The following is a 1,036,283-nucleotide window of genomic DNA, read 5'->3' on the forward strand; positions in this document are numbered from 1 at the left end:
AAGAATCTTCCATTTTGTCTGTGTATGTGTGTGTGTGTGTGTTTAGTTATGGGCAATAGGAAGAAATCCATTGTGAGATGATCATATTGCTTGAGAATCAATGAATTGATCAATTTAGTAAACTAGTAAACATCTATGAAGTGCCTACCATGTTTCAAGGTACTGGAGGTACCAAAAAAAAAAAAATGAAATTTCTTCCTCTGCTTACAAAGCTTACATTCTGTTGGAGGCATTTTAGAGTAAATAATAACCATAGATTATAAGTTCTCTACTCTCAGATTTCCCAAGATCTATGTTCTAGAGAAAATATCAATATCTTAGAATTTTTCTGATTCCCAATGGATATATATTAATTGAGATCCTACTACATGCATGAAACTGTGCCAATAATCATGGTAGATGCACACATTCTTAAGACATTGTCCTCAAAGAATTTATGGGCTAACACAAAATAGATTCTTAGTTTCATGTATAGTCCTTTGTTTTGGCTTTTTTCATTAGGTTTGGAAAAAATAATTTTTAAAATGAAATTTATAGGCTACATAAGGAAGCATGGGACCATATGAAAAGTGATTTGTACTATATTTGGGCCTGTGGTCATGTATTGATTTTCATTTAAATTCACTGGAATTCACAATGTTAAATTGAAAAAGGATGCTTAATGTTAGAGGCCAGGGTTCCCAAAGAGATGTTCTCCCAGAGTGAAGGGGAAGTCCTCAGGAAGACATTTCAGTTAAACAAGTTAGCTGAGCCTACAAGCACTCATCTGTTTATTCCTTCTCATATCTACTTCATCTGAATCCCTGTGTTACTTGCCTCCATGAAAATGGGTAGATGAAACCTAGTGCTTTTATGAACATACCATAGGAAAACACTCCAACACATTTGCTGAAGGTTTTCTCAAACCTGGAGATGCTTAAGAAGGTCCAGAGGGTGAAAAAGAAATGAACTTAGGATGCCAAGGTCTTCTATGACAGTAATGGTTCACTTCCATGGAAGACTCCTTTAACTCTTTCAACCGCTTTGTACTAAATATGTTGCTGTTAGCTTATTTATCTAGCTTATTTTATTATGAACTTAAGAAATTCAACAAGTATTTCTGTAACAAAGTAAAATAGAAAAACAGAGAATTGCACTTAAATTACAGATCCATTATATACAATTTGCTATTCCTTTAAAAAAAACCCAAAGTTATCATGTAACTTTCTTTTTTTCTCCCTCCCCCCCCCACCCTCTTCCTCTTCAGACTTCAAGGTGGTTACTATTAGACACAAATGTGTGAGTGTGTTGTATTTGGGTGCACATGTGCACCTTACTTCTTTTTTTCTGAATCATCTTTGTAGTAAATTTGGGTATTTATAATAGAATGATTTGATTACTCAAAGTTATTCCTAAAACAATACTGCTGTTATTGTACCATGTTTCCTTGTCTTTGTTCATTTTGTTATTAATTATTTCATGGACGTCTAATCACGTTTTTCTAAAACCACTGAGCTCTTCATCCATTCACAATAGAGTATTGTAATAGTCAATCATAAACATAGACTACAATTTGTTTAACCTTTCCCCAATTGGCAAGCATACACACAATTTCCAGTTCTTTGCCACTACAAAGAAAGCTACTATAAACACTTTAGAATATATAGAATCTTTTCCTTTTTCCATAATAATCTTGGGAAACAGACCTAATAGTGGTTTTGTTGGGTCAAGGGATATAGGCGATTTAATAACTCTTTAGACCTACTTCCAAACCTCTCTACAAAATGGTTGGATCAGCTCACAGATCTAACCATAAATTATGGTCCCAATTTTTCTCCATAACCTTCAACAGTTGTCACTTTCCCTTTCATATTTTAGCCAATCTGATAGGTATAAAATGATACATCGAGGTTGTTTTAATTTAATTTCTCTAATCATTGATTTAGATCATTTTTATATGACAATAAAGTGCTTTTATTTCTTTATTATAAAACTTCCAGTTCATATCCTTTGACTTTTTATCAATTGAGAAATGACTCACATTCTTATGGATTTGACAGAGCTGTTTATATATTTGAGATATAAGATCTTTTTTGAGGAACTGCCTGTAAAATTTCTCCCCAGTTTTCTATTTTCCTTCTGATCTTGGCTACATTTGTTTTATTTGTATAAAATCTTTTTTTAAATCAACATAATCAAAATTGTTAATTTTAATCTCACAATGCTATCTAGCTTTTGTTTGTTCATTAATTGTTCATTACTATTTCCCTTTATATCTAGTCATGTATTCATTTTGACCTTATCTTGCTAAATGCTATAAGATGTTGATCTATGCCCAATCTCTGCTAGACTGTTTTCTAGTTTTCCCAAATTTTTGTTATAAATAATGAATTCTTATTCCAAAGACTTAAGTCTTTTCATTTGTCAAACATTAGGTTACTATTTGTTTTTGCTGCTGCAAATTACATGTCTACCCTATTCTATCAGTCTACCTTTCAATTCCTTAGTCAGTTCCAGATAGTTTGAATAATTACAGCATTATGATATAGTTTAAGATATGGAATTATTAAAATCTCTTTCCCTTACATTTTTCCCCATTCTCCATTACATTCTTAATTAAATATTCCAGTTTATGGCTGTCAAGTATGGGATTGCCTAACGTTGCTTCCCTTCCCAGATAAGTATCAACATTTTTCTTTGTTCTTCTACCTCCAGGGCACTGGATTTATTAATTCTCTTATCTCTTGGCAAAAACCACAGCCATTTCAGGGGTTCTAGGAGAATGTAAATTCCTTTAAGGCAGAAATTATATAATTTTTGTCCTTGTATCCACAGCATTTGATCCAGAAGCTTGCACATAGTAGATTCATGACAAATGTAGAGTGAATTAAAGCATGGGTGATATGTTGTTGACTGTACATGCATACATATACATATATAGATACATATATAGATATGGATACAGATACAGATACAGATAGATGATAGATATAGATGATAGATATAGATATAGATATAGATATAGATATATCATATATATATGCATATTATAAAAAGAAGAAAGGATTGAGGTGGAGGGCAGTGCCTTACTATTTGCCAAAGTCAATCCTGTGTGTGTGTGTGTGTGTGTGTGTGTGTGTGTGAATGTGTAGTGTATGCTTTTCTCCCCACTTCCATTTACATTGGTTTGAGGGGAATGCTTTTTGTTTCAAAATTAAGTAATTTATTTTTTCTTTTAATTAATTAATTTTCATTCATATACACACATACATATTTCCAAATTATAAAATTTCCCTCCACCTACTCTTCCCACCTCACTCCCCTCAGTAGGGAACAGTCAGGCTAGCATTTTACATACATATTTTGATAAACATGCTTACAAATTACTAATTTTTGGCATGAAGAATTAGGATTAAGGGAAAGAGATATATAAGAGAATTTTTATAAAGTGTCCATTAGATTCAGAAGGTTTTTGTTTTTGTTTTTTTGTGTGTGTTTTGTTTTGTTTTTCTTCCTCTGAATGGGGATAATATAGTCTATAGTCAGTTAAATACAGTTGTCCTCACTCTCTGGACTGATGCTGCTTCCATTAAGGTTGTTCATCCCATAATGTTGTTGTTGATGTGTATTTGTTCTCTTGGTTCTACTGCCTTCGCTTGGCATCAGATCCTGTAAATCATTCCATGCTTCTCTAGAGTCTGACCATTTATGGTTTTTTATAGAACAGCAATATTCCACAGCATTGCTCTTTGGGCATAGTTCCACATTGCTCTCCAGAAAGACTGGATCCATTCACAACCCCATCAGTCATGCATCTATGTCCCAATCCTCCCACAACCTTTCCAATATTGATCATCTTCCCTTTTTTCTCATCTTGGCTAATCTAATAGGTGTGTGAGATGATACCTTATTGTTGTTTTAATTTGCATTTCTCTAATCAATAGTGGCACTGAATAAGCAATTTAATTAGGGTAGAATTGTCATTTTTATGATATTAGCTCAACCTAACCATGAGCATTTGACATTTTTTCCAATTATTTAGATCTGACTTTATTTGGGTGAGGAGAGATTTATAATTGTGGTCATATAATTTCTGGGTTTGTCTTGGGAGGTAGATTTCCAAGTATTTAATAGTTCTCTACAGTTATTTTAAATGGAGTTTCTCTTTCTATCTCTTGCTCTTGGGCTTTGTTTTTAATATATAGAAATGCTGATGATTTATGTGGGTTTATTTTATGTCCTGCTACTTTGCTGAATTTGTTAATTGTTTCAAGAAGATTTTTTAGATGATTTTCTCAGTTTCTCTAGGTATACTATATATCATCTGCAAAGAGTGAAAGTTTTGCCTCCTCATTGCCAATTTTGATTCTTTCAACTTCTTTTTCTTCTCTTATTGCTACTGCTAGTATTTCCAATACTATATTGAATAATAATGGTGATAATGAGCATCCTTGTTTCACCCCTGAATTTATTGGAGATACTCTGAGCTTATTCCCATTAAATATAATATTTGTTGATAGTTTTAGATAGATGTTATTTATTATTTTAAGGAAAACTCCATTTATCCCTAAATGGGATTTTTTGTGTTTTTGATAGGAATGGATGTTGTATTTTATCAAAGGCTTTTTCAGCATCTATTGAGATAATCATGTGATTTCTGTTGGTTTTATACTATTGATATGTTTAATTATGTTGAATGTTTTCTTAATGTTGAATCATCCCTGCCTGCATGGTATGAATCCAAATCTGATCACAGTATACTATCCTGGTAATCACTTGCTGTAATCTCATTGCTAAAATTTTATTTAAGATTTTTGCTTCAATATTCATTAGGGAGATTGGTCTATAATTTTCTTTGTCTATTTTGGCTCTTCTTGGTTTAGGTAACAGCATCATGTTGGTATCATAAAAGGAGTTTGGCAGAACTCCTTCCTCTCCTATTATTTTAAACAGTTTATGTAGAATAGGAATTGATTGTTCCTTAAATGTTGGTAGAATTCACTTGTAAATCCATCTGAACCTGGAGACTTTTTCTTAGGGAGTTTATTGATGGTTTCTTCAATTCTTCAATTCTTCAACCCCTGAAATGGGGTTATTTAAGTAATTTATTTCCTCTTCAGTTAATCTGGGAAGTTTTTATTTTTGTAAATATCAATTTCACTCAGGTTGTCCAATTTATTGGCATATAGTTTGGCAAAGTAACTCCAAATTATCTCTTTAATTTTCTCCTCATTGATGGTTAGTTCACCCTTTACATTTTTGATACTGGTAATTTGGTAATCTTCTTTCTTTTTTAAATCAGATTAACCAGAGGTTTGTCTATTTTATTGGCTTTTTTATAAAACCAACTCTTAGTTTTATTTTTGAGATCAAGGGTTTCTTTGATTTCACTTTTATTAACCTCTCCATTGATTTTCAGAATTTCTAATTTGGTATTTAATTGGGGTTGTTTAACTAATTCTTTTTTTAGCTTTTTAAATTACATACCCAATTCATTGATTTCCTCTTTCTCTATTTTATTCATATAGGCATTTAGAGATATGAAGTTTCCCTTCAAAACTGCCTTTGCTGTATCCCATAAATTTTGATATGATGTATCTTTATTATCATTTTCTTGGATATAATTACTGATTATTTCTATTATTTGCTGTTTGATCCATTCATTATTTAAGATAAAGTTATTTAATTTCCAATTAGTCTTGGTTTTCCTTTCCCTGACCCTTTATTACATGTAATTTTTATTGCATCATGGTCTGAGAAGTATGTATTTATTATTTCTGCCTTTCTGCATTTGATTTTTTTTGCCAAGGCAATGGGGTTAAGTGGCTTGCCCAAGGCCACACAGCTGGGTAATTATTAAATGTCTGAGGATGGATCTGAACTCAGGTACTCCTGACTCCAGGGCTGATGCTCTATCTACTGTGCCACCTAGCCACCCTCTGCATTAAATTTTAAGGTTTTTGTGCCCTTAGTATGTGGTCAATTTTGGTGAGGGTGCCATGTACTGCCAAGAAAAAAGGTATATTCTTTTCTATCTCCATAAAGTTTTCTCCAGAGGTCTATCATATCTAAGTTTTTTAAGATTTCATTCACCTTCTTAACTTTCTTCTTGTTTATTTTGTTGTTAGATTTATCTAGTTCTGATAGAGGGAGATGGAGGTCTCCCATTATTAAAGTTTAGCTTTCTATTTCTCATTGTAATTCACTCAGCGTTTCCTCTAGAGATTTGGTTGCTATCCCACTAGGTGCATATATGTTTAGTGATGATATATCTTCATTTCCAATTGTGCCTTTTAAGAAGATGTAGTTTTGGGGCAGCTAGGTGGCGTAGTGGATAAAGCACCGGCCTTGGAGTCAGGAGTACCTGGGTTCAAATCTGGTCTCATACATTTAATAATTACCCAGCTGTGTGGCCTTGGGCAAGCCACTTAACCCCATTTGCCTTGCAAAAAAAAAAAAAAGATGTAGTTTCCTTCCTTATCCCCTTTAATGAGATTGATTTTTGCTTTGTCTGAGATTAGAATCACTACCCCATATTTTTTTACTTTAGCTGAGGCATAATATATTTTGCTCCAACCTTTTACCTTTACCCTGTGTGTATCTCTCTGCTTTAAATGTGTTTCTTGTAAACAACGTATTGTAGGATTTTGGTTTTTAATCCATTCTGCTATCTGCTTCCATTTTATGGAACAGTTCATCCCATTCACAATTGCAGTTAAGATTACTAATTCCATATTTCCTCCATGCTACTTTTATCCATTAATATTTATATCTTTCCTCTGATTCTTCCTCACCAAAATTTTGCTACCTTTTCCCTTTGACTTTTCTTTTGAAATTTAACTTTCAGTTCATTTTCACTTTTACCTTTACTTCCCTTTTACCAGTCCCTTCAATTCTTTATCTTTTCCTTTACCCATCCCCTCCTTCCTTGTAGATTAGGATAAATTTTAAAACCTAAGTGGGAATATATCTTATTCTCTCTCTGGACCAAGTCTATTGAATAGAATTTACTCAGAGTTCGTACTCTCTCTTCTTTCCCTCTAAAATTATAAATCTTTGTGCTTTACTTGGTGTTATTTTTCATTCTAGTACTATTAATCAGGTATTATCAAGCATAGTTTGATTATTTAGTGGCTTAAAAAGCTCCTATTATTATCAAGATTCCATCACAGATTGTTTACTTGATTACTTGATAAGCAGCATTGACTCAAATTGCATCAAGTTATAATTATAATCATTTTTTACTTTACCCCCTTTTCAAGTATCTTTCAAGTATACACAATCCTCATCAGGAAGCAAAGTATCATCCAAAGCCATATCATTTCTTGAACTATTTGTGCCCCTCCCCTAGGCCTATTTTCTTAAACACTTATTTCACACTTCCCCACCCCCCAGGGTATTTAACACCTTGTTAAGTGAAGCAAGACTGAATTATTCTCTCTCCCATTTTACCCCCCCCATTAACCCCTTGTTAAGTAAAACACTAGTTAAGTCAAAACCTGATCTAATTAACCTAAGAATCTTAAAGATCTCTAAGTATTGGGAGGTTCTTGAAGTCTCACCTGAGAGTTTTACAAATGATTGTAAGTTACAGAGACACTAACTCAGGTCCTTGCAGTTTATGATGCCCTCATTAGACAAGGTGCTAAGCATCTTGTGATTGAAGTGAGTAAAAGTATAATGAAACACTTAAATTAAAGTTAACACCCCTGCTTTTGTTCAGGGCTTTTTATCTCAAAGGTAGTGATGTCATCTTGGACCTCTTGAAGATAAGAGAGCTAAGACCTAATTATACCCATATCCTTTAATTTCATTCTCTTCAATTATATTCTCCCCTTTAATTATCCTAAAAGAAGCAAAGTTCTGAAAAATTAGAAGTGTTATATCTTCCCTTCTAGGGTTGTATCTAATTTAATAGTCTTGACAAACATTTGTTTTGTTTTGTTTGTACCCCTTTATGCAACTCTTGAGTTATGTATTTGGCAATTGAATTCTCTGTTCTGTTCTTGTGTTTGTGTCAGAAAATTCTCGAAGTCCTCTATTTTCTTGAACATCTATCTTTTCCCCTGACAATAAAAGCTGAATTTTGCAGGGTAGTACCTTCTGGGTTGTAATACCAGGTCCTTTATTTTCTAAAATATGCTATTCCAGGTCTTCCAATCCTTCAATGCTGAGACTGTGTGAGTTTGATTATGTTTCCTTTATATTTGAATTGTTTTCTTTTTTTTTGCTGCTTTTAATATTCTCTCCTTTATTTGAGAGTTCTGGAATTTGGTTATTACAGCCCTTGGAGTTTTAATCCTGGGGGGGGTCTTTCTGGAGGGGTTCTGTGGAGTCTTTCAATAATCATATTATTGTCTTGTTCTAGTAGATTTGGGCAGTTTTCCCTTATAATTTCCTGCATGATGTTTTCCAGGTTCTTTTGTTGGTCCAGGCTTTTGGGTAGTTCAATGATTTGTAGATTGTCTCTCTTGGATCTGTTTTCCAAGTCATTCATTTTCCCTAAAAGGTACTTTACATTTTCTTCAATTTTGTCAGCTTTTTAGTTTTGTTTGATGGAATATTGTAGCTTGTAGATTCATTGGTTTCTAATTGTTCCATTCTAATTTTTAGGATTTTATTTTCTTCAATTAACTTTTTGTTTTTCCTTTACCATTTGGTTATTTTTACATTTAACAGAGTTGATTTCTTTGATCTATTTTTCATAATTTTCCTGCATGGCTTTCATTTCTTTTTTCCATTTTTCTTCTTCCCCTCTACTTTGGTTTTTAAAGTCTTTTTTTTAAAGCTCTTCAATGAACTTTTGTATTTGAGTTCAATTTATAGACTGTTTTGATATTTCCCCTGTGAGTCATTTTTCTTTGCTTTCTTCTTTAGACATGGCATTGCTGTCATTTTTGTCTGTAAAGTAGCTTTCTATAGTGAGCACTCTTTTAACATTTTTGTTCATCTTTGCTGTTTTAGCTGTGCTCCTGGGGTATAGGGAGTATAGATAGGAACTATGTTGTTTTTTTTTTTTTGCTGGGGCTGGGATCTGATCCCTGGCTTTGACAATGGCCAAGATGTTATCTATGCAGTCCAGGTCTTGCCATTGCAGTGGGTTCCCTTCCCCCCTTTATGTCCAGGTTCTGAGTTAACCCAGTCCTGTCTTTTACCCCAGTGTTCTCAGGGTTCAGACTTTGTGGCTGAAGTCCTCCTTGCTGACTTGCTAACTAACTGCCAGGACCTCTGCTTTTATTATGCTATTGGAATCTGGATTGCACTGTGGCTAGAATCCTCCTGTTGGCCTTCCTGCTTTCCTGCCTCCTGGATTTTACTTTCACTTTTCCCTCAAAGAGACAGACCACTGAAGATCCTCCACGATGTCTACAGTTGAAAACTTCTTTGAATCTTCTCTTTTTCTTGATGGGAATTGTAGTTTGAGTGTCAGAATAGAGGTTTCATTTGTCTTTGGTAGGGAAAAACTCCAGGAGCATGCTAACTTCAAACTGCCATCTTGGTTGGCCCTGGAAGTAATGATTGAGGGGAATGTTGAGAAAATCTTATAGCCCTTGATGGTTTACTGAAAGGCAGCCCACCTAAAGCTGATTTTGAAGCTTGTACATATTGTCAATAAAGACTTAACAGAAGTTAAAGGGAACTTTCTAACCCCAAGTAAAATAACTTGCATTCAAGACATTGCTTAAGATGAAAAAATGGAAGCAAGTTCAAAAACAGATGAAATGTCTACAAGTTCTATTCAGTTGATGAAATGTTTTTTGTTTTAAAAGAATTTTTCCCCAGATGTTGATTCCCCTTTTGGAAAAAAAGTCAGGGGCAGCTAGATGGCTCAGTTGATAGAGCACTGGCTCTGGATTCAGGAGGACCTGAGTTCAAATCTGACCTCCTGACACTTAACGATTGCCTAGTTGTATGACCCTGGGAAAGTCATAAATGAATGAATAAATAAAAATTTAAATAAATAAAAATTAAACAAGTAAAAAAGAAAAAAGCCACAGATAACGAAGAGTCCAAGATCTAACAGAATGATCTCCTTGTAGACACAAAGCAGATGTTGTTTTATTTTTTCTATACTGATAACTTGTTTCATAGAGGATCTGCCTCCATCATTAAAAGAATTCAAGCTTAAGATTCTGAGTTCTTTTCTTTTTTTTAGGTTTTTGCAAGGCAAACGGGGTTAAGTGGCTTGTCCAAGGCCACACAGCTAGGTAATTATTAAGTGTCTGAGACTGGATTTGAACCCAGGTACTCCTGACTCCAGGGCCGGTGCTTTATCCACTACACCACCTAGCTGCCCCAAGATTCTGAGTTCTAAGATAAAATAGAGAAAATAGATTTCATTCCTTCTGTTATGGAGAAGAATTTCATATGAGGACTTCAGCTAAAGCAAGAAGTTGATAGCATAGAGAATCTCCACAACTTGATATTCAGAGGACGAGCACCAGGTGATTATCATAGTAACAGTAGATCATCATCCAGTAGTGATTACATGATACCTGAGGGAACCACCTACTTGGCAGACTATATACCATGTCCAACAGTCACATTATGATGACATCACTAGAAAACATTAGTGAACCTACAGTGTTGGGGTCTCAGCATAAATCACTGCCACTTCTATTACCTACATATGTGTCCCTTCATAAATATTCCCTCTGTATTGCATTCACTTTTCCTACTGATGCTATGGATATTTATGAAAAAGCATGCCTCACTTATTGGGGGAAACATTCTTCTGCTCCTTGTCTTACTATACTATTTCAATAAATTTCTTTGATTTAATTACTTGTGTTTTCCATCTGGAAGGTTTGGGATGTGAATCAAGTATTTTGAATTATGCTTTTCTCTAAAATGATACAGTAGGTATTGGATAGATTAACTGCCATGTTTTGGTAAGACTTGCATTTAAAATTCGACACAGGCCAAGTTTTATTCTTATGCCCACATAATTAGAGATTTCACTGAAGTAAGCAACAGCTGGGCAGGTTTGTAAGAGCCAAATATGGAATCCTAAAGGATTTCAAATGTAAGGACTTGCTCAAAGAGTGATACCAGGAAAGGAGTAGAAGAGAAAGAACCATTGTCAGTGGAAATAGCAATAATTCTTTGTTGTAACAAAAGCTTCAAAAAATTATTGTCACACCAATCATTGCTGAAATGTGCACAAATTCATTTTCTCTGGTTAGTGGCTATGCCAGACACATTCATGAAAGCAAATGCCCAGAAGCAATTAGTATGGACAGTTCTAATATTCATCTGACTATGTTTGCAACTCTGGTGGAGTAGCATTGTGAGTATAGTGGAAGACTGTAGGGTCAAGTACTGTGTGAATGAGCTTTTTTCTCATGTGGGACAGCAGGTGATTGATGGAAGAGATTACTGTAAAGTAGGGAGGCAAAATAATAAAAATTGACAAAGAAAGGAAAAGTGGTATGGTGACTAGAGTGAAGGGCACAGGACCAGGAAGACCTAGGTGATAATCAACTTATGATACTAGCTATGTGACCAGGAGTAAATTGCAACCTCTCTGAATCTCACTTTCCTAATCTATAAAATAATCAAATAAATACTTGTAGTACCTCCCTTCACAGAACAATTGCATGCCTCAAATAAGATGTTGAATACATTCTTTGCAAACTCAAACTGCTGCCTAAATATTAAATATTATTTTTAATATAATCATTGGGAGTGGAAGTTAGATGACCACCTTTATTTTGTAGAAGTGATACATGAAAGTATGTATATGTTTGGGGTAATTTTCAATTACCTCTAATTTTCTTTTTCACTCAAAGATATTGAGGAAATGGACTAACCTGTATAGTTGTATTCTCTCAATGAATTCTCTCAATTAGGTGCTGATCTGATTTCTTCATACTCTTATACAGTTTTTTTTCTTTTCTGCAAAGCAATTGAGGCTTAGTGACTTAAGATAGTAAGTGTTGTGTTTTAAGACTGGATTTGAATTCAGGTCCTCCTGACTCCAGGGGCTGATGTTCTATCCAGTTGCCCCTATCTGTAAGAACTCTTGAAGGGATCTGGCTTAGTTGTGTTTCATCTCAAGTTTCCAAGCTTTCTAAATCTTTCTCTCTCTGGAACTATTATTTTTATTTAAAATATTTTAATGGTACATTTTTATGTTACCTACATTTTCACTCACCCATAACATCTTACCATTTTTACCTATCTCAGAGTCCTATGACAAAAAGTGAGGAAGCAGCAAATGTGGAAATCCTGAAAATTGTAGTCACAACCCTGCATACAAGTGGCCAACACCATAAGGTTGTCTTCTCACAGGAAGCAGCAATAGGATTTAGCAGATTCCTGTGTGTCTGAGCAGCCTTTTAAGGATCATACTGCTCACCTCCAGGTATGAGTAAGAGGGATGAAAGGGTGCCCTAAAAATTGCTTACCCTGGCCTGAATATTGTAGCAAGCAGGAATCCCACTTTCAGTTGAAAACACACACACACACACACACACACAGACTCACAAATACCCACAAATGTACAAAAACTTCTTCAAAGATGATTCCACTCACCATCAGTACATGGAATATGTGCGTGCTTATAGACCAAATAAGATCCCATAGACCTGAAAGATGAACAGTTCTTTTTCCAAGAGAATTCAGCAGGCATCATATCCAATGAGCAGCCCTGAGACAAACAAGGCTGGCAAATAAAGGTCAGCTTCCTGAAACTGGAATTGAATATATGTGTTTTTTTTTCTCTATAGTGGCCGAAGTGAAGGGCAGCACTGTGAAGCTGGGGTAAATTTTGCAAGCAAAACTAATCTAATCAACAAGCTTGTATGCCTACTAAAAGAATTGAACAACAGGTTCATGACAATGAGATTGCTACTTTCAAGAAAATGTCATGCCACCATCATTGGGGGTATGTTCCCACCACGATGAACCCTGATGAGGTCAAAGAAAATTTTTGTGAAGATCTGGAGCCCCTTATCATCCAAAGAGGACAAACTTATAATTCTGAATGACTTTAAATCAAAAGTAGGCTCAGACTACCACACATGGCAGGGAATTCTTGAGGGGGAATGGAATGAGTTGGAAATAGCAACATAAAGCATGATAGTTCATCCACTTCTAAGAAGGAAGTTTTTAATTGCATCATAGTTAAGGTTCAGGTGAAGTTTAGAGAGATACAGGACTCTTGATTCTTTAAGAAGGCAAATAAAATTCAGTTTTATGCTAACAGTACAAAGAGCTTTTATGACGATCTGAAGGATATTTATGAACCAAAAGACCTATGGTACATCTCAACTACTTAGAGCAGCTGAAGTCACATTGATTAGTAATAGGGACATGATCCTAGAGAGATGGGCAGAACACTTTCGTTGTGTTTTCAACAGACTGTCATCAATCAATGCTAAAACCACTGTCCATTTATCTCAGGTTGAAGTCACCACTGAAGAAGAGGTTTTAAAGAGGTATTAGGCTCTTTTCATGTGGCAAATCACCTGGAGCTAATTCTATTACAAGGTAGATAGATGGCCCATTGTTCATACATAAGGTAAGTGAAATTTTCAGGGATATAAGGCATGAAGAGGTTATCCCCCAAGGTGTTCAAGAATGGCTCTATTGTCCATCTCTATGAGTAAAGGGGATAGATTGTTCTGTGAAATCACAAGGGTGTTTCTCTTTCTTAGTCAATGTTGCCAAGAGTCTTGCCAGAATCATCCTTAGTAGAGTGATCCTTCACCTGGTGGATGATCAGCTACCTGATCATCAGCCATTTACCAATACAGCTTCAGAAAGGGCTGAGGAAGGATCAATATGGTGTTTGTTGTCTGATAACTCCAAGTGAAATGTCAGGAACAGAACAGATGACAGTAGATAATGTTCGTAGATCTGAACAAGGCTTATAATACTATCAGTTGTGAGGAAAATTATGTCAAAATTTGGTTGTCCAGAGAAGTTCATCAGCATTGTATATCAATGTCACGGTTGCCCAGGTTTTGGACAGTGGACCAATGCTCTTATGTTTTCCTAATCACCAATGGAGTAAAAACAGACTCTACTTGCCACCATACTTTTTTAGTATGATGTTTTCAGCCATGTTGTCAAATGCCTTTAATAAGGAGAAAAATATGGCATCAAGGTCAGCTACTGACTGATGGTAAAGTTATCAACTTGAAAATACAATACAAGCCAAGATCAAAATGGAAGGAGTGTTGATGAGTGATTTCCTGTTTGCGGATGATTGTGCACTCAATGTAGCCTCTGAAGCTGAGATGCAATTTTGCTTGTGCTAATTTTGGCCTAACAATTAACACTGGTAAAACACATCAGCCAGTACCACATCATCCATATGTGGAACCATCAGTTACAGCAAATGAAGAAGTCTTTGAATACTGTAGATGAGCTATCTTAGTAGTATACTTTCCAGGGCTGTACACATCAAAAATGAGATTGACACATGCACTGCCAAAGCTAGTTCAGTGTTTGGGAGGCTGATGACCAAACTGAAGGTATGCAAAGTTATTGTGCTGATCTCATTGTTGTATGCCTACAAAATCTAGACGGTTTACCAGCACCATGCCAAGAAACTGAATCAATTCCATTTAAATTGTCTTAAGAGACTCTGAAGATCACCTGAAAGAATATGTTTCTAATCACTGAGGTCCTTTCTTAAACTAAATTGTCAGGCATTCAATTCTATCTACAGAGCACGACTCTAATAGATTGACCACATTGTTTAGATGCCAAATGAATGCTTGCTAAAAAAGACTTATTTTTATGGAGAACTCACATAGGGCAAATGCTTATGGTGGGGGGGTTCAGAAAAAAATGATACGAGGACATTCTCAAGGTCTCTCTTAAGAACTTTGGAAGTAATTGTGTGACATGGGAGATACTGGCACAGGTTCACTCAGCATAGGGGTGCTGAGCTCTATAAGCAAGTCATAATTGAAGTTGCTCAAAGGGAACATGAGATGTGTACAAATCCACCTCAAATGTTCATATGGATTATTTGTGCCTGATCTACGGTAGAGTATTCCAAGTTCATGTTGGTCTGATCAGCCACACTCAGAACACTGTGATGACATTTTGGTCTTATTTGAGAATGAAGGACAACAACTGAGCAACCTTATCGTTATATTCACTAACTCCTAGAGGGCATTCCTTCTAAGGAAGACTTAAAACACAAGGGAGAAAAAAATTCAACAAAACCAACCAATATAATCAAAAAGTCTGTGTTCCACACCTATGTTCCCATACCTCTTCAAAGACAGACCAGACTTCAGGTTCATTTTCTCTTCCTTCATTTAAAGTATTTTAAGATATCTAAAATGATTCCAGTGTTAATAACTGGTTGCTTCCTATTTAAGATGTGATCAGCTTCATTTAAGATAACTTTGTACAGTGCTTTCCATGTTTAGTATCTTCTTTAAGATAATATGTGTGATTTATAAATAATAAGTTTCTAAGTATCCTTAACAGACAGACCATAAACATAGGCACAAATATTTATGATTTAGAATTATAAAACAAAGATGGGTATTTCCTCTCTTGTACCAACCTTTGCATTTAAATCACTAATAGAATTTGCTTACTTTATCTTCTGCAATATATATTGATGCATAAATTGCAATAATTTTCATGATCATTTATTTTCTTATGTTGATCAGGAGCACTGCAAAAAAGAGAACACTGAGTTCTGCCCACATTTTACTTCTTTAAGGAGAATGTCACAGAAGTTCTCTTAATATGCTGTCTTTTCTTTAAGATACATCTTCTTTGTCTTATGGCTTCATTTATGCAAAATTATATTAAACGTATTTGGTTCAGTTCCTTTAGTAGCATATTCATTAATTGATTCATACATTTGGAGAACCAATAGTTAAATTAATATTTTTGGATAGTCAAAATGAGATTTTTAAGATCCATCATTATCTCTCCTACCATTTCATCACTGTTACCTCAGAAGGACTGTTTCTGTCTATTTTGTATTTTTTTTTTTTAGGTTTTTGCAAGGTAATGGGGTTAAGTGGCTTACCCAAGGCCACACAGCTAGGTATTAAGTGTCTGAGGCTGGATTTGAACTCAGGTATTCCTGACTCCAGGGCTGGTGCTCTATCCACTGAGCCACCTAGCTGCCCCTCATTTTGTATTTTTAAAGGATTACTGAGACTAAAGAATTCATCCTCTAACAGTCAGTGTTCTGATAGTGTATCCCTCTTTATGCATACCTAAACTCATTCTCAGACAATAGTTACAGACAGAGATAGTCAGGTACTGGGGCTATTCTTGAAACTAGTTGTCCAACTTGGTAGAACCTGTCACAGCCTGTGATCTATTTGCATAGCCTTTGAGCAAATGGATTGACCCTAGCTCCATAGCGAGACTTTAGAGTACGATTTTTATGGAGGAATAGAAACATACCTTGAAACAAAACTAATAAACAAAAATACATGACCCTAAGACTTTATACAAGGGAAGGGCTTCTTTCACAATGTGGATAGGATAGCTAATGAAAGCATTAATGCCTTTGTAGATGAGAATTGATCTGTCCATGGTCACAAAGACAGTAAATATCAAACAAGAATTTGACCCTATCTCTTGATTCTTTAAAGAGAAAATGTACTTTTGATAAAGGATGATAAGTCAAATCCCAGAAGATTTGGAGATATTTGGGGAAAATTTTATATTGGTTCCTGTTTGGGCTGAAGTTTGTTTATTCTATTAATCTAAATTTAAAGGCTCAGAAATTTTAATAGTTTTGTTTAACAGGGATGAATATTTTCTACCTTCTCCTTACTTTTTTAGTTCAAATAAGGATTCTGTATCTGTTGACTTAATCCACTGAGAAGGCTTTTGCTTCAGTGTGGGTCAGTCTAGATAAACTCTGAGATCCCTTATGTCTAAAGTTCCATTCTTTCAAACAGTATTAATTATAGGAATTCAGGGCTTCAGTCTTCATTCTGGTCAAACTGCCATTGATTGTCACTAAAATTCCTAAATTTAACACAAAAAGCTTTCTCTAGTATTGTTTTGATCATATCTTTACCATAAGGTTATATTTGTGGAGATAGGGAAAGTGGAGAAAGTTAGTATTGAGTAATCCTAAATCCAGTAACATGGCCTTCCTTCTCACAACTATGAATATATCTGGCCCATAAATGTTCTGGAAAAATAAAGTCTTGAACTTACCTTACCTTAATCTAGCAAAGAAAAAAGTAATATATTTTCTGTTTAACTCAATAAATAGCTATTACTTTATATTTAGAATAATATTACTAAACTTGCCATAATAATTGCAATTTGGAGGGTATATGTAGGTTTGATTATTTTCTATAGAAGTTAAAGCATTTAAAAATTTTCAGACTCAAGAAAATACTCAGAAATTTATCACTCATAATTTAAGATAATCAATTTAATATCTCTACAAATATGAAAATTCTTGACATATTTTTCCTTTTTCAAAAATTATCATTTACTTTTTTAGTATTAATTTTTTAAAAAATTGAGTTCTAAATTCTTTCTCCTTCTAGTCCTTTCTCCATCCATTGAGTAGGCATTATTAATATTAATTAAACCTGTGAAATCATGCAAAACATATTTCCAAATTAACCATGTTGCAAACAAGGAAGCAAGAAAAATAAGGTAAGAATATGTACTTCAGTATGCACTCAGAGTTCATAAATTCTCTCTTTGAAGGTGGATAGCATTTTTCAACATGGGTCCTTTGGAATTATCTTAGATCATTGTATTCAACAGTTGACTAGTAGTATAACTGCTTTTACATTGTAAAATATTCTCCTGATTCTCCTCCCTTCAATTTGCATCGGTTCATATAAGTCTTCTCAGATTTTTCTGAACACATTCGACTTATCTTGATCTATTTTTCTTAATCTTTGTCCTCATCTTCTTTCTCTAATCCATGATATACTTTACTGAAGTCCAAAATCCTTATTCTAACAACTTTTCTCCTACTGCTTTCCAGTTAATTTGTTGTTCAGGGAAGAAGTTATGAACATCCTTACTTCTGTGTGGTTTTTGTTTCCCTTGCCTAGAATGTCATCTCAGTTCTCTTTTGGTTACCTATGTTTTATATGTACTAATTATTGAAGAGCAGAGGATTTTTAACTGGAAGAGATCTTAAGAGTCATTTATTTTTACCCTTCCATTTTATAGATAAGAATCTGAGAGAAAGAGAAGTTAAATAGCTTGCCCAAGATTATACAGGTAGCAAGTTTAAGAATTGTAATGAAACTTATTTGCTCTCTAAAATGAGGAACAAATAAAAATGAGTGATAAGTGAATAAAGAAATAAATATTCAAGCAGAAACTTATTAGTGATGTTGCAAAGAAGAAAGCAACTGGGTCATTTTTGTCTTTATATCTCCAATGCCAAGATGAGTGTTTCTCACACATCAGGCTTGTCTTGGACTTAGTGGACATTGAGGTCCCTTCTTATTCTAAAGTACTATGATTTCTCCCACTTAACTAGGGAAAGTAAAGCTCTTGGGCAGCTAGATGATGCAGTGTATAGAGCACTGACCCTGGAGCCAGAAGGACCTGAGCTCAAATGTAGCCTTAGACACTACTTTACCCCATTGCCTTGCAAAAAAGCCAAAAAAATAAAGCTCCTCTTTTTTTTTTATTTCAGTAAATACAACTCTAGCAATAGCACATGAAGCAATAGTGTTGAAGAAAGATCAGTTTCAGGGGCCTGAAGGTTTTCCCACTATATTCTTATTAATATTCATATTAGTGCATTCCATAAGAGTTAACCATTCTGCATTTGCTTCTCAATCAGTAACACAACCACTTCTACATTGTGGACTTTGCAGACTGATTCAGAGATTAAAAAGGTAAGGTTCATAAACTGCTTAGAGACCCTGAGGTGAAAACTACTCTCAGCAAATAGAAAGCAGAATTGTTATTTTACATGCTTTAATCTTATCCTCTTTATCTCAGTTCACCCCCCCCCCCCAATCCTGCCTCAGAAGAGATTTAGATCATTTAGATATGGTAAGGAAATACAGATATGGAATCCTTCTTGAGAAATGGATAGGAGTAAATGCAAAAATGAAAGTGGAGACACAAGTGCCAAAAAAAAAAAAGAAAGCAAGACAAAAGTGAAAGAACTAGACACTAAAGGACCAATCATTCATGACAGGCACCTGGAAAATAATTATTTTAATAGACATATCTATAATTAAGTTGCTATCAGATTAAGCCAAAATGCTCAGGCAGTTTTCATTTTGGTCTCAGAAATGTCAGGTCCTGAAGGCAAAGCTCAAGTGTCCCACTGGGACTTTAGTACTTGTGGAAACAGTCTTGGGTTCCTTTCAAAGTAAAACTTAAAGTATTTGAGATGGACATCTTAGAATGGAAACCTAATGTGAAAAAAGAGGGAAATAAGTTGCTTCCAAGAAATATATGTTTAATTTGAACTGTTTGGAGCTGAAATAGATGTCATGGAATAAAACAGACCGTAAGAAAAAAAGGAGATACTTTGAAATATCTGTTATCTACATTCTCATAGGATGATTGTTGTTGGAAGGAGAAAAGGACAAATTTGTTTAGTCTAGTTAAGCTACCTTTCACACTTGCTAGTTCCCTATTCCCTCTCCTTGATTATGCTTTTCCTCACAATGCCCAGTCTTTTTTCTTATTCCTCCTGCTTTTATCCTACTCTTCAAAAAATGAGACTAAAAGTATTTCTCATTTATATACTCATTCCTGTGCCTTTAGTTTTCTTTAACTAACCTGCAGGAGCAACATTCTCATCTTCCTAGTCCTTAGCCCCCACAGTTACTCTCTTTGTATATATTTGGTAAACTACCCATCCCTTCACTATGTTAAAGATAAATAAATGAGGTTATTTTAAAATAGAAAGATAAAGAAATGTGTACATTATTCATTATTGTCCATGAAAGGAGGAATGAAATAAGAAATGTCTCATTATCTTAAGACTACAGGAATAAATGCCATTTTCTATTTGGGATCTGGATAAAATCTGTATATTCTTGATTCCTCAAAATTCTGTCTAAAACATCAATTTGCTCAAGTGTATGTAAACACCTTAAAAAGTTTAAACATCATCTATTATTACCATGATACTTATGAACAGTGTGATCAGTTCACAACCAGTTTTTTTCTCATAAAGATATGCTTTGTTTTCAATCCAAGGATATTTTTGATGCAAGTACATAAATATCTTCCCCAGCTTTTCAAGATGAGGCATTTTACAATAGAGAGTTTCATGAATTAAAAAAGATCGAGAATTTGGTTTTATCCGCTGTCTTTCTTTCCTCCTGATGTCCAGAGTGAGCACGACGTAGGAAACCGGTCCCCCACGGTAGGGGATTGTAGAAAGTCAGAGATAAGCAACGTGTTCAATAGGCAAATATGGCCCGGCTTCTTGCCGCTGTCCGGAGGAAAGTGGTGCTGGAGTTTCTAGGAAGGGAACGTCTATCTCCGCAGATTTTAGGACAGGGAGCGGAAAATAAGCGAGTAGGGACAAGTGGGTGATGAGAGAGGACAGGAGGGGCTGGGGGAAATTAAACATCTCAAGGGCTCCCTCTGCCGAGAGGAAAAAGTGACTAATCCAGTGACTATCCCTACCTCTCCCTGGTCTGTCGCTGCCCCCATTGCTGCCCTCTTGTTTTCCTTCTCTCTTGGTCTCTCACTCCCGGGGAAAGACTAGCAGCTCCGGGGGTGAGGAGGGAACCTGCGGAAATCTGCAAGTCACCTGTGCCTTCTTCCCAAACCCGCTGCTCAAACTGAGAAGTGGGGGTAGGGGTAAACGGGAGGGGGCTTTGGGGAGGGAGAGCCAGAGTAAAATAGATCCCAATGACTTTGGTCTCACTTCAACTGGGTGGACTCTACTGCCCCAGGGGAACCGGAGAGAGGGTCTATGTGCTGGCGCTCTGAGTGGGGTGAAAGCACTTTGGAGTCGCTGCGTGAGGAGGAGGAGGAGGAGGAGGAGGAGGCGGTCACAGCGGCAGCAGCAGCAGCAGCAGAGTGAGGGTGCGCGCACTCTGGGCTGGGGAGTGAGGGACGGTGGAGCTCGCCCAGGGTTTGCCCGCCCGCCCGCCCGCGGAAACAGCAGCAGCTGGGCGCCAGCTCCCTGCCCCTCCGCGGCAGCACCGCCTCTCCCCTGCAGCGTCAGCCCGGGGACTCCCTCTTTCTCCTCCTCCTCCTCCTCCTCCTCCTCCTCCTCCTCCTCCTCCTCCTCCTCCTCCTCCTCCTCCTCCTCTCCTCCTCTCCTCCTCCTCCTCCTCTCTCCGGCCGGCCAGACCCGGGGCAGCGCAGAATGCGCCCGGCTGCTGCCTTCTGATCGCCCTCCCGCAGCCGCCGCCGCCGCCGCGATGATCTCCCCGGAGCAGCAGCAACAGCAGCAGCAGCTGCAGCAGCAGCAGCCCAACCATGTCGTGGCCACCATCGAGAACCTGCCGGCCGAGAGCAGCGGCAGCAGCGGCGGGAGCCTCTCCGCCTCGTCCGCCTCCAGCGTGCGCCAGAGGATCAGGAAGATGCTGAACAGGTGAGCGGAGCCGGGGGAGCCGGGGCTAGCCCGCTCTGCCCGGGAGGGGCGTGGGCTGCGGGGCCCCCAGCTGCTGGCACAGGCCACGGGGGGCTGCGCTTGGCCCCCTCGGGACTGGGCTTTGGCCCCGGGGACTAGGGAGAGGGGGGAGTGGTTCTGCCTCCTGCACTACTAAGGGAAGCGCACCCCACTGGAGGCTGTGTTGTCCCACAGAGAGGAACTAGGGGCTCCGCGCTGGGTGGCTGCTAGTTTGGGAATGACATTATGCCCCGGAGATGGGCTCTCTTTTCGTTTGTGTATGTGTTTGCATGCGTGTGTGTGCGGTGTGTGTGTGTACGCGCACATACGCACATCTTGGTGGAGAGGAGGAGGAGGAGGAGGAGGAGGGGAATGCCCTCTTCTATTCTAATAAGTCCTAGGGCAGCTCCTTACCAAGCCCTGTGCAGTAAGCAGCCCTTGGGGGCGGCGGGGAGCGTGGGTCCTTTCTTCTTGGGGTGGTCCCCTAGAAATGGGAGGCTTGGGTCCAGCCGTCCCACTTCAGGCGATCTGAGCCCCTCATTGTGCAAGCTACAGGAAGGCGGGGGATGGTATCGCTGCTGCTGTCCAGGAGAAGAAAAGGAGGCAGGGGCAGGGCTTCTCTCGGTTTGTTTCTCGTGCCGACACACTGAACCCTTTGGGGGGGTACAAAGACGAGGGAAAGAAGCTAGGGGCCTGCAGCAAACCCAGGCAAAGTACGAAAATGGAACGTTGAGGACTTGAGAGAAGGCTTGGGGGAGGTGAATGTTGCTCCCTGGTCCTGTCCAACCGACCTGCAGGTTCAAGAAAGAAAGGAGGGGAAACACGGACCATGCACGGGGATCCTTATTAGCATGGGGGCTCCATTCGTGCTTTTTTTTTTTTTAGCTCTGTCTGTGACTAAGAAAGGATTCATATTTAACTGGCTTGAGGTGAATGAATTGTTGCTCCTAAGCATTTACATGGACAAAGAACCCTATCTACGTGCTTGTGTGTGCCTCTATGTTGGTGTGCGTTTCTCTGACTTTGTAAGGGAAACTCTGAAGAGAAATCTTCGTCCCCTTGCTCTGTTCGTACAGGTTTCTCTGTGCTTTAAATCTTAGTGGAAATGAATTTCGAAGGAGTTCATATCACTTTGACTGGATCTAGGAGTGGGAGTACACAATGTACACCGAAATAGAGCTGTAAAATCAGCTCAGCTGGGGCTCCATCTATTCATTATCTCATTATTTTGCTGTGTGATTTAGGTATATAAACCCAAACAAACAAAAGAACCCAGTCTTATGACTGGAAAGGAATGGTAGACCTTTTTGTGGGAACTTAAGCAAGTTTCTAATATCAGACATAAAGACATGTACTGAAACTGATGTGGGATTTGGTGGTGGAACCTCAAGCTCTTCTTTTGCAGGGCTTGTGGCAGAGGACAGCACTTACCAAAATGTTAGACTGTAAAAATAGAAGAACTGAATACGTCAAGGGGATGCTCCCTGTTTTGCATTCTATGCAAATTTCTGGTTTCCTAAATGATAAATCTGCAATGATTTTAAAAAAGTGTTAACTGCTTCATTCATCAAATTTACAGTATTTCCATTAATTAGAGATTAAAAGTTTAAAAGAAAACATTGTAATGAGAAACTTCTACTTTAATGAATTTATTTTGTTAGCCCTGGAGAGAAGCCGATGTAAGCCTGAACAGGCTTTTTCCCCCCCCCCTCCTAAAAGGTGATAAATATAAGGTTCATTTTCCTTTGTTTAACCTCAGGGTTTTAGAAATTCCATTTTAAGGCATCCCATATGTGATGTCTTAATGGAGGTAGTTCTGTTTAGTGGAAAGACTAGTGGAGTCAGGAGTCAAGAGATTTGGGTTCTAGTTGATTTTGTGACTAAATCCCTTTGTAGTTATGGGTGAGGCTTTTCATCTCCCAGTTGTTTTACCTGTAAAATGGACTTGTCTAAGCCACTCATGAAATGGTTATGAATAATCAAAGCACCAAGTATAGCACATTCTTATTCAAATATAAAGTAGAATTTTTGTTTGATTTTGATAGAACAAATATTTGTAATCTTTCTGGCTTTATTTAGATGAATGGTGGTGCTATTTCTATTTTACAGAAGAAGAAATCAAAGTCAAAAGGTTAAGTGGAGGAACTTTTAATCACAAGTGCATCTAGCAATGGGATTACCAAGTCATGCTTTTAACACTTAAATTAAGATAACTCTAATACTGACCCAGAAAACTTCAACTGAGAAATTCATTGGAACTATATTATTTTTGTTGGCAGAATGTTACTATTGTCTTTAACTAATGAAGATTCCTTTTTCCTGAAGGACAAGTGTAAAATACATTTCTTCTGGGAAAGAACTTTGACTAGAGATTAGAACTATCAGAACAAACATGTTTATCCCTGATGGAATAATTTATTTAGCATGATGTTCTTTGACTTTGATTGGAAATGAAAAAAATAATATGGATAGAGCATCAGTTAGTGACTGCTAAATGACTCAGGTTCAAAACTGAATGCTGAATGTAGGTGAAATAGAACTTCTGTCCACATGTTTTAGGGAAGGAAACAAACATTTATTAATCACCTGCTGTGTATATAGTACTAATTCCTTACAAACATTATCTTATTTGATCCTCATAATAACTCTGGGAGATAAGTGCTATTATTATTCTCACTTCACAGATGAGGAAACTGAGGCATACAGTTACTTATCCAGGTCCACATAATTAGAATTTTCTGAGGCTGGATTTAAACTCAAATTTTTCTGACTTCCAGAGCTCAATCTATTGTGCCACCTAATTAGCTACCCTCTTTGGCCTTTTCCTTCTTTTGTGCATTAACCCCACATAATTGTTCTTCATTGTTAAATTCTTAGGGCAAATCTCAGAAATTAGAGGCAAATGCAAATGTATTTCTCCAGTTCTACACCATACAAAAATAGATATCATAGCTTTGCCAAGATTAAGTCTAAAGAATATTTACTGGTGATTATACTCTAACCTTGGTCAGCTGTCTTTTCTGTTGTTCTGCTGGGGCAAGGAAAGGATGACTAAGAGAGTTCAGATGATGAATTATGAGCAATTACATTGTAATAATATTAGTACTTCAAGTTCAACTCCCCCACCTGGCCATGTATCTCAAGCTAAATAATGGAAAAGTTACCTTTTTACTCAAAAAGGGGAAACATGCAATATCACGGTAAAACAAATTAATAGAATGCTTTAAGATTTCCAAAGGTCTTTGTAACAATGCTGTGCAAAAAAGTAGGGTGAATATTGTTGTTCCCCATTTAACAAATGAAAAATTTGGACATTAGAAAGATCAAGTAATGGATCTGAGGTTTAATCCATTACTTATTGAATCTGAAATTTGAACCCAGTTTCCAAATTTTATGTCTAGCATTTTTTCATTAAACTGAACTATCTAGGGTCTATATACAGAACAGAATTTCCAAAAAGAAGTGTTTTTTAAATTGTTGCTTATTTTTTATATAATTTTATTTTATTCCCCACCTCCCCTGGTCATTGAGTTTAGCAGAGTGATGGATACTGTAACAATGTCTGACATTTGTAATCCCTACTCCCTTTCTACAAGAAAGAAAGTTTGTTTCCAGATCAGTTATTCAGAGCCAAGGTTGTTCATTAAAATCCTTTAGGGTTTTATTGCTTTAGTATTATTTTCTTTTACTTTTTTATAGTCACTATGCATATTATTCTCTTGATTCTATTTATTTCCTTCTGAATCAGTTTGCAAGTCTTCCCACATTTTTCTGGATCCCCAGTATTGTTTGTTACAGTACAATCATTTTCCATTATTTACATATGCCATGATTTGTTCAGCCACTCTGCAAATGATGGACACCAAATTTTGAGAATAATTATAATAACTAGCATTTATATATTGCTTTGAGATTTGCAAAGTACTTTGCAAATATTATCTTAGTTATTATTAAAAACCCTGGGAAGGAAGGTTATTATTATCTTACAGATGAAGGAACTTTGACAGCTAAAATGACTTGTCTAGAAAGACACAACTAGGCTCAGTTTGACTTAAATTTTCTTGACTCCAGGCCCAGCATTCTATCTGCTTCAACACTGAGCAGTTTGGCATTATTTCATGAGTTCAGGATTAATCCGGTTGCCTTTTGTTTTATTGAAATAACACATAACCATATATTTGCTATTTATTTTTGAGTAAAATATAGTTTGGTTATGTTTTATAGACTATATGGAGGAATTCTCACTGACTATCTTTAAGGAACTAATGTGGACACAATAGCACACAAGACTTCAGTGCTGAAAGGTCACCAGATAACCTTCTTTTATGGAGGCTAAAGAGACCTTTCTCATTCTTTTATTTGTACTATTCAAAACAAAGATATCAGTTTCTGCCCTAGGATCATCCCTTCTCCTAATGATTAGCAATGACATATTGATACAAGTGAGGAATAATAAAGTATGATCAGCTCTTCTTTTTACTATAGACAACATGTTTAGTGCATATAACCTTTCTCCTATATTTGAGGTAATGAGGAAGCTTCATAATATGACTATCTTGTAGATGAATATGATATAATTCAATTGAGATAAGACTACCAACCAATATTAGTTGTGGTATCTTAAAATTTGTGAACTGTTTTATAGGCATTATCTCATCTGAGTCTCACAGACTTTTTTTCTGAGGTAGGTACTATAGGTTAATTGTTACTATTTTCAAGGGATGTAAAACTGAGAAAACTGATGAGATGACAAAACCGAGCCTCAGGGAGGTTATGACTAGCCAATACTCACGAACTATTAAGCATGAGACAGATTTGAGTCCAGATGTTAATAACCACAAAGCCAGAATTTTTCCCACTATATTACATTGCTTACCAACTGGAAGACAAACAAGTTCATGGCCTATCTGTTAACTCTGAAAAAACTGTACAATATTTTTCAGAGTTAAAGATGAGGGGACTTCAGGGGCTCATTTCCCCTCTTATGACCATTGAATCTTTAAGCTAGGGTTAGGAAGGGATCTTTAGACCAATTGCTACCTGAAATATGAGTATCCTATGTAACATTTACAATAAGTGATGATATAGACTCCTAGTTACTGAGTTTTCACCACTACTTTAAGCATCTCATTCATCAGGATCCTGTGATTTCTGACAGTCAGGATCTTGATATATAGATGAGAAGGTTAAAAATAGGTCATAAGATGCAGATTTAATTTTGACAATTCTTTCAGTGGTTGCTGTACCCCAGGCTCAAGCAGTTCACAGCATAGTTTGGCATAACAGACATCCTCAGAGTCACAAAAAATTCCAGGGAAAGACTAGAATGGACATCCACTCTTCTTTTAATTGGACTACTTTGCCATGATGGGTTTTACTTGATTCTCTGGTACCTACTCTCTTTAAGACAATTAGTTCTGTAAGCAATATGGATTGTTGTTGTTGTTTCAGGACTGATTCTTCATGACTCTTATTTTTTGACAAAGATACAGGAGTGGCTTGCAATTTCCTTCTCCAGTTCATTTTACAAATGAGGAAACTGAGACAACCAAGGTTAAGTGACTTGCCCTTGGTCACACAGCTAGTGTCTGAGGCCAGATTTAAAAATTCATAAAGATGAGTCTTCCTGATTCCAAGTTCAGTGTTCTATCCACAACATCACCCAATTGCCCCATCTAGTAGACTATCCTTTATAAATGCTACATTTGGATTTCTTTTATGGCTACAAGTGACCCCCCCCCACCCCAGCATGGAAGAAAGACACTTAAGTTACTGTTAATAACTGCTTTCTACTCCTCGCCCTCCAATCAAATGCCATATATTCCCTATGTGATACATTATTTATTGTTATTAATTTATAAGACCACAGATCTAGAGATGTAAGGGATCACAGAGGTAATCTAATTCAATTGCCATTGCTTTATAGATGAGGAAACTGAGGTGTCTTGCCCAAGGTGAAATAGGTGGTGGTATATGGTGGTAGTCGTAGTAATAGTAAGTAGTAGCAGTAGCAGCAATAGCAGTGGCAGTAGCAGTAGCAGTAGTAGTAGTAATAGTAGTAGCAGCAGCAGCTGCATCAGCAGCAGTAGCAGCAGAAGTAGTTTGTACTAATAGCTAACATTTATATAGTGCTAAGTGTGTTACAATTATGATCTCATTTGATTCTCATAAAAGCAAATACTTATAGAATTAAATATTTTTTGCATTAAAATATTTTCCTCTGAATATCCAATAAATAACCCAGATAATTCTGGCTTAAAATTGTCAAAATAAGAGTTGGTTGTTTGTCTTCAATTATAAAGAAACTTTAATATATTTGCTCTACTGTCTAGTGAAGATAGGTAAAGATGCTGATAGTAATTATTTGTCTCTTACTTGCAAGGATCTCCCAATAATTACATTCAGAGACCTACTTTTGCTTTATTTTCTAGTGTCAGCCTAAGGTTAAAAATAATTTCTAAAATTATGAAATATTTGAGTGCTAACATAAGGGCATTTAAGTGGTTATATAGAGGAGCCAGGATCATAGCATCAGAACCCCAATCTATCTTTGAGGTCATCTAGTAATTATTAAAACTAATATTAATACAGATCTTTAAGATTTGTAAATAATTTGCTTGACCTTTCATCTTAAAACAATATACAAATGTGATGATGATGGTACTAATACTAATAAAGAAACTACAACTCCAAGAGGGTAAGAGGCTTGCTCAAGGTCACACAGGGATAAATGCCAGTTCTGGTACTAGAAACCACATCCTCCAGCTTCAAATCCAGTACCTTTGTTAAGGAAGTTTGTATCAAGAGGGAAGGATACCATTTAAGATTTCTGTAATCTAACCAAAGCATTTTCTGAGACAATTAAAGGAGGTGGGAAGGAACATAAAGCTCATTCAAACAAAGATGCCATAAAAATAGAGCAATGTCTAAAATTAGCTATTACACCTAGCTAATGAACAACATCAATACTATTCTGGGCAGTCTTCCCTCATCAGGTGTGAAAGCTTTCCCTGAGAAATTGATAGTAAGGATGCCATTTGGAGCTTTACCTCATGCTACTCAAACTAACAGATGACACAATAAGAAGGGGGAATATAAAATAAAAATTGACTATTAATGAGGATAATCGAGACAAAATCATTACAAACAGTCGCAGGTGGTGTGTTGCAAACAGTCATTTTCAAGACCTCTAGTAAATGATGCATGTCTGAGGAATATTTTTTTAGCAAAGGGCATAGCAGTAAAAATGGAATAAAATACTATAGGATAAATTTCTTTTTATTCACAATGGGATGTTAGGTTAATTAGATATTTTAGTTAAGTAAAAATCACCATATATACCTCTCAAAGATGATCAATTTTTCATTACAATATTCTTGGTAAACCTTTATTAGAATACAATTCATTTTTTTGATAATTCATAAAAGACTTCATGATTCTTTACTATCTTAGTGGATCTTCTGGATGACTGGTAGATCTAGGAGAATAGGAGTTTAGATAGAGTCTAATGTTAAGTCCTTAATATTAATTCAAAAAGTCTACTATATGCACATGTCCATATGATTTTTATATATAAATAATGTGCACGCATATACATACATATCTATATGCAACTATTTATATATCTATCTGAGAGACAGATAAAAGATGAGAAAGTTGTGACTTGACAAATGTTAATGTGAAAAAAGATATGAAGATTTTTGCAAACTAACAACTTAAAATGAGTCAGTAACAGAGAAACCAAATATTTCAGATTGTATGAGAAAACATAATACCTTAGAAGGTGAAGGCAGGTTTGGTGTAGTGATAACTCTTGTTATACTCATTTCTGATTGGAAACACAAAGACTATTTTGTTCAGTTCCTACATCATATTTTAGGAAAGATAGAGACTTGTTTGAGAGTTTCCTTTGGTTAGTAATCAGGATAGAAATGGTACTTAAGTCTATGCTATATAAAAATCAGATTAGAGAAAGTTTGGCTTGGAGGACAAGAGAATTTAACAAGAACATGATAGTGGACTTGGTGTTTAAAGAGCTAGTAAAGAAAGTGGAACTAGAATTTCTCTGTTTGTCCTGAGAAGAAAAAACCTGGAAGAATGGGTGAAAGGTGTGAAAAGAAAGATTACAGCTCAATGTAAATGTAGTGAATGTGCTCTGAGCTCACAAAAAAAGTGAGACCTGTTACAATCCTCTGTCTAGGTTCCCAGTTAGTTTCTAATGAATACCCCCTAGTTCCATTTAATCACTTGAAAATTTGTTTTTACAAAGATATATTTTCTTTAAAGATGTAACAAGAAAAAAGTAGAAACATTTCTCTCCATCACCTCTGGGGCATATTCTCCCCCTAAAGTACTTCAGTCTCTGAGGAGATCAGGCTCCCTTACAACCTAGCATTGATTCCCAATAATTTTATGTTCATATGTAGCACTGCTATCAAATGAGTCCCTTGTCTCAGCTACAAATGGATAGGGAACTGAAGATCTTTCCAGAAAATCACTTCTTGTTCCTGGGGCCATGAGTAAGGGGGACTACTTGTCTCTTTTTACTGATAGTGAAAGAACAGATACTGAGGAAGGAAAATAAACCAGACTTGAAATCATAGGGTTACGTCATTTTGGAGGGAAGGAAGTCTGTGGTCTTTCCCTTTATAGCATTGTTTCTTATGGAACTCCTTGAGCAAAAGAGTTAAAAGAAATTGCCTAAGATTGAGCAACCAAACAGAATATGACTAAGGTTCAAGTTACTAGATTTTTTTGAATGCTTCCATGAGTGATCAACGATTCTTTTATTTACCACAGAGTAAGCCAATCACAGCCAGTTTCTTTATAGTTCTTTTTATATTTATTCATTAACAATAATAATGAATACATAATATCTAACATTTGTATGGCATTTTAAAGTTTGCAAAGTGCTTTACAAATATTATCTCATTTTTATCTTCACAACAACCCTGTGATCATAAATTATTAGTCTCATTTTACAGTTGAGAAATCTCACGTAGAAGTCTTACCAAGGGTCACACAGCTAATAAGTGCCTGAGGCTGAATTAAAAATTAAAAAACTAAGTGACTCTAAGTTCAGTCATCTAACTACTGTATCACCTAGCTACCTCTGATCAGAATCAGACTCCCTAGCCTCCCCATGTGGGGAGATACTTTTAGCAAATATACCTATACTTAAAACATGAATGAAATACTTCAGAAAAAAAGTGAAATTTCCATCTTAGAAGTGTGAATATCTTCCAAGGGAACTCTTGATCAAGAACTGAATGAACTAGATGCTTTTCAGATTCCTTCCAAATTCAAAGTTCCATGACTTTGTATATTAACGTACTTTTTAAAGTTGTCTTTCATTAAAGTGGCATGAAGAATATGAAAAAATAAAATACAATGCCTATAGCATCCTGGTTATTTTGATTCTAGACAAGTAGTCATTTCCTATGCCTTTGATAATAATTAATAATAATAATAATAATAATGTTATTCTAACTTTTACAATGTCTGAAAGTATCTGAAACTTGAATGAAGCCAAGATTTGCACAGGGAGGAGGCAAAGGGTCACAACTGAAACAGGATGAACAAAGGCCACCTGCCTGAGCTAAAAAAGTTTATGGACAAGAAGCTGTTCTTGAAATTAAATGATGGGAGGCTTGTCCAAGGAATATTGCAAGGGTTTGATCCATTGATCCATTTATCAATCTTGTGATTGATAAATGTGTAGAGATGGCATCAGGTGGGCAACAGAATAATATTGGAATTGTGGGAATCTGAGGGAACAGTATCATTATGCTTAGAAGCCTTGTAGCAAGTGTAAGGAATGAAGCACTATGGATGTCCTGAGTTTCCACTTGTCCTTTACATTTCCAAGAACCTCTTTTTTTTCTTTTGATACATAAAATTAGTCATTGTATAGTCTGTTTAACTTTTTGAAAATAAACTTTTTGTGAGATGTTTTAGAAAAAAGAAAATGTATGAAACTTTGAGATTTTTTGGGGGGGTTTGTAATTCTTCTTAGAAACTCTAAACACAATTAGCCATATATAAAATTAGCCAGAATCATACTTTATCATGTATGGCAAACTTTGTAACTGTGTCCATTTAATGTTTCTAAGGAATGTTTAGATTAAAAAGTAAACATTTTGGTCACTTGTATTATTTTTTCTATGTAAACATATGTGTAAATACGTGTGTATCACTGAATATCTGAAAATTTCCAAATATTTGGTGTCATCTAGGTAAGTAAAAGGTTTAAAAATTTTCATCCATATATTTTGGTTTTAGCTCTGGAATTGAATTGGAGTCAGGAAACCTGGAATTGAATGCTGCCCTCTAACAGTTATGTGTCCCTAGAAGAGTTATTTAACTTCTTTGTACTTTAGTCTCCTCCTATACAAATGAGGATAATAATATTTTCACTACTTCACAGGATTGTTTTGAAGGTCATATGAATATAAGCTAAAGTACTTTGTAAATTTTAAGACATCATTGCAAATATTAGTAAGGTGAGGTAGCCATAACTAGGAATTCTGGTATTTGGGGCAAATTCAGTTGGGATGAGGCACACCAAGCCTCACCAATGGGATCTATAAGAGAGAAGCTAGTTTTCAGCCTCACCTTTCAACCCATGCTGCTCTGTGACTCAGCTCCTGCTTTTGCTGGGATCTGTCTTCTCCATCATCTCCCATAGGGATATGGATTGATACTCAACATCTAGGTATTACACTCTGTTACCACTGCTGAAATAAAGCACATGCCTTATACATCAAATAATCCAACGTGATGCTTGAGACTGAGCAAAGACCTTGGCTATCTCAGCCTATCTAAGACTCAGGTAAAATACCTTTCACTGTTTTATTTTTGTATGGAGTGATCTGCATACTTAAAGTTATGTAAATAGCATGCAAGACCTGTTAGGGCTTGCTTAGTTCGGAAAACTTCAAAAGTAGACCAAGTGATAAATTATTCCCTGAGTATTGAATTTGAAAATCAGGAGAGACTCATAAATTAGTTGGCTACATTCAGATGATGAATATTTTGACCATAGCAACTATCTGAGAGGGCCTCCTTTATCTGAATCATTGAGTTCTGTATCCATGGAGAGCATGTCCACATTGATGAAATCACAAATCCTTGAAATATTGATGTAATTATTGGTAGCATGTAGACACCTGCCTGAATAAATCATAGACAGGGAAGGAAGATGAAAGTCAACAATAGGACAAACTAATAGGACCTTTTAAATAATAACTTGTCTTAGAAAGAAATTTCTTATAGATAAAACTTTATCACTGATTTATCAGTAGCAACCTGACTCAACTCTGTTAAAACATTACAGTATTTATAATTGTATTCGGAGTTTATCTCCAAGAATAACACTAAAGATACCTGAAAATATTTGACTACAAAACAAGAAATATAGAACATCTATACATTCATGGTTCATTGCTACTTAATAAAAGTTCGTTCTTTACCAAATACAATTTTGTAATAGCAATGACTTAACTTTACAAAGGAAGGTTATGGGCCACTGATTCCAACTCTGTTTACCAAAATTAATTAGTATGTTCCACTGTAATTGTTTTATACCTATTATTAAGGGCAAAGCACAGGGCAAATATATAGCAGAATTTTTTTTAGGGTTTTTTTTTTTTTTTTGCAAGGCAAATGGGGTTAAGTGGCTTGCCCAAGGCCACACAGCTAGGTAATTATTAAGTGTCTGAGACCAGATTTGAACCCAGGTACTACTGACTCCAAGGCTGGTACTTTATCCACTGTACCACCTAGCCGCCCCTATATAGCAGAATTTAAAAGAACTCATTCTAATCACTCCCAGAGTTAAGGAAACAGGAAACAGGAAAAGAGCTAAAGGTTGCTGCTAATCATTTATTGATTACAATGAAGCCCAACATGTTCCAGCTCTTACCTTATTATACTATGTTGGAAGTCTCACCTTCTGTGGACTTGGAGTATGCCCTTGGAGGAGGGATAAGATTTTCCTGAGGCTTCTGCCCTTACTGTCAAAGCAGACAAAAAAAAAAGGAATAATGGAAAAATAAGGTAAAAGTAGAACTTTTCTTTCTCCACAAGTGATAAACTCCTTCAGCCCATGAACAAAACAGTTCACATCATTCATGGTATTTTTCATCTTAATGAAAAGGCACTAACTCAAAAGTTCCTATTGGAATCCTTGAAATACACACACACACACACACACACACACACACACACACACACACAGTGTTCAACAATTCTATCTTCTGGCTCAAAACAGGAGAAAGAACTTTTATTTTTTCACAAAAAGACAGAAATGACCCCAGATCCAAACAAGTCTCATTTTACCACGTTGCAATAAACCCATTAGCAGCAGTCTTCTTGAACATGTAGTTAACTGAATATCTTAGCATATTGACAGCTTTTACATAGTGGTGATTAGTAAGTAAGGGACATTAAAATTTGTGAGGCCCATGAGGATGAAGAAATGGAAAAATTTATTTTCCCCCTTAATGCCTGATGCATAATGATACAAATATCTTAATAAAATTTAGAATTTGGCCAATAATTGAAAGTCTATGCTCTTGTCTAATACCAAAGACCTGGAGGATGTTGGGCTGAGTAGATCTTGTGTGGGACTTGGAATCAAGAAGATCTGGGCTTGAAATCCACCTCTGATACTAACTCTGTGACCATTAGCAAGTAACAACCTCTGAATCACTACTTTCTCATCACCATGAAAGCTTGTGAGACTCAAATAAGATTATATCAGTAAAGTGCTTTTGTAAAAATACTTATATATGCATACACACATGTATGTGTATATGTTCACACCCACATATATCTGTGTATAGAGTGCTAATTCTGGAGTCAGAAAGAGTTGAGTTCATATCTGGCCTCAAACACTCACCAGCTGAATGTACCTGGGCACATCATTTAACTTCTTTTTGCCTTAATCTCCTGGAAAATATTTACATATGCACATATATAGTTATCAGAGTTGACCAGGACAGCCTTTAGGGCCCCTTCCAACTCTAAATCTATGATTATCATCATTATATTAAAAGTAGAAATGTTTATTTTGTATTATATGTAACATATAGTAATTTTGATGTTTTTTTTTTTTATGTTTAAAGGTGAGAGAAGTGTGTTGTATGGATAGAGAACAAGTTCCACAGTCAGAAAGATCTGGGTTCAAGTTCTACCACATTTTGCATTTGGGACTTGAAATCCTTTATCCTGTCAGTGCCTCAGGGAAACTCCTTAAGATTTTAGAGCTAATGCCTTGTATATCACTTGACTGCAAATTAGGACAAAGAAAAAGTGTAAATATATCAATTAATCAATAAGTGTCTACTATATACACCAATCATTGTACTGCATCTTTTAGTGTTTGTCAAGGAAAAAAAAATTCCATTCATAAACTAGGTTTCTGTTCTTAATTTGAGAAGAGTAATCATTAATTTGAGTAAGACCTTATGCTTTGTTTATAAGGTGTCAGTACATTAATGTTGTCCTTGCTGTGAAATATAAGATGAATAAAATTCAAACATTTCTGAAAGTTCAACACTTTTTTTTTTCACTAATTGCCATCCATGGATTTCCATCAAGATATAGCATCTGCTTTAACAAACAAATCGTTAACCTTGACAAAAAAAAAGTGTAAACAGGAATCTCTTTCCTGAGTCAGTTAATAGGGTCATTCTTTCAAAATTTAAGAATCTATTTCAAATTGGTGGAAAGATTTCTCTTTTCCTGCTATCCATTACCCCCCCCCCCCAAAATAAAAGACACTGCCTGCTTTCCCTGGACCTCGGAGGAAATTCCGTCCATTATGAGATTCAAACAGGATGCTGGAAAAAAAAAGATGGGAGTGAATTAGAGTATGGTTCGATGCCTCCCACTTCAAATGGAGCAAAGTTTTCTTGACATTTCTGTTGTCATCATGTCTTTCCTAGATGCTCAAAAGCTACCCCAACTTCTGAAGTCTGGCACTAACACTCCTTCATCCTTGTCATTTTCCTTATGGAGCAACTGCCTCATCAGTCTGGCTTAGAGATTGAAGTGCAAAGGATTTCACAGGACAGTCTGTTTACTAAGAATGCATTCCTTTATGAAAACATAAAATAAAAGAAAAAATTAAAGCATGGAAGGTGGGGGGGGGAGAAAGAACTAGATTTAATTGTAAAAAAAAGGCATTTCTGGGGAATAATAATCTGGCACAGCACATATGTTTTCTACTGTCTGTGCAGATCTGAGTGATGGTGCTTAGAGGGTACCTGTTGTATGGAAAAGAGAGTTTGACAGACCTTGTCACAGCGGCTTTGGGAAAAGGTTAGTGCCTCTTGAACTGGGAAGGTTTCAAAAGAGCAGCAGCCTAAATGGCTCTATAGAGGAATGGGGGAGGGATGGACAGAGTGGCTCTGATGGAATGGACAGAGCAGCTTTAATGTGCTAATGAGGGAGAGCCCAGATGCCAGCAGTGATCAGAGGAGGTCTTTGTGACTCTGGGTCTTTTGAGATGGCTGCACTCTCTGTCCTTATCATGGATCCTGCTGCAGGCAGGGAGAAACACTAGGGCTCAAAGAGGTGCTCTCCTTTTTTATTTCGACAGATAGCCTTACCAATCAACTAGTGAATGCTGATGAGCATTGAATGGGTTGAGGGAAAATCATAGGATGGGCAGCTTAGAGAAGAAGGGAAGAAAGAGAAGGATGTTGGTACTGGGTAATGTGTTTTCTCAATTTAAACAAATGGTGATGTTCTCCAGGTCTGCTAAGCTTTGGTGAAGTGAGTTACAGTCAGTCTAATAATAGTTGATGGTCATATCCTGCAAATTGTGGAGGTCAGTTTTCTAGTGGAGGTCAACTAAATCCAAAATGAATTTAGAAGCTACTATAGTAATTGCTTTTCTTGAAAATAATTATGAATGCCTTTTATATTTATGTTGTTCATCATTTCAGTCACATTCAACTTTTCATGACCCATTTGGAGTTTTCTTGGCAAAGATAGTGGAGTGGTTTGCCATTTCCTTCACCAGCTCATTTGACAGATGAGGAAACTATGGCAGACAGGGCTAAGTGACTTGGCCAGGGTCACACAACTTTTAAATGTTTGAGAGCAGATTTGAATTCAGGAAGATGAGTCTTTCTGACTCTAGGTCCAGCATGTTATCCATTGCACCACCCTCTATGTTTATATCAGTCATTTCTACATATACTTCCATTTATCTCTAATTACACACCCTCCCTGGTAACAAAGGAAAATGGTTAACTAAAAACAAACAACAAAATTACTATGCCTGACAATGTATTCAACATTCTGCCTCAGTAGTTTCTTATTTCCCTAGTGAGAGGTGTATCATTTGAATCTCTATTCTTTGGGACCAAAATTTTTTATTAAAATTATAACAACCAGAATTCAACTTTGTTTTAGTCTTCTTTTAATTTACATTTTTGTAGCCATTGTGCTTTTCTTTCTACTGATCCTACTTCCTTTAGAAATCAGAAAAATCGACATAATCTGATACAAATTGCTCAGATTCATTGTTTCTTACTGTATAATACTTATTGTTTCTTACTGTATAGCTTTATACACATTTCCCCCCAATTGATGGGCTAGATGTGCTAGGATTATTTTGCCCTTTATATAAGTTTTCTTTCTTTCTTCTTCCTCTCTCCCTCTGTCCCTGCTTTCATTTTCTCCCTCCTTCCTTCCTTTCTTCCTTCATCATCAAGGAATATGTCCAATGGTGAGATTATTGGGTCAAGATATGAAGCAATGAGTTCTTTGAGAAGGACTGCCATGATTAACTACCTATTTCATCTCCTATCTTCAATTTCTTAGTTTTCCTAGAAACTTCTTATGTGAACTCTAAATCAATTTTCAATTCTACCTTCTCTTTAACACCTATTTTTCCTAAATTAATCTTTATGAAAATATAAAATGTGACATGGAAGAATTCTTTAGCATTCTGTCTCTCCCTCAAAAATCCACATATCCTTAGACCAGTAAATTTTTTTTTCTTATGGAACATTGGGCTATATAGGCTTTATGGTTTGATAATGAAATGCTGTTACCACTTTCTGGTTACCATGCATATCCTGGCACTCCTCATTTCTTATTTACCATATCTGACTCCAAGACTCTCTACTTCCTGACTAGACCATTGACTAGCTCTAAATAATATTGAGTCTCTTCTTTCTTCCCTATCTAATAATAGAATTGGATCTATTCCAAAGCCATTGGATACCAAATATTTTAATTTGGTTTCAACTACTGTTTCAACTTATTTTCTAATCACTAGGCAATAAATCATGAACTTTGTAAAGACCTCTCATCTCCTTAAGAATGAATGCCTAAACTAAGTGTTTCTTAATAAAAATGAAAAAGAACAAAAAATGTGTGAATATTCAGTTAGTGACTTCTCTTTTATAGTCATGCTGAGGTCACTCACTATGAGTTTTAGGTCTCCTATTCACATTTTCTTCCTTGAAAGGGACTACAGGGAACTTAAAAATGTATTATTTGATATAGGCTATAATTGCAGTTTCTCATTCTAGTCTCCTAATACTGATATCACTATGAAAGGAGACATTAGGACCATAAATCAAACAGAATCCCTCATTACATACATATACAGACACAACTAGTTCCCTAAATTACAAAATGGCAGACTACAGTCTTTTAAAAATTTTTTTAATTTTTTGTTTTTTGCAAGGCAATGGGGTTAAGTGACTTGCCTAATTTCACACAGCTAGGTAATTATTAAGTGTCTAAGGCTGGAATTGAACTCATTTCCTCCTGACTCCAGGACCAGCTGCTCTATTTACTGCACCGCTTATCTGCCCCCAGACTACAGTCTTAATCAATACTATTGCAGTAACTTGCTGTGATAGTCCTAGGGACTTGATCCTTGAGGGCAGCCTCTTGTTCATTTAGGAGCATAAAAGTCCCAAACCCTTCTCGTCAAGGCCGCCCTGACTTGACAAGATGTCCAAAGACCACACCAGTCACTATCCTATTGTTTCCTGTTTTGCTGACTTGACATATTTTCGTAAGAAAAGGCAGTGGTTGGGGAAGAAGCATATGAAATTCATCTATAGAAGCTTGGTGCCACTGTATCCTTGTTGCATATCTTTGCTGGCTTAGCAAAAAGTAAACCTCCTTTTGTCAAACACTCAATGAATTACTATCTCAATTTTGAACACGAACAGGTACTGGCATCAGACCCACTTCTAATACTTTCAAATAGGTTTCATAGTCTTTAGTATCTCCCCTATTGAATCTATCCTGTACAGATGCTATTTGTAAATCACAACTCTGACCATGCCACTTTCCTGCTCAAAGGATAAAAAAGTAAATTTAAAAAAATTGCTTTTAAATTTCAAATTTCACAATCTGACTGCAGTCTGTTTTTTTAGGTTTACTGTACTTTATTTTCCTTGAATAAAGAGGATAAAAGGGAAGGAAGGAAACAAACATTTATTGAGGTTTTACTATATGCCTGACTATTTTCATGGACTTCATGTCAGGAGGCCATAACAAGCTCTCCTTGTTGCTTCTCATGGAGGATATTCCATCTTCAATCTCTGTGCTTTTTTGCCTTGGAACATTCTCTCCTTAGCTTTGCTTTATAGACTGTTTAACTATTTTTGAAACTCAGCTCAAGCACCACATACAATGTGAGGCCTTTCCTAAGCTTCTCAGTTATTAGTGCCCTCCTCTCTCAGAAATTTTGTTATATATACTTTGCATTTCATTTTCTATGTACATGTTATTTGCCCATGAGAAAATGAAAGCCGCTCTTTATCAACATCCACTTATAAACCAATAGGGTTCGAAGTTTCTTGAAACTACTTGTCATACATCATATATTGTCCTTTCCTCTCATTTACTTTCCTATTTTTTTTAGGTTTTTGCAAGGCAAATGGGGTTAAGTGGCTCACCCAAGGCCACACAGCTAGGTAATTATTAAGTGTCTGAGACCAGATTTGAACCCAGGTATTCCTGACCCCAAGGCTGGTGCTTTATCCACTCTGCCACCTAGCCACCCCATATTTTTTTTTTGCAATTTATACAGTCTCTTTGATCAGAAAAGCTCTTTGTCTTGGTAGACTCTATCCCCTTCCCTTCAGCACACACAGGGGTTAGATTCTATTACCAGGCTATCACAACACCATTATCAATAGTATATCCGTGTGCTTCTTAATAAGGCACAAATGGCAGCTTTAGGCAGATATATTCCCTCACCACCTCCAATGCACAGCTGTTCTTTCTTTTAGACTCAATGTATAGCTTTTCTATTATTTTTTCTTTCATTTCTTTCTGGATGTAAAATGAATCCTATCATGAAGGCTTCTGAGAAAGAAATGCCACCACATCCCGTACTGAGAATTTTATAATATCACATTAGAGTGCATTTTTTTAGTTTTATTTGCAAGGCAATAGGGTTGACTGGCTTGCCCAAGGCCACACAGCTAGGTAATTATTAAGTGTCTGATGTCGGATTTGAACTCAGGTACTTCTGACTCCAGGACTGGTGCTCTACCCACTGCGCCACCTAGCCGCCCCTAGATTGCATTCTTGCTAGAAGTTTTCTCATATTCAGAACACCCATGAAATTCAAATTCTTTTTGTGTTGAGTTACCTACAATATGGCTTTACTGGGAAGTGTTCTTATAATCAATCAACAAGCATTTCTTAAGAACATGCTATTTTCTAGGTACTGTGTTAGTTGGTTTTTTAACTGAACTCAAGGGAACTAACTATGTATTCTATGAAGTGGGTGTAATGCATGGGAGACAGTTTATACAAAGGTCCTCTTATTATTATGGTATTTATTATTATCCCCAGAAATAGTTCCCTTTCCCTTATCTACAAATGGTTCAATTATAACATTTATTTAATATTTAATACTTCAAATAGCTTGTTTCAAAGTTTTTTCTACCTGCAGATTGTTCAATTATGTTTGTTTAATATTTAATTCTTCAAATAGTTTGCTTCAAATAGTTTCACTATCTACAAATGGTTCAAATATAACATTTATTAAATATTTAATAATTCAAATAGTTTGTTTCAAATAGTTTCCCTACCTATAAATGGCTCAATTTTAACATTTATTAAATATTTAATACTTAAATAGTTTGCAGTTTCATTGATGAGAATATTCCATTTTTATATGAAGTGCTATGGTCCCTGAAAAAAAAAAGACATTACTTGCATCTCAGAATTTATCTAAGTTTGCCCTCTGACAACTATAGGGCAGTCTCCTGAGGATCACACTCAAATACTTTACAAATTAGACCAATTAAGATCATTTATGTAAGTTCTTAGAAAATATTAGAATGTAAGCATCTTAAAGGTAGGGACTGGTTTTACTTTTGTATTTGTAACATGTAAACCCTTTGTGACTGGCATATAACACACCCTTAATCACTTGACTAAAACACTTTGTGACATCAAACTGTCATTATTACAGCTGGTGAGTGTATGCTTTACAAGTATAGCTTTTAAGATTCGAGGTCCATCCATCTCGTTGTTATGAAGCAATGGAGAAAAATGTTGATGGAGGTAAATCATTCTCCTTTTAAAGATAGTGTTGTTTGCTTTAAAACTTTTCCCTTGTTTATCTCCTGAAATTCTGAGCTTAAATATTTTTCCCTCCAAACATCCCTTTTCTCTATGCTTTCTAAATTTAATTGAACACATTGATTTCAGGAAAAAAGTCTATAACCTTCCTGATCAAAAGTCAGCAAAAAGTGATAAGTTGAAAATATTTTAGGCATTGAAGGACTTGTTTATACAATGTCTAGAAAACAGATAATTTTCAGTTCCAATGTTGACAAATGGATTCATTTATATCCAATACAGCAATACCATAATTAATGCTTTTTGTGCTCTAAAGTTAATTGTAACCTGAAAAGTAGCAATAGATGAAGTTATAAGGAAAGTGATGGTTAAAACATTTGTACCAAGGGTCATTCAATTGCTTAGCTTAGAAGTGTGTTTGTAAAGTGAAATGGTGATTTTTAGTTGTATGGGAAAGAAGAAGGGTGAATAGATTATCTGGAGTGCAAGTTTATTTTGCCATGGGTTAGTTGGGGTGAGATAATTTTTTGCAAAATTACTCTACTCTTCCCCCCTCTTAATTTGATATATCTGGCATTTAGCTCAAAGTGATTCCAGAATTGGAAGGTTTTTCTTCCTTTCCATACTCAAAGGCAGGTAAATCAGTCCTTGAACAACTGCTGCATCACTTTTGGAAAAGGATATTTGCATAGGTGAGTATATCTTACAAACTCTATTTTCAGAGGATGTTTTATGTGATTTTTTCCCTCCACTTTGTGAAAAAAATCCCAAATGGAGTCATGAAGAACTAGCTGGACAGGACTGAGAAACAACTGAATAAGCAATATTTGTATATATCAAGGGAGGGAAAAATCACATAAAACTACATTATTTTCAAATCTCTGCCCAGGAAAATATAATGGGACAATCTGAAGCCACAAGAAAGCAGTTGCAATTCTTTTTCCCCCCATTTAGATTGTTAGAGATTATAGTTCTCCCTTCTTCTCCTAGTCAGTCTTTTATTCTTGACTAAGGAAAGGTTTTTCTTTTTAATCATGTTGACATGTGATTGGTAAAATGGTATTGGGTAAAATTATCAAAATCTAGGCTTACTGAGGACACTCCATAAAATAATCAGATCTTTAGTCTTTCATATTGCTAGGATTCTTACTTGGCTGTCTGTAGTTACTACAGTGAGGTCAGCAGTAAGCCCCTAAATGTGATATGCTGATGTGACACAAATGTGTGCTCAGGAGAAGATGATTAACTGGAAGACATGCTAGTCTCAGCAATAAGAAATACAACCCCACACCCCAGCAGGAATTGTCATAGTGTTTACAGGTGACACATTTTACACTGAGAGAGACTTTTGTTTCAAAAACTGAACAAAGAAAGGGAAAAAAAAGGAATAGCTATTTGATGAAATAAGTGTTCTTTCTTCTGTTCCTTCCTTGTCCTCTCTCCTTTTCTGCACCCCTGCAAATAGGTCTTTCACAATCTGCTGCTAGTCCCTTCCCATCTTCCTTTCTCCATCAAAATGGTTAATCTAGTTGCTTTATTCAAAGGAAAGGGAAAGTTGAATGCTTTTTTTTAAACCTTAGGGGTCTGTGAACTTTAAAAAAATCAATATTATAACTGTATTTTAATATAACTGGCTTCCTTTGTAATCTTATATATTATATGCATGTAAAAAATAATTCTAAGAAGGTCACAGGTTTCATCAGATTGCCAAAAGGACTGACTACACCAAAGAAATTTGAGTTTTTAAGTATTTCAAGGCAGTCTTTATTGCTAAGGGGAAAGAGGAAAGGGGTATATGTCATTTATACTGCTGCTGTGGTGCAAAAACAGTTCTTTTCTTCTTTCTCTTTCTTTTTTTTTTTCCCTCACAGAGTAAAACTCATATCTTTCATATTGGTTGAATTCCAGCCTGGGTGCCTGTATTTGCTCAAATAAAAGGTGAATTTTGATTGCTGAAATCTCTTAAGATATTTTGAGGTTTAAAAGCTAGATTTCTTTCTTGAGGACTATGCCTTGAACCCAAATTACTTTGACTCTCTTTGGTTGGTCAACAATAGGTCCCAGGTCAAGTTTCACTTGATCTTTGTTTGGGCTCTGATTGACTCAGAGTGAATGCAAATAGAAATTTCTATTTTGGCCAGAAAAGGTCTTCCCTTCCCATGTAGATTTTTTTTTAACTAGGTAAAAGAGGTCATTCTCTGCCTCATTTTTCTTGTCTCATTCACCAAATGGGTTTTGCTTCAATCAATCTAAGACCTGTTGAAGACCTTAGCTTAAAAAAGACCAAGGTTTCCCACTGCATCCAGGGCTATCTCCAGTCAATATGCTCTATATCTGGCTACTGAACCAAAATGACTCCAGAGGAGAAAATGAGGCTGGTGACTTTGCCTCACTTAAATCAAGTTCATTTTCGTGTCATAGTATCTCCTCCCTAATATCAAGGTCCTCTTTGAGATAAAGGATAAACAACCTATACATGCAACTGTTAAACTATCTTAATGCTCCCTTATGTATCTAGGACAGAGAACATAATTTTGGGAGGGTTGGGATACAGAGAATTGAAAACTGGAAGGATATTAGATACCATCTAGTACAATCCTATCATTCTATAAATGAATAGACTTAGGGAATTATTATGACTTATTTAGGGTCACATAGGTAGTAATCATCAAAAAGTTGTCCGAAAGGTTCCAATTTGCCTCCCCCCCACCCCCGTGTATTATGGTTAAGGTAGAATGCAGCATTTCATCACTGAAAACTCTAAATTAATTCATTCAGAAAAAGGTCTTTTCTAACTCTTAAAAATCTTGTGATTCTATGATTGTCTTCCTTAAAGCAGATTGTGCAGATAGATCTGGGATTTGGTTGGATGACTTAGCCACGGGGAATCTTCAAGTTCTGACAGCAATGTTAGGTTTTAGGAGTATTGCTTCTGAAATTGCCTTAGATTTTGTGTTGTCTTTGTTAAAGAAAACATTGATGGCTGTTGAATTCTTCACCAACATGAAGCTCACAAAAGAGGTATGAAAGAATAATAATATTCATGACTTAGGGGCGGCCAGGTGGCAGTGGATAAAGCACCGGCCCTGGAGTCAGGAGTACCTGGGTTCAAATCTGGTCTCAAACACTTACTAATTACCTAGCTGTGTGGCCTTGGGCAAGCCACTTAACCCCATTTGCTTTGCAAAAACCTAAAAAAAAAATAATAATATTTATGACTTCAGCTTTTTCAAATCAGTAGGTTTTATAGCTATCTAGAAGTCTTTTGCAAAGATTTCCTCTTCCTTTCATTTCCTTCCAAATAGGTCAAGGTTTTTCCTGAAGAAAGGGTCTTCACTTGGATGGATTCATAGAGGATAGTAACAATGGTTAACATCCAGATGATGCTTTACAGTTTGCAAGGAAGATGCTTTTTAGAAAGGATATTTTTTTTTCCCTTTTTGCTCTTTATATAGCACTTTAAAGTTGGTGAAGTACTTTATAAATACCAAGAACCCAGTGAGGTAAGTGTTATGAATATTATTATTCATTTCCTACCAAAAAGCAAATTTATGCCTCAGAGAAATTAACTGACTCACCTTGACTTATTAAGTTAGTAAGTACTTAAGGTAGAATTTGAATTCATCTGCCTAACTCTATCTAGTTCTCTTTTATATGAAATATTAATTTCTAAATTAATTTCTGTACCCTGATCATTAACTTATAATTCAGGGTGTCAATATTTTTTGCTAAGGATGATTCAATCAGTTTCTTATGAGATTTGATTTAAAAAAATCTTTCTCACTTCATGTACTGAAAAAATATATAAATTCATGAACTACCTAATGATGTTATATTCTTTGATGAATTTCTAATCATCAATAAAAATTTATGCTTGAAATGTAGAGTGATATCACTTATTATAATGTAAACTACATTGACAACAAAATCTAGTGGAATGATCTCTGGGCTTGTCATCAAGAGACTTGGGTTCAGATCCTTTTTGGTTTCCTCATTTGTAAAATGGGGATAACTTATATAAATATATATATATATTATATACATATAATATATATGTATATATCCCCAGTTCCCTACAGCTACTTGGGAACTTCAAAGCAGAATTAGAAAAACTATTGATTGATTTGATCCATTAGATGTGGCATGTCTTTGGTGTATTTTTAATTCACCATTCACGGGCATATGCTGTGTTCACTTGAGAAAAACCCAAGGATGGAAATATGGAGATGAAGATAAGGCAGTAAGAATACTTGGTCAACAACACCCTTTCCTTTCTGCAGGCCAACGAGAACAACACTCAATTACAAACCAGGGTATCAAATGATAACTCAAAAATTAGGCCAATCTTTCACCCATTTTCTACCTCACTGCCACCCCTTGCCAATTTCTATACTTTTTCACAGGGAATATATCACAGAAAATTGCCCAGCATTATATCCATATATATTAGTACTGTTTTTACTTCTTATTTTGATGACATCTAAAAACTCTCTCTTCTCAGTTATAGGTGAAGCTCCTGGAATTCAATTCAATGCATGTTCCCAGGTGATTGTTTGTTTTTTTGTTTTTTTTTTTTACTTTTCTGTCTTTTCCTCTATTACCAACAAATCCAATAAATATCGAGTTCAGAAAATAGTTGTCACATGATCTTTGGTATAGTTATTTCTCTTAACGAGTTGCTAGAGATTAGGTGGAAATCAGTCAATTATTAGATGTGTTTTAAAGTTGTAGAAGTCTGTATTTGGCTTTTGCATCCTGTAGTCATTCACCATGTTTTGATGAATAGTACTGTAGACATGAATACTGGGGCCACTACTTAGAAGAGTTCTCAACTAGATAGTTCTATGTGACTTTAGATTTGGATGGCAGTGCAAAACCAGTGTTTACTTCATGAATATATTCCTTGAAGAAAGCTTGGAAGTTGTTAATCTATGCCTCATTTTCTGAAAGTCCCATGGGATATTTTTACTCTTTGAACTTCCTTGAATTTCTTTATTTGTTCAGATTAGGGCAACCCTGACTCATGCTACCAAAAAAAAATCATTTTGTAGGAATTCAGGTTTTTATCACATTTGCCAGTTTCAAATGAAAGCTATGAGTTGTGCATGGAATTGATTCTCGAATTTTCTTTGATCAAGAATATTAGACTTAGAAGGGAAGATCCAGATTTTAATAGCAAATTTAACATTTTTAAACTGCCTACTCAGTTCTAGATACTTGACCCTGCAATTTATACTACTAGTGTGATCTTGGACTAGTCACTTTGGTCATTTGAACCTTAGGTTCCTTATTTGTAAAATGAAAACATTAGAAAAGATAATCTCTAAAGTTCCTTCAAGCTTGTTGATCTATGTTAATATGTGATGTGACAAGTAATCAGAATCAAAGCCCGGTTTTGGTGTCTACCTTGGTAGATCATTTTAATGGTTTGGAAGCTCAGAATCTTCAAAGGCTTTGCTTCTTAATCTTTCCCCTGAGAAAGAGAAGGGAGTCTCCTGGATGATGGATCCTAATTTTAATGAGCACCACTCATTTAAAAAAAAGAACTCCCTGGGGTTATTGTAGAGAAAAGCAACACATTTATGTGACTGTTATTAAGAAGTCTGACAAATGTTTCTTCTTCAAAGGTGAAGTGCAAGAAAGTTGAAAGATTCAAATTAAAGTTTGTAAGAATTTGTTTTTATCTCCTCCTATGATCATTGTGCTGCTCCTAAGAGTATCTCAATGTTTCTATCATTACTTCCTTTGCAAGAGGGGAGAGAAATGATTTTTTTAGGAAAAATGAATAGAAATTAGTTTCTACTTTTTCTTCTAAGGAAAATATATATAATCAACTAGGTTCATAGGTATAGAAACTCTGAATCAAAAAGATATTAACTGGTTCCTCTCAATCCCAAAGACAACATCCTTCAAATCACCTAGCCTATTTTCACTGTGTGATCCATTTGTCTCAAAGGTAATAGTTATAACTAATATCTTGAGTTCTATCATATATACACCCTAATGGTTCAGTTGCTTGCTAATTGACACATATTTGATAAGATTTATATACCAGCTGCCTTATTATATGTACTCCAGATTATTTCATGACATCCCAAATGGCATTTTTTGTGAGATGGCCCACCTTACAGATTTAGAATGTTATTTTTTTATCATCAATTTATTGAACATAGAAGTTTTTCCCCTTCTGTCTCCCTCTCTTCCCAAGTCTCTCTCTCTCTTTCTTTTCTCTTCTCTCCTCTCCAAGTCTCTTCCTTTCTCTCTTCTCATTTTTCTCTCCTTTCCTCTCCCTTTCTCTTCTTTCTCTTTATCCTTTATCCCTCCATCTCTCTCTGTCTCTGTCTCTCTCTGTCTCTCTCTGTCTCTGTCTCTGTCTCTCTTCTTTCTCTCTCTCTTTCCTCATACAGTGGGAAATGAGAAAAGGATTCATGGAGAAGGTGATTCTAGAACTGGACCCTGCAGGAGGAGTAGGATTTTAAAAGGTAGTTGATGAAGGAATAGGCAAAAGAAATACAGACATAAGGAACAGTATGGGCAGAGGGATGGAAGTAATAAAACTTGATGTATGTTGGAATATGCCAGTTAGTCATATTTGGCTATTGCACAGAGTACCTGAAGAAAAGAGTAGGGTGAGAGAATGCTGTAAAGCTTGGAGACAGATGGTTGGGATCCTTAAATGCCAAACTAAGGAGTTTGGGCTTTCTTTGATAGTAATTGGGAGCTATTAATTTTTTTAACAGAATTACATAATTAGAGCTGCATTAATAAGTTGAATTTGGAAACATTGGAAAGGAAGAGACTGAAGGTATCAAGCTTGGAAACTATTGTAGAAATCTAGTTTTTGAACCATGTTTTGAACATAGATAAATGGAAAGGAAGGATAGATGTGAGAAATATTATAGAAAGAACAAGACTTAGTAACTGAGGAGAAAAAGGACCCTTCAATTTTTTTCCTTATAAGTTCAGGGTAATATTAATTGCTCATCCCTACCTCAGGAAGCAGATTAGGAACTAATACTTACATATTTACATGAGAGCTAATGATCTATACCGTGTAAATCACAGCTTCTTTTTATTGTTTTTTTAATAACTCCCCTGGGAGATAATATCTCCAATGACAATTAGAGATCTAGTTATTCATGGAGTTATTCTATGTGGATTCCAAAATATCTTACCTTATTGGAAACAAGTTTTTGCTTTACTTGGTTAGTCCTTAGGGTTTTTTGGCAGTTTGTCACTTGGATTTGTTTTTTTTCATTGCTTTTATTCATGTTGCCTTTTTTCTTTAAAAGAAGTATTTTAGAACTTCAAAAATATCACCCCACTGATATCAATAGCAATGATGCCATGCCAGTAGGTAAGTAGGATAGAAATAATGTTAGATATTAACATTGTGGTAATATTTCCTGATTGAGAGGCATTGATGGTGAAATGTACATCCATCATACAACCTTTTGGCAATAGTTGATGAAGATTTTCCACTGTAATTATGAAGAGATTTGATAAAAGTGAGCTTCGACAACATAATTGATTTATTTTCTGGGAACTGAAATTGTATCCCATTACCAATTAAATATCCATATTAATACTAATAACTAACACTTAAATAGTAATTATTACATATCAGGAACTGTTATGCACTTTATACAAGTATTTGCCCAGAATAACAAAACTGTTAGAATAACAAAGTGTCATATCAGATTTGAATTCAGGTCTTCCTGACTCTAGGCCCAGATACTCTATTTACTGTTCTACCTAGCCACCTTTAAATATTTTAAATAAGTAGGTTCTCTTTCTCCTTTCCTCTCCTACATTCAATGACTTCTTTTGGATATAATTAGGATGACAAGTGTATTATATTCTTAAATCCTTCCCTAAAAACATAGACCAGATTGACTAGGGCTTTGGCTCAGGGATCAAAATCTAGAAAATGTTGATAGCATTTTCAATCCTTCAATTTGTAGAAACAACTGAATTTAGCACCCATTTTAAAGTCTGGGTATTCAAAATAGGAAAGACATATAGAAAGTAAGATATACTTAATTTTACTTCCTTCAGGAGCAAAAATTGCTAGTTATGCCTCTGACAGAGACATGTACAGAAACATCCTAAATGGTAAAAATCTACCATCATATCAACAGGACTAAGTAACTAGTTAACTTTGTAGAGCAGGTTTCTTGCTGATTCACAGTGAGGTTGACTTTGTACTATAAAAGAAATTGAAAATGAAAAAAACTAGCAAAAATGTAACAACAACTCTGAACATTTTTTTAGGTTTTTTCTATTTCACATATACATGTATATCATATATATATATATAGATAGATATAGATATAGATATATAGATATATATCTTACCATTCAGTTTTATCCATTCTAAGATGCTTTTCTGTCCATTTTTAAATGATACCCCACTTTATTCTCAACTAAGGAAAATATATTCAAATGAGATCCCATAAAGTCAATTATTACAAAGTCTTCACTTTTTATTTTATAATGCAATTCTTTAAGTAAATCACATTCCATTTTAGGAATATATTTTCCTAAAAGAAGGTATATACCATAGTTGTATTTCAGAACAAGTGTATTTGTCAAGTGATGTGATGGTTACCATGGTAATTAATCACCTCCTAAAAGGAACAGAACAGAATACAAATCCATGTAAATTGCCCAGACTCTAGTTAGAATTGCCCCCTGGGTACCTTGGTTTTTGAAAAATTTCCAAAAATGATAGGATATTCCCTCCCACCCTTTACTTCCTCCCTTGCTTAGAAAAGAGAATAAGTTGCTTTTGGATTCAGTTTGCCTAGTTTTATATATTCCTGGAGATTCAGTAGAATTTGGATATGTGCTATTTCCCTTTCATAGATAGTAAATAAAGAAGATCCAGTGATACTTAGTGATTTCTATCAATTAATAATTTTTTTCTGAGCATGCACCTTAAAACATCTAGTATAATCTCTGGAACACTACCTTGGACTCAGAACCAAATATTCTAGTGGGTTGGCTGCTATTTTTTCTTTTGCTTTTCAAATATATTATACATATATATTTAAAAAATAATAGGTAGTATTTATATAACTTTTCCAAGTTTGCAAAACATTTAGTTCAAATAATGAATTTCCAGAAGTGACCACACACACATTTGAATTTGCACCATTCAAAGTTATTATTCTGTAAAATATAGTAATTGGTTCATACTTTGTGAACATACACATATATAATATGAATTCAAATAATTTGACCACTTAACAATTATTTTCCCCTAATTATGATTGGATATTAAATATCATTATATATACATACATATATATATATATATATAATATCAATCTTGGAAAGTAGAAGCTCTTAGTATTTCTATTTTATAAATGAAGAAACTGAGGCAGAAAGATATTTTATGATTTGCCCACGATTATCCAGCTAGTAAGTATCTTTGGCAATATTTGAACCCAGGTCTCCCTGATGTAGGTCTAAATACTCTATCCTCTGGGTTACCTAGGTACCATAAGTGGCAGAAAAAATTCTTCAAATTAAATTAAATGAAGGAATTATATATATATATATATATATATATATATATAATTTGATGCCTGTCATTATTTAGAGAGTTGGCCTTGTAATCCAGAAAACCTAGAGTCAAGTGTTGCCTCTGAGACTTAATGTCTGTTATTGAGTTAATTACTTACTCTCAGGTCTCCTAAGTAACTAACTCTTTGAGACTTTAAGTTATAGAAGTAGAAGGATTTTCTTCCTACTTCTCTAATTGAATCAAGAAAATCATAATTCCAGACCAACTCCTCTTTTTTCTGCTTCTCCATCCCCAAGAAACACCAAAACCAGAAAAGTTTGGAAGCTTCAGTTGTACCTATGTCTCTGGAGACAGAAGAAAGGTAGGGGAAGCTGTGTAAAAGGTGCTAAGTAGAGGGAATGGGAAGGAATTAGCAGTATAACCATGATCTCCAAAACCCAAGGAGAGATGAGCAGTTGTCATTCTGTTCTGAGAATGAGATTCATCTTCTTAACGGCTTCTTGTAGGTCAAGACCAGAAGCTACCAATCCATTTAAAGGCAATTCCATGTTCTTCAATATATTGTCATGATGGAAAGCAAATCTTTTCTGGAGTCTTATACGTTTCTGTTTGGTTGACAGAAAATAAACTCTTCATTCTCTCAGCACAAAGTGAGGGCAAAACCTTTTCTTCCTTCTATACATTCTGGGAATAACAACAACAGTAAAAAGTTGAAGCTTTTGAAAATTAGTATTGCTTTTCATGCTCTTGCTACTTTCTCCCCAAATGTCCCTTTTAATGCTTCTTAAAATCCAATTATTCTTTCTTTCAGATTTCCCCATTGGATCTGGATTTTTTTTATTCTTTAAAGAAGTTCAGGAAAATTAGAGGCTAAAATACTCTTCTTGAATTAAATTTCATTCTTCAGAGATTTTATTGGAAAAGATTCCACATGGTAAAGCCAGGGGGAATAGAGCTTAGTATGATGTGGAAGAAGATGCTTTTTAGTTAAGACAAATTCAGAGGCTGTAAAGTCTACCTCCCCCTACCAGTACAACAAAAAAGTGATATAGTAATCACAATTTACATTTATCAAGTACTTCAAATTATGCAAAGTACTTTGCTTAAAGCAACTCCAGTGAGGTGGTATATTAGTCAGATCATATAGTAAGGCAACTGAAATCCAAAGAAGAAAGCCAACTTTTTCCAAGGTCAGAATTAATTTGATCAGTCATAATTTGAACATAGATTTTTTTCCCTCAGGTCAAGGTGCAGAGACGCTGTATGTTGCCCATTCCAGAGACTCTTTCCATTAGGACATTGGTGTCTGGAAGAGTTTTGAATGAGTGAGTTATAATTAATTCTTGAGACTACACTTTCAACATGAATTTTATTTAACAATATTCATTTGTGTGACTTTGCAGTGGATAAAACACCAGCCTTGGAGTCAGGAGTACCTGAGTTCAAATATGGCTTCTGACACTTAATAATTACCTAGCTGTGTAGCCTTGGGCAATCCACTTAACCCCATTGTCTTGCAAAAAACCTAAAAAAAAAAAGAAATGGGTAAAAGGACTCCAATTTATGAAATGCAATTATACAAGCATTCATTAAGTACCTTCTATAGGACAGACAGTACTGGATTCTGGGATTTAGATGGGAAAAACATTTATTCATCTTTTGCTATGTACTAGGTAGTGTGCTAAAAGCTGGGGATTCATGTACTAATAGACAATCCCTATTCTCAAGGAGTTTACATAATAAAGGGGGAACGATCCTACAGTAAAGACTGAGAAAGAATCTGAGGAAGGAGACAAGGTAACTGATGAGGAAGAAGGGAAGGCTAGAAAATTGAGGTCAAAAGGAAATGAAGCATGGCTCAGGTCTCTTCAGAAATCATGGTGCAGGCAGGAAGGGATATAAAGACAAAATAGGAAAACAATCTTTATCTTCAAGGAGTTTTCATGTTTATTGGGGAGAGACAACATGTCCACACAAAGTAAATACAAAGTCATAAATTAGGAGAGAAATAGGGGGTTCAGGAAAGACTTCCTATAGAAGTTGATATTTGAATTGAGTCTTGAGTGTTGAAGGGAAGGAGGGAGAGTATTCCTGAAGAACTATATTCATTAAAAGTTACTTATAAAGCAAATCTTGCATTAAAACAAATTCTTGTTGATTGTATTCAATTGTCCCATTGACTTTTATTAACCAAATAAGAGATATATTCCCTTATAAAAACACTTGGCCTTAAGAAGTAATAAAAACAAACTTGAGTATCATTAAAAATAACAATTATATGAAAACACTTTTCTGATAATATTCATGCCACACTAAATAGATCTCAAAATATAATGAAGTTGCTAAATGCCTCAGAGAAGGGGGGGCTTGAAGATCAGGTTCATTTGAGGGTGAAAAATTCCACATTCTGACTCAAGGTAAAAAAAGAATAGATTTTAATTCACAGGTTACACAAAAGGTTCACAGGTTACTACAAAGTGTTCACAAGCTATTAAAAGTTTACAAAAGCTAATAGCAAAGGCATTTAAGAAAGGGAGAAGAGGAAAGGGAAAGGAAATAACCACTAGATATATCTGAGCTTAGACCCACGTGGATCCAGTCACATGGAGTTGGTAGTTACAAGCAGAGAAAGAAGTAGCCAAGTTAAAAGAGAGAAAGGGAGGAGAAAAGAAGAAAAGCTTAGATCAACATAGATCTAACCCCATTCTAATTTCTAAAGCAGGATAACATGCTATAATATTTTCAATGCTTTTCAACAGCTCATCTATCAGGCCCTCCTTATTACACTATCATAATACTCCTTGCAATATAAAAGAAAAGAAGATTCTTGGAATTAATCAGACTAGAATAAAAAGTGGGATTTCTTTCTACCCCAATCACCTTGTGAAAGTTTTAGCTTTAAAATTCTATCAAATGATGTGTTGTGTTTGTTAAGTGTGGATAAATGAGATGGGGAGTTTATGATCACTAATAACTACACTGACATGAAAAGCCAAGGAAAGCCTAGTTAAAGCCCCTCTCTTCTGAGTAAATTCTGATCTCATGTAAGAAGAAGTACAGAGAAATGACCACTCTCCCAGAATAATACTGTCCCACAGAAGCTCTCTATATGTGGCATTACACAGTTGACTGGGTCCATTTTGGCTCCTTTCCTATCCCTCACTACTCACAAAATTCCTCTATCAGGATCACTAGTAAATGTTGAATACTAAGACTTGGTAAGCCAGCAGTCTGATCTATCATAGAAAAATCACGTTTCTTAATGAATTTTAGGAAAGAATTATAAAATGGGCAAATGTGTAATAAAATAATAGTGTTCTTCAACACTAACTCAGATAAGACTAGTGGTTTCCTGGTCTGCCTCCAGAATCCAATCTAAATATAAACATCACTGGGGAAATGAGGCTTAACAGCAGACATTCATTTCATTTTTAATGCCTTTTCCCCATCTGGTGTGTGGCCTTGCCTTTTGTTTTCTTTTTTTCCAATCTTGTACCATTCTAGTCCTTTATTATGTGTCTATCTGTGTCTAATTGAGTTAGTACACTACTCCAGGAAAGAATCATACCTATTTCAGTGCTACTTATGATAATCAGTATCCAGAATTAATAGTTATTTAATAATAATGATCATTGACAGTCATTTTAGAGAGGAAAGATATAGACTAAGCTGAATCATGGGAGTCAAGAATTGTGAGTTTCATTTCTAAGTCCTGGTGTTCACTTGCTGTTGACCTTGGGCAAGTTCTTTGGATGCTTTCTACACTTAGACAGTTACAATTCTTCTTTTACCCTTTCATTATCTTTTTGCTTCCTTCATGGGTGGGCTAATCTGATATGACAACAGGAAGTGAATCTTGGGAGAAGTGGGGGCAAGCATGTATACTACTGTCTAATGACTTTTATAGACAGAGAGTGTAGTAATGTAAGCAGCCTTAATTCCTTCAAATATGTGTAAAATACTATTCTTCATTTAACTACCAGGATATATTGATCAATTTATCTGAACTTATTTAAAAAAGATATAGGTCTCACTTATTTTGATTAACCTGTTTGAGCAGTGCTGACTCTTAAAGAAATGTGGATTTGTGGATATTCCTAATTAAAACTTAGCTTTGAACCCTTAGATGATGGACAAACCCCTTTTTCTTGAATTGGTTATATTTCAGTCTTAGTCACATGATCTTTAATGTGGTTGGTTCTCCTGAGAAACAGAAGAATCTATTTAGATGGTTGTTTTTACTTTTAGTGGAGAATCAATAAGCAAATGAATAGCGAATAATGAATAATAAATATCTGTAAACCACTTCAAGTCTGCCACTCTCTTAGATTATAAAGTACTCCAAGACTTAGAATCAATGCAAACCCAGGAGTTTTAGGAAGTATAAAATTTGAGTTCTCCCTTAAGTGGGAAAATGAGTGTGAATAATGTAGTTTGTATAAAAGGGGTCAACTGTCTTAACCAATGTCAACTATAAAGAAAAAAAAACGTAGAATCTCTATGGCTGGGCATAGAACCTGAAACGTGGCACAGACTCAAATTATAAAGGTTTGTATATTGTCTATTCTCAACTGTCTTATCTCTTGTTAGGACTTCTGTCTCTGACCTTAGCTAGCCCATCACTAAGCAGAGTGAATGAATTCAGCAGTTAACTTGGGAAGTCTGACATCATCAGTGCTGTCCTGACTTGACTTTCCTATTTAAAATGCTCCCACACATGCATATCATCAATTCTTTTGATTACCTCTTTTGTTCATAAGACCCTTAGTGGTAGAGAGAATGGGTAAAGGATAGGTATGACTGCATTGCAGTCAAGACTGACAATTGGCTGTGGAAGGACAGATTGAACTCCACTCCTCTTCCTCTTGATTGATAACACACTCCTTGTATTCCAGATTCAGCCTTCTTAGTGTCATGCTACAATCCTTAATTTGGATACAATTATCCTAAAAAGAGATTCCTAACATATAATGTGGGTGTAGGCTACTATTTGTAACCCACTTGCCTCCCATTCAGAATCATGTTGAAAAGGTCTGGCGATCTCCAGAGTTGCCTATTAGATTAATTTGACATGGATATATGGATATATATATCTGCTTTTAAAAACCTACAGAGCTTACTGAGTATAACATTGTGTGACAAAGTTTTTGCCTTTCTCAGCCTCTTCCTTTCACTCCTTGCTAACATCTTACTTGTGATTTGATCTTATAAATTGAACAGCGTCTCCATCCTCAGATCTCCTTTTGCCAAGAATAGATTTTGGATAGATAAGATTAATACTTCATATTTATATTGTACTTTAGGATTTACAAATTAATTTAAATATATTACCTCATTTGTTCTTCAAAACAATCCCTTAAGATAGAAGCTATTATTATACTGATTTTATAGATGAAGAAATTGAGACTCAGACAAGTTAAATAACCTGCTCTTGCATCTAATATATCAAAGACAAGATTATAAATGTTTCCCTGATTTCAAGTTCAACATTTTTTTCCATTATGCCATATTGCCTCTAAATGAGCATGCCGCCTTTATTTTTGGTCCTGTTTACACTGTGGATTGAAACCCATCAGATGTTTGATCTCCTCTTGTCTTTGTCTCTGACTTTTCATAGTCTCTATATCAGTTTTCCCATTCTAGACCCCATTGCTATCAACAAGTCTTAATTTCTGAACGTCTCTGATATCTGTTTTTTGGTTTTGTACTCATAGTACCCTGTTTTGCCTAACCCCATTAAATGATATAGAAGATTCATGGACACCATGACAAGAGGTGTCACACATTATTGTCCTTATATTTCTTATATATCTCTCCAGTATTTCATCATTAATGGGAGGCTTATGATGAGGAGGCTCTTCTACCAACTCAGTTTTACATCTTTGTTTAAGTCAAAAAAGGTTATGATTTGCCCAGTCACATCATCAATATATGACAAAGGCTAGGTCTTGGACATAGATTTTCCTGACTCTGAGGCCAGCTCTTTATCTACTAAGCCATTCTTCCTTTCTGAGGATGTGTATGTATGCATGTACATATGAATGATATATGTATGTGACTATAGGTGTGAACATACCTGCATATACCCTGTATGTATGTATATTATATATAAAATGCACATTTTATATATATGAAAAATAAATGATCATGAAAGTTACAATAACATAAATAGAATTAAATATATTTTTTGTAAAACCTAAGTGAGCTGTATTAGTGGGGTGATGAGTCAGTTTTATGTTTAGAAAGAAGAGTTGAGGGAAATTATCAATTCATTTCTAATTTGACTGGAAAGTTTTCATGTAGAGGGAGAATGTCAGTAACAATAAAATGCATTGTTGAATTTCTTTTTGTTTTATGACAGCTCTTCTGTTTTGAAGTGTATTGTGGGAAGAAATGAAATGATGTAGTAGGTAGATTATTGGACTCAGTAAGGAAGACCTGAGTTCAAATTCTATTGTTGAAGCATAGTAGCTATCCAACTGAAAGTGAGTTAACTTCTCTGTGCATCAAATTTTGTGGTCTGGGAAATGGGGATGTTAGTTCTTGCCTCACAGGATCATGATGAGTCTTAAGTAAGAAAATAACTTAAAGTATTTTTTTTGCAGACTTTAAAGTACCACAAAATGTCAGTTGCTGCTGCTGCTACTACGACTATTTTTATATTGAAATATATACCTTGAAACAAATTTGGTGTCTTCTTTTCCAGTTCTTTACTGCAACATTTTGGGCTTAAGGTCTCCTCAATCAGATCTATATCTTGTATTAATTAAAAATAGGGTGAGCTAGGTGATCAACAGATGATCAAGAGAAAATAGATAGGACCTGATGAAAGGTTTATAATGATAATGATAAAAGAAGATTAATAGAAGCCTGTAAAGAGATTTGAAGAGATAGAAGGAATACCATATTCCTTGATCTCTCTCACCTTTATAAATGGTTAGGTTGAATTTGGCTGTTGGATGTGACAGTTTCCATTGATTTTTAATTCCATTAATCTTGCTTATGAATCATTAATTTCCTACAATATGAACTTAATTTTTTCAGAATCATCAACATTTTCCAGGTGACTAAGAAAGACTCTCAGGGTAATAGAATAGAACTAAGATGTAACTATCTAGTCCAATCTCCTTCTGTATCGAATGGAAAAACTGAGACCTAAAAAAAGTGAAATGACTTGTTGAAGATCACACAGATAGTATGACAGATCCAGGATTTTTTTTTTAGGTTTTTGCAAGGCAAATGGGGTTAAGTGGCTTGCCCAAGGCCACACAGCTAGGTAATTATTAAGTGTCTGAGATCGGCTTTGAACCCAGGTACTCCTGACTCCAGAGCTGGTGCTTTATCCACTGTGCCACCTAGCCGCCCCAAGATCCAGGATTTAAATTCAAGTCATCTGATTCTAAATCCAGGCTACTTTTCATTATCATAGATAATTTTTATAAGAAATTATTTCCAAAGATTATTAGTTAAATATATACAAGACTGTATATAAATACTACAAAGTAAATTGTAAGACTAATATTTGGGAAGTATCTTATGATAAAAGCTAAAATTCATATCACAGAATTATATTACTGAGCTTCCTGTTATTACTTATTCTAAAATGGATAGCTCTTCAAAAGTTCATTTTCAAAAAATGAATTAGTGATAAATTTAAAGCTATTACCAACCACTAAACAAAAAAAATTCCTTTCATAGCTAGTGCATAATAATCAAACATTTATTTAGGGAAAAAGTAATTAACCTCTCTCTAGGATTTTGCACTCTGAATAAACAGGTAATAAATCATAGAAAACTTGTGCACAGCAGGCCTCTGGGAGAGCCAAGAATGGCTAATAAAAGTCTCCCAGCATCAGTACTCAAATAGATGTAAGTTCGATTAGGGTCCAAATGAAGAAATATTGCTATTGAACTGAAGAAATTGGTGAATCTATTAGGCAATATCATAGTTATTTCAATTTCAGGTTCAAAATTAATACAAACATTTGGAAAATTTGATAACTCAAGTCCCCATGCCACTCCTCCTTTCAAACTTTCTGATTAATCTTATGAAAAGAAGAGTTAGTAAATCAAGCCTAAATACTTGAGATGCCATTTTCTTTTTGGGCATCCATTTTCTCTTTGTGACTGTAGATCATTGACTTTCTTCAGTAAATAGTTCATTAAACCTTTTCTGAAAAATGATTTCCATGAATCCATAGAAAGCTTTCCAACACTAAGAGAGGTGAGACAGATAAAAATTAGGCAAGAAGTCCCAGAAGAAAATTAAATATTGTCTCTCATCCCTTTCTTTGTATCATTTTTTAACAGTTCCTTGGGAACCATTGTTTATATGGGGAAATTCAGAGAAAGGAAATTGTCTTGGTTAAACATTAACCATTCTTAATCTAGAGACCTAGGAAAGCCATAGAAGAAATCTTCAGAGGTAAGGGTTTGACTTTTGATAAATATACTAGAAAGGATGCTCACTTCCCTTCTCTTCAGTTTACACCTTATCTAAATCCAACATATACAAAATGAAGGGGATTGAATTAGGTAATTGCTAAAGCCACTTCCAGTTTTAATGGTTTTGTAAAATCCACCTAGCTGACACCAGTGACATAAGACAGAATTTTTGAAAGTCAAAATAATTTTTAGAGAAAGACCTAAAATTGCAGTGAATTTTATTTTTATTTATCCTCTTTATATTTATCCTATTTACTTATCCTAAGTTACTTGTCATTTATTTTCATGACATAGATGGGGGAGGGAGTTTATTTGAGAATCTAGGCCTTGATCTTCCAAATTCTTCATGGTGATTATTTTAGAAAAGGTACTTAAGCAGAGTTACACAACAGTCAACACAAGGTTAGATGCAATCTCCATGAATAATTAATTCCAAGGGAACTGAGGGCTGGAGGGGATAAATGGGGCATTAAAAAGCTTAACAAGAGTAGGTCTGACAGTTGGGGGCCAGTCAGGGGCAGCAGAGAGCCACAAGTGTCCTGTGCACTGGTACTTCCAAATAGGTAGGTAGCTGATTACCAGATGCTGTGATACGAATAGCAAAAGCCAGGTGAAGTCTATGAGCCGAACCATTCCTGAGAACCTAGGGTGAATCAAACCATGAGAAGAGAGATGGGGATGGGAACCAGGTCACACTTTCACAACAGAGAGGTAGACAAGTTCAGGGAAAAAAAATCTGAATTAGGTCAAGATCAGAAATAATGCCAACCTAGAATGAAATGTCCAAATTGTAGAGTGATCAGACCATTGAGATTAGAGATTAACTACTGCTTTAGTCACATTTTGTATACCTTCTCTCCACCTCCCCCCCCCCACCATGAGGTTTCACTTAAAATCCATATGGGGATTGTATAGAAAGACTTTCTCAATCCCTCTTAATTATAGGGTATTTCCTCTATTGAATTTGTCTTGCACATAGTTTGTACTTTCTTTTATGCTTGTGATTATTTTTCCTTTTACTGATTTATATTGGAAGCTTAAGTACCTTTGGGAGAAGTCCATTTAGAGAAGAAAAGTAAAAGTAGTAATAGAAGGAAAAGTGGACTTGACCCTAGAAAAACCACCCAAATTGTGTGACCATGAGCACATTATCTTGCTGAGCCTCAATTTCCTTACCTATAAAATGAGAATAATAATAATTTTAACCACCTATCATAGTTCTGTGTTGTGAATCATATAGGGTTCTGCAATGTGAAATGTTTTGTAGACTTTAAAGTACTATGTCAGAAAGAGCCATAGCTCCTTAGCCATTGTTTTCCTTATAGAGTTGTAAGTGGATGGGAACCTTAGGTTCCCTTGTTTCTGGCAACCTTGCAGCTCTAGTCTAGGAAAAAGAAAGGGGAGAGACAAAGAAGGAGGTCTAAATGATTAACTGGGATCTCCCAGGACCATAGCCTAAGTGTAGCCAGCCTCTATCATTCCCTTCATTCAGATGGCTACCTTAGTGTTCCAATAATTGATATTTCTAAAGTCCTTGGAGAGTAACTGTTGCTCTCTCTCTCTCTCTCTCTCTCTCTCTCTCTCTCTCTCTCTCTCTCTCTCTTTGTAAAGAGTTTTAGTTTTATTATTTTATTTATATTTTAATTTTCTTCTTAAAATGAGTAGGTGCCATAATTTAAAAAAAGGTAGAAAAAAGTAGTCAGCAAAGTTTCCTCTATATTCATTGGTTTTGATCCCATATTAATCAGGGAGTGCAGATTAACCTTGAGGGTTAGAGTGAGAATATCTTAATAAGGGGGGGGTTTCTTAATTCCAGAAGGACCCCATGGTCAATTGTTCCAAAAATTTGCTTGTTCTTTCAATTTAGACCTTTTCATCAGTCTGATAAAACTTATGAATCCAATTTCAAAATAATGTTTTGTAGCCTATATTCATTATTGAAATGAATGAAATTTCAGCTAGAGATTCGGGAAGCTACAGGTGTGATTTCTTTTCCTTCATGTCTTTGAAGAAAGTCCTAGGACTAATAAAGTATAGTTTCAATCCACAGAAAGCTTCAGAAATTTTATCCTTGTCTCTAAATCTGCTTTTTAGCCGCTAAAGCTAGCTTTACTCTTTATCTTTAGATACTGTCCATTTTATGCCTTAATATTCATGCATGTACTTTTAAAAAAAGATAATTTAAATTTGCAAAAGCTTTACATGTTTTATATAGTACATTACTCATAAGGAAAGAAGACATTTGGTACAGTAGAAAAAGTACAACCTCTGGAGTCATTCTTGGTTACCTTTATGTGATCTCAGAAAGTCATTTAATCCCAGCTTCAGTCTCCTTATCTATAAATTAAGAGTTGGACTAGGTATCCTCTTATGTTCTATCTAGTTCTAGATCTGTAATTCTCTTGTCCCAAGTTGGTAACATGAAACTCACATTTCTTTTTGCACATGAGGGACACTAAGACTCAAGAGAGTTAGATCCAACTTCACGGCTGGTGCTCTATCCACTGCACCACCTAGCTGCCCACAGCCCATTTCTTGGGAAAAAACCTCATATGCCAATTGTTTGGTTTTTTGATTTGTTTTATTTTGTTTGGTGGGAATGACTATGTGGAAGGGTGGATTGGAGAGAGTCTGCCTCTCCTAGAAGAATGATTCATTGATATTGGATGTTTGGGGTAAAGTTAGATGAGGGCACTGGTTTGAATTGTACAATGGAGTCTGATCTCCACTACATGTAGGGACAGAAGTTCACTACCATGATGTCCCTCTTAGGCAAAGCTCATGATAATTACTGCATATGGCATTTGTTGACTTGCTTTGAGTAACTCCAAAACTTCATCATTGTAGACAAGTTGACTTATTTTGATGTTTTAAAATTAAAGTTTTGACTTGTTTTGCTATGATGTTTAAATTAATTAAAAAACATGGCAGAAAAATCCTTCTAATCTGTAAATTCTAAATTGAAAAACAAAATTCTTCCTGAAATAAAATGTAAGTTGTAGTATCTTAAGAGAAAAATCCTTACTTAGAATCAATTATTATTAGTTTTTGAAGCCTCATATAAATAAATATATAAATGTGTGTATATTTAATATATGTATATACATACAAACATGTTGGAAAAATTGCTATTTTAAAATGTAATAAATTATCTGCAGACATTATCTTCCATCAAGGTAAATCCTATAGTATTTTCATTGTTTTCTGCTTCTGTGATTAAGAAACTTCATAGAGTAGGCATTAGCACATCTACAAATTGAAATCCAAAGTCCAAACCAAAGTTTTAAATCTCAAATCTTATTTAACTTAAAATTAGGGACTAAAATTATTCTTATCCCTTAGCTTAAGTATGTAATTTGAATCCCTTTCTTAACTAAAGTATCCTATTTGCTTTGGTGGGTAATGAATCCTTAGGTGCTTGACAGAACAAATGCCTGATTATGATATGTTAGTCATGATAAATAGAAGCTTAACAAGGAGTAAAAATATTCATGTGTTCATGAAGAATTTTTGAGAAATAGTTGGAAAACCAAATATTTCATTAAAAACATGTTTACTTAGCACCAATTATTTATAAATACATACATATACACACAAACATGCATACACATATACATATGTATATGTATACACATGAGTGTATAAATGTAATTTAGGTGTTTGTTCATTTTGTTTGCTGGAGTCTTTTTGGAAGTAAATATAGATATGTTGTATGATTTTTTTCCCTTTGATATTTGGAAACATCTGTCATTCTTGGAAAAGGGTGACAAAATGGTAAAAATACCATAAATGATATCAAACTAGGGAGAAACTAATTTTTGTCACAAACATGAAACAGGGTTATTTGGATTTTTGAAAGGGTGATATAAGGTTATCTTTCCTATTCAGTCATTCAAATACATGTTCTATTATGCATACCTCGTCTCTCTTCCCTCTGCCTCCCTCAGTTCCATTCAGCTTTATTAAACCAAAAAAAAAGATTTATTGAACCCTTGCAGAGTATCAGAGTATTCTCTGTTTAATCTTATTTTACCATTACTTTGCTTTACCATTATGGATCAGTGTAACTCAACAAACATTTTTTAATAGATTTCCAGTGTGCTTTTATACTTAGTTTGTGCTAGGACTATTAAGATGAAAAACAATCCTGTCTCTGCTCTAAAGGAGGCAACACTAAAAAAAAATAATAAAGACTGAACTTGTTTAAATAGCATCTTTCCTTCCAACTTTCACATGGTTCCCTGGACAGGCCTTCCTCACATTCAGACCACTTTGTGTATCTACATCTTTTCCAAATCTCAACTCATATATCTCCAACCAATGTATTTAGTTTTAGTAGGTAGTTAGTCAGAAGACATAATTGACTCAAAGCTAAAACATTTAATCTAAAAGCAAAAAGGGAAAAGTAGTTGAAAAGCAGTAATAGAATAGTTTCTCCACAAATACTGGGCACATTCTCTCACAAACACAGATACCAGAAGTATCAAAAGGGAACACGTCTGGAATTGACAAATGTGCAAGGAACAAGTATGATCACACACATGTGTAGGGTTATTCTGTTGAGGAACACATATGATATTAATGATGGACACATCACACACATGAAGTGACACACAGAGAGCAAATGTGTGGTCAGACCATTCATAAAAAAGGTTACAAATTTAGGGAATGTGAACTCCTATTTGTATTTGAATGTACATATGTACTTGAATAAGTATATATATATATGTATTATATATATATGCATACACAGAATACATTCAATGCACATCTAAGCATACACACACACACACACACATGAATATACTGTATCATGGAGGTTACTCTATGTGTGTTGCTCCATATATGTACACATACAGTGTGTTTTCTTCTCATTTAGGGAAAATTAAGTTGTTGTATCTTTAATTATTTTGTAGCCTTTTTTTGCCCAGGTGGATCTGCAGTGCTTTGTATTTTTCCTAAGTGCAATACTTTAGAACCAATTAATAAAGTTGTATTTTTAAAATCAGCTATTAATAAGACTGACCTATAAGATATAATGTAAGCATTCTTAAAAACAAAAACAAAAAAGAGAGGTCTAATGCTTCTCAAAGTTTTTTTTTTGATTTGCCAGAAATTAACATTGCTCTTCTTATATTCACAGTAATTTCATACATCTATAAATATGATCCTACAAATATTCTGCCTTTTATGGTTTAATGGCAAACATTAAAAAACCCTGCATTGTTTTGTCATGTAAAACATTCTATTAAAATAGTTTCTCTAAAAAATACTGAAATCAAAAAATAAATCAGATCACTATGTGCAAATGTTATACCATTTATTTTGTCTGTCTGTAATTATACTTCTAAAAAGCCGTGGTTGTCCATTTGATTTTTTATAAATGGGTAAAAATTAAATTTTATGTTTTCAGATGCTGTAGAATAAACTACTTAGATTTCTTTAACACACACAAAAGAATCCCTTTCATGTTCTGTTAACCAGAGCTTTTTGAGTGTGTTTATTATACTATATCCTATAGAGAATATTGCTTTCTTTCAACAATAATTGCTTTATTGTTTATATAGCTTAATAATAATGATGATTGATGTGATGCTATCAATATGCAGAGGAAAATATGTTTTACTTTCAGATGTTCTTAGTTTATTGCAGATATTTTTACTTTTCCTCTTATTCTTTACTCAAGAATCTTAATGCTGTTTTAAGTTTTCATACTAATAATTCTGAACTTTAATGTAGAAACTAAGGATGGAAAGTATGATGGTTTATGCTTCAGCAGTATATATCTATTTTTTCCATTGGATGAGTAAAAGAAAAACATTTAAAAACTAAGGAAAAAAGGAGCAAGTGGCTGGAGTTTGGAACAAGGTCCTCTGACTCAGAACGTTTTCTTTTATGCCACATTGTTACTCGAAATAGGATATGATAGTAAAGGAGGCCAGATATATTAGTCTAAAGCATAGGTGTGTCACATACTGTATGGACAAAGCTTCCAGTGTAGCCAGAACCAGATTAAAATGTAATTAGTAAATAATTAAAAAATACATAAAAATACTTTAAAACATAGAGAGTGTTAAAATGTGGGGGTTTTAAAGTCAATATATGACCAGCAGGAATTCTTATGTATGGTTTAAACCCTTCTTTTCTATTTGAGCTTGACACTACTATTCCAAGACATTTGAAGGAGGAAAGATCACTTTCAATTTGAGGATGAGGAATCATTTTCTCGCAAAGTAACACCTGACCAGAGCCTTGACATATGGGAATAATTTCCTGTCCTTTTTTATTCTTTAAATCATTGGCTATTGAACTGAACAGAAAACAAGAGGGAGATTCAGGTAATTCATGCTAAGATTAAGTTTGAACTGAGGATGCCTGGGTCATGTGAACAACAAGATGGTAGACTAGGTGTTTTCTCTGTCCCCCCATGACATCTCAAAGCTCTCAAAAATAGAAATCATACTCCAAAGATAAAGATACTTCAGCTCTTTCCATCTAAATGGTTTAAAAATACTCAAAATCCAGAAAATTGACCCTCACTGGCCTGACCCTAAGGTCACTCAGCAACTCTCATGGTATAGGTGAATAAAACTTCACTAGCAGATCCAAAGACATGATAGTCAGTAGTCTACAGATACACCCTAAATGAGATCTAGGGTAGGGATTGGTGCCTGAGAATTCTATTTATCCATGAAGGGAGGGAAGGAGTTAGAAGTCAGGAGAGGAGGAAATAGGGAGAATTGGAGGGTGAGAGAGCATGGATCTACAGAGATTTCTAGGAAAATGTAGAAGAAGAAAAAAGTTCAACAAGAGAGAGTAGAGGTGGAGATGGGAGGAGAGGTGTCATATCATAAGACAGTGTCCTCTCTGACAGCTACAATAATTTTTGTTGTCCTGAGAGAGATGTACATTGGAAAAAGGAAATCCAAGACAGTAGCAGAAAGTGCTCAGAGGGAAAAGCCTGGAACTGATATCTTGGAAGTTTTGATTGTATAAAGAATAGAGAAAAGAGTGGGGGCAGACCAGATGATTATAGTGGTCATAAATGTCAACTTTGGCACATTGTAAATAAGTACTTAATTACTTATGACTAACTGATAGATTATAAGCATACACATACAAATACACATGCCATCATGAAATTGACATATAAAACTTCTCCAGACAATCAAATTTTGACATAATTTTCCATAATCCCTCATGACTGATGATGTCAAAGGCCTTGGTCAGATCTACAAATGTTGTATACAGAACTCTGTTCTGAACCTGGAATTTTTCCTGGAGTTGTTGGGCAGCAAGCACCATATTGACTGACCCTTTCTAAGCCACACTGGCTCTTAGGGAGGTGACCATCTTCCAGGTGAAGGATCAGCCATGAGGATGGGTCTTTGTTCCCATGCTTTTTAGCAAATGTTTTCAGCCATGTTATCAAATACCAACACTGAGGATGAACATGACCTCAAAGTCAGCTCCCACACTGTTGGTAAATTCTTTAACTTGAAAAGACTTCAAGCCAAGGTCAAAATGGAGGGAGTGAAACTGAGGTGCACAAAGTATGGATTGATTCTCTGTTGCTTATGCTAATTTTGACCTAACAATTAACACCAAGAAAACACAAGTGCTCCATCAACCAACACCACACCATTCATATGTGGAACAACCAGTTATAGCAAGTGGACAAGTTTTGAGTACTGTGGAAAAGTTCACTTACCTTTCTAGGGAAGTACATATTTCCAAAGAAGTTGACATACACATTGCCAGAGATAACACTATTTGGGAGGCTTTGAAAGAAAGTGTCAGAGAGAGGAGGTTTTTAGACTACCAAATTCAAGGTCTATAGAGTTGTGTTGACCTCATTGCTCTATGACTGTGAATCCTGGACAGTCTGAATTACTTCCATTTAAATTGTCTTAGGAAGATTCTGAATATCACCTGGCAGGAGAACATACCAGACACTGAGGTCCTTTCTGAGGTAAACTACCAAGTATTCCAACATTACTACAGAGAGTGCAACTATGATGGAGTAGTCATGTTCTTTGAATGCCAGATATACTCTTGCCAAAAGACTATTTTATGGAGAACTTATGCAGGGCAGGCACTCACAAGGGGGTCAGAAGTGATACCAGGACAACCTGAAGGTCTCTCTTAAGAACTTTGGAAATTTAGAGTAAGCACCCCAGGTATCCACATGGACCAATCTCAGGTAGAGCATTCTGAGTTCATATTGGTCTGATCAGCCACAGTCCCACACTGTAATCTCAAATATAAAGATATCGTTTTGGTCTTCTTCAATAACAAAGGACAAGAATCAACCAACCAACCGACCACCATGTATCAGCTATATATAACTATCTCACTAATACAGTATATATATATATATGTGTATATATATATATATATACACACACACACACGTGTGTGTATGTATCATATAGGTACACACATGTATATACACAAATATATGCATGTCATTTTACAGTGTATATTTACTCAGTAAATAATTATTGATTATATATAACATGAGCTACTTTATTTCAATTTTTCAATACTTTATATTTGGGAAATATATTGATTCTGTAATATGAGGGCTAATTGTAGATTATGACAGAGTAAAGGATTCAGGTAAACCAACTAGACTATATAGCTTCTCAGTTTTAACAAATAATTAATTTTGAACTTTTGAGTTGTGATTCTCATTCAGACATATCCCCGCTCACCTTTTGCTTGTGATTATGCCTTCTAAATCTTCCCAAGTGGTTGTAGTAATCTTCAAGGTTTTAATTCTTGCATAAAAAGTAATTGTGTCTGCACTTGGAAGATTTACTGGGTAAAGGGCAGGATTGAAAAATTCTCATGTCATCAGGTCATTTTGCAGAATTTCCAGGGGGCAGGAGACTATTGCTGTACAATATTTTCCCACTTCTCTAGAACTTTCCATCTGGTAAATGCCAGATTTCTCCCTGGAGTGGTCCAGGCCAATACTAAGGTATAACACAGCCATTTCCTGAAGGCAGGAATTTGATGAGAATTGACTACTCAGATTCTAGATCAAGGAGAAAGTCTGTTTCTCTCTATTCTGTACCATTTTAAATAAGGAGGTATAGGTAAAAGTGACTATGTCCAAATAAGACCTTTTATACAGTAACTATATTTTGTTATCCTGTTTAAACAAATAGAAATTTCTTTGTTGTATTAAACAGTAAATATTCAAAATCATCACTTTCTATAAATAAAAATCCCAATTTTTCTTCCCAACCTTGTGCCTTCAAATTTGAAAGCAAGTGAAGACATGTTTTTTGTATTGCAATCATTGAGAAGAGTCTCTGCTGCCCTTTGCGGTAGATACCATGTTTATTAAAGCTGTGATGTGTCTTTCACATCAGGGTTATAATAGGAAAAGCTTCCCTTCTGGAAAGTAATGCATTAATATGAGATTTTTTTATATGAAAAGACATTTTGCATTTTTTGGTAAAAAATCATTAAAATTGTTGATTTGCTTTTGTGATACTTTGAAAGTAAACCTTTAAAAAGGATGAGGGTATTGGGCATTTGGGTGGCATCCAGGGAGAGGTCAAGGGTCTTGGGGAAGGAGGAAGGGAACCACTTCTGGGGGGGAGAAGACCAACCTAAACATTTTTGAAGAACCATAGAATATATTTAGCTCCATCCACAGCCTCAATTATCACCTAGATACTGGGACATGATCTGTTATTAACTCTGACTCCTCTTTTCCAGGGACCAGATTTTCCATACCCCTGTTTTAAAACAGAAAAGTAGGATGGATGAGTATCCCCTATTCTACACTAACCACTTTCTCTTCATCCTGATCACACTTTCTTCTCTGCTCCTAGTTCATTTATTTGAAAGGAAAGAGGGATAAGAAGGAAATATGAAGTAGAAAGGATACTCCAGAGAAGTCTGCACCTGCTTACAAGTGTGTGAGCTGAATAATACCTCAAGAATAGAATATTTTCTTCTTCTCTCTTTCCCTAACCCCAAGGACCAACTGTTATAGTACTTCCTTATATTAGATCTTTTAGGTTCTTCTGACAGTGAATATTTTGTTTTGCACCACTTTCTTCCTCTGTTTTCAAAGACAACTTACCTAAAACCTGTCATCCCAAAGAATATGGGATGCATTTTAATAAGTATACATTTCATCACTGCTTAGTAATTGAAGAAGAATTTTCCATTGGTAATTAGATAATTCAAATCAAAGATTTAAGGAGAAACTGAAAGTTCCCTATTCATTGGACAATAGGTCCTTCCTTCTTAACTGGCATCTGACATTTACTAGATGTGTGAGCTTGGGAAAATAACTTATCTGGACTTTAGTTCCCTCATCTGAAAAAATAAGGAAGTTGACTTAGGTGTTCTATAATATCCCTTGGAAGTCTTACACCTATATTGTTAATATTTGTCTCAGAACATACAGTATGAAATAGAACATCAAATAACAAGACCTGGTTCCTGGTCATAGGTCTCTAAAATCATTGTTTTCAGAGATGTGCAAGACTGAAAATAAGAGTTAGAATCATTTAATTTAGAGCAAAGACCTGAGAGCTCCTATTTGGCAAGAAGCCAAATTCTTAGAAAGAAATCAACTCCACCACACAACTAAAACTGATGTCTCCAAGGTTACTAACCATGTTTTAATTGCTAAATACTTTGGCCCTTTCTCAGTCCTCACTCTGTTGACTTCTCTTCAGTTTTTGGACACTGTCAGCCTCCTGGATACTCTCTTCTCCTTGGCTTCTCTTCACCTTTCTTTCTTGTTTCTCTTCTATTCTTCTGATTTCACCTTCTCCATTTCCTTTGAAGAAGTATCATTTATCTCTTCATTAAGATCATAGTGATCTAGTATATGATAAATCCAAAGATTTAACTAAGCTTTTGTAACAAAAACTCATTAATTTATTAAAAACTTCTGGGAAAACTGGAAAACAGTATGACAGAAACTATAGCAAGATAAGGTCAAAATGGGTATATGATTCATACATAAAGGGTAATACCATAAGCAAATTAGGAGGGCATGGAATAGTTTATCTGTTAGAATTATGGATAATGGAAGAACTTAGCATTAAAGAAGATTTAGAGAGTATTAAAAATATAAAATACATAATTTTGATTATATTAAATTGATATTTTTTTCACAAACAAAATCAATGCAACCAAAATTATAAGGAAAGCAGAAAACTGGAAAAAAACTTTTTGCCTCAAATATTTCTGTAAAAGATCCCATTTCCAAAATGTATAAAGAACTGGGTCAAATTTATAAAACTACAAGTCTTTCCCCAACTGATAATGTTCAAAGGATAAATGATCAAAGGAATAGACAGTTTTCAAAGATATAAAAACTATTTATAATCATATGAAAAGATGCTCTAAATCACTATTGATCAGAGAAATGCAAATTAAAACAATTCTGAAGTGCCTCCTATCAGAGTAGCTAATATGTCAAAAAAAAAAAGGAAAATATTGGATTTTGGAGGGAATGTAGGAAAACTGGGATACTATTGGTGGAGCTGTGAATTGATCCACCCTTTCTGGAAAACAATTTGTAACTATGCTCAATGTTGTTTATAAAACTTTTTCCTTCAGGGTTCAGTTCAGGTACCATCTACAAATTTTGGTGTTCCTTCCCTTCTCAAATCACCTTACATTCATTTATTTGTGTTTATGTTGAATCTCCTCTTCCATTCTCCTCACCAGAACTTTTTTTCTGTCTTGCATTGGTTGACATCGTAACTCTTACCAGAAGATGCTTAACAATTATATGTTTCTTATTGCCTTTTAAAAATTAAACTGAGTCTTCAACTACCTCTCCTAATTAAGGAAAGTAAAAAAAAAGTCAAACCTAAAAAAGAAAGCCCTAATACTTTAAAAACAGCAGGTAACTGATCAAATTTTGTTGAGCTGGAGAAATGGTCTTCAATTATACTTAGCAAACACCACTAGTCTCTGTTGAGAGAAATCTAAGAGAAAAATAAGCTCAACTTATGACTAAGACTATTAACTTTATTATTTTAAAAAGATCTGTCTTTTTTATCTGTGTGGTTACACTGCAGATAATGAAAACTTGACTCTAGGAGATGTTGAATTCTGTGGTCAAATCTGCAATGCATTTGGAGCACTCTCGTAGTGGATACTGCTTCAGAGAATGATTAGAAATGTGCATCAGTGTTGGGTGAGAACACTCTAATTAGCCCCATAAGGAGTTAATTTCTTGATTAGGTTCAGCAATTAAACAATGAGAGCTTACCAAAGAATATCTTGAATTCTCTATCCTTGGAGATTGTTCATTGTGTAGTGGTTTCATTTCGAGACAAGGAAGAATTTGAGCATTGCTTTCTAATCAGAATGATTTATGCAATGTAAGGAACTCCCAACATCGAGGAAAACTTGTCTAGTCCTAGGAGGTCATTGGTGAAGAATTCTGCTCCTGGAAGTCCTTAGACCTACCTTCAATTGCTGACCTAGATATAGCATATATTCCAATATCCTCAGGAAGTAGTTACCATATATTTATTAAATGTTTGCTGTATGTTAGATGCTATTCTAGGCATTAGGGATACAAAGACAAATAATGAAATAATTATTGCTTTTAAGGAACCTTTCTTTTGTTAGGGGAGACCTGATATATGTAAGTAAGTTTATATAGACTAAATATATGCAAAACAGAAAAGGTTGAACTAAATGATGTATAAAATCATAAAATTTTAGAACTTCCTGAGACCTTAGACATTAATCAGTCTGACCTTCTTTTTATAGTTAATAATGAAATTCAGAGAAGAGCCCAGGTCACATAGCTAACAAATGTCTCAAATTCTGCAGACACCCTAGGTTCACTTGTCTAGACCCCTTTAACAAGCAATTCTTTATGTCACTATATATCTCTATATGGTTATCTGATCTTTGTTTAGAAACAGACTGCTAGTGTTCTTGTTATTAATCATTTAATATGCTTTCTATGAAAAACTTGTCTCCAGGGAGAAGGGACAACATAACATAATACTTCTATTTGGTTGGGGGCGGGGCAGTAGTGATGAAAAAAATAGTGACTCCTTTCAAATTGCTAGTTAAGTTACCTCATTTTGTTCTGTAAAAGAGACATTCTGGTCCAAGAGAATACTTTTGCCTATTTGTGTCATTACCAAGAAAGTAAGGATATGAGTGCATAGAAAGAATTGTCTTAGATTCTTAGTCATTGATCCCTTTGATTGGAACGCTGGCTGTTATAGGGATTGCAGTTATGTCAAAACACAGTATATGCTTTAGCACCTTTGATTTTCCTCTTCACAGAAGCAAAATGAGTGGTTGGCTTTTGGAACAGAACTAAATATCAGCAGTGACTCAGTGGCGGGTGAGAATGTTTCTTGTTTGTTTTTCTTTTATCTGTTCTTATTGAGGGAGTTATATTATATAATGGCTAGAACTTTGGATTTTGAATAAGGAAAATCAGAATTCTGATCCTGCCTCAGACATTTATAAGCTATGTGAGCCTAGGCAAGTCACTTGACCTCTCTCAGTTTATAAAGTAAGAATAATAATAGAACCAACCTCCCATGGTTGTTGTAAGAATCCAATGAGATCATCTATATAAATTGCTTTATAAACCTTGAAGTATTTAGTTGCTTTGTGTGATCCCATGGAAAGATTGGTACCATTGGTGCCACAGAAAGACTAATAACTTTGTGGCTATAAAGATACATCATGGAAAGAATGACAGTGACTGTCATGTTATATATAATATGGAAAGAATAACTAGTAATAATAATCATGGAACATATATATATATATATATAATATGAGTGTATGTATAAGTATATAAGTATATGAAATGACAATTATCATAGTGAATATATGTATATATTAATGGAAAGGAGAATACTATCATGGTTACATGGATTATAAACAATAGCAATAGCAATAATCACCATAGTCTATGTCTATAAGTTTATGAGAGAATGACAATAATTGTGATGGCACATATATGTATATACATGTATCTAGCTGTATATACAGGTATCTATTCATATATAATGGAAATTGAGAATAATTTTCAGGGTATATAAACCACGGAAAGAACAAGAATAATAATTGTATTTGCTTGTGTATGCCTATATAGTTCAAACAATAATAATAATTGTCTTGGTACCAAGAAAAGAATAACAAGAATAATGATAATAATCTATGTATACACATACACAAAAAATGTACACACATGTGAAATAATTGGCCATGATACACACAAACACTATGGAAAGAGAACCAGTAATTGTCAAGGTACATATACTATAGAAAGAATGACACTTTTCTAAAAACTTGATTTTTTTTCTTACTCTTGTAATTTACCATTTTATGTACTGGAGAAAAGTAACTTGGTCTTGCAAAAGCATTTGAAGCCTTTGGAAGAACACTTTCTGCTCTGTTGACCTAATAATTCCCTGCTGCTTCCATGGCAGAGCTAACAGAAATGTCAATGTGGTCTCACACCAATGGGAATGTTATAGGATTGAAACAATACAGTTAAAGCCATGTTTTAAGTACCTCTAAATGAAATGACTTATGAAGAGAAGTCTGTCTATTCTCACCCAACACTGACTCCAAAATCAAATTTTTAATGAGTTATCTGAAGCACCAACCATCACTTAGAGTTCTCCAACTGGGTTTTAGATTTGCCCATAGAATTCAACATCTCCTGCAGACAAGTCTCCATTATCTGTTGGTGGAATTTTGTTATTGTTGAATCATGTCAATTGTGTCCAACTTTTCATGATCCCATTTGGAGTTTTCTTGGCAAAGCTACTGGAATGGTTTGCATTTTCTTCTCCAACTCATTTTTGAGATGAGAAACTGAGTCAAATGGGGGTTAAGTGACTTACTCAGGGTCACATAGCTAATCAGTATTTGAAGCTTGATTTGAACTCATATTTTTCTGATTCTAATCCCAGTGTTGTCACCCCTGAGTAGAACTCCTTTATTATCTTTTTGGTGTTTTAATGACATTGTGTCATCTCCTCAACTTAATTTAGTATTTTATTGATTCAAGCAGAATCTTCTTTTAATCTTTGTTGAGGGGCGGCTAGGTGGTGTAGTGGATAAAACACCGGCCCTGGAGTCAGGAGTACCTGGGTTCAAATCCAGTCTCAGACACTTAATAATCACCTAGCTGTGTGGCCTTGGGCAAGCCACTTAACCCTGTTTGCCTTGCAAAAACAACCTAAAAAAAAAAAGAAAAAAATCTTTGTTGAAAGAATGTTGGTGCTTGTCCTTTGATCTCAAAGAAGACTGTTATATCAGGAAAGTGATGCCAGGACATGAAAGTGAATTGGATTTGAGTGAGGGGGTGTTATGTAAAATCACCAGCCTCACTTTCTCCCCCAGAGCCATCTGATATGGATCATGATGATTGGAGATGGCCCTGGATGCAGTGGAACTCCTTGGCCTTTTAAAAGTTAGGTCTGTCCTGGGACATAATTTGGTTGAGGCAACACCCATTAATAGCTGACATGTATTTATAGCTTTCAAGTCTGGAAAACTCTTTATAAACATTTCATTTGAGGCTCACACAAGGTACCAATTTTATGGATGAGGAAATTAAGGCTCACCCAGCCTGTGCCTTGCCTAAGTTTTTGAAGTCAGACTTGAACCCAGGTCTTTCAGGTCTTGTTGATCCCAAGATTAAAACCATCCACTACTATAGCATATTACTTTGTCCCTTTGGGGCTTTCACTTTAAAGAGAAAATAGTTAACAACCATTTCCTGTTTCTTCCTACCATCTTCAATTCATCATGCCCTAGGATGTGTTAACCAGCCAACTGGCTGCAGGAAGTGCCATGAACTATCAGGTTTGCAGAGAATGCAATTTCCATTTTTTTGTTGGCCTTTGACATTATTCTGAGAAATTAGTTTTTCCATTCCTAGCAATGGGAAAGGTGGGATGAAGTGACTTTATAACCTTTCCAGTACATTTCTTTATTTCTTTTTGGCAATGATCTTCCCATCATCAACTAGAGTTTGAGGTTATGGAAAAAAGATAAAATCACTAAAGAAGAGAGAGCAGAAAGAAAAAGCAATACTGAGACTTTTCTAATGGATCAACTAACTATTTTACAAATTTCATGATTTTTCTATCTTACAGATTATTTTTAGGTTTTAAAGTTCATCCAAGGGAGATGGTATATATATATATATAAAATTAAATTAAGGCAAATTATGACTATATTCAGGATTTTCATTGCTTTCCCTTATAGCATGTTTCCTATAGGGGTTTCCAGATCTTGCTATCCAGAATTGAGGTAATTGAAGGAATTTGGGAGTTGGAGGTAAATTAGGTTGGGTTAGGAAAAGTCATCTCCCCCCGACCCCCTGCTTTCTTCAGGTACAATAGAAATAGGACTTTGGTGGGGGGGCAGCTGGGTGCTGCAATAGATAGAGCTCAGGCCCTGGGATCAGGAAGACCTGAGTTCAAATCTGGCCTCAGACACTTAAAAATTACCTAGCTGTATGACTTTGATTAAGTCACTTAACCCCATTGTCTTGCAAAAAGAAAAAAAAAAGAAATAGGACTTTGGATTCTTATTGTTGATGAAATCTCTTCTCCACATCACTAAATTATTTCCCAGTTAGTAATTGTGCATCCCATCCTTCTTTCCCTCACTCCTTAAGATCTTAAACCTTCATGGAAATGAAAGGTAACTTTTTAGTAGAATAGATACTGCCGAATTTGGAGTCATGGGACTTGAGTTCAAATCTTGACTTCTACCGCTTGCTAAATGACCATGGATGAGTTAAGAATTTAAGTCTGTATAATCTATAAAACAAGAGATTTGGAATGAATGACCTCTACCCTTCCTTCCTTCCATGACTGGATCTTTGATACTATGATCTGATTCTTTTAATGAAATAGTTGAAGACATGCAACCAGTTCAGCCATTAAAGTTAAAGAATCTAGAGGTCAAAAGATCAAATAACTGGTCCAATTTCTTAATCACTTAGTGTACAATTTGAATCTATGTCAATTTAAATCTAACATAAACCAAAAAAAAAGAAATTCTTGACTCACTAATATATTTCAGTATCTATGAATTGTGGGAAGACCTAATATCAAATTTTTGTTCAGCAGATAAAATTCAATTTATTTTTTAATTATTTAAATGATATTTTGGGAGTTTACATGGTTTTTAAAAGTTTTTGGATACTGGTACTATTGATATTTATGTTTAATTCCTAGGCAAGCACAATTTGTATTACTTAGGACCCAAGTACACATGGTATTTAGCCAATTGGTTTCCATTATTTAATTTTGAAGTTAATATGACTTCATGAAAAATCCAGAATAATTTCCTCCTTAAAATTAAGATATTCTAGAAGATATTTTTGGTATGAGCATTGTTTGATATTTAATAGAGCCTGAAATTATTCCATTATTCATTATTCAGTTTTTTTCAGTTGTGTCTGACTCTTCATGACTCCATTTGGGGTTTTCTTGGCAAAGATAGTGGAATGGCTTTTCATTTTCTTCTCCAACTCATTTTTTAGACGAATAAACTGAGGCAAACAGCATTAAGTGACTTTCCCCAAGGTTGTCACACAGCTAGTAAGAGTCTGGTGTCAGATTTGAACTCAAGAAGATGTCTTCCTGACTTCAGGTCCAGCACTTTTTCTATTAGATGACATAAAGGAAACTAATTACAAAGAAGCAAAGTTATCAAAATATATATTTTAAAAAATCATAAGCCCCATAGTAAGAACTCTTGAACTAGATATTTTATACCCAGACAAGAACTTCTCTTACTACTTATATGACTTTGGGGGAGTCATCTAGCATCCTTGGTCTTAGTTTCTTCAAATATGAAAAGAAAGAATTGTATTGGATGACCTTAGAGATTTCTTTCAGCTCTAACTCACATAATCCTATGATTCTACCATTTATTTAAATAGCACTAATATAATCTGAGAAGAAGGTACTTTAAATGATTTGGAAGCAGGGAGAATAGAAGGAATTTAGTTCAAGAGAACTAAAACAATCAAAAGGTTTGGAAACATAGCTGAGTACCATATTTCCCCATATATAAGATGCTTCTTAATTTGGGGGCCTGAAATTTGGAAAAAATATATTACATAAAGTTATTGAACTGAAGTTTTTATTTATCATGAAATTCAAGGACTTTCAGCTCATAGCTTTCAGGCATCTTTTGGACAAGTCTTGTGCCTGGATGCATCCTTAGTCCATTCTGTTTCATGAACCTGAAGCACCAATTGTGTCCTCCTTTGAAATCAGTAACTTCTTTTTCATCAGCAGTTCTTCTTGCCTCCTGCTGAACCATCTTTGTTGGCATAGGAATTCCACTTGCCCTTTGCTCTTCAATCCATCTCTTCAGTTCTCTCTCTAACTGAGGCCATTTGGCCAACTTGCCTCTCATGGCCTTCTTAAAGCCCTGGCGTTCTCAGTAGGGCTTCTTCTTCCTGTAGCCAATCTCAGATTGTTTTCTCAGTTGGAGGAGGACCAGACTGAGGATTCCACAGCATGATTTCCATTCACTTTTGCAAACTGGATCACTTTGACCTTGAATTCAGCACTGCACAGAAATATTTTCTGAGCCATTTCTGGGCAGAATATGGCAAAAGGTAATCTAATATACCAATAACAAATGCGAAACAATGAGCACAAAGACAAATGGGGAAAAAGCCAGAAATGTAAGTAAAAAACCTACACTTACTGTATAAGACACTCCCAGTTTTTGGACCCGAAATTTTTTGAAAAAGGGTGTGTCTTATACAGTATTTGGAGTGTCACACTCTGTTATAGCCTCAATTTCTCAGTAGATTTGCTCCTGTGTGAATGTATACTTAAGTACTTAAGCAAGGTTGACTAAATTAGGTCAGGGACTGTTCTTTCTTTTTCTTTCTTTGTTTCTTTTTCTCTTGGTTTGAAACAAAAAAAAATGAAGCTTCAGTTGTAGTAAGAGGGGTAGTATTTTTTTAAGTGGGAAAAAGTTGTTAGTGTTTTTTGCATGAAATTGTTACATATGAATGTCTCTAAAGTCCCTTCCAATTCTAAACCTATGGTCTTATTATCGTTCATGAGATAAAATGCTCTGGGAGTTTAGAGATGACATTTTTTTAGACTCATTTTCTTTACCACCAAATTTGAAGAGCATTGATTGATCTTGAGGTCAGTGGGAGGTTCACAGAATCTGAATCACAATATGTGAGAATTAGAAGAGACCTCTGTGGCCATCTAGGTCAATGAATAATCAAACGAAATCGCTGCTATAATATACCCAACATATGACCATCCAATCTTTGGCCATGCAGAAGCAGTCTTACGGGAGAAATATTTAAGAAAGAACCTCCTATAGTGAATCATGCCTATAATTTCTGCCTATAACTATTGGATTGCTTGAGATCAAGTCTTTTGAACTTCAGTAATGACCTGGTATTAGCCCTAAGTTAGGACCAATATGGTGAGCCCCTGGGAGGCAAGGGCTATCAAATGGCTTAAGAGTAGTAATCTACTTACTCAAAACCTAAATGCTGAACCTTCAATCACTAGGTATTTTTATTATATTTTATGTTCTATATTATTATACATTTATTATTACACAATACCATATAATGTGTTTAAATACATTACTACTCAAACCATGCTGAGACTTGACTTATTACTATTATCCTATTTCAGCCCAAATTTTTAAAAAATGGCGAATGTTTCTGTTTCTGTTCTGGTGATTATATTGAGATCAGACCAGTGAGTAGTCAATATAGACTGGGTGAGACCTGAGATACAGTCTCAAAGCAAGACAAAATTTAAGAAAGAGGAAAGTAACAAGAACATCATTATATAATATGTTATTTATTATTATAATTTAATATTGCATGTTATAATGCCATATAATGTGCTTAAATACATTACTACTCAAACCATGCTGAGACTTATTTGACTCATTACTACTGTCCTATTTTAGTTGTAAAAAATAGAAAATGTTTAAGCTTCTATTCTGATCATTATATTAGGTTCAGACCAGTGAGTAGTCAATATACTATGTGAGACTGGGAGGTCCAGTCTCAAAAACTAGACAAAATTTAAGAAAGAAAGAAAAAAAAGTAACAAGAAATGTGTTTGAAGGCAGAATCCAAATTTGTTTATTTTTTTAAGCCCTTGAAGTTTCTAAGAAATTTCTGTTTTTATCCAAACGAGATAATATGTCTAAAACACTTTAAACCTTAAGGCGCAATATGAACAACTATTGCTATTATTAATATGTTGTATTATATAATGATGATGATGATGATGATGATGATGATGATGATGATGATGATGATGATGATATTCTGGTTAAGGGTTCATTTGCCAGAAGTTGTGTTTTTATTGAGGGGTATGGATCAGGACTATTTCCTTCCAACCAAAACAACCGACCAGGGGCCCCATCCCCATGCTGCTTTGTCTAGAAGCATGACCCTGACCTAGGGCTGACAGTGCTGCAGTGGGGGAGGGTGGGACTCAAGGGCAAGAGAGGTGAGGAAGGCTTCTGTCCCAGTTACCCAGTGGGCTGTCCCTAACGTGTCCCATCAAGCTTGAGGTGTCCCCTGCTAAGTGTCTCTCACTGGAATGCAGAGTGTCTGAAAGGAACAGTAAAAGTACAGCTGCGACTGAATGTGGCTTGTGCGGTGGTTGCCAGCTGGTGGCCCTGCTTCTGGCTGCTCCCTGTCTGCCGAGCAGCCATCTGCTGCAGCTTTAATGAATGAATCTCTCTCTTTTTTATTTTTGGGCAGAACAATAGCTTTTGCAGTGTGATCTGCATTCCAATGGATAGAGTCACTCTTTTCCTCAAACTTCAATGTGGTCTGCTGGGTTGGGGGATGGAGATATGGTGTATGTGTTTGTGTGTGTGTGTGTGTGTGTGTTAGTGTGTGTATGTGTATGTATATTCTCTTATAGGTAGGAAAAGAAGGCCAGTATTGAGACTGTTCATATTCTTTGAAAAAAAGTCCTTATTTTTATTGATAGCTTTTGTTTTTACATTTATCTCTGAATATATTACTTCCCCCTCCTCTACCCAGTTAGATATCACTTGTAACAAAGGTTGAAAAATAAAGGAGAAAACCAATTCAGCAAAAAAAAATCACTGATATGTGCAATAGTTCCTGCCTATACTGTGAGGGAAGAGATATATTTTCTCAATTTTTCCTTGGACAAATTTTGGTCATTATTCAGCATTTCAGTTTTGCTTTTGTTTTCCATTTATATTTCAAACCTCACTGGAACAGATTTGCACACATATGGATGTATATAGACATATACATAGGGCATTATGTTCTCTCTCTCTCTCTCTCTCTGCCCTCTTATACAGATTATACATACACACACACACACACACACACACACACACACACACATGCATTGTTGTTTAGTTGTTTCAGTTGTGTCCAACTCTTTATGACCCAAAGAGTTTCTGGGCAAAGATATTGAAGTGATTTGCCATTTTTCTGCCCATTTCATTTTAATAAATGAGGAAAGTGAAAGGGTTAAGTGACTTGTCCAAGGTCACACAGTTAAGTCTGCCTGAAATCTAATTTAAACTCATGAAGATGAGTTTTCCTGACTCCAGACCTATCACTCTATCCCCTGTGCCACCTAGTAGCCTCATACATATTCATACACACTACATGCAGATATATACATATATATATATATATATGTATATATATATATATATGTATATAGTGATCACTTTACCTCTTCCCCTTAATGAACTGAAGATTTTGCTCTGTTCCTTTTTTCTTTGTATTGTATTGTTCTCCACACACCTGTTTTCTTTATTTAACCTTTTAGAAAGGAAATATAGTGGAAGTGAGAAGTGAAGTGGGAGCCTGGGCTTCTTTCCTTTAAATCAGCCAGACATTTCTCTGGGATGACACATTCCCTTCTCTTCCTCTAGTCCCTGGCTGGTGCCTTCAGGAAACATTTGGCTGCTTTCTTTTACTGCAGCACAGTTGGGGAAACTTCAGCAATAGCTTTCAATCTTTCTCTTCCCTGTGGTGTTCTTTAAACTGAGAAGCAGTTTGTTCTTAATTACAATGAATAAAAACAAACAAACAAACAAACAACACTCCACAGGACAAATTGAAAACTTTCCCAGGAAAGGATTGATTTAATCCATAGGTTAATCATTCCTGAGAATAGTGATTCTGTTATTTAGTTTGCTCATCAATAAAGATCTCATCACTACAACTTTAGTTGGACAGGTCTTTACTAAGGTAAAGCCAAGGGTTTAATATAGAGAATACTGTGCTCATTCCTGCTTTGGAAGAAAACAGTAAACCATCCATTTTATTCTTCTTTTTAGTTAGAATTTTTCTACTGAAGTATAGAAGTCAGTTATCTGTTGTTATTTGAACTATCACCAGAAAGGCTACAAAACAACATTTCTAGCTCACCCTCTCATCAGTCTGCTTTAGTTTAGGGTAATCTGTCAGTTATCTGCATGCTTTGTTTGACAGTATGCCAAACATCTGGACATATGAAAAAATATGGGAACATCTGTAGACTTGGCATTTTGGAGGCAAAACAGACAGATGATTGGATTTTTTCACCAACTTTTCACTCATTGAAATGGTGGCAATTTCAAAAAGTTTTTTTCTGGGCTTCAAGTTTCCCTATCTGTAAAAATGATTAGCTAAAACATGACACAGATCCAAGGAATACCAGAATCAATGAAAAAATAGATGAAAATAGTAGCTAAATAATTTGAGGCCAAAATCAAATGAATAACTTGTATTTTACTTGGTGGCTTTGCAAAATAAAATCTAGGTATTGGAAGTGACCCTGAGAAGTTACAAACTTTAGAGAGAAACAAGAATAGGCAATAAAGGATTATCTAGAACTGAAACAGTGAGAAAGCTCAAATAATCAGATTTCATTTTCAGATCCTGTGCCAGAATAATTGAAGTTCCCAATTGGGATCCTGAGGCAAATAAGGCTCAATATGGTTTGAATAGTAGTGTATTTAATAATTCTGATTACAGTTCTGGAGTTCTTGGAGAGGTTACAAAATGCCAAATATATATATATATATATATATATATATATATATATATATACACATACATACATACATACATATGTATGTGTATATATATTATCTCATGTTTACACAAGAGCAAGTTGAGACTGAGGAGAAATAACTTACCTATGACCATACAGTTAATGAGGAGGTTAAATAACTTGCCAATGATCATACAATTTAAAGGCTATCTTTAAATTCAGGTCTTCCTGACTCTAAGTCTAGTCCTTTTTTTACTATTCCACCCATTTGCCTATTTTGTATTTTTTTTAATACTCCAGAGATCTGTGATATTAATAGTTTGACTAGTCCTTCCATGGACTTACATCACAATCCAAGTCTTAGTAGGTAATCTTCATGAGTTAGTTTGACTAACATCTACTATCTATTCATCAACCTTTGGGGCATTTGCCTTTCCAAACTTAGCTAAATTTGGTATCATTTTTATTTACAAAAAAGAATTTTAATCTTTTAAATGAGAGAGCATTTGAGAAACTGAAAAATCATTATCTTATCTTCTCTAAATCTTTTTTCCTGCAGGATAAATATTTTTAGTTTCTTCAACCCATGCTCTAAGGCTGTGTCAGTTATATGGCTCAGGTGGATAGAGCACTGGGCTCCTGGGTCTTGCATGAGTTCAAATCCAGACTTCATGTATTAGCTTCAGATATTAGAAATTAGCTAGATATTAGCTATATTAGTGTGCTTCAGTTTCTTCAGTGGTAAAAATGGAGCTAATAAGAGCACAAGGTCAAATGAGATATCATTTGTTAAGAACTTAGCATAGAGCAATAAGTCCTTCATGAGTGTTTATTCCCTTCCCCATGGAATTGAGGTTCTTCACAATGCTTATTGCTCCATTCTGGACACTCCCCAATTTATCAATGTCTTTCCTTAAGTGTGGTGCCCAGAACTAAATGCAATCCACCAAAGTATTATACAGGTATTAACTTCTTTTTCCTGGAATGCCTGTTGTAATGCAGCCCAAGATTTCTTTACGTTTCTTGGTTGTTATATCACATTTGTTGAACATTCCCATCCTTTAATCAATATGGATAAATGTTAACACTTTAGAAAAGGTGATGGATTTGAAGTCAGATTCCTTGGATCAGAATCACCATTTTTCTACTCAACTACCTGTCTGACCTTAGACAAATAACTTCACCTCTCTGGGCCTCAGTTTCCTCATCTATAAAATAAGGATTTTGGACTCATTGACCTCCAAGATCTTTTCTGGTCCCAAATCTTTCATCCTATGAGCTGCTACTACCAGAAAACTCTTGCTTACCTTCCTATCCCCTTTTTTTTTTTGGACAGGCTAAAATTTGCACTAGATAGTTTTGATATTAACCTAATTAAGGGAACCTATATCATTTTAAAGATTAGTTTCTTTTACCTATTTGTTCTTAAAAGAACAGTTAATGATAAAGAGCTATTTTCATATCAGAGGAATTATCTTTCAAGGATGTAGTAAGGTTGAGTATTTGGCCTATGTCCTCATAAAATCATAAATTTAGAACTGGGAAGAACTTCAGAGACCATTTTTGTCTAACCCCTTCATTTTGCAGATGAGAAAAATGAAGCCCAGAGAATTTAAGTGCTTGCTCAAGGTCACTCAGATAGCTAGCTGTCAGGTTCAAACCCAGGTCCTCCAACTCCAAATCCCCCTTTCTTTTCTCCACATCTTGGTACCTCATCTCTATATTCCTTGCCTGGGCACCTAGGACAGCTCCTCTTATATAAAAAGCATTTGTAAAGATAAAGGAATGAGTTTACATTTCAGAGTTTAGCTTATCAATATATCTTTAAATAGGCAAGATGATGATAAAATTTAATGCTTTAATGAAGGCCACGTAATGGCCCCAGAAACCAAGGAATTGGCTGTTTCATGCAAATGTTGACTATAAGAATCACATTTCTTAAAAACTCAGGCCAGACCCCCTGCTGCTGGGATCCTTTCTCTCAGGGAAGAATCAAAGACTCAGATAGTCATGAGACCAGAGCATTTGAAGGAATCAACCTCTTCCCTTCCGCTGCTTTTCCACTCCCTTAAGTCCTAGCCCTCCTATCTTGAATTTATTTTCCTGGTGGGAGAGACAAATGTAAAGGTTTTACAGACAGAAAGAGATACAGCCACTGACTGAGGGAAAAGAGCCAACTTGATAGCCAGTCTAAGCATTAACCACCCTAGAGCTTGGCTGCAGAGGGAAACTGGGAGTGGACCCCCATTAAAAAGCTGCACTTGTCAGTTAATTTCCATTGATATTACACCCTCTCTCCCTTCTAGGAATAATTTTGGCTTGATCTCTCTCATTTCACTCTATTGGCTTGACTTTGACCTGGCCACTCTTAGCTGTTTCCTATCCCCATCCTGTCTCCATTCCCTGCCTATGACTTCATTTAGCCCACCTGCTCCCTGGGAGGAAATCTTCATTTATTTATATGATTTTGCTCCCTAGTTCTGTGGAAAGCACTGCAAAGTGAAATGCTGAGGAAGAAACAAAGATTTTTTTTTTGCAAGCAAAGTGGGATTAAGTGGCTTGCCCAAGGCCACACAGCTAGGTAATTATTAAGTGTCTGAGGCTGGATTTGAACCCAAGTAGTCCTGACTCCAGGGCCAGTGCTTTATCCACTGCGCCACCTAGCTGCCCCTAGAAACAAAGATTTTTTTTAAAAAGGGTTCTTGTCCTTATCAATTTTATAGTCTAGTATGGTAGATGAGAAATATCTACAACTAGGTATACTATAAAACAAAGTATGGTAAATACATAAGAAAGACCCAATGAATTCGATACTGAAGAAAGATAAATCAGTAATAATGTGGAGGATCAGGGAAGGTTTCCAGGAAGAGACAGCATTTGAACTGGATTTTGAAAGATGGGTAGAGGCATTATAGGAATGAACAACAGAATGAGCAAAGGTGAAGAATTGTATGAGAAAAAAAATCTGAAAATGTAGATTAGGACCAAATGGTAAAAGACTTCAACTGTCAAACCAAGTAGTTTGAATTGTATGCAGTAGACAGTAAAGGCACAGAAGATTTCTGAACAAGATCAGAATAATATTTTCAGAAGATTGTTCTGTTAGCTATGTGAAGGATAGTTTGGTAGGAGTACAAACTGGAAAGGAGAAAGATACCCAGAAGATTTTAGCAATTATCTAAATAAGGATAAAAACCTGTATTAGGATGGTGGCAAAAGGAATGGAAATAGGTCTTCTATGTGGACCTGAGTGACTGGCTAGAGAGTTTTCCATCATATTTTTCTTGGCTTAAGTCTAGCAATTTACTTGTCAACCCAAGTATCCCCCCTCCCTTAAATCTGCTCCCTTCTCTTCTTTTTTCCTTTCTTCACCTCATTTATTTATCAGAGATTTAAATTGGGAGTGATCTGGAGGAGTCCAGGATCATAGAGGAGGCTACAACATTAGAGAATGGTCACTGACTCAGGATATTTGCTTAGTGGAACATTTCCATGATTCAGATGTCAACCCCTGTGACCCCTACCAGGCTGAGCCTTATGCATTAATTATTTGCAGATAGCTTCTTTTTTATTCTAGCCTTCATCTGGGAACTGCTATCAGAGTGTCAAAAGGTGTGAGGAAAGCATTAAAAACAAGAATTTCACCTTACAAAGCTGAATTCAGGAGTCATCTACTCATAATCTCGATTTTCTCTCTCCTGATATTGGTGTAATTCCTTATACTCAAGCCTGGCAGATTCTGGTTTTGCATTGACTTTGTTAAGCCCTATTCAGGATTCTTGATTTCCGCATCTACTAAAGGTAGCATGCTCTATTGCATGTTATCCATGATATCTTGAACTTGAGAAATGAACTAAAAGATATAAATAGCATTTATTATGAGGAGAGGAGACCAATTGTACTGGAAGACAGAAAGTTTCAAGAAAACCAGGAAAAGATCTTCAGCATTGTAAAAAAATTCTGAATTTGAATACCACCCCCACCTCCTGCCCCAAGAGCATTTCCATATATACATTAGATCACAAAAAAGAAGATTCTGTATGAAATCATGAGTCTCTATTTCTTACTAATTTTTTTTCTTTGCATAAGGAAATGAGCAAGAATTTCACCAAATGAGAAGGTGTGAACAGACTGTTCTATCTGTATTTTGGGAAAAAATACCTACTTTAGTATTTGGGGAAAAAACAACTATGGTGGCTGAGTTTTTTTTATTGTTGTTCAGTCATTTCAGTTGAACAGGTCTTTTGCTTTAGAGACAGGGGCATCTTCCCCCACCATGTAGGCAAAATAATATATTGCTCCTGGGGAGGTTTACAAGAAAATCAGAAGCCTGCAGTCAAAGTTGTAATTTAGTCTCTGGCTTGTGACACCATTGTTCTATGTCCTTTTCTTTGTAGCCATATAGGATGTAGGAATATATTTCATTCTTAGCCACTTTCTGGGTTCACAGGCAGGTATTAGCTTCTGAGCAGCAGGGGTTCCACCAGTAGCAGAATAGGGCACCCCCAGCCCTTTCTTTCTGGTCAGTGACTAGAATGAGGGCTGCCGAACCTGCCAGGGGTGGCTGTGAGCTGCAGTGCTGGGGCCCAGGGGGTTTCCCATGTGGGAGAGAAGTACTGTTCTTTTTGGCTTTTGCCAGACAGAAGGGACATATATAAGTTTGCGTGGATCTATTGCTTCATTTTCTTTGATGTGCTATTCGGTGGTATTCTGCAGGGCCAGATTCTGGCTCTCTCCATTGTAGCCTACAAACTGCGATTAAATCCTCAATGAGTGCTTCTTTACTAGGCAACCAGGGAACAGTGCCTGGAATCCGGGCAGTTCATTGATAAAACTAGAGGTTGAAAGCATGACTATTCCTTTTGTCTAAGTGCATCCAGGCCTCGTTAATGGGCTCCTGCCCAACTCTGCCATCTGATTCAGCCACTGTCTCATTGGAGCCATGGCAGAGGCCATTTTAAAGAATCTGTAGGGAAAGCTTTTAATCTCTTATTGGGAAATTTCGGGATCACCAAATGTTATTGAGACTCCATGAGTCTGATTTGTTTAAAGTGTGAGGCTCCTGTTTTTGTAGACAAAACAGGGCAGACTGTGAAAGTTTCAGAATTCGACAGATCTTGGCAAGAATCGAGTAGATCTAGGGTTCCTGAAGAGCAGAAATATTTCCAGAGTCTTCTTTTAAAAATGATGTAAAATCAAAGTTAGACATTTATCATAACCCCCCATTGCCAAGATAATAAAATGAGGGGAGGAAAGAATATATTTTTTGTTATATTTTGTCCAAAGTTCAAGTTACTATTATTGTTGTTTTTGATAAAACTGGATAGCACTGATTCCTTTTCAATAAACATTTAAGAACTTTTGGAGGTAGAAAAATAGATAGTGAACTTTTCGTTTTATGATTGAAGCATGAAGGACAATTTTTTCCTTTTTGTCATCAGCTGAGCCACTGATTATTCCCCTCCCCTCAACCCTCACACCCCCTCACTCATTTCTATATGAAAAGAGAATTTGCAAAACAATGTAAAGATCCCAATGTTCATTTGAATTTTAAAAAATCCTTTGAATTCTCCTTTTTTGACCTGTTTTCATATAAAGTAGAAGAGAAGGGAATTAAAAAAGTGCTTATTATGTATCCAGTATTCTGTTACCATAATATCTCACTATTAGAGGTATCTAGGTGATACTGGGCCTCCATTCATTTGACCTAAGACAATGACTAGCTATGTGACCCTGACAGATCTGTCTCTCACTAATCACTGTCTGCTTGGACAGATCTGCCACTAGTCACTATCTTTCTCAGCATTTACCTTCTAGGATTATTGTAAAGATCAAATGAGAAATTGTTTGTAAAGTGTCTGATACATAACAAGCACTAAATAAATATTAGCTATTATTATTATTATTATTATTGTATGGCATAGAGATCTTTTTCTAAATTGTCTGGAGAATCTACAGAATTGAAATTTCCAAAAAGTCTGAGTTTTTTCTATCATTGTAGTTATTTGCTGCACATGATTTTAGACAATTTTAAAAAATCAAGCATATAGATTTTTAGGCCTCATTTTAGTCATTTAAAAATTTTTAATAGTGGAAATAACACTGACATTGAAGTTAGTGACTCTGGGTTCAAATTCTACCTCCAGTGTTTGCCATCTTTGTTGCTCTCCCTGCTCCTCAATTTCTTCTTATCTAAAGAAGAAAAGGAAGGATGAGGAAGAGGAAGAGAGTTGGGCCTATTTGACCTCCTACCTCTGCTTCTATGATCCTTGGAATTCATATGAAAATTTTTAAAAGCATTTATTAAGTACAAGAGGGTTTATACTCTGTGGGTAATCCAAAAAAAGTAAAAAAAATATAGCCACTCCTCCAAGGACATAATAGATTAGGATGAGAATTATGGTAACCCCATAGTAAACAGTAGAGAAATGTAAGGAAATTATCAATAATTGAAATTGTATGTCAGCTATAGAGTGTGGAGCAAGAAAATGATGAATAAGAAAATGTAGGATTATTCAGAGGGAAGTTTTTAAAAATAAATTTAATTGGTGCCTCTTTTCTACCACAATGGCTTGTCCATAATCTCTCTGCTTCCCATTGTAACCGCCTATTCCAATATCCTTGGACCATCCAACCCCTATTCCAATATCCCTTGTACTAACACAATAGATCATGAAACATGTAAGCAAAGATGTAAGAGGTCTTTTGAACCTTCTTGTAGCTGAGGGGAACTAGGTGGCCCATTGGATGGTGACAGCCCTTGAGTCAGGAGGACCCTAGTTCAAACCTGGCCTTACACACTTAACTAGCTGTGGAATCCTGGGCAAGTGAATTAATCCTATTTATCAGCTTCCTCACTGGTAAAATGAGCTAGAGAAGAAAATGGCAAGCCACTCCAGTATCTTTGTCAAGAAAACAACAAAATGTAGTCACAAAGAGTTGGACACAACTAAAATGATTCAACAACAGCCATAATAGCTGACATTCTCACTCTAGTCCCTGTCGTCAACCACATGAGAGAGCTACAATAAGCATTATAATTTATTATAATCCCTACTTTGCAGCTGAGAGAACTGAGATTCAGAAGAGTTGTTACTTGTTCATAGTTCCACAGCAAAGTTCAGAGGTGGGATCTGAACCCAACACTTCCTCATTGGAGGGACTGTAATCCTTGTTCCACTATAGAATACTGTCAATGTAAATAGGATAAGTTAGATAATTTTGATTTCACTAATATTTTAAGTTTTTTTGCCCTATATGAAGAAAAAGGTTGAACCAAGGACATGTATGTAAAGTATAAAGTTTAAAGTAGGGCATATGGAAATAGAATTGGAGTCAGAACACCTGAGATCAAGTCCTCTACAGGTGAGGAAAATTAAGCTGGGGAGAGCTTGCTTTTTAGTGTCAGATGGAGGATCTGAAATAACCCAAGACCCTGAAACCCCATCCAGTGTTCTCTCAGTGGCAAATGGAGGGAGTCATACTGCTTTTATAGCTCTGAGTGTTATCCTGGTGGCAGCTGTAACATTTGAGAACATAGACTTCATAGGCCACCAGAGCCTCATTCTAAGGCCTCCTTTGGATCTAGGTCAAATAATCACTTACTAAATTGTAAGTACAAGTGACAAAACCTTGGAGCAAGATTCTCATAGAATGTTGGTGGTTAAGCCCTTGTGTGTGAGGGTCATGGAAAAAGATGCTTCTTGATACTAAATTCTTTCCAATAGCAAATAATATTATAGCGAGTTTTTGACATAAATCATAGCAGAATAGGAAAAAACTTCCTAACATCAGTGAAATGGAGGCAAAATATAGAATAGAATAACATAGTATGAATAAAAAAATTTCCCTACAGTCATATTTGAATATAGGAAATGTGATTTTAGAAACAAATTCTGTGATAAAATAACTTGTGAAAGAGCTTTTGGAATTTATTTCTCATACTTTCATCTAAAAAAGTGTCAGCCAACATTGGAAAGACTGTAGAGGGGAAACATTAATTTAATAAGACTGTTGTGAACTTAAAATATAACTAACATCTGAATGGCAAAAGTATGGAAATGAGGTATAAATTGACATACATAAGTTTGTGTATATATAACTCACATAAATGCATATATGTATGCTATTATGCAAATATAACTATTTTCTATATAATGTATGTGCAATTTATATCAATATATGCACATAGAGGCAAGTTAGTGCTGTGTGAATAAACTACACCCTCATATAATACAGACACCATGCATAATTCTAATGGGCCACTCTGGGCTTCTTACAAAGAACTTTTTTTTAAAGTGACTATTCTTGCTTGTTTCACCAGTACCTGAAAATTAACATGAGAAATAAACTGATTCATTCTCCCTCAGAACCTGTCCTTTCTTCTGCCTTTAATATTGAGATATAGCACTGTTGGCCTCCAAGAATTCTTGCCATTTTTGTGGGGGTTTTTTGTTCATTTCTCATATCCACTGATGTACCAAGTCCTATTGATCTTATGTCTGCAGTTTCTCTTACACCAGCCACTTCTCTGTTTCCAGTAGCACTACTTCGGTTGAGGGACCCAATATCCCTTGCCTAGATTTCCCATCAGATGTCCTGCCTCCCCCTTCAATTCATCCTTCATTCTATTGTTAGACTTACCTTTCTTAAATAGAGGTCTGGTCAACAATTGTCTCTCAGAACCCTTCAATGATTTTCTATTACCTATTTATCTATTTAAATGTTCTCAGTGTGGGGTTCAAAACCCTATGGTATCTGGCACTACCTTATCTTTCCAGATTTATCTCTAGATTTATCTACTCCATTTATTGGTTTTACCAGGCATCTATTTGTGTCCCATTATACTTTCCTTCTGTCCATCTTTTAAACACTACTTCAAATGTCACTTCTTCCTTGAAGCTTTTCCATGTTTATCATTTAGGAGAATTTATCACCTTTAAATTTCACCTAGTACTTTATTCCTCTCTCAAATAAATATTACTTTGTGCAGTATTATATATTGTTTATTTTTCATTCTTTCTCATTAGACTATGAGTTCCTTTTCTAAACATTCTTCTTAATCCTACTAACTAGCCTGTGAAAATGAGCCACCTAATAAATGGTGATTGAATTGAATTCAATCCCCAGAGGCATTCTATTTGATCCCCAGAAATTGCATTCTTTCTCCTATATTTGCCAGTACTACCTATAAAGCATAATTATATAATATTAGTGAATAAGAGTTATAATCATAGTCATCTAGCATTTATGAAATGCCCACTATATGCTAGACGATATGTTAGGGAAACAAAGGGGAAAAAAGCAAGCATGCTGTAATTAATAGTCACGAAAGATCTGAGTTCAAATCCAGCTACATAAACTTACAGGCTGTGTGACACTGGAGAAGGCGCACTTGTAATTCTTATTTTCAGTCTTGTCTGACTTTCCATGACCCCATATGGGGTGTTCTTGGCAAAGGTACTAGAGTGGTTTACCATTCCTTCTCTAGATGCGGAAACTAAGGCAATAAAGCTTAGGATCACATAGATAATAAGTTTCTGAGGCCAGATTTGAATTCAAGGACATGAGTTTTCATGACTCTAGGTCCCAAAGTTTTATCCGCTGCTCTGTCTAGCTGCTTATTTACTCAATACTCCATGAAACTAAGATTATTAAGTTCCAGAGAAGTTGGTGATCTTCATCAAGGGAGAGCTATTTTATTTTGTCATAGGAATCCTTCCATTAAAAAAGATAATTTTTTTTATGAAACTATAAACACAACTATTGCTGACCACTTTTCATTTTAAATACAAATTTCATTCTCATTCATTCATCAAGTATTTGTTGTACATTAATCAATCAATAAACATTTAAAAATACCTACCATTCAAAAAGGGACAAAATATGCAAAAAGAGACAAAATAATCCCCATTCACAAGAAGTTTATATTCTAATAGAGACAACATACAAACAAATACACACAAAACAAGCTATATATGGCATAAATAGGAAGTAATAAAAGGAAAGCACTAGAATTAAGAAGGATTGGGACAAGCTTCCTGTAGAATACACATTGAGGAGAACATAAGGATTCTTGCCCTCAAGAACTTTATAATTTAAAAAAGGAAAATAAAACAAGCATACAACCCAGATATACAATAAGATGAAGTATAAGGAATGCTATAAAAGTAATCCAAAGTGATTAGACTTTGAACTTTGCAGAGGAAGTAAGGATTGGAGTTCACATCCTTATGAAGAAGGTAAGATTTGAATTAGAATTACATTAAGGCAAGTTGCACTTTGTTCCATGTCAAAACAAGATCCCTAAAAATATCCCAATCCTGTTGCTGTGCAAGTTCTAGCTAAAGTATTCTAAAATAGATGTGTTTATCTTGCCAAATCAGACAAATAAAGGGGAAAAAAGAAACAGGGATGGATTTATCCTCCAGAGCCCAATGACTCCAAAAGCAAGTTATTAAGCTCTGTGGTCATTAGTTGGTAATTTGCTAATGAAATATTTGACATGAGAAAAAAAAAAAGTATTAGGTTGTTTTGAGTCAGCCACTATTCAATTGGGACCAGGATAGACTAATTCATTAATCAAAACCGATGAGGGAGGCTAGCCACAAAGAATGTAGAGCTAAAATGGCCCATGGAGGACATCTAGGCCAACTCTCTTATTTTACAAATGAAACTGAGACTTAGAGAGACTGATTAATTTGTCTAAGATCATGAGGTTATTAAGTACGTGGCAGAATTAGTATTTGAACCTGTGTCTTTCTATTCTATGTGAAGAGAAGTGGGAAGAAGACTCATTATGCAATGGTCCTATATCAAAAGCACTTTGAAAATGATAAAATATTGAAATGCAAGTTAAAAAGTAAGTCAGTTTGCACCTGTGTGTGACTTGCCTCTTTTTCTTTCTTTTATCAGTGCAGTGAAAAAAAAAGAACTATGGCTACATAGCACCTCCTTTCTTAGACACCCACCCCTCTTACAGCTCCCAGTATCACTTGGCTAAGAGAATATACAATCTGTCCTGAAGTCAACACATTGGATTTCCATGTAAACACAGATTCCCATAAAAACCAAACAACTGAAAAGAAAGAGAAAGTGGCAGTGTATGAAAATAATATTAAATTTCATGTGGGCCTACTGCCTATTTTTTCTTTTGGCACACATACGTGTTTATTTCCACACCTTCTGGAGGGAGTCATTTATGGTCATTGGCTTCCTTTGCTTTCCCATCAAGGATGATCATATATAAGAACATGGAAAGTCTTCATAAATGATGATATTGGTTGATATTGACAATAATGATTTGATAGTGAGATGGACTGAGAAACACTGCTAACATGCTGCAAGTTCAAAACCCCAGATGGTCTGTTGGTATGATATTAATCTTAGATTCCTAGCAGCTCTAATTGATCTTGTCTCTCGATCTCCTCTCTTGTTATTTCATCCTTAAATCAAGAATAAAAAAATAACTTTTCTTAGAGACTGGCTAAAGAAAAAGAAAATGCTTTTCAACTTTTCTTTTGGGAAATTTGGGAATGATAACCTCCACTGAAGTTCTACTCCGGTGTCTTATTTTAGCATGAAGAACTTGTGTTTTGTTGGGGGTTTTTAAGGTTTATTTGCAAGGCAAATGGGGTTAAGTGGCTTGCCCAAGGCCACACAGCTAGATAATTATTAAGTGTATGAGACCGGATTTGAACCCAGGTACTCCTGACTCCAGGGCCGGTGCTTTATCCACTGTGCCACCTAGCCAACCCAGAACTTGTGTTCTTAAAGGTAATTTCAGCAAATTTAAGAACTCACAGGTTTTACCTTGTTTAAAAGCTTTGGACTATTGGTTCATTAATAAATTGCATGTCTGTCATCCCAAGGCTATTGTATCTAAGTTTTGCAAAGTTGTGTCATGGCAATCTGGGAGTAAGGATCACTTTTCAGAATAATATTTTTAAATGCATAACAAAATAAGAAATACAGAAAAATAAAATACATTTAAAAATCTATTGTGTGTATATATATATATGAACTTGCATGCTTTTGCAACACATAAAATACATGCACTATATTTTTACTTAATTTTTAAAAATCTAGTCATAGTAAATATTTGGATATTTAATTAATATCAATATTAAATAAATAAATAATTAATATTAATGGATTTTTTCATGGACCTCATATATGTGTATGTGTGTGTATGTGTATGCATACATGCACACAACTATATGCATGTGGTAGAGAGGTTTTGGTCATGTATATATGCACATGTGTAGTCATATGCAAGTTCATAGATCTCAGGATAAGCCCTTGTAGTATAGAGGCCTGTCATCAGTTTTGCTGAGGGATAATGACTTTTTGGTCACAGAAATTACCAAAGATTTTCTCTTAAGTTATGGAGGAGGCGGGATCTGTACTGGTAGTAGGAGTAACAATGGTGACAAACTCAAAGATTTGTAAAATAGAAAAGATGTCTAATATAAATCTCTATGTAAAACTTGGAAGTGTGACAGCTTAATTCCTGAAGGATAAAATAAAAAAATTAAAGCCTCTAGGAATATTTAGTTATTTTACTTAATAAATATTTTATGCTTTTTTCCCTAGAATATATCTGAAACAATTCAGAAAGTCTCAGAATTATTTAGAAGTACTGAACAGAAAGTAGTACACCAAGGCCTTTGGCCTTGTGCCTAAAGATAAACCATACTGAAACAAAGATGAAAGACTTGCATCCCTTTCTTTTCTACAAGATTTTTCATGCCTTTGGGAAATGGTCTGATTAACAAGGCCCAAGCCAAAAGCTCTACAACTTTAGTATGGTTGGGTATAGAGGAGGAAGAAGGATTCCCAAGGATTTCTCAATACCCAAGGGGATTCATGAGTAATGCTCAATATTTTTTATTCTTTCTTATACCCCATTGGGGTTTATGTTCAATTGTAAGGAATGGGATTCAATGTAGTTCTTCTGAAGAATGACTATAGTTTCTCCTAATGACACTTCTATTTTCTGATCTGAACCATAAGCTCTCTTAAAGGTTCAAGATGGGCATTTCATCCAGCCCATTCCACCACAGTGTAGTGGAGAGAGACCTGCTTAAAAGGTAAGAGGAATTGAGTAAACCTCCTTGCCTCTCCAAGGCTTTTCACCCCTTTTAGATCTTTGCCTCCTCATCTCTAAAACAAGGGAACTGAACTAAAATGTGGTCACTAGCTGGTCTTTTTAAAAGTCTTTTCTAAGGTTTTTTTTTTACAATTCCACAAATTCAGAACCTACCATGTGCAAAACACTGTTATAGAAATTCACAAATAATCTATAGAATTATAAATTTATATACCTAATTGCTAAAAATCTTCAATTTTGTATTTAACCTAAGAATGGCTAGATCATTAATTAATTTGCATATGGACCCCAAATTTACCTTTATTTTGTTTCTCCTTATTGGAGCTGTGATTTCTCTGTATAGAGAGCTCTCTTCCAAGGCAGACAGTACCTGCTCTGCAACAATAAACCTAGAGTGTTGTTTAGAGGCATAGAGATTTTATTTGACTTTACCAGGGTCACACAGCCTATGTGTGTCAGACACAGATAATCCTAATTTTGAGACCTGTTCTCCATCCACTAGTTCAGGCTGCTTATATTATAAACTATTAATTTTAAATGATGCTGGTAAATGCATGCATATATGTTGTGGGGTGTGAGTGGAAAGAGGTTGGTAGAAAAACAAATTATCTATATTCCTTTCTTAGTATACAAGCTCCTTGAGGGCAGCAATTAATTCATTTTTTGTTTTAATATTCTTAGTGCTTCTATAACTAGTACCCTTTCTAATGGAAAGAGAGGAATAGAAAGGAGCAGAAGGTGGCGGGGGAGGGAACCTGACAGGTATAAGAGGAGGGGAAAGAAGGGAGAGAGGAATCATGTCTTGGTGGGGAGGGAACCTAACAAGTGTAAGGGGAGGTGGAGGAGAGAGAGAGAGTGAGAGAGCGAGAGCGAGAGCGAGAGCGAGAGCGAGAGCGAGAGAGAGAGAGAGAGAGGGATCATATATCAATCAGTATATTGGTCAGTATATACAAAATAAAACCAGAGTCTCTCAGTTTTCATATATACTGTTTTATAGATGATGTTTTTTCTCCTCCCTCTCCATTTGAATTTGAATAAGGTGCCCCAATATGGAGGAAATGTGTTTCAAAAATAGGGCACATTTTAAATAGTTGTAGAGAAGACAGAGAGGAAGTGGAAATATCATTAGTAAACATTTATCATAATAATATATACAAGGCACTATACTAACCTCTAGGAGGATATGAAAAGAGATAAAAACAGTTTCTGACTTCAAGGAACTTATACTTTAGTGGGAGAGACAACAAGCAAATAAATATATTTTAAGTAAACTATATGCAGAATTAATGGGGAATAATTAACAGAAGGAAGACACTAGAATTAAGAAGGATTGGTTCAATTTGGTTACCTACAGCATAAATAGTATTTCTAACTAACAATAACCCGCTCATTTATGTGATTTTCTTTTTTTTTACTAAGGAGATAATGATATCATGATGGAGTAAATGACTAACCCCAGAGGCAGGAAATCTTGGTTTCAAATTCTGCCTCTGACACAAGTCTGCATCAGTTGTCTGACCATGATGAAATCATTCCTCCTCTTGGAACCCAAAGCAACTTCCTAAGACTATAAATTATAGTTTTCCTATATTAATGAGTCTCTCACATATGAAATCAAATGAGCCAATGGTCATTTTTGACACTATGTAGGAGGGTAGTAGCCAGTATTGTTCCTTTTTTCCAAAATGAGAAAGTCCTTATTTTCTGCATAATTCAAAACATTTGAATACCTGGAGATATGTAGATTTTGAACTGAATTTCTTAGTTTTCACCCAGATGGTTGATGTTCTCAAGCTATAGACTTGCTCAAGAGTTCTGTGCTAAGCCAAGATAAGATGAATGCCAAAGGCAAGAAATATACTGAGACAAAAGTTTCTCCCTCTATATTTTTAGCTATCTGGTCCCCCTTCTTGCTGTGATTCTCTTCTTTACATGAATAGGAAAGCAGCATTCCTCATGAAAAATTCTTCTACTGTTCTCATAAAGAAAAGTAAAACCCCAGGTATAATATTTTATGAGGCAATGAGAATTATTTATTTTTCCATTCTTTCATTTATTAAAACCTCCTATTGTTTCTTTTTTTAACTTTAGGCAGTTTTGAAATTGAAGTCTCCCTTCTCCCACCCACCCTTGGCCCTGAAAAATTTAAAATCCTTGAACAGCATCAAAAAACCATTTTTTAATGCTTTAAATTTCATTCTTGTTTGAAACAAAACTACAGGGGCCTTGTATAATCATCTGCTCACCCAGAGAGCAGGTGTTGCTCTATTTCCAAGTAAACAAAGGTTGTATAAAAAGGGCAAAATGGCAAGAAGATGTTAACTCTAATCACCACCCTACCACCAACATGGAGGAATCTCACACTTCCTTAGAACTTGGCTTCAGAGAGCTCTGGGAATGTGGACTCGTACCAAACAGTTAAAAAAAAATTAACTGATTATAATGTTATAGAGAAGAGACTTGAGAATGTAGAGCATAAGAGATCCTTGAACTCTACCAAGACGACGCATAAGACTTTGGTGTTTGGGGTTTTTTGATTTGTTTGTTTCATTTTTATTTTTGTTTTTGGCACTTTGGTTTTAGTGAAGTCCTTTTCTTTTTTCTTTTTATTTTGCAAGGCAATAGGGTTAAGTGTCTTGCCCAAGGCCACACAGCTAGGTGATTATTAAGGGTCTGGGGCCAGATTTGAACTCAGTTACTCCTGACTCCAGGGCCAGTGCTCTATCTACTGTGCCACCTAGCCACTCCATGAAGTCCTTTTCACAACAGAAATATTATATTTTAATGAGGTATTGTTCTGTGACCCTTATGCTTTGATTTCATAACAGAATCTCTGAAGAGGACTTCATTCTGAAAAACAAACTCAGCAAGCTCTTATCAAGTGCCTACTGAGTTCTAGGTCCTAATATTGGGTGTTGGTGACACAAAGCCTTAAATGAAAGCACCCCTGCCCTCAAATCAATTACGTACCAAAAAAAGGGAGACAATATTTATTACTTTTATCTTTAGAAACTAAATACAGGTATTTTAACACTATTTTAGGGATTGCGAGAGGAGTTCAATAAAGAAAACATTAGGCTATAACTGAATATCAAAGGAGTAAGGTAGGGGATGGCATAGATTATCTTAGACAGATGAGAGTTCTCCAAGGCAATTTGACCTTAAAAAAAGAATCTAGTGAGTATGGTGGCCATACCCATTATTGGGAGACTAAAGATATCTTCTAATGATTTCAGTGACTGGGGCAGACTCCCAAAGTGAATTGGTTGACTTGATTTCTAGAAAATAGACTTCTTTTGATAGCCAGTAAAAGAGAGTCAGTAGACTATTTTCAGCTTTTTTCAACCTTTTCTCTTTGCTTCATCCTGAGAACATAGAAGATGAGGGAAGAAGGAAGGGTCGTTTCATTTCTGGGATTGATAGTAGCTATCTTTCAGAAGTACAAATTGAGCTTACCTTTGTGGACAAAAAGGATAGCTGTTGGACATTGTCATATTGAACACTAGTCTTCAGGAAATGGAAATTTCATGATTTGGGGATTGCAACATAAGAGATCCTTAGTTTGAAAGTTCAGAATTCTGACTTACCCAGAAGAGAATTTCCCAAATAGTATGCCTTTTAGGAAAAAAAAAAAAAAAGATTACCTACATTGTTTTCAAAGCTAGGGGAACAGGAAAAGATTAAAAGTATGTCATGGGTGATCTTAAAAGACATAAACTTTTCTATCTGTTTTTGTTGTGAGTTATTGGTTGTTCAGTGGCTTTTTTAGTAATACCAAAGAATGCTTCCCTTTATGAGTAGGCATTGAAGATCCAAGGTGGCATAAAAAAAATCTAAAAGATAAGTATAGTATTCTGTGTGCAGGTAAGACCCACAGGAAGGGACAATGGTGCTGATTGTTTATGTACTAATATAAGCCTCTATAAGTTCCTTGCATTTGCTTATGGATTCCTATGAATCCTTTCCATAGGTAAATAAAAGTTATCTTTTTTCCTAATATACATTTGTTATTATGCATACTTATATGAGAATTGAGAGCCTTTTCACACACACACACACAGACACACACACAGACACACACACAGACACACACACACACACACACACACACACACACACACAGACATACAAACATTTGTAGGTTTCTCTAGAGACCTTGAGATGAAATATACCCAAGCTATATTTGTGGATCCCCTATTGTTAAAGTATGAATGGAGAAATAGAGTGAATTTTGGGGTCAACCTGATATATTGGAACTGATATGAGTAAATTCAGAACTGGAGGATAGGCTGTGGGAGGGAACTGAACCATAGCTTACTAATAAAAAGAATAATTTTTGTATTTTGGTTGATCAGTGACAAATACTAGTCAAATCTAAAACATTCCTTAGGTAGAGACTGCAGCTAAAATCTGTTATTAGTAGAAAGTTTGATTAAAATTGAACAGAAATTTCTTGTAACTGTTTAGGGGATATCATTTTAATCTTGCTTTGATCTAAGAGGTTTAAACTCTCCCCTATTTCTATATTTCTTTTTTATTTGTAAGGCAAACGGGGTTAAGTGGCTTGCCCAAGGCCACACAGCTAGGTAATTATTGAGTGTCTGAGATCGGATTTGAACCCAGGTACTCCTGACTCCAGGGCCGGTGCTTTATCCACTGCGCTACCTAGCTGCCCCTTATTTCTATATTTCTTACAATTCATTTTCTTAGGTTGGAATGATAGTTTTTTAAACTTCTGGCTTAGAAGTTCCAAAGACTAAAAATACTAAAAAAAAATTTGGGGAGGAATCTAGTAGAATTAGCAGGACTAGACATTTTTCACGTCTTTGTTTCTAGTAAATTTCTAAGACTATATGGTAGAAAGATTAGGCTAGCTAATCCTAAACCCAAAGTTCTTAAACCCTCTTGAGCCTTCTTCACTCTTAATAGTATATGACAGAAAAGCAATATTTTATCAAACTTCGAAAATATGAATTGGGAAAATAGGAACTATAGACAAGTCTTTTTTTTTTTCCTACTTGGTTAACCATTTCACCTGAACCTGTTGCTAGAGAAGGATATTTCTAGTTCCAGTAGAATGTATGGCCCATAGTTTTGCATTTTTAAAAAAGTATATCTTACTGTGCTATCTGATATTATTAGAAACTATGCTTATGAATGGCTTACTATCTTTAGGTTCTATTAATGTTAATAACTATGGACGTGTATTTAAAGAGCACTGAAAGTATTTTTAGCTTTTCAATAGCTAAGCTTAGTAGCTTCTTCCCCATCTTAACCTCCCTATAGTTCTCTGTGTAAGGTCTCTGTCCAAAACAGAGGCAATTGGACATGAAACACCTATGCTATTATCCAATGTCAGTACTGCAGTACACCCGACTCTACCCTAGGGCCACTCTCTTTTCTTTCTTGTGCTGATGGAGAGTAAGGCTCAGCTTTAGGTGAAAGGTGCCAAAGGTCTAGGGCCTTCCCAAAGATGACAGGAGCAAGTGCTGACCTGGGCTGAATAAATCTCCTTTCCTGGGTCTATTACCATTGGCTTCCACATGGCTTAGGTCAGTTATCAAAAACTCCATTCTGCTTTCCATCTCTTCTCCAATTCTATGAAACTTGTACTTCTCCAGGTTCAAATATTTCTCCTTAGGACTTTCTTTGTGCTAGCTTTCATTTGGGTCTCTCTGTAATGGGAAGCCTATTCAGTTTAGAGAATACCAGAACTCTTTGCCTTTTAATCTCTCCAAATAAAAATAATTGTCCTGAGAACATATTATGCCTTCTCATGTAAAATGGAAGTCGTTTTGAAAAGAAAGTTAGAGACGGTAGATTACCAAGTCAAATGATGATTTGGAGAATATAACTCTAATGGGTTTCCAAACCATTGGAGGAACAATTCACTCATGTAGCTAATAAGAAATGTTTTTGTTTTAAGAAAAATAAACCTAGTTCAGATTTGAATTGATAATACTTCATCTGGAGAAGGAAGATAGGGAGCTCAGGTCTCCATGACCCCTTATATGCTTTCCCTAGACTTTCTTTGATTGTTTTTGGGTCTTCTCAAAGAGGTTGGCTATCTACTTTCCTTTTATTGAAGTGTTTAGTTGTTGATTCTTTGGGATGGACAGCCTGAGGAGCACAGCAGATATCTTTTTATGAACAAGAAGTTGTCTTCACAGTAGAGAATTTTTCCCATCTGTCTATCAGTATCTTCTAAAAGATTTTATCCCTTTCACAGAAGGAAACAAAATATTTCATTTTTCCATAGTCTCTAGTTAATATCATTAATCAATTTGATTGGGTAACTTGCTTAGATGATGTCACCATGTCACTCTACATTTGGTATTTCAACTTCCTATCTTTTATCTTGCTTCTCAATCCTCCTGCAGTCTGGACTGACCTCATCATTTAATTGAAACCACTCTTAAAAGTTTACAGTGATAAAGCACTGGCCTTGGAGTCAGGAGTACCTGGGTTCAAATCTGGTTTCAGACACTTAATAATTACCTAGCTGTGTGGCCTTGGGCAAGCCACTTAACCCCCCATTTGCCTTGCAAAAAAAAAAACCCTTAAAAAATGTTATTAAAAAAAAGTTGACAATGATCTTTTAATTGCCAATTTTAAAAGTCTTTTGCTCAGCCTTCATTTTTCATTTCCTTTCTGCCTCCTTTGACACTGTTGGTCACTTTTTTTCTCCTGGGTACTCATTCCTCTTTAGCTCTATATTTCTCAACCTACCTTTTAATAAAACCATTTTTTTCTCAGTCTAATTTGTGAGGTCTTCATCTAAGAAGTAATGCATACTAACTGTGAGTGCCTTCCTTTTCCTTTTACTGTTTTGATCAGTGAATCTCATAAGCTCCTAGGGATTCAACTATCATTTTTGTTAATGATATTCATATACTATCATAAGTAAGAATATATGTATATATAGTTAATATATATCTCCCATAGATATTTCAAATTCAATTGTATTATATTTCTACTCAATGTTCACTAAACCCTCCCTCACCTCTTTAAAAATTTTAGAAGATATTTGCAACTGCAAAGTGTTGTGGTCAGTGAGTCTCAGGGATAGATAGCTGAAAAAAAAAGCAGTAAAATGAAATATGGATGGAGCTTTTATAGAATAGTGGGCCAGGAGAGAGAGTCACCAATCATTATTATGTGAACTCTAGGGTGGAAGTCTACAAAGTAAAGGGTTGAGGAACTAGGAATCACAGTTTATATGACTTGTTCATGGTGACATGGCTAGTGTCAAAGTAGATTCCCCCCCCCAGAGATAGATCCCAATGCATTTGTGCAGATAGTCTATTAGATAACTCTTATTTGTTATCATCAGTATTGAATGATGTCTTTTTATTTTTGTTGTTGTTTTTCTAGACCTGTGATCTGATCAGTACAGGAAAATCTTGGTATGGAAACTCCTTACATACCAGTTTTCAACTTTTCTGCAACTTACTACCCTTGAGAACTACCTGGGCTCATTGAAATATTAAGTGACTTGTCAAAGGGATGGGTCTATACTGGTGTTAGGAATGGATATATTCATAATCTCTGCAGAATGAGAGATAATTAAAATATTCAGCTGACCAACTGGTTTTGGTTTATTTCCAAATTCCACAGCTGACAGATCACCCTAAAGAGCTGGTTGTTGCTACTTCTGTCTCCATAAACTGCAGCAAATAAATTTTTCAGACATGTAGAATTGGTCATGTGAAGATCAGACCCAAGGTAGATATTCCTCATGTGTCACTGCTGGAGAATAACTTAAATTGGGGGAGGGAAGTGAATTGCCATCAACTTTTTCAGTCCATAGGGCACAAATCTCAATACCAGAATAATGATTTATAATATTGTGTTATGTTTGCTCAGTTAGCATTTTTCCTTTTTTAAAAAAAATCAGGATACTACTACAGAGAAGAGAAACAATTTTTTTAACATTTTTTTAACATTTCTTGGATCACAACAAAAATGGATACCAAAGTAGGAAGTTATTCCTGGATTCTAGAAATGTAGAATGATCTGTTTGTGTGACCAAAATTCAAGTTGTCAAAGAATCTTTACAAAATATATGAATTTATTAGTCCATCAATCTAAGTAAAATGGGCCTATGAGTTGTTAGAAGAGTCCTACAGAAGTTAAACAACTTGCCTGGAATTCACAAGAATTTTGGTCAGAGGATTGAGTTTGGGCCCATCCTCTAAGAATATGTAGGTTGGGTGCTATGCTAGAACTCCACCCACAAGGCTGATAATTTATGTATTGAATTTATATATATATATATATATATATATGTATACATATATACATATATATATTATTTATGAATTGAAAATTTTAATTTTATTGTTTATGTAGACTTAAAATGGTAGAAAGGATGTTAGTAACACAGCTAGTTTAGCACACCCCTGTGTGAGGTTAAGAAATAACTTTGGTCCATGCCTGTGTTAACCACATTTATTTAAAATTTACATGCTCTTTACATTTTACTATTGAGATTTTTCAGTATTGATTAGCATTGATGAGCTGAAGGGATTGAAATCTTTACCATCTTCCTTTGATGGCTAGAGTTAAGTTGATTAAAGTTTCAATGTTGTATTTAAAATTCTCCAATGATAGTGAATATAACCTCAAAGGAAAGAAGAACACAAAATAGTTTTGGAAATCTCATCCTGAATTTATTTGACAAGATCAGAAACTTTTGATTAGAATTAGCTAAATTATAACTGCCAAGAGACAAGGTGCTTCTTTCCCCCAATTTACAGTTCTATAATTGGAGACCTCAATTAAGATTTATGCATGATTGGTTGGCAGTGTCCTAGGATAATTACTGTAAAGTTGTTGAAGCAAAGAAGCAAGCTCTGGTGTCTTCAGAAGTTCTCACTTATTTTTTCTTATTTTTTTTTTTTGCAGTCTCACCCCTTTGCAATGCTACAGTTAATTCTTGATGTTGTGTGTCTCTGTTGTCTTTGGGATGCAGTTAATTACTGCAGGAAGGTGTGGGAAATGACCTGAAGAGTGGGGTGATGAAAAATTGGAACTTTTTTCCTTGCTAGCATGCCAGGGTTGTGTTCCAATGTAAATTAGAGGAAAATGAATATGTACACACCTGCTTCATGCTGTACTGTGCTGAAGAGGCCCCAGGCACATATTCAGAAAACTCTTAAGACTATGGACTCCTTTCCCAAGCTAATGGGTTATTTTCATTATTTCTGTTCCACATTTAAATATAACTTCTGGAAATTCTGAATTAAAAAAAAACTAATTAGCTTTTGCTTTTTCTGAAGTATTCTGCTTCCTCTTTTCTGATAATCCTGAATCCAGCTATATGCAACTCTAAACCTATATTGTTGGGAGGACATTGAGCCTGTCTCCAAGATGGACTAAAAATAAGTTAATTCTCAGCCTTTGGGGTGCAAAACTCTATTATGTCTTTCTAATGTGGTATAATGTAAAGAATACCATATTTAGAGCTTGAGAACCTCAAACTTGGCTACTTCCTGTCCATGTGGACAAGTCATCTGTAAAATGAAGCAGTTTAGCTAGATGGTCTCTTTGAAGTCCTTTCCAGTTTTGAATCTATGATCCCATGTAAATGAAATGTTGAATAATATTAGAGACCTACATAATTAGGAACTGGATCATTTGAGTTGAGGCAGTGTATTTAGTTTTTGCCTAACAAGTCCAGTACTGTTGTTGTAGACTTCATGGTTCAAAGTTGTAGACTAACATTTTTTGACATTTCATATTCATCCATAAAATGAAAATATTATAGGGATCAATGTTTAAAGTTCCTTCTAGCTCTTACATTGAACTTGCCAACTCCTCTTAATTATAGTGTTTTCCTCTATTAATCATTTCCCATTTATCTTAGATATAGCTTGCCGTTAATACATTTTTTTGTAAATGTTTCTATTCCCCTTCCCTCCTTAGATTAAAAAACTCTCTGAGGACAGAGACTGTCTTATGCCTCTTTTTGCATCTCCGACACTTATCATTGTGTCTATCACAAAAAGGTGCTTAATAAATGTTTATTGATTATTGATTTCTTGATGTATTGAAGGTACTATATGCTCACAAAGAAGCATTAATTTATATCCATATAAACATAAAGATGATTCAGTTTACACTTCTTTTATTCTCTCTTAAGGTCAAATCGGAAAAAAAATCTTGTCTATAAAAATATAAGTGGAAATGCTACATTTCTACATATGAATTAATTCAGTGAAAAAAGCAGAAGCAAAACACGATCTATTTGCTGAATTGATATAAACTCAGTTTGAGAGTGGGAGGAAGCAGTAGATGTTTGATAGCCCATGACTTGATTTTCTGAACATCAGTCCTATAAGCCAAGCTTACGGAGAGGTCAGTGACATGCTAGAGGTAAAGTACTTGAACAAGAAAGAAGATTTAAGGGTTGTAATTTGAGACAGGCAGTCTCCCAATCAATTAGGAATTACAGTTTTTGTATACACAACCCTCAATGCCATTCTACTGTCCTGTCTTTTAGAAAAACTCTCCTGTGGGTAGAAGTAGGATTACCTCAGCATAGGTTTTTTTTACTAAATAATGGGCTCAGACATTTGAATTTCATTCTTGTTTGCTGCTTAGAAGTAAAAGTGAGAGGAAAGTAAATAAGTATTTATAAAATGCTTCTTATGTGCCAATTGCTTTATATGTATTATCTCATTGATCCTCATAATAATTTTGCAAAGCAAGTGTTGATTTTTTTCCCATTTTCTAGTTAGAGAAAATGAGGACAACAAGAGGTTAAGTGATTTGCCTAGATAAACACTACATTTGTTAGTAAATATCAGAGGCTGGATCTGAACTCCAGGCTCATTGATCAGTCCACTCTTATACATCTAAGAATGGTTGAAATAATCAAAGAAGAATTGCAGAATAGGTTGAGGTAAGCAGCTTGATAGAGTAGATAAGGCTGACTTTTCAGTTACAAGACCTGGGTTCAATTCCTACCTGTGGCACATTAACCTTCTTAAGCCTCAATTTCCTCTTCTGCAAAGTAAGAGTTAGTCTAGATACCTTTCCAACAATACCAGAATTAGGAAGATTTATTGATTGTGGTGAAATTCCTTTTTTACTTTTTTTCAGCTATCCAAATGATACAAACTTTTTGTTTTCTCTAGAAACCCCTAATGACAGAGTTTTGTACTATGTTCAATTATTTTGTTAGTAAGTTGTTTGTGGCATCCAAAACATTCTCACTGTAGTTTACAAAGAGAACTTTCTTATCCCAGAGGATACATAACTTTTAATTTCGGTTTCCCTTTGGAAAAGGTTTTCAAGGGAAATTTACATCTAAAATCAGACTGTTGGAGAGAAGAAATGAGCTACAGCTTCTTTTTAATGGGTGACTTGGGGGGTGAAAAGAATCTGAAAAATCATTTCAACTTAGGAGAATTCCATAAAGTGTTACCATAAAGCCTTTAAACCCAAACTTCAACCAGGAGTAATGAAGTAAAAATCTCCTAAGAAATTTCTTTGTACCATACTTTCCTGTACCGTGATGGTGATCATCTTTCTTTCATCTATTTAATAGCTTTTTTCCCCCCAATAGATTAAAAGCTTCCTGGGGGTGGGAGTAAGAATTTTTTTCTTTCACTATACATAATGAGTGAAGTTTTACAAATGGCAGGTCCTTTTAAATGTTCATCAAATTGAATTAGAAATTCATGATACTTTTTTTTGTTACCTTGTGTGATGAATGAAAAAAAAAATCCTGCAAGACAAAGTTTCTGGGAAATCAACAATTAATTTATTAATTAAGTTAGCCAGCTATCAATAAATGGATTGGCAATAGTCTCTCTCCATATAACCAAAGATGATAAGGAAGGCTATGAAACATTTTAAATCATGTGTTATCCCTTTTGACAGGGAACTCCTCTGTCTAATAAAAATTAACATCAATTGATGGACATCTAATGAGGAGGTGATCTAGAAGTCTTCAACTCCTCTTACTGAGAATGTGACTTGATCTTGAAATTCAGTCCCCTCCAGCAATCTGGTCAGGGGAATCCATCTCCATACAGACCACTCTGTTTGGTTTTCTCCTTCATAAGCTGGGTCACCCTAAACTCTAATGGAGGGGAGGGTACAAGGACAGTGGTTCTTTCCCCCAGGGTAAAAACTGGCCCAGAAGGTCTGTTAACATATTAAACATATTAGGTCACCTAGTTGGTGTGAGCCCACCCAATATTGATGAACATGTTACTCGAAAGCAAGAGGTAATATCAATCGGTCATGTCCTTCAGAGGTTGACTTTAACAAGAGTTGGACTTCAATAAGGAAACTGAGTAGAAAAACCTGGATACCAATTTAATAATTAGTTATTAATATGATAGTACAATAGTGATTTAATCCCTCTAAGGAGAGGTTTCCATTTCTTTCTAGAGCAATACTATCTCCTTTCCAAAATTAGGAGAGTTATCCTACCTCTCTTTTTCCTCACCCCCAACCCCGTTTTCCAGTAGTTGCCAAGATCTTTCTACCTTCACAATGTCTCTGACTTCCATTTCTCCTCTATCTACTCATACAGCCAGAAATTTAGTTTAGGAGATAATTGTGTGAATGCAAAGAAAGGTGCTTATATGAGAGAGATTTTTAAAAATTTATTTAAGGCCATGGGGTTAAGTTCAAGATTACACACTAGGCAATTATGAAATATCTGAAGTCAGATTTGAACTCAGGTCCTCCTGATTCTAGGGCTGATTCTCTATCCACTGCACCTCCTAGCTGCCCCTATGAGAGATATTGTGAAGGTAGAAATAACACATTTGGAGTAAGAATGAGGAATCCAACATGATTGGCTAGATGACTAGAAAGATGTTAGTGGCCTCAATTCATAAAGGGAAATTGGAAAGAAAGAAGGGTGAGGAGTAGGAGAGGGGAAAGGAGTTGTGTTTTGGACATGTTGAGATGCTTATGGGTCATCCAGTTTGAAATGTTCACTAGGTATTTGGTAATGAGTCTGGAACTCAGGAGAGAGAGGCTTATGAGATTGCCAGTTATCGGTAAGATAGTATTTATTCATTTAATCATTTACTCATGCATTTCATTCTTTCTGAAAGCTTTCATTTGTTCTTGAATACCTTCCCCACTATTTCCTAATCTTTGGCTTCTTTCATTAACCAATTTCTTATTTTACATCTTCCCTATGAAAGTTTTTCTCTGTCCTAAGTTAAATTCAGATAGGTTATTTTCTTTAGGATTATTCTTATCTAAACATAACTCTTTACCACTTAGCATTATTATTCTTTTTTAAAAAATTGACAATATGTAAAGTTAAGTTCCCAAAGGGCAATTCATTTATTTTGTATGACACATAAGCCAGGGCCTCAGTCAATAAAGTGCTTGGTAAATACTTTTTAATGATAACATTCAGAGACAGAACCGGGACTCATAGGTCATTTTTACTTCCATTAGACTCTTCCTTTCTTCAAGCATATTCCTATTTGACAGTTGTTTATAGAGAGTTCTTAAAAAATCTTAAAATAATGACAGCAATAATAACAGCTAATATTTAAATAGCTTTTTAAAATTTTAAAGTGTCTTTACTAATGTTATCTCATTTGGTCCTCAAAACAACTGTTAGATGTTATTTTAATCCCCATTTTATAGAAGAGGAAAATGAGACTGAAATAGTATAAGAAACTTGCTAATTAAATAATTAAATTAGAGGTTAGGTACTTACAGTTAGTAAAACAAGATTTGAATACTGTTCTGTGTCCATGTAGCCCTTCTTTGGTCAGGTCCCCCCCCCCTCAATTGCTCTCATCCAAAGGCACCACAGTATTTTAATATTATAGTACCTGTTCTTTAGGGGTCTTCAGAATATGAACAGTGCAAGAAAAAAGGAAAACCTGACCAAGCATGGATAACATTTTAATCAAAGTAATAATTCAGAAGACAGCTAGTTGGTGAAGTGGATAGAGTAAAAAAGACTCATCTTTCTTGAATTGAAATTTGCCTTCAGATAATTACTAGCTGTGTGACCCTGGACAAGTCACTTAACCCTGATTATCTCTGTTTCCTCATCTATAAAAATGAACTGGAGAAGGAAATGACAAACCACTACAGTTTCTTTGTCAAGAAAAGCTCAAATGGATCATGAAGAATCTGACATTGAACCACAATAATTTAGAATTGTGAGTAGAGGATTCTTATTTCAGTGGTGATGAATCTGAAGAATTCCTTTTTGACTTCAACAAAGAAGCTTTTAAAAGCTTTTATGGATGCTATTCAGATCTAAATATGGAATTCTCCCATCCCTTACTCAGTAAACCTCAAAGAAGATAACATGGAAGAAATGGGGTTCTAGAACCTAGTTGACTGAAGCAATGTTTGAGATCCTTCCCACAAGCTAAGTTTTCCTTTTGCAAGTAGAAGTCAATTATAATTCCCTCCATTCATTTTTCCTTGTGAATGATGACCCTTTTCTCTTTCTAAGATAGAATTTCTTTAGTAGTCTATCTACATCCTGAAAAGTTCCAGTTCCATCATGGCCATGCTTGGTCTGAAGTATTTTTAAAGAGAGAGAGAGGAAAAAAGAGAAAAATTACAATTAAACAGTTTTTCTTGCAGTATAAAACATTTAAAAATGTTTTCTTCCTTTTCCTCACATCTGTTTAATCTCTTAGCCCAAGGTCATTTCAAAAGATCTGTGTTATTAAAAAAATAAAGAAAATGCAATTCAACTACCATTAGAACATGCTTGCTTACTTATTATTGTCATCTGTCCTTGAGGAAGTTTGTAAAAGATATAGGTGCTTTCTTCCTCAGTCTTGTTGCCTGTCTCTGCTCAGTAGGATAGGACAATACAGTTTTTCTTTATTTATCTTTTAAAATTCCTGTGGTGAAGCAGGAATATTTGTTCAGTGACTTTCTTAACTCTGCAGGCAATCTAATTGCTTTTCAGTTTTATTCCCATGCTGGGATGTCCTGTAGGAGCCTGCACAGTTAGAGGGCTTCTTTGGCTTCCTTGCTCTGAGATCAAGACCTCGAGTTATTTCATCAGAGAACCTCATGGATTCCCATTGGTGACTGTGCATGGTGATGATTTGTCTCATCCAGTTACTGAAGGTTTTTTTCCCATTCCATTTTGCCCATCACTCTCACTGTTTGAAACAGTCTTTCTGGATCAATTCCAGAAACCTAAGTTTCTGCCAGTTGTAATCAGTTTAAAAGAATTCATTTGGCAGCAAGGAACATTTTCCTATTTCTTTTCATAAGAAACTTGTTAAAAGAAGTGATTTACATATATGTACTTATGATTAGTTGTTTTATTTCTCCCGATTGCTCAATTATTCTGTTAGAGTCCTGAAGGAGACCCTAAGATATTTTCTGAAAGAACCAAGGAAGAGAAAGCTCACCATTAAGTATATCTAGTAACTGAGTGTCAGTAATGGGAACAGGTACTGGAATTGAAGTGAAGAAGACCTGAATTCAAATCCTGTTTCAGACACTTACTAGTTGTGTGACCATTAAACAAGTTATTTAATTGGTCCCGTCCTCCATTTCATCATCTATAAATTGGGGGTAGCAGAACATGTGTCTTCGAAAGTTGTTGAAAGGTTCAAATGAGAAAAATCTATGTAAAGCCTTTATAATTGCTAGCTATTAGTGATCATTACCTGGATTCTCCCAATCTCATATAAACCATTGAGAGAGTTTGTGCAGCTGCCTCAGTCACTTAAGTCAATGTTTGGAGACTGCAGCTGGATGTCCTATTCTTGGCTGGGCTTAATCCAGGAATACTACCAAGACTGTTTATTATTGCTTCCTGGGAGAGGAGATTATAGAGTTGCATAAAACTGCTTAAAGAATTTGAGAAAAGCCCAAACTTGAAGTGGTTTCCTAAATGGCTTATCAGTCAACAGTTATGCAAAGGAAAATATGCTGCAAGAATCATATTTTGGATAATATCGCAGTACTAGGCTTCATATTTGCTAAAGTTTATTAGAGGGCTTGGCTCTTTGTGTTGAACTCTATAGCAGATAGCTATACTATTATCTTCACAGCTTTGGTCTTAGCCCTGTTTTTTATGCTGTTGTGTCCCACAGAGGGAAAAGTTCTAGGTGACCCCACAACTGTTTACATTCTCCATGAGGCCTTTACTATTGATTGATATGAACAACGTATCATCACTGCATCAATGTTCCTAAGGGGTCTCTTCATCTCTAGCTTTTTTATTCTATCTTGATCTCTCTTCCTTCCTCTCCCCTCCTTCCCTCTCTTTCTTCATCTCCTCCCCTATCCTTTTCTTTCTCTTTCCTATTTCTTCTCTTCCTTCTCCATCTTCCTCATCCCCTCTCCCGCCATCTCTTCCTTTTTATTTCCCTTTTACTCTCTTCTTCCTCCTCTCACCTTCCCTCTCCTATTATTGTCTTTTTTTTCTATTTCTATTTCTCCCCCCCTTTTCTCTCTTTCTTTCCTTCCCTCTTTTCATTCCTCCTTTCCTCTCTTCTTCACTATCTCCTAATACACTATGCTACTATGGCATAATAATAATAACAAAGTCAAAATTTTGATTCAAATTGACACCCTTGGATCTGTGACCACCATATTGACATAAGAATGACCCTTTCCAATCACTTTGGAAATCTGTTTACTCTCTCTCAGGCACTCTTATTGATGAGATATCTTTAAAATATGTCATTAAAATAAAAGTTATTTTGGTTCTAATCTTACTGCAAAGCATCCTAGAATGGCTAGAGAAGTGGTCTACAAGTTAGTTGGATTAAATTCAAACCTCTGATATATACTGACTGTGTGACCCTTGACCAGTCATTTAACTCTCAGTGGCCTATTTGTTATTCAGCAGATATCCTATGTCTTGTCTCTTTGCCCAAGGTGATATAACCTATCCATGCTCAGGTAGCATGGCAGAGGCGGGATTTGTAGCCAGATTCTCTGCTTCCAAATCCAACGTTACCACAGTGTCAACTCCACTTCTTGGAAACTCTAGTTCCCTTCAAAGATCAGCTCAGAGGTCACTTTCTCCTTGAGGCATTTTCTAATGTATTAATGGCTTCCTCTGCCCACTCCTCCCCCTAAAACCCTTTTTATTGTCTTTGTATATACTTTCTATTGATTTGAATGTTTTATTAGTATTTGTTTTATTCATATTTCATTATAACTTGCATATTTTATCCCCCTCAGTAGAGCACAGGCTCTGTGAGAGCAAAGGATATTTAATTTTTGTCTCTGCATCCCCAGTTTTTAGCAAAGCACCCTACACACAATAAGAACTTACTGAATGCTTGTTAAATTACTCCTCACATCTTACATCTCACATTGATGAGATATCTTTAAAATATGTTATTAAAATTAAATTATATTAAATTAAAAAATATTTTCGTTCCAATCTTGCTGTGAGGGAGACAGCATGATATAGTGGCTAGAGAGCTAGTCTATAAGTCAGGTGGATTTAAGTCCAACTTCCATCATATACCGGCTGTGTGATCCTTGACAAGTCACTTAACCTCTCAGTGTTTTAAATTGCAGAGGAAGTACTAAGCTGCTTTTGTCCAGAAAGATCCTCAGTGAGAGCTCCATAAATTGAGATCTGTTCCAAAAGAATGCCAGACCAAGAAATTAAAAAAACACTATCAGAGTATACTTTTGACAATAATTTTTGTTCATTTTCTCTTCTTTTGCGTTAACATATATGTTCTTTAAAGATACTCAAATAGGTTGCAAGATGCAAAATGCACGAAAGGAAACTAAGAAGTCAATATTTAATGTAGATTTGCATTAGATTAGGTATGTTATCTGTGAGATAAAATATTCCTTAAAATGTCACCAGATGAGATATTCTCCTTCTTATGCCATCATTCTCTCTTCCCCTTAATAGTTTTTTTAATTATTAAAGTAAGAAAAGCAGAAATTATTTCAATTTTTCCTGAGAATTGTACCCAGGACATTAGCTGTTATGATTAATGTAGAAAGATAAGTTGACATTTAATTTGAGCAGAATTCATAGCATACTCACGACAATGGGAACCTGCGGAAATAATGACTTTCCAGGCAAGAATTCATGCATTACAAATTAGTTACTGCTTAGATTTTAGACAATTGGCAGCCATACAATTTGATAGAGCAGCTGACTGTGGAGTTTTAAGAATGTAACTAGAATTTTTTCCAGAGAATTGGCCAAGGTAATACCAATACTTATCTGTCTATCTATCTATCTATCGATTGATCAATCGATTGATCAATCTATCTATCTCTGTTCATTTGCATGTGTCTTATATAGAGACATGAATCTAGCAGTTTTACTCAAAGGTTATTTATATAGACCTAAAACTAGAATCAGCTTTCTTGTTTTTTCTTCCCCCTTTTCTTCACATAATTCCTTCATTTCTTCATATGTTCTCTGATTGTTATAAAGAAGTAAATCTATAATCTTTTGGAGACTTATAATTCTGACCTAAATTTTAAAGTAATTCCTATATGACCCCTAACAAATTCTTTAATCCTTTTGGCACACCATGTCCTGAACTATGTAGTTAGAGTAATCATCTAGAAAAAATTGACCTAAATATTCTGGTGGAGGGTGGCACTTAAGCCTAGTGCCCTATTCTCTTTTCCTACCTTTTTTGTATAGGCCTTAGAAGCCTCTGTTACCTTTTATTACAATTTTATATAGAGAAAAATTCTGTTCTGTGTGCTACAAATCATATCCTCAAAGCCTATCAGCCAACTCACTGGTGTATTTTGCAGGTCCCAAGACAGACTAGGTCAAAAAAATATGTTTAGACCATTGCCAATCTATGCCCTGTACTAGGTAAAAAACAAAACAAAAACCTCAAGACACATGCTCTCCTAATGGTAGGCTGGTCACAAATACCAGCTGCCCCTGTAAGGCAAAGTCCATTATTATTATTTATAAAACTTTGGTTGTATTTACCCAACATTATAAATCCTTTTTGTAAAAAAAGTTTCCTTCCTGAGGTTCCAGTAAGTCATTTAATTCACCTGCCTCCACTAGTTAGTTCTCTGATAAAACAGAAATCAATTATGATAGACTTTCAGATAAGTTGAAGTAAATTTTTCACCACAAAATTTTCACCAATTTGCCTCCATCTTACAAGGATCATGCTGCTATTGGATATAAATGTAGTGAACACAAATATCTTAAAAGATTGTAATAATACTGTGTAATGTTCTTTAGACTAACCCAAATTCCTGTGATATCATTTTTATTGATGGATTTAAATATTTTTGAATTCCCAGATGTGTAGGTAGGTGTAGATCAATCAGGATGTTTGGGTTGCCATGCCCAGTTGGTAGGATAGAAGTCAGATGTTTGAAGGAAAGACATTGTCTCTCCTGAAAAGAGATCCCTCAAAGTCTGGGATATTATTTTCTAATGTTTCACAAGACCTCTTAATCAAAATATTCTCCTTAATTTTTTGAGAGGTAGAATGGCAAAGAAAATAGTGAATTTCAGCATCAATGGGTTTAAATCCCACCTCTAACACAGATACTGGTTTTGTCTCCCTGGTCAAATCATTTAACCTCTTTTTAGCTCCCCTCCCCAAACCCCAGGCAAACTTCTTAAGATTCTAGATTGTAAAGCAGGTGAAGATTTGCTTTGGTGGAAGAAATTTTCCTCATGAGGAATAACATTTATTAATGAAACCACATTCTCCCCTTTGCTACCCTGACCCTCCCCAGATTTTTAATCTCAATACTTTCTATGGGAAATTTTTAGCAGATTTTCTTTTTTTCCTTTAATTTTATTTATTTTAATTTATGAAATAAAGCAAGTATTTCCATCTCATCATAGAAAAAAGATGATTACACACAAAGCTGCAATCTTTTATGTGCAACTTTACTCATTCCTTTATAGATTTATTAATATATCCTTATATATTTATTCCTATATATATATTTAAAAGGAATGAGTAAAGTTATATATAATAGATTGCAGCTTTGTGTGTAATCATCTTTTTTCTACAATGTGATGGAAATACTTGTTTTATTTCATAAAATATGTATACAGACATATGTATATGGATATACATAAATATAGTTAGATAAAAATCATTTCATAACTATATCTGTTTATCAGTTCTTTATCAGGGTGCAGATAATATCTTCCATCATATTTGGGCAAATTTTCTTATAGCTTTCAGTCTGACAATATGAAGAAATAAACAATATGCAAACATCTAAATATGAATCTAGGGGCAGCTTGATAGTGCAGTAGATAGAGCACTGGACCTGGAGTCAAGAAAACCTGAGTCCAAATCCTACCTCAGACACTATACATACTTAACTGTGTGACCTTGGTCAAGTCACTTAACTTCATTGCCTTGCAAAAAATTCGAAGACAAAACATCAAACAAACAAATATGAATCTAGCTTGCAACTATATGAAGTATAGAATCATAGCAGGATAAGAACTTGAGTGAAAAAAAATTGCTTTGAATTGGGTCCATATAGCCTTAGACCTTTAAATCAGCAATAACAATGATCACTTATTTATTTTAATAGTATAACTGAACTAAAACAAATATTAGATAATTTATATGTAATGAATACAAGGATCAAGGATTTAACTGACAAATACCACAATGCAACTGTGAAGTTGTTTATTACATGATATATTTAACAACAGTTTAAAAAGACAGGATATTATTTATCCATATATCTATTTTTATGTGTATATCTATATACCCCTACTGAGACACATACAAATATATATCAAAGCACAGTTTTTTGGATATTCATTATGGCATCAAAGATCATTTAAAGTCATCAAACACCTATAACTGAGCTGCAAAATTATCTTCTTGGTATTATTCAGTCATTCAGTTGTGTTTGACTTTTTGTGAGTCCATGGACCAAACCATCCATGGGGTTTCCTCTGGCAAAAATTTGAAGGTGTTTTGCCATTTCCTTCTCCAGCAAAATTATCTACACAAACATAATTTTAAGGCATACATCCCATAAGGCAATACTGCTGAAGTGATTTTGGCATGAGGTTGGTAGTAGTAGGTTTGGGAAGGAGTCTTTTGGGGTAATTTAAGTGATAGCCTTTTATGGTCCATCAAGGCCTAAAATCTTAGGCTCCTCCTGATAGGGAAATCTTTTCTTCCAGGAACCATATGATGATGATGGTCATTAGGAGGGGGAAGACATTTTTAGTGAAAAAAGTCATGCTCAGTCTGAGAGTTAATTGATGGCAAATTGTTCTGAGAGATAGGGGAGTCCCCAGAATGGACTCAAATGGCTAGAATCGAAATCTACCTTAACTAGAGAGGAAAGGTTGAAGAAATACCCAACTGAAAGGAACCTACATTCAGAAATATAGTGCTAAGCCTTCTATTTAATTTCCACCTGTAATAAATTAATTTTTTGACAGTGAAACATTTTGTTGGATCACATACTCTTCATTAATAAAGGTATTACTATATAATTATGTGATTTCCATAATTCCTTCACAATTCTACAGCTTGGGTAGAAATATACATGCAGTATCCATCAGACAGATGTTTTCCTTTTGATCAAAATAATAATGAATAACTATACAACATGGTAATGAGAAAATTGAAAACAATTATTTTCTACATTATAATTAGAAATTTTAAAAAGAATGCAAATTTCTCATAAAAAATTCTTAAAGGGAATCTTATTAAGCAGACTTCATTAATCCCTTTTGTCTTACCCAAATTGCTACATTTTTTCTTCTTCATGCAACAGAAAAATATAACTAATAACTTGGTCGCCAATACCCCTTTTTTGAGGGTTCAGAAGGATGCTGAATCCCGGGGGGTAGGGAAACCTTTTTTTTGATCTTTTGGTGTTCAGGATTTGGGTTTCTTTTCTATGGTTGTACAAGGCACATCTTGAATGAAGTCCTACTACAACGCGTCGTTATCATGTAGAAAGAAACCTGGAAGCCTGAAATACTAGTAGTGTACAATCTCTGGCAAATCTTACTAAGCTGAGAAGGCTTTTAGTATTGTCTCAGAAATTAGAATATATAAGCTTGTTGTGATTAAGGATTGTTTCATTTGTTGTATTTGTGTCCCCAGCACCCAACACAGTATGTGATACAGAGTAATTGATTGCTTGACCAATAATTTAGTTGAATCTAAGAAGGCTTATTACCACATTAACATTTAACCATAGATGCTACAAAGAGAGGTCATCTGCTCATACTAATAGATTGTCAAAGTGTTGAAGTAAAGTTATAATATGAATTTGGTTATCAGGGATAATTCTTTATTAAAAAAGTGAGGATGTATCACTTAGATATCATTGACCTTGACTTTCCAGGTCAAAACATCATTTGACTTCTGAAATATATTGTAATAAGCTGCCAGAGAATCAGTGTGCAATAAATGATATATAAATAAATAAATGATAAAGATTTATTTCGAAAGTATTGACCCTATTGAATGTAGGAATTGAAGAAGGTAGGGTATGTTGGTAAAAATACTTTGGATGAGCTAGTAGACTCTTCTATTTCTTGTAAATTAGAATTAAAATATGTATATCTTGAATTTTTTCTTGTCAATAGAATTTGTCTATGGAAGAGAGATTAAGACTGTAGAAAAACCTAGGGCATTTCCTTTTCTCTTTAGGTTTTTCTGCAGTCTGACCCTCTACAAATTCTAGTAAGATAATACCTTGACACTTTGTATTTGAGGAACATAGTAATAAGACATTTTCTGGTGTATTTCTTTAAGAAATGAAGTATTGTGCATGTAGAAGATGGTCGGTGTGCCGACTACTAGTTCAATAATAATTAGTAACTTTATATTGCCTACAAATTGCATTTATTTTGATCATATAGTTTCTCATGAAATAATTAGGTGTCAATCAATATTTTTTCCTTAGAGATTTTTGTCTTGCTCAAATCTGATATGCATAGTTTCGATGAAACAATAACTCTACTAAATTGAATTGGGTTGAGGGATTTGAGGGGGTGGGGAAGAAGCGAAGTGAAAAGAAAAATATTATAACCAAAGATGTTGCCTATCCAAAATAGAAAAGACCACAGGAAAAAGGTCAAGAAGTTTCTAGCTTTTAATGAAGTTTATTTTAGAGGGATGACCCTCTCTGATGAAAAATAAAGTAAAACTAGGCAATTTTGGAATTATTCCTAATTGTAGTCACTTATTCAAATTGGGGAATGAAGACAAAACAATATTCAGCTTGCAGAAGTTAGGACTTAAATAAAAATATCAAAGTAATCCATTTTATTACTCAGAGTAATTAATTTGTTCTAGGTCACTCAGGCAGCAGAAGCAGAATTCCATCAAGTCATCTGACTTGAGGTTCAGAATTTTTTCTATTATGTGACCATTTGAATAGATTTCTGATATGATACAAGGATATCCAATACTTTTGATCTACATTGTAATACCTACAGAATGTGATAAATGCCAAAGAAGAAGAATCCAGGCAAATTCTTCAAGAAGTTTGTGGAGAGAGGGATCTAGCATCCAGATTGGACCTGAGGTTGGGAGCTTCCTATTCTAGGAACAGTTAGAGAGCATGAATGAAGACATGAATATGTGAGAGGGCAGGATGAGAAAGGGGTTGAGTAGTTTAATTTTTCTGGAACGTACAGAATGTGAAGGGAAATTAGGTGAACTAAGTCTAGAAATGTAGATCGGAGTCACATTGTTTAGGGGTTTGTGTGCCTGGCTGAAGAATTTGGGGGTAAGGGAATAGGGAGCTTCTGCAGTTTTTTGAGCAGATTAGCTATATCATAGATAATTCCCTCAGGTAGATTAGGAGGGCAGAAAAACAAAGAATGGATCAAGGAAAGGAATAATTAAAGAAAGGGAGACCAGTTAAGAGGCTATGATGGTGGTCTAGGAAGAGTTGAGGAGGTCTATGTGACCTATTAGATCTCATTCATCTCAAAATCTACAATCCTGTGCCATTTATGGTCCCTACCATAAGGTGGATGGAAAGATGGAAATACTATCTTTTTTTGGAAGATTTTGTCAAGGTCATGGGGCCATAGATCTACAAGTAGAATGGAGTATTTTGGTGTAAGGGCAACTGACAGGCCTCAAACCCCATCAGTGAGTTAGGGGGATGTCTGCCTCAAGCACAAGACTTTCCCTGGAGAACAATTTGGGGAATTTAGAGCTTGGATAGATGTTGAAGACACAAAGGTAATCTACTGAATCCCAGACCATCAACAGTCATCCTGAATTATGTCTTGCCAGTAGACTTTAATGACTATAGAAGAGAGAATGAGGCTGATGACAGTGCAACAATGCTCCACTTAAATCCAATTCATGATGGAGTCAAAACATTGCCTGGTGATGTCATTGGTCCTGTCTAAAAATGCAGTATAAACAATAATAATAAAAAGGAACTTAGATATCAAGTTTAACCTCCCCTCTCATTTTATAGGTTAAAAAAAAAACTGAAGCCAAGAGGCATAAGTGCATTTGGCCCTGGAATCAGACCTGAGTTCAGATCCTTAAACCTTTAACACCCCACTAGCTGTGTGGTTCTGGGCAAGTCACTTGTCTGATAGAGAGAGAGAGAGAGAGAGAGAGAGAGAGAGAGAGAGAGAGAGAGAGAGAGAGAGGAGATTAGATTATTTTAAAGTCACAAAGATAGGTAAATGGCAGAGCTAGAATTTCAGCTTGGGTCTGGTGGTCCTAAGTTTCTTCTTCCCAGTGCTCTACCCACTACAAAATGCTATCTTGACCCTTGGTAGCTTCTGTTCATGCTCCTTTGCTTCTGGAGGGATCATTCCACTCAATTGCCTCCAGATCTGCACTGATTTCAAGCAAAGATCAGAGTGAGAAGGAAAAAAAAGCGAATTCTTAAGTTCTTGTCCCTACAGCAGTGACATGAACAGAATCTTTCTGTCATTCTCAGTAGAGTCCTGTTTTCTTCCATCCTTCCTGTTCTAAAATGCAAGGTCTACTCCGAGCTGTCAGACAGCTGCCCTGTTCTGAGAGAAGCCTGTCAGCCCAGAGAAATGCTCCCCAGTTGTAGCCTGTCAGACTATTTGGGTTTCTTCAGGATTAAAGGCAGCACATCTAAGAAGAAATGCCTCCCACACAGAAGTTATAATCAGATAGTCAGAAATGATTGTTAATTTGTTGAGTTTTTATCATAGGAATTTAGGTTGGGTGTCCCCTGAAGTCCATTTGGTATACTGATTAGGGAAAACAAAAATCAAATGATTTCTAATCTTATAAGCAAAAGTTATTTTTTTTTTGGTGGGAGAAGAGGTAGTATTAGTTAAAATTATCTACTTAAAAGTTGAATGTCTTGAAATTACTGGCCAGTAATCCTCTTGGGACTAATTTCAATGCATTTTCCCCTTGTAGATGAATATAAATGTGTATGATGGCTTACAGGTAGAACTTGATTAAGCATCAAATCAATACTTCCAAGGATAGTGCTTTAGCAGTTATTGTTGTTTTAAAGAAAAAAAAAACTTGGTTCAAATTTCCAGGTTTTGAACAAAATTTGAAAGCCATTTCATTGAATTTATTTTCATACTTGCTTTTCTAAAAAAAAGCCAAGTTCATTGGGGCTGACAATATGACAATTGTTCTCCCACTTTGCAAGCTGTTTTGTCCTGCCTGTGTTTTTCAGCAGAGCTTAGCCCAATTTAGCATGTGAGTGTGACAGTGAAGCACTTAAATTCAGAATCTTCTTCCTGCCAAAATGTAACTCAGAGTGGCAGCTGACATTTTTTATTTCCTCTCGTTAAAGTCAGTGAGTGGGCCACTTCCTCCAAAAATGCACCTGCATTATTTTAACAAGTCTATCACATGATAGACCTTCATTGAAAGATGTGTCCTCTCATCTCAATGATTGGCTATAATTCTGGAACTCGAAGTTTTGTAAGGTAGTTTCCTGTCTTGAACAAATCAATATTCTTAGACATACTCTTTTCCAGATGGTGGTGACTTCATGTGTTTGGTTTCATCTAGATCCAGGGTCAGAGTGTGTAGAATACTTTCCCGCTTCTGAAGTTCACATGGGCAAGTCATTGAACCTTTCTGAACCTCTGTAAAAATGAGGATAATAATACCTATAGTTCTCCCTTACCAATTGTCATATGGTTCCAATGAAATAATGCATGAAAAACATTTTGCAAACTTTGGAGAACTATATAACTATCAGAATTTATTATTTGCTTTTGCACTTGTTTTCCACCCTGAGATACTTTCTCTTGTATGCATGATTTATATATTTTTATTTAATTGTTATTATTCAAATAATTTAATTTTGAGAATTACAGACATTGAATATTTAGAAGACATATGTCCAGTTTCCTGATAATGTTGATGATGACGACAATGATGACAGTGATGTTCAGTTGTATTCAACAATTTATGATTCTACTGTATCATCCTATTCATAGGATTTTCTTGGTAAAGATTTTTGCCATTTCCTTCTCTAGCAGAGTAAGACAAATAGAAGTTAAGTGACTTACTTTGGGTCATACAGCTAGTAAGTGTCTAAATCCTGGATTTGAACTCAAGTCTGCTTGACTCCAGGTCCAGCACTCTATCCACTGAGCCACCTAATTATAGCATGATGATGATGATGATGATGATGATGATGATGATGATGATATGATTATGAGGCTAATAAATTCACATTTATATTGTGTTCTAAAGTTTACAAAATACTTTATAAACATTTTGTCATCTTCCTCTCATACTGGCCTTGAGAGGTAGGTGATATTGTTTTCTCTATTTTACAGATGAAGAAACTGAGGCAGATTGGTTCAATAATAGCTAATAAGTGTGATATTGGGTTGAAAGTTTTTCTGTCTCCAAGTCTAGAGCTTTGTATGCTGTACCACTTTTATGTTACTTTTTAATGGATAAAAGTTGTACATTATTTAATTTGATTCTGGGGGGGGAAGAGAGAGAGAGAGAGAGAGAGAGAGAGAGAGAGAGAGAGAGAGAGAGAGAGAAAGAATATGAGAGAGAATATGAGAGAGAATTACTATCCCCATTATATAGATTAGGCAACCAATGTTCATGGAGTTAAAGTGGCTTTTATAATGCCAAGATATAGTAGATGAACCTATCTTTTGCCTCCAAGTTCAGTGCCATTTTAGCTACAATATAGTGTTAGGCATTGCAAGGATAAGAAAAAAGAACAAGGCAGAAGAGTTTAATAATTTATTCTCATCTCTATACACATGTATCTTATTTAGATTTTATTCCATTATGATTTTTGAAAATCAATAACCTGAAGGTAATTTTCAGAGGAAAGAAAAGTAAAAAAAAAAAGCAGGAAAAGTATGAAATAGTGAGAAAAGCCTAGCCTAGGAATCAATAGAAATGACCTTAGAAATTTTCCTGTCCTTAAATAGAAATCCTTTATGCAATAAACATCACACCATCATCTTGTTTTGACTCCTTTGATCTCTGAACCTGCCTTATTTACCCACTAATAATATGTCATTGAAAGTCTTATTTTTTTAAAAAGTGAAATTATAATACTTATTCCACCTTTCACATGGGAGTGACTATGAAAAAGTTTCATGATTAATAAAACAATGCAAATATAGAATACTATTAATATGACATCTATGCAGTGAATTCTGGATTGTGTCTTCACTTGACTGCAGTAAAGAAGATTGGTTACTGTCAGAATTAATGCTTCTGAGCATCTTCTTCAAGGGCTAAAAACAATGCTGATCTTTCTTGGGGAATTGGAAAGGTCCAATAGGACACACACTGTGTGTGTGTGTGTGTGTGTGTGTGTGTGTGTGTGTGTGTGTGTGTTTGTGTGTGTGTGTGTATGTGGGTCTGTGTGTCTCTGGGTCTATATGTGTGAGTGTGTTCAAATGGTTTTAGAAAGTGTTGGATTTGAAATCAGAGAAGCTGAATTTGAGTCTGGTTCTACTACTTATTCTCTGAGCAATCTTAGTGAAGTCACCAACTCTCTGAATTTTGCTTCTGTGATCTATAAAAATGAGAGAGCTAGACTAGTTCTCTGAGGTCCCTTTTAGTTCTTAAATCTATGAATCTTTTATCCTGGAAATGATGGTTTTTAGAGTATGGAACTGGCAAGTGTTCTGATCCCCCAAGCTGCTAGTGCCAACCCCACATTATCTTGTATTTCACTTGTATATATTTTGTATGAGAAGTATGATAGAGAGCCAGTAAGGAACTGGGAAGACCTGAGTTCAAGTTCCATGATACATGCTGACTCTGTGTCCTTGTTCAAGTCACTTGTGCCCTTAGTGTCCCAGGCAAGTGTCTAGGACTATTAGTTGCTGAAAGGACATCAGTTTCACTGGGACCTCCTTTCCCTGATGGACTCACACCAGTCTCACCCAATATTTCCATATTTTGTATATACTTGTATATGCAATATTATTATTCTCTTTTATTAGTGTAAGCTTCTGTGACTTTTTTTAACTTTTGTCTTTGTATCTTGTTCAGCTCATGTATAGCAGGTGTTAAATAAATTCTTATTGTCTATTTTTTTCCTGATACATAAGAAATTTTTTTAAAAAATAGTCTTCAATTTGGAAACTTGGGGTGGACTAAGGGAAAGGAGTTATGTGGCAAAAAGGAGGAAGCATTGCCCCTATTACTCCTTCTAAAATGTTTTATTGGTATCTTTTGTTTTTCCATTACATTTATTTCCAAATAGGACCCTTCTCTGACCCAGTGAAGCTTTCCTTGTAGCAGCGATCAAAAACAAAAGAAAGTTGTTCAACAAAACAATGGATAAATAGACCTGGTCTGCTTCTAGTAGCCATAATTTTCCTGTCTCAGTTCTGAACAGGTCCAGACATCTGTTCCAAAACATCTGGCTCAATAGCCAATATGTCACAGATAAGTGGTGATTTCATTGGTGTGGGAACAAATTTCTGCCAAATACAGATTATGGCTAGTTTTTGAGAATGACCTAAAACTCAGCTAGATTAAAGGTCTTGGTCATGATCACCCAGATAAGTATGTGTTAGAGGAAGGATTTGAATTCACATCATCCCAATGAATGAAATACTCGATCTCATATTCCATGCTTATCTCTTATGGATCAGAAATAGAAAAGGAAAAATTAGGAAACTTCATTCTTTTAGACCTGGTGTGACTTTTTAAATTGAGAAGTAGTTTTAAAAAGTTATGGTATGTCAGAATTATTTCCTATTCAACTCTTTTTTTTCTCAGAGAAGTTTTTCAGGAAATGGTTTAAGGTTTTTTTTAGATGCTGTAGTGAGACTGCCAAACCTGAAGGCTTTAAAAGAGATGGTAATGTGAAGAAGAATTTAGTTTCTTATTTTTAGATTAATTGATCCTCTCCCCATGAGTCACTCTGCATCTCTAGGAATAGTCTACTTTGGTTGGTTTCTCTCCTTCATAATCTGCCTGAGGTTCCAAATGAGAAAGACAGGATTACTGCAGATGGCATAAGGCCATGCTTCATTTCTGGTCAAATAACACAATAATGATGCGACTTGTTCATCCATAAAAACTTGTGGAAGTACTCTGAACATCTGCACATAATGGAGCTATTCATGCAAAGAAAGCTTAGAGTCTTGTTTATCCCGGAGGAGCTGTGAGCATCTCTTCTAGCCCTCAGCCTGGTTCAAAAGTTTCTGCTGCCACTAGAGAGAAATGCTAACATCCCATTAGGGTGATGAGCCAGGCCATAGAAATTGGTTTTCTCCACATCGGTGAATGGGCAGCTTGGTCGTTAGAATGTCAGAAAGACATATTATTTTCCTGAGTCCAAATGGGCAACTCACTCAACCCTGTTTGCCTCAGTTTCTTCATCTGTAAAATGAGGTGGAGAGGGAAATGCCAAACCATACCTGTATTTTGGCCAAGAAAACCTCAATGGGATCACAAAGAGTTGGATGTGATTGAAAAACTACTGAGCAACAACACATTGGTGAATGCCTAGTCTTATTTGGGGCGTAGACAAAATGTTCTTAGATATTCTTGAATTTGGGGTAACAGTGTGTCTGTAAATCGCCTAAAGTCAGTAACAAAGAGGACTGGGCTTGTTACATGTCTGCATCTTCTTCAGATAGCCTTGGATTTGAGGCAATCAGGGTCAAGTGACTTGCCTAAGGTCACTACTAAGTTTCTGAGGTCAGGTCCCCCTGACTTAAGGGTCAGTGCTCTACCCACCACTCCATTCAGCTGCCCTATGCAAGGCAATCTCTAGTTGTTCTGATTCATATCTGACCACTGGTCCCAGAAGACTCTGAAGGAGAAAATGAGGCTGGTGACTTAGAATAGCATCCCCTTACTCAAATCCAATTCACTTGCATGTTATGACATCATCTCCCTGATGCCCTTGTCTTCCTTGAAAACAAAGGACAAAAATAATCACTTCACCTACTTGAGAGTCCTTAACCAAAGTGAACTGAGTTTCCCAAAGATGTAGAAGTTTACTCAAGTAAATGCTACAATTGCAATTCTTTTATTACAAAGATTTCAAAAGTCCATTGAATGATCTGCTCACAACATTTGGTAGGACAAAGCTGAAGTATATTGTGAAAGAGACATCCCATTCTTCTACATCAATAATTCCTGGGAGCCTGGAATTCTTAATTGTATCAATTGAACACAAATATGAATTAGGTATGAATTGAACCTTCAATAAATCAGAGTGTAAAAGATTCTGAAAAAACCTTTGATTGATTTAGAAATCCTTATAAATCATTGGTTGAAATTAAATGACATTATGTAGGATGTATGTTTGAATTTATTAAAGTCATGTCTTGTAGTATAAAATTATAAAATCATTTGGACCCCAGGCATGATTGAAATATCTGGAAGCTTCTAAAAAACTTGTGAAGAGAAATTGTTTGAAGACAGGTTGCAGGGGGAAGGTTTGACCCTAGCCTCAGCCTAAGTACCAATCCTCCTTTTACCCCTTACCATCCTTATTTTATATTGACTAGAGGAAACTTTATGAGATTCAAAGGGACTATAATATTTTAGACTTCCTGTATCTCTAGAAGAGTTTACAGCAGTGTCTGCATTGGGAGGTGAGTGTAGATATGTGATTATAATGAGAAAAGTCAGGTTTAAGAGGTTCTACTGGACTCTGCAAGGCCTCTTATGGCAGCTGAATCTGTCTTTAAAAAATTGGATTGCCTCAGATTAAAACTATCAATTTAGGAAAATCCTTTATAGAATCATTGTTAATGGATTATCCTTTCTTACTTATTTAGTAGTTTATAAGATGTGGCTGAAAAGCAATAAGACCTAAATATACATACTAAGATTTATGCATACAAACAAATGTTGACCCCCTTAAAATAGTGATCTTGAGCAATTACATGCACATTCCAATTGTGATCAAAACACACCTGCTGCCTATTTTTTGGACCTGCTGCCTATTTTTTGGAAGATACTCAATCATGATGAGTCCTCATTCTTTGAAATTGAGTTTTGAAACATGTAAAGGCAGGTCAGCCTGGCAAATTTGTTATTTAGATTAAAAATAAAAATGAAATAAGATCCATCAAATAAATGTCACTGACTCCCTTGTATGCCTCTTAAATTACTTCTTAAGGAATTCCCCAAAAGTAGTTCTCCCAAAATGGTTTGAGCAACAGTAGTATCATTATTGAATAGGTCTAGTATCTCCTTAGGTGATACTTCCCCTGGAACAGTACTTATTTGGATTTCTAACTTAGGGGATTTTTTTAAAGCTTATTATCTTTTTTTGTCACACTATGCCTATATAAAAGAAATCCTCTAGGTTGTGGAATTCAAAATTTGAAATTACCATTATTGCTTATATTGTCTCTGGTGTCTCCCAAACTCATTGTAGATTCAATTATTTCCTCTTTTCTAATATAGCACAAGTAACCGTAGCCCTAAGAACCAATGACTGCTGCTACTGTCTTCAGATGATATGAGACTGGGGACACACACTCCTTGTTAAAAAGAAGATTAGCTGCCTTCCCTGGTTAGGAAAATTGTAAAGTCACAAGGTAATAAGAGAGATGTTTTCCTCCTTCATTAATAATATATATAGAAGAACATTAAAATGGAGAATTTAAAAAGAAATATCTTCCCTTATGTGAAGCTTACTGTATTATCAATGCCTCTTTGAGTAAGGGAGAGTCACAAATCTTTAGAGAGAGAGATATACACATTGCTTTTTATTTTATTTTAGCCTTAATACATCAATGGATCAACGATTTCATCAATATGAGGGGTCTTTCCAGTGGCACACACCACAATCCAACTATACTTTCTTATCCAGTGTTATACTTGTCCATATCCCATGAAAATCTTCCATAGGGGCTATATTTAAGAATCATTCTCTTGATCTCTTTTTTTTAAATATTTATTTTTCATTGTAAAATTAGGGGTTCAAACTCTCTCTTTCCATCAAAATCTTTTCCTACCCCTCCTTTACTTCCCTGAGAAGTCAAGAAAAATATCAATTAATTATTAATTATTGATGAGAAATTATGAAAAACATTTTCATAATAGCCATATCATAAAATGAAAAGCAAAAAAGGAGAAAATTATACTTCAGTTTATATTCAGAGTTTATTAGTTCTCTCTTTTTCATCATGAGTTATTTTAGATTGTCTTGGGTTATTTTAGATTGTCTTGGATCATTGTATTGATCAGAGAGTGCCAGGTCTTTCACAATTGATCATCATGACAACATTGTTCTTAATATGCACAATGATCTCCCAATTCTTCCCATTTCACTTTGCATAATAAATTCATATGGATCTTGCCAGACTTTTTTTCTGAAATTATCTTCCTTGTAATTTGTAATACAATAAGTATTCCATCATAACCATATGCCACAACTTCTTCAAACTTTTCCCAATTGATGTCTCCTCTCCAATTTCCAGTTCTTTTCAACCATAAAAAGAACTGTTTTAAATAGTTTTGTGAACACAGGTCCTTTTCCTTTATTTTTATCCTTTTGTAATACAATCCTAATAGTGGTATTGCTGGCTTATAAATAATTTTATAGGCCTTTGGGCATAGTCCCAAATAATTCTACAGAATTGATTGGACCAGTTCACTACTCCATCAGCATTTTATTTTATTTTTCCTCATTCCCTCCAGCATTTGTTGTTTCTGATAGGCATGAAATAGTATCTCAGAGTTATTTTAATTTGCCTTTCTCTAATCAATAGTTATTTAAGGCATTTTTATATGACTAAAAATAGCTTTGATTTCTTCTGAAAACTATCTGTACATACCCTTTGATGACTTGTAAATTTATAAATTATTTTTATGTGATTCAATTCCCTATATATTTGAGAAATGAATGAGAAATCAGAGATATATGCTGCAAAAATTTTTGCTATTACTTCATTGTCTTTGGTATCTTTTAGGAAAATTTTTTGGTTATCTCTTTTAATTAGGCCTGTTTTTATTTTTGCTTTGACTGAGCTCATGATTACTACACCTGCCTTTTTTTAACTTGTTGAAGCATAATAGATTCTTCCCTAGCCCTTAATTTCACTCTGTATATGTTTATGTTTCAAGTGTATCTCATTGTTGGATTTTTGTTTCTGATCCATTTTTCTATCCACTTCTGTTTTTATGTGTAAGGTCATTCCATTCTCATTCACAGTTATAGAAATATACTGTTTATTTCTCAATATGCAATATATAGAAATATACTGACTCTATTTCCTCTGTTCTATTTCTTCAGATCATCTTCTCTCTTAATCCTTTTCCTTTTCAAAAGTCTTTTACTTCTGACCACTATCTCCCATATTCTGTCTTCCCTTTTATCATCATTTCCTTCCCTATAACTTTCCCTCTCTCCTCTCTTATTCCCCTGTTGAATAAGATAGATTTTTAAACCCAACTAGGTATTTAATATTCTTCCTCTTTGAACCAATTCTAATGAAATTGAGGCTCAAGCATTGCCCACCGTCCCTGCCCCTCCTTTTCTCCTCCACTGTAAAAGTTCTTTTTGAAAATCTACTCTCTTCACCTTTCTCTTACAGCATCCCTCTTTTTTTATCCTTCATTGAGATCATCCCAACATAATCAATTCATGTAGTTTTTTTAAACTGCCCTAATAATGATAAGAGCTACATGTATCATCTTCCCAATTTGGAATGAAAACAGTTTAAATTCATTGAGTCCTTTTTTGGTTATTATGCTTCTCTTGAGTCTTGTATTTGCATTTATCTCTGATCTTTTCATCAATAAATATCTATCTTTTCTCCTGCAAGATTATACTCAGTTTTTCTGGTTATATTATTTTGGTTGTAATCCTAGCTTCTGTGCCTTCTGAAATCTCATATTCTAAACCATCTGATCTTTAAACATGGAAGTTACTAAATGTTTCATGATCCTGACTGTGGTTCTTTGATATTTGAAATATTTATGGATGCTCACAATGTTTTCTTCTTGACCGAGAAACTCAGATTTGGCTATAATATTCCTGGGAATTTTTATTTTGGGATAAATTTTCCTTGATAATTTCTTGAAAGATTATGTCTAGGCTTTTTTATTTTTAATGATTGCTTTCAGGGAGCTAATCTGTTTTCCAGGTGCTTTATTGTTTCTTGATGTCTCATGGTGTCATGAACTTCCAGTTGTCCAATTCTAATTTTTAAGGACATTTTTTTTCAGTGAGCATTTATGCTTTTTTTCCTTTTTGGTTAATTCTGCTCTTTTTAAAGGACTTCTTTTCATCAATGAATTTCTGTACCTCTTTTCCATTTGACTTTTTCTGCTTTTCACAGAGTTCTTTTCTACAGTGAATGTCTATATCTACTCTCCACTTGACTTATTCTGCCTTTTAAGGAGATCTTTTCTTCAGTGAATTTTGTGTTATTTTACCATTATGTCAATTCTGTTTTTTAAGTGGTTTTTAATGCTTTTTTTACCAAGCTATTAATTCTCTTTTCATAATTTTCTTGCATCACTTCCCATTTCTCTATCACCTTTATTGCTTTAATTCTTCCAGGAACTCATGTTGGAGTTGGGGCTATTAGTTTGTTTTTGTTTTTTAAGGTTATCTTTGGAGCTTTTTTTACATTTTAGTTATCTTCTGAATTTATGTCATGGCTTTTTCTGTCATCATGGTAATGCTGTTTGTTAATTTTTCCAGTCCATTTTTTGACTTGGAACTTTATATTAAAAGTTCAACTCTGTTCACCTAGATAAGGGAAGGGATCATCCCAATCTTTCAGCTTTTTCATATTGCTCTTTTCAGGATTAGTTTGGGAAGTGTGCAAGCTTTTGATGCTTCCAGTTAATGTGATCTGGGGAGATGTGGTCACTTCTCTCCTGGTTAGCACTCTCATCTTTGCCCAAAAAGGACACCTTTTCCCTGTAGTCACAAATGCTAGGACTCCATTCCTCCTTGGAATGTGACCAGAGCTCATGCTCCCTTGTGACTACCAGATATACTACACCCTAGATCTGCTACACAGTACAGGCAATACAATATAAAAAAATAGAGTTGTCAATCAGTACTAGCTGTATCTACTGCCACCCTATAATCTCTTTCTGACCAGTTGTCTAATGCTTTTATTGTTTTTTGGAATGAGAGTTCCAGAAGCTGCTGCTGCTGCTGCTATTACTATTATCAGGGTTAAGATCCATTTCTGGTATCATAGACTTCTCCTACTGATCTAAATTGCCTTAGGCTGAAAAAAATGTTTCACTCTGACCTTTGTTTGTCTCTGCAGCTCCAAAATTTGATTTGAGGAGTTATTTTAAAGTTATTTGGAGGAGAATCTTGAGAGAGTACAACTGAGTTGCTACCTGTAAATCTGATATCTATCATCCTTTTGATATCTTGTCATTATCTTGGTACTAATGAAGGATGCAGGCTGTCTCTTGTTTTTAGACTATTTTATATTCATATTCACTAATTCATATAGTGCATTAATCACATAATTTCTTTTTTGGAATCTCTAATAACCTGGAATGGAGGTTAAAAAACTCCTGTCTAGATGATTGATTTTTGCTATAGGGTCACTGAATAAATAGCATCCCCCATTTTCCTACTTTTAAAAAAATGACTTGGTTCATATAGCAAAAAGATAAGATTTTAACCTCACCATTTAGTCCATGCCATTTTGAGGAAAATAGAATCTCTATAAAGGGAGGCAATGTGATAGTGGATAGAGAGCTGACCTTAGAGTCAAGAGACATGGGTTAAGTTTTACCACTGACAAATACAGGATGTTTGTCTTGAGCATATCACCTAACTGCTCAGCTACCTCAAAATCTTAGTTTGCAGAGAAGATGCAGATCTACATGGGAAAATGGCACCCCTTAAAAGGTTGAAATCCTTTCCCCTTCAGAAAAAATTAGAATATTCTTCCTAATATTAGACTGTAAAAATGCTTTCCTATACCTTCAATAACTGAAGTTCGCTCTAAATTTTAGAATCTCTAATTTCCTTTTCTCCATTAGTGAATAGTTTCATGGGCAAAACTGTTTTTATAATTATAACACTTCATGTCACATGCGGTGGTTCACTCCTGCTGCTCTTCCTGTTTTCTGTCCCCTTCTCTGCACCTGAGCCCTACAGAAACACTTACACACACACACACACACACACACACACACACACACCTTGCAACCATTTTCTAGAGCTGAAGATTTATACCCTGTGTAATCTTAAGAGAAACTTTGACTCTATAATTTTTAAATTAGGAAGTTGAGACATAGAATGGTCTTACAAGGCAACACAGGTAAGATCTGATTACAGAATCTGACTCCAGATGGAGTATTCTTCCCATAAGCTGTATTCTCTCTTCTAAGCTTTCTTTTGACCATCCTTTATTAGACTCCAATGTTGATCACTTAGGTGCCACAGTAGATGAGAGACCTGGACTTGGATCTGGAAGATGTAAGTGCAAATTAATACTCAAATATTTAGCAGATTATTGTGATGAGCAAATGAGATGACTTGCAAAGTTCTTTGTAAACCTTAAAAGTGCTATATAAATGCTAGTCATTATTAATTATATTTAAATATTATCCAAAGATTCTTTCTTTTGGTTTTAGATCCTTCAAGGACTTTGCAATCACATACTTTATCTTTCCTAAGAGTCTCAGTGGTTAAGAAAATTCCTTTTCTACCTATACTTTAACTCACTCTCCTCCTATTTTTCTTCTTCATCCTTTTCTTCTTCCTCCTCCTGTCACCACTACTACCCAAGTATCATCAATCTCCTTTCTTAATCTTATGAAACTAGCCATTCTCTATGTTCATCCAAATAGATTGTGTTTCAATAATAGCAGTCTTACTTTGCTTTTTTGTCAATGTTTCATATAGTGCATTAATCACATAATAAATGCTACTTCTATTTTATTCCAGTATTTAATAATAGCTAAATTTTATATATATTTTAGGTTTGGGAAGTGTGTATATTAAATCTCATTTTATCAATAAGGCAAACTTCTGAGAGCTATTATTATCACCATTTTACAGGTAAGAAAACTGAGACTGAGAGCTCAAATGACTTACTTAGTGTTGCAAAGCTAGTAGGTGACCATCTAAAGTGGATGAACTTAGCTTTTCCTGATTCCAGCTCTATTATTCTATCCATTATACAAAAAATGACTTTCATGGATAAGAATTTCAAGAATTCTCTTCTAGACTCTTTAGACCCATAGCATACTGGTCAGATTTAAAATAGCACAAAGTACTTTATTTTCTGACAAGTATATGGTTGAGGAAAGGGTAGTAAATAGATTATTTATTCATTTGGACAGATTCAGAAAAAAAGATATTGCTGAATAAATATTGAATAATGTAAGATGTGAGAGAAATGTTTTAATCCCGTGGCTATTTTGAAAATGCTAGAAATTTGTGCTTTCTACCTTGAGTATACACTACAGAGAATGATCAGGGAAATTAATTTTCTTTCTTTTTTTTGAGAACATGTTTAATTGGTTCTTCTCAACATGATTCTTCTTTTCAGAATCATTACAGATCAGATGATTAATGAAGTTGAAACTATGAAGATCTCCAGTATTTGTTTATCTTTGTGTTTGCTTATTTCTTTTAAAGAATGAGATAAAATGGATCCTTGAAAAAATTCTGCTGTATTTTGGGCACAAATTACTTCAAGGAAAAAAAGATCCTTCTCTGTATTCTTCAGTCTTAGGAACAGTGGTCTGAACAACCAAGTCAGTATGAATAATCCACATACTCTCTGATTAGATCAATTTTGGCTACATCATGGCCTCATTATAATACTACCTAACTTTTGTCTCATGACTAGATGCAGGTGGCAGCACAATCATCATATAATAACTTGATTCCATGTGGAGAAGGTCCCTAAACTCTGAATTCCTATAAAACTAAAGCAGGAGTGCTCTATTGGCATCCCTTTTTAGTGATACATAAATTTTATTATTTCTAGTTACAACAGAAAAAATACTTATCCTTAGTTTGTTGTTTTTATTTCATCATACCAAATCCTGCCACAATATAAAATATTTTTGAGCATCTCTGTTGGACCAGTTCCGGAATTATACTATTTAAGACCCCACATTCTAGAAGACAAATTCACCTCTTTCCTTCTCTTCTCAATTCATTATCAGTGCAAGACTGACAATCTTGAGTAAAAAAGTGTGGTTATTTTTGCAAAAACTCTCAGATATAAAATATGCTTCATGGGTTTTATATGAAAAGAGAAGTCTAGACCAATGAGAGTGAATTTATGCAAGGACAAGAAAGATAGGTGTCAAAGATACACAAACTTTAGATGAGTTATAATCATTAGAGGGAATACCCAAATCAATGAGATTACTGACCCTAGGTTCTAAGGTTTAGCAGAAAGAGATATGAGGGGACATCTCATTCAACTACATCATTTTCTTTTAGTTCCAGGAAACTAAGGCCTAGAGATGTTAAGTGGTCTAAATATTGGATCATTTTTATTTAAGAAGAAAATGGAGTATTAATAGGATTAAAAATTATTATAACATTATTATTAGTCATAGAATTGGATTCAAAAAGCATTGACTGTAGAGTCAGAAGACCTTTGGCAAATCATACAACTTCTCTGATCTCAGCTATCTCATTTGCAAAATGAGGGAATTCAATTTGTATTTGTCAAAGATTCCTTGCATAGCAAAATATATTATCTTGAAGGCTTAAAAGGAGATTTCAGCTTGTTGGTTGTTCTATAACAATGATCCCAAGCATAAGTTTTTATTTGAGATTTTACTATTACAAATACAATTCTCCATACAAAATAATAGGTTTAATTTTAAACAAGAGACTGATAGTACCTCTCTTACAGGGCCAGAATGTTGAATTGAGGATTATTTTTGAGGCCCCATTGATTTGTTATTGGCCATCATGTCTTGAGTGACCCTTATCTATGGAGTCTTGTACTTCATAACACAGAACATGGCCTTAATACATTCAGGTCATCATTGACCCATTGCTTCTCAGCTAAGCTTGAAGTCTTTTGGGGAGATGATATTTTTGCCTAGAAAATATGATGTTTTAAATTTTTTAAATTTTTAAAAAAATTTTTAGGTTTTTGCAAGGCAATGGGGTTAAGTGACTTGCCCAAGGCCACACAGCTGGGTAATTATTAAGTGTCTGAGGCTGGATTTGAACTCAGGTACTCCTGACTCCAGGGCCAGTGCTTTATCTACTGTGCCACCTAGCCACTCCCAGAAAAATATTATTTTGAAATTTTTATTTGTATTTATTTAAATTTTTCAATGTCAATAATTTCTCTGATTGCTCTTAGAGGCCACATCAGCACAAGGTTCACGGTGTTCCCATTTAGCTCATGTAGCTCCTAGTGCAATTGCAGAGAATTAAAGTAATGATAAGAAAATTTAAAATATACTTATCCTGTCTGAGATTTACATTTTTATGAAATAAACTAATTTAAAGGCCCTTCCAGATGGATAATCTTCTCTTTTTAGTGACCAAATCACTTGCTGGTGGTCTTAGTATTCTTCCACAGAATTTAGTAGCCCCTATACTTGCCTTCATCTCTAAGTTAGAAAGTAGTAAAGACTGAAGGATTTCCAATTAACTTTGCTCAAATAATTATTGCATACCGCTGATCATCTCTGATATATTCATCCAATAACTCATGGTTTCCTGGAGGTGACCTTTGGTTCACAAGTACAAGCTCTGGCAAATTCTACTGTATTAGAAAGGCATCAGATATAAAGTTGGTGATGACCTTGTTTTTGTCCAAGATCAAACCTAGCTAAAATCACAGAGGTCTTTTCTCCCGAAGAATAACCCTTTGGAAATATTAATGGAGAGAAAGAAGAGCTTAGAACATATGAATGCTAAGTTGAGAGAGATGGATGGAAATGTGAAAGGGTACTAGTGACCTCCTTCTGTAACTTTTGTTTATTTTGTCTTGAAAAATGTTATATACATATATATTTCATATTATATTTATATGTTTATGTCTGTGTATGTCTCCCCTAATAGAATGTAAGCTTCTTGAGAATAAGAACAGTTTGGTTTTTGTCTTTGTATTTTTAATGCATAGCAAGCAATTAACATATAGTACAAACTTAATAAATACTTGATGATTGATTGATTAACAGAAGGGGGTTATCATTTGCCTAAATTGAGGAATCATTATGTTCATAAAAGCAGTATATTCTTGAGGTAATGAGTAACTTTGTATTGAGTGTCCTAAAAGACAAAAAAATGAAGAATGCCTGTCCTGAAAGAATGGGTAATTTGGGTGAGGAGAGCCAGGAGTTATAAGGAGAAGAAAATAAAAGACCTCAAAACACTGACAATATCATACAAATATTTAATGGGCAACAAATACAGCAAACCAAGAGATATTATTTTATAAGATAAAAGATCTTGTCATTCAAGGTCACCATAGCATTACAGCTAAATAATACCTAGTAATTCAGTCCCTTTAGTTCATGAAATTAGACTTGATCCCCAGCTTATAAACAGATGAACTAAAAAGCAGAGAAGCTTAAGGTCTTCTGCCTGAGGTCAGAATGTGAATAGATGAGAGGTCTGAAGAAACCTTCCTACTTTGTTTAAGCATTCTTTCATGGCCTCTCTCAAGTGTCCTTCTTTTACAGGTATAATGAAACTCAGGCAGAATTCTTTTCTACGATTAGTACAGGGAGGAAAATAAAATAGAATCTCTTGCCTCTAACTTATCTGTTTCTTGAAGAAGTATTGTCATATTTTGAATAGAAAAATAGACTTGGAATTAGGAAAATTTTCAACTCAAATCCTACCTTAGGGACATACAACATCTCTTCTGGTGAGCCATTTAATCTCTCAGTCTTTTTGTTTTAAGAAAAGTTTTATTTAGAGTTTTACAATTTCCCCCCGATTATTGCATACCTCTCCTTCACCCCCCACAGAAGGCAGTTTGTTAGTCTTTACATCATTTCCACAGTATGCATTGATCTAAGTTGAATGAGATGAGAGAAAAATATCCTTAAGGAAGAAACATATACTATGTGATATAGCAGAATTATACAATAAGATAACTTTTTTTTTTAAATTGAAGGTATTTTTTTCCTTTGGCATTTATTCAAACTCCACAATTCTTTCCCAGGATACAGATGGCATTCTCCATCGCAGATATCCCAAGATTGTGCCTGATTGTTGCCCTGTTGGTATGAGCAAGTCCATTAAGCTTGATCATTACTCCCGCGTTGCTATTAGGGTGTACAATGTTCTTCTGGTACTACTCATATCACTCAGCATCAGTTCATGCAAATCTTTCCAGCTTCCCTGAATCCCCATCCCTCCTGGTTTCTAATAGAACAATAGTGTTCCATCACATACCGCAGTTTGTTAAGCCATTGTCCAATTGATGAGCGAATTTCCCTCAATTTCCATTTCTTTGCCACCACAAACAGAGCTGCTATGAATCTCTCACAGTCTTAATTTTCTTATCTATAAAAGGGGAGTATGAATACTGTCAGTACTTATTTCATTGGATTAGATGAGATAATGTCTATAAAGTGCTTTGCAAAGTTTAAAGTATTTTGTAAATGAAAATTGTCATTATGATGACAATCAATGTTTAATCATTTAATCAAATGTTTAATTGACATTAGGAAGCCATTGCTGGCCATTCCATTTGCATGAAGCACAGAAGGATGCTCTTTCTTTTTATATATTTTTAACATCGTTGAGCTCATTATTTATTATATTAGGATTATAAGCATAATAATAATAATAATGCTCAGACCTGTGATTAAATGGCACTCATAATACAGAAACTGCTATGCACATCTGTAATGCATCAGTCTTAGAAAGGACCCTGGAAAGCTACTTCTTTTGGCACTGAAAGGTTAAATGACTTCTCCAAATTTACACAGTTGTATCAGTGGTAGAACCTGAATTCCGATCTTTCTGATTCTGTGACTGGTCTTCAGTCCATTACATCAAGATATGCCTCTATTGTTTACTCATACATTCACTCCCCACATATCCAATTGACTATCAAGTCTTGTCTTTTTTACATTTATAGCATATCTTGTGGATTTCTCCTTTTTTTCTAATCAAATAAACTCTATCCTGGTACAGACTCCCATTACCTTTTTATTAGACTATTCCAATAGTTAACTTGTTGGTCTCCCTTCTTCAAATCTCTCTCTATTCTAAAAATATAGACTTCAGAATATGAAATACAAGTAAATCACAATAACATAGTATGGATCCATTAACAATTTTAGGGCTATGCTTTTAATTGCGTCAAATATATATACTTGACAAACTGCGTAGCACCTAAAGTTTTCAAACTAATAATAATAGCTAGCATTTATATAGTACTTTGATTTTGCAAAGCACATCATATATATATATATATATATACACACATATATATATATATAATAATGTATATGTGTGTGTGTGTGTGTGTGTGTGTGTGTGTGTGTGTGTATAACATTTGATCTTTAGGATTGTCCCTGTATTATTCCCATTGTACTGGTGGAGGAGTACTGAGGCTGAGGAAGATTTCCCAAGTAACTTGTCCAGGGTCTGAAGTAGGATTCAGATGCAGGTGTTTGTACCTACAAGTCCAGCTCTCCCTCTACTGTTCCATTTAGCTTCCTCTGTCAAAATCTAGTAGTGGAAACTAAAAAGTATATGAGAACAGATGAGGTGCAAATCATCCATGTTATCCTTGCCTGCTCTTGGAGTTTTTCTGATGATGCTTTCATTGAGTCTACAGAACACGTTCTTAACACCTCAATATTTTTATTCAATTACTAAAAGCAATTATTTTATCTACCTGTGTAATGTATTATAGACCATCAAAAATAAAGAATAAATAGGCAAAAGTGACTTGTTCTAGTACTGTGTCTATTAGAATTCCATCGAAAAAAAGATGATAATCAAAGCTAATATTTATTTAGTACCTAAAAATTTATAATGTATTTATATATATGCATATATATATACAGATAATATTCATTCTAGTGTTCTTATTTTTCCAAATATAAAGAAATTAAGTAGATCTTTTTATGCCATTAGAACAGTTACAAAAACAAAATGAAATTACTCATTTCTACTTAACTCTCCTTGGTGAAGCAGACTTGTGTGATGTCTAGAAAATGTGATTCTGGGTAAAGTTGACATATGCTCAATTCTGGTCACAGAAACACAATGGCTGTGTGATCTCAAGCAAGTTGCTTGAACTCTCAATGACCCAGGCAACATTCTAAGAAGACAAATTGTCAAGCAATTGCTTGCCTGGTTTGGTAAAGCTGAGTTTCTTCACCAGAAGTTACCTATACAAATAAAACCATAGATCAAAGTCAACCAAAAGGAAAAAAAAGAGAAATCCTCATTTTTCAGATGAGGAAATAAAGTATTTTCCTGATCTGTGGAACATCTGGATTGAATTGCTAGCTCTTCAGGTGTTTGTCAGAGAGTGGTTAGTTTCTCAACCACTTACATGAATATTCTAAAAAAATGTTTACTGAATTGAATTGAATGCTGATTCTGACTTCCTTACATATTGGTAGGTTTCTTATGAAGAAAAATGGGAAAGTGCATATGAATACATTTTAGGCTATTAAGAGAACAGGTCCTTTATAAATTTGAGTGATTATTATAAGTAATAGATGTGAAAATTCTTAGCTTCATTGAAATATGATTAATTTTCAAATAAGACTAATCTGTGGCACATATGAAACTAATTATAATGAAATAATAGACTGATGAGCATTCTATGGGCAATCCCCTCTTTTCAAAGACCTTATTTGTGAAAGTCCTATATATGTATGAATGACTTCTGACATGCCTCACTCTGAGCAATTCCTTACTCCCTGCCAACAGAGCAATCAATAATGACTCAAAGGCATAAGGTGAGTTCCCTCAATAGCTTCATGATTGAGTCTTTCTGCTTCAAGTGTCTCCCTTCTCTAGTCTGTCCTCACAGCTGTCAAAATGACATTTCTCCACTACGGGCTTAACTATATCATTCCCTTGCTCAATAAGGTTTAATATCTCCTTAGTACATCTGGGACAAAACATAAATTCTTCTTTCCCCAGCTTATCTTTTTAGGTTTATTTCATCTACTCTCGAATTCTATCTAACTGGTTTCCTCATTGTCCCCTTATGTGACATCCAATCAACCATCCCCACACCCTTATCTAACCTTATTTAAAAAAATAAATAAAATTCTCCCACTTCATTTCTACTTCCTAGCTTCCTACACCCCACCTCCTACTTGAGACCTCTCCTAATACTCTCAAATTCTAGTGATCCCCACAGTAACTTTGTATGCACTTTGCATAGATTTTGTTCTGGAAACAACTGGAAAGTGGTTAGTTTACTGTACTCAGTCTAGAAGAGGTAGGTTCTGGTCCTAATTCTGGCACACATTGACTGTGTGATGCTAGACAATAACCTTTTCAAACCTCAGTTTCCTCATCTATAAAATGAAGCATTTGGACTTATGGCTTCTTAAGTTGCTTTTAGCTATAAATTCATGATGCTATGATCTTTATTTATAATGTTTCAGAACCTCTAATAACTCTATGAATATTAAGTTGCAACACAACTCTTGGCCTCTTAGGTCCCTTTCAGTTTTAAATTCATGATCCTGTGATCTTTATTTATAATGTCTCAGAGCCTCTAGTAACTGTGAATATTAAGTTGCTCTGGTAGAAGGCTTTCCTTCATCTAGGAGAATGCTACTCCCCTTAATAGAATGTAAACTCATAGAGGTCAGGAAGTATTTGGTCTTTGTCTTTGACTCTCCAGTCCATAAACAGTGCCTGACACCTAATTAGTACTTCATAAAGGAGTGTTGAATATTGAATAAATGATTACACTCTCATTTATAGAACTATAAGCTGGGAAAGTATTTCTGATAGTACAGCGAAAACAATATTAAATTTGGATTCAGAGGATTTAGATTCAAATTCTGCCTCCAATATTTTCTGACTTTAGGCAAGAGAAAACTCCTCTTGGTTCAAGATTCCTCATGTATAAAATGAGGGATTTGCAGTAGAGGTCTTTCTGAGGTCCCTTTTAGCTCTAATTCTATTGTTCTATGATTCCCATGGACTCAGGATTTATTTTCCCACAGAAACAAAGACATAAATGGTAGTTAGCATCTAGAGTACTAATAATTAATGGAATCATAGAATATTAGTTTGAAAAGAAATCTAGATGTTATCTAATATTTACAGGATTCTTTTCTATAACATTCAAATAATACTTTGAATTTGAAATACCACATAGGAAAAATGTAGAATTCTCTATGCCCTCTGGGGCTATGGATAAAGCAAACCTACCAAGGAGTTTAACAATGCCACAAGCAGTAGATTTGTTGAGTTAAATACATCAGTGAAGTAATTTTGAAAGGAATTTGTCCAGGATGGGGAAGAAAGTTTTGTCTCTATCCTCTGTCCATCTGTCTGTCTCTCTTTTTCTCTCCTCCTCTTTCTGCCTCTTTCTCCCTCTGACTCTGACTCTCCCTTTGCACCACCCCCCTTCTCTCCAGACAATCATTGGTTGATAACAGTATCTGCATCTGATACTAGGTTTTGATTTTGATTGATTTTCCTTAGTTTCATATCTGTCCTTCTAACCTCACATATTAATTCTATTTAATGAATTCTATTGGCTCCTTTTTTTATCATTAGGTGAAATATTAATTCTGTTTGTCATTCAAAGCTCTTCAGCCTAGTCCTTATCTATCTTTCAGGTGCTATTACACTCCTCTCTATGTACTTTATGGTCCAACCATACTGGTCTGCTTGCTGCTCCTAATACACTAGCTCCATCTCCCAAACTTCCTTCTTTTGTATGGGTTGACCTCCAAGCCTGTGATATTCTTCATCAGCCTCTGAGAATCAATAGCTTCCTTCAAGACTCAACTTATGTACTTCCTTCTGCAAGAGGCCTTTAACAAGTCTCCTGGTTTCTAATGCCATATTTGCAAAAGTTAACTTTTAAAAAAAATTCTCTCTTGTTTATACATATATATTTGTGAGTTCCCTAAGTTTAGGGCTTATTTTCACTTTTGCCTGGATTTTCATTACTTAGCTCAGTCTCGGTGCCTAGAGCATGGAATTGCCTAATAAATGCTTAGGGATGAAAAAAGAAAAACGTTTTGTCTGATGTGATTTGTTCTTAATAATTTCATGCTAAAAAGGATCACTTCATTTTTTAAAAAATAGATTTTGATATATTTTGCTTTCAGATGACCTAAATTATCCCCCACAACCTTCTATTTCCTCCTCCCAGAGAGCCATCCCAAATAACAAAAAATTTAAAAAATGGAAAAGGGGGAAAAAGAAGAGAAAAAAAAGATAATTAGCAAAATGGAACAATACATCAAAAACCTGTGAATATTATATTGTTCTATACCCAGGGATCACTTCTCATCACTACCACTTCTACAAAGGAGTGGGGAAAGTGTTTTCTCACATCTCTTCTCTAGGACCAAGAATTTTCTTGATAATTTTGAAATATTCTTTTTTTAAATTTTTTTCAGAGTTCCATTCTTTTCTAAATGCTGATAAACTGTTTAATAAACTATTCTCAGGAATTTTACTTAGAATTAAATAGTTTCCAAATTTTACCCTTATCCATTTTTTAAAAAAAGAGACAATATTTGTCAATTTCTAGTACTCTGAAAATCTCATAGCTTTTGAGAATTCTCAAAAACATTACCCAAACTGACTCTAATATCACATTTACAAGTTTATTTTCTTCAATTTGTTTTGTATTAACAAGCCATGTGTTTAATAAATTATTCTAGGGAATTTCACTTAGAATTAATAGTTTCCAGAATCTATCCTTTTCCATTAGACGTCCTTTTCTCATCTTCTGGAGCAGCTAGGTGTCAGAGTGGATAGTGTCAGACCTGGAATTCAGAAAACTCATCTTCCTGAGTTCAAATCTAGCTTTAGACACTTAGTAGCTGTGTGACTCTGGGCAAATAATTTAATCCTGTTTGCCTCAGTTTCCTCATCTGTAAAAATAACTGAAGAAGGAAATGGCAAGCCATTCCATATTCTTTGCCAAAAAAACCTCAAATGGGGGCATAAAGATGTGCCTGAAATGACTGAACAACAATTGGAACTAAGTCTTCTGGAACTTTGAGATTTCTCAAACATTACCCAAACTGACTCTGATGCTTTTGATGCACTCTGATTCTTTTGAGCAATTAGGTGCAATTTGCCTGAGGTTAGAGACAATTTCGTGTACTAGAACCCTTTTGTGATCTGTTCACCTGAATGAAGTTGTATTTTACCCACTTATATCTGTCATACCAATTCAACTACATTCTGAAAAGATATATGAATGAAAAAGTATTAACTATGAATCAAGCAATGAAGATACAAATTCAAAAGCAAAGGATGTCCTTGCCTTCAAACAACTATGAATGAATAGGAGAGACAGCACCCAGTGGGGAAGAGCATCCTAGAATAGACTTTTCTAATCGCTTCTGTTTAAACTACTTAGTTTCTTTTGAGGATTATCTTAATTTCCACCTTTTCCAGGTCTTTAATGTTCCCCCATTAATAGTTCTTAACTCAGTATCTGTAAATTTTTTAAAAAATATTTTGAAACATCACTTATACAAAAATATTCATAGCAGCCCTATTTGTGGTGGCAAAGAATTGGAAATTAAGTTGAATGTCCTTCAGTTGGGGAATGACTTAACATGTATGTCACGGAACACTATTGTTCTATTAGAAACTAGGAGGATGGGAATTCAGGGAAGCCGGGAGGGATTTGCATGAACTGATGCTGAGCGAGATGAGCAGAACTAGAAAAACATTATACACTCTAACAGCAACATGGCGGTGATGATAACCTTGATGGACTTGCTCACTCCATCAGTGCAACAATCAGGTACAATTTGGGGCTAGATAGAGAATACCATCTGTATCCTGAGAAAGAATTGTGGAATTTGAACAAAGACCAAAGAGTATTACCTTCAATTTAAAAAAAAAAAAACCCTGTTATCTTATTATGTGATTTTGCTATCTCTTATACTTTATTTTTCTTCCTAAGGATATGATTTCTCTCTCATCACATTCAACTGAGATCAATGTATACCATGGAAACAATGTAAAGACTAACAGACTGCCTTCTGTGGGGGGGGGGGGGAGCAAGAATAGGGGAAAAATTGTAAAACTCAAAATAAATAAAATCTTTCTTTAGAAAATATTTTGATAATTGTATTTCAGTATAACATTTTCTTTTTAATACTTAGCTTTATGCATTTAAGGTCATTATTCAATAGGCTTTGCAAGATTGTTAAAGCTTCATGAAATTGCCAATAATTCAAGAAAGAAAGAAACCAGGGGCAGCTAGGTGGCACAGTGGCCCCAGCTTCAGGAGGACCTGAATTCAAATCCGGCCTCAGTCATTTAATAATTACCTAGCTGTGTGACCTTGGGCAAGTCACTTAACCCCATTGCCTTGTACAAACAAAAACAAACAAACAAAAATAGAAATAAGCAAGTTAGGAACCTCTCTCCTAGGTGTTAGTGATCTGTCCCTTCTCAAATTGCATCATATTTTACTTCTCTTTGATATTCCTAGAAGATAAAGTCCTTGAGGGCAGGAGCTGTTTAAAATTTTTGCCTAACTACATGTATTTTCAGCTTGGAAAGAATGGTTGATAATTTAGCCAATAAACAAATGTTGAAACATTTCTAATGGTTTTGATTCTTCATAACTCCATTTGGGGTTTTCTTGGCAAAGATACTGCAATATACCGTTTTTCCTCTCTCCCAGAGAACCATAATGGTAGAATTTAAAAGAATTTTAAAAAGGTAAAGGGGAAAAGGAAGAGAAAAAATGAGAAAAATGGAATAATTCATCAAAAACCTTGTTCTATGCCCAGAGACCACCTCCCTATACCGGAGTGGTTTGCCATTTCCTTCTCCAACTCATTCTACAGAAGAGGAAATTGAGGCAAATAGGATTAAGTGACTTAGCCAGGGTCATACTGTTATTAAACATCTGAAGCCTGATTTGAACTCCAGAAGACGAGTCTTCCTACCCCTAGGCTCAAGCACTCTATCTACTGTGCCATCCAACTACCCCCAGTAAACAAACAATCTTCTGCAAAGTATAATTAAATATTAGAGTGTGGAGCAAAATGTACTTCTTCCTCTAAGCCATACCAACTTGGTCCCAAATAGCTGCCCAGTAACATTGATATTTCATTCAGTTTCAGTCAAATGTTTACTTCACTTTCTTCTGGGAAAGAGATAAACCCAACACTTGAGTATGGCAGTAAGCCTCAACTATGCTAGTGACTCATATTCACTAATCCTAGTGTACTCATTAACTACAACACTTAGGGAATTCAATTCAATAAGCACTTATTAAAATCACTTGACTCCTTTTCATGTCTGTCCCCTCATTTGAAAAGGGAGGTTATGACTTCCAGACGAATGAGAGGATTAATTAGTTGTTCATTAAGCTATGTATATGCATTTTATAGTTTATTAACAGATCACATTAATAATGATAAATAAGAAGTATCTTCTGATAGTTTAAGAATCAATTTCTATTTGTATTTTTTTCAGTTATTCTTTTATTAATGATTGGATTACAATAAGCTATTTGGATGCCAGAAGGCTTTATCATATTAAAAGATACAAAAGACAGAAAATGCAGTAATTAAAGTTCTAATGGCAAAATCACCTACCCACAAATATGCAGTCTTCTGTTTGATTATTATTCTCCATATAGAATTTTTCTCTAAGAACAAAAAAACTTTATAAAATGCTTTTTTATTCAAAAATAGTGCTTTACAGAACTACAGTATTATTCCATTATCCTCTTGATTCTACCATAAGTGTACTCATTAAAGAAAATAATAACTCATTCATGCAATTACTTCATCTTTCCCTATCTCTATTCCCATCTAACAGTCTGCAAAAATAACAAATGGGATGTGAGAGTGGAAAGAACATGCTGTCTAAAAGGGTGGGAGATGGGCAATCAGGAAACCTAGGATTTTAGTCCATTCATATCCCACCATGGTGAGATAATTATCATTCTTTATGTCTTGATGTTCCCACCTGCAAAATGGAAATAAAAATTCTTGCCCTTTCTCATGAGACCATGAGAATAAAAAATATAGTATATGTAGAAGTATATTAATTTTAATTCTTAGGCAGAATCACCAATTGTGCTAATAATTCAAGAAAGAAAGAAACCAGGAGCAGCTAGGTGGTTAGATATTAATCCAGTTCTCATTTGGGAATCAAAGCTATCAAGTCACAGAAAGGTGAAGCAATTTGCCAAAGGTCATAACAATATTTAGTGGCAGGGCTGAGTCAGGAAACCAGATCTCCTGACTCCTTAGTAGTATATCCTTTTCAACACACTATACTAGATGATAGTTTTAGTAAACATAAAGAGTTTAATTTGATTAATGACCCATTAACGTCTGGGAAATTAATGTCTGGGTCAATGGTACTCATGAAAGAAAAGAAATCTCTTTTAATATTGATACTCTCCTAAATTTTTGCATTGTTATTCCATACCCGATAGTTCATCATTATGTGGACCTTCTAGTATGGGAAACTTTCCACTCATGGAGATCAGTAACTTATACACAACTTACAGTTTTACAAGATTGTCTGGGCAACTGTGAGGTTGAGTGACTTTCTTGTGATCATGGAGCGAGTATATTTGAGGCAAGATTCCAATCATCAATCCTCTCTCCATTAACTCATGTTGCCTCTTACTTCATTGTCCTTTCCAGTCACCACAGAGAAGAGAGAAAGAAGTAAGATGCAAACAGAGTCAGGAGGTACTAGGGAAGAATTTTTTGCAGGAGATTGTAGGCTCAGAATTATTTTTATAGTTTTATAAATCTAGTAAAACTGTCCTTTCATTTATTAATAGTGGTAGGAAATGTGAGTTGATATTTCATAGCTAATAAATAATAGTCTTTTGTTTCTAGAGGTTAGCACATGTTGGCAGGTTGATTTCAAATTCTAGTTAGTCTAAAATTCTAAATTGCAAAGAAAGTTCTAACCTGCATCGGTGGAGGGAGTTTTCACAACTGGGAGTTCTCATCCCAACAAAGTCATAGGTCCAGTCCCTTTCCCTATATATCAGGAAAGATCTTGTGTCTTCTTGTATACTTATTCCTGGCATGAGTCTTCATCTATACTTATCCCTGACTTATAAGTGGCTCTTGGCAAATCACTTAACCTTTCTGAAGTGAGAATAACTGCTATTTCATTTGTTCTCCATAATTCAAGGGAAATTCTGAGATGTTCTTAATGAGCTTTGAGCTCCTCAGAGACAGGCAGAATGCTTCCTGTTAGTAATTACTTATTTTATTTTATTTTGGACTTGTGATTTTATTAACGTGGGAAGCTTGTGGAAGGAAAACTCCTCTGATGAAGGTCAACCATTTGTTTTTAATTTATAGAGTTAGACATTGTTTTAGGGCATTGAGAGATTAGGAGTTGTAGTGGTACAGTGGAAAGAACAGAGGACCTGGGTTCAAATCCTGCCTTTGATGATGGCTACTTTAGTAATTTAGGTAAATTACCTAACTTAACTTCAGTTTCCTCATCTTAAAAATGAAGAGGTTGGACTAGAAGATCTCTGAGATCCTTCTAGTTCTGGATCTGCGATTCTATGACTTACATATGTGTCAGAAGCAAGACCTAAACCAGATCTTCTGATTACAAAGCTACCCCTTTGTCCATTAAACATACTGTATCTTAGTATATTATCTTCTCCTCTTATTACTACTATATCTGTAAAACATGAAAACTGCAAAGTTATCTACTACTACCATTATTGATAGTAGGTAGGTGGTACAATAGAGGAAAGCCTTAGAATTGAAGTCAGGAACATCTAAATTCAAATACATTAACTGTGGGTCCATATATAACCTCGGTTTCTTCATCTATAAAAAGGGAATTCTAATAACACCTACCTCTAGGGATTGTTGTGTTTTGTTGGGATGAGAGCTCCCAGTTGAGAAAACATCCTCCACCAATACGTGTTAGAACTTTATCTGCAATTATTTCAAATGAAATAAAACTTGTGAAGTGCTTTCTAAACCTTAAAGCATTCTATAAATACCAGTTATTATTATTATTATTATTATTATTACAGTAACATATTCAGCTTTCACACTGATTCTTTTCAAATGATGTTGAAGTGTGATTGCAAGCTTTGCAAGCTACAACTTTGACCAAACCCATTTCCCCCTTGTAAAAGGTTGGAATTTTAGTGATTTTTTTTTTTCTGAGCAATTTGTTCATTAGTGCAGCAGTAATCATGAAAATAGGTCAGAACCCTCTTGGAGTTGAGCTGTTACGTCCCTCTAGAGAACAGCACTTAAATATTAATAGCATCACTGGGAAAACACGGCAGCTATTTCCCTGTTTGCTGCAACTCAATGAGGAGTTGTTCATTGCAGGACCCAATGCACTCCCCAGATGAATGGTTTTGATTGTGAGAGAATGATCTCCTACTAATGCAAGACGTGACACTGGGAACAAAGACTGGTTTTTAGCATGATGTGATGAGCTCACCCAAGTTCCCATTTGGGGACTTTGATGCTAGTCCAGGTGCCAGCTTTCTGCATATATGACATACTGGAGGGAACTTTAGCAACTGGGAAATGGGCCATTAATTGCTGACTTACAGCGTGTGAATTCTGAGGTCAAATAGGGTGAGATATCATAATTTCTTTTTGTATGAAGTTTCCTCATGTGGAAAAGAAAAATTATTTTTTCTTTTCCTTGAGTGAAGGAAGAGAGAAAATTTTCAACTTGGTAGTAAAAAACAAGCCAAATAAAAATGGGTAGAAATTCCAATATTTATGTTTTTTGAAAATTGCATAATCCTTATATGGAGCAGATTTGGTGTAGTGACTTCTTTTGCCCTTTGTTGAAACAATAGTATTACTTTGGGAACTAAGTGCTAAAAGAATCAGTTGAAATCCAAATTGGTTGTTGCTTTATGGGATAGTCAAACAACCTGTTTGCTTTTACTCTCCTTCCTCCATTTCTCCCTAGTTATCATGGTAACTACCTTATCAGAAATCTATTTTTTTTTTAATTTAAGAGTACGGTAATTGTTGTTACCAACAGGTCTGTTTTACGAAATGTAAATAATGTGTGAGGAATATTTGAGTGATTCTAGAATCCTTTATGCATTTTTCATTATGTTTCTTGTGAATAATAAATAGGATAAACAATAAACAAGATTAATAATAACAATAATCATTGCTATTTTCAATGGAACCCAAGTTTAGGGACTTCTGTCAAAAAAGATCTACTGCTTCTCTGCAATCTCAAGTCTTTAGAGTCGCCTGGGGGAGTGGCAGGTTAAATGATCTGTTTGAAATTTCAGATTGCTCAGATGACTCAGGAGCAATTTTTGAACCCAACTCTTCCTGGGTCTGAGATCAGCATTTTTTCCTTTATAGCAAACTTTCTCCCAATTAATAAGGAAGGAAAAAGGTGAAGGTAGTTTTATTATTAAAAAAAAAAACCTGTCCTATAATGGATATAAACATAGGAATGTCTTTTCTCAGGGTCGTTTGGCTTTGGTATAACATGAACTCAGAGCATATTTCTTCAGACCATACCATCATCAAAGCCCCTTTGTTTAGATTTACAGTTATTAAGTTAAAACAGAATTAAGTGACAACATGCCATAGTAGATAGAGAGCTAGCCTTAGAGACAAGAAAAACTGGGTTCAAGATTTGAGTTGTCTTCCTTATATACTAACTATATTCTTAGGCCCCAAGTAACTTTAAAATTATAAATTTCAAAGAAGGCACCCATCTATGTTGATAGAACGAATAAAATTCCCCTTACCGAAGGTTTTTTTAAGTGGATTCCATGATTTTTTTTAATATCCTGCAAATAATTTCAACACATTTGTTTTCTTTTGCATTTTAAAACATTGTAGGACTAATATCTACCATTATTTCCCTACAACGTAGGGCCACCCCTCCTTCTTCTCTTTCATGACAATGACTAAAAGGAGACAAGGTAGAACAATTACATTATTGACTCCTGTTACCCTGCCTCAGCTTCCTAGTCAGCCAAAGGGGAAAAAGTCCCTGCTACATGTAGTTGGGGGTATCTCAGACTCAGATTTCTGAAGATTGTTCCAGTCACCATATAATATCTGTCCTGATGGCCAGACACATATCCATATGGGAATGAAGGGGACTGTATTGAGAGAAGCTAAATACCACTTTATCCTTATTACGTATCTTTGCCATGTTAGGGCAAAAATAAAAGTTCTTTGGTAAATGGAAATTTATTTCTCTTCACTTCATCCCAAAATTAAACTTGAACTTAGAAAATGCAGCTCTTATAAGTTACCTTTGATCACTCTGACAAAGGCTCACTAACCTCTTCCAGACTACCAAATGGGTCTATGATGCTCAAAAAACCTTGGAAGCCTTTGGACTATAACAGTGAAATTGATCCTAGTCCCTAAAGGTCTTTTTTAAGTAAAGGAATTAAAAGTTACTATTTCTTAACAATTAATTTTCCAAGAGGAAAAAGCCTGTTGTTGATTTTTTTGATTTTTTGCATCTTCTCTTTCCCATCACACTATGAATTGTCAAGGCATCATGGGCTTCCTGGTGATCCATAACAGTGTTGGAACTTGGGACTGGTGAAGCTCCTTCATTTTTCATGGATGATTATTCTTTAGTTTCTATTACCTTGGATATACCTTGGTTATCAAAAACTCAACTCTAAGTGATGAGGGATCTTCTAAATAAGCAACTTGGCAACTACATGAAGCTATGCTAATTAGGTTTCTTCCACTCAATGATCTGTAATAAGCCATGTTTCTTTGGCTTTTCTAGGAAATGACCCTAAGTTCTTATTTCTATACACTTATATAGACTACTTGTCAAGTAAAGTACTTGAAGTTAAACTCCTTTTTAATTTATTTTGCTAAGATCATTACTATATGGAAGAGAATCTCAAGTAGTTCTCTTTGTAGGAGTCTTTTGAGGAGAAAATATTTTCTGGCAGTCTAATAATAAAGTCAACATTTTGAAAAATTGCAAAAGAAATCAGTTCATTTTCTGCTTCCTTGATTACACTTCTACACAGTCTGCTTCTATAAACTTCTTGAGACTAGGGAATGCTTTACTTTTGTCTTTGTTTCTTCAGCCCCTAGGACCCTGCCTGGTATGTCATGGGCACTCAATAAATGCTTTTTGATTGATTAATCATATGCACTTTATCTTATAGTAAGTTTTTTTAGGGCAAAAGAACTATCTATATCTTACCTATTTTATTATTTCCCCTTGTATCTAGCTCATTGTCTTATGCATTGTTAATATTCAATAGATGTACTGAATTGCATTTAATCATTTTCTTTTTAAGATATTTTGGCAATAAAAGTCCATATATCCATGTAGTCATATTTGAAACCTGATTGCATTGAGAAGAATGTGTCATTCTATATAAGGTATGAAACAGATGCTGTGGAATTCGTGTAAGGGATTAAATAACAAGGTCCTTGAATTTTTCTTTAGAAATTCATATTTTTATAGTTCAGAAATAAACATACTATTTTTAGAGTGGCTTACTTAATGCTTTTCTATTTTAATAGCTATTATTGGAGGCTCTTGGAGACAGAATGGCATGCCTGGATAAAGAATTAGGATTGTAGTCTTCAGGACCTGGTTTTAAATCTCACCTCTGATATTTATCAGCTATATTGCCTCTGGGCAAGTTATTGAACCAGATATGCAGGAGATTTCCTTACTTATCTGGAAAGAGGATAAAGCCCAGTTGGGAAAAAAAAACACTAATTTTTTTTGTTTTTAGATTTTTGCAAGGCAAATGGGGTTAAGTGGCTTGCCCAAGGCCACACAGCTAGATAATTACTAAGTGTCTGAGACCAGATTTGAACCCAGGTACTCCTGACTCCAAGGCTGGTGCTTTATCCACTATGCCACCTAGCCGCCCCCCCAAAAACACTAATTTTGAAATAGAGGTTTTAGTTTGAATACTTTACTCACAATTATAGAACCCAGTGTGCAGAGTAACTTGTTTTTTAATTCATTTTTATGTTAGCATTTTTTTGAGCAGTCCTTTGATTAAAAGCATAGTTTGAAATCACTATTATTTATGTTATATTTATATTATCTAAAAGGACTACATATTCTAGTAATGTAGCTATGATTCACTGGCATTAGAGATTAACCATCTAAATTAGAAATTGAAGTTAAAGAAAGGTTTTCTGTAGTAGAGTAATGATGCCACTTGCCACCAATGATGTAGGCAAATCATTTGATCTCTCTGTTTTGTCAAATCAAGTTAGCAAAATATATTGGGGAGCCTACTTTTTGTATGGGGCCTTATGAATACAAAGAAAGACGAGGAAAAAAATAAACAATCCCTAGTTACAAGAGCTCACAGTCTGAAGATGATGATGATGATGATTGTTCTTCATTCTCAAAGAAGATCATGACATCAGGAAACTGATGCCAAGACAAACAAGTGAATTTGCCCCCAGAGTCATCTAGCTTCAGTGGTCAGATATGAATCAGGATAACTGGAGATGGCCCTGGATGCAAGAGCAGTCAGGGTTAAGTGACTTGCCCAAGGTTATACAACTAGTAAGTTTTGTGTCTAAAGGGAAATACAACAAATAACTATAAAGAAACAAGATAAATAAGATAGTTGGGCTAGTTGATCTCTGAAGTTCTTTCTAGCCCTGGATCAAGACTCTAACTTCTACTAAGTCATTGATAGCTTTCAATCTATTTAGTGGAAGGATTTTCTATCTCAGTCATGATGAAATCACAGACCAGGGACATCTGCTCAGATCTGGTTTATAGTGGGGCAAGTTGCCAATATTGATGTTCTTTTGACTAGCTATAACTATATAGCATTAGAAGTTGATTGTTAGCACAGTGCATTTTTCTGCCCTGATTGACCTTAAACCCATCTTCTGAAACCTTGTTCTGTTTGGCGGATACTCCAGAATAATTTCATTTTACCTACCACAGCAAATAATTTTGATCTGAATGGAAACAAGGCTGCCCTATTATTTAGTAGTCTGTGAGACACTGTGATTATTAAAGGTCCAGCTTTTCCCATGGAGTACATCAGACTACACACATCCCATAAATTCCGACATTGTGAAAACTGTTTAAAAGTTTTGAGCTAAAGTTTTGAACTTGAGTACATATTAGTTTAATTTAAATTTAAAAAAAACTTTAGACATTAAAATGTGGTATTTCCTAGCTTTGAATTGGAGCAAATTTAGTATTTGAATAAACTCAAGTAGAGATTAGGCAACATAGACTGTCATGAATGGGACAGTGAATCCACTTTATTTTAATTGATTGACTGATTGAAAGTTTCTAGAATGTGCCTCTCAGGCACTGCAAGGTCAGCAATAGAACTCTATACTATTGTGTTTCTAATCAGACCTTTATTTGTACAGGCAGCAGAATTACCTTTTTTTCTGTACCCTTATCTTCCTCTAAATATTCAATGCATTTCTAACCATCTAATGTACTTTACCTTCTCAGCTTTGCATTATAATTTGCAATTTATCTCACTGAAAGATTTGTTTCCCTCTATTTTTTTTAACAATTTCACAAATGAGTTCTCCTTAATGAAACTTTAGTCCTTGAGAACAGAAAAGTCTGATGATTAGTGAAATGGCCAAGTATTTGAAGTATGTGGTCACCATTTATAGAAAACCGAGTTCCAAAGAACAATAGAATAAAATGGCTATAGTGGTGTGTTACTGTATTTGGTTGTAGATATTGGCATTTATTATATCAATATAATATTTTGACCTTTAATTAAGAACATCCCTGAAAATCACCATTGTTTATCTAATGTTTACATTACTCAAAAAGGATTCGTATTGGGGTAGTATAACTATGGTGATGTGAAATATATGCATTAGAAATTATCATATAAATCACAAACTGAAGTTGAAAAAAATGATTTTCTACAGTAGATGAATATTTTAAGGAACCATTCCTTTATTAGGGTAGAAGATATTATCACAGAAATATATAATTGAAATACAAAGTGACTGATCATGAGGTGAGAGCAAGGGAGAGAGATCAGTTATCAGTCCATGTCCTTCAATATCAAGGGAAAGTAGGAAAGTTCCCTTTGATCAGACTTATAGGAGGTCATGGGCAAGCATGATGAACACAAAATGCATTGCTAGAATATATTTTTACATTGATAAGATCACAGATTTGAGTATTCTATTGGCATAAATAATGTATATAATGACTTCATATGCTGTAAAGTCAGTTAAATTATTTTTAATGCAACAGATAGTTATCAAGTACCTAATATCTACAGGTTCAATCATTTCAATTGCATCTCTTTGTGACCCCTTTTGTGATTTTCTTAGTAAATAGATTAGAATACTTTGCTGTTTCCTTCTTCAGCTTATTTTACAGATGATGAACTGAGGCAAATGAGATAGAGTAACTTGCCCAAGGTCATACAACTTACACACATAAAAGGGCCCCAAAATCAAAGATACTGGAGTAGTTTACCATTTCTTTCTCCAGTTCATTTTACAGATGAGGAAACCAAGGGAAACTGAATTAACTAGCTTGCTCACAGCTAGTAGGTATCTGAGGCCAGATTCAAACTCAGGAAGATGAGCCTTCCAGACTCTTAAGTCTGGCACTCTACTTTGCCACTGAGCTGCCCTTGTAAGGAATGATACTTTGCCAAAGATTAAAAAAAAATATATGATTCTTGCCCTTGAGGAGTTTGTAGTCTAGTGGGGAAATAAGAAAAAAAACAATTATAGTAAATATAATATAAAAGAGGTAGAGAATATTATAAGGAGATTTAGAAATGAAAGAAATCACGTTTTTTTAAAAGAATTATACCAGCCTTGGGGCGGTTAGGTGGTGCAGTGGATAAAGCACCGGCCCTGGAGTCAGGAGTACCTGGGTTCAAATATGGCTCAGACACTTAATAATTACCTAGTTGTGTGACCTTGGGCAAGCCACTTAACCCCATTTGCCTTGCAAAAACCTAAAAAAAAAAGAATCATACCAGTCTTCATAGAGAAAATAGCCAATGGTATATAGGGGGAGAAGGTTCAGTGGACACTTAGGAAAAAAGGATATTAATAAAAAAAAAAACCCTGGAATTGAAGTCAGAAATCCATGGGTTCAGATCCCAACTATGATTTTCATTATCTATATGACCTTTCAAACTCTCTAAGCCTAAGTTTATCTCTAAAAATGGTGATAAAACTATTTCCCTTATCTACTGCCTGTACCTCAGAGGGTAATAGGGGGGATTAGATGAGTTATTATATGTCAAATGACATCACCACAAGGAAAGGACACAAGATACAAATAACAAATTATATATTCATGGTAAATATACCAGATAATCTCCTATTTTTCAGTTCTAAAACTAAGAACTTGATCACAAATGCATACTCTGTTCTTGACATATGCATCAAAATAGTGGAAAATTGGTACCAAGTATAGAGAAAAGAAAAGTACTAGGAGAAAGTTCATCTCTTCTGTGTTTCCTCCTGTCCAACTGACCGCCTTTAGGGTGCAGCAGACTGGGGCAGAAGTAAAAGCCCATTTACCTGTAAGTGACTTACTTAGAAGTCATTATGGGATAAACTGCCTGTAATGCTCTAGATCTTTTTCTGCCAATTATTTGTGAAACTTTGATCTCATATTGGTTACCAATTAATATTTAATGTTCACTTAAACAAATTACTATTCTAAGCAAAGTACATTTCCCCCTTGTGGTCCCTTCACCTCCTCCTCCCTTAGAAACCTGGGCTTTCAGACTCCATGGGGGAAGAAGTGTCCTTTTCCTTTCTCTACCTATACTTTCCCCCCTGGAAAGACTTGATTCCTTTGACTCCCAACCTTCCAGTCCTCATGGAGTGGCCAAGTAAGTAAAGAAACATGGTTGCTCACATCTCTTGATGAACTGGGGATGGAGGGTGTTGTATAATTCTAATACTTCTAAAGAGATGAAAAACACACAAGTTGTCATTTACCTTGCAGCCATACTATTTCCACCTGATTTTTACTATCTGCCTTACCTCTGAGCCCTCTATACCCCATGGAACTATCATCTGTCCTCCTAATGTACCCTAAGTCCCCTCTGATCCCACTGAGCCCTCAGGACCTCCTGAAACTGAAGTCTTATGTGCCATCTCTCCCTGCCTTCCTTATATTTTGAGTTTCTTGCTAGTTTTTCTTCTCTTTTGTTTTTTTAATTGATATTTTATTTTTCCAGTACAAGCTATGGTAATTTTTCAACATTCATCCATTTACAAATTTATAAGTTACACATTTTTCTACCACCCTCCCTTGTCTTTCCTCTCTCCCCTTAGTGGCGAACATGTACAACATGGTAACAGTTGTACACGTACATTTGTGTTTAACATATTTATATATTAGACATGTTTTGAAGGGGAATTTAGGACTAAGGGTTAGAAAACCATGAGATCCGAAGGAAAAACATAAGAGAAGTTTTTTTTAAATAAGTAAACAAGGTATGCATTCAGATTTCATGGTGTTTTTTCCCCCCTCTGGTTGTGGATGACATTGTCCATAATACATCTCCCAAGGTTGTCCTTGATCTCTGAACTACTGAGAGGAGCTGCAACCTTTGAGCTTCTTGAAAACAGAGTCTGTTTTACTGTTATTAAAATTATATCCCTACAACACAGATCTTAGTGTATGATAAGTTCTATATAAATGCTTTTTCATTATTTTAATTCATTAGACACAGGAGATAAAAAAATGAAAATGTCACAGATCTTTGATGCGAAAGATTTACTTTCTATATCTGGTCTGACACCTTTTCTAGTCCATCAAAAGGGAAAGAGAGGTGTCATTACCTATTATTTCATAGATACAGAATGAACCTCTTTCCCCTATGTAGACTAGTAGCTCATTTGTAATTTTTATTTTTAGTCTATGGTCTTAATTGCCTGAAAGCACTGAGAGGGTAAGTGATTTGCCCATGGTCATGTAGTTTGTAAGTCAGAGTGAGTGCTTGAATCCGATTTTCCTTATTTGAAGGTTAGTCTTCAGTCCATTACTCTGCAGGGTCTTTTGTCCCACCTAGGAAGAGAAGAGCAATTCTTAACACAATTCATCTACAGCTCTGATGTGAGAAGAAAGGTTAGAGGAAGAAAAGGATTAGGAAGCTTGAGGGCAATTGGGAAGAAAGAGAAGTACTGGGGAGAGAGAGATTGGGAAGGGCAGAGGGATTGAGGAGGGGAAGAGGGGAAAGGAAAAGAATTAACTGGGAGAAGGGGAAAAGGGGAAAGTATTGGGGATGGGGGAAGGTGAGGGAAGGAGAAAGGTTTGGGGAGGGGCTGGGAAAAGAAAGGCAAAGAGAGGGAAGGGAAGTGGGAGAGGGGGACAGAGAGAGAGAAGGATTGAGGGGACAGAGTAGAGAGAAGGAAAGGGAAAAAGGTGGGGAGCTCTGGTACAATTTGTTGTTCTTCTCACCTGCTTAAGAGAAGGGGAAAATGAATAGAAAAAGGAAACTGTTCCCTTTCATAGAACGCTTTGGTGCCTATTCCAAAACAGTTGGGACACAGAGTGAATGTGTATTGAAATGTCTAGAAATGAGGTTGTTTTGAATGGAGATGGTTCAGATTTGCAGCTCCCCTTGTATTTCACTCACAACTAAGGTGTGGTCAGGGAGAGTAGTATCCAGTCCTATAAAATCTCTTACTTGAGGTATCTTAACATGTCTACTTGAACTATACCCATTCTCATCTCAAATGAAAGGTGTGTACTGCCCAAATCAAGGCCACTCCTCTGTCCCAACCAGAAGCAAGGTGAAGTAAAGGTAAAATGTAGTTCACTTAGCATTCTAATCCCCCAGTGAGGAAAAGTATCTTCTGTGAACATCAAAGACTCTCTTGCCATTGAATTGCATTGGATTCCCACAACTAATAGGAATCATTGAAGATGACTTATCTGCCACCCTAAAAAGGTGCCTGGTCCTTTCTGGTAGTACATCAACAATCCTGAATTCCTACAACCAGGTCAATGGGGCATATGATTGAAGAAGGTCTAAAAAAGACTTCAGAGATTTTTTTCCCCCTTTTTTTGTCATCAGTGTGGCCTTAGGTCAGTAGACAACAACTGTTCCTTCTCATTATTTTGGCCACCTATTGGTTTTTACTATGGCATATTGTCCCAGCAGGAGCCTTGACTGCTGTCTTCTGTTGGGCTTTGAGTCTGAGTTCTGTATACTTCCAAATCCAATTTGGGAAAGAAGAAAATACTCCTTGTATTGTTATTTGGATACAGAGATTAGTACTGAGGTGAGCATGCCACACACTGGCATGTGCTGTATGGAACAACGGGAGCCTTGAAATACATTTGCAATAAAAGACAGGCATTAGTAGCTCAAGAAAGATGAATAGGGTTTAAGAATGAAACCATTGTCGCTTGTTTATAAGAATGCCTTTCCTGACATTCCAATTTACTTTGTTATGGAGTTTGTATATAGAGGATGCTCCAAAGTTAAAATTTTTTGGAAGGATAAGTGAGTTCAGGTTTAATAGTCAACTGCAACTAATAGGTCTCCAGGTGATGTTCCATGGTTAATGACCAGAGTATATATTCCTAATCAAGATAAGGAAACAAAATAATTAGTCTTGCATAATCTTTTTTTTGGGGGGGTAAGGAACAAGTTTTATATTCTTATTTAGAGGACTATATCACATCTATGATATACATTTTTTAGACAGCACAGGCTTTCAAAATTAGCTCCAAAATCCTTTCATGATAGCATATGAAACATATAAGTCTGTGGAAATTTTTCCTCCTCAAACAACCATGTCTAAAAATCATGATTCTTTTGAGGCAAAAGTGCTTTTGCGGCTCTCTCTTAGCTGTGAATACCATCAAAAAACAAAACAAAACAAAACACTTTTTTGTTCCTTACATGTAAAAGTTGGTAAGTCTTTTTTCAAAGTCACTATCTACCTAAGAATACAAGTTATTTTTCCCCCCAAAAATAATTTTCAATGTCAGATCTTGGTCCTGTGTGCCATTTTAGCTAATTTGTGGCTGATTAATTTCAGAAAAGGACTCATATAGGAATAAGATAGAAAGAATTGCACCTCCTGAGTTGTTTGGGTAGACCTGCTGAGTTACTCTGCTACTGAAAAGGATTAATATTACATTTGGTCAGTCTGAGGGCTGTTTCAAAATGGGGAGATGATGGATAGATACCCTGAAATCTTATTATAGTTTTATAGTTATAAACTAAGCATGGCTGGAGTTCCTGCCACCTGAGAAACGAGTTTAAGCAGAAACAGAAAGAGGGTGTGTGTGTGTGTGTGTGTGTGTGTGTGTGTGTGTGTGTGTGTGAGAGAGAGAGAGAGAGAGAGAGAGAGAGAGAGAGAGAGAGAAGAAGTGGGGAAAAATGCATAGACTTTGCACATGGAACTAAGCATATGAATTTGTCCAAAACTGATAAAACATTTGGCATGATTTAAGTACAGCATGTGGATATTAGACTGAATTTCTCACTTTTCATCCAGATGTTTTGGCAAGTGTTAGTATAGCCATTCCAACCCACTTTGCAGAAGATATCTCTGAAACATCTGTACTGTTAATTGTTAAAAATGAACTAACAAGACAAAAGGAAAAAGCAATCATTGGCAAAATAATTTTCTGGAACATAAGAATCAGGTGTTGTGACTATATGATAAACTAAAAACAAACCTATTCCTCTCTCTTCCTCTTTCATTTTTAAAACCAGGTTAGAGAAAGTCTGGCATTTTACTAATTTTTTTCAAATATCTATATTGAAATTCTATATTTTAGAATTATAGAAATTTCTATAATTTAAAGAAAAATGTAATAAAAAAGGAAGAAGGGAAAGAACAGAATGCATTTACAAATATAGAACTAAGTGGAAATGTCAGAGATGAATCAGTGCCTCTATTCATTTAACATACAATTTATCAAATATCCTGCTCTACTGTGTATGTCTAGCTCTATATTTTGATAATGTAATCCTATATGTTTAATTTTAGGCACTTACAAACATTATTCTGAAAAGGGGTCCATTGGCTGTACCACTCTGCCCAAAAGAAAAAAAAGAAATTATGTATTATTTTCTTTGAGCTTGTCCCCATACACCTGGTCCATTACAAAAACAGTTAATTATCCCTGGCTCTCTATAGAAACTTAAACCTTTGTATTATATAGTACCTTTGTCTGTCAGTGTCTTTGTCTTCCTTTTTTTTTCTCCCATTCTCTGAAAATGAAGGTGATCCTAAAAATAATGGAGTGAAAAAAACATTCATATGCAGTGCAGCTTCATTCTTTTCCCAGTCTGTTTTAGGTGTCTCACGTTCTTCTAGAATGACTGAACTTGTCAGGTTTCTGAGAGGTACAAATAGGTGTGGTATGGGGCGTCCATAGTTTCATCAAGATCCTTTGGCTTAAGTCAGCATTGTGTTCCTATGCCAGCTATAGTAATTTCTCCTTAAAATTTCTTGCATGCTGGCAACATGTCTCCTTTTTCAAAAGTACCAAAGATTTTATCTATGAGGATGGTTCATGAAAAATAAAATTTTTATTGTTTTTGACCTCTATGTGACTTTGTAAAAATTTTTAAAAATTTATTTATCATTTCTACCTTTATGTTTCCCCTAGAAGTCCTGGTTTCCAAGATTTTCTTTGCTATTAAATATCTTTTTTTTCTGAATTCTATTAAAAAGCTTTGTTTCTGAATTCTTCATAAATGTACTCAAGCATAATTGCCCCTTTCAAACACTTTTATTTCCCATTGTCTCCTATATCTAACCTCCTGAGTTTCCTTTTTGTATTCTAATGCCCCCTGGACTTAGTAGCAAAATAATTATTAGTGGCTATGTGAGTGTTTGCTAATTACTTTAATTCTCTAAGATGCACTTATTTTGGATTTGGTTTTTTAAAAAATTAATGTTTAATGAGAACAAGAACTATTTTTAGAGAGACATATAAAGCCCTCCTGGTCATTGTCTTTTTCTTAGTACTAATGTTTTATATAAAATTTAACTGAATGCAGGGTGTATAGGGCACAGTGGATAGAAGTATCTGTCTTGGAGCCAGGAAGACTTCTCTTCCTGAGTTCAACTCTAACTTTAGATACTTATTAGCTCTGTGACCCTGGGCAAGTCATTTAACCCTTTTTACCCCAGTTTCCTCATCTGTAAAATGAGCTGGAGAAGGAAATGGCAAAGCACTCCAGTATCTTTGCCAAGAAAATCCCAATTGGGGTCATTAAAAGTCAGACATGACTGATCAACAACAAATTAGTTTTACTTAGAGAGAGAGGCCTCATGATTCTGTCTAGAAAGTCTTTTTCTGGGTCAGAAAGATATAGATTCAAATTCTTTTTCTGACCCATGCTAGTGACCTTGTGCAAAGCATTTAACTCACATTTCTCCCAGGGAATTCAATGTACTCTAAACTACAGATAAATTCTGGCCTGCATTGATAGCAGAAGTTTCTTCACTAGGAATTCCCTCTATGGATGATATTCACATCTGGATAAAAGGGGGAAATATAGTGTAAGTAGACTGCTAGAAGCATTTAGAAAACTTTTTTTTTTTTTAGGCTTGAGTATACAGCATAAAATGCAATAGAGATGTCAATTATACATTCAATTTAGTTCTTATAAACAACCCAACAGGATCATTCTGGCCCCAGCATGGAACTTTTGGTTTGAAATATTAGGTTTAATCATGCCTGCTGATCAAATCAGTTGCCAAATCTGCATTTCACATTGTATTACATTTCTCTTGTTTGAGCATGACTGAGTTTATCCCATAGTCTCTTAATATATATATATATATGTGAATATATATAATATAGATACTTATATTTCTATATTTTTCTTATTTGTTAAGAGTTTCATAACAACAGTAACTCATAATTACATGATACTCAAGTTTCACAAAGTGGTTTCATGACAAGCTGTCACAGATCTTTGATTTCCTAGTGTTGCAATTTTCACCATTCAGAGATCACAATCACTCAATAATTAGTCTTAAAAAGTTGTCTGAGTTTCAGAGAAGTTAAGTGAATTGTCCACATTAATATAGATCACAAGTGTCAGAGTCAGGACTTGAACACAGATTTTCCTAATTCCAGGTATAGCCACAATCATCCAGGTTTCTTCCTTCCCAAGGGAGGCAGTGCAAACACAATTATCTTAATTTTATAGATGAAAGAACTATTGGCAATGTGGAATAGTGCTGGGCTTGGGCTCAGAAAAACCCAAGTTTGAATCTCAACTTTGATATTGCTAACTATGTGACCCTGGGCAAGACAGTTAACATCTCCCATGTCAATTTAGTCTTTTGAACTTCAAAATGAGGAAGTTGGACTAAGTACCTCTAAGATTCTTTCTAGCTTTACAGTTATAATCCTATGAATCTGTGAATGAATCCTTAGACACAGATGAATAATTGCCATATTTATTTGTGGTTTCAGAAACACTTTGTTTTGTGTTGGAACAGTTAACCTCAAAGAATCATGTTAGTAAAGTCATTAAATTGTTCATATTCTTTAACTCAGCTATACCATTACTACTCTAAAGAGAGCAAAGAGAAACAAAAAGGACCCATATATACAGTAGCTCTTTCTACAGTAGCAAAGAAATCAGAAATTGAGATTGCCCACCAGTTGTGGAATGCTTAAAAGTTATGGTGTTTAAATAGGGTGGAATGTTATTTTGCTCTAAGAAATGATGAAGGGAATGATTTCAGAGACACTGGGGAAGTCTTATATACGCTGATGTAGAGTGAAATGAATAAAATCCAGAGAACAATTTGTATTACAATAACTTTATAGAGAAAAAACAATTTTGAAAGACTTAAACTCTCTAAGAAATGTAGTGACCAACCATAATTCCAGATGAATGATGAGATATGGTATACACCTCCAGAGAAAGGTAACAACATAAGACATAAAATAAAACATATATTTTTCAGGACACAAACAATGAATGAAAGGGGCAATCCATATTTGTTATGAAGTTTTTTTTTTTCCCACTAGAAATGATGAAAGGAGAGAGAGAGTATAGAGATAAGGTAGCAAAAAAATAAAAAATGAAAATACAGAGTCTTTGAAGCAATTTAAAAAAAAAAAGACATAAAAAAGACAAGAAAAAAAACCAAAAAGACTCAGACAAGTAGGACAGTTTTGAAAGTTACATATTTAAATTAGTATATATTTAATTTGTTTTTTTTTTAGTTTTTGCTAGGCAAGGGGGTTAAGTGGCTTTTGCCCAAGGCCACACAGCTAGATAATTATTAAGTGTCTGAGACCCGATTTGAACTCAGGTACTCCTGACTCCAGGGCCATGCTCTATCCACTGTGCCACCTAGCTGCCCCTAAAATTAGTATATATTTAAAAGAAAAGCAAGTTTAAAATAATATTCAAGGATTTGTGTACAAACTCCTGTTATATGTAAACAGAGATGCCCATTTTATTTTTTATGTTCTAAATGAAAAACAAATTAGTTGATGATGACTGAGTCTCTCAGAACTTTAGCAATGTAGTATAAAATGTTGTCTTCAGACCAAAATCTACTTAACTCTCCTTTAATAGCCTTGATATTTGTAACTAAAATCTGTTTACCAAAAGTTAATAATTTCATATAACAAGTATCTTCATGACTACATACTAATTGATGGTAAAGTTGCTTCCCCATCAAAAGATCAAATCAATTATTTTGCATCATTTATTTTAGAGAAGCCAGTTAATAGAATTATAGGTCTGAAGAAATGTTAAGTAGATATGATCTTTAATCAGGTAAGTCAAAAAGTATTTTTAAGTGCCAAGGACTGAGGACAAAAGTGAAACAGTTCATGACCCATAGAAACTCAAATTCTGTTGAAAGGATGCACATGTTTAAACTAAATATCAGATATATATCAAATGGAAAATTAATTCACAATGATTGAGGTAGAAAATGACAAATGGTGGAATCAAGAAAGTTCTGTTGAAGGAGGTGACACTCAAGTTAAGCCCTGAAAGAAGACAGACATAGTGATGAGGAAGGAGAGCAAAAGAACTGAAGTAAAAGATGTTGAATATAGGGGATAACAATGAAAAATCCAAGAGACAATTTTCTGGGTCATTAATAATCAGTTATCAATTAGGCTAGCTAATAATCAATAAAATGATAATAAGTGGTTTCTTTTGATAACCAATAATGTAGGAAACTGAATGCTTTAAACACCTTTGAAAAAGAAAAAGCCCCAACAAATGAAGGTCAACACTATTTTAATGAAGAGGTAGGCTAGAAGTCTTCAGATTCTCCTGCTGAGAATGTGACTTGATGATGGGATTCAACCATCTCCAGTAATCTGGAAAAGGGAAATTCATCTCCATTCAGATCACTCAGATTAATTTTCTCCTTCATGATTTGGATTATCCTAAACTCCAATAGAGGAGTACAGGGAAGGGGATGGGGTGGAGGGATGGAGGAGGTGGTCTCACATTTCCTTTAGACAAAAATTTGCCCAGATTAGATTCTGTTTATATTCTAAACCAATGTAAGATCTCTTAAAGGGGTAGAATCCTGCCCCAGAGAGAGAATTAAGGTAATCTCATCAATCAGCCAAGTCCTTTAGAGACTGACTGGACAGGGCCCTAAATGAGAAAATAAAGGGGAAAAAATCCTAGATTTTAATTCAATGACTGGTTATTACTATAATAGCAAAATAATCATTTCTATCACACATAGTCATTTTGGCTAATTGAAAATAATGTGTCATCAACCTAGAAAAATTCAAAGGAGCTAGATTGTAAAGAGTTGTAAATACCAAACTTAAATTTGCATTTTATGATTAAAATAAAGGGGAATCAATGAGACTTTATAAAGAGAGAAGTGACACTATCAAGTCCGCACTATAGAGTATCATTTCACTTTATTAATGTCTCTTTCCCTCTCCATTAAAACCCATCCTAGCTTTAATACACCTCTTTAATGATAGCAGTAATGAGGATCAATATTTGTCATAGAGCCTTAAAATATCACAGATGCTTACTGAATGAATGACATGGTCAGATCTCTGTTTAATGAATATGAGTTTAGCAACTAGAGAAGACAGAATAGAGAGACTGGAAGCAGGAAGACCAATAAAAAGCCTGTTACTATCATCTAGGCAAGAGGTGATTCAAGTCTAAACTAGGGTAGTAGCCATACAAGTGGAAGATACATCATGGAGACAATTAGCTAAAAACTTTGAATGACTCTCCACTGCCTACAGGATGAAGTTATAGTTCCCTAGGCTGTCATTCCAAAAGTCATTCTGCAACTTCCTATATAGTGGACTATAAGTTCCTGACAAGCACAAAAGTAAATGTCATCTTGGACTATATTAAAACAAGAACATGTAGTGTCCAAGATACATTTGAAATATAATGTTCATTTTGGAGAGTCACATTTTAGGAAATATATTCACAAGGTGGAACTTATTCAAAGGAACTATATAATATGATAAGAAACTTAAAACCATGTCAAATGAAGGAAAGTTAAAGGAATTTGGATATTTAGCTTGTAGAAGAAAAGAATTACAGAAGACATCACTTTCTTCTAGTATTTGAAGGTCTACTACGTGGAAGAGTTTGAATCCAATGTTCTTGGTCCCAAGAACAGATGTGGGATCAATTGGTAGAAATTTTATTTCAATTTAATATGAAAACAAAACAATTTTCAGAACAATTAGAATTATCTAAAACCAGAAAAGGCATCCCTTCTTTTTTTCCTTTCCATTATTTCTTTTTTGGGGAAATTTCTTAGGTTCGACTATCTGTAAATCCCTCCTATATTGGTATATCTATCTGTGTTTTGGTAAATGTTTGACAACTGGGGATCTTGAGAGTAGTGCATTGAACTAAGTGACCCCTAAAGTAACTTTTATCTCAAAAATTGTAGAATTTCTCCTTTCTAGTCTTAATTAAATGTAAATCCCTAAAGGGCAGAGACTGACTTACTTTTTTATTTGTGTCCCTAGCAACAAGCACAGTATAGATTCATAGGTTGCTGATCTCTGGCTTCTCAGCTATGTAAATCCTTGTCTCCCTTCTGATACCCAAATACACTAGTATTTTTTTCAAGTTGAGCCTTTGAGCACATAGCCTCTCTGCTTGGAATGCCTTGGGTTTTTTCCCCCTTCACCTTATCTGAGGCTTAACCATTTATTAATGCTCAGGTAAATTCTATTTTGTAGCATCCTCTCTAAATACAAACTGAAAGCATTCCCTTGCTCTTCTGATTTCCTATAACAGGTGTTATCCGTACTAATAAAACCTTGTATTTTTAGCTATCTCCAATTAGACTACGGGTTTCTAACCATTTTTTGTGTTTTGAACCCCTCTTGTTAGGTTATAGAAACATAGTCTTGTTAGAATAATGGTTTAAAATGCATAAAATAAAATACACAGGATTACAAAGGAAATGAGCTTTCATTGAAATACAGTTATCAGACTCTTAAAAAAACACATTTATGTATCACAGATTAAGAATCTCTGAATTAGAATATAAGGTCCCTTAAGATATAGCTTGTTCTTCTTTGTATCCTTCTGATCCCTTCAAAAAGGAAAAGTTGATCATGTTTTAGTTAAATGTCTCATAAATATTTGTTGATTGATTCCTACCTAATTTTTCACAACTAGATTTATATGATACTTTAAGGTTTGCAAAGTGTTTTATATATACTATTTCATTTGATTCTCATACATCCCTATGAGATAGATACTATATTATTATTTTTCAGATATGGAAAGGAGACTTTCAGTCCATGGCCATACATCTGGTTAGCATTGCAATTTTTATCACAACTTTATTTATGGTGTCTTCATTTCCTCCACACTGACAGAAATTCATTTTTTTGGAAAGCATTCAATGCTCTTAAACTTTTAAATGATGAAACATTATATTGCTTCTCTCTGATCTTAAAAATACTTCTGTAAAACTTTTACCCCCCTGGACGTAGATAACTGTATACTATAGGCAATGGAATGAAATAACTATGTAGACCCTTTTGTCTGATCTCTGATTTTCCTCCTGCCAGTGTCTCAATGATTGCTTTTCAAACCAGTCTATTTAGGAAAGCTGATTTGTTCTATTGTATGTGCAGGAGATGGACTTCTCTTTCTCTTGGTCCTGACAGGTCGAAAGCAATTACAGACAGCAAAGGACAAAAATGGACTGTTTATTGAATCATTTGATTGTTCTAAATGTGGGGAAGTAATAGGGTTTATTTGGGATATTTAGTGTTTCCTAGTCCAGAACTGATGTCAGAGGAGTTCAAATAAGGACCTTACATGCCTGGAGTCAAGAAAACTCACCTTTTTGAGTTCTAATTGGACCTCAGAAGATTACTAGCTGTGTGTGACCCCAGGTAAATCATTAGATCCCCTTTGCCTCAGTTTTCTCCTCTGTAAAATGAACTGGAGAAGAAAATGGCAAGTTCCAATATCTTTGCCTATAAAACCCCAAATGGGGTCCAAAAGAATTGGCGCAACTGAAATGATTCAATAAACAGCAAGAACAAATTTATTTCTTAGATCTATCTTCTCTAGAACATATTGTAAGGACTTTGGGTGCTTTATAATCTTGTTTGGAACCATAACTAGGAAAGAGTGACTGGTTTTACTCCAGGCCACTGATACGACTTTCTGCCTGCAACATAGAAACAACAGGTATTAATACCTAGGAGCAAAAATAATTATTTAAAATAAGGAGCTACTCAGTAGGAGGTTTGAGTTAGTTCTTTCTCCATTTTAACATGCTCTACTTCTTTCACACCATGCATAGTAGTTTCCCCTGCATTTTTGCATTCCATTGCCAGTGTCTGGAGGCTTTTATCTCTGCACTACAGAACAGTATCTTTTCCCTTTCCTTTTTAAACTATGGGTGTTAGGGGCAGCTAGACAGTACAGTGGATAGAGCAGCAGCCCTAGAGTCAGGAGGACCTAAGTTCAAATTTGGCCTCAGACACTTAATACTTGCTTAGTTGTATGACCTTGGGCAAGTCACTTAACTCCATTGCCTTGAAAAAATTCCAACCCCTACCCCCCCCCCCAAATGTAAGTGTGCCTCATGATGCCTTCTTTGGGCCTGGTTTGTAACACTTGACCCAGGTCAAAAAATTCTTAGTTATTGCTCTTCTAACCCTCATTCTAATTGACTCAAAATATACCAACTAAAATCTTTCTTGCCTGTTGGCTTTTTTCAGGTAAGATATAGCAAATCCTCACATGACTGACCTCTTAATAACTCCTCTACCCACTTCTACCATTTTTACCTTCAATGTGAATGTCAGTTTATTTATAGTCAAGTCAAGTCATGCTGTCTGAATCCAACAATCTCTTCTAACATAATTCCATTACTCTTTGTCACTCTTTTTAGTGGAGACAAGTGAATTTTCTTTACAACCTCTCTGCTCCACTACCTCATTTACTTTTGGTGCAAATGTGTTTTTCAAGTCTATAGTCCATTCTCCCATCTTAGGCTCAGAGTTCATCAGCAGATATTTTCTGAGATATATAGAAGTTAAACAATAGTTTTTTAAGTTTCAATTCCAGATCTCTAGAAAAGTTTTCTTCTATAAATGTAAAGTCACAGTCTTGTGCAATTAGACTACAGTTTTCAAAAGAAATATCTTACACTTATGTATTTATAGCTAAACTTTTACTAAAAATTATTAACTTTTTAAGCAAAATGTTTCAAAATTTTTCAAACAAAAATATTTTTGATTGTTTAAAATTATATTATTTTTTTCAAAATCATTGAGTTCCCATATATTAATTCTTCGTTTGATTCAAATATCCCTGAATGACTGATCTAGTTAAGGACTGTATATTTATTTCAAGGCTGATATTATAAGGTTGTGTCTTCCTCTGATACCACAGACTCATTTTCAAAACAGTCCTGCATTGTTACCATAAAGGGAAAAAAAAGCACAATTTTTTTTTTATCAGGAATCTCCTGGAACTACTAAATATTCCTTTGTCTGGAACAAGGTATAAGCACATGAGTGAAATAGATGCTTTCCTACATAGGTCATCAGAAGAAACTTTTTAGAATAACAGTGTAATATCTCTCTGAATTTCTGCCTGGTGCTTTTATCTACTGAACCTAGTTGATAAAAAGCATTTAAACAGCCCCCAAACTCAAGATCAGTTATAGCTGATTTTAAGAATAATTAAAATTTTAATTGTTCTTTAGATTTTTGCAATGCATTTTGCAAATATATTATCTCATATGATCCTTCTTCTTGTTGTTTGTCATTTGTTGCCATGACATGCAATTGAATTGAATTTAACTGAGGGAGGGCTGTGCAAAGTTACCAGTCTTATTTTCTCCTCCAGAGTCATCTGGGTCCAGTGGCCAGATCCTTACAGTAATTCTGATGTAGGTATAATTATTTTCTCTAGTTTACAAAAAGAGAAATACAGAGAGAAAGTAATTGATTTACCAAGGGTTAAAAAACTAGTAAATAGCTGAGAGAAGATTAGAACTAAGGTCTTGCTATTTTCAAATCCTTCACTCTTTCAACTTAACAACCCAGAATCTTCTATTGCAAAATAAATATGTGTGTGTGTATTATTACTAAACATCAAATAACTTCTATATGACATGCTTAGAACAACAAACAATTAACAAGCATTCATTAAGAGTTTATTGTTTACTTGGCACTGTGGCTAGCCCTAGGGGTAGAGAGACAGTTAAATATGGTCCCTACCCTCAAGAAGTTCACATTCTACTGTGTGTAAACAAAATATATACAGGATAAATTGAAGATAATCTCAGAGTGAAATCACTAGCATTTATTCACTTTGACCTCAAACACAGATTTATCTGGCAAGAAGAATTGGTTAATGTGTATCTTTCTGACCTTGTTTAATAGAGACCACTGTACTCCCTGCTAATTCCTCCCCACCAAAAAATATTATGGAATTAATATAAATTAATTTATCTGTAGCTTGGTTAATTAATCTTAATTCATTATTTGCTTCTAATTTTTTGGCTCTTTCCTGGTGCTGATCAGTTCCTGAGTTGCCTTTCTAACAGAATGGCTAAAACCAAAAGTCCAGATGGATAGAAGGAATGTCTTTTTTTGTGGAGCTCTGGTTGAACCAAATGGACAGAAAATGTTGTTTTTATACAATACAAAAAATGATTAGCCTATAAATAGTTAAAATGCACTGATATTTCAATGAATCTGTGAAAATTTTCTTAAAATTATATTAGAGCATGGGATTTGAAAACATTTCATTCTTTTGGGAAATTATTTTGTGTTTGTAAACAGAGGCTTCAGTCTTTAATATGAATATATGTGATATAGTCTAAGACATCTTCGATTTAGATCCTGACTCTGAAATTTACTGTCAAAGAACCATAGGTTTGGAGCTTAGAACTTTTCTAATTAAATTTCACAGAAAAGGAAACTGAAAGCATGAGAGATTAAGTGTCCATGGTCGAAGATCATTTAGGTAGGATTTAAGCCCAATTTTCATTAACTACAAGTGTAGAACTCTCTCCACAATACCAAGTTGTACTCCTACAAATCACTTCAGCTCTCTAGGCTTTCTTCTTATCTAAAGTTGAAGAAAGTTGGATTAGAGGTCCTCTAAAATTCTTTCCAACTATTAATTATATGATTGTATTATCTTAATAAAAATCACTATGAAACTTTTGCTTTAGAACAGAATTTATTAAGACGAGTCTGTTTTGTGGGGGTGATGATCAACCTTGATGGACTTGCTCATTCCATTAGTGCAACAATCAGGAACAATTTTGGACCATCTGAAATGGAGAATACCATGTGTATTCAGAGAAAGAATTATGGACTTTAAACAAAGACCAAAGACTTACCTTCAGATTAGAAAAAAAAAAGTTATCTGATTATGTAATTTTACTATCCCATACTTTATTTTTCTTCCTTAAGGATGTGATTTCTCTGTCATCACATTCAACTGAGATCAATGTATAACATGGAACCAAAGTAAAGACTAACTGAATGCCTTCTGTGGGTGGTGGGGGGAGGGAAACAAGAATGGGGGAAAAATTGTAAAACAAAATAAATAAAATCTTTCAAAAAAAAGACAAATCTGTTTGGACTCCATCAAAGCATCTAGTTACTGAAATAACAAAATGACTTCATATATATCATCAAAATGGCAGTCTATAACATAGATATATAGACACTCTCCTCAATCCCTGAAGCCATTATTAGATAGAAAGAACATCCTTACCCAGTTTACTAAATTGTCTATAATTCTACTTAAGGGCTAGAATGCAGACTAGGTAACATTGTGCCAAATATTCTTTTCCACAACAGCTTGCTTTCTGGTACTAGAGAAAATGCTTTTTTCTTCTCTTTGGTTTCCTTCTGATGCTCAACATCAATAACTGCCTCAATATGAAATTGTGAAATTGCAAGTATATTCTAATGATATTGAAAGATAAAATATTCTACTGATTTCAAGACAATATCCACACTATAGCTCTCCGTATTTTCTTTATAAATAGATTTTTTTGAAATGGAAAAAAAAGCCTGAAGTTGTATTCAAACTAAAGTTCATCTGCATGTTTTTATTTATGTTTATTTAGGTTGACCTCCTCCATTCCTTTGTGTCCAGGAACCCACACTGCAATGTGGACTGCTCTAAAACTACTCATGTCTCTTCATTCCCATGAAAATTCCCTTCAGTTCCAAGCCTACTTTCTGCTAGGACACATTGGTCTGCAACAGAATTTAAGCATATAGACCAATTTCTTCGCAGTCTTGTGTAATCTCACTGTTATGCTAAAAATCCTCTAAATACAAGCAATATTATGCTCTCAATGTTAAAATGCACATTTCCCAAAGTAAAGATTTTAGGCAATAGGGCAGACTAATGGAATTTGGAAGGAAAAGGGACCTTTGAGTTGCTTTCCTTTCTGAGACTTAGGGCTGATTTTGTACATGGGTTTGGGTGGGCCAGGTACTTTGAAACTTCTCAGAGAGAATGGTATATAACAACATGAAATATTTCTTTCCTTGGCTTCAGGAAATGGGAAAATTCTTATACAGAAATTTTATTTATACACTGATTTTTTTGTTTGTTTTAACAAGTTCAAGGGGTTGTATACTTTTTTCATACAAAGAATCATATTTTAAAAATATTTTATTTTTAATTTATGGAATAAAGCATTTCTATAAAATAGCATGATTTAGGGGCGGCTAGGTGGTGCAGTGGATAAAGCACCAGCCCTGAAGTCAGGAATACCTGGGTTCAAATCCAGTCTCAGACACTGTGTGGCCTTGGGTAAGCCACTTAACCCCATTTGCCTTGCAAAAACCTAAAAAAGAAAGAAAGAATGCAAGATTCTACTGACTTTTGTTTATTTTTTTAAAAGAAACTATTTGTTTCTATATAGTATTTTAGATATTCATTAAAGACATTCCTCCTATCTGCTCTTTCCCATGCATATATTAGAATTACAAAAGATTCTTTGATAGATATAACCATAGAGACACCTTTGTTTGATCCTCTGATTATCAATATTCATTGAGACATAAAAGAAAAGGAGTCATGCATACTCACCAGAGGTATTTGTGGAGGAATTCCCTCTAGATAATAAGAGATTCTTTATAGATGATGAAGTCATCTAGGTACTTTTTTTTGGTAGTTGGTATTGCACTGAGTATTTCTACTCCCAGAATACAACAGAGTTCCTAAATGAGATAGCTAGTCAGTCGGAGGTGTTTAACTTCATCAATCTACAAAGGAAAAATAAACCGGATGAAGAATATTCATAGCTAATACTATGAAATGTGGCTGAATAGTGGGAGCAGACATTGCAAATAAGACTTAGAATTGAATAATAGAAGGAAGAGAGTTGGCTGTATTGCAATTTGGAAATTGTCCAGAACTTTGAGTAATCCCTACCATCTTCTTAAAACAAAAACATTTCTTTTTAGACCAGTATACTTCAAATGATTCCAAATGACTTGTGAACAAATGAAACATTTATAGTCATCAAAGATTCAAGATCATGGGTGACTGCAAAAACAATGGAGAGATATCTCGTGGAATTATTTAGCATGTTGTATAACATAATACAACATAATTATTTGACATAAATATTTAACATATTACCAGTAGCAAGTTAAAAGAAAAAAGAATTAAATTTGTAATTTAGTTTAGGTAAAATAGTGGCAACTAAGTGGCTCAGTAAATTAGAGTGTTGGGTCTAAAGTCAGGAAGACTCATCTTCCTGAATTCAAATTTGACTTCAGACATTTACTGGCTAGATGATCTTGGACAAGTCACTTAACCTGTACTTTACCTCAGTTCCCTCATCTGTAAAATGACCTGGAGATGGAAATAGCAAACCATTCCAGTATCTTTGCCAAGAGAACCCCAAATAGAGTCATGAAGAATGAGACATGAATGAAACCACTGAACAACAAATACATAAGACAGAAAAGAAGATATTAGACTGCTAATAGCAAGAATGAATGTTAAGAAGCAGACAGTCCTCCATTCTGCACTTGTATGCAGGGATGTTAGAAGGACCATCTTTGGAGTATTTTGGGGAGGACTTGGGTAAGAGTCACACAGGATGAAATGGTATAAATGAACAGATGACAGCATTGATGAGATCATCTCTCCATTGAAGTAAACCTTATCTTGAAGCAATCCAGCAGCTAGCACAATGCCTTAGAGATAGTAAAACTATATTTGTTAGGGGCGGCTAGGTGGTGCAGTGCATAGAGCACCAGCCCTGGACTCAGGTGTACCTGAGTTCAAATCCAGCTTCAGACACTTAATAATTACCTAGTGTCATGGCCTTGGGCAAGCCACTTAACCCCATTTGCCTTGCAAAAACCTAAAAAAAAAACCCCACTATATTTGTTAGATCTGAATTTATGTCACCAAGGTCTCTGAAGTTTTTTTTTTTTTAACTAAGTACAGAAAACTGTTGGCTATATGGAGGAAAAGACCCACACAAAAGCAAATAATTCTTACAGGTATTTTTTTTAAAACCTGGAAAACAAAAAAAGATATGGAATATTTTAGTATTGGAAGCTCTATTTTTCTGATGTGCCAATTCAAATTGATTGAAAATCTAACTGCAGACCCATCAAGGTGGCAGGTAGCAATTTTTCCTTCTGTAGCTCTTGTTCTCTTCAATCCTCAGACATGAAGAATTTATAACATCTTTTCCTAATGCACAGAGAAGTGTTTGCAGACAGAAAACAAGAGTGGTTTTGTCTCCAGAATTTTATGCTTTTTTTTAAAAATAGAGTTGAGGACCATGAGTGAAAATTGCAATTATTAAATCAATGCTCTCAATGTGTAGATTTGCCAATCTACAGAGTGCTAGAATTTCTTGAGAGTTTGTGAACCATTTTAGTTTCTGTGTGCTTATTATAGCTCACCCAAATCTGAATAAGAGAAAAAGAAATGTTTAATAAAATTTCTACAAGCCATCATTTTTTTCAAAGATCAAGTTATATATATTTTTCAAATAACTCAATCTTTGAAAAAGTATCCTTGCTAGATAACTTAAATTCTTGATAGGTTGCATTCTGAGCTTCTTCTTTTATGCCCCAACTCTTCATCTTAAAGCCTCACTCTGGTGTGGAATCCAAAGAAAATTCTTCCTTGCTCTTGCAGCTTCTATCTTTGGATTGTAAAGCTTCCTCTAGAGCCTCCATTTAAGAAAGCTACCCAGGGCAGTCATATCTCATTCTTGTCCAGGTTGAACTCTGTCCATCAGGTACCCTGGCCCAACCAATACTTTTGTCTCTTCCTCCCTAGCTCTTCACCAGCCACTATATTTTTAAAATATATATTATTTTCTCCCATTATAATGCAAGCTTCTTGTGGGCAGGGACTATCTTTCTTTTTACTTGTATTTCCATTCCTACTGCCTTGTACAGAGTTTGGCACATAGAGATTTTCCATTCCTGGCAAATAGGAGAAGAAATGAAAAGGAATGTCAGATTATATGTTCTTGAGCTCAAAGGTCACCTTAGACAGCGACAACTGCAGCCAAAAAATTAAAAAAATACTTTCTCCTTGGATGTAATACTATGACAGATCTGGACAGCAGACTAAAAAGAAGAGACATCACCTATGAACAAAGGTCCATATAGTAAAAGCTGTTTTTTTCCAGTAGAAATGTATGACTGTGAGAGTTGGATTATCACCCATTATAAACTAGAAGAGACAAACAGCACGGAGATCAAATTTGGTATCAAATTGGTATCAATTTGGTATCAAATTGGTATCAAAACACACTATTGGAAAAATAAAAGCTGAAGCTGAAGTTTAAATACTTTGGCCATAAAAAAATGAGAAGATAGAATTCATTAGAAAAGACCCTGATGTTGAGAAAGAGTGAAGACAAAAGGAAAAGGGTGTAGCAGAAATGAGATGGATAGATAGTGGCAGACTTTGGAAGACAGTTGTGGATAGAAGAACCTGGAATGCAATGATCCTTGAGATCACAAAGACTTGGACACAACTGAATAACTGAACAACAATTGCTTAATAATTGCTAACCAACTTGTTGACTAGATTCCATAAGTTCTTGTTTTGACTTGGGCTTACTCACTATCAAAGCTGATATTAGAACTCTGGTCACTTGATTCCTAAGCCAGGATTCTTTTTATACCATCTCACTCCAGAAGTTGACTAACCTTAATAGAAAGACTTTTAAATCCCCAGTGAGAAGCAAATATTTCTATGTTTTGTCACTGTTATATCCTTTACTCTATACATGGATTTTTTGATGGATCTATAATTTCACTGATAATGGGTCTTGCTCCAGTGTTGAAGATCATACACCATTTTTACCTTCTCATTCAGTGTGATTTTTGTTCAAGTTCTTTTATAATTCCTATAAAAATTCTATCAAGGGGGCGGCTAGGTGGCACAGTGGATAGAGCACTGGCCCTGGAGTCAGGAGTAACTGAGTTCAAATATGGCCTCAGACACTTAATAATTACCTAGCTGTGTGGCCTTGGGCAAGCCACTTAACCCCATTGCCTTGCAAAAATTTAAAAAAAAAATTCTATCAAAAAGTATAGTGTATGGTGCAGTGAATAGAGCACCCACCCTGAAGTCAGGAGGACCTGAGTTCAAATCCAATCTCAGGCACTTAATATTTGAGTAGCTGTGTGACCTCAGGCAAGTCACTTAACCCCATTGCCTTAAATAAATGAAAAAATTATTTTTATATGCTTAAGGTCTCTGTTTGAATATTTCATGAGTACTGTCAAGCACTTGGGCTGACCCTACTTTGCTCTTACCTCTCTCTCTCTCTCTCTCTCTCTCTCTCTCTCTCTCTCTCTCTCTCTCTCCCTCTCTCTCTCTCTACCCCCCTTCAATATACACACAAACCCAAAATGATTGATGTCTTTTGTTTTTATATTGATTTTCTTCTGAACAGAGTTTTCACTCTCCTCCACCCATTGAGCCATCACTGATAACAAATAATAAGAAATAAATAAAAACATTTCTGTGAAAATGAACTGTAAAGAAGTTCTGACAGAATTCTAAACTAGAATTCCCCACTTTTGTAATAAGAGAAGCATATTCTCTCTTCTTTCCTGGATGGCCAAGTTTGGTCATTATAATTAAATAGCATCAAATTGTTTACTTTTTCTTCTTTTAATTTATATTATTGTAGTTAATTGTGTGTATTTTTTAGCTGATTATTCTCTCTTCACTCTGAATCAGTTTGCATGAATTTTCTCATGATTCTCTAATTTCATTAATGCTAATCAAACATTTTCCCAGAGGAATAAGAATCATGATTCTGCACTCAGTGATTAATTATATGAACAACTACATTTATGTCTAATCTACTTTTGCTATATATAGATGCTTTTCTGTAATATTGCATTATATATATAACCTATAATTTATTTAGCTATTTCCCAATCAATATGTATCTTCTTTGATGCCAGGTCCTTGCTATTCTACATTTTTTTGATAATATCAATGATATTTATAGTGCCATTTTCATGTGCCATATGTCTTTCCATTGCCCGTTGAGCTATCTACAATGTTAATTTATTGGTTATTGTGAGAGATTTACAACAATATGAGATCATAGAGCTATAGCTATCAAGGACCTTAAGGATAATTTTACAGGTTAAAAAACTAAGACTCAGAGAGATTGAATGAGCTTTCCAACAGATAATGGGATTCCATGATCCTCAGAGAAGAATGCTGGGGTTAAATAAGTATGTATATGTATATGTTCTCACTTAGAACATGAGAGCATTGGAAGTGCTGAAGTAGAAAAATATTCCTTAATATTTGCGATCAAAATGTGAATAAACAGTTCAAGAATTGTAAACTATTAACATCCATAAAAAAAGAGTAATCCAAGTCACCAATAAGAGAGAGGCAAGTCAAAAGGATCCCAAGGTTTCATCATATACCCTGAAAATTGGCAAAGATGACAAAAAATGAAGTAGCCAATATTTAGAAATGCTGTAGAGACAGGCATATTAGTGCATTATTAGTAGAACTGAGGATCAGTAAAATTATTTGGGAAAGCAATAAAGTCATTATATTGTTAATATCCTTTGACCAAGAGAGTCCACTATTGCCCATTTACCCCAAGGAGGTATTGATAAGAAGAAAATCCCTGTATACACCAACATATTTTTAGTGGAATATTTTGTGGTAACAAAGTACTTGAAAGAAGGTAGATGTCTATTGGTTGTAGAATAGCTAAACTAATTGTGGCACATGAAAATAATGGAATATTATTGTGCTTTGAAGAAAATGAACGATTAATATAAAGAAGCAAGGAAATATTTTCATGTACTGATGTAGAGTGAAATAAACAGTGCCAAGAAAACTATTCATCTATCTATCTATCTATCTATCTATCTATCTTAAATATGCATACCAATTCATGCATATATACTCACACATATATCCCTAGATAATGTCTAGACAATGTAAATGGAAAGAACAAAAATAATCAGAAATTAAAGTTATAAAATTACAAAGAATAAACTTGTTCCCAAAGAAGAGGTATGAGAAGGCATTCTGATATATTGCATTATTGTCAGAATTTTTATCAGTTTTGCTGGTTTTTCCCTTTTTTTGAAAAAAAATTGGTTAAATGGGATAACTATGGAAGAGGAGAGAGTGACATACTGGAGAATTTTTGTGATACATAAAACAAAAGCTATAAATAAAAATAATGTTAATAAAATGGTGAAATGGTTCTCAAATTTTTTCTTTCTCTTATTTAATTCTGAATTCAATTCACTGTTTAGCTAAAGTATCTTTCTGGATTGTAGGCAATGTTGGATTCACAAATAATGTTCCTATCTAACAGTTTGACATAATCAATGGAATGGTATAACTTTATTTGCTTATTTATTTTTGTTCCTTTTTTGATTAATAAACTGGGTTTTTGTTTTTGTTTTTTCTAATAGTGCTAGATTCTCATTCAAGAGACCCTTAGTGTTCTTTGGCTTGATATGATCACCCTACTCTGTCACTTAGTGATATTCAGAACAACTTACTGGAATTCTGTAAATGTTAATTGAATTGAATTTTTGGCTACTGGAATCCAAGTTTCAAAGAGGGTCACTTTCCCTGAAAAATTAGCTTCTTGGAGCCTAACTTTTTGGCTAATTGAGATGTCTATTTTTTTGGCATTGGTATTGGTTTCACAGAAGCTTAGACCTGATTAAAGAACAATAGAAAACTTTATTATAAAAGATATTTCTTCCAGAGAGTACAAAGCACTTTACATTTATTATTGCCTCATTAAATCTCCTAATAGCTCTACAAGGCTCGTATCATTATCTCCATTATCAGGATGAGAAAATTTCATGACATACAATTATTTGCCTAGAGTCAAAAATGAGATTCAAGTAGAACGAAGATGAGAAACTAGATTTCCTAATTTCATACAGTCATATAAAGCACTGCCTAGCAATTGCTCCTGGATGCTAGGTGGTTTTAGGTAGCAGTGGTGATAGGGGGTTATAGGTGATATAGGGAGAGTTGAGGAAGAAGAAGGAATAGAAAAAAGAGAGAAAGAAGGAAATAGTGATAGTTACAATGAACAGGAGAATTTTAGTTAAAGGTACTTCAAGGATGATTCTCAAAAAAATCTAGTGTTCATTCAGAACCTATCACAGGACTAGAGAAACTCCAATCAGAATTCTGTCCTCTTAGTGACTATTGATCCCCTTCCTAGTGTAGTGGTCCTTTGATAGTCCTGGTTCATGTCTACCCTTCCTGCCCTATCCTGTAAACATATTTACCAGGTTTTCAGGACCTGTTCTCCTGGTATGATAGTACATAGAGTCCAAAAATCTCTAGGTGGTATAGTACTTAGAACGTTAGACCTGTGGTCAGGAAGACAAGTTCAAATTTCATTTGAGACTCTGGCAAGCCACTATAAATGGGGTTAGTGTGAGGATCAAATGAAACAATATTTGTAAATCACAGAACTGTTGAGGGCCAGCTCCTAAGAGTGATTTACACATCTTTTTAGTGACCTTAGCCACCAGAGATATGCATGTATTCTTGCTCATTAAATGGATTTGTTGGCTCACCAATGAACCTTAACTTAAGACATATGTGGTGCCAGAGGTGTTTGGGAAGCTTTCTGATAAGGAAGTTTACAGACTTCTAAGGATAAACATCATAAATGTAATTAGGGAAGCTATGCAGCTGGGTGCCATCTGACCCCATCTGACCTGTCATGTCTGAGATAAGTTTTGTTATAAAAGAGCTTGTTTCATGACCTCATGTTTTGCCATCTCTATTCAACCTGGCTCTAAGTAGATTCCCAGACCCATACCAGAGCTATCATGGGTGATACAGAACCTAAGAAAATGGTTATTCACTTCTCTTCTACTTATAATCTCATTCCATTCTTCTACCTATAATGTTGGTTTCTTGTTGCCAGGTTCTTTTATCTCTCCTTAAAAATTCTCAATCTTACTATTTAGTGTGGTCCATTTCTGTTATCCCTGTTATTTAGGAGGATAAAGCTGACAGACCTCTTGAGCTTGGGAATTCAAAGCTACTATAGGCTAGGCTGATCAAGTGTCTATATTGACTTTGGCCTTGGTATGCAGGGCTTCCAGTACCAAGGGATCATCTCCAGGAACATCTGAAGATGAATGAACTAGCCCAGGTAAAAATAGAGTGTCCTGTGATGATCATAAGGATAGCACTGGACCCAAGACTGGCCTCTACACTTCCAACTTACACAAGATAAAGAGACAACATCTCAAAAATTAAGAAAAGGTTTCCAATACTTGTCTTTAATAAAATCATTCTCTGATGCCTAATCATGATATAGAGGCTTCCAGTATGAAGAGACTCTCAGATATGAACATCCATTTTATTCAACCTATACCTGAAGAATCCCCTTAGCAAAATAGGTAAGTAGCCATTCAACCTTTGCTTGAGGACTGTCAGTGAAGAAGAAATCACCAACTATCAGAGCAGCCCATTTCACTTTGGAGTATGTCTAGGAATATGCTGGTAAATATTTAACAACTGACTCTCAGGAAAGAAAAATACACTTTTAAAATTAATATGCCTTATTAACATTTTCTCAAGTGAAGACAATCAACAAAACAATAAATCAAGCCCAAATTTGTACTGTTTGCTAATATCCAAATATAAAGTTGTTATTTAGTCATTTCAGTTTGTGTCTGACGCTTTGTGACCCTTCTGGGTTTTTCTTGGCAAGGATATTAGAGTGGTTTGCTATTTCTCTCTCCAGTTCATTTTACACATCAGGAAACTGAGTCAAACAGGGTTAAGTGAATGGCTAGTAAGTGCCTGAGGTCAGATTTGAACTCAGAAGGAGTTCAGCATTCTATCCCTGTCCCAAATAGCTGTCTAAATACTCATGCTAAAAAAAATTAACTATCAGCTTTCAGTAGTTGGTCCATGCTGATTCCATCATACCACTGGATAGCTTTAATTTTTTAGAAAGCAAAAGCTTCATGGTAAATTTGAATCTGCATCTTGGCAATTTCTGTCTATCACTAATGATTCTGCTCTTGGAGACCAAACAAGGTAGATTTAGTCCTCTTCAGTCTCCTTTGTGGATCATTGATCATGTCAGGACCACTAACCTTGGATATTGCCTAAGACTCTATCTTGGGCCCTCTTCTCTTCTCCCTCTATGCAATTTCATTAGATGAACTCATAACCTTTAAATATTCCAGCTGTGTGACTCGTCAAATCACTTCTTTTTCCTGAGTCTCACTTTATCTATTTTCAAAACTAAAGCAATATAATAATATTAATATAGTAAAAGTAATGGGGCAGTGGATTCACAATCCAAAGACTCATTTAAATCCAAATGCCTGCGCTGCTATTTATTATTTGTGATTTCTTGGACAAGTTGTTCCTTCTGTCTTCATCCCATTCCCTCCCACACACAAACATACACATTATTTTTTTTCTTCAGGGGAAATCATTCTTATTTCAGTTCTGGGATCAATGTAAAATACCAGGGTATGACTATTTCTATAGATTATTTTATTAGCACTTGCATATGTTTTCTTCTTCTGATCTCAAACTTAAAAGAAAAGCAGGATCACTGAAATGTTTAAGTTCTGAGTTCATAGGATAAGGGATCTAGAGCTTGAAGGGACCTCAAAGGACATCTCTTCTAACTTCCTTATTTTAATTGCACAGTGAGGCATAAGAAAACCATGTGTCTTGCCCAAGATCCATTGCCAGTTAAGTAATTTTGAACCAGATCCTTTTATTCTCGAGAAATAGTGCTTTGCATCTAGAGTTAACTATTTGGAAGGTTGACATTGAAAGGAAGAATATTCATGTTGTCCTTTAAAGATCCTTAATCCTATTAATTTTTCTTGTGTAGTTATCACACTGGTTCTGCTTTTCTTAAAAAATAGTTGTTTAATTTTCTAGAAATGAGAATTAAAGTAAATTTTCTTTGGTGTATTAATTAAGCATTTATTAGGTATTATGGATCTATCAAGGACCAATTGATGACAATTTGTTGACTATTAACTGTTACTAATTATAATTCATTTCACATAATAGGAGCTTGAACATTTAACAAATTATTTTATTATTCAATACTGTTGAATAATGTGATTATTTCCCAAATCCTTCATGATAATGGATATAATGTAAGTGAAAAATCAGACAGATCTAATTTACAGATCAATCAGCAAATATTTTGAAACAATTATATACTCAATAAAGGGTCTGACAAAAGTAGGTGCTTAATAGCTTAATAGGAATTGAAGACATTGAGTAAAATTTTTTGTCCTCTAAAAGTTTATTTTGCTTGTGAAGTTCTAGAGAATAATGCAAGAAATTATAGTGTTAACTTATCCCTAGACATAAAGGCTATGAGTTCAAACAATGATCAATAAGGAACCAAAAGAGAGAAAATTTTATGAAATCAGGATTTTACTTCCAACTCCATTTTTTTATATCCCAGAATACTTTTCTATTCTATTCAATACTTTTCCAATATTTTGTTCTTGGCCCTTGATTGTCTTTTTTTAATTTTTCATTGAGTTCTAGTTTTTTTCTTATGTCTTTCTTCAGTTCTTTACCAGCATTTAGCACAGGTCTGGTACTTAATAATTGTTTATTGATTGATTGATTCCAATCACACTTGGGATTCTCTTGTCCATTCCATTCCCTTTGTTGAGATTCAAATGTTGCTTATTACTTCTTTTCAGATTTCTTTCTGGCATTATTTTATCTTCATTATATTGAAATTTAGACTTTGCTAGGTCCTTTCTTAGTACTGTTGCTATTTTTAAAAAGACATTTCTTATTTTTCTCTTTATTTAGTTGTAATTGCCTTAATTTATTTTGGCACATTTCTTGTTGTTTTGAAACTGACTTGGCCATAAACACAACCTCTAACTTAACTCTCATAGCAGAAGTTTTGAGAAGGAAATATGTAAATAGTATTTTAAAGAATGGAAACAACAACACACACACATAAATATATAAAGAACGAGTTTCGCTATGTAAAATTTTATGCTTGAAGATATAAACTTAATGACTTGAAAGATACTGAGGATGTCTAAAACAACACTGAAATTGTCATTGACAGATGAGCAAAGAAGGGATACAGCTAAGGTATATCATAATAATATAGGAATTCCTTGAGTTAGGTAAATAGGTTTTATCCTTAAAGATTTGCACTTTTTTTAATCCTTACAATAACCCTCAAAAGAAGATACATTCTGTGGTGGCTAGGTGGTGCAGTGGATAAAGCACCGGCCTTGGGGTCAGGAGTACCTGAGTTTAAATCCGACCTCAGACACTTAATAATTACCTAGCTGTGTGGTCTTGGGCAAGCCACTTAACCCCATTTGCCTTGCAAAAACCTAAAAAAAAAAAAGATACATTTTACAAATGAGAAAATGGAGATAGACAGAAGTTAACCAACTTGCCCAAAATCTTATAGCTAGTGTCTTAGGTCAAATTTGAACTTAGGTCTTCCTGATTCCAGGTAAACTATCCATGTTGAATATTTTTTGCTTCCCAGATCCATGATGGTTTGTTATATAAAGAATCTCCTCCAATTTCAAAGAGTTTTGCTCTTGAATTCAGTTTGCAATCATCTTACTATTTGCATCAGTAATATGTATGGACACTTGACTTTGATTGGAGATCAGTTTTCTCTTTACTCACTCCAATTTTATTTTGGCCCACTTTGTCCTCCTCTCTCACTCTATCCCATATTTTCTCCTCTAGATCCAGTAATTGTTAATAATCTCCTTTAGTCCCTCATACTCATACATTCCAATTAAGATACAATTTTACACACACACACACACACATATGTATATGTGTGTGTGTGTGTGTATATGAGTATATATGTGTTTGCAAATCAGTGAGCATAATCATAACTAAGATGGTACAACCATGGCTTTGATCCAAGATAATGAATATAGAAGGTCAGTGCTCAAGGACTCTGCAATTTTTAAGACCTATGTATATGAAAAGTTAACTTATAGGACAGGACAGTACATATTAAGTAACCAATAACTGTGATGTTGAGTGTGTTAGGGATTGGGAAGGGAAAATAATCCTGGTGACAGAAGGATTCACAGAAGAATCTGAAGGAAAGAAACAAGTACATATTAAAATAATCTGTGTGAGGTAATGTGCCAAATGTTTTACAAATATTTTTATCATTTGATCCTCCAACAATCCTGGGAGGTAAGTTCTGTTATTATCTACATTTTATAGATGAGGAAACTGAGGCAAACAAGGTTAAGTGACTTGCCCAGGATAATAAAACTATTAAGTGTCTGAGGCTGATTATGAACTCAGGTCTTCCTGTCTCCATGCCTGGCACTCTATCCACTGCGTCACCCAGATGCCCCATCTGTTTTGAATTTGACATCTAAATTGTCCACTCCTTCTCAGAGTCTTTCTCTTCCTTAGGGGATCTTTACCTGAAAAAAAAATTGCAACCAAGTATCTCTACTTCTAAAGCTGAAAGATGAAGTTTACTATTCTCTTACACTTTTGTCAGTTCTAGCCTTCACTTAGATATAGGATATTGAGTAATCTTTCTCCATTTGTGAGGAAAGTCCCATGTAATTAGATTTTTGAGCTGCAGGTTATAAAGGTAAATGTGAGGAAAAGGATGGAAAGGAGTATACAACTGTGATTTTTTAAAGAGTAATACTGCCCAAATTATGTTATATGCATACATCATAAGAAAGTATGAGGATGATGATAACAGGATATAAGCAATCTGCTTTGGAGACAAGAAGATCTGAGATTAAATTCCAATTTTGAGGTGTTCTGCCTTTGTGATACTGGATGAGTTATTTAACTTCTCAGTGACTCCACACAACTCTCTATGAGTTATCAATCAGTTCATGGTATCACAAACATAAAATAGGTAGCTTGAGAGGATATCTGATCCAACTTATTGTAGATGAAAAAACTGAGACTCAAAAAAAATTAAATGATTTATCCAAGATCAAACAAGAGAGTGGAAGGCTGGCATTGAAATATCTGTCTTGTTTCCAAACTGCTCTCTTCCCATTATATTTGCATTAGTAAAGAGAATTTCCTCACTCAGTATTCCCCCAAAATCATAAATGGAGCACAGGCAATGAAAAGTAGAGAGGAAAAATAATAAAAAATTAAAAAATAAAAACTTAGCAATTTTTCATGATAGACTTCTGGATTGATGACTTTTCCTGCTGAGTACAAGGGTGATTTGGGGATTTCATCAAACCCTAAAACAATCTTTAGTCCAGAAACTCCCAGTATTTTGGCTCTGAAACTCTCCTGAACTCAGATGGTGACCTCCTTTTGCTACTAAAGTTGATAATTTAATAGCTTCTGTAGCAAATGTAGTATATTTGATGTCAGTACATGTTACTTTATCAGAGATCAAGATTTATTAAGCTTTTAAATTCTTTAAATATTAAATGGAGAGTTTGTGCTATCACACTGATCATGTTTAAATGACATATCATGAAGTATGTGAGAGTAGGCACTGTTGATGCATTGGTTTGACTGATTAAATATTTGAGTCATAAGAACAGGAATTTTTTTATTACTGACAAAATGTTATATTCAGACTTTGTGATTTAAAGAGCCTAGCTTGGGTCTCTTAGAAAGAGAAGCCTTTGAAAAAAAAGAGATTGAATATCCTTCAAAGTCATTTCTGTCATCTTAGAATATGTATGCTCAGATCAAGGTTAAAGTGTGAGAGGACTGGAGCATAGTAAACACTATCAAAGTTCAAAATCATAGCTATCTCTCACTTAATTATGACTAGAGTTAATTGCATCAGGATCCATCTCCCACAAGGTTAATGAATTTCTTGTAAGTTGAATCTAAGGTGGTTTATTGTGCTTCCATCTATGGGCTAAAATTTTGTTTCTCTCTTTTATTTTCTTTTAAACTCCATATTCTTGCTATGATTTTTGCAAGGCAGTGGGGTTAAATGACTTACCCAAGATCACATAGCTAAGTAATTATGTGTCTGAGGCTGGATTTGAACTCAAGTCCTCCTGACTCCAGGGCCAGTGCTCTATCCACTGCACCACCTAGCTACCCTGAGATAATATATGTTAAATGATATTAACCATGGATCAATTTAATAAGCATTCATTAAGCCCTAATGTATTATGTAAATATCCATTGTAATTATTATTACCTATTTCCTTTAGGATAAATTTACTTTAAATAAAATAGCTAAACTGCCAATTTCATCCATTTATTTGATACAAAAAAATCTTATTATGCTTGTCTTATTTTAAGTAATTTGATGCTTTTTCTTAGTTGGGGGCAGAAGGAAGCTAGATTGCCTTCATGTAAGGCTTTCCTAGTGAGGAAATCCCCTCTATCGTTGCTGATCTATAGTCATTCTGTAAGGTGCTGAAGATAGTTTCCTTGGAACCCTGAGAAATTTAGTAACTTGCCCAAGATCACAAGGTTAGTATACAAAGACAAGACCTTTGAACACAAGTTTTTCTGACTCCAGGACTGGCTTTCTGAACTATTTATTCCTTGCTATCTCTTATTTTTCTTTAGTCCATGACTATAATACCATTTGGTATAGGATATTTCTGGAGAGAAAATTCCCTCACCAGCAGAGAAAGATAGATTCAATTTCATTCAAATAAACACTTATTAAGTATCTATTTTGTTCAGAGCACTATAGAAATGAATCTTAAACAATCCATAGTATAGGATGGAAACAGATTATGGGGAAACTTTAAAAGACTGGGCTGAGGAATTTGAAATTTAATCAGTGAGTACTAGATAACCATTGATGTATATTGAGTAGTGGATTGATATGATCAGATATGTGCCTAAGGATGTTATATGCAGTTTTCATTTTAGAAAATTCACATTATACATTTTGAATGGGGTTAGAATAATTTCTAATCATATCAGGAAAAAACTAGGATGCTTTATTTTATTAATCAAAAACAATTGAAGGTGTGGTGGTGTGCATCTATAATCCTTACTACTGGAGAGGTTCAGTTTAGTGAATCGCTTGAGCTTCAGAGCTTAGGGCTGAAGCTGATCTGGTGTCTGAACTACATATCTCCAAGAGTTTACCAGGTTGCCTAAGAAGAGACAAACAAGTCCAGGTTAGAAATGGAGCAGCTGAAAGCTTTTGGGCTTATTTACAGTAGGATCAAGTCTGTGAGTGAAATAGGGAGATATCTAGTCTTGAAAAAAAGTAATTGAAAATAGTTCTTTGTGAATTTTGTAGGAACTCAACCATTTAAAATTGGACAGGTAAATCCTGGATATTTCTGGGATATTTTTGTCATTTTATATTAACAAGACATTCTATTTTTCCTTTAACTGAAAAACTGAAAGTCTTTGTGTTCTGGAAAGTTTTATTCAACAAGAATACAATGTAGCAAATACTTTGCCTATCATTTAAATGTAGATTTTTAAAGGTTTAGTTATTTTGCTAATAAATGTGGAATTCACATTTTTTCCATAGCAGAAAAAAAAATGAATAGACAATTTCATTCCAGGAAATGTGACAAACTTTCCCTTTTGGATCCTGCAGCTAACTAAATCTCCATATTTTTCTTTCTTTTTATTCGTAGACTAGGGGTAGAGAGGGAAGATACCTTTTTTCCCTTTCTTAATTCCCCAAACCTTTCCCATTTTGAATAACTGGTTCTAAAGATAGAAAAAAGAAACTACTGATATTGAAAGCTGAATTTTCACATCAAGTTGTCTCTAAGGAGCTGAGGCATTTATATAGCCTCCACCAAATCATAGAAGTAGAATATTTTACAACCTCATCAGCAAATGTATATGTTTGCAATATTTCACCTCCTATACAGAGATACACTATATTGGTATCATGGATGGATGATTGATGGATCACTACAACTAGGTCTTCATTAATACATCTAATATATCTTCCTGAGTTGGTCACATTATTTGTATTTTCACTGCATATTTCCATTGATCTGGAACCAATTACCATATTTCATATAATTATAACTTTAAATAATATAAATTCAAATATATGGTGGACAGCTAGGTGGCACAGTGGACAGAGCATTGACCCTGGAGTCAGGAGTACCTGAGTTCCAATCTGACCTCACACACTTAGTAATTACCTAGCTGTGTGGCATTGGGCAAGCCACTTAACCCCATTGCCTTGCAAAAACTAAAATAAAAAAAAATTCAAATATATGCCTCTACTTAGAGAATTCATTATTCTTACTAATTGGAACTTAACACTATGTCATTGCTGACCTTTTTTAGGAATTACAAGTCTACTTTATTACTTAGTCTTGAGAAACTTTTTATGGGGATCAAGAAAGATCTTCCCTTTTGCCAAATTTCATATTGAGTAGTGGCAAGAAAATGTTACCCTAAGTTGAGGAAAACCTGTGAACTACTGACAGCCAATTATAAAAATTCTTCTAAAAAAAGTTACATGATGGGGCAGCTAGGTGGTGTAGTGGATAAAGACCGGCCCTGAAGTCAGGAGTACCTGGGTTCAAATCCGGTCTCAGACACTTAATAATTACTTAGCTGTGTGGTCTTGGGCAAGCCACTTAACCCCATTGCCTAGCAAAACCCTAAAAAAAAAAATGTTACATGATTGCAATCTCAAATATCAGAATATTATAATAGTAGCTTAGCCTGTAACTCTCATTAATATTTATTTTCCCCTTTATCAGAAAACATTTAATAACATCAGATTCAAATGCTAATATTGAATATATTTTAAATGCTTCCCCTTAACTCTACCTTGTATTCTTTTTTCCTTCATTTGACTTATTTTTATTTGTCAATATTACTTTATTTATACATTGCTAAAGTATTCTTGTTTAAGAGTAAACATAAGGTGTGGCTAGGTGGCGCAGTGGATAGAGCACCGGCCTTGGAGTCAGGAGTACCTGGGTTCAAATCCTACCTCAGACACTTAATAATTACCTAGCCATGTGGCCTTGGGCAAGCCACTTAACCCCATTGCCTTGAAAAAAAAATCTTAAAAAAAAAGAGTAAACATGATGCCCCTCCCCCACAAAAATATGGAACCTCATGAGAAATAAAGTAAAAGAGAAAAAAATGTGTTTCAGTATGTTCTGATACCATCAGCTCTGTCTCAGGTGGATCACATTCTTTATCATAAGTCAATCACAGAAGTTACTTCCATATTTTTCCACAGTTGCTGTTGCTGATTGTAATTCCCTCCATTCATTCCTCCCCTCTACCATCTATTATATTTTCTCTCTCCTTTCACTATGTCCCTCTTTTAAAAATGTGCTGTCAGTTAGCTGAGTGGTACAGTAGACAGAGCACCAGCCCTGGGGCCAAGAGACCCCAAGCCCACATACCACCCCAGAGACCCAGCAACCACCTGGCCCTGTGGTCTTGGACAGGCCACTGAATCCCAGCACCTGAATCCCAGGTAAAAAAAATAAAATGTGTTGTATCTCACTATTCTCTCCTATGATCTACCCTCTCCTCTATCACCCACATCCCCCCCTTCCCCCATCCCCCTTCTCTCCTTTATACTGTAAATGTCTATGCCCTCCTATTGAATGTGTATGCTGTTTCCTCTCTTGAGCCATTTCTGATGAGAGTGAAGATTCCTTCATTTCTTCTCACCTTTCCCCCTTCTATATCATTGCAAAAGCTCATTGCAAAAAAAAATCTTTTGTATGAAATATCTTAGCCTATTCCACCTCTCCTTTCTCTTACTCCCAGTACATTTCCCTTTTAGCCATTGACTTCATTTTTACAACATATTATATCTTCAAATTCAGCTCTCTCCTGTGCTTCATATATAAAAGCTCTTTCTCCTTGCTCTATTGAATGAGAAGATTCCTGATTATTATCAGCATTATTTTTCTATGCAGGAATACATACAGTTCAAGCTCATTATTTTACCCTTCTCCTCCATTCTTTATGCTTCACCTGAGTCCTGTACTTGAAGGACAAACTTTCTGTTCAACTCTGGTCCTTTCAATAGGAACATTTGAAATTCCCCTGTTTCATTGAAAGTTCATTTTTTCCCCTGGAAGAGGATGTTCAGTTTTGCTGGGGAGTTGATTCTTGATTGCATTCCAAGCTCTTTTGCCTCCTAGAATATTATATTCTAAGCCCTATGAGCCCTTAATGTAGTTGCTGCTAAGTTCTGTGGTCCTGACTGTAGCTCCATGATATTTGAATTGTGTCCTTCTGGCTGCTTGTAATATTTTCTCTTTGACTTGGGAATTCTGGAACTTGGCTATAATATTCCTGGGGGTTGGTTTTTTTTTTTGGATCTCTTTCCAGGGGAGATCAGTGGATTCTCTCAATTTCTATTTTGCCCTCTGCTTCTAGGATATCAGGGCAATTTTCTGTAGAAATTCTTTAAAAATGAGGTCAATGGGGGCAGCTAGGTGGCGTAGTGGATAAAGCACCGGCCCTGGAGTCAGGAGGACTTGAGTTCAAATCCAGTCTCAGACAATAATTACCTAGCTGTGTGGCCTTGGGCAAGCCACTTAACCCCATTGCCTTGCAAAAAACCCCCCCAAAAAATGAGGTCAAGGCTCTTTTCCTGATCATGACTTTCTGGTATCCCAATAATTTTAAAATTATCTTTCCATAATCTGTTTTCCAGATCAGTTGTTTTTTCAATGAGATGGTTCACATTTTCTTCTAATTTTTCATTTTTTTTTTGGTGTTGGAGTATTGTGTCTTGATTTCTTGTAAACTCATCCAGCTCCCTTTATCTCCATTTTACATCTGATGATTTGTTTTCCTCACAGAGTTTTCTTATCTCCTTTTCCATCCAGCAAATTCTGCTTTTTAAAGCATTCTTCTCCTCAATAACTTTTTGAACTCTTTTATCCATTTAACCTAAGCTGGTTATTTTCTTCAGCATTTTGGGGGATCTCCTTGACTAAGCTGCTGACTTCATTTTCATGTTTTTCCTGCATCTTTCTCATTTCTTTTCCCATTTTTCTTCTATCTCCCTTATTTGATTTTCAAAATCTTTTTTGATCTCTGTCATAGCCTGAGCCCAACTTCCATTTTTCTTGGAGTCTTTAGATGCAGAAGCTTGGTCCAGTTCCTTTTTTGTCTGCTTATTCATTTTCAGCCTGTGCCTGGTTTGGGGGTGCTTCCTGAGCTTTTGAGTTTTACTGGGATACCCCCACAAGGACCTCAGTGTGTGAGGCTCTGACTGCTCTCCTGGTCTGTGAAAGCCTACCCCTCTGCCATGTGGCTGAGGTCCCTGTTCTATGGGGGGCCTAGACTGCAATCAGGATCTGAATGTGGTTAGAGCCCCAGAGCCCTGTTCCAGGGACAGAGGACAGACCTTGGAAGTCTCCCTACACTCCCTTACCTTTGGTAGGCTGAGCACTCAGGGTGCAACTGCCTACAGGCTCCTGCTTACCAGCTCCTTGGGCTTGCAGGCCGGCTTCTGGTTCCTGGATCTGGGCCAGAACTGCAGTCAGGGTCTGGGCTTTGTGCTCGCTCCAGCAGAGGTCTCCTTACTGATCTTCCAAGTTTTGCTTCGTTCTCCCTGGGGTGCAGGATAGGAAACTGCTTTTGCTGCCTGGAGCCACGGCTCCCAGGCACCCAGGGACTGTTCCTAAGAGGTTGAAATTTCTTCACTCTGGAAGAATGCCCTTCTAACCCTGTGAAACCGAGTTTTTCCATTATTTTTCAGGTTACCTTGGGCTGGAGAATTGCCCCACTGGATCTTTCTATGGGTTCTGTCTTTTGAAAATTTATAGTCATAATTTTAAGATTTTTCAAATATTTTGAAGAGAGCACCTAGGAGAAACTCTTCTCCTGCTGCCATCTTGACTCCGCCCCTCCCCCATCTTGTATTCCTTTACCTTCTTGTCTAAAGTAGCTTCTTCCAGGGTGCCAAATTATCCACCAAACTACCCAAAAGTCATTCTACCTCCTCTAGAAATTTTAGCAAATGTCTTTGAGAAGACCTTTAAAAACATTATCTTATCCTTTGGTCCATTGGGCAAAAACAGATGAAATTAAATATTAACATTTATTAAGTTCTGTGATGGTACCTTCTAAGGAAGGTTAGTAGCTGACCATTCCAAATGATTTGATATAGTTTTAACACTAACATCTGGTGGACATTTGCTCAGCAATGGATGCTTACTACCTGATACCTGAAAAGATTTACTTGTTAGACATTTGTTGTCTCCAGAAGAGGAGCACTGCCAAAGTATGATTAGGCTTCTAACATGTATTACAGTGTCATATTAAGAATAATATATTTTATATTTTACTTTATAGAAGAGAAAGGAAATGACTGTATGCATGTTCCTTTATAATATAAACTCCTTGAGAGCAGCAATTGTTTCATTCTTTTTACTCTAGCACCTAGTAGAGTGCCTGGCTCATGATAAGTGGTTCCTAAACAATTGTTTTTTTGATTGCATCAGTACTATGTGGATAAATGGAAACAGGGACTCACCCAAGTTGGGAAGGTATAGCTAAGCCACAATATCTACATTAGTTGATGGAGAATTAAAATTGAATAAGTTACAGAATATTTCATTGTGTCATAAATTCAGTGTGCATTATGGGTGGATGTTACAGAAAGGTGATTTTAGACTTAGTCTTAGAGAAAACGTAGCTTTAGGAAAAACTTGCTAACAATTAGAAGTAGAGAGGACAATATATTTTTGTATGCCACATGGAGATTTTTAGATTAGAAATATTCAGCAAATATAAATAAATTCACAAAGGCTTAATAGAAGCCAGCAAGTTTTATATTTTAAATCTTGATAGAGTCAGGCAAAAGGGAAGTGACTATAGCTGACTATATCATAATAAATGATGAAGTTGATATCTTATATTCCAGTCCAGTGAAGCCGAGAATAGTGTTAAGTATTCAAGCATGGAAGGGAAAAAATAGTTTTGTGATATAGAATGATTCTATTTTAAATGTAGAGGATATGTACCCAACCATTGGACTGGGTTCTCATTGCCCACTGGCCATTACCCTTTGCCTATTTGCCATGGATGAGACTTTTATTCTGGAATTGAGGATCAATTGCTATACAAGGTACAAACACTTGCCATCACACCACATTTGAGGATTCCTTATTGAATTATAGCTTGTCATGCATCTAAAGTATGCATTCTCTCTCTCTCTCTCTCTCTCTCTCTCTATATATATATATATATATACATATATATATATATATATATATGTATATATATATATATGTATGTATAAAACCTTTATGAAAAGATGAAAAAATAGATAGGAAAGGAGATCCAGATGGAGTGTCAGACTAGGGTGCCTGATAGCGAAGTCCAGTTATCTGCAAAGGCCCTTGTTGGGAACTACATGGACCCAGATAAGAAAGAATGATCTAGTCCCAGGAGAGGGAGAAAAGCATGTTCTCACAAATGGCAATGATAGAGTAACATAAATGCCCAATATTCATAGAATACTAGTAGTAGAATTTATGGAGTTCTATATAACAAGTTGATGAGTTCCCACTTAGAAACTAAGTTTCTAGTTAGAACACAGGAGTCCCCTGAACAATGTCAAATTTCTGAGCAAAGTAAGGGAAGTTTCAAAGCCACATAGGAGTTAGAGCACAAGAACAGCTACAATTTATCACAGTAAACTCACATTTTGTCCTTCACTTGTATTGTAAGTTATATCAGGAGCATGGTATAATTGCCCAGGGGAGATGGGTTTTGCTGGAGATTGACTCTAGCAATGCAAAGTGTTTTCTTCCAAGACAGGGCATCCTAAATTTGTAACCTGGAGATTCATTGTAAAGGTGGAGCTCCCTGGAGGTTCAGTGGTAAATTCTCCAATGATTCCACATATGTAGGAACCTTAACTTTTCCCTGAGAAAAAGTTTTCCCCTCATAACACCTGAGAGAGACAGGAAAAACTGCCTTGACTGTTATTAGTTCAGGAATGAGTGCTTTTTGCCTTGTACTTTCTGTTGGGTGAAATAAAATCGTCTCATATTCAATGTGTTGTTTTCCTGGTTATTTGCATTAGAGCTAAGGAAGGGCCCTTTTCCTATTACTGTAAAATCTCAGACAGAGCCACATTGTGAGATTCTGAGGGGATTCAAATGTAGGGGAAGGCATGAGCAGTCGATTTTAAAGTGATATACCCAAAATCAATCCTGATTTATATAAACCCAGAGCTTCCATTATTCAAATAGTCAATATTCAAATATTCAAAATTCAATTATTCTTTGTCACTATCAATTGACAAAGATTGCCTTGATAATTAATACCCCAAAGCAGTAATATACCCATTTTATAGCTGGAAAAACTAAGAAACAGGCATATTAAATGATTTTTCTGCTATTGATTATAAGATTACATGTCATAGTGGTTAAGAATAATTACTTTGGGAGCAGCTAGGTGGTGAAGTGGATAGAGCACTAGCCCTGGAGTCAGTACCTGAGTTCAAATGCTGCTTCAGACACTTAACAATTACCTAGCTGTGTAACCTTGGGCAAGTCACTCAACCCCATTGCCTTAGCAAAATAAAAAAATAATTACTTTGGAAAAAATGTTAAGTCTGTTCATGAGAAATAGTTTTACAGCCTTAGTGAATTTAAATTTACATAAATTAATAGTGTGGCATAGCAGCCTAAAAAACAAACAAAAAAACCTTATGCAATCTTATGTTGTAGTAAAAGATGTAGTCAGTTAACCACAAGCTTTTATTAAGCATTTATTATCTGGCAGAAACTGAACTAAGAGCTGGGGATTTCATGAAAGGCAAAAATGAGGCTCTGCCTTAAGAAACTTACTTTTTAATGAGGAACACAACAATGCAAATATAGGTACATAAAAGTTATATACAGGAAAGATGGAAAGTAATAAGAGAAGGGAAAGCATGTTATAAGAAAAAAAAAATCTCCTAATAGAGATGTCCAAATATGGAATGGACTTCCCTGGGATGTAGCAGGTTTCTCTTCTCTTGGAAGGCTACAGTAGCTGATCATTGATTAAGAAAGGTATGGAAGGTATTCTTGTTCAGTTAAAGATGGTCCCAGAAGTTCATTCTAAGTCATAGCCCCTTAACAAGAATAAGGGGTAAAGATTAGTAAGAAGTGAAAAAACTAAAAATACTTAATGGTCTTGATTTCTTTTTCAATATAGAAATTTATTGTAAACAGTCATTTGGTCAAGAAGCATTTATTAAATGCCTTTTTGTTCTGCTCTGGATACACATAGAAAGAGAAAACACAACCCTGGCCCTTCAGGAGCTTACAATCTAATGGAGGAGATAACAAGCTTATAGGTATGTGCAAACAAGTTATAAACTGGAATCAGTAGAAAATAATTAACATAATAAAGGCACAAGAATCAGAAAGAATTGAGGAAAGCCTCCTATAGAAGGTGGGATTTTGTTTGGGACTTGAAGAAATCCAGAAAAGTTAGGAAATAGAAAGGAAGAGGAAAAACTTTACAGGTATGGGAGACAACCAGAAAAAATGCCCACCTAGGGGCAACTAGGTGGTGCAGTGACTAAAGCACAGACCCTGGAGTCAGGAGGACCTGAGTTCAAGTTTGACCTCAGATGCTTAATGATTACCTAGCTGTGTGACCTTGGGCCAGTCACTTAATCCCATTGCCTTGCAAAAGCCAAAAAAAAAAATGACTGCCTGGAGCTGAGAGATGGGAGTACTGGCTTTTGAGTCAGAAAGTTTGAATTTGATGTGAATCTCAGATGGAATATTTACTAGTTGTATGGTCTTAATTTCTTCATCTTTAAAAGGAAGTAAATATAAATATATGTATTATGTAGATATACATATATGTATTTTATACCAATATGATTATACATATATTTGATTCTACAAATTCCTATGAATTATAGAATATCTTATATATGTGATATATATGACATGAATGAGATGTAATAAATGTTATATAGGTATATATACATATATGCATGCACAGATATATAAATGTGTTGTAAATATGTATATTGCATACCTCACAGGAATTTGTGAGGATCAAAAAAAATTATACAAAACAGAAAGTGCTATATAAAATCAATTATTGCTGTGAGAATATCTAAGATTCCTTACAACCCTCAATCCTATGATCCTCTGAAATTATTTATACTGAAACTCAGTTTCTTCATATGTAAAATAGGATAAATATTGGCTATACTACCTACCTCAGTTTTGTAGTGAGAAAAGTTCACCATTAGCCTTCAAACACTATGTGAATGAGTTATTAGTATTACATCATTACAATTATTAATTCAGTGGAAATTGATATTTCTTCTGGGTAAATTTCATTGCATTCCTAAGTCTGTGGAAGGACTTAAAAATTATATCTCTTGGTCCACTTGGCAAGGGAATATTAAATTTAAAAGATAAATTCATTTGATTAGCATTTATGAAGTCACATGCCAGTGTCTTGCAAATATTCCCCATTCCAAATAAATCTTAACATGTTTCTTGGATCCAAAATACTTATGAATGCATTGAAAACATTTCCTCTGTAAACAAACACCAATCCTGAATGCCCCAGGTTAACTTTGTCTCATTGAAACTAAATGGAATGGATTTAGAGAGATGCTGTGAATAATTTTGTAACTTGCCATCATCTTCCAATGGAACTCTTGCAGGTGTTCCTCAGGTCATAGATCTGCATTATAAATGTAAGTGAATTGTTCAAGTAGCTAAATATCATGTCAAACACATTCAATAAAGTCAAAGCATCTTTACCCAATTAGATGGAAGCTGAGTCTGCCAACAAGAAACTTCAATATTTCAAGGATTTGTAATTTCATCTGTGTGGCTACTCCCTTCACCCAAGTAGATTGGAACTCCTTTATGCCTCAGGCAGAAGATTGGATGAGTTTTTCAGGTTTTGATGAATGGAAGTAACTGAGGGTAAAGGCAAGAAAAGAAATTTGAACTAAATTGCTCTCAGTTTATCGGTTAAGATGAACGAATTGGATAGCCATAGGCTGTTCTCCTTGCCTGAATAGCAGATAGACTACTGGTGAAGAGATGAAAGGGCAAAAATGGTGTTATCAACTCTAGATAATGCCAAGGTAGGAGGTTGGGTATAAAGAGTAAGAAAACTATGCTTTACTGCATCTCTATCTACTTTGTTTCTATTACTGACTTTTTTTTGATGGGGTCCAAGAAAATGCCTTTTTTTCTTTCCATTATTTAGAGTGGAACTCAGCCAGGTTTATCCATTGTCTCAGTGCCCTGTTGTGTGTGTGACTAGTATTTTCCAAAGAAAGTGTATCTAGGGATGTTCTTGGAATAAAGATAAGAAAGGAAACATAATTCTCTGGGTTAAATTTCAGTTTCAGAGCTGTTTTGAGTGAATTTCTTACTTGGCTCTGGGGCTCGAAATACTGGCTTTATAGAGAGCTTGAAGATACTTAAAGCATAAAACATCATTAATAACTGTTTCAGGAGAATGGTTTTTAGTGTGTGGCTTAACTTCCCTTTATTAAGAATGTAGTCATCATTGCTGGGTTCTTTACCCCCCCCCCGTTTTATGAGAGCAGTTGATTACAAACCATAAAGCCTTCTTAAGTTTCCAAGACACTCTAGGGAAGGAGGGAAGACCTTTATTGGAAATGCTTGGAGAATATTCTGTAAATAAACCAATATGTCTTCCAAAAGTTGATGAATTAATATTTTCAATGAGATCTATGACTATAACATCCAACTTGCAATATATGCCACTTACGTTGGTAATGATGTTTTACTCTTTAACCATGCTTGTCTTGTGTTGTTTTTCTGTCAGTCCCTGGCAATTTACATGCATTTGAATTGAAAGAGCAGGTCCTTAAAATAGAATTGGGAGGGGGGTGGCTATAATTTGTTCAGTTTTAGCTTAGTTTCAGTGTAATGAAAATGTAATGAAAAGTCTGAACTCCAGAACTTAGAATTCTGATGTTGCTGTCAGCACAGAGAAGCTATTCATAGCTTTTCCCAGACAACCAAGATATTTCTCTTCTCACCAAAGTTATTTGTGGAATTTTTAAAAATATTCTTCTGATAATAAATACAAGGTATCACTGAATTAACCAAAAATGAAGAGATTTTATTGACATCCATCATTTTGTAGTTGTTAATGAGCTATTTGTGATAAGGTAGGAAAACGCCATGCTGTTTTTTAAAAAGCAAACCAAATAAAACATACCAACCACCCATCTTTGTCCCCACCCATACCCTAATGCAACAAAAGCAAAAAAAAAATCACACTTTGATTGCTACTGCTGTCAACCTTGAAATTGATCTTAGGTTAAAACAAAATTCAGCTCACACTTGCCAGTTTTAGTTCTAAGTTGATTATTAACCTTGAAAAAATTGGGGATTTTTAGAACTTTCTTCTTTCTGAAATCCAATGGAGGATTCCACAGAAATGGAAAAGGAAATCATAAAGGGAGTGATTAGGAGATAGAGCAGTAGTAATGCCAATAAAGGGAGGAGAGATTTCATCTCAGGCAGCAGTACTATGTTGCATTGAAAAATTGTAAAATATTATGCTAACATGTCAGGTATATTAAATTGATTTGATTGGATTATTGAATGCCTACAATGTTGTTTAAGTAGTCATACATTTAATAAATGATTTTTGTTGGTGAGTGAATTTTAATTCCAATTGAATATAATATATATATATATATATATATATATATATATATCCAAACAGAAATCATCACCTCTTCCCTCACTTTATTCAAATTTTTAAAATAAAGGACTTCTAAAAATAGAATAGTTTTTGAGTTCACATGAGTCTAGTCTCACTTCATCATGACTCTTCCCTGACTTACTTTGCCTCAACTAAAATCTTACCTTCTGCAAAAACTCTTTCTATCTTAATGCTTGTACCTTTCTGTGGATATTTTCTCAATTTATCCTGGGTATCTATATCTACATCTACATCTACATCTACATCTACATCTACATCTACATCTACATCTACATCTACATCTACATCATCTACATCTAAATCTACATCTACATCTAAATCTATATCCATATCTATATCTATATCTATATCATCTATATCTACATCTACATCTATATATACATACATACACATGACTTATACATAGCTATTTGCATGTTGCTTCCTCCATTACACTGTGAGCTTCTTGAGAGCAGGGACTGTCTTTTGCCTTTTCTTATATCCCTTTTCTTTTAATATCTTCTGTATTCCAGAAGATGGAAAGTGCCTCTTGGCATCTAATAGGCACTTAGCAAATGCTTATTGACTTGACCTCCTAGGAAAAAATCCCACATGTTCAGCTCTTGTCATAATGATTTTTCTTTACAAGGTAGTATTGCTCTGGAATGCTTTTTAAGGCTCAAACACTATTTAAACCTTTGATAGAATATGGCCTGTTGCGCCAAAAAAGGAGTCACAAGAAATATAAATTCATGAATTTCTTTAGCCAGTGCAAAGTAGGTAATAGTTTAACAAAAATATAAGTATGAAATGGTCAGTTCTTGGTATAGAACACATAATTTGTTCACTTTGAGATCAGATGGTTCATCTAGAAACTCTTAGAGCTACCATATTGATTGCTTTAGAAAAAATAAGATTGACTTGAATGGCCTCCCTTTTGGAATTACATTCACTAAAAATGGAACTTAACCATTCATCAAAAAATATTAAATGACTGATTATCTGCATAATATTGTAGCAATCTTTTTATAACCAAAATGAATCATCCTAATCATTACATTATGGTTTAATGAGTAAGTTGCATTGAAAAAAAAAGTGACTCTTCAGGAAGAGGTCTTAAATTCATGTCCCAACTCTGACTCCTCTGTGGACTCAGGGAGGTCACTCTCTGAGCTTCAATTTTCTTGTAGGGTTGGATTTGATGTCCTTTCTAGCTATAATTTCAAGTCCTCATATCTTAGAATTCCAATTATAGTGGGTGCCTTCTTCATTTATCCAGTGGAATCAGTCCAGGTCCTGGATTCAGAGGTGAAAGTCTCTTCTAGTCCTTATCACTTTCCCATTATTAAAGTAAAAATAAGCAGATGAAACAGAACTGGTCTTCAGCTCCCATCAAGTTAGAAGCATTGGTCATGGACATGAAATTACTTTTCTTTATAACCATCAGTTGAAATCACCATTGCATAGGAATTAGATTTAATGAAGGGAAACTGCTGATAGCTAAGACAAGTTGACAACCCTGCTGCTGTTTATTTTTAGACAAAATAGATTGTACAACCTGTTTGGCCCCAATTCCTATCCCTCTAAAATTGCTTCTTTTGATGGATTTTGTTACTTATCTTCTTTTCCCCCCCCCCAAATACTGACAGTAATCTAGGGCTTCCTAAAATTGATTTAGTTGATAGATTTAATCATCATGATCAAAACAAAATGGATGAAAAGTTTGCATTTTTTCCACATATTTCTATCATGCAGCAAAAATTCATTAAGATCTTAAGAGCCAAACCAAAGACATTATGTTGATTCAGTCCTCTTTTTTGAACTTTCTTCCCCATTTTGCATAGAAATCTGAATATACTAATAAAGATGAAGATAGCCTAATTACAAAATACATTTTTTTAGTGTTTGCAAGGCAATGGGCTTAAGTGGCTTTCCCAAGGCCACACAGCTAGGTAATTATTAAGTGTCTGAGGCCAGATTTGAACTCAGGTACTCCTGACTCCAAGGCCAGTGCTCTATCCACTGTGCAACTTAGCCACCCCACAATTATTCTTTCTCAAGAACTTCAGCCAAGTTTCAAAGATAAAAATAAGCCTTTTTTTCTGTGATTATTAGAGTGAGATTTGAAGAATACTTAAAGACAGATGTATGCTTTTATATATAGATAGAAATTCTATTTTGAAAAAGACCTTGAATGAAAATGTGTAAGACTAAACTTTATAGGAATTATTTTTAAATGTTTGATTGCCATAATTTTAGAAATAGCTGATTAGGGACACTTTCAGAGGGGTAAACATAGAGTATATATAATTGATGTTAAGTAATATGAATAAGGAGTGAAAAAAAATTTTCAAAATGAATGATTCTTAAGTATGGATATTTTCTCCATTAATTCAGATAGCAATCCCTTCTATGCCTTACTCTTTAGTTCCATGAGGTGCTGAGTGACAGGGCAGGGAGCAGGGAGGCAAAGGAGAGGGGGAAGGAGGGAAGGACTCATCACCATTTATGATGGTCATCCTTTTGGTTCAGAGTGCTTTCAAGTATAGCTAAGCTGATTTTGGGATGACATTTCATCACTAGCCCTCAAACGTTATAACTTATCGCACTCTGTTGGTAAGGCTTCTGAGATCCCAGAGTCATTTCTATTCTAAAAGGCATCAGAGTTCAATTTCATTGAAGGAAAGAAATGAGGAAAATACCAATGAATCACTTCATTATTCATTCTACATGTAATAAACCAAAGCTAGAATAAATTTTAATTAAGATACTGCTGTTTAACCCTGGACAAGTCACTTGAATTCTTTTGCTTCAGTTTCCTCATCTGCAAAGTGAGGAGTTATATTCATTGACCTTTGAGGTCCCTTCCATTTCTAAATCTATTTCCCTATGATTCATTGTTAAATTTGATAAAGATGGAAAGTTATTTGTTGTATAAAAACATATCCTAGTTATAACATTTTAATATCAAGATTTTTGAAAGACTTTTGTATGTCTTGACATTCCTAATATGTACAAATTTTTCATTGTAGGGATAGAGAAACCAGAAAATGAGTTAAATTTTCATTTTCTCATCCAGTTGTTTTGATGTTTTATAGATTTGATGTGTTGGAATCACACCTTTTTAAGTGAGAAATCTGCTTTGAGTGAGTTTCTTGAACACTTCTGTGAATTTAATTTGTCATCAGATTTTCATAGAAATTTTATTTAGACAAAGATTATTTGTTGTCTTTCAAGATAGCCAACAGAGCTCATTTGAGACTGAAAATCATCAGTAAAGTATTCCAGACACCAATGAACTATAAATAAGGGTACAGAGCAGGAAGAGGAAAAGAAATGAAAGGCTCAACTTCTTAAAAAAAGATCTGAATATTAAAAAAAAATGTAATATGCATATGTCTTCTTCCAATTTTTTCATTGCTGCATTTTGAATTTAATGAGGCAAATTGTTTTCTGAAATTCCAGGGTAGATCATTTCAAGAGGAAACTGGACCAATTATTCAAAGCTTGCTTTTGATTTTCATATTTGAAAGTCAGAAGGTTGGAGGTCATCTTCTTTTTCATAATGGAAGCCTTGTATGAAAATGGGCTTAGTCTTATCACACAAAGGGGTCATTCTTTCTCTCCAACTGTCCCCAGGACTACTTATTGTGAGTCACTGGTTAACATTACCAAGTGATAAGAGAAGTTTCATTAAAGAAAAAGATGTCAAAAATGAATAAGAAAGAGATTGCTGCCATCAGTATTGATGGATTCTCATTTGGAGCTCAAACCAGAGAAAGAATGAGCCTGAATGACATTCTTGACAAAGAACTAAATTAACATGCTTCGTGTTTCAAGTTGATGATGTTTTTGAACTTACTTCTTGGGTTATGAAAAACTAATATAAATGTCTTTTTTTTTAATACGTTGAAAGAATGATGGTGCACAGAAGTGATATTATCCATTATCCCTAGTAAAAGAAGATGTGTAAAAATTCTCTCTTGTTCCTTTGTAAGCTGGTAGGGAGCTTATGGTCATCATCTTAGCTTTTAAGTAGGTCTTCCTAATCACCTTTAAGCAACATTTGAAGAATTTCACATTACCTTGTTTTTAATCATTTTATTTTCAAATTAAATCTTTTAACCAAAAATCTACCTTTTTTTTCTCCCCACTATTGTAAGAGTAAGCATAATACCCCCTCCCCACCAAAAAAATATAAAACCTCATGAGAAATAAAGTGAAAGAAAGAGGGAAAAAAATGTGTTTCATTCTGTGTTTTGATAGCATCAGCTCTGTCTTAGGTAGATCATATTCTTTATCATAAGTCCATCAGAGAAGTTACTTCCATAGTTTTCCACAGTTGCTATTACTGATTGTAATTCCCTCCATCCAGTCCTCCCCACTACCATCTATTATATTTTCTCCCTCCTTTCACTATATCCCTCTTCAAAAATGTGCTGTGGGGTAGCTGAGTGGCACAGGGGACAGAGCACCATCCCTGGGGCCAAGAGGCCCCAAGTCTATGTCCCACCCTAGAGACCCAGCAACTACCTGGCCCTGTGGTCCTTGACCACCACCTTGCAAAAAGTAAAAAAAAAAGTGTTACATCTGACTATCCTCTCCTATGATCTACCTACCCTCTCCTTTATCACCCATATCCCCCCTCCCCTCCCCCCAGTCCTCCTTCTCCTTCTAGATTTCTATACCCCATTGAGTGTATATGCTGTTTCCTCTCTGAGCCATTTCCAATGAGAATGAAGGCCTCCCTTATTCCCCCTCACCTTCCCCTTTACATACTATTGCAAAAGCTATTTCTTTACTCTTTTACATGAAATATCTTAGTCTATTCTACCTCTTCTTTCCTTTTTCTCAGTGCATTTCCTTTTCACCTATTTACTCCATTTTTATACTATATTATACCTTCAATTCAACTTCCTCCTGTACCTTGTCTACATAAGCTCCTTCTAACTGTTCTATTAAATGAAATAGCTTATGCAAGTATTATCAATATCATCTTTCCATGCAGGAATACACGTAGTTCATCATCATTAAGTTCCTCATAATTTACCCTTCTTGTCCACCCTCTCTATGCTTCACCTGAGTCCTGTACTTGAAGATCAAATGTTCTGTTCAGCTCTGGCCATTTCAACAGGAACATTTCAAATCCCCCTGTTTCATTGAAAGCCATCTTTTCCCCTGGAAGAAGGTGTTCACTTTTGCTGGGGAATTGATTCTCCTTCGCATTCCAAGCTCTTTTGCCTTCTGGAGTAGTATATTTCAAGTATATTCTAAATCCTATGAGCCCTTAATGTGGATACTGTGTGATCCTGACTATATTCCATGATATTTAAATTATTTCCCTTCTGGCTGCTCATAATATTTTTTTTCTTTGACTTGGGAGTTCTGGAACTTGGTTATAATATTCCTGGGGGTTGGGTTTTTTTTTTTGGATCTCTTTCCGGGGGAGAGCAGTGGATTCTCTCAATTTCTATTTTACCCTTTGCTTCTAGAAATTCTTTAAAAATGAAGTCCAGGCTCTTTTCCTGATCATGACTTTCAGGTAGCCCAAAACATTTTGAATTATCTCTTCTGGATCTGTTTTCCAGATCAGTTGTTTTTTCAATGAGATGTTTCACATTTTCTTTGGGTTTTTCATTCTTTTGGTGTTGAATTATTTTGTCTTGATTTCTCACAAAGTCATCAGCTTCCTTTAACTCCATTCTACATTTGAAGGATTTATTTTCTTCAGAGAGGTTTCTTATCTCCTTTTCCATCTGGCCAATTCTGCTTTTTAAAGCATTCTTCTCAACAACTTTTTGAACTGTTTTATTCATTTGACCTAAACTGGTTTTTAATATGTTGTTTTCTTCAGCATTTTGGAGGATTCTCCTTGACTAAGCTGCTGATGTAGTTTTTATGTTTTTCCTACATTTCTCTCATTTCTCTTCCCAATTTTTCTTCTATCTCCCTTTCTTGATTTTCAAAATATTTTTTGAGCTCTGGGTCCAAATTCTATATTTCTTGGAGTCTTTAAATGCAGAAACTTGGACTTTCTCATTTTCAGAGTGTGTGTTTTGGTCCTCCATGAGAACAAAGTAATTGTCTATAGTCAGGGTCCTTTTTGTTTTTCTTTACTCATTTCCCCAGCCTGTGCTTTTGTGGTGCTTTCAGAGCTTTTGAGTATTATTGGGACACCCCTGCAAGGACCTCAGTAGGTGAAGCTCTGACTACTCTCCTGGTCTGTTGAATGGTCACAAACTCTCCCTTCTGGGGCCCCGGACTGTGACCAAGGTCCGAATATGGTCAAAGCCTTAGAGTCCAGTCCCAGGGACAGAGGACCTTGGCAGTCTCCCTCCATTCCTTTATCTTCTGTGGACTGAGGACTCAAGGAGCAGCTGCTGGGCAGCTCCCTGCTGGGCAGCTCCACAGGCCTGATTCCATTTCCTGGGATCTGGGCTGCAATGAAGGCTGCAGCTATGCTGAGGAGGGCCATGCTGGCCTGGGCTTTGTACTTGCTCTAGCAGAAGTCTCCCTGTTGATCTTCCAAATTGTGCTTGGTGCTCCCTGGGGTAGCAGGTCAGAAAACTGCTTCTTCTGCTAGGAGCCAGGGCTCCCAGGGACTCAGGTGCTCTGGAGCTATTCCCTGAAGTCTGAAGCTCCTTAGCTCCAGCATGCTGCTGCTCCCTCCAACCCGGTGGAACAGAGCATTCTCACTATTTTCTCACTATTTCTCACTATTTTCCAGGTTACTTTAGGCTCTGGATCTTTCTGTGGGTCTGTCTCTCAAAAATTTAGTTAGAGTCATAATTTTAAGGTTTTGGAAATATTTTGGAGACAGTTCCTGGGAAAACCTGTTCTCATGCTGCCATCTTGGCTCCACCCCCCCATACTACATTATTTTTTAATATGTAATAAGAATACCTAAAGGACAGTAGAGGAAAAGAATTGTAAGGTTTATAAATATTATCTCACTTGATCTTTACAACAATTTGAGATAATATTGGTAATATTGGTAATAATATTTATGTGGTGTTTTAAGACTTCTATATATTATCTAAACTTAATTTTCAAAATAAATCTATGAAGCAAGTACTATTATATCTCCATTTTGATATTAGGAAACAAACTCTAAGTCATGCAGTAAATATGGGGCAGATAATGAGCACAAAGTCACAACAGCCATCCACCACCTAGTTGTAGCCCTCTTCTCTCTCTCTCTCTCTCTCTGAAGTATTTACTTCAACCTCCTACCCTGATCAACCCACCTTCATTTTCTCCCACCTCCAGACTGCCTTCCACACCACTGGCAAATTACTATTTCTAAAAGCATAATTCTGGCCATTTCTCTCTCCTAAGTTCAAGATGATACAAGGGGTCCTTACTGCCTTTAAAATAAAAATTCCTCTAACATATAAAGCCCTTCATAATCTGGCTCACACATATCCTTTTAGAATGATTTCACATTATACCTCTATACCTTGTCATATTATGTCCTATTTGCTGTTCTCTACATATTCCACCTTTCTCTCTTTGCACAGGACTCTCTTCTACACCTGAAATATTTTCCCTCTTTGCCTCTGAATCTCAGAACATGTAGCTTCCATCAAGATTCATGTCAAGTTCAACTTCTAATAGGAAGGTTTTTCCTGATGCATCCATATCTTAGTATTCTCTCTCCCTGCCTCCCAAATTACTTTGAATCTAATTTTGCACATTTTTTCTTTCCCCCAGTAGAATATCTGTTTTTTGAGGTCAGTGACTTTGTATTTATCTTTGTATCTCTTAACACGGTACCTTGCACATAGTAAAAAACTTAATAAATACTAGTTGAAATAAACATACCACAATGGCATTTATAACTTCTATGTTTCCTCTTAGAATTGGTTATGGCACCATAAAATCTAATTAGAAAACTGCTAAGGTAGCACTTTCTAATACTTTGGGAAGCAATGTGGAGATAAATGCACATTAGATGTGAGAAGAACAGGATCTAAGAATACTGAAAGCAGATTAGATAATCACAAATACAGTGTCCTCTTAGTCTCTGCCCCTGAGCTATGGGTGATCCTAGATGAATCTCTCTACAGCAATTTTGATTTTTATGATACCAATGAGTTATTGGAATCTAAGGATATCTTAATAGCAAGGATCAAAACCAAAATTTTTAAAAATGCCTTGTCCAAGATGTGACAAAATAACTGAAGGTGATACACAGATATCTGACAGTTTATTGTTTACCTTTCAAGTAACTTTGCCTACTTAGTTTGAATCTAAGAGGATGCAAAATAGTTTTCTGAAAATTTTTTGTTGCAATGTAAAAAGACATATTTATCATCACAGTGTAATATCCTACTTCAAATTCTTAGTATTTGGATGATCTTAGGTGAAGCACTTCATGGTAACTCCTGTTGACCTCTGTTTCCTTATTTATGCAAGGAAGGGGCTGCCCTTTAAAGGTTCTCTTCAGCTCTGTACCTCTTCTCCCTGGATTAAGGGACATCAGATGTTTCAGTTATGTCCAATTTTTTTGTGACTCAATCTGGATTTTTCTTGTTGTTGTTGTTTTTTTTTTTGGTAAGACAATGGGGGTTAAGTGACTTGCCAAAGGTCACACAGCTAGTTATTTATTAAGTGTATGAAGTCAAATTTGAACTCAGGACCTCCTGACTCCAGGGTCAGTGCTCTATCCACTGTGCCAACTAGCTGCCCCAATCTGAGTCATTTGGACTTAGACTGGAGTCATTTGATATTTCCTTCTCCTGCTCATTTTACAGAGGAGGAAACTGAGACATCAGTTTTAAGTCATTTGCTAGATAACTTAGGAAAACAAAAATCCATCTCAATTTGAATTAGCTCAATTAACTTAGAGACAAGAGAGGGGCAAGAAACTCTAATAATCATGTAATTTTCCACTAGTCTTCATTTATGCATGTGATGCCTATAATTCTGGACTTTCTATTTCTATAGTCAGTGATACATTCACTGGACACAATTATATAGTTTTCCAGACTTGAAGCTCAAACTGTAGCAAAAATCTTTATTTTGCAAAAATAAATTTGGCTAGATATTTTCAGATCCACACTACAAACTGAAAAATACTTAAAAGAGAAGGGAAAAGATTTATCTTCACTGATTCCATATAGGATTTTTAAAAAAATGTCACTTAGAAAAAGTGATCATATTCTCCTGCCTTGAAAATAGATTTTGGAAGAATGTTTTGATCCACAAAATTAAATGATGATTGCAAATTCTAAATAGTAGTCTTCTTCCTGGGATGTCCGGCATAAAAGGACTCCTATGCCATTTTTCATTGAAAATTCTATATTACTCACATTCCCAGATTAAATCAATTTGGTTCCTCTTCTAAAATCTAATACAAATACTGAATTGTAAGTAATGTTTGTCCTTCATTTTTGAAAACCACAGCATCAAGAAGGTGATGCCATGATAAGTATGTGGATTTAATTTGAGTGAGAAGGTGCTGGGCTAAGTCACCAATCTCATTTTCTCCTCCAAAGTTATCTGGGTCCAGCAACCAAATAGGAATTAGGATGACTGGAGTTGGCCCTGGATGCAAGGCAATCAGGGTTAAGTGACTTGTCCAGGGACACATAGCCTGTAAGAGTCAAGTGTCTGAGGCTAGAATCTAACTCTTGTCCTCCTGACTCCAAGGCCAGTGCTCTATCCACTGCACTCCTAGCTGCCCACTGACTTGTAAGGAAGGATTTTTTTTAGAAAAAGAAAAAGAAAAGGAGGTATCAGATATTTGCATATCATTTTCATTTTATTAGCTATCTTCCATGAAGAACTCAATAGTTTTCAGAACATTTCTGCAAATATTTTCTCAGTTGAGTCTCACAGCTCTGAAAGGTAGTCAGATAAAATTATTTTAACTAATCCCATTTTCCAGAGTAGAAGACTGAGACTCAGAAAGGAAAGTGACTTAAAGTGGAAGGATAAATTGTTCAACTCTGTTGTTTTATAGTTTAGGGAACCACAGTACAGTGAAATTCCTTGATTTGCTTGAGGTCACTCAGTTATCTATCAAAGAAGGGATTTGAGCTGAGGTTCTCTCACTCCAGAATAACCACCATACAATATTGTTTTCCTTTGACCAAAGTCAGACGAGTTAGAGACAGAACCAGAACACTGTGCCATCACAGGGATAGTACAGTGAATAGAGCACAGGCCTGGGAGTCAGGAAAACTGATCTTCAAAAACTGAATTCAATTCTGGCCTCAGACATTTATTAAACTATGTGACTGTGAATAAGTCATTTAATCCTATTTGCTTCAATTTCTTTATCTGTTAAAATAAACTGGAGAAGATGGCAAACCACTTTAGTATTTTTGCCAAGAAAACCCAAAATGGGGTCAAGAGAACTCCAAAAGAGCAAACTTCCTCTAACAATGCAATCAGTACCTTCTCTGTAATTTATAGTTTTAGAGAATTGCTTAGGGCACTGAGAAGTTGCCTCAGGTCACAAAGTCAGAATTTGTTGAAGGCAGAACCTGAACTCAGGTTTTCTGGACTCTCAGATCAGTTCCCTACCTGCCAGATAGCAGAACCTCTAATAATATTATAATTACAAAACGAGGGCAGCTAAATGGCACAATGGATAGAACACTGGCCTTGGAATCAGGAGGACGGGAGTTTGAATTCAGTCTCAGACATTTGACTCTTACAGCTGTGTGATCTTGGGCAAGTCACTTAACCCTGATTGCCTTGCATCCAGATCCATCTCCAGTTGTCCTGATTCATATCTGGTACTAGACCCAGATGGCTCTGGTGACTTAGCACAGCATCCCCTCACTCAAATTGAATTCATGTGCTTGTCATGACATCAACTCTCTTCAAAAATGAGGACCAAGCATTTAATTACAAAATAAAAAAATCTTAAGTATATATATATTTTTAAAAAGTAGACTTGTAAAACAGATCTTTAGAGAACAATGAAAGTTTGGAGATTTGTTTTTAGAAGATTGTCTTGAAATATGCCCTGGAATGAATTTTATTTTTTTTTCCAGAACAGATTCATCCCACAAATGAACCAGGACTTTATAAACACTTAAGTTATTGGGGGTTTTTTAAATGGCTCTCGGAGACTGACAAAATTCATCTGATCTTTCTGGACATGAAAATGGACAAAGATTTATCTTTGCATAAGCACAAAATAGCAAAATAAATGGAATAAAGGAACTTTGAACAATTAAAGGGGATGTTGGTTTTTTCTTTGTTTTATGGCTTGGGATATTTTATAACTTTGTAAAAATTTGATTTTACATCTCAAGCAAACCACTTCAACATTCAGTAGTGTTTTTAATTTTTTATGTTGGGCATGGAAAACAAATTTGATCAATCTTTGAAACAAAGCCTCTTCATTTTCTATGTCAGGGTTCCTTAGCCTCTTTTCTCAAGGATAGTTGGGGAAGTTTATGGGACTCTCAAAATATTATTTTTAAATTCATAAAATAAAGTAAGATTACAAGGAAATTAATTATATTGAAATATAGTTTATATCTATAAATCGATAGAAAGCTTTGTGCACACATACACACACAAATACACAACTAGTGTGTATTTATTTTTTATTTTTTTAAAAGCAAGTTTGAGGACCCCAGGATTAGAATCCCTGCTCTAGGTGAACACATTTAATTTTGCATGGAAATTTATCCTGCATTTTTAAGTGATTAAAAGGAGCCATTGCAAACTTCTGACCCTAATACATGGTCTTGGTTTAGAAGAAATAAAGTCAAGGTTACATTTTATTCATTGAGAAAACTTGGCACATTTACATGCTGCCAGCTTGCTAGACAGAACTTCCAAAGGTTTTATTCAAATGTTATTCCCTTTCACTGCCTAAAAGAAAAACTTAATCCCAAAGCCAAAGACAAATGCCTAATTGACCTTGGTGTAGCCCTTCCCTGAAAGCTTAAGAGTTAAATTGTGTACTACTTACCCCCTCGGTACTTTTAAATAAAGGGAAAATTTGAAGGTTTAAATTTGAGACATTGCCTCTGAATTTCACAAAATAATCACAATTAAATTGTTCTCCCTGTAAGTCCTAATTTTAAAAATGTTCTCTCTGAAAATTATAGGATACTAAGTAAAATACCTTCTGTGAAATCTTTAGTCTGAATTAGAGATGACAGTGAAAATAACTTAATATATACTTTGCAGAATACTTATTAAGTATAATTCTTCTTTTAATAATGGGGAGTGTGACTTTTTATATCTTAAAATGATTATTAAATATTTTAAATTCATATACATTTTAATGGCTAGCAATCTCTAAGACAAACTGTTATCCCCAAGAATAATAGTAATGAAAAGAATCTTTTCAAGCATTTCCTTTTTATCAAAAACTCAACATGTGCTTTTTTACTTTTTACTTTTAGACCTATAAACTAGGTATCCTCGTCTCTCCATAGAATTTGTATATTGAAGTATTTTTTTCCATGAGGATCCATTCCAACAAAGGATTGTTTATTTTATAACTAGAAGGAGCCTTTGAGATCATCTAGTACAATCTCTTCTTTTACAAAAAAAAAGAAACTGAGACCTAAAGATAAAGTCATTAGAAGATATTCACAGTTTGTAAGTTGGGGGTGAGACAAGATTTGAACCTCTACACTATTAAATTTCAAATCTTCAGTTTTTCCTGGACCACACTGCCTCTCAATATAAATGGATTGGGGAAAAAATTAGGTTCTCCCATTTTTTTTCCAGTCTAGTTTCTTTATTTCCTTTCACTGAGAAAAATCTTGAGGGCATTATTCCCTTCCAATCTGTTCTTTACATACTCACTATTTAACCCCCTGCAATATTTTCTACCCCTACCATGTGAATTAAAGAACCCACATTCTTAGGGGTGGCTAGGTGGCGTAGTGGATAAAGCACCAGCCTTGGAGTCAGGAGTACCTGGGTTCAAATCCGGTCTCAGACACTTAATAATTACCTAGCTGTGTGGTCTTGGGCAGGCCACTCAACCCCATTTGCCTTGCAAAAACCTAAAAAAAAAACAAAAAACCCCACATTCTTGAAGATTACCATTGACGTATTATCCTCTCCAGTGGAGTATTACTCTCCCTTTCTATCAGTCTGCAGAATCATTTGTGATCTTTTCCAACTCATTTTGTTTCCCAATTCATTATTGATCAAACAACTATTTGATGTGAAGAAATATAATATTCCTTACTTCTTGAAATTCTCCTCCTTTCCACTCCTCAGACTTTCATCCTTATTTTGATTCTAACTTCCTATGTGACCTTTAAAAAGTCTCAAAGATTCACATTGTTAAGGGTGGAAAGGCTCTCATCCAAAAATCTTCATTTAATAAATGAGACCCAACACCACAAAGGGGCTTCCCTAAGGCCATACAACTTAGCAAATGGAAGGGCTAGAACTAGAATTCAAATCTTTTGATTAACCCAGTGCTCTATCTAATGTCATGCAGTTCATGAACTTTTGCATACTCTGATGAGCAGATGATTAAAGAATGATTATTGAAGAATGGTCCTCAGTTTTCTCATCTCTAAAATGGGGTTGTACTAGATAATATCCAAGGCTCCTATAAGTGCCAATAATCTATACATATAACATTATTTTAGTGCTCCTCTATTTCAAGTATTCCAAGAATACTAGATTGGTCAGAAGGTCTGGAATCAGATCTTGGTTCTGTTTTTAACTATCTATATGACCTTGGCAAGCTCTCTTAACACCCTGGTTCTTATGAAAAAAAAAAAGTATTGGAAAAATAAAAAATAGGGTCCTTGGGAACAAAAACAGTTTCATTTTTAGTTTTATATCTTTAGCACTTAGCACATTGCCATGCATATGACAGGTAATTAATAAATATTTGTGAAGGTGAATGGAACAATTGACTAGATGATTTTTTGGTCCATTCTATATCCAATTCTGCAATATATGATCCTTCACTGCACTTCATTTTCCATCTATCTTGATTCATGGACATTCCTCAATAATCAGTCTTTGATCTTCTACTCATCAAGAACTCTGTCCCCTAATTACTTCATCCAGTCTTATAGCTTCATCTCTTATAGCAAAGCAAAGGACTCTGGAATCCAAATCTCTAAACTTGATCTATCTTTCAAATCCCCTATCTGCAATTATACCAATTAATAAACAAATCAACAAACATTTATTACTATATATGAGATCCTCCTTTGGGTACTGGGATCCAGAGTCCAGAGTAAAAGTTTTTGCACTCAAGAAACTTTTATTCTAGAGGAGACAATATGTTCATAAATGGGTATATGCAGAAAATATAAAAAATGAAAAGGTGTCATCTGAACGCAATCTTGAAGGAAACTAGGAATTCAATGAGATAGAGGTAAGGGAATACATTCCAGATATAGAATGGTAGATGACATTTGCAAAATCATGTCCCACTAGAACCTCCCTCAATGTCAAACTCTTCCCAGTTCAGATTCCCTTTCTGACTTTCCTGTTTCTTTCAATGTTATTCCCACTTTGCTTAATTTTAAAAATCTCTTTTCTCCTAAATGCCCACATTTAGGAACTGCCACACCAATTGTTCCTTCATAATATTTTTATTGGGTTTGTTGTGATTTGGGGGGGGGTTACAAACAAAACTTTCTTTTCCTTCTCATTATCACAGAGTTGATACTGTAGTATAATAACCTTTAATGGATCTATCTGGTTTTAGTATTTTTCCCATATATAATTAGAAATTTCTTTAAAAATGCTATCATTCTTCTCCTGGAGATTGTTTAATGGTTTCCCCATTATCTATGGGACAATGTCTAATGGTCAAACTCCTTTAAGTTGATTTTCAAATATAAGGCAATTTAACTTTCCAACCCCATAGCTTGATAATAGCAAATTTCTGCTCTGGCTGGATTCTTTCTTTTATTGAGTCATTTCAGTTGTGTTAAACTCTCCTTGATCCTGTTGGGAGTTTTGCTGGCAAAATTGCTGATGTAGTTTGAAATTTCCTTGTATAGCTTATTTTACAAATGAGGAAACTGAGATAAATAGGATTAAGTAACTTGTCAGTGGGTGCTTACCTAGTAAGTGTCTAGGGCTAGTTAAATTTAGGGACTCCTGACTCCAGGACTAGTGCTTTATCCATTTGTACCACCTACCTGCCCCAGGTCCTTTTGCTTTAGGATTTGTTTGGTTTTTTTGTCTTTGTAATCTTAGCAGCTATCTTTACAATCAGTCAATCAACAAGCATTTAATTGCTTCCTACAAATCAAGAGGAATGCTAAATGGTAAGGAAGTTAAGAAGGTAAGGAAGTTAAGAAAAACAGAGATAATCCCTGCCCTCAAGGAGCTTACCTTGTAATGTAGCAGATAGCCTGCATAAATCCAAATATACAAGATAAATGCAGAATGCATGGAAGGTAAGCTAAGAGGAATGACAGTAGCAGCTCAGATGTCCAGGAAAAACCTCTTGGAGGAGGTAGCACTTGAACTGAGTCTGAAATGAAGCCAGGGATTCTAAAAGTGAGAGGATAGGTGGAAGAACATTAAGGCAAGAAGAATATTCTGTACAAAGATAGGTCAAATAGTAAATATTTAATAAATAACTTGTTGGATTGGCCTAGAAAACTTTCTACATACTTTCTCATTCTCCTTTTACATCATATAGAATACTTGCTACCCTGCAGCTATCCAAATGCTGAACTAGAGTTTAATGTACATGGCAAATCCTTTGGGAAACCCTCTCTGAGCATCCTAATTAGGAATGATTTATCCCAATTCTAAACAGCTACCTCTTACATGTTCTATTGAATTCTTTTTTAGCTCATATCCTTTCTTTCCTTGCCATGTTTATATTGTGTGGGGTACTTCCTCAAAGGAAATGTAATTAAATAATTAAATAATTGAATAAATTAATCTCTTCTGGGGATAAGTTATTGAACTTGAAGTCAAAAGGACCTTGATTCAAATTCTGACTTAGAAACTTAGTGGCTCTCTGACCTTGAACAGATCACTTAAGCTCAGTTACTCCATAAAATTAAACTGTAAAATGGGAATGTTGTATTTGGCCTCTAAGGAATATTCCAGTTCTAAATCTATGACACCAGGATACTTCTCAGAATTCCCCACATATACTACTTGGGCAGTTTGGTACAAAAAAAAAAAAGAACAATGGATTAAAATCAGATGCCTTGGAATCTACTTAACCTATATGATATTGGGCAAGTCAATTTACTTCTCTGCATCCAAGTCTCTCCATAAGTAAAATGAAGTAAATGGATTCTAAGGACACTGACAATTTGTAGATCTATCCCACTTGCCTTGAACATCCTGAGTATGTGTTAAATAAGTAACATGCTGTTTGGTTGACTATTTCCCAACTGCTTCTCTTTATTTTTCACAGACACACACACACACACACACACACACACACACACATAGACACACACACACACACACACACACACACACACACATTTAAGCTCACATTCTATTTAAGTTTTCACTATTATAAGCCTTTTCTACAATTTTTGCTTTATATAAGGATCACAATAACTTCATTCAGCATGTTTACCTAACAGGGAAGGGCTATTGAAAAGCTCAAGTATTTTACCACTATTTTAAATCCCTCCTCCCTATTGGAGGTAAATGAAATTGGTAAGCCCCCCCCCATTTTCATTGTATTACCAAAAGCAATTATTAAACAATGTGAAGATTATAATGAGGGCATTAAAAAAAGACACAAAAGGACATTGATTTTTGCTTCTAGTTTCTCCAAGGGAATTAAAAAAAACCTCCATTTTTAAAAAAAGAATTCTGAGCTCTAGGACCTATGTTTTAGCTTGAGATCCTTGCAAAGGAGTAAGAGTTTGAGAGAAACAACAATAACAACAATAACAATAAATTCTCTATATAAAGTATTCCACTAACACAATTATGCCAAGATCAATTGACATAAAAGGTGAAATCTTTCACGGATTCAGTTACTGTGATTCTGCCTAGCATTAAATCCTTTATCATCATTCCTGAAGAGAATTGAGTGTGGCTTTCAAGTTAAAGAGGAAGTTGTATCAATATATTAAATTAATCACTTGATGTATTATGGATGACATCAAGTTATATGACTCCACTGAAAAGCACATTAAACAGTTACTTCTTCCTGTAGATACTTTTCCCAATGATATCAAAATGTCATTTGGACTACAGAAGTGTAAAATTCTTAATGTGTGCCAGGAAAGAATAGAGACTGAAAGCTCTGAACTTGAGCTGAGAGGTCAAATTAAACCAGTGGGCATAGGTGGCTTTTTACAGTCTTTATCTTCTCCAGACAAGATATATAGAGCATAGAACTATTCAAGAGGTAATTGATATGATTTATATTGAGAGGATAACTGTCATCTTAAAATAAAAGATATTTACAGTAATTTATTTCAAAGAACTATTATTAACATATATAATTAACATATAACATACAGAAACATAACTTTTGCCAGAATAAAATGAATAACAAGGAATGTATGTGGTGGCCACACAAAATCTATACAATGTGGTACCCAGATACAAAACAGGTGAAGAAAAATAGCATTACCCTGTCAAAAAGGAGGAATACTGATAGATGTTTTCAGATCATGTAATCAATGGCTTACAAATTTATAGAAATCATTTTGAAATAAACTTCATACAATAGAAGTAAAGATATCAAGTTGTCAAGTGCAACTGAAGATGATTTATCTCTGCATGGAATCTATGAAACAGCTAAGATCCAAGAGTGCGATCAAAGTGCCTTCAATGGGCTACAGCTATGTGAACTCAATAGACAATATGTCAACAATGAAGCATTAAGCAAGTGGTTGAGTCATGAAGATTTCCATGTAGAGGAACATTTAGTTAAGATGGCATAGTGACCAAAGGGACAACTCTAGAGTCAGGAAGATATATTTTCCTGAGTTCAAATTGGTCCTCCAACATTTTCTAGCTGTAGCATGCTGTTTGCCTCAGGTCCTCATCTATAAAATGAGCTAGAGAAGGAAATGCCATTATTCAAATAACTTTGCCAAGAAAACTCCAAATGCCAGTCATTTGAATATCTTTGCCAAGAAAACCCACAAAAAGTTGCACATGATTGAAAAATGACTAAACAATAGCAACAAAGCTGAATTCATGTCATCTGACCTAGATGAAATGCATTCTTAGGATCCCGAAAGAACTAAAAATGTGATTTTGAGCAATTCACAGTAATACTGAAAGATTATAAAATGGGAAAGGTAGCATAAAATTGGAGGATACTAAATAATCAGATTTTTTTTTTTAGGTTTTTGCAAGGTAAATGGGGTTAAGTGGCTTGCCCAAGGCCACACAGCTAGGTAATTATTAAGTGTGTGAGACCGGATTTGAATCCAGGTACTCCTGACTCCAAGGCCAGTGCTTTATCCACTACGCCACCTAGTCGCCCCAATAACCAGATTTTCAACAGTGGAAAACAATAAAAGACCAGTGAGTTTAGCTTCAATTCCTGGGAAAATTCCAGAATGAATCATTAAAGAAATTATTAATGAACATTTGGAAATGGAAATTTGATTACAAAAATCCAGTATGCATTCATTAAAAGCAGGTCTAGGGGCAGCTAAGTGGCACAGAGCACTGGCCTTGGAGTCAGGAGGACCTGAGTTCAAAGACACTTAATAAATACCTAGCTGTGTGACCTTGGGCAAGTCACTTAACCCTATTGCCATAAATAAATAAAATTTTTTGAAAAGAGCAGGTCTAGTCAATTGAGGGAATACTACAGAAATAATTTACTAAGATTTCTAGCAAATACACATACACACAACATACAAGTTTTGGCAAAGTAGTGGGGTTAAATGACTTAACCAAGGTCACACAGGTGGGTATGTATCACACAACTAGGTAATTATTATGTGTCTGAGACCAGATTTGAACTCAAGGTCCTCCTGACTCCAGGCTCTATCCACTGAACACCTAGCTGTCCCCTAGCAAAAATATTTGATGAAATATTTCACATTATGTTTTTTAGAAAAGATGTGCTAGTCAAAAATATACTCTAATATTCTAATATAAAAAAATTGGTTTGGGAATTGGTTGAATAACCAGATTCAAAAAAGTGACGATTGGTTTAATGTGGCAAAAGATTATTAGGGGTGTACTCTAGAGATCTGTGCTTGATCTTGTTTTGTGTAATTTTTTTCAAATCAATGACCTAAAGGTGGCATGTTCATCAAATTTGTAGATAAAACAAAGTTGGGAAGGAGAGATAATATATTGTATAAAATTGTATTATGATCTTGACAGTCTAGAGCATTATGCTGAATTTAATAAGATGATATTCAACTGGAGAAAATGATAAGTTTTAGACTAGGATTTAAAAAATCAACTACTTAAGTACAAGATGAGGGAGGCTAAGGAAACAGTTGTTTGTCTTAAACAAACAAATAAAAATCTATCAAAGACTAAATTTAATGAGTCAGTAGTATGTTGGTTTAGTTTTGAGAAAAAAAGAAAAATGAGATTTTTAAGAGAGGCATTGTTTCCCAGAATAAAGAGTTGCTACTTCAGATCACTCTGGAGTATTGCATTCAATTTTGGATGACTAATAAGTTGAAGAACATATAGTGGAAGGCAATGAAAATGGTTGAATACCTCTAGTCTACCATATGATCTTGATTGAGAAAACTCAGTATATTTAGTCTGGCATGGAAGACATTAAATCCATATTTAAGTATTTCAAGATGTATCATTTGGAAAAGTAATTTGACATATTCTGTTTCACCCTAGAGGGTGAAAATTCCACTAGGAATGGAAACTGCAAAGTGGACAGATTAGAAGATGTCAGGAAAGTCTTTACATTGAAAATAGTTCAGAAGTATCAGAAGATCAGAGTTAGAATTCAGTCTCAGATACCTAATAATTGCGTAACTGTGTGACCTTGGACTAGTCAGTTAACCCCACTGCCTTGCAAAAACAAATAAAAAAGAATGAAGGAAAATAGTTTAGAAGAAGAATAAGTTGCTTAGAGAAGTGGTAGTTGGTAGTGGCTTAACCCTCATTGAATGTCGTTAGATGATAGATGACCATTTGTTGCATCAGGTATGATGGGAAATACTTTTGTGTACAGGTTGCACTAGAAGTTGAGGTCCCTTCCTGCTCTCTCAAATTCTGTTGTGGCCTTTTTTGGGAGGGTTGGCACACATATGGAAAATAATGATAAGTTTGTTTCATTCAGAAGTACACTTCTATTTTAAGTAAGATCTGAGTATTCTTGATAGAAGAAGATAATTTTCAATTTTAGACTTAGAATATTATGTCTTTTTAAGTTTTAGGTTAGATTTCAAGATGTTTAGTCCAAGGGAAAAAAATCATATTTAAGCACAAATTCATTCTGACATTTCCCTATGGGAAACTCTGGAAAGTACTGCAGTTCTTCACTGATAAAAACAAAGTTAGTTTTTTTTTAATACAGAAGCTTTTTTTGATAATGCAGTTTCTTTACAAGTGAATAAAAAAATAGATATTAATTGGATTGAGAATGAGCATGGAACTTATTGTGGTAGATTTTGTTCTTGGTTCTCTTCTAAAATGTAAGGAGACGTTGCATGGGGCAGGTACCTGAGTAAAAATAGATAAAAATAATAAAAAGCTCATAAAATAAATTATTAAATTGAATTAGCCTACTCCTTGTGATCAAATGTTTTAAAGCTATTCCATGTTATATTTAGAATTCTTCTGGTAGGACCCCAAGATTACTTTCTATAGACTTTATGTACAGTCAATCAGTTTTCATCTCCTATCTGTCTCCCTAATTTTTCTCTCCATTTACATTTATGGATCTTTACTTTGAAAATGATTCTTATTCAGGTTTTATTGTTTTTATTTTGTTGTAACAACATTTCTCTCACTTATTTAAATCATGTTAAATTCTTATTTCAATATGAACTCAGAAAAGTAATCAGGAATCTCTAAAGCCCTTCGTCATCTTCACCCCTTGGGAATTAGTATTCATCTGTCATCTACTACTGTCTCTATGGCTATCACCCTCCTACCACTTAAAAAAAAATTTCCTGATGTCAAGAACACTTAATGATCTTTATATTAATCAATCAGTCACCTAAGAGCAAATTATCCCATACCTCTACTCTTATCTCATCCCTTTCTTTCTCAATCCTACTGCACACATATTGCACTGTCACTCTCTGCATTATTTCATTTTGCTCTCTGGAATCCCCATTCTGTCCTTTCAAACTGAAAGAAAGTTTGTTCAGGATAGAATGGGGATTCTACTTGTCCTCACTGACTCCTGGCTTCTCCAGATAACAATATATCCCTGGTCATTTTCTCCTGAACTGGCTCTACCACCAGTTTCACTCACATCTCCCAACACACTGGTCCTGGAGGGGGAATGGCAATTGTCTTTGCCCTTCCATTTATACATTTAGACTCTCTATTTGCCATTCACAATCACTCAGCATCTTTTACTCCCTCTTCAGTTCACTCAGTTAAAATTTTTTAGCCTATAGATCATGGTGTGGCTATCGTGTACTAGCCACTACTCTCCTGACCTCCCTGCCTACTCCAGTCATTCTCCTTTCTCTTAGAAGGAATTCAACTCCTGATTCATCATCTCCCCCACCCCCCTTACTCCTGTTCTTATTAACTGAGGGACTTCAGTATTCATGTTATCAGTTCCTCAAACTCCTTAATCTCCCCATTCCCATATGTCCTCAAATCCAGTGACCCACCCCATTACTCTCAGTGTGATCTTTCCATTACAAGTTTTCTACTTACTTTAAAAATACTTCTATTTAACTTCCATCTCCTATCTTTCCAATTTATACACATTTTTCATACTCAACAGGATCTCTAATCCCACTATTCCTTTCTACTTTCTGAGGCCATTACCTATGCTTTGACTTTTCTTTCTTCCCTTCTCAGACTTGACTTTACAAGTAATCAACTTAATTCTACTTGTCTGCCTCTCATTGTTTTCCAAACCCAGGTCTGTATTACGGTCACTATTTACCACCTCTTCTGCTCATTCTACTGAATGGAGCCTCAGAAAGTCAAACAGCTCTACCGAGTACACTATGAATTTGTATTATTCAATTGTAACTAAACTCTCACAGCATTGGGTCAGTCTTTTTATTTCTTCCTCACTAAGTCCCCATCTCACTTCTTTTAGAAGTTATTCTAAATCTTCTCTTTTCTCTTCAAGTTCCATGAATCCTCCTCCCCTGAAATCTCTCAGTCAAAGGTTTTGCCTTTTACTTTACTGAAAAATTTAAAGCCATTTGCCCTGAGATTCCTCTTGTCCCTTTCCCATAAGAGGTAGTTAGTGGTACCATGAATAGAATGCTGGACTCAGGAAGACCTGAGTTCAAATCCACTTTATTCAAAGTTACCAATAATCTCTTAAAAGGCATTCTTCTTGACTTCCCTACTGCATCTGACACTGTTAATCATCTTCTTATAAGCAGACAACTAGGTGGCACAGTGAATAAAGAGTTGACCTAGATGTAGGAAGAAGTGAGTTCAACTATAGTTTCAGACATACTATCTTTATCACCATGGGCAATCACTTAAACTCTAAATGCCTCACTTCCTTTATTTGTAAAATGGTTATTATAATTACAATTTCCTAGAGTTGTTTTGATGATAATATGAGATAGTATTTATAAAATGCTTTGCTTAACTTACAAGTACTCTGTAAATATTAATTATTGTTGTTGTTAGATACTCTTTCCTCTGTGGGCTATCATAATGCTGCCCTTTCTTTTTATTTATTTATTTTTTTATTCTCATTTTGTACAAATTTTTTTTTCCATTAATAAAATATTCTTGTTTACAAGTAAACAAAATACCCCTCCTCCCCCATAAATATAGATAGACTTGCTTGGGCAAAAAAAGAAATTAAAATTAAAAAAAATAGTAATAATTGTAGGTATGGCCAGGTGGTGCAATGGACAAAGCACCAGCCCTGGAGCCACAAGCACCCGAGCCCATATCCAGCATCGTAAACCCAACCATCACCCAGCCATGTGACATGCAAGCCACCGGATCCCCACTGCCCTGCAAAAAACCTAAAAGAAGAAAAAAAAAAGACCCAAAATAAAATAAAATAGTAATGATAGTAGGGGTGGCTGGGTGGCAGACAGAGCATTGGCCCTTGAGCCAGGAGCACCTGGGTCTAAATCCGGCCCCAGACACCCAAAGATCACCCTGCTATGTGGCCCCAGGCAGGCCATCCAGCCCTACTTGCCCTGCACCCTCCCCCAAATAATAATAACAAAAAATGTGCTTGAGTCTTTGTTCTAACACCAACAACTCTGTCATAGGTGGATCTCATTCTTTATGATAAGTCCATCACAGAAGTTACTTCCATATTTTTTCCACTGTTGCCATTGCTGATCGCAACTCCCTCCTTTCTTATTTCTCCACTACCATGTACTCTATTTTCTCTCTCCTTTCACTATGAACTCTGCTGTAGGGTCGTTGACTGGCTCAGCAGACAGATCCCTGGTCCTGGGGCCAAGAGGCCCTGAGCCCTCATACCACCCCTTAGGCCCAGAATCCACCCGGCCCTGTGGTCCTGGGCAGGCCTTCCAATCCCAGCCCCTTGCATGAAGTAAGAAAGAAAATGTGTTTTATCTGGCCACTCTCTCCTCATGGTCCATCCTCTCCTCCTTTATTCACATCCCCACCCCTTCCCCCTGCTCCCCCCTCCTTCTTACTCCAGATGTCTATACCCCATTGAGTATATATGCTGTTTCCTCTCCTAGCCATCTCTGATGAGAGCAAAGGTTCCCTCATTCCCCCTTGCCTCCCCCCTTCCATATCATTGCAATAGCTCATTGTAATAAAACAAAATCTTATGTGAAATATCTTGGACTATTCCCCCTCTCCTTTTTCTTTCTCCCATTCCATTTCCCTTTTTTTTTCTATTGACTCCATTTTTACACCATATTTTATCTTCGAATTCAGCTTTCTCCTGTGATTCAACTATAAAAGCTCTCCCTACCTGCTCTATTAACTGAGATGGTTCATATGAGTATTATCAGTGTCATTTTTCTATGCAGGAATACATGCAGTTCATCCTCATTAAGTCCCTCATATTTCCCCCCTCTCCTCCAATCTCCATGCTTCACCTGAGTCCTGTATCTGAAAATCAAACCTTCTGTTCAGCTCTGGCCATTCCAAAAGGAACATTTGAAATTCCCCTTGTTCATTGAAAGTCCAACTTTTTCCCTGGAAGAGGACATTCAGCCTTGCTGGGTAGTTCATTCTTGGCTGCATTCTAAGCTCTTTTGCCTTCCAGTATATTGTATTCCAAGCCCTACGAGCTTCCAATGTAGTTGCTGCTAAGTCCTGTTTGATCCTGACTGCAGCTCCATGATATTTGAACTGTGTCCTTCTGGCTGCTTGTAATATTTTCTGTTTGACTTGGGAGTTCTGGAACTTGGCTATAATATTCCTAGGGGTTGGTTTTTTGGGATCTCTTTCTCTGGGGGATCGGTGGATTCTCTCCATTTCTATTTTGCCCTCTGCTTCTAGAATATCAGGGCAATTTTCCTGTAGTAATTCTTCAAAAATGATGCCAAGGCTCTTTTCCTGATCATGACTTTCAGGTATTCCAATAATTTTAAATTATCTTTCCTAAGTCTGTTTTCCATATCAGTTGTTTTTTCAATGAGATATTTCACATTTTCTTCTAATTTTTCATTTTTTTGGTTTTGAAGTATTGATTCCTGATTTCTGTTAAATTCATCAATCTCCCTGAATTCTAATCTTTGTCTGAAGGATTTGTTCTCCTCAGAGAGTTTTCTTATCTCTTTTTCCATCTGGCCAATTTTGCTTTTTAGAGCATTCTTCTCCTCAATAACTTTTTGAACTGTTTTATCCATTTGACCTAAGCTGGTTTTTAGCATGCTATTTTCTTCAGCATTTTTTTGGATTTCCTTGACTAGGCTGCTGACTTCATTTTCATGTTTTTCCTGCATCTCTCTCCTTTCTTTTCCCAGTTTTTCTTCCAACTCCCTCATTTGATTTTCAAAGTCTTTTTTGAGCTTTGTCATAGCCTGAGCCCAATTTCTGTTTTTCTTGGAGTCTTTAGATGTAGGAGCTTGTGCTTCCTCATCTTCAGACTGAGTATTTTGATCCTTCTTGGGCTCATTTGCAAAATATTTCTCAATAGTCTTCCTTTTGTTTCTCTGCTTGCTCATTTTCCCAGCCTGGGTCTGGTTTGGGGTGCTTCCTGAGCTTTTGGGACACTCCCACAAGGGTCTCAGTGTGTGAGGTTCTGTCCTACCTCCTGGCTGTGAATGACCATAAGTGCCCCCCTCTGCCATGGGGCTGAGGTGGGGGGGGGGCCCTGCTGTTCTATTGGGGGGGGCCTAGACTGCGATCAGGATCTGAATGTGGTCAGAGCCCCAGAGTCCTGTTCCAGGGGCAGAGGACAGAGCTAGGCAGTCTCTCTTCACTCCCCTCCCTCAGCTCAATGGGCTCATGCCCTGGGGGCTCCTGCTTACAGGCTCTCCCTGCTCCCCTTTCTGGCTCTGGGCTGCAGAAAGACCAGGCTGCTTGCTGTGTGCCCTGAGGGCTGGGCTCCACGTGCTCGCTCTGGCAGAGGTCCCCCACTGTTCCCCCACTTTGTGCCAGTGCTCCCCGGGGTGCAGCTCAGGAGACTCCCCCACTGCTGTGAGCTGTGACTCCCAGTGCCCTGGGGCTGAAGTTCTTTCGCTCTGACTGGCCACCCCTCCGACCCTGGGGAGCAGAGCCTTTCTGCTCTTTTCCAGGTTACCTTGAGTAGGAGAACTGCCTCTCTGGGTCCCTCTGTGGGTTCTGTCTCTGGAAAGTTTAGTTAGAGTCCTTAGCTGATGAGTTTTATCAGAGAGCTCCTAAGACTCGATCCCTTCTTGTCACCATCTTGGCTCCGCCCCCCAATGCTGCCCTTTCTTAGCTTTTCTCCTACCTGCCTGACAGCTCCATCTCAATCCCCTTTTCTCGATCATTGTCCATATTACACCCTTCCCTGTATATTTCCCCCAATATCTTGTCTTGATATCTTGATTTCTATGCCTATAAAACATAAATTGAGTCTATCCCCTTCCTTAGACTGCAGACCTTATGACATCATTTGTCTCTTGGAAAACACACACTGGATAATATCTCACACTCAATAAATACAAAACAGATCTTATTATCTTTCCCCTAAAATTTATGCTTATTGCAAATTTCTTGTTACTGTTGATGATACCTCCATTCTTCCAATCTCCTGGACCTATAAACTTGATATAATATTTGACTACTCTTCCTCCCAATATATATCCAGTGAATAGATATCTAGCTGTTTCTACCTCTATAATATATCATTTCCAGTCTTTTTACTTATACTTGCTATACTTATACTTTTTACTTGTTTCAGGTCCTCATTACTTCTTGCCTGGATTATTGCAAAAGTTTCTTAATTGTTCTCTTCATTTCAAATCTTTCCTCATTCTAGTCTATTCGCTCTTTATTGCTGCCAAAGTGATTTACTTTAGGAAAAGACTTGTCAATATTATTCCTCTATTCTAGTGGTTTTCTGTTGCCTCAATGGCTAAAAATCAATTCTTCTCTTTAGCTTTTAGCACCCCTCACAGCCTAGCACCAACAACCAATCTTTTCTCACCTTACCCCTACCCCTACCATCTCCATACTGGTCTTCAGGTTCATACTGGTTTTTCCCCTTGATTCTCAAATCCTGAATGACTTTTATCATTTCTATGCCTCTATAATGTCTACTATTCATGCCTGGAAGGCAATTCTTCCTCTCCACCAATTCATAGATGCCATCTCTTCTAATACTAGCTTCTTCAAGATGTGTTGACCTCCCCAATTGTTAGTGTCCTGTCTCCTAACTTTTTGTATGTATCTACTTGTTAGCTGTTCTCTTTATGTTTATACAAATATATGTGTGTGTATTTGCATATTCTACCTATGCACAGATACAATATACATTTATTATCTCCTTCTTTGTATTTGTTTCCCCAGATCCTAGGAAAGCACACAGTAGATGCTTAATAAATTCTTGTTGATTGATTCATTAACTTAGTTCTATTGATGTCCTTATTTTGTGCTTCAACGCCCTTCTGTATTCCATTTTACTCATATCCTTTCTCACAGTTGGAGTTTCACACTTAGCTGGCCTCTTTCATTTCAATATCTTTTTCAATATTTTCTTGAAAAATCAAAAAGGAGGTTTTGAAGCTTAGGGCTAGATCCAGAGCATGGCATTTACAAATTCCTCCTATTAAAGTTGGCAAGAATTAGCTTGTGAATATGGCATATGAGATCACACCCAGAGGAGTCAAATGTTTCATTACAATTAGATTTCCTTCCTCTGAAGTTCATGGTGTCACTGATTTGATCTCACTATTAAAATTTCTTAGGATTACTACAAGTAAATTTTTCTTTTTGAAACTATGGTTTCCTTTTCAACCTTGTCAATTTTATGAGACATATAAAAATATCACAGAATTTTGTCAATTACTCTTGTTGTTGTTTGTCTCTCCTGCTAATATCTAGTTTATTCTTTGTGACAGGAACAATTTTATTTATCATTTCTGAAAGATGAAAAAATACAGTTTGCCAATTTTGTAATCCTTAAACCTGAACTCTGATCCTTCTAGTTGGGAAGAACAGAAACTCTCAGTATAGAAATTAAATTATTTGTGCAAGAATGTTGATCTAGTTAAATATAGTTTAATTCATGTATGATGCATTATGTAATAATGGACAGAGAATGTTTACCTAAGATATGCAGGAGGAAGGGAGTAAGAGAAAGTAGGGGGAGAGGGAAAGAGGGAGATGGAGAGGCAGAGATAGGGAAGAATCTGCAGCTTTATTTCAGACAGATATAATAAATTAAATTTCAGAACTGGCCCTAATTTTTAGATAGCAAGCTTTATTTCCAATTGCCTTTATGTATTTTCAGTGGCACATTGTGGAAGAGAATATAAATCCTGCATCAAGGTTGGTAGTTCAGTTCTACAATTTCAATGAACTTTGATAAGGTGAGCTCCCTTGGACATAGTTAAGTACAAAAAATCCAGAAAGCCTACTGGATGATTGCCAAAGATTGGAGTTGTGCTACACTGGTTTGGCTCAAGATCTCAAGGAACAGTGGCTATACCTGGTAGAAGAGAACGTGGAAAGCAGCCAAGCATAGTTGCCATTATGACAATGAAACTTCTCTCCCACCACCTTTCACAGCTGAGCCCAAGAATCTTCCACTACATTGTTCCTTGAGATCTTGAATTAAACCACTCTGGTGGAAAAGACACTTTATGTAGAAGCAGAAGATTTCAGATAAAATCAGAGCTTGGTTATTTATATTTACACTTTCAGACAACTCACTTATCTTCTCTGGACCTCCATTTTCTTATCTTTAAATAGGTTACATTAGATGATCTCCTATACCTTCCTAACTTTAACTCTATGAACCCATAAACTGTGATCCTATCAGTCGATATTTTAATCTTGTTCTTTCATATTCCCCATCCCCTTGCAAAAGGTAAGGGTATTATCTAACCAATCTGCATCAAGTACCACCTGTTCATCTTTCCTAACATGTCAGTTTATCCTTTATTCCAACATCACCCAGCGTATGTAAGGCACATTACTAGGCTCTAGGAGATTGAGGAAATGGACACAAAAGAAATGCTAAATGATCTCAAACCCAGAAGAATTTATCGTTCAATTCTATTCAACAAGTATTAATTAAATACTTCTTGGATCACTGAGAAGTGTGCTGGGTTTCAAGGTAGATATTCTGGAATTAAATCACTTACTACTTGTCTGATCCTCAAATGAGTAAGTCACTTTACCTCTTCTAGCCTACAGTTTCTAATGCCTAAAATAAGGTTCTTTTGGTTATTTTCCAAGTTCAACTTAAGTCACCAAATCATAAAAAGAATGATTATGATGATTCTCATTCACTTTTCTTCTTATCTGGACATATATATTTCATTCTTGTGCTTTATTTTCTCTTCCTATTATTTCCTAAGACTCTTTCCAAAGTCTGTTTAACTTCCCCCCACTGTTTGTTGGTCTTAATGTTTCCCAAACTGCCAGTGCTCTCCTGCCTCAAACTCCTTTGTATTTATTTTGTGAATATATATTACAACCTGATATTTAAATGTACTCATTTTCTCCTCTATTGCAGTATCATCTTCTGAAGGTCAAAGACTGTTTCATTTTTGTCTTTGCACCCCCAGTTTAGCACTGTTTCTAAAGGCAATTAATAAATGTTTGTTGATTGACTATTGATTAATCCTGAAAAATTGAACTTTTTTCTAATAGTACATTTATCCTTTCTAATAGTAGTAATTTGTAAGATTTGTAAGATTCTTCTATCCCCTCAAATGCTCTGCATTGGGAATCAGGATAGACAAAGTGCTTAAATTCCTATTATGAAAGAGAACTTATATTCTTTCTCAGAGCAATCCAGTTATTAATTTCATATAGCCATCCTTTTAGCTTTATTATACAGTTCATCCGGTATTGTGGTCACATCCTCATGTTTCTCCCCCAGGAGCTCTCTATAACTGCAACCCAAACTGTATTAGAAAGACTAATGAAATTATTAAAGTGACAGAATAGTATAATTAGATGTGAAAATAACAGCAAGGTACTAACTAATAGAACATTTACAGCAACATATGTAGGATTCGAATTGAACTAAGCCCCCCATTGTAGAAACGCAATCTCTTTGATACACAATTATGGTATTTCCAAAACATCTTGATTGCCCTTTGAAACCCTTAGTTCTAAAGACATTTCTCCAAGTGAAGTTATCAGCAAGAGTTCCTGGCTTACTCATTATACTGGATAGGTGAACATTACATTACAAAATAATAGAATAAAATCCAAGAAATATTGATTAAATACCTACTATGAATCAGGTTCTGTGCTAGGCTCTGCAGATACAAAGACAGAAATGAAAATGGTCTTTGGCTCCAAGGTCCAATCAAGTTCCTTGAATCCACTAGGACGGAAGTTAGAAAAAAAGCCACAAAGAAAATTAAGTACAAAATACATGCAAAGAAATTCTAATGAGAGTCTCACTAACTGGCACCTTAGGAGATGAGAATCAGGAAAGGCTTCATGTAGGAGTTGTGAGACTGAAAAGGAGCTCAGGGTTTTAGAGTTAGAAAGGACTGAGAGCAGTCTAGCAAAGGCATAATGATAAGAGGTAGAATATTGTTTGTCCTTCATTTTTGAAGAGGACTGTGGCATCAGGCTGATGATAAAATGATATGCAAGTGAATGGATTTGAGTGATGGGGTGCTGTACTAAGTCACCAGTCTCACTTTTCCTCCAGAGTCATCTGGGTCCAGTGACCAGCTATGGATCAAGATGACTGGACATGGCCCTGGATTCAGTAGGAGACAATGGTCTTTTTAAGCTAAGGTCTTAAACAAGTGTCAGTTTGACTGAAGCAAAGCCTATTCAGTGATTAAGGCAGGTAAGTGTATGGGGAACAGCAAGGAGTCTGGTTTAACTGAGAGTGTGAGCAGAAGTAATATGGAACCAATTGCAATCTGATCATGAAGGTCTTTAACAGTCAATGTTTTTCATACTTTTCTGGTCTCACAACCCCTTTACACTTTTTTTTTAGGTTTTTGCAAGGCAAATGGGGTTAAGTGGCTTGCCCAAGGCCACACAGCTAGGTAATTATTAAGTGTCTGAGACTGGATTTGAACCCAGGTACTCCTGACTCCAGGGCCAGTGCTTTATCCACTGTGCCACCTAGCCCCTCCCCTTTATACTCTTGAAATTTATTGACTCCAATTCATACATTGGAAACTAGTAATGGGAGTGATGTGGTAATATTTGTATAGAGATTGAATAGGAGAGGGGAGAAACTGGAGGTAGGGGAACCATTTAGTAGTCCGGACAAGGGGTAATAAGGAAAATTCAAACTAGATTAGTGGTCTAGTGTTCATATGAATGGAGAGAAGGGAAGGGAGTCAAGAAATGTTATGCAGAGAGAATTGAGAAGACTTGGTAACTTATTAGATATGGGAAGTGAGGAAAAAGGAGGAGTGGAAGATGATGCTGAAGACTGAATCAGCGGACTGAGGAATAAATTAACATTAGTTATCCCTTATCTCATTGTTTCCTCCTATGAGACCTACCTCAATAATGAATTCAAGGTAGACATCTCTAGAACTGAACCTCAGCAAAACAGGACAGGCCAGAAGTAATACTGAGTTTGGCAAAGAGATGTCAGTCAAGTATTCTGAATTCATTCAATCATTCAACAGGCATTTCATTATTTAAAATTACTGCAATGCTTCATAGTCAGCACTTGAAATGGCGAGCATATTTCAACAAAAGCAGCTTAACTGCTACCAATGATAATTAAGTTACTTGATTTTACTTAACATCTTTAGAATTTTATTTCTTCTTAGGAAGATAATACATTGGTTGTAGTATTACTTTATGAAAGACCCAGTCAAAGAAAAGCATAATATCACGATGGAAAGAGTTTTAGATATGAATTTTAAAATTTAGGTTTGGATTATAATCTGTTGTGACTATAAGTAAATCATTTAGCTACTCTTGGTATCAATAAAAGGAAGGTATTGAATTGAGTAATTTCTCTGGTCCCTACCTGCTGTAATATTCTATAATTGCTTCTAAAATGAATTAATATAATTTTTACCCTTTTTAATGAAAATGTTAACTAAGCTTATAAATTCTGAAAGGCATTCCCACCTTATGAATATTTCCATGGGGAAATAGGATTTAGAATTACTAAAAAGGGACTTGCAAGTAGCATATATCTATGGTTCTCAAACTTTTTGTTCTCACAACCCCTTTACACTCTTAAAATGAGGACCCCAAATAGCTTGTGTTTATGTAGTTTATATTTATCTCTACTTACCATATAAGACATTTATATCTTGGTAAGATGTCTTAGTATTATTATGAAAATAGTTTTAACTTGTGGATGCCCTAAATAATTCTTTGGGATCACACTTGGGAGAACCATTAACATAGACAAAGGATACAGTTTATAAGCTATAATATGAGATAATTTGACAATCAAAAATTATAATTTTTTGAACATCTATATTTTCTTGAACTCCAATAGGTCAGGGAAGATTGGGGAGGTACAGGAGAAGTATAACATTTGGAAAGGCACAATCTAATTGGGAATATAGGACTAGTGGAGAACAATACTATTTAATATTATAAAGATGTGGTAAAACTATAAGTGGTACAGCCAATTACCTAAAAGGGAAGTTCCTAAAAGGGAAGAAATTTTGTATCAGCCTATTAACTAACTCTATGAAAGGATCACAGAACTAGAGAGTGTAAATAAACATAAGGTCACTAAACCTAAAAGAAAGATCCCTAAGAGCAGCTTTTGGTTTTAAAAAATAGTCATTTATTAATATTATTTATTTTCCACTGCAATTAGCATTTGCCAATTACATTGGTTTTTTTGGTTTTTGCAAGGCAATGGGGGTTAAATGACTTGCCCAGCTAGTAAGTATTAAATGTCTGAGACTGGATTTGAACTCAGGTCTTCCTAACTCCAGAATCAGCACTCTATCCACTGCACTACTTAGCTGCCCCTGCCAATCAATCTGGTTTAGGCAACACTTGCCTAGCTTCATTGGTCTGGTCTGTATTTTACACCTTTGTTGTAGATGACCTATTCTAGTGCCCTTATATTTACAGGAAATTAAATAGAAACCCAGAAAGCTTCAAGGACTTCCCCTGGATGACATGACAACTAGACTCCAAGTCTTTCAAATCCCAGGCTAAACTTCTTTGGCAAGTTGCTAAGATACTTTCAACAAGTTTGTACCTCAATAAATTTCAAAAATGTTAAAAGGGTCTGAAAACAAGAAGTTTGAGAACTATTGGATGAGCCTATTTGTAAGTAATTTTCTATTAAATCTAAATCCTATAACTCCATGGAAATATCATAGAGTGGGAGTGCCTTTCATAACTTAGAGGTAGCTGGGGTGGGGAGAGCACTTTGGGTCTGGGGTCAGGAAGACTTTAGTTCAAATCCAGTATCAGATACTCACCATTTGTATGGTCCTGGTCAAGGTTATTTAATCTCTGTTTCTTTCCTTTTTTTCAATTATAAAATGGGAATAGTAATAGAGTTGATCTCCTAGGGCTGTTGTGAGGAATCAAATGAGATAACATTTGTAAAGTGCTTCACCTAGTACATGATACGTAATTGGTGCCTACTGGTCATCCAATTTAGTAGTTTGCCAGGCACAACTGGACTGAAAATAGGGGCTGGCAATATTTTTTATTCAATGCTCTTTATCTGTCCCTTTGTCTTGTCCTCTTCTGTATTCATTGCTCTGGGGATATCTATCTCTTCAACAGTATGAATGTAGACTCTAGGCATTTCAATTCTAACCCTACTTCAGATTCCTGAGGAACAACTCTATTATTGGCTATAGTCTAACTTACTGACAAAGTTGGGTAGAGGTGACACAGTGGATAGAGCACTGGCCCTGGAGTCAGGAGGCCTGAGTTCAAATTTGGCTTCAGACATTTAATAATTGCCTAGTGTGTGACCTTGGGCAAGTCACTTAACCCCATTGCCTTAAATAATTAAAATTTTTAAAAAGATAGGAAAAGGGAGAAGAAGAAAAGGAAAGATTTTTTTTAAGTAAATGGAGTGGGAAAAAATGAATCAGGGATGAAATCATTATATTTTTACTTTCATTCCCTTATAAGGAGGGAAAGAATTGTAGAACAAACAGAAGCAGTTTAGAGACTGAAAGTTTTCAAACCTCATTGGGAGATTTGCAACAGAGCTGTTCATTAGCTCTTTTACATTTCATCTCTACTGAAAAGCTCAATAAAGGAGAAGGTGACTCTTTCTTCTCTGGTTTCTCTCTGGTAAAAGGAATCCTTCCCTCTTGGTTGGTCTGCTTCTGCTTCTATGATTGATCTAGTTGCTGATACTTCTCAGGTTCCCAGAAAGTGGGAAGATTGCCTTAGGAGATGCACTAAGACTGTTTAACAAAGAGAAGTCACAAAACTGGAGAGAATTCTCATCCCATGAACAGGCTGGTCTAGGAGACCATTGAGTCAGATGGAAGAAGAGACTTGGTTATTCCAGATTGCTCCTTCAGTAGAGGTATGCAGTTCTACCTCAACAACAGTTGAGAAGACTCTCTTTATCTGACTTAGAGGGTGCTACACTGCTATGCAGTGCTTCCAAGAACAAATAGGAACAGGGAGAGTGACTGTGTGCCACCAAAAACACCTCCCCCGCCCCGATTAAAAACAGTGTTGTGAATGGAGGGTAGGTGTTTCAAATTTCTGAAAGGTTGGATGAAATGGAACTGGGTCTTTCATTGCTTTAGGGAATTACTGACAAAATTCCTTCTCCCTGTGCAGATTGTCCCTTTCTCGTTGAGTTATCCAGGGCATTGAAAGATTGAATGGCTTGCCCAATATCTATGAGACACAAGTCAACTAGAGTCAAATGCCTACCATGCTAGGACTGTGTTAACTGCTGTGTGCCAACACAAAGAAAACAGTCCCCATTTCCAAGGAGCTCACAGTCTAATGGGGAAGGCAAACAACTTTGTTAAAATAAGATATTTGCAGAATAATTGGGGATAATCTTGAAGGGAAAGCACAAAGATGGAAGACACTAGAAAAATCTTGCTGAAGGTGAGATTTTATATGAGAATTGAAGAAAACTAGAGAAACTAGGAGGTAGAAATGAGGCAGCAGAATATTCCAGGTATGAAAATTCTTAGTGTCAAAAGAAGGAATTCCATGTGCAAGAAATACCAAGAAGCCACTGGATCACCTTGTACATAGAGGTGAATTAGGTGTAAGAAGACTGAAAAAACCCAGGTCTTTCAGATGTTAAGACATATTCTCTTTATTGATGACATCTATATAAATTTCTGAAAAATAACGTTTTGGAAAATGTGTTAAAACATACCTTAGGATAAATTATTATTTGGACTGAGGAATATGAATACATCTTTATTTTTAAATTTATTTTATTTTTAATTTTTGGAATAAGCATTTCCATAACATGATATAATAAAAAAAATTATTGTACATGAAACTTGCTATGAGAGTTAAAAACTATTTGAGTGCAGTTTTTTGTATTTTTTTGTTATCAACATCAAGCATTATCATTTGTGTGCAGGGTAAAAGAGGTCAGCTTTGGGAATCAGAAGATCAGATTCACTGAGTCTCACTAGGGAAGTCATTTGATCCTTCTGGGCTTCAGTCTTATCACTTGTGAAATGAGGACATTGCACCAGATAACTTCTTAGGTCAGTTTCAATCCTAAAATGTTGTGATTCTTTGATGGAACTGGTTTGTGGAGGACTTCAATTTAAAGAGACATTGATCTCTTCCCTTTGGGAAATTCTGTAACCAACAGCAATCATCAGATTTGAACACTACTATATAATACTATTTTCTGGTGTTTCCTGCATTATTCATGCTTCCCCAAGTAGATGACCAACTTACATGCTTTATGCTTTTGTACATCTTCCTTTCCAAGATTCTCCTTGTCTCCTACCACTACCTCTTACTGCCTATTGCAATGCAGGAAACATAACTAGATGTATAGCAAATATTTGTCTGATTCTCAAATCATTCCTAATATTGTATCTTATTTTTCTCTTGACCCCAGTGAAGGTTTTTGTGACTGCTATAACAGCCTTTCTTACAATTATATCAGGTAACTACAATTACTTTTTTATAAGTTCTGGATTTAAAAAAAAACCCTGAATGCACTTTGCCAGGTAATTTTCATTTTTTATTATTCAAATATAAACAAATCCATACATCTGTGATTCAATTCAGTCATTCTTATTTCATAATGGGATGCTTTAATAAAGGAATTCTTAACAGTTTGTGTCATGGACTTGGTTGGTCCATTTCAGAATAATGTGTTTAAATGAATAAACTAAAATATATAAGATTACAGAAGGAAACAATCATATTTAAATGAAATTATCAATATATAAAAAGTTTGTTAATCCCAGGTTAAGAATTGCTCTAATGGAACATTTAAAAACACTTTTTGGGGGGGAGGTAAGTTAGGTGATGCAGTGAATAGAGTACTGGCCCTGGAGTCAGGAGGACCTGAGTTCAAATTTGGCTTCTGACACTTTATAATCACCTAGCTGTATGATCTTGGGTTAGTCATTTAACCACATTGCTTTGCAAAAAGCTATAAAAAATCATCACTTTCTGGGATTCTCAGAAGATGGAATCTTCAGATTAATTCAGAAGATTTAATATATTTATCATTTAAATGATTTCTATAGGTCATTAAAAATAAAATAACTAGTCAGGGTCAATGATTCTAAGTCATTCATTCAGCAGTAATAAATTTATATTAGGTGCCCTAAAGGGTAAACAAAGAGGTCAAGGCCCACCCTCAATTTTCCTGTCTTCTAGAAAAATGTTCATCCATTCAACACTCATTTCTTAAATGCCTGTAAGATGTAAAGCACTTAGCTAGGTTCTTGGGGTATTATAATATATACATATATATATGCTTTTATATATATACATACATATATATATATTTTCCTAATCTAGTAAGAGCAATATGAATATGAATATGAAACACATACATATATTATGCACATCTCAGGGAAATATAGCATGCTACTGTTATTGTCGAATAATGGCTCTGGAATCATAGTCTCTGGGTTCAAATACCACTTGTGTGAGATGGGGAAATAACATATCCTTCTTTGTCTTCACTTTCCTAATATGTAAAATGAGATATTGAATTAGCTATCTACTGAGGTCTCTTCCAACTCTAGTTTTGTGATTCTCTGTAAATAACTATAATCTAAAAATAGAACACTTACAGTTTAGATATTTGATTTTATCAGTTAAAAAATTCCTCGCGTTTTTAAAGAGTTGTTCAAAGAGATTGAGACTTTTTCATAGTCTCATAATCAGGACAAGTCAGAGTCAGAGCTTGAACTCAGATCTTCTCTTGCTCTATCCACCATACTGCAAAACAGAATATGAGCACATAAAAGAATTATAATATACTATTCAAGATACAAGGAAACAAAAGTCATGTCCAGCTCTTAGGAAGTTAGAGAAGCTTTTATTGAGTGAATGACATTTGAGTTGAAGGGATGATTATAAGTTCTAGACAGAATATGGTAAATGCAGTAAACAATGAGCTATTGAAATGATGGGGAATCAAGGGGTAGAGCTGGAGAATAGAAACAGTATAGTTTGGCAGGAATGTAGGTACCAAGTAGAAGAATGCTAGGAGTTAAGGAAGAGTGGAAAGGAAGTTTGGAGCATGAAGGGACTTTAATATTAGAACATGATGGGAAATGGAAGTGATGATAAAAAGGTGTCAATAAAATTTATTTTAAAATTAAAGACGTTTAATATTTAAATAAATATCCACATCATAAGTTGTCTCTCTGTACACCCTTTATGCTTAATTAAAAGGAAAAATGTATTTAGGATTCAGAACAGAATAAGCATCAGTGTATAATCTAAACCCCCAGACAATTTCTATGGAGATTCCAGATGAACTTTTTTTTGAGTGTAACCCAGACATGCCGAATTTCTGAGGAACTAGAAGAGCCTTTGTTACCATCTAGTTAGTGGGAAGTCTTGTTGTATTGATCTAAGGCAATAATTTGCCTACCAATAGATCACCAATGGACAGTTTCAATAGTTTTTTTAATCTTTTATTCTCTAGTTTTCTCCTCCTTATCTCATATAAATAGATATTCTTGCAGAATTAATACAGTATTAAGGATGGTGTTCCCATTCTCAGGATGGATAATTTATTTTTATTTGTCATCTTTTGGCAGGGTTTAGGAATCCTCCTAATTTCTCTGATTTTCTTTAAGACTCAGCTCAGATCTCAGTATCTGTAAGGAGGCTTTTCTGTTCACTTCCCTCTCCTCTTCCCCACTCCCTGACCCCTCACCTAGTTCTCACTTCATAATTTTTTTAATAAATTGTCTAGGTGATTATAATTAGAATATGGGTTCTTTGAGATCTGGGATCATGATTTTGCTTTTCTTTATTATATACTTTTTGATTGAATGATTTATTTGATGCAGGGATATCTGGGTGAGAAAACTCCATTTATTAGTGCAAATTAGCATCTTGTGGGGTCTAGAGTCAGAAAGACTCATCTTACTGAGTTCAAATCTGGTCTCAGACACTAGCTATGTGACCATAGGCAAGTCACTTATCCTTGTTTGATTCAGTTTCCTCATCTGTAAAATGACCTGAATGGCAAACCACACCAGTATCTCTGCCAAGAAAACTACAGATGAAGACACAAAGAGTCAGATCTGATTGAAAAATGATTGAACAACAACTTACCTACACTAAGAAATGAGATGACTTGCCCAGGATGTCATAACCAGTTTCTGTTATAGCTAGGATTTTGAACCCAGGTCTTCCTGACTTCCCATGTCCTGCTCTTCATTCATTATGATAAACTGTCTCTTACTTTCTTTATTACCTTAAAATTATTAATCTTTGCATCTTGTACAATATTATGCTCTTAATAAGCACTTGCAAATGTTTGTTAATTTCATAGCATTTGATACTCTTTCATTGAGGAAATAAAAGAAATGAGACTAAAAGAATATTAATCTTAAAGTTATTCGTTTCTTTCTAATGGCCAGTGAAGACTTTACTTGGAGCTTTTTAGCTCCAAGAATTCTTTAATTAGAGTGTCCATAATCTACAAACTTCTCTGTAATTCTTAATGTTTTGTCTGATATCAGGACAACTTGTGGCATTCTCATCCATCTTTCAGTTTAAATCTGAATATGCAGCAGAAGAGTAGAAGAGAATGTATTGTGTTCTACTAGCAATGCAGGTTAGGGTATTGATGCAAATCTTATTTGTAGTATGTCAGCATATAAAAGTTTATACAGAATGTTGCAGATACACTTAAAGGTAGGAAGGAAAGACAGAAGCCATAGGTTGAGAAATGCATTAAGTAGATTTAGAAATAAAACATATCTATTTTCAGGAAGTAACAAGAAATTATAGTCTCAAGATTGCCACACCCAGCAATAAACTTATTACCTTAAACCACTTGTCACAATTTCTATGTTTTAATTTTCTGGCTCACTAAGTTCCTTTTACTGTGGTGTTTAGAATTAGCCTTGGTAGTCAATTTATACTCTCTCTCCATACTGAGAAAATAAAGATGGTGTACAGTATATGTTTCTCCTTAATTGATGTCCTATGATGGTATTAGTTTGGCAATAATGATTCTTGTTTCACTGACATCATCTTGACAGTTTAGCAGAGTCAGAGCTGTATTTTCATTTAAAAAGCAAAAGCAAAAACTTGAATAAATAAACCAGGAGTAGTTCATTTTTAAAAATTCTGTCATCCAGTCATGAAAAAAAAAATACAAAGGCAAAAGTATCTATCAAAGTGTTTCCAGTGCCTGAGAGAGAATCTTACCCATAGGAAGAAGTCATGGAGTATTAGTCTTGGAAGTGACTAAAAAGGTCACTAAATCCAAACTGTACATGGATAGCAGTCTACTTTACAATATCCCTGGAATATAGTTTTGAGTGTTTTTCATCTACAGGAAGACATCTGGTAAAAGAAAACTTCGTATTTACTGAGGAAGCCATTCTACTTTTGAACAGTGGTTTGGATCATTTGGACAATTGCTAAGAAGTTTTTTTTTTCCTCAGGTTAAAGTAAAATCTGCTCTTTGAAATGTTCACTCATTGCTCCTAATCTTTCCCTCCTGAGATAAAAGCAAGCAAGACTAATCCCGCTTCTACATGACTGCCATCCAAATATCAAATAGCTGAAAGTAGCCTCACAATTCCACTGGAAATCTTTTCTTCTTCAGGATAAATATTGTGAATTTCAAATGAATGTTACTTGGCATTGTCTTTCACCATTCTCATCTCTTTCCTCTGGCTGCCCCTCAGATATGCGGAGTCCTTCTTAAAATATGGTACAAAGAACTGAAGAAAATATTCCAGATGTGGTCTGACTAGGACATCCAGAATATAGCAAGAATATTAACCTCCCAAATTCTAAACATTATTCTTCTATTTGTGATAAGACTCCATTAGCTTCTTTAGCTGCTACATTATGCTAATATTGAATATTCAGTGCATCAAAAATCCCCAGGAATTTTTATATGAATTATTACAGTCAAGCTTTCCTTTTCCTGTTCTTTTGCAATCAAGTTTTTGAATCTTAGTGTAGATCTTTTTTTTTTGGCAAGGCAAGTGGGGTTAAGTGACTTGCCCAAGACCACACAGCTAGGTAATTATTAAGTGTCTGAGGCTGGATTTGAACTCAGGTCCCCCTGACTCCAGGACCAGTGCTCTATTCACTGCACCACCTAGCCACCCCTCCAAGTATAGATCTTTATATTTATTATTATTATTACATTTCATTTGATTAATTCCAGAATATCTTTCTAGATTGTCAAGATCTTTCTGGTTGCTGATTTTTTTCTTCCAATGTGGAGTTTTCTTTATCAGCTTTTTATCATCTCCAAATTTGATGAGCTTTTGCCTTCAACCAAATTAACATTTAAAATAATCCACAATTCAGTATACAGGAGGCATTCTAATACAAATCATGAATGAATGAATGAACAAATGGTAAGATTTATGCCTGTTTATCTATATACAAAGAGAGCTGGAGCAACTTTGCATTGAAATGGATAGGGCATTGATCCTATAGGTGGGAAAACTGATTTAACATTCAAAGCCATATACTTACTCCTTAAATCACCCTGAGCAAGTCACTTACCCTTTATTTCCCTCAGTTTTCTCATCTGTAAAATGAGGATAATAATGGGACCTACTCCCCTGGATGTTTTAAGTGTTAAGTGATTTGTATTCATTAAGTTCTTAGTTAGCTCTATATAAATGTTAGCTATCAACTATTATAATTATAATAATAAAAATTATTATTATTATAAAAATGCAGATTGATGAAAAAATCAAGTAGGCTATGAATAAAATGAAGGACAAGAATATTTTATTAGAAAATAATAGTCTATATTTCCCAATCTATATTGGGGAATAATATCATGTCAGCTTTTAGCTCCCACATTGCCTGAAGTCTTAAATTAAACAGATTTTTAAAAATCACTTTAGCTTAGATGCCACATCACATATTCAATATATTAAAAGATGGTTGTCTGGTAAGAGTAAAGGTGACATGTCATGTTATCCCCTTACTTGATGTTAATCTATATAAGCAGAGGGGTCATCTTTAGTTACATTTACTATTCTCCCTAGTGCCTCATACTATGTTCTGCCCATAGAAGACACATAATGAGTTTTTAAAAAATTAAATTGTTTAGTGACTACTCTAGCTAACTCAGTTTCCTCATCTGTAAAATGAACTGGAGAAGAAAATAGCAAGCCTCTACAATATCTTGTCCAAGAAAACCCCAAATGGAATCACTAAGAGTTGGATGTGATTATAACAACTGAATAACAACCAAAGCAACTCCTTTGCTTATTATGTCCTGCTTCCAGTTTCCACATAGTCCCCAGAGTTGTTTTTCAATACAGTCACACTGTTGTGAAAAACTATCTTCTTATAGAAGCAAAAGATCATAGATCTAACACAAAGGGACCTGAGAGATTATTTCATCCATGATGAGGAAACTCAGGGCCAGAAAGGTAAAATAGTCAATACATGATTGCCCCCGGTGTTATTATAAGGTATTAAATTCCAGGTTCCCTACATCAGTGCTTGTGTTCCTGGACCACACAGAGTTTGGAAGTTTGCTTTAGCAGTATTATTAGCAAATGATCATGGAATATTAGGTTCTGCATTCAAAATTAGGTAGTGCTATGCAACAAATCAGAATACTCCTTGAGTTTTCTCACATTAGTCTTTGCTGCCCACCTTGATACTATAATACAAGAAATGTGGGGAATGATATATTGGTTACATGTTTTTTAAAAAAGAGCTATAGATGTTCCCATTACTGTTTTGTGTGATTATTCATTTCTAATGGTTTTTCTGGGTTCTAAATGAGCTATTAGAAGCTGAGCCAGGTTTGAAATGGAATGAAAGTGATTGTAGCATATGCCAGAAACTCTTCAGGGTTGATTGAAATGGTGGTTGGGGAGATAGTGGAAAGCTTTTCAGATTTTCATGGATTCCTCACAGTTTCACAATTACAGGTTCTTAGGGGAAAAGAGTTAATTCCATGTAATATTTGTACTTAACTACAGTGTAGTAAATTTGGTAACAAAGACTATTATCTGTGGAAGATTATTTTTAAAATATTACTTTTGTCTGGATCAATTATTTCATCAGTATAAGAAATTCTTGTGAGTGCTTGTAATAATTCTCCAATTTATATCAGAGATATCTTGTGCCTTGTCTTGGGTTTCATAATCAATATATTCTGGGGCAGGATTTGAACTCAGGTTTTCATGACTTCAAGACTTGACCTTTTTCTACTACATGATCTAACTTTTCCCTGGAAGCAAAGAGGAAACAAAACAAATGCAAACAAAAGCAAGTGGAGAATTAGCTTACCCTTCCTCACTGCAATTTTTCTCCCTTCATTATCAGAGGATAAAAATAAATTGAATTTAAAAAATTATAATACCATACTTATATTACTGGGGACAATAATGGTACAACAAAAACATCATAGACTGTTAGAATTAGAAGGAACATTTAGAAATCAATGACACTATGCATGGTATAGAGGATAGAGCACTGAACTTGGATTTAGTTAAGAACTAGGTCAAATTCTATCTCAGAAATTTCATGGTTGTGTGATACTGGGTAAGCCTCTTGATCTTTGTAAGCCTCAATTTCCTTAAGTATAAAATGAAGTAGATTTAATAACCGCCAAGTCCCTCCAGCCCAAAAATCTCCTGTGATTGTGCTTTTGAAACACTTGGTGGACAAGTGACCTTCCAAGGTTCTTGACCCTCCTCTCTCCCTGTAGTGTATATTCTGATTGTGAGGATCTTTAGCTAAAAATAATAATACATTTACTTCTACCAGTTTTCTTCACATTTTTTTCACAATTTTTAAAATTTAGATAATTTTTTCCTTTCCTTTTCCCTCTATGCCTTTGTCTATTTCAAGGGGATGTTCACTGAGTGTTCATTGTTAGAACAAAGCTTTCCAGTTACATTAACATTTTCTTTTCAAGTCATCTCTATAGGAAAGTGACCCTTCTCCCATTCCACCAGAATCACTGGGTTGAGAAAAGAAGAGAGAATATTTCTCACTCTTCATTATTACTTCCTGATAACACCTCTTCCACCAATGCTCATTCAAATTTCCTTTCTTTTTCCTTTCTCTCCTCCACTGTCTTCATTCTTGATTATTTCAGTATTCATATTAATGACCCATCTAATCATGATCTCTGAGCTCCTTAATTTTCATGGCACTTAAAGTTTCTTTTTATATTCTATTTCATGCTACCAGACTTGACCTCACTATTCTTCAAGTTGCTTGATGATATAAGACCTTGAATTCTCATATTAACCTCCCTGGTCATATAATAGATAGCTTTTATGCTCAATTGATGTTAACAATTATGGGAAATCTAGAGGAAGGTCCTCAACATGTTGGATAAGACTTCTTATGAGAATATTTAGGAAGAGATGGAGACGGGTCAGATAGGATGAAAAGACCTGAGTAGATTGTAAACAAATCATGGAAAGAGTAACCCCATCTATGAAATCACACATCCATAGGAGTATCAATGTCATAAATATTTATTATTTCTCCTAATAGACTGTTTACTTTTTAAGGGTAGGTACTGTTTATATATCTTTTGATCCCCATTTTCTAACATAATGCAATACATGTGATAGGCATACAGTGAAGATATGTTAAATTTATTGAAATCAAGTCTTTGCTAAAATTCTAGGAAGTGTATGCACATCCATACGTGCGTGTGCATGCGTGCACACACACACACACACACACACACACACACACACACACTGCCATTCCCTGAGAGAAAATTCAGTGATCAAAGTACTGATCAACTATAGAAAAACTGAAACTCTGCAATTTATAAGGAGCTTTCCAAGCCTGCCTTCACTTTCTTCCATTGCAAAACAAGATGGGATAGCAGACGTTTATACATCATGTGCATGACTGTTTACTGTAAGTAAATTCCATTCAATCCTTAGACCTGTTTAGATAGATGATATTTTAGGTCAGTATTTATTTTTCCAGTCACTGTTCTTTGAAATGGCAAAAGAGAACTTAAAAGAGCACCTACTTTAGCCCTTTACCAGCTAGCAGTTAGACAGTTAAAGAAAATCATGCAGACAAGAAGCTAACTTTTTGAAAAAATCCCAGAAAAGAGGTCATCGTTGATTCTATTTTCAGTCTGGGTTAAAAAAAAAAAAGCTTGCTTCAGTCTTATGTGTAAGATACTTAAGGTGATCATTATCACCCTTCAGTTTTCTCTTTCCCCATGAGTAATCTCATTTGAGTAACCTCATTCATTGATTTTTTTTCCTCTGTCTCATTTTCTGACCTTTTGTGGTGTTATTCTATATCTTCCACGATGTCATCATACTCCACTATGAATATGAACTGGATTTAAGACTCCAGTAAGGGTCTGAACAGTTAGAAGTATCATGGGAAAAATCACTTGACATGTTCTCCTAGATGTCTTCTCTGGGCCCTGATATGTTGATTGATGAAGATGGGAGAAGTAAAAGCCTGAGATAAGAGGTGATGGTGAAGAACATTTATAAGTGAAAAGAAATAATGACAGAAAGTTAGCTGAGAAAGCATGAGGACCAGATGACACCAGTGACTAAGTTGCTTCTTCCATCCTTTCATGCCATAAAACAACAAATAACCTAAGAAGAAATGTAACTATATTTACTGGGGAAAAATTGTTCTTAGATATGCAATAAATAGGAATTTTTGAACCTTGGTTAAGTAGCCCAAAGCATGTTCTCTATTAATGGAATGAAATCCCCTTTGAGAGAGAGAGATAGAGAGACCAAGATAGACATAGAAACAAGGAGAGAGATAAAGACAGACCAGAACAGACAAACTCAGGGACACTAGCACATGGATAGATTGGGGGTGGGGGTGGGTGTACCATATACTTTAATTTTTTTCTTGCAAACTAGGAGTGAAGCTGAGTTTTCTTTTCCCTCCTGAGGAATTTCAACTACTATCAGTGGTCTCTAAATTTGGTAGCCTGTGGCAGGGTCTTGTTGCTCTGTCTTAGTTATGTGTCTAGTTCAAGGTAGAGAATGAAAAATAAATCTCTTCTTCTCTAAGCAAAAGAATCAGCAGATTGAATAATTACACATTATATTACCCAACTAAGGTATTGATTAAAATGTGCAAATTATGTGAAAATATGCATCAGGTATTTCTGATATTCAAAAAGTATTTACTAAGAATCTACTTTGTTCAAGGTGCTGCTGGACTTTTGTTTCATCAGTGACAGAAATAACACATCTCTACTGGCTTCAAGAAGAAAGATGCATACCTGAAAGGGAGACTGAATTTTTCTCCCTTTGATCCAATATCATTAAATTATTGGACAAAGCAAGTAAAACCAGCAGCTATTGGTCTGTGCTTTCCCAATACTATTGACTGTGACAGTCATGGGCTAATAGATAATCAAATAGAAATGCAGATTTAGTCTTCTGTTAAAGAGATGACCTTGAACTTGAGAAGTCATGTAGTCCAAAAGCCTGTTTGTGATATATGTAAAACAGATCTAATGAGGAAATGTAATGGCTATAAAAACTGAAGATAAACATTTGTCATTATAGAAGTCATGAAATCATCTCTAAGGAACTTTCTTACCATATATGGAAAGCAAATAATTAAAGAAATCCTTTCAGTTAAATCCATGGAAGTCATAATGATACTATGTAGAGACAAGTTCAGGAACAGAATTTAGTATTTGGTCTTCCAGTTGTGTGGAAATTCCCTCTGTGGTGTACTGCTGTGTGCTTGAAAATATAGATGTATGAATTTGAGGGAGCAGTTAGCAAAAATGTGCAACATTGTCATCAGGAATTAGCATCATTAGGGACCAGGAGTCACTGACACATTCAGTGTGTGGCTGACACGTTATGCTCCACTAATGAAAAACCTAGGGTTTGTCTTTACCAAAATTTGAAATGGGCTATTGTTAATATTAACTGATGTTTAGACTTTAGCCATCACTCATTCTCTCTTCTAAATATTTGTCAGACTAAATAGCCACAACAACAAAACATCTGTGATGGGGAGGATTTGAATTTCCTTTCTCTTATTACCAGGTAAGAGATTAGCTACCTACCTAAGGCAGCCTCTCCCTTCCTGGTTGTTTTTTGTTTTGCTTTGTTTTTTTATTGGGGGGGGGGGGTGTATAGATAAACTACTTTCTTTTTTCAAAAATTTTCTGAGGAGGAAGAATTCAAAATTTTTTATTTTAGCTCTGGTCATTTAGATGCAAAATTCTAAATGTGACTAAAGAAAAAAATCAAATTGCCCACCAAGTTCAATTCATGCAGAACAAACAAAAGAACTCAACCTGTGTGTAAGCTGTACAAGGTATTATGAAAGATAAGATCACATTTGCCCAGAGTTAAGCAAGCTTAATATGTAAGAGAAAGTGAATCAAGAGCTATATAACTGCATAACAAGTTTGATAAGCACCACTCAAAAGATACAAAGAGGTACAGGGATTCAAGAGAGGGGCTCATGATTTGGAGATGTTTGCTGGAAGTGGCCACATTTCCATTCAATTCAACTAAATTTAGTTCTTTCAAACAAGTATTTATGAAGACGCTATGCTAGGTATTGAGAATATAAAGACATCCTTAACCTTGGAAAATAATTGGATCTCCATCAGGAAAATTATGTGTGTAGATTGGAAAGAATACATTATTGGGAAGAAGAGTGGCACTCCTGATAGAAGTCCAAAAGATACTCTATACTACTATAAACTTTCTAATTTCCTTAGGGGCCATTTTATTGTGGCAATTCTAGTGATCCAGTGAGTGAATATTCAATTTCTACTTTCTTAGTTTCATCTCTTAGTTTTCCATCTTTCTCTTTAATTTTTCAGTTTTTGCTTTATTTGCCTCCATTTGATATCATAATGTATCCAAAATGTGCTGTATGAAGTCAAGATAATTTTTAAAAATTATTTCAGCAAAAGAGATTATAAAGATTTTTTTAATCTTCAACATTAGAAAAAAATCTTGAAGATGTCATTTAATCTATTTTCCTTCCTTTAAGGAATCGCTTAATCTGTGAGTAACTTAAAGCTTCTCCTAATGCTTTAATATACTGGGACTTTACCAGACCCTAAGATAGCTTCTGAGATGTCAGAGCCATTGTGAGATTGGATCATGGATGCGTATCCAGTAGTCATTTGTTCTATGCACTCTCCTGTATACTCTTACTCCAAAGCAGAGGTTATTAAGTTTTTTGTGTCTCATGGATGTCCTTAACTATCTGATAAAGTTTGTGGACCCCTTCTTAGAATAAAGTTTTCAAATAATTGATGGAAATTCTAAATTTCAGTGAGGTTAGTGAAAATAATGATATAATAATTTTCTTATCCAAGATAATGGAAGCCCTGAAATAGATTTTACTTTGTTCTTTAGTTCCTTCATTCCTTTATTACTTCCTTCCTTTTCCTCATTTCATTTTCTCTTTCTTTTTCTTTCCTTTTTTCTTTCTTTTCTCCTCCTCTTCCTCCTAAATAATTACTAGCATTATATAGTGCTTACTATATCCTAGACACTGTGCTAAGTAAAAATAATTCAAATATTGTCTTATTTGATCCTCACAACAACCCTGGGAGGTCGGTGCTATTTTTATTCCCATTTAACATTTGAGGAAACCAAGGCAAACAGAGGCTAAGTGATTCAGTCTTCCTGATTCCAATTCCAGCTCTCTATCCACTGTGCTTAGACCCCAGGTTAAGAACCCCAGTTCTAAAGATTGTTAAGGAATACTTAGCCTTATCTTTCTACTAGGAGATTGGCTATGGGTGGGATTATTTCCATTTCTTTTTAATAGGAGATCTCCAATATAGTCAAGCATCTATATCAGGTATTTATGAAGGGTATCCCAGTTTCTGTGTTGTGTATAGATTTCAACATGTTCAGATCCAGGAAGTTTTAAGTTTGTTCCTGGTGCCTTGATTTCTGCATATTTTTCATGTTTTAATTTGCATTACAGCTTTGTGTGAATATCTTACCTCCCATATTCAATTATTTTTCCTTATTATCAGTTATTCTTTCATGTCTTCTTTCATTTTGATGCTTTCAGAAGTTAGCATGATCCCTTGTCCATAGCAGCTACTTTGTAAATATTTGTGAAATTTTCTTGAATTCCTTGGCATTTCACTGGAGATCAATCAAAGTCAGAAAGAGTAAAATAGATGCTGTTTGAGTCAGGATTCACATACAGGGTTCTGAGTAGTCCATTTCCATTTTTTCTTTCCAGTATATTATGCTGTTGCAAAGTAAGATATTGTTTTATGCTTCCTAGTTGCTTCCAATGCTGCTTCTTCGAAAGTTGTCTGTACATTAATGATAAACACCTTTACTAATCTCATCAGGAAAATCCTCTTTTTGAATGCTTATTCTATATATTTCCTTCCTTTCTACTCCAACACCTGTTAAACAAAAGGTAGAAACTATTTCTGGCCAGCAAAAATGACAATTAGCAGGAATCTAAGAATTGGAAGCAACTTCAGAGGTCAGCTAGTCTGATCCATACTTTTTGATTATGTTTTTTTATAGCTTGCCTCAACAACTGGTCATCTAGCTTCAGTTTTAAGACTTTTCAACTACAAATTGTTTTAAGAAATAGTTTGACTGAAAGGATATGCAAAGGCAATTTTCAGACAAGGAAATTAAAGCAATCTATAGTCATATGAAAAATTGTGCTAAATCACTATTTGCATAGAGAAATATGCAAGTTAAAACATCACTGAGGTACCACTTCACACCTCTCAGATTGACCAATATGACCAGAAAGGATTATGATCGTGTTGGAGAGGATGTGGGCAATCTGAGATACTAATACATTTTGGTGGAGCTGTGAACTGATCCTATCTTTCTGGAGAGCAATTTGGAATTAGGCAAAAAGGGCAATAAAAGTGTGCATATCTTTTGATCAAACAATACCACTCCTGGGTCTGCAACCTGAAAAGATCATGAAAAGGGTAAAAAGCCCACATGTACAATAATATTTATAGCAGCTCTGTTTGTAGTGGCAAAGAATTGGAAATCAAGGGGATGTCCATCAATTGGGGATTGGCTGAGCAAATTATAGTATATGTATGTGATGGAACACTATTGTTCTATTAGAAATCAGAAAGGATGGAATTTCAGAAAAGCCTGGAAATATTTGCATGAATTGATGCAGAGTGAGATGAGCATACCCAGAAGAACATTATACACTTTCACAACAACATAGGGTGATGATCAACCTTAATAGACATGTTTGCTCCATTAGTGCAATGATCAGAGATAATTTTAGGGGATCCATGACAGAAAATACCATCTGTAGACTGAGAAGCAACTAGGGAGTTTAAATAAAGACCAAAGAGTATTAGCTTCAATTTTTTTAAAAAAGTTGACTTATGGAGGCAGCTAGGTGGCACAGTGGATAGAGTACCTGCCCTGGAGTCAGGAGTACCTGAGTTCAAATCCAGCCTCAGACACATAATAATTACCTAGTTGTGTGGCCTTGGGCAAGTCACTTAACCCCATTGCCTTGCAAAAACTAAATTTAAAAAAAAGTTGACTTATGTATTACTAATTTTGCTCTCATAATATTTTCTTCCCTCCTTATGGATATGTTTTTTTTTTCTCTCAACACATTCGATTTTGATCTATGCATATCATAGAAACAAATATGAAGACTATATAAGCTTTCCTTCTGTTGTGGGGGAGAGGAGGAAGAGGAAGTGGAGGGAGGGGGAAAATTATAGAATTCAAAATCTTGCAAAAAAAAGATTGATAGAAACTACTATTTGTATATAATTGGAAAACAAAATCTTTACTAAAAAAGGAGGGGGCACTTAGGTGGTACAGTAGATAGACCATCAACGCTGGGGTCAGGAGGACCTGAATTGAAATCCAGGCTCAGATATTTAATAATTACCTAGCTGTGTGACCTTGGGCAAGTCACTTAACCTCATTGCCTTGCCAAAAAAAGAGAAATATTTTGACAGATTGTATTAATTCATTTAACCACCAGGAGTAAAAATCAAGGATATGATCTCTCTTCTTAACCAAAAGGTGAAGAAGGGTAGACCTATATGGGCAGGATATTATTTATTGCATTCATTATATCATGTTTTGTGGTTTTGTTTTTATTAGCTCTTGTTCTTTCTTGCAACAGAAGGCTGTTGCAAGTGTGGGAGAAGTGATGTAAAAAAATAGAATTAAATCCATTTTTTTGAAAATTCGATTTATGAGAGGTGATCTGACCATCTTTCTATATTCTCTCAAAATGATGTCATCATTTGATCACATGGGTTCCATTATCCACCTATGCAAATGACTGCCAAGTCTACATATTGAATTCATCTCTTTCCAAGAATCATCCTGGTATTTCCAACAGCTTAATGGATATTGCTGACTGGATCTTCCATACATATCTAAAAGTCAAGAGCAGATCTCATTTCTCCATTCCCCCAATCTTTCCCTAAATTCTCTGTTCTATCCCTTGATAAGGCATCACTGTCCAGATCTGCATTTCAATCATATTCAACTCTTTACTTTCACTCATCCTTCCCCCTATAATCAATCAGTTAAGAAACCCATCAATTCTTCCTCTATAACATCTCTCCCTTCTCACAAATAATACCACCCTAGGTGAGCCTCTTATCACCTTTCACTTGGATCATCATAAGTCTTCTGTTTAGTCTCCCTGACTTATCTAGACCCTCTCCAATCCAGCTTCCACACAATGCCAAATTGATATTATTCAAACATAGGATTGGTCATATCACTTCATTACTGAATAAACTTCTGTTTCCCTTTAACTCTAAGGTAAAATACAACCTTTTCTGTCTGGCAGTTAGAACCTTTTTGTAGTGGGGCTCCAAACTGTATTTCCAGATTGATTTTTCCATTATCTTCCCATCATGAGCTCTTTTCTAAATAACCTGGCCTAATTGTTGCTGTTCTCCATACAAAATGATCCCTCTTGCTTCTACATGTCTCTCTTGTACATGAAATACTTGCCCTTCTCACTTGCTCCTGGTAAAATTCCTAGATAACTTTAATGCACATTTCAGGTACCTCTTCCTAAAGGAGATCTTTCCTGATTCCCCTTAGTAATTAGCAATCACCTTCCCACCCATCCAATTATTTTGTATTTGCTTTTAGGTATCCTGTATTGCCTTTTTTTTTTTCCCTTAGTGGAATATAAACTCTCTGAAGACGGGTGACTTCCCTATTTTTTTTTTGTATTCCTATACATTGCAGAGTTCCTGCATCATAATAGATGGCAATAAATGCTTGCTGAGCATTTGGAAGTGTTTGGGGAAAGGTTTTGAAGAATTATCTTCCTAGATTCAACTAAGATTTTTATTAGTCTCTCCGTGTAGGTCCTATACATTCATGTACTCCTTCCTTTCTCAAGTTATTATTTCTGAACTTACATTTATGTATTTTTTCTCTTATAAGAATATATTCTTGCTTTCCTCTGATGAAGTATCACAGCATTTTTTCTTTTACTTTAGCAAGCCTGTTCATTGATTATCCCAGCCTTCCCTATGCTTCCTTTTCTACTTAGATGTGATCAGCAGATTTCCAGTTTGCACCATACTTCCCCCTTCCCCCACCTGGTGTGTTTGATTTTGCTATTAACAGATTTGCCTTTCATAAGAGTTGCTTAATCTCTGCTTATTTCAAGAGGCATTATAAAACACTCACTGTATTTCATTGTTCTAGGTGTTAAAACTACCAAGACAAAAATCTTAGCTTCACAGAACTTTAACACTAACCATATTCCTTCCTATTTTGTAGTCTGACCAAAGCCAGGAAGAAACATTCTAAGTAAATTGCCACATCAGAAATATTCTACACAAAGATCTTAGATTTGACAGCTCTATTTAGTACCTTTAAAATTTATGAGTATTTAATTTATGATTTTTATAATTTTTTACTGGAATTTTTCCAGAACTGTGTCTCATCAACAAAGTAGAAATAAAAATCTAGCTGAAATGATATAAAAACATATTTTATTACCTCTATTCTCGTCTGTTATGTTTAGAAAAGCATTCTCCAAACTCTTAGGTTGCAGATACCCTAAATCATCACCATTTTTCAGGCTAATCACTATCCATTGGCATTTGTATTGCCCAAAGGAACACTAATTATATTCACTGACTGAGATTCAGATCACAGAAACAAAGTTATTGACTTAAATCTGGCTTTAGAGTTCCACAGCCATACAGTATTCTGTTGGCAACTTGTGCTTATTAGATTTGGCTAATTTGTCTACTTTAAATTTGTGACTATTAATTTAATGTTTGGCATTGCTTTTAAAGGTTTTCTGACAAATGCAAGAAAGGATATTTTGCTAAGATCCAGAACACTGTTATATGGATAGTTAGCTACCTATCTTCTCTAACAAGCTATTTAGATATTTGGTCCAGTCCTATTATTTCATCTATTTGGGCAAGTCCTAATGTGAAAACTTCTTCCACTAATGTAGATTGGTAGCTCATCTATAACCTAATTTTCAAAAAGTTGCCTGGTCTTCCAGCTAAGATGACGGAGAGAAGACAGACACTATGCTAAAGTCTCCTGATCTTCCCTCATATATTATATGAAACAAACCTCTTAGAAATCCAATTGACAAAATCCAGAAAGAGAAGCTAGGAGAAGAATTTATACCTCAAGGTTTGTCTTCTGGAATGGGGGTGAGCCGGGTGCAGAAAGCAGTCTCTGCCAGGAGCAGAAGATGGGTGAGAGCTTGAGAGCAGGACTAGCCTGTTCAGTCACTGAGGTGTGAGCCAGCTGGGGAGCAGGCATTGGCTGTGGCACTGACAGTCTGGAATTTATTGGTAGGGCTGGGGGGTGTGGGGGGAAGAGTCCCAGTTCAAGAGATTTGCAGACATAGATCCCTGGGCTCCTCTGGTCTGGAGGAACTCAGAGTCCATAACTTCATTTCAGCTGAAGCCTCTTCCCAATTACAGCCCACCTCTGCCGCAGGGTCAGGTGTGAGCACCAGAGCTTCCTCAGCTGTGAATAGGGAGAGTAATTACCTTGCCCTAGGGCATAGCCCACCATTGTTCAAAGATAAAAGTATTCAGCAGCTTCAACCCCCCCCCCCCCCCAGGCCAAGGGAGAGGGCCTCAAATCAAGGTCACAGACTCTCCAGAAAAAAGAAACAGCACCACCTACTGGCTGACCCACTTGGAGTTAATAAACCCAGTAAGTAAAGCCGCTAGGGATCTCAACACCAAACCTCTGTGAACCCGCCCCTCCCCCAGCACAAGGTTTTAGGAAAATGAAGAAAGGTCAATGGAAAGGAGGGTCCATAGAAAAATTCCTAGAATAAAAAGAACCTAACTCAGAGAGACCTAGAAACTCTGAGGAGAACATGATTTGGTCTCCAGCACAGAAAGATTTCCTTGATGAAATCGGGAAGGAGTTTAAAAATCAACTGGAAAATTTGGGAGAGAAAATTAACACCTTGCAAGAAGAAAACAAATCCTTGGAAAATACAACTGGACAAACGCAAAAAGAGAAGAATTCTCTCAAAACCTCAATTGGTCAAATGGAAAACTCTTTCAGAACTAGAATTGACCAATTGGAAGAGGAGTTGCAAAAAGGTAAATGAAGAAAATTCTTCTCTAAAAAAAAAAGAATGGAGTTTGTGGAAACTAATGACTTTATAAGACAGCAAGAGACTGTTAAACAAAACCAAAAAATTGAAAAAATAGAAGAAAATGTAAAATACCTCATCAGCAAAACCACTGACCTTGAGAATAGATTGAGAAGGGACAACCTGAGAATTATAGATCTTCCTGAAAAGCATTGAAGAGAAAAAAAATCCTGGACTTAATATTACAGGATTTAGTGATGGAAAATTGCCCAGATACCATGGAACCAGAGGACAAAATAGTTATTGAAAAAAATACATCGATCCTTTCCAGAAAGAGATCCTAAAATGAAAACATCAAGGAATGTTGTGACCAAATTCCAGAACTATCAGATAAAAGAAAATCCTGCAAGCAGCCAGAAAGAAACAATTTAGCTAGCAAGGAGCCACAGTAAGGATCAGGCAGGACCTGGCTGCATCAACATCAAGGGTTTGAAGGGCCTGGAATGAGATATTCTGAAGAGCAAGGGAGCTTGGAATGCAGCCAAGAATCAATTATCTGGCAAAGATGAGCCTTTTCTCCAGGGGAAAAGATGGACATTTAACAAAATGGGAGACTTACACATTTCCTGATGAAAAGACCAGAGCTAAATAGAAAATTTGGACATCAAACAGGAGGCTCAAAATGAAAAGGTTAAAAAAAAGGGAAAGAAAAAAACTACTATTCAATACCATGAAACTGGCTATATCCCCACTTGGGAGAAAGATTCTCATAACTCTTGAGAAATGTAACTCTTTTAGAGAGAATATGCTTAGCCACAAGTGATGGACACTCATGACTTCTGTGACTCAGATAAAAATGATTTAAAAACAATTCCTCCTTAAAAAGGGAGACAGTAAGGAGATGGGAGGATGGAGAAGATAGAATGGGGTAAATCTCATTCCATTAAGAGGTACAAAAGACCTGTTATAATAGAGGGGAAGAAGGGAGGAGGTGAGAACAACCTGAACCTCTCATCAGACTTGACTTAAAGTTAACTTACACACTCTCAATTAAGTTAAGAAACTTATCTTACTTTTCAAGTATTAAAAGGGGAAAAGGGGAGGGGGAGAAAAGGGGAATTAACAGAAGGAAGGGAATGAAGAAGGGGGAAAAGGGAAAGGGGAAAGAAATGGGAGGGGGTTGATATAAGAGGGCAAACACACAGAAAGTGGCAGTATTCAGAAACAAAATACTGGGGAATATGATAAAGTGGAAAAAGGGGGAAATTATAAACAGAGGGAAGATAGCATGGAGGGCAATAAAGAATTAGTAATTATAACTTTGAATGTGAATGGGATGAACTCTCCCTTAAAACATAAGCAAATAGCAGAGTGGATTGAAAACCAGAATCCTACAATATGCTGCTTACAAGAAACTCATTTGAAGCAGAGAGATACATATAGAGTAAAAATAAAAGGATGGAGCAAAATATATTTTGCTTCAGCTGAAGTGAAAAAAAGCAGGGGTAGCAATCCTTATCTCAGACAAAGCAGCTGCAAAAATAGATAGTGTTAAAAGAGATAAGGAAGGAAACTATACCCTCCTAAAAGGTATCATAAACAATAAAATAATTTCAATAGTAAATATGTATGCATCAATGGTATAGCATTCAAATTCTTAGAGGAGAAGTTGAAAGAGCTATAGGAAGACATAGACAACAAAACTCTATGGGAGACCTCAACCTCCCACACTTAGATTTAGATAAATTTAATCATAAGATAAACAAGAAGGACCTTAAGGAGGAAAATAGATTGTTAGAAAACCTAGATATGATAGACCTATGGAGGAAAGTGAATGGGGATAGAAAGGAATATACTTTTTTTTTCTGCAGTACATGGCTCTTACACAAAAATTGACTGTGTATTGGGCATAAAAACCTAATGATCAATTGCAGAAAGGCAGAAATAGTGAATACATCTTTCTCAGATCATAATGCAATAAAAATCATATGTAATATTGAGCCAGGGAGATATAGATCCAAAACTAACTGGAAACTAAATAACCTCATTTTAAAGAATGAGTGGATCGAACAACAAATTATAGAAAGAATTAATTATTTCATCCCAAATAATGACAATAATGAAACATACCCAAACCTATGGAATTCACTCAAGGCATCTGTCAGGGGATATATTATACCTTTAAATGCTTACATGAATAAATTAGAAAAAGAAGAAATCAATTAACTAAATATACAACTAAAAAGATTAGAGAAAGAACAAATTAAAAAACCCCAATTAAATATCAAATTAGAAATTCTAAAAAAATAAAGGAGAAATTAATAAAATTGAAAGCAAAAAAACTATTGAACTAATAAATAAAACCAAGAAAAAACAATTAAATTGATAAACCTCTGGTTAATTTGATTAAAAAAGAGAAAGAAGAAAACAAAATTGCTAGTATCATAAATGAAAAAGGAGGAAATGTGGAAGAAATTGAAGTATTAATTCAGAATTGTTTTGCCCAAATCTATGCTAACAAATTTGACAATCTAAGTGAAATGGATGAATATTTACAAAAATATAAGCTTCCCAGGTTAAATGAAGAGAAAATTAAATACCTAAACAACCCTATCTCAGAAAAAGAAATTCAACAAGCCTTTATTGAATTGCCTAAGAAAAAAAATCTCCAGGGCCAGATGGATTCACAGGTGAATTCTATCAAACATTTAAGGAACAATTGCTTCCAATTCTATATAAACTCTGAAAAAACAGGTGAAGACAGAACTCTCTTTAACTCTTTCTTTGACACCAATATGGTGCTGATACCTAAACCAAGAAGAGTTAAAACAGAGAAAGAAAATTATAAACCTATCTCCCTGATGAATATAGATGCAAAAATTTTAAATAAAATCTTAGCAAAATGATTACGAGTTATCACTAGGGTAATACTTTATGACCAAGTAGGATTTATTCCAGGAATGCAGGGTTGGTTCAATATTAGGAAAACTGTTAGTATAATTAATTATATAAATAACAAACCTATCAGAAATCATATGATTATATAAATAGATGCTGAAAAAGCTTTTGACAAAATACAGTACCCATTCCTACTAAAAACACGAGAGTGTAGGAATAAATGGATTGTTCCTTAGAATGATAAGCAGTCTTTATCTAAAACTATCCACAAGCATTATATGCAATGGGGATAGGCTTGAGGCATTCCCAATAAGATCATGGGTGAAAGAAGGATGCCCATTATCACCACTACTATTCAGTATTGTATTAGAATGTTAGCTTCAGCATTAAGAGAAGAAAAAGAAACTGAAAGAATTAGAATTGGGAAAGAAGAGACAAAACTGTCACTCTTTGCAGATGACATGATGGTATATAGAGAATCCCCCCAAAAAATCATCTTAAAAAACTACTAGAAATAATGAGCAACTTTGGCAAAGTCACAGGATATAAAATAAACCTTCATAAATTCTAAACATTTCTATATATGACTATCAAGATGCTGCAGAAAGAGCTAGAAAGAGAAATCCCATTCAAAGTAACCTCAGACTATATAAAATACCTGGGAGTCTACCTGCCAAGGCAAACTCAAAAACTTTTTGAAAACAATTACAAAACACTTCTCACACAAATAAAATCAGATATAGATAACTGGGAAAACACCAGCTGCTCATGGATAGGTCAAGCTAATGTAATTAAAAATGACAATTCTACCAAAACTAAACTACTTTTTTAGTGCCTTACCAATCAAAATTCCAAAAAATTACTTTTAATGAGTTAGAATAAGTGTAAGTAAATTCATATGGACTAATAAAAAGTCAAGTTTCCAGGTATTCAAAGAAAAAAAATGCAAAAGAATGTAGCTTAGCCTTACCAGATCTAAAATTATATTATAAAGCATCAGTCATCAAATAGTAATAGCTAAGAAATAGAGTGGTGGATCAGTGGAATAGACTAGGTGCAATAGCAGGAAATGATTATAGTTAATCTGCTGTTTGATAAACCCAAAGAATCCATATATTGGGATAAAAACTCTCTTCAATAAAAACTGTTGGGAAAATTCGAAGTCAGTATGGAAGAAATTTAGATTAGACCAGCACCTCACACCCTAGACCAAGATAAGATCCAAATGGACATAGGATTTAGACATAAAAAAACAATATTATAAGAAGATCAAGGAGTAGTTTACCTGTCAGATCTATGGAAAGAGAAGGAGTTTATGACCAAGGAAGAGATAGAGAACATCATTAAAAACAAACTAGATAATTTTGATTACATTAAATTAAAAAAGCTTTTGCACAGACAAAACTACTGTAACCAAGATCAAAAGAAATGTAGTAAATTGGGAAACGATTTTTACAACTAGTATTTCTGACAAAGGACTGAGTCAAATTTTCAAAAAAAAAAGCCATTTCCCAATTGACAAATGGTCAAAGGATATGCAAAGGCAATTTACAGATGAGGAGATCAAAGCAATCCATAGCCATATGAAAAATTGGTCTAAATCAATACTTATTAGAGAAATGTAAATTAAAGCTTCTCTGAGGTACCACTTCACACCTCTTGGACTGGCCATTATGACCAGAAATGACAATGATCAGTGTTGGAAAGGATGTGGGAAATCTGGCACACTAATGCATTGTTGGTGGAGCTTTGAGCTCATTCAACCTTTCTGAAGAGCAATTTGGAATTACAGCCAAAGGGCAACAAAAATGTGTGCACCCTTTGATCCAGTAAGACCACTACTAGGTCTATACCCTGAAGAGATGATGAAAAAGGATAAAAACATTACTTGGACAAAAATATTCATAGCAGCCCTTTTTGTGTTGACAAAGAATTGGAAATTAAGTGAATGTCCTTCAGTTGCGGAATGGCTTAACAAATTGTGGTATATGTATGTCATGGAACTCTTATTGTTCTATTAGAAGCCAGGAGGGATGGGAATTCAGGGAAGCCTGGAAAGATTTGCATGAACTGATGCTGAGCGAGATGAGCAGAACCAGAGAAACATTGCACACCCTAACAGCAACATGGGGTGATGATCAATCTTAATGGACTTGCCCATTCTACCAGTGCAATCAGGGACAATTTGGGGCTATCTGTGATGGAGAATACCATCTGTATTCAAAGAAAGAATTGTGGAGTTTGAACAGAAACCAAAGACTATTACCTTTAATTTAGGGGGAAAAAAACCTGTTATCTTATTATATAATTTTGCTATCTCTTATACTTTCTTTTTCTTCCTTAAGGATATGATTTCTCTCTCATCACATTCAACTGAGATCAATGTATACCATGAAAACAATGTAAAGACTAATAGACTGCTTTCTGTGAGGGATAGGGGGAGGGAAGCAAGATTAGGGGGAAAATTGTAAAACTTAAAATAAATAAAATCTTTTTAAAAAAAAAAGTTGCTGGTCAATGAACTTACTCATGATCACACAGCAAGTGTGTCTCAGTTTATACAACTGCAAAATAAAAGATCCTCCTAACTCTAAGGCATCTTAGGAATGGAAGATTTCTGAAAGTATCCTTATTCTTTCCCCACTCAGTGCTGGAAGGCTGAATGCAGAGGAAGGAAGTTATTATAGAAGTGCTTACTGCTTCCCCTCTCTGTATTTTCCACTGTCAATCTGGCAACCTTTGTACAGGTTTTTCTGCCTGTGTCATTTACTTAGAAAATGTATGATTTTTTTAATGATAAGTTCCTACATTTTTCTTTTTTCTAAAATTTATTTTATTTTCAATTCATGGCACAAAACAAGCATTTCCATAATACAGAATATTAAAAAAGATGATTGTACATGAAACTGCAAATCTCCAGGTACAACTTGCTATTCCCTTCAAATATACTACAAAGTTACCATGTAAATTTTTTCCCTTCCCCCCTTTTTATTGAGGAATATTATTGTCCTATCAAATTGTTTTGCTTTAAACATATCATTTTCCCTACTTTATTCCACAGTCTTATTTATGAATGTAAATGATCTCATCATGCTTATCTGTAACACTCTGTGCTGAGGGTGAAGCATCTAATGAAGCACCTGAGATTAAACACATAAAAAACATTTGGAGAGAATTAACATTTTGACATCTCAACCATTCCCTTTTAGATATCATCAGTGACCAGAATAGTTATCTGTTGAGAGAAGATGTCATAATTCAGTTTGTGAATTTCACTTAGCTCAAGGTACAATAATTTTGAAGATATCAATATAATTCTAAGAAAGACTTTTTTTTCTCCTCCCCAAACCCCTCAGTGGCCACATACATGTTTAGCTTTCCCATATCTGACTCTATCTCTGCAATGGCAGCATGTTTTCTTCACCTCCCTCTCCAGTAGTTCTATCCTCAATCCTTAGACTAATTTCCATGTCTCTCTTTCAGTAACCAGTGCACAAGTGACTAGTGTCACTTCCTCCAGCTGGTGGTTTTATCTGTCTTCCTTCCTCCATTCTTTCAGCAAGGGACCATTCTTTTGCCAGAACCCCCCCCGGCTATACTTCCTACACTCTGATTTTCCCCGCTTTGTCCCATATACAAAGATTCTTAATTTCATTTTGAGGATGGGTTGAATAACAGATTGTCCATAGGTCAAGGACCCCCTTATGTTCACAGAAAGGTTCATTTATAATTTTGGTCACCATTTTTAGATGTCACCTTTGAACATAGCATTTTATAAGGATCATTCACTGAGGGAAATTAAAGAGGAACACCATTATTGATGGATCTAAAGGTCTTTAAAAGATAGAAAAGAGGGGGTGGCTAGGTGACGCAATGGATAGGGCACTGGCCCTGGAGTCAGGAGTACCTGAGTTCAAATCCAGCCTCAGACACTTAATAAGTACCTAGGTATGTGGCCTTTTGTCACTGACCATTCATCTGCATTAAGAGATGGTACATTTTCTCTAAAATAGATCTTATTTTGTAGCATTACTGATATATTTGATCTTATAAGAAACTGTACCTTCTGTGTTACTAGGAAGGAATGCATTTTCCCATTATATCTGAGTGGGTGGTTTGGGATGTTCTACCTTCTTCTTGTTTGGTCCCCTTGCGATATTACTGAAACACCTAGATGCTTCTGAATTAGTTATGTACAAATGCAAATAATGAATTTTGTGATTTTCCTTTCCCATTCTTTGCTGCCAGTAGTAGTATAGGAGTTTTGGTCTATACATCACTGCTTTTCTGGAGACTGAAAATCATGTTTAGGATAAATGTCAACTGTTAAATTTGGGTAATTTGAGAGCCTGACTGGGACCAGGTTTGACAGGATGACATTTTTTATGAAGAAGGCTTCAAATAGGAGATCATATTCATATCACAAATCTAATTTAGAGAATTATCCTGCTGCCAGCACCAGTCAAGATAGCTGTATAAGGGTCATAATTCATACCAATTAAACAAACTATAACAATCCATCACAAATAACATTCAGCTGAAACCTTTACTAATCAATCATTTGAAATAACTGATTAATAGATACTTCAGAATGAACTTTTCAACCTTACTAATCCAACAAAGTTATTATCTTTGTGTTCCTGACTCATTTTCTCCTTCTCTGCCTTCCCTATGAAGAAAGGGTTACCATTTGGTGGAGTAGATAGAGGATGGATTTGGAATAAGAAGACCTGGGTTTGAGTTCTACATGTTTTATGAACTAGGTGACTTGGAGTAGATTACTTAACTTTCAGGGCTTTAGTTTTCTCTTCTGTAAAATGAGAAACTCAAGATATTTTTCAACTGTAAACATGCTCTATGAACCATTTCTACAGATTAGAGGAATTGTACTAGGTACCATTAGACTGTAAACTCTTCGAGAGTACTCTTATGCCTTTCTTTCACGTATTCCCAGAGCTTTACACAGAATCTTCATACAGAAAATTAATATTTATTTTTAAAAATGAAAGTAGGGGATGGTGTTTGAGACATGAAAAAAATAAAAGTTTTATCTTTTAAATCTTTTTCTTTAAAAAAGTAAAAATGAGGGGCAGCTAGGTGGCGTAGTGGATAAAGCACCGGCCCTGGAGTCAGGAGTACCTGGGTTCAAATCTGGTTTCAGACACTTAATAATTACCTAGCTGTGTGGCCTTGGGCAAGCCAGTTAACCCCGTTTGCCTTACAAAAACCTAAAAAAAAAGTAAAAATGAAGAAACATTCAAGCTACCCATTTTGTACATATCTTATTGTTGTAAGCCACCTAAGTATTCAGTGCATAGGATTCCCACCAACAGACACCCTTTTTCTATTTATATTATGAGTACGAAACCAATTTACTAAGCTTGGAAATGTAGTTATTGTAGACCTGATATTTGAAGAAATTTTTGGATTTTCAATAATATCTATTGAACCTAGAGATAGAGAGGGTAGGCAGTCAATAAGGGAACAGCATACAGAAAAAGAACAATGAAGACTACCTTTTGATAATGATTTTTAATAAATGCACATATTTTAATACCAGAAAATTCTGCCTTCTGTGGTATATAGATATTTATTTTATATTTAAGGTTGCTTCCAAGTATTACTACGAAGACTCAAAGAGACTGATGAGTAGTAATATACCTAGATCAAAATTCTGAGAAATTATAACTTTGCTTAAGACACATAAAAAACAAACAAAAAACTTGACTCCAGCTCTGACTAGTAGTAATATGCATTGAAACTCAACTAAAAAAATCTCCTTGCCTCTCTTCTTACTCCTGTGTTACAATGAAAATTAGCTTGTGACAATTCATAGTTTCTTCCTATAGATTCTCTTGAATCTTCTTGCTTTTATTTTTTTATGCCTAAAATACTATCCCCTATTTTTATTTTAAAAAGGCCTATTCATGTTCACTCTTTAAACTCCTTTCTTGAAACCTAAGCAAAAAGTATCTTAATGCCTACCTTCCTGTAAAAATGCTAGAGACTTAAAATCTTTTCTTTAGAAAAAATTTCTAAAAACCATTTTAGAAAAAAATGATAACATAAATCCAGAAGAAACAAATGAAAATTTTCAAAAATTAAATTGTTTATTGAGGTCTGTTTTTATTCTAAGAATGCATCAAACGCCTTTTATTGAATATAAATCTTTTCTTCATGAATGGTTAAGCTCAGATTTGCAGCATATATCACTTTGAGATGCATCTTGAATTTCCCATCTTTTAAGAACACATTAGTCTCATACCCAATTGCAGTATATGGTTTCATGTTACTTGTATTTCCTTTCCTTTATATTTTAAGATCCTTGGGTCAATTGTAGAAATTTGCTTTTGAAATTGTTAAGTTTAATTACTATATGTCTTAGAGTTTATAGTATAGGATTTGGTTTAGTTTTCTGGAGCAATATATGTATTCTTTTGGATTGACATTGTTTTCTATGTTCAGAAGTTCTGGATAATTTTCTAATATTGTTTTAGATTATGGGTTTTGTTTTGTCATGTTTTTTGGGCTTCCTATATAATCCTTGATTTGTCTTTATGCATCTTGTTTTCAAGATTAATATGTTTTACTTATATAAAAATCATGATTTCTTTTAATGTCACTGTTTTTTTGCTTTTTCTTTTTCCAGTTTATTCTTTACTTCTCTGTATTTGTATTTCTGGTTATCCTGTCTTTTTTTTTTAATGAAATTTACTACTATAAATTTGTGTTTTTCTCCTCCACCAATTATTTCTGCCATGCAGATCATAAATTCTTCCTGTCATTCTTATTTCTTTTCTAAGCCGATTTTGAATATGTTGTTGCTAGTTCCTTGTTCTCATTATGAATCCATAGACATCTCTATATCATCATTGTTGTTTCATTTCCCATCTCTTGAAATATTTATTCATAGATGTCTGGACTTTTCTATCTGATTTGGCAACCCTATTTTTTCTGTTATTAATATCTATCTTGTTTACTTACCTGTTTATGTTCAATTGTGTTTTATTCCTCCTGAGATCTTTGGTAATTGCAGTTCCACGCCCCCCCTACCTCCCAACTTGCAGATGTTTTTCTAAAACTCATTTTCAGACTCTTTTTCCTTTGATGGTGGTTTCCATGAGGATTAGACCTCAAAACGTTCAGAGCCTGTTTTCATTTTGGGAAATTCACATTTCACAGGTCTCATTCTGTTCCCCAAGTAAATTTTTGGGACAATACTGAACCTCACTAGATTTTAGGCTTTTTCTCACAGCTTTACTAGAATGTCACACAAATATTTCTTGCTGGAATTCCTTCTTTTCCTCAATTCTCTGATCTATATTGCAGTATAGAGCACAGTTACACTGCTGTCCCAGTCTGAGCAAACATATTTTTTGCTTTTCTGCCATGAGAAAACCTATGGGTCAACTTGTACAGATTTACTGCTAGAGAGTGATGGGCAATGGGAGAGGTTATGCTGAGTGAGTACCATTTTGAGTCTTAGATTAGGCTGCTAGTTCATTCACTTGAATTCTTCATTGGGATTCTCCTAATCAAGAATTTCAAAAAAGATATCCCAAATCATGGAGTCCGATGAAATTTCTTTATTTCTTATGCATAATTTCTAATTTGGGGAAGTTTGGAAGGTTTTGAGAACTGGAGAAATTGTCTAAACCTCTATCTTGTGGGTCATATGGCCCTGAAGTCCAAATTACATTTTGATATTATAACTATAGTTGAGGCTCATTGGATACTTTTCAAGCCCTCTTTAGTCAGGGTAACTTTAATAGTTGTGCTTGCTGTTTTTTATCTTTTCTTACATATATTGGGAAAGTATACTGTCTAATTCTGTCCCAACTGGTGGTAAGATGATAGTATAAGGGTGGAGATGGTTTCATTTATTGTTTTCTTTTATTCTGTTAAAAAAAGATAATGATGGCATCATTGCTCATTTAAATGTCTTGCAGCTCTGACATGTTCCAATAGCAAATGAGATGGGACATTACTGATTTACACTTGTCGCTTAACAATTTTACCAGAGAAAGCAGTGTTAGTTTATAGAATATGCTTATCTATATGAGTGCACCTTTCATGCAGCTTGACAGTATTGTTCATGAGTTATGGACCAAATATGACACTGAGAAGGCAGAGGACAAAAAGATGAAAGATCCATTAGACCTGTTTGACTTTCGGGGAACTTTATGACTTGTTTTTAGAGCACTCTGTTTTTATATCAGGGGATAAATTCTCTTTGGATGAAAAGTGAAAAGCACCCTCAATGGCCCCCTTTCTCCACGTAAACAAATACAAAATAGGGTGCAAGGAAGACTGGATCATGTATAGCAGCTTTTTTACTGTAGAAAGAGTGCTATATATGACACATATAGCAGAAATAGGTTAGAATCATACTGCTAGTGTAATCTAGAACAAGTCATTGAATCTCTATGGGTCTCCAGAAATTGAAAGTTTGGGCTCAATGATTTTAAAAGTCTTTTCTAACTCTAAATCAATTAACCTCTAATAGTACCCTCTTATCCACCTTAGGGAAGATTTAGTTGGCATTCCAGCCAAGCTTGAGGCAAGCCAACTCCTAGATTTGCAATGTGAAGGGACCCAAGAGAGCTGTTGTGGTGGAATTAAATTACCTCAAACATACCTTCTATGTATATCTGGGTGTCTCAGTGAATGGAGCCCTAGTCCTAGAGTTAGGAAGACTTGAGTTCAGATCTGATCTTAGACATTTACTAGCTTTGTGACACAGGGCAAGTCATTTGACCTCTGCCTCAGTTTCTTCAAATATAAATCATATAATAATTGTAAAGCATTTAGCACAGTGTCTATAAAATATGATTATCAAATAAAATATGATTATTACTAAATCTATGATCCCATGGCTAACTCTTGTGAGTTTAGGAAACATACAGGGTATAGAGATCTCAATCCTGAGGAAAGCCCTGTATATTTCCTAGCAGTGAATACAAGTAAAAATATTATAACTGAGAGGGTGGATACCAAATACCAGATAACATGTCCAGAGCTACTAGTGGATAATGCAACATAGTTTGGTTGGATTTCTTTACTGCTTTTACTTAGAGCAAATATAAATAATAGTGCCTGCTGGTCTAGTAGGGATGACTGGAAGGAAAACTGAGAGAAAATCTGGACATGTCAAGCAGACCTAGGAAAATGACAAGAGCATAGCTGTACCTGCAAATGAGCCACGGAGGGAAACTTGGTCTTTGGAAAATCAATTTCTTAGAGACCTAGAGAGCAAAAGAATTTGGAGACAGAATGGCAATGGGTGAAAACACATATTGATGAAAATTTCTTTGGATTACAGGAATTTAGAGTTTTCTTAGTAAAATAAAAATAAGGAAACAAATAAATCCCAAGGGTGGTGAATTTCTAAAAAGGAAAGTCAGGGGGAACCTTTCTTTCTGAAAGATAAATGCTGTGAAAACCTATACTTTATGAGGTTTTTTCAGATGACTTGACTTGAACAGAGTATGTATGTGTGCGCGCACACACACACACACACACACACACACATAGACTTTCTTTTCCTTGAATTTTCTTTAATTACTCTAAGATAAACTGCTTATTCTGGATTTCTGAAGTGAATGGGGAAATGTGGGGTTATTCTAAGATAAGGAAATTAATCCAGATTTCCAAAGTAGACAAGGAAAGTATGTTAATGAATCTGAAGTAAGTTCCCCTTCCCCTTCTACCCAAGTGGGAGTCAGTGTAGGGTGGTGGAAATGAATCAGGGGTTAGAGACAGGAGATAACTTGTTTAGAATCTAACAGGTTACTCAAGCTTTCTAAGCCTCAATTTCCCTGTCTATATAATGGAGGAAACAATTATTGCAGTAGTATTGTAAGGTCTCTGTGAAGGATAAAAAAAGATAACATATGTAAAATACTTTACATGCCTTAAAGATTATAAAATTATTAAGTACCCTAAAGATTTTAAATTAGATGGATTACTCTTTGCCATGTATAATCCTCCATAGGTGCTTACAGTAACTAGTAAGGTAAGCCATCAAGTGACACGAAGTAATGATGACTAGGAAAAATCTTGGAGCTCCTCCTTTCTGAGCCTCTTATTCATATTGAGGTCTTGTTTCACTTATTTTATTTGTTTCATAACAGTTATTCCTAACCAAAATAGAGGGATCTGTTACTGTTTTTTAAGGGAAGAATAGAGAAGCTAATATAAAGATGTAGAAACAAGAAATGTGATTTTTGGTGCACTTATTTCTTGGGAAATAGAGGGATTTGGTGGGGGGGGGATGAATCATGCTGAATTGCAGTTTTAGACTGGTAAAACAATTGACATTTAAAACTGTTCAGTTCTTAAGGAGAGACATCTCTGCTTCTGAACTCCATAGCTTCAGATATGAAGGGTTGTGACAGATGGATGGACTTGTTTCAACATCTTAATAGTATTTCTTGTTTCATTCCTTTGTATTTTTACCTGTGACTTCTTAGGTCCTTTCTCATACCCTGCCAAAATGAAACCTTTGCAAAAAGAGAATTGATAGGTGAGGTTGCAAGGGGAAGGGGAATTCAAATTCATACCTGTGTGTCTAAAATAAGGAAGGCAACAAGAAAATGAAGTTTTTGGACAGCTGGATATAGTGAATATAGCGTTGAATATATAATGTCTCTGAATTCTGCCTCAGTACTAGCTATGAGACCTTGGTTATGTCAATTAGCCTCTCAGAGATTCAATTTCCTTATCTGTAGCATGGGAATAATAATGATACTACCTCAGGATTTGTTCTAAGGATCAAATCAGATCATATATATGTACATTTTCAAATGTCAGAGTACTATACAATGTGAGTTATTATTTCTCATGCAAATGTGTGTGTCTTTTTTTCTCTCTCTTCTCTCTCCTCTTTCTGTTCTCTTTTTATCCTTCTTTCTCTTCATCCTCTCATATATATGTTTCCTCTATCTCTGTCTCTGTCTGACTCTCTCTCTCTCTCTGTTTGTGTGTGTGTGTGTGTGTGTGTGTGTGTGTGTGTGTGTGTATCTCTGTCTCTCTCTCCCTATTCCACCCCCTTTCTTTCTCTCTTATTTCATTGAGTTTACTCAGGGACCTACAATCTTTTGCCTCATTTAGTTCATGCAGCAACTATTGTATGAATTTCTGCTTAGGTTTTTTCCTCTATAGGAGAAGGCCCCATCCCTTCCTTGCGCCATCTTCACCATATGGCCACAGTGCATTATAAAGCATGCTACTGTCATCATTCTTGAGGAGCAGAAAGTAGTAGCACGATCTTTGATTGTAACTCTTTTGTTTTCTTCAGTCTGCAGACCTGGAAAGCCTAAGGGGTACATATTAGATTCCCTTGTATTTCATGCTCCATCAGGAATGGTTGAGTGTGGGGGCTGAGAAACTAAAAGGCAAAAAATCCTAGAGTATATTTACTTATCTGAGAAAATGCTGCCCAGTTATCTGAAAAGGCAGGCAGGTTATAAGGAGATAATGAGAAGATTCTGTTGATATTTGAAATCTTCTACTTTTTCAGCTTTTTTCTTTTTTTTTTTCTGAAACCCAACTGCAGAATGAGGATAGCAGCTTTAAAAGGGAGATAGCTTGGGTGTTGAAGGAATTTTCTTTTTTTTTTTAAAAAAAATGCCATGTTTTCAAACTTCTGCAAAGAATAATATGGTCCACATTTGAAATTATTCTTCAACTTTACTTTTTTGTCTAAACATCCTTTAGTTCAATGTGTATTCCCTTTTAAAAATGGCTAATGGTCATTTGCCTGTTCTTAGTAATGCTACTTGAAAAATTTCTAAAGATTTGATGGAATTATTATGTTTTATCAAACAAAAGTCTTTACTGAAATTAATACTTGAGGTTTATCATCCAAATTTATCACATTATTGATGAAGCTTGTCAATTGGTCCAAGCTGTTCTGGAAAAAATATTTGAACTTCTGTTAAATTGTTCATATACTTGGAATCCAGTGATCCAACCACTCATTTTTATACCTCAAGGATGTCATTGAGAGAAAGATATAAAAGGTCCTCCATGTACCAGTTTTTTCATAGCAGGACAATTTGTTGACCCATCTCCAAACATCTTTATTTATATCTTGCCACTGTACCCATTTTGCAGATGAGAAAAGTGATGCTGAGAGACATAAAGTGACTTGTTCAGAATCACACAAATTATAAGAATCAGTGATCTTTCCACTGTATCTTCACACAGCTTTCCATAACTTCATACAACTATCTTCAAAAACTCCTAGAGGTTAGGAATACTGTTATACATTTATTCTGTAGCCAGCGTAAGTCATTTTACACCTCTGAGAACAACTCTCCTCTGAAAATGATGATGTTGGAGTAGATGTTTTCTCAGGTTACTTCTATCTTTTTTTATATTATAACCAACAATTATTAGTCATGTTTAAAGTTCATTCTTCATATTATTGCCTTGGAGGGATATGAGTAGAAGTTTATAGAGTATTTTCACATATTAGATATGAGTTAAGGGTCTATCCTGTAGGTGGTAGAGATACTTGGAGCATCCCAAGTATCTTGTGCTGTGCTTATTCTAAATGACATTTACTCTGAAAAAGCATTTTGTCCAGTGCATCCTTCTGTTGATTTATAATCATATGTGCTTCACAGAAGCAGACTTTGCTTAAATGGGATTAGCTTTACCATAACCAGTTCTAAAAACTGGACCACCCTTTCTTTTAGTTCTACTAACCACAAATCCCCAACCCAAACTATCAAAGTCAAGGCACTAGAAGACAAATCTTCCATTCTTTTGTCCCTAGACCAACCAAATTCAATAAATGCTTTCAAATCAGGCTCTTAACTTGAAAGCCCATTAACTTTTTAAAAAAATATATTTTAATTTCTTTGCTAAATATTTACAAATTACATGTAAAATATCTTGATGTTCATGTAAAAGATTGATTTAAAGTCTCTCCCTCTCCCCTTGAAAAGACAAGCAAGGGGTGTACAGGTGGTGTAGTGGAAAAAGCACCAACCCTGGAGTCAGGAGTACCTGGGTTCAAATCCGGTCTCAGACACTTAATAATTACCTACCTGTGTGGCCTTGGGCAAAGCACTTAACCCCATTTGCCTTGCAAAAAAACCTAAAAAAAAAAAAGAAAAAAAAAGAAAAGACAAGCAATAGGCTATCAGTTATAAATGTGAAAGCATGCAAAATATTTCTGTATTAGCTATGTTATAAAAAAAAAACACACAAATAACCCCCCCCCCCCAAATAAAGGTTGTTTAAAGGACACTTCAATCTGCACTCGGAATTCATGAATAGATGAATACTGGGAATAGATGTCTTTTTCATCATGGGTCCTTTGGAATTGTCTTGAATCATTGTCTTAAGCAGAATAGCTAAGTCTTTCAATAAACCATTGCTTTATTATTGCTATTACTATGTAAAATGTTGCCCTGATTTTGCTTATTTCACTTTGCATCAAGTCCATGAAATTGTTTTTGATATATATTTGTAACTGCATTATTATAAATTATTTGATAACCATTTCAAAATATTTGATATTTTTTGTAGTACTATGTGTTTTCTTTAATGCATTTAAAACACGAGTGGTAAAAGAGGCCCATTAACTTTATCAGATCGCTGAGGATTTTCATGACCAAAAAATAAGATTAACAACCATTATCTAGAGAGTATGACCATAGTATCATTTAGTATAAATTGTGAGGATAGAGAAATTTGAGAGTATCTCTATAATAATGCAGTTGTTGCCAATATAGATACCTTCCATTGCCTATTTTTCTAGATGTGCCATCTTTATGAAATGTTTTTGTCTTCCTCTAGATAAGAATTATAGAATGTTAGGATAGGATGGAGATTAACCACAGAGACCATATAATCTATCATCAATTTTACAAATAAAGAAATAAATAACTAAAAAGGTTATGTGACTTGCTCAAGGATACATAGCTAAACTTTTAATCTTGTGATCTTTTCATTATGACATGCATGATCCTTTTCTAGGAGAGATAAATATTTGTTCTCATTTTTCTAGATCTCCAATGAGTTGGGCTAAGAAAGTAAAATAGACTTTATATTTTTTGATTTCTGGTTCATTCTAGGATTAAACAAGGAAGCAGCTTAGAGTAGAATAGAGAAAACTGACCTGGGAGCCAAGAAGACTTGGGTTCAAGTTTTACCTCTGATACCTATTGCCATTATGACCCTGAGTTAAGTGACAACCTCTCAGTGGTCTAGGAGACTCTTTTAGATTATAAATTATAGAGAAGGTACTGACATGTATTGATTAGAAGGAATTTCTTCAGCAAAGAATTCTCTGTATCAATGAAATTACAAGTCCCTAGTCCATTTCTCTGCTGCTAATTTATCTGAAGATTCTATAAACTTCAATGATATCTATGAAAAAATGTATACATGTATATACACATAAATAGAGATATGTTTAAAATGACAAAAGTAAAATATTCATGCAATTTTAGGAATCCAGCATATTTAATATTTCTATTCATTTTTCTATTTTTTTCCAAAAAGTTTCCATCAAAAGCAAATTAAAATTGAATATTTGTGTTGTATCTAAACTTTTAGTGTTGTGTTTTTTTAGACTAGAACAGTGCTGACCAAAATGTAGCCTGCAGATGTGGCCCACTGTGGGTTTATTAAATGCTTTAGTAAATGAAGTCAAGCTACAGCAGAGCTCTCACTAAAATGGCAAATCAAAATATACTGTCTAATGTTTCAATAAAAACTTTTAAAAGTTGGATAGCCCTGCTTTAGAATATATCATTATTGAACCATATTTAAATGGACATTGGCAATGTGAATTTTTCAAAACTTTAAAGAATAAAAACAAATGAAGTGCCTTTTCCAAATAATAAGTGCTAAGGCCAAATTTTATATTCTTGAGTTCTTCTACTATTTGATTTCAGTCCCATATTAAGAAAGTATATATGGGTATTATTGAGTAGAAAAGATATTACATAATGAAAAACAGATTTATCTTAGAGTCATGAAGACCTGGATTTAAGTTGTACTTCTGATAGATTGTTAATGGTTCTACAAATTATGTAACTGTGGGCAAATAACCTAAATTCTCAGCATTCTGGACAACTCTCCTCTTAAAGTAGTCTTCATTAGCAAAGAGTATTTTTCTGCCCATGTTTTTCTCCGCATTAATCACATTAATGAATTAATGGGTCTGGATCTAATATTTAAATAAATACATGAAAAAAGGGAGAACAACATGGTATGATTTCTTCTAGTTAGATGTGTTGATTTATAAAAATAAAAAAATCAATATTATAGCAAATGAGACAGGTGAATAAAAGCAAGATAAAGAGAAAGGTACTTCCAATAGGGAGGTTCACTATTTATGAGCAGAAAATGTATACTTGGTTTTACTGATTCTCTCTCCCTGATTGCAAACACAAAAAGAATCAAACAATGAACATTATCTAATTGAATCATTATCTCCACAATTAATTCTGTTCATTGCCTCTATTTCCTCCTCCCAGTTACCTGAGGTATATTGTACTAGAGACTGAAACATGCTGAGCAGATGGCTCGGTGGCCTTCAATGGGCATCATAGGCAGCTAATTCAGATGCTATTTATGAACACAAACAAGAATAAACCAGGGAAATAAAGCAGAGCCTCCTGAGGTTGATCACTGCAGGAGTTAAGATTTGGCATTGGTTTCATTAAATCCCAATTTATGTGATGCTTAATATAGGGAGCTTGGTAGCATTGTGGTCAGACTTGATTTTAAGGCAGGAAGACTTTGGTTTAAATCCTGCCTTAGACATTTGGTAGTTGTGTGACACAGGTCACATTGATTAACCTCTTTCAGGCTTGGTTTCCTCTCTTTCAAATGGGAAATGATAATAGCACTGTATCATAGAGTTGTGGGGATCAAATGAGATAATATTTGTAAAGTACTTTGCAAATCTTAAAACATTACCTAAATGCTAGCTACTATTATTAGTTATAAAAGCCTACTGCAAACAGTAGTTGTAGTGGTGGTGATGGAGGAGGTGGTGGTGATGGTGTGGTGCTGGAGGTGGTAATATTGGTTGTAGCAGCACTAGCAATGCTAATGGTTTTGAAAACAAACCAAAGGTTAATTTTGAGTTAACTTTCCAACAATTAATTCTAGGTTTGTGCCAATTGGAATGGGTAATTCTAAAGGTCCTTTGTTGTAGAGCTGCCTAAAGAGTTTTCAGTATGAGGGCAGATAAGTGCATGCTTGTGTGTGAATACTTTCCCTCTTATGACTTCTGTGTAAAGTAGAAATCCTTAACTGTCTTAAAAAGATAGGTAGCAGGAGGAAATCTACCTCTTTCATGAAATGTATGTTCTTCAGCTACATGGTTGGTTTGTAGTTTATCATGTGAAATTTTCATGCTTTCCCTGTAGGGCACAAACTTCAAGTGGAAAATATTACTGTCAAATTCAATTGTAAATGACATTTCACTTTTGATAACCTTTTCTCTAATCTCCATGCAAAACTCCAGTCCATTCCAGTTTGGAACATAGTCATATTCTAAATTCTCTCACCAAAAACATTCTGCTTAAGTAGAAAGCACTTTTCAAAGTATCATAAGAATTTTCTCAATCTCTGTGCTTTTTTCCATATGTCAAGACAACAATGTTGGCCCAAAGTTGTTTCTTTGGAACTATTTTTCACTAAATCATTCAGACTTTCCTTCTCTCATTACCATGTTCTGAGTGGATAAATGGCATTGATAGTGTGGTACAATCTGTGGCAAAGGAACAGGGTTTTTCCCCTATCCAAAATTATATAAAAGTGAAGTGTTAAAACTGACCTTGTTAATAATGGGTTCTAGTCTAGCAAGTGTATTTACATCACACTTTTCCTTTTAGAATAAAGTTGTCTTGTTAGGGTTTACTTTTCCTTTTTGCATCTGAAATACTGATAGTGAATAGCAAGTAGTTTTGAATAAAAGACTCCAAGACTCCAAGAGCAACTCCAGTTTCTTGCATTAAAATCAAAAGTGTCAGTTATCAAAATGCCTCTTAGGATTTCTGCTTTGACTAAGCTTCCTTGTTATATTTCTGTCTTTTGTGAAAGTTAACTCTGGAGGTTCTGGTAGTCTATGAGTCAAAATTTATTACTGGTAAAGGATAAGCCTCTGATGACTTTTCATTCTCAGCAGCATAAACAAGTCCTCGAATGGGTCTCTCCCTCCTAGGAGAAGAGGTATAAGTCAAAGAGTTTCTTCCATGTACTTCATGCAGGTTTCTTTAAGTGTCTGTCTTTTTTCTGTTTGGCCATTTAAGTCAACCTCACTCATCTCCCCCTAAATTCCCTATATCTATGTCTATTTCTTCCTTTTTCTCACTTTGATCTTAATCCTAGCATATTATAAGCAAATAACCAAAGGCTCTGACTTTGTAGAGTACACAGAAATGATGAAAAACAAGGAAGACAGTCAGATTAGTTTATTCAGATGGAGCAAAGTTTATTCAGATTCAGAAGTCTTGATTCAATGATTCTTTGGACAAATGGTCCAGATTTGATGTTGCTACACTGGAACACCCTAGCAAAGAAAGATAATTAAGAAGTAAGTAATAACCAGTAAATATGGAATGTATAAACTGGTTTTTCTAGTATCTACCATGTTATACATCAGAATACTTAACTTGGGTCTGTGAGCATAGTTTTAAAAATATTTTGATAACTGATTTTCAACATAATTGGTTTTCTTTGTAATTTATGTATTTTATTTTAGACATTTAAAATGATATTCTGAGAAGGGGTCCAGACACTCCATTAGAAAAGCAAAAGGGTCCATGGCACAAGAAAAGTAAAGAACCCTGGATGTAGATGGACAGGTGCTGCTCTTTTTTGTTCCACTGATAACAAGAGCCACCCTATTGAGAAGTATGTCTCCTAGAACAGCTATAGCATAGAAGGCTGATAGCTGCTCCTTCTTGGGTGGTCTGTTGCTCCCCTGACAGCCTGCTGATCTTCAGTGCTATAAAATTGGATATATCCTTGCTGACCCCTGCTTCAAGATATAGCAAACTGTCCAACTGCTGTAGGGCAGAGTTGGCCTTCAAGGCCACTGTAAAAATACATATGTACCCAAATGAAGTTGAATGTAGCAAATTGAAGAAAGTCCTTGTTAAACTCAAATCCCATTTAATCATGAAATTATGCCTCCTTTCCTGAAACCAGATCCAGAGCTGTATATTTCTTGGCTCCCTGCTTTAATCTTTTTCCTATCCAAATAATTCTAATATTTATCCTAATATTTATACTGTTCTTACTTCCAAATTATATTCCTGTATTCCATCTCTCTTTCCTCAACCTTGAAATTCTCATCCTGGATACCAACTCTGGTTTATCATATGACTCTTCTTGCTTTTAGCTATTTAGGAATTTCCTATCCATGGCTTTTTCCTGCTTCCCAACCTGGCAGGTTACAACCTGTACCTTGAAATTTGTGCAGCCTCAGTCCACCGCAGCATCTTTCCCTGGTCCCTCTCTGGGAATAGGCCAAGAAGAAAAACACATTGCCATCCTGTGATTGTCCCTGAAATGCTGACAGAGAGAAACTTGAAATTCCAACCTTGCTAAACTAATTTGACATTAGAAATAACTGAGGAAAGCAAAATTCAGTCTACTATAAACTGGAAAAAATATAAAATCTTCCTGCCTAGATAATGCCATCCAGATTCTTATAGACAAATGGGTCAATGATTCTTCAAAAGACGTTCTTTTTTTTTTGATGACTAAAAATTTACTGTATGTGAAACCCTTTAAAGGATTTAATGAAATAGCCAAATAATTTTTGTGACTGCCTTGTTAAAGTTATTACACATTGTTGTTTTGTTGTGGAGAAGTGGTTTTGACTTTATTGTGTTCTTTTTTTTTTAACAATTCACAAATAAATGCTTATAGTTACGTTAATTATCTTTCTTAAGGTGAATTCTCTTTCTTTTCTTCTAAGCAATGCTAGGTAACTTTGCTATCCCAAGATGATTCTCTGATTACCCCCCCCCCCCATTTTCAATAGCATTAAAAGCAGATAATTAAGGGGCTTTTCCTCCTGGGCAAAGAAATATAAGACAAAGGGTTTCTTCCAAGTACATCACTCAGATTACTTTAAGTGTTTGATGCTTTTATGCTTGGTCATTTAAGGGCAGTCCCATTCTTCATCTTCCTCTAAATTCTCTGTAGCTCTACCTCTCCTTCTTCCTCATTTTATTCTTTATACTATGATATTATAAGAAAAATCTAAGCTGTATAGTACACAAAATTCATGCAAAAATTGAGTTTTGCATACCAAATATATCAATGAGTGCATTAAAATTTCTAAAAATAAAAATGAAACTAATAAGCCCCACTAGCTTTGCAACTACAATTCAGCCCTGTATTTGTGGTCCATATCTATCTACTTGCCAGTATATAAATGTAACTGGCAGTTTGGTTTCTGTTTGACAAATGAAAATTAGGCTCTCAACCAAATGGACACATAGGAACACTTCCAGTTGGGCCAAATATGTTTCTCCTCGGGTGACAAGTTAATTTGTATTAGCTTATAATTTTTCTTGATCTTTCTTACATTTATTGCAGAAAACCAAGCCACAAATCCCCAAGGCAAAAATGGTTTACCTTAGAACTAAAAACTGGAGACTGCAATGATATTCCAAACTAAACTCTGTGTTTCTTATTGTCCTATGAACCCAGAATTTACTGTCAAACTGGAACCAAGATGTATCATATATCCAGATACCGCTAAAACTATGCATATGTATAATTCTGTGTTGTTATTTCTGTATTTCTGAGTCAAATTCAGAATCTTCCTACAGGTCTAAAGAAAACAGTATGTTGGGGAAATCAAACATATTGGAAATTATGTAGAAAAATTAAAATATTCCTTAATGGTTTTTGAATTGGAAATGAATTTTCAATAGAGATGTAGTAGAGACTTAAAGTTGAAGGACATGAGTTTAAATCCTGGTTGTACTATTTACTATATTTATGAACTGTGTTAGTCATATTCTCTCTGGGATTCATTTTCTTGCTCTGTAAAAATGAAAAGACTGGACTAGATGAGAATCTCCTCAACTTTTCTGGTAATATTCTGGTTGGCAACTGACTCCTTCCAGATGTCTGAGTTGTATAGATGTGGTAGACCAACCCATTCTTTCTGCCATCAGGGAACTGTTGTCGTCATAGGGAAATGTCATTCAATGGATCACAATATTGAAATATAACTTTCTAAAGGAGTTATATGAAAATTCCCCTTGATCCAGAAATGTAGTTGTTAAAAATTCATTTGAACTTTATTGAGGAAAGTGAATTTCAGTACATTTGTGAGATGACTCACTTCATTCTAAATTGATTCCTTCCAATAGCCTTCTATTCTTTGGAATACAATGACCCTAGAGCATATGATTGGAATAATATTATATAGTTTAGTTGTAGGTAGGAGTTTTAAGGGGTTTGACTCTTAACCTCTTCTATTTTTATTTTTTTATATATCCTAATGCTGCTCATATCCTTTATTTTTACTTTCCACGAAGGAGACCCCTTCCCTTGGCCCTCCCCAGACCCTTTCCCCTCCATTCCACTACCTACCTCAGGGTGAATTTGTACTTACGTACTTTGTTTTTCTTATCCTTTTTGTCAGAAGTAGAGTTGTTCATGGAACCTAATTTTTAAGTATTTCACATGATTAAAGAAAGGGCTATATTATGATATATTTTATATGCTTAAAATTTTTTTTTTAGGTTTTTGCAAGGCAAATGGGGTTAAGTGGCTTGCCCAAGGCCACACAGCTAGGTAATTATTGAGTGTCTAAGACCGGATTTGAACCCAGGTACTCCTGACTCCGAGGCTGGTGCTTTAGCCACTACGCCACCTAGCTGCCCCTATGCTTAGAATTTTTGTTGACTATTGTTTTTATTGTTGTTCAGTTAGGTTGTGTCTGACACTTTATGACCCCCCATTTAGACTTTTCTTGGTAAAGATGCTACAATAGTTGGTTATTTCCTTTTGTAACTCATTTTTCAAATGAAGAAACTGAGGGAAAGAGGGTTAAGTGACTTCCCCAAGGTTATGCAACTTGCAAATGTCTAAGATCAGATTTGAATTCAGAAAGATAAGTCTTCCTGACTCAGGTCTGACATTCTATATATTGTGCCACCTAGTTGCCCTCCATTTTTATTATATAGAAGCAATTTTTGATAGATGTGTTACTTGTTGATTTATCTAGGCTTCACTTTTTGGCCTGTGACTCTGTACTCCAGCTGGTACTAGCCTGGCATAGTGTCAGATTCTCAAAGGCAAGGATTGGTTTTTTTTGTCTTTTTATTCTTCAGTGCCTGACAACAGTATCTGGTATACTTAATATATGCTTAATAAAAATGTGTTTAATTGCTGGGGAACCTGTTACTGAGCTGACAATATTCAATGTACTGACAGTCTCCAATTTTCAGAGAAAAATCATGGCAGGCAAGCAGGAAGCAGATCAGTTAAAAAAGCTGTATTAATCATTTACTCTGTACATGTGCTATGTTAGGAATTACGGATACAAATACAAATGAAAAGAAAGGCAGTCCCTGCTTTCAAGGAGCTTACTCTATTCTCTATTCTTTAATAGAGAATGACAATATGGATCTGAAAAGGGGCAGGAGAAAGTTAGCCTTGTAGGTCTGGAAATAATGATTTGCAGAGCAAGAAGGGAAGTCGGAAAAGGAATGAAGTGTGGCCAGACCAGATCCAATCCCAAAATAAAGGTCCAGAAGGAACACACTAAGTAGGAGGAGGGAGCTGGTGAGAGAGAGAGAGAGAGAGAGAGAGAGAGAGAGAGAGAGAGAGAGAGAGAGAGAGAGAGAGATTGAGATTCCAGGAAAAGAAGGTCCCAGGTTCTGAAGGAAATTGCAAGGATAAAAATTGGTAACCATGACAAGGTCTGGAGAGTCAAGAGCACAGATGAGAAAGAAAGAAGTAGCTTTTTTTTTTTTTTAAACTGTGTTGTTATTTTCTGGGATTTAACTTTATAAGGATTCTAAGATTGAGACCAACATGATCCCGGGAGTCAGTCAATAAACATAAAAACAATAAATAGACCTGGTCACCTTAGATGACCACTTTCCACGGGTAACTGAATAACCTTCTGGGTACTTTACCTGGTCCTATCTCAATTCCTTCTTAGTGCTGGTAGTTTGAAATCCTGCATAGCCATTTATAATAGTGTGCTGATCCATACGTAGATACTACTGGGAGGTAGATGGGATCCTGAGAGGATATTTTAAAATAAGCACACCAATAGTATTTTTAAGCTTGGAGCAAAGGGCCTGATTCTTGCATACCTATGTATTTTCAATAGCACTAAATGCAGTATCTTGCAAACAAAAAAATGCTCAGAAATATTTTCTAATTTAAATAGATGGAAAAGATGCCATGATATGAATTTGTGGGAGAAACTGAATGTTCTAAGTGGTAAACAGCACTTTTTTATTATTGATTTATCTTTTCTATATGTTTTAAGGTGCCTATATAAGACATTGACCATATGATTAAAGATTAGAAAATAACCTGGTAGGACTTTTAAAAAATTTCCTGAATCAATTGATTATCTAAAAGTCTTTTGTCCAGTATTATTCTGTGCTAATCTTAAAGGGTAGGCTGGGGAATTGTTTTGAAGCTCATTTGTACTGTTCTTTTCAAATGCTGAAAGCAATCAGTTTGGTTTGTGTTTCATTATTATTTTATTTATTCTTAGCAAACTCCTAGCAGAGGCCAAAAAATGAGTTTAGCTCCTTACCTTATAGTGACACCTTGGTATATTGTTTTTTTCTCACTGTGAAAATTAAGCTTCTCATAGGATTAAATTGCTTTACTTATTACTTTATTTTGTTTTGAATCATGCTAAAAGCATATATTTCTGAGTGCCTCTAAAGTTATTTCTTCAGGGAAGATTATAATAGCTTCAAGTGGAAGCTGAGAAAACACCATGGAATTCAATGAAAAAGGTTTACTAAAGGATGGGGTTGAAGCACGCTGACTACAAGTTTCTCAGCATTCAAGGTACCAGCAATGCAAATAGAGAAGGTAGAACCAAGAAGTTTGATTTTTAAAGAATTAGACACCAAAAACATTAGCTCCATCTAATGTGAGTAGAGAATTTTAGATGGAATTCCATTATTGTTGACAAATCTTATAAATTCTGCCTTCACAATGGTCTCATCCCCCATCCCCATCTTGCCACATCCATACCCACTACCTTAATTTAGATTGTCATTATTGTGCCCCTGGACTATGCTTCCCTTTAAAGAGTATCGGTACCTTGATAGTAAAGATTGTGAATTTTTGCATTTCTATCTACAGTTCCTAGCATAGTGCTTGTCATCTATCTAGTTTTTAATAAATGCTTAGTGATGGTAATGGTAATCAATTACCCTTGATATTTTTTTCTCTATTGTTTTCTTTTACGTTACCCTCTGCTGGTTCTCTTTTACCTGCCTAATTATACCTCAGTTTTCTTTGCAGAATCTTCCAGGCTATATCCTAGAACCATGTGTGTCTGTCCTACATCTTCTTTCTTTTTCTTTACTTTTTCATTTCATATTCTCACCAACTCCCACATATTCATTTACCATCTTTCTGTTAATGAGTCTTGCATCTATTTATCCAGCATTAACTTTGCTCCTGACCTCCAGACTCATATGTCCAACTATATACTGGATGTCTTGAACCAGTTTCTATGGGCACCTTCAACTCCACAAGTCCAAAACAGAACTGATTATCTTTATCCTATAAATTTTTCACTCTTCCTATCTTTCCTGTTACTGTGAACATCACTACCATGCTTTTAGTCATTCAAATGCTCAACCTCTAGGTATCATATCCTTGAGTCCCCACATTCATTCCCAGTTTACAACCTTTTCCCAAGTTCTATTGATTTTACATTCATAGCGTCTGTAAACCCTCTTCTTTCCTTTAAGACTGCCACCATCTTGGTGCAAGACATCATCCCCTTATGCCTAAACTATTTGCAGAAGTCTGGTGGTTGAACTTCAAGTTCATCCTCCATTCATTCCTGTCTAAAATAAAGGTCTTAACCTGTTATTTCTCTAATCAACAAATTTTAGTGGCTCCTTATAACCTCTAGGATCAAAAATGAAATCTCTGACTTCCAAAGTCCAGGATGATCTGGCCTCCTCCTCATATTTGCCCCTTGAGATCCTTTACATCATAATTTGTGTGTCACTTCCTCCTAGAGGTCTTTCCTACCCTCCTAGCTTTTTGTACATCCTTCAAAGACATTAATATACTTCATATACACAGTATATATAATATAATAAATATAATGTACTATATTTCATATACATATATGATTAATGCATATTATACATATAGAATATAATGCATATTATTATATTAAATTCATTTATCTATTCATGATGTATTCTGTCATCCCACATTATGCCCTGTAAATTTAAGTTCCTTGAGAGCAATTTTGTCTTTCTATTCCTAGAACTATCTGGCAAATTATAATTGTTTAATAAATGCTTGAATTGAAGAATTGCAGTCAGAGAGTCACATAATGTCAGTGTTATAATGGATCTTATTTAACCCTCAAACTGTATGTTCCAGGGACAGCTAGATGGCACAGTGGGTAGTGTGCTGGGTCTGGAATAAGGAAAATCTGAATTCAAATTTGACCATATGTATACATATATATACATATATATATATATGTATATATACATATATATATACATATATATATATATACTTGCTAGCTATATGACCCTGGGCAAGTCACTTAAGTCTGTCTGCCTCAGTTTCTTCAATTATGAAATGAAATTAATAATAGCATCTCCCTTGTAGAGTTGTTGTGAGGATCAAATAGATAATATTTGTAAAGTGCCTAGTACAGTATTTTGTTTCTTACTTCCTTTTACTATTATGGTCATTATGTAAATTGTTTTCTTGACAACTTTTTGTTTTACAGATGAGGAAAATGAGATTTCCAGAGGTTATATGACCAGCACAGGGTCAAACAGGTATTACTCAGCAGAGTCAAAATTTAAACCCAAGTCTATCATTATATCTACTATACCACAATGCGTCTTAAAATATATTTTGAGTGCAGAGTGTGCTATATAGGAAATAGGAAAAAGCTAATTTCTGCTTGAAAGGTTTATGGGAATCACAATATTTTCCATTTACGATAAAGGTTCTTAACTTTTTGGATATCATTTAAGTCATCTAGGGGAGCTTATGGTCCCATTCTCAGCATATTTTTTTTGTTACATTCAAAATTAGAGGGAATGCTAAATTTCAGCTAGAAGTCAATGAAAAAAATAAATTTATTTTTACCAGTAAAGTTCATAAACTCTCTGAAGTTTATCCATGTATTGTCCAATGATTAAGAACCATTGGTTTTTTTTTATTTCAACAAATTGAAAGAATATTATAGTTCTTAAAAGAAAAAAAATTAACTAACTCAGTCATATAGTACATGGAGAGAATCTTTGACAAAAGGGAGAATAACAAGATACCCACAAAAAAGCATATTTAGGGATCAGGATGTATCCTAGGTTTTTGAAAGCGCTGTGTTGTATGTGTTAACAAATATCACTAACTATAAAAGTGAAGGCTGAGCTATCTAGGGATTTCTCCATCTGCCACTGGGTCAGGTAGCCTGAGGTCAGTCATGGAGAATTTTGGGTCCAGAATGGCATATTAACTATCCTAGAGCCCTGGGGAAAGTATCTTAAATCTTGTATTTGTTTCTAATATAGGGTTTCCCCCAGAGCCATTACCAGGGTCCCTTTTAGCAAGGTATTCAATATTCAATGTAAATAAGGTATAGGACAACCATTTATTTCTTCTGTCACAAAAGGAATGCTTAAAATACAATATTGATGAATATCGGAAACATTACATGGTTATTCCACTCCTATTCACTCTGAGGAGGTTGATTTTTAAAACATAAAAGACTTTGTGGTACTGCTCAACATCCATATGACCACCTTAGCTTAGTTGTCTAAGCAATTCACTCAAAGTGTCTTTTAGCAAGCCAGAACTTGATCTGGACTCATCCTCCACATGTTGTGTTCATCATAAGAAGTTGTTTCAGGCATTAGCACATATTGGGAAATCAGCACCAAGGTCTAGGAGCTTCCAATTTCTCACACTAACAATGTTTTTGCCAAAGCTTGGAGCATTCATTTCAGGATCATTCTGCATTTTTTAAAGTTGTGTTCCTAATGTGTTTAATTGACAATTTGAATTGATGATTTTCTTCTTGAAAATTTCAGCTGTTGATTCTTTTTTTTTTTGCAAGGCAAATTGGGTTAAGTGGCTTGCCCAAGGCCACACAGCTAGGTAATTATTAAGTGTCTGAGGCTGTATTTGAACTCAGGTATTCCTGACTCCAGGGCAGGTGCTCTATCCACTTAACCACCTAGCCACCCCCAAGCTTTTGATTCTTAAGTGATCTCTGATACCTCTAATGAAAGTGAGCATCATCAGTTGTTAGGTTTGAGGTTTGGCTTTTGTATTTGCTTCTTAAACTTTCAATTTCATATAGTTGTGTTATTTCTTTTTCTTGGCAAGTTTTAACAGATATAATTAAGTAATGAAATGTAGCAGATAAGATGACTTCATAAAGTATTGGATTTTAACTGTCTCCTACTCCTCTAAATTTAGAGATTGCTCTGTGATGTGTTTTCTGCAATTGTCTTATTGTTTGGAGAGGTAGCAACTATAATGCCTCTAAAACTGAGAAATAAGGTGGATTTTTTTAAGGGCATGGAGACATTACTGTACATTAAGGACTGAGAATGGAGGTTAAATGCAAGGGTTGCTCCAGAGTTATGACTTTGTTTAAAATATTTTGATGGTACAGCTGAATTTGTCATTAGCAATTTCATCCCTATTTCCTCATTTGAAAGCAGCAGCCAATAAGGCTATCATGAGAGAATTTTGTCAAAAGCCTTTCTGGAGTCCAGACAGATCATGCATTCGTAAATATAATATAGTGGTGTAAGGAAGATGATTTGTGTTTAGTGTGTCAGGGTTTGCTTCACTGTAGCTGGAGGGGAAAGAAGGATTAGTACAGATTTATTGTGGATGAAAGAGACCTAAGAATGCTTGAAGTAGGAAATGCTGTCTGTGCAGTAGATGCTCAATCAATACATATTTATTGATTGAAGGAAAGGTGCAGAAAGAAAATCAATAAGGGAAGAAGGTTGTGAGATAGTGGGGGCGTAGGGTAGAGAAGAATGAAAAATGAATAAATGATTCATGAATTTGTATATGGGAATTATGTGCAATACTATGGGCTATTTGGTTAAATCTTGGTCTGATCTCTGAAATTTCCCTCATCCTGCTCTCCAGAACCTAACCTTGCCTCTGTCATTTTTATCTCTCCAAAGTCAACTGCCAACTCCTTGTATTTCAATCAACCCAGTTGCCCTAGACCTTGCTCATTTCCACAGTCACTTCCATGCTTATCTTATTTTTCCTCAATGATCATTCCATATCTTACTTCCTCAAGGAAACCCATCCTGATTAAGGCGACCCCAGAATTAATGTCCATTCACCCAGAACAGAATAGATGATTAGTTTTTCCTCTGAGGTTTTTCTTGGAACAAAATAATGATGAATAAAAAATTGTAAACCTTATGCAAAGAAAAAGGACTACTTTTGTTCTACAATGTCATCCCCAAAAAGGGACTTAGAAAGTAAGTTGTCTATGTCCTTCTTGTGAGCTGACAAGAAACTAGTCATTTTGAGGTTATAAATTTATTATAAATGATATTGATTTATGCATGTATTGCCATTCAGCTTACTTTGTATTTAATACAAAGGAACTTGAAGAAATAAAATTTTCTGCTAAAAATGTTTTATATCTTCAGGAATGATGAATTATTTGGAGAACATCAGGCAAATTCATTCATTAAGCAATATCTGTTTCATAAAAGATTTATCTGGTAACTATGTGTTGGAGTAGATACAATCTTGGGTCTGAGTTCATGAAGACCTAAATTCAAATTTAGCTTCAGATATTTGTATACAGTTCTTGTATATCTCCTGTCCTTTAAATATTCTCTCTGTAGTTATTTAGACTATATGACCAGGGAACTAACCATGCCCAGTTTATTATATAAGTGTGGATCTAAGGCATCCTAGTGCAGTAGGAATAGTATTGGAGCTGTTTAGATGACAGATATGAATCACAGCTCTGCCATTAGCTCACCAGCTATGTGACTATGGGCAGGTCCCTTCACTTCCATTTGCTGGAGTCATCCAGTGTTACTGGCCTCCTTGCTATTTCTAACATAAAAAATTCCTCCTAGTTTTCAGCATTTTCATGGTTGACCCCACCCCCCCAATACCTTGAATTAGTTCCCTGGTTTCTTTCAGGTCCCAACTAAAATTCTACCTTCCCTTTAAGATTATCTCAATTTTATCCAGTTTATACATCTAATTTGTAAATAGTTGTTTGCATGTTGTAGCCCCCATTAATTAGAGTACACTTCTTGGGTACAGAAAGGTTTCTTTGTGTCTCTATACTCAGCATAGATACCTAGAACATGATAAATGTTTAAAAATGCTTGCTGACTTTGATTGAATTTCAGTTTCCCTTTTATATAATGAAGATAATACTCACTTGTACTGCCTACTTCATAATACACACACACATGTGTGCTAGCATGTCTGAGTGTGTCTGTGTGTGTACATACATATATATATATATATATGTACATATATTGGATCGGATTGTTGTGAGTTAAGTGAGCTATACGAACCTTAAAATCCTTTATAAATATGAACTATTGTCTGCACACCTTCCTTAGAGATAACAAACATTGAGGATCTCTTCTTTACCATAGCAGAGTGAAACTAGGAAAAACAAAGATGGTAAACTTAGCCAGGGCATATTTAGGGACAAACCACCCCCAAAAAAAGTGAAACAAAAGACAGTACATGAACTTGGTAGGGAGGTGAGAGAATCCCCTCCACCACCCGCCTTAGTGTGGGTTTTATCCTATCTGTGCTAACAATCCTATTTGCTTGTTCTTTGACCAAAAATATTAACACCTTTATTGGGAAAATGACCTTTCAAAGGAGAGTCTGGTTTAAAAAATACCAACCTAATTATTTCATACTAGTTTGCCTCTAGAAGTAAGGGGAACTGCATTCATTAGTCAGTCTCTTTCTGTATTGTGTTTACATTAGATTAAAGGAGGAAAAAGGCAAGGACTTTTGTATCTGTTCAAGAAGCTTTGTCTCGGCTTGATAAAACCATGTGAGGAATATGGAAAAAGGAGGGGCGCCTCTGAGTTATATCATGTTCCATGAGATTATCAGGGAGTCAGAGGAGAGCCTGGGTTATCTGAGTCAGAGCTGACCTAGTAGATGGTGGTACTGTGCCAATTTGGGGGTCAACTTTATCTCTTTGGAAGCAAGAATGAATCAAAATGAACACACAGAGCAGATAAATCCAGCAGCCCTCAACTTTTTAGGAAGACCTTTTGTTTTGGAAGAAGTAGCAAATCTCAAGTTTAGCAGAGAAACCAAAACCATTTTGTAGAGGGTGTGGGTGTAGAGATAAGACATTTTCTACCAGGCTAAGTGATGGGTTCCTGAGACCCTGAGCAACAACATTTTGATCAAAGTTCTGATAATGGGATATAGAAAGTATGATGAAGCAAAGAAAACAGTGAATTTGGCATCAAATTTGGGTTCAAATCTAAGCTTATGATATCTTGAATGAGTCACTTTCTTTTTCTGGATCTTATTTCCTTGTCTCTAATTGGTTTAGGTGATCTCTTGGAAATCTTCTGTCTCTCTAGATTTATAATTTTTGGACATGACTTCCAAAAAAAAAGAAAGAAAAAAATCCTGTATTGAAAATGGTATCTTCAGCTGTTTGTTTGTTTGAGTGGTTCCCTTTTTTTGACTACAGAATTAAGAAAATTATACTTTCCTTGAGGCAGTGAGATGCGAGGAGCTCCTTTCTTGGCAGAAGTTCTTCTGCAACAGCATAAGGTGACCTTCAGAAATATGTCTGCATGTCAGACATTAACAAAATTATATTACAACATACTAGCATAACAAAGTTATGGCTGCTAAATTGGGTCACCAAGACTCAGAAACATGCAGAATAGGTCATCACCAGATTCCAGTTTTCAAGGGACATGAAATCACTTTGGAAGAAAGGAAAATGTGAGATCATGGTAATGTGCTAAACTGTATTTAAGATGAAGCTTACTAAATTTTCCTTAAACTGAATTCAGTGATCTGACAGATGAATAGCACAGCAGTAAAGCTGTGTTCTTGTTGTAAAGAGTAAAAAGGGTTTATAAATTAGTGCCTAGTCAATAATAATAGCAAAATGCACAATAATTTTGTGTCATCACATCATTATCACAAAATATTTATTCAGCACCAGGATGCACACAGTGAGATGCTCAGGAGATTTATCAGCTATAATCTCTCTAATCCTAATAATTTACCTGTGATGGGTAAGGAACACATATTATTATCTCCATTTTTTTAGATGATGAAATGGGGCCAAAATGGACATTTCCAAAAAAGATCCAGATCACTGTTTTTTCCCATTTGTCATTCTCAAATTCAGATTCCACATTTTGAATCATAGTAGTTTAGTCAGGAGGCAGTTTACAGCTGAAACATGTTTGTTTTGCCTCTAATGGGCAGATATGGTGGTTGAGGAGTCTAAATATGATGGGAGTCCAAGTAAAAAGATAATAGTGTAATGGAAAAAGTACTGGAAATAGAATCTGAAGACTTAGAATTTGAATCCTATCTGCTGCCTGATGATGATGATGTTTGTACTTTGTTCTCAAAGAAAAAATACTGCAGTGTGACAAATATAGGGGAAGTCAGGTTTGCCCTCCCTAAACAACAAAGAAGTATGCATCACCATCGTCACCAGCATCATCAAATTCAATCAACCAAATAAGCGTTTATTAAGGATCTAGGTCTGGAAGAGTGCTAGATAATGGGTATACAAAAACAAAAAAGAAACTCTCCCTGCCCTAACCAGGAGATAAGTACAAATTTTTAAAAAATACCAATAGATGTAAATTTAGAGAGAAATATTAGTAACTGGGGTGATGAGGAAGACCTCATCAAGGAGGATATCTGAGCATATCTTTGAAATGAGAGGAAATGAGGTAATGCATTTCAGGCAGTTCAAACTTATGGAAGTTAGACATATGAAATGGGGTGTGAAGGACAGCAAGCAGGTCAGTTTAGACTAATTCACATGAGATTCAAGACGTCACCCACATGATGTCATTGGTCCTCTTAAGGATGAACAATGGCAACAAAAAAGTGTGTGTGCGCAGGGAAGTAAATGTAATAAATCTGGAAAGGTTAAACTGGAGCCATATGGTAAAAGGCATTAAAGTGTCTGTCAGAGGATTTTGTATTTGATTCAGTAAAACAGCCAATGAAGCAACTTAAACAGGGAACTCAAGAGATCAAAATGGTTTTAGTTTTTGCTGACTGGGTAAAGGATGGATTAGAGGAAAGAAAGACTTGAGGAAGACTATGGAAGTAGTCCAGGCAGTGTGATAAGTACCTGAACTAAGGCAATAAAGAGATGAGAACTTTTGGAGAGGTAGAATCAGTAAGACTCAGCAATCACCCTCTAAAGCGTTTTCCATGTTAAAATATTGTAGCCCCACCCCCTAGGGCTGTTGCTCTAATTTGTACTCCAATTTGCCAATTGAGTTACCAGAAGGCAACTAACACTTACTTGGGCTTCCATCAATAAACCCAAAGGATTGGGTTTCTAGCATTATCACTCAGACATCCTAGTTAGCATTAGTCCACCAGGTTTCAATTAAGACTTTAGAAAAGAGTATTTCTGAAGGCAATAGAATAAAAATAGAGGGTATAATATAATCCACAAAAGTTTGGGAGACACAATACTCCATGGGAGAATGGGCTCTAACCATAGAGGAAATATGTAGCCAAAAGATTAATTGATAACCTGTAGTTCCTGAAAAACTTTCCTTAAATCCATAATTGGAATTCTGGGGTATAAGGGGTCACACTTTTTGAAGTTGCTTCTTTATGAAACTAATTTTCTGTATCTGTTTTGCTCTCAGTATGGCTTCAGGATATATTGTCTACTCCTGGCCTAGTTTCTCTGATAATCTTGTTAACAAGAAGGGAAGGATTCCCCAAGAATTCTTTTTTGGAGGACTTGGCCAAAATCCTCCAAATGCTCACTGATGACTAAGGATTGAACTTCCTCTGCCTCTTTAAAGCCCCTCCAGTGATGTTGCTTATTTCTTTAGCCAGTTTCTCAATTCTCTAAAGGTACTCAATTAAGAAGTGCTAATGTGATTAAATAGATCACAGTATAAACTACCTTGTTTGCACATTTTAAAACATAATCAGTCTATTTACTGATTCAGGTAAGGGGGTCTGGTCCTTCTGAATGTTTTTTTTTTTTAGGTTTTTGCAAGGCAAACAAGGTTAAGTGGCTTGCCCAAGGTCACACAGTTAGGTAATTATTAAGTGTCTGAGACAGGATTTGAACCCAGGTCCTCCTGACTCCAGGGCCAGTGCTGTATCCACCGCGCCACCTAGCTGCCCCTTGGTCCTCTGATGTTAAGAAACTCACCCTTATCCTACGGATCTATGGATTTATGTTCTTACAAATTAGAACGTCCTGTGAGTGCAGAACTTTGAATGTACTTAATTTTCATTGTCTTTCTTCTTTTTCATCCTAGTATCAAAAGCTGTCTAGGGGACTGCAAGCCTATATAGAACAGGATATTGAAAATCATTAAAATAAGGAAATGAACAAAGAGGGAGAAGGGGGAAAAGGGAAAGGAACAAGTCTTTATTAAGTACCTACTGGACTAAACACAATGTTCCACCTAGTTGTCTATCAGAAAAGGAGAGAAAAGAGTAGACAAGGAAGAGTTTACTTAGAGGAAAGGGGAGAATATTGGCCAATTCAAACCTCAGGCAAACAGTAGCAACCTCAGGTCCTCTTAATATTTCTCATGAGTGCTATATACATAGAGATAGTTGAACAATTTATTAATAAGAAAAGATTCAGTAACATTAAATTGTGAACTAGCAGAAAGTCATGTGTTAGGAGGCAGCTACAGGATTCAATTCTATATTTTTTGTTTCCTTTGTAGCATCTCTTTACTTATTATCCACAAGTGTTGACATTAAAAGAAATATTCCTTGACATTTAGTGTTAGATATATAGAGAAAGTATTTGGAAATACCAATTGAACAGATACCCTGCTAGGCCTGATACATAGTAGATGCTTAATCTATTGTTGTTGACAGATATTTTATTGCAGGAAGAAAGCAAATGCTTTCTTCACTGTAAGAACCCATTTGAACACACACACACGCACATACACACACACAGACACACAATCAAAAATAAGACTCAAGGAGTTCAAATATTAAAGGTCATCTGATCTAGATTCTAGGACATCAATTCACTCTTAAATTAGATTCTCATGTATGAGCCCCGTTAGTAAACCATTCCAGTATTTAATAATCCTCCTTTCTAGGAAACTCTTTTGAGTCATAAAATAGGTTGTAGTATGAGGCAACTAGATGACATAGTGGATAATGTGCAGGACCTGTAGTGAAGAAGACTTGAGTTCAAATTTGGCCTCAGACACTAGCTGTGCGGTCCTGGGTAAGTCATTTAACCTCTATTTGCTTTAATCCACTAGAGAATGAAGTAGCTAACCACTCCAATATCTTTGCTAAGAAAATCCCCATAGACAGGTATTGACATGCTATGATCCACAAGATTGCAAAGAGTCAGACACAATAAACAACAAATATGGATATAATTTGATATTTTTCTGTTTTAAGAAAATAAGGCTATGATGACTTCAAATATTCATGAAAAAACTTCTATGAATTGAGGCAAAGTGAAATAAGCAGAACCTGGAAAACAATATACACAGTGACTTCAACAATGTAAATGAAAAGAATGACAATTAAAAACTAGAAAATCTTAGAGACTTTATTTGATCCCTACGAAGCAATATAAGAAGGCACTTTCCTCTTCTTTGAAGATATGGGGGGCTAAAGATATGTAATACTTCATATAAAGTTATACATTTTTCATATGATAGTTTGCTTTTCAGAATTTTTTCTTTTTTGTTATAAATGATTACTCTGAAGAATATATTGGGAAATATAGATAATATCAAAGCAAAACAATAAAAATGTATTTTTTTGTTTTTTAAAAAAAGAAATCTTTCCCCTTTGTCTGGCCTAAATCTTTCTACTAACTATAGCTTGAATGTCTAAGTCTTTCCTCAGTGGACATAGTGATACCACATATATGCCCTATGCATTGTAATAAAACCATAGCAGCATAGCATTTTCAACTGAGAAGAAAAAAAAAGGTTTAGAAGTCATTTAGTTTAACTCCTTCATTTTATAGATTAAGAAACTGAGGCCCAGAAAGATGAGGTTCACAAATATAGCAAGTGACAGAACAAGGATTCAAATCCCAGTTTTCTGAATTCAAATCTAGATACCAATACATTCAAGATTCAAATCATGAAGGAGCAAAAAGATGCTTTAGTAGAAATCATTTACATATGCCTATACACCATACTAGAATAATCTGTCCCAAGGTTGACAACAATTTATCTAGCATCATCACCTAGACTGTAGGTTCCTTGACAACATGGATTATTTTCACTTTATTTTTCATATCCCTGATGAACTTTACACAGTCATTAGAAGATATCAGGCGTTTATAAATGCTTATTGGTGAATCAGTTTTAGGAAATTAATTTCTGGTGTTGCCTTCAGAAACTTTATGACAAGAAGATTCCTTCTCCATTCAAAAAACTATAAAAAGTACATGTATAAATAGCATACACATACACATAAAAACATGCTATTGATACCCTCAGTAAATGTGAAGTTGATATTTTTTGTTTTCCAAAGGTTACCTGAAGAACTGTGGTTTTGTTTTATTTTCTCTCCCAATTTCATGGACACTCATATGATACCCTAGAACAATGGAATAGAAGAACTTACCTTTTCAAATTGATTCTGAACAAGTGGCTTCCTCTCATTCTCTTATTCTCTCCCTTTACCTTTGTTCTGGGGAAATGGACATAGAACAATACAGAAACATAAACTGCATTGTTAGCTCAACATATTAGAAGCTCAGCTAGAGGTTAGCCTAAAACAACATGATAACTTATTCCCAATTGAAGATTGTCTCATATGGTTACAAAGGAAAATTGTTCATTAAATTATTTTTTGCTAAATCAGAAAAACTTTTCTTTCCTTGTCCTGGTGTTCAGTGTACCCAAGAGCCACATAGAGTACTTCCAATGGAAGATAGAACAGAGATAATTTGGTTTTGCCAAGGATTGACAGACTTCATTTGAGCTGTGTTTCTAAAATCTCTTCCCAACCCCTCACCAAAGCTTTTTGCCAGAGCTGCCAAAAAATATCAAAATGGACTCATTTGAATTTCAGACCCTTTATCTGGGCAACTATTGGCGGAGGCGCTAATGAGCAGAAGAACAGCCAAAAGGCAGGCAGTAGGAGAGAAAGGCAGGGTAACTACTTAATCCATATGCTGAATAAAGAGACTCTGAATAATTGAGTTGGCTGTAAAATAAAACAGGCCATGTTTAATAAAGGCTCAAAGATGAATAGCATGTTGGATAGGTTATTGGGGGTATGAAGGGAAAATGGTACATTTATCAGCTGGTGGTAATACAAAGCTTGAAACAGAGAGCTAAATGAAAACAGGTTCCCGATATGAGCCAAGAAAATAGACAGCTTCAGAGTCACCTGAGAGCTTTAATAAAGTGACTTTCTATTCTCATGATGAGGTCTTAAGTAATTGATATCCTTAAGAGAACTGTTTTTTTAAACTTAACTTTCAACAAGCCAGTATTTATGTTTGTTTACTTCAGGTTCAACTTGTTTTATGATAAATGACTATTCCCAAAATGAAAATAAAATATCAGGAGAAAATCTTTCATTAGATCTTTGGGTTCAATTAAAGTGCTGGGTTGAGAAAATTTAGAGAAAAACAATTTCTTTATTGGGATAATTCAGTCCCAAACACTCCCTTTGGCCAAACTCCAAATGGTTAGTTGTGTTTTTAACAGAAGAGAGGATAAAAAAATAATAATATTTAGTTATTGCTCTAAGGTTAATCTTAGAAGTGAAATATCAAATTATTCCCCCCCCATTAAGTTGCTATGGGGATAGGAACTATACAAATAGATAAGTTATTTAATAAATGGCAGGAGAAGAAACTGGCCATGTGTACTTATGCCTTGAAAATGCCAATCTCAGACTCTTCTAGACTTCTGAAAGTGACTGCTGCATGGCATGCTAACATTGCTTCTATTATCCAGCTCCTGTATATCAAACATCTCTGTAGAGCCCTCCTGGGCCATTGCTCACTGAATACTTGGCTTTCCCTTCAGAGAAGGACATTCATCATAGGAAGACACCCTGCTAAGTATAAAATGGAAAACAATTCTACACTGACACCTTTCACTCTTCTTCAATGGATTTCAGCCCTTTTCACAACATCCTGCTGTCCTTTGGAATGGACTTGCTTGGAGTGAGCATCCTTTATTTTCCCTTAGTGAGGGTTGGTGTGAATGGGCATGGTCATGCCAGGTTATTCAGGCCAGGGGGCATTTACTTCAGCTGTTGAATAACATACTTTTCTTTTTGACTGGAGTCAGCAGGGGTCTATTCATCTGGTTCAGGTTTAGCTAGGGTTGGTCAGGTCTGGAGCTGTCTTTTGCCAAAAACTGTGAACCCTTCTGTAAAAGCACTAATTATGTATCTATGGTTGCATGTTAATGAATCACAGTTATGCAAATGTACTCCAAGGAGAAACTCATATAGGGCCCAAGTCACAGAACCTTAAGAAAGCTTAATTTTTACTGATGATTTTATGCTCCCTCTGAGTGGGCTAGGGGCTCTCCCTTTTGAGAAGAGAAAATGAATGAAGAAAGACCAGGAGGCAAGGTATCTGAATTCCAACTTTACTCTGCCACTAACTATATATTCGTTCATGGCTTCCTTTTCTAGAAAATGAGGTGGTTGGACAGGATTTAGGCAGGGCTTTGACAATATTCCTTTATCCTATACCCTATGTCTCAGGAGGTAGGGGTAAGACCCGCTTTTGATTTGGAAAATCCTTGTAAAATGTTTTGACTCATCCCTTTTCAGAGAAGTTGATTTATTTTCTTTTATGGGATATTTACAGTATCCCATTGTAAAATTTGGGTTAAGTATTTGATCATAGGCCATGTAGGTCAGGGCGAAGTAAAAATATTACTTTTTGTGTATCACCCACTGGCTTTCACACTGTTTTCAAACTTTAACTTCTTTACTTATTTTTAGCTTTAAAAAAATAAATTGTATATATTTAGGGTATTGAAAGATAAAATATAAAGATAAAAAGATAAAATAAGTGATATTAAATAATTTTTATTGTTTCATATTATATTTGTATATATATTATCAATATATAATATGTTAATATAATTGTAATTTGTTAATATATAATATAATGCTATACATAAATTATTATACTATATTATATTATATGCATTTCTGAGCTCCTAAAATTCTTCTGTTGGCTTCCATGTATTATCTACAGTTTCCATAAAACTCCCCCAAAATTGAGATACATTGAAATCTCAATGGGGAAAGTCATGATGTGGAAGGAAAAACTGTATTCCATTTACCATCTTTGTGTTCTTTTGCACGGCTTTCTCTTCTCACTTTTATCCCTTGAAATCCCATCTTTGAAGACTTAGTTCAAGCATCATCTCCTAAATATTTTCTTTCCTGAACACCTCCCCTCAATTGTTAGTGTTCCCCCTATGTTATGTTGCAGATATTTGGTATTCATTTATATGTATTATTTCCTTATGCATAGTATTCCGATAGAATATAAACTCCATGAGAACAATGGGTTTTATTTTTAATCTTTTTGACTCCGGGCAACTAATGAGCATTTATCAGATACTCTACTAAGTACTAATAATTCAATAAAAGACAGAGATAGTCCATCCTCAAGGAACTTATATTCTAATTAGGAAAAAATACTTTAAATCCTTTAAATAATTAGATACAGTTAAGTTATATCGAGAGCAGATGGAAGATAATTATGAGAGAAGGTATTGGGACACCTGTAACAAAAAAAAAAATGAAGGGCTTCTGCAGAATTTAGGATTTGAGAAGAGTCACAAAGTAAACCATAGAAACTAAGAGGCAGAAGTGATAGGTCATTATATTCTAGGAATGAGGGACAGCAAGACCCTGAGAGGATAGATGGAATATCACATTCTAGGAACTGCAAGCAGACTAGCATTGCTTGATTGTAGATTTCATGGAACAGGGTAAAATGTGAGAAGACTGGGAAGATAAAAGGAGACCTGATCATTGAGAACTTTAATTGAAAAGGTCACTGAGAAGGGTGGGGTAGCTAATCACCTTGATAGTTAAGTGGAGAATGGATTGAAAATAGAGCCCTGAGAAAGGAAAAACACTTGGTAGGCTATTGCAATGGTCCAGACAAGAGATGATGAAGACCTGAGCAAGAGTTATGGCAAAGTGCATGGAGAGAAGGAATTATAGGCAAGAGTTATGAAAGTAGAAATAACAAGATTGGAAATGTGACTGTGAATCAGAATGAGGAATCAAGGGTTGACAACCAAGGTTTTGAGCCTAGATGACCTCTAAAGTAAGAGGATTAGTCCCATAGACATCCTAAGCTCAGCACATCCAAAAATTAAACATCTTTTTTTCAGAAACCCTTCCCTTTCGGATTTCTGCTGAGGATATTACCACTGATCTTGACTCCTCACTTTCACTTCCATTGAGTTGTACATTTCTTTCATTTCTATCTTCAAAAGTCTCTTATTTGTGTCCTTTCATCACCATTACTCCAGTTTAGAATCTCTTCACCTCTTGTCTGCACTATTGAAATATCCTTCTGCTTAGTCTCCCAATCTCGATTTATTCCAATCCTTCTACTCAACTTTCAAACTGATCTTCCTAAATAAGAGTACTCCCCTTCTCATTCAATAAACTCTAGTGACTCCTTATTGCTCCTAGGATCAAATAGAAAATTCTCTATTTGACTTCAAAGCCCTTTAAAATCTGCCACCTCCCTACCTTTCTGGTTTTCTTATGCTTTACTCCCATCTATGTGCTATGTGATCCAGCACCATTGGCCTCCTTTCTATTCCTCATAGAAGATCCTGTGTCCTGTATCATCATTATCCCCAAGTTTGAAACACTCTTCATTTCTGCCTCTTAACTCCCTAAGTCTCCTTCTCTATTAAAGTCCCATTTTTTGAAAGAAATTTTCCCAGTCATTCTTGGTCTTAATCCCTTCCCTCTGAAATTATTCTCCACTATCTTGTTTGTATGTAGTTGTTTGCATAGTTTTTCCTCATTAAACTGTGAAATCATTGTAAGCAGAAAGTTTTTTGACTTTTCTTTGTATTCCTATGACTTATCACAGTGTTTGACACACAGTAGGCACTTAATTAAGGTGTGTTGACTGACTAGAAGTGAGAGTGTGTGGGAAGAAGGATAAAGGAGTTCTGTTTTGAAGATATTGAATCTTAATGGCTATGAAATTTCCACTTCAAAAATACTAAAGGCAACTGATGATGTATGACAATGGCTTTGCAGAGAGGTTTGATTTATATACATTCACTTTGGAATAATCTGCATAGAAATGACAACTGAAACCATGGGAACTGATGAACTCGCAAGCAAGGTATCACAGAATATAAAGATGCTTAATAAATGCTTTTTGAATGAATGATTACATTATGATTGAAGTTACTTTCACATTTCAGATATGAGGACATTGGATTGACATTTTTGAGCCCTTCTTTGGATCTACTGATTGGGATTTCTGGTCAGTTTAAATTTGAAGAAGGAAAAGGCACATGTGAGGCTAGAGCAAGGATTATGAATGCTTTTTTTCAGTCTGTAGATCTCTGTTCCTTTGAACAACCCAATTTCTGAGGAATGAATGTGGGTGGAGAATAGATGATGGCAAGAGGCCCCAGCAACTGCTAGGGAATGAACCAAAGTGAAAGAGGAGTTAACTGCTGAAGAAAAGTAAGTAAAAGAAATATGACAAGAATGCGCTGAAGCTCGCCAGTTAATACTTATTCTCACAAACTACAGTGTCTTGTCTTTTTAATAAAAAGTACCATTAAATAGACAAAGATATACAATGATAGATATACAATATGTATACACATAGGAGTGCCAATAAATAAGATACTTTTTTCCATAACTATTATTCACCTATAATATCATATACCTTCATTGTTAAACCTTGAATATGCACTGCTCAGTTCCTGAAATCTCAAACTGGCAATATCTTTATTAGTTTATGGAATTCAATTTAACCATTATTTGTTAAGTACTTACTATGTGTAAAGAACTATATGAAGCACTGAAGAAAGAAAATCAAAATGAAAGCCACTCTCAGAATCTTAGATTTAAATCTAGAAGGAACCTCAGAGGTCTTGTTCAATTGCTTCATGTTTTTCACAGTTGGGAAAACTGAGGCTTGGAGAGAATAAGTGACTTACTTAAAGTCATATATGTAATAAACACCAGAGGTTAATTTGAACCCAAGTCCAGAATCATTGATTTTCTCATTATACTTATATAGAGATTATAGTTTATTCAGGTAGTGGTTGTTGTTGCTTGTCCTCCATTCTCAAAGAGGATGTCGGGACATCAGGGAGGTGATGCTGTGACATGGAAGTGAATTTGGATTTAAGTGAAGAAGGACTGTGCAGTGTCGTCAACCTCACTTTCTCCTCTGGCACCTTCTGGGTCCAGTGTCCAGATATGGATCAAGATGTGGATTGTCAGAGTTAGACAAGTTTTTTGAGGTAACACAAAATTCTTAGAAGAGGGCAAAAAACATTAATTGTGGACTTCAGAAAAGATTTTTCATAGGATGTGGCAACTGAACTGAACCTTAAAGGAGGCTAAAAATTCTAAGAGGTAGATAAGAGGAGAGCAAATGAATTTCAAACCTCTGAAAAGGCACAATGGTGAAATATAGAATGCTCAGTTTGAGGGGAACAGTTAATATTTTTTGAGGCCTGATATAATTTAATTCACATTCCCCTCCTCTGTTAAAAAACCACAACAAAATCTATCAAATCAAATCTATAAATCAAATTTATAAACATTTCTGAATCAAAAGTACAGACATTTTGTTTCCTGGACACTACTGGAAAAATACCAGCTATGACCTATTGCTTAATAACTGAAAATCTTCAATTACTTTCTTCTAAATGCTAGCAATATTTAATTTCTTTTCCCAGTTTCTCACTGGGTTTCACTATTAGCAAAAGATTAATAATAACACAAGTAATGTTATGGTTACAAACTAATGAAAAACCTTTTACCACATATATTTATGTTATACATGTTCACTTGATATGAATAGCGAGAGTAGGAGAAATTTTATCCCATAAAGGACAGTCTTTGTAGGAGTCTTTTCCTGTCCATACAGAAATCTAAGAAACCAGGTTAAGAATCACACAACATTTTTTATTTTTATTTATTTATTTTTTAAAAATGTTGAGTTTTGAATACTCCTTCTAACTCCTTCTGCACCCAATGAGAAGGCAAGCAATATGTTCCTTACATATATGAAGTCATGCAAAACACTTCCATATTAGCCATGATGCAAATGAAAGCAAAAAAAGTAAAGAAAATTTAAAAATATACTTCAATCTGGGTCCTTTGGAATTTTCTTAGATCACTGTCTTGATCAGAGTAGCGAAGTCTTTCACAGTTGATCATCATTGTAACATTGCTATTACTAAATACAATGTTCTCCTGGACCTGCTCACTTTGTTTTGTATCAGTTCATATAAGTCTTCCCAGGTTTTTCTGGAACCTCCCTGTCATCATTTCTTTCTTTTTTTAAGGTTTTTACAAGGCAAATGGGGTTAAGTGGCTTACCCAAGTTCACACAGCTAGGTAATTATTAAGTTTCTGAGGTCGAATTTGAACTCAAGTCCTCCTGACTCCAGGGCCAGTACTCTATCCACCGCGCCACCTAGCTACCCCTCTGTCTTTTTTTTTTAGGTTTTTTCAAGGCAAATGAGGTTAAGTAGCTTGCCCTAGGCCACACGGCTAGGTAATTATTAAGTGTATGAGTGCTTGATATCATCATTTCTTATAACACTACAGAGCATTTTTTTGAAGAGAATATATTGGGCAGGAGAGTAGATTTGCTTTTAAAAATTAAGCATCATAGCCAGCTCTCTGTGAGGAATTTATTCCAATATCATTTACAGAAATATCTTAAGATGGAGGAAAGTGACTGGACTTAGAGATGAAATGTAAACTCTAGTCCTAGCTGTACTCCTTGCTATCTCTGTGTCATTTGGTGAATTACTAAGACTTTCTATGCCTGAAAAATGGGATGAATAACCTCTGATTTCTTCATACAGTTAATATGAGGATAAAATAGGAGTTAAATGAGATTGGGTAGGGTAGGGGGAGGCTAGGTGGCGTGGTGGATAAAGCACCGGCCTTGGAGTCAGGAGTACCTGGGTCCAAATTCGGTCTCAGACACTTAATAATTACCTAGCCGTGTGGCCTTGGGCAAGCCACTTAACCCCGCTTGCCTTGCAAAAACCTAAAGAAAAATACAAATGAGATTGGGTAGGGTAGCAATAGAAATGGGATTTGGAGTCAGAAGACCTAGGTTTGAATCTCACATCAAAAACTCACTGCATATATGCCTTTGGCCATCTGTTGATCTTTCAAGGCCTTGGTTTCCTTATCTGTAAAATGAGGGGATTGGACTAGATAACTTCTATGGCTCTCTATGTCTATGATTTCTATGAAGTATAGTATAACTCAAAAGGATTACATAAAATGCAAGCTATTGTTTTTACAAAGTTGCAAAGCTGTCCTGGATGTTATCCAATCTTGGTTCAAAACCATTATTGGAAATTATAGATAAAAAGATTTCTTACTATATTTAGAGAAAAGAAAAGAATCAAGAATAGACTAGAACCCCTGCTTAGGAGAGATGAGATGATAATAATTGCCAAAAAAAGTGAAGGGAGTCTATTCCTTTAAGTAGCAGGATATGGCAACCTAAAAAGCTAAGGCAATATTGGACTGTATTAGAAGAGGCATAGCTTTCAGGAATAAAGTTTTTAAGTCCCACTATGCTTTGCCCCTTATCAGACCACATCTGGAATATTGTGGTCAATCCTAAATCCCATAATTTATTAAGGACATGAATAAACTAAAGAATGGTCAAGGAAAGGTAATGAGATATTGAAGGGATATGTCATATGAGGATCAGATAAAGAAAATCATGGTGTTTAGACTAGAAAAGAGAAAAAAAGAGATTTCATTACTATCTTTGAGTATTTGAAAAACTATAATATGGGAGTGGAATGAAGTGGAATGAAGAAAGATGCTATTGACATCTAGAGAAAGAACTGATAAAAAGTATTTATAAAATGGTGATATAGATACACATGTAGGCATAGATATATATATACATATATTTTATATATGTACATATATGTATATGTTTGTATTTGTATCTAATGGTAGCCATCTGGGGAAGAAAGTTACAAGATAACTTTATTATATATTTGAAAGAAAAGTAAGTTGTGCACAATAGATTTGAATTTTCATGTACTAGCCTCTATTTCTGTTCTAATTTGTAATGGAAATTCTTGTTTCATTTCTTATGTTAAGCATAAAAAGTTAATTTTTTCTATATTATAATTTCTATATGATAATTTTTTCTATATTATAGATCTCACTTATTGGACTATAAACTGTTAAGGGATTCTGCATGACTCTTATATCACATACCATACAATTGTTGTCATTGAACATTTAGAAAAAGAGAACCTAAGCATAGTGAATGGAGTACAGTCCTTGGATTCAGAAAGCTCTGTGTTCAATCTACTGTATAAAATGAGATGATATTAACCATTTCACAGTATTGTTGTGAGTGTTAAATCAGATAATACATTTTAAACAGTTTGCAAAACTTAAAGTATTGTATAACTATTTATCATTTTGAGCTTCTTCAGGAAAAAAGACCTTTCTCTTTGTATTTTTTAACATCTATCCCTAATAGCCCAATATGGCAAACTGATAAGATTTGTTTCATTCCATGTATTTTTGAACATTATAACTTGATATCATATCAAATATGTTGTTGATAGATGAATTCATTCCTTTTAACATGGAAATATAACACATTGAAGGAGCACTTGATTTGGAAATGTTAAACAATGTTAATCTCACCTTAGAGATTCCATGTAGAATTCTAACATTATTAATTTAGAGCTGGAAAGAAATTTAGAGGTTATATAGTATAACCTCTTTTTTATTACAGATGATGAAACTGAGACCAGGCCAAATGATTTGCCCAAGATTCTCACAAAGAAGTATACAGAAAAGCCAGTATACCCTTCTAGGTCTTACAACTCTGATTTCATAGATCTTTGTAGCAATGAATTTTAGCACATCCCATTGCCTAAAAAACAAAACTTCTAAACTTGAATGAACTTTAGACCACCCAAAGCTGTCAGTTTAGTGATAAGATAACTATGACCCAGAGTAGCACTGCCCTGCCTAAGGTCACTCAGCAAGTTCATGATAGAGACTTTTCTATTGATTTCAAAGTCTAGGAGTTTTTTACTCAAGATTGTAGTGACAGAAAATCTCCTCCTAGATAGAAGAAAAGAGACTTTTCCCCATTTTTCTTATGAGTGAAGGTGCCTTCAAGGTACTCCAATGATATCAGTGGCCAGGCAACAGACTTGGATGTCTAAAGTCTCTCTGGAATGGCATTAATACTACACATTTACCCTTGGGTCAAATGTAGATCTGGCATTGTGCAGCTTGTCTGTATCTGGAGTTCAAGGACTGTTCTGCACTGCAGATGAAATGATCTTTTCTTTGAGCCAATTATCTCTGAGCTGCCCTAAGGATCAAAGGGGAGGATTTGATTTTCAGAACTGTATAAGAAATGTCTCACTAATGGCAAAAACCAACTGAAAAATCTTGTGCTGCTAGTTCTGTGAAGAAGCCAAGTGCCGTCGGCTTGATTTGGAATATTTTTGCAAAATTAAGGAGTAGAAGCTATTTTTAGGAGGGAAAAATGTCACTTATCCACAAAAAAATTAGCTTTTGATGTGGGAATGGCAAAATGACTGGGTAGAGGTGGTGAATTTCCACTTACAGGAAATTTACAGAAAGGTTAATCATATTGAAGAGGTCAAATGGGTCCTTTCTCACAGAGAGGAAATGTGTTCAGAAGCACAAAGTATATGAAAAGAGAACATTTTCTTTTGCATTCAATTTCTGGAGTGATTTTTTTTAATAGAGAAGCTGCCTTAAAATTTCAATTAGAAATTCTTTTGAAATAGTTTTCTCTCTTTCTTCTTGGAATGGTTTTGCAACCAGGATTCTATTCTTGCCTATCTTCAGATAGGATGAAGTCTGCATTTAAAAGTAGACTTTCTGTGTCTCAGTGTTGGACTTCAAACCACAGGATCAGTTTTTAGCTTGACCCTTGTCACAGTCTCTGTTTTAGCTTCCTTGAAATCATGTTGTCCTTTCTCTTTGTCTTCCATCTCTCCAGCCTCTGGAACTAGCTGTTTTGCTCATCCATTCAGCATTCTGCCTCTTGGAAACTCTTAACCTTCCTCTGTCGAGTGCCCTGGGCCACTGCTAGCTCCTTCTTCTCTACACTCAAGCAGTTGCTTTAGATTCTTCTCTTTCTAAATAATTCTAAATCTATTAGCAGTTAGTCTTTCTCAGGCTATCTCTATCTCCCTCTTTCTGCTGGTTCTATTTCTTTTCCTCTTGATAGACTGTTAGATAAATATAGATAGATTGATAATTTGTGTGTGTATATATATATATATATATATATATACATATATATATATATAGTCCCAAAGTCTTAGTGCATTTTTAAGCTATTAATACTTAAAATTTCACAGACATATGGTAAACTATATATATGATACATTATTTACAATAAATTTTCACACATATGCATATATAGATTTTTGTATGAATCTGTAAATATTACACATATCAAATCCATATATACTCTATATTACATTTCATTTCTCCTTCAGTCTCTCTTTTTTTTCTTTCTTTCCTTTCCTCCTTCCCTTCAGTTTGATAGGGTAAGATAGGTCTTTTTTTGTCTTAAAGTAAGAAAGCTTATTTTTTTTTAAAAAGTCAATAATGGTCCATTGGCACCATTAGGAGCATAGGGAAGGGGACTCTGTCTGTTGGGGTTTTTTTGTATTTTTTTGAAAATTTTATTTATTTTGAGTTTTACAATTTTTCCCCTTAATCTTACTTCCCTCCCCCCACCCCCACAGAAGGCAATTTGTCAGTCTTTACATTGTTTCCATGGTAAACATTGATCCAAATTGAATGTGATGAGAGAGAAATCATATCCTTAAGGAAGAAACATAAAGTATAAGGGATAGCAATATCAGACAATAAGATATCAGGTTTTTTTCTAAATTAAAAGTAATAGTCCTTGGTCTTTGTTCAAATTTCAAAGTTCTTTCTCTGGATACAGATGGTATTCTCCATTGCAGATAGACCCAAATTGCCTGATTGTTGCACTGATGGAATGAGCAAGTCCATCAAGGTTGATCAACACCTCCATGTTGCTGTTAGAGTGTACAATGTTTTTCCTGGTTCTGCTCATCTCACTCAGCATCAGTTCATGCAAATCCCTCCAGGCTTCCCTGAATTTCCATCCCTCATGGTTTCTAATAGAACAATAGTATTCCATAAGCCATTCCCCAATTGAAGGACATTTACCTGATTTCCAATTCTTTGCCACCATAAACAGAGCTTCTATGAATATTTTTGTACAGGTAATGTTTTTACCCATTTTCATCATCTCTTCAGGGTATAGACCCAGTAGTTGTATTGCTGGATGAAAGGGAATGCACATTTTTGTTGCCCTTTGAGCATAGTTCCAACTTTCTCTCCAGAAAGGTTGGATGAGTTCACAGCTCCACCTACAATGTAACAGGGGATTCTGTGTGTTGTATAACTTGGAAGAAGATAGTTTCTCTCTCTCTCTCTCTCTGGTGGGGCAATGGAGTTAAGCGATTTGTCACTTGTCACACAACTAGTAGGTATCAAGAATCTGAAGTCAGATTTGAACTCTGGTCCTCCTGACTCCAGGGCTGGTGTTCTATCCACTGTGCCACCTATCTCAAAGATACTTCTTCTCAATAGGCAGTTATAAAGAACCTACTATATACCAGAATCAGTGCTGAAATAAAGGCTCTGATAGGGAAGCAGTTTATGACCAAGGAAGATATGGAGAACATCATTAAAAACAAACTAAATAATTTTGATTACATTTAATTAAGACTTTTGCATAGACAAAACCACTGTAATCAAGATCAAAAGAAATGTAGTAAATTAGGAAACAATTTTTGCAACTAGTATTTCTGACAAAGGATTCATTTCTAAAATATATAGAGAACTGAGTCAAATGAATATAAAAAACCAAGCCATTCCTCAGTTGACAAATTGTCAAGGGATATGCAAAGGCAATTTACAGATGAGGAAATCAAAGCGATCCATAGTCATATGAAAAATTGCTCTCAATCATTACTTATTAGAGAAATGCAAATTAAAGCCTCTCTGAGGTACCACCTCACCCCTTTCAGACTGGCCATTATGACCAGAAAGGACAATGATCAATGTTGGAAGGGATGTTGGAAATCTGGGACACTAATGCATTGTTGGTGGAGCTGTGAATTTATCCAACGTTTCTGGAGAGCAATTTGGAATTATGCCCAAAAGGCAAAAAAAAAATGTGCATACCCTTTGATCCAGAAACACCATTCCTGAGTCTATACTCTGAAGAGATCATGATAAAGGGTAAAAATACCACTTATACAAAAATATTCATAGCAGCTCTGTTTGTGGTGGCAAAGAATTGGAAATTGAGTGAATGTTCATCATTTGGGGAATGGCTGAACAAATTGTGGTATATGTATGTTATGGAACCCTATTGTTCTATTAGAAACCAGGAGGGATGGAAATTCAGAGAAGCCTGGAGGGATTTGCATGAACTGATGCTGAACAAGATGGGCAGAACCAGAAGAACATTGTACACCATAACACCAACATGGGATTGATAATCCACCTTGATGGACTTGCTCATTCCATCAGTGCAACAATCAGGGATAATTTGGGGCTGTCTGCAATGGAGAATACCATCTATATCCAGAGAAAGAATTGTGGAGTTTGAACAAAGACCAAGGACTATTACCTTCAATTAAAAAAGGTTATCTTATTATGTAATTTTGCTACCTCTTATATTTTTTCCCCTAAGGATATGATTTCTCTCTCAACACATTCAATTTTGATCAATGTATAACATGGAAACAATGTAAAGACTAACAGACTGCCTTCTGTGGGGGTTTGGGGGAGGGAGGCAAGATTAGGGGGAAAATTGTAAAATTCAAAAATAAATAAATAAATTTAAAAAAAAAGAAATAAAGGCATTGATGTCATTTTCAAAGCTGTGCACTCTTATGGAAGGTAGTAGGCCCTATCTGTGATGCTAGACAAGATAAAATATTGGCTTGAGGAAAAATACTAGTTTGCCCAAATCTAATTTATTCTGAAATCCTATGCCCTGTCTAGAAAGCTTGCTTGTCCAGTCAGGAGAATAATGTTGAAAATTTTGTTGGCTGCTTCCAACTTTTCCGCAATACTCTGGGGGAGTGTCCAAGAAAACATATTGGTTTCTTAAATGATCAGTTTAGAGTAGGAGGCTTTCAATGAAAGCAGGTCTGCAAACAAACAGTACCAAACATGACCATGAGGCTCAAGTGAATCCTTAATAAATATGATTTGGCAGTGATAGATTTAAGGCCAAGATCTACACTAAGGTAGCAGTTTCAAGTCAACAATATTAAAAAAAAAACTTAAAGGCTATCTCCCTTTCAGGGCTGACATAGAAGGGAAAGTATTGCTCTTGGGCTTGTAAAATTGAGAACTGGAAGCATCTAATTACATTTCAAGGAAAAACATTACAAAGTGTGAACAGTTGGGGTCTGGGTCAAAAACTAAAATTGTTATCTCGGAGACCTATAGTCTAATCTATCCATAAAGCAAGCAGAAAATGAATGGGAAAGGGAGGACAAGAGCTATATTTTTATATCTCTAGTTTCATCTTTCTATATTTCTTCTTTTCTACCAAAAGTTAAAGATAAATTTCCTAGTCAAAATTTTGCTGTCTTCAAATATTTATTTCTCACTAGAAAGATACCCACAAAGCTAAGAGTGATAAGGGTTTGTTTTAGGAGATGTAGAAACTGAGAATCATATTCTGAGATTCCATAGGTTCCTTTTGATCTTTTTTTATATTTATAAACTATGTATAGCTTAAATTTTTAAAGCAATGTAAGGTTTAGAAAGTGATTCATAGACATAGATACAGCAGGAAAGGGCCATAATGTCCACTTGGTTCACCCTCCTCATTTTGCAGATAAGAAAATTGAAGCATAAAAGTAAAATGACTTTCCAAGATTATATAAGTAGCATTTGAATCCAGATTATCTGACTCTAGAGCCAGTTCTTTTCACTGTATTAGGCTAATCCCTGAATATTAGTCACAAGATTATCCCAAAATTACTGCAAGGGAGAGCAGTATAATATTATCAAACCCACTGGCATGATAGGAAAATTAGACTTATAAGGTAGTAGTGATGGTGGTGGAACTATTAATAATAATAATAATAATAATAATAATAATAAATGAAACAATAAAAACTGACACTTATAAAACATTTTAAATTTTACAAAATACTTTGCATTCATTATCTCATTTGAGTTTCACAATAACCCTGTGAAACTAGTCCTACACATTATTATTATCATCATCATTTTATATCTCCATTGTTTAAATGAATCTCAGAGAATGATTTACCAATGATCAAACAATTAATTAGAGACAGGAATTTAACCCATATCTCAAGATTTAGAACTAACAGAAACCTTAGAGAGAATCTAGTCCAACCTCCTTACTTTGTACATGAGGAAATTAAGGACCAAGAGATAATGTGATTTGCCTATAATCATATAACTAATAAGTCCCAGGGTCAGAATTTGAACTCAAGTCCTTTGAGTTCAAGTATAATGTCTTTATTTAATACCATAACTTCTTCAAAGTAACCTGACTAGTAAGTGGCAAAGCAGGGACTCAGGCATAAATTCCTCCAAGTTTAGTTTTTCACAATATTTATGCTCTGACAAAACAAGTTTCTGCCCATCATCATTTGTTTGTAAGTGAAGAAACCGAGGTACAGAAAGGAAGGGTGAGTGAATTGTCCCAGGGTACACATCATGAGAAAATGAAGTCCATTATTAGACCTCAAAGCAGCCGCATTTCAATTGGGCTGCCTTGTTAGCATGCAAGCTGACTTCCAGTCTTTTCTCCCTTCTGAATCTCTTGCCTCAGTCACTGCTGCTGATTTCATTCTGTTAATTTCTTCCCCTTTACCCACATCGGGAAAAATTTTGTGTCAATCATTCTATTCTGGGCCTACATAAAGACATTATGTTAAGAAACTACACTGTTACTTTACTTTCTTGTGAAGTGGCAGATTAAGAAAATATTGAAATACCCCTGCTCCAAAAAAGAGTATCTTATGTCTATGCTATATAGCCAGAAAAAATTTCCTGAATGTTCAAGAGCTGTCCTGAATGAATGAAGAAAGTCTTGGACAATATCTGAGAGGTAAAGGAGAGGGGCAACTTGGGGCAGGATAGGATTTCTCCTTTTTTAAGGGATTTAAGTATAATAATGTAAAATCAGGTCCCTAAGACTATGTCAGAATCTTTTCAGAATTTGTCGTTTGGTCTGGCTTACTTCCCAGCTAACTGAACTGTCTACCTACTCTATACCCCATCTGAGAATGAAAAAAGCAGATCAGAACCTGGGTGTCTCCATAAAATCCTCTTTGGTCCCAGTCTCCAATTCCATGCTCTGTTTGTGGACTGAAGTGAGATGAAAACCAACACTATCCAAGGATGTATTTTAGATTTTCTGATGGGCTCAAGTACAACTACAGTCAGATAAGGCTTGTGTTTCCTATGTTTTCTGATATGCCTGGAGAGTAACAGCATAGTGATACATTATCTAAGTGTAGTTCAGTGGTTCTTAATCTTTTTTTGTGGCAGGTAGTCCATTAACCAGTGAAACCAATGGACTCAGCATAATATATTTAATCAGATAAAATTAAATTCATAGGATTACAAAGGACAGCAAGTATATTGAAATTCAGTTGTCAAAATTAAAAAAAAATTCTTAGACACCTGCTGAAGACTTAAGGTTTGATATACACTTTACCTACAACAAACCCATAAGGGAAGTGATACTAATATTACCATCACTATCTAATGAATGTGGAAGCTAATAATCAGAGAATTTAAATGACTTGTCCAAGGATACATAGCTAGTGTCAAAACAAAGTTAAATCCATGCCTATGATGCCATCTACCACTCTTTCCACTATACCTTAGACATTTCCAGGTTCTGTGGGAATACAATGTATTTCTTAATGACTTGTATATGTCCTGAGCCCAATCCTGAATCTAATACAACTGTCCTTCTTGGGTCAGTTTACTCCATAAGCCACTTCAGCTTGGGCACTGATTCTGTTCAGGTCTGATAATTGATAGATGGCAGTGCTCAAAGTTGTTGGTAACCCCCCGAGGAAGTACTTTGACAAGTACTATGGAGTCAGGCTCTCAGTTCTATGCAGGGGCAGCGTGCCAGGCATTCATTTGTCTTAGTCTAGAAACCAAACACATTTTTACAAATGCCAAAATCATCCTGGTGATTGGGTATGTCAATTTTGCTCCTTCCTAAGGGGTTTCACTTTTTAAGTTCCAGTTTTTCAGTCCTGTGGTTTCATAAGAAGTAATTTGAAATAACAAACTCTATTAAAGCAGGTATTTTCAAACCTTTAGAAGTCTCAGGAGCATTGCATTTTTTAAAGTTGAATTTCAGTCAAGTCATAACCATTTAATGAGGTAGATAATTATAGCTGACATCTATGTCCATTTATGTTTTGGTTTTAGGTTTGCAATGTCGTTTACATATATTATCTCATGTAATTCTTATTATAATCTTTTGAGGAAGATACTATAGTTGTTGTTTTTTTCTGTTTTACAGATAAGCAAATTGAAGCTCAGAAAGTCTGCATAATTTATCCATAGTCTTCTAGATAGGAATTATTAGGGATGGGGTTTGAACACAAGTCTTCTTGAATAAAATCCCATACTCTATCTGCTATGCTAGGCTGTATGCTTACATGCTTACATGCTTGTTTATTGACTGTTGGAAGGGAAGCTCGATGGTGCAATGGATAGAGCACTGGCCTTGGAGTCCGAAAGATGAGAGTTCAAATATAGCCTCAGGCATTCACTAACTGTGTGACCTTGGGCAAGTCACTGAACCCTGATGATTATCTTGCATCCAGGGCCATGTCACTCATCCTGAATAATATTTGGACACTGGATCTAGATGGCTCTGGAAGAGAAAGTGAGGCTGGTGATTTAACACAGCACCCCCTCACTCAAATCTAATTCATGTGCTTCTCTTTAATGCCTTATATTAGTTGTGATTACCTTCCTGATGGCATGGTCTTCTTGAAGAACAAGCATAATTACTAACTGATGGACTATATTGAAGGGATTGAGGTGAAAGGGAAAAGACAGGGCAAAGAAAGGGAGTCTGAGGAAAGAGGAGAGTAAGAATGAGAGAACAGAAAGAGTAAGTGAGTAGAAAATAGATTAGAATCAGCAATTATTTCTTAAGTGATTATTATATTCAAAGTACCATATTGCATACTGGGGATATATATACAAAAATGAATATAAAAAATAAAATAGTCTTACTGTTAATCTTAAATGGGGAGACAATGTATGGAAAATGTATGTACTATATAAATATAAGGTTAATAAGTGCAAATATATATAGTTGCTAAATATAGGTTTTTTAGGAGGGATATTAGAAAAGGTTTCATGCAGAGGATGATGCCTGAACTATGCTTTAAAGGAAGAATGGGATTCTATGAAGCAGAGAAAAGGAAGAAATGTATTCCTGGCATGGGGAAAAAGCTAATGTAAAGGCACAAAGATGGAAGCTGGGGTGACCTATGTGAAGTTTAGAGAGAAGTTTAACTGTATCACAGACTTAGAAGTGGGAGTAATATCCAATGATACTGGAAAGAAAAGTTGGGCCAGGTTATATAGGAGGAATTTGTATCTAATACTAGAGGTTTCTCTAGTGACTACTGGTATTCATTGAGTTTGGGAGTCACATAGACACTCTATACTTAAGGAGAATTACTTTGGCCATAGTATGTAGGATGTACTGGAAAGGTTTGAGTCTGGGAGACCATTTGGGAGTGAAATGGGAGTAAAAATTGCAATAAAGAGATGATTAGGGCTTAAACTTGAATGGTAGTTGAGTAGGCAGTTGACCCTGGTTGAATGTAGTCAAGCATGATACAGCAATAGAAGCATGTATATTCCTAGAAAAAAGATGCAATGGAGTCATTACTTTTGCTGGATGAGGTTTTTACTGGACCAGTAGAGGATGTGAGACCCTCAAAGCCTCTCTCTAGTTATATGTCTAAAAAAAGGACTAAAGTAATTTGAAATATCATCATCTTCACATAGGCATGGTATTATTCCATTGTGTAAGCTATGATATCTAATTTCTATCTAATTTTTACATAGGAAGGATTGTTCCATTCAATTCTTAATGGTTTTTAGTTCTTAGTCTATCAGTTACTGCAAAAACCAGTTTAATCAGTCTAACATCTACACTGCCTTCCTCTGTCCAGTAGTCTCTGTATTCATAGACCTATTCTTGATGAGTTCATATTTTCCCTTGAGTTCCTTCAAATGAAGACCCCCCAAAATCCAGAAGTGTAGTCTTACTCAAGCATCCAATCTCTCACTATTGAAAGGTTCCTTCATTTGTCAATCAAGTATCCTCCCTGCTTTGGACTTCACTGTCCAAGAGTTTCTTTGTGTTTGGAGAAGACTGGCCATAGCTTTAATAGGGTAGTTCAAGTCTTCAGGAGAATCACTGGAACTCTAATCCTTAACAGTCCTGTCTCAAGCAAGCATCTCTCCTGCCTTCCACTTTCAGATAAATTTAATGTTTGTATAAAGTGTACTTTTTCCTGACTGTCTCCTAGCATGTTCCCATCCCATAAGGCTCTCTGAGTCATAGATAGAAGGAAAGGAACACTGGATTTAGATCCAGAGTCTATCACTTTCAAACCTCTCACTGGGTCTCATTTTCCTAATCTATAAAAGGTTCTCTTGACCTCTAAGTCTTTGATCCCAAATTGGCTCCAGAGGGAATTGCATTTTTGTCCTTTAAATATCCATGGTACAGTAAAGGACTAAGTCAGGTTTGGGTCCTGTCTCTAATAACAGGAGCTATGTGACCATGAGCAAATCAATTAACCACTGAGTAGTGGGGAGACTCTCCAAGATTAATAATGCTAGAGAAATTGCTTTTTCACAGTAGTGGAGGGAATTTCTGTATATGAATGATATCATGGGTACTGGTAGCCTCCTTCCAACCTCTATCTCCTCCAAAAGAGATTGTTGACTACAGTCATAGTTTCTGTCATAAAAGAAAATGGAAGATAGTAAATGAATGGAAGGAAAGAAGAAGTAAGAGATACAGATGATCAGGTTTTATTTTCATATGGGGAAAGTATAGTGGCATTCAGTTAGAGTTGCACCTTCTTAACTAGAAATAGCAAGGAGTATGAGAAATGTATGTGAGGGATGCCAGGGAAAAATGAAAATCAATACCACCAGAAAATGAGAGTCTTGCAAGTTATGGATATATTTTTAAAATGATGGTTCATAGGAAGCAGAGAGGTGGGAAGTTTATGGGAAGAGGCAGGGAAAAAGTGAAAGATAAAAGAAAAAATGGCTTAAGCAACAAAAATGAAAACCAGGGATTTTTTGTAAAACAATTGTCAACTGTAGACAAACATAGGGTTCTGACTGGGCCCCAGACTGGTACTGAGACATAAGAGCTTTAGGAGTTAGGTAGGACCCAGCACTTTTCTACCTGTGATACATGTGTTTAGAAAATGGTTGTATTTTCCAAGACCACCCTAATAATGGCAATAATCTTGAAAAAGAATCTTCAGTTTTATTTTTATGACCTTTAAGATGCTGGTTTCTATCACTAGTTCCGAATACATTTACACAAGGTACAAATAATATGTTCTTTCACATTCCAACATCTTGCCTTCCCAGTTCCCCTATGGATTCTTTAATTGAATGCTTACTATGTATCAGGCACTGTGCTAAGACAGCTACAAAGATAAAGAATAAAACAATCCCTACTCTTGTGAAACTTGCATTCTAACTCAAATCAAGTTAATATTTATTACACTATGTTCGAGTAGGCATGGGGAACACAATGTTGAAAAATAATGTCTGTTTTGTAATAGATTTTATGATCTAATAGGGCAAGAAGGATTAATGTGTGTATGCTAATAATTATATGAGATATAACTCATTCATATAGCAGTTTAATGTTTACAAATTTTCTGCACAAACACCATTTGACATAGATAGTGTAAATGTCACCTCATTTTACAGATGAGGAGATTAAAGCTCAGGGAAGAAAACTAACTTAGATTCACAGCTCAAATAATTGTCAGAATCAGCATTTGAATTCAGTTCTTTCATGGCTCTAAATCCATAACTCTTCTCACTATGCCTCCCTGAACTAGAAATAAATAAAGGTAAAAGATAAAGATTAGTCAGTGAGCTAGAAGACATCACTTTATCACTTTTAGTTATGGGTTTAAATATGAGTTCTTGGAGGAAATAGCAACTTAGCTGGACCTCAGAGGATAAAGGATTCAGTGGAGATGAGAAAAATATCAGATGAGCTCAGGGAAATGATAGTGGTCTAATTTTACTAACATATAGTTCATGAAAGAGTATTGTAGTGAAATAAAGTTATAAGGGGAAGTTAGATCCAGGTTACCGAGGATTTTAAAACCAGGATAAGAATCTAATATTTTATCCCATAGGCAGTAAGGAACTACTGAAAGATTTTAGACAAGGAGGTTACATGGACAATGTGCATTAGGAAGATTGGTTTGGCAGGTGTGTAAAGAATGAATTGGAGATGGGAGAAACTGGAACTAAGGAACCCAAGAAGGAGGTCAGTTTAACGGTAAAAATAAAAGAGAACTCACACAGTGCAAGCCCTCACAAGAGGGTCAGAAGAAGTGAAGGCCTGAAGACCTCACTGAAGAACTTTAGAATTGATTGTACAGCATGGGAGACACTGGCACAGGACCACCCATTATGGCATGCCCTCATTGGTGAGGGTGCTGTACTCTATAAGAAGGGCAGAATTGAAGCATCTCAAAGGAAAGGCAACAAACTTAAGTTTAGAGTAACCACCCCAGGTGTTCACATGGACTATTTGTGCCCAACCTATGGCAGAGCATTCCAAGCTTGTATTGGTCTGATCAACCATAGTCAGACATACTTATAATTTGATGCCTTTTTGGTCTTCTTTAATTATGAAGGACAAGAACCAACCAACATATAGCAAGAAGACAATGAGGATCTGAATTATGGTAACGGCAGTGAAGAGATCTCAGTCCATGTCATTTGAAGACTGACTGAAGGAATTGGGAACATTTATCCTCAAGAAGAAAAGACTCCAAGGAACATGTTAGCTTAGTTCAAGCATTGGAAGGACTGTTATCAAATAATTACATTATCAAAAAAGGAGAAAAAGAGGGAGAAGGTGAATTAGGAGAGTGAAGATAAGGAGTAGGTGGAAGAAGAAAAAGAAGAGTTGCATATATAGGAATGAGTAACTTATTGATGAACCACTCATTCCATTGATATTTTTATAGTTTCAAGAACATATATTGATTGCCCCCATCATATTGGAATGACCATCTGCTCATATAGAATAGGTAGATGTAGATAAGTTGTGATCTTTATTATCTGAGAAAATACCCATGTAGATGAAATCATAGATCCAGTGAAGACTGGAGAACTGAGTACTCTTTTAACTAGTTTATTGAAGCCCTTTTAGAATATTCCAGAAATTGCACAACTTAAATTAATATCATCATAATTATATGGAATGAAAGTTGTTCGAATTATTTCTACATTTAAACATGCTGTACAATAAAAGATATCTCCTGTTAATCCAAATATTTCAGTCTAATCAAAGGAAAAAAGGTAGGAATACTGAGGCAACTAGACAAAGCAAAATGCACATCAAAATGCTATTAATGCAATTTCCATGAAATAATAACAGCATAAGTTAATTCTCAGATGCTCAAGGAAAATTTTGTGAAGAAGTATCACCCCAGGGGCAGCTAGGCTAGGTGGCGCAGTGGATAGAGTACTGGCCCTGGAGTCAGGAGTACTGAGTTCAAATCCAGCCCCAGACACTTAATAATTACCTGTGTGGCCTTGGGCAAGCCACTTAACCCCATTGCCTTGCAAAAAAAAAAAACCTGGAACAGGACTCTGGAGCTCTGACCACATTCATATCCTGATCAAAGTCTAGGCCCCCCCACCTCAGCTCCGTAGCAGAGGGGGGTGCATATGGTCATTCAAAGACCAGGAGGACAGAGCCTCACACAGAGACCCTTGTGGGAGTGTCCCAAAAGCTCAGGAGGCACCCCAAAACCAGGCTTAGACTGGGAAAATGAGCAAGCAGAGAAACAAGAGGAACACCATTGAGAAATACATTATCTGTGATCCCAAGAAGGATCAATATACTCAGTCTGAAGATGAGGAAGCACAAGCTCCTGCATCTAAAGACTCCAAGAAAAACAGAAATTGGGCTCAGGCTATGACAGAGATCAAAAAAGACTTTGAAAATCAAATGAGGGAGTTAGAAGAAAAACTGGGAAAAGAAAGGAGAGAGATGCAGGAAAAACATGAAAATGAAGCCAGCAGCCTAGTCAAAGAAATCCAAAAAAAAATGGTGAAGAAAATAGCATGCTAAAAACCAGCTTAGGTCAAATGGATAAAACAGTTTAAAAAATTATTGAGGAGAAGAATGCTTTAAAAAGCAAAATGGGCCAGATGGAAAAAGAGATAAGAAAACTCTCTGAGGAGAACAAATCCTTCAGACAAAGAATAGAACTCAGGGAGATTGATGAATTTATAAGAAACCAGGACTCAATACTTCAAAACCAAAAAAAATGAAAAATTAGAAGAAAATGTGAAACATCTCATTGAAAAAACAACTTATATGGAAAACAGACTTAGGAAAGATAATATAAAAATTATCGGAATACCTGAAAGTCATGATCAGGAAAAAAGCCTTGACATCATTTTCAAAGAATTAATACAGGAAAATTGCCCTGATATTCTAGAAGCAGAGGGCAAAATAGAAATGGAGAGAATCCACCGATCCCCCAGAGAAAGAGATCCCAAAAAACCAACCCCTAGGAATATTATAGCCAAGTTCCAGAACTCCCGAGTCAAAGAGAAAATATTACAAGCAGCCAGAAGGACACAGTTCAAATATCGTGGAGCTGCAGTCAGGATCACACAGGACTTAGCAGCAGCTACACTGGAAGCTCGTAGGGCTTGGAATACAATATACCGGAAGGCAAGAGAGCTTAGAATGCAGCCAAGAATGAACTACCCAGCAAGGCTGAATGTCCTCTTCCAGGGAAAAAGATGGACTTTAAATGAACCAGGGGAATTTCAAATGTTCCTTTTGGAATGGCCAGAGCTGAACAGAAGGTTTGATCTTCAGATACAGGACTCAGGTGAAGCATGGAGATTGGAGGAGGTGGGGGGAAATATGAGGGACTTAATGAGGATGAACTGCATGTATAGAAAAATGACACTGATAATACTCATATGAACCTTCTCAGTTAATAGAGCAGGTAGGGAGAGCTTTTATAGTTGAAGCACAGGAGAAAGCTGAATTCGAAGATAAAATATGGTGTAAAAATGGAGTCAATGGAAAAAAGGGAAATGGAATGGGAAAAAGAAAAAGGAGAGGGGGAATAGTCCAAGATATTTCACGTAAGATTTTTTTATTACAATGAGCTATTGCAATGATATGGAAGGGGGGAGGCAAGGGGGAATGAGGGAAACTTTGCTCTCATGAGAGATGGCTAGGAGAGGAAACAGCAAATATACTCAATGGGGTATAGACATCTGGAGTAAGAAGGAGGGGGGAGCAGGGGGAAGGGGTTGGGGATGTGAATAAAGGAGGAGAGGATGGACCATGGGGGGAGAGTGGCCAGATATAACACATTTTCTTTCTTACTTCTTGCAAGGGGCTGGGAATGGAAGGCCTGCCCAGGACCACAGGGCCAGGTGGGTTCTGGGCCTAAGGGGTGGTATGGGGGCTCAGGGCTTCTTGGCCCCAGGACCAGGGATCTGTCTGCTGCACCACTCAGCGACCCTACAGCAGAGTCATAGTGAAAGGAGAGAGAAAATAGAGTACATGGTACTGTAGAAATAAGAAAGGAGGGAGTTGCGATCAGCAATGGCAATGGTGGAAAAATATGGAAATAACTTTTGTCATGGACTTATCATTAAGAATGAGATTCACCCATGACAGAGGTGTTGGTGTTGGAACAAAGACTCAAGCACATCTTTTGTTATTAGTATTTTGGGGAGGGTGCAGGGCAAGTGGGGATGGATGGCCTGCCTGTGGCCACATAGCAGGGTGATCTTTGGGTGTCTGGGGCCGGATTCAGACCCAGGTGCTCCTGGCTCAAGGGCCAATGCTCTGTCTGCCACCCAGCCACCCCTATTATTACTATTTTATTTCATTTTGGGTCTTTTCTTTCTTTCTTTCTTTCTTTTTTGTTTTTTGCAGGGCAGTGGGGATCAGGTGGCTTGCATGTCACATGGCTGGGTGATTGTTGGGTTTACGAGGCTGGATATGGACTTGGGTGCTCGTGGCTCCAGGGCTGGTGCTTCGCCCATTGCGCCACCTGTCCATACCTACAATTGTTACTATTATTATTTTTTTATTTTAATTTTTTTATCTCCCCTTTACTTTTTTCGCCCAAACAAGTCTATCTATATTCATGGGGGAGGGGGGTATTTTGTTTACTTGTAAACAAGAATATTTTATTAAAGTAAAAAAAAATTTGTACAAAATGAGAATAAAAAATAAATTTAAAAGAAAAAAATACCTAAAAAAATATCATCCCACCCTGAATAATTTCATCCTATGTGTGGGAATTAGAGGCTGGAGATGGAGAATTTCTTCCCTTCACATTCTTTTGAATAATCCTGAAGACTGTTTTCTTTAACCATATTTTTGACAAACAATGGAGTGTTAATGGATGTGAATTATGAAGGGGAAAATTTGATAAAGAAAAAAAGGATATGGAAAATGGGGAATATCTGGTTTCTATTGTTAGCCCTGTATAATTGAGATTAAATTGTTGTATGGAAAGTGTTTTGAAAGCTTTAATGCCTTATATAAGTTGTGATTATTATTATTTTCATTATCACCATTTCTTTGGTAAATTAGAAAATCTATGCCTCAAGCAACCCCATCTGGTAAATGGGAATGCATTAGTGCTGACTGTGATGCTATATATCAGGAGATACTAAATGATATTTACTTTCTCTTTTTGCTAAGCAAAGAAAGACTATTGAATTGTAGATTTTAAAGTTCTTTGGAACATTTCTTGGAAGAATATAATGGTTCTATTTAAATGTCTAGTCATTATGTGCTCAGCAGATATTTGTTAAGCACTATGTATGTACTAAGTGACATTTTTTAATACAAAAGTATGTATCAGAAGTTATTCCTACCTATAAGAAGCTTATATTCATGAAGTTAAAATATAATATATATATATATATATATATATATATATATATATATATATAGCTGTAATGCAAAATTTGCATATGGAAGTTAGGAAACAAGTTATTGGGAAATGGAAAAGGAAGGCTCTTCCACAATATTTCTACCAGTTGAAATCTGACTCATCTTTCAAAGACTGATTCAAATACCATTACTTTTGTGAAGTTTTTCCTGATTCCTGTTTATCAAAGGTATTCTAGCTTCCTTTTCCCAATACCATGATATGCCACTCACCTGCCTGATATATTCCCTTCCCAGTCTCCCAGCAACCACCTCCCTCTTAGGATACAAGGATGAGGCAGGCTACTTACATCTTCTTTTCAACACATTTCCTAGCCAGGGGCTCAACAACAAAGTTACTTACTGCCTTCACCTATGGGAAAATTATCCCTTTTCTTTTCTAGTCCTTATCTTCCTCTGACCTCCCTTTTCACTGGGCTCTCTGGAATTCTTTCATTCATTACCACATTCCCTTTCATTCTATATCTTGTCCCCTAATACGCCATATTTCAGCACTCACTGAAACCTAGTTTTCTGTGGAATATACCATATCTCTTTCTCTGAAACACACCTTATTTTTTTTTCATGCTTGTCACATATGGGACCCAGAGGAAGAGTTGGCATGTTTCTTGTTGACTCAGACCTTTCTCTACCACTATTATTCAATATACTCCTTCTTTAAAATTCACTCCATTCTTTCCAAACCCTTGCTGTTGTCATATATGAACTTCTAAGTCACTGTCTCTTCCTAAGTGATTTTTATTATTTGACTCATTTTCTTCCTACTCCAATATTTATCCCTTTGAATTCCCTGGCCCACTTCCTCAACTGTGTCATTGCTACTTCAATTTTGCCCAAGTCTCCTACTTAATTGATATATTTATATTCTTTTTCTCTTCCTTATTCAATTAAATTTGCCCCAGGTCCCAGAATTCCTAGATACTACTCTGCCAGAAAAATTAACATTGCACTTCAGTTAATGGTATTGAATTCTTGGGCACAAGAATAATAGTATTTAATCATGCCTTCATGTTATAATATTTTATGCATTGAATGATGATATGGCAATTCTTAAAAAATAAACAAAGAGAGTATTAAAGGCACAGTTCCATTGAGAACCATCTCCTGCAGATAATATTATTTAAATACTTATTATACACATGAAGAGACTGAGATTCCTAGTTATGAAGAGATTTTTTTTCTAGGGTTATCAATAGAATTATTGTAAAAGCAATGACTAGAACACAAGTGTCTTGGGTTCATTCCACTCTACTTATGCTGACTTTTATGAGAAATAAGCATGAAGACAGTGTTGGTTATTTCAGAATAAATATGGTTTTATTTAAAGGAATTAGATTCTATTCTGATTTGCCCCAGAGAGAACTGGGGAATGGTTCAATGCTACAGAAAGAGAGATTTAAGCTACATAAGGAACAACTTCCTAACAATTAGAACTGTCCATAGGAACAGGAAGGCTTGAACTGTTTCTCTTCACTGTAGGTATTTAAGCAAAGATGGAAAATTACTTGTTAAGATATCATAGAGGAACTTCCTGTTAGACTAGTTAGCCCTTAAGTTCACTTCCAATCCTGGGAATCTTTGGTTCATGAAATTACATGCCCTATATGGAACTTTATAGTTTGGAGTTGTTTGTGTATAGAGGCAATAATTTAATTTTTGTGGATATTTGACTATATTTCTATTTACTTATTGGTAATATGTTCAAATGGGATTTGTGTGTTGGCAGAAATGAAGCCCATTTTATCCTTGTCTAAATCTCATTCTGCCTTTATAGTCTTCTGGAATCCAAGATGAATATAGAACTTAGTCTAAATGTGACCCATATCTTCATGGGGTATGGTCTACCTAAGATTTTTATTAAATACCCCCATTAGAATATAACTTCCTTAAAAGCAAGAGTCCTTCCTTCCTTCCTTCCTTCCTTCCTTCCTTCCTTCCTTCCTTCCTTCCTTCCTTCCTTCCTTCCTTCCTTCCTTCCTTCCTTCTTTCCTTTCTTTTGTTTTGCTTTGTATCATGAGTGCCAATCACAGTGCCTGGAACATAGTAAGCTACTTTTTGATTGGTACTAGTAGGTCAATAGGACCTAATTACATGAAATTTCTAATACCATGTCCAAATTCTAATTAATGCTTGATTCTGTCTGACTCTGTAAAAGTATATTCTTGTTAATAAAACCATTGTTGTTGAACCAGAGAGATACCATCAACTGAATCTAAACAAATATGTCTTGACTGACTATATCTTATGGTACTCAAGAATGGTTCAATCTATTAAATACCAGGGTGGTCACTTATTTGATCAAAATTGATTAGTGACCAACACTGGGCTTATTACTGTGTGGTTTTTATTTAAATAAAATCATTAAACATCTTTTATATCACTTTCATTATTAACTGCCAAAATTCTTATAGATAGCTAAAAGGAAATTATTCACTAATGTTGTCATTAAAAACATTCACAAAGCCTGAATTACCATGGATTTTTGATAATGTATATTTTTTAAAAGTTAACTTCCTTATTCCAGTATAATTTAGTTATATACATATACATATACATATACATATACATATATATATATATATATATATATATATATATATGTATATACATTTCTTGCAAGGCACTGGGATTAAGTAATTTATCCAAGGGTCACACAGCTAGGTAATTATTAAGTGAATGAGGTTGGATTTGAACTCAGGTCCTCCTGACTCCAGGGCTGATGCTCTATCCACTGCGCCACCTAACTGCCCCTAGTACAAATTTAGAAATAAAAAAATCAATCCCATCCCCTAATATATCTCAAGCACCATTGAACAGGTACAGAATAAAAGATTCAAAAAAATTATATTACTCATATATAACAAGTTTGATTTTTTTTAAATGAGAGCTTTGTTTTTTACCTCTAACATTAACTTAGTTACATATTATGTCATATCCAAACCAACCCAGAGAAGTATTTGGAATGTAATGTTATCCCAAAGTTAGACACTTGCATAGGAAGCCATGATCAAATCTTAACCAAATCTACAAAAAATAATTAAAATTTATATAACACTTTTAGGTTTGCAAAAAACCTTTCTTAATAAATACCAGGTACTATACTAGGCATCAGAGATACAAAGAAAAAAAATGAAATAGTTCCTGTTCTCAAGGAGTTTTAATTCTAACAGGAGTGAACATGTCTTATAAAATTAGGTGCAATATATACATATATATATATATATATATATACACATACACACACAATAGATATGAGGTGATTAGAGAAGACAGGTACGAGCAGTTTAAAAAATCAGGATAGACCATGTAAATTGGTTCTTAATCCTTCTGTGCTGCAGATTTATTTGGCAATCCAGCAATACCAGCAGTTCCTTTTTCAGAATAAAGTTTAAAATGCATAATCAACAATATTGAAATTAGTGAATTAGTGAAGATTAGTGAAAATAAAGATATAATGTTTTTCTACTCAAGTTCTACTCTACCCTCAGAAATCTATACCAAATTGAGAATCTCTTGGTTTTTGAAATGTGTTTTAAAAGGAGAGAGATCATACTCTTCTCTTCAGATCACAAGAAATCTTTTGCCTTTTACTAAAAGGAGAGAGATCTTATGCAACTGGGATCAAAAGGGTGTCACAGACAGACAGTCTGTGAAAACATGTGGATTAGAGATAAAATACTCTCTAAGCTAATGAGAGAAGGCCAGTCTTCAAAATTGTTTACAAAGCAATGAAATAAAATGGAGTTTTCTTGAAGATGACAATGAGTAACCACCCTAAACAATAAACATTTCAAAAGTTCTCTATAAACTTTTTTGAAACCTGGAAAAACAATGAAGCAAGTCTCTTTTTGATAAAGTACCAGGCAAACATAATGGGCCCAATAAATGCTTATTGAATGAATGAAAGGATGGCAAATCTCATCGAAAATTAGCTTAATATTCCCATCTCTCAAAGAGTAAATGTAAGTATAATAATGTCTTCTTCTTGCAAAGAATATTTGAGCAGTCATTGAGATAGCATTCCTTTGCCTTCCTTTATAACTTCATAAGGTTTATCTATTATAAGGTCTTAAAATAATCTGATTTATCTCACTCAGAGTCATTTAATAACAATTATATTAAATTTCTGCTGAAGACAGTAATTTTGTTGGTTACAACTTGATTCAGAGTACATACATTGTTTTTTAATTGAGTAATGAGGCTGATCCAAGGACCTTCATTTCTTATTCCACAAATCCAGAAAAACAAGATAGAATAGAATCTGTGATGTATAGTAGACTACAATCACTGGAATTTAATCTCTTTGGCAAGTAGGCACATCTTAGGAGTTTACTGATATACTAATACTAGGGATATTTCTCTTTCCCCTTGCTCCTCCCTTCCTCTGGCTTCCTCTATTGCACAAGCTATTCAAGAAAAGAAATGCCATGCTTAGGTGATTTCAAAATCACTTTCACATTCTCATTTAAACTTCATGTGTTGAGGGAACTTAGGGTTGTCTGATTTTCCATTACTTAGGTAGAACTCAGCATACAGTGAAGTTTGGGAATAGGTTCTCATTTGAAGGAATTTTGAAACTGCAACAAGGTGGTCACATATATTAGCAAAAAAAAATATGGAGTGCTTGGCACCATATTGTATAATTACATTTATGAAATAGATATCATTTGATGAAAGATTAATCTTTAATTTCTAGATTTAACACTATTGTGAGAATCCTGTGTACCTTATTTAACTATTATGAATTAGTTTACCCCTTTATTGAAAGTTGTTAATATCGCCCAGGATGAATGCCTTTCCCTCTCAGACTACCTTGCATCAACTCTAAAAAGCAATAACTGATCTTAGACATTATATCTTTCCCCTAGTGCTCAGCAGGATTCCTGGCATATAACAAAGACTTAAGAAATGTTTATTTACCAAGGTTCCCCAAAATACTAAGTCTAGTGCAAATTCTTAAAATAAGGTGGTATTTTAAGACTGGGTAAAGGGGAAGGTATGCTTTTAAGATCTTAACCATAATAGGGATGTCTCATTAGGAAAGCTCTATCCATTCATGTGGATCATCAAGGTCTATAGCTTATAGTCTTAGAGTGTTACTTGGGGCACTGAAAATGTTAAATGACTTGCCCTTGGTCATTCACCTATTACGTTGACAAAGGCAACTGCAGATCTCCCTGATTGCAAGATCAGCTTTTTATCCACTATGACTTGCTTAAACAAAGGTCAAGAAATAAAGGATATGTGATCTTAAATTTCAATAAATCTTTTGTACAAATAATAAGCATAGTTTCCCCTCTTTTTATTTGGAAGACAAATCCATAACAGTCATTCATAAAAGAGCCTGGAAAAGAAATGAAGACAAAAAATTGTCAAATATTAACTTGTTTAAGTGACTCCTGTATGAAATCCTTCCTATTTCATTGTTTTCTGCCTATTTGAATGTCTGTCTACTTCATTGTTTCCCCTGGTTTTTGGTTTTCTATAAGGAGAGAAATATTATTTGACTTTTGGGGTCAACATTGAGTGTTACAGGTTAATTAAAACATCTTTCTTTTGAAGTTTCATGCTTTTCAACTTCAGGGAAAAAGGAAAGTTAATTTCCTTCATTCAAGTACAGTAAAACAGAATTATTCACCAGTGGATATGTTGACATATTGAACAGTGTTCAAAACAGGAATCAAGGAATCTTGCATAATCCCAACATATGTATAGAGATAACTTATTGAAGAAGAGATTTTAAGGCATTTTACTTTGTTGAATCAAATAATTTTTTTTAATTCAATAAATTGAAACACATTGGGATTATAGATTTACTATAGCCAATTGTGTGACTATGGAATCTAGTTTATTGTTGAACATTGTGAAGGAAATCCTGCTTGTACCTGTTTCATATTTTCCTCAAGAGTATATTAATAACCCTGGAGATTATTCTCACAAAGATGTTTACCAGATAAGAATGTGGATGCCTGGATTAATAATAGTGAGATGATGATGATAGCTAGTATTTAAAGTTTGTAAAAATGTTTTTAACACATTCTCTCATTTTATCCTCAATCCAGGGAAATAGTTGCTACAATTATTCCCATTCTATAGATAAAAGAAAATGAGGTAAATAATGGTGTAGTGACTTGCCCTTAGACAAACTAGTCAAGTCTGAGGCAGTATTTGAACTCAGGTATTCCTGACTCAAGGTTCAACACTATCAACTGTATCACCTGTCTAGGTAGTAGTTAATAATAATTCTCAATCACCTATATATAATAAGTTGATGGCAATATTGTATGCTATTTCAAATTGATGCAGAACCATTGAATTTGTGGGGTGAAAAGGTTTCAGAAGAGATTGTATAAGCTATTAGCAAAAAAGATTCCACATCATATTATCCCTGATAGTCATCTAGCCTTCTGCTTTAGTGATTGGCTGTTTTCTTTGTATATGAAGTTTTGTGGGGAAAAAATGGATAAGATTTCTTCAGGATGAGAAGATGTAGATATACTGTTATCTACTCATTGAATAGAATACTCACTTCAATGAGATCACGGATTAATCCATTAATAAACACTTATTAAGCATCTAAGGCAACTAGATGACTCAGTAGATTGAGTTCCAGTCATGGCAGAAAGACTCATCTTCCTCATTTAGATCTAGTCTCAGATACTTATTAGTTATGTGACCTTGAGGAAGTCACTTATCCATGTTTGTCTCAGTTTCCCCATCTGTAAAATGAGCTGGGAAAGGAAATAGTAAACCATTCCAGTATCTTTGCTAAGTAAACTTCAAATGGGATCATATAGAGTCTGACATGACTGAAAAATGACTCAACAACAACAACACATAGGTCATTTGATAAACATAGAGATATTTGAAATGTCTTGAATACATTGAAATATACATCAGATTCCTCAGTTCTCTTGGACAGAATGAGAAATATTTAAGTTTTCTACACAGGTTTGATGCTAAGCTCATAAACACATATTATATGCCAATATACAGGATCATTTCAGGGCCTCATAAAATTCAGATGGCATCTTTCTTCTTCCTACTTCAAATACTGTATTTCTGCAAAATAGTTTTTTAGGGAATTTTAAAAATTATTATTTGAATAGTTTCAAACATAAGATCTTAAAGTAGATGCAATAGTTATCTAGTATAAAATTCATTTAACAACTGAGAAAACTTAGCTCCATAAAGGTTATGTTTCTTACCCAAGATCAAAAAATTATGTTATTAATAGCACAGCTGGGACTGGAAACTAAGTTTCTTTATGGCACTTATAGTGTTTCCCCTCCAATATAACACTTTCTGTATAAACCTACCTTATCCTGCAGTTTAAATGTAAATATTAGGAGTGTAAAGGATTTATGATTTTATAATATAAGTAATTTCCATATAAAAATTTCTCCCCCTGATGCAGATCATCATCTCCTTTATAATTTATATTTACCAAGAGTTACTCGGGGCAGGGTGGTTTAATGATATGTCCTTGATCATTCTAGGCATTAAGGTGGTAAGATAAATAGAACACTGATTTTTAGGCAGAAAGATCTGACTTCTAATCCTACCTCAGATACTTATTAACTATGTGACTTATTAGCTATTAACACAGTTAGATACCTAACTTTGTTTGCTTCAATTTTGTCAACTGTAAAATGGGAATAATAATGGCATCTACCTTACAAGATTATTGTAAAAAGAAAATAGAGATAATATTTGTAAAACACATTGCAGATCCTAAAACACAATACAATTCTAGTTATTTGATCACTTCTAGTATATTTAGATGTAATTGAACTCAGTTCTTCTTGAATCTAAAGCCAACCCTCTATCCATAGTTATACATTTTGTTTATAGAGTTGGAATTTCACAAAAGTATTATCCTTGCCATATTAGGAGAAAATAAAGAATGCTCTCAAATGTTAGGCAGACCTCTTTTGCTGAACTTATGAGAGGATCTGTACAAACATCACACAGAATAAATAGGCATAGGTGCTTTGGGGTATTTGGAACTATTATTCAGAGTAATGATCATGGATCCACTGAAATTTCAGGTGCCTGCCTTACTATTAAGGAAATCTGAAAATGGTATCCAACATTAGGAATCTAGACTTTAGTTTTCAGGGTTATTTTAAACTTCTTATTAAAATATCAACCTATATAGCAAAAAAAAGAAAGTTGGAAAGGAGGATGAAAAGAGGAAAGGAGAAAGGATTGAAGGAAGGGAGGGAGGGAAGAAGAAAAAGAAGAAAGGAAGAAAAAAGGAAAGAAGGAAGATAGGAAGGAAGAAAAGAATTAATTAATTAATGCTTGTTTTTTTCTCTCTCCTACTGTTTTTTTTATCTCCCTCAATGAGAGAAGTAGTCAAGAAACCCACTCAGATTTTTCACTCTCTCTATATATTGTATATCTCTACACTCAGCTTTCCTGTCCTCTCCTACCTCAAATACAAGTAGGAAACAGATTTTTCTCATGGGTCACTTTTCTCTCCTATCTCCTCTTTTTTCCTTCCAATCCCAATATGGGAAGCAATGTTGAGGAATATTTCTCCTTGTTGAAATGCATTCCGACCACAATGGATTGCCAACATCCTTCTTGATTCTTAAAGTTTTTTATGATAAATTGCCAAATTCTCTTTTTTATATAAAATTATTTTATTCTAGAACAAAAGCAGTTTCAACAGGAGTTCAGATGTGACAAATATTTCAGAGATTTTTTCTATTTAATTAAGATTTGAAATAAGAGAGAAAAGAATAGGAGTGTAATTAGGGTACCCAGGTACTGTCAATATAGGCTTCGATGACTTTCAGGACCATGGACAGCATTGGCTATCACTCTAATTCTGCCTTCTCTTCTATGTCTCTGCTCCAAGACCTTTATCATCTAGGTGTATGACTTATTCAATTAACCTATCAATCTGTGACTCATATCCCTGTTTAGATTTAACCACATTCTCTTCTTTCCTTCTCAGTTTGTTTTGTCAATCAATCCTTCTTCTCAAAGGTCAAAACTTTAGCAAGCAGTTTAATTGGATTAAATAAAAAGGTTAATAAAATTCAAGGAAAAGGCAATTTCTTCCACTATCTTTTCCCTAAAAGATGGAATCTCACTGTTGTCGGGTAGAAAACAAGTTTCATGTGCTTAATGAAAAACTCCCAATTTCCACAGAACTCACCCAACTACCATATTATAGGCACATATAGGAGTATTTCAGTTACCACAATCACTAACCATCTGGGAGTTCAAAGTTTTCCTTTTGACTTAAACACTATTGAAACCTTAACTTCTGACCCACCAGTTCTTCATGCTGTTCATTCATTAACTCAAAGTAAACAGGAACTTCCTTGCCCTACAGTGGCCTCCACTGCTCACATCAAGATTTAGCTTACTTCTGTACACAAGAACAGGTAGAGTAGGGACTTCTTTTGACTCTTCCCTAGCTACTAGGAAAAAAATTATTCCCTTGGCAACAAACTGATCCCTTGTCAATCTCTCCTACAGTCTCCTTGAGCTTCATCATGGATCCAAGATATGTACATATATATGTGTGTGTGTGTGTGTGTGTGTGTGTGTGTGTGTGTGTGTATATATATATGTATATATATACGTATATATATATATATACGTATATATATACATATATATATATATATATATATATATATATATATAATAAAGCACATGGGCTCCAGAGAAATAACTTTTAAAATTCATTTGTTTTCAGTCCTAAGGTCTTCTGGGAGATGAAATCTAGGGGCAAAACATGCAAATCCCCAGAGATAGGGCCATTATAAGTATAAATATGACTTGGTTCATTGTTTAAAAAAGATTTTAATATATTGCTGAGATGCTTTAAAAGGACAACTGGAGAATTCTAGAAGTTCTATACTACTACTATAATTTTCAACATGTCAGTACCATCTAAAAAAACAATTGTGGTTATCTTTAGATATAAAAGGGTAAAGAAATATGGAAGCTAGCATCTAATCATAGTTTCTCTGACACAGAATTCATTTATTTCTTAGCTTCACTGCTCAATGCCCCTAAGCTTCCAGCAATTACTTCTAAGCAAAAACATAGTCAATAACCTCACTCAATTATTAATTTTTTCAACAAGTTTTAATTTTATGTAGAAAAGTCCATCATTCATTGGAATCTAATTTTACCATTCTGCATGACTTCTAATATATTTCATCTCACACATAGAAATCAGTGAATGTTCAAAGAACAAGTATAATTTGCTCAAATTCTTTATTTTCCAAGTAGACAAAGAACATAATGAATTAGTTAATTTCACATTCTACAGATGCAAAAAGAGTGAAGCAATAACCTCTTTTTTCACCTCAATTTCTTTTGAGGTTTTTATATATTTGATAGATTTTAGATAATTTGCCTTTTCCATTTGGCCTGAGGCTACACTTTCATGTTTAAAAATTAAGTTAAAAGCATTTTGTGAGCAAAATACCTAGATCACTAAAAGTCATATGAAGACAGAGAGATGAACAATACAGGTCATCTAAAAGATAACCTCCCTTGTCCAGTGTTTTCAAAATGATGATGTTAGCCAATAAGGCAGCTAGGATCAGAACAACTTATTTGTAACTAAGGGCAAATAGTGTCATATCATTCAAGACTCCTAAGATGTTTACTTAGTTATCTTTTATTTTCTTGTAAAATACTCAAAAGACAAGAGGTCCTTTAATTTCACCAATATTAATTCAATAATCATTGATTAAGTACTCAGTATGTATAAGGGGCTATACTATTGCTATAGGAAACAGAACAAAATAATATTGCTTCTTTAGTAGCTTACAGTCTAATAGGGGAGATAGAATATTTACACAAGAAAGTATGATATAAAAATTGAAGAAGGAACAATCTTTCTGATAGAAATGGATCCAGTTGAGAAAGGGAAGAGAAGAATCTGGAAAGGCATATTGAATAGAGTACCTGAGATGGACTTTTAAAGAAGAAAAAAGGTTTCAGTAAATAGAATATGTTCCTGGCATTATTGCAGAATGAGTGGTATTAGAATGCATAAATACTTTTCTCCAGAGATAGAAAAGGGTAGAATAAAATCAGAATGCAACCAGAAAGAGTTGAAGGGAAGTGGGTTCCAGATTGTGAGGAACCTCAAAAACCAGGCTAAGAAGAGTGTATCAGAGAAGTCACTGGATGTTGGGGCTTCAGTAATCATAAGCAAGAAGTCATGATAGGAATATTTCCTCTAGTCACATTCTCAAAGTGGAACAACCAATGTGGGTCATTACCACTTCCTTTGCCTTCCTTCTATATGATTCCCTTTCATTTACACTGTATATATTTTGTACATACAGAGTTGATTTACTTGTTCTCTCAAGCAATTAGGTGGTGTAAAGGATAGAGCACTGGTCCTAAAGTCAAGAGAAACCAAGTTCAAATCGACACTTACTAGCTGTGTGACCTTGAGCAAGTTACTTAACCCTGATTGCTTTCCATCCAGGCACTCTCCAGCCATCCTGATTGATATCTAGCCACTGGACCCAGATGGGCTCTGGAGGAGAAAGTGAGTCTGGTGACATTATACAGCACCTCCTCACTCAAATACAATTCACATACATTTCATAGCATCACTTCCTTGATGTCATGGTCTTCTTTGAGAATGAAGGACAAACAGCAACTACAACATGTTCTCTCAAATCCTTACCTTGAAAGTAGACATGTTTTTATTTTTATTTTATGTACAGAATGAGAACAGGGTCTGGAACATAGTAAGCTCCTAATAAACATTTATTTATTGACATCTCATAAATATCTTCCTATAGCCAATTTGGGTCACAACTTTAAAGTGAATTGAAAGAGATCTTATCTCCCACCTACCCTTACTAGGACACACAAAAACAATCAATTCCAAGCGATATCCTTTGATTCCAGAGACAATACACTACCCACTGGACTATATTGCTTCCCAGTTCCTTGGGTAGCACAGATATTCAAGGAAACCTAAAGAAAAGGCAGTAAAACATATGAAAACTGTGATAAATCAATTAGGTCTAATGTTTATTTTTCACCACACCCATCCTGATTGCTTTGTAGCAGTGAGCATTTTGACCATTATTTATTTCCAGAAAAGGAAGAGCCCTCTGGACAGATATCAGGTCTCCTGTGTCCAACTACGGATAAAGTCATTCTTCTTTTGCATTTCCCTATAGTAGCAAAGTTTCTGTAATTCATCTTTTACTTCCTGTCTATATTCTTCACTATGCTTTTTTTCTTTTCCATCCTATCTTTTCAATACTGTGCTATCAGAAAATGTCTGTCTCAGCTATCCTTTAAGCCTTTTTTCCCACCAGCAGACTTCTACTTTATCATAATTTTTCCCCTTCTCCAATCCTATCTGTACAAACCTTTCTATTTATGCCAATCCTATTTACACAAGCTATTAAAAAGGAAAGAAGGAGACCTTGCAACAAATTTAAGAATATCCTTCAAAAAGGAAGCAAAAGGGGACAGGAAAAAAGTATGTACCTTAATCAATAGAAGATACTAGAAACAGCAGCACTTTTAATGCTATTTATTTAAATCTTAGTTTAACTGTATTTAGGGATGAAGAGGTGGCTGAAATGAAGTTATTCTAAAAACCAAAGTAACATTTTTAAAGTCAGGATTGAAAAGATGAGTTAAATTAAACATTCCTTAAGTACTTTTAACTCTCTCTGTATTCCTGTCCTTTACAACCTCCCTGGAACTATGTTAGATATGCACAAAATGGTACTATTAAGAGACACTTCTAGTATTTCTAGAAGTAAACCCTCTTTGTCGATGTCTAAGTCAATCTCACTTTTTCCTAAATTTCATGTTAAAAAAAAAATTTCCCACATTTTCCAAAATCTTCTCTATGCCATCCATCCCCTCAAAGGTAAAAGACTCACTGTAATTCATGATAAAATGACATTGATTTTGATGAGACACAAGGAAATGTTCTTCAGTATTTTAAGGATCCTTGATTTCATCCATTTATATAAAAAACATGATACAGAGTTTTTTTTTTCTTTTTGTGTTACTCACCAGGCAAACTTCTACTTTATCACTCCCCCCTGTACCAATCCTATTTGTGCAAGTCTATCTATTTATACCAATTCTATTTACACAAACCACTAAAAAGGAAAGGAGTTACTATAATGTCTGACACATAATAAGTACTTAATTTATTAACTATTCATTCCACCAATGGAATAAACTTAGCAGATTATCTTTGAGTGTTTTTATAATTTAAAAATGCATCATTCTGCAACCATTTGAAGAGTGATCTGCAAACTTTGCTTAGTGGACTCAGGCCAAAAATATGTGATATCACCAGCAGAATCATAACTAGTAATATTTGTGCTAATTTATTTGAAAGATACCCTCAATTCAAATTTTAGAAATTTACAGCTTCTTTTTGATCACTTCTAAGTAGACTACTGTCCTAGGAAGGAGGAAGGAGTAGAACCCTGCCAGATCAAGAAAGGACTCAAATAGAGAATGGCCACTTTCTGGAGCTATCTAGTGCTTTCATATTTTAACCTGATTATTCTTACCAATAAGGTGCTCTGCTTGCTGAAGGAATGCAAAAGCTATCAGAGCTCTGGGGAGAAACTTCAGTCATCCCTACTGTAGTTTTGGCTTTCTTAACTACACCTGTCCTCAAAGCCTGAACAACATGGAAAGAGCACTCCAGAACCTACATATTAAAAAAAAAACATGATCCACTTCCATACTATGATAAGATTTCAAATGTGGATTTTAGAGGATGAATGTGATTTTATAAATAAATTAAGATTCTATTTTATACTGAAATTTGTAGACACTAAGATTTACAAACATTAATTTCACAGATGACTTTTGTTACCCATTCCCCCAGTGATAAAGGTCTTGCTGTCCTTCATGGTGAAATAACATTGATTTTGAGGAGACACCAAGGAAAACTTCTTCAAAGCTTTAAGGACCCTTGAGTTCAACAATCTAGATAAAAACATGATAGAGTGGTTCTGCCTTCTTAGGTGTATCCCTAGTATTTTGAATAGCACAAGTGGCAGCCATAGACTAAGTAGAAAACTTTTATAGTGATTTTTTGTGAACCACTGTTAAGCTGGATATTATTAGAATAAAGTTTTAATGTACTTAAGAGCATGGAAATTTTGATTCAAATACTGCCTCAAATATGCAACTATGTATAAGTCACATAAATTTCCAGACTTTCAGTTTTGTTATCAATAAAATGGGGGATATTCATAGACTTACTATCTTCCTTACAGAACTGTTGTAAGCTTTATAAACCTTAAACACCAAGAAATCTGAGCTAATTCTTAGTATCTTATTAAAAATAGATGTAAAAAACCTACTATATGAAAGCCACTATGCTAGAATCAGATGATATATGGTGAAACTGGTTTTTCCCTGCCTTCAAGGAGTTTACATTCTCACAATTAACATATTAAGTGACTGCTATGTGCCACTCACCATGCTCTACAAATAATCTGAGGTAGGAGAGGGAACTAACCAATAAGGAGCTCAGAAAAGGTTCATAAAAGATAGTCTTGAGCTAAGCCTTTTAGGAAATCAAAGATTCTACAACATCGGGGAAAGAAGGGAGTATATTCCAAGAATAGAACCAATCTATGAATAAACACAGAGGCTAGAGATGGAATGAATGCCAAACAGGAAGATCAAATACTCCAGTTTAGTTTAATGGAGTAGTTCATGAAGAATATAGTCAGGTGAAGGAGATAAAGGGATTTGCATCTTCATATTGAAGAAACCTTAGTATATGAAGTGTCATTTGGGGCTACTTAAGGAAGATTATTGAGAAGGGATCTAAGCATCATAAAAGAGTATGAGGGTCATGAAAACTATTCTTTTCCACTCTTTATAACTTGGAAAGTATAAACCCAATCTACTCATTTTGTGACAAGTCTAAAATTCTAGTTATTATATATTCTGGCTTCAGAATTAATAGCCCCAGTGCAGTATTATTAGCAACTCACAAATGGGATTACTTCCTTTACTATCTTACTAACTTTATTGGTTTTTATATTATATTAGTAAAAGTTCTGAATTTTAGGTAACAGCACAATTTTAGTTCCCCTCTTTTGACATTCTCAGGAATGTCAAAAGCACCAGGTTAATACACAAGATTTACCCCATATCAAAAGCAATGCCTTCCCTAGTGTATAGTCAACAATGTATGATTTGAATCCAAATCAGAGCCATAAATTTACTGCGTTTTCTTTATATCTTCCAATATGAATGTGGAGACAAAAGTTGGGATTTTGAAAATTCCAATTGGGGCTTTCTGAGGCCTCCATCCAGAAGTGTAACCTCCAAATACTGAACACTGAATTGCATACCTATTGTAAAACATTGTGCTTCAGCAGGGGATTTTGTTTTCTTGAAAACTGCATTGGAACATGCATACAGAATAATTGGACAAGGATCAACTTGTCTATTCTAATTCATACCAGTTGTATCTTTTGAAAAAATCACTGTCAATTTAAAAAGTGATGTAATTCATTTATCCAATTTATCATTTAACATTATACAGGTACATAAAAATAAAGGGATATATACAGGAAATCACTGCTCAGACAGAAATTCTGAATTCAAGTATGAATTACTTGGTTCTTATTCAGGGAATGGATCTAATGCTCACCATTTTAAAAAACCAGAAATTGCTCTCTACTGACAAAGAATAAACTTATTTTAAACTTCACAGAGAGCTTGCTTCCTGTCAAGTGAACTCTGAATAGTAGTACCATAGTAATGTAAAAAGAAATTTTTAAGTATAATGCAAATCTAGATATGTCTTGTATCAAATATAAGCAATGCCCAGTTAGAAAACTCTAAAAAACTCTAAACAGTAAATTGGTCTGCAACTGATATGCTTGGAAAGTATCTGAGATCCAGTAGGGTTGACCAATTTGCCCAGGGTCACACAGAGAAAATGGGTCAAAGATGAAATTTGCACCCTAACTTTCTGACATCTCTGCTACTGTTCTCTATTATGTTTCACAGATTATCATTATAAACCTTACTAAGGATAAAATCTTACCTCTTTATCATTTGTAGAGTGGGTTGTCTTGCATTGGCTACATCATATAGTCATGGTAATTCTATATGACCCCTAAGACACTGGATATTTAACATTAAGCAAATTACTTAACCTTCCTAGCTCCTTATCTGTAAATCAAAAGGGTTAGAATAGATGAATTCTACCATTACTAAAATTCTACAAGATCAGACAAGAGGCCTTTTTTTTTTTAAAAAAAAGAGACTTTTAGTTACTGCTGATCACCATAAGAAAACAATATAGTAACAAATAAAAGGAAAAGTTATGAAATTACAGTCATCCTAAAAGTGGTTTTTCAAACTACTGTGGAAATATTTTTTATTCTCCCCTTTTGTTTGTCTAAGTTCCATTTCCTGGATCTTATCTTTAGAATCACCTGATCCTGTATCAGCCTAAGGTAAAAGCTAACTCAAGTTTCCAAGTTCCCAACTCAAGATGGATTATTTTTTATAAAGCTGATTGCTTTTTCAATCCTTTTAGAACAGTCTCTCTAAACATATTCCTGGGGATTTAGCTTCCTTTTTGAAGGCACTTTTCTTCTCCCCACCCCTGACAAATATTTCTCTCATGACTTTTTACTCTTTACTTAAAAGGAATTTCAAGTCTCAGACTCCCAACATTCTCCCTAAGGGTCTAGATAGCTCTATTTCCTTTTGTAGTCCTAGCTTTATTTCAGACTCCCTGGATATGAAATCCAAAGATTCTATTCTTGGACTTCCAACACACATTGATTTTGCAAATGATACCTTTATCAGGGATTTATCCATGATTTGGATCCATTAAAAATCCTAAAAAAAATCCATCCCATTTATTTATATTTGAATTTTCCATTCCTTCATTCCTTGTTCTAGGTCAATCTAGAGACCTATTAACACAATATATTCACTGATGGAAATTACCATAAGATTTTTGGCTTTGAATTTCTTATATCTGTTTTCCAAGGTCCACTAAAAGTACAATTTTCTTTCCATTTGAAAGTTGAGAGTACTTTGTTGATCTTCCTCAAAGTTCCCATATGTCAAAGACACCTTCCAGTTTAATATCAGAACTGAAATAAGAGTTTGAGACCACTATACATACATGGTTCAGATTTTCTTAAAATTTTCTATATTGTTTCAGTTCCCTAATCTGTCCCCTTGCCTTCCATTCTATTCACTACAAGTTCACAAAAGAAAAAATGATTTAGGGGCAGCTAGGTGGCACAGTGGATAAAGCACCAGCCCTGGAGTCAGGAGTACCTGGGTTCAAATCCGGTCTCAGACACTTAATAATTACCTAGCTGTGTGGCCTTGAGCAAGCCACTTAACCCCATTTGCCTTGCAAAAAAAAACCTTAAAAATGATTTAAATATACATTAATTGATAACATAATTTTACCTTTTCTAAAAGCAGAAGCCACTATGTGCTATTTAGGCTATAGTACTAATGTGAAGAAATAGTTTCCATTTTCCCCAGTGTATCCCTAATGATGCTGCTTACAATGTGGCAGAATAAATAAGCGTGTCAGCCTCCAAGATAGGAAGGGATATCTGGGTTGAAGTCCTGCTTAAACACTGTGAATCTGGACAAATCACTGAACCTTCAATGACCAGGCAAATCTGTAAGACAGTAAGCTATAGAAGATGCCTGCCTGCATTGATAAATGGAGTTTTCTCCCATACTGGGAGTCCCCCAGTAATTCATAAATCTCGTCAAAAGTAGACTGAAGCACCAGGTGTTATCATACAAATAGAGTTTTACTTCTTAAATAATCAAATACTATTTCACCCATAAAGGAAATATTTGTAATCTCTAAAGGATACCTAGATTTTTTAACAAAGCAACAGTAACAGTTTGGGATTCAACAAAAGAAATACAGTGAAACATTTTAGGTAGGATTCATTTCCTTTCTCCCAGCCCAGAATTCCATAGAGCTAATCTTTTCAAATGAAAATTGTTACCATGAGCTTGAAATTCTTCTACCCATTGAGTATCCTCTTTCTTGAATATTTTCCTATTCATCCTGCCTAGTAGCAGTATTAGCTCCCACTTCTGAACTTTCAAAAATGTGAAGATTATGATGATGATGATAAAGAAAAAGATGGAGAGATAATGGACAAATTGAAGAGGAACCAAATAGTGATGATAATGAAAGTAATGAAGAAGAACAGGAATTATGTGATACAGAGAACATTGTTGTGTACCTATAGGATAAGATCCACAGAAGTAAAAACAAATGAAAGTTTCCCCTCATAGATGGCATTATGAATCTAATGGAAGAGATTATGTATTCTCCAAAGCCTTTGGGATGATGAATTGCCTGGAATGCCATGCCATGACTCTCTATCAAGTCCTATTCTATGTGCTTACAATCTTGGCTCATAGACCATGAGCCCAATCATACCTTTTGAATCATCCAACCACCTAGACAATACTTTGCACACTTTAGAAATCCCCTTAGTCAAAAGTCGCAGTGGGAGCTTCACCACATATGTAGATCTCTGCTAAGAATTCATTTTCTGAGCTAGTTACCTAACAATTTATCCAGAAATAAAGCAAAGAAACAGGAACTAAGATTTAAAAATCATAATTTTAAGAACTGTATATGAATTTTTTAAAAAGTTGTATTTCGGGGTGGCTAGGTGGTAGAGCACCGGCCCTGGAGTCAGGAGTACCTGAGTTCAATTCCTGCCCCAGACACTTAAAAACTACCTAGCTGTGTGGCCTTGGGCAAGCCACTTAACCCCATTTGCCTTGCAAAAACATAAAAAAAAATTTTTAAGTTGTATTTCTTAAGTAATTGGATATGGGTGTTATGGGAAAGTTAAAACTGAAAGGAATCTTTGAATGAATCAAAAATAGAATTCATGAATATGTATTTATTATGCTCTTATTATGTGTCAGGCAAATAGAGATCTTTAAGGCACATCATTATATAAGAACATTGAGGTACAAAGTGATTTATTCAAGGTCATGCTGCTTTTTAGTGATAGAGCTAGAGTACAAAACCCAGGCATCCTAATTAACAGAGCAGTTGTTTTCATAATATCTCTTGGCTTCCTTAAATATATAAAGCATAAAGGTAGTAAAGATTCTTTTCATCCCACTATGATAAAGTCCTTGGAACCAAGTGAAGAAAGTACTATTTTTAACCTGATTCATGTTTTATCTGTTACCACTCCACTAGCCCCTCCTCACAAGCCTTATTGCCCTAGATGTTTGGAAAGCAGTATTAGTTCAAAAGTGGAGAAGTTAACTTAATTCTGGTATCTGGGATAAAGAATACCAAAGAGTAAACTTGGGGCAAGAAAATGAAAGGGGACATCAATTCAACTTTTACAAAGAAATCTAATGGAACTTGAGTGAGATGAAGTTTCAAGGAGAAACTTCAGGCCACCCAAGATGTATGAAAATATCAAATACCGAGAGGCTAATATAAAAAAAAAAAAACTACTGCCAGGAGAGAAAGTAAGCTGATGCAAGGCTTATTTAAAATAGAATGCATGCAGCTGTAGAGGGGAGGGGAAGGGAGGGGAGAGGAGTTGAGGAAGCATATTATTTATTAATTACTAGCATTTCTATACTAGCAAAGTACTTCACATATATCATTTCATTTGGTCCTCACAACTCTCTGAGATAGATGTTATGATGAGTTAAAATGAATAAAGGGAAACTGGGATGTTTCTCCAGTAAAGATTGGTTAATTAACAGCCACACATATGACTGATGACAAAAAGACAAAATGACAAAAGAGATTATCCTCCTCTGTAAGACCAGAAGTGCTTTGAGAAGAGAAAGACCTTTTTTATTGACATGCAGTAAAAGTGGAATTCTTGGTGATTAGGGAATGTTCCAGTTGGTTATAGTTGGGGAAAAATAGGTTGGCATTCAGCTATGAATTATTCAGGTGTGAACAATTAAGGAACATTAATTGTTTTATGTAATTCATCTGCTTCCTATAATCTTGGCTGGAAGACCAGAACCAACAAGTTTAATTTCCACCAAGAGATGAGAATCAAATCTTCCCTGACTGTATGAGAAACTAAGGCAGAAGAATTGTGTTTTGGGAGAGTTTCAGTTTGTCCATGTTTACTGACATCAAACAGAAGTCCCAGGTTAAACTAGTTAGCAAATAGATATCATAAGCACCTTCATCATGTGTGAGGACATCATTCCCTTTCAACCATAGCTTTAAGCTCATTCAGCCTAAAAGAGACCACATTCTTGAATACAACTGAGATATGAGACTTGACAAAATAGGGAATGAGGTCAATTACAGAATAGAATCAATTAATAAATGACAGCATAATTTTAATTTCCTAAGTGTGATTATTATATCTATTCCTTCGATAAGGATTCTGAAGTGAAGAAAAGTTAAACAATCTTGTAAGGGCCTCAGAACTAAAAAGTATCTAAGGAAAAAAATTTGAATTCAGATCTTTCAGAATGATCCACTGCAGCACTATAATTACCTCTTTTTGCTACTCAGGTATTAAAGTCAATTAATGCCCTCATCATCCTCCATATTTTAGCACCTTGGAACAAAATCTGGTCACCTAGACTCTGTCCCAGTATTCTAAATGTGAAATTTCTTGAAGTGTATTATCTTGGTGACAAAATAGACAATTTCATAAAATTTCAATTATAAACCCATGCATGATATTACCTCTGTAATAAATAATATCTCTTAGGGATCAACTACTTAACTTTGGGTTGAGGGAATGGTATTTCAAAGTTGACTATTTCTTCTCATTTTCAATCTTGCTAATTTTTGTGAAATTAAATTTATTTCAACTTACCAGACTGATATTTTTCCAAATTGCTCAGGGCTAATGGTATCTTCCTGGGGATGTACATCAGAGTGAAGATGCTTTGACAGAACTGTTCATCTATAAATCAGGATGATGTCATATTTTAAACCATCAGGCAGAAAATTCAATCAGTTCTCAGTCCTTAGAGTTAATACTTTGAGAAAATCTTCCCATTGGCCCTTGAAGGGGGAGACCAGTCCCAAGAAAAGTAAAAATGCTAGCCGAGCAGGTGCACTTTAACTATTGGTCATTCCTATAATTTTAGGAGTGTCTTGCTGAGCATTGGCATAAAGGAGATGAGAGTATGATCCATAATGATTGTGAATTGCTTCTTTATAGGCTGAAGACATTTGACACTATGACCATTGTAAATCCAAAATGGTTAGATTTTGAAAAAGAATTATAAAGCCCCAGGAAAGAGCTCTCCAAGAAGAGACAGAGTAGACAGTATATCTTTTTCAGGATATGAGCAAAGGAAAAAATCAAATAATTACTTTCATCTCTTTTATATTAATGCTTAGCATGATACTACTAAAATTCCAGGAATGGAAATAGGTTAAATTGCACCAACTTGCCTAGTCTAGTTGATATAAATATAGTAAATATCTATCGTCATTCAACATTTTACCTTGATTACATATTGAGTTCCAATTTCATAGGAGTACCACACCACCAAATTTCTTTAGAGATTCCTTTTATTGTGTGATGTCAGAAAATTGCTCATTGGTCTTCAAGTCTAACTGGGAGACTAGATAAAGTAGTAAATTTGGTTTCTTTGTTAGTCCTCATGCAATATGTATCAATATTACATATATAGCACTTTAAGAAAGCTTAAAATTCTATATAAATGCATTATTGAAATTGTTGTTTTCTTACTTTTCTTTGGAAACTTCCCCTTTTATTAAGGTTTATATATATATATATATATATATATATATATATATATATATATATATATATATATATATAAAATCATGACTACTCCAAAACAAAAATAAAATGGGTCATAAGAAAGATTTTGGGGTGGCTACGTGGTATAGTGGATAAAGCACCGGCCCTGGAGTCAGGAGTACCTGGGTTCAGGTCCGGTCGCAGACATTTAATAATTACCTAGCTGTGTGGCCTCGGGCAAGCCACTTAACCCTGTTTGCCTTGCAAAAATCTAAAAAAAAAAAAGATTCATAAAGTAACATGAAGGGAATATTTGACTCTTGATGGATTACCAAGGTTTAAATCCTGCCTCTGATATTCATATCTGTTTGACCTTAGGCAAATTATTTAACTTCCCTAAGGTCCAGTTTTTTTCATCTGTAATATGTTCTTTGAGCTCCTTTACAGCTCTAGATATATGATGCTATGCTTCAAGAAAATCATCCATTGCACCTCCTGAACCCCTTTGAAAGCCTCTACCCAACAAGTAGGCCTCTCTACATTTTGAGCATCCCCTAAGACTGCCTAAAATGTATAGTCTTCTTTCACTCCATTTTGAAAACATTCCTGTGCCTCATATGAAATGGAGGGGAAAAAATTGGCCTAGCGTCCAAAGTTAAATAATAGTTCAATGGAAAACCATAGCACTTTCACTGGATATCCCTGTGTTCTTGGACAAAGGAACAGTAGTATTCTATTCCTACTCACTCCTTCCTCTTTAAAAATATTTTTTACATTAAGAAATAAGACAAACATTTCAACATCATGGTAGAATAGAAAAAAAGGTGATTATACATGAAAACACAAATCTATTATGTACAACTTAATGTTTGTTATGTAACTTTCTTTTTTTATTTTGGAATGGCTAGATATCTCTTTACTGAATAATAATAAAGTCATATGACAAGCTTATATTATTTTGTGTTCTAATATAACCAAAAAAAAAGTTTTTCCTTTGGGGGCAACCTATGAAATGACTAAGATGTAAAAATGGAATAAAAAAGACTTCCATGTACAACATCTTCATAAAATCAGCTAATACTATATTGACACAGAAGAACTGAAAAAAATAGTTGAGACAGGAGGATTTGTTTTGGGGGGAAATAAAAGGGATCTATGATGGCAATTCAGGACCAGGCCACTGCTTTCAGAAATTATTTGTCCTTAATAATTCTGAATTTAATGATCAATTTCCTTATATAAGTAAATGGTAGAGACTGAAATACATGAATGAATGAATTGAAAAGATTTTTTTAAAGTATTTGTAAGGGGCAGCTAGATGGTGCAGCTCTGGAATCAGGAGAACCTGAGTTCAAATCCAGTTCAGACACCTGATAGTCACTAGCTGTGGGACCTTGGGCAAGTCATTTAACCCTATTGCCTCACCAAAAAAAACAAAGAATATTTACTAAGTGTGTTTAAGTGCAAAGCATTGCTAAGCACTAGGAATACATATTGAAAAGACTGTCCCATTTTCAAGGACCTCACATTTAAATGGGGAGAAACAGCAAAGAGTTAAATATCCAGTCAGAAGGAAAGGTCATATGATACTTATGATGATGCAAGGGCAAAGCAGATAGTAATACCTCTTCTGTAATGACATTTCCACAGATAAAATCACATCAGTTTCTAATGTTGAACCATTTGACAGAACCAAAGACTTAGATGGAAAGAAAACATTTTTTTTGCATTTACAGTAACTAGGGCAGTAGCCCTTGCAGGAGCATAATCTAAGCAGATTATATTTTAAAATATAGTCTACCAAATCCCTAGCAAGACATGATCTAGTGGCTTAGAATTATAAATGAGAAGCCCTCTGTCCTTCAAGGACTGACAGATAACAAATCTTCATATTACAAATAAATGCCTAAGAATATCCTGAAGACACCAATCAATAAATTTTACTCAAAATGTATTGTTATCATGGATCAAATGATTTCATCCAATCAACCACACATAAAATTCATCTTTAAAATCTGAAGAATGATGTTTCTGTAACATGCCACTGTGCCAAATTATAAGTATATGAAACAAAAAGGTTTAAAGATATAGAGACCTAGCAGAGGAAATAAATCATTTGGGAAACAGGATGTGACACATATCATCTCTTTTGCCCTATCTGTTGCTGAAGTTGTACCAAAGATGCTCTCTGTGAGCATCCTACAGAGAATAAATTTATATCCTATGACTTTTGTTCAACCACAACAAATCTTTTTTAATTCATCTATGGTAGAGCTTATATAAATGAAATATAAAAGAATATCAGATTAGCACATAACTTATTCCAGCTTCATTGAGATGTCCCAGCATTATTTGTGAATCCCATAAAAATGATGATCTAATAATAATTATACTTTATAATAGTTATTTAAGTTTGCAAAAATGCTTTCCAAACATCCCATTTGAGTCCCACAATAACTCTGTGAGGCAGGCCAGTCAGAATGGACTTTTTAAGTATGGAATATGTTCCAGGTACTGTTAATCCCTGTCCCCAGAAAAGTTTAAAATGTAATGGACCATATAGACATGGATATATATACATATACATATACATATACATATACATATACATATACATATACACATACACATACACATACACATACACATACATATACATATATATTTCTTTCTACTTTGCAAATGAAGAAATTATGAATTAGGTAGATGAAGTTATTTATCTATATAAAAACAAATAAGCATCCAAAGTTGGATTTGGGGCCAGGTCTTCCTGACTCCTTGTGTAATTGAATGAGGGTAGGAAAGCAGTATGGCAGAGTTGAAAACTATGAGAGGTGTGAATGAATAGTCTACTATAACATAGTACAATAGTATCAAAGTTATCAATTCATCATTTTTTCTACCCCAATTTTCCTTATTCATTCAATATCATACTTGTTATGATATCATATTCAATAGCATAATTTGTTTTAACTTATGTTGGATCTGATGTCCTTTCCTTTTTGGTTTTGGTCACATTTACTAATTTAGTTTTCCACATTTGAATATAATAAGCATGAATGAAAATCACAATAGGAATTACATAGTATTTCTAGGTGGGCAGCTACTAGTTTTCAGATTTCATTTTTAGCCCCAAATCAGCCAGCACTGTTCTAGATAGCACTAGAAAAAGAGATTTTGTGATGGACTATGGAGAAAATTATCTACACTGGCATGTTATGTTTTCTTACATGCTTGTTATGTTTTCTCCATAAAACTGTGTTTATTTACATTTACTAAGGTCTGGAATTTAACTTAGTTTTACCTATTACACAAGCAAAATGATCTCTCAAATCTCCATTTCTTTAGGGTGTTATAATATTTCCTATTGTTATTGCTGGTAAATTTGAAAACCAACATAAACTCTAGATATAATGGGTTATTCAGAGCTCTATCTCCTGAGTGTGATTCAATATGTGGTATTATCAGAAGTCTACTGTCTTAATATCCAACAGGTTATTAGCATAGCTGGTTAAATTGAAATAGGTTTTCATAGTCTCTAAAGGGAATTTAATTTAGTTGAGAGGAGAAGAGAAGAATGAGGGAGAAAGAAAAGAATAAATGTTTTAGACTCTTGTCCAACAGCTACAGAGGTTAACTCAGATGGAGAGTTGATAATGGCTGCAGTGTAGAGATTTCTAGAATACCGCAGATCTTGAAGGAAAGAAAAAGTCTAAAAACCATCTTTCTGCATCTCTCCCTGTTTTATGCATTGTGTTCATTTGCAAGGCAGATAAACTCAATTTGTATTCATTATCAAATCACATCATTCACAGTTGAGTGACACATGGCCACTAATTAAAAACATAAAATTGAATACAGAAGACTTGGTTTGTTTGATTGACAATACATGAAGAGACCTATGGTCTCCCAGTTGCTAAAGGGACAGTGGCAGAGAGATATCAGGAAGAGAACTTCTTAACGTGACAGACTGCATGGCTTCGTAGGTCCATCTTCACTCCACCCCCTCCAATATATTTCTGGGAATGCATCATCATGCCTCCAGGAAAGCACCCCCTTTTTGGTTGTGGTTTGTGGGGCAGATGGTCTTTTTGGCAAAGCAAAGTCTATCTCCTTGTCAGTTTTAATTTGACAGCAAATTATTTGTGACTAGAAGATTTTTTTTGTTTTATTTTAAAGTGAATTGAGTTGTTAGTGCCCACATCAATTAGGAAGTAACCACCATCTATAAAAAAAAGCTCTTTGCCTACCTAGTATTATCTCATTTTCTTTTATTTATATTTTTGTTCAATACAGTACATAAAACCATGGTGGTTTTATTAGTATTTTAACTTACCGTGTTAAAGTATTAGGAAATGTTACAAAATGGATGAATGATTTCATTGGTTCACAATATACTCTCCATAAAGAACTACCAAAGGTCACTTTCTCCTTGAAACCTTTCATAACCACTCTCGATCATAGTAAATTCTCCTCTGTGAAATTCTATAGCACTCAGATTTATGTGACCAATATTAACCCTGGTAGTACTAGAAACCCAAGCTAATTAAGTGAATAATTTGCTTCTGATGGTGAGTACCATTCCCCTAGTACCGCAGCTCCTCTGAGTTGAGTAGGAGTTGTATGTACTATGTTGAAAATAATATATATTGACTCAAAGTCAAAGAACTATGGATCTTTTGGGCGGAGAGATAAGCTGATTCATAGAAGACATATTTGAAATGACTTATAATATTTGCTTTTCCCAACCTTTTAAGATCTTTGCTGAGATTATTTCAAGTATCTTGGCATATAGTAGACATAATAAATGTTCATTGGGATTTGATTATATTCTCTTGAATTATGTTGAGACAGAATTTAAAAAGCATCATTTCCACTGCTTAAATTCTTTCAAAATTCCTGCCCTGAAAATACTATAAAAACCATTCTATCCAAGATCACTCATAATGGCCACATGACCAAATTCAGTTTCCTTATTTCAGTCCTCATCTTCCATGACCTAGTTTCAGGATGTGACTTTTGCTCATCCTTCTTGAAATGCTCTCTTCCCAGGTTTTTCTAACTAGTTCTACATTCTTGTTCATTTCTCCCTATCTAAACTTCTTGATACTGCTCTCTGGCAGTAAGAACTACAATTTCTCCATCAAAGTATCTAATGCCATGGCTTCAACTACTAGCTCTTCATGGCTGAGCCCCATATCTATATTTTCCCACCCCTTTCTTATATTCCCAACTCCCTGCTAAAATTTTCAACCTAAATGTTCTATCAACAACTCATATTATCTAAAAGTGATTTTATACCTTCCCATTCTGTTCATCCTCACCAGTCCTTCTGACTTCCTTTTTTTCTGCTTCTGGTAACACTTCTCCCAGTTACTCAGTTTCATTAACTCCATGTAATCTATGCCTTCTCATTATCCTCCTCACATTTAAACAGATACAAAAATTTGATGGAAATGTCATTCAAACTTATTTTCCCCTTAAAATATATTTCAAACTCATTCTTTCTCTAATGGGAACATTCATGTATTTCTGTCTCTATAGCAAAAGTCCTTCTTTGTATTCTTATTCAATATCCTTATTGTACACCAATATAATGACTTTATCCTTGGATTAAAGTTAATAATAATTATTATAGTCTTTATTAAGTTTTTAAGGTTTGCAAAGTTCTTTACATATCTGAGTTTTTTTTAATTTGATCCTCACAACAATCTTGTAGGGTAGGTACTATAATTCTCCCCTTTTACATTTTTTATTTTTATTTTTTTATTTAATATTTATTTATTCTCATTTTGTACAATGTTTTTATACATTAATAAAATATTCTTGTTTAAGAGTAAGCAAAATACCCCCTCCCCCAAAAAATATAGACTCACTTGAGCGATAAAGTAAAGGAGAAAGAAAAAAATTAAAATTAAAATTAAAAAAATAATAGCAATAATTGTAGGTATGGCCAGGTGGTGCAGTAGATAGAGCACCAGCCCTGGAGCCAGGAGCACTCCAGCCCTGTACACTCAACAATCACCCAGCTGTGTGACATGCAAGCCACCCCAACCCTACTGCCCTGCATAAACCAAAAAAAGAAAAAAAAGACCTAAAATAAAATAGTAATAATAGTAGGGGCGGATGGGTGGCGGACAGAGCACTGGCCCTTGAGCCAGTAGCACCCGGGTCCGAATCCGGCCTCAGACACCCAACGATCACCCTGCTATGCAATCCCAGGCAGGCCACCCAGCCCCATTTGCCATGCACGCCCCCCAAAAATAATAATAATAAAAAATGTGCTTCACTCTGTGTTCCAACACCACCAACTCTGTTGCGGGTGGATCACATTCTTTATGATAAGTCCATCACAAAAGTTACTTCCATATTTTTCCACCATTGCCATTGCTGATCGCAACTCCCTCCTTTCATATTTCTCCACTACCATGTACTATATTTTCTCTCTCTCCTTTCACTGACTCTGCTGTAGGGTAGCTGAGTGGTGCAGCAGACAGATGCCCGGCCCTGGGGCCAAAGAGGCCCTGAGCCTACATACCACCCCTTAGGCCCAGCTACCACCTGGACAGGCCATCCAATCCCAGCCCCTTGCAAGAAGTGAAAAAGAAAATGTGTTATTATCTGACCACTCTCCCCCCATGGTCCATCCTCTCCTCCATCACTCACATCCCCCCCTTCCCCCTGCCCCCCCTTCTTACTCCAGATGCCTATACCCTACTGACTATATATATGCTGTTTCCTCTCCTAGCCACCTGTGATGAGAGCAAAGATTCCCTCATTCCCCCTTCTTCCCCCCTTCCATATCATTGCAATAGCTCATTATAATAAAGAAAAATCTTATTATAGGAAATATTTTGACCTATTCCCCTCTTTCTCCCATTACATTTCCCTTTTTTCTATTGACTCCATTTTTATACCATATTTTATCTTCAAATTCAGCTTTTTCCTGTGCTTCATCTATAAAAGCTCCTTCTACCTGCTCTGTTAATTGAGAAGGTTCATATGAGTATTATCAGTGTCATTTTTCTATACAGGAATATATGCAGTTCATCATCATTAAGTCCCTTATATTTTCCCTTTCTCCTCCACTTTCTATGCTTCACCTGAGTCCTGTATTTGAAGATCAAACCTTCTGTTCAGCTCTGGCCATTCCAACAGGAACATTTGAAATTCCCCTGGTTCATTGAAAGTTCATCTTTTTCCCCTGAAGAAGACATTCAGTTTTTCTGGGTAGTTGATTCTCAGTTGCATTCTAAGCTCTTTTATCTTCTGGTATATTATATTCCAAGCCCTATGAGCTTTTAATGTAGTTGCTGCTAACTCCTGGGAGATCCTGATTGCAGCCCCATGGAATTTTAATTGTGTCCTTCTGGCTGCTTTTGTAATATTTTCTCTTTGACTTGGGAGTTCTGGAACTTGGCTATAATATTCCTGGGGGTTGGTTTTTTGGGATCTCTTTCTTGGGGAGATCAGTGGATTCTCTCAATTTCTATTCTGCCCTCTGCTTCTAGGATATCAGGGCAATTTTCCTGTAGTAATTCTTTGAAAATGATGTCAAGGCTCTTTTCCTGATCATGACTTTCAGGTATTCCAATAATGTTTAAATTATCTTTCCTAAGTCTGTTTTCCATAGCAGTTGTTTTTTCAATTAGATGTTTCACATTTTCTTCTAATTTTTCATTCTTTTGGTTTTGAAGTATTTAGTCCTGATTTCTCATAAATTCAGCAATCACCCTGAGTTCTATTCTTTGTCTGAAGGATTTGTTTTCCTCAGAGAGCTTTCTTATCTCTTTTTCCATATAGCCAATTCTTCTTTTTAAAGCATTCTTCTCCTCAATAACTTTTTGAACTGTTTTAACCATTTGACCTAAGCTGGTTTTTAGCATGCTATTTTCTTCAGCATTTTTTTTGGATTTCCTTGACTAAGCTGCTGACTTCATTTTCATGTTTTTCCTGCATCTCTCATTTCTTTTCCCAGTTTTTCTTCTATCTCCCTCATTTGATTTTCAAAGTCTTTTTTAAGCTCTGTCATAGCTTGAGCCCAATTTCTGTTTTTCTTGGAGTCTTTAGATGCAGGAGCTTGTGCTTACTCACCTTCAGACTGAGTGTTTTGATCCTTCTTGGGTTCACAGGCAAAATATTTCTCAATGGTGTTCCTCTTGTTTCTCTGCTTGCTCATTTTCCCAGCCTTAGCCTGTTTTGGGGGTGCTTCCTGAGCTTTTGGGACACTCCCACAAGGGTCTCAGTGTGTGAGGCTCTGTCTTCCCTCCTGATCTGTGAATGACTGGGGGGGTGCTGCTGTTCTATGGGGGCCTTAGACTGTGATCAGGATCTGAATGTGGTCAGAACCCCAGTGTTCTGTTCTAGGGGCAGAGGACAGAGCTCAGAAGTCTCTCTTCACTCCCCTCCCTAAGTTCAATGTGCTCATGCCCTGAGAGGGCTCCTGCTCACCGACTCTGCCTGCTTCTGTTTCCTGGATCTGGAATGCAGTGGCCATGCTGCTCGCTGTGTGCCCTGAGGGCTGGGCTTCATGTGATCACTGTAGCAGAAGTCCCCCACTGTTCCCCCAATTTGTGGCTGGTGCTCCCCAGGGTGAGGGCAGGAAACTCCCCTGCTGCTGTGTGTCACAGCTCCCAGTGCCCTGGGACTGCCTCCTCGAGGCTGAAGTTCTTTCACTCTGGCGGGCCGCCCCTCCAACCCTGATGATCATAGCCTTTCTGCTCTTTTCCAGGTTACCTTGAGTAGGAGAACTGCCTCCCTGGGTCCCTCTGTGGGTTCTGTCTCTGGAAAATTTAGTTAGAGTCCTTAGTTTAGAAGTTTTATGAGAGAGCGCCTAACAGATGATCCTCTCCTCTTGTCGCCATCTTAGCTCCTCCCCCCTTTGCATTTAAGAAATCAGAGAGAAGGGGCTTAAAAATGATTTATACTGGTAAGTATCTAAGGTAAAATTTGAACCCAGATCTTCTAGACTTTATGTCTGAGTCTCAGAGTAACCATACTTTCTAACTATGTCTGTGTCTGACTTGTCAGGTATGTCTTCTTATAATTCATCATTATTATATTTAAAAAAAAACCTTTCAGAGCTCCCTGTTGCCCACTAAATTAAGTTCAAATATTTTATTCTGACATTCAAGGCCTGACTCTGTCACCTTCAAAACTGGCAAAGGAATCTAAACTTCAAATCTCTGAGTTGAAAAATTCCTGTTAATCTTTCCTGCTTTTGCTTATGTCGTGGGCTGATGACTTTTCTATCATGATGAAAATGGAACCAGAAATCAAGAGAATGGTAAAAATGTGAAAAGATGTCATAATATTCTAAAATTAGAACTCAGTTATAGGGTTTCATGCAATTCATTAAGTAGTATGAATTATGGATTGATATGGGATCATAGATTTAGAGAATTAGAGCTTGAAGGAACTTTGTGACCTTAGAGGCCATCAATCTATCCCCCTCACTTTACACATGAGAAAACTAAGGTTCATAAAGGGTAAGTGACTAATTCAGGGTCACAAGACCTGAGAAGTATGGAGAAATGATTTGAAACCACATCTTCCTGACTCCAATTTCATGACTCAATCTGCTACCTCTGTGTCCAATTTTCACTGATATTTTAGTAATGATAATAATATAATATTAAATCTAAGCATCCCTCAGAGTGGGGACAAATAAGGGGAAGGACAACATGTCTAGATGAGAGGTAAGAAAAGAAATATCCATTGAAAGATCCAGAGGCATTTAGCTATGAATGAGCAGCCAAAATAACCCAACCAAACAAAAACCTTCTCATCCCTTTCTTTGTTGATCCATCATTACTTTTGGATCTTCCAGATACAAACTGTAGACTCTGACTTAGGCTAAAAAGAAAGGTCTTTGCAGTAAGCATACATGTGTAACCAATATACATAATAGTAAAAGAAGTCTATCTACTTTACATTTTTAATTATCTTCCCTTTTTTAAATTCACCATGGGATTTCCCTTAGAGATAACAATAATTTTGTTCTGTGAGTACTTTAAAAGTGAAGTACTAAGTGACCAAAAAACATTTTAACTCTATCAGTTTAATTCCTGGCACCTGAAATCTGATAATGACTTTGGACCCCTTGGATTTCCTCATGTCTGGTTAATCAGTTCCATGTTCATTATGAAACTTTATCCAACTGTTTTTTTCTTTCCTCAGTTTTTCTTTTTCACTGTTTATTTATTTACCCATTATAACTCCCTTCCTTAGTAGAATATAAACTCTGTGAGAGCAGGAACAGTTTCACTTAAGTCTTTGTTTTCTGCATTCAAATTTTAAAAGTGTTTGCTGAATTAAATCTGTAATAAGCACTCTATTTTCTTGAATCTGCCATGATATTACTGGAATGAAGAATAGTACCAAAGAACTCTCATTACAGGGGTCCTGGACAATACCCCAGTTTTACTTGAATTTAATTTGCTTAAAAAATAATATTAAGAACTCCCAACCTCCTATGGTAGCTGACTACTGACATCTCTTATATTTCTCTTTTCCCTCAGGGAGATGATGATCTCTGTGGCCCTTGGACAGGTATTATCCCTTCTTATCTGTGGCATTGGTCTAACCAGCAAGTACCTGTCTGATGATTTCCATGCCAACACTCCAGTCTTTCAGAGTTTCCTTAATTACATCCTTCTCTTCTTGGTCTACACCACAACACTAGCTGTCAGACAAGGTAAGTTGATATTATGGGGGAATCACAGATTCCAGAGCCTTAGATATGGGTTTTAGCTAGTTATATTTTAAGAAACATCTAGAATTGGGATGTCATATTATCACTTTGGATATCAACAGAACAAATCAGAGTCCAAAATTCTTTCTTTTCTTTTTTTGTGATGATACATCAAACTAAATGAATGAATAAATCATAATGGAGCATGAATATTGAGGATTCAGCAGAAGGAAGAAAAGCATGTGTAGGCTGAATTGTAAAATCACTCACTCTGAGACTCTCTTTAAATATTCCTAATGCTTCTTCCTGATTCTTAGTGGAAGTTCTCATTTATATGCCTGGGAAAATATATGTATGCATTTAAGAAGACACAAAACACCTGTCCTAATCATATCTCTTCATTCAGGTGATTCATGATCTACAGGGAAATAGCTTGGTTTGCATTGACTTTTTAAAAGCAATCATCAACAAAATTTTGTTTAAAGGCAACTAAATAAATGTTTTAGAAACAAATCAGGATATGTACATGGTTATGTATATAATTGTACAGAGTTGCACCTATGGGGAGTGGTACATACATGTTATTTTTAGCATCTATTTGTGTATCTGTATGCACATTTATGGATTTGGGGATAGGTTGTTTATTTTTGTTGGGTACTGAAACTGTGATTTCCACACTCAGGAAACTATATCCTGTTGGCCAAATCTGGCCTATCTCCCTGTTTTTTACAACTCAGGAGCAAAGAATGGCTTTTACTTTTAAGTGTTTTGAAATGAAAATTTTAATTAATATTTAATAATTAGTTAAATTTATACATTTTGAAAATATAAAAATCAACTAAAGTAGTTGGGTGGCACAGTGGATAGAGGTGTTAGACTCTAAAGTCTTGAGTTCTAATCTGGATCAGACACTTATATTCAGATACCGGGTAAATCACGTGATCCTGTTTGCCTTAGTAACCTCATATGTAAAATGAACTAGAGTAAGAAATGGCAAATCATTCCATGTCATAGTTAAGAAAACCTAAATGGAATCACAAAGAGCTGAACAAGAATGAACAACAATGTCAATAGCATTCTTAGTTCTTAGACCATATGAAAACAGACTGGTGTGGATTTAACTAGAAGATCATAGTTTGCCCATTCCTTTTGTAGGAAATTCCCAAAAGAAACTTTATATATGTAATCCTACAACTATTTTGCAACTAATAATATTTTGCTTGGGGCACCAAACAGTTGAATCATTTACCTGGAGATATGCAGCCAAATGTCAAATATAGGAATAGATTCATGTCTTCATGACTCTGAGTCCAGTTTTCTATCCACTGTCCCACATTGCATCTGTTATGTGTTTGTAGCTGAGTGTAAGACTATTTGTAAATGTTTTGTGGACCAACATATTTATTATTTTTTTCAGGGAATATCAAATTTTGTTTTATGTAAATTCAATCTTATATTTGTTACAGTTGGCTTTATCATTATTATTACCTCACTGTAGTAAACTCCTATATTCAGCTTTAAATTCTCTACAAAAGAGAAGACTAAAGGAAATTGAATAGAAATAAAAATGATTAAGAAAAAATTAGAGATTTGTTGATAAGAGAAGATTAAAAAGTGAAGCATGTATTATAGTTTGTCTTTCATTTTCAAAGAAGACCATGACATCAGGGAAGTGATGCCATGACAAGCAAAAGAATTAGATTTGAGTGAGCTAGTGCTGTGCTAAGGCACCAGCCTCTTTCTCCTCCAGAGTCTTCTGGGTCCAGTGGTCAGATATGAATCAGAATGACTGGAGATAGCCCTGGATTCAGGGTAATCAGAGTTAACTGACTTGCCCAAAGTCACACAGCTAGTAAATGGCAGGTTTCTGAGGCGAGATTTGAGCTCCTATCCTCCTGAATCCAAGGCCAGTGATTTATCCACCAAGCCACCTAGCTGCCCTACAGCTTGGTTATAGCAATGAAGAGAGAAAGGGAATGCAAACAATTTAAAATTACTTGATATAAGCATAAATTACTGTAAAGATAGAAAAAATTAGTTTTCTATGAAGAAAACCATGGTGGAGAATACTATACAAATATTTAATTGGATTCTACCTTAACACCCATCTTTTCCCTCCTCTCTATCCACATTATCAGCTCCCTATTTCAGGCCCTTATCATCTTTCATCTATGGCAGTTTCCTCTACCACAAACCATAGAGTATATGGGGTGTTCAGGGATTATTAGCACCTCTGGAGTCAGGTCTCTAAACCCTTTTCAAAGGCTATTCATTCAATATTGGTGTCCATCTTCACTGAACTCTCACCTATGGCTCCAAGAAGAGCAGCTAGGTGGTTCAGTAGATAGAACACTGACCTTGGATTCAGAAGGATGGGAGCTCAAATCCAGCCTCAGACACTTGCCACTTTCTAGTTATGTGATCTTGGGCCAGTCACTTAACCCTGATTATCTTGTGTTCAGGGTCATTTCCAGTTGTCCTGATTCTTATCTGTCTACTGGACCCAGATGGACTGGAAGAAAAAGTGAGGCTGGTGACTTAGCACAGCATCCCCCTCATTCAAATCCAATTCATGTACTTGTCATGGCATCACCTCACTGTCATGGTCATCTTGGAAAATGAAGGACAAACATTATTATTATTATTATTATTATTATTATTATTATGGATCCAATGTTGAATCTCTCTATTCCATACTGTAACATTCAGTCTCACTTCTGGACTCCCTCAATTTTCCCCAGGTGAATGTGGAGGGGAGGGGGACAAGTATTCCATCAAGATCTCCAAGTGCTCCATTTATTTACCAAAAACACCAGTACTTAAATACCTTTCCAGACCCTAATCCACTCCCACTCCTGTGGCATTTAGTAAGATAGGATTCTGGTGTTCAAGACACCAGGTGCAATAATTTACAACACTTCTATACACAAGGGTTCCTAACACTCCAAGAAGCTATAGTAGGCATATATCATCCAGGCAAATACCACAGCTAAGATTTCACTTCCTCACAAGTTGATGGTTACTGAGTGACCTCAAACCTATGAGTGAATTAGAGGGATGTCTACTCCAAGCATGTAAAGACTTTCCCTAGTGGAATGAGCAGATGAGAACAATTTAATCCAATATTCATGAAGATAGCTAAAGCAGGTTCTTTAGAATGCTTAGCACTTGGTCAGACATTGCATCCTGGGCCATCCCCAGTCATCCTGACTTTTACCTTGCCACTAGACTTTGATAACTCAGGAAGAGATAGTGAGATTTATGACTTTGTGTAATTCTCTGCCTTATGTAAATTCAATTTATGCAAGAGTTAAAACATCACTCTATGGTATCATTGGATTTTTTATTGAAACAAAGTATAAGCAACAACTTCATTTCCTTTTATCTGGAATCACTGTCTCCATTTTCTCCCTTCTCTAATCTAAACTTAGCACAGCTGCCAAAAAGAACCTTTCTGAGTTATATTATATATTACTTGCTCAAAAATCATCAGTGACTACCTATTACTTTTAAACTCACAATTTAATATTCTATAAATTTCTACAGCAGTAGTAACAGCAATAGCAATGGTGATGATATTAGCCAATATTTATATATAATTTTACAGTTTTTGAAGTACTCTATATGCATTTTATTTTATTTTATTTGACCTTCTCAACAGCCCTGAGAGATGGGTGCTGTTATCTCCATTTTACAGGTTAGGAAACTGAAACTGCTTTATTCAAGGTCACATATCTATTGTCTGAGGCAGGATGTGAACTCATGTCTTCTTAATTCCAATTCAAAAATCTGTCTATGCACTGAGTCACATAATTGCCCAAGTTGGGTTCACTCAGTTTTCTCGTCTTGCTTCATATTATGTCCCTTCACATACTCTGTTTCAGCCAATAATGTACAGCCACTTGCTCCCTGAATTTGACATACAAACTTATTCCTCTTTGAAGTTATGCCTTCCCTTCTTCCCCACTTTCTTCCTCCCTGAAGCATGCTCCCTCCTTATCTCTCCCTTTCAGAATCCTTCTTTTTCCTTCTGGGCACAGCTAAGATCTCATTTCCTCAGTAAAGCCTTCCCTCTTCTGCCTTTGTCAGGTTCTCTCTTTTATTCCTCCCTATGTTGGACATATTTTAGTTACATATCCTACCCCACACCCTCAAAGAGAGTCATTTTCTTGAAGGCAGTGGCTGTAGATTCTTGAAACTCTGTGTACCTGTTCAATCATTAACAAGTCTTTACTAAATTGCATTATTTGGTTTTTATCCCCTCCCAAATCTGGATTCCTTCATGACTTTATGTTATCCCCTTCTTCACCAATGCAAACATCCTTAAAATTCTCTGAGTAACCCAATTAGGAAGTCAGTTGGATGGATAAATGGATGGATGGATGGATGGATGGATGGATGGATGGATGGATGGATGGATGGATAGATGGATGAATGGGTAGACAAGAATAGGCAAATGAGCAGGGAAAATAAACAAATATATGTTCTATATAGATAAATGTTATATGAATAGATTTTTATGTATTTTTATTTTATATAATATTTAATATTGGTTTTATATTATATTTTATATGTAGACATATACTATGTTTCTAATAAGACAAAACTTCAAATTAGTCTAATCACTTCCACTTTTTAAAGTGTATGCATTTACAGCAAGTTAAATGTAAGAAGGTCCCAGATGGTGATAAAGAGATAGATTCTATGAAGTTTTACCAAAAATTAAACTTAAAGGTTAAACTAAACTCATCTACAAAATAAATCATGAATGGGTGTTCGTCTCCAACCCAATTTCATATTGGTGCTTTGTTCCCTCCATTGTTAATTTTCTATCAAGATCCATTCTTTGCCACCAATAATCTAATTATAAGTTGTGTGTCTGGTCCTCCTTTTGTCAGGGGCTAATGCCATGTTGGCTCAAACTCCTCCAGATGGGTTTACATCTCCAGGAGTCCTAGCTGGCAGCACATGAAGAAATACTGGATGAATATAGCTATCCAGAAAAAGCATCAACTTCAGAAAAGGAACTATGTTATGTTTCTTTCTAAGAAGAGCAAGATGAGGCCCTTCTTGCAATTTGGAAAAAGGTTGATAATTTGGATGAACTTCAAATAAGCATTAACTTCAATAGGATTTTTTCTTTCTGCTAATGACTTACTTCATTAGCTGAAGTTTCTCAAAGTCTTGGATATGCCTAAATAATTTCTCATAAATAGCTCTTAATATATATTATTTTTCCTCTTGGAATTCTTGGGGTGGAAAAAGGGGGGGGAGTTTCCAGTTGAATGTAAAAGTACAGAAATATCAGAAGTAGAAATATCATGAATAAAAAAGGAATATGAACATATTTAATTCAGTAAGAAATTATTAACTACCTACTCTGTGCAAGGAATTGTATTCACATAGGAGTTATAATGACAAAGATAAAGCATTCCCTATCCTCAATAAGCTTCCATTTTCCTGAGGGAAAAGGAATGTGTATTTTGTTTTAGGTTTTTGCAAGGCAAATGGAGTTAAGTGGCTTGCCCAAGGCCACACAGCTAGGTAATTATTAAGTGTCTGAGCCCGAATTTGAACCCAGGTACTCTTGACTCCAAGGCCAGTACTTTATCCACTACGCCAGCTAGCCGCCCCAGGAATGTGTATTCTAATAAATAAATATGAAATATATACAAAGTGAATATAATTTAATATGGGCTAACAGATGCAGATTTGGTAAGATTTGAAGGGGGGGTAATACTTTCAGCTGACCCTTGCAAGGAGCACATCACGAAGCAGGGGTAAGGAGCAATAACACACAAAGAAGTGTAATCTATTTAAAGACATGATGACCTAAAATGGAATGTCATGAATAAAGAACAGTGAGTGGACCAATTTGTCCCTTATCCTTAGAAAGCTTCTTTTAAACTCTTACTACCAATCTCCCTGGTTTCCTTTAAGTGCCAATTAATTGAAATCTCAACTTCTACAGGAAGCATTCTCCAACAGATCTTACTTCTCGTGCCTGCCCTCTATTATTTCCTATTTATCCTGTATATAAGCTATAAACTTGTTTTACATATATTTATTTTCATGTTTCTCCTCCATTAGATTTAAGCCCTTTGAGGGCAAGGACTATATTCTGCCTCTTTTTGTATCCCCAGCACTTAACCAGAGTCTGGGACATAGTGGATATTAATTAACTCAAACATAGAATGTATAATAAGTATCGAAAGGTAAACTGAACCATAATGTGAAGGATTTTAAAAGCCCATCCTAGAACTAAAAGGAAGCCACTGAAGTTTCTTAAGAAGTTCTTCTTTTTCTAGTGATGTGGAAAGAGGATGTTTTTAAATCCAACTATGACTTGACTAAGTTTCTTATACAGAATGGAACAGGTATTCAAACTTTTTCTTGAAGCATCTGAAATGAATAATTAAAAATATCACAGCAAAGAAATCTCCCTAGGTGGTACTGTAAGCACATGCATTTTTAAAAGTAAATTGATTCAGTTAATTTGCATTCTTGTTTCTGTAGATATATAATATACATATTTATGCACACATAAAACACATTTTATACAGAGTATAGATTTGTCTGTCTGTATATCACCTTGGGTAGAGGTGAAAATGGACAGGTGGCATTTGCTAATCAAAGCAGAATAAGATTTAGAGCTAGAAACAATCTCATTAATCATTTAGACAGCAAACTGTGACCTATATAGTTTTTACATTTTTAAACAAAAAATAAGCAGAGGGCTGGATTTAGCCTTCAGGTCATAGTTTGGCCAATCCTGATCTAATCCAACTTCTTCATTTTATAAATGTGAAAAGTGAGTCTCAGGTAAATTTACCTTGGCAAGGTCACAGGCGCAGTAAGTGAAATAGCTATATGAAATAGCTATATTCCTCTCCTCCTCCCCTTTTTCTCTCTCTCTTCCTTTCCATTTAATCCTCTCTTTCCATTTGTATCTTCACTTTCCACCCCACACCAGGAAGATAGATGCTTGAGTTCAGGGTGCCCAACTAAATTTTCAGAAAGTAAATCAGTCACTTTGTCTTCCTCTTTCAAGCCAGATCTTGAGATCTGTAACAAGAAAGATGATCAGTAAGCAAAAAAAAATACTCTAAAAAAGGATAAACTGCTTTAGATAATTTTGGAAAGGAATATTGTTTCCATCTCTGAATATCAGTGCACTAAAAATACAAATACCAGGGGCGGCTAGGTGGCGCAGTGGATAAAGCACCAGCTTTGGAATCAGGAGTACCTAAGTTCAAATTCGATCTCAGACACTTAATAATTACCTAGCTATGTGGCCTTGGGCAAGCCACTTAACCCCATTTGCCTTGCAAAAACCTAAAAAAATACAAATACCAGTTACAAAAAAATATTTGTAACTGGTTCTTCAGGTTTTAATTTTTCAATAACAGTCATTTCAGTTTAAAATAAAAAAGCTTTCCACTGTGGGTGAACTTAAGAATGCAGCATGTATTTTGCAGTTCAGCAAATTTCTGAAACACCAGAATTGAAATATTCATTGCATATCTTACAACGACACACAAAAGGGATAAGACCATAAGAATGAATGATACTGATAGAAATCGGAAATTAATTTCATCCATTGAGTGTTCTCAAAACAATAATGAAAGAAGATCTACAGGTATTATTACTCCAAATAAGAAAGCTTTTCAATCATAGTATTAATGTTTAATAGAGGCCTTCATATTTTCCCATACAAGCTGCCCTCCAGGCTGGAATTTCACTCCCTAAACTTTTCTACACATTGAAATGCTTTTCTTGATGTTCTGCTTCAGGTGCTGTCTCCTTCATGATGTGCGTCCCTGTTCTGCTTTTCCTATTCACCCATCTGAAAAATATTACCACTTTTCAAAATTGCCTCAGTATTTTGATTTTATCAATCAGATTATAAGCTCCTTGTGAAGGAATGAATGATAAAGGATTTATTGAGGGCCAGGCAGTAGGATAAGCAGTAGAAAGAGCTACCTTCTAATCTTTCAGAGGGGTAACTCAGAAAAGAAGGTTCAGTAGCCATGAAGAAACTCAAAAATTCCAAATGTTCAACTGCAGGGTAAATGGAAAGGACCAGGGATCCTTGGGTTAGCCTAGGAGGTCATATACCATTAGGACAAATAAAGACTGTTGTTTTTCAAGATTGTATCTTTAGTCTAACTTAGTGCTTTGTACAGAGTAATATAAGAATGTTTGGTGAAATTTAACATCTCATTTCTCTCTTATTTATTTATTTTTCCAGCTACACGCAGAGATAGTTTTCAACAATCATTTTTGTAAGGTTTTGAGTTTCACATTATAGATTAGACATGCACAACTATGCTGACATATTTCCATATTAATCATGTTGTGAAAGAAGAATCAGAATAGAAAGGGGGAGGAGGGAACCATGAGAGAAAAAAAGCATAAAATATAAAACAAATTTTAAAAACTGAAAATAGCAAGTTTTGGTCTGCATTCAAACTCCATAGTTCTGTCTCTGGATGTGAATGGTATTTTCCATCACAAGTCCTTTAGAATTGTCTTCCATTATTGAACTTCTGAGAAGAGCAAGTCTGTCATAGTTGATTATTATACAATATTGTTGTTAATGTGTACAATTAACATTTCTAATGGGGAAGACTGAGAACATCAAGACAACTTAGAAGTTCTATATCTAAGAACTAATTGTCTCAAGAAGAAATATAAGAAATGTCCTTCTTATCATAGTCGGCTGATATATCTTTGAACCATGACCCTTTCTATCTTTCAAATTCCTTTTAAATGCATTCTCATTACAAACATGAGCTCTTTGGAGCAAGTTATTCCTTTAAAATGAAGTCATTCTGAAGAATGAACAATACTATTATGTAGAGACTCTTAGATTATGTAGAGACTGGATTGCATGGGATTATACAAAAATAACAAAAATAAGAAATAGAACTTCAGGGTCAAGCCAAGATAGTGGCACAAAGCTAGGATGCTCCCAGAGCTTTTCCTTGACACAACTTTAAATGAAGCCTCTACACAGATTTTAAAGCTACAGATCCCACAAAAACAAGCTCTCAACTCAAGATGTCATGGAGGATCTTCAGTAAAGGTCAGTTTCTGGGGATAAAGGGAAGTGTATGTAGGAAAGCAGAAAAGCCAGCAGGAGATTTTTAACCACAGAGCAGCTCAAATCTAGACTCAGGAAGACAGCTTGATAGAAGACCAGCAGAGAGAGAGTCCCCACCCCAAAGTCCAAGCCCTGGGAACACTGGGGCAACAGATGGGACTGGATTGGGAACAAACCAACACATAGGCAAAGCCTGGACATAAAGGAAAGGTTGGGAACCAACCTCAACATAGACAACACCTTGGTAAAAGATAAGTAAAGGACCAGATTCCAACCCCAGCACAAAAACTTGGGACTATATTTCCCATACCCCAGGAGCAGAGAAACTATCAAAATGAGTAAAAAAAACCCCACAAAAAAAACAAAAACAAAAAAAGAGCATAAACCCTAGAAAGCTACTATTCAGACAGGATGATAAAAATGCCAACTCAGAAGAAGAAAGTAATGACTAATTGCCTACATGTGATGCCTCAAAGTAGTTTATGAATTGGTCTCAAATCCAAAACCTTATGGAAGAGCTTTAAAAAGGGATTTTAAAAAACAAAGAAGAGAGAAAGAAGAAAAATGAAAAAAAAAAGAAATAAGAGCCATGAAGGAGAATTATGAAAACTTGGTGGAAGAAATCAATTCTTGTAAAAGTAAAAATGACCAACTAGAAAAAGCCTTTCTAAGATAATGTATTTTTTTTAAAAAAGCAGAGTAAGAAGTATGGACTTCACACTGATTATGATCATATGAGAAAAGAAAATGAGAATAAATGACTAAAGGATCCTTTTAGAGAATTCAAGAGAATAATAATAGAAATAATGATAATAATGATAATGATAACAGTATATGCCAGTCATTCTAAGTGCTTTATAAATATCTCATTTAATCCTTACAATAACTATATTATTATCCTTATTTTTACAGTTGAGGGAACTGAGGCAGGCAGCAGTTGTGCCTTGCCTGGTGTCACACAGCAAGTGTCTAAGACTGGCTTTGAAACTCAGGTCTACCTAATGGTAGTCCCAGTGCTCTCTGCCTGAGTGACAAAAAATAATGTCATTATATGGGATGCATTAAAATTAATTAATTTAAATGGTCATAAAACAATCATTTGTATTGTTGTTATTAAGTTTTTAATTAAAATGTTTCATACATTATCTTTTGGAAAGCCACAGAGTATTTAGAAACACAATTAGACTTCATCTATGAGCAGATTGCGGCATTTTATGCTACATCATATTGGACATTTCTGTTTCCCTCAGGCACTCTTTCTGTAATAAAAAACTGTTTACATTTTAAAAGTACTCTAAATATACCACACCAGGGATCAGCAAAGTAGAGGACATTTATAGCTGAGCCATGCCATGAACTTAAATCTTGTGCTTCCCAAATAGGATTGATTCCTCTTAAAAGTATCCTGAGTGTGATTGTCATTGCCTTGCAGTCCCATGATGACCAATCTGCCTCTTTGTCTTAATGTCAATTAGTTTTAAAGTACAATTTAAATATCTGCTGAAAAATAAAGGAATGAGATAAAAGTGAAGCCTGAAACAGTAGAGGTGGAGGAGGAAACTAAACACCAAATTCAAGAATCCCAGAACTTTGTCTCAATAGAGACGTATGCACATATGGGTATATAAAACTGCAGTCTTTTGGGTAGTTCTTTGTAATATAGAGAAATTGATTTTAAAATATTTTAATAAAAGTCATCACTCATTAAAGGAATTCCCACTCCTATCAAAAAAAACTGCTCACTCAATGCTGTTACTTTCACTAAGTGTTTATATTTTTTTTCAATAACAAATCCTTTGAGAGCATCGTGGACCTACTGATAGTGGTTTATTTTAGTACATCATTATGGAAGGGTGATGAGAGATGTTTGTTTCTTGATGAGTCCTTTATATTTTCTTCTACTTGTATACTTTTCTCTTCCCAGTAAAGGAAAAATGGCTTTCAACTTTCTTTCTTCAGTCAAAACACAGAAACAAATTCAATTTCAATGGCAGGCAACATATTGTACACTTGATGGGATATGAAGGGGAAGAAAACATTGCTTTTTGAAAGACTTGTTTTCTTTTGGCTCACTATCAGAAAATAAAAATGGAAGGAGTGCCATATTGGTCCAGCTTCATGGTCCAGCCATTCTGAAGTTCTTTCATAGTGCACACATTCATTCAGTACACATAATTGTACTACTGACTAGTGATTGGGGAAACTTTCTTCCCTCATTTTGAACTCCTGCACATAATGGTGTTTTACTGAAAGTTTGGATACAGTTTTCCAAAGGCCCGACTTAATCCCAAGGGTTACATTAGGAAAATTTGAAAGTATAGAGCAATGGCAAAAGGATATCACGGAATCACAGAATTTTGGATCTAGAAGGAATATTGGCGATCATGCAGTCTAACTTTCCTTGAATGACTTGAAATGACTTGAGCAGATTCATAGAGGGAGTATATATGGAAGAGCTGGAATCAGAATCCGAGCCTCATGATTCTAGACCTCTTGCTTTTTCTAATACACCAAGGTGGGTCAAAGTCTCAAGTACAAGTCATAACTCTGCCATTTATAAGCTTTGTTACTTTAAGCAAGTTAATTAAATATTTGATCCTCAGTTGCCTCATTTATAAAATGGAAACAATATTATTATACCATCTACCCTGAAGTATTGTTATGAGGATCAAGTGAGTTACTATATGAAAAGTTCTTCAAAAACCTTTGAACTTTGTATAAATGTCAGGGTCTTCTACTAATACTATTATTATTCTTATTTTATAATTTTTTTTAGGTTTTTGCAAAGCAAATGGGGTTAAGTGGCTTGCCCAAGGCCACACAGCTAGGTAATTAAGTGTCTGAGACCGGATTTGAACCCAGGTACTTCTGACCCCAGGGCCAGTGCTTTATCCACTGTGCCACCTAGCTGCCCCTTATTTTATGATTATTATTAATAGTTGAACAAAACAACTGATTAGATGGTTGTAATTAGGCTCACAGTCTTTATAAAAACAATGTCAATGCTACAAAAGTTAAATTATTAACAGGACTGGGTAAATATGTATCACCTAGCTAAGAGTAGATATTTTGTGACATTTTACAAGCTTTTTAAAAAATAAAATGTTCATGCCTAGCTGTGTGACTTTGGGCAAGTCACTTAACCCCATTGCCTAGCAAAAAAATAAATAAAATGTTCACTTCTCTAGAGAAGCAACATCTCCACTCCTCCAATAGTCAGTGTCACTCAGAGCAATGAATACTTTTGGGGAGTGAAGGAAATTTTTACTAGTTTGTGACACCATCTTCTGTGGCATTATGTAATGCCTTGAGATCATCATTCGGGCTTCACAGAAGAAACTTAGCAGTCTTTTCTTATAAAAACGATCCTCCATCACTCCCTGTGCTAGATATTTATTAGTAACTGATCTTCCCTTTCAATTCTTCCACTGCATGCAGAAGAGAGGTATGAAGGTTTGGTCTTCATATTTCATCTGATTTCCACATTTAGTATTAATTCCTGAATCTAATTCCTGCATTCATCTATCCCTGAAGAGAGCTGGCACCCAGAAATACCTATTCCTAGCACGTAGCACCCATGTTCTTATGGGAGATTTGAAGGGTGGTTACAAGATGATAACTGTATTGCCTGGAGGAGATAAACCCCGTTCTGCTAGACTGGTGCTTTGTATGTAATTAGTGTAAAAATTCAGAGGAATAGAGTTTATCCTCACAATCATCTTTCTCATTAAAAACGAATCATAATGAAAGAACAAAGCAGTCCCTGCAGTGAGTTGAATTGCTTTCCCTAAGTTTTCATTAAATCAGAGCTCAGCAGCCGCCCATCTTATAAAACACAGTTGCAAGCATCTCACAAGGTTTGCTGTAAAACCCCCATGAAGCAAACAACTATTTCCCTCCTTCTTTCTTACAAGGTTGGAATTGCCTTGTGTTTATCTTAGAGCCCAGTAAACCTGTCTCTGTTCATTGGTTTCCATTTTGGAGATTTTGCCAACCAGGAGGGGGATCATCTAATTCACCAAAGCTTATGCATGAGACTTAAGAAATGAAGGGACTGCTTCCCACTAGGTGGTTTCTAACACCAACATGAAGTAGTATAGCTTAGTGACCCCTCTTAAGAAACATGAGCATAAGTCCTGCAGAGAATAAAAGAAAAATAGAATTAAAGCAAATGTACCTGTCCTCAGGTTTTTATGTTTTGTTTCTTTGTGAGAGGCAACAAAGTATGCTGAAAAGAACTGGGGAATTGAAATTATGAGACCTGGTTTTGACTCCCACCTCTGCCATTTGGAACAAGTCATTATCTCTGAGTGTAAAGCATGTGGAAAACTTAAAGTTCTATATAATTAGAAAGTATTATTTTAATATTCTGTCACTTTTTAATTGGAAATAGCTAGCATTACAGTCATTCCTATAGTAATGGGTATGGGGAGGTGTGGAGAGAGGAAATAAACATTTTAATTGAGGGGAATATGGGGGGGGGAGAGAGAGAGAGAGAGAGAGAGAGAGAGAGAGAGAGAGAGAGAGAGAGAGAGAGAGAGACAAGAGACAGAGAGAGAGAGAGAGAGAGACATAGAGAGACAAGAGACAGAGAGAGAGAGAGAGAGAGAGAGAGAGAGGAGAGAGAGAGAGAGAGAGAGAGAGAATGTGTCTCTTTTGAGACCAAATTCAGGAGGATTTCTAAGCACAAAGTTTTAATTAAAAGGATATTTGGTCTTTTCTTATTATTTCTGCATTTATTGCTTAGATGAAAGGGCTCATCTACCTACTAGAATTTATCAAAGGTAAGCAGATAGAGCCATGTTTCTTCTTCATCCCCACACCATTTTCTTAGGTACATTTTTAAGTCATAGATAATTCTATTAGCATGTCATCCAGGTAAGATGAGTTAGAATTCTAGGCTAAGATTGCCTCCAGTTTCTAGTGGATGATATAAGTGAGTAAAGATATCAATATTGCCAGAATATAGCTACTATTTTCCAGTCCCCTTATATTTAATCTATACCCCTGAAGATCTAGCTGGGGAATGATTTCTGATAGATGACATTCTAGACCATTATCAGGTGCATAGTATACATTTTCTGATTTGAACTTCCCACCATCCCTTTGAAGAGGGCAATAGGGGTATTATGATTCCCATTTTCCTAAGGAGGAAACTGAGAATCAGAAAGGTTAAGTGACCTGCCTATGGTTACACAGAAAAGTAGGTGTCAGAGGTGGGATTTGAATCTGTTTATTTTTTCTGTCTAGAGTGCTATTCACTATATCATACTGTGGGTATACCTCTATCTAGAAAACAATACTATAGTTTATAAAAAGGATGTTTCTCATAATAATGCTTTAGGGAAATTAGCACAAACATTTTATATCCATTTTATAAATGAAGAAACTAAGGCTTAGAAAGATTAAATAATTTACCCCACATATTAAGAGGTAAAATCACACTCACACTGATATGAAGTTCAGTGTTCTATCAATACACAATCATGCTGCAACTAAAGGGGGAAAATGAAATAGTAATTCCTTAGAATAATTTGTGTGAAAGGAATTAAGTCCATCCCTCTGGTTGATAGGATCTTAAACCTAAAGCTGGAAAGAATCTGATCTAAGCCTCTCAGAGAAGGAAATTGAGGACTAGGAAGGCTAAGCAATTGGTTCAAGGTAAAAGGTCAGAGATAGGGAAGTGTCAGAGATAAAAACTGAAAAGGTCTTCTTCCCAGTGTACTAAAACACTTAATTTCAATGATAGCCATTCTCCAATGGCCTCATGCAACCAGAAATGAAAAAGGAGAAATAAGGGTTACACAGGTGAGCATCTAGGATAATGTTTCATGTAGTAGGAATTAAACAGTTGCTGTGGTCTGATCCTTACGTAAAATGTTTTAATTCTAATCCACATTTCTGGACATAAGAATATTCTGCAACATATTTCATGCCTTTCTTTCTTTAAATGCCATTTTTCCTTCTTTTCGTTTGACAACCCCTACCCCCTCACAAAATAAACATAATCACGCATATACATAAACATATTTCCCTCAACTATAGTATCCCCAAAGTCCAATCTTGAATGGAAAGAGATAATAGAAAAGATAATGTGTTAATTGCTTTGGCCCAAGAAAGATCTAGTTTATTTCACCTCAAGGAAAGTGTTACCTTTGTTTAATCCATGGCTAATAGCTACTCATTCATTATTTAAGAAAGACCTGAGATTATTAAAGAAAGTCTATGGCAACCTTAATTATAAGACTTTTAAAAGAAATTTTAATCTATTCATATTATTCCACAACCAAAAAATATTCTCACTCATATTACTAAACTGTGTGAGACAAAAGCAGAATATTGCCACAATTCAGTTTTGCAGTGCTCACTAGGCACATGCCACTTGAAAGGCCATGTAATAAAAGTGCTATTTGAGTGAGTTGAATTTTTCTTTTTTGTCTTTGAGTGTCTGGGAACAGGGAGTCCTTCCTGGAAACCATGATAAATATAATTCTGTTGAGGAAGAATATACCTATGTGGTATTATGAGAGATGACCTAACATACTTCAGGAGACTTAAAGTTTTAGCCCAGACTGTGTCCTTAAATTGGTTATATGACCTCAGCTAAGTCCTTTCTCTTCTTTGGGCCTCAGGTTCCTCTCCTACAAAATAAACACATTAGATTAAATCATCTTCTAAGTCTCATTCAACTTTAAAACTATATATCCCAGTAGGTCTCAAAGTTCTTATACTCAAGAACTTTTACATTTTTATTGAGGCCCTCCCAAAGAGGAAGGTTTGTTTGTGTGCATGGGCTAAATCTAATGAGACTTACCATATTAGAAACTAAAACATTTTATTAAATCTTATTAATGCAGGTAGAAGCCACAGTGGATAGAGTACAGGCCTGGAATCAGGAAGACTCATTTTTTGTGAATTAAAATATGGCATCAGATTCTTCTTAGCTTTGTGATCCTGGGCAAGTGACTTAACTCTGTTTGCCTTAGTTTCTTCATTTGTAAAATGAGCTGGAGAAGAAAAGAAATGGGATGGAAAGGAAAAGTATCTGGGAAGAGAGGAGGTGGTCACAGATAACCAAAAGTGATAAGAAAAAATGAAAACATGTTCAAAAATCAAAGCAAATATAAGATAAGGGCTAACAAAGCACAAGATCCAGATTTTGGATTTCAAGAGTGTTACAAGACAGACTAGGAATTGAGTCACCTGAGAGGAAAGATATATTTTACAACAGTCAAAGTCTTTACAATGTTTTTCCATTCATTTCAATAAACATGCATTATGCACCAGCTGTTGTATATATGAAATGTTATGTTAGCCACTTAGAATACAAAGACAAAAATGAAATAATCCCTGATCTCAAGTTGCTGTCATTCTCCTGAATGGATACAACTATATAACTATATATATATATATATATATATATGTATATGTATATATATATATATATGCATATATGTAGATAAAAAGTTGGGCAAAGTAATTTCAAAAGGGAGAAGAATACAAACAGCTGGGGGAAGGACAGAGAGATCAAGAAAAATCTAATGTAGAAGATAGTAGTTGAACTGTGCTTTGAAGGAAGCTAGGAATCCTAAGAGGAAGAGATGGAAGAAGTACATTTCAGGCATGAGGTATGACCTGTACAATAATTACAGAAGTGAAAGATGGAACAGATTACATTAGAAATAACTAGAGAATGTGTGAAGAACACTAACAGGAAATAAGTTGGAAATGTAAATGGGATCCAAAATGTAGAGGACTTTAAATGCAAGGTGGAGGATTTTATATATCATCTTGGAAGCAATAGAGATTTCTAAGAGACTTAGAAAATTTTTGACTAGAAGCCTAATGTGCTGAGACCAATTCTTTAGAGTTTTTAATTTGGCAACTATGTGAATAGTAAATTAGATGAGGGACTAGAGAATGTGAGTTGTAAGCTGTCCATGTGCTGCTAGCCATCTGATTTTTCTCAACTGGGTCAAACTTTCATCATCTAGAGCAGGTGTGTCCAACTTGCAGCTTGTGAGCTGCATGTAGCCCTCAAAGCCCATTCATGTGGCTTTATTACATCTTATTATTATTATACTTAGTGGTAATATTGGTTAAATTGTAGTCATAAATAAATATTGCATTGTATATGCAACCTTGAAAAGGTTTTGTTGACCAATGTGGACCACAAAAGTTAAAAGGCTGGACACCCTGATCTAAAGAAATTCTTAAGTAGTTGTTTCTTTCCTTAGGCTCCATACTATCTATACAGCTATGGGCTTAATCACACATTCAAGTCAATGAGAACATTCTGCCGTGCTGCCCCCAACTTCATTAACCTTTGTGGAATTTAACAGAGGAGAACAACAGGGGAAAGCTTAAATCATTTAATCAATAATGGAAGTGTACTTGCATTAATTGTATTTCCATAAAAAAGGATCTGTGCTCCCAGTATTCTCTGATAATGCAGCTTGTATATTCTATCAGTTTCATGGATTAAATACAAGATCAAAAAAAGGGGGGGAGATAAAAATTAGAACTCAGTGAAGAATGGTGAGTGACATCAGGCAGATTAGAAGTCTGGAAAGTCACAGCAATAGTCACCTGCATTCTGTCGCTGTAACCTCAGAAAAGGTGGTAAACGTGCTTATCATATCATATATAATCAACTTATCTCTCATAGTCATTGCCCTGCAGGAAGAGCCCAGCACAAACAAATCCCATCAATTGCTTGGGACCAACCACATCCAAAGCAGCAAGCTCTATGGCTACAAGTATATTTAAGCTTTGTGCTTTACTGGACTTCATTTGCTGGGATTGAAACATCCAACTGTGCTGAGTTAAACTCAGGGCCATTATTGCACAGCTTTAAGTAAGCTATTGATTTGAAAACTTTGAAGGCCATAAAGAGGATAAGTTTGATCTGTCTAAGGAAAAAAAAAAAAAGAACTAGACCTTTTAAAATAAACACATCCACTTTTAAAAATAGGAAAAAAAATTGAGAATGATAGTGCTAGTCCTATAATTTCATTGAACTCCTAACACTGAAACTCCTTCCACTGATCAGCACCTTGTCTGCCAGTCTTAGATAATTATTTGGGACCCTGAATGATTACATGATTTGCCCATGCTCAACTAGCTAATATGTGCCAGAGGTAAGACTTGAATTTAGATCTTCAAAATTCCAAGACTATCCACATTGCCTCATTCTTAAAATTGGTATAATCCCAATCATCCCTATCATAAGGCCATATAGACTTAGAACTGGAAAGGACTTTATGTGAATTATCTAGTCTAGCCCCTTATTTAAATATAAGAAAACTGAGGATGAGACAGGTTAAATGATAGGTCATACAGCAGTAAGACACAGAGCTTGCAGCTGCAACAAGAGTAATAGTAGTAGTAGTAGCAATTAATTTTGATATAGGACTTTAAGGTTTGCAAAATACTTTTGTTTAGGTTTTTGCAAGGCAATGGGGTTAAGTGGCTTGGCCAAGGACACACATCTAGGTAATTATTAAGTGTCTGAGACCGGATTTGAACTCAGGTACTCCTGACTCCAGGGCCAGTGCTCTATCCATTGTGCAACCTAGCCACCCCCTGCAAAATACTTTTCAAAGATGGTATTTGAGCCTCCAGCTCCTCTGGGAAATGAGTGTTGTTATTATGCCCATTTTGTTTTTTTTTAATTTATATTTTATTTTTACATATACATATGAAAGTTTTTCAAAATTCATCCATATATTTATGCATATTTTTAAGTTACAAAATGTCATTTCACCCTCCCTTTCCACCCCCCTTCTCTCAGCAGTGAACAGTCAGGGTAATATTACACATACACATTTGTGTTAAACATGTTTACAGATTAGTCATTATTGGTATGAGGAATTAGGATTAAGGGAAAGAAATAGATAAGAGTTTTTTTTTAAGTGAATGTAGTGTTCATAAAATTCTGAAGGATTTTGTTTTGTTTTTCTTTTTCTTCCTCTGGATGAGGATAACATTGTCTAATAGGGTTGTCTTAGCTCTCTGAACTGCTGAGAGCAGCTGCATACATCAGAGTTGATCATCTCACAATGTTGTTATTAAATTGTTCTCTTGGTTTTGTTCGCATTGCTCAGTATCAGATCCCATTAAGTCATTCCATGATTATCTAGAGTCCGACCATTTATTGTTTTTTATAGAACAATAGAATTCCATAATTATTCCATAATGAATAATATTCATGTGCCATAAGTTGTTTAAACATTCCCCAATTGATGGACATCCCCTCAATTTCCAGTTCTTTGCCACTACAAAAAGAGCTGCTTTGACTATTTTGGAACATGTAGGACTTTTCCCAGTTTTTATGATTTCTTCTGGCTATAGATCTAGAATTGGAATTTCTTGGCCAGAGGGTATGAACAGTTTTATTATTCTTTGGGCATAGTTCCATATAGCTCTCCAGAATGGCTGGATCACTTCACAACTCCACCAGCAATGTATCAATGTCCCAATCCTCTTACAACCTTTCCAACATTGATTATTTTCCCTTTTTGTCATCTTAGTCAATTTGATAGGTGTGAGGTGATACCTCAAAATTGTTTTAATTTGCATTTCTCTAATCAATAATGATTTGGATCCTTTTTTTGAATGATTTTATATATATATATATGTATACATATATATATATATATATATATATAAAACTTTAATTTATTCATTTGAAAACTGTCTATTCTTATCCTTAGACCATTTATCAGTTGGGGAATGACTTGCCAATAAATCTATGAGGTTATAAGATTCCATCAAACAAAATTTTAAAAAAACTGAAAAAAATTGAAGAAAATGTAAAGTACCTTTTAGGAAAAACCTAGAAAATAGATCCAGGAGAGATAATATAACTATTTTGAAATTTAGAAATTTAGAAAACAGAGATTAAATGATTTGTTTAGGATCCCTCATTTGATAAGCATCCATAGCTGAATTTCAATTCAGGTCTTTCAGATTCCAAGTATCATGCTCTATCCACTAAAACACCAACAAAACCTTAGTTTTTGAACACAGGTCCACTGTCTAAAAATCCAGAATTTTCTACTACATAGGTATTATACTCTTCCCCAAAATGGATGCACAAATGAATATGTGTATGCATGGTTTCAGAAGTTTATTACTATGACTTAATAGTTTTATGGCTTCAAATAGCAAATACTGCTCATAGACAATATAACAAGGAGATTTTTGGTGCTCACTGATCTAAGTTCATTGATATTGAAGTAGAATGAAGGTGCAGAAGACTGCGCACAATTTTATATTTGTATTATACAGAATATATTTATTTTATTTTTATCTGTTTCATGAATAGATGAGGGCCAATTCCTTATCTAGTAACTAACTTTCCGAAGAGGATTCTCTCGGTATTGAGTTATAAGGTGTTGCTTAGGTTATAGTCATACAGGCCATCACAAGGACCTCACTCAAAATCCTTTCAGATGGAACCTGTCTGAGATTGTACTGTACTGGCCCATCCTTAGAGAACCTAAAGTCACCTCCAAATAATAGTTCGACTTTTATTCAGGAAGTTATTTCCTCTATTGAAATTAATTATTCATTACATGTAATTTAGATCAACAAATTAAGTCACAGAGAAGGCAAATCTTCCCAGTGTGAAAAGTGCCCTTATTATTCAATAGTCTATAACACACACACACACACACACACACCCCCCTCATTTAGAGACATTTCAAAAAGAGCTATCTATTACGCCCATTTGCTGCTTGGTTTCCGTGAGCTTAGAGTAGTCAACTATTTTCCTTATCTTCACTGATATCAAAATGTTCTTCTGTCTCAAATGTCTTCTCTTTCCTCAGCCATCACAAGTGTTTGTCATAGACTAGAGGATAGTACTGAAGGTTGAAGTTCATATGACTTTTGGAAATAGGATGGGATCATGAATTTCTCATTTTTTTTCTTTTTTAACTTTACCTTCCCTGAGGATTTCTTAGATGAAATCATTATCTCTCCAATTCTCAGGTTCCTGAGTGCATAGTAATATACATAGTAGTCAACTTATAGGGTTGATGTGAGGATTGAAAACAATTATGTACATAAAGTATGTTGCAAACTTCAAATTACCATATTAAAATCAATTATTTCTATTCTGTCCTATTTCCTAATCTAATCTAAACTATTTTATACTATCCTGCCCTTCCCCATCCTGTTCTATTTTGTTCTCTTTTCTTTTGCTGAATTGCCCTGATACTTATATTAGTCTCTAGCATGATTAGTATCCAGACAGCAATGGAGTAAAGTATGGACAGGCTATATAACATATGACAGAATAAAGAGCACCACAGTAAAACATGTCATCAAAGAAATGTAGAAGCAAAAAAGATGGGTTGCTAATATCGTGAGAGCAAGAAATGACCAATGGACTCATGATATCAAGAGAAAGCAAGGAAGATTACAAGTACATTACATACACCTCTGGCTTATGAAGAAGCTTATACTTATGGAGAAGCTTAAACAAAAGATACCTGGCCTGGGTGGGATTGTATGGGTTGAAAACTGCATCACTGCAGAGAACTTCCACATCAGTGAGACTTCCAATTCATTGGATAATTTGAAAGAGTATCATTACCTTTATTGTTATGATTATTGATTCACTAATATGTGTTGTGCTTTGTTATTCTAAGTTTAATTTTTAAGTCTGCCTTCAACTTATTTTCCCCTGACCTGTGCTTAGTGGTAGGCAAGGTAAAAAGTAACCTTAGGTGTAACAATGCGAGGGTAACTCAGTCAAATACTTTTTCATTCTCAATTCTACAATATTCCATTATCCATGATATATGAACTATTTTGTGCTAAGTAGGAAAAGTTGTAGATGTGACAAAGATCAAAGATTCCAAAGAACAGTAACATCCAGGCAGCACATTTTTTCCAAAGGGATGGAATATGAAACTTTCTACTTGGTCCAGATATAACAAGTTATTACTGCTATAAGTAGAAAGAGGGTACTTTTTTTGTTTTGTTTTTAAGGGCTTTTTATTCTCTTATTGAGACCTCTGACCCAATGAGTGGGAGAAGAAAAGCAGAGGGCCAAAAAATATCGCTTTAAATAAATTGGCCTATTATTCTCTCATGATATACAGATTGGAAATATTCAAGGTTTTATTGTTTCCTGATTGTACAAAATCTTTTGAAGTTATGCTATCTCTTCCAGATTACTGACATACTATTTACATTGAAGTAGCAATTCAATAAATGGTTCTTCTGTAGCCTAACTGTTAATGTGACTTACCGAAAAATAGTAGTGTTGAAATGGAGGAAATGGAGGAAAATCCAACAAATAATTCTGAGATGTTCCTTTTAAAATTCAGCAATACATTTTGTTTTTCTAAGTTCTTTCATCTAAATCTTTTTACCTAATGTTTCCCAATAAGGTGAAAGTAAAAGACCCACGAAGAACTGCATTTCCCTGCCATTGATATTGTAAAACAGTTTTCATACATCTTCAGCTGTCATTTGTCAGGCTCTAGGTCTGATTCTACCCTGCTGTTCCTTCTAATACCTATAAATGATTAATGCTTAAGGAGGAATTATAGGAGTGTGGCATATTTCAACTGCCCTAGATCCTAATATTTAGGAGACCTGAGCTACTTTGGGAGGCCAGAACTGGTAGAGATGACCCTTGGCAAAAGGTTTTTTTTTTTTTTAAATCTTTACTTAGTTTCTTTAGATATACTAGAATCTGCATCCTTTTGTCCTGTTTGAGTCTCAGTGACTACATTCATTGCCTGGAACAATGGCAACAGATTGTCTCACAATATATTATAAAATATGAGCCATATACCTACTGTGGATACATATGTATGATATCCTGGCATATGACAAATCTTTTGATGATTTGGGGGACTTCTATATTTAACCCAGTGGTATAGCTCTTGAACATTGACAGAGTTTAAGACATAATTAAAGGAGAAAAGGTAAAGATCTTTCAAATCCTAAGTGCCCTGACTATCTCAGTCCTTCTAAATTAAATCTTTAAAACAAATTCAAAACAGTATTCAAGTCTAGGAACTGCTCTAACTTTCTTAGCAAGTACCACCTAGTAAAAAGACCAAGCAGGGGAAAAAGAAAAGCAAAAGTTTTGTTACTGTTGTTATAAATTAAAAATTTAAGAGGTACTCTTCCCTTAAATTTTTACTTAAAATCTCAGTGTTTACATATATGTTACTATTTCCACTGTTTCAAGATGCCACAAAAGACTGTGAATACAGATACTTTATTGCAAAGTGACCCTCTTTGCTGCCTCTTGTTGCCTCTTAAGTGTCTAGACTGATGGGTAGGAAGAAGATAATTATATGAGCAATGAGAGAATGTACAGAGATAGGAAGTCAGAAAAGGTCTAGTTCTTCCTTTCCCCCAGTGCATAGTAATAAATTCTTTAATTTATTAAAACGAATTATTCATCTCTAACAATTATTTCTGATTCCACTAGGCCAGCAGGTTAATGGGTGGGATCCACAGCCAAGTCCAAGGGCAGAGGGAACAGCCATCAGCAACCACAGCCATTTCAATAATTTCCACAATACTTACCATCACATATTGACCCATATGCTTTAGAAAACCTCATTCCTAGCCTTGCCAGAGCACTAAGAAGAATTTGACAAACATTTCAAGTCTAGTCTAACCAGACAAATGTTAATCAGATTGTAATTTTGTCAGTGGTCTCATATAAACAGAGAAAAACATGTACCAATATACATACCTATTCTTTCAAAAAACTTCATATATTGATAAATCATTTTATTCCTTAAGTACCAGTAATATTATTACACACTTCTAAATCCTTTTGTTCAAGTGCGAAACATAATGAGAAGACTTGCATTTTAAACCTGGAAAGGACCTTAGAGACTATCCAAATGTCTTCATTTTACAAATGTGACCCATAAAGATTAAGAGGCATGCTCAAGGTCATACATCTAATTAGTAGCAAAAAACCAGAAGAAGAATCCAGGTTGGAGCCAGTCTTATACTTTTTTCTATTACATGATTTCTGAAGAGAGATATATCTGGGCAGCATATTAGAGGGATATGTTACTTCTATTATAAAAATGTCTTTTTTTTACCAAACCTGCAAGATTTAAATTTTTCATCTTAGAGAAGTAAAGCAAAATGAAATTAACTTTGCTAGTACAAAGCTTTGATTTATGCAAAATTTTAATGAAATTTCTATAGGTAAAACTTGATGAAAAATACATCCACTTCAGGGTGGGAATTTATCACTATGGGAAAATCTAATGAGCTATTGGATTGTGTTATTACAGAGTAAATGCAAGGCAAAAGCCTCTCTTTTTAAATTAAAATATAAAGAAGACTACCAAATTTAGATCATAAACATTTAGATACGTATAGCATCTCACTTTGAACTGAGCAGAAAAACTCTGAAATAATTTTCTGATATCTTTTGCAGGGGTGACACAGTCATTGAACATCCTTTGAATAAATAGCCCTCTGCTTCTTGCTAATTCTAGGTATAGAATAAGAGAATATCATAATCTGTGTTATTGAACTTGAAAAATAATATGGCAAGTTCATCTGGAAGAACAAAATGTCAGAGGAATATCAAGGGAATCAAAGAAAAAAAAAGATGAAGAAAGTTGACCTAGCCAGAATAGATTTTAAACTGTATTACAAAGCAGTAATTATCAAAGCAATCTGGTACTGTCTGAAAAATAAGAGTGATGGGTGATAGATTAGGTACACAATACACAGTAGTAAATGACCACAGTAAATCTAGTGTTTGATAAATTCAAAGATCCAAGCTTTTCAGGATAGAATTCATCATTTGCCCAAAATTTCTGGGAAAATTGGAAAACAACTTTACAGAAACTAACCATACCAAACTAAAGTAAAAGTGAATAAATGGTTAGACTATAAAGGGTGATATCAGTAAATTAAAGGAGAATGCAAAAACGTACCTATAAAATCTATGAATAAGGGAAAACTTTATGATCAAATAAGAGACAGAGAGGATCATGGGAAGTAAAATGGATAATTTTAATTACATGAAATTAAAAAAGGTTTCACACAAGCAAAAGGAATACAGTCAAAAATAGAAGGAAAGCAGGGAATTGGCAGGGGGAAAATTTTACAGCATGTTCGTCTGATAAAGATCTCATTTCTCAAAAAATAAGGAACTGAGCCAAATTTATAAAAAATAGAAACTATTTGATAAATGGTTCCCCAATTGATAAATGATCAAAAGATGTGAAAGGCAGTTTTCATAAGAAGAAATGAAAACTATTGCTAGGCATATGAAAAAATGCTTTAAATCTCTATTGATTAGAAAAACACAAATTAAAGCAACACTGAGGTACTGCCTCATAATCTAAGATTAACTAATGTTAAAAAAATAAAAAGATCAAATGGAGGGAATGTGGAAAAATAGCATGCTAATGTACTTTTGGTGAAGTTGTGAACTAGTCCAGTCTGTCTGGAAAATAATTTGATATATGCCCAATGGGTTATGAAACTGCTTACCGTTTGACTACTACTTGGTTTTTATTCTGAACCTCAGTGAAGTGCCTGACCCTCTGACAAGGACGCTGGAAATTCTAGCTCCCAGGCACAAGATCAACCAGACCATAAATTCCTGGATTTAGTCTTTGAGCTAATGCCCCTCATCTATATCTGCCTAATTACCTCATCCTTGCTCTCTGAGCTACTACCCCCACCATCTAAGTGAACCTGATTACTTCATCTATACCCTTTAAAATATGACCCTCTCCTTAGTTGAATTATTGTCTCCCTTTGGATGTCCAATCCACTCTTGGGGTACATGATCCCCCAAATAAATGCCTGTACTTGAACTTGAAGATAACCTGAGTCTTTGAATTATTTCAAGACATCTTGAAACCTACCAGGTCATACCCTGACATTTTGGCCCTTAACATGGATTTGAGATGTACCTCATCCATAGGATCTTATTTTAATTTTTTTATTTATTTAAGGCAATGGGGGTAAGTGACTTGCCCAAGGTCACAAGCTAGACAATTATTAAGTGTCTGAGGCCGGATTTGAACTCTGGTACTCCTGATTCCAGGGCTAGTGATCTATCCACTTTGCCACCTATCTGCCCCCCATAGGATCTTATTTTTATAGAGTTCGATACCCAAATATGCAAATGAAGCATGATAAAATACAAAATCTCACTGGTTGATAAACTTCACTCTTGAGGACCAAAGCTAACACATCAACAGAGGCCGAAGTGTGGGGCATATCCACTAATTAAATGGTTATGATTGCCTGCTCATGTTAGACAAGAGAGAATGATCTAGAGGTTGGGGGATTTTCCAAAGCATCTGGCATCTCACTCCTACTGGCTTAGGAAGTGAGATTTCAGTAAAACTGGATGGATATATCTTTGTTAGTGTTCTAGTGGTTGTGTAAGTGAGCTTCATAACTAGTTTTTTAAAAAGTAGTAAACATTACATTAAAGTTTGAGGTCTATCATAAATATCTCTGCTAGAAGAACCTGTCTTATCTATCTCTATATAATTTATATCAAATATCAAACTGATTAATACTGATTGGGATAGAGTAGGGCCCAAATGAATTATTTCTCACAACTTCAGTTCTTTAGAATCTGTTGTCTTCCATGGCTTAGAGCCATCACCAAATAATATTGATATAATGGAAAAGTTCCCTCCCCCCTTTTTTTTAAGAAGGAACCTGGAAGGGGCAGCTAGGTGGTGCACCAGATAGAGCACCGGCCCCGGAGTCAGTAGTACCTGAATTCAAATCCAGCCTCAGACACTTAATAATTACCTAGCTGTGTGGCCTTGGGCAAGCCACTGAACCCCATTGCCTTGCCAAAAAAACCTAGAAGAAGAAGAAGAAGAAGAAGAAGAAGAAGAAGAAGAAGAAGAAGAAGAAGAAGAAGAAGAAGAAGAAGAAGAAGAAGAAGAAGAAGAAGAAGAAGAAGAAAGAAGAAGAAGAAGAAACCTGGAATCATTGGAAGAACTGTATAATTTCCCAGTGACCATTTTCCTCTTATTTAATTCTGAGACCAGCTCATCCTCCATTTTCAGTGTCTACCCAAGATGTATATACCAATTGTCCATTCAACTGACTGGAAAAACAGATAACTTTATCTATTTGGTTATTCCTATGTAATTAGTTATGGTCAAACATTTTGAACATATACATATGTGTGTGTGTGTGTGTGTGTGATTTAAGAGCCTTTGTAATATTGTAGGGATTGTAGCATAATGTCATCCATAAACAGGACCATCTGGAGGAACTAAACAAAGTCAACCCAATGACACTTAAGACTGGAAGAACAAAAAACCCAAAAAATGGGGAAATTACAAAGACATTCATAACCAATACTTTTTACTATCAAGGACAGTGGAGTCACTCCATTTAGACTGCAATATCACTGTTTTGAAGACTCTTCTTAATGAAGTGTAAATATCTCTGGGGTGGGGGACATAGATAGGAAAAGCAGCATGCCACACCATGTATAAAGGAGATATGTCCTGGATATAATACAAGTTTGATGTTAGCAAGGAACTGATTTGTGAGATAACTCAAAGAAGAAAAGATGTCAAAGGCATGAAAAAGCTATCTTATTTTTAAAGTGACCACATGACTCATAAGTCTTCCATCTCATTTATATGAAATTTTATGAGAATAATTTAGATGAATCCTATGAGAATACTCAAGTAATAATCCATCTGAAAGTCATCTAAATATCTGAATACAGTTATCACAGACTGGGTTTTCTTTTCTTGATCTACACATCCACACTTTCTTCAGTGATCCCCCATATTACATGGTTTTAATATTCTTCATCTTACTTTTCATGTTCTGGATATGCTATAGTAAATAAAAAGTCCTTCTTGAAATGTAATTTCTGGAACTAAATACAGTACTTTACAGAAACAGAGAATCGGTCCATTTATTAGTCCAATTTATAAAGGAAAGAAACCAAAATTATAACATACTCAATAAATAATCATCCTATCTATACTTAAAGACTTCCAAATAGGAGGAAGTCAACACCTTCCAAGACAACTCTAATCTTAGGAAATATTTTTCTTCTGTAACATCAAGTTTAAAATAAGCTTTTTTTTCATAGCTTCTACCCATTTGTCTTGATTCTGAGCTTTGGGGCCAAATGTAACGTCTGATCCTTCCTCTTCAGATATTTGAAGATACCTATCATTACCCCCCCCCAGCTTCTTTTCTTCAGATTATGTTAAATGTACTTAGGTAAATATAGTATTCCAGATGACACCTGCCAAGGTAGACTTACCTTATTGTTCCTAAAAATTGTGTCCTTCTTAATTTATCTAAGATCACATTAGGGGATTTTTAGCTGTCAAATCATACTGCTGACTCACATTCAGCTTTAAAAGTACATCAAAGTCCACAGATCATTTTCAGAACAACTGTAATCTATCCATACTTTTCCCATCTTAAACTTGCAAAGTTTATTTTTTCTACCCAAATGCAAGACTTTTCATTTGTCTCTATCAATTTTCATTATTTTATATTCAGCTTTCATTGTATGCATTGTCTACATCCTTTTGGATACCTTCTTGGTCATCCATTGTGTTAGCCATTCCTTCCAACTTTGTCTCATCTACAAATTTAATGACCATATCATCTATGACTTTATCCTAGGCACTAATAAAATATTCAACTACATAGGGCCATGCACAAATCTCTGTGCTGCTCCACTGGGTAACTCTTGGACACTGACTTTGAACTATTCATTATACTTTTGTTGTATAATCCATTTCCTTATGCCTTCTTCATTCTTACAGTATAAGATACTTAAAAGTTTGGTTTCCTTTCCTTTTTGAAGAGTGAAATTTACTGATCAGTCATTAACTTCTTTGTGTTTGACAGAGAAAGTGCCACTTAAAGGCTGGATAACTGAAGCATCTCATCTCTACTACATTATGTCTCTGTTTTTACTTTTTTTCTGTCCAATTGGTCTGTAATGGAATTTATTGATAAAATCTTCACTCATAGACTCTCCACTGTGCTTCCCTCCTCTGGTTCCTAGATTTTTCTCACGATCCTACCACACAATGCTCCCTCTCCCACCCCCTTTACCTATCCTAGTTCTTTTGAATAAGGTGTACTTGTCCAGAACCAAGTTCAGTCATGGGCTTTCTACCAAGGCTCAATGTTTTAACTATGCAGTCAGTTTTATCCCCTTGCATTGACCATCTAATGCCTGTTATTTTTGGCTATATTTGGTCATTTAATATAGAGAGTTGAAGCCCTGAATTTTTCTACTGGCTCCATCTTTGGATTTTACCTCCTATGAATTGTGGGTATCTCAGATGCTATTCTTATTCCTTCTCTATGACTTTTCTTCAAAATATCTGATAGGTGCTATAGAGATCCTATCCTTTGTTTAAATCCCTTCTGTTTAAATCCCTTCTGCTTAATTTTGCAAGATGCTTGGCATCTACATTGTTATCAGTTATTGTTAGGAATGTTCAATCTCTAACCAATAATTATATATCAATTCTATATTGTGAATTATGATACAGAAATCCAAATTCCATTCTCAGATATCACCTTCTTAACTAGTTGATCACTTTCCAAATTTATTTTTTATCTTTAGAATATCTTACATTCAGTGACCAACCTGAATAAAACATGCTTTGATCTTCTGGTTCTTGTCTAAGGTTTCATAATCCTTAACAATTCTAGATTTCTTCTAAAAGTGTCACATATTCACATGCATCTTCTATTTTCTTCCATTTCCCTTCTGAAGAGGAAATAAGCCAATATTTAGGTCATAAAAATAGTTATTGGTCTGTAATATAAACATCATATGCCTGATTCAAGTCATATTGCAATTTCCCCTAATATTCACAATAGTTGAGATTTTCAAGCTTATTTCTTGAAAGTGCTAATGTTTACCCCTAAGCATTTGATTACATTTTTCTAATATTAAATTACAAATTTTTAAAAGATCAGACTTTTTATGGTTTGTTTCACCTTCTAATCCAATCTTCTTGTTTACCTTACCAGCAATTTTTTCCACTTCCTTTTTCTTACTTACCTTCCCTTGTAAACTATTTTCTCATTATACTTTTACCTCTTTGGGTTCCATTCTCTTATTCTCCCTTTCCTTTTTTATCCTTATTTATTCTCAATCTTATTTCTTTTATAATCAGGAAGTTGAGTGCAGACAAATATTTGGACCTGGTGGTCATTCACTTTCAAATTTTCTTTACTTTTCTGCAAAATTTGCTAAATTTCTCCTTCCCAAATTTAATCTCTGACCTATTATACTAGTTCAGAGCCCTCTAAGTTATCTATGATTTATGTCTCCTTATAACTGGTCCATCTATCACCTTCAATAATGAAAGTCAAAAGTTGGACTTCAAATCTTTTTTACCCATGCATACTACAATGGAATTATTACCTCTATGGTTTTGGATATTACTAATAATTATAAAATAATCAGTATAAAATAATAATTATAAAAAAGGAATTATAAACATTCATGATAACATAGATCAGAAGATCAAAAGTCCTAGATTCCAAGCTGAAAGGGACTTTTGAGACCAACTTGTCATAGTATCATAGTATCACATAAATGATTTCAGGGACCAGCTAATCCAACCCTCTCATTTTATAAGTAAAAATACTAAGACCTAGAGAATGCCTTACATCACACAGATAAAAGTGGAAGAACTAGGATTTGAACCCACATCCCCTAACTATAAACCCAGTGCTTATTTTTTTACAGTCATCACTATTAGTTCATATTGAGCTTCCAGCAAATGTAAAGTCTGAAGTCTTTTTCAAATTAATTTTTAAACAAGTTATTGCCCCCATCTTATTCTTGTGTAGGTAATTTTTTGAGCCAATGCAAAATCCTTTTTTTAACTTTATTAGGTTTCATCTTTCAGATTTCATTTCCATTCTTAAATAAAGATTTTGCTTTATATTATATTAATAATCACTCAAAATTTAGTGCCATCCACAAATTTAATAAAGCATTTCTTCTGTGTCTTCATACATGGTTTTTAAATGGTAAGAAGTAGAGAAGTTGGTGGAGCAGAAAATTCCATTTAATTGCAAATCTATCTATTAATCATCATTTTTTGTAAATTATGACTCAACTAACCACTAAATGTAGTATCAAATATCCCATATTCCTCTTTGTTGTTTATAAGGATACCATGAACAACTATAAATACATGATGAAATATAAATATGATATGTTTATGCATTCTCCTAATTTACAAATCTTGTAGTAACCCTGCAAAACTGAAAAATTAATTTAGCCTGATTGGTTTTTAATCACATGCTATAATTAAGTCCTAAAGGATGTACAAACATGGATGAGTTGTGGTCTGTATCACTGGAAGGGATATCTAAATTGAGATCACACATCTATTTGAGTATTTGGTTACTTTGAGACCAGAGCACTTAAATTTACTAAATCAGCTATGTATTTTCTTCCTATAACAACTGTATTGAACTTCTGTTTAAGTAAAGATTATTAACTTTATGGATTTTCTTAAAAGATTATTTTACTCTTCCAAAAGTAGAGGAAATAATGAGGGAAACTGCCAGTTCTAGCCTATAATCTAATTAATGAAAAGGAATGGGTAGCTGAAGTAGGAATGATTGGCTTCTTAGAGGGAAATGGACACATGATCTTAGAATTCATTTCAGGGGTGAAGAGGAAAATAAACGTTAGCCTGACATGCTCCCCATATTTGGAGAGAGTACATGTCAGGGAAAGAATTGGTGGGATACCAGTGTTAAGATTCTGTGATCCTTCCTTCCCTTTTAACCATACATTTTTTTCTTTTCTTTCCAGTCTGATAATTACCCACCTTGACAGGGATAACAAGTAAAAGTAATTGTTCACTTTAAATTGTCTATACTCACCAAGTTTTTTCCCTTTTTAATTTATCTTATTGTTCAGAACTTATTTTTAAATCCCCTCTATTTTCTTAAGCATTTGTTTCAAAAGATTCAACTCAATTGGGAATTGGCTAAAGCTTTCCTGGAATCCTTGCAAATCATCATATTTACAATTTTTTGATCATTATTGTTTGTGTACTTCCCTTGAGGTTTTCAATTCATATTCTTTTTTTTTTTAGATTTTTCAAGGCAATGGGGTTAAGTGGCTTGCCCAAGGCCACATAGCTAGGTAATTATTAAGTGTCTGAGACCAGATTTGAACCCAGGTACTCCTGACTCCAAGGCCGGTGCTCTATCCACTGCACCACCTAGCCACCCCTCAATTCATATTCTTTCAAAATTTCTGTGATTTCGCCAGAATACACATCTATCTATGCCCAGCATTCCTTTCTTGAACCATTAAAAATTATAAAATCATGTTCACCTTCTCCCAAGGTTCTTCTTACTTCAGTTTGGTTAATTAGTTCTTTCTCTTTAGTCAGCATAACAGTTCCTTTCAATGGTTTTTCTACCATCTGAAAAATGAAGTTTTCAGTCAAGGAAGCCAAGAATTATCAAATATTCTGCTTTTTTTGTGGAAAGAGATCTCAACAATGTCTGGGTAATAGAATTCTCCCATCACTCTATATCTTGTCTTAGTGCCAATTCTGTGATTTGTTACATGAAAAAGAATCATCTATAATCTCTCACTGGGAGTCCTATACTGTCACAATAATAGTGGAGCTATAACTAACTTTTTCACCAGTATCAGACAATTGGATGGGATGATATTGGAGAGGAGGTATTACAACCTGGATACCTCATAGAGTTGTTCCACCCTAGTGGGACAAGTGCATTGCTATTGGGGAGCAAAGCAGAGTTGGACAGGAAAGCAATAGACCTCATGGACAAGACTAGGGTTAGGAGAAGCAGAAGTCTAAAGTGTGTTCTTTAGTAGAGGAAAAGCAGGGAAGAAATGGCACTAATTGGTAAAGGAAGCTGCCACCAGTGCTGGGTAAATGATCCTAGGAAGAAGATTTTCAGTGCCCTTTAAACAGTTCATCCTGAAAGCCCTAGTTATGACCACCAAGAGGTTGTATATATCTCCAATAAATCCCTGTTATCTCTAGGTTCCTCTACTTAACTTTTAAATTGCCTTTTCTTATTACATACTATTTCTCTTCCTGAATTCTGGTCTAACCCAAATGACATTTTTGCTGTACTTATATGTAACATTCCATTTCCACACTTTTGGATTGGCTATCTACCACACTCCTATCTCAACTCCATCTCTTAGAAACCCTTGTTTCCTTCATAACAACCAGCCATCTTACCCTACCACTGTTACCACTCTGCATTACAGTTCTCCAGTTTCCCATCTAGGACTTCCCAGTCACTGGAAATACACCCCAGGTTTCTTTCACTGACATTATTCATTGTATATCTGCTGAAATAAATAGTTGTTGGTAGAATGGTAGTTGAACAGATCTTGTCTCATATTTTCCCTTCTGCCCTTAGGGTCTCACAATTATCAGAGCTTGCTGAAACTTTTGCATATAAGTTGTGAGGATGAATGGAGATAACATGTAAAGTACTCTGAAAACTTCAAAAAATTATTTGTGAATTATTGCTACTGCTACCTAATAATAGTTACTATTTTCCATTATACTTATTATGTGCCAGACACTAGTTCTTTACAGTTATTCTCTCATTTAATTCTCACAATCACCTTGGGAATTAGATACTATCACTATTTTCATTTTACTAATCAAGAAACTGAGAAATACAGGGGTTAAATGACTCACCCAGGATCGCACAGTTAGTACTTGTCTGTGATCATACTTGAACTCAGATCATTCTGACTTCAGACCTAATATTCTTTCCACTGTGTCATTTTTAGCTGTCCTAGCTCTATTTATCATTATTATTATTATTATTATTATTATTTCCTTGCTTAAAACTTCACATGACCCAAGCACCAGGTGTCAGTAAATGAAAACTTTTTTTCCCTCACATAAATCCCTATCCAGCTCCTACTTCTATCTTGGATTACAAAGAATCATGAATGTGTAAGAGATTAGTTAACTATACATATGTGTGTGTGTGTGAATATGCTATTTCCTGTTGTTTTTGAATCTGTGTCCCTCTAAAATTGAAAACTGCTTGCTTATGTTTTTAACTCTGCTCTCTGAGGAAAGGTTAGTGAAGTATCACAGTATTTTTTCTCCCAACAAAAATACTCGCTAAGATGTTCAAAATGACCCAAGTTCTTTGATCTATGTTAAAAAGTGACAACTTTGGAAGGGAATTGTTTCATAACACTAGCAACTATTTTGACATGGAGTAACTTTTGAATTGATGCCCTACTATGGAGAATTGGTAGAAGATATAAGATTAACCTGGAAGTCAGAGGACCTGAATTCAAGACCTACCTCTGATATAGCAGTTGAATGACCAGAAAATCATTCTCAAGTAACCCAAGTTTCTCTCCAAGACTTTAAGTTATAGACATATTTCAGGACATTTTTCCCTGAAATCACTAAACACTGGAGGAAAAACTAATGGAATGGCAAGATAATTTAATGTGATAATTCAGTATCTTAAGGAGATAGAATGCTTATTGAGCAAGCTTCGGAATCTAAGAAGACTAGACTTTGAGTTCTATCTCTGATACATATTGTCTGTATGACTCTGGTCAAGTCCCTAAACCCCCCTCTGCTATGGGCAACACTTTAAGCTGTATTTCAATTGCAGGTCTGCATCCATGGAGGAAGTTTCTTTACCAGGAGTTCTCTATGACCAATCTTCAATGATATAACAGATTTTGTTTTTAAAAAATCTACACTTTTCTTCATCATAAAGTAGGAACTTGAAAAGGCAGTGATCCATCTCTCAGGGCCTTCTGGCTATAACAGAGTTTTTGTTTAATTTTTGTACTTCATTGACCAATTCCATAGTCTCCCTCCTCAACCTTCCTTCATCTATATGACTTCATTTTTTTCCTCCATGTGAATTAGTGCAAGAAAGAGAAAATAAATGAGTCCCTTTTGGAAAAATGTCACTGCCACAGCACCAGAGTAATAGTGTGGAAATTTATACTAACCATAAACCTTTTATAGCAGTATAATTAGTAGAGCTATTAATACTACCACAGCACCACCATGCTTTATTGCAAGGGACACAGCTTGTCATCCCATAAATGGCAACAGTAATAATGCTTTGGGGCATCATGTAAACTAGGGCACCTGATTCTGGGTAGGACTCCAACAAAAGTTGGAAAAAATTCAACTCCTTTCCACTTTTCCCTTTGCTTAGGAACCAGGTCATAGGGAAGAAGGGATGAAAGAAATGTGCAAATTTTCATCTCTTAAGAAATTTTTTTCTCTTATGTGTCCTGAAAAAAAAATAGAAACCATGCCCCATGCATAGTTCAGGTTAGTAAATCAAGTATATTCTGTACATAACTATAGTTTATGGAGCTTGGGGACCTTTATATCTTTGTTTTCCTGATCTTCATGTCATTTTTATTAGTTCCAAAGACAGGAGAAGAAAGAAGTACATTGGCATCTGAGTTTATCTTCTGTCCTTCAGAAAAAATTGCTATGGGATGAGGTTCAAGAGATTTTGAATCAGTCTAGTCATATATCATTACTAAGATAACTGAAGTAAAAAATTAAAGATTAAAAATTGTATTCCAATGTAAACCTTTCTATCTATTCATTTTGTTATTATAGGCATGTTATTGAAAACTCTAAATGGCTTTGTTTTCTATCTTTTTAATATGCCATTCCACACTTATGTCTCACTGTGACATGGAAATGACCATTGGTCCTCAAAAACTATGCGAAAAGCATGCAATCACTGAAAGAGCTTCCCATTTTGAGCATGGTTCTTTTATCTGAACATCAGTTATTGGAGTGGCTGGCAGCCTGAATGCCACTTGGAAGCTCAGAGGGTTCTGATCGTTGATGTAAAGGTGGGTTCACATTGAAGTGTCATCCCAAGGGATTCTGTCTTGGAGAAAACAGGAAAAAATGGGGGCAAATATCAAGGAGAGAGAAATAATTTCGATTGAGTTAGGGTCATTCACTTTAGAACAAGACCCTTAGTGATCTTGGCTGCCCTCCTCTGACAATCTCCAGATTATCATTGTTTGATAATGAGTAATCTATTCCAGAGTATGAAAGAAGAAAAGCCAAGAAAGTGAAGGGTCTTGAGTCCATGTCACATGAAAATTGGTTGAAATAACTGAGCATATTTAGTCTAGAAGAGAGAAAAGTCAGGGGAGATTTAATAGTTGTCTTCAAGTATTTGAAGGAATGTCACATAGATAAGGGATGATATTTGTTCCAGTTGCCCTCACAGGACAGAACCAAGAGCAAGGTGTGGCAGTTGTTTGGAGATAAACTTAGACAATGTCAAAAAAAAAAACCCTTCCTTTAATCAGATATATAATGTGCACATTATACAAGTATATGAAAAACTTTCTACAATCAATACAAAAAGTGGAATGAGCTTCATGGAAAGATGGTGGTTTCTGTTTCTTTGAAGGTCTTCAAGCAGAAGTTAAATGATCATTATCAGGTACATTGTAGTGGGAATTCCTTTCACATAAGGGTTAGACTAGATGGCCACTGATGTCTCTAAAAATTCTCAAATTCTGGGATTCTATGAATGTAACTTCTAGAGAAAAAAAAATTATTATCCTCTGAAGCAGCTAGGTGGTAAATTGGAATTTGCTGGACCTGGAGTCAAGAAGAGTGGATTTCAAATCTGACTTCAGATAGTTACTAGTGGTATGACCCTGAACAAGTCAATTAACCTTCATCTACCTCCAGTTCTTCAACTGTAAAATAAGGATAATAATAGTAATTACTTTTCCTGGTTGTTATGAGGATAAAATGAGATTATATTTGTAAGGGCTTAGGATAGTGGCTATACACAGTAGGTGCTTAATATGCTTATTTTCTTCCTTTAACCTGGCCCTCATATATATGTATATGTATGTATGCATACATGCACATATGCACATGTATGCATATATATTTTCTTTGACTTTTTTCATAGTTTACTAGAGAACCATATAAGGGCAGAATGATACATTATACCATTAAGATCTCAAAAAACTATCTTCTGACCTGGATATGCAACCTAATGATCCCTGGACTTTGTTATATATGTCCCCCAGCAGGGAAATTTTAAGTCTTCCATGTCCTTCTATCCTCTATGAATCTATATTCTTGTATATAATTTGTTGCTTTCCTAAAGTAGAATTAGAGCTCCTTGAAAATAAGTCATGTCAAATCAACAAGCATTATTTAGAATTGATTACAGGTTAAGCTAATGTCTATGTGCTAATGCAAAAACAATTCTTGCTCTCAAGAAGCTTACAATCTAATGGAGAAACAACATGTAAAGGGAAGGCAGTAGTATTAAGAGAGACCAGAAGACACTTCTTGCAGGAGCTGGGATTTTAACAGAGACTTAAAGAAAGCCAAGAAAGACTTGAAATGGCAGAGAAGATGAAGGAGAGAATTGCAAACATGAGCACAAGGGAAAATTCACAGATTCAGGAGGCAAGAGTTTCTTGTGCAAGAAACATCAAAAGAGCTGGTATCAGTGGATTCTGGATTATAAAGTTCAAGAAGATTGGAAATATAATATGGGTGGGTCCCAGTCTTTTAAGGATTTCCAAGACAAATAGAAGAGTTTTTTGTTAATCCTAGAGGTAATAGGGATTTGTTAGAGCTTATTGAATGAGAGGAAGGGGTGACATGGTCAGACATGCATTTTAGAACTTCAGCTTGATAGCTGAGTGGAGCATGGAATGAAGACAAGAAGACTAACTAGAAGAATATTTTACTAGTCCAGAGGTGAGGTGATAAGGGTCAGGAAAGTATCAGAGGGGAGGGGGGAGAACATAGGAGGGATTTTTGAAGAGGTAAAATCAATAGAACTTCACTTGGGAGTTAAGAGAAAGATGAGGACACGAGGATGAATTGAAATGTTGAACCTAGATGATTGAAGATATTGGCACTCTTGGTAGTAATAGGCAATTTGGGAAGAAAGGAGTGTTTGAAGGGGAAAAAAGCATGCTATTTTGGAGGTGTTGAGATGTCAGTGACCAATAAGCAGTTGGAGATATGAGACTAGATGTTAGAACATAAGTTAGTGCAGGAGAAAGAGATGTTAGAATCATCTTCATATAGATGGTAATTAAATCCATAGGATCTGATGAGATCACCAAGCGAGATAATATAAAAGGAAAAAGAGAAGAAGGCTGAGAACAAAGCCTTTTTGTAATAGACATAATCATCATGATTTTGTGGTTTTTCTCTAGCTTCATTTAGCAGAACATGAAGAGAAATGAAGGCAATAGATAGTGGGAATAGATAGTGGGAATAACATAAGACTGGTAGTTGGTAGGGTTAGATTGGTAATAGTATAAGGAAGCAAATGACTCAAGAAAAGGATTGATGTCAACTATGAGGATTTAAAGGTAAGGGAAAGGTGTAATGACAAGAAATTTTGTGACCATTTAAAGAAATTTCAGAGTTCATAAACCTGGAAGTAGAACACTTGTGAGTGATGACAAAATCAGGGATATGACCGTCTTTGTCAATAACTGAAGAGAGGATAGAAGAGTAGATCATAGGAAATGATTATCTGGAAGAACTGGAACTTGGAGTGGGGGGGATATATGTATATAAAAGTTTCCTAGAATGAGCATAGTTGTTGGAGAGGAAGATGATGAGTCAGGCATTGAAATCACTGAGAATGAAAGGAGCTCTTGCAGGTCCCTACATAACAGCTACCAGAATCTTAATTAGTTGATAAATATGGATTGAATGAATTTCAAAAGAGAATAATAGTAGAGAGAAATTCTTAAAGTGACAATGGAGAGCAGGGACATCTATTTCCATTCTTTCCCACTTCCAATTCATCCTTCACTCATCTGTCCAATTAATATTTCTAAGATTCCAATCTAATGCAAGGAGTCTAATAGGAAGTTTTCCCAATAGTATAGTATCTTCCCAGAAAAGTATAAGCTTCTCAAGAGCATAGTTTGTTTGTATCCTCAGCATCTAATCATATAATTTGCGATTGAAGAATCTGAAAAAGTATGAATGGAATAAAGGGGATGGAAGTGATAAGTATTAGTGGCAACATTTGGCAAGCACTTAGCTAGGACAGCGAATTTAGAATGATGACTTTGAACTGGAGATGTGGGTGACTGGAATGATGGTGGTGGCCTTCACCAAAAGAGGGATGTTATGAGGGGGGAAACTGAGTACCTTTGGGGACAATTTGAATTTGAAATGCCAATTGGACATTCAGATGGAATGTTGTTCATCAGGCAGTTGGCAACATGGGAATATAGAACTAGATTACAGTAATCTCATGGGTCAGTATGGCCGAATAAGCTTTGATCAAGTAACCAGATTATTTGCTTATGAAACCTTACTAGAACTAGAGAAATTAGAGAGGGACAGATTTACAAAAGAAGATGATGAATTTATTTCAAATATGTTGTGTTCTTGTTCATCTTTATAATGCTACCTTTTGAGGGCATTTCTTATACATGTTTAATAAATGTTTGTTAAATGAATATTTTCCCAATATTCTGGAAATGTGGAACTAAATTAAATGCTAGATTCATATTATATGTACTATATGTACTACATTGTACATTATTAGTAAAATAGCATTAATTATACTATTGCCTCAACAATATTAAAAATCACTTCTAAAAGAAGTTAACCTATTTAATAAGCAGGTTTCCTTTATTCTTTTGATATCTTGGACAAATTTCATCTCAGCATTTTGTGACACTTTCCTTCTTTTCTCTCCCACTGAATCAGGATTTCCTAGAATGGTTGAGAGTGAAAAGAATGAACCAAATACATTTTTCTCAAGATACTTACCAGCAAACACTTAACTTTCCACTCCAAGGAATATTTACATTTTTCCTATAAAGTACCTAAAGGTTATTGTTATAAGTAGGACCTAAAAGTGAAGAAGACAGAATATTCAAATTCCCCTCATTCCTGGAAAGCTCTCCCTCCTCATCTGCAGCTCTTGGCTTCCCTAGCTTCTAAAATCCCACTACCTACAAGAAACTTTTCATTATCCTTCTTAATTCTAATGCCTTCCCTGTGTTGAATATTTACATTTATCTGTAAATAGCATTTCTGAATGCAGTTGTTTTCAGTATGTCTCCCCAATTAGATTGTGAGTTCTTTGAAACCAGGGACTGTCTTCTACCTTTTATTGTATCCTCGATGTTTCCTACAGTGCCTGATATAGAACAGGTAGTGTTTATAAAAGTTTCTAGACTACCTCATAGTTTGAATTTTTCATTTGGTTGAAATATGTTTAATTGCCCTATTTTAAGTTCTGGATACCTTTTCCTCCCCTGTCTAAAAATGTAGTTATATTATCATATGCATCATACTGCATGTTCTTAGAATTCTTTATTTTTGGAAAACTTGCTTTGGCATGAATCATTTTTATTTGGGCACTATCATTTCTATAATAAAGCTAACAATTTTAAATGTATAAAACTTAAACACTGAATTCTTGCATATTGTCTACCAGTTGATATGTTTGTTCTGTTTCCCTTAGATACAAAATTATAAAAATTTCAAATTATGGATCCTTTAATATTCTATTTCTATCTTCTCCAAATAAATATTTTCAGCACATAAAGATATATACTATATATGTGTATATATGTGCAAAGAGAGACAGAGACAAAGAGATAGAAGCAGAAAGACAGGCTAACAGAAATATGTATGTATAAGAGACTTTTCTGATGAAACCAATATAACTATACAGGGAGTTAATTGGCTAACTTAAGTAGGAAAAAAGCATGTATGAAGATGCAAAGATAGGCAACAAAGGATGAAAACAAAAGTATAATGGCCTTTTAAGAACAGTCAAATTAAATGAAGACTTGTGATGAATTCTAAGGATAAGAAGATATTTTTTTTTAAAAAGCGCTATTGGGGACAGCTAGGTGGCACAGTGGATAGAGCACCAGCCCTGGAGTCAGGAGTACCTGAGTTCAAATCCGGCCTCAGACATTTAATAATTACCTAGCTGTGTGGCCTTTGGCAAGTTATTTAACCCCATTGCTTTGCAAAAACAGCACTATTGAAAGTAAGATATATATATATATATATATATATATATATATATATATATATATATATATATATTACAGAAGGTATACTTAAATTATTGTTATCCCAAAATGTGACAATCCAAAGTTGAATTCAGAAAATTATAACAGGTCTAGAGGATATCAGCCATTATAGTTATGGTACTAGAGACATGCCATTTGGTTAATCTGAAGAAAATTGGTGTGTCTATCTTAGAGAAGAAATTATCTTAGAGGAAGACTTCAAAGCTGTAAGAACAGAATTAAAAACAATGGGTGGAAGTTGGTAGAGAAATAGATCTTGCCTGATATAAAGAACTGTTAAAGCTTTCTGAGAGGAAAATTACCTCAAGAAGGATTTCCCTTTATTGGAGCAAATGTTAAAAGAACACTTGAGTTTTGTAGAGAGAATTTTTATTTAGGTAGATGGCCTCTTAGGTCCCTTCCAACTCTGATATATAGATATATATTTGTTTGCATACATGTTCACAGAGAGATATTTCTCTGCCCCTCCCCTTCCACTTCTATTCACTAGGGAGAATTTATGGTGATTTCATTGATATATAAAAATGGGAAGAATTTTGGTGTACTACTTTTAAATAAACATCAAAAGCATTAAACTATGACTTTTATCTGAATAAACATGTATCACTCATATAGCCAAATCTCATTTTATGTCATGTAGATTACCCATGGGAAATGTTTAATGCCAGGTTAGTTTTAACTCTGTTATATGTAGTACAAATGTATGATGGTTCCATTTTACAGGGTAATCAAAGAAATCATGCTGTTTTAAATTACTTAGGCTTAAAACAGCACTAAGACTTTTGGAATAACTCTGAATTCTACTTTAGATAAACCCTAGTTAAGAGTATTTTTATCCTTCCCACAGTGCGATGACCTGAATTGAATCTGAAAAGTTTGAGTATGTCAGGAGAGTGGCCTTCATATTTTTAATATTAATATAAGCTAAAATGTCTCATTTTACTATGTATTAAGTATGTATTATGTATGGTGGGTAGGGAATGGAGTTTTGTTTAGTTACACACTTATGAAATTCTTTTTTTTTTTAGGTTTTTGGAAGGCAAATGGGGTTAAGTGGCTTGCCCAAGGCCACACAGCTAGGTAATTATTAAGTGTCTGAGACTGGATTTGAACCCAGGTACTCCTGACTCCAAGGCCAGTGTTTTATCCACTATGCCACCTAGCCGCCTCACTTATAAAATTCTTAAAGATGTATTGAGAGGTAGCTTAGCATAATGGATGGAGAGTCTAGAAGAGAGATTCAAATTCCACTTCTAACATATGGTGGTTGTGTGTCCCTGGTTGAATAACTCAGCCTTTCAATGTCCAAAGCAACTCTTCAAAACTATCAATTTTAGAACTGTTGCTGTTCACATTGTTAGAGGGAATTTTTTCACCATATCATTGAAATCCCATGTCAAATAAATGTGCGGTTTTATGCATGTGTATTTATATGTCCTTAAGAATACCATCTTTCTATCTATCTATCTATCTGTCTGTTAGTCCATCTGAGGGTCTATTTGGGGCATACCTAAGCAACTCTTCCTCTCAATTTCACATAACACATACACACACACACACACACACACACACACACACACACATATATATATCCCAGAAGCTCTGGCTATCTTAATTCTAATTTTATTATATTACTATATGCTCTCTATACATAAGTATATTTCTATAGCAGTAGACTGCAATTGAAATAGGACATCAACTTCTTCCAAAATAACCAATAGACAACGTAAATTGTTATTATTTCCAAAAATCATATAATTCATAGTCTTTTGGGGAAATAGATGGACTGTTGAGATGATTGAATTGGTCATTGAGCAGCAAGATAAAATGTTTGCTGTATACCACCTGAGTCTTTCTAGGTGAGAAATAGTTTCCAACACCATTTTATAATGCTAGACTAAACAGGGACTAGTCCCTTTTTTTAGAATTGTGTTGTTACTGCTATTGTTGTTGTTGTTGCTGTTGTTGTTGTATCATTTCAGTTATGTCCAACTCTACATGACCCTATTTTGAGGTTTTCTTGGCAAAGCTACTAGAGTTGTTTGCCATTTCCTTCTATAGCTCATTTTACAGATAAGAAGCTTAAGATCAAGTGTTATTCATGTCCACTACTTAAACAATATGATATCCAATTTGTAGCAAGAAGGACTAAAAGTTAGATATGTGACTTTCAGGGTACTAAAATTGATTGACCATTGCTGCCTAAACTGTACCTTCTCAGGTGAAAAAGTAACAAGAATAACTCATATTTATATGGTATCTTTAGACTCATAAAGCATTTTCCTCATAACAGTCCTAGAAGATAGGCAGAGACGATATTATCCCCATTTACCAGATGAGGAAACTGAGGCTTAGAGAGATTAAAGCACTTGCAAATAATCACACATCTCAAAAGTATCTGTATCAGAATTTGAAACAGTACAGTAAAAAACTTAAGAAAAGGGGGATGAATTAGACAACTATTAAGCTTCTCAAGATCTATCCCAACCCTAAGACTCTCTGATTTTATTTCATTCCACTCTTTAAAAGGATTAAAATTGCTTCAGCCCTCTGACTTCAAAACAGCTAACATTTCAACTTTTACCTCTCTAGGTCATTTTAATCTATTGCAGGGAATTAAAAAAAATTCTAATGAAGCATCCATTTCCTAATATATAATATTTCCTAAGGAAATGCTAATGGTGAAAAATAGACTCAAATTCTACTTTGTTCATTTCAACTTTATTTCAACATTCAACAATTTATTATTGTTTCTACATATTTCTAACATACATATTTTAGATTTTGCCTATAAAGCATTCATTTAGGCATTAGACTTCTCCAAAGTCTATAATACAACGTTACAATCAAAGCTTTTTATTGTATAAGTTTAACATGCCATCCTGCAGCCCTTTCTACTCCAACTTCTTTGTTATTCTCTCAGCTTTACTGTACAGTTAAATGAAATGGAGCATATTTTTGTTCCTTTGAAAATGCTTGGGCTGGTAAGACCAGCTCTTTGGCCTGACTCCAAAGCCTTTTGAACACCTCCCCACAAACCACATTGCCAAAAAAGGAGCTCTATTTAGCAAATGAGTGTCATCTATCATAGTAATTCCAGTGGTCTTAAAACACCCACCTGCAGCAGCAATATTGGGGTTGTTCCCCCAGCTGCAAAAATTAATACTAGCTTGTTTATAACACATAATAGAGGGCAAAGTCTAGATGTTAAAAACTTCTGATATATATATATATATATATATATATATACATGTATGTATATATATGCAAATACATATGCTAGAGATATAAAAGTGGTAGAGTGCTAGTACATATATTAAATATATGTGTGTAGATCTATATCATAAGTATAATTTAGGCTTAAATTCTTTCTAATTAGATGCATTAGAAGTGGATTTCCTCCTGGATATTGTTAGACATTATTGATATAGCAGGTAAAGTTGTGAGAGGGAAATTTTATGTAGCAAAAAGAAGTGTGTAGAGGTGGAAGAAATTTGGCCAGAGCAACTAAAATAACAACAATAACCATAGAAGTCAGTTTTTATATTAAATACTGGTGTCCCTGAAAAATCTCTTTCAAAAAATTTCTTTTAAGCATCTGCTTCTCACTAAGTTCTAATTACTCAGAACCTAGTATATGCTAGTGGTGAAAAGATAACAGAAATGGCCAACATACTCATGTTAAGGGAGTTTTAATGAGATAGCACAATAATATAGAATGCTGGACCTGAAGTCAGGGAGACCTGTGTTCAAATATACCCTCAGATACTTCCTAGCTGTAAATCACTTAATTGTCTCAGTTTCCTCCTCTCTAAAATGGTAATAATAGTAATAGCATCTGCCTCCCAGGTTTGTTGTGAGTATATGATAAGATAATATTTGTAAGCATTTTGTAAGCATTTATCCCATTATACAAATGATATACAAATGAGTCAGAGATTCATACTAGATCTTGAGGACAACTGGAAAATCTACTTGGAAAAAAACAAAGAATGGAAAAGAAAAATTTCATATGACTTTCATCAACAGCTTTAATATCTAAGTTAAAATCATGAATTCAAAGTGGTCCTCTTCTTAACCACTGCAACAAATTTTGAGCACCTGAATGTTAGAAAATTTGAGATTAAAAATCTTTTTGTACCATGAAATCTCTGACAATCTTCAAAATAAAGTTTTCATCTTTCCCAGTGTAGTGATTTGTTCCTTCCATCTGCCTAATGGTTTCTTAAGAGAAATTAGTTTCTCAGTAAGCTGAGTCAAGATCAGGTTCCCAAAGGTTTTTGCTATTTCCAAAGCTGGTTTGAATAGATATTTTCTGTGATGTCCCAATTCCTATTCTAGGGTTCACTTTTTTTGTCATGACATTTCCTTCCTTGTACATTCAAAGCCTCAATGACACTCTCTCAGACCATGCATGTAGCTTGAGGAAAATTTCATTTTCCTTTAAGGTATAAATCTAGAGTATTCTCACTATTGATGCTCTGAATATCAACTGTCAGAGTCAAGCTCAACTTATTCTTCTCACCCCCTCACATTCACTCAGTAGATGACTATTGTCAAAGGCTTAGAAAGAATTAATTTTTATCAGATTTGGATAAATCTGCCGTGTCTCATAGATCTTCTGAGAATGTGATTTTTAACTCTGTGAGGCTGGCTAAGTGACTTCACCTTCATGTCTCTCAGTTTCTTTATCTACAAAAATAAGGATTACTGAACTAAATACCCTAAAATTAAGTTTAGTGTCTGCCGGGTTTTTATTTACAACGCCGGCTTCTTAATGCTAGTCCGTCCTCTTACTCACCAGTCCAACGCGTGGTGAGTCTTCGGGGTACCTCCGGCCCCCACTCTTTGATGGGGGAAGAACCAGACAGAGCGCCTGAGGTGGGTCATGAGTCTTTATTCTTCTGTGATCACATTCCCGCTTCTTCCCCCCAACCTCTCAGCAGACCCTTTTATCCCCTCTGTCCTCCCTCCCATGAACTCTTACTCAATGAGGGGCCGAGTTCTGTAACATTCCCTTATAAGGTGATTATGTTTCCCCTCTAAGCGACCGCCAAGCCTCTTCCCCCCGCCCCCAACATCTCCCCCTTTCTGTTTTACAAGGTTATCACTTGGTGTGACCTTAAGCGGTGCTGAGGTTAGCCTTAAGCGGTGTCATTTCTACTGGCCTCTGATAGCCGGGGGCGAGGAACCCTGTCTTAGGTCATCTCCTTCAACCCAGGACCTTGCCCGTCCTAGGCGCCCGACACCCTCAGGGCCTGTCTTAGGTGGCTGGGTGAGGAGAAGTTGCCCGTCTTGGGGATTACCTCGTCTTACCCCTAGGTGTCACATGTCATGCATGGCGGCTAGCCAGACTTGGGGATCCTCCGGGGGCGAGGAACCCTGTCTTAGGTCATCTCCTTCAACCCAGGACCTTGCCCATCTTAGGTGGCTGGGTCAGGAGAAGTTGCCCGTCTTGGGGTTTACCTCGTCTTACCCCTAGGTGTCACATGTCATGCATGGCGGCTAGCCAGACTTGGGGATCCTCCCCCGTCTCCATGGCCATGAAGGCTTTCTGAGTAAGAAGCATATAGCCCCTCTGTCGCCTAGCTAGGCGGCAGAAACAGACAACAAGTAGGGTGATTCCCAGAATCAGCGTCCTTGTTCACCCTCAAGGAGGTATCCTCCCGCCATCTGGCAATCCCTCCATGGTATGGGATCCTCGATGTCTTCCCCTGTGGCCACACATGAGGGGCCCCACCGAGGCAGAAGGGAGCCCCATCGATGTATTGGTCACTAGCAGGCGAGGGTAGATCGGGGAGTTCCATGCTACCGGAAGGGGAGAGGGAATAACTCGGAGTATTCCCCATGTCAGATTTCCTTCAGATGGAGCACCTCCAAGGATCCCTACGATGATCAGAAGGCCTGAAAAAGAAAGAAATTCCTCTCACCCCGTAGGGTTGGGCATTAATCAAGGTCTCTTATCTTGTAAACAGGGAGCCATCTTTCTGGCTCTTCTATCTTATCCTCGGGATGAAATGACAGGTGGCCCTGTCTTCTGTTCTTTACCGTTACAGGGCCATGCCAACCTCCCTCTTCATCTCTCCACATGACTTTAGAGCCTGGTAGGGCCTTGGTGGGAGAGGGCAGGAGCGTTGGTTCTTTCTTAGCATGTCCTTTTGGGGAGAAAAATCTCTGGGCGGCTGTAGTGCCGTCATCCCTGACTTGTAGGAAATTCATGGTAAATAGTACCTGAGACAGGTCTGAATGGGTCAGTGACCTGCCAACTCCCCCTTTCTGTTTAAAAAGATAGGATGTAGCAGAGTATCCATGTAAAGCTGGCACAGGGTGGGGCTATTGGCCATTCCCTGCGGTAGGACGGTGAACTGATAACGTTTACTGGGGGCTTGGAAATTGATCGCGGGGAGGGAAAAGGCAAATTTTTCTTTGTCCTCCGGGTGGAGGGGAATGCTATAGAAGCAGTCTTTAACATCAATCACTATAATAGTCCACCCTTGCGGGACTGCAGTGGGCATAGGGAGACCAGGTTGGAGGGTCCCCATGGGTACCATGTTGGCATTTACTGCCCGAAGATCAATCAACATTCTCCAACTCCCCCCTTTCTTTTTTATGACAAAGACGGGGGAGTTATACGGGCTAAGGGACGGTTCCACTTTGTTCTCGTGCAGGAGGGTCATTACTATGTCTGTGAGGGCGATGAGCTTTTCTTTTGTCAGGGGCCACTGCTCAACCCAAATAGGTTTCTTATTAATCCATGTTATTCTGGGGGAAAAGCTCATCTCTAGAGTGGCCCCAATTAATTTCCCCGCAGGCTATCAGGGGTGGCAAGTGTCAGGTTAAGCTGGCTCAAGATATCTCTACCCCATAATGCATAAGGGAGGTCGGGTAGGCACAGTGGGGTGAAGAGTCCAGATTCTTCCAAAGCTGACCACCGTAGGGCGTGTGCTGCTTTCATGGCAGATCTATTGCCCCCCACCCCCGTCACTGCTTGAGGGCTCTGTAGGAGTGGCCACTCACGCCTCCACTGTCCCCTATTTATGACAGAGCAATCGGCTCCAGTGTCAATTATCCCTTCGAGCTTCTGATTTTCCACCGTGACGGTTAACAGTGGTCACCCAGAGCTGACCGGGTGGACCCAGTTCACATGAGCGGGAGGGGTCCGCAAGGGCAGCGCCTTTCCCACCTCTTGGCCCTGTTTTACCAAGGTGGGAAAGGGGTGGGGGTTTGTGACCCTTACGGATGTGGGACTTCCGGGACCAAAAATGACCTGGGTATGGGTGACTAAGTCCACACATCTCTCAGCCCCTGTGATGAGCGCTGGGAAAATATTTAGCTCAATGGGAATCATCGAGGTTTCCCAAGGCCCGATCTCTCTCTGCTGTGTCCCTTCTCTATAGTCAACCCTCACGGGGATAGTCACAGTAATGGGGCCGCTGTCTTCGAGCACGGGGGGGGGCCCCGCGGCCGGGCCCCTCCCTTTCCCTTTTCCCGACTTCCCTTTGGATCGGCAGAACCTGGCTATGTGACCTGGTTTTCCACAGGAATAACAGGTCGGAACTGAAGTGGAGGGGGGCAGCTGCCTGCACTGTGCTTTGAGGTGCCCTGGCTTTCCGCACCCAAAACAGGTGGGTCTCACCTGCATACCGTGAAGGGCGGTCAGGAGGCTATCCTCCCGGTTCTCCATGGCAGTCACTAAGGCTTGAATTGAATCCTCGCTGGGCATGTCCAGCAATTTGTCAACAATTCCTTCTAATGAAGCGTCGGGGGGAAGGCTGCTAATGGCTGCGATCCCTTTGGGGCGAAGACCCTCTTTAATCAATTGTCTCATAAGTAGATCAGATCCCGGGGTGTCTCCCATTATACGAGTCACTGTCTCTTTAACCTCGTTCACAAATGAGAGGGGTGTCTGATCTGCTCTATGCTTCAGCCCAACCAACTTCTGTGTGGCTCTCCCCCCTTTCATGGCTCCAATCTTATCCCAAGCTGCAACATGTGTTTCTTTAACAGTCTCTAGCTCAAACTGGCCATACTGGGCCTGAACAGCAGGGTCAGTATAGGCTCCAGTTCCACACAGGAGGTCAATGGCTAAATCCAGGGGAGTATAACCCCGGGATTTTGCCAGCTTAGAGGCCTCTCTGCGGGCCTGAGCCTTAAAAGCTAAATATAAGGAGGCATCCAGGCACGCGGCTGCAATTTCGTCAAAGTCAGCAGGGGTCCAAGGGTGCGTAGCAAAGAGGTTTTGCATCAGTCTTTTTACATAAGGGGAGCTTGGGCCGTATTTAGTCACGGCCTCCTTAAGTTCCTTAAGCATCTTAAAAGGGACAGGGTGGTAGTCTCGGGCTCCGGTAAGGGGGTCCGTAAATACCGGGTAGAGGCCCCAGTCATCCCAGTCCACCTCCTCCCCTTTCTCTATTGCTATGGAGGCACTGGTGGCAAGTAGGCCGGATGGGCGGAGCCCTTGAGGGGATCTCTGAAGGGCGGACAAGGAACACGGGGGATTTTTTGCCTCTGTTTCCTGGCTGGGCCGCCAAGCCTGGGGCGCGGCAGCTGTCCAATCAGCGCGGACTCCTCCCTCCTCGTCAGCAGCCTCCCGGTCCCACCTACTCACGCTCCTCTTCCTGCCACCCCTGAGGGCTGTTTGCACCCCTCCCTTCCCGCGCTCGGAAACTTCCGGCCCTGAATCTTCTCCCTGGGGGCCCCTTGTTCCCCCATTGTTTCTTCTAAGTTCCTCCCACGGATACAGGGGAGGGAGTGGCCTTCCCTCTTCCTCTGAGCTCTCTGAATCCGATCCCGCCAACGAGCTACCCACCTGAGTGCTGATTGTTCATGCCAAAGTCACCTTCTGGGGATGCAGGGCTGCATCCACTATCTTATACACTGTAAAATCCTTGGGGGTTAGTTTTCCCGGGCAGGTGTCATCATAGGAGGCCATCTGCTGCCCTACCACCTTCCATTTATCTGGTTGGATCCCACTATGTTGCACCCAAGGGCAGATGTTCCAGATATTCTCAACAAAAGCACGGCACGTCTTGATAGGTAATTTACAGCCATGCTTAGCGCAGAGTTTATAAAGCTGCCCTGCAACAGCCTCTTTTTCCTCCGGCTCAAAGGCGGGAATACTATTCCGGCCCCCCATGCTGTCTACTAGCCGAGGCTGCAATCCTAACAGGTGGCAGAACTGGAGAGTTCCCGTTCGGCAAAAGAGAAGGAGGAAGCAGGGCACAATCAGACAGGCCAGCACGGCAAGGAGCGTGATTAGAGCAGAAGGAGAAAGGGGAGAGAAAGAAAGCATAGTCAACACAATAGGGGTATGTCCTTCAGGCAATATCTGAGAGTAAACGCCCTCTCCTTCCTCCCGGTCAGAAACGACCGAGGCTGTCTGGAGAATCCGACCAGCGGATTCAGACGTTCCCTAGCAAAATCAGGTCCCGGGTTTCGGCACCACTTGCCGGGTTTTTATTTACAACGCCGGCTTCTTAATGCTAGTCCGTCCTCTTACTCACCAGTCCAACGCGTGGTGAGTCTTCGGGGTACCTCCGGCCCCCACTCTTTGATGGGGGAAGAACCAGACAGAGCGCCTGAGGTGGGTCATGAGTCTTTATTCTTCTGTGATCACATTCCCGCTTCTTCCCCCCAACCTCTCAGCAGACCCTTTTATCCCCTCTGTCCTCCCTCCCATGAACTCTTACTCAATGAGGGGCCGAGTTCTGTAACATTCCCTTATAAGGTGATTATGTTTCCCCTCTAAGCGACCGCCAAGCCTCTTCCCCCCGCCCCCAACAGTGTCCTAAGTAATTCATAAAGTAGGGGCAGCTAGGTGGCACAGTGGATAAAGCACCGGCCCTGGAGTCAGGAGGACCTGGGTTCAAATCCGGTCTCAGACACTTAATAATTACCTAACTGTGTGGCCTTGGGCAAGCCACTTAACCCCATTTGCCTTGCAAAAAACCTAGAAAATAATAATAATAATTAATAAAGTCCCTTTTCTCTGTCCTCTTATGATTTATCCTATCCTCTTCTGACTCATTTCTTTTTCTCCTTTGATTTTCTAGAAATAGGGCACCAAGGATCTGTGGCAGTAATCTAGGGTATCAAGAAAAGAGAATGGTGCTCTCTAGTTACACAATTGAAGGGTAGAAAAGTTTTGAGTTTGCTTGAATTTCATGACTTATATCTCCTATGAGTAGAAAGCCTATGCTTGGATTTATTTTTGGTTCCCCTCCTACTGCACTCAACAGAACCTTGATCAGGTTTTCCCTAGTTATGTGGGTGGTAATGCCCATGCTGAGACTTCAGAGGATGCCTGAAAAAACATCTCTCTGAGGAATAATGTGATAACCCTGTCTTCCATCCCACTCACAGCACAGACCCTAATGAGTCATTTCCATTTTATGTAGCACATTCAGCTCATGCACTGTATGCCAGAAAACAGGGTTTTCTCTACTGAGAGTTAAAATTAGTTTTTATTGCAGACAACTGAGAAACTCTTCTCCTTCCAAGTCTATCATTCATCCACCATCTGTGGACAGGAAAGACAGGTAGGCATAAGTCATTATTCTAGCTCTCTTCTCTTAGTTCCAAGAGCAAAGTCATAAATTCCTAGAAATACAAACTCCCCAAAGGTAGGGATTATTTCATTTTTTTTTGTCTTTTTCTTTGTATCCCCAGTGCTTAGCAAGTAGTCTTGCTTAGTATGAATTTAATGAATGTTTATTGAATGGAACAGAATTGATTTTGTCTTCTGGAGCTGTTGTATAGTATTTTCTGTTGCTATTATGTGCAAACCATTGAGCACAGTAGGCTTCCACCCAAGCATTTAATGGAGATTGGCTCTGATTGTACTAATCTATGTAACCAACATCAAATTAAGAAATAAACCCTTAAATGTGGCATAGAACTTTAAAATGTATCCTGGACCCTAAACACCAAGGACCAATTGGTTTTTGGGGGGCTCTATATCTTATTACTCAGTAAAATGAGGATACCTTTCTTTAAAATTGCATTTTGATCCTGTCCCTAACCTTTTGAGATTATATCTACCTTCTTACAAATGATCTTCACTTCCTAAAGGTCAGCAAGAAAGGAACTAAAAAAATTCTGTATTCTTATAGCCACATAGTTCAGTGGAGCATTAGGATGAGTAGCTTGGTTAATATTAAGTTGGGGGGGTGGGGGGTAGGATGGGGGTGGGGAGGGAGTCATGGCAAGAGGTAAAAGAGAATAGATGAAGCAAAATATAAAAATACAGAGCTCTGGATTTCTGGATTTATAAAATGTATTATCTTGCTTAAATGAGACTCTGATGAATAAAAGCCATGAGTCTGCCAGTGTTCTTATAAATGTCCATGTAGGAACTCACAGTTAAATTGTGGAGACTAAATTGTCAGCTTACAGCAGGAAGGGTTGAAAGGGGGGTTGGGGGGAGGAAACCTACTTTACATTTGAAAAGGACATTTTCCAAAACAGCTGGTTCCCCACTAGGAGAGCCCCTAACGGACTGGCAGTGGGTTTGTCACAGCTTTATTCTGATAAACTTGCAGATAAGATAAAAGCTGCCTTAAATTTAAGACTTTTTTCCTGATCCTAAAATCTGTTGCATACAAAATGACTCCAAATTCAGAGAGAAGGAAAATGTATTTTAATTGAGAATTCTCCAGTCAGAGATACTGCCCTTCTGGACTGCCTCCTTTCTTTCCCTTTTTACTTTTTTGGAAAGGTATTATTTTCCTTGAAATCTTAATTTGATTTGTGGAATATTCTTCTCTCTTCTATATTAAACACTTGGACCAATTTTTCATAGGACTGCTATAGAGCTCTCCCACTAAAACACTCATTTAGACAATTAAATCAGCTCATGAACCCAATTATATCATTTGTGCATGTGAACATGTTTTCTTTTTCCAGTTTTTGCAAGCTCCATTGGTGGGGGCTTCATGACAAGCTGGCCCTTGAAACTCATGAATATCTAATTGTTCATAGGTTCCTCAGCTTGACTCTCAGAAGTTTCTTACCTCTTACTGCATCCCAAAGGAATGAAATATTTCACATTTTATATAGTATTTCTCATTCCTGTGGCTTTGTTTTGATTTGGTTTGTTTTTTGAGCCTGGATTGCCCTGTCTTGCTAGGCTGAAAGTGAAGCACTTCATGGCCCTGTCCCATTGCTGATCCCATTTCTGAACTGGGGCAACCTGGTTCTACCCTGCACTCCAGGCTCACGGAATTGGTGTTGGTCTTGATAAAACATCCTATTGGATGTTTTAGCCCTATCTCAGAACTTCCAACAGTCATATACTCTTCCAATAGCAGAAATTGAGAATGGTGGTTTGTGCTACTCCTTACAGCATGTTTGGGTTTTTCTTTAACAACTTCAAATTAATACAGAATATACATGGACCATATATACGGGACATTATGCATGTGAAATAATAGTTTCATGGTCACATAACTATTTACTATCAGAGGTAGAATCTGAACCCAGATCTTCCTGAATCCAAGTCACTATTTTACTTGCTATTGTTTCTCTTATTCCACAAACCAGATATTTTTTCAGTTAACAAAAGATAATTTCTGAAATGTTTGCTAGTTGGGTCTATAGTTGAAATATATCCCATTTGTAGGAGGAATTTTTATTCTTTCCACGTATGGGTATTGATATTTTTACTTTGCAGCAAGACCACAGTCTTAATTGTAACTAGAGCTAATTCTTATTTATGCACATGGATGGAAGGGAACAGGATTAATTTTTAAAAAGAAAAACTAAATCATATAATCCATAAATAATTTCTGGAAGGGGCTTTAATCTATGTTACATCGAAGCCTTATCTTCCAAATGTTGTCTTATTCTCAGTAATATTTAAATTAGTTTGCAGTTTCTCAAATCAAGATTATCCCTAGGGTGTAATCTCTGCTAATTCCTTCACTCCCATATACAACATTTTTATATATGGAAGTAAGGTTAAAATGAATATCAAAAGGAAATGGATGTCTCAAATAAATAATATGTATCCAGAACATTTCTGGTTGGAAGGTGGAGGTGGGAGGGAGATGGTGTTGCTAAGCAGCTAGATCCAGAATTATTTGGAGTATCTACTGAAGAGCACCCTAAGGCTTTTTTTAAGCCCCAGCTAGTTGATTCTCTGCTTTCTCTCCCAAAGGGTCCCATAGGCTTCTGCATTTTCTGAGCAACCTTTCCTGCCAGTTTCACTAAAATAATAGTGACTCTGGAGCAGCAATACAAGATTGATTGGACATTGGAGGATACTGGCATAGAATTAATTCATGAAACAGAAATTCCCACATGGAATATCATAATTTGACCGTTAAAATGGTCTTGGATTCTGTCCATTCACCAGGAAAGCAGTGCTCCATTATGTCCTTGCAGATCTGGGCTTCCCCAGGAGAGCCCCAACACTTGGTCTCTAATTACATAAGACAAGGATGAGCCCTTTTGCTTTTAAGTTCCATTTCATCATATCAAGTTGGAAAGAACACTAGACTCAGAGTCACAAATTATCTAAATGTAAATTTGTGCTGTTATCCTTGAGGATCTGTGGTCAAGTCACTTAAATTTTCTAGTTCTCTATATTCTATTCTATTCTCCATGTTTCTAAGTATGACATAATGAATGAATTCAGAGTTAGAAGAGACTACAGAGATAACCTAGTAAACTTCTCCATTTTACAGATGAGGAAACTGAGGCTTAAACAAATACACTAACTTTGCTCAAATTCACTTGGGTAAGTAAGAAGCATGATCAGGAGTGGATTCTGGGTCTTCCAACTCTAAACCCAGAATTTTATCCATTGTACAATTCAGCCACTCAAGGAAATCACTTGATAAAATTTAAAGCACTGCACAAGCACATTATGATTATTTGTCTTACATTCTGATCTGATCGTTTGAACATAAAAACAAAGTGGGGAATTAGTTCAAAGACACTTTACTTACTCCTTCCATGGACTAACTACACCACTACCTGTCTTTGTTCAGCAAAACTAAGATTCTAAGCAAATTTTCTTTAAGAGATCTGAGAGAAAAGTTGGCACAGTAGATGGAGTGCTGGGTCTGGAGTCAGGAATTCATTTTCCTGAGTTCAGATCTAACCTCAAACACTTACTTGCTCTGTGATCCTAGGCAAGGTATCTAATCTTATTTGCCTCAGTTTTCTCATCTATAAAATGATCTGAAGAAGAAAATGACAAACCACTTCAGCATTTTTGCTTGAAAAAAATCCCAAATAGAGTTATGAAGAGTCAGACACAACTGAAACAAATGAACAACAAAATTATCCCTCCTACCTTTATAGAGGTAGTATGGGATATTTCATAGACCGTGAGACACAGATGTGTTAATTTTTGCTGGACTACTTCTTTTCCCTTTTATTAAAAATTCTTTGCTATATGTAATGACTTGCTAAAGGGGGAGAGGGGAGGATAAATTCTGACATGGGGATGTTGTAAGAAAGAAAGAGATTAGAAAATTTGGTGGTGTGGTGGTATTATTGCTATTGTTTTTGTTTTAAGAGAAAACTGCTAAACCCAGGTTCATATTTCTATTTATGCTGGTGATGCTTTTGGTGTTTTGACACCACAACAAAGAGGAATAATGCCCAAACTCTCATGTCATATCCTCAAGATTAGATGGAGGTAATTAATCTTCTCTTGCTAGCACCAGGCCCTTCCTTACCTTTGCACCCATCCCCTTTGTACATAGAAGCCAGATGCTCAGGGGTGCCCCGGATCTGAAGGTGATAATGATCTTCAGCTATGAGCAGGTGCTTCTTATTTCAGCAGCAGTGTTTCATTATGTAAGCTCTCAGCTATCAAAAGTCATTTGTGCTGCTAAACACCAGCCAGACTCACAAGTTGCCCCACCTGAAAGATTGGTTCACCCATTTGCAAGCTAAAGTGGCTCCTTGGAACTGAGTGCTCAGATGGGTTGATTTGTCTTTAAACTGCCTTCATTCTCTGTCCTTCAACCCTGTCCCCCTGACTCTAATCCAAAGACTTATGTGAAGATCCTTAAGCATACTATAATTGAGTTCTATGCTCTGCAAGGTTCTATGTATTCCTCCCCAAAAGGGACATAAGCCAAGTTGTTGGGAGAGGTATTTCTAGTTCCTGCCAAAATTTATAGGAAAAACTGTCACTAAGAGACTCTAATCTAGAGGGAAAGTGGCTGTAGAAGTTCTTAAGATAACCCAAGATAAACTCTTGTAAGGCTTAAAGGGGTGCTTGCTTCACTAGCATTAGGTAAAGTAATATTGTTGGAGTGTCTGGTATTTGTTATTGTCCATTGTGACCTTGCATGACAGATGCATGGGCTGGCTTCAACATCCCTAACCCTGGACCCTCACCCCCTCATCTCAAGTTCCTTTTGGATTCTGACTTAGTTTTCTGATTGATCACAAGAAGCTTCCTCTTGCTGGGTCCTCCTGTGGAGTTTTCAATTTCATTTTTAGAGGAATCACAGTCACACTCTATAATGAAATTGGGTGGATAGACTGTCACTGATGGCTTACCTGCTGCTTTAGCATGTCACAGTCATGGAATTTGGTGAGGGGGACTTACATAGCAATCAGCTGCTTTTATTCACCAAAGCTGTTTGGTTCAGGATGGTTCTGTTTGTTCCATCATAGCATAGACATGAAGGAAAACTAGATCACACTAACCTTACACTTAGCAATTATAAAAGTAATAAGAAAAATAGTTAACATTCCTATAATAATGTAAGAATTGTAGCACATTTAATAGGCTACTGCATTTGGAAGGAAAGACAGGAGAGACAAATGCAAAAAGTGTCTTGACTTTCGCAGTCATCAGACAGAATTGCAGGAAACCCTAGACTGAGGGAAAAAGAGAGGGTTCCATGACATTCATACTAAGCAGTTGTTCCATTCAACTCAAGAAGTGTTTATTAAGTACTCTTTTTGTGCAAGGACATGCTCTAGGTGTTGAGATTGCACAGACAAAAATAAAGCAGTTCTGCCTTCAAGGAGGGTTGCATATTGTTGTGGGAGGAGAGGGGGAGACAAAAGAAAAATAAAGTAATTTTTCTTTTCACTACCACTTTTCTACTACAGACTACTACTGCTACTAAATCTGCTTTCTAGTATTCATTCTCTAACTCATGTATCAATACCTCATTGTGGGGTTTATGGATGAGTGACAAGTTGGGGAGACTAAATAAAACTGCTCAAACCATGACATGTAGGACACTTACCCTTGAGTCATACAACAGCAGGACCAAACCTGTTAAATATAAAGTGCTTAAAAAGAGAGACTCAACTCAATTCAGTGGTCTGAAATGAACAGTACCAGATGAGCACTGATGAATTCTCACTTCAAATGTCACCTCAGAAAAAAAAAATATGTATCTTTTGGTCTTTGTTCTGTCAATGGAGATCTGTGGCAGAGCAAAGGGCAGGAATATGAATAAATGAATCCTCAGCCCAATTTGAAAATCCTCAAATCTACCTTAAAGGTAGATAGGAAATCCCTATTTTTTCTCTTAGGGGAAGAATAAATTGTCAGCAACTAACATATCTTCTTGAAATGCTTATACAAGGGAGCAGAGGGTTTCCCATGTTCTATTATCTCTCCCAGTAGGAGAAATGAAAATGTGTTGTTTTAAGGTGGGTCCACAGGGTCCAGATCCACATCAGACTTGTTCTTACAAATTTGTATTTTTTTCATATGGAATAGGAAATTAGAACATGTCCAGAGGACAACCAAGATAGTAAGTAGTCTGAAGATATATCATCTGAGGAAGAGTTAAAAATAAATCAAGGAGCTTACATTTCTAAATAATTATTTTAAAATATTGGTTATTTTTCTTAGACTTCTAAAGGATAATAATGTATATTAGAAAGTTTGGTATCTAGAACTTTCCAATTGATAAGTGATGTACAAAACTGATTTTACTATAATCATGCTACCCCAAAATATGATCCATTTGAATAATGTGGCTGATTTAAGTCAGTCTTTTGATGAGTCCAGGGCACTAGCCTCATATAAACTACATTCCAAGGTACTGAAAAGTATGGTAGATGTGACTGAAGACACATTCTTAGTGAGCCTCCAGCTTATTGCTCTTGTGACTTTGAGCAAGTCAATTAACTTCACTGGGCTTCAGTTTCCTCATGTATAAAATGATGGAGTTGTATTAAATGACCAGAGAGGGGCCTTTCAACTGTAATCCTCTGATCTTATTGTAAAGGATGAGATTCTAGAATAATGGCTTGAAGCACTAAATGCATTAAAGGATGGTTTGTATTCTGCAATCCCTTAAGAGGTGTGAATTTCTTTGGTTGGATTATGAAGGGGCTGCGTGATTGGCCAATCAAATTAATTTACAATATTTCTTGACTATACATATTATAGCAAAGAAGCAGTCAGACTTTAGGAGTGCCTTGATGTAGCAGATAAATGTGCCTGTACCCGTGTACGATAAAAGATAGAAGGAAGGAAGCCAGAGGAAATTTATATCCATCCACCCTCATTGGTCATTTTATTGGAGATTGTATCAGTAAGAGATAATGTATACAACCAGAAGCAGAGAAAGCCATGATGAAGAGGGCACAAATGCAGAAAACTAGTCAATCAAGGGAAGAATTAATTCCTTTGAACCAGAAAAGGATGCTCAATGTGGATTCTAGTTTTCTAGTAATCAAAAGTTATGTGCTTCTTTTTCCTTTGGCCATGTTCTTTACATATGTGACTCATTACCATTATACTGAAAGTTTAAACCCATTCCCCTTGACTCTGTGTATAGTTGAGGAATAGTGTGCCCCACGCTTTATACCAGAATACCAGGGAATGACAGTACTAGAAACCCCAGTGCCCTTAAGTGTTGTGTCTAGAACTCTGAGTGGATAGTAGTCATTGTTTTCTAGGCAATTAGAGAATGGCTAGCCAATGTGAATGGGAACCAGGGATGGGAAGGAGGAGAGGGCTGCAAGGGTTACACTGTGAGGTGGGGATATTTAATCATGAGAAGACTAAGAAAGTTCTCTGATAATTTTCTTCAAAGATTAGACATTATTCCCACTTACCTGAAAGATCAAAATAGAATAAACGTTAGCAGTAATGCCAGTAATAAGAATAATAGCTAACATTCATCTAATAATGTAAGAATTGAAGCATATTTTACATACCTAGACTGAGTATCCTGGTTGTTCCTTGTTAATCTCCAAAGAGCAAGACCATAGAAAATAACATAACTAATGTTTATATAGTGTTTGAAGCACAGTAAAACTATGACCAATGAATTTAAGAAAGGGTAAAATTCAAACTCAGTAAAATAATAACAATGATTAAGCTAGCATTTATACATAAGATTTTACAAATATCTCATTTATTGTATGCTATTATTATCCTCATTTTATGGATAAGGAAACTGAGACAGACAGAAAATGAGTGACATTCCCAAGGTCATTCAATTTGAACTCAGGTCTTCTTGACTCCAAGTCTGTTGTTTTATCTACTGTGTCACCTAACTACCATATATGTAAGAAATTAGTCTAGTGATTGGAGCTGTCCAACAATGAGAAAAGTTGAGTAACAAATTAATGAGCTCCTTATCTCTGGAAATGCTCTAGCTGCAGACCTTGGATGTCTATCTATCTGTGACCAGATAGAAAAAGTTCCTGCATCAAGAAAGAGGTAGGAATAGATCAGTTCTCATATTTCAGATAGTATTATTGTTTCCAGACCAGAGAAACAGTAGAAAACCAAGTCAATCTATACAATATTGTGAAAAGGCTCCCTTGATTATAACTGCCTCATTAATTCAAGAAATGTCAGACTTCTCCCTATAGGTTCATCTAATCTGGATCTGATTTTTCTTGCTGAAAGACACAGGGAGGGAATAGTGCTTTTCTAGGAATAGCCATCCTGAACTCCAACTTCAGGTTAGTTTAAAAAAATTTACTTTGTATCTTAGTTTTGTTGAATACAGACATGCTTCAATAAGAACATAGTTTTGTAGGAAGGTGTCTTCTGAGACTTCTTCCACATCATCATCATTATGCCCAATCAAGTTATCTACCTTAATCTTCATAAGCCAAAACAAATTTAAAATTAAGAAAAAAGGGATTTGTAGGTCATACTTCTTAGTAGTATCATGTTTCTTGATGCTGTCCTTACTAGTTAACGAGATTCTAGTCAGCTAGTATGATGATCTTTCATTTACAGTCTAAACCTACAAAAATATACAAACACACTTTATTATGAGGATCAAATAAGATACTTTTGATAACTTAAGACAGCACATAAATGTCTACAGTTATTAGCTCTTAGTGTATACAGTATCATATTTGCTACATTTAAGAAATTCAAGAACTTAAACATTTGATGTAGCTGAAATTTTGATTTTTTTGTTACTTTAAATACAAAAATAAATTTTATTAACTGATTTCATTTATATTATTTAGGCTTTAATATTTTTTAAATTGTGTATGGCCTTTAGCATTATATTGAGTTGTTAATAGTGAATTTTTTTAGTCATGAGCAGAAATTCTTGTTTTTATAGAAAGAGTTACATTCATAATTTCTCTTACTGCAAATATTCACTTCATTATTTTTTGGATTCTTGTGGGCTATCAGTACCTCCTCCACCAAAGGAGACTGCAATTCCTGGCTGATAGTAACCATTTAATAAATGCTTGTTGATTTGATTGGTTGATTGATTGATGACCTTCATGAGTTGCTGTGACCAAAGAAATCTGACACCTAGAGGTCAACTTTCTAGTTATAAGCCTCTTCTCCCTTAGCTAGGCTGGTCCTCAGAGAACAGACATGTCTTGTCACTTATCTATATACAAAATGTTCCTAGTTTGAACTTGACTGACACAGCCCCCCTAAACCAAGGGCTGATTCCATCACACCAGGAAACAAAAGAGTAGAACTGTTAACTGTTTCAAACAAATAATAAATGTGGTTTGGTGAACACCACACTAAAATGCATGGGATTAGATTCTACACAATTCATTTTCATATACACATATTCATTCTCTCTGCCCTCACCCTAGGGTAAGGATGGAAAGTAATGATATCTTGGGTTTCCTTTCAAATAAAGATGAATAGTTCTATCATTCAAGGAGAACTTTTCCAGTATGTTTGAAAAAAACTGCTTTATTTTGATTCTTCAGTGCTCAGGGTTTGCTTAAATGATTATTTAGTAGGTCTTATTTTAAATAAATAGAGAAAATAGAATAATAGAGAAAAGCAAGCAAGCAAGCATTGCTAAAATTAATTTCCTATTTCTGCTTTCCTCCTCAGTCTTTAATTGGTTGGTGGGTTGTTATCTTTCATTCTTGAAAAGGACTAAAATTGCATTACTATGTTGAAGTCTTGCAGCTTGTCCGACTCTGGATGATCAGACCAAAATGAGCTAAGGAATGCTCTACCACAGATTGAGCACAAATAGTCCATGTATTGGGGAAGATTCTTTAGAGTTTCACTTGTACTTTGCTCACAGAGAAGACCCTGTTTGATGAGGGCTTGCCTTCTTGGTCAGTCCTATACTTGTTGCACAAGCAATTCCTGTGTTGCATAATCAATTCCAAAATTCCTAAGAGAGACCTTGAGTGTCCTTGTCTCACTTTTCCTGACCCTCTGTAAGTGTTTGCCCTATGTGAATTCTCCATAAAATAACTTTTTTGGCAAGTGTACATTTGACATTTGAATAGTGTGGGCAGCCCACACTATTACTACTGTCTGTAGTAACATTTGAATGCTTGACAGTTTAGTTTGAGAAAGGACCTCAGTGATTGGTCTCTTATCCCACTGGATGATCTTCAGAATCTTCCTAAGACAAATAAATGGAAGTGATTCTGTATCTAGTAGACTGTTCATGTTTCGCAGGTATATAGCAGACCAAGAGACATGTCAAGGAGTCTAGCCTTTAGAAAATCTGGTTCAAAGGACAGCCCTATCCTCAGTTTAGCATCTGCTTTGATAATGACACAAAAAAGGTCAATCTGGGTTTCAGTACAGATGTTAGAAAAATCTGTTCATCTATAACAGGGCACAATAGCTAACAATTTGACCTCTTTATCTTATAGAATCCACTGTATAGTGAGAAGGCTCATCTCCGCACAATCCTAGAGTGAGGAGAAAGCACAGTTTTACCTAAATAAAGAAGTATAAGAAAAGAAAAATGACCTAATTGACCATTAAGTTGACAATGGTTATAAACCAAAATATTATGTGGGAGGAAGGATGTAGAATCACAAAATGTAAAAGTTGGAAAGGACTTTAACATTAATTAGTTGAACATTTTCCTGAGGAATGAGTCAATCTGAAGTCAGCTAAATGTGAAACTAGAAGGAACTATGATACTTAAAGTGATTTTTCAGTGCTTGAATTCCTTCCAAAAATGTAGATCACTTCAATCAATGCCTTAGTACATTAGTCCCAGAGAGTTGCCTACGGCAAACAGAGGGTAAATGACTTGTCTATATTTATATAGCTGTTAAGTGGAATTGGCAGTTCTTAAACATGTCTTCCTAATTCCACATCCAGAAATCTATCTACTATACTAGGCTACTTCAATGAAATCTTTAACACTTCCTTAAAATAAAGAAAAAAGTAAAAAACATCCTAAGAAAAAAATTAGACCAGAAAAGATAGGCACATCTACTCAGCATAAACTAAACTAGTTAATTTTCAGAAAGAATTTTGCCCATAATGTGTTCATATTAAATTGAGGAATGGATCAAGAAAATAAGAGTCAAGGTTTAAACTAATGTTCCTGTGTTTTGGGAATTATAAGCAATTAACCATATAGTAACAACAATGAATTTAACAGTTTATTCATTTTTTAAAAATAATTTACTCAAAATTAAATCAAACACAACAAATTTAATATGACAGTATTTAATGAAGTAACATATGCTTTATTATGCCTGAGGCAAGAAAGTAAAATTCTCTTTAGCTGAAGAGGGAGGAGCAAAACACCAATCTGTGAGGGGAGGGAGGGCAAAGAGGAGGAAAGGATTGTAAAAAGGCAAAGAGTAGCTGTTTCTGAGAAGAAATCAACCCAACTTTCTGATGGCTTACTATTTTAGCTAATTATTCTTGCTACCTAGGTTATAAATAGGCAGCTAGATGATGAAGTGGATAGAGCCCTAAGCCTGTAGGCAGGAGATAGAGTTTAAATTCAGGTTTAAAAAAATCTGTGTGACCCTGGGCAAGTCAATTAACCCTCCTTGTTTCCTTTTCTTAATGTGTAAAATAAACTGGAGAAGGAAATGGAAAATCATTCCAGCATTTCTGCCACAACCCAAATATAAAGAGTTATAAAGAATCAAACATGATTGAAAAATGAACTTCATTACAACTTTGCCCAAGAATAATTTTATTTCTTTAATCTAGAGTTAGAGCCTCTTCAGATATAACTAAAAATCTTTCTCTGAATATATTCAGACTTTTGTTGTGCCATTTCTACATCCCAGGTTGCCTAGTTTTCCCCAAGACCTTTTCCCAGCTGGAAAGCTTTTAGTTATTGGTCCCTGGAATGTTTTAAATAGACATTTTTATTTTAACTAAATATATAATTTGTTCTTCTGTCTACTTCTGGTTCTATATTAAAGTATTTTCAGGAAAATATGTCTTTCATCTGTTCAAGGGAGTTAAGTCAAGTGAAATGATGAGGTTAGACATGTTCTCCAAAGTCAATAGACTTGTTTATTATTGATCATAGCCTCTCTATTTCCTCCAGAGGCCTCTTCGATCATCCCTTCTCTCTCTCATTTTCACTTTCTCCCCATGTACTGATTCCTTCCCTACTGTCTACAAAATTTCTAAGATCTAACCTATTCTTTTTTAAAAAAAAAATCATCTGACCCTGTTATAAGTAAAGTGATCATTCTAGTTCTCTCCTTCCTTTTATAGCCTAATTATTAGAAAAAGGTGGTTGGATTAACTTCATTTTTCTCTTTGTCTTTCTGGTCTTCTTCCAATTTGACTTCATACTTCATACTAGGCTAAAAATACTCCTAATCTCTCTTACTGAATTTAATTCAACAGGCATTTAAGAAAAACTTTACTACATTTAACTATCTCCAGTAGTCTTTATCTATATCTTGATATTGGACCCAACTGGCTCCCAGGGAAGAGTGAGACTGGTGACTTTGCACAGCACCCTCTCAGTTAAATCCAATTCACTTGTAAGTCAAATCACCTTCCTGATGCTTTGGTCCTTTTCAATAATAAACTGCCCCTGCCCTCAGGAAACTTCCATTTCTACAAGAGGGAATATATGTCAATAGAAGTGCAAATACAAAGTAGAATAAAAAAAATTAATGGTACATTCTTAATCCTCATCCTTTTTGAACTTTTTAGATTTTTCTCCTCCATTAATCATCCTCTCCAGGATATTTTCTTTTCTCACACTTTGCTAGTGGAAAGGATTTGGAGTCAAAAGATCTGGATTCAAATCCTAAACCTCTGTAAGTACTTGTCCTGCCACTTATTTGTGCCTTTTGTGACACTTTTTAACCTCTCCTGTCCTTAATTGTTTAATATTCAAAATGAATGGATTAGATTGAATCATCTCTAGGGTCCTTTGTGATCCTATAATCCTATGATGCTGTTCTCTCATGGTTTTTCTTCCTATCACTGTATCCATTTCTCAGTGTTTTTTATTGTATCAACATCTAGGTTCTAACTTCTAATTTTGTGTTTCCCTCCTAGCTCAGTTTTGGGCTTTCTTCTAATCTCTCCTCTTTCAGTGACTTCGAACAGCCCTCTCTCACTTAAAACTTGCATGTCATGGCATCACATTCCTGATGTCATGGTCCTCTTTGAGAGCCAAGGACAAACAACAATCTCTCCTCTTTCAACAGTCTCATCAGCTTCCACTGTTTAAATTATCATCTCTATTCATATGACTACCAAATCTATATATCTAGCCCTTTTCTTTCTACTGAGCACCAGTCTACAACATCAACTGCATACTGGACATCTCCACCGGATATCAAATAGTCATCTCAAAAACATAATGTCCACGGAAAGCAATCTGAAATCATGTCCAAAGAGTTATTAAATTACCTATACCTTTGATCCAGCATTACCTTTACTCAAACTATTCTGAAGATAATAGGGAGAAAAGGTAAAGAATCTTTATGTTCTTAAATGTTTATAGCAACTCTCTTTGTGATGACAAAGAACTGGAAATTACAAGGTTGCTCATCAATTGAGAAGTGGCTGAACAAATTGTGGTATATGATCATGATGGAATACTACTGTGGCTATAAGAAATGATGAGCTCAATAATTTTAGAAAAACAAGGGAAGAGTTACATTAAGTAATAAAGTATGAAATTAGCAGAACAAAGAGAAGTAATAGCAATAATTTTAAAAGAATGACTTTAAGTGAATAAGTTATTTCAATTATTATAAATACCCAGATTAGCTATAAAGAAACTTTCTGCAACCAGAGAAAGAATTGATCAGCAGAAGTATATATCGAATAATTTTAGAGACATACCTATTTGTATCTGATGATTTCTATCTCTGGGGGAGAGGTAAGAAAAAGCAAAGAAATGAACATGTAAATTTGAAAGAAATAGGGGTGGCTAGGTGGCACAGTGGATAAAGCACCAGCCTTGGAGTCAGGAGTACCTGTGTTCAAATCTGGTCCCAGCATTTAATGATTACCTAGCTGTGTGGCCTTGGGCAAGCCACTTAACCCCATTTGCCTTGCAAAAACCTAAAAAAAAATTTGAAAGAAATAACAACTTGTACATAGTAGATTTACAGTTTTATATGCAATATCTTTTTATTTTATTAGATTATGGAAGTGCTTGTCTTATTCTATAAATTAGAAATAAAAATAAAAAACCAATATGTCCAAAGTGGAGTTCATTGTCTTTGCAACTAACCTTGAACTTATCTCCTCTTGATTATTTCTCTTGAGAATCTTTCCTGTCACCTGAGTTTGCAACCTAAAAATCAATGGCCAATTCTTGTCAATTCTACTTCTATAAGATTTCACATTCATCCTCTTCTTTGCAGTCACATAGCTAACACCTAGTTCATATCTTTTTTTAACCACTCACCAGAATTATGCCAATAGCCTGATTGATCTCCCTGTTTCTGATCTTCAATCCCCTCTCTAATCTATCTTCCTCATAGCTGCCAAAATTAGATGAAAAATATCACTCTTCTACTCAAAAGTCTTCATTGGTTTCTTAATTCATCCAGAATGAAATAAAGACTGCTTTGATTGACATTTAATACTCTTTGCTGTCTGGCTCCAGTCTATTTCCAGATTTATTTCATTTTATACACTATATACATATAATAAACTCTACCAACACTACCTTCAAACTGAAATGGCCTTCTTGCTCCTCTCTGAACATGGTATTTCAACTTTTGCCTCTGTGTCCTTTTTTAGACTGTATCTCATTTCTGGAGTATACTCCCTCCTCATTTCTATCTCCCTTCTGTCGCCTGATGGAAATGCACCAACCCTATCAAAGAAAGTTAATATTGTGTACCATTCTTAAGCAAGGAAAGAGATTTCATACATTTCATTGGTTGTCTTTTCTACTACCATGTCAGAAAATTCTTTGTCTAATCTGTCTTTCTAAATTGTAATTAAGATCCTCTAAAGGCATTTGAAGAACTAATACCCAGAAGTATATTTGTCCACTAAACATTTTTTTAAAAATAACACACAGGCTAAATTAAATAAATCTTACAATCTTTTTAAATTGAGAAATTCACAGGGGCATACTTCCAATTCTTTTCAGTGTATCACTTATTATGCCAAGCCATTTTTTTTCACCTAATTCTTAATTAGAAGCCCCTGTATTAATTTCAAAATCCTAAAATCTACAGGCCTACAGGATACCATAATCATTGGCACTATAGAGCAATCAGTTAAGGACTGTTGAATTTCATTATCTTAATCAGCAAACATATAATTGATGGGAGATTATCCTGCAGGGCTGTTATATGAGATAAGAATTCCTGGAGCTGTTTTTTTTCAACTCCAGAAGATTATGTGCATGCTATTCAACCATTCTCCCATTTACTTAATTTCCAAAGGGTTAAATTGCATGTTTTGCCCCTTGGAAAATTTTTCAGGCAAATACATCACTTTCCCACCCCCCTTTGTGTTTTACCTGATTCTTTAGAGCTTTCCCTTTTGTTTTCTCTCATTCTAAAACAATGGCCATGCTGTGATGATATTGTTTGGAGATATATTGACTTGCATTTGGTACCAGAGTTGTGTTCTTAACATGTTCTAATCAGTTTTATGGTTTTTGCATATTTATTTGTATGTTATAGCCTCCTTTATAGATGTTTGTATAAATATATATATATATATATATATATATATATATAATATAGTAATTTTAACAAAAATTGAATAAAAGAGAATCAGTTTCCAAATAAAGATTTAAACCAGTTATTTGCATTGTGATGGATGAAATAATAATATAAATTAAATTCTAATTAAATAATGTTTATGAGATCTAATGTTGGAAGGAATATTAAAGAATATTTTTGTAACTCCCATTTCACGGATGAAGACACTAAGAAAAAGACAGATGATGTGACTTGCCTTGCTATTACTTATTACATACCTATTATGTGACTGTTTTTGAGGTAGGCACTGGTGATACAAGAACAAAGAATGAAACAATACCTAACTTCAAGGAGTTTACATTCTAATGGAAAAGTGTGCTTCTTTTTGTGAAGAATTGAAACAAATTCTTTGTAAATAGGCTTTAAAATTCAAAGACTATACTATTTTCCTGTAGAACACAATATACTGAATGAACTATGGAACCCTATCCTTTGTCTCCACAGATCAGCTTTATGGTCATGATCAATAGGCACCTGTCTCCATGGTAACAACTTCATAATGGATGGGGCACATAAAAACTAGTGTTTGTATCTCTGGTATCAGGCTTAACTAGTTGATTTTTTTCTAAGAGTCAGCAGTCCCAACTCCCTGGACTGTGACCTTCTCAGTCAATGCCTTATGATGGATGACAAGAGCCCCAAGTGGAGTTATGCAGCAACATCACAGAGGTCTAAGCAAGGTCCACATCTGGTTAAACAGAGCTCTCTTTGTTTCTGCTTTGTCCTATCCTCTCCCTGCTTCTGTGTGATGTGACTACAACTACATACTCAGTACATGAGAGTATGTGAGTTGTGATCATACAAAATGACATGCAGTTAGAGCTGATACAACCAGGAGCAGCAAAAGTGCGGCTTGTAGTAGACACTTTCTATTTTGGACTAGACATGTAATTTTATTGATTCCATGCATTTCTAGCATAGAAACTCCCTCTACCAATGCAGACTGGCTCTTGTTCTACAACTTATAGTCATAGAGGATACCAAGAATGATAACAATTTCTGGGAGCCTGGATAGACATTTTTGCAGGTCTACTTTTAGTTACCTTGGACTCCGGTCACCTGAGAATGCTTCCAGCTCTGTTATCCCCTACTGGGAGACTGGCAGAAAGTTTAGTAAGATGCTAATTTATGTTTTCCCTCCATGGGAGATATTAGGTCTAGTGAGGCTGCCCCAGCGACTGCCTTCAAATGACTAGCACTGCTACCCAAGAGGAGATCCCTAACCTGTTACTTCGGAAGGCTTTAAACTTGGCAAAATGTGCTGACAATTTTTATAGCCTCTCCTAGACAGAAGCATGACCCTTGGCCACACACACACACACACACACACACACACACACACACACACATATAAGTATATATATATATTGTTATAGATACATATGAACATGTATATGCATATTATATATACATAGTACATATATTCTTTATAAATACTTGTATACATAGTCATATGTGATTTGTATAAATATATCATATATGTAATAAATACATATATACACTATTATTTGTATAGATATATATTGTATATAAACACATAGATATATACATATATATACATAAAGATATATATATATAAATACATATTATTGTCTTTCAATCATTTTAGCTGTATTTGACTTTTCGTGGCCTCATTTGGGGTTTTTTTGCCAAAGATACTAAAAGGGTTTGCCATTTCCTTCTCCAATTCATATTACAGATAAGGAAAATAAGGCAAGAGAGGTGACTTTCACAGGGTCACACAGTAAGTGTCTAAGTTGTCTTCACTGAAGATGATTCTTCTGGACTTTGGGACTCTACCCATTGCAACACACTTAGTTTCTTCTAATATATAAATACATATACAGTTCGTTCTATTACATAAGTATACACATGTATAGACAAATGCATATGGATATATATATATATATATATATATACATAATTACAAAATAACTTGCGAATTTTAAAGCACTATATACACACATCAGTTTTTTTTTTAAAAAGTTGTCCCTGGTTATCCATCCAAATGGAGCTAGAACAGAGTTAGGGGAGAGTCTCAAACTGTTTCCATTCAACAAAAAAGAAAGAAAGAAAAGCAAACCCACAGAAGTCATCCTCTACGAGACATCTTTGAACTTGTTTCTTTTCCTACTTCTATCCTGTTTATCTTTTGCCTCTACACTGAGGTCTCAGCTCTCTTCCACATTTCCCTCTCCCCAATTTTCCTTCTAACCCCACCAATGTTCTATGAGAACACATGTAAATAATGCCTTCTGGTCTTCTCTCAGTCTTTTACCAGTGTTATTCCCATTAGGCTGTTCTCACTGCCTTTTTTGTCAGCTTATACTTTGGGTGGAAGCTTTTCACACCTTTGTTAAAGTACTTGTCATCACAACTTTGTTTTGTTAGCATTTCAAGTTGTATTGCCCTACTAATTGTCACTTCTTCAGGGCCTGTAGTGTTCAATGTTTCTAAACCTTAGGACAAATAGCATACCGTTATTTCAAAAATGAACCTTCGTTTCAGGGAGATATTTTGGATCATTAATTAAAAAAACTTTTTATATCTTTGTAATATATATATGTGGGTGTTTATATATCTAAATAAATTTTATATATATATATATATATGTATACTGTATTTCCATGTGTGAACAGGCATGTATAGATGTATATACTTATATATCTATATACATGCCAATACAAACATGTACATGTACTAATACAGTTGGAACAACTGGCTTATTTTATAAGAACTGAGCTAAGAATCAGGAGACATGGATCCTGCTCTCGTACTAATTCAGAGGTGTAATCTCAATCAAGACAATTTACTGCAATTTACTTTTCTTTAAAATGGGTATTATAATATCTTTCCTAAGAGGAAGACCTGGTAGAAAGGTTAGAGAAGTAGTCTCAGAGCTAAGTAGACTTTTAAAGCCATTTACAAACTCTTTCCCAACATACCTTTCCAGGTTTATTATGCATTACTTCCTGAATTATGTAATCCACTCACTCTAGTTTTCTTTCTGTTTGTCACTCTATCTCCAATCTCCACACTTTTGCACTGGCTGAACCCATGCCTTAAATGCAGTCCCTTCTTGAATCCACCTCTTCTTAGAAACCTGAATTTTATTCAGTACTTCATTCAACAACCATGAACTTCATGAATTTTTTCCTGATGTTCCCTAGTTGTGAGTACCCATCTGTTTCTCAAAAAACATAGTTTTCATAATACTAATTCGCATACATCTTTTCTCCCCTTGTAGTGTGAGGGCAGGGATTATTTCATGGGGTGGAGGGATAGGGGGAGTGTTTCTTCAGAACCTTTTCTAATAAACATAATGTTTGTTGATTGATTTGTTGTTGAGTCATTTCAGTTATGTCCAACTCTTCATGACTTTATTTTGGAATTTTCTTAGCAATAATACTAAAGTTCTGGGCTATTTCCTTCTCCAGATTATTTTTACAGATGAGAAAACTGAGATAAACAGAGTTATTAAGTGATTTGCCCAGGATCACACAACTAGTAAGTGTCTGAGGCTAGATTTGAACTCAGGAAGATGGGTTTTCCTGATTCTAAGTTCATGCCACCTAGTTTCAAATCACACTCTTAACACAGACAACACAAAATCTCAGAACTCAATAAGGTCCTCAAGTAATCCATTGTTAGTTCTACTTTGTATTATAGATACTTGTCTAAGGGTCATCTCCCTGGCTAGATTGGAATTCTTGAACTGACTTCATTATCTTTGCCCATGTTCTCCTTAGTTCATTCAAGTGGCAACTAAATGACTCTGACTGGCCACATTCTTCTTGAGTTTGTAGCTTTTTACATAGGTAGTTTGATGTTAATGAAGATAATAGTTTACCATCAGAAAACATTCCTGGAGAGTATTTTAGTCCTTACTTTTCAGTAACAGGAACAAGGAAAACAGTTAATCCTTTCTATCCAATCCTAAAGGACAGTCATCTAGGTGCTGCATCAACATCTTCAGAGACTGAAGGTGAAATATACTGAAAAGCACAAAGAATTTTACCATCACAAGCTCGGGTTATTTTTACCCATGCCCAGAAAAAAAAGCAAATAGCTCATTTTTTATCCTATTAATGTTATGAATGAGAGAAAAATAACAATATATTTCTCATCTACTACTCAAGGTTGTTGGAAGGGAAATTACTTTGCTTGTTGTTTCCTCCATTAAATGGTGAGACCATTGAGAAGACAGACTGCCTTTTGTCTCTGTACTGTGTCTGGTACATATTATTGTTCAGTTGCTCAATCACGTCTGATTCTTTGTGACCCTGCAGATAGTGTCTTGCCAATACTGTCCATGGCAAAGATTCTGGAGGGGTTTGCCATTCCCTTCTCCAGCCTGGGTACATAGTGGATGTTTAATAAGTATTTGCTGATCAATTGAACAAAGAACCCCCAAAAAGAATAGGATTGAAGATGACATCAAGGAGCTAGTATGTGGCAGGAACAAAGAATGGCAAATAGAGACTCTCTGGTACCCACCAAATTTGAATCTGGTGTGGTGAACTTTCAGGGGGCCATAGAGGAGAATCACACAGGTTGGACCAGCATGGAAAGTACCTCCAAAATTCATGAGATCCCTAGATCCATATGAGTTTTTGAGGATGCCAGGGGAGCAATGCAAGATAGATTATAGCAAATCAAAAGAGAGTTTCATATTCATTGTACCAAATGACTATTATGATTCCACCATTAGAAGTGGTCAGGACTTGGGAGTCAAGAAAACCTAGGTTTAGGTCCCACCTTATTCAAATCTTCAAAATAACCCAAAGTGCCTTTTTGGATTTGCTCTGTGTGAAAGGTTTAGGATGGTTGTTTTGGGGAGGGCAGAGAGTTGATACTACTTCCCCTTCACTTCCACCATTTCCCTGCCACTTTAAGGATGGGTGTTCTTTTGGCAGTGATTGAGTTGTGAACTTCTTATGGTTTAGCTGCTACCACCTAACAGGAAGGTTAGGAACCAAGTGCATTTTGCATAGCCTGGCTGGCAGCTAGTCAGATATTTCCATTCTCATAATGAAAGATGAACAGCAGTAGCAGAGCATTACTTGCACTTCATCTCTTGGAACTGGAACAGGACCAAAACATGGAGCTAGCCACTGAGAAGCAGGCACAGAGTGGCAGTGTTGGCATAAAGCATAGGGTTGATCTCCTATTATTATCACTATCCTTTGGAGGCTAAGTGGTTTGGATGAGTAGGGGACAGAAAATGAAGGAGGAGTTTGGCTTTATTGCCTGAACTGTCATCTTAATCATTTCTTTTGCCACCTGCTGCTCTGGAAGCCTAGTAGGTCAGAGATTTGGGACTTTAACTTGAATGTGCATGGAATGAGAGATGCTGGAATGCTATCAGGATTTCTGGCTAGTAGTTTAGAGATTTGTCCCACAAATATTTGAATGGGTTGATTAAAATATAATGAGTAGAAACAACAGAAATAACTGTCCCATATTTATACATTTTAGATCATGGGGTCATTGTTGTGGATCCAGAAGGGATCTTAGAGGCTGATTCCTTCATTTTACAGATGAGGAAAATGAGGCACAAAAATCTTAAATGATTTGCCCAGAGTCATTTATCTATGGTGGGATCTGAACCTAGGTTTTCCTGACTTCAAGTCCTAACCACTTCTAATGGTGGAATCATAATAGTCAGATGCTACATTGGTTAGAGTATGAAACATGGAGTTTGGAAGATCTGAATTTGAATCCTGTCTCAGACACCTAGTCACTATTTGACCCTAGCTATGTCACCTAACCTCTATGGGCCTCATTTTCTCCAATAATAGCACCTACTTCATACTTTGTGAGATCACAAACTTTTACAAACCTTAAAGTGTTATATAAATGCTAACTATTGATATTGGTAATAGAATGGTGATGGATACCTTTAGGATACTTTAAACCAGAAGTTCTTAACCTTTTCTACCTTGGACAGTCTGGTAAAAACTTCAGAATAATTCTTTTAACTGCTTTAAATAAAATATTTAGGATTATAAAGATACCAATCAAATTGAAATAAAGCTATCAAAAATTTTTTAAGTACACAGTCTTCAGCTAAGAACTCCCTGCTTTAAAGTAATTTTGCACAGTAAGAAGAATATCATCTATAAGGGAAAATAAGTCTATACTATGCAATGAAAAGATTCTTTATAAACACTAATAAAGGAGCTGTACATCTTCCATCACCATCCTATGGCTGTCATATTTGTACTTCCAGAAAACAAGATTGATTTCTTTGTAAACCAGTGATGTTAATAAATCTTTTCCTTTGTGGGCCATTTTCCAAAGGAATGGAAGAAATTCTGTCATGAAACATCACACTTCATTGATTGAGTTCTGGGGTTGGATGCCTCTTAGGTAGTCACTTGGGACTTGTTGACTGAGCAAGGATGCTCAAAACTGGCATTGCCTGAGCTGATTCTAAGCAATCCTGGGAAGCACAGCCTTGAAAGAATAAATGAAATTGTTTTGGCATCAGAAAGTGAACCTGGGTTATTTTTTCCTTTTTCTCTGAGTCATAGAAAATAATGGACTGATAAAATGAATTTTGAATAATAAGGATTGCCCAAAGGGCTGTGGAAAGTGTTAGACATGAGTAGGCTATGACACCTTACAGATAAGGAATTATTCCAGAGAAGTGGATCTCAAGAAATGTGTGAACAAAAAAAGAAGATGGACTAGCAATAAAGTAAGAGAAACAACAACAACACACACACACATACACACACACACACACACACACACACACACACATTTTCCATTGCAAGGAAAATCCTCAGGATGTTGGGTCAATGCTTATGATCAACTTATGAGAGGATATAGATGATATTTACACAGGATGGACAGATATGGATGAATTGCATTCTGTATTCTCCAGAGAGACTACCCATGTTAATGAGATCACAGATCCATTTTGAAGGATGAATAATTCATTCACTCAGCAATCACTGTATTGAGTGAATGCTAACTTTAAAGAGCTCACTATTGGAGATTGAAAAGAGCATAGTGAAGGGTAAACAATGATAAGATTCATGTAAACCATGGGGGATAGTGCAAGATATTGTAGAAGATTTTTTATCCAATTTTATTTAAGTGCATTTATGTAATTCTTTCCATGTACATTTACTGCATTAAAGATACAAAGAAAAAAATTTCTGCCTTCAAGGAGCTTATATTCCATTTTAAGTGAACTACTCTAGAAACTTTGCCAAGAAAATCTCAAAGTGGGTTCATTCATATGGAGTCAGACAAGACTGAAAACAACCAAACAACATTGGCCACTGTATTATGCAAGGTGCCAAGAATTTAAAAATTAAATAATATACAGTTCCTGCCCTCAGAGTTTATCATCTAAAGGAATAAAGGAGAATAATATATATATATATGTATATATATATACCAATAATCATAATATGAAATTAAATAAAATAAGCTACTCAAAACAGCTTATAAACTGGTAAGTCACACTGAAGTGCTATTCCTAGCTCTCAGTAAAGAAGTAGAGGGACTATAAATGAAAATTTTAGTATATTCTATTAATTGTTTTTGCTTAAAAGTTTTTTTTCCTTGTTGCAAAGTAAAGTTCAGTGAGAGAAGGATAAAGGTGAAATAAACTTAGCATGAAAACAAAAGACAATACTAAAATTTTTAAAACTGAAAAATATAATTAGTATCTAAGAGAGGTGATGTCAGAGTGATGATATTTGCCCTTCATTCTTGAAGAACACCATGACATCAAGGAAGTGATGACATGGCAAACATATGAATTGGATTTGAGTGAGGGGGTTCTGTGCTAAGTCACCAGCCTCACTTTATCCCCCCCAGAGCCATCTGGGTCCAGAGGCCAGATATGAATCAGAACAACTGGAGATGGACCTAGATTTGAGACAATCAGGGTTAAGTGAGTTACCCAAAGTCACACAGTGTCCATTGTCTGAGGTGAGATTTGAACTTCCTCCTCCTACCTCCAGGGCTGGTGCTCTAGCCTAGATATCACAATTCTGACAAGAAAAATCACTTTCAGACAGAAGGACAAAGTAATTGAATTCAAAGGACTGAGGGGGGGAGGAAAAAAGGGGGGGGAATATATTTACATGACAACTTTATTATATATTTAAAAGGAATAGCAAGTTGTACATACTAAATTTGCTGTTTCCTGTACACTCACCCTTTTTTATAATACAATATTATGGAAAACTTGTTTTATTCCATAAGTTAAAAATAAAATATTTTTTTAAAAAATTCCTAATGGTGACAAGATAAAAGGTAGGCACTGGAGTTTCAAAACAGAAATAAGACATAGCCAGTAGCCTCAAGAGACTTACAATCCAGAAGGAAGAAAACATAGCCATAAGTGAAAAATGATAAAATTCCCTTTTTATCTACAAATTCTGACTCATTTAATCATGTAGATATGATGTAAAGAAAGAGAAGTTTCTGTTTGCCATCTGGAGTGGGGCAGAGTGAGAAATAGGGAGAAAGAAATGTTCCTTTTTATGAATAGATGACTTGTTGTCCCTGGACTTTATTACATAAACCCTCCAAAATTCCATTTATTTAGCATAATGAACTGACTGGAATATACTTCAGTCTTGGTGAACAGTCTCTGTCATGGAATCTTTCTTTTTTTTGTGCTCTTGGTATAGGACCATCATTCTCCAGGAAGCGTTTGAAGGGAGAATAGCATCAAGCCTAACTATTGAACAGTTCAGGAATGCTAAAAGCAGACTTTAAGGCATAGTTCATTTAGAAGCTGGGTGAAGAAATAAGCTGACAACTATTCTGTGACTTGGCATTAGATGTGTTCTGTTCTTCAGGGATTCTATATTTGGTTAGACAGCAAGGTATTGAGGCAGATGAGGAAGAAAAGTTCTGAGAACAGCACAGTGAATTTTCCTATGCTGTCATATCTCGAAAAAAAAAAGAGGTAATTTAACATGCATATGAGAAAAGGGCAGTTTCCCAAATTTTTAATAATGAAAGAGAACCCAAAGAAATGCTTTCAAATGCACATTAAAGGTTATTTGCCTGCACAGAAAAGATGGAACATGTTGCTAGGCAACAAAGTCATCCAGACAATGGTGGTCCATGAAGGGTAGGAGAGTTGCATAAATCTTTCAGAATAAATTCTTGTCATAACAGAAACCAGACTGACAAGCTCCTTTCAGACATGTGGCCATGATAGGAAATGACAGGCAAGTTTTTTACTCTCCAAGAGAAAGTAAACAATTGATGGATTGATAGATATAGAACAACATAATGCTTTTGAATGATATGCAGTCTATATTCTATGTGGATAATTATTTTATAAATTCAGGAGAACCTGTGCTTATTGGAACAATTAGTTCCCTCCTTTGTCAAGCTTGTTTTTGATGGTAGATTTGATGGCCTGGTAGAAGCAACTGATTTTTATGTATAGAAGAACACTATTATGAGCTCAGGGTATTACTGAGTCTGTTCTTCTAGCTTCTCCAGAACTAAAGCCTCCAAAATAGAATTTAAAAAAACACTTTGGCAATAGCATATCTTTGTCATATTTGGTCCAGTATATCGCAAATGTACAGATTTATCCCTAAAGATAGGGAGCTTATTCATCAAACCCACAGATTTAAAATATACCCTGATTACTTTGTGAGAAATATTAGCTTAAAAAAGTACCAGAATGCCAGGTAACTTCTTTTTATGAAATAATTGATTTTAATACAAAAATATTCAAAGGTGCAAAACAAAGCAAGAATATAGAAAAGACAAAAAAGGATTTATACCTTTACACAGTTCGTTTCAAATCAATTCAACAAACATTACACATGGGTTTACAAAGTCAAAAGCAGAATAATCCCTCATCTTCAGCTCCTCACTTGTAGGGTCTTTGTAGCAACAACTCTGTATAAAATTTGGCTCTGTGGGAACTTCCAAAGTCAGCAGAAAAATGGATCACAGATCATAGCTTTGGAATTATAATGGATTTTAGGAGTCATTTAATCCAACTCCCTGATTTTACAGATAGGAAAACTGAGGTCTGGGAAAGTTAAATCTTTGTACAAGATTATACAAACAGAACTCAAAATAGGATTTAAACCCAGGTCCAATTCCAAATTCTTTTCATTGTATGATGATATCTCAATTTTCATTGGAAATATTTAGTAGTTTCAGCCAATGACTTGAAGAAGATGCCAATAAACAATGTAGTACTGAAGACTTTGTCCCTCCCCTGAAACTTCTTAGGCATAAAGCATAGGAAAACTTTAGCTTATAGGTTGTGCTATAAGACTATAAACATAGTTCTAGAAAGGAACTAAGAGGATATGGAATGTAATGCTTTCATTTCACAAATGAGATCACTGAGCCCCAGAGATATGTGTCCAAAGTCCCAGAGATAGTAATTAGAAGAACTGGGATTTGAACCCAGTTCAAATCTCTGCAGTACCCTGCTCCTTGTAGAATTATATTTGGCCTAATATTTTAGTTTATCAAGATGCTGACTGTCACCTAGTATGTTAGCTATCCCTCTACGCTTTTGCTATCTGCAAATTTGATAAAGATGCTATCTGTGCATTTATTCAAGATTTCAATTAAAATGTTAAATGCAGATCCTTGGAAGATTACAATAAAGCCCTTCTTCCAAACTGGCATTGCACCATCAATGAATTCGATTAAAAGTCCAGACATTCAACCAGCCCTAAACCCACCTGATGACAGTGTTGTCTTGCCATCTTTTCCATGAGACTAGCATGACCTATCAAATGCTTTGCTAAAATCCAGGTAAGCTAGATCTACTAGATTCTCCTTATCTAATAGTTTAATCATATACAACAGAAGGAAGAGCCAGTCAGTAAGGGTACATTGCCCCAAATGTCAGTTCAGGAGAAGGTTAGCAAACTACACTTCTAGTCGATCTAAACTTCTACTGGAACTACTTATTCCAGAATATTCTTCAAGCACCCTCTCTTTACCCTGCACCTTTAAGCCTGCATTCTAAGAATATAGTTCCCTTTGAATCAAGAATCAGGAACCCAGAATCAAGACCAGAGACCCCTTCATCTGATCATTAACCTAAAAAAAGAATAACTTAAGTATTAAGAATAATTAGTAGGCATTTTTCTGGTGCTCTTGGCATGTTCTTGACTGGTGGTGTTGTTACATTAATTTAGTTGTGTCCAATTCTTCATGACCTCATTCAGGGTTTTCTTGGCAAATATAGTGGAATGATTTGCCATCTCCTGCTCTAGGTCATTTTTACAGATGAGGAACTAAGGTCAGTAGGGTTAACTTGCCCAGCGCCACACAGCAGGTAAGTGTTTGAGGCCAAATTTGAACTCTTCCTGACTCCAGGGCCAGTGACTATCCCCTGAGCCACCTAAATGTTCAAATAGATTAGCAGATTTCCTCTATTTGGCTAGGAATTCCTGCCTCATTCCCAATCAGTCTTAACTCTGTGTTTTATCAAGACTTTCCTTGTCAAAGCCTTTGAGTCTGGAATCCCCAACTAATCCCTAGCAGCATGAGTTTTGGGGGATTTCCTGTGCCCAACTACCGCTACATTCCTGTCTGCTTTCCTAGTCATTTTCTCAAGTTCTCAAGTTAAATAACAGCTTTTCTGTCACTCTTTCAGTTGATTATTCCATTGTACTGCCATGTTAATTAGACCAGTCAAGTTCTCAAAATATGGTGCTCACCTAACTTACCTTTCAGTTCCTCTCTCAGTTTTCACCTGGAATGTTTCAAATAGTACTTCCTGAGGAACTGCTAAAACTCAGTATATTCTACTAGGTCAGGCGAATGTGTGTGTGTGTGTGTGTGTGTGTGTGTGTGTGTGTGTGTGTGTGTGTGTGTGTGTGTGTGTGTGTGTGTGTGTGTGTGTGTGTGTGTGTGTGTGTGTGTGATGGACCCTTTTGGAAGCCTGATATATATAACTCTTTCTCAAAACAATGTTTTTAACTATATAAAATAAGATACATAGAATTGAAAATTAAATCTGTTTAGTGAAAATAAAGATATAATTTTTTCCCAAATTAGTTCATTTGATTAAGAACCCCTGTCCTAGGGTCAGTATCCTTTCCAAGTCCCCAACCTTGCACTGGTTAGTTACAACATTCTCAACATTCTAGCAGAGCAGATTCCCAGTTACTGAGATATTAGTGGTAACTACTGCATAATAATGATTTGTTTCATGGGGGTGGGGGGAAGGTCATCCTACAGCAGTTATATTTTATGAAAGGATATTGGTTGTAAGCCCTCTCTTCTTAGCTGAAGTCAATATTAGTGATTCTGGCACTAATGTAGTCTAAACCCCTCAATTGTATATATGAGGACTCTAAAAATCCAGAGCAGGAACTAATTGGTCTAAGGTCACATAGCTAATCTATGGTCAAACTGGAGCTAGAACCTAGTCTGTCATTAAATAATGAGTATAGTTATCAATTCCACATCATGACATATCATGAGTCAGTATGAGAAATTATAAATAGGAATTTGGGTGAGTTTTGAGGAAGCCACAAACAATATGCAAAGTCATGAGATGACACACAAAAAAACTCAAAATGCATAAAATATATATTGTATTGTATATCAACATATTTTATCTTCTAATAAATTATATTCTTTAAATATACTATAATCTATTAAAATACTTTTATCTTTTAATACATAGATTTTCCAGATCATTGGGTTGGGGGAAGAAGGGCCATGTTCCTTACCCCCAGAATGGAGAAGGGATAATTGTAGTTGAATTGATATGGGAGGGGAATGGTACAATTTTCTAAAGCAATAAAGGGTAAAATTCAATTCAATTTAATTCCACAAATATCTACGTAGTATTCACTGTGAACAAGTTTCTAAAAAAATTGAAATTGAGGGTAATGGTAAAGATAAGGTGAAAATAAATCATTCTCAAGGTCCAGAAATCAAGTGTTCAAGATTTATTTCAGCAAGATCCTACAGAATAGGAATTAATATTATTTTGGATCTGCCTCTAATCTAATTACCATACTGTCTATATTTCTTTATAACCTTCTTTGAAAACTTCAATAGGTGTATCAAGTATTATTGCCACAATAATGCTCATTGAGCCTCTGACTCTGAAGTTTAATAAGATAACTAAAGGTGTCAAATTTTAGATATAGTGAAAGTAAGACAAGCCTAATTTTTTATCAAGGTTTTAGCAGATTTAGAATAGGAACTTTAAGTCTCCTGACTATTAATGCAGTGCTCTACTCTAAATCCCTTGCTGAGAATTAGTCAGGGGGGATTTGAATAAAAAGGACTCAGTCACTCCAATTCGCATTGTCTTAAACCAAGTTTTAGTATTCAGCATGAAAAAAAATGTGTATGACCATCTATTTGCCCAAAGTAAGTCAGAATATCAAATAGCTAACTCTTTGTGAACCTCCTTTCCATCTCTCTCTCATTTCTTCTCCCCTGGCCTTAATCACTGAAATTGGGCATTGCCTCAGACAAACAGACCAATGACCAAGCCCTCCCACTGAATTGGGGCCATCTCCAGTCATCTTGATCTATACCTTGCTACTGGACCTCTGGAGGAAAAAGTGAGACTGGTTACTTTGCACAACCCTGCTTCATTTAAATCCAATTCATTTGCAATTAATGGCATCATCTTCCTGATGTCATGGTCTTCTTTAAGAATGAAGAACAAACAACACTCAATTCTTCACCTCCTGCCCTAGACACCTCCTTAGGTTTCAAATCTAGAATGGCAAGTGTCTGAGGTGGGATTTGAAAAACCATAGTTACTAACTCCAGCTACTAATACACTGCCTCTAAAAGGGAGCTCACGGACACATGAAGCCCAAATTGTGAAATTAAAAAAATCTACCAACTTATTTTTTTACTATAAATAGGGATAGGGATGAAAGGATAGTGGTGATAGGGATAGGACCTGGGACTATGACTCTTTTTGTATAGAGGATGCTTATATCGGTAAAGTCCCTGGATCCCACATCTTGTGCTAAGAATATAAGGGAGGCAATATTTCATGTCGAAAGGTCACTTAACTAAGAGGCAAGTGAACTGTATTATTAACCTGGTTCTTATTTGCTAGTGCTATCACCTTGAGTAAGTCTCTTGCCTTCTCTCAGTCTCAGTTTCTTCATTTGTATAATGAAGGAATTGAATTAGATGATTCCAGCTCTGACAATGCATGATTCTTTAGTCATAAATTACAAAGTCATCTGGTTTCTTTATAAAGAGCCACTTCAATGCGATTTGCAGTTACTGAAATCCTACATCCCCTTAGTTGGTTTTAACCACCCTACAGAAACTCAGGAATTTGGGACTACAAGTTCAAACACTTTGGGGATGTTATGGAGTCTCAACCTCTCAAGCTCTTTTTGTGTATTCATGTTAAGATTAGATATAGATACTTCATCATAATGCAGTAGAGGGGATTTCATTTTCATATGTATTCTTTTAATTTCTTCTCTGGCTGACTGCTAGTAAAGATCATATCATTTCTCATAATCAATTGACAAACTGTGTATGGTCTGGCTAACCCTTAGTTAATAATCCTACTTTGCCAGAATCCTCAAGAGAAGTGTTTCTTAAATTTACAACTTCATCTGGCTTTCTAAAAGTTATATTGGAAGCCTGTACTGTAAAGCAAGTATTGCCTAAAGATACTACCAATGACTAACACAAAAGGTATTGATGATAATAATAACAGCAAATATGCATATCTATATCTATCTATATCTATCTATCTCTATCTCTATCTCTATCTCTATCTCTATCTCTATATCTATGTTTTTGCAAGGCAGTTGGGTTAAGTGGCTTGCCCAAGGCCACACACAGCTAGGTAATTATTAAGTGTCTGAGAGCAGATTTGAACCCAGGTACTCCTGACTCCAAGGCCGGTGCTTTATCCACTATGCCACCTAGCTGCCCCCATGTATATATATTTTTAAGATTCTTACTTAAGCAGATAGGTGATTCAGTGCTTAAAATATTAGACTTGGAATGAGGTCAATCTAAGTCAAAAATCCAGCCTCTGACACTTAACTCTTTGTGCAACCCTGGGTAAGGTACAAAGTTTCTCTTCAACTGTAAAATGGAGAAAATAAAAGTATCTATTTCACTTGTCAAGAAGCTCACATGAGATAAGTGTGAAATGCTTTGAAAACCTTAAAGCATTACATAAATACTAGCTACCATTATTATTTATATGTCACTTGAGGTTTTCTACCTATATAATTCATATAATTATATGATTCAGACTTGTTAACTGTATTACCATAGACAAGACCCTTAACCTTTCAGCCTCAGTTACCTTATCAGTATAACAATACCTACAAAGTATTATTACTGCAAGTCCTTACTGTAAGGAACAAGTGAGATAAAGTATGTAGAGTATTATAGTGGCAAGAACATTGGAAGTAGGGGAAAAAAGGCATTTGTCATTCAATTGTGTCTGATTTTTGTGACCTCATTTGCCATTTTCTTGGTAAGAATGCTGGAGTGGGTTACCATTTCCTTCTCCAACTCATTTTACAGATGAGGAAATTGAGGCAAACAGGCTTAAGTGACTTGCTCAGGTTCACATCATTAGTAAGAGTCTGAGGTCAGATTTGAACTCAGAAGGGTATCCCAGAACAGAGGTGCTGGTGTCAGGGCTCAGGGTCAACCCTTGGGAGATCAACCTGGCACCTTCTGTCATGTCATGTCAGAGAATGGCATGAATCCCAAGGCAAAGTTGTCGCAGATATAGCTTTTATATTGTGTGGTATTGGTTACTATGATGAGTTTATCCATTCTATCCCCTTCTATCCACTAAATCATTGAGCTACCCTAAAATTAAAAAAAAAAAGATTTGAATGTAAATCCCACCAATAAACTTTACTACTAAAGGTAGTAAAGTAGACCTTACACAATTCATTTCAATCTCTCTGGGCCTCAGTTTCCTCACCTGTAAAATATGAATATTGGACTTGATGACTTTCAAATTCCTTTCCAGCTCTTAATCTGTGATTCTGCTATAAAGCACCTTATCAGACCTTATCATTATTATTATTATTATTATTATTAATTTGTCTTAACATTAAGAAATACTGAGGATGCCAAAGAATGTGCCAGCTTCCTGCAGAAAGGATTCTATATGAGACCAGACTTTGCTGATAATTCACCATTTTAAAATTAATGCTTATTCTGTTAACTCAAACTTTCTTTTCCTCCTCCAGATAAAGCCTATTTCATCACACAAATGTGTATAGTCTGATCTCAGACAAAAGACACCCCAGCAATAGCTGGTGCTATCATTCTTCTCTTCATTGCTCTGATGTCTGGTTTTTAGTGAGACTAATTGTAAGTAAAGGTGGTGAACAAATAAAAGGCTTTGCAACTTATTTTATTAAAGGTGCCATAGAAATTGATTGCATTATTCTTAGCAGATCTGACCTTTGGCATTCCTTTCTTTGGCAGTTGGTGGCTTTCTCAAGTTGGAACAACAGGTCTGTGGAACATGTAGGAGGGGCAGAGGAGTAGATCAGCCTTCCCTTCCAACAGGGTTTCTGCTACATGACAATGACAATCACGCTTGCCAGCCCTCTGTGTTGGACATGACCCATGTGTGTCCCAGAACAGATGTGCTGGTGACAGGGCTCAGGGTCAGCCCTTGGGAGATCAGCCTGGCACCTTCTGTCATGTCATGTCAGAGAATGGCATGAATCCCAAGGCAAAGTTGTTGCAGATATAGCTTTTATATTGTGTGGTATTGGTTAATATACAGCTCTTTGTGTGGGGGGGGTGTCACAAAACTGACAGATTCATCTGTTAAAGCATGGAGATATCAGGGCCAATTATAGGGAACTGCCAAGAGACAAATGGGGTCACTTCTCATGTAAATAGAAAAGAGAAATATGTCTGTCATTAAAAAGACTAAATACAGCTTCCTTTCAGTAAATCTACCACAGGGAGATCTTTGGATTATAAACTAGAACTGGAAAGAATCTTTGAATCCACTAATTCAGCCCTCTCATTTTACTGATGAGAAAATTGAAATTCAGTGACTTGCTCAAGATCATAGAAGTAACAAAGCAAAGATTCTATAAATTATAAAAAACAAAAAGAAACTGAAAAAATAGAACATTGTCTAAATTAATTCTCTTTCTATTTATGCTACTCTTAACTCTAAACTGGATTGGTACCATGGTACCAAAACATGGGGCCATGAATTAAGCCAAAATTTCCCATTGGAGAAGCTAAAGTCTCCATGGAAAGAAAGAAAGAAAGAAAGAAAGAAAGAAAGAAAGAAAGAAAGAAAGAAAGAAAGAAAGAAAGAAAGAAAGAAAGAAGGAAGGAAGGAAGGAAGGAAGGAAGGAAGGAAGGAAGGAAGGAAGGAAGGAAGGAAGGAAGGAAGGAAGGAAGGAAGGAAGGAAGGAAAGAAAGAAAGAAAGAAAGAAAGAAAGAAAGAAAGAAAGAAAGTTCCTTTTTTTCCTTTTCTTTGATCTCTTTGGCAGATGGATATAATAGGAGTATTGCTGGGATAGTTCCAAATTGTTCCCCAGAATGGTGGGCCCAGTTCATATCTCTACCAATACTGCCCCTGTTTTTGTACATTTCTTCCATTATCTGTCCTTTTCTGTGAGTTTAGCTAATCTTTGATAGGTATGAGGTGATATCTCAGACTTGCTTTAATTTGAATTTTTCTAATCAATAATGAATTATAGCATTTTAAAAATCAACTATTATTAGCTTTGATTTCTTATGAAAATTGATTGTTCATCTCCTTTGACCATTTGCCAAATGGGGATTGTTGTTCATAATTCTAGAAATTTGACTCAGTTCCCCCATATAGCTGAAAAAAATGAGGACTTAATCAGAGAAAATTGCTATAAAATTTTGTCCTGTTTCCTGTTTTCCTTTGGTTGTATTTTTTTGTTTGTGCAAAATCTTTTTTAATCAACATAATCCATTTCAGTTCCCATTATCCTCTCTGTTTCTTTTTGGTCATAAGCTCTTTCTTTATGCATGTATCTGACAGGTAAATTTCTCTATGCTCTCCTAATTTAATTACTCTCTTTATCAAAATCATTTATTCATTCTGACCTTATTTTTGGTGTATGTTGTGAGATGTTGGGCTATGACTTTCCAGTTTTCCCAGTAATTTTTATTAAATGGTGATTTCTTGCCCCAAAAGCTTGGATCTTCACATTTAGCAAACACTTGATTACTCTGATCATTTACTGTTGTTTATTATGTAGCTATACTGCTCCACTGATCTAATACTCTATTTCTTAGCCAGTATTAGATTTTGTTGTTCATTACCCCTTTTGTAATATAATTTCAGATCTGATACTGCTAGGTCACCATCCTGTACACTTTTTCCTATTGATCCTTTTTTATATTCCTAACTTTTTTTCTTTCAAATGAATTTTTTTATTATTTTTCTACCTCTATAAAATAATTTTTGGTAGTCTGACTTTAATGAATAAGTAAATCTATGTAGAGTTATCTTTTTTAAATTTTATTTATTTTATTCTGACCTTAAGAAATAAAAAAGCATTTCCATAACAGTAGAATAAAAAATCTAGTCTACCTTTCCACACTAATTTTAAATTTCTCCTTCACATAATTTACATTCCAGTCACCCAAAGATAGCATTCCATTTTCTGCCTCCTCATCTTAACAGCCTACCACAATTCCTGATACAAAGGAGACCCTTAATAAAAGTTTGGTTGATTTATTGATTAGTCAATTTAAACCAAATGATGAGGTTAAGGTTTTTTTTTTCTTATTTGTTTTTGGAGAGTTTTTTTCCTTAATTGCAAGTTAAAAATATTTTTAACTGAATTTAAGTTTTAATACTTTAGGCACCAGTATGTATTTACAAAGAGATATCCTGAAACAACTAAATATATTAGACAGAAATGTCTATTTAAAGTGGGACCATACAAAGACAAAAGAATTTTTAAAGCCATTGTACATGTCCAATGCATCTTTGAGGTTCTTATTGATAGTAACTGCCTTATCCTTTTAAGCAGAACCTTATAAGCAGAACAAAAATACAGCTTTATTCTTTCCAAGATCAAATGAGTTTTCTGAACAAAGCTTGGAGTGTTGAAAATCCCCCTAAGTGGGTAGTTTCAATCTTAAAAATCACTTTTGAAAGTCAGAGTTGTCCTGTGATATCCTCCCCAACCATAGTTCTAGACCCAAAGTCTTTAACAACTGACATCCCATTTTCCTACACAGGATTTTAGTTCTTCTAAAGAGTCATGGCTTTCTCATTCATGTTTTAGATAACTGGGAAATATTTGTCATCAATTAAGCAGTTGACACCTTATACACAGTAGGCTGTTAATAAATGTTTGTTGACTTGAAGGGAGAGTGGGACTGAGGGTGCTTTCTGCCTTAACAGACACAATAATTAGATTAATTTCACATCAGAATTATAAGCATTTGAAATGCTTTGGAAGAATATGGCACAAAAAAACTTCTATGTAAAATTGTACACATTTACCTCCTGACAAGGGGCCAGCACACAAGAATCCAAAAAAAAGGAGACAATTTTCACAGGTTTCAGCTGACTGAGTTTGTGTTAAAGAGGAGTTTTTTTAATGTGAAGCTTTATAGGTTCAGAAGTTAAGAAATGTTTCTTGTCAAATCACAACGATTATTAATGTTCATGGCTTATGAGAGGCCCTGGTGGCTTAAGGGTTTCACATTTTGAGCTAGAATAATTTACTTTTTTCACATTCTACAAGGACTATCTACCTAGAAGTAGTGAAATAAACCCACTATTAAGTCATTTACTTTGTATGTAATTAAGCCCTCCACATTCACCATTTTCCTGATGTATTTGGCTTAAAAGTAATGGCTATCAGAATCCCACAATTAGAATTCCTTTTTAGATGGGCACTTTTCCACAGTGGCATTAGCTCTACCTCTTTCTCCTGTAGGTACTAATTTGCCTTCCACTGATTTTTCTCTGACATTGCCTTCCAACTGTAAGATCGCATGCCCTTCCACTGTCCTTGCCATTTAACCTCCCAGAAAGCTGTCAGTGAACTCTGACTTACAACTTTGTTTTAAGGAATCAGATACTACCAAAAATATAACTTCCTTCCTCTAAGCAAACAGCAAGACTTTTCAAGGTACTAGAAACCATGAGAAACAGTATCTTAATACATGCAGGACATCCAGGTGAGTCTTAACCCAACTGAAATTTAGTAGATGAGATTCAGAAGAGTTGCATGACTTGCCCAGGACTCAGAAGTGGAATTTGAATCCAGGGCTTACTGAAGTCCAGTTTTTCAACCCACCTCTTTCTGAACAGATACAGATTTCTTATGCATTGAATATGTATAAGTGAATGAATATACATATTCAAATATAATCTATATTCATTATATGTGATTCATTTATTTGTTACATTGTCTATTTAAAATATATAGTACATATGTATATATTATGTCACGCTGACATATGTCACACTGACTTTCTAAGATATATGAACATATAACATGTTAATAAATTGTAATATATATAATATATACATATTTATACATGCATATACATACATAAAAACAATTTGGCCCAAAGTTTTGATGTAGAAAACTTCTGGTGAGAAAACTGTCCTCTGATGTGAATTGCCATAGTTGATAGATTTGAGATAAACAGATTGAGAAAGATCAGTTACTTGTCCATGATCATATAACTATTTGATGCCAGAACATGGGTTCAATACTTGAACCCAGTTCTTTCTGACCCAAACTATAATTATGCTATGTTGCTTTTTACAGGAACTAACATTAAGCACTTACTATGTTTCAGACACTTCTATTAGGGAAATTAGGCTAGAATAATTATTGTATTTTTAACTTCTTTTTGACATCTTATTTTGAATTAGTATTATCCAGATGTGTTTTATATATACATATATATATATATGTTGTAGATAACCGTGGGTTTTCTTTCAATTCAATAGATATTTTGAACATAATATACAGTGCTAAACACAAGATTACTGTCATATTTAATAACTTTAATATTTTCTTAAATAAACTTCCCAGTTATAAACTCTGATTCCTTTCAACTCTGGTGTAACTCAAACTTCCAGATTCAACCTGGGCATTTTGGATAATAAACATCCTGATTTTTGCTAAAAGGTGGGTGGGGAAAAGGGGGAGGAGCACAGAATTCCTAAATTCCTTAACCTTTTAGTATGAACTATTGTCAAGTCAAATCCATCCCCTGCCTCCACACTGTACTTGAATGAAAATAGAGAATTTTACAATTATCCCCACTATATTTAATTTTGTTAGATTTTTTTGCTTTAACCCATCAAGATCTTGTGGCATCCTAATTCTGACATTCAATAAGCTGATTATCTCTACCAGCTCCCTTACATTGATACCATTATCCAAGACTGGTAAAATTGTTGAGCACTCAATGATAGGTCCTTGTGGTACTCTGCTAGAGACATTCCTTCCAAATGACATCACTTCATTAATAACCACATTTTAGATTCACTCATTCAACCAGTTCTGAATCTACCTAACTTTTATTATCTAATCCAAATTTATGATCAAGGATATCAAATTCCTTACAAAAATCTTTTTTATCCTATATTAAGAACTAAAGATTGAGCAACCTACATTTAGTAGGTGAGAAAAAGAAGTTAAGGAGACTTAAGAGAAATAGATAAGAAAAATTCTTCATGTATAGAATTCAGAGTATATCCCAATAAGTTCATTTCATTCTAAGATTGCTTTCAAAAAGCATTTATTACTGACCGAAGCAAAAAGCAGTGGTCGTTGCCAAAGCAACAAGCTATAATTTCAGGTTTCCCCAAAATTAGAACAGGACAGCTATGCTTTGCCCTAGGGCAAAATATTTAACCGCTATAGCATCTTCTCGGTAGTATTTCCTCCCCTCCTTATTCCATTGCTGGCAAATGCATCGACCATTATCAAAGACATCCAACAATTCCCCTCTTTTTCTTAATTCAGAAGCTGTGCAGCATATTCCCCAACCCCTTTTCTCTGTCTCTTTCCAGGAGTGCTGCTGCATAGAAATCTTAAATATTCCTGAGGTTCATTTGCCCAACACTTAGTTCTTCTGATGAACGTCCCTCCCCCTTCCCACACTACCCCTATTCTATTTGTAACTCTGAATTTTCCATAATAGGAATAAGTCCAATGACTGCTTGGAAAAGTCTTAGTACCTGAAATTTGTTGGATCTTATACAACTTAAGAGTTTAAATTGGATTTTGTCTTTTTTTTAAATTATTTTACTTCTAGGGCACCTTTTTAAATCATATTTTTCTATAAAGCAAGATTGTTGACACCCAGTAACAAATCAGAATCAATGATCAGAAAGCCTTTTTAAAAAAAATACCCTAAAATGTTGCAGTCTAACTTATTTTCAGTTAAAAGGACATTCTCTCCCGTTTATATTATTGAGTCCTTGAGTATAATCCCCAAATATTACTCTTCCTTATTTAGCCTTCACAGCATTCTGCTTTTGACTTTGGGTTGGCCGGATTCTTTTGTTTTTATTGACTTACTTTCTAATGGAGAAAGAGAAAGAGAGAGAGAGAGAGAGAGAGAGAGAGAGAGAGAGAGAGAGAGAGAGAGAGAGGAGAGAGACAGAGACAGAGAGACAGAAAGACAGAGAGAAATAGAGACAAAGAGACAGAGATTCACTTCTCTCATACAAATAGCATCACTGAATTTTCAGCTTTTGAAAAACTTGAAATTCCAAGTCTACACCATCATCAGTTACCTTTTTCAGAGTTATCCCTTAACATTTAAGCATTTCCTTCGATGTTCTAGAAAATAGACTGAATTTTTAGCCACAATGAAAGTATCTATTGAAACCAAACACCTTAACTGACTTGTGATGGTGTCTCTCTCACACTGGTGACCCTTAGTGAAGTGTATGCTTGCCTCTGGTTATGCACAAAGTTGGAATAAATATGAAGCAACCTTTTATTTTATTTTTTTTTAGGTTTTTGCAGGGCAATGGAGGTTAAGTGGCTTGCCCAAGGCCACACAGCTAGGTAATTATTAAGTGTCCAAGGCCTGATTTGAACTCAGGTACTCCTGATTCCAGGGCCAGTATTCTATTCGCTGTGCCACCTAGCTGCCTCTGAAGCATCCTTTTATGAGAGAGAATCCTCCTTGAAAATGTGGACAAAGAAATAATCGGGCACCTTGGCTAGTACAGTCTTGCAGTATTCTTCTCTATTCAGATGACCCCTGGTGACCTCATAGTGTTAAAAAGAACAGTATGAGCCAGTGTTATTGGGAGTCCTTTCATGACCCTGACCCTTGATTTTGGATGGAATGTGGCCTTACAGATTTCATGCTAAAAACAACAACAAAAAAAAAACCTCCTTCCCTTCTTCCCTTCATTTAACAATGAGTTATTGGATGTCCCCTGAATAAATGTTACCATAGTAGGCACTAGGATTGGTATCACTTTCATTAATAACATAGCATATAGCAATACATCCAATAAGCTTTCAAAAGTTAAGTCATCTTCAAACACCATCATAGCAACCAAAGAAATCCTGAAATGGTATTTCTTTTTCATTCAACTATAACATTCATTTTTTTTTAAAGTTAGATTTAAGAAATTTAAAAAAAAAAGTTTGACATCAAGTTTTACCTGCTAGGAGGTACTCTATAATCTAAAGCATAACATTGTCTCTCTCATCACCCACTCACAAATACACTTTCCCACTTCACCCTCACCCATCATGTATTTGGACAAATAGATAGTCACAGAGCTTAGGGTAGTGTTAATGGCTCAGCAAAACATGTAGGATGCAAAGCCTGCCTGCCCATGTAAAAGTGCACCAACTGCTTCATTGCACATCAGATAGACAGGCAAATGAAATGTGAATCCTGTGGTTGAAACTGTTACCAATTTGTTGCTGTTCTAATGACCAGTGCATTGCATGTGGAAAATTTTTGTCCCTGGAAAACCAAAAGAAATTTTAAATCATAATTTATTGCATATTTTTGTAATTCTTCCTATTTTACCATTGGAATGACTTTCTAGATCATCCTTTCTTTTCCCTTTGCTGCCATCCTGCTCAAATAAAGCCTTCACTGACTCCATATCCATAAAATCAAATCCAAACTCCTTTTTTTAATTTTATTTTTTAATTCTCATTTTGTACAAATTTTTTTTTACATTAATAAAATATTCTTGTTTAAGAGTAAACAAAATACCCCTTCCCCCATGAATATAGACTTGCTTGGGCAATAAAGTAAAGGGGAGAGAAAAAAAATTAAAATTAAAAAAAAATAGTAATAATTGTAGGTATGGCCAGGTGGCGCAATGGACGAAGCACCAGCCCTGGAACCACGAGCCTCCGAGCCCACATCCAGCCCCATAGACACAACAATCACCCATCCATGTGACATGCAAGCCACCTAATCCCCACTGCCCTGCAAAAACCCAAAAGAAGAAAAAAAGACCCAAAATAAAATAAAATAGTAATAATAGTAGGGGTGGCTGGGTGGCAGACAGAGCATTGGCCCTTGAGTCAGGAGCACCAGGATCCAAATCTGGCCCCAGACACCCAAAGATCACCCTGCTATGTGGCCCCAGGCAGGTCACCCAGCCCTATTTGCCCTGCACTCTCCCCCAAATAATAATAATAAAAAATGTGCTTCAGTCTTTGTTCCAACACCAACAACTCTGTCATGGGTGGATCGTATTCTTTATGGTAAGTCCATTGCAAAAGTTACTTCTATATTTTTCCAACGTTGCCATTGCTGATCACAACTCCCTCCTTTCTTATTTCTCCACTACCATGTACTATATTTTCTCTCTCCTTTCACTCTGACTCTGCTGTAGAGTCACTGACTGGTGCAGCAGACAGATCCCTGGTCCTGGGGCCAAGAAGCCCTGAGCCCCCATACCACCCCTTAGGCCCAGAATCCACCTGGCCCTGTGGTCCTGGACAGGCCATCCAATCCAAGCCCCTTGCAAGAAGTAAAAGAGAAAATGTGTTATATCTGATCACTCTCCCCCCATGGTGCATTCTCTCCTCCTTTATTCACATCCCCACCCCTTCCCCCTGCTCCCCCCTCCTACTCCAGATGCCTATACCCCATTGAGTACATATGCTGTTTCCTCTCCTAGCCACCTCTGATGAGAGCAGAGGTTCCCTCTTTCCCCCTTGCCTCCCCCCTTCCATATCATTGCAATAGCTCATTGTAATAATAAAAAAAATCTTATTAGATGAAATATCTTGGCCTATTCCCCCTCTCCTTTTTCTTTCTCCCATTCCATTTCCCTTTTTTTTTCCTATTGACTCCATTTTTACACCATATTTTATCTTCGAATTCAGCTTTCTCCTGTGCTTCAACTATAAAAGCTCCCTCTACCTGCTCTATTAACTGAGGAGGTTCATATGAGTATTATCAGTGTCATTTTTCTATGCAGGAATACATGCAGTTCATCCTCATTAAGTCCCTCATATTTCCCCCCTCTCCTCCAATCTCCGTGCTTCACCTGAGTCCTGTATCTGAAGATCAAACCTTCTGTTCAGCTCTGGCCATTCCAAAAGGAACATTTGAAATTCCCCTGGTTCATTGAAAGTCCATCTTTTTCCCTGGAAGAGGACATTCAACCTTGCTGGGTAGTTCATTCTTGGCTGCATTCTAAGCTCTTTTGCCTTCCGGTATATTATATTCCAAGCCCTAGGAGCTTCCAATGTAGTTGCTGCTAAGTCCTGTGTGATCCTGACTGCAGCTCCACGATATTTGAACTGTGTCCTTCTGGCTGCTTGTAATATTTTCTCTTTGACTTGGAAGTTCTGGAACTTGGCTATAATATTCCTAGGAGTTAGTTTTTGGGGATCTCTTTCTGGGGGGGGGGGGGATCGGTAGATTCTCTCCATTTCTATTTTGCCCTCTGCTTCTAGAATATCAGGGCAATTTTCCTGTAGTAATTCTTTGAAAATGATGTCAAGGCTCTTTTCCTGATCATGAATTTTAGGTATTCCAATAATTTTGAAATTATCTTTCCTAAGTCTGTTTTACATATCAGTTGTTTTTTCAGTGAGATATTTCACATTTTCTTCTAATTTTTCATTTTTTTTAGTTTTGAAGTATTGATTCCTGATTTCTGATAAATTCATCAATCTCCCTGAATTCTATTCTTTGTCTGAAGGATTTGTTCTCCTCAGAGTTTTCTTATCTCTTTTTCCATCTGGCCAATTTTGCTTTTTAAGGCATTCTTCTCCTCAACTTTTTGAACTGTTTTATCCATTTGACCTAAGCTGGTTTTTAGCATGCTATTTTCTTCAGCATTTTTTTGGATTTCCTTGACTAGGCTGCTGACTTCATTTTCATGTTTTTCCTGCATCTCTCTCCTTTCTTTTCCCAGTTTTTCTGCCAACTCCTTCATTTGATTTTCAAAGTCTTTTTTGAGCTCTGTCATAGCCTGAACCCAATTTCTGTTTTGTTTGGAGTCTTTAGATGCAGGAGCTTGTACCTCCTCATCTTCAGACTGAGTATTTTGATCCTTCTTGGGCTCATTTGCAAAATATTTCTCAATGGTCTTCCTCTTATTTCTTTTGGGACACTCCCACAAGGGTGTCAGTGTGTGAGGTTCTGTCCTCCCTCCTGATCTGTGAATGACTATAAGTGCCCCCCTCTGCCACGGGGCTGAGGTGGGGGGGGCCCTGTTGTTCTATGGGGGGGCCTAGACTGAGATCAGGATCTGAATGTGGTCAGAGCCCCAGAGTCCTGTTCCAGAGGCAGAGGACAGAGCTTGGCAGTCTCTCTCTCTCTCTCTCTCCCTCTCTTCACTCCCCTCCCTCAGCTCAATGGGCTCATGCCCTGGAGGCTCCTGCTTACCGGCTCCGCCTGCTTCTGTTCCTGGCTCTGGGCTGCTGAAAGACCAAGCTGCTGGCTGTGTGCCCTGAGGGCTGGGCTCCACGTGCTGGCTCTGGCAGAGGTCCCCCACTTTTCCCCCACTTTGTGCCCGGTGCTCCCCGGGGTGCAGCTCAGGAGACTCCCCCACTGCTGTGAGCCGTGGCTCTCAGAGCCCTGGGGCTGCCTCCGGGAGGCTGAAGTTCTTTAGCTCTGCCGGGCAGCCCCTCCGACCCAGGGAGCAGAGCCTTCCTGCTCTTTTCCAGGTTACCTTGAGTAGAACTGCCTCAATGGGTCCCTTTGTGGGTTCTGTCTCTCAAAAGTTTAGTTAGAGTCCTTAGTTTCACGTTTTATCAGAGAGCGCCTAAGACTTGATCCCTTCTTGTCGCCATCTTGGCTCTGCCCCCCCCAAATCCAAACTCTTTAGCTTGATTCCTAGACCCTTCACACTGTAACCTCAGCCTGCTTTTCTGCATCTGTTTTCTCACTATTCCTCGGTCTGAACTCAACTTTAGAAAAATGGAATAATTTTCTGTTCTTCAACAAGACTCCTGACTCTTCTTTTCTACTTGTTCTCATGTTTTCTCTGTATTTGGAATGCTTTCCCCATCCAATTCCATTTGTTAAAATCCAACTTCTCTGTCAAGAAAATATAAGCACTTTGCCCTGGCATTTATAACCCTTCTCAACCTAGCTCCCACCTACTTTTTCAAGCTAATCATTATTTCTTCTTGCTCTGTCTATAGTACAGCCCAACCAACCTTAGCTAATTCTTATACTTAACACACAATCCTGTCTCCATACCTTCACTAGTCTGAAATGCATTCCTCACCCTCATTTAGACTCTTAGGATCCTAGGTTTCATTCAAAACTCAATCCAAGGGGTGGCTAGGTGGCTGGGTGGCTAGGTGGCTAGGTGGTGCAGTGGATAGAGCATTGACCCTGGAGTCAGGTGTACCTGAGTTCAAATCCGGCCTCAGACACTTAATGATTAATGATTACCTAGCGGTGTGGCCTTGGGCAAGCCACTTAACCCACTGCCTTGCAAAAACTAAACAAAAAAAAAAAAGAAAAGAAAAGAGAAAAAACTCAATCCAGGAATTGCTTTCTCTCTCTCTCTCTCTCTCTCTCTCTCTCTCTCTCTCTCTCTCTCTCTCTCTCTCTTAAAAAGATTTTTGCAAGGAAGTGGGGTTAAGTGGCATGGCCGAAGGCCACACCGCTAGGTAATCATTAAGTGTCTGAGGTCGGATTTGAACTCAGGTACTCCTGACTCCGGGGCCGGTGCTCTACCCACTGTGCCACCTAGCCACCCCTCAGGCATAGCTTTCTCTATGAGAGCATTGTTTGTACCTCCCCCCACTGTTGAATATCACATTTAAGGCAAAAACTTTTTTTTGTCTTTTTTTGTTGTTTTTTTAACATCCCTAGTGCTTATTATAGTGTCTTCTACATAGTAGAAGTACATAATAAATGTTTGTTGATTCATTAATTCAAGTGTTGCCTTTTTTAAAAAATGGTTCAAATAGTCAATGAAAATTTTCTTGATTCCCTACCTATATGTTGTCTCTCCCCTTAACCCTTTGTCTATAGCTCCTTTACTATACAAATTACGTTCTTCTACATAATCTAATTATTTATATACTAGTCTTGTCTTATTTTCTCTGTCCTTGTGAACAGAGATGTCAGCCTATCTCCTGCAGCATCCAACATAGTATCTAATATAGTACAAGTGTTGCATAAATATTTTTGAATGAATTAATATATGAATATTTTTGAAAGATTAAATGTTTTATTACCCTTCTTAAAAGAATGCCTTTGAAATTCTAACCTATAACCTTATCTTCCATCTTTGGGTTTGGTCCTTTCTTCAATTGTGTTTCCTCAAGAAAAAAACAATCTCATTTTTTTCCCTCCACAAAATTTTAGGAACTTCCCCACTATTATGTTGATACTTCCACTAATTCCATTATGGTGGACTCAAGAAGCATTTTTTAGTTGTAGTTTTTAGAAATGATTTTAAATACCTGGGAAGGTGTTAATGACCCAGTATGTTTCTATATTAATGGGAACCATACAGTTAAGTCCCCAGTAATACTTAAAAAAACAACAAAACATTCCTTTTCATAATTATAATGAAATTAAAGATGTTCTGTCTCCTCCCAGGCTTATACTGTTACATGAGTGCACTGCATATTTCAGGTGCATTAAGTGAAAAAGGAATGTAAGAACATGTGTTTGGGCTTTTCACACACTGCAGGCTCCATCTTTAGTAGAACAGAAAGGAAAATTAATCATTCCTTTGGGTCTATATAATGTTTTCTGTTGATTGACAAGAGTTGAGAACATTTGGAAGCATAATTTCTTCACTTGTCTTTTGGGATATAATCAAAGTATGCTACTTTAGCAAACTTTATATTCAGATTATTACATAAATTAATCAGACTAATGGCAATTTTATAATGAGCATCTTTTTTTTTTACTCTCAGCTTTGGGATTTAATATATCATTGATTTATTTTATTTTCTGTGTTCAACCTTTCATATGCATTCATTGGTTTGTTTTCTTTCAGAACCAGTGCTATCATATGTTGAATAAATAAATCTATAATGAAGACTTCACATATTATCCCCTAAAGGTATTCTATAGGTTTGCATCCACTCAACTTCACATGCCCCCAATGTGTTTACTTTTATTATTTAGTCAAAACAATTTGTTCAGAATAAAGTATTAATAAAATAGCTTATAAAAGAAATTAGTATTGAACCATTTGTCTCATAAACTTGAATCACACTCAGCAATAAATCCACATTCCATTATTGGACAAAGTAGTTATGTTAAGAAATCACACATAGCCAGAGCATATTCATGGAAAGGTAAATATGTAGAATATCTATGTGGCCAGGATTTATGTGTGGAGGGAATAATGTATGATTCTAATGTTGAAGAGCCAACAGTGTTTTCTGGTGATTTCAAAGCTCTATGGGTCTGTATCTTAACCTCGCCTTTTTATTCTCCATATCTCTCCCACTAAGGGTCATTTACTTTTCATGATGAAATTGCACTAAGATTCCCTGCTAGACATTGTTCCCTGTCCCTAGCCATCTCAGCTCCTGTCTGCTAAATGTATATTTTTTTAGGTTTTTTTTTTGCAAGGCAAATGGGATTAAGTGGCTTGCCCAAGGCCACACAGCTAGGTAATCATTAAGTGTCTGAGACCTGATTTGAACCCAGGTACTCCTGACTCCAAGGCTGGTGTTTTATCCACTACGCCAACTAGCCACCCCTGTAAACGTATATTGACTAGAAAGTCTTTCCCTGGTTTGGTGGGGGTGGAAGGATAGGAAGACTGGTGGGGTTGACAAATCTTAAGATGTCAGTCACTATATTAAGCTAATAAAATGTTCACATTCAGTTCAACACATTTATTAACCATATATGTAATTACTCCAAAAGTTATTTTTTTGGTGTCTAAAGAGCTATATACTAAAGATGATAATATCCAAATCCATAAATTATCCTTTGAAACGCTCAAAGAGACCAAAATATTTCTAAATTTTCTCTAAAATATGTAAATTTTCCAAATACCAGGAAATTTTTCAAGATTTATTCTTATTATTTTATTTTATTTTGATCAGACTTGTTCACAATAAGACAAAGCAAATATTTTCAAATCCCAGAGTTGTTCTCCATATATTGATGCAGCATAGGACTTCACACAAAATAGAATTCAATAAATTCAATAAATGTTTATTGAATTGAAGAGAAAGTAGATTTGAATCTCTGTGGAGTATTTTTTCAGTTCTATTTTAAATATGAATTGATTTGTTCATTTTTCTTTCTCATCAAACTTGAAACCAAGAAAACTGGTGCTTTGATTTTGGTCACATATTTGGGAATAGATTTTCTTTTATTTTATTTGAGTTGCAGATTCATGATAGATTTTTATTTCATCTTGTTCACCATGATTTGGGTGGATATCATCCTAAAATTGGTCATGAAACAGATTGAAGATGAATCAGGAATTCCTGAACTTGGTCCATAGGACAAATTCATTTCCCTGGCAAATGTGCTCTCTTTATTGAAACTATGATGACTAAATAAGCTGTGGTACATGATTTTAAGGGAATATGATTGTGTTATAAAAAATGACAATCAGGATATTCTCAGAAAAGTCTGGAAAGACTTATCTGAATATTTAATGCAAACTGAAGTGAACAGAACCAGAAGAATATTTTTCAATTAAGAACTGTGAATGACTTAGCTATTCATATCAATACTATATGATTCAAGATAATCCCACAGGACTAATGATGAAGTATATACTATACATCTCCAGAGGCAGAATTGATAGTATTTGAATATAGACTGAAACATGCTATTTTCACTTTCTGTTGTCATTCTTTTCCTTTTATTCAAGTCTCCTTTTAATAATGATGGAAATATGGAAATTTTATGTAATTAAATATTAATAACCTATATGTGACTGCTTACATTTCAGGGAAGTAGAAAGGAGGAATAGAATTTGGAAATGATAACTTTGAAAAAACAAATGTGTAAAAATTGTTTTAATGTGTAATTGTGGGGAAATATATATATATATATATATATATACATATGTATGTATATAGATGTGAAAATATAAGGATGTTAAAGGGTCTATCATGTCACAGAATTATTGACTGTTCAGTCATTGTGCTTAGAATCACCCTTGCCAAAAACACATTGGATTTCCATGTTTTGTTGTGACTTTATTCTAAGAAAGACCATCATTTTAGAAGACAGATATGAAGTCTGGCCTTTTAAACCTTGCTCAGTTCAAAAGCTCTCCTTAATCAGTCACTGTCTACCATAATACCACAACAAACTGCCATTTTCCTTTGTAACTGGAGGTCTGTTTAAGTGCAGATTATTTCTTTGCTTGTAAGCACAGTGGCAGAGTTTTGATCCTAATCAGTAGGCAAGGACCTGAGTTCAAATCTTAGCATTAATGCTTTACTCTGATGCATTATACTGTTGTGACCTAAGTTTCCTAAGTCCTCATTTTCTTTATGGTATATTAAGAGCAAGAGAGAAAACCTCTGAGGTTCTCTAGATTTATGTATATGAATATTCTAATGAGGATGAGGAAAAAATGAGGAGGATGGTATAGTGGCATTAGGACTCTCTTAACAATCATAAGTCTAGGGTTCAAGTTCCAATTAATCCACTTATTAGCTCTGTGAATTTTATTAAGTTGTTTTACCTTATTGACTTCAGTTTTCTGTCTGGCAGATGAAGAAACATAAGCTTAGAGGTTAGGATTTGTCCACAGTCACCAAGCTAATTGGCACAAGATTGGAGTTTTTAACCATTTTTTTGTGTCATGGACCTCAGGGTCATCTGATAGTCTATGGATTTTTTTTGTTTTCATATATTTCTAAGTAAAAATAAAATACAACATATTATGAATATGTAATTCTTTTCATGCAAGTTCATGGAAACTGACATAAATCCATGAACTCCTTAAGGGTCTCTGGACTAAATGACCCCCAAGAACTCTTCTAGCTCTAATACTTGTGAGTTTAATGATTTCACAAAGCACTTTATAAACATTACCTCATCTAATCCTCATAAGATCCTCTGAACTAAGCAGGGTGAGAATTACTAGAGATAAGATGGTGGAAAAGTTCCAGCCTTGGAGTCAACCAATCAGTCAGCAATTATTTTTAAGCACCTATGGGATAGTCTCTGCTAAGCATTTGAGATACAAAGAAAAGCAAAAGAGATCTTTGCTCCAAGGAGCTCACATTGGGGAAGCAACATAAAACAACTCTTATCATGTATGTATACTGAATAAAGCGGAGATAATCAACAAAGGGACGGCATTAATATTAAAGGGGAATGAGGTAAGGTTTCTTCTAGAAGATGATTTGAGACTTGAAGATAGCTAAGAAATCCAGAAAGCAGAAGAAGAGAGAAAGAGAGAGAGGATGGAGAGAGACAGAGACAGAGAGAGTTCCATGTATTGGTGGTGTGGGGAGAGTACTGCAAGTAAAATTGCCTGTAGTCAGTAGATGAGCTATCTAGTGTGAGAAACAAAGAGACTAGTGTCACAGAAATGCAGATTAGGTTATGAGGTATAAGAAAAAAGATTGGAAAGATATGAAAGACTTTTAAGAGTCAAACAGTATTTAATGTTTGATCCTGGAAGCAATAGGGAGACACTGGAATAGATTGAACTAGGGATGGGGGGGGTAGTGTATGACTTTAGAAAAATTAGTGTGACAGTTGAGTGAAAAATGGAAAGGGAAGAGATGTAACAGGAAGACCAACTAAGTAGGCTATTGCAATAGTCCAGGTATGAAGTGATAGAAACCTGTATCAAAGTGGGGGCAGTATCAGAGAGAAAGTACATATGTAAGTGAAGTTATAAAGGTAAAATCAACATACCCATGGCAATCAATTGATTGCCAGATATGAGGGAGAGAGGGAGAGAGACAGAGAGAGCTAATGATATAAAGGTTGCAAGCAGGGTGAATAGGAGGATGATGGTACCTTCCACAGTAATGGAAAAGATAGAGAATTGGAGAATTTGAGGGAAAGACAATGAGTTCAGTTTTTAAATTAGGAAGGTCTGATCTCTGGTCTTTGATTAGCTTGGTGACTGTGGATAAGTCCCAACCTCTAAGTCTATGCTTCTTCATCTGCAAAACAGAAGTAAGAACAGCTACAGAACTTTTCCTGTGGGGTTAATGTGAGGATCAAAAGAGACAATATGTGTAAAAATATTTTCATAAAAATTAAAACTATATAAAATATCAGCTGTTATTTTTCTCCACTTTAAAGATGAGTAAAGGGGCAACTAGGTGATGCAATAAATAGAGCACCAGCCCTGGAGTCAAAAGGATCGAAATTCAAATCTAGCTTTAGACACTTTTTATTTAACCCATTGCCTTACTACTACTACTACTACTACTACTACTACTACTACTACTACTACTACTACTACTACTACGAAGAAGAAGAAGAAGAAGAAGAAGAAGAAGAAGAAGAAGAAATAAACAAAGATTCAGAAAAATGTACCTTCCCCCAGAATTACATAGCCAGTCAATGGCATGGTCAAATTTAAACCCTGATCTTATCACTCCACATTCAGTGTTCTTTCTACTACACTATTCTGTTCTCAAAGTACCTGCTGTGGCTATGTTGACCTCAGCTAGCACTTTAACTTCTTTCTCCATCTCTCAGGAATTACACTTCCAAAGAGGCCGTCAGAACCATAAGAATCACATTAGTATGCTATGTTCAGAAAGGAAGCTTCAAGCTAAAGGAGGCAGTTTAGTATGGAAAGATTCCAAGTCAGAAGAGAGAGGGAAAATCTTGACCCTCAAAAAAGCTTTCATTTCTGTGATTCTTGCTAGTGATGTTGGATCTCACTGTATTTTTTTACCCAATAGAAAAGTTTGTATCTTTTCTAATAAATCTTCTTATTCCATTTCAAGATGATGTAATGAATTTTTTTCTATTCATTTCTGAGAAAATGTTTTCCATGGTAAACTAATAACCTGTCTCATCCTTCTCAGGCCTAAAATTAATTTGGAGGACTGATATTTACAAGAAAGAGTGTGGACTAAGTTAAAACTATGAATCCCTGACACTTTAATTCATTTCCTCCATTAGGTATTTGGTGTGGTCAGAAAATGTAACATTATAAAATATTATAATTCTTTTCAAATGTGTGATACATAAAAGGTCTGAAACCCAAATTCATTTCTATTTAACTCTTTTTGATTCAGGAGAAGAAAACTTACTGGCGATTTTAAGGCGAAGATGGTGGAAATATATGATCCTAGGCATCATAGACCTAGAAGCAAATTACCTGGTAGTCAAAGCTTATCAGTATACCACACTGACCAGTGTGCAGGTAGGTGAGAGCCTTCTCTCTTTCTCTACTCCTATTTTCTGGGGTTATTTTGTTGTGTCAACTGCTGACCATGCTAATCTGAATTTCCACACTGACCAGTCTTCAAAGGATTAAGTGCTAGGTGAATAAGTATACAATGGCATGTATATTTAATATGTATTAAGATTATGAAGTATCTGTGTGTAAAGAGATTGGATTACAAATTATGATAATTATTTTCCATGTTGCTGCAGTCCACAGAACACTAAATCTGAAAAAAATAATAGGACAATTACTTATCCCAGGAAACTGCATTTTAAAATGAAAAATGTTATTATTAATCTAATTAATTATAATTGACAATAATAATCTCTCACTTCTGTATAGTGCATTATTATTTCTGAAGTGGTTTATATGCATTATATCATTTGAGCCTCACAACAAGCACACAAGGTAGTTGTTATTATAAACCCCATTTTACAGATAAGAAAACTGAGATTCAGGGACATTACGTAATTTGATCAAAGTCAAATAAACTGTAAGTGTCAGATAGGATTTGAACCTATATTTTCCCTACTCAAATTCAGAATTATATCTGCTACTATAGATTAGACTCAAACATTTCTGTTAATATCTATTGTATTCATCTTTAATCAGACATTCACTTACCCTTGAGTTTGATCACATTTATTTTGTTTCCAAGAAGACAAGCAGATAAATTGTTACCTTACATGATGCTTCTTAATTTTTTGCCTTAAAGGATTATCAATCAGCATTTTAAAAACCATTAATGTTTAAAATGAGAATCTATTAAAATGAGAACATCTATTCTCTTCAAAATTTGTTTTTAAATTAACTTTGTATAAATATCAAAATTGCTTAGTAATTCCTAAACCATCATTTCTCAAGTAATTTGACCAAAAACACTCTTAGAAAATGAAACATATAGTAAATGAATATGAAACATATATCCCAGTACAAACATTCGAGGAAACAAAGGAGAAACAGTATATCCCATGGACAAAGTGATATTGGAAAAATATGGGAGCAAAATAGAAGAAATTCAACCTATTTCCAATTTGAAAAATTGCTGTGTATATGTAGTTTTACATTTCATCTTTCAGAGGACCCCTAATTCCTTTAAATTTTTTTTCACAATATCAGTATACACCATGATGTGATAGAGTGTTAAGCAGGAAAATCTTGGTTCAAATCTTAACTGTAACACTAGCTGCATAATTCCAAGAATGACTAAACTTTTTTCCTGCCTAGGAAACTCCCTAAGACTAATGTAAGCCACAAAAGGGTTGAGATCTATCTCCATGGAAAAGGTTTCCATACTGAGAGATCCTAAAGCTAATGAAGTCATAGAAACTTGAAATGCTTATACCTTTATTACATGGAATACCAAGATTTGCACTGAATATAGATTGTAAATTCTGCCCTAAAAATATTACTCAAGTCATCCTTCTCTCTCAATTCAATTTTTTTAAAAAAATATTGTGCCTATTATGTGTCAGATACTGTGCTAAGAAACATATAGATGAGTGAGGAAAGACAACTCTCAAAAGAAAGTCAAAGGGATTGGGGGGGGCAGGAAATGGGAGGCAGTTACTGATAGAGCAAAATCTTGTGTGAGGCTATGGCATTCCATGGTTTAGAATATCCTTAAATCTTGCTGCCAAAAGGATCGGTTATTTTTACTGCCTTCCTCACGGGTTGCTGAAAGGCTCAATGGAGATCATGAATATAGAGCAGTTGGAAAATTTGACAGTGCTATATTAATGCCAATTGTTATTATCATTAGTATAACCATACATTTATCAAGACTAGTTCAATTTTTCACTATTTATGCTAGATAATTATTTTTCTGTTTTATTTTTAGAAGCTAAACTGAACTGGTTTATTTCACTTTCAATTTCCATTCCCACTTTATTATTAATGAAGTAATAGGATGGTGGATTGGCCCTTTCTAAGAAAACAGGCAGAAAGAGATCAAAATGTGAGATTTAAGTTGATATTTATATTTCCCCTGAAGACTATTCCCAAAACCTTATCATGTACCTATCAACAGGTCTAACTAGATTCTTTGGTTGCCATCCCTCTCTTCCACAGTTGTTTGTATGCACATCTTCTTCCCCCACCCCCATTACTTAATAAGATCCTTGAGAAGAAAGTATGTGTGTATATCCATCTGTATTTGCTTACCTTCATAGCACAGAATATCCATCACATAATGAAAGAAGAGAAGTTTTGATGACAGATTCAACATTTGGAACCAAATGTATATTGGGATGAGAGTAAAGGATAGTAAAGTATCAATGATTACTTTAAGATTGCAAACTTAGGCGTTTAAAAGGATGACACTATTTTTCACAGAAGATGTAAAGTTGGGAGAAGGGATAGGTTTATGGGACAAAGACAAATAATTTCAATTTGTACACTGTGTTTCGAAGCATTTAGGTGTAGTTGTCTAGCAGGCATCTGGTAATATAGGCATAAAGCTCTGGAAAGAGAAAAGACAACTGATTATTTGGATTTGGAAATCATCCAATATAATTCATAGAAGCTTATGAGTTTATCAAGGAGACAAGGTCCTGGGAGTGAACCTTGGGACATAGTCACTCTCAAGGGAAGGGATTCAGATGATGAAACTTACAGAGACTGAGAAGGAGCAAGGAGATAGATAGGAAGAACATCATGAGGGTCCGTGAAATCTGAGAGAGGAGAGAGGGTCCAGGAGTGGGTTATTAACAGTGACAAATGCTGCAGAGAGATTATGAAAGATGAGCACTGAGAACAAACCATTGGATTGAGTAATAATTATTATAAGCAAGCAGCTTCAGTTGAGTGGTGGTCAGACATCATATTACAGGGAGTTAAGAAATGAATGGGAGGTGATGAAAACAACAGGTATATACAGCTAATACAGCATCATGCACAATGGGGCGCTTAAATAAAATAAATACCAACATACTTAATGCATCACAACGGGATACTGAAAGACACACTATTGCTTCTGATTTCACATATTATTCTGATTGAAACCCTGAAGAGAATATCACTACAAATTTCATAAATTCCCTAAGGGAATGAATGATTAAGGATCCATATCTTCTAAAATAACAGAATGTCTACAAATATCACATTTATTTAAAGAAAGGCTAAGGCAGAAATAAATTTTATTTAAGATTTACATTACATTTATCATATTTGAAAAAATATGTATATTTTGTTGCCAAATTCTATCGATTCTACCACTATGATATTTCTTTCATCTATTCCCTCCTCTCTATTCCCATTGTCCCTAGTCCATAATCTCTTGTCTCCTTCCTGGACTTTTATAATCATGTTCATTCTTGATGTAGTTCTCAGAACGATTATCTTAGTGCATAGATCTGATCATATCACTTCATTGCTTAGCAGTACTCTGTGGCTTCTCATTGCCTAATATACAATTATCCCCACAGGAAAAAAGGCAAACTCCTTACTTAGCTAGACCAGTCCAATTTATCATCATCCCATCATGCTCATCATGAACAACAACATTGTATATGATAATATAGGACAGCTATGGCTGTGGCACGATGGAACTGGGTTTGGCATTATGAAGACATAATTTTGAGCTCACATCTGACTTCATACACACACACACACAAACACACACACACACACAATCCTGGGCAAGTCCCTTAACACTGCCTTAGTTTCCTCATCTGTCAATGAGTTAGAGAAGGAAATGGCAAACTGCTGTATCTCTGCCAAGAAAATGCCAAATGACGTCATGAAGAGTCAAATGCAACTGAAAATGACCGAACAACAACAACATTTAATAATATGAATCCATCATAATGATAGTAATAATATTTGGCATTTATTATTTTTATCAGTATTTATAAAACTAGCTAAGCTATATCAAACCATTTATCTCATTTGATCATTAGAGCAGTCATGTAAAATAGATGCTACAAAAACTATTATCCCTTTCCCACTTTATAGTTAAGGATCACCAGGATCAGAGAAATGAAATTATTTTTTTCATGTTCACATAACAAATAAATGTCAGAGGCAGGATTCTAATCCATGTTTTTCCTGATTTCAAGTCAAACTTTTCCCCACTACATTGTGGTCTTTTTTAGCTTCAATCTAGTTTGATTGTTGAATTTTCCTTCTCTCATCCTCCTCACTCGCATCTCTATTCAGTTCTACATACCTCCCCAACCCCGCAGACTGCCACTCAATAATAATAATAGCTATCATTATTTAGACCTCTGAGGTTTTTAAAACATTCTACAAGTATAACTCATTTTATTCCCCCAACAACCCTGGGAGAATGGTATTGTTAATATCCCCATTTTATAAATGAGGAAACTCAGGAAAATAGTGGGTAAATGATTAGTATAGGGGGTTAGTTATGAGGATGAAGTTAAACTTAGAACTTCTTACCCCTGGGGGCAGCTTTCTAAATACTTAATCATCTAACTATCCATATTAAAAATCATATCCTCTCATTGTCTGATCTTGTTATCTCTTATACTTTTTGTTTCTTCCTTAAGGATATGATTTCTCTCTCATCACACTCAATTTGGATCAATGTACAAAATGGAAACAAAGTAAAGACTGACAGACTGCTTTCCGGGTGTGGGGGTGGGGGGAGGATAGTAAGATTGGGGGGGAAATTGTAAAACTCAAATAAAATATTTAATGAAAGAAAAAAATTAAATTAAATTTAAAAATAATTATATCCTTCTTTAAGGCCCAGCTTGGATGCTGCTGTCTCCTTCAGACTTTTTCTGATCACTTCAGCCAGAAATAACCCCTCTCTTCTCAAGTCTCTCAAGCCACTCTGGGAATTTTTATTATCATGGCATAATTTACTCAGTATTAATATTCTCTAGTCACTTGTCTCATTCCTTCTAAATGACTATAAGCCCTTCATGGCCAAGTACTATATTTATCAATAGTGCCTAGCCCAGTGCATTATACATAATAGGTATTTAATGAACATTTGGTCTATATGCTAATGACTTGGGGTAAAGGAATGTATATTTTGAATTGCCTTCCATTTTTATCCAGGGCCTCTAAGAAATTTAAAATAAGTGCACATTCACAGTAGGAGTGAGAAGAATAGAAAAGGATCTGATGTGTGATGAAACATGATACAGAAGAATTCACTTCCCAAAAACAGATAGATAATAGTATAGAATGAGAAATGAAGAGATCCTTCTCACCTCCATCATTAGAACTATATAATACTTGGAAATTAAGGGAAATATCAAACTGACTTTTTTTCCTTCCATTAAAGATTATAAAGATAGATTCAATTAGTAGTTTGCTAAACATTAGGCATTTTCATATTATTTTACTCACAATGACTTTCTTTTCAGGTTCTTTTTTTTTGCAAGGCAAATGGGGTTAAGTGGCTTGCCCAAGGCCACACAGCTAGGTAATTATTAAATGTCTGAGACCAGATTTGAACCCAGGTACTCCTGACACCAGGGGCGGTGCTTTATCCACTGCGCCACCTAGCTGCCCCTATCACAATGACTTTCTAATAGCTACAATCCATCCACTCTTCAGCTCTGCCTCTTTGGTCCCTTCAGAGTTGAATTCTGCTCCCTGTTCCTCCCTGCCACCTAGTTCATATAGATTGTTGGACCAGCTATTTTAATGTGATGTATTCGGGAAATCCATTTTAGTCATTCCACAGCAATTCTGAAAATACAACGATTCTCATTGAAATCCTAGTGGACCTTAATCAGAATTGACTGAACAAGAAGAAAAGGGAAAGGTGGAGAATAAGTTGCTAATTTTCCTAGAAACACTTTCCCACTCGTGATAATGAAGCTATTATATGATCATCCATGGTGGAAATAGGATTGATTTGGTCTGGGAATCTTGAATGTATTGCTGTCAAGTCATTTGTATTCAGATTACTGTTTATAAACTGAGGGAGGTCAAGAAGGCCTCACCCTGTTCTCTTGCATTTAGATCAATTTAAAAGATATTTTCCAGGGACCTACTATATTTCCAGTCTTGGATTCCTACTCTTTTGACAATGCACAACTTAGCTTCCTTTTAAAGAGGTCTCCCAGGCTAGCCATCTCTTCATCCCCCACTTGAACTACTTAGACTAACCTCCAACATGGCCCAGGTTGGTACCCTCCTCCATATTGTCCCCACCTTTCAACTTCCTTTTATGTGTGGCCCTTTCCAATTAGAAATAAGTTCCTTGAGAACAGGGACTCTCTTCTTCCTATTTGTATCTCCAGAGCTTAGTAGAGAGAGATATATAGTAGATTCTTAATAAATACCTGCTGATTGACTTAACCAACTACCCTTACTTTGTGACTCTAGCATGACTGGGTCTGTGACATCTGGATAGATTTAAAGTAGGAAAGGCCTGATGGACCTCTGGTCCCCAGTATTCCTCTCATCTTTCCAGTGCATTTACTATTCCTTGTGATTAGTGATAGAGATAACTAACCTATACTTGGCCCTTGAAAAATGTCATAGAAGTGCTTTGTCCCTCAAAGCAGCTAAAGAGAGTTGCTAATAGACAAGGGAAGAAAATGTATTCAGAAAAAAAATGATGAAAGAGACATTGACAGGAAGAAAGCAAGCTATTTTCTTTATGAGAAAGTGAAAAGGAAGAAGGTAATTCCTGTCTGAGAATCTTCTTATGATCACACCATTATACTGGATATAGGGTGAATTTAGTCTTAAGATACTCAATGCATTTGCTTCTCTTGAATCATGGAGAATGAGCACATTGTAACTGGGACTGGGAAGCATAAAGGTGACATTTGGTTAGATCAGTGTATAGCATGGAAACAATGTCAAGACCAACAGACTGCCTTCTGTGGGGGTCGAGGGGAGGGAAGTGAGATTAGGGGAAAAATTGTAAAATTCAAAAATAAATAAATTAATTAAAATTCAAAACTGACATTTGGTTGAATTAGAAAGTCTGTATGTGTTTTTATAACATTGGGAAAGAGACCACTTTAGTAGAAAATCAACTTTGCAATTTCTTCCCTTTTTCCCCAAGACATTGTTCCTCTTTCCTCAGATATTTGGCCAGAAGAGTAAATATGCTGAAATGATCTACAATCACAAAGACAATCTAATCCAACCTTCTTTTTTAACAAAGGAAGAAACTGAAATCCAAGGAGAATAAGTGACCTATCCTAGATGTTTAGGTATTGTTAACATCATGGGGGGGGGGATGCAACTAGGTGTGGTTATGGAAAGGAAAGGATGCCTACATTCTCAGCTACAATATGCAGCTAAGCAGTACGGTGGATGGAACCCTAGACCTTGGAGTAAAGAAGACCTGAGTTCAAATCTGGCCTTAGATACTATGACTAACCTTGTCAAGTCACTTAATCACTGCTTGCCTCAGTTTCCTCATCTGTAAAATGAGCTGGAGGAAGAAATGACAAATTGCTATAGTATCTTTACCAAAAAAAACCCCAAATGGTATCATAACTGAAAAATGACTAAATAACAAATCCAAAGTTACTCTCATCAAAAGCAAGTTTCTATTCTCTCTTTAAGTATTCTTTAATATTTATATCTATGTCATTTGTAGGATATCACTGTGACTTTCTGGGTCCATGCTTATTTGTAAGGTATGACACTGAATTGTTTTATACTTGTTTCAATCATGTTCAGTTCTTCATGACCCCATCTGGGATATTCTTGACAAAGATATTAGAATGGTTTGAAACTGAGACACTTTAACAAAAGTTTAAGTGACTTGACCAGGATCATACAGGTAGCAAGTTTTAATTGAAGCTGAACTCAGGAAAATGAGTCTTCCTGACTTCAGACTCAGCACTCTATCCACTGTGCCACTTACAGGACTCTCAGACTGGAAACGAACTCATAAATCATCAAAATATATTCCATACCCAAAAAAGAAATCCCTTCTCCCCAATCTCTGAAAAGTGATCATTAAAGCCTGCCTCTGGAGACAGCCCAGCCCAATGTCAGATAGTTCAGATTATTGACAAGTTTTTCTTTATATGTTAAGCCCAAGCTTTTCCTCTCCACAGATATCTTCAGCACTTCTAGTCCACTGCCATGCAAAGTAAAATTTAGTATATGACAACTTGTATGACAACTCTTCAAAATACCTTGTCATGACCATGCACCAAGTTAAATATATTTCACCCATTCTTTCAACTGGTCCTTGCAATATTATAGTCCCCTCAACATCATGAGGACACCACCTTGGTTTAGCTTCCATCAGTGTCTTTAGGGAAAGAAAGAAGATATTTTCCATTTCTATTTATAGCTCTCCTTATTTTCATTTCATTTCCCATTAGTGACAAGAAAATATATCAGACCTACACTGGACCTCTAAGACTTAAGTTTTAATCCAACCTCAGAAACTTACTGGCTATACTCTTGGGCAAGTGACTTAATTTCTGTCTGTCTCAGCTTCTTTATTTATAAAAATGGGTGTAAATATAGCAGCTATCAGAGTAATTGTGAGAATGAAATGAAATAATATTTGTAAGATGCATTGCAAGCCTCAAAGCAGCACATTTGTGTTAGTTGTTATTATTATAATATCTATGTTACAAATATATGTTGTTCAATCATGTCAAATTCTGTGACCCATGAACCATAGCATACAAATACTGTCCACAGCAGTTTTCTTGGCTAAGATACTCAAATGGTTTTCCATTGTTTGAAGAAACTTAAGGCAAACCCAGATTCACACAACTGGCAAGTATCTGAGGTCAAATTTGAACTCAAGTCTTCCTGACACCTGGCATCATCTACTGTGCTATCTAGCTGCCCTGATATACAAAATTCTTTATATCTATTTTTGTATGGATGTATCTGTGTATATGTTGCTTCCTCCCAGTAGAATGTAAGTTTCTGGAAAATAGACTATTTTGTCTTTCTTTTTTTTGCATTTTATGTATTCATAGTTTAGTGGGTAGCACTTAGTAGGTACTTAGTAAATATTTGCTTCATTGAATCACTTCTGAGAGAATAATTAAATAACCTTTATATTTGTAGTGGGTTTGAATTTCATTTTCTGTAGATGAGCTCAGAGAGTATTTCTGTGTATATTTGAAATAGCTCCCTTAGGCTGGAGTTTAAGATTATGAGGTAAGCTTTTAAGAGTCTATCTTCTTCCTTATCCTTGCTCTTTTTATATGTCCCTAGTGTAGGTCTGTGGAAGTTTAATGACTATTCTGGGAGTATATCTCAAGTACATTTAAAGGCAACACTTTCAGAAGCAGGCAGCATTCATACCCCCCAGAGGTAATATTCTATTTGGATTCTCTTCTCGTTTCCTTAGGTCTGGACTTTTTTATTCCCTAGAATGTGAAACAATCATAAATATGTAGTAGCTCAGCTCAAAATACCATATGTTACACTTCACTTGGATTGCAAGGTTTTCTGTCAGCCTCTCTGACCTCATGCAATACCTAGACACACCATTAGAAAAACAAATGCAAACCCGCCTTCTGGTTCCATTGTGTCCCATTATAATGTCCATCATTGCCTCTGTCCCAAAATGAAATCTGTCAGAAAGCCCTCATTAGGAAGGTAGTCCACCCCTTCTGAAGTCCATGCACTTGGACTAGTACCCCCAGGGGCTGTCAGGTAATAACACTTGAGACATGTGGCACTTGTCTCTCAATAGACTCATAATAGCCATGCTGGCAAGGACACACACAGCTGATTCTAAATGTACTTTGTATTCTCTTCCAAAAAGTGGGTATTAGACAAGACATCTCAGTCAACTGCACTATCCCTTGGGATTCCCAGATAAATGAGATCTTAGGGTCTTCTGACTTCCTTCCCTAACCCAGTTCATCATCAGTTTTATAAATGAAGAACTTGGGGCCAGTAAGTTAAATGATTTGCCTAAGAGAAGTGTGAGAGAACCAGAACCTCTTACTCACCAAACCAGTGGTCTTTCTATTATACAATACTACCTTCTGGGTTCACCTTCAGTTTCTTTTCCCAGAGAATTGGAATCACAGTATAATATAGTAGAAATACAATTGTATTTGAAGTCAGAGAATCTGGATTAAAATTCTGACTTTGTACTACCTTTTTAATCTTGGGCAGTCATTAACCTCTCAAAAACCCAGTTCCAACATCTATAAAATGGAGAATATTGTTGGACTGGATAAATTGTTCACAGTTATAGGGAATGAGGTGGTACAAGGACATAAAGGAATCCTAGAATCAGGAAGCCATGAGCCTGAATCTGGCCTCGTAAACTTCCTGACCCTGACAAATCATTTAACTTCTGTCTTCCTCAGTTTTCTTAACTATAAAATGGGGATAATAATAGCTACTACCTCCCAAGGATGATATACCAAATGACATTATTTTATAAGTCTTGGGAGTGATTAACACATAGTAGACATTTAATATATGGTTGTTTCTTTCCTTTCTTAATTTTTTGGGGTTCATGGATGCCTTTGACAGTCCAGTGAAACCTATGAACCCCAGCATTTTGTATATTCTGGAATTTAGTAGGTGCTTAATAAATACTTATCAACCGGCAGACTAACCTCAAAAAATGTTTTAAATGCATTCAATAAGATCCATACGATTACAAAGTAAACTAAAGATTAGTGAAAATAAAGATGCAATTTTTTCCATCCAAGTTCATGGATTTCAAGTGAATAAAATAACCTTAGATAAACCCTAATATCTTCTTCCAAATCTTAAATATTTTTGAGTCAAGAAGACATATCATTGCCTCTTTTAATCATATCCTCATCACAATGGAGGATTCTATGCTTAGGTTATCAGATAAAATGAAATGGTAAATTGGTTTCCAATTCTTGATTTGCCTGAAGTTGCTTTTCTTGAACCTTCCATATAACAGAAATAGCCACAATGACTGTGGTTTATGGACTTCAGGAAGCAGACAATAATAGTAGGACTCTGTATTCTCTGGTAAAACTTCAGCTCTTGAGGATATTAAATCAAGCAGCCCAAGTACAAGCAAACCAGGTGCCCACACACACACATTGCCTGTCCTTGCATTATTTTATACCTTGTGAATACATACTGTTCCTCAGCTTATTTTAAGATGAAATTAAGAAAAATTATTGCCTCTCCCCACACAGTATTTATTTTCCAATTTGAAATAGCAGTTTTAAAAATATCAGTCTATTTCAAAGCTAGATGCAGAGTGAGAGAATACTTGATCAGAATAAAAAACAGAACAAAGTATCAAGAGTCTAGTGAATTTGGCTATTTGAAATCCATTGATTGATTTTCATGTAACTTTGGTTGAACTGCTATTCTTTCATAAGTAGGAATCGCATAAAGATTAATGAATATTATTACCAGATGTTCATATAATTCCTCCCACCTGGTCTATTTTAAAAGAAAATATCAAAGGAAAGGAAGAGGGGGAGGAATTATGCAATATAGTAATATTGTGTATTAAATGTGGTGATATTCTATTTAGTTATATGTCTTCAGACCTCTTTTAAAGCTCTAAAATGTTATCTGACTAGTGATATCAATAAATTTGACTTCATTGAATAGGTGTGCTGTTTTCAAAAACAGGTCTATTCCTTTAAAATGGTGTGAAATTCAAATGTTTACAGTTTGGTTCATATTTTAATTGCACTAGGAAGAATATTCTTTAAAGAAAGTTTGTGATGAACCATTTAAAAACTAAAGAACTTTTTCAAAATTGAAATAATATATCTGTTGAATGTATTTATTTGATGATTTTGTTTTTTCATTATTGGATTTATATAAATCAAAGCAGCCCTGACTTAGAATGTTGCACCTACACACCTACATAGTGAGACAGAATCAATCAATAAGCACTTATTAATAAGCTTGTTATATGTGAGGCCATGGGAATACAAGACAAAATGAAACCATCTCAGCCCTCAACAGCTTTTCTTGTCAATGGATATATATATACATATATATATATTATATATATATATATAATATATATACACACACACACACACACACACACACACACACACACACACACACACAAAATAGATACAAAATGATTTTAGGGGGAGGACATAATCCCTGAGTGGTTCAGGATGCTTTAAAAAAGGGCCAATTGGTCCTTGACATTCTGCTTACATAGTTTCACATGAAAGCAAATCATTGCTGGGACAACTTGTTAACCTGATACCTACCAGCTATCTGGCAACATTCACCCTTCCTACCAACCTCTGGATCTGTTACTGCCAACCTCAATCCTGCTCTGTTCACTTTGATTACTGCCTCAGCCTGGACCCAAATCGCTGACTGGCTCTGTTCTCTCAATTTGCCTTCTGCCCAGAGTTATTCCAACAGCTCACCCCATCTGTACCTCCCAGGCAGCCCTGTAGCACCGCCTGCTGGCTCAACCCCATCTACTGTAGTGAGCCCTCAGATTGAAAACTGGCCAAATAATCAGGATTAGGCAAATAGGATGATTCCTCTATACATGTTTAAGAAATCACTTCTTTCTGTGACTTCTTAAGTTACCACCAGTCACTGTACAAAGTTCCCTAAAGAAAAAAGAAAGATGGATAGAATAGAAAGTGATGATAATTTTTTTCTAATGGCAAACCAACTAAAAGAGAAAAAAAACTAGTCTCTATTTAAAAAATGACCTTGTAACTATTTAGTCTTTGAAAAAATAATTTTATAAGAATGCAAGAATACTCAGGTTAACATTTTTAAAGTTTTGATTTTAATGAAAAGTTATTACTTTTTAAATATGGATACATAGCTCACAAACATCTGTTGAGGAAAAAAATTAAATCCTACATGTATATATCTATCACGAACTGTTTATAATTGTCAATGTCAGCCACTCCCCAAATGTTGAAAACCAAATTATCAAGCAAAGTCTTAGAAATAAGAAGCACTGAAAGGTTATCAAATTTTTCTTTCCATTCAGTTACTGTCTAGTCCTGAAAGGGTTTCAGATCATTTAGTACAAAGAAGTAAAAAGTCTAAAATCTGATCTGGTGAGTTTCAAATGTGCTTCTTTTTCTTCCTTCTTCCCTTCCTCCCTCTCTTCATTTCTTTTCTTTTTTTTCCTTCTTTCTGTTGCTTCTTTCTATACATGGTATTGAACAAAGATGTCTTGCATTTTGATCATCATATAAAAATCTGAAAATACTCTAAATTTAGCACTAAGAATGACATTCACTTGGTAATATCATTGCTATTTTGTTGTTCAGTCATTTCAGTCATATCCAATTTTTTCATGACCCTAGTTGGGGTCTTGTTGGTATGGATTCTGGAATGGTTTCCATTCCTTTTTCCAGCAGGTTTAAATGTCGTGTACAGAGTCACACAGATAGTGTCTGAGCCCAGATGTGAACTGAGTTCTTACTGACTCCAGAGCTGGTATTCTATTCATTGTGCTACCAAGCTGCCCCATCATTGCTATGGGGAACTCTAATTGAGAAAATTCTTTGCCAAAGCAGATTTATTGTCCTAGAGAGCTGCCTGGGGCATTGTGAGATTAAAAGACTTTTCTAGGAGACTTAAACCCAGATCTTCCTAAATCCAGCTTTCTATCCATTACACCAATAGTGCCTCTCTAAATTACAATTAAATATTTTAAAATGCCTATTCTCAAAGAGATTTTATTCTGACATGATAGTATCACTGCAATAAAGGAGACCAAGATGACTACTTTGAAGGACACAACACTTCTTTGGATAACCAGGAAGTCTTCAATTTAAGTCATTCACACTTACTTCCTTAACTATAGCTATGAAGCCACAGGAACCCCCCGTTCTCCACTGCCTTTTGATATTTGCTCCCTCTTCTCTCTTTTTAAGCCCCCTTTTTTTACCTTCTGTAATCCCATTAGTACTAATTATAACATTAAATTTCAAAAGATGCCTACCAAGTGCAATGAATTACTATGATATGTGCCAACAAAACAAAGAGGAAAGACATGAATTTTGGGACATAAAACTCATGGGGGAGAGAATACCAGAAACTTTTCTTTATGCATTAGGGGGAGAGATAGAATCCTTTAAGAATTGGTTACTATTAGTGGAGACCTTGGAACACCATGAAACCGCTACTGAGAAGACTGTCAGTGAAGGAAGGAGCAGGGCAATGAAGACTTTTACAAACCATTTTTATAAGCTTGTCATACATTAATAGAAACAAGTATTAACCTACTACAACCAATCTCTCCCTTGCCTTTTGGCTTCCTTGTCATTCTCATTCATCTGAGAATATATTATTCCATGATTTCTATCATTTCATTCTTGACAATATTTCTCCCATTCATGCCCTTCTTTCTACCCACAAATCCACAATCCCCTCTCATTAACTCTTCTCTAAAATATTGCAATAGCTTCTTAATTGGTCCTCCCTCATCAACCCTTGCCTACTCTAATACTGGGAAGCTAGGTGATGCAGTAGATGATGTTTGTCCTTTGTCCTTAAAGAAAACCATGACATTAGGGAGGTAATGCCATGACAAACACATGAATTGGATTTGAGTGAGGGGGTGTTATGCTAAGTCACCAGCTTCACTTTCTCCTCCAGAGCCATATGGATTAGGATGACTAGAGATAGTTCTAAATATGAGGCAATCAGGGTTAAATGACTTGCCCAAGGTCACACAGCTAGTACGTGTCAAGTGTCTGAGTCTGGATTTGAACTCAGATCCTCTTGACTCCAAGATCAGTGCTCTATCCACCATGCCATCTAGCTGCCCTTGCTATCCATGCAATGAATTTCATATGTTTTGTACAAAACTATGTGCACATAATGTATGCTGTCTCCCCCAACAAAATGTAAACTTCCTGAGGACAGAAATGTACTACTCTTATCTTTTAATTTCCAGTAGTTAGCAGGTATCTGGAACATAGTGGGTAGTTAATAAATGTTTGTCAATTGATTGATTGATTGGTATACAATATCCCTAAGATATTATTAATGTAAAAGGAATTGATTTGGGAAGTAATATACAAGTCTATAAGTTCTCAATCTCAATACAATCTGATCATCTTTTTCTACTCAATTCTGGACCCAACTCATTAGCCTAGATTCTTTACAGTTATGAAAATGAAGGTCCTTAAATTATTTCCAGCAATAGTATGTCTGAAGGAACACTTAGAATGACTGATATTATTGCTAAAGAGCAGAAAGTCTTAAAACTGCACATTTTATTCACGCATTCAATAGCACACTTCTCGTCCTCCCTCTTAGTGATGTGTCCCATGTTAGAGGCCCCTTCTAATTCAGGAACATCAGAAGGTAAAATAAAGTATCACCAGCCTTTCCTTGGGTCCCTTCTCAAGACGTTATATCATGTTGGCATATGAGAACATTCTATTAACATTGTGGAGGTAAAATGCAATTTCTAGCATTGGAATCAGAATACTGGGAGTTTTAATTAATTTCTGCCACTTATAATCTTACTCAAAGAAGAGTGACCTGTGCTTTAGAAATATCACTGGCAGCTATTTGAAAGATAGAGATATCCTGGAAATAAGGAGATGAATTAAGAAGTTGTTTCATGGCTCATGAGAATGAGGGAGATAGAGTAATTAATATTTATTAAGAGCCTACTATGTGCCAATTACCATGCTAATCACTGGGGAGCAAAAGACAGTCCCTATCTTCAAAAAGCTTATAATCTAAGGGATAGATGAAAGATTGTTATAGAGTTATAGTTGACAAAATTTTAGCAATTAATTAGATACAAGAAGGTCAGGAAAGGAAAAGTCAACTGATTGTATAGGAAGGGACAATTTGATGGAAGATGAAGAATCGAGAATGACTCTAAGATTTCAAATCTGAATTACTGGGAAAGATGATAGTACCCACATATGAAATCAAGAAGTTAGAAGGAGGGGTGGGTTTGGGAAGGAAAGATACTGTTACATTTTTGAATATGTTGAGTTTAAGATGCCTATATGACATGGAATTGAAGCTGTTCAATAGGTAGCTGGTGATAAGTTGCTGAAACCCTGGTGAAAAAGTAGGATGGACATATAGATTTTTGAATGATCTGAAAAGAAATGCTCATTGAACTTTGGGGGATGATGAGATCATCAGGAAAGTGGAAATGAAAAAGAAGTTAATACAAGACAAAGTTTTGGGAGATATCCATTATTGAGGATCAAAATATGAATTGATAATCTAGCAAAAGAAACTGAATAAGAAATGCCAGACAAATTTGAGGAAAACAAAGTAAGATCAGTTTCACAAAATCCCAGAAAACTGAACATAACCAGGGATAATCAGTAGTATCAAATGTCACAGAGACATCCAGTTGAAAGAAATACCTTATATTACCATGTCTCTAGGGAAGGAAGATGGTTGTTAAGACCAAGGAAATCATAGTAGCAATAGGGGAAAGAATAATAAGAATAATACAAATAACAGCTATTTAATTCTTTAAAGTTATTAAGTAACATTCATTATCTTATTGGAACTTTATAGTGGTCACTTTATATAAATATCAAATAACATTTATTAAGCTCCTAAAATAAGTCAAGTTCTATTCTAGTTTAGCATTTTCTATATATAGAAAGAAAAAAGTTAAATGATTTCTGATTGCCTCCTTTCTATTTCAAATATTATTATTCCCATTTTTTCCAGATGTGGAAATTAAGGAGGGACAGTGTCAGTCACTAAATATTTATTAGGTACTTCTTATGTGCCAGAAACCATATTAAGTGTTAGTGATACAAAGAAAGACCAAAGACAGTCCCTGTTCTCAAATAGCTCACAGTGGGAGAGGCAATGTGTAAACAACTATGTACAAACAAGCTATATACAAGATAAAATGGAAATAGTCAACAGAGGAGATGTGCTATAATGAAGGGGAATCAGGAAAAAGTTCCCATAGAGGTGAGATGTCAGTTGAGATTTGGGGAGGAAGGCATATATGTGGAGAGAGATCATTCTAGATAAGGAAACAGTCAATAAAAATGTCTTAGAATCAGACAATGGAATAGCTTGTTAAGAAAGTGCAATGAGATCAGTGTCACTGGAAGAAGAATACCAGAAAGAGGGAGAGGTGGGGAATAGATTATGAAGGACTTTTGAATACCAAATGAAGAATCTTATATCTGATCCTGGAGATGATAAGAATCATTGGAATTTGTTGAATAGCAGGGGCTGATGGGAGTGAATATTAAATGATCAAACCTGCCTTTTAGGAAGATCATTTTGATGAACAAGTGAAAGAAAGACTAGAATGAGGAGAGGCTTACAGTAGGCAGACCAACCAATAGGCTATTGCAATAATCCAGATGTGAGGTGATAAAGGCCTGCCCTTATCAGTGGCATGTCAGAGGAGAGCTGTACACATGCAAGAGATGTTAGGAAGGTAAAATTTACAGGTTTTGGCAATGAATTAGAATGAGGAAGTAAAAGAGATTGAGGACTAGAAGATGACTCCTAGGTGGCAAGTCTGGGTGACTGAGAAGATGGTCCTACATCTGATAAAGAAGTTAGGAAGAAAGGAAAATTTGGGGCAAAATATGATGAGTTTGTTTTTGGACATGTTGTATTTAATGTATCTATGGAACATATAATTCAGTATATCTAATAAAGTTGTAAATCTGGAGATCAGCAGAAAAATTAGAAAAATAAATAGCTTTGAGAATCAATGCAGAAAAAAGTCCATGGGAGCTAGTAAGATCACCAAGTGGAAGAGTTTAGAAAGAGAAGCAAATAGGGCTCTAGCACAGTCCCATGGAATAATCATGGGTAGCCAGGTTTGCAGGCATGACCTGGATAAAGATCTTGCAAAGGAGACTTGAGAAAGAGTGGCTAGAGAAGTAAGAGGAGAACCAGGAGAGAGTAGCAAAAGATTCACAGCTAATCAGTCTCAGAGATACTCCTGGGTTCTTTATTCTAAGTCCAGTATGCTAATATCTGATATTTACTGACAACTACTGGATGATGGTGGTGAAAATTTCAGACTTTTCACCTGGAAAATCAGTGTCTGAAAATTCTACCCACCTATCCCCATGCAGTTAGTTCTCTCTAGTTTTTCACTATTTCACCAGACTGTTTTAATGTTAATAGCAATAAAAGTTATGCAAGGTAAGAGTATCATTAATATTCTATCAGAAGATTCTCATTTTTCTTAAAATATATGCTTTTAAATGTCTCCTCAGTGTCATTTTCATGTTCTTATGTTCATTCATCCTTTAAAAAAGAAATATAAATCAAGTCTTAATTGTCTAAAGGCAACTACTTTTTCCAGATTAATTTAAGACAGCAACACTATATCACAGACCTGTTAACAAAAATAAATTATTGTGTTCTTGGACTCAAAAAGCTTTTCATTTTCATGTATTTTAGCTTATAATATGCATTAATATTAGAAATTTACAGAAATGCTTCTAGCCTGCTGTCTTTTCTTCAAAAGGTCTGATATGCCTTCAAATATGATATAGAATAAAAACACAGGCTGAGGAAACTATGTACTGGTGACTTTAAAAGGTCATAATTCCTGTATAGATTATTAAATAAATTATTTGAAAGCACTTAGGAAAGAAAACAATAATCACTAAAAGTCAAAATGAGTTCATCAAGAATGTGACTTGCCAATTAACCTCATTTCCTTTTTTTACAGGGTTCCTAGATGAAATCAAGAAAATTCTATAAATATTGAATCTGAATCTCAACAAAGCATTTAATTAATTAGTCTTGATATCTTTGTGTGGAAAATGGAGACATATAGGCTAAATCAGAGAAAAGTTTAGTGGTTTGGGATCTAGTTGTCATACATTGCTTATTCTATATGGCAATATTTCTCCAGCCCATCCTTTCCACTCATGCTTCCAATATCTTCATGAAAATCTTCCATAATCTTCATGACCTGGGCTATTGAAATAGCCTCCTATTTCTAAGAAAGTAATCTCTGATATATCTTTCACAACGTTATCAAAATAATCTTCTAACTGCTCAGATTTGACCATGTCGCCTTCTTGAGCAGGATCTTTCTCTGGTTCCTATTAACTCTCAGCCTATCATTAAATGTCCTACATAATCTGATTCCAATTTTCCAGGCTTGTTTTACTCACCTTCCTTTCATTTACTCTGTTTAGCCAAATGAGGTTCTCATCTTATCCTGCATTCTTTTTTTCTATATGCAGAATAACTCCTTTCTGGAGTAGCCTTTCTTTAGGTCTTTTAATATTCTTTTCTTTCTGTGAGACTCAATGCAAAATTGGCACCTCTTTGCTGAAGACTTCTCTGATTCCTTCAGTTGAAAAGGAATTCTTCCTCCTCAGATTTGTCAATAATCATTTTTTCCAGATATTTTCTTTACTGTTAGGTCATTATACACAGTATCATGTTGATTTTTGTACTTGTCTTATTCCCTTATTAGACTTCAAATTCCTTGATAATAAAGGACTGCATTTTTTATCTTTGTATCCATGGCATCTAACACATTGCCTAGCTCAGACTTTCAATTAATAGTTTTTGAATTTTAATTTGCATTTATAATTTATTGAGTCATTGTAGTCAAAGTCATACCATTATAAAACAAGAGCTAGAAGTAATGTCAGAAGTCATCTAATTTAATATTTTTTCTTTTCCCCAACTACATATAAAAACAATGTTTAACATTTAAAAATTTTTGACTTCCAAATTGTCTCTTTCCCTCTTTCCTTCCCCATCTATTCAGAAAGCAAGCAAGTTGGCATAGGTTATACAAGTGTAGTCAGGAAAACATATTTCCATGTTAGGCATGTTGTAAAAGAAAACACAGATCAAAAAAATAAAGAAAGAATGTAAAGAAAAGATATGCTTTGATTTACTTTCAGACTCCATCAGTTCTTCCTCTGGAGATAGCATTTTTCATCATAAATCCTTCAGAATTATCTTGAATCATTATATTACTAATATCTAAGTCATTCACAGTTAATCATCATACAATAGTTCTGGTGCTATATTCAGTGTTCACCTACTTTTCATCTCACTTTGTATCAATTCATATATAAGTATTTCCAGATTTTTCTATGAATCTCTTGCTCCTCATTTCTTGTAGCACAATATTATTCCATTACAATCTTTACAACAATTTGTTCAGCCATTCCCCAAATGACAGACATTCCCTCAATTTACAATTTTTTGCCAATACTTAAAAGAGTTGCTATAAATATTTTTGTACACATAGATCCTTTCCCATTTTGTTTTTTACGTTTTTGGAATATAGACCTAGTATTGCTTGGTCAAAGAATATGCCCTTTGGGAATAGTTCCAAATTGCTCTCCAGAATGGTTACATCAAATCATGACTTCATCAACAGCATATTAATGTCTCAGTTTTCCTACAAACTCTCCAAAGTTTGTCATTTTCTTTTTCTATTATATTAGCCAATGTGATGTTAGGGGTGGTACTTCAGAATTGTTTTAATTTGCATTTCTCTAATTATTGGCATTTAGAACCATTTTTTCATATGACCATAGATAGATTTGATTACTTTATCTGAAAACCACTTGTTCATCTCCTTTAACTATTTATCAGTTGAATGATGACTTATTTCTACAAATTTGGCTCATTTCTCTTTATTTTAGAAATGAGGTCTTTATCAGAAAATTTTTCTGTAAATTTTTTCACTGTTCTTATTACTATGTATTTTCCTTCATCCTATTTTATCTATTTATTGAATCCTCTACTTTCTCCTTGCCCATTCTTAAATGTGTTTCGCTTTGTCAGAAGTCATCTAGTCCAAGCTCCCCCGATTACTTTACAAGTGAGGAAATGAAAGCCTAGGGAAGCTAAGTGACTTGTCCAAGGTCCTACAAGTTCCCCATTTGTGTTTGAGTTTTTGGTTGTTGAGTTATTTTTCAGTCTTGTTCAACTTTTCATGACCCTATTTGGGGTTTTCTTGGAAAGTTACTGGAGTGGTTTGCCATTTTGTTCTCTAGTGGATTTTATAGAAAAAGAAACTGAAGTAAAAAAGTTAAGTAAGTTTCCCAGGATAACCCTGTTAGTGTCTGAGGCATAGGAACTCATGAAGATGAGTCTTCCTGACTCTAGATACAATAATCTATACACCTAATTCAATTTAGTCAAAAGGGTGATAGTGGCAAGATTTTAAGAAGGATACTATGAGAATAAAGGATAATTAATCTTCATCTTTTGAGGATTTCTTTTTTTTTTTTAGGTTTTTGCAAGGCAAACGGGGTTAAGTGGTTTGCCCAAGGCCACACAGCTAGGTAATTATTAAGTGTCTGAGGCCGGATTTGAACCCAGGTACTCCTGACTCCAGGGCCAGTGTTTTATCCACTGTGCCGCCTAGCCGCCCCTTTTTGAGGATTTCTTGAATGAATCAGGATTAATTAAGCTAGAGAAGTCTTACTTAGAATCACAATAACTATCTTCAAGTTTTTAAAGAGTGGCAGCTTTAAAAAAAATAATTAGAGCTGTCTAGTAATAAGTACAGTAGTGTTTTTCTTTCACTTTAGGTTTTGCAGTGGGCATTAAAGCTACATATATCGGGGCAGCTAGGCGGCACAGTGGATAGAGCACTGGCCCTGGAGTCAGGAGTACCTGGGTTCAAATCCGGCCTCAGACACTTAATAATTACCTAGCTGTGTGGCTTTGGCCAAGCCACTTAACCCCGTTTGCCTTGCAAAAAACCTAAAAAAAAAAAGCTACATATATATCAGAATTATCAGAAAGGGTTTCTTAGATGAGAATTAGATGAGAGGTTGGATTAGATGCCTGTTAAAATCCCTTACAACTCAAAAATTCTATCATTCTCTAAAACTTTCTTCATTGAGATAAGATGACTTGGTCTTATAAACTAGTATGCTAGGTTGGTTAAACTCAATCCCCATTTGGAGTTTTCTTGGCAAAAATATTGGAGTGGTTTGCCATTTCCTTCTCCATTTTACAGATGAGGAAATGCTAAATTTTCTACAAATATTATAGTATTATAGTAAGACATTACAAAGAAACATTAAGGTAATCCAGGAGAGAGAGAGTGTAAGTCTTGAAGTCAGGTCAAATTTGGCCTCAGAAACCTACTAGGGTAGTTGTGGGAATCAAATATGACATTATTTGTAAAAATGCTTTGCAAACTTTAAAACTATATATAAACACTATTATCATTATTAAATGAATTGGATGTTCCCATTTTCAAAGCTTTTATATGAATCCCTGAAACATTCATTCCATAAAACAGATATTATTGGCACCATTTTACACATGACAAAACTGAAAACTGATCTAGGGTAAAATGCTTTGCCAGAAGTCATATAGATAGCAAGTAGCAGAGTCAGAATTGGAAACTGAGAGTAAGGACTGCACAATGCAGAATTCTTTCAATTGGATCAGATCACCTCTTCAAATATAAGTTTAAATAGACTGCAAACTAAATATGAGTCATCAGTGTGATATGGCAGCTCAAAAGAAAAAGGAATCTTGGGTTAATAGTGTTGAAAAGAAGAGCAATATTCTCTATAGACCACATTTAAGTATTGTATTCACTGCCAGCCACCACATATTAAAAGATATTATAACAAATTGAAACAAATTCAGAGGAGAGCAATTGGACTGTAGCCATGTTCACATGAGGATGGACTGGGTAAAAACAGGACTGTTTAGTCCAGAAAAGAGAAGAATTAGGAGGAACCTGCTAGTTGTTTCCAACTAGCTGGACGGGCTATTATGTGAACAAGGGATTTTAATTATTCTGTTTGACCCTAGGAGGCACTAATAGGAGCCATGAGACCCTAAGCAGAGGACCTTAAGCTTAGGCTCAAAAGAAGCAAAGGATTCTCAGATATGAAGGTGAGGAGGGAGAGCATCTTAGACATAGGAGACAGCAAAGTCCCAGAGAGAGATGGATTGTCTTGTATCAGTATGGTTAGAATGTGAAGCACAAAAAGGGAGAAATCTAGAACAAACTTAGGAAGGAAGGTTGGAGCTAGATTTTAAAGGACTTTAAACACAAAAAAGAAAAGTTTATATTTTATCTTAGGGGAATAGGGAGTTTCTAAGTTGAGTAATGCAATGTATCCTAGTGGAATTCCTATGCTTGGAATTTCCCATCCTGACAAAATAACATATCCTGTATATTTGAAAATAACTTGTATCTGCTAGTCTGCAAGAGAACTCTGTTTAATGATCCTAGGCAGCCTTGCATTCCGTGAGTAATCTCCATCTCTAAATAATTGCACCAAAGTTTCCATGTCTAGAAATGACCTGTTTTGTTTTTTCTCTTTGGTAGTAGAAGTATAGGTACTTCAGCAGCTAGAAGTTTATAAATAGCACCAAAAGATGTAAAGAACTAGCTTGTGATAAATCCTCATAAAGAGTAACAAGAAAATTGACTAGGCATGAATCATTGTGTAAATCCTGGAAATCACATTTCCTAGAAAATGGATTCCAAATACCCAGTGAAACATTTTGTTAGTTTGGTTTACTTGGACAGATTAGGAGAACCCAAAACAATGCCCACAGCAATATTTTTAAAGAATGTAACCTAGACATTCGTAGTCTCATGAATATATGTGGTTTACTGAATATTGGGACAAAAAAAATATTTTAATTGAATGAAACAAAAGAGAAACCACATTCTAAATTGGAATAACATAATAACTAATGTACCTAATAATGTATTACCTTCTCAGATTTATATGGTGCTTTGCAGTTTACAAAGCATTCTGGGAAGTAGGGAGCAAAAATATCAGTATCCCCATTTTACAGATGAGAAACTGAGTTTCAGAGAATCAAATTAAGTGCTCTAAAGACCAAGGTCAAGTATATTCCTGAAAATCTGTCTGAATCAGAAACACATCCCTCTTAGGGATGACATTCTCAGTTACATTTGAAAATGCCTCCGGGGTAGTTACAATTCTAGGTCACAGTATTAAAAATGATAGTGTCCCCTATGTGGCTTGTGAATGTGAAATTTTCCAATTATAGGAATCTCTTTGCACTTGGCCTTTCAGTTAAGAGAAAAGTTTGGTATGTCAGATACTCTCTGCTTTTGTTTTTTTTAAAGTCCCTTCCTGATAAGGCTTCAAATTTGCTCCTGGAGAAAGAATTCATAAGATCTATCACCTTTCGATGCAAGGAGAGATTCATCAATTAGAAGCTGAAGATGAGAGTCCAATCCTTACTTCAAATTCCCTGAATCACCTTCTCACTGTAACACCACATCTTGGTTGCCTCAGCTTGGGTCACAGACAGATTGGACTAAAGGTGGTAGGGGGTGGGGGGTGGGGGAGGTTGGAAGGTTCTTTTCCAGGAGTGTCGCTGGAGGGCAGTGATAATGAGAAACTAAACACTAGGGGGAAAGATGTTTAGAAGATAGAAAATTCAATGAACATTGTTAAGTCAATCCTTCATTATTCTGCACTGGACTGGAGTAGGTGCTTTAGCACTTTTTTAAAAAAAATAATGACACATATTGGCAGCTTTCTCTGTGTAAGATTGACCTTATTTCTATGGAATTTGACTTCTATTTTACAAAGATTCAGAATGAATAAGGAAGACCTTCATTTGAGTCCTGCCTCTTACTCTTACTAGCTGTGTGACCCTGGCAAAGTCATTTTACCTTTCTCACTCTCAGTTACCTCATCTGTAAAATGCAAGTAATAATAGCACCCATCTCATAGAATTGAGGTGAGGATGAAATAATATAAGAGATGTAAAGAATTTTGAAAACTTTAAAGCACTAGTATAACATACTAATATTAAAACAATGTAATATCAGAATAAAAATATATAATGTATTATGAAAGTAATATTATATTTTTAGGATATTTCTATAGGTAAGTTAGGTGTCTTAGTGGATAGCACACTGTACCTGTAAATCAAGTTCAAATCCAACTTTAGACACTTACTATGTGACCCTGAACAAGTTATCCAACTTCTGTCTGCCTCAGTTTTCTCAACCATAAAATGGGAACAATAATATCATTTATTGCTAGGGTTGTTTATAAAAGAGATGTTTATAAAGTTACAATATAGTAAAGTAGTACTTTTATACTATAAAGTATTATTATATGCTGTCTATTATTACTACTATTATTATCACATTTATGCAACTGGAGAAAGAGAGGGCAAACCACTCCAGTATCTTTGCCAAGAAAAACACAAAGAGGCAAAAATGAAATGACTGAACAACAATAAATATATGCAGACTAAAGAACTTTAAAATATATGTCTCAGGGTAACTATATAAAAGATCTGTATATAAATCTCAATAAATTTCATACTTCTTAAATACATGCATGTGTATATACCTAAATATGTGCTCGTGTGGTATTATATATGGTATATATATATATATATATATATATATATATATATATATATGTATCATATCCTGTGAAACACGGAAGAGTTATTACTGAAATGTGAAATGGAAGGCAATGTTTGTTTCCAACTATTGTTATTTCCATTTTATCCTCTGTAGCTTTTCTGTACATAGTTATTTGTTAGTTATCTCCCCCCCCCATTAGATTCCAAACCCCTTGAGGGCAGCAACTGTCTTGCCTCTTTTTGTATCCCTGATGCTTAGCACAGTGCTTAGTATACAGAAGATGCTAAATAAATGTTTATTGCCTTCCTGCTTTCTTCATGTATCATTTCCTACAAGAAGCATTTCTTTCTCACTTGTTAGAGCTCACACCTTCTTCTTCCTCAAATTAACATGGATGTACTCATCTGTGCCATATTGTGCTACCATAACCCACTTCCATAAAATGTAAGCTCCTTGAAGGCTAGCTCTAGTTTTCATTTAGTCTTCAAAGTTCCAGTGACTGTCATAGTGACTTGCAGATCCTAAAATCATGAATTCACAAAGAGAACTGGAAATCATCAAGTCAAAACTCTTCATTTTAGAAGTAAAGAAATAGGCTCAAGGGAGTTAAATGACTTACCCAAGGTCACACAGTCAGTTAACAAGCATCTTATTTGGGATCTATGACATATCTTGGCCTAAGACACTTTATTGACTGGATAATTCTGGGCTACCCACTTACTTCTCAGACTCAGTTTCCACATCTGTAAAGTGAGCATAATAATATCCCCTATCTTATGGGGTTGTTGTGAGAATCAAATGAGATTTTTTAATATTATTTTGCCTACTTTAAAATCCTCTGACTCCAGAAACTATACTTTTCCCACTGTACAACACCATCTCCCTAGAGTGGACAATTAATGAATGTTTGCTAGATTAGATACAGCTCATTTGACATAAAGAAACCCAGACTCATAGAGATTGAGTGATCTGCCATAGATACATAGCAAGCATTTGAACATGGCTTCTCACTTCAGACTCAGGACTCTGCACCATCTACTATTTTGCCTTTAACAATAGAGGTTACCTTGTTCCTGGCTGGAGGGGGCGGGGGCTATGAGAAAAACTGTAAACCTGGAAACTCTCTAGAAAAGTGAACTACTACCAAGCCAAAAAAGATGCTCTCTAAATGTAAGGAATATCACATTTCATTACCATAATAAACCAATTATTCTGTGATCTCATTGATATGAGGGTTCAAACTAACAATGCAGATCTTGTAGGACTCATGTACTCATCATCCTATAAGTTTACAGATCCACCCAACAGGTAAGGGTCTTCTTGTAGAGACACTGTTGAAGCCCACAAGCTATTCATCTATTATTCCTCCATCTCTGCTATATATGTATCCTCCTATATCTGAAAGGCATATTATCAAAATGAAGATGTCAAGATATTTAGAGACATCCTGTTTCCCAAAGCTAAAACCCAGCAAACAGACTGCCCTGAGATTGGCATAATAACCTTTGCACTCATCTCATCCTCTGTATGATTGAGATCATAGCAAAATTCCAGAATTGTTTCTCTCCAGCATCAGGTGGTCTCTGAGCTTAAACAAACTTGAAGTCCTACTATAAATCAAATTCATCACATTGATACTGTTACCTCTCATTGTGAGGACTACAGCTCATTTCACAGCTATAGATATAAGTATTGAGATCTCTCTACACTGTCTTGGAGCCCCCCACTAGGGACAAGGCTCCAGCACACGAGTCTTTGCTTACAAGCGATTTTCCTCACTTTGCAGCTGAGTTTTTCTTTGTGTCCTGACTCTCCAGTATCAATCCTGCTTTGTGTGGCTCTGGCCACAAAGGGTTAGAGGCTAGTTCCAGTCCAGTTGGCCCTTATAATATATTAATTGTATAAATCAGCTTAACGGACTTACCCCTCTCACATAGGCAAGCATTCTGTAATGGATAGAGAGCCGACCTTTGTGTCAAAAAGATCCAGGTCCTAGTCCTGCCTCTGACACATAACTATCTGTGTGACCCCACAGTGACTTAACTCCTCAATGCCTCCAGGTAACTTTCTGACCTTCAGATGTAGAGAGAACTTCTTTCTTGAAGAGACATAAAAAGATTTGCCTTTGGCCTAACATGCTTGTAAACACAATATAGCATCATTGTGGAGATTACCCATGACTCTCACTGGCCACTTAAGCACGTAGAACAATTTCCCCATGTTAGCCTAATGACCTTTATTCATCTCTTTGATGACTACAAGACATCAAAATAAATGTTATCTTTCTAACCCAGAGATATCCTGTTGGAGTCAAAGAACATCATCCAAACTGTTCAACCTTCTCTATTTTGGAAGAATGAGCAGACTCATAGTATTGGAAGGATCTCTAAGTCTTATCTGAACCTGAAAAAGAATAGCCTCTAAATCAGGGGAGGGGAACCTTTTTTCTGCCATTTGGATATTTATAACATCATTCAAGGACCATACAAAATTATCAACTTAAAACACATCCTTGTGGCCTTCAGTTTCTTATCTGGGATTTCATGATCTCTATAATATTTTCTGGCTTTATCATTAGTCTACAGCAACTAGATGACATAGTGGGTAAAGTCCCTTCCTTGAAATTGGAAGATTCATCTTCTTGAGTTCAAATCTGACCTCAGGCAATTTTTGGTTATATGAAATGGGAAAGCCATTTAACTTTCCTTGCTTCAGTTTCCTCATTTGAAAAAAAAATGAACTGGAAAAGGAAATAGCCAAATATTCTAGTATCTCTGCTGAGAAAATCCCAAATAGGGTTGTGAAGAGCCAAGCATGACTGAAACAATTGAACATTTACAATATTACCAATAACAACAACAACAACAAAGTAGGCAGTGACTATCTAGTCTAACAAGTTTGGGGAGCCTCTCTGTTATACCCTGAAGAATAAAAACAGAAGGTTGGAAAAAAAATTTTACATCTAGTGTTTCTGATAAAGGACAGAACTGAGTCAAATTTATAAGAATCAAGTCATTTAAAAATTAATAAATGGTCAAAATATGAACAGTTTTCAGATGAAGAAATTAAAGTTATTTATAGTAATATGAAAAAATGCTCCAAATCATTATTGATTAGAAAAATGCAAATTAATAAAACTTTGAGGTATCCCCTCACACCTATCAGATTGGCTAAAATGACAAAAAAGAAAAACTATCAATGTTGGAGAGGATGTAGGAAAATTGGGGTACTAATACATTATTGGTGGAGTTGTGAACTGATCCAACCATTCTGGAGAGCATGAATTGATACTGAGTGAAATGAGCAGAACCAAGAGAACATTGTACACATTAAAAGCAACATTGTGAGATGATCAACTATGAAGGATCCAGTTCCTCTCAACAGTTCAATGCTCAAAGACAATCCTGAGAGACTATATGGGAAAATGTCATCTATATCCAGAGGAAAAAAATATGGAGTCTGGATGCAGACCAAAGCAAACTATGTTCACACTTTAAAAATTTCTTCTATGTTTTGTCTTTCTTTCTCATGGCTTTTATCATCTTAGTTCTAATTCCTCTTTTGCAACATGACTAATTTAGAAATATGTTCAACATGATTGTTTGTTGTCATGTGAAGGGGGAAGAGAAGGGAAGGTAGTAGAAAAATGTAAACCTCAAAAGCTTGCAAAAGGATGAATGTTGAAAACCATCTTTGCGTGTATTTGGAAAATAAAATAAGTTTTTTAAAAAGAGTAAAAAATAATTACATAAGCAATTTAAGGTTTGCAAAACTCTTTACATGTATTAACCCATTTGATCTCATGACCCTATTGGTCATGCCAGACTCATCTCATATCCTTTCTGGACATTGTTACTTGATTTAAAGGGTGTCTTTTGAAAGGTTGATTGGATGTGATCTAGACCCCAAGGGGTCTAGAGGTGCAGAGGCAGATTCTGATTTGATCTGGAGATAAATTTCCTAGTAATAAGAATTTTCCCAAGATAGAATGGTTTGCCTTAGCCTTAGGAGGGAATGGGTTCCTTGTTATTGGGAGTCCTTAAAGAGAGAATGAATAATCACATACCTAGATGGTTTTATAGGGAATCCTACTTTAATGAGTAATTAAACTGAATGACCTCTGAGTATACTTGAATCCATGGTTCATAGAGTCAGTCTTGTCAAGTCAGCATAGTACTATGCACTTGCAAGTCTAAGAAAGATTAAGATTCTTTACCAACCTGAAACAAGAAAACTACATAGAGTTCACTATTTTTGCTAAAAATACTGTTACAAATTGTTATGCAATTGGTATGCTAAGTGATAAAGTAGTCCAGTTAAGACATTCATAGTAAACCTGTCTAGCTCTCTCTGGCCTCAGGAGGATGAAGGGATAGAAATATAAAATCAATTTTTCCTCTATCTGTTATTTTGCACCATTTTTTCTTGGCCATGGAACATTATTAGACAGAAACCCAATGCTTATTTGTATGTAGTTAGGGTTGTTGTATTTATGTATGGAGGCAAAAGTAATAATGCCACAGAAATACATGATATAGAGATATTGTAAAAATAATTTAAGTGCCTTATTTGCCATGGTCATCAGATGTGGACCAAATTCTATGAGTTTACCATCTAAAATTTTATTTGCAGAGATGTTACAAGGATACCCACAAAAATGAATGAGTATTGAGCAAATTCATATGTGGTTTATATATTGTGGAAGACCCAAAAGGCTCCTTGATTAAAGAATTGAGGCTAAAGATTACTATTATATGGATGCAATTTGAAGAAGCCTTGCTGATCTCCTTGGGAATTCAAAATTCTGATTCTTTCATGATATTTTCTTCTCACCACCAGCATTTCTCATTACTGTGATAAAAATTATTGTAAGGTAGTTATATTCAAGAACTGCATCCTTGATTCTGGATAGAGTATTGAACTGGAGTCAGGAGAAACTGAATTCAAATACTGCCTCAGCTGCTAAGTGATCCTTGGCAATTGTTTGTCTCAGTTTCCTCATCTGTAAAATGGAAGTAATAATAACAGCTAGTTCCCAGGTTTGTTGTGAGACTTAAATGAGATAATAAATTGTAAAACTCTTAACTTGGTTCTTGGGCATAGTAAGCTCTATATAAATGTTATCTTTTATTATCTTGCCTAGCAGTATTTGAATTTACTTCTTCATTTTATGCTGTAAATATCAGGTGTAATTGCTTATAATAAGAGCTCTTTTACTGATAGGATAAAGCCTTTTCAGGCAACAGTTCTCCCTGCAGTCACTAATAATAATAATAATAATAATAATAATAATAATAAAAGTGTCTGACCAAGTTTCAAGTGAAATGTGTTTCTTCAATAACATCATATGTAAGAAACTACTTATATTTGTCTTTCCAGTAGCCAGAGACACAAAAATGTGTCACTCAAGGGCATGTCCTTAATGACAGCCATGAAACTGTCCTACTAAATTATATGATAAGTCCAAGAGAATGAGGTTCTTATTCAATAGAAGGTGATTATTAAAAATGTTAATGAAAAGATGAGATATGTGGCCAATAGGGAATTCAGAACGCCTAATTTGGATCAATCAATCGGTAAACATTTATTAAGTGTCTACAGTGTGCCAGGCAGGGCAAATAAGAACTGGGGATATAAAAAGAGAGAAATAGCAGTCCCTGTCACCAAGGACCTTACAACTTAATAAAGGCAACTAAAATTAAAGAAAGCGGGGTTTGTGACACTAACTTCAGACAGATCCCTTCACCCCTCTGGTTCTCAGCTTCTTTATTTGTAAAAGATCAGACTAAATGATCTCTGGGTGGTGCAGAGCTGAAATTATTTTTATTTCTTTATTCTTTTTTTCCCCTCCAAAATCCTGTATAATTTGAAGGTGTCTTCTATACAGACTATGTACCATACTGAAATGGGTAATGGGTGAATGAACAAATGCGATAGCGATGGTGGTTCCAAAAAAAAAGGTCCTTCTCTGTAGAATACAGTAGGGATGCATATTTTTGCCTTTAAAGACTTACAAGATATAAAATGCCAAGTTGAACATGGATTTGAATATTTCCACTATGAAACACCATCACTTGTTATTTAAAAAACAAAACGCCAGCTGTTTTATGCTCCCGTGAATGATTCCTTACCAAGCATCATTTTACCCATTAAATGGAGGAAGATCCAGTTCATGTAGACAAGCCTAAGGGTGATGTATTAACTCATCTTGTGGGATCTTTAACTGAACTTGTTAATTGTGCTACGACCTCTCTTTCTTATATCAAGAATGATAGCTCTGAAGGGAGCAAAACCAAAAGAACATTGTCCACATTAACAACAACATTGTGAGTTGATCAACTATGATGGATACAGCTCCTCTTAACAGTCCAGACATCAAGGACAACCCTGGGAGACCTGTTATGGACAGCACTTCCATATCCAGAGGAGTGGGTGGGACACAGAATCTGAATGGATGCTGTGTTCACTTTTTAAAAACTTCTCTTATCCTTTTCCTTCCTATCCCACAGTTTTCTTTCTTTCCCCTTAGTCTTAATTCCTCTTATACCAAAACACTAATATATATAAACATGTTAAACACAAATGTACATTTACAACCTTTACCAAACCATTTGCCACTGAGGGGAAGAGGATGGGAAGTAAGTGAGGTAGAAAAATGTGTAACTTATAAATATGTATATGAATGAATGTTGAAAAACTTTCATAACATGTAATTGGAAAAATAAAATAAAAATATCTATTTAAAAAAAGAATGGTAGCTCCCACTACAAAATGCTGACTTCCACTCTTGGACCCTCCCTACACCTAATATCCCCCATGCTTCTGGCTTGTCCCTGAATCATCATAGCCCTGCTTATCATTCATATAGCCCTATGCATTGTCAGAGTGCTTTATCACCTACAACATCTCACTTTTTACAAGAGGGAAAACTGGGACAATGGATAGTTCAATGACCTGCATAAGTCTTAAAATCACTGGTAGTAGAGGAGACATTAAAAATCAAGGATCCAGGAAGTTGGTACATTTTTTCAGGGCTTCTTTGGCTAGAAATAATATTCAGTTTCTAGTGACATGTTGGAGGCAAGTTTTTCTAGGCTGCAGAAAGGCAGACATTCTAGTACACTGTTGATGTGGCTGTAAATTGCTATAAATATTCTGGGGGGAAATTAAAAATTATATTAGAAAAGTGATTAAACTTTGAAATTGAACTGAGCAATTGTGTGAGAAAAGTGATTAAACTTTGACACTGAGATTCTACTGTTGGCCCCATGGAGGTCAAATATAGAAAGAAAAATCTATACATATCAAGATTCAGAGCAGCATTCTTTTTGATAGCAAAGAATAGAAAATGAAGGTCCCAACTGGGCATTCTTTCTTGATTTGTTCATGAATTAGATATGAGTGGGGCAGAGCTAACTCCTCCCTCCAGAGTTATCAAAGTCCAGTGGCAAGACAAAGGTCAAGAAAATGAGTCTTTCTAAGTTAAGGTCTTTCCCAGGTCTTGGTTTGTCTCAGGTCACATCCTTTCAGTGAAGTGGGCTGGGTAAATGCTGAAACAAAAGATAAAAGAAAGGCAAAATCAAATGAAGCCAAGCACCCTATAAGCCACTGGGTAATGCAGAAAGCTAGATTTGGAATCAGGAAGACCCAAGTTTAAATCTTCACTTAGACATTTTCTTAACTGTGTGACCCTGGTCAAATTACTTGACCTCTCTCAGCTTTAATTCCCTCATCTGTAAAATGGGGAGAAAAAAAATCCTTCTTTGCAGATTGTTCTGAGGATTAAAGGGGAAAGAGGGAGGGATGGAGGGAAGGGGAGAGGGGAAGAGAGAGAGAGAGAGAGAGAGAGAGAGAGAGAGAGAGAGAGAGAGAGAGAGAGAGAGAGAGAGAGAGAGAGAGAGAGAGAGAGAGAAAGAAGAAGAAGAAGAAGAAGAAGAAGAAGAAGAAGAAGGAGAGAGAGAGAGAGAGAGGGAGGGAAGGAGAGAGTGTGTGTTTATCACTATGCAAATCATAAACAGTCACAGACAAGATAACTATTATTATTAATTAGACTTTTATTTCCACAGCCCTGAATTCAGTAGAAGTCCCTTATATGTGACAAATGGTTGATGTACAGTGAAATGTTTCTTGATGAAAATCCAGTTCCCTGGATTGTATAAACCTGTTAAGCATCTACTTTGAGCAAAGTGTTAAGTTCATCGTGAAATAGCAGTGTTTTATTCTTGCTTCTGTTCTTTCTCTCCAAACAGCTCCTGGACTGCTTTGTCATCCCAGTAGTGATACTCCTGTCCTGGTTCTTCCTGCTAATCCGATACAAGGCTGTGCACTTTGTTGGCATTGTGGTCTGCATTCTGGGAATGGGCTGCATGGCAGGAGCTGATGTTCTTGTGGGAAGACAACAAGGAGCAGGTGAGTCTAAGGAAGTTTCTTGAATTGATTTTCTAGATGCAGCTCATGTGAGGAGTCACTACATTTACTTCTTCATTATTTCAAAGTATCCAATTTCATCAGTATGTACACTGTAAGAGATTGTAATCCCCTTTGGCGGTCTTAATGAGATGCTGTGTCAAAAATTCATCATCTGGTAGATAATCTTCTGTTGGTGAGGCTCTTTATACTAGATATTCAGAAGTCAGGCACAAAACCAGACCCTTGATATACATTCTTGATCTGGGACCCCTCAAGTCATATCTGGCCTGTCACCTGTTTTTTTTTTAATGGCCTGTGTATAGAGGGAAGGCCAGATTTGGCCTGAGGGTCATAGTTTGCCAACTTCTACTGTTGTTCTCTTTGATAGAATCTTCCAGAGTTTATCTAATGCTGGCTTTAGACTTCCAAAATACAATATACAATACAAAATACAAAAATGTAATACTACCATGACACCATGAAGTATCAGAGTAGAACTTCAGTGAAGGAAAATGTTTAAGGTTATCAGAATTTACTCATTACATTGGGGAAAAAAGCTAGAATTTGGCACAATTGCTGAATAACTTCGAAGATCATTCAGTCTATGTCTTAAAGGGTCAGAGATGCAGAATTCTAAGTATGTAGTGACTGTGGTTGGGAATTTAGCATCTTCACTTCAAGGTTCTCCACTTGCTTGTTTGGCTACCTATCATTTAAAGTTTCAGTGATGCTGAGGGGATGAGGAAGTGAGGACTTTTCAAATTTGTGATAGGAATCAATACTTGGTCATTAGTTAGAGTCATGGCCTACAGAATGATCTTTAAAATATTTTAGCTTCATATTGGAAATAAGTTTATTAGAGATTTTTTTAAAGACCTACTTGGTTCAAATGTGAGAAATGGATTAGGAATAGGAGGTAAGCCTTTCTCTAAGATTAGCAGTTCACCAACTCAGTCAGGGACTATTCTTTCTCCAACATGAACAATTAGGTGTGGAAGTGAGAATGAATCTTTTTGTAAAAACAGAGATCTAGTAAACAAGTAAAACTAGTAAATGGATAATGGATGTTTATTCTACTGTCAAAATTGCACCTAGAGAATGAATCCTTTCAGGTAGAGGGTCACTAGTGCTTGTTTGGTCAGGATTATCATGCTTTCTCTCTCCTTCCTGTCTGTAGCCAATTAAGATACTGTAATAGGCTTCCTTGGTATGCATGTGGATATAGTATTGTTGTGTTTTTTTTTTCATTTTATAACTCTGACCACAATTGTACAGTCTGTTTGAACAACTCAGACAATATTGTCTTTGCCTAATATATCAGCATTGTTGGTCTGAAGTCACTATTTGGTTACACAATAATCACAGGATTGAGTTGTAGATAGAGAGTTGAAAGGGACCCTAGAGATTATCTAATTTAGGGATTCTTAACAGGAATCTACTGATATATTTTAAATTTTTATGAATATGAATAAAGAAAAAAATTATATCTTTATTTTCACTGACCTCTAACTAGAATTTTCATAAACATCATTATGAAAAGGGGTCCATAGGTTTCATCAAACTACAAAATTCATGACGTAAAAAAGGGTTAAGGAGGCAGCTAGGTGGCAAAGTGTATAGAGCACCGGCCCCGGAGTCAGGAGTACCTGAGTTCAAATCCGGGCTCAGACATTTAGTAATTACCTAGCTGTGTGGCCTTGGGCAAGCCACTTAACCCCATTGCCTTGCAGAAACTAAAAATAAATAAATAGATAGATAGATAGATAGATAGATAGATAGATAGATAGATAGATGAATGAATGAATAGATAAATAAATAAATAAATAGATGGATAAATAAATAAATAAATAAGTGAGCGGCTGGACAAATAAATAAATAAATAAACAAATAAATGAATAGATGAATGAATGAATGAATGAATGAATAAATAAAAATAAAAATTAAAAGGGTTAGGAACCTTTGATCTAGTCTATCTCATATTACAAAGAAGAAACTGAGGCCCAGAGAGATCAGGTGACTTACTATTTAATATTTGAACAAAGAACTCTCTCCTATTTCCTCTTGTACTCCAGTCTCTAATGACCAGTTCCTTGCTGATCAGCAACCTTTTGCCAAGACCAGTTCTTATATATAATATGTATGTATATATCTTTGATTCAATCTCTTCTTCTCACTACCATTCCCAGATTCTCTCTAATTCATCCTTTCTTCTGTGCCATTGCATAAATATAATGGTCCTGTCCCAGTCATAGAACTGAGTACCCAGGATTTTAGGAAAGAGAAACAAGGATAAGGTCCCTGAGGCTAGATGAAATTACCCTAAAACAACTCATTAAAAATAATGAGGGATCAATCAGTATGGTCAGATTAAAATATTTATTAATAGCTATAATTTAAATTTGCAAAGTTGTTTACAAACACCATCATCTCCATGTCATAAGGTTACAGTTAACTTGAACTTACTTCATTTAATTACCTCTACTAATGGCACAGTGTTAAGTGTTCTTCCTTCCCAAACTCTACCCAAGAATTCTTTGTACCTGTCTTTACTTGGAAAATGAAGCATTAGCTGAGGTGCTCTGCTTTAAAAAGGAAAATACACAATGCATGTTGGGACCATTCATAATAAACTTATTTGGAAACAATAAATACAGGAGTAAATACATCCTACATCTCCAAGTGAGGCTTCAGCTGTATGTTTATGGCAGAGACTACAATTGGTTTTATGACACATAAGAGAGGGGATTTAGAAGAATGAGACATCATCATTCTGTTTTACCTTCTGTGATACTGAAATGGTGCCATACCCAGTTGGCATTATTACAGGACATACCCAAATCTTGGATCCCAAGAGCTCATTTTATACCAGTCTCGGTTAGTTGCAACTTTCACTTTTCATGAAGGCATCCTAGAGTAAAGGATGAATCATAGCAACATCCTTCAGCAGGTTTAACTGTCCCCTAATCAAACAAGTTAAAAACCCTGCTTGTAAGATGGGGCTGGATAGCATTTTATTTCAATCTAGTCTAAAGATCTTATCATTCTTTCTCCTTTCCCCAGTCAATCATAATCATATGGCTCAAATTCTAGATTGATCAGGTGCTTTTTGGATAACTCCTTGAAAAATATTTTTAATGTAAAAATATTTATAGCTGTAAGTTTTGTAGAAGGAACGAACTGAAAACAAAGAAAGTAACCATAAGTTGGGGAATAGCTAAATAAACTGTTATATGAACACAATGGAATATTATGACACTATAAAAATGACACACATAAAGAAAACAAATGTTGGAAGGCTCATATGGATTTATGCATAATAAAGCAAATAGAAATAGGAGGACAATTTATATGATATCCATAAAAAGCAACATTGAAAATTTTCAGAATTCTGAACAATACACTTAACAAATCTGATTTCAGAAGCAAGTATTTCATCTCCTAGCAGAAAGATAGTAAACTAAAGTTGAGTCATACATTTCCAGATGTGGCAATGATTAATTCAGCTTGATCAAACCTATTTGTTACAAAGAAAAGTTCTATAATGGTAGGAGGAAGAGTCAATTTAGACCAGTAAATGGGAAGTAATAGTGATATCAATAACAACAGCAACAAGGATGATGATGACGATGATGATGATGGAGTAGCCTTACTGCATATTTAAAGTAATTTTACCTGAGTCCTGAGGCCTGTACTTGAAGATCAAACTTTTCTATTCAGCTTTGGTCATTTCATCAGGAAAGTTTGATAGTCTCCTATTTCATTGAATGCCCATCTTTTTCCCTGAAACAGTATGTTCAGTTTTACTGGATAGTTGACTCTTGGTTATAATCTAAGCCTTGAATTATAATATTCAGTCTATTCACTACTCTAAAAATAATAATCCAGACTTCATTAAAGTCTATATTGAAAATATAGTCCAAAATGGATCACTATCCCAGGATAGAGAACTTTTCAAGGAAAAAGAGTGAATTTGGCAATCCATTTTATTCTGTTAAATTCATGTTGCTCCATTTTGGAGGTATCAGAAGTTATCTCTGGCCACTTGATAATGATAGTGATCTGAGATTACTCCTTTGTCTCAGCATCAGAAAAATCTTTAATTCCACTTCATTGAAATGTTTTTGCATCCAATAAAATTTAACCCAATCAACATTTAAGTGTTTATTAGGTGCATTATCTACATAGAGGTCCTTTTCCAGTGATTTTTGCCCAAAGAAAAGCTTTTGATGGTACCAGGTATTCCTCTTTTGAGAAAATTCTCAGAGCAAGGAAGATAAAATTTTTGCCAGAAGTGTTACTTTTGATCCCTGACCTTTAGAGTTTGAACTTCTTGTGAGAAAGAAGGCCATAGGGATAAATATGTGTGTGTATCTATGTATCTATGTACATACATGGATGTGGATATGGATATATATATATGGATATGAAAGTATGTATATGCATGATAGTGATATGCATACATGTATATATTTATACACACATACACATATACATATATGTTATGGGAGCTGAGGAAATTAAGGCACAATCAAGTTTAAATGATACCCAAACTAACATTAGGAATAGAAACCAGGGATAGTTTTTGATCTCCTATTCTCTGATTCTAGACTCATTGTTCTTTCCTTTGAACTATCATCTAAATCTACTTTGGAGAGGGATCTTGCCTTGGAGGTTCAAATCAGAACAAAGAGCAAAGGGTCATAGTAGAAGGGCATTTATCTAGTGCTTTGCAAAAGAAAAATTATAATTGCTTATCCAACAAAGGAAGATTTTAGATTTAGATAGTTCCAGACCTCTTTTAATTAGCTTGAAAAGAGTTATGTGTTATTTTTCTGTTGTCATAATTAAAAAAATAGATGTCACTAATAATGTGTATTTATCTCTGCACCTGGGTTCTGTGTGAAATGCTCCTTGACAGCAGTATAGCCCAGAATCTTTCTCTATTTGTGTTTGGGAAAGAGACATTCATTAAAAGAAGTTGCCTCAAATATTTTAAGCTTGTAGAGTTGTAAAATAACCTTAGAATGACCCCCCAAAAATAGATTCCTGCTACTCTTTTGCATTGCTAAAATAAAAAGAAAACATATATGATGCTATCAGAAAATAACAAAGCTAAGAGGAAAGTCAATCAATCAACCAACAACTGTTTCTTAAGCAATTATTTTACTATGTCCCATACATTATGCTAAGCACTGAAGATAGAAAGAAAATTCCCCCCAAAGTCTCTGTCCTCAAGGAGTTTGCATTCTAATGAGGGAGGCAACGGATAACATAAATAGGTAAATGCAAGATTCCCATAGAAGGTAGTCTTGGAGTGGAAGGCAGTAGCTTGGAAGACTGTGTAAACCCTCTGAAGAAGAGAGTCTTGAAAGAAGCCAAAGATCTAAGAAAAGAAGGTGAGGAGAAAGAGACTTCAGGTGAAAAAGCATAACTGGAATGTATTGTGCAAGGACCAGCAAATATACCAGTATAGCTAAATTGTAGAGTAGATGAAGGGCAGCAAAGTGTAGGAAAATTGGAGAGTCAGGAAAAGGGCAGATTGTGAAGGGCTTTAAATGGCAAACATTTGAGCTCAACAGGGAAGACATTGAGTTCTGTTTTAGATATGATGAGCTTGAGATCCACTTTGAGAAATTGATGATTTAGGGTTTTGGTTCTAGAAAGAGATTAGGGCTGGAACTGGAAGACATCTACATAGAAATGATAATAGAATCCTTTGATTTGGTGAGATTAACAATTGAAATAAAATAGAGAATTAGCATGACATGAATTTAGCAAATTCAGCAAAGTGAGAAAGAACACTCAGAAAAGAGAACCAAATCTTTTTCTGTCTCTCTCTCTCTCTCTCTCTCTCTCTCTCTCTCTCTCTCTCTCTCTCTCTCTCTCTCTCTCTCTCCCTCCCCCCCTGACACACCCAGAGAATATAAGAACATGTAGTCAGTAGTACAAAGTACTACAGAAGGATAAGGATATAAAGATTGAGAAAGGGCTATTAAATATGGCAAATAAAAATCATTAGTTATGTTGGATGGAGACAGATGGTGCAATGAATAGAGGCCTAGGACTGGAGTCAGAAAGGCTCATCTCCCTGAGTTCAAATCCAGTCTTAGACACTTATTAGCTGTGTGACTCTGGGCAAGTCACTTTACTCTGTTTGTCTTAGTTTCCTTATCTGTACGATAAGTTGAAGAAGGAAACCACTCCATTATTTTTTCAAAAAAAATCCTAAATGGAATTATGAAGAGTCAGACTAAACAACAAAACAAAACAACAAAAAAAAAAAGCTTTGGACAGATCAGTTTTAGTAAAAGGAAGATATTAGGAAGCCAGATTAAGAATAATTTAGAAAAGTCTGACAAGAAGTAGAAGAACTTAGTAGAGATGATTTTTCAAACAATTTAACCAAGAGATGTAGGAATATCAGGGAAAGATTGTTTGGGTTTGGGTGTTTTGCTTTGTTTTGCTTGTTGTCTTTTAATGTGGTAGAAACATGAGCATATTTGAGGTAGAAGCCATTAGATAAGTAGAGACTGAAGATCAGAGAAAGAATGGGAATGATAGTGGTGGAAATCTTCTGGGGAAGACAGTAGTAATCTAAGGCATAAGGTAGCAATTATCTAGAATTGGAGTTTGCGACAAATTTTCAACAAAATAGCTTCTTTTTATAAAATATATTTTTTACTATTTTTCAACATAGTTTTTTCACCAAAATGTTTCCTCAATTTTATTTTCCATTTACTTTTTTTGAAACTTGATAACTTTTTTTTTGGTTTTTGCAAGACAATGGGGTTAAGTCACACAGCTAGTTAAGTGTCTGAGGCAGAATTTGAACTCAGATCCTCCTGATTCGAGGGCCAGTGCTCTATCCACTGCACCACCTAGCTGCCCCTTATTTTCCATTTATTAAAGATTTTGCACATTTTTTTGAGTGTTCACTACTGTGTACAATCAGGTTTTTTCCCCTCTCTTTAAGTTAAAAGAATTCAATTAATCACCAGATAGAGTCAGATCATGAACCAAAGCATTAGATCTGATGATTTTACATATATTATATATATATATATGATATATACATAGAATCATCTATTTCTGATTGATAAATTATAAGTACAAATATCCAATTTTCTAAGAGTTTTTTTTAACAAAGCCAAAAGCTTCCCATAGTTGTCTTTATTGTAAAACATCATTTCACAGGGTTCAACATGATGAGCACATTTTACTCAAATTTTGCCAATAGAAAGCCTCCCAGCACATTGAATCTACTAACTACTTTTTAGTTCTCTTTTCCTCAGATTTTCTTAAACATATGTGTGTGTGTATCCCAATCTAAATGAAAAAATATAAAATATTTGGGAGCTAAAAATGCTCTCTGTCTCTGTACTCTTTTCCCTGTATCATAAGATTACTTAGTGGAAGATCAAAGTCTTAATTCCCATCTTAAGACTCTATATCCAGTACTATTTCCACCATACTCTGCTCTTTCTCTTAATAGTTTTTCACATACCATGTGACTTGGATAAGTCATTGCCTTGAAAAAACAAACAAAAAAATAGTCTATCATATACATTGCAGGAGGAAAGCTAATTTCCAAAGAATTCAAGTTTAACAAAATGCACAACAAAAAGCCACTCTTGAAAGCAATTTAATATTTTGATGAGCCAGAAGGCATTTCAGGATCCTTCAAGGACATGTGATCATCATGATGAACTTCAATTATCTTTGTGTTGATAAAGTGCTGATCACTAGAGTTTACAGTTAACAAAATTCCTGGATAAAAGAGTTCACAGTATTTTTTTTTCAACTTTGGATATTAAAATAAATAAAAGATTGGCAAAACCATATGATCTGTTTTTAGATTTTTTAAAAGAAAGAATGGAACCTCTATCCTGTGAAAAATAAGTATACAAGATAATTTAACTTTTCTGTACAATCTTTGAATTTGCCAAACATCGTTATTTTATAGTTAATGGGGAAAAAAGTTAGCCAACATACAAGAGATTACATCAAAACACCACAAGGTCTAATTATTATAGTAGTGCCTCTTAACAATTATACCTTCTTAAAAGCATGAACTTCTGGACACCCAGAGAGAGAATCACTAGTAAGAGCCAGAATCCTTGAAATTCTCTACCACATATGTTCTTCAAAATTATTCCTTTGAGACTTATTTCTATGTCACCATTGCTCAAGATAGGTATTGAGTTCTGAACTGCCTGCCAAGACCACCTATAAGCTATGCAAGAATATCATACAGGAATGGACAGGATACCTGCCTGCTGAATTCTGACTGCTCTCATTGCATGCTCTGCCTTTCTCCTGGAATTTCTATTTCTATAACTGCCAGATCTCCATGGGAATAACCATATGCCTCCCTGGACCACTACTTCTCATTTGCTGCCAGAGCCCTGCTGCCATCTGTACCACCAACATTCTGGGAATTCCAATCATCCTCCAGATAACACCCACCTACCTATGTTAACTTCCTCTACTTGCTGCTAAGACCTGCCCCAATTCCCTACCTCAACTCAGCAAGACTGTCTAATTTCCAGTTCCCAGACAGTTCCTGTCTAGGCAGTCCTACCAACCCCTAACCCCAATACTGATAAAAATGATTTTTTAGCTGTTTGCAAAAATCTAATCCAATATCAAAGGACTAAGATTTACTAATACTACTCATGGTCAAGCGTCTGGGATGCAACCTCTGAAGGTGATTCCAACAACAAAAAAAGTCTAGAGAAGTATTGCATTCAAAATAAGTATACAGTATAGTTTCCCAAGGTACTACTTTGAGGAAGTCAACATTCATTCTGATGTAGAATCCTAGTCTGTTTGTTTAAAAAAACCACCTTACCTCAGAGCATTTCTCACAAAATAGAGATAGCAAGTATGTTGTGAAGTATAGGTTATCAATGAGTTCAGGAATGGGAAAACAAAGACAAAAATGACATAAAACTTGCCTTTATTGGAGGAAGCAACCTATAAACATAGAAGTATATACAAAATACAGGGTATCACAAGAGTCTTAGTGCAGTTTTTAGGTGTAAAACTAGATGCAACTGATTACACCAGTCAACTGCTGAAGAACAGGAACCAAAGAACCAGGGTTTTTCTGCATTAACATCTACTTACAGGAAAAGAAGATGCCAAGACTCAGGTAGTGTAGGGCAAATAAATTCAATTGCTTTCTCCCTGGCTTAGAGCCTTGGTAGGAGAAATTGTATTGAAGGGCAGCAAGGGTCATCTCTCTCCACTTGGCTGATTAGGACCCATCCTTACTTGTGACAACCAATGTTCTCCACTGAAGCTTTTCTCAGTCTTTGAAGGGGAGAGCAGAAAAGCCCAGATCCCAGGCTGAATGCTTAATTTTGCAAAGTCTATTGGCCTTGGATTGGAGGTGGCTCACCCTTTCCCTCTGGGGTACAGCTTCCTCCTTCTTCCAGTGTCTCCTTCCCAGTCCTTCCCCATGAACCAATTCTAGCCACCATCTTCAGGGAGTCTATTACAAGACACCCACTACTGAACATTCTAGGATGGGCACACCTCTCAAGCTAATTTGGGTGGGGGGGAGCTAGGAGCAGTCAGGAGGATCAGGAAGGGTCTCATGGCCCTTGGGATGAGCTTTAAAAGATGTATTGATTCTAAAAAGCAAAATCTAAAAGGGAGTGAATTATCAGGCAGAAAATTGGCTTATACAATGGCATAAAAACAGGAGTTGTAACATGGGGGGGAAAGAACAAGAAGGTTGGCAAGACCATAGTTTTCTAGAGAATGGTTTAGTTTCTTAATGTCTAGCTTTCCTCTTCCCTATCCTACATCAACTATATTTGAGCATATACTTGTGCAGTTTTCTGTTTCTAATTTATATTTATTATTATTATCATTGATGGGCCGTTTTGAAGTTCATAGTGCTTTACAAATAGTATGTTATTTTATCCTCATAATAACTCTGTGAGTTAGGTGATCTTCTTATGCCCCATTCCACAGATGGGGATTTGAAGCCACAAGAAGTTATTTTCCCAGGGTCACAAAGCAAATGTCTAAGGCAGCATTTTAACTCAGGTCTTCCTAACTTCAGATCCAACATTGCTGTATTACTTAATTACCTCAGGTAAAAAAAAAGATAATGTTTGAAGGTTTTCAAAGCAATTTATATATGGTATCTCATTTGATGCTCACAACAGTTCTTAAAAGAAGGTGCTGTTATTTATTCCCATTTTGCAGAGGAAGAGAGGGGGACTGAGAGATGAAATAATTTGCCAAGGTCACACAGCTAGTAACTAAGACAGGACTCAAAGCTCAAGTTTTTCCAAATATAGCACTCTTTGCACTGGCCACCCAGTATTCTTCCCTTCAGGAACCAGGTCTTAAGATCTTTGTTTCTCTCTCCTAGTTCAATAAGTTATTTGCAACAGATATTTAATAAGTACCTGAGGAAGAAAGAAAGAAAGATAATAGAAAAGAAGGAATAAAGAGAGGGATGGAGGGAAAAAGGATAGAAGGAAAGAAAGGGAGGGATAAAGGAAAAGAAAGGAAGGAAAGGAAGGGAAAGAGAGGAGAGGGACAAGGAAAGGGAAGGAGGAAAGAAGCAAGGAAGGAAGCCCTGAGAAACCAAAGTTAAATTTAAGTGCATCCCTAAAACTTTCCTTGCCTGCCTAATCTTTCAGCCCCTAGCCCTCTTTCAGAGCTGTACATCCATTTATTAGGGGAGGTAAATGACACAATGGACAGCATACAAAACCTAAAGGACTCATCTCCTGAGTTCAAATCTGGCCTGAGATACGTACTAGCTGTATGACCCTGGGCAAGTCACTTAACCCTATTTGCCTCAGTTCCTTATCAGTAAAATGAGCTGAAGCAGGAAATGGTAAATCACTCCAATATCTTTGCCAAAAAAAATGCCAAATGGGGTCCCCATCAAAAGTGACTGGAGCTAGAGAATAACAATATCCATTTATGCAGGTTGGCACATCTCTGAGCCCTATACTCAGTGGGTCAGGATCAGAAATTCTTCCCTGACTAAACCAGTATGTAGTCATGGAAATTATTTTCCTTTTCTTCTCTCAACCATTATATATCCTGCTCCACTCCATCAACAGGAAAGTTGAACTAATTGTGGCTAATCTTTATGTGAGAAATTTGTTGAAAAGTTAGATTCAAACAAAAACCTATATAAGATTTATATCATACTTTTTCCATAGCAGACAAAAATTATCCAGCAAATAATTTTTCCTATTATAATACATTAAATGAAAAAGCAAGAACAGGAATTTCAACCTGTAGTTTCTTTGACTCTCATTTCTTTAGAAAGTACACATTTTTGCCCCCATTTAATTCCTAGTGAATGGCTGCTTTACTTACAGCTTTACCATTGCGGGGTTGGGGATGGTAAAATTCATGGCTAATAGGATCACCCCAAGGACCTTGATCCATGTAATATTGTCCCCTGTACACAGTGACTTGTTAAAGTATACTGAAGAGGGGCGGCTAGGTGGCGCAGTAGATAGAGCACCAGCCTTGGAGTCAGGAGTACCTGGGTTCAAATCTGACCTCAGACACTTAATAATTACCTAGCCGTGTGGCCTTGGGCAAGCCACTTAACCCATTGCCTTGAAAAAATCTAATAAACAAACAAATAAATAAATAAAGTATACTGAAGTAAGGGTGTCCTATGCATATATAAATAGATGGAACTTTTCCTCTTCTTTAAGGAAGGCTTCTAAGTGAGTGACCTATAAAAGGTGGTATCATTTACCTCATAGGGGGATATGCTTTGCCCTTAGAGAATATTATAGTCACAAGAATAATGGAAAGAATGTTGGGTTTGAGGTCAGATGTTCTATTTTGACATTTAACTCCACATGTACTTGGACAAATAACTTAACTGATTTATGCCCCAGTCTTTTCACAAGCAAGGAGAGGGTTGGGTTGATTAAAAGGTATCAACACATGGTCTGAGGCACATGAAGTCCACAATACTCCCAAAGCAGCAAAGATAGAACTGGGAAATACTTAACAAATGGGAAAACATTTACAAATTTAAAATGAAATTAGAAATTATTTAACAAAATAAATTTAAAATAATATTATATTTTAAAGCTAAGTTACTGTATGGTCCACAGGAATCCTTATGAATGGATTAGTAGCCCTCATTTCTATTTGAGTTTGATAGCACTGGTCTTGATGATCTTTAAGGTGAATCACTGTGGAAGAAGCGGGTTCCCTTTTTGAATACTCTCATGTGATGTTATATGTTTTTGACTTCCAGGAGAAAATAAGCTGATAGGAGACCTCTTGGTCCTAGGAGGAGCCACACTCTATGGCATCTCAAATGTGTGGGAAGAATATATCATCCGAACGCTGAGCCGGGTTGAATTTCTGGGAATGATTGGACTCTTTGGTGCCTTCTTCAGTGGAATTCAACTGTGAGTAGAAAGAATGAGGATTTTAAAGAGTTCAAATCACTGATCATCTCTGGTTTTTCAATCCACCCCTTGCTTCTTATATTTAATGTATTTGATCACTTCTCATGAAAATCAATCATAATTGCCCACACCTTCTTTAAAATCTGAAAACTAGTAACCAGCACTTTCATAAAATGCAGAGTCAAAGAACCAGAAGGGACCTCAGAGGTCATCTAATTGGCAAGAATCTTCTTTATGACATCCTTACAAGATGCCTTTCAACTTCTACTTAAACTCCTCCAGTGAAACGAATTCACTACTTCACTGGCAAGTACTCTATATTTTTACAATTCTAGTTATAAAGAGAATCTTTCTTTTAATCTAAATTTTTAATTCCTTTGAATTTAATTTTCAATAGACTTGAATCAAATTTTCTTGGAGTCCTGTAGAAGTACATCAGAATTTCCAGATCAGTAGGGATAGTATTTAGTACATTGTTAGAAATAAATGAAAGTGATATGATCTGATGCACTTGACAAGGTGACAAGGCCTTCTCCATACTGAACAATTTATTAATTCTTGAGGCATAAGAATTTTGTACTTAGCACATATCATTGAGAAACTAATCCACTGTCTAGAGCTTTTTTCAATTTAACAAGCATTTATTGAATATTTACTATGTATGTGCCAGAATATGGCATAATTTAGTTAAAATTAAATAGCTATCTATTGTTTAAAATTAAATAGCTATCCATTTTATATGTTCCTTCAAAACAATGATTTACCATAATGGAACATAATCTTATTCTTTTTCTCTTTTAGAAATCATCTATATTTTTTAGACTCACTTCTCTCTATATACTCTCTTGGTGACTTCTTAATGATTCCTAGAATTAGATATTTAGATTGAGTTTTTTTACTGAACTCATCCTGTATCACCAACCACTACCTATTGAGCATTTCCAACTGGATATTTCATAAGTATTTCAATCTCAATGTCCAAAACAACTCATTACCTTTCCCCAAAAACCCATTCCACTTAAGAACTTCATTATTACTATCAAGAGCACCACCAACCTTCTAGTCTTCAGGTTTACACAGTATCTTTCTCATTTCCTCATTTCTTAAGTCACACTCTTCATGTCTAATCAGTTACCAAATCCTATCACATCTACTTCCACAAAATCTCTGATGTCTATCCTCTCTCTCCATTCACAGCGCTACCACTCTTGTTCAAGCCTTATTGACATTGACCTGAAATAGCCATCCTCTGGTCTCTACAAATTGCCTCAGGTCTCTGTGCAATTCATCTTCCAAATAACTATTAACTTGATTTTCCTCAAGTATAGGCCTGACCATGTCACTCTTCTATTCAGGAAACTTTAGTGGCTCCCTGTGACTTCAAGGAGCAAATATGATCCCTTCAACTTGGTATTTAAAGATCTCACCAATCTACTTTTCCAGGCTTATTTCACATTCATCTTTTTCATGTACACTAGGCTCCAACCTCATTTGATTTTGCATTTCCCTTACAGGCCATCTCCTTTACCTATGCTTTCTACAAGGGTCATCTCCCAACTTGTATGTTAGTTCCACTTCTTTGAAAATTATTAGTTTCTGGGGACAGCTAGGTGACTCAATGGATAGAGTGCTGGCCCTGGAGTCAGGAGTACCTAAGTTCAAATCTGGTCTCAAACACATAATAATTGCCTAGCTATGTGACCTTGGGGAAGTCACTTAACCCCATTGCCTTAAATAAATAAAAATTTTAAAAAAGAAAATTATTAGTTTCCTTTAAGGATAAATTTAAATACCATCTTCTACCCAGAGTCTTTCTTGTTCTCAACTACCCTCCCTGCAATCATTTTCTTGTATCAATCTTAATATTTTCTATTTAAATGTATAGAAACCTACATGACCAAACATTTGGGATAAGGGAAAAAATAAAAGTAAAAACATATCCCTCTTTAGTCCTTCAGGAGCTTCCTTTCTAAAGGAGGAGATGGCAAACAATTGACTAGATACATAGGAAATATAGTCAGTGGAAAGTTATTTCTGAGTGAAGTAATTAGTGATGAGTTGGAATGGGAGAGACCATGAAAGATTACCTGCAGAAGATGCAATATGTGGAGGCAGAAGAGAGGAATGGAAGAATTTCAGGCAAGGGGGGATGGGGAGTAGCCAATGCAAACTTACAAAGGTACAAGAAATAGCAAGGAGGGGAGGAGGTGCTGGATTGTAAAGTACATGGACATGTGTAAAATATAAAAAGACTGGAAAAAGCCAGTTTGTTATGGGCTCAAAATTCTCATGGAGATTTTTTTTTATTTGATCCTGGAGATAATAGGGAATTACTAGAATTTGAGTAAGGAAGTGATATGGTCATCTGTACTTCCAGATTATAATTTTAGCACCAGAGTAGAAGATGGACTAAAATGTTTAAAGAAAGAGGGAAAGGAGAACAATTAGCAAGCTATTACACCAGATGTGAGGTGAAGAGGACTTGAACCAGAGAAGCTGCTGTGTGAGTGGAAAGAAGTGAACATATAGTACAGATAGAAGTAGACATATAGTGAAGATAGAGTAGACATATAGTGACAATAGAAACACAAAGATTTGGCAACAGATTGAATATGTGCAATGAGATCTAGAGAGGAATTGAGGATAACACAGAGTTTAGGAAGCTGAATAACTAAGAGGATGGTGGTGACCTCAGTAAGCAGTAGCAAAGTTTGGAAGAGGAGAAAGTTGGGTGGAAAGATAATGAGTTTTACTTGAGTAGAAAAGAGTTGAGAGAAGGTCACTATAGGAAATTGAGAGGCTATTAGTAATTTTGCAAGAACGATTTCAGTTAAAAGATGATATTAAAAGCTAAATTTAGATGTTTTTAGAATGAAGAAAAAAGAGACTACTACAATAAATGCTTTTCTCAAAGAGTTTAACAAAATCAATCAAGACAAATATAGGGCAAGAGCAAGAAAAGAAGGGATAGTTGAATCAAGAGAAATTTTTTCTAAGTATAGGAAAGGTTTTGACAAGTTTATACATCTCAGGAAAGCACTCAGTAGTAGATAGAGAGAGACAGAAGATTAGAGAGAGAGAATGGGAATGATAAAGTTGATGACTTACTGGAGAAGATGGGAGGGCTAGAGGGTTCAAGTGAAAGTACAAGCAGGACTGGAAAGAGAGGATAGGAATATGAGGTCATCAAGCAATAGTAAATGCAAGAAGAAAAAGGTAGAAAGCAAAACAGTTTAGGATAAAATCATATTTGTCCATTGTATATAAGGCATTCGAAAGAACCAAAGAGGAAGAAGCAAGATCTTATGCAGGACATTTGAGGAAATGGTTGAAAAGGATAGGAATGAGGAAGCAAATATCTGCAGATAGGGAACAAGGCTTGAGTTTCAGTGCAAGGAGTTTAGAAACATTAGGAGAAAGAGAATAAGGGGAATTGACATATGTTTACCATTGAAGAATAAGTTAAGACAGAGTTGTGGTGGCTGGAGAGAGCCCTCAGCTTGAAGAGGCAGGTGATTAGGTTGTTCAGGGTTGACCTTCAAGTTCTGACCTCATGGAAATTAGTGATGTGGTATCTCAGAAACTTGAGGATGCAAGTGTCATAGAAGGTAGGGACAGGTGGAAATATGACTCTGGAGAAGCAGGTCAGAAGCTGACAGGAAGAGCCTGGGGATAGCCTCCATAACCTTACAAAAAGCATGGTCTATATGGACCCTGATACAATGCCCTCTGGGAAAGGCCCAGTATTTAATAATATTTTGTAAATTTGTAATTCATTGTAAGTCATAAATTATTATGTACTTTTGGAACCATCCTCTCTCAAATTATATTACCTTCATTTCTCACCCGAACTATTGCTTCATTCAGTCTTAAAAATGACATACTCTCAACTCTGTGGACTAAAAGTATTCAGTCTTAAAGTACTCTTAAAAACTGATTAAATAAATTGTTCCTATATTCTTTGTAGAGTCTTCTTGCCTTTGATTTGTTTTTAATGATATATAAGGGATGAGTTGTCATTTGGATGAATCTCAGCAACAATAGATTCCACTGTGTTCCTTATTCTTATTCTTGACCTTCTTTTCTCTTCTAGGGCTATCATGGAGCACAAGGAGCTCTTGAAAGTACCCTGGGATTGGCAAATTGGTAAGGAAATAGTTGACCTTATTGAAGGCCCTGCCTGTAAGAATCCATGGTTATTTTCTTTAAGGAGGGGACAAGTGAAGATAGTTGTTGTTGTGGTGGTGGTGGTAAATGAAGGAGCAGAAGGCATAAGAATATAAAGACTTTTGAAGTTTGACCCCTACAGACGATCATAGACTGGAATTTTTATGTTCTCTAATGTTTCCTAAGTTCTCTGCTCACTGACATCACCTGGCCACCCTTCAATTAGAAGCCAAAGGATGTCATTGGGTAGCAGTCCATTTCACCCCAGCCTTCCCTACAAATAACAATGAAACATCTCCTAATTCTGAAAGGACAAAAAGATCTCAATTTGACATGACCAGGAATATCACTGCAACAGTGAGAAAACTGATGTGGTCATTAAGTTATTCTTGTGACTATAATATTCTCTAAGGGCAAAGCATATCCCCCTATGAGGTAAATGATACCACCTTTTATAGCTCACTCACTTAGAAGCCTTTCTTAAAGAAGAAGAAAAGTTCCATCTATTTATATATGCATAGGACACCCTTACTTCAGTATACTTTATTTATTTATTTGTTTGTTTGTTAATTAGATTTTTCAAGGCAATGGGGTTAAGTGGCTTGCCCAAGGCCACACGGCTAGGTAATTATTAAGTGTCTGAGGTCAGATTTGAACCCAGGTACTCCTGACTCCAAGGCTGGTGCTCTATCTACTGCGTCACCTAGCCGCCCCTCTTCAGTATACTTTAACAAGTCGCTGTGTACAGGGGACAATATTACATGGATCAAGGTCCTTGGGGTGATCCTATTAGCCATGAATTGTACCATTCCCAACCCTCCAATGGTAAAGCTGTAAGTAAAGCAGCCATTCACTAGGAATTAAATGGGGGCAAAAAATGTGTACTTTCTAAAGAAATGAGAGTCGAAACTACAGGTTGAAATTCCTGTTCTTGCTTTTTCATTTAATATATTATAATAGGGGAAAAGATAACAGGGTTTAAGAAAAAACATAAAAGAAAACAGACTGTACAAGGCATTTTGAGCCCATAAACTCCTTTTCTGATGGGAGTTGTTTGCACAAAACTAGTTAATTGCTTTCCAAATGGATTTGGTGAGAAAAACAGCCATGCTTTGAGCTACTTTATAGCCATTGTGCACATTCTGGGCTTCACTTGCTTCTCAAATTCCTTTTTTCCTTTTTCAATTTAGAAAATGATTTTATGATCCAAGGTGATTTTATAGACTTCATATATTAAACCAGTTGACTAAAAGGAGCATTATTTCAGGGCTTCAGGTCTGTAGGATGTTATCCTCAAGAGTCTGTTCTTGTACATGCTATCCTAATGGTTTGGAAACTCAACATTTTGGTACAAAGAAGGGAAAAGCAGCACCAAAAGGCAAGAATTAACAAAGAGAAAATGAAATAAGCCATTTTTATTGAAAGGAAAATTCTTACAATAAGAAAGAGCAAAATGGAAACAGGTTAGGTCTTCTGGAATCCCTGATGGAATCAGGTACCCAAACCAGAAAAGTCCAGTGGATTTTTATATGGTTTTTATGTGAGTCAAACAGGACCAATCACTGGGGGAAGCAGGAGGGACCTACCATTGGTATGCAGATTAAGGTTCTGGGACTGATGTTGAATTATTGGGTCAAGAGAGGGATGTGTGAAATTCCTAGAGAACCGACAGCTAGTTGATAATCAAATTTCCCAAGGGATTTTCAGACATTATTGAGGTCTTATTTTGGGGGTTGACTCAGGGAATCTAACTTTACCATGTTTTAACCATGAGTCAACCTGCCAGAACTAAATTGTGATCTAATGGTATATTGAAGGTTTGTTTAATCATGCTTCAAAATAAAGCACATCAACTCATCAGTTCTATCTACCACCCACTCCTGCATCCAAGGTCAACCTGGGCTGCCTACAGAAATCCCTTTGCAGGTATATCTTAAATTTCTCTAATATTCCTGGATTTCCCTGGGGTTTGCATCTTTTGTCTTCAGGAGCCAACAGACCAATCTGTTGGCCACAAGCCTTACTATTTCACTATTAGAAATTTTGAAGCAGAATTTTACAATTAAATAAAAAAATCAGTAATTTGAAAGTTTCCCCAAAAGGGAATGGATGGGGTGTAGGTCGTAGCTGAGAAAGAAACAAGCTGCAGGTTGTAGATGCACTTGCTTTTGATCATCTCACAACCATGGAAAAAAATGCTCTGACTGCTTGGTAACCCTTCAAATCAAGTACTCCATAAATCGGAATTAATTTGATATTGATGGTAATAGCAATGATCAAAAAGAATGTGTCTTCTAATTATGTGGATGTCATATGTGCTTCCATGGGAGTTTTTAATTCAAGGTTAGCTGAATGCACCATTAAAAGAGAACTCCATTTTGTGCTCTTATATTGCTATGAAAATGTCAAATCAGAGAAGTTAGAAATGCTATAGGAGGTGGGAAGGCAATCAGATGTGTTGGACTAGTCATATAGAACAATCTGCTTAGGGACGATCTGTTTAGGGAATTGGAAATATGCTCAATTTGGCTGGAAATATACATATAATGTTCATTGTCTGCTTTTGACTCCTTTTGATTAGGGTTAATGAAAGGTTTGTTGCATCATTTGGAGGTTTTGTTGTTTGTTTTTTACTCCAAGATCTAATTTTTTTCATCATTCTCAAAGTGGACAAAAGTAACTAGAAGTCCAGACTTAGAATCAGGAAAACTTGGATTCAGATTCCCTCTTTGACATTTAATGTCTTTGTAAGCACAAGTAAAATTATTCAACTTCTCTGAAGTTTAGTTTCCCCAATCTCTAAATTGAGAGTAATGCTAATGCCCTTACAAAGTGATTGTGAGGATTATATAGAGCAATTTATGTAACAACTATTTATATATCTTTTTGATCTTTAAAGCTCTATATAAACATCAGCCTGATCAAATTCCTCAGCTCCCTAGTCCAGGAAGGAGCCCGACTTTCCTTCTTGAATTTCATGAGCAAATTCTAGGGAGACTTGGGGAGGCAAAGAAAGAAGCTACAGGTCAGATATAATTAAATACAATGAGATATTACCCCTAGGCATCTGCAGATGCTATAGCAGCACCTGCTTCACTGTACAAGGAAGAGAAAAGGGGTAAATAAAGGAGCTACAACTTCCCTAGAAAGTATCACTGGGATATGGACCCCAAAAGTATTTTGTCTGTGTGTGTGTCTGTATAGGTCTCTCCTCACCCTCCTCCTTCTTCTTCCTCTCTGTCCCTCCCCCCCTTCATTTCCTTCCCTCTTCAGAGGGTGTCAATTAAACTTCAAGTACCCTTTCCTCAGTAACACTCCTTTCAATTTTCCCCTCTTTTGCCCCCCTATTTCCAACACCACCTCAAATATTACATGTATGTTGTCCCCCCATATATTTCTGAGATTTAAACAAAAGGACAGTATTTAAGTTGGGTAATATAAGCATCATTTTTTTAAACTCCTTAGCAAAAAGTCTCTTAATGAATTGCTATTTGTTTCCTTGTCCTATCTCAGTCATTATATCTGCTAAATGCTGAGGACAATCATTTGAAAGCTTTAAAGTAGAAGAGTGCTTTTCTCTACTCAATAGAACTCGCTCTGATTAGCTACCCTACAACCCATCACAGTGAAAACTTCCATTCTAGATTCTTAGTACTCTATCCACAGCAGGAAAACTAATAAATAACTCATTGAACCTCTCCACATCTGCTTTAACTGTGTTAGGAATGCATAAACTAACTTTAAACTCTTCTAAAATTCAAGTAGCTAGAGAAAATCTGAGATGTCACATTTTACTTGTTTTTCTGTGGACTATAAGTTTGTTTTTGTTTCGTTTTGTCAAGGCTACAAGGAGTCCAATGACTTAACTGACCTAGCCTTCTCTAGCCAATTTCTGAGTTGGGTCAGCTTATCATCATGACCTCATTCTAAGGTCGGAGTTTCTTTTTCCTTTTTTCTTTCTGTCTATCTTTGTCTTTCCTTTTTTCTCTTTTTTCTTTCCAGACCTGTAATTTTATTGGCAATCTCTTCTACCACTGCAGGTTGATACCTGCTTTATAACATAGTATTAGAGAATTATGCAGAGTAGTGAGGGGATAATGGAATTATCCAGGTTCCATATAGCCTCTATGAAACAAAAAGATAGATTCAATCCACTATCCGAGCTGTTTCTCAGCAAGAGCTTCTTGCTTTGACTTCCTTAAAATCAAATTTGACAATGTCCATTCTTTCAAAAGACATCAATGGACCACTCTAATAATAACTCATATTAATATAGTAGTGGAAAGTTTACAGTTATACAGTAGAAATAACAAGGGCTTTGGAGTCAAAGGACCAAGTTTCTAATCTGATCTCTGATTTTTGCACCCTGTGTAACCCTGGATAAGCCACTTTTGAACCAAAGTACCATTTTCCCCATCTTAAAATGAGAGAGTTAGGCTTCTTCTAGCTCTAAATCTATGATTCTATGATTGATTAAACCTCACATCAATCCTGGAAGGCTCAAAAATCTACAGGCAGGACAACTAAAACCTGGAGTCCATGAACTTAGATTATTTTTTGTTATTGTTGTCTATTTCTGACATGTCCCCTCTTTGTGACCCCATTGGTTTGGCCTTTTCTCCTCTAGCTCATGTTACAAATCTCTAAGCCAAACATGATAAGTGACTTGTCCAGGGTCATACATCTAGCAAGTGTCTGAAATTAAGTTTGAACTGATGTCTTCCTGATTCTAAGCCCAGTATTCTAGTTACTCAGCTATAGATAAGGAGTATTTTAATAGAATTGTTTCCACTGTCATCCACTGTGATCCTGTGTTTTATTTTATGCAATTAAAAACATTATTTTGAAAATAGAGTCCATGGACTTCATTATGGAATCTGGGACAAACATACATGTATTAAGAACTTCTACCTACAGTTATCAAGATCCCAATTTTATAAATGAAGAAATTAAAAGTCAGAATTTGCTCATTTTTCACAAAGGCAACAAGTATCAGGCAGGATATGAATCCAGATTTTGCTGATTCTAGTCCAGTGACCTATCTACCATACCAATTCGATGCCTACAGAGAAGAGATGTCGATATAAGTGGGTATAACCCAAAATGAAGGCTCCCTAAGTAATGTTCAGTTTCTTAAACACAATGACCACTTCTCAATAGCTTTGGCATTGGAGTTCATTGGGGATAAAGTTTACAAATAATGCCAAATATAGATAAATTTCCAATTTAAAAGGAGCATCATCTCAATTCAGGAAAAGGTCAAAGATCTCTTACTGTAGACAAAACTAGTTTAACTATTATAACTATCAAAACAATCAAAAAATTTGCAAATCAAAGTTCCATTGGGGACTTTTTTGTTAGTAAGTTGAGCAATTTTTAAAAGTGATGGAAATTTATAATCATAATAAGGGACTGGCATCCTAGTGTAGTCGATAGAAATCTGACTTCAAGGGCTATCTACAAGGCTGTTTGCAGCTGGCAAGTAAGTCCCTTAACCAATTAGTTCACTTTAAGAAAGTCACCAAATGACATTCTGTAATTATGATGAAGTGATTTTGTCAATTGTATCAAAGAAATCACTTGCCCCATCTTTATCCCCTATCAAAAATTTAGCAAGATTTCGACTCAGCTGTGAGCCTCCAGCCTAAAAGTCCATGAAAGGGCATATTAGGGAAGCTAAGAAAAAACAAATTAGTATATGCTGTTGTTATCTTAACCTTTACTTGTAGCTTAATGATTTATTTTATCATGGATGTCATCTTCATTAGAAGCTCATCAATAATATTCCTTGCATCTGGCAAAATGACAGACTGGGCTTTTATTTATACTCTTTGTTTATATTCCTTAAGAATCTAAGGAATCTTTTTGATTCCTTAAGAATCCTAAAATTAAGAGCTATCCAATTTTTGTGGTCATTAACTCAGAATTACTTTCTTATAAATGCCATAGTATGGAGCTGTTCCTGGGACCTTGAAGGTCAGGGCCAGGGCAACCCAAGCTCAGTCAGGTGCTACCAAGCTGGGAAAGGTTTCAAATAAAGTTCACTCTTTAGAACAAATATACACTGTTTGATGACCAAGATTGCTTAGTTTGAAGAAACTGATTGGTAAGTGGGCTACTGGAAAATGAATGTTTTGGTCACAGTAAGTCTTAATGATAAAAAAAAAAAAAAAAAAAAAATCTAAAACTGCACTAAGATTTTTGGGACACCCTATAAAAGGAGTGATCTACATGAGATCAATACCAACAAAATTATAGATACCATATATTAAATATATATATATTAAAGTTAGGTGTGGGACAAGATTAACTTATTGATGAACATCAGTCAATTGATGAACTTTTGCCTTATGAGGAAAAACAATATGGAACATTCCTTATATGAAAAAAGTTTTTAGGACTGGAAGGGACCTTCAGACCATTTAGTCCAATCCTAAAATACTTTTTTTTAATGTTACTTCATTTTATACTTCATTCTATAAATGAGGAAACTGAAGCCCTGAAAGGCTTGCCCAAGGTCACAGAGACCAGTGGCAGAGACAAAGGCAGCTAGGTGGTGTAGTGGATTAAAAAACTGCCCCTGGACAATGGATCAGTACTCATTCTGCAATTTATTAATCTTAGGGAGTTGTCTAGAGGCCCAAAGAGGTTAAGTGACTTGCCTGGGCTGGGGGGTGGGGGGAGGGAGAGCTCATACAATTAGTATTGAACCTTGGTCTTTCTAACTCAATGACAATTTTCTATTCACTACTCCATGTCACCATTCATGCTCTGGAGTAAATTAATATTGCATAAAATATCTCAAAAATGTATAGCCAAAGAAAATTGATTTGGTGGTGGTTTGAAGTATCTGATCAATAATGGCAAAAAGATTACTGCATATTTATCTTATGCCTTGCCTTCCTTCCTTCCTGATTACAGCTGTAAGTTGTTAATACATCCTTGTTTAAGACTTGTTGAGAGTCCACAATTTTTCAGGGACCTTGAGAACAGAAGTATAAACATGCAGCCCTTCCTTGACTCTTCCACAGTGTCTGAGAGAATTCAGAGACCCATTCTCAGGAAGAGTGATCATGGGAGTCCTTTGTCTCCCACCAATGCTCAGATTAGAAAAGCAATTTCTTCCTGTTGTGTTCATCTGAGATTCCAAAGGTGAAGCCAAATATATTTCCATGCATATTTATACATTGATCATGCAAGAAAGATTTTAACGTTTGCATTTTTAATAAGCTGGTAGTAGGGCAAATAAATTATAAAAAAGCATGAAACCCAAGGGCAAAGAAAATAATTTTCAACTTTTTTATTAGGGAATATGGATTCTTGAGGAAGGATCCAAAGGCCTATATGTTATTATTAAAGCTAAAGTATCCAGCTGAAAGACTGCTGTCATTAAAAGATCTGTGACTAATCCATCTTCCTCTCCCATGAGTCCATCAGACCAGAGCCGGATGTTGGTTTGAGCCTTCCTCCATTAGCATTTGGTAGGGCTTTTGGGGAGGGACTGAGAGTAGGAGTGCATTTCATCAAGGATCCAAAATATATTTAGGATTCATATTATGTAAAAAGTCCTATGAACAAATGACATTTTTCTTTAGAGGTCTCATGTGGTTTTGTGGTCAAAGAAATATTAAGTGTAACTCAAAATATTTTTCTCCTGTTAGGGCCACAGAACCCAGAGAATTTGGGTTGAGTCATCTGACTAGGTCCTAGACCAGAGCATTTATTTATACTTCCATTTGGAAATGTTAAATTCTATCTGTCTTTATTCTATCCCTCCGTCCCACACCTACTGAATTTTATTATCTCTTGTGCTTTGAAGAAAGAGGAATCTTTTCTTAATGAATTTGTTGGTTGTTTGCATCAGTATTAGTAGGGTATCTGAATTTTGGTGCAAAGACACAACCTCTAGCTAAACATTTCCCAATAGAGTACCGTCACAGAATTAGTATGTTGCTAAAGACTAGGATTGATCAAGTTAGTCCTCTGGGAGTTCAGATTTGAGATGGAAATGAAATGAGACAGCAATAGTGAATTTAACAATGAATAAAAGAAGATTTACTTGGCCATAACAAGCAGAAGGATATTCAACAAGATATTCGAGAGAGGGAACCTTGATGACTCAATTGAACACAGTTCCCCCAAATTAAATGTCGCCCATGGTGGTCCACTAAGGCAAGCATCAGAGAGTTCATGCCCTGCTGTACTTTTTTGTGCTTTTTATAACATTGAATGCAAGTCTTGCAATCAATTCTGTAAGAAAGGTCCTATAGGTTTTAATTTCCTTATATCCTTATTATGTCCTTATTTCATTTTATATATATATGTATATATATATATACATATATATATATACATATATATATACATATGTGTGTTATATGTTATATATGCCATATTCTTTTATCCTTATAGATAGGAAAACTGAGGCTCCCAAATATGCTGTGATTTGTTCATAGTTGCATAGTTTACATATACATAGGAGGTAGGATATCATACAGTAACTTAGATCCAGAGATGGAAATGACCTTAGAGGTCATCTTGTCCAACCCCATCATAAGATGAGAAGACAGAGGATTAGCGACTTGCCTAAATAGCAAAGTCAAGATTTTAACCCTTCACTCTGGATTCAATCCACTATACTACACTGACTCCTGTACAAGTTTTCAAGTCTTTCAGGCTAAGACTTTAATCTCTCATCAGGTATATCGGGGTTTTTTTTCTTTTTCTCCAATGCACCTTCCATCTCTATGACTTTGCATAGGTTGTCCTCCAGTTCCTAGAATGTATTCCCTCCTCCTCTCTAACTCTTAGAATCCCTAGGTTTCTTTTAAGACAGCACAAATGGCACCTTTTGCACAGGTCCTGATTCCTCTGCTTCCAGTGTCATCTTTCCAAGTTTACGTTTTTAGATCAAACATATACTGTTTGATGACCAAAAGGGTTAAGTTTGAAGAGACAAATTAGTAAGTGGACCACTGGATAATGAATATTTTGGTATAAAAACATCAGTGGTCACAGTAAGTCTTAAAGACCATTTAAGCTATTAAAAAACAAAACTAAAACCTAAAACTGCACTAAGATTTTTGGGATACCCTAAATAAGGACTGTGGTCTACATGAGATCAATACCAATAAAATTATAGATGCTAGATATATTAATTAGATTTGAGATAGAAGGATTAACATTTGGATGAACGTGAGTCAATTGATAAATTTTTGCCATGTGAAGGGAAATAGTATGGAACATACCTTTTATGAAAACATTCATTCTTTGAGATCAGAGGATTTGAGGACTGGAAGGGACCTTCAAAGTCATTTAGTCCAATCCTTTCATTTTTATAAATGAGGAAACTGAGGCCGTGAAATGCTTGCCCAAGATCACAGAGACAAGTGGCAGAGACAAAATTCAAACTATCTCCAAAAACGTTTATATGTATGTTTACTTCATATAGATTACTTCATATGGATTTTCATATGTGCATGTCTCCCTAGAAAGAATATAATCTGTTCTTTTCTTTGTATTCTTAGTGGCTGCAAAAATATATACGTGATATGTTATAAGAAAGCGAAAACAAGCTCTCTTTCATAATCTGATGGAGAAAAAAAGAAATTGAAAGGAGGGAGAGAATATTAGGGAGAGTGCATGATAAAGTCCAGAGTAGAAATGAAGAGATAGCAGGCTTAGGCCCCCTTCTTTAATGGAGGATCTAGGAAGGTTTTTCCCAGTTCCCACCTTTTCTAATCAGAGGGACCCTAGAGAGAGGGGGGGAACAAATGAGCTGAGAGGTCCAGGGTTGATTTGCTCTTGTAGGAAGATAAGATTGGGGGTGGAGAGTGACTAGTGAAATAAAGCTGCTCATTAGGGGATTGGGGTGGGAAGGAATATGATGGGATATAGAGAACATTGAACTTGGAGATATAGGACCTTAATTTGGACCCTGGTTCCCTTATTTATTAACTAGAGTGAGTTGCTTAACTTTTTTGGACCCTCATCTGTGAAATAAGGAGATTGTTCCTTTGAGGTTCTTCTCAAATCATCTTTATGCTTCAGCATTTTATTCCACTTTTGGACAGTTCTAAGGCTCTGTACTACAAAATAAAGGAAGGAAAGAAACAAGTGGGGGGAGGGGAGTGAAGTATCTTTTAGGGGTGATAGAGTTTTCTTCCATTGGTTTGTACCTTTCATGTCTTTTTTTTTTAGGTTTGTTCTTTGTTTGTTTTTTAGGTTTGTTGTTTGGGGGGTTTTTTTGCAAGTCAAATGGGGTTAAGTAGCTTGCCCAAGGCCACACAGCTAGGTAATTATTAAGTGTCTGAGGCCAGATTTAAACTCAGGTACTCCTGACTCCAGGGCCGGTGCTCTATCCACTGCACCACCTAGCTGCCCCTCACCTTTCATGTCTCTTGAACAATACTGCTACCATGGAAAGGGTACTGTGAGTCATTCATGCTTCACTATGCTTGCTCCCACAGGGCTGTTGTATGTTGGCTTCAGTGCCTGTATGTTTGGCCTATACAGCTTCATGCCAGTGGTCATAAAGAAAACCAGTGCAACATCTGTCAACCTCAGCCTCCTCACTGCAGACCTGTACAGCCTGTTCTGTGGATTGTTTCTCTTTCACTATAAGGTGAGTGGACCCAGGAACCTTGGGAAGAAGCACTCTGCTGGGCAGTTTGTTTGTTGATAGGAAAGACACTATCATCATTACACCATGCGAATTTGCCTATCATCTCACGGTGTTTCCTAGGACTTTTGTCCTAAAGCTTTAGGCTCTATGAGCACCAGATACAAGGCCACCAAAAAAGCACTTGTCTAGACTTTTGTATGTCTCATGGTCCACAACTTCCTGTCATTTGCTGTTTATTAGTTAACAAGGGTGGCTTGCATCATGGGGCAAGGTAATCTTCTTTCCCTTTCTCATCCATGGCTCCTGATTTCAGCATGGTATGCCTTCTACTGCTACATATAATTCTACACCTTTTCACTCTATGAAATTCCTTTTTGTTTTCCCCACTATCATTCCATGGTGGGGGGGGCAGGGGGAAGAGGAGGGAAGAGGTGACGGAGTGTCACCTAAATCTCTTCTCTTGATTAGTAAATGTATCATCTAGAGGTAGGTGCCCTGGAAGGGGCTTTCTTTTCATTATATTAGAATTCCAGGGGAACCAATATAGCATCTGAGATTTCATAGGATTTAGAATTGGTACTTAGAGATCTATTATTCTTAGAGTGAGAAAAGGACTGTGAGGTCCCAGAGTGTCTCCTTCATTTTTATTGGAGATGTAACTGAGACCCAGAATAGTTAAGGGATTTTTGCAGGTTCATACCAGAGATGTGATGGGTATTCAAAGTGTTCCTAATTCTAAGGCCAGTCAGGGCTCCTTCCACTTAGACTCTGGGTTGAGACCTAAGACCTAAGTCAGACAGAGTGATATAATAGAAAGAGCACTGTTTCAGAAGGCAGAGGAGTCCAAGGTTCAAATGCCATCTCTGATGCTTTTGGCACAAAATATTCAGCACTGGGACAAAAGAAAAACAATTAAGCACTGAAAGAGTTAATGAAGTCTTATTATCTTATTATCATACCTCCTTATAACTTAGATTTATAAAGTATTCTGGACAGATAGGGAATATTTTTGTGTGTTTCTGAGACAAACTTTCATTTAATATTGACATTTGGTCACTTGTTCCAGTATATTCCAGGGAAATTGAATTCAAAGGTAGCAGATTCAGTGATTGCTAATAGTAAAAGCTCAGAGATGGAATGCCATATTCATGAAATAGCAAGGGGATCAATGTCCCCTCATTAAAGAGTATATGGAGTGTATATATAAGAGTGTAAATATAAAGTGTAAGAAGCCTGGAAAGATATGTGTGGGGACAGGTGGTGGTAAGTTATAAAAGCTGTGAACATCAAAGGATTTTAAATTTGATAATGGTAGTGACAGGGAGCCACTGGTGTTTATTGAGTAGTGGGTAATGTGAACACACTAGTGATTTAGGGAAGTCCCATAGGAGGCTGAGAAGAGGATTGAGTTGGAAGAGTTTTGTAGCAGGCTGACCCACCAGCAAGCTATTGATAGAGTCCAGGAATAAGGTGATGGCAGTATCAGAGAAGATGTAAAGGTGAGATTGACAGGCCTCAGGTACCAATTGGATATAGAGGGTGAGAGATGATAAAAAGTCAAGGATGATCTGGGAGGCTGATGGCAGGGATTGGGGAGAAGAGAAAGATTGGGGACCACATATGAAACTCATTGAGGAAGCAATTAGTCTAAGAACTGCACTGGAGAATGTTATATTTAAAGTATTATTAATATTTCTGTTAACCAAAAATTGACTCTAAATGGAAAGAACAGAGGATTTGAAATCAAAGGATCCAGGTTCAAAACCTGGACCTGTCTGTAGACATGGAAAAAGTGATTTTATCTCTACGAATCTCAGTTTTTCTCATCTGTAAATGACAGGATTGTCCTAACTGATCTCCAAGGGCTTTCCAAGTTCTTAATCTATATACATCTGACAAATAGTATCCTAGAGTTAGGAGGAAACTTAGAGATCATTTAAAGAGGAATCTTGTAGCACAGGGGATAGTGTACTGAATCTAAAAATCTGGAAGACCTCAGATTCAAATTTGACTTCAGATATTTATAAGTTGTGTGATGCTGGGCAAGTTACTTACTCTCTGTCTACTTCCATTTCCTCAGTTGTAGAAAAAAGATAATAATAGCACCTGTCTGAAGGGGTTATTGTGAGAATTAAAAGAGAAGCTTGTAAAAATGATCCGCAAATCTTAAGAGTTCTACATAAATGTTAGCTGTTGTTATTATTATACAGTCCACCCCCCCCCTTTATCTTTTCTGAGTAACTGTATTCACAATCCTCCTCACAGCATGTAATTATCAAAAAAAATTACTGGATTTGAATTTTAGAAGACCTGGCTTTGAATCTTGGTCCTAATACTTAATATTCATGTAAATTGGTTAATTTTTTCAGTTGTGTCTGACTCTTCTCGACACCATTTGGTGTTTTCTTGGCAAAAAAAAAAATACTGAAGTGGTTTGCCATTTTTCTTTTCCCATCTCATTTTACAGTTGGGAAAATTGAGGCAAACAAGATTAAGTGACTTGCTTGGGGTAACACAGCTAAGACTATCTAAGGTTAGATTTGAACTCAGGTGAATCCAGGACCAGCACAACATATATATCTGTAAAAATGAGGAATGTTAGAAGAGATAACTTCAAGATTCTTCCATCTCTGTCTATGATTACTTAGCACTGGTTTGAATTGTTCTCTGCACATTTACCATAGAGGCAGCTTGGTGACAATGGAAAGAGTAAGGAAAATGTGATTTCAAATGTGACCTCAGACACTTCCTAGCTAATGTGACCTTGAGTTGGTCACTTAACTTCTGTCTGCCTTAAGTTTCCTCAATTGAAAAATGGAGATCATATAGTAACACCCGTCTCTCTCAGGGCTGATGTGAGGATCAAATGAGACAATAACTGTAAAACACTTAGCATTAATAATTGCTTGTTTCCTTCCTTCAACATATTGATCTTATTTTCCCTGATTAAAACAAGTCCTGTTCAGTTTCCTAATTTTTATAAGTTTTATTTTTAAAAAATCTCTCTCATATCTTACAATCACTTCTTAAGGAACAGATCAGAGAGCTAATATCTCTCTATTCATACAGTCACTTTTTAAAATTCTTGAAGGCATGAGATCATAAGATTTAGAGCTAGAAAGGACCTGAAAGACCATCTAGTACAATTCCTCCATTTAAAAGAAGAAACTGAGGCCATTTAAGGTTAAGTGGATTGTCTGAGGTCATCCAAAGAATACATAGATCAGTTAGGATTTGAGCCTAGGTCCTCTTATTCCAAATTCAGCACAATTTCTACTGTACAAAGTCCCTTGAGTCAAAGGAGAGAGAAATCAGTAGAATAGGAAAAACACAGAGTTACCACTGTATATCATAAAAATATCCTTCCAGATTAATGGTTTTATGAGGGGTAAAGCCCTGTATAATATTTCACTTTGACAAAATTATAAGTGATTTTCAATTTTCTTGGTCTCACTCAACACTCATAAAGCTAGATGGATTATATAAAGGATTGGGTATTATGAATTTATTATGGAATTTTAATATTATTATTATTATTATAAAAATAATTTTGACCTTGAAAGTCACCCCCCAAGGATCTTCAGAAGCCCCAGGAATCCACAGGCCACATGTTGAGAATCACTGCATATAGCATTTGCCCTGCAATAGTTATATGTTGCCACAAGATGGTAGGAGAGAATCATAGTCACCCAGTCCTAATCCAATTGCATTCTAGACAGAAATTAATATTATTTACCCATTAATTTTTATAATGGACTTGTAATTAATAAAATTCTTTTAGTCAACTGGTAGGCAATGCAACTTATAAAATTAGGAACAATAGCATAAGATATGTAGTGCTAGAGCTAAGTATCACTTTTTTGTTAATTATATTTTGCATTTAAGCCATTTATATATTTTGTTAATTATTAGTGTTTTTACCTTTAAACCAATCTACATGTTACTCTGATTCCATGAGAAGACTCTTATAATTGAGTAAAACAATTAAGAAAAACCAATACAGTGACCTAATCTGTACATCTGTACTTCATCTATAACTATAGAAGTGCCTCACTACACATATCCAAAAATATATACTTTAATATAATAAATATATAATAAATTTTAAATATATAGCATATAAAAATCCATATAAATTCATCACCTTTCTCTCATCACTGATTTTATATAATCATAGATATTCTTTGTATTGATCAGAGTTCTCATAGATTTCCAAGTTGTTTATCTTTACAGTTATCTCACAAATTATTCTTCTTGTTTTGCTTACTTCACTCTGTTTCAGTTAATATCTTTCTATAGCTATTTCCTCAATTCTAACATCACAATAGTATTCCATCACAACTTATTCAACTATTCCTCAATTAATGAACATTCTTTTGGTTTTTTGATACCATAAACAAAAAAATTATAGTTATTTTGGTACATGTTGCATCTTCTCCTTTTCTTCTGTGATTTCAGTATTCACAGTGATGTCAAATCCTATCTCTTCTTCATCAACCACACACAAGGGTTATTACAACTTAGACCTTTCCATTACATCAAACTTTTTTTTACCATCATGATTTTCAATTCTAAGTTTTCTTATCTCTTCTTTGTTCCAAAATATCTACTCATAGCACTTTTCCTTCTTGAAAAATGCATTTTGTTTTGTGTGTGTGTGTGTGTGTGTGTGTGTGTGTGTGTAACTCATCGTCTTCCCTGCCCCTCAGGAAATCTTCCCCTTTTACAAGTTCCCCTATTTTAGTTGAGGGTATCAATATCCTTCCACTCACCCAGGTTTTATAATAATCTCAGCATCATCTCTTTATATATATTTGATCAGTTGCCAAATCTTATTAATACTTTTGAGAGCAGGGACTGTATTTTTTTGTCTTTGTCCCTTACTATAGTGGCTTGTACATAAAAGTCACTTAAAAAGTTGAATTGTTTGGAACTGAATTGACCTGATACAGATGCTCTTGTAATAATTCACAATGAAACAGTTCAACCCTGGATTCAGTTGGAATACTGACTTTTTATCTCTATGACCTTTGTCAAGTTATTTGAACCTTTCTAAAGCCTTTGACCTTGTAAGCAATTTGCAAATGTTAACACTAGAAAATGACTCTACCTACACATGTACTTCTGGTCTATCCTTGGATTCAACTCACTCAAGGATAAATTGATTGAAACTTCCTACCCTTCTAACAGCTTCTCATTTTTAGCATTAATCTGTAGTTTTCCTTCCAAGTGAGAGGATCAGCATAAAGGAAGAGATAGAGTCCTTTTTCAAAGCATCCATTCTTTTGGATTCATTCTGTGTAGCAAATAATCTGACTATTCCTCAAGTGAGATGAGATTTACTTCATTTTCTAGCATAGTCACCAGGGGGTCTATTCTAGTCATCATTGCTTTTTTATGCAACTATATGAGATTGTATTTTTAGCATAGCATTTGGCTTATTGAATGTTTATGATTTAATTGGTTTTTCTGATAAATAGGAAAAGGGTAAAGGTGGTTCATTTTCTGGCAGTGTCATAGAGTCACAAATTTCCCCCCATTATGGAAACATACAAAAAAAAATCAAGGAACGTGTTTATATTTAGTTCATGATTGTTTAAAGACTGTTCCAAAAATAGATTTAAAGAATATCTGTTTTTCTATTGTTTTTCCTTGAGTTTAGCATTACCTTCACTGACAGTGACACTCTGTTCTGTCACCCATTCCTTAATTTATTTCCTGGGAGCATATTGTCCCTCCAGTGTTAGAAAAGTGCACATTGAAAGGCAAGGGTCACTGTAGCAGAGATAAATTTATCCTACCCTAAATTAAATGACTAAATAAAGTTCTTTTGCCTAAGATTGATTATTAGTTTTGTGTTGTTTTCCACTTGTGGAAAATCCAGTCCATTCCCAGACCAATGAGGCCTGCCCTATTCCTGCGACTTATGAACAAACACAGTGACCAGTCACTCATATTTCCATTCCCCAGAAGTGAATGGCCTAGTTTTAAATTAGAATCATCTGAAAGGTATAGTGCTCCTCGAAGACTATCATTTTATGAGATTTTCAAGATACAGTTAAACTTTTTTTTTCTTATGCTACAACTTTTATCACCTGGCAGCCATACTGAACTCAGAGCAGTAAATCTATAAGAAATCCATGGAACGAACAGGAAATGAGCTTTACTGGGCTTCAGAGACTCCAAAATCAAATGTGGAAAGATTTACATTGAAGCTTTTTCTTTTATATGTCAGCTTCTAGCCAAGAACCTTGGCAATTTCTATAGACTAGCTCATCAAGACAACCCTGGCTAGAGAATGCACATAGATCACTGGAAGAATCCTTGATTCCTCTCTGTACAGTCCCAGGGTATGGTTTATAAAGACACTATGCTTACTTAATGTAATGTAAACAGAGTTCTCTCAAAATGCATCATTGTAGTCAGCCAGCTTGGTTAACAGATTAGATCCTACCAAATAACAAACTCTCTTCCTAGTACTATCCCAGTTAACTGTGACTGGTCTGTAAAAGGTTGGCTACTGAGTGATGAGTTCTATGGTCAAAGCAACTGATGAAAATTTTTATTATTAGCTACTTAAGCCAGAGAAGGTTTGGGCTTTGCAAAGGAGAATCATGTCACTGAGATCATGAATGTTGTCAAAGTCAGCTCTACAGTATGGATCTTATGAGAAAAGAATGAATTAGGGGAAAAGAATAGCATCTTCATGAAAGAAACTAATTTGGAGTCAGAAGACCTAGGTTTTAAACCCAGATATATCATTTTAACTGTATGATATCCAGAATGAAGCATACCCATGGAAATCAATGTTTTTATCTGTTTAAAAAAAAGTAGGGAGAAAGTGGGAACCAGATGACTTGTAAAGTCCTTTCTAACTCTAAATCTATTGAGTTTGGAAAACAACTTCAGGTTTTTAATGTGGTAAAGAATTAAATGCCTATATGTATATCTTTTCATTTTTTTATCTCTACCGCTCTTGAAACAGAAGGAATTCCTTTTCCTCTTCACCCTCGGTGAAGACTGTGCATACTTTTAGCTCTAGGGAAATTTTAAAATTTGAAACAGATCTAGGATTTCTAGGTGTTGTCGTTAGACCAAAATGACATCATGATGTCAAGGTCAATATCCAGTGAGACCAGCTGTGACCTATCACACCGATAAGAGCTCAGAAGGCTCTACCACAGGTCAGGCACAAAAGATCCATATGACCATGGAAGGGAATAGGTATATAGGCAAATTAGGTAGATTACACAGAGATAGGAAGACAGGCAGAACAAACATATATTAATGGTCTACTGTTTACCAGACACTGTATGGTATGAGTAGAGAAAACAAATTCAAGGAAACCAACCAGTCTTTGTCTTGAAGGAGTTTATATTTTAATGGAAAAAGAAAGTCTATAAAGAAGAGTTTGAAAAGAATGTGAGAAAAAAAGGAAGAATTAGTAGGAAAAGTAATCAAACTCCCTCCATCAGAGAGGATTATATTAGTGTTGTTTGAAAAAAGGTATGTCCAACCTGTGGCCCTCAAGGGCCCACTAAATTGGGGAAGAAAGGGATGTTATCATGGTTCAGCTCTCTATACACTACTCCATAATGCCTCAGATGAGAGATATGGACCTAAAGTGCATGCTTCTATCCTGAATTTTGACCAGGAGTGATATAACTCTTTGCTTGTACTCACTGTTCAGGGGCAGCAATCCTTCCACCTTCCATTTCTTACCTTGTCCCTTAGTCCAGCTTCCAGCATCATAAACTTTATAGCTAACCACAATGATTTTGGTAACTTTCTCTGTGAATTTAACCTACTGCTTAATTGAAAGACAGTGTTAGAGTTTTAGAATTAAATTTGAAAAAATGGTCCTCTCTTCATATTTCTCTATCTCATTCTCTAAATCAATAAATAAACTTAAAGCTCATTCCCTTACATGTAAATTGGGAAGTGCATAGATTTTGATGAAGAAGAAGACAAGGAGGAGAAAGGGAAAATAAAATAATGATAATAATAATAATAATAATAATAATAATAATAATAATAATAATAATAATGGAAACTATTAAATTTCTTCACTAATGTCACCATCCTTGGCTTTCATTTAAAATAACTCACCTTTTTTAGGAGGAGGTAGAAGCCAGTATTCCATTTAGCCTTGATATTACTGACTTAAAACTCTCTTTAACCTTATCCACAGTTCAATGTCATTGCTGGTTTGTTTAAATAGCCATGGTTGAGACAACTAGAAGAGATTTTTGTTTTGATTGTATTCATTTAGACTTGTTTCTCCTTAAGCTCCCCAGAAGTCTGACCCACATCTGATTTCTGAGTAGTTTGATTTCACTGAATCTCCCACTTAAACTATAATAGCTAAAGAGAAAGGGGTCATCAGGACAAATGTAATTCCCATGCTGAGGTTTTACTTTGTGATGCTGACATTAGAGCCTTAAAATTAAATATAATTCACTGCTGACAAAAGAATTTTTGTCCCATGAAAACAATTTTTGGTTTTCTGAAAAATGTAATTAACCCAAGATTTTTAGTCTTTCAACATTGCTAGTTTCCATTGGGAAATTTTCTGCATGTTTCATTCTCTTCATTTTTTGTGCTAAATTTTTTCTATTCCCTCAAATACTGTAAGCGATTTTTTTCATCTTAAGATTTTCTTATATTCTCCACTCCCTTTGCCAAATCCAGAGACATCATATTCTATCATTTATCATTATGTCAAACAATCTAAATTGTATTCCACGCTGAGATACTCATTCTTCTATTTGTTACATAGAATTTGGCAGTGAAAATTCAATTGGCTGAAATGGGACAGTTGCTTTATTAAAATATTATGCGCTGAATTTGAAAGGCCATAATTCTTGACTTACAAAAATGCATAGCAGAGACAACAACGGAAAAGAAGAGCCACAAATGCAAAGAATGAAAATCCCAACTAATTTCAAAAGGGAATAGGCTTAAAGTTCCAACTATAGCTAACATGTGATATACAAATCAGAATCTCTAATCTTTAACATCTTAGACAATCTCTGGATTTCATAAATGTGGGTACTCTCCACTGATGAATTTGTATCCATGGATTCCCATAAATTCCCTGTCAAGAAATCATTCATTCATCAAAATTGTCAACAAATGTTTATGAGATAGTTATTATATATATAAGCCATTGTCCTAGTTCCATATGTTCATCCAACATGATCTGCTTCCTTTCATATCTTAAGAATATCAATACAGTACTAGCCTGTCTTTTGGTTGTCTCTCCTCCACACATACATTCTTTATAAGTTGTCCTCCTTTTTCTAGTCATTTATGTCCTTAATGATATCATTTATTCCATTTTTCCCACAGAAGTCTTCATTGGTCACATCTTAGCATTAAGGTCACCTACAATTTTGATTCTTCCAAGATAGTGCTTAAAAAGGACTCCCCATATCAAGGGGTCTTCGTGGCACTCAATAGTTTAGAGATAGGCCTCTCCTGACTTGGAAACCCCATATTCTCATGCTAAAATTATTTACATTGGTCACAAAATCTCACTTTTTCTGGTCTTGGATGCTATTTTGTGGAATAAAATTATAAGCAATTTTAAGTGTGGAATTGTGGGAAATAAAAACCAGACGTAGCATAGCTCTAATCTGTCAGTGCAACAAACAGTCCCTTCTCAGGGCACTGCTCCCCTCCCCTACTTGGTGATAGCCATGTAAAAAATCTGCTGCACTTTCTATTTTAAAGGGGCTATTTTTAAAAAGCTGTGCCTTTTGTGCACATGCTGCCCTTGTACATAAATGTAACTATAAATGGAAGATTTCAGAATTAATGCTTAGACACCCACTGCCTTTTTTTCATGTTTATCACAAGCTTACTTACTCCACACTAGAAATACGATGGGGAGAATTGAAGTAATTATAATTAAATACCAAAGACCTTTTACCTCCAAATTTCAAGGGGAAAGAGGAATAAGTACTTTTGGTCTTTATTTTCCACAATCCTCATAGACTCTGTCAGTTAAACCTATTAGTCACTTCCCTTGTCCAGTTGAGAGATACAAAGATCTTGGGGGTAACATTTTGGCTGAATTGTAATTAGCTCCTGACTAAATTCCACCATATCTCCACTAATGATCTCATTGCTGCCATAGCATCCTTTCTTGACTCCATGAGAACCCATCAGATTACTGAGCCCCAGACCTTAAACAAATGCTCAGAACTCACTGAAGGATCTTAACTGATAAGAAATATCTACAAGAACAACATGGATCTATTCTTTTTATGTCCTCTTTGAAGATAGAGATAGAAGTGGAGCAAAATTGCATTTAATATTGGTTAAGAGACAACAATTGTCTATTCTTCAATGTTAACAAAAAAAATAGGAAAAATGCTGAAGTGAAAGCAAGGTTATCTCTTTGTTTTTTGTCATTATCACATTATAACTATTTTTGTGACTAACAAAACTGTCTTTCCCCTTTAAAATTCCAAATACTTATTTTTAATCATCTGGCTTCTTCTCTGGTTTTTGGTTGTAAGTTATCTTTTAAGGTTTCAAACTCTGAGAACTATATCCAGGATATGATTTTTTTTTAGCTTCTCATCAGCTATATTCCTGAAAATGATGTCAGGAAGGCCAAATTACACAGAAGGAGGGACAATGTTCTGCAGTTACTGTGTGATGTTCTCAGCAGGACTGTCTTTCATTTGAGACTTTCATGCCAAATGCTCCATAAAAAATGGATAATTCTGTTCTGAAATGGAAAGACTGAGTTACTTTAAATAGCAAGAAATCTAGTAAAACTTTCAGCAGAATTCTATAAATCAAGGATAGTCCTTGAGTCTGTGTCATTGATTTTGACAGGACGTTTCCAGGAAATTTTCAAAGGAGAACCTATCAAGCTCTTGAGAAATTACATCCTTTTAGAATCTCTTTTAGAAAAATTAATATAATTGGCTAAAAAGTGAAAATATTAGTCTTTACAAATCTAAAGCTCCTGATTCTTTGACTAAGACAAATGGGCTTTTTGGTATTGTAAAGACATGATCTTTGGAAAGTCTTCAAATATATACATATTATATACACTACATATAAGTACAGAGTTTTCTAGATTACTAAACCATTTATTTTTTTTGTTAGTCATCTTAAACTCATTTATTATTCCTAAATCATCAACCAGTTAATTGTAAAATAAAAATGAGTATGCTGTATAACAAACTATAAGATTTCTCTCCAAGTTAGTCCCAAGACTTCAACATCAAGAAATAACTATGTCATATGCTAAGTATATCGTAAAGATTAGCTGCTAAAAGCTATAAAACCTGCTAAAAGCTATAAAAATTATTTCATAAATTATTTGAAATTTCATGTCTGTGGACATTTTTTCAAATGGCTGATCAAAGTTATTAAAGAATAACTTTAGAATTTGACATCTCTAAATTTAAGTGATTAAAAAAAGAGAGACCATATGTGTTCACCTTTGGTCTAAGGATGTCTGCTGCATTATGCTCAGGGGGATGTGCAGTCCCATATAGATATCATCATTCAGATTAATTTGTCCACTCATCTGATTCTTCCACATAAACAGAATGCATAGCCACTAAATCAGCTAAAGCAACAAGCATGCCCTAAATACTGACCTCTGCCTCAGCTAGAAAGAAAAAGAAATGCATCAAGCAGTTATTTTTGTTGTTCATTTCATTTATATCCCACTCTTCATGATCTCATTTGGGGTTTTCTTAGCAAAGATAATAGAGTGGTTTGCCATTTTCTTCCCTAGATCGTTTTACAGATGAGGAAACAGAAGCAAATAAGGGTAAATAACTTGACCAAAGGCACACAGCTAAGAAGTGTCTGAGGCCAGATTTGAATTTCTGTCTTCCAGACTCCAGGACAGACTCTCTATCCATAGTGCTATATGGCTGCTTCAAGCAGTTATATCAAAAGTTAAAAAAAAAAAAAGCAAATTAGGCAACTCAAGTTAATGAAAGCCAGCCTCCATGAGACCCTCAGATGGTGAGCTTTATGCTTTGAGGATGGCAATCATTATATCATTACTAAATCCTTTTCTCTTATGGTCTCAGAGTTTTAGTCTTTCAAATGAAACTGTGGTATTATAATGTATACTGAGTGCTTTGAGGGAAATTAATCCTTTTCTATAAGAAATCTTTGTATCATTTGATCATTTTCTTTCCCATTTTCCCACCCAAATACACATTCTCTTTACCTTCTCCCTTACCTTCTCTTCCTATCTGTCTCTCTCTCCATTCATATGTTATATAGATAGATTAATAGAGAGAATTTATGTTTATATATATATATATATATATACATATGCATAGGTATTTTTATTTGTGTATACTTAAACATTTTCAGAATATTGTACAGATACATGGAACATAAGTTGTGATTTTCCTGTACTAAGGTGGTTAATTTTTAAGGTCTTAAAAGAAAATTATCATGTGAGTGAACTGTACTAGGAAGACAGTTCAATGTGAATTGAGAGGAAAAAATAAGCAGAGTTCTCAAGGACTACATTACTTATTACAGAGTAGAATACTGATGAAATTGTAAACTTTCACTAGGGAATATCTGAAGAAAACTTGAGTCTGATGCCAGACGCTTGGGGATGTTTTATAATCAGAACATCAGAAATGTCTGGGAGAAGATGACTATTGCATGAAAGGTATCAATCTTCATGCTTGATTGAAAAATGCATTTCCAAGTGCCTGCTTTGGTCTGAACCTGGAACCATACCATAATACTCTTTGGAAAAATACATCTCATTGATTGATTTTACTTCCTTTCTTCTATACCTTTTTCAGGTATATATTCTAAAAGAAAATATAGAATTCTCATATAGTCAGAGAGTTGATATATCATCTTGTCAAAGCGTCTATTTTCTTCTTTCATCATAATATCTAATGATGATTGTTCATTTTGCAGACTTAAAAAAGAGTCGCATCCAAGTTAGTCAGTAGCCCAGTAAGCTTATTTTAACTTCTGTTCGGTTGGAGGTGATATTGTTCAGTCTTGTCCAAGTCTTCATGACCCCATTTGGGGTTTGCTTGGCAGATGTCATAGTAGTTTGCCATTTCCTTCTCTAACTCATTTTCAGATAAGGAGATTGAGGTGAACAGAGTTAAGTGACTTGCTCAGAGTCTAAGGAGCAACTTTGCATTTATCTTTTCATTGATGCAAATTCAGTAAGTTCTTCATAATGCACACACTGAGAATGTGTTCTAACACAAATGACATATTAGGTAATGGAGTATAATTCAAATTTTCTGAGAAATAGTGAGAATTTAGAAAACTGGCCCACTTCACAATTACACAACTTACTCTCACAAACATACTTCAGGTCTTTTTCAAAATAAAGTGCTATATTTGTGTGTGTGTGTGTGTGTGTGTGTGTGTGTGTGTGTGTGTATACATATACATATATTTACAATCTAGTATAGTAGAAACTGTGGGTAGAGGAAGTCTGGTCCATACTACCCTTGCCCTAACTTTTGTCCTCACTTTTGTCCCCAAAGGCCCAGTTTTGGCTGACCCAGCTTGTGGGAGACTTTGCCTGCCCTACCCAACACTAGGGATGCTATCAATTTTTTATCATAATATTTATATATTTATAACCATTTAACAAGAATACAACTGTGCTATCATTTTAATTAGGGTGTTATCTTTTTTTATGGTGCCACTGATGAAGTTTTGGAACGTTGTGCCCCAACCCCATCTTCCTTATAACTGTAGGCTTTTTTTGTATGATTTTTGGATAATGTGGTAGTTTTTGAGAACACATATATTACTTTATAGCAGAACTTAAAATATAGATGATACTGACATTAACAAAGCTTGGCATAAATTCCCATTTATTTTATATAGAACTATGGTTTACAGTACTTCCTTCCAATGACAAGGATAAAACAGAGACATTAGGACATGCATGTATAACTAATTAGTAGTCAAAGTTTAAGTATCAGGTCTAAGAATTAAGTTGTAGGTACTTGGATTCAAAATGTTAATTTCAATTATGGAATTAGAATTATTACTACATGCACCCATATGATTTGTGGCCAGTGAAATAAATAGTTGATGTAATTATCATCAAACCTACTGAACTCCAAAAAATGTTGAGGGCTACTATTTTCTGAATCTTCTAAGAGTGCTTAATCTTTACATAATCTTTACATAAGCATGCACAATTTTACTTGAAAGAAAGAGAAAGCTTCAAGTAAGGACCACCTAGCCCAGTACAAATATGCAAATTTATACAAAGTGACTCACAAAATAATACAATTGCTATCTGTAATCCCAAAATATAAAAATACAATTATTTCAGAAAAGGAGATTTAAATGAATTATCACTTAGTACTGTTCCTCAGCCCAGAGAGACTTGCCATTCAGTTACCTTACAATGGAAGAAAAAAATCAAACAGTGCCAAGGTATCTATGAAAAAAAAAAAGATTAAAGAAAAAAAAAAAACCAAGCCTCAGCTATCCTTCCTAAATAAGAAGGGAAGAATATAAACCAAGATGTTTCTTAAAAAGTGAGTCTTGGGCGGCTAGGTGGCACAATGGATAGAGCACCAGCTCTGGAGTCAGGAGTACCTGAATTCAAAGCTGGCCTCAGACACTTAATAATTGCCTAGCTGTGTGGCCCTGGGCAAGCCACTTAACCCCATTGCCTTGCAAAAAAAAAAAAAAAACCTAAAAAAAAAAGTGAGTCTTGCATAGTGGATAAAGCACCAGCCCTGGAGTCAGGAGTACCTGGGTTCAAATCCAGTCTCAGACACTTGATAATTACCTAGCTGTGTGGCCTTGGGCAAGCCACTTAACCCTGTTTGCCTTAAAAAAAAGTGAGTCTTGAAGTCCCACTCACAACTTCCAATCAGGGCAGGTTATATGACCCCTTATATACCCCCACCCCTTACTGCAGAGCATGAGATAATATTCCCTGCATTCCATGCCCTTCCAGATCTGAATATTAGTGGATGTCTGATCCTTTCCTAAGAGATGTCAGTTTTTAATCAATAGAATCCTGCCTCATTCATAATGGAAAAGTACTTTCTTAATCTGTACAAATTAATTAGGCTAACTTTTTCTAACTAGAGCCAATCAAGGAAGGGTCAATTCACTTCAGCCTCATCCCATTCCAAGTAGATAGAAGATAACTAACCAGGTGGCAGCTAATAATTCATAATCTAGCCAAGGTTGACTAAACAAGTAGCCTCCTAAAATAATGGACTGTAACTTTATCCCATTTATATGTCAATGAATGGGGGAGAAAAGAATGAAAATCTATTCTGAGCATTGATACAACTTGTATAAGTATTCTTCATCATAAGAAAAGCTAATATACAAAAATCCAAAGTCACCAGAGCAATAAAGGAGGTGATTATTGCGACTATGATCAAGGAAACATGAAAATTGAAATAGGGGAACAAGAGGGTAACAGCTGCTATAAATAACTCAAATGAGGGTGTCAGACACTTTCTCAGACTAAGGCTACCTTAAAGCAATATAGAAAATTAGGGAGAGCCCTAACCTTAGAACTAATGTTATTAAACTAACCTTTATAAAGCAACTATAGAGCTTATGATATTGGAATAAGGGACAACAAGAGATCTAGATGAGCTCTTTTTGTAGCAGAGCAGTATATCTGAAAACATATGGTTACTTGGATGGCTTTCTCTATCCTTCTATATTTGTACTCCTCTGTTGCAGGAAAACTTTATTGGACTACTAAAAGCTGACTGATTTCTTGATCATAATAAATACAAAGCAACTGGGTGATGATGAGCTAAATTCTTGCTCACCTTCTGTGCTCTTCCCTATTTTCTCTGCTTTTGTCAGAGACATAAGATCCTGGCAACCAGAGATCATGTAACCTTGGTGACTATTCACATTATTGAAGGATTTTTTTTTATTATAGAGGGATTCACTACAGCATTCTAGTACGTAGTACTCTTTCAACTGAACTGATAGCTATTCAGTTACTTTACTGATTGAACTTGGATAAACCTATATTTATTTGAGGAAGTCCAACTTGTGATTTAATTCACTTCATTATTTCTATAAAAATAAAGATAGATATATGTATACATATGTATGTATATAATCCCCAAATTGCATTTTTCCCCACTCCTATTTCCCCATCCCCAAATCTTCTGGCCAGATAGTTCTCTATTTTATCATTGATATCAATTCTGATCTGCTTCCTAAATAGATATGAAGAGAATGAAGATAAAGAACACACAACTAATTTCTTCACTTTGGATCCTTCCATTAACCAAATTCTAAAAAGTAGCTCTGATGTGACTTTATAGATATAACTACTTACTTGGTAACCTTGAGTCTGCCAGGGTCTTTTCATTTCTAAGAAGAAGGCATCATGCACTAGGGTAGACATTAATGAATAGGGGTAAGAAGAATGAAAGTGTCAACAGAAGACTCCTTTTGATATCATTAATGTTATTACTCATCCATTTATTTCTGGAGATATTTCTGCCAGGGTTATTTTGTTTGTTTGTTTGGATGAAAGAATGAAGTTCTAGTTTCCCCCAAAAGTTTCCCATCAAACACTCAGGCTCTTCTAGAGAAAGAAAAGATCAAAATGAGATGAATATATGGATAGGCTGAGAACTGTTACTTTTTCTTAATGGAATGGGTAATAGTTTTCAGTTCTAAAGCCCCCAAGCTATAATCTAAGCAACTTTCACCAGCTTTAGATTCAATCTGCTGCAAAACCTGCCTAAACCTACTGAGAATAATTGTTACTTAATAATGAGCTTTAAGAAACTGGATTTTTTTGTGATTCCAGTAGACCAACATAGGAATGAGTGCAACTGATTAGTGTGCAGTCCATAAAACACAGCAAAACCCCTTTATCTTTGAATTTTATCACATTTTAAGGACATTTGTAAAGAGGAGAGCCATCCTGGGATGGTGACCTCATCAATTATCCCAAAAAGGGTCAGCTATCATCTTTATGCAATTATCTCCTGGTTATCCATCATTAATTGCTTATTGAACATTTCCAAACATTTGTCCCATAGGTATCTTAAAATCAATATATTCTTTCCCCAAAAAACCAATCCCTCTTTTAAACTTTCCTATCACTAGTGGGAAGATCACCATCCTTCCTGTCACTTGAGTTTATAACCTCAGTGTAATTCTTGATTCATCATAACTCCCACAAGTAATCTAGCAAAGAAACTGCACTATTTCTGAAGGGAATCCCATGAACATCCAACAAATAGGGGGAAAAGGACTTCTGCAAAACTAAGAGATAGGATCTAGGAGCTCATAGGTTCTCTAACCTGGAGTCTACTGACTTGGTCTCTATATATACTTGTGGGATAGCCTGTCAAACATTTGGGGAAAATATTTTGGATCAATTTTTTTCAGTATTCATTCACCTCAGTAAATTCTCCCTTTGAAATCTCCTTAAGGATAGCTAATTTTCATCTAATCATCTTGAAAGGAAACACACTGCTCGAGACACTTGCATTACAGAATCTCTCCTCACTAAAACTGTTGGGGAGGTTTGAAGAGAGGGATGAAATATAGCCAGGCTAGTAGCTCTAGGAACATGACTTGTCTGCAAGAGTAAGAATTGGGATAAGTATGCCTCAGAGTTTGGATGAACTATATACTCAGAAGTGTGCTGATAAATGTTTCATGATCAGCTCCCAAAGGGTTAAAAAAAAAATCATGGCCTACTTAACAGTTTAATTTGTATTATCATTTTCCTCATCAGTATCTTAGGTCTAGATAATCAACAAAATAATAAAGTTATTATTTATAGAATTTTATAATTTCCTAGGTGTAACTGAATATTTCACATTTGACCTACCCTAAGCCAAGTCAAATTGGCTCTAGCACATCCATGATTATAATGATTTGTGCCCATGTTGTGTCCTCTTAAGAATGTAAACTCCTTGAGGACAGAGACTATTTCCCTTTTAACTTTATATCCCCAGACTTAGTACAATATCTTGTCCATTCTAGGTGTTTAATAAATGCTTATTGAGTGATTGATTGATAGTTCAAAATCATGCTTTCTAAAATCTAAAGATTTATGAAGAAACTAAAGATGTTGAATTTAAAGAAGATGAAATTTCAGGAGTAAATGATAGCTATCTTCAAACTCCCAAGGGAATATCACATAGAAGAATGATCAGACTTGTCATAGTTGATCCCAGAAGGTAAAAACTATGAAGTGATGGTTGGAATCTGTATAGTCAGATTTTGAATGGATGTAAAAAAAACAAACTTTCTGACAATTAGAACTGTCCAAAAGTGGAATAAAATGCTAAAGCATAAAGATGATTTGAGAAGAACCTCAAGGGAACAATCTCCTTATTTCACAGATGAGGGTCCAAAGAAGTTAAGCAACTCACTCTAGTTAATAAATAAGGGAACCAGGGTCCAAATTAAGGTCCTGTATCTCCAAGTTCAATGTTCTCTATATCCCACCATATTCCTCCCCACCCCAATCCCTTAATGAGCAGCTTTATTTCACTAGTCACTCTCCACCCCCAATCTTATCTTCCTATAAGAGCAAATCAACCCTGGACCTCTCAGCTCATTTGTTCCCCCTCTCTCTCTCTAGGGTCCCTCTGATTAGAAAAGGTGGAAACTGGGAAAAACCTTCCTAGATCCTCCATTAAAGAAGGGGGGCCTAAGCCTGCTATCTCTTCATTTCTACTCTGGATTTTATCATGCACTCTCCCTAATATTCTCTCCCTCCTTTCAATTTCTTTTTTTCTCCATCAGATTATGATTTCCTTGAGGGTAGAGACTAGATTTTTGCCTTATGTGTCTAGCATATAATAGGTATTTAATAAATGTTCATTGACTGACTAACTGTAAAGAAAGAGCAAATGGACAACTTGTGAATTTATAGAGAGAACTCTTGATTGAAAAGTTGGGTTAAACTCTGATTCTTTGATCTTATAACTTGACAGATGCACAAAAAAAGGTAACAGAAATAAGCAGATGCAACACTTTGTAATAACTAGGTCATTAAACCCTCTAAAACCCTTCAGCATAGCTTCGGTTTGGGTTTTTTTTTTTATAATGACCTTCATTTGCTGGGTAACAGACAACAGAAAGCTGTGTGAACAAGAATTTCAATCAATCCATCAAACCATATGGAAATGTCTGTTTGGCATATAAAAGATAGTGGCAGAAGCTCATTTTAGCTCCTTGTTTTGGCCTGTTCCTGACCTCAGATGTGAAATTACCCAAGGTGTGGAGGACATATGATCCTCTAAAAGCACTCTTATGGGCCTTAGATGTGATTATCTGCACAAATTATCCTGCCAGATGAATTGGCTTTGCTAAGGAAAGGCCTCCTAAAGATATCCAGGTTTGGTACTCTTGCCCTAAAATGGTAGCATCAGACATAGTCACACAACCAAAGAAGCAGCCACAAGATCTCAGTCCTGCCTTCATATGTTTTCTTACCTTTAGCTACTGGATTATCTAAAGAACTGGTTTTGATCTATTTTTAAAATCGGACTTTTGACAACTTCTTGTTTTCCTAGCATGAAGAGAGAAGTCATTCAAAACTAATCAAGTCATTTGTCTTCTTTTCCCCTTATACTTAAGTATATTTCATATTCTCTGTCAGCTAGATTAGGAGTAGTGGAGCACAAAAGCTGGGGGCTCTTAGTCCATCAAGCTTGAGCACATTTTCAGTGAACTGTTTGTTCTAAGTAGCATCCTAGAAATATTGATTTAGAGCAAGAGAGATATTAGAAGCCATCTAACCCAATCATTTTATAGATGTAGAAACTGAACCTGAGAGAAATGATACACATAGCAAGTAGCAAGGATGAGATTCAAACCCAGACCTTCTGACTCCAAATCTAAGATTTGTTCCATGACGCTACACAACATCACTAAGTTAGTATTTGTCTAACCTTAAAATGTCTGCTCATTGGTATATTTTTGTCAACTGTCATTAAATCTGCAATCAAATTATCAGATTATAATCATTTCAACATTAACCATTGCTTCTGGAAAGGGCTGGTCAACTGACTATCCTCTCATTCTACTAATCACCCCAGTAACTTAGACCAAAATATCCCTCCCAGGCCAACACTCAGAATGCCTCAGTTCTCCTGTTCTAAAATCTAGACTTGGTAGCTATCTATACTGATAGATTTCCTTCAAATTCACATGATAAAGGCAGACATATAGATTCCCACTCAGCCAAGATGGAAGTCCTGTAATTATAAGTAACCCTAAGTTTGAGATTTTAGTCACTGCACCTTCTGGGAAAACAAGATGTTTTCCATGGTGTTCCTTAGAAAGGATTGTCTACAGAATTAATAATTTTCTCAGACAGTGAAAAGAAGGGGATTGCTTGTTCAGCAGGCCCTAAAATATTTTGACTTTTGAGAGTTTCTTGAGGTGCTGGTGAATGATGGTGAGGAAAAAAAGAGGGTACCAAAATTGCAGTTCCTTTTCTGGGTGAGCTGATGGGTTATTTAAGTGATTCATCAATATGAGTTCCCATAAGTATTTTCCAACTAATGCATTTTTCTGAGAGGTGAAATAAAAGCTGCCCTGTGCCTGAAAAACATTGTTATCTTAGCACTTATACAGGAGGTGGGAATCCTATCATATACTTTTGGGAGACAAAGACTCAAAATAAATCCTAAATATTCTAGGAAATTCTACTAGAGAAATTACAGCTGAAAATAATGTGCCAAATGAGAGGGGGGTATTTGGGGATGGGGGGGGGAGATTACTCTCTCAGGGTCAAACCCCAAGGATCTTCTGTGATCCCTTTGAGACCAGAGTCTTGAAGGGTAGGTAATACTATAATTAGAAAGCTCCAAATTATCTTAAAAAAAACAACCTTCTCTCATCTTTGACAATTTATTACTAGTCTAGTAAACCATGAAACAGAATGTTTGTCTTCTCATATATCCTTTAATATTAATAGAAGTGGTCACTGTCATCTCAGTTGAATGCAGACCCAAAATGAGAAAGTCAAGTTATCCCTTTGTTTGTATGGGCTTTACTATGGAGCCAGCTCTGTCTGGTTTTCTTGTTCTGGATAGCATTTAAGCCCAAATGCTGGCAACGCTGAGACTATATCAGTCAAAGTCATCAGCCAAGGAACCCACCCCCACATTTGCCATCTGGTTTGCATTCTCTAGATCCTCAATATTCTTTCAACAAGTCCAAACTGAAACTCAAGGCTTAGTATCTTTTCTCCCTAAACCCAATCGCTTCTTTCTCTCCTCTTTAATTTCATATTTTCCTCTATGTGCCAACCAGGTTCTTTCTAGTCAACCAGGTTCACAACTCTACAATTCTTCAAGCCCACCCCCTATAATATATCCAATTACTTGCCAAATCTTCTAATTCTGTCTCTGCAACACTTCTCGCATCCATCCACCTCTCTTCTGTCATATCAAAACCATCACATGGATTGCATTACCAAAGACTTCCTGCAGCCAGGCCCTTCTCTCTTCAAGCCATCCTTCACAATTACAAAATTGAGATTATTAAAAGTTTAACCAAGTCATTCCCTTGCTCTAGAAGCTTGAGTGCCTTTTCACTACCTCCAGGATAAAAATACAAAACTCCTCCATTTAGTATATCTCTCCAAGGCTAACATACACACACACACACACACACACACACACACACACACACACACACACACACACACACACACAGACAAATACAAAGACACATATGTACATTCCAACCCAACAAATCTATTTTTCTGGTTTCAGGACTTTCATCTCTATTCTTTTGCAGGGCTGTTTCTAAGCCTAGAATATTCTCTTTCCTCACCTCTGTCCTTTAAAGACCCATCTCAAGTACCATTTCCTTCAAGAGGCCTTTTCTAATTACCCCAATTTTTAGGCACCCTCCCCCCCCAACTCTATCATTTTGAATTAGAAGGGAAAGAGAAAGAAGGGAAGACCCTAGAAAGAATAGGAAGGGACAAGAAGAGACTGGAGATATAAATTTTGTGTGAGTTTATCTGGGTAAATGTTTGTCCCAGTATGAGATCCTAGAGGAAAGGATTATTTATTTTTGCTTTTGTATACAAAACCTATGACCATTCCTGGCATATAAGTAGGTTTTTCTGACAAATGCTTATTGAATTGATTTTATGACATGATATTGTTCATGGACCCTATAAAATTAACTAGGTAGTACAATGGCTAGAGGACCAGCCCTGGGGTCCCAAAGACATGAGTTCAGGTCTGGGCTCGGATACTTGAAACTTACATGACCTTGGACAAAGTCATTTAACCCATTCTGGGTCATCTCCAGTGGTCCTGATCCATATTTGGCCACTGGATTCAGATGGCCCCTGAAGAAAAAGTAAGATTGGTGACTTAGCACAGCAACCCCTCATTCAAATCCAATTCAATTGTTTGTCATGGCATTACTTCCTTGATGTCATGGTCTTCTTAAAGAATGAAGGACAGGCATCATCATCATCATCATCAGACCTGGAGTAAATTTTTCTTTTTTTTTAAGTTAGCTTATCTCAAGACTTAAGGATCTGATGTGCCCCCCCTTCCCTTCCAAGCTCTTCCTCTTTAATTCATTTGTTAATTGTTTTTCATCTCAAAAATAATAAAATCAACATAACAATTCACTGTTATATAGTTGAATAGGGCAAGATGACCTGTGACATTCTTTCTTTACAATAGTCTGGATTTGAAGTCAGAGGACCTGGGTTTGAATTTTAACTGCTAATTTACTTCTTGAGTGACTATGGACAAGTCACACTTCTCTATGTCTCAGTTCTCTCATCTTTAAAATAAAGGGATTTAGAAATGAGGAGGGAGAAGATGCACTAATCAATGCATAATGAACCCAGTGGCCTGCATATTTAGTTTTAAAATGTAATGTCTTATTTTATTTATATTAATTCCATTAAATATTTTGCTATCTGCATTTTAATCAGATTTAGAAGACACTAAGGGGTATCATGGCCTGTGTATTTGACAGGTGTGTGCCTGGTCACTGATGTCAAATACTAGCTTCAGATCTTATGAGAAAATGTAAGGTCCCACTTTTATGTGCGAAGGAATTGTTACTGATTTAAGAGACCATAAGCCTAGAGATCAAGAAAGAAGCTTTTCCTTTTTCATCCATTAAACCCAATATATAAACAATTTAATTCAATTCAACAAACATTTATTAGATGCTTTTAGGAAGCAGTGAAAAGAACCCAGATTTGGAGACAGAGGCTTTGCAAACCTTAAAACACTGCCAAAATGTTAGTTATTATCATTATTATTGGACAAAGTGTTCTCTAAATTCCCATGCAACTGTGTTCTGGGCATGTTCTAGGCTCTAGGGTAGAAACAAATTTTAGACAAGATGCATCCCTGCCTTGGTGGTCCATATGGTCTATCACATGAGCATTTAGAAAGTTCCATCTCTAATAATATTAATATCATTCACTGTTGTACAGTCATTATTAATTTACATTATTTAGTCACTGATGAAGCCACTTAGGGGCACAAAATTTTTGCAAGTTTCTAGGGTCTCCCATTCAATCTTTAGACAGTATGATTCTAAACCATCTCCAAAACATGACTGCTAAAACTTATTCATATCTCTCTGATATGAAAATCTCAGGGGAGAGAGCCTTCCTCCAAGATTCCTTGATTTTGACTGAAATTGGTTCACTGAACCAATCAGTTGTCTCCTATTCATACACTTCAGGAAACAAGCATCTATCAAGACCTTATTTATATGTCAGACATTATGCTAAACACTTGGAATACATGTGTAAGCAGAAAACCCCTGCCCTGGAGGAGCTTGCATTTTATAAAATACAGAGGTACAATGCAGGGACAGCTAAGTAGTGCAATGGGTAGAACACCAGTCCTGAGTTCAAATTTGACCTCAGACATTTGATACTTACTAGCTGTGGGACCCTGAGCAAGTCACTTAACCCCAATTTCCTTAGGGAAAAAAGTACAATGCAGGAAAGTTTTTAATGATTGTCTTTTTTTCCCCTCACTACAAAAAGTAGATAATTTTAGTCTAGAATCCACAAACTCACCTCATCAAAAGCAAATGCCATTAGCATTACTAGACCTTTACTGTCACAGATCATTCCTACTGGATAATTCTCAAACACTTTTTCCATGTTCTTTAGCAATAGAAACTGTTAATCCTTACATTTGGGGGGATTTTCCAGGAGTAGAGTTAAGAACTATGCCATATTTCTGAATTTTAAATAACCACTGGAATTAGAGCTCTCTAGGTCTTATCCTTCATAGGTGTTTCTTGTTGGATAATAAGTTAAAGATGAACCAATAGATCCCTTTTGCTTTCATAGAGAAAACTGAATGAGGATAAAAAAAAGAGGAAAAATGGTGATCCTTCCTAATGTTTAAATAATATGCATGCAATAGCTTCAGGGACTGATGGTTAAAACTTCAGAGAAAGTCCCTTTCACTTGTGTTGAGTGGAGTCAGGCAATGCACAATGTCTTCCTATTATAGAGGTAACCTGACTTAAGCCATTAATGGGTAGCAAGCTGATCTCAAAGTCAGGAAAGGTTGTGTTCAAGTCTTACCTCTGACACATGAAGGCAGTATGACGCAGTGGAAGTAGCCTTTCTGGGCAGCTCTCAGGGTTTAGGTATCATTTCATCACTTGGAAGTTCCTTATACCAAGAAATCATAGGTCTTGTCCTTCTCCCTGTCCCACACATGACTCTGGAGGCATTTCTAACTCCCTCCACCACTGTTCTTCCAAGGGGAATACAGAGGAGAGATAGATTCATCCAAGGGCCTTGCTCTAGGTTTCCTATGATTTAAAAATGACATATCAACAGATTTTATAAATCTTATATTTAACATACATAGCAGCTCTTAAAATGCCTCTTTTTGTTAGTCTTAGCAAAGATACTGGAGTGGTTTGCCATTTCCTTCTCCAGCTTTTTTTTTTTACAGATAAGGAAATCAGAGGCAAACAGAACTTGTCTAGGGTCACAGTTAGGAAGTATCTGAGACCAGATTTGAATTCAAGAAGAAGAGTCGGGGTGGCTAGGTGGCACAGTGGATAGAGCACCGGCCCTGGAGTCAGGAGTACCTGGGTTCAAATCCAGTCTCAGACACTTAATAATTACCTAGCTGTGTGGCTTTGGGCAAGCCACTTAACCCCATTTGCCTTGCAAAAACCTTAAAAAAAAAAAAAAGAATCTTCCAGACTCCAGGTCTGATACTATCTTCTATATCACCTACTTAGGGCCATTTATTGTAGATGTGGCATCAAGGTTATAACCTTTAATTTCATCAACTATTACATAGTCATTCCTTACAGTAACATACCTAGTATCAACTAAAACCACAGAGATGACATTAGATTCTTTAATCTGTCCACATTCTTCTTGCTGCCATCTAGAACCTCCTTTTCTTCCTCAATTAGTGTAGTCTGATGTGTCAGTATTAATTCTACATGTAGGTATTCTACATTAGTGTAGGCTGACATGTCAGTATTAATATGATAGGTGTTAATTCTACATGTTTGAGTCTAAATCCCACATCATTTACTAGCTGTTTAACAATGGGAAAGTAACTTAATCTCTCAGTCTCAGTTTTGTCATCTGTAAAATGGAGATAATAATAGCACCTACCTTACAGAGTCCTTTTGAGAATCAAATGATATAATATTTGTAAAGCAATTTGCTAAATTTAATATGCTATATACATGCTAGTGATCTGGAAATTACCTCAATCTTTGCCCTAATTCTTAATGTCTCTTTAAATATCCTAAACTACTAGAGTTCATCAACACTCTCAACCCCTATGACCCTAAGCCAACCTCCTTCAGAGATAGTCATATCTACACATACTTATAATCCCAAACTGTTCCATCTCTGGAACTCTTAAGTCCCCTTCTCTTTCTTCATTCTTACTATTTGTATTTGCTTACTATTCTTTCTAATAACAGACTGTATATTTTGGACCAGACTAGATAAATTTGGAGAGGCTCATTTGATAAAAGTCTCATTTCTAAGATATATGTAACTGATTTAAATAATTTATAAGAATAAGAACCATCTTCAAGTGAAAAATAGTCAAAGGATATAAACAGGCAGGTCTCGGGGTGAGGGGGAGCTATCTATAAACTATTTTTAAAATGTCCCTAGAGAAATGCAAATTAAAACAACTCTGATGTGCCACTTCACATTCATTGGATTGACCAAATTGATAAGAAAGGAAAATAGGAGACTTTTCACCCTCTTGTCTACAGGGTAAGGAATTTTTTGTTCATAGCAATGGTTTAAGATTATAAATCTTAGATGTGTGGAAGTATGTCATCAAAATATCAAGAGCTTGACATATTGGAGGATACTGATGACATTTCCCCACCCTTAGGAGTCTGTTCTTTTCCATATTTCTCCCAAGAGAGGCAACCAAGCATCTCAGTCAATGTTTGCTTTCTAGTGCTCTCTGAATATCAAAATTAGTAACTTTGAGCCAGATGTCTAGTGAAGCCCAAATGAAAATGTCAGCCTGGATGGGTATAATACCATGGGGGGAATTCATGAGGAAAGTTAAAATATCTAGCTCACCTTAGTGACCTAGTCTCAACTCTCTCTTCCTTTCCCAAAGGAACTATTTCCATATTACAACTCTCAACAGCAGATAGAGAAATGAGTCAAGTGCTCTAGAGAATCCACATCTAAACCACAAATCACGAATACCAGTTATCACCATCTCAAGGGCTTTATGTTTCTCTTCCTCATTCTGCCTGCACTCCTGGATATCTAAATCAATATTTATTTCATATCTATTTCTCATCAGAATTATTTGTATTTGTAGCCTAAGAATTTCATTCTTGAGAACATCTAATGTCTCTTGGTCGAAGGACTCACTGCTCCGAAATTTGCTCTCCCAAAATCTAGAGTACAGGTCAGACTACTCCAAGTTTATACTATTTCGTTGTTGTTTTCGGTTGCTTCAGTCTTGTCCAACTTTTTATAACCCCAATTGAAATTTTCTTGACAAAGATAATGGAGTGATCCTTCTCCAACTCATTTTACAGATGAGGAACTGAGGTTAATAAGATCAAGTGACTAATGCTAAACATATAATAAGTGCTTGAGGCCAGTTTTGAACTCAAGAGGTTGATTCTTCCTGACTCCAGATCCAGGAATCTGCTGTGCCACCTAACTGTCCCTTACCCCACCTTAGCTGTCACTGATTCTGAGGCTTAGAGATCACCATCCCAAGGTCCTCATTATTTCTACTTCAGTCATTGATTCCTTCTAAATGGATAGAATCAAATCCAGAAAGGAACAGTCCCCATCATCATTTCCTTTACCTTTTCTTCAATTAAATTATTCTTCAAACAAGTCAGGCAGTCATCAAGATTGAGCTTGAGGGTGGCTAGGTGGCACAGTGGATAGAGCACTGGCCCTGGAGTCAGGAGTACCTGAGTTCAAATCTAACTTCAGACACTTAATAATTACCTAGCTGTGTGACCTTGGGCAAGTCACTTAACCACATTCGCCTTGCAAAAACCTAAAAAAAAAAAAAAAGACTGAGCTTGAGAATAGAAAGGTAAAAAACACAGATCTGTTCCTCAAGTAGTATACCTTTTTAATGGGGAGAGACAACATATAAATTCATGTATTCATTCATTAGATAATTAACTATACAAGAAATAGATAAGATGGAAGGTAATTTCAGAGGGAAAACACTCACAAGAGGGGAACTTGGAAAGGTTTCCCACAAAAGAGGAGATTTGAGCTGAATCTTGAAGAATTTATAACAGCTCTGCTCCCAGAGGGAAGAGCTAGAGAGGAGAGGACAGGTCCCCCAATCATTATCCTACATCCAACCTAATTTTGTGATCTGTTTCCCAAACTCATTATAAATTTTCTTCCTTTTCCCTGGGTGGGTACTCCTATCCCATTATTACACCTGTTTCTCTCTGCATTAATCATTACTTAAGAGCTCCCCACCATGCCACCCGACTCTTGTCTATAGGCTTGTCTACATATGAATATATTTGTAATAAACAGAGCTACCACATATTTCCTTTTTATCTAATCTATTCCTCTTGGATAAGTTATACTCTTCCATAACTATATTTCAGTCATAAGTCACATCCTACCAAGTTTCCACAATACTTATGGAACCAAATTTATCTCCTCTGCCTTTAGATCTATAGATCACTTTTTCATTACCCATATTTTATTCATTAATATGTGACACTTTGTGTTTTTATTACAGTCCCTCTTCTTATATTTTGTCTCATGAGAATTACTGGTCCACTCTACTGATATTCTTCTACCATTTCTATACCTGTTACTTTCTGGGTTTGCCTCCCCACCATTCCATTTTCAAGGTAAAGTCCTTTTTAATCAGATGTTTAATCTCCAGACCAAATGTATTTTCACTTCAGGTACATTCCATTCCTGTCCCAAAATCCAAACCATCTTTTTCATCAACTGTTCACTTCCCACAATTCTTTTCTCTGAAGTTCCTAGCTTTGGTTAAGAGCCGTGATGAAAATAAACTGCCCCTAAGGTCTTCAGTTTCTGACCTATCTCTTTTATATTCCTCTGCAATGCTTCCTAATTTTCTTTAGGAATTTTTTCCCATATTAATCATCAAAATTAGATAATTATTGTTTGACAAATCTGAGGAGACTCTATTAGGGAAACAAATGTGCATTTTATGTACGTATGATTGCTACTATGAAAAAAACACACACACATTATAGTCTCTGAAACTCTCCACAAAATTCCTCCTTGCTGGAACTAAGAGCCTCAATTGTCTATAACTCTTCTATCTATTACAAGTAACTTTGTCTTATTTGCTCTGGGGAAAATGGAAAAGGAGAGGGGTGTTCAAGATTAGGTCTTGTTCCATCCAGTCCTCTGATAATTTATATTTAATGTTGGAATGAAATGAGAATCTTGTAACTCACATTTTAGGACATTTATTTAATAAGAGATTTACAAAACTACAAAAAAAGGAAAGTCAACATTGAGGACACTCTGAAGTTGAATCAGTGCAGCAAATCTTCCCTGCCACTGTATTGCCCACTGTGGTATATACCTCATGCATCAGAGATCACTGAGAGCTTTGTGTGGCAATTTTGCAATTAGTGATATATTAACAGCGTAAATCTTTAAGAGTCAATTTTTTAATATGATGTTATTTTATTTTATTTTTCAATTTTATACAAAGGTAGTTTTCAATATTCATCTTTTTGTAAGATTTTGAGTTCCATATTTTTCTAACTTTCTCCTTTCCCTCCTCCCTCCCCATGATAATGAGTAAACTGATATAGGTTATATATGTATAACTATGTTAAATATATTTCCATATTAGTCATGTTGTAAAAGAAGAATCAGAACAAAAGGAGGAAAAGGCTATAAGAGGGGAAAACATAAAGCATAAAACAAATTTTTAAAATGGAAAATTGTATGATCTGGTCTGCATTCAGACTCCTTAGTTCTTTAGAGTCATCTTTGATCATCGTATTGCTGAAAAGATCTAAGTCTATCATAGTTGATCATCACACGATGTTAATGTGTACAATGTTCTCCTGGTTCTGCTTACTTCACTCAGCATCAGTTCATGCAAGTTTTTCCAGGTTTTTCTGATGTCCACTGGCTCATGATTTCTTATAGAGCAATAGTGTTCCATCACATTCGTATGCCATAATTTGTTCAGCCATTCCCCAATTGATGGGCATCCCCTCAATTTACAATTTTTTGCCCCTACTAAAAGAGCAGTTATAAATATTTTGGTACATGTGAGTCCTTTTCCATTTCTTTAATCCCTTTGGGATACAGACCTGATGATGTGGTAATACAGAATCAAACTATGTGTACAATTTTATTGCCCTTTGAACATAGTTTGAAATTAGCAATCCAGTATTGAAAATAGTTTCAATCTTCTCAATCCTACTTAATCTTAGTGCTTTTCTTCTATTGATTGTCTCCAATTTAGGTTGTATACATCTTGTTTACGCATAGCTATTTGCATGTCATCTCCTCTATTGGACTGTAAGTAGCTTGAGAACAGAGACTGTCTTATGTTTCTTTTTTATCTTCAGTACATAGCACAAGTGCCTAGGACATAAGAAATAATAAATGTTTATTGTCAGAAGGAAAGATGATGTAACTTGTATGGGGCAGTGTAGGGAGGAGAACTTAGGATATTATTCCTACTTACAAATAGGGTAGAGATTCTTGAACCAGGTTTCAACAGTGGTGCAACTTCCTCTTTTTTCATGAAATATAGTGGTACTCCACCCTTTATTCAGTTATATTCACTTTGGAGATTCCAGAAATTCTCAAACCCTAATATAATTAGGAGCTTCCCTCAGCTATTGTCTAAAAGAATGTCTTAAATAGGAATCCTACTTTAAGTCCTTTCTCACCTCCTTCATCTTCTCCATTTGCATATTATGACATCTTCCACCATCATCTTACTTCACTTTGTCAACTTCTTCCAACATTGGCATAAAGAATTTTGAAAGCTTTAAAGCACTGTAGAAATGTGAGTTATTACCATCGTTCTTGTTAAACAGCCTTCATACATGAGCACCATTTCTCAGCTTTGTAAAGCTTCACAATCTGTCTCTGATATGAATTGACTCAGAAGAGCATGTTGGAAACATGACAGTAATCTGGACCTAAGGGAAAAGACATCACAGTTAAACTTAACAGAGGCTCTTTGTCCTCTCTTTTTGTTGTTCACAGACATTTCTGGAATGGCAATGCTAAGTGCTCTGCTCTGACTAACAAGGTATTTGTTGTTCTTATAGCTTTCTTCCTTTAACAGTAATGTGGAGCTGTTACCTGATGCCTTAGTAACTTGTCCATTCTAATCTATTGAGAAGACCTAAAAGGATTTGTCTGTTTTTTCTTTCCTCCTCCTCTCTCTCTCTCTCTCTCTCTCTCTCTCTCTCTCTCTCTCTCTCTCTCTCTCTCTCTTGTGTTACAAACTGATTCTCTATTTTTTTCTCAAGAAGTCTGAGCTCTTGGATTTATTTGCGATCAATGATTTCACAGTAGCCATAAGTCTCCCAGTGATTTCTCTATTCTTGAAATGGGAGACAGTCTTTTGAAGCAGTAGGAACTCCATTAATAAGACAGGGAGCACTTGTCTTCTTAATCTCAAGCAAAAAAGGAGGAAGCAATGCAATGAAGTCGTTTTTCTTTTCATTTCCCATTTTTAAAAATAGTTTTTTAAATGGTTGAATTGTTTCCCATGTTCAAATCTTTTTCTAGATACATATAGATGGCATAGTATTACAATGAATCTAAATTTCTTATGGTAAGTACATGTTAGAGAATCTTTATTCTTAAAGTCCATTGGGTGGGTGAAATCATCTTAGATGAAACTTTAATATCATGAGGTTCTCCATGTATGTCCAGTGATTAGATATTTACAGGGAAATTCTGTAAAAGAAGAATTAGACTTATTTTGCTGGATCCCAAAAGGCAGACATTGAAAAAAAGCAAATTTAATCTCATTTTAAAATTAAATTTACAAAGGGCAAATTTCCTAGCAATTAGAGTTATAAAAAGGTGGAGCAAGCTACTTTGAGAGATAATGTGTGTCCCATATACAAAGGCCTCCAAGAAGAGTCTGGATAACCTCTTATCAGATATGTTGAAGTGGGGGTTCTTTGGTGGGATGACTGCTAAGATTCTTTCTAATTTTGGCAGTTCTATGATGCTATGAAATGCTCTTGGATTAAGTGCTCTTGAATAGGTTCCAAGATTGATACATCTCTCCCATACCCTCATGTCATAGTGAATTATGTTTGGTGAAATTTTTAGAGATGTTTATTAGAAATAGAGGGTTCTTTGTCATACCATGCTTGAGAAAAATAATATGCTCTTAGTTTGATCACTGAGCAACTAGGTAACACAGTGGAAAGAACACTGAGCTTGAAGTAAGGAAGACCTGAGTTCAAATCCTTATTAGCTGGGGGTAGCTATGTGGCAGAATGGATAGAGCACAGGTCTTAGAGTCAGGAGGATCTGAGTTCAAATTCAGCCTCAGACACTAATAATTAACTAGCCATGTGATTTTGGGCAAGTCACTTAACCCCACTGCCTTGCCAAAAAAAAAATCCTTATTAGCTGTGTAATCCTGGGTGAGTCACTTAAACCTGTTTGTGTCACCTTCCTCATCTGTCAAATGAGCTGTAGAAAGAAATGTCAAAGTACTCCAGTGTCTTTGCCAAGAAAACCTCAAATGGAGTCACAAAAAAGTCAGACATGAATGAAAAAAAGACTGAACAAGGGACAGTTAGGTGGCACAATGGATAGAGCCCCGGCCCTGGAGTAAGGAGTAACTGAGTTCAAAATCCAGCCTCAGACACTTAATAATTACCTAGCTGTGTGGCCTTGGGCAAGCCACTTAACCCCATTGCCTTGCAAAGAAAAAAAAAGGCTAAACAACATAAGTCTGATCATTGAACAAAACTGAAAATCTACCCATGAGGAAGTTAATTTTTTGTTGTTGCCTTCTTCACTTTGAAACATTGTCTTATTATCCATTCTCTCCCTATGGACAGTATTCTATTGCTAAATATGTGAAGTGTACTCTAAGTCTCCTAACATTTACTACAGGGTCACTGATAATCAGAAAGAAGCTTCCTTCCATAGACTTGTAAAAAGTTATTAATAATAATGTAATAGTCCTTCTTTCAAGAACCTATGATTTCCTCAATGTGGAAATTCCTTTTCCCCATGAAGATTGGGGGAAGGAAATAAAAAGGAAATAAGTTTTTATATAGTACCTATTATCATTCTCTTACTGATTACTGCATTGCCTAACATATAGTAGGAGCTAAGTGTTTTTCGAATATTATCTCATTTAATCCTAACAACAACCTCATAAAGACACTATTATTTTCTTCATTTTACCTAGGCAACAGAAGTTAAGTGATTTCTCCAGGGTTAAACACTTTGTAAGCTGTGTGAGGTCAAATTTCAATTCAAGTCATCTTGACTTCAGGCAGGAGCTCTCTATCCACTGTCTCATCCTGTTGTCATTTATAGGATAAATTCTAAAAGGATGGCTTAAGATTCAGAGAAGCTCACTGACTTGCCTCTGTTCACACAGCAATTAATAAGATCAGAGGCTGCCTTAGACCAAGTCTTCCTGACTCCAAGAACAGCATTCTACACACTAATACAACACTGTCACACAAGGAATAATAATAGCTTAACTATATATAACACTTTAAAATTCCTCACAACAATCCCAGGAGAGAGGAATTATAAAAAGATGAGGAAACAGAGACTCAAAAAGATTAAGTGGCTGGAGAAAAAAAAAAATGTTAAGAGAGCACCAGTGCTCTGGTGACTGAAATGTGGTTATTTGTTTTAAACAAATCACATATTCTCTTGCCAGGGAATTGCTTAATTGCTAAATATCCCAGGCAGGATTTCAACCTAGATCTGCTAGCTCTTAGTCCAGGATTTTTCCTATTCAACTACAAAGCATAGCACTATCATTTTACAGAGAGAAAAAAATAAATATTTAAGAGTTAAATAAACACTATGATTATAGCTAGCAAGTATCTGAGACTGAATCTGAACTTGTGTTTTCCTGATTCCAGACCTAAAAACCTTATGTGCCACCTAGATGCCTCAGAAATTAAGGTATCCCTGAATTTGAGTCTAGAACATGGCTTATTAGGGGGAAAAATGACACAGAATAAACTTTTGCAGCTTGGCTAAAAAGTGGTTCAGAATTTAGAAGAGAGAGAAGGGAAAATGTATTTCTACTTTTTTTTATTTTTGATTTTTGTTCTTGATTCCCAAAGCTCATTCTGTCTTCTTTGATAAAACACAACTCAACAAGTACTCTAGCCCTTACAGCAATTTTTGCCTTTTTTAAAGTTACTGAATTTATTCTTATTTATTATTAAGGTTGTCCTCCCCCTCACTGAACTATCCAATGGCAGATAATTTTAACTGTAGTCATATCTTCTCTAGGGGCCTTCCACCCACAACTTTCTCCTATTCTCAGCTTCACTTCTGGCTCCAAAGCTGTTTATTAGCATTTAACCTCCAGGTCTGGCCAGGGGAAATAGGATAAAATGACTCAAAATGGTAATTTTTTCCTTTTGGGTTTAATTCTTTATTAAGGCTGAGAAACTTACCACTTGGCTAAAGTGAAGTTTGAGAATTACCTACAAATTTTAGTTATTCATTAATTTCCTGTGGCTTTCCTGTTAAGAGAATAGTGATTGCACACACTTGCATTGGTTGAATGAGGTGAGAAAGGGTGTAGCCAACAGGGGGATGAAGAGGCTCTGGTAAATTCTCCAAGGATCACATTTCTGACCCACTTCCATTTGGAAAAACAGACCAATTTGATTTCCTTCTCCCTCTCTTCTGGTAGTCTAAATTATAAGCAAGAGGGCCAAAGAAAATAGTTTACAGAAAGAAGGAGAAGAAGGAAAATGTTATTGAAGATAGGGATGAATCAAGGCAAAGAATCATGACTCCTACCCAACATCTGATATAGCAGATGATCAGAGGCAGACACAAGGGTTCCAGCCTAGGGTGCTAGTCAATAGTGTGAAGGGTTAGGAACAATCCTAGTCACTCATTTCTGTGTCTTTTTTCTCCATCTTCTAACTTCTAGCTTTATCAAAACTGGAGAAAATATCTGAAACACATTCAGTAAAAAAACTAATAACAGTCTTCTTTTCATGAGGTTAGGGTTGCAGTATATTTACCCCAATAAGACTTTCTCCCAACAAGGCAGAAAATGTTTTGTTACACTTTCTAAAATCTAATTTGGCACAGAGAATTCCCAAAGTAGATAGCAAGGTCAACTCTAGAGACAAACAGCCTTCAGATTTAATTAAGGTAAAGTAGAGTAACCAAATACAGTTATGCAATCAGGTACCATATGTAGAAAAGAATACCTTGTGGCTTCAGAAATAAAGTTCGAGTTGAAGACTTGCTGGTCCCAGTCAGAAGAAGGATGTGAGGCAGGGGGATCTTCTGTGCTGAAATCAGACCATTGGTCAGTGGCCTCCTCTACCTACAAACCTAAGATTTTGCACAGTAAAGAAGCTGGGGAGGTTGGGAAGAAGGGGAGAAGAAATCACAGATTTAGAGCTAGAAAGATATTAAATATATCAAGTTCATCTATTTATAGATGAAAAAACAGATCCAAATATTCTGCCCAAGGTCACAAAGATAGGAAAGGTTGTCTCAAACTCAACTTTTCTACCTCCAAATCCTGTGTTTTATTCTTTTTTTGGAATGCGCCACTTATTTGTATATAGAAAGAAAAGTACTCAGTCTCTTGCCAAATGACTTCCATTGAAAAATCTCAAAAGATTCAAGGTCCTAGAAAAATTTCCTGAATGCACTGAAATTCCTAGATGCAAGTACAAAAAGAAATTCACTTTCAACTATATTTATTCATAATCATACTTTATTTTTTTTTGAAGGCAATAGAAGTTAAGTGCCTTGCCTAGGGTTACAAGGTCTAGGCCACATTTGAACTTAGATCTCCTAACTCCAAAGTCAGTGCATAATTTACTTTTAAAAAATATAACTACCTAAAAGGCCAAGTTTCTTAGAAAAACAGCAGGCAATATATTTAGATCACTAAAGTTTTGGTGGGGAGAAAATATAATATTAGATCTTTCTAACCTTCTACTGTGGCATTCCCCGCATTGATAACAAGTCTTCAAAATTGATTAAAGTAAAGTAAGAGTGACCAAATACAGCTACATTAGACAGGCATCAGATGTTTTTAGTTGTGTTAAAAGGTTAGATATATTTTCCGTATTTTCTTCTAAGTTTAATGAAGCCATAAACAACCAACTTGTTTTTGAGTAATATTAGGATACTTTTACTTTTAACTATGTCTAGTCATTATTCCCACATACTTATTAATGATTTATATCTCATTATTAATGATATTCATAATAATCTCATAATTTGAGCTGAAGAGTCTAGCAAAAGATATAAAGTTTATGAAATCAGAAAAGAAAAACTTCATTTTTTAAAAAAGAAAACTGACAAAATTATTAAAATGTCTGTTCAAAAAAATTGTCAATCAAACCTATACCTAGGGACATTATCCCAGGATACAAAAATGTAGATAATATTGATAGCAGTTGAACTCCTTCAGCAAGATAGAAATGATTAAACTTACTTCCAGGTCTCATGACCAACAAGATGGAGGACTGGATATTTTCTCTGATCCTCATAATCTCTCAAACCTCTCCAAAAATAGAAATTATGCTCCAAACATAAAGCAATTTCAGCTTTCTGCATGATCTAGGGTCACAAATCCAAATTTTAGCTCACTCAGTACCACCTCCTTCACTACATATCAAGTTATTGGTGCAAGGTTGCCCTGTAGCTCCATACACTTGTTTCTCCTACCCTTTTGCATTGCTATGGAGATCCAAATTATAAACAGCAGAAATTTGCTGAGACCTCAATAAGTTAGCACCACAGTAGCATTCTATGCTGCAAAAGATCTCTACAATAGAACCAAAGGGAGTAGGGCAGAACATTTGTCGGGGCTTGAAATAGAACTCAACTCCACACTCTGACATCCCCCTTCTCCCAAAGATTCAGAGATCCAAACAATAGAAATCCACTTCAACTGCAAGAGCACCAGTATGATACTATTCTGTTCTATCAGACCAGAGAACTGAGAAATGGAAGGAACCAGATAGAACTCTGAGTGTTGGACTATGTGACAACCTACTAAGCCCAAGGGAAAGAACTGAATAATTGAGAAACAACTAGAGGCAAGGAGAAAAACTGTCAAATACAAAGAAAATTCAAATAACAACATGGACATTCAATAATAAAGAAGCATTCAAAACATTAAAAAGAAATTCATACCTGAAGAGATAGTTTGCCTTTTAAACTCTCTAGACAACACAAATGCAAGAGGAGGAAACATACAGCAACCAAGGACAAGAGTGTGATAGCAAAGGGACCAGTAAGAAACTTCTTTCTAAACATACATGAAGAGGCCAAAGTCAGATGAAGGTAGCACCTCAATCATAAGTGAATCAATGTTTTTTGTGAAGCTAAATTACAAAAAAGGGAGGGTATATGGAAGAGGAAAGTGGGGGGAGACAGGGAATGTGTGATGTACTCTGGTCAAGAAGCTTGCAATGAGGGGAAGCAACTCCTATGATCTCTCAGGAAAAGAAGAGTCTAGAAAGGAGTGGATGAAGAGGGGGGAAGACTTAAAAGGAGGAAAAATGAGGAGATCTTGTTTTGGTGTTAGAAATAGGTCCTACTGATGAAAGCTCCTATGGGTGAAGAGAAATGTTCTATGACAGGAGATGGGGACTACAAGCTGGATGTTGTCTATAGGGATTTAGCACTTGAAAAGATCATTCAGCCTTCCTTAGGAGGGAGTTGAAGCTTCTGAGGTCAGTGATGGATTACAAAATTGGGGACATTGCTAGGGGATTGCACATTATCCTCTTTTGTTACCTGAAGGAATTGTTATTTTTCTGGGAGTGAAGCACAATAAAGAGATTCTGTGGGGCATGTTCTTTTGGGCAGTAGCCAAACTGCTTGAAGAGGAAACCCCAGAATGGGTAATTTGGGAATTTTGATTTAATGGGAAATACTGAGAATAGAGAGGGAAATGAACATTTTAAAAACTAAACTAATGAATGGTATTTGTTAGGGAATTTACTTCACTAGCTGACAGAAAAAAGGGGGGGATAAATAACTAGATAAAAGAAGGGTGGAGAAAGAATAAGCAAAACTCTAAAGGGAAAAGTATAAAAAATGAGAAGGGACATCAGGGGTTAGGGAAAGAGAGCCATTGGAATATGGCACCTTAAAAAAAAGGCTAAGCTAAAGTAACTGAAGAAATAGAGAATCGTGACAGAAGAAAATCATAACTTGGAAAAAATATTAGAAATAAATAAATGAAGGAAAAGGAAAATATAAACTAATTCTCATAATTTAAAATGGGAATAAACACCTCTCCCCCAAAAAAAACAAAAAAAAGAGTAATAAATTGGATAACAAAACAAAATTCTACAATCGATTGTTTCCAAGAAACACATTTAAAGAACAAGCATGCACAAATTAAAACTGAGAATGGAAGATAATTTCCTCTGCATATGAAACCAAATAAGCCAGAATTGCAATCATGATACCTGACAAAGTGAAAAACAATATTCAAAAAAGATAAATAAGGAAACTACATTATGCTGAAAGAAACCATAATCAATAAACTACTGTCAGTAATAAATTTATGTGCTCCAAATACCTTAGCTTCTAAAGTCACAAAGACATTATTAACTGAACCACAAGAAGCCATAGTAAAAAAAAAAAAAAAAAACTAGTGACTTGAATAACTCTCTTGGTATTAGATAAGTCCAACAGAAAACAAACAAAAAAGAAAATATGAAACTGAACAAATTGCTGGAAGAAATAAAAGCTAAAAGACTTACGGTATTTCTCAAAAGGACTATAAAAGAATATCCATATTTCTCATTATCACCTCATCATTATCACTTTTCTAAAAAAAAAATAGATCCTATTTCCTTACACACAGAGATATGGCAAACAAGTATAAAAAACAGAAGTACTAAATATATCTCTTTTTTTTAAGTTTTTTTTTGCAAGGCAAACGGGGTTAAGTGACTTGCCCAAGGCCACACGGCTAGGTAATTATTAAGTGTCTGAGACAGGATTTGAACCCAGGTACTCCTGACTCCAGGGCCGGTACTCTATCCACTGCGCCACCTAGCTGCCCCCATAAATATATCTTTTAAAAATTATAGTGAAATTGGGGCAGCTAGGTGGCGCAGTGGATAGAGTACCGGCCCTGGAGTCAGGAGTACCTGGGTTCAAATCCTGTCTCAGACACTTAATAATTACCTAGCCGTGTGGCCTTGGGCAAGTCACTTAACCCCGTTTGCCTTGCAAAAAAAAAAAACTAAAAAAATTATAATGAAATAAAAGTAGTTATTATTTGGGGAACATAAGAGAAGCAGAATGAAGTAGACATGTAATAATGAATTTCTAAGTAAGATATGGATAAAAGAACAAATCATAGGAAAAATAAATAATTATGTTAAAGAAAATGGAACAACATACCAAAATTTCAAAGATACATATAAAGTACTCCTGGGGGAAATAAATCATATCCCTACAACATATGTTCATAAAATAGAAAATAGAAAAGATTAATGAACTGAATATACATTTTTTTAAAAATTGGAAAACCACTCAGCCCCCACCTCTCAGTATAGAAGAACCAGAAGGAGCCATGAGACATCATTTATTCTGACACAGCCGCAAAAGAACTTAGATGGTCATCTGACCTTCAGTGAGGAGTGGAGAGAACTCGTTACATCTACTAATCACCCATTAAATGGAAGGAAGATTTTCTTTGCATTAAGTCTAAATTTTGCCATTTTGTCATTTCTCCCTATAGCTTTCCAAGGCCAAAACAGGCTACCTTTCCATGTGATAGCCATTCAGATGTTTGGAGAAGTTATCATGGCCTCTCCTCACCCCAGTGCTGCCTTCTGCATGCCAAAAGACTTTGTTTGATAGCCATCCTCCTATGGGATGAACTAGTACTCCTTCACCATTCTGGTGCCCCTCCTTTGGACCCTGCCTCGTTCATCTGAGCCTGGTACTGTCCAGTACTGAGGTGGAGATGAGGCTGAATGGAAGCCTGTAGGGAGAATCCTGGGGTGAGTGGGTAGGCAGTGGGAGGAAGGAGTTCTTTGTCTCATGACTGAATTAACTGCTCCAGTCTAATTGTCTGCTTTGATTTCTATGGCTTTTTTCTTTGGAGGAATAAAAAGAAAAGTAAAGTTTGGGGAAAAAAAATTGGAAAACCAACCAATAAACACCTTAAATAAACCCAAAAGAGTAGTTGTGAAAATTGGGGGGATAAATAGACAAACTGGAAAGCAAAAACAAAACATAGAAATAGAGAAATGTTTGTCAATAAAAGACTAATAAAATTGACAAACATTTCACTAATCTGATTAAAAAGAGAGCAAAAAAAATAAAATCAAAAGTAAAAGATGAGCAAATCATTTTCAATCACAATTTTCATCACAATCAAAAGAAATACAAATAATCAGAGCATATTATACAGTTATATGCTAGCCAAGACAAAAGAGAAATAGATGAATACATTGAAAAGTACAAAATACCTAAATTATCAGATCAGATAGAGAAGTTTAAGGAAATAATGCTAGCAATAAAGGAATTACCAAAGATGATAAAAGAACTCTAGGAAAAAGAACTCTGTAGGATAAGAAGGAGAATTCTATTAAACTTTTAAAGAACTTCATAAATTCTCAAAAATTGAGAAAGAAAGAAATCTATGAGAATCATTTTGAGTTAAATATACTCCTAATACTTAAACTAGGCAATGATATAACACAAAAGGACAATTATAGACCAGTATCATTGATATTGACTAAAAAGTTAAAACAATATCCCGTCAAACATATTACAATGATTCATCCAAGAGATCAGTTATTATAATCAAGTTAGATTTATATCATGGAAGTCAGGATGATACAACATTAGAAAAACAATCAATCACATTAAAAGCCAAAATTTCTGAAGTCACATACTTATCTCAAGATACAGAAAAACCCTTTAACAAAATACAACACTCATTTGTTGAAAAGAAGGGAAGGGGGCGGCTAAGTGGTGTAGTGAATAGAGCACTGGCCCTGGAGTCAGGAGGACCAGAGTTCAAATTTGACCTCACACTTAATATTTAGCTGTGTGACCTTGGGGAAGTCACTTAGCCCATTGCCTTGCAAAAAAACAAAAAGAAAAGAAAGAAAACAACTTAAATAGCTGAAAGAATATTTTACATTATGCATTTTAATACATTATTCTAAGAAAAGATCCATCCATTGGTTTATAAAGATGGATGAATGCCAAGAGGGCATGACACAAACAAGATTAAGAATCTCTGATCTGCTCTAACCCTCTCATTTTACTGAGAAGGAAACTGAGGCCCATAAGAAAAAGTAACTTTTTAAATTTCATTTTTTATATTCATAAACACCAAATAAAATGAACATTTGCATGTACAATGCAGGCCAGAAAAAAAAAAGAAGATTGTCCCTAAGCTGCAAATCTCTATTTTGATACAAAGGGAAGTAACATTTGTAGGTCATCCAAGTGGTTAGTAGCAAAACTGTGATAAGAATTCAAGTCTCCTGACCCCTAGCCTGGTGCCAGTTATCTGAGAATTAAATCTGTACAAAGGGTTTATTATGTTAATAGAGTTAATGTCTTACATTTTTCCCTCTCCTTCCTTTGGGCAGTTTTGTTGTGATGAAAGGCTTTTGAAACTAGGCACTGAATCCCTTCCCTAAATTCATTCCTGTGTCCTTTTTTCTAGTTGTTACCCAAATCTAATTCTGGGGTGTTCTAGAAGCAACTTTGTCATTGCAGAAAGGGCCAGCAAAAAAATTGGGGTCAGAAGACCTGTGAAACTCCTGATATATATGTATGCTTTAGACATGTATATGCATGTATATATATATATGTATATATATATATATATATGTTTATTCCCCAATATATAAGTGGTTAAAGGATATGAAAAATAAATTCTCAAAAAGATAGCAAAGTATTCACTAACCAAATGCAAGAATGCTCCAAAATCACTAATAACAAAAATGAACACCAAAATTACCCTGGTTTCACCTTCTTCCCTACAAATTGGCAAAGATAACAAAAAAATGACAATAGTCAATTTTGGATGGATTGTAGGATAATAGCCACAGCTGTTGGACTTGTGAAATGATATAACCATTTGAGAAAGCAGTTTGGATACTATCCAATGCAAAAAATGTAACAAATATCTCCATACCTTTAGAATCAGTGACCCCACTACTAAACCAACACTTAAGGAAGCTATTGATTAAAATTTCCATATACACCAAAATATTTATAGCAGTAATTTTTGTAATAGCAAAGAATTAGAAACAATGTAGATGACCCTTGATTGGTGAATGGCTAAACAAATTGTGGTATATGATTGTGGTTCATGGAATATTATTGTTCTGTAAGAAAATAATCTGTGTTGACTACAGAAAAGCATGGTTAGATGTACATGAACTGATGCAGAGTAAAGTAAGCAGAGTCAAGAAAGAAATACACATAATGATTATATTATTGTAAAGGGAAATATCACACACACACACACACACAAAAGTGGATAATGTAACAAAATTATAAAGACTACTTGAGTGAAGACAATATTGGCAGGCCACCCCTTCAAGAAAATGGACAAATAAATGCTCACCAATGTTGTCCATTGTGTGTTTTCATACTTTTCAAAATATTAATCTGTACTGATTTTTCCTTTTCTTTTAATGTCTTTAATAAATATTATTTGTTATTTGTGATAGTTCTCTAAAGAGGGAGGGAGATACTAAGGGAAACTATGATAATGTGAAAATCCAAAAGATATCAATAAAATTTATTTTTAAAAAGAAATGTCTAAATTTAATATCTAATTAATAAGAACTATTACATAAAATAGGACCATTCACCACAGGTGAACGAACACTGGTCCAGCTCCCTCTTTCCTTCACTGAATCTCCAGCAACATCTTCATAGTATTTTGGTGGCTCCGCCTACTCACAACTGAATTTTTCTTTGTTTTTTTTTTTTAGGTTTGTTTTGTTTTTATTTTTGTTTTTTTGCAAAGAAAATGGGGTTAAGTGGCTTGCTAGGTAATTATTAAGTGTCTGAGCCCGGATTTGAACTCAGGTACTCCTGACTCCAGGGCCAGTGCTCTATCCACTGTACCACCTAGCCACCCCTGAATTTTTCTTTAAAATTTACTTTGAGACCATATTTCCTGATAGGCCAGCTAGACAAATAGATAGATAGATGGCATTTATTGAGCAAGCACTGGTTCTACAAATTGCATTATATTTTGTTCTATAGTTATTTGAACAGACTATAGTTTATCTCCTTTCTATAGTACAAATTTTTAAAGGGACTTTAAAGGGGATTAGGAGTATATATATGTTTGTGCGTGCGTGTGTGTGTGTGTGTGTGTGTGTGTGTGTGTATCACATGGAATTTTTATTTATTTCCAGTTTCTTCATCTGCAAAATGAGAATAACAGGGTTGTCATGAGGACCAAATGGGATAATATATATGAGATTTGCAAACCTTAAAGTGCTATATAAATATTAACTATCATTATTTAACACTTACATATTCCTCCCTCAATACAGTGACTTTATGCAGTAGGAATTTATTAAATATCTGTTGCATGAATAATTGAATGAGCCTGTGGTCTTACTACATTAACAAACTTGGTATTATGTCTGTTTAGTTTTCAGGACTTTATCTCCTGTCCTTCTTCACTATCCTCATCGGACTGGTGCTCTACTCCTCCACCTCCACATACATAGCCCAAGATCCTCGGGTATACAAGCAGTTTCGAAATCCATCGGGAACTGTTGTAGACTTACCAACCTCTGGGCAGGTGGAGCCTTCAGTTACCTATACCAGCCTAGGTCAAGAGATGGAAGAGGAGCCCCACGTGAGAGTTGCCTAGGATTAGGCCCTCCCAACCCACTGAAAATGACTCAGTGGCTATGTGTATGCCCATCATCTCTGTATTGTACATAGAGAAAGGTATTTACCAGGTGCAGTTTACACAGGTGGACTGCAAGGTAGCAAATCTGAAAGTCCCTTGCAAAGAACAAGCTCATTGTCCCTAGAGACTCAGACTCCAAAACATCCTATTTGGAGAGGTATTTATCTGGGGGGTGTAAACTGACCATAATTCCCTCTGCATCGATTACTGTGAAAAGTTTTGAATTAAAAGCTAGTATTATTATTTTTTTTATTATTACTGTTATTATTATTGAACCAACATTCAAGAGGGGATTTTGCACACCGCCCCAATTCCCTACCCCAGATACAAATCAAATTACCACCAGTTCTACAAGCAGTCACATAAATCCCACTTTTCTATGGCAAGTCACTTTTTAAGAATCATATTTAATTTTTTCTGCTTAGACTTTGTGAGTGATGCATGCTGCAGGAGCTCCACCCCAGAAAAGCTTAGTTAGCCTAGAAATTTGGTGGTTAACAGTTGACCCACCAACTGTTGGATTGCCAGCTCAATATGTCATCTCTGCTGTGACCCTTGTGGGGAGGGGCAACTGACCATATAATTCTCTATTCTAGGAATAGATCTAAAATGAGCATTTTAATCTTTTTCTATTTGCAATCACTACATACTCCTCCAGGTCATTGCCTTCTATTGTGCCATGAGGTTTCTGCCAACCAAGTCCCTAAGATAATAGGGTCAAGGATGTATTATTTCTATGGGTTATGGGAAAATTCCAGAAACCAAGTCATTTTTTCCCAAGATACTTGTTTTCACCCTAATCTATTCTCCCTTATGCTTCCTCTTTCCTCCCTACCCCACAAAAAAGCTCCAGTGTTTTATTTTTTTTCCTTCTAGATCTTTTTTTGGTGAGATAATATGGAATAGAATCAAGGCACTTGAAGAAGTCAGTACTATCTACTAATTATGACTTCCTCTTTTCTAAGTGTACCAATAAAGAAATTGTGTTCATTTTTTAAGTTTAACTGATTGTGCCACCCACCTAAAAAATTTAGGAACAAAGGAAGTATAGGCACCAAGAGCAACTCAGTTGACTTGACACCATCACAATGGTAGAGATGCCAACATTTTATATATACATTTATATATGAAGAATGCTTGGTATCCATCTGGCAAGTAGAACTAATCTTTTGAAATATTAAATTCTTAATTTATCTTGAGTCTGCTGGGTCTTTTATATACATTTTTTCCTCCTGAAAATGACCCTTTCTTTAAAGGACTAGAAGTCAAGAATCAGAAAAAGGGTCCACTTAATTTCCCAGTGCTAGTTGTAACCTGTGAGTAATATAAAAAATCCTTTCTTTGGTTGATGCAGAGAAGGCACTGATAAAGGTAAAGGGAATAGAAAGAAAAGGTAAATGTTTGTGAGAAAATTAAAAAGTCAGATAAACATCTGTGCAAATATTAAGCACAACAACTAGATTATAGGGTTTCTGCAAAGTAGAAAGGAGCATTTGTATAATTCTTGACATGCTAAAGAGCATAAACCAGGCCAGTACTCATACTAAAGTGGAAAACTATGCCTTAGTATTAATCTGAAAGTGTGTGGATTGATTTTGTGTTTTTCAACCATGGAGGGAATAATCTGACCATGCCCACATTCCAGGAGAAAGATCCCTTGGGACAGGTGAGGAAAAACTCCTGTTCAAAATCTATTGTCTTCTTAGATAATTCCTTTAAAAATGTGTTTATTTTCTGGAAAAAAAAAATCACTGTGCTTAAACTCTCCCAATCCTAAAGAATCCTGCCATCTCCTGTACTCTCTGCTACCTTTTAAACCAATTAAATACCTTTCTCTGAGCATTATGTCTATTTGGGTCTAAAGACCTTTAAAAAACTGTGGTTTTATTTTTGTGTTTACATTCCTTCATTTTGCATACTTTTCTTGGTTTACTCTCTTTTTAGTATTTATTTTTTAAGCCAAATCTTTGTAGTCTTCTTTTTTATTCATTTTTATGACACTAATTTGTAGATATTTAGTAGTCTTATTAGGAAAAACTGGATTGAAGGCATTTCTAGGTCAGTTCACTGACTTGGGAATTTTTAAAATTTACATTTAAAAAAAAGGTTTGCAATCAACAGATGGCTTAAATCTGCCATTTGAACATTTTTATAGAATATTTAATTGACTCCATTGTATGGAAACTAAGTGTGAATGTTTAGAAATGCACTGTACACCCTTCATCATCACTCAGCAAACTCTCCTCACAAAGACCTTCCCATCACTGGAGTCACAGTGTTGCTTTCTTTTTTCTCCAGGAAAAGAGATGGATAATGTGTTGAAGTGACCCCCAGATCAGAAGGGTTCAATGGGCTCCCCAAAGAGAACAATGGCATGCAAGCCTTCCTGTTGTATACAAATATTAATTAGACTAGTAAGGAAAGATGGGAAGGTAGGAAGGATAATGTTACTCTAAATGTTCTCTTTCCTATAATTTCAGAATCTCTATATACCAGCAACAATTCAATTTTTCAGCTCACAATTCTCCACTTGTTGAATGAGACTTTAACAGTGTGGGGCAGTGGTTATATAAGTAAACTAGATCTCTTGACAACAACACCACCCCCTTGGGAACTGAGCAGCCCTTAGCAGGAGAGGGGGGTAATTTTTAACTACTGGAAGCCTACCTAAATCCTCCCCACCTGAGGGAGGGCACAGGCCTCCCAGAAGCTTGGTTAGGAGGCAGAGATATCTTGGTTCTAGCTTTCCACTGCAAACTTGGAAACACATAACATTGTAGACCAAGCAATTGAAAAAAAAATTGCATCACTGTGTCATAATGGAAAAGTTTCAGTGTTTAGTTTAGATATTGCTAACTTGTGCTATTAACTTTCTGACAAGCGTGTAGTATGTTTTTTTGTTTCATTTTGTTTTTGTTAAAACCATTTCATAGTCCCAAGCTAGCTAAAAAGAAAAACTTTACCCCATGGGTAGGATTCTACTGATAAACCCCATAATAAGCACACTAACCCTGACCATTGCAAATGGGAATCTAAACCAAAAAGAAAAGAAAAAAAAAAAAAGAATCTGCACCAATATGCTGAATCAACACTTCTCCATTTTTGATATTTGCATGCTCCTATATGGACTGGCTGTGGCAATGTAATGCCTGTATAATGTTTTCAAATAAAAATAAATGCTTTATAAAAGCAAAATGTTATGGGTTTCCTTTCCTGTTTCTTGCTCCTATGATGTCAATTGAGGCTCTCTTGGGAAGCTGAAAATAGCAAGAAAAGCCCATAGAAAGCAAAATGCACCCCAAAATAACAACACAAGAGAAAGCATTTCCAAATTAGGTAGGAGTACAGTGAGCCCCCAGAGCTCTGCCTTCAAAGGCAGAAATAATAGTGTTTCTCATCTGCTGAATTAATTATTTATTCAGTTATTTAAGGAGCTTTGTTGAAGTCTTCCAAACCCCCAAGGAAAAAAACAAATCGAACAGTTGAATCTTGCCCAGCAATTGAAGTTCCACATAAAAAATTACAAAGGTCAGAGGACATGACCCTTGGAATCACACTGAATCTAAAAGAAGCAAAATTCATGCATGTTTAAAATTATGTAGGTGCCTTCTATTCGTCCCAATGGCCTACAAACTTATAAGAAACTTACTTTAGGCCTTATATAGCCCTAGAATGGATTTGTAGAAGTTTACATGGTTTTGACCTGTGTGTTTACAGTAAAACCTCACTAAGCTGGACTGGTTGATTAGAAGGCCAAGCTATATTGAAGAATATTTATTTTTAAATGATTTACAAGAAAATAGAGCAATAAAAATGGTTAACAAAGTATTGTCACATGAAGTTCCCCTAGGGCCTTCTTTTATGACTACAGATGATTTACTCATAATTAATACATTAATCATTTATACCCAAATATGTTACCAAGATTTAATAAAAAATTTGTTCTCTGAAAATAAAATATTTCTTGTTTCCACTCACCCCAAATATTGATAACACTGTTAATTTGCTTAGCAAATCTTTTTTTTTCAGAGTACAGAGGTAAACCAGCACAGCCCATGTCCAAATTCTTAGCAATTCTGAATTAATGGGAGGCCAAATGAATGAAATGTGAAATAGTTTCACATACCATCAGATTGTGAATCTCTTCAGAGAAAGGATTCAACTTTAAATCCTTTTGACATTTCCTATCAACTTAGGACCATTATATGCACAAAGGGATCATTCGGTCAATTTTGCTCATTATAAGGTTGGAGTGAGAATACGGTAGGGGAAAAAAAAAGTAAAATTGAGCAAGATATCTTGAAATCATCTTATTACCTTGATGATTCATTTGTAGAATAACAGTCTCTGAATAAACTGCTATTCAAATCACAAGCAGGCTCAATGCTAGACCTAGAAATATTGCAGAAGAGTCAGACATTCAATTAAGAAATTTTTGCAGGGGGCGGAGCCAAGATGGCGACATGAAGGGATCAAGTCTTAGGAGCTCTCTGATAAAAACTCATAAACTAAGGACTCTAACTAAACTTTCGAGAGACAGAACCCACAAAGGGACCCAGTGAGGCAGTTCTCCTACTCAAGGTAACCTGGAAAAGAGCAGAAAGGCTCTGCTCCCTGGGGTCGGAGGGGTGGCCCGCCAGAGGGGCGGCCCACCAGAGCCAAAGAACTTCAGCCTCCCGGAGGCAGCCCCAGGGCACTAGGAGCCGAGGCTCACAGCAGTGGGGGAGTCTCCTGAGCTGCACCCCGGGGAGCAGCAGGCACAAAATGGGGGAACAGTGGCGGAACTCTGCCAGAGGGAGCACCTGGAGCCCACAGCCAGCAGCTTGGTCTTTCAGCAGCCCAAATCCAGGAAACAGAAGCAGGCAGAGCCGGTAAGCAGGAGCCCCCAGGGCATGAGCCCATTGAGATGAGGGAGGGGAGTGAAGAGAGACTGCAGAGCTCTGTCCTCTGCCCCTGAAACAGGATTCTGGGGCTCTGACCACATTCAGATCCTGACCACAGTCTAGGCCCCCACATAGAACAGCAGCCCCCCCACATCAGCCCCTTGGCAGAGGGGGGCGCTTATGGTCATTCACAGACCAGGAGGGAGGACAAAGACTCACACACTGAGACCCTTGTGGGAGTGTCCCAAAAGCTCAGGAAGCACCTCAAAAAAACAGGCTTAGGCTGGGAAAATGAACAAGCAAAGAAATAAGAGGAAGACCATTGAGAAATATTTTGCAAATGAGCCCAAGAAGGATCAAAATACTCAGTCTGAAGATGAAGAAGCACAAGCTCCTGCATCTAAAGACTCCAAGAAAAACAGAAATTGGGCTCAGGCTATGATAGAGCTCAAAAAAGACTTTGAAAATCAAATGAGGGAGTTGGAAGAAAAACTGGGAAAAGAAAGGAGAGAGATGCAGGAAAAACATGAAAATGAAGTCAGCAGCTTAGTCAAGGAAATCCAAAAAAATGCTGAAGAAAATAGCATGCTAAAAACCAGCTTAGGTCAAATGGATAAAACAGTTCAAAAAAGTTATTGAGGAGAAGAATGCTTTAGAAAGCAAAATTGGCCAGATGGAAAAAGAGATAAGAAAACTCTCTGAGGAGAATAAATCCTTCAGACAAAGAATAGAATTCAGGGAGATTGATGAATTTACCAGAAATCAGTAATCAATATTTCAAAACCAAAAAAATGAAAAATTAGAAGAAAACATGAAATATCTCATTGAAAAAACAACTGATATGGAAAACAGACTTAGGAAAGATAATTTGAAAATTATTGGAATACCTGAAAGTCATGATCAGGAAAAGAGCCTTGACATCATTTTCAAAGAATTACTACAGGAAAATTGCCCTGATATTCTAGAAGCAGAGGGCAAAATAGAAATGGAGAGAATCCACCAATCCCCCCCGAGAAAGAGATCCTAAAAAACAACCCCTAGGAATATTATAGCCAAGTTCCAGAACTCCCAAGTCAAAGAGAAAATATTACAAGCAGCTAGAAGGACACAGTTCAAATATCTTGGAGCTGCAGTCAGGATCACTCAGGACTTAGCAGCATCTACAATGGAAGCTCATAGGGCTTGGAATACAATATACCAGAAGGCAAAAGAGCTTAGAATGCAGCCAAGAATGAACTACCCAGCAAGGCTGAATGTCCTCTTCCAGGGAAAAAGATGGACTTTCAATGAACCAGGGGAATTTCAAAGGTTCCTTTTGGAATGGCCAGAGCTGAACAGAAGGTTTGATCTTCAGATACAGGACTCAGGTGAAGCATGGAGATTGGAGGAGGTGGGGGGAAATATGAGGGACTTAATGAGGATGAACTGCATGTATAGAAAAATGATACTGATAATATTCATATGAACCATCTCAGTTAATAGAGCAGGTAGAGGGAGCTTTTATAGTTGAAGCACAGGAGAAAGCTGAATTTGAAGATAAAATATGGTGTAAAAATGGAGTCAATAGGAAAAAAAGGGAAATGGAAAGGGAGAAAGAAAAAGGAGAGGGGGAATAGTCCAAGATATTTCACATAATAAGATCTTTTTTTTTCTTCTTTTTGGTTTTTGCAGGGCAGTGGGGATCAGGTGGCTTGCATGTCACATGGCTGGGTGATTATTGGGTTTACGAGGCTGGATATGGACTCGGGTGCTCGTGGCTCCAGGGCTGGTGCTTCGTCCATTGCACCACCCGGCCATACCTACAATTATTACTATTATTTTTTTTAATTTTAATTTTTTTCTCTCCCCTTTACTTTTTCGCCCAAGCAAGTCTATCTGTATTCATGGGGGGAGGGGTATTTTGTTTACTTGTAAACAAGTATATTTTATTAATGTAAAAAAATTTGTATGAAATGAGAATAAAAAAATTAGAAAATTAAAAAAAAGAAATTTTTGCATTGTTTTCCCTTGTATATTTTTTTTCTTAAAAAATTCCTTTCCTAAAGATATTGGGGGGGGCCAAGATGGTGCCATGAAGGCAGCATTTCCTAGGAACTCCTTCCCCCCCCCAAAACTCCAAAAGCCAACAAATTACAACTCTAGACAAAATGTAGAGGGGAAGAACCCACAGAAAGACCGAGTGATATATTTTCCCAGTCCAAGATAACTTAGAAGTTCCACGGGAAAGGTATGTTTCACCAGGACTGGGGGTTGGGGAAAAGCCATGGCCACAGCGCAGCACAACCCATCCCAGCACAGCCCAGCACAGAGATCACCAGCAACAGCTTGAAGGGGCAGTGAGAGAATTCTGCTACACCAGGATGTGTGGAGTGAGGAGCACCAGCCACAGAATCTGCTGCAAGAATCTGGAGAAAGCAGCCTGCACCCCTAGAGATGGTAAGGGGTCAAGGAAGACTGAAGAAATTTCTCTGCTCTCCCTGAAGGCAGGACTCTGCTATCTGCCTACACTCGGGTCCAAGTTGCAGTTTGGGTTTCCGTACTAAGTAGCCAAGCAGGACTCTTCCTTATAGCTCCAGGGTAGAGGGAAGTGGTGGGGGGCACCTACATATCAAAGCACAGGCAAGAGAGTATAAGACCTTGGTGGAATAAAGGTTCCAGTGGGGTGTCCCCCCCCCCCAAAAAAGCCCAAAGCCTCGGGCTGAGGAAATGAGTAAACAATAGAAAAAGAAGAATTTGGCCATAGAGAATTACTTTAGTCCCATGGAAGATCAAAACACACACTCAGATGATGACAAAATTGAACCTTCCATATCCAAAACCTCCAAGAGAAATAGGAAATAGGCTCAAACTATGGATGAGCTCAAAAAAGACTTTGAAAAGCAATTAAGGGAGATGGAGGAAAAATTGGGAGGAGAAATGAGAGCAATGCAGAAAAATCATGAAAACCAAATCAACAGCTTCATGAAAGATATACCAAAAAAAAATACTGAAGAAAATAATATATTATTAGACCTATTTTTACAAGTCAGGAAATTGAGGCACAAACTAATTAAATGACTTGCCTAGAATCCCACAAAAGTGGGATTTGAACTCAAGTCTTCTTGATTCCAGGCCCAGTACTCTCTCTATTGCAGCACATAGCTTACTCAAATAAATGCTTTCCATATATTCATTTATTTAATCCTTATAACAATTCTGAGATGTAAATAATAATATTATTATTATTTCAAATTTTCAAGTGAAGAAACTGAGGCACAAAATAGTTAAGTGACTTGTCAAGAGTCACACAGCTAAAAAGTCTCTGAAATAGAATTCAAACTTCAGCATTCTTGACTCCTACTCCCACTCTATTCACTGTACTATCATCTTTCCTATTTTTTTACAGATAAGAAAATTATGACAACAATTCCAGTTACTAAGTGATAGTACTGGATCTGGATCATAGATTTTGGTCCTTCCCACCACTACACACTTACTTTCCTTGGTCCACAGTTAGACTAGTGGTTATTTCTCTCCTGCAAAGGAGGACCAAACTATCCTGCTAATTTGTTTAAACCAGATACTCCTTCAAAATGCTTATTCTCATGTTTTTGATAAGTACATTCAATTCTGATGAGATATGATATTCTATAATTACCACTCTGCCAACCAACCAGGGGGCAGATGGTTTCCTACAACATATCTAGAGGGTGGGGTTGGGAGGGAGGGAGAGGCACCACAATATTTCAAGATAAGTCTAGAAAAATTCAGCAAGGGGCAGCTAGGTGGCGTAGTGGATAAAGCACCGGCCCTGGAGTCAGGAGTACCTGGGTTCAAATCCAGTCTCAGACACTTAATAATTACCTATCTGTGTGGCCTTGGGCAAGCCACTTAACCCCATTTGCCTTGCAAAAACCTAAAAAAAAAAATTCAGCAGACATGGGTATTCTGTAAAGAAGGATGAAACCACCATGGCAAGTGGGACCATTGCCAGAATACCTTTTTCATTGAAAGTGCAAAATTTCCCCCCTAAACATTTCAGGTGGTTTGACCAGAACAAAGGAAAAGAGGAAAAGAGTATTCCATTTGGAATAAGAACCTAGGTCCAAAGCCCACCTCTCTCACTACCTGGGTGACCTTGAACAAGTCTCTGTAGGCTTCCCTTTTTTCCAACTGTAAAGTAAAGATAATCAATTAAATAGTCACCAAGGTTCCTTCCAATTCTCTGTCTATAAGACTATGATTCTAACTCCTCAAAAAAGGGAAATTAGAATGACCAAAAGGATGGATGTCCTGATAATGGAGGTCAGAAAAACAAAGGTTAAGTGAAGAAAGAGGGAGTACAATGAATAATTTAGCCAACTGGAGCACTTTCTTCAATACTTAAAATGATGGTGAAAATAACTCTCATTTATATAACTTTATGGTTTATAAAGTATTGTCCTCACTACAACCCTGCAAGGTAAGTAGTTTTGTGTATTACTGTCTCCATTTTTTTTAAATGAGGAAATTAAAGATAAGAAAGAAAATCATTTCCCTAGGGTCACTTAACTAATAAATGTCCATCAAAGGCAATATTTAAACCCACATCAATAAAAATGAGTGAGTGGATTGGATGATCTCTATTGTCCTGTCCAGATATGATATTCTATAATCTATTTCTTGTTTTCAACTCCAAAATTCTTTCCACTCACCTCATTTCCCCTAAGTAGAAGGTCAGTGAAGCTTCAGAAGGTACAAACTAGTAGTCCTTAAAGCTTCAAAGAGTTAGTTTTAGAATGAATGAGATGTTTATTGTTGGTTTGATGATGGGTTTTTTTTTTTCCATTTTGAGTTGTATCTGATTCTTTGTGACCCTTTGGGGAGGTTTTCTTGGCAAAGACATTAGAATGGTTTGCCAGTGCCTTTTCTCATTTGACAAATGAGGAAACTGAGGCAAATAGGGTTAAGTGTTTACCCAGGGTCACACAACTAGTGGGTTTCTGAGACTGGATTTAAACACAGGTCTTCTTGACTCTGGTTCCAGTGCTCTATCCACTGCACTACCTAGGTGCCCCATATTATTAGTAGTAACAATAACTAGTATTTGCATAGTGTTTTAATGTTGGCAAATTCCTCTGTATACTTGATCTCAGTTGATTCAACCCATCAACCCAGTGAAGAAGATACTATGGTATCCTTCTCATTTTATAGGTGAGGAAGTAGGTCCAGAAAGGTTTAGACTTGCCCTGATTATACACCTATTAAGAGTTAGAATCAGGATTTAGACTCAGGTCTTCCTAACTCCAAAGCTAGCATTTTATTCACTATGAAATTTATGTGATACATTGTTCTCAAGAAATACAAGCCAAAGATACAAATAAGTCTTAGGCAAACTCTTTGATGAGAATCCTATCATAAGTTATTAAAAGAAACTTGTATTTTAGACTGACAATTCAAGAGAACCTACTCTTTTGTAGTTTAATGCTATAACAGAGACATCATATTGAATTCAAAACCTACTGAATGAACCAAAGCTCTGACCAGTGCTGTCTCTGTTTTAATGTAGTTCTTTCTAGGATTTTGAATCTGTAGGCTTGTTTTTTAAGACCCAATATGAATAATCATTTTTGGACTTGTTTCATTTCATAATGGCTAACCAAAGGTATCCTCTGATTCACCACTACTTTGTATCAAAGCAGGATCATAAGGTAGAAAATCAAAGGACCTCAATTTAAAAATCTCAATTCTGCTACTACTAATATGACTTTACATAAGTCACTTAATCAATTGGAGACCTTTTGTCTGTAAAATGAAGGATTGAATTAAATAATTTCAAAACAAGGTCAGCTCAAGTTTTAATCTATGATTCTATAAACAAAAAAAGGCCACATCCTCAAGGAGCTTATATTCTATTAGGGGAATTATATATATATATATATATATATATATATATATATATATATATATATATATATATATATAATATTCAGTAATAGGTGAATTACATATATAAGTAACAGTTACATTTGTTCAGTTTTAAATGAGCTCCTTAAAGGCAGATGCCTAGTTATTCTTGTTATCTCCTCTAATATCCAATAAAATATTTTCATAAATAGATACTTAATAAATACTTTTTAAATGCTTGAATAAATAAAATAAAAAATAGAGCAAGCAACAAATTCTTCAGGTTTCAAATAATACAGTACTTTTGAAACTGTTTGACCCATGTAGATTACTTCATGAGTTTAGAAATCCTGCCTGAAAAGCTAATTATATTAGAGGCACACACACACATATACACACACACACATTTGGGTAGCTAGTTCTCACTTTGGATCTCACTGGACCAAGAATCAGGAACATCTGATTCCTCAAACACTATTAATGTGAGCCTAGGCAAGTCACTTAAACCTATTTGCCTCAGTTTCTCATCTGTCAAAAATGAAGAGAAATGAGAAGGAAATAACAAGTCCTTCCAGGATCTCCAAGAAAACTGCAAATGGGATCACAAAGAGTTGGACATGACTAAAACAGTTAAACAAACAATTAAATACCCACATTTTTAAAAAAAAGAGCCCCTTTGCCAGAGTTGGATTTCCCTGATGAGACAAAGCTAGAAACCCATGGCAAAGGCTCAAAATCTAGCTGAACCTGCCATTTTGTTTACTGATCTCTACTCCCTTGACAATTCATCAAATGGAAGGCAGTGGATGGCAGGTAGAGAGGACATTATATATTCTGGCATAGAAAAATGGGAAAACTCTCTGAGTCTTCTCCCTCATCTGTAAAATGAGAGGGATGGACTTGATGACTAGAGTTTCTTTCCGGCTCCAGATCTAAGATCCTAAGACTCCCAACTTGTCCTCAGCCCTTCCTGGTTCTCTAAGCCAGAGAAGACCATGAACTTACCCGCAGCAGCTTGTAACTGGTTTCTGCACCCTCTGTGCATGTTAAGTAATAATGATAATTGCCATTTCATAGCTGGCTGGCCACTTGCCAATTTCACAGCAAAGTAGCAAAATAATCAAAAAAAATCTGCCTGCTCTTAAAGTGACTACTTTTTCTAAATGAAATGACTAAAGAGAAAGGAAACAGGCTAATCACCAGAATAATCAAAACAGTCTCATTATGGGACTCCCTGTGAGCTTCTGTTTGAATTCTCTAATGTAGTTTCTGGCATTATATAGAATTTTAAAAAGCTAAATAGGTCACATATGCACATAAATGGTTGGATGACTCTTAATGTTCCCCAAGATTCTGCCTAACAGCCTATGTTTTAATTAAAAGGAAAACTGTCAGGAAGGGAGGATAACTCAGCTCATTGAGTTGGATGTCACAGTTTTCAGGGTCCTCTTCACTTTGTCTTCATATGTGAAAAGCATGAACTCACTGATGAAATGACCTCAACTAAGAATACAACTCATTTCATTTTGAATTAACTCAGACTTTTTCATAGATATGCTTGTCAGAAGAAAGATGTAACATTCTTGGAAGACCTTGAGACTTCATTAGCAGCAAGGTAGAGTTTTTGAATTAGCACAACAGGTGATCATGCATCATGGAAAGATATTCTTCTGAGCAGCTGCATGTTATAGTGAATGGAAGTTGGAGCTGGTGGGAGGAGAGTAGGAAAGACCTACTTTTTAACAATTTCAGATTACTCAACTTTTCATTTTTGGTATCATCACAGCACTTAGAACAGTGCTTTGTACATAGTAGGCACTTAATTCATATTCATTGATTCACTCATCTATGAAATGGAAAATTAATGATAGTTGCTACTTAAGATTCAAGATAAAAATATGGAAGAAATCTCAGGCCAACTGATCTAAGCCTCTCACTTAACAACTATGGAAACCAAGGGGCATAAAGGTAAAGTCGATTTGCCCATACAGGAAGTAAACATCAGAGGTAAAATATGAACCTACATTCTTTGATCCTTGAATATAACCTTCCAGCCTTACTTCTCACAATTCCCTTCCATGTTTCCTATGCTCCAACTGAGCTGGGCCACTGGCAGTTCCATAAATAATCATTTTGCTTCCTCAGCTCTGAAGTTTTGCTCCTTCCATTCTTCAAAATCCACCCAAAGGAAAGTCTCTTTCTTGAAGTCTTTCTTGATTCCCAAGCAGAAATGATCTCACACTCATTACTCTTGTACTATAATTATACATCTACTACTTAAGCAAACAGAAGCAAGTAGTTCAGAGAACTTAAATGTCATCTAACTGAATTCATTCACTTTACTGAAGAGGCAATTGAGGCCCAGGGAGGTGATACTACTTTCCCAGAAATTGCACTTTTATTTAATAAAAGAAGCAGACCTTAGAACCTGGTCTTTTGACTCCCAGTCCAAAGTCATTTCCCATTATACCTTACTACATCAATCATTTATTATGTTATTTGTTTCAGTGATATATTGGTATACTCTCATGTTAACTTCAGGTTACTCAAACCTCTTTGAGTCCACATTCTGTTTGAAACTACTCCTCATTTCCCTACTGGATATCTTAAATTAAACACATGACATCATATTAAGGCAAAGGAAAATTTACTTAAAATAGACTTCAAACTCAAGAGCAAGATGTTAAAATATGCAACAAATACTCTTAATATCTATTTCCCCAAATGACCTTCTCCTATACCTCCAATTCAGGATGGGTATGAGTTGTGGTATCTTATTATAATAAATAAATAAAAGCTCTCAAAAAAATGTACCCAGACAAACTTAATGCAAGCTTCAGTTTTAACATTCTTACCACCATTTTCTAAAGTCTAGATAATCAACAAACAATAAACAGGAGTGACTAGGTGGCACAGTGAATAGTGCACCAGCCCTGGAGTCAGGAGACCTCAGACATTTAATAATTACCTAGCTGTGTGACCTTGGGGCAAGCCACTTAACCCCATTGCCTTGAAAAAACCTAAAATAAACAAATAAATGAATAAATAAATAGATAGATAAATAAGTAAATAAATAAAAATAAACAAACAATAGATAAAACCCTAATATTTAGTGTTTCCTAATTTCTGTGGGGCTGACATTGAAAATGGAACAAATCAGTTTTTTCCAATTGACTCTCATACTATATATACATTTTATCAGCAGACAAAAAGGAGTGTAATGAATCACTTATCAGATGAATATAGGAGTGTTAAGATAAACCAGGCATTGCAGTTTTGATGTCTAAATGATACTGCATTCTAGCAAGGAAGCCAACAAATAGAGCTTCTGAAGACAGGGACCCCAGCTTAACTGTAAGCCTTTGTTTCTCAGAACCAAAAGGGGTACCACATCAATAACACTGAAGAGAAACTTTTTGTTAGTAATGACAGGTATTAATCTCTCTGAAAAGCCCATGTGTTTCTCATTGTTTCATCTTTACTCTTTTCCCTTCTATCTCTGAGCCTGAATTTTCCTATATCTCATTTCTCTGCTAAGTTTATTTGTTTTACTAACAAAGAAATTGAGTCCCAGAGAGAAAACATGATTTTCCAAGATTATACTGCTTGCTTCTTATGTTCTTTGTTATTCAGGGAAAGATCTGAGATTAGAATCCAAATCTTCTAACTCCTAACTCAAAGCTACTTCCTAGTATAATATATTTTATTACTAATATAAAATTTTAAGTTCAACCTCTATGTCTTCTATGGCAATTGGCTCTATCCTCTATGAGTAATCGGTGCATAATAGATATTGGCTGAAATAAATTGAATTGAAAATAAGCATTCTTCCACATAGACCTTCCTGTCTATGATTTTCCTATGTGTAAAATAGCATGAAAAGCAAAGGATATAGGAGCAAGCCGAACAAAATCATTGCAAGATGGAATCCATCCAAGTCTGCATCCAAGCAGCAAGATAAATGCTATAGCCACCTGCTTGACCTACCTAGGAGTGGGGGCCCTTTGAAAATGAATGTGCCAGTAAATTCTCATTGCCCAGTACTTGGCTCACCTAGAACAGAAACATAAACTTAGCAGGAAGAACTATGAAAAAACTGGCATATCTATAATTTAAAACATCTGAATCAAAGAGTACCATAGCAACCTGAGACTATTGATATCACAATATTAAAAAGGATGATCCCATTTCAATTGCATAGCTGAAATCTCCCACCCTATGTGTGTTGGTGACCATTTCTTCATCTTTTGTCAATCATGAGTCATTGTACCATTTCTGCAAAGTAAACTTTTATAACAATACTAATCAAATATAGAATTTACCTTCTCATTTGAAGGAAGAAGGTAGGGTATGATATTTTGTGGCATTTTGTCAGTCAATACATTTATTTATTCAGCACATTCTGAAAAAGAAGAGCTAAACAAACTGAAACTTATTTAAAGGATAAATAATATTTATAATTAAATTTTTGTTCCTGACCAGCAGTTTCATCATTGTCGGGAATTTCCAGTGCAGTGAAACAAATTGGCAAGTCTCTTTAATTTGTACTTTAAAATGACCAAGAGCACTGAGAGGTTAAATCACTTGCCCTTGATCTTAGAATGTATCAAAAGTATGACTTGAACCAAGATCCGCCAGACCCCAAGACTGGACCTTTATGCAAACTATCAAGTATATTAGGGATAAGGATAGGCATTAAACTTATGATTTCAGTCATATGGAAAATGACCTATTGGGCTCTCTTCACCAGTTACTTACAGACTTTTAGAACACATATAAGTTAAGTGATTTCCCCAGGGAAGTACAGATCAGATTTCCCCAGCCAGTATATAGAACAGAACAGGACTGAAACTTAAGTCTTCTTAACTCCTGACACCAACTCTCCATCCTCTATCCCCACTGCTTCTCAATAAAATTAATAATTCACTGATAGTTCTGTGACCTAGTTGGTGTACATATTCTAGTGATACACATTGGAACCCACCCATGCCAGCAGACACTTTGGAACTTGTTTGAATTTTTCTGAAATCACCCAAGAGATTCTACCCAGTATTCTAAGGGTCTTTCTCATTTTCTCTTGACATCATGAGGACATTAAAGAAGAATATGGGCTATTGATCTGTTATCCCTCCCTCTAGTCTCATGTTCAGTCTACCTTCTTTTTCATCCACACATTTCTCTTTCTTTTACTTTTTATGCATCCCCAGTGCTTAGCATTGTATCTGGCACCTAGTAAGGACTTAATAAATGTTTATCATTTGAATGACACCCTTGGTTTAATTCCTTTTTATAATGTGTTACAGTCTGCTCACACCACCCCAAGCTTGTCGTCATTACTTTTTAGGTAATTTTTCCATTTCAGTTCTTCAGAGACTAACTCACATCACAAGAGGAACGTTAGTAATTTTTAAAATGAGCCTTAAAAAGATGAGCATTTTCAGGTATGGAATATGACTTCTAGAAGGTCCTATCATGCAGGAAAGTCCCTGGGTATAGTACCAGTAAAAAATTAAATCTATTTTCTGATTTAAAAAAAAGATCTTGTTACTTAAAGAGAGGCACATTACCAGAAGTATGGCCACCTGCTGTTGAAATTTTGTTGGCCATAGCAACCCATGAAATAAATTTTAATGACCCTCTTCCCATAAGACCTCCTTCTGTTTCTGTAGTGATGGTGATAGAATCTAGGGAAGGGAAATAGAGGGAACTAAGAATCTCACAATTTTTAGACCACCAATAAATTTGAATTTGACTGTCGGCATCCCAAAATCTGAGATCCTTATTCAATGACCAACAAGTAGACGTCAATCTTGACAGCCTTGCTATAAACAAAACCAGAAGAAAAGAAGTAGCTAAATAAAAGAATAATTTACAAAAGTAAAATAAAAGATTTGGCAGAAGATATTTTAACATATACCTAGAGCTAACAAGAAACTTTAGTATTTTTGACATTATGTGTGAAATTTTAATATTTGCAAAAAAGGCTACCATGTAAATCACTGTATCTTATGAACAAATATTCAGAAAATTACTAACACTTTCCAATACAAGTCAGAACACACAATGATACTAGGTTGCTTCAATGCAAAGGTGAGAAAAGGAAGAAATACATGAGAAAGCACTGTTCAGGAAAAGAATAAGGGAAGCAAAAGTCAAGCATTTTGAACTAATACTTCATGACATTTCCTTCTGAAAAAAAGTTATGTATTCAGACTCAATGATACTTTTAATAAATGTAAAAAGGCATAAAAAGTCAACATAGCTTAATAAAAATAGCAATGAGTTCAGGAAGCACAAGTGAAAGACAGATTCTTAAAAGACAGAGACTTAAAAATTAAAACCTAAATAACTAGTGGGTCAAAGAATAAATCATAGAAAAAAATCAATAATTATTTATAAGAAAATTATAATGATGAGACAATATAAAATTTCTGGTATACAGTTAAAGTCAGTAAGAGGAAAAGCATGTTCTTAAAATAGATATATATAACAAAATATAAAAGAGAGCATTAATAGACTGAGTATATATATTTTAATTAAGATAAATAAATGAAATGTAAGTCCAAAACAAGAAATTTTGAAAAATAAAAGACAAAGAGATACATTGGAAACCAAAAAACTATAAAAATGATTAACAGCACTAAAAACTATTTCTTTGAGAAGACTTACAAAATCAATAAATGTTTTAGCCAACCTGATTCATAGAAGAGGGGGAAATCAACCAAAAAGAAAATTAACAAAGTGAAAACCACACAAAACAGAAGAAATAAAAATAATTACCAGAACCCTTTGTGCACATTTCTATACTGACAAAACTGAGAACACGAAAAAATAAACTTCAAAAATGTAAAATGTTCAAACTAACAAAACACCAAAAGAGATACCTTAATTATCCAGTCTCAGTAATGAGACAAATATAATCCTAATCCCTGAATCATGCAAGAATAAAGCAAAAGGGGAAATAAATATCAACCAATATCATTACTGAATATCAATTTAAAAATAAAATCCTGGAAAAAAGACTACAACAGTTTGTTTCCAGGGCAGTTGAATGTTGCAAAGAATAGAGAGAATCAACCCTGGAGTCAGCATTTAGCTGTGTGCCTTAGGCAAGTCACTTAATCCCACTGCCTTGCAAAAAAAAAGAGCTTATTGCCTCCAAAATCATTAATACGATCAAGTCAGATTGATAACAGAGATATGAGGGTGATTCAGCATTAGGAAAACAATCAACATAATAATATTTAAAACAAAAATAGTCTCAAACTACATAATTATCTCAGTAGATGAAGAAAAATCTTGACAAAAATACAAGTCATTTATGCTAAAAACCATGCAAAGTATAGTCATAAAATTATCTTCTTTAATATAATAAAAATTACCTCTCTAAAACCAGCTGCAATCACTATATTCAATAGAAATACATTAAATCCTTTACCAATAACTTTTTGAGTAAAACAAATATATCCCCTTTCCCTGTTATTGTTTGATATAGGTCTAGAAATCCTAACATTAGCAATAATACAAAAGAATGAAATTAAAAATTGTAACGATAAACAAAGTAAAGATAAAACTATCTCTATTTGCCAGTGGCATAATGGAGACTTAGAAAATCCTAGTAGGGCAGCTAGGTGGCAGAGTAAAATAGAATCAAGAATGGAATCAAGAGGGCCTGAGTTCAAATGTGACCTCCAGTGTTAAATCCTTATCTGTGTGACCTTAAGTCACTTAGCCCCATTGCCTTGCCAAAAAAAAAAAAATCCTAAGAAATCAAGAAAAAGAATTACTGAGATAACAACTTTAGCAAAGTTTAAGGCTTCAAAATAAACATGCAAAAATCAACAGCATTGCCATATAATAATAACAAAATTTAGGATTCAGTAATAGAAAAGAAATTCCATCCAAAATAACTACAAAATTGTGTATAGTGTTTGGAAATCAATCTACCATAAAACCCACTCAATACACACACACACACACACACACACACACACACACACACATATATACAATTGTAAAATACAACTTAAAGACATAAAGACCTCAAATAACTAAGGGAGTATTCAAGTTCTCCTCGTCGTTGGTCTTTAACAATACAAAAAAATGACAGTGCCATCAAATTTAATTTAAAGATTTATTTCTACACCAATCAAACTATCAAATGGACAGACACTATATAGAGTTAAGTAAATCATAGTGCAAAGATCCAGAATATCAAAGAAGATTAAGAAGAAAAGGTGAGAATTAAGAGATCTCAAACTGTATTAGAAAACAGTAGTCCTGAAAATCATTTGGTACTGGTTAAAATTTGGAAAAACTAGAGCAATGGAATAGACTAGACAAGTAAGAACCAAAAATAAATGAACTCAATAATTCAGTGTTCCATGACATAAATGTCCTAAGAAAGAATTTTCAATTTGATTAGAAACCCTGGGGGAAAATTAAAAAGCAGTCTGGGGGCAACTAGATAGCACAGTGGATAGAATTCTGACTTCTGGAGTCAAAAGGACCTGAATTCAAATCTGAATTCAGAGACTTAAAAATTACTAGCTGTGTGATGATCTTGGACAAGCCACTTAACCCCATTGCCTTGCAAAAACAAAAAAAAAATAAAGCCATTTGAAAGAAATTTGGTTTAGGCCAGTATCTAACACCATATTCCATAATAAATTCGAAATAGATATATGAGTGAGTATCAAAGATTGTACCACCAAAAAAAAATATGAAGAGAAGTAGACATATATATGAGTAGGGGAAGAATTCATAACCAAACAAAGGTTGAGGGCAATTTAAAAAGATAAAGAGATAATTCCAATTACTTGAAAATGCAAAGCTTTTGCTTAAACAAAACTAGTGTTTTGGTAAGAACATAAATGGCCAATTAGGGAAAAAAACCTTTGTATCAAATATCTATGATAAGAGTTTGAGATCCAAGACATAATGAACAATAAATAGAACTGTTGTTCAGTTGTGTCTGACTTTTTTTTTTTGCAAGGCAAATGGGGTTAAGTGGCTTGTCCAAGGCCACACAGCTAGGTAATTATTAAGTGTCTGCGACTGGATTTGAACTCAGGTACTCCTGACTCCAGGGCTGGTGCTTTATCCACTACTCCACCTAGCCGCGCCTGTGTCTGACTCTTTATGGCCTATTTGGTGTTTTCTTGTGCAAAGATACTGGAGTGATTTACCATTTTCTTCTCTACCTCTTTTTACAGATCAAGATTAAGGCAAACAAGGTTTAGTGACATGCTCAAGTTCACACAGCTAGTCAGTGTCTGAGACCAGATTTGAACTCAGGAAGATGAGTCTTCAAACCCAGCACTCTATTCACTGTGGCACCTAGCTTCCAAAACCCATTACCCAATACCGAAGAGTCAAAAGATATGAACAATTCACAAAAGAATTTATAAATGATTTACATCATGGAAGAGAAATCTCCAAATTATTAATAAAAAGAGAAATGCAAATCAAAACAGTGCTGATATTTTGCCTCACATCCTGCAAATTGGTAAGACAACAAAAGCTAAGAATAGCCAGAGTTACAGATATTGTAGAAAGATAGGCGCACTTCTACATTGCTGGAAAAACTGAGAATTAGTTCAAATCTAGAAAGCAATATTGAATCATGCAATTAGAATTACTAAAAAGGTCATATCCTTTGCCTGATTAAATTCCACTGTTAGATATACCCTCAAGAAGGTGAATGACAAAAAGAAGTTTCCAAAAAATAAAGATATTTACAGTAGCACACTTTGTTGTAGCAAATAATTGGAAACAAAGTAGATGCCCATCTAATGAATACTCTTGTAGTCTATGTGATTTTTCTTTCTTAATTTTATTAAGCACAGTTTCCAGCATCCTGATAAACACATCCTGGATTGACATGTTGGACCCCAGAAATGGTAGACCCAATTCTGTCATGGATAATATAAAGAATTTGTTATCAAAATCTTTGCAGATCTTTTCTATCTTACATCCAGTCTTATATGCCCTTATGACAAATTTGCTTAGTAAAATATCTAACCAAACTTTCTTTAAACTGAATTTTTCTCCCCTACTTCTCAGTCTCTTCATAATCTCCCACCGTTTCCATATGAGATTTTACATAGAAATATATATATATATGTGCTGCATCAAAATTTATAAGATTACAAGTCATTCCCCAATTGATAAATGGTCAAAGGATATAATAGTTTTCAAATGAAGAAATTAAAGCTATATATAATCATATAAAAAACTCCAAATCATTACTGATTAGAGAAATGCAAATTAAAGAAACTCTGAGGTATCACCTCACACCTATCAGACTGGCCAAGATGAAAAAAAAAGGAAAAATGATCAATGCTGGAGAGGTTGTGGGAGGATTGGGACATTGATGCATTACTAGTGGAGTTGTGAATGGATCCAACCATTCTGGAGAGTAATACAGAACTGTGCCCAAAAAGCAATATAACTGATCATACGCTTTAACCCAGCAATTCCAATACTAAGCCTATATCCAGAAGAAATAATAAGAAATGGGAAAAGTGCCATATGTTCCAAAATATTCATAGCAGCTCTTTTTGTAGTAGTAACGAATTGGAAATTGAGGGGGGGATACCCATCAATTGGAGAATGACTAAACAAGTTATGGTACATGAATACTATGGTACATGAATACTATGGAATACTGTGGTTCTATAAGAAACCATAAAGGGTTGGACTCTAGAGAAGCGTGGAATGAATTATAGGAATTGACGCTGAGTGAAAGGAGCAGAACAAGAGAACATTGTACACATTAACAAGAACACTGTGAGATGATCAAACTTGATGGATGCAGCTCCTCTCAGCAGTTCAGAGAGCTAGGACAACCCTATTAGACCAATTACGAGGTAGCTAGATAGTACAGTGTATGGAGCATTGGCCTTGGAGTCAGAAGGACAAGAATTCAAATCCAGTTCCAGACACTTGAAGCTCATTAGTTGTATGTGTGTCATTTAACCCTGAATGACTCACATCCAGAACCATCTCCAGTTGTCCTGATTCATATCTGGTCACTGAACCCAGAGGCTTCCAGGAAAAAGTGAGGCTGGTGACTTAACACAGACCCCTCACTCAAATCCAAATCATGTGCTTGTTCTGGTATCACCTCCCTGATATTATGGTCTTCTTTGAGAATGAAAGACAAATATCATCATCATCAGTCTGGTTATGGACAATGCTATCCCAATCCAGAGGAAGATAAACAAAACAAATAAAGCAAAAAAAAAATCCTTCAGAATCTAAGGAACACTACATTCACTTATTTAAAAATTATCTCATGTATTTCCTTCCCTTAATCCTAATTCCTCACACCAAAAGTGGCTAAACTGTAACATGCTTAACACAAATGTGTAAGTATAATATTAACCTGACTGTTCACCCATGAGGGGAGTGGGGTAGGAAAGAAGGGTAGAAGAAAATTTTTAACCTAGAAATATGCATAGGCATATGGATGAATGTTTAAAAAACTTTTATAACATATATTTGGGAAAATAAAACATCAATAAAAAATTTTAAAGATATGTGTGTATGTCTCCACTTAGTCAGTCAGGTATTTTCTTATGAAAGGAATCTTTAAGCTTTCCTCATTGCAGTAACAGATTTACATAGGTCATGAAATAGGTCAGTTATACATATGTAATTAGTATAGTTGGGTCAATAGGTTAGAGCTGTTTGAATTTTATGCTAAATTTTTTCCTCCTTTTTATTCTTTCTTCTAGCATTGTTTTGATTTTGATATTTGCTCCAATAAGTCAATATTTACAGCCTCTGTTTCAGGAATGACTCCCACATCAGCATCAAGGTATTTCCTATTCATCAATATACAATCAATTTCCCTTTTTTTGAGATTTTATTTAGAGCTTATCTTATCCAATGTCTTCCAATTCTTTTCTCAGAAAAAACATGCATTATATATTGCCAAGAAGCTTCAGTAGAGTTTTTAATCTTTGATCTTTCTCAGTATTTACTTCTAAAGTATATTTTCCAAAATATTTTTATCATCCTCATCCTGTTCAGTCACTTTCAGTCATATCTAACTCTTCTTGGTCCCACTTGAGTTTTCATGACAAAGACAGCAGTGTTTGCCATTTACTTCTCCAGCTCATTTTACAAAGGAGGAAACTGAGGCAAACAAGGTTAAATGATTTGCCCAGGATCATCACACAATTAAAAGTGTCTGAGGCTAGATTTGAACTAGGAAGATAAATCTTCCTAACTCCAGACCTGAGACTCTTTCCATTGTGCCATCTAGCTACTCATCCTCATCCTATTATCCCCTTTGCATTGGAGTCACCAATTATCATGAACACATTGATCTTATTTGGAGGATCTTTTTAAATACTTTGAAGAAGTTTTCTACTTCATTCTCTGAAACAGATGTTGGTACATTGGCTGAAATTACTTCTGGGGTAGTCTTCTTGGAAATACTTTTCAATTGTAAATATTTATCATAAGAATACAAATGTATTGTAAAATTGGGGGATTTCCATAAAGACCTATCTTGATGTCTTTTTAAAAAAAATTTTATTTATTTAAGGCAGTGGGATTGTGACTTGCTCTATCACACAGCTAGGCAATTATTAAGTGTCTGACACCAGATTCGAACTCAGGTTCTCCTGACTCTAGAGCCAACTCTATCCACTGTGCCACTTAGCTGCCCCTAGTACAAATTTTGATGTCTTATCATGGTATACAGATGATCTTAGGTTCTCAAAGGTTATGCCAAGGGGAATACAAGCTCTGTTAGAAAATCTTACAGTACATTCCTAGCAACATATTATAACTACTTTTTTGAAGTCTATGTTTAAGTGTGAAGAGATTCATTATCAGTTGTTTGACCATTTGGAAGCCATCCTAATTTCTTCCCATCCATGTCACACATCCACGTGCCCATGACAAAGTGATCAAAAAGGAGGCAAAGAATGCTATGAATCATAGTATTTAAATCTTCTATAAATATTAACTTAGTTATTTAGGTCTCTCAATGTAAATACTGTCTAATGATGAATAAGAGGATATACTTAAATAATAATAATAATAATAGGATGAACTGCATCATGTCAATCTTGATACGCTACAGATGAAACAAGACTAAACAAAGTTGTGTCTAACTAGAAGGATCACAAATTCTTCTTGGAGAGTCACATAAAGGAATTGAAAGAGTTGGATCAAAGTTCTTTTTAAAAGCTGACAGTTACATAGTTGTGGTTTTATAAATCAATTTGAATAGTTCATCAGTGCTTTTGAAACTCAAAGCAATCCTATGAAGCATGTAAATCCCCATTTTATAGATAGAGACTGAGGCAATGGGAGGATAGTCTAGATCAGGCATAATCTAGGCCACCTATTAATTCAGGTTCAAGGTTAAAATGTTAGTATCTGCTGACCATAGAATGAAATAAAAATAACTACAGAAAAGAGTTTATAAGAACACAAATTCTAAACTTTAAAAAAAGATATAAAAGGTTACTCTCCTATGACTCCACAGCCACCAAGTTCAGGAAATTATTTTCCAAAGCAGTAGAAGCTGTGATAAAATGTCTAATATATATCATCCCCCTAGGTCATATCTTTCAAGGAGCAAGAAAACCAAAGTTACTCCTATTCCTCTTATAGAATCAGAACACACTGCATGCCTTTGGAGTTGCTATTCGGTAAATGAGGCAAAGAGTAAAGTTGGCAAAGCAGAAGGGGAAGGCAAAATGAAGGAACTTAAAAAGGAAAGGAGAAGAAAGAGAATCAGGCATAAACAATTCTAATTGGCACTGATATCACAGCTCTATAGGCTAGCACAAAAGCCTCTCTTTCTCTGATACATCTCTATGGACCTACTCACATTCCTAACAATTTCCCAAAGGAAGAACTGCAGAATGAACTCCTACTATGGTGGACTATCAATGTATCCCTAATAACATATCATGCTGAATCCAGGCCATGAACTTTACAGTAAAATGCTTTAAAGGCTGGGGGAAACAGGCTTTTATATAAATCAAGGCTTGTTTGGGACATATTAGTACCAGTATTTATAGATAACCATGAGATCTTTTTGTCTCTAAAGTAGCAAAATGGACCACTGACAAAAACTCAAGGGGTGGTCAATGATAGGATGTCACATGAAAACACATCCTCATTTCTAAGGCAAGGAGGTAATGACCAGTTTTATTTATTGATGCCATTCTCTTTTATTTGGCTCTTAATATTGTGAGGAACCTAATCTTCACAAACTAACAAAATAATCCATCTATTTAGATTGACATTAAAAAGTTGACATTTTCTTTCATGATATAATATAATTTCTAATAAAATTGTAATGACAGCTGCTCTTTCATATCTGAACATCATCCCATTGGTTCCTGCAGAAATAATTTACTGAGCCTTCATCATAGTGTGCCCCATTTCCTATCATCCTCTTAACTTGACCTCTTAATACTGAGATTTCATGCCTCGACACTGAACTACTTTTGACACTGGAGCAAAATAATTTTCTTTCCTTTAAAACTGAAATGGAAGCAACCTTTTATAATCCGGGCCAAGGTTTCATCATAAAGTTTTTGAAGAAATGGAAGGAAATATACTGAATTTGAGTGACCTGTTTCCAGATACTGTCTGTTCTATGCATGCATTTTACTTGAAGAAATCCAATTAGGTCTTCGTCAATGGTATTGTGTATATTCATTAAATAGAAATTCTCAGCCTAATGTAAGACAATGAACTTTAAAAAACAAATCATAGTTCCTAGAGATAGCATATCAATCATTTTTCTTCCAGTGTCCTTACCTATCAGCTTTCAACACATTGTGTGTTCCAAATTTCCATTATTATCAGCCTCTAGACAAAGGATTCATCAATATTGGAGTATTAGGGAGGGTCTCATTCTTTGTAGTTAACTCACCTTGAAAGGTAAATTGGATATTGTCTGGAATTATAGTCCTTTCTTTTTCCTATATTTACATTTATTTCAAAAATTCAAGTTAAAAGACAACCCAGGGTTAGAGAGGTAACCTTAGAGTCGGGTTTAAGTCACATCCCTATCACATACTAAGCAAGTTGCTTAATTTCTCAGTGTTCAGAACTCTCAAACAGTATAAATTGGAGAGAAGTGATAGTGGAAATCATAGGATAATGGGAATATCTTTGGGAATTCCTGCTACCAGTGAAATCACAGTTCCTGTCACCAGTGGTCAAATACTTCCTCACTCATATAGCTTCTTTAACAATATTCTTGAGGGGTAGCTAAGTGGCACAGTGAATAGAGCACCAACCTTGGAGTCAGGAGTACCTGGGTTCAAATCTGACCTCAGACACTTAATAATTACTGAGCCATGTGGCCTTGGGCAAGCCACTTAACCCCATTGCCTTGAAAAATCTAAAAAAAAAAAAACCAATATTCTTGGGGGTGGGGGGAGTAAGTGACAGTTTCCTTCTCCATAATATGGCAAAGGAATAGTCAGTATCATAGTGTATAATAGCTAATAACCCTGGACTGAGAGATGTCATGACAGTGGTTAGAAAATATGTCTGGAATTTAGGAAATCCAGATTCAGATTCTGCCTCTGACATATACTGGGCAGGGAAAACCTCTCATGCCCCCAGGCAACTCTATAAGATTAATTTGGAGATCAGATGCAACCTAGATAGTTAGATGGCATTTACTCTAAGGTCTAAGAGGATGCTAAATAAAGAAAAACATAAGCCTGATCCAAAAACAAACACCAAAACCATTGGAATGATATTGCTTTCTGACAAAAATGTTAGATGTTTTTGTGCAGATCTTTATAGGACCAAATAATTGGATCAATAAAGGCAAATAAATATTTGGCATAATGAAAAGAGCACTGCCTTGTTGAGGCAATTGAGGATCTGAGCTCAAAGGCCAGGTTTCCTATTTATTAATTTTATGATCATGAGCTTCACATCTTTGAGCCTCAGTTTTCTGATCTTTAAAATTATGATGTTAGGTCAGATGATTTCCAAGTTCTCTTAAAGCTCTGATATAATTTTAAAAAATGTTTGACAATAATTTCACCTACAAACTCAAGCTTGCAAATACCCTTGGGATGCTTGTTGTATTACTAAGACAGCATAAAGGAATTATCTAAAGTCGTGGCAAAGCTGAGCCTAGATCCTAGACTTCTGATGTCCTGTCTGATGCTTTGCCTGCCCATGAGTTAAACTGGTAAGAGTAAAATTCATATTGGTTAATGCCTAGGTTCAAAGTTATCTGTACATTAGAATACACTGATTTTTACAAATTATTTTCAGTGGATAGAGTGCTGGCTCTGAAGACAGGAACTCTCTTCTTCCCAAGTTCAATCTTGTCTTAGAATTTACTAATGGTATGACTCTGGGGAAGTCACTTAACCCTGTTTGCCTCAATTTCCTCATCTGCAAAATGATCTGGAGAGGAAAAGTCAAACCACTCCAGTATCTTTGTCAAGAAAACTCCAAATGAAGAGTAGGATATGACTGAACAACAGATTAATAGTCTCATTGAATCACATGAGATCTTTTAATTCAGTGATCTCCAAATCAATTTAATCTTATAATTATTACCTTCATCTATTTGCATGCTAACATCTAAAATTTTCTTTTATAGGGACCATTGAAACAAAGGGAAAAATGGTTACACAATATATTAGAAGGGACAAAAGCAACTCTATAGCATGCAGAGATTTAGAAAAACTAAGGTTCCTTTCAAATCTAAAATTATGAGTCTACGAATTGAAAGGTCTATAATTAAGGGAAAGCATTTTCTTTCCCTAAATATATATATGCTCTTTACATTAAAGCATTTTCTTTCCCTAAATATATATACTCTTTACATTTTCACCAAACATAACTCCCTCCCTTGACTGTTTCCTGATTTTCTAGTTTTTGAAACTGAATAGTCTTCAGTTACCCCCATTATGGTGTCATTACTCCCTCACTTTTCTAGTTATCCTGAAGTCCTGCCAAATCTAATCAAACAGTTCTAATGGTTCTGGGTGGCCACCCTCTATTCTCCCAACAAAAGGAAACAAGGTTCACAGAATAGAAGGACAGCCCCCCACCTAGATGTACACTCTGGGGAATTATGAAGCAGCAATTGGTACAAGACCTTGCTGGGACTTCAGTGTAAAAATGCTCTTGAAATAAGAGAACTGCTGCTAATCACCTGGAGAAAAGTTTGACAATCTGAACCTCAGAAGAATTTCCTCAAACTACATGACTTGGTTCCAGCAGTGCTCTCAGTACCAACTATTTATATGCTACTCCATAAATATATATATATATATATATATATATATATATATATATATATATATATATATATATATAATATGATATACAAACGTTTTTATTCAACTCTCCTCCCAGAAATAGGTCAGTACTCTTGGTCCTGTTTTATAGACAAGTACTATATAAGGCACTGTTGGGGACCCAAAAATAAATAAGCTACTATACTGAAGGAGCTTACAATTGGATCACAGAACTTTATTTCTCTCACTCTTATACATGTGGTATCCCTTGTGAGCTATGTCCTTAAACCTGAAAAGGTTTGATCCTTTTGTTTACTACCCTCATGTTTAAGGTACTCTGTGAAGTTGCACTTTTTCCATAGTTCATGAGCAAGGGCAGCTAGATAGCCCAGTGAATGGACCACTGGCCATGGAGCCAGGAGGATGGGAGTTCGAATTCAACCTCAGACAGTTGACACTTACTAGCTGTTTGTCCTTAGGCAAGTCACTTCACTTTGATTGCCTCGCTTCCAGGGTTATCTCCAGGAATCTTGATTCATATCTAGACACTGGACCCAGTTGGATCTGAAGGAGAAAATGAGGCTGGTGACTTAGTACAGCACCCCCTCACTCAAATCCAATTCATGTGCTTGTCATGTCATCACCTCCCTGATGTCATGGTCTTCTTTGAGAAGAACAGACATCATCATCATCATCATCATCATCCCCAAACTATGTGTTTATTTTTAATTAGCATCAAGTAGATACCATTTTCTCAAAGCAAAGGCATTTACCAAGTTGTGGTATATTAAGAAAAAAAGTAACAAAATATCCCTCCATAAATCTGGAATACACTTTCCTGAAACTACATCTAGCATCAGTGAAAGGATAGGAACACACTCACCACTCTGAATCACTGGCAGCTGCCTGAAGCAAAGGATAGAGAAGTTACAATAAGGATGATGGTTGGAGCTTTAGAGAGCAAGAGATAGCACTTCAGACTGAAAAATAGAAAACAAAAATGATTATCATGAGCCCCCACCAAGGACAGTTGGATAGAGCACTGGCAGTAGAGTCAGGAGAATGGGAGTTTGAATCCAGACTCAGAATTTGAGAAAAATGAGGTCGTGTTAAAAAAAAAACACCACCACACTTTCTCATGCTCATTGAATTCAAGTCACCATACAAGTGCAAAAATATATATACACATATCATGAAGCAACTACTGTTATAAATACATATTCAATAAATCATAGAAAATTAGAGATTTCCTTAGTCTATCCATCTTTCTATATATACACCCTTCAAAAACAAAGTGCCCAAAGATATGATATAACTTCACTGCTTTGCCCAAAGTGGAAGAAAATTTTTTTGGTTTTTGCAAAGAAATAGGGTTAAGTGACTTGCCTAAGATTACACAGCTAAGAAAATATTAAGTGTTTGAGGTTGGATTTGAACTCAGGTCTTCCTGACTCCAGAGTCAGTACCCTATTCACTGCACCACCTAGCTACCCCCAAAGTGGAAGAAATCTTAATAAGTGATGAAGATTAAGATTTCAGAGAGTTAGTTGCAATACGAACCAAAATTCTCCTCAGCTTGCCTTAGTTATATCCCTGGCTTTGTGTACAGGTCATTTAAATAGCAAAAGAGAAGAAGGTAGACAGAAGAATCAAATGATCAGGCTTTTCTACTTTCCTTAATATTGCTGAATCCTTTATTTTCAGCATGTAGGCACAAAGGAATTGATGTAGAGGAAGGAATGATAATGAGTGCATTAAGGGCTAGGCTTAAAGGGAATATTTTAGTGACTTCAAAAGTATCCCCACTGCCCAACTGTACCAAGTCTACTGATATTTTACATTTGAAGTCTTCAGGGATCAATCCCTAATCAGCCTGAATTTTGTAGGATTAATCCAAAAGTCTTTAGAGATTAAAATTTGTAATATAAGTGAGGAAAAATAAGGGACCTTCAAATAAACACAGAACTGACTGAGAGTGTTTGCATAATTTTAATTATGTGGCCATTCATCATGCAACAAATAGCTGTCTGAGGACCTACCTATGATGTACAAAACTCTGCTTCTGTTGCTCTTTTTTAAAAATCAGGGGAAAAAATCTCATCTGGAAAATGAGTTACTCTGTATGCATCTCAAACTGAATGCCCTCCTTTGTCCAACCCTTTTAGATTGATTTAAAAAATTCATTCTGCTCTCAGTGCCCCAACTGCTTTTGAGCCCCAAATCTTGGGACAAAGCCTTTTGAAGTGTCTCCTGCCAACAACTATAGACATCTCTCTTCAACAAGCCCACTCCTTTACATATACTGATTGATTTGACAGCAGATGATGCAATCATTAATGGTTCAAAGTCAACTAAAAGGAAGTCTCCAGGGATATATGGTTGATCCATGTTGTTCAATATTGTTTATCAATAACTCTGATGAAAACATAAATTTCATACTTATCAAAGTTTTAGAAGTTATATAGCTAGGAGGGTGAGTTAATCTGATGGGTATCAACCAGGATCCAAATCAGAATGTATCTAATAAGATGAAATATGGTAAAGACAAGCATAAAGTCTTTTAAATGGGTTTTGAAAAATGAACTTTACAAGTACTAAATGATGGAGGCATGTTTGAACAAGAGCTAGTAGAAGACTTCTGGGGTAGAGCCAAGATGGCAGCATGAAGCTAACATGCTCCCAGAGCTTTTCCATACTAAAGATAAATGAAACCTCTGTGCTGACATTCAAGCTACAGATCCCATCAAGAAAAAGAAAAGATGCAAGGATGTTTTCAACTGTAGACATGGAGGATCTTCAGTGAAAGTCTGGCTCTTTGAGGGAAAAGGGGAAGTAAAGCCCAGGAGAGCAGGAAAGCCAGCAGGAAGCTTTTAGTCACAGTAAAATCCAGGTCCCAACAGCAGAGGTCCCAGCAACTAGATAGCAAGTCAGCAGGGAGGATCCCAACCCCAAACAATGGGAAAACTGGGGTAAAAGACTGGACTGGATCAGATACAAATAACTGTTAAATCAGAACCTGAACACAAAGGAGGAAACAAAACTCTGCAAAGGCAAGGCCTGTACTGCAAAGGCAACATCTTGGACAACAAAAACAAGGAATCAGACCCCAAACCCTAACAAAAAAAAAAAAATTAGGATCTATACTCCCTATACCCCAGGAGAACTAAAATAACAGATGAGCAAAAAAAGCTAAAAGAATGCTCACTATAGAAAACTACTTTACAGATAAAGATGATAACAATGCCATGTCTAAAGAAGAAATCAGTGAAAAAAATCACTCACAGGGAAAGTATCAAAAACAATCTATAAATTGGATTCAAATACAAAAGCTCATCAAAAATCTTAAAAAAGAATTAAAAACCAAAGAAGAGAAGAAAAATGGAAAAAAATGAGAATCTTGCAGAAAAATTATAAAAAATTGAACAGAAGGAAATGCAAAAGGTAATTGAAGAAAATAAAACCCTAAAAATTAGAATTGAGCAAATAGAAATCAGTGAATCTACAAGACTACAAAATTCTATCAAACAAAATAGGAAGGCTTAAAAAATGAAGAAAATATAATACATCTTTCAGGAAAAACAAATGAGCTAGAAAATAGGTCCAGTAGAGACAATCAACAAATCACCAGATTCCTAGAAAACCTAAATCAAAAAAAGAACTTGGAAAACATCATGCAGGAAATTATTAGAGAAAATGGCCCAAATCTGCTAGATCAAGAAAACAATACAACCATTGAAACAATCTACAGAACCCCTTCAGAAAGAGACTGTAGGATAAAAACTCCAAGGACCATTATGGCCAAATTCCAGAACTCTCAAATAAAGGAAAGAATATTGTAAGCAGCAAATATAAAACAATTCAAATACAAAGGAAACACAATCAGACTCTCGCAGGACCTATTAGTTTCAACACTGAAGGATCAGAATTCCTGAAATACCAAATATCAGCGAGCAAAGGACCTTAGGATTACATTCCAGAGTATACTACCCTGCAAAATTCAGCATATACTATCAGGGGAAAAGATGGATGTTCAATGAAATAGAGGACTTCCAGAATTTCCTGACACAAAGACCAGAACCAAACAGAGAATTCAATCACCAAATACATGAGTCAAGAATTGCACAAAAAAGTAAATGAAAAGGGGAAGGAAAAACAAAACAAAACAAAACAAATGTTGGTCAAAACCATCAAATTGTATACAACCTTAAAAGGCAAGATATAACACACTTCTAATTCTTTAGAACTTTGCTTCTCTTAGTATATTTAAAGGGTCGAATATAATTGAAGAGATTAGACTTAAAAGGATATGGTTAGGGGACAGCTAGGTGGTGCAGTGGATAAAGAACTGGACATGAAGTCAGGAGGACCTGAGTTCAAATTTAGTCTCAGACATATAATAATTACCTATCTGTGTGACCTTGGGCAAGTCACTTAACCCCACTACCATGCAAAAATGAAAAACAAGTAAATAAATAAAAAAAGACATGACTATACTTGGGTCTTATCTCTCCAATGAAGAGGTCCAAGATGATACCAATAAATTTGAGTCAAAATCCCTGATGGAAGCAGGGGTATTAACTTTAAATGTATTTATCTCATTATCCATTGACCCACTTTAATTCTGCTGTGCTGACAAAGCTTAGAACTTACTCAGATGAGGGCATCATAAACTGGGTGGGCTGAGTCAGTGTACCTGTAACTCACAATCATTTGTATAGTTCTTAAGTGAGACCTCCAGAGCCTCCCAGTACTTAGAGGTCTTTAAGATTCTTGTAGTTAATTAGATCAGGGTTTAAGTTAATCGTGTTTCACTTAAGAAGGGGTTAAGTAACCTAGGAGTGGGGTGAGGATAAAGTGTGAGAGAAAAATAGGTCTGGGGGGAAGGGCACAAATAATTCAATAAATAAATTGGCTTTGGATGATACTTTGGCTCGTGGGCAGGCTTGTGTGTTCTTGAAAAGGGGATAAAGTAAAAAGTGATTCTATTATTTGATGTAATTTGAGACAATGCTGCTTATCAAGCAATCAAGCAAGCAATCTGTGATGATATTTGGATAACAATATGAGTTTATCAAGCAATCAAATAATCAAACTGTGATTGATGCTACCTGATTAATAGCACCAGAGCAATAAATAACACCAGGCACAAAGCTTTATAATTTATAATTTTAGAGGGGAAGAAGGGAGAGTGTGAACAGTGAATAAATTCTATTCAATAGATTTGGCCCAGAGAAGGAATACGATACATTCCCAGTTGAGTTTAAGAATTTATCGTAATCTATAGGAAAGGGGGGGGGGCTGGGTAAAGGGAAAGATAAGGGAAGAAGGGACTGATAAAAGGAAAGGCAAAAGTATAAGTGAAAATAAATTGATGGGGGTAGCCTAGTGGCATAGTGGATAAAGCACCGGCCCTAGAGTCAGGAATACCTGGGTTCAAATCTGCTCTCTGACACTTAATAATTACCTAGCTGTGTGGCCTTAGGCAAGCCACTTAACCCCGTTTGCCTTACAAAAAAAAGCCTAAAAATAAATAAATAAATTGAAAATTAAATTTTAAAAAAATTTAAAAGGGAAAGGGAGTAAAATTTTGGTGAGGAAGAATAAGAGGAAAGGAAAGAAAAAATATAAATGGAGAAAGACAGCATAGAAAGAAATACAGAATTAGTAATCTTAACTATAAATGTGAATGGGATGAACTGTCCCATAAAGGTCAAGCAGATAGCAGAATGGATTATAAACCAGACTCCTACAATATGTTGTTTACAAGAAACACATTTGAAGCAAAGAGATAAACACAGGGTAAAGGTAAAAGGTCAGACCAAAATATATTGTGCCTCAGTTGAAGTAAAAAAATCAGGGGCAATGAGTCTGATCTCAGATAAAGTAAACCAAAAATCAATCTCATTAAAAGGGATAAAGAAGGAAATTACATCTTAAAAGGCACCATTGGTAATAAGGCTATATCATTACTAAACATGTATGCAACTAGTGATATAGCATCCAAATTCCTAGAGGAAAAACTGAGTTAATTACAGGAGACATAGACAGCAAAACTTTATTAATGAGGGACCTCAATCTCCCTCTCTCAGTACTAGATAAATCTAACCACAAATAAGCAAGGAAGTTAAGAAGGTGAATGAAATCTTAGATACGATAGACCTCTGGGACCTAGACCAAAATTGACCCTGTACTAGTTAGGGCACAAAAACCTTATAGTCAAATTCAGAAAGGCAGAAATAATAAATACACACTTCTCAGACCATGATGCAATAAAAATTACATGTAATAAAGGGTCATGGAAAGATAAACCAAAAACTAATTGGAAATTAAGTAACTTCATCTTAAATAATGGGTGGGTCAAACAACAAATAATAGAAATAATCAATAATTATATCCAAGAAAATGATACTAAGACATCATATCAAAATTTATGGGATGCAGACAAGGTAGTTTTGAAGGGAAACTTTATATCTCTACATGCCTATATAAATAAAATAGAGAAAGAGGAGATCAATGAATTAGGCATGCAAGTAAAAAAAGCTAGAAAAAGAACAAATTAAAAATCCTCAATTAAATATCAAATTAGAAATTCTGAAAATCAAGGGAGAAACTAATAAAATCAAAAGCAAGAAAACAATTGATCTCACAAATAAAACTGAGTTAGTTTTATGAAAAAGCCAATAAAATAGACAAACCTTTGGTTAATCTGATTTAAAAAAGAAGATAATTAAATTATCAATATCAAAAATAAAGAAGAAATTAAAGAGATAATCTTTGCCAAACTGTATGCCAATAAATTGGATAACCTGAGTGAAAGGATGAATATTTACAAAAATACAAACTGCCCAGATTGACAGAGGAGGAAATAAATTACTTAAATAACCCCATTTTAGAAAAAAGGAATTGAAGAAACCATCACTAAACTGCCTAAGAAAAAGTCTCCAAGTCCAGATGGATTTACAAGTAAATTCTACCAAACATTTAAGGTGCAATTAATTCTTATTCTACATAAACTATTTTTAAAAAATAGAAGGAGTTTTGCAAACTCCTTTTATGATACCAACATGGTGCTGATAACTAAACTAAGAAGAATCAAAACAGACAAAGAAAATTAGAGACCAATCTCCCTAAAGTATATTGATGCGAAAAAAATCTTGAATAAAATTTTATCAATCAGACTACAGCAAGTTATTACTAGGATAATACACCATGATCAGGTAGGTTTTATACCAGGTAGACAGGACTGGCTCAATATTAGGAAAACACTCAACGTAATTGAACATATCAATAGCAAAACCAACAAAAATCATATGATTATCTCAATAGATGCTGAAAAAGCTTTTCCTATTAACATCCTTTCCTATTAAAAATACTAGAAAGTTTAGGAATAAATTGAATTTTCCTTAAAATAATAAATAGTATCTATCTAAAACCATCAGCAAATATTATATGTAATGTGAATAAGCCCAGAGCATTTCCAATAAAATCAGGGGAGAAACAAGGCTGCCCATTATCACCATTATTATTCAATATAGTATTAAAAATGTTAGTTATAGGACTAAAAGAAGAAAAAAGAAATTGAAGGAATCAGACTAGGCAATGAGGAAGCAAAGCTTTCACTTTTTTGCAGATGATATGATGGTATACTTAGAGAACCTGAGAAAAACAACTTAAAAACTCCTTGAAACAATGAACAAATTACCAAAGTAGCAAGATATAACATAAACGCACATAAATCATCAGTATTTCTATATATGAACAACAAAGCCTAAGAGCAAGAGATAGAAAGAGAAATTCCATTTAAAGTAACTATAGAAAATATTAAATATTTGGGAATCTACCTCCCAAGACAAACCCAAAAACTCTGTGAACATATTTATAAAGCACTTCTCACCCAAATAAAGTCAGATCTAAATAATTGGAAAAATATCAAATGCTCATGGTTAGGTTGATCTAATATAATAAAAATGCCAATTCTACCCAAATTAAATTACTTACTCAGTGCCATCCCAATCAAACTACCAAATAACTACTTTATCAAGCTAGAAAAAACAGTAACAAAATTCATCTGGAGCAACAAAAGGGCAAGAATAGCAAGGGAACTGATGGAAAAAAATGTAAAAGAAGGTGCTTGTCCTTTGCAACATCACTGTTAGAGACAAGCTTCAGTTTGTTTGACAGCCAGCAATGACTAAGAAAGAAATATTCCTATGATTGTTACAAGGCAATTTTTACCTTTATAGAGATACAGATATTCTTGTCCTCCTCATGCCATATAACCCAGATAATTTCAATCATCTTTTTTTATGACCTAACAATTTGTTAGGTCAGTTTGGAATACTCTACCACAGGTCCAGCAAGAATAACTATGTGAACAACTGGGTTGAGTACTCTAAATTTCCACATCTCACATTTCCTTTGAGATATTTCAATTCTGTCTTGCTCATAGAATTCAGCACCCTCTCCAATGAAGGCATGTCATGCTGGGCTATTCTGTGTCAATAACTCCCATGCTGCAAACTAAAATCTAAAGTTCTTAAGAGAGACTTTCAGAATGACCCTTTCTCACTTATTCTGACTCTCCCCTCCTCCCCACCCCCAGCCATGGGTGCTTGCTCTGCATGAGATATCTATAGTCTTTTTCGCAGTCCATTGGAATTGTGTTCTCTGAGGTAACATTTGAATACTTGGCAGTTTAGCTCTGGAAAGGACCTCAGTTTCTGGCATCTTATTCTGCTAGATGATCCTCAGAATTTTCCCAAGACAATTTAAAAGACTGTGATTCAGTTTCCTGACAAGGCACTGGTAGACTGGGTTTCACAAGCATATAGCAATGAAGTCAACACAACAGCTCTGTAGACCTTTAGTCTGGTAGTCAGTCTATAGTAATACTTCTCTCCACACTTTCTTTCAGAGTCTCCCAAATGCTGAGCTAGCTCTGGAAATGCATGTGTTATCCTCAAAGTCAATGTCTATCTCCCTGGAAAGTACACTGCCAAGGTAAATGAATGTGTGTTTTCTTGGTGTTAATTGTTAGGCCAAAATTATTACAAGCAGCAAAATAAATCGATCCATATTTTATTTCATCTCAGCTTCAGAGGCTACACTGAGGGCAGTCAAACAGAAAATCATGTACCAACACTCCCTCCTCTTTGGTTTGACTTGTAACCTTTTGATAACATGGCTGAAACATCGTGCTAAAAAGCATGGAAGCAAGGACACAATTTCATTTCACTCAGTTAGTGACTGGGAAATTGTGAGAGCAGCATCCACCATCCAGAACCTAGGCAAGTATGCCATCATGAAACTGAGACACAATACTGATGAACTTCCCTGTCAAATGTCGAATTTTGACATAATCTTCCACAAGCCCTCATGACTGACAGTATCAATGACCTTGGTCACATCTACAAACTTTGTATATAGACCTCTGTTCTGCTCCTAACATTTTCCCTGGAGTTGTCTACAGCAAACACCATATCTTCTGTTCATCAACCCTTTCTGAAGCCACACTGGATCTCAGGTAGATGGGTGAACATCTTTCAGGTGAAAGACCAGCTTATTAAGGAGGACTCTGGCAAGATTTTCACAGGACAATCTATTCCCTTTACCTTTATAGATATATGGGTATTCCTGTCTTCCTTATGCCATATAACCCTGAAAATTTCAGTCATCTTTTTTTATGAGCTTTGGACTCTCTGAGCCCCCCCCCTCCCCATATAAATCTGTTAGAATAGAATCAGCACCAAGTGCTTTGCCATATGAAAGGAGTCTAATGACATTCAAAGTCTATCCTTCAGTTAGAACTTCAGCAAGGGATGGGTTGAATTCAACTTGAGATGAATGGTCAATGACGTCTGCATTGATAAATGATAGATTGTTAAGTACACTATGGAAGTATTCAGTCTATCTCTCTAGTATCATGTCCCTACCACTTATCAGTATTGCTCTGTCAGTACTGAGTAGTTGAGATGTTCCATAGGTCTTTGGTTCATCAGAGCATTATTGGATAACTGGATTGTTACTTTCAGCATAAAACTGAATTTCATCTACCTTCTTACTGTGCCAAGAAAACTGCATCTCTCTGTGCTTCACTTATACCTTACTTTCGATGGAATTAAATGCTGTCTCCTTAGAAATGGATGAATTATCCTGCTGTCACCCTCTGGAGTTCTTATTTTTCATTTAGCAGCTTCTGAATTTTCCCATCAGATAAATAGGAATGAAATCAAATGAGAAGGAAATCAAATCATTGATTTTCATCAAACCAGTCTTGCTATTGCAAGTGTTCTGACCCAGATGAGTAAATGTATTGTTCTACATCAAATCTCTGAAAGCTGTCCACTCTTTTTCTGTTCCACTGTTGCTAATTGAGTATTGACTCAATTTTCCCTCCAAGTTAGTAACAAACAAACAAAATTAGGGAAGTCCTCTAATCTCTTAACATTACTTCTAGTAGTCATTTTGCCTTGGGGCCATCACTTCAGTTAAATGTAAATATTTAGCTTGGAGAGAATGAGTCTGTGATCAGTTCAGCACTCTGTACCACACATTGTCTCCCATTCTCCGATCTTTTCTGTTTCTTCTTCTTCTTACAATTACATGATCTATTAGATGTCGAGGGTACATCCATAAGTTCTATTATTGCATTTAGGTAAACAAACGACAATGTTTGTTATGAGAAGGTCATGAGATGCACAGGTCCAGTAGTAAGTGATCATTGCCATTGTTGTTTCCAATTCCATTCCTCCCAAGGATTCCCTGCCATGTCTGAGCCTACTGAGTCTGAGCCTACTCTAGCATGAAAGTCACACAAAATAATCAGCTTGCCCTCTTTGGGTACATTGATGATAAGAGTCTCCAGGTCTTCATAAAATTTTTCTTTGACTTCATCAGGGTTTATCATAGTAAGAGAACAGACACTAATAATGGTGGTGTGACATTTTCCTGCAAGTGGTAATCATATTGTCATGAGCCTGTCATTCACTCCTTTTGGCAGGCATACAAGTTTGCTGACTAAGTTAGTTTTGTTTGCAAAACCTAACCCAACTTCACAGTTCTCCTCCTTCACCATAACCACTCCAGGAAAAACATATATCCAGCTCTGACTTTAGTAATCTGGTCTTCATTTGCTAGCCTTGTTTCATTCAGGATTGCTATTTGGATATGATACCTGCTAAGTTCTCTTACAACAAGAGCTGTTCATCACTCAGGTCTATTAGATCTTGTGTTATCCATGAGTGTATGCACATTCCATATACTGATGGTGAGTGAAATGAATCTTCTTTGAAGAAATTTTTGTATATTTTTTTGTATTTCAACCACAGGATTAGGATACCCCCCCCTGCCATGGTAATCAGGTCAGGGTTGGATAACCAGACAATTTTTAGGGCGCTTTTTCTAGTCCCTCCCTCACATCAAGAGATGAGTAATGCCATTCTTAAAATGCCGAATTCCACTACTGTTTCCAGTGAAGATGACCTGGACCAGCTGTGTGCAAGGTTGTGATTATATCTCCCAATGTATCTGCACGTGCTGCTTCATCATATGTGTGTTGCCATAGGACTTTGAGATACTTATGGTATAATGGTGTGGGTAATGTCATTTGATTTGTTTGCAAATTAGATTTAAGTTATGAGAGCCGAACAAAGTCTTCAGCCTTACTCTCTCTTCCAAAGTCATCAGAGTCCAGTGGCAAGACAGAGTAAAAACAACTGGTGAATGGCTCAGAATGCAGTGGATGACCTTGGCGTCCTTAATGTCTAACAAACTCTAAGGGCTCCATAACACTTTCTTCAGCTGTCTTCATGACCATTGGAATGAATTGTTCTCATCTACCCATTCCACCAGTGGAAGAGTTCACATGCTTGGGGAAGACTCCCCCTCCCAACTCACCAACTCCCAACTTCTCAATTACCTCAACCTCAATTAGCTCACCACCTGGTGAAATGGTTTACTGGGATTTAGTCTCTGCATGCTCCAACATTTTGGAGCCACAGATGAGAGTTAGGTGGCTCAGGTGGACAACAAAGGAGAAAAACAGCCCTGAAAAGAACTTGGCAGCCTTCACACACACACACACACACACACACACACACAAAAGATACTAGTTTTCCTTGAACCCCATTGTTAACCCAGGTAATAAGAATAGTTTTGAAATAGCTAGAATGCAAAGAGAAGTCAGGGAATGGTTGCTCACAGAGACAACTAGCATTCGTATAGTTCTTTAAGATTTGCATACTCTTTGGTTGGTCAGTCATTCGAATGTCATTTATTAAGCTTGTCTTCTGTATCAGACACTTTCCTATTCTCAAGGAGCTCACAATCCAATGGTACAGATAACATGTGAATTATGAACTAATGAGGTATATAGGCCAATCTCAGATGGAAGACACTAAGATTAAAGAGAATTTGGAAAGGCTTTTTGCTGAAAGTGAGACCGTCACTGAGATTTGAAAGAAGCCAGAGAAGTTAACATGAGGAAGACATGAAAAGAAGAGTTGTAGGCATGGAACAGCCAGTGAAAATGCCCAGGGAGAGAGATGAAGGGTCTAGGATGAGGAACATCAAAGAGGTCAGTTTTGGGGGAATTGCAGATTCTCATTTACAAAAGACTAAAGGAGTAATGTAATGAAGGTGATTTGAAAATCATAAAATACCCATACTTTTAAAAAAAATAAGCTCTTTGAAGGCAAGGATCATTTTGTTTTTGCCTTTGGATCCCCAGTCCCTAACTTATAGCAAGTACTTTAAAGGCTTGTGGAATTATTGAATTGAACACCACTTCAAATTCAGGGAGCTTTTCCTTATGCCACCTCTCTGGATGACTCAAAAACTGATGTTAGCCAATAGCTTCAGTCCCTTCCTTCATCAAACTTTTTTTCCCAAAACGTCGTAAGTATAACATGAGTGGATTTGCATTACTCCTGCTCCAAACCACCTTCTAACAGAGGAGCTAATGAGCAGGCAACCTCTAGTCAAGTGCTGCCTCTAATTTAAGCATCCTCTCTCTCCCTTCTCCCTCTTGAAGAAGTTATTTTAAGGAACTACTTGATGCTGCAAAGGCATCCCACTTTGAAATTTCCTCTAAAAATCAAAGTCAGAGCATGGAAGTCAATCTGGCCCCTTGAAAACTAGCTCAAGTAATTTTTTTTAATCCAACCTGGGAAACAAAGAGGAGAAAAAAGGCACAGGAAGATTCTGCTACATGATTAAAGCACTGTGAAGTCAGACAAAAAGAATTTCAAAAACCTAAGGAGATCGTGCTCCCAAACACAATGAAACAAATGGGCATTGAAGACATGCCTGGATTCTTCCTCTAGATGCCAAATTAATAAGGGTGGTAGGATGAAATTAAAGTCAAAATGCTGAAGACAGCCTTCCCAGCAGTGTTTAAGGAAACCACTGAATAAAACAATCATGGAAATTAAGCACTAATGAGAAGCTTGCAAAAATTGCCACTAACTAAAGGTGGGAAGGCAATAATTAGAAAATATGAACATAATGAGCTTTACCTTTCACAGGAAGGAGGATGCAGCACTTAATATCCTCTTGGGATCAGAAATCTATATATCTGTAAGAGATTTAGAGCTGAATTCAACAACCTCATTTAACAACTGAAGAAACTGAGGCTCAGGGAGTTTAAGTGACTTGTTAGGAGCCACTCCCGCCTTATTTTACAAATGAAGAAATTGAGTCTCAGAGAGGTTAAGTGATTTACCAAAGCCATAAAAGTAGTAAAAGGGTGAGATTTAGACTCAGATCTTTATTTCTAGAGCAGCACTTTTTCCACTAACTCAGTGGAAACAGAGGAAAGATCAAGTACTTTTCTTCCTTCAGCACCACCTTTCCCTAAAACTTTACCTATAGTCACGACTGTGAACAGAGTTAAGAAATTATTTGAGGCTGTCATCATATTTTTAATACTCCAATGTTTCTGTGTGAAACACTTAGGCAGCTTAGATTACAGAAAAGAGAGAAAGAAAGAAGGGTGGGGGGAAGGGAGAGGGAAGGGGAAAGGAAAGGGAGGAAGGGGGAAGGAAGAAGGAAGTGAGAAGAGGAAGGGGAAAAGAAGGGAGAAGGGTAAGGGCAAGGAAGGGGGGGAGGGCAAGGAAGAGGAGACAGGAGGGCAGGGGAGGATAGGGGAGAAAAAAAGCAATACACATTCTGCACTGCTAAGCACAAACTATGAAGAGAATCAAAGGAAGACCTTCATCACATTTTGTGCCTCTCCTGTGGAAAATTTATGGAAAGATCCAGACAAAAATCAATCAGGATCACTCTCTAGGGCCAAACAGAATATATGATCCTCCTCCACATTTTTGTCTTTCAAATGCTGGAAGACAAGTCAGAATGTCACTCCTAATCCCACCCTCAGACTTTCCAATCTTCTCTTCTCCAGGCTAAATGTGTCCATGGTTGAAAATTCAAACTATTGTGATTTGACTGAATTCAAGTCCCTTCCCCATCCTGTTTGCCCTCCTCTGACTACGCTCTAGCTCATTGATGTCTTTCTTGATCCGTGCCTCTGAGAAGTGAACACCATGCTCCATATTGAATCTGACAAGGGCCCAGAACAAAGAGACTGTCATTTTTCTATTCCTGGAAGCTATATCCCTCTTAATGCAACTGAAGATTACATTAGGTTTTTTGGCTACCACATCACACTCCTATCTTCTATTGGGCATGACATCCTCTGAAATGCCCACATCTTTCTTTCAGAATAACTGCTGTCTAACCATTAATCTCCTATCTTAGGCTGTGACCTTGATTTTTATACTGAAGCATGATATGAATTTACATTTCCCTTATTGAATTTCATTTTATTAAATTCTGCTTGATGCAAGCCTATCAAGATCTTTTTGGATTGCCAACAAATAATCTCTAAAACAATCAATATAGATATTCAGGAAACTCACCAACCTACTCAGATTTTTTACTTAATATGTAAAGAAGGCAGAAGAAAAAGCAGATGTAGAATAGGATGAGAACTAGAGCACAGATTTCATAGGCATAATCTCCTCTAAAGAAACTCCTTTTGCCAGTGTAAATTGACAACTTCTAATCTTACAGAACTGCCTAAAAACACTGAAAAGTAAATTGACTTATCCAGGATCACATAACTGATATGTGTCAGAAGTGAGACTTAAACTTATGTCTTCCTGGTTCCAAGAGTAACTCTCTATCCACAAAACTACCCTTTCCCTTTGGTAGGAGAATAAGCACTTAGAAACATGATCTAATCTTTTGGGAATAGTGAACAGGATGCAAAGTTCAGAAAGAACAAGACAGAAAGAATTAGAAAATGTGGTTATTTAGCTATTATCAGTAATCTCTAGGTATGGAGAACAAGAACAGTATCACAGGACTATGGAAGAGGAAAATATTCAATTTTCCAAAAAAAAAGAGGTGGGGAAACTGGAACAGAATTTTACCTAAAAGCTAACAAGCCAGGGAACTTGACTCAGAGTATTAGCTAAATTCTAGAATGCCTATCTTTTTCCACAGGAAAGATGATATCTTTCCCATCAGGAAGTTACCAATAGAAAAAGAAGAATCTATGACTTGCATTGCTTCAGGGGAATAGCTTTAAAGGAACTGGCAAAGGTCATGGAAAGTAGTCATATATAGTTATTATTCAGTTGTTTTCAGTTATGTTCAACTCTTTGTGACCCCATTTGGGATTTTCTTGGCAAAGATATTGGAGTTGTTGCAAATGTCTCTAGCTCATTTTACAGATGAAGAAACTGAGACAAACAGGGTTAAATGACTCATCTAGGGTCACACAGCTAGGATTGTCTGGACTCAGTAAGAGGAAACCTAGTATTCTATCCACTGCACCAGCTAGCTGTCCATGTTGCACTATAAGAAAACATTTAAAATAATGGATGTTGCTGCTTATGGCAAGGGTACCAGAAGAGGGTCTGTTGAGGACTCTGGGAAGGTGCAGCTAGGACAGCAAGATGGTAGTGTGAGTTTTAGGAGACTATCAGTCCACAGGATCCACACATGGGGATGCTGGTGTCCCCTCCGATGACCATAAAAAAACTAAATAACAACAATAATAGCTAACATTTATATAGAAATTACCATCTTCCTGACACTGTGCTAATTACTTTACAAATAATATCTAATATAATACTTAGAACAACTTGGGAGATAGGGACTATTTATTATTATCCTCATATTACAGTTGACAAAACGGAGGCAGAGGTAGTAACTTGCCCAAGGTTATACAGCTAGTGAATGATTGAGGCTGGATTTGAACTCAGGTCTTCCTGACTCGAACTGGCACTACGTACACTAGACCACCTGCCAAGTATCAACCAGGAAGCAGATGCCATTATAGGAGTAGATGTAGAAACTACACATGGCCCCATTTTATAACTTCGATATTAAAAGGATGCTGGATTGCCCTTCTCTGAAAATGACTTCTAAGGACAGCTGTCCAAGGAAAATTTAAAAATGAGAGCCCAAGATGTAACAGAATCTGCTACCACCACTGAGAAGGAGGGAGTCACTAAAAGCTACCCACTCAGGACTTTTAATGTACTGCTATTTTTAATTCCATTTAATAAATGCATTCTATTTTATAATTAAAGGCTGTATTCTTCAGAATCACTCAAAGTTGGAAATGGATAAAATCTTAATTGGGAATGGGGGCACAAATCAAATATTATGTGATAATCTTAGACTAAATGAATAAAGATAGAACCTGGGTGTGCACTAAAGGGAAGGAGACATGGAGACCCAGGCCATGCTGTTCTTCTTGATTGTGTAATGGTCCAGACAGATAGTCTTTATCTATGCATGGATTTGGGTAAATAAAGGATAGAAGGAGCAGCAGGAGAGTCTTCTGGGGGCTTATGCAAAAATTGCTCTGTAACTTACCTAACTTTGTACTTCCTGCGCGCATTAGACAAGGGGACTTGGAAAGAAGATATCAGTGTACTTACATATTATTAAACTATTAAAATATTTATTAAACATTATTAGTGAACATCTTGAAAAGAAAGCATTACCACAAAGAGGCAACATTGCTTCATCAAGAACAGGAACCATTAAGTGGTGCAGTGGATAGAGCATCAGCCCTTGAGTCAGGAGTACCTGAGTTCAAATCTGGCCTCAGACACTTAATAATTATCTAGCTGTGTGGCCTTGGGCAAGCCACTTAACCCCATGACCTTGCCAAAAAAAAATAGGTACCATGTCAGGCTATGTTTACTTTCTTTTTTTTTTTTGAGAGGGTTACAAAACTGGTGGATCAAAACAGTGTTAGAGATATAGTTTACCTAAATTTTATGAAAATATTTGATAAAGTCTCTCATGTTACCTATGGAAAAATATGAGGAGATACATACTAAACAATCTTGCAGTTGAGTGAATGCACCAATTGTAGGAAGACCCAAAGAGAAGCCACTAATACTTAGATATCAGCTTAACCAGGGATCTCCCTTGGAGTTCCTCAGGGATCCATGGATGGCCCCCTGTTGGCCCGCATTCTTCTCAGTGATGTGGTTAAAGGCAGAGATAACATGTAATTAATGGTCCAAAAGTAAAATTCACTACTTTAGGAGGTGGTAACTTTGCCATAATTGTAAGTGTTTGAATAAACACTTCTTGTATGTGCTATTATGGAGGTACTATTTTGGATATATATTGTATTTGATAGTCACTAATGACCCTTCTAACTCTGAGACTGAATCATTCTGTTCAACCCAAGGGCCTTCCTTCCCCCCCTCTATGATTTTAGTAATCTTATCAAAGAAGACTGGCCACAGAGTCAGAAAGAGAAGGCAGCTGGGGGGCTCTGCTAAGCTTTCTCTTGGTATTTTCTATGGTTGGAAAGAGGGTCCATACTCCCACATGGCTAAAGTCCATAAATTGGTCAAAACATACTTAAGACTATGGGACGGCTAGGTGGCACAGTGGATAAAGCACCGGCCCTGGAGTCAGGAGTACCTGGGTTCAAATCTAGTCTCAGACACTTAATAATTACCTAGCTGTGTGGCCTTGGGCAAGCCACTTAACCCCATTTGCCTTGCAAAAACCTAAAAAAAAAGACACACTCCAGACTAGACCTTGGATGTTTTGACTGCTGTTTTCAGCTTTCTATTTCTTCTCTTGGGCAGAAGAGACTGAACAGAGATCAGGAAAGATGAACTTTTCTGAAATGACTACATCAAGAAATTAGAAGTTCTTAGGTTCCTTAGTCAGAACTATTGAACAGCAAAAGGAGTTTTTTATACCCATACTCCACTCCAAGATTATGATCCTTACAGAACAGACCTAAGCCATTGTCTTGTCAGAATATATGGACCTTGAGGAAATTTGTTCAGAGCTGTCATAAAGGTGAAATGATTGTTCCATAAAAAATTACTGATTTTAGTATTTTAAGTATCAGTCTTCCAGGAAAGTATAATAGGATTTATGGATTCTAAAACTTTTTCAACGAATGCTTAGAGATCGTTCATGTTTTAAGAATTTCTCTTGTGTGGAAGAAATAACTAATTGTCATAAAGCTGATCCACATTGAATTTTGAGTGCTTTTCTCATATGATCATTGACCCTTTTGGGGACACCATAAACATGAGCCATATCTAAGTTTTCAGTGATTTCCCTCAGGAAGGGAATAGCATAAAAAACCAGAGACCCCCCCCAAAAAAAAAGAGCTCAACCCCTCTTTTTAGAAGCAATGCTCCTACTGGGTTGAATTCAGTCCATACATGATCCTAGGTCTGGGACCTCTTAATGGGAGAGCCCCTAACAGAGCTCTTGTTATTTCTGTGATCCAAAGAATAAACTGAAAAAATGAGAAAAACACACTTAGCTAAGAGATCAAATTTAATTCTTCTCTTATTGGGAACAGAAAAGCAAGGAGGAGGGTGTGTTCACACTACTAGTATAGGGAACTCCATCTTCCATAGCATATTAGCAAATGCTCAGGAGTTAATAGTCTTAGAATTGCTTGAGCAGTAAGAGTGTAAGTAATTTGTCTAAGAACACTCAAAATGGTAAATAGCAAATCTGAGGTAGGAACTCAGGTCATAGCCAGGTAGTGAGTATATGGCTTGTACTGATTACATATCTTTCCCCAAAACTGGTAATCTGAAGAATTTTCACTTCTTCAGAATCTTAGCCTGTCTGTAAGCACAGCTTCATTCTGATCTATTCTCAGCTGATTCACTTAGACCCTCTCCCTCCTCCTACATTCTATTCCACAATCTTCTGATCCCAAATCCCCAATCTCTTCAACTATCACTGCCAGTCACTGAATGAGTTTTTCCTGAGAGAAGTCTCTGTCCTTTGGCAAGTTCTTCCTTCTCTGAAAACAAACCCTCTAACAGGGTCCCAGAAAGCAGGATGAATCATATTGTTTTCACCTTCATCACCTTCTTTCACCTCAAGAAATAGTAAGTAGACAATTCCCTTGTTTTGTTTCTGACAGTAATAAGAGAGCAATTCTTTGCATCCTGTACATTCCCATTGGTTATGATTAACAATGCATTAGACCTTGTTCAGAGCTTACCTTTTTCAAGGTTAGGATGAAAGGTTTTCATACAACCATCGTTTTTTGAAAATCTTTTGTTCACACACACACACACACACACACACACACACACACACACACACACACAGAACACATTTGCAACCCCCTCTGTTCATTATCAAAATAGGCAGATTTCAACTTTGTTATGATGTGGGTTCAAATCCCAGCTCTGTTACTTAACTACCGGTATAACTTTGGGCAAGATACTTAACATCTGTAGCCCTCAGTTTCATCCTTTGTAAAATGAGGGGGTTGGACTAAGTGACTCTTCTTTCAGTTTTAACTCTCTGGTCCTAAAATTGGAAGGGATAGAGAGACACACTTAGGAAGTCTTGGGTTCAAGTTTTGTCATTGGCTTGTACTGGCTTTGTGGTCCTGGGCAATTAATTTATCCTCAGTGCCCAAAGTCATTTTCTAAGACTATTTACTAATCTTTAAAAAAAAGAGTTCTCCACTAATACATTATTGGTGGAGTTTTGAACTGACCCAATCATTCTGGAGAGCAATTTGAAACTATAGCCAAAAGGGATTCAGACTGCATACCCTTCAATCTAGCAATGTCACCCAAAGACATCATAAAAAGGGGAAAGATCCACAAGGACAAAAATATTCATAGCAGCTCATTTTGTGGTGCCCAAAACTGGAAATTGAATCTATCATTTCAGGAATTGCTGAACAAGTTGTACTATGTGAATGTAATGGAATATTACTGTCCTATAAGAAATGATGAGCAGGTAGATTTCAGAAAGCCCTAGAATGATTTATATGAACTGATAATTGAAGTGATCAGAACCAGAAGAACATTGTACATAGTAACAGCAACATTGTGTGATGATCAACTAGGATAGCCTTAGTTCGTCTCAACACTACAGTGATAAAAGGCAATTCTAAAAGCCCTGTAATGGAAAATGCCATCCACATCCAGAGAAAGAACTATGAAATCAAAGCATATTGTTTGCATTTTTAAAATTTTTTTTGTTTTTTCCTTCTCTTGGTTTTTCCCCTTACTTTCACAGCATGACTAATTTGGAAATATGTGTAACATGATCATATATACATGATATGTACAAATTATATCAGATTACTTCCTATCTTAGGGTAGGAGGGAGAAAACTTTACAAAAATGAATGCTGAAAATTATCTCCACATATAATTGGAAAAATTAATTAATTGATTAATTTTTTAAAAGAGGGAATCTTCTACACTAAAGGTATCAAACATATCACCTGTAATGTGACAATACTCCCTAATGGACTGAACCAGATTCAAATTAATTTGGGAAATATTTAACAAACAACAAAAGCACAACAAATTAAAGAAAACATTACATTTAAAAACAAAGTTAGCATATGATCCCATAGGGATCTTCTTTACACTACTATCCTATACCTTTCAAAGAACAATTATAGATAAACAAAAGTTCTTTCATTATTGTTGAGGCAGCACCTAGAATTTCCTTTTTACTTAGAACTTTGGGTTCTAGCCTAGAAAACTCAGAATCTATAAAGAGAGCTTATCTGGAAGGAGAACAGATATATAATTCGCCACCTTGAAACCTTAGCTCAAGTCAGTTCATGAGATTAAGCGGGCTGAAAAGACTCTAGCCAGCTAACCCTAGAGCCAAGATTAGAAATATTGGGAAGGTTCAAGAAGAGTCAATTATTAACATTTGGCTACAGTGAGCAAAATACATTCATCATCCACTGACCAAACTTCTCATAATTAGCCACTTCCTATGGAACTGGACAAGTCTTCATATTGCAGACACATATTTTTAGTACTTTTCTGGGGGGGGGGGGGTACAAAACAGTTTTCCATGGCATCACAGGTCATTTAGCACATCTTTTGTGCTAAATCACAAGTTTGACAGTGGATGATAACAATAACTAAACTAATAATTGTTATCATATGAATAGTGTTTTCATATAATCTCATTTCATCCTTACAACAATCCCTAGAAAGTTTATACTACTAATTATCCCCATTTTACAGATGGGGAAACTAGAACAGAGAGAAGTTAAGTAACTTTCCCAGGGTCACATAACTGATTAGTGTCCAAGGTCAGATTTGAAGTCAAGAAAATTAGTCTTCCTTTCTCCAGACCTAAGCTGTATCCACTGTTCAAGCTAGCATATTACTTTCTAGATCACTTTTATTAGAAATAAAGTATATATATATAAAAATATGAAATATAAAAAATAAAGAAAAAAGACTTTATTTATTATACTTTACCCTTGGCCCCTATCTTCCTCTGGAAAGCCATCCTTGTCATGAATGAAATGTGAGCCTGGCACTTCAGCCTCATCTATTAACTGCTCTGTAGATGTAGTATTGTGGTCCCACACCTCCTCATCTGCCTCTTTTTATTCACTAGTGCCAAGCTCCTGGTAGAGTCCAGGCATTCCTGGATAAAGACCAAAGAGCATCAATTACTAGGTAGCTCTTCCTAGTGAATTCTAGTTATAGACAATTAGATATCACTGTGTTGGATGTTAAGAAAAGAAGACCTGTATTCCTAAGATATTTACTTTTATGACCTAATCAAGTCATTTAATCTTTCCCAATCTCGGTTTCTTCATCTGTAAAATGGAGATAAAAGCAACCACCCCACACAATCATTGAGGATCTAATGAAATAACACATGTAAAACACTTTGCAAACCTTGAAGTGTTAAAAAATGCTTGTTGCTGTTGATGATGATGATGATGATGATGATGATGATGATGATGATGATAAGCAGCATGGGCTAGCGGATAAAGAAACAGTTTCAGAATCACAGAGAACGAGGTTCAAATTCTACTTCTGATATATACAGTTACATTGTGTGAACAACCCTAGGAAAATTTCTTAAGTTTGTCAGTGTGTATAAGTTTATTCATTTTTTAGCCATGTCTGGTTCCATGAGACCCTATTTGGGGTTTTCTTGGCAAAGAAAACTGGAGTGGTTTGTCAAGTGCTATAGGCAATTCTAAACCTGTAAGTTGTCAAGAAGGTTCTGCCTATCCATACAATAGAGTTCTCACCTTAACACTGATGAAATCACAGGTCTGGTATTTTTCTTTTTTAAACTTGCATCCTGAAGAATACCCAATGAGTGTCCTGTCCAGAAATATTTCCCTGCCTTATGTGTCCTATGCCTGAAATTTCTATCAGAGAGAACTCTGAACTTAAAATCACCAGTTTTAATTCTATTCAAACCTGACTCTGCTGTGAGCAAGTCACTTCATTTTCTCTGAGCCTCAGTTGCCTAATCTGTAAAATGAGACTAAATGATCTTGACACTAGATCTATGATCTTGTATGACCCACCCTGGATTAAGGCATTGTCTCTAGAGGGCTCCTATCAATATGCAATTATGTTACATGGTCCATAAAATTCTTAAGCATGAATAGAATTCTCAGTATGGTGGGTCCCAAGAATGAGATAAAATTTGATTGGGGTTGCAGGAGAAGTAGGAACAGAGTTTAAGCAAACTCTGGCATCCTTGACCTTACCCCAGATAGAAAAAAACTAAGTAAGGGGCCATAATGAATTAAATTCGTTAGGTGGGGTGTTATTCATGAATCTGGGTAAGAGAGGATGCAGAAAGGGGGAAAGAAGGGTCTAAAAAAAAGGATGGGTGGAAATAAAGGCAAATACCATATATTTCACATGTTTACCTGGAATCAATCTGAATCATGAGATGTCCCAAGGAATCTCCAGATGAAGAATCAAACTAAAGTTGAATACTACACTATAAGAGCTGGAAGGAATTCCAGACACATCTCAAACTCTTCATTCCACAGATGAGAAATTTGAGTCCCATGTTGCTTCCAAAGGTGACCCAAAGACTGGTGGCATACTTGAGATGGAAATCCAGGTCTGTCTTCCATTCCAGTCTTCCTTCCATCCCCATGTACTGCATCACTAGACAAAAAAACAGGGCAAGCTTTTATTTTCCTGACCTTTTCTTAGGGATCTGAGTCTAACTGTCAGCATGCCGATGATTTCACAGGGTAACACAGTATTGAATGCATAACAGGTTGTGCAAGCTTATGGTGATGTGTGAGAATTAAAATTACAAACTGTATCACGTTGGCTGACAGTCTGTGCCAACTCAGGAATAATGTGTGTAATCTTTCCCAGACAGGGTGGGTGATTCATTTACATGTTGGAAGATGCTTGGCAGTGACTGTTATCCCTCCACAGAGAGAGGACTCTTCTTCCAACCCAGCTTCCCCTTGGACATCGATCATCTCCAACCAAGTTGAGCTAAAAATACAAGAAGCGCAGGGGGCCAACATATGCTGTTGCTATTTGATCCAATGTTATCAGCTCATTAGCAGTTTCTCAACCTGGCTGGGTCCATGAACTTTGCAAATAACCAGCAGGTAGCTCCTCTGTCCATCCCTTGTGTCCCAGCCCCCTCCCCACCTCTGCCTCATCCATCTTTGCTCCTCTGTTGTCTCTGCTTCCTAACAAACACTCCAATTTTGGCAGCCATCCAGTTTTTTTTCCCCCCTTCCTCCTCTGTCCTCCATCTCCACCTCTCTTTCCTGCAATTCCTACATTCAAGAAACCTGTTAAGGTTTTTGATGAATCACAAGCATTTGAAACGATGGGTTCATTGCCACCACATTTACAGGATTTAAGATACAGCACACAGAGAAGCTGAGGATGAGAAGCAGCATTGTAGGAATGGGGTGGGGTTAGGGAGAGGGAAATGCAAAAATATGTTGCTTCCAAAGGTCTGTGGTTAGCAATGTGTAGTTATCATTTATGGAGATTAGACTGACATTTTCAAAACAGGAGATAGACTGGCTATATAGGCGAGTGAGACAATAAATACACAGTTGAAGTGATATATTGTTTATCCTAGAAATATAAAAGGAAGCAAAGAAAGGTATTCAGTGTAATGATGAAATTATCTGTAGAGGATTTTTTAAAGACCTGAGAGGAATAGAAAAGGCATGAGGTAAACATCAATGAGAATACATTTCCATTAAAATGTTGAAATATATACATATTTACCCATACATAGAATATTACTTATTTTGTACATTATACATAATTATCATATTGTTTATACACATAATATATAAGCATATTGCTGCCTAGATAAATATTATACATTATAACAAGATATTATTTATATACATTATTTAAATATAATGTTATTTGTTTATAATATTATACATATAAAGCTGACATAAACTGTCTATATAAACCTGAGCAAGGTGCATTCACTGCTCTAGGCAATTTGCTGAAACTGAGTTTCAGAGAAAGCATCCACAGCATTAGTAGAGGGAGTTTCCTCACCAGAATCCCCTACTGAAACGAAATCACAAGCCTGGTCTTTATCCCTAGCTGATAGGTTATAGAATACTCGAAAAGCTTTTTTTCATATATTAGCCCAATCAATCCTTTGAACATTTGTGAGGAAGCCATGAAGACAAGTTTCATGGGGTTACAGGAATCCCTGACAGTCTATATTGGGTACCTCTAATGATGGGGAACATACCCCTCCCAGAGGCAGTTCAGTCCACTCCTAGACAGTTCCAATTGTTTTTTTAATAAAAACTTTTATACTGAGTATTAGTATAATGGGAACATAGATTTAGAGCTGGAAGGTATCTTAGAGGCCAACTGGTTCAACCTGTTCATGCACAGAAGAGGAAACTGAGGCCCATGGAGGTTAAGTGTCTGACTAAAATCACATAAGCAGTTATATGAATCCAAGTCCTGTGATTTCACGCTGTCATTTGTCCCCTGATAGGAGTTTGACATATCACCCAAGATTATTAGTTTGACTCTCTAGAACAAGCATATTAAGGCTTTTTCCATGTGATAGTCATTCAAACACCTAAAGACAGTGAATTTGTCTAGGTCTTTTTTTCTCTCAGGTAAATGTCCCCCAATTCCTTCATTCTCTTTCCAGATGACATGGTCTCCAATCCCCTCCATCCTGATGGGTTTCCTCTACTCATGCTCTGTCCTGTCACTGATACTAAGAATGAATGCTCTAGCTGTTGGAGCCCTGACTCTACGTGAATGCCCTAGAATGCTCTCTCTAGGGCAGAGAGCAGAAGGACTCTCATTTCCCTGATTCTGAACACTATACCTTTCTTTATTCAGGTTAGGATAGCAGCTTTTTGAGATGCCAGGTCACATTGTTGACTCAAGATGAACTTTCTATCTACTATAATCTCCCATACCTTTTCCCCCAGGAATTATCTAGCCACACTTCTTCCAATTTGTGACAGTTGGGTTTTTTTTCCAAATAAAAATGGAACAATAAAAAGCGAGGTAGAATCAGATTCATAGGAACTGGGTTCAAATCTAATCTCTGTCATTTACTATGTGACCTTGAGCTAATTACCTAACTTCCTTGGGTCTCAACCTAGGGGTAGCCAAATAGTCTTGAAAGTCTTTTTTTTCTTGGTATAAACTTGGCACTTTAATAGAGTGGTTGAATTAAACAGCCATTAAAATTGCTCAAAATTCAAGAAATCCTGTACCTGGTTATTACTCACATTATAAACCTTCAAGATTGATCTCCTCAATTTAGGGACAGACTTTTAATTTGAAATTCTTTCAGAATTTACAGAATTTCCAAAGTGAAAGGGAATATCATCTAGCTATAGTCCAATCCAGACGCAGGAAAGGCTCTCCTCTACCTCATCTCTAACAAGTGGCTTTGTAGCTTCTGAATGAAGTCCACCAGAGATGTAGAAGTCCTTACCACCCCCAGTAAGTCTACTTTGCTTCTTGTTGTTGTTTAATGGACCTGTGATCTCCTTGGTGTAGGGAACTCAAGTGCAAATTCCCTAAACACCTGAAGACTGACAACAGTTCTGCAATTTGAGATCTAAAAGTTTCCTGGGGGTATTGAGAGATTAAATAATTTGCTAAGGGTCACATGATTAGGATATAACAAAGGTAGAACTTAAATGGAGGTCTCCCTGACTCTAACCACAATGTCATATTTCTCCAGTATATACAATGAAATAGAATCAACATTTTTATGTACCCATTGTATGTAGAGTTCTGTTAGGAAACATTTTCTCAGATCATGCTAAAATTAGCCTTGGAACAACTTCTATCAATTTTGCCTAATTCTGCCTTTGTGCTCAAATAAAACAAGGCTGGTCCCTCCAAACCTTTTTCACATGAGAGTCCTTCAAATACTTCTTTTCTACAGACTAACCATCCTGGTCCTCTTTCCACCAAGAGAGTCTATGGGCATGGAATTTAATGTATATTATGCAGACCCTTTGTACATACAACAGAATCTAAATACAAAATACTTTGGAACCATGATACAGATGAAACAGTATAACAAGATCTTTTTTTTCCCTAATAAATCCTCAGGATACACTACCAGTACCTGCCTCCAAGTTAACTTTTGTTAATGACTATTCTTTGGTTTCAGATATTCAACTAATCAAGAATGAAGCGAATTATACTATCAAAATAACCTTCAACTTTCCATCAAGCCTACAAGAACACTATAAAAGACCTTGTTAAAAATTTAATCTTGGGGTGGCTAGGTGGCACAGTATATAGAGCATAGGCCCTGGAGTCAGGAGTACCTGAGTTCAAATCTGGCCTCAGACACTTAATAATTACCTAGTTGTGTGGCCTTGGGCAAGCCACTTAACCCCATTTGCCTTGCATAAGAAAAAAATTTTTTAAAACCTAAAAAAATAAAAAATAATAATCTTATTTCCAGCTCTGAATTCTCTCCCTTTTAGTTTGCTCTTTCCCTCCCTTTGGGAAGGCCAAACTATTACAAATATGTATAGTTAAGTAAACCAAATTTTCTCATTATCCATACCTGAGAGAAGAGAAGACATCATAAGACAAGAGACTTCAATCTGCACTGAATTCATTAATTCACTAGTTGTGGGTGGATAGCATGTTTTATTAGGAATTTTTTAAAATTATGATTGGTCATTGTGTTGATCAAAGGTCCTAAGTCTTTCAAATTTTTTTGTATTTAAAGTACTATTGTTTTGAATAAATTGTTCTCCTGGTTCTTCTTACTTTACTTTAGTCTTGATTTTTTGATATCACCTCCATTATTTCTTACAGAACAAAGGTATTCTATTACATTCATATACCATAACTTATTCAGTCATTTCTCAGTTGATGGGCATCTTTTCAGTTTCCAAATCTTTGCCATGACAAAAGCAGCTTCTATAAACATTTTTCATGGGTCCTTTTTCTTTTTATAATATATCATCAGTGTATTAATGTACCAGTTATCCCAAAGCCCCTCCAGCACTTATTATTTACATTTTTGTCCCTCAGTTGGGGGTGAATGGTAGTTCAAAGTTGTTTTAATTACATTTCTCTAATTGTTAGTGATTTAAAGCATTTTTTAGAATATGGCTCTTGATAACTTAGATTTCTTCCTTGGCAGACTTCCTGTTCATATGCCTACAAAAGAGTCTTTCAAATTTGTTATCTGAAATGTCAGTAGGTTATGGGTTTATGATTCTAGGCTACCAACAGTGTACTCAAGGATATTATCACCAAAATCCCAACCCTTCAAGCTGTTATTTATTCATCTCCTTATAAATCTTCTCTCACCAGGTTCAAGACTAGTTTAGTAAATAAACAAAGGACTAGTCTCAGAAATTATCATAATTATAAATACGCTTTCAAATTCAAGGAAATTTGACCTGAGCTACCTTAATCTTTTAATTTTAAACCACTAACATTGGTTTAGACAAAAAATCACTGATAATGATCATTAAACTTATCAATTTATTAATCAGATAGATAGTTAAATAAGATGGGAGATCTATTAGGACTTACTCCTACACTCCTTTCTGTTCTCTGGAGAAAAAAGATTGGATGAAGTCATAACCATACTTAGAGATCACCACCTCTCTCTCTCCAAATGTTCATACCTCATTCCTTGAATGATATATTCTAGAATTTTATCAAGAATCCAAGTCAAGACATAGCTTGCAATTTCTACTCTCTTCCCATCTTTGAAATCAGAACACTACCTTTCGCTACTATTTTTCAACTGTCACCTATTTTGGCAACCTTCTTGTTCTTTCAGTACCCTAAAATGTAATTTAATGAATTGAGCTCATGGAAGGCAGCTAAGAGCATACATTAGAATGTGATCTTGAATCCTGCAGTATTCATTAATAAAATCTACAATTTTCTCTCATTCTTTAAAAAAGAAAAAAGAAAAAGGAAAGAATGTGTTCTCCTTAAGGGCAGGTATCACTTTTTTGCTTTTCTTTGTTTTTTTCAATGCATTACAAGGTGCATTGAAAATATTTTTAAAATACTTTTTGACTATCTGACTCCATTTAGATGAATCCTGAAATCTCAACAATAGACTTATTCCATATCCAATTGAATATAGAATATACATTTAGAACACATTCTAGTCTGGATAGACAGGTCAAACTCCTTGGATTGACCAAAGATCTCTTCCAGGAGGCTCTGCAGTTTTTAGGAATTTGAAGCAATCAACACAACAGCAAAGAGGAACATCTAGAGGACCTCTGTGTAGAATTCCTCCTGGTGTGCTACATCTCTCTTTCATAGAGTAGGAAATGTTTTAGGTGAGCATACATCTCCCTATTTTTTTGTCCCTCCTAATATTTGCTATTAGAAAATGATTGAATGGGATGATTCATTACAAGGAATTGCATTTATTTTATTTTCCTCCTGGCTAAATACAAAAACAAATTTCAACATTCTTTTAAAACCTTCAGTTCCAAATTCTCTCCCTTCCTCCCACCCCACTCCCTGCATTGAGAAAGAAAGTTATTTGATATAGGTTAAAAATGTGTAGTCATGAAAAACATATTGTTCTTATTAATACTACAAGTATCACAACTGAAAATTGGTCATATCTTGATCATACATCAATTGGGGAATAGCTCTTATTTTTTATAATTTGACTCAGTTATCTATGTTTGAGATATATAAGGTCTTTATCAGAGAAACTTGTTTCAGTATTTTATTCACACAGTTACTATAGCTAACTGTATTTCCCTCTGTCCTATTCCTCCCAGTCCCATTTTTTCTATTCGCTCTCTCCTTTCACCAGATCCCTCCTCAAGTGCATCTGACTATCCCTCCCACAATCTTCCCTCCCTTCTAAAATCTATCCCTCACCATCCTTTTCCTCTCCTACTTTCCTAGGAGTAAGATAGATATCTATATCCAATTGAGTGTGTATGTTATTCCCTTTCTGAATCAATCTTGATGAGAATAAGATTCATTCACTCACTCCCTTGCACCTTCCCCCTCCTCCACTCTATTGAAAAAGCTCTTTCTTGACTTTTCATGAGAAATAATTTAACCCTTCTACCTCCCCCTTGTCCTCTCTCACCCATTAATGACATCTTTTAAATATATTATCCCTTCGTATTCAACTTCTACCTGTGCCTTGTCTATATAAGATCCTTCCAACTGCTCTAATAAAAGGCAAAGTTCATAAGGGTTATCATAGGAATTATCCCATGCAGGAATATAAGTAATCTGATATCATTCAAGTCCTTTATGATTTGCCTTTCCTGTTTATCTTTTTATGCTTCACTTGAGTCTGTTATATGAAGATCACATTTGAAGCTCTGTTCATCAGGAAAGTTTGAAAGTCCCTTATTTCATTGAATGTCAATCTTTTTTCCCCTGAAAGAATATATTCAGTTTCAGTTTTCCTGGGCAGTTGATTCTTAGTTGTAATACAATCTCTTTTGTCTTCCAGAATATCATATTCCAAGTCCTAGGATCCCTTAATGTAGAAGCTACTAAATCTTGTGTTAGCCGGACTGTGAATTGTTTCTTTCAGGCTGCTCTCAATATTTTTTCCCTTCACTTCGAAGTTCTGAAATTTGGTTATGTTCTTTTCATTTTGGGATCTTTTTAAGAAGGTGAGCACTTGATTCTTGCCATTTCTATTTTATCCTCTGCTTCTGAATTATCAGAACAGTTTTTCTTTTTATATGTATATATCTATTAAAGATTTTATTTGACTTTTACAATTTTTCCTCCCAATCTTACTTCCCTCCCCCCCACAGAAAGCAATCTGCCGGTCTTTATTTTGTTTCCATGTTGTACATTGATCCAAATTGAGTGTGATGAGAGAGAAATCACATCCTTAAGGAAGAAGCAAAAAGTATAAGAGATAACAAGATCAGATAATAAGATATCTGTTTTTTTCCAAATTAAAGGGAATAGTCCTTGAACTTTGCAGAACAGTTTTTCTTGACATTCTCTGGAAAAAATTATGTCAAGGCTCCTTTTTCAGTCATGGCTTTCATAATGTCTAATAATTTTTAATTGGATCTATTTTTAAGGTCAGTGGTTTTTCCAATGAGATATTTCATATTTTCTTCTAGTTTTTCATTCTTTTGGTTTTGTTTTATTGTTTCTTGATTTCACACAAAGCAATCAGCTTCCCTTTGCTCCTTTCTATACTTTTCCATTTGGTCAGTTCTGCTTTTTTTTTTTTTAGGTTTTTGTAAGGCAAATGGGGTTAAGTGGCTTGCCCAAGGCCACACAGCTAGGTAATTATTAAGTGTCTGAAACCAGATTTGAACCCAGGTACTCCTGACTCCAGGGCCGGTGCTTTATCACTATGCCACCTAGCCGCCCCCTTGGTTCTGCTTTTTAAGGCAGTCTTCTCCTCATTGGCTTTTTTTGGACCTCTTTTTCCATTTGGCATAGTCTGCTTTTGAAGATGTTATTTTCTTCAAAATTTTTTGTATCTCCTTCACCAAGCTGCTGACTTGATTTTCATGATTTTCCCACATCATTCTCATTGCTCTTCTAAATTTTTCTTCTACCTCCCTTACTTGCTTTTCAAAATCCTTTTTGAACTCTTTCATGGTCTAAGATCAATTAATAATTTTGAAGGCTTTGGATGAAGAAGTTTTACCCTGTTATCTTCTTCTAAGTGTATTTTGATTTTCCAAAAACCAAAAACCGTCCACACTGTGTCTAATCTAGGAAACAACATGTGAACAACTATGTACAAACAAGGTATGCACAAGGTAAATCTCATAAAAATAATATATAAATAATATAAAGTAAATAAAAATATATGCAAAGCAATCTCAGAGGAAAGTAACTAAGAGTAAAAAGGATTGGGGGAAAACTTCTTGTAGGAAATAGGATTTAATTGAGATTCAAAGAAAGTTAGAAAGCAGACATGAGGAAGGGGATCATTCTAGGCAAAGGCAACAGCTAGTGAAAATACCCAGCACTTCAGGGATAAAGTGTCATATGGAATAAACAGCCAAGAAGTCAGTATTACTGAATCACAAAAATGTGTAGTAAAAAGCATAAGGTACAAGAAGACTAGAAAAGTAGGAAGAGGCCAGGTTATGGTAGGAAAAAAAGTTGTTGTAAACTTCTTACATTTTTATTCTATTTATATTTCTCTTTCCATTTTCATTTAGAATGTTCTTGGGATTCTGGTGCATAGTTTATAATCTTGGAAAGGTTTCTTCAGATTGGTTTACCATCTAGGACATCTTTTTGCTTTGAGATGATACTGCTCATAATCGTCTATGATCTTTCTGTAAGATTTTCCAAAGAATTTGTATTCTAACCCAGTGTTGCCTTTGGCAGCCATATTTCTCCTTTCTGTAAATGTTTGGTAACTAGAGAGTTTCCTGCACTCTTTTGGTCTCCTTGATGTGGAAATTAATTTATATTGGATAACTTTTGGACAAAATTATTACCATTGGTGTCAATATTATTTCAGTTATCTACTTTTTTCAATAATTTAAATAATTCAGTTACATCATCTTAGTTGTATGTCACCACTTTTTCTCATAACTATTTTCTTTTATTCTTTTTTCTTTTTTTTTTTGCAAGGCAAATGGGGTTAAGTGGCTTGCCCAAGGCCACACAGCTAGGTAATTATTAAGTGTCTGAGACCGGATTTGAACCCAGGTACTCTTGACTCCAGGGCCAGTGCTTTATCCACTACACCACCTAGCCGCCCCTCTTTTATTGTTTAATTATAAAATCTGATCTAAATTTGTTTCATCAACCATCGCTTTAAGTCTCTTTGAAATACTTTCTCTTCTCATCAAAATCATTTATTCATGAAATATAATCATCCCCATTTTCCAAATAAGTTAATTTAGGCTCAGAAAGCTTAAATCTCCCCCCCAGACTCACATAGCTAGCAGATTCAAGATAGAATGTTGTTAGGGCAGGTCTTTTGACTCCAAGTACTAAAAATTTAACAGGTATAACAATAAGCAAAATAATACAGTCTTAAGCTGCATTAAGAGAGATATAGTGCCAGGAAGTAGGGACCAACTGTTCTGCCATATTCTGCTTTAGCCAGACCATATTGTTAATTGTGAGAGGCACATTTTCATGAAGAATACTGATAAAAGTGAAAAATCACAGCACCTGAAACATGGTTGGTTCTTAATAAATTCTTGTTGGCTTGCTAATTTATTTTATTTTTAATTTTTTATTTATTTTAGGTTTTTGCAAGGCAAATGGGGTTAAGTGACTTGCCCAAGGCCACACAGCTATGTAATTATTAAGTGTCTGAGGCCAGATTTGAACCCAGGTCCTCCTGACTCCAGGGCCAGTGCTTTATCTACTGTGCCACCTAGCCGCCCCCAGCTTCCTAATTTAAAGGGTCTCAAGATCATGCTACAGGAGAATTGATTAAATAAACTATAGTGGACAGCTAGGTAGTACAATGGATAGAGCATTAACCCTGGAGTCAGGAGGATCTGAATTCAAATCTGGCCTCACACACTTAATAATTGCTTAACTGTGTGACTTTGAGTAAATCACTTAACCCCATTGCCTTAAATTAAAAAAAAAATTTTTTAAAGAATACATAAATAAACTATAGCTAATTTGACTTAGGAAGAAAAGACATGGGATAAACATGATAGCTATCAATGTTTATTAAGCATCTACTATGTCTCAACCACTCTAAGTACTGAAGATACTAATAAAAAAAAGTACCTATCCTTGAAGAATTTACACTATTATCTAATACATAAAAGGTATGTCAGGGAAGGTACCAATTGGAGGCATGATGAAAAAAAAATCAGCAAAATCTCCAAGTAGAACAACCAGGTGAGAAAATGAGGAAATGTTCTGACTTGAGCTCCCTCCTTAAAAAAAAGAGATAGGTGGCACAGTGGATAGAGCACCGGCCCTGGAGTCAGGAGTACCCAAGTTCAAATCCAGCTTCAGACACTTCATAATTACCTAGCTGTGTGGCCTTGGGCAAGCCACTTAACCCCACTGCCTAGCAAAAACTAAAAAAAAAAAAAAAATTGGAATTCATGGATCCAATCTTCCAATCAGAGGGTCAAAGAGGGTAGTGCGTGGTGATTTTCTGCTTAGCCCAAAAAGGAGGCTCTAGTAAAAAAGGAGTGAAGTTGTAAAGAATCAAGTAGAGTTGGATTGGAATAGGCTATATCAGAGGATTGTGAATAGCTTCCCTCTCACTAGACGCCTTTGTGCAAAAACTGAGTCTTAAGTCGGACATTGAAAAGATTTTTATTCAGATATGAATTGTACTGTATGCACTTTGTCAAGTGATCCATCCTTGATTACATGTGAATGTATGCGGGGGTCCAGCCTCCGCGGGGTCCTTGGAACCTGACAAGAGGGATAGAGTCAGCAAAACGAGTTGAGTCAACACAGGGGTAAAGGCAGGAGCAGGTTGACTGACTGTCAGCTGCTTGGATTTATTTTTATAGTCTCAGAATCATGTATGCATCAAGCAAGCAAGCTAAGATCATTTCCTTGGTTACAAAAGTGTACTATTTTCATTATCAATCATATAGTTCATATGGTTACAAGTTTAATCATGTGATTACAAGTTTAATTAACAATCATATAGTTAATTGATTTTTTATCCCTACTCAGATCATGATGACCTTAACCTGTTAACCTTGTTTATTACTACATTGTATAATTGTTCATTCATTTAAAGTTATTAAGCAATTCTTTTAATGGAAAGTTTTTTATATGTTCTGTGTAAGTAATATTTTTTGATACACTCCCTTATGCTTGTCCACCCATTCGTTAACTCTTACAATACCAATTTTTCTTTCAGGCCTTGTTGGTAGAAACCATGGTTTCTGTGACTTTTTTATTCTTTCCCATGAAACTAAGGCTGAGTTCACATATCGGTCACCTATACTGTTTTCTCACCATCTTTTTCATATATTCCTGTGTATGGTAAGGGGGGGGGCAAAACTATTAATTTCCCTGGAATTCTATCTGACCCATCTTGTATCTGCTTTCCCTGTATATATATATATATATATATATATATATATGTATATATACTGACATTTCCTTGGAATTCCCAGTGTTGGGTTTTCCATAGATTTCATAATGTTGAAGCTTTTGTATGCCTCAGGGAGAGGAAGTCCTGTTAAATTTGGACAGAGTTTACAATCTGTTTTATTCAGGAAATTTCTCTGAAATCCTTCCTTTACAGTCATTCCACTATTAGGATGATTGCAATCAATAATAGACCTATAAATATTGGTATGCATGGAATCCCCATATATATTGAAGAAAGAAATGTTGTTCCATCAGGCGGTGTGACCACCTTGTCTTCTTGCTGCGACTGTGTCAAACAGCTTAGAGACCCTGGCTCCCAACAAATGTATGCCACACTTCTCATATGAGAAGATATGAGGAAAAACAAATAATTGATGATTTAGATTATCAGATATTTGGTATACTACTTTCAAAATCTTTTCAATTCCAGGGATTTTTATGATCCTATGCTATGGTTGATTCCAGGACTATTTCAACTACAGATAAAGTAAAACTTTAGTAAACTGCTAATTTGATCTTATGCTAAAGAAATATATATATATATATATATATATATTTTAGAATGTTATAAGATTTTTTTTAAACATGCGCATAGTTCACCTAGTCTAAATTGGTTTCTTAACCTGGCTCAGCAATGTAGGTAGCAGCCCATACAGCCCTGAGGACATAAAGATGGCAGTTAGAATTTACAACTTAACTAAGACAGGGACACATTAATTGATTTGCTCTAGGCATATCCCAAGGCAGGGCACAAATCACACATTTCTTCTCCACAGTTCCCAATAGTCTTTCTCTTTTGAAATCTATTCTGTTCCCCTTGAGTGCCAAAAATTTTAGAGTAGGAAAGGATTTGTGAGATCATCTCCCCACCCCCATTCAAATCCTAAATTCCCCTCTTACCACATAGATTCTGGATTTTTTTTGTTGTGTGGATCCCTTTGGTAGAGTAGTTAAGTCTATACATCAACTCTTCAGAAAAATGTTTGAAAATAATTGAAAGAAATACTAAATTTTAGCTTAGTGAAAATAAAGGTCTAATTTTTCCCCTCTAAGTTCACAGATACTTCTAAAATCTGTCAGATTCATGAACCCTAGATTATGAGCTCCTTAAAATCCTTAAAATCAAGACAAACCTATACTCAAAGCTTGAATTCTCTCTATAATATTCCTGATAAGTTCTTCTAGACTTCTTTAAAAGGTATTGATGGAATAGCCATTATTAATTGAGTCAGCTCACAACTCAATCAGGAAATATTTCCTTTGGGGAAGCCAAAATCTTCCTTCCAACAACTTCAACCATTGTCCCTAGTTCTGACTGCTAGAGGCAAATGACACAAGCTAATCCTTCCAAGTGACAATCCTACACATATTTGAAGATAACTATCATATAACTCAAATCTCTTCTCCAAGTTAAACATTTCAGTGTCTTCAACTTGTCTTTGTGAAACTAGCTTGTGATTTTGATTTCTAATCCTTTTACCATCTCATTCCAGCTTGTCCACTTAATTCTCCTTCTGAACAGAATTTCTAGAACACTCCAAATGTGGTCCAACAGAAGGAAAGTGAAATGATTCCTTCACCATCCTCCCTTAGCTTTCTAGATTTCTAAGGACCAGAAAATTTCATGTGAAAAAAACTTAAAAGTTTTACTTGACTTGTAGTTCAGCGTGAATGAACAGTTTAACATGGTTTGATTGCTTTTTTTTTAGGTTTTTGCAAAGCAAATGGTGACTTGCCCATGGCCACACAGCTAGGTAATTATTAAGTGTCTGAGACCAGATTTGAACCCAGATACTCCTAACTCCAAGGCTGGTGCTTTATCCACTGCGCCACCTAGCTGCCCCTTGATTGCTTTTTTTTAAAAAAAAAAAGTTATTCCAACTTGGATTACATTAATAAAGATTTATTGTCCAGAAAAAATAAAAAGATATATTAGTCCTTTTGTGGGTAGATGGCACAGTGGATAGTGTGCTAAGCCTGGAGTCAGACAGACTCATCTTTTTGAGTTCAAATCCAGTCTCAGACACTTACTAGCTGTGTGACTCTGGCTACCTGTGACTACCTCAAGTGGAGAAAGAAATGGCAAACCATTTCTGTGTCTTTTTGAAGAAAACCCCAAATGTGGGCACAAAGAGTCAAACATGACTGAATAAAACTCTGCCCTTTTCAGACTATGTCTGGAGTACATTGCTCAGTTCTGAGAGTCACACTTAAAGAGTGATGCTGACAAACTGGAACAAATACAACAGAAAGCAATCAGCTTAATGAGAAAGTCAAATTGAATAGGAACTAGTTAAAGAAAAAGAAGATATTTACCTGGGGAAGAGAATCCTTGAGAAAGACTTGAGAGTACTCTTTAAATTCCACAATCTCCCTAATTAGTATTAATCCAGCCTTTGCTTGAACATTTATGGTAAAGGGGTGCCTGCTATTCCCCAAGACAACTCTAATTGTTAGGAACATCCCTTTACATTTGCCTTATAAAAGAATAAGAATAGGGGCAGCTAGGTGGCGCAGTGGATAAAGCACCAGCCTTGGAGTTAGGAGTATCTGGGTTCAAATCTGGTCTCAGATACTTAATAATCACCTAGCTGTGTGGCCTTGGGCAAGCCACTTAACCCCATTTTCCTTACACACAAAAAAACAAAAAAATAAAAATAAGAATCTATTCCTACAAGAAAGAAAGACAAAGTCAATTGGCAAGCCTTAGGACACTCTCCATAGCTGTCCCTGGAAGATAATTAAATTTTTCTATTGTATAAACCTAACATATAGTAGCTACTTTTATGCACCTATTAAGGATGGATGAATGGATGGGTTGCTGTACAATAAAAGCTTCCGTAGGGTCCCTCACCAGAGAATCTCTAACCACTATTTCTTGTCTTTTCTTCCTCTACCCCTTAGTGACTGATCTCTCTCCTGACATCATTAGAAAGCTGCTTCTTGTTAGAGGTTTCACTGCTCTCCACTAGGACAACCTCGTATCTACAACTTAGCACCAAATGTTCAGTTTTTTTTCCCCTTCCCTTTCTCCTTATGTGACATTATTCCATCTTCCCAGGTTCTTCAGGACATTTTTCTTTCTTTTTACCTTGAAGATCTTCTTCTATTTAAAAAAAAATAACATCTTATTCTCCTTGATAACTTAGAAACTAGGCAGGTACTCTGTTGAGACTCTTTATCTTCTCTTCCAAGAAGGGGACCAGCCTTTACCTAAGAGTAAATTTGGCAGTTACTTGGCAAAAAATAGAGTCCCTCCTCTATTTCTCCCTCCCTCTTTTTCCTTCTCTCTCTCTCTCTCTCTCTCTCTCTCAAAACTATGTCAAATACCTTTTTTTTGAAATCCAAATGTACAATTTCTATATTATATTCTTCATCTTTCTGCCCAACAAACATGGATAAAGGAGTTTAGATAAATCTGATATGATTAGGGTTTGTTTTTTTTTGCAAGGCAAACAGGGTTAAGTGAATTGCCCAAGGACACACAGCTAGGTGATTAAGTGTCTGAGACCAGATTTGAACCCAGGTACTCCTGACTCCAAGGCCAGTGATTTATCCACTGAGCCACCTAGCTGCCCCTATGATTGGTTTTTAGAGAAACCATGTTAGCATCTAGTAATCATCACATGTCTTTTATGGATGCTCCTGCTTCCTACAAGAGAAAAAAGTCTAAATTTTTTCTTTTTTCTTTTACGGTGTATTTGCAATAAATATAAAATTTGGATTAAGTATTTAGTTCCGAGTTATTTGTTGGCTCTTGCCAGCATCTGTGGTTTCCAAAAAACTCATTAAAAAACATTCCCCATTAAATTTCTTATGCCAATCCATGATACATTGAAATCTCAATGTGAAAAAGATAACTATTCTCTGCTTTCCAATACAAAGATCATTCTCTATAGAAAATAATGAAGCACTTCCTAAAACTTCTTTTACATTGTTTCTTTCTCTCACTGAGTTTTTTCCTTAGTTCTAAATCTTCTTTCACAACATAATTAATATAGAAATATGTTAAACATGATGGTACATGCACAACCTATATCAGATTGCTTGCTGCTGGGAAGGAGGGAAGAGAGGGTGGTTGAAAAACGTAGAACTCAAAAGCTTTCAAAAAAGAGAAATGCTAAAAATTATCTTTGAATGTAACTGGAAAAAATAAATAAAATAAAAGCTTTGTTTCAGAAAATAATAAGATAAAAATATTTGGAAGACCAAAAAAAAAGAAATACTGAAGCAAAATAGGATTTGAGCAATTCTGAGGCCATCTGGTAAACATTGTCCATCCAATACATTAGCCATCCCTTTCATCTTTATTTTGCCCTACACACACACACACACACACACACACACACACACACAAGTATAATTTCTATATGGACTCAATCCAGCCTGGCTGCTTTTTATGTCTTAGTTTTCTTTAATTCTATTTCTACTTCCTCTATAAGTACCTCAAGGACTGTTTTAATAATTATATTAGGTTGTATGCATGATGGTTCCATTATCTTCAATGTAGAAAACAGTTTCTTATTAAAGAGAAGGGAGGAAAAAAAGCAAATCTTCCATATTTATTCTGTTTGTAGTCCTCTTTATAGTTCTTGTGTTGAATTTGCTTAGTTGGTTTTCTTGGAAAGTTTTCTTTATACTGATCTAAAAGCTTTAAAGTTTCATAAAAATTCGAGTTATTATTATCCATTGTTATGTGTTCCTCCTCCACTACTCTCTCACCTCCTACTCCTAACATCCCAGATTCTATCTTTTTTATAAGTTCTTTTAAAGTGTGAACTTTTTGGAGAGCTATCTATGAAGCCACATTGACCTCTATAATGTTTTTCATTTTCTACTACATCAGAATAATAATACATAATACATAACTTTGTGACAATTCATGAAATTTTGATAAATCTTTCCTTCTTAATAGATAACTTGATATAGGGCTATACTAAGGCACTGTACTAAGCACTTTACAAATATTATTTCAATTGATTCTGAAACAGAGAGCAAGTGACTCATCTAAAGTCATACAGCTAGGTTAGATTTGAATTCAGGTATTTCTCACACTACAGCTAGTATTCAATCCAATATGTGATCTGTTTCACTTTAATTATCTTTCCTTTCAAATAATAGGGCTAAAAAAAAAAGAGTGGCACAGTGTATAGAGCACTGGCCCTGGAGCTGGAAGACCTGAGTTCAAATTCGACCCCAGAAAATAATTACCTAGCTGTGTCACCCTGTGCAAGTCACTTAAATAAATGAGTTACAACAAACTATCATTTTCCTAACTTTTTTAAAGCCTAGGGTGTCTGATTTTTGCCCAGTGTTCATCTCCTTGGTTATCATGAAGTCTGAAATGACACAATCATTTTCCGTTTAGGTTCCCATCATTTTGACTTCACCAATCAAACAATCAGTTTGTTCTTATTAGAAATCTTACTAGAAATCATTTCTACACTGTAAATCATCAGAATAGCAAGTCAAGAATCTATCAAATAGTTTATTTTTAGCAGAAAGAGATTTATAGGAAAAACTTGAACTTAAAATAGAAGCCTCAGTCTCCCCCCCCCCACCACTACAGTTCTTTTTGTTGTTTTTGCTTTTTGCTTTTGGTTTTTTTTTTTGCAAGGCAAATGGGGTTAAGTGGCTTGCCCAGGGCCACACAGCTAGGTAATTATTAAGTGTCTGAGGTTGGATTTGAACTCAGGTACTCCTGACTCCAGGGCCAGTATTCTATCTACTGCACCACCACACTGACCCATAACACTACAGTTTGTTGGTGGATCGATTTTTGTTTTGTTTCGTATCAAGAATTGTCATTTGTTTCTTCTATCTAGCTGCTGACTATTTTTTCCCAAAAGTTCATCTATTTTGTTTTTTTTAATATTCATCTTTATGCATATGAATATTTTTAAGTTACAAGATTTTCTTTCACTTTCCCTTCCCCCCCTCCACCCAGTCAAACAGTCAGGTTAACATTATACATACATATTTTTGATAAACATGTTTTCATATGAGTTATTTTTCAGTATGAGGAATTAGAATTAAGGGAAAGAAACATATACGAGATATTTTTATATAGTGTTCATCAAATTCTGAATGGTTGTTTTTTGTTATTGTTTTTGTTTTGTTTTGTTTTGCTTCTTTTGTCCATAGCCAGTCTAATAGCAGCTCCTGAACTGCTGAGAGGAGCTGCTTCCATCAAGGTTGATTATCTCACGTTATTGTTAATGTGTACATTGTTCTCTAGGTTCTACTACCTTTGCTCAGCATCAGATTCTGTAAGTCATTACATGCTTCTTTAAAGTCTAATCATTTATGGTTTCCTAAACAACAATATTCTATAGCATTCGTGTACCATAACTTGTTTAACCTTTCCCCAATTGATGGACATCTCCTCAATTTCCATTTCTTTGCCACTACAAAAATAACTGCTGTGAATATTTTGGAAAATGTGGGACTATTTCCATATTTTATGATTTCTTCTGGTTATAGACCTAGAATTAGAATTACTTGGTCAAAGAGAATGAACATCTTTATTGCTCTTTGGGCATAGTTCCATATTGCTCTCCAGATAGTCATTGACTAGTTACAAAAGGAAAAAAAAGGATAATCAATTATTTGCCTGTGGTCAGAGATAGACACAGAGATTGCATCCATGATTCAGCTAAGGGAAAGGTCAGGAAATGAGATAAAATATATTTATGCTAAGAATCAGAAGGACTTCTCAGAACAATTAGTCCAACACCTTCATTTTACAGTTGAGGAAACTAAGACCCAGAAAGATTAAGTGATTTACCCAAGGTCACACAGATATTATGTGGCAGAACCAGAATTTGAACCTGGGAAGGAAATGGCAAACCACTCTAGTATCTTTGCCAAAGGAAAAAAAATGGATAATAGACACAACTACAATGACCAAACAAGGAAAGTTTTAATAGCTTAAAACTGCACTAAATTATTTTGAAACACCCTACCTCTGTGTATATGTACCCACATAGGTAATTACACATATATTTATAACACATGTGGCAACACATATGTAATCACATGTGTGTACTTACATACCTGTGTTCCTACACATATCCTAAATATTAGTGTGTATTGTTTTCATATATGTATGTAAAGGTGTGCATGCATTTGTATATTGTGTGCATATTTGTATATATATATATATATATATATATATATATATATATATATAGTCAACTATCTATCTTTCTATCCATCTGTTTATTTGGTCATCTATCTAGCTTCCTAGTCCCCAAAGTCTTAATGTAGTTTTAAGCTTTAGTTGCTTAAAACTCTTTATTTAAAACTCTTCATTAAGCTTTAATAGTTTAAAATTTTCACCAAGATTTCTGTGTCATTCACCTTTCTTATTTTACAGATGACGATTCTGGGTCTCAGAGAGGTTATGTGATCTGGTTAGGGTCATATACCTCCTAAGGACTTGAGGGATAATAATCCTCGGAGGCTGGATCTGAACCTGGCCCTCTGACACCAGAGCCTATACTCTTTCCCTAGTGTCCTTCTCCTTGTCCTGAGTCACATCAGACATCAGACTCAGAGTACACATCCAGACTTATCCTCTGAGCCTTTCTGCCTTGATAGAATCTGTACAAGTTTGTAGTCTTTTGGCCATAGCCTTAAAAGAGCTTAGTGTCACCATGTCACAGCAAGATGTTAGAAGTTCTTCCTTAATGTGAATCCCCAAAGAATTTACAGTTGTATCCTGTGAGCATTTACCACTTGCCAACTGACTATTCAATTGACTGGCGTACGTTAAGTTTTATAGATATTATAGAAACATGTTCTTCTTTATATAAAACAACCTGCTGTCACATAGTCCTTCTCACCTGTCATACTAAAGGCACACTTATTCTTCATTCCTCCCATTAACTTACCCTAGAGGGATAAGGGAGATCCCAAGGCAGTCCTTAGCTTGCTCCAAAATGAGTGATGCATCTACTCCTCATGAGATTTTCTCTAAGGAACTCTATTTATAATGAGTGAGTACAGCAGAAAACCAATAAAACATAGCTCAGTTTTGCCCAAATACAGATATCCCATTGGTCGAATCATGTTCCTTGGAATATATCAACTGTATGCAGTGAAAGTATGGTTAGTAAATGGGGATCACATTCAAAATATATTTTAAAAATATCCCCTTACCTTATTTTGCTTTTTTTATCTGAAATTCCTTTACTTATCTTCAAAAAAACTGACTTTATGTTTAATCTATGATCATGACTGAAAATATGTGAATGCTATAAGATAGAAACTTATTTGGTCAATAGTAAAATGCTATAATGGAAAGAGCACAGAATTTATAGTCAGTGAAAGTAGATTAGAAAAGCCTGGAAAGACTTCCATGATTGGTGCTGAATGAAGTGAGCAGAAACAGAACAATGGAACATTAATAGCAATATTTTGAGATGGCCAATATAACGGACCCAGTTCCTCTCAGAAGTTCAATGATCAAGGACAATTCGAAAAGACTTGTGTTGGGAAATTCCATCCACCTTCAGAGAAAAACTGTGGAGTCTGAATGAAGAACAAAACATACAATGTTCAGTTTTTAAAACTTGTTTTATGTTTTTTTCTTTCTTTTTTTATATTCTTTCTTTTTTCTTTTTTCCCCCTTTAGTTCTTATTCTTTTTTCACACGATGACTAATATGAAAATGTGCTAAACACGATTGTTCACGGACAACCTGGATCAGATTACTAAATGTCCCGGGGAGAGGGGAGGGAGGAGAGGGCAGTAGAAAACACAAAATTCAAAAAGTTTACTAAAAGATGAATGCTGAAAATTATCTTTGCTTGTAATTGGGGAAAATAACATTTGGGAGAAATTTATATAGTGGAAAGAGTATAGAATTTTTAGTCAGTGTGAGTTTGTATTCTTTCTCAGATATTATCCTATCAGTTGACCTTGGGAAGACACCAGCTTTCTGGGCCTTAGTTTCTTCATCTTTAAAACGAGGACATTGTATTATAACATCTCTAAATGTCCTAGTTACAAATCTGTGGACTTAGGATACATAAGCAAGTATGGGTCTATTGACTAGTCTTTTAGATAAATAAATAAATGCTAAAAGTAATACAATTTAATTCAGTTCAACAAATATTACTATGAATGGATAGATTGGATGAATTGAATGGATTGGATGGATGGATGGATGGATGGATGGATGGATGGATGGATGGATGGATGGATGAACTCTACCACTGCCTCTGATATGTGAGCTCTCACTTTATCTGACCTGAACCAGGAAAGCATATCATTTCCAAATCCTTCAGACACCCTATGTCTAGCTTGTCATTGCATGTTCTCCTTCTCTATTAAAATGTAAGCTCCTTGTGAGCTGAGACTGTCTTGACTTATATTTGCATTAGCAAATACCCTTAGCACATACCTAAACACAGTGATTTTTTTTTGATTGATTCATTCTCTACTCTTAGGAAGCTTACATTCTACTGGGACATATGTGAATAAGCAAACACAAAAATATATACAAGGTAACTTCACATCAGAAATAGAAAAGGCATTTACAACCTAGCAAATCGTCTTAAGGAATGACTTTTGAGAAGCTAGGTATTCTAAAAGTCAGAGATGAAGAATGAGTGCATTCCAAGCCATTCTGGGCCAAGGCACAGAAACAAAAGATCGAATGCCAAATTAGCAGAATAGCAAAATACATGCAGAGAAGGATTATATATTAAGCCTGGAAAAGTAAAAAAGGCTTCAAGTGCCAAAGATAAATGTGTAAAATCTAATCCTAGAGGCAATTAGGAGCCATTGGAGTATCTTGAGCTAAATGGTGACATGGTCATATCTTTGCTTAAGAACATAAATTTGGCATTTGTGTGTAGAATGGATTAGAAATGGGAGAGACTGGATTTAAAAGGGGGGATCAGTTCAAGCAGCTATTACAATAATTCAAACAAGAGGTAGTGGCTGTGTGAACAGAGAGAAGAGAATGAATATAAGCAATGTTGTCAAGGGTAGAATCACCAAGATTTGGTAAATAATATGATATGGAGAGAGGAGGAGAAAGATGATATGATGACTCATAAACCAGGGTGACTGAAAGGATAGTGATTCTCTCAAAAGAAATGGGGAAATTAGGAAGAATAAAGGTCTGAAGAGAAAGATAATGAGTTCCATTTTGGACATGTTAAGTTGGAGGTGACAGTTGAGAGAATCAGAAATGTGAAATAGGGCAAAAGGAAAGAAACTATAACTGGATATATAGATCTCAGATTAAAAAAAAATATGGCTGAATGTGAACCTATAAGTATTAATATAGATGAACCAGTGATGGTATGGGTACTTAGTATAGTTTAGCCAACTATATCCCTCTGACCTACTATTGATCCACTGCCTAAATCAGTTTCCCCAATATAAATTATTTCTCTACTCTCAAAAGTTGTAACAAGACAATCTTTCTTTCTATTTCTTTTTTTAAAGCTTCAAGCTTCTAATTAAAGGCAATGCTCTGGCAAAACACCTCAGTTCTAACCCCTTCTCTACCCTCAATTGCCTTTTCTCAACTGCATTTCCAGTAAGTACATTCAGATTAGTAAATGTCCAAATGCTATCTATAAAATGTTTGAAACAAAGGGATAAACTTCAAAGAATTGGACTTTTCCCGGGCCCAGAGGGGAAAAAAAAGTTTTATGCTCCCATTAATGAACATATGAATGAACAATGAATATATTTTAAAAATATATAACTGCCTCCTTTAGTAGTAATCCAGTAATCCCTGTAGTCAAGGGCGATGTCAGTGATGCACTATCTTTTTACTTTCAGAGTCCTGGAACATGCCTCCCATGGTTGTTTCCTCTGCCTATGCTTCTGCTCTTCCATCTCCACAAGGATTCTCCAGCTTCCCCTCCTCTGGTTACATTATGATCTAAAGCCCTCTACCAGGCTATTATAGAGCTAACAACCTCAGCTTTTTTTTAAGAGCCTTCATGGCATAGCCCTGTAATTTCTTGGCTAATAAAATTGGGTCTTTCAATTCAAACAAGAAAAACTCATTCACACTTGAAAGGGATATTGGACATTATTGTCTTCTGTCAAAATATTTTGGAGAAATAAAAGTGGCTCCAGCCTTAGTATCATTAAGCCCTTCTTTTTAGAAGGGGTCTTCCATCTGTAGGCAACATTTTCCTTCCTTTGAAATTAATTTAAATTCTCTTTGCATCCTGGCTCTCCTGTCTCTAGATTGCTCTGTTTTGGCTCCAACCACCTGCAGGTTAGAGATCTGTTCCAATCCAACTGATCCTTCTTACTCTTTGTTGATGAGTTCTAGGCTTCCTGAGATGGGTAGTTCATCCAAAACCAAATAGTCTACTCAGGAATATCCCTCTACCAATACAGAGCAGCAATTTTAATTTATAAACTTTGAGATTTTTCTAGAAATACCAAGAGATTGAATGGTTTTCCTAGTCACTTGAGCCAATATCTCAGATTCCCATCTTTCGCTTCAGTCTGATGATAATGTGATCCTTCTCCAGCAACTAAATGTTAGAGACATAACTAGAATCAAGGTCTTTCTGAGACTGAAGGTGGTTGTCTATCAATTATGCCATACCTCACCTTCATAGAGTTGGTGAAAAAGCCTGTATTAATAAGTACACTGTGACACAGATTAATATTAAAGAATACACACACACACACACACACACACACACACACACAAAAGAATCTTCATTCCTCTCTTGCAGTCAGAAAAAAATTTCCAGAAAAACTGTAATTTCAGTAGAAGGAAAAATGGAGGGAGAAAAGGACAAAATTAACTTTATGACTTTGTATTGGTCACTTAACATCTGAGTCTCTGTTTCTTGCCTGTTAAATGATAGTCAGCTGTTTATGATTTATAAATCTCTGACTTCCTATTCAGAAGGCTGTCATTATTGGAGGATTACTCACTATTAGAAAGCTGAGAAATACTATATTGCTACTCAATATTTACCATGTTAAGCTGATTTAGTTATTTGTCTTATTGTCTAAGTTACCTTATAAACTGAGTTTTCTTTCACTTTTTTCCTATTATTTGTTTTACATGACTGCACATTTATAAAACACTATGTCTTACTTCACTTCCTCACTACAGGATCTGTGAGCATTGTAAATGTCCAAATGTGATAGCACATAAAATATCTGAAACTAAGAGGAATAAACTTCAAAGAATTGTACTTTTCCTGGGCCCAGAGGGGGGAAAAAAGTTTTACGCTCGTATTATGCTTATGTTGATGGGCAAAGGAGAAAAGAAAGGATAGAGTCTCACTTTACCCTTAACTGAATTTCTAGATTTATTGGGCAAGTTCTTAAAGTTGGCTTTGATTGAGCTCTGAAAAACATTTTTCAATAAATGTCTTTTGGCCTAATATATCTTATAAAAGGAGCATTTGACTTAGTTCTATAATAGGTCTAGAGGAAGACCTCCATAGCCCAAAGATTCCATACTGCACAGAGATGCCATTAATTTAGAAGGAATTGAATAGCAAAATAAAGAAAAATGTGGCAAAGAAGATAGAGGGCCCAGTCTGGAGTCAAGGAGACTCATTTTCCTGAGTTCAAATCTGGCCTCAGAAACTTAATAGCTATGTGACTCTGAGAAAGTGACTTAACCCTGTTTGCCTCAGTTTCCTCATTTGTAAGCTAGAGAAGATGGCAAATAACTCCAGTACTGTTGCCAAGAAAATCTGAATCAAAGAGTCGATAGGGATTGAAATGAATAAACAACAGCAACAAAGTTGAATTGGTCCTTTATTTTCTCATTTGTAAATAAGGGGATTGAACTCTACTATCTATTCTAAATCTGAATGTGTAAACTGAGTTTCAAATGAATTTGAAAAAGAATTATCTGATAATTCATGAATCATAGATCCTATTCCAATTTGTGGGCCTTTTTTTTAAGCTAAGCCTTGAGTCAATAATTAAAATATAAACTTATTCAATGTGATGTCCTTTACTTTTCAGAGTGAAACGTGTTTTAAAACCATACTGATTTTGGTCAAAATTGTACTGCATTTCAGCCAGTTCATAATTAGAGATAAAGAAACCGTAGGAGAGGGGAAAGAATTCGTTTAGCTAAAAAAGGAGAAAACATTGGCTGTGTCTAAAGGGCTTGCTCTCCCTAGAGGATTACATGGGCTGTTTCTTTCATTTTCTTAATGTTCAGTACATTATGAGATAGTCGCCTGCAGTGGAAAATTTAGAAAGCAATTGAATTTTAGGAATTAGCTTGTCATTTGTGGTTATTCAAAAAGCAGAGGATTTATTTCCTTAAGAAGCCTATTCCTGGGGATGCCAGCATCTCTACTAGTCAGAAGTGCTTTTCCTGGAAATTCAAGAGGTCTTATATTTGTAGGTAGCAAATCTCTTCTTAATGGAACAGGGAGCTAGAGCCCTTCTATCGATGTCACTTAGAGTATTTGAGCAAGTCAGGTGCTATGTTTAAGGTGGGGTGTATATGCTCAGCAACAGAATGGTTCTGGGAATCATTCCAACTGCATCTTTGCGTCCACATGGGCTGGCAGCACACAATAGTGAAGGTGAAGAAGTATTGATTGTGTTCCAGTACTAGAGCTCCTAGCAATCCAGCAACTGCTAGTCAAGTTCATTGGTGTGAGGGGCACAGGGAAGGATAGCCAGCATCCCCTTCCTGAGTTACATGGCCATACTTCTGACAAGACTTCGAACCCTGGTTGGGGTTGAGGACCCTTGGATGCTACAATTACCTTGCACTGGAAACCCAAATGCTATTTGGAACAAGAAACCCTGCCTATGAATTTGCTCATTGCATTAGTTTGCCACTTCTTCATCAAATCACTATGGATAACATACCCAGGAGGCAGTTAGATGGCTGAGTAGATAGAGTGCCCGACCTGCAATTATGAAGATTCATCCTCCTTAGTTCAAATCTGGCCTCAGGTATTTTCTAATTGTGTGACCCTCAGCAAGTCATTTAACCTTCTTTGTCTCAGTTTCCTCTTCTGTAAAAGGAGCTGGACAAGAAAATGGCAGACCATTCCACTATCTTTGCCAAGAAAACCCCCATTTGGCATCATGAAGAGCCAGGCATGACTGAAACAACTGAACAACAAAAAAATATGTACCTAGGTATCTGTTTATACATTATAACCCTTCCAAGCTCCTTGAGGGCAGGGATTATTCATTTTTTCTTTGTCTTCCCTGTGACCAGCAAAGTGCTTTGCTCCTGATAAAACTTTGTTGGATTAAGTTAATCACATCTAGATTGGGTTGGGTTGGATTAGGTTGCCTTCTGTAGTATAATCTCACCGTAAACTCCCAGTTTGTTTTTTATCTTTTGCTGCATTAATTAGGTGCTCCTTAGATTATTGCAGGATGCCAGTCTTACGACAGGATGGATGTATGAATGGATGTATGGATGGATAAATGGACAAATAGATGGATGGTGGCTGATCAGTTTAGCCAATTGCATTTAGAGTGGATTTTAGGGAGGCAGTTAGGTGGTGCAGTGGATAGAACACAGGCCCTGGAGTCAGGAGTACCTGAGTTCAAATCCGGCCTCAGACACTTAATAATTGCCTAGTTGTGTGGCTGTGGGCAAGTCACTTAACCCCTTTCACCAAGGACATAGAAATTGCCTAAATCATTTTATTTTTTCACTCTTGCTTGACTCATATCAAAACTTGGGGACATGATTGATATTAATATCATTTTTGTCATTATTATTCAATCATTTCAGTAATATGACCCCATTTAGAATTTTCTTGACAAATATACTTGAATGGTTTTCCACTTCTTTCTCCAACTCAGTTTATAGATGAGGAAACTGAGGCAAGTGTGGTTATGTGACTTATCCAGGATAGTAAGTAAGGCAAGTGTGGTTATGTGACTTATCCAGGATAACACAGCTAGTAAGTAGCTGAACTGAGGCCAGTTCTGAACTCAGGAAGATGAGCCTTCCTGACTCCAGTACTGGCACTCTATCCACTATGTCATTCATCTAGTTATATAACCCAGTTAGGTTACTTGTATGCATGTGGCATGTCTAAAGGCAGCTTGTGGGGAAGTTTTGCTCCCTTAGCCTTATCCAAAAGTAACTTTTACTCCTGCCTGAAGAAGAGCAAGGGATTAGGTCCACTAATCTAAATGATTTGTCTTTTCAGAGACAGGGTAGCAAACTAGAATTATATCGACCTGCCCATCTATATATGGCTAGGCTAAAGGCATGAGATATCATTCTTATGTTAAAGAATATTTCCTTGGTTGCTATCCCTTAAGGGAAAAAGGGTCTAGCAAGTTTTTAACCTATGGCTTGACCCCCTTCCTATCAAACTCCACCTACACAAAAAGACCATCACAAACAGTGAAAAATGAATAAACCCACTTATCCAAGAAGAAATAAGCAAAAATCAGAACTTATGAAGAATAGAATATGCTCAACAATGTAAGTAAATGAATTCTCCCAAAGGGAGTGAAATGTTTCAGTTCAACCAACAGAGAAGGGTCCTTCCTCAAGAGAAAATTTCTCTAAGTTTCTAGGGATACAAGCTGGAAATTTGTGAGAAATTAAAGTACTACCTCTTCTGCAAGTCTGACAATTCCCAAAATCTTTTTTTTCTTTTTTCCTTGTGTTTCTTCTCCACCTCCCCCCCCCAAAAAAAAAGAGTCGAATCAAATTTGTCCTTTCTTAAGTCAGGAAGAAGAATGACTCTCCTCTCCCAAGTTTTCATGCCAACTCTGACCCTCAAACAGGCAGAGGGCATGATGATTTCAGCATCCTTCCCACAAGTAGGGAGAATCTTATGAAAGTGTAGTACAAATATTCATGGTAATTATCTATTCTGACCCTTACTTGGATAAGAATCCTCTCTGACATTCCAGACAAATAGTCATCTAGCTTCTTTTTGAAGATCTCTAGTGAATGAGAAGCCTATTATCACCAGGGACCCTTAATAGCTCTAATCATTGAGAAAATTTTCCCAATATCAAGCCTGTCTGCCTCTATAGCAGCAGTTATTAATCTTTCCTTATTTATCAGGGTCCAAGTTGCATGAGGTCATTGTATATTTATTTTATCAAAGATAAAAAGCTGATTTTTTTCATTTTGGGGGTAACGTAAACATGTACCTCAAATAAAGTAAGCATTTGGATTGCGTTTTTATACCAAAGCCTCTCTCTCCCTGGTTAGTCTCCTTTCTGACTAGTATTTCATGTAAATGAGCAGCATTAAAATTACTTTCTCACCATATAGAATTAGTCTTGAACCAGTGGCATCAGGGAAAAGATTCTGGATCTAGAATTAGGAGACATTGAATTCAATTTTTATTTATTACAACTACTAACTTACTCATATGCAAGATAAAAGACAGCCTAGATATGATAGAGAACCAGCCAAAACTAGAAAGACAAAGATTAAATTTCTGTTTCTAATAGGTACTATCTGGATGACCCTGGGCAACTCCCATCAGCTCTTAATAGTTCAAGCAGCTCTTTCTAGGACTACAAGTTGCAGGGCCAGGACTGATCTAAATTGGTAGAAGAAACTTCTTCATACTGAGAATTCCATATACCAACAAAAATCAGCATAGGTCTTAACAAAAAGAGGAAGAAAAAGAGGGAAAGAGAGGAAGGAGAAGAGGAGAGAGAGAGAGAGAGAGAGAGAGAGAGAGAGAGAGAGAGAGAGAGAGGTGGGGGGGGAAGAAAACTAATAATCATAAGGTTGTTGCCAAACAGGAATGTCAAACAGGATTATGTAAAGAACTATACATCTACTCAGTAAATTTAGAAACAATTCATTTACAATCTTGTTTTTTCCAAAGACTCTTTCTAATCTGATGGGAATATCTGGCAAAGGGTCCCTTCTCTTTGGCAGAGACAGAGATTGAGTCCATATCTAGTCACTTCATGCTCATAGGCTGAAATACTGTCCTAATAGCCTTCAATCTCAGACAATTTTGAGTCTTCTATAAATCTGAAATGAATTTCAGAATGACATAAGTAAATCTTTTTATACAAAATGGAAATTTACCATTGAGGGAACTTCAAGGACAAGATTAGGTCCTCATCTCCTCACACCTGACTTTATAAAAATTCAATTGAGTTTCACTGCTTAAATCAGACTCACTCTACAGATGAATAGCTCTAGAAAGATGTTGAAAAATGTTAATTTAGGAGAAAGGAGTAAAAAAAATCTATGGGGCCCCTTCTCTGTACATTCAACATACTTTATGAAAATCTGTCCTATTCTTACTTCCTTTCACGGGTGACTAGCCTTACTTTTGCTGACCATATGACAAGATTTTCCCAACCTGCAATAAGGGGAATTTCTATATTTTCACGAGTACTACTGTGCTTTTATAGTAAATGTAGTTGTACTCTAATTGCACTAAAATAAGATGAAATATTTAAATTTTCAAAAATGAAAATGAAATTTTTAAATCTAGTTTTGTTATTTTGTTTAATTTTTCACTAATTTAATTTTAATTTAATTGACTATTGAAAGCCAGTATGTATAATAGAGGTCATACTTGGGATTAGGAGATTTAGGTTTGACATCTTATCTCAGACACACTTTATGATCATGAGTAAACTTCTTAATAAGAATTGCTCCCATTTATTTAGTGCTTTATAATTTGCAAAGTGATTTTCACTTCTTATTTCATTTGATCCTAACAAGCCTCTGAATTAGATGCTGTTAATTCATTTTAGAAGTGAGGAAACAGAGGCTGACTTGTTCAAAATCACACAACTAATAAGTGTATGATGAGAGATTTAAAAACAGGCTTTCTGTTCTCTAAGTTCAGTACTCTATCCACTATACCACCTAGCTCAGAGACTCAGTTTCCACAACTGAAAAATGAAAATTATTAAAGCCTTTTGTAATCTGATTCCAATCTATTTTACCAGATTGCTTTCACATTCCCCCACACACATTCTATATTCCAGTCAAACTGATATATTTGCTATGATCTGTCTGCAATATACAATCTCATCTTTGTGCCTTTCAGAAGACCCCAGACCTCAAATGCTCTCCCTCCTCACCTCTAATTTTTGAAATCTTTAATTTCCTTCAAAACTCAGTTTAAGTGAAACCTCCTTCATGAGGCTTTTCTTGTTTCCCTCCCTTTTCTTCCTAGGAAGTGATCTTTCTATTTTCTTTTAGTAGAACCTAAGATTCTTGAGGTATTTAGCACATGGGAGGTATTTAATAAATGCTGTCAAATTTAATTGACTTTCACTGTCAAAGTTCCAAGGTTGTTCTGAGAAAAGCAAGCTAATATTATTCTATCCCAAACAAAACATAAATACCACCATCAAATTCTGCTAATGGGGAAAATGTTCCAATAGAAAGACTGAACTCTTGTGAGTTTTAGTAAGCTCAACTGGTCCAGTCACCCTTGCAATAGGGTTCAATTGAATAATTTTCCCAGAAGGTTAATGAATGGAAAATCTCTGGACACATCATATTCCCTCATCTCCAAAGTGGGGACCAACAAATTGTTTTAACCTTAAGAAGGTTCCAAGAGAGTTTACTGATGAGTGTTTAAGAAGTTTGAGGAAATACAGCCTCCAACATTAGTACTAATGCTTTTTATAAGACTTTCCTCCAAGGCAATACTTTAAAAAGGGTAAATAATTAAAGTAAAACTTCAATCTTCCAACAGACATATTTAGACCAACAAATGGTAAATAGAATAGTTCTGTTTATTCACATTGACTAGATAACCTCTATAAGTCTCTTCCAGCTCAGAATACTATCATCCTATAATTGACAAATCTGTCCTGGCCCAAGTGCAAGAAACTCATTAAGAATTAACAGAGGAGGGGCAGCTAGATGGCACAATGGATAGAGCACTGACCCTGGAGTCAGGACAACCTAAATTCAAATCTGGTCTCAGACACTTAATAATTACCTAGCTATATGACCTTGGGCAAGTCACTTAATCCCATTGTCTTAGCAAAAAAAAAAAAAGAATCAGCAGGGGACTAAAAGTCTTAGCCTTTGTCTCCAGATCAAACAACTCAAACTGACTGACTTGATCAAGTAAACCAAGGTGCCAAAGCAAAAACTGACTAGAGCAGAGGCAGGAACACCCCCTCCCCACCAGAGGCTATATTGGTCTGGTATTGTCAAGGCAACCACAGGCAGGACTGGAAATTTAATAAATCTAGTACTTTGGAGAGGTGAATTAATTAACGTTTGACCAAATATAACAAATGATGTTATAAATATTCAAATGGATCTTGGCAAAAAAAAAAAGGCCCCCCACCCCTGGACTAGAAGTTTCTCTAACTGTCTCATTTCAGAGCAGATACTATTTGTACCCATTATTGGTTCACTTTACTACCCTGCTCGACATCCACAGTAGTTTCTTTATTGATTCCAATCAAATTGCCCCAATGGCTAGTCTTCAAAATATAATATTCCATTTCCTAACATCATGGTGATATTGTCCAAGACTGCATTCTGTCCTCACTTTTGCCTTCCAGAGCCCCTGGCTTCTATCAAAGAATAGTTCCAGATCATTTCTGATTCTTTGCTATTCTCCACCCCAATTCCACCCAGCTGTTAGTATATTCATTCTCTCTTCTCTTTCTCATTTTGCATTTTTACTTATCATTTTCTGTGTCATATCCAGGGGTGTGAGATAACCCATTATTATATTTTCAGTGTAAGCATTTACACCTCAAAAATGGCAACTGCTACAAATTAGGGCTTAATTTTTTATTTTGTTAATTATGTAGATTTAGGAAAGTATTAATAATGAAGATTATATTTTTAAACTGTGCATACACTTTTTTCCTGGAGAGCTCAGTTGTTAAATATTTACCAGCACCCTTCTTTATTGCTATATAAACATTCTGTGAGCTCAGTAGGAGTACAGTAGAAAGTTCGGAGAATGAAGTCCTCAATTGTCTGGAGATCTGATAATTGATAACTAATAATAATAATAATAGCAATAATAACTGGCATTTATATCAAGCATTAAGATTGCAAAGCACTTTATATTTAATATCTCATTTGATCCTCACCGAGACCTGTGTGATCCTAACCCCTAGTAGGTTATCCTTTTATAGATAGATAGATAAGACTACCTTTTCTTTATCTTCTCAGCATCTAGGACAGGGTAGAGCACACAGCAGGTGCTTAATTAATGAAAACTGAACTAAACTTACTTTGAACAAAACATTTATTTTGCATTTCAGTTTTCTATAATAATGAATTTCATTGGCATGCATTACTTTTTGCCTAGCTAGGTGGTGCAGTAGATAGAGTACCAGACCTGAAGTCAGGAAGATTCATCTTCCCCAGTTCAGTTCTGCTCTAGGACTCTTACTAGCTGTGTGACCTTGGGCAAGTCACTAAACCCTGTTTGCCCCATATCTATCAAATGATCTAGAGAAGAAAATGGCAAACCATTCTACTGATTGCCAAGACAACCCCAAGTAAGGACAGGAAGAGTAAGGCAAGACTTAGTAGCAGCAGTAACAAACTCTTAATTCAAATGAACTTGAATATTCTAGGGTGTGTGGCATTACCAAGGATCTTCCTAATATTTTACCCCTTAAGGATCTGATTTCCAAAACTGATATGGCTCAGGCAACGACAGTAGATTAGGTGAGTTTGAATCTTTAGTGGCAAACTGTGTAGTTTGTTATCCATAAATCAACCAGGGTAATTTTTCCCCTGACTGCATCTCCTGTTGTTGCAGAATCTGTTTAGAACTTAGAATTCAGATTTAGATCTTCCTGATAATATCTATCTCCCCTTTCCCATATCAGATGAAGAGCAGAATTTCTGCTTGATGACATTTAACTAATCTCTGACTCCAACAGAATTAGAGGAAGAATGGGGAATAGGGAAGGAGAAGGGGTATTTTTTCAGATCCTCTAACAGGAAGTCTTTCCAACATGGACTTCTTGGATAAGTTTCACACAACCAACCACAAACTGAACCAAGACAAAGATGCACTCTCATTTAATGAGACAGAAGGATCAAGCTTACCAGAACCCTAATTTTTATGAGATTAGAGAACTTCTAGATTGATTTTTCTTGGAAACTCAAAACTGTGAACTGCAAATCCAATCATTACTGGAGGGAGGGTGGGGAGAGTCTACTTTTGGCATCCTGATGATATCCAGTCTGCTGATTTTGTAGACTTGCCCACAAGCACTTTTATTTTGTAACTTTGATACATCTATTGTGCAACAATAGTAGAAAGTGACAACTAACATTTATAGAGAACTTTAAGGTTTGCAAAGCATTTTATATGCACAAGTTCATTTGATTCCAACAGCAACCTTGTTCAACAGCATCTATATATGCAACTATTACCAGTTTATGGATGAGGTTAGAGAAAGGGGAAGACAGTCTGGAAGAGATAGTAAAAAGAAAAAATAGTTGTATCCTGAACTCCAATGATTTTCAGCCTATCATTCTGAGAGAAAACATACCCTAAAGAAATACCCTAAAATGCTACCCATTTTTCCTTCCATGAATGATGCAAAATGTACTGTACCTGATATGTGGTAGAATCAAAGTAACTAAACAGACTAATGTTCTCTGGAATAAATGTGTGTGGAGTGAGGGGGAGTGGAGGGAGTCAAAGAGTATCAAGAATATTTTATACCTATCAAATCCCTATCGTTGTCTACCTATTCCATTTTATTAATTTTTTTCTTTTACTTTATTTCAATCTGGCTTTGTGTGGAAGATACCATCTGGTGGGTTGTGAATTGAATAGAAAAATCACTCCAATAGCACCATAAACCTATGGTAGTTGCTAGAGGACCATATCAAGGGAAAACCCAAAACTATGAGCTAGAAAGAGGATCCATTTGGTCTAAATATTACCTAAAGCAAGAATCCCAAGCAAGTGGACATTCAGATTATATTTGAAGGTCCTCAGTAATAGGAATCATACTACCTCCAAAACTGTAATGAACAACTAAAATTATTGGAAGGTTTTTTCCTCTTATATTGAGTTGGAATCTGTCTCCTTTAACATCTATTTTAAACAACTCTGTGCTTGCATAAACATACCTGTGTGTCTAAAACTGTCACTTTACTAAAAACAATCCTAGCTGTATCACAAATAGATATTAAATAGATATTGTTAAATAAATATTATTTAATGCAAAGAAATAAAGAAAAGCCCAAACTCCAGTATGTAATTCAACAAATACAAAAATCCTATTAAAAACTGTATTTGCTATGAGTTCATAGGTCCCTTTTGTTCTGTCAGATGACAGAAGACCAAGACTTTCAATTCCCATGGGATTCTGTGCTGGCAGTAAAGAGATGTCATCGGAGTAAAGAGATGCTTAAAGGAAGAACTAAAATCCAGGTCACACAGCATAGAGGACAAAAGATGCTAAGTCATAGGACTAATCAAGAACTGAGTTTAGGGAAAAAATGGCTAAGAAAACCCAATCTCACTGACCCACTCTTTCTCAAGTTCCACTTCTAACCCCTTTAGCAATATATTGGGTCCAGCTCTGTTCTACTGTGTCTTTCCAAGTACAACAATCATGAAATCTCCCCAGTTGTGGGCAGTCTTGTTGGTTGAGCAACAAAGTTCAGACATATTTAAGAGTTTTTATACGTAGGAATGTTTTAAACTTAAAGGTAGAGAATTCTTGATGGGAAAAAAAAGAGCTAACCCATATTTCCATCCTTCCTCCTATGGTGCAATTTTTTGCCTTGTCTTCTAGTCCATTGTCCTCTCCATTCTACTGTCTACATCTCCAAACCTTAAAGATGCCACCAATAACTTGAAGTCTCGTATCTCCACACCTCAGGTCTATTAGGATATTCACCCAGAGTCAGTCCATGATCATCTGCAGTCTTTGTTCAGACCAATTTTGTGTTTTTTTAATCCTAATTTTTGCAGCCTGTTATTATAGCTTCCATTTACGATATCACTTGCCTTGGGATTGACTTTTGAAGTGTTGTTTCACCAAAAGGTATCTTTAATTTTTATTTTTTTAACTTATTGGTGTTTATTTTTCCCCAATTACATGTAGAGATAGTTTTCAACAATCATTTTTGTAAAATGTTTTCCATTACTCCCTTCTCTCCCCCCTCCCCAAAATAGCAAGTAATCAGGGCAACTAGGTGGCATAATGCATAGAGTAAGTACTGGCCCTGGAATCAAGAGAACCTGAGTTCAAATTCAGTCTCAGACATTAATAATTACATAGTTGTGTGACCTTGGGCAAATCACTTGACCCATTACCTTGCAAACCCCCTCCCCCCAAAAATTATGTTAAACAATATTTCCATATTAATCATATTGTGAAAGAAAAATCAGAACTAAAGGGAAAAGAAACATGGGGAAAATAAATAAAACAAATTTTAAAAAAAATTTGATTTGCATTCAGCCTCCATCGTTCTTTTTCCAGATGTGGATGGCATTTTCCATCACAAGTCTTGTAGAATTGTCTTTGGTCACTATATTGTTGAGAAGAGCTAAGTCTATCATAGCTGATTGCCATACAATGTTGATGTTACCATGTACAATGTTCTACTCACTTTACTTGGTATCAATCTAGGCTTTTCTGAAATCAGCCTGCTCATTTCTTATAGAACAATAGTATTCCATTACATTCATATACCACAGCTTGTTCAACCATTCCCCAATTAATGATCATCCCCTCAACTTCCAGTTCTTTGCTACCATAAAAATGCTGCTTCAAATATTTTTGTACATGTGTGCCTTTTCTCTTATTTATGATCTCTTTGGAATCAAAGGGTATGTGGTATAAGGCCTATGGACATAGTTCCAAATGGCTTGCCAGAATGAGTGAATCAGTTCACAACTCTACCATTGGTGCCCCAGTTTTCCCACATCCCCTCCAATATTTATCATTTCCCCAAAAGATATTTTTAAATATATTTCTTTTTCCTTAATTATATAATAAAAACAATTTTAAAATATTTGAGCCTTTTTTTTAAATTTTCAATTGCAGGGCAGCTAGGTGGTGCAGTGAATAGAGGACCGGCCCTGGAGTCAGGAGGACCTGAGTTCAAATCCAACCTCAAACACTTAATAATTGCCTAGCTGTGTGACCTTGGGCAAGTCACTTTACTGCATTGCCTTGCAAAAAATAAAGTTAAATTTTCAGTTCTAAATTCTATCCCTCCCTCCCTCCATGTCCTTCCCCTCCCTGAGATGGTAAACAATCAGGTATAGGTTATACATGTGCAATCATTTAAAAATTCCCATATTAGTCTTTATATATACAAGAAGACTTAAGTGAAAGAAAATGAAAAATAACATGTTCAGTCTAATTTCAAACAATATTAGCTTTTCCTAAAGGTGGATGGTGTGCTTCATCATTATTCCTACCCAAAGTTATGCTTGAAAGGAAGCAATTAAAGATATTAGGGAAACTGCCTGTCCTTGAAAACAGGGAGACTGAAAATTCACATAACCCTGATATTCTTCCTACTACTTCTTGACAATGAAGTTAGAAGTCACTTTCCTCACACTGATAATTAATTACAGATTGTGCAATTCTGAGTTGTGATCAACTCTCTGAGCACTGATCTCCTCTTCTATTAAAAAAAAAAAAAAGGTAAGGGGGCAGCTAGGTGGCACAGTGGATAGAGCACTGGCCCTGGAGTCAGGAGTACCTGGGTTCAAATCCCGTCTCAGACATTTAATAATTCCCTAGCTGTGTGGCCTTGGGCAAGCCACTTAACCCCATTTCCCTTGAAAAAACATTAAAAAAAAAGATAATAATTAAGCTAGTTACCTCACTAGTTTAGAGAAAATGCTGTGTGAATCTGAAAGCATCCAAGGCTGGCAGATACCCCAAACTATGTTTCAGTTTGTTCTCATTAGACTATGAGAAAGAATAATCAAACTTCTTAAATTATGCAGTAGCTAAGCTACTGGTCAGCAGTTCCTAGAGCAAACCTATTTTATTGGCCTATCTTCACTTCTCCTGGGTCAGCTTGAAGAGGGGAGAGGTCAAGTCTCAGAAGCCTTGCTCTGGCTGAGGAGGGCTACATATCAATCCTTTTTCCCATAGTGCTGATGTTGGACAGATAATCCTGCATCCTGTATTCACCAGTTACTGTGTCTCTAGCCTTCAGTAAATTATGGGGGAAACAAAATGACTCACTGGAGAATTTATAGCTTATTGAATCTGCTGAATGAGTTATTGCTTGATTTCTAACTCCTGCCTCTCTTAATGTCCAAGCCACCAATGACTCCATAGCCATTTTTATGGGACCCAGTGGCTATGCTTGGGGATATAAAAAAAATTCTTTGGGGCATATAACATTCAGCAGAAAATGGAATTTTCTAAAGACAAGTTACTGCAATATAGCTAACAAAACAGAGCAAAAATATCTAGTCTAAACCACAGTTTTTACCTAATTAGGCCCACTAACCTGAAGGAAGGAAGATGAGATGAATGCTGTCCTCAATATCAAGGCTATATTGAGAGAAAGAAGCAATGCCGACAGATTGTAGTTAAATTCTGTCGTGGGAAGAGTACTCACCCAGGGATCAGAGCACCTGTGGCCAAATCTAATGAGTTTTCCTCAATCCTCAACCTTCTTCACCTCTCTGTAGCCTTTGACACTATTAATCATCTTCACCCAGAGAATTTATCCTCTAGGTTTTTATGAAATTGTCCTTCCCTGGTTTCTCTCCTTCTTGTTCTTAGTCTCTCTTGCTGGAGCTTTCTTCAAGTCTAACCAGAGATGTTTCCAAGGGAATACTGGTAAATGTTTAATAATTGACTCTTCAAAACATTTAATAATAATAATATATCCAGGACACACTGGATTATTCACATTTTCTCCATCATTTTCTTAAGTCTAGGCAATCAACAAAACAATTATTCAAGTCATGATTTGTAGGATTCTAATTTCTGAGGTGTAAATGCTTACACTGAAAATTTAACAGTCAGCTCTTGAGAGCCATCTTGAGCCAATTGTATCATTCCCTTCTCGATTGCTCTGCTCCAGGCCATCTTCTCTTTTCACTTTATAGTATCTTCCTTGGTGAACCTATCAGCACCCAAAGGTATAATTCTCATCTCTTTGAAGATGATTCCCAGATCTATATATCCAATCATAAGCTCTCTCCTGAACTCCAGTATTATATCATCAGCTGCCTACTAAACATCTCATAGTGGATGTCCCATTAACATCTCAAATTCAATATGTACAAAAAGAATTTATTTTCCTCCCTCCCCCAATCCTTCCCCTTTTTCTGATTTCTTTTATTATTGAGTGCACTAATAATCTCTGGCTCACACAAGTCAGAACTTAGGCATTAGCCACAATTCTTTGCTCACACTCACCTCATTTATCCAGTGCATTGCCAATTCTTGATATTTCTTTCTTACCAACATCTCTTTTCTATGCCACCTTCCCTCCTCTAACAATGCCACCCCCTTGCAACAGGTGTTCATCATCTTACATCTGGACTATTTATGTTAATTTCCCAAGTTCAAGCCCCTCCCCATTCCAATACATCTTTCTCTCAAAGTGCCCTGACCAAGTGAGTCTCCTACTCAATAAATTCCAGTGATTTTCTATTGCCTCCAAGATCAAAAATCTTCTTTAATCTGACCCCTTCCTATACTTCTAGTTGTCTTACCTCACTTACTCTATGATCTAGTTCCAGTTCTTCTAATGTGAAATTCCATCTCCTGCTTCTATATCTTTGTCTTGGTTGTCCCTCATTCCTGAAATGTTCGCCCTTCTTAACTCTGGTTTCCCTGGTTTCCTGCAAGGCCTGGCTAAAATCCTATCTTCTGCAAAAGACCTTATCCCTCAGAGAATTTGTTCTATGTTATTTTAATATCTGTGTCTATCTTGTATATGAACTTATATTCATTTTATTTCTCATTAAAATATTACTTTCTTGTTCATCCATTGTACTTTAAAAGGACTTGAGAACAGAAACCATGTTTTTGCCTTTCTTTTTAATCTTCAAAACTTAATTCAGGGACTAGAACTTGGGGAACATTTAATAAATGCCTGTTGACTGACAACCTATAAATAAACAAGAATTCTCTCTATGACATATTCAACAAATGGCCACACAGTCCTTGACAGAAGACTTCTCATAAGATGAAAAGTAAGTATCCCCTGAGGCAGTCCACCTCACATTTTCAAAACTCTGTTAGGTCTTATGTATTATTTTTTCTTCTTTTTTGATTTGATTCTTCTTTCACAACATGAGTAGTATGGATATATGTTTAACAGAGTTATACATGTACAACCTATATTAGATTGCCTTCTGTCAGGAGGAAGAAAGGGAGGGAGGGAGAGAGAGAAAAATGTGAAACTCAAAGCCTTATCAAAAAAATTATTGTTGAAAACTATCTTTGCCTGTAGTTGGAAAAATCAATAAATATATAAATATATAAAATAATAAATATATTTATATTCCAACTATTAGAACATGTTTTCTTATGCCTAGCCCAGTTTTGATCCATGCCAATTTCTATTCATTGCTTTTAATTCTGCTCTCTAGAACCAGTTTATTCCTCTTTCCCATAACAGCACTTTGTATACTTGAAGATAATTATTACATTCCACTTAAATCTTCCTTTTTCCAAGCTATGTGCATACACATACAAACACACACACATATATAAGTATATATATAAATTCTTACATACATATACAAACACATGTATATAGTTCTTACAACAAATCCTCCTCACTCTAATCCATCTTTCACAGAGCCAAAGTTTTTCTATAAGTTTCGGTCTAATCCTATAACTCCCCTATTCATTAATCTCCAATGACTCTTTATTGCCTCCGAGATAAAATACAAACTCTTCCTCTTGACTTTGTTGTTGTTGTTGTTGTTTAGTCATTTCAGAGATGTCCAACTCTTCATGATCCCATTTAGGGTTGTTTTTTGGCAAAAGATCCTGGTGTGGCTTTTCCTTCTCTAACTCATCTTACAGATAAGGAAACTGAGGCAAACAAGATTAAGTAACTTGCCCAGGTCTTCTCTCTATTTTATATATAGTTCTCCATTTTTTTGGTCACTTGATCATTGTATTGATCATTCTCATGCCTGAAATGCTCTCCCTCCTCAACTCTGACTCACTGAATCCTTTTTTTTCCTTTAAGATTTAGGCACCATCGTCTATGTGAAGTCTTTCTTGATTTTCCAATTACTACTGCCCTCTCTCCCCAAATTACCTACATTTTATTAAAATGGTCTTTTAAACTACCTTATATTTTGTATTTATTCTCTGGGCTTTAAGGCAAAAGTTTTTCCAAGGTAAAAAGGTAGCTAGGGAACAGGTAGAAGAGTCCAGAGAGGAATCTGAGCTTAAATGAAGCAAATATGGTTGGGAACCCTTCATGACATGATGATCCAAAGGAATTTAATAATTATTTTTAATGTTTGTAGATTGACTTATTTATGTGCCATGATCTTGAGGTTTTTTAAAACCATCTTGGTTACCAGGTTATCTTCAGGACACTCTTTAGTTGAATAGATTATATAAAGTAGAAAATCAGATGTATGTTGTGGACAATAGAGGACCATCTGAGAGGGAAGCTATTATAATACTCCAGTTGAGAATCTGAATTACAGTACAGTAGTGAGAGTGGAAAGGAAGAAATAAATGTGAGAGATACTGTCTAAATACAATCACCAAAACTTGACAATTGCTTGGATATTGAAGAAGATAGTGAGGGAGAAGGAAGAGTGAAAGATTACTTGAAAGATTACTTTCAAGCTTGCATGAAAAAGAGGTTGATGGTATCATCAATAGAAATAGGGAAAGTCAGATTTTAGAAGAAAAATGATTAGTTCATATTTGGACATATTGAGTTTGAGTAACCAGTATAAAATCCAAATGGAAGTATCCTGCAAATGGTTGGAACCAGATCAGAGTACAATGAAATTACTACCTCCACCCCCCAAATTTCTCACGCTCAGTCATTGACATATATCCTTTTCTTAACACAGCCTAATAGCTCTGTTTGCTGAAATATAGTTTGCTTTAAAGAATAACACAAACAAAAACTCCTTCCATTTAGTCTATATTACAAGAGGGAACAAGTCTATCAAGATCAAAAGAAAAAGTAATAATCCCATTATGTTTTGTGAAGATTGAATGACATGTGGAGTACTATATTTAGTTCTTAGCATCACATTTTATGAAGGGCATTGAAAAAATATATAGTATAGTAAGAAGACAACCAGAATTCTAAGAGAAGTGAAGACTATACAAGAATCACTTCAGAGAATCAGGAATATATATTGTGAATACAAGATAAATTAATGGGTCAGAAGAATTATTTACAAACATTTGAAGGTCTGTTCTATAGAAGAAGGATTAGATTTATTCTGTTTGGCCCTGGAAGGCAAAATTAGGAGTGATGCATAGAAGTTCCAGAGACACAGATTTAAGCTTATTGAGCAAGAAAAAAACTTCCTAAAAAAATAAAGTAGTTCCAGAGTGGAATAGATTGCCACAGGAGGCAGTTGGTTCCTCTTCACTAGCAATCTTTAAACTCAGACTGGAAGACTATTTGATGTTTTTGTTTGGGTTTGTTTAGGACTTGATTGTGTGTGTGTGTGTGTGTGTCTGTGTGTGTGTCTGTGTCTGTGTCTGTGTGTCTGTGTGTGTCTGTGTGTCTGTGTGTGTGTGTCTGTGTCTGTGTGTCTGTGTGTGTCTGTGTGTGGGTAGATGTGGGTGTGGGTGTGTGGTGTGTGGTGTGTGTGTGTATGATACAGTACTGAAGCTCAGAGGATAAGGATGAAAAAATGAGTATTTGAGAAAGGAGGGGAAGAAGGAAAGAAAAAAGGGGAAAAGGAGAAAAAGGAGGAGAAAGGAATAAGGATGAGGCAAGATAAAGAAAAGAAGAAGAAAACAAGGGAAGACGGGGTATAGAGGAAGACCAGGAAAGTGTGGAAGAAGAAGAATAAGGGAAGGAAAAAAAGAATCAGATGGCTAGACTCTCAAAGGAAGAAACAGAAATGAACTTTCTCCTAGAGGGTGGTAGAGATGCTCATGCAATCTGTCACACAATATTCTCTGAGACAAGAAATTCCCTCCTGACTTTCCATTTTATTTTTCCCACCAACAGAGGTCACCATAGCCATTTTCAGTTCTGTCTCTCATCAGCCTATATATATATAGTGGGCCTTAAAAATCATAAGATCACAGATTTAAAGTTAGGAGAAACCCAAGAAGCCACCTATGCCAGCCCCCTTATTTTTCAAATGAGGAACCCAAACAGTGATTTGCCCATGATCAATAGCAGAATTGCAGTTCGAACCCAGGACCTACAAATCCATCACTCTCTCTCTATAGTAGCCCACTAGTAAGAATACTATCCATAGCTTACCCTCAATTTAGGAGTAAGCAGAAGAATCAAATTTTAACCCAGATCTTTGACTCCAAATCCAGTGTTCTTTCCACTCTATCTCTCTCTATGTTTAAAAGTCACATGTTTAATTTAATCAAAACATATAACTTCATATAATTGTCCTTTTCTAATCAGCAAGAATAAAGTGATAACCATGACCAGTGTTCTCAAACAAGCAAAGAGGGTTGGAGCTCTAGAGCAGGGAGGGATCAGATCAGCAGTGTCGATCCAGACTAACATATGTGGTGTCTAACACTGAGTAGAAGTTTAACAATTTCTTATTAATTGGTTGCTTAATTGATTGGAAAACACATTCATCTAGAAGTAAGGAAATCTGAGTTCTAATGTGACTCTGCCACTAACTAACTATTTATTACTTCATATAAACTCAAGGAGCATGGGTTCAGATCTTCAACTCAATACCAGGATAACCCTAAGAAAGTAATTTAACCTTTCTGAGCCTTAGTTGTTTTAACTGTGATTCTAGGGTTTGGGGCCTGATGAATTCTAAAGGAATTTCCAGACCTTTTATTCTATGGGCCTATACCAGTGGTATTAAACTCAAATAGAAATGGATCTACATATAGAAAATAGACTACATATTGACTTAGAAAACCTACAAATTATCTGTGTTGTATTCTTATTTATTTTGTTAAACATTTCCCAATTATATTTTAATCTGCTTCAGATCATACTTGGAAATGTTGAAGAGCTATGGTTGAGAACAATGAGTTTTACAACCCTGGTCTACACTATGAAGTCAGAGGACCTGGCTGGAAAACCTATTCTGTGTGAGTGTGTAAGCAAGTTGCTTAACTTCCCTGAGTCTCAGTTTCTTCTTTTATAAGATGAAGGTGTTGGAATAGATGACCTCCAAGGTACCTTCCAACTCTAAAAATCTATGTTCTATGATCTATAAGCATTCCTGGAAGAAACAACTCAAATCTTCTGTCCTTCTGACAGTGATGGAGAGTAACTCTGCTGATTCTAAAGGATGAGGCCCCAGGGATCCTTCATCACCACTGTCATCATCTAAGAGTTACAGCAAAACCCATGCCAAGAGAGACTTAGAGTCCGATTCCTGGAAGTGCCCTTTGACTATGAATCCCCACTCACTCTAATAATGAAATTTACCCTAGTGCAGGGCATTTTTTAAGGAAAAACCTCATTTTGCCATCACACTTAATGTTCTCATTATCCCACAGGAGTGCCCTGAAATTTTAAGGTAAAAAGGTAGCTTCTTTCTAACTTGGCAGAACATGATATTAAAGGATTTCGGGATGTAACAGGTTTTGCATTGTTCCAACTTGCAGAAGCTTCTAAAAGCTATCTCCTTTAAAATCTACTTTAAAATGATGGACAGCCTGGTCCAATTGCAATCAGCCCTCTAGGGGGCATTGGTAAACTGTTATCTGTGCAAGCCCTGGACGCAGCATTGAAACCCCTCCAGGCCTGGCCCCTTTCTCCTTGGTTATCTAAGTCCCAGGATGGGAACCCTGTGTCTCTGTGTGTTTGGGACTAGGGAACCATCAAGCCCCGGGGGAAATGACTAGCATTTCAGTAAAGTATTAGGAAACTCATAATTCTGATTTTAACCCTGTAAGGGTTTTCTCCCTGAATTGAAAGCTGAAGTCAAAACTTAGGTTTTGCCAATCTGCCTTTGCCCTCCTCGCTCTTAGAGAAACAAGGAACAGCATGTGCCCAGAGGCTATTTATGGTTTTGGCTAAGGTTCTGAGAGAAATCAGAGTGCTCAACTCCCACTGAGGATTGAAACAGCCTTGGGAAAAGAGAGTCAGATGAAGGGACTGTTTAGCATCCCCAGATTATTGACTGTCAGCTGAAAGGAGGCTTCAAGCTGCTTCCACTCCAACTTACTAGTTTTGCAGATGAGGAAACACTAACCCCTGGAGAATCAAAGAGTCTGAGCTGGAAGGGATCTCAGAGGTTTAGTCCAACTTCTCATGGGTGTCCAACCTTTTAGCTCTCTGGTTCGCATAGACAATTTAATAGTTATTTATGACTACAATGTAATCCATATTACCAATGAGCATAATAATAAAATGTAATAATGCCACATGAGTGGCCTTTGAGGGTCACATGCAGCCCATAGACTAGACACCGTTGCTAGATTTTGCATAGGAAGAAACTGAGGTTAAGTGAAGGTTAGTAGCCTAAACTCTAAGAAATTTACTCAATGTTACACAGTTATCAAGAGCAAAGACAGAATTTGAACTCAGATCCTCTGACCCCAGAATCAGGGTTCTTTTCATTATACAACACTTTCTGCCAGTGATCTCCTTCAGAACAGATTCAACTAAGCAGGACTAGAAGCCAGATTTCTTGACAGATGAGGCAGGCTCTTATGGTACTACTCTAACTAAGCTGTCTTCTCATATGTTTTCAGGACTAGATGCAGATTGGGAGGCTCAGTGTTCACTCAGTTGTCTTTAAAAATCTAAAGGGCTAGGGGCAGCTAGGTGGCACAGTGGATAAAGCACTGGCCCTGGAGTCAGGAGTTACCTGGGTTCAAATCCGCTCTCAGACACTTAATTACCTATCTGTGTGGCCTTGGGCAAGCCACTTAACCCCATTTGCCCTGCAAAAACCTTAAGAAAAAAAAATCTGAAGGGCTGTCACACAGAAAAGTGTTGAAGCTTGCCCAGGGGGCAGAATTAGAATCTTACAGTAAGGGGAATGTTGCAAGGGGGAAGATATGGGTTTATTTTATAAGGGGAAATTTCCTTAAGATAAAATTTGTTGAAGAGGTGTTAATGGGTAGTCTCCTTGAAGGTCCTAAAGCAAAGGTTGTACTATATGAGGGGATGTTCAGACAGAAAGTGGGCTAGGTGTCCTCTGAGGTCCCCTTCAACTCTGGTATTCTGAGATTGCTTAGGAATGAGTTTAGTTAGGAGACGTGCAAAAAGGCAGGTCTTCACACTTGATTCCATAAGCTTCAAATATGAAATTTTGAGATATTTCCAAGCACTCCAAAATTTGTCAGTTATTATTAATAATCAATTGATAAACATTTATTTGTGTTTTTATCAATAAAGTGTATAAGAATAATTTGTTTGCTGTTAAATCAGATGCTGTGGAGCACTTAGAACTTGGTCAGACATCAAAGATGCCACTAAGGTCATCTACGCCATCCTGGGCCATCACCAACCATCTTGACTTTTGTCCTATCCTTGGATTTTGAGAGAATGAGCTAATGATTTTATGCATCTCTGTCTCACTTAAATCCAATCCATGCACAATTCAAGACATTACCCCTTGATGTCAATGGTCCTCTTTGAAGGACAAACATCATCCCTTTCAAATGGTTGTCACTTCTACCTCCCTTCCCTTTATGTATTGTCTTCCCCCATTAGAATACAAGCTCCCTGAAGACAGGGATTCTTTCTACTTGTATTTTTACTCCCAGGACCTGATTTATAATAATATTTTATGAAATGCATGCTGACTTGACTTGACATGCTACCCACCTCCCAACAGGGAGATGATGTGTTCAGAGCACAGACCAAGACATTTTTTAATATGACCAATGCAGGAATTTGTTTTGACCAAATATTTTTATAACAGGGGTTTTATTTTTCTTTCTCAATTAAAAAAGACAGAATTGGTAGGGAAAAGAAAGATTTTTGTTGATGAAAAATATTTTAATTTAAACAAAAAAGTAAGTTTAAGGAATGATAAAGGTCTTTTGAAAGAAGAGGCTCTAAATCTAAACCTTAAAGAGAACTAGACTTTCCAAGAGGCAAAGTTAAAGAGGGTCTATCTTTAATCAGGCTGATAGAAGGTTCAAGTGTGCCAGGCACAAGACAGAAATAATCCTGAGCAGAACCAAGAGAATATCGTACATATTAACCTCAACATTGTGAGTTGATCAATTATGAAGGATGCAGCTCCTCTCAGCAGTTCAGAGATCTAGGACAACCCAGGGAGATCTGTTATGGACAATGCTATCCACATCCAGACAAAAATAAACAAGCAAACAAACAAATAAATAGGTAGATAAATAGATAGATAGATAGATAGATAGATAGATAGATAGATAGATAGATAGATAAATAAAAACAGAAAACCTCACAGAATCTGAATGGATTCTATATTCACTTTTTAAAAATTTTTCTCTTATGGTTTTCCTTCCTTTCCCATGATTTTCTTTCTTTTCCCTTAGTCCTAATTCCTCAAACACAAAATGACTAATATTGTCCATGTACAACATTCTCTAAACTGCTCCTGTGGGAAGGAGGGTGGGAAGGGAGGGTGGAAGAAAATTGTTTAACTTATAAATAGGCAAGTGGATGAATTTTGAAAAACTTTCATAACATAATTGGAAAAATAAAATATCAATCAAGAAAGAATTGCTGGAGACTCAGCATATCTGGGGATACATTAGGATCTTTGAGTCATGAGCCCTTTCACAGATCCCTCCTCAGATTAATGTTTTAAAATAATTTTAAAAACATGTTAAATTTCAGTGAAAGATAAGTGGAAATAAAAATATAATTTTTTTCCCATTCATATTCACATACCCCCCCAAAATATTTCTCTGTGGTGATCCATAGACCCCAAAGTTTGAAAGCCTACTCTAGGGAGGCTATCCCAGACCTATCCAATTCTGAAGCCACATTTTGGGATTGAAGTCTTGCTTAACCTATTTCTAGGAATAACATAAAAATAGCGGAATTGGCTTGTCATTCAGTTCCCCTTGTGGTCTCATCATGTTGCAATACAGTGTTAAGGTTAAGTAGAACCTGAATCTTCTGGACCCTTCATCCATCCAGTGGTCTGGCAGAAAAGAAAAGTCACACAGTACATGGAGCACTGACTGAAACATCCAACCTGATCTACATTCCGCCTAAGCTCTCTTCTTCAAATTATGGAAATCTCTGCATGCCTTTATCCAAATCTCTGCCAAACACCTAGTAAGTTCTGGAAGTTTCTTGGAAGCTTTGAATTCAAGTCAATGCATCAATCCAACAAGCATTTATTAAGTGCCTACTGTGTACCAGATGTTAGGGATACAAAGAGAAACAAAGCAGTCCCGGGTCTCAGAGAGATCATTGTACTGGGCAGTCTTTGGCAGAGCACACCCCCATAAGACCATGCAGGTTAGTGTAGGAGCTCCTCTCTCAGATGACTCTATAAAAGTCAGATACTATGATTTTTTTGGACAGCAACTTAAGTTCACCCTTCAGGCACCTTGGTTTTATGAAGTCAGAACAAAACCAAGAGTCCATCTATGGTCATCATCTGCTATTTAAAATACTATGAAATGTCCTCTTGGCTTGTTTTAAATCCCAGGGTAAAAGTTCCGGCAGGCTTTCAGCAGCCTCCCACCAGTTCTATCTCTGAGTAGTTTGCCTTGTGACTTGCATACTGGAAACCTGTCTCATGTGCCTTTTCCAGATAATGAGGTATCAAAAGATGCCAGGCATGGTACCTGATAGCAGACTATTAAAAGCCCTGAACCCTTTTGCATTAAACAAAGCACTTTTGATTAAACAAAACATCTCTACTGGCTTGTCTTCTCTTGTGTCCTAAAATTACAGGCAGGTTTTTTTTTTTTTGGCTGATCATTCCTGTCTCTGTTAACTGGGTTGACTCTTGTAATAGAAAATAGGGTCCTGACTGGTTGTTCTGAGGACAGTTGTGTTTTTATTTTTTGCTGACTCTTAAGTTCATTTTTAATTTAAACTGTCTTCATTTTATTTTTATTTTGTAAAAATCATTTCCTCAAAGAAGGTGATCCAACAGGAAGGAGCGTAGGACTAAGACTTATGAGATTTCAGCTCTTTTCCCAGGTCTGTTCTTCCTTTGCAATGTGATCTTAGATCACCTCTCTCAGACTCAGTCACCTCACTTGTAAAATAAGGATAATAACATCTGCTCATCTGACCTTATGGGATTTGAATGTAGATTAAAGGAAAGGTAGCCAAAAGGTAGCATTGTATTTTCATTTTTATGATGACTCTTGGGCCTCAAAAATCTTAGAATCATGGGAAGACTTTAGAGGTAATCAATTCCAACTCTTTAATTGTACAGACAAAGAAACTGAGGTTGAGAGAGATCAATTGATTTGTAACTGGTGTCTGTGGGGGGGGGAAATCCTGAACTCATATCTTCCTTATTCTAATTCCTTATCCATTGAAACAGAATCTATGGAAGTCTCCACCAGATGTGAAACTGCCATATCTCTCAGAGAGAGAGAGAAAACAGTAGGAATAGGGTAGAAACAAGGTGATAATATAAGGGAATATTATTTGTGTATTGTAATATTCTTTTAATTTCATACCTTTTTCCTTTGACCTTGCAATTCATTGCCCAGGAGATGAAAGGGGAAAGGTCATTATGTCAAAGGACCAAATGGAAAAAATACAGACACTGTGATTAGATCTAACCAGAAGACCTGTCCAATAAGACCAATATCTACCAGACTGACCCAGCTCCCTGCCTATAGCTATAGCTATAGCAAGGTAGCTGTTCCCCAGCATTTGATTAGGCCCAGGGACTAACAATCTAGCCACAGCTACTTGTGTCCAGGTCCAGTGCTCCATGTTAATTAAGCATGCTTTCCATGCTAAGGAAATTCCTTTTGTTAACTGTTGACAAGTAATTCATTTCATTACAATATTAGACATAAACTATTATAAAACCAGACAATGACAATATAAAAAGAGCTTTCAAATATGGAGCAGAGATAATCACCTCAAAAAACCCCCAAGAAGAAAAGAATTAGAGTTATGGAAACTGGGAACTATTATGGCTCTCTTTTGGTCAGAAAAGCTCTTTCTCTTTGCTCATGGGTCTCAACATGTTTTCCACTTCCTTTTTTAGTCTAGAAGGCTAATATAGAGTATGCGCACCATTTCCATCCATTCCTTTCCACAAGTTATAGGTTTGTGTGGTTGGGATTCCCCTTCTCCATATAGTACTAGAAGATCCAGAAGACTTTATTCTCCAAAGAGAACTGTTTGGCCTGATTTTCTTTTCAGATTATTTTTATATATGATAAACTATGTGATCATAGCTTTAAATTTATAAATGCATTGGGAAGTGACCTAAAAGAATGAAATCTACAACATAATTTCTAAGCTAGATGTACATTGCCAATTTTATGTTTTAACATTTTGAACAATATTTCATTCTATAACCTAAATTAAATTTGGATATAGCCAACAAGAGGTTAACTAAAGCTGCAGCCTAAATGCTTGCAACTGAGAACCTTCTGGTGGCTAGGAGGGCTACTGAAACCTCTTGGTAATGGTTTCATAAACCTAGATATGCTAATGAACTCAAAAGTCATCTTATGTAGCATCCTCATTTTATATAGGAGAAAACTGAGATCATAGAGATGAAATGACTTGCTCAAAATCACATAGTAAGCATTAATTGTAATTGATCAAAGTATCATATAAATGTCAGATATTTTTACGTTATTAGGATATTAATAGAAACGGGAATATAGACTACAGCAAAGATTCTTACTCTGGGGAGTAAAGTAAGCTATAAAAACCAGGAATTTAAAAAAAAGATCATGGATAGATTTCAAGAAATCTGCAAACTTGGATGGCAAAGAAGTACATCTTTATTTTCATTATTTTTTAATTGAATTTAGCCTTTCCTTAAAAAAAACAACATTATTCTGAAAATCTAAAGAATAAAATAGTATGTGATTCATTTTGGAATATCTACTGCATTTTTCTTAAAAATTAAAACCAAAATGAGGATTTCTTCTATTTCAATATAATCTGAGAACATAACTAACTAGAAATACTGTCTTGGATTGTTTCTAAAGTCTTATTTAAAGGTTAATGATTCCACCTTCCCAATCCTTTTCATATCTGTCCACTTCTCTCCATTCATACCACAAACACACTGATCCAGACCTTTATCACTTTTTATTTGGACAATGACAGTAGACTTCTTTTAGGTCTTTATATTTCCAGCCTCTGTCCCCTCCAATCTATGCTCCAGTGACCAAATGGTTGTTCTTAATATGGAAAAACTGACTAAAATATCCAGCATTTCTATAGGTTTACCATGTATTATTATGGCAACTAATTTGACCCTTACAACAGCCCTTTGATATAGGTGTTATTATTGTTGTTGTCAGGAAATTGAGGGATAAAAGGGTTAAGTGACTTGCCCAGAGTCACTATGAAGTCACTTTGAAGACCAAGGTAGAATTTGAATTCTCATCTTCCTAGTTCCAAATTCTACCCTCTATTCATTAAGCCATCTAGTTGCCCAGTTGACCATCTTACTCCCGTGCTCAAGAAGGTTTTCTTGAACTCAACAGTTAAAAATTGATGGGTGGAAATTGCCAAGGCAGTCTGATTCCAATATAAGGAAAAACAATGAAGATGTGATTGGATCTTGGATCTGAAATATTTATTTCAAAATTGATGACATCCCTTCAGGCAACTTGAAATATCCTGGTTTATAATAAAAAGAGTATTAGGAATCATTCAACTGCATCGTGGATCAAGGTCTCTTACATTTATGCAATGTTTTCCATATAACAACCCTGCAAAGTAAAGAGTACAAATATTATTAACTCTGTTTTACAGATTCAGAAAATATAATTTAAAGAAGTGTGACTTGATTATGGGTCATATGATTCTAAAATATCAGCACAAGATGTGACCAAGGTCTATTGACTTCAAGTTCATTGTTCTTTCTACTATACCTCATTTTGCAAGAGAAGGAATAGGAAAAGGAATGCCAGTCAGTTCTGCTGTTGTAATTCTGGTAAAAACTTCCATGAAAAAATATTTAAGATTCCTAGATAAAATGAGGAGTAAAAAATCATTTATGGTTTTTATTTGTCCTACTAATCAGGACAAGCCCCAAGTCAGTAACCCCTTCTATAGAGGTTGAGGTTGTTTGTTTTTTCCAATTTATTAAATATCCTCAGGAGTTTAAATCTTTAGAACCATTATCTATTTAAAATGGAAGCTTGGGGAAGAATTTATATTATTATCAACGAACACCTCCAAAATGAAATTTAATCTTTCCTGATATAACATTGTAACTTCAGCACTGAAATACAAACAACTATATTAAGTAAGAAATGTCACTCTGAAGCATGAGAGTCATTCAGGGATTATAGTTTGCATTCAAATAATATTTATTTAAAGATTAAGAAAATGCATATCTGATGAATAGATAACTTGATCTTACATATTAGATCACTGGTTTTAGCTAGTAGATTATGTACCACAAGAGAAACTTTAAGAAAATACTGTTTCGTGTTAGAGTGAAGAGTTCTAAGAACAGCAAAAGGAAGGTTATAGAAAGGAATACCTGTGAACTCTTCAGGATTCCAAAACAAAATATTATTTAAGAACTGTTGCCCACTTTGATAGTCCAACCTGGAACACAAGGGCGCAATAAGAGAACATATGTAAAGTATTTTGCAGATTTTAAAGTACACTGTGTAAAAGTCAGGAATGATGATGGATAGTTGATAAAAAATGAGGAAAAATTATGAAAATAACTGAAAGCCAAAATCTTTGTCTCTGCTCATCAGTCAATTGTGCTTTAGCTATAAAACAAAAAATTAATCAGTAGAAATGTGTTGGCTTAGAGAAATCATACATCCATGTAACAATGTTAAGGTAAGAAATGGTATTTCTCTTCTTTACCCCTTTGTTTTTCCTTTCCTCCCTATCCTTCCTATCTTTCTTCCTTCTTTCCATGTTTCCTTTTCAATTTTAAAGTCCAAGATCCATTCTTAAAAAAGTTCTCAAATACTTGTTAAGTTTTGGCAATTTTTGCATGTATTCCTGAAAGAGGTAAACTCTATTATTTACTCATCAAAGCTATGTTGTTTAAGAGAATGTTGAGGCAAAATTTTGAAAGCAATTTATAAAATCACTCAGCAGAATCTGGAGAATGTTTTCAACGAGTTGGAAAATTGGATTGAACAATATATCAGGAAAAAATGGTTAAATCAAAGCTTAGAAATATGAACCGAATTCTGCCTTTCTATGCCCTTTGCAGTTTTCTCCTATCCGTGGTTGAAATTATTAAAGCTTAAAGTTGCGCAAGAATACAATTTCCTGTATTAAAGTGAAAAGGAGAGGAGAGAGCCATAAATAAGCTACAGGTTGAAAATGAGTCACATTTGAATCATAAACTATAAATGTTTTTAAAAAACTTTGTTCCAGGCTGATTCAAGGAAAAACACAAATGGAGAAAGTCCTTGTGATTTTCAAATTTAATTTTTTTTATAATTTCCTGGTTCCTCAGACATTTCAGTTTCTCAGAGATAAATGTCAGAATTGACACCATTAACTTTAAGTAAGTCTCCCTTCAACTAAGTTTATCTCTAAACACATAATGACTAATAGAAGTGCTATAGAGCCAAAACAATCACCTTGGCAAAGGCATGAACAAAAGAACTGACCTTTGAAATTAAGTCTTCTGATTGCTCTTTTCACCAGGTCAAGGATTCCTCACTAAGCACATGGATTCCAGATCTAAACAATGGGAATCTGTAAAGGTCCAACAAAGATAAATTGATGAAGGAGGTAAAATTTATCAATCACCTAGAGGAGAAACTGTCATGAGATTATTTGCACAGGTACAGAGATCTAGACAAGAATTCCTCCTGAGTTTTTTAATTGAGTAACAGGGAGGCAGCTGGAGTAGATGGAGCTCAAGCGAGATTTCCCTTTCATTTTGGCAAGCTCTAGGCAAGTGGAGATGATGGGGAGTCAGATGCCAGTCGACCATAAAGATGATTGCAATTGCAATTAAATTTGTCCCTGCTTCCAGGGGTCAGAAGGGATATGTCTGAGGCCGAGGAGAGAGGTTGTTCCTGTTGTTGTGGGAGGAATTTGAGGTCTCCAAATAAAGATTGAGACTTAGTGAAAAATCAATGAATTCACATACTTCCCTGGGATTTAAAATTGTTCAGGATTTATTATAGAGGACTTACAAAGTGCACAGATTAAAAAACTCCTAGAAAAATAGCAAGCACTTTGAGGACAGGCTAAACGAGGTTTGAGAGAGAGAAAAACAGAGACAGAGAGACAGACAGAGATAGGCAGAGAGACAGACAGAGACAGAGAGAGAGAGAGAGAGAGAGAGACAGAGATACAGAGAGAGAAAGGACAGAGAGTTATAAGGACTGGTTAGTCCAACTACATGGCATAGGAACCCATGGTTTCCAGTCGGGTCTAGGATGGGAGCACCTGGCCTAAAAAAGAGAGATAGCCATCCCTGCAAGGTGGAAGCAGAAGGGACTGACTTCTTAAATGCACTTCTGTAAGGGTTTGGAAAAAGGGATGTGGTCTAGTACCTGGCTCAGGTATTCTCCAGTAGGTAAGCTACATACTGGCCCTTCCGGGCCCAAGGTGCTTGACTTAGAAGTCCAACTTGTTGTTTCCTGTCACTCCAGTGTAAGTTTGTGTAACAGAAAGGGTTATGTGCTGTAGAGACTTTTAATGTAATTAGTCCGAATCTGCCCCACAATGACATGCTCTCTCTCTCTCTCTCTCTCTTTAAGTCTTTAAATCAGAATTTTAATGATTAGCATACTTATAATCCAAGATTACACACACTTACATATATGTAAAACATCATTATACATAAAGGAAAGATAAGAGATAAAAGAGAAAGTATAATCACCCAACCCGGGAGGCTCCAACAAACCTGGGAATCTGGCTGGAGAAGTACAGAGATGTCACAACACAGCCTCCAGGGTCTTGATTGGGAAAGTCACCTCTGCATAACATCTTCTCTAAAGGGTTGGACTTCCAAAGCCCACTTTCCCAAGTCAGACCTTTATAGTGCTCACACAAAAGTGGCACAGATCCAAGGGTTTACAGGACTGAACTTAGTGATCAATGGGCTCTCAACAGAATCCAATGATCTGCAAATTTCAGCCAAAACACCGTCAGACCCTGAGTACAATCACTTTCTCCAGGTGTCTTGTGGTAAATGCCTAGGGACGGGCCAAGTTCCCAGGTGTGAACCCCAAAACATGTTTACTAGGAATGTTCCCCAGCACTCCCTGCCCCAGAACATGTCTTGATCAATCATGCCTCCAATTCAGGGTGCTCACGAAGTTCCTTCTCCTTGGATGATGAGGACTGATGGGGAAGATCTTGATTTAACTCTTCAACCTTCAGCTTGACTCATTCATGGACAAGGTCAGATAGCTAGAAACCAGAAGCTGGTGGAAGGGGGAAGCTGGAGGAAAGGTGAACCATCCAAGGTTACTCCTATCCGGGAATGTAGTCACTTTGAATAACAGAATTCCCCAGAAATGTACACATAATATTTTTCCTTCCACAAAATTTGTTTCCAGTCACAATATCCCCCACATCCACAATTCCCTGCATCACTGTCAACATGCTAAGCATATTCCCCATAGAGAAAGAGCCAAATTGGATCAGGCTGAAACATTTTACCACTTCACAGGTATCACAGGTAGTATAGTGGATAGAGAGGTAGACTTGGGGTCAGGAAGAATGAATTCAAGTGTTCAAACTCCCCTTCAAACATTAGCTTTGTGATCCTGATCAAGAAACTTAAACTTTCTCAGACTCAGTTTATACCCATCTTTCAAGTGGAAATAATAATAGCACCAATCTCACAAAGTTGTTGTAAGGATCAAAAGAGATAACATTTGTGTAATATTTTGTAAGCTTTAAGGGGCTATAAAAATGTTAGTTAATGATAATAAAGCTACTGTAGTGCTGTAAGAAATGATGAAGGGGATGATTTCAGAAAAACAAGGTAAGATCTATAAGCTGATTCAGAGTAAAGTGAACAAAACCAAGAGAACAATTTATACAAATAACATCATGCTAAAGACAACTTTGAGAGACTTAAAACCTTTTACCAATGCAATGATCAATCACAATTCCAGAGGACTCAAAATGAGGCATGATATCAACTTCCTGATCAAGAGGAATGAGACATATATTTTGGCCAATGTGGGAAATTTTTTTTGTTTGACTATATTTATTGCAAGCAGTTTTCTTTTCCAAATAGGAGGGAGGATAAGTGGCATGAGAGAAAAGAGATTTTTGTTCATAGAACATAGAATTAGTTCATAGAAATAAATTAATTTTTAAAAATAAGTCAAATTTCTGTTTATTTCCACATGTTAGATCCTTCAGTTCAAAGCCATAGTAACACAAAAACTACCCAAAAAATTTAAATTAAAGAATAAAATAAGATTAAGTTCTTCATAAATACTTGCTGGTTGATTAGTGGAACTATTTCTTTGATTCATCTCAGAAATCATTCCCACAAGAAAAAGCAGTTGAAGGCTATATAGGTCAGTCAAGCCATTGTTTTATGGTTTCTTTGGCAGTGACCTTAAGTTTCTCCCACTGGTTGGAGAAAAGACTTCAAGTTATTCATAAGCAAATGGTGATGTCATTCAGGTAAAATAAGGTCATCAGAGAAAGACCAATTCATGTTCAGTTAATTTTGCATTTTTGCATTTGGGGTTATAACCATGAATAAGAATTCCCCCTATAGAATGCAAAGATACAAAGGGTCAAGGCATATTTGCACCTCAATAAGTGACAATTTATTCAGGAAGGTGGTACAAAGGAAATAACATTGCTTCTAGACTAGGAGGACTTTGGTCAATTGCTACCTGCGATTCTTACTACTAGTGTTACCTTAATCAAACACTTATCCTACTTCAACCTGAATTTCCTTATCCATAAAATGAGAAAGTTGGACTAGATGGTCCCTAAAATTCTTTCCAAATCTGTAGCTATAGTCCTATGGTCCTATGAAATCATATGGCTATATTTCTAGCTAGGAGACATAAATAAATAAATACTTTAGTCCATAGTACTAATTTTCTATCTAGGGCTTCATCTAAGAGCATTTCTATTCTTGAGTATCATAGGAGTTAGAATCCATCATGGATTACAAAACCCAGTTTTCATTATAGTATTATACCTACCATCTCTCTATGTAAAATATAGGCATATAGGTTATTGTCATGTTATATATATATATATATATACATATATATATATATATATGTATATATATATATATATATGTGTGTGTGTGTGTGTGTGTATATATATATATGTATGTATATACGTGTGTGTGTGTGTGTGTGTGTGTGTGTGTGTGTGTGTCAACTAGATATCTCAATAGATAGAGCACCAGGTCTGGAGTCAGGAAGACTTGTAGTCAAGTCCAGCCTCAGATACTTAGTTTTGTGACCCTAGGCAAGTCATTTAACTTTTATGGATTAAAACTGGAGAAGGAAATGGCGAACCACTCCAGTATCTTTGACTAAAAAACCCCAAAGACAGTCTGGTCCATGTTGGATTACTGAACAACAACAAAAATAAAACTTACAGGCATGGTTCATGGTTTATACTACTTGAACATGGGAATGAATGCAACCTGATTTCCCCATTCTACAACTGAAATGTCTAAAGGAAGACACAGTGTCCAGAGTCTAAGTACACCAAACAACCAACAAACTATAATCAATAACAATGTGGAGGGGCGGCTAGGTGGCACAATGGATAAAGCACCAGCCCTGGAGTCAGGAGTACCTGGCTTCAAATCTGGTCTCAGACACTTAATAATTACCTAGCTGTGTGACCTTGGGCAAGCCACTTAACCCCATTTGCCTTGCAAAAACCTAAAACAAAAAAATAACAATGTGGAGGTAAAAGCCAGGAGGTGACTCTGCATGATTTAGTAATGAAGGTCTCTATTCTCTAATATAGTAAAAACTATATTATTAACCAACCCTATTTTTTTACTAGACTTATGATTTCCTTGGTTAGGTCAGTCAATCAGTCAACAATCATTTGTCAAATACCTACCATGTGCCAAGTCAGAATCTTCTTAACAAATTATAGTCTCTCTCATATAATCTATCAGAGGCAGACCCTGACCCTAGGTCTTCCTGTCTCCAAGTTTGGCTCTCTATCTATTAATGTCATATTATCTCTAGCCAGATCCTAATAAAACCTTTTCTGCCTACAACCAGGGTTACTCATTCCTTTATTTCCCCCCAACAATTTCCTGATCTTATGGAACAGATCTGTTATCTTTGCCCAATTAGGACATCCCATGAATCAGCATATTCTTTGAGTCAGCTGTCCCTCTCAGGTATGTTTATGTCATTTGAAATGGGATTTTCTTCTTTTCTACATTTACTTCAAATCTTAGAGGCAGAACGTGTTCCCTTGAAATAATTAAGGTAGCTATATACTTGGAATTTCTGCCATTGACTTGCAGTCCATATAACAACATGGCTCCCACAAATCAGCATTCCCAACCTTAACTATAGCCCTTCTCCAAATTGCATACTCAATCAGGAAGGACTTTTATGGTTTTCACCAAAACTCAAAATACAGAGTCCCTCTTGGATGGGATCAGGGCAAAAATATGTGAGATTGCTATCAACCCTCTGAGTCACTTCTAAAAATATGTCTGGATTTGAGGACATGTTCTATTAAGGCTAAGTTAAAAATTAGGTTAAAATTAAAAACATGGACAGGACAAGGCATTTTGGACTAGACATTTGTTAGAACAATAGGAGACTTGGGGTGACGGGGAGAAAAATCCCTGACCCTGGCTTTTTTTACTTTTGATTTGACCATATGGGTACATGAGGCAAGTGGATAAAGGGCATGGCCCTTCTAGTTAATCTGAAGTCTGAAAAGACTTAAAAATCTAACAACTTAAGCTATCCCAGATGAATAGACCTCTTTCTGTGATGAAGAGAAAATATTGACAGTTGATGAAAGACATTGAGAAAGACGAAACTTTTATCTTTCAATTATCAACTAATATCTATGCCAGGATATCAACTTCCACTGTTCAAAACTAAATTACACTGTTTCTTCTCCTAGTTTACCTATTGCTCCTGATTGTTCCAGACACAAAGACTGAGTCACTGATGATTCTCCCCTTCAACCTCATAATCTAATCCAATTGATAGAGGGGAAAGATGAAGAGAATTGTGAATGTAGAAATTGGGTGGAGTTGTAAATGGACTACAACCTACTCTTGAGAGGTAAATTGATTCATCATTTAATGTAAAATTTGTATCCTGAGTTCCTTAGGCTTCACCTTCTACCTAATTCCAGATCCAGTAAGGGGAAGGGAGTTCACCCTTTGCCTTCTGGATGAGAGGCAAGACATAAAAACCTGGGTTGGACTCCGGCTCAGGGCTGTGACTGCAGCCCTCTGATCTGTTGGCTATTCTCTCTCTCTCTCTCTCTCTCTCTCTCTCTCTCTCTCTCTCTCTCTCTCTCTCTCTCTCTCTCTCTCTCCCTTCCTATGTGTCGTAACTTTTTTAAAATAGATTTTTATTTCCACCCATGGATTCCTGAGTCTCAATAATGATTCCTCATAGGCAGATCTGAACGAAAGTAGCCAGCAGCTACACAATCAGTTGCAAATTAAGAATGAGATAATCAGAATCACAGAATGTCTAAAATGGTGACAGCCACAGGATCCTCTTATCTAAAATTCTTTATGTATGAGAATACAAAGGATAAATACAAGTGAATGTCTTGTCCAAAGTCATACAGATATAATTTCTCATATACATCCTGTCCTTTCTAAGACCACAGCTACCATCCTAGTTCGATCTTTATTTACTTTCTTTTTTTTTTTTTTTTGCAAGGCAATGGGGTTAAGTGGCTTTCCCAGAGTCACACAGCTAGGTAATTATTAAGTGTCTGAGGTTGGATTTGAACTCAGGTACTCCTGACTCCAGGGCCAGTGCTCTATCCACTGCACCACCTAGCCACCCCCTTTATTTACTTTCAACTGAACTATTATAACAGTTTCCCAACTGGTTTCCCTATATCCACTCTTCCCTTCCCTTATCCAACTTGAGCACATCTCTGATAGTCATTCTTCAGTTCAAAAACTTTCAGCAATATTCCCATAGACTACTAGATTAAGCCTACACTCCTTATCCTGGCATTCAAGACCCTCTTTAATATAGCTCCAATCTACCTTTTCAGTTTTATCTCATGCTACTGCTTTCCCTTGCACATAGTTTTTACTCTTGTCAAACTAAATTACTTCCCAACCCCTGGTTTCTGAATTCTCTCACCTCTGTACCCTTGTTCACAGTGTTGTCTCTGTCTGATATGATCTCCATATCACCCTCAACCCTTCCCCACCTATTGAAATAATAATCAAGGCTCGTATTAAATACTAACTTTTCCATGAAATTTTCTCTGATGTCCAGAGTTAAATGTGTTTTATCTCTCTCTAAACATCCTGAGCATTTTGTTCATGCCTCTCAGGTAACATTTTGCCTTTTATTTCTATACATATCTCATCTTTCTTATTAGACCCTAATCCCTTGAAGGCAAAGACTAAGTCTTCTTTATCTAATTATCCCCCATATCATAGCCACAAACCCACCTAGGACAGATAGGAGATGAACAAAACATACCATAACTCTGTCATTTTAAGCCATAAGTAAAACCCTTATTGGTTAAACTTATAAATATATAAAATGATTGCAGTTGTAAGAGATCATAAAAACTTGATTCAGTGTTTTTGTTTGTTTTTGGGGGGAGATATTATTCAATAAGCACTTTGCATGTGTTTAGAATTGAACTGGTAGAAAGAGTCCTCATTGGTTGCAAATGAGAAATCCTTCCATCTAGTCTTAATTTTGCCACTTTATTGGCTCTCAGGCAAAGGGTTTAAGATCTCTTTACTTCAGTTTATTAATCTTTCAAATAAGAATATTGACACTATTTACTGCAAAGTGAGATGAAAATAAAATGAAATATTTTATTCAATCTACAAAAATTTGTTAGGAATCTGCTAAAGAATTATTTTATAGAACTATAAAAATATAGAACTATAAAAAAATCTGGAAGAAAAAAGGTCAAGAACAGCAAGGGAACTGATATCTTATTGTCTGATCTTGCTATCTCTTATACTCTATGTTTCTTCCTTAAGGATATGATCTCTCTCTCTCATCACATTCAATTTGGATCAATGTTTCATGGAAACAATGTAAAGAATGGCAAATTGTCTTCTATGGGGAGTGGGGGGAGGGAAGTAAGATTAGGGAAAAACCTGTAAAACTCAAAATAAAAAAAATCTTTAAAAAAAAAAGAATAGCAAGAGAATCAATGGAAAGAATGAAGGCAGCCTTAGCAGTCTCAGATTTCAAACTATATTGTACAGTGGTAATCATCAAAACAGTCTGATACCGACTAAAAGTTCAAGCAAGCAGTGGAATAAATTAAGCACATAGTATATAGTAATAAATAACCAAAGTAATCAAGTGTTTGATAAATCCAAAGATTAAGGCTTTGGCCACAAGAACTCACTGTTTCACAAAAATTGTTGGGATAACTAAAAATCAGTTTAGCAGAAACTAGGCATAGATCAATATCTCATACCATAAACTAAAATAAGCTCAGAATGGGAATATATTTTAACATAATGGGTTATACCATAAGTAAATTTTGGAAGCATGAAATAATGTTCTTTAATGTTCACTTTGAACAACAGAATTCCACAGATAGGTACAAGAGGAGAGCATATAACCAAACAAGAGATAGAGAGGATCATAGGAAATAAAATGCATCATTTTGATTACATGAAATTTAAAAAGTTTTGTACAAACAAAACCAGTTCAGGCAAGATTAGAAAAAACTGGGTGGGGGGAGGGGTGGGTAGTAATAATTTACAGCAAGTTTCTCTGAAAAAGGTTTCATTTCTCAAATATATAGGGAACTACACCAAAATTTATTTTTAAAAAATCCTAATTGCTAAGTGGTCAAAGTGTCAGAACAGGCAATTTTCAGAAGAAGAAATCAAACTTATTAACAATCACATGAATAAATGTTCTAAATCTCTATTACTTAGAAAAAATGCAAATAAAACTACTCTGAGTTACTAACTCACACCAATCAGATTGGCTAAAATGATAAAAAAGAAATTTGAGAAAAATAGTATGTGGAACACTAATGCATTGTTGGTGGAATTATGAACTGGTTCAACCATTCTGAAGTACAGTTTGGAACTATGATCTCCCCAAGGAGATCAAAGAAATGGGAAAAGGTCTTATATGTACAAAAATATTTATAGCAATTCTTTTTATATTGTCAAAGAACTGAACATCAATTGGGGACTGACTGAACAAGTTGTGGTATAAGGTTGTGAAGAACTCCTGTTGTGCTATAAGAAATTATGAGCAAGCTGGGAAGATTTACATGAACTGATGCAAAGTAAAATTAGAAGAATAACATTGCACATATCTGATAGCAAGGTAGTTATGCTGATTAACCATGAAAGACTGAACAACTGTTCAAGACAATGATCTAAGACAATTTCAAAAGACCCATGATGCAGAGAGAGAATTGATGAATTCTGAATATAAATAGAAGTATATTTTTTCACTTGCTTTACATTTCTTGCTTTTTGTTTTGTTTTGTTTTTGTTTACAACATGGAAATATATTTTTGTATGACAACACATATAATTGATATCATATTGCTTGTTTTCTCAACTGGAAGAGGGTGGCAGGGAGAGAGAGAGAGAATTTGGAACTCAAAATTACTCAAAATTTTTAAAAAATGAATGTACACAACACAATGACCTTGGAGGAATTACAAAATTTAGATAAGTCTAAGCCTATCCTCAGCTAAGGCCCAAGTGTAGTAGAGACTTGCAAATCAAATTACTGTTTAAAATGTGGGGAGGTGGGGAGGGAAGGAGAGGGAGCGATTACTACCAGTGTAATAGATGTGAGTAGAAAAGTGAAAAACATTACATATTTGTGAAATATCATCATAATTGTCACCTCATGAGTAGTAACAGCAGCTACAACAGTGGTAGTAATATTGTCATCATCATCATCATCATCATCATCATCATTACTTTGTATTAGAATGGTGATGTAGTGGGAAGAGTACTGAACTGATGTAAGGCAATTGAGCCCAAATCTCAGCTCTATTATCACTTGTATAACCTTGACTATGACAATTAATGCCATTGGGTCTCAGTTCATTTAAATATAAGATGAAGGACTACATGATTTTTAAGTTTCTTTCTAGTTTTTACTGTGTGAGTGTATATGTAGGGGTTTGTGTGTATTACAAATTCCAACAAATAAGCCATTACCAACATATAAACCATGATCATGAGGAACAAAAAGTATCCTAAAAGTATAAAAAATTGTAAAGACCAAAGAGATCAACTTGGCATAGAAAAATTTTTCTGAAGATTATCACTTTAAGAAAGTGTGCAGTTCCTCTTGGGCTTAGAATCTGAGGGCCTGGGTCAAATCTTGGCCCCCATATGGCTTGGTAACCTTAAACAAATCACTTAACCTCTTTAGAGATCAGATTTCTCATCTATAAAATGAACTAGATTGAGAGCTCCTTGAGAGTAGGGACTGTCTTTTCCCTCTTTTGTACCTCTAGGGACAACTAGGTGGCACAGTGGAATCAGGAGAACAGAAAATCAGATTAACCTCAGACACTTGCCCTTCCTGGCTGTGTGACCTTAGACAAGTCACTTAACCCTGATTGCCTCACATCCAGGGCCACCTCCTGTCACCCTGATCCATATCTGGTTACTGGTATCAAATGGTTCTGGAGGAGAAAGTGAGGCAGGTGACTTAGCATAGCACCCCCTCATTCAAATCTAATTTATGGGCTTGTCATGGCATTACCTCCCTGATGTCATGCTCTCCTTTGAGAATGAAGGACAAATATCAACAGCATCTCTAAAGTACATAATAGGTATTAATGCAGAGAATTATGGGCAGAGAAATATTGTAATTGGATTACAAAAATCTTTTCTACACTGTTAAAATGTTTAAAGACTCATAATCTTATATAAATAAATATGGGGAACTGATTTTTGTAATCTTCTCTGCACTATTGAAATATTTCCTTTTGACCTGTATTTTGATCCTGGCCATGTGCTCACCCATTGGTCAAGCTAGACTACACAGGAGCAATAGCATATCATCTTAAATCAAGTGGAAGACCCTCTTACAGCCACTTCTCTAAGAACTCAACCATTTCCAAAAACACTTGCCCCTTCCACCAACCCTGGAGGGCATTTAAAGGGAACCTGGCAAATGCCTCCCTCTATTTTAACTTGCTCTCTTGTCTCGTTCTAAATGTGAGTTAATCAGTAGTCAGTCTGTTTGAACTATAGTGTTCAAATCCCAAATGCTTTTAAAGTATTTTTAATTATTTCTCACTTTATCTTTTTTGTGCTGTCACTACTTTCTAATGAATTTGTTTTATCTCTGCATTTTTTATTTGACCAAACCAATCATCCTTCATCAATATGGCACATAGTAGGTGCTTACTAAATGTTTCTTGAATTGAATTGAACCTCTGAGATCTTTCCAGCTCTAATTGTATGACTCTATGACTATTCTGTCATGTTGAAAAAAAAAAGGCAGAGAGGATTCCTATAAAAGAAATGTACATTCTCCAAGTGCATCTGTGCAACTATAAGGACTTTTTCCCTTGACTATGTTTAACAAAAGAAGAGAAAAGCTATTGTAAAAGGAATGTTATTATCCAAAAAATGAAGGGATTGAATGTCATTTCACTGAGCCCATCCAATACTCTACAAAAACCAGAAATTTATCCTTGACCCCTCCCAGAGAGGTACATTTGTCTCATTGAGACAGCAAATATCACTGATAACTTTTTTCTTTCAGTAACTGACCTTCTGAGTAAAAAACTTGGTTGTACCTTAGTCCCAGATATCTTTGTAGTGAAGCATACTCCATTGAACTGGTTCCTCTGCTTTTATGTCTTCAGTGTATGTATATGTGTGTCTGCAGAAAGGGACTTGGGTTCCCAGGAGGCCTATTCATTGAAATTAATGAAAACAGATCTATTCTAGATGTAAAAGACTTTCTCCCCAGTTCTTAATGTTGGCTCTGTCTGAAAGGCAAAGCATTTCAATGGGTCTGACAACTGAAGCTGTGTGGGTAGCAGAGGCTGATAGGCTTTTTGGCTGAGGTGGACAAAAGTGATTTGTCAATCAGAAGGGGAGAATACAAAAAAAAAAATGATGGAGAAGATAAATAACATATCTTCTATTTAATGATCAAGTCAAAGTCTTAAATGTTGTCTGTAACCAACTTTTAAAAGCAAACAAGTCTCTTATGTTGTTTTCTCTACCCCCTCATTATTTTGTCAACATGGGAGCTTTTTAGGTGACTTGCTTTTTGTTGGCAGCTCTAACCATTATACTAAGATCTCCACTGTGCCAGCATAAAAAGTCATGTTCAAATGACAGGAGAAGCAAGGAAGCCATGGTTTCTTTCCTCCTCACTTGCCAATGGTGTAGAGATGACCATTCTCTCCCATGATTTAAGAAAGAATCTATTCTCAGGGGGTAGCTAGGTGGCATAGTGGATAAAGCACCAGCCTTGGAGTCAGGAGTACCTGGGTTCAAATCCGGCCTCAGACACTTAATAATTACCTAGCTGTGTGCCTTTGGGCAAGCCATTTAACCCCATTTGCCTTGCGAAAACCTAAAAAAATAAAAAGAATCTATTCTCAGGTGGAACTTGGAGGAAATTCCAACAGAGAATGATCAACGACCAATTCTCTTATGATACCACCATCTCTTTTCCAACTTACAAAGTTCCTTTTCCTAATTTGTACCCCTTAAAATACCTTTAATTTATTTATAGACACGATAGGAAAATTGATGAAGACTGTCAGTCTCCTTTTCTTAATGCTTTTTCTTTATCTTGACTCCTCCTCTCCCCATAATCTGAGCAAACTACTCCTTCATGAAATAATGCTGATCAAATGAAAATGCTATACATACTAGTTCTTTATTATAATGAAACCTGATTTGCTTGATTTCATCATTTAATTTTAAGGCTTGTTTTTATAGATTTTAGAAAGTGTTTATTAAGTTACATACCAGTCACTGTGTTATATATTTACTTGTGTTTTATATACTTACTTGTATTCAAAACTTCAGTATGCAATGAATCTGTAATAATCATCTTTTCTTAAATAATTTTTGACCATGATTTCCTATAGAGCAATCCAGTATTTTTAAAGGCTTATCTAATGGTTCCAGAGCATCACTTGGGTTTTTCATATGTCATCCCTCCTTCTTACTCCATGACCAGATGATCTCTTTTTCCAATTATACATTGTCTTCCTTATAAAATCACATTCCTGTATCATTATGTAGTTATTAGGTATATATGAGTCTTATTTCTCCATTTTAAATATAAGTGACTTGAGGGCAGGATATATATATTTAGAAAAATGTGTTGAATTGAAAATTCTGGTTTGTTATTACTTTTTAAGAGACTGGGGCACTCAAGAAAGGTTGAATGAAAAATAATATCTAGATAGAGTCACAAAGAATGCCCGTGAGATCATTAGGTCAATTTGAATCAGGGAGAGCATATTTCTCACTAATTAGTTCTAAGGGGACCCAAATAATTAGATTTATGTAAACAGCAACTGACAGGTTGGAATATGCTATGAAACAATTTTGACAGGACAGTGTTTAGAGAGAAGCTCTTTGAATCCTTTCAAAAACTGTCTTCCAAGGAGCTAAATTAAGTAAACAAATATTGTCCCAGTTCATAGACCTGTAATTAGACCCACAGAATGTTGGCACTAGAGCAATGTTAGAGATTATGTGGTCCATACTGTCTCAGTCCATTCTGTTTTATAGCTGGAAAAACTGAGACACTGAAGGAATTGACTTGTCCTGAGTTATACAGATCTGTCTGACTAATTGTCAATAACTTCACCCTTTATTATCTCTCTACAATATTTGACCAGTATCTTTTCCTGGGACATTTTTTCCCCCTCTCTTGTTTTTCCTGATACTGTTCTCTTGATTCTCCTACTAACTCTCAAATTGTTCCAAGTCTCCTTTGCTGTATCATACCTCCCAGGTACTCTTGTTTTCTCCCTACATTGTCTCAGTGATCCCATAAGCTCCCATAAGTTTAATTATCATTTCAATGTAGATGACCCACATTGCCAAACACCTAGGAGACATTTTCTATTTCAAGTTCCAGAGAAATATTATAGTCAAAAAGGCCCAACATAAAACTCATTCCCTCCACCACTACCATCACCAAATTCACCTCTCCTTCAAATTTCCCTATTAGTATCAGATATTATATTACTTCCAGTAACCCTTATCTAACATATCCAATTATTAGCCTAATATTTTCTATCTCCATGTGCCTTCATCTGTCCCCCTTTCTCATGATCTCTAGTTCATGTTCTTATTACCTTTCAGCAGGATTACTGCAATAACTTTCTGATTGGTTTCCCTGCCTCAAATTTCTTGCTACTTCCAATAAATTTCCCATATAGTTGCCAAAGATATTTTCTTGAAGCATAGGTCTCATTTCTTGACTAAATAAACTCCAGTGGCTCTATATATCCTCTAGGATTAAATGTAAACTGTGGCATTCATAGTCCTTCATAACCTCAGCCCAAATTACCTCTCCATTCTCATTATTCTCCATATACTCTATAGTCCAAACAAACTGGCCATTTTACTCACATCATACATATTCCATCTCCATGTATTTGAACTATCCTCCTTCCTAAAATATATTTTCTCTTTGCCTCTACTTCTAAGAATTCCTAACATCAGATCCAATATTACATTCTATGTCTTTTCTGAACTCCCTAGATGATGGTGCCTCCCCCCAAAAAATTTCCTTGCATTTCTTTAATAGATAACTACAAAGGTACATTTTACAAAAGCAAATAATGATAAATAAATAGATAAATAAAAGTAAATAATAATAAGCTCCTTAAGGACAAGGAGTGTTTCATTTTTATCTCTGAATCACAACTACTCAGATAGTCTCTAACACATAGTGGGCACTTGATAAATACTTTTTGACTGTTACTTTTGATAGTCTCTTGAGCTTCCTGGGTCTCAGTTTTCTTATGCCAAAATGAGGTGTTTGAGCTAGATGATATTGAAGATCTTGCATTAACTAGTATGTGTGTGAATCTTATTTGTTTCATCTAAATCTATATAACAGCCTTCTTTAGAAAAAAAATCTCATTCAAGAAAATATTCTGGGGGGGGCGGCTAGGTGTCACAGTGGATAGAGCACCGGCCCTAGAGTCAAGAGTACCTGAGTTCAAATCCAGCCTCAGACACTTAATAATTACCTAGCTGTGTGGCCTTGGGCATGCCACTTAACCCCATTTGCCTTGCAAAAACCTAAATACATACATATATATATATATATAATACTCAAAAACTTTTTTATAAATAGTCCTTTTTCTCATATCCCATAATATCATACAACTCATTATACTTGCAAATGGTTTGCAAAAATCATCTTATGTCAAAGGTAGTTTGAACTGACAAATTTGAATAGACAGCACCCATCTTTAGCAGTATCAGCTCCATTTCTTGGACATACCTATATCCTCTTCTATTTATCATATCAACTGACTGAGAAGAAAAGAATTACATACCATTACAAGCTTTGTATATGGTGGACATGTAGGAAATGTTGTTGAAGTGACTGGCTTCTGATTAGCTTCATAACTTTGTGAGAGGTAGAGACAGTCAGGTAGGGAGGGACAGAATGAGAAATGAGTCAGAATAGAGAATCAAGTAGAGAGAATACATCTGATTAAGGGAATTTTTGTCAAGAATGGCATATTGCTAACTAATTAATATAAAAAAAAGAAATAATTGAATTTAGGTGAAAAATACTATTTTAAAAATACCAAGGTTTCTCCAAGAATCCTGTATGAAGTTATAGAAAGAGCTTGGGCCATGGAACAATGGAAGGTAATCCCAGTTCTACTATTAATTAGCTATGTCACCTTGGGCAAGGGCCAATTTTTTGTTTCTTAATTTTCTCATTGATTAAGTAGTGGAAAAATGATTTCCATTTGCCTCTAAAAATTCTTTAATGAATCACACAATCTCAGATTTAGAAGGAACTTCAATAATTATGTAGTCCACCTGACTCCTCTAATTATTCTCTTCAGATGCCCAACAAGTAGTCATTTAGGCTTTACTTTTGAAAACCTCTCATTGTTGAAATGTTCAATCAAATAAACCTAGTTTTAGCTGACTTCTTAGCTCCTCTATGGTTCTGAAGAAGAGAAATATTAAAAAGAGAAAAATGTTATGTCAAATATTATTTCTTTCTGTGCTGGTCTTGCATACCCTGTGGTTGTCTGATTTCCATCCCATTGCTATCTAGAATAGGTTGGAGAATCTATATCCTAAAATTTATCCTACCAAAAGAGCTACTGAGATGTACATGTCTCAGCTCCTTTCCAAAACTCACCCTTCAAAAAAGATACTGAGATGTACATATCTCAACTTCTTTCCCAAACTCACTCCATGAAGAGGGGTAACTGAGCAGTAATTTCCCCTAAATCCTCCTTTAACCCTTCCCCAACACATACACCATATACTGCTCCCTTTTTTAAACTCTGCCTTTTCCTTGATGGGTGTTGTTATCAGATTCCTTTATGTGGCTTTCTCCCTATGATCCTTATCCCTGATGGCTGCTAAGGATCAGTCAACTGTACTTACCTTCTCCATTTACTTGGTAAATATCCATTACTATTTAACATCTTTACCTTGTTACCTGAAACAGAATAAACTTTATTGAACCTAAAAACTTTTAGATTAAGAGCTGGTCTTTCAGGGCTAGGTGGTGCAGTGGATAGATCACCGGTCCTGGAGTCAGGAGTACCTGAGGGCCTCAGACACTTAATAATTCCCTAGCTGTGTGGCCTTGGGCAAGCCACTGAACCCCATTTGCCTTACAAAAACCTAAAAAAAAATTTTAAAAAGGGCTGGTCTTTCATTCACTCACATTCTTGAACTCATAATTCTCCAGATTTCACTATGTCTAGGCACCAATAACATCCCCCCTCACATTTCAACACCCTTTTGTGTTTTCTTCCCTCATTAGAATGTTATCTCCCGGAGGGCAGGGATTTTCTTTTTCCTTCTATTTTATTTCCAGTGTTTAGCATAGTACCTAGCACATAGTAAGCCCTTAAGGCTTATTGATCTGACTTCCATATTAAACTCTAAGAAATAATTATCAATGACTCAAAGGTAAATGTAAATTCATTTGGTTTATGAGTTTACAAAAGAATATTTTAAATTTTTGTTCATAAACCAAAATCTATTTTGCCAAATATTCAACATCATTTCCCATCTGGTGAGGTGATACTAACTGGAGTAAGTAAAAATCAAATTGGAATTAATAACAGTCACTCATCAAGCATTTTTAAAATGACTATTATGTGCTAGGTGAGGGGTGGGGAACTTTTTTTTCTGCCAAAGCCTATTTGGATATATATAAAATCATCTGTGGGCTAGACAAAATTATCAACTTGAAAATTAGCCTGCTATATAATAAATTCACCCCTAAAAAGCTCTTAGATTTATTGAATTTAGACCCCCACCTGCAGTTGTGGCAGCACCACACCAAATGATTTCAGCAAAATGTTATCTTACCCTGTGCTGAATTAGAGAGTCTATATCTAGACAAAAATAAAATGATCCTTGATCTCAAGGATTCTATATTTTTTCAAGTAAGATCTGACAAGTGATCATCCAGGCTCTATTTGAACATTTACAGTAACAGGGAACTTCCTTCCTTCTTCAAGATCAGCTAGATGGCAAATCTGTCAAATCTGACTTCAGATACTTTTTTAATCTGTGACCCTAGGTAGGTCACTTAACTTCTATCTCACTTTCTTCATCTACAAAATGGAAATAATAACAACACCCACCCCCAGGGTTTTGTATAGATCAGATGAGATAATATTTATAGAGGGCACAGTGACTAGCATACAGTAAACACTATATAAATGTTAGCTACCATCATTAATCCTTCTAAAACAACTCATTTCTCATCTGAGAAGATCTAAAGTGTTTTTCCTCATGGCTTGCCTAGGAGATGGCTGTCATCCTACTTCAAGGGTTTGAATTTGCCTTGTTCTCAACCAGCCAAGTGAGCCATCTGGGATTCACACACCTGAAGGATTGCACTATTCCTAACTCTGACTGTCCCCCAGGCCTATAATGTTGTTTCTCTTCCTGTTCTACCTACTAACCTCCCTAGCTTCCTTTAAGTCTCAATTTAAATCTTTTATTTTACCGGAAGCCTTCCTCAATCCCTCTTAGTTCTAATTTCTTCCTTCTGTTAATACATCCTATATATAGTTTATTTTTTTGAATATTTATTTGCATGTTGCCTTCCCAGTAAGTCTCCTAAAAGTAAGGACTATCTTTTGCCTCTTTTTGTATCCCCAGTATTTAGCAGGTGCTTAATAAATATTTGAATGATATTAATTGATTGATTGATGCAAGATAGGATAAAAAAGAACCTACTACAAAGACAAAGACATTAAAAGAACATCACACATTTTCAGAATGAGTAAAAAATAAATAATAAATGAGGCATTTGGGCCATGTCAGAAACCTTGAGGGAAAAGAGAAATGGTCTCATAATTATAATCAAGTAATCATAGATAGCATTTTACCTAAAGCTTTTCCAGTTAATTATGACAGTAAAGCCAGTGGATGTCTCTGTGGGTGGGAAAAGACTAGATAGAATAGATTAAGATAAAAGTAGAAAATGAGCTGAAATCCCCTGAAAGCTTTAGAGGCTTAACTTTGGATACTTGAATCTTTAACAAATTAACCAATGAATTTTTTGAGGGGGGGGGAGGAAGAATAAAGGAGGAATGCAAGCTAGACTTTTCATTTGTTCAGTCCCCATGGAGTTAAAAACTTTAAGATTTGAGAGCCAAAGTAAAAAAGCATGCAATGTGCCTTGTGGACTGCATCTGTGATTGTTTTCAAATGGCAAATACTTGTTGCCATTTTTTCCATGGAATCCTAAGAAGTGAGCTGGACTGGTCACTCTCATTCACAGCCAGACCTGGCCACATGACTGCCTCATGAGGAAACCACCAAGTGGTTCCCAGGGGCTCTGATACTTCATTGTCACAGCGCAGACCTTGAATTCCTTTGTGAGATGACACTTGTGGTCACTTGGAGACAGTCTATAAATACAGTATCTGGCCTTTCAAACACTACTTCATCAATCCGCACCATGCTCTGTGGATGACAAGGACAATAAAAACCCATTTAGAAGCTGTTCACAGTCTACAGGCTGAGATGAAAGGTCAAACCATGTCTCCTGTGACTATAGTGACATAGGTTGTATCTCTCCCAGTCTAAATCAGGAAGGACATAAGAGACTCTCTCATCATTCTTAGATCATAGTCTTATTCCAGGATGTATAGTAATACCCCATACAATATTACAAAATGAGGGTAGAAGAGGGGCATATTTATACTTTGAAAATGGAAAAATATTTCTAGACTTTCCAGCTTAGGAAATGTTGTATGCTGGTCCTTCCTTCAAGTTTCAGCTCAAGTCCCAAGTCCTCCATGAAGGCTTCCATGACACCATTAATCCTCTCATTCTCTCTTTTTCTGCATTCCTATTGAGGAATAAGGTGGTATGATGAATTTGGAATCAGAGGACTTGGGTTCACATCCTACCCCGACATATAAATTACTTCTGTAACTTTCATAACTAACTGTTTGACTTTGAACAAGTCACCAACCTTTCTCCAAGTCTGATTTTGTTCTATAGCATGTGAATAGGAGCAAAGCAACTCAATGCTACAGTTATGATTTTTTTTCTGAGCATTTTAATCTTCTCTTTCAAACAGCTTGGGAACTGATCCCTCAGTGTCTCAAAATTATGACCCTAGGGCAGATTTCTTCTGTATATACTTGTCCTAATCGAATTGATTATCTAATTTTTTAAATGCTATTTCAATTTCCTATTCGAACAGAGTCCAAAAGTAATGAGACTCATGACATTGATGGAAAAAAAATCGTTAAAGAAATTTTGGGAGATCCTTCCCATTTTTTCATTTGCTTGTTGTCTCATTCCAGTATTTTATCCTTTAATACCCCCAGGATGACATGGCTTAATTTGTTTTCTTGACAAGTTTTCTGTAAACTTAGTTCCCCCCCTGCCTACTGCTTCTTGCTTTTCATGGAATAATTCTATTGAAAACTGTCCATCACCTACTTCTGCAAGATTTTACAAATGAGTTTATATTTTAAATTAGCATTGTCCTTGGTCATTATATACTTCTGCTTGGCAAGGATATAAAGCATATGATGACCAAGGCAGTTTAGGCTACTTGCATCCTTTTGTTTTACCAATTTATTAATTTACTTTTAATACTTCCTGACAAAGGAACTTCCTGGCAAAGAAAGGAATTAGCATAGCTGTTCATGAGCATTAGTCAAGTCAAAGAACATGAAAATATATACTCTATTAAAGAAGAGATCTATATTAGAGTCCAAATTGAAGAGGGATCCCTGTGAATAATGAGATTCTCCAGATACTCCTAACAATGGTGCTAATTGTATCCAAATCCATAACATTGCAGAGCCTCCTGAAAGAGATTTACAACTACTCAAAAGAATTCACCAAGTGAATGAAAAATGTCTTTTGTCTGATTATTGGATGATCTATAAAACTTGTCTAGTTCTGTGTACATTCGTGAAAGAGAATATGAATGGGCATTAAATTGGGTTTAGAGTTGAACAGAAAAAGGAGCAAAGGTTGAATTCTCTTCAGAAAACTGCAAATTACTTTTTCATGTCCCCAAGATTCTCCTAGAAACAAAAGCCCACTTTCTTAATATGAGTAATCTATTAGTGTTGCTATATGTGGTAACAAGGCTTGGAAAACCATAGACTCTAAAGAATTGAATATGAATGTCATATTATAGGCAATTAAGAGGAACATTTTAGAATATAAAATCAATTTAGAACTCTGAAGAAGAACAGAGCTAAAGGGTATCTTAAGAAAAAGTAGAATAGGAAGAGGTGTACCAGTAAATGGTGAGAACAAGGAATGAGAGGTAGACAGGGAGAATATCAGAAGAAACCAAAGAAGATATCTAATATATTAGATGAATCTTCTCATGCAAATTTTTGGGACAACTTGAGAAAGAGAAGGGCAAAAAGGGCAGGCATACTTGGATTATACATAGCAATGGAAGAAACATATAAATCAAGGAGATCATATGTCCATGTATATTTTTGAGTAAACTTTTTAAAATTAATATTTTATTTGTTTTCCAATTATATGCAATAATAGTTTCTACCCATCATTTTCTGTAAGGTTTTGAATTTTACAATCTTTCCTCCACCCTTCCTTCCCTCCCCCATCCCCCCACAGAAGGCAGTCTGGTAATCTTTACATTGTTTCCATGCTATACATTGATCAAAATTGAATGTGTTGGGAAAGAAATCATATCCTTGAGGAGAAAATACAATATTAGAAATAGAAAAATTATGTAGTACATAAGACACCTTTTTTATTAAAAAAATTGAAGGTAACAGACTTTGGTCTTTGTTTAAATTCCAAAATTCTTTCTCTAGGTACAGACAGTATTCTCCATCTCAGGGGCTCTAAAATTGTCCCTGATTATTGCATTGATGGAATGGGTAAGTCTAATAAAATTGATCATCACCCCCATGTTGCCATTAGGGTGTGCAATGTTCTTCTGATTCTGTTCATTTGAGTAAACTTTTTTAGAAAATGGTGAGACTCTCTGTTGAATCTATTTTTTCATTCATATTCCATTTTTTTCCACTTCAAATGGTACATTTCAATAAGTTGGATTGAGATTGCCTCACCTTCATGTCTGTCTTCATTTTTATTCTTTTAATTTGATTCTGATTTTCACTTTAAAAAGTCAAATACAGGGGCAGCTAAGTGGCGCAGTAGATAGAGCACCAACCCTGGAGTCAGAAGTACCTGAGTTCAAATCCGGCCTCAGACACTTAATAATAATTACCTAGCTGTGTAGCCTCAGGCAAGCCACTTAACCCCATTTGCCTTGAAAAAGCCTAAAAAAAAGGTCAAATACATAACTATAAACAGGAAATTGGATCATAAATCACTTCCACATTAGTACTCAGTCAGTTCCAATTAGAGTATAATAAAGTTCTTTTTTTGTGATGTTATTGGTGCTTACCATATCTGGCACTTGTCAATACTCTTTTAGAACAAAGTATTAACTTCTTTTAGCTCATGATCCTTTCTGCGTCCAGAAAGTAAAGTTGACAGTTCCCCCATAATATGGGAGTTATGAACTGAACCAGTGAGAGAAAAAGAAAATGGTTCTAGGGTCTCTATTCTGTTTCATCTGTTCTTCTCAATTTCAGGTGCCAATGATGATCCCCACTGTACTCACGGGGAGTTTGAGTCTTGATCAACTTGAACCCAGTAACCCAAATCTGGCAAGGAAATGAGGATGCCAAGAACTAAAACCCAAGGTCTATGCTACAGAAGAATTAAGATAGGCTAAGAACTTAATCCTCCATAGAGAGGGAAAGGAGAAAGAAAATGCCTCTCATATGTTGGGGACTGTTTGCATTTTTGTGATTATGGCTTTGAAGTAAATATTCCTGTGTAAAAACGTTTTTAAGTATTCACATAAAAGTATGAATTTTCTGTCTAGCTTACAAGCCTTTAATAGTACTCATTTCTCTTTCCTGAACCAGGTTTTCTAATGTATTTTTTAACATCTCCTTCCCCATGTCCACCTTTGCACTGATATTGAATTTTAAAGTTTATTGTTGACTTAATTTAGACTTTAGAGGATCTTAATGATTTCTGGATATGATTTGGCTACTTCTGTTACAACAGATGTTGGCTCATAAGTAGCAGTTATCTTCAAATTGAATTTTTTTTAAGCAAATGATTCATCATGAGTACTAGAATAAGAAATGACAAAGTATTTCATTAAATAAGTTTTCTCCTTGCTTTGGGATATACTGTGAAACCAATTCTGCCAAACCCTTCATTTGACTTTCCAAGGAGAATCTCTGAGTCATCTTTCCACTTAGTTTTAACTTGCTTTTGTCTTTGATATGATTCAGTCCATTCATTAGTAAACAGCTTGTTAGTCATTGGACAATATTCAGAGAATATCTGAAATGAATTTAATAGTAATAAGGAATTTTCTAACTATTAATCAAATTTTTGTCTGGGACCCAGATTTTGAATTAGTATTACCATAGAAAGTCTGAAAAATAGACTTATTCTTAACTTGGATGAGTTCTGTTGTTTGCCTTCAGGTAGCTAGGGTAGCTAAAGGACCTCATAATCTACAGGAAATCCATCTTCAACTTAAAACTCTAGGCTATATGTCCTCATTCACAGTGGCAAAATACTTTAGTCTACCTCTCAACCCTCTGCCTTTAACTTTAAAGTCACAACAGTTGGATTAAATTGTAGATTTATATATATAGATATAGATATAGAGATAGAGATATATAGATATAGATATATATAAATTAAATTATAATCATACACCTTCTGTCTATTCTCTATGTATCTTCTATAACTATACCACTGTCACTATAGAAGAGAAAGGAAACTGTTTATTTGTTCCATGGGTTGCCATAGTCAACAAATTTATAATCAAAGTGCCTTTTTTAATGGGGATGAGCCTTTCAATGCTTAGCTATGAAAGCCTTTGGAAAACAGACATAGTCTATTGCCAGGACTATATTTGAAGTCATTCCAGCAGGATATCATGTACCAGAGTTTGTACTTTACTTGAATCACTACTTTTGTGTTCTCTAGAAATATACTGAACATGTGAATGCCAAGAAAAACCATCCCAGGTTTGAGGGTCTGGGTAGGGCTGCACCCACTAAAAACATGTAAACACAAGCTCCCAAAAATAGATTTCCTTTCATCAGCTAACATGATGATATACTAGTTCAAAACTAGACAATCAACCAAGACAGCAAAAAAAAGACATAAAAAAATTTCCCCTGAATACACTTGGGTATACTTGCCAACATATTACCATGCTACCACTGAAAGAAGTATACATACAGAAAATGTAATACCATGGAATGATTGTGAGGGGCTCACACTTAGGAACAAGTGAGGCCGTAGACAATTTGTGAAGAGGTACATGTGAAAACTCCTGTGGCCAGGACACATGCTTGGTCAGGACAACTCCTACTCCCAATTCTGAAGATGTCATCATGTTATTCTCTGTGGAATGTCTCTTTTTTGTGTTGAATATAATTTCTCCTGGAGAAATGTTATCTCTCTGTAGAGTGTCATAGCTCCACTGGATTTTAGTTTAATCGACCAGCTACTTGATCTCTGTTCCATCTACTAAAATGTGGTAGCCAAAAAGTCTCACCCTAACGAAGGCAAACTGCTTTATTTTGTTCCTTTGAGACTATAAGGCACCATCCTCACCAAGGACAGTCAACAGAATCAAGCCAGAACATTCCCAAGTTAAGTATATGGAAGTTTTTTGGCTTATGTTTGATACAGATTCAAATTCTATGGTTCTAGACAATAATCTGACTTAGAGTTAGGAAATTTCTTATAAACCCTTGGAGTGATGTAACTATATAGTGACTAGGGTAATTAAATCCAATTCATTCCTAATATCTTCTTTGATTGGCATATAAATGAAGCTTAAAAAAGAAAGTCTGATCATACTCTTCCACCCTTCTGATCCATGTACTAATCATTATTATGTGATCAACCAGCAATAAAAATTTTTATTTTTGTGCTAAATCATATTTATAAAAAAGTTGTGTTTCCCTATATCTCCTATATAGTGGACATCTTCATAGGTAACATGATAGATAATAGTGCTGGGCCTAAAGTCAGGAAGACCTGAGTTCAAATTCAGCCTCTTTCTAGTTGTAAAGCCCTGGGCAAGTTGCTTAATCTGTTCATTTCAGTTGTCTCAACTATAAAATGGGAATAATAACAGCACCTAATTTAGTGTTGTGAGGATTAAATATCAGCACAGTGCCTGCAAGTAATAGACTTTAAATAACAATAACAAATAAATATTTATTCTCTTCCCTTTACTTGCATCTCTTTTAAACACCTATTGCATTTTATTTTTCATTGTAATTATTTGTGACTTATCCTTGTATCTCCACCAGCACTTATCCTAGTCTCCTTCCTGAGGTCCAGGTTGCATCATTTTGAATTTATAGTCTAATCGGTGTCTCAAATTCCACATGCCTAAAAATGAACTCATTATCCTATTCCTAAAACCCCTCTCTCTTCTGAAATTCCATAAAATTGTTGAGGATACTACCATTCTCCCAGAAATCTATATTCACAACCTTGGGGTTATCCTCAATTCCTCAATTTATTTCATCCAACATATGAAATCCATTGATAAATCTTATTGTTTCTGCCTCCTTTCCATTTACTCAGCCACCACACCAGTTCAGGCTCTCATCACCTCATGTCTAGACTATTCTAATAGCCTTTAGTTTTTAGGTTTTTGCAAGGCAAATGGGATTAAGTGGCTTGCCCAAGGCCACACAATTAGGTCATTATTAAGTGTCTAAGACCTGATTTGAACCCAGGTACTCCTGACTCCAGGACTGGTGCTTTATCCACTGTGCCACCTAGCCGCCCTTATTCTAATAGCCTTTTAATTAACTTGATCTCTCTGCTTTCTCTCTCTTCCCACTCCAACCCACCCTATAGTCAGCAGTCAAACTGATTTTCTGATCCTAACCTTTCTCTATTCAATAATCTCTAGAAATTATAGGTTACTTCTAATATCACATATAAAGACCTCTGATAAGCATTTTAAGGCTCCTTCCTACCTTTCCAGTTGTCTTAAATTTTGCTGCCCTATGGGCAGTCTATCATATAACATGCAGTGATTTGCTTGTTCTCCCTCCTCTCTTCTGCCTTTGAGTTTCTTTGTTTTTCTTGAAGACTCAGTTCAAGTTCCATCTTCTTCAGCAGAAGCCTTTCCCATGGTTCCTTGCTGCTAATGACTTTCTAGCTAATTTTACCTTTCATCTACTCTCAGTATATCTTGTACATAACTAGTTATTTATGTGTTGTCTCCCAAACCCCACCATTACCACCACCACTAGACAGTAAGCTCCTTGTCTTCAAGGATTGTTTTGGCCATTCTCTGTATCCTCAATATTTAGTACAGGGTGGGCAAATGAAGCACTTAGTAAGTTATAGTTGATTATCATTCTGCTTTCCACACTAGGAAATAATTCAGGCTTGCAGAGATGAGGACCTGCATCAGGATGGCAGTATCAGAGGAGAAAATGGGGTGTATGTGAGAGATGTTAACAAAGTAGAAATGGCAAGACAGAGCTATTAAGGACTCCTGACTCTTAAGTCCTATGTTTTCACTCAAAACAGAAAGCTCTAGTCTTCTTATCCCTGCATGCACACATTTTCTGAGCAACTTCAGAAACCTGCCATTTATATAAGAAATGTAATCAAGTCACAGTATGAGGAAAGGGAAAAGGAGAGAGACAGACAAACAGAGACAGGGATAAAGAAAGAGATAGAGATCTAAGATGCAGTTAGGGACTACCCCTACTATCTATATTCTTATTAACTAACTCTCTACTCACCAATAGGAACTATTAATCCCAACATTCACCCACAGAGATTTTCTCATTCCGATATGCTCTGCACCAACTCAGACACTCTCATCTTACTCTTAGATGCAGACTTATTCTTCCTACACCATACACATTGGGGCTCCCAGGTTCTAAGCAACCCATTACACAAACCCTGAGTCCAGACTCTAGTTTCTCTTGCTCTCATCCACAGTATCTTTCTTAGATTTAATCACTGCAACACAATGCGAGATTTCATCCAATATTCCTTTCTTCAACACTATCCACAGGTTAATTTTGACCACCATACTTTTAAGGAGGTTTCCTAAAGAGGCACAGGAACAAAATATTTGAAAGCAAATGTGTACCTTTGTTGCCCAATTATTTACACTTAGAATTCTCAGATTTTACCCAGAGGGAATCATCTGATGGCCTTGAGGGGTCTCTATGAACTCTATTATTCAGTTACTATATTTTTGAATATTTTTATAATTAACAAAATAATGCACTATTTTTTCTTCTACTAAAGATAGACAAAAACCTTTTCTAATTCTTAGCAGCACTTGATTTTTGGCTGCCAGAAAGTCAAACCCTAGACACAATGAAATGGAAGCAATGGAAATTCTTCAATGTCTAAAAACATTTTTCTTGGTTTATTCTCCTTTAAACCCTACAAAACCCATCACAGCAGATAAGAGATCAAACACAAAAACTCATATGAAAGGAATAAAGTTATTTTTTTATGAGGGACCAGAAAGGAGGGAAAACAGCCCACAGTCAATAAGAATATCTACTCTTCAGTCACATCCACAAAATAAAAATCAAAACAACCCCACTGCTCATTTGGTCTTCAGAATTCAAAGGAAGAAAAAGATACAAAAGTTCAAATGAAGACTTTCTGACAAACAGCTTCTACTTTTTATCAGAGGGGATATCACCAAAAGGACAAATAGATTTCATGCACTTCTTTGATCTTTCTCAGGCACAGCATGCCATATGTTTGCAGGTCCTTGTGATCTGATAGAGAATATGTACTGAAAAGAAAGGATCTAAGAAGATCTATGAAGAAATGTGGCAGAAAGATAGAACTGACCTCCAAGGTTGGGTTCAAGTCTCATGTCTGAAACATTGTCTGGGTAATCCTGGGCAAATCACAGCCTCCCAGGGTTGTAGACAACTCTCTAAGATAGCAAAGAAAATGAAGACCTGAATTGGTAGAGGAAGTTGTCTCACCCAAAAGCTCCCCTATATTAATGAAATCACAAGTTCAGTCCCTGTCCCTCTATTCATATTGCTGGGTTATTTTATTTTAAATAAGTGTTTCCAGGCTTTAAAAAATTTCCTGGAAGGAAGAAGAGCAATTTTACTTTCAACTAACAAGGGCATTTGCATCCTGGCTGCAGGTGCTCACATGCCAGTTATGTACACTCCACTAGTTCTCCCTACAAAGCCAGTCAAAGCCTACAATTGCCCCTAAAAATCTGAGTAAAAATAATAACAGCCTCAGTAGGAGCACACATAAGGTACTGTCTCCCTTTGGGAACCAAATGCTGTTATCTGTAACTCTTGTTCTCCAAACTGAGGAGTGGTGCTAAAGCCAGAAACAGAAACATTTCTCTTAATGGATTTTGACCAGGGTCACTGGATTAAAAAGCAGTGTTTAATCCATCTCTTCTCCTGCTGTGTGGATTTGCCTTTTCCTAATGCTCTGTTTATAACAGCATAGTGTGTTGCTTGGGAAATGATTATGAAGTTATAAAGATAGCTCTGTGACTTCAGCTTAGTCAGGGGGAGAAAAGATAGAGGTCATTGAATTAGAAAATCCCTTTTTAATGCACATTCTCTCTTAGGAATGTGTTGTAATGGCAACCATATGAAAAACTTGTCCCATTGAAATATTACAGAGTAATTAGCTTGAGAATTCATCTCTTTTGTCCATGTTTTGAGACTATCCCAGGGTATACAACAAGGATACCAGTTTTGGATCAGTTATTCTATGGATTGAAGAAGAGGTGGCTTTGGGAAACATATTAAGAACCATGGGTCTGAGTAGAAAGGAAAATCTGATTCTGCCAAAGAAAAAAAAATAAGAGAAGTGACTTTCCTTGATATATATATTTCCCACCTTAATGGCCTCATTCACCATAGAACTTTCCAGACAGCCATTATCATTGATCCTCTTTATTTCTACTCTGATTTGCTGAATACTTTATCAACCAATAATTCCCCTTCACATGGTTTGTAAATCGTTGTGATGAATCGTCATAGTCAAATTCCCCTACAGTTTAATTCAACTGTGCTTTTGTACCTATTCTTCTCTGACTTCCCCTTCCATTTGCCCTCCAGATCCCACACTCCATCATTAAAAAAAATCATTTTTATCCTAAGCTTATTCATCTCACAATCATTCTATCATCTAGTGCTCATGGAACCCTGGTTTTCCCCAGATAATGCCTCATTCTGATGACACCCTTTCTAGCGCTAATCATTTTTTCTATCACTCCCCTTATCATTCTGAAAAGAAGTAGAGTCAGCTTACTCCTTGTCCCTACTGCCACTTTCTAGACCCTCTCTTTACTCTCATCACTTAGAAGTCTTTCTTCCCTTGGGATTCACTCTGTCCAACAACAGCACCTTACCCAGACCCTTGCTGCTACTCCTGATACCTCTCTTCTTTTACTCTTGGAAATGTGGCTATCGATTACCAACTGAACTTTCTTTTTTTTTTAATGGAAACTCTTCTATTTAATAAGTGTGTGATCCAGAATCAAATCATTTTCTTTCTTTTTTTAAATTTATTTTTATTAAAGATATTATTTGAGTTTTACAATTTTCCCCCAATCTTGCTTCCCTCCCCCCTCCCCCACAACAGAAAGCACTCTGTCAGTCTTTACTTTGTTTCCATGTTGTACCTTGATCCAAATTAGGTGTGATGAGAGAGAAATCATATCCTCAAAGAAGAGAAGAGAAGTCTAAGAGGTAACAAGATCAGACAATAAGATATGTTTTTTTCCTAAATTAAAGGGAATAGTCCTTGTACTTTGTTCAAACGCCACAGCTCCTTATCTGGATACAGATGGCACTCTCCTTTGCAGACAGCCCAAAATTGTTCCCGATTGTTGCACTGATGGAATGAGCAAGTCCTTCAAGGTTGAACATCACCCCCATGTTGCTGTTAGGTTGTACAGTGTTTTTCTAGTTCTGCTCATCTCACTCAGCATCAGTTCATGCAAATCCCTCCAGGCTTCCCTGAAATCCCATCCCTCCAGGTTTCTAATAGAACAATAGTGTTCTATGACATACATATACCACAGTTTGCTAAGCCATTCCCCAATTGAAGGACATTTACTTGATTTCCAATTCTTTGCCACCACAAACAGGGCTGCTATAAATATCTTCGTACAAGTAATGTTTTTACACTTTTTCATCATCTCTTAAGGGTATAGACCCAGTAGTGGTATTGCTGAGTCAAAGGGTATGCACATTTTTGTTGCCCTTTGGGCATAGTTCCAAATAGCTCTCCAGAAGGGTTGGATGAGTTCACAGCTCCACCAACAGTGTAATAGTGTCCCAGATTTCCCACAACCCTTCCAACAATGATCATTATCCTTCCTGGTCATACTGGCCAATCTGAGATGTGTGAGGTGGTACCTCAGAGAAGCTTTAATTTTCATTTCTCTAATAATTAATGATTTAGAGCATTTTTTCATATGGCTATGGATTGCTTTGATCTCCTCATCTGTAAATTGCCTTTGCATATCCTTTGACCATTTGTCAATTGGGGAATGGCTTTTCATTTTAAAAATATGACTCAGTTCTCTGTATATTTTAGAAATGAGTCCTTTGTCAGAATCATTAGTTGTAAAGATTGTTTCCCAATTTACTACATTTCTTTTGATCTTGGTTACATTGGTTTTATCTGTGCAAAAGCTTTTTTAATTTAATGTAATCAAAATCATCTAATTGGTTTTTGGTGATGGTCTCCAACTCTTCCTTAGTCATAAACTGTTACCCTTTCCATAGATCCGACAGGTAGACTAGTTCTTGATCTTCTAATTTGCTTATAATATTGTTTTTTTTTTATGTCTATGTCCTGTAACCATTTGGATCTTATCTTGGTAAAGGGTGTGAGGTGTTGGTTTAATCTAAGTTTCTTCCATACTAACTTCCAATTATCCCAGCAATTTTTATCAAAGAGGGAGTTTTTATCCCAATGGCTGGACTCTTTGGGTTCATCAAACAGCAGATTACTATAATCATCTCCTGCTTTTGCACCTAGTCTATTCCACTGGTCCACCACTCTATTTCTTAGCCAATACCAAACAGTTTTGATGACTGATGCTTACCAACTGAACTTTCACTGCTACAGCCAATATTTTATTCTTTTCAAGATTGACTACCACCATCCCTATAACAACTGTTCCCAGCCTTCTCCTCTCTAAATTCCTAGCACTATCCTAATTCTCTATTTCTCAGCAGTCTTGTTCCCTACTTTACTGAGAAAATTGAGGCCATCTATCAAAAATTCCCTCATCTTCCCCCATTACAAACCACAAAACCTCAAAACATCTTGACCTAGCCTTTGTGCTATTTTCTGAAGAAGAGTTGGACTTTCATTTTGCCAGTCAGCCTCTCTACTTGAGTCCATGATCCCATCTCCCTATGTGTTATACATTGTTGCTAGCATAAAATATTTGTAAATGGTTTTTGTATGTAGAAAGCAATGACTATCAAAATCCTGCATTTGCCAGTTGAAGACTTACTGACAATAAGAATCATTAATCCATACAGATTGTAGTTTTGGACTTTCAAAAAGTATTGCAATGATAAATTCTGAGACTATTTATAGAGCTCAATTGCAAGTGTGCACTACAAACTGGCATACATTTTCATGAGTGTCCATTGGATGCGGTCTTCTAGAGATGGGTAGTGGCACTAGACAATTAAAAATGTATCCACTATCAATCAGAAAAGATTACTACAGATAGGATAGATAAAAATGTTCCACACTATATAAATCATAAGTAAAGTAAAGCAAAGGTAATATTCATTGAAAGGGTGAAAGTGATTAATGATTGACAGGAAGTCAAGCCTCTTTTATATGATAGGATTGTTAAAGTCTGGGTTTTTTACCAAGCATTGAGTGTAAGTGGATAAGGATTTTTGTGGCATTGAATTACTCTTTTACCTTTGTCACCAGTCAGTCAAACAGCATTAGTATGTTCTTTGTGTCATATGTACCACTATCCTAGATGGGGAGAGACTGGCATACAAGAGAGGAATGAAACAGTCCATCACCTTAAGAAGTTTACAACCTAAACAGGGGGACATAATATGCATACATATAAAGTGCACAAAATAGAAATTTCCTAGAGATGACATAAATTTGTAGAAAAACTAGCAGCTAGAGGTATCAGGAAAGGTTGCGTGTAAAAAATAGCATTTGATCTGGATCTTGGAGGAAATTAGGGTTCCTAAGAGACCTGAATGAAGGTGGATTGAATTTGAAGCACTGGGGCAAGTCAATGCAAAGGCACAAAAAATAGGAGTTAGAATTCCTGTGACCACAATGGATGTGGTCAAATAAGGTATAGTAAGACTGAAGAGGCATGTTGGTATCAAGTTGTGAAAAGTTTTAAATGTCAAACAGGGGAATTTCTATTTGATCCTGAAGGCCATAATCTTAAAGTTTGTGGAATAGGGTAGTGACATGGTCAAGCCTAAATTTAAATAAATCATTTTGGCATCTCTGCAGAGAATTGATTGGAGTGAGATTGATATGAAGTAGAGACTATATTTAGGTTAATGTAAAAACAAAGAGATGGGGCTTATGAATTATGGTGTGTCTATATGAACAGAAACAAGATTGATACAAGAGATATTGTAGGGATAGACATGACAAGATTGGGCAACTGACTGGACAGTTGAGATGACAGAAAAATTGTTTTAGAGTGGTCTAGCCTTGAGTTTGAGGATATGAAGGAATTCACCAACTCTTTACCTAGAACTCTTTGGGTACAAAAAAAGGTTTATTCTTTAAAGTAACAAAATAAAGGGATTAAACAGTAATGGAGATTTAACAAAGTTAAAAAGGGGAAGTAAGGACAGTTTCAAGAGTTGCAGCTGGGCTGCAAAAGATCAGCTGCAGCTAACAGGGGTAAACAGTATAAAGAGATAACAGAATAGGGACAGAAGATTAAGAATATTTGCAAGATTGTTGCATCTGGGTTACTGTTTTTTTAGGGGAATCATTAGAGTTCCATAATAAAGTAGCAAAAGCTGAGTGCAAGACAAGACTTTTAAAATATGGCCTGGTGAGGGAGCGGAGCCAAGATGGTGACAAGAACGGATTGTGTCTTAGGCACTCTCTCATAAATCTTCAAAACTAAGGACTCTTAACTAAATTTTTGAGAGACAGAAGCCACAGAGGGACCCAGTGAGGCAGTTCTCCTACTCAAGGTGACCTGGAAGACAGCAGAAAAGCTCTGCTCCCAAGGGTTGGAGGGGCGGCCCGCCAGAGGGGTAGCCCGCCAGAGGGAAAGAACTTCAGACTCCAGGAGGCAGCCCCAGGGCACTGGGAGCCCCAGCTCACAGCAGCGGGGGAGTCTCCTGAGCTGCACCCCGGGGAGTACCGGGCACAACGTGGGGGGACAGCAGGGGTACCTCTGCCAGAGTGAGCACATGAAGCCCAGCCCCAAGGGTACAAAGAGAGCAGCATGGCCACCGCAGCCCAGATCCAGGAAACAGAAGCAGGCAGGAGGCCCCAGGGCATGAGCCCATTGAGCTGAGGGAGGGGAGTGAAGAGAGAGAGACTGCCAAGCTCTGTCCTCTGCCCCTGGAACAGGACTCTGGGGTTCTGACCACATTCAGATCCTGATTGCAGTCTAGGCCCCCCCATACAACAGCTGGGGCCCCCTCTACCTCATCCCCATGGCAGAGGGGGGCGCTTATGTTCATTCACAGACCAGGAGGGAGGACAGAGCCTCACACACACTGAGATCCTTGTGGGAGTGTCCCAAAAGCTCAGGAAGCACCCCCAAAAAACAGGCTTAGGCTGGGAAAATGAGCAAGCAGAGAAACAATAGGAACACCACTGAGAAATATTTTGCCTGTGAGCCCAAGTAGTATCAAAGCACTCAGTCTGAAGATGAGGAGCACAAGCTCCTGCATCTAAAGACTCCAAGAAAAACAGAAATTGGGCTCAGGCTATGACAGAGCTCAAAATGACTTTGAAAATCAAATGAGGGGGTTAAAAAGAAAAACTGGGAAAAGAAATGAGAGAGATGCAGGGAAAACATGAAAATGAAGTCATCAGCTTAGTCAAGGAAATCCAAAAAAAAAATGCTGAAGAAAATAGCATGGTAAAAACCAGATTAGGTCAAATGGATAAAACAGTTCAAAAAGTTATTGAGGAGAATGCTTTAAAAAGTAGAATTGGCCAGATGGGAAAAGAGATAAGAAAACTCTCTGAGGAAAACAAATCCTTCAGACAAAGAATAGAACTCAGGGAGATTGATGAATTTACCAAAAATCAGGACTCAATATTTAACCAAAAAAATGAAAAATTAGAAGAAAATGTGAAACATCTCATTGAAAAAAAAACTGATATGGAAAACAGATTTAGGAAATATAATTTAAAAATTATTGGAATACCTGAAAGTCATGATCAGGAAAAGAGCCTTGACATCATTTTCAAAGAATTACTACAGGAAAATTGCCCTGATATCCTAAAAGCAGAGGGCAAAATAGAAATGGAGAGAATCCAACGATCCCCCCCAAGAAAGAGATCCCAAAAAAGACAACCTCTAGGAATATTATAGCCAAGTTCCAGAACTCCCAAGTCAAAGAGAAAATATTACAAGCAGCCAGAAGGACACAATTCAAGTATCATGGAGCTGAAGTCAGGATCACACAGGACTTAGCAGCAACTACATTAAAAGATCGTAGGACTTGGAATATAATATACCAGAAGGCAAAAGAGCTTAGAATGCAACTGAGAATCAACCCAGCAAAAATGAATGTCCTCTTCCAGGGAAAAAGATGGACGTTCAATGAACCAGGGGAATTTCAAATGTTCCTGTTAGAATGTCTAGAGCTGAACAGAAGGTTTGATCTTCAAATACAGGACTCAGGTGAAGCATAGAGATTGGAGGAGAAGGGGAAAATATGAGGGACTTAATGATGATGAATTGCATGTATTCCTGCATAGAAAAATGACATTGATAATACTCATATGAACCTTCCTAGTTAATAGAGCAGGTAGAAGGAACTTTTATAGTTGAAACACAGGAGAAAGCTTAATTTGAAGATAAAATATGGTGTAAAAATGGAGTCAATAGAGACACAGGAAATGTAATGGGAGAAAGAAAAAGGAGAGGGGAAATAGGCCAAGATATTTCATGTAAGAAGATTTTTCTTTATTACAATGAGCTATTGCAATGATATGGAAGGGGGAAGGCAAGGGGGAATGAGGGAATCTTTGCTCTCATCAGAGGTGGCTAGGAGAGGAAACAGCATATATACTCAATGGGGTATAGGCATCTGGAGTAAGAAGGGGGGGACAGGGGGAAGGGGGGGAATGTGAATGAAGGAGAAGATGGACCATGATGGGAGAGTGGTCAGATAAAACACATTTTCTTTTTTACTTCTTCCAAGGGGCTGGGATTAGAAGGTCTGTCCGGGACTATAGGGCCAGGAGGATGCCGGGCCTAAGGGGTGGTATGGGGGCTCAGGGCCTCTTGGCCCCAGGACCAGGGATCTGTCTGCTGCACCACTCAGCTACTCTACAGCAGAGTCATAGTGAAAGGAGAGAGAAAATATAGTACATGGTAGTAGAGAAATACGAAAGGAGGGAGTTGCGATCAGCAATGGCAATGGTGGAAAAATATGGAAGTGACTTTTGTTATGGACTTATCATAAAGAATGTGATCCACCCACGACAGAGTTCTTGGTGTTGGAACAGAGACTCAAGCACATTTTTTATTATTATTATTTTGGGGGTGGTGCAGGGCAAATGGGGTTGGGTGGCCTGCCTGGGGCCCCATAGCAGGGTGATTGTTGGGTGTCTGAGGCCGGATTTGGACCCAGGTGCTTTTGGCTCAAGGGCCAATGCTCTGTCCTGTTTTATTTTAGTTTATTTGGGGTCTTTTTTTGGGGGGGGGGTTTCAGGGCAGTGGGGTTGAGGTGGCTTGCATGTCACACGGCTGGTGATTGTTGGGTGTATAGGGCCGGATGTGGGCTCAGGTGCTCCTGGCTCCAGGGCTGGTGCTCCATCCATTGTGCCACCTGGCCATACCTACAATTATTACTATTATTTTTTTATTTTAATTTTTTCTCTCCCCTTTACTTTATCACTCAAGTGAGTCTATATTTTGGGGGGGAGGGGGTATTTTGTTTACTCTTAAACAAGAATATTTTATCAATGCATAAAAAATTATTTGTACAAAATGAGAATGAATAAATATTAAATATAAAAAAATAAAATCATATTAATCAAAAAAAATATGGCCTGGTGTCTGATCTGGGGAAGCTGGGGAGGAGTTAGGGTCATATAAGGGAGGAGTTGAGAAGGGGATAACCCATAGACGGTATATGTCCTGAGCAATCAAGTTAGTGTCTTCATGTGGTATGTCTTTTTTTTTGGGGGGGGGGGTTATATGGTAATGGGGTTAAGTAATTTGCCTGAGGTCACACAGCTATTAAGTATCAAGTGTCTGAGGTCAAATCTGAATTCAGGTCTTCCTGACTCCAGGGTCAGTGCTCTAGCCTTGACATCACCTAGTTTCAATATGAAGCTTCCAAGTAGTTTCAATAGTCCTGAACAATAGGATGGTAATAAGTACTCAAATGCTTCCAGGGCAGAGCAGAGAGTTATTATCTTGTTGATAGGGGCTTGTCTTGTATCTGGGCACAGGGATTTTCTAAGTCCTTGGGGACAAGGTCCTTCATTGAGGTTCAGTGACCATATCGCAAAGTTTAATGAGGAGTCAAGGATGATTCCAGTAAGTTTGTAGAACTTAGTGACTAGAAGGATAATGGTACAAAAATACAGCAAACCCAATTTTGGTCATATTGAATTTGAGCTGCCTGTGAAACATTCAATTAAAAGTATTTGATGGGTAATTAGTGATATCAGATGCTAAAAAAAGGCTAAGAGGGATAAGAATTATAATTGGCAAGTAGCATATCACTAGTACCTTTGAAGAGAAGAATTTTAGTATAATAGTAAGGTTGGCAGTCAGATTGGAAAGAACTAGGAAGAGTGAAAGGCTTGATAATCCTTAATTCTACCCATTATAGAAAGCTATTCTTTGATACCCACCACACTATGACCATGTCCTGTTATAAACCTCATCAAGGCATGGAGACAAAGTCTTTGCCACTAGATCTTGAGTGAAAAACCTTAAGAGTTTGGCTTTAATGAAAGACAAGTAGAATTAGGTTAATAACATATTTTTTATTGTTCATCTAGGACTGCAGTCAATGAAAGGGAAACTCCGTGGAACTGAGCTCAAAAGAAGTTTTTTGGGGGACCATAGTTATACATTTGCACATCAAAAGATGGGGTCTGAAACATTATCTCCACTTTCTCCAATCAAAGAAGGGTATCATCTGCCAACCTAGAATTAGGTAAGGGAACCCAGGATAGGGTAGGGGAACTGGACATCAAATATTCCAGGAAAAGGAATCAGTTATAGTCCTCCCCACTCCAAGTCATAGGGGAGGATCATATCTTGATAAGATTTGGAAGGCAAGACTTTTTTTTCTTAAATTGACATTTTTACATTTAAATTTTTATCTTTCATAAATTTATCTTTACAATTGAGGCTAATTTGATCTAATTATCAGGAGATAAAAAGTAATTTTCCAACTACTTCTGTACATAGAAGTGCAGAAAAATAAGTCATATGTATGTATACATACATATAGAAATATCTTAAAAAGGAAAAACTCATTGTTTACATGAGCAATTCCTACTAAGCTGGAAAGATTTCAAGTTTGTGTTGGACAATGGGAGGAATCTGTTATTGAAGAATCACCCTAAAAATTTTCTGAAAGACTATTCTCTCAGCAACTAGATAATGAATGTTGGGTTGTTTTTTGTGGTTGTGGTTTTTTTGGGCCACAGTACTCATAGATACTCATGTGGCATGAGAAAGGTTTGACCTTGACCATAAGGAGAGTCCAACCAAAAGAATCAAATAACCTAAATGAACATCTTCAACTACGTAGTTTCTCAAGTATCTTCTAGTTCTAACTCTATACCCCTATGCTAAGTTGACCCTTTTATATTTTTTAAAGTTTTGACCTCCTACTTCCATCTTTTTCAACCAGAAAGGGGCAGTCAAAACACTTTACAAACCTCTCAGTCTCCTGACTTGGCTGAGGCAAGGTTTTTCTCCAAGTTCTCTTTCCCATTACTCCTCCTCCCCTCCTTTCTCCTAGAAACACCCAGAGTGAGCAAACCAAACCAAAAGAAATGAAAAAAAAACTGGGCTCACACAATATGCCACAAAGTGGTCTCCAAATCATCAGAGGCTATTGAAAACCTGTTTCAAGCTGACCTACCCCCACCAATACTTAGAGTCATTTTCAACAAAACAATGCTGAACAAACTCTTTATTTAACTGATAATCAAGCCTAATAACTGGGGGGGGATATACAATTTCACAGTGTGAAAAAATCTGTGAAAAGATGTTGAAAGGGGGTAAATAACTCCATCTCTGCAGATAGCAGTGAGGGAAGAGGAAGACAAAGAGAAAGAAGATGGCTTTAACAATTTATCTGCAAAATCATTTTGGGATGTATCCACTCCTGCTCATTGTTTGATATTCTGACTACCATATCTCTGTGTCTAGTGCCCATTTGCCTGCAGTTGACATCAGGTCTCTCTCAAACAATCTCTAATCTCTCTCTGACTATCTTTCCTACCCCCTCAGTTGCTCCTCTAATATAGTCATCTTTACTTCTGGAAGAAGTCCATAGAATTCTTGCCCCAAAATCTGAGATGTGGTAAAACAGTACAATGAAAAGTGCTAAAATTTGAGACTAAGAACATGATTCAAATTCTTTCTCTACCTTAGTTTCTTCATCTAAAAAGGAAAAGGTCAGAGGAGGTGATCTTAATAATAATATCTAGGATTTTATATAGTACCTTAAGTATTACAAAGTACTTTACCAATATCTCATTTTACCCTCAAGACAACTGTAAAAGGCACATGCTATTGTAATGCCTAATTTACAGATAAAGAAACTGAGGCAGACAGAAGCTAAGGGATTTGGCACAGGGTCACTTAGCTTGTAAGAGTCTAAGGCTAGGGGAGGCTGGGTAGCACAGTGGATAGAGCACCAGCCCTGGAATCAGGAGTACCTGAGTTCAAATCTGACCTCAAACACTTAATGATTACCTAGCTGTGTGACCTTGAGCAAGCCACTTAACCCCATTGCCTTGCAAAAAAAAAAAGGCTAAGGCTGGATTTAACTCAAAACTCTAGACCAAGTGCTCTAAGAACTGTAGCACCTAGCTACCTCCTTAAGAGTCATTTTAGATCTAAATACATGAACCTATGATTTGTAAAGTCCCATCCAACTCTAAATCTATAACCTATTATCCTAAGAGTTGTAAAAACTCATATTTGAGTCCCTCAAGAAACCACCACAGTCTGAGATTATGTCCTGGTCTTGGTCATGTCATTTTCTAATCCACTATGGATCTCTGTTACTGGGTTCATATTGTAACTGAATATCTCTCAGTACTGACAGCTGTTAATATAGAATGGAAGCAAGATAACTCTCTAGTCAGATTCCTACTCTTCAACAGGATGGTGATTTATGATTTGCTTCTTCTCTGTTTAACAAAGACATAGTTATTTCACATCATGTCCAGGTAGGGATTTCTCATTACTAAGCAGTGTCTGTTGATGAGAAGAGAAAGTTCTTTCCTTTCTTATGAGAAGAGAAAGTTCCTTTAAAACACCTACAGGGAAAAAAAATAGGGAAAATACAAAATTCTTATGATACCCCTCAAAATAATGATTTTATTGGCTATAATTCATATTTATATTTTTAATGCAAACTAAAATGAAAACAATAATTCTGTCAAGATAAGCCAGAACTGTTTTTGCATTTCTTAAGTGCTAAACTTAGGGGGCATGCAGAGTAGTTAGCTGCCTTGGACACAATAGATAGAGGTCAAAAAGGCATGATTTTTCATATTACTTGTTATAAATAAATAAATACATACTTTTAATGAGGGAAAATTCCACTCTTCCTGGTATGTAGGTATTAATTTTGTGATAAGTCAAGGTCCCTAAGTTACAGTGCAGGCTTAGAGTTAGATGGTAACATCATGTCCAAGTACAGGGATTAGGGTGAGAAGTAGTTTTCAAACAGACTAAGTCACAAAAATGTCTTATCTCATTCTTGTGTGCAACAGCTCTCATGATAACCAGACCCTTGGAAAAAAGGACTGTCTCCTGGTAGCAGCTAGCATGAGGATAAAAGCCCTTTTTGTTGAAGGTCAATTCAAGGAGTGAGCCATGTGAGTTTATGAGGAACTTATTTTCATCTACATATCTCAAAGCCCACTTTTCATTATTCTTTACAACATCTGAGTCATAACTGTTAATAGCCTGATCAAGGGCTATAGTTTCAGAATGCCTGTCAGGGACACATAAAATTGAAATATCACCAATAAAAGAAAGCATCAGTAAGTAACTGAGTAAGTAAAGTCATCAAGTCATGTTGCCTTATAGAAAATTGGCAGTGGTTTCTTTTCTGGATGGCCTTTTCATTAGCCATTGCCTTATTCTGACTGTCATGACTCAACCCATACAGTTCAATGTGCTACAAATATATGAATTTCTGAGAATAAGAGTAAAGCTAAATGATAGATTGCAGACCCTCCTACTTTTAGCCCCTTAGTGTTCATTGAAAGTGAAGTTGCACTCTTTTTCTCTCTTGTTCTCATCCTCTTCCAGTTCATGTAACTTCCCCAAGCAACCAGGTAAAGACATTAAGTCTAAAAAACCATACTCAACCAGTCACAGAAATAACATCAAGAAATCTAGATCACACAACTCTAAAAGACTTGTGATAATACCATCTCCATCTAGAGTCCAAATATAGATCAAAGAACACTTTTTATTTTTTATGTCTTTTCTCTTGGGTTTTTTCCCTTTTGTTTTGATCATTTTTTCACAAGATGATTAATATGGAAATATGTTTAATATGATTGTACATGTATAACATATCAGATTACTTGCTATCAAGGGGAGGGGGAGAACTGAGGGAAGCAGAAAAATATGAAGCTTAAAATCTTACAAAAACTGAATATTGAAAACTATATATGTAATTGGAAAAAATTAAAAAAGAAAAAAGAAATCTAAGTCACAGATATATAAGTCTCTGAAAGGAGTTAACCCCAAGTTTCTGAGAAACATGAACTTTGTAAAGAAACACTATAAGGAGTTAGAGAAGATTCAGGTCAATAAAACCAAAGCAATCAAGGCAGGAGCAGAGACTATCAAGGCCCCTAAACACCAAGGCCACCTAAGCTGTCCTTTGGGACAAGAACTCAACATCCAGAGCTCCAGTCCCAAGATGGCCATCAAGCATCTGGGTCTAGGTTAAGAACAAAATGCCCAGACCCCAGTATCACAAAGCCTAATTTTAAGTTTGTCAGAACCACTGACCCCAGTTCACCAAGCCCACTGACACCAAGATCACCAAACCTAATCAAGAAGTCACTGTCTGAATCTAAAGTCAAAACCCCAATGATTCCCAGGCTGCTAAGCCTACTGACCCTAAATCTGAGCAGTCCATCTGACCCTAAGCCAACCAAACCCAAAGATGCTGGGCCTACCATTACTAATTCCAAGCCTTTAAAATAGATATTTTAGGATAGAACAATTTGTTTAAAGCCCTGAACCACCACTTATATTTTTCTTGACCAGAAGATGATTATCTGCTATTTTGTATAAATAAAAGAAATGGTAAGTCATAAGAAAAAAAAAAGTAAAATTGCAACCTTGTCATGCAGATAGTAGCAGAACCCAGACTAGAATTTCAATCTCAATTTTCTTCTCTCCTTTATTTATCTGCCTTCCAGCATGGTGCTTCCTTGTTCCAAGTCATCCATCCCATTGCCCTGGACATGTTCTATTCTCTTATAGAGAAAATAACATCACTTAGAGTTTAGGATATTTTTGAAATTTTTCTGGTCCTGTATCCCATTCTTCATAGATCAAAGAATCAATTAATCTAATAAACAAATCATCACTAATGAGAGACACCTAGAAAACAATCCCAAGTGAATGTTACTTTCACAGAGACAGTCTGAAAACAATGATTCTCTCCTCCCAATTTTCAAATCCATGTGGACAATATGGAAATTTCAATCAATGGCATATTATTGAGTTTTATATGACTGGGGCAGGGAAGGGGAAAAGAGGAAGGAGATAGTCAATGAACTAAGATTTACCATGGATGATCTCTAGGTCTCTTCCAATTCTAAATTCCTACAACTTCCTCCATATCGCTGGTTCTGCATCTGTTTAACTCTGCCTCTGAGCAATGAAAGTTGTTATTGAATCACAATCTCCAGAGGCCTCACTATTAAAAGTGCAATTGTTAATAAAGTGGAAAGGGCTGAATATCCTAGCAAACAACCTTACCGGAGGGAATTCATTTCTTCACTGCATGTATGGTGGGGGGTGAAGTGCAAAGCAGGGGAGGCAGTCAGAGGCCAAAGTACCATAATCAAGGACTCCAACCACCTGGAGTTTTATGCTCATTATTATATGCAAATTTCTTGATTTTTCATTCTAGCTTGATTACATTAGTAAAATATAATTTCTAGGTTCCTTCTTTATTTCCTCTTTTCCTCCAAGCTAGCATTTAGGCAAACTATAATTCATTTGACTTTGGTGGGAAAATGATTTCTCTATTCCTTTTAAGGTGCTTGTTGTTTCTCCCGCTGTCTCACATTGTTTTCATCTCAGCAAGAAATAAAGGAATTTTTGAGACTCTGACTGAAAAAGTAGATGTGTTCAGAAAAAAGAAATTAAATATGTAAACGAATTCTTACTGTCAGCCAAGTCTGGTCTCTTGTGTTTTTAAAAGTCATATTTACCTTATTCTATGTTATTTAACTTTATTTTCTTTTGAGGCACATTGAAGATTGATGAACCAGCCTCTGAAGTCAAGAAGATCTGAGATTTGGTACTACTTCTGCCCCATACCCACAGTGCAACCCTAATCAAGTCCTTTAACTTCTAAGTCCTCTAGGCCCTCCTTCTAGGGCAATTAATACCATAAATTGAAAAACAGTAGCTGATATATCAATATTCATAGAGTTTCCACAAAGAGAATTCCCTACATCAGTGAAAAAACAAATCTGAATCAAATTTCTTTCATTTTGATAGCAAGAAGAGAAGTAAAGAAATGTATTCTCAGGTGAACATTGTAAAAATAATTGGGATGACAGATTGTAAAACAGAAATGGTATTTTTTTTCTTTCTCTAGCAGCAGAAATTCTAGAAAAATATTTAAGTTCTCTCACCTGTCATTTGAGATGTGGTAAGAACCAGACCCATCTCAAGAAGGATTTCTAGGACTTGGAGATAATTGTAGAGAAAATGTAAGTTTTTCTTCAAGCTTCTAGAACTGTGGAAAATGCTTCCTAAGGAATGAAGCATATCACCTGAGTACATAAGGGGAAAATTCAAACATTAGAGTCACATCCTAGCCTATTGTAGGTGACAGAGATCCATTCCAAGTTAAAAAAAAAAAAAGGCAAGATATGATCTTGATTGCTGTGAAGTTAGAAGTCAGCATAAACTGTTTCACACTGTCTTCACACATCTTCCACTATAATTGCCTCCAGGCCTGATCACTAGTTTCCTTTGGGGAAAAAGAATAGCACCTTCCATTCAGTGAAGAAAATTCTCATACCTGGTCATATCCTACACATTTCAGTGACTCTGTACCCTTTTAGGTAATCATCCAAAGCCTAGTCCCCATCCCATACCACTTCGTTCTAATCCCCATTCATCTACCCTAAAGTTCCAACCAAACATCCTCCTCCTTGTCCACTGGGCCCTCTGGAAAGGGCAACAAATTCTAGTTCATCTTAAATCTATTCCTCTCTCACTTCTCAAATTTACTGTTATTGGTGTGAGGATTTGCTGAGCCCTCTTAAGGATTACTCATCCACCTTTAGTGTCCAATGTCACCTAACTCTTACCTGTGACTCCAAGAAGCTTTATCATGCACAGTGCTATTGGTAAACTCTTTTGTCAGACAAGCTAAACCATGTTGATGACAGTCAATAGAACTCAAATAAATTGGTGAATTAAAAGAATGTCTACTCCAAAAATGTGAAAACTTCCTCCAATGGAATGGACAAATGAAAAAAAATGGTTCCAAGGCCATAAAGCAGCTGAAGCAGATTGCTATAGAATATTTAGAGCTTTGTCAGACATCAAAGATGTCAAGGTTATTCACTACATCCTGGGCCATCGTCATCTTGACTTTTGTCTTGTCACTGGACTTCAAAGGTACTGAAAGAGAAAGTGAGGCTAATCTTTGTGCAAGTCTGACTAACTTAAATCCAATTTACACAGGAGTCAAGATAACACCTTATGATGACATTAATTCTCTTCTGAAATGAAGGACAAGTATTTCTGACCATGATGGCGGAGAGAAGCCAGGTCCCCGTGCTAAGATCTCCTGATTTTCCCTGAAGTCCTATGGACAAAACCCAGAAAGAGAAGTGAGAAAAACCTCAAGGCCTGTCTTGGGGAACAGGGGCGTGGCAAGTGCAGAGTGTCAACAGCCAGTGGAGGAGGGATGATAGCCAGACTAAGCTAAGATCAGCCCTGGGGACTTTTTGCTATGGGAAGCACTTTATGCTGTGGGAACCACTTCACTCTGAGAAACAACCAGAGTAGAGACATGGTCATGGGACTGACAGTCTGGGACTTACAGGAAGGGCTGGAGGGTAGATTCCAGCCTCTATCATCCCCTACTGGCTGGGAGAAGATACCACATTCAGTGAAAAGCCTCCAGTACCCCCTACTAGCCACTCAGTGAGCAAAGCCTTCAGCAGCCCCTACTGCCCAGCTGGAGATATTACATGGAGTGAGTAAAGACTAGGGATCTCAATACCAAATCTCTGTGAACCAACCCCTCCCCAACACAAGAACTTAGGAAAATGAAGAAAGACCAGTCAAAAGGGGGAAGCATAGAAGGAAAAGACCCTAATTCAGAGAGATGTAGAACCCCTAAGGAGAATATGATTTGGTCTCCAGCACAGAAAGATTTCCTTGAAAAAATCAGGAAGGAGTTTAAAAATCAATTGGAAAATTTAGGAAAAGAAACCCAAGAGAAAATTAACACCTTGCAACAAGAAAACAAATCCTTGGAAAATACAACTAGACAAACACAAAAAGAAAATAATTCTCTCAAAACCTCAAATAATCAAAAGGAAAACTCTTACAAAAATAGAACTGAACAATTAGAAAATGAGTTGCAAAAGGTAAATGAAGAAAATTCTTCCCTAAAAAAGAAATGGAGTCTATGGAAACCAATGACTTCATAAGACAACAAGAATTTGTTAAATAAAACAAAAAATTGAAAAAATAGAAGAAAATGTTAAATACCTCATCAGCAAAACCAGTGACCTTGAGAACAGATTGAGAAAAGATAATGTAAAAATTATTGGTCTTCCGGAAAACACTGAAGAGAAAAAAAAGCCTGCACTCAGTATTACAGGATTTAGTGATGGAAGACTACCCTGATATCATGAAACCAGAAGGCAAAATAGTTATTGAAAAAGTACATCGAGGAGTGACTAGGTAGCACAATAGATAGAGTACCAACCCTGGAGTCAGGAGTACCTGAGTTCAAATCTGGCCTCAGACACTTAATAATTACCTAGCATGGCCTTGGGCAAGCCACTTAGCCCCATTTGCTTTGCATAAATAAATAAATAGTAAATAAATAAATACATCGATCCCCTCTGGAAAGGAATACTAAAATGAAAACACCAAAGAATATTGTAGCCAAATTCCAGAACTATCAAATAAGAGAGAAAATCCTGTAAGCAGAAAGAAACAATTTAGATATCAAGGAGCCACAGTAAGGATTATACAGGACCTGGTAGCATCAACATTAGGGGATCAAAGAACCTGGAATGCAATATTCTGAAAAGTAAGGGAGCTTGGAATGCAGCCAAGAATCCACTATCGGACAAAGCTGAGCCTTCTCTTCCAGGGCAAAAGATGGGCATTTAATGAAATAGGAGACCTCCAACTTTTCCTGATGAAAAGACCAGAGCTTACTAGAAAATTTGGACTTCAAACAGGAGACTCAAGAGACACATGAAAAGGTAACATTTTTTAAAAGGGTGGAGGGAAAAACACTGTTATCAAATAAGATGAAATGGGCAATATCCTTACCTAGAAGAAAGTCTTTAACAAGTCTCGAGAATTGTAACTCTATTAGAGAGAATTTAATTCGCCAGAAGAGATGGATACACATAACTTATTTGAGAAACTGTTATCCAATAAGATGGACCTGGATTTATCCTTACCTGGGAGAAAGACTAATAACTCTCAATAACTGTAATTCTAGTAGAGAGAATAGCCAGAAGTGATGGACACTCAAGACCTTTCTGTAATTCAGATAGAATGATTTAAAAACAATAGCTCCTTAAAAGGGGGATCAGTAAAGAGATGTGAGGATGGAGGAAACTGAATGGGGTAAATCTCATTACATTAAGAGGTACAAAGGACTTACTGCAATAGAGGGAAAGAAGGGAGGAGGTGAGAATCGCCTGAATCTTACTCTCATCAGATTGACTTTAAGTTAGCATACACATACTCAGTTAAGAAACTTATCTTACCTTTAAAGTATTAAAAGGGGAAAGGGGGAAGGGAAGGAAAGAGGGATCAATAAAAGGAAGGGAAGGAGGAAGGGGAAAAGGGAAAGGGGAAAAAGGGGAGGGGGATTGGATATAGGAGTGCAAACACACTGTAGGTGGCAGTATTCAGAAATAAAACACTGGGAATATGGATAAAAGGGAAAAGGGGGGAAATACAAACAGAGTGAAGATAACATGGAAGGCAATAAAGAGTTAGTAATTATAACTTTGAATGTTAATGGGATGAACTCTCCCTTAAAACATAAGTGAATAGCAGAGTGGATTAAAAACCAAAATCCTGAAATATGCTGCTTACAAGAAACTAATTTGAAGCAGAGATATATATATAGAGAGAGTAAAGGTAAAAGGTTGGAGCAAAATATATTTTGCTTCAGCTGAAGTGAAAAAAGCAGGGGTAGCAATCCTTATCTCAGACAAAGCAACTGCAAAAATAGATAACGTTAAAAGAGATAAGGAAGGAAACTATATCCTCCTAAAAGGTATCATAGACAATAAAGTAATTTCAATACTAAATATGTATGCACCCAGTAGTATAGCATCCAAACTCTTAGAGGAGAAGTTGAAGGAGTTACAGGAAGATATAGATAGAAAAACTCTACTAGTAGGAGACCTCAACCTCCTGCTCTCAGATTTAGATAAATCTAATTATAAAATAAACAAGAAGGAAGTTAAGGAAGTAAATAGATTGTTAGAAAACCTAGAATGTTGGGAGCCAGGATCTCTAAGCTGCTTGACATAGTTGGGGCAAGAAGACTCAAGGCAGTCACACTGCCTGATGGAACAACAATTCCTTCTTCAATATATATTATATATATATATATATATATATATATATATATATATATATATATATGGGGTTTCCATGCATACCAATATTTATAAGTCTATTATTGATTGCAATACTTACTCATCCTAATAGTGGAATTCCAAAATAGTGGAAATAGTGGAAAAATAGTGGAAATTCCAAAAAATTACTTCAATAGGTTAGAAAAAGTGGTAAGTAAATTCATATGGAGAAATAAAAAGTCAAGTATCTCCAGAGATTTAATGGGAAAAAAAGTGTAAAAGAAGGTGGCTTAGCCCTACCAGATCTAAAACTATATAAAGGATCAAGTCTATATAAAGGAAGGATTTCAGAGAAATTCCTTGAATAAAACAGATTGTAAACTCTGTCCAAATTTAACAGGACTGCCTCTCCCTGAGTCATACAAAAGGCTTCAATATTATGAAATCTCTGGAAAACCCAACACTGGGAATTCCAAGGAGATGTCAGAATATATACAGGGAAAACAGATACAAGATAGATTAGATAGAATTCCAGGGAAATTAACAGTTTTGCCCCCCTTACCATACACAGGAATATATGAAAAAGATGGTGAAAGGATAGTTAGTATAGGTGACCAATATGTGAACTCTAACAGCCTTAGTTTCTGGGAAAGAATAAAAAAGATCACAGAAACCGGGGTTTCTACAAACAAGGGCTGAAAGGAAAATTGGTTATTGTAAGAGTTAATGGATAGGTGGACAAATATAATGATCCTCACTATAGATTGTTAAGGGAGTGTATCAAAGAACATTACTTACACAGAAAATATAAAAAAACTTTCCATTAAATGAATTGCTTAATTAATAACTTTAAATGAATTAATAATTCTACAATGCAGCAATAAACTATGTAGCAGACAGGTTGAGGTCATCATGGCCTGAGCAGGGATAAAAATTAACTATATGATCAAACTTGTAACCCTATGAACTATATGACTGATAATGAAAATAGTACACTTTTATAACCAAGAAAATGATCTTAGCTTGCTTGCTTAATGCATACATGATTCTGAGTCAGTCATCCTGCTCCTGCCTTTAACCCCTGTGTTGACTCAACTCATTTTGCCAAATCTATCCCTCCTGTCAGGTTCCAAGGACCCCGTGGAGGCTGGACCCCCACACTAGATATGACAGACTTATGGAGGAAATTGAATGGGGATAGGAAGAAATATACCTTTTTCTCTGCAGTACATGGAACTCACACAAAAATTGACCATGTACTAGGGCACAAAAACCTAATGATCAACTGCAAAAAGGCAGAAATAGTGAATACATCTTTCTCAGATCATAATGCAATAAAAAATCATATGCAACATTGGGCCAGGGAGATATAGACCCAAAACTAATTGAAAACTAAATAACCTAATTTTAAAGAATGAGTGGATCAAACAACAAATTATAGAAAAAATTAATGATTTCATCCTAGATAATGACAAGAATGAAACAACATACCAAAACTTATGGGATACACTCAAGGCGGCTGTCAGGAGATATATTATATTTTTAAATGCCTATATGAATAAACTAGAGAAAGAAGAAATCAATGAATTAAATATGCAACTAAAAAAATTAGAGAAAGAACAAATTAACCCCCCCCAGTTAAATACCAAATTAGAAATTCTAAAAATTAAGGAAAAATTAATAAAATCAAAAGCAAGCAAATTATTGAATTAATAAATAAAACCAAGAGCTGGTTTTATGAAAAAACAATAAAAATTGATAAACCTCTGGTCAATTTGATTTAAAAAAAAGAAAGAAGAAAACAAAATTGCTAGTATCATAAATGAAAAAAGGTGAACTCACCACCAATGAGGAGTAAATTAAAGTAATAATTCATAATTGTTTTGCCCAACTCTATGCCAATAAATTTGATAATCTAAATGAAATGAAGGAATATTTACAAAAATATAAGTTGCCTATGTTAAATGAAGAGGAAATTAAATACCTAAATAACCCTATCTCAGAAAAAGAAATTCAGCAAGCTATTATTGAATTCCCTAAGAAAATATCTTCAGGTCCAGATGGATTCACAAGTAAATTCTATCAAACATTTAAGGAACAGCTGATTCCAATTCTCTATAAACGATTTAGAAAAATAGGTGAAGACAGAACTCTGCCTAACTCTTTCAATGATACCAATATGGTGCTGATACCTAAACCAGGAAGAGTTAAAACGGAGAAAGAAAATTATAGACCTATCTCCCTGATGAATATAGATGCAAAAATCTTAAATAAAATCTTAAGAAAATAACTACAACAAGTTATCACTAGGATATGATCAAGTAGAATTTATCCCAGGAATGCAGGGTTGGCTCAATATTAGGAAAACAGTATAATTAATTTATCAATAACAAGCTTATCAGAAATAATATGATTATATCAATAGATATTGAAAGTTTTTGACAAAATACAGCACCCATTCCTACTAAAGACACAAGAGAATGTAGGAATAAATGAATTGTTCCTTAGAATAATAAACAGTATCTATTCGAAACCATCAACAAGCATTATATGCAATGGGGTTAGACTTGAGGCATTCCCAATAAGATCAGGGGTGAAACAAGGATGCCCACTATCACCACTACTATTCAATATTGTATTAGAACTATTAGCTTCAGCAATAAGAGAAGAAAAAGAAATTGAAGGAATTAGAATAGGGAAGGAAGAGACAAAACTCTCACTCTTTGCAGACATGATGGTATACCTAGATAATCCCCCAAAAATCATCTAAAAAACTACTAGAAATAATTTTCAACTTTAGCAAAGTCACAGGACATAAAATAAAACTTTATAAATCCTCAACATTTCTATATATGACTAGCAAGATGTTGCAGAAAGAGCTAGAAAGAGAAATCCCATTCAAAGTAACCTCAGACAATATAAAATACCTGGGAGTCTATTTGTCAAGACAGACTCAGAAACTTTTTGAAAACAATTACAAAACACTTCTCACATAAATAAAATCAGACTTAAATAACTGGGCAAATATCAACTGCTCATTTATAGGTCAAACAAATATAATAAAAATGACAATTCTACCAAAATTAAATTATTTGTTTAGTTCCCTACCAATCAAAATTCCAAAAAATTACTTCAATAGGTTCAAAAAAGTGGTAAGTAAATTCATATGGAGAAATAAAGTCAAGAATCTCCAGAGATTTAATAAAAAAAAGTGTAAAAGAAGGTGGCTTAGCCCTACCAGATCTAAAACTATATTATAAAGCATCAGTCATCAAAATGGTCTGGTATTGGCTAAGAAACAGAGTGTTGGATCAGTGGAATAGACTAGGTGCAGTACCAGGAAATGATTATAGTAATCTGCTGTTTGATAAACCTAAAGAGTCCAGCTACTGGGATAAAAACTCTCTCTTTGATAAAAAAAAAAACTGCTAGGAAAATTGGAAGTTAATATGGAAGAAACTTAGATTAGACCAACACCTCACACCCTATACCAAAATAAGATCAAAATGGTTACAGGATCTAGACATAAAAAAACAATATTATAAGCAAACTAGAAGATCAAGTGTAGTTTACCTGTCAGATCTATGGAAAGGGAAGTAGTTTGTGACCAAGGAAGAGATGGAGAACATCACCAAAAATAAACTAGATAATTTTGATTACATTAAATTAAAAAGCTTTTGCACAGACAAAACCACTGTAAACAAGATCAAAAGAAATGTAGTAAATTGGGAAACAATTTCTATGATATGTTTCTGACAAAGAACTCATCTCTAAAATATACAGAGAACCAAATCAATTTAAAAAAAATACAAGGCATTTCCCAATAGACAAATAGTCAAAGGATATACAAAGGCAATTTACAGATGAGGAAATCAAAGCAATCCATAATCATATGAAAATTGCTCTAAATAACTAATTATAGAGAAATATAAATTAAAACATCTCAGAGGTACCACCTCACACCTCTCAGATTGGCCAATATGACTAGAAAGGACAATGATCAATGTTGGAAGGGATGTGGGAAATCTGGGACACTAATACATTGTTAGTGGAGTTGTGAACTCATCCAACCTTTCTGGAGAGCAATTTGGAATTATGCCCAAAAGGCAATAAAATTTGCATACCCTTTGATCCAGCATACCAATACTGGGTCGATACCCTGAAGAAATTATGAAAAAGGTTAAAAACATCACCTATACAAAAATGTTCATAGCAGCTCTGTTTGTGGTGTCAAAGAAATGGAAACTGAGGGAAAGTCCATCTATTGGGGAATGGCATAACAAACTGTGATATATGTATGTCATGGAACACTATTGTTCTATTAGAAACTAGGAGGGATGGGAATTCAGGGAAGCCTGGAGGGATTTGCATGAACTGATGCTGAGTGAGATGAGCAGAACCAGAAGAATCTTATATACCCTAACTGCAACATGGAAGTGATGTTCAACCTTAATGGACTTGCTCATACCAACAGGGCAGCAAGCAGGCTTAATTTTAGGGTGTCTGTGATGGAGAATGTCATATGTATCCTGAGAAAGAATTGTGGAGTTTGAACAAAGACCAAGGACTATTACTTTTAATTTTTAAAAAAAATGTTGTCTTATTATGTAATTCTGCTATATCTCATACTATACATTTCTTCCTTAAGGATATGATTTCTCTCTCATCACATTCAACTTAGATCAATCTATACTATGGGAATGATATAAAGACTAGCAAACTGCCTTCTGTGGGGGGGGGGGGCAGGGAAGTGAGATGGGGGGGATGTAAAACTCAAAATAAATAAAACCTTTCTAAAATTTAAAATAAATAAATTAAATGAAGGACAAACAACAGTCATTACTGAAACATGACTCTCTTCCCCACTCCTTCTCCCCTGACTCCCACATACACACAAATGACACATCCTCCCTGACCACTCTTTCCAATAATGACCTGAGACATGAGCCAAAAGGACTTGGAATATTCTTTGCCACTTGTTGCCAATTCGAGGTTCTCTCCTTACCTTTATTACCCAATAATCTCTCCTCCTTTGAGGTTCAGGTTATTCATCTCTACCACCCAATCAAAATCCTGATAGTTTAGCTCCTTTACAAACTGGCTTTTAACCTCATCGTTCTATCCAAAACTATTCTCACCAAAATTACCAAGGATCTCTTAGTTACCTAATCCAAAGACCTTTTCTCAATCCTCATTCTTTCTCAACTTCTCTGTAGCCTTGGACATTATTAATTGCTCCCTCCTGGATAAATTCTTTCCTCTGGATTTTCAGGACACTACTTTCCTCTGATTTTCCTTCTCTCTCTCATTTCTGTCTTACCTAGCCTTAATCACTGAATGGGCATTGCCTCGTTTAAACTGAAACCTGTTAAAGACCTTAGCTTCCACTGCATCCAGGGTCATCTCCAGGCCTCCTGATTCATATCTGGAACCAGATGGCTCTGAAAGAGAAAGTGAGACTGGGAACTTTGCATAGCCCTCTCTCACTTAAATCCAATTCACTTACATGTCATAGCATCACCTCCCTGATGTCATAGTCCTCCTCCAGAAGGAAGGACAAAAAAAACCCAGCCCTATGTTGATGATAACCTCTTTATTAACCTCTACTTTCCAACACCTTTCAGACATCATGAACTGGATATCCAATAAACATCTCAAACTCAATTATGTGTACAACAGAACTCATTTGTCCTCCTAACCCCCCACTATAGTAATACTAATACTATCCCTATTATTGTAAAGTGTAATAGTAACATCCCTACTCTCACTCTCTGATTCTCCAGTCTTTTCTCAGTATCTCTCTTTTCCAATCTGTTGTCAATGCCTAATGATTTTACCTTTGCAATATTTCTTGAATATACCCCCTTCTTACCTCTGACTCTACCACTACTGTGATACAGGTTTTAATTTCCTCATGCCTGGACAATTGTCATAGAATATTGGTGGGTCTGTCTGCCTCAAGCCTCTCTCCACTCAACCAAGAAGTATATATGGATTCCACCATGTCATCACTACTCAATAAATTCCAGTGATTCTTTATTACCTCCAGGATCAAATACAAAATTCTTTATTTGTCATTCAAAGCCCTTTATAACCAAATCTTCCTCTTCTCTTTCCAGTCTTCTTTCTCACCATATACTTTTTCATCCACTAAGACTGGTTTCCTAGCTATCCCACAAATAAGATATTTCATATCTCAGCTCTGGATATTTTCTCTAGTTGTTCTCCATGACTATAATTCTCTTCCACCTCAACTCTGCCTAGTAACTTCCCTGCCTTCCTTTCAGTCTCAATTAAAATCCCATCTCCAAATGGAAACCTTTCCTAAATCCTTTTTATTCTAGCACCTTCCCTCTGTTGATTATGAACAAGAACTGTCTTTTGTCTCTTTTTGTATCACCAGCACTTAGCACAGTGTTTTTCACACTTTAAATGTTTACAGACCAAGTGGAGTCATCTGGTATGAATATATGTACTATAATACTGAAAGAATTGTCTCTCAATTTAACCCAGGGAAACTCTAAGATACACTCCCAGTACTATCATGGGGTCCACAGTAGAGAAAACAGTTCCATGTTATCTTAGCAATGCCAGTAGCTAGGAGCTGTGAAAACCAGGAGGTGTGATCTTAAGGAGTTTCATAGGGAAGACTGGTCATAGAACTATTGGAGGAGTGAAAACTCAGGTGACATTCTAGGAGGTGAGATGAACTAAAGTAGAAGTCACAGGTTATACCTGCAATTGCAGTCCTTCCCCTGGGCTGGTTCCCAGATTTGGATTTTGCATTGCCAAGGGGTTGCAAATTCTGAAAGGTTCACAGAGTATATGGGGAGTCACAGTCATAGTCATAGTCATCATCACCATCATCATCATCATCATCATCATCATCATCATCACCACCATTGTAGTGGTTGTCTTTATTAATGTTGTTGAAATCGCATCTCCAAAATTGCCCATGTCAATAATAGAAGTTTTGATCTGTCCTGTTTCTAATCTTGATTATGTCATCTTTCCTGGTGGTGAAATATCTGAAACACCTGAAACACTGATTCCTCCCCAGCCCCCTTCATGCTGGCCTTTATTGGTTCTTTTTCATCTTGCTTACAACTTGTTCACTATCTATAAATAATAGAAGGGCAGCTAGGTGGTGCAGTGGATAAAGCACTGACCCTGGAGTCAAGAGGATGGGAATTTGAATCCCCTCACTCAAATCCTATGCATGTCCATATCATGGCATCACCTCCCTGATGTCATGGTCTTCTTTGAGAATGAAGGACAGACATCATCACAGATAATAGAGCAATAAAGTCATGAAAATATTTTACTTTTCTAGAGAAAGTTTTTTAGAATACTTGATGAAGTTGTTGGTCTCTGATTATGGAATTGCCCCCACTACCAACCCTAAAAGAAGTGGGCTACAAAATCTATCCCTTGATCAATCTGTTTTTCCTGCCCTGGTAGTAAAGACATTTTAATTGGTTTTATCAATATCAATTCTTCTTGTTTTTGTGTCATAATTGTTTCTGGCTAAACACCCTACCTGCCCCTTACCCCCTCAGAATTACAGCTTCCCTTGTAATAAAGAAAAACAGTTAAGGAAAAGGCCAGGTTATTCAACATTTTGCCTATGGAGACCCCTGACTCTGCCAAGAGAAGTATATTTCATTGTCTGATATGACAGTACCACTATTGGTTTTTTGGTTATTCAGAATTGGTTTCCCTCTAAGTATCTTTTCATTTATAACTTCATACTTGTAAGGTTGTATGTATATGTGCCATGTTTTTCCAAGTGGATTATCTAAATGTGGATCATGAGAAGTATTGATAGAAATTCTGGAATCTTGTCCATTTCTCTCCTAGGGAGACAGCAATTTCTGCCTTGAGTGTAGCAGAGTGGTTATGAGACTGAGTCCTATTTCTTCCAGGATCTTTGAGGAGTGCTAGACTAGAATAATATCTTCCCCCTCCCTTAATTCTAGAGGCACAATAGTTTGAAAACAAAAACTTCCTGGTTGCTAGTCAGCTTGCATTCACCTGTTTGACACCTTCCCACTAAATACTAGTTACACAAGACTAATAGTGAAGCTTAAATCCATTTAGCCAATCAAAATAGCAAGCAGAAATAGTACAAATTACATTGATTAAACAATCCCAGTAAATATACAAGAGTGAATGAGCTCTTTAGATGGGAACAAGATGAGATCTAAACTCAAGTACAAGAGGAACTCTGATCTCACTCATATGCAATGCCCTCAAATCTCTAAAGAAGTAAGTTAGAAATGAAGAAACATCTTCCCCTATAGATCTGCAGCTTCTAAAATCCTTTCTTAGAATTGTTACTGAAGAGAGTCTGCAACCATATATGTCTCTCCCTGAATTCAAACCCTTACAAAGTCATGTAACATGTAATAGGACTCTACAGCAAACATGAAGCAAAATGCCCTAGGGGTAGGCTGAAAACCAAAATTACATCCTTTTGATTTTACTTATTTCTTTCATACAATTCTTTTCACATTCCTCTGAAAGCCCCATATTTATCATTTCTTGCCGTCAAAGGAAACCACAGATTTAGAATTAATAGTAACCTTAAAGATCATCTAGTTCAACCCGTCCTTTTACAGGGGAGGAAATGAGGCTCAGAGGAACTTGTTCAAGGTTGCCAAGTGGGTGACAAAGTCAATATTTGAACGAGGTCCTTTGATTCCAAATCCAGTCCTCTTTTCACTGAAGCATACTGCTGCAATCTTTCATTACATTCATATACTACATTTTATTCAACCATTCCCCAATCATATATATCAAAGTTGAATTGACCAATAAAGGCTTTCCTTTGAAACATGCCAATATTTGCCATTGATGGTTCTGATCAACCTTGTAGAAGCTTTTGAGTCCTGCTTCTGGAAATGCATGACTTTTTTTTTTTTGACCACAGAAGAGTTAATAACCCAGTGGATGTATGAAAGGGTACAAATGCCTCCTCAGCCCCTCTCTTCCCTTCTGACTACAAATCAAAGCAGCACTGTTTCAAGACATCCATTTAGCTTTAATTGTATCATATTTAAAGCAAATGGACTTCCTAGGCAAGCCAGAGACTAGGTTTGGACTGTTTCTTTTGGGTTTGCTCTTTCCGGTCTTGGGTAAATGAGTACCTATTCCAATATAAATTGGATATGTCTAGGTTTGAGGTGACCTTGTATAGTTTGAGAGATTTGGGGTCTCTTGAATTCATAGATGAATAGAAGCAGGGGAAGAGCCTCTAGCAATTACTCTAGCCATTTTGAAGACAATTTTTGTTGCTTAATCATTTTTCAGTTGTGTCCAACTCTTCATTACCCTACCTAGGGTTTTCTTGGCAAAGATACTAGAATAGCTTGCCATTTCCTTCTCCAGCTCCTATGATAGATGAGGAAACTGAAGCAAAGGTGGTTAAGTGGTTTCCAAAGTCACCTAATTAATAAGTGTTTGAAGTCAGATTTGAACTCACAAAGATGAATCTTCCTGATTATAGATCTGGCACTTTTTTCACTATGCCACTGTGCCACTGTGCCACTGTGCCCCTTTGGAGACAATTGTTATCCAAAAGAAGAATGGCCCAATCTTTGATGTTTTACTAGTAGATAATTCTTGGGTATTGCTTGGACAAAACAGAGTCATGTTGAAATATAAATGTATAAATTGTTTCTAAGAAATATTATTTGTGCACTGAGATTTAAATATCAGCCTTCCAGCAAATTCTTTTGTGTGTCACATTCCTGATTCATATCATGAATTGAATCTTATTAAAAATGGAAATCCTAGATAATATGAGACATAACTAAAGCTATAAGTAATATTGTCTCTAGGTGGCTCAGTGGATAGAGTCCTGGTCCTGGAATTAGGAGCGCCTGAGATCAAATCTGACCTCAGACACTTAATAATTACCTAGCTGTGTGATCTTGGACAAGTCACTTAATACTGTTGCCTTGCAAAAAAAAAAAACCAATATTGTCCCTGGGTTACAAAAAGGGGCAGGGGAGGCTAAAAAGTATTAGAAGAATTAGAACAGAGTTTTTATCAAATTCCCCAGGAGTGAGCTTAGTCCAAACTGAGTGCCTGTGTGTATGGACCAAAGTGAATGCAACACCTCAGACCCTGTAGGTCTAGTAATATTTTCTAAAATTTAGACATAAATCATAAACTTAAAGCTGAAAGAGAGACCATCTGGTAAAACTCCCTTAATGAATGGATACCACTCATTGCTACAGCAAAAAGTGTTACCATGTACCCTTTACTTCCTTGAGCTATATTCTGAGTAATGAGATTGCTTAAAGAGCATGAATAAATTGTTTTTCCAGAATGGTAGGAAATAAAATATTTTTAAAGATCATTTGAAAGGTCTTTGATTATTTTGACTATATTATCCCTTTCAAGAAAATTTGCATTTTTTTTTTTTTAAGTTTTCAAGTACTCCTGACTCCAGGGCCTGTGCTCTATCCACTGTGCCACCTAGCTGTCCTGATAATTTGCATTTTAAAATAGGACAGTAAAGAGATGATAATGTTTGAGCTGAACATAAAGCAGGGGCAGCTAGGTGGCAGCCAAGTAGAGAAAGCACTGGGCCTGGAGTCAGGAAGACCTGAATTCAAATTTGATCTCAGAAATTTACTAGCTAGTGACCCTGGGCCAGTTCCTTAACTGTATTTGCCTCAGTTTTATCGTCTGTAAAGTGATCTGCAGAAGGAATTGGCAAAGTACTCAACTCATTGTCAAGAAAACCCTAAATGGCTCTTCCAGAGAAGGCTCTTATACCACCATTGCAGTCATGCCTCTTGTAATCCCCAAGAAGTTCCAACACATTTTGAGAGTACTCAACACCAACACTGATGAACAACAGAAAATAGCTTTTGCTATTACAGTCATCAAGGGTGTGGGTCGAAGATACACTCCTGTAGTATTGAGGAAAGCAGACACTGACCTCACCAAAAGGGCTGATGAGCTCACTGAAGATGAAGTGGAGTGTGTGGCCACCATCATGCAAGATCCACGGCAATACAAAATTCCATACTGGTTCCTCAACAGGCAGAAGAATGTAAAGGATGGAAAATATGGCCAGATTCTGGTCAACGGTCTAGACAATAAGCTTCATGAGGATCTGGAGTGATTGAAGAAGAGGTGATGTCTCTGGGTCCAAGGCTAGCACCCCAAAATTACAGGCTCAGGGGTTCACTGTGGGTATGTCCAAGAAGAAATAACCATCTTCCCTGGCCTTCTCTATTAATAAATAGTCTATATCAGAAAAAAAAAAGAAAACCCCAAATGAGATCATGAAAAATCGTACAGAACTGAACAACAAACACAAAGGAAAGAATTTATTTTTTTTTTCCAAGGCAAATGGGGTTAAGTGGCTTGCCCAAGGCCACATAGCTAGGTAATTATTAAGTGTTTGAGGCCGGATTTGAACCCAGATACTCTTGACTCCAGGGGCCGGTGCTTTATCCACTGTGCCACCTAGCTGCCCCAGGAAAGAACTACTAATGGTGGATTTCAGACAGTTGTTCAGTTATATATGGGAAGATGCCTTTTTGGAGAACTCTGGCTGAACACTTCCAAGATGACCACCAATTCCATAGGAATTGATGATTCTATAAGGAAGAATGGAGAAAAGAAAAGATAGACTCTGTCCTACCAAGTTACCAATGGTTTTTGGTCCTAAACCTACTTGGTTTGAATTAACTGGCTCAAAATGTGAGTACAAGATAGATACAAACATGTCTTAAACCCTGACTAGCCCCTTTAAATTATATTTACCGAACCCTGGCTTTCTCATCATATTCAGCATTCCATTTTAACTACTTTTCCTGTATAACATTTATCCTGCATTTTGTTTCCAGCTCTCTTTCAGGGTTGATCTGACCTTTTAGTTATTATCATGAATACGGATTGCCACTAGACATCACTGCATGAATATTGAGCAAAACTTTCTTAAAAATGCAAAACAAATCCAATTATTTTCAATTTCTTATTTAAAGTACTTGCAGAAAGGTTATTTGTGGGAAAGCATGAGAGGACGATTGCTTAACTTAACAGGTATTAGAACTAAATATGGACAATTCAATCCAACATATCAACATCATTCACTCTTGAAGTCTAGATTCTGCACCCAAGGTGATTTAGTGTGCATTTTCTCCAAATACTTGGATTAACAAGCTGATAACCCTTTCATATGATTACTAGGTACAAAGAGTTTTGTGGATGCATTGAAAGGTCAGAATGCTTTGAGATAGTAGAATTTCCTGCTGCAAATTATTATTGGTCTTGAACAAAGGAGATTTAACTTCTTTACTTTGTCAGTGATCGGAAAGGTCTGGAGCAGGGATTTTTAACCTTTTTTTTTATGACCCCTTTGGCAATCTGGGTAGGACTATGGAATTCTTCAATACTGTTTTTAAACACATGAAATAAATTACAAAGGAAACCAAAAGTTGGAGAAAATAAATACCAGTTTTTTTCCCCCATTCAATTTCATTAATCCTTTGGGGGGATTCATGTACCCCAGTTAAAAAAAAACCTGAAAATAGCATCTCTGTCAGTCAAAATTTCCATTTCAGTCACCTCCTTATCTCTATAGTTGAATTCTAAAGGCTACTGAACTTCTGGAAATCTGAATAATTTGATTATCAGGTAACTGGGAAGGGAAGTCAATAGTGACAGCTATTTCCATTATTATTTCAAAATCCCTTGATAAAGATAACTCTGATAAAGTTGGCAAATCACATTGTCATTCTGGAATAAATAATTAAATTGAGGGTGAGGGAGAAGGGTATAGAAAAGTGATTCCAGCTTTAGACTCTAGAGCTCAGCTTCTGCTAGCTAATCAGGAAATAGATCTTCCTGAGCAACCACCTTCCTACAAATCACTAGTCCTGGTGATACTGTTCTTTAGTCATGCCCAAGTCTCCAGGACCCCATTTGGGTTTTTTTGGTGAAGATACTGAAGTGCCATTTCCTTCTCCAGCTCATTTTATAGATGAGGAAACTGAGGCAAAGACAGTGTTAAGTGACTTGCCCAGCATCACATAACCAGTGAGTACCTGAGATCAGATTAGAACTCAGAAAGATGAATGAGTCTTTACTTTGTCAGTGTTAGTTTACTTTACCCAGCTCCCTTGGTGCTACAGGGAACTAAAGAAAACCGGAGTCCTTCCTTGCCCTTCATTCACCAATAAGCCCTTAATTATTTCAAGATGCAGGCTTTTCTCCTTTAAATGAAAATTCCATCCTCACACTCCGACATGAATGAATAGCACTAAGCTAATTCGGATTATAGCAAAATCTAGTTTACTTCTACAATGTGCACATTTATACTTCTTCAGGAGAGCAAAAATATAGGTCAAGTACCTTTTTTTGCAATTTGTTAAATTGATAGTTCTCTTCTTTTTTAAGTCATGCTCAAAGAGATGAGTATGGGTTAAGTACTTTTAATACCTTTCTTTTGGGGATGTGGAAAATGGAGAACGACCCATAAAAGGTATAGGAATCCAAAAGAAACTTCATGGAAAAACGAAATTGCATTTTGCAAGATAAATTTCTAAAATCTAATTCTGATCCCTTATGGATCTATTTCTTTTTATTCTTTGTATTCCTAGTGCCTAAAACAGTGCCTATTGGGCACTTACTAGACTCTTGTTGGATTGAATTTGGAAAAGTTTCAAATGTCTCTTTTAAAAAATTTTTCAGTAAAGTACACAAAACATAATTCTTTTCTTCAAAATATCATGCTAAATATCAAGAATATTTGTTTTTGTTCTCAGGCAAAAAGAGAGGTAATGACTTCCTCCTAAGCTCTCATTGTTTACAAAATCTAGAAGAATGCTTATGTATTAGAGGAAGCATCTTTTGGATTTTCTTTGAGCTTTTTATAAAGAGGTGAGATGGTTGATGAGGATAATGATAATGAAAATAATGATACTGGAATGGCATTATAGAAAGTAGTTAAAGTCCTAGGTTCAAAGTCTAACTCTACCAATTACTAAAAAATTTCATTTAGATGATTAAACTTTCTAAGTTGCACATATAAAAATGGGAATAATAATAATTATTATTATTATTTGTCTTGTGATGATCAAATAAGACAGTATATATATCCTGCAAATCTTAAATTGCCACGCAAAAAGTCAGTTCTTATACTATGGTTATAACAAATACTAACATCTTTATTATGTTGCCCATTATAGTTTATAATAGTTTATATATTTTAATTTCTATAGTTTATATAGTTTAAAAGTTATTTTCATATTTGCTTAGTAATTTGAGAACCTAACAATAATTCAATAAGATGAGTAGGGAAAATGGTATCATTCCTATTTTATAGATTTATAGATTTTATAGGATATTAAAGTTCAAAGAAGGTAAATTGACTTGTTTATTGTTACCTGAATATTAAACAGAACAGAGATTATAACAAAAATCAAATTCTTCTTTATAGATTAACCAAGCCATCAAACCAAACATTCCCCCCCATAGAATGAAGGTATAAAAGAACACTTGAGTAAGAAACAGGGTTGTCTGACCATTGCTATTGACTACCTGCTTGACCTTGAATAATTACTTCACTTAATTGCTCATTCTCAATTTCCTCATCTCATTCCTTCCTAATCTTTGATTATTGTAGTTCTCAAACTGCATTTAATACAACCCAAGTACAGTGAGAGGAATTGTCTAGTCCAAAATGATGTAATTAGTTAACAAAGTAATTTTCTGTATTATGTAGGAAGTTAGAGGCAGTAAGGTGACTCAATGGATAGATCACCACTCCTGGAGTCAGGAAGATCTGAATTCCATTCTGGACTCAGGTATTCACTCACTATGTTACCTTGGGCAGGTCATGTATACACTGTTTACCTCAATTTCCTCAACTATTAAAAAAGGGCTAATAAGAACACCTATTTCTCAGAGTGGTTGTGATATTGTGAACTCAGGAGGATGAACTGTATTTAGGCATAGGTTATATTTTCCTATGAGGTCCCAGAGACTTATTAGATGAATGGCCCTGGACAAGTCACTTAACCCTCTTTGCTATAGAAGGAAATCCACTCTAGTATCTTTGCCAAGAAAATACAAATGGGGTCATGAAGAGTCAGAGGACATCACTGAAACAACAGAATAACAACAGTATACTTTTCCATGATATTTAGTGGAAGTACCACTTATTTATTTATTTATGCTTGCAAGTGCTCTATTCCTTAGGGAATCACTTCTAATAGGTTTTTAAACAATTCTGTCCCATGGCAAAGTGTCACTTTTTTTTTGAACACTGCCTTACAACACTTCAAGATAACTTTCAGCTCATAGGCAAAGGCAGCCAGAATGGAGGACAGCTAGCTATGACTAAACCCAACCAAACAAGAATAAACTGTTGTGTTTATGAGTAGCTTCAGAGAATTGATTTCCTCAATGAATTTTCTCCCAGGTTCAGGAAGCTGTGAGGAAAAATAAAAATCACCAATCTTTCATGGATATAATGGGATATAATGTAGTATCTCAAATCCAAAGCTCTGATCATTCAATGCCACTTCATTTGAGAGACACCATGTTCTTGGTTTGATTTCTATATTCTCTTCTTGCTTGCTAAAGCTAAAAATACAGTTCAACCTCACTTTGCAATATATTTCCTTTAGAAAGATAGGATCACAGGATAATGGATATAGAGATGCAAGGGACTTTAGAGATATGGTCCAATCTTCCCCATTTTGACTATGCTACTCAAGAAAAAAATGAAGTCTGTGCTCTCAAAGAATCCATTGAGATAGAGGATATGTATACATATAGATAAATATACAAAACAGGCAAAGAGTTTTTTGGAGGGGGAGGGAAGGGAGGCTTTCATTCATTGAATAGTCATTGGGGATCAGGAAAGGTGTCTCATAGATTAGAAAATGGCACCTGAACTAAGTTTTAAAGGAAACTGGAGATTCTAAGCAGCAGAAGTATTCCAAGCATGGAAGAAGGTCAAAGCAAAGATATAAAGATGGTAAGTAGAGCTACATATGATGAACAGAAAAAGTATACTTTTGGAGAGAAAACTTTCAGCTGAGTGATTAGATCAGACCCAGATTACAAAGGGATAAGAAGTGATGACAGAAAAGGATGTGAAGGCAACAAGTTTAGAAAGCATTTATCAGAAGATTGACTGAGAAAGGGAAAATAGAAGATAGTTTGGGGAGGTTTTTTAAGAAAGGTGGATTCCTGAGAATATTTGTAGGCACCTTAAAAGTGACTACTACTTGCTACTGACTACTAAGAAAAGGAACTATAAGACAGAGATATGGAAGATCAGAAGTGGAAAGATGATTAAAGTTGGAAATGTGTTGAAGAAAAAGGGAGAGGTTGAAATCACAGGCAACTGGAGGTTTGGTTTTGGTCAGTAGAAGGGCTACCTCATCATTAGAATGGGCCAAGCATGAGTGATTGGAAAATGGTGTGATGGGGCTTTAAGATGAAGAAAAGGGAATAAGATTAAACTCTTGGTGAATGACCTTTATTTTCTCTGTAAAGAGGCAAAACCCTCAGTGAGAGTATGGACAGAAGGGTGAGATTTGAGAAGGGAAAAGAAAGTTTCAAATATGAGGAAAGTGAGCCCAAAAAGAACATTTTGTTTTCACATAATCAGTGGCTGGGTTTAGTTATTGCAAATTTCAGTTCCTGGAAAAATTTCTGAAAGACTACTGTCAAATGGGTTTAATTAAGCAGCAACTGATAAATAATTGAATGATCTCTTCTTTTCCTTTATTTTTTATTTGTAATAAAAACAGGAGCAAACTCTGGTGTACTGAGCATCTAGTACAAGTTCATCTAATGAGCTATATTTCCCAGGTTTCAAAAAAAAGTTAAAATTGGATTGACATATTGGAATTTTGTATCCATGAATGAAGAATGATTTCATCAGAAGCACAATAGGAACTTAGGAAGGAAAGAAAGATAGCCACATGGTATAGGAGTCAGTGCCACTCCCTGGCAGATGAGGACAAGTAGAGAAAGAGATGGAGGCAATGGAAAAAGGAAGAGGGAGATGGGGTTGAAAGTGGAGAAATAATATTGTCACAAGCGGATCTTTCTAGCTCTTGGGCTGGTCACATAGAAAACTTTTGTTATGCTATCTACACAAAAGACAGTGAGACCAGATAATCTCAGAGTATTTCTCCCCTTATTGAAATCTTAATCATGTATGTGTGTGACTGTGTGGGTACATATGTCCACCAAGTGTCTATTTTCTTAATCCTATAGTAATTGTTTTAGCCTGAATATTTTGCTTTTAAAATATATGTTCCTTGAAGGGAGGGTGTGAATATTGAATAAATCTTACTCTCAACAGATTTGACTCAACAGAGAATAACATACATCCCCAGTGTTTAGAAATTTGTCTACAGGGAAGCTGGGATGGGGGTGGGGGATGGTTAAGAAAAGGAAAGAAGGGGGTGATAAAAGGAGGGAAGATTGAGGGAAGTAGCAGTCAAAAACAAAACACTGATGTGAACAGGGGAAAAGAGAGAGAAAAGAATAAGCGGGAAGATAAGATGGAGGGAAATACAGAGTTAGAAAACTTTTTTTGTTTTTTCTTTCTTTCTCATGATTTTTTCCTTCCTCAGTTCTAATTTTTCTTCCACAACATGACAAATATGAAAATATGCTAAACATGATTATATATGTACATCTTATAAAAGATTGTATGCTGCCTTATAGAGGGAAGAGAAGGTGGTAGAAAAATGTGGAACTCAAAAGCGTGAATGTTTCTATTTCTGTGTGTAATTGGGAAAACAAATGAAATAATTACTTTAAAATAATAAAATTTATGTTCCTTGTCTATTCCTTAGCTGCCACAAGTCTGTTCCTATTCCAGTTAATCCTCCACTCAATTGTCAAAGTAATTTTCCTCCTTATCGCTTTCAGGATCAAATGTAAAACCATCTGTTATTCAAAGCATTTCATAACCTAACCTTCCATTCCCATGACTTTTCTAGACTTCTTACAACTAATACTCTCTTTGATCCAGTGATACTGGCCTTCCTATTCCTTGAACAAAATATTCCATCTCTACTCTGGCTATCCCCTGTGCTTGGAATGTACTCCCTCCTCATCTCTGCCTCTGAGCTTCCCTGGCTTTTTTCAGGTACCTGATAAAGTCCTATCTTCTATGGGAAACTTGCCCCAATCCCTCTTAGTTCTAGTGTCTCCCCTGGTTGATTATTTCCTATCCATCCTGTATATTGCTTGTTGCACATATCTGCTTGTTTGTTGACTCCCCATGTGTCTTCTCATGGACAGGGACTTTTCCTTTTTTGTGTGTATCCAGACACAATGCCTAGCATAGTAAATGCTTAATAAAAACATTTCTTTTCTAACTGATTAACTGTTCAACTAACTTATTAGAAAATGAACTTAAATGACATTAAATGACTTCCTATACTTCTTTGAATTCTTTTAAAAAATATTTTATTTATATTTTATCTTTACATTATTGAGATTTCCTTGTATTCTTTCTCCTCTTAAGGAAGCTGTCCCCTCCAACAGATTACTTAAAAAAAGAAAAGAAAAAGAGGAAGATGAGGCAAAAAAAATAACAAGATAGTGAGCAATACATCAAAAAAGGTTGAAAATATATTTAATGTACCACTCTTGTGAAACTCCCACCTCCACAATAAAAGTAGAGTGAAGATGTTTTCTTATATCTTTTTTGTAAATCTGTGATTGAGAATTTTGCAATATTCACTTTAAATTGTTTTGTGGATATTATTTCTATTTATAGTTATAATCTTTATGCATAGTGTTTTCCTGCCAATGTTTACCTTCCATCAGTTCATGCTTCCTGTATTTAACATGCTTTTTCATTTCTTAGAGTTCAATAACAATCCATTATATTTATATGCCACAATCTGTTTAGTAACTCCCCAATTTATAGTATCTATTTTGTTTCTAGCTCTTTGTTACCAGGAAAAGTACTGTTATAAATATTTTGGTGTATATGGGGACATTTTTCTTACCAATGACCTCCTTGAAGAATATATCTTGCAATGAACTCTCTGGGTCAAAGAGCCTGGACCTTCTAGTCTATTTTAGTTTAGCAATTATTAATTATAAATTGCTTCCCAGCATTTCTGTACTAGTTCACAGCTCCAACAACAATGTATTGGTATATTTATATTTCATTGTATTTTAGTAGTCTTATTGACTGTTTCTTAAGAGTAAGCAATTCTTTCTTCTATACCTCTGTTTTCTTTATAGTGGCCAATACATTTAAAGTATTCAGTAAATATTTGTTAAATGAATGCATACTTGCTTAAATTGATGAACCTCTTTTAATTACCTCTAAAATCAAAGAAAGAATAGAGGACTGTAGATAAACAAACAAATGTCCCATTTTTTCAAAAAGAAAGAGGGGGAGAGGATCAGAGAAAATGTGTTATTTTCAGACTATTCAAAATTGAGTTTCACTGCAATTCTATGAAATATTCTAGTATATGTTATTAAAGGAAGGGTTGTGATATAAAAAAAAAAGAAGCAGAGTGAGCATTAAAAGCCAGCATCTGTTTGTCAAGAACTGGTCATGGCAAACTAATCTAATTTTCCTTCTTGAAAGATTTATTAGGCTGGTAGATCAGAGGAATGTCATAAACATTATATACCTGGGTTTCAGCAAAATGCTTGACAGTCATGCATGCTATTATTATGGACAAGACAAAGAAATGTGAGTTACAGTCAGAATTGGTTGAATGAACAGACTCAACAAGGAATCACTAATCAATCAATAGCAGAGAACTCAGACAGTTCCCTGAGCTATTATCCCTTTACTTTCTGAATCAAACCATTCATAAATGAGTATAATATATAACACCACAGACCTATTATTGTTCAAGTTCAGCTTGAGAGAAGATTTCTATGTGCCTCTTCCAGCTAATGAATTTTGCTATATATTGAGTAAGAAGACAGAATTGGTCAGATGGCTTAAATATTTATATAATATAGGGTCAGTGAGATGCCCCAAAGGAATGTCATTAACTGCATGATGTATTACAGTATATGTGTGTTTTTTATCAAGGTGCAAAAAGGATATGGATGGGTTATCCATTTGGTCACCTCTTCTTACAGGGGTTAGGTGGGATCACATACAGACAACGGTAAAAGTCCTTCATAAAATGAACATCTGGAACCATGATTTTAAAAAATTAATCTTGATATTGATTCAAAAATTTTTTCCCTGTGAGGATAAATCATTGAATTCATAATGGAAGGAAATGGAAAAATATTAAATAGATAAAATATTTTTATTCTTTGCACTTTTTTCAGGAAATGAGCCTAATGAGCAGAAAAGCCAAATTGTATTACAATTCATAAAATTTCCTGTCCTTGGAATATTAATTCTTAGGGTTTTTTTTTTTTGCAAGGCAAATGGCGTTAAGTGGCTTGCCTAAGGCCACACAGCTAGGTAATTATTAAGTATCTGAGACTGGATTTGAACCCAGGTACTCCTGACTCCAAGGCCGGTGCCTTATCCACTACGCCACCTAGCCGCCCCCTAGAATATTAATTCTTTATTCTCCAGTTACCTTCCCCTCTAAAAGAAATACTTTTATTTTCAAAAGGACGAGAAACAACAGGTATTAAGGTAAAACGATCTTCTGTGAGAAGTCCCTGATGAAAAGTAGCACTGATACTATCACTGTTGGGGATAGAAGGTGAAACAAAGAAAGTGCTACATGAAGACAAAATAGCTACAGTTAATTAACCTAAATGAAAGGATAGGGAGAAGATTGAAGAGAAAAAAAAATTTACAGGAAATTGCTAAGACACAGGAGAATAATAAACAGAATTTTTAAAAATGGGAAAAAACCTACCAAGATTTCTTTAACAAAATATTTTTTCATCCATGAGTGGCACAATTTAATGACCACATTTGAATTCTTGTATTACAGAAACAAGTTGCTATGTGAGGGAGAAATGCCATTAAAGAGGACAAAGACTGGAAGATCTGCTAACTCAAATTCTGGTTGAGGTCCTCATCATTTCCCATAGGCTACTTGGTGTTCCCTTTACTTCAAACTTTACATTCCAATTCATCTGTTTAACTGTTATCACTGATTTTCCAACAGTGCACTTATGGGTCATTGTCTTATTCTTTTTTTTCCCACTTTTTTGCAAGACAATGGGGCTTTAAGCAGCTTACCCAAAGCCACACAGCTGGGTAATTATTAAGTGTCTGAGGTCGGATTTGAACTCAGGTACTCCTGACTCCAGGGCAGGTGCTCTATCCACTGCGCCACCTAGCCGCCCTGTCGATGCCTTATTCAATAAATTTTAATTGCTCCTTACACACACACACACACACACACACACACACACACACACACACACACACATCAGTATGTGCATGGTTTCAATATGTAGCAGGACAGTATTAGAAATTAAGTGGAAGGTTTGGGGGAGTTTTTTAGAAGCTTCTGATGACACACAAAAGCCAGCAGAAAATGAAGAACCTATGACTACATACTTAACCCAAATTTTACAATGAGGTACTGTAAATAAGGAAAAACTCAAGACTTTTTTCCTGGTTTGAAGTGAGGGCCAAAGAATTTTACATGGTTTTTCCAGATCGAAAGGGGACTGTGCACCTCTAATTTCTGCAATGTGGAAGGGATAACGTGTGTGTGTGTGTGTGTGTGTGTGTGTGTTGTATAAAGTACCCCTCTCACTCATATATTTGGATAGTCAACACCTACAAAATGGTATCATTTTCCATACACAGTATACATCACTTCTATATACACTTCAATCAACCAATAAGCATTTATTAAATACTGAAGATAATGAAGATAAAATTGCAACACTGTCTGCCCTTAAGGAACTTATATGCAGTTGGGGAAGAGAAGATAAAAGTATAATGATATATAAAAATCAATAAAAAGTGGTTTGGGCAGGATGCTGAGTGGTGGGTACAAGCAGATGGGGCTTCAGGTAGAATGAGCTGATCCTTAAAGTAGACCAGAGTCCAAGATGTGGAAGTGAGGAAGTATTTGTATTCTAGACATAGCAATATATGTATTTGTATAGATATACATATATATATTTAGAGATATATGTATTTGTATGTATGTATGTATATATACATATATATATATATTTGTATTCCAGTCATAGAGATTAGAAATGGAGTTCTCTTGTATGATAAGAAAGCCATTTTGATTTAGACAATAGAGTATGTGCAAGAATGTGGTGGTATTTTATGATAGTGAACTGAGGTCAGGCTGAGGTCAGAATGTGAATGAAGAGCAAATCTAGGGGGGGGTAGAGATAGAATAAAATTTAAGGCATAATTTATTATATAACATAATTGTATGTGTTTATGTGTATATGTGTATCAGTCTACACACATAAATCTATACAGATATAAAACATATATGAATATAAAATTTGGTGTGCTTTTGGTGTCCCCCTAAGACACTATCCTGGGCCTTCTTCCCTTCTTCCCTTCCTCTATACTATTTCACTTGGTGATGTCATCAACTCCCAGATGATTTCCAGATGTATTCAGCTCTAACTTTTCTCCTGACCTCCAGTTGCCTCTTAGACAAATCAAATTATATGTCCCCTAGACTCAACTTGAAAACATCTCATCTTTCCCTATAGTTTGTCCTCTTCTAAACTTCCCTGTCACCTAGGCTTGCAACCAGATAATATCCTCAGCTCCTCTCAGTCATTCCACATATCCAATCTGCTACCAAGCCCTGCTATTTTTACCCTCACAATATCTCATATAGGCCACATTCTTTCCACTTACATAGCCACCATCCTGGTGCAGGCTCTAATCGCTTTATTTCTGAACCACTGCAATACCTATTGATTGGTTTCTCCGCTTCATCTTCCCCTCTCCAATCCATCCATTCAGTTGTGGAAGTGATCTTCCTGAAGTGCAGGTCTGACCACATCACTCTACTCAAACTCTAGCGGCCTCCCTCAAGATAAAATATCAAATCTTGTTTGGCTTTTAAAGTGTTTCATACCTTAGTCTCGTCCTACCTTCCCAGTCTTCCTACACCATACTCCTCTTAAATGTCCCCTACAATCCACCAAAATTGGTATTCTGGCTATTTTTCATTATCTCCTTTTCACTGGCTGCTATCCAGCCACAAATCCTCTCCCTGCTCACCTGTGCCTCCTAGTTTATCTCAAATTGTGGCTTTTTATCAGGCTCCGTTCCCTTCACCCCACCTCCAAAACCACACAATTGTATTTCCCATTTACCCCATGGGGTTGTGTCTGGGATTCAATTAAGGCAGAACCTGTGACTCCCAGATGACAGGTCAGTACCTTCTGAGAGTTGCCCACAACACTAGGGGGTTAAAGTTACTTTCCTGAGACACGCCAGGGATGAGCCTTCCTCTACATCACACTATCTCCTCAGAATTCGAAGAACTTAGGAAAGTTTCATTTACAAAGAAAAGCGTGACTCCATTATGGGGATCCAAATTCGGGGATCCTTTGTGAACAACCTAGAGCTTTCAGTTTTCATTGTTATTCAGACATGGAGGTAACTTTATTCAAGCTTGCAAACAATAAACAAATTTCCAGTCATAGTAAGATGAAACCCTTTCCTTTAAAAATCTCATTCCATTAACTAGGATCTTCTCTGGGAGAATATCATTTCAAATAGTGAAAAAATAGTTGAATGTATATAGATAGACTAGCTAGGTATAGGTAAGGGCTATTAAGGGGACTCCTGAAGTTGACTTTTTGAACTGCCATATTTTTCACTAACACTGGATCCAGAACACACAGGCCTTGGATGAGTCAAGGATAAAAGGTTCCCCCCTGAGCTGACACAATCTGTTCTTGCACCCAAGCTGAACTCCCTGTGGGTCCTTGTGAGGTAAGACAGGTGCTAGCCAGTTTTTACCAGGCTGGGTCCCTTGCAGATAAGTGGAGACCCCACACATCTTCATAGTCTAGCAGTTCCCAAGGGAAAAGAACATGGCTTTTGCCATTACTTTGCTTCTCTGCAAGGAGAAAGGTCCTTTTTTCTCATCCTTGCTATTCCCTTTCCATGTTCGGTCCCTCTCTAGTATGATTTACATAAATATATCAACTTCTGAAATAACTAGGAACTCTTTGCTCTGGCTTTGATGTCCACATGCAAGTTCCTCTTCTGATAAACCTGGGTTTCATGAAAATGTGATTTCCTACTGACTAAATGTGTGTGTATATACACATGTATATATGTATATTTATATACTCATTCACACAGTATAATTATTCAATACAGCAATGCAAACATTTGTACTGCATATTTCCGTTTACTTTTGCCAGATATGTTTACCCACTTAGGCAATACAATTGAAATACTGTTAACAACTTCTGCCTGGAGCTCCTCCTCTTCATGATATGCTTGTTTTGGGAGGGGTCTGGGAAGGGGGAGGAAGAGAGGCCAAAGTCAAATCAAGAAGATTGGAGTTCAAATTCCACTTTGGAAAACTTAGTGTAAATCTATGCAAATCAGAACTTCTCCCAGTCTATTTCACCTATAAAATGAGGCAATTTCCTTAATTTTCTCAGATATCCTCCAGCTCTAAGTCTATTATCCTATATCACAACAAAATATGATTGTAACCCCAGAGTTGGAAATAATTTTCTTTCTTATCAAATCTTTTCAGGAAAACTAGGATCAGAAAAATACCATGGAAAGCTGTGTGGCTCTATCATTAACCAAATGAGTAACCTCTGTCAATTCATCTAACCTCTTCTAGGCTGTAGTGAGACATAAATTTAGTGACCCCTTACATAAAATCATAATCCTCAATGGATATAAAAGTGACTTGCCAGAATGGAAAGGCAAAATCCTTTTCAGGGAAATAGTGGGAGAGATTGACTATCATGACAGAATGCTGGAAGGGATGTGGGAGAATAGGTACAAATACAGTAGGTGATAGTGGAACTGTGAACTAGTCCAATTACTCTGGAGAACAATTTGGAACTATGTCAAAGGGTTGTAAAACTGAAAATCCTTTGACTGAGCTTCAAGCCTAAAAAGATCAAAGAAAAAAGATCCAAGGGTGGCTAGGTGGCATAGTGGATAAAGCACTGGCCTTGGAGTCAGGAGTACCTGGGTTCAAATCCAGTCTCAGACACTTAATAATTACCTAGCTGTGTGGCCTTGGGCAAGCCACTTAACCCTATTTGCCTTGCAAAAACCTTAAAAAAAAAAAGGATAAATATGTACAAAAATATATTTAGCAACTTTTTGTGGTGGCAAAGAATTGCTATCAGAGGGAATGCCCATCAATTGAGAAATGAACAAGTTGTATAAATGATTGTGATACAATACTATTAAACTATAAGAAACGACTAAGGGGATGGTTTCAGAAAAATCTGGGAACACTTATATGAACTGGTGCAAAGTGAAGTGAGAACTAGAACAGTGCGCACACTAACAGTAATATTGTAATAATAATCAACTGTGAAAGACTTAACTATTCCAATCAAAGCCAAGATCCATGGCAACTCCAAGACTCATGATGAAAAATGCTATCCATTTTCAGAAAAAAACTGAACTCAAGCATATTTTTAAATTTTTGCTTTTTTATATTGTAGTTAATATAGAAATATATTTTGCACTATTTCATGTATACTAAGTATCACACCTTGCCTTTTCAAGGGTTGTGGATGGAGGGGGTGATTTAGAATTGGAATTGAAAATTTATAATACAAAGAGCAAACCCCTTCCCAGTATTACCCTGAAGAGGATTTTGCCTTTCCATTCTGCCAAGTCATTTCTATCATATTCATTGAGGAGTCTGATATAGAGACTCAGAGGTTGCAGTTCATTGAATCTGAGATGGCTTATTATAGTTTCACTCAGAGTTGGAATGAGATCTGGCCTAGGAACAAGATTATTTGCTAATTCAATTAGTGTCTCAAACATTTCAAAGTTTGTGCTCATATGCACTAGAAGATTAAAGGAGCCTTCTACAATACATGGAGCTCTACTGACTTAGCAGGCTGCGATGCCCCAGATGCTCCTCCTGGAGCATTCTGAATCCTTCAGCAGGACCTTCAGGTCTTCCTCACTGGACTCAGGCTAGAATGGGACTACCAAACTGGGAAAAGAAACCGAATTCAGGCATTTCAACAAATTGAAATGACTCAAAGCTAAATTTGTGTTTGCATGTATGATGTGATCAAAAGATCTCAAGAGAGCTGTCTACTGTTTCAACCCCTCATAATGAAAAGACTAAAGCTTAAGTGAATGTGGTCGAAAGATTAATCATCAATGCTCCAGCCAACCTCAGACAGCAGGCAGATATCACCAAGTCCAGATTTGTGGATGCTGCCAGAATTTACACTACCCTGGTATATCCTTGTAGAAACTAGGGTTTGCACCCTTAATTTGGGGATAATCATCACCATGGCCAACCCCACATTTCATAGTACTCTAAAGTTTACATATACATAGTGCACTGCTCACAGTTCTGTGAAGTGAAGCTCAATGTGGTTCAAGTGATTTGAACAAAAATATAATAATGTTCAAGTATTCAAAGTCATATAAATGCCCATATTCCTTATTCCAGGTCTGGAGACATAATAATTTTATTTCCACAGGAAGAAATATCCAAATGGGAATCAAAGTAAGCTGCTTATCAGTATAAATTTAAATTTGAGTATTTCAAAGAAAATTTATGAATTATCAATTAAATTCTCAAACAAAGCAAATATTTTTGTAAAAAATTTATTTCTCTGTAAATACAAATTCAAACATCAACAAACAATACTCCAGTGGAAAAATACTAGCCATTAACATTGAAAACTTTCTTTTTTATTTAATAAATAGAACTTTGGCATTCAAAATTCTAGCTGTAAACCCTATTTTTTTAAAAATATAAAACCCCCCATCACAGACACACACACACACACACACACACACACAAAAAAAACAACCAACAACAACAACAAAAAAAACCCCTTTACACAAAGAGGTAAGAATGATAGGCCTGAAGGCATGAGCCAACCAGTGGCTTCACTTCCTTTTTACAATGACTGAATTTCAATTAAGTCATGACAACTGTATTTACACATGAGGTATTCTGGATGGTTCAAAAACTGAACCCAATTTACTAAAACTACCAGTCATAGAGACTGATCTAATAATACACACTGCTGTGCTTTTAATATAGCTGTCTAGCACCCTACTTCTCACACCTATGAAATACTGTAATTGATAGATACAATGACTACATTCTGATGGAGATTCCTGCTCACTTCATAGGGGTCAAGAGCTCAGCTCCAAAGATAAATGCCTAGACCTACTCCTATATTTAATAAATATTTCTTCTTGTTGGGGAAAAAAAGCTTAAGAAAGTCTAATTAGAGAAAAAAACAAGGTGCAACAATCATCAACATTCTTAAAGCTTATGTAAAATGGAAATAAACATGTGTACTGCAGGCAAAAAGGCACAAGGGTGCTAACTGTATACAACTGTGGAATTAATATTGCTAATAAGTTATCAATTTGGAAATCTAACCATGTTCAATATTAATATTTTAATTAAAAAGGATAACTGAATCTCAAAATTTACCCCCCAAGATAAAATGTCTTTATGGAAAAAGATTATAGATGAGCAAAATCCCACAGCAAGATCATTGTGGGTTAGGAAAGGTATAGTTCTTTTTTATAAACTAAGTAGGAAAGTTTTTCTCTTGCTTGTGAAGAATAGAAACAAGTTGTCGAAAATGAAAAGAGAATTAACTTTGGCTCTTGTGGCTGCATCTACTGGCAGTTTCAAATTATTTAGCCTGAGTGAGGGGTCATTCTAAGAACTGCTTTAACTATAAATCTATAATGATACAAACCAATAGATCAGATGCTAATAATGCAAGCTAGATGTGTGCGGAAACACAACTATATAAACTATGTACAGTTCAGGGGCTCAGCTGTTTTTTTGCTCAAAGAATAATTACTGATATTTTAAAGTACAGTTCTTAATACATTAATTTCTGTAAAAAATATGCTCAGCAATTCCTACAAACTAATCAAAAAACTATACATTGGTTAATAATTAAGCCCACTAAGACAGAATTGTACATCCATATCAACTTTTTTCCAGCCCTTGAGATTGTCTTTTAATAGCCACTGAAAAAAATTATTGTGACTAAAAGCAATTTAACAAATTGTTCAAAGCTAAAATTGGTTTCACTAAATTATGCCACTATTAATTTTAAGCAATCGTGGGTCCACGGAAGTATTTTCAACCAGATAAACAAACCAACACATCTTACACTAGAAAAGATTGTTGTTCTTCCAATCTGATAGGCCATTGTAAATGAAAACAGATTTACCAAGAGCTCAATAATACCAGAGTATTTGCTGATATCAAATGAATGATAATTATTGTGCCTGTGAGGTCAGGTAATTTGATCTGCACATTTTAATTTAGGCCTTTAATTGAGACACCTGATATTTATCTCCATTTTAAAGTGAAGGAAAAAGATTAAATTCACACTTCAAATATCAGAAGACCAATATTCAATACAGTTGAGTACTAAAAGGCCCTTCCTAAGAAGCAAGCACATTTACAATTACAATAATAGTGCATTAAAAGGATTTTTCACACTAAAGAAAACCTTCACCTTTAAAGTAGGTTAACTTTAAACTTTGAATATTTTCTTTAACATTTCATTACAATATTTTCTTAACATTTACAATTTCAAAGTAATGTTATTATTTAAACAGTTACTGCAGTATTATTGGCTAGCCCAACTCACTCTTTTTCTTGAGTTTTCCAATAAAATAAAACCACAATTTTTTTAAAAAAATGTACAGAAAGTAACACTGTATTTGGGGAAGGGGAGAAGGATGCAAAGGTGTTCTTTAAGAAATAGTCTAAGATTTGCGTCCTACAGCTGAAGGCAAAAGAACTAGTCTGCCAGTTTTCCATTAAATTTACTTTTGAAAAAATGCTCACCATAAAGTTACTTTAGTGCAAATTAATTACATACTTTACAACATTAACTTATTAAAATAATAATGCCCTGAAAAGAATCTATCAAATGAATAAACAGTCCTAGAAGAAAGTTGACTATTAGGATAAAAACAAAACAAAACAAAACTTATTAAACAGTACAGGAGATATTAAACAAGACCATTTGGTGACTTAACTCGCTGATTGTCTTCCCTAAGTCCAATGACTTTCTCTTCCAAGAGCAGAGAGTGGCCTATCCCCCTATCCCTTTATCTGCTTTACCATCAAGGTATTTTTCACCAATGCTAAGAATTTCAGTTCAAACTGAACAGAGATATACTTTTAACTATGTTAAAAGATAAAACCCACCCATTCTAAAGTTTCAATTTTTGTATCATCTGTTTAGATATAATTGCTTCATATTAGAGGCTGATAGGCCCCCCTCAAAAATACAAAACAAATCAAACACATCATTTATTCTTTTTGGTGCCAGTATCACTCCATATTATATTAAGATGCAGAGGGACAGACACATTATTACTGAACTGAATTAATGATTCCTTAGAGACTGAGTTAGTACCTCCTTAAATCACCTCTCTCCTAAAAAGGGAGTATTTTATACAGACAGTATTCCAAGTTGAATATAAGAGAACTGTTATTTGAACTAAAGCTGTGGAGTATTATATGAGGGCTTCCTCTAAAAATAATGTGACCAATAGTTTCAAAAAAACACGATTTCTTCAGATTGAATCCATGTAAATGAGTGTTATCTGAAAACAGTCACATCAAGTGGCTAGACAGCTATTCCAATAATGCTTCTATTGCTCAGAACATTTGAGGATACTCTCTAGTAAGTTTTTGCCTTCAAGCTAGTTTGAAAGCTACACAAATATACTTCATTTGCAACATCTTTTACAAAACATTCATTATGCCCTTTTAGTGACTACATGTAGCTCTAAATAACTTTTGTTCATTTTCTGAAATTAAACTCATTCCCCAATGATTTTCCACAAAGAGGTTATTCAAAGAAGAATGCCATGGACTCTGAAGGCAATGTCAAAATATTATTTTCAAATTGTGTTAGGTACTGACTGCATTTCTGGGTCAAGTACATAATGCTGAATTAATTTGGATGCATAAAATTCAATTATGTTTATTAAAAAAATTTACTCATGTTACCTTAGTCTTACATCTCGTATAAGTTAGAGAACTAGCATGGTCAAGCCAAAACTTTAAATGAGGACTGTCTCAATAAATGCAACTTGGTGCCATAAACAAAAGAAACGAGCTAAGCATAGAATTTATTTTCTTTGTGTTGGTGAATATCCAAATATGAATGAAGATTGCAGTTAACTTTTTCAATAGCCTTCAACTGGAAATTTTGGCAGACAAATATTTTTGTATATTATGAATTAGAACCACAGCTAGTACTCTCAATGTCCCTTTCTGGTGAGCATCTGGAATCTTTATGGATCTGTCATAGCTAGAACCAAAGCTTTTTATATGTTCGCAATGCTTTTTCTTTTTTCAGATGAATAACTTACCCTGTCCCCCAAAGGAAAACAATTAACATTAAGTGCTATGTAAAGATATTAGCACAAACTAATGCTAAATATACCCATAGCTGGAAAAGAATAAAAATGCTAGAAAACTCACTCATGATGGTGATGAAAAAGTCTTTTATCATGTGAAACTTTCCCAAACTGTAATAGGTAGCTTGAAAACATACTAAAAAGTATGTCTATACTTGTCCATATACTATTACAATTCTAACCCTCTAAAATTGCATCTTTATATAGCATCATTGTTCCAATAGCAAAAGCATCTTTCATGCCCGCAGTAAAGGAGCAAATGTTGTAAACCTTGCTTCAGTTAGTCTGTGAGCATCCTAAACATGCAAGATAAACTTCTATTGGAAGGAACAATAAGTGGAGATACAATCAGTACCTTCCTTGCAATCTTTGCTTTAACTCCAGAAACCTTTATAAATATCAAAATTCCATAGGGTTTAAAAACAAATAAACAAAAAAACCTGCTTCTTTATCTGAATACCATTCTTCACAGCATGATCCTACAATCAGTAGTTTGAGAAAAGAGATATTTTTCTTTTAGACTTTATCAAATGGTGATTTGAATCATGTGGGTTTTGGGGTTGGGTGGTTTTCTGCTTGATTAAAAAGGTTTCATTGAAAACTATCTCCCAGCCCCATCTTTCCCTAACCAAAAATAAAACAGTACACAAAACAACCTACATGCAGGTCAAATAGAAATGCAATCTTCCAATATGGCTCCTGAACGAACAATGAAGAATAGTTAACACAGCAGCATTGAGCAATGAATCATTATTGCTGTGGGACAAACACTTTATCATTGAGTAATGCAGTTATCTCCCATGTCCTGAGCATAGCGGTCTGACATCATAGTCCTTAACTCATCGATCTCCTTCCGTAACTGGCACATGTCTGATAGTATTTTTGTCAGTGAATCCGGGCTGTGGTCATTCTCAGTCTCTTCAGTTGAAGAGCTCATTGCTGTGGAAATAAAACAAAGAGAAGTAGAGTTTCCCACACTTTCAATGTTATTTTGGAATTTAATTTTGTTACCTACACCAATATAATTCTGTGTTAGAGTCAAAACTTAGGTAAAAATTACATAATAATTTTTCAATTTTTAAAGAAAACAAAATATCATAACCATTAATTAGCACTTATAGAACCCTAAAATTCTGTTTTTAATTTAAATATTTTTCTAGGGTATTCAAATAGTTGTTACATTTATATTCAGGTATTAATTAAGTGTTTTAGGTAAAATATCTGAAATAATTATGCCATCTTTGGAGAAAATACACAGAGATAATAGAATATATATATATGTATATATATATATATATATATATATATATGTATATATGTATATTAGTACATATATGTGAAATTTAGAACAGATTTAAGACTGGAGTTCAAGGTCATCGTGGAAAGGTCGCCATCAGACTGTTCCAGGGATTTCTACTTGACCTTCTATCATTTAATATTAAATGACAGATAAAATCACTTAATATTAAATGATAGATAAAATCACTTAATATTAAATGATATAGGTAGAGATGAATTGTTTATAAAATTTGGAGATTAAGCCACTAGCCAAGATGCTATGTAATATCTAGGATTCAAAAACCTCTTTGATAGGATAGAATGATAAGCTGAATCAAACAGAATAGCATTTAAAGGAGTTCAAATCTTATTCTCGGGCTGGGGGGAAAACAACAATGTAGCTGGTCTGAAATGTTATGGGTGTTTTTTTAGATGGACAGATCAATGAGTCAACAGTGTCATCTGGCAGTCAAAAAAATTATTTTGACCTTTGGCTGCACTGAGATGAAGAGTATCCAGAACTCAGGTCACAGTCCAAGTTTAATACTGCTCTGGTATATGGCTACAGTATTGTTTTCAGTCCTAGACATTACATTTTAGAAAGGACAGTTGTGAGCAGTGGGCGAACTGTTAAGAAAACTGAAAAAATTGAGGGTGCTCATCTTAGAGATCACTGGAGGAGATATAATAGGGATTAGATTTCAGCTTGATGGAGTTATAGAAAATAAGATTAAAGCTAAAAGAGGAATGGGCTACCTCAGGACACAATAGGTTCCCACTTACTGTAGGGTTTTAAGCAAAGGTTAAGTGCCCACTTGTCAAGAAAGACTGGAGAAGTTTTGCTCAGGTAAAGAATTAAATGTCCTGAGTTATCTTCTAACTCTAAAAATCTGCATTACTTCACAAGTACTCTGAATTACTGCGATAAATTAAAATTCAGAAGAGAAAATCTTTCTGTCTCTACTCTCCATACTCAAACACTTGAACCTTTACTTGGCACAGGATAAAGATGTACATGCACAATGGTTAAGTCTGGTTAGCAAGTATCTTACCTCTTAAAATGCTTTATGGCATGTTGGGTTTAGTGACATTAATACATTAATGTAACAATTAGCTAAGCTATTTCCATCATATTCAAAATAAGAATTACAAGGCAGTGTGTGAGTGAAAAGAATAATGGTGATAAGAATCAGAAAGATGAGTTTGGACCTAAACATGAGGCAGAGACAAATAAAATGAAAAACTATTAAAGTAAGATGGAAATTTAAACAGCAATTTAAACTACTCTTCTCACAGCAGGGTCATGAAACTGCTTTGTAAATCTTGAATTGCTCTAAAAATGGCTTCTAGTCACATTTGAATTGTGGGCTTTCACTACTCAACAAGAAAAAAAAGCAATAGATTCATTCTGAAAGAGCATTACTCGATTTCTAACACAGGGATACAGTCCATCTTCTGGGTAGATTATTTGGGGATCTTAAATCACTTAATCAAGTACTACTCTTTATGTGTACAGAAAAATAAGAATTGTCCCTTCAAGTCAATCACACCATATTAATTAATCCAACTAATTCCAAATTAAGTTGCGGTCACTTTTATTTGACTTTCATGTATTTACCATACCCCTTATTATTCAAGGTCTTTAGTATAAACCATTTACCACATCACCACAAAGATTGGGGGGGGGGGGGAGAAGAGGTGTGCAGGGAGGGGGAGGAAAGATGGTAGAAGGAGCAAGGAGGGATTGAAATGATGGCACAGGGTTAGAGGCCTTTGAATTTTTTTTCAGTGGCATAACACACCTATATAGAAAAGGAGCTGGTTGGGGCGGCTAGGTGGATAAGAGCACCCGCCGCGGAGTCAGGAGTACTTGAGTTCAAATCCGGCCTCAGACACTTAATAATTACCTAGCTGTGTGGCCTTGGGCAAACCACTTAACCCCATTGCCTTGCCAAAAAACAAAACAAAACATGAGCTGGTCAGCCCACATACAAGTTCTTTCACCATAAAAGAAAAGTTATGTTTAAGACGCTAAGGAAATCTTCAAATGCTCTTTGAGTCTAAAAGTCCACAAAAAAGACAAACATCATCCTTCAGAGAAAGAATAACTTTGTTTTTAGCTTACCTTCCTGATGACCTGTACTTCCAAGTTTCTGCATTTTCCCTAATGGAAGGCTGCCCCAGAGTTTAAGGGATAGTCTTTGAAAATTACTATGACCAAAAGTTTCATCTCTCCACACTCAACATGGGAATAACCTTTGCTTAAAAATTCTACAGGGGCAGCTAGGTGACGCAGTGGATAGAGCACCAGCCCTGGAGTCAGGAGTACCCGAGTTCAAATCCAGCCTCAGACACTTAATAATTACCTAGCTGTGTGGCCTTGGACAAGTCACTTAACCCCACTGCCTTGCAAAAACTAAAAAAAAAATCTATAGTAAGTGTAACCATGCTGATCTTAACATGAGAAAGGTTTACTGGCCTCACACTGCTCTATCAATCTGCAAATAATTAATGCATATTCACTAAATAGAGAAATATTACCACCATATTTTTAGGCAACAAAGGAAAGATGTCATTTCATTCCGTGACTTGTTTTATTTCTTTATGGTTAGTTCTTAAATGCAAAAAAATATTGGAAATTAAAGGAAAATAATTCCTAGAATCTTTTTAGAAATAAATAAAATATAAAATGTTTTAAAAGCTAAGTGCCATAAACAAGGTCACTAGCCAGAAAAGTAATGAACAGTTAACTCCCATTCTGTTCTCTTAACTTTTTGTGTACCTTTGGCCTTTCAGATAATCCTAAGTAGTAACAATGGCCTCTCAGGCAAGCAAGATTTACTATTTCTGCAATACTGACACTGATTTCAGTTCTCATCAATTATGAGATTGTCAATTAAATGAGAAGTCACAATCCCATCTATATCCACAGAATAGTTCATGAGTTAGAACTTCTAAGACTTAATTTCCTAATGTGTGTGGATGTATTGTTGGTTTGTTTATGACTTTGTGTAATTCATTTATGTCACTCAATGATGTGTGGCATAGAAAAGAGATCTAGTGAAAATAATCTAGAGCTAAAATTGAGGAGATTAAATAATCAGGGAATCTTTTTTTTTTAGGTTTTTGCAAGGCAAATGGGGTTAAGTGGCTTGCCCAAGGCCACACAGCTAGGTAATTATTAAGTGTCTGAGACCGAATTTGAAACCAGGTACTCCTGACTCCAAGGCTGGTGCTTTATCCACTATGCCAACTAGCCGCCCCTTAATCAGGGAATCTTAATAGCAAAAGTGACTTTAGCAATCTCAGAGAAATTCTCTTCACTTTAAAGATGAGGAATCTGAGATCGAGAGATTATAAGGTATGCATTAAGTCACAAATAAGTTAAGTAGCTGATCTGAGCCACTTACCATACCAACCTATGAGGAACAGGGTCTAATCTTGTTCTGTCACTATCTAAATAATTTTAGCAAGTTAACATCTCTGTGCCTTATTGTCTTTCCTACAAATTTTAAGTCATGCTTGGTTTCATCTTCACTTGAGGATACAATGAAATAAAAATTAAAAAGGAGTCATTTTTGGATTATATCAGCCTAAAGTACTATAAGAGGAAAGAGAGAAAGTAAACAAAACATGCTTTTGGGGTATACAGATTTCTGATAAAGAAGAAAAATGCAAGAATAAGATATTACTTACATCTGATTCCGAGCAATAATGAAAGATTAGGCTCCTTGCCCTGAGCTCTCTGATTAAGAATACTGCACAATGCTTTCAAGTCAAACAAACAATGGGACATTTCCTTGAACAATTGATCAACCATGTTCAAATTCAATAATGGCTGTAAAGATAAGTCCTCCCGATGCTTGGACTGTTTCTCTTTCTGTTCTTCTAAGAAAGGAGAATATTCTTCACTTTGTCTTTGGTTCTGTGGCGGGGTAAAAGAACAGAGGAAGGAGTTAATGAAAGGAGATAAACACAATTAAAAATATACTATCGATTTTAATAAAATATGTGGTACAAGTATTCTAAAACAGCTGTATTTCATTATAGTTGTGAATTTAATAGTAAATTGGCATACTGATATTGGTTGTAGATGTATGGTTTTCATCAAAAATTAAAAAGGGATCAAGTTCATTTGTTTTTTATAAAAATTTACTTAAATGAAAATAGGTACTTTGTTTCAAATGTAAATTGAGTTTATTGTACTCACTTCCAGTAAAGTTTCTGTTAACTTCAACATATTCTTTTCTTTTTCTTTTAGCTCTTCCTCGATTTTCTGAGTTGTCAATTTCTCTTGACAAAGTTTCTCTTGCATAGACTAGAAAAGAATCAAAAAGGGATATCAAGATGAACATTAAACCAAAGCAATGAGGATTTAATTTTTTTCCCTTTTTTTATGCTCTCCACCTTTTCTTGTAATCTTTAGGCTATTCACATAACCAGAACAAGACCAGAGAGGTAACAGACAAAGTTTTTTTCTCATAATAAAGAAAGAATGGTGGGGGAGAGAAGAATGTATGAAGCCTTGAACTGTTTTAATATTTTATTCTCAAGGACAGTTTTTAATAGCAAAAGTATCTTAGCAACTAAAATTTGTGTTAATTTTTTTATAGCTAAAAAAGGTAAAATTCTTTTAATCTTTTATTTTCCATTATCAACAAGGCACCAGATCTTCCCTCCTCTGCATGTACTATTTTTGGCAACTGATCTTGCTGCTAAATTCACAAATCAAAGGTTTATTTAAGATCTTTAAAGTTCTGAATTCTTTCATTTTGAAAAATTAAGACTACATTGATATAAGTATAGGATACAAAAAGACAAAGTAGTCTTATTTTAAAAATCTTCATTTTGGGGGGCAGCTAGGTGGCGCAGTAGATAAAGCACCAGCCTTGGAGTCAGGAGTACCTGGGTTCAAATCTGACCTCTGACACTTAATTACCTAGCTGTATGGCCTTGGGCAAGCCACTTAGCCCCACTGCCTTGCAAAAAAAAAAATCTTCATTTCAGCAGCAGGGAGGATATTTTAAAAGCATTTCGGTCATTTCTGCTAATTAGTTTATGTTATAACTATAAACCTAAGAATAAATTGTCACAAAATTTGCAGTAATTAAAGAATGCTGCAGGGGTCTGTCTTTGACTTAATTCATTGACTATCAAAATCAATACATGTACAAGTAGGAGAATTCCTTTGAGTTATTTTTAGAGCTATATTCAGTCTCTTTGAAAATACTTAAGAAAAATGACTACTTGAATAGCAATTAATCTATTATGAAAGGAGTTCCTCTCTCCCCACCCTTGGCTTCATCTCTAGATTAAGGATAAACACAGACAGAATGGCTATTACCAATTATTAAGTTAAAAGTTTTTGGAATATTGATGTCCTTATGCATTCATCTGAGTGAGTGATGCATTTCAGAGTAGTTTGTAACATTTTTTTGCATCATGAACCCTGGTGTAATCTATAGTGCCCTCCCCCTCCTCAAATGATTTTTTTAAATGCATAAAATAAAGGTTAAAAAAGAATAATAATTATACCAAAAAATAGTCTACAAAAATTGTTTTTAAACAAGTTATAGATTCCAGGTTATTTGACTTAGGGGCAGCTAGGTGGCACAGTGGATAAAGCACCCCTCCTGCAGTCAGGACTACCTGAGTTCAAATCTGGCCTCAGACAATAATTACCTAGTGGTGTGGCCTTGGGCAAGCCACTTAACCCCATTTGCCTTGAAAAAAACCAAAAACAAAACAAAACAAAAAAGAATCTTTGACTTGTTTTTAATTTGTTCTTCAGGTCATAACTTTTTATCTAAGACATTATTAAAGAAAATAAAAAGAACCTACAGGAATCAAAGATTGAAATACGTAGAAAATCTAATCCAACAAACTCTTAGGAACATCTTCTCTACTCTTATTTTAAAGATAAAGAAACAGTCAGGAGGACCTGGGTTCAAATGCAGCCTCAGACACTTAATAATTACCTAGCTGATCTTGGGCAAGTCATTTAACCCCATTGCCTTGAAAAGAGAAGAGGAGAGGAAGAGAGGAAGAGAGGAAGAGAGGAGGGGAGGAGGGGAGGAGGGGAAGAGGGGAAGAGGGGAAGAGGGGAGGGGAAAGGGAAGGGAAGAGAAAGGAAACAGGCTCAGTGAGTTTGTAATCTGTCCTTTAAAAAGCTTTAAAACCCTATTTTTTTAGGTTTGAAATAAAATACTGATTAACTTTGCATAGTTTTCAATTCATTTTGGTGCTGAATTTATTCAGTACATACACTGTAAGAGAATACAGGTGTGGTTAATATGTTGGTATGTATGACAACCCATTCATTATGTGATACATATTCAGTCTTCTCTTGATCAACCAAAAGGGGTTATCTGGTATTGGTCTCGTGGGTTGTTATAAGTAGATCAATTGGATTTGGGTGATAATATCAAAATCAGAATGCCAGGCAAGCAAGATTCAAGGGCATTTTTCAAAAAAAGCAATTTAATACAAGAAAAGAACATGTACGTGAGATACCTGTAGTCCCTTAAGAACCAAATGTTAAGGGGTGGCTAGGTGGCACAGTGAATAGAGCACCGGCCTTGGAGTCAGGAGTACCTGGGTTCAAATCCAACTTCAGACACTTAATAATTACCTAGCCGTGTGGCCTTGAGCAAGCCACTTAAACCCACTGCCTCGAAAAAAAAAACTCAAATGTTATATGATTTCTCGTTAAGAAATATATTCCATTTTGAACTGTGTGAACTAGATCTAATTTCTTAAAAAAAACTACCAAACTAATAAGCTTCACCACACTCAAATGGAATGTAATTTAAATATGAATCTAGGACTCTCTAAGTTAAATTTGTTAAAAACAAAGCATCATGCCATGATTTATCATGTAAAAACAAAAAAAAACCAACAGGCTATTCCTGAATTAATGAAGAATGCTTCCAATTTCTGGTGCCCCCTTTACACCTTTTTTGTAGAACAATGTTTAATTTTACTTTGGAAGGCATATATGTGAATTTTTCTGACTCCTTATAAATCCAGTATTTAATTATTTCTTAGTTGTATTAGGATAGACAAATGAAGATTCGATCTTTTTCAAAGACTTCACTTGCAACTAATCAATGATTAATTTAAAAAAAATGTTTTAAGGCTTCGTCTCTGCTGCAAATTGACTTATTCAGGTTTTAAAGTATTATAATGAAGTTTTTAAAAAGTGATATTATTAATGAAATTTATCCAAATAAGCTATGGTAGCTAGTGCGACATTAGAGCCAACAAATCATAAGTTAGAAGCCTGCCTAAGATTCTTGGAAGTTGTTTGAGCTGGAAGTCACCTAAAATTGGTCAAGTCTGAGTTTCCTCATCTGAAAATGGGGATAATAAAAAGTGTCTCTCAGGGCACTGATCCTCAAAGAAGTTAATTTATGTAAAATGTTAATTGCTATTCTTATTCATTCATAAATCAATCCATTCTCTTAGGGAATATTCTGACTGTGCTATCTGCAAATCTGTAATATACAGAAATTCAAATTATTAATCTGCTCTCAACTAACATTTGTTAGGCATTTCTAAAATTAGAAACTTAACATTGATTAACAAATGCTATTCTAAATATACCTATCTCCACTGGTCTTATATTTTCCATTTAAATAAACTTATTCAGAAATGAATAGTTATTAGAGGCAAATATTTGTTTGGAGCATCATTTTCTAGGTAGCTTGACACCTGTTTTTCCCTATAATAAAGAGTGCAAGTTATAGAGCACTAGATTTAACTTGGATGACATTCTGTGTAAGCTATTCTATTTGAGAAAGTGTGTATATGTGTATTTAAGTATTATGTCCCATTTTGGCCTTTCTAGTCCTTTTTACCTTTATTTTGTTTCTACCCTATCCAGTTATTCTGATTGTTAGCTTTAATTTCTCTGAAACTATATGAATCTATATCTGTAGCTTCAGAATATTAGCCAGATGCTGACTCCTGACCAGGCCCTTCACAACAGACCCCAGACTACCTGCCCATGTCATGACTCCCCAAGGTGCTCCTGTTCTGCCATCTGTCCTCTTACATTGCCACTTGGTTTTTCTATCTACCAAGAAAGAAACAGTCTTGCTTTTTTCTATCTGTATCCCCAATACTAAGCACGGTACTTAACAAATGACTGCCCACTCCATTCAAAACACTTTAAATAATATTAACAATAATAAACATTCATGGCTAACATTTATTCTAGGCTTTTAGATTTCCAAAGTGCTTTACCTCTTTTATCTCATTAATGAACCTCACTACAACTATTTTCTCTGAGGCAGATACAATTATTCCCATTTTCTAGATGAGAAAACTAATGTAAACAGGTTAAGTAACTTGCCAGGGCCATATAGATATTAGTACATGAGTCAGGTGTTGAACTCTGGTATTCCTGACATTTAGTCCAGTACTTTATTCAGCATGTCACCTACGTGCCTCACATGAAAAACCTTTAAGATTAAATAAAAATGGCAATATTATCTAATAAAATATTAAATCAAATTCTAAAAAATAATAATAAAATATTAAGTCTTTGAAATTGTAATTTTATTTACTATAATTTTAGCCTTCCTTTTTTTCCTGCTTTTAATTGGGATTATGCTAAGACGGTTTAAAAAACCAAACTCATTATTATCAAAACAGATGCTTGAAGCAACAAAGTATAAATTTCCTTTAAAAATGACAAAAAGTTACATAAAAGAAAAATTAGGGGAAAAAGACTCATTTCTAAGATGAGCTTGATGAAAATCAATTTTTTTCATTTTCCAAGTGCTTATCTAGTAAAAAGCAAACACCTAGTTACACTAACTGCTGAAATATAATTTCTGATATGAAAAATCTGATATCAAATCAAAATATGAAAATTCTAATCAAATTAAATTTGAGAAAAGACTAAAGTGCTCAAGGAACAGAAAGTAATTTCCAATATATAAAAGCAGAATTATCTGGAGAATAGTACTATCACATCTTATTTTACTGAAAGACTATAGAAATGTAAGAGAAAATTGGTTTATTAAACAATACATAATATTCATAACATATAACGTATTTGATTTATTAATGTGCACATACATAATGACAATAATTTGCATAATAAGATACACTGATTTATGCTCAAAGTTATGTTACATGTAGCATTGTTATATCATGACATCATATTCTTTACATTGTATTAACCCTTCATACAGTATTCTACATTATGTAAAACATTTACTAATAATTATATGTAATCAATCATGTAAAATAATTAGAACTTAACATACCTTCTTTAAAGCTAATACATTTGTATTTTAGCTTTCCAATTTTACTACTTTATGCATTAAATACTTTTTTTTTAGCATTCCTCTCGTTCCATCACTAAAATCAAAAAGGCCAATATAGCCAGACAAAATGGCAAATGTAGAGGAATAACATGGAAAAGGCCTGGAAAGGTAAAAATGGGATAAATATACAAAATATGTATAGATTAGAGGCAAGGTAATCTTAGAGGGAAGGGTAATAGAAGTAGGTAAAAATGGGAAAGGCCTCCCAAGAAAAGCAGAGAAACACAAAGGCAAGGAGAAAATACGGTGGGAGAAAAATTGAAAAATCAAGTGTCTAGGAGTCAAATATGGAATGTTATGAGAAAAAACAAATAGACCAGTGTACCTGAATCTGAGTGTTCAGAAGGAAGTGAAATGTAAGAAGACTAAGGAGATAAGAAAGCACCAAGGTATGAACAAAAAAGTTTTAAATTAAAAAGTATTAATTTTCTTTCCCTCTCATCCTCTACATAACCAATTTAGAAGAAAAAAAAAACAAAGAACAAAACTCTCATAACAAAGTCTAAGATTCTGATTAGTTTTAAATTTTTAAGATTAAATATTCAAGAACTTAAATGGGTTTAAAATAGTCCTGCACAAAGATCTTTTTAAAAGACTGAACAAAACAACCTATATGAAAAGGTTAAAGACGCCAGGTATTATTTTGTGGTTTAGTAGTGTCATACTTTGTATGACTCTATGAACTTTTGTCCATAGAGCTTTCTTGTGAAGATACTGGTATGGTTTTCTATTTCCTATCTCTAGCAGATAAGGAACTGAGGCAAGGAGGGTTAAGCAATTTGCCCAGGGTCACCTAGCTACTAAGTGTCCAAGGCCAAACAGGAACTCAGATCTTTCTGACTTTAAACCTGGTGTTCTGTTCCATCCATTGCATCACCTAGCTGGTCCTAAGATTAGTCTAGAGAAATTTTATAATTTCATTCTAACGCGGCGATAAATAGTGTGGCAATCCACATCATTCAATTTCTAATAAAACAACTAAAGGACAAGGATTCAAAATGCATTATTAAATTTAATCATAAAACACTACCACAGAGATATAAAACAGAAGGTGCTGTGAAAGTACCTTTTATAAAATATTTTAAAAGAGTATAGATTTTCATTAGTTTGGAATAATTAATTCAGATTCTGCTATGAAAAATAAAATCAAGGAATAACTTTAAAAAATTCAAAGGGATCTTACAAGTATTAATTGTTTTGCTGTGTTACTGACTAGAGGTTGACCCTTTTAGCCTGGAAGAGATCTGAGTAACTTATGAAGCAGCGCAGCCTATTTATGGACAGTTTCATTTTGTTTGAAAAGACTTCCTTAAATCTAAATTAAAAGCTATCTCTTCTAGAACCATAAACAAATCTAATCTCCTTTACCATGAGAGGTCTTCTTTCCTACTTAGTCTTTTCTTCCTTAGGCTAAGTATCCTCATTTCATTCATAGGGTACCTTTCAAGAGCTCAAAAGTCCTTCTATAACTGTGGTCCATGAGTGAATACTGTGGTCCATAATGAGTGAATACTACCTTTAAAATAAAAATCACTCCTAGTGACTGATTTGATGATCAACTCTTACTGAACTCAATACAGGTAGGCATAAGATACATAAGTAAAGATCTCTCAATAAAAGAATTTTTCTCAATTACAGAACTTAATAGCTAATGAAACTATGATCCTATGTCCTCTATATCAAAAGATTCAATTCAGTTAATAACTCAATAAAAACATGTCTGTGGATTTCAAGTGTGCTTCTAAAAAATTATGGCAAGTGATGAAGGGTTCAAAAGTATCCTGACTGCAGCCATCACTTTCTTTCTAAGGGAGCAGTCTATTGAAAAATGACTTGTGGGGCGGCTAGGTGGCGCAATGAATAGAGCACAGGCCCTGGAGTCAGGAGTACCTGAGTTCAAATATGGCCTCAGACACTTAATAATTACATAGCTGTGTGGCCTTGGGCAAGCCACTTAACCCCAATGCCTTGCAAAAAAAAAAAAAAAAAAAGGAAAAAAATGACTTGTTACACTGAAGCAAGAAAAACCTTAAGAGAAAATATTAGCATGTTTTAGAATCTTTACATACTCATATATATACTGCATAACAAATTTCTTCATAGAGAGTAGACACTTAAAAAATGAGAAAACAAAATCTTGAAAAAATAAAAATGAGAAACTTTTAAGAATCTAGCCCTATTTAAATGAGTTACATTGAGGGAACTGTTGAGGTAAGTCTTGGAAGCAGCTCAGGGATTTTAAGAGTAGGAGGTAAAAAATTAGAGCATTCCAGTCATGAAATTTTGGCCAGTAGCAAAAGAGGGCCCTAAAATGGAAGACAGAATTGCTATGCATGAAGAACACAAATGTCTGGGGATGGTCAAATAGAAAAATATGTGGGAAATAAAGTACAAGAGAATGGGAAAGGTTGAAGGGGCAAAGTTGAAAAGAGTACTGAATGACCAAAAAGGGTTTTGGGAAAGAGGGGGTTTCATCAGGCTTCCTCTTGAGAAAAATCACTTCTGGCAGTTATGTGGGTCATGACCTGGAGGGGAGACAAATGTGAGGCCCAAGGACACACCTGAAATCACACAGTGCTCCCTCCTGGGGTCCACTCTTTAAAATACTGTTTATAGCTTCCAGGGACCTCTTTCCCAAATAGTCTTTTTTTAACTGCTTTATTTGCAGTTCTTACTAACCTAATATTTCTGCTGTACACTTTGCACATACCTGTGTCTTCCCTGATAGAACATGAGCTTTTTTTCAATGGGGATTGTTTTGTATTTTGTCAACCATCCTTTCTTCTATTATCACAGAACCTGGACTGTGGGGTCTTCGGAGCTGCCTTGGGCCACAGTGTCCAGTAGGCAATCAGTCAACAATCATTTATTAAGTGTCTATTGTATACCATGCACTGTACTAAAGCACTGGAGATACAAAGGATGGGTTTTTTGGGGGGAAAATCCTAGCAGCTCTCAAAAAGTTAAATGTCTAGACAGAGGAGCTTATAGAGAGGAAAAATGAGGAGTTGTCAGCAGAGGGAAAACAGCAGGGCAGGCTTCCTGGGTCAGGTTAAGATTTTAGCTGGGAAGCTGGAAGGAAGGTAAAGTGCTATCCAGAATCAGAAGATGGCACGTCGTGGGCCCCAAACTCAGGGGGGTCAGAAAACAAGTAGGGGCGGAGGCAGAGCCAGGCTATGCAGAGCTTTATAGTTGATCCCTGGGGATGTTAGATGCCACTGAAACCAACTGAACAGGAAGGTGATATGATCACTCCTGTTTTAGTTAGTTTAGGTTGAAAACCAAGGAAATAAAAGAAATTCGAGGGAAGAATGGATTTAAGTGAGGAGAGGAGGCCAATAAGAAGGCTTGAGAGGTTGAGGTCTATACCAGAGTGATAGCAGTGTCAGAAGAAAAGTGTCAAAAGCAAATGTCTTCTTGTCAAAGAACTAACATGTATATAACATTTTAATTAATCTTTATTACTTTCATTCAACCAAAAAATACTTTAAATAAATAAAAAACTTTTAATTCAAAGAAAAAGCTATTTTCCTAAATAATATTTCTTTCATTCTTTTTTTTTTTGTAAGGCAATGGGGTTAAGTGGCTTGCCCAAGGCCACAAGGCTAGGTAATTATTAAATGTCTGAGGCCGAATTTGAACTCAGGTACTCCTGACTCCAAGGCCAGCGCTCTATCCACTGCGCCACCTAAGCACCCCCAAATAATATTTTTTCACAGAAAATATACAGTATTAATGAATTCAAAACTTTTTACCAAAAACTTTATGTCTTAGAAATTAAACAAATACAGATAACACTTCACTAGTGTCACTGCATTTGGTTTTGAAAATAAGTCTACAATTATCCCTTTTTCACACTGAGGAAGTCAGGGGCACAGTGCCTTCATGAGCTGGTAAAATTTTTTGGTCCTTCTATGATAACAGAAGTCTGAATTATTATGTTATTAAAAGGGATGAATGTATTTTCTCTATTGAACTATATTGAAATAAGCATAAAATATTCCTTACCTGAATTTCTAACAACATTCTTTCAATCTCATTTTGCTGGCTGTCTATTACCTACATAAATAAAACACAAATCGGTCTATAATGAGTTCATGTCTTCTATTAGTTTGAACAACTTTTAGACCTCAGTCTCATTTATAAAAACTTTAGTGGGACATTCCCTTTGTAAAAGTATTATGCAATATTTGCCAAGCAAGATAAAAGTAGTTCACTTAAAATATTGTTTTAATCATATTCAATTTTAAACAACTTCTTAGAAACACATTTAATGTATGAAGTTGCATGTTTTCTAACTTCTAATATTTGTGATCCCAAGTTTGATTTTTTATAAAGTCAAGATTAAAGAGAAAAATCATTGTTCTTGTTTAAGCTGAGAAATAATGCAATCTTCAAAATTAAACATACTATATAATTTCCTCTGAAACTAGAAAATCTGATTAAATTTTTCTTCCCAAAGAATTAATGAAATAAGATAGGTTACTTATATTAAGTAAACAGGAACTTTTCCTACTCATCATTAAGACTGCAGATCACAACTCATTATTCATATTTTTAGTGGAAATGTTTTGCCTGACCTTACTGGCATTCTCATTCTGTTCTTTGAGGTGATCATTTTCATCTTGAAGTTGTTTTGCATCTAGTATGGGTAGCCGGATACCATCTTCAAGACATCTTTCAACTTTCTGTTGTAAACTGTATCAAAATTTGAAAGAAAATGGCTAATTTTAGTCAAAATCTCCAAAACATGGTACTTTCTTAATGTCTATGACATTTTGTGCAAGAGTAAAATCTAGAGCTGTGGACAAGGAAAGAAGTGTTATCTATAAATACACCAATTCTAGGTAGCTAAAGTCCTGAAATTCTTGCATGCCTTTTGTCTCTTGGTATCTATGAGCATTCTTTCTTCCTTTCAGGCTTTCCTATTTTCTTTTCTGGGGAGCTAAATGGTGTAAGAATACAGGCCTGGAGTTGGGAAGAGTCCTCTCCTCTTCCTCAGTTCAAATCTCACCTCAGAAACCTTATCACTATGCAACTCTAGGCAAATCGCTTAACTCTGTTTGCTTGGTTTCCTCATCTATACAATGAGCTGGAGAAGGAAATGCCAAACCATTACAGTATCTCTGCTTAAAAAAAAAAAACCCAAAGAAAACATGAAGTGTCAGGTACAACTGAAAAACGATTTCAAAAAATTTTCTTTTTTGAACACCATAGTTATTCCCAAATATCTTCCCCTTCGTCTTCACCTAAAATGTACCCAATCTTCTAGTTTTTAATGTCCATTAAAGGAAGTGATTCTCCCATGTTACTGCATCCAATTTGGGATTTTTTTGGACAAAGAGACAGGAGGGATTTTCTTTTTCAGCTCATTTTACAGATGAGAAAACCAAGGCAAACAGGGTTATGAGACTTGCTCAGGGTCACACAGTTAGTAAGTGTCTGAGGCTAGATTGGAATTCTTAACTTCAGGGTTGGCACTCTAGCAATATTGTGCTGTCCAAAAATTCTTCCATGCCATCTTCTATAACCAAAAGTGCTCTCTTCTCTCCTATTAACTCTATTTCCTTCTCATGATCCACTTTGTTTTTTTTAACCATCATGTTTTCTCTCTCCTACTAGAAACATAAACTCTTTAAAAGGAGGGGCAAATCTTAAAAAAATCTAGGAATTCCCCAGGCACATTGGTTTGTGATAGCTAAAAGAATTAATCCATCTATATTGCCCATAATACATTAACAATTTTAATAATTTTACCTCCCACCTAACTCACAGATGTGGCACTTTCTGCCATATCAAAGCAGAAAGGGCAGAAAGAAAAAAAAAGAGAAAGAAGGTATCCTACTATATCTGAGGAGAGTACTATTCATGGGTTTGCTACCTATTACCTAGATCAGGACTGTCCAAAATGCAGCCCACAGTGAGATTTACTAAATGCTTTAGTAAATGAAGCCCAGCTACTGCAAAGCTCTCACTAAAATGGCAAATCACAATTTATTGTCTATTGTTTCAACAAAAACATTAAAAATTAAGGTTGGGCAGCACAATACTAGATGACAGTGGGAAAGTCACTTCTCTGTAGCTGTAAAATGAAGGGCCACATGCTGAGGAAGTAGGAAAAAGGGAAATGCTGCTACTGGTAAGGAGAAAGTGCAAAAATTATAAAAACTGGCTCTAGTTTCTTGTTCTTGCTTGTAATTTTCTATGAGTTACAAAAAAGCTATGAAGAAAGAGAAAAATGTATTTCTGAATTGTGATGAATTATATTCCCTTTTCTTCCTAACAATAGAGCAAACAAGAGTCTGTCTTCTTTTCCAAGAAAGAAAAAAGGTCATACCGAGAATCTACAAGAAAAATAATGGTTCTGAACTGTACAATGACATCAGAGAGAGAGTTAATTTGGCCAGGTCAAAAATAAAAAGTGATTAAAAAAAGAGTGTACCAGGGAAATTTTATTTATTACTAATATAATACTCTTTGTAGTACTTTATCACCTGCCATAAAAAATGTTTCTACAATCAGTCTAAAAATAAAAAGCATACTTTGTTATAGAATGCCTTGTTTCCCCCTAATTTAGTATCAAGAGACTACTAAATATTTTTAGAATTTCAAGAGAAATAAAAATCTATTACCAAGATTAAAGCTTTTCAGATGAAAAGGATAGTCTGCTATGAGAAAGAATTAAAAAAAAAAAAAGTCTGTATCCAGGAGCATATTGAAAAAGCCTAATTGGGTCTTGGGAGTTTCAAAAAACAAACACACAAGTAAGTGTAGTCCTTTGTTTTTAATCTCTTTTTAATTTAATATTATTAGTCATCTGTTTTATCTACCTTGTCATCTAACACAATCTCTTCCAGATTCATATTTCAGACAGCAGAGCAGTTAAAAAATAACTCAATTGATATTAACCTTTTAATTGCTACTTTGTGGATACAGTTATTCAGTGAGCTTCTCTTGTACCCCACCATAGGAACATCTGGCCAGTATAATCACCTTACCCATGAGGATAAAATTCTGAGACACAGGCCTTACTACAAATTCAGAAAAAGAACATTCCTCTGACCTACCAGTCCAGTTACTGCCCCCCCTTTTTGTAACCATCAGTTACTTTTTAAAATGATTATGAGTCATTTCTTTAATAAGACACTTCAAAATTTTTCCAGGAAACAAAAGTAAACCTACTAATATATAGTTTAAAGAATCCATGTCTTGCCTTTCTTGAAAATCTTGACATTTGGCTTGTCAATCAATCTTTTGATATTCATCTCTTCTGACCGTGTTTAATATCACCAAAAGGAGCTCAGCAATGACACAAAGGCTCTTACAATTTACAGTTTTCTGGCTGGTGACCTGATCCCATTTAGATTAGCCAAGTACTATTTTATCATATCTTCATTTAATCTGGGTCTTTACTACCTTTAATGCTAGGCTGGTTTTGTTATAAGCAAAAGAGATCCACTTGGGGTTATCAAGCAGAGCAAGAGACAGAGCTTTGAAACAAATCAACTGACTAGTTCATAGAAGCCTGGCCCCATCCCTTTAACAGTGATAGGAATGTCCAGTGGTTTTAATCACCTAAAGTGGTTATGAAACAGAGTGGAATGAAAATAAGAAAAACTAACTGCACAGTAAGATATATGATTGAATCAAGGCTAAAGATTCAAGGCATACATGTTGTGTAGCAAACAACAAATAAAACAAATGCATTAGATTGCAGAGATGGCTATAAAAGAATCAATTCATAAGAAATGGAATCCTTATTTTCTCTTGTGACTATCTAGTAATTATCTTCCAAATCAGTGAAATAACTCTGTGTTGACACTGAGAAAAGTTAGCAATATTAAATTAATGCTCCTTTTCTCTGCTAAACTCTTAACCAAACTCTTAACAACATTGCATTTTTATCTAAAGCATTATTGAAGATATCAGGCTGTGAAGTTTGGTTAATGATAGAACTTTCTAAAATGAAATAATACCTCCATTTATCGATGCCATATTTTTACTGTTAGTACACAAAAAGATTATTTGAATGAGAATGACTTTATTTTGAAAATCTAATGTCACTGAAAAAGACTGGCAGGTTTCACACCTTTGCACAGTAGTGACCAATTCCTTTTCTTTCTTCTGTTGACAGGCTAGTTGCACTTCTTTCTCTTGATGCTGAGTTCTGATCTCTTCAAGTTTTTTCTCCATGTCTTTTACAGTCTCTTGCAAGTTCCTGTTTTTTTCTTCTAGAATCTGCAGCTAAGAGAAAGTGTTTATTCACAGTTAAGATAAAATTTAATTATTATTTATTAGAAAAATTTACTTTGGAGTTTTAATATTCTCATGAATAAAAAAGTGCTTAATGGTTTCACTTTCATTTTAAATAGAATTTATTAAAAGGTTTACTTCAATAAATGGAGAGCTTAAAGTATGTGAGATGGATTTGGGTAAAAAACAAGAAACAAGAAGTAGAAGAATATATCATGGCAGAGAAATGGAAAACAACCTGAATACTTGGGTCTCTGCCACCATTTTTCATACAACTTCCCATTGCATTTCCTTATGTTCTTGACTGCCTTTTATCTTCTAAACCAAAAGCCAAAATCCTCACTCCAAATATAATCCATACATATAACACTCAAACTTTCTGATGAAAAATATTATTTCACTCTAGAAAAAAAAAGGTAGGGGGAATTAAGAGACAGACAAAGTGAAGAATAAAGCTATTCACATGGACAGAAAGACAATGGGAAAGAACTGAAAATGGGGGGGGGGGGTTGAAGGGGAAATACACTTGAAGGACTTGAGTTAGAATGTTTTGAAGGAACAATTATTTCAAGATAAGACTCATCAGAGATCCAATTTGGAGAAAGACTAGAAGCAGACAGATTTAGACTAGGTGGAATGGTGACAAAGGATAAGAAAATTGGCTGGAAATAAATAATTAGCTTGAGGTAGGATTAGGAAAAAGTAAAGAAGAGGTCATGAAATAGTTTTTAAAAATCAGGGATAAACCTAAAAAAAATTTTAATTTAAAAATCAGGGATAAAGGCAGCCAAGTGGTGCAGTGGATAGAGCACAGACCTCGGAGACAGGAGGGCCTGAGTTAAAATCCTATCTCAAACACTTAATTACCTAGCCGTGTGACATTGGGCAAGTTACTTAACCCTTGTTAATTTTTTTTTTAAATCAGGGATACTGAGGGAGGAAAAAAAAACAGATCTAATTGCTATTTTTGGAATAAAATTGGGCTTCAACAAGAGTATTTGTACCACACAGGTTCATTCAAAGTCAAGTAAATTTTTATAGTACAAAAATAATACTATGTAAAGTTCATGATATATTTTAATCCAACAGTAATTAATCAATTAGATTAATTCACATGCAGACAAAAATATTTCACTTCAACATTAATTCTCCAGAATACAATTAAAAACAATTTTGATATTATTATTCATCCCAGTAAAAGAAAGAGTCCCTTTTTACCTGCTGGCTCTGGTTCTGTACGTCATCCAGAGTTGGCAGGTCAGCCAAGTACTTTTCCAAGGTTTCAATTCGCCTTTGTCTCTCTTTGTTTTGTTCAGATTCCTTCTGACATTTCTTTTTGAGGCTACTAATATACCTATCTCTGGTTTTAAGCTAAGAAGAGAATACACACACACACACACACACATATATATATATAGTTAATTGGTGTTTACATACTTTAAATCACATTATAATAAACCTGCTTCAATATTCAGAATCACTGGATTCTGTAAATCTATTTTTGATTTAATAATTTAAAAACAATAATATTAAAGAAATATGTATTATATTATATAATAACTATAATATTAAAAACTATTAATAACTACTATGTGTACATATATATGTGCATGCTTCCTTTAAGCCAATAAATGCACACAAACCAAAATAAATAAGGTGACAAATATTTGCACGATACATACATATATATATATATATATATACATATATATATATATATATATATGTAATCATATACATATATACAAAAATATATAGGAGTAACAAGATGGTGCAGTAAATATAGCACTGGCCTTTGAGTCAGGAGGATGGGAATTCAAATTCAGCCTCAAACACCTGACATTTACTAGCTTGGTGAGATAGATCCTTTGTAATGATGAGTGCCCTTTGTTCATCACATAAGTGATGTCATAACATGTATGTGAATTAGATTTGAGTGAGAGGGGTTCTGGGTTAAGTCAAATGTCAAGTGTCTGAGGCTGAATCCCATCCTCCTGATTCAAAGGCCAATATTCTATCCACTTTACCATTTGTATATGTATACCAGTTATTTAATACTATTTGAAAATAAGCATTTCTAAACATTCAATAATCATCAAAAGATACCACAATAATTAAACTTAATAGCAGATATAAGAGAAGAAAAGAGATACATGACAATTTGGAAGATGATCAGTTACCATTTATAGTTCCTAAAGAATTTTTATGTTTTTTATAGCTATATATGTTTCCTCTTCAAAGTACATCCCATTCTATATTCAATTTGATATTTTTTTTGTTTTTGCTCATATATGTTTTTGCATTTTTAAATCTCTCTGCTACCAAGTTTTTTCATATGAAGCTGAAGCTTGTCTTGCTGTATGTATAGCAGGTGGCACAGCGTTACAAACACTAAATCTGAAGTCAAGAAGGCTTAAATTCAAACCTACACTCAGATAACTTACTAGCTGTGTGATTATGGGCAAGCCAGTGACTTGCCATAGTTAAGTCATCTATGAAATGATACTGTAATAGCACCCACCCCACAGGATTATTAAGATAAAAATGAGATATTTTAAACCTTCTTGTTATTACTGACATTTTTACTGTTAACTATGACTTTCATTCACTCTACCTAAATTCTGTCCCCTTCCCAAAACAGGCCTTTCCATCTGAAAGCTAACAATTATGGAATTCAAATATAGACATCTTTTAGACAGCTCTAATTATTAGGGAGTTTTTTTTGGTATTAAATTCTAACTAATTTCTATGATTTTTTATTTCAAATTAATGGGGTCAAACAAAATAAATCTAATCATCTTCCATGTAGGAAGAAAGATCTGGCTAGTCACCTAGCCTGGTCAAATTTCACTTTTGATTCCTATTGTTGTAACAAATTAGATGTACTAGTATCCATTTATATCAATCTTTCAAATGGTAGTACTTATAAAGGACTTCCTAATAAAGGATTCTGCAATCTGTCAGAATAGGGTTCTATACTAGGTAATGGGAACTAAAAGAAAAAACATAAAGGACCCACAAGGAGTTTCTATTCTACTGAACAATCTGAGGTGGGAAATGAAAATTTAAAATGGCAAAAGATCATGAAGTTTCCTAAAAAAAAAAAGTAGGAGATAAACTAAGCCTTGAAAGAAGCTAAGGGGGCAGGGCTAGGTAGTACAGTGGATACAGCAATGGCCCTAGATTCAGGAGTACCTGAGTTCAAATCTGGCCTCAGACAATTCATAATTACCCAACTTTGCAGCCTTGTGCAAACCACTTAACCACATTGACTTAAAAAAAAAAAAAGCTAAGGATTCTAAATGGATCTAAAACATGAATGTGATCCAGGCACAAAATGGATGTGAAATGTGGAATCTTTAGTTCAGGAACAGCAATGAAACTCAGTTGTCTGGATATGAAATGAGTCTAGAAAGGTAGGCTGAGGTCAGTGACTGGAGTATTTTTAAAAATGAAGACTATTTTGCCAATGAAGATGGGGGGGGGGGGGGATGAGTAGATTTGGCAAATTATTTTTGTCAAATGTGTGGAAGATGTATTAAGTTGATAAGACTTGAAACAAAAAGATCATGTAGGGGAATATTGTAGTGGTCTAGGCGAGGTGGTTATGTAGTAGCCATTAGAGGAAGTAAAGGGACAAATGCCAAGAGTTACTTAAGAGTGGTGGAATAGAAAAGCTATGGATACCGTACTGAGGGAAAGAGAAGAGTCAAGGAAGTTTTCCTGGGGAGTTAAAATGGAATAAATGTGCTAGCCCAAAAAGAAATAAGAAATCTGGAAAGGAGGTAGTTTAGGGGAGAAGAAAATGAATTTCATGCAGTACATGAAAATAAATAAGCAATAGACAGCTAGTGGTAAAGAACTAAAGATCAAGAGAAGAGAAGGATTAAAGGTTGGATATATGAATTTTGGAATCTCCTGCATAGTAATGATTCTCAGGGAACTGACAGCATCATCAAGATGGGGGTTTGTAGAATAAAAAAGAAAAAGAGCATTATACTGCTGGTTCACATGGAAACTGAAGTCCATTTTAAATCCCCAAATCTTTTTCATATGAACTATTGTCTAGAAATGCCTTTCCAAACCTGTGCTTGTGAAACTTATTTTTATTGGGGGGGGGGGGTGTCTAAGTGAAAGAATGCACCCTCATAAACTAAATTTTAAGTAAGATTTGACGTATCATTCCAGTCTGCCACAGTTTCTGGATTCTATCATCTAAAATATTAAATTAACCTTCATCAGTAAATCAGACAATGACAAGTATTTATCTAAATCACCGATAAAAATGTTAAGTGGGAATGAAAGAGATAATCAAGACAGAAAAGAGAAAAACAAGGCCATTCTATTCAAGAGGTGCCTTTCCATACTCTTCATAAAGACAGCATGAAAAAATTCTTTCCTGAAAGAATGGGAAAATGAGTGAATGTCTTATCAACTAGGGAATGACTGGACAAATCCTGGTATATGTACATTATGGAAAACTATTGTTCTATTAAAAACCAGGAGGGATGGGAATTCAGGGAAGCCTGGATTTGCATGAACTGATGCTGAGTGAGATGAGCAGAACCAGAAGAACACTGTATACCCTAAAAGCAACATTGGCGGGGCGGGGAGATATGATGATCAACCTTAATAGACTTGCTAATTCCTTCAGTGCAGCAATCAGGGACAATTTTGAGCTATCTGCAAGGGAGAATACCATCTGTACCCAGACAAAGAACTGTGGAGTTTAAACAATGACCAAAAACTATTACCTTTAATTAAAAAAAAAAACCTTTATCTTATTATGCAATTTTGCTATCTCTCATACTTTCTTTTTCTTTTTTTTAGGTTTTTTTTTTTGCAAGGCAAACAGGGTTAAGTGGCTTGCCCAAGGCCACACAGCTAGTTAATTATTAAGTGTCTGAGACCAGATTTGAACCCAGGTGCTCCTGACTCCAAGTCCGGTGCTTTATCCACTACGCCACCTAGCCGCCCCTTTATTTTTCTTTATTAAGGATATGATTTCTCTCTCATCATATCAAATGGCAGACATAAGATTTGAATTTAGGATGTTTAAATCAAAATAAACTGTACTGCATTGTCTTCTCATCTCAGAAAGAGTTTCTACTTGGCCAAATGATTTCAAATTGAATCTAAGCAAATCATACATGAAAAGCTTCCTAGAAGCAAAATGAAAAATGGTGACAATAGAGATCAAAGATTATTATTCCTATATAGAAAAAAAAAAGTTGACTGGTGTCAAACTTTGACCCTGGAATCTAACTTTAAAAATTATACATACCAGTTACAAAGAAGTAATTTATTGTTTCTATATATCCAAAAGTCAGCATAGGTTTAAATTTTAAATTTTAATGGCTTTTAACTACTGGACATTCAGCTCATTTCATAAAATAAATTTTTAATAGGCTCATATAAACATAAACATAGCCAGGGTTCTTCCTCCTAAAGGAAGATTTCAAGATTTCTCCCAGGTGTGTTGACTATCTTGGAAACCCAACAAAGCAAATCAGTGCAGTTTGAGTGGCCACTATTCTAAAAGACCAGAAAATAAAATACTGTAAAAAAACATGTACCTTCTCTTCCAGTTTCTTCTTCTCTTCATTAGATTTACTTGCACTTTGCTTGAGAAACTCATTGAGTTGCAAAAGCTCTTTCTCAGCAGATGCAAGCTTTCCTTCAAGTTCATCATGTTCAGGGCGAGATATTGATTGATCAGAAAATGGAGCCTGAAGGGAAGCATTATCATATTGTGGTTGCTAGATGAGAAAGACCAAAGATGGAATAAAAAAGATTTTTTTTATTGTCTTAATGAGCAAGAACTGAAAAGAAAATACAAATCATAGTTTTATCTTTTGCATTAATATATTCATATAGAATATGAGTTGTATGTGAAATGGACACAACACATAGGAACAGTTTGTCTCTCCAGATGCAATGGCATCAAACGATTCAAACAATTCTATAAAAATATATGTAGGATACAAAGATTTCTTCAGGGTGTATAACAATTTTGGAAAAAATATTTGAATATTTTCCCTGAGAGAATGAATCCATAGAAGTTAGACTTCAGAGGTCAATATCTGGAATCAGGCAATTTGGGTTCAAAATCTGGCTGTTATTAAATAGACATGTATGATGTACTATGGTCTCAGTTTTCTTATCTATTCAGGTCTTTTTCAATTCCAAAAAAGGAGTAAAAATGAAAATAGGTATCAAGGTATATTCTATAACCTTCAAACAGAGAAGATAATACAGACTGAAATGGTTCATGCTGGATGGGCTCTGCAAAGACAGGAAAATAAGGACCCTAAAGAAAGAAGATGTACTAGACTATCTGAAAAATAACTGAATACTGATCAATTAACAGAAATTTATTAAATGCCTATGAACTAGATGCTAGAGACAAAAAGTCTTGGAACAGGAAAAACTTGAAGCATCTAGTTAAGGTGCCTTAGTGCATGGAGCGGCAGACTTACAGTCAGAGACCCAAGTTCAAAGCCTGCTTACTTAGATGTTACTAACCTTACTTTACTAGCTGTGTCACCCTGACCAAGTTCCATAATGTATTTTGGTCTTTCTTCATCTGTAACATTATAATAAAAGCACCTTCTTTCAGGTTAGTTGTGGAGGCTCAAATGAGATAACAAATATGAAGTACTTTGCAAATCTTATCATTATAAAAATGCTGCTCCCTGTTATTATATACAACAAATATGCAAGAAAAATCCTAAACTTCATATTCTTTGATCTGGCAATCTTAATTATTATTATTATTATTAATATTAATATTATAGATATATATGTGAAAGAGGTCAAAAAGGAAGACAGGTAAAATATGTACCAAAATAATTCTAGCAGCACTTTATATATAATAGAAGTTAAAAATCAAGATAGGATCTATCAACTGAGGAATTGCTAAATAAATATTAAATTTAAACAAAATATGAATATGAATATAATAGTTTCACTAGAGAAGAAAAATATCAAAGACTCTGAGAAACACTGAGATGACTAGATGAAACGATGCTGAATTAAGTAAGCAGAATTAGAAGAAAACCATGTTAAGACTGTCAAGTTCTGATTAAATTTCATGGCCAATACTGGTGCTGGAGAACTAATTTTTGAACCAACTTCCTTTTTCTAGTACATGGCTTACTATGAGTGAAGAAAATGCTATTAGATTCAGTCATTTTGTCACTGTTTTTATGAAAATATTACACATCCATTTAAGGAATAAATGGGAACTTTAAGGACCGCTGGTTCATTCTGTGTGAAAATAAAGAGGAAGAATAATAACACCTAAAAATATAACATATCAATCTTCTAAGTCAATTTCACTATTTTGTAATTACACCTGTTAAAATTTAACAGACTAAAATATCAGGCTCAAATTAGATGGGGGAAAAGGGGTCTCCAGCTTCATTAACAACTGTTAATGAAGACCAACAAAGTCTATAAACACTGTATGAAAGAAAAGAAACAAAACAGCCTCTAATCCCACCAAAAAAAAAAAGACAGAAATAAAAGCTGGCTTATCAAAAGTTCTGAACAATAAGAATTGGAAGAAGTAAAATAAAACTTTTATCACCTATACCTAGCAACATTATTTTAAAAGTAAAATTAAACCTAGAGTCCCAGCTGTTGAGATAAAAACTCTTCAATAAAAACTGTTGAGAAAATTGGAAATTAGTATGGAAAAAACTTGGATTAGACCAACACCTCACACCCTATACTAAGATAAGATCAAAACAGAATCAGGATTTAGACATAAAAAACAATATTATAAGCAAACTAAAAGATCAAGGAGTAGTTTACCTGTCAGATCTATGGAAAGAGAAGCAGTTTATGACCAAGGAAGAGATGGAGAACATCATTAAAAACCAACTAGGTAATTTTGATTACATTAAGTTTAAAAAGCTTTTGCACAAACTCACTGTAACCAAGATCAAAAGAAATGTAGTAAATTGGGAAACAATTTTTACAACTAGTATTTCTGATAAAGGACTCATTTCTAAAATATACAGAGAACTGAGTCAATTTACAGATGAGGAAATCAAAGCTATCCACATTCATATGAAAAACTGCACTAAATCATTATTATTCGAGAAATGCAAATTAAAGCATATCTGAGATACCACCTCACACCTCAATGATCAATGTTGGAAGGGATGTGGGAAATCTGGGACACTAATACATTGTTGGTGGAATTGTGAACTCATCCAACTTTTCTGGAGAGCAGTTTGGAATTGTGCCCAAAAGGCAATAAAAATGTGTATACTCTTTGATCCAGCAATACCACTACTGGGTCTATACCCTGAAGAGATGATGAAAAAGGATAAAAACATCACTTGTACAAAAATATTCAAAGCAGCCCTGTTTGTGGTGGCAAAGAATGAAAATTAAATGAATGTCCTTCAACTGAGGAATGGCTTAACAAACTGTGGTATATGTGTGTCATGGAACACTATTGTTCTATTAGAAACCAGGAGGGACGGGATTTCAGGGAAGCCTGGAGGGATTTGCATGAACTGACATTGAGTGAGATGAGCAGAACCAGTGATGTTCAACCTTGATGGACTAGCTCATTCAATCAGGGACAATTTGGGACCGTTTGCAATGGAAAATTATCATCTGTATCCAGAGAAAGAACAGTGGAGTTTGAACAAAGAACAAAGACTGTTACGTTTAACTTAGAAAAAACAACCCTTTATCTTACTATATAATTTTACTATCTCTCTAATACTTTATTTTTCTTCCTTAAGGATATGATTTCCTCTCTCATCACATCTGTGCGGGGTAGGGAAGCAAGAATGGGGGAAAATTGTAAAATTCAAAATAAATTGGGTCATTTCACAACCTGTGGCCAATAGTACCCAACCAAGTTATATGGTTTCTCCATGGAGGAGGGAAAAAGCCTTACAAAAGTAAATAGGATGAACCAGAGCTTAAGCTCCACTGGAACAAACTATGAGAACTCAAATGTCAGCTACTTCCACACCATAACAATGTATCAACAGAAGATTTGAGTGGAAAGACTGTATACATTCCCTTATAACAAAGAAGACCGTTAAGATTTCTAAAGGAAAGGGAGGGCAGTGGATAGAGTACTGACCCTGAAGTCAGGAGTACCTGAGTTCAAATCTGGCCTCAGACACTTAATAATTACCTAGCTGTGTGGCCTTGGGCAAGCCACTTAACCCTATTTGCCTTGAAAAAAAAAACCTAAAAAAAAGATTTCTAAAGGAAGGACTATAATTTAAAAGATATTATCAACAATATAATTACTACTTAGTAAGTTCGGGTAAAAGGCATTAATAATTAAAAACCGGGGGCAGAGCCAAGATGGTGACATAAGAACAAACTTTCATAGGAGCTCTTTCCAAAATATTCCAAAAACCTTAAAATTATGACTCTAACTAAATTTTCAAGACATGGAACCCACAGAAAGATGCAGTGAGGCAATTCTCCAGTTCAAGGTAATCTGGAAAATAGTGGGAAGGCTCTGTTCCATGGAGTTGGAGGAGGCAGCAGCACACCAGAGTAAAGGAGCTTCACCCTTCCAGAAACAGCCCCAGGGCACCTGGCTCCTGGCAGCAGAAGCAGTTTCCTGACCTACCACCCCAGGGAGCACCAAGCACAACGTGCAAGGTCAGCAGGGAGACCTCTGCCAGAGTGAGCACAAAGCCCAGGCCAGAGTGACTCTCCTCAGTGTGGCTGCAGCCCTTAGAGCAGCCCAGATCCCAGGAAATGAAAGCAGGCCTGTGGAGCTGCCCAGCAAGAGACACTGCAGCCCCTGCCGCCCACAGAAGATAAGAGAATGGAGGAAGACTTTTGAAGTCTATCCTTTGTCCCTGGGACAGGACTCTGGGGCTTTGACCATATTCAGACCCTGGTCCCACTTTGGGGCTCCCATAGAACAGGGACCTTCGTCACAGCCTCAGGGCAGAGGGGGGTGAGTTTGTGGTCATTCACAGACCAGGAGAGCATTCAGAGCCTCCCATAAGACCTTGAAGAAACTGAGGTCCTTGCAGGGGTGTCCTAATACTCAAAAGCTCAGGAAGCACCCCAAAACCAGGCACAAGATGGGGAAATGAGTAAACAGGGAGGAAAAAAAAGGAACTGGACCATTGACAAGTTACTATGTCTATGATTCCCATGGAGCATCAAAGCATCTAAAGACTCCAAGAAATATAGAAGTGTGTCTCAGAATATGACAGCGCTCAAAAAAGATTTTGGAAATCAAGTAAGGGAGGTAGAAGAAAAATTGGGAAAAGAAATGATAGAAGCAGGAAAAACATGAAAGCAAAGTCAGCCACTTAGTCAAGGAGATCCAAAAAAATGTTGAAGAAAATAACATGTTAAACACCAGTTTAAGTCAAATGGATGATACCGTTCAAAAAAGTTATTGAAGGAGGCTAGGTGGTACAATGGATAGAGCACCAGCCCTGGAGTTAAGAGTACCTGAGTACAAATCTGGCCTCAAATACTTAATAATTACCTAGTTCTGTGGCACTGGGCAAGCCGAGAAGAATGCTTTAAAAAGCAGAATTGTCCAGATAAAAAAGGAGATAAGAGAGCTCTCTGAGGAAAAGAAATCATACAGATGTAGAATAGCGCTAAAAGTAGCTGATGACTTTGCAAGAAAACAAGACACAATAATTCAACAGCAAAAGAATGAGAAACTAGAAGAAAATGTGAAATATCTCATTGAAAGAAAAAAACAACTGAGCTGGAAAACAGATCCAGAAGAGATAATTTCAAAATTATTGGGCAATCTGAAAGTCATGTTCAAGAAAAGAGCCTTGATATCATTTTAAAAGAATTTCTACAGGAAAACTGCCCTGACATCCTAGAAGCAGAGGGTAAAAACAGAAATTGAGAGAATCATCAACTATCGATCTCCCCCAGAAAGTGATCCAAAAAAACAACCCCCAGGAATTCCCAAGTCAAAGAGAAAATATTACAAGCAGCCAGAAGGAAACAATTCAAATATTATGGATTTACAGACAGGATTACACAGGACTTAGTACCAACTACATTAAGGGCTCATAGAGCTTGGAGCATAATATAATATAATATTCCAGAAGGCAAAAGAGCAAAAGAATTAACTACCCAGCAAAACTGAATATCCTCTTCCAGGGGGAAAAGATGGACTTTCAATGAAATGGGGGAATTTCAAATGTTCCAGAGCTTAATAGTAAGTTTGATATTCAAGTAAACGAGTCAGGTGAAGAATAGAGAGGATGGACAAGAAGGGTAAAGTATAAGGGATTTAATGATGAACTGTATGTATTCTTGCATGGAAAGATGATATTGATAATATTCATATGAACGTTCTTATTTATTAGAGCAGTTAAAAGGAGTTTTTATAGATGAGGCATAGGTGGAACTGAATTTGAAGGCATAATATATTGTAAAAATGGAGTCAATGAGTGAAAAGGAAATGTACTGGAAGTAAGAGAAAGGAGAGGTAGAATAGACAAAGACATTTCAAGTAAAATAGCTTTTGCTGTGGTATGGAGGGGGTAACGGTGAGGGAGAATGAGAGAGCCTTCATTCTCATCTGAAATGGCTGAGGGAGGAAACACTCAATAAGGTACAGAAATCTAGAAGAAAAAGGAGATGGGGGGGGAAGGGGGATGGGGGTGAGAGGCTACTCATATATAACACATTTTCTTTTTTACTTTCTGCAAGGTGGTGGGATTGGGTGGTCTATCTGGGACCACGGGGCCAGGTGGTTGCTGGGTCTCTGGGGTGGGATGTAGGCTTGGGATCTCTTGGTTCCAGGGCTGGTGCTTTGTCCTTTGCACTACCTGACTGGCCCCACAGCATATTTTAGAAGAGGGACAGAGTGAAAGGCGAGAGAAAATATAATAGATGATAGTGGGGAGGGAATTACAATCAGCAACAACAACTGTGGAAAAATATGGAAATAACTTCTTTGATGGAATTAGGATAAAGAATTTGATCCATCTGAGACAGAGTGATGGTATCTCAACACAGACTGAAGCACATTTTCCTCTTTCACTTTATTTTTCAAGAGGTTTTAACTTTGTGGAGAGAGGGGGGGTATTATGTTTATTCTTACAACAAGAATTAGTAATGTGTAAATAAATTGAAGAAAATTTAAAAAAAATGAAAAACCCTCTTCTTTAGACTTCTCTATCACTAAAAGAACATGAGGAGGGGCAGTTGGATGGCACAGTGAATAGAGCACCAGCTCCGGAATCAGAGGACCTGAGTTCAAATCTGGTCTCAGACACTTAATAATTACCTAGCTGTGTAAGTCACTTAAACCCCATTGCCTTGTAAAAAACAAAACAAACAAAAAAAATGAAAATGAGGAATTTTAAAGCTTTAGAATGAAAGCACCAATTTTCGACTGACCCCAAAGATATCATTTCTATTCTCTTTCAGCTACATAAATGTCCTGTTTTCAACAATCCACCTTATATTAGCACTGACCAACACAGTGATGGTGTGAAGTCAGAAAAGCAGAATTCAAATTCAGCATCAGATACCTTACAGCAATGTAATACTGGCTAATCACTTAACTTTTGTCTGCCTCATCTGTTTCCTCATCTGTAAAAAAGGGATAATAGGCCCTACTTTCAAGGACTATTATAAGAATCAAATAAAATACTATTTCTAGAATACTTGGCCAATCTAAAAGCACTATATAAATGCTGACTCTTGTTATTATTGATATTTAAAAAACAAACCAAAAAGATTTTTCTAGAGTATGATCTTAAGAATTCACAAAACTAATTTTTTTATAAATCGTATTTAATGAAAACGGCTTAAGACCAATTACATACTATTTCTTTCACCTATTCTAGGTCAAATACATTCTACATCAAAAACATTCTAGATCAAATAACTGATCAATATGATCATTTTTGCAATTTGATATAATTAAAATAATGAAAGGCAACAGAGTTTAGCATCACATTTATACTCTTCCAATCTTTTACTTAGCTTTTTTAAAAAGAAAATGAAATTATACTTGGTTATAGACTCTTAAACCCTAGTATTTTTCACCTGATGCCAACCTGACCTTAGCAAACTGATCTTATTTTCCCAAAGGGAATTTTTTTAATTTATAACTTCTAGTTTCCCAGAAACATCTAAAATCATCCACCAGTTATTTTTAAAAGGCCTTCCTCTTCCCCCCCCCCCCCCCCCGCCGCCCCCAATATCCCTTTGGGACAATTTCCCCCAACTTATCCATGCATCTTATATTAGAGGGCCCTCTGCTGGACAGTTGCTATTAATATTTTCTTTACCCTTCAAACATTACACCATTTACTATCTTGATTGCCTAATTGTGATTTAATTTTAGTATAAAAAAAATAAATATTTAGAAAAGGTGAAAATTGTTCTGATAAGGGGGGAAAGAATATTGTAATCTAAACAGGTATGGATCTACATACATACACATACATATATATCACAGACATAAATTAAGTATAGTATCATGGAATCTCCCTAGTGATAACTCCTTAATCAATTTAGTACACTACTCAAAAAAGCAATTATTTCCAACTTTTATCTGCTGCCACAAAAGTCTTCTTTCCCCCTCTTAGTTAAGTTTACCTCATACCTCACAAAAATAAGAGCTCTCTCTCCTTCCATGACTCAAACTACTACCTGTTCTTCACTTCTATTTTATGTGAAGAGGTGACACTTCTACTTCTGATTCCTCTAGACACCCCTGATCTACCCTCTTCTCCAGCTAACTGCTTTCATTATCTGTCATCTACTTGTCAACTATTCCCTACTTTGACCCTTTTGTTGTCTATAAACCTGCCTATATCACCTAATCTTTAAAAAATTCTCCCCTGATGCAAGTGTTTTATTTAGCTCTTGTCCTTTATCTCTCCTCTTTCTTGGCTACAACCCTTGAGAATGTCATATAGACTAGTGTCTCCACTTCTCTTAATCCTAAATCCACAGCAACTGGTTTCCAATCTCATCATTCTACAAAAACTGCTCTCTCCAAATTTAGCAATGATCTTGTAATTACCAAATCTCATACTTTGTTCAATCCTCATCCTTTTCTTGCGTCTTTTAAGTCTTTGACACTAATACTTCACTTCCTCCTTTTGGGACATACTCTTCTCAGGGTTTTATGAAACTACTCTTTCCTGGTGTTCTTCCCATCTTTCTAACTATTCCTTCACAATCTCATCCATGTTACTCCCATACTCAAATTTAATACATTCCAATGACTCCCTATTATCTCCAGAATCAAATCTACAATTATCTGTGGCTCTTCACTCCACTTCATTCCTTAAGATTCAGTTATTCTGGCTCTTTTTGTTGTTCTCAGAGAACTACACTTTAATTCCTGACTATGCATTTGAAGCATAATGTCCCCCATGCCTGAATTGCTCTTCCCCCTCACTATTGACTCCTAACTTCCTTAAAAACTAGTCTAAAATTCCTCCTTGGACTGGAGATATCCCCTGGGTTTTTTTTCCCTCCCATGCTTTTGTTCTAAGATCCTCTTTTATTTGCATATATTGTCCCATTACTTTCTTTGTGTTCTCAGACTTAGGACATGTCTGCAACATACTAAGTGATGAATAAGTCATTGACTTGATAAAAAATGGAAGTTGCAAAACGTAAACTAAAGGATTTCTTGGCAAAGCTATCATATAATAAACTTCTGGTATTTCAGTAGCTAAAGTACAAAACTGACAAGTGATATCAATTTTAAAAGGCATAAATAATTTTATATGATCTCATTTGAAATCTATTGTCCTGATGAGGGAGATGAATACATTTTCCATGACACTGCAACTATTAAAAATGGGTAGAAGAACGTGAATCCAGATCTCCCTTGATCCGAAGGTCAGTAGTCTGTACACTAACTAAAACATCCTACCACACTTTAATCGTGAAATAAATTCTGCTATACAACAAAAACCAGTTTAAAGTTCTTAGAGATTTGTTATTCAATCTCTAGGCAAATTGTACTTAGCTAAAAGATTCTTAGGTCTAGGGTACGAGTACACAATATGATCATTAAAAAATACCTGTATCTTACCTGTAAACCTGCAACATAAGAATCCTCACAATTTGCATAAAGACCCAACATGGCATGTTGTGCTCGTAATTCATTATCCCTGATCCTCTGATGTAGATTGGAAATTTGTTGTTTCTGTCTACAAAACAAATCCAAAATTGGTTACAAAAAAGTAAACACATTTCTCAGGGGAAATTCTCATTTTACCCTAGTTGCAAGGAAACAAAAATCAACATTTTATTGAACTTAATATTCATTAAAATTTCCCTGTTCAAAATGATTACACATGAAACCATGAATTGATATTATATACAATTTATTTTTAAATTACATATTAATCTAGAGAAAGAATTGTGTACTTTGAACAAAGACCAAAGACCATTACCTTCAATGGGGCGATTATCTTATTGCATAATTTTGCTATCACTTACACTTCATTTTTCTTCTTCAAGGATATAATTTCTCTTTCATCACATTCAACTGAGATCAATGCATACCATGGAAACAATATAAAGACTAACAGAATGGCTTCTGTGCATGTGGGGGGGGGGGGAAGCAAGAATGGGGGAAATTATAAAACTCAAAATAAAATCATTCTTAAAAATAAATAAACAAGAGGCAGACATAAGAAAAAGGAATTCATCCCTACTTTATCATATAGATGTCAAATGCCATTAGGTTAGAATTATTATATATTTTCACACTTTCTTTATCCCAAGGCAGTTCACTTTTGGGATCAGAGGTAGACTTTGGTAGGAGCCAAGAAGGATTCCAAGAAAAGAGAACATGAAGATTTGACTTCACAAGACTATGTGGAGGGTGGCTAGGTGGCGCAGTGGATAAAGTACCAGCCCTGGAGTCAGGAGTACCTGGGTTCAAATCCAGTCTCAAACACTTAATAATTGCCTAGCTGTGTAGCCTTGGGCAAGCCACTTAACCCCATTTGCCTTGCAAAAACCTTAGAAAAAAAAGACTATGTGGAAGTAGTCAGAGAATCATTAAGGTGATTTTGTTTAAACTAGGCACCACAAGTAAAGGTTAATGAAATAAGGAACTGGGAAATGAGGGAGAAAAGGTTTTTTTCCCTAAGCAACTTTCCTGTTTGGAATACTTTAACTCTCTAAGGACAGTACATTTAATGACATGAGTACACTTTCCAACTACTCAAATAGTGTCTAATTCCTGTACAATTCATATGCTTCTAAGATCCTTGATTTAAATCCATTCCCAAGAAGTCAATTCAATAAAAATTAAGTAAATGTCCTTCAACTGGGGAATGGCTTAAACTGTGGTATATGTATCTGATGGAACACTACTGCTCTATAAGAAACCAGGAGGGACGGGAATTTAAGGAAGAATGGAAGGATTTGCATGAAGTGATGCTGAGCAAGATGAGCAGAACCAGAACATTGTACACCCTAACAGCAGCATGGGCCTGATGATCAGTCTTAATGGACTTGTTCAGTTCATCAATGCAACAAAAAAAGAAAAAAGGTTCTCAGAGTAGGGAAAGGAAATTTAATTATTATTCCTTAATTATAGCTCCAAATGTTATTAAAAAGTGAATTTCAGAATATATATTAGAAAACAAAATTCAAAGGATGCTGCTTATGCAAAATGTATTTTAAGAATAAAGAATTAAGCAGAAAAATATCTTAAAATGAGAATTACAATCACGATTTCAATTCAAACAAAAGCAAATATAAATAATATAAAATAAACAAACAGAAACTCTACTGTGATTAAATAATATTAAAGGTAGATATGTGCCAATCATAACAATAATCTTAAAAAACTAACAAATGAAAAGATACAATATATTGATTCTAGATGATTTCAATGTTCCTGTGTCAGAGTTTGAAAAATCTAACAGAAAAAAAAGACGAAAATAAAGATTAGATAGAAAACATGTATTTTGAAAAATCTACAGATATTTCAGGATGGATTACTGTTCAATAACAAAAAAATCAAGTTAAATGTTGAAAAGCAAAATGTGTGAGATAAAAATCCACTGGAAAAAAATAGACTACTCTGAGCAAAAAAGAAAGTTTATTTTGACTTTTCTCAAGAAAAGGACAGACTCCAAGTCTCAAAAGGTAGTGAAGATCAAGGAGCTGCCCTGAGGTGACAGTCAAGCAAGATTATTATGGTGCGATTCCCCTCTCCCTAGCCCCCTCTCTTCCAACCTGATTGGTTAAGGTTTTCAGAGTTACAATCTTTATGCCAAAAATCTACCTGGTAACAAAGAAAATAAAATGTTTTCATAGAAAATTACTTCACCATACAGATGACAAAGATATCAGAAGATTTCTAATGACCTTTTGTTATCTAAATGAATTAATGTCTGAGTACAAGGTCTTCTTAGTACTTATCAAACAAGAGGAGGCAGTCTACTATTCTCCCAGTCTATCATCAACTAGGTGGCTAACTAAGAATGCAAGGTCTCATAGCTGGAAGTATTCCACTATTTCCCTCCTTAACAGAATCGGGAGGGTATCTGACTGAGAATGCAAGACCTCTCTCCCTCTTTTCTTCTAAGAATAGTTTAAGGGTAATGGTCCATCTTTGTTTTAATGATTTTTAACCCTGAGAGGACTTCACTAGGAATATTAACTCAAAAGGAAATATTCCACTCAAAAAGAATGTAACTTGTGCAAATTTATCCTTCAAAGCTCAATATTTTCATGGACCTTTTCATGGAAAGAAAATTGACTTTCAAAACTTTCCAACATTCTTTGAGATAGCCATAGTTGTTGAGTAGAACTTTTAAAACACAAACAGCAAAAAAGAAAATTAAGGAAGGCAAGAAGAGTTGTTATATTTTATAAATTTCTTTGTCTTAAAAAAAGAGAGACTAACTAAGAGATTGAATGATTAAATAAAAATAGCCTAGAGAAAGGAAAAAGGATGGGTTGAACTACTTAAGTTTAAATTAAGAATATTATGAAGTGTAGGCACAAATAAAGCTCATTCAAACAAAAAAGAAAGGAGAAAAGAGGGTTAATTAATAAACTTAAATTGGAAACATTAAGTCAGATGGTAAAGGTAAAATTTTAAGAGATTTGAGTTGGTTAAGCAAAGGAGGTAAGGGAGATTAATCTGCAAAACTAATTTTTTTTAATTTAAAATATAGAGCAGGTCAAAACTTTAAGGATGAACTAAGGAGAAGAAAAGTTGAGATTAATGGGATAAAAGACTCAGGTAACAGGTGGTAATTCTAAGTGACAAGAATTAGGGATATAGGAAAGTGGGATAATAATCTATAGGATATTAGGATATATGCACATATGGGATATATATTAGTATATGTCTATAGGATAAATTAGATTCAAGGTAATCATTGTAATTTTGTGTTGATTTTATCCACCTACTTTTGGGTAAATTATGGTATCTCCAGAACTATCTCCACAAACAGATTATTACTGAGGGGAAAGAAAGATTTCAATAGGAAAGGAAAAAGATTTGTTTTGGATATGCTAAGGTTGAAGTAACAATAAGGTAAGTAATATTCAACTAGCAATTGAAAATAGGAGACTTTGTTGTAAGGATGGAGAACAATGATATAATTTACATTCACATAGATAAAACTTGCAGTCATGGTAGTGGATGACATCATCAAAGGAGTGAGTAGAAAATCTTGGTGAACCTATTGCAGCTATCAGCAGAAAGTCAAAATGCAGATTCAACAAGGAAGTGGAGGTGTGATCAAAGCAGAGGAAAATCTTAAGAGTGCAGTATTAGGGGGTGGCTAGGTGGCACAATGGATAAAGCACCAGCCCTGGAGTCAGGAGTACCTGGGTTCAAATCCAGACTCAGACACTTAATAATTACCTAGCTATGTGGCCTTGGGCAAGCCACTTAACCCCATTTGCCTTGCAAAAACCTAAAGAGTACAGTGTTAAAGAAATGAAGAAAGGTATCAATAAATTAATAAATAAGAAAATAATGGCAGAAAGTAATAGTGCATCTAGGTGGCTAGTATGCCAGTCTTGGAGTCAGAAGGATTCATCTTACTGAGTTCAAATCTGACCTCAGATACTTTACTAAATAACCCTTTATCGTTTAGTGCAATTTGCCTCAATTTCCTCTTCTGTAAAATGAGTTGGAGAAAGAAATGGCAAACTATTCCATCAGCTTTCCCAAGAAAACCTCAAATAACATAATAAGTCAGTCATAACTGAAAAATTATAGATCAAAATCAGGGAGTTTTTGATATTTTTTTAAGACTGAACAAGGGCAGCTAGGTGGTGCAGTGGATAAAGCACCAGCCCTGGAGTCAGAAGTACCTGGGTTCAAATCCGGTCTCAAACACTTAATAAATAGCTAGCTGTGTGGCATTGGGCAAAGTCACTTAACCACATTTGCCTTACAAAAGCCTAAAAAAAAAAGTAAAATAAACAAATTACATGTTAAATTTAACATGAGAGTACTAACACTCCTTTGGTTTGCCTTTGTTCCTTTCTCAACTTCATTCTGTTCTCTCGTCAATCTTTAATGTTCAATTTGCAATTTTCTCGTTTTCCTTTTTGGCATCACTCCTACTACCTACTGAAATCCTCCATAAAACTGCCTGTCTGTGCATTAAAGAATAAAAATAAATGAATAAAAATAAAAACAAAGGCCTTCCCTTATAATAAGTATAGCATTAAGGAGGATGAAGAATACCTTTGGGAAAAAGTAGGATCTAACATGAGACTTTAAGGTAATCAGGAAGAAAAAGTAAGGAGAAAAGTTCCAGACCAGAGAAAAAGCCTAGAGGCAGGAGATAAAATGCTATAATGCAAAAAAAGGGCTAAAATGGCATTGGATCAAAAAATACTTGGAGGAGGAGCTAGGTTGCTCAGTGGACAGAGAGAGCAGGGGCCCTGGAGTCAGGAGTACCTGAGTTCAAATCTAACCTCAGATGCTGAGTAATTACCTAGCCACTTCACCCCACTGCCTTGCAAAACTAAAACAAAAGAAACAAAAGACAGAACAAAAAAGTACTTGGAAATGAGTAAGGTGAAAGAATACTGCAAAGGTAGAAAAGGACCAGGTTATGAAGAAGCTCAATAGAGGATTTTGAATTTGATCCTGAAGATTATAGGGAATCACTAGAATTTATTGAATAAAAGAATGCAAGGCTGCATAAGTAGATCTCAGAATCATGAAATTCACACAGATAAGATCACCAAGGCAAAAAGATTGAAAGAACATTTCTCAAACTCTGTGTGCTGTCAGAGCCCCTTTACACACTTAAAAGATGTTGTTAAGTGTCCCAAAGCTTTAATTTATTTGCTTATATCTAAAGATATTTACTACATTAGAAATTCAAAAAAGTAAATTTAAATATTTACTACTCATTTAAAATTACAAACTTATTACATGCCAAAATAAAAATATGAAAAATAACAATTCTCAAAAAAATAGAAGTGTCATTATTTTACATTTTTGCAAAGTTTGTGTATTGCTTAATAGAACTAAGCCTACATCCCATGAATTTTGGTATATTATCTCATTATTGTCATTAAGTGAAACTGATTGATTCTGCACCCATTTTTATCTTATCTTGCTATAGGGTGTGCTCTCTATGTTGGTCTAATACTAGTTTCTGCCATACTCTCTTCCAGTTTTCCAACAGTTTTTATCAAAGAGTGAGTTCTTATTTCAGAAGCTGGACTCTTTGGGTTTATCAAAAAGAAGATTACTATTACATCTATTCCACTGATACACTACTCTATTTCTTAGCCAGTACCAGACAGTGTTGATAACTGATGCTTTAGAATATAATTTTAGTACAGTTAGGCCACCTTCTATTGCAATTTTTTTAATCAATTCCCTTGAACTTTTTGTTCCTCCATATAAGTTTAGTTACTATTTTTTCTAGCTCACTAAGGTAATTTTTTGGAAGTTTGATTGGTATGGCATTAAATAAGTAATTTAATTTTTATTATATTAGCAATCCCTATCCATAAGCAATTCTTATTTTCCCAGTTATTTAGATCTGATTTTGGCCTTGGCAGGTAGATTCCCAAGTATTTTAACTGCTTTGATTGTATCTTATAAATTTTAGTACGAATTTCTTGTTCTTGTTATTGTCTTGGATGAAATTATTAATTCTATGATTTGTGGTTTGATCAACTTATTCTTTGGACTTAGGTTATTTGGTTTCCAATTAATTTTAGATCTAACTCTCCATAGCCCTTTATGGCCTGTGATTTTTATTGTATCATGATCTGCAAAGAATGCATTCAGTATTTCTGCCTTTCTGTATTCAATTGAGGTTTTTATGTAGGTGTTCTATACTACAGAAGAAAAGTACATGTGTTCCTATCGCCATTTAATTTTCTCTAGAGGGCTATCATATCTAAGTTTTCAACATTCTATTGACTTAAATTTCCTTCTAGCTCATTTTATGGTCAGATTTATCTAATTCTGAGAGAGGGAGGTTGAAGTCTCCCACCACCAGAAGAGTATTGCTATCTATGTGGCCCTGTAAATCATTCAGTTTCTCCTTTAAGAATCTGGATGCTCTACCACTAGGTGCATACATATTTAGTGCTGAAATTATTGAAATTTAGTATACAAATTGACATTTTAATTGTCTATGGCATCTTTGGGGAGAATATATTCCTTCCTTGTCTCTTGTAATGAAATCTATTTTTGCAGTTGCTTTAAGTGAGATAAGGATCATTTCTATGATATGTTGTTTTCCCCAGGAATAAATTATTTAGTTTTCAATAAATTTTTAGTCTATTTTCTCCTAGTTCTTTATTACACTCAATTTTTCTTGTATGATCTCAAAAGGATGCGTCCAATATTTCTACCTTTCTGTATGTGATTGTGAAATTTTCATGTCTTAATATATGACCAATTTTTGCATATGCTACTGAGTTAAAGCTATATCTATCCCCATTCAGTTTTCTCCAGAGATTTATCTAATTCAGATTTTCTAAAATCCTATTCAACTCCTTTCTTATTTACTTTGGTTAGATTTATCTAGATATGAGAGGTAGAGACTGAGGTCTCCCAGTAGAACAGGACTGTCCTCTCTTTCTGTAACTCAATTTTTCCTCTAAGGTTATGGATGCTATATGTACATATTTTCTTTAAGAAGACCATGACAAGAGGTGGAGCCAAGATGGCAACAAGAACGGATTGTGTCTTAGGCCCTCTCTCATAAATCTTCAAAACTAAAGACTCTAACTAAATTTTCAAGTGACAGAACCCACAGATGGATCCAGTGCGGCAGTTCTCCTACTCAAGGTAACCTGGAAAAGAGCAGAAAGGCTCTGCTCCCCAGGGCTAGAGGGGCACCCGCCAGAGGGGTGGACCACTAGAGGGAAATAACTTCAGCCTCCCAGAGGCAGCCCAAGGTGCTGGGAGTCGCAGGTCACAGCAGCAAGGGAGTTTCCTGACCTAGACCCTGGGGTGCACCAGGCACAAATTGGGGGAACAGCAGGGACCTCTGCCAGAGCTAGCACATGAAGCCCAGCCCTCAGGGCACACAGAGAGCAGCATGGCTACCACAGTCCAGATCCAGGAAAACAGAAGCAGGCAGAGCAGGTAAGCTCTCCCCTTTATCGCTCAAGCGAGTCTATATTTTTTGGGGGGAAGGGGGTATTTTGTTTACTCTTAAACAAGAATATTTTGTTAATGTATAAAAAATTGACTAAATAAATATTTAAAAAAAAAGATGCAAGAAGAAGACCATGACATCAGGCAGGCGATGCCTTGACAAGCATGTTTACATGTTTAGTAAGCAGCTAGGTGGCACAGTGTATAGAGCACTGGCCTTGGAGTAAAGAGGATGGGAGTTCAAATCCAGCCTTAGACACTTGACATGTACTAACAGTGACCTTGTGTAAGTCACTTAACCCTGATTTCCTCACATCCAGGACCATCTCCAGTTGTTTTGATTTATATCTGGCCAATGGACCCAGATAGTTCTGGATGAGAAAGTGAGCGTGCACCCCCCGCCCAAATTCAATTAATGTGCTTGTCAAGGCAGCACCTCCCTGGTGTCATGGTCTCCTCCTTCCAGAATGAAGAACAAACCATCATCACCACCACCACCACAACCACCACCACCACCACCACCATCATCATCATCATCATCATCATCATCATCATCATCATCATCATCATCATCATCATCATCCTGTTTAGCATTTATTTTTTTATGGTACCTTTTAGCAAGATGTAGGTTCCTTATGTTTTTTGACCTTTCAGCAAGATGTAGGTTCCTTATGTTTTTTGATTAGATATAATATTGCTTTTTATTTTATCTAAGATCAGGATTGTTATTCCTGCTTTTTTTTTCCTTTTACTTCACCTGAAGCACAAAATATTTTTTGGCTCCAGTCATGCAAACAACATATTGTAGGATTCTGGTTTTAATCCACTCTATTATTTTCATCTTACAGGACACTTCATCCTATTCAGTCATAGTTATAATTACTGTGTATTTCCCTCCACCCTATTTTTCCCAATTTAAACTTTTCTCTCTTTCACCCTGTCCTTCCTTCTTCACCAGCGCTTTGCTTTTGATAACTACCTTCCTCAATCTGCCCTCCCTTATTTCCCCTTCCCTCTCCTACAGATACATTTCTATATCCAACTCATAGTTGTTTTTTGTTCACTTTGAATCAAATCTAATGAGAGTAAAATTCAAACAATGCTCAAACCCTCTCTTCTTTCCCTCCACTGCAAAATATCTTTTGTGCTTCTTTGTTGGATATGTTACACTGTTTTGCCTTACCCTTTCCTCTCCTCCATGTAAAATCCTTTATTCACCCCTTAATTTTTTTATACCATTGCATAAAAGTTAACCTATGACCACCCCCCTCTAGGTATATTCCTTTTTTTTTTAGATTGTTTTTTTGAAAGGAAAGTGGGGTTAAGTGGCTTGCCCAAGGCCACATAGCTAGGTAATTATTAAGTATGTGAGGCCACATTTGAACTCAGGTACTCCTGACTGCAGGGCCATTGCACTATCTACTGTGCCACCTAGCTGCCCCTAAGGTATACTCCTTCTAACTGTCCTAAGAGATACAGATTTCATGGATCATCTCATGTAGGACAGTAAACAATTTAACCTTACTGAATAACATGGTTTCTTTGCTCTTTTCTTGATGAGCTTCTCTTAAGTATTGTACTTAAATATCAAATTTTCTGTTCAGATCTGTTCTTTTCATCATTAAAGTTTACAAGTTCTCTTTCACAGAATGCCCTTTTCCCCTAAAAAATTATGCATAATTATGCTGAATAGTTCTTGGTTGTAATCTAAATTGAAATTTTTTACCTTTCACAATATCACATTCTAAGCTGTCTGATCCTTTAATGTAGAAGGTAAGTCCTGTGTAATCTGGATAATTCTGGAATTTGGCAACATTTTAGAGATTTCATTTTAGGATCTTTCAGATGATGATCATTCGATTCTTTCAATGACTTTTTCCCTCTTATTCCATTATATCAAAGCAGTTTTCTTTCATAATTTCTTAAAAGATGCTATTCAGGCTCTTTTTTTTTTTTTAAGTTTTTGCAAGGCAATGGGGTTAAGTGGCTTGCCCAAGGCCACACAGCTAGGTAATTATTCAGCATCTGAGGTTAGATTTGAACTTAAGTACTCCTGACTCCAGGGCCAGTGCTCTATCCACTGCACCACCTAGCCATCCCCAGGCTCTTTTTTTCAATCATGGCTTTCAAGCAGTCTGATAATTCTTAAATTACCTCTCCTGGATCTATTTTCCAGGTCAAATATTTTTCCATTGATGTATTTTCTCTATTTTTTTCATTCTTTTGATCTCGTTTGATTTGTTAATTTTGTGCAGAGTCATTAGCTTCACACTTGCACAATTCTATGTTTTAAGGAATGGGTTTCTTCACTAAGCTTTTATACCCGCTTTTCAATTTGGTCAATTCTACCTTTAAAGGGTTGTTTTCTTTGTCATTTTTTCTGGTTCCTTTTCTTTTGTGGTTCCTGTTGATTTTAGTTCTATAATTTTCTTGCATAACTCTCATTTCTTTTCCCATTTTTTCCTCCTATCTCTCTTAAAAACCTTTCTGAGCTATTTCAAGATGATTTTTTTTATTTGCAACAAATTCATCTTCCCCTTTAAGGCTTCCTCTGTAGGCATTTTGACATTGTTGTCCTCTTCTGAGTTTGTGTTTTCATAGTCCCTGTCACCATAGTGATTTTAATTGTTTGGGCTCTTTTTCTGGTTTTATTTTTTCCCCTCATTTTTTGGGTCTACTTTGTGACATTGAGAACTGATCTTTGCTCATGGGGCACAGGTGGCACTATCCCAAGCTTCCTGTGTATGGGGGTCTGGAGCCTGGTCACTGGCTTTCTGTGCAGAGCCTCAGAGGCTGATAGCTTGGCCTCTACTAATCACACCTGTAGTCACAGGGTTCAGGGAATAGAGGTTTGCTTTATGCACTGGGGCTGGAGGCCATAACTATCTATCTCATAAACTCTGGAATTATGAATACTGTAACTGAAGCAAAATCAACAATTGTCATGATAATACATGTGTCAACTGCTTTGCTTTTACATCAGTCTCAAATTAGTGCTATTACAAGAGAACGGGAGCAGCTAGGTGGCATAGTGGATAAAGCACAGGCCCTGGAGTCAGGAGTACCTGGGTTCAAATCCAGCCTCAGAAACTTAATAATTACCTAGCTGTGGGCCTTGGGCAAGCCACTTAACCCCATTTGCCTTGCAAAAACCTAAAAAAAAAAAAAAATGAATAATGACCTTCAGCAGATAAAAACATAAAGTCTGAAAATTTACATAGTGTACTTTTCTTAAAATAGGGGTTGACTAAAGTGACTAAGCCCTTTTTGCTTTGATAAAGTAAATGCAAAATAATTAAAATTCTATACAAAGAGAGCTTTTAGGAGGTAGGTTGATGGTGTGACAGAGAGGCACAGTTAGAGATGTCCACGAAGTGATACAAGATATACAATGATCTAAGGGGTCTATCAAAACCCAGGGAAGTTTCAGGGATGAGGTCTAATTATGCATTAAAAACTGAACTTCCCAACTAAGAAGATTCAAAATGAAATCCTGCATCCCAGACAATCATACATTTGTAACTTTATGAAAGTCCCTTTCAAACTGATGCTTTTCTGTCCCAAAATTAAATCACCTTTGCAAAAAAAAAAAAAAAAAAAAAAAAAAAAAAAAAAAAAAACCTCTAACCATAACCTACATATAATAAAAGTCACATCACTTTAAATACTTCAGTACTTTCAAACTAATATCACCTTCTCAAGGTGAGGGACTATTTTGTAAATACAGTAATCCAATTTATTTCAAAACAGACCCCTTTGTCCCTAAGTTAGAAACTTCAATTCTAAAATCACCAAAGGAACTTTCAAACTGGACCCCGGACAGAGATATTGAAAGTCCACAACACAGCACAAATTGTGAATATCATCAGATATTTTTTGAGAAATCAGAAATGCTGTCAACTAAAGCAAAGTTTCCAATAAAAAACAATTACTAATTACACTAATGTGATTTTAGAAAAGGCAGATTAAAAAATCTAATTCAAGAAATTAAATTTACCGATCCAAGTATGCTGAAAGTTTTTAGGTGATAAGTCAAAGCTTAACAACTGTGTCAACAATTTTGAACTCAGAAATTATACTTAATAATTAAAGATTAACCATGCTTATATTTCTTTCAAAAATCTACGTAAATTTCCCCTGGTTTTCTAAAAATGAAAAATAGTCCTTGGGTATAATTTTTTAGGAATTTGTTTCACAATTATAAATTATTTGATGCCTTTTTTCTATACAGTTTTGTTATACTGGTATAACTGGTATAATCAACACTGTTATAACAACTACAATTATTTAGTGACTATTTACATTTTAATTAATCTCAAGACAAAGTATCATAACATTTTCCTCTCCAAGTGTCCCCATTGAAGATTCTTTGCTTATTCATTCTCAATATTCTTCTGAGTAAATATGTGTGCAGTCTTTTTTTCCCCAATTTTCTTGAATTCTCACATTTTTGAGACTAATTACAGTATGCTATTTCAATTATATTAACAATGCACCAAAATTAAATCAGCCTGTCACTGGGCATTTCAACTGCTTTCAAGTTTTAATGTAATTTTATGTAATGTGGCTAAGTAAATCTTTGAACAAAATTGGCAAAGGTTGCAAGATATGGAAACATTAAATGTTGGAAGAGTTGGACGTACATTAATTAACTGCCAATGGAGCTATGAATTAATTGAACTATTAAAAATAATCAGTAATCATGTTAAGAAAGGGACCAAAATGTGAGTTTGATCTAGAGGTTCCATTATTAAGAAGGTCAAAGATAGAAAGACCCCATAAATATCAAAATATTTAGGGCAGAAAGTTTGGTAATAGGATAAAATGGAAATATCTAAACTATGAAAGGAAGAGAAATGAAAGCTTTCCACATCTTTATAAACCCATCATGACTAAAAGATGGAGAGAGAACAAGATCCTAGGGATGGTCAACTGATAAAGGAAAGTGTCACTTTAAATGTGTGTGCATATATACATATATGCATGTATGTGTGTATGTATATATATATATATATATATATATATATATATATATATATATGCTTTTAAAAGTATATGTTTATGCCTTACCTAACACATCAAAAAATCATAAGATTTGGAAAAAAAACCAAAATGATTCTGTTCAAAGATCATCTAGTTTTGAAGTTCCAATGGTGAAACATACACTCAAAAAGTTTTCTGTCAGTTGTCATGGAGAATGTCCAACATAGAATCCAATTGGAAGATTTATTTTCTATATATCACAAGGTCCTCCAAATTGGAAGACAACACTTTGCTATGTTAAATCCTGAAATTTTATCTTCAAACTGAGATCAGTAATAACTTGGAGTGTGGACCAAATAGCCACAAAGGAGCTGAATGGAAGAATGATATGTTTTTATAATATGTACTTAGATGGGTAGTTCAGACTTCATACAGTAAGATAGAAAGGAGAAAGAATAGACAAAAAACAGGGTGAGGAAAAAATTATATTGAACAATACAAAAGGATGAACAATAAGTTAAAACAGAAGAGGAAGAATCAATCAAGAAGCAACTTATTAAGTATTTACTATGTCAAGTGTAGAGGCAGCTAGATTGAAAAGTGCATACAAAACTGTCCTAGGAACCAGGAACACTCATCTTCCTAAATTCAAATCCAGCAACTAACTGTGTGAACCTGGGCAAGTAACTTAACTTTGTTTACATTATTTCATCATGTGTAAAATGAGCTGGAGAAAGAAATGGCAAACTGATTCAGTATCTTTGCCAAGAAAAGCCTGAAAGGGATCAAGGAGCATCAGAAATGACTGAAACAGTTGAGCAACAATAAAAATGTTTCAGACAAAGAAGACAATGGAAAATTAGAATGTTATTATTGTTGAAGTTTGTTTTGTTTGGGGCAAGGAGAACTGTGTGGCATCTGTGATGAGTTAAGCTTGTCTTGGAAACAAGACCTACCCCTTGGACATGAGTATTCATCCAATCACTTTGTGTTAGAGTATGACTTTATATCAACATAGTGGCTCTAACTATATCCTCATAGAGACTGTGTTATGAGTACCATTTATCTAAAGAATTAACATTTACTGGCCACCCAAAGGCCAACAGAGAGATACATAAGCATGTTGCAACATATTATCAATGAACAACTGTACCAGAGAAATATTGCAAAGGATGTTGCCAAAGAGACTTGACATGAATCAAGAGCAAAGTATAAGTGAAGGGCAACCAGAATGCTCTACTGATATCTACAAACCACTGAGAAAACAAAACAAAGCACCTTGTTCTGTGGTAACTCTTTGTCTTTTAGAGAGAACATGGATACAAGACATAAAGGGTAAAAAAAAGATATAAATGAATATAATCTGTACTTTACATATAAATAGGTAATGTATATTTTGAGATCATAGAACAAGGAAGTTTATAAATGGGAAATTAACAAAAAGCATATTACTACTTGGGACTATCAAAGGAAAAAAGCTCAATTCAGTAAACACTTTATAAACTACTGACCATATATAAAACAAGGCAAGATAAAAATTGGCATCTTTGCCACTAAGCAGCTTAACAAGCTAATATAAAGACAATGATCTTATCATGAACCTACTAAAGAAATTTAGTAAAAGATTTATTTAAAGGCTTTGGAAAGTAAGACTAATAGTTCTGGGGAAGAATTTAATTTAATGCATAGCATGAAAATTCAAACTATCATATACTGACCTGTCAATTACAATTTCCTTCTGTCTTAGCAGTCCTTCTTTTATTTTCAATAAAGATTCCCATCTACTGAAATCGTGGTAACCAGATGATGAATAATTTTGACGAGATGCAGTCAAAACCTAAATAAAAATTATATACCATTAGCAAGAGATCTACTGCAACATTAAAGAAATAAATATCTGAGGAGTCAAATACAAATTTTAGATTTTTCTGCCAAGATAGCCACTGGACTATTCAGTTTTTGCACATACTTAATCTAAAAAACTGTACATTCACATCAAGCCAAATAATGAGAAAGAAATCTAATGATAAAGTACAGTGACTTCTATCACAAGGGAATATGAAAGGAAGTCCTCTCCAAATCAATCCAGCACCACAGTGAGCAAAATAACTTCATGGTCAGGGAGACAGAAAACCTGAAACCTGGCATGGTTCTGATTCTAATGACAAGAAGACTGGAGGACTTGGCTAAAAAAGTCCTAGGATACAGACCCTGGAAATCCTTGGGAGTAGCAGCAATTAGCAACCAACTTGATGTCCCAGATCTATGATTGCACTAAAACAATCAGTGCAGCCAAGATTAGGACGAAAACAGAAAGCTGAGAAACAATTTTCCCAACTAGGGGTTTTGATAAAATTCTCATTTCTAAAATATATAGAGAATTGAATCAACTGAAAAATAGGCAAGGGATATGAACAAGCAGCTTTCAAAAGAAATTAAAGCTAAGTGTAATCAAATGAAAAAATGCTCCAAATCACTGATTTGGAGAAATGCAAATTAAAACAACTATGAGATACCACCACATACCTATCAGATTGGCTAAGATGACTAAAAGGGAAATGATCACTGTTGGAGAGGTTATAGAAAGATTAGGACATTGTGAGTAGAGCTGTGAACTAATCCAACCATTCTAGAAAAGAATCTGGAACTACATCCAAGGAGCAATAAAACTGATCATAACCTTTGACACAGCAATACCAACAGCAGGTCTATATACAAAAAGAAATCATAGAAAAAAAATGGGAAAAGCCCTACATATCCAAAAATATAGCAGTTCTTTTTGTAGTGGCAAAAAAATTGTAAATTGAGGGAATGCCCATTAATTGAGAAATAATTCATAGGACTGTCAAGAAGTAATATTGTTCTGTAAGACTATGAATGGCTGGACTCTAGAAAAACATGGAAAGAATTACAAGGACTGATGCTAAGGGAAGGGAGTAGAACCAAGAGATCATTGATTACATTAACAATCACAATGGGAGTTGATGAACTATGATAAACTATTCTTCTGCAGTTCAGAGAGCTAGGACAACCCTGAGAAATCTGTTATACATCTAGATGAAAAAGAAAAAAAACAATGTTCACTGTTTATAAACTGTTTTAATGTTATTTCTTCCTATTCCATGGTTCTTTCTTTTCCCTTAGGCCTAAATTCCTCATACACAAAATTACTAATACACAAACATGTTAAAAACAAATTTTGCACAAGCATAACTTTAACTTTTACCAGACTATTTGCTAAAGAGGGGATAAGGATGGGAAAGGAGGGTGCTAGAAAAAAGTGAAAAACTTTCATTAACATGTAATTGGAAAAATAAAAAATATGTACGTAAAAAAAGTAATCTACAGAGCATATTTTCTACTTTTTTAAAATATGATATGAATTGGAAGATTAAAAATTTCCTACAGCCTGAGTTCTACTAAAGAGAGACATTTTTAAACATATATTTTCAAAACCCCTCCAAAAATGTTTTAGTCCCGTGTGTGTGTGTGTATACGCAAAAGTCCATTTCATTTTTAAATCTTTCATAATTATAAAGATTTTGATCATCTCAAATCATTATAGTGAGACTATATATTACTTCTTGTAGTCAGTTGTTATTATGAATCAGTATCCACCCCGTCATCTATTTTCAATTATAATTATTTGGATAAGAGCGGCTAAGTGGCACAGTGGATAAAGCACCGGCCCTGGAGTCAGGAGTTACCTGGGTTCAAATCCCCTCTCAGACACTTAATAATTACCTAGCTGTGTGGCCTTGGGCAAGCCCTTAACCCCATTTGCCTTGCAAATAAATAAATAAATAAATAAATAAGAATGAAAAAATAAAAATAAAAAATAATTATTGGATATATGTTATCCCCTGTTACTAGAGAATAATAAGCTCCTTGAGGGCAAGGTTGTTATTTTGTATCTTTAAAACTTCCCAATCATTAGAACAGTACCTAGGACATACTAGGCATTCATATCCTTAATAAAACTAATCTATCTAGAATTACTGGCTCTCTTTCTATAAGGGAATCAATAACAACATAATTGTATTCATATACTAGACATTTCTGTAAACAATAAAAATAATAAAAACCATGAATTTTATAGCCATTTGAATGGGATTTCCTCATCTATTATTTCCCCTTGGGATTCATTTTCTATAGAAATGCTAGTACTTTAATAAGAGGAACTAAGGATGTTTAGTGATTGTGTCCTTACTTCTTGAAGTTCATAAACTATATCCTCTTCAGTAGTATGAAGAAGACATGGTCAATGCCTGGCTTTTAATTTTACACAACAAAATTTTCATACATGCCTATATATACAATTAATTTCAATAATTTCACAATTTATTAGTCAGCAACCAAATCCTTTTTCTGTACCCCAAATTGAAAGTTTTTAAATATAACAAGTATTTAGTAATGCTTAGAATAAAAAAAATCTACGGGATATTATACACAAAACAATTTTATAATACTTTGAAGTATGGAATAGAAAAATCCAGATGAAATAATTTCAACAAATCAATCACATAATAATATTGATAACTTTTTGAAATGCAGTCTTTTTATCACTATTCTATCAGACTTGGAAATGACTAAATTATCAGTGAGAAACATTTTTTTTTTGGTTTAGTTCCCCTATCCTCCCATAGCATGTTTTTAGGAGTTTTGCAATGCTCTTTAACATATCTAATTGATTAAAAAACATCTCTTCCATGTTGCTGTTAGGGTGTACAGTGTTTTTCTGGTTCTGCTCATCTCACTCAGCATCAGTTCATGCAAATCTTTCCATGCTTCCCTGAATTCCCATACCTCCTGGTTTCTAATAGAGATGAGTAGATTGTACACCCTAACAGCAACAAAGGAGTGAAGATCTTGATGGACTTGCTCATTCCATCAGTGCAACAATCAGGGACAATCTGCTATGGAGAATACCATCTGTATCAAGAGAAAGAATTATAGAGTTTGAACAAAGGCTATTACAATTACTATTACCTTCAACTGGGAGGGGGGGTGTAATCTTATTATGTAATTTTACTATCTCTTATACTTTATCTTTCTTCCTTAAGGATTTTCTCTCTCATCACATTCAACTTAGATCAAGGTATACCATGGAAACGAATATAAAGACTAACAGACTACCTTTTGCGGGGGTTGGAGGGAGGGAAGCAACAATAGGTGGAAAATTGTAAAACTCAAAATAAATAAAATTTTTCTTAAAAAAAACCTCTTCAAAATTTGGAACTACACCCAAAGAGCAACAAAAATGAAAACGTGCATACCCTTTGACTCAGCAATACCACTACTGGGTCTATACCCTGAAGAGATGATCAAAAAGGGTAAAAACATCACTTGTACAAAAATATTCATAGCAGCCCTGTTTGTGGTGGCAAAGAATTGGAAATCAAGTAAATGTCCTTCAATTAGGGAATGACTTAGCAAACTGTGGTATATGTATGTCATGGAACACTATTGTTCTATGAGAAACCAGGAGAGATGGGAATTCAGGGAAGCCTGGAGGGATTTTGGAGTTTGAACTAAGTCCAAGGACTATTTCCTTTAATATAGGGGAAAAAAAACTGATATCTTATTGTCTGATCTTGTTATCTCTTATACTTTATGTTTCTTCCTTAAGGATATGATTTCTCTCTCATCACACTCAGTTTGGATCAATGTATAACATGAAAACAATGTAAAGACTGACAAACTGCTTTCTGTGGGTGGGTGGGGGGAAGTAAGATTAGGGGGAAAATTGTAAACCTCAAAATAAATAAAATCTTTAATAGAAAAAATATCTTCAATGAAAAATATCTTGATGGGATAGAATTTACAAGATTCTTGGGTTGTTTGACTTTGGAGGGAGGGAGAGAGGGACAAAGGAGGGGACAGAAGAAAAGATGGGAAAGAGAGGAAAGAAGAAATCCAAAAACATTAATTGCATTTGGCTTCTAAAACACTTACTTGTCGAGACTCATCATCATATCCTGTCTACCACTAGACTATCAACACAAAGTTCTTTACACACTCTAAAGAATTCCATTTGTTTAATTAGAACAAAATTTTCAGTTTTCAAGGTCTCTTAAAATTTCTTTTGACATTATCCTTGGAAATCAGATATGGCACAATGATAAAAACAATCGCACACTTTATAGTCATATTCATTAAATTCTAGAAGGCTACTTTATGAACAAAGAAATGTTTCAAGTTGTGCTTACACAATGTTTTTTCTACTTTATAGTATTTTTCCAATTGCATGTAAAGATAGTTTAACATTAACACTGCCACCATACAGTAAGGCAGAGAAGACCTGGGACATTGCTTGTGGGAAGGAGAGAATGATTATGTCACAGATGAGGAAAGCCTAGAAGACTGGGGACAGCTAAGAAAGAAAAAAATAGGGAATAGGAACAAGGGCATATGTAGAATGTTGACCCTGGCAAAAAGAAAGACCATGAAAGAAAATTTGGAACTCTGTCTTACTATCTGCTATGGACATTATTAAGAGGTAGTAAATTCAATTTTATTTTCTAATCATGTAAGCAATAATTTATTAGAATAACTTATTACTACATCTGTTATTGTATGAAAACATAAGTAGGAATCAAAAGATACCTGAAGAAATATAGAGTTGCAGAAATTTTATACTGGCTTCCTTAGAAAATTATCACTAGATTCTGTAAACAGATTTTGGGAGAGAGCTAGGGCCACTTGATTGCTTTTCATAAACTGTGGCAAGAATACTTTTAAAAATCTTTCTGCAGATTAGAATTCCATAGCCCTAGTGATCCAGCTATTCTGTTGCCTTCATAAATCTTTCTATTTCCTTGTGCATTCTTGTGCATCTTCAGGGGTTGTGAACCTGGAGCCTCTTAATTTAATTTTAGTATTTTGATATGCTACTTTTAAGGAGGAAGCCCAACTCAGAACATTTCTTCATTTCTCACCTGACTCAACTATTTTGGGACTTCTCTAACTTTTCCAAAGTACCCCACATAGGATGTCTTCTTTCCAATCCCTTTCCTTAATAGACTACATTCCTGGAAGTAGAGCCTGAACATCTTCATTTATATTCCCAGAGCTTTTGTACCCTTTAGTGTAGCACCTGGAACTTAGTGCAAACTCAAAATATTTACTGATTGTTAATCTTATTTCAATATGGTTAGTTTTGCAGGCCTGCAAATTTTATTTTGTGAATTTAAATGTTATCATAAGCATCACTAGGCCAGCTAAAGAGTCCCATCCTTTCTCACTCTCTCAACTCACACATGTACTCTAATGGTTGTAGAACCATTACCCTAACATCAATTTACCCTTCTATTCACGGAGTTCCAGAACACTTTGCCTTTAAAACTGCATGAACTCCCTCACCCTTCCACTTACTTAACCCCAATTCTACTGTTTCATAATTTGAAATACTATCAAAGCCTTTGGTTTAGGGGATCACATTCAAATTCAAAGCACAAAAAGTATTCTTGAACCCACAAAATCATGCTTTTCTTTTCTACCTAAGTCATATGGCTGGCATTTGCTTTTCAAACAATAAAATGAAATCATCATTAGAACAGGTTTTTCCTTTTGCTGTTCATTTGTGAAGATTGATTATTTCATAATTTTTTTAAATAAATGAGAATTTATTTTCCCTCATACAACAAATGCTTTAGAACTTTAGTATCATCTAGTATAATACTTCAAGGAGGTTATGAACTCATTGAAAATAGTTTTGGAATTCCTTTTTAAGGTTTTACCTCAAAAAAAAAGTCAAGGGGCACTCTCCCGTGATGAGAGGAATTTTTTTCCTTCCTCACTTCTTTTTATATCGTATTTGTATAGTTCTTCCAGCTCTTCCCTCTTTCAATCTGGGCATAAAGACTAAGGACCAGATAACTAAGGGCAACTCCTCAAGAGTACATTAGGAAGCAGGTTTTTATGCACTTGAGCAAAAACATAGTAAAGCTAGCTGAAATGAAAGTTACTTGAATACTGAGTTGAAAGACTTTGGTTGTGAAACAATTAATAGATTTTGAGGATTCTGACATAGGGGGACACTACTGCTAAGGTCACAACTAGGAATCAAAAACACCCAAGATAAATACATTGTCAATCAGTAAAAATTTAGCAGAATTTTCAAAGTCCAGAACCACTTTTTATCATGTATTTCCATTATTTTACAAAGTTTTACTATACCACTATGTTCTCAGAAAGATGAGAAAGCATGTGGTTTCAAGAAAATTACAGTACAAGGAATTCCCATCATTATTGTTATTCTGTCTTTCAATATTGTCCAACTCTTCATGATCATATCTAACAAAGCATATCATGTTCATGGGGATTTCTTGTCATAGATACTGGAATGACTTGATAATTCCTTATCCAGTAGATTGAGATAAACAGAGAGGTTAAGTGACTTGCTCAGGGTCAACAGTAATGTGGCTGAAGGCAAATCTAAACTCAGAAGTCTTCCTGACACCAGGCATTATGCTCCATCCACCAAATTGCCACAGGATGAGATTACTTACAACCTATATAGTTTATATACTATGGAACATCAAAAACTCCCCACTCCTCTACTTAGAATGGCCACTCCATTTCTCCAGGCCTCATTTTCCACTTTTCAGGCATGTAAGCACTGAAATCACCTATTATTATTATACTGCTAGTTATCATCCCCTTCCTTGTACTCTAAAAATCACTCTTTTGTCTTCATTCTGTTCTTTACTCTCCCTTTTCTACAACTTGTTTATTTTACTCTCCCCTACCCCAACCCCCACCCCCCACAGCACTCTATTCTTTTTCCTTAGTCCTCATATTTTAATTTTTTTACTACATGGTCCTTGTGACAAGTACTCCCCCACCCCCACCCAAGGTGCAAAAGCATTATATGTGGCCTTAGAACTGTAGAAGATTCCCCCATCCAACTTCTCAAGCTGAATGTAACTGTCCACAGAAGCACTGTTTATAGTACTACTAGAACTGTATTTCAGGTACATTATACACTGAATTGTTTTTTGGTGGTCTGGTGTTTTTTTTTTAAACAAGTAAATGGTTTAAGTTTCAAATACCAAGTCTACCAAGTAACTTTTTTAAGGTTGGCCTTAGATGGGAAACTTTGTAAACATTACATGATATACTTAAAAATAAATTACAGGTCACATGCCTGTTTTATTTCACATTCCTCCATGAGACATATTTGAAAAGAAGCAAAAGAGGGAAGAGTATTTGAAGTAGTCAGAAGCAGGGTATATTCTGCAGTTACAAAGTTATAATCTGACTGCCATTCTCTTCTTCTTTGGTGCTAACTTAGACCTGCAAATTATCAAGGGATACAAGGAATGCACAGATGACTAGGCATAACACACCACCACCACTGGAATAAATGAACAGGTTCACATCAAATGAGAAATTCCCTTCCAAAAACTGTCAACATTGTAGCTCCAAGAAAAACCTAAGAACAAGTTGTGAGGTAGTAGCCCTAATGTTCACAAAAGTAATTTTGAAATCTTAATTTTGAAGAAAAAGAGTATATTTCATAACCAAAAAAAAACAAGGCAACCATTTAAATTAACATTATCTTAACACACTAAAATTACATTTGGCTGATGTATTTTAATGATGAAATAGGGGTGTGGATTTTCAAGGGCTCTAAGCTAATGGAGCACAAGATGTGGTAGACGCTATTCAAGTTAAAGAAACTTTCAGGCTGAAATATAGGCCAAGCTAGATCAATTTTCAGTAATTCTTCATCAAATAGTCTACAGAGTGATGAATTTTTGGCCATGACATGTAAAACAATCTACTAAATCATAGATTTGTCATGATATATGTATATGTGAGATGAAGTTAAAACATGGATTTATGAATCCTTTTAAGTATAGAAGGAAAAATAAAGATTTTTAGGGACAAGAGCTTAACTGACAAATAGTACTTATTAAACCAGTCAAATATTGGCTATATAATACAATTCCATGATATGAAGTACTGATGACAGAAGTTGAGTAATAAATTACAAAATTGAGAAAGTTAGAAATTAGACATCTAGAAGATGTATGAATGTCTTGAACAAAAAAGAAAGTTGTAACATCAAATTTCACAAAGAAAATCACTGGCTTTACACAGGGCTTAATTTTGAATTTAATAAACAGATACTAAGTTTTATCTGAAAGTTTTAAAATAAATTAAATCAATGCTTTAAGAACTAAAAGCAATCCTCACTAGAACCTAGAGAACACTATATCTATCCTATTTTCACCTTTCTAGCAAATAATAAAATATGAGGAATACTTTTTCATTCTTTACTAAGCAATAATATATAACTTACAAGTTTAAGATACATAATATGTCATGAAATGGAATATACAGTAAGAAAATAAAGCATGGATTTTGTCTGTTGTTTTATGTCTATTTTGTTTTTAATCATAGTATTAAAAATTGTTTAAAAACACTTCAAGTGCCCCAAAGAAAAATAAGAAATGAATACTTAAATGGAAAAAGTCTAAAAATATATTAGGTTTATATCCTTTGATCAGTTATCTACTGGGTAGTAATTTCTTAATACACACACACACACACACACACACACACACACACACACACACACGGAGACACAGACAACATATATGTATACATATACTGATACCAAAACTTTATTCAAGAAACCTTATACAAATATTCTCATTTATCTGTTTCTCCTTTCATATCAGATGCAGTAATTTTTTGTGCAAAATTTTTTGATTTTCAATGCCAAAATAATACATTTATACCATCACTGACTTTAACCCTCATTTAAGAAAACATCTCTTACCAATATATAAAATGAAGGGTAAACAATAACAAAACCCTTACCCACTAAAAGTGGGCAAATATATAAACAAATTGTTTTCAAAAGAATTCCAAGTTATTAGCAATCATATAAAAGAATTCTTCAAGTAACTAATAATGAGAGAAAATCAAGTTAAAACACCTAAAGAGGTGTCACCTCAAACTCAGCAAATTGTTGGAAGGATAGTAATAAGATAGTCACAGTAATGGATTAGTGATAGAGCTGGAAATTGGCATGATTACATGGGAAGTAATTGGTTATGAAATATTGGCTAAATTCTCGTGTACTTTGACCCAGAAATTCCACTGCTAGGTATATGCTCCAAAGAGGTCATTAATAAAAAAAAAAGGATACAATATAGATAATAAAAATGCATAATACTTACTAAGTGGAATCCTATGTCCCTAGGAGTCAAATTGTTTTGTGTTTGAAACTCACCTCTAACACTTAATAGATTTGGGACCACTGGCAAGTCACTTAACCCTCCCTGAATTCCAGTCCCTCCAGTACTCTTCAACAATTTTTTAGATATTTCAAATTAAGGATACACAGTGAAACTGCCCAAATGGACCAAAATAAATCTTCTAGTTCCTGCCAAAAAACATGCTAGGAAATAAAATGGCCAAATAGGAATCATCAAATAATCTGACTAGTACACTAGTCAAAAAAACAAACAAACACGCGACCATATAAACTCCAATACATAAAGACCTAATAGATTTAAGAATATGTGAACCCCAAAGGAAAGGAACAATGGACACTCCGGATTTATTTCCTGGAGTCAGACATCATTTGCAAATACTGGCAATCTCCTCTATTTGCTATCAACATATAAAGATGATGCTCACATGTTTTGATATCCAAACACAAGATGATACACGTTTTCAAAAACCATAACTAGATGTCATCATGGTTCTCAATTTTACTAAAAGTTTATTATATAGAAAGTTTATTATAATCTTGCTGAAATAAATTTGTTCAATCCTAACCAATGTAAACTCAAACTTAATAAATATATTAGATAATCCCAGTCTACCTTTGGCAAATGGAATATGTTTTCCGTTTCAAATATGCTCTCGCTCTCTCTCTCTCTCCCTCCCTCCCTCCCTCCCTCATATGGCTTTGTTCTGAGCTCATTCACCACTCACAACATATCAAATAATACAGCTAATCTCCCTGTGTTTCCTGGAATAGTCTATCTGAAGAGACACTACACTAATGCTTTTAAATAGAAGAATCCTCTTATATCATGTAATGCAAATAAACCAAGACCAAAAAGAAAAGTAATATAAACCAAAAGTTACAAAGCACATGAGAGATTTTCACCAAAAGAAGCAAACCCTATGTTCTCCAAAATATTCCAGAAATCTTAAAATTATTGCTCTGATAAATAAAAAAAAATGGCCTTAACATTCTCATTGTTCTGTTATTTCTTTGTCATATTTATCCTGTTTTCAAGGAACCATTCAAGAAATTTAAGTTGTTTCAATGGTGAGGAGACAGACACTGGGCATTAAAAGAGGGCAGGTTTAAAATATATATTTTATTGTTTGAGGCAAACACAGATAGCCCAAACTACCTTCAATACACCAAAGCATCTGCAATTTTGCTGTTGTGAATACTTCTTCCAAAGAGCTGTACATGTTAATAATCTTTTTTTGGGGGGGAAGCATTGTGGGCTAAGGGGTTAAATTACTTGTCCAAGGTCATACATCTAATACATATAAAGTGTATGAAGCAAGATTTGAACTCAGGTCCTCATGACTCCAGGGTAAGTGCTCTATCCATTGCACCACCCTGCTGCCCTCCCTGCCAACATTAAGTGCTGGTGTGGCATAAATAGATCATTTTGTAGCCAAACGACTTAGATCAATTTGCATTTAGATGGTCTGCTATTCTTAAGAACTGGGAGACATTCTTCTTAACACAGTGATCCAAGACAATTCTAAATGAATTGTGATAGAAAACGTAAGCCACATACATGGAAAGAAGCATACTACTTTCATTTTTTCATTTTGTTTTTTTTTTCTTTCTCATGGTTTTTCCCTTTGGTTTTGATTCTTCTTTCACAGTCATGACTAATGTGAAAAAATATTCAACATGATTGTGCATGGATAACACATATCAGACCACCTGCTCTCTTAGTGAAGGGGGAGTAAAGAATGGGAGGGAGAAAACTTAAAGAAATGTATGTTGAAAACTTATCTATATCTATATATAAATTGGAAAAATAAATTAATTAAAAAACCATGTTTAACCATGTGCTAAAGGATGAAGAATTTGGTTTCCCTACTGATAGAGAAGTGACAGACTAAACGTGTAAAGTAAAACATATTTTGTAAGTGATCAGCTCCCCTTGACTCTAGGTACAAATTTACATTCACTGTGTCTCTGAGACAGAAATGAAGGATTGGGATGAGGGATAAAATTTTCAAGCTAATTTTAATTTAAAACTCCTTCGGTCTTTTTCTTCTCATTGCTATAACTAACATTTCTGATACTATCTTAAATAGTGGGCATCTATGCTTCACCCCTGAAAATTATGGGAAGGTTTCTAGCTTATCACCAATACAGATAATGCTTGCTGGTAGGTTTAGATAGATATTTCATTATTATATTCTCCAGTGTTTTTAATAGGAATGGGTGCTATATTTTTGTCAAAAACTTTTTTCAGCATCTATTGAGATAATCATATGATTTGTTGATTGACTATTGATAGTAAATTATGTTGTTAAGTTTCCTAATATTGAATTAACCCTGTATTCCTAGTATATAAATCCCACCTGGTCATACTGAATCATCCTTGTGATTGTAATCACCTTGGTGATATATTATTCAAAAATTTTACATACCCTTTGGTCTATCAAAATAACCCTACTGGTCTATATCCCAAAGAGATAAAAAAAAAAGGGGGGGGGATACCAAGTCATGATGCATTGGCTTATATGATGCAAAGTGAAATGAGCAAACTCAGGAATACATTGTACACAATATCAGCAACACTGTATAAACGAATCAGCTATAAATGATCTAACTCTTCTCAGCAACACGTTTCAAGACAAATACAAAGGACTCATGATGGGAAACAACATCCAGCTCTAAATCAAGAAACGATGGACTCAATGTAGATCGAAGCATACTTTTCCCACTTTCTCTATTTTTTCCCTTTTGATCTTTTTCTTCTTTCACAGGTGATTAATATGGAAATGCATTTTACATAGTTGCACGTATATAATTAATGTTAAATTGCCTACAATTTTAAGAGGGAAGGGGAGGGAGAAAGGGAGCAAAATATGGAACTCTAAATCCTATAAAAATGGGGCAGCTAGGTGGCACAGTGGAAAAGAGCACTGTCCTTGGAATCAAGAGGGCCTGAGTTCAATTCCAGCCTTAGACACTTAATAATTATCTAGTTAAACTTGGGCAAATTACACTTAACCCCACTGCCTTTAATAAAAAAAATTTTTTTAATGAATGCTAAACCTTATTAGACAGATTTCTATCAGAAGGAAAGAAGAGGGAAAATGTAAAACTCAAAATTTTGCAAAAATAATTGTTGAAAACTATTCCTAAGTTGTTGGGAAAACATTTTTTAGAGATAATGATGAAAATTGTCTTGATATACAACTGTAAAAAATAAAATACTATTAAAAGAGGGGGGGAAAGAAAATTTTAAAAAGAAAAGAAGGAAGAACTATAAGAGATCAATTGAGTAGTTTTAAAAAATTAAATTCAGTTGATTCAACAGAACATTACTGAACCTAAGTGTGACATATATGAAATATTAGGAAGCACATGAATTGACAGAAAATAATCATGTCATGGAAAACAATATAAATATTCCCAGAATGTCCTAACCCATGTCTTCTGCTTACACTTTGCTTCTCTAACAGAGTACTCATTTTTTTGACTCTATCCATTTTCACCAGTCATCCTTCATGCCTGGAATTTTTCCCCCTTCTTGTCTCAAAAATCCCGTTATTAGCAAAAAGCATCTGCTGGTCTCCCTAAATCTTAGTGCCTCTCTTTGAAATCATATTCCTAATTATTCTGCATATTTTGTTTTAAGCACAATTTAACACTGTACTAGGACTTTTCCCTCTGTGTACCTTTATTGTACATAACTTTTTGCATAGACTTTCTCATTAGATTGTCCTCCTTGAGGACAAGAGCTATTTTTGCCTCTCTTTTAACAGCACACAGTACAGTGTATGGCCACGGGAATGATTCATTTCCATCAGCTCTTCCCTCTAAACGGAAGTCTGGAGGGAGCAGGGCGCAGTCTTGAAGACAACTAGTCTAGATGTAGTGGCTCCTTCCTCCCTCCATCTGCACCTCTAATTTGGTCTCCCCCATCCCCAGTCTCCTACCCAGGGAACCCAGGTCAGCCAAGATCCCCCTCTATGCATCCCCATTCCCTGGAAAAACTCTTATACATGCTGTCTTCCTCAATGAGAATAGATTTCTGTCTTCAGTGCTTAGGACAAAACTTGGCAAATGCTTCGCTGGCAACCCCCCCAACTCCAACTGCCTCCTGCACCAATGGGTGAATTACTATTCAGAACCTCCATTTAAGGAATATTCACACCATTCATAATCACTTTTAACACCAGTTAAATCTTCAATCCTATGGACTATGTGTCAGTCTCAATCCTGTACCACTCCCCACTTTGAGGCCCCCTTTCAAAGGCTATCATCACCCATCATAAATAATGTAAGTTATTGAAGGCAAATTGTCTTCCTTTTGGTATACATCACTATTCAGCAGTGTCTGCAGCACATAGCAACTCTAATTTTCAGAAAACTGACGTTTCTTTTTTTCTTTTTTTGCAAGGCAAACGGGGTTAAGTGGCTTTTCCAAGGCCACACAGCTAGGTAATTAGTAAGTGTCTGGGACCGGATTTGAACCCAGGTACTCCTGACTCCAGGGCCGGTGCTTTATCCACTACGCCACCTAGCCGACCCAAAACTGACATTTCTTAAGTATTCCAAATCTTTGTTTTTAAATTGGGCCATATGCAGGCAACTCTTCACACTTATATACAAAACAGAAGGAATTATTTGGTAGGATTGACCTATCCCTTCATACTGTTAGGGCTGAATTTCTGAATCCCTATGAGGTGAAAAGACAAATACATAAATGAACATATTATAATTCAGTATATGATAAACTACCTAGTTTATAAAACTAAATAACCAATTAACTCCACTTTCTAAAAATTTGCAAACTTTCCTTTCTTTAATGACTTCAAATTTTTTCTCCCAACAAAAGATATCCATCCAGATACCATTCAGATTTAAAACATTTTTTTAAAGTTATCAAGGATCCAATGAGTTCTGCCTCTCCCTATTTGTCATAATATTAATATGTATTCTAAATCTGTTTTAGATCTCACAAGGTCTGAATCTTCTTCCCTACAAAAATTCACATGCAAAAAAAAAAACCTAAATATAACCTGGAATGAATGGGATATCATATTTTAGCTACATAATAGATTTATAAGCCTTAGACTTTGAGAAAAATAAATTATGAGTCCTTTAAAGTTTTGTAGGAAACAACTACTCATTTCATTTTTATGTATACTTTTAATCAATATTCCATTTGTACTTTATGGGTTCATAAAACATTTTCTCCAAGAATATTATTTTAATAAAAATTTGCACTGGATCTTTAAATAAAAGGAGAAGGAAAACACGCTCCCAGATATGGATTTTTATCTTCCTCTGAAGGAATACCAGATGATCTCCATTTAAGGGCACATAAAGTAGTGGCTGAAGATTTTAGAAGCTACTTCATTTGTTTAGACAGAATTAATGTCAATATGTATTAAAATGTATAATAATTATATTATAGTTTTCTTTATATGTCAAAGTTACACATTAAACAAAAGCAGTAATAAGAAATAAAACCAAAAAATGAATCTCTAAAATAAATCACTTTTAAAAAAAGGATTTTTAGAATGCTTTTTGTACCTATTATATTAACCTTGAGCTTTTATTTCTGAAAGCAGAATTTTTTTTAAAATGTTTGAAACAAATAAGTACCCAGAAGACACACATCAACATAAACCACACATATAGAACAGTAATAACTTATTGTACATGTAAATTAAGAGAGGTACAACCTTTAGTATCTAGCCTAAAGGCAGCTGAACTAAGAATGAATCCAGCAAAGATATGGCATTTGAATGTGAACTTTGGTGGAAACAAAATATGCCATGCCTGAGTCTCTCCCCAGCGACCAAGGTAACACAGGGGTATTAAAAGCAAGGGCTTGTCCTTTTGTTCTTGCTTAGTGTCTCTTTTGTAAAAGTTTTTAAAAGTCCAGTAAAGGGTGATTTTTAGTGAATGTATGCAAACAAGCACACCTGCGAGGTAAAGGGTGTATCAACTTTAGTTTAAATGAAAAAAATGCAATTATTTGTAACTGTTAATATTAAGCAATTATAGGATTAAATATAAAACCATATAGATAGATGCTCTTTGAACCAAGGACTCAATGGGAGTGCATAAAATTAGAAGCTTCAAGTTACTTATTATTACTGCAATTTTAAAGAATTTACTACTTAAACGTTTATAATATACAAATGTCTCTGAACTTGTAAAATTTTATGATACACAAAAATGTCTCTAAGCCTGGGGTGGGGGAGTGGGGGAGGAGAGGAAGAGATATTTTAAAAGCTTTCTGAACAAAACAAAAAATATCAAGAGCAAATAAGACATTCTCTTTTACCCTAAGAATCAACCTTAATAATTGTCTACTTCTTTTGGTAAACTATCAAACGCTGATGACCTTTACATTGCTAAAGTAATATTATTCACAGTCCAGTGAGTTTGGTTGCATAATCTCAGTATGGGAGTATATGATAACCAATCACAGCTTCTCAATTACTATATGACATCATGAGTCCTCCCCCTGAAACTTCTGAGTTTTTTCTTTCTCCACTTACTTCAACTGTTTCTACAAACGTGGTGACACTGAAAAAAAGTTGCCAGGATTTCAGACAACTGAGAGCACACTGTACTATATTTTCATAATTATCTGAGAATCAGAGGTAAGAGACTTATTTTTTGATTACTGTTTGATAACTTTAATTGATTATTCAGATTATAGGTTTTGTTATATATGTTTTTAGAAAACCCATGGTGTTTTTGAATGATTCATTCACTTTAATCATTTTAGTTTTGAATCAGCTGACATCATGTAAAAATATAATTTAAAAGTTCAACTTCTAAATAAAAGCACTTTCCCTGGAAGTTATTAGTACAGCAAAGTATTTTTTCATTTTTGAGAGGGGGATAAGTCCTTTAAACACACACACACACACACACACACACACACACACACACACACAATCTCTTCAAGGTCAAATTTACAGGAGTAATTCATTTCTTTATAAATATTAAGTGTGAACTTATATTCAGTTTATCATTCACAAAATTACTGTTATATCTTTCTTCCTTCCCACCTCCTATTAATAAATTTAACTGAAAAAATTATGTTAAGAGGCAGTACAAGGAAGATTTTTCATTTGGATCCTATAAAGTCGCAAACATTCTTGTGACTGCACAACAGACAAGATTTATTTGCTTCTTTCAATAACTGTTACAATTCTATATTGAAATCAACAAATTGAAACATATACAAGTTATAAACATTTTCAAATATTTCAAGATGTTTTTAAAATTCTCAGAAGAATATGCTTTTAAAAAAAAAAGCACTCTTGCATGACCTAACATCACATTAAAAATCATTATCTAAATCATACTGAATATAAGGCATTAAAAGCTATTTGGTGATCCTAAAAATATCAAGCATAGGGCTAAAGTCTTTCCTAATTAAATAACAACCTCTTGGCTTTAAATAACGTAGGGTGCTTTCTGTTATAACAACAAAAATTCTGAGCTTCTTAATTCGACTTTGCATGTGATTTAAAATAATTTTGCCAAAATTGACTTTAAACAAGTTTTTTCTCTTTTGTGTTCTTTGGTTTTTCACTTGGTTAAAACATTGTTCTAATATATGATTTAAACTACATGCCCTAGAAAATCATTTGAAGCTGTGATTGTTGAGAGAAAAAAAACTTTAGTTTTCTCTAAAATAGGGTTCTTTTTTATGACACAGAACCCACTGAGACAAACTGTAGAGGCCTATGGATTCTTCAAAATAATCTTCTAAAATGTACAAAATAAAATACATAAAACTATAAAGGAGAACATTTATACTGAAATAAAATTTATCAAAATACTTGCCATCAGAGTCATAGGTCCTAAAATAAGCAATCCTGTTATAGAAAAAGAGTACAAATTCTATCCAAAAGTCCTTTCCACTTCTAAAATGCCATTTTCACCCCCTGATATTTTACCTTAGATTGTGTAATTGCCTGTGCAATTAAAAAAAATTTAGGAAGCATTAATTGTGGACCAGATCATCTTTAAAAACAAATACAAGCTCTGGAGTCAAAGGACCTGGGTTGAAAATTATTATTCTGTCACTTACATGCATACAGTAACAAGCCACTTAACTTCCAATGCTCAAGTTTCCTCATAAGTTCATGATCTAATGTATCAGGCAAGATATCAAGATTAAAAATCAATACATAATAGATTTCGTAATAGATTTTATTTGTTACTCAAGTTTAAAAGCAATCTTTGAATTTAAAGCTGGAGCTTCTAGCAAAAGGCTGAATCAACAGTCTTCCATTCCATAGGTTGACTCCATAGAATAATTTAAGAAATACCAAAATTGCAAAGAATGATGGAATTTAAGAGGTGAAAAAGATCTTAAGAGTCATCTAGCTCATTCCAGAGCCCCTAATTTTAAAACAATTAATCTTATGACCAGAAGGGCTAAGGTCAGTCACACAGCTTCTTACTAGAAGTACTAAGGCAAAAATAAATAAATAAAATTCGAGTTCCTTAACAACACTCCTTCCTGAAATTCCTTTGCCCACCCCCAAAAACATTCCCACTACTCTGAAATTACAACGCTGTGGAACAAACCTTTTCATTCCACAATGAGATGTAAAGCTTAAAAAGCAAAAGTATTTGACGTAGTTGATTTAGTCCCCACTAAAGTATAAATAACTAAAAGTTGATTGAAGGTTTCAACTTCAAGATGACAGGAGAATGTGAGAGTGCACTAGTTACCTGAACGAGAAACATAGTAGATGTACATTGAAGAGTTAGAAAACAAAAGAAACCGAGAAAGGAGAGGATAAAAACTCCAAAAATCAAGGTTCACAACAGTAGATGATTATACCTTGATTCAGCTGAATGCAATTACTTTAGCTCCACAAACATTAAATAATTCTATGCACAGTCCAGAGAAGGGAAAATGTTTAATTCAACTAAATGACATAGAAGGCCCTAAATTTTCCTAAGACTGATGTCCCCCAATATGACCCAGTGTTGATTTCTCATATGAATTTCCTCTTTCTAAGAAGTCACTGAAATGATAAGACAATGATATCTCCATCATCTGACACAAAGTGAATATTCAACTTCTTTCACTATAATGGCACTTAACTTTCTCAAATACAGCTCAATATAAATAGGATATTACTCAAGGGGCTTGAAAATGCCATAAAGCCCGATTATAAAACTCATAATAATATAGGTTTCATTCTATTTTGAGTCAAATCATGTCCCCTGAGTGGGGCAAAATGCAAGGCAGCATGACATATGTAAAGGCCCAATCCTTAAGTCAGAAGGACTGCAGGCATTCCTGTTGTTCCTCTATAAACACTAGCTGTGTGACCCATGGGAGGTCCCTCTCTCCCTGCCATTAGTTCCTTCATCTGTAAGAGGATACTAGCAGCACCTACCTTTCCATGGTTAATTTGGGAATAAAATAAGATTTGTAAAGTGATTTACAAACCTTAACGTACAATATAAATGCTAAATACTTTATAGTAGTTTCATATTTATTTTACTCCCTTCCCATTTAGACCTCAAAGGCTCCTGCCACCACCACTATACCACTCACTTCATTTTGATCCACATCTCCTTCTCACTAAAGTATGTAGTCTATTGTTTCAGAAAATTTTAGCAGGATTACTCATATTAATTACTTTTAAATCTCACTGTTGCTACTTTAAAGGAAAATTTAAAAATCACTTGCTAATTCTTGAAAGCATTGGCATGTACTGATGTAAAAAATTATTAAAAACAAAAGTAATAAAACTGTTAAACAGAAGGAGTTAAATCTCATACTATTCTGGCATTAATTGGGAACTCTGAAAAGAAATTGGGGTTTTCAATTTATACTATTTTAACAATGAAATCATTTCAAATGGCTTAAGTTTACATTTCAATTTATTTTTAAATAAATTTAAATTTACACAGTATTATTTTCTTAATAGACAAAATATAAAATTTCAGGCATCACAGGATATAGCAATGTCATTGATTTCTTTAAATAAACTACTCCCCAGAAGTTATTTTGTGAGCAGCCTTTTTGTAATGCACAAACTAAAATTTGCATCTGATCACTCATGATTGGAATGCTCTACTTCCTCAATTCCAAATCTGAGGTCCCCCCAGCTTTCTTATAGGCTCAGCTCAAATCCTACCATCTGCTGGAGTTCTCCTCCAATACAAGTACCATCATCTCTCAGAAGATCTTCTATATATTGTTTTAGATACACTGTTATTTATAAATCCCTCCATCAGAATGTAAATTCCCACGAGGACAAAGGCAGAGTTTTTGCCTTTTTTATCTGACCTATTCCTACCTAGCCCAGTGCTAAAAGTTTAACACGGTTTGCCTAACGTTAAATAGGCACTGACTGATCCTTTCTCAGGATTCAAAAGAGGTCTGGGGGGCGGGGGGGCAGATGCACAACAGTGCACCTGTGTTGGCTGCTGGTCTTTTTTAGTCCTTCTTGCATTAACAAGCTAAAAAACTTAAGGCAACCTATTTCCTAACCCTCTTATAGCTTCCTTTTACCAGTCACCCATAATTCTCTGCAATTTCTCTACAACTTTCATCATACCAAGTCAATCAATTCTTTTCCTGGAATGTCAATCAAACACATGGTTGTCCAGATGTGATCAGAGGTGCCAAAGAGCAGATGTCTTCTTTAAGGCAAAGTATTCAATTAGCTTCAGTATCATAGCTTAATCCTCAAGCCAAATACATGGCTTTTCTGACCTTGGACAAAAAAACAACACTCATGTTCTCCTTCTCTCTTAATTTTCAACATTTGTTTGGAATGCATAAAAAATTAAGACTAGGCAAAAAGAAAACTTATGCAGTTCTCTGAGGGCCCCTGGTGGTCATATATGTTACAATCACAGAGTTTCAGTAAAGAAAACAGTAAGGAATCCCTTTATCTCCACATTTAGGTAAGAGAGGAGGGGGAGGGATTATTGGAAAGGGAGAAGAAGAGAGGGGAAAGGAGAAGTCAGAGATCTTAAATCTCACACAAGCTATGTTCTGCTTGAACACAGAAGTTAGGAAAGACTTTTCAAATTGATTCAATTAAAAAGTGAAATGGTTCACTTGAAATCAGGGTTGACTTCAAAAGCAAATATATATACTTTGCCCACAAGTTTTAAGTTTTGTTACTAGGACAATAACACATACAGAAAAATAAAAAAATGAATCCATAATATATCAACAAATGGAAAGGAAATAATGGAAGCATTGCTTTTCTAACTGATAAATTGGTTAGCTACAGTTTTTAAGTCTAGCTCTTTCAAAGAGTCAACTCAATTGAGGATAAAATTTTATACTTTCAAAAGATTTTCTTCCAAGTGAATAAATGAATAAAAAAAATAAAGCATTTATTAGAATAGTATTGTGCTAAGGGATCATTATAGAGAAAAAAAAATTTCTACTGCTATCATGGAGCTCACACTCTAATAGTGAAGACAACACAAAAGGTAGTTAAGCTAAAACAGGGTGGTGGCAAAGCTAAAAGGCTCCTTTATTCAGGAATTTAAGGTGTTAATGATGTAATCTTCAAGGCATGGTAAAGTCTTGATGATCTTCAGAGGCAACAGAAGTTTTAATAAGGCCTAATTAACACCAGGCAATCACCGAATAGGTAGTATTTACAGAAATTACAAAATAACTTTTTGAAGATATGGTTTAGATTCAGAAATCTCCAAAATGCTACTCCTCCATAGCATAATTAAGCTTTCAATAGTTTCACATATAAATAAATAGTCAACCAAAACTGCTTCTGGATACAGACAAGAATAATGATTATTGGTAATTATGAATAATTTTTATTATTAAAATAAGTTTCTGCATAATTTGGAGGTAAAATAATAATAAATAATTTTCATCCATATTCCTTTTTCTAAAGTGATTCAACCCAGTTTTGTTAATAGAAATATCCAAGTAGAAATAAAAGGGAAGTTTCATAAATCCCCCCTGTTCAGTCAGGGAATACTTTGAAGAGAAATTCTGTTTAATTTTGGGATCAGAATTGAGAATGGTAAATGGTCAGAGTTAGGAGTTTCTACAAATACTAAATGCTCAAAAAGAAAAGTGAAATTCTAAAAAGGACTAAAAAGCGTTAGCAGAAACAGTATTAACTACAATGTAAAAGTAGTCACCAACCTCCCTAACAATCTATTGTCAATTTTTCCCAAGAATATGAAGGGGAAAGGGGGGTGGAGGGGGAAGAGAGGGGAAGAGAAGAAATGAGAGGTGTGTCCTTCAGGAAGAAATTGAATGACTGATTGTTGAGCAAATTATGAAGATTTTTGTTCATCTATGCATTTGATTAGCTGACTGTGAGTCTTTTCAACTCCAGAGACATGGAAAATGCTGACAGTTCATAATGTGAACAAATAAAATTCTCTCTTTAATTTGTTGACAACACCTCTTCTACCCCACTACCTAAGAGATTTACTGGACATGAGCTATCCTAAGTGGTGAATTCTGTGAATGAAAACTCATTTAACCACAGGCATGAAACAGGTCCAAGACTTCTTTATATCCTGTCAGCCATCCACAAGGAGACAAGCATCTACCCAATAGACATAGTCCATATCCCATCTCCACCTCTTACTTAAAATGATTAAATCAATTCTGTCATTGCTGCTATAAAGATATGATAATCTACTGCCCTTGAGTTTTGATTCATGATCCACAGGAGTGCTGGAACCAAAATACCATTCCCTGGATACCATTCCTCATGTGTTTTGTTACTCTATTACAACTTCTCAGTGGACTGCAGCATATTTAGTATGCTGTGAGTTTCCTCAGGTTGGTTGCAAACTTTCTCCCTGAACCCAACCATATCTGAGATATCCACAGTTCCCAAGTTCCTAAGCTCAGCTGTAGTTTGCTGCTTGCTCTTCCCAAATTTGCTTTGACAAAGATCTTAATACCTAAATTTTAGAAGAGCCAAAATTGCCTACTCTCTTGGAAAAATCCTGCAAAATTAAAGAAAAAAGAGGGACTGGAATGGAGAGGTTGGGGTAGAATTCTGTGTTAAGTATAAAGAACCTGAATGCCCAAGAATCTTTCTTAGCTACTATCTTAAATATTCAATGTGCCTCAATTCTTTCAGCAAAGAATGCTGAGCCATGAAAAAAGGAAAAATGTTTGTAAACCATAGTTCTATTAAAATATAACTTCCTTAAGAACCTGGCAGAGAAAAGTACTTAATAAATTCTGTGAATCAAGGAGTTACCTGTATTTTCAAACTGTATATCTATTGGTTTTAAGTTTCATTTCCTCTTCTTTCCCATTTATACTTTCTATTAATAAACAAAAAGGATAGAGAACAAACAACGAAAGAAACAAAGTAAAAGAAGTTTAGAAAATACAGTATCAGAAAATGATGATTAACTATACTGTTTTGAAAAAAACTTATGTGGAAACAATGTAAAGATTATTAGGGAAAAAAAGATTTTCAGACTGCCTTCTGAGGGGGGCTGAGGGGAGGGAAGGGGGAAAAATTGCAAAATTCAAAACCTTACAAAAAATGATAGAAATTACTATTGCATGTAATTGGAAAACAAAATATTTTTTAAAAAACTCTTATACTGGGGCAGCTAGGTGGCACAATGGGGCGGCTAAGGTGGCACAGTAGATAGAGCACTGGCCCTGGTGTCAGGAGTACCTGAGTTCAACTCCAGCCTCAGACACTTCATAATTACCTAGCTGTGTGGCCTTGGGCAAGCCACTTAACCCCATTGCCTTGCAAAAAAAAAAAAACTCATACTACTAGAACATACAAGGAATACTTTTTTTTATATAAAACTGATACTTACATACTTGGATTTCAAAAGATAAAAGATAAATAATCTTTTTAAGGTTTAGTTAAAAATTTTTCCAAGGGGTGGCTAGGTGGTGCAGTGGATAGAGCACTGGCCCTGGAGTCAGGAATACCTGAGTTTAAATCCAGCCTCAGACAATAATTGCCTAGCTGTGTGGCCTTGGGCAAACCACTTAACCCCATTGCCTTGCAAAAACCTTAAAAAAAAAAAAATTCCAAGAGAAATTGAGTGACTGCCCATCAATTGGGCAATGGCTGAACAAATTGTGGTATATGTGCATTATGGAACACTACTGTTCTATTAGAAAACATGAGGGATGGAAATTCAAAAAAGCCTGGAAGGATTTGCATGAAGTGATGCTGAGCAAGATGAGCACAACCAGAATAACATTATATACCATAACAGCAACATGGGGTTGATGATCAGTCTTAATGAATTTGCCCAGTTCATCAGTGCAACAGACAGGGACAATTTTAGAGTAATCTGCGATGAAGAATATCATCTATATCCAAAGAAAGAATTATGGATCTTAAACAAAGACCATTTTAATATTTTAAAAAGTTGTCTTATTATATAATTTTGCTATCTCTTATATTTTATTTTTTTCCTTAAGGATGATTTCTCTCTCAACACATTCAATTTTGATCAATGTATAGCATGGAAACAATATGTAAAGACTATCAGACTGCCTTCTGTGAGATGTGAGGGGAAAAAATGTAAAGTTTAAAAGTTTCCAATTAGTAACAATAAAGAAATCAGATATAAAAACATTAAAAATAATTTTTAAAAAACTTTTCCAAGTAATCTTAGCAATAAAAATTTTAAGATTCTAAATACTGAGATCAAAAATACCCTGAATACTGTTTTTTATACATCTAAATTACATAAATCCATAATCAACAAAAAAAAAACAATTATGAGAGGCGGCTAGGTGGCACAGTGGATAAAGCACCAGCCCTGGAGTCAGGAGTACCTGGGTTCAAATCCAGTCTCAGACACTTAATAATTACCTAGCTGTGTGGCCTTGGGCAAGCCACTTAACCCCATTTGCCTTGCAAAAACCTAAAAAAAAAAAATTTATGAAAGCAAAATGTTTTGTAACTTGACATAGTCAGATATAGTCCCATAACTAGTTATTCCAAGGATTTAATTTTTAAATAGCAGGCAAAACATGAGTTTTTATCTCCTCTGCTATATCTATCAAACATCACTTATGGTTAATAACAGACTCAGTTGTGGTAGATAAAGAAAAAAGTATATCATCAGCAACACAGCTGTTTCTAAAAAGAAAAACAAATATCAACCTGCCATAAATTTAGTTATAATATAGATCATAAAGAACTTTCAAAAACAGGGGTCATGTTAATTTCAATTTTACACACAGAAGTGTAAGGCCTTACCTCTGTGGATAAAAATCTGAATTTCAGTAGCAATATATAGTTACTATTATGTTCTTAGTAATCTAATGCAGTTGTAATTGGTCAGAACCTGAAATTTGCCACCACAAATATATGATAGTTCTAGTTAATTTGTTGAATATTAACAGATAGTTTGATATTTAAGTTACATGTTTTCAATCTAATAATTTATAAACAAGAGACAAAAAGATCATAGGGCAAAAGTCCCATCTTACCTTTGGGTACTTTTATGCTAACCAGCTGCTTCTACTAGGGCCCAACTTGCCTTTTTTTTAAAATGAATCTGGACATTTATTGAAGGTATATTCACTGAAGGCAAATTCTCATTAACTCTAAAATTCAAAAACTTTAATCAATTAATACTGTTTATATTAATAACTGATCAATTATACTTTCTTAAAAGTCTGAGTATATTAAAGCAGCATAATATACTGGATAGAGAACTGGCCTCTGAACCAGAAAGGTATGAGTTCAAGTTCCTTTGACATATATATATACTTACTATGCGACCCGAGGCAAGTTATTTGCCCTATCAGAGTTCCCAAGTCTCTAGGACTACAGAAAAGGTGCCAACTTAAATTAGTAAGGGACATTCTCAGATGGAGCTCTCACTATAACAAAGAATCACAAGTCCAGTCTCTAGATCTATTTAAATAAAATATATCATTCCTTATTCAATTCTATTCAAAAACTAAAGTTTTCTAACAAGGACTTTTGCATTTGCCTTCTTTAAAGCTGCTAATTTCATGCTTGGTCCATCAAATTTTGTTGCTGTCATTTATCTGATGCAAATTTTTTTGCTATCATGAAGAGTTAGACACAATTTGAGATTTTCTTGGCAAAAATACTGGAGTGGTTTGCCCTTTCCTTGGCCAACTCAGGCCAACAGGGTTAAGTGACTCATTCAGGGTCACCTAGCTATTAAGTACAGTTGGCCAAATTTGAATTCAGTAATTTAAGCCTTCCTGACTTCAGGGTTGGTGGTGGTCTCTCCACTACACCACCAAACTGCCATTAACTAATTATGTCCTGACAATAATTGAGGACCTTATTTCCCAAGATATCTTATATTCCACTATATTTCCTTACTATATCTTATAACATGCCACTCAGTAGGTGTAGTTGGCAGATCTGCATTCAAAAATCAACTGCCATCACATCTACTGTGCCCTGAGCAAATCACATTAAGCTTCCAGGACCTCATTTTGCTCATTTATAAAATAAGGTTGGCCTAAATGGCCTCTGAGGTCTCTTCCAGCTCCTGTTCTATGATTCTATAAACTTCACCCTGTCTTTACTCTAGGTACCATCTTCCTTTTTTCTCAGTCCAATTACTGACATAATTATTGGTGAGTTCAATTTTACTGAGTCACCAAGCTCTTCAAGCTTCTGTAATCTCTATCTTCATCATCATCATCATCATTATGGCTAGCATTCATATAGTGATTTATGGTTAAAAAGGGTTTTTAAAAAACAAATATTGTCTCATTTTATCCTACAACAACTCTGGCAGGGATTTATCGAAAGACTGAATTTGAACTCAAAAGAGTTTCCTGATGTTACTTTAATCTTATCTGCCCCCTACATTCTTCTATCTAGGATAGCCAAAGAGGTGGTCCCACAGATCTCATGATCATCACAAACTGCTTCACTTTCAAGGTTCTGAACTATAATATTCTTTTACTTAATCACAATTCTCTGTATTCCACTACCTCATTCTTCCTGAACTTTCTTTCCTCATTAATGGCAGTTTTACTCTCCCATCCTGTTGTTCTACATGTTGTTCTACAAACATTGCAAACAAGAACTATCTTTTAGGAATGAATCTCTTCCCTTTTATCAATTCAATTCCATCAATGCTGCCTGTCTTTTTTTTTTAATTAGTTTTTACAAGACAGTGGGGTTAAGTGACTTGCCCAAACTCGCACAGCTAATAAGTATCAAGTGACTGAGAGGTCCTGTTTTGAATTCAGGTCCTTCTCACTCCAGGACTGGTGCTCTATCCACTGCGCCACCTAGCTGCCCAACTGCCTGTCTTAAAAGTAGACCTGGATCACCCATACCCTGACCACACTAAAAACTGTAAAGAATGAAACAGTGTAGATTAAGATCCTCTACAAATATTACTCTATCAAAACTTAATCAGATCAGGACTGGAGTTCAAATCTGGCCTCAGACCCTTAATAGTTACTTAGCTATGTGGTCTTGGGGAACATAATCCCATAGCCTTGCAAAAACAAACAAATAAACAAAAAAAGCTTAATCAAATACTATAAGATGGTATCTTTTATTTGACTGATTCTTTGTCAGTCTCTCATGATTGGCTAAACCTTCCCTCTCCTGAAGCCCTCAATTTCACTCTTCATATTCTCTTAACAGATAACTACATTCTACACAGAACATCAAAAGCATCCATTAGCCACTTTTTCTACATCACAAAACTTTCCTATGGTTTCATCTATCGTATCCTTTCTTCCAATCTCAAAGGATGAAATGGCTCTTTTCTTGCCACAAGTTTACTACAGATATATCCAGATATATCCTTTGATATTATCCTTCTTCATAACCCTCAATTAATCCTTCTGTCTCATTTTCAAATTCTATTTCATCCCTATATAATGATGATGATCTCATCAACATAACCAAAAAAACCTTGGCTAAACCCTTATTGTGTGGTTCAAGCTTTCTCCTCTCCCTCAATGATACATAGTTATAAAAACATACAACATTGCTTCTATTTATTCATAAATCACCCACTCCTAAATCTCTTTAGTTGGCTTATTCCTACCTCTCTAATAATGTTACTCTCTCCAAAGTTAGGAAAGTTTTCATTAGTAAATTCAATGGTCTTTTATCAATTCTTTATCCTACTTCATTTTTCATCAGCTTGCCCCATCTTTCTGTTATCTTTTTTCCCCTCATCTTCACCCTACTTATCTCCAAGTTGTCCTGTCTATTCTCCTGTTCATTTACTTCACTGGTTCTTCCTCCTCTCATGTGCCCTCCCAGTACAAGTTTAGTTGTCCATGAGAGCTCTGTTCTCAGAATCTTCTTTAATGGGTGTTATTCACTACCTTGTCTTCAATTATCACTTTCTATATAGATAAGCACTGGATGGTAAGAAATATTCAGAGTTTCAAATTGAAAATGTTACAAACATTATTCTTTCCCACCCCCAAAACTCCAAAGGAGAGGAAGACAGTACTACTCAACCATTTCTTATAAGATTTTAAATTGGAAGTGTCTAAAAGACAAAGGAGGAAACAAGGGAGAAGGAGAATGGCAGAATTTATTCAAAAGCTATTTTGTATTATATATTACTTATAACTCTGAAATTGACTATCATGAAAAACAATTCAAATAACTAACGGCTAATAAAATTTTTGTGCTGGTAAAACTGTAGCATTTAACTTGTTTTGTAGCATCTAGAAATGTGACTGTAAAAGAGAAAACTAAAGAAACTGAATCAATCTTGCCAACTAACATTTTCCAAATCAGACATTTTATAAGGAACAATTTCAACATTCATGGCATTGATTTCTATTACAAATATTTATTTTAACAAGACAAAAAGGTTCCCTGATTATTTTAGGAGAAACATATATTTTCCTTAGGACTATTAGAGCACTACAGGTAAATTACCCTGCTCAATAGAAAAGTACTATACTGATGAAACATAAAAACATAAGAACACAGCGGAAGTCTAGTGTTTCATATGCAGGTTTCACAGATACTTAATACTTGACCAATCTAGGAAATAGATAAAATTAATAAACATCCCAGATGTTTGTCACAGCAGATTCAATTTTGATACTGGGGCTCTGTTTTTATGTGGTGGTATAATAAATAAAAATAACAATCCATATTAAAAAAATGTCAAGAGTATACCTTAAATAAACCCTCAAAGACTCTTTTATATATTTCCAAAATTTTGCTTCTTTTATTAGGTCCAGATTCTATATACAAAAAGAAGAACATCTGTAGCTATTTTTAAAATCTGAAGAATTAGAAATCACATACAACTACTCTTTGCCTTCCTGGTGTCATGGAGAAAGTCCAGTACCTCACCCGCTCTGCCATAAGAAGAGCTTCAACTATAGAAATGCCCCAACAAGCACGTCAAAATCTCCAGGAACTCTTTATAAATTTTTGTCTCATACTAATATGTCTCTTGCTTATCTGCATCATTGTGATGCTCCTCTGAAGTTCTGATACCAGTTCCAATTCCACCATTCATCAGTGTGGATCTGAAACATGACCAGAAGAAACTGAAACTGTACAAGAAACCATTTTCTAGATGCAAGAATATGCCCATGAAAAGGATGCAAACGATCAGCTGATATATTCTCCTGCTGAATACTTCGAACTTGGAAAATGTTATTTACAAAAGCAACAGTCTAATTATGCATGATATATAACTTTATTTGCTTATTAAGCACAGCTTATAAGAGGCTTTGTTTTCTAATTCACACTGTGTTCAAATCCACTTAATATTCAGAGCAACTATTCTACTGTTTGGGGTTTGTATAATTTATATTTAATGTTATACTCAGCAGATATTAGATTTTTCAGTGGGTTTTTTTTTGTTTTTTTAGATTTTCACAAGGCAAATGGGGTTAAGTGGCTTGCCCAAGGCCACACAGCTAGGTAATTGTTAAGTGTCTGAGACCAGATTTGAACCCAGGTACTCCTGACTCCAAGGCCAGTGCTTTATCCACTAAGCCATCTAGCCACCCCTGATTTTTCAGTGTTTTGACAACAAATACAAAAATAGCAATAGAAAATAAAGCTTCACCATTTAAATGTGGAGAGCTTCCTATAATCACTTCAATGTTAGAATGTTCCTAAAACCTTCACTTGTTACTGCTTAAAATCCTATTTCCAAACCAAAAAAAATGAAATGTTAAAATAGAAAACTAGGTTTTATTCTACACTTCACGCCTGTTTAAAAAAAGAGGTACAAGAACAAAAAAAGAAAAATGTAAAGCCCCAAACTTTTCTATTATTTTCTATTATTTGCAATTCAATACATTAAAAATAAGGAATTCAAATTTTTATCAACTGAATCTATTCTCCCTCCAAGGGCATAAGATCTGCTACATAAGAAGGAATAAGTGAATAGTGTGGACAGAGTGATTAGTCTTGACAAAGGAGGTGTTCAAGATATTTTACTACTAGATAGTTCTGCCACAGTCTACATTTGAGACATGAGTTCATTAAGTACCATATATAATATTAGAAAAAAGTTATCTATCAGTGTAAATTATTCTAACTCTTTTTTAAAAAGTTATATTCTATGGAATATTAACATTCCATCCATATGCTTCTTGAGGTGGGATTTCATTATTAGCTCATAACTAAACAAATGTTTATTGAGCACCTCTTTTACATAAAAGATTTACATCTACAGTGATATTAAGGTCAGAGATGGGGCAAGGAAATAGACTTTTGAGTTTGTTGTTTTTGCTTGAAAAGTTAAAATCTTTCAGAAAATTAACTTTTCTTTAAACCATGATAAATTATAGATCATTAAATTCTATGCCTTATACATTAATATTATAAGATTTCTTAAACTAGGATTCTATATTTGTTGGTACAAAACATTTTTTAAATTTCCGTACCCATGACACATAACCAACGATTTTCAAGGTTGTAAAATAGGTCAACTGTGGGGAGCTAGGTAGCACAGTTTCCTGGAGCATCGGTCCTGGAACAAGGAGAGCCTGAATTCAAACAGGGCCTCTCATTCACTTGATACGTCCTATGTCCTTGGGCAAGTCACTTAATTCCCACTGCCTTACAAAAAACAAGGAAGGAGGAAAGTAAAATAATTAACTTTGAAATAAGTAATTCTTATCTAACAAACATTATAGCCTTTTTTTTCAAGGTAATGGGGTTTGCCTAAGATCACACAGCTAGGTAATTAATTATTAAGTATGAGCAGCCAAATTTGAACTCAGGTCCTCCTGACACCCTGGCCACTGCACCACCTAGCTGCCCCCACATTATAGACTTTTTTTTTACGTTTTTGCAAGGCAAATGGGGTTAAGTGACTTGCCCAAGGCCACACAGCTAGGTAATTATTAAGTGTCTGAGGCCGGATTTGAACTCAGGTACTCCTGACTCCAGGGCTGGTGCTCTATCCACTACTCCACCTAGCTGCCCCTATAGACTTTTTATAGGTGAAGAGTACCTGCAAAAAGTTTTGATAATGTTTTTCTTGTGCCAAAATTGCTAGATGAATCATGAAATCCAATGGAAATAGGGGATTCTTGGATTTTTAGAGAATGCTTATAAACTAAGCAAAAATTCAGAGAATGTATAGTGTAAACATAGGAAATACTAACAGTATCAGAAACAGTGAATCAGAAACTAGTCATGTAATAACATCTGTTGGTATAATGTAATACTAAAACTTAGATTCAGAAGACTTGAGCTCCAGTTTGACTTCAGAATAAAGACATTAACTAATCTGAGTCACCTTGGAAAATATCAGTAGTGGTTCACTACTGATTAAGGTTTTTGATAAAGTTGAACTGATCTTGCATATAAACTCTGAAATATTAAGTCATTTTCCTTCCAGTTGATTTATTCACTGTGCTGGTGTTGTTTCTTTTTTCATTCTGAGAAGAATTCATTACAGTTTCTCTCTCCTAAGAAAAACTCTCCTTTTATTTCCTCTCATGAATATAAAGATGAACTTTTACTGTCGAAAACCATTAAATATTATATCTGCTACCCAGAAACCTATTCTTTCAAATGAAATTCTTAAGATCTACTATACACTGATTTAATGATAAACCATGAAAGGAGAAAGAAGAAAGTTCTTGCTTTAAAAATATTAAGATAACAAATGCCTAAATACAGTGATTCAGGAAGAGTAAATTCTAACATTACAATGTGATTAAAATCTTTATAGAATTATCTAATTTTAAAGACGTTTTTCTATTATCATTTATATTGCAGTGGGTTAAAAAACTATATTGTACCTGTTAGCTAAATACGATTGATGTTCAATGCAAACAGTCACAATCACCTAACATAAAAATAATGTTTTTGAATTTAATTGCATTGTTTCTATAATGTGCTTATTTTAATATGACAATAAAACAATCTAAATATTTGAAGTAGATTTGGTGTTGGAGGGTTGTTTAAAACAATGTATATCAGCAGTAATAAGAGCCAACATTACCACCTATGGTCACAAGAGGGCAGACTTTTATAAAATATAGGATTTTCCCCCCCTCACACATTGTACCTGAACTTGCTACTAAACAAGCTCCTCAATGTAAACCAAAGGTATATGTCTTTCCATTACAGAAATATGGTATTTTCATCAACCTAAGGATTAGCACCAAAGCCCATTAAGATTTGAGAAGTTAATCAAACCTGAAATGGATGAGATACAGAGGATCTCTGGACTGGGCAAGGGAACAAACTACAAACAAAAGGAATCTTCCTCCTTCAGTGGAAATAGGAAAATCAATTAAAATCTTGAGTTATTTGCAAAAATCACCTACACATTCATGAATTCCTAAGATGTCTTTCAATTTTTATATGTGAAAAAAATGCTGAACCATTTTAATTAGATGAAATATTTGCATTTTTAGTTTCAGTGGAGATATAAACTGTTAAAAATAAAATAATTATCTAGATATTTTTACATTGAGCCCCTATCAGCTCTCAAACCAGAAGGATATAATGCTTTTTAAAAAAAAAACTCAGGGTGGCTAGGTGGTGCAGCAGATAAAGCACCGGCCCTGTAGTCAGGAGTACCTGAGTTCAAATCTGACCTCAGACACTTAATTACCTAGCTGTGGCCTTGGGCAAGCCACTTAACCCCATTTACCTTGCAAAAAAAAATTTATTTTTCCTCACATAGAAGTTATTGTAAAGTACAGTGCACATGCAGCCTTAGCATAAAAAAAATTTCCATTCTTGTCCCTTTCACAGAGTCAAATGATTATAGTCATGAGTATATTTTTCAGTCCTAAAGGAACCCTTTTGTCTAAGAAGAACAGTATTTCTAAGTAATATTTCTAAGGGGATAAAAATGTCTTTCTCCCCCTTACAGAGCCAGGAATTGTAAGGAAAAGGATTAATTTGAACATAAGGGGAAAAACAGTAGGTTAATAGCCTAAATTAGCCTGTTACAAATGCTATATTAAATGAGTACCAATCAATCTCCTTGGAGGGTGAGAGTGAGAATGGGAAATGCATTGGGTTTGAGTAAGGAGTTTGTTGTCAAATTCTAAATGACAGTCATTTAGATTCTATACATACTCTAAATATTCATGCACTGAGTTAATTATGAACAGATGGTCCTTCTTTGGAAATCACAATTGCTAAAAGTGACCAAAATTGAAACTTGAAAGGAAATACTGTTGATATTACTTTTTGATTATCTGCAAACCCCTTATTTCTTTTCATCAATTTATTTTTGATAAGTTAACATTTCTTTCTAACAGAAGAGTTCAATGTTAATAAATCTAGAGTATCTGACTATGCCACTGATCAATGTTAAATATAATTATCTCAAGATTAAAAAAAAATATGCTGCTAATAAGGCAGATTAGAATTGAAAAATAAGGTAAATCTTTAAAATTTAAGTAATTTTTTTCTTTACTATCACTCTCTATCCTAAGCCTATGTTTAAGTCTGGTTTAGGCTGGCTTTAGGCTTGGCAGTTTCTTGAACAGTGTAAGCCTTGCACCCAATGGTGCTTGGTGCTTGGCAACTATGATTCCAGGAGGGTTCAAATTCCAAGGGTGGTCCAAGCTCAGAGGGTACTTAAAAAAGGGGAGTGAGGTGGCACAGGGGTTAGAGCATCAGCTCTGGGAGTCAGGAGGACCTGAGATCAAATCTAGCTTCAGACACTAGTTGTGTGACCTTGGACAAGTTACTTAACCATGAATGACTCACATTCAGGGTCATCCTAATTCATATCTGATCACTGGACACAGATGGTTCTGGAGGAAAAAGTGACTTAGTATAGCACCCCTCACTCAAATCTATTTCATGTGCTCATCATGGCATCATCTCCCAGAACATTCTCTTCCAGAACAAAGGACAAACATCATCATCATCTTCTTCTTCTTCTTCATCTAAACTAGTTTCAAGTACTAGTGCTCTAAGTGATACTTATCAAAGTATTCCCTACAAACAAAAAAATCCAGGAGGCTACTTTATTATCAAGTCCTAGACTACAGTCCTGATTACAAGAAAAATACCAAACAAAACTGACAACATGGAATGAACAATTATCTGGGTCATCCGATTTTACCTTTTGGTGAAAAGTAAAATATTCACAAATTAACTACTTAACTGGGTAGATATTTTAAAAAACAACAAGAGGAAGAAAATAATACGAAGCAGAATAGTTATCTAAATCATTGTAAAACATAGAAGTTTAAAAATGACATTAAGATCTTATCAAAAACGACTATATTAAATTTTTGTCTTAAAAGATTATTGAGGGGCAACTAGATGGCAAAGTGGATAGAGTACTGGTCAGAAGGACCTAAGTTCAAATGTGACCTCAGACACTTAATACTTAGTTAGCTGTGTAACCTTGGTCAAGTCATTTAACTCTAATCTCTTAAAAAAATCCAAAAAAAATGATAAAATAATTTTAAACATTCTATAGTTTAATGGAGAAAATTTTACATTTATCGGGGGGACTAAGAAAACAAATTCAGCAGTCAATATCTAATAGCTAATAAAGTTAAGAGCTACTGACATAGTAGAAAGGAAAGGGTGCTGGGTTTAGAGTCAAAAGGAACTAGCTCATTCCCTGATATAATATCTGTGACCTTAGTTATATAATTTTATGTCTCTGTGCTTCTGTTTCCTTATTTGTACAATGAGAAAGTTGAACCTATCTCCTCCAAGTGTTTCAACCAGATCTGAATATAAGCTTCCTTGAGGCATGGTGGCACTATAAATATTATCTGGATAGTCCTACCTACAGATTATATTATTATTATCTAGTCATTTTTAGTTTTATCTGACTTTTCATGACTTTATTTGGGGGGTTTTGTTGGCTAAGACACTGAAGTCATTTACCTTTACTTCTCTAGTTCATTTCACAGAAGAGAAATCTGAGGTAAACAGGGTTAAATGATTTGCCCAGGGTTACACAAGTAAGCCAGAATCTGAGTCTTCCATACTCCAGGACCAGCACTCTATCCACTGAACCACCCAGCTAGCATCAAATTACAGTTATATAGGAACATAAAATGATGTTTAGACAATGTAAAAAAAAATGAATCCAACATAACCCACACCAATCAAAAAACTATTTATCACTATGTGGCAGGTTCTCTAGGGATGGGGATAGGCATACAGATTAAACAACCCCTATTTTGATGACTACTGTCTATCACCAATATACAAGTGGCCCATCCCCCAGTCAGAACACAGCTCAGAAACATACACTCCTTAAGGTTCAGCTTTCTGGGGGTGCAGCCAATGGCATCGGGGGGGACTGCTTCCCAGCCCTCAGCTTGCTCTCTGGGAGCATAATGCGAGGGCTCCAAATGGGGACTGTGTGGGGCAATCAATTATCTACTTAAAGTCATGACTTAACAGAAGTTTTCTAGAAACATATTTTATGTGTAGAGTTACAAGTAGATATATTTCAATTAAACAATCATTGAATGCTCATTCTATATTAAGTCAACTGAAGTTCAAATCTTAGCCAATCTATCAGAGCTCGAATACCTAAAATCACGTAACCTACAGAAGTCAGTTTACATACTGTGAAGGAAGATAGGGATTGAGAAAGAGGAGGGGCAGGGGAGACTGGAGACAAGGAAAACCTTTCTAAGGGCCAGAGATGGGAGATATTTGGATAATAATTCAACTTTCTTTAATTCTAAGAAAGCATTTTTAACAAAGTGGAATGATGAGTGTAGGGAATAAATAACTATGAGTTAGGTGATAAAATGAGTAAAAGATATTACTATATAGCATAATTCAAAAAAAGTAGGTCAGAATCTATTATGGGAGTTTTAAATAAAAGACTTCAAGTTTATAATTATAAGGTCATATCATTAGAGAACGAAAGAAGAGTTTTCAGCAGGTGAACACTGTCAGACCCATTGCTTGGTAATAGTAATTTTTCAAATATGTTGAAAACAGATTGATGAAGAGAGAAACTTGAAGCAGGGAAAACTAAATAGGAGGCAAGTGCAATAGTTGAGGGGAGAGGTGATGAAATCTAAATCAGGTAGTAAATACAGAGAAGGAGAGAGGTTTGGAAGTTTCTCAAAGCAGAATTCAATGGGGTGGGGGGCAAAGAGATCGTTTAGAGACAGAGACAGAGAGGGAGGGAGAGAGAGAGAGAGAGAAGAAAAACAATGGAAAAAATGAACACTGGATCTGGAGTTAGCATACCTGGATTGAAATCAAAACTCAGTCATTTATATAACTGTGAGAAAATCCCTTATGCTTCCAGGTCCATAATCTGTGAAATCAAGGGACCAGACAAAATAATCTAAGATTTCTACCATCAAAAGTGGTAAATAAAACTTTTAGAAACTATTCCTAAAATGTACCATGTTGCCTTTTTGTACAGAGAATAAGTGTAATTTAGCCTCTATTTAATGCCCTAGGAAATTATAAAGATTTTGTTATTTAAATGATCTTTAAAATGTTCTAATTCCAAGAAGGTTAACAAGTTTATCAGGAAAAACTTAGAATAACCAATAAAACTAGGTAAGTAATACTGTGCTTTAAAAGAAAAAGTAATATTTAATAAGGGTTCCATTGCTATAACACATAGCATCCACTTGAGGGAAGCAACCACCAGATTTCCAGGCTTACCTGCAGAGGTGGCTCACTCACTTGTCTGAATTCTTCGAGCTGCTGCTGTTGCCAGGGAGCCAAAGTGAAAGCTTCATCAACTGGCCTACAATCAGGAGGATTTGCATGTAATTGATCTGTAAGCCACATCTGAGTTCTAACAGAGGGCTGAATAGGAATTCCACCCACAGCCTGCTGGCCTAGCATTAGATATTTTTGTTCATAAGGCTCTGAACTTGTTATAGAGGACTTGCTTTCAGGTAAGGCACTGTAAGTCTTGTCTAAGGCATGTCTCCTATGAGCAGAAGAGATTCCCAAGTCTTCTTTGCTACAGCTGTCAAACTTGTATTTACAATCCAGAGTTGAAGACCGTATTTTACTCATTTCCTTGTCCTCTAATTGAAGTAACTCCATACTATCATGTAAGCAGCTGGGACCATTTGCCCTTAGTTGTGCTATGAAAGCCCTGTCTCTCTCTGACCTATCCAAACTACTCCTGGATTCTTCAGATCGAACACTGCCATCTTGACTACAGCTATCTGGAAGGCTGAGTTTAGACAAAGATGACCATTTTCTTATAGGTCGTATGTCCTTCATGTCAAGTGAAGAGTCCAGTTCTCCTCGATTTCGGTTTCCCATTGTCCGTGTGAAACCTGTACACCATTTTGACCCATCAGATGACAATGCTTCCCTGTGTTTAGAAATTGAAGAACTGGAATGAGACGGCATCACATGGGCAGTGGGAATTGTGAGCAGTGAGCGGCTGGGCTTGAATGATGATGTACCACTTGAAGTAGAATGATCTGAAAAAAAAGAAATTTAGGATAAAATCAAATACATGAAATCAAATTAAATCTCAATGAAAAAATAAATTAAAAAAGTCAAAATATCTTTGAGAGGAAAAAGTAAAAGGATTGTTTGTCCTAACACAACAACTTCTTAATTATCGCCCATGAATAGGAATGAAGTCTTCTAACATGAAAGGTGATTTTTTTTTAATTCTTCTACAAAACCCAACTAAGTTTAAATTACTATCAAATACTAGTCACCAGATTCTATTAAAAAGCCACATGTGGCCTTGGGCACTTGAAAGTTCCATCAAGAAGTTCTAGAATAACTGGCCAAACAGAACAAGAATGTAACCAGTAACAGATGTTCTAAGATTCAGCTGATCCTCAAAAGTTTGGCAATCAGGTAAAATTATGTTTTAATCCATGATTCTCAAGATGATCATTTACTAAGACACAGGCGGGAACCATTATGCCTCAGTGGAAGCAATTAATTCAATTATATCTTACATCCTTGAAGAAAATTGCTCCATAGTTTTAAAACTGATAATTCAATATGATGCAATATATTTAGAGTGCCTCAAAAAGTAGGTTATCAACATGATGGTACAGACATGCAAAACAAATAAACATTTCTACCTTAGATACTTTCCTGGTTCTTGTTCTGTTAGAATTAATCTTTTGTTAAAGGCCACTATGATTGATAAAAAATGAGATCAGAGAACATGAAGGAAATTCTGCTCCTTTGTTTTCTATTCAGGTACTACATAGTACCCCATGATGCTAAATACTCTCTAGCTCCATAGGGGCTATTGACTTCTCTCACCCCTGTATTTAAAAAGAATATCAGTGTTTTCTCATCTCCATTTAAAAAAAAAGAAAGAAATGTAGTAAATTACGAAACAATTTTTACAACTAGTATTTCTGAAAAGGGTGCGTTTCTAAAATATATAGAGAACTGAGTCAATTTAATTTTAAAAAATTTTTTAAAAAAAGCCATTCCCCAATTGACAAAAGGCCAAAGGATATGTAAAGGCAATTTACAGATGGGGAAATAAAAGCAATCTATAGTCTTATGAAAAACTACTCTAAATCACTACTTATTCGATAAATGCAAATTGAAGCATCTCTGAGATACCACCTTACACCTCTCAGACTTGCCAATATGACCAGAAAGGACAATGATCAATGTTGGAAGGGATGTTGGAAGGGATGTAGGAAATCTGGGACACTATTACATTGTTGGTGGAGCTGTGAATTTATCCAACCTTTCTGGAGAGCAATTTGTAATTACTCCCAGAGGGCAAAAAAATGTGCATACCCCCATCTATACCCTGAAGAGATTGGGAAAAAAGGTAAAAACATCCCTTGAACAAAAATATTCATAGCAGCACTATTGTGGTGGCAAAGAATTGGAAATTAAGTGAATGTCCTTCAATTGGGGAATGGCCTAACAAACCGTAGTATGTATGTCATGGAACACTTTTGTTCCATTAGAAACCAGTAGGGATGGGAAGCCTGGAGGGATTTGTATGAACTGATGCTGAGCAGTGTACACTCTAACAGCAACATGGGAGTGATGATCAACCTTGATGGACTTGCTCATCCCTTCAGTGAAACAATCAGGGACAATTTCGGGCTATCTGCAATGGAGAATACCATCTGTATCCAGACAAAGAATTGTGGAGTTTGAACAAAGACCAGACTTCAATTTAGAAAAAAAAAAACTTATCTTAATTATGTAATTTTGCTAACTCTTACACTTTATTTTTCTTCCTTAAGGATATGATTTCTCTCTCATCACATTCAACTGACATCAATGTATACCATGGAAACAATGTAAAAACTAACAATGCCTTCTGGGGAGGGAGAGGGAAGCAAGAATGGGGAGAAAATTGTAAAATTCAAAATAAATAAAATCTTAAAAAAGGTATCAAAGATAAAATTATTTTAAAAAGATAAAAAGTATTTAGGTAATAATAAATATCTTTTTAAAGTAAATTCATCTACCAAAAAAATTCAGTGTTTTTCGCAAACCACGAGGAAAAAAATCAACTTTCAATACTGGATGTTATCTGGGTAAGATTCATATTTGTGAAGAAAATTCAATTTGGGGTTACTGAATTTCAAAGTTTTAAAGCAGGTGTGTCAAAGGCTTCACCGACAGGCCACATGTGGCCCATTCATGCAACTTGGTACTTACAAAGCTTTTTTTTCCCACTGTTTTCTATACTCATTAAAGCATCTTTTAAGTTGGGTAAATATCAATACACTTTCATAGAACAAATTGCAAGAAGTTACATGACTTGTTTAGAGTCACAGAGGACCCATATCTTTTAGCAATTCCTGACCTGAAAACAAAATTACTTCTCATAGGACAGTTCAGATTGAGAGAGGCTTTCAAACTCTATTGGAAAAGAAAGGGAGAGGGTAGGTAAGTAAGAAATGGGAGAAGGGAAAATGAAAACCAAAGACTACAACATTTAGTCTTTGAAAAGGCAAAATTTTCTGTTTTAAGAATATGAGCTGCTTCTTTAAATATAATCAACAAAAGGCCAGGATAGATGAAAAACTGTTAGAATTTGAGGACTAGTCTAGTTTATATAGTAGAACATTAAAATCATTATGAAAATAGATTTTCCCCTCTGATTACAGTCAGCATGAAGTAGTCTAACTGGGCTATACAGAAATCTTTAGAAAGATAAATCAGGAGTCTTCGAGAAATCAAAGAGGAAGTTAATTAAATCAAACATTGAAATGAGCGTACATACTTGGCAGAGACAGGTTGATTCTTAAACAAAATTCTAGCTAATTGGTCAGAGGGCTGCTTTTGTCCAGTTATTTGTACAAATTAAAAAGGTACTAAAGAAATAACCTTTTTTTTCAACTCCATTATTATCTCTTGAATCACAGAATCACAGAGCTGGAAGTGATCAAGTATTCTGTGGTCTAAGCCACATGAATAAGAATCCCCTTATAATATACCCTCTATGAATTCATCCACCTTTTGCAATCTCCTAAAGTCATTAATATCACTTTTGGATAGCTCAGATTATGAGGGGCAAGCAGATGCCTCAGTGAGTAGAGGGTCGACCCTAAAGGTGGGAGAACTTTCAGACACTTACCAGTTGTGTGACCATGGGCAAGTCACTTAACCCTGATTGCCTCACATCCAGGGCCATCTCCAGTCATCCTGATTCATATCTGGCCACTGAACCTGGATGACTCCAGAGGAAAAAATGAGGCAGGTGACTTAGCAAAGCATCCCCCTCATTCAAATCCAATTTATGTGCCTGTCAAGGAGAATGATCTCCCTGACATAGTCTTCCTGAGAAGGAAGGACAAATATCTCAATTTGCCATTTTGCAGCATCTATCCATTGTTCAGTGCTGCTCTCTGATACCAAGTAAGTGAATTCAAATAGCTTTCATGTCCATACTATGTATCCCTTCTTCAGATTCAATATTTGTAGCTCCTAAATAGATCTTCCTGTGACATGATCTGATGCCACAATCCTGGCTGCCCCTCCACTGAATGCTATTTAGTTTTTTAATATCTTTCCTAAAATGTGACAGCCAGAACTTATAACTCATTGTGTATATCATTGGTGGGTCCCTTGTATACACATCTATCTATTAAAATTTCCTTTTTCCCCCCATCAGAAAAATATCTTTTTATGTTTTCAAATTTTCACTCTTGAGAGCTTCCCAGAACTCAAGGGCTGATTTTCTCTATAGACATTTTTTTTATTAAACCTTTTCATATCTGCTCTCCTGGGTTTCTCCTTATATCTTAAAAATTTTAAGGAGAGTGATAGTTTCTTCCTAAGTTTCCCATCATTTCCTTCCCCAATATATAAAACGAGGTTCCAAATAAGAGTTCCATTTTATTGATAACTCTACCTTTTGAACAATTTGAACAATTATTATTATTAAACAAAATTGTTATTAAAGCAAGCTAAGAAATTCTTGATGCTCTGCTTATGGAACAGTTCCAGAAGATGTCTAAGTAACGAAAGTTACTAATATACATGTAAGACTTCTGTCCTCAGTTGTCTAGGTGGTATATACAGTTAGTTATCCTTTCCATTCCCCATTGCAATTTCAATATATCACAGTCAGCATAAGAAATTCTAAGGAAATTTTTGAGGAGCTTTGCATAACAGACAACACATGAAAGTCAGAAGATGATACAAAGTCTATGACCAAATACTTAATCTAAATATTACAATAAGATACTGTTAATACACATTTTATTTGTACATGTTGCTATATTAAGATATATATACAAAAGTAATTAATCAAATGTTTATTAGGTGTGCTAGGTACTGTTTGAGAAAAGCAGCCCCTGGCCTCAAAAGCCCCTTCCCCTCTAATGGGTAAGAAAACAAAAAAACCTAAATAGCGTACCAAATGGTTCCTTCAAACACACTGCCATAGCCAGAGTCTTTACCCACAATTATAGTCTCAAAAAAAAATTTAAAGATTTTATTTATTTTCGGTTTTACAATTTCCCCCGCCCCCCCCCACAGAAGGCAGTGTCAGTCTTTACATTGTTTCCATGGTATACACTGATCCAAATTGAATGTGATGAGAGAGAAATCATATCCTTAAGGAAAAAATATAAAGTATAAGAGATAGCAATATCAGACAATAAGACATCAGGTTTTTTTTTTCTAAATTAAAGGTAATAGTCCTTGGTCTTTGTTCAAACTCCACAGTTCTTTCCTCTGGATACAGATGGTATTCTCCATTGCAGACAGTCCCAAATTGTCCCTGATTGTTGCACTGATGGAATGAGCAAGTCCATCAAGGTTGATCATTGCCCCCATGTTGCTGTTAATTGTTTCTTTACAGCTCTAAATCTAAACATGACACCTTATTCAATTTAAATCCATCACTGTTTCCATGATGCAAAATCTAAGAAAAACAACCTCTGACATCAAAAATTGTCTCATATTTAAGAATTTTATACAGTTGGTGTCCCAGGTCATTTTTCATCTAGAGACACAAAGGTGTAAAACATAGACATTCCAGTCTGAGGGACCACCCACCTAAAAACTGAGACTATACTGTGTTATCCCCAATATCTATCTCTTCTCTTCCTCCTTCAGCAAGAACTTAATTACAGAGACACATTAAAAGTCTTTCTTGGGGAAGAGAGGAATGGAATTGAATTCTTAGGAAAAAAAAAATCTGATAAAAATACTGAAATAAAATTGCTTCCATTTCCTCCTAGACTGAAGGTAGATACTGTTACTGGTACAGAAGAGTGGTTATTTAATGAAATTTATTAAACTGAGGATGGGAGACTTTTACAGGAAGAAAACTTCTTAAGAAAAAGGGACACTTACCTTAGCAATTGCGACATAGTGTCAAGAATTCTGGACTTGGAATCAGGTAGACCTGGATTCAAATCCCACCTCTGACTTATAAGGTCCATGACCATGGATGGGCAAGTCATTTTTAACCACTCTGAGCCTCATTTCTCCAATCTGTAAAATGGGGATAATAATACCTATAGCATCTACCTCACAGGGTTTTTGTGAGGCTCAAATGAGATAGTTTGGGCTGTTTTGTTTTGGGGTTTGTTTTTTTTTTGGCAAACCTCAAATCATACAAATGCTGTTATTGTCATCATATATTATTTTTTTTATTTAGAAGGAAAGAAGCAAAAGGGGGAAGAACTGGTCATCTAAAAAGGGAAATAAGTTAACTGAAAAAAAAGTTGAAGAGATAGGTAGAACATACTCAGGCACAAACTCTGAAAAATCAGGTACTGACTGATAGAAGTTTTGATGGGGTTAGAAGTGAAATTTTATGGTTCACAAAATCATAATTAGTCCTGAAAGAGGCCTCAGAGATCATTCAGCCCCTTTTACAGGAAGTTGAGTCCAGAAAGTGGCTGGCCCAAAGTTGCCAAAAGGCATAGCCTAGAATTGAGACTTCAAAGAGGCCCCTTTCTCCTGTACTACTCAAGAGTCCCAACGAGGCGGAGATCAACTCCTCTGAGTGGCATTCAGGAATCTCAAGACAAGAACCACCAGGGTTTTTATAGTCTACTGTATTAAATACTGATTAAGGAATGCTCATTTGATTTAATTACAAAGGAGATCAGTGTTTAGGTCCTAGGCTTCTCCTGCATGCTTCTCTCTATCTTTTGACCTTTTCACCATACCTTAAAATACAGGGAGAGAAAAGTAATTAGCATCTTTGTAATGATCAAGTTATGTTGAGGGGAGAAACTTAATGTTGCAAGTTAACTAAAATGTTTTTTTGTGTCACCTGAGGATATAATTCACCAGAATTTACCCTTTTCCCATTATCCTGAAAAAGTAAGTTGACCTAGTGCATTTTCCTCACCATTGTAGGATGCAACTAATAATATCTCCAGTTTGCTGTCAAGAAAAGACTATAGTTGCCTGTAATTGGCAGCTTTGGTGAGAAATTAAACAATCTAATTTCAGGACATTAGTTAAACTCAATACCATTGAATAGGAAGGCAGAGTTAAGGATGTGGTGGTGAAGTAGGGTAGCAATGTTGGAGACTTAAGCAGAAAACATTTATAATCCCCTTTGTTACCATAGATAAAGGGCTAGCCCTAGAGTAAGAAATATATAACCACAGCATGACTCTGATGAAGTCACTAAGGAAATCACTCTCCCTAAGCTAAATGATTGTCATAATAATAATAAATTTTTATTCTACACATATACAATATAAATTATATATATTTTTAATTTAGCTCCACTTAATTAAGCTCAGCTTAATTCATCCCATCCACCTGAGGCAGATCTATCCTTTCTTTGAGACTTTCCCAAATATCATTCCTCCCATGATGTCCTTATCTTGGCTTACTGGCTTCTGATCAACAAAATGGCACTGTCATTAATCTCAATCAGTTGTCCATTATGTACGAAGTTGTATAGCTAAGATGAGAAGTTCTTGATTAGGAAGCCTAGGTAGTGTGCCAAAGAGTTATTTGGTTTATCTTATTATCTCAGTAAAGGGTTAAGAGACAGAAAACTGTGTGTGTCTGTGTGTGTGTATGTGTCTGACACACACACACACACACACACACACACACACACACATCTATCTCTCCTTGTGTGTTTGTTAATATGAATGCAGTGGTCTTCCAAGTCATTGTTTCATAAAATGTGTCAGGTGATCTCCAAGATTAAGGTGGAGGTGAGGATGTAGTTATAGCCTGATCCTTTCTGTGGTGTCTTTATCTGGATAAAGAAATGAAACAGTTATGATACTTCTACACAGTTCCTGAGACAAGCATGGAGACCAGGTCAACACCCTAAAGAAACAGTCCCTGCAGAAAAACAGAACTGTTCATTTCACTCAGATTCTCCCCAGATTACAAGGAATCGTGTATGACAATCAAAAAGAGATTCAGAGTTCTCATGACTCAACAAGTATAACTGGTACTTTGAGTTATCCACTCACCAAGCAATGGTAACCACCAAGAACTCTGGTGGTTAAAGAACCTTTTCTAATATCTAGGAGTCCTCATCATTTAGGAAGAGCTCAAATCTTAACCCATTCTCATAAATTTGAAATTACTCCCAATATAAACTTGCTTCTTGGAATATAGTTTCAATTTGCTTGTGTTCCTCTCTGGTCTTGAGAACTAATCAATCTAAAATAAAAAAGTCTAAAATTACTACATCTTTTCAATCAATGCTATATATAGGTCATTAAAACTAAAATGATTGGGGGCGGGGAAGAATGTCTGATGTCAACAAAGACAAGTTAGGATAAATCAAAAATTAAGTTAAACTGTAATTATGTTAACAAAGAGTACAAGCTTACAGAAGCTAACTGAGAAGCAAGCTAATGAACCCTATAAGAAACAAAATTAATGATGTTGGACTGTTCAGCATATAGGGCTTACTGACAGCTGCAATTATTAATCCTCTCCCACTTCTATCACAGTTCAAAAAGCACAAATAACAGTAGTCTTCTTTCTCTATGAACAAAATAGCCAACAACGTTTTAAGTAGTATTCTAATACAACAATAAAATTTATGATTTGCAAAGTAGTTACCAAAAAATACTAAGCATTATAATTATTATAAGGCTACTGATAAAGATTTAATCAGGCCAGTACTCTTTCCTTCAAGAATATAATAAGGAGAAATTCTTATTATAGTTGAAAGAAAACTTTAAAACAGGGGTATCAGAGGTGAAGAAGCAAAAACATTGATATGCTGGAATACTAAGAAAGACCAACAGCCCTTTCCTCTTCAAAAGAAGTTCAACAAAGTTAATAAAACTCAGACAACTTGAGAGAGAAGGGAGAACAATTAAGTGCCTACCAAGTGTCAAGTAGCCTATAGTCAAAAAGACTCCTCCAGAATTCAAATCTAGCCTCAGACATATACTAGCTGTGTGACCCTGAGGAAGTCACTTAACGCTGTTGGCTTCAGTTTCTTCATCTATAAAATGAGCTAGAGAAGGAAACGGCAAAAATTCTACTATCTCTGCCAAGAAAACCCCAAACTGGGTCACAAAATATGCAAGGAACTATGCTAAGTTCTTTACAAATACTGCCTCATGTGATCCTCACAACCTATCTATAAGGCAGGTGATATTATTGTACCCATTTTGCAGATAGGGAAACTGAGGCAGGCAGTGGATTAAGCGACTTGCCTAGGATCATTCAAGTCATGTTTGAATTCAATTCTTCCTGATTCCAGACCTTGGCTCTCTATCTACTAGACCTAGTTGCTTCCAATTTGATAATCAATATAAATTTGACACAGTCTCAGAATACAGAGTTATATGCCATGTGCATACACAGAGCACCCTAAAGTAAATTTAAGTTTCATTAGAGATGTATACTGCAAAACTTTGCTTTCCTGGTTTGGTCTTTCTCTGTCCAACAAACTGCCTATGATTTAGTCATGCTACTTCCTCATACCTAGTAATCTTTTGCTCTGCCCTGTCCCTTTATCAGAAAAATGAATATACACAGGTACCTGCACACACCATACATCTGGAACTTCTATATGCCTAAAAGCTTTAGGCTTAAAAAGTCTAGTTTCCTAGCTTTAAAATTCCACCAAGCATTAGCCCTCATGTAGGAAGCCAAATAGATAAGCATGAGCAGAGCATCCTACAACTCCAACCACTCTTATAAAACACCTGAGCAAACCTAATGCATGGATGGAATAAAGTGAAGACAGGCCTAAGAATGCCAGGGAAGGTCTAGTGTAAGCATATACCAGACATTGAAAGTAGACTCTCTGAAGCCCATCAGAGAGTCCTTTATCTTGACATGGCTTGAAGACTATCATGCCCAAGAATCTATGCCCTTCCCTATCCTCCACCTTCAAGTGGGTATTCACAGTCCTAGGAGCAGCTAGGCGGCACAGCAGATAGAGTACCAGTGCTGTAGTCAGGAGGACCTGAGTTCAAATCTGACCTCAGACACTTACTAACCGTGGGCAAGTCACATAACCTCACTGGCTTGCCAAAAACAAGGTATTCACAGACTCAATGAGGGCTGAGTCAGTTTTAATACCCAACCCTCCCCTTGCTGCTCATGGTGGAGATTATAAGCAATCTTCCCTTAAATTAAGTCCTTAAATCTTGTCCTTCATTACCAAAAGACCAAAATGACATTATTATGTTGAAGACAAATTAAGAGTGTTCACCACTGCTGATCAGGACCAATATAAGCCTGGATTGATCTACTATAAGGTGGGCACAAATAGTCCATGTGAACACCTTGGATAAATTCTCTAAACTTAATTCTTATGCCTCCTTTGAACTGCTTCAACTCTGCCTTCCTCACTGAGCACCACACTTTCACTGATGAAGGGCACACCATGCTGGGCAGTCCTGTGCCAGTGTCTCCCAGGCTGCATAATCAATTTCAAAGTTCTTAAGAGAGACCTTGAGGGTAGCCCTACATCTTTTCTTCTGATCCCTCTGTGAGTTGCTTGGCCTGTGTGAGTTCTCCATAAAGTAGTCTTTTTTGCCAAGCTTAAGTTGGGCATTTAACAGCTCATCATAGTTGTACTCTCAGGAATAATGTTGGAATACTTGACAGTTTACCTCAAGAAAAGACCTCAGTGCCTGTGACCTTCTCCTGTCAGGTGATCTTCAGTCTTCCTAAGACAATTCAAATGGAAGTAATTCAGTTTCCTGCCATGGGACTTGTAGACTGTCCAGGTTTCAAGGCATAGAGCAATGAGGTCAGCACAATAGCTCTAGCAGTCAGTCTGGTAGCCAGTCTAATACCTCTTCTTTCCCATACTTTCTTTCAGTCTCCCCAACACTGAACTAGCTCTGGCAATATATGTGTCAACCTCATTGTCAATATATACTTCCCTGGAAAGGGCACTGCCAAATAAATGAACTTGTCCACAGTACTCAAAACTTTTGCATTTGCTGTAGTCAATGGTCGCACAAATGGATGGTGTGGTGCTAGCTTGATGGAGCACCTATGTTTGCAGTCATCTGCCAACAAAAGATCATGCACTGGGGGCAGCTAGGTGGCGCAGTGGATAGATCACTGGCCCTGGGCTCAGGAGGACCTGAGTTCAAATCCAGACTCAGACAATTAATTAGCCTAGCTGTGTGACCTTGGGGAAGTCACTTAAACCCTGCTGACTAAAATTGGAAAAAAAATTTTAAAAAAGATCATGCATCAACACTCCCTCAACTTTGGCTTATAGTACAATAACTACTACATGAGGTCATGTTCATCCTCAGTGAAAGCATCTGACAATATGGCTGAAAACACCATGCTAAAAAGCATGGGAGCAAGAATATAGTCTTGTGTCACTCCACTGGTGAACTAGGAAATTCCAAAAGCATTATCCACTATCCAGAACCTGAGTATATCATGAACTGATATACAATACTGATGAACTTCTCTGGGCAACCACATATTGAAGTAATTTTCATAAGCCCTCATGATTAACAGTATCTAAGGCCTTGGTTAGATCTAAAAATGTTGTATACAGACGCCTGTTCTGTTCCTGGTATTTTTCCTAAAATTGTCAGGCAGCAAACAGCATATATCAACTATTCCTCTACCCTTTCTGAAGCCGCTCTGGTTCTCAGAGAAATGACCATCTTCCAGGTGAAGAATCAGCCAATTGAGAAGGACTATGGCAAGGATCTTACCAGTCATTACTAAAAGAGAAATACTCTGTGATTGTCACAAGACAATCCATTCCCTTTACCTTTAGAGAGTTGGATGAAGGAGGTGACCTTGGACTCCTAGGAGATAACTTCTTCATGTCATATAACCTGGGAAATTTCAGTTAGCTTTTGGATGAGCAATGGAACCCCTACCTTATAGACCTCAGTCAGAAGAGAATCAGCACCAGGTGCTTTGCCCCGTGAAAGGAATCCAATGGCATTCAAACTTCTTCAGTTGGAGCTTCAGAAAGTGACTGATTTGACTTCAACGCTCAATGGCTTCTGCACTGACTGATGACTCTGTTAATAAAACTATAGAAGTTCAATCACTCTCTAGCAACTTCTCCCTATTCCTAATTAGTGTGGCTACATCAGCACAGGGTAATTGAGATGCACCATAGATCTTTGGACCAGAAATAGCCTTCAGGGTATCATAAAAGCACTTTGGAGTGTAACTGTCCTCATAAAACAATTTCATCTGCCTTCTTACAGAGCCAAGAATCCTGAATATCTCTAAGCGTCCCATGAACAAACTTCCTCTGATGGAATTAAATGCTATCTTCTTAGAAATGGATGAACTATCCTGCTGGTAAACCCTATGGAGTTCTTGTTTTTCATGTAGCAGCTTCTGTATTTCCCCATCATTTCCATCAAATCAGTCTTGATGTTTGTGAGAGTGCTAGCCAACATGAGCAAATGCAATACCTTTCACCAGACCTCTAAAAGCTGCCCACTATTTACTGCTCCACTACTGCCAAATGAGTGTTGGTTCAAATTTCCTCCAAGTTAGTAACAAACTGTTTTTGCTCAGAGAAGTGCTCTAATTTCATGTCATTAATTCTTCTGGTAGTCATTTCGTTGTTGTCTATGAGTGTGCACAGATTCCATGAACCAGTGATGACTGGAAACATTTTTGAAGAAGTTTTGTACTTTCTTTGTGCTTCTATTGCAGGATTGGTTCCCCATTTGCCAAAGGAATAGGTAAGCAGACAATTTTTAGAACAACTTTTCTAGTCACTTCTCCTCATCACAGAAGGTGAGCAGTGTGTCCTTAAAAGGCTGCTGTTCTGACACCCAGGGGGCTGCCGAATCCCACCACTGAAGAGACAAGGGTATAGCCTGGGCTGGCTCTGCTGGGTTGTGAATACAGCTCCAAGTGCATCCACACATGTGGCTTCATCACTTCCTCTTGCCAGACTTCCTTTCAGTTTTCTCAGGTTGAATCAAGTATTTCTGATGTTTTTAACTCCTAAAAATGGCATCCAGCAATCAGAAATTTAATGTTACTTTATGGCTTAGCCCATAAAAGTGGCATGGACCCCACAGTCTATAATGCTCTTCATTAAGAATTCAAATTCATCCCAAGGACTTATCTTCCATAACCAGAAATTTTAAAATATCAAGCTTTTTCATTTATTCTTCAAAAATTATACAATATATATTGACGTGAAGTTAAACTGACTACAAAAGACTGAAATGATAAATTTCATTTCTGAGCTATGAATCAAATTTCCATCAACTCACACCAAATGAAAATGAAAAACATTAAAATTAGGAAATTAATACCTTTAATGGTTATGAGTTTGAGAAATTAGAAAATAATGTCAGCTGACAAAAAAAGTATCATACAGTGCAAAAGATTTTAAAATTAAACAGAGTTGTTATTGTGCTTAGTGTGTTCTACTGTTGTTTTGTCATGAAATCACTTTCTAATGCATTTTCTTGGGTTACCTAATTGTTGCAGCAAATCTCAAATGGCACCCATGACAATGACATTTAGACTATATCCAAACATGAAACCCGAAATTTTCTGGGAGCAATTTTTTTTTTTATAAATCAGAGTTTACAGCATCAGCGAGAGTACAGACTGGTAATAAGTTCCTGCTAAATATGTTTGTATATAAAGAAGCATTATTGTAATCTGAAAACAAGTTAATGAGCTACATTTATCATAATCAAGTTTCCAAATCCTATACCGAAAAAAAAGTATCAATCTCCAACCCCATTCTAAAATTGAATTTGTAATAGATTTAAATTTGGAGCATCCTCCTTTGCTTCTGGGAAGGTAATATTCTCTCTAATCTGTCTTCCTCTCTTAACTAAAATTATATGGAAACATGGTTATCACTTCCAGGGCTATTAATCTTAAGTCCAAAAATAGTTCTTAATAGAGAAAGAAATACAGGAGGCTAGGTGGCGCAGTGGATAGAACACCAGCCCTGGAGTCAGGAGCAGCTGAGTTCAAATCTGGCCTCAGACACTTAATAATTACCTAGCTGTGTGGCCTTGGGCAAGCCACTTAACCCCACTGCCTTGTAAAAACCTAAAAAAAAAAAAAAAAAAAAAAAAAAAAGAGAGAGAGAGAGAGAGAGAAGGAAATAAGAGCACAGACTAGTGAGGCAGGGAATACCTAATTTCATCACATGAAAATAAACTAATTTTTATTAAAATGGTATAAAAAACATAATATTTAAAGCTCTCAACAATAAGAATAAAACTTATCTAAATCAAATACAAGAAAATTTATTTCAAATAACTAAACATAAAAGGTCTTTAAGAATATTTGTATTGGGGGGCAGCTAGGTGTCATAGTGGATAAAGCACCGGCCCTGGAGTCAGGAGTACCTGGGTCCAAATCCAGTCTGGCATTTAATAATTACCTAGCTGTGTGGCCTTGGGCAAGCCACTTAACCCTGTTTGCCTTACCAAAAAACCTAAAAAAAAAAAAAAAGAATATTTGTATGACTTTTTTTTCTGTTTTTCAATGCCAGTATTAGTTTGTAATTTGAAAGTTATATAGGATTTTTAGTATTAGGATCATCAGAAAATGACAGGATGCTTGTCTGATTTTTAAAATAAAGAAATAATGTTCCAAAAATTAATTGGTATGATATGTATAATCAAAAAAACTAAATAATAGGGAACATTTGATCAAGTTTTTGTGTCATGGATATAAAAGACTCATATCACTCCATCAATTATTGAATCACCTAGACCAAATATTTCTATCAAATACAATCTTTTTTGCTCAAAAGACAACACTTGCTTTAGAGTTAACATTTCCAAAAGGAATTAAATGTGCAATTGCTACAAAAAGTTCAATGGAGAAAGCAAAGAGGCTGTCTAAAAATCCAAGATTGCTTCATTTGAGAAGGGGGGGAATGTAGGACAATGATGGCTTTCTGAATTCTGAAGCATTAAGATTAAGCTTGAGTAAGAAATTTAGAATAAGGAAAAACTTTTTTTAAAAGCCCAAAGACTCTTTCATTCTTTTTTTTCAGTTTCAAATTTTCTTTTGCCCCTCTGCTTGTCTACAACCAATTGAGAAGGCAAGAAAAGCAAAACTCATTACAAGTATCTATAAGACCTGCAAAACGAATTTCAGCATCAGCCATGTTCTTCACCCCAAAAATTAGGGGAAAAAATCTGCTTCACTGAACTGAATCCATCAGTTCTCTTCTGAAGATAATCAACATTTGATCTTGAGTCCTCTGGAACTTCGCTAGGCCACTGGGCTGATCAGTTACTGAATTTTTCAAAATTGGCTACCTTTCATCAGTGTATGTATACAATGTCTTCCTGGTTCTGCTCACTTTCACTTTGCATCAATTCCTGAAAGTCTTTCAAGGTTTTTCTGAAACCACCCCCCTTCATAATTTCTTACAGAATAATAATATTCTATCACATCATGGAATTTGAATCTATTTGTTGGAGAATATTTGGAGTAGTAAATAGTTGATGAAACTGAACACTGGGACAAGCTTGCTTGGCACTTAAGAAGAGAGATGAGAGACTATATCTTTGACCCTTCTTTACAAAAGTATGGGTCCGGGGCAGCTAGGTGGGATAGTGGGGGTGGCTAGGTGGCACAGTGGATAGAGCACCAGCCCTGGAGTCAGGAGTAGCTGAGTTCAAATCCAGCCTCAGACACTTCTTAATTACCTAGCTGTGTGGCCTTGGGCAAGCCACTTAACCCCATTGCCTAGCAAAAAATAAATAAATAAATAAAATCAAAAGGATGGGTCCATGGAATTTAACCTGATGAATGGTGCTTGATGGCTTGCTTTGGGGGACTGCATTTCTTGTATAGGATTTGTCATCAAGATTTGTCATCCCTGTGGGGTGGTAGGGAAAGGAAGAGTCATGTAAAAACAATATCGATCAATTTTTAAAAAAATGAAGGAAAATAGTTCATGAACTATTTGAAAATGTTCGCATCTTGCTACCTGATAAAATGTGAAATAATGTAAACTAAATGATAAAAAAGTACCAAAAACAAACAAAAAATATCATGTAATTTATTCAGTCATTCTTAAATTGACTGGCATCTCCTCAGTTTTCAATTCTTCTGCCACCACAAAAAGAGATACAATAAATGTTTGTACATATATGTTCTTCAAGAAAAAACTAGCAATTAGAATTATCCAAGAAAAGAATGAGCTGTCTTAGGAGGTTCCATGCAAAATCAATGGAGAAACTATTGCAAATAATACAGGCAATAGTTAATTCAGATATGTATACTAATGGTAGCAATAAGAGAGGTGAGATGCAACAGATGTAACAGGAAAAGCTTGACAAATTAGAAAACAGAAAATTCAATGATTATATTCAATTAAAAGTGGCAACTAGTGGTACAGCAGATAAACCACCGGTCTGGATTCAGGATGACCTGGGTTCAAATCCAGCCTCAGACACTTAATAATTGCCTAAATGTATGACCTTGAGCAAACCCATTGCCTTAAATATATTTTTTTTAATGAAGAAATGTCCTTATATACAGTTCAGGTACATTTCAGGTACAAATTAAATTGTTAAACTGTTTACTTCCATACTTGACAGTCACTTTATACAATCAACCACAGTCAATATTTTTTTATTTAACCATTTAGGGGTATTGTAAAGATGAAATAAAACCAAAATTGAAAAAGTTATAATTAGCTCAAGTTAGCATCTGAAACTAAAAAGCAGTATGTACTTACATACAAAGCAAATACAATTTTTTTTGGTGGAGTGGGCAAGGAAAGGGAAATCTAAAATCCAGGGAAGAGATTATCAGGCACAGCCTTTACTTTAGGAGCTCAAAAGGAGCTAAGGATTACTAGGGGCTAGAGAGTGGGATATTCCAGGTATGGAGGACAGTTAAGCAAGAAAATTAGAGGAATCCTGATGCTGAAGCTGTCAGCAGCTATCCCATCAGAGGGGTGAGAGACTCGAGGTGCAGACACACACATACACACACCTGAATGTGGCCAGTGTCCGAATTTGTATTGTATCACAAGCATCTGGTACAGTATGGTAATTTCTCTTTTTCTCATTTTGGGGAGAGGGGAGTGGTGAAAAAGAAAGGGGTTGAGTAGACAGGAGAAAGAATTCATGAAAAAGAAAGACACAACTAAACAAAGGCAGGAGATAAAGGGTTGTATACTGGGAACTGCAAGCAGACCAGATGGATAGAATATAGGAGAGAAAGTCAATCTGGAAAGACAGCTGAGCTATATAATGAAGCATTTTAAATGCCAAGTGAAGAAGTCACTGAAGCTTCTTGAGCAGAGCAGAAATTTGTTTTAGGAATATATCGTTGAGAACCATATGAAAGGCAAACTGAAGAGAGTAAAGATCTGAGAAAGGAGGAACAACTAATAGGCTACTGCAAAAATCCAGGGTCTGAGGGTCTGAAATAGGATGGTGGCAGGATGGGTAGAAAACATCAGAGATTATTACTGAAATAAAATCAACACAATGTATAGCATGGAAACTATAAAGATTACCAGACTGCCTTCTGTGGGGGGATGGGGGGAGGAAAGGAAGGGTGGAAGGGTGGAGGAAAGATTATAAAATTCAAAACCTTTCAGAAACTACAAAGAAAATATTAATTTAAAAAAAATAGAATAAACAAACCTTTTAAAAATAGGGATAAGGGAATGAAGAGTAAAGAATAGGTGAATGACTAAGATTGTGATGCTCTCAAAAAAATAATTTTAAAAAAGTGAATGAGGGGATGGAGGGAATGGAATAATAAATGCTGGTTCTGGATGTTAACTTTGAGATGCCCAGGTGGAAACATCCATCAGACAACTGGCAGTCTGAGAATAGAGCTCCAGAAAAAGCTATCCACAAGATAGAGGGAAAGCTTTTTTTTGTTTATTTTTAGATTTTTTTCTTGCTGAGTTTTTTTGAGGGGTGTCTCCTCAGGGCAAACATGGGCAGTAAAAAAATCCAACTAAGAAAGCATAGCCAGACAAATAGAACACAAAATATAAAAACCCAGAGAGGAGAAAGGGGGAGAGGTGGGGGAAGACAAAAAAAAAAAAAAAATCACAGAAAAGCAGCATGGCTTTTAAATTTACATGTTTAATTAATCATATACTTAAAACGAAAAGCAAATGTCAATGAACAGAGTGACAGTTTCATGTATATTCCTTTCCTGTTCCACATTATATATATAAATTTTCATTTAATCTGAATAGGGTTTAATTTGGAATAAAAAGAAAAACTATTTAGAAATTAGAAAGAATGAATGATCAATGATGTCAAATGATACAAAGAGATCAAAGATGAAGGCAGGGGGTTCTTCTGGTATAGTTTTCAAGAATTTAGAAAAGCTTTAGAGGAGGAGTTAAAAAATTCTACAAAGGCTGAGCTATCAAAAAATACTATTCTATGCTTGAAAAGTGAAACTATCAAAGTCTTAAAGTTGAAGATCTCAACAACAAATGTACATTTATGTCTCATGATAAAAAAAAATTTGCCCAGAAAGCAAGAAGCAAAGGAAGTATCTTGCATATCCCTCTTAAGATTTTATAAAAAAGATTAGCAACAATCCTAGTGTAATCAACTTCCACCAAAATTTAACACTTAAATGTCATAACGACTCAAAATTTTTCTTGTGTCATCTTTCTATAAAAGGTTTTTCAGGCTTCACAAAAATTGAAATGCTAATACTAACTAGCTTATACTTAACTAAAGTTCTCAGATAAATTCTTAAAAGAAACACACAAATACTTTTAGGTCAAAAAAGGAAGTTTGCCATTATTGGCAATATTGTTGCCAATAATACCTCAAAAACTGTAAATAAATCTAGTCCCAAGTGGCTTCTCCAACTATGCTGCTACTTAAGAAGATAATATACCAAATAATCCAAACAGTAAATGTTTCATATTCTCTTCTCCAAAAGTCACCAAAAAAATCTACCTTTCAAAAAGCAGATACTTTACCATTCTGAGTTATATATAGTGCCTTGTCTCTTAGCAGCAAAGCAGCAAAATACTTCCAACTGATTTCAAAATGTCAAACATTCAGATTTTTTTTAAAGTATTTTTAACTGTTGTCCAAAATAACTGATTTAATTAGACGACCTAAATTCAAGACCTCATCTTATCTCTGGGAAAGACTTTAATTTACAGGTGTTGTCATTTAGCATTGAGGTAAAGTTTTCTTCATTTTTGACTTCCTCTAAGAGTAAAATGATAGATCCTACACCACAAAAAAAATTTCCTAAATTTTTTTACTGAATTCTGTTTATATTCTAAGTCCGTCATCTTTTTTCACATTTTGCCTTTATCAAGTCTAATTACTATTAACAGTTCATCTGTTCATAATCATTCTTTCAATATGTGAAATTTTTAATATTTATTCTCTGAATCAATTCTTGGACTAGGGAGTTATCTCAGTAGAACATTGAGAATCCAGTTGATCAAGAATGATAGCTCTCTGTCACTCCAAAAACCAAAGAAGAGAAAACCCATAAACAATCCAGAAAATGTGAACTTTAGAATATAAAAACTCAACCAGACATAGAATGTAGGCTGCCACTGTGAAGGCCTCCAGGTCTATCAAAAGCTAACAAGCATATAAAATAGTGTACAGAATCATTTGCAGAAATGGAATGATGATATCTTGAAAAATACATGCAATAAGCCCTATTTGCAGTGGCAAAAAAGTGGAAATTAAGTGAATGTTCCTTCAATTGGGGAATGGCTTAACAAACTGTGGTATATGTGTGTCATGGAATACTATTGTTCTATTAGAAACCAGGAGGCATGGGAATTCAGGGAAGCCTAGAATGATTTATATGAACTGATGCTGAGTGAGATGAGCAGAACCAGAAGAACACTGTACACCCTAACAGCAAGATGGGGATGATGGTCAACCTCAATGAACTTGCTCATTCTATCAATGCAACAATCAGGCACAATTTGGGGGTATCTGGTCTGTGATGGAGAATACCATCTGTATCCAGAGAAAGAATCGTGGAGTTTGAACAAAGACCAAAAACTATTACCTTTAATTTTAAAAAAAAATTATCTTATTATGCAATTTTGCTATCTCTTATACTTTATGTTTCTTCCTTCAGTATATGTTTTCTCTCTCATCACATTCAACTTAGATCAATGTATACCATGGAAACAATGTAAAGACGAACAGACTGCCTTCTGTGAGGGTTGGAGGGTTTGTGATTTAAGAAAAAATTATTAAAAACTAAAGAAAGTGCTTCTAGATTCACTTTAATATTGAGTTTACAGTATACAAAACATGAATTTTAATAAAAATAAAAAGATGATGTTATTTTCAAAAGAAATTTATTTAGTGTACTTCTAGGAAGCTATTTCTAAATATTTAATGCTTCCCTGGCCTTAGTCTTTTTTTCTATTTTCTCCTTGTATTTCCATAGCCTGTGGGGTCTCTTCCATCTGTAACAAAACAACAAGAGGATAGAAAATAATGGTCAATGGGGCGGCTAGGATAGAGTACTGGCCCTGGAGTGAGGAGGGCCTGAGTTCAAATCCGACCTCAGATATTTAATAATTATCTAGTTGTTTTTGACCTTTGGGAAGTCATTTAACCTCAATGCCTTAAATAAAAAATTTTTAAAAAGAAAAGAATGGTCAAGGGGTAGCTAGGTAGTGCAGTAGATAGAGCACCAGCCCTGGAGTCAGGAGGACTCGAATTCATTCAAATCCAGCCTCAGACATTTAATAATAGCCTGTGTGACTGTTAAGTCACTTAGCCCCATTTTCTTACCAAAAAACAAAACAAAATATAAGGCTATTTTAACCTAACACCCTTCTCCTCATTTCACAATGCCTTGATATTATGGCTCACAATCTTTTTCAGTTTCTGATGAAAAGTTGGTCCTTTTCTCACAAATGATATCCTTGGATTTCACCTCATTCTGTCTTCTCCTGCAGATTATTCCACTATTATCTCCTTGTCTTAGTCTACAAAGTTTAATCTTTTTTGTAACTGATATTTCATTCACTCCAACATAAAAACATGCTAAGTTTTCCACAATGACCAATGGTGACCTCTCTCTCCTCTTACTCTCCCTTTCACCATTTCTCAACTTTAACATTATCCCTATTATACTTCCTAAATCATGTGCATTCCCAAAACAGTGTCGGGGCTGCTTCTGTCTTCTCTCTAAATTTCTTCACTTGGTAAAAATCAGTGAGGCGACTGGCTTAAATATCATTTCTATGGATATTACTCCTAAATCTGTATATTTAACCCTAGACTCTCTCCAACTCCAGTCCTGCCTATAGCACAGGCTTTTTAAACTATTTTATTTTTTTCTCTAATTACAAGCAAAAACAATTTTTAACATTCATTTTTCAAAAAATTTTCTCTCCCCCTCACCTCCCTCCCCACTTTGAGACAGTAAGAAATTTCATATGGATTACATTCAATCATGCAAAACATTACCACATTACTAAAAGACACAAATTCAATGGGTAAAACCAAAGAAATACAGAAAGTGAATAATAGCATGCTCTGATTTCCAATCAGACTCTGAAAGTTCTTTTTCTGAAGGGGAATAGCATTTTTCAACATAAATCATTTAGAACTGTCTTGTATCATTGTACTGCTGATGATAACTACATTGTTCTCCTGGTTATACTCACTTCAAATATTACAGGTTTTTCATATAGCATAGCAATATTCCACTGTAATCACATACTATAGCATTCCTCGATTAATGGGCATGCCCTGAATTACCAATTCTTTGCTAACACCAATTAAAATTTTAAAAAGCTGCAACATGGTCCACACCCCCCACTCCTTTTTTAAATCTCTTTGGGAAACAGAACTACCTAACAGTGGTACTGCTGGATATGGACAGCTCTAAAACTTTTCTTCCTAACCCAGAAGTGAGAAAAGCTGCATTTTTGGAAAAGCCACAGCAGGAGGATGGCTGGGGGCTCATCATTTTATGATAAACTAAAAACATTGGATCCACCTAGCTTACTGCAGTTCAGACTTTCCAAGCTCAAGAGACCAACCAACATCAACATCCTCAATAGTAGGGATTGCTGTATTTGCCACCATGTCTGGCTTTAACTCATTTTCAAAAACTTTAATCCAATGAAGCTAGTTGTTGTTTTTTAATATAACTCTGACTACCACTCTCTCAATTTGTCCATTTTTAATCTTTGTACAGAACATGTATGTTTTTCCCTTCTTCCTTACTCTGTAAGTTCTAGCCCATCAATGGCACACAAAGTTAAACCACAGATTATAGAAAAAAAATCAAAACAAAAATAAATAAAAACAATCATAATGTGCTAAGAAAGTTAGATTACTCATCTAAAATTCCAGAAAAACTTTCACATTTCTATTGTAAATATTTCCTAAAACATTAAATTTAACATGTTTTATAAAAGCTTTCAAAGGAGATTATTATGATAACCTGGAATAAAGAAAACTAATTTTAATAAATTATCAAACTAGATTATTACATGTTTCAAATTTAAAGTTTTTAAGAAAAGAACATAAAGAAAATAACAGGCGTCATTTTACAAGTCAACTAAACTAGATTACATGTTTCAAATCGCAAGTTTTTAAGAACATAAAATATAAAGAAAAGAACAGACTTCATTTTACAAGTCAAAGTAATTATATATGAGATAAAAGATCAAAAATTATTCTTGTTGCAAAGAATTGGAAATAAAGTAAATGTCCTTCAATTAGGGAATGGCTTAACTGTGGTGAATGTATGTCATGGAACACTATTCTTCTATTACAAACCAGGAGGGATGGGAATTCAGGGAAGCCTGTAAGGGTTTACATGAACAGATGCTGAGTAAGTTGAGCAGAACCAGAAAAACATTGTACACCCTAACAAGCAACATGGGGGGGTGGGGGGGTGGGTGTGATGATCAATCTTGATGGACTTGCTCATTTCATCAGTACAACAATCAGGGACAATTTGGGGCTGTCTGCAATGGAGGATACCATCTGTATCCAGAGCAAGAATTGTGGAGTTTGAACAAAGACCAAAGACTATCTATCACCTTTGGTTTAGGGGGAAAAGAACTTATCTTATTATGTAATCTTGCTATCTTTTATACTTTTTCTTCCTTAAAGATATGATTTCTCTCTCATTACATTCAATTTGGATCAGTGTATACCATGGAAACAATGTAAAGGGGGAGGGAAATATGATTAAGGGAAAATTGTGAAACTCAAAATAAAAAACCTTTAAAAGGAAAAGAAAAAAAGAAAAAATTATTCTTGGAGCAAATAGGTAGCACAGTAGGATAAAGCACTAGCCCTGGAGTCAGGAGGGACCTGTGCTCAAATCTGGCCTCAGACACTTAATAATTACCTAGCTCTGTGACCTTGGGCAAGTGTCACTTAAACTCACTGCCTTGCAAAAACAAAAACAAAAATATTCTTTCAAATTAGTATTCTATTTACCAATATATCAATTAAAAATGATGAAACAGATATTCTTTTAACTTTCTCAGGTTACACCATCATAGAAAGTCTATTAATTTCTGACGATTATCAATTTAACTTACCTTCCACACTGTCAGAACAGGAGGTTCCGATGCCAGTGTCCCCACTGTCAGAAGCTATGCTATGTCGTCTGGCGTGGGTACTACGAGTGCTTGAAGATACAGATGTGGCCTGCCACAAAGATTCAGTGCCAGATGACCATGCTGGAGAGGAGTAATCTTGGCCTGTGATTGAAAGAAAGCCAAAAGCCAAAGTTGAGTATACATGCCACGCCCAGTGATGGAGCAAAAGACATCTTTCTAAATCTCATTTATATTCACTAAATCTAAATGGTCACCAAAATTTTTCAGAAATGACAAAAATTAAACAGCCATTGTTGCAGGTGTTATGCACACTAATATACTGTTCATAGAGCTGTGAATTTGAAACAACCATTTTTGGAAAAGAATTTACAACTATGTAAACAAAGTAACTAAATGTCTATACTTTTTGAAATTCTATTGTTGGACTTATATCCCAAGAAAGTCCTATACAGAGCAAAATATTTATAGCAGCACTTTTTGTGAAAGCAAAGAATTTTCAACAAGGTAAATAACCACTGAATGGAGAAAGGCTGAACAAATCATGATAACTGTAATGTAATGTATATTACTATACCATAAAAAAAGACAAATGTGATGAATCAGAAGCAAAGAAAGATCCACATAACCTGATGCACGGTTAAGGAAGCAGAACCAAGAAAACAATACATTCAATGACTCCAACATTGTAAATCAAAAAACACTCACACAAAAAAAGTGAAGCCTGCAAAATTACAAAGAGCAAGTAAGACTCAAAAGAGAATATCCAAGGGGATACTACCAATTCATCCCCTTCTGGGGAAAGGAGGTTTACGAGTGGCATGTGTTGCCAGTATTTGCCAATATACTTACTGAAGATGTGTTTTTTTTCTCCTTTTTTGTGTATATGAAAAATATTACTTGTTATACAGAATGGTTTTAGAGGAGAAACAAGGACATGACAGAAAAATATTACAAAGCTTAAACAAAAGACTTTCAATATTATAAATTCATCAGAAATGTTTTTGATCCCTCATCAATGTTAGGCATCATTTAACCCACTCCCAACTCAGAGAATCTTTTTATTCTATCAAAATATTATTAAAATGGAGGCAGCTAGGTGGTGTAGTGGCTAAAGCACCGGCCTTAGAGTAAGGAGTACCTGGGTTCAAATCCAGTCTAAGACACCTACCTGTGTGGCCTTGGGCAAGCCACTTGACTCCATTTGCCTTGCAAAAAACTAAATATATATACATATACATATATATATATATATAATTAAAATATTATCTCTTAAAATTCAACTACTTTGGAACTAATGTTATCATCAACATTAATACTTAATGGGCAATCAAGAACTACTGGGAAAATGATAGCCAATACCAAGGCACACAAGACAATTTTCCCCTATCCTAGGAAAAATCTGAAAACTCCAGAAAAAAAAATGATCAAGATTTCCAATGAACTATTGTCAGTTACATTTTAAACAAAGAGTAAGCCAGCCAGAAGCCCGTGGGCAATTAGGGTAGTCAGCAAAGCAGGTATTAGAATAGAGAATGAATGAATGAATGAGCACTATCATTTTTAAAGCACCTACCATGTCCCAAGAACTTTGCAAACACTTACACAAATATCTCATTAAATCCTCCCAACACCCGTGGGTGGTAGGTAGTCCTCCCATTTTGCTAGAATGGAAACTGAGGCAAACAGAGGTTAAATGGCTTGCCCAGGATCATACAATTAATGGCATTAGTGATTGGGACTCTAGGTTCTATCCATTGTGCCACCTAGCTGACTCTGGTAAGAATAAGGACTGAGAAGAAAAGGAAGAGGAAGGGAGGAAAGAAAAGAACAGGAACTGGGGAGGAGAGAAATAGAAAAGAAAACAAGATAGGGAGATGCAAAGTTCTGATGACAGTTTACTTGACAGTTAAACTGATGACAATTCACTTATAAAATGATAATGGATTGGGAAACACAGGTCAGTAAAGCTGGCTACAAAGTTTACCCACAAAAATAAACAGCATTTCTGTATAATAACGAGATCAAAAGGAAATAACAAAAAGAAATCCCCTTCAAAATAATTACAAAATGTATAATATTTAGGCATTTATCTACCAAGGTAGATTCAATAATTATATAAATGTAACTACAAAGCACTCCTTAGAGAAATACAAGATGAACAAAAGCAATCTCAATCTGCATGTCATTCTAGTATACTAAGAAAACCCCAGCGAAACACAAAAACTAAGATAACTGACAAGAGAAATCAGTAAGTATTAATTAGAGCAACTAGGTTCGAAACACAGTGGTAGACACTTGGGGGACACAAAAGTTTTAAAGAATGCCTATTTCTATGCTAATCACTCCAGTAAAGCATGAGGATAAAATAATTCCATAAAAATAATCTGTATTTCCACACAGCACTAAGCAAAAAAAAGGAAAGAAATAAGAAAATACACTCAAACTATAAAATGCAAAAAATATGAATTAGCCTACAATGGTGCATACAAAGTTTATGTGAAAATGACAAAATGTAGGGGCAGTTATATGGAGCAGAAAAAGAAAATGACAAAATGTAATTAGGACAAGTCTACGATAAAAATAACAAATCTACCTAAAATTTCAGATCTCATGCTGCAAGAGTAACGGAATTCCTGACAAAACTAAACAAAATAATAAAAAAAAACTGATTTGGAAGAACAAAAGATCTGGAATCTCATTGGAAATAACGAAAACTACCTAAAAGAAGGATGCATCAATACTATTATCAGACCTCAAACATTATTAAAGTTATTTGTTACCAGTTTTTAAAAAGTAAAGGTGATTCAGCTGAACAGATTTTCAAAACAATTTCATACTAGTACACATGAAAACATACTCTCCCCCCAAAATAAAAGAAATATAATTTTTTTAGGTTTTTTGCAAGGCAAATGGGGTTAACTGGCTTGCCCAAGGCCACACAGCTAGGTAATTATCCGCTACGCAACCTAGCCACCCAAGATATATAAATTAAAATAATCCTAAAATTTTATCTTGCTGAAGGCATAATTCTTCTGAAGTAGTCTAATCATTCAGGATTAAAATTTGTAATGCTGAAGGGGTGAAGAAAGGGTATTTAGGTGTTCTACAAAATTCAGCCTGCAATACCAATAAAGGCATATACTCCCAAGGAAGAAAAAAGGGAAGATTCAACACATTCCCAAAGATTAATTTGCAGCACATTCTGTGAAAACAGTGAAATGAATATCCACTGATGAAGGAATGACTGAAAAAAATTCATGACATTAATATAGCAATACAATTTTTCAGAAAGAAATGACAAATAAGGAATGCAACTAAAAACTGGAAAATATATGAACCAACGCAGAGCAAAATAAGCACATTCAAAAGAGTTTAAACAAAGTTTCGGGAGTCAAATGAAAAGACAGCTAAGGGGCAAGTAGGTGACTCAGTGGATAGAGCACTGGCCCTGGAGTCAGGAAGACCTGAGTTCAAATTTGACCTCAGACAACAATTACCTAGTTTTGTGACCTTGGACAAGTCACTTAAACCCATTGCCTTGGGGAAAGAAAAAACAGAAAAGACAGCTAAAAGGATGCTGAGCTTTGATGAAACAAAAAAACAATAGAGTAGCTAGGACATAAAAAAAGGAATTCATCCATACTTCATCATATAGATGTCAAATGCCATTAGGTTAGAATTATTATATATTTTCACACTTTCTTTATCCCAAGGCAGTTCACTTTTGGGATCAGAGGTAGACTTTGGTAGGAGCCAAGAAGGATTCCAAGAAAAGAGAACATGAAGATTTGACTTTAGAAGACTATGCGGGGGGCGGCTAGGTGGAGCAATGGATAAAGCACTGACCTTGGAGTCAGGAGTACCTCGGTTCAAATCTGGTGTCAAACACTTAATAATTACCTATCTGTGTGGCCTTGGGCAAGCCACTTAAACCCCATTTGCCTTGCAAAATCCTTAAAAAAAAAAAGACTGTGAAAGTAGTAAGAGAATTATTGAGGTGATTTTTTTTTAAACTAGGCACCACAAGTAAAGGTTAATGAAATAAGGAACTGGGGAATGAGAGAGAAAAGGTTTTTTCCCTAAGTAACTTTCCTGTTTGGAATACTTTAACTCTCTAAGGACAGTACATTTAATGGCATGAGTCCACTTTCCAACTACTCAAATAGTGTCTAATTCTTGTACAATTCATATGCTTCTAAGATCCTTGATTTAAATCCATTCCCAAGAAGTCAATTCAATGCAAATTAAGTAAATGTCCTTCAATTGGGGAATGGCTTAAGCTGTGATATATGTATGTGATGAAACACTACTGCTCTATAAGAAACCAGGAGGGACAGGAATTCAAAGAAGAATGGAAGGATTTGCATGAAGTGATGCTGAGCAAGATGAGCAGAACCAGAACATTATACACCCTAACAGCAACATGGGCTTGATGATCAGTCTTAATGGACTTGTTCAGTTCATCAATGCAACAAAAAAAAGAAAGAGGTTCTCATTGTAGGAAAAGGAAATTTAATTATTATTCCTTAATTATAGCTCTAAATGTTATTAAAAACTGAATTTCAGAATATATATTAGAAAACAAAATTCAAAAGATGCTGCTTATGCAAAATGTATTTTAAGAATAAAGAATCAAAGACTAGAATAAAATGTTAAGCAGAAAAATATCTTAAATTGAGAATTACAATCAGGATTTCAAATAAAACAAACAGAAACTCTGCTGTGATTAAATAATATTAAAGGTAGATATGTGCCAATCATAACAATAATCTTTTTTTATTTTTGCAAGGCAAATGGGGTTAAGTGACTTGCCCAAGGCCACACAGCTAGTTAATTATTAAATGAAGGAGCCTGGATTTGAACTCAGGTATTCCTGACTCCAGGGCCAGTGCTCTATCCACTGCACCACCTAGCCACCCCCATAACAATAATTTTAAAAAAAACTAACAAATGAAAAGATACAATATATTGATTCTAGATGATTTCAATGTTCCTGTGTCAGAGTTTGAAAAATCTAACAGAAAAGAAAGATGAAAATAAAGATTAGATAGAAAACATGTATTTTGAAAAATCTACAGATAACAAAAAAATCAAGTTAAAATATTAAAAAGCAAAATGTGTGGGATAAAAATCTACTGAAAAAATAAAGAGACTACTCTGAGCAAAAAAGAAAGTTTATTTTGACTTTTCTCAAGAAAAGGACAGACTCCAAGTCTCAAAAGGTAGTGAAGATCAAGGAGCTGCCCTGAGGTGACAGTCAAGCAAGATTATGGCACAATTCCCCTCTCCCTAACCCCCTCTCTTCCAACCTGACTGGTTAAGGTTTTCAGAGTATAATCTTTATGCCAAAAATCTACCTGGTAACAAAGAGAATAAAATGTTTTCAAAGAAAATTACCTCACCATCCAGATGATGAGGATATCAGAAGAAGATTTCTAATGACCTTTTGTTATCTAAATGAATTAATGTCTGAGTATGCAAGGTCTTCTTAGTATTTATCAAACAAGAGGAGGCAGTCTACTATTCTCCCAGTCTATCATCAACTAGGTGGCTAACTAAGAATGCAAGGTCTCAATCGCTGGAAGTATTCCACTATTTCCCTCCTTAACAGAATCGGGAGGGTATCTGACTGAGAATACAAGACCTCTCTCCCTCTTTTCTTCTAAGAATAGACTAAGGGTAATAGTCTGTCTTTGTTTTAATGATTTTTAACCCTGAGAGGGTAATAGTCTGTCTTTGTTTTAATGATTTTTAACCCTGAGAGGACTTCACTAGGAATATTAACTCAAGAGGAAATATTCAACTCAAAAAGAATGTAAATTGTGCAAATTCATAAAATAAATTTCCTTGTCTTAAGAAAAGAGAGACTAGCTAAGAGATTGAATGATTAAATAAAAAGCCTAGAGAAAGGAAAAAGGATGGGTTGAAATAATTAAGTTTAAATTAAGAATATTATGAAGTGTAGGCACAAATAAAGCTCATTCAAACAAAAAAGAAAACTTAAAAATTGGAAACATTAATAAGTCAGATGGCAAAGGCGAAATTTTAAGAGATTTGAGCTGGTTAAGCAAAGGAGGTAAGGGAGATTAATCTGCAAAACTAATTTTTTTTTAATTTAAAATAGAGCAGGTCAGGGGTGGAGCCAAGATGGCCACAAGAAGGGATCAAGTCTTAGGCGCTCTCTGATAAAATGTGAAACTAAGGACTCTAACTAAACTTTCGAGAGACAGAACCCACAAAGGGACCCATTGAGGCAGTTCTCCTACTCAAAAGTAACCTGGAAAAGAGCAGAAAGGCTCTGCTCCCTGGGCTTGGAGGGGCAGCCTGCCAGAGCGAAAGAACTTCAGCCTCCCGGAGGCAGCCCCAGGGTGCGGGGAGCCGCGGCTCACAGCAGCAGGGGACTCTCCTGAGCTGCACCCCGAGGAGCTATTGCTATGATATGGAAAGGGGGGGAAGGCAAGGGGGAATGAGGGAATCTTTGCTCTCATCAGAGGTGGTTGCTAGGAGAGGAAACAGCATATATACTCAATGGGGTATAGACATCTGGAGTAAGAAGGAGAAAGGGGGGGACAGGGGGAAGGGATGAGGATGTGAATGAAGGAGGAGAGGATGGACCATGGGGGAAGAGTAGTCAGATATAACACATCTTCTTTTTCACTTCTTGCAAGGGGCTGGGATTGGATGGCCTGTCCCAGACCACAGGGCCAGGTGGATGCTGGGCCTAAAGGGTGATATGGGGGCTCAGGGCCTCTTGGCCCCAAGGCCAGGGATCTGTCTGCTGCCACTCAGCTACCCTACAGCAGTCAGAGTGAAAGGAGAGAGTACATGGTAGTGGAGAAATACAAAAGGAGGGAGCTGCAATCAGCAATGGCAATGGTGGAAAAATATGGAAGTAACTTGTGATGGACTTATCATAAAGAATGTGATCCACCTGCTACAGAGTTGATGGTATTGGAACAAAGACTCAAGCACATTTTTTATTATTATTTTGGAGGGGTGGTGCAGGACAAATGGGGCTGGGTGGCCTGCCTGGGGCCGCATAGCTGGGTGATTGATGGGTGTCTGAGGCTGGATTTGAACCTGGTTGCTCCTGGCTCAAGGGTCAGTGCTCTGTCCGCCACCCGGCCGCCCCTACTAATTATTATTACTATTTTATTTTATTTTGGGTCTTTTTTTTTTTTTTTTTTTTTTGGTTTTTGCAGGGCAGTGGGGTTTGGGTGGCTTGCCTGTCACACAGCTGGTTGACTGTTGGGTGTACGGGGCCGGATTTGGGCTCAGGTGCTCCTGGATCCAGGGCTGGTGCTCCGTCCACTGCACCACCTGGCCATACCTACAATTATTACTATTATTTCTTTTTTATTTTAATTTTAATTTTTTTCTCTCCCCTTTATTTCTCAAGCTAGTCTACTTTTTGGGGGGAGGGGGTATTTTGTTTACTCAAACAAGAACATTTTATTAATGTATTAAAAAAATATTATTTGTACAAAATGAGAATAATAGAGCACCAGCCCTGGAGTCAGGAGAACCTGAGTTCAAATCCAGTCTCAGACAATTAATATTACCTACCTGTGTGGACTTGGGCAAGCCACTTAACCCCATTACTTTGCAAAAAATAAAAAATAAAAAATAAATTTAAGTTATGGGGCAGCTTGGTGGCACAATGAATAGAGCCCCTGGCCTGGAGACAGGAAGAACTGAGTTCAAATCCGACTTCAAACAAAAAATTGACTAGCTGCATGACCTTGAGCAAGTCACTAAAATCTCATTGCCTCAAATAAAATTTAAAAAGAAAATGTTAATTAAGAGTTCCTCTAGGGATAAAATAATCAGAATTCAAATATACATGGTTTTTAAAAGTTTGAACATCTATGACTGCAAATATCCATTTTCACAGACTTCATTTTTCTCCTGTTTTTCATCTCTTAATTTCATCTCTTAATCATAAAATTTCTCTCTAACAAATATCTGTTGTACAATTCTGCCTCCATTATTCTCCTTAGTCATAGGTACAATCTCCCAATTTTGCAGCAACTCTCTACTTCTACTTTCACAACTTACTACCCTTCATGGGTATCTAAATAATAGATGCCTCTCGGTAATTCATTTAACAGAGTATCCAAATACATAATTTATAAACAGAAAGAGGCCAAATATGAGGAAAAAATTACAAAAACCACTAAGACAGGCAGAGAATGGGAATAGAAGCAAAGACAAAAAAGAAAACTATCAGTCCATGCTTGTGCACCTCCAATATAATAGCAGAGTTCTTATGACAGCAAAAGTAGTGTTGATGCCTCTACAACTCTTGTATCTAAGGTAATGACGACTAGGGAAGAAGTTAAAAGAGAGGTTATGTTCTGGCCAGGAGGTAGCTGCCAGGAAAGAAATATCAGGTTATCAGATTTCTAGTTCATGAATAAGAAATTTTTCCATTTGGTAGGAATGGCAGAGTATTGATTCAACTAGGATAAAGTTAACAGCATTAAACCAATAACTATACTTCTAGAAACAAAAATCTATCCTGTTCATTGTAATCAATATGTAGACAACCCTTGGATCTGCCTAAGTTTATCAGCAACCATATTTGTGGATTTTTTAAGAATTTACCTGCCCTCCCTCATCATATACAGGATGTATAGATCAGTGGTATAAAACTCAAATAGAAAAGGGGCCACTATATTATATATAAGATGGTGGATAGGGCACTTGTCTTAGAGTCAGGAGGATGGGAGTTCAGATCTAGCCTCAGATACTTGATATTTATTAGCTATATGACCTTGAGCAAGTCACATAACCCTGATTTCCCCACATGCAGGGCCATCTCCAGTTATCCTGATTCATATCTGGCCACTGGATCCAGATGGTTCTGGAGCAGAAAGTGAGGCTAGTGACTTACAGCCTCCCCCCACTCAAATCCAATTCATGTACTTGTCATGGCATCACCTCCCTGAAGTCATGGCCTTCTTCAAGAACAAAGGACTAACATCATCATCATCATCATCATCACCATTATCAAGGATAGCTGCAAGCTGCATACTTGATTTAATCTTAAAATATAATTATCTACATTTTACTGTATTTCTATTTTGTTACATATTTCTCAAAGACATTTTAATCTGGTTCCAGCTGCTCTCTAGAGTGTTGTAGGTCTAAAAATGTCAAACTCAAACTGTTGGCTTGAATACAGACTTAGAAAATCATAAATTAACATCATCTGTGTTGTATTGTATTTTTATTTATTTTGTTGGTGCACTTAAGTTTTTGTAGACCCCACAAGTTTGACCACTGATACAGAACCATTTCCCCTTAATAGAATGTTGAGTTATTAAAGAAAAAGGACTGTTTTCCTTTCTATTTTTATCCATAGTGCCTGGAGCACAAAAAATGTTTTATTCATTCATTCATTCATTCATTTACTTTCCATTGCAAGTAAACAGTCAAAGAATAAACTTTCAGTCTTAATTCCAAATGTCCTTATTATCATGAGGAGAAATTTGATTCAATATCTGGGGTAAAAACTAAATTAAATACCCAAAATTCCATTACATTTATATGCCACATAGCTTATTTAGCTATTTCCAGCTGATTGACAACTACTTTGTTTCTAGTTCTTTAGAAGTGTTTTGTTATATAGAGTCTTTGGGTTTTTTTTTTCATCAGTGACCTCCTAGGTATATGCTAGCAAAGGAATTTATGAGTCAAAGATTATGGGCATTTCAACCACTATTTGCATAGTTTTCCAATGGTTATTCCACTTCACAAATCTAACAAAGATCCATTAGAGTTCAAGTTTATTCATAACACCTCTAACACTTACACTTCTCTTTTTCTGTCATGTTTGTCAAGTTGCTGAGTGTAAGATAAAATGGTTTTAATTTACATTTATTATTAGTCACTTGGAGCATACTTTCACATGATTGTTAATGAGTTTGCAATCTTTGAGAATTATTCTTATTCTTAACTACTTCTCTCTGGGGGAATGGCTTCTAAACATACATTTTTATATGTTATTCATATTTCTTGGATTAAAAATCTTTACCTGAGATATCTGAGAAAAAAGATTTTCCCCAATCACTTCCTAGACACAGTAATTATATTTTGCAAAACTCTTTCAATTTCATATAATCAAAATTAACTATTTTTTCATTTGTAAAGTGTGCAAAGTATTACTATGCTGTAGGAAAAAACAAATAATGAATATAGCAAAGCATGGAGACTTACAAGGACAGTTAGAAAATGAACCAAGCAGAGTCAGGAAAATAATAAACATAATAACTACAACAATGTAAATGGAAAAAATATCACAACCAATCAAATATTGATGATACTCAATTACAAAGTACAAGACTGGCTTCAAAGACACAAGACACTTCCTTTATTCTTTTAAAAGAGATGTAGCAAAAAGAGGAAAGAAATGAGCACTGAAGATATTTTCAGATCTTTTCAATGTATTAATCTGTTTTTCTATATTTAACTTGTTTTTTTAAATATATAAGGAATAGCTCTCTTACAAGGGAAAGGGGCACTTTAGGTTATATAAAATAACAAAAATAAAACATATTTCTTAAGAAAAGGTATTATAAAAGGAATAGCAAAGGCATAACTCAATAAAAGTGTAGTCAATCATTGAAATGACTAATTTTTAATCACAAAAATACAGATCCAGTACTAGGAGACTTCAGACTGTATCTAACCCAAACTCTCATTTTATAAATGAGGAAACTAGACCCAAGGAGTTCAAGTGACCTGCCCAATGTCACTGAATCCAGGTCCTAATGGTACCAGCTCTTTCTGTTATTAGGCAGATTCCTATATAAAAACAGAGCATGCAACCAAGAGATTAATATATTGAAATTCTATCAGACAAATCTAGTTGGTATATTCCTATACAAAGTAACAAACATGTTTGTTGGAATTAAGCAATATATACACAGGCAATATTTTTACCCAGATAGCCTGGTCCTATGCAGAGGACCATAAAAAGGTAAAGACAATAATTCTATTTTTTTCCTTATGGATATGATTTCTCTCTCATCACATTCAACTTAGATCAAGTATACCATGGAAACAATGTAAAGACTAATTAATAGACTGACTTCTGTGGGGGGTGGGGGGAGGGAAGTGAGATTAGGGGGAAAATTGTAAAATTCAAAATAAATAAATATAAAAAATAATTCCGTAAGTTTTAATCTATAACTATCCTGTGCTCTTTCTGAATGAGCTGTACAAAGTCATCAGTCTTATTCTCTTCCTCAGGAGCCATCTGGGTCCAGTGATAAGATAAATCAGGATTGGAGATGGCTCCAGATGTGCCCAAATACTGCAATTATAATTATATTATTCAGATTTTTTTAATGTAGTTGTTGTTCATTGTTGTCATCATTGGATGTATGGCTTTATTGATTCTGATGAATGAACCATCAGACCCTAAGTCTTTTGGTATTCTCTGTATTCATCATATACATTACTTTTTAATAGGATAATACTATCAAAGGGAATAAAACATTACTGTACCATAATTAAGAATGAATTTATAACTATTTAGAATTCAAGTATGAATAGAAACAAACTAATGCAGACTTAAATGGGCAAATAAAAAAGAATATACAATAACTACAGAGAATTTTTTTTTAAAAAAGCTGTTATTATAATGACCAAGCTATTTCCTAAAAACAACAAGACAAAAATCTATATCCCTCCAAAGACTGGGGACTATGGGTATCAAACACTGAACAGATTTCAACTCAACTGATATACTGGCCAATGTTACTGAATTTCTTTTTGCTTTTTTTATCTTTGTTACAAGAGGTAAGAGAGGAAAAGGATATACAGAAATAAATTTTTTACATATTCAGATTTAGTTTTTAGACATGAAAAAGAGGTTTTAAGTCATCCATAAAATATATTTTCTTAAAAATCATTCTCTGGGGGCGGTTAGATGGCCCAGTGGACAGAGCACCAGCCCTGGAGTCAGGAGTACCTGCGTTCAAATACAGCCTCAGACACTTAATAAATAATTGCTTAGCTCTGTGACCTTGGGCAAGTCACTTAACCCCATTGCCTTGCGAAAACAAAAAACAAAAACAAAATCATTCTCTGGCCCTCAAATTAATGAGATCCTTTAAAGGAAATTTTATTTTCACATCAGTTTTTAAAGTTGTATCTTGCCATGTATAATGAATAAAAAGCCTTTAATTATCATCAGAACAACAATAATTAAGAAATGATAAGTTTGTCAAGATGTTAAATATTATATATATTCACATATTTTTAAATCTTAATATTTCTTTCATTATACTGAAGGATCCTTAATTTGAAGTCTATGAACTTATAGCAAATAGCTTTATAACTGTATTTCCTTTGTAATCTCAAGTATTTGATTTTATGCATTTAAAAGTGTCCATAGGTTTCAGATTCCCAAAGGAATCCATGATACCAAAAACTATTAAGAACCTCTAGTCTTGGGTCAGCTCAAGTTCATAGTCAGAAAAATTAACCAGAGTCTATAATTTTCCTGTACCTTTAAAATCACAACATACTAATAATAAAGAATACATTGACTCACCATTTATTGCCTTGTTTCAAAAGATTCACATACCTCCCATTATTCAAGTAAATTAAGTTGATGAATTCCAAAACTAATGATAAGTTATTTCCAGAATAATAAGATCTTTGATACCCACCATCCCCCACCCCCAACCCCCACCATGAAATAACATATACAATTATCCCTGGGTAGGCTAAATTGAGTTATACTTTATTGTTACCATAGTACTTTGGGGTCCCTCTAATTTAGAACCATAGCAGAGAAGCTTATTCTGTGATGTAATCATACTAGTTATCACTTCTGTAATTATGATATCACTGTACCACTTACATTCATATATCAAACAGAGCAACATTAAAAAAAAAACCTGATAGAAATGAATCAATCATAGTTCTTATCTTCGAATCAATTTTTCTGCAGTACAATGTCTTGGAACTTATGGTATCCTATCACAAAAAGATTTTATATTAAACTGGTTGTTTAAGAGATTAAGAGTTGGTTATGCAATTAAGGTCAAAATTTAACATAACCTATTCCAAAAATACCTGTGTAGTAGTGGAAGGGCCACTGAAATGAGAAGGAAACAGGTCTGAATTCTGGCTCTGACATTTATACTACTTTTATGATCTTGAATAAATTACCCACTCTGGACTTCAGTTTTCTCATCTGTAGAATAAATAGATGATTTCTAAAGTCCCTTTCAACTCTAAATCTATGATCCTTTCATAACCATCTTGTGCAAGACAATTTTAAAGTTGGGAATCGTATGAGTTCAAATATTTATCCCTTAATTTAAATCTATTGTATGTACATAATTTATCCATAAAATCTATTTTTCTTTGCATAAAGAATATAGAAAACAATATTTGCTATTTTCTCAGCCTTGCACAATGTTATTCTGCAAAACTGCTGAAAAGCTGATGGTGAGGGCAAAAAGATCAAAATAAAATATTTTAGACACTTAAAAGTTCAGAATTTTCTATACCATTCTGTACACTATTCACATTTGCTTTTCATTTCATTTTATTTTCATTCCTTTAATTGAAACAAACTTCCTTTTACTTCAGAATTTTGGCTCTCTATCGTTTGTTCTTCCTAAATTCTTATCCTTATAAATAGAGACCATACTAAGTTAATTCAAATTTAGAATGAACTGAGTGCTTTTGTGAAAGCGTATATGTTTGTTTTTACAACTTTTAAAAAGTTGATGCAAAATGTAGTTAACTACAAAATACTTTGGTAATAAAAAGAATGATTTTAAATTCCTACTTATTAGGAATAGGTACTGATTGAATCTATGTATCTATGGTCCTGTGGTTTTATGACCATAGGTTAGAAGACACTTATCAACCCCAGGTCTGTTCCTCTGAAACAATCTTTCAGGGTTGCCTGACACACTGGAAAGCTAATTGACCTGCCCAGGACCTCACAGCCAACAAGTCAGTCAGTGGTCACTCTTCCCCAGGTCATTTTGGCAACAGAGCTGACATCCACCAGGTGACATACTTTGTTCCTTTTAAATACCAGAATATTAAAGAACAGAGTTATACTGCTATGCATTTAAGTGCTCCTTGGGAGTAAGCAGAGATGAAGGATACATAAATTATTTGCTGACTTAAACCAAGACAAAATATATTGAAAATATTAGGTATTCAAAACCTGTGAAGCCTCCTCCAGCTTCCAAAAGATTCATGATGTAATGGCAGAAAGGGGACAGAGCACACTAAGAATTGCAGTACTAAGACTATCTACCAAATGTCAATTTTAACATGATCTTTTTGTCCAATGACCAACAAACCATATTACCAGAAGAAATGAATCATAATGACTGACAACCTTACTCCAAATAAATAAAACCAGAAGAAAAAGAGATTGCAATAGACAATCTCCCAACAAGAAAATAAAGGAGTTTCATAATGTATCCTCCCAAAAGTGAAATCTCAAGGATATTTTATATATATATAGATAGATGATAGATATATAGATATATAGCTATGTCATGAATATCATCAAATAAAAGATTAAAACATCTTAATCACAACATATATTTTAAAAAAGGTTTTATCTTAACATAAAATTGGCTATAGATGAAGCAATTATTTAGAATCAGTGGTGTTTGTACAATCAGATCAAAAGTCAAAGTAGATACCTAATGAGAAGACAACTGAAAGTTATTATATGCAAGGGAGCAGCTAAGCGGCACAGTGGATACAGCACTAGTCCTGGAGTCAGGAGGACCTGAATTCAAATAGGCTCTAGGACACTTAATAATTACCTAAGTCACTCAACCCCATTGCTTTGCCCCCCCCAAAAAAAGTATGCAAATACTATAAAAAAAATCTGTTTAAATAAAACTATCAACTCAAAAAAATGGCAAAAGGACCAAAGAAGACTCCTTTTCTTTGGAATATTTGATGCAACAAGGAAACTTAAAAGTCATCTTAAAGCTAGCAAAATGCATAATCTTGACAATCAGAGAAACAGGGAAGGCAAGATAAAAACTGAAGTACAACCTAATCCACAGGACAAACAGATGACTCCTAGCAGTATTATTCCACAAAACACTGAAAAGTAGTTGGAATAAAAATGATTCTTCTAAGCACTTAGAATAAAATACAGTAATGTCAGATCATAAGCTTGTCTGGAGATTATTTGTAGATGAAACTGGAAGGACATCAGATAAATAGATCTGCCTTTCTATTCTCATTAAACTTTGATTAAACCACTTAAGTCATCACTGTTGAGATATAGAATGTATTACTATGTGAAGAAATTGCAAAAGCAATTAAAAAGGAGACACTGTTGGACCTACCTAAAGGCATATAGAATAAGATGCACAGCAGAAACGCTAAAAAAAAAGTCAGTCACTTGACCTCAAAAAACCTAAACTCTATTCATACTAGAGATTACATAATTTTCAATGTACTCTGTGATCAATTTCAATACCCCAGAGGGAAAAATTCCAAAACAAAGAAAATGGCCAAGGTTTTACTAAAAAACAAAAGGAAACATTAGCTACCACCTACACATATAACTACTTTCTCATTTCTATAAAACTGCTATGAGAAAGGCACATGCAAATCATCTAGCATGTCCTTGATGAAACTTTATGTAGAAAAGTACAGACTTAAAGACAGTCTACTGATTCTGTAAAATAATTTTCCAGTTAAACAAAATGCAGCCTAGGAAATTCTCAGATGAGGTACCTTCCCCCTTCCCTGACTTAACTGAATCAGTCAATAAAAACTTAAATATTTGCCATGTGCCAGGCATTGGGGGGGATGGATGGAGGGGGGAGGATACAAAAAGAGGCAAAAAACAGTTCCTGCCCTAAAGGATGTCACACTCTAAAAAGGACAGGCAATAAGCAAACAAATTCATACAAACAAGCTATAGAGAGGTTAAACAGAATTAAGTACCTGAGGGAAGGCACTAGAAAGGGACATAGAAGATGGGATTTTAGTTGGGACTTAAAGGAAGTCTCAAAGGCAGGTATGAGGAAAAGTATTCCAAATAGGGAGGATAAACTGTGACACTTATCAATGATCCGGATGGGGAGACATTAAAAAGTCACAAAATGTGAAATTACATGGGGGCGGCTAGGTGGCACAGTGGATAAAGCACCGGCCCTGGAGTCAGGAGTACCTGGGTTCAAATCCTGTCTCAGACACTTAATAATTACCTAGCTGTGTGGCCTTGGGCAAGCCACTTAACCCCATTTGCCTTGCAAAAAAAAAAAAAAAAAAAATATATATATATATATATATATATATATAAACAAAATGTGAAATTACAGAAGAAAATGACAAATTTTCAAAGGTACCTTTGTTAAATGAGCCAATAAATACTAGTACCAATTAAGGTGTAAAACAGAGAAACTAAAGGAAAAAAATAAATGTTCCTCTAAGGCATTCATCAATATCTTGAAAGAGGGCCTGAGTCCAACAAAAAGTAAGGCTAATAAACAATAAGATTATCCAAATACTGCTAGAACTAGTCACTGCATACTGAAAGGTAAGCTAGAGCAAAAATTGAGTAGACTAAGGATATTTGTCCAAGGAGTGAATCTAAGAAAATGAACTATGCTTACAATGATGACAAAATGATCAGTCACAAAAGATGTCTTTAACAGCAATATTTTCCTGAAGATGTATTAGAGTCACAGAACATGACAATTTTAGAACAATCAAAATTACAAGGGCACTAAAGAACAAATGGAAGTGTGGCCTGGAGAATTAGTTTCAGGACTTTGGACAAGACTGCAAGTTGCAGAGAAAACACCAAACTGCAATGATGGAGAATTTCTCAATTAAGAGCTAACTGTACTAATGAAGTCAGAGGTACAGCCCCTGCAGAATATTACCAACAATAACTCCTGAGAAGACAAACCTCATCAATACTATTCATAATAAGAAAACTGAAAGCAGAGTAGGCCCACAGAAAAAATAAGACAAAATAAAGGCAACCTAAATAATATGTATTTATGGCAATTTTTATCATAAGGGTGAATCATCTATGGAAGACTTATAAATAGAAATTTACATGAGCTAGGATGCAGGCAAAAAAAGAACTAGATAAGGCATCAAAAGAAGTAGGTTCCAATTTCAACAACAGTACTAATGACCTATGACACATTGGCCAAGTTCTCACCTTCCTGATGTCTGTTTCCTAATCTATAAATGAGGGGCTCAGACAAAAATCAGCAGTTTTCAAAGGTTGGTACACAAATTCCTGGTTCTCTCTGAGACTCCTTCAATTGGTCCATGAAACCAAAACTATTTTATAATGATACTAAGACAATAATTATCTTTTTTAAATATTCTTCTTGGGGAGGCTAAGTGTTGCAGTGGATAGAGCACCTGTCCTGGAGTCAGGAATACCTCAGTCCAAATCTGGCCTCAGACACTTAATAATTACCTAGCTGTGTGGCCTTGGGCAAGCCACTTAACCTCATTTACCTTGCAAAAAACTTAAATGAATGAATGGATAAATAAATAGTGTTCTTCTCTTTTCCAACTACATGTTACAAATAAGACTGGATTTCCTTCATATACTTCAACCAAAACAATATCTCAAAACACTGAATGTATAAAAATAACTCAAGGTAAAATAATTTAACTGTCTTCTATTAAGTTAGATATTAAGATCAATTACAAAAATATGGAGAACAATTCATTTCTCATTTTTTTATTTGGGAGTTACTTTCCATAAAAATGTATTTTATATTAACATGAGATGACTTTCTTTTTGTTGTTTTTAAATGAATAGCTATCTAAATGTATTGGTCTTAATTTCTAATACAATAATGAATGTTGAGGGATAGAACTCAAAAATACTTTGACTTCCTCAACATTTAAGAACATAAAGGAAATGTTAGTCCTTCATTTTTGAAGACCAGGACATCAGGGCACAAAAATTGGATTTGAGTGAGGGGGGATGCTGTGCTAAGTCACCATCCTCAGTATGCAGAGATGGAAGATTCGTATTTGTTGTATATTTTCTGACTTTTCTCACTGTACTGGTCTGTTGTGATTTTTTTCCTTTTTTTCATTTCCTTTTTTTTATTTTTTTGGTCTATTTGTTAGATGAAATGATTATCTGGAGGGGAAGGGGAAAGATCCTGGAGACATCAATAAAAAAATTATTTTTAAAATAATTTGAAGGTGTCCAGAGATCAAAAATGTTTGAGGAAGTACTTGGACAAGAAACTAGATGATTTCTAAATTTCTTTCCAATTCTAAATCTTCTAATTTTGTCATAAGAATTACACAGGATGCAAAGTAGAGAGATTGAGATATCTACCTGTGATGAAATCATGGCCCTAAAAACCATACCATCCCAGGACAAATGATCTTGAAAATATATTTAAATATTTATGATGCAACAGCCACCTTTACATCAATATACTACTAAAATGCCACAAATCTAACTGAATCAAGTGCTTCATTTGAGTTTTGTTTTTACTAGTGCTGTGTGTGTGTGTGTCACAGAGAGAGGAAGAAAGGGACAGAGGGAAGGGGGAAAAAAATTGGAAGAAAAACATCTTAATAGTCAATATTAATCTTACAATACAAAAGGAGTTTGAGGGTAGCTAGGTGGTGCAGTGAATAAAGCACCAGTCCTGGAGTCAGGCTGCCTAGCTGTGAACTTGGGCAAGTGACTTACTTAACCCCACTGCCCTAAAAATTAAAAAAAAGTGGGGGGGAGTTTGGATGACCTAATATACCACTAACATTCAAAAATTGTACCTGAATCAATTTCAGGTAGTCATCTAGAATTCCCTCCACTGACCTTATTTTTTTCATTTTCATCTTCCTCAATTCCTTTTCTCTTATTCTTTCCTACTCTCCTAGTTATTACTTAGCCTGACTGATGGCATTCAAAAATCAAACACTACTAAATGACATATTGCAATAAAATATATGTGGAGGACAGTTTTAAAGTTGTCTTTAAAACATTTTTAAAGAGACATTTGCACCAGATTGTTAGTACTACTAATTTCTCTCCTAGATCAATACTGAGACCCTATCCTGACCTTTACCAACTGTTCCTATTTTTAAAGTCATGTATTAGTCTTTTAACCCAAAAATGCTTTAAAGAAAGATTTTCAAGATTTTCCATGTAATAGAAGACTAACTAAAAACTGGAAAAAAAATTATTACTACACCTATTTTTTACATTATTACCCTGCCTAGATTTATAATAGTAAGTCTAAATTGCAGATACATCAGTTCAAACCCTTAAGTAAAATATTTACTTTTATTAAAGTTAGAAACATTTTACAATTAGTTATTAGTCCCCTCATTTATAAAAGCCTTAGATAACCCACTTCACAGAGTTGTCCTGAGGAAAGTCCCAAAAGTCATAATGCAGTTTTGAGAAAACCTACATAAATGAGTAACTGCTATTCTTCACTATAGTCTATCTCTTCCATGGCAAGGTCAATGTCATCACCAAAATAAGTCACTTCCTTTCTTCTTTCACATCTCATCTGTCCTATCCCCTTGCCCTACCAGAGAACTGGCAGAAAACAATTTTTAAATGGACGCTTCTATCAAAGTGCACACACAATAAAACATTGCAAGGGACTAGGATATGAAAGAGCATACCAGATGGCAACGGACTCTACCAGTAAATTTGTAATTAATAATTACATCACTATTTACAAATTAAGTCTTCTCTAATACCAGGGTGTATACATACGTTTTAAGAAAAATTGTAATTGTTTTAAAGAAAATATAGGAACTTAACTACAATCTACACTAAAGCAAAACATCAAATTATGTACATTACTCCACTTAATGTTGTTTTCTGTAAAACCAACATACTTTCAAAGTCCAAAATGTTAAAAACGGTGTTTTCAAAACTCCTCTATCAGTATTACCACTCACGCTAATATTATACAAACCTCCCCATACTTCGGGTCTAATGCATAATTTCAAGTTCTGATTTCCCTGCCCGACTGGATTGAGGGCTGGCATTTTCCAAAGTGAGGAATATTTCACATTTTGCTGTCTAACTCTAAAAAAAGTTGGAAACCCGGCGGTAAAGGGCCGCCTGCAGAGGGCAAGCCCCCAAGCCCAGTCTGCCCCAAGTCCTCGGGCCGGCTTGCCCAAATTTAGCAGGGGCTGGCCGGAGCCCCCGGAGATGCGGGAGGGGCGCCCCCGGCGTGCCCCCCGGGGCTGGCACGAGCCCCGGAACAGCGGTTTTCCTGGGCGCCGGCGGAGGCATGGGCAGGCTCCGGGGGCGCCCCTCCCGCCTCCCTGCGCACTGCAGCAGCCCCGCGGGCCCTCCCCCACGCAGCGGCCGCGCTCCGCGCCCGGCCACGGGCGAGCCCCGCGGCTCTGCCGGGGGTCAGCGGGGCGGCAGCGCCCGCGGCTCTGCCGGGGGTCAGCGGGGCGGCAGCGCCCGCGGCTCTGCCGGGGGTCAGCGGGGCGGCAGCGCCCGCGGCCCGCGCCGGCTCCTTACCCGGGGGGCAGCCGCGGGCTGCGCCGGGGCCGTCGGGCTCCAGCAGCAGGAGCCGGCCCCACATGGCCGGGGCCTCGGCTCGGCTCCTCGCGGGCGCTTCCGGGGCTGCTGTCCGGGGCGGCTGTCCGGGGCCGCCCCGAGGGAGGCGGCGGGGGAGGGCGCGGGGCCGGGCCGGGCGGCTCAGCGTCGGGCCGTCGGCGGCAGCCGCGGGGCCAGGGCCCGGCTCGGGGGCGGCGGCGCGGCGCCGGCTGCCATGGCCCGCTGCGGCCGACGGGGGTCGGGGCCGGCGTCCTGGATCCCGGGGCGGCGGCGGCGGCGGCTCCCGCTGCGCTGCCTCCGCTCCGCTGCGCTCCGCTCCGGGGCCGCTGCTCCGCGCTCCGCCTCCGCCTCTCCTCCGCTCTCCGCCCCCCGGAGGCCGGCAGGGGCGGGGCACGGCGAGGCGGGGCCGCGGGCGCTTACATAACGCGCCGCGGCGCGGAGGAGGCGGCGCGGAGGAGGCGGCCCGAGCGGCGGGGGGGGCGCGCCCCGGGGGGGCCACGTGACTGGGGAGCTCTCCCGCCCCGCCCCGCCCCTCCCGGCCGCGGGAGCCGCATGTCGCCCCGCCCGCCCCCGGCAGCCTCCTTACGTCCCGTGACGCCGGGTTCGAATCCCGCGCTAGCGCGGCCGCCTTCGTCGCCCCGCCCCCACAAACACCCCCTCCGTGTCCTCCTCTATGGGAGGGGGAGGGGAGGGGCGCGGTGCAGGACCAACCGCGGGCGGTCCCCCAGGCTGGGCCCCGAGCCCCCCCCGGCTTCCTCTTCGGGAAGCTTGGGGGAGGGGCTCGGACGCCCCCACCCTGGGCACTGTTGGCCTCCTCGTGCCCAGAAAACCCCAAACGGCGCATAACGGAACCGGGGCGGCCCGGGCTGGCTCCTTTTGGATCGGTGTAGGTCCTGGAAACGGTGCAAAGCCCGACAGACCGCCTTGGGGGGGGGGGGGGGGGGCGAAAAGATAAGAAACATTTTTTTTTAATTACAAGTCAGCACAAAAAAATGTAAAAGATACGGGGGGGACAGTCTAAAAGAAAACCTATCCAGGCCTAACAGGAAAGCTCAAGTGGGAGGGCCGGAGGAAGCTCGGTTTATAATATTCACACAGATAAAGAAATACCAGAGAATGGTTAAAGAAGGCACTGATAATAATCAAACCTCGGAGGTGAAAGCAGCACTTAGGAAACCTTTATTCTGCTCTTTTGGTGAGATCTTTGTGATAAACAGCAAAAAAAAAAAAAAAACCCACATGGACAATGAGTCAAAAGACCCCCTGAGTTTTCTATATTCTGCCGCAGAAATTTCAATTTCCTCTCATTCCCCATGCATATTTTAATTAGGAAAACACAAATAATCCCAAAGAAAAAAGCAAGGGTCCATGGGGAAGAATAAAAGATGTCAGGAATAGTTATGCCTCTTTTTTTAGATCTTAAATATTATGTATGATAGGATAATTATTCCTTAGATAATTTCCATGGCAGCTTTGTGTTAATGTACACTATTAGGACCATTATTAATAGAAATTTTAATTGCTCTATTTAAATGCTTTTGAAAAGAATTTTAAAAAGGATTACATTTTCAAATCATATTAGCCTTATGAACCTCATTACTAAAGCTCCTGAGACAAAAATCAGATTTGAGACTCTGCAACCTACTGAATTCAGTCCTTCCTCTAATATTTAACTAGCAGGTCAAATCATTTTAACCACTATAAACCTCCATTTCCTCAATTTTATGAATAAGCTACTCATCTAGTGGCTTTACAGTCAGGAAAATCAAGTTGTACAAAGCCATCCACTTTTCATAGCATAGATAACTACCAGGGGGGTCAGTGTATAAAGTGCAAGTCCCTTCTTCTAGTATTCAAAGACCTCTACTTACTGGAACTACTGATTCAAATGGAGTTATCTTTCCCGGTCAACCTATTGGCAATAACCTTTTCTCTTGAACTTCACAAAGTACTTCTTAATGAACTTATTTAATATTGTTTGCTATAATTATATTTGTGTCTTATCCCTCTAAGTAGTTGGTAAATTCAGTGAGTTCAGGGATATCTCTTATCTAAACCTTGCCTAGCTATCTGCAGACAATAGCTGCTAAATTTTTGGTGAATGTCTTGAATGAAGGTTGAAACTCAAAGGGAGAAATCTTAGAAGGCCATATACACATCCATATTTATGTATGTATGGGGCTATCTTTTTTAAATAATTTATTTTTATTTTTTAAAATTAATTTGTTTTCATCCATATGTACATGTATATCTTTTAAGTTACAAAATTTCCTTCCACCCTCCCTTCCCAAACCCCTCCCCTAGGCAGCAAACAGTCAGATTAGCATTGTACTTAACAGATTTTGGAATATAAGGGACTTTCTTATCCCAGAAACAGCCAAACAAGGAATGTGCTTGGTGGGTCTGGGGTAGAAGATGACCAAACTTGCAGGTCTGAATTCTAGAAAGAGTACTTGCCAGGAAAGGTGAGCCACAAAAGAGGTTACCTGTCACAGGTCTGGGTTCTCATATCCAAAGCTATAGTTACAGATTCTAAAGAAGAATGAAGAATAGAGGTATGGGATAAATTCAGCTTTCATGTGCTTGGAAGGGAAGAGACCATTCTAATTTGGGGCCTCTTTTAGCCCAAGGGGCTACTAGCTAAGAACTTTGGTGAAGGGATAGTTTACAAAATTTGGGGCAACCTGGGGAGTTTCAAAATGTTTATTTCTAAACCCTTAGTGAGCCTTAACATTAATTCCTGTAAATACAAACTGAAATATGATTCAGATAATGCATTGAGTACATAGATTTATAAGAAATAATATCGAATTTAGAATAAGAAAATCTGAATTGAAAGTCTGGCTATCCCACTTAATATTGGGACAGCTTTGTGGCAAGGCATTTACTATCTCTGGGCCTCAGTTTCAATTTATAAAGGGATTAGGGTTAATGGTCTAATTATGTTATTCTGTGAGTATGACATTTATCTTTTACTTTTTAGTATTTTATCACTTACTTTTAGTATTTTCTGAAGCACCTAGCACAATGCTATGGATATAAAACTTGCTAAATAAATATTAAAAGAACAAATATCATTTAAATCAATGTTTCATTATATATATATATATATCAAGGATTTATATATATATATATATATATATATATATATATATATATATATAGTGTACTTATGCATATAATTATTTATAGCAGTTAATTGAAGAAAATAGAGTACTGGACCAGGAATTAAGAAGACTCATCTTTGTGAATTCAATTCTGACCTCAAATATTTACTAACACTGTTCTGGGCAGATCACTTAACACTGTTTGCCTCAGCTTCTTCATCTGTAAAATGAGCTGGAAAAGAAACTGGTAAACAACTCTAGCATCTTTGCCAAGAAAACCTCAAATGGGGTTATAAGCACAACTAAAGAACAAAAATATACCATATTAGTATACTGAGAAAACCCAAACTAGAGACAGGCAAAACAAAGATTATATAGCTATTCTATAAAGCAATGTATTTAATAAGTAGATCATTATATCACAAACATGATAGTAACTATTATGTAAAGCAATATATGAAGCTATAGTTTTATCAGTTTGGGTAAACATTCTACAGATATAGACTGCAAATCCTATATAAAATGGTCTTTCTTTGAGAATTGCCCTAGTCAAAAGAACCATTTTCTTGTGGCTAGCTGGGTATCAAGTTTTCCAAATTTAGCTAGGTTAATTCCTAGCTCCATTATTGGAACCATCTCAAAGCCTTTCCAACATGGTAGAATCTAACAGAATTTGTGTTCCGCTAGCATAGCCTTTGAGAGAGCCCAGGGTGAAGTACCATAGTGAAGCATCAGATTAAGGCTTTAGTATATATCTATATAGGAAAATAATGCTAAATTATAGCCTCCCTAAATAAAATAAAAAATGATTCTTAAATTGAGTGCTCTTAAGTTGCTTTCACTTTATAAGAGATGCTAAATTACCCAATAACAAAAATAAAATCTCTTCAAATGCTATTTTAAATGGAATATAAAATCCAAAGACAATTGTGTTGTCAGTTGTTTCAATTGTGTTCAATTCTTCAAGATCATATTTAGGGGTTTTTTTGGCAAAAGGTGGTTTGTCATTTTCTTCTCCAGTTCATTTTACAGATGGAAAACTGAGATAAACAAGGTTAAGTGATTTGCCAGGGATTATACAGCTAATGTCTGGGGCCAAAATTTGAACTCAGGTCTTCTGACTCCAGGCCTGACATTTCATCCACTTCAACACCCAGCTGTTCCACAATTGTAAGAACCAATTAATAATTTAATTTATACAAATGGTTTTAGACTATTTAAAAGAAATTCTATTAAAATACCTTTAAGTATGATTTTTAAGTTTACTATCACTTCTATTTTAGTTAACTAATAGAAGCAAACTTATTCATTATTTAAAAGGCAGGAAAAAAAAGACAATCTCTGTAATTAAAATATTGGACTAGAAACCAGGGTTCCTAATTTTGGCTCTACTTATTTTACTATTTGGTCAAGTCACCTTCCAATAAATAAATCATTTCATCAAATACAAAATAAAAGGTTGAAATGGGTAAGTCTCCAAAATTCCCTATTAACTTAATATGCTATTATTTTATACATTCTAAATTTAATTTAGAAAAACAAATTCATTATTAATAATAATTGTACTGAAAGTACTTTCTGCCTCTGTGGTCCCCTCCTCTGATTGGTTCCTCAAAGAACCATCTTAAGGAAAGTGCTTAGGTCATTCTTTTGTTTATTGTTCTCTCCACTCATTTCCTGACTATCCAGACTTTCTCTACCATGCCACATCAACCTCCAACTCTAAAAGTTCAAACAACCCCTGAGGCCTCCTCACTCAGAAAGTCCACAAGCACCAAGCCAACTTAAGATATATACTTCACCCAAAAGGCTCCTTCCTTTGGAAGGGAACTTCCTTTAATAGAATTTCTTTTAAATAGTCTAATTCCCAGAATTTTTCAGGAAAATGTCCAAGTCATCCACATCTCCATCTCTCCAAACTTTATTCTTGACTCGAACTTTCTCTACCATACTTAACTTTGGCTGTGTCCCTTCACTTCCCCCCCTTCTCTTTTCATCTCCCTTTTATGCTTTGTTCCTATTAAACTGTAAACTCCTTGAGGGCAGGGACTGTCTTTCGATTTGTATCTGATAGTACTTAGAAAGAGCTTAAAATAAATGATTTAATTTGATTTCATTTATTGCAATTAGAATTAAGTTTTTATTGTCTTTTAGAGCTTTCCTTGCTCTGAACAAGCCATTTAAGTTTAGGATTCCAGTTTGAATTTTTTGTATTATGAAAGTAATTAATTTACTTTTTACAGAAAGAATTACTTGCATGTATTATTGTTTTTTGAATGTACAGGCCATAAAAAGTACAGCCATTTAGCCAAATGACCAAAATTATTGTGGTACTTGAATGTTACCACCATTCTCAGGTACTTACTACCTTCTGCCTTTAAATAGAAATAGTCTTATCATAACCACCTCATCTATGTCATCACCATAGCATTAATATAATACTTTAAGACTTGTAATGAACTTAACAAATGTTATCTCATTTTCTCCTCATAAGAACCCTAAGAGATAGTTACTATTATTTTCTCCATTATATATGTGAGGAAACTAAGGGAAGGGTTAAGTGACTTGCTCAAGGTCACAGAAGTGCATAGAAGACTGAAGCCAAATGATTCATTTACTAATCCTACAGCATGAGAGAAAATGGACATCTATTTGTTCCCTTTTATATAAGATTAGAACTCCCACAACTAATTAGAGAAAAATCATAGACAAAGCAAGGATGAAACTTTGGTCCTGAAAATTACAGGACTGTGTAGTGACCTCAAAGAAGACTGGTCTGACAGCCCTCATGAGGAACAAGGTTGGATTGATTAGAACATGGTTCATAATTCCAGAACTGAGAGTGGAAGGAAAGGAAATCAACTCTTTATGAGGTGAAACTCTTAAGATGGTGAAAGAAGGAGGAATGGGAGTATCTGGAGCTTTTCTGAAACCGGGTGAGAGATGCAGTCACTATGAAAAGCAGTTCCAAAATGGAAGGTTCCTCCAGAACAAGGTCATGAAACCAACTTGGTACATGTATTCCTTAATCCAAATGAGCAGAGCTAGCTAGATCTTTTCATCTGGTAAAATTTTCAGAAACTAACCATCCTATTGAAGTAGAGGAAATTCTTGAGAGAAATATGTTTTATAATCAATCTGTTCTTTTTGCATTGACCATGTACCTTACATTAACAGGGATCACCATCACCACCACCCTCACCTTCCCACAGTCCAAGCTATGAGGTAAAGTGACTCACTACCCTCTGGAGAGCTCAGAAAATCTCTGCCCCCAGGCACAAAACAAGCTTCTATCAAAAAACAATGGATCCTGGCCTTAGCCTGAAAGGTTTAAGTCTTCCCTACCACCTCTCTTCTACATGCCTCTCATTCCTCTTCTTTGCTCTCAAACTACCTTCTCATCTCCCACCCTCAGCTCTCTATTATCCTCCTTAAAAGCTCAGCTTAGTCCACAGTTGAACTGCTCCTCTACCTTGGGAGGACAACCTGCTCCAGGAGATTGAGATCCCCCTAACCTTGGCTCTTCTCTAGTACTTATCCCCTGCTTGCTTGTCTTCCTGTGAAGCTGGCCTGCTCTGGGGTCCCTTTGCACTTGTCTACTACATAATGCTTGTTAGTCTTCCTGTAAAGATAGCTGGCTTTGGGGAAGCATAATCTCCTAAATAACCACTCACTTTCCTCCTTCTTAGTTGTCCTTGCTGTTCTCTCCAGACCAGCTTGTGGTTGTTCCTTCTTTTACTTAACTCTTACTACTTCTGAAATTCATTATTTTGCTGCTTCTCCAAAGAACTTATCTTGTGAACTTTTTGTAAATCTTTGTAAAAACCTGTAAATTAAAATTTAAACCTTTCTAATCTCCCTGAGGACTTGCAACTAACAGTAACTGCTTTTTCCCCAACCCAAAATATGTAATAAAGCACTTAACTCTGATTGTCTCACATCCAGGGTCATCTCCAGTCATCCTGATTCTTATCTGGTCATTGGAGCCAGACTGCTCTAGAGGAGAAAGTGAGGCTGGTGACTTAGCACAGCACCCGCCTCACTCAAATCACATGCTTGTCATGGCATCACTTCCCTGATGTCATGGTCTTCTTCAAAAAAATGAAGGACAAACATTATAAAAACAACTTAGTCTTAGAAAACCTTATAGAAAATGGAGATATTAAGATTTTTGTGGGGGGTGGGGTTGGAGGTGGATACAGACACAGGAATAGGTGGGAAGGGATTCACACTGTCATTTGTCAGAGAAAGCTTTATTGACTCCAAAACCAGCTTACTATCCTATTTTAAGCTACCTCTAAATTAGGTAATGATTGAGTATGTTTATGCACGCATATACGCATGTATGCATGTGTTTACATATGTATGCATAATTGCTATTAAAATTCCTGAATTTAAGCTATCAGGGTCCAGTCTTATTTATTGCATTCTAACATACAGGTCATGCAACCTTAACCAATTTTGCAACAGGGTTGCAGCAATTATTAAATGCAGAATCAATTGCAACTATTGCCACATTTCCAAAACAGGTGTTGACTAAGAGCCAAGACAAATAACAGCATGGGACAATGTCACTACAAACAGTTGTTCCATTTTTCGGTGATTGTCCCATGGGCTTTAAGAGAGTAAATCCTTGAAGGTGACTGACATAGAGAAAAGATTCTTATGATTTCTGTCTAAAATTCTCCCTGATGGTAAGGGGTTTAGTGCTAAGCCCCATGAAGTAATCACAGGTAGCCCAGATACATATTTAGTTTTGTTTCATCTGATTAAGTTGTCATTTCTAAATCACTGTAGTCAATAGAAAACAAACATGATACAGCCAGTGGACAACCTAGTATTTAAAAGAAAATTTGGGAATTGTGGGTTATTCCGAGTGTGTGTGTGTGTGTGTGTGTGTGTGTGTGTGTGTGTGTGTGTGTGTAGAGGTACAAGGCATGGGTAGAAATTCACCCTTAATTTATAACCTACCAACAAAACATTTCCTTCCAGCTGATGAACTGCTCATTCAGGAAAACTTCCTAATTTTCCTATTATGAAAAACTTCACTTGCCCAGGCTTTTACAAGGGCAAGGCTGAGTTTTAAACTATAGTTCAACTGGTCTGCTTCTGCTGCCTTTTAAAGATGAGCAATTTTATTGTAAAAAACCTGGGAGAGGATTGCCCAGAGGAGACAGCTGTCTGTACATGGGGAATGACCAATGACATTAATAATCTGCTCTTGTTATACACCAAGGTGCTGGTAAGTCAGTTCTTTCAAAGTGAAAGCAGTGATTTACATGATTTACAACAGAACTGTAACTTCAGGGCTCTCAAGCACATTCCCTCATAGGCCATGAAGTCAAACAATGGGCATTTATTATGCTTCTTTGGAATACATAGGGGAAAAACCAACTCTGCCCTCAAAGGGTTCACCTTCTAATAGGGGAAACAGCATGCACAAAATTAAACCTAAAATATAAACAAGATAAATTAGAATCTCAGAGGGAAGACACAAAGGGAAGCTTTTTTTTTTTGCAGAAGGTGGGATATTGGCTGAGACTTGTAGGAAACCAAGAAGCCAGTCTCAGATCTTTCACAGAAACAAGATCTAGGCTATATCAGAATTTCCATGTTATCAAAAACTCTCCTACCCTTAAGATGGGGCCCCTGCTCCAGGGCAGGTACTAAATGCAACCTAGAGACTAAGTCCAGGGTGTGTAAACCTGTCAATATTACAATTCCTCTTCAGCAACCAAAGTAAAGGTAAAGAATTCCTAGGGTAAAAACTTCACTGCTTACTGCAACCTTAACCAATTTTGCAACAGGGTTGCAGCAATTATTAAATGCAGAATCAATTGCAACTATTACTGCTTCTTAAATATCCCAGCTAGCTATCACTTTTGCAAGCCAAAAATGGAAATGTAATTACTTCTGATATCTGCTTTGCTAACCACCACAGTTCTGTTGGATTTTGTCACATTTCTAGAGGTTACTCCTTAAAGGAAGTCAGAAACTTCTGGAAACTTTAGAATTAACATAAGACAATAAGATAGTATTTCCTTAAGTGCTGCTTCTCTGTACAAATGACAAAAAAATTAAAACAAATTCTACTATTACCTTACTCCTAAGAAGTATTCTCCAAGAAAATTAAGTTAATTATATCTCCTTTAACATTATTAAGTTTCCTAACAAAAGAATTGCAGTATATATCAGATAAAAAAAAAGATGTCTGTGCCTTTAAAGTACTTAGGATACCGTAAAAAGAAAACAAACTCCTTTGTGATATTTTGCTTGAGGAAGCAGAATTTAAACATATGCCACTGCTATGCCCAAATATAATGGTATCCAACAAATTTGATAAATATTTTCACATTAACTTTAAAGAGAGAAATCCTATTCTGATGTCGCATCTTGAAATAATTCTTTTTTTTTTTTAGGGTTTTTTTTCGAGGAAATGGGGTTAAGTGGCTTGCTCAAGACCACACAGCTAGGTAATTATTAAGTGTCTGAGGTCGAATTTGAACACAAGTACTCCTGATTCCAGGGCCGGTGCTCTATCCACTGCACCACCTAGCTGCCCCTTGAAATAATTCTTAAAGGCAATATCTTTCTACCAATAATTTACCGTTTTACAGAAAATGAAATAGAGTGAAGACAGCAGAATCACTAAAACTGCATTATTAAAATGATAATAGCAACAAGGTTATTACAATATCAACAATGTTATCTAAGTGGTGTCTTGGTACAGTTTTTAACTATTAAAGAAAATTCTTCCTTTCTATACTATGTACTATGTATAGAGTGTTTCAAAGTTTTAGTGTGATTTAAGCCCACCTTTCTTTAATGAAAGAATCAGGAAAACAAGGAAGTATATGCATATGTTGAGAATAGGGCTTACTGATAAAATTTCTAGAATCAGTGAATGTTATTTTCATATTGCTTCCTCACTTTCATTATTTATTTATTTTTTCCTTATGCCCTTGAGAAATGATATGGAATAGTGTCTTTTCTTGGGGAAAGAGAACACCACTCAAATTCTTTCACTGGCACTTGACCTTTTTGAGCCTCAGGAAACACTCTAAAACCATGTTACAGGTGAGCTACCAACATTGTGAATGACAAACATTTGCTCTTGTCTATTCTTTTAGAGACATGGCTGCCCCAATCAAAGAAGAAACAGAACAAAAAGAAAAAAAACCTACAAGAGGGGGGAAAACCTATAAATAATTGAAATAATTGAAAATAGTGATGCTGCTGCTGCTGCTGCTGCTGATGGGGCAGCTGGGTGGGAAGGAAAATAAAATGTATAGGTTTGAGAGAGAATTAATTTTTAAAAAACAGAATAGGACATTAAGCATATTGTCAGCTCCATAAGATTAGCTAATTTTTAGAAAATAAAAGATCTTAAAGAAATAACTATGTAGCTCATACGATGGATTCAGATATATTCTAAGCACTACAAGCAAATGCAGTATAAATATATTACAATCTTGTAAGGCAAAAGTTTACTTACTGGTCCTGTGACTAGGAAGCCTTCCCAAGCTGGCAAGGGCTTCTAGACCATGTTTCAGGATGAACTGTGTCTTTGTCATCTAAATATTGGACTAGCTAAATTCAGAGAAGAACATAACTGGAAAACATGGCTATGAGGTAATCTGTTCTTTTGGGATGGAAGTTTAGTGATCTACATCCATACAGGAAGTAACCACATGAAATCACAAGTACTCTGTGAACATTTAAACAACTGAAATAAAGCAAATCCCAAATACCTTAGTTCAGTTTTAAGTTTTAATTATTGCAGAAGTGCAAATGCTACAAATTTACCAAAAGAAAATTTTAAAGGTTAAGTATTTAAAATTTTAAATTATTGAGAGGATTTAAAAAAAATTTAACATAAAATGTTTCAGGCTATGCATCATTTTAGTTGAGTTTTAAACTGGGTAAAAGCTTTCATACTTTTCTGGCTCAATGACTAAAAGGATCACACACACACACACACACACACACACACACACACAATCCTTGCATTAACATTAGCCACAGAAAGAGATTTTGATGCAAATGTGAAACTTGATATGTTACAACCCCACAACAAAATAGATAAATGAAAATAAATAGACAAGGTGAACAAAATGACAAAGCAAGAGTCCTCCTCTTTAAATTCCCCTTTCTGGGAAAAAAGTGTCATCCAGAAACATTGCATAATAGCAAGTTGCAAAGAGAGATATGATGATGATGATGATGATGATGATGATGATGTTGATGATTGTCCTTTGGTTTCAAAAAAGACCATGATATCAGGGAAGTGATGCCATGATAAACTGGTGAATTGGATTTGAGGGTAGGCTGTACTAATTACCATTCTCACTTTGTCTTCCAGAGTGAACTGAGTCCAGTGGCCAGATATGAATCAGGATGACTGGAAATGGCCCTGTATCTAAGGTAATCAGAGTTAAGCGACTTACCCAAAGTCACATAGCTAACATGTATCTAGGGTCTGAGGTTGGATTCAAACTCCCTTCCTCCTGTAACCACCCAGCCAACAGCATCACTATTTTCAATTATTTCATGTTTTATGGGTTTTACCCCCCTCACAGGTTTTTTCTTTCTTTTTGTTCTGCTTCTTTCACAAAATGATTGGGGCAGCTATGTGGCACAGTGGAGATGCAGCTAAGTGGTGCAGTGGATAGAGCACTAGCCCTGGAGTCAGGAGGACTTGAGTTCAAATCTTATCTCAGACACATAATAATAATAATCCAGTTGTGTGACTTTGGGCAGTTCTCTTAACCCCATTGCTTTACAAAAAAAAAAGATTAATATGAAAATATGTTTAACATAGTTATACATGTATAACCTACTATTAGATTGTTTTATGTCAGGGGAAAGGAATGGAAAGAGGAAGAAACATATGGAACTCAAAACCTTACCAAAAAATAATGGTTGAAAACTATATTTACATGTAGTTGGAAAAAATAAGTAAATAAATTAAATAATAATAATAATAATAATAGCAAGACACATGAACTTGTTAAAATTAAAAATTTATCTTTCACAATCCACAAATCCAAAGAAGTATAAAATAAATTTAAATAATTATATTGTCAAATGGCATTTTGAAGCACTCATATTTCAAAAGTTGTTAACACTTAAACCTGCACTAAGATACATTGAACTTTGCTGGAACTTTCCTCTCTCTTCAATTTTAAGTATGAGCATTTATAGCTCCAAATTGCCAATGTTACAGATGAGGACTTGGTGTACTAGCTTGTTGGTTTTCTAGGCTTAAGAAAGTATTAACCAAGCAGATTAAAGTTAAGAGTATATCATCCTTTTTTTTTTCATCTGGAGACAACTTCCACTAGTTTGTACTGTTTAGAGCAGTATCTGAATTCATATCAGCATAAACCATTCAGTTATAACTCATTTTAAGAGCTGCTTTAATTTTTTAAAAAATTAATATTATAGACTTGACAATAAGCCATGTGTTCTATGATATTCTAAAAATTCCCCCTTGAACCAATATATTTTAAAATATAAATTTCCCTCTTTCTTTCATGGAAGAGTATATAACAGCAAATGTTATTAAATATTTATTAGCAGAATCCTGGTTTTAAAAAACTAGTATCACTACCATCCTAACCCCCTATCTCCATAAAACACCATTATAGTAGTTTTTTATAAGGATAGGGTTTTCTCCCCTAGTTTTTCTTCTTGAGAGGTAAGAAAAACCTGACCTTAAGGGTGGCTAGGTGGTGCAGTGGATAAAGCATTGGCCCTGGAGTCAGGAGTACCTGAGTTCAAATCTGGCCTCAGACACTTAATAATTACCTAGCTATGTGGCCTTGGGCAAGCCACTTAACCATTGCCTTGCAAAAACCTAAAAAAAAAAACCTCTTACCTGGAAAGTCCATGTTTTAATAAGGAAGGTATAAAGTTATTATTTGATTATTCCAGTAAATATATTGTTTTTCAGGAATTGGCAAAGTTTGCATGTTGATGTTTTATTGTGGGTTTTTTTAAATTCAGAAATAAAACACAAGTTTTATCAAGTATGGAAAATAATCCTACTCAATGAAGTCCTAATCAATAGCCAATGAATCTGTCATATCATCAATGTAGATATTAATTCCAACAAAATAGATCCCAACAACCTAATCCTGTGCATTTTTTTGAGACTCTTATTCACATCCTCTCAGAAGTTCACATAGAGAGGCTACCCAGTATTCCAGCATCCTTCTTCAAGTTGATAGTTTACTCTATGTCAAAAATATTGAAGGAAGATTTGTAAAATACTTTGAAACCCCTCTTTAGCAACAAATAAGCTTATTTATTGGATGAAATTAATGTGTATAACATAATGACTTTATTAGCATTTATATAGCACTAGGGTCTGTGCTAAATGCTTTATAAATATCTCAATTGATGATATATTATTATATTATAAATAATGATGATTTATCAAAATAACTGTAAAGCAATAATTTAATGATAAACCCCAATTTATCTAACTAAAAACAACTATATTTCAATTATATATGATAAAATGTTGAGTTAAATTGAATAAGATCCTTTTGTTAATTGATGACTAAACTTCTTTGAATGGGATCAAGTTGGACAATTCTTATATTGAATTTTGTATCATAGTGAAGAGGATCAAGAGATAACATGATAGATACATAGCTCACCTTGAGTCAGGAAGATGTAGATTCAAGTCAGATACTCCATGTGACCCTGAACATGTTGCTTAACCTCTTATTATACCTTCTCCCACAGCCCCCCAAATTCCTCTTTAAGTCCTAGAATTGCAGATCAATATTGGTAGAGGGAACATACATATAAAAAAATGCATATCAGTGAAATCACAAGTCCAGCCCCAAAACAAAGGAAAACAAAAAGCCATAAAAAGATTATAATAACTTCATCTGTTATATTAAATATATATAATTATAATTTAATAAGATGTTATACTGAGATGACCATTATCAACTTTTTGGGGGGTTATTTTGCAAGGTAACGGAGTGAAGTGATTTGATCATGATCACACAGCTAAGTTAGTATTGTGTCTGGGTCCATATTTGAACTTAGGTCCTCCTCACTCCAGGATCAATGCTTTTATCCACTGCATCACTAAGCTGCTCCAACTTTTAACAGAAGTCATTTATCATGATTTTCGGTGTAATTCATTTAGACACCCAGTCTTTATTTATTCTTCTGCAAAGAAACCCTCTCTTTAATGAACCTTCTAAGGCTACCCTCTTCATAATTGTTTTTCCCTTCACACTTTACATATTTATGAATTTTCATTGTTATTTTGTATTATAATTACTTGAGTATATGTCATATTCATCAACTAGACTGTAAGCTACAGGAGATCAAGGATTGAGTCTTATTCAAGCTTTGTATCTTCCCCAGAGTCTAACACATAGTCAATAGTTGTTTAAATTAAGATATGCTGGTAGGATTTCAGAAAAATCTGGACTTACATGAATTGATGCTGAGTGAAGTGAGCAGGACTAGGAAAACATTGTACATAGTAACAACAACATTGTGTGATGATCAACTAGGATAGACAGTTCTCAACAAAACAACAACCTTCTCAACAATAAAGTGATCAAAAACAATTCTAAAAAACCTGATAGAAAATACTATTTACATCCAGAGATATTGAGTCTGAATGAAGATCGAAACATATATTTTCATTTTTTAATTTTTTCTTTCTCATGATTTTTCCTTTTTGATCTGATTCTTATTTCAAAACATGACAAATATAGAAAAGTTTTTTGTTTGTTTGTTTTTTAGGTTTTTACAAGGCAATGGGGTTAAGTGGCTTGCCCAAGGCCACATAGCTAGGTAATTATTAAATGTCTGAGGCCAGATTTGAACTCAGGTACTCCTGACTTTAGGACTAGTGCTCTATCCACTGTGCCACCTAGATGCCACAGAAATGTTTTTAACATTATTGTACATGTATAACTTAGATGAGATTGCTTGCTGTCTTGAGAAGAAGAGAGTAAAGGGAGGGAGGGAGAAAAATTTGACAAAAATGAATGTTGACCCTATGGATAGAACACCAGCCTTGGAGTCAGGAGGACCTAGCTGTATGACCTTGGGCAAGTCACTTAACCCCATTGCCTTGCAAAATAAAAAACCAAAAAAATGAATGTTGAAAACTATCTCTACATGTAATTAGAAAAAATACTATTAAGATGAAAAAGCTTAAGATCTGAAACGTATGATTTTAGCAGATGTTAAAGTCTATCTATGGATATATAAAGAATAATTATAATTCATGAGAGATAGAATTACATAAATGATAGAGGACCAAGCCTAGGAGTAAGGAGGCCAGGTTTCTTTTCTAACCTCTGACACTTAACAGCTATGTCAGAGAGAATGTGGCAGCTCTCTCACAAAAGGTACAAAGAAGTTGTTGATCTGCATTATTTGGGGGAATTCCTTCCTCAAAATACTCCTCTGAGATGAAAACACTGTTTTAGTTTTTATAGAAATGTTAGGTAGCATATTTTAATTTCATAGCATAGCAGTTAACAAAGAGTTTATCATATCCCCATTTGGACTTGCACAGGTTAGAACAATCACTTTAAAACTAAGTCAGTGATAACAAACTGAGTATGGTCACCTCTAATGTTTGCATAGCAAAGGAAAATTTTTGTATTTCTATCTTAAAGAGGTATCCAACAAAACTACCTAAAATCATTCCAATTACTCTATTTGTGTAGTTGTTTTTCAGCAGAAGGATATAACCTCCTGAAAGGATATATATTATGTATACATACATACATATATGTGTGTATATATATTCATGTGTCCTGAAAGGCAGAAACAGTTTTGGTTTGGTCTTTATATCTCCAGTGCTAAACTCTGTGCCTAGAAAATAGTAAGTACTCAATAAATTTTTTTGTTGGATTTAATTAAATTATCATTTCCCAAATTATTAAGTGAAAGCATGTTCGAGACATATGAATATTAAATAGACTCATTATCATAAATAATCACAGGGAATAAGAAAAGAACCAAGGATGAATGAAACATCTACAATTAAATTTATACTACTAATGCATATATCATAATGAGGACAGGATAAAAGAAATCTCAAAGGACATTGTATATACAAATTAGAATGCATTTGATGTCACTTTCCCTCTTGGGAGACTATTCAGTCTTTTTTCCCATAACAAATAATTTCATGTACTCAGGAAAAATGAGGATAGAGATTCGTCTATTGACTTGCAAGTTTGGAGGGAATTAAAAATTCTTTAACTTCTAAAAGAAGAAAGCTAAGTGGTGCAGTAGGAAGACCATTAGTTTGGGAGTTAAGGAGCTTCAATTCAAATCCTGGCTTTGCAATTTACTTGTATCTCCTTAGAATAACATCTCGGCATCAGTTTCTCCTGAAAAAGGAAGGGACTGACAAAATTATCACTATGTAGTTTCCAGCTCAAAAATCTGTGATATTATAAAATATTTTTCATTTTCTTTTACTTCTAAATCTTAGAATCCTTCATTTCAGAAGATTCAATCCAAGTTCCATCTTCTACAATAGGAGTTCTTACTTTTTTTACTCTCTCATTGACCCCCTAACACCCTCTTTGGCAGTCAAGTGAATAAGGTTTTAAAATGCATAAAATAAAACATCTCAGATTACCAAAAAAACCAATTCTATTGAAATTGTTATAAAATAATTTTAAAAATCAAGATTACAGATTCAAAGTGAAGAATCACTATAAACCTGAAGTTTCCTGATTCTCCATCTTTAAGAGTTCTTTTCCCCAAATCACACTGTATTTGACTGTATATTCTCTCTGTCTCGCTCTCTCTTTTTCTCTGGCCCTGTCTCTGTTTCTCTATCTCTCTTTGTCTGTGTGTCCATGTGCATGTGCGTTTGCGTGTTTGTGTGTGTGTGTGTGTGTGTGTGTGTGTTTATGTTGACTCCTCTAATAGAATAAAAGCTCTTCAAGGACAAGGATTAGTTTACTCCTGTCTCTGAATCTCCATTGTCTAGTATAGTGGACCTAAATTCTTAATTTTCAAATCTTTCTTCAGATACTTGTAAGCTCTGTGATTTTAGGCAAGCCTTGATTTACCCTCTGTAGATTTGGGAAAATAATAGAGGTAGGAGGATAAAATGCCACAATATTTATAAAGCACTTGGTAAAATTTAAAGCTCTATAGAAATGATAGTTATTGTTGTTGTTGTTGTTGTTATTATTATTAAGGAATACTTGTTCATTAATTGATAGCTTGAATGGAACCTCCACAAACAGTCCATTGCCTCATCACAGAATGGAAGTGACTAAGGGTTCTCAAATACCAGTGGAATACATGGACAGACCCCCATGGACAGGTGGAAAATATGCTAGACCCAGAACTAAATAGAAAGATTGGCTGGATAAAATTTTGGCAATTGTGCAAGTATTTTCAATTATTCCAAGTCACTCCCTGATGCAACCTGGTCAACATGGAAATTCTTTCATTGTGAGGCAATATGGCTACAATTCACATCACCTCACACAACCTCTGAAGAATCAAAACTACAAATAACTCAAAGAATAATAGAAATATTTGTGGCAAGCTTAAATAGGCTACAGCAGGTTACAAGGAATGGCTTGTATACAAGATGTGTTGGAACAAATATAAACTAGGAAATGTATGATTGGCAAAGGAGACAGGCCACTTATGTAGCAAGAACAAGGTCTGTATTCATACACACAGAATGTGAAAAAAAAATTGAGGAAAACCTCTAACACAGATAAATCTTCTCTGGAGGATTTCTGCAAAGAAAAGTAGAGAAAGGTGTGAATAGGTCCAGTTCTGCCTCATTGGAGGAAAACAGATCCCACATTGATTAGATCCTGGATCCTCTGAAACTCTGAGATATAAAGCATTAATGGGGATAACAGGAAGGGGAAAGGGACTTGTATTTCAGTAAAAGAATTAAAGTTAGACAACAGAAAAAAACATTTTCCTTTAAGCATTGTTAATAATGGAATGGAATAGTACCTTTGTGACAATTTATCTGTTATCTGGGTAGATACTGCCTGACTTTAGTCTGGCTTTGTCCCTGTTTCAAAGATGAGTTTCAGATCAGGAAAGACTTGAGAGGATACTTTAGTCCTCAATCCCAGAGACCTGCCCTAATTCCTTAACCTCCAAACTTGGCCCTGCACTACCTCAGCTACTAGGCCCATCCACACCCAGCCTGAAAGTTAGAGTTAACAAGAAAAACAAGCCTGTTCCTATGTTTCCTCTGGCATCTTTGGTCAGCCACACTGCAAAATACGTTACCAAAAAAGGTACTGGATCTCTGACTCTGTGAGATTCTACCCAATTTAAGATTTCATCTTTCTAATTTTACTTAGGAATACTCCTCAAAAATTCTAGCTTCTAAAGATGGTCAAGAATGACCTAATCAATTAGCAAACATTTATTATTCACCTACTATGTACAAAAACTATGCTAGGTATAAGGATACCTAGCATAAAAAATAAAAGAAACAATCTTTATTCTCCATAGAGAAACAAATTTGTAGATATACATATTTTATATACATATACATATACACACACACAAATATATGTCTCTTTATGTATACATAGGTTTATGTGTATTATCTATATACATATTTTATATGTTCCTATATACAATATGTGCATTTTTATTTATATTGTACATATGCATGCATATAAACTCATGTGTATGTTATATGAATGGTATATGTTAACATGCACATACATATTTATATTATGTATACATGCCTTGTATATTTATATCTCCATATATATATATATAAAATGCATGAATATGTGAGTATATATGATGCTGTTTATTCTTCATTCTCAAAGACCATGACATTGGAGATGATGCCATGACATGTACATAAATTGGATTGGAGTGGGGGGGAAGGGCTCTGCTAAGTTGCCAGCCTCACTTTCTCCTCCAGAGTCATTTGAGTCCAATGGCCAAATATGAATCAGGATGACTAGAGATGGCCCTAGATGTGAGGCAATCAGAGTTAAGTGATTTGCCCAAGGTCACACAGCCAGTAAGTTTCAAGTATCTGAGGTCTGATTTGAACTCAGGTTCTCCTGACTTCAGGGCTGGCCTCTCCACTGCAGCACTCAAGTACAGACACAGATGAATATATACAGAATAAATATGAAGAGAATACAAATTAATTAATTAATTAATTAATTGATAGCTTGAATGGAACCTCCACAAACAGTCCATTGCCTCATCACAGAATGGAAGTGACTAAGGGTTCTCAAATACCAGTGGAATACATGGACATGGACTTTATCCAGCCAAGGTAACTCTGCCTCACAATGTAAGTATCCCCCAAATCCACCAGAAATGGTTGTTTGGGGGACAAGAACATCTGAGAGGGCTAGGTGCAAGGGTTCTGGGATTGTCTGCAGAAAGCTGGCTCTGGGATGCAAATCTGATGCTAATAGGTTCCGTGTTTGACTGGTGGCTTCAAGATGGTGGGCAGCAAGCACAGGGTGCCTCTGGGGCTCTGCTTCCTCTTCCTCCTGCTCTATCTCCTCAATCTCCTTGAACAGCACCAAAAGCTTTCCCAGACAGTCCTCCAGGAGTTCTTGTTCCAAAACACTTGTTTCTGGTAGATTCTGGAATAGCACTCTATCTCAACGCAAGGAATAATCAAAGAAACTTATATAGCACTTAATTATGTACTTTTTTTTTTTAGGTTTTTGCAAGGCAATGGGGTAAAGTGGCTTGCCCAAGGCCACACAGCTAGGTAATTATTAAGCATCTGAGGTCGGATTTGAACTCAGATACTCCTGACTCGAGGGCTGGTACTCTATCCACTGTACTACCTAGCTGCCCCTTATTATATACTTTTAACAGGCTTTAACACTGTGCTAAGCACAGTACAATGATTTCCTTTGCTCCTCACAACAACCCTGAGATGTATGTATTTCGCCATGTGTATGATACACCCTTTTTTGAAAAATTTGCATTCTAAAACCTAGAAGCATCTTACACAGTGGTTGTAGTTTTTTACTTATATTTCCCACTTTTTTGTACTTGTTGTCTTTGTGCTCAGTTATGTTTGCCATGTTCTGCCCAGAAATGGTTCAGAAGAGATTTTTGTACAGTGTTAAATTCAAGGTCAAAATGATCCAGTTTGCAAAAGTGAATGGAAATCAAGCTGCTGAATGTCAGCTTGGTCCTCCTCTTACTCAGAAAACAATCCAAGGCTGTCTACCAGAAGAAGAAACCTGACTGAAAATGCCACAGCAGAAGAAGGGCATGAGAGGCAAGGCAGTCAAAAATGGCCTGATCTAGAGAAGGAATTGAACCTATGGATTGAAGAGCAAAAAGCCACTGGAATTCCTGTGGCCACAAAGATGGTTCAGCAGGAGAGCAGGAGACCAGAAGAATTGCTGATGAAAAAGAAGTGACTGATTTCAAAAGGGACACAATTGGTGCTTCAGGTTCATGAAACAGAATGGACTAAGCATGAGTACATGCACCAGACTTGCCCAAAAGATGCCTGAAAGCTATGAGCAGAAGGTCCTTGAATTTCATGATGAATAAAACTTGAGTTCAATAACTTTATGTAATAATTTATTTTCAAACTTTTGTGCCCCAAAATTCAGGTGCATCTTATACATGGGAGCATCTATACATGGGGAAATATGGCAGGTGTTATTCTTATCCCCATTTTACAAAGGAGAAAACTAAGAAATAGGAATTAACTGACTTGTCCAGGATCATGCAGCTGGTAAGTGTCTGAAGCCAGATTTGATCTCATTGTTTCAAATGAACGCAGATCTTCTTGACTTTGAGTCCAACATTCTACTGTGTCACCTGGCTGTCCCAAAACAAGGTAGTCAGGGAGAAAGAACTCAGATTTAGGGGTAGCTAAGTGATGCAGTAGATAGAGCACTGGCCCTGGAGTAAAGATGACCTGAGTTCAAATTTGGCCTCAGACACTTAATAATTATCTAGCTGTGTGATCTTGGGAAAGTCACTAAAATCCCATTGTCTTGAAAAAAAAAGGAAATAGCTTTATGGGGGAGGAAGTCATATAAGTTATAAAGAGACAGTGCTTGAACTGCATATTGAATGAAGGATGTATTTTCTAGGTGCCAAATCCTATGCTAAGCCCTGGGAAAACAAATATAAGCAGACCCAAAGCAGCCTGGTCTGCAAATGGCCTAGGAAGTGCAGGGATTCCAGGTAGGATAAGGCAAACTAACCTGCCGATGGGTTCACCTAGCATATTCCAGTATCTTATGGATAGAGCCAAATTCTGGGAGGAAGAAGATGGCAAGAAAAGAGACATATTTATCTGTGTCATTTGAAAATGACAATGAAATACGTGGTAGCCTATGTTCCAGATAAGAGAAATTAAAATTCCAATTTCCAAAATCCTGATAAAGAATTACATAAGGCAGAGAGTCCACGGCCAGCAAAAGCACAGGCACAGAAGATGGAATACCATGTTTAAAGAGCAGAGAGAAAGCCAATTTGGTGAGATGGCAGAATATGGGTTTGGGGCATAGAGGTGAGGGTGGTTGGGGAGAAGTAATGCCTACTGAAGCCAGAAAGATTGTGAAGGACTTTAAAACTGAACACAAGAGTTGGTATCTTATCATACAGTTTATTGAGTAGTGGAGTGACATGATCACTTCTGTGCTTAAATTGAGCATATATATATTGGAGTGCAGAGACTTGATGCAGGGAGATTAATTTGTGATAATCTGAATGAGAAGTGATATGAAGGCCTGAACTGAAGTGGTATCTGTGTATGCAAACAGAAAGACTGGAATATAGAAAAGAAGCAAACATTGCTAGATTTGCAACTGATGCCAAGGTTACAAACGAGAGATTGGAAGAAAGGAAATGAGGTTCCAATTAGAAGGAATGAATTTTTGAATAGTGTTGGCATGATCTTTACCCATGTTTCCTATGTACTGTGTGAAGATCCCCACCTACGCTATCATACTTTTATGCCTTTTTCATCAGAGGCTGTGAGAAATTTTTTTTAGCCATTTTTTTTTTTAGGTTTTTGCAAGGCAATGGGGTTAAGTGGCTTGCCCAAAGCCACACAGCTAGGTAATTATTAAGTGTCTGAGGTCGAATTTGAACTCAGGTACTCCTGACTCCAGGGCCAGTGCTCTATCCACTGCGCCACCTAGCTGCCCCCTTTTTTCGCCATTTCCATCAAACATTTGCCACTATGTGCAAAGCCCAGAAGAAATACAGAAGACAGTCCCTGCTCTAAGGAATTTATAATAGAGTAAGGGAAATAATTTATAGGCTCAAAAATAATTATATCATAAGACTAAATGAAAGGCATAAAATTGAAATATAGTAGACAGAAAGCTAGTTCCAGAATCCCAAAAACCTGGGTTCAAGTCCTACCTCTGACACATACTGGTTGTTTGACTCCAGAGGATCACTTAACCTCTAAATGTTCCAGGAGACACTCTAAGACTTGGTATCAGAGCAGTTACAAGTCAACACTGGATGATTATATTTGATGTAATCAGTGTTCACACTTGATTAGTAGTCTCTTCTGATGCCTTAACTCTCCAATACAGTTTCCATAGATCAGCAGTTTTCTCACTGGAAAATTCTCTATGCACAATGAAATCAAAGGCTGGGTCCAAAAAATATGACATTCAATAAAGCAGCAGAGGGAAAGAGAATATCTTAGATGATAAAGAAAAGCTTCATGATAAGAAATAAAAATGGGTAGATTTAGAGATGAAAGAAGGGCATGCCAGGGGCAAGACAAAATCAAGAGGGCAGTGCAACATGATAGGGATGGATTTTTTCCCCTAAAGGTAACTAAATTCCTTTACATACTAGAAGTGTTATTTTTGCTGAGGGATATGCCAGTTTAACAGAATAGAGTCCCTGAGAGACACAAGCAAGCTGCACAAGGAACCTCATATGCTCTGTTCCTTTCTCTGCTTTTGGCAAAAGCTCCAGAACAATGTTTTGTTGCTGTACTGAGTGGCTAAGGTATATGTGACCAAATACCCAGTTAGGGACAATACCAAGTGTTAGAAGATGGGTGATATTTGTAAATTCTTGAGTAAGCAATATTGACTCTTTCTTGAAGACTGTGACTTCTGAGAGGAAAGAGCAGAATTATTGTCCTTCAGGGACAAAAGAAAAACCAACAAAAGGAAAAAGATTTGGACCTGAGGGGTTTATATTAATCTTTTTCAAAAAAATGATTTTGTACGTAAGACCAGTAAAAGACTACTCGGTGACTACAATATTGCAACAGAATAAATGGCCCCAAAGAAGATATGAGGTGGGGCAGTTAGGTGGTGCAGATACAAACTGGTTCTGGAGTCAGGAAGACCTGAGTTCAAATCCTGCCTCAGACCCTTAATAATTGCCTAGCTGTGTGACCTTGAGCAAGTCACTTAACCCCACTGCCTTGCAAAAAAAACTGAAAAAAAAAGATGATATGGGGCAATATCTATTCTCCTTTGCAGAAGTTAGGGTGATAAGCATGAAATATATTTAGCATCAAACTTTTTTATGAAATGTTGGAATATTATTGTTTTGTTTTGTTGGTTTTTACAAGGCAATGGGGTTAAGTGATTTGTCCAAGGTCACACAGCTAGGTAATTTTTAACAGTCTGGGATCAAATTTGAACTTAGGTCCTCCTGAATCCAGGGCCGGTGCTCTATCTACTGCTCCACCTAGTCACCCCCTATGTTGATTAGTTTTGCAGAACTTTTATTTTCTTTCTTCCTTTTTTTTTTTCTTATTTATTTAAAGGAAAAACTTAAGGGCACAGGGGGAAAAGAAACAGAGGGAAATGTTACTGATATAAAAAGCAAAAATCAGAAAAAATATTTTAATAATATTTTTATTTTTCTATCCTAACTTTAGTAAATACAATGTTTGAACAACATAATCTACCTTATTAAGTCTTAAAATATTCACCTTTCTCTTTCAACCACTATCCAATGTTTCTCATTCTCCTTTGCCTCTCTATTTTGATCTTGTTCATACTTGGTTAGCAATCTCTTCTCCTGATGCCTTAATTCAGATCCTCTCCAAAATAGTTACCATAAACTTAATTATCAACTAACAAATAGGCATTTACCAAATATTTACTTCTTACCTCACACTAGAACAATACCATACACTGAAAGATAAAAAAATGAAAATGAAATAGTACCTGCCCTCAAGAAGCTTACATTCTTTAGAAATGGCCTTTAATGAGGGGCAGATAGGTGGTACAATGGATAGAACACTGACCCTAGAGTCAGGAGGACCTGAGTTCAAATTTGATCCCAGACTGTTAAAAATTACCTAGCTGTGTGATCTTGGACAAATCACTTAACCCCATTGCCTTGTAAAAACTAACAAAACAAAGCAATAATATTCCACATACTCATAAACTCCATTTTCTTTAGCCATTCTCCAATCACCAAATGTCTACTTTGTTTCTGTTTCCTAGATATGGCCTGATTTGCTCTTGATAGCTTGCAAGCTCTTTGTAATCATCAACTCTTTTCCTAGACACTCCCTAACCATCTCTTCAATGATGCATTCTAGAATTTTTTTCAATTAGAGAAGTCAAGATCACTGGCATACAGTATGTGATCAACAAATATATAATAAGTGCTCACTATGTACCAAGGATTATGCTAAGAGCTGGACATAGAAAATCCTAAGTGAAACACTTGCCCTTATGTTTTAGTGAGGGGAGCCAACATATTCTTATATACATATGCAAACACACATATACAAGTTATATGCAAAGCATACAAAATAATGGTAGAATAAGACTTAACAGCTGGGAGAATGTAGAAAGTTTCATATGAGGGGAAGAAGGAAAAAACATTTATATATGTACAGGCACTATGTTAAGCATTTTTAAAGAATATTTCGGGGCGGCTAAGTGGCACAGTGGATAGAGCACCGGCCCTGGAGTCAGGAGTACCTGAGTTCAAATGTGGCCTCAGACACTTAATAATTACCTAGCTGTGTGGCCTTGGGCAAGCCACTTAACCCCATTTGCCTTGCAAAAAAAAAAAAAGGAAAAAAAGAATATTTCACTTGATCCTCCAACAGCCCTACAAGGTGGATGCTATTATCTCCATTTTTACAATTGAAGAAACTGAAGCAGATTTTAAGAAATTTGCTAATAAGGGTCTGAATTTTGAATTCAGGTTTTTCCTGACCCCAGACCTAACCAAGTCCTCTTGTTGAGCTGAGCACTGAAGGAATCTAGGAATTCTAAGGGTAGAGGATAGCCAGTCAAGCATATGGCAATGGCATGTGTATAAAAGAGTAAGAAAACCAGTTTGCCTGAACCAGAGAATTTAGGAATGGAAAAAACATAAGATTGGAAAGGTAGGATAGGACGATATTATAAAGATCTATAGAGCATTTATAGATAGGTCCTGATTAGTGCAAATAATGAATCATCTGAATTATCATAACATAATTGGGTATAATCAATTATCATATTTTATATAATTATAACTTCAAATAGCACAAATGTTAATATATGCAATTGTTCAGTAATTGATTATCTGCACTAATTAGAACCTATCTGTAATGTCAAATAGATTAATTTGTAATTGATTCTTCAGGTAACAGGGAAGCACTGGAATCTATTGAATATGACATGGTCAGATTTGCCCTTTAGAAAAAATCACATTGGCAATGTAGAAGATAGAATTCAGTTAGGGAAGAGAGAAGAGGCAGGAGAGCAACTAAGACAAAAGACTATTGTAGTAGTCCTAGAGAGAAGTAATGTCTGTGAGTTGAGAGGTCTGATGGGAAAGATGTGGAGGTAGGTAAAGTAGGATTTGACAACTAATTGTATACTGGGAGGGGGCAGAAAAAAAGAGTCGAAGATAACACTAAGGTTATGAATTAGAAAGGGGTGATGCTCTTAAAAAGAAAAATGGACAACCTCAGACACTTAATAATTACCTAGTCCTGTGGCCTTGGGCAAGCCACTTAGCCCCATTGCCTTGAAAAATCTAAAAAAAAAAAAAAAAAAAAAAAAAAGGAAGCTTGAAAGAAAGGTGAGTTTGGGGGGGAAAATTGTTTGAGATGCTTATGGAACTTATTAAATGACTCATCAACTAAATCATTCCTTCAGTTCTCTTTGTTTTGTTGAAAATCTAGACATTTGCCCTGTTCTAGTTCTAAGATTCCTCCTTTCAGTATTGAGAAAAAGAAAGGAGCACATAGAGGTTGGAATTAAAGAGCAAAGTAAGAAATGAGAAGAGTATGTTTGAAGGAGATAGCTCATACTGTATTTTAGTTTTGACAATGTCAAATGAACTTTAGTGCCTTTCTCCCAGACAAAGGACTGGTAAATCCCTGCCCTCCTCCCAAGACAAACCCCTATCAATAAAACAGTAAGCCCCTGTCCTAGTTTTGAAATGATTAAGTCTTTGAGCTATCTCATCACTTAGAAGTACTTATTTACCTCCTCTCTGCTCTTGGAGCAACTCCCTCAACTAAGTATCCCAGATTACTGTGATCTGATTTTGCCTCCAAGGTTTTGACTGCTAGACAATGGAGTTCTGGGTTTTGGCTAAAATATATTTAGTTTTCATTTAGAGGTTTCTTTCAGATATCTGGGCAGTTTTCTTTTTGTTTTTTTTGTTTTGTTTTGTTTGTGATTTTAAGATAGACCAATGATTCTTAAATCATCTTTCCTTGTTCTTTTTTCTAGGTAGGTTGTTTTTCCTATCAGATATTTAATATTTTCTTCTATTTGTTCAGTTTTGACTTTGCTTACTTACCTCTTTTTTTAAAAAAGATTTTATTTATTTTGAGTTTTACAATTTTTCTCCTAATCTTATTTCCCTCCTCCCAACCCCCACAGAAGGCAATTTGTCAGTCTTTACATTGTTTCCATGGTACACATTGATCCAGATTGAATGTGATGAGAGAGAAATCATATCCTTAAAGGAAGAAACAAAGTAAAAGAGATAGCAAGATCAGACAATAAGATATCAGTTTTTCCCCCCTAAATTAAAGGTAATAGTCCTTGGTCTTTGTTCAGACTTCATAGTTCTTTTTCTACAGATGACATTCTCCATTGCGGACAGCCCCAAATTGTCCCTGATTGTTGCACTGATGGAATGAGCGAGTCCATCAAGGTTGATTATCACCCCCATGTTGCTGTTAGGATATAGTGTTTTTCTGGTTCTGCTCATCTTGTTCAGCATCAGTTCATGCAAATCCCTCCAGGCTTCCTGAAATCCTGTCCCTCCTGGTTTCTAATAGAACAATAGTGTTCCATGACATACATATACGACAGTTTGCTAAGTCATTCCCCAATTGCAGGACATTTACTTGATTTCCAATTCTTTGCTGCCACATACAGGGCTGCTATGAATATGTTTGTACAAGTGATGTTTTTACCCTTTTTTCCATCATCTCTTCAGGGTATAGGCCCAGCAGTGGTATTGCTGGATCAAAGAGTGTGCACATTTTGTTGCCCTTTGGGCATAGTTCCAGACTCTCTCCAGAAAAGTTGGATGAGTTCACAGCTCCACTAACAATGTATTAGTGTTCCAGATTTCCCACAACCCTTCCAACAAGGATAATTATCCTTTCTGGTCATATTGGTCAGTCTGAGAGGTGTGAGGTGGTACCTCAGAGATGCTTCAATTTGAATTTCTCTAATAAATTAGTGATTTAGAGCAATTTTTCATATGGCTATGGAGCACTTTGTTCTCCTCATCTGTAAATTGTCTTTGCATATCTTTTGACCATTTGTCAATTGGGGAACGGCTTTTTTTAAAAAAAATTTGACTCAGTCCTCTGTATATTCTAGAAATGAGTCATTTGTTAGAAATACATTGTAAAGATTGTTCCCAGTTTGGTTAGAGTGGTTTTGTCTGTGCAAAAGCTTTTAAATGTAATTGAAATCATCTAGTTTGTTTTTAGTGATCTTAGCTCTTGATATTTCTTGAGTTATTAACTTACATTTGTCCAAATCTAATTTTTAAGAAGTTGTTTTCTTCAATGATCTTTGGTTATACTTTCTGTTTTAGGAGGATTCACTAGTTTCCATTCAAGAACTCCTGTTCTGACCCCAGGGTGAAATTATAAAAGAAAACATAGATTTATTAAAAAGTCATTACAGGGGGTGGCTAGGTGGCATAGTGGATAAGGCACTGGCCTTGGAGTCAGGAGTACCTGGGTTCAAATCCGGTCTCAGACACTTACTAAGTACCTAGCCTTGGGCAAGCCACTTAACTCCATTTGCCTTGCAAAAAAAAAAAAAAAAACTAAAAAAAAGTCATTACAACACAAAAGAGAGAGATAGCTAAGAGTTCCTTAGGCCATGTGGTTTTGGGAGAAACAGTTTAATAAAGGAGGCCAGGGGCTGATTAACTCACTCATTAGAAGTCAGAAAGGTAATGGTAGAAAAAGAACAAGAAAAGCTCCAGTTTCTTCTTATATCCACTCCAGGATCCATGGAAGGGGGTAGTGTTTTGGGAGTGGTTTGGGGTCTTGCCTTGAAGAGATTAGTAGGAGGTGTGACTGAAGGATGAACCCGTTTGGTTTAATGAAACATACTATAGCACCTGCTTAATCTAGCTTCTAACTTGACCCACTGGTGATCACATGGCCAGAGTCAAAGTAAAAATCAAGTGCAGAAAAATTTGTTTCCAGTTGCAATATTCCTCTATGCCCATAATTTCCTACATCATTTCCTTAACTTTTTGGAGAGCTCTCATTTATTTTTCTACTTTTCCCTCTACCACTTTAATTTAGTTTTTAAAATCATATTTTTGCTTTTAAAAAACCTTTCTTTAGCTCCTACCTTAATCCTTCTAGGAATTCTTGTTTGGCTTCTGTCTGCATTTTTCTTTGATGGCTTTGTTTGTAAATGTTTTCAAGTTAGTGTCTTTTTCTGTATTTATATCTTGAGCATGCCTATCATCATAGTATCACTTTGGGTTGGGTTTGGGTTTGTTTTTCTTGATGCTGAATACTTTTTGCTTGGTCATTCTTTCAGTCTATTTCTTGACTTTCAATTATATTGTCAGTGCTGAGCTCTGTTCACTTCTCAAGTCAGGGGATATTTGCTTTTACAGCTCTGTCCTGGGACCTACAAGTTTGATGTCTCTGTGTGTGTGTGTGTGTGTGTGTGTGTGTGTGTGTGTGTGTGTGTGTGAGATCTGGGGGGAGAGAGGTCTGTTCATTGCCCTCCTTGTCTGAGTTCTGCAATTTTCTGACTCATATTTAAGTCTTATAATTTATTTTCAGTAGACTCAGTCACTGGTAGTCTGATGGTTCAAAGCAACTGAACTGTTGGCTCTCCTTTGGTCTTGGTCTCCTGCCCTGGTTTCTCCACTGTAGGTTTATGTGCTGAGCTAAATCTGAGTCACTATTCTTCTGAGTTCAGAGGCACTCAGCTATGTTTCTGGAATTCGTTTTTGTACTTAGTACATAAGTATGGTAATTATGTACAGGTATTTTACCTGTAGTCATTTTTCTCTGCCTTGAATTTCCAACCCCAAAACTGGGATAAGGGTGATGTATCAGATGCCCCCCTTTTCCTGCTCCTAGTGTTAGTTCAGGGGTTCCCTAGGTTCTCTTTCTGCCCTAGTGCTTGATTTCAATTCCATTCCACTCCTGGGCTGCTGCTGCTGCCACCGCCATTGGCGCTGCACTGTGCCATCTTCTACCCCAGTCCACAGACCTCTTTCTGTCTGTCCTCCCTAAGTTGCCCCGGACTGGAAAAATGACTCACTGACTTTTTTTCTTGACATTCCTGATGAAAGTTTGGTCTGGTATGTTTTCTAGCTTGTTGTAGAGGAGTTGGAAGAGGCAGGCAAAAATATTTCCTCTCACTCTGCTATCTTAATTCTACCTCCGTAGTCATTTTCCTTCAATCCATACTGCTATATCAGTTCCATTATGATTCGACATTCCTATGACATCTGAAATCAAAACACCTTTCTCTTTTATACTTCTCTCTGTAAATGTGATTTCTCCAAAATTTCATATTAAATTCTCCAAAACTTAGAAGAATACTTAAGCACATAATACATATTTTAGAATGCTTTTTCAAAAACTCATTCATTCAAAGATCAAAGATTTAGATATAGAAGAGACTGCATGGGTCAGTGGATAGAGGAGCAGGCCTGGAGTTAGAAAGACCTAAATTCAAATCTAGTCTCAGACACTAGCTATGTGACCCTGGGCAAGTCATTTAACTTCTCTCTACCTCAGTTTCCTCAACTGTAAAATGAGGATGATAATAGCACATACCTCCTAGCACCTATCTCCTTTGAAGATCAAATGATGTCATAATTGAAAAATACTAATAAGCACATAGTAGGTATTTTTATTTGTTTTCTTCCTTCCCTTATTTTACAGAGAAAGTGACAGAAGTACAAAGTCACTTAGGCAATAAGCAACAGAACCAAAGTTTGAATCCTTGATCTCTCATTCTGAGACAAATGAAGACCCTGAGAAACAGAGTTTCTGGGTTATTAATAATTAACTTATTAATTAGACTAGCTGACAATCACTAAATTGATGACCCATGCTTTTTCTTGATAATCAAAGATACCAAGGAGACCCTGAAATGCCTGAAATCCTTTCTGAAAGGGAACTTCCTTGGGCAAGTGAAGATCAACCCTGCACATGTAATGAAGAAGTGGTTAGTCTTCAGCTCTTCCTGCTATGAAAATAGCTTAATCTTAAGACTCAGCAACTTCAAGGTATCTGGGCAGGGGAAGTCATAACCACTTGGACCTGTCTGGCTAATTTTCTCTTTCATGAAATGAATTGCCCTTAATTCTAATTAAGGACAAGGGTTTATTCCTGAGGCAAGGGTTCATCCAGGTTGGATTCTGATTATACTCCATGCTTCTCAACTGTGTGAGTCCCTGCCCAACTAAAAAAATATTGAGAACTTGAGAGTTAAGAGCAAATCTCATCACTCAGCCATGCATGCCCTTCAGAAGTTGATTGACCTTTAAAGGAGTTGGATTTTAATAGAAATAAAAGGAAAAGAGTAAATCACAAATTAATAATTAATTATTAATAGTATAATATTAATTTCTCTCATTCCAATTTCCTACTCTGCACATACCACATTGACACTTCTATCAGGAAGTTTCCTTCAAGGTAAAATTATAGGAACTTTAGTTCCTATAGAAAGCTCTTTAGAGGTCATTGAGTACCTTCCCTATTTTATAATAATAACCTTCCCTATTTTACAGTGGAAGTCACTGAAACCAAGAGAAGTGAAGCAACTTTCTCAAATTCATGCTAGTAGTGAGAACAGTACTGGGATCTGAGCTTAGGTCCTCTGACTTCCATTATGTTGTGTACCCATATCCATATAAGGCAATTTGCTTTGTGAAAAGGCAAAGAGTGAATTCTGGTGGGTTAAAAAGGACAGTCATTCTGTGACATTGTCTTGCTCTGCTTTAAAAGAAGGGACAGAAGGGGCGGCTAGGTGGCACAAAGGTTAGAGCATTGGCCCTAGAGTCAGGAGGACCTGAGTTCAAATGCCACCTCAGACACTTAATAATTACCTAGCTGTGTGGCCTTGGGCAAGCCACTTAAACCCATTGTCTTGCAAAATCCTAAAAAAAAAAAGGGGGGGGGGACAGGGAATTGGAAGGTAGATTTTCAGATGACTCAACAGATATTTGGAGACAAATAGTAAGACAGGTATAGAGGCTATGTGGGGCAGGGCATGATAATTTTTATTAACATTAAATATTAATATTAAATATAATAAATTCGAGGATAGAAAAGAAAGCATAGGAAATCATTGTTCAAAACAGAATTCTTTAAATACATTTTCCTGTCTTTTCCCATCTCAGATGCTGTGGACAATTCAGTTTTCATGTTACTTGGCTACCTATTTATCTGGTTTGGTTCATTCTGAGTGGTCAGATCATTGGTTCTTAGAGAAACTAGCTCTTTGCTTAGTTCAATGTTCTTCTCAGATGTTTAATCTCCAGGAATCGTGTTTCTGTCCAACAGATCTAACTTTCCAAAGTAAACAAGTTTCAAGGGTGATATCATACAAAGTTAAAGGAGTTTTCAGACTTGGACTGAATATTTCTAGCCAACGCTGTCACTGCTATGAGATCACTTCAAAAATTAATACTATATCCAGTCAAAATGACCTACAAAACTGAAACAATAAACTCCCCAAAAATGTGAATGTGTAAGCAAAAATTTCCATCTAGGAAATACACAGAAACAGATTGAATATTCACTGCAAACTCCAGAAGGAGCAGCTGTTCCTTTCCCTCAAAAAAAAAAAAAAAGAAAAAACCTACCCATGGCTTTTCATTTTGCTTACAAATTTAAATCTGCTTTATAGGAGTAACACAAATGTATATAGGCCCTGGGAATTAACTGGATTTAGCTGCAGCTAATGAAGCCCAAAAGGCCAAAGCAGAGCTCACCTAGATAGCACCTGACCATCTCCAGGTTCCTTTCATCCTTAGCTGCTTTCATTTTCCTTACATCTTTCCATCCATTCATTCCTCCCAGTAATGGGTTCTTTGTGAAATTAAACATGGGGATAAGATAAAGCAGCAGTGAGACATACCAGACATTTAATCCTGGTAAGATCACCCCCCCCCCTTTTTTTTAACACTATAGGGAAGTTTGTAAACATTTTCATTGAAAACTTACTTCCAAGATTTTATTATAACCTATGTAAAATATTTTAAATTATTGATCCAACATAGCCTAAGTATAAAATCTGAATTCAATTTTTTATTTATATTTTTATTGACATAAATTTCTCTAACTAGATCTATGTTTTCCCCTGTCAAATAGAATCTGACTTTAGAGTGTGACCTATATTCACTCAGTGGTATGCTAGAGTCAACTCAAATAGAAGCTGATTATAGAATTTGAAGTGTGAGCAAATGCTACAAAATGAGAGTTTGAGTTATCATTTTGTTGATTTCTAGACTTAATAAAATGTTGAAGAAACATAATAATGCAAATTAATTTTTTAAATTTAATATTATTTATTCTCATTTTGTACAAATGTTTTTTTATACATTAATAAAATATTCTTGTTTAAGAGTAAACAAAATACCCCCCCTCCCAAAAAAAATAGACTCACTTGAGCGATAAAGTAAAGGGAAGAGAAAAAAATTAAAATTAAAATAAAAAAATAATAGTAATAATTGTAGGTATGGCCAGGTGGCGCAGTGGACAGAGCACCAGCCCTGGAGCCAGGCACCCCAAATTAAATTTTAAAATATATTGTGCATACATTTTTTTCCCCTCAGAGAGTTGATTGTATAACAATTACCAATAAGCATACCACTGATTCAGATGTATTCAGTACTTCATGCCAAAACCTAGGATCAAAAGATGAGGAAGGGAGTTCCTAAATAGTCTAAACCCATTCCTCAATTTTAGATATGAGTAAAGTGGATCTTAAAGAAGTAAAGTAATTTACTCAAAATCATACTAAACATCTAAAGTCTAAACTTTGTAAATGATTACACCCTATAAGGTTTTTGGGGGGGTTTGCTTTTTGTTTTTGTTTTTTCAAGACAATGGGGTTAAGTGATTTGTCCAAGATCACATAGCTAAGTAATTATCAAGAGTCTGAGATTTCCACCTCAAAATCTGAGTCCAGTCAGAAATAAATTTCTAAAAATGTGTTAGAAATAATATGTTTTCTCAAGTAAAAAAAAAAAAGAGTCTGAGATTGATTTGGACTCCGTTCCTCCTGACTCCAGGACCAATGCTCTATTCACTTTGCCACTAGCTGCCCCACCCATAACTTTTTATGTTGGTGAGGCTATTAAGACTCAAACCTCTAAAAATTAATGGCAAAAATAGTAAGTTTGGTGTATTTCCGCTTTTGCTTTTTAGAACTCTTGCATACTTTTTGATGTTTGTCCTTTGTTCTCAGAGAAGACTATGACATTAAAAGCAAGTAAACTGGATTTGAGTGAGGGGGCCTGTGTTAAGTCACCAGTTCTCACTTTTTCCTCTAGAGCCACCTGGGTCCAGTGATAAGATATGAATCAGGACAACTGAAGATGGGCCTGAATGTGAGGAAGTGAGGGTGAAGTGACTTGCCAAAGATCACATAGTCAATAAGTTTCAAATATCTGAGGCCAGATTTGAATTTAGATCCTCTTGACTCTACAGCTGCTGTTCTATCCACTGCATCACCTAGCTGTATACTTTTAGGGCAAAGGAGAAAAGACTGGAAGGGAGAAGAAAAGCTAAGATTATCACTGGGGATTTAAATGGTGTAATGGAAAGAGCAAAGCATTGGGAATCAGGAGACCTGGGTTATGGTCCTGGCTTGGTCAAAAATCTAGTTGTGTGACCATAAGTAAGTCACTTTCCTGAGCTTTCATTCTCTTCATTCTCTCTTTTATAAAAAGAAAGGTATTGGCAAAATGGAAGTAGGGGGGAGGGGGGATGCTGGCACAGAGGGGAGATAAAAAGAAGGTATTGGGCTAAATGATTACCTTTGTAATATACTCTGTCTAGTACCATTCTCACTGTCCCTTAAATTGTCTTAAGGCTTAAAGTTTGAAATGAGGTTTTGCAGCTCAGGAATTCTAAACTGATTTCAGGGAAAATCTCTACAAGTATTTTATATTTAACATCTATTCTGTATAAGGTATGGTGGGTGCTGAAAATATTAAAGTAAAGTACTTACATGACCCTCTAAGGATTTTTGGTTTCATCCTCTGTAAAATAAGAAGGTTGGAATAGATGATCTCTAATGCCCCTTCCAAATCTAAAATGATGGCATTGGATCTGGAGACAAAGTACCTGAATTCAAATCTGGTATCTCTAACTTACTACCTATGTGATCCTCTGATTTTAATAATGACAGAATGCAAATTTTCCATCGATTCCTCTCTTCCCAGTTCTTTATAGAATTTTTTCATGATCTGGTAAAACAAGCAATTGAATGATATTACTGTAATATAAAGTCTTCTATCTCCCATATGGTGGTTATTCATAAACCCTTTCTGACTTCTAAATGGTTAATATATATTACTATACCTACATCATTAGTAGAAACCTCAAGTCTAGAAGCTATCTATATTCTAGAAACAGGTAACTTGGACTGAAGCAGAATGATATGAGATCATATAAATGTAACCAAGGTACTTTTCTGAAATGGAGAAATGTACGAGACATTCTGTTGGCTAGAACAGACTAAGTCCTAAAGAGACAATATCTTTTTTTCTTCACCCTGACCTAAAGAGAGTAGGTGTCTATGTGGGCACCATCCCTACAAATCTGAAATAAAACTCACAATGTGAACATTTCCTCCACTATTGCTTTACCAATCATAGGCTTTTAGAAGAATTACCACTAAATTCAACCTACCCAAGATTCCCAGAAACTAGTCCATTACTTGAATAATATTTATAAAAACACAGAACAGAAATTTTTTCAACTTTGTCAAAAGAGAAAAAAAAATAGCATCACAATATTTATAGCAAACAAATTACTTATATAATGGACTATTCTGCTCAGATCCAAATGGATAACTAACATTTGTCTATCCTTTAAAATCTGCAAAGCACCTTCAATAAATAAAATCTTTTTTATCTTCACCTGAGTCCTTTCCCTTCAAACTAGACTGTTAAAGAGTTTTTCAAGCCTTAAATATAAATGGTCATTTATTATGATTATGATTACAATAATCTTCATACACCAAGGCAGCTAATATTCTAAGTTTCTAGAATTTGAAAAGGATGCTTATCATTGCTAAACTCACATAATCTTCAGTTAAAAGTTATCTCATAAATAAATAAATGGGATTCTTCCAGACTGGGCAGGTGGGGAAAGTAATTCAGGAAAAATATCCAATAATGTTTATACTTCATTCTTGAAGAAGACTACAACATCAGGGAGGTGATACCATGACAAGCACATGAATTGGATTTGAGTGAGGGGTGTTGTGCTAAGTCACCAGCCTCACTTTTTCCTCCAGAGTCTTCTGGGTCCAGTAGTCAGATATGAATTAGGACAATTGGAGATGGTTCTGGATGCAGGGCAATCAGAGTTAAGTAACTTACCCAAGTCACATAGCTAGTAAGTATGAAAGGCTGAATTTGAACTCCTGTCTTCCTGATTCCAAGGTCAGTGCTCTATCCACTGCACCATCTAGTAATACTAGATTTCATTTATATCACACTATGTAGTTAATAGCACCTTACATCCTCATAAAAAATGCTATTAGGTAGGTAATATAAAGAGATTTATGTCCAACTTAAAAGATGAGGAAACTGAGACTCACAGAGGACATGACTACTGGGAAGGTGGAAAAATGAATCCAAGTTCTGATCCTAAGTGCAGTGATTATTTCCCTTCCACAAATACAATACTCGCCTTCTTCTCATCTCATCTCAACTTATTATACTATTCCTCCCCGAAGCTTGATGGCTTCAATGTTCAGAGTTGCCAACAATATTCAATATAAACTTTAAATATTTCAAATGAAAGCTAGGAAATCACTTAGATTTGTGTTTAGTTGCCTGTTCATAAAACTGATTGGATATTTCCTCAATAAAGTATATGTCAACAATATGGTGACCGAGAAATTCATACATTTTATGGATGGATAGAAAAAAAGGAGAAAAATCATATAGTTCTGCACAACTGGGTCCTGGAAACGCTATGATTCAACCAAGACAATAAAGTCACTTTGAGATATCTCTGAAAATTCCTGGTTCAAATTATGCAGTAGCATAAAGAAGGGCAGGGCTTGACGGGCTGCTCCTTGTGTGATGGAACTTGTTTTCATACCCCACAACAGACCTTTTGTGTGTATGACATTTAGTTAGAGAAATGAATGCTGACCTGGCAGTAAACAAGAGCACAGTCTATCTATCATGAAGTGGCTTCAGTGAGGTTCTGATCTCTCTTCCACACAGAGCAGTACAGTATGGACGAACCACACATTTTAAATTTAAATGCCTCCAGTTGTTGGCTCATTTATTTGTTTGAAAGTCCACAATTGAATACAGTCATTATAAATAAAAGCTATCCATTCACAGACCATAAATGAGAAAACTTTGGGAATAGAGCCAAAATTTCATTTAAAAGAATTGTATTTTACTTTCATTTAGAACATACTGTACATTATAGAGGAGACAATATTAGGCCATTTCCGAAATGAATGACTAGGAAGGGAAGAATTGAAAAGTAGGGATAGGTAGATTCAAAATAAAGTATGGGGGGGTCTAGGATGAAAAGTGCATAAACAGCATACAATAATAGAAAACAGATGATCTTCAAATCTCAGAGAATTTCAGTTTTAAAAAATTTCAAATTATTTAAATTGTTTTATGCTTTCCCATTAAGGTTTTCCCCACCTTGTTTTTCTATTATGACCTTTTTTTCTGTTGTTCTGCTTTTAAGTCCCCATACTGTCAGCAAATATATCCTTGCTAGGGTTAAAGACATGACAAACCAAGGCAACACTAGTTTTTCACACCAGTTGACACATTTAAAAAGCACCAAGGAGAGTGGCATCTAGGATGGTGCAGTAGATAGAGCATTTGTCCCTGGAGTCAGGAGGACCTGAATTCAAAATCTGGCCTTGTACACTTAATAATTACTTAGCTGTGTGGCCTTGGGCAAGCCACTTAACCCCTTTTGCCTTGCAAAAACAAACAAAAAACAAAACCTAAAAAAAATAATTACTTAGCTATGTGACCTTGGATGAGTCACTTAACCTCATTGCCTTGGAAAAAACAAAACAAAAAATACTGAGGAGGAGGATGAAAGACCACTAGCTATGTGACCACATAAAGCTGAAAAAGTGTTTTAACTGCAATCTCATGTATCTATCATCTAAGAACATATAAGAGAAAGTCTTTTTTTTATCATCAAATTAGCTACAAGGTGATAATTTTTTCTATCCAATGTAATTCACAAATATTATTTATCCAGTTTGGAAGAATTGAAATATATGTCAGTGGAGGGAAGCATCCACACCAATAAGATCAATAATTACAACATATGTATCCTCCTTGAAAATAAAGGCAGCACCCCTGTCTTTGTACTCTACCATCTTTGTACCCAAAGTACTATGTGAAGAAGTCAAAATAATACTTAAGAAGGAAAAGCTCTTGGACTTTACCAAGTACACACACACACACACACACACACAGACAAAATACAGGGTGGAGGTCACATTATTTTATGGGTATTCAATATCTTATTCTTGAGTTATTTCAAGGAGAAAATTCCAAAGACCTAGGAAAGAATACATAGACAACTTTTATCTAGAGAAAGTGACAGAAAAATCAGAAGACAGAAAGCTTGCTTTCTCAATTATATAAATTCTTAATAAGCAGATCAATGCAAGAATTGAGAGTATTTGTGTGTATGTGTGTGTAATTTCTTATTTATTTAGACAACAGACCTTCATTGGAAATGTGAGATGCAAGGATTTTTCCTCCAGTTAAGTTACCCTTTATTATATTAAGTTATTAAGTTATTAAGTTACTCAATAGATGCATAGATTCTGTTTTCTATTCCACTTATATTCTTCTATTTGCTAGTGAATTATGATTTTATTTAGGAAAATATATTTATATTTTGAAACTGTCTCCATTTATATTGCATTGAGGGTATTCTTAATGAAAACGTGAAAAAGGAATTGTCACACTTCAGTAGATGATTTTAAGTTTCAGAACACACCTTCATGGTCATTAGACTATCAAGTATAAGGGAGATGAGTCTATCTGCTTTGATCGCCTATTGATTTTCTGAAAGCATTTGACTTGATAGCGAAGACCACTCAGACAATCTTAGAATAATATAAGGCTCCCTTGATAGTTGTGGCTTTGTGGAATGTTCAATTTAGTTTTGATATAAAGGGGTTCATCAGTGTCTGAAGAAGAAAGATTTTTGATTAGCAGTGAAAGTTCTCTAAATACTCTTATTCACATATTGTATTATTCAAGCTATTAAAGTTTAAAACCAAATAAAACTCTTGGCATACTATATATCAATTGCATGAAGCCCCAGAAAACTAAAAGCACCTCCTCTGTAAAAAGCACTACTGTAAATGACAGAACCAAAAGAACAATAAACAGTTATTTGTTTGAAAGCAACTTTAAATGGCAACAAAATTGAGATCTAAAGCATCATAAAACATTGATATTAATTTATAAAGTATATATCCAAACTTTCTTTTTATATTGAAAATCATTAAAGCATAAGTCTATACTATCACTTCTGATCACTTTTTATGCATACATAAGTATACATACATAAGAAAGGTATGGAACAAAATAGTTGCATGAAGTTCAAGATCTGACCTATATAAGTTATATAAGTTATCTAATCATAAAGATGAGAAGAATGAGGCACAGGGAAATTAAGTGATCTATGCAAGGCCAAACAGTTCGAAAGCATCGAATTTGAAAAACACATCTTCTTAAGCACAAAGCCAATTATACAATTATGTTCTTAAATTTTAACATTCATTTTTTTTGGTTTGTTTTTGAGGCAATGGGAGTTAAAGTGACTTGCAAGGTCACCCAGCTGATAAATTAATCAAGTGTCTGAAGTCATCATATTTGAGTTCAGATCCTCCTGCCTTCAGGGCTCATGCTCTATCTACTATATCACTTAGCTGACCCTTTTCTTAAATTTTAAAAGCTTATAATTCTATGAATTCTCTGCTAAGTTCCACATATTAGATATATTATCCATATAGTAGTCTAGAAATACTGTATTCTCTAAAACTACTTTTGAAAATAGCATAGCGATCAATTCTACTTGGTCTTCCTTAAAGACTTAAGGATGTCCAGCCAATTAGACAATTTTCAAGAGAATGAGCACTGAATGAATGCATGAACTCTGACTTTTTAAAGAACCTTTTACCTGGATATTTTGATAAAATATGCTATCATAACTTAAAGTCATCAAGAAAAAGTTAAATTATTTTGTGATCCACTGTCATAGAAGATAGGAAAGTACATGACATATACTATATATATATATATATATATATATATATATATATATATATATGTATGGCTATGACTTTAGAGAAATATTTACAAAATTATTAAAATATAAATGACTCTGGTACTTAAAATAAAACCAGCTAAGTGGAACATTCTAAGTGTTACAGATTGTTAAGGAATTTAATAGAAAAGCAGTTTATGAAACTTTTATATAAAGAGTAAAGAACTGATTTTCCTTCTCTCTCTCCTCTCCTATCCCTACTCAATCCCTCCTCAGTTCATCTGATATAGTTATAAGATAAAAATCACAGTTATAAGTTGTTAATATTAACTCTTTATGGTAGTATTAATCTTGTTAACTCTACAAAGTATGAGTGCTACTTCTGACTGAGGCAGAAAGGAGTAATATCATTAGATAAATAGTGATTGAACATGCCCCTTCAAGACTTTAAATAGCTAAACCCTAAAAACAGTCAGAACTTCAAGTAATAGAAGAGTTGGATAGGAGTTATAGTAACATTCGATTTCTTCAACTCTTAACCAATAACTTGCTTTGTATATATTTGGTTGCAAATTGTCTCCATCATTAGATTGAAAACTCTTTTTGTGTTGCTAGGGCTCCGCATATGATCATTCCATTGTTGAAAATTGGATTCTGTTATATATCCTCTTCTCTCCTCTGACATTAATCACCCTTATATATATAGTTAAATACCTCACATAGTAGGTATTTAATAAATGTTCTGATTAATTTATTGACTATATTCAAACATCATATACTCATAATTTATTACAGATAGAAGGAACTACAGAGAATAGATGACTAATCTGTAAAGTGTTTGAAGTAGCTTGTGTTTGACTTACAAGGGTTGCTGAGAACAGGAGAGTACCACTCCAAACATTCAGAGTTTTTAATTCTTATTAAAAAAAAACTATACATATATTTATATATGTACACATACATATAATTTATCCATTTTTATTCACTATGATCTTGCCAGTAGCATTTCCTTCTTAACTCTTTCCCCACTTCCTACAAAATAGTACATTAATCCCTGAAATAATATCACTTATTAGAATACAATCTGAAATAAACATCAAAGCCAGTAGGTGAACATGACTAGATGATTTCCACAATGTAGGCCAGGAACATTCCATGATGTCAGGGAACTGGGCAGTCTTTCCTGGACCAACAAAACATTCAGGTCATTCTGTACCTCTTAAAAATATGTAATAAGATCAGCTCCCAGTAACAATTTACCTCTATCTCCATGGGAGTTGCTCCTCTTTAGTGATTGAAACCTGCAGGTTAGATTTCAATTCAAAAACTTATATTTAACTCCTACTACATTCCAAGGGAGGGGAGATGTGAAGACAAATGAAGTACAGCTCCTGTTCTTAAGAAACTAATAATTTAATAGTAGGGTTGAAATATTCACACAAATATAACACAAAATGGAATAAGCAGGGGAGACTTTACTGAATTTTTTTATGTTTTTGCAAGGCAATGGGGTTAAGTGACTTGCCCAAGGTCACACAGCTAGATAATTATTAAGTGTCTGAGATCATATTTAAACTCAGGTTCTCCTGACTCTAGGTCTGATGCTCTATCCACTGTGCCACCTAGCTCCCCTAGGGGAGAATTTAAAAAAGAAGTTGCATTTGAACTGGGCCTGAAAGGGCAGTTAGAATTTCAAAAGGTAGGAATCAGAAGGGTATATAGTATTCCCAGTATTCCAACATAAAGGAAACTGAGGAAAAAAGGCAGCAAGACATCGTGAGCCAGTCAATAAGCATGTATTCTCCAACCATGTAGAATTCAATTTGATTGGAGCATTGAGTACTAGAAAGGATAGCAGGAGATAAAGCTGAAAAGGAAAAGTTGATAACAGATTACAGTGAACCTTAAAAACTAGAGAAGTATGGTACAGTGGATAGAGAGCTAGCCTCAGAGTCAGGAGGCCCTGGCTTTAATGAGAGGAGGCTGCATAATCCTGGGCCATTTAATTTCAACACATTCTAGTTTGCAACGTGTACAACTCAAAGATGACTGTAAATGGCAGAGAAGCTGCTTCCATGCATTAGTAAAGGACTTTTCTTCATCTGGGCAATCCCTATCCCAATGAGACCATTAGTTGAATCTAGTCCCCATTCCCCTAAAAGTTAAGTCAAAGAGTTTGAACTTTATTATTATTTTTTAATTTATTTTTATTTTTTGGCTTTTGCAAGGCAATGGGGTTAAGTGAATTGCCCAAAGTCACACAGCTAGGCAATTATTAGGAGTCTGAGGTCAGATTTGAACTCAGGTACTCTCGACTCCAGGGTCACTGCTCTATCCACTGCATCAAGTAGCCATCCCTGAACTTTATTTAGTAAATGAGTTAGCCAGGTTTTTCAACAATGGAATGATCAGGTCAAGTCAGGAAGTATTTAAGTGTCTACAATGGGTCATATGTAGGTCATCTAGGTGGTACAGTGGAAAGAGTGTTTAGATCTAAAGGTTCATCTTGAGTTCCAATGTGGCCTCAGATACTCCCTAGTTCTGTGACCATGGGCAAGTCACTACATCATATGTAAAGTGATCTGGAGAAGGAAATGGAGATATTGGTGGCAGGGAGACCAAACTAGGTTATTTCAATAGAAAAGGTTTGGGATGATGAGAGACAACATAAGGGTGATTACTGTCAGAGGAGAGAAGAGGATATATAACAGAATCCATGAAGGGGAAATCCTTGGAAATAGATGAAGAACTAGAGTGAAGAGTTGAGAATAATACCTAGGTTGTGAGCCTGGGTGACTGGGAAGATGGTGATACCTTGACAGTACTAGGGAAATTGGAAAAGGGGAGAGTTTTGGGAAAAGAAAATGAATTCAAATTTGGACTTTTGAATTTAAGATGTACTCTGGACATCTGATTACAAGTATAAGTACTGGAAGTTGTTGTCCTTCAAAATCAAAGAATACAATGCCATCCAATGAATGATGGCATGACTTGAACAATATGTTTATTATAGTGAGGGAAATGTTGTTCAAAGACATCTTTCTCACTGCCTTTTACAAAATTCTTTTCACCCCATTGCCTGATCTAATGTGAAGTAGAACTTCTGGTGATTGTCTGGGTGCTGTGGAAGTTCTTGGGGGTTCTCTTCCTTGTTAGTGCCAAGAATATTGAAGATGCAAGGTTAGAGGTCAGAAGTGAAGTGGATATTGGTTAAGTAGTTTTGAGAATCATTAGATTAGAGATGGTAATTAAATCCACAGAAACTATTGGGATCAAATTGAAATAGGGAGAGAAGAGGACCTAGAATAGAGCCCTGTGAGACAGTGTTAGCAAATGTAACATGGATAAAGATCCAGAAAAGAACAAATAGGTTAAAATTAGTCAAATAGGTAAGAAGAGAACTATGCTAGAGTAGCATTTCAAGTACCATTATTCATTATTTTTGTGTGAGAAATTTAACAGTATACTTTAAATAAATGATTGTTTTAAAGATAATTTATCATTTTCATCAAGAATTTTTTTCATAAGACTTTTGAACTGTATAGCAAATGAATTCTCATACCATCAAGGGGAAATCTGATCAATTTTTTTGTCTTTTAAAATGACCATCGGGGGGTGGCCAGGTGGCATAGTAGATAGAGCACTGGCCCTGGAGTCAGGAGTACCTGAGTTCGAATCTGACCTCAGACACTTAATAATTACCTAACTGTGTGGCCTTGGGCTACATTACCTTGCAAAAACTTAAAAAACAAAAAAATGACCATCAGAAAAACCAGGGAAAGACTTACATAAACTGATACAGACTGAAGTAAGAAAAACCAGGAGAATATTGTATCCTGCATACAGTAATAGCAATATTGTATAGCGATCAACTGTGAATTACTTAGCTATTCTCAGCAATGCTATGATCCAGGACTCATGATGAAAAATGTTATCCACCTCCAAAGAAAGAATTGATGATCTCTGAATGCAGACCAAAACATACTATTTTTCTTTCTTTCTTTCTTTCTTTCTTTCTTTCTTTCTTTCTTTCTTTCTTTCTTTCTTTCTTCTTCCTTCCTTCTTTTCTTCTTTCCTTCCTTCCTTCTTTCCTTCCTTCCTTCCTTCCTTCCTTCCTTCCTTCCTTCCTTCCCTTCCTTCTTTCTTTTGGTTTGTATTTTATTCCACAAAATGATTAATGCAGAAATATGTTTTACATTATCACACATTTATAACCTATATCAGGTTGCTTACTATTTTAGAGAGGGTGGAAGGAAAGAGGGAAAGGAAAGAATTTGGAACTCAAAATTTAAAAAAATGTTATCTATGATGGATGTAGCTACTCTCAGCAGTTCAGAGAGCTCAGACAACCCTGGGAGAACTGTTATGAACGATGCCATCCTCATCCAGACAAAAAAAAAAACACACAGACATACCCAAAACCCATAGAATATGAATGAACATTATCTTCATTTTTTAAAATTTCCCTTTTCCTCCTATCTCATGGTTTCCTTTCTTTTCCCTTAGTTCTAATTCCTCATAAATAAAATGATTAATTTGTAAACATGTTAAATACATGTACAACATTCACTAGACCGTTTGCCACTTGGGGGAGTGGGGTGGGAGGGAATGGTGGAAGAAAATTGTGTAACTTATAAATATGCAAGTGGATGAATGTTGAAAAAGTTTCATGACATGTAATTGGAAAAACAATATAAAATATCAATAAAAATAATAAAAAAAACTAATGTTAAGTTTTTTACATGTAATGGGGGGAATAAAATATTTAAACAATAAAATGACCATTAGAGCTCAACATCTTACATAAACAGTAGACTGCAACTTAATTTTCATTTCCTATAAATAGCACATAAAGCATCTATGCACTTTTCCATATTCACATGTCTTTTCAGAGGAACCAATGACAAACCTACCTAGGAAACTTTATGGAATGGGAAATATTATATTCACTGTAGTTGTACCCCACAATGTGACTGTGGCAAGTCTCTCCATCTTAATGAAGCTCCCCAGAAGGCAGGAACATTCCACGATCAGCTACAAAATTTCAATTTAAACAACCAACAAATATTTACTTAACACCGAAAAAAAGTCCAGGATACTCTTTAAGGTTCTATAAGGAGTGCATAAAAGAAGACATAATCTCCAAAATCAAGTAGCTTACATTCTAGTTTCAAAGAATAGTGTTATGAAGGATGATCTGACTAAATACCCTAAAAAACATATGTTGGAGGAAATATTTTTGAGCCCAGTGGCTAATATTGCAAAGAACATAAGGGAACCCAAGATCCCTCCACTTAGTAAGCTGGTATACATTTCTTGGTTTATGTTTCAGCCAGAGTTGTACGAGGTATCAAATGCCATTGAGCATTTGATAAAAACTGCAAACTGAAAAAAGGCCTCTCTCTAACCCATGCTAATCATAAACCCTCTTCCTCTCCATGTATTTTTTGAAACCATTAAATTGATTTTTAAAAGCTCTAATCTCCATATTAAAAGGAATTCTAGAGATTGAATTTAGAAGTGTGTGACTCTCTTTAACATATGATAATATTTATAACCATAGGGACAAGGGGAACAAAATAAGATTGAACAAGAGGAAATAAAAGAATTTAAAATTACAGAAAGAGATTTGATTGTTCAGAAGAGGTTCAGACCTTGGGAGTCTACAAATCATAATTTGTTAAGCTGACATCTGTGTGGACCTACAAGAAGTCTGTACTGTATCATTTAGACTTCTACTTTCCTGGAGGGATATAGAACTTAGTTGATCTTTTAAACTTTCTTCCAGCATTGTGATTCTATATTTCTAATAATTCACAATCATTCAAAATCATAATCAAGTTACAACATCTGAGTTTATACAGCCTGTTTTTAAGTTATCTTAATTAGGCAGGTAGGTAAGATTATAATAGTTTAACTGTGCTCCTTTTGAAAGTCATCTCAATTTTCAGGGAAGAATTTGCTTCTTTCTAATCAAATTTAACTCTACATCTTTTTAACTTTATATTCAAGATTCAGTATTTCTAGGCACAGCAAGAATGTCTCCTATCCCCTTCTCTCCCTTTTCATTGCCTATACCCCTCAAAAATGTTTGAAAAATATCTGAAAATCAGTTCATCAACATGGTGAACCATCAATAATTTTATGAAGACTCGAAAACAAAACAATACTTTCTGAACACTTAATGTTTAATGAAGATTAAACAATTAAAGGACTTCATCCTATATCAGTAGTTCAACTACATGCGGATCCTTCCAAACCTTAATAATCTTCATAAATTTCTAGAGTCAAAAAATTCATCAGTTAGGAACCAACTCTTTAGCTAGGGTTGGTTCTTGGACAACTAACATACTATTTGTAGCTGTATGGATAAGTAAAACCAGTTGGAATATGTGTTTTCCTGGCATCTCTTTTAAGAACCTCACACAGTCACATTCAAAGAGGCAGCAAGCAAGGTGGATAAAAACTGGGAGTCAGGAAGATGTGGGTTGGCATCCCACATCAGAACTTTACTAGCTAAGGGACCTTGATCAAATTGCTCCTAATTTTCTCATCTTTAAAATGGGGGAAAATAATATCACTTATCTCATAGGTTGTTTTGAGTATCAAATTAATTAACATATGTAATGTACTTTGCAAACCTTAACACACTACGTAAATGCTAACTATACTAATAATATTCATGATAAATCATTAGAGGAGCATTTTAGTGGAATAACACCTGATGCTTGTAAGGAAATGTGTGACCAACTCACAAGAGTTCAGTATCTGTCATCAAGGTGCTTACTGTCTAATATTAATTTTTTATCCTGTAATAATAACAAATCTTGCAAGTATGTAGGAAGAGAGTTACGAGCATTTGCGGATTACTGTGCTTTTCTTTTGGACTGAAATAAGATCCTATCCAAGAAAAATTTTAAAGCATAGCTGTTAACTGCTTATTAATGTAACTGAATTATGGAAAATATCCCTAACTATTGAAAAATTAAAACTTTATCACAATAAAACTATTTCTTACAACTATAAACCCCTCCTCTATAGGAGATTTTAAGCAGTCTGGAATTTATTCTCAGGGTATTTTATAAAGAAAGGTTCCCTTTGAATATACTTTTGCATGTCTTTTTTTTTTAATCTTTTCTGCCAAACTGATCCCATTTTCAATGATCTACATGGATAGTTAACTACACAGTTTAACCTTCCACAGTTATGTTTTCCTCTTTGTTTGGTTTCACCCAGTGACTTCACATCTATATTTAATATCCCTCCCAAGTGACCTACACAGGAAGGGAGACAAAAAGCCAAACATACACACCCTCTCCCATGTTGACATACTTTAAAAATAATCAGTTGAAAATAGACTCCAGGAGGGACACCCCCACCCCAACCAAGTTACAAGACAAAAACATTAGAAAATTCTACACTACATTGAATGGAATCGTGCCATTAATTATCTTAATGTTCATTCCTGTGGGTTAGCTAGTATGGAGAAGGCTATAAGATATTTTAAAGATAAAGAGAAACCTCATAAATTATGAGTGAATGGATGGAATAGAAAGAAACTCAGTAACATTTTTTTTTAACAACACTCCCTGTAGCTCTGAACAGTTATTTTAAATCTGTGTGTAGTTAAGTCTGTCACAGCTTTTCTATGTATCTAAATCTCCTTTGTGACAAGGCACACATGTAACCTTTGATCTAATCACGCTTAAGAGAATATTTTGCTTTGTAGATTTAGTTGTTTCTTTTACATTAGAAAGGATTTTGAAATGTTTAAATTTTTTACGTTTTCATTAACAAGAAATGAATTGACAATGTCATGACATGCTTGACAATGACATGACATCATTGAGATAATAAACAAATAGATCCATAGACAGACATGATATTCTAATTTTATAGGCAAGAAAAGGAAGGATATATCAAATATGGAAAAAAAGAGATTTGTTAATTTCCATTTATAATTTTCCTTAAAATTAAAAAAATAGTAATTTAAAGCACTGAAATTAGGTAATATGTACGGGGGAAAAGAGAGGCAGCATGACATGATAGATCACTGGACTCAATTTCCCATCATACTTTCTTTAAGTGTAATCCTGTATCACTTTCACTATCTTTCTTGCCTTTTATTCATGGATTGCTAAATGGCTATAGAGGAAGTCATACAACCATGCTGACTAAAATCAATACAAATTAATGTTGTCTTATCTCAAATGCCCTAATAATGTAACCTGAGGTTCAAGTCCATTTTTAAGACTCTCCTCATTGGTAAAAAAATGATTACTCAATACCTGTTAAGTTGTTAAGAGCTTAAGAAAAGAAAAAATTACTTGTTTTTCTTACACACAATTTCAGGCTCTCTTCTGGGAAAGGTCCCTGGGAGGAGAGAAAGATTCTAGGACGATCCCAATTTGAAGAGAAGCTGGCTCCTCCTATATGTTCCTGTTCCCAGCTTACCTCTAAAGATTTTTGGTGAATTTCCCTTTTTTGTGAGATTTCTCAATCTCTCTCTCTCTCTCTCTCTCTCTCTCTCTCTCTCTCTCTCTCTCTCTCTGTTTCTATCTCTGTCTCTCTGTCTTTCTCTCTCTCTGTCTCTTTCTCTGTGTGTTCTCTTATGCTGTCTCTATCTCTCTGTCTCTCTGTCTCTGTCCTTCTGTCTGTCTCTGTCTGTCTCTCTGTCTCTCTCTCTCTCTCTCTGTCTGTCTGCCTCTCCCTCCCACCTCTCTCCTCTACTTCCCCTTTTTTTTGCTCTTTTGGTCGATTTATGATACCACACTCAGCGGGAAGGTTCTTTCATTGTGTGTATTGCCTGTTATATTCTAATTGGTTAATCTAATTTCTGTTTGCTATTGGCTTAGATAAATGAGTTTACTTGTTATTCATTCTGTGTAATGGTTTTTGTGTAACTGGCATATGGTGGGGAGTCTCTCCTTCCCTGTTAAAGGGATAGCAATAAGGAGCATGGCTGGAACCAAAAAATTATTTCTCACAGACTAACAATATTTAGAGGAAGAGGGATAAAATTCTAGCCTGGCACTTGCTATAAGAATAAGAGGAAATGGGGGCAGCTAGGTAGTGCAGTGGATAGAGCACTGGCCCTGGAGTTTGGAGGAAATCCAACTTCAGATACTTAATAATTGCCTAGCTGTGTGACCTTGGGCAAGTCACTTGACTCCATTGCTGTAAATAAATAATTTTTAAAAAAAAAAGAATAAGAGGAAACCTGAATAAGAGGAAAATGGCCAGTCCTGTAGCCAGAATCTTCTGTTCCCTACCTGAAAGGAATCAATCTCCCTTGAAGAAAAGTGGGTGGAGGAGACTCTGGAGATAAAGATATTTATATTTATCTGTAAACTACATCTAGACAAACCTATGTGGACACTTATAACCTATATGACAGACATGCGCACCTTTCACTCCCTCTTAACTGTTTTCTATGATGATTTTTGAACCTTTTCTTCTCTTTTCAAACCTCTTATATCAACACTCCATACTCTCCAGCAAAAGACTTTAATTCATAAAAGTCATTAACCATATATATCCTCTTTTCCTCCATCAACTTCCACTCCTTCCTCCTTTGCTGCAGCCTCTGATGAAGAGTTAGCCCTTCTATTCATTATGACCAATTTTCCCATTTGTGCTCTTTATTATTCTCTCCTTTTTAAATTCTACTGACACTTGATCTTTTTTTTTGGTTTTCCTTCTACATGTTTGTCCTTTCTTCCTCATTCTCTTTTTAAGTCCTATCCCCTAACCAAGATTTCCCTCAAAGCTCTCTGCTAGGACTTCCTTTCTCTCTCTATTTGGGAAGCTCCGAAGGGAAGTTTCTTAAGGAAAGTTAAAGAAGTATTGTGTTGCCTTCCAAACCAAAAGTCTACAAGAACAGCTATGCTGACCTCATTGTTTTATAGCTCTGAATCCTTAATAGCAAACTGGTACCAGGCCAGAAAACTGAATTGTTTCCATTTTAATTGTCTTGAGAAGATTCTGAGGATCAACTGAGAAAATAAGATACCTGAGGCTGAGATCCCTTCCTGAAATAAACTGCCATGCAGTCACATCCTTCTCAGAGAGCAACAGTTCCATTGGGCAGGCCACATAGTTGGAATGCTAATGTACATTTACCTAAAATACTATTTTTTTAGGTTTTTTTCTTTTTTTTTTCTAAAATACTATTTTAAAGGGGACTCACATAAGGCAAGCATTTACATGGCAACCAGAAGATACAAGTACACTCAAGTTCTCTCTGAAGAACTTTGGAATGGATTTCATGACATGGGAGATATTGGCAAAAAGCCCAGCATGACATGCCCACATCAAAGAAGGCACCGTGTCCTATGAGTGATGAAGAATTGCAATAGCTCAAAAGAAACTTGAGATGTGCAAACCCACTCCAAATGTTCATGCGGACTATTTGTTCCTGACTTGTAGTAGAGTCTTCTAAGCTCTTATTAGTGTGATGAGCTGGACACACTGTCCCTTGACCTCAACATAGTGATGCCATTTCAGTCCTTTTTGAGATAGAAGATAATCAACTAACCAATACTCATCAGCAATTATGGGCTCAAATATCACCTTTATTCTGATGATCCTGGGAGATATTTATATATATCCAGCCTATAACCTGCCTATATTTATATACACTGCCGACTGGATGATGTCCTATAGACATCTCAAACCTAAAATGTCCAAAACAGAACTCATTATCTTGCCCCTCAAAAGCCTCTCCCCATTCCAACTTATCTATTTATGTTGAGTATACTACTCTCCCTCTAATCCCTACATTTCACAATCTTGTAGTCATCTTCAACTCTTTTTTTCTCCCTCATTTTTTATATTCAACCTTTATAGCATTTATCACATCTACCCTCTTTCTTCTACTCACACAAGCTCAATCCTACCTTGGGCCCTCATCACTTCTTACCTAGACTATGAAATAGGCTCCCAATTGGTCACCTAGCTTCAAGTATCACCTCCCCCCCCCCAAATTACATCTATTTGGATAGTTTTCAACATTCATTTCTATAAGATTTTGAATTCCAAATTTTTTTCCATCCCCCCACCCCAAGACAGCACGTATTCTGATATAGATTACATATGTACAGCATGTTAAATATAGTTTCATATTAGTCACATTGTGAAAGAAGAATCAGAACAAAAGAGAAAAACTACAAGAAAGAAACAAATAAATTTAAAAAAAATTTTTAAAAAATGATTTGTTCTGTATTCAGACTCCATAATTCTTTTTCTTAATGTGAATAGCATTTTTCATTACAAGTCTTTTGGATCACTATCTCACCTTTCAATATTATCCTTCAAACAGGTGTCAAATCCTAAAGAAAAGATCTAAATATGTTTCTCCTTCATTCAAGAAGTTCTAGTAGCTCCCTATTGCTTCCAAGGTGAAATGCAAACTTCTGCTGACCATTTAAAGCCCCTGAATTTTAAGTACTTTCACAGGTTTAGTTCAAATGCTACATCCTCATGAGGTATATTCTGATCCCCCCAAATGCTAGTGACCTTCCTCCTCAACAAAATAACTCTTTGTAAATTTTGTTTTTACTTATGAATATCCATGTTCTTTCAATATGTTCTTTCAAACTGTCCCCCTCCCTCAGAAAGATATTTCCTGTAAATAGGTATTGTTTCAACTTTTTTCTATTTATCCCTAGTTTCTAGTATATTGTCTGGCATATATAAAGCCTTTAAAAAATATGAAGAAGTAGTGGAAGTTTTGTGAGGGTTCTAAAGGAGACTGATGAGCAATTTTAATAATAATAGAGATAGATGCAAAGCTTGCTACACCTTTCCTTTCCTTTTTTTTTTTTTTGGCAAGACAATTGGGGTAAGAGACTTGCTCAAGGTCGCACAACTAGTAAGGATCAAGTGTCTGAGGTTATATTTAAACTCAGGTGCTCCTTATTCCAGGGTGCTGCCTTTTTTTTCCCCCTGTGGACAATTCAGGAAAATCCAGTATTATTCTAAGGTTAGTATATGCAATGTGTCATTTTCAGTCAACAGATAGAAGAAAAGGAAAGAGGAGAGAAGAAAAAGACAGAGGGAGGAAGGCAGAAGGAGTTAAAAAAAAGAGGAATAGAAAGATATTTTCATGAAGTAACAGGGCAAGAATTAAGAGAAGAGGGGAAATTAGGGAAAGTTAAATGGAAGAAGAGGGAAGAAGAGTATTCAAGAAGATATAGGTATGAACCACTGAAGAGATTTTTCTGAGAAGAAATCAGCTAAAATGAGTGGTGAAAAGAAAAATAGGTTATGATAATAATAATGTTTGCCCTTCATTTTTGAAGAAGACCAGGACATCGGGGAGATGGTGCCATGACAAGCACATAAATTGGATCTGAGTAAGGGGGTGCTGTGTTAAGTCATCAGCCTCACTTTCTCCTCTAGAGTCATCTGGGTCCAGTGGCCAGATATGAATTTGGATGCCTGGAGATGATCCTGGATGTGAGACCCTCCAGGGTTAAGTGACTTGGCCAAGATCACACCCAGTGAGTCAAGTATATGAGGCCTGATTTAAAATCCTGTTCTCCTGACTCCAAGGCCAGTGCTCTATCCACTGTACCACCTAACTGCCTAGGGTTATGAACACAAAATGCCTCTATGCATAAATTTTGTGCCAATAGGGTCCTAGGAATATTTCAGTTTATCCTGTTTATAGTTTATTTGTACCATATTGTCTCCCCATTAGATTTTGAGCTCCATGAGAACAGAAACTGTTTTATATTTATTTTTTTGTTTTTGTATGTATTTTTGTAAGAAGTCTAATGAGTAATTTGGGTGGATCATTTTGCACCTTTTAAAGTGTGTGAGACAAATATAATTTTCTAACTTGTAAAGAAAGAATGTCAGACTTCAAGGTCTGACAGGGCTCACACCCTGACTTAACTCACAGATTACAAAGGGTACAAGTTGAGAGTGATCCATATACTACTTTTTTTAAAGTATTAATGTTTTCTTACCTCATTAGGACTTAAAGTTCTTTAATCAAACTTGAAGGAATTATTGGGCACCAAGCCATTCATTGATTAAAGGATTAGGCAAGGTAGGATTAAGTGAGGGGTTTTTTTAAGAATGGGTGAATTTGGAGGTAGCAGGGGAGTCAGTATTAAAGATTAGGAAGAATGAAGATGCTAGGGAGATGGAGGGTAAATCTGCAGAAAAAAAAACAGGAAAGGATATGATAAATGGTGTAACAGTTCCTTTGCCTTGGCAGAACAAGAGCCATCTCTTCATGTAAGATAGGTGATGAGAATATAGTTGGGTAATGTGAGAAAAGAAGAGAAAATGGCACTCTATGAACTTCAATTTATTTGGTGAAGTAGCAAATGAGATCCTCAGCTGAAGGAGTGAGAGGAGGGGTAGCTGTGGGAGTCTTGAGAAGTATGATAAGGAGTTTGTATTTTTAAGGCAGAGTGTGCCCCAGATTTATGGAGAGAACATCTGTTATTGCTATTTATGCTATAACATTTCAACAAATGTCTTTGCTTGACTTTTGTCAACTGTCTGACTATTAAAGGTAAAATTATAGGTAAATGCTCAGAAAAATGAGACAGTCACCCTCTAGGAAACCCAATTTGCAAGTGCTAGTTGAATGGTATCTTCAGAATGGAATCCTCCACTCAAATAACCTACAGCGATTGTGGTATATTTAGCTGGATTCATGGTGTCCTCAAAAACAAATAAACATGTCAATGTGTTTATGGTCTTGGGTCATGATTTCTCTAAGGGAAAAGTAATTAAAAAGAACATTATGGGCAGCTAGGTGGTGCAATGAATGAAATGCCAGTTCTGAAGGCAGGAAGACTCAGCTGAGTCCAACCCTGACCTCAGACACATATTAGCTATGTGAACCTGGGTAACTTACTTAACCCTGTTTGTCTTAGTTTTCTCATTTATAAAATAAGCTAAAAAGGAAATGGCAAAACATTCCAGTATCTTTGTCAAGAAAACCCCCAAATGAGGTCATGAAGAGTCAGACAAGACTGAAAAGACAACAATATGATGGGTAAGTAAATTAGTAGTGATGAAACAGAGTAAGCCCTTGATATTTTTTCAAATCAATTAATTGATTCTTTAAATTGAGTCAGACAGGGCCCCCATGATAGCCATTACGGAAGCATTGCCCTCACAGGAAAGCTTGGTTGTTGACTCTAATGATGGGGGAAAAGATAGTCTCTAGAGTGGGTAGAAAGGAAGAAAGTATGGAAGCAACTCATCATTTGTACATGTTCTCTGTGATCTGGAATTTGGCTATATGTTTTTGTCTGTTAGAAGATATAGATGTGTGTGTATATATTTAAGGGCAGAAACTATCCCTCTTTTTTTAGTGATATATTTTCCAAGTATCTTCAAGGAATTTTGTAATCTATAAATAAACTATTTTCCATTTATGGGTCTTTGAGCCAATGGACCTTATTCAGTCTTCTTGGAGCAATTACAGTTTATCATCAGTTCAGCAGCTGTACACTTAATCCATCAGCTATAAATTCTCATGATACTTGTTTTATAGGAAAAATTATGCACACCAAGTAGTTTCTAAAGTCTGGGTATCTCAGCTGTTCAGAGGTAATTTCAACTGTACCATGAGGGCAGTAGGACCCATTGGAGATTCCCACCTCAAATAAAAGGGGAAAGAGGAGGTGAAAATAATGAGAGCTGACATCCAGAGCTTTGAGGTTTACAAAGTGCTTTATGTACATTATCTCATTGTACAAGCACTCAGGAAATACTTTTCATTAATGACTGCAGAAAAGAAGTCATTTTCTGAGTTTCTGCCACTGACACAGAATTCCAGTGAAGAAGAGGAAATCAGAATTGGTTACAATATTTAAGTCGAGTGCCCAATTTGTGTGTCTGTATGTGTGTATGTGTGTGTGTGTATGATTTATAATGTTGGTCAAACTCTTGAGTTCAAACATTCTCTTTCATTCATACCAATAGGCAGAGGCACCAGAATGTGGTGTTAGTGGTTTTCCTTGTTTTCTTCTAAAATGTATTCATGTATGACTATATGGGGGCAACATGACAGGCCCTGGAGTCAGGGAGATGTGGGTTCAAGTGCTCTCTCAGCTATCTACTAGCTATGTAAATATAAATAAGTAAAACACATCTTTTCAATCTCCCAAAGCAATTTCTGCCTTGATGAAGGAAGTTTCCAATTCAATAGCTAATGAAATTGAACCCGAAAATAATGTGTAAGTGTATATTCTTTTTACTTTTACTTTGGTACTATTATATCCCACTCAATCTCATATCTTTCCAGGATAAGGCAACTCTGAGACATTTAAATGTGTAATCTTTTATTATATTTCCCTATCTTTATGAATATCACATGGCTCTTAGTTTTTGTGATTCAAACATCCGAGGCCAGATTAGTTGGTTGATTGTTGTCCTTTTTGCTGGAAGAGTATCAAATGACATCTCTTATGTCAGAGACACCAGGTAGGAACAATCTGAATTAAGTTTTAGGATTCCTGGTTCTAGTTCTGTCACCAGAATAGGATTATAGGAAAATTGCTAGCTCATATACCTTTATCCTGGGAGCTATAATTTAAATGTCATATTCAGGTGTGTGAGCTATAAGAACAGCTTGTTTTGAGATAACATACATACATAAACGTCTAAAAGTGCAAACCTCTAGGAATCAAGGAAAATAAATTCCTTTCTGAAAAATATTGCAAAAGTAGGATAATATGACAATCTGTATGAAAGGAATAACCCTTGTTTTCCATTTCTAAATTTTGCATTTATTTTCTGTTAACAGAATCAGAACTAATTAAGATAATTTTTTTTAAAAAAGCCTTCTGTGCTTTCAAAGAGAAGAGCTAGGTTGTTTTTCCCCCTCTTTAATTATTGATACCAGCTGGAGCCTAACCCAGACAATCTTACTGGTAGGCTCAATATTAGTTCTTCCAAACATTAAAAAAAAAAAAAGAATAGCAACAATAAAGAAAAATTATTTAGTGTCTGAAGACATGCTGGTGCTATAAAAACCGAGTCAGCTTTTTGTAGTAATTGCTCCCTGAAATATTCCCTCAGACTGCAAGAGGTTAATGTAGCACAATATGCATCCAAAAATAAAAGTCACTACTGTTTCTCTCCAGCCCAATAGTTGCAGAAGAATAAATTTAATTAATTATTTTTGAATGCTATCTTAGGACTATTATTATTTTAACTATAAGATATTAGCTCTGGTACCTCTTATATAGTGAAGCCTTTCTCTTGAAATCACATAACCATATTCTTGTTTTTTGTCCTCCATTTTTGAAAATCAAGACAGGGAGATATCTGATGCCATGACATGCAAATGAATTAAGTGAATGAGGAGCTGTTCAAAGTCCCCAGCCTCACTTTCTCCTCCCCTAGCCATATCTGACACCATATATTCAAATATGACTATGTTGTCATTACTTTTAGATTGTAAGCTCCCTGAAGGCAGGAACTGTCTTTTGCCTTTTTTTTTTGGTATCACTAGTGCTTAGCGCAATATTTGTCATACTGTCCTTAATGATTGATTTTATTGTTACTATTATTCTATGAAAATGCATTAGGGCAAAGCCTATAGTGTTTGTACTGCCTTCTCTATTTCTTTTTAGGCTCATATTTGACATGCCTTCTGTTTCTATCCTTGAAAATTTCCCCTGTCTCTCCATTTTTTGTGTCTGTATTTCATTGAGATTGTCTAGTGGACAGGTGTCATGAAGAATATTTTTGGCAATCAATAAATGTTAAATAAAAATTATGAAAACTGAGTGGATGTCTGGCCTCTAAAGCTGGTCATAAACAACATATGGTTCTCCCAAAAAACAGACAGTACCATTAACTGGTGGCTTGGCAGGTAGACCACCATCCAAAATGATGAAAGCTGCTTCTTTCACTTTCAATATCCAAAATGAACTATACCCAATAGAAAATGAGCTACTTTAAATCTGAATGGATCTGCTCCTCCTCACTAATGTTTTCTGATAAATGCTCTTGTTTGGCTTTGACATTTATCTAACAGCAGGAGCTCATTATCCTGTGGCAACCCCATGTTCCACAGAAATGATCTCTTAATTGAATCCACATCTACAAAAAAAAAATATTACCACAAGTCCCTGTAAATGACAATCTGCCTCTAACTCTCTGCTTCTAGACCCAAGAAACAGAGAAGTCTCCCTCTTGCTGACTAATGAGAAAGAATTCATGTGGATTGCTCTTATGTAAATTAGATTTGTAATATTTGAGGAGAGGAGGAGAATGATCAGTCTGTTGCTATCTATTAAATATACAAAGTTGAGAAGTAAATGCTGCTAATTTATATTTATTATTCTCTTAAAACATGTACATCTTATGAGCGAGTTGAGCAGAACCAGAAGAACATTGTACACCCTAACAGCAACATAGGGATGATGATCAATCTAACTGGGCTTGCTCATTCCATCAATGCAATAAATAGGGACAATTTTAGAGCACCTGTGATGGAGAATACCATCTGTACCCAGAGAAAGAATTGTGAAGTTTAAACAAAGACCCAAGTCTATTACCTTCAATTTTTTTTATTAAAAAAAAGTGTCTTATGTACTACATAATTTTGCTATCTCTAGTATTTTATAAGGATATGATTTCTCTCCCAACACATTCTTTCATTCAATGTATAGCATGGAACCAATAAAAAGATTACCAGACTGTCTTTTGTGTGGGGATGGGGAGGGAAGGGAGGGTGGAGGAAAAATTGTAAAATTCAAAACCTTACAGAAAATGATGGGTAGAAACTACTATTATATGTAACTGGAAAACAAATGAAATATTAATTAAAAAAGCATGTACATCTTTTCTAAAATTTGGTGACTGTAGAGTTTGAGGGCAAGCAAAAGAAACTATACTTTACATAAGGATAAAGATTATTTGGAAAAGAAGAATTATGGAGTCCGTCCCCAAAGTGTATCTGGGAAAACTGAAATTCCAAAAATTAAGTCATTTGCCCTAGTTTTTCTTGTCCTCCATGCTACACTGCTTCTTGACAGATACATTATATAGTCCCTTAAAGTACAACCCTGTGAGGTAGATGGTGCAAAGACTAGAATTCCCATATTATAGCTGAGGAGACTAAGGCTCATTGTGTATCAGTAAGTATCAGAGGGTTCACATAACCTGTAAATATCAGAGGTAGTTCAACCAAGGTCCTCCAGGCTCCAAATTCAACACTTGTGTCATCATTCCTTGCTGTCTCTCTTGAGGGGGAAAATGAGGGGTTTGTACTTAACAATCCTAAACATTCCTCACCACTTGAAATTTCAATCAATCTATTACCTCATATCTGTGTTGTTCTCAGTTCTTTGGTTCAAGAAATTCTAAATTACCATAAAATTATTTAGAAGTGCAGACTATTCTCTGATACAAACTATATATAGAGCAACAAATATAAAAGATCTATATATGTAAATATATATATCTTATACACACACACACATACACATACACACACACATATATATGTACATATAAACAGCCACATGCATACCTGAAGGGCTTTATATGATAATTCTGTCAAAGCCAATCCACAGCTAAGATTTATGGAGTTCCCAGAACATGCAAGTTCCTGTATTAAGCACCAACAATTGTTTTGTTTTGTTTTGAGAATATTGTTTCTTCACTTTAATCTTGGAATTAGCTCCATTCTACAGTATTAATGTACAGGTCAAGATGGTTTCAGGTAATTATTCTAGGATGGGCTACCTCCAAAGGTCCTATGAGAATTATTGTTTAATTCCAGGGGTTGCAAGAGTTGATTCTGAGAGTTGTGAGTCAGATAGGTATCCCTTGAACAAACTACTCTAGGCTACCACAAGGACAGAATTTGGACTGGATGTCTTGAAGTTTCTTTTGAACAATGTCATCCCAGTCTATGTGGTCTGAACCCATACACTCCAAAGGCCATTTGACCATCTGATACACTTCATTCAAGGTAGCTTCTACCTCATCTAGCATTTTAGGTTCCTTTGTAATGGTAATAATCACAAACAACCTATCCTCAGACTCATACGCCCATGGACCATGCATGGAGTTGAGCTGAACTCTTCTGACCACTTGGATCAGTGTTTTCTTGATTCTGTACTAAAGGAGACTTAGAGATTACAAAACAACCCTTTGGTCCCTGTGGTGGCAGCGGGGGAGGAAGATGCTTTAAAAGAGGATTGACCACTGAACCAAGAATTGCCTGCTCAATAGACTTTAAAGATATAGAAAATTTCCATTTCCCAACTCTCTTCCCATTTGTTGAGAATACAAAGACTTTCGAGGTTCTCTCTTAGACCTGTGAGGAAGGGAGGGGGATTCTCTCCTCTGACACCTATGCTGAATGCTCACATAAAGTAGCTAGAGAATTGGCTCATCTTGGTTAATCTAATAAGTTTTCTAGTTGTCTCTGGCTCTTGCTAGATTGTTCATTCTCTGAACTTATGTGACTAAACATCAATTGTGAGAAGGATATTTCCAGCCTTGGAAGGAACTACAAATGAGGGTGAGTTTGGGAGTTCCCTTTAGGCAGAGCTGTTGTGTGGCAGCAGGAATTTTCTTCAACTATATGCTTTTAGGGCAAAGTAGTCACCTACAAGAGCAAAAGCTCAGTCCACACTTGACTGGACTTGATAGAAGACATGGAACTTTAGGGATTTGTGGAGACAGTATAGTGCTAAGATGAAGGTGAAATGGTTATTTGTCAGTCTTGCAAAATGTTTTGTGACTTCCTCTAGAAAGAGAATAATAGAAGATATAGGTTAATGCTTTCATGCTTTAAGTCTTGTCAATGCATCCTTATGAGTCTGTGTTTTAAGCACTTCTTTTGTATTGAGAAAACTCATAGCTGCTCTAAAACTGATTTATGTTATACTTCGTACGCCTTTTTGGAAATAACCCTAAACATGAAGTATATATATTAGCTTTAAGTGATTTTCTCTGGGGCTCTGGGAAGGGTTTGTAAAGAGAATTGGAGAAAGCCTGACTCCTCTCCTTATTGGTCAGGCTTCCCCAGCAAAGAACCCAGAAAGAGTGAGATGGGGGCTCAAGTAGTGAGAAAGAATCCTTAGTCCCCTACATTAGCAGTAATCTGTTATGTTGTTTGATATTTCTTTTTTTTTACAATATTTTTTCTCCATGTTTTAAATACTTGTTAGGAGAATTTTCAACTTATTCTCTGCATTGGCTTTTTAAAAAAAAAAATTCCCCAGTAGCTCTTTTTCTCTATCATATCTGCCCTCCTTCCTCCCTCTACCCTCTTTATTATTTTTTTATGTTCATGTTTCCTTAGCTGTTTAATGTGCTGCTATTTCCTGTGCCTGGTACAGAACATCAGCTTCCTGTTGCTAAGAAACATCTCCCCCCACCCCTTCCATTCTCAACCTGCTCCTAGGCTGCTGATACAGGCACAAGTGGGCTAACAGTGAGCGAAAGTGCTTTCTCTTCTTTATATTGCTGTTATGTGAACACCCTTCCAATTTTTCATTTTCTGGCTTCTCTATCTAAAGAATTTGTACCAAGCATGACATTAATAAGCATAGAAAAGTCATTGGACCAGACACAATTTCTAAGAGGGATAAATCATTTTCACTGACAAATAACTAATAAAAAGCCAGGGAGTATATGTGTATGTGCATTTACATGCATGTACACACATGCATACACACACAAACATATATATCCATATAATATTTAGCTACCAAAAAATCATGTTCACTCATTCAGAGCATTTGCATGGAGTCAAGAAATTCCTTCTCCCATTGTGGTTTCCTTTAGTAATATGACCATCTTGCAAATCCCCCTTACAGATTTTTTATTGACAGCTTTTAAAGGATCTGCTAGTGACAAATCATCCAATTTGAAAACTAAAAAAAAATTTTTGAGGGATCATCAAAGAACTCTGAAAATGCTCATCATTTCTGATATGATATACTAACTTTGCCAATGTATATGATTAAGGGTGTTTCAGTCTTCCAGACATATTCTTAGTAGATTCCAAGTTCTTTGCCAAGACTTTAATAGTCAGGCAGAGTGATTACTACATATAGTGGAAAAGTGATATACAATAAGAGATACTAGAGCCCTGAAGAAACTTGCACAAAAAAAAATACTCTTATACTCTTGAAGTTTCACAAATAATTTATTTCTCATCTGAGAATTTTGCACCTTTCTTTATACATTTATACAGTGCCAGGGAAATCTGTTCTAATTAACCCTGTCTAGTCCATATATGACATCACTCTTCTTATTACTTTATGTAGATTTTTGTATTGTGTTCATTTATATTTGTTTATATGTTGTGTGTGTGTGTGTGTGTGTCCTATCTCTTCAGTCATCATGGTCAAAGCTCCTTGAAGGCAGGGACTATTTCAGGAACCCTATCTGGAGCCAGATGACTCTGAAGGAGAATGTAAGATTTGTGATTTAGCATGGCACCCCCTCACTCAAATTCAGTCCACATGCACGTCACAGCATCACCTCCCTGAAGTCACAGTCTTCTTCCAGAATGATCCATCATCATCATCACAACACAGTTTTGCTGTCTTTATAGAACAAAGATATGCAGATGGATCAGTGAATAGGGTACTTATCCTGGAGTGAGGAAGACTAGAGTTAAAATCTTATCTCATTACTTACTAGCTTGTGACCCTTAGGCAGTGACTTTACCTCTGCTTAATTTCTTTTTTTTTTTAAGGTTTTTGCAAGGCAAACAGGGTTAAGTGGCTTGCCCAAGGCCTCACAGCTAGGTAATTATTAAGTGTCTGAGATCAGATTTGAACCCAGGTACTCCTGACTCCAGGGCCCGTGCTTTATCCACTACGCCACCTAGCCGCCCCTGCTTAATTTCTTCATAGGGAAGATGATATCATGTCAAGCAAAAGAAGGCATATCTTTCTTTTTATTAAATTAATAGTTACTCTGGATCTGGGCCTCTAGAGATGAATTTATACATATTTTTTCTCAACATCTTTTTTTCCCCTTAATTTCTTTATCAACTTCTACCTGAATTCCAGGTTTATTATGCATCAATTTTCTTTTTGTATTATAGACATTTGTGTGTGTCATTTCCCATCTACTACATCCAGTTGTTCAAGTTTTCTGGGGCTCAGTTACCTCATCTGTAAAATAAAGTGTTGGATTAGATGGTCTCTAAGATCCCTTTTAGTTCAAAATATATGATCCTATTAGATTAGATCTTTGAGGACCGGTATATTGGTATGTTAGCATTCTCCTCAGTACCTTTCATGTTCCTTTGATGAAAATAAATGTTTGTTGAACTCAACTGAATGTCTAGACCTCCAGAGGTTTGAACTATCACACCCACATAAGGCAGACTGAAAAAAAAAAAACCAGGCATAGTATACTAATCTAAAATTAACCCCATTCTTCTATTAGCAGCATCTGAAACAGAATCAAAGTCCATTATCACAGACAACTATCTAACAGGATTGGAAATTCTTTGTAACCCCTGTTTAACCCCTTATGGGGATTCCATGCCTCTCAAAACTCTTTTTTTTTTTTTAGGTTTTTGCAAGGCAAATGGGGTTAAGTGGCTTGCCCAAGGCCACACAGCTAGGTCATTATTAAGTGTCTGAGGTCGGATTTGAACTCAGGTACTCCTGACTCCAGGGTTGGTGCTTTATCCACTGCACCACCTAGCCACCTCTTCAAAACTCAATTCAAGAGTTTCTGATGAAAAAAAAGTGAGCAGGAAGCACATAAAGACTAGAGTGAAGAAATCACTTTACTCCCTGAATACTCTCTGCATTGGCAACAAATTAATCTGACTGACCACAAAACTAAGAGAAGATAAGATCATTATCGTTTTCTGAGCTTATTTGTGTTATGTATATATTAGCAAAACACAAGACACACACACACATACCCCACTATTGTGCTTAATTCTAGCCACTATGGTCAAAGCTCCTTGAAGGCAGGGACTATTTCAACACCCTACAATGGACAGAGTTTTGCTTTCATCACAGAACCAAGACAGCATGGTCTTGAGCATTCTGAATATCATTTTTGTGATATTTGTGAGAGTAAACTACCTTAAAGTGTCCTTATATAACCTGAATTGGAACTAGAAAACTGCTACAGGTCCCTTTCCACAGTTCTTTCTTTGGATACAGATGGTATTCTCCATCGCAGGTATGCTAAAATTGTCCCTGATTATTGCACTGATGAAATGAGCAAGTCCTTAAAGATTGAACATCATCCCCATGTTGCTGTTCAGTTTACAATGTTCTTGGTTCAGAAATTTTTAACGTGATTTTTGTCTTTTACCTCAGTCTCAACTATTTGAATGTATAATTTAAGTATTACCAGTTAGTTCAGAGATGGAAAGAGTCATGCTAAACACACAATTCACATCTATACATTCTTTTCAATTTCCTTTTAGCAAACTCAAGGAAAAAAAATCCAAACACAGAGTCTCACACCCTTTCCAGGTTCACATTTATGTTCTTTTTCACTTCATGCATTTTGAAATCTGCCCCAATGAATAATTTTATCAGAACTGCTGAATGTTAAAATTTACAAATTCAGCCTTTTAACACTATTAATAGTGACTGACTTTAAGATCCAGTCTGAGTTTGAATTGTCCAGTTTAGAAGATAGAATATAGGTAGAACTCCAGTCACAGAATCACAACTGAAAGAGATCTGAAAAGGTTATCTAATCCAGGATTGTCCAAAATGGGCAGGGTGATTTTATGTGCCCCACCTGTGGGTTTACTAAATAGTTTAGTAAACAAAGCCTAAATATTATAGACCTCTCCCCAAAATGGCAAATCAAAATACATTGTCTATTGTTCCAATAAAAACTTTTAAAAGTAAGATTGGACAGCCCTGATTTAATCTATTCTGTCTCTGGACCAAGGAGTACAAATCTGTATTCTATGATGCAAATGAATGATCACAAAGGTAAAGACAATGAATTGAAGACTAAAATTCCTTTATTTAACTAATTATTTTCCAATGCCTCAATCTAAGTGCTAGTTTAGGGAACATTTAGATTTTCCAACTGCATTCAAGAAGAAATAGTTCTAGATTGAGAGTCAAAGGAACAGGTTTTGAATTTTGGTTTTGCTCTCCTCTGCCTATGTGACCTTGGACAAGTTATTTAACCTCTTAGAGTCCCAATTTCTTCATCTGAAAAATGAAATGATTGAATAGAATCTAGACATTAGATAATCTGTAAAATCCTTTCCTGCTTGAATCTTACTAACTAACTCACCCAGATCAACAAATTTAACATACTTCAGTTTCTATGGTTTTTCACTTCATTGTGCAGAACTAAATTCCAAACTCCTAGGGATATATTCACTGACATCATGAGATATTGACAGCTGGAAACATTCCACCAATGATGTGATTTCCTTATCTGTAAAATGGGAATAATAAAACTCTGTAGTACCTATTTCATAAGGCTATTGTGAGTATAAAATGAGCTCAAGTATGTAACTTGTTTTGTAGACCATAAAACTGTTTTTAAATGTCAGCTATTATAAATTATCATTATTATAAAAGCAAAGGCAATAAAACCCACAGATACAGAGACTTTTCTAAATGCAACACAACCAGAATATGAGCTTCAGAATTTTTTTGAAAAGTCAGGAGAGAGTAGAGTTGACTTTTTAGGGAAGAGATTCAAAATAGATGAAAACATAAAGTTGCTAAGTTATATCTTTTATGCTTTTGAGCAAAAGGATTAAAACATCATAGATATCATCTAACTCAACTTCCTCATTGTCCAGCTGAACAAACTGAGATTTACAATAAAGGGCATTTCATATGAACCTCATTGATATAAGTACTAATTAATAATTGAACACAGTCCAAGGTTACAGAACACTTTAGTGACAGGCAAGGTCAAATATAAAATCCTACTGGCTTTTAAAGTCCTTCATTATTTGACCCTTTCCTACTTTTACAATCTTTTTTCATTTTTTGTTTACTCCTCCTTCTACTGGGCAGCCCAGTAACAGTGGCCTCCTTGCTCTTCCTCACTCAGGTCACTAGACTCTCCAGGCAACTCTTTCTCTTCTCCTCCCTACTTCCTGGTTTCTTTCAAGTCTTACTTTTTTAGAAGCCTTTCCCTGTTCTTTGTGCTTTCCTTCTCAGATTATCTCCAAATTGGGGTGGGGGTGGGGGTAATTTGTCTTTCTTTGTATCCCAAGTATTGATATAAAGCAGATGTTTAATAAATGTTTGTTGACTTTTTGGTTTGATATATACCTACATTTCCTGGCTCCTAAGTCAAGAATATTTCTACTACACTATATTCCCAGCTCAATAATACAGGTCTTTCTAATAAACATTCTTATTCCTGCTCCTTCCCCTTTTCTTCTGTTATCCTTTAGTTATCCTAAAGGGAAAATAAGCTAAACAAATTCCACTAAGAGATCATTTGGAGGAGAGTTTGGACTCAGAAAAACTAAGATAATCCCTTTGAAGATACTGTCATGTCATATCATGTTGTCACATCTGTTCAAGACAGAAGATACTTGTGGTATTAGCTCTTGCACTCATTTTGCAATCAGAAGACTGATTTGAATCTTGCCTCTGTATTCAATGTCTGGGTTAGTCCTTTAACCATTCTGGGTGCTAGTTTTCTCGTCCCATAAAGATGAGGGAATTTAGATGAATTTATCTAAATCTCCTTCCAGCTCCAAGACCACATTCCATATCTATTATTTAACTCAAAGTAAAAGTCCAGTTTGACTATTATACTAAACAATGCTAACCTCACCTTGGCTTATCTTCCTTTGATTGAAGGAAAAGGTCAGACTCATCATTGACTGCTATGAACATAAAATCCCTAAATGAAGTGCCAATCAATTGGAAAAATTGAACAATACACTTGGGGGGAGGGGGAAGGATGAGGGGAAGGGAACATTCCTTATTCAGTTCAAAACAAAAATCTGAGAGCCACGGGTGCTCTATTACAAGAGAATATGCAAGAAGCTGGCAGGAAGGAGCAATGGGTTGTACTCAGGCATCTCTGGAAAATACTTAGACTTTGCCCCCACAGTCACAGTCACCAAGGGGGAACTTTGGGAAGGAAAGCGCTCTAACAGAAGGACTGGGGCTTTGGGAGGAAGAAATAATGGGAATATTCCCCGAGCCTTAGTGTCTCCTGGCTTCCCTCCCACATCACCAGCAAAACAACTGCTTAGCAACCCACGTTTTCCCACAACAGTTTCTTACACCCATTGTAGTCCGCCCAGAAAATATACACATACACCCACTATCCCCACCCCCGGCTCCTTTAGCCCCTCTTCCCAGCAGTCAACTCCGGGTTTTTGTTTTTTGTTTTCTTTTTTTGTTGTTCGTGCTGTGGTAAGTCTGAAGGGACAGTTCCTGCACTGTGCATAAACACCTTATGTCCCCCACAGCCCCTCGGAGTGCTCCAAGTCCACCGCAAACTTGCTTCCTGGCCAGCTGGGTTGCTCTTTGGCCCTCCCCCATTTCCTCTTATAAAGACAGGAAACAATAATTGTAAGAACTGCACCCCCTCCTCTCCTACCACCCGCGGCAAAGTTCAGCTAGCCTGTATTCCAGAGGATCTCTTGAAGAAATCTGACGGAAGGGAAGGGTCCCCAGGTGTCCCCAGGACAGCATCCAGGGCCCAGCCCGAGGCTGAAACAACCGTTATTCCCGACCCGTATCCCAGCCACCTTCCCCAAACCCCTTTGGGGGCTTCCCTTCCCCATCCCCCCATCCGAGACGGACCCCAGCCCCATTCCCTGTCCCTCCCTGGCACTAGCAATCCCACAGGCAGGTCTCTGGGCATCCTTCCCAGGTGGCAGAGAACAGCTCCTTGAACTTCCCGGGCTTGCTCGTGCGGGAGCAGCGGGCTTGCAGGGGAAACCGGGGACCCCCCACCCCCCACAGCAAACGCTGTGGGGAGGCGGGGAGCTAGAAAAGGGGGAAGTGTTCCTAAGTTCAAGAAACAAACTCACTTTTAACGGGCTTCTCGGAGCGATTGCCGACTCCACGTGATGGACAGAAATGAGTGGTGAAGGCTGAGGTGAGCTCGGAGCAGGTCAGGTAGGGAGGGTCCCCACGGCGCCCCCCCTCCGGACCAGAGCTCTGCGGGCCCGCTTGGAGATCGCGGCCCCGGGCGGGCACGTGCCAGCCTGCCAGGCTGCAGGGGCAGCAGGAGGACTGCGCTGCCAAGCCCAGCCCGGTCAGCCGGGTGCCGTGCGTCCCGAAGGCACTGCGGGCCCAGCACACACCTGGAGGCTGGCCCCGGGAAGAGGCAGAGGCTGCCGCAGTCGTGGCGGAGGCTCCCGATGGCTCCTGTGCTGCTGCTACGGGAGCGGTGTAGAGGCTGTGGTTTCTTATTTTCTCCTCTGTTGGTCTTAGGTCATTCCGCTGTCACCTATAAGAGTGTCACACATAAGGAGGCCCCCCCAGGGCTTCAGAAGCCAGGGGACTGCCAGTTCCCGGGGCGGGAGGGGCAGAAGAAAGCCAGTCCTCCATCACTGAGCCTTTCCTATTGCTGCCCCGGGTCTCAGTGGGAATGCCTCGGCTCGGTGCTGGCTCCTAGACAACAGGGTAATGGTAAAGATCTCCTATGCACAGGGAGCTGGGACAAGTAAAAGCCCTAAACGAGAAAAACTGTGCAAAAAAAAGGTAGACAGAGCTCTTGACTTGTAATCAGGACACACTGGATTTGTATCTACAGTTGTGTAACTTTCCTCTTGTCTCTTAACTTCTAAGAAACCGTCTTCCTTATTTCTAAAATGACTATTTGAAGCTTGAAGTAAACCTTAGAAATCATTTAATCCAATTCTCTCATTTGAAAAATGAGAAAACTGAGGTTCATAGAGATGAAATATCTCACCCAAGGTTATACTGCTAGTAAGTATAAGGGCAAGTGTAAGTAAGATCCAGCACTCTAACCCAGTCCTTCTACTAATGATGACTTTTTAATGACTAATTATAGTTTGATTAATAATATAGTATCTAATTTTAAAATGTTCATATTAATATTATTAAGAATAATAATTGACATTTGTACATTACTTTAAAGTTTGTAATACATTTTACATAGGTCACCTCATCTTCACAGTATCTCTCTTAGGTAGGGGTTTATTATTATCTCCATTTTTAAGAACAGAAATTTGGTAAAAGTATAGAAAGTGCTTGATAATTATCAAGTGCCATATAAATATACAATAAATATAAAATAAGCCATAGTCTGTTCACTTCTCTCTATTCTCACCGAAATTACCAAATACGGATCATTACCAATAGGCATATCATTCCTTTTGTGGGGTTTTCAACAGAGAAATGACATGACCAGACTTATGCTTAAGGGATATTATGTGGCAGCAATTTAGAAGAAAACATTGGGGGTGGGAAAGAACCAAGATCATTAAGGATACTGTGGCTGTTGCTAATGAGTTGTATTAGGGTAATTTCTGAGGAAATAAAGAGGAATAAATAGCCCAAGTAAGGTGGAATCAAAGGATGGATTTCCCATGATCATATAAAGCATCATAGATTTAGACATAGAAAGTATCTTTGAGATATTCTAACCCAACTTTCTCATTTTAAATGTGAAAAAACTGAGGTCCAAGGAAATTAAATTACATGTTCAAGATCACATCTATAGTAAATGACAAGCATATGATTTAAATCCAGATCCTCTGACTTCATACTCAAAACTCTACTATAGCACAATCATAACACACTTACCTAGTTTTGGTTTATTGTTGGTTTTTTAATAAAGGTTGTTTTTATAAAGCTTGGTGTCTCAGAGCTAAAAATAAGAAGAATATGCCAGGATTCAGAGTTTTATATGAAGAGAGAGAATAAATTTAACACAAAAAAGGTTAAAAAAAAAGATTCGGGGTGGCTAGGTGGTGCAGTGGATAGAGCACTGGCCTTGGAGTCAGGAGTACCTGAGTTCAAATCCAGCCCCAGACACTTAATAATTACCTAGCCATGTGGCCTTGGGCAAATCACTTAACCCCATTGCCTTGAAAAATCTAAAAAAAAGACTCAGGCAGCTAGGTGGTGCAATGGATAGAGCACCAACCTTGGAGTCAGGATGACCTGAGTTCAAATGTACTTCAGACACTTAATAATTACTTAACTAGCTGAACCTGCAAACCCCATTGCCTTGCAAAAAAAAAGCCTAAAGAAGAGAAAGACCTTTTTTGGGGAGGAGGGGGATATCAGTTAGGAACCTTTCCTTTAACCATAAAACCCAGGAGAACCATTATGACAGTTCTATACAAACAGGAAAATACATACCAATAAGTCAATATACATTAGTCAAGAACATGACATTTTCCTTCCTGCTTTCTTCCTCAATTCAGGGTAGGAGGGGCAGAAGAAAGCCATTTCTTCTGGTATGGATCTTGGCTTTTCCATTTACTTCATGTGTGACCTTGGACAAGTCAAAACCTCCCTGGACTTCAGTTTTCTCATTTATGAAAGGAAGACATTCAACTCTAAGTCTATGCTCCTAAAACTTTGAAAGCACCAACCACTAACCATTACTTGCTCTTCTATCCCTTTAAGTTTCCTAATTCTGGTAAACAGGAGGAATACTGGACTTTCCACTGACTTCCTCTAAACAAATATCTAGAAGCAAAAGCATTAGCCTGAGAACATAGGACCTATGGAAGAAAGGGAAGGTTTATCGTGTTCACACTTTTTCTTCAGAAATTAGATGCTAACTAAACTTTTTTTTGGGTGTAAACTTCCATTGTCTGCTTGTGAAAACTCTATCCCATTCTCCACTCCAACTCTCCAACACAAAAACCTCTTTTCTGCATTTTCTTAATAGAAGGAAAGCACTATGCAAGCATTTAACCCTGATTCATCATTACCCTTTGCAATTTTTAAAAGTCTTTGAGCTTCTTTACCTACATGCACTTAAGGAAGAAAAAAGATGACTTCTCCAAGGTTATGCTGAAGAAGTAGGGTAACTAGATCTTCAACTGATATTTTTTTCCTTTCCTTTGCCTCAATTCTGCTTAGGGTTGTTTAGAGCAAAAGGCTTCAAGGAAGGAATAAAATCCCAGAACACAAAGATGTTAGTGTCTGTGAGCCAGTGCTTGTAAGGGAAAGACAAAGAGAGAACAGAAAGATAAATGGAAAAGAAGGTTGCCTTCGGCATGATTGAAGGTCATTTATTGTACTGCTTTACCTGCCCCACCCTTGAACAGTGCCTGTATCAGATACTTGAGTTGTCCTTGAGGTGGTTCTGTGGCACAAGAGATCAACTCAGGATGTGAGGACTTGAGGAAATCAGGATAGAGGACAAAGCAGAGGGCTGGTGGATGCCAAGATCAGTTGCTGGAAAAGATAGGTCATGGACCTGAAGAGCCAGGGGTAGTAAGCGGGGTCTGAAGTAGAAACCAGAACAAATGCCAGACTCAGTTGCTTTTCCAGTATGTTATATGTCTGGCTGGAACTGGTCCAGTCCCCTAGTTCCCTTGAAATCCCCTCCAGTTGGAGAGCTCTGGCTGTCCCTAACCTCATATCAATGACCATTGCTAAACAGCAATGGACACCTATATTTGATATTTCCTTTCAAGATTTCAGTTTGAGGCTTAGGTATCATTGACCTCACTCTGTTTTCTTACTGGGTTGCTAGTGAATTGAACCTTCAATATTTCTGGTTGCTTAGTGGCTGTTATTCCAGTGCACTTCTAACCAGGCTCAGAACTGAACTCCACAACCTTATCTCAAGGGAGGTGAATGATGCACGTGTCTGACTATTCTTCATTCCAGTCAGTGGCAAGCAGCCAAGTAGTCCATTAGGTTAACCCTTTATTTGCTAATCAAGGTCAAAATATATTCCACTGACAGATGTTCTAAAGACCTCAGATAAATTCTATTAGAAGTCATTACTTTTTCAAAGCAGAAGAAAATTGTGAAAGGAATTAGCAAATATATTTAGTTTTCTTTTCAGATGAGGAGGGGGAAAGTTTATGAAAATATATACATCAAATCTACATTAGCTAATAATTTGTATTCTATAAAAACAACAAATTGCACTTCAGAAAATGTTGGCAGAAATAAAAATCATATGGCATGTGACAAATCAATTTATTGCCAGAGTAACTTTCCTATCATTTAACTGATTTGGATACAATATAAAGACAGAATGTTTCTTCTAAAGTACTGTGCTTATAAACTCTGCTAACTACCAGCAAGGGAGTGAATAGATGGTGGTTCTTTGTTTTATGTTATGTATCCTCTGAGGTTTAGTTATCCCTAAATGTATTTAAATGGAAGAAATGAGATGAAGCACCTAACCAAACCTCTGTGTGTGTATGTGTGTGTGTCTGGGTGTTTATGTGTACATTTTATAGATCAATATAGATATATAATTTCATTGATTTAGTAGACTTCAAATGATAAAATTTCTACAAATATCATTTTCCAGAATTTTTACAATTTATAATTATAGAAAATTGACTGGAGACACTGAAAGATTAAGTGACTTGCCTAGAGTCATACAAATTTTTTTTCATTTAATATAATTTTTTTTCAATTACATGTAAAGATCATTTTTAACATTCACTTCTATATGATTGAGCTCCATTTTTTTTTCTCCTTCCCTCCTTCCCTCCCCTTCCCTCTCTCCAAGGCAGCAAACAATCATATAAAGGCTATACATGCAATCATATTTTTTTTTTTGCAAGGCAAATGGGGTTAAGTGGCTTGTCCAAGGCCACATAGCTAGGTAATTATTAAGTATCTGAGGCGGGATTTGAACTCAGGTACTCCTGACTCCAGGGCTGGTGCTCTATCCACTGTGCCACCTAGCTGCCCCTGCATGCAATCATATTAATCATATTTCTACATTCATCATGTTGTAAAAGAATTATCAGAACAAAAGGGGAAAACCACAAGAAAGAACAAAAAAAACAAAAACAAAGTGAAAATAGTATGCTTCAATTATCATTCATTTTCCATAGTTCTTACTTTGAATGTGGATAGTATTTTTCATCATGAGTCATTACACAAATAGTTTTTTATTGGAGGTGAAATTTGAATTCAAGTTTTCTTGACTCCAAGGCTAATTCTCTATCCACTATCCAAGTTGCCTTTCCTATTGTAAATTATGATATTTAAAACAAACTGTATAAGAATGCCAATTGTGGCTCAATGGACAGAGAGCTGGCCTTAAAGTGAAGACCTAAGATCCAGTTTCACTTCTAACATACTAATTTGTAACTTTCACCAAAACCATGCCAGTGTTTTTTGTTAGAGCAAGAGACTGGAAACTAAGGGGGTATTCATCAATTAGAACATTTCTGAACAAATTAATATGCACAAATGTAATGGAGCATTTTTGTGCCCTAAAAAATGACAAAAGAGAGTTTCAGGAAAGTCTGGGCTTCCTTGTATGATCCAATGAGAAGTGAAGTAATCAGAATCAGATATACAACCAGGAGAATAATTTAAACAATGACAACATTTGAAGGAAAGTAAATCTTGAAAGACTTAAGAGTTCTGATCAATATAATTCCTATCATGATTCCAGAAAACAGATGATGAAGAGTGCTACCCATTTTCTGAATGAGATGTGATTGAGTTAAGGAGCAGAATAAGACACAATTTGGGGAATGGCTTAGCAAACTGTGGTATATGTATGTCATGGAACACTATTGTTCTATTACAAACCAGGAGGGACGGGATTTCAGGGAAACCTGGAGGGATTTGCATGAACTGATGCTGAGTGAGATGAGCAGAACCAGAAAAACACTGTACACCCTAACAGCAACATGGGAGTGATGTTCAACCTTGAAGGACTCAGCTCATTCCATCAGTGCAACAATCGGGAACAATTTTGGGCTGTCTGCAAAGGAGAGTACCATCTGTATCCAGATAAGGAGCTGTGGAGTTTGAATAAAGTACAAGGACTATTCCCTTTAATTTAGAAAAAAAAAAAGATAGCTTATTGTCTGATCTTCTTACCTCTTAGACTTCTCTTTAAGGATATGATTTCTCTCTCATCATACCCAATTTGGATCAAGGTACAATATGGAAACAAAGTAAAGACTGACAGAGTGCATTCTGTGGGGGGGGGGGGGAGGGGGAGGGAAGCAAGATTGGGGGGAAAATGTAAAACTCAAATAATATCTTTAATAAAAAGTAAATTTAAATTTAAAAAATAACTAAAAAAAGAATAAGACACAATTTTTTAGCTATGGTCAATATGAAAAATTATTTTACTTGTAAGTTCTGAAGCTACTTTCCTAAAGGGATCTGACTATTTGTCTCCTTATAGTTCTAGGGAAATCCTGAAGTGTGGAAGTGGGCTTTTTTTTAAGTACTGTACTTCATGAATTCCTACCAGTTTGCTCCCCTCCCCATAATTACCACTTGATATGAATTAAGCCACATTTAATTAGGTTTTTAGAAAGAGGCATTTACTAAGGAAAAATAATAAGAACAGCTCAAAACATCCCCCCAAAAGTTTGTGACATTCTCCCACAGATACATTCAATGTCCAGAGGAGATAGGCTCAAGCATAAAATGCACATTTGGCCAAAAGGTAGTTCCCTGAAAGTTCCCATTAGGCCTGGTACAGTTTTGTTCTGAACTTTTTAGATTCTTTTAAACTGATTTTCTCTTTATTTCCTAATGCTGGCTATGCAGGGCCAATTTCATTGGGTATATATAGGCCCTTTCAGCCACTTGACTTGATCTATTTATTGCCTCTGGACCCCTTTGACTCTGGAGAGGGAGGCTGCACAGGTCTACCTCACATCGAAGTCACTTGCAAGTCATGTCGTCACCAACCTAATGTCTCTGGTCCTTTTCTAGAACGAGAAAGGACAATGTTTGCTAAGCCACTGGCTGTTCTAGAAATGCTACTAAGATACTCAACTGGGGAAGGTCTTCTGGATTTTTTAAAATTCACAACAATCTCTTCTGGTGAAGAAAGTAGGGAGGAGACCTAAACTCCCTTTCCTTCCTCCATCTCTTCCCCAATTTATTTCTTCTCAGAGGCTTGACTGGAATTTATCTCTCCTCCATATCACCCAGACATTTGAATATGTAGATTCTTAACTGCTTTGATTTTTTTTTAGAAGATCCACAAAATGTAACCAATTTTCCTCAGCCAATTCTAGCATACTTTCTGAGAAGCATCACTACATTTCATCCAATGAATTTTTTTTTATATTTTTTGCAAGGCAAACAGGGTTAAGTGGCTTGCCCAAGGCCACAGCTAGTTAATTATTAAGTGTCTGAGGCTGGATCTGAACTCAGGTACTCCTGACTCCAGGGCCCGTGCTCTATCTACTGTGCCACCTAGCGGCTCACATCCAATGACTTTCAGGAACTTCTCAAACCTCATACCCAAGTGTCCTTGATGGTTGATTGATGGATTCAATAAAGTTTTCCATACCTTTTTTATACACAGAGTTCATACCTCTCAAGATTAACTGATTGAAAAGAGCCATTCTCCTTTGTTAGAGAGATTAGCATCTTGTTAATTACTCTAAATTAGATGAAATGATTGATTAATTAACTCTATAACTGACAATGCGAATTTGTTACAAGTGTTTTATTTTTCTCCCTTTTCTTCCCCCAGTTAGGGGACAGGGGAAGGAGAAAAGTCTGGAATTAGAATTGTAAAAAAGAAAAAAAAAGAAAAGATAGAAAAGAGGACCATTAAAGTATTTTTTAAAAATGTTTTACAAGAGGGGGGAGCTAGGTGGCACAGTGGATAGAGCACCAGCCTTGGAGTCAGGAGTACTTGAGTTCAAATCTAACCTCAGACACTAAATAATTACCTAACTGTGTGGCCTTGGGCAAGCCACTTAACTCCATTTGCCTTGCAAAAAAAAAAAACCTAAAAAAATGTTTTACAAGAGATAGGTCAGAAGGCAACATAGACAAACATAATACTTGAATAATACTGAATAATACTTGAGAAATTTATTTTAAAATTCTATAATATATATCATATACTGGTAGGAAAAGTTTGTATATAATATTCACTTTCATACCCACTCTTCTTTTTTCTAATATGTTATATGTAGAAATGCTCATTTTTATTTGGTGTCAAGTTCATAATTTTAAAATATTAAAAAAAAAGATTTTCAATTCCTTAGTTTTGGTTCTGCTTTTAACTTGGGTATATAGGCCCTTTCATCTACTTAGTCCTGCTGCTGGCCTTGAAAGCTTCAGCAAGAGAATGTTAGCTTTGTCTGCTGGCTGTAAATACCAGGGACCTGAAGCCAAGAATTTAACTACATTCCCTCCATGAAATATCTACTTCCTGCAGAATCTCCTTGTTTGAAGGCTTAGGCCTGCTCCCTTTCTAAAAAACTGAAAAAAAACAAGCCTTAGAAAGCATGTTGACTTTTTTTATTTTTTCAATTAGGAGAGAATTCACATCAGTTACTTGAGTTACCATTATGATAGTACCACAATCCTTCATGACCCTGAACTTTGCTTTCAGCTTACAGAATTTTTTTTCTCAGTGGAGCCAATGCCCTTTTTTCCTTCTGAATATTTAAAGCACAGTTTGAACAGGACAGGAAAATATTTTAAAATATTGATATCCTCATGTGAAGAAAATTGCTTTTCAGATGAGAGCAAGATATTCATCTGGGTGATTAAGTCTAGCCAGAGAATTTTAGGTGAGACTCAAGGAAGAACTTTTTGATTAGATAAGTTTGAGGAAGACTCTGAAACTTCTCAGTAGAGAAACTGAAGGAACTTGGGCCAGCCATGTGACAAGAACTAGGAAATGAATTCAGGGAATGGGTTTTGGGACAAACTTCTCTAAGGGACCCTAGAAGGAGGTGCAAAAGGAACAGTTAAGCAACAACAAGGATTTATTAAGTATGGCAGGTGTTAAGCTAATAGCTGGGAATACAAATGCAAACAAAAAAAGATAGTTCCTCAAGGAGATTTCATTCTAATGGGGAAGAAATCTAAAAAAGGGAAGCTGAAAATGGTGGTGAAGAGCTTAAAGAGAGGATCTATAAAATAAGATAAAAATGTAAATGATGAACAACTAAATATATCACTTAATCTCTGTGAATATATATGTGCATATAGTTACTTATGTGTATACACACACACACACACACACACACACACACACAAACATACAATCATGGATACTCATAACCAAGACCTGGGGAGACCTTAACTTAAAATTTTCAAGGTCTTAATTCTAAGAGATTTGTTATGGAAAGTACCATCCATATCCAGAGAGATAACTGAAGTTTGAATGCAGACCAAAGCTTACTATCTTCAATTTTTAGGGTTTTTTTTAATATTTTAAAATTATGAACTTGACACCAAATAAAAATGAGCATTTCTACATATAACATATTAGAAAAAAGAAGAGTGGGTATGAAAGTGAATATTATATACAAACTTTTCCTACCAGTATATGATATATATTATAGAATTTTAAAATAAATTTCTCAAGTATTATTCAGTATTATTCAAGTATTATGTTTGTCTATGTTGCCTTCTGACCTATCTCTTGTAAAACATTTTTTTAGGTTTTTTTTTTTGCAAGGCAAATGGGGTTAAGTGGCTTGCCCAAGGCCACACAGTTAGGTAATTATTAAGTGTCTGAGGTTAGATTTGAACTCAAGTACTCCTGACTCCAAGGCTGGTGCTCTATCCACTGTGCCACCTAGCTCCCCCCTCTTCAATTTTTAAAAGTTGTTTTATGTATTATCATTTTTTTCTCTCTAATATTTTTTTCTTCCTTTTGGAAGTACCTTTTTAAAGTACTTTTTTCATGATTCTTCTTTCACAGTATGATTAATATGGATCTGTGTAGCATCTGAGGAGGGAAGGAGAGAGAGAGAGAGAGAGAGAGAGAGAGAGAGAGAACAAATACATGTATCTCTCCTCATGAAGTCAAAAAATTAATGCCTGACTTCATGAGAAATTCTGCAAATGCAGCCCTCTCTCCTCCATACAAAACTGAGGGGGGGGGGTGACTAAAGCATCTCAAAAGTCCCTTCATCCCTTCATCCCTTCATGTGTTGATTGTTTTTTGATTTTGAAGAGGACCTTAAGTTAGGGAGGTGATGTCATGACTTGCAAGTGAATTGGATTTAAGTGAGGGAGGGCTGTACTAAGTAGAACCTATATTAGATTGCTTTCTGTTGGGGAGGGGGAAGGGAAGGGAGGGAGGGAGAAAAAATAAAACCCAAACCTTGCAAAAAAAAAAATTGGTAAATACTACCATTGCATGTTGTAAATAAAAATATTAATTTAAAAAATTCCAGGGGTGGCTAGGTGGCGTAGAGGATAAAGCACCGGCCTTGTAGTCAGGAGTACCTGGGTTCAAATCTGGTTTCAGACACTTAATAATTACCTAGCTGTGTGGCCTTGGGCAAGCCACTTAACCCCGTTTGCCTTGAAAAAACTAAAAAAAAAATTCCAAGGTCTTTTGCATCCAGGCCATCTCTAGTCATCCGAATTTTTATCTGGTCACTGGACCCAGATTGTTCAGTAGGAGAAAGTGACCTCAGAACTTACTACAGTCCTCCCTCACTTAAATCCAATTCACTTGCAAGTCATGACATCACCTCCCTAACTTAACGTCCTCTTCAAAATCAAAAAACAATCAACACATGAAGGGATTTTTGAGATGCTTTAGTCAACCCCCTCATTTTTTGTATGGAGGGGAGAGGGTTGCATTTGCAGAATTTCTCATGAAGCCAGGCATTAATTTTTTGGCTTCATGAGGAGAGATACATGTGTATACTCTCTCTCTCTCTCTCTCTCTCTCTCTCTCTCTCTCTCTCTCTCTCTCTCTCTCTCTCTCTCTCTCCCTCTCTCTCTTTCTTCTCCCTCTTTCCCTTTCTCCTTCCCTCCTCACATCCCTCTCTACATATATGAAAAATCTATGTATGTATGTATATGTATATAGTCAAAAGCTATAAAAAAAACTAGTATGTACATTGTGAAATTGGAGTGATTAGGAAGACATCAGAGATGGTAAATGAATAAGTTTATTCAGAAAAAGTTTTATCAAAGAGATGGGTTTTGAAGCTTTTGAAAAAAGAAAAAAACTGGTTTATTAGAAAAGGGGAAAGGAAGGAGGAAAGGAATAAATATTTCTATAATACCTACTTATAAAGTTTTTGTCCTTCATTTTCAAAGAAGACCTCAGGGAGGTAATGCCATGACAAGGCATTTGCATTTGGGGGGGGTGCTTGTGCTACGTCATCAGCTTCACTTTCTTCTCTGGAGCCATATGGGTCCAGTGGCCAGATATAGGTCAGGACTATTGGATGACCCTGGATGTGAGGCCATCAGGGTTAAGTGATTTGCCCAAGGTCACACAGCTAGTAAGAATCAAGGGTCTGAGGCCTGATTCAGACTCTTGTCCTCCTGACTTCAAGGCCAGTGCTCTAACCACTGCACAATCTTGCTAGACACTGAACTAAGCACTTTACAAATATCATCTCATTTGGTTTTCATAATAATCTTTCAGGATAGGACTTTATTATTTCCCAGATCCTCTAATGCCAAATCTAATGTGCCTTCCATTGGTCCTGGTGTAACAATGTTATAGGATGGACATAGGCTGAAACAATGAGAATGAAATGGTTTTGTTCAACTGAAAGGAAAATCTCCAATTGGTGTTTAATATGTGGGGGAGAAGGAGAAAAAGAAGTTAAAGGTGGCTAAGCCTTAGGGCAGCAGAGTGGCCACATGGATAACAAGGGAAACATTCACAGATGGTGAGGTTTTGGGGGCAGGGCAGGGAAAGAGAAAGCTGTTTCAGAAGCTTTTCTAGGTGGTAATTAAAGCATACATGAACTCAAAGCCAGTCAGAAAGTCAACTAACACTTTTATGTACAATCAGTTTCAGATTCCTGGTGGCAAAAAAGGTCATGTAATCACTAGAACCAAAATAAAATATCAGCCTTGCTTCTCTGCTTAGTCCTGGACGAACTGAACTTAGGAAAGTAATTCATCTTCTCTAAGGCTATATCCTTATCCTCCCCTTTGGATATTGTGAAACAATGGTTTTGTACATCCCTTAGATTACAATTATGGATAATAGCTATTTGTGTATGGGTTATCTTCCTATTCCCTTTAGATTATGAACCATGTAAGAACAGGGACTATATTTTATTGATGGCTGCATCTTCTTCAGTAATGAAGCAGGTAAGGGACAATGTTAGCTTCATCCTCTGATGAAATTCTTGTACTAGCTAAATTATAGGGAAACAGCTGGATAGCATGGTGGATAGAATGCTGGACCTGGAGTAAGGAAAACCCGAGTTCAAATTCAGCCTCAGCTACAAACTAGCTATATAATCTTGGACAAGTCACTTCTGTCTGCTTCAGTTTACTCATCTATAAAATAGTAATAAAAACACCTACCTCCCATGGTTGTTATGAGGATAACAAGAGCTAATATTTGTAAAGTGTTTTGAAAAACTATAAAGCGTCATATAAATGCTATCTGTTGTTATTAATTAGACTTATTGAAGAGCAAATGAGATCATGAATCTAATGACCTGAATAAATCTGAAGGGTCTAGAGAGGACAGTTAGGTGCAGTTGCTAGTGTTTACTAGCATATTTAAGAATACTGTGCTGTTTCTTCCAGCATGATCTTAAAAATCTCACCCTATTTGTGAAATGCCCAGAAGAGATCTGTAGAGGAAATCTAGTTAATCACTGACCTACATCTCTCTTAAGAGAATATATCTGTTTCAGATATTAACAAAAGGGTCTTTTATTTCTCCCCCAGTAGGAGAAAATAGCAGAGGAGCAAAATTTTGATGACATTATTGGAAGGACAAAATGTTCACTGCAGTATCATCACTCTTGCCACCTGCCCTGCTTAGCAACTCTCCAAGTCAGGAGGCAAACCCCTGTCTAGCTGATAAATTAAGAATTTTCTTTGATCACCACTTATTATTCTCAGGTCATCACTTTTTTTCTTTTGATTTTTTTATTATATTCTTTAGACATAGTTTAAAAACTAAGCCAAATTTCCCAACCCCTCCCCCCAAAAAAAAATTTGATTTAGGTTAAGTTGTTGGATTCAGGTTGGATTAGCCCTAGGGAGAATACACACTATAATGAGATAGTGTACAGTAAAATCCAAGGAGCTTCTATAAACTGATACTTCTTCCATTTATTAGTAAAATATTAATTGATGTTAACAATATTGCTACCATTTGATTAAATGATTTATTGTAAGATCTCTAAGAGCCTTCTGATTCATCACTTACTTTTTAAAAGTTAAGATTAATCAGATTAACTTTCTTCATTTCCCAGTAGTATTAGGTAAGAGAACACTGTATCTCAAAATAAAGAATAATAGGGGTGGCTAGGTGGCACAGTGGATAGAGCACCGGCCCTGGAGTCAGGAGTACCTGGGTTCAAATCCGGCCTCAGACACTTAATAATTACCTAGCTGTGTGGCCTTGGGAAAGTCACTTAACCCCATTTGCCTTGCAAAAACCTAAAAAAATAAAATAAAGAATAATAGGTATAATATAAGCTCCTTGTGGGAAGGGATACTTTCATCTTTTCTTTCATATCCCTAGTGCCTAGAGTATAATGCTTCCCTTATAATAAACATTATTGATTAAATTGAAATTAATAATATTATGTAGCATTCTATAGCTTTACTCATAACAAAACCTTAAGTTACACAGTGCTAATATTAGTCCCATTTTATAAATGAGGTAACTGAGGTTCTGAGATGATAAGCTATTTGAGAAATATGAAAAGTGAATTTATCCCACTAGAAATATTAGAACAAAAATAGAATAGAATTGCATTTTAAGCTATGACCAGTCAAAAATCAGTCTGAACAATATTTCCCCTGCCTCCTCCAAATATTTTTTTTTTTATGTTTTTGCTAGGCAATGGGGTTAAGTGGCTTGCCAAAGGCCACACATCTAGGTAATTATTAAGTGTCTGAGGCCGGATTTGAACCCAGATACTCCTGACTACAGGGCCGGTGCTCTATCCACTGTGTCACCTAGAGGCCCTCCCCAAATATTTTCTTCCCCTCCCCCAAATATTTTATGAGGAAAAATTTTTTTTAAGGACATGTTTAAATTTTCCAATCTCTTTAATGGTATGTGCATTTTCTTGGGTATAGCCTGTAGTAAAATGCTACTCCTTAGGATTATGTAGTCTTCAATCCAGTGAAACTGGCAATCTTACTGCTTAATGAACAAGACACTACATCTCTTGGTTCAGGGCATTTTTTCTGGGTGTTCCCCATAACCTGGAATGCTTCTCCTCAACTCTGACTTTTCTGGCTTCTTTTAAGTTCCAAATGGAATCTGCTCTTCTACTAGAAACCTTTCACAATACCTGAAAATTCAACTACCTTCCTTCTATTAATTATTGCCTATTTCTTCCTATTTATATTTATATATTTGTTTGCTTGTTGTTTCCTCTATTAGATTTAAGTTACTTGAAGGAAAGGATTATCTTTTGTCTCTTTTTATATCCCCAATGCTTAACATAGTACCTGGGTATAATATATCCATATTAAATATTTACTGATTGCTCCTCTCAGCAGTTCAGAAATCAAGGACAAGCCTGAGACCTGTTATGGAAAATGTTTTTCATATCCAGAGAAAAACTATGAAGTCTGACTGCAGAGCAAAACATACTGTATTTACTTATAAAAACTTCTTTTATGCTTTTTTCTTTTTGAGTATTTTCCCTTTTTAGTTCTAACTCCTGTTTTACAATGTGATTAATAGGCAATATGTAAAACACAACTGTACATGTATAACTTTTACCAAGTTGTTTGTTGCCATGGGGAGAGGGGAGAGAACGGAAAGTGGTAGAAAAATTTGAGGAAGTCATAAAATTGCAAATGGATGAATGTTGTAAACTACCTTTGCTTGTACTTGGATAGATAATTTTTAAAAATGTTTACTGATTAATTAAGTGGGAGATGTGGATATAGCACCTTTCAAACTTTAAAACACTTAAATTATTATTATGTTTAGAAAATCTAATTTATGGAACACATTAAATGAAAGAAATTGCTTACAAGTTAAATAAATGTCCTAGTAGAAAGCTTTAATTTAATGAGTAGATAAGAAGGATTTGTAATAAGTATATTAAATGTTTGTTTCAAGGAAGTGCTCCTAGGGCCCTGAGACTTTGAGAATACTTTAAAAGTTTGTTCTCTTATCATCATTACCACCCCCAATGAATTATTACTGTGCCAGACTCAGTATTAAGTACTGAGTACACAAAGAAAAAGTCCAAAACAAAAGATTCCTAGGCTCAAGCAGCTTATATTATGTGGGAAAGAGCAAACAAACAACTATGTACATACAATATATCTACAGTGTAAATGAGAAGGGATCCTGTAGGGAGATTAGAAAGGTAGGAAGGAACCAGGTTGTGAAAAAACTTTCAATGCCAAATAAGAGCTTCTATTTTATACTAGAGGTAAAATAGGGAGCCACTCGAGAAATTCCCCCTTGAATATAAACTCTCTTAGGAGTAGGAATTATGTGATTTTTAAGAATCAATGTAGGACAACTAGGTGGCACAGTAGATAGAGCACCAGACCTGAAGTCAGGAGGACCTGAGTTCAAATTTGATTTAAGACACTTAATAATTACTTAGCTGTGTGACCTTGGGCAAGTCACTTATTAACCCCATTGCATTACGAAAAAAAAAGTATCCATAGCACTTAGCATAGTTCCTCTATATCCAGTAGGCACTTAATTTTATTGAATTGAATTTTCAGTAGCTAAATTAGCTTGTATTACTAATATTTTATTTGCCTTAAATCATACTCAACCTTGCTGGGTTAGGTGACTCAAAGCTAACAAGGCAAACTCTTCTATAGTCCTTTTAAAATAATACATTTTTAAAATTCACAGCAAAAACACTATGTATATCCATTCCCTTTCTGTCATATGAATGCTAATAAGAAAAGCATCTGCATAAAGTTCAGGAAAGCTAATTGGAAAGATGGGAATCCTAACAAGAAAGCAAGTCCACATAAAGTATTGTCTTGTTACCCAAATTAGGGAATTTGATTTCTTGGCTATAATTTCAGTAACACCAGTCCTCTTTGTTTTCCCAGGCCATTTCCCCTGTTCTGGCCTCCTTTTCCTCCCTTTGAAATCTTGACTCCAAAGTTAACCAGTCCAACTATATACATTGTTCTCAACTCAAAGGATATACTATCATCCCTTTGCAAAACTCAACTATGGATTAATTCTATCATCTGACTTCTCCTTTGAAGCTGGAAGAAGTTGTACAAACATTGATTGAATCTACTACAGATTTATGTTTAATCTAATCTTACCTGGATCCTGACAGCTACATGGCACAGCAATTCTTTCACTATTGCTACAACAAGTGCTCCAGACTTTCTCTTCTTTCTTCAAGTTATCCTCTCCCTTAGTAGGAGGATCTCCCCTTGTAATTTGATGGAAGAACTGAGACCATAAATTTTTTTTTTTTTTTAGGTTTTTGCAAGGCAAATGGAGTTAAGTGGCTTGCCCAAGGCCACACAGCTAGGTAATTATTAAATGTCTGAGACCGGATTTGAACCCAGGTACTCCTGACTCCAAGGCCGGTGCTTTATCCACTATACCACCTAGCCACCCCAACCATAAATCTTAACCTTCATTTTCTATTTAAAATCTCAACAACATTTTTCATTTTCTAATCCTTAATTCTAACTGCAATCCAATCCTAATCCTATATTAAAATTTTTTTTTACTTTTGGTTTCCATCAGTAATTTTTTTGTTTTTGTTTTCATCAGTAGTTGTTGTTTTTGCAAGGCAATGGGGTTAAATGACTTGCCCAAGGCCACACAGCTAGGTAGTTATTAGGTGTCTGAGGCTGGAGTTGAACTTAGGTCTTCCTGACTCCAATGCTGGTGCTCTATTCACTGTGCCATCTAGCTGCTCCCATCAGCACTTGCTTAAAAAAAATCAGAAAGATGTTTTTTCCCCAACAATTTTCTTCTAGTTACCTTTGAATTGTAATCCTGATTAGTTGAGGACAGTGTGTTAGTCAAAACCCATTTTGTGCCGCTTCCTCAATCTCTTCTTTTTCTCCATTGAAGCAAAGAAGTAATGATATGGGAGGTATATTCATCTTGGAAAGAAAAAAAGGGTCTTATTCTTGCTGAAGTCAAATCCACTGCTTATGCCCTTGACCTTCATACAGTGCCGGGCTTATAGTAGGTACTTAATAAATGTTTATTATTAACTGACTGACTGGTCTCCTATGTCTCCTTATGGATCTTGTTTCCTTCAATCATCTCTCTTTCCTTAATTCTCCATCTCTCCTTTCCCGTTGGCATCTTCCCCACACTTACACAAATGTCCAGATCCCCTCTATTTCAGAGAACTTTGCCTTAAGCTATAATTATCCTATATATCACTTTTCTCCCCTAGAAAACCAGACTCCTAGGAAAAACAACTTGTCTACTCTACTTATCCTTTTTCTAGTCACTTCTCAACTTCTAACAACTTGACTTCATACTTCACCATTGCTATATTCACCAAAAATCACTAATAATCCCTTTATTTCTAACCCTTTTCTCCGGGTTCATATTTCTTGACCTCTCCTGTTAACCTGGCACTCTCAGGGAGAGAAAGAAGGCAATATACGACATGTAAGTCAAATCACCACCACTATTTTTCTCTCAGATCCTAATAAAGACAACCTAGGATTCTGATCTTAAAGTCTTGGGAATATCAGAACCCCTCTTCTCCACCAAATCACCAAATTTGTTTCCAGTTTAGCCCCACAACTATCACTGAGGAGAGAAATCATTGTGGACAGATCACATCTCACAACTCAATAGCCTTAGAGAGCATCACTGCCATTTTGTTTACTATAATCAGAGTTAAATCTGTCAAGAAGAAAAGGGCAAATTATGTCAATAACTATTTAAGAAAGTAGGAAAGTATGTAATACATTTTAGATCTTTTTGTTAGAAATATATTTCAGGGGGCGGCTAGGTGGTGCAGTGGATAGAGCACCGACCCTGGAGTCAGGAGTACCTGAGTTCAAATCCAGCTTCAGACACTTAATAATTACCCAGCTGTGTGGCCTTGGGCGAGCTACTTAACCCCATTGCCTTGCAAAAGAAAGAAAGAAAGAAAGAAAGAAAGAAATATATTTCAGGGTACAATGTTTTTAATGGATAATCTGACTTGTGTCACATACTCTAACCAGAGTGGTGAAAAATGAGACATCATTGTATTTTTTAAAAAATATTTTATTTATTTTATTTAACTTCATGAAAGATAATTTTCAGTACTCATTTTTTGGTAAGATTTTTGAGTTCCATAATTTTCTCCCTTTTTCCCTTCCCTCCCCCACCCCCCCCCTTGAAAGCAAGTAATTCAGTGTAGATTATATATTTATAACTATGTTAAACATATTTCTATATTAGTCATGTTGTGAAAGAAGAATCAGAACAAAAGGGAAAAAAAGAACTTAAGAGGAAAAAACATAAAATAGATTTTAAAAATTGAAAGTAGTATGCTTTGATCTATATTTAGACTCCAGAGTTCTTTCTCTGGGTATGGATAATATTTTCCATCACAGGTCTTTTAGAATTGTCTTGATCATTGTACTGTTGACAAGAGCTAAATTTATTATGTTGTTCATCATGCTAACATCACTGTATTTCCATGTGGAAATAAATTAATTGGCATAATGTCAAGAAATTAACTAGACTATGGTAAGATGAGAATTTTAAGAAAAACTGAGGGAAAGATTACAGAAACTGTTAAGTAGAATGTCATTGTTTTTGACCAGTTCAAATGGGCAATCATTTTATTTTCAGGGATGAGCACATTTTACTCCATCTTATTCAATCAATTGGATGATCTTTCATGGCATCCTAAGACTACTGAATGACTCATGATGCTGAGGGCATTGAGTGTAGGGTAGGGAGAGAAGAAAGGCTATTGGATAGGAGCCACATGTAACAGATGCTATGGTTGCAGTGACTCACAGAAGCTGATTTTCTTTACTCACCACTCTGAAACTTCTGAACCTAACCATCTACTTCTTTGGTCTGGGAAGGTGTTATCCTTTATTTGCTTTCATTTAATGCCCTTTTTAATTAGGAAGTTTCATCCAGTAGTTGCATTGAGTGAAGATCACCATATGACCCAGACATCTATGTGTAGCAGTCATCTTTTCCCAGGTTATCTATATTAAGATTATAATTATCATGAATTAATGTTTATTGAAATTAAGTGCTTGAGGTAAAGGAGAGAGGGAAAAATTGGAAAAATAAGACCAAAGAGAAATAGCCAATGTACCCTAGAAAGAGTGGCCAGTAAGTTATTAGGGTATATTTACTGTTTACACCCAAAGTAGGCCTTGTAATTAAAAATAGATGCAATTTCAAGCAAAGTTCTTGATTTTTAATTTTTTTTTTTTTAGTTTTTGCAAGGCAATGGGGTTAAGTAGCTCACCCAAGGCCACACAGCTAGGTAATTATTAAGTGTCTGAGATTGGATTTGAATCCAGGTACTCCTGACTCCAAGGCCGGTGCTCTATCCACTATGCCACCTAGCCTCCCTGATTTTTAATTTTTTAAAAAATCAGCCGACACTAAAACTTTCTCTCTTTCACTTTCTAGAGGGATATCATAAGAGAAGAAACTATATCTTAATTTCCTATTTCCATTACACCTTTGACAGCTCTCAAAAATCCCTTGTGGGAGAGAAGGGTTCTCTCACATGATTAACCCTTCACTTAACAAGGTAAGGATAAGGCTGATAGAATGAAAATCTGAAATTCTTACCTACTCTAGCAAATCTTCATGGTATACTGAAAGCACAGTGAATTTTGAATTAGAGGACCCTGGTTCTAATCCTTCCTCTGTTATTTTCTATCTATTAAATTCTCTAATTCATTGGGTTTCAGTTTCTTCATCTACATAAGGGGGTTGAGTTGAATTAGAATATAGAAAAAAAAAGTTTCAGCACTTCACATCTTGTCTCTGAAGCTAATTACCTGTGCAACATTCCTCCTTTTTGGATCTCATTTTCCTCACTTATAAAGGGAGTTGATTAGATGACCTCTGGGGTTCCTTGTAGTTTTAGATCTATAAGTTTATGATGTTATCAACTTTTTTCCCCCTAAGTATAAGCTCTTAATTAAACTTTTGTACATGCAAAGATATGTATGTCAGGTCCCTTAAAAAGCAAGGTCCCGGATGGCAGTCATGTTGTATGTATGAATATGTGTGTGTATGTATTTATATTTAACGTGGTGACAAAAGCCAACAGACAAACCAAACCCCCAAATCTGTTTCACAACAACAAAGTTCTCCTATCTCCCCAATCCAGACCACTCATACCAGCCCCTGCCTATCATTTTCACCGTGTGACTTTTGTTTTTGCCAAGAATAGAGTCAACTGGAAGCTAAAACTCTACATTACACTCAAGCCCACAGACCTCCAAGCAATTGCTTGGATAAGCCGCCATCTGACACAGCATCTGATTCTGCCAGCTGTGGTATTTCAGCATGCCCTCATCACATGCTTCAGTGGTAGAGTCGTGGCTGTTGGAACACTCAGCCCAGCAGCTGCAAGATAGTGGTTCACAGGCCCAACATTTTTTGGTTTCTCCCACTCTATCTTCCTAGTGACTTTCTTGTCTGGCTCCTTTGCTTTTCCTCCCTTTGCAGATGGGACTATAAACTGAAACAGGCTTCTTGATTTCATTTTCTCTCTATTCTCCCATCCTCTTTTTGCTGTTGTTGTTGTTCAGTCGTATCCGAGTCTTTATTACCGGATTGGGGTTTTCTTGGCAAAAGGTACTGGAGGGGTTTGCCATTTCCTTCTCCAGTTCATTTTACAGATTAGGAATCTGTGGCAAACAGGGCTAAGTGACTTGCCCAGGCTCACTGAGGCCAGACTTGAACTCAGGAAGATGTCTTCCTGACCAGGTCTGGCATTCTATTTTTCACTGAATCACCTAGTTGCCCCTTCCATCCTTTATGGCTAATTATTTTCTATCTACCATTCTTACCTTCTCATGGAAAAAATTACATAAACTGGTGCTGAGCAAAGGGACTAGAATTAAGAGAACATTGTCCACATTAACAGCAACATTGTGAGTTGATCAACTATGATGGATGCAGCTCCTCTCTGCAGTTCAGTGAGCCAGGACAACTGTGGAAGACCTGTTACAGACAATGCTATCCATATGCAGATAAAAAAAAACAACAAAAAAAAAAACCAAAACAAAACCCCCCCAGAATCTGAATGAACACTATATTCACTTTAAAAAAATTTTTCTTATGTTTTTCCTTCTTATCCCATGTTTCTTTCCTTTTCCCTTAATTCTAATTCCTCATACACAAAATGACTAATATGTAAACATGTTAAACACAAATGTACACTTACAATGTTCACCAGACTGTTAACCCCTGAGGGGATCGGGGAAGAAGGGAGGATGGAAGAAAATTGTGTAACATAAATATGCAAGTGGATGAATGTTGAAAAACTTTTATAACATGTAACTAGAAAAATAAAATATTAATAAATTCTCATCTTTTTTTTCTCCTTCACCCTTTTATTCTCTTTCTATCCTCCCAAAGACTTCCCTTATTTTTAAAGTCTCTAGTTCTTATGTAGTTGATTAAATCTGTTTTCTTTAGCTAGGTTAGAGGAGGTTTTCATCATATTAGGTTTGCCTCTTCCTCTCCTCTCTCTTCTCCAGAAACCTTTGGTATGGGGAAAGTATAGTATGCCCTAAGTGTGGAAGATCTTTCCTTTTTTTTTAACTCTTTTTTTGGAGGCAGAGTAAAGTGACTTGCCCAGGGTCATATAACTAGCAGGTTAAGTACCTGAGGTCAAACTTGAACTCAGGTCCTTCTGACTTCAGGCCTATGCTCTATATCTACTGTGTTACCTAACTTCTTCTTTCTTTTCCTCAAATGAATAAGAAAGGTGATATGGTACTATGGAAAGGACATTGATTCAAGAGTCAAAAGGAAAGTCATGAAGGAAAATATTATTCAATCTAGATAAAGAATTAATAGACTCTGAATACAGATGGAAGCATATTTTTTCAGTTATTTTATTCTTGTTTTTTTCCCTTTTGGTCTGTTTCTTATTCCACAACTGAGACTAATATGGAAATATATTTTACATGCCAAATCCATTAAGGTTGATTATCACCCCCATGTTGCTGTTTTGGTGTACAATGGTGTACAGTGTTCTTCTGGTTCTGCTCATCTTGCTCAGCATCAGTTTGTGCAACTCCTTCCAGGCTTCCCTGGATCTCCATCCCTCCTGGTTTCTAACAGAACAATAGTGTTCCATCACATATATTTACCACAGTTTATTAAGCCATTCCCCAATTGATGGACATTTAGTCAATTTTCAATTCTTTGCCACCCCAAACAGGGCTTGCTATGACTATTTATATACAAGTGATGTTTTTACCCTTTTTCATAATCTACAATCTCTTCAGGGTATAGACCCAATAGTGGTATTGCTGTATCAAAAGGTATGCACATTTTTGTTGGCCTTTGGGTATAGAAATTCAGACTCTTTTAAGAATGAATGCTAAGGGGTGGCTGGGTGGCACAGTGGATAAAGCACCGACCCTGGAGTCAGGAGTACCTGGGTTCAAATCCGATCTCAGACACTTAATAATTACCTAGCTGTGTGGCCTTGGGCAAGCCACTTTAACTCCATTTGTCTTGCAAAAAACCTAAAAAAAAAAAAAGAATGAATGCTAAAAATGTCCTTGATATGTATCCAGAGAAAAATAAAATGTTATTAATAAAATTATGAGGTAGAATTCAACTTTATCAACACAGCATACATACAACCACAAACAGATATCCATCTTCTAGGAAAAAATCAAAATGTTGGATTTGATATCTGGAAAATGGATTGCTAATGCTACTTGTAAACCTTGTATCTCTATGTAAATATGTAATATTATTAGGTTTTGAGTTAGTAAGAACTGGAATGGATATTTGGGTGTGCATTCAGAGCATTTTAAAGTGGAACCCACTCTCTACCTTTGAAAATTCTAAGCTTTTTAAAGGAAACTGTGAACTTCCTTTGCAATGTATGAGGTTTTATTAGTACAAAATAAATGTCTATGAGCTGTGCAGAGTAGAATTTTCTGTCATTAGAATTTGTACATTTATAAAATGTAGTTAGGTGACCCTGGGTGAGTCATTTAACCTCTCAAATCCCCGGACTCCTTTTAGACTCAAAAATGGCAGAGAAGTTGCCAATCTGTATTAGCAGATAGTTGGTGTAGTGTATAGAGAATTGGAGTTAGAAGAACCTAAATTAAAATCCTGTTTCATATATTTAGAAGCTGTGTGATTGTGGGCAAGCCACTTAAGCTCTGTCTGCCACAATTCTATCATCTGTAAAATGAGGATAACAATCTGTTATGAGTATAAAATAAGATAATATATGTAAAGCACTTTGCAAGCTTTAAAGTGATATATAAATGTTAGTTATTATGACTATGATTGGTAGACAGAATTTCCTAGACAGATGACATTACAAAACCCAACATAAATGGATAGATAAATAGCAAGGAAAAAAATCCCTCTTTCGTTACTCCCTACATATGTTGTATTTTCCTTGATTCTTTGCTTTCCCTATGGTTACACAAATAAAAACTTTAAAAAAATAGTCACAACCCAGGGGACCAACAAGAGTATCCCTAGCTCCTATGATAAAAGAAGTCAAATAGTGACTTTTGGCAATCTTCTAGCTCTGAAGGAGACTTGCATCGGGGTAGGTGAGGTTAAAGGGAGGCTTCTTTTAATAGGGTACAGTGACATGTGTTTGTTATAAATTCCTTTGGGATAGGGGTTTTCTTTTAATTCCTCTCTAATGCATGATATGCTAAGGCTAATAACACAGTCACAGCCAGTGCCCTAAATAAGGCTTCAAGTGACTGTAAGAGGCTTTCATTTTGGAGTCTCATCTTTTTTTTTTTTTTTTTTGCTGTGAAGTCTGGGATTCTGTGCCAATTTTCCTTCTTTACAATTGCCTTAACAATGATGCATGACAACCATTGATACTAAATTATTAAAGGAAGAATTCTAATTCTGTCTGTGGATCAGATACAGGGGGCCACAACTCTTCTTTCATTTTCTCTCTCAAGATCCCATGGCAGATTGATTACATTAGAATGGAACATTTTGCAAGACTGTCCCTTCCATTTCCTGGCACATTTCTCTGTAAGCTTCTTCCAAAGGGGGTTGGGACTCAGTTGCACAATATGTCCATCATTTCTGGCATGGTCTGTGATCTTGTCAAGGATTCTGTTCACTTCAAAATAGCTTCTTTGCATTTGTGAGATTGCTAAGAAAAATAAGCCCATTACTTCCACTTTCTACAATGGCAATGTCTCAGTATATTCCAGAAGTGTAGGGACACAGAAGAAGCAGGCTTGAAGTCACAAGCTTTCATCATGGTGCATGTTAACTCACCCTACAAATTGACATGTAGGGTCCAAGGCATGCAATGCACAAGACATGCAAGAAATAAAGAAGAAGAATTCAGGGCAAAGGATATCATTCAGACTTGTTCTAGAAGTGTGGGAGTGGGAAAGTAGGGACCAGGATAGGCTTTAGGGCAGTAACCTTTGGCAAGAGGATGCAGGGAATCAGGTCTGATCCTCTGGAGAAGCTATCCTTGGAGATGGCAAACCCAGCCCTGCCAGCCTTCTTGTCTCTCCTCCTCATGGGTGATACATGAGGTTCCTCCTCAACTCTAGGACAGCTGGATGTTACAAGCATAGGGCATAGTTTTGATGGGTGTTAGGGAGGGGAGGAAGAGTTTTTTGTGCTCACATGCCTCTGATTTGTTTCCTATCTCTGAAATCACAGGCAGAGAGATACCAGGCTTTCACTGGAAAGATTTTGGATGTGTAGCCATGGGGTATGGAGTATATACTAGGCAGAGAGAAACCCGGGCTTGACTGATGAGATCCTTTGATTTACTCTGTGGGCCTTGCCACAGAGCCAACTTTTAGAAAGGAGCAGAGGAGAGAGCCCAGACTAGAGCTTAAATATACTGCCCTTCCCTCCCACACCCCTCCCCAAAATATACAACTTAGTGCCTAGGATCAAAATCATGGCTTTGCATTCCTTTATTATGAACATGAGCAACGAATACATCAGCAATTTGGGAAAATTGTGTTAGAATGAAAATCTAATTAGGAAAGGAACTCTTGGAATGCAATTGTAGGCACATTCAGCAAGGTTTGGATGGTGGTCAATATTTAAGACTGTTACTTTACGGGCAGCTTTTCCACCCTACAAAAATAAGAGACCTCTTACTAAAAAGCTATCATGAGTTTAGCACCAATAAGGTCAAGAGGGAAAGTAAAATGCAGGTTTGGTCCTTTCCTCCTACCTTTCACCATTGCAAGGGCAGCCAAAAGAAGGGAAGAGGGAATGCTGCTCCCTGGGAAATAGCTAATGGGAATCAGAAAGTAAAGAGGGGATTGGTGTAGGTGAATCATGTCCAACTCTTCATGACCCTATTTGGGGTTTTCCTTTTCATCTCATTTTACAGATGAGGAAATGGAGGCAAACAGGTTTTAGTGACTTGCCAGGGTCACACACTATCTGAGACTGGATTTGAACTCCAAATTTTCTGATTCCAGATCCAGTCCTCTAAACACTGTACCATCTAACTGCCCCTTGGTGTAAATTAGGAGTTTTTAATGTGTAGTCTAAGAACTGTGTTTCAAAAAAGTAGTTTCTCTTTATAATCCCATGTTTTATTTTATGCGTTTAAGAATATGATTCTAATGCAGGTGTCCATAGCCTTCACTAAACTGCCAAAGGTCCAGTGAGTTCAAAGCTAGTCTCAGACATTTACTGATTATTTGACCTTGGACAAGTCATTTTTTTAACTGTAAAATGGGTACCTTTTTCCCAGGGTTATAGTGAGGATCAAATGAGAAAAAGCATAGAATTTTGCATATTTGCTTTCTCCTTTTCCTTTCACTCCCAAGAACTCCTGGTGTTGGTGATTTTGAGAAGAGAGGTCAGACTCGGTGCTTGAAGTACAGCATAAGAATCATCAAAATAACTGACATTTATATAGCTCTTTAAGAAGAAGAGGCAAGGGGTGGCTACGTGGTGCAGTGGATAAAGCACTGGCCCTGGAGTCAGGAGTACCTGAGTTCAAATCAGCCTCAGACACTTCATAATTACCTAGCTGTGTGGCCTTGGGCAAGCCACTTAACCCCATTTGCTTTGCAAAAACCTAAAAAAAAAAAAAAAAAAAGAGAGAGGCAGCCTAGAGTCGTGGATAAAGCGCCAATCTGGAAGTAAAGAGACCTGGTTTCACATCTTTCTCAGACAAAAAATGGCTATGTGACTCTGGGCAAACAAAACCATCTACAATAAAACAATTGTTGATATAACAACATAGTAGACACTTAATAACTTCTTGCTAATTGGTAAAATTGCCTTTATACTATACAATGAAATCACAGGTCCTGAAGAAAAAATAATTTGCATATATTATCTTAGTTGGAAAGAGAAGCAGCAGTTATCATACTTGTGCATTTGAGGTAGGTGAAAATGAGCATAGTTGAGTATAGAGTGTTCAGGTAAGTTTTGGACAGAGGTCCTGGACTTCAACATCCTGACAGGATAAGAGAGAAGAAAAGTAGGGGTGAGTGGGAGCTTGTGGCACCAATGAGACTTGCCATAAAACATTGCCTTTATGGGCACTGATCCTTTTGATCTGGTTGTTAGTGTAGTATGAACAATAATGATAAGGTACAAAATCAGACTTTTTGGTCTACTACACTATATCTAAATCTTTGGCATAACTAAGTTTAATTTTAAGAAGAGACTGGATGAAGAAAACAATAGGAAACAAAGCTCTACTGTTTTGCCAGCCAAATGTTCTTACCTTCCAACAAAGCTCAGGAATGTCAACTAGAAACCTTTCAAGGGATTGTAAAGAAAGCAAGATGAAGATGATTATACATTCATGCAAATTAATGCAAGTGTTCAAATGATATACCATGACCTCTTTGTCCTCACTATCTGTCAACTCCCATACCTCCTCCCCTCTAAATTAGTTTTGGTTTCAGGCAACGTTTTCTCATTCTTCTAGGCATCTAGGTGGTTCAGTGGCTAGAGAGCTGGCCTTAGGTTCAAGGGTTCAAACCTAGCCTCTGTAGCTAACTAGCTTGTGTGACTCTGGGAAAGTCATTTAACCCAGATTGCCTCAAATTCATAGCCCTTTCCAGTCTTCCTGATTCATATCTGGCCACAGGAACCAGATGACTCTGGAGGAGAAAGTGAGGGTGTGACTTAGCACAGCCCCTTTTACTCAAATCCAAATTCATATGCTTGTTATGGTATCACCTCCCTGATGTAGTGGTCTTCTTCGAGAATGAAGGACAAAACATTCTCATTCTCCTAAGAAAAACATATTATGTCAAATTGATCCACCAATGTTAAGCAAAGAAATCTAGAAGGTAGGCTGGGTTAATATGAAATTTCATTTAATTAATTTTAATTTTAATAATATTTATGTCAAATTACTTTTATTAATGTTTCCCCATGCCTACCTTTGGTACTAAGAGAAATTATTATTAATAACTAATGATTTGGGGAGATTCAGACTTTTTCCCTATCCTTATTTCAAGACCGCAATCTCTGAAGACTGAGTTAATCTTTTCTATCCAACTCCACCCAATCTTTTTTTTTAGCTTTTTTTTTGCAAGGCAATGATGTTAAGTGGCTTGCCCAAGGCCACACAGCTAGGTAATTATTAAGTGTATGAGACCGGATTTGAATCCAGTTACTGCTGACTCCAAGGCCGATGCTTTATCCACTACGCCACCTAGCCGCCCCATAACTCAACCCAATCTTACAAGAAATTTCTAGTCTAAGTTGAATTTCATTCAATAAAGTTTGGCTGAAGACAAATACTTTTGTCTAAATTGCCCAAGACTGGGCAAGGTCTGGGTATAGAGATAGTTTCTCTGTCCAAGACCAATCCCTCATTGTAATATTCTCTTATTAAATGCTAACCAATCAGATTTGATTTCAACCTTTTGAACAGTCCTCTTCCAAAAGAACATAAAAACCATGAGCCCACCATGTTTGTTTTTGGTCTAAGAGAGAGATCATCAAATGACCATCTTTTATTCAAATGCTGGCATTATTGATAAAATGATTAAATTACTCAGAAATTATGTCTCTGGAAACTTTTTAAATGCCACAAAAACAGTAGCACTCCAAAGTGGGATGAAACAGATTAAAGTGTAATAGATAAATATTTCACAAAAGAAACAAAAATACAATGGAATATAGATAAGGTTGATATGTGACTTTCAAAGTCAATATGATGCTGGCAGGAATCCTTAGATATGGTTTAGCAGTTCCTGTTTCTATTTACATTTGTTTGTCCTAAACAATTAACCTTTTTCTCCCTAATATAGTAGTATTATTGTAAGATTTAATGAAGTGTGAAATTTCCAAATGAAAGTTTTGATTTATTGTGTACCTCAAATCAAAAGTGCTTCTGAGAATCTTAATAAGAGGCAATTTATTCCTTATGAGGAAAAGAAGAATTTTTTAATGCTTTTTGATATTTCTAATTTTTTACCACAGTCTCATTTCCCAATATATCCTCATCCCTATTGAACCCTCCCTTTAATAATGAAAAAGTTAGGGGCGGCTAGGTGGCGTAGTGGATAAAGCATCGGCCTTGGAGTCAGGAGTACCTGGGTTCAAATCCGGTCTCATACACTTAATAATTACCTAGCTGTGTGGCCTTGGGCAAGCCACTTAACCCCATTTGCCTTGCAAAAACCTAAAAAAAAAATAATAATAATGAAAAAGTTAAGCAAAACTAACCTCCCCAGAGACTAATAACAATTCTTACCATATTACTGAGAGGAGAAAAATAGGTTTCATTCTCTATCCTTTTGTTCCAAGACTGCTAATTATAACAAATAAGAATCCAAGTATTTAAAAATATTTTTTTATCTTATTGCAGTTAGCATTCACATTGTTTTCTTGGTTTTGCTTTGCTTTCTATCCATTTCTAAGATTAAAGGGTCATTTCCTTATCTGAATATAACTTCTTATTCTTCTACCTCTCCCTCTGCCTCATCTCTTATAAACCTATTCTCTTAGATGAAATACTAAAAAAAAGATCCTCACTGTCTACTGTGTAGTCTTATCTATTTTAGCAAATTTGATCCCATTCTATCTATACTATTTATTTCCTACTAACATCAATAAGCACCCTTATTAGTCAGCCTGGTTTTCTTGTAATATTTAATACCTCCCCGGATGATTATAAGGATCAAATGAGATAACAAGTATAAAATAAATAGTGTAATGTCTGAAGTGTAATAAATACTATATAAATGAATGTTAACTATCATTAAATTTAGCTTAACTTTAGGCCATACTCTTTTCTGTTATTAATGTCTTCCCACTAGTTTATATGCTTATGTTTATGGTTCTCAACTGAGTTTTCTTCCTCCTGAAATCTTTTAGTAATTTCTGTCTTTTTTCCTTATATTTTCCCTATTATTCTTTCTGACTCCTTTCACTGTGGCTTTCCTGAGTACTGGAGCTCCAAGTCATATCAGTCTTCTTACATTTTACTGGCCTTAGCTCCTACTCCAAGTGACCAAAGGGAGTTCCACCTGAATGAGGGGCTCTTTCCCTCTAGCTTAGGGGAGTCCATTCATTCTGTTTCTCTATTCTTTGGCTGTTATTGCAACAGAGTTCTGAGTGCTACAGTCCTGGACAGACCAAGTGCAGGCCTTCTGTTTTATTGATGATATTGGGAAAGACAGGGGGAGGGGACAGAGTTGAGTTTTATTGCAAGCCTGTGGGTCAGTTTATGCACCTTGCCAAAGAGGAGGAAGGGTACATAGTGAGAACATTGTTCTTCTTCTTAGCTATTAGTACTTTGCAAACCTTTATTAGGAATTCTTGGTGTATAAGATTCTGGAGACAACTGAAATTGCTTTATCTCTTGCATATTCTTCCTATTTTTGAGAGGTTTAAAGGATTGTGAGGACTAGAAAAATGGCTAGTCTTCTAACCCGTTTGTCACATTATCCCCTTAGTTTTCTGCCTGACCTTGGAAGGTCCACATTACATACACTCCCATCTTTGCCTTTGCAATTCTTTTCTAACAAGTTCAAGTCCTACCTCTTCCCTGAATATATCTTCCCCAATAGGAGTCCCTCTCATTTATGTCTTAGGCTCTTCTTTGCCACCCACCTATTTGATTTGCCTGAAGTATAATAAGCTAGTTATAACTTTGAAAGCAAAATGTGATGTAGAGAATTGAGTGTTCAATTTAGAGCTAGAAAGTCCTAGGTTAAAATACTGTTCTAATATCTATTAATTGTATTATTAAACTATTTAACTGCTCTGAATGTCAGTTTGGTCATTTGTAAAACTAGATACCATAATAATTACAGTATCAACTTCACAGGGTTAACATGAGCTTCAAATGATATATTTATAAAGCACTTTACTAATTCTATGAATGTCAGTGGTTTATCATTATTATTATTCTTAGTGATGACAATCTGTTTTTAACTTAAAGGAGGTTCCTTTGTTTTTTAAAATTTTCAAGTCATCAATTAGAGTTTCTTGGGCAAGTGACAGATATCTCTGGCACTTGGGCAGCAGACTAATAATGAAGTCTTTCAGATTCCCCTCCCTGTTCAAAACATTGAGATTGTTTTACTTTTGTTTTTGGAGCAACAAAAATAGAACAAAGGAAACCAAATACAGAAGAGGAGGCAGGAATAGTAAGAAAAATGACAGAATGAGATCACAGATTAGAGGGTGGAAGGAGACTTAGTACTATGCCCATTTTCCTTTCACATCATATGCAGTTTCATGAGGGTAACTTAAACAGGAAACGTCTACCAAACTAAAACCTCTTCTAGTCTTAGATCTTCAGATCTTAACCCACATGATTGATTAGGATATAGTTTATGTAATGGATTAAGCCTATCAAACCAAGAATCCATGTGTATAGGCAGGAGCTAAAATAGTAATAAATCCGTCATTTCCTCCCTGGGTTCATTCATCTCCAATCATAGAACTTCTCTACATAGCAATGAAAAACCAAGGTCATTCTCCATCCACAAAATAGATTCCTTTATGGGAACAGAGCAGTGAAGTGGAATGAACCCTGGGTTAGATATCAGAAAACATGCATTCTTAGACCTTGCCCAGACATGTAGGAAAGTCATTTGACCTCTCTGAACTTTAGTATTCTTTTTTTTTTTTTTTTTTTGCAAAATGAGGATAATAATCTCTGCCTATTTCACTGGTTTTTGTAAGAATCAAAAGAGATGAAGTCTGCAGTAGCCTCTTTGAAAATTCTTAAGAAGTTCATCAGTGCAAAGGGGTGGGTATCCAGAACACAAACTGCTAATAGTTTTAATGCTAATGGTTGATTGCTATTTTACCTTTAACCAATTCTCTTCCATCTCAGCTGAACACAAGATATAGCATCAGGATGCAAAAGACATATTTCAACCTTCTTAGAATATAATTTATAGCCAGGACCATGGATTTCCCTATAATCACCTGAAGCTATATTGATGTGACATGCCATCATCTGGCCCTGACAAGACTCAAAATGGGTTCCTAATTAATATATGTTTATTGATTGATACATGAAAGGATGAATGTGATCAGATTGATGAGGAAACTAAAGATATTGCTATCTGAGGATCATCTAAAGGAAGTGGCATCATTTATGCTAGATAAAAGAGTAAGGGAGAACAGACTTGCAGAAAAGGATCTGACTTCTTCAGCTTGCTTCCAGACCACAAGTAGTAACTGAAGAGAGGCAAATTTAAATGTAGCATAAAGGAAAACCTCATTCTGGTGATTTCCTTCTGCTGATAATTTTCAAGTTATCCTATATACAACTTACTTGTACATAACTGTCTGCATGTTGTGAGGTCTTTGAGGGCAGAGACTCTCTTTTGTGTTTCTTTGAATCCCCAAGGCTTGACAAATAGTAGGTACTTTATTAAATAATTTTGACTGATAATAAGAGGTGAATCTAAGTGAATAGGCTGTCTTACAACTCTCTATCACTGAAGATCTTTAAGTAGAGGCTGTCTGACTATTTGTCAGGGTTTTCCTCTCCAGATATGGGTTAGTTAGAAGATGATCTTGGGACATTTCCAATCCTGAGATTCTGGTATTCTGAGAAAAGGAATCTTCTCTACACAGTGGTAGGTCTACTGACTTCAAGTTCAGAAGTTATTCTACTTCACCAAAGGTGCATATTCACCCTAAACCAATTCCATGGATCTTATACATTCTTATATTGTTTGATAATTGCTTAATATATACTGAAATCTTCATTTCTGCTGAAGTCGGAAACTCCTCCATTGCAGGGACTTCCTAAAACTGTACAATCAGTGCTGGATCAGTGTGAGTACTCCCTGACCTCTTGGGTGGATGAAAGTTGAGAATAATTGAAGTTGTTGATTGTTTGTTTGTTTTTATCCAAAACTCAATTATTCAATCACCAAAATCTGTCAAGAAACTTTGGGGTTTAAAGGTCTCAAATCACTCTGGCTCTCATTGGTTGGTCAACAGTAGGTACCTGGCCAAGTCCCATTTAATAATAGTTTACGTACCATTTGGCTAAGAGTGTTGCTTCTGTTTTTTTTTTTTTTAGCCAGAAATCCCAAGTCTTTGCTTCCCAGAGTTTTTTTTAAACAAAGTTTAAAGAGGTCAATCTCTGCCTCATTTTTTTTTCTTACCTAGTCTTAATCACTGAATAGACTCTGTCTCAATGAAACTGTGAAATGAAACTTTTAAACACCTTAAAAAGGTCCAGGTCTCCCATTGCACCTAGGGTCATCTCCAGTTGGCCTGATCCCTCTCTGGCCACTAGACCTAGATGGTTCCAGAGAAGAAAGTGAAGCTGGTGACTTTGCACAGCCTCCCCTTACTTAAAATCAATTCACTTGCATGTCATGGTCCTCTTTGAGGAAGACAGACAAACAACAGCAGAGAGGTAGTTTAGCATGATGGATTTGGAGTCGGAGTCTTATATTTAAAATTTGTATGAGAAATTTGGGTCACTTAACTTCTTTGTCCCTCAGAGTCCTCAACTGTAAAATGAGGGAGTTGGCCAAGATGACCTTCTGATTCTTCATCTATGATCCAATGATTCTTTCTTAAAGAGTTAGAATTAGATAATATCCCAAACAATTTACTAAAGAAAAGACTATTTCGAAAGTTTAAAAGGTCCTTCAGGAAATGGCATACATTTCCTAATTAAGTAAGGGGAGTTCTATAGAGGGAGTGTGCCCCTCCCTTTATGAATCAGACACTAACTTTTCTTGGGTATGTCAAAATTAATACAGCCTGAAAGGTGAATAATAGCTGTGCACCCAAGCAGAAGACTCAAGGCTGCCTGTAGTTGTTAATTAGGCATGACTAGGAAACTATCCCCAGGGTACATTGTGGCAATGTGTCTGAAGCTATTGAGGGTACAAGATCAGTGATATGGTTGTGAGTGTCAAATGAATAATCATAGGAGTCTGTGAAGAAGGAGATCAAAGAGTGATATAGCATCCCCTCTTGGTTGTTTCTTCAGAGATCAGCAACTAATTTCACTGGTTCTTAGGTACCCAATAGTTGTCTACTCCTAAAATTATAACTCTGACCATTTCTACCCCAACCTTCCCACCCACCAACCTCTCTACCTGCTCCCCCCACAATTACTGGTGTGTTTTCCATTAAACATTAGTTAATAAGACAAATAGCTGTTGGTAAAAACATTTACTAAGATGGTAGAGTAAGAAGAGTAACAAGAAAATCTAAATCTGATGTGCATTCTCACATAAACAATCTATGGAAAAAGCAGGTAAAATCCATAACCTCTCTGCTTGATAACATTGCTCAGTTGGGTGCTTAGGGTCTACTCCTTGGCACAGTGATTCTCCTGCAAGTCGGAGAATCAATAAACATTAAAGAACCTCCCTAATTCCTCCCATGCGGTATGAGGAATTCTGGTATGAAGACTTGCCAAGCCCTTTTCAGGGCTGCTCATTCACCTTTGGGGTCAGTCTTTCACCCAGCTCTTGCCTGTGGTTCTAAGGAGTTGTAACATGAGCAGTGGCCAAATCACAGTAAAATCATCTCCATAGATGGGCAAATCAGATGGAGGGTAACCAATAGGCCTCAAATCTGTTGGTGAGTTAGAGGAATGCCTACTCCAAGCCATTCCCTAGCAGAATGAGTGGGGTTGAGAACAATTTGTTCCAATGTCTAAGAGACAACTGGAGCAGGGACTGTGAAGCATTTAAAGCTTAATCAGGGGCGGCTAGGTGGCACAGTGGATAAAGCACGGACCCCGGAGTCAGGAGTACCTGGGTTCAAATTTGGTCTCAGACACTTAATAATTACCTAGCTGTGTGGCCTTGGGCAAGCCACTTAACCCCATTTGCCTTGCAAAAACTTTAAAAAAAAAGCTTAATCAGACATCAAGATGTATCTCAAGTCAACACCAGTCATCCTTTCTTCTTGCCACTGGGCTTCAGTGACTCTTGAAGAGAGAAAAAGGCTGATGATTTTTGTGCCATCCATTCCAGTTCAATCCAATCCAAAAGAAAAACAAAGGATAAATAACAACATTAAGTACTTACTAAGTGTCAGACATTATGAATAAAAAGAAAGATGATTGAAAGTCACTTTGAGTCCACACTTCCTCTCTTTTTTGTTGAAAAGGGTCTTGGTCCTTGAAGTTGCTTCTCCATAACTCTTTCTGTGTTTCAGATTTCTTCTCCAACTGCTGGATGGAGAATGACCTCTAAGTGAATAGTACTTTTGCTAGAATATAATGCTATAAGTTGGGGGGAATAAAATACTCTCCTGTTCCCCCAATAGTAAAGAGCAGGGTTCTTTTCAGACTACAGTCTCTCTCTTCCAATTCTCCAGAACCAATAAATTCTCGAAATGGTTGACTGACTACAAGGCTTGGCTTTCTAGAGCCTCAAGGGACAAGGTTGATTTTCAATTTAGTCAATGATTTGCATCTGCAACCAGAGAGAAATTCACATTTATAAAAGGGATAACAGCGTTAACACCTTGTTAATACAGGTTATTTATGATGTTATCAATTGAGAATCAGTGTTTTCCAGTATGGATATCAAGTAAATGAGTATAAATGTAGACTCTAGTAGTTGAGTTTGAGTGTAAAATGAAAGTAGGCTTAAGGTAATCCATAAAAGACCAGGCAGTACCTTATACCTTTGCAGCTAGTCAATGAAATTGAATACAATTCCAATCCTCTAGGGATAATTATAATTCATTGGAATGGCATGGTTCTAAGACCCAGTAATCATGGCATAGGAAAACAGAAAGCTTGGGGAATAAGGGAAGAGGTGAGATAGATGAGCACCAAGAGAATTCAGAATCCAGAGCCCACAAAATGAAATCAGAATGTGAATGTGATTGTGTCAGTATTGACCTTCTATAAAAGACAAACTTAATGTTCAATACTAACAAAATTTCTGTTGTATTCAAAGGTGACTTTACCAGTATGGAAATAAACAAAACCCCTAAAATGTGTACTATTAATTAAAGAATATTTTGAAATTCTGAGGGGTAGTAGATACAGAGATACAGAAACAGTCTAGAAATCTGAAAGACCTGGATTCAAGTCTTACCTGTATGATCCCGAAAAGTCACCAAATTTCTCAGTGCCCCGAAGCAACTTGATAAAACTATCAATTGTAAAACTGATGCCAATCAGCTTCAGTTTAGGAAATTTCACTATGTGTCATTGCTTATGCCAATGAAATAACAGGTCTAGTCTAAAAAATTGGAAATTTTCCACGGCCTGAGAAATGTTCATGTGAAATCTAGGAATATTCTTACAACTAGCCTGAGATAGAATTGATTTATCAAACACTTCTGTCAAATAGAGAGTAGCAGATCGAAAACCATTCTTAGAGTAACTAGATATTCTTAGAAGAACTGAATTCATGTCCCTCCTTTGACAGGTATGGGCTGCCTGACTAGGTACAAGTCACTTAATCTCTCAGCATCTTTCTTCCCCCCCAACTCACTTGTGACTAAATTGTAACAGAGGTAGCTTTCTTCCTCTAGCAGCCTTGTACCAAATGCAATCTCAAGTTGGGTTCAATTCTAGCAAATTGTACTTGTACTGGTCTCCTAACTTAGTAAAGGAATAGAATACAGTGCACTTTCCAATAATAATATGTGACATTTGTACAACAAGTTAGCAGTGACAATAGTCAATGGTAGGTCATATTTGTTGAGTGAGCACTTTCCTTATAATGAGCCTTTGAAGTCTCTGGTATTGTTAAACCTATAGCCCAGATGGAGAAGCTCAGAGAAATCAAGAGTCTCCTAAGATCATAGAGCTAGCAAGCTATGGGTTTGGGACTAAAACCTATGTCTCTTTACTTTTTCTTATACCAAGATGCTAAACATCAATTTCAGAACAAGAGGGATAGTTAAGGACTAAAAAGCAGTTGATGTATTTCTCTCTGATCTAGAATACCAATTTGATGACAGCCTCTCACCCAGACTTTCTGGTTTGTACTCTAATTTTACTTGTGTGAACTGAGGGTTCTGGACAACACAGTATGAAATGAGTGAAGTCTTAGTTGAAGCAGCTAAAAGAATTCAATGTAAAATCATTGAATCAATATTCATAACTGAGACTTAAATGTTCCAGAGGTAAGTAATATATAGTAACTACACCTCCTGTCTAGGAAAAGACTGGCACGGTATTTCCCTGTTGAGTCCCACAGTAGGCAGTCAACAAATCTTTAAGCTCTTGTTTAATGTCAGACATGGCTCAGCACAGAAGATACAAATAAAAACAAAAAAAAGAGATAACCCTGCCTTCAAAGAACTTTCATTCTAATGGAGGAAGACAATACATTAAAGGCTGATGAAATAAATGGTGGGAGGAGGAGAGTACAGCATAGAAGGTAGAGGGGTTGGTGGCAATGACTTTGCTTTCCTAAAGAAGTAGAGAAAATCACTCCAAATATATATATATATATATATTCAAGATCCTGAACCCAAAATATTCTGATAAAGAAGAGAGAAAGAAAAATCAAAATCAATAAATAAAGGCAGGATGTAGACAAGAAAAAGAAACAGCTGATTACTAATAAGCTATCTGCATTGTTATAATCTTGGGTAACCCTGCCTCCTCCTCTCATCTACAACTACTCTTATCTGGCAATGATGTCAATCAAAAGTTGGGGTTATTCTCAATGCTTTAAGATAACTGGCAACAATCCTGACAATCTGTTTTGTGTTGGGGTTTTTTTTTTTTTAATTTTTTGGCTCTGCAGTTTAGTTAATGAGGATATCATCTTGCAAGTGTTACTGCCAGGCAATCAATCAAAAGCTACTTATTGAGAGGTAGCTGTGGGGGGGATTCTAAAGGAAAGGAAGGAAAACTGGCTCTTTGTCATATTTCAGCTAAACTAGGGCTTCATAAATTTTTCTTTTAAATTCCATTCGTTGAGTCAACTGTGAAAAGGATCTTAGATGTCATTTAGTCCAACTTCCTCAATTTATGGATAAGGAAACTGAAACTCATCATGGTTAAGTAACTTGACCAATGTCGTGGAGGTTGCAAGCAGCAGAACTGGGATTCAAAACCAGATTTTAAACTCAGTATTCAGTACTATTTCAGGAATGCCATCCTGCCTTCATTCATTCTTCTCCTTTCCTTCCAATCCTTTCCTACATTCTTGCATCCTGGACTCTGCAACAGCATCATCCTTCAGGCAGAAAGGGGAGTGGTAGTTGTTTATACACTTTGCCAAGGAGGCAGGATGGTCAGACTGCAAAAAAGGGTGACTTTTAAGGTTCAGTATCTTCTTTGGAGGCTGAGGATAAAAGGGGAGCTTTTCTCTGTTATATTCTCACCTCTCCATACTCATTGCCTATGATTTCCAAAAGTAAAAACCTAACCCAGAGTTTCAGAAAGTACATCCTGGGGGGATGTCAGCTTTGCTCTGACAAAGCCCATATCCAATGGCCTCCTCTGATGAAAAAGCTATGATTAAATAAGAAATGGTCAATATGTCTGCTAATGTCACAGTATTTTATTACGGGGTACTACTGGGCCCTGCTAGGAAAAAAAGTACTCAGGCAACGTGCTCCAGACAAAGGGCCCAGCTATGGGGACAAATCTATGATCTCATCATCTCTAAGGGAACAGACATCTCAAGGTTTTCTCTAATATAGCTTTTCCTTGAGGCTGTGCAGAACACTGGTGGAGTCTCTGTAAGTAGATTCCCTGGCTTCCCGGATTTGAATAGCAAACTTTCCAGGCTGACATATATAAAAGGACAAAGATAAAGCAGCTGGTTGTTATTCTCTCCCAACTCGCTGCTTTGCTGCCTCATCACTGTATCTGACTGTGTGCCTCATCAATGTCTCTTCGTTGGATTATCAAAGGACTTTATTCTCCAGTTCATTTTTTATAAATAAGCTGAGGAATAGAGCAATACCCCTCTTCTGTGGTAGGCCTCTTGGACAGCCTGGCCAGGAGAGTTATGGTTTCAAAGTTATCTTTTCCAGGTTTTGTGCTGTTCTGGTCCACAGGACAGACAATTTGGAGACATATAATGTCTACCTCCAACATACACACACACACACACAAAACCCCTGCTCTCTACCTACCCCTTTCCCAGAGCCACCCAAAGATTGCTTATTAAAGTTTTCAGTTTGTCAAACATGCCAATTATTGGATTTTCTGGGCACGTTTGCACAAAGCTTCCTTCCCTGAAACAGGAGTCAAAACACCCCAGCTCCCTAGTTTGTCATTCTCTCTCTCTTTATCCCTGGGGGGAACAATCCTCACTTCTGAAAACTGAGATTCTGTCTTGAAAAAATAAAGCAGAAACCCAAACTCAGGTGGGTTTTAGGATCAATAAAAAAGAAAACCTTGAAATAAAAAACCTGATCATCCTATTACACCAGAGCTTACACAGTCATTTACAGACACAAGCAAGCAAGCAATAAAAATTATTGTGTCTTCAAAAGTACCCTGGTAGATATGGGTGGGGGGAAGGTTACAAAGATAAAAATGAAATACACACTTCATAATTGTAAGTTTACCCTAAATGAGTTACAAAACAAATTTTCTCTATCAATGCTTGATAAAATCACACTCTTCAACCCCCACTCCCAAAGAGACATCTGTGCTTTTAAAAATTATGGAGAAATGAATGGAAGTGAGAGATGCTGACTTGAAATATATACAATTGTATTTTTCATGCAGTTTGTTTACAATATTACCAGACATTGTCAGAAGGCAACCAATCTGGGATGAAAATCTGCTGTGATGATGTGTGAATAAACTCAGAATGAGGAGCATTTTTATTCTTAGGGGACTGAAGACTGAGAAAGGTCTCTCATTCTAAGTGGTGATTGGATGTGTTATAGCCACTGAAGCTTCAGGTCCCTAGAGACCTGATACCCTCAAAACATCAGCTGCAGGCAAAAGAAAAGCAGCTAATTTGATATCTAATCCATTAATATTAATCTTTTCACTACAGCTTCAACCCATTTTGACCTACCATTCTTGCCTTCCCTACTGTGTAGAGTTTCAGTGGGAGACAGTGAGACTGTCAAGGTTGTTTCTATGTCTTCTCTAATGCCACTAAGAAAATCATTAGAGTTTGTCTTTGAGAGGATTCTGAGTAACCTGAGCTAATAGCAGATGTATAATAATGGTTTGCTGTAAGTTCTTTAGTCATTTTGAACTGTAGGTTTTTTTTTTAAAGATTTAAAGAGCATTTTAAAAAGTAAATTGCACCCAGACTGGTGGTGATTAAATGGGAGAGCAATGGAATAATTTTTTACAACAACCTTAATGAAAATGGAAGACCTTCTAATTAACATCATATTAAAACCACACTACGTGAAAGTGTGTTTGGTAGTTTTTAAAGGAGTATGTAAGTTAAAAAGTAAATTACCACCCTACTGTTTGTTCCTCTTATTAATCATCCAAAAGCAGGCTCTAAGAATGTATCTGGACATGATGCTAAGCAAAAGAAGTTCCAGACAGAGTCTGGGAACTCCCATGATAAGAGAGACTGACCCAAACAGACCTGCCCATATTGCATGAATGAAGTTAATTTAATGTTATACCATATACAACTGACAAGGAAGTATATAATTTAGAGACTTGTTCAGGGTCATACTGTCTGTATAAAAAGGTCAGATTTAAAAAAAAAAAAACTAGAGTTCTAAGCCCCTCAGAGCTATTTGCTAATTATCAAATAAATGACTATTCCTGACTCCAAGAATAGAATCTCTATTCCTGTAGAGCAGTGATTTCCTTTTAGTGGTTTGATGCAGGTAAATCTAAGGGCTTGGGCTAAAAGTTCTTTAATGGTGTCTTAAGCAGTAAATAATTTCTCATGAATATTACCAACAGGTTTATTACCTTGGGGGTTTGCAACAATTTTTGTTGTTGCTATTACTAAATGAAAAGGTGAGGATGAATCACTGCTTTCTTCCCATTATTTCTTTCTGTTCTACTTGCTAGGTTTTGAAAGTAGTCTTAAAATATGGAAATACAGAATGAAAAATACAGCAATTCCTGCCTTCAATGAGCTTATATTCTACCAAGAAATCTTTATTAAGATCTACCATATGGTAGATACTGTTTAGCACTAAGAATACAAACAGAAGCAAAAGACTGTTCCTACTTTCAAGGAACTTTAGATCCAATGGAGGAGACAACAAAAATATGTACAAATGAGCTATATATGGAATAAATAAGATAAATAAGAAGTACATAAGAGAAGGAAGTCAAAAGAATCAAGAAAGAATTTTAGTTGGCACTTGAAGACAGGGAAGCCAGTAGATGGAGAAGAGAAAAGAAAACATCTAAGACCAGGTAGCCAGTTAAGTATAATACAAATAAAATGGAAATGATGGAAATAAAGGATAAATACCCCCCCCCAAATAAACTAAAAAATAACATTTGAGTGAAGAAATTTTTTTTGTTAGGGCAACAGGGAAGGTTTCTTGGAGGAGTTAGCATCTAAAGTACTTTTCAAAAAGAGAAGGAGTTCAAGAGGGGAAAAAAAAAAGAGGAAAATTGGAGATGTCTTTTGCAAATACATGGAGAAAGGATCTATTTTTATTTTATTTTAGAGCTTATTTTAGAGTCAAGAGAGAGCTATCAAACTCTTTGAACAAGAGGTACTCAGAATTACACCTAATGGAGACTACCTTTGCAGTTTTATGGAGGGTGGATTGGAGAGAAGAGAGGGCAGGGAAAGAGAATAGTTAAGAGCCTATTATAATGGTTCGACTGACAAATTATGAAGACTAAGAGTGAGAGGAGGAAATACTCAAGAGCCATAATTGTAACATTGCATAGAATTTGGCAAATATATATATATACACACACACATTGGTTTTTCTAGCTCTTTCGGGTAAAAAAAACCCCAACAAAGCAGAAATCTTTGTCAAGAAACTAGGAAACAATAACAACAAAACAAAATTCCAATCTCTGACTCAGGCTAGCTACCAAGGCTTTTTTCCTCCTTTCTAAAAAATCTGCAGCCTGAAATGCCAAGACCTTTAGAACAAAAAGGCAGTTCAACTCTGCATCTACTGCCCTTAGGGTTACTCTTTTCTTTGCGTTCCTTTTTCCAAGAGAAGAAAAGGTCTTTCCATAAGAGACCTTATTTAATTTATGGTGATTTTCCATATACTTCCTATTTTCATTCTCAAAAGACTGGACCAGGTAATATTCATTTATTTGATAATTGGCAAATAGCTCTGAGGGGCTTAGAACTCTAGTTTTTTAAAAAATTTATTTTTTTTTTTGCAAGGCAATGGGTTAAGTGGCTTGCCCAAGGTCACACAGCGAGGCAATTATTAAGCGTCTGAGGTCAAATTTGAACTCAGGTCCTCCTGACTCTAGGGCCAGTGCTTTATCCACTGTGCCACCTAACTACCCCCAATCTCTAATTTTTAAAGTCATAAATTTCTTCCTTCTCTCAGATTGGTTGAGAGAGGTAAGGAAAGGAACTGAGATATGCCAAAACCCTTGGGGCATAGATCCAACAAAAATGTGAAAGAGGCTTTTTGTCCTGGTCCTTTACATCATAACAATGCTGAAAAATACTTAAAGCATTTTCTTACCTTTCTAATCTTCTCATGCCTAATTCATTCTCTTCTACATACTTTGATATTTGGGGACACTGGCCTCCATACTATTCCTCAAATTTGACAGTCCATTTTCAGGTCTATCCCTATGCTTGGAAGAATCTCCCTCATCAACTCTATCTCTGGACTTCCTTGACTTTTTTAGATTCTATTAAAATCCAACTTTCTACAAGAAGCTTTTTCTGATTCTCCTTAATACTGGTACCTTTCCTCTGAAATTATTTTCTGTTTATTCGGTGTATATCCAAATAGTACATAATCATTTGCCTGTTGTCTTCCCCTTGTGAAAGTGTCCCCCAAAGCGAAGGAGAGTTCTCATTTTGTTTTAGTCTGTTGGAAATAAATACATGCTAACCTTCCCAGAGTTTGTCCTAATGAAGAACAAATATTTCCAGAGTTTTTGACCTTTAGAATGGGAAAAAAACAGAATGAGGTTAACAAGAAACATTTATTGATATTTCTCAAAGTCATGGATTATACAGACTATGTATGTGTGGAGAATGGGTCTAGCCTTCAGACTCCCCTACTGTCAACTTTAAATAGCCTTGATCATCAGGTGTGATCTTTTTTTTTATTAAAGATTATATTTGAGTTTTATAATTTTCCCCATCTTACTTTCTTCCCTCCCCCATGGAAAGCAATCTGTCAGTCTTTACTTTGTTTCCATGTTGTACATTGATCCAAATTGAGTGTGATGAGAGAGAAATCATATCCTTAAGGAGAAAACAAAAAGTCTTAGAGATAACAAGATCAGACAATAAGATATGGGTTTTTTTCCTAAATTAAAGGGAATAATCCTTGAACTTTGTTCAAACTCCACAGTTCTTTATCTGTATACAGATGGTATTTTCCATTGCAGACAGCCCAAAATTGTCCCTGATTGTTGCACTGATGGAATGAGCAAGTCCATCAAGGTTGAACATCACCCCCATGTTGCTGTTAGGGTGTACAGTGTTTTTCTGGTTCTGCTCATCTCACTCAGCATCAGTTCATGCAAATCCCTCCAGGCTTCCCTGAAATCCCGTCCCTCCTGGTTTCTAATAGAACAATAGTGTTCCATGACATACATATACCACAGTTTGCTAAGCCATTCCCCAATTGGACATTTACTTGATTTCCAATTCTTTGCCACCACAAACAGGGCTGCTAAGAATATTTTTTGTACAAGTGATGTTTTTACCCTTTTTCATCATCTCTTCAGGGTATAGATCTAGTAGTGGTATTGCTGGACCAAAGGGTATGTACATTTTTGTTGACCTTTGGGCGTAGTTCCAAATTTCTCTCCAGAAAGGTTGGATGACTTCACAGCTCCACCAACAGTGTCCCAGATTTCCCACATCCCTTCCAACAATGATCATTATCCTTCCTGGTCATATTGGCCAGTCTGAGAGGTGTGAGGTGGTACCTCAGAGAAGCTTTAATTTGCATTTCTCTAATAATTAATGATTTAGAGCAATTTTTCATATGGCTATGGATTGCAGGTGTGATCTAAAACATCACCTCCAGTGTGTTCAATCAAAAAAAGGTACAGCCCTCTAATCTAGGATGGGATAGGCACACTGACATAAGACATTCCAGTAAAAGGAATGCCTTCCTCTAGAATACCTCCCAAACAATGGAGTTAGCTGTGGGGGTTCTTGATGGGATGAAGAAGGCAAGCCTTGGTTCTCTTTACAATTAAAGGAGTTCTCTCTAATGATTTTTGCTTTTTTTTAAAAGCCTCAGTTGTTGTTCAGTTGTTTGAGTCCAACTTTTAGTGACTCCATATAATATTTTCTTGGCAAAGATGCTAGAGTGGTTTGCTGCTTCCTTCTCCAGGGGATTAAAGCAAAGAGTGGTTAAATGGCTTGTCCAGGGCTCACACAGCTAGTGAATGTCTGAGGTTCAACTTGAACTCCCATCATTCTGACTCCAGGCTTGATGCTCTTTCCATCTGAGCCATCTGGCTGCCTCTAGAATAGAGTAGGTGCATAATAATTGCTTGTTGACTTGAACAGGACCAGATTAATTAGGTCAACATCTCCTGTTAATGTTGTAACAATTCTCTCTTCAGTGTAATAGAAGAAAATTGATTTAATTACTAATTCTAAAAAACCTTCCAAGTCTAAGTCTGTTCTATCTCCTCTAAAGTCCTAGGATCGCAGAGTCAAACCTTAGAGGACATTAGGTCCAGCCTTCCCATTTTACAGATTAGTAAACTGAGAGCCAGAGAAATTTAGTCTCTGTAAGGTGAGAAAGGTAGTAAATGAGTGAATTGGGCTAAGTGGAAGGCATTATTCAAAATACCACACTACCTCTCTGTCCTTCATGTCTTGTTGTGATAAAGAAGTGACCTTTGGTTCTTGAAAAAAATCTACCAAGTTAAAAAAAAAGGCTTTGGAAATGGGCCCAGCAACAGACTTTAATATAAGGACTACTTAGCTAAAGAGTACTGACCATATGAATATTTCTTTAAACTCAGCAGAAAAAAAATGAAAGCTGCTCAAGAACCATCTGTCATAAAAAGTGAAGCAAGAAAGGCTTGGGGAAAAACCTCCTGAGTATAGACTAGGGAGGTCATAAATTATTATTTTTTTTAATTTGAAATCTGGCTTTTAAGGTACCAGGCTTCCATTGAAGAAAGTGGTATCTTCTCAGGGTTTGATTTTCTCCATAAAGAAGATAGGTTTAATTCTGTAATAAACGAGGAGAGAGTCTCCTTTTCTAAATATCTTGCTTCAAGTGGAAGGGAAAGATTCCATTGTGGGGACATAGCATTCTGTTTCCCTTCCTTCCTGAATTCAGAACACCAATTCTTCAGGCAGAAGTTGGGACATTTTCCAAATAATGTGCAAATTGCACAAAGGGGCAAGGATTTGGATCCCTACCTCAACCCTCTCCTGACTTTTGTTCCTCAATAGCTTTTCTCAAAGTCAAAAATCTTCTTTGGAAAACTATGGGTGTATGCAATGAAATTATTATAGTTTTGCAGTCAGGACCTTAGCTACAGTGATGGGATTCTGCCTGGAAGGGAAAAGGTCCAAATGCCATGGGAAGTCTCCATTGACCTAAGTTCTGGCACCAAGCCCTTCCCTTCTCTTGTTTTCCTCCTCTGCACTCTGCTCTCATGGCCACTGTTTCTAGGAGGCTGCTTTGCTGTTTTCCATTTTTAATGACTTCATTCACAGTCCAGTGGGCAAGCCAACTTATGGTTAGCATTCAGTCCCAGCTACCCTGTGGAGTCACTGAGGAAAGCCCCTTCATTAGATGCTCTGCCAAAGGGCAATGAAGAGAACATTTATGTCCCAGAGCCAGCCTCCAAGAACTAGGGAAAGGGACAGGACAGGAAAGGAAGAAGCCTGGTGATAATATTTGGCCAAAGAATGGTGGCAGGAGTGAAGCCTCAGGGATTCTTCTGCCTTTTGCTCCATTCCAGTTTCTTCTCTGATGATGTTTATGCTTTCTCAGAACCCTCTGTTGGGGACAAGGGCTCAACTGGGCCAGTTATCAATTGTACGTAACAATTGTGATCCCATCTTCAAGAAATGTGAAGTAGCCTCTGGTCTCAGCACCTCAAACCAGGGTTGATAAATGGGGCAGTGAACAGAATGTTGACCTTGGAGTCAGGAAGACCATGGTTCAAATTGAACTTCAGACATTACTAAGTAAGGGATCCTGGTCTAATCCCTTAATCTCTATTTGCACTGGTTGCCACATTTATAAAATGGGAATAATTTCCCAGGATTGCTGAGGATTAGATAAATTAATATTTGTAAAGTACATTGTAAAACAATATATAATTAATATAAATAAACAAATCATGAATTACATATAATATGCCATGTATACAACAATAAATCACATCTATATCTATATTATTTTTGCAAGACAGATGTGGACTCAGGGAGGGAAAGTAGGTGGCAGCTATAGTACTCCAAAGAAGAATGTAAGCCCAGGCTCATTTCTGTATTTGTATTCCAAGTATTGCAATACCTAGGACAGTGTCAATTCTTGTAGATGGTTTGGTTGCTTGATTAGTCTTTGGGTCTGCTTGTACTACAGTTATCTTTCACTTTAGAAGATTACTTGTTTTCATCACTGTAGATCCCTTCCACTGCTCATCTCAACTTCTATCTGTTCTATCATTTAATTCATTTCTACCAAAACTTTTGCATGTTTATACTAGATATTGGGCCAAAAAAAGCAACAAAAACCCCAAACTCAAATTACATTTTTTTTTTTTTGGTAAGAACTTACATTCTACTGGAGCAACTAACATATCCATAATATATTTAGCAGATACAAAATATATTCAAAGTAAAATCAGAATCATTTCATTTGGGGAAAATGGTAATGATATACTGGAAGTAAGGAGGTAGGATGGTAAGGCAGAGGATGAAGAAAGACCTGGTGTGGGAATGGTGTTTAAGCTGAATTAGGAAAAAATTATATTTCAAGCATGAGGAAGAAATGGAAGATCCTGTATAAGGAATGTCAAGAAGGCCATTTTGGCTGGTATATTCCAGCATGGAGTATGTAAAGGAAACATCCCATAACTAGTAACCATTTCTTAATAACTCCAGAACTAAGGATACAAGGAAAAGAAAAAATCAACAACAATGCCCACTCTCCAAGAATTCACATTCTAAAAAGGAAAGATGACTTGCATACAATGTCCAAAAAAGATATATACAGAATAAATTAGAGATAATTTTAGAAGAAAGACACTAAGATGAAGTCCTCTGTGGCTCATGGTTTAGGTTTTGATGACTTACAATGAGTGTAAATATCAAAAAAGTAAAAAAGAATGAAAAAGCCAGAAACTTTGAAAAACCTCATCATCCATTGCATCTGGGAAACAGTCAGTCCTTTTTGCTTTTGTCTTGCCACTGGACTTTCTTCACTCAGGAGGAGAATGTGAGGCTGACTTTGTGAAGTTCACTGAATTAAATCTAGTTCATAAGGGAATCCAGACATCACTCTGTGATGTCATTGTTTCTCTTTGAGAATTAAGAGTGAACAACAACTAAGACTAAATAATGTATATAACTAACCTAGTGTTGCAGCCTGAGCCTTGTATAGACTAGGTTTAGTTTTAGCACAAAATGAGATACCCAGAGAAGATCAAAGAATTAACAAAAGGAAATTTTCATAGCCATAGTATTGAAAGAATTTTTTTTTTAGGATTTTGCAAGGCAAATGGGGTTAAGTGGCTTGCCCAAGGCCACACAGCAAGGTAATTAGTAAGTGTCTGAGGCCAGATTTGAACCCAGGTACTCCTGACTCCAGAGCTGGTGCTTTATCCACTGTGCCACCTTGCTGCCCCGAAAGAATATTTAGTAAATATACTGTACTGATTTAATTGGTCTCAGCTTTCTTGGCTTTATTTACTGGTGAGAATCTCATGTGAGAAGTCACCAATTCCTTATATACCATTTTTATTTTAAGCTGTAGCCCCCTGGACCAATTAGGTCTCAGGGATTGTGTCAATACCTTTTAAGGAAAAAAAAAAAACCAAGTTTAGATTGTGTGGAATAAAATTCTGGAAAGTCCAGGTTATGGAGATATGGTCTTAGGAGATTTTGCTTCTTCCACACCTAACTTCCACAGTTAGATTAGAAAAGTCTTTTTTTTAAATTTATTTTTATTCTCATTTTGTACAAATGTTTTTTTACATTAATAAAATATTCTTGTTTACAAGTAAACAAAATACCCCTCCCCCCATGAATATAGATAGACTTGCTTGGGCGAAAAAAGTAAAGGGGAGAGAAAAAAATTAAAATTAAAAAAAATAATAGTAATAATTGTAGTTATGGCCAGGTGGCGCAATGGACGAAGCACCAGCCCTGGAGCCATGAGCACCCCAGTCCATATCCAGCCTCGTAAACCCAATAATCACCCAGCCATGTGACATGCAAGCCACCCAATCCCCACTGCCCTGCAAAAAACAAAAAGAAGAAAAAAAAAGACCCAAAAGAAAATAAAATAGCAATAATAGTAGGGGTGGCTGGGTGACAGACAGAGCATTGGCCCTTGAGCCAGGAGCACCTGGGTTTGAATTCGGCCCCAGATACCCAAAGATCACCCTGCTATGTGGCCCCAGGCAGGCCACCCAGCCCCACTTGCCCTGCACCCTCCCCCAAATAATAATAACAAAAGATGTGCTTGAGTCTTTGTTCCAACACCATCAACTCTGTCCTGGGTGAATTACATTCTTTATGATACGCCCATCACAAAAGTTACTTCCATATTTTTCCAAGGTTGCCATTGCTGATCTCAACTCCCTCCTTTCTTATTTCTCCACTACCATGTACTCTATTTTCTCTCTCCTTTCACTGTGACTCTGCTGTAGGGTCGCTGAGTGGTGCAGCAGACAGATCCCTGGTCCTGGGGCCAAGAAGCCCTGAGCCCCCATACCACCTCTTAGGCCCAGAATCCACCTGGCCCTATGGTCCTGGGCAGGCCATCCAATCGCAGCCCCTTGCAAGAAGTAAAAAAGAAAATGTGTTATATCTGACCACTCTCCCACCATGGTCCATCCTCTCCTCCTTTATTCACATCCCCTCCCCTTCCCCCTGCTCCCCCCTCCTTCTTACTCCAGTTGTCTATACCCCATTGAGTATATTTGCTGTTTCCTCTCCTAGCCATCTCTGATGAGAGCAAAGGTTCCCTCATTCCCCCTTGCCTCCCCCCCTTCCATATCATTGCAATAGCTCATTGTAATAAAAAAAAAAATCTTATTATGTGAAATATCTTGGACTATTCCCCCTCTCCTTTTTCTTTTTCCCATTCTATTTCCCTTTTTTTTTCTATTGACTCCATTTTTACACCATATTTTATCTTCGAATTCAGCTTTCTCCTGTGCTTCAACGATAAAAGCTCCCTCTACCTGCTCTATTAACTGAGATGGTTCATATGAATATTATCAGTATCATTTTTCTATACATGCAGTTCATCCTCATTAAGTCCCTCATATTTCCCTCCTCTCCTCCAATCTCCATGCTTCACCTGAGTTCTGTATCTGAAGATCAAACCTTCTGTTCAGCTCTGGCCATTCCAAAAGGAACCTTTGAAATTCCCCTGGTTCATTGAAAGTCCATCTTTTTCCCTGTAAGAGGACATTCAGCCTTACTAGGTAGTTCATTCTTGGCTGCATTCTAAGCTCTTTTGCCTTCTGGTATATTGTATTCCAAGCCCTACGAGCTTCCAATGTAGTTGCTGCTAAGTCCTGTGTGATCCTGACTGCAGCTCCACGATATTTGAACTGTGTCCTTCTGGCTGCTTGTAATATTTTCTCTTTGACTTGGGAGTTCTGGAACTTGGCTATAATATTCCTGGGAGTTGGTTTTTTGGGAGCTCTTTCTTGGGGGGATCGGTGGATTCTCTCCATTTCTATTTTGCCCTCTGCTTCTAGAATATCAGGGCAATTTTCCTGTAGTAATTCTTTGAAAATGATGTCAAGGCTCTTTTCCTGATCATGACTTTCAGGTATTCCAATAATTTTCAAATTATCTTTCCTAAGTCTGTTTTCCATATCAGTTGTTTTTTCAATGAGATATTTCACATTTTCTTCTAATTTTTCATTTTTTTGGTTTTGAAGTATTGATTCCTGATTTCTGTTAAATTCATCAATCTCCCTGAATTCTATTCTTTATCTGAAGGATTTGTTCTCCTCAGAGAGTTTTCTTATCTCTTTTTCCATCTGGCCAATTTTGCTTTTTTAAAGCATTCTTCTCCTCAATAACTTTTTGAACTGTTTTATCCATTTGACCTAAGCTGTTTTTTAGCATGCTATTTTCTTCAGCATTTTTTTGGATTTCCTTGACTAAACTGCTGACTTCATTTTCATGTTTTTCCTGCATCTCTCTCCTTTCTTTTCCCAGTTTTTCTTCCAACTCCCTCATTTTATTTTCAAAGTATTTTTTGAGCTCTATCATAGCCTGAGCCTAATTTCTGTTTTTCTTGGAGTCTTTAGATGCAGGAGCTTGTGCTTCCTCATCTTCAGACTGAGTATTTTGATCCTTCTTGGGCTCATTTGCAAAATATTTCTCAATGGTCTTCCTCTTGTTTCTTTGCTTGTTCATTTTCCCAGCCTAAGCCTATTTTTTAGGATGCTTCCTGAGCTTTTGGGACACTCCCACAGGGGTCTCAGTGTGTGAGGTTCTGTCTTCCCTCCTGGTCTGTGAATGACCATAAGCGCCCCCCTCTGCCACGGGGCTGAGGTAGGGGGGGCCTGTTGTTCTATGGGGGGGCCTAGACTGTGGTCAGGATCTGAATGTGGTCAGAGCCCCAGAGTCCTGTTCCAGAGGCAGAGGACAGAGCTCTGCAGTCTCTCTTCACTCCCCTCCCTCAGCTCAATGGGCTCATGACCTGGGAGCTGTTGCTTACCTGCTCAGCCTGCTTCTGTTTCAGGCTCTGGGTTGTAGAAAGACCAAGCTGCTTGCTGTGTGCCCTGAGGGCTGGGCTCCAGGTGCTCGCTCTGGCAGAGGTCCCCCACTATTCCCCCACTTTGTGCCAGTGCTCCCCGGGGTGCAGCTCAGGAGACTCCTCCGCTGCTGTGAGCTGAGGCTCCCAGTGCCCTGGGGCTGCCTCCAGGAGGCTGAAGTTCTTTCACTCTGGCGCACCACCCCTCTGGAGGACTGCCCCTCCGACCCCAGGGAGCAGAGCCTTTCTGCTCTTTTCCAGGTTACTTTGAGTAGGAGAACTGCCTCACTGGGTCCCTTTGTGGGTTCTGTCTCTCGAAAGTTTAATTAGAGTCCTTAGTTTATGAGTTTTTATCAGAGAGCTCCTAAGACTCGATCCCTTCATGTCGCCATCTTCTAGAACAGTCTTTAAATATCAAACAAAGGTGTATGTAGTTTACCTCCAAGTGAAAATCAGTCACTGAAGCTTTTGGGTTAGGGAGTAGTAGCAGGGTCATGCCTGTGCTTTAGAAATATGTTGGCAGCTGTTTGGGAGAGATCAGAGGCAAAAACTCCAAATATAGAGAAAATTGTACAATACACCTTATAACTTGAAAGAAGGGGACAGTGTAACAAATTGGATAGAGGCAGAAATGTCAGACTTTGCAAATGATTGCAAATAAGTGTATGAAAAAATCCTAAAGAAAAAGTCAAGACTCTAGGGTTGATGAAGTAACCAAAATTTATTATGTTTGTGCAGAAAATTATCAAAGACAGATAGAAGCTATTTTTATTTCTGCTCCCCAAAATGCAAGATACCTGCCTCAAACCCCTATTAACTGGGGATTATGAAATTTATAATTGCCCAGTCCAACTCTTGTATGTTTCCCCTTAATATGTTCCCCTCTCTCCACATACAACCCCATACATTGTATGACCATTATAATAAGCCCGCACTTCTCTCAGAAAAGGAGCAGTTAATTCATAGACTTATTAAGCATACATAGAGCAATTACCTCAAGTAACCCCTTCTTCTACATTTATCTCCTGACATCTTAGAGTCTGTAACCAGGTGCAATCAGGATATGGGTACATGGGGATAGTTAACATCCCTTTGTATTTCAACAAGCTGACTCCCTTTCTCCTTTTATAGAAACACAAATGTAAAAGAGGGCACTTCCCAAAGTGAGGAGAGGTCCTTATTGAGTTTTGGCCTATTGGAGATAAATGTGTTATCCTTCCCAGAATTTGTCCTACTCATGGAAAACATATCTAATCTGGTATTTTTAAATTAAATTAAATTTAATTCTTTAATATTTCTGATCTATCTATATCTGACTTAAAAATTAGTCTCTTAACCTCCACCTAATGGTTATAAATCTGAATGCTGTCTCAATGTAAAAATGTCAGTCTGCTATGTAAAGCCTGCTTCATATCTAAAAATGTTGACTTGACCTGTGATAACTCAAGTGATAGAAACAATAAATTTCTTTACCTGGATTAACAAACCTTTACCTGGATGAGGAGAGAGCAATCCTTTGCTTATTTGTAAACAATTTCTCTTCAGCCTAAGTGGGATTCTTGTCAATAGGAATTTGGACCAATACTATAAGATATGAGAGGATCATATTATAAAACCATGTCATCTATGTGAAATCACATTGGTTACTTAATTCAGTTCTATGATTCTTTCTGTATAAAATGCCCCCAAAATTTTTTCAGGGTTGTTATTTGTAAGAATGCCATCTACCAGAGAAGAGCCAAGATGGTTCCATGGAGGCAGAAATTCCTAGAAACTCTCCTCTACTACACTTCACATGGCTTAAAATTGTGACTCTAACCAAATTCTAGAGTAGCAGAACTGACAAAAAGACCGAGTGAAATATTTTCCAGTCCAAGACAACTTGGAAGATCTGAGGGCAGGGTTTGTTCCAACGAGCTTGGAACAGGCTGCACTAGAGTCAAAGAGCTAGTCTTCCAGGAGCAGCCCACGGAACACCTGGGTCCTTGGGAGCACCTGAGTTGTGACAACGGGAGAGGTTTCCAGACCTCTCAGCTCAGGGATCACAAAGGACATCCTGGAAGGTCAATGGCAAAACTCTGCCACACCAAAGTAAGTGCAGAGCCCAGGCTAGCCCAACCTGAAGCAGGCTTTCAGAGTCACCCAGCAGGGAGCCATTGCAGCAGCTGCTTCCAAAAGCTCAGCCCATGGATGGTAAGGGGATGGGAGGAAAACTATTGAAGTTTCTCTGCTATCTCTCAGGCAGAACTCTTTCTCTGTCCATACTCAGATCCATGCTGCAGTCTGGGGCATAGCAGAGCAAGGACCCTTCTTATGGTTCCAGGGCAGAGAGGAGTGCTTTTGGGGCATCTTCAGAGCAGAGTACCAGCCAGGAGAGCAGTCATAGCCTCTCATAAGACCTTAGAGGAATTAAGGTCCCTGGGGAGGTATCCAAAAACACTCAAAAGCTTGAGAAATATGTTAAAACCAGGTCATAGGCTGGGGAAATGAGTAAACAACAAAAGAAAATGAATCTGATCCTAAAAAATTACTTTAATCCCATAGAGGATTAAAATACACACTCAGAAGATAACAAAGTCAAAGCTTCTGTATCCAAGAAAAATAGGAAATGGTCTCAGGCTATGGAAAAGCTAAAAAAAAACTTTGAAAAACAAGTAAGGGAGGAAGAGGAGAAATTGGGAAGAGAAATGATAGAGATGCAGGAAAAATCATGAAAACCATGACAGCAGTTTAATGAAGGAGATAAAAAAAAACTACTGAAGAAAATAACATGTTAAAAATCAGCATAAGTCAAATGGAGAAAGCAGTCTGAAAGATCAATGAGGAGAAGAATGCCTTCAAAATTAGAACTGACCAGATGGAAAAGGAGATAAGAATACTCTGAAAAAAATAATTACTTTAAATATAGAATGAAATTAAGGGAAGCAGATGACTTTGTGAGAAATCAAGAAACAATAAAACAAAACCAAAAGAATGAAAAACTAGAAAGAAATGTGAAATATTTTATTGAAAAAAACACCAACCTGGAAAACAGATCCAGAAGAGATAATTTAAAAATTATTGGGCTATTTGAAAGTCATGACCAGGAAAAGAGCTTAGACTTCATTTTTCAAGAAATAATCTAGCAAAATTGCCCTGATATTCTAGAAGCAGAGGGTAAAATAGAAATTGAGGGAATCCACTGATTGCCTCCTGAAGGAGATGCCCCTCCCAAGAAAACTCAAAGGAATATTATAACCAAATTTCAGAGCTCCCAAGTCAAAGAGAAAATATTACAGTCAGAAAGAAACAAATTAGCAGCATCTACATTAGGGGTTCAAAGGGCTTGGAATATTATATTCTGGAAGATAAAAGAACTTGGATTACAACCAAGGCTACCCAGCAAAACTGAACATACTCTTTCAGGGGGAAAGATGGACATTCAATGAAATAGAGGACTTTCAAACTTTCTGGATGTCAGGTGAAACATAGAGAAAGTGGATGGGAAAGGCTAATTATGAGGAATTAATGATGCTGAACTGTTTGTATTCTTGCAAGGGAAGATGATACTGATAACTCACATGAACCTTCCTTTTATTAGAGCAATTAGAAGGAATATATATATATATATATATATATATATATACTATATATGTATATATATATATCAAGGTATAGGAGATATAATATTATGAAGATGGAGTTAATGACAAAAAATGAATATACTGGGAAAAAAGGAAAAGGAGACATAATGGGCTAAAATATTTCATGAAAAAGAGTCAAGAAAATGTTTTTGCAGTGGAGTGGAGGTAGGAAGGTGAGGGGATATGAATGAACCTTCATTCTCATTGAAAATGACTGAGAGGTGGAGCCAAGATGGTGACAAGAACTGATTGTGTCTTAGGCGCTCTCTCATAAATCTTCGAAACTAAGGACTCTAACTAAACTTTTGAGAGACAGAACCCACAGAGGGACCCAGTGAGGCAGTTCTCCTACTCAAGGTAACCTGGAAAAGAGTAGAAAGGCTCTGCTCCCTGGGGTTGGAGGGGTGGCCCGCCAGAGGGGTGGCCAACCAGAGCGAAAGAACTTCAGCCTCCTGGAGGCAGCCCTAGGACACTGGAAGCTGGGGCTCATAGCAGGGGGGGAGTTTCCTGACCTACACCCTGGGGTGCACCAGGCACAAAATTGGGGGAACAGTGGGGGGACCTCAGCCAAAGCGAGCATGTGAAGCCCAACCCCCAGGGCACACAGGCAGGATCATGGCCATGGCAGCCCAGATCCAGGAAACAGAAGCAGGAGGAGCTAGAACCAGTCAGCAGGAGCTCCCAGGGCATGAGCCCATTGAATCTAGAGAGGGAAGTGAAGAGAGACTGCCCAGCTCTGTCCCTGGAACAGGACGCTGGGGTTATGACCACATTCAGATCCTGATTGCAGTCTAGGTCCCCCCATAGAACAGCAGGAACCCCCCACCTCAGCCCCGTGGCAGAGGGGGTCACATATGGTCATTCACAGACCAGGAGGGACAGAGCCTCACACACTGAGACCCTTGTGGGAGTATCCTAAAAGCTCAGGAAGCACCCCCAAAACAGGCTAAGGCTGGGAAAATGAGCAAGCAGAGAAACAAGAGGAACACCATTGAGAAATATTTTGCCTGTGAGCCCAAGAAGGATCAAAATACTCAGTCTGAAGATGAGGAAGCACAAGCTCCTGCATCTAAAGACTCCAAGAAAAACAGAAATTAGGCTCAGGCTATGACAGAGCTCAAAAAATACTTTGAAAATCAGATGAGGGAGTTAGAAGAAAAACTGGGAAAAGAAAGGAGAGAGATACAGGAAAAACATGGAAAATGAAGTCAGCAGTTTAGTCAAGGAAATCCAAAAAAATGCTGAAGAAAATAGCATGCTAAAAACCAGCTTAGGTCAAATGGATAAAACAATTCAAAAAGTTATTGAGGAGAAGAATGCTTTAAAAAGCAGAATTGGCCAGATGGAAAAAGAGATAAGAAAGCTCTCTGAGGAGAACAAATCCTTAAGACAAAGAATAGAACTCAGGGAGATTGCTGAATTTATGAGAAATCAGGATTCAATACTTCAAAACCAAAAGAATGAAAAATTAGAAGAAAATGTGAAACATCTCATTGAAAAAACAACTGATATGGATTTAGGAAAGATAATTTAAAAATTATTGGAATACCTGAAAGTCATGATCAGGAAAAGAGCCTTGACATCATTTTCAAAGAATTACTACAGGAAAATTGCCCTGATATCCTAGAAGAAGAGGGAAAAATAGAAATGGAGAGAATCCACAGATCTCCTCAAGAAAGAGCTCCCAAAAAACCAACTCCCAGGAATATTATAGCCAAGTTCCAGAACTCCCAAGTCAAAATGAAAATATTACAAGCAGCCAGAAGGACACAGTTCAAATATCGTGGAGCTGCAATCAAGATCTCACAGGACTTAGCAGCAACTACATTAAAAGTTCGAAGGTCTTGGAATATAATATACCTGAAGGCAAAAGAGCTTAGAATGCAACCAAGAATCAACTACCCAGCAAAACTGAATGGCTTCTTCCAGGGAAAAAGATGGACTTTCAACGAACCAGGGGAATTTCAAAGGTTCCTTTTGGAATGGCCAGAGCTGAACAGAAGGTTTGATCTTCAGATACCAGGACTCAGGTGAAGCATAGAGATTGGAGGAGAAGGGGAAAATATGAGGGACTTAATGATGATGAACTGCATATATTCCTGTATAGAAAAATGACTGATAATACTCATATGAACCTTCTCAATTAATAGAGCAGGTAGGAGCTTTTATAGATGAAGCACAGGAGAAAGCTGAATTTGAAGATAAAATATGGTGTAAAAATGGAGTCAGTAGAAAAAAAGGGAAATGTAATGGGAGAAAGAAAAAGGAGATGGGGAATAGGCCAAGATATTTCATATAATAAGATTTTTCTTTATTACAATGAGCTATTGCAATGATATGGAATTGGGGGGGAAGGCAAGGTGGAATGAGGGAATCTTCACTCTCATCAGAGGTGGCTAGGAGAGGAAACAGCATATATACTCAATGTGGTATAGGCATCTGGAGTGAGAAGGAGAGAGTGGGGGACAGGGAGAAGGGATGGGGATGTGAATGAAGGAGGAGAGTATGGACCATGGGGAGAGAGTGGTCAGATATAATGCAATTTTCTTTTTTACTTCTTGCAAGGGACTGGGATTGGATGGCCTTTCCGGGACTATAGGGCCAGGTGGATGCTGGGCCAAAGGGGTGGTATGGGGGCTCTGGCCTCTTGGCCCCAGGGCCAGGGATCTGTCTGCTGCCCCACTCAGCTACCCTACAGCAGAGTCAGAGTGAAAGGAGAGAGAAAATATAGTACATGGTAGTGGAGCAATACGAAAAGAGGGAGTTGCAATCAGCAATGGAAATGGTTGGAAAAATATGGAAGTAACTTTTGTGATGGACTTATCATAAAGAATTGTGATCCACCTGTGACAGAGTTGGTGGTGTTGGAACACAGATTGAAGCAAATTTTTTATTATTATTTGGGGTGGGGCAGGGCAAATGGGGCTGGGTGGCCTGCCTGGGGCCACATAGCAGGGTGATTATTGAGAGTCTGAGGCCAGATTTGGACCTGGGTGGTCCTGGCTCAAGGGCCAGTGCTCTGTCTTCCACCCAGCCACCCCTACTATTATTACTATTTTATTTTATTTTAGGTCTTTTTTTTTCTTTTTTTGGTTTATGCGGGGCAGTGGGTTTGGGGTGGCTTGCATGTCACATGGCTGGGTGATTGTTGTGTGTATGGGGCCGGATATGGGCTCCAGGGCTGGTGCTCCGTCCACTGTGCCACCTGGCCATATCTACAATTATTACTATTATTTTTTTTAATTTTAATTTTAATTTTTTCTCTCTCCTTTACTTTATTGCTCAAATGAGTGTTTTTGGGGGGAGGGGAGGGAGTATTTTGTTTACTCTTAAACAAGAATATTTTATTAATGTATAAAAAATTGTACAAAATAAGAATAAATAAATATTAAAGAAAAGAAAAAATGACAGAGAGGAAACAACTTACACACTCAATAGAGTATAGAAATCTATCTTACCTTAGAGGAAAAAGGAAAGGAAAGGGATAGGAGAAAGTGGTCAAGGGGAGGGGAGAGGTAGTGTAGGTGCTAGAAGAGAGGGAAGATTGTGGGAGAGGGTAGTCAGATAAAATATACTTTCGAGGAGGGACAAAGTGAAAGGAGAGAGAGAATAGAATAAATGGGAGTGGGGAGGAATAGAATGGAGAGAAATATAGTTAGGAATAGCAACTGTGGGGAAAAAATATTGAAGCAAACTTGTCTGATGGACTTAGGATAAAGAATGTGATCTATCCCTAAACAAAGTTGATGGTATCTAAACACAGATGTTCAGTTTTTTTTTTAAGGTTTTTGCAAGGCAATGGGGTTAAGTGGCTTGCCCAAGGCCACACAGCTAGGTAATTATTAAGCATCTGAGGCCAGATTTGAACTCAGATACTCCTGACTCCAGGGCCGGGGCTCTATCCACTGTTTCACCTAGCTGCCCTGAAGTTCATTTTTTCCCCTTTTTCTCTCACTTTATTTTTCATGAGGTTTCTCTCTTTGTGGGGGGATTATGTTTACTTTTACAAGACTATTGTAGTAATGTGACAATATATCAATGAATCAATCAATAAATAATATTTTAAAAAGAATGTCATACACCCATGGATTTTGGGTAAGATCTTAGAGAATAAAACTTAATTTATAAAACTAATTTTGTTTTCCACTTTTAGCCCAAGAAAATTATGTTTAACAAATGTGACCAGAGGTTTTGACCTTAAGAAAGAGTAAAACAGAATTAGGTTTCCTAGTATATTTAATGTTATGTCTATAAGACAAGATTATGCAGGCCTATGTCAGGGAGTAGGGAGAACTAGAGACTCAAAGATGGAGGTCTAAAGTCACCCTTAATCTTGACCTTCAGAAGATGTTACCTTTGGCTTATCTGAAACTAGGAAGGAGATGGAAATGGGAGGTAAGGAGAGGGGAGGAGGTTGGAGGGCAAAACATAGCCTGAGGGTCTCTTAATGGATGAGGAAGGCAAAACTTTGTTCAGTTTACAATTAAAAGAGTTCTCTCTAAGCTCTTTTCAATTGCTAAATTGACATGTTTAAATGTAGCCTCACCCAAACTCTGCTGTAACATTAAAACTCATTGTTGACTTTGGATAGGATAGTGAGGAGAAAGTCTTATCCATCCAGTGAAGAGAAAGTATCCAGGAGGAAGAGTTCATCAACTGAATCAAAAACTTCACAGAAGTCAAGGGTGAAGATTGAGAAAAGGTCATTGAAGCTCATTAGCAACTAAGATAGTTTCAGTCTTCAATCAGGCAAGGCTGGAAGTCAGATGGCAATGGATTTAAAAGGGAGTGGGAAATTACAGAGTTGAGGGAAAAAAAGTGCAGACAGCTTTTCCTAGAAGTATGGCCATGAAAGGGAGGAATTTTCAAGGACAAGTTCTAAGGGAAAGAAAGGTTAAGTAAAGGGTTTTTTGTTTTTTTGTTTTTTTAAAGAGAAATAGCTCTGGGTATATTAATAGGCAGTTGGGAAAGAACCAAAGGATTTAAAATTAGAAATATATAGGAGAGTTTGGATGGGGCAAGCTCCCTGAGGATACCAGAGTGGATGGGATCAAGGACACAACTAAAGAGTTTGAGTGACCTTGGCAGGAAGGGCTTCTTCTTCCTCAAACACTGCAACAAAGATGGAAAGAATTGAGAAGGTTGTTGAGAGAACTTGAGATTTAGAATGGAGGTGAATATAGGATCCAATATAGATGACATGGTGCGTGACATTGAAGTAGAGGAAATGTTAAGAGAAATATGTTCTATACTTAATCTGTTCCCTCTATGCTAATCTCTATTTTACATTTCCACTGTCCTCTGTCCTATTGCTCAAGATAATATAAATGCCTACCCCTATTCCAAAGTCCAAGCTATTGATATGAGATCAATGAACTTTTAATAAAGTACAGTCCCCTCTGCCTCCAGGAACAAGACAAGAACTTCTCTATCCTGAAATAATTGTCTCAGCTACTGCCCCTCAACTGCAAGTCCTTAATTACCTTATCTTTGCTCTTTGAACTACTCCTCTCATCTGTTCTCTCTTGAACTATCACCCTGCTGTCTACTACCCCCTAATTATCTCATCTTCCTGCCCTGTTAAAAACTCACCTTCTCAACTAAGTTGTTTGGTCTTCCTTGGCTCTATAGCCCACCTACTATTGCTGCTAATCTCCCCATTCTCTGGCTCTCTTAGCTCCTGCTAAGCACAATAATATATAAATAAATTTTTTTGTTGTTGTTCTTAAAGTCTTCTGGGACAATAGCCAATTTTCAAAGTGAATTCTTTCACATCTATGCTGAAAAGGGGGGGGGAGAACAGGGATATAAAAGGCTTGAAGAGAAAAGAGGCCCTCTCTTGGTTCAGTGTGGTTTTGAGACATGAAAAAGGTGCAATGGCCTAAACATTCAGCAGTCTGTCCTCTGTAATATTGATCATTAATTGTATCTGTGTTCTGTTGTCTTTTACTGTTAGATTTTGACCAATTTTAAAACTAAATAGCCAACATAAATTTGTTCTCTATTGTAACTAGGTACTTTATCGTTGGCTACTTTCAGAAATTGCTGACTAAAGACTGAAATATGAGGTCAACTTGAACAGCTTCCTTCTCTCAACATGGCAGAAGTGAAGTCATTCAAGTACAGAAAATGGTTAATATGACAGAAATTGTTAATATCAAATGTAATATGAATTGTCACTTCCTTAAATGAGCCTTGTAATGTTAGAATTTTAGTAATGTCCTTTCATTCCTATTCTTAGATCATTTAGTTGAGCTGAACCATACCATAGGTCCCACATCCCAGGAATTTTGTCTTGTGGGGGGCATCTCCAGTTAGATCTTAATTTCTAGTGTCCTTGACGCCTTCTTTTAGCATACATGGCATGAAGAGCAACAGACAGAATGACGTATCTTTCTTTGCCTGGATTGTCAAGGGACACTGAGGTCTCATGACTAGGCTTTGCTGCCTCAAATTGTTTCCTCCTTGTCTCTTTCTAAGGGTATAGTAAATTTTTGCATGGATCTTGGAGTTGGAAAATCCACTGGACGTACCCCATAGGGGCAGGTTTACTACTGTATTGCCTCAATTAAAGATGTTCTTTTCTTATGTTTCACTGTGACACAAAGATCCTAGATTATTGAAAGACATACCATTAGAGGTCAAGTTCTGGAAGGTTCTATTATGCTCAAAAGGCTTTTATATATAAGGCAATTGGCTATGTATGCTTCTAAAAGACTAAACTAAGTTTGAAGAGGCTTATTGCCAGGAGGCTAGCCATTTGCTAATGAATTCTTGGTCATGATAACTCATGAAAGAAAATGTGCAATGATGGAATTAGAGGGTGGTAAGAATTACAGTTCTTAGAGCCTTTATCAACATTAACTCAGCTGTTGGAACCCAAAATATGACATTGTTGTCCAATGCCCAACAAGTATACATACTACTATTTATCTTGACAATCTTGCTCAGTGAAGCTATGAAATGGATACAAAATAAAGTGAGTAGAACCTGAAAAACAAGTTATACTCTGATTAAAAAAAAATTTTGTAAATGAACAACTTTAAAAGATTTAAAACTATATCAACTCACTGATCAACCATGATTCCAGAGGACTGATGATGGAGAATGGTGATGGACCAAATAAATACACTGAATGAGACAATTTTTTGTACAAGAACAATTTGGGAGTTTGCTTTGCTTAATTGTGCATATTTGTTACAAAGGTCTTTTCCTCTCTCTTTTAGTAATGGAGGGAGAAGGCAAAAAGGAGAGATAATAAAAGCTTATTAGTCTTAAAAATAAAAAAAGATGAAAAAAAAGGAAGTTACCACTAAATAGGAGGCTATATCACAGTTCTTTTTGAACTTACGGCAAATAAAAGAATTTATTTTATGTATCAAAAGGCAAAAATAAACATTATTTTAGAGGCCACTTCTTCTTCTTATATTGCTCATGATAAGTATTTTGATAAGGTAACTTTGAAAAGATTTGGGTTTTTATGTACCAAAATCTGTTACAAGGTATGAAGAGATAAATTCCATGAAAAATTTGACAATATTCTCCAAATTAAATATATGTGTGTATATATATATATATATATATATATATATATATATATATATATATATATAATAGCTGGTGACTTCTTCATGAAGATGTAAAATAGTGGAGTACAGTGAAAAAGATGTTGGAAAATATGGATCAAGAATAAGAAATGAGAAAGACCAAGGATCAATTTATTATAGATATTATTGTTGTTTTCATCCAGCCCTCCAACTTTTCTTGACTCTATTGGGGGTTTTCTTAATAGAGATACCAGAGTATCTTTCTCTAGCTCATTTTACAGATGAGAAAACTGAAGCAAAGTATTTTTTAAAGAAAAATTTTATTTGAGTTTTACAATATTTTCCCCCCAGTCTTGCTTCCCTCCTCCCACCCCCAACAGAAGGCATTCTGTTAGGCTTTACATTGCTTCCATGTTATACATTGATCAATGAGGCAAAGTATTAACTGACTTGGTCAAAGTCACACTAATAAGGGTCTGATGCTGGATTTGAATTCACAAAGATGAGTCTTCTTGACTCCAGGCCTGGCACTCTATCCATTACACTACTCTGTTTCTGTGTGTGTGTGTGTGTGTGTGTGTGTGTGTGTGTGTGTGTGTGTGTGTGTGTAAAATACTTCAGTGAGATATGAGAAGTATTGGCTATTGTAATCACCAAATAAGATCACTTAATGACTAATACGAATTTCTTTATTTGTAAAATTTACAGAGGAAGATGATTGGAAATTTTGAAATGTTTCCAAGACAACAAAGAGAACATGTGATGAACTGATGTTGAGCAGGATGAGTAGAACCACAAGAACATTGTACATCCTAACAGCAACATGGGGGCAATGATCAGACTCAATGGATTTGCTCATTCCATCAGTCCAACAATCAGGTACAATTTTAGAGTACCTGCAAGAAGAGAATACCATCTGCATCCAGAGAAAAACTATGGAGTTTAAACAAAGACCAAAGCCTGTTACCTTCAATTTTATTTAAAAAAGTGTCTGATGTACTACATATAATTTTGCTATCTCTAATATTTTATTTTCTACTCAGGGATATGATTTCTCTCTAAACACATCAATTTTGATCAATGAATAGCATGGAAACAATGTAGAGATCATTGGACTGCCTTCTATGGGGGGATGGGGAAGGGAAGGGGAAGAATTGTAAAATTCAAAAGCTTACAAAAAACGATAGGTAGAAATTACTATTGTATATAATTGGAAAATAAATAAAATATTAATAAAAAATGCAAGTTTACAAAAAACTTGGCAAGAGCTCCGACTATCTGAAGGGAGTTTAAGGATGAACCTAGAAGGCAAACAATGGATAGGGGGGAAAAATAAAAAAGATAAATATGTCAAGAGCTTTATAATAAGCTCTTTTCCATCAATGCCAGCAAGACCATTACAGTTGGCCTTTAACATAACAATCCCTAGTGTGTTTCATGAGAAAATTACTAATGGCACAGAGGTAAAAAAGATAGAAGAGCTGGATTAGACTGAGTATACAAAAGAAGAAACCATGCAATATTAAGGTCATGGAGGAATCTGTTCTAAAGGGTTTGAAAAAAAATACCAAATTCTTGAGAAAACAATCTCAGATTTTATCATCAAGAAAAAATGAAATTTGAAAATATCTATAACTTTTTATCCATGTTTTTCTTTTCTTAAGTCAATTGTTTTTGCTTGTCCCTCAATCTCAAAGAGGACCAGGTCATCAAGAAAGTGATTCTGTGACTTGCAAGTGAATTAGATTTAAGAGAGGGAGGGCTGTGCAAACTCACCAACCTCACTCTCTCCTCTGGAGCATCTGTGTCTGGTGGCAAGATATGGATCAGGATGACTAGAAATGGCCCTGGATGCAGTTGGAGACCTTGGTCTTCCTTTAGCTAAGGTCTTTCCTAGGTCTCAGTTTGACTGAGGCAACACCCATTCATTGATTTAGGCTAGGTAAGAAATGAGGCAGAGAATGGCCTCTTTAACCTAGTGAAAAAAAAAACAATCTGGGAGGGGAAGACTCTCAGAATTTCTGGCCAAAATAGAAACAATTGCTATTTGTATTCCCTCTGAGCCATCTTGGTCCAAATAATTACCAAATTGGGTGTGGGGTGGCAGCCAATCCTTGAGAGCCAGCACAATTTGGATTAAGGCATGGTTCTTAGAAAAGATATCTTGTCCTAAACCCCTCTGACTCAACTCAGTAATATTTTTGAGAGTATTCTACACATTAATCAATTCAATTAATTTCAATTACTGAACTTTTAGCAAATATCTACTAGAGGAGACAATGTGGTAAGGTGGAAATAGTAGCGCATTTAGAGTCAGAGGATCTAAATTCCACTCATTTTTATCCCGTTTGATCTTTGGCAAGTCCAACTGTAAAAAGAGAGGGTTAGACTAGATGAAGTTTAAAGTCCCTTCTAGCTCTAGGTTTATGATCCTATATGCAAGGCAAATCAAAGACATCTTTGATGAAGGTATGAGATGGAAGAAACTGGTTTTAGAAATACTGCCTTATACCAGATATGCCTTTAATGTCAGACAATTGACTGAGCTATAACACAAAGAGACCTATGACTATCATTGCTGTTTGCTACATGGAGGATACCCAGTGAAAAGGTCAAAGGCAGAAAGCCCTGGAAAAGTATAGGTTGTCCTAAAAGAAATTCATGATCACTCAAAAGAGTTGGCCTGACCACACAGGACTATGAAACGCAATTGGCTGAACAACTCATACAATTGTCCATTAGGACATGTATCTTGGAGAAATTAAAGATGGATAATGAACTGAACCCAGAATTGAACAGGAGTACAAGATACTGGAAATGCAGAGTTCTTTAATGACTTCTTACTAAATTAAAGGATGATCTTTTAAAAATTTTTTTATTTAAAGCAATGGGGTTAAGTGACTTGCCCAAGGTCACACAGTTAGGCAATTATTAAGTGTCTGAGGCTGGATTTGAACTCTGGTCCTCCTGAGTCCAAGACCAGTGCTATATCCACTGTGCCACCTAGCTGCCCTCCAGAGTCATCTTTTTTAATATCAATATTCTTCCAGTGATGCTGCATGGCAGTGAATCATTGTATATCATAGTTTCTGAAGAAAGTTGAAGATCATCCAAAGGTCAATGGAGAGGCACATTTTGGGAATAGGTGTGCTTCTATATTTTAACTACTCATAAAATTCAGTAAATTCCATTTAAACCAAAATAACATGATCATTCATCATTGAACTTATCCAGCAAGGAAACAATCAGAGTATTCAAATAAAATATCATTAGAAGGTATTAAGCATATCTACTGCTCATTCAAATATGGATTTCTAAGGTATTCCTTAGGGTCACTGGATAAATAAACATGAATTATCATAAGCAAATGCACTGATAAAGGAAGAGAACTTGATATTAATTGACTATGCAACTCCCTTAATAGTGGCAAGTGTATGATAAGACACCAATTATGTCCAGAGTGTTTACAGCTAGTTGAAGTTCAGAAAGGCAGGATAATGAAAGATTAAGTGGCAAATTCATCAAATCATTAGCTTAATTGATACCCTATTTCTCTGTCAAGAAGACATATCAAAAAGCAATGAATTTTGTAAAGAAAATTAGTTTCCCATATGAGGAAATCCTAGTTAAACAACAAAAGAATATGAAAGAAAGAGAGTGAGATATCAGGAGGATACAAAAGGGAGAAGTAGAAAATCCAGATATGAGAAGTCTAGAAGAGCATGTTGAGTAATGTGTGACAGATACTGCCATCACATGAAAGAAAATCCCTATTGGAAATTCTTTAAAAGCAGAAAACACCAAAGTATTCCCTGATCCATCAAAAAATTCGTCATCTCTAAATCATACTTGTAAATTGTCTTTGTTCACTTTCCATGCATAGTAATGCCTCACATTCAGGATCATCTCCAGTCACCCTGATTCATACATATCTGGCCATTGTATCCAGATGGCTCCAGAGGAGAAAGTGAGACTGGTGGGGGGATCCAACATGTCCAACTGATAAAAATTATTTATCCTAAAATAATGTTTCTTAATCTCATTAGGAGGCTCACTCAGAAAGTCTGACCTGGTTGGACAAACATCTTGTGATTTTTTTTCTGGATTTCTCAGTCAGCATTTGTCTGGTGCATTTTATTTTTTTAATTTAAAAAAAAATATTTTATTTATTTTGAGTTTCAATTTTTCACCTAATCCCTCCCCCCACCCCACCCCCACTCCCCACAGAAGGCAATTTGCCAGTCTTTACATTGTTTTCATGGTTTACATTGATCCAAATTAAATATAATGAGAGAGAAATCAGGAAGAAACATAAAGTATAAGAAATATAGCAAGATCAGACAATATCAGGTTTTTTCCTAAATTAAAGTTACATAGTCCTTGGTCTTTGTTCAAACTGCACAATTCTTTCTCTAGATATAGATGTATTCTCTATTGCAGACAGCCCCAAATTGTCCTTGATTGTTGCACTGCTGGAATGAGCCAGTCCATCAAGGTTGATCATCACCCTCATGTACAGTGTTTTACGGTTCTGCTCATCTCACTCTGGTGCATTTTAAATATCTGTTTGGAAGTGTTTTAATTGGGAACTCAGCTGCAATCCTGACTTCTCTGCCATTTGATCTCTGCCTCCCCCAGTGGCAGGATTTTGAACTCAGCTTTTTCTGAATCTTAAGTTTAACACAATGCCAACTTCCCAGGATGACTTCATCATGAATCTCAAAATGTTGCATCCCTGGTCAATTCTGAGAAAGCACCTAGGTTTATTCATCACAAAGTTCCCATATGTATTTAACCAGGTACCCAGAATAAAAAAAAAGTTAAATAGAATATTAACAATTAACATGAGTTAATTGAAAAAGTAAAGAAAAAGCAGCAAAAGGAGTGAGCAGAAAGCCCTGTTTCCTCTTTGTAATTGAGTTTGCATGTTCCCATAAGTAAGTGCAGGCAAACAGCAGTTGTAATGAGTAATTGCCCTTTCCACTGAGATTTTCCCTAATCGTTAACAATATTTTTTCCATAGTCCTCCAAGTGTAAATTTAGATACTTTTGTGGATTTACAAGCTAAAGTGATTACATAGAAAAGATCTGAAACAGTCACCATCCTCTGGGAAATTGGAATTATTTACAGAATATATTTATCTTAATTTCCTTTATATTAGGGTCTGGACTATCTAAGTCTTGATAAAGTAAATTCTTGAATTCTCTATGCTGAGAATAAACTGTCAATAAAATAATGATAAAGATCCATTTGCAATTGTTATCATGCCACAGGACTCACATCTGATGTAAATTCATCAGTTTCTCTAAATTGATGCATCCTATGCCCTTCCTTAATCTCAACTCTCAGGACACACTTCCATGTCTAAAAAACAATTCATTAAATGAAAAACAGAGTCTATAATAAGCAAATATATAGATGCCCAAAGGTTTTCAGGATTTAAATCATGGAGATTATTAGAACTAAAAGCAGAAATTTGGTGTTTTCATGGGACAGTGATGAGATCAGTCTATTTAGAGTGGAGGAGCTTGTTCTGAGATTAGTGGCACTGAAACTGGTATCAGGTATGTTGGGCTTGGGTCTCACTTCTACCACTTACTAAGTGACTCTGGGTAAGTCTTTTCAACCTCAATTTCCTCATCTTTAAAAATGAGAATAATAATATGTATTACTTTCTTTTTTTAAATTTATTTTTATTAAAGATATTATTTGAGTTTTACAATTTTCCCCCAATCTTGTTTCCCTCCCCCCCCACCCCCAATGGAAAGCATTCTGTCAGTCTTTGGTCTGTTTCCATGTTGTACCTTGATCCAAATTGGGTGTGATGAGAGAGAAATCATATCCTTAAAGAAGAGAAGAGAAGTCTAAGAGGTAACGAGATCAGACAATAAGATATCTGTTTTTTTCCTAAATTAAAGGCAATAGTCCTTGCACTTTGTTCAAACTCCACAGCTCCTTATCTGGATACAGATGGCACTCTCCTTTGCAGACAGCCCAAAATTGTCCCTGATTGTTGCACTGATGGAATGAGCAAGTCCTTCAAGGTTGAACATCACTCCCATGTTGCTGTTAGGGTGCACAGTGTTTTTCTGGTTCTGCTCATCTCACTCAGCATCAGTTCATGCAAATCCCTCCAGGCTTCCCTGAAATCCCATCCCTCCTGGTTTCTAATAGAACAATAGTGTTCCATGACATACATATGCCACAGTTTGCTAAGCCATTCCCCAATTGAAGGACATTTATTTGATTTCCAATTCTTTGCCACCACAAACAGGGCTGTATAAATATTTTTGTACAAGTAATGTTTTTATCCTTTTTCATCATCTCTTCAGGATATAGACCCAGTAGTGGTATTTGCTGGGTCAAAGGATAAGCACATTTTTGCTGCCCTTTGGGCATAGTTCCAAATAGCTCTCCAGAAGGGTTGGATGAGTTCACAGCTCCACCAACAGTGTAATAGTGTCCCAGATTTCCCACATCCCTTCCAACAATGATCATTATCCTTCCTGGTCATACTGGCCAATCTGAGATGTGTGAGGTGGTACCTCAGAGAAGCTTTAATTTGCATTTCTCTAATAATGAATGATTTAGAGCATTTTTTCATATGGCTATGGATTACTTTGATCTCCTCATCTGTAAATTGCCTTTGCATATCCTTTGACCATTTGTCAATTGGGGAATGGCTATTTGTTTTAAAAATATGACTCAGTTCTCTGTATATTTTAGAAATAAGTCCTTTGTCAGAATCATTAGTTGTAAAGATTGTTTCCCAATTTACTACATTTCTTTTGATCTTGGTTACATTGGTTTTATCTGTGCAAAAGCTTTTTAATTTAATGCAATTGAAATCATCTAATTGGTTTTTGGTGATGTTCTCCAACTCTTCCTTAGTCATAAACTGCTCCCCTTTCCATAGATCTGACAGGTAAACTACTCCTTGATCTTCTAATTTGCTTATACTATTTTTTTTATGTCTAAGTCCTGTAATCATTTGGATTATGTATTACTTTCTAAACAAGATATATTATGAAGAGCAAATCAAATGAGATAATACATATAAAGTTCTACTTAAGTACTAAGTTGTTATTATATATATGTGATTTATTCAGAAATAGGAGAAAATAAGTTGGAATTAATGTTAGGATAGAGAATTTTTGGAGAAAGAAAATAGGAAAATGTTTGAGGAGAACACGGAAATTGTCTGTTACTTCCCCAGTCTATCAAAGAAGGTAATGACATTCACTTGACCTGGTGTGAGAAAACTTCTAGCAAAATTTGGAGTATTATAAAATGAGTGTTGTTAGTTTTGTTGTTACCATCATCATCATCATCAGTCCTTTGTTTTGAAGAGGACCTTGATATCGTAGTGATATCTTGATTTGTGTGTGAATTGAGAGGTATAGTTGCACTGTTACATAACAAAGTGCTGTGGAAGTCAAAAGTCAAGAGCCTTATGTTAGCCCAGGATGCATTGGATGACCTTGGCATCTTTGATGCCTGACCAAGCCTTCAGCTACCTTCATGGCTATTGGAACAAATTGTTCTCATTTATCCATTCCACTGGGGGAAGTCTTCATATGCTTGGGGCAGATACCCTCCCTCTCCAACTCACTGATGGGTTTGAAACCTGTTGGTTACTCTCAATCTGATCTAGACCATCAGCTGAGATGATTTTACTAGAGTAAGGCCTCACATTCAGGATCATCTCCAGTCACCCTGATTCATATCTGGCCATTGTATACCGATGGCTCCAGAGGAGAAAGTGAGACTGTTGGGGGGATCCAATTCACTTACATGTCCTGCCATCATTTCCCTGATATAATCGTCTTCTAGAATGGAAGACAAACATCATCATCATCATCATCACTAGTGGGGCCACTGAGCATGCTACAGCTTCTTTGAGCCACAGATGAGAGTTTGGTGTTAGATAAACACTGAAAGTGGATGAACAGCCTTGAAAAAAGTCCTTTCACCAGAGGTGTTAGTCTTCCTTGAATACTCCACACATCCCTTGAGTGTAGTAGAACAAGAGAGGAGAGACCATGGATTGAGAATATAGGAAATGACTGTCTATCAGAAAACACTTAAGCTCCACCAAACATTATATATATATATGGAGAGAGAGAGAGACAGAGAGAGAGACAGAGAGAGAGACAGAGAGAGACAGAGAGAGACAGAGACAGAGACAGAGACAGACGGGAGGGTGTCCAAAAAAATCTTAGTTTAGGGTTAAGCTATTAAAGCACAACATTAAAATGTATGAAGTTTAAAGTCTTAAACTAATCTCCCTGCCTCAAATTTTTCTCCATTCCCATTTGCCTTCTTTGCAACTGCTAAAGTGAAGCTCCTAAAAAACAGATCTGATTTCCTCATCCAATAAGCCTCAGTAACTCTGGAGAAATTTTCTCTTTTTCCCCCCCTTTCTCCTTCTTTCTCTTCTATCTTTCTATCTCTTCTCTCTGTCACTGTGTCTGTCTCTGTCTCTGTCTCTCTGTCTCTCTCTCTCTCTCTTTAAATGTTTTTAACTGACAATGCTTCTTCATTTATTCATTTTATACATTGATAGGGCTGAATGTATAGATCCAGTGGCCCTCAGTATAGTGAAATGAAAATGAAGGAGTGAGCGTGAAAGAGGATGAAGCCTCCTGGTGGGGATTCTTGGAGCTAATTCCATGTTCATTGTAAATTTTGCATTGTGGGTGAGTGGGAAGAGTGGATTGTAGGAGGCACGCTCTACGACTTGACTATCTAACTGGTAGAGAGGCTCATTCCTGGGTCCTAGTGCTGATGCCTGTGAGAAAGTTTATAATTTGGGGTCTATGATAAAAAAGCCCTGGCAGATGTGAGTTCTCTGGAATAATTGGAGCCTCTTGTACACACAAGGAAAGAGCAGCTTTAGTGGTAAGTGGCTAAGTATTTCTCAGTAAGTTTATGACAATAAGTAGGATAGAGCCGTATTATGAAGACTTTTTAGAGGAATTCAATCTGGAGTTTAGAGTTGATGCACAAGGTGTAAAGAAATTATGGAAAACTTTTGGACGTGATAATAGGGAAATTATTTCTTTTCTCAAGATTTGAGAATAGAAGTGTCTGGGAGCAGGGCAAAAATCAGCTGAAGGCAGCATAGGCAGACAGAGACTTCCCAGGCCAAAATATGACACTGAAGTAATTAGGTTTTCCTATTATAAATATGCAAAAAAAGAGATGAATATGGGCTAGGTGAGTGGAGAACACTGACCTTGCCATGTTAGTTTACCTTCCTACCTTCCTATCCCCGCCCCCCCAACCCTCTTCACCCAACCCACCCCTTGCCTCCCACTTCCACCCTGGCTTAAATTTATTTGCTGTTAAACCAGAAACGATTTCAAGGACATATAAGGCCAAGTGTAAGTAAGATTGTTATCTGCAACAGAAGGCTTTATACTCTCTACCTGGTTCTGCCAAGCATGATGATAGACCTTATTATGTGAGGAACAGTCTAAATGAAGAAAATTTGCCATTCTAATATATTAGTCAGAGAGTGATGGGGGGGGGGGGTTGGCCACAGAAACTCATTAAACTAACTCCTAAGTCACACTCTGCATCTTTGGTATCCACATCGATGAAACCATAGATCTCTGAGGATTTTCAAAGCACTGTCCTCAGCACAATGGCTGGGTGAGAAGGAAGAGCATAAGGGGACAGAGATGAACACAGTCATGTATCTTGAATGTACAGAAAAGGATGCTGGGTATCAAATGGTTCTGCTTATATGTTTGCTCCATTTTCCTTCAGCTTTTAAGCTTCCATAGGAAATGGGGGCAGCCAATAGGTTTTAAGTAGGCTGCAGATGAATAGTAAGTTGTCCCAGAAACACAGAAGTGTCTCCCTTTATCTATAAAGAGCCATTTGCTTTATTTTGCAGGATGTGAGTGCATATTAGCCATGGCCTTGAGGCCCCTTGAAAGTCTTCAAGTAGAATCGTTTCTGTAACATTAAATATGTCCAGAAAAAGGAACAACCAGGAAAGGGAGTCAATTTCCAGTTAAGAATAATTCCACATTAAATTTAAACAATGAAAAAAATGAAAGAAAAGGAATGTCAAACAAATCTTCAAGACTAAGATTCTAAGGGCCTGTAAGTTAGATACCAAATTAAGAAAACATAATAATAATAATAATAATAATAATAATAATATGATCAGTGACCCAGTAGTGAAGTTCTAGGTAACTACAGAGTGGGTTCAATATTGGGGGCTCCTCACAAGTAACTCTCTAGATTTGCCACAAACCATGATTTCCCCTGAGAACATCAGAACTTGATTTGTTTAGTCTCCACCTTTGGGACAGCAAGTTATCAGGGACCGAGCAATGGGTCCCAGGTCAAAAAAACCTGAGTTCAAATCCATCCTCAGACACTAGCTGTGCTATTCTTCATGTCTGTCTCTCAATTTCCTCACCTTTAAAATGGGAATAAATAACAGTTGTTGTGAGAATAATGTGAGATAATACTTGGAAAACAAAAATTAGCACAGCATTTAGCACTTATGTAAAACATCAGGAACTCTTACCCCCACCCCACCCCAAAACAACAGTCAGGATCTTTTTTCCCTCTCTGGTGAGCCCCACCTAACCCAAGGAACTGGATTCTCCAAAAGGGTAAACATTTGCTTTTCATTGAACCCCTTCAGTCAAAATAACCTGTTCTTCCACATCATGGTGTTGTTTCACTTTGGTTTCCACTTTGATTGCATCCTAGGATTCTTCTTGCCCCAGGATTTTACACCTATATAAGACCTCCTTTCCTTCTTACTAGGAAGCTAAGTCTAGGATTGTGGCCCTGTGATGAACCTTGGGCATGTTGATTCCATGGACAGAGTTGTATCCAAAGGATACTCAGTCTTCTCTCTAAGGAATTGGGATTTGCTTATGTCAAATTAACTTCTCCCTGTCCATTCTATTTCCCTATGGTTTTATGGATAATAATAAAAATAGCTTATATCATATTGAACTTTGAGGTTTACAAAGCACTTTATTATACATTATCTAATTAGATCCTAGAAATAGCAATCTAAGGAAGGGATTATAATTGTCCATATTTTACAGATGAGGAAACTGAAGTGCAGAGTAGTTAAGTGACTTGTCTAGTATCACATAGTTAATAAATATCTGAGGCTAGATTTGAACCCAAGGCTTTCAATTCTCTAAGTCCAGAATTTTACTTACTTCCCAGTTGTCAGATACAGAACTATGTTTGTTTTCTCTTAAAGGCCAAGTTATATAATAGCTGTATATTAATCATCTTTGATAGTCAATGAAAATTGATTATTAATGGATCAGCTACCCAGAATAAAGGTATTCATTTACATTCCATCAGGAAGAGGTTATCAAAGTCCCCAATGTAGTATCATTGGAGAGGTTTATACCTGCTATATGTATTCAACAAAGGTCTTATCCTTTAACCCTTATAACTTTGATCATGCTACTCTTGGTCACATACTCTCTATAACAAGATATTCTATCTACCATACTAAATTCCTACAACAGTGTGTCAAGGTGGTATTTGAGCCTTTAGGCCACTAGAGGGATGACACAGGTTTAATATGGGATAACATTCTTCTATTTTCTTTTTTTTTTTTTTAATAACAGACTGGGACTTCCAGAGGGTGAAATAAAAAAAGTAGAAGGGGTTTGGGTTTGGGAGGTATGAGTCTGACCTAGATGAGGATGAGTAGAAAGCTGTCCAGGGAAAAGGAAATGGGCAGATTAAGACTCAGAATCATGGAAACACAGAGAAAAATGACACTGCAGTAGATGTCAAATTATTTTCAATAGCAGTGATTTTATTATTCACCTCTAAACAAGAGATAGAATGGTGGGGAGGGGAGGGAGATGATTCATCTCCAGTTCAGTCTGATGGCCAAGATACTCATGAAATAGGAGGGAGAATGACATTTTTTTCAAATCACCCAAAAAGAATAATGCTATCCTGATAATAATTTCTTACATAGCACTCCTTTTTTAAAGTACTTTCCCATATAATAGCACATTCTGAACTTAGCCAAGCCAATTAGAACCACCCTGTAAGGTTATTTTTTCCTATTAGGCTCATGAGAACTCTATGGTAAAAAGAGGTTGTCCTGGACACACAGCAGATCAGTAGCAGAATCAGGATTAGAATCTGGGGCTCGTTTCTCCTAGTTCACTGCTCTTTCTATATGACCACACCCAGACATTCTAAAGACCATTATAAATAGTATAGTTTAGAGCAGAGCATGTCCTAGGGCAACTAGGTACTATAGTGAATTGATCACCATACTTGGAATCAAGATGGACCTGAGTTCAAATTTAGTCTTAGAGACCTATAAGGGTATTTTTTTATTAAAAAACTAATTGTTAATATTGGAGAGAAAGGAAGAAAGAAAAGAATGAAGGAAGGAAGGGAGCTTTACCCAAATGAGGAGTTGCCCCACTCCTGGTCAGTGGGGTAACTCAACTCACAGAAGTTGTCGACTTGTTAACCAACTAGAGTACATTGTCACCCTCAGGAACATCTACTCTTCCAAGAGTATTTAAGTGTTGAGTGGGTTCCATGAGGGAGTGTCACTGATCTCTTTTATTAATTTATGCTAGCATGCTCAATAAAATGATTAGCTACCCAGAAACTGTTTTCCAAATTTTTTTTTAAATGTCATACCTAACTGTGAAATCCTGGGAAAGTTACTTTAGTATCTCTCTGGAACTCAGTAAATGGTGATAGTTTAATATCTACTTCCCAGAGCTATTGTAAGGATCAAATGAGAACATAACCATAAGGCTCTTAAAGCTGGTACATAGTGCTATATAAATGACAGCTATTATTATTATTATTATTATTATTACTAGTCACTTCAATAACTCTAGCATCTGACCCCATATAAGGGTATAGCTATTTGACTCTTCCCAAAATATCATCTAACTTAAATTCAGAAGAAACCAATTAGCATTTGTTTTGTTGTTATTGTTACTATCTATTCTATGCCAGGTCCCTTGCTAGGCAGAGAGAATACAAAGACAAAAATGAAATTATCTTTATTGTCAAAAGAGCATATGTGTGTATGTATATGTATATGTATATGTATATGTATATGTATATGTATATGTATATGTATATGTATATGTATATGTATATGTATATGTATGCATATGCATGTATGCATTTTCCCCAATAGCTAGGAGTAGTCTTCTGTAAGCCACTGGCTGAAGGAGAGGATTCATTGTGGGCCGTCCCGTGGGAGACAAGAAGGTTCAATAGCTTTTGAGTTCAGAAGGAAGAACTTCACCTCTCTGGGACTTAAAAGAAAATTTTTCTCTGCAGGTTCTTTTCAGACCACCAGAGGGTGCTTCCAAGTCCTAACACTAATTCAGCTTTGGCTAAAAATAGAGTTTGTCTTTGTTTCTTTGTAAAAGTCAATGAGGAGACTTTACAGGCAAATTTTGTCTATACAGGAATAATAAAATAAAATATTGAATTATTATCCAGTTAATTCTTTATAAAGAGGCCAAGAGTCTGCATAGTGTAATTGGTAACCCCCCCCAACTTAACAGTATTAACTATAATTATTTACTATAATTACCTCTTTCATGTATGTCTTATACTGACTATATAGGTACAAGCCAGGACTACTTCTGTGTCTTTAAGTCAAATTTATAGCTCTTGGCTTTTCATGACATTTAAAAGAGTAAATCCTGACTTGAGAAGAAATATCTAATGCACATTTCCAAAAATTGATTCTAGTTTTTACTATCCATATCTCATTGGTTCGGTCACATAAAAGGCAAAAAATGCTGAAAAAACAAGACAAAAAATTATTTCCACCAGACAAATCACAATTTACACTCTTTTAAAGAATTCTTTCTAGGAAGAGCAAAGCCAACTGGAAGAAGGGTCTTTGGAGCACCCTCTGGTGGTTTGAAATCAACTTGCAGTCAGAAATACAGAGGTCAGCCTGTGCATGGTACCTTATCTGAGGTTTTTCATACTTCCCTCACAAATTTTTCCTCTTCCATTACATGAGAATCTAAATATTCATTGTTTCTGATTCAGCAAAGATAAGAATGATAAACTCAGATTTGGAAGAGACTGCAGCCTGCTCAAGCTGCCTTTCCATATTTAAACAGTTCTAATTATAAAGTTTTCCTCATCATCAAATCTAAATTTACTTCTTTTCATCAACTACCTGTTGTTTTCAGTTTCTGTCTCAGAAGTATAAGCAGGACAAGAATGTTTTAAGTGTAGTCTTTCAATTACTTGAAGAAAGTTATTATGCTCCACCTGTCTAATCTTCAAGATAAGTATGTCCAGTTCTCTTAACTGATAAACCCTATGAAATGGACTCTAACCTTCCTCAGCATCCTTTTGGAGATTTTCATTCCTTTCCACTTCTACTAGTTCCTACTAGAAATTATTTTCCTCCTATAGTTCACTCCAGTCCTAGATTTCATGCCTCAGAAGGACCCCTCAACCCCATTCTCTGTTTGGATGACTCTTCTAGCACCTCCATTTAAGAAGAGTATTGAACCCAATCAAGTCTCATTGGTCTCTACCCTCAAATTTCTCTAGCATGCTTGAATATAAATTTCCCAAGGGCAGGGGCTATCTTTTCTTTCTGCTTGTATTTGTATTTTCTGGGCTTGAAATAGATAATCTCTTAATAAATGCTTATGTTCTAAATGACTCATTATGATCTTCTCTGGACAGATAGGTTCCAGATTATCATTGTTCTATAGAAAATGATGCTGACTCAGTAACCCCATTGTTCCCAGTTCTGCTGGCTACACCTAGTCTTCAGCTTTTGTGTTTCCTGCAATCCCATCAAATAGTAAACTGGTGTTGCTGCTTGTCCTGTCTGGTGATGCCATGACTTGCAAGTGAATTGGATAAAATTGAGGGAGGGCTGTGCAAAGTCACCAGCCCTCACTTTGTTCTCTAGAGTCATCTGGAGCCAGTAGTCTGACATGAATCAAGATTCAACAGATTACTACCTATTTGTTTGTCATCATCAAATATTTGTCTTTCCTTCTCGAAGAAGACCAGTCCTTCAGGGAGGTGATGCCATGACAAGTAGGTGAATTGAATTTGAGTGAGGCAGGATGCTGGGCTAAGTTACTAGCCTCACTTTCTTCTCTAGAGCCATCTGGATTCAGTGGCCAGATATGAATCAAGATGACTGGAGAGGACTCTGGATGCAAGTTCACACAGCTAGTAAGTTCAAGTGTCTGAGGCTGGATTTGAATCCTGTTCCCCTGACTTCAAGGTCAGCCACTCTATTCACTGCGCCTCCTATCTGCCCTCGAGATGTCATCATCTACAGGTAGTTGGGATATAAGGGCCCTTTCTCTTTTGCTATCTGACTTATATAAAATCTTTCTCACCTTACAAAAGTTATCAATAAAAGGTGACATCATCTTGTATCCCCTGCTGATCTCTAGTGATTAGTATGTGAACATATTGCTACCTTGATTCAGGTTTTTAATAAACTGTTTTTAATTCTTTTTTTTCCCCTAAAGTTTGTCATGTTAACCAGGGCAAAAGCTGGATAAAAGAATTTTCCTTTTTTTAATTGATATTTTATTTTTCCAATTACATGTTATGAAAGTTTTTCAACATTCATCCACTTGCATATTTATAAGTTATACAATTTTCTTCTACTCCCTTCCCACCCCCCTCCCCTCAGCAATGAACAGTCTAGTAAATATTGTGTGTGTACATTTGTTTTTAATAAGTTTACATATTAGTCAATTTGTGTAAGAGGAATTAGGACTAAGGGGAAAAGAAAGAAAACCATGGGATAGGAAGGGAAAAAAATGAGACGAATTTTAAATTGCCAACTTTTGTGGTTTTCTTTTATTTCCCCCAGCTACCTGAAAAAGCAAATTTCAACATTTACTTCCAAACCTTGAATTCCAAATTCTCTCCCTTTCTCCCACCCCACTCCACCTCATAGAAAAAACAAGTTACCTGGTGTAGGTTGAAAATGTTCATGGTTTCTTATAGTCATAAAAAGCATTACTACAACTGTCATGTTGTAAAAATAAATATAACTTCCCCCACACATATACACACACACACACAAAGAGAAACCTCAAGAAAAATAAAGTGAGAGAAAAAAGTAGGCTTCAGTCTGTATTCAGACACCATCAACTCTGTCTTTGGTATGGATAGCATTCTTTATCATAAGTCCTTCACAGTTGTCTTAGGTCACAGCACTGCTGAGAAAAGGTAGGTCATTCACAATCCTGCAATATTGCTGATAACTTTACATATGGCACATTTCCCATTGCATCTAACTCGTATAAGTTTTTTACCGAGAGCATCCTGTTCATCATTTCCCATACCAGAACAGCATTTCAACTCAACCACATATGACAATTTGGTCAGTCATCCCCCCAATTGCTGAGTATCCCCCTCAATCTCCAGCTCCCTGCCACCAGAAAAGAGCTGCAATAAAGATCCCTATACATATAGATTCTTTTCTTCCCTTATTTCACCTCTTCTGGAATATAGACCTAGCAGTGGCGCTGTTGATCAAAGGGTAAGCATGGTTTTATAGCCATAAGAGAAAATTCTAAAATGTGAACATGGTTCTTCATTAAGATTCTGTAGGTTTTCTCCCAATTTGGATGTGGGTGGCATTGTCCATAACAGGTCTCCCAGTATTGTCCTGGATCTCTGAACTGCTGAGAGCAACTGCATCCATCAAAGCTGATCAACTTACAGTACTGATGTGTACAATGATCTCATGCATCTGCTCCCTACACTCAGCATTAGTTCCTACAATTATTTTCATGCTTCTCTAGAGTTTTACCGTTCATGTTTTTTTTTAGGTTTTTTTTGCAAGGCAAATGGGGTTAAGTGGCTTGCTCAAGGCCACACAGCTAGGTAATTATTAAGTGTCTGAGACAGGATTTGAACCCAGGTACTCCTGACTCCAGGGCCAGTGCTTTATCCACTGCGCCACCTAACTGCCCCCGTTCATGGTTTCGTATAGAACAATAGCACTCCAGAACATTCATATACCGTAACTTGTTCAACTTTCCCCAGCTGATGGGCATCCCCTTGATTTCCAAAAAAATTTTTCTTTTAACAGTCCACTATGTGGCATCCAGAACTGAAAGGAGGAAACAAATATTTATTAAATGGTAGGTACTATGCAAAGTATTTTACAAATATTATAATTTGATTCTCAGAACAATCCTGGGAGGTAGGTGCTGTTATTATTCCCTGTTTTGAAATTAAAGAAACTGAGGAAACTAAGTGATATGTGAGATAGATGAAAACCCTGAGACAGACTTTCAGGGTGATTAATAATCAATTTATTAATTAGGCTCACCCAGCAACCAACAAATTGATGGTCAGTGGTTTCTCTCATTTGTCTCCCAATGAAGACCCTGAAAATCTTAAATACCTTTCAAAAAGGGAAGGCTTCTGACAAGTGGAAAGCAACCCTGACTGGTAGACATTTAAGGACAACTTTTAAAGAGTGCATTAGAAGTCTTCAGTTCCTCCTGTGGAGAATGTGACTTGTTCATGAGATTGAGCAATCTCCATAATCTGGACAGGGGAATCCATCTCCATGCACACTTCTTTGGCTGATTTTCTCTTTCATGAACTGAATTACCCTAAACTCTAATAGAAGGATAGAAGGACAGGATCGGCTTCACCAGGGTAAAGACTCCCTCAGACTGGATTCTGTTTCCATACTAAACAGAAATTAGGTCTCCTAGTTGGGTGAGGTCTTGCTCAACATTGATGAGCCTGCTCCTTGAAAGCTAGGAGTAATCTTCTTCAGAGTAGTCCTCTAGAGACTGATTTTAACAGGGGATGGACCTTACTAAGGAAATAGGAGAGAAGCATGAATGGCAAATTAATATTCAGCAATTAATATAACAGTATAATAATTTTTTCCCACTTGCCCAGGGTCAGAAAGTTAGTATCTGAGACCTAAATATTATAATCCAAATTTGGGCATAGTAAAGCTGAAATACTGTGGAAATCCCATCTATTGAAGGGTATTAATAACATTGAAAAGATATCTTAGGGCCACAGCAAAACTATATGCCTTTACTATTACTGTCAAAAGATTTCAAGGGTTTAAAAGTTAACTTAAAGGCTATCATATTTCTTACCTTCTCAATGGGTAGGGAAGTAGAGAATTTGGAAGTGAAGACAAGAACTTTATAAAAGTTAAGGCTTTATAAGAAAAATGTGAGTGTGTAGGATGCAATATATAAATGAAAGGGATCATAGATTTAGAATAGGAAAGAATCTTAGTGACTGTGGAGTCAAATCCTTTCTTTTTATAAATGAGGAATGTTGAAATTATGGTATATGAATATTATGGAGTACTATTATTCTATAAGAAATCATGAGTGGTTGGATTTTAAAAAAGTATGGAAAGAATTACATGAACTGGTGCTGAGCAGAGGGAGCAGAACCAAGAGAACATTGTGAGATGATCAACTATGTTGGACGCAACAACTCTCAGCAGTTCAGACATCAAGGACAACCCTGAGAGACTTGCTATGGACAATGCCATCCACATCCAGATGGAAAAGACTATGGAATCTGAATGTATACTAATTTCACTTTTTAAAAATTTCTTTTTGTTTTTTTCTTTTTCAAGGTTTTTTCCCCTCTTAGTTCTAATTCCTTTTTCACAAAATGACCAATATATAAATATGTTAAACACAATTGTACATATACAACTTTTACCAGACTGCTTGCTGTCACGGGAAGGGGGGAGGAAAGGAAAGGTGGTAGAAAAATGTGGGAATCATAAATTTGCAAATGGATGAATGTTGAAAAATCGCCATTGAAATGTAATTGGAAGAATAAAATAAAATTTCAACTAAAAAAATTACAAGCTAGGAATGATGTCAACATCTTGAGCCTTGAGTCTTTTGAGCTAATCAAGTCTCTAGACTGGTGTATAAATCTTTTAAGGAAAAAGTAAGTCTAACTTGCATGAGGTGAGGGCTTAAGTATGATTGCTTCTACCACATATAGGAGGTAAGTGGCTGAGCCAGGATTTGTTATTAAGCTTTTATTCAAGTGACATTCATGTAGAACTAGATAAATAAGATAGTTGGTCATTTGTGGCAATTTTGTCAGTAGAGGCAAAATACTTTGAAACCAAACAAACACACTTCAAAGGATCAGTTTTTTAGCCTGTCCAATTGATGAAATTCTAGGTGGGTCTTACAGGGTAAATCAATAGAGTTCTAGCTATCTGGTATGACTTGGGGGGAAAGTTTTCTTTGCCACTAAGAAATGAAAATGAAAAGGAAATCCCTTTAATATGTCATTTGCCAATGACTTGAACCTCCTGGATGTTTTGTAAACAAGATACTCCATTGCTCAGGCCAGCTTCCCAGCATTCTCTGTCTGTCTGTCCCCACCATGATTAGAATATTCTCCCTTCTCTATTCCAACTACTGACTTCTCTGGCTTCTTTTAATTTCCAACTTAGATTTCACTTTCTATAGGAAGCTCCCCCCCCAAATCCTCTTAATTCCAGTACCTTTCTTCTGTTAATTATTTCCTATTTATCTACCAATTTTTCTAAGGTCACAAAGATAAAAATATTTCAGAGCCAGAACTCAGACCCATTTCCTCGTATTTATCCTGTAAATAGTTTGCCTTGTAGATATTGGTTTGTTTTATTTATCTCCTCCTAGATTGTATGTTTCTTGAGGGCAGTAACTATCTTTTTTAAAAATTTTATTTAAGGCAATGGGGTTAAGTGACTTGCCTTAAGTAGGTAGAGGACTAGGCAAATATTGTCTGAGGTTGGATTACTGCGCCACCTGGCTGCCTCCTGGGAACTGTCTTTTGCCTCTTTTTGTATCCTGGTGTTTAGCACAAACCCTGGCCCATTGTAAGCATTTAATAAATTTAATTTATTTTAAATTCATTTTTAATAAATATTTATTGATTGATTTATGTAGCACTATGTTCCAGGCACTAGGCTGAGCTTTGTAAATGTTATCTCATTTGATCTTCACCACAGCTCTGCAAGGTAGGAGCTATTATTATTTCCATTTTATAGATGATGAAAAACTGGGGCAAACAGAGGATAAGAGACTATGATCACACAACTAGTAATATTTAAGGTTGAATTTCAACTCAGGTCTTCCTGACTCAAGGTCTGGCACTCTTTATCATTATCTATGTTCTACTGTATTTTTGTCTATTTTGTTAAATATTTCCCAATTACACTATGGAGTCTGGGCCCTGAATTTGAGTCTCTGTTGGGGAATTCTTTTGTTGGACAAGATGGACCCTGAGGTTCTTTCCAAATCTGAAATTTTGTGATTCTACGAGCTAAGTGGTGAAGTGGGATAGAACAGCAGCCCTGAAGTCAGAAGGATCTGAGTTCAAATCCAACCTCAGATACTTTCTAGCTGGGTGATTCTGGCAAATCACTTAACCCTGATTGCCTCACATCCAGGGCCATCTCCAGTCATCCTGAGTCATATCTGGCCACAGGATCCAGATGGCTCTGGAGGAGAAAGTGAGGCTGGTGACTTAGTACAGCCCCCCTCACTCAAATCCAATTCACATGTATGTTATGGCACGATCTCCCTGATGTCATGGTCTTCAAGAATGAAGGACAATTGTCATCATTATCATCTTCATGATGTTACACATCAATGTCATGGGTAAACTGAGGCAGTGGGGAGTCCTGGATAGTTTGACTTGTCAAGTGTTGGCCTGTAAATCTTAAGGAATCCACATGGATTCCTAGAAGTTGACAAAACTGGTTTTGCTCTACTATGGTCTTGCAGCTTTAGGCTCAGTCTAAATGTGTTCTTTTTTTTTTCAGGTTTTTTTTTTGCAAGGCAATGGGGTTAAATGACTTGCCCAAGGCCACACAGCTAAGTAATTATAAAGTATCTGAGGCTGGATTTGAACTCAGGTACCCCTGACTCCAGGGCCAGTGCTCTATCCACTGTGCCACCTAGCTGCCCCAAAATGTGTTCTTTTAAAAATGTATTAAACATTATTGACTTGGTTTAATAGCAGGAAAAATGATTAGACTAGGGGTCAAGAGACCTGTGCTCTAGTCTTAGCTCTGCCACTCACTGTGTGACCTTGGATAAGACCCTTCACCTCTCTAAGACTCAGGGTCCTGATCTATATAGTGAAGAATTGAGACTCAATTAATTCTATGATTCCCTTCAGGTCTGACATCTGGCAATTTGATGATTCTATTGCAAGGTTACTATGAAGGCAGCATAAAAACAAAGCCGTTGATTTACAAATTGTAGTTTGTTCCTGTCTTTTGACAAATTCAGTTTCATTGAATTATTCAAGATGAGGTTACACAGCTTTGCTTGTGAAACTGCCTGCTGCAAGAATCACAAAGCAATGGCACTCTCCTAATGTGGGAGCTTCGGGCAGCTCCTTATGTTTCATCTTGGCTGAGAAGTGAAAGAGCTGCGAGACTGCTTGTATGTGTGAAAATTATTTGATTTTTAGTTTAACCAATTGAGAATTAAAGAATATTTACTGAATATTGGTCTATGAATTCTTAGTTATTATAAATAATCTTTAGTATATCAGGTTGCAAAATTGTATATTCATTTACCTATTGACCTATTAATTTTTAATGAATACCAATAATATATTCATTTATTAATGAGTAATTATAATAATGGTTAGCAGTAATATAATTCTTTGGGAATTAGCAAAAATTACATGTTACCTAATAAGAAAAATGATCATTGAATAATACATTGTTGGGGAGAGCCCTGTCCTTTCCCAAAAATTTACCCCATTTGGACTGTCTTATCTAAGTGGAGTTCTTGCCTCATCCAAGTAGAAAACCTTACAAAGAATTATTTTAAGATGAATTTTGGTTCACTGTGTTCAGTTCCAAATATGGGGATAGATTCTTTCTCTAGATTTTCCAAGGCTGGAAGAAGCAAATGACATGATTGAACTCACATTCTCCTCTCCCTCCCTAGTCCCTCATTACATAGGTCCACCTCTCATTATAATGTCCATTCTCTCATTATTTCAAAGTCGATTCATACCCTCAGGAACACCCATTCTTTCAAGGGAGTGGGTTTCATGAGGGTTCTTTGGCATTCAAGAATGACCCTGACCCCTTTTATTAATTATAAACCAGCATGATTAATAAACTGAACTTATCCAGAAACCATATCTCTCAAACTTTTTTTTATATCACACTCATTTGATTTTCAAAACATCCTTTTTCATTTTTTAGGGTTTTTTTTTTTTTTGCAAGGCAATGGGGTTAAGTGGCTTGCCCAAGGCCACACAGCTAGGTAATTATTAAGTGTCTGAGGTCAGATTTGAACTCAGGTACTACTGACTCCAAGGCTGGTGCTCTATCCACTGCGCCACCTAGCTGTCCCCATCAAAACATCCTTTTAAGGCAAATGTTATTTACATTTTATAGATGAGGAAACTGAGGCAGAACCTTTATAATTTACCTAGGGCCGCAGAATTTGGAATTTAAGTCCAATACTCTATCCATTGCGTCACTTACCTGGTCAATAATAATAACTACTAAAAAACAACTGCTATTGGGTAACTTTAAGTAAGAGGCAAAAATACGGGGCCTTTATATAATGCCTTATGGCTAAAGAGGGTTTTCCTTTCATGATCACATTTAATAATCACAACAATCCCCATGATAAGTGCTCTAGGGATAATTCTACTTGTATTATGGATGAGGAAACAGACTGAGATATTCAATGACTTGCCACACAGCTAGAATAAGCGTAAGAAGTCAAATTCAAATCCAGGTTTATCCTGATACTAAGTCCAGAAATCTTTTCACTATGCTGCACTGTACTGTGCTAGTCATGGAGGTATGGGGATAATGACAAGATGTATAAGACTCAGTTCTTGCCTTACATTCTCTATTCCTCAAAATCTAGGCAAAACATAACCCCCCCCCAAAAAAAAACAAACAAGTAAGATTGCTTTTCTTAAAAGTGTTTCCCACATATAGAGAGCAAAACAAGGATGCATTTCACTGACCTTTCAAATTTGGAGATACACTTGGAAACATTCATTAAGTAATCACAAGGGATTTTTCAAGGTTGTTGGAGATCCCAACTTTAAGTACATTAAAATCAACATTTTAATTTGTTTTCTACAATAAAAAGGGCTCCACTGTTTATTTTTTAGCAAAATTAATTATGATAGCATATTTTAAACATTACAGAGGTTGTTGACACTCCCTTCTTAGAAAAGAGAATTTTTCAAATGGAGTGATGGGAAATAATTTTTAATTTTAATTTGATTTTTTTTCAGTGAACAAAAATCTATCATCTTTCTGTCCTACTCTTCCCTCACTGGAAAACAAAGTAATGGTGGGGAATACTTTCCTAAGTACAGGACAATGGGCTTCTTGCCCAGTTATGAAGCCAATGGGCTCCTTGGGGCATCTGAAGCTTTCCATTCACGTAGATTGACTCACTCTGGGGAACACCTACCGGCACAACCTCTGCTCTGCGGGGATCTGGCCCTCCCGTGGCTCACATTCTGAACTTGTAGCCCTGCCCAGATTAGAGAAACAAGACATTGAGAGACAGAGCTGTAATTACCAAAAGCTTCCCAGTAGGGACCAGGACCTTGGATCTCAGGATACAAGGTCTCATTGGAAGAAAGAACACAGCATATCACCTTGACAGGGGCAGGGAGAGATAGAGATACTGCTTTGGTCATTGCTGGGGAGGTCAGCATCGAGGGGAAGGGACAGAGCAGGGCTGTGGATGCAGAAAGAGCTCTTAAGCTTCCACCAGTCTCCCCCCCCCATTATTATCTGTTGATATTAATCAGCTTTTAGAGAAGAAAATGTGAAATGTGAAGTATGAAATCTGTGACACTCTTCTACCAAAATACATAGATTCCAGGGTAAAGGAGTCACTCAGTTCCTGATTGCTAGGATCCTTTTTCTCCCCCTTGTAGGACATTTATGCTCCTTGAACATGTTCTTATCTTTCCTGTTGGGGTCCTCTCCCCATGGCTTCAGTCTATTCTCAGATCACAATTGCATACATTGCTTCTAGGACAGCTAGATGGCACAGTGGATAGAACATTGGCCTTGGAGTCAGGAGGACAGGATTTAGAATCCAGCTTCAGCCACTTACTAGCTGTGTGACCCTGGACAAGTCACTTATCCTGATTGCCTTGTATCGGGGCTATCTCCTGATTCATATCTGGCCACTGGACCCAGATAGCTCTGGAGGAGAAAGTGAGACTGGGGTCTTAGCACAGCTCCCCCTCACTCAAATCCAATTCATGTGCTTCTCATGGCACCTCCCTGATGTTGTGGTCTTCTTCAAGAATGAAGGACAAACATTACTATGTTGCTTCTATCCATATAGCCTGGATCCTCTGAACCCTTTAAAGACCTCAAGATCATCTTCTAGCCAAGATGAGGAGGGGGAGGCAGGAAGATAATCTTTAACATAATATAAGAAGCCCTGAATTGCATTATTTGCCTAAATCTGGGGGTTTATATGCTCACACTGAAATTTACCCATCTTTACAGAGGTACATTCCCAGCTTCATCCAAGTAAGGTGTCCCTAGGTGGCCAGTTCCTAGGGTGTTGACAAGCTTATGTAAATCACCAGATGGACTCCTTCCCATTTGTACAACTTTTAAAAGGATAGTCACAAAAGAGAAAACTTGCAGGATTTGGATGGGATGGTTAACAGACTCAAATATTTTTATAAAACCAAGGATCTTGGGGCAGCTAGGGTGGTGCAGTGGATAGAGCACCGGCCCTGAAGTCAGGAGTACCTGAGTTCAAATCTGGCCTCAGACAATAATTACCTAGCTGTGTGGCCTTGGGCAAGCCACTTAACCCCACTGCCTTGCAACCCTGACCCAAAACCAAGGATCTGAACTGTTTTTCCCTGAAAATTATTGTATCATAGCTCCCCCTATTATAAATTTGTAACATCCCCCAACGTTCATGTCACTTGTCCTAATCCATTATCCTGTGACCTCAGAATGGGTTTTGAAAGGAGATTGACAACTTTAAGTTCATTGGTCTGGGCAATACTCCAAAGACATTATGGAAATGTGACCACAAAGAAGAATTAGGCTGATGATTTTTTTCTGAATGAAATACAGAATTAGTTGTTCTAATGGTCTAACACTTTAAAGAATTTTATTTTAAAAATGATCCATTCCAATTATCTCAGTGAAGTCTTCAAGAAAGTCAGAAATGATCAAAGTTGCTGATTTGTTTTCTTCTAATTAGCTAATTCCAGGCTTTATAAGCTATTTCCTTTTGAATGGGGCAAAAAATTCCTTGACTAATTAGGAGTCCTTGATTTTGCATAAAAGTTCCAAGTGATTGTAAAGAATATATATATTTTTTTGTGCCACAGGAACAAGAGGCCTAGTGTCACTTAATAATAATGACTGATCTGCTCTGACTAGGAGGGGAGATCTATTCATCTGGCTCATAATTAAGCAACAAATCATCCCTAGGGGGACAAAGAGCATCAGTTCCTACAAGTTAAGATTTGCTTTGGAAGATCGATTTCATTGATGTAATGATTTTGTTGACCAAAACATTCCTCTTCATCAAAGTATCTCCATCCTAGTCTTGTCTCCTCCTATCTTTTCATCTCTGGGTATTTGAGGGTAGAAATTACAAGAAATTCAAATTAACCTAAAGCAGTTTCCCCTCAAATTGGAGAGGAAGGAAAAGTTTGATCAGAAGAATAGTCTTAAATACCTTCTCTAAGCATGGACAGACTATGCATATTTGACTTTATTTCTTTCCTTCTTCCTATCTTCTCTTTGTTCTTCTTCAGTGGCAACATTGATAGTATAATGGAGGGTCAGGAGCATTGGGAGCATTTGGGGTTTCTTAATGAGTTTCTCAGGATCCCCCCCAGCCTAGTTGCAGCCCAGTATACATAATGTATGCTTACTGGTGATATCACTGGAATTTTAGAGAAATAACAGTTGTTTGGTTACTTCAACTGCAAGGCTCATAAGCATAACTTCTTTTCCTTAATTTATGAAAGTCCATTCCTTCTCTCATCTCATTCTCCATTATCATAATCCACATCCCATTGCCCTCTTCATCATTGTCTCTTCTTTGCTGGATGACCAAAGGAACAAAACTAACATCACTCTTTTCTTAATAGCATGGGTATCTGGTCTTTGCATGAGTATATGTGTATTTATGTGAGTTGGCCATTTGACTTGCATGAGGACTAACTGATAGTAACCTGCAAGTTCCATTGACATCCATCAATACTGTATTAGGAGACCTGGAGGAAGTACTTAAGCTGATCCCTTGAGCCACTGGTTAATAAAATAATGGGAAAATATGCGCAAGAGATGCACAAAAAGAGATAGCATGGATGAGTTATGACCTGCATATTTGAAGGGAATACTCATGACAATGAGATAATATATCTGTTGGAGCTTTGAGGTATTGGAATACATGTACATAATGCATGCATATTTATAACCAGGATTTTAAACATAGAGTATTTGCACAAGGTTTTCCTCATTGGTGGAGAAAATGAGAACTCAAAACTGCAGCCAACCTGAACATCAGAGCTATTGAGAGAGCTTGGAAGAGGAGAACTATTTTTCTTCCTTATTGTTTTGAGTGATAGTTCCAAAATCAAGAGTGAGAAAAGATAAGGAAAGGAAAACAGATAAAGGAAAGTCGACACCTCAGGTCCCTAATTTTTAGTTTGTCTCCCAAGATATTCTGGGATATTTTCCCTTGGGTGATTTCAGGAACTCTCTCTTATGGTTAAACTGAGATATCTTGCTTCCAGTGGGAGAACTTACTCACTCTTGTGTATAGTCTGCTATATTTTGATTTGTATAATTTCTGTTTGCTATCTGTTTAATTAAATGGGTTTATTTACTATTCCCTATTTGTGATGGTCTTTTGTTTATCTAGTATTTTGTGGAAACATACAAACTTGGGATATCCCTTACTCTTTAAGGGAGAATGATCAAAGAAGTGATGTGAACTTAAGAAAAAAGTTCATTTACCCCACACTAGCAATATTAAGGGAGGCAGATAGACATAATTCATCTGGTGTATTCTCTGAGGAGAGCAGAGTAGCTAGTCTTGTTGCACCCTCTCTTGTCCTGTCAAAAATAGAGGTATCCCTTGGAAAGTGGTGGGAAATATTTTCAAGATATTTATCCATGCTCTCCTTATGTTTTTTTAGTTTTTGTAAGGCAATGGGGGGGGTGTTAAGTGACTTGCCCAAGGTCACACAGCTAGGCAATTATTAAATGTCTGAGGTCAGATTTAAACTCAGGTACTCCTGACTCCAGGCGAGTGCTCCATCCACTGCGTCACTTAGCCACCCCCATACCCTCCTTATGATCTGCATTTAAACAAGTCCCGTGGACAAATAAATTACCTATATGGGCAGCAAACATCTTACACATCTATGTGTGAATATGTATAGGTGAATCATGTATTCATTTTGTATATATGTAAGCTCCTTGAGAGTCAGGCATTTTTAGATTTATTTGTATCTCCAGTGACTAGCATGGTAGACTTGTTGATTGGTTGATATATGTGCATATGAAGGTGATGTGAGGTGGTTTATATGTTCATGATCCCATCTGGCTGAATATAGAGTGAACATACTTGATGACTATAAAAAACGAATTCATGCCCCAATCTGCTTTCTGTGGAGTTTAAATTGCATCTACTGGAAACTTGAGTAGAGAATTCACTTCCTCAAGTGGTCCCTGCACAGATTATTCAGAGGCATGGCTGTTGTCCAACATATATTTCCAATATATTAGATTTAATTCTTCTTTGTGTTGTTAAAACTGTTTTTTTAAAGGTCATTTAAGTATTTTCTAAAAGGAAATAGATAGTGAAGGAAAATCTAAACAAGAGTGGAGTAAATGGTCATCTCTATTTCTGTTGTTTATGGTCTGATTCTTGCCCAGAGTATGGACTAACTAGTTCTAAAATCCCAAAGGTGATGTGAGCAGACCTGGGAGCATCTGCTGGCTCATCTGCCACTTTCTAGTCTTTCATGTTCCATTGAAAATTTCCATCCCAACACAGAGAATGGGAAATAAAGCTATGTTTGGAGAGATTCTTCTCAGACCACTTGTGATAATACCATAAATTATTTAAAATAGCTGTTTAGATAACTTTAGTTAGCTCCATTCTTCTAGCACCAGTACTATCCTAAAACATATTAACAATTCAGGATTCATATTTAAATGGTTACCAGATTAATGCCAGGACAAGAGAAATCACAGTGTTATAAATTTAGAGCTGGGAGAGTCCTTAGAGGTCATTAAGCTCAAGTTTTTCATTTTTTTAGATGAGAAAACTGAGGCACAAGAGATAAGGAAACTTTTCTAGGGTCCACAGCCAGTATATGTCTGAAATACAATTTTAATCCAAGTCTTTCTAACTTGAAGTACAGTAGTCTGTTTACTTTTCTGAGCTACTTTTCAAAAGTGAGTTTTTAAATGAGAACATCTACACAAGTAAAAGGTATCACCCACCAGTCTGGCCTTTAATTTCTTCAGAAAATAGAATCTGATGTTCAGTAACAGTTAAATATGGAAAGAAAGGTGTTTTTGGTATTTCCTATTTTGCCTAGACATTGGACCTGAAAGGGCTGTTGTAGCTTCATATAATAAAGATCAAAAAATGCATGGATAGAGTTTAATAAGTCCTAGAATCAAGATAGGCAAAATACCTTTTGGTGAGGAATCTGAAGGAAGGGTAGCTTTTTAGGATTTAACTAAATATTTTTTTAACTGGTCTATTATTATTTTTATTATTGATTTGTCTGTGGACAATTCAATAGGGATCTGAAGAGCTGCATCTATTTAAATTTAATGTAAGGCTTTTTAAAAAATTATTTGTTTCATAGTTTCAATTTGTTTATGAGGTCAGTATGTACCTGTTCTGAGACAAAAGGGTTCTGAAAAAAAATTGGACTATTTTGCAAACTCATGTAAGTCCATGTTTTAAAAAAAATTACACTAAAAAAGAAAAAAATTATACTTTTTAATTTATAGCTTTTGTTTTTACATTTTACATTTCTTCTCTCCCTCTTGACAACCAAACTTTTTAACAAAGAATATAAAAAAGGGGGGTTGGGGAGAGAAGTACATACAACAGAAAGAGTACTTACTGTCTCTGAAGTTAGAGGACCTGGTGCAAATCCCATCTCTGTCACTTCTAATTCACTGCGTAATCTTGGTCAAGTTCTATAATTTTCTCGTGCCTCTATTTTTTTCATCTGTAAAAATTAAGGGGTTAGGGTTAGTGCTTGTTGAGGTAACTTCTACATTTTAATCTGTGATCCAAAGACTAACCATTAAATTAGAAAAGGTTGATAGATGATTATTCTAGTCCCTCATTACTATAAAGAAGTTGAGACGGTAGTCTTCTATGATGGAAAGTATCATCCACATCCAGAAAAAGAACTATGGAACCTAAATGCAGAATCAAACCTACATTCTACTTTTTCAAATTTGTTGTATGTTTTTTCTTCTACACAGCCTTTTCCCCTTTATTCCCTCTTATTCTGATTATTCTTTTACAACATGACTAATATGGAAATATGTTTAACATGATTATACTTGTATAACTTATATCAAATTATTCTTGTCATGAGGAGGGATGAAAGGGAGGGAGAAAAGGGTGGAACTCAAAACCTTATAAGAATTGAATGTTGAAATCTTGTAAAATCTTTGTAAAAACAGTTGAAAAAAAAAAGAGAAGTCTTCTCATATCTCTTCTTTGAGGCTGAATTTGCTTGTGTTAATTTCCTAACATTCTTGTTTCAATTATTTTGTCATTACTTCCATTTACACTGTTGTTGACATTGTGTATATCAGATCCCTTGTCTTCACTTCATGTCTTACAATACAGTAATATTCCATACATTCAAGTGTCATAACTTGTTTAGCTATTTTGTAAGTGATTGTTGTTCATTCATTTCAGTTGTGTCTCAATCTTTGTGACTCCATTTGGTATTTTCTTGGCACAAATAGTAGAATGGTTTGTTATTTCCTTCTCTCCTTATTTTACAGATGAGGAAACTGAAGTAAACAGGGTTAAGTGACTTGCCCGGGGTCACACTGCTAAAATATATTTTGCGATCAGATTTGACTTCAGGAAAATTAATCTCCCTGTCTTCAGGCCTAGTACACTATCTACTGTGCCACCTAGTTATGCCCTTTGTAAGGGATAGGTTATCCATTTAAAAAAATTTTTTTGGTTGATACATTTTGTTTTTCCATCACCTATTTTTCTTGTTGTATCCCTTTTTCTTCTCATTCCCAGAAACCATCATCTATAACAAAGACTTTTTAAAAAAGAAAAAGAGAAAGAAAAAAATCAGTACAACTTCCCAACATATAGGAAAAAAATCAGACAACATATGCATGTGGATCTCCCTATCTCTGCAAAAAAGTAGAGGGTAGTATCTTCTCATATCTTTTCTTTGGGTCAAGTTAGTTCTATATTTATAATTTTGCAATATTAGTATATGATTGTTTTATAGAATTGTTCTATTTCCATTGTTATAGACTCATATATGTCATTGTTTTAGGGCTCTGTTTACTTTATTCTGCAATAGATCCTTCCATACTTCTCTCTATAAATCATAATTGATTTTTCTTAAAGCACATTAATAGTCCATTACATTCTTGCACCATGATCAATTTAGCAATTAGTACTGAGGAAAATTGGAGTTTGTATCCTAAAAATAATTCAGGCCTGAATTGAATAACCACAATTCATCTGCCACTTTAAGCCAGAACAATCTGCCAAGACTTTTTGACTCTTAGGCAATCATAGTAATTGTGAAAAAATAGGCAGCATCCAATTTATGAATAAGAGGAAAGGCAGTGTGGTATTGTGAAAAGAGCTCTGGCATCAGAGAACCTCCATTCAAATTTCACTCTTAAATATTTACTACTTGTATAACCTTGAGTAAGTCACTTAATTTGCTGGGCCTCATTTTTTTGCAACCATATCTTCATCTGAAAAATGAGAGGGTTTGACCAGATGACCTTGTTAGGTCCCTTCCAGCTCTAAATTATAATTATATGTACTTTTTGGGGGGAGGGAGGAAGACGTAGTATTGTTTCCCTGAATTGAAACTTGGGTTTTTGTACTTCTTAGTTCCCCCTTGGCTCTCTAATAAGAAGACTCCATGCTCAATGCCAATAATTCATGTTTTTATGGGAACCTGGGAGACATGGAAAAAAGCACACTTTAGAATTTATGGAAGTCCTGCCACCTCCATTTAATCCTAAATTTACCTTATCTTTCCAATCCACAAATACATACTCTTGGTGATATTATATTATATAATGAGTGGGTCATGCATACAATGAAAAATTCTTCCAATTAACTGATAGATGTCAATCTTCCTTAAATTGACTTTTCCTGTTTTAATTTCACATGTGCTTCTTTTGCAAATGACATCATCTCACATTTTTTCCTTTCCTCATACCAGTCAAAGTACCCTGAATTCAGGCTAGAGTTTTATTTAGTTCAATACTAGGACAAATCTGAGTCTCTATGTAATTATGTTCTAAAATACAGCATAATTAGGCTTCATCAATTTTATAGAAGGCACAGACCCACTCATACCATATGTTTCATTATGAGAAAATGTAGCAAATTCATTTAGAAATATTAGCAGCCATCCTATTCTTAGCCTTTTAATAAACAGGTGAAATTTAAGACAGTCATTTATCTACTTTGAGTTTATGAAATTTTTAAGAAGAACTTAAAATTTTCAATGGATTCTTTCCTTTATTTTTCTACATTCTTGTAGAAATAAAAATGATGTGTCAGTGTACTGTAAAAATGTAAAAACAACACAGCTCCCAGTGATATCAGTGAATTTAAATGACTTTTTTTCAGATTTCTGTGGTTTGATACTTTGTGAATTCTTTCTTTTATACATAGAGTACTTTACAGATTTTATGTCAGAGAATGAAAAGAATTATGGATCATATATAGTAGAGTTCACCCTACTCCACCTAACACTCTTATCCATTCTATTTCACTATCACTGGGCAAGACCTGGACTTCTGACTGCGGTCAAACCCAAAGACATCCTGGGTTGCCTATGATGAACACTGAAGATCTAACAGTAAAGTGACCTTTACACTGTCAGAGAGAAGAGCCAATGCCTTCCACTGAAATAGTCTTCCCAGGATCCTTCCCTCCTGATTCTGCTTCCAGTTTTTGCCACCGTACCTTGAGAGGTGTAGTCTTACCTCCACGCCAAGGTCCATCTTCCATTGGTAAATTTCTCTCAGTACCTCCATTTTGTGGAGGGACCCAGGCCAACTTTTATTCTCTTAACTTTATTTTTACATTGTTGTGATAATCATGTATATTGTTCTTTTGGTTTGGTATTTTATACTCTCCCTCCTTTACTTAAAATACTTAGTTCCCTAGGCTTCCTTTAAGGTTTTTTTTCTTTTGCAAGGCAGGGGGTTAAGTGACTTGCCCAGGGTCACACAGCTAGGTAATTATTAAGTGTCTGAGGCCAGATTTAAACTCAGGTCCTCCTGACTTTAGGGCCTGTGCTCTATCCATCCTTTAAGTCTTAACTCAAGTCACATCTTCCACAGGAAATTTTCCTGTAGAAGATTTATTCATTTCTGGACTTTCACTTGGTGAATTATAGGGCAGCTAAGTAGTGGACAGTGCCTGGCCTGGCCTGGAGTCAGGAAGATTCATCTTCCTGACTTCACATCTGGTCTCAGATACTTACTAGTTGTGTGATCTTGGGTAAATCACTTAATTCTATTTGCCCCAGTTTTCTCATCTGTAAAATGAACAGGAGAAGGAAATGACAAACTACTTCAGTATTTTTGCCAAGATTACCCCAAATGGTGTCAGGAAGAATTGGAAAGGACTGAAAAAACAACTAAACAACAGTCAATTATTTTCTATTTATCATGTCTAGATGGTTTGTATCCATTTCTTTGTGTTCCTTAGGGACTCTCCTTACGGATTGTAATACTAATCTGGTCATGAAAGAGCCCATTAGAGATAAGAAGACCAAAGACAAATCAGCTCATAACAGATATGCCTAAAACACATTCTGAGGATTGGGATACCTTTTCATATTCTCATTTAAGACCCAAAGATCCCTTGGTCAATCATGGAGATTTATAATTTAGAGGTAGACACCTTACCAAATGGAACCCATGCTTTTGCATTTGTTTACTTCCAGATTCTAGGTTACAAAATTGATGATGCCTAAATCTTACCATTAGAGAAAGCTCTGGAGGGAATCCAAGTACTGTTTGCTCCTTTCATTAGACATCCATTTTCATAGCTTAGAGAGGATGGAAAGGTGTAACTAATGATCTACTTCACAAAACTCATGTGGATTTATCATTTTTCACCTGACTCATACTTCTTAGTTATCTATGTTCTCCCAGAATGTATCCGTGTGTGACTCATGTTTGAAAAAATGTTTTGATCTTGAATGATGAATGTTCTCTTTTGTCACTTCATATACCACTCTATAGCCTTTTTAGTTTATTAGAGAGAGACTAAATATCATTGTACCAATGCAGTACAAAACCAAGGCTTGACCTAATTCTATTTTTTATGCTGCAGGCTACTTTCTGGCTAGGGCAATGATTGTTTAACAAAGGAAGTATAGATAGCTCTTCTAAGGATGCTTCTCTTGGGACTGGTAACTAAAATTTCCTTAAGAGGGACAAATTTTTTTATAGGAATAAAGATAAATAAGATTCCTCAAATTTTAATATTTTATTAAAAAACTCAAAGGGGTCCTTTAAGAAGGTCTAATTATGTCTTCATAGACTATGATATAAAAGCTGACATTTATGTAGCTCTTTGTGGCTTATGGTATTTTCCTACAACCCTGTAAAATAAGTAGCATGAGTACTAACATTCCCATTTTATAAATGCTAGGAATAAGAGGTGGGAAAAAAAATCTCAGAAACAAATGAGACTTGTATCTTCACTGAACAGATCCCTTGGATCTTAGAATTGGAGCTGGAAAGGGCCTTCAGAAATCTTCTAATCCAACCTGTTCATTTTCAGATGAGTATATTGAGGTCCAAAGAGTGATTCGCCCAAAGTCACTCAGCTAAGTGTCAAAGCCAGGACTTGAACCCCATCTTTTGACTCTATTCTTTTGACTATGTTCTTTTCATTCTATTGGTCAGAGTAGGCAAGGCATTGTGCACTCATTCCCTTTCTTACATAGACATCTAAACATAGCCTCTGAGTAAGTGTTTATATTTAGTCTACTTTCTTATACTATTCTTGAAGAGAAGATGGAAAGATATGGGCTCATGTTATTATGATTAGATGGATTGAGAACTGGTTTGAAAGGCTGGACTAACAGAGTTGTTTGTGATGGTTCAGTTTCAGTTTGGCTGGCAGTTTCTAGTACAGTACCCCAGGGATTTAGACTATTCATATCAATGACTTGGATAAATAAATATTTATCTGTATTAAAAAAAGTATTTGGATTTATGTGGATAAATTAATAAATATTCATAACAGTGACTTGGATCATCAAACTTGCAAATAACACATTTCTGAGAAAAATTGCTAACACACAGGATGAACTAGTATCTGGAATGATATTGACAGGCTAGAGTATTAGGCAGAATCTAAGAAGATGAAAGAAATTTATTAGGAAAAAATACAAGTTGGTCTTTTGCTTGGGTAAATGTAAAAAAACTTCATAAATTCTAGATGAAGAAGGTGGTTAAAAAGAAGTTTGTTTGAAAAAGATCAGGGGGTTTTAGTGAACTTCAAACTCTCTATATAGAGGCAGCTGTTTGATAAGACAGGTAACAACTATTAAAGCAATCTTGGGCTTCATTGACAAAGGCATAGTGCAGAGCCCTGGAATCAGGAGAATTTGAGTTCAAATTTGCCCTCAGACACTCACTACTTACTAGCTCAGTGACCCTGGGCAAGTCACTTAATTCTGCCTATCATCTAAGGCCTTCTCCAGTCATTCTGATTCATATCTGGCCACTGGACCCAGATGGCTCTGAAGGGGAAAGTGAGGATGGTGGCTTATCATAGCACCCCCTCACTCAAATCCAATTCATGGGCATATCATGGCATTACCTCCCTGTTCCAGGTCTTCTTGGATAATGAAGGACAAACAACAACAGCTTCCAGAAAGAAGAAGCCGATAGCCCCAGGCTCTGCCCTTCCTAGACTTCACTGTGTTCAATTCTGTGGTAGAGCTTAAAGACAATGGGAAGCTAGAGAAGGACAACCATGTTGGTAATGGTAAGTCAGTCAAAAGAACTGGGGATGTTTAGACTGGGAGGAACTGGATAAGGAGAAGTGACATGTCTGTCAGAATATTTGGAAGAGACATCAAGAGGTTTGATTTCAGAAGAAACCACCTAACAATTCAAGCTGTCCAAAAGTATAATGGATAACTTTGAGAGGTGATGGGAAAGTCTCCATGAAGGGTTTTAATCAGAAGCCTGGATAATTACCTGTTGTGGAAGGGACTTCTTTTGAGTATCATAGACACAGTGAATAGAGTGCCAAGCCTGGGTCAGGAAGACTTGTCTTCAAGAGCTCAAATCTGGTCTCAGACACTTACTAGCTATGTGACCCTGGGCAAATCACTTATCCCTGTTTTCCTCAGTTTCCTCATTATGATTTGGTGTAGGAAAGGGTAAAACACTCCAGTATCCTTGCCAAGGAAAACTCTAATGGGGCTGTACAGAGTTGAGCATGACTGAAACAACTCAGCAACAAATGGACTTGTTTGCCACTGAGGTCTCTTCCAATTCACAAATCCTGTAATTCTGTGACTAGAGGAAAGAAACTGCAAGATCTACTGACTACTTGAGAAGAAAAATGAATTGTCCTTGTTTCTTACTGGTTCTCCTTCTGGCATTCCCTGGGGAGACTGGGAGACAAGCATAACGCCTTCAACTTTGTATGTCTATAATCAGTTTAAAACATCTCCGTCCCCTTTCACTTTGTGGATTATTCCTAGGAGGGAACTGAATTTCATCCTTCATATGTAAGGACCCTGTCAACCTCCCTTCTGACAAGGTAGTCTTATTTCACAGGACAAGAGAATCAAGTTCAATTTATGTGACTGTGAAATCTTTATTGGGATCAAACTACTCTTTGAATTGTGTATAGTGTGTTATTTCTGGTCTCTGAGATTTATTTACTTATTTATTTTATCATATATATATGTATACATATATATATATATATACATATATATAGGGGCTCAATTTCTCTCTTGGGAGGTTCAAGGGTAGTTCTAATAGTCTATTACTTTCTTCGGTCTGATATGGTACTGAGATGAAATGAGGTACTTGTAAGTCATTGAAAAGTTAACATGAAGGGGCGGCTAGCTGGCACAGTGGATAGAGCACCGGCCTGGAGTCAGAAGTACCTGAGTTCAAATCCGGCCTCAGACACTTAATAATTACCTAGCTGTGTGGCCTTGGGCAAACCACTTAACCCCATTGTTAACATGAAGAGATTTACTTTGCTTTAACAGAGTGATAGTCATCCTTTGTAATTGAAGAGAATCATGTTGCCACATATATGATGATGACTTGCTCATATATTTAGTTATTCTAGTGAGGGGAGAGTTGTGCAAAGACATTCTTCTCACTTCTTTTTCCAGAGCCACATTACCTCTTGGCCTGATTTGAAAGGAAATAGGACTATTGGTGATATCTGGGGACTGTAAAAGTCCTTGACCTTATGGATATGATTTCCCTCCTGTATGAGCAAGGCTTTGGTGGTGGGGTCCACCCACTGAGGGAAGCTGGGCAGTGGCATCTATGGTCCTCAACAGGAGAGAGTGATAACAGAAGGTTTTTGGTGTGCTTCTTCTTCTTCTTCTTCTTTTTTTTTTGATGAAAATACATCCAGTTATGAGGGCAGGATGTGGTGAAGGACATAATAATGACTTGTATGGACTGAAGAAATCCCTCAAATCAGAGGGGTCTGACTCTCCTTGGTTGAAGGTTTTCATGATATCATTGCTATTCAGTCATTTCAGTTATGTCCAACACTTTGGGGTTTTCCAGGAAAAGATACAGGAGAATTTTTCCATTTCCTTGTCCAACTCATTTTACAGATGAGAAAACTGAGGCAAACGGTTAGGTGACTTGTCCAGGGTCACATAGCTAATAACTTTGAACTGAGGAAGATGAGTCTTCCTGACTCCAGGCCTGGAACTCTATCTTCTATACCACCTTGCTGCCCAGAAAGAGAAATGAAAACTTGGAAACTGATGGTTTTAAACAATGAAAAAAGATCAAGGGTAATTCCAAAGCATCTGGAAGAATGGTAGTGTCTCAAAAGCAGTTTCGATGAGTAGTGATGTGGTAGGAATGGGGAACAACAGAGTTCCATTTTGGACCTGCTGAATTTGAAATAATGATGGGACCACCAGCTGAACAAGTTCAATAGGATTTGATTTCAGAAGAGGAATTAAAGCAGGATATTTAGATTTGGAAGTCATCTGTGTTAGAGTTGGTACTTGAATTAAGCAGCCCTCTCTCACTTAAATCCTTTTTTTTTTTTAGGTTTTTGCAAGGCAATAGGGTTAAGTGGCTTGCCCAAAGCCAAACAGCTAGGGAATTATTAAGTGTCTGAGGCCAGATTTGAACCCAGGTACTCCTGACTCCAGGGCCAGTGCTTATCCACTGCACCACCTAGCCGCCCCTCTCTCACTTAAATCCAATTCACTTGCATGTCATGGCATCATGTTCCTGATATTATAGTCCTCTTCAAGAATGAAGGATAGATGATAACAAGGGGTCAGTGTTATTGTTTGTCCTCTGTTTTTGAAGAGGACCAATGACATCACAGGGTGAAGTCTTGAGAATGAATTGGGTTGAAATGAGACAGAGTTGCACAAAGTTGTCAGCCTTACTCTCTCTCTTACAGATTCATCAAAGTCCAGTGGCAAGACAAAAGTCAGAATGACTGGAAATGAACCAAGATGCAATGGATGACCTTGGCATCTTTGATGTCTGGCCAAGCTCTAAGCATACCCTAGAACCTGCTTCAGTTGCCTTCATTGCTGTTGAAATAAATTGTTCTCACCCATCCATTTAGTCAGGGGAAGTCTTCACATGCTTTGGGCAGAAATTCCCTTAACTTACCAACAGCTTAGAAGGATTGATGGTTACCCTTACCCTAGTTCAGCCTATCTGCTAAGGTTTACCAGGATTCTCATGTTCTTGGAGTCACAAATGAGAGTCAATTGAAAGGTAAACCTCAAAGATGTGTGAGCAGCCCTGAAAAGGGCTCAGCAAGCTCTTATGCCAGAGGTGCTAGTCCTCCTGCATCACGCCTCACACCTCAGATATCAAGGTAGACATTTCATTTCCCACTCGACTGCACTCATTCTGAATTTCTTTGACTTCTCCACCATGCCCTATGTAAATTCATCATTGGGAAACCTCATCATCTTGCAAGATCCAATCAGTCTTGTTATTCTCACATCCTCAAAACCTTCTACCCTGTAACTGGAGGGTAGAATCATCATTTCCTTCATTTAAAGTGGGGGGAAAAGTGCAACATCTCCTTTGGCTTCTCCAATATCTTCACCATTCATTCCCTCCCCCACAAGGGACCTCACCCCTCCCTCCCAGCTTTCTTTTGTGTGTTGTCTTCCCCATTCAATTATAAACTAGTTGAGGGCAAAGCACTATTTTTTTTCTATTTGTAACCTTAGCACTTAAAACCATACCTGGTTACAGCAGGTGCTTAAGAAATTAATTTAGACAATAAATTGTCTATTGATGAACTTAATATGATTATTATATTATTAATATTAATTATAATTAATCTAATATAAAAATGAATATATAGAAAGCAAACAGGGAAGATTCTTGGGTGACATTCATGTTTAAGAGTCAGTCAATAAATAATGAAATAGTAAAGGAGACTTAAAAGAAATGGTCAGAGAGGAAGGATGAGAACAGGAGAGAATAGTGTCATGGAATTTTTACTCCTGTGACTGCAATCCTCTACTGCCCTTGGGCTATCCTAAAATAGAAATACCAAAATCAATTTGAATACTGAGGTTTTATTGGTCTCTATGGGAAATTTGGAAAAAAAGGGTTACTTTTTTGGGTGCAATCTTATGATTTCACTGTTCTAGAGAACTTGTAGTGAGGAAAATCCCTCTATCAATGTGGGTCAGTAACTGCTCTGAAGCTTAATAGTCTTAGAAAGTTGCTTGATACCCTAAAGAGGCTTAGTGAATTGCCAGAGGAATGTACCAGAGGTCAGCTGGGAATCCAAATCTTCCTAATTCTCAGGTCAACACTTTATCCACTACCCTGCATCACCTCTTAGAAGAAATTCTTTTTGGTATTAATTTATTTCAGGTTAAAAATAATAACTTTTTACACTATTTATACTATATGTTCTAAAACACACACACACACACACACACATATATATATATTCATACACACATTACTATGGGCTATGTGTTCAAAACATACTTAACTGAGTTTTACAATCATTATTTAATTTAATTTCCACAACAATCCTGGGAGAGGGGAGATGCTATTATCCCCATTTTACAGATGAGAAAACAGATAAAGGTGATATGTCTTTCCAAGGGACACACAGCTAGCAAGTATCTTTCATTGTACTATTTGACTGCTTTATCTTAAATTTTTTTAATAAATCAACTAATATAACTGCATTTGGTCTAGAGTGAATTAATATGTTAGGGACACATCTAATTTAATTGAAGTTATAATTCTATCTCTCTTATAGCATTCACAAAGCAAATAATGGTACCAGGTTAAAAAAAAAACCCAAGTGGTTTTCCGTGGATGCCTTCCTCCTCAGTAATAGGTCATATTGTGCAAATACACAGTTCTTCCATCTTTTACAAGTCCTCAGGGAAACTATCTTTGTGCAACTGAGCATCTCTAAGGACTTACTGTGCTTCTGGCAACAGACCATTTTCCATTCCCTTTGAAGACAACATAAATTGAATACCCTTGAGAGAAGGTGACTACAAAGGTCTTGAGATCTAACAAACCTTTTAAAGCAGTTTTAAGTTACAATTTCTTAGATTCATTAGCAGTTTAATTTCCCAGAAGATGATAAAAAATCATGGAGAATAAATTTTGCATTATTAGATAGTCTAAAAATATTCTGAGCTGCGATTTTTACTTTAATTTTGAATAAGAATGGAAATATGATTACCTTTATCAGATTACTTGCTGTCTAGGGGAGGGGGAGGGAAGAATATTTTGGAACTCAAAATCTTGTAAAAATAAATATTGAAAACTCTTCTTGTAATTGAAAAAATACTATTAAGTAAAAAACAATGGAAATATGATTAAGAAATAGATGCATTTTTTTGATATATTTCTTTTTGCAAAGCAATGGGATTAAACTTGCAAGGTCACACAGCTAGGTAATCAATGTCTAAACCCTGCTTTGAACTCAGGTCTTCCTGACTTCAGGGTCAGTGCTCTACTCAGCATGCCACCTAGCTGCCCCCTTTTGATATATTTCTTAAAGTAACTGTAAAACTGAAAACTTGAAATAATGTGGTACCTTTATACAAATAACACTTGTTTGCATAAAAGAATCTCCCCCCCGTATAAATTCCAGACATGTCAGAATAAAAATAAACAAATAGATCTCTTAGCATTCCCTTTTCATATAATAATTTCTAGGAAGTACTTAGGATTTTACACACAGAAGAAGAAAAATAAGAACAATTTGCTTTAAACAGCATAGTAAATTATTCTTGAGTCTATGTTATCATAGAATTGTAGAACTGGAAGATATCATAATATAATTGGATTTATAGTTGGAAAGGACTTTAGAGATTCTTGGATATAAGGGTTAGAATGGACCTGAGACCTATACTTTCTATAATTCATATAAATTCATGAATTTGTAATTCATTTATATTTCAATTTATAATTCAGTTCTGAATTCCCTTCCTCCCACCTTGTCCTTTCCCACCCATGGAGAAGGCAAGAAAAGCAAAACTCACTGCAAATATATATAGTCAAGCAAAACAAATTCCTACATTAGCCATGAACAACAAAAAAAATGTGCTTCAATCTGTACTCTGAGTATATCAGCTTTCTATCTGGAGGTGGATAGCATATTTTAACATAAGCCTTTTAGAATTGTGGTTGTTATATATCCTACTCAAAACTGAACAGAAATTCCTTCTATAATATCCTCAACAAAAGGTTATTGACTTTCCTGATTGGATTGATGTTCAGGAAAGTGTCAGCCTGGGAATTGACATCTACCCACAATAAGGACCTGAATATATACAGGGAGCCCAATAGCCAGGACATTGACCTCTGGATGCTGGTGAAGATGTACTGGTCACTGGTCCACAGAACCAGCTTGACTTTCAACAAAGTTGTACTAAAAACTTTTTTTTTTTTTTTGTTTTTGCAAGGCAATGAGGTTCAGTGACTCGCCAATGGTCACATAGCTACGTAATTATTGAGTGTCTGAGGCCAGATTTGAACTCAGGTACTCCTGACTCCAGGGCTGGTGCTCTCTATTCACTATGCCACCTAGCTGCTCCTGAAAAGACTATTCATGAGCCAGACCAGCTGGTCCCCTCTGTTCCTGTTCCTAATAATCAGAAAAATGAAGCTGCCAGGAGGGAAAAATAAGATAGCTGTAGCTGCTGGGACTGACAAATGATGTGAGGATCCAGGAGGTTCCTAAACTGAAGGTGTGCCATTCATGTTACTAGGCAAGAATCATATCCTCAAGACTGGTGGAAAGATTCTCACCTCTGACTTGCTGTCATGAGCTCACCTAAGAGTTGGGGGTGCTGTCCTGCTATCCATCTTTGGAAGAGTCACTAGGTAAACAGGTATTTTGGGAAGCACTCCCCATTGCCATAT

General features: G+C 35.8%; 3 protein-coding genes, 2 long non-coding RNA genes and 2 pseudogenes across 8 annotated transcripts; 5 read left to right on the forward strand and 2 right to left on the reverse strand.

The window, feature by feature from the left end:
- Positions 1–21,218: 21,218 nt before the first annotated feature.
- On the forward strand, positions 21,219–559,258 carry SLC35F1 (solute carrier family 35 member F1). The gene is made up of 8 exons (XM_074187448.1): positions 21,219–21,487; positions 348,375–348,550; positions 450,804–450,931; positions 484,412–484,571; positions 496,837–496,993; positions 501,087–501,139; positions 511,630–511,784; positions 555,143–559,258. The coding sequence occupies exons 1-8, from the start codon at positions 21,315–21,317 to the stop codon at positions 555,365–555,367; spliced, it is 1,227 nt and encodes a 408-aa protein (XP_074043549.1). The 5' UTR covers positions 21,219–21,314; the 3' UTR covers positions 555,368–559,258.
- On the forward strand, positions 21,567–40,444 carry LOC141487863 (small nuclear ribonucleoprotein G pseudogene; annotated as a pseudogene).
- A 97,227-nt stretch (positions 559,259–656,485) lies between the features above and the next one.
- On the reverse strand, positions 656,486–659,391 carry LOC141489865 (uncharacterized). The gene is made up of 4 exons (XR_012469013.1): positions 659,065–659,391; positions 657,960–658,027; positions 657,343–657,437; positions 656,486–657,180 (listed from the first exon to the last, which is right to left on the reverse strand). It is a non-coding gene; the product is annotated as an uncharacterized LOC141489865 (long non-coding RNA).
- A 57,264-nt stretch (positions 659,392–716,655) lies between these two features.
- Positions 716,656–717,085, forward strand: LOC141489866 (small ribosomal subunit protein uS13-like; annotated as a pseudogene).
- A 19,030-nt stretch (positions 717,086–736,115) lies between these two features.
- On the reverse strand, positions 736,116–865,654 carry CEP85L (centrosomal protein 85L). 4 transcript variants are annotated; one of them, XM_074187451.1, is made up of 13 exons: positions 865,440–865,654; positions 844,904–845,065; positions 821,167–821,948; positions 784,587–784,705; positions 770,350–770,467; positions 760,871–761,053; positions 756,513–756,665; positions 755,131–755,285; positions 751,622–751,739; positions 751,050–751,100; positions 741,914–742,021; positions 741,400–741,628; positions 736,116–737,364 (listed from the first exon to the last, which is right to left on the reverse strand). In XM_074187451.1, the coding sequence occupies exons 1-13, from the start codon at positions 865,501–865,503 to the stop codon at positions 737,201–737,203; spliced, it is 2,406 nt and encodes an 801-aa protein (XP_074043552.1). In that variant the 5' UTR covers positions 865,504–865,654; the 3' UTR covers positions 736,116–737,200. The 4 variants fall into 4 exon arrangements, with proteins under 4 accessions (XP_074043552.1, XP_074043551.1, XP_074043553.1 ...); XM_074187450.1 differs by lacking the exon at positions 865,440–865,654 and adding an exon at positions 864,880–865,155; XM_074187452.1 differs by lacking the exon at positions 865,440–865,654 and adding an exon at positions 846,527–849,497.
- On the forward strand, positions 800,613–816,468 carry PLN (phospholamban). The gene is made up of 2 exons (XM_074187454.1): positions 800,613–800,733; positions 813,288–816,468. Exon 2 carries the CDS (start codon positions 813,386–813,388, stop codon positions 813,542–813,544), a length of 159 nt encoding a protein of 52 aa, XP_074043555.1. The 5' UTR covers positions 800,613–800,733; positions 813,288–813,385; the 3' UTR covers positions 813,545–816,468.
- Positions 865,655–875,330: 9,676 nt separating the features above from the next.
- LOC141487866 (uncharacterized) lies at positions 875,331–883,128 on the forward strand. The gene is made up of 3 exons (XR_012468524.1): positions 875,331–875,662; positions 876,948–877,009; positions 882,826–883,128. It is a non-coding gene; the product is annotated as an uncharacterized LOC141487866 (long non-coding RNA).
- The last annotated feature ends 153,155 nt before the right edge of the window (positions 883,129–1,036,283 follow it).

This window comes from Macrotis lagotis, chromosome 5 (assembly GCF_037893015.1).
Source record: "Macrotis lagotis isolate mMagLag1 chromosome 5, bilby.v1.9.chrom.fasta, whole genome shotgun sequence".
NCBI lineage: Eukaryota > Metazoa > Chordata > Mammalia > Peramelemorphia > Peramelidae > Macrotis > Macrotis lagotis.

Bases quoted from the DNA above. Each gene is read 5' to 3' on its own strand.
- PLN (XM_074187454.1), top strand. From the start codon at position 813,386: ATGGAGAAAGTCCAGTACCTCACCCGCTCTGCCATAAGAAGAGCTTCA.
- SLC35F1 (XM_074187448.1), top strand. From the start codon at position 21,315: ATGATCTCCCCGGAGCAGCAGCAACAGCAGCAGCAGCTGCAGCAGCAG. The intron at 501,140-511,629 runs GTAAGGAAATAG...TTGCTCCCACAG, and splicing joins ACCCTGGGATTGGCAAATTG to GGCTGTTGTATGTTGGCTTC. The intron at 511,785-555,142 runs GTGAGTGGACCC...ATGTCTGTTTAG, and splicing joins TGTTTCTCTTTCACTATAAG to TTTTCAGGACTTTATCTCCT.
- CEP85L (XM_074187450.1), bottom strand. From the start codon at position 864,952: ATGCCAGCCCTCAATCCAGTCGGGCAGGGAAATCAGAACTTGAAATTA. The intron at 751,740-755,130 runs GTGTGAAACCTG...ATTTTGATACAG, and splicing joins TTGGTCACTACTGTGCAAAG to TTTACAACAGAAAGTTGAAA. The intron at 741,629-741,913 runs GTGAGTACAATA...ACCCCGCCACAG, and splicing joins TAACAGAAACTTTACTGGAA to AACCAAAGACAAAGTGAAGA.